The sequence below is a fragment of the Papio anubis genome, chromosome 4, assembly GCF_008728515.1.
Source record: "Papio anubis isolate 15944 chromosome 4, Panubis1.0, whole genome shotgun sequence".
Classification (NCBI taxonomy): Eukaryota; Metazoa; Chordata; class Mammalia; order Primates; family Cercopithecidae; genus Papio; species Papio anubis.
In genome coordinates this window covers 155,705,663-156,859,095 of record NC_044979.1, presented here as the reverse complement: position 1 = coordinate 156,859,095, position 1,153,433 = coordinate 155,705,663, and the positions used below count along the sequence as shown (strand labels likewise).

Here is a 1,153,433-nt window from a genome sequence, read left to right as displayed (position 1 = left end):
GTTCCAAGACATATGGAAATTTTAGACACTATTGGTTACATCTGAATAATTCAGTTTGGCTAATATAAGAGTTATTATTATTAGCCTGCTTGGTTAGCTTCAAGACCCTGACCTTGGCTTACTTCCCAGGACTTTATATTTTAGAAAGAGATTTAATTCATAAACTTACTCTGAACTAGCTTGTGTCCGAAGTAAGCATTAATGTAGTTAAACAACTCTTCCCTTTCTTAAAGCATTAGGTTAATTAATCCATGAAGATTACTAAATGGTTAATATGTTAAAATACATTTTTTATAAAATTTCTAGACAATAATAAATTTTTAAGCATTATACACTAAGAAATTTTTTTTTTCATTTCGATTAATTAAATTCTAAGTAATGTATGTGTCCCTGGTTAAAAAAAAAAAAAAAAAAAAGTCCTGACATTGTTCAACAGTGTCACTAATCACAAGACATTATCAATACAATTATTTTTTAATGTCAATTAGGAATAAATATGTATATTCAAAAACACTCTGAGCACTTTACATTAAACATCGTTTTATTTCTGAAATTGTCTTAAACAGATGTGAAACTCAGATAAAAGACTTTGAGAAAAATAGACATCATACCAATCACGAAAATGCCTATCGAGTTTTGCAATATTAACATCAATAAAGCTTCTAGTCGAAAGGCAAGTAGCAGAAGCAATTAAGAAATAGGTTCTGGATTCAGACTTTCTGGTTACAGACTTTAGCCATGTCATAATATTCTCAAAAAATTAAAGTCTCAATTTCCTAACATCGATAGTTTGATAAGAAAATGAGTTATTAATATAACATGTAGTCAGTGCTCACTAGATATTATCTATTAAAGCACAGAACTTTTTATTATATATTCCAAAGTAGCTATATATTTTTTAAATATTGACTCTCCTAGATCCGACATTGTATGTGTGTCACACATGTATCTGAGCTTAAGTTTCACTGACTGTTCCTTTCTTTGATATAATAAGAAACCAAATTTGATGGAGCTATAAATATTTTTCCAAGGACTGAAGACCATCTCAAATAAACCTGGAACATCCAAGATTTTTAAGGACATGATGTATTTTAATTAACGTTTCAATTAGAATTATTTGTGTATTTTAAAACATGTCAACAAAACGCTGCTTCTGTTTGCTTTGGTTCCCATTTTATAAGTGAATGCCATATGAAATAATCAGCATCTTTTATAAGCAAATTAAGATGAATAATCACAGCTGTGGCCACAGATCCAACAGACACAGTAGGCTGCCCCATTACCATATGATGTACATTCTGAAAAAAATAGATAAAAGGTTAAGTTCATTTAGCTTCCAATCTCAAGTGATGGGGTATTACAATAAAGAAGAGCATAGGAAGGAACTAGGGAATCTCGACCTTCTTTTTTCTTAAATTTTATTATTTTACTTTAAGTTCTAGGGTACATGTGCACAATGTGCAGGTTTGCTACATATGTATACTTATGCAATGTTGGTGTGCTGCAACCATTAACTCATCACTTACATTAAATATATCTGCTAATGCTATCCCTCCTGCCTCCTCCCACCCCACTGCAGGCCCCGGTGTGTGATGTTCCCCACCCTGTGTCCATGTGTTCTTACTGCCTGATTCCCACCTATGAGTGAGAACATGCAGTGTTTGGTTTTCTGTCCTTGTGATAGTTTGCTCAGAATGATGGTTTCCAGCTTCATCCATGTCCCTATAAAGGACATGAACTCATCCTTTTTTATGACTGCATAGTATTCCATGGTGCATACGTGCCACATTTGCTTAATCCAGTCTATCATTGATGGACATTTGGGTTAGTTCTAAGTCTTTGCTATTGTGAACAGTGCCACAATAAACATACGTGTGCATGTGTCTTTATAGTAGCATGATTTATACTCCTTTGGATATATGCCCAGTAATGAGACAGCTGGTTCAAATTGTATTTCTAGTTCTAGATCCTTGAGGAATTGCCACACTGTCTTCCACAATAGTTGAACTAGTTTACAGTCCCACCAACAGTGTAAAAGCATTCCTGATTCTCCACAGCCTCTCCAGCACCTGTTGTTTCCTGACTTTTTAATGATTGCTATTCTAAATGGTGTGAGATGGTATCTTGTTGCGGTTTTGATTTGCATTTCTCTGATGGCCAGTGATGATGAGCATTTTTTCATGTGTCTGTTGGCTGCATAAATGTCTTCTTTTGAGAAGTGTCTGTTCATATCCTTCACCCACTTTTTGATGGGGTTGTTTGATTTTTTTCTTGAAAATTTGTTTAAATTCTTTGTAGATTCTGGATATTAGCCCTTTGTCAGATGGGTAGATTGTACAAATTTTCTCCCATTCTGTAGGTTGCCTGTTCACTCTGATGGTATTTTCTTTTGCTGTACAGAAGCTTTTTAGTTTTATTAGATCCCATTTGTCAATTCTGGATTTTGTTGCCATTGCTGTTGGTGTTTAAATCACGAAGTCCTTGCCCATGCCTATGGCCTGAATGGTATTCCCTAGGTTTTCTTCTGGATTTTTATGGTTTTAGGTATAACATTTAAAAGTCTTTAATCCATCTTGAATTGATTTTTGTATAAGGTGTAAGGAAGGGATCCAGTTTCAGCTTTCTACATATGGATAGCCAGTTTTCCCAGCACCATTTATTAAATAGGGAATCCTTTCCTCATTTCTTGTTCTTGTCAGGTTTGTCAAAGATCAGATGGTTGTAGATGTGTGGTATCATTTCTGAGGGCTCTATTCTGTTCCATTAGTCTATATCTCTGTTTTGGTACCAGTACCATGCTGTTTTGGTTATTGTAGCCTTGTAGTATTGTTTGAAGTCAGGTAGTGTGATACCTCCAGCTTTGTTCTTTTTGCTTAGGATTGCCATGGCAATGCAGGCTCTTTTTTTGGTTCCATATGAACTTTAGAGTAGTTTTTTCCAATTCTGTGAAGGAAGTCATTGGTAACTTGATGGTGATGGCATTGAATCTATAAATTACCTTGAGCAGTATGGCCATTTTCACAATATTGATTCTTCCTATCCATGAACATGGAATGTTCTTCCATTTGTTTGTGTCCTCTTTTATTTCACTGAGCAGTGGTTTGTAGTTCTCCTTGAAGAGGTCCTTCACATCCCTTGTAAGTTGGATTCCTAGGTATTTTACTGTTTTTGAAGCAATTGTGAATGGGAGTTCACTCATGATTTGGCTCTCTGTTTGTATGTTATTGGTGTATAGGAATGCTTGTGATTTTTGCGCATTGATTTTGTATCCTGAGACTGTGCTGAAGTTGCTTATCAGCTTAAGGAAATTTGGGGCTGAGACAATGGGGTTTTCTAAATATACAATCATGTCATCTGCAAACAGGGACAATTTGACTTCTTTTCCTAATACCCTTTATTTCTTTCTCTTGCCTGATTTCCCTGGCCAGAACTTCCAACACTGTGTTGAATAGGAGTGGTGAGAGAGGGCATCCCTGTCTTGTGCCAGTTTTCAAAGGGAATGCTTCCAGTTTTTGCCCATTCAGTATGATATTGGCTGTGGGTTTGTCATAAATAGCTCTTATTATTTTGAGATACATTCCATCAATACCAAATTTATTGAGAGTTTTTAGCATGAAGGGCTATTGAATTTTGTCAAAGGCCTTTTCTGCATCTATTGAGATAATCATGTGGTTTTTGTCTTTGGTTCTGTTTATATGCTGGATTATATTTATTGATTTGCATATGTTGAACCAGCCTTGCATCCCAGGGATGAAGCCAACTTGATCATGGTGGATAAGCTTTTTGATATGCTGCTGGATTCAGTTTGCCAGTATTTTATTGAGGATTTTTGCATCAGTATTCATCAGGGATATTGGTCTAAAATTCTCTTTTTTTGTTGTATCTCTGCCAGGCTTTGGTATCAGGATGATGTTTGCCTCATAAAATGATTTAGGGAGGATTCCCTCTTCTTCTATTGATTGGAATAGCTTCAGAAGAAATGGAACCAGATTCTCTTTGTACCTCTGGTAGAATTCAGCTGTGAATCTGTCTAGTCCTGGACTTTTTTTTGGTTGTTAGGCTATTACTTATTGCCTCAATTTCAGAACCTGTTATTGGTCTATTCAGGGATTCAACTTCTTCCTGGTTTAGTCCTGGGAGGGTGTATGTGTCCAGGAATTCTTCCATTTCCTCTAGATTTTCTAGTTTATTTGTGTAGAGGTGTTTATACTATTCTCTGATGGTAGTTTGTATTTCTGTGGGGTCGGTGGTGATATCCCCTTTATCATTTTTTTATTGCATCTATTTGATTCTTCTCTCTTTTCTTCTTTATTAGTCTTGCTAGGGGTCTATCGATTTTGTTGATGTTTTCAAAAAACCAGCTTCTGGATTCATTGATTTTTTGAAGGGTTTTTTGTATCTCTATCTCCTTTTGTTCTGCTCTGATCTTAGTTAGTTCTGCTCTGATCTGAGCTAGCCTTCTGCTAGCTTTTGAATGTGTTTGCTCTTGCTTCTCTAGTTCTTTTAATTGTGATGTTAGGGACTCAATTTTAGATTTCTCCTGCTTTCTCTTGTGGGCATTTCGTGCTACAAATTTCCCTCTACACACTGCTTTAAGTGTGTCCCAGAGATTCTGGTATGTTGTTTCTTTGCTCTCATTGGTTTCAAAGAACATCTTTATTTCTGCCTTCATTTCATTACGTACCCAGTAGTCATTCAGCAGCAGGTTTTTCAGTTTCCATGTAGTTGAGCGGTTTTGAGTGAGTTTCTTATTCCTGAGTTCTAGTTTGATTGCCATGTGGTCTGAGATACAGTTTGTTATAATTTCTGTTCTTTTACATTTGCTGAGGAGTGCTTTACTTCCATCTATGTGGTCAGTTTTGGAATAAGTGTGATGTGGTGCTCATAAGAATGTACATTCTGTGGTTTTGGGGTGGAGAGTTCTGTAGAGGTCTATTAGATCCATTTGGTGCAGAGCTGAGTTCAATTCCTGGATATCCTTGTTAACTTTCTGTCTCATTGATCTGTCTAATGTTGACAGTGGGGTGTTAAAGTCTCCCATTATTTTTGTGTGGGAGTCTAAGTTTCTTTTTAGATTTCTCAGGACTTGCTTTATGAATCTGGGTCCACCTGTATTGGAGGATAGTTAGCTGTATTTAGGATAGTTAGTTCTTCTTGTTGAATTGATCCCTTTACCATTAAGTAATGGCCTTCTTTGTCTCTTTTGATCTTTGTTGGTTTAAAGTCTGTTTTATGAAAGACTAAGATTGCAACCCCTGCTTTTTTTTGTTTTCCATTTGCTTGGTAGATCTTCCTCCATCCGTTTATTTTGAGCCTATGCGTGTCTCTGCATGTAAGATGGGTCTCCTGAAAACAGCACACTGATGGGTCTTGACTCTATCCAATTTGCCAGTCTGTGTCTTTTAATTGGAGCGTTAGCCCATTCACATTTCAGGTTAATATTGTTATGTGTGAATTTGATCCTGTCATTATGATGTTAGCTGGTTATTTTGCTCATCAGTTGATGCAGTTTCTTCCTAGTATTGATGGCCTTATTTGGCATGTTTTTGTAGTGGCTGGTACTGGTTGTTCCTTTCCATGTTTAGTGCTTCCTTCAGGAGCTGTTGTAAGGCAGGCCTGGTGGTGATGAAATCTCTCAGCATTTGTTTGTCTATAAAGGATTTTATTTTTCCATCACTTATGTTTGGTTGGATATGAAATTCTGGGTTGAAAATTCTTTTTTTTAAGAATGTTGAATATTGGCCTGCACTGTCTCATGGCTTGTAGAGTTTCTGCCGAGAGATCTGCTGTTAGTCTGATGGGCTTCCCTTTGTAGTTAACCCGACCTTTCTCTCTGGCTGCCCTTAACATTTTTTCTTTGTTTCAACTTCGCTGAATCTGACAATTATGTGTCTTGGAGTTGCTCTTCTTGAGGAGTATCTTTGTGGCATTCTCTGTATTTCCTGAATTGGAACACCAACGCCTGCCTCACTAGGTTGGAGAAGTTCTCCTGGATGATATCTTAAAGAGTGCTTTCCAACTTGGTTCCATTCTCCCCATCACTTTCAGGTACACCAATTAGATTTGGTTTTTTCACATAGTCACCTATTTCTTGGAGGCTTTGTTCATTTGTTTTTACTCTTTTTTCTCTAAACTTCTCTTCTCACTTCGTTTCATTCATTTGATCTTCAATCACTGATGCCCTTTCTTACATTTGATCAAATCTGCTCCTGAAGCTTGTACATGTGTCACATAGTTCTCGTGCCATGGTTTTCAACTGCATCACGTCATTTGAGGACTTCTCTACACTGTTTATTCTAGTTAACCATTCATCTACTCTTTTTTCAAGGTTTTTAGCTTCTTTGTGATGGGTTCGAACATCCTCCTTTAGCTCAGAGAAGTTTGTTATTACCGATAGTCTGAAACTTTCTTCTTTTGACTCATCAAAGTCATTCTCCATCCAGCTTTATTCCATTGCTGGTGAGGAGCTGTGCTCCTTTGGAGGAGAAGAGGCACTCTGATTTTTAGAATTTTCAGCTTTTCTGCTCTGGTTTCTCCCCTCTTTGTGGTTTTATCTGCCTTTGGCCTTTGATGATGATGATGTACAGATGGGGTTTTTGTGTGGATGTCCTTTCTGTTAGTTTTCCTTCTAACAGTCAGGACTCTCAGCTGCAGGTCTGTTGGAGTTTGCTGGAGATCCACTCCAGACCCCATTTGCCTGGGTATCACTAGTGGAGGCTGCAGAACAGCAAATGTTGCTGCCTAATCCTTCCTCTGCAAGCTTCATCTCAGAGGGGCGCCCAGCCTTATTAGGTTTCAGTCACCACCCTACTGGGAGGTGCCTCCCACTTAGGCTACTCAGGAGTCAGGGACCCACTTGAGGAGGCAGTCTGTATGTTCTCAGATCTCACACTCCACGCTGGGAGAACCAATACTCTCTTCAAAGCTGTCAGACGGGGACGTTTAAGTCTGCAGAAGACTCTGCTGCCTTTTGTTCAGCTATGCCTTGCGCCTAGAGATGGAGTCTACAGAGGCAGGCAGATCTCCTTGAGTAGCGATGGGCTCCACCCAGTTCGAGCTTCCTGGCAACTTTGTTTACCTACTCAAGCCTCAGCAGTGGCGTACACCCCTCCCCCAGTGTCGCTGCCACCTTGCAGTTGGATCTCAAACTGCTGTGCTAGCAGTGAGTGAGGCTCAGTGGACGTGGGACCCTCTGAGCCAGGCGTGGAATATAATCTCCTATTGTGCCATTTGCTAAGGCCATTGGAAAAGCGCAGTATTAGGCTGGGAGTGTCAGGATTTTCCAGGTGCTTCCTTTTGCTAGGAAAGGGAGTTCCCTAACCCTTTGCACTTCCCTGGTGAGGGGATGCCCTGCCCTGCTCCGTGGACTGCACCCACTTGTCTGGCAAGCCCCAATGAGATGAACCCGGTACCTCAGTTGGAAATGCAGAAATCACCCCTCTTCTGCGTCGTTCATGCTGGGAGCTGCAGATTGGAGCTGTTCCTATTAGGTCATCTTGGCGCCTCGACCTTTTTATTAACTACATTAAAGGAGGAGAATTACTGTATCAGGTAACAAGGAAGAAAACTATGGCACGCTATAGGGTGTAAAATGTAGTAGTGTGTATTATAATCTGAATAAAATAATTTATTTAAAGAAAACCTTAACAATGTAGACATAATTTTGTAATCTGTGACTTAACATAAAAGAAATCCTATTTTTCATTTCTTCAGGCTATTTCAACTAACTTCGTCTAATTAACCAGCCTGATTGGTTTCCCAAATTCAAATGTCTGCTTCTTCTAATAGAATCTATAGAGTAATGTAATTACATAATCCATCCATTATACACGATAAAGATAGTACAGTTAAAATGTCGAATAGAATCAAGGCTATCTTAATGAGAAATATTTTCTATTGTAACTTTTTTCTTTCCTAAAGGAGACATGATGGTATAATTTCCTGCATGTGTGAAATGTTTATATTAAGCTTCTAAAAAGAAAAGTCTCAAGAACCATTTCAAAGTAAAAAGTTCTTTATATTTGTGACCTTCTACAAATTTCCTAATTTTTCACAGCCTCAGTTTCCTTATCCTTAAAGTAAGAAATAGAAGCTAAATTGTTCCCTCACTATGTGAATAACCGAGGATTTTATGTGTCCCCCAAATCAATTTTTTAAAGTAAGAAAATGATATAGTGGCATTTAGCTGTGTGCGGTTGCTCATGCCTCTAATCCCAGCACTTTGGGAGGCTGACTTGGGCAGATCACTTGAGGCCAGAATTCGAGACCATGCTGACCAACATAGTGAAACTCAGTCTCTACTAAAAATACAAAAAACTAGTTTGGCAAGGTGGTGCATGCCTATTGTCCCAGCTACTGAGGAGACTGAGGTGGGAGAATCACTTGTACCCAGGAGGTGGAGGTTGCAGTGAGCCAAGACAGCGCCACTGCACTCCAGCCTGGGCGACAGAGTGAGACTCTGTCTCAAAAGAACAGAAAAGATGAAAAGAAAAGAAAGAAAAGAAAAGAAAAGAAAAAAATATGATATAGTGGCACGTAGAAATGTATTAGGATTGTAGCAATTATAGTATCAGACTTATTGACACTGAAAGCTAAGCATTTAATTGAGAAGTGTTTTATAGGGAAAAAAGGTAGAAACTGCAATTCAGTAAACTGACATTTCATCTTGACATACCTTGAACAACTCTTCTTTTGTCTACCTCAGAAAGCCTGCATTCCTGGAAAGGGATGTGTTTCAGAAGCAGGGAGAAAGCCAAAAGGAGAGAACCTGTATGAAGCACATTATAATTACTTTGTTAGAGTTTTCACTAGCATTATAGATACTCACCTAGAGTAGAGAATGGGAATGAAGAAGAAAAATGAGTCAACATTTTACCTGTAGCACATACATATATAACCCTTTGCACAGAAAAATAAATGTGGTCTTTCCATTGTCAGTGGATGCAAAGTTAAACAGTTTTCTGGAAACTCTAAATCACATAGACAATCTGAAGATAAGGACATAAATATTAAACAACATATATCCAACAAATATATTTGAGTGTTTAATATATCAGGCACTTGAGATGTATCAGAAAAAACATCAAAGATCCTAGCCTTGTAAGGACATGCATCCTAGTAAAGTAGAGGCAGTAGGTAAATGATGTAATACGTTGAAAGCAATAGGTGTTTTGGGAATATTTAAAAAGTGAATAAAAGAAGATTAGAAAAGGGGTATTAGAATTACCTGCTGTCACACTGCTATTCAGTCTCATTCAGCTACATGCAATACAGGCAGGGAATAGTCAGGGGGTGAAATTAATCAAGTGTTTCAAAATAAATATTTGAAACAAAGAGAGAGAGGAGATCTGAGAACGTAAGCAAGAGAATGACTGTCGTGACTAACTATACCATTAAATCCAGTAAGCAAGAGAGAAAAACCATCGAAGATGAGTTGAAAAAGAAAGTAGTATGGAGAATCAATAAAATGTATGTTTGGTGGGTCATGGAATGGCATAAACGAGGGAATAAGAGGAGATACATTCATTCTAAACCTGGGTCCTTACATTGATCTGGTGGCAGAGTGGGTTGGATGAAATGAAAATTATGGAGAGGTTTTAGATATTGATAATATATAAAGTAATAAAAATGTTTGTCATGAAAGAGTAAAATTGTTGTCATTTCAAAGATGTAAAACACAAATTAAAGAATATATTATAATAAATCATTATGTATATCATTATGAAAAATAAAGACTATTTCAACGATACCAAATTAAATGGAGGAAATGCTGTAAATATTTTGTATTTCATTTGAAAGTTAATACTCAGCACTGAGATGGCATTGGAGATTTGCATTTGTTTCCCTTACTCACATTGACTCAGCTCACTTGCTTGTCATGGAAAAACTGTCAAGTAGGTAGCCCAGTTCATATTTTGCTGATAAGGAAACAATGGCACAGATAAATGAAATGACTTCCTGGTAGAGAGAAGTTCCAGGACTCAAACTAAGCTACTCACATATGCTTGCCAGTATTTTCCAGTAAAAACCACACCTCCTCCCTGGTAGGTAGACATGTTACGTCACGTCTTTGTATCACTCTGTGAGTAGAACAATAAACACAGGAAAAAATTAATTTTAATGATAAAAAGAATTTTGCATTCAAATTGTCTAAATTATTTACAATATTATTTTATATAACAATAATATGCAACATGTAGCAATATAAAAAAATAGTTAAAAAGTTGACAATTTGAGGGAGTAAAGTTATGAAAATCCCTTTGTTTGTTATGTTGGAGAAAGGAGGGGAAACTTTCAAATGCCTTGAAATTTAATTTGATTAATTACATTTTTATCCATCTCCAAAAAAAAAGTGCATTATTTCTTACAGTAAGGATGTCAATGACTGTTTTCCTAAAAGATGCAAGGGTGTCCAACTTTGCACAATCCTGATGCTTTCCCTGAATATAATGCAATATATCATTTTGTGATTTTACTATATGAATATCCTTCAATATCACTTTTACTGTTTGTAATATAGTAAATAGAGGTGAAACCACTCTATTTTCCAAGTTACTGTGAGTTTTCATTTAAAATAATAAAAATTAATATGAGACCTTTGGAACAAAATGCAATTTAACCTTAGTGTCATATTTTGAAACATACCAAATTCTTCAACTAGAATTGATATAACTAAATATGTTTATTCAGCCCAATAATTTTAAAAGGAAAAAAAAAAAAGTCTTTTTTAGTGCATCTCAAGAAAATGCTAAAATCATCAGTGACAAGGTTAACATTCCAGGGCATTCAATCTATCTTTTGAATATGCATTGTCAGACAAGCCCTAGATACCACCAAAATATGTTTCCCTAACAGTAAATCATCATCATGATTGCCATTATTGATCTGTAGAGTCAGTAACCGAATCTATCCATGAGATTCAACATCATCTATCTTGATATTATATAGCCCCATCCTCCTGCCTAAACTCATTAAGCTGTCATTTGTGGGTTTACATCATTTTTATTTGAGGGCCCTAGCGAAACTTTGCACTTTACTTGGTTTCTAAAACAGTTCTAAGACCAAATTGTCTCGTCAGGAAAATTCCATTGTTTCCTGTTAACATCTGCTGATTCCTGTTACATCTGTTTCCAAAAATGAAGACCATAATAATTTTAAATGGGAGGCTAGGTTGAGAAAGAAGCAAGATGGCAGAATAGAAGGCTCCACCTAGCATCCCCCGCAAGGACACTAATTTAACAATTATCTACACACAAAAAAGCACCTTCGTAAGAACCAAAACTCAACTGACCATTCACAATCCCTGGCTTTTACTTTGTATCACTGAAAGAGACACTGAAGAGGTAGAAAAAACAGTCTTGAATCACTGACACCACCCTTTCCCCACCCACCAGCAGCAGCAGCTTTCTTTAGAGAGTGTTTCTGTGCCCTGGGGAGAAGGAGACACAGCAATTTTGAGGCATTGAACTCCATGCTGCCCTTGTTTATAGAAGAAAGTAAAACTAGATTAAACTCAGTTGGTGTCTGTCCACAGAGGGTGCATTTAAACCAGCCCTAGTCAGAGGAGAATGACTAATCCCAGAGATCAGAATTTGAGTTGTCATAAGCCTCTCCACCACAGGCTAAAGTGGTCTGTGGCTCCAAATAAACTTGTAAACGAGTCTAGGCCATAAGAATTGCAACACCCAGGCAAGTCATGTCCTAGGGCTGAGCTGGACCTAGAGATAGTGGACTGGGGTGGCATGTAACCTACTGAGACACCAGCCAGGGTGGTTAAGGCAGTGCTGACATCATCCTTCCTCTAACCCAGGCTGCACAGCTCGTGGCTCCAAGAAAGAGCCCATCATTTTGCTTGAGAAGAGAAGACAAAATAGTGGGGAGAACTTTGTGTTGCCTCTTGAATTCCAGTTCAGTCACAGCAGGATACGGCACCAATTAAAGTTATGAGGCCTCCTTCCCAGGCATTAGCTCTCAGACATTTCTAGAAACACACTGGGTCAGAAGGGAACTCCCTACACTAAAGGGAATGACTCCGTTTTGACAAGATTCATCACTTGCTAACTGAAGAGCTCTTGGCCCCTGAATAACCAACAGCAATACCCAGGTACTACATTGTGGGCCATTGATGAGATGCTGAGACTTGCTGGCCTCAGGTGAAACTCAGCACATTCCCAGCTGTGGTAGCTACAGGGTGAGACTCCTTCTGCTGGAAAAAAGCAGAAGAAAAAGTACAGGAGACTTAGTATTGCATGTTAGGCACCAGCTTAGCCAAAGAAGGGTAGAGCACCAAAGAGGCTCTTGGGGTCCCCGATTCCAGTAGGTTGCTCTTGGATGGCATTTCTAGACCTTCATTGGGTCAGAGAAGAGCCCACTCCCCTGAAGGGTGGGTCCCAGACCAGGTAACATTCCCCACAAACTGACTGAAGAGCCCTAGGACCCTAAGGATACATTGAAGGTAGTATGGCAGTACGTCCTATGAATGTGATGTGGCAGTGGCCATAGGGTGCAATTCCTCTGCCGTTGGAAAGGGGAGGGAAGAGGGGGAAGGACTTTGTCTTGTGGTTTGAGTGCCAACTCAACCACAGCACAATAGAACCCAAGGACGACTTCTAAGGTTTTTGACTCTAGTCTCTGGCTCCCTAACTGAACTTCTGGACCTTCCCAGGGCCTGGGAGAAATCACTGCCCTGAAGGAAAGAACATAGGTCTGGATGACTACAAGGCTGATTTTAGAGACCCAGCACTTTGAGGGAACATAGGTGGTACCAGGGAGTGGTTACAGCAGACCTTGCGTAAGATCCAGTGCTGTACGGACTTCAGGTGTGAAGCAGTACACACCTAGGGGTGGTGGCCACAGGGGTTCTTGTGTCACTCCACCCCCAGCTCCAGGTGGCTCAGAGCAGAGAAAGAGGGAGACTCTGTTTGGGAGAATGTAAGGGAAGAGAACAAGAGTCTCTCTGTCTGGTAATCCAGATAATTCTTCAGGATCTTGTCCAAGATCATCAAGATGCTACTCTTAGGAGTCTACAATAATGACAGAGCTACTGGGCTTGGGGTCCCCATTAAATCAGATACACCTTGGATAACAACACCCAAATCCTTTCAAATATCTGAAAATCCTTCCCAAAAGGATGGGTTCAAATGAGCCTAGACTGCAAAGACTACAATAAACACCTAACTCTTCAAGGCCCATAAACAGATGAACATCTACAAGTTACAGGATGATCTAGGAAAACATGATCCTATCAAATGAACTTAATAAGGCACCAGGGACCAGTCATGGGGAAGCAGATATATGATTATTTAGATAAACAATTTAAAATAGCTGTTTTCTGGAAACTCAAAGACATTCAAGATAACATAGAGAAGGAATTCCAAATTAGATAAATTTAACAAAGAAATTGAAATAATTAAAAAAATAAAATTCCCAAGTTGAAAAATACCATTGATATAATGAAGAATGCATCAGTTTTTAAATCTCAGAATAGTTTAAGAAAAAGAAAGAATTAGTGAGCTTGAATACAGGCTATTTAAAAATACACAGTCAAAGGAGACAAAAGAAAAAAATGAAAAAGAATAAAGCATGTCTACAGGATCTATAAAATTCCCTCATAAAAAGCAGATCTAAGAGTTACTGATCTTAAAGGAAGTAGAAAAAGAGATAAGGGTAGAAAGTTGACTCAAAGAGATAATAACAAAGAACTTTCTAAACCTAGAGAAAGATATCACTATCTAAATGCCAGAAGGCTATAGAACACCAAGCAGAGTTAACCCAACGAAGTCTACCCCAAGGCATTTCATAATCAAACTCCCAAAGGTCAAGAATAAAAGATTCTAAAAGCAGCAAGAGGCCAGGTGCTATGGCTCATTCCTCTAATCCCAGCACTTTGGGAAGCCAAAGCGAGTGAATCATCTGAGGTTAGGAGTTCAAGACCAGCCTCACCAACATGGTGAAACCCTGTCTCTACTAAAAGTACAAAAAATTAGCCAGATGTGGTGGTATGCACCTGTAATCCCAACTACCTGTGAGGCTGAGGCAAGAGAATTACTTGAAATCGGGAGGTGAAGTTTGCAGTGAACTGAGCCGAGACCATGCCCCTGCCCTCCAGCCTGGGTGACACAGTCAGACTCCGTCTCAAAACAACAAAACAAAACAAAAAAAACAACAAGAGGAAGGAAACAAATAACACACAATAGAGCTCCAATATCTGCCAGCAGACTTTTCAGTGGAAATCTTACAGGCCAAGAAAGAATGGCATGACACATCTAAAATGCTGAAGGAAGGAAACTTTTATCCTAGAATAGTATATTTAGCAAGATTAGCCTTCGAACATGAAGGAGAAGTAAACACTTTTCCAGAAAAAAGTGGAAGGACTTCATCAATGCCCACCTGTCTTAAGATAAATGCTAACGGTTGTACTTCAATCAGAAAGAAAAGGATGTTAATCATAATAAGAAATCATGTGAAGGCACAAAATTCACTGGTAAAAATAGGTACACAGAAAAACACAGAGCATTGTAACACTCTAATTATGGTGTGTAAACTACTCTTAAGTAGACGTACTAAACAATGAACAAATTAAAAATAATAACTACAAGTTTTCAAGACACGGGTAGTACAACAAGATATAAATAGAAACCACAAAATGTTAAAAAATGGGGAGATAAAGTTAAGGAGTACAATCTTTATTAGTTATCTTTTGGTTTGTTTGTTTATGCAGACAGTGTTTTCATCAGCTTAAAATAATGGATTATAAGATAGTATGGGCAAGCCTCATTTTAACCTCAAATCACATACATACAATGGATACTCAAAAAATAAAAAGTAAGAAAGTAAATCATATCACCAGAGAAAATCACCTTCATGAAAGGAAGACATGAAGGAAAGAAAGAAGAAAGAGAAGACCACAAAACAACCAGAAAACAAATAACAAAATCACAGGAGTAAGTCCTTATTTATCAATAATAACATTGGATGTGAATGGGCTAAACTCTCCAATCAGAAGACATAGAGTGGCTGAATAAACGAAAAAATAACACCCACTGATCTGTTTCCCACAAGGAACACATTTCATTAATAAAGACACACATATACTGAAAATAAAGGGATGGAGAAAGATATTCTATGTCAATGGAAACCAAAAAAGAGCAAGAGTAGCTACTCTTATCCAAAAAAAGAATAGATTTCAAGACAAAAACTCTAAGAAGGAGCAAAGGAGGACATTATGTAATAATAAAGGGCTCAATTCATCAAGAGGATATAACAATTTTAACTATATATGCACCAAACACTGGGGCACCCAGCTGTATAAAGGAAATATATTATTAGAGTTAAAGAGAGAGATAAGCCCCAATACAATAATAGCTAGATGCTTCAACACCCTACTTTCAGCAACGGACAGATCTTCCAGGCAAAAACCAACAAAGAAACATTGGACTTAATCTACATTATAGACCAAATGAATCTAATAAATATTTACATGGATCATTCTCAAGGATACACCATATGTTAGGTCAAAAAAAAAAAAAGCCTTAAAACATTCAAAAAGATTGAAAAAATATCAAGCATCTTCTATGACTACTATGGAATAAAAGCAGAAATCAATAACAAGAAGAATTTTGGAAACTATACAAATACATGGAAATTAAACAGTATGCTGCTGAATGATCAGTGAGTCAATAAATAAATTAAGAAGGAAATTGAAAAATTTATTGAAATAAATGGTAATGGAAACACAACCTACCAAATCCTATGGGATACAGCAAATGAAGTACTAAGAAAGAAGTTTATAGCTATAAGTACCTACATCAAAAAAAGAAGAAAAACTTCAAATTAACAATCTAATGATGCATGTAAAGAACTAGATAAGCAAGAGCAAACCAAACCCAACATTAGTAGAAGGAAAGAAATGATAAAGTTCAAAGCAGAAATAAATGAATTTGAAATGAAGAAAGCAATACAAAAGATCAATGAAACAAAAAGTTGGTTTTTGAAAAGTTAAACGAAATAGACAAATTTTTAGCCAGGCTAACAAGAAGAGATTATCTAAATAAAAAAATCAAAGATAATAAAGGGGACATTATGTCTGATACCACAGAGGTTGAAAGTATCATTAATAGAGACTATGAGCAACTATATACCCATAAATTGAAAAATCTAGAAGAAATGGACAAATTATTAGACACGTACAACCTATCAAGATTGAACCAGAAGGAAATTCAAAACCTGAAAGGCTTGGTAGATATTCCTCCATCCCTTTATTTTGAGCCTATGTGTGTCTCTGCATGTGAGATGGGTCTCCTGAATACAGCAAACTGATGGGTCTTGATTCTTTATCCAGTTTGCCAGTCTGTCTTTTAATTGGACCATTTAGTCCATTTACATTTAAGGTTAATATTGTTATGTGTGAACTTGATCCTGTCATTATGATATTAACTGGTTATTTTGCTCGTTAGTTGATGCAGTTTCTTCCTAGCATTGATGGTCTTTACATTTTGGCATGTTTTTGCAATGGCTGGTACCGGTTGTTCCTTTCCATGTTTAGTGCTTCCTTCAGGGTCTCTTGTAAGGCAGGCCTGGCGGTGACAAAATCTCTAAGCATTTGCTTATCTGTAAAGGATTTTATTTCTCCTTCACTTATGAAACTTAGTTTGACTGGATATGAAATTCTGGGTTGAAAATTCTTTCCTTTAAGAATGTTGAATATTGGCCCCCACTCTCTTCTGGCTTGTAGAGTTTCTGCTGAGAGATCTGCTGTTAGTCTGAAGGGCTTCCCTTTGTGGGTAACCCGCCCTTTCTCTCTGGTTGCCCTTAACAGTTTTTCCTTCATTTCAACTTTGGGGAATCTGACAATTATGTGTCTTGCAGTTGCTCTTCTCAAGGAGTATCTTTGTGGCATTCTCTGTATTTCCTGAATTTGAATGTTGGCCTGCCTTACTAGGTTGGGGAAGTTCTCCTGGATGATATCCTGAAGAGTGTTTTCCAACTTGGTTCCATTTTTCCCCTCACTTTCAGGCACCCCAATCAGACGTAGATTTGGTCTTTTCACATAATCCCATACTTCTTGAAGGCTTTGTTCATTTCTTTTTCTTCTTTTTTCTTTAGATTTCTCTTCTCGCTTCATTTCATTCATTTGATCCTCAATCGCTGATACTCTTTCTTCCAGTTGATCGAGTCGGTTACTGAAGCTTGTGCATTTGTCACGTATTTCTCATGTCATGGTTTTTATCTGTCAGTTTCTTTATGGCCTTCTCTGCATTGATTATTCTAGTTATCCATTCTTCCATTCTTTTTTCAGAATTTTTAGTGTCTTTGCGCTGGGTACGTAATTCCTCCTTTAACTCTGAGAAGTTTGATGGACTGAAGTCTTCTTTTCTCAACTCGTCAAAGTCATTCTCCATCCAGCTTTGATCCGTTGCTGGCAATGAGCTGCATTCCTTTGGAGGGGGAGACACACTTTTATTTTTTGAATTTCCAGCTTTTCTGCCCTGCTTTTTCCCCATCTTTGTGGTTTTATCTGCCTCTGGTCTTTGATGATGGTGACGTACTGATGGGGTTTTGGTGTGGGTGTCCTTCCTGTTTGTTAGTTTTCCTTCTAACAGTCAGGACCCTCAGCTGTAGGTCTGTTGGAGATTGCTTGAGGTCCACTCCAGACCCTGTTTGCCTGGGTATCAGCAGCAGAGGCTGCAGAAGATAGAATATTGCTGAACAGCGAGTGTACCTGTCTGATTCTTGCTTTGGAAGCTTCGTCTCAGGGGTGTACCCTGCCGTGTGAGGTGTGAGGTGTCGGTCTGCCCCTAGTGGGGGATGTCTCCCAGTTAGGCTACTCAGGGGTCAGGGACCCACTTGAGCAGGCAGTCTGTCCTTTCTCAGATTTCAATCTCCATGTTGGGAGATCCACTGCTCTCTTCAAAGCTGTCAGACAGGGTCATTTGCATCTGCAGAGGTTTCTCCTGCTTTTTTTTTTGTTTAGTTGTGTCCTGTCCCCAGAGGTGGAGTCTACAGAGACATGCAGGCCTCCTTGAGCTGCCGTGGGCTCCACCCAGTTCAAGCTTCCCAGTGGCTTTGTTTACCTACTTAAGCCTCAGCAATGGTGGGTGCCCCTCCCCCAGCCTCGCTGCTGCCTTGCCGCAAGATCTCAGACTGCTGTGCTAGCAGTGAGGGAGGCTCCGCGGGCATGGGACCCTCCCGGCCAGCTGTGGGATATAATCTCCTGATGTGCCGTTTGCTAAGACCTTTGGTAAAGCACAGTATTGGGATGGGAGTTACCCGATTTTCCAGGTGTTGTGTGTCTCAGTTCCCCTGGCTAGGAAAAAGGATTCCCTTCCCCCTTGTGCTTCCCAGGTGAGGCGATGCCTCACCCTGCTTCAGCTCTGGCTGATCAGGCTGCAGCAGCTGACCAGCAACAATTGTCCAGCACTCCCCAGTGAGATGAACCTGGTACCTCAGTTGAAAATGCAGAAATCATCCGTCTTCTGTGTCACTGGTGCTGGGAGCTGGAGACTGGCACTGTTCCTGTTTGGTCATCTTGCTCCGCCCCCCCTCAAGTTTCTAAGAAGAAGACCAAGAGAAGTGAAAAAGGTGTTCATCTTATATCACCAAAGATTTTCAAAACTGGGATGGTTTATTGCATAGATTGTTCTCTTTAATAAATGGATACTCATTCTAAATTGATGAATTAATAACACCAATATTTGCTATTATTCAGCTGTTTCTACAATTTTCATAAAAGACAAAAAGTAATAATATTTTAATAAATATCATTAAAATTCACGGTATATTTTCTGTTGAAGATATTTTATGGGAAAGTTTGTAAGAGCAAGAAATTAAACAACATTATAAAATGTTTTCAAGTGGGATATTTATAAACTTCTGCAAAACTCATCTTTATATTGAAGACTTTTCTTAATAATTTGTGTTTCTTGTTTCTTCGTGTAGTAGAACATTTTCAAAACTGAAATTAATAATAAGTGTTCTCTGACCAACAAGGAGAGAAAGAAGAAGGACAAATCTGGTTATAATAGCTATAGGACAAGAAGATCAACTTTGATTAAGTCATTGATAAATCTGTATAAGTTAAGACTCAAAAGAAAAATGGTAATATTTATAAATATAACAAATCTGTATGTCATGTATTTTTCCTTTTTAAAAAAAAATATTGCAATTAAAACTATCCATTATTTTCCTTTTGGATTTTTTTAAATTTTTCTGTCATGATTCCACATATATGAAATTCAGTAACACAAAATTCTTACCCTACAATTTTTTGCCATAATTCACAGTTACTTCATCTTATTAATATTGTAGAAAATAATTTTGTGCTATAGACAAGGAGGTTTTTAAAAAATGATTCACCCTGGCTGTCAAACAAATCAGACATTGCTCTCATTAGAACTCTAAACATCTCAATTTAAATCACCTTGCACCAACTTCTGAAAAAACTTAAATTCTATCAAAATTTACCATATCGATTGGATATTAAGGAATTATTATACATTTTTTGCTATGCATGAAGATGGCATATGAAAATGTGGAAGACCATAAAGTCTGAGAAATTTTGGAATATTTTATTACCAAAAGAAAAAAATATGTGAGGAAACAAAGAAGATATTAAAAAGATATCAAACAAGTTTAGAATAATGTTTATCATTTGAATGATATATATTTGGAAGATTGTTTTAATATCTCTCTCTAGGCAGAATAATTCAATTTTTTCATAACAAAAAATAATCATGAATAGTTCACCTTGATCAATGGATCTGGATTGATACATTACATCATTATGTTTTCTGAGAAAAGCTGGCCATCAGCAGGACTGAATAAAAAAAAAAAACAAAAAAAACCACGTAAATTTTAGTACGTGTCTTAAAGACCCAAAGTCTACCTTAGAACTGTGTACTTATTCTTCCACAACAGAGATACTTATTTTGTATAGAGGATATAATACTCTGTGTAGTCCATCTTGATATCTCTCTCCCTCTTTTTTTCCCCTCATAAACACATCTTATTCTGCCTGCATTCAGAAATTGCAACTTGAGAAGTAAGCACGTCTGGAGATGGAAAACCTGTAGTAAATACGGTAACACAAAAAGTTAAAAGAAGAAGGGAGTTCTTCTTGTTGCAATGTATCATAGGAATTATGAATTAATTTATTAGGTTATGAATTATGAATGAGTTTATTTATTAGTTCATATGAATTATGAATTAGTTTATTCTTCAGTTCAGAAATTCACTGAAATACTCAGTGGGAATAAGAGAAGAATCCAACTCGGTGAAGTAATAGCTCACAAATAGCTTCACTTCATTACTTTTTATGTTCCAGCATCTCTGATAGTTGATATGCACCTTTCCATTTCTAGTTCAGGAAAATATTAAGTAAAGTCTCAGGAATCTAAAGAAAATAGGAAAAAACCAGTAAGAAAAATGTGCTAAGTAGAAGAATATTTGCAACAAGTGTGTCTACAAATGTGGGAAAGGAAAGTAAGGATCTTACGATAAGGAAGATGAACCCACGCACCTAATCTATCACCCGTGGAAGCAGCAGGCCAGGAAGGACCCCTAGTCCAAAATAGAAAATATATGAAGTTAAAGTTAATGAAGCCACTGGTCAGAGTCTTACAATGGCAAGGGCCACGGGAGAGGAGAAAAACAAGGTGGGAGAACTTAAGTTCATATCATTACTCAAGAACAAATCTGTTTCTGGAAAGGTAAAAAGAATAAGAAAAGACCACTTTTGCAGAGGCAGGAGCAGAATATATAACCAGGGAGTCTGAAGGGCAAAGAATTAAGAAAGTCCCCGGGTAGTGTCAAGGGAAATTAAAATGGACATAGTTAGAAAGATAAGATTTAATTCAAGACTATTGAAATAGGAAAGAAAATAAAAGGCAGTCTGAACTGAACTGAGGAAGTCTGAAGGATCAAGAATTAAGACAGTCCCCAGGTAGTCTCAAGGAAAAATTAAACCTGACAAAGTAAAAACGCTAAGGAAGAGTTTATTCAAGACTATTGCAACAGGGAAGATAAAACAAAAGGCGGTATGGACTGAACTCTGTTGCAGCAAAAGGCTGGAGAGTTTTGAAGAGCTAGGGTGCTGGATTATAAGCCGTGTGTTTTTTCAAATGAGCCTCATTCAAAGGAAATGTAATTTCAACTATTATTTTAGATTCAGCAGGTACATATGCAGGTTTGCTAGGTGGATATATTGTGTGATGCTGGGTTTTTGTATTGATGATCCCATCACCCAGCAGGTGAGCATAGTACCCCACAGGTAATTTTTCAGCCCATACCTCTCTTCCTCCTTCCTCCCTCTAGTTGTCTGCAAGGTTCCACCTTTATGTCCACATGTTTTTGGTGTTTAGCTCCCAATAATATGTAAGAATATGATGTATTTGGCTTTCTGTTCCTGCGTTGATTCACTTAGAATAATGGTTTGTTATTTGAAAAATGTAAACTCTCTTTTTATGACTGAAGGAAAGTTTACAACTTATATTTAGGCTTCTGTGCTCAGATAGAGACTGGGAGATGGGGGCTCTATCTTCCTTAATGATTACATTTCAAAGGGATGGCTCCCAGGTCCTTGAAAAAGACAGTCCTAGGGTGTAAAAACACCACGATACTTTTGAAACAGCTTGACATCTTAAAGAAGCGGAGAAAGAATTTGCAATTATGTGTTGTCAAAACTACATGCTTAAGAAGTGAGAGTTCAGGGGCCTAGAATCAGAAAGAAGTCTGTCCAAGGTTTAGTCAAGCTGAAGAGAACATTAAACCATCTTGTTCAGAATGGTTGCTGCTAAAATGCAGAACTGAAGAACAGAGTTATCTCTATTTATTAGTTACCTTTGAATATCTTGTAAGAAGGTACTTCTGTACATTAAAGGATCCAGTGATTACGATTAGCCCTAATTACCATGATACAATGTTCTTCTTCATTTTGATACTTCTTTTTATCAAGGCACATTTCCCTTCTAATATTTAGGCAAAGGTATCAAATGGTCCTTCACCAAGGTCTAGAAGGCTGATTGAAACTGAAGAAGATGAAAGTGCAATGGAAGAGCATATACATGTGCTCAGTATTACAGAGGACTTCAGCCATTGAGGTACAGGTCTTTCAGTCAACGACCTGCTCTATATTTCCAGTTTGAAATTATCCAGGGAGACTAGTGTGTATGAAACAAACAGAGAGAAGCCAAAGGAAGTGTTTGGCCATAATGCAGAATGGATGGAGAAGGCCAGTTGCTGAGAAGATATTAAAATAATAAGAGAGGTGCACTAATTCAGAGTCAACCAATATGGGAAGAAAATGGTTTAATTAAATGATGATGAAGCAGTGCAATGCAGAGTCTCCAAAGTGCTCACCAAGTCATTTTTTCAATCCTAAACACAAAGCCAAACTATTCTTTTCTTGCCTACAACCACCATCTTTTAGAAAGGTGAGACCATGGGATCAAGTTTTGGCTGATAAAATGTGGGCAGAGATGAGGCACCACTCTTCCTGATCTATTGCCTGATTTTTCTTTTTCTCTCTTTCCTGTTGAGGGCTGGGAAGATAGAAATGAGTCTGGAGAACTCCATATTTTTGGAGGATGTTGGAATCACTTGATGGAATACCTATATCCTGTATCTCAGTTCTTTAAAAAGTACCGTCCAAGGGAATTGCATGTTTAGGAAATCTACATTGGATTTAGGAAGAACAAAACATATACATTTGTTGTGTTTAAGACACAGAGATATTTGATTATTTATTTTGGCAGTTTACTGAGTTCTTAGTTCTAGAACTAAAGTGCAAAAACAAGGCTGACAAAATAAATGTAGAATGTTGGAACAAAAACGAGAATGAATAAAGTCACTAAAGGAAAGAAAAAGGACAAAAGAAACAATACTCAAAAACAGAGCCCTGGGAATGTCTCAGATTAGGAAACAAAAGGAGGATGAGTGGCTCTAAAGGAATAAAATAAACTGATTATGTAATAAGTATGTAATAACATGTCATTGAAAATAGGAGAGTGAACTTTTTTTAAATGAGGGGTTAAACTGAATAAATAAGATCCAGAACTACATTGATTAAATGTGTACATGACAGGGATTTTGAAATTTTAAGTTCAATTTATCATAAAACTTACAGTTGATAGGAGACATTTTATTCAGTGCTCTCATTTTAAAACGGATATGGAAAAATTAATAGAGAAAGATGCAGATTAAAATCACATGTAATTCTTAAAAATACAGTGAGTCTTTTAATCAAGATAAACTATCATGAATGTTTCAGCAACAGATTTTTTCAAATATATTACTGTTTGTTGTTTTATGTTAAAGTCTGTGCCAGACACTTAAGAAGTCAATGTAAAAGTAGACTGAGTTTCTTCACTCTTATTCCAGTGAAATTATTAGAAAATTGATTAATGCTTAATTATTTAAGAGGGAAGTTTTGCTTGTATTATTACTAGGAAAAAGGGATACTAGCAAAAATATATCTAAACATCCAAATAGTGATACTACAGCACACTAGGAAATTTTAGAATTGTATGCAATTGTAGACTCTGAATCTAAAATTATTTAGCTAGCAGGAACCTCTAGGAAATACTCATGAATGAGCTACAGGATGTTATTGTATTCCTGAAATTAAAAGTAAAATGCAAAGTGAAAGTCATTTTTATAGAGAGAAGAGATATAACTTTAATCAAATTTTCAAAATGTCCATGACTCAAAAAGATCAAAAGAAATTGTTACAGTCCAGCTTTATCCCTTTTCAAATGAGGCATGTAAAATTCAGACCAATAAAATGTCTTATACAAAGTCACACAGGTAGTTACAAAATTATGACCATAATATATGTGTTCTTATCTATAGTACTATTCTTTTCCATGTATCCTTTCCAATATTGTTACTGTTCTATGAAGAATGCTAGAAACAATAAAAAAATTCAAATCTAATGATACAGTTACAGGGTAGAGGCAGGGGATGTTTTTTCTCATTCTTTAAGACCATACAACTGTTTTATTCTGTTGCTTCCCCTGTAAAATGCCTGGAACCATTCTAATAAGCATAACCTTTTACATGTTTTGGGATAGTTATTAAATCTGTCTAGGCCTTTCAGGCAAGATATTATCAATTCTACTCTTTCTTTACATATTATATTTTCCATTACTTTTATATTTGCTCTCTTATGAAAGGTCTCAAGGTCTTTCCCATGTATTTTCATATTCAATAATCACAAATTAAAGACATGGTAAATACTCTAGTAAAATATCCCTTTCCTGAAGCATTTTCTATTATTTATTATTTACTCTTGTAGACATTTCACTTATGTAATTACTTTGGTCTCTCTAAAGTTAAGGGAACTTTGGAAAAAATAAAAGTATCCAAATAAACTGAACTAAATACTTTAACACAAGTTTTTGAGATTTTTTCATGAAATTTGATAGCAGTGTAATGTAGTTAAAGAGAATGGACTATGAGGTATTTATGAGCTGCTTTCAAATATTTCCAACGATTAATTAACGGTGTAACATTGGGTATATTATTTTACTTCTGTGAGTGTCCATCTTCTTCTTAAAATGGAAGTATTAGTAGAGAGAGTAAAAGTTTTTAAATTAAACATATCAGTGAATTAGAAATAATAGATTTAAATTTCCTATAACCCTTCCTAAAAATTTTAATTATTTGTTAAATCTTAATGTGTCATTTGAAATATATATTAGCAACCTTACTCAAGATTATTAATTTATGCTAAAAGATGATACAATATTGATTATTAGATTTTATCATTTTATCTTTCAGATATATCCTACATTGTCTTTTTTCAGTTTCTATGTTAATGTTGAATTCCACAAATAATTTGGATTTTCTCCATTTTATTTAGCTCCACAACCCCTAGTTCAAAGGAAATTATGGATGAACAAAGTGTGAAACAAATAAAAATCAAACTGGTTTTATTTAGTAATGAGTTGAAAGTTCAACAGCTCACTCCCTGATTTGACATTTTTTCCCCAACACTATAATCCTCCTGAGAGTTCATATTTAAAATAGTAATGGGGATGTATTTATGGGAGAATTCTGTTTGAACTCTGTATCTTTTCCTAGGCACCAATTTTATTTTGTATAGTATTTTAAGGCACAAATTGTATGTGTGTGTGAGAGTGAGCGAGTGTGTGTGTGAATGCTGATGATAATGTGTATACATCTTCAATCCTAGCACAGAGAAATGATAATTTTGACTCCCAAAATATCACTTTTACTTCCCACAGCTTCTTATTGTTCCCTTTTTGGCCCCAAAATTTGTCTATAAGAAGTATTTTCTAAAGTTTGACAAAAATTTAATCCAATTATTTTAAAGCTTAAAAAAATCAAGTCTGAGGAACATAAATAGAAAGGAACTGCATAGGTCGTGCTTTACTGAGATAACATATTCATATGTTCCAGAATCTCAGTAACTTGCAGCTCTTTATTTATTTTATTTATTTACTCATTATTTTCACAATTTAATTTAAAATATATTTACTAGTATATTATGAAGGAGCTCAATGAATAATTGATACTACCGTGAAAATAGATATATTTTGTAGTTTGAAATATGTATATGACAATTTTTGGAACAAATGAGAACACTATATTTTCTACATAAAGAGTAGTAGTCACACACGTTAATGTCTGAACTACAATATGATACAGCACAAGGCAACACAATATATCACAATCACATTACTGGGTACAAGGTACCTCTGTGCTATAAACCTGGAATTGTTTTACTGATGGCCTGGCAATGCAAACGTGAGTATCTGGTTATAATTTAATGTGAAAAGTGTTTCTGCAGGCATTTTAACAGTAGACATTTTTATTGTTAGTCAAATCTAGCTTTTTGCAAGACAGGTAAACATAAAACAACCATGACATGTTACTTCATTGTTTAGTGACCAATAGATCCAAGAAATATTTTTCCAAATGCAAATAATGTTCCTATTTTCAATGCTAAAAAAAGATAAATATTTGTCAAAATTGAGTACACCAAATGCTGTGTGTTTCACATGTGATTTTTTCATTGTTCTGTAAGTACATGAATTTTAACAAATATAACTCTTCATGCTTAAAACATAAATATTTTATTAAATAACTGAATTTTTTTTAAAGTCATGGCTCTTGGAGCCTGGCATGAGTTTAAATATATTAAGTACATAACGGGGTGCCTAATACTCAATGGAGACATGTTTTCTTCAATTTCCCTTCTTTATTAAAGATTATGATTTACTTTCTGCTATGTTTTAAAAGATAATTTAATTTACTTTCAATCCATAAATTGATGATGGATGTCAAAAATTTCCCCCTCATCAAGTCTAAAGCAATATCTTCATTTTAGAAAATCTCCTTCAATTTTTTCCTCCAAGCACATAGCTTCCAAATTTTAAATTATATCTTATTTTATTTTCGTTTGCTAATCTACAAACATGTGTTGAATACAAATTTCACTCTAAGTACTATGCTGAACATTAGGAATATGATGTCAATAAGAAAAATATATTTTCTATCCTCAGATGCCTTACATCCTGATGGAAAATACGGAATAGAAACAATTAAGTAAATAATTTAACTCCTTAGAGTGCTCTGTGCTTTGAAAATTCAAAGGAAAAATATCAGTCAATGTATGACAAGAGGAAAAACTACTTTTGGAAGATATGCTGAAAGAACTCTTTGATCTTGATATGTCCTACATCTTACTGACAAGACATGAAACTCTGAGGAAAAGACCGTCTAGGTAAATACATAAACAAAGATAGTGCCTTGATTGGAATAAGTTTGATTTGGCAAAGGAAAAAGAATTACCAGTCTCATGATTACATTACAGAAAGAGTTTCCTAGCTATTTTAATCCTTGCCATCCTATATTCAGTTCTCCAGACAGCAGTGTTTGTTGAAAAACATCATCAGATGCTTTGCTTGGCTAGTGGAAGGACTTCAATAACTTCTTTTGAAATACAAAATAAATTCCAAATGATTTACTAGAGCCTGCAAAGCCAACTCATGCTCAATCTTGTCTTTCTGACATCATCTTCCATTAGTACTCTTCTCATTCAACAAGCTCCAACAATATTGATTTCATGGTAAAGGGTAGAACATTAACACACACATGCTTTATCAGTTTGCAATTGATGACAGTTTGAAGACTAAGATGCATTGGTGAAGGCGACAAGATGTATCCTTGACTTGGAATATAATCATGCTTGATATTCTTCAGAGTGTTGTAACTGAGAAAGAAAAAGCAACGATGTGCTCAAGGTTTTGGTCTGAGAAATTAAGTAAGAAGAAGAATGTGACTGAGTGTAACGTGGGCAAAGCTGAATTTATTATTGCTCATGCAACCCCTCCCAATCTGGCCCTTTGCTCCATTACCTGGCAAGTCATTCATTTGAATGACTCTATTACCTTCACTCTTCACATCTAATTAATAGTCAGATTCAGTTGACTATAAGTTCTTAATATATTTGTGTCAGATCTCTACCAGGCATCTATTAACTGGGTTAGGGATAGGGCTAGGGTTCAGGTTCGGTTAGAGTATATATGACATATATACCTGGTGATGAGATTTCAACATTCTCTCTCCAAATATTCCTAAAAGGCAAATCCAACTATCTATGCTCTGCAGAAAGTCCTTTATGACTTTGCATTACCTTCAAAATCAAATCTAAACTTAGTAGAAAGGGAGATAGATAGATGATAGATAGGTAGATAGATAGATAGATAGGTAGATAGATAGATAGATAGATAGATAGATAGATAGATACATAGATACATAGATAGATAGATGATAGATAACAGATAGATACCTCCATCATAAGGTTTCTGCTTCTACCGCCAATGTAATCTTTTACTGTGTCCTATTTAGGACTTCCAGCTTTAGCTATTCTTAAATAATTATGACCTCCAAAAATAAATGTTTCATAGTCTTTTCCTTTTTTCCCCTTTGAATGTCTTCTTCCACCATTGGACAACTGGTCACATATAAAGACTAATTTCAAGGGTATTATTCTAGTAAATCCCATTTATAAAAAAAAATTTTTTACAGATCACGGACAGCACAATATATTAGTTGCTGATTGTATGATTCTTTGCTATGTGGTAAAAAAATCAGAAAACTTACTGACCTGAAAGAACAACAATTATTTTGTTTCTGTATCTACTCCTTGGGTAAGGCTCATGAAGCATTTAGTAGGGAGTTTGCCTTTGATTCAGGAGGTCTGTTTAAAGCAATTGATCTCAGAACTGGAGAACATACTATCAAAATGGTTAACTCACATAGGTGGTGATTTGGTACTAGCTATCAGTTGGGATCTCAGCTATACTGTCAGTCAAAATTCATGCATACATCCTTTCCATGGAGTCTCTGTGTTTTGCCTGTTTGAACATTCTCACAGCATGCTGGCTCTTTTTCTACAGCAAGCATCTCAAAAGATCACACTGGATGATGATGGCATTTTTATGTAATATGTTGAAGCAGTCACAAAAAGCCATTGAGTTTTAAAGGGAGAGGGCAAAGAACCTATCATAGGTTGCATTGTAGAAAGAACTTATGGAATGGAGATACTGTTGTGATCATCATTGAAAAATGCAATACACCACAAAAATCTTGATTGCATACCCCACACTCCAAAGTATATCACCCCACCCTTATAAATTCTGGCTCCCATTTTAAAGAAATCAATTGCTTGTTAGAGAGAATGGATTTGACGGACTACTTAATCACATGGCAAATAATAACTTTCTCATTTGTTTTCTCGTTTATGGTTGATATGAAATGACATGGTGGGAAGAGGCTCAGCTTATTCCTGGTATAAATCACACACAGTGTAATGATCATCGGGAATGAAATATTTCAGCATTTTACCCTTATGCAAAGGAAACCCATATTCTACGTTATTACAAATTATTCCCATCCCTGTTTACTCAAATAACTATACCTGCTAAGATTTTCTTGCTTAGCAGAATTCCAAGTCAACTAACTCCAACTTACTTATAACAGTCCTCAACTTATGTAATATAACTCAGACACTAAAAGGGAGTCATGTGCTCTTCCAGCTTCAGGGAAACATGATTGATAGTAGCTTCTCTATTCTAATACAACTGATGACCTTCCAGAAATGTCTGTACTACTAAAAGCAAAGTCGTTACATAGCCTGAGTTCAAATTCTTATGAAACAAGAGGTGCTCAGGTATTATCACCTTTCTAGGCCCATTCTGTAGACTGTAAGTACCTGTGAATTGAATGTTTTGGTGTGATCATGGAGGGGAAGTCTGGTTCATGTTGTATAAAGTTTAATCACTAAGGCAGATGGAACAATAACTAAGGAGTGGTGGGAGGAAGCAAAAATAGGCAGATTTTGCTACAGATGCATATAGAGGGCGGGAACAAAGGTTAACATACCCAGAATGACATAACAAAACTTGCATTTTCAATATCTGGTTTCTTATTACATTGCACCTCCTTTCAAGGTGCATGTGTGATTCATACTCTAAGCACTATGAATAATAAAGGTAATCCTCCACTAATGCTATATGCACTAATAATGACAGCATAAAGAAACCAATTGCTAATATTATTTATTATGGTCTTTATGGCACTGGGAGATTATTGTAAACAGAGTTCTTGTCAGGTCTTATATACAATAACATGAAACCACACTATATATGATGAAAAGTCAGACAATTTCCAAACACTGAGCCAGGCACTTTCTACACATTGGATAATAAATTATATGTGCAGTAATTTGCTTTAGTATTTAGTTAATCGATTATTTAAATACATCATATTCAATATATTATCAGGAGGTATATGTGCTCTAACCTATTGCAGGATAATATTTCAAGACTAGTCCCTAATCAGGAAACACACATGATACCTCTTAGTTACTGCACATTTGTGAATGGAGGACATAAATTCTCCCATGTCAAGAAAGCACTAAGACACTAAAGTAGAAACTCAAAATATGAGTGGCAAGTTTTGCAAATATTCTGTTTGATTCAGGTACATACTCCACTTTAAAGACATTAAGCATATTAGATGATTTTTTTTAGTTCATATATGAAATTGGGCACAGAAGAGTAAGAAAAACAGTGTGGGAGAAGCTTACCAACACACAGTGATCTGGGTAAGTTAGGAGCATTAATTTTGTGTAGCCAGGTACTGAGAGAGTACATGCATAACAGCAAAAATACAAAGCCATAACAACAAATAACTTCCTGACAAAATCATGCAAAAATCAGCACATACTTTTTTGTTTTGTTTTGTTTTGTTTTTTTAATTAAATGGGCTGGCCGGGCTCGGTGGCTCACGCCTGTAATCCCAGCACTTTGGGAGACCGAGGTGGGTGGATCACGAGGTCAGGAGATCAAGACCATCCTGGCTAACACGGTGAAACCCTGTCTCTACTAAAATTACAAAAACTTAGCCGGGCGTGGTGGCGGCGCCTGTAGTTCCAGCTACTCGGGAGGCTGAGGCAGGAGAATGGCGGGAACCCGGGAGGCGGAGCTTGCAGTGAGCCGAGATCGCGCCACTGTACTCCAGCCTGGGTGACAGAGCAAGACTCCGTCTCAAAAAAAAAAAAATTAAATGGGCTTCTCTAAGTGGAACAAAACAGAGCCATTTGATAAATATCATAACAGAAAAATGATCCTCATTTTCATGTTTCATATAAATATTGTAATTTTGTCCCAAATCAGGAGTTACACAATTGGGTGATGGATGTGAGATGGAAATCCTGACTCACAGCATAATAATTGTAAATATAGCATAAAAGATGCATTTCTGCAGGAGAACATGAACAGCTTTTGCTTGTTGGTTACAGTTTTGCAGATCTAATAGTTAACTTTAACAAGACAGCATTTCTACTGATGCATAAGTTCCACTGATAAGCTTCAGGATCATCTCATTCTAGTCATAACTATTGTCTGTCTTGAAGCCTGATAGGACGTTGGTCTTCTTCTTCTGTGGACATTTTCTCACTGTGAAGTGGCACATTATATTATGGGGAATATAGCACATGTACCCTTTGCTGCCAGGTATGCATATGAGTGTGGTCATTCTACCAAAATTTTATTTTCTGCAAAGCCTTACAGAGGTGAAAATACTTGCCCTCCTACAGAGAGCTTGAGACTGAGCCGTTAAACTTAATGTAGCAAAAAAGCAATGTTTGGGATCATTATATAGCTTGTTTCGGATTTGCATATGCTTAATGCAAATTTGTGATAGTCAAAATTTCAACATGGAGATATCTATTTACCATAACGATAAAGTTCCCATTTCAGTGCTTTCAGGTATTGGAAAATATGTATGTAAAAATATGCATACATGCACATATACATGAATACATATATATGTAAAATTAAGTCAAGCAACCAAGCTGTACATATATTAAGGAAAATATCGAGCTCGAAATAAAATAACTTAAATAGGACTGTGAAAGGAAAAGAGTTATCTGTGTTGATTGGCGTTATCTGTGTTGATCGGCCCTGATTACTAATCCTTGTTAAGTTTTAAGTTTCTTTTTAATAAAATGTTGTATAATCATCTTTTTTTCCTAGCAGTTTGATGAATGTATTGTTTGGGACATTTTTAAAAATATTTCTCCATTAATGCATTCTAGAAAAAATTGTTAGATATTGATCCAGAATACTTCAAGAATGGAGATTCCAAAATATTTCAACATAACCAACGTGACCTGTTTTTATGTTTCACTGTGGCAGACTTCCCCAGGATCCCGAGTAATTCCCACCTCATGGTATATCACACCTCTGTGTGCTCTCCCCACAACCCTTGCCCCTTGGCTGGAGGTGGCAACTGTGACTTGTTTCTAACCATTAGTGTACAGTAAACAAGGCAACAGTAATGGCATGTCATGCCTGTGGTTAGGTTACATAATATGGCAAAGTTAATGGAACGCCTATGCCATGGTTCCCGTGGTTACATGATGTAAGACTTCATTCTAGCAGACTGAACGGGAAAATTCACCTTTGCTGGATTTGAAAGTGAGCTTCTATTTGTGAGAAGACCTATAAAGTGGCTCATGTGGCAAATAAAAAAAAATTTAAAACTTCAGGCACTTATAGGAGCCAAGAGAGGCCTGAAGGCTGTGGCCATCAAGGAAACGGGAATCCCAGTCCTACAGATCCGGGAAAATTGATCCTGACAACAACCAGAGAGAGCCTGAAGGTGACTCTGATCCCAGCAGAGCCTCTGATGAGACTGAAGCCATGACCAATGCCTGGATTGCAGCCTGGTGAGGTCCAATTAAGCTATAGTTGGGTTTCCGACATACAGAAACTGAAATACCAAATGTGTGTTGTTTTAAGGCACTAAGTGTATGATAATTTGTTATGAAGCACAGAAATTAATATACTCATACATTAATGTGCCTGCAGCCAAAGTAGAGCATTTCAGTAAAGCTGAACCTTATGAAACCAGCCACGATTAAAAGAAGAAAACTTTCATATGCATTTAACATTTTATGGAGACATATTTAATAAGGAAATTATGTCATTTCTATATTTTGTGCCCTGGATCCATTAGAATTAGCATGAGACTAGACAAAGAAAAAGAGTTATTCTTCTCTCGTGATTTACAGTCCTAAATGTTGTTGTTCTTAGCAGTACTATAAATCAGAAGTGTCTTTATAAGTTATTAAAAACTTACGGTAGTAATTTAAAATTAGACTCAACCCTTAATATTTGGAATTGCTGAATGCAAATGTTCATGTTCTCTTTTTCACACACCGTGTGTGGGGAGTGCTATGGTCTGAATGTGTTCTCCAATATTTAAGTGTTGAAACTTAATTCCCACTGCGATGGTATTAAGAGATGGGGCTTTTGGGACGTTTTTAAGTCAATGAGGGTGAAACTCTCATGAATGGGATTAAGGCCTGTATAAAAGAGGCTTCAAACAGCATTTGGCTTTTTTTTGGGGGGGAGCTGTTCTAGGGTTTTGGTTTTTATTTTTTTGCCCTTCTGCCTTTGCCTCGTGAGGACACTGTGTTTGTCCTTTTCAGAGGACACGACAGCAAGGTACTATCCTGGAAAGCTGAGAGCAGCCCTTACCAGACACCAGACCAGCTAGGGACTGGTTCTTAGACTTTCCAGCATTCAGAACTGCAAGAAAGAAGTTTAAAACATTTCTGTATCTACTTATTTACATATTTACATTATCTGTTGCCCAGTCTCAGATATTTTGTTATAGCAGCACAAAGACAGAGAAAGAGCAAGAATTGAGTCTCTTTCTGCAAAGGAAATGGCCTTTTCAAGAACTGCAAAGGCAAATCTGGGTCTTTCACTGGTTAACAGCTACTACCTTAATGTCCTCTCATTCCTGTAAGACAAAAATGTGGTCCGACATCCAAAGCTCTTCACAATACGACTCCACTTATGTTCCTAACATCCGTCCTGCTTTCATGATATACCAAAATACTCAGTTATATAAACTGGCAATAGAATGTGATGCTTTTTGATCTATGAGCTGCCTATGTCTCCGCTTCCTATTTTGTTCATTCACAGTGTCTTCAGTTCCTTCAAATATGACTCCCCAGGGATGTGTCAGTTGCACTCCATTCATGCTGAAGCCCTGCCACCGCATTCCCAGTCCTCTTAACACCAAGAATGTTGCACTGTGATTTTTTTATATGCATTTACCTTTATAATTAACAACAATTGTCTTCAAGTCAGGGACAGTGTGTCATTCATATTTATATAACCAAATGCACCAACTAGCAAGCAGTAAAAACTTAAGTGCATATACACACACGGTACAGTAAGCCCTCAATAGAAAATTATTGAATCAGTAGCTTGTAAGATAGTATTTGATTTTAAAAGGCTTTCACAAAAATAATGAGTTCTTCAGAGGAAACTTTAATTCCATAATGCTTTCTAAAAATGTGACGGTTACTTTTATCTGTCAACTTCACTAGGCTTTGATGCCGAGTGGTTTGGTCTTACATCCGTCTAGATATTGTTGTGAAGATACTTGTGTGTGTTTTTAAAATTTCCAACCAGAGGAATTAAGGGAAAACCAGATTACCCTCCAAAAGGAGAGTGGGCCTCATTCAATTTATTGAATGCATGAAAAGACAAGATGGAAGAATCTCAAAGAAGTAACTTCTTCTCCAGACCGCAACATGGAAACCTTGCCTGAGTTTCCAGCCTCTTGACTCATTTCCAGACTATTTCAGATTTAAGATGGCAACATCAACCTTTACTTGAATTTCCAGGTTCCTGGCTACACATTTCAAATTTACTAGCCCCCACATTGCTAGAGTCAATTCTTAAAATACATTTCTAGATAGATGATAAATTGATAGAGCTATTGGTTCTCTGGATTGTCCTAACTCATACAGTGAATAAGTTTTAACTGATAATGGCTTAATATTTACTCTGCCCTAAAAATGGCCACTCGGATAGGAGACGTAAAGACTGTCCTAATCCCATTATTTTGAATCTTCAATAAGATTAATCTTCTGGAATTTTAGAAAATTGCTTTTAACAATTAAATATCATATGTATAAAATGTGTGTTAAAGCTGTGTGTGGTGGCTCACGCCTGTAATGCCAGCACTTTGGGAGGCCGAGGCAGGAGAATAACGAGGTCAGGAGATGGAGACCATCCTGGGTAACACGATGAAATCCCATCTCTAATAAAAACAAAAAAAATTAGCCAGGCATGGTGGCACGTGCTTGTCGTCCCAGCTAGTCAGGAGGCTGAGGCAGAATTGCTTGAACGTAGGAGGTGGAGGTTGCAGTGAACCAAAATTGCACCACTGCACTCCAGCCTGGGCAACAGAGAAGACTCCATCTCAAAAACAAACAAAAAACAAAACAAAACAAACAAAAAACCCCACACAATTTTACTTTTAACCAACTTTCCTTATATATCTATGTTAATTATATCAAACTCAATCTTGGTTTCAATGGCTATTTAGATGATTTAAGGGTGTCATTATGAGACAAATGGCTTTTTAACAGGTATTTTATTGTCCTATGGGCTGGGACATTTTTTGACAGTATATCTATATAAAATGAAAGGAAAAAGGATCACTGTTAGTGAGAGATATACTCAGAGCAGTAGAGGAGGCTGTAGGCAGAGTAGTGCAATCCCCTTTAAATAGATGTCCCCATTCTAATCACCAGATCTTGTTGATATTAATATATTATCCAATACAGAAAAAGAAAGATTTTGTAAAAATAAGCAAAAGTCCTTGAGATGTGGAAATTATCTCGAGTCTGATCTAATCTCTCTCTCTCTGTCTCTCTCTCTCTCTCTCACACACACACACACACACACACACACAAACACCCCTTGAAAGTAGGAATCCTTTCCCATTTGTAATCAGAGGAAGAGTCGACAAATGCAAAGGCACTGGTTTTGATGATGATGGAAGGTGGCCATAAGCTAAGGAATGCAAATGGTTTCTAGAAACCAGAAAAAGCAAGAAAATAGATTGTCCCTCAGAGTTTCCAGAACACAATGCAGTAGGTCTGACACTTTGATTTTAGCCCAATGAGGCCCATGTCAGACTTCTAACTCACAGAAATTCAAGAGAATACATTTGTATTGTTTTCTCCCAATGAGTCGGTGGTAATTTATAACAGCAGCATTAGAAAACTGATACATAGGTTTTCAAAGTAATTATGCTATGGAGACACATCTAGGAAGTTAAAAATGCACTATTCAAATAAGGTCATCTAGCACAGGAAAGTATTTGTTCACACCACTGATAGCTTCCACCAGCAGGCAATTACGAGCACAGCTCAGTTGGTTCAGTGGTGACCTTAGTACACAGCTAGAACTTCTAGATTGTTTCATTGAAGAAGACCTCAATTCAGAGCTGTAGCCAAGCCTTTTGAAGATGTGGGGCATTATTTAAGAAAGTTAGAAATTTTGGACTTCATAATACCATCTTTTTCCCCAGTGTACCTTGGGGTGCATTCTTGTCTTCAGTGTTTCTAAGGAGGAGCTTTTCAATGGCATTATCTCTAATAGGCACAGATGTACTATCCAAAGTTCAATGATTGCATTGCCTGGCACAGTGAATTCCTGTGGATGAATAAGTAGTATGTTGGGCTCTAAAAGAACAATATTGAGGACAGTCAATCTTTCAAAATTATATCAATTATGCAAAAATAAGACAGCGATCTCTTGACTGATCATTGAATGAATGTCTAAATTATAAGCTATTCAATGAAGAAATGTTGCTGTAAGATGCTCTGCTCCCTGCATGTAGACAGATTAGTAAAAGAAAGAGGTAAAGATAAAGTGAAGATAATTTATTTCCTATCACACAGAGTTATTCTGAGGATAAAATGGGATAAAGAAAAAGATGTTCGAAATTATATACATATGGAGAAGCAAGACTTTATTAAAAATCAGAAAAGCTACTGAAGAGAAATAGAGATGAAAGAAAAATATAATGTACCTTTTGTATTGGTAATTTATAATTTTTTAAGGATTCTATAGCAGCAATAACTTTAAAGCATTTCCTTCTCTAAATAAACTTTTGATTCAATCCTAAAAATACATATATTAAGAGTCTGAAAACAGCTAATTGTGACCATCCTCCATAAGCTAAATTAAGTTCCAACTTAATATTCATTGATGTTCCCTAGTGCCCAAATGCTTGGAGATTAGCGCTGTCTAATAAAGACAAAATGTGAGATGCATATTTAATTTTAAATTTCTGACAGCTGCATTTAAAGGGTAGAAAAGACAGAGATAAACTTAGTTTTAACAATATATTACATTTAATCTAATATATTCAAAATAGTATTATTTCAATATGTAATCAATATTGTAAATATTATTAATGTATTTTATCTTTCTGTTTTACTATTTTATAAAATCAAATGTGCAGACTATCTTTTTAACTATCAATATTGCAAAGGCCTGATAACCACATGTAGTTAGTAGTTCCCATATTAAAAAGAATAGCTGTAAAACATTATGCATGTCCCGCATTTTGTTAAAAAAGAGAGGTTTCATTCAATCCCAAGTTTTATTCAATTGATTTCTCAGAAAGCAACTTGATATATTCTCAATCACTGACCATCAATCTCTAGTGGAGATACGGGCAGGTAGGAGCAATGACTTCCTTTCAAATCTAGTTGATTTTTATTTGTCATTTTATATTTCTATGTAATTCTTTTTGGACAAACTTTTCTTGAAAAAAAATGGCTTGAAAACAATGCTTTTGGGTAGTGATTACAAAATACAACCCACAAGCTGAAAGAAACCCATGGATATAATATACTTTGGGCTTGTATATTTTATTGGAATTTTATTTTTTATATAAACTGCAATGCTGGTAGCTTCTTTCAAAAAATGAAATATTTGTTTATACATTCCTTGCATGCCCATTCTTCAGTAATTGACATATGTCACCGAGTATCTTAGACTGATATCTAATACATATTTGTATCACCTATTAAGTTTATAAGGGAAAATACAAAATTTGGGTTGTGCTCTAGCATCGGAGGTGGCTAGACCCCAAAGATATGAACATAAAGTTTCCTATTAGTTTTTTTCTGGGAGCTTGAGCATTATCTACTTTCCTTCAATCTCAGAAACTGAAGCATCCTTACTCAAATTTGAAGTTTAATACTTCGACCTCTGTTTTTCATTCTCTATTCTTCTATTGTCTCCAGGCCATTTGTTTTTCAGTTATCTGATTTCTTCTCCTGCATCTTCCAACTCTTCCTCTCTTGCATTCTTTTTGACAAGTCCTCTCCATGTTACAGATCTGTTCTCTATTATTAAATGGCACCATTATTTAGTATACTAGCGATTATCCAACTGGGCTGCCAAATTGAATCACTTGGGAATTACTAATTATCCCAAAGATTCTGAATAGATTGAAAGTGGTGTGGCCTGTCTATTAGTACGCTTATAAGTTCCCATATAATTCCAGTATGCTGAAGTTTGAGAACCACTGGATTATATAATTTTAAGCTAGAACCTGATTCATTTTTTATTTGGTACCTATCAACACCGGCGAGAGACACTTTTAAGAATCCTGTCAATCTCACTTCTTCTTTTTTTTTTTTTTTTATACTTTAAGTTCTAGGGTACATGTGCACAGCGTGCAGGTTTGTTACATATGTATACATGTGCCATGTTGGTGTGCTGCACCCATTAACTCGTCATTTACATTAGGTATATCTCCTAATGCTATCCCTACCCCCTCTCCCTCCCCACAATAGGACCTGGTGTGTGATGCTCCCCTTCTGGTGTCCAAGTGATCTCATTGTTCAATTCCCACCTATGAGTGAGAATATGCAGTGTTTGGTTTTCTGAGAATGATGGTTTGCTGAGAATGATGGTTTCCAGCTGCATCCATGTGCCTACAAAGGACAGGAACTCATCCTTTTTTATGGCTGCATAGTATTCCATGGTGTATATGTGCCACATTTTCTTAATCCAGTCTGTCACTGATGGACATTTGGGTTGATTCCAAGTCTTTGTCAATCTCATTTCTTAATCAGCTGTCAAATTCAATCCTTGTTATATATACATTACCACTTCCTTGTGTGGGAACTCATCTTTCCTTAGGACTAATTCATTAGTAAAAATTAATCAAACTTATCTTGATCTGCCTCTTGGACAGTAAACTCTTCAAACTTGTCAGACCATGCTGTATAAGTTACAAAGTGGATAATAACTTACTCTCATCAAAAAACATTTGAAGGTTCGCTATTGTGTGCAGCATGAAGTTCAAATGCTTTAGTTAAATACATGATTATGCTAATAGGGTACCTTCACATTCTTCACTATCTATTACATCATTCTCTCTCCATCCCACACTTTACTATCCTAAGCCCTTGCTCTGTGTGGTTAGTGATTAGTGCAAATCTTCTTGGTTTTCAGCATTTAGCTAAGACATTAAATTCTCTATCTAACTTTTCTTCTATCTTACTCTCCACTGCATACTCCAATTCAAGTAGAATATTTTTACTTTGTTTATATGCCAGAAATATATTTTTGCCTGTTTGCAAAACATGTATAAGCTTTGGTGCCTTATTTGCTTATAGATTTGCCTTCATTCTCTGTATTTTAAGGTTCCTAAAAACAAGCACCATATATTTCATATTTACATTAATGTCTACTGAAGTCATATCTGTATGAATAGATACAATCCTTTTCATAATATTAATTCCATTTTAACAAGGGGAAAATATAGTAGTAGAAAGAAATAATTTTCTAATGTTTACATTTCCGACATGAGGAAATATCTTTTGAACATGACCCTAAAATTAGATGATCGGATGCCCTTATCCAAGCATAAATAGTGCCTACACTTCCTTCAGTAAGACCACTTTTTTACCTTCATGGGTTTCACTCCCATATCTAAACCTAGAACAGTGGCTCTCAAAGTGTGAGCCTTGGACCAGATGCAGCAGTGTCACCTGGGAACTTGCTAGAAATGTACACTTTTGGGGTCTTGTTCCACTCTTAATTAATCAGAAACCTGGGGGAAAGGCCCAGTAATCCACATTTCAAGAAGTTCTTCAGATACTGGTGACCTGCCAAAGTTTGAAAGCCACTGTAACAGTCAGGGAAAGAGCTAACATTTGCTGCTTGCCTAATTTTTCTCCTTTGTATCATGCTGTCTACTAGGGGGACTGGGAGAGCAAGCTCTCAATGGGAATTATAGCTCACACTCATCATCTGAATAACGTGAGGAAGTGGCTTAATTTTTTTGAACCTAAGTGTTCTCATTTATATAATAGGGTAAAATCTCACCTACCTCAAGAGTTGCTGAGAATATTAAATAAGTTACTCTATAGAAAATGCTTAGCACAATTGATAGAGAAAGTGCTTCACCCAATGCCTGTTCAAAATTTTTAGGTGTTTTTCTGCCACCTTTGGCACTATTGCTGCTATTTCTATAATTGCTATTACCACCATTATCTACTATTATTACTATTACCATTACCAGACAATACAATTTTTATAGTAAGTATTATGACTAACATAATCTATACTGCAAAAGAAGGGAAAATAAGAAATGCTTAGTAAATGAATGAAAAGGAAATTAGGTCATTTGATTAAAAACTATAGACACTGTAAAGTTATGCCAGGTCTTTTTAAAAAGTGGTAACTCAATATTTCACTGTCAAAGTTCAGTTAAAATATGGCAATAAGGTATACAACCCTTGTAAGCCTATTGTTTTCTTTTGAAATTTGATATGCATTTCAACCCGAACTCACTCAAACTGGGGTGCTTACTCAGTACAGAGATGTTGTTGGAACCACCTAGCCCTGATGTAATGTGTCCATATGAGCATCTTCAGAGATTTTATTGATCCCATTTGGTCTTCAGTCACTGATTCTTTCAGGTTGTCATTAAAGCATCCTCCTTTCCTGTCTACTGACTTCATTCAGATTCTACTGCCCTGGCTGCTACTTTTATGCCAATTGAAAGGCCAAGGGCATTGTCCCTGGCTTCTTTCTTGCCCTGGGACTTGGAAATCACTGCAAGCTTATCTGTGACTCTTTTCTGCTTAATGCTAAAAATATCCATTCCCACATATGGGGAACACAAAATAGCCTAAATGTGTTGGCAAGGCAGGAAGTGAACTACAGAGAACATAAAAATGATATTAGTATTTATAATAAAAATCATTCAGTCTTATTTCTAAACATGGCATACTTTCTGTAATATTTCAAGGCTGAAATCATGTGTCCTTAAATTCACCTTTGGTTGGAAGTCATCTAACTCACTTAGCTCTCCTTCACAAAACAAATTAAGTAACCATTCATCTGATAAGCTAATTCAATTCACCTGATCATGAAATATGAACAGTTCTAATATCTATCATGTGCTTGGCAACAACATAAAAAATTTGTATGAACTGACAAAGATGTTCAAATTTTTACGCTGGAGAAAGATGAGGAGAAATATACAGTATTCACAATGCTAGTGATTAAATCTTAAGAAGCATGAAAGGAAAAACTTTAAGATCCTGCAAAGTGGAGAGAAGGAGCATCAGCAATAGTCCATGCATTAGTGGAGAAACAGGAATACAAATTTAGCTTTATTAAGAAGATGTGAGTTGAAATTGATAAATTTATTCCAAATGGCTGAAATAGGTTCAAAATGTCATCAAGCTTAAATCTCAACTGTCAGGGAGAATTGATTCAAAAGACAATAATTGGTTTTGTGTCCACACACACTCATAAGATAAACCACGCACACATGCATCCATGCACACATGCTTTATTTTTGATATATGATTGTGATAAATTTTGGTCCACAGATTTCTTTAATATGCAGATTTATTTATTGCACCCAATAATTCATACATTCATTTCTAATTTATCTTAATAATGGAGCTGATATTTTCATTATCTATGTAAATGAAGTGGTAGTTTATCAGACTGAACTGGCTGACTTCATGATCCAAAGCTCAAATACCTAATCCCAGTGTTGAAGCAATTTACAAGGCTTGTTACTGACCCAAAGAGAAAACAGAAATAAAACAGTCCCAGAATAAGCACTTAATAAATATTTATTTTCAAAAACACAAATTAAAAATAGTAAGGAAGGCAGAAAGGAAGAGAAGAAGGAAAAGTGGAAATTAAAGAAAGGAGGGAAGGGAGGCAAAGTAGAAGAAAGAGATGAAAGGAGAAAGAGAAAAAAGAAATGAAAAATAAAAATAATTTTCAGAAGCTCTGGTGATAAAAGTCCAAAGCCACTGGCTGCTGTTCTTACTATGAGCATTAGCTATTTCTTTCTTCAACTGATGCATAATTTCTACTATAGTTATCAGCCAAATTTTAAAAATATATAGAGAGAATCCCACATCTTTCAGTAGGACTCATATTCCTCCATTCATTTAGGTTAATTCCAGAAGCTATTTTTAAAACCTCACTTTACCTTGACACAAATTTCAGTAGCTTCTCATGAACTAGGAATACTCTCTTCCAAAGCATCTATATTGCTTGTAAATGTCTGCTTCCAACACCACATTTAGATTGTTGTAATGACTACTTTAATGATTCCCAAGCATTAGACTCTCCTTGTAGACCTACCCCAAAAGCATAAATAAAACCCATCTTATTAATTTTTCTAAATTACTCCCTTCAACTATTCTCAGTTTTCTACAATCTCATATCTGACTGTGTACTCTTGCCCTTTTCCAACTCTACACCCCAACTACATTTCCAAACTTATTTTCCACTATGCCTAGGCATAAAAATCATTATCTCCTCCAAGGCTGACTTCTAAATATTCCTTTTATATTCCTATCTTGTCATCTCTTTTCTGAAGTTCTCAAATGGAATGTCCCCCACGTATCCTTTCCCTCACCCTTACTTTATGACTCTTACTCCTAATCCGAAGCATATCAGTTCCCACTCTTTGCAAGCTTTCTCTAGACAGCCCAGTCCGCAGTGTCCCATAGCTCTCCTTTATGTGAATTGCACCTACGATCAGCCCATATATTCAGCACATGTCATGCGGAATTCAGTACTTTTAGTTAACATTTTCTAGAGGACAGTAGTCCCCGTGTTATTATAAGCGAGACAGGCCAACACAGGACTTGGCCAACAGGAAACACCAATCATGATTAAGAGCTTGGTTTGGCCGGGCGCGGTGGCTCACGCCTGTAATCCCAGCTCTTTGGGAGGCCAAGGAGGGCGGATCATGAGGTCAGGAGATGGAGACCATCTTGGCTAACACAACGAAACCCCGTCTCTACTAAAAATACAAAAAATTAGCCAGTGGCGCCTGTAGTCCCAGCTACTCGGGAGGCTGAGGCAGGAGAATGGCGGGAACCCGGGAGGCAGAGCTTGCAGTGAGCCGAGATCGCGCCACCGCACTCCAGCCTGGGTGACAGAGCAAGACTCCGTTTCAAAAAAAATTAAAAAGCATGGGTACTGAAACCAACAGGGCAAAGTGTACATTATTCTGCCTTTTCTACTCTCTTGGCCAATATACGTAGCTACTCTGGACCTCAATTTCTTTTTTTAACTATCAAATGAAGATACAGTATTGACTTGGTAGTTACATTATGAAGAGTAAATGAGTTAATATATTTAAAGATATTTTAACAGTGCTAGGACATAATAAATATTTAAAGGTTGACTATAATAGTAATAACTATTCCCATAATTATTACTTCAAATAACTAACATTTTCTTTGAAATTAAGCATGATGTTAACCACTTTGCATATATTATGGCATTTAATACCCATACCCTATTTTACTGACAAGGCAAAGGGAGCTCAGGGAAGCAAATAACATTTTCTAGTATACACATCTGTTAGGGGTGAAATTAAAATTCAAACTCACCTCTGTCTCACTTCTAACTCTTCTTAATATGCCCTACACTATATAGATTGAAAGTCAGTTCCTAATAAGTGTTTTTGGCTTTTGATTAACTTAATCATCTTTTGAAAAATAATGCTTAATGTAGTAGAAGACACGTTTTTAAGGTTTTTAGTGTTTTGATTTCCCGTGGCCAACTATTAGTTTACCCTTTGGCTTCTCATTTGCCAGACTGTTTCTGTGGTTTTCCCCAATACCATTTCCACTTTTTCAGGTCTTTAAGGATTTGTAATACTTCCACCTATGTATTAATCTCTGAATTAATTTTTTCAAAGTAAGTGTATGGAATACCAGAGTATTAAAATAGCTGGATGGTAAAGCAACTTAAACTGAAGTTACTTTAAAACTAGGTAATATTATTAAACCAACTAATATCATTAGTTAAAACTAGCCAATATTATTTTATAATAATATATTTACATCAACTCTCTTTTGATGTAAAATTTGTGTTAGTTTAAATTTTGCCTTTGTATGCATGTTGATTTTATGGGTTAAGTAATAATTTTACATTTTGAGCAATAGCTAGAATATTAATTTCCTTTTTTATGGGTAGAGTGTAGCAGAGTGCAGATCACATAGTACTCTATGTATACATTGCTTTATAATTTACAAATTATTAAATTTGTAATGCACAAACTGTAAATTATTACTACATTACATTAAAAGAAATTTAAAAAGCATTTTCTTGGGCACCTTAACCATTCCCTGAGATATTATAAATAAACAAGGAGTCCCCCCATTACTAAATATACAAATGTAGGTTCACGTTTTTAGTTTTAATAACTTGTAGTCATCCTTGCTTATTAAAAGTGTTTGTCCTTAAGTAAATAAACATACATTTCAAAATGTTTATGATATTGGTCACTTGACCTAGAAATATATAGATTGTTTACTGTGTATACATAATGACAATTTACATTAACATCTAATGGCCTGACTTTAGCTCGTGCATAGGATCACACCTCAGTTAAAATCAAAACATGACCTGAATAAATAAGAGTACTATAACTTTGTCCATGAACATAAATTCTAGTTTTCTTTGGTATCTTAGTAAAAAGCAGTTAGCTTTAGGATTATATTATAGATGTATCTGTGATTTATCATCTCTTCACAGTATTATATTTTTCTTCCCTCTTTGTCTTTATTTATAAAAATCAAAAATCTGTAAGAAAGATAAAAGAATATGTAATGAATATGTGTATATCCTTCAACTACCTAATTTCAATAATCACATTGTTTCCTTTTTACCACATTTGGTTAATCTCCTTCCACCTAATCACAGACACAATACGACACATACACTCATACATAAGTTGAAATATTTGAAAGTAATTTGCACACTTTGCTCCAAGAATACTTATTTTTATCTAGTATACGGTAAGCCTCATGATTTATTTTTTTTTAAATATGGATATTTTTTGAAAAGTCTAGGTAGGCCGGATGTATTATGTGCAGAAGTAAATGAAAACCACCAAATGGAGAACAAGTGAGGTCTATTCATTCAGAGCCTGATACACAAGGGAGCCAACCCCCATGACTTACATTTTGTCATAGAGTCAAAGAGAGATAGGAAAGTGGTAAACTGTTACATTGGGAAAGCTGTAGATGGGATAAGTAGAAGCAAGACATTCTATGTGATTTGTTACAGGTGTATGTTTAGCTTTCTCTAGTTGGTCTTTTTAATTTTAATTTTAATCTTTTAATTTTTTTATTACACTTTAAGTTCTAGGCTACATGTGCACAACGTGCAGGTTTGTTACATATGTATACATGTGCCATGTGGTTGTGCTGCACCCACTAACTCTTCATTTACATTAGGTATATCTCCTAATGCTATTCTTCCCCCTCATCCCACCTCACAACAGGCCCCAGTGTGTGATGTTCCCCTTCCTGTGTCCAAGTGTTCTCATTGTTCAATTCCCACCTGTGAGTGTGAACATGCGGTGTTTGGTTTTCTGTCCTCCATCCAACTTAAGACCAACTAGAAAGCTGGAAACCATCATTCTAGTTGGTCTTAAGTTGGATGTGGGGGTAGAAATTAGAGAAACTCTCAGTTTTTAATCACCTCCTGGCCACTTGGAGCTAATTGTTTTTTAGCTTCCTAGACTGGTTGCTAGAGATAACAGTGTGGCATATGACACATCTGACCTGGAGATGAGTAGTAGGCTGGTTTTGTTGGCTGGTTGTTGCAGACTGTGGGCCAACATTTTATTTTTATGTGTGGTCCGGCCATTGTCTATTTGCATAATCAGTCCTCATACGGAATGACATTCAATCTGGATATATGTGATATTTCCTCATAATCATGACTAGGTTAAATTTTGTTGCGTAAAATATTTCCCTAGTGGTGGCATATTTTCATTGCATCACAATGTAGGCACATAGAGTTAGCGTGTATCATTATTTGTGTGCTAAGTTTAGCCACTTGGTTAAGGTAGTGTTCACCAGAATTCTCCATTACAAAGACATCTTATTTCTTTTTGTGATCAATAAGTAGTTAGCAAGGTGATACTTTGAGATTCTGTAAAATATGCTATAAATATCCTGTTTTCCAATAGCATTTTATTCAGTCATTTAGATCCATTGATAATTATAGCATCGATAGTGACAAAAAGATGATCTTTTCAATCACTGTATATTAGGTTTTATTGTTCAGTAAAGAACTTTCTCCTTACACTCCACCTTCTTTTGTTAAAACATCATCACGTCACATGAAAATTTTTGCATTCAAATTTTTATAATCTGTTACTATCAATTTTTTAAATTTCTTTATTTCTTTTTCTAAAATTCATGATTTGTCCTAAATTTGACACATGGGAGAACCTTTCAATCAGGTTCTGGACCTTTGAATATATTCCAATTATACTTTGAAAAGTTCCTTGCTTTCTGGGAGAAAGTGTGACATACTCATCTTCTACTTTGCCTGCCTCAAATTTGGAATCAAGGATTTCTCCAAGGGATGCTGGTGGCTTTGGTTGGAAACACATTATTACTTTCTTTTCAATGCTGAGAAAACTGAAATAATATTTTTTCCTTGCAGGGATATTGTTAAGGAAAAACTGTATTACAAATATTTAAAATATTAAAACTTTAAAAATCAGTTTGTAATGACCAAATAATTATTTTCAGTACCACACATATCTCCAAATTATTACTTAATAATTTACTAAGCAGTCAATGGTTTATTGAACAACAGTGACCTTTGTGTTTCTTTTTACATATGAAAATACACTTTTTTATTCATGGAATAAATGATAAATGAAATAGTTCAGATATGCAAGGAGAAAGACTTTGTTATGTGTCCATGAAGCCAGATGTTTTCTTAACAGGGATTTTCCTTTTTCAATGTAGTAGTAAATAAATAATATCATATTTTCTTTCAGTTATTTGTGTTTGGGAGAAAACAAATGTAGGGGAAGAAGCAAAAAGTAAAGATAAAGTATTTTATGTAACATTTTGCACTACTCCAGAGAGGGAAAGCATTGGCTAGTAGTCATAATGGAAAATCATTGGATTTAACAAGTAAAAAAAAGTCTGAAATTGTTCATGCCAAAGAAAAGATGAGAAAAGAATTAGATTGTCTCATTACCCTATATGAGAATGATGTATGCTGACATAAATAATAAATTATATTCTAATATATAATAAATGAGTTATAATTTAAATATTAAACAACACAACAGACTTGTAAAAGAAAGCAGCTTAAGAATCAAGTTTAGAAATCAATTAAACTTTAACAATTCATTAAAATAATTCTTCAATTAAACATGACCTTTGTATTTTTTGTGTCATGCAGATCAGATTTCTAGGATATTAAGCTGTCAATCACATAATGTCTCTCCTAAACAGAGAAAATAATTATTGCTAAAGCAATGCATTGCTGGACTGCTGTAAAAGAAATTTATAATAATTTCAGTTGGATTGAAGCAAGTGTCTTTTCACTTATGCATAAGAATAATTATTATGAGAGTTTTCTACATTATTTCCAAATTTTATGTTTCCTTTCAAATAGGGACTCTCTCAAACATTGAAAAATAAAATAAGGTAAAAATTAAACATTGGATTTCCTTTTTTTTTCTTTTTATTCAACCCGTATCTCATTGGAGAAGTTACTGAAAATGTTGTTTATATTAAAATATAAAATCAAGTCACATACTCCGTTAAAGAAGAAAAAAGAAAATATTGAAAAAGTTGAAATTCCATCCACACATGTTTTCATTTTTGTCTGGCACATGTTTATTGATTTAACAAACCTCTATTTGGCATTTATTGAAAATGGATTAGAGGCAGGAACATGGAAGTATGTTTAAAATCAAAACCAAAAGAAGAATCCCATTGCCTGTTCGCTATGTGCCTGACACCATTCTCAGTACTTGATTTATCAGTCTTCCTAACAATCCTTCAAGAGAGATACCATTATAATGATACTTTATAGATGAGGAAACTGCAGCTCAGATAAATTAGATAATTCACTTGTACTAGCTTAACCTTGAGTGAAGGAACTGAGGCCTTAAACTAGGCAGTCTTATTCCATCATCTCTTGTTCTAAATCGTGTGGTAACATGCTTCAAAGTAGCTGCAGATCAATATTAATAAAAAGGAAGAAGAAACCTGTAAGAGATAATATTAAAATGCCTTCACATTTTATCATAAAGTATTTTTTTGAAACTTAAAAAGGATAATATATGGGTTTATTCTTTCACAATATTATACAGTAACTCTAACATTCCCTATATATATATATGTTGGTTTTTTTTTAGATGGGGTCTCGCTCTGTTATCCAGGCTGGAGTGCAGTGGCGCAATCTCGGCTCACTGCAACTTCTGCCTCCTGGGTTCAAGCAATTCTCCTGCCTCAGCCTCCCAACTAGTTGGAATTACAGGTGCCCACCACCATGCCCGGCAATTTTGTGTATTTTTAGTGCAGACAGGGTTTCACTATGTTGGCCAGGCTGGTCTCGAAGTCCTGACGTCGTGATTCACCCACCTCAGCCTCCCAAAGTGCTGGGATTACAGGCGTGAGCCACCATGCCCAGCCTAACTTTCCCTACATTTAAGTGATTTGCCAAAATATCTTGGAAGTGTTGAAAATAAGATCAGATACAGATTTTCTGAAATTATGTCGAGTTTTATTTTTGTAAGAGCAGAAAGCCTACTAATAAAAATTAACAGAATAGCAGTAGGAGAAAGGAGGTGCAATAATAATAAACTCAAATATAATGCTTATTTTATGCTAGTCACCTTTCTAAGTATTGCAGATGTCAACTCATTTAATCCACATGAAAACCATGTGAGATAAGTTTTTATCAATGTATTATACGTTCTCACACTGCTATGAGAAAAAAAATCAAAGACTGGGTATTTTATAAGGGAGAGAGGTTTAATTGACTCACAGTTTCCACATTGCTGAGGAGTCCTCAGGAAACTTACAATCACGGCAGAAGGCAAAGAAGAAGCAGACACCTTCTTCATAGGGCAGCAGGACAGAGTGAGTCCAAGCACAGGAAATGCTGGACTCTTCGAAAACCATCGGATCACATGAGACTCCCTCACTATCATGAGAACAGCATGGGGGACCTTGCCCCCATGCTCTAATTACCTCCACCTGGTCCCACCCTTGACACGTCTGGATTATGGGGATTATAATTTAGGATGAGATTTTGGGTGCAGACACAGCTAAACTATATCAACCATTATCCCCACTTTTGAGATGTGGAAACTAAAGCACAAATAACTTTATAAATATCTCAAGGTCACGACATTAATAATAAGAAAGTCAAGATTCAAGTTAATGCAGTTTGACACCAGAGTTCTTGCTTTTTAAGTCTAATCCAATTCCAACATTTCAGTTCTGTGTGACCATGAGGATTTCTGCTCTAAAGTGGGGAAGGCTTGGAAAGCAGACACTCTTCCAAAATTATTTCCCCAAGAAATAGAGAAGGTGAGTAAAAAGTTTGACATACGCTATGTTTGAGATGTTAAATGCAGTGACATCCTAATGGAAATGCATTTGAAAATAAAAACAAGTGGGGCTAAATGCCAGTACTGAAGTTGGAATACAAATTTGTAATTCATCTACTAGAGGGAATAGTTAAGCTAAGAGAGGGAAAATAATAATAATGATAATCAAACAATTATTACAAACATACTCCATAATAATTCATTATATTTTCATTTATGTTATAGTTTATAGCTAGAGTGCTTTTCACACATATTCTCTCACTCACCCACAGATCTTCTTTAATTTAATGTCAGAGATCAAGTTCACTATAGAACAGAAGAATTCCAATACAACTCAGGAAAAAGAGTAATCAATTGAAGAATCAGAAGCAGCAGTAGAGATAAGAAATGATACAGAGCTACAAAGAAAGAGGAAAGAATTTCAGAAGGAAAAAAAAATTACTTCCTAGGAGTTGCCAAAAGCACAAAGATATTAACATATTGAAGAAAGCCATTGAGAATAATTAATTAACATAAACCAGATTTCAGGAGTTTGAGAAGTGAGTAGATAATGAACCAGTGAGAGCAGCAAGATATGTCTACATTTCAAAATGTTTTCAGAGAAAGAAAAGAAACAGATAAAGGAAATTTAAGGATCTAAAGAAGAAAACTTTCAGGATAAGACAAACTAGAACATATCTAGATGCAGGAATGCAGGAAGTAATAGAGAAATTTAAATTAATGAATTTCCATTAATTTAATAGAAATGTAAGCGCAGAAATAGAGGAGAATATGCTGAATGGATTGTCTTCCTTGAGACATGTATGATGAGAACAGCGATCTCCATCTTTATGTGAGAGGTCAGGGGTGAACTAGCATAAGGAAAGGTTTATTAGGAAATACAGGGTAGGGATCTAAAACATTTTAAGCTCGAGGGCTTCAGAGAGGTAGCAGATAAGTTTATCTCTTTAAAATAAGGAATGGAGGTATATTAGTCCATTTCACACTGCTGATAAAGACATACCCGAGACTGGGAAGTAAAAGGGGTTTTGTTTTTTGTTCTTTGTTTTTTTTGAGACCAGAGTCTCACTCTGTCTCCCAGACTGGAGTGCAGTGGCACGATCTCGGCTCATTGCAACCTCCACCTCCAGCAATTCTCCTGCCTTAGGCTCCCAAGTAACTGGAATTACAGATGCGCACCAACACACCCAGCTAATATTTGTATTTTGTTTTTTTATTTTATTTTTATTTATTTATTTTCGAGATGGAGTCTTATTTTTGTCACCCAGGCTGAAGTGCAATGGCACGATCTTGGCTCACTGCAACCTCTGCCTCCTGGGTTCAAGCATTTGTCCTCCCTCAGCCTCCCGAGTAGCCAGGATTACAGGCATACGCTACCACTCCCAGTTAATTTTTGTATTTTTAGTAGAGACAGGTTTCACCATGTTGGCCAGGCTAGTCTCGAACTCCTTACCTCGTGATCCACCCACCTCAGCCTCCCAAAGTGCTGGGAATACAGGTGTGAGCCACCGTGCCCAGCCTATATTTGTATCGTAAGTAGAGATGGGTTTTCGCCATGTTGGCCAGGCTGGTCTTGAACTACTGACCTCAAGTGATCCACCCACCTCAGCTTCCCAAAGTGCTGGGATTACAGACATGAGCCACTGCGCCCAGCCAGAAAAAGAGTTTTAATTGGACTTACAGTTCCACATGTCTGGGGAGGCCTCAGAATCATGGCAGCAGATGAAAGGCACTTCTTACATGGTGGTGACAAGCGAAAATGAGGAAGAAGCAAAAGCGGAAACCACTGATAAACCCATTAGATCTCGTGAGACTTTTTCACTATCATGAGAAACAGCACAGGAAAAACCAGTCCCCATGATTCAATTACTTACCCTGGGTCCCTCCCACAACACATGAGAATTCTGGGAGATACAATTCAATTTGAGATTTCAGTGGGGACACAGCCAAACCATATCATTCCACCTAGGCCCCTCCAAATCTCATGTTCTCACATTTTAAAACCAATCATGCCATCCCAACAGTCCCGCAAAGTCTTAATTCATTTTAGCATTAACCCAAAAGTCCACAGTCCAGAGTTTCACCTGAGACAAGGCAAGTCCCTTCTGCCTATGAGCCTGTAAAATCAAAAGCAAGCTAGTTACCTCCTAGATACAATGGGGTAACAGGTATTGGGTAAATACAGTCATTCCAAATGGGAGAAATTGGTTAAAACAAAGTGTTTACGGGCCCATGGAAGTCCAAAATCCAGCAGGGCAGTCAAATTTTAAAGTTCCAAAATGATCTCCTTTGACTGCATGTCTCACATCCACATCATGCTGATGCAAGAGGTGGGTTTCCATGGTCTTGGGCAGCTCTGCCTCTGTGGCTTTGAAGGGTACAGCCTCCCTCCCTGCTGCTTTCATGTGCTGATATTGAGTGTCTGTGGCTTTCCCAGGCTCCCAAAGCAAGCTATCAGTTCTGGAGGATGGGTTCTGGAGGATGGTGGCCCTCTTCTCATAGCTCCACTAGGCAGTGCCCCAGTAGGGACTCTGTGTGGGGACTCCAACCCCACATTTCCCTTCTGCACTGCCCTAGCAGAGGTTCTCCATGACAACCCTGTCCCTGAAGCAAAATTTGCCTGGACATTCAGGTGTTTCCATACATCTTCTGAAATCTAGGGGAAGGTTCCCAAACCTCAATTCTTGACTTCTGTGCACCCACAGGCTCAACACCACGTGGAAGCTGCCAAGGCTTGGCAGCTTCCACTGTCTGAAGCCACAACCTGAGCTGTAGGCACCTTATAGCTATGACTGGAGCAACTGGGACACAGGACACCGAGTTCCTAGGCTGCATACAGCACGAGGACCTGGGCCCGGCCCACAAAACTACTTTTTTCTCCTGGGCCTCAGGGCTAGTGATGGGAGGGGCTGCCGTGAAGGTCTCTGACGTGGAGAACATTTTCCCTGTGGTCTTGGGGACATTTTCCCCAAGGTCTTGGGGATTAACATTAGGCTTCTTGCTACTTTTGAAAATTTCTGCAGTCAGCTTGAATTTCTCCCCCAAAAATGAGTTTCTTCTTTTCTATCACATAGGCTGCAAATTTTCCAAACTTTCATGCTCGGCTTTCCTTTTAAAACTGAATGCCTTTAACAGCACCCAAGTCACCTCTCAAATGCTTTGCTACTTGGAAATTTTTTCCACTACATACCCTAAATCATCTCTCTCAAGTTCAAAATTCCACAAATCTCTAGGGAAGGGGCAAAATGCTGTCAGTCTCTTTGCTCCAGTTCCCAAGTTCCTCATCTTCATCTGAAGACCACCTCAGCCTGGATTTTATTGTCCATATCACTTTCAGCATTTTGGATAAAGTCATTCAACAAGTCTCTAGGAAATTCCAAACTTTCCCACATTTTCCTGTCTTCTTCTGAACTCTTCAAGCTGTTCCAATTCCTGCCTGTTACCCAGTTCCAAAATCCCTTCCACATTTTTGGGTATCTTTTCAGCAATGCCCCACTCTACTGGTTCCAGTTTACTGCATTAGTCCATCTTCACACTGCTGATAAACACATATCCAAGAATAGGAAGAAAAAGAGTTTTAAATGGACTTACAGTTCCACATGGCTGAGGAGGCCTCAGAATCATGGCAGGAGGTGAAAGGCACTTCTTACATGGTGACAGCAAGAGAGAATGAAGAAACAGCAAAAATAGAAACCCCTGATAAACTGAGCAGATCTCATGAGACTTATTCACTATCACGAGAATAGCATGGGAAAGACCAGCCCCCCATAATTCAATTACTTCCCTCTGGGTCCCTCCCATAACAAATTGCAATTCTGGGAGTTACATTTCAAGTTGAGATTTAGGTGAGGACACAGTCAAACCATATCAGGAGGAAAGTGATGAAAAATGCAAGGAAGTGTATCAGAGGATCATCAAGAGAAGCATTTTCAATAAAGACTGTGGTATCTATTGGTCAGCTTACTATCTAAAGTAAGATTATGGTTTTTAATTAGTTTCATAATTAAAAATTTTAAAAATAAGGTTAATGTTTCACTGTCATAATTATTAGATGCTCCATTACTTGTTGTGCTAAGTAGGCAGTCAATGGCATAATTTAAGAAAGAGCTCTCTAATGAACCAATAAAAGATTTGTGTCAGCATAAAATGTTAAATAGGAAATAATTTTTAATATCAATTACCATTATCTACATTGGAGCTGCAAGAAGGCAATAAAGTCAATCACTGAATCATTTGTCATCAATTAATGTTTCAATGGCTGTAGGGAATCTCACTGTTACTGTATCACACATTAGCAATTATAGGTGTTACAAATTAACTTTCAAAAATTTTATTTAATTTTTCTAATTACACAGTTTTAATTATTTTAATTTTTATCTTATGAAGCTGTTTTCCACATGCTGGAGTGTCCGAAATATGCTACACAACTTTTGTCAGAAAACAAAATAAGAAAATCATTTAAAACTGAGAAAAAGCAACTAAAATTTGCTTCTAGCAGCATCCAATTTATTTAGGCATTGCGAAGTACATAAAAAGTACTAGGAAAATGTAAGTCTATAATTTTTAACATTTCTTTACAAACTAAACTTAATGTAGAACTTTAACAAAACATATGTTTATGGAATCTTCTAAGGAGTTCTAAGAACATTCAGACGCAAATCATGTACAACAATCAGAAGGATGATGTGAGGGAAAATTGTACCTAAATTGTTTGTGTCGGAATCACAGATGCATTGTCCTTCTGCAATAATGATTATTTTAGTTAGTGCTTCGATGTAGAATTATTCCATGTACTATAGAGATGTCTGGAGTATATACTAGAATTTTTTATCAGAGTTTAACTATGTACTCTCTTAAAAGCTAAGGTAACGACAAGAACTTCTTAAAACCAAAATTATAAAAATTCATTCTCTGAATATTCTATGATCTGTAAGGATTAAATTTACAATGTTCATTTATTATACAGCAAGTGTATTAGTTTCGTATAGCTGTTATAACAAATTACCACAGATTCTTTGGCTTCAAACAAGACAAACTTATTCTCTTACACTTCTGGAAGAGCTAGAAGTGAAAAATCAGTTTCCTTGGGATGAAACCAAGGGCTATGCTACCTCTGGAGGCACTAAGGGAGAATTGTTTCAGCTTGTAGGGTTGCATTCAGTGACCCATGATCCCTTCCTGCATCTTCCAAGTCAGTAGCATAGCTTCTCTCTCTGATTGTTTCCCTCTGATTCCTTCATGTGGTTTTCTTCTTCTGTAGCCTGTATTAAATCTCTTTCTTATATGGATACATGTGATTGCATTTAAGGGCCTGCCCATTTGGATAATTCAGAATAATCACCTTAACTAAGGATTGTTAATTTAATCAGATCTCCAAACCCTTTTTAGGCCTTGTAAGATAATACTCACAGGTTCCACGGATTAGGATGTGGTTATATTTAGAGGGTTCATTATTCAACGTACCACATTATGTAATACACACAATAATCTAAAACTTTTTTTCTATGCATTTTTTCCTTTATCTTGTGTATAAAAAGGAAATTGCAAGAAAAAATTTTAATAGTCGAGAACTTTCAAACTGAAAGGAGCACACTGAAACTTGCAGACTGAAAGGAGCACGTTTAGAAAAACATGTTTTTATAAATACATAAAAAACAGAGACTGGGTTTCCACCCTGAGGGACTGTCACTTCCTTTACTTACAAATCTCTCATAACTGATAACTATGTGAGCATCTCCAGGTTACAGCATTATTGTGTCAAGGACACCACCTAGCAAATGTGTGCCCATGGACAAAAGAGTAGAAATATAAAGATGAAAGCAGATTATCGGGAGGTTAAGTCAACATCAAGAAACATGTGCGTCAAAAATGCAAAGACAGTAACGTTTGGAAAAAGTAATAGAGGATCCTGGGATATTGATAAACAAATACCTCTTTCCGGCCGGGTGCGGTGGCTCACGCCTGAAATCCCAGCACTTTGAGAGGCCGAGGCAGGCAGATCACGAGGTCAGGAGATCGAGACCATCCTGGCTAACACGGTGAAACCCCATCTCTACTAAAAATATGAAAAATCAGCTGGGCGTGGTGGCACCGCCTGTAGTCCCAGCTACTCGGGAGGCTGAGGCAGGAGAATGAAGGGAACCCGGGAGGCGGAGCTTGCAGTGAGTCGAGATTGCGCCACTGCACTCCAGCCTGGGCCACAGAGTGAGACTGTCTCAAAAAAAAAAAAAAGAAAGAAGGAAATATATTTTCCCAGGATATGCTATTACTTTTAGATTATTAGATTATCATGTGCCTTACATAATGTGGTAGGCTGAATAATGAACCCTCCAAATATAACCACATCTATCTATCTATCCACACACATAGGTATAATTGGTGATTGATCTCATTGCGAGTATATCTGGCATATCAGTCTGGATTAATAAGCTGTTCTGCTGTTATCTGTTAGATAGCAGTAGAGGAAAATGAAAAGTTTTTTTGTGTGTGTGTCTGTTTATACGTGGGTGTGTATATATATATATAAATATATATATGTATATATAATTGGTGATTGATCTCTTTGTGAGTATATGTAACCCAACAGTTTGGATTGATAAGCTGGTCTCCTGGTATCTGTTAGATAGCAGTAGAGGAAAATGAAAAGTGTGTGTGTGTGTGTGTGTGTGTCTATATGTGTGTGTGTATGTGTATATATGTATGTATATGCAAAATTGGTGATTGATCTCATTGCGAGTATATATAGCATAACAGTTTGGATTCATAAGCTGGTCTCCTCGTATCTCTTAGATAGCAGTAGAGGAAAATTAAGTGTTTTGTTAAAAGCACAAATCAGTCTCAGTAGGTGGAATATGTTCAAATGAGTTCAAATGAAAAATACATCCTTTGGCATCAGAGACCTGGGCATATTTTGATATGGGCTTATTTTTGTATGAAAAGTATGCAAATTTAGACATTCATAAGTTCCTGATAAAGACACAAACCTCAGTGTAAATGTGTCGCAAATTGGGCTATTACGTGATGACATCTGTTAGTTAACTACTCATATATTTATATGTTATCTCTTCCACTGGCTTTTTTGTCCCTCATGGGATAGAGCATGGCTGAGGCATAAAACATAATCATGCACAGCAGTAAATGTTCTGAGAGAAATATCATTTCCCTTTCAACAATGGCAAACCTGAGTTCAAAGTGAATCTATGTGTTCTAAAATCACTCAGGCAAAGCTTTTGAACCTATTGTAATGCATAGGATCGCAACTGGTACATAGATGCTAAAGAATGAGTAAAATTATATTAATGTAAGTCATTAATGCAATTTGTAAAACCTAATCTGTACACAGCTAAATACCTTATTTTTAAAATAAACCAAAGATTGGACTCAATATCAGAAATTCTTAGCTGAATAAGAAACTGTCATATTTTTCTTTGGAAAAATAACAGTATTTAGCCACTGATACAAGGTAGACAGACTCTCCTCATTTTTTTTCCCACCCTTTCGATTCACAGCTTGACTTTACAAACATCACTCAGATGACTGACAAGGGCTTAAGACATTTTTTGATAATGAAGAAAGGGAAAGAGATATCACAGAGATAATTCTATCTGGGTACATGGTCAATCAAAATTAAAATTACTTTTTTCAGTCTAGTTTTCAGCTAGCTGCAGTCTCGAAACTAAGTTCTGGACACTAGGCTATATGTTTATATAATCTTTGGAATTGTTCAAATGTAGAAGGAAAGAGTTCAGCTATTATCCCTTTTTTATTCCTTCTCACTGATTAGAATTTGGACCTACTTTTAGTAGCTGGAGGAGCCATCTTGGACTTCAGAAATCACAGGTTGAGTTTTCCCGGAGCAGACACTGAAATGGAGTTTGGCATGCAGGATATTTATTAATAGGGCTTATTATATCACTCAGTAGAACGTGGGGAAAGAAACAGGACTGGACAGAGGAAGAAGTCGAACAGATATGGAGGCCCATGATAATCCCTCGCAGGCTCTGGAGATATGTGGATTTGAAGTTGCCCTTCAGAACAGTTTCATGGTGGTTTGAAGTGGTCACGGCTTTATACTCTTATATTGTTTATTCACTGGCTGTGGGTTGCCCTGGGAAGACATGCGACCTGGGAAGAGGAAGCTCTTTGCAGCTGAAACAACCCCTTACGGGGCTGATAGCTCAACAACCAGGAAAAAAAAAAAAGTCGTTCAATAATGGAGATCTCAACGGTGCATCACAATGTCCAATGCAATGGCCACGTTCAATGGGCAATAAAATACAGAAGTATCGTGAGGCCTGGACCCCTGACAGAACTTTCCAGTCTTGTTCTGCTGACCTCTAGACTTTGATATGACATGAGAAATTCAAGGACATTGACTGTGGCATCTCCTCCACTAGCATGGCTTTTATTAGCAGCTTGATGGTAAGTCCCAAATCTTTATCTCTAATCTAGATCAAATACCAGACCCATGTAGTTAATAAGCTAGTTGACATCTCCAGTTGAAATAATGACTTCATCTTCATTTTACGTTGTCCAAACTAAAGTAAACATCATCCCCATCCGAAGAAGATTTTCTTTTTGTGCTATTAATCTCAGTATATGGCACAACCATTTACATAGATGCTCTTGTTCCACATTCTGAATTCTTAACTGAGTTCATGAAGCTGACCTTTCCTATTCCATCTCATGGCACTCTTCACTAGATACTAAAATTTTCTTTCAGTTTTAAAGATGGGGCATTTTCTCTTTTTCCTCCAATCTGTTGTTCATGTTATTCCTTTTTTCCACTCACTCTTATACTCTATCCCCTTCCAACTAACTTCCATTCATGTGTAATTCCCTAGGTTAGATATTTCTGGTCACTCTCTCTACAGTGTAAACCAAACTGCATTTCCAATTATTTACATCCAAAACATAACTTAATCATGTCATTACATTCTTTTGTCTCTAAGGCCTGCAAAATGTCTAGCATATAGCAGATGATTAATAAATATTGAGTGAATGTGTGAATGCATGCATTAATGAAAGAAATTCTTGGTTTTATGTATTCCACTTTAATTTCTTTTCTCCATCAACTTGTCGCCATCCAGTCTTCATAGACTAGAAAAGTGGTGAGAGGTAAACTTGAAAAACACATTGGGTTCAAATAATAGACAATGGCAAATATCAGAACAAAAGTAAACTGGACTTACTTCATCAGTGTGGAGTCATTGAAAAAAATTTAGAACTCTTTAGACAAAAACATGAGTTTAAGTTCTATGCTGTAGTCAATTAAACTGAATCAGAATGATTACTGCATCAATTACATTTTTTTTTTTTGTTTTTTAGAAATGTGTGGTCAGTGTTAAGCTGTGAATCATTTAACTGAAAAAACTCTGAAATCAAGGTAATAGAATATCAACTGTGCTCCTTAACTTCAGATAACATTAAAGAGCAAGAGATAAAAAGGATGTGGCTTAAAACTAAGAGGGTATGGTAACAATTTAAAATGACCTCTAAGAATAGAAAGACACACAGAACAAGATGCATTAAAGATAAGATGAAGGAAATATAACTAGAGAGGAAAATAATTTTAAAATGCAAAAATACAATATGCGCAAGTGTGACAGAAACACAGCTATGTGTCATAGTAAATAACAAGCTAGCCATGATCAGTGATGCAGCTCTGGAGAAAGCAAATACAGTGCTGAATTCTAAGTAGGAACCGTATACCCAGAGACAATATGATTCTCAAATTATATTCTCAGTACTTCAACTATTTTTTAAAAGGTTTTGTTTTTCAGAGCAGTTTTAGGTTCACGTCAAAATTGAGAGGAAAGTACAGAGTTCCTATATTTCCCCTGTCTCAGCACATGCATAACCTCCATCATGACCAATATCCCCCACTACAGTGGTATGCTTGTTGCAGCTGATGAACCTACATTGACACACCATTGTCACCTAGAGTTTACATTGTGTTCATTCTTGGTGTTAGACATTTTACAGGGTTGGAGAAAGATATAATGACATGAACCCATTATTATGTATCATACAGAGGATTTTTAATGCCCTAAAAATCTTCTGTGCTCTGCATGGCCATCTCTCTTTCCTCTCTCCCAATCCAAACCCTAGTGACTACTGATCTTTTTAGTGTCTTTATGTTTTTGACTTTTCCAGGATGTCACATGGTTGGAATCATATAGTGCGGAGCCTTTCAGGTTATCTTCTTTAACTTTGTCATATGCACTTAAGATTACTCCATGTCTTTTCATGGCTTTATAGCTCATGTCCTTTTAGTGCTGAAGAATGTTCCATTGTTAGGATGCACCACAGTTTGTTCATTCATTTGCTTACTGAAGGACATCTTGGTTGCTTCAACCAAGTAATGGCGATTATATACAAAGCTATAATTATCAGCATGTAGGCTTTTGTGGAGTGTTTTTAAGCTATCCCATCCATGGTATTTTGTTGTGGCAGCCCTATCAGACTAACACAGATGATTAGATTACTGCTCTTTACACATATATTTTATCAATCAGATCATTAGGTTTTGAGTTCTCTTTGGCTGTGTTTTAATAATGTCTGCTATAAATAGATTATAACATTATTAATATATAAGTATATTAAAAATGGGCAAAAGATTAGTGAAATCAGTGCCCTTAGTAGAGTTATATTAAAATTTCATCACAACAATGAGAGTGTAGAAATTAGACACAAACTTGAAGTTGGGAAATGTAATATAAGGGTAATCTATGTTCCAATTTTCTAAGTGATGGCAATATAAACAATAGAGAAAATTAATGGAAACCTAAGTAATAAAAAATGCTATTGTGGAAATATATTTTTTAAATTACTGTATTGTTTTTCGAATTGATAATATTTAGGCACTCTTTGTATGTGTACCTCCTCCATCCCCAAAGTTCATGTGTGAAAGTCCTAAAATGCAGTGTGGCTGCATTTTGAGTAAGAAAGTAATTGATGTTAAATACGGTCAAATAAGATGTTAAATATGGCTTGGCTCTGTGTCTCCACCCAAATCTCACCTGAATTGTAATAATTCCCACATGTCTAAGGAGGGACCTGGTGGGAGGTGACTGAATCATGAGTGTGGGTTTTTGCCATGCTGTTCTCGTGATAATGAATAAGTCTTAATGAGATCTGATGGTTTACAAAGTGGAGTTCCGCTGCATACGCCCTCTTGCCTGCCGCCATGTAAGATGTCCCTTGATCTTCCTTCCTCTTCTGCCATGATTGTGAGGCCTCCCTAGCCATGTGGAACTGTAAGTCCATGTAACCACTTTACTGTATAAATTACTCAGTGTCGGGTATGTCTTTATTAGCAGCATGAGAATGGACTAATACAGATGGGCTTTTGAGACAATGGAATTAGTGTCCTTGTAAGATGAAACAGCACAGAGATTGGTGTTTCTTACTTTATAAAAAGAACAAATTTTAATTCAAATTTTTAATTCAAATTTAAAACAAATTTTAATTTTCCCCAGCAGTAATAAAACACATATATATTTACATGTATTCAGGACATGAGAAGTAGATATGCAAATATTAAAACACAATTAAAAATAATTTTCTTAAAAATAAAATACATAATATGTACTTACTGTCTTAAGATTTTTTTGCCATATTGAAGCAAATTTTCTTTTTAATATGCATATTCTTTTTAATATGCATATTCTTTTTAATATGCATATAAAAAGAAAATTTGCTTCAATATGGCAAAAAAAACTTACACAATGAGTTAGTTTTCTGTTCCAAATACATAAAAGTACTTTATAAAAAGAACAAATTTTAATTCAGTACAAGATTTTTAATACATAACAATAAAGTATAATTTTCCCCAGCAATAATAAAACACATATATATTTACATGTATTCAGGACATGAGAAGTAGATGTGCAAATATTAAAACACAATTAAAAATAATTTTCTTAAAAATAAAATGCATAATATATACTTTAAAAGATATTTCAAATTTTGAAAATAGCATTTTGGCGGGAAGAATTATATGGAGACTTCACAGTTTATCACAAATTTATTCGAGTTATATAAAGTGTGCAATATTATTTTTACGGCCCAAATAAAATATCTTAGTGAAAAATAATTTTAAATAACATGCTAGGTTACACTTATGAACTAAGTAAGACCATCTCAATTTCACATTAGCTTTACAACCTATGCAAATTAAGGACCATTTTGCAAATGTCAATTTTAACGTGAAAACCTTTTATATTTAAAACCACGATAAACAAATTGTTACTCAGAAATGAATCATATTTGTAACAAATTCCATTTTGAAATGTGCAGCTGATAGAACCTCTGCAGTTGAATTTTACTAAAGATTTTGAATTCTTACATTATTTGAGCCTCTGAATTTTAATAAGCTTTTACAGACACATTTTTGCTGTTTGAGTAGTACTCTCCATCAATGTTAATGAATATTTTTACAACATAACTTGTAAAGAACTGTTCCAACCATTAAATTAGATGGGACTTTTAGCATCATCTTGAAAAAAAGGATGCATCAGCCATTTTCAAGCACTTTTAAATACGTGATACATAACTTCTAGACTACAAAATGAAGTTGGCAGAACTCATATAAAAATGCTGTTGGTATTCTTATACAAACTTTTCAAAGACCAGTGTCAATAGAGAGGGCAAAAGGTTAGATGAAAAAGGAAGAAACTTGAAAAATCTGAGAATAAATAAGAAGTCATAGTTGGTAAACATGTTTAAAGCCAAGATGTGTTTAAAGATATTAGACATAACCCTCACATCTGCTTGAGAACCAAAAAAATGTATTTTTAATTTTTTAAAGTGTCAATGTTTTTAACTGATGAATAATCATACATACTTATGATACATTGTGATATTTTACATATATGTATACGTTGTATAATGATCAAATCAGGGTAATTAAGATAGCTATCACCTTAAACACTTGTTTGTGGTGAGAACATGCAGAATCCTCTCTTTTAGCTCTTTTGAAATATACAATATATGATTAACTATAGTCACCCTATTGTGCAATAGAACACTAGAACTTATTCCTCCTATCCAACAGTACCTTTGTACTAAGGGACCGATTTCTTCCCTCTCTCCAGACTCTCATAACCACTATTCTACTCCTTACTTCTACAAGATCAATTTTTAAAAAATTCTCCATACGAGTGAGATCATTCAGCATTTGTCCTTTTGCTCCTGGCCTTATCCCACTTAATGTTCTCTAAGCTCATTCATGTTTTGCCATTGTGTATATACATCACATTTTAAAATCTAATCATTCATTGATGGATGCTTGGGTTGATTTCACATTTTGGCTATTGTGAGTAGTGTTGCAATAAATATGAGAGTGTCTTAAAAAATGTTAAAACAATACAATAACCTTGAGACAAATGCAGGCAAAGATAGATTTTAAATATATGCTAATATTTATCTTTCATAATGTTTTTAATTGTCTTTTCTTCCCAAGGACTTAAGGAATATTAGGAAGATTTTAAACATTACTAAATTTGAGACTGTTTTCTTGCTGAAAAGGATGGGCTTTGAAAAATACCTTAAATTTATGTAGCAGAAGAAAAAAATTCATAATTGTTCCAGTTGTATAAGAAAAAGTCATCTTTTTTCTGTATTTCATATAAGAATAGGTAAAGAAAAAGAAATTCCAGTTGAATGTTTTGCTGCTTACAATATTAATAAAAGTGTTCTATTTGAAAAGTAAAAATAATTGGAGTAACTCATCATTTACCAAAATAAACTGGTAGAAAGTGTTCATAGAATAAATATTTCATCACACCCATATTTTATGAATCTACCTTCCAAATATTTAGATTTAATAGCAATGTAGCCCAGAACATAAAATATTAAACATGTATAATAGCTTCTTTTCCTCAATAAATCTAATTATCAAGTGAGTTATACTTTTGTGGAAGCGACTGAAGTTTCTCTGTTTCAGAGGCTTTAGTATAATGTATTTTAAAAATGATAGAAATCAAGTGTCTCCAGTATTATAAAATTATGGCAACACAAAATACATTGTGAATCATTTTTAGGACATCATTAAAAAAATATCCTAACATGTCTGTATGTGTTTTATGTTTCTCATTCTTCCAGAAACATATTCTTTTACAAACTACCACGTTTTGAGTAAGTTTCAATTGAGCATATCCTGTGTATTTTATGTACATTTCATTATTCAACTGTTGATCAGATGCAAATTAAGGATAGTCAATATCTTTTTTCCAACTCAGCCAATATTCAAACACAGGTCAGATAAAAATCAAAGAGCTGAAGCTTTTCTATACAGTTAGTCTCATTGTAGGCTTGACAAACTAAATCTTAGTCTTCTCAAAGTATTTCTATTCAAAGAAGTTTTAAACTGCTTTCTAATTCTTTAGGCAGCCTGCATTCACCAGATGTCAAGACCATGCATAACACTGAGCATGAACTTAAGGCTTAACCCTACAATGTACATTTGTATTCTTTAATTAAGCTAGTGCTAGGTTAAAGTGACTATACATTTGCAGCAACTGAGATAAAATATCTGATAAAATACAAGCGCTTAATCACTTATCTGTGATTACAAAATCCAAAACCCTCTAAAAAATTGAATGTTTTTATTCCTCGATGGGCAGTAAAATTTGATCTGCTCTGCATTCATTTAGTGAATACATAGATTTGAGATTATTTATAGTTTTTCTTACCCACTTAGTGTGAATATTCATAGGATTTGCTGTGAACATAAAGCTGTGCTTGATTGCAGACTTCCCTAGAATTGTTATATAATACACAGTAGATATGCATATTGCTACCGAAAGTATTTCCAAATTTCTAAATTCTAAAATGCATCTGGGTTCATGGGTTTCATATATATATATACACACATATATATAGAGTCCCTAAAGTTGATATATATATATAATATTGTCCCTAAAGTTGAGAGAGATATATACATATATCTGAAATCCATGAACCCAGATGCATTTAGAACCCAGATGCAATTTAGAATATATATATTTTTTATTTACTTACTTTAGAATATTGTCCCTAAAGTTGATATATATATAGAATATATATAGATTCTATATAATATATGATATATATTATACATTCTATATATATTCTATATATATATCAACTCTAGGGACAATATTCTTAAGTAAATAAAAGGAGTCTGAAGTTCTTCATACAACTCCCCTTTCTGAGCAATTTGTTGCAAGACCAGAGCTGTGAAGAACCATTCTGACCTTAGACCTACATCTAGTACTGTCCCCCATGAAAGTCACATCTATCTGGATGTCATTTTACTCACTACTTCGCTTTTTGGAAAGTCTCATTTTTCATATTTGAAACCTGGGATGCTGCTAGGGTCTTTGCCTTTGTAGTGACAGAAATGAGTTCTTATACCATAATTTTTCTGAAAGAAACTGTTTTCTTGCCTCCGTACTCCCCATAAGATGTAGTAACTAATCTGACTTCCCTGACTTGAGCTTGGGTTACTGGATGAGCCACCAGATGGGCTGACCTTCTTTCAATGTCGTGCCTTTACAAGGTGTTTTCAATAAATAAGGTGATGTAAGTCATGTGAGTCCTTGGCTTTAAACCTTGCGGTAGTTCTCAATTCTATCCAGGTAAAAACACAGATCTTTCCGATGACCCATAGGCTTCCGGGTTACCCACTCCTTCTTCAACTTTGTCTTCCATGACTCACTGTCTCAGCTCCAGCTACATTGGCTTCCGTGTGTCTGTTCCTCTGGCACAGTTTGAAGACTTTGCACTGCCTTTTTCCTGTACTGAGGTGTTGTTCCCCAAAATGTCCACTTACTCAACTTTTTATCTCCTTCAATTCTTCACTGAAATGATACTGCTTAGATGAAGTTCATAGACTACCTTTTTCAAATTTCAGTAGTCCCCAAACTCATTCCTTGCAGGCCAATCCCCCTTAATCTGTTCCCTTTCGTTTTCCATGGTACATAAAACCATTTGACACACAGTATAATTCATGTATTTAATAGTTGCAGTGATAATGTTATTTTGTTTGTATGCCATGTTAATAAATCAGTTGTTGTCACACCGTAGGCATTCACTAAATATTTGTTGTATGAATGAATTAATTTTTAAAATAATGGTATTGATATTGACTTAATCCAACTATGAGTTTAGAAAGTGTTGGATTATTGGAAAATACACTGAATGAAGAATTAGGAGATGTGGCGTCCCCTTTGCTATTTTTCTGGTAAATCCCTATACTGACTTTGAACAAGTTACTTAACATGGGCTTTATTAATACAATGTTACAACAACAACAACAAATATAGAAAGGATTGGACTAATTCATTTCTAATTTTTCTTCCTTCTTATTTTCCATCTTCTTACTCAATTGCTATTCTATAGTTTCCCATAAAAAGATAAAAAAGTGCCTAACAACCAATTTACAGATATTTGCAATGCATGGCAAATGGTAGGAGTTGAATAAATATTTGTGGAATAAACAAATGTATAGATGAAAGAAAAATTTAAGTGTATAATTTTAAATATTCAGATGATAAACTTATTACGGTACTTTGGAAAATAATTCTGGAATGAAAACAAAAAGTAGAGGTACTGCCAACTCTTGCATAGTATGCACACAGAAAGGACAACAACATTATAAAAGTCATCGATGGGTCACATTCTACTAAGTGGAATGAGAAATAATTTTTGTGGGAGTGTAGAAAGAACACTCTGGAAGTGTGCCATGCCTGTGAAGTTCTTTCTTAGTCTTGTTAGTCTCAGAAATGCATCTGCAGTTGGAAATACTGACCTTTGGGAAATAAAGGATGACCTAAGCTTTCTCAATCTTGCTCTGATGAGAATAAGATATTAGTCCAAGAAGAAATGTTGCCAACAATTAGTCCATGTGCTGTATTTCTAAAAACGCTGCCGTCCTTATCTCCAAAAAAGACGATGACATTGTAGTATATAAATTTGTACTTTCAGTATAAAGCTAAAAAATAAATTCTACCCTTGAAAAGTTAGATGAAGGTTATTTCAATGATATTGATAAGTATTTTTCAAAACTAATTGAATGTTTTAAAGTATTATTATCAGTAATAACTTGACTCAGAATCAGTGGCTTATTGGTAAAATTAGTGTTTATGTTATAGGTAAAAATAATCACTAGAGATAAATACATTTAAATGTATTAAATCCATACATATAAGAGCAATACGTTGCACTGAGAACAATCAGAAACAGCATTTAAAGCTTTTTATTTCTCAAATGTGTAAAATATTACATCTGAGTTTTCTCCAAAAGATCAGGGTAAACGAGGAAGGGGGATAATCTATAGTACACAAGAAAGAAAAAACCAGATAAGGGAGTCCTGTGGGTTTTTCAAATCAGGAAGAAAGAGGAAAAAATCTAAAGTAGACTGAGGCTATGAAAACCCAATGGAAATTTGAAGTGAAATTTAAGAAAAGGAAAGTTTGAAACATGATTCGAAGTGCTTACAATATCAAAGGGATGGAGTGTAGTAGAAGACAGAACAAGTTGGGGCAAAGTGTCTGTGTTTTAGAGATTCGGAAAGGGCAGTAAGGCAAGCTATTCAAAAATAGGCATGAACATCCTAAGGATATAATAAAAGTGAAACCGGTGTCCCGTAAGTGTGTCTGTCACATACTCTCGTATGTGGTCATCTAAGGGATCTATGGAGAGCTGTCAACCACATGTGATAGAAACCAGCCTTAGCAAGATATCTTCCTTAAGATAATAATTACACTTGAGAGAAAATGTATTTGAAGTGAGAAAACCTGGATCTAGACTGAAGCATGTCTCTGGATCTAGACTGAAGTATGTCTCAAATAAAAATACATCATTAAACAAATAATCTAAGAATTCAATCCCTTTTTCTAATTAAAAAATTAGCATCATAAAAATCCACACTATTGAGGGCTACAATAACATTTAATTAAAAATTAAAATTTACATTATAATTGACATTTACTTAAAATTACATTAAATTAATTAAATGTTATTGTAGCCCTCAATAGTGTGAAGCAGTATTTACAACTATGAGCGTATCATTCCCCTGAACCTCAGCGTCATTGTGTTCTGAAACGTATGAGCTATAAGTAGAAATGTTTTATTTGAATTCTCTCCACCTATGTTAATAATCAGTTAAATAATAATTTACAACACGATTTTCTCACATCGCCATGATTTCCAGCATTTCTGCTAAAAAATAGTCCATCCTGGCTGGGTGCAGTGCCTCAGGCCTGTAATCTCAGCACTTTGGGCGGCCAAGGTGGGCAGATCATGAGGTCAGGAGATGGAGACCATCCTGGCTAAAACGGTGAAACCCCGTCTCTACTAAAAATACAAAAAGTTAGCAGGGCGTGGTGGCGGGTGCCTGTAGTCCCAGCTACTCGGGAGACTGAGGCAGGAGAATGGTGAACCCGGGAGGCGGAGCTTGCAGTGAGCTGAGATTACTGCACTCCAGCCTGGGCAACAGAGGGAGACTCCATCTCAAAAAAAAAAAAAAAAAAAAAAAGTCCATCCTCTTTTCCTTCTTAGACTTTTGAAAAGCAGATTATCTTTTACTTATGTTCCTTCTACACTTTGAACAGTGCCAGACACCTGATTAAAAACTCAGTTAAGTAAGTGTTAAACCAAACTAAATTTTGACTACCCTTCAGATGTCCCATAATATCAAAATCAAAATAGCTGCTGCTGCAAAATATCCAGACACTACCTTCATATTTTGAAAGTAGCAAAACTTTAATCAGTCTGCATGAATATTTTTATGCTATTTCTTAGTTTGTGTTCCTAGGAGCAATGCTTGGAATAATGACTTCAGTGCAAGTATGTGTTGGGAATGATACTAACACATCACTGGAGGGCAGGAAGACAGAGAGGAAAGGAGGACAATTTATAATAAAGAGGAAAGGAAGAAAAAATACAATGAAGGAGAGATGATTGATACTGTTATTGGTGTGATTATCTGGGATTAAATTCCTCTGGGGACAAGAACTGTGTAGAATAGACCTGAGAATTGTCCTGAGAAGGACTAAAAGGTTGAAGCATTTATCCATTGACTTCCATTCCTACTGGATAAGGTTATCACCTGTGTTTTTAACATCTTTGAACTCCTACCTGGCATCCTCAGGCAGTATGAATGGTCTTGTTCAGCTTTAGAAAAATACGTCAGGCAAAAAAAAAAAACCCAAGAAACCTCACACAGCACTTTTCAGTTGGGAAAAGAGTTGGCCTACAAGGGAGTTCCACCATAGCTGTGTTGAAATCAGACGTGTGCTGAGGTTCTGTGACATGAGTCAGAAAAGCATATGCTAAACAGGAAACGCTCAAAATGTTCTATTTTGTAAATATTACAGACCATATTAATGAAAATATGACAGCAAATTGCAAATCAAAATATTGCAAACAATATTTTATATATAAAATGCAAATGCACCATTTCTATAAACAAGAAAACACCACCTATGCTTATGGTCTTTTACACATAGCATGTGTCATATGATATGAAATATATATTCATTAATTTATTTGTTCATCTATGTATTTGTATATATTTACTCATACATTTATGGATCGAGGTACAACTATAGTCAAGTAGTGTTCCAGACAAAGAGGAAACATTTATGGACAAGATAGAAAAGAAACTACTTTTTTGGAGCTTTTATTTTATGGTGTTGTTAAAGTAAACTAAATGTGGCATGAGAAAGCCTCTGTATTTCTATATTTGAGTCCTTGCGGACAAACTGCAACCTAGCTTAATAGGCAGATGAAAGTGAAAACCTAACTTAGTAGTGTGCGTCTGCAATAAAAGCTAAGTGTTGACCAATCCCAGTAGCCATATTTCAACCACGCCTAGACTGCTGAGTGTTAAAACTGCCTTCAAATAAGGCAAACGCCAAGCTGTAACCAAGCTCAGTGTTTCTGCACCTCACTTCTGATTCCTGCACGTCACTTGACTACTTTCGTCTAAAAATTTGTTCTAACCATGAGGCATCCCTGGAGTCCCTCTAAATCGGCTGTGATTTTGAAGGTTACCCAATTGGCGAATAATTTGTCTTTGATCAATTAAAATCCATCAAACTTAACTTGTTTGGAGTTTTAACAATGCCAAGAAAGAACCCAGATCTTATTTGATGCAAAATCTAGAAAACTTTGGGTTCTGTCATAAACTTAGTGAATATTCACAAACTTGCAAAGCCATAGGAAATTGTTTTCCTAAATAAAACAATATATCTCATATATTTTATGTATTAATTCATAAAGCACATTGAGTATCCATGTCATAAAATACGTATTTGACAGGTTGTGACTTCAATTTTTAGCAATAGCATACAGTAAATCAAATTAAATGTTTAACTACAATACATCTTATACCTGTAGTATGAGCCCAGTTAAACGATGACTGCTTAAGTTTAAATATTCCTTGGATTGGGAACAGCAATAGTGGCTTCACCACAATATTGCGTCCAGAATTGGTGGGCTGTCGCTCTCACTGACTTCAAGAACTAAGCTGCGGACCCTCGTGGTGAGTGTTACAGTTCTTAAAGATGGTGTGTCTGGAGTTTCTTTCCTCATTTGTTCAGACGTGTCTAGAGTTTTTTCCTTCTGGTGGGTTCATGGTCTCACTGACTTCAGGAGTGAAGCCACAGACCTTCGCAGTGAGTGTTATAACTCTTAAAAGCGGTGCGCCCAGAGTTGTTCATTCCTCTCTGTGGGTTTGTGGTCTACCTAGCTTCAGGAGTGAAACTGCAGACTGTCGCAGTGAGTGTTACAGTTCTTAAAGGTGGCGCAGACCCAAAAAGCGAATAGCAGCAAGATTGAGAAGAACAAAAGAACAAAGACTCCACATTGTGAACGGGGACCAGAGCAGGTTGCCTCTGCTGGCTGGGGGGTGGCCTGCTTTTATTCCCTTATCTGGCCCCACCCACATCCTGCTGATTGGTCAGTTTTACAGAGAGCTGATTGGTACGTTTTACAGAGAGCTGACTGGTCCATTTTGACAGAGTGCTGATTGGTGCGTTTACAATCCTTTAGCTAGCCACAGAGTGCTGATTGGTGCATTTACAAACCTTTAGCTAGACACAGAGTGCTGATTGGTGCGTTTACAATCCTTTAGCTAGACCAGAAAGATCTCTAAATCCCCACCCATCCCAGAAGCCCAGCCGGCTTCACCTCTCACTGGCACTGGAGGCTGGACATTGCAGCACCTAGGCTGGGCACTCTGGCAGCCCAGAGGGAGCTTATCCCAGACAACCAAGAGGAAAAGAGGGGAAGCGAGAAAGAAATGGAGACCTGCCATCGTGGCCAACGACCCCGCAAAGAGGGAACAGCTGTCCAGGCACAGGGACCTAGCCTCTGATCAAGCCCAGCCGGTGCTGGCCAGCGGCACCCAGTGCAGGGCCGCTGAGCCCGTACCCACCCGGTACCGCCTGCAGCCCAGCAAGCGCCTGTGCCTCTCCCTCCACACCTCCCTGTGAGCAAAGGGAGCCGGCTCTGGCCTCTGCCAGCCCAAGAGAGGGGCCCCCACAGCGCAGCAGAGAGCTGAAGAGCCAGAGCGGACACGGAGGCCGAGGAGGCGCCGAGAGCAAGGGAGGGCTGCTAGCGCATTGTCACCTCTCATTATAACTGAAACTTGTTCAACAGACACATAAGATAATGAAATTTATATAATGAGAACTTTGGAAGAGGTTAGATGAAGTGAGAGAAAAAAAAATTGTTAATATCATCAATAGTGAGGTTAAAAAAAAAAAAAGCTGTAAAGTGTAACTCCCTAGGCTGGCATGTGTTATGCTGGACTCCCGACATGGAGTCTGAATATGTTGTTTCCCAGAAAGAGTGTCGTTTCCAAGGAGTTTATTATGATAATTATACATCATGAAATCTAGGGCCCAGGGATGATCCACTCCGAGTGTGGTACCCATGGGTGAGTCATTTCACTCTGCTATGCCTCAGTTGTTTTACCAATTAAATACAATTTTTAAACTCAATAGTTTCTTGAAAATTTTACGCAAAATGTTCTTCAAAAATTCCCTGATTCCCTAAATCATTGTTGTTGAAGCCAAAAAAACTAAACTGATCAAACCATGGTCTTATATGATTGGAAATGTTGCTTGAACATTGACAAAATAAAGGTTACCTAAGAGATTATATACTTTTAAAATTAAAAGTGTCACTTTAACCTTATTATTTATTGACACAATGTTGTAAATCAAGATTCAGAGAATTAGTATTAGAAATTCATCCTCAGGACGTACACACCAGAACTGGTAAATCTGGGCTCTATTAAAACATATTATATGGCCGGGAGCAGCAGCTCACGTTTATAATCCCAGCACTTTGGGAGGCCGAGGTAGGCGGGTCATGAGGTCAGGAGATCGAGACCATCCTGGCTAACACAGTGAAATCCTGTCTCTGCTAAAAAATACAAAGAAAAAAAAAATTAGCCAGGCGTGGTGGCAGGCGCCTGTAGTCCCAGCTACTAGGGAGGCTGAGGCAGGAAAATGGTGTGAACCCGGGAGGCGGAGCTTGCAGTGAGCCAAGATTGGGCCACTGCACTCCAGCTTGGGCGACAGAGCGAGACTCAGTCTAAAAAAAAAAAAAAAAAAAAGTTACATTATTCAAGATGAGCAGTCATGAATCACATGAATCACAAACTTATTCTTTTTTAATTGGAAAAGACAAAAATAATAAAGTACACATTTTACCTTTTTTTTTTTTTTGAGACAGAGTCTCACCCAGTCATTTTACCTATTTTTAATCTCTTTCCTTTGTAGTTGTAAAGGGATATAAACTGTATGTTAGTTCATACACAGCCTATATGGACAAATAAAACACTTCAAAAAATACATTGCACAACTTAGTGTCTCCTGTGGCTATAACAATTCTTTATTTTGGAAAAAAAAAAAAAAAAAAAAACCAAAAACTTTTAACTTCAATAATGGAGTTTAACGGTTCAATGATTGAACCGCTGAAAGAGGCTGCTGAACTGGAAGCTATTACACTTGGTGTTTCTGTGCTTTGTTTAGTGATGTTGGGACTGCATCTCGGCAAGACGCATCTCTTTTTGTTTTTCTCACCTTCCAGTAGATTCTGTTAAGAAGACGACCCAGGAGAAGAAGACCTGGAAGGCAGGAAGGTAGAGAAAGGACTGAATCTGTTTCATTTGTAAGCTGTTCCTAACAGCTTCTCCCCAGAAATTAACGTAAAAACTGGCAGTAGCTTCTTTCAGCTCACCCAACACTAGTCTCCTACATTCTTCCCCGAGAGGGTCCCGCAAGAGCCTGGCAACATCCTGTCCTGGAGGTCTTAGCCACATTTCGTGGCATCCCTTCTCCAATTTTATAGGTTTCCAGAACCCCAACTTCCTCCTGTTGCTCCTCTAGCCTGACATCTTTCTTTGTTACCTGAATGATTCTCTTTTGCTTTGTTAGTTTTCCGGCACCCATATAACAAATTACACTAACTTACTTCTGTGAAAATACCTCATCTGGTTTCTGTTTTCTTGACTACATCTTTACCGAACAAACTATCCTCGAAAATGCATTCTCCTAGAATATTTTTCCTACATCAATGATTTGCAAACCTAAAGAATTTTCAGAAATTATAACTTAAGGATGAGGGGTGGGAGGAGGCTGAGGACCAAAAACTACCAATCAGGTACCGAGGTTATTACATGTACACCAAAACCCTTGCCACAGGTAATTTACCCATAAAGCAAACCTGCACATGTAACCCTGAAACAAAACATACATTTTTTAAAAAAAGTTTCCATGTAAAAGACATGCTGACTTTTGTGTTGATACACAATATTTCTTCAGTTTTATATTTTTTACTGTTGAAAAATAACAGACTAAAATATTATAAGAACAGATAATAAAACTATTTCCAATATTTGGGCAAGAATTATATCACTGAACCACCAATGGCTTTGGAAGTATCCAATATTTCGGTTATTTTGGTGAATGACATTTCTGTGATTACTGATGGACAGGTTGCTTATGAAACAATTTATATTTTTATATATATACTGTATTAAGGTAATTTTTCTGTTGATTTGAAAGTTGATTCAGTTTTAACTATCACTAACATCTTAACAATAGTTTGTAAGGCTTTTAATAAAAAAATTCACCCAGCTGCAAGCATTTTATCAGTTGCTTTTTAGCAATTTAATAGAAGAAAATTATTAAGTTATTCAATTTTCAGAAAGGTGTATTTCCCAAGCTTCAAAAATAACACAGAAAGTATTATTATAACACGGCAGTAAATTTTTCTTTAATGCGTACTTAAATATCTTTTAAGTAAGGCCAAATAATTTTGAATCCTTAGGTGAAATGTAGAGTACATGGTGTTTTTTCAACAAGTATGAAATGTTCTATGGAGAAAATGAGGAATGCATGAAATTAGGTTGTGCTTTTCCTTTCTAAAATAAAAGAAGCTGTGAGTAATTATGCCAGATTGGGTGGGAGTGTGTGAGAACTAAAAACAGGGATCATCTTATGTATTAACGTTCTAATATGACAGAAATATGAGTTACTCAAAATCTGACTGAAAAACATCTGTGAAATTCAAACAGATTAGATAAAATACATTTTAATGCCATTGAAAAAAAATTTCAACCTTTGTAAGCAGAGACTTGTAAAAAAGATAATACAGATATTACAATAGTCCCCCATTATCCTTGGTGGATACATTCCAAGACCCCCAGAAGATGCCTGATAACTCAGATAGTCCTGGACCCTATATATACTGTATTATATTTTTTCTATACAAACATACTTATGATAAAATTTAATTCATAAGTTAGGCACAAGAAGAAATTAACCACAAGAACTAATAACAAAATAGAACAATTATAACAACATTCTGTAACATAACTTCTGTAATAAAAGTTATGTGAATATGATCTCTCTCTCTCTCTCAACATATCTTATTGTACTGCACTCCCTCTTCTTCTCTTCTTGTGATAGAGGAGGACCAAATAGATGGTGTGAGATTTCATCCCACTACTCAGAACCGCATGAAATTTAAAACTCTGAATTGCTTATTTCCAGAATTTTCCATTTAATACTTTTGGCCCTGATTGCAGGTAACTAAATCTGCAGAAAATGAAACTGCAGTAAGGAGGGACTACTGTATATAAGAAATCCCTGCAGAAACTTCCTTTGTGGGATATTGAAAGCATGTTAGTGCAATACTAATTTGCAACAAAACAGCTAGAAATAAATGTGATGGGAATGGATACCAATGATTGAACCATCTTAAAATGCTGTTTTAAAAAAGTAATGATGTAATAAAAGGTACACACTTCAGGGAAGAATCCTCTCTGACATTTCTTAATGCTGTAGATAAGTCGAATGTTAATGCAAAAGTGTATTCCTGGGCACGGTGGCTCACGCCTGTAATCCCAGCACTTGGGGAGCCTGAGGCGGACAGATCACGAAGTCAAGAGATCGGGACCATCCTGGCCAACATGGTGAAAACCCGCCTCTACTAAAAATACAAAAATTAGCTGGGCACAGTGACAGGCACCTGTAATCCCAGCTACTCGGGAGGCTGAGGCAAGAGAATCGCTTGAACCTGAGAGGCAGAGGTTGCAGTGAGACGAGATTGCACCACTGCACTCCAGCTTGGGTGACAGACGGAGACTCTCTCTCTCTCAAAAAAAGTATGTGTATGTCCTGTAGGGTGTGAAGTAGACAGAGGACACTGCAGTCTATGAATAGAGAATGGTATTAATGGAATCAAATTGAAAATATAAAAGCATACTATGAGAGAATAATATATTCTATCTAATTCACTCTTAAATTTTCTACCCTCTGGTTTCAAAATACAGTTTCCTCCATAATATTTCCCAATAGACATGCAAATCGTTTACTATTTTGGAGAATTACCTGTATACATTAATGAAATAATTCCAGGAATGACAAATATGTTTTACAAGCAATAAATTCCTAACCACATTAAATCCAGCTCAAAAAAAACCCAAAATAGTTCTAGGTAGAATGATATACTCATTGAAAACTTTACTTACATTTCAATGAGATGTAGGGTACAGGAAGTATATTTCATGAAATAGTGTCATTAAAAACTCCTCACTATATCTTGTTGATAACATTTTGGTTCACTTAATTAGGTACATTCATTGTGTGCCATATTATAGATGATCAAAAATAAGATATCTAAATAAAAATCTGCCAGCCAATTTTCTTACAGTGAAAAAAAGACATAAATTAGAGATGTTACTATTATTTATTCATCAAATTTGATAGGATATTTTTCTCACAACAATAGATAATCAAGAATGCTGGAGGATAGAGGAGCAACAGCATAATAAGCAGGAGAGAAATAAGAGAAAGAGAAGGAGGAGGAGGAGGAGGAGGAGGAAGAAAGAGACAAACTCCCATACTGTTGCACCTGTTTTTCTTGCAAACTTTGAAAATTATTTTTCCTTCCTAAACTGTAAGCTTAAGAGTTAAACTTTAGAGGAACATTGCTTTACTAAACTTTATTAAACTTTATATTTGCCTGATTTCCTCTTATTTTATCTGATCGTATAAAAAGTATTTCAATTTTCTCATAACACCCTTAACCAAAAATATCACCTTTAGATTTTTACTGTTTGAGAAAAATCAGTTGAGAGTAGTGAATATTCACAATGTGAGTCAAAGATGAGATTTGCATGTGCATTAGGAGAAGTAGAAGAATAAAAAAGCTCATGATTTCAATATTCATAGCACATTTCCCCAGCAATTTATGAAATGGGGATTGATATTTTGTGTTATCTTTCAGCCCTCCATTAATGTTCATGGGTAAATAAAAACCACATAATATTTTTGTGAAATGTTTTCTACTCAGTCTAACCTAGTTCGGCAAAGTTTTTCCAACAGAATTATTTACATGGGGTATACGGCCAACATTTAATTTTGAAATAATGTTATATTATTATATATGACATACAGTTTTTGATTGTTTCATGTATTATTTTAACAGTAGATATAAGCACTCTTTCCATACATACACACTGAGTACCCATAATATGCAAGGCTCTGTAACAAGTGTAATGGGTGACACATTTAAAAATGCATATATAGTTCATTATATAAATATTTTACACAAATGAAGCCTTATCCTATAACTTGTCTTTCTTTTTCATAAAGCTTTATTATTTATTTACTTATTTATTTTGCTTGCCCCTCCTTCAGCTACCTATGGGATCATTCATATCAGCACTTGGAAAATAAATGTTGAAAGCAGCAGCTCTGCCACCTGTCCTCAATGATGGGAGGGCATTCACTTCTGCAGGAAAGAAGACAGACAGGCGACCTGATCCATGCTGCTTGTAAGCATGATAATGACACACTTCCTGTCAAACAAGTTGGTGACATTGTCTAGGCATGGCTTCTGGAAAATGTCATGGAAGCTGTGTTACCATCTCAGAAAAATGGAGATGTTACTTGACTGAAATACGTTGTGTGTGTGTGTGTGTGTGTGTGTGTTTAATTTATGTGGCCACAGTTATTACATGGGGCACACATTTTAATTTTGGCAATAAAATGTACTCAACGTCATAAGGAAGCACCTGGAGAGCTGTGTTCCTTTTCCTGAGGCTTCCCTGTTCCTTGTGGTAACTTACTTACTTGGAATTATAGAAAATTAATTTTGGTTAAAATCTCTAATTTGTGTGAATTCGATGCCTTGGGTGATTAAATCAACTTTATATTGGTCAGGGTTCTCCAAAGAAACAGAACCAATAAGATGTACATATACAAAGACAGACAAGTCCACAAAGAGAAGTTGGCAAACTGGAGACCCAGAAGAGCCCGTGGCGTAGTTAATGTCCCAATGCTGGCAGCCTCAAGACCCAGAAAAAGCCAGAATTTCAGTTCAAGTCTAAAGGCAGGAAAGAACCAAGGTCCCAGCTCAAGGCAGTCTGCAGAGTTCCTTTCTGTTCATGGGATGGTCAGCATTTTTGTTCCACTGAGGCCATCAACAGACTAGATGAGGTCCAACCACATTAGGGAGGGCAAGCTGTTTTTCTCAGCCTATCAATTCAAATGTTATTTTTATCCAGAAATGCCCTCACAGATATACAATAAATTTTGGCCAAATGTCTGGGAACCCTGTGACGCAGTCAAGCTGACATGCAAAATTGACCATCACACATAGTAAGCATCCTTCCTTTTAAAAAAACTATTAAAATGATACACAACTTTTGATATACGTTACTTTTTTAACTTAAAAATGACTTTTCAACTTAAAAATGAGGGGCCAGGCGTGGTGGCTCACGCCTGTAATCCCTGCACTTTGGGAGGCTGAGGCAGGCCGATCACGAGGTCAGGACATCCAGACCATCCTGGCTAACATGGTGAAACCCCGTCTCTACTAAAAATACAAAAATTAACTGGGCGTGTTGGCGGGGCCTGTAGTCCCAGCAACTAGGGAGGCTGAGGCAGGAGAATGACGTGAACCCGGGAGGCGGAGCTTGCAGTGAACTGAGATCACGCCACCGCACTCCAGCCTGGGCAACAGAGACTCCGTCTCAAAAAAAAAAGACTCCGTCTCAAAAAAAAAAAAAAAAAAAGAAAAGAAAAGAAAAAAATAATGACTTAGAGAACTCTTCTAGTTAAACAGGAATAATAGAAATTTATATTTTTAATGGCTGTGTAATTTTGATGGCATGTACTTTCCCGGTGTATACACTATGCTTTGTCTATTTTTTTTAAATTAATGACCAGTTCCCCGTTTCTAATTTTTACTACTTAAAAATAATGCTGAGGCCTGGCGCGGTGGCTCACGCCTGTAATCCCAGCACTTTGGGAGGCCAAGGCTGGAGGATCACGAGGTCAGGAGACCGAGACCACGGTGAAACCCCGTCTCTACTAAAAAGACAAAAAAAAAAATTAACCGGGCGCGGTGGCGGCGCCTGTAGTCCCAGCTACTCGAGAGGCTGAGGCAGGAGAATGGCGGGAACCCGGGAGGCGGAGCTTGCAGTGAGCTGAGATCGCGCCACTGCACTCCAGCCTGAGCCACAGAGCCAGACGCCATCTCAAAAAAAAAAAAAAATGCTGAAATTAACATCCCTGTACATATACCTTTACATAATTTCACTTTTATTTCTTTTGTGTAGATTCTTAGGTGTCAATACTGCATCTAAAGATGAAAGCATTTTTTATTAACTGTCCCCAGAAAAAAATCTAAAAATGTGTGTAGACTCTCTCATACTTTACATTACTGAAAAATGGACTCTCATCAATTAATTATATTATAAGTTCTATGAAGAATGAACACGTTCTAATAGTTTTTGAAACAGGAAGATTGTCAGTCACTCTTTGTTCCTTTGCTATTGCAGAACCAATGTATTCTGATTTGTGCTTCAGTGTTTTATAGAGTTATCAGTTAAGCAGCTTTCTTTTTTTGTTGTTGTTCTTGTATTCTTAAGCCCTAGCTGTCTTTTAATGATTTCTATGAAATCATCACTAGCACCAAATGATTCATATGGGACACACACTCTCTTATAATCAGCATCATTTTGAACTCTGAATCTTCATCCTTTCTTAAAGTCTGTGGGTTTCAATTCTCTTTCCTTAGCTTACTTATTTCCCAGAAAGCAGTTTTTAGAACGTGACTCCCATTAGCATTCTGCAATTTTTTCAATCCTATATAAGAGACTATAGACCTAGAAAAGTGGAACCTTTTATAAAATGGTACTGGGTAATTGAGAAGGAAGAGGTTTCTGGAAATGCTATGAAAGTTGCCACTGTGAAGTCATTGTTGTAATGTTAAAAGAGTAATGAGATGAAAGAGTAGCAGAGTTAAAGGATAGGCAGAGGAATTTGATGTCAATTGTAATGAAAGAGAGAAGATATTATATTAGACTGGTAGCAACAGAAAATGAGTTTGAAGGCTAGAAAATCATAAGAATTTTTGTAGTTAAAGGGTTCCATGGAGAAAGTTTTGATGGCATGGTAGAATAAGAAAATAATGGAACAAAATCCCCAGAGATAGAATAGATTGAACAGAGGATACAAATGGAGGAATTGGCTCTGGTGAAATGAGAGTCAACTTTTCACTCAAAGATAGAACAGAATAAAGAGAAGGTGGATGAACGTAAACGAAAGTTTCACGCATGAAGAAAGTTCTGAAAGTACATACTAAAAATAAGTTTTATATTTTTTCAATTAATTAGTAACCCAGGTCAGCTTTTGAAAGTAACAGGATGAAATAAGGAAGTCCGTCTCTACTAAAAAATACAAAAACCTAGCCGGGCGAGGTGGCAGGCGCCTGTAGTCCCAGCTACTCGGGAGGCTGAGGCAGGTGAATGGCATAAACCCGGGAGGCGGAGCTTGCAGTGACCTGAGATCCGGCCACTGCACTCCAGCCTGGGCAATAGAGCGAGACTCCGTCTCAAAAAAAAAAAAAAAAAAAGAAGAGAAGAAAGAAAGAAGTCAAGTAACTGATCTCTCCAGTGAAGAGAAGACTTAGCCTCTTCCACCAGGCCCAGAGAACCAGATTGTGTTGCTTCATGTATCTGGCCTGGATACACAAGTGGAGAAGGACATGTTCTTGGTTATTGTATGTGGTGTCAAAAGAACAATAAGATAAATGATTTCATAGAAAAGTTAACATTTAAACCCAGGGATACGTTCCAATAGAGCAATCGCTCTATAAAGGTGACACAAAGAGAAATTGGGAAGGGTGGAAGGTAATAAAATACAATCTTGAGAAACCAAAATAAATGTGATGGGTAGAACGTAAAGTTTATAGAAATTCTGTGAGCTCTGTGACAAAATTCACAACTGTTGTATGTATGTGTGCATGTGTGTACTTATGTAAGTTTAAATAGACAAGCTGTTGTCTTATGCAGTGTGTTGAGGAAGCTATTCAGAAGACAAACTTAGCCAGGTGCTGTAGCTCACACTTGTAATCCCAGTAGTTGGGAAGCTGAGGCAGGCACATCACCTGAGCTCAGGATTCTGAGCCCAGCCTGGGCAACATGGCAAAACCCCATCTCTACAAAAATACAAAAATCAGCTGGGTGTGGTGGTGCCTGTGTTCGCAGCTACTCTGGAGGCTAAGGTGGGAGGACCTTTTGAGCCCAGCAGGTCGAGGCTACAGTGAGCTACGATCATGCCACTGCACTCTGGCCCCACTTCCCAAGCAAAACACTGTCAAAAAAAAAGAGAAAGAAAAAAAGAGAGGAAGGGAGGGAGGGAGGAAGGGAGAGAGGGAGGGAGGGAAGGAGGGAGGGAGGAAGGAAGGAAGGAAGGAAGGAAGGAAGGAAGGAAGGAAGGAAGGAAGGAGAAAAAAGACAAACTCAACTCTTATTTGGGAGCTTAAGAAAAGTGGAAAAGGACACATTAGATTATGTATTAAGTAAAATAATTTTAATGAGTAAAAATTAACAATGAGAAATCACCTAATTCTGAGTGACAGGAATTTTAAGTAGACAATCATCTATATTTACAACTTTCCTTTGCAACCGTTAGCAGTGATGCAGTGGTATCTGAAAAAAGGCTCATCCAACATAGCAAGTTTTATGTTTGATCTCGTTAAAGGTCAGAGGAAAATCAAGGGTGTCTGGACAGGACAGCTGACATGGTTCAATGTAGACAGGATTAGAAAAAAAAATTAAGACTAAGAGTAGAATGGAAAACTAATACATGGAAAATTTTTGATGAACACATGGTCAGATGAAGGAAAATATCAGATGCACTAAACATGATCAGATGATAAAGGGGAAGGATGAGATATAATAAATGGACACAAAAATGTTAAAGTTTTAGGTTTGGAAGTGATGCAGTTCTGTGTGATTTAAGAGTGGAAGTCCAAGATCAAGGTGTCATCAGGGTTATTTTTTCCTGAAGCCTCTCTCCTTGCCCTGCAGATGGTTGCCTTCTCCCTATGTTCTCACATGACCTCTCTGTGAGTGAGCATCTGTAGTGATTCTGCCTCTTCTTAAAATATCACAGGTCATATTGGATTACGGCTCACTCAGATTACCTCTTCTAACATTACACACCTCATTAAGGTCCTGTCCCCAATTACAATCACCTTCTGGGGTGGGCTGGGGGTTAGAACTTCAACATCTGAATTTGGGCAAGGGCATAATTTAGTCAATAGTAATCTTGTCGGAGCCTTGCCTGTGGGTGTAAGAAGGGCACTAGAGAGAAAAAGGAGCAAGAAAATGGAAGAAATAAACATAAAGATAGTAATTAACCAAAGGTGAAGAGAGGCAAGCAATGTAATTACTCTATGAAAGTAAATTTGAATCATATGATTTTGGAATACATCAGGTAGCTAATTGGTTAAAGCTATGTTAACAACGTACTTGGGCTCTTTCCTCTGTCAAACATTAGAATAGCTGCTTTATTTCCATTTACCATGTAATATTGCTAACAATTTTGTGAAGCTGGTGCTATTGCTAAGCCTCTTGTATAGATAAAAAAAAATCTAAGACTCAGAAAAAAAGGCTTGGCAAATTGTCCACCATCACAAAATAATACTTGACAAACTGAGATTCAGACCCAGAATGTTTTAATTGTAGAGTTTTTACTATTAGACTGAACTATCAGACACAAAAACTACATTAACTTATCAAATTTGTCTTTCTTCACTTAAAGACTTAATATTATGGGTTTTACAAGCTATTTGAGTTTGAATAATATGTCTAACTAATACTCTTTAAAAAATCATTTGTAACAAACACCTTAGAGCCTATGCTTTTCTACCTGCTGCATAACTAGCTGAAAAAAAAAAACACTTAAATATGGATTAGGTTGGTTATGTTTTATGTTTCAAATCAGTTCTTTCCCAGCTGATTGTTATGATCTCTATGATATTTTGTTCTCTATTATTAGAAAAGTTAATAGAGAGTTCAAACAGTTCACCATAGAACTGATTCTTAAAACCTTTTCTCACAAAAATGTTACATGAAGGCTAGCCACAGTGCAAATTTAGATATAAATAAAAACTAAATAACATTATATATGTACCTATATATATAAATGTGTGTGTGTATATATATGTGTGTGTGTACATATATGTGTATATTAAAAATTTTTTCTAACATTTTAACTATGTGTTATACATACTATAGTGTACTATACTACACTATACACTATAACTATTTGGGTATATACAATACTGTACTATATATTATAGCACACTATACTATATACTATAACTATGTGTGTATCAACAGTGTGGTATAGTATATGACACTATATAGTATATAGTATAATTTGTATACTATGTGTGTATATGTGTTATAGTGTAGTGTATATATAGTATAGTGTACTATAATATATACTATAGTATATAGTATATAACCCCATTAATGATGGGAATAAATAGTATATAGTATACTGTACACTATAGTATACCATAGTAGTGTACACTTCATCACTTCATGTTACTGAAAAGTTGGTGGAAATTAATTACTGATGAAAAATGATAATTTTTTTTTAACTTGATAATAACTCCTTATATGCATTTGGTGAATACTAGGCAACCAATGCCTCTGCAAACTGAGAAAGAAAGGGAAGGACTCTAGCATTCATCATAACATTTTTATACAACTGCAACTAAATAATTGATAACATATGCGCTACTATGATGGATAGTATATATATAGAGTATACTATATATTATATACAAAATAGTATGTACTATGAGTATAGAGCATAGCATATAGTATATAGTATGAGTATAGAGTATAGTATATAGTATATAATATAATGAATAGTATATACTTTAGAGTACATAGAGTATATACCATATATAGAGAGTATATACTATACAGAGTATGATAAAGGGGAAGGATGAGATAGAATAAATAGACCCAAAAATGTTAAAGTTTTCTGTTTGGAAATGGTGAAGTTCTGTGTGATTAAAAGTGGAAGTTCAAGATCAAAGTGTCATCAGGGTATAGTATATACTGTATAGTATATAATATCTATACATATTATATACTGTATAGAGTAATATACACTATGTAGAGTATATACTATATACTATGAGTGTATAGTATATACTCTCATATATATGAGTATAGAGTACAGTATAAATACTATATATATGGTATATAGAATATAGTATATATACTATGTAAATACATTATATAGACTATATTATATACCATGCATAGCATAGAGAATATAGTATATACAATATGTATATAGAGTATATAGAATATTGTATATACTGTATACTATGCATAGCATAGAGTACAGTATATACACTATGTTTACAGAGTATATAGAACATAGTATATACTATGAGTATATAGTATATACACTATATAGTACTATATAGTATATACAGTATGTATAGTATATACTATACATAATATCTATAGTATAATATACTATACTCTATATCCTATGTGTGTATAAAGTATAGCATAATATACTATATAAGTATACTATACTATATATACACACATAGCTAAAATAATATTAGTAAAAAGTCTTTAGTATCTTTACACTGTCTGGAAACTTTTAGGATTTTCAAAACCATATAGATACTCATAGTACTAGCAGTATAATCTGATATATGCCTTAAATTTTATAGATATTTATTATGATTATATTCCCAAAGAAAGTAGCCATAAGTTATGTAAAACACAAAAACAGGTACATAAAGTAATATTTTGCATTATTGTCTGCTTCATTTTCTAAATTTCCATTTCATAAAACTTCTCAATTTTCTCAGTTTCTCAAAATTCTCAATATTCTAGTTGTTAATGTGATTTTTATCCTAGTTATTGATTTGCTCCAGGTCTTGTGTCTGCAGTCACAATAACTACATGAATATCCCATAATAGAGAATAGAAAATGTATGGTTCACACAATATTGATCTAAATTTACTAATTAATCATAATGCAAATATAGAATTAAATGTTATCAATCTTTTTATTCTTTATGTGTTAATGATTTATATGTGCAGTACCTGAGAGATACAGCGTTACAAAAGAAAACAAATATTTTAGAATGTTTATTTATATACCACCACTGCTTCTTGAATACAAGTAATAATGAGCCAAATGTTAGCATCTTCTGCCAATTGGGGTCCCATAAACCTTCTTACACTTCTACCATTATTGAACAAAGAGCTTAATTTATTCAGAATTCTGAATCCTAATCAGGATTTTAGATCTTTGCTTTTTCTGATATTTTTGAATAACCGGCCAATGGAGCTTCTGTTTTTTCCCTCTTATTTACTAAATTTTATAAAATAACATATAATCACAGTTTATTTCACAGCACAAAATGTACCAAATTTTATTTTTGATTTCTAACTTCCACCTGCTAGAATTGCAGTGAAGCATTAAATCAAAGAGTTGATTGAGGGCTGAGCAATTCAGCATGCCACAGTTGTTTAATTATACAAGAAAAAGATAATTTAATACATTTTTGAGGTTTTTACCCATTATAAACATAATTATAGAATTTTTTAAAGACTCATGCATTTGCTTCCCTGGCTAAATTTTAAACAATTAATGAAAAAGTGATCAGGTTATTGATGCATTTTTAATTTTTATTTCCATTTAAAGCCTTAATACACTTAATTTCATCTTTTATCATCCTTTACTTGGCCAAATACTTTTGTTACAATGTGACCATTTTACATTTTAAGGAAATTAAATTTTATTAGTAGTTATTAACTTGACTATGTTGATTCCACTGTCCAATATGTTTTCATGAATGAAATATATATTTTTAATTCACCCGGTACATTGCTGGTGCAAGCTTAGCCTAAACTGTGATGCAGAGCTCTCCAATGCGCTAGGTGGGATGAACCACAAGAATTCTAAGAGACTGAGGAAATTCCTGGGAGAGAAATCATCTTAAAGGATAAGGAAGCCAGACACAATGAACCTGACCTAACTGAGCCCTTTGCATTGGACAAAAAGGTCATCAATTCTGCCTGCTGATTCTTCTCCAGGCCTTCGGGCAAATTTAACTAAATTCAGAAAGAGCTATCTTTCTAAAAATGATTGTAAGATATTGAGTCAGAAACAGCAATACTTCAATGTATTTTAAGCCACAATAAATGGTCTATTCTGTCAAAGGCAGCTTGAGATTTCTAATACGATAAAGACTAAAGAGTAGCCTTTATATTTAGAAAACAGATACTTTATTTTTGACCCTGACACAAGTTCCTTTAGAATATATGGAGAAAGTGAATGGAGACAACTCTTTCAAAAATTTCTGTGGTAAAACACAGGAAACAAGTAAGATTATGTCCTCATGGATATTGAATGGGTACATTGAAGACCAAGAAGCTTCCACTGTATTTTGGTGAATGTCTGCCTGTTTGTTTTAATGATGGGAGAATATTGAGTCATGTTTTGTGAACACATAATTAAATAGTAGAAAATTGGCAGTCAAGGATCTTGGAGAAAAGCAGTTAAGCAACATGAGAAGGTGCAGAAAGGAATATAGGGATGACCTTTATAGAAGATATGGAGACGTGAGTCTTTGCTAGAAGCAGATCTTCCTCCATTAATGATGGGAGAGAAAAAGAAAGAGGTGAGTACAGATGCCGAAAGCCTTACAGAATTGGCAGTGTAAACTTGAGTTGGCATCTGCCTGATGACTTCAATGTTCACCGTAAAGTAAGAAGTGACAGCATTTATAAGGGCAATGTTGTATAGATGGGGAAGAAAGTAGGGATGACACTGAGAAATTTGAAATAATAGTGAATGGATAGCAGGTGAATTTTTCAAAGACAGCCTAAACAGTATTTCCCATCTCACATGCTCTTCGGCACTGTGGCTTTACCACTTTCCAATCAAGAATTGAAGTCTATTTTTCAGCCTTCCCAAATCTCACTAGTTACAGTGACTGTTTTCGCCGATAAAATACAGCCAAACTGACGCTGCCAATCCCACATATAGCCTGTAATGGGAAATTCAGCTTTGATTCTCCTTCTTGGAAGACAGGACCGTATTAGAAGTGTGGTTGTCCTAAGTCCATCATATTATTAGAAGCCAAAGCCATGACGAGTGATCCCAGAGATCAGATGCCATACATAGAGAGCTAAAGAAAGGAGCCAAGAAATACCGAACATGTGAGTAAGAAAGCCACATTGGAGCCAACTCATGAGGCTGCAATTAAGCATTCAATTAAGAATTCAGACGACTCCATCCCCAGATACTATCTGTATGCAAGGAAAAGACATAACTATTCAACTGAACACAAGCAATCCATAGAACTATTAGACATATATGAGATAAATTACTGATTTAAACCATTAAGTTTTGTGAGTGGTTTGCTATGCAACTATAAATAATTAGAATAACATTGAGTATGTTATTTCCCAGGGTGCTAGAGTAGGTTAACAAGAGGAATACAGCAAGATAAATAAAACACTGTTGAATGTCTACAAAAGTGTTTATTTTGGTAAACTCTCCATATATAAAGCCATCCAGCTATATTCATTAGCTAAGTATGGGCCCTGAGTATGAAGTTGGGTTTAATCTAACGTTAAATTTTAGCTAAGGCAAGTACAATAAAATGAAAATCAGTTGAGAGAGCAGAAGATTATAACAAATAATTATTTCAGTTATTATTTCAACCTAAAGTGAGCATCTCATTGGCTTTTATTATTTTTATCATCTTTACTCAAACTGTGTTCCGGAGTGCTCTGAGTCACCATCCTCATCATCCTCATTACCCCCAAAGTTGCTCTTGCATTGAATGTAATCACAGTTTCTCTCCATCAAAATAGTGGGTGGAAATCACTACACTCTTCCTTTGGGTTGCTGTATGTCATTTTTAATCTTTCTCAAATGATTGGCATTAATTATAGATCATCATTCTTGAGAGGATATGTGTTTTTCAACAAACTGATTTGGCTTTGAAGTTTCTCTTTGTTCCTGTTGAGTTGAGTTGAAGCTTATAATATAAAACCTAGGAAATTCTATTGGATCTTGAAATAGCAGGCAGACTGTACTTTATAACAGTTTCCCTCTAAATAAAGTTATTTTTGTAATGTTGTTTCTTTTCTGTCTTCTTTTTTTAAATAAAAAACGAGACCTTTTTTTTGTTTTTTAGGATTACACTTGAAGGTTTTTATAAGAGATTAGAAAAATTATTTAGAACAGGAAATGAACTTCTTCTAGATTTATTTTTTTAAAGCCATCCTGAGTTTGTGAAATTGTTGGTCTTAAGCAAGAAACTTTACGATGTTAAATCACACTTACATTTTCACCACTCTCCTGAACTGTGAGTCACAGTTACAATTGCCAAGAAGAGAAAAGAGTGCTTTAAATTTTAATGACTGATTTGCTGTGTTTTCTGTTTTGCTGGCTGCCAGAAAAGAACTGCTAGTCCTTTTCCATGCCAATGAAAACTGAAATAGAATGAGATACGTTTACACTGATGGTGCCAAAGGGGAAGGATGTGAGAAGCTGATATAAATGAACTTCAAATGTTCTTTCTAGTTTTATTTCTTCTTAAAAAAGAGATTTTCCTAAGAAAACGCAAGAATCCCGGAACAGTAATTTATTTTGAATCCTTTGTAAATGAATTAAAAATTGAATTGGCTTCAAATACATTCCCTGTATTCTTCAGTAATGGGTAGAAATAATTACTTGGTGGAAAATTTTTAACATAGCCATGCAAAGAAGTATGCAGAACAATAGGCTACTCCTGGGACAATGAAAATGCAACCCCACTTTCTCTGTTTGGTCATGCAGCCTACACACAATTATCTAGTTCAATCATTCTATGTAGTAGGGCAGTCATGTCCAAGAAAGAATGAAATAGAAGGAAGGCAATTTGTTTTCTGAGGTAGCTTAGCCAGTAGAATTTATCCCCCTCTGTTTTATAACACAGTCCCTATAGATATTCAAATTTACTATTATTTCATGAGAATTAGATAAGTTCAAATTTATATTCTTTTTTCTTTTACAAAGCTCTAGCCAGTTGTCTGGAACTGTGTGATTTTTTTTTTTTTTTTAATAAGGCAGGACCCCTATCCATCATCACTGTGTGATTTTACTACTCCTCTTGATCCTGTAACCTGTGAAGACTTATATCCACAAGAGGTCTGTACCGTGTTGTGGTAAACCCAGAGACGCCTGACATTCTATTCCTTTCTGTGTTAATAAATCAGCTTTGTAAATTTTTAGACAAGTAGATGGGCATACTTTTTGATATTGATGATTTTCATTTTCAAAGTGAACACCACACTGGACAGTGTTTATCCGTTAAGACTTTGGATCGTTGCCTGTTGTGTATACCTGAACTTTGACACGAATAGTACACTCTATTTCTATAGGTTTGGGAAGTCGCTCAAGTAGAAAATTTCAGCCCCTGGCAGGTGAATACCAATCTCGACTGACATTTGCAATTATCCCCCATCCCATAATCCAGACACAGAGCAGGGCTGACGGAGGCTGTCACTGTGAATCCCCAAAGAACTTTCCTCTTGCTGCTTAAAATAACTTCACCATCACCCGCGTCAAAACATCTGCTTGAAGATTCTGCTTGCTCCCTTCCATTCTTCACACAACATTATCTCCACATTGTTCTGTGGGCACAGTTCATATACTGGCAGAATTGCTACAAGCCAGGACTTTTTATCAGTGACCTTTGCCTCCTGATGAAGTGTCAGACTCAGAAGTAAAGCTTCTGACAGTTTGGAAAAAGTCAAGGTCTTAAAGTCTAAACGTTCGTTACACAGTAGCATTGTCTTAAAGACCTCTGTATGGATTTGGATATCACATTTGACAAAACATTCTGTGTCTCATAGTCACATATTTCTCAAAAATCACAGTAGATAATATTATCCCAATGCTTTGCAGCTAGTCAGATCTTGGGCCCACAGGGTCAGGGAACTTACGTAGAGCAGATAAATAGAGTTCAGATTCAGATTCAGCGAAGAGCACATCCACTGTGACTTTTGTGCACACATAAGTAGAGAGGAAGAAAGAGTAACAGAAAGTAGAATGAACTGTATCCTTTTTGAGAGAAAGGAGTCAGAATTATTTTTTTAAATATTGCTACCTATATGCAGTGATACATGATTAAATATAAGGAGTAAGTTTTGGTCAATTCTGGAAAGTTATTTTAGTAAATTAATTATCTGTAAAGATGGCTTCTAAATATTCCTTTCTTTGAATAGTAAAATAAATTAATATGCGTAAGGCATTGTTTCCATCTGAACCTGTAAGTGTTGTTTTATTTCTTTTCCAAATTAGCATTTAAACTTTTATGAGTATAAAATTTACTGATAAACAAAACCCCCAAACTCCCTCTTAAATGATGCAGTTCTCCAGTCAGATGATGTTTATAAAAAATAATAAGCATAAAGTGGATTATTTTTTGAATTATTCAATATTGACTAGACATCTGAAGCGTTTGGATATTATAATTATCATAGTGATTTGCTAAAACATAAAACTTTATTAAAATTGTGAATATGCCCTAACAATCATTCCATAAATAATGTATAACAAAATTTTTTTATCCTTCTATACTTAATTGACAATATTTAAGAAATGAGCTCTTATGATAATTATTCTAGTTTAGATTTTTGAATTGTCCTGCTATCTGAGTGAGTAATGTTACTCAGTCTTGTTGTTCTTGATGGCTTAAATGTCCTGAGCCTATATAATCATCTGTATATTTAAAGTCAACTATATTTCTACCTTAGAGGCAAACTTCAAAAGGTCCTTAATATTATAGTATCTTTTAACCTGCTTTCTTATATTACCTAGAACAGCACTGACCACTAGAAATATCATGCAAATTAATTAAAAATTAATTTTTAATTTTCTAGTAGTCATATTAAGAAAGTAAAATGAGTGGGAAATTTGCATAGTAAGCCAAGTTACATAAACTGATATATTCAAAATGTTAGGTCAAATATAATTAATAGAAAATTATAAATGAAGTATTTTACATTTTTGTATTGTATATGAAATTCATTGTGTATATTTTAAAGTAAGAGAGCAAATTTCAAATTTCTTATCATAAAAATTGATGGGTGAGATGAAATATATTAATTAACCTTATTTAATCATTCCACATTATATTCATTTATCAAAATAATAACATTGTATTCCATAAATGATTACAATTATAATTTATCAATTAAAAATAATATTTACAAAAGAAATTCATTGCGTGTTTATATCACATTACTTTCAATTTGAATTACACACTTTTCACTTGAAGTGAAATGTGGGTAGTGGATACCATTTTAGACGATGTAGTTCTTAGCTGACTTTGTGGCTTTAAATCGCTCTTTCCAAACTAGTGAATTAAATATTGCTTAAAAATAAAATAAGCACACAATGCTATCACTTCCTCTAAATGTTAATACTGTTTTTAACTTTTATAATGGAAAATTTCTAAAAAATTCAAAAATAAATTCAATGATGTAATGGATTCCTTGTGTTCATTACTCAAATTTCACAGTTATCAGCTTATGATGGTACCTGTATTTTATGTCAATTCATGTTTAATCTACATTTCCACCCACTTCTACCCTCTATTTTTCTTAGAAAATAGATTCCAGACATCACAACATTTCATTCACAAATAGTTAAGTATGAATCTCTAAAAGTTAAGCCTTTTTGAAAGCGTACCCACGGTCATTACTATACCTACAATATCTGCAAATAATTTAATATTCAATGTCAATGTTCACATTTCCAATCGTTTCAAAATTGTCACACATTTTTAACCATTCTTTGGAAGATATTTAAATTGATGCTTTTTAAAGATCTTTTTACTCCAAAGATTATTTCTTTTTGTTTCTTTTTCTCTCTCTCCCTCCTCTGTCTTCCTTCCTGCCTTCTGTCGCTTTCTCTTCTTTCCACTTATTTGTTGAATAAACTGTTTTTGTTTTCTCATTTTAGAAATTTACATTCTGGATTTCGTTGATTGTATTGATGTAGAATAATGAAACTGTATTCTCTGTTCGTTGTATTCCTTATGCATTGAAAGATGAATCTAAATGCAGGTTTTATATATTTTGACATAATTATTTTTATAGTACATATATGCACTGTTGTGATTTTTTTAATTGAAAATACATATTTTGTATTAGGAGAAACATATTAGCTGGTCATCATCTTTTTATGGTGCTAGCAGCTACTGGTGGTTATTGCATAGATTTTTTATTGCAAATTGCAAAAAGTCAATATATATTATCTGCAAAATCTTTTAGCCTGGGCAACAGAGTGAGATTCCGTCTCAAAAAATAAATAAAAATTAAAAAATAGAAATTATCATCAATTTCTGCTTGATTACCAAGTGGTACAATTCCTAAGGAAAAATACAGAATAAATACTTCTTTCTTTGAATTTACCAGGTTTCAAAATGGTTTTTTTCTCAAGCTTCAAAAAATAAATTATTTTTAAGAAATATAATCAAATTATGGATATAATTATATTTGATTGATTTTTTTTTGTGAAACTAAGCATGTTTTGTCATCTTTTGTCAATGGAAACGTCTATTAAATTTCTGTGTCTTTGAAAGTATCCTTGTTATATAATATATCAGATGCTGCAAACTCATCTTGTATATTATCTTGTCCATAGCTAAGTAAGTAATTTATGCTCTGTACATTGGCACTCGGTAAAAGTATTATTAATAGGGGATAGCCCATATTTCCTAGGTGTTTATAGTAAAAAATTAGGATATTTTTGTTGTTATTTTTTCTTTGCTGATTTCCAAATAAAGTGCAAAATGAGTTTATGATAATACTTCCCATTTAAAATGCAGATTATAGGGTTTACACTCAGTCCATTTTACCTTATATATTTGTATCTCCTTTACCTATGCTGAGAAGCTCATTTCTCTAGGACACTGGGAGCAAAAGATTTCAAAGATTACACAGTTACTTAATTTTTATACCTTAGAAAACTACAGGCCGGGAGCGGTGGCTCACACCTGTAATCTCAGCACTTTGGAGGCCAAGGCGGGAGGATCATGAGGTCAAGAGATCAAGACCATCCTGGCCAATATGGTGAAACCCCATCTCTACTAAAAATACAAAAAATTAGCTGGGCATGGTGGCAGGCGCCTGTAGTCCCAGTTACTCAGGAGGCTGACGCAGGAGAACCTGGGAGGCGGAGGCTGCAGTGAGCCGAGGTTGTGCCACTGGACTCCAGCCTGGTGACAGAGCGAGACTTCATCTCAAAAAACAGAAAACTACAACCATCTCAAAATAAAAATACCAATATTACCACAAGTAATATGACTATTTAAAAATTTTTATACCTATTTTTGCTCCATTATAAATTTATAGTTAAATTACTGTGTTTTAAATCCATTTGGCGTAATTTTCACACGTATGGATATGACCAACTGGGTGCACACTCATGTTTGTTACATTTTATTTTGATTGTGTTATTTGAGATTTTTAATTTAATTTTGTGTAATAATTTTATGCAATATTAGCATGAATTCAAATAAAACAAAATTTACAAAACAAATAATATTTTTAAAAGCATAGTTTTATTTTTTTAATCAAAGTCTGCTCTATCTTATTTCTACCATTATAGATAGGCTTCTCTTTCAATTGTGTATTCCTTCATGTTTTGTTTATTTTAAGCCAATATTTTTATGTTCTATATCCTTCTTAGATTAACTGCAGCACACTACAGATGGCATTATAATACTATATAGACATAAAACCTCAACATTTTTAAAAACAAATAATTTTAATAAAAATATTTAACTTTTTTAATGGAAGGAGTGAAAACTTATATTTTGCTTTGCTATTATAGACTTTCTGGGATAAGAACTTCACAGTTACTCAAAAAGATAAAAAGAATTTATGGTCTCCATGTGAAAGGAAGTCCTTATAGTCTTTTGTAAAATTTACACATTTTATTAGGATATACATTTGAACCCAGAGTATTCTTTCAGTTTGCTCCTACAACGGAAGAGGGCATATATCTGTTTGACTCTTTGTCAAATTCTGTTTGACAGAATTGGTTGTCACTTAGAGTTGGAAAACAAAGTAGCCATTGGACCTGCTTCATCTTGGAAATTGGTGTATGCTTCTAGAAATATCTCCTAGAAATATTTCCTCTGGATTTGATAATATATTCTGCCAAGTAGGCAGTAAAAATTACCCTCAGTTAGAGGTCCTTATCTTCTATAACTCTAATTTTCAATTAAGCTTTGTATTTTAAATAGTGTTTATTAATATCTCTGATTTATTAGATGATAGATTCATATGAGAAGATTTTGCTTTAAGTAATGTAAACCAATTCAGAATTATGATAAAGTGGTGATTTTGAATTGCTCCGGTCATAGCTAATTACCAAAGACCTAGTTTTAAATCCTTTCCATTTGTCTTCTCTCCTAAATTTAGCAAAGAGAAAAGATGTTGATGGCTGAGGTACACTGTGATTTTCTCCAATCAGAGAATTTTTGTCAGGTGTTTATAGTTGCCCTCTCCAGTGAAGGTTTACATGCCTAAAACATCTAGAAACAAACTTAGTAGGAATCATAATTGTCGTATTGCCTGGAATACACATCTAGGGATTTTCAATGTGTTTGCTTTAATCAAAAAAGATATTTAAAAAAATGTTTAGAGACAATTTTTTTAACAACTTGTTATGAGAAGGTCAGAAGTAGATTGATCTATGCGCAACATAAAGAGCTAACAGAAATCAAATACCCTGTCAACTAGACTACATTTCTTTTTTTAATGTAGACACTTAGGAAATCAATTCTCTCTCAAATTTATATTCCTTTATTTCATATTTTGATACTCACAGATATGAAAAAGAACTTAGTTAAAAAATGAAAGGAAGCTTTCACCAACTACCTGGTGTGGTGCATGCATGTATTATAACAAAGAGCACACATGAGCAAGACACTAAAATACGGGTAACTAAAATGTTCTGAAAGAAAGATAGAAATTGTAAGAAAATGCGACTTTCCTTTGTATAGATAATATCAATTTCAAGAGAGTAATAAACCATTCAATTGCAGAGATACATATTTCATTTAATAAGCCATTTTAACATAGCCTTGGCCTGTTTAGACAGGGGCCAAAGGATAGCACTGATAATGATAATGATGATAAATTATGCTTTGGAAAATGGTCCATCAGCTTCCGTTGCTTTTGAGGTGTGCCCCTCTGTGGTCAATATAAATTATAAACTGATTTCAGTACTTGATTTTTGGGAATTCAACCAAAAGGATGAGGCTTAAGGCAGTTGGATGCAAGTACAAAAGAACAGCAATGTAGATGAATATGTGTGCAAAGGGTAAGCAACTGAGTGTTGGATAGAATCTCTGTAACCAGTCTTATAGTAAAAAGTATTTACCGATTCTGCCATATTATGATATTCAATTATATATATATAGTTTATATATCAATTTGATTGATATAAATTTGCTATTTATATATTTTATATATTTATATATAAAATTTATATCAAATTATATATAATTTGATTTAATTTCTATATGTCAATTTGGTATAAAATGGTATTTATACATCAAGTTTTTAATATCAAACTAAATATATCAAACTGTTTATGTATAATTATATACAATTTTATTATATATAATATAATTATATACAATTGTGTATATACCATATATACTATATACACAATTGTATATAATTATATATAAAAATATATATAGTATACATATACAATATTTGATATATATAATACAATTGTATATAATTATATTATATACATAATATATATAATTATGTACAACTGTGTTATATATAATATATAATATATATAACTATTATATATAATAGTTCAAAATTGAATCTAATTCATTTCATTTTTGTAGGCCCCAGGAAATGATTAAAGATTTTATAATTGAGAAGAAAAAAACTAACATGCCCATGCCTAAAGATAATCATTATAAAAGAAAGGCATTGAAAGTGGGGAAAAATAAATGAGCCAAGTATCTTATTCCTTTCCATTGCCATCTTTACATCACCCTTCTGGCAATTAAGCTCCTTTTAATTTGGCTTTTGCAGATATTGAATTCTAAATATTGAAGAAACCTTACATTTCATTGAAAAATGCCACACTTTCATTTTGGAATAAAAGATTTAGTTCATAAGAGATGAGATTCTAATCCAAATTTTCCTTTTAGTAGTGTTACAATCCATTATGTAGCAGCCCTACATATAAACGAGAATGATAGATTATTTTTTTCTACACTCAGGATATTTGGAAATCCCTTCAAAAAGGTTTGTGTACTTTTTAAATATGGAGATTTAGGGTCTGAACCAATGGACTGCTATTTTAAGACTGAAAATAGTGTGTTATTCTATCTGAAGTTCCACTCTACATCTTCAAATGGGTCATCCACTACTTTCATAGCCACGGTTTCCAGATGTGAGGTAGGTGGCCTAATTCCTAATCATAAAATCTTTACTAGGCCTCATTCAAGGGAAGAAATGACAATTGTCTTTACTACTTCAGCACCTCGAAATTTTCTACAAAAATAACTTAGAAACACATGGGGGTCATGAGGATCCAACCCACATCATCTATTCTGTCTTTAAAAGTTGTAAGATCAGAGGAAAAGTGGTTTCAAGGCATTTCATAAAACCTATGTTTGTGAGTTCCTAATTAAGTGCTTGCACAAAATAAAACCCTAACATTTAAATTACTATTTGTTTAGAAAGGGAAGATACTATTTCCACTTTACATAAGGAAACTCCAGTCTGAGAAGGGGCTCTAAATCCTACTCAAGAAGCAGTAGCTGGTAAGATAAAAAACATGATTTTAACCTGTAACTATTTGGCTTCAAATACAGTTTCTCACCACAGGCTCTTTGTATAATATTTGAGGGCTAGGCTTAATAATTAAAAAAAAAAAAAAAAAAAACTGAATGTCTTGTAAGATATATGGACATAATTACACATTCTCTCTTTACCTCCTAGTGTTGCACATCTTGGTATTAATTTTAGGTCATTTTTGTCATGCTTATTTATATTAATTCCCTCAGGCAATTTTCCAGTGATATTGTTAAAGACTTGTTACAGATGGTAATGAAAACTTTATACAAGGGACTACTCCAATAGGGTTTTGCAGTAGAAGAGAAAAATTGAGCTCAACTTCTAATACAGCATGAACAGGTAGGATTTATATCCAAGGAACAGAGACAGGATCAGTGGATGAAAAATTACTAAAAGGAAACATCAGGGATAAGGGTACATTCTGGTTAAATAAACAAGATTCTTGCTGAGGACAGGACAGGGTGATCAGATACCCGTGGGGGATGGTGGAGGATGAGGAATTTGATGAGATGTTGAGAGTGAGCAGATATCGAGGGTGAGGCTTCTTGCTAAACTGACTTGAGAAGGTTCATGCTACAACTAGGCTCTTGACATCAAGGCCCAAGAATGAGAACTAGTGGAACAAAAAGCTCAGAGGAACCTGTCTAGAATTTGGTCAAAGAGAGAGTCTTTGTCAATATTAACACTGACCCTTAAGCTAATAATAACAAAATCTGCACCTCAGTCCTATTTTGCATCGGTATTTTTTAATCTCATGTCCAACTCTATTAATCTCATTGTAGATGATCTACGAATGTCTTTAAAATAAATCTAATGTTTGCTATTCTTCCCAACGATCCTATAATACCCAGTAGTTCCACCATTGCAGTTAAACCTCGGTAACTGATTGCTTTTTTTCCTGAACACCCCAAGTTTACTAGATTTTGGGTTATAGGTGTGGTTGGTCTCTTTCCACTAGTCCCTCCTTACCAATCCCATCACAATCCCAATGCTAGCACGTGGGAAACATGTTAAATATGGAGTAGGGCCATCTACAACAGGGTGATACAAATACACATATTTCAAGTAACTTTACAAATTAATTTGAATATTTCTGTAATACATGTATGCTAAAAAATGCAATTAAAAATTGTCTTGTGTGGGTTGATAGATGCAGTAAGCCACCATGGCACATCTATTGCTATGTAACAAGCCTGCACATTCTGTACAGAATTTAAAGTAATAGTTTTTAAAAAGTCTTGTAATACAATATTATTTTAAAACTCTGTGCATCTAATATGTTGCTGAATTAATTGCACTTCATAAAAGATCTTGATCTTGGAAGTATCATCTCTAGATCTTCCAAATTCCTCAGACGGCTCTATCATAAGTGACTCCTTTTCAAATAATATTTGAACCCCTAAGAACTTTTGCCAAACAGCTACTCTCTTCTAACAAAGACCAATGAGGAAAAGAGTTTTCATTGCTATATAACAACATTGCATTTCTGATAATTTCACCCTTTCACATCTCATTCTAGTATTCTACTATTTCAATTAGAATCCTTTTACTTTGCCACCATAATCATCTTCCTGATTTTTTAATCAATCTTTCAATACCTATATTTGTCATCAGCCACTGATCTTGCTACCCTGCTCTTCGTTGCATTTGTATGTTATATACAATTTACTGAGTCTTCTTATCTCGGATAGAGAAATAAAATTTTCTTAGGTCGTGTTACACATGTTCTTCTATTTGACTGTTAATATTATTTTCTCAATTTGTTTTCAAGTTTTCTTTTCTTCTACACCAATATTTACGTTCTTAACTGTTTCTTTTGGCTTCACAATTAATAAATGAATGGCAACTCTAGATATTGCTTAGTCCTTTCAGTAGAGGCTAAAAAGATTGTTGCCATGTCTTATAAATCACTCTATTTCTCTCTAGGTACTATTAAAATGTAAGGTTATTTCCCTCTAGGTGTTACAACCAATAGCCCATTTTGATAAGACACTGATGTTGAACACATTTTCCCTCTTTTTTTGTTATCTTCCTTTTCCTATAGCAAAATATTAGTCAGTAAACCAAGAACTAGACCTGGAGTCATAAAAGCTGAGTTTAAATCTCTTGTTCTTCCACTGAAAAGATCTGTGTCTTCCTCTAGGGAAGTCATTTAAAATGTCTGGGCTTTAGTTACCTCAATCACAAAATGATAAGGTAGAGTTTGTAATATTTAATTTTTCTTCTAGATCTATAAAATATTGAAATATCCATTAACCATATATCTTATCTCTAGCCTATATCAAATCAGACAAACAGCAGAAGTAAATCTTTTTTTCTCTTTGTGCATGTGTAGTACATCGGATATGATAAAACCTTCCATGTTCATTAAATATTTAAATGATTGAAAAATTAAGGAAACTCTTCTTATTTGTTGAACAAAGTTCATTTAGGTAGCTAATGGCTTCAAAAACTAAAAAATGCTAAGAAATATATCAATAGATTTAACCTGACCTAAATAGACAAGCAGTTTGACTAGTAAAACCACTAGCAAAACTTATCAAAGCAATATCAATTTTTACAAATTATATAAATGTTTTTGATGATATACTTATTCAGTACCTTTATTACCTAGCACATAGTCTGTGCTCATTATATAACTGAGTGGCTGAATCTCATAGTAAAAAACATTCAGTGAGTCAACAGAAGCCAATGTTTAACGGTTGCACATTGGATAATGCAGCCCCATGAGTAATGGTGTAATGAGTAACTGGCAATGGTGTTGAGGAAATGTACATGGCAAGATCTGCAATGTTTTAATATGGATTCTGAAATGCCATGACCTTGTGCTGCCCTTTTTCAATATGAATAATATGAAATTAGCCAGTAACTGCACATATGACAAATAATTTTAAAATAGACAATTAATTTTAAAACAGACGCGTTGGCTCATGCCTGTAATTCCAGCACTTTAGGAGGCAGAGGCGGGTGGATCTCCTGAGGTCTGGAGTTCGAGACCAGCCTCACCAACATGGAGAAACTCCGTCTCTACTAAAAATACAAAATTAGCTGGGTGTGGTGGCGCATGCCTGTAATCCCAGCTACTCGGGAGGCTGAGGCAGGAGAATCACTTGAACCCAGGAGGCAGAGGTTGCGGTGAGCTGAGATGGCACCACTGCACACCAGCCTGGACAACAAGAGTGAAACTCTGTCTTGAAAAAAAGAAAAGAAAAGAGAGAGGTGGTTCCTTAACCAAAACAGGAAAATATGGACACTGGAAAAATCTTTACAGGAGCTTACTGAATAATAAACAAATATGCCAGTGTTTCTCCTGTAATTATTTTGATAAATCTTTATTGATAAATCACTATGACTCACATCATTAATAAATATTGTAATAGATTTATAATTAAATTGTACACACAGGTAGAACCCAGCAAGAAATATTTGTCTGTTCCTCTACATTCTATATATGACCTTGAGTTTGTCAAATATCCAATCTTCTCCTCCTATAGACAGTTAGTTCCATAAAGTTACATATTACAATAGCATGTGCAAACTAAAACCATCTACAGCTACAAGGGTTACAGTAACTTTAAATTTCTAATTAAAAATCTACATTGGTGGAATTCTATTATTCCAAGAAATTTCTAATCCAGACAGATAAATTGCAAAAAACATTTGTGAGATGAAACTGCAAATAACATTGTTTAAGAACTGTCTGAATCTCCTTTTATCCAAACACACCACCCCTTGCATGGTCAGGGTAATCATTCTTTTCTCAGAGAAATAGATGGTTTTATTCTTCAATCTCACAACAAAATATTTAGCTCAACTCACTTTGAGGACTATTTGTAAATCATTCTTTTACAAATGCTGATTAGGATACCAATTTTAAAAATCTACCTTATACCAGTCCCAAGCTCTTATAAGTATCCTAACTATAACCTCTCTTCCCCATATGCTACCAAGACCCTACAGAGGTAATAATGGTTTTTGCTTTAGTAACCAATAAACTCAGGGTGATTTTGAGGGAATCTTTGGGACTTGACCTAGACTCACATTTAACGTTCTTGAGTAAACATATGAGGGAATAAATGAGGAAATATTTGTTTTCTTTGACAATAAGACAATTTTAAAACATAATGGCTCACACCTGTAATTCCAGCACTTTGGGAGGCCGACGTGGGCGGATCACGAGGTCAGGAGATCGAGACCATCCTGGCTAACACGGTGAAACCCCGTCTCTACTAAAAATACAAAAAATTAGCCAGGCGCGGTGGCGGCGTCTGCAGTCCCAGCTACTCGGGAGGCTGAGGCAGGAGAATGGCGGGAACCCGGGAGGCGGAGCTTGCAGTGAGCCAAGATCGCGCCACTGCACTCCAGTCTGGGCGGCAGAGCGAGACTCGGTCTCAAAAAAAAAAAAAAAAAAGTAATGAGATATGCTAAGCAGTATTTTACAACATTTATTACAGACTGACTACCATAAATGAGCTAAAGAAGCGCCTGCATTTTTTTTTTTTTTTTTTTTTTTTGTTTTTGAGACGGAGTCTCGCTCTGCCGCCCAGGCTGGAGTGCTGTGGCCAGATCTCGGCTCACTGCAAGCTCCGCCTCCCGGGTTCCCGCCATTCTCCTGCCTCAGCCTCCCGAGTAGCTGGGACTACAGGCACCGCCACCACGCCCGGCTAAGTTTTTGTATTTTTAGTAGAGACGGGGTTTCACCGTGTTAGCCAGGATGGTCTCAATCTCCTGACCTCGTGATTCGCCCGCCTCGGCATCCCAAAATGCTGAGATTACAGGCGTGAGCCACCACCCCCGGCGGAGCCTCTGCATTTTAAGAAGACATTTATAAGGTAAGGTAGCCTTATGTGCGTTCTAAATCCATATTTCTATTCCTCCCAACTATCCTATAATACAAATACCCAGTAGTTCCACCATTGCAGTTAAACCTCGGTGATTGTTTTTTTTTCTCCCTGAACACCCCAAGTTTACTAGATTTTTAGTTATAGGCATGATTGGCCTCTTACCACTAGTCCCCCTTTACCACTCCCGTTGCAATTCCAATGCTAGCATATAACCTCTATGTAAAAACAATATTGCAGGCCCGGCGCAGTGGCTCACGCCTGTAATTAGTAGAGGCCCTTTTAGAGTTTGGAGGCCCTTTTAGAGAATTATTGGAGGCCCTTTTAGAGTTTGTCTAACTCAATTAGACATGAATTACTCTACATATAATCTTTCTTATGCTTAACATTAAAAAAGGCTTAAAAATAAGCCCTTATGTTGAAAGCTGTGGAAGGTGTTCACGAATAGCTAAAGTAATTGCACTTGTTATTAACTTTAACATAGAATTAATTAGTAGGAGATGTGAACTTCGATTATTTGTGTGCATTTGCAATTGAGAAATTAACAACCTAAGAGTTACAGCATAAAAGAAAAAATTAAATATCTGGTGTAGAGGAAAAAAGATAGTTTATGAAGTAAGATTTGGAAACTTTAGAAGACATCTACAGACAACTTCTTTGTAATAACTGTTTCAATTTACTAATTAATTGCGGACTATTGTGAATAACAATTGGTTACAAAATAATTTACATTGCAGAAATGAGACCAAATGAAGAAATCTTAGACAATAAAGGAAAACGTTACAGCCTAATGAAATATTTGATCACAATCAGGAACATTTTAATTTTACTAATTATTTGGCTTATAAAGGATTATTTTGTAATATTATAGTAATAATATGACATAAAAATATATAAAATATATAATATGGCTCCCCAAAGACCATCAGAATAGCCTGTTCATCACCAAAAGTTGAGTTTATTACCTACTGCAGTATGGAAGAGCATCGATTTGACAAAGTTATGACACTGCCCAGGAAAAGGGAAGGTAAGCACAAAAAGTAATGTAATTAGCAATAACACATGTTTCTACTAAAAATAAAAATAAGCAAACCTTATGAAATGATTTTGAAATTGCTCACAGAAAGACAAATATCACATGATTGCACTGATATGTGGAAGCTAAAAAAATATATTGAACTCAAGAAAAGAGGAAAATAATGGTTACCCGCAACTAGAAAAAGTAGTAGGGAGGGAGGATAAAGAGGGGATGTTTAATAGATACAAAATAGAAACAAAAATACAGTTAGGTAGAAAGAATAAGATCTAGTGTTTGGTAGCACAATAGGGCCACTGTAGTTCACAATGATTTATTATATATTTCAAAACAACTAAAAGAGTGGTATTGGCAATGCATAATTGCAAAGATACGGAACCAACTTAAGGACCCATTGACCAACAAGTGGATAAAGAAAATGTGGTATATATACAGCGTGGAATACTACTCAGCCATAAAAAGGAATGAAATAATATATTTTGCAGCAACTTGGCTGGAGTTGGAGGCCATTACTCTAAGTGAAGTAACTCAGGAATGGAAAACCAAGTATCGTATGTTCCCACATAAAAGTGGGAGCTAAACTGTGAAAACGCAAAGGCTTAATTAAGAGTGATGTAATGGACTTTGGGGACTTAGGGCAAAGGCTGGTGGGGGCTAAAGAATAAAAGATTACACACTGCTTCGGTGATGGGTGCACTAAAATCTCAGAAATCATAATTAAAGAACTTATCGTGTAAACAAAAACCATCTGTATCCCAAAAACTATTGAAATCAAAGTAAGAGGAAAAAAAAGAGTGATGGTGGAATGTTCCTAATACAAAGAAATGATAAATGTTTCAGGTGATAGATATAATGATTATCCTGATTTGATCATCACACATTGTATGCTTGTATCAAAATATCATGATTCCCATAGATGTGTACAACTAGTATGCATTTACGATAATTATTTTTTGAAATTTTCTATAAAGCGTATTTTATTTCTAGGAGAAAAAGTAACTCAAGTTGGTTGTTCATGAGAAAAGGGACATAAAAACAGGAATTTGAGGTGAGGAAGAGATTAATTAATAATTCTCATCTTCTTAGGACATAGCATATGTCCTGCGGGTAAACAAGTCAGGAATAAATACATTTTGGGGATTGGATTTATCAATAAAATGTGTGATTAAGTCCAGTGCTTGCAACTTTATAACATGGGCTTTGCAGAAACACTTCAATTGCTTGTATCACTTAAAGTTACACAACTAGAAATTGAAAGGATCTGTATTAGAATTCAGTATTATCTTCTTTTAACAATATATGTTTTTCAATATTCTGAAATCAGGGATCATGTTGTATGACACGTTGTTCAATCAAACACTTAACAGTTCTTTATATCTAATAGGTTTTTGCTGTATATATACATAAACACAGATACGTAACCTTGTTTCCATTAAGAAGTGTGGAAAATAAGCCAGACACAGTCTCACGCCTGTAATCCCAACACTTTGGAAGACTGAGGTGGGCAGATCACTTGAGGTCGAGTTGGAGACCAGCCTGGCCAACATAGTGAAACCCCATCTCTACTAAAAATACAAATATTAGACGGGCGTGGTGGTGCAGGCCTGTAATCCCAGGTACTTGGGAGGCTGAGGGACGAGAGGGTCACTTGAACCCTGGAGGCTGAGTTTGCAGTGAGCTGAGATCATGCCACTGCACTCCAGCCTGGGCCACAGAGCAAGACTCTGACTCAAAAAAAAAAAAAAAAAAGTATGGAAAATATACTTTATCTCTGAACACTAACATTGGAAAACTAGGAAACATTACTTAATTTTTTTGTTCTTTATTGTGGAATATTTGAAATATTTGTGCCTTTACAATAAGCATATATTGCTTCATAATTAAAAGTAAAATTAAATTTTATCACTGAGCAAAGTTCTAATAGCAAGATCCTAAAATTATCTGGTAAAAATGGCACTAAAATGAGTGCCAGTAAATCTAGCTTTACTAATAGAACTAGTATTATTATATATACCTTTTAGGTAAATGACCTTATAGAAGTCATTACTTTTTAAGTAAAAGTCGTATCTTTTCTAGGCTCAGGTTTCTCATATGTAATTGAGGCATTATTACATCATTATATATGTCTCTTCCAGTTGTACTATCCTCTGATTTTAAATAATAATAAACCTGAATATCCATGAGAAAAAATAGAAGTAGGGAGGATGGTGACATAAACAGCATAAAAGTTTACATACAAAAATAAGAATCCTCATTTCTAAAAGTATGCCTTAAATTTTCTCCATGATCGTACAAGATTTACTGGATAGATCTGCTGACTGCAATTTACGAAGGTTAGGGAAAAGAGACAGTCTCTTAGGTGAGAGACCCATTCTCAAATGGTTTTTTCCAACCAGGATCTTCAGAAAACCAGAGGCAGACTCATTAGGGGAAGCGCATAAAATACGCATATCCCTGGGCATCCAAGATCTATTGGATTGGAAAGTGACAGTGGATTTCAATAATCATCATTTATGGTAAATTGGTCAAGCATTGCTGATAAAATCTGAGAACAACCTGTAATTAGAATTAGTAAAAACAAACAAACAAACAAAAAAAACCGGCAACCAGTAATAACTACAAAAACAGAAATTACAGTTTAATTGCAGGTATCATGATACCTGCTTTAAAATGGCAGGTATCATTATACCTGCTTTAACTTTAAAAAAAACAAATCTGCCATGAGTCATCTATTGTGTATCTGGATGTCCACTGGTTCCAAGTTATAGGAGCCTGAATTGATAAACTTAGAAAGAATGTTGTGGTTCTATAGCTTAAGCAAGATTTTTCAGGTTAGTATAGAGCTAGGCTTTAAGATACAGTAACAGAGAGATGGCAAGTAAGTTGGGAGGGAGTCTGTTCAAATAGTTCAGTGAAACCATAGGAAGCTTTACTCCTTATAATCACTCCCATAGCAACCTGACTGAAAGTTCTCAAAAACAGTGCAATTCCATCGACTTTCGGAGTGTTAGTTCTGGGGGAAAATGTGGCTGCACTACCACAATTCCAGATAATGTGTTCAAGAACAAAGTTGGTATTCCAAAATTCAGGATAGTGAACCAATAGATGACTGATTTGTCATCTGCTCTATCAGAAATGACAAAAACACAAATGTAAAACTAAAACATGATTTTTTTTTAGCAGTCCCCTTAAAGCAAACCATTTCAGATGATTTTATTCAATAAATACATGCATTTTATATCAATAAATATGTCCATGTATTATAACCAATGCAAGTGAGTTAGAGAAAAATATTTGGTAGGAAAAATTAAGAAGAATATTTCTATTTGATTCTTTCAGTGGAGCAATACATTTGTAATATGTTTTTGGTAAGGTCACTTGTTATTTGATTCACAAAAGTTTAAAATGTCATTAAAGCAGTGATTGGAATTTCACCAGGGTCACACACACACACACACAAAACTTGAAAAATGATGAAAAGTTTAGAATGCTCACAAGCAAAGTGTATATATACAAGAAATTTTCATGTTTTCACAAATCTCTTGAATCTCATTCATGGATCATTAATTTTTATTTTGGAGAATGTTTCTGTAAAAATAGTGAAAAAAGTAATAAATGTAAATCGATCTCATTAAAGATTTAGCTTTTCAAATCTGGCAGAGGAAAAGGTGCTTTATGATTTTTTTTAACTGTCAATCACACCAAACCATTAGGTAGGCTGTTCTACATATTAGTCATTCAATTTTATCTGTCAAAATGGAAAATATGTGGGTAGTCACTTGAAAGTTCAAGCAAATTTACATGAATTAAAGGTTCAAATAAGTAATTACTGTCATTGAATAAAAGGTTACTTAGGACTAAATTTGACCACTCCATCTATTTTATAGTCTCCAGTCAAAGTTTAGGTGGCTGTATATCATTGCCACTCTTTTTAAAAAGCTGACATAGGCATTAGTATGCTGACATTGAAACTAATTTTACAAGATATTTTGAATGTAACTAGGCATGCGACCTGTGGTCTAAAGATATCCTACTGCTCTTTAATTCTAAGGACAAATCTCTGACAGATTAAGTGCTGTAAATCTTTTACAGACACTGTCATGACTGCCTTCAAAGGCCACTCAATTTCCCCACAATTCTGCCAGGAAAGAAAGATCAACTATGGGTACATATACAAGGAAGGAAGCAAGATAATGTTTTTTATTTTATTTTATTTTTTTTCAAGGAATTGTAATGCTGATTGGAATTCCATGAAATGTTAGTAAAATGCTCAAAAATGTAATTAATGCCAGTTGAGAATCTCAGTACTAAGCTCTAAAACTTTGACAGCAAAATATTAAAAATAATCATAATATAAATAGAAAAAACAGAATAAGTAAATTACATGATGTCTAAATAATGACATGTAATTAATAAAAACAATAACAGTTTGTTGAGCATGTAGTATATGCTGAGTCTATTTTATTTATAGAGTTTATTTCATGTACAAAAAGTATACAAGGTTGTGTCCCCAATTTTTTCTTAGAACCCAACTGAAACGCGGCAAAATTAAAAGATGAGAGTCATGCAACCGCAAAGTATCAAGGTCCAGATTCAAAGTCAGGTCTTACTGGTCTCAAAAGTTTCGTCTTTTTTCAATGAATTGGAGATTTTGTAATCATCTAGATTATAATATCAATGAAATTAACTAAATAACTAACCTTGTTGGTATTTATATCAGTTAACCTTTGCTACATCACAATGTGTCCCCCAGCTTCCCTCAAAAAATTAGTAGCACGAAACAAAACAACAAGATTTTCTTTGACTGTTACTTGGCTAGGTGGTTTGTTTGATCTGGGTTGGGTATCTTGTATGGTTTCCCTCCAGGGTCCAGCTGGAACTAAGACACTCTGGCACTTTCTCTGAGTGGTCTCTCATCTTTTAAAATATTATCCCCGACCTGTTCATACAATGACAAAAAACATCACAGAGAGAAGAGTGGGCAAGTCTCATTGGGTGACCACTTTTCAAGCCGTGGGTTACTTCACCTCTGCTTCCATTAACCAAAACATGTCATATGGCAAATTCTTTTCACAATACAACACTCTGGTAGAAATTGACTCAATTCTACGACTATTAAACTAAGTTCTTTTAAAAAATAATCAGTGTTAGCCTTACCAAAACAAACAAAACATTTTTTTGAATGAACAGAAACTTCCACACATGTGGTGAGTCTTCACACTTAATTAAAACAGAAGCGTTGCTCTTCCCCACCACTCCCTGCCACATCTGCTGCGCTGCAGTCTTCTATGCATCCAGCTGATGGCGACGCGGCCCTTCCAATTAGTTTGGCCCAAACAAGCCTCTTTTTGACTATTCTTTTTCCTTTTTCACATATCTCTTTTCTTTTCCAATCCATCCGGCAATTCTGTGGCATTTACCTTGCAAATATGCAGAAAATGGCCACTGCTCACCACCTCCATTACTAACATGCCGGTCCTCGACTCTGTCATCTCTTGTTTGTATTTCTGCAATGGCCTTTGAATTAATTTCCCTAACTCCACTCTTACAAACCTACACTTAACCCAGTGGTTAGAGTGACTCTGTCAGATCATGTCAAAATCTAATACTGGCTCCATATTTCAGTCAGAGTATAAGCAAATTCCTCACAGTAGCCCACAGGTTCCCACATACATTTGCAGACTGCACCATCCTCTCTTTCCCTCAGTACCTTTTCCTTGAATATCTCATTTCAGGTTTACCAACATCTCAGAGGTTTCACAAACAGGGAAGACACACTTCTGCTTTATGAACTTGCAAATATCCTGACAAATTAATGGTTTTCCTCCTTTTAGTTGTTGCTCAAATGACATCTTCCCAGTGAGGCTTATATTGATTCTGATCAGTATCTTCATAATTATAAACCATGATACACATCCTTGACTCCCCAAACCTCTATTTCTTCTAATATTTCTATTTTTCATAGTATTTATCACATAAAAACATATCATATAATTTACTTATTTTGTGTTTGTTGTTCTACAAGATAAGGAAAGAAACTTTTGTTGTGGTTAGTGGTTTATTTCAAGTACCTAAAAGGTGCTCGAGAAATTCTGAATGAATGAATGATCATAATAATACAGAGGATTAAGACATTTTGATATTTTAGCAGAAAATTCTCAAGTAAAGGTTCAGTATAGTAAACCAAGATCTCTCATTTATGCTCATAAACTTTAATCCTGCTTTTATAGCAAATAATTGAGCATAACCAACATCTCTGACGAGCAATCCATGAGGAATATCATACTTACGTTTCTTCTGAAATCTCTGACATCAGTGATATGGAGTCAGATGAAGTGAAGTTACAACTAAGTGTAATGATAAAGCATTTAATACTCCTAGATAAAAAATGAACTTGAATTAATTTTTATTGTTCATAACTTTCATTTCCTAACCATTTGTTAGTGACACTTACCAGCACATTACTTGGTAATAACCTTTTACAATTAAAAACAAACTCTTTAATTAGTGTATTTAAGCTTTTTTCCAAAATATTAATTCCCTAATAATTTTGTGGTAGATTTTGACTCTTTCCAAGGTACAGAAGGGATTGCTACATTTATATTAATTCTATGATTAGTGGTTTGTTGAATATTTTTAGAGTAATGATCTTGAATTATTTTAAGGGAAATAAGGAATTAAAAATTATCCCTGAACTATTTATAATAAAAATGTTTTATTGAAAACATTAAATCATTTATGTTTTTAAAACTCTATCTTTACCCATTCATTCATTTATTTTTTATATTAAGTGTGTAGATAATATATATTCATTTTATGTTCACTTAGCATTTGCCTCGGAAGCTTCAGAATAAAAAAGAGTTATTAAGCAAACTGGTACAATAATGTATGCATTTGGGTTAAAAAATATGTTACAATGATGCTGTCATAAATAGAAAAATAAATAGTTGTAGTCTTTTACCAATATACTATGTAGAACCAAATAACACTGAAAATGGAGAATTTATCTGCATCTTCATTATCTTTCTCTTACACATCCCATTTCTTGTATCTCAACCTAGAATATGACTATTTTCTAGTTATACTCTATGTAGATTAAACATGCTAGCTAAGTTGCTACTTCAGACTCTTTTCTCTGGTCTGTTTTAGGAGCCATCTCTAGCAGCATTCTTCTATTCTCTCCTACCCCTCACCAATTACAGACGGTGATCTTAAAACATGGCTCCAAATTCATGTGTATATCAAAACATCATTGTGTACACCTTAAATACATGGAATAAAAATAAATTTAAAGATATAACTTTTAAAAAGAAATCTTTATATTTTCAAGTTATTCCCAGACATTGGAGTCTCTCCGTAAACAAACCATTCCCTCTTTGCCAAATCCTAATTATTGATGCAGAGAATGGACAATCATAATGAAATGGTGACTATTTCAAGCCATTAAGTTCCAGGTAGTTTGTTATAGCACACCGAATAACTGGAACACCAGGTATGCACTTTAATGACTGATGAGGGTGATTGTGTGACTGAATACTTGATTGTAACCTCTGTTCTACAATCATGATGCATTTAAAGAGAAATTCAAAATTTTGGACAGAGCTTTGTTAGTTACTTCATCATGAAAAGAGAAATAGATGCTGGCCGTCTGTCAACGCACAAACCTACGAAATCTGTAGATTTCCTTAACCATTTCACTGATCATCATCACCAAAGCTGATCACAAGCAGCACTTTCTAGATCAGTTTATCAGAGAAAACAAGAATGCTTTGATCGATGATATAGTTCGGTTGTGTCTCCACCCACATTTCATCTTGAATTGCAGCTCCCATAATCCCCTTGTGTGGTGGGAGGGACCCAGTAGGAGATAACTGGATCACGGGAGTTTCTCCCATACTGTACTTGTGGTAGCCAGTAAGTCTCATGGCGTCTGATGGTTTTATCATGGGTTTCTCCTTTCACTCAATTCTCATTCTCTCTTGCCTGTTGCCATGGAAGACGTGCCTTTTGCCTTCCACCATAATTGTGAGGGCTTCCCCAGCCGCGTGGAACTGTGAGTCTGTTAAACTTCTTTTTCTTTTTAAATTACCCAGTCTTATATACGTCTTCATCAGCAGCATGAAAATGGGCTAATACAACAAACTGTACACCATTGCAATCAAGGGTGTCAGGCAAGACCTGAATTGATTTTATGGCTATGATCAAATACTCTCTTGTTAATTAAAGAGGAAAAAGGAGGAAGATAAGAACTGCTGCTCTTCTCAATAGAGACAGTGAAAGCTAACAAGATTTAGTTGGTAAACTCCAAATCATAATTTTTACTTTAAAAACTATTTTCTGATAGTTGTTAAATGTAACTTAAATTCAGTATCACTAACAGTGCTTACAGGAGGCACTGTAAGGTGTCAAGAGTAATTAAGTAACATTAATACTTTTTCAAATTACTCAAATTAATCTGCAAATAAAATAAATGTGATTAAAATTTATGCTGTGTCAGATCTTCTATGAAATAAAAATCTTTGATCGAAATTTTTATAGCTGGGTTTTAGCCAGCAATGCAAATTATAGGAGTAAGTTGATTCAGTAAATATTTTGATTTTAATTAGCTTTACTACTGCATCTGTTTTATTAATAATGTATTTCAATAATGTTCATTTGCTTATAATTTTATTTTTGTTTATAGTTTATTAAATTTCCATTATATATAATACCTCTACATGTGTGTAATTATTAATACATGTGTATAATTATGTCTTATCAACACTAAAGCTGTGTTCTGAAATCAAAATGTTAAAAAATGGGGTTACATTAAAATGCATTACCTTCTGAAATTACATGAGAAAGGTTTTTCATTTACCTATGTGATGGCTAGTGTAAAAGAGCAACCAGAATTATGGCAATATTTCTGTAAAAAAGAATAAGCTATGAGAATAAGAGCTATTTGACAAATAAGTTGTTTTTTTGCATTACAAAGAAATATTGAAATTATTTTACTTCATTCACACATTCATTTTGTTATATATTTTCTGTCCTGAGGAAGTTATACAAGTTATTTTGTCAGAATGATTTTTGAGAAGTTTAATAAGAATGAGAAAGTGTGAAATGACCTAAGAGAGTAGAAAGAGGAATGGAATAAAAATATATAGAATTTCCACATAGCACCGGGGCTTCTAACTACAAATAAATGCATCTTCTTGAGGGAATAGGTTATGTATTAACTCCCTTTGTGTATACACAATGTTGGTAGAATATCTACTACATGACTTTTACAAAGTATTTGGTGAATTAAATTGAATGAAAATGAATGCTGCATCATTTTTACTTATTCCTGACCTAATAATATATGACTTCTCATGTTTGCCTACAATTATATTATAGGAAGAAAAAAATACACTTGTTGTCTTGATTCCTTTTTACTGCTACTTCTGGGGCATAGATCAGAAGTTCTGGCGTTTAACAATATTGCTGTCTTTCTATTATAGCTCTCTTTTTGCGGGTGGAATTTGATCATGCCTATTCTTATGAAGGCATTTGCAAGCTTAGAGGAAGAGAGGACTGTCTTTGCTTGTATCATCTCTATGGTGACCAACTTAGGTGATTCTATAAAAGAAAACCAAACAGTTTACAGGGATTTCCTTTCAGAACTTATTCTTAAGGTTGCACTGCTGGAGTTGACTTATTTAACCCTTCTATCACTCTACTTCCTCTTCCATATTTAAAATGGGCTTCCTGTCTCAAATATCCTTGAAAATTTAATTGCCTCTTGTCAGTAGACTACTCCAGTGAGAGAAAGCAAAAAGATTAAAGAGAAACCCTTACCTTTCTGTCTTCATTTTTTCTCTTTTCCCTAATAACACCTCCAGGGTTCATTTCATGTTACCCAAAACCTAAGAACATCCTGCCTAGGGTTCAAGGTATAATAATTATTCATTATAAATACCCCTGGGGTTTTCTGAGCAGCCCTGATGACACTAGCTCATGACCATTGAATCAAATTAAATTGTAATTTTAAATGTCATGCTGAACCTAATTTTATGTAGTAATTAAAATGACTTACAGCTCTCTCAGTTTTCACTTTTTCTCTCTTTACTGAGCACCTCATGCACTGCATTGTGCTTAGCAGAAGAGAAGGACAATATTGAGAAGTATCTTATGAGATCCCTTTCCTCAGGACATTTACAATGTTAATAGGGTGACAAGAAATGTATGCATAACATTTTTAAAACGCCTGTCAAATTTTGGTATAATAATGAAGTCCAGAGAATTACATTTTTGGCATAGATGAGTTTAGTTTAAATAGTGTCAGTTGAATGGTGTCATGATGGAAATGCAGTCAAGTGGAAAAGTCCTGCAGGCAGTCGAAAATGCAGGATTGGAGTTCAAAGAATGGCAAAAACTAGAAATTAAGATGAATTATTCTGTTGCATAGAAGTGGGTGAGTTTTTTAAGGAAGCTCATTTCCATAAAGAAAAATATACAGTGGAGATGTATTTTAATAAGATGCATTCAATAAGATGACTGAAGACTGTTGAGACCTTTGAGTCAAAGCATGGATTAGAACTTATTTCTACATCTGCTATAAAATAAGTTTTGACTGCTGGTACCATCAAAAGATCAAAAATAACAAAGAAAACTGTTCACCAAAGAAAGATAAGTAAATTGTTCTTACCAAAAAGAAGAGTCTTGAGTCTGCAGCATTTCAGAATGGAATGGACAGAGGATGGTATTTACAGGATGCCTAGATCTGTGATAGAGCTGATTATTTTGGCTCTTTCAAAGAAAGAAGCTAATTAGGTTTGTGCAAAGATGGAGACATAATTAAGATTAGTGGACACAGTTAGATGACAACCTCAATAAGTAAACTGTTGTAAAATAAGCAAGCTGTTTGGACAGGTTAGCAATCTGTTGTCTGAGGGGAGACTTGCTTGCCTAAATGATTTAACTCTTTACTTGAGGAAAAATAAAATGTCTTTGAAAAAATTTCTTAGTAAAAATGTAAAATTATTTACTGATTTACAGGCCTGTTTTCCTAGGTAAACATTTCTGCACCAAATACATTAGTCATGCCAACACCAGCACCACTGATTGGAGTGTTGGGGCCATGGACTGGGAACACCTTGGCCCCCATAGCGTAGCAGATTTCTAACGTTGGGGGTCCAGAAAACAAAGCCAGAACCCAGTACCAGCTCCCCATAATTGGAAGACACAACCCAGGAGTGCTGAGCTGAGCCTTGACCCACTAAAATATTCCAGAAATGAAGACTGGAACCCACTTTATACCACAATAAAACCCCCAACAGCATCAAATAAAATAAAATAGCAAAAAAATCTTATCCAAAATATAGCATCTGCAAAGACTGAAGAAACTTCAGTACACAGAGATGAGAAAGAACCAGCACAAGAACTATGGCAGCTCAAATAGCCAGAGTGTCTTTCTACCTCCAAATGTCCACATTGTTTCCCCAGCAATGATACTTAACCAGGCTAAAATGGCTGAAATGACAGAAAGAGAATTCAGAATCTGGATAGGAATGATGATCATCAAGATTCAATAAATAGTAAAAATCCAATCCAAGGAATATAAGAATATTACAGAATAATACAGAAGCTTAAAGAAGAAATGGGCATTTGAGAAGGAACTAAACTGATCTGATGGAGCTGAAAAACTCACTTCAAATTTTATAATACAATTGCAAGTATTAACAGCAGAATCAACCAAGTTGATGAAAGAATCTGAGATTAAAGACTGTTACCCAAAATAACTCAGTCAGAAAAAAAATAGAAAAAACAGAAAAAGAAAGAAAACCTCTGAAAAATATGACACTATATAAAGAGATTAAAATCTATGACTCATTAGCATTCCTGAAGCAGAGGGAGAGAATGCAAGCACCTTGGAAAACCTATTTGAGGATAAAGTTTGTAAACATGTCCCCAACCAGACTAGAAGGCCAACACTCAAATACAGGATATGCAGAGGAACCTTGTGAGATACTACACAAAGTGACCATTCCCAAGATACCTAGTCATCAAGTTTTCCAAGGTTGAAATGTAAGGAAAAATAATGTTAAATGCAGCTAGAGAAATGGGCAGGTCACCTACAAAAGGAACTCCATCAGGCTAACAGCAGAGTTTTTAGCAGAAATCCTACAAGCTGGAAGAGTTTGGGGGGTCTACTTTTAACATTCTTAAGGAAAAGAAATTCCAACAAACAATTTCATTTCCAGCCAAACTAAGTTTCATAATTGAAGGAGAAATTAGGTCCTTTTCGACAAGCAACTGTTAAGGGAATTTGTTACTACCAGACCTGTCTTACAGGAGGTCCTTAAGAGTGTGCTAATTATAAAAAGGAAAGACCATTCCTGGATAATGCAAAACAAAGTTTAAGTACATAGACCATTGGCACTATAAAACAACTACATGATCAAGTCTGCATAATATATGAAGACATGATCAAATCCACAGATATCAATATTAACCTTGAATGTAAATGGGTTAGATGCCTCAATTAAAAGGCACAGAGTGGGAAGTTGGATAAAGAAGCAAGAACCAACTGTATGCTGTCCTCAAGAGACTGATCTCACATGCAATGATACCCATAGGCTCAGTAAATGATACCCACAGATCTCATGAGCAAATGAAAAATCATCAAGAGCAAAAGTTGCTATTTTTATTTCAGATAAAACAGGCTTTAAACCATCAATTATCAGAAAAAAATAACAAGGGAGAGCATTTCATAATGGTAAAGGGTTCAATTCAACAAGGAGACCTAGCTATCCTAAATGTATACGCATCCAACACTGTAGCACCTAGATCCATAAAACAAGTTCTTAGAGACCTACAAAGAGACTTAGATGACCACATAATAATTGGAGACTTCAATAACATACAAAGAGTAATAGACAGACTAGAGAGGCAGAAAGCTAAAGCAAATATTCAGGACCTGAATTTGACAACTGACCAAATGAAGCTAACTGACATCTACAGAACTTTCCATCCAAAACCAAGAGAATATAGATTCTTCTCATCTTCACATGGCACATCCTATAAAATTATCCACACAATGGGCCATAAAACAATTATCAGTAAACTTTTAAAAATCAAAAACATACCAACCACACTCTCAGACCACAGTGCAATAATAATGGAAATCAATACTGAAAACATCTCCCAGAATAATGCAATTATATGGAAATTAAACAGCCTTTCCTTAATGACTTCTAGGTCAACAACAAAATTAAGGCAACAGTCAAGAAATTATTTGAAACTAATGAGAAAAAAGATACAACATATCACAATCTCTGGACACAGCTAACGTAGTATGAAGACAGAAGTTTATAGCACAAAACAGCCACATTGAAAAGTTAGAAAGACAAACTAGTAAACTAATATGACACCAGTTTCTAGAGAAACAAGAGCAAACCAACCTCAAAGCTATCAGAAGGAGAGAAAAAAAAATAGAGCTGAGCAAAAATGAGAAACTATACAAAAGATCAATGAATCTGTGAATTTATTTTTCAAAAGAATAAATAAGATTGATAGGCTGCTACCTAGACTAATGAAAAATAGAAAGACTCAAATAAACACAATCAGGTATGAAAAGGGGGACATTACCACCAACCGCACAGAAATACAAAAAACAAAAACAAAACAAAACTGAGGGACTACTGACTACTATGAATACAATTTGCACACAATCTAGAAAACCTGGAAGAAATAGATAACTAACTGGAAACACACAGCCTCCCAACATTGAAACAGGAAGAAATTGAATTCCTGAAAAAATCAACAATGAGTTTCCAAATGGAATAAGTTTTAATAAAAAAGCTACCAACCAGAATGAGTCTAGGACCAGATGAATTCACAGCTAAATTCCACCACAAGTATAAGGAAGAATTGATACCATTCATACTAAAAGTATTCCAAAGACCTGAGTAGGAGAGAGTCCTCCCAAAGTCATTTGGTGAGGTCAGCATCATTCTTATACCAAAACCTAGCAGACACACACACACACACACACAAAGAAAATTTCAGACCAGTATCCTTGAAGAACATAGATACAAACATACTCAACAAAATACTAGAACACTGAATCTAGCAGCAAATCAAAACATTAATCCATGACAATCAAGTGGACTTTATTGATAAGATGCAAGGTTGGTTGAACATACAGAAATCAACAAATATTATTCATCACATAAAAAGAAGTAAAAACAAAAACCACATGATCATCTCAATAGACTAAGAAAAGGTTTTCAGTAAAATTTATCCTTTAAGTTAAAAACCCTCAACAGACCAATTATTGAAAGAACACACCTCAAAATAATAACAGCCATCTATGACAAACTTACATCCAACATCATACTATATAGGCAAAAGCTGGAGTAATTCTCCTTAACAACTGGAACAAGAAAAGATAGTGACTCTCACTACTCCTATTCATCATAGTACTAGAAGTACTAGCCAGAGAAATCAGGCAAGGGAAAGAAATAAAAGGCATGCAAATAGGAAGAAAGAAAGTCAAATTATCTCCTTTGACTGATGATTTGTTTCTATACTGAGAAAAAACCCATAATCTCTGCCCTAAAGATCCTTGATCTTATAAACAACTTCAATGAAGTTTCAGGATACAAAACTAAGGCACAAATATGAGTAGCATTTCTATACATCAACAATGTACAAGCTGAAAGCCAAATCAAGAGCACAGTTTTATTCACAATAGCCACAAAAGAAGTAAATAGGAATCAGCTAACAAAGGAGATGAAAGATCTCTACAATAAGAATTACAAAACACTGCTCAAAGAAACCAGAGATGACTGAAACAAAGGGAAAAACAATTCATGTATGTGAATAGCAAGATTCAATGTTGTTAAAATGGCCATACCGCCAAAAGCAATTTACAATTCAATGCGATTCATATCAACCTACCATTCACATTCTTCACGTAATTCAAAAAAACTATTCTAAATTTCATATGGGTCCAAAAAATAGCCCAAATAGCCAAAGCAATCCTAAGCCAAACACAAAAACAAAGAACAAAACGAAGCTGGAGGCATCACAACACCCAACTTCAAAGTATACAACAAGGTTATAATAACCAAAACAGCATGGTACTGGTACAAAAACAGACAGATAGGCTGATAGAACACAATAGAGAGCTTAGAAATAAGGCCACACACTTACAACCATCTGATCTTCCACAAAGTCAACAAAAGTAAGTGATGAGGAAAGGACTTCCTATTCAATAAATGCTACTAGGATAACTGGCTAGCCATATGCAAAAGATGGAAACTGGACCCCTTCCTTCCTTCCCTACACAATATACAAACATCAACTTAAGAAGAATTAAAGACTTAACTGTAAAGCCTAAAGCTATAAAAGCCCTAGAAGATAAACCAGATAAAACCATTCTGGACATAGGCATTGGCAAAAATTTCATAACGAAAACACCAAAAGCACTTGCAACAAAAAGAAAAATTGACAAATGAGACCTAATTAATCTAAAGAACTGCAAAGCAGAAAAAATTCAATAGAATCAATAGATAACCTACAAAATGGGAGAAAATATTTGCAAAGTATACATGTGACAAAGGTTTAATATCCAGAATCTATAAGGAACTGGAACAAATATACAAGCAAGAAACAAACCGCCCCAGCAAAAAGTGGGCAGAGAACATGAACACTTCTCAAAAGAAAACCTATGTGGCCCCAAAGCATATACAGAAATTTTCAACATCACTAATCATTGGAGAGAAATACAAATCAAAACCATAATGTGATACCATTCACACCAGTAAGAATGGCTATTATTGAATAAAGTTTAAAAAAGAACAGATGCTGGATAGGTTGCAGAGAAAAGGGAATGCTTATACACGGCTGGTTGGAATGGAAATTAGGTCAGCCATTGTGGAAAGCAGTTTGGCAATTTATCAGAGAACTTAAAACAGAGTTACAATTTGACTCAGCCATCCCACTATTGGGTATATACCCAAAGGAATATAAATTGTTCTGCCAACAAGATGGCATTCATCTTGATGAATACCAAAAGATAGTTTCATATGAATAGCATTGAATTGATGTCTACAATCAACACATATGTTCATTGCAGCACTGTTTACAATAGTAAAGACATGAAATCAATGTAAATGCCCATCAACAATAGAGTGGATTTTAAAAATTTGGTACATGTATACCATGGAATACTGCACAGCTATAAAAAAAGAACAAGATAATGTCCTTTACAGCAATATGGATATAGCTGGAGGTCATTATCCTAAGTGAACTGACATAGAAACAGAAAACCAAACACTGCGTGCTCTCTCTGGTTAAGTGAGAGCTAAACATTGAGTACATATGGACCCAAAGAAGCAAACAACAAACACTGGGATCTACCTGAGGGTGAAGGTTGGGAGGAGGGTGAGCATCAGAAAACTACCTATCAGGTGCTATGCTTATTACCTGGGTGACAAAATAATCCATACACCAAGTTCGGGCAACACGCAGTTTACCAATATAACAAACCTGCACATGTACCCCCAAATACAAAACAAAAATTAAAAACAATAGTACTTAGAGCAACACTTGTCCTTTGAAAAGCAGTATGATAAATTGTGTCTGTAGTAATATTATTGTCATAAATCAAAAATTTGGTGTTCATATTGCTTGTTATTCTTTCAACTTCCTGGATTTGTGGTAGGATTTTATCTGTAAATAATTTTGGAAAGCTCTCACACATTACCACTTGGAATATGTCTTCCTGTCTCTTTCTACTAGTTCTGATATTCCAATTCTGTTTACAAAACACCTTTTGAAATCATCCCATGCTCATGGATGTTGAGTTCTCTCTTACATTATTATTCTTTTTATCTTTAAATTTTAGTTTACAGAATTGTAATTTCAAGGTCACTGAATCATTCCTCAATTTTGTCAAATCTATTGTTGAGCAATAGAAGAGATTCTTCATTTTTGTCAGGATGTTTTTGATTTCTGGCGTTTTCTTTTTACTCTTTCTACAGTTTGTTTCCATCTCTCTGTTTTCATTACCCATGTGTTCTTCAACTTGTTTCTTTTACTTTTCACTAAAGCCTTCAGCACATTGATTATTGTTATTTTAAATCCCTCATCTGATAATTATATCTGTATCATATCATAGTCTTGTTCTGTTAATTGTATTGTTTCCTCCAAGGATATTTTTTCTTGCCTCTGGCATTCCTGGTAATTTGTGTTGAACACTTGACATTTTTTACCTGTAATATTAACTGAGGTAAATAGGTTTTTTGTATTAGTATTGATGTAAATCTTGCTAGAGATGGACTAGTTTAAGTTTTGTTGTAGCTATAGGTGCCAGTGGTTTATAGTTTTCTTTTTTTTATTATTATTATACTTTAAGTTCTAGGGTACATTTGCACAATGTGCAGGTTTGTTACATATGTATACATGGGCCATGTTGGTGGGCTGCACCCATTAACTCATCATTTACATTAGGTATATCTCCTAATGCTATCCCTCCCCCATCCCCTGACCCCACGACAGGCCCCGGTGTGTGATGTTGCCCTTTCTGTGTCCAAGTGTTCTTATTGTTCAATTCCCACCTAGAGTGAGAGTATGTGGTGTTTGGTTTTTTGTCCTTGCAATAGTTTGCTGAGAATGATGGTTTCCAGCTGCATCCATGTCCCTACAAAGGACATGAACTCATTCTTTTAATGGCTGCATAGTATTCCATGGTGTATATGTGCCACATTTTCTTAATCCAATCTGTGATTGATGGACATTGGGATTGATTCCAAGTCTTTGCTATTGTGAATAGTGCCACAATAAACATACGTGTGCATGTGTCTTTATAGCAGCATGATTTATCATCCTTTGGGTATATACCCAGTAATGGGATGGCTGGGTCAAATGGTATTTCTAGTTCTAGATGCCTGAGGAATCGCCACACTGTCTTCTACAATGGTTGAACTAGTTTACAGTCCCACCAACAGTGTAAAGGTGTTCCTATTTCTCCACATCCTCTCCAGCACCTGTTGTTTCCATCTCACACAAGTTAGAATGGCGATCATCAAAACGTCAGGAAACAACAGATTTATAGTTTTCTAATGCTTTTGTTTTAGTCTCTTATTGATTTTTGGCTTCCCTAAGTACTCCTCAGTGACAATACATATCTTGCAGCTCTTTAAGTTTCAATCCTTAGTTATTATACTGCATTGCTTTGGTGACAAATTGTCAGGGAGGAATGAAGCCATCTTAATTCTAAATCCTCAGTCATTGAATGGGCATATGTCTTGAGAATTTTTTTTAATCTCCCTTTTCCCTAGTCCCCTCACTTGTTCATTGTTCCTGATCTATTTCCTTGAGGCTCTGACTCCTATTGACTTTTTTTTTTTTTTTTGACAGTGGCCCAATATTCCTACAAGCCTGACACCCATAAAACTGAAGCTTGAGAAACTTGCATATGTACAATGAGATGCATCTGGGCCAGGGGTGGTGGTTCACGGCTGTAATCCAAGCACTTTGGTAGGCCAAGGTGAGCGGATCACTTGAGGTCAAGAGCTTGAGATCAGCCTAGCCAACATGGTGAAAACTTGTCTCTACCAAAAATACAAAAATGATCCGGGCATGGTGGCAGGGACCTGTAATCCCAGATACTCTGGAGGCTGAGGCAGGACAGTTGCTTGAACTCAGGAAGCGGAGATCGCAGTAAGCTGGGATCATGCCACTGCCCTCCAGCCTGGGTGAGAGAGCAAGACTCTGTCTCAAAAAAAAAAAAAAAAAAAAAAAAAAGGGGGATTTATCTGCTGCCTGCTGACCTCTTCCTTACCCCTCGTTAATTCCTGTTTTTCCATATGTGGCTACAATAAGATGCTAGAACCCTCATTTGACCACCTGCTGTTGTTGACCAACTCCTCTTCCTTGCCCCTCTAGTTTTCCTTCCCCACTCTATAAACCCATAACTTTAGTAGGTAAAGAAAGGATAATTTAGGTCTTGTCTCCCATATCTCCGGCTGATGTTACCCATAATAAAACCATCTTTCCTGGCAATACTCATCATCTCAGTGGTTGGCTTTCTGTGCAGTCAGCCCTAGCGTTTGGTTACATTTTCACCCACAGGTGATGTAGGAAGCCTAGAGGGGACTAGATTGGGAAGAATCCCTTTCCCTCAGCTTGAAAAAGACACTGGAGAAATCTTTTTCCGTAGATAATAGACCTTTGTTAGAGAGAAGGCTCTCGGCATGTTTCATAATTAATTTCCCTCACCTACTGGAGTCACAATGGCATCTTTCTTAGACCTTCTCAGTGAGAATTTGTTGATGTTACTAGAGACAATGCCCACAAAGGGTTGAAACTGTGGCCTCCCAGAATTTCTCATAGTGGACCACACTCAGTTTCCAGCTATTGATAAAAATTAGCATTGAAGTACTTACATTAGTTTATGACTCCGTGCCTTTGCTTCAATAAGCTGATCTTGACTGTGAGTCCTTCCAGATTTTGGCACAGCATTCTGCTCTACAACCTCATTTATCTGAGGAACCTAAAATCTTTGTGTCTTAAAATTCATCTACTTGCTCTTTTTGTAAAGATGAGTATGATTATTTCCATCGTAGGCTTAAAAACTATCCCTCAAACATGTCCACGTTCTAATTCCTGGAAACTCTGAATGTTATCTTATATGTCAGAGTCTCTTCTAATATCTGATTAAGTTAAGAACCTTGAGAAACAGAGATTATATTGAGTTACTAATGTGGGTATGATATAATCACAAAGGACCTTGGAAGAGGGAGACAGGAGTTCAGTTTGTAGTAGGTGTGATGATGGAAGTGATAGATTAAAGTGATGTGAGGAAGTGTCCACAAGCCAAATAATATAGGCAGCCACTAGAAGGTAAAAGGGCAAGAAAACTGATTCTTCCCTTCAAAACCTGAAGAAGGAATTTACCCTGTTGACACTTGTTTTTAGCTTCGTGAGACTGATTTTGAATCTCTGACTCCAGAGATGTAAGACAAATTTGCACTGTTTTAAGGCAATGTGTTTGTTGCAATTTCTTATACCAGCAATAGGAAAGTAATTTAACTTCTAAGTTCTTTTTATGTCATAGTGAAATTGAAAGTTCTAGAGAGAGTGTTTATTTCTTCCCATATTGAGAATATCTGATGCTTGTAGAAATATGGAAGTAGGTGTGATCAGGTAGCACAATAGCAAGGATGCATGCCTAAAAAATGCTTTTCAAACCTGGCTGCCAAGTTAGAATTACTCAGAGAACCCCCATGCCTATGTCCTGAATGGTATTGCCTAGGTTTTCTTCTAGGGTTTTTATGGTTTTAGGTCTAACATTTAAGTCTCTAATCCATCTGGAATTAATTTTCGTATAAGGTGTAAGGAAGGGATCCAGTTTCAGCTTTCTACATATGGCTAGCCAGTATTCCCAGCACCATTTATTAAATAGGGGATCCTTTCCCCATTTCTTGCTTTTGTCAGGTTTGTCAAAGATCAGATGGTTTTAGATGTGTGGTATTATTTCTGAGGGCTCTGTTCTGTTCCATTGGTCTATATCTCTGTTTTGGTACCATTACCATGCTTTTTTGGTTCCTGTAGCCTTGTAGTGTAGTTTGAAGTCAGGTAGCATGATGCCTCCAGCTTTGTTCTTTTGGCTTAGGATTGTCTTGGCAATGTGGGCTGTTTTTTGGTTCCATATGAACTGTAAAGTAGTTTTTTCCAATTCTGTGAAGAAAGTAATTGGTAGCTTAATGGGGATGGCACTGAATCTATACTCCCATTACCGGTTATATACCCAAAGGATTATAAATCATGCTGCTATAAAGACACATGCACACGTATGTTTATTGTGGCACTATTCACAATAGCAAAGACTTGGAACCAACCCCAATGTCCATCAATCACAGACTGGATTAAGAAAATGTGGCACATATATACCATGGAATACTATGCAGCCATAAAAAGGATGAATTCATGTCCTTTGTAGGGACCTGGATGCAGCTGGAAACCATCATTCTCACCAAACTATCACAAGAACAGAAAACCAAACCTGGCATATTCTCACTCATAGGTGGAAATTGAACAATGAGAACACTTGGACACAGAAAGGGGAACATCACACACCGGGGCCTGTTGTCGGGAGTGGGTAATGGGGAGGGATAGCATTAGGAGATATACCTAATGTAAATGACGAGTTAATGGGTGCAGCACACCAACATGGCCCATGTATACATATGTAACAAACATGCACGTTGTGCACATGTATCCTAGAACTTAAAGTATAATAAAAAAATTTAAAAAATAAAAAGAATTACTCAGAGAACCCATAGTAGAACAAACTGGATTAGGCAGAATTCCAAGGACATTTTCCAAAATTCCCATCTTTTGGTTATTCAAGCAAACATTCGTCTAGGTACTGCTATAAAAAAGACTTTAGGTGAAAATAAGTTGCCAGTCAGCTCACCTTAAAATAAGGTGATGGCCTTAGGTTATCCAGGTGAGCACAAGGTAATTATATGGGCCTTAAACAAGCAGGAGAGGATGGAAAAGAATCAGAGCGATGTGGAAGAAAGAGCAGGAGAGATGAAGCAGTGGGGTCGGGGGGAGGACAGATCATGGAGATTGGATGCATGAACAGGGTTCAACCTGGCATCGTGAGCTTTGAAGAGGGAGTAAGCAGTCACCACCTAAGGAATATGGGTGGACTCTAGGATTTGGGAACAGTCTGTAGCTTGCAGCTAGTCAAGGACACAAGGATCTCACTCCTGTTACTCACTTCAAGCAATTGAATTCCACCAGCAACCTGAATGAGTAAGGAAACAGATTCATCCCCAAAGCCTCTAGGATCCTACTTGCTGACCTGGCTTTCAGTCCTGTGAGACTAACCAGAGAAACTAGCCAAGCCACATTGCACCTAGATGTCTGAACTACAGAACAATGAGATAATACATTTGTGTTTAAACCACTACATTTGTGGAAATCTGTTATGGCAGCAATATAAAACTAATATACAAACAATACGATACCAGACTTGATCTCAGACAGGTTCAAATATAATCTATTTGTAGAAGCTTGGGTGTGTTTTAAATGTATTTTTTTCTTGTAAAAAAAATTCCCCAGATAATTTAGGAAATGATAAGAACCACTGCTAGGTTGACCAGCTTGTCGTGTTTTGGCCATGGATTTTCTTACTTTTACCATTCTTGAGAAAGCCCTTAGTCCTGTGTTAATGGAGACATTTGGTCACCTTATATTTGCTGCCCTAAGCGAAACAGAAGCTGTATTGAATGTATAAGAGGCTTTTGACATTTTACCTTGGAAATAACTTTTAAAATCCTTCTAATTCCTATGCAAATCATTTCTTACATAACTAATCATGCAATTCTTGCCCTCCCTTCACAATGAATATTTGTCTATTGAACTTCTGCTTCTTCTAGCATTTTTGTGTAATTATGTAGATGCCTAGAACTTAACTAAAATGTTTACTGAATACCTTTGTTTCCTTGTAGAAATTCCAGCCTTGTCATTTCACTTGCATACTTTTCTTTTTCTTTTTTGGAGATGGAGTTTCCCTCTTGTCACCCAAGCTAGAGTACAATGGTGACAGCTCAGCTCATTGCAACCTCTGCCTCCCGGGTTCAAGTGATTCTGTGGCCTCAGCCTCCCAAGTAGCTGAGACTACAGGCGTGTGCCACAACACCTGGCTCATTTTTATATTATTACTAGAGATGGGGTTTCACCATGTTGACCAGGCTAGTCTCGAACTCCTGACCTCAGATGATCCACTCACCTCAGTCTCCCAGACTGTTGGGATTACAGGCGTGAGCCACCATACCCAGCCTCATTTGCACACTTTTTAATCAGCTATTGTGGGTTGGGACTTTATTGAAACTTACTATTTATAAGTATACCAAACTTAATATTTCCACATATAACAGCATTTCAATTAAGCAAAGATGCAATACCTCTTCAATTTACACTGAATACCCATTCAGACATTTATGAATTGGTTTTGCTTTCTCTAAAAGAAAATCAGCATTCAATCTTATGAAATATGAAATATTTAAACAGTGTAATGTAAACATATTTGTCTTTTTCATTTGTTGGTGACTAAACACTTGTGATTTATCTTAAACATGAATTTTTATTCGTATGTATTTGACTAGTCTTCAAAGAGTCATCTTTTGTAATGAAAAAAATCATAAAAGCAACTACTTCTATTAATAGCTATCTGTACTATAAGTGCTCCCTTCAATGATCACGTCACTCTTTACATTTTCTATTAAAACCTTTGTGCTAACCTGTATTCAAAGGAGCATATATCAATTACTTGATATCTCTAAATGCATCTTTAGCACAAAAATGACAAGGACATTCATTTGAGACAGCTTACATGTTTACATGCTAGAATAAAATTTAGGAAAAAATTACAAATCAGGACAACTCATATGTCCGATCGATGAATTTGAGCTCTATAATCTAAACAAATTAAAACATAAAAGTAAATTCTGTAAGCAAATACCATTAAGATTTTTCCATTCAAAAGTGACAATAACAAAGTAAAGATGAGAAGAAAATCAAGTTGTTTTGTTTTTACTAAAGCCATCAAATACAACTTTGATTAGAGGAATTATAGGCACTAAAATTAATACAAGAAACCCTCATTTTTATTTGAGGATACTGTAACCTATCCTCTGTCATATTCTTCAGATGGATCTCAACAGTCATTAGGTTTTATTTTATACAAAAAGTCCTTGAGGCAGAATACCTACTTCAAAAATTGTTATACTTCATATTAAATATTAACTTTTTCAAATGTATGTTCTATTTGTGTATTTTATGCTTACTCTTTGAAAAAGTGAAATGAGGTTAGAAATTATATTTGCCTTTATGTCATATCCTTCTTTCTATATAAATAAACATGATGATTTTGGCTCAATTGATTTTTAGCTCAAGGAAATATAAATATAGAATGGATATGAATATCCTGTATTATTTTAACCAAAATCTCCCTCTAGTCTCAATTTAGATTGATTGAATCTTATCTTTTTTAAAACTACTTCCAAAAATAGCTTAAAATTTCTTTTTTTGAAGGACATTTATTTATGACACGCTCAGATGAAGTATTTCCTGAACAATTTAATAATTTTTTCACCTTAGGGAGGATTATGTCAATATTATTATATTTGATTGAGATAGTTCATAAGTTTGACCACTCTCTAAACATAAGACTTTGTATCAAATTGGATTTCCCATGCCTGTCTCCACAATGACATGTTCAAATGTCCTGAACATATTTAATTTGCTCATTGCGGTAGGCTTGGCCAAATCACAAGAGTGAATCTTATATGAATAAATTAGTCTCTGTTAGTCCCACTCCAATTTGGTTATCTTAAAAGCAAGGCTAATAAGATGTTGAAACAGAGACTTACAAGGTAACCTGTTGTGCTGGGCATATACAAGGTGACCCCTACGTGTCTTGACCCTTGAAAAGGTGTTTTCCCCATGAGTTTGAGTGAAATCTCTGACTTGCTTTTACCAAAAGAATATGGCAAAGGTGATGGGATAGCCATTCCTGTGATTCTTATGTTATGTAAGACCCCATATTAACAGAGTACTGCCAGAAAGACTCTTGCTAGTCTTGAAGAAATAATCTCTCATGTTCTCTGAGGTCTGTAAGAGAACCTGAGAAAGGGCCGCATGGCAAAAATTCTGAGTGGCTTCTGGAAAATAAAAGCATCTCCCAGCTGACAGCCAGCAGAAAAGTGAGACTATACTCCTACAGTAGCAAGAAGAGAATTCTACCAATAATCATATGAGCTTGGAAGGGGACCTCAAGCTTCAGACAGAAATGCAGCCTTGCTAGTACATTAAATGCTGCCTTGTGAGACCCTGAGCAGAAGACCAAGCCATATTATTTCTGGAATTCTGACACAAACTCTGAGATAATTAAGATATTTTGTTCTAAACCTCTGAGTGTGTGGTAATGTGTTTCACAGTCGTAGATATTTATTATATCCATTGCATGCTTTGGTTTATTAAAGCACTTATACATTTTCTAGTAATATCTTAGAACATCACAATAATTTGTTTGATGCAGTACACAGTTTGTTTCAAATGGATTTTTAAAATGTTTCCTCAGTTTTGCCATATTATGCTCTTTAATCTTTTAATCTCAAGATTAACAATATAGTTATTCTTACTATACAAATAAATATAGTTCCAATTTATAAGGAAAATAATTCATTGATAATAAACAAAAATTATGGTAATCACAACTTCATATAATATATCTACATTTTATTTGAAAATGATTTGATATGCAATATTTCAGTTGCTATGCATGCAGCTCATAATCGAGCTTTAGCTATATCTAGATCCTCAACAGAAAAATTAAAGAAGAGTGTTAGCTTTTGTTAAATCCACACAACTCCTGTTTATACCTAGAGAATGGCACAGAATGAAATAGAGATAGAAGAGATTCAGCAGTGTCAAATGGGGAAATAGTAACAGCTGGGGTTAGTAGTAAAGACAGCACCCCTGGCAGGGACTGTGGAGCCAACCATAACCTGAGGCCATTTTGGTTGCTCTTGAACATATCTGAGTGAGCCATTTTCTTCAGCTATTATGAAAGGGGGGACACTGGTAATGGGGTACCCTTCCTTTACACAGAGAAGGAAACTTATTTCCATTGAAGAAGCAGAGAGCCTTGCTATCTAGATGTTTGGATGGGCCAAATTAAAATGCCAATTAAAAAAAAAGTATGAAAATACATACCTATTACCTAAGTTTCAGGTTGGTTTCTATTGAAAAAACTTCTTTTCATACAGCCCTCATACCTTCCTACATCTTCTCAAATTATTTGCTTTTTACTATAAAATTACATACCTTTTGAAAAACAAAAAAAAATACATTTCATAAAAACTTATAATGTCAAAATAACTTTTATTTAAGCCAGGTAAAAATAGCCATGTTAACAGTCTTTGTAAATCTGCTTCCTATTTTTCTATTTATAAATGTGTTTTACAAGAATGGGATTTGCAATACCTATTTTATAATCTCAATTTTTGTTTTTGAAATAACATCAGCTCATGGAACAAATATGTATAGTATTAAAAGTGAGTTACCTTTCCCTCAATCTCAATCCTCGAGGTAAGTATACTCAATAGTTATTTGTTTATCCTTGCAGAAATTTTTTTATGTATGTAAAGCATATATACTTATAAAGATAAACACATCATATTGATTCAACAACTTATCAACCTACCAATATATTATTTAACAAAATAATTGCATACCCAAGTTATTATGAATCTAACAATAATAATACATATTCAATATAGCACCTCATCCTAGTCAACAATGCCTAATATTCCATTGAAGGAAAGTGTAATTTTATTTTATTTTATAAGTTTATATAAATGAACATGTAGTTGTATTCATCTTTTTAAATTATAAACAATTTGTCTTCAGACATCCTTGTGCATAAATTTATATGTATACATGTGAATATAAATGAAGATGACAACTTGTTGGATCCCCAGTTATTTCCATTTGAAAAATTTCAGTAGCTCCTATGAAATTATCATGTTATGAGTTTTCCCTAACTTGCAAGACCAGCACTACTATTACCCTGGATTTTATTACACCTTCACCAACTTCAGGTTTCAAACTTTATTATTTTCTCAATCTATTTTGTGGAATATGGTGTCTTACTACTTTAATTTGCATTTCTCCATAAATGAAAATAGTCATTTTTCATATAAGGCATTTTAATTGAAATTTACAGAGACAATTGTGTATTCAAGTGCAGTCAGTGAACACTCAAGATTTTTCCAAGCTAAACATGACAAACACATATTGCTATTATTTGTATTTTTTATAAATGTTAATAAAAGTTATACTTGTTCATGTTGGAAAGCAAGCCAACACAGTGAAAAGAAAACGAAGTTATAATCACGTATTGCCAAATATATCCTTTGCAGCTTTCATTTTATGATCACTGATACAGTTTGGCTGTGTCCCCACCCAAATCTCACCTTGAATTGTAGCTCCATAATTCCCATGTGTCATGGGAGGGACCCAGTGGGAGGTAATTGAATCATGGGGGTGAGTCTTTCTCCTGCTGTTCTCATGTAGTGAATAAGTCTCATGAGATCTGATGGTTTTATAAATGGGAGTTCTCTGCACAAGCTCACTTACCTGCTGCTGTGTAAGACGTGACTTTGCTCCTCATTCACCTTTTGCCATGATTGTGAGTCCTCCCCTGCCATGTGAAACTGTGAGTCAGTTAAACCTCTGTCTTTTATACATTACCCAGTGTTAGGCATGCCTTTATTAGCAGCATGAGAACAGATTAATACAGTAAATTGCTACCAGTAGAGTTGGATGATGCTATAAAAATGCCAAAAAATGTGGAAGCAACTTTGGAACTGGGTAACATGCAGAGGTTGGAACAGTTTGGAAGACTCAGAAAAAGATAGGAAAATGTGGGAAAGTTTGGAACTTCCTAGAGACTTGGAGTCCTCAGAAGCCAGGAAGATGTAGGAAAGTTTGGAACAAGAGACATGCTGAGTGGCTTTGACCAAGTGCTCATCTCAGATGGAGATAAGGAACTTGTTGGGAACTGGAATAAAGGTGACTCCTATTACGTTTCAGCAAAGAGACTGGTGGAATATTGCCCCTGTGCTAGAGCTCTGTGGAAGTTTAAATTTAAGAGACACGATATAGGGTATCTAGCAGAAGAAATTTCTAAGCAGCAACGTGTTCAAGATATGACTGGGGTGCTGTTAAAAGCATTCAGTTTTATGTATCCACAAAGCTTTAGTGTGGAATCGGAACTTATGTTTAAAAGGGAAGCAGAGCATAAAAGTCCAGAAAGTTTGCAGCCCTGAAGATGCGATACAAAAGAAAAACCCTTTTTCTGAGGAGAAATTCAAGGTGGCTGCAGAAATTTGCATAAGTAATGAGGAGTCAAATGTTAATCACCAAGGCAATGGGAAAACTGTTTCCAGGGCAGGTCAGAGACCTTCGTGGAAGACTTTCCCATCACAGGCTCAAAGGCCTAGGAAGAAAAAATAATTTCCTGGGCCTGGCCCAGGGCCCCAATGCTCCGTGCAGCCTAAGTACTTGGTGCCCTGTGTCCCAGCTGCTCCAGCCATGGCTAAAAGGGGCCAAGGTAGAGCTTGGGCCATGGCTTAAGAGGGCACAAGCCCCAAGCCTTGGCAGTTTCCACATGGTGTTGAGTCTGTGGGTGCACAGAAGTCAAGAATTGATGTTTGGGAACCTCCACCTAGATTTCAGAGGATGTATGGAAATGTCCAAATGTCCAGGCAGAAGTCTGCTGCAGGGGCAGGGCCTTCATGGAGAACCTCTGCTAAGGCAGTGCAAAAGGAAACTGTGGGGTTGGAGCCCTCACACAGAGTCCCTACTGGGCACTACCTAATGGAGCTGTGAGAAGAGGGCCACCGTGCTCCAGACCCCAGAATGACAGATCCACCGACAGCTTGCACTATGCACCTAGAAAAGGTGCAGACACTGAATGCCAGCTTGTGAAAGTATCCAGGAGGAGGGGTGTACCCTGAAAAGCCACATGGGTAGAGCTGCCCAAGACCATGGGAACCCACGTCTTGCATCCGTATGACCTGTATGTGAGACATGGAGTGAAAGGAGATGATTTCATAGCTTTAATATTTGACAGGCCTGTTGGATTTTGGACTTGCATGGAGCCTGAATCCCCTTCATTTTGGACAATTTCTCCCATTTGGAACAGGTGTATTTACCCAGTACTTGTACCCACATTATATCTAGGAAGTAATTAACTTGCTTTTGATATTACAGGCTCACAGGGAGAAGAACTTGCCTTTTCTCAGATGACACTTTGGACTATGGACTTTTAAGTTAATGCTGAAATGAGTTAAGACTTTTGGGTACTGTTGGGAAGGCATGAGTAATTTTGAAATTCGAGGACATGAGATTTGGGAGGGGAAGGGTTAGAATGATATGGTTTGGCTGTGTCCCCACCCAAATCTCACCTTGAATTGTAGCTCCCATAATTCCCACATGTTGTGGGAGGGACTCAGTGGAAGTTAATTGTATCATGGGAGTGGGTCTTTCTCCTGCTGTTCACATGGTAGTGAATAAGTCTCATGAGATCTGATGGTTTTGTAAATGGGAGTCCCCCTGCACAAGCTCTCTTGCCTGCCACCATTTAAAATATGACTTTGCTACTCATTCACCTTCTGTCATGATTGTGAGGCCTCCCCAGCCATGTGGAAGTATGAGTCAATTAAACCTCCGTCCCTTATAGATTACCCAGTCTCAGGTATGTCTTAATTGCAGCATGAGAACAGACTAACACAGTCACCAAAATCTGGTGACCATCTTTTCTCAGTAAATACATCTAAAATTTTTTTTAGCTCTCTGGTTGCAAGCAATAGAAACAAAAGTAGGGTACTTTAAACAAGTATACAATCTCATGTAGATAGATGGGCTGATAGAACTTACAAAGAAGCTAAAAATACTATTTTCATTTTCATATTTAAAATAGAAACTGGGTTAGTTCCAAGAATATAACTAACAGAAACCAAGAAACAGTTGATTCCAGGTTTCTCTGTTGGGATTCATCAGCTCTCACTGTTAAAGGTGATTATGCTGCTCCATTCAAGATCCAAGAGAAGGGTAGGCACCTTGAGACTTCCTATGAGGACTCAGGATTCTTCAGGATTCTGTCTAATATGTGTGTTATATCAGGGGCAGTGATGGTAGATCACAAAGGCTAATTGGTATGAGTAGAAAAATAGTAGAATAGATGGGGTTCCAGCAGCCACAACAGATGCTCACTATATCTGTAATGTAATTTCAATGACTTAGAATATTTCACTTAATAGATTACTTAATCAATCACTTTCTACTAAGTGTTAACTGCTTTGTAATTTTTTTCATTTCATATAGCACTGTAACTATCATTCTAGTAGCCAAGGCTTTCTAAGATCGCTCCAACTGGCTGATTCAGTGCAATGTAAGCATTTTTCAGCTAATTTCTCATCATAAAGTTTGTACAAATTTAAACTTTAACCATAAGTTTAAGGGACATTCTATTTTCAAAACAAACAGGAGGAATCTGTTTTGTTGTTTTATTTCATCACTATTTTATTTGCCTTCCTTGGATCTCTGATTAGATCAAACATTTGAACATACTATTCCTAATGAGTATTTCTTTTGTGTACTCAGGCATAACAATGCTGTGATTTTTTTTTTTAATTTCAGCCTTTATTTTAGATACTTGGGGTGCATGTGCAAGTTTGTTACATAGGTGCGTTGCATGATGCTGAGGTTTGGGTACAGATCCCATCACTTAAGTCGTAAGCTGTAAAACCCAATAGATGGTTTTTCAACCACTACCCCCTTTCTCCCTTACCATTCCCACCGCAGTAGTCCACAGTGTCTATTGTTCTCATGTCCATATACGCTCAGTGTTCAGCTCCCACTTATATTTGAAGAAATGCAATATTTGATTTTCCCTTCCTGCATTAATATGCTTAGAATAATGGCTTCCAACTGCATTCATGTTGCTGCACATGACATAATTTTGGTCTATTTTATGGCTGTGTAGAATTCCATGGCTTATATGCACTACATTGCCTTTCTGCAGTCCACCATTGATGGGCACATAGGTAGATTCCGTGTCTTTGCTAGTGTGAATAGTGTGGTAATAAATAGACCAGAAAGTCTGTCTTTTATCATAAGAGATCTTTACATGTTTTCTTTTAAAATCTTTATATCTGCCTTTTTCTTGTTCTTGTTGCTTTCTAAGTTTTCTGGTGTGAAAGAAACCATAGAGTTCGTATTTGTTTTGTTTTTAATGATTAAATCAGTTCTTTCTGCATGATGATATAGCAATTAATTCATCCTTACATTACATAATTGAAATGTTATCTTCATCGTTTTTAAAAATGTATATTCTTAGTGTTGGTAATGAAAATTAAAAGCTAGGTGAGCACATGTAGAATCCAAAATTTCATCTTGGCATTTCCTCTTCTGCCCAAGTTGTTTGAAAAAAGAGTTTCTCCCTGTAAATTAATTCTGTCTTGTAGTCCACCAGATTAAAATACCTTCCTATCACCACCTTCCAATGTAGGGAAAAATTTTTAGAATTTTTTTTTTTTTGTAGAATCCCTGACTGGGTGCCTGAAAAACACAGACATTGTGATGTGGCTATCCAATAGGAAATTCAAATTTAAATGCCCCAAACAAAATTATTAATTCACCAACAACCCTTTCTCAAGTTTTCTCCATTCCAAAAATTTTGATTAAGAAATTATTTCCATAATTCTCTTACCAGTTCTCTGATCAATAAACTAAATCTGAAATGCTATTTCGAATCTCTCGAGTTGATTTATTTTCATACTCTAATATTCTTTCAGGCCTTCCTATTCAAATAAGTTTCAAGATTAGATAACATGCAACAATAATAATAGTATCTACTTCAAATTCAGTCTTACTTATGTAACATTATAAATTTTCATGTAACTTTGTGTTAGTAAAAAATCTACTTCTCTTATTTAGAAATATACATAAAATATTATAGACTAAATGTTAGGTGATCACAATTTTTACTTTCTTTCTCCTGCTTTTTGTTACTAGACATGCAAAAGGAAAGTAGAGCACAAATTTTAAATGACCATTTTAGATAGCGTGTTGCAATGTTTTAGTGTAATAAAAATGCCCATATCTTGGTTCTTTATCCCCATAAACCCTTATGTGAATATAGATATGCTACAAATAAGTTATGAAAAATTATATATCTGCAGGGAAAATTCTGTCAATGTATTATCAGCAAGGCCAATGGTATTCAGGAACTGATTGATAAAGATTTAAAAGTACTTGAAGAAAAACAGCTACACATATGAACATAGGAACTCTTTTCGCTACTACTTCCTTTAAAAATGTCAATGTAATACGTTTTGTTAATGAAATAAAATAAAATTTTGACATTTAATTGTTAATCAGTTCTCATATAGAGTTTAGGCACAACTTATAGAGTATGAAGTATCACAACATGAACAATCTTATTTTTCATTTTGTTATAATGTGAAAATAATAGACAATGTTTTAAAAGATATGTCTTTAAAAGATAATTTAAAAGTAGTGAAGCAGAATTATTTATGAAATGTTTTGTAATAAGTTTCCACAAATATATGAGGTTAACTACAGAAGGTAATACAAAATATATATTTATTTACACAAGACTTTATATGAATACAAAGGTATAATGTTTATTTCACAAATCCACATTAATGCCATATATACTTTTTAAAAAATGTTGTCTAACTTATTTCCTCTGGATCAATCTAATATAATATCTATATTGTCCTAAAGCTTGGAAATTTCAGTATGTGAGTCAAATTTTTACTGTAGTTAATAATGGTCAGCTTTGACTTTTGTGATTTCGTATAGTTGTAACAACAGTGATATCTTTTTTGTCTTGCTATACTCCAGAGTCTTGATACCACGAATAGAATCTTTAAAAAAAAAATAAACCTGACTGTTCTTTTGTGCTTTTACTGTCACCAACACAACAACACTTGATTCAGAATGTGAACTGTAAAGCAGCAAGTGAATCAGTTTTGGAACCAGAAGTTCTTGATTTATGTCCCAGCACTTTCTGCTGAAGATGTGACCCATGGTGAAAGGAGTACAGCACAGTGGATTAAGTGTGGGCAGCTTTGTAGGCAGTGGAAATACATTCAAATGTAAGTCATATCTCTTTTTAGCTGTATCAACTTGGCAGGTTACTTAATCTTCTTGAAACTTGTTATTTTACAAACAGAGTGACTGTACAAGAGTGATTGATGTTTTATGCCCAACATTGTTTAATATCTTAACCAGGAAAACATTATAAATAATTTGACCAAAAAAATCCTCAAAATATGTTAGATGTTTCTCACCTTCCTGTCTCTGCTTCAGTTGCTCTTCTATACATAATCCTTCCCTATGTTTATATCCACGTACCAAATTGCCCCACTGATTTTCTCCTGCTTAAAACCCAATATTGTCCACTCTACTGAAAGTAGTACCTCTTGAATTCTCTTTTTCTAAAAAGGAGACATTCATGTTTCTATCCTTATCCTTTACAATCTTCCCCTAATTATAACTCTCATACACAGATGGTTGTGCTCTCATTTTTCCCCATCAAGTTTGGGAAGATTTGTGTTCTGTATTAAAACCACAGTTATGTTTGCTAGAATGCGTCAATGAAATCAGTCTAAAAACATTCATACCAACGAGAATACTCACATTCTTATGGCTATGGTATTTCTTTGTTGAGCAGAGGATGAGCAAGGATTTTACCTGTTACACTTTAAATTCAATGTTATGTCTCTTCCACTCATGGGGAATGTTGCTGTCAACAAGTTTAAGTTGCATTTCTGCTTTTTATACCTCACACATACTTTCAATCTGTCCTCAAGATTTTCAGGGTGCTTAGCTTTATGCCATTTCCATCCATGCCTTACTTTTACTGAGACACTTTTACCTTCAGCACTGAGTTCAAATTGACTCTCCAAGAGACTTCCCTCTTCTACTTTCCTGTTTTATTTTTTCTGTATTAGTTGTTTCCATTCTCTTCATAAAATGCTTAATTTTCACCTATGTATTTTTTTTTCTCTTATCACACTGGACTGATTCCTTGGAGGAATATGGAAATTTAGATATATTGTTATTTTTCCAGGAATCTTTAGACAATTTACCCTTTTTTAGCCTCTGGTGTTACCGATGGTATATATGATACCAATTTGATTGTTGCCACTATTTATAGGTCTTTGGTTTACTTTCTGAATACCATCACTGTCAGGGGAAATTCACCCCATATTTCACGTGCGTTCTTTTCTATTTCCCTAACCATCAGCTAGTCTGAGAAATAAAGGGAAAGAGTACAAAAGAGAGATTTTAAAGCTGGGTGTCCAGAGGAGACCTCACATGTTGGCAGGTTCCGTGATGCTCCCTGAGCTGTAAAACCACCAAGTTTTTATTAGCGATTTTCAAAAAGGGAGGGAGTGTACAAATAGGGTGTGCATCACAGAGATCACATTCTTCACAAGGTAATAAAATATCACAAAGCAAATGGAGGCAGGGTGAGATCACAGGACCACAGGACAGGGCAAAATTAAAATTGCTAATGAAGTTTTGGGCACCTATTGTCATTGATAACATCTTATCAGAAGACAGAGTTTGAGAGCAGACAACCTGTCTGACCAAAATTTATTAGGTGGGAATTTCCTCATCCTAATAAGCCTGGGAGCGCTATGGGAGACTGGGGCTTATTTCATCCCTGCGTGTTCAACCGTAAAAGACGACTGCCCCCCAAGTGGCCATTTTAGAGGCCTACCCTCAGGGGTGCATTCTCTTTCTCAGGGGTGTTCCTTGCTGAGAAAAAGAATTCAGCAATATTTCTCCTATTTGCTTTTGAAAGAAGAGAAATATGGCTCTGTTCCATCCGGCTCACCAGCAGTCAGAGTTTAAGGTTATCTCCCTTGTTCCCTGAACATTGCTGCCATCCTGTTCTTTTTTCAAGGTGCCCAGATTTCGTATTGTTCAAACACACATGCTCTACAAACAATTTGTGCAGTTAACGCAATCATCACAGGGTCCTGAGGCAACATACATCCTCCTCAGCTTACAAAGATGATGGGATTAAGAGACTAAAGTAAAGACAGGCATAGGAAATCACAAGGGTATTGATTGGGGAAGTGGTAAGTGTCCATGAAATCTTCACAATTTATGTTCAGAGATTTCAGTAAAGACAGGCATAAGAAATTATAAAAGTATTAATTTGGGGAACTGATAAATGTCCATGAAATCTTCACAATTTATGTTCTTCTGCCATGGTTTCAGCCAGTCCCTCCATTCGGGGTCCCTGACTTCCTGCAACAATCACCTCTTTTTTTCAGTCTTAAGTAGTTGAAAATTTCACAATATTATAATGACTAGGTCTTTTTGTTGTTGTTCCAGTAATTGTTTTAAATAATGAATAGGCTATTTCAATTCAAGGCATAAGTTCTTATTAAGCAATGGAAAAAAATCTCTGTTAATTCTTCCCTCCTCTATTTTTCCCTCCTCTATTTTCTAATTATCTGTTTTAGGAACTCCTTTATGTCTGGCATGGAGTCTCCTTATTTTATCCTTATGTTTCTTTCTCTTTTATTGCCTATTTTCCATCTCTTTTTTGTTCTGTTTTGTTTTTGTTTCTGAAAGTAGATTTTCTTGGCTCTTTCTCCCAACTTTCTATCACTGTTGATTTTAGTGAAGTCAAAGTAGCCTTTATTGCTGTGGTTCATTGTTTCATGTTAAACAGTTCATATTTTGGTTCATGGATTATCTTCCATCTTTCTCAGGATGTAATTAAGCTTTTTTTTTGTTTCTTAATTTTTTCTAATAACACTAAGATAAATTATCTCCTCTTTATTCTTTCTAGTTTTTAAAAAATCATCTCTTAAAATATGCATACATTTTGTTGCCAAGTTATTTTTTAAAATCAAATTAGAGATGTGTTTGTCAGTGCTGTTTTGGTGGCAAGTTCGATGAATGGGTAGTCAACTAGCTATTTTACTGATGGAGCTTCTTATCTTCTGGAAGGTTGAGGTGAGAAATAAAGGAGATCAATTCCCCATTTATAATTTTTCCATTGATTCCTATAGTTTGGGAATCACTTCTCACTATTGCCATACCTGGTACCTGCTTTCACTTCAACAATAATTTCCCTGGGATTTTACCAGTAGAATTATTACCCTGTCCCAAAGAGAATTTCCCATTCCCCAATATGTTCAAACTATGGCTTCCTTTTTTCTAGGCAGTCAGTTGACATTCTTCTGCCTTCTCTTAGTTCCATTGATTTGTTTAAAAATATCCCATGTGTTTACAATCTGTATTCCATATGGTGATTTTATAGCTATATTTTACTTATTCTTTTGCTATAATATCATTCTCAACTTCAGAAGAAGCTGTAAATCTATGTTTTCTTTTTTTTTTTTTTTTTTTGAGACGGAGTCTCGCTCTGTCGCCCAGGCTGGACTGCAGTGGCCGGATCTCAGCTCACTGCAAGCTCCGCCTCCCGGGTTCACGCCATTCTCCGGCCTCAGCCTCCCGAGTAGCTGGGACTACAGGCGCCCGCCACCTCGCCCGGCTAGTTTTTTGTATCTCTTAATAGAGACGGGGTTTCACCGTGTTAGCCAGGATGGTCTCGATCTCCTGACCTCGTGATCCGCCCGTCTCGGCCTCCCAAAGTGCTGGGATTACAGGCTTGAGCCACCGCGCCCGGCCAAATCTATGTTTTCAGTGCAATACCCTGACTTAACGCTTTTAAGGTTTAGAAGTAAGTGAAACACTGGACAGTGATTTTATTTGGACCCAAGAATTCCATAATTTGATACTCTGACATGATTCTCACTGAAAACTGGGAGCTGATCCCAAACACCTGGAAGGTTCCACAACATGTACAGCTTCTCCCGTCCTCCCATGCCACTTGAGAGAAAGCACACCACAGTCTCCAGAGAGAAGACCCTGAGCAAGTATTAAGTTAAAATAAAATAAGACAGGACTTGCCCAGAGCCTCAATATGACTTCTCAAACTTGGAAATCACTGAGTACAAACACTTCTTTCATCTTGTCTGCACAGACAAATCGTATCTAAGTACATTTTGTCATAGCCTTTTCTGCAATCTCCATTATTTAGCTTGTTGACCTTTTTAAAGAGTTGTAATGTTCAAGCTAAATGAAAGGAGCTATGCTGAAAGTTGGAGTGGTCAATAGTTCTGCTGCCTCTTTTACAATATGCCCTCATCAGAGTCCTATTGAAGAGTAAGCCTACTTGCTCCTTTTAGTTAACAGCCTTCATGATTAATCTGTCTTACATCATGCTTCTCTTGATTACATTTTAAAATCGATATAATTTATTACTTGGGATCATCTTACTATGCGAGGATACTTACCATTTTCAGGATAAGCTTTAATTATTGATATAAGAGAATCATTTAAACATGATTTTCATCTTCTATTTCTAGCTAGTTTTACTACTAAGAAAGTGATATTTGCAAACCACTTTTTACAAATTCACAAATGATCCATAAATCCCCTGATTTAAGTATCCAATATCAAAATGGCTAGGAAAGAGCCTCTCTTTGCACACCTGTGGAAATTCACAAACGGCAGAGCCAACAATAAGCTGGCTTCATAACATTCTTGAAATCCTAAAAAGGCCTTGTTGACAAGTTTGGGAATGGCAAAGCAGTGATTTGGATAATCGGGTCCCATGCTATCCTGAAATGCTAAAATTTGAATGAGAAGCAAAATGAAAGGCCAAAAGCAGGGAAGAGGTCACATATATAGGAAGTGATGGAAAAAGTGTGAATGTAGAATTTGGGTTACAGATGCCAAGCTTTTTCCCTCTCTCAGTATTTTAGTAGGTATTTGACAGTTTGATCAAATCACAAGCATATCATAAACTCGAAAACTTTGATTTTTATATTTTATTTGCTCAACTTGCTCATAATTTTTAAATAAACTATATTCTTTAAGGCCCATTTAGTTATCTTTTTTTCATAGAATCTCTCATAATATACTATTCTATACTACTCAGAGTAGTATAAAATGTAAAATAAAATTTACCACCTCCACACATTAGTATTTTTGTTTTATCTTTTTCCTTGCTTATTTGGAACTGAGCCATATTATTACAATAAAAAATACATGAAAAAATTTTTTAGTCTTTATTTGTTCTACAAAAAACAATCTTCACATAATCTTTTATAAGTTAGCCTATATTCTGGCAATGTTGAAACATACACAAAAATGAGAAGATTAACATAATTCATGGCAGATAAAATTCCATGTGCTCATGACCCCACTTCAGCAATGAGTTACATTTTGTCAATATTTTTAAAAATTTTCTCTCCTTTCTCAGTTGATTGACTATATGAATACAGTTGACTCTAGAACAACATGGAGATTAGGAGTGCTGATAGCCCCATAGTCAAATATTTATGTATAACTTTGAATCCCCCAAAACTAAACTACTAATAGCTTGCTATTGTCAAGAAGCTGTACTAATAACATGCACAGTTGATTAACCCGTGTTTTGTATATTAAATGTATTATACACCATATTCTTATAATAAAGGAAGCTAGAGGAAAGAACATGTTGTTATGAAAATAATAAGAAAGGAAAACATACTTCATTAAGTGGAAGTACATCTTCGTAAAGGTCTTCATCCTTATTATCTTCACATTCAGTAGGCTGAAGAGAAGAAAGAGTACAGGTTGATCTCGCTGTATTGGGTTGGCAGACGTGAAATAAAATTGCATAAAAGTGGATCTGTGAAGTTCAAACTTGTGTTGTTTAAGGGTTGAGTGTATATAGTTTATAACTCTTAAATTCCAGTTCTGGTTATCATTAATCCCAGGGTGGACACTACATCTATCAACATCCATAAATTGTGCTTCTGTAAATTTCCTGTCAGTAAAAACCTATATAGGTTATTGGAATAGTACGTACAAGATGCCCATGTATTATATCCAATACTTACATAGTGTGATTATGTACAAGTTACTTAACCCAACCAAACAAGGATGTAGACTGACATACCCCCAAATTAATCAATAAGTTAACTGAGCTTGGCAGTAGGACATTAATTATTTGCCTTTCCTAGTCTTCTAATGACACTAATATTCCTGTCACACTGCTTTCCATTATTGATTCTTGTCTACTCTACACATTCACTGTCAAAATACTCGAACCTTGGAGTCAATGGCTATGACTCCAATATCCACTTTATTAGGCTAATACTTTTTTTGGCTGTCATCCAGTAAGCTATAGTCAGACTAGTACACCCCCCTAGAAATACATACACAGGAATGTGACAACAAATTTATCCTAGCATGTGATGGTTAATATTGAGTGTCAACTTGATTGGATTGAAGGGTGCAAAGTATTGTTTCTGGGTGTGTCTATGAGGGTGTTGCCAAAAGAGATTAACATTTGAGTCAGTGGACTGGGAAAGGCAGCCCCAGTCTCAACCTGGGTGGTCACCATCTAATCAGTTGCCAGCATGGCCAGAATAAAAGCAAGCAGAAGAATGTGGCAAGACTAGACTGGCTTAGTCTTCTGGCCTACACCTTTCTTCCATGCTGGATGCTTCCTGCCCTCAAACATCGGACTCTAAGTTCTTCAGCTTTGGGACTCAGACTGGCTTCTTTGCTCGGCAGATTGCAGACAGTCTATTGTGGGACCTCACCTTGTGATTGTGTGGGTAAATACTCCTTAATAAACTCCACTTTATATATACATCTAACCTATTAGTTCTGTCTCTCTAGACAACCCTAATACATAAATTTCTTAGAAAATTATTTAAGAATTTATTAAGATTCTTTGTAGAAAACATTTTATTATTGTAAAAATTGGTAAGAAAAAGTATTAGTGAAGTTTAAATTTCAGCATCATTGGAAACTGAAAGCACGTATGCAGTGTGGAGGGCAGAAATTTTGTGCCTACTTTTTAACTGTCTAAAAAAGATTATAATTTCACAAATCCTATATAATCTAATTTTATTTTTATTATCATCTTGAACAAAAAAAAAAAAAAAAGGATCTGGGTGTTCCAGCATCTTTGCTCAATCCCATTTCTTTTTTCAATCCAACTGTGCTTACATCAACTACTTCATCAAGTAGACAAAAATAGTAATTGTATAAATACGTAAAAACCAAAGAAAACCCCATACTTAAATGTTATCACTAAAAAGACTCCTAACTTTCTCAGACAATTAATAAATGCTTAATAATTCATTTATATTTATATATTTTCAATGAAATAATCTCATTATTGTTAATGTAATTTATGTAAAGATTTAAGTACGTCAAATTTTAAAATTCTGGAAAAATAAAATTAAATTGGTTTATGCAAGTATAAACTCACAGAATTTCTTTCTGGCTTGTATGATCTGTAATTTTGTAGCAAGTATGTTCTTCTCTATAACTTTCCTTAATTTTGAAAGACCCATAGAAAAATTGCTGCAACAGAAAGGACAGTTTATCTTTATACCATTGTTTTCTCCTGTTTCAGGTTATGTTTAATTTCTTAATACCACTGAAAACTCAGCTTCTGACTTCAAGAGTTCAAGAACAGCCCTGAAGGATTCTGTTTTACAGCTATGTAAAATATGTTTAATCTTCAGATTCCTACAAGTTCCAGATGACGATGGAGTACAAAACACAGTTTCTAGTTCTTAATGGGGTTGATATCACAAAAACTTTGTTTTTCTTAATAACACCAAATATTTGTTACAGTGATATTGTATATTTTGAAATGGGCAGTATGGTTCTACAGCAGAGAGTTTCAAAAAAAACTTATCTTTTGCTTTATTCTATTCTCAGAGGCAGCTTCTGAAAAGCCACTCTGCCCTAAGAAGGCAGCGTACATAATTGAAGACAAGTGATATAAATAATTTGCCCTGTATAAGTAAAATGAAAACACAGCATGTTAACTATTTTTAGTTCCAATTACTAGGTAACACTGCCATTAAATTATTGAGTTCAAGGCTGCTGGAATAAGCTTAGAATTATACTTCGTATGCCATACCAATTTAAAAATGTGGAATATAAATTATTATTCTGTCAAGATTTAAGTTTAGTGATTGAACATGTACATGATCAATTTCTTGCTCTGATTGAACTTCCACTTTATGAGAACTATGTTATTGCTTCAGATTTCTCTTAGAAATATCATGTGAGAATTTGAGACAAAATTAATAATCATTCCAATTTTTAACTTTTTCACAGAGCCATCCATCTCATCTATCCATGAAATACCTTTTAACTTCAAAGGATGTTCAAAGTTCAGAAAAGATATATGGATGTACAAAAAAGACTGATAGGGGACACAATGGCATGCTGCATTACTGTAGCATTCTGAATTAAAATAACTTCCTTTTCAATAATATCTTGACATATTCATGGTTCTTTAACAAAAACTTGGAAGGTGAGATGGATGAATTTAGATTTTGTATGATGCCTGCATAGTAAAACCATTGAGCACAGGATTCATTTAGAAGCAAGCTTCAGTGGTTGTGTATTTTTCAAATCAGTATTTGGAGAGAATATTTGTATAATAATATTACTAATCTCATATATTTCTCTATCAGAGATGCATTAATGAGACATTAGATTATAGTACCATGGAGGAGAATAAGTTCTGAAGTTAAACATGAATGTGACTACTGGATGCATTAATACTAGCTTTTTATAAAACTTCTTAAGCATCTTTGAACCCACCTGTTAAAGGTGGAGTTAAAATATAGCTTAACTATGTCTTGGACAATGGGGTAACTCTTCAGTATAATTTATGTTTCTTTTCTACTAAATCTTCATTTGATAAATGACAAGTTTCAGTTACCAATAAAACTAATGGGGTAATGATTTATTCAAAAGTCAATTACAGAGTCCTACTGTGTATGTGGTCTTGAATTACATGTAAATGCAATGTTATCCTAGACATTGGCAGTCTCTACTGTGGTTGTGTCCCTGAAATAAATTTGCATATAACCTGATCTTTGACATAAGAAACTCACAGTGAAGCAGCTGTTAACATTTTATTATCAGATAATCTCTGGAAAGAGCTGGCAAACAGAGCAAGGTGGTTTGGGAAGGAAATACTAGGTATCTTTTACTAGAAACTCTTATCTCATTATTTATATACAATATTATTACACAGAGATTTTCATTTTAATGATTTTGAAGAACAAAATAATAGCTGTGTGTAAAAAGATGGTTTTCATAAAATTATCTTTTAATTTACACGTTTAAGAGGCGAGAGGCTTTGCCTGTATTTTGCCATGCATGATACTCATCAAATACTGATTGGCTGACTGACTGGCCTAATTGAAGAACTAAATGAGGATAGATGCTTGTGACAAGGAATGGCTTCTGTCATATGCTTTACTGATTATATATTCAGTTAATGAATTTCTGCAGTGTCTGTATCTGTTAGTCTTTTCATGATAAACACAGAAACTATATGCTATGATTTGTGTCTGTCCCCCAGAATTTTTGTGTTGGAAATTTGGTTCCTAGTGTGGTGATATTGGGAGGCAGGATCTTTAAGAGATGATTAGGTCATTAAGAGGGATTAATGCTGCTGTCACAGTACAGGATTAGTTACTGTGGGAGTAGGTTGTTATAAAGCAAGGACAGTCTTTATATTTTGCCGTTTTCAGACTCATGCCTTTGCCCTCTTTTCATGTGATAACTTGCACCTTTCCCTCACCAGATGCTGGTCCCATGTTCTTGGACTTCTCTGTCTCCAGAACTGTAAAAAATAAATTTCTTTTCTTTATAAATTATCCTGTCTGTGGTATTCTGTCATAGTAAAGGAAAACAAACCAAGGCATTATGTTAAATCTTGTAAAAAGAACCTCTTTCCTATGATTAGAGCTCCTCTCATGTGAATATAGAAATCCAATTTGAAGCTATCATAATTCTACTGAACTGTCAACTTCACCCCACCCAGATAAGATTATGGCTTCTTGAATATAAGAGAAACTTCGCCAATTCCTTACCCAACCAAAAGGATGAACCTTCAAGAACAATATCAAAAAGGCCTGCTTCAAATCAATAAATCTTTGGTGGTGGTGGGTGAGTGGTGTTTTCAAATAATAAATACAATCATTCACACTCTGTTATTACTTTTTGAAGATAATTCATTTTTGTTTTTCTTCTCATAAGGGTTGATTTAAACTTTCACAAATGTAACATATTGAATCACAACACACTGAATTTGTCATAAAAAAAATGTGTTCCCCAGACCTCTTATGACCTCTCAAACTTGGAAACCAAGTTAGCAACTGAGGAAAAAAACTATTATTTCCATCAAAAATACAGCAACAAAAATATGACCATGTCCATTTTAATTACTTCTGACATTTTTCTCACTCCTCTTTCTAGTTATCTTTCTTTATAATATTAATCAGTCTAAAGAGAATAAACAATTTATTATTTTCAGAGAGGTAGGTATTTTGAACAGAGATCTTAAAGTCATGTGGGTTAGTGTTGTCAATCCCAGATTGTCTGTTTATGCTTCTGTCAAATGCCAATTAAAATGCATGCCTCATGGACTTACGCTTATTAATGTTATAACGCAGGTAAGAATCTTACCCAGTGCTCAGTACATACTAAATGGTGGGCAAATCCTACTTATTACTAATTATTCAACAATTCACAGAAAAATGGAAAATTCAGTGTTCAAATTATCACTGATATGGGTGTTTTCTATATAATATGATAAGATTACTTGAATTTTATGATATATATACCATGAATTCAAGGTAAGTATAGTATGATTGTTTTAAGTTTTTCCTTTTCAATTACAATGATAAAACTCCCAACCTCCTTAGATCTATATACTTGAGATATTTAAAACATAATATATATATGCAAAGCATCATAATCTGTTTCCTCAAATCAACAAGGGTCTATGAGTTTTATTTTCATGAGAGGTCTTGGACCTGTGGTATTTTATTTACTACTTGTCAGTTTTGTTGAACAGAGATCTAATCTGCCTCTGGGGGCAGGGAAGGTCATGGGACATGAAAACAACCCCTTTCTTTAGGAGATGGCCCATGGATCTTTGCTTTTATCAGCTCCTGCAACTATCACTTGATGGTAAAGATCAAGTTATTTACAAATTGCTTTTGATTGAAAGGCATTAGACTGGGCGAGGGGAAAATTAAGAGCTTGTGAATACATTGTAGGTAGAAAGAATTTTTGGAAACTATTTCCCAGTATATATAATACACAATTTCTAAAATGAACAAAAGTTTGAAATAAGTTTTAAATAAGACGTTGAAAAGATGTAAGTGTAGCTGCTTTAATCTTAATGAATGCAACTTGTGATGAGGTAATGAAGAGCAGGCAATCAGTCAGAACCCAATCTACCCAAATGAAAGCTCAAACAACAACAGAGGATATTTTTTTACTTTAGTTTGCGTTAAGAGAGATGGGCAATGTAAGTGCTATGCAGATTTAATGTGCTAATGAAATTAATTCATCAAGATTTAAATTATGTAGGAAATTAAAATAAGAAACTGTTCTGTACACAAAAGAGACTATACCCCAAGAGAATATCCAGCCTTGGTAAAGAACAATCCTAATGAATTTTAGATTAGATTTACAAAATATTATATATCACCTGTTTTTAAAGACTTTTTTTTTCTTTAGTTTCCTTAGTCAATCCCTAGAATTTTTATTTAGGAAAGAGTCTAGAAATAGATATCTAGAATGCTCAGCCAACAGATGCTTTGTGAAGTTGTTTTCCCAGCCAATGTATTGTTGGTGCTTAGATCAGTAGTCTACCACTTTGATTTTTGGTGCTCAGTGAAGTATCTGCAGGCATTCAAGGGTGTGAGCACACATAATTTAAGGGAATTCATTTCTAATTTAAATAATTTCATCTTTTATGTTAAATATTTCCTAAGGGCCTCTGATGGAGCTTTAAGTCCTAATTTTCTGCCATGTTATAATAAACCTTTCCCAGTTTTTCAAAGTAAAATATCTGTTGCCCAGCACTAAATTCGCAGGGTGATTGCCCCAGAAAATTACAAAGATCCTAGGCATCACTAGTGAGACCAATCAAAATATTTTTAATGATTTTGAAAAAGTAAAGAATTTTAATGACAGAACAAAAAATAAATACATTTGAAAATCAAGTGATTCCAACTATCAGTTTTCAACAAAACTAAAGACGTTCCCTACTTGGATTGTTTGTTGATAGGCCACTTAAAAATAATATTTGCTGAAGAAATAGAATGAGATATTTACAAACACCTGAAAAGAGTTGAAAGAATTCAATGACATTGCTAGAATAGCATACTTATCCTCATCTATTTGTTTATGTGAACAAATTATTTCAATACCTACATCTATAAAAATGAGTGTATTCGTCCATTTTCATACTGCTGTTAGAGACATGCCCGAGACTGGATAATTTACAAAAGAAAAGTTTATCGGACATAGAGGTCTATGTGGCTGAGGAAACCTCACAATCATGGCAGAAGGTGAAAGGCACATCTCACATGGTGGTAGACAAGAGAAGAGAGTTTGTGCAGGGAAACTCCAATTTTTAAAACCATGAAATCTGGTAAGACTCACTATCAAGAGAACAGTGCAGGAAAGACCTGCCCCATAATTCAATCACCTCTCACCAGATTCCTCCCATGACATGTGGGAATTACAATTTATGATGTGATTTGCTTGGGGGCACAGCCAAGCTATATCATTCTGCCAGTGGCCTCTTCTAAATCTTATATCCTCTTATTTCAAAAACCAATCATGCCTTCCCAACAGTCCCCCATAGTCTTAACTCATTTCAGCATTAACTCGAAAGTCTACAGTCCAAGGTCTCTTCTGAGACAAGTCAAGTCCCTTCTGCCTATAAGCATATAAAATCAAAAGCAAGTTAGTTACTTCCTAGATATAATGGGAGTACAGGCATTGGGTAAATACAGCCATTCCAAATAGGAGAAAGTGGCCAAAATAAAGGGGCTACAATCCCATGTAAGTCTGAAATCCAGCAGGGCAGTCAAATCTTAAAGCTCCAAAATGATATTTTGACTCAATGTCTCACATCCAGGTCATGCTGATGCAAGAGGTTGCTTCCCATGGTCTTAGGCAGCTCCACCTCTGTGACTTTGCAGGGTACAGCCTCCCTCCTGGCTGTTTTCATGGGCTTGTGTTGAGTGTCTGTGGCTTTTCCAGGCTCACAGTGCAAGCTGCCAGTGGATCTACCATTCTGGGGTCTGTAGAATGGTGATCTTCTCACAGCTCCACTAGGCGGTGCCCCTGTAGTCTGTGTGGGGGACTCTGACCCCACATTTCCCTTCCATGCTGCCCTAGCAGAGGTTCTACATGAAAGCCCTGCCCCTGCAGCAAACTTCAGCCTGGGCATCCAGGCATTTCCATATATCCTCTGAAATTTAGGAGGAGGTTCCGAAACACCAGTTCTTCACTTCTGTGTACTAGCAGAGTCAACACCATATGGAAGCCACCAAGGCTTGGGGCTTGAATCCTCTGAAACCATAGCCCAAGCTCTATGTGTGTCCCTTTCAGCCATGGCTGGAGTAGCTGGGTTGTAGGGCACGAAGTCCTTAGGCCGCACACAGCACTGGGACCCTGGGCCTGACCCACACAACCATTTTGTCCTCCTAGGCCTCCAGTCCTGTGATGGGAGGGGCTCCTGTGAAGAGCTATGAAATGCTTTGGAGACATTTTCCTGTTGTCTTTGGGATTAACATTTGGCTCCTAGTTACTTATGAAAATTTCTGCAGCTAGCTTGAATTTCTCCTTAGTAAATGGGATTTTCTTTTCTAAAGCATTGTCTGGCTGCATATTTTCTGAACTTTTATGCTCTGCTTCCCTTTTAAAACTGAATAGCTTCAACAGCACCCAAGTCACCTCTTGAATGCTTTACTGCTTAGAAATTTCTTCCACCAGATACCCTAAATCATCTCTCTCAAGTTCAAAGTTCCACAAATCTCTTGGGTAGAGGCATTTTGCTGCCAGTCTCTTTGCTACAACATAACAAGAGTCACCTTTGCTCCATTTTCCAAAAAGTTCCTCATTTTCATCTGAGACCACCTCAGCCTGGACTTTATTGCCCATATCTCTATCAGCATATTGGTCGAAGCCATTCAACCAATCTCTAGGAGGTTCCAAACTTTCCCACATTTTCCTGTCTTCTTCTGAGCCCTCCAAACTGTTCCAACCTCTGCTTGTTACCCAGTTCCAAAGTGGCTTCCACAATTTCAGGTATCTTTTCAGCAGTGCCCCACCCTACTGGTACCAATTTACTGTATTTGTCCATTTTCATGCCACTGATAAAGACATACTTGAGACTGTGCAATTTAAAAATAAAGAGGTTTATTGAACTTACAGTTCCACATGGCTCAGGAGACCTCACAATTATGGCAGAAGGTGAAAGGCCCATCTCCCATCTGACATGGTGGCAGACAAGAAAAGAGAGCTTGTGCTGGGAAACTCCCACTTTTAAAACCATCAGATCTTGTGAGACTCATTCATTGTCATGAGAACAGTGCAGGAAAGACCTGTCCCATAATTCAGCCACCTCCTACTGGGCTCCTCCCAAGACACATGGGAATTGTAGGAGTTACAATTCAAGATTAGATTTGGGTGAGCACACAGCCAAACCATATCAATGACCTAAAAAATAATAAGAAGGGAATGTATGGTAAACTCTGTCCCATTCTAACAATAAATCAATCATTAATAGAAATTACATTCTCGTAATGAGCTATGTTTTCAAAAATCACTTTAATGTGTTAAGTTGTTTATGAAAATATATGATAAATTTACATCATTTATAACCGGGACTAATAATTACTAGAGGAATAACTTATTCCTGATTTTTTTTATTTACAGATGCTTATGGTCACTAATAAATTATATCAATAAAATATTTATTTTTAAATGTATATTACATTATAATGATAATTAAATTGTGATAGTTGAGTGAAATTGGTTTGAGGAGAAAAAGATAAAATTTCTGACTGTTAAACCAAACATTGTTCATGTATTTTTAAAAGCAAGTAATTGTAGATACTACACAATTATTGTGTTTTGATCCTATTGGAAATATTTACAGATATGATGTAAGAGCTTCATCTTAAAATGTCAATATCCATGTTATGCTAAGTATTAAACTCCATGAAACTATCAAAACTTACAATGAAAATGGTAGATGTCTGCTTAAAAGTGTATCTGCTGTCCATAATTCATGCACAGTTATATAAATTAAACAGTCAGATGAAAAGTTGATTTTGGTGGCTTGGATTTGCCTAGGTCAATTTGATGACTAGTAAACTTCCATACCCTACTGTAAATCAAAATTGTAAAACTGAAAGTTTCCACTTCCCTATTGTAAAGTAGAATTCCATTGGCTCAATATACTTATTTCCATTATATCATTCAGCAAAATGACCCTTTAAGGGTTAAAATTTTTATTCACACTTATAATGGGCTACCTATTTTTTTAAAAAAATCCATGGATTATGTCACTGAAACTCCCTATAGCTCTGAGACAGAGTTATAATAATCTCTTAGAGATAAAGATGTTAACATTTTGAATGGATAATGGAATTTTCTGTGATCATCGATCTATTACACAAGTGGAGGAGTTGAGATTCAAATGCAAGGAGTCTGTCACCATGGGGTGTGCTCTTAACCATAATTATTTCATGCTTTGATCTTTGTCAATTTCTGAGACAAGGGCAGTTTTTAAAAAGTGTGCTCATCAGTTGCTGGTTACTGTTACGTGTCAGTTTAACTCTGTCACAGGATGAGTGTATAACTTATTAACCATTATTTCTAAGTGTTTCTGTGAGGATATTTCCAAGTGTTTCTGTGAGGATATTTCCAGCAAAGATGAGCATGTTCATGTGTGGACTGATTAAAACAGATGGACCTCCCCGATACAGTTGAATATTATCCAATCTTCTGAAGGCGTAAATAGAATAAAAAGGTAAAATAAGATCATTCTCTCTCTCTGCCTGTCTTTGAGCTTAAACATCAGTCTTTTCCTGCCTTTGGATTCAGACTTAGACTGGAAGTTACACCATTAGCTCTCCTGATTCTTAGACGTTTGGATTTGGACTAGAATGGTGTCACTGGCTCTCCTAGGCCTCCAGCTCTACAACTGCAGATCTTGAGAATTCTCAGCCTCCATCATCATGTGAACCAATTTCTTATAATAACGTTCTCTTTCTTTCTCTCTCTCTCTCTCTCCACACACATATATAAACACACAAATATATATATATTCCTATTGGTTCTTTCTCTTAGAGAATCCAGACTCAATCCATTTTAATTGAACAAATGTCATTCTACTTAACAGTGATATAAAATTGGTTATACTGAAAGCCAAATTTGGTCACCCTTCCGTTTTGCTACAATAATTTTTCTATATGTTTAAGAAAAACTTAAACTACATAAATATTATGCTCAATACATTTGTACCTTGGTACACTAGAAAATATTCTATTTTCTAAACAATTTTATACTAAATATATACATCCACATAAATATGAGTATTTTCCCATATGATTACTGTAGATTACATACATCTCTATTGAATAGAAAAATGTTTTGGAGTAAATAGAAAACACATAGAAAAATGTTTTGGAGTAAAAAATCTAGTGAAACTACACAAGTTAAGTAAGAAGAAAAATGTATTTATTCTTTTTCTTAAATTTCTCTCAAGGATATTCAAAATAATTATTAAAATAAAGAAATTGCATTAAATACCTACGAAATACTTGTTACATTTCAAAGGAATTTTTTATACAAAATTGTTTTCCAAAGACCAATGCCAGTAAATTCGATATGTAAATTAAATATCTTACATTTATTACTCACCTTGTTGATGAATAGTACATATTTAGAAAGTATTCATACAGAATTTAGTGAGTTTTAAATATTACAAATGGTAACCATATAAAAAGAAAAATAACAGATGATCAAAATGTATGTGATTTTCAGTCTTCTGCTTAGCTAAGTTACTAAGTCACAGAACTCTTCTCTTTTCTTTCATTATTGTTAGATATTTGAACACTTTTTTTTAACAGATGGGGATATTCAGAGTGCTAATTTAGGCCATATAACTCATGAAAAATGACTTACTTGGCAATTTTTAAGCCCAGAAAATATTAAACTCACAAATTCTGACATATAGTCTATAACTTCAGCTATCATCATAAAGAAATTAATAAACTTTTGTTAGGTATAAAAGTTAATAGTCAAAGAAAATGATTTCTAGATAATGATATTTGATGTGATTAGAAATTATTGGCTGACTCGTCTCTGAAATATGTTTCCCAGATGTAATATATTCCTAGAAAACAGTAGATCACTGAGGAAGACCAATAGAAAGAAGTTACACTGCTATACTGTCATAACCTGATGTATAAGTTTATGTACATACATACCCTCATGTGTGCATGCATGTACACCCATGTGCCCACATAAATAAATAATGGCTAATAGGTGACAAAGAGAGTGTTATAATTTTCTTAGGGAGCTGTAAAGAACAATGCATCAACTCTAATCAGGAATATCATTAATAATTTTTATCAAAGGACGGCTACTGCTTTTTGTATTGGCCCACATGGCCTGCCATCTCACTCTTCACCATATCCTATTAACTACCAAGCACAATGCAGAAGATTAACCACTTAGATAACTCTCCTTTTCATTCCTGTTGCCATTTACTAAACTCAGCCTCTTAAGATCAGCTCAACTCCCCTAAAGTGAGAATCTTCCTTTCACTCAAATGCTTCACTGCTACCAAATATCTTTCTAGCATAGATCTGATAACAACATTAAACTTTACATACTTAATTGACTTTTCAATATCATCAGCCTCACATTTTATAATATTAACTACATATGTAGGTGTGGAAAATTCATTTGAAGGAAGGAAGCAAAAGTGGGTTTAGAGAAACCAGTTAATAAACCACTGCAGTAGTCTAGGCAGGAAGTGATACTAACATGAACTAGGAGAGACTGAAACATACAGAAAATCTTAACATATTCTAATGATATTTAATGAGTAAAATAAATAGGGCTTGGTAATGAATTAAATAGAGCAAGGAAGAGGACACGGGGAGAACTGTAGCTTTTCTGAACTTTATCGTTGTGAAGTCATTGCTAACACTGGCTGTGAAAGACTGCTGATAAAGTTTCATGGATTCACTTTTGGATAGGTTTAATTCAAGGTGCCTCTGGAAAAAATATGGAGATGTGAAATGAACATTGGAGCAAATGAGTGTGGATATCCAAAAATAAGTCAGTGCTGGGAGTCAAAAGAGTAGAGGAAGAAAGGAAGCAGTTAATATGAAAAATCACTTTGAAAATATTATAAATTTAGCCAGACTAACGTTCCAAGCTTCAGGCAATATGAATATTTGATGTTTAGGTAGAGACGGATAAGACAGGATGAGAGAAGTTTGAGAAACAGGAGGAAAACCAAGAGAATGTGCTATCAGAAAAGTGAAGTGAAAATATTGTTTCAAGAAGGACTTTAATAAGAATCAAATCTGGGACCTGATCTCCAATGTTAACTAACAATTGTGACAGTACATTCTGCAGAGAGATGAGAATGTAATCCAGACTGAAACAGATTGTTAAAAAAAAAAAAAAATCGTAAGTATATACACCTTCTCAGGTGGTTGACTCTGAAAAATGAACACGGTGAAACCCCGTCTCTACTAAAAATACAAAAAATTAGCCGGGCGTGGTAGCGGGCGCCTGTAGTCCCAGCTACTTGGGAGGCTGAGGCGGGAGAATGGCGTGAACCCAGGGGGCGGAGCTTGCAGTGAGCCGAGATCGCGCCACTGCACTCCAGCCTGGGAGACACAGCGAGACTCCGTCTCAAAAAAAAAAAAAAAAAAAAAAAAAAAAAAAAAAGAAATTGAGAAAGAACAAGGTATATATAAGTTCCAATTATATAGAGTTGGTGTATTAGTTTTCATGCTGCTGATAAAGACATACCTGAAACTGGGAACAAAAGGGGTTTTAATTGGACTTACAGTTCCACATGGCTGGGGAGGCCTCAGAATCATGGTGGGAGACAAAAGGCACTTCTTACATGATGGCAGCAAGAGAAAAACAAGGTAGAAGTGAAAGCAGAAATCCTTGATAAACCCATTAGGTCTCATGAGACTTATTCGCTATCATGAGAATGACACGGGAAAGACCAGCCCCCATGATTCAATTACCTCCCCCTGGGTCTCTCCCACAGCATGTGGGAAATCTGCGAGATACAATTCAAGTTAAGATTTCAGTGAGGACACAGACAAACCATATCATTCCACCCCTGGCTGCTCCACATCTCATGTCCTCACATTTCAAAACCAATCATGACTTCCCGACAGTCCCCCAAAGTCTTAACTCATTTCAGCATTAACACAAAAGTTCAGAGTCCAAAATCTCTTCTGAGACAAAGCAAGTCTCTCCTGCCTATGAGCCTGTAAAATAAAAAACAAGCTAGTTACTTCCTAGATACAATGGGGATACAGGTATTGGGTAAATACAGCCATTCCAAATGGGAAAAATTGGCCAAAACGAAGGAGTTACAGGGCCCATGCAAGTCTGAAACGTAGTGGCGCAGTCAAATTTTAAAGTTCCAAATGATCTCCTTTGACTCCAAATCTCACATCCAGGTCACGCTGATGGAAGAGGTGGATTTCCATGGTCTTAGGCAGCTCCACCGCTGTGGCTTTGCAGGGTACATCCCTCCTCCCGGCTGCTTTCACGGCATTGAGTGTCTGCAGCTTTTCCAGGTGCACAGCGCAAGCTGTTGGTGGATCTACCATTCTGGGCACTGGAGGACAGTGGCCCTCTTCTCACAGATCCACTAGGCAGTGCCTCAGTAGGGTCTCTGTGTTGACTCCAATCCCACATTTTCCTTCTGCACTGCCCTAGCAGAGGTTCTCCATGAGCACCCTGCCCTGCAGCAAACTTTTAGCTGGACATCCAGGTGTTTCCATACAACTTCTGAAATCTAGGTGGATGTTCCCAAACTTCAATTCTTGATTTCTGTGCACCCACAGGCTCAACACCATGTGGAAGCTGCCAAGGTTTGGAGCTTCCACCCTCTGAAACCACACCATGAGCTCTACTTTGGCCCCTTTCATCCATGGCTGGAGCAACTGGTACACAGGCCACCAAGTCCCTAGGCTGTACACAGTATAAGGACTGTGGGCAAGGCCCACAAAACCACTTTTTCCTCCAGGGACTCCAGGTCTGTGATGGGAGAGGCTGCCGTGAATATGTCTGACATGGGCTGGAGACATTTTTCTCATTGTCTTGAGGATTAACATTTGGATCCTAGTTACTTATGCAAATTTCTGTAGCCAGCTTGAATTACCACTCAAAAACTGAGGTTTTACTTTCTACTGCGATGTTAGGCTGCAAATTTTCTGACCTTTTATGCTCTTTTTCCCTTTCAAAACTGAATGCCTTCAACAGCACCCAAGTCACCTCTTGAATGCTTTGCTGCTTAGAAATTTCTTCCACCACATACCCTAAATCATCTCTCTCAAGTTTAAAGTTCCACAAATATGTGGGACAGGAGCAAAATGCTGCCAGTCTCTTTGCTAAAACATAACAAGAGTCATCTTTGCTCCAGTTCCCAATAAGTTCCTCATCTCCATATAAGACCACTTTAGCCTGGACCTTATTGTTCATATCACCATCAGTATATTGGTCAAAGGCATTCAACCAGTCTCTAGGAGGTTCCAAACTTTCCCACATTTTCCTGTCTTCTTCTGAAGACAGGAAACTGTTAGAACCTGTGCCTGTTACCCAGTTCCAAAGTCGCTTGCACATTTTCAAGTGTCTTTTCAGTATCACACCACTCCTGGTACCAATTAACTGTATTAGTTCATGTTCATGCTGCTGATAAAGACATCCCTGAAACTGGAACCGAAAAGAGTTTTAATTGTCCTTACAGTTTCACATGCCTGGGGAGGCCTCATAATCATGGTGGGAGGTGAAAGGTACTTCTTACATGGTGGTGGCAAGAGAAAAATAAGAAAGAAGCAAAAGCAGAAACCTCTGTTAAACCCATCAGATCTCATGAGACTTATTTACTATCATGATAATAGCACAGGAAAGACCGCGCCCCCACCGCCCCCCCGCCCCGATTCAATTACCTCCCCTGGGTCCCTCCCACAACACGTGGGAATTCTGGCAGATACATTTCAATTTGAGATTTTGGTGAGAGCACAGCGAAACCATATTAGCTGATTAGGATGGATAATTTGCTCAGGACCTGAAAATTAAAACTGAAATATAATAAGCAATTAACAAGCTTTGGGCAGTAGGTCAAATTTCAATTTCTCTACTTTTTCCTTTCTAGTCCCAACTGTTTATTAACTGAAGTTCATGGAATACATCTGCATGCCCCTACAATAAGTAAGTAAATTTGTAGGCATTGATGAGTAAATGCAAATATTCCAAGGCAAATAGAATGTAGCAAAAAGTCATGTATTGGAAACATGTTGCCATCACTTAGGTAGAACTGTGGCCAGGTGATGTTAACACAGGTAAGTAATTGATCTTATTTATTTGTTAATTACCAATTATTATACTTGTCTATTAGTTACACACATCCATACACACAATACACACACACACACATATATATATACATATATACGTAAACACACACACTCATATACCTGCCTGCTTCTATAGCAATAAAATAGTAAAACAATGAAATTGATGCATAAGCACATTATGAAACAGGTTTCAGTAATGTCTGACATTTATATTCAAACTTTCATTCTAAATGACTGGTATGTTCTTTACATAATGTATGCATAGCAGGTGCTTCAACCTCCAAAAAAGAAATTTCTCTGAAGTGGAAATAAAGTAATTGTTCTGCTTCAGCAACCACAAAGATTTTTTTTTTTTTAATTGGAGAAGAGTCATTTTTGCACCAAAATAGAAATATGAAAGGCAAGAAAAGGTCAATCTTATCTTAATTATTGATAATGGACCTACAAGATTAGTTCTCAAAGGCCTATATTTGGCAAAAGTCATTTCCATTAACATTAAACAACAACGAAAAAGACTCTGGTTTGAATGTATACAATACAGAGTTAAATATTTTAAAAATCCCAGTAACTAAACCACTAACTTACTATCCATGTATTAGTCCATAGTATATTTTGCTGAAGCTCTAATTCTTAGTTAGAAAATAAAATAAAATAAAATAAAATCAGAGCTTGGGATAATAATTTGAAATATTCAGTTATAGCTTGTTTAATTTTAACTTAAATTATCACTTCATTATTGTGTATGACTTACGACAGTGAAATGCACTTAGTTTTGTAAAGACTTATAGTTGGTTGATAATCTTGTATTTTAAAAGCAAAGGTCAATATTTCTTTCTATATCACTTAAAAGAAAGATGATGAATTTTTCAAGAAAAAGAAATGTTTCAGTTGATTTTACCAGCCAAGTAACTCAGAAATCCTCACTGAAGCAGGTAAACAACATATTATTTTAGGATTTAGGGGTTCAGATATTGCTATAATTACAATTATCAAAAACAAGGAGAAACAGTTTTAAAGTAATTTAATGGGATGATTTTAAGATTATGTACACAATTCTGTAAATAAGAACAAAACACAGACTTATTTTAACATAAAACTTGGATCTTTTTCTTTTTCATGGTTTATAAAAGTGAGCAAATATAAATACAAATAAGACAATCAACTTAGTTATTATTTATCTTAGAATGACCATACAAATGAGATGAGGGCAACCCATTAATCTAACTTTGATTTAAAATGACAAAAAAACAAAAAACAAAAAACACCAGGTGCAGTGGCTCATTCTTGTAATCTAGCACTTTGGGAGTCTGAGGAGGGCAGATGGCTTGAGCTCAGGAATTCAAGAACAGCCTGGGCAACATGGTGAGACCCATTCTCTACAAAAACTACAAAAATTACCCAGGCATGGTGGCGCACACCTGTGGTCCCAGCTACCTGAGGGACTGGGAAGGCAGGAGAAACACTTGAGCCTAGGAGGTGGAGGATACAGTGAGCCGAGATTGTACCATTGCACTCCAAACTGGGTGACAAAGTAAGACCCTGTCTCAAAACAAAACAAAAACACAATAGCTTCTACCACAAGATTTGCAAATTATAATAGGATAGGCATCAATAGAGAGAACATGTAAATAAAATCTATTCTTATTATTCACAGTGGTTATGTTTTATACTGTCAGCACTGGTATAGCAAATACAGAACCATTGCTCCTAAGGAAAATACAGAGTTAGGTTGCTGCAAGACTCTGCTCACAATATTTTCCTCGAACTTTTACATCACCTTGTGTTATGTGTGTTTATATTTAAAGGGATCTTATGTAATATATCTTGCTAATTCATTAACACTGACTGCAAGACCAACAGCACTACAACACACGCCTGAAGGAAACTTGTATTACACACTATTTTCTCCAGCACATTGTAGCCTTCTTGCACCTATGTACCCTAGACAGCACTTCAGCATTATACTTGGGGAACATTTTAAACCGCAAAATCAAAAACAAAAAGCCACAAAAATGAAGAAAATATGTACAAAAAACATGCACAAAATTCAATACAAAAATGTTTTCAGTGAGAGAGTGGTATGTTTGACCTTAGCTGAAAATGTGTACTTTGGACAGCTCAAGTATTTTGCTGTTCTGAGCATTTCTGTGAATGATCATCAAAGCTCTGGAAGTATCAATTTAGGGGCTGCAAATAATTTTAGCAAATTGACAAATTTGCAAATACTGAATCCGCATATAATGAGGATCTACTGCTTCTCGTTTTACGCTTCCAGTCCATGATAGCAGAGCTCCAATGTACATGGGCAGATAGAATTTATGTTATTGTCAAAAGCACTTGAAAGACCTCAAAACAGGAAAAAAAAAACACATAAGATCCATATTTGTTAAGAGTAAATTAATCAGAGCTCTATCATTAAACACAGACACGAAAGACCATAGCTAACAACTAAAAATAAACAACGTATGTGTAACCACTTTTTCATAAGTTGGTGATGAGGTTTTTTTTTTTGTTTTGATTTTGTTTTCTTATTGTGAGGGACAAACACCATTTAAAAGGGAATTTAGAGAAAAAGTATGGAAGGATTAATCTGAAACATGCATTCCCTGACCAGGGTAAGTCTATGGGTAAAATCAGTATGTATTTTATGGAATCTGGGCTGCCATCTCTAACTGATTGACAATGGATCTGTTCAGTGAAGTTGGAGCACCAGAGTGAATACAAAATTATTTTAAACCTATTATTCCTAAAGTTTTCCTGTTCTAAATATCCAGCCACCAAAGTTACAATATCCCACAGCCTTCTGGGTGACTGTTTCTCAAGAACAAATGCTGATTAACTTAACAAGACACCTGTGTTTATTTGTAGACCACTGATTTTAAGAAGCTTCTTAAAGCATAGGCAATATTTTAAAATCAGTTTTAAAGTGATTTATATATTCTTATATGTGACTATAAAGCAAGTCAGGGATATTACTAAAATCTGTGAGCAGAAACTTAGGGACCTAAAAAATCATTTCTGAGTTCTTTGTACGCTTTAATAAAACATTTACAAAATGCAAAGACTCTTGGGAATGCAAAGGAAGATTTTAAGGGCTAAAAGTGAGTCCATTTGGAAACAACACTCAGCATCACTCAACACCAAAAAGTGACTTAAAAAATATTTAAAATAAGTTCAAAGATTATCACTAATAAAAATTCTCCAAACAAAGAAAAGATCAAAACCAAATGGCTTCACTGCTGAATTCCACAAAATCTCTAGTAGTGAATTACTACAAATTCTTCTCAAACTCTTTCAAAAAATTGAAGAGGAAGGAATTCTTCCTAACTCTTTCTATAATGTCAGCATAACCCCGATACCAAAACCAGATAAAGACACAAAGAACAAAACTGCAGGCCAATATCCCTAAAAAACATAGACCCGAAAATCCTTAACAAAATACTAGCAAACTGAATCCAATGTACACTTAAAAAATGGTCAAGTGGCATTGATTTCAGGAAGAAAATGATGGTTCATCATACACAAATCAATAAATGTGATACATCACATCAACAGAATGAAGGAAAAAACATGATCATATCAATAAATGGAGAAAATATTTGATAAAATTCAACATCTCTTCATTTTCTTTTTTCCTTTTTTTTTTTCTTTTGAGACAGTGTCTCACTCTGTTGCCCAGGCTAGAGTGCGGTGGCACGATCTTGGTTCACTGAAGCCTCCGTCTCCCAGGTTCCAGTGATTCTCCTGCCTCAGCCTCCCGGGTAGCTGAGATTATGGGCACATGCCGAACGCCTGGATAATTTTTTTTTTTTTTTTTTTTTTTTGTATTTTTAGTAGAGACAAGGTTTCACCAGGTTAGCCAGGCTAGTCTCGAATTCCTGACCTCAGGTGATCCACCCTCCTGGGCCTCCTAAAGTTCTAGAATTACAGACGTGAGCCACTGCGCCTGGCCTCTTCATTTTAAAATTCTCAGTAATTATATGTAAAAGAAAAGCATCTCAACATAATAAAGGCCATATGAGACAAACCCTCAGATAACATCTAACTGAGTGAGAAAAATCCGAAAGCGTTTTTTCTAAGAACCAGAATAAAACAAGGATATCACTCTTATTCAGCATGGTACTAGAAGACCTAGAAAGAGCAATTAGGCAGGAAAAAGAAAGAAAGGGCATCCAAATTAAAGAGAAAGAATTCAAGTTGTCCATCTTGCAGACAACATAATCTTATATGTAGAAAAATCTAAAGATGCTACCAAAAACTCTTCAGTTAAATAAAATTAGTAAAGTTGTAGTATACAAAATCAATATACAAATATTGTATATTGATAAAATGTTATATATCATTAAATTCTAGTATTTCTAAACATGAACAGCAAAGTGAATAGAAAAGAAATAAGAAGGCAATGTCATTTATAAGACCTACAAAGAAGTTAAAATACCTATGATTAAATTTAACTAAGGAGGTAAAAGACCTCTATAATGAAAGCAAGAAAACACTGATGAAAGAAATTGAAGAGGATGCAAACAAATGGAAAGATATCTCAGGCTCATGTTTTGGAAGAATTAATATTGCTAAAATAATAATAATAATACATAAAGCAACCTACTTATTCAGTGCAAGCACTAACAATATACTGCATAGAAATAGAAAAACAATCTTAACTTTTGTAAAATTAAATTTTTAAAATTGTGTGAAATGATCAAATACACTATATACCCATAAGCAATCCTGAGTAAAAAGAACAAAGCCATATGCATCACAATACCAGACTTAGAATATACTACAAAGCTGTAGTAACCAAACCAGCATGATACTGGCATGAAAGCAAACATATAGACCAATTAAGCAGAGTAGAGAAACTGGAAATTAATCTATGTATCAAATTCCAGTTGATTGTTGACAAAGGTGCCAAGAACAGTCATTGGAGAAAGGACAATCTCTTTAATAAATGGTACTGGGAAAACTGGATATTCAAATGCAAAAAAATAATAATAATAACTGTAACTAGACCTTCCACCTCTCCCACTATAAAGAAGTCAACCCCAAATAGATCAAAGATCTCAATATAAGACCCAGAACTGTAAACTTACTAGAAGAAAACATAAATGAAACACGTCAGAATACTACTCTTGGAAAATATTTTATGAATCAGGCCTCAAAAGCACAGGCAACAAAAACATATATATATATATATATATATATATAAACAAAATTATACAAATGTGATTATATTAAACTAAAAAGCTTCTGTACATCAAAGGAAACAATCAACAGAATGAAAAGAAAAGCTACAGAATGAAACAAAATATTAGCAAACTATTCATCCAACAGAAGATTAATATCCAGAATATATATGGAACTCAAACATCTCAATAGCAAAAAAAAGCATTCCAAATAAAAATTGACAAGTGATTTGAACAGACGTTTTTCAAAAGAAGACACACTAATAATGTCCATCAAATATATTTTAAAATACTCAATCTCACTAATCATCTGGGAAATGCAAATGAAACCCACAATGAGGTATCATCTTACTCCAGTTAGGATGTCTATTATCAGAAAGACAAAAAATAAAAAATTCTGGTGAACATGTAGAGAAAAAGCAACTTTTCTACATGATTGGTGGGAATGTACAGTAGTACAGTCACTACGGAGAACAATATAGCGATTCTCCACAAAACTACAAATAGGACTACCATATGATCCAGCAATCCCACTACTATGGATTTTTCCAAATTAAAATAAAAAACAACTCAGTACATCAAAGAGATATCTGCACCCATATGTTTATTACAGCGCTATTCACATAGCTAAGATATGAAATCAGCCAAGGTGTCCAATAACAGATAAATGGATAAAGAATATGTGTTAACTATACACAATGGAATACTACTGGGCAGTAATAAGAAAGAATGAAATATTGTAAGTTGTGGCAACATGAATCAAACTGGAGGACAGTGTTAAGTTAAATAAATCAAGAATAGAAAGTTAAATACTGCAATGTTCCCACTCATTTGTGGAAGCTAAAAAAAGGTGATCTCACGAAGTAAAAAGTAGAACAGAGAATACTAGACTGGGGAGGGTAGGAGGAAGGGGGATAGGAAGAGATTTATTAAGGGATACAAATTACAGCTAGATAGGAGAAATAAATTCTAGTGTTCTATAGTGCTGTAGGATGACAACAGCTAACAATAATATTTAGTTTCAAAGAGCTACGAGGAAGATACTGAATGTTCCCAACACAAATAAATGATAAAAGTTTGAGATTATGAATGTGCTAATTACACTGATCAGATCACTAAAAGGATGAAACATTACCATGTACTCTATAAATACGTACAATATTATGTCAATTAAAAATAAAATTAAAAGCTAGGCACAGTGGCTCATGCCTGTAATCCCAGTACTTTGGGTGGCTGAGGTGGGCGGATCAGCTGAGGCCATGATTCAAGACCAGCCTGACCAACATGGAGAAACCCCCTCTCTACTAAAAATACAAAATTAGCCATGCATGGTGGCGCATGCCTGTAATCCCAGCTACTTGGGAGGCTGAGGCAGGAGAATCCCTTGAACCCAGGAGACAGAAGTTGCAGTGAGCCTAGATGGTGACATTGCACTCCAGCCTGGGCAACAAGAGTGAAACTCCATCTCAATGAATGAATGAATGAATAAATGAATAAATAAATACATAAATACATAAATAAAATTAAAAAAAATATTTTAACCAAAAATCCAAAGGGAATATGAAATATGAAATTCAAGTATACTGTGACAGGAACCACAGAAATTAAAATGAATAGCAAAAATTTCCAGAAAATCTAGGTAGGTGGATCACATGCAATTATCTTGTCTCCTGTTCAAAATTAGCATAAAGAAAAGAAGTTAAACAAAAGTGTTAATAGGTGCAGCTGACCCTTTAACAAGGTGAAAGGTAGGGGTGCAGATACCTTGTGTAGTCAAAATTCCCTATAAAACATTTGACTCCCAACAAACTTGACTACTAATAGCCTATGATTCACTGGAAGATTTATCTGTAAAGTAAATAGTAATTAACATATTTTGCATGTTAAATTTATAATATACTGTATTCTTACAATAAAGTAAGCCAGAGAACACAAAATGTTATGACAAAAATCATAAGAAACAGAAAATACATTGACTATTCATGATGTGAAAGTGATTGTTTTAAAAGTCTTCATCCTTTTCATTGTCTTCACATTGAGTAAGTAGACTGAGGAATAGGAGAAAGAACAGACTGGGTTTGCCCTCTCAAGGAGGGCAGAGTTGGAAGAGGTGGAGGAGATGGAAGTAGAAGTAGGACAGGAAGGCACACGTGGTGAAACTTATTTTGTAAAAAATCATTATCTCAGTGAAGCTGTGCAATTCAAGCTATGTTGCTCTGGGATCAACTTTACAAACCTCAATGAGATTTCAACATTTTTTTTAACCCAATAGAGATCCAGTAGCTGATATAGCAGAGTAAAAGAAGAAATCACCTATGAGCAAACCAGCCCCATCAAACACCAGGAAGGTTCAGTACATATGGTGATAGGTAACTTGAAAATAAGAATGAAGACTGGCAGCTTGAAGTTGAGAATGGAAACAGAATCGGGGGAGGTGGCTGCAGAAGAGTCAAGAAGAAAAATTGAAATTGAAGACTATCAGACACATTTGAGCATTTGGGAAATAATATTTCCAAAAACAATTTGACAGTTTTGATGCAGAAGATGGGCAAAACCTATTTAACTAAAAAATGAATCATAATTATAGCCTCCCCTCTTTTTAGCTCTATGTGACTCATTGGTGAAAGTATTAACGTAGTCTCAATATTTACATAGCTCAAGCAAATACTAATTCATAATTTAACCAAAAATCAAGATTCTATTTGAGGCAAAATGGAAGTAGGTGATTAATATTGTCAACTAATTTAACAAGAAGACTATATATATATTTGAAATTGAAAAGTTAAAAAGGAACAGTATAAACATGTTATTTGAAAACATAGAGCTAATATATGAAAGAAGAGCTGAAAGACTTGAAAATATTTTTCTCTAGTACTGAAAGTGTTAGTGGAGAGAAACAAAAATAGAACAGGCAGAAGAAAGCTAGTTTCACGTAAGCTTTTAGTAACATATTTTTATGTGCTTAAATGTGTTACTTTCACTAAGATAATATATTTTAAAACACTAGAAATGTTGAAAGGGAAATTTGAGCAATTGCTTTTAAGGGTATATGGTTTGGCTGTGTCCCCCAACTAAATTTCATCTTGAATTTTAATCCCCATAACTCCCATGTGTCAAGGGAGATACCAGAGATAATTAAATCATGGAGGCAGTTACCCCCATGCTGTTCTTGTGACAGTGAGTGAGTTCTCACAACATCTGATGGTTTTATAATGTTTTGTAGTTCCTCTTGCATTCATTGTCCTTTCTGCCACCTTGTGAAGAAGATGCCTTGCTTCCCTTTCCCCTTCTGCCACAATTGTAAGTTTCCTGAGCCTTCCCCAGCCATGCTGAACTGTGAGTCAATTAAAGCTCTTTCCTTTACCACTTAGCCAGTCTTGGGTATTTTCTCAAAGCAATATGAGAATGGACTAACACAGTAAATTGGTACCACAGTACTGGAGCATTGCTTTAAGATACCTGAAAATGTGGAAGCAACCTTGGAACTGGATAACAGGCAGAGTTTACAACCGTTTGGAGGGCTCAAAGAAGACAGGAATATCTGGGAAATTCTGGAACTTTCTAGAGACTTGTTCGATGCCTTTGACTAAAATGCTGATAGTGATATGGACAATGAAATCCAGGCTGAAGTGATCTCAGATGGACATGGACAGCTTGTTGGGAACTGAATTAGATTGACTCTTGTTATGCTTCAGCAAAGAGACTGGCAGCATTTTGACCTTGCCCTAGAGATCTGTGGAACTTTGAACTTCAGAGAGATGATGTAGAGTATTGGGCAGAAGAAATCTCTAAGCAGCAAAGCATTCAGGAGATGACCTCAGTGCTCTTAAAAGCATCCGGTTTTATGCATCCAAAAAGAGATAGTTTGGAATTGGAACTTATGCTTAACAGGGAAGCAAAGCATTAAAGTTTGGAGTTTGCAGCTTGTTGATGTGGTAGAAAAGAAAAACTCATTTTCTGAGGAAAAATTAAAGCCTGCTCCAGAAATATGCATAAGTAATGAGGAGCCAAATGTTAATCACCAAGACAATGGGGAAAATGTTTCCAGGAGATGTCAGAGGTCTTCACAGCAGCTTCTCCCATCACAGGCCCAGAGACCTGGAGGAAAAGTTGGTTTTGTGGGGTGGGCCTAGGGCCTTGCCCTTTATGCAGTCTCAGAACTTTGTGCCCTGCATTCCAGCCATGGCTAAAAGGAGCCAACGTACAGCTCAGGCATTGCTTCAGAGGGTGCAAGCCCCAAGACTTTGGCAGCTTACACATAGTGTTGGGCTGCAGGTGCACAGAAGTCAAGAATTGAGTTTTGGGAACCTCCTAGATTTCAGAGGATGTATGGAAACGCCTGGATATCCAGGCAGGAGTTTCCTGCGGGGGTGGAGTCTTCATGGAGAACCTCTGCTAGGGCAATGCAGAAGGGAAGTGTGGGGTCAGTTCTCCCACACAGAGTCCTCACTGGGGCACTGTCTAGTGAAACTGTGAGAAGAGAGACACCATCCTTCAGAATCTAGAATGGTAGATCCACCAACAGCTTACACTGTGTACCTGGAAAAGCCACAGATACTCAATACCAGCCCATGAACTCTGCCAGTGGAAATTTTTATTTAAACAGTTTTAAACAGCACTCAGGGCTCTGCTCAAAACATTCTTAGAAGAAGTTTTTGAGAATGGCAGTCCTTAAGTTATCATTGCCCCTGTGTGAATTAGGACCCTTATAGTTACTGATGCTATAAACCCAATTAAAACAGCTTACAAATAAAAGGGCTTTATCAGCTCACATCCTTGGAAAAGACCAGGAGTGGAAGAGATTCCAAGTATTGCTGTATCCAGGAATCCTTCCTTCTACACCTCTTAATCCTGCTTTTTTCAGTCTTGACTTTGTTTTCAGAAGGCTCTTCTAACTGAGAGACAAATATGACCAGGAGAACTTTCATAATTTCCTCCTACCAGCCTATAACCCACATAGAAATAATTCCTTCCACATTTTTCTGGTAAATCAAAAAGCAGATTTTTCACTGGTCCAACTTGAGGCAGAGTGGCTAGGGGAAGAATATGCTAATTAACCAGACAGGAGTCATGTAAACACCCTACTGGATTTTGAGGTTCATTTTACTCTTATTTTATCACAATGATATGAAGAATGATGAAGTATATTACTAAAGGAAAACTGAGCTGACAAAAGACAAACTCCCATCATTAGATCCCTCCTCTACCCTTCTATATATCCTGTTTATATTACCTGACATTTTACATTTAGCTTATATTACTGTGGAGGCATTATGTTTGCTAATGTATGTTTATGAATGCATATGTGTTTTCTCATCTAGACCCTAAGACTTTATGAGAGGCTATGTTTTATAGTTACTTTTTATATGCAGCTACCACTTCAGTTATCTGTGGCAATGAAGGGTTTAATAAACATTTGTGGATAATGCAGAATTATAGAGAAGAATGTTTAGTAATCAATCAGCATATCTTATGCCATCTTGTGCATGAAAGCCTATGATGAGATGTTTTAATAAACATCACATAACTCAGTGTAAGGATCTGTTACAAAGAAATGTTATGTACAACAAAGTCTAACCTATTAACTGTGGTTCCATTCTCCTAAAAACCAAAAATTGATTTAGTTGGTAAAGCTGCACATAAACAGGCAGAAAATAATTCTGACCTTATGCAACAATAGAGCATGGTATTTGTAAAACCAAATGTTCTAAAGAAACACATCATCTAATAAACTGGAAATAGTAGTGACATTTTAGAGCTTAAATGTGAAATGAAAGGGCATTTCATCGACATTCATGATGCTCTAAAAACAAAGGAAATTACATTCTATAAACTGCATTAAGTAGCCAACCACTTCTCCTCCACATTGTTGATTATTCATGAGTCATCTGGATCAATCTCATCTGGCTCAGACCCTGCCCTGCCTGGCACAGTGGCCTTCATTCACTTGGTCACATCCAAAGCAGCCACACCTCATTCTCCAGCTTTTCCAGGGTCACGGCTGTGGCTTCTGAAAACACCTCACAGCTCAAGGTTCTCTGGCTCTGCCTCCAGCTGAGAACTGAGCTGCTGCTTCTCACCCCAGGCTCGGCTCTGCATGAACTGAGCTGAGAGTTTGGTATAGGCAGGAAGCTCTGACATTCTATGGCCTGTTTTCATCCCATTTAATTCTGAAGGAGAATATGCCCGCAGGAAAAGTCTCCATGGACCTGAAGAGGACAGGGACTCAGAATCTGTCTAGTGTGAAATTAATGATCAAGCTAAAAAATGACCGGGAGAATGTGGAAAAGCTACTGCAAAAGAACAGGGAGACTGTTAGGCAGCAGATTAGAAAGATGGGGTGGAGGGCAACCTGTATAAAGGTGGTCTCATGGCATATAATATGTTGCAGTCATTCTCAAAGTGTTGTCTGGGGATCCCTGGGTATTCCAAGTACCTTCTATATCATCCAAGAGGTCAAACATACCATCCTTAGTTTGTCTTTTCTGGGGCATAAATTTACAATAATATCAAGATGTTCTTTGTCTTTTAAAACTCATTCTCTCAGAGGAATACAGTGGGTTTTTTCTAGAGATTCACAGCATGAAGATGTCATCAGTTTGAGGACTGATGGACTGTGTGCTTATCTGTTTGAGTTTTACATATATTAATATAAATGTGTAATACAGTGAACATCCAGAGATATAAACCAGGTACACAGAAGTTCTTTGGGTTCTTCAATATACTTATTCCTTGCCTTGCATGGCTCTAATATTAATGGGTTTCTTCTAACAAGTATTGTGTAAGATGAGGGTTGCCTACAATTTTAAGTGTATAAGAGTATCTTTAGACAAATGTGCGTAATGGAGAAATGATTGCACTAGGAATCGCAAGACCTATCTCCAATTCTGACTTGTGATTCTACATAATTCATTTGAATGCTGACCCTTTGTTTCCCAATATAAAGAGTGCCTAAGGATTTCCATTTGGTCTGTCTCACAGATTAATTATAGGTGTTTGGTGTCAATCAAGATCATAGAAATGAAAAAGGCTTTAATAACTGTAAATCTCAATTATAACCTCTTTCTAATAACTGCTAATATGTGAGTAAAGTGATAAGCACTGCTGTATACAAATGATGTCTTCAAACTGATTTGGCCTTAAAACTATTTTATGAAATAGATACTATTATTACCTACAATTTAAATTTGATGAAACTGAAGTCTGCAGAGGTTAAGTCACTCTGTTTTGAAATTTGTAAACTTTATTTTTAAAGAAGTTTCAGTTTCACAGCAAAATTGAGCAGAAAGTACAGAAAGTTCCCCTATATCCCCTGTCTCGACACAGCCACATCTTCCCCCACTATCAACATTTCCCAACACAGGGGTATATTTGTTGCAATTGATGAACTTAAATTGGCATGTTATTATCACCCATTATCCATCATTTACATGAAGGTTCACTCTTGCTTGGTGTTGCACGTTGTATGGGTTTGGACAAATGTGTAATGGCATGTGTCCACCATTGCAGTATCTATCATGCAGAATATAGTTTCACTGCCCTAAACATCCTCTGTGTTCTGCATTTTCAATCCTTCCCTCCCCCATAACCCCTGGTAACCATTAATCTTTTTATTGTCTCCACAGTTTGGTCTTTTCCAGAGTGTCATATAGTTGGAATCATATGGTATAGAGCTTTTTCAGATTGGCTTTTTTTCACTCAGTAATATGCATTTAAGATTCCTCTGTGTCTTTTCATGGCTTAATAGCTCATTTCCTTTCAGCATTGAATCATATCCCAATTTCCGAATGTAACACAGTGAATTTATCCATTCACTTACTGAAGGACATCTTGGTTGATTCAAATAGTTGGCAATTATGAATGAAACTGCTATGAACATCTCTGTGCAGATTTTTTCTGTGGCTGTAAGTCATTAATCGATTTAGGTAAATATTAAGGAGTGTGATTACTGAATTGTGTGGTAAGAATGAGTTTAGTTTTATAAGGAACTGTTAAAATGTCTTCCAAAGTGGCTATACTACTTTGCATTATTGCTTGCAATAAATGAGAGTTCTTACTGTTAAGTCACTTTTTAATTTGTCTAAAGTCATGAAGCTGCATCAAATTCTGATGCAGAATTTGAACCCAGTTGTAGACTGGCAGGCTTCAGAGAGTTCAAGATTCCTTAAAGTGTATGTATATGTCAAGGCTTCTCTCCTTCCTCCATACATACATAGGCATATAAAACTGACTCCTGCTCAGAGCTTTCTGGCAACATTGGAAACTACTGTCTTGCCTAATAGGAATAGCTCAGCACACCTTATAGTTGCATTCCAGGAACAGGATAAAATTGCCTATAAAATGCCACTAAACAAATTCCTGGAGTTTTATATGTAATATATTTGCAAATACTTAGGAAATAAGACTGCAACTCCCAACTGTTCACTGATTATATGAAACAGATTTTTAAAATGTTAATAATCAAGCAGATATTTGATATAAAGTAACTTGAAGAAGGAAGAGCTTCACATACCTAATAATGATGCAGGACATCCATGCAACAACAGATTGAAAGTCATGGGAGAGAGTGGAAACATTCCATTGCCTTTCTTTGATCCATGAAGTAAGAACTATGCATTTTATAAAGATGTCTTAAATTATTTTTAAACAGATAGATCATATGTATTTATTCTCTAATACATGTTTTACTCACTGTTATTTTTTCATTTCATATTTTTATGCTCTTGACAGTAAGCTTTCCAATGAAAGCTGAGAAAGAACTATAAAATGTGGCAGCTGTCTTCTCTCCTTTTTCTCCTCTATTCTCTTTTCCAACATGGACACAGAGATAGAAACCGCCAAAGAGAAATGAAAAGGTGTTTCTGTTATGATGTTCTAGGAAAAAACTAATACATATCAATGGTAGCCCCTTTGATCTTTATGCCTTGTCATCAATCACCGTCCACTCCAATACAAAAAATACACTAAATCTGTAGAACTAATTGGTACCTGATTTAGGATCATATGGTTGTTGATTTCTAGTGATCTTTTCTATCATACTTTTATGATAATTGAGTTTCATGCCAGTGGACCACACTACAAGATTTGGGAGGAAAGGGACAGTTACTCATCCCCAAGATTTCTTTTCTACTCTAGGTCGTTTTCCTGGAGCACTTCTGATTTATACTTTTCTCCAGCATTTAACCTGGATTTTATACTTTCTAATAAAGGAATGTTGTTAGTAGTTGCATGAAAATTAACGAGAGAGGTTTTGGTAGAAATCCACTTGTATTCTTGTTCCTGCCCAGGATCACCATTACTTATACGTGCGGTGCATGCACAGTGAACAAAGCTAACAAGTGGTTAAATCTCACCACCAGCAACATTAACCTATCACCCTTTTCCCAGCACCTACCTACAGCAGCATACTTAAGGTCTCCTCTTTAACATGGTAAGCAACACTTAGTTATCAATAGTCTAAGAAAAATTGTACTGGACAGATTTAAACAGACAAGGAAGACTCTATTTAAAACTATTGCAATATGAAAGAGAGATTGAATTCTATTTCACCTACACAATCCTCTCTGATACCAAACGCTGCCTCTGGGTGACCTTCACTCTGGCTTTGAATTTGACTTTGAATATGTCTACAGATAGCCTTTTTTGCTGTTTAATTTTCTGGTATTCAAGCCTCTGCTACTGGATTATTTTATCCTTCAGTTGGACACTTATCTTTTTCATTCCAAATATTTATTTATTTAAAATAAGAAAAAATAGGCTGAGGGCGGTGGCTCAATCCTAGCACTTTGGGAGGCCGAGGCGGGGGATCACTTGAGGTCAGGAGTTCAAGACTAGCATGGTCAACATGGGGAAACCCTGTCTTTACTAAAAATACAAAACTTAGCTAGGCATCCTGGTGCACTCATGTAATTGTAGCTACTCAGGAGTCTGAGGCAGGAGAATCACTTCAACTCGGGAGGCACAGGTTGTAGTAAGCTGAGACTGCGCCACTGCACTTCAGCCTGGACGACAGAGTGAAACTCCGTCTTAAAAAAATAATAATAATGATGATGAGTAAAATTTAAAAATAAAATAAGGAAAAATAAATATTGAACAGTAGACTATAATGCGGGACTAACCCTGGGATGAATAGATAGCTTACTGTCAAAGGATAAAATAAGGTCTAATATTTCTTAGAGCAAGATGAGAACCTTAACTGTCACGTTGGTTCAAATAGTATTTTTCTAAGTACTTCTATAGGACACAATTTACAATTTTTTATGGATGACAGCATTTAGCTGGTCCCACAGACAAAAATTGTTCCCACAGACAAAAATATCAGGGCCATTGAAGTTACTGAAGTTGGCTTTTAGGGAAACTGGTGTAATTGTTGTCATTTCTATCACTCAAGAAACCCAGCCAGTCGTCTCAGGTGTGACTGAGGCATTAAGACACATCGTCATTTCAAAAGGGCAGTGGGTCTCCTGAGAAAAAGATTTGAGGGATCATCAAAATGTCATATCTTTAGTTGGTAAATTATCAACTGCAAAATGTGTCCTTGAATCCACTTTAGATTCATTTCAAGATTTTTTTCCACATAAAAATGCATATTCAAACATTTATATTCAATACAAATTTAATGAGCACAGGCAATGTTGAAATATGACTTTGATAACCAAGCTGATGAGCATATTAAAAAGAATCACTGTTTTGTGTTTTCCTAAAAAACATATACATTTAGAATATTGATTGCTGAACAGCATTCAAGAATTCCTCCATCTCTCTCTGTTGAAACTACACACCTCTAATCTCCTGACAATAATGAGAGTTTCCAAGAGGTCTGTATTGTTTCTTCTTTATACCTTGTCAGTTTAATAGTGCTTGACATGGCTTCAGCACATAAAATTCATGCCTTGCACTTACATAATAAGATACTGAGTCTACAGCTCAATTTGGATTCTGAGCAATGTTTACCAAGTCCGTTCTTGATGGAATAGCCTGTTGATCTCCTGTTAATGGCATGGTGTCCAAGTTATTTCTAATTCCAATAAAGGGAAACAGACCTGTATTATACACGCAGTTCTAATGAGAAAATTTTAAACAACCATGCAAAAGGTCAGAGCAACAGTCTGAAAGTTGATAGTCAGGTATATGTCATATTTCCTCAAGAAATTCAAAACTATCATAACAATGTTTTAGATTCTGTATATCATATAATTGTGCACTTTTCAATCTGTTCTACTGTATATTCAGATGGAAAGACAAAAGTTACCTGAGATTTACAGTTCTAACAGTCACTAGATTGTAAGCCTCTCAAAAGCCTTTTCTGTATCTTTTTATACCAAGCACCCAAGAATAGTATCGTTTTAAAGCCCTGTTCAATTCAGGCATTTCTTTAGTCCTTTAGATAAAGTGCTTTGATTCTGAATATTAATAAGCCTATACTTCCTTACAATTATTCCAATACCCTTTACTGATAATTATTGCTATTTCACACAGTGTTTGCCTCGCATTAAGGTTCTAATTTAATGTTACCTCACTGTCCCCAACCACTCTCCTCAACTCTATGCCCAGAGAACCTTAGATCTTTCTCTCCTCCCAACTGCACTTGAACCACATCAGCTTCACCTTTAATGGCTTCAAAGGTTGGGTTTCTTCATAACATTTCACTAGAAGAAAATAAAAAGGTGGTGGAGTTCTGCCAAAACAAAAGTTTGCAATACAATTTTCTGGGACATAGTCTATAAACTGCTAATTCAGCAAACTGGAGATTTATTCACTTTACCTAAGTGGTTTGTACTTGCCACTTTTAGCAGCCAAAACCTCTTGATTAATTCTAAACCAGTAGGCAAAGGCAGCACCAAAAGAAAATCTAGGAACCTCTTGTCCAAAAGTTAGCAAGTTTTTCAAGACAGTGATAGCATAACATGAGACCATTCACAGGGTTCTTCTAAGCATGAGGCCATTGCGATTGCACAGGTGGCACGCTCTTGAAACCCACCCACCCTGACCACAGGGAGAAAGTCTGTGTTTTGATGTTTTCACTTGTAATTATCTGATTATTTAAAACTATTTTTCTACTTGTTAAATTATAAAGGAGATAGTTTTCAGTAAGTAAATAAAATCAGCTATTCAAGCGCAATTCCTTGTTGAGAGATATCCCTGAAACCTGTGCTGAAAGACTTGAACCACGTTATCCATCTCTGAATGTCAACACAGCACTGTGTTTACAATAAACTTGAAGGAGAATGAGGTGATTTTTCAGCCAGCTTTGGCAAATTACCTCTTCAAAATTCTTAGTTCCTTAACTGCAATAAATATCCACATTTCCAATCTCCAGATGTACAAAAGAGAGTTGTAGCCCAATGGAGGTGATTTCTTGTTAAAAGTAGGGTGAACAGTAGATAACCCTACCAGGATTAAATCCCCAGCCATTGAAAATGAGTGGGATGGCCACTGCTTTTTTCACAAGGATCACCCTGTACTTTGAAGGCAATTGCACCAACAGGGACTTTAATTAAGCTAAAGTCATTTCTGTTTCAGTAGATGTCCAGATGGAGAAATGATCACAAGAATACTCTGAATGTGGTTAATATCCACAAAAGGTGTAAGGAGTGTAAGAAAGGTTTCCTTTGTTTCTTTATAAATAGTATTAAATTTATTTTATATGTTTTTATAATTTCTGCAGTGATCATGAGATATTCTATATGAATATTTAGTTTCATGAAATAAATAGAAACATAATATGTTTAAGTTTAATAAACTTAACCTTTTTTAAATTACATAAAATAATACTTGCTTGTGCTAATATCAAAATATAGTTATAATTAAGCTGAGTTGCAATCATGAAGATTTTGGATTCCTAGGCCAGTTGCTCTGAGCAGTAAATTAATTTTCTGGAACATGAGATTCAATTAAGCCAACATCTTAATGCAATTGTTATGTTCAAGTCATTTTTCTATTTCCAAGGAGACATAGACCTGCTGATATTAAGTTCATATAAAGGTATGTAACCAGTTGTAATGCACATTAATATTATACATGTCATAGTATTCTAGTCAAGGTTTATGGAAGAGCATTTATTGAAGTATTAAATTATTAGTTATAAAAAGGAGAATCCGGTCAGCTTTCACAATGTTAGTGACTGATGAGCAAAGTGTTGACAGATAAGTGGAATTTAGACATGAAAAAGGAAAGTATCATCTAAACACAGAGAATAACAGAACAAAGGCACAACCACAAAGAAGTTTTGACATTTAGGAATCATACACACAGCTTAGAAGACCCAGTTGCTTTTACCCCAGGCATGTGTGGGTTATTAAAGAATCCTTCTCTATTTCTCCTTTATTAGCTGCCCATCATCATCATATGATTCATTCTGCATGAAAAGGCATGAAGAAATCTAAGGAGAGAAAAATAAAGGTAATCAACTGGGTCATAAAATGGATGGCTTTAGGATAAGCAAGTAAATTTCTAATTCAACTAAGGTTGTTTAAAGCTGAACCTTTCTCTTTATCAGATGCCCAAGGGGTAAAGGTCGTATAACATGGAGTAGTTAGCTACAATGACTTTTTAAATTATTCATTAATCAGACTCTTTAGGATGCTTTAACATCCATTCTTTGGCAGTTATATGGTTTCATAAATGCTTTCACTCTTGTAAAATCTTATTGTTCCCTTTATTCACTCTCCAATGCCATTTGAAAACAATATAATGGGATCTTAGGAAGAACCACTTAAGGATTGGTTCCAGAAGTTCAAACACATTGCCTTTGGATAGCTTTTTTTGGGTATTGGTTTGTATTTAGTTATCCTAACATGTTCTAAATGAGCTTCCACATAAAGGCTCTAAGATCTGAGATATTTGAAATGCCTAATGAAACTTTTGGACAATTTCTAATTATTCAAGTGTAAATTTTGAACTCAAATTTTCCATATTCTTGGTAACACCTCATGATTCAGCTTGTTTGTGGCTTAGTGATTTAAATAATTTATGGTAAGTAAATCATTTATATAGAGTAAATACATTCTTTTTTTTTTCCTTTTCACTAGTGAGGACAATGATGAATGAAATTCCCTGAAATGTAGACTGAATCTATCAACATCGATTCAATTTACACTGAGAAGAAAAGAAAAAAACATACAATTTTAGATTACATAACTCATGAGGATGTCAGTAACAGAGATAGGGAAAACTGAAAGGGGAGTGGACCGGAAGTATAGAGAATGAGAATTCGGGCTTCTTGTGGAAATCAAATTAGAAACAGTATAGAGATGCTGTTAAAGAGGATGCTTTGTGAATAATTTTTAAATGAGTATATAGTGTGAATGAGTGAATGAGCAACTACAGTTGTAAATCTCAGGAAAGACTTTGTACATTTCAGAATGAAGATCATGTTTGAAATTATGAGGTTAGATAGATCATCAGGCAGATCATGAAAACAGAGTTGAGAAGACTGATGAAGATAACTGGAAGAAGATCAACAAATTCTAGTTTGTGAGAAGAAGAAGAGTCAGCAATAGATCATGACAAGGTGTAGGAAGAAAGAAGGCAAATCAAAGTAAAGAGTGCTTCATATGCCAAAGGACATCAATTAAATGAGAATATAACAAAATCAAAGGGTTTAACCATTGTGAGATAGATGATTTATTTAGGTCTTTAGATACTAAAAATAAAAATATATTATTGTATGTTAAGGTACATTTATTCATATTTATATTGAGAAGTGAAAAATAAATATGATAAGCCAATGTTGTTTAATTGAAGTTTTTATTTATTAGGTTTGGTCTAATCATGTCTTGCCTCATCCTGATCTACCTTTTATCCCAAGACCAAAGCTAACCATTATTTCAGTTTCCTGTGAACCAGATCCTGATCTAAACCTGAAAGCTGACTTTTAGCTAAAATTGAACAGAGATTTTGGGAATTTACAGTGTTTAAATTTGAGTAGATGAAAGCAACCAAAATTTATTTTAAACTACCTACAACCAATATTTCTGCTTCAATAACTTATTATGGGCCTACGAAGACCAAGAAGATTATATCATAAATGATTACTGTCCTTGACCATATCCTTTGCGTGCTTTAATGAGAATTGCCAGAAATGTTTTCTCTAAACTTTTGAGTGTGTAAATGAAAACACACACAGGTGATTAGAGAAGGCTGCTATAAAATGTGCTGATAAAGAAAAATCACACAATAAGTCTTCCTAACTCCATCATTTTAGAATTATGCAGATAACATTTTGTCTCCAAGCCTAAATTATTATTTATTTCATACAGTGATAATAGTACCTACCCCACCTGTCATTACACAGTTGCTGTGTAACAAAATGTATGGCATTATTTGAAAATACTGAAAATTTCTCTGGTATATAAACAGTCTGTTAAATTATATATATGTAATGTGAATATCATTAAACATTTAACTTATTCATAAAATACAAGGTACAGTATTTTCCATATCACAATACCACAACTTTCCCTTTTCAGGTCAAAAATTGTTTAGATGACGCTGCATAAAAGTTCCTCTTGCAAAGCAAAAAGGCTGACTAAGCAGCTTCAAGCCTTCATTTCTTTGCAGAAACATTTAAGAAAAAGAAACAAGGAACTGAACTAGCTGGACTAACCTTTGAAGAGTTTCAGAAAACAATTACAGCTCTATAGCTACCAAACACATGCTTAATCAATAAAAAGCAACCTTTAAAATGGTAAGAAACATCCTGACATATTTACTCACCTATGCTTCCCCGATGTTTGTAGACCAATATTCATGGCAGCGTTTTTCACAATAGGCATAAAGTGGGGAAAAAATGTCAATCAGTGGATGAATGGAAACAAAATGTGGCATATCCTTGCAGCAGGATTATTATTTAGCCTTAAAAAGGAATGAAATTCAGGTACATGAAACAACATGGATCAAACTTGAAAACATTATGCTAAGTGAAATAAGCTAGATATAAAATGACAAATATTGCATGAGTCCGTTTTTGTGACGTACTAAGAATAGTCAATTTCAAAGAGACAGAAAGTAACAGAGTGGTTACCAGAGGTTATGGATAGGAGGCAATGAGGATTTTTCCTTAATGGCTACAGGGCTTAGTTTGGGATAGTAGAAAAGTTTTGAAAATGTCTGGTGGTGATAGTTGCACAATGATGTATATGTACTTAATGCAGCTAAATTGTCCACTTCATGGTTAACATAGTAAGTTTTATGTTACATCTATTTCATCACAATAAAAAGTATTCCCAGCACAAATTTTCTTCTGAAGTATCAGTGTTCCCTCACAGAATAGCAGGAGTCATTCTTGCAGCTTGACTAATAACCAGAAAAAAATCCATTAATAATTCTGAATTCAGAGTATATATATCAATTATATTTACTGAAAGGAAATTCAACATTTCCTACTATATGCTTTTAGGGAAAAACAGGTGTGGGACAGTGTCAATGTGAGTTTTATTTTGTTTTTAATGCTCCCGAGTGTAGTTTTCAATGTAGAAAATAGTATTCACACATTACCCTTTAGCCCTATAAATTCATATTCATTAAATTTTCAAACACCAAAATTTAACTTACTACAAGACTTCTTTTAAGTTCAAGGTAGAAATGTTATTCCATTTATAAACCTGGAATCTTTTAATCTTTTGCTTATTTCCAAAATTTGAACACATTTTCTTAAAAATAGAAATTACATTATTAATCTAATTGCAAGTATTAATTGTATCAGATAGAAGCAAAGTATGCTAATTGAAGAAATGGGAAAAACTTTTCATGTAAGAGAACAAGCATGGCCAAATGCAAATTATTGGTCTTATATAATTACATGAAATTAAAAAGATAATAATAATTAAGAATGTATTAATATTTTAAAATCTTGTGTTACTCTAGGTTTCTCAAATTTTATTTAAACAAGTCTTAATGGTTAGAGCATTTATTTTAATAAACTTGTTTTGGAAAAGCCACTGAAATGAAAGTAGAATTTATAATGTCATTAAAATATTGTCATATTTGACTAAAATACATTTAAAAATTTTAAATGCTACATTTGAATATATTAAAAATGTTTTAAAAGTTTGACTCATTAAAATAAATATTCTCTGTTGATTAAAAGGTACTATTACATGAAAGCCCACATATTGTAAGTACTCTGTTATGATCAACTTGCTGTTTTTATCAATTTGCTTTCAACTAAATTGCTTTCTAGAAATTAAGTTTCTGCCTTTTCTCCTGGAAGTTGTTAAGTGCAGAAGAGTTTGGACATTTTAGCAGCTAGTTATGGCAGGGTGGTTGAATTTGAGCTATTTCATAGCTCAGAGTTTTTATTTCCTATTGAATTAGTCCCCAAGTTTATCTGCTGTGGGTGAGCAAGAGTGAAGGAAGTTTGTAGGTACTTTTAAGTGATTTGAAATCACCTCACAGAAGTTAGGACACAACAGAAGAAAAAGATTCAAAAAATAAGATTTAGGCCAGGCGCGGTGGCTCACGCCTGTAATCCCAGCACTTTGGAAGGCTGAGGCGGGCGAATCAAGGTCAGGAGATCGAGACCATCCTGGCTAACATGGTGAAACCCCGTCTCTACTAAAAATACAAAAAATCAGCCGGGCGAGGTGGCGGCGCCTGTAGTCCCAGGTACTCGGGAGGCTGAGGCAGGAGAATGGTGGGAACCCGGGAGGCGGAGCTTGCAGTGAGCCGGGATTGCGCCACTGCACTCCAGCCTGGGCAACAGAGCAAGACTCCGTCTCTAAAAAACAAAACAAACAAACAAACAAACTGTTTGTATATATATGTGTGTATATATATACACACACATACACACACACACACACACACACAGAGATTTATTCAACTGGGCCTTGAAAACCATAAACTTGTCAGTAGCACAATTTTGTAATATTGTGAACATTTTTACGATTCTTATAACTTAAACCTATGACCCAAAGGGCTCTAGTTTAGACACTCTTACTCATTTCCCTCATCAGACTTGCCTGAGGTTAGAAGCTTAGGTATAATGTGTATAACTTATCTATGCCACATAGAACTGCTGTGTATTTCTGTTCTTAAATTCCAGCTTTTGTTTCAACCGCAGGTTATCGACTCTCTTTCCTCTCCTCCTCCTGTGTGGAACTCTCAATATTCTTCTGCCCGATGCCCCACTATGTTTCTTATTCAACTAAAAGACCACTGAAAACAGAGATCAAACCTATTCATGTCTACTTTGCTCTAGAAGCAAAGAATTTTATTGTGCATCACTACAACTAAACAAACAGACTGTGCATACACATGGACTTGGGAATTTAATAAAACACAGAATTCTCAGACATTATAGAGGCTACGAAATGTCTCAGATATAGACTGATGTAAACTGGACTTCATTTTGAGATGGTAACTATTCCATTTGTTCTACTGATCCTTTGTCTTTTCTTTGAAAGTGATATTCATTGTTTTTTTTTTTTTTTTTTTTTTTGCCTTCGCCTCCACTTTCTGTTTATACAGCTGAACCATTTGGTGCTCCTTACACCATTCTGTTACCTTCATTTTGCCACTCTTGATGTAATATGCCTATTTTTAACGGTACATACGTACTTTGTATCTCTAAGAATCTTTATGTTTCCAATTCAGGAGACACAAGGCTGAAAATAACTTTCTATCATTTCCATAAAAAAAACTGTTATTTGTGAATGCCGTAGGAGTGAAAGATATTCACTTCTACAACTTTGTACCCTCTCAGAGTCCTCATGTCTTTATTTTGCCAAATATTTATCAAAGTGCCACTTGTGCCAAGCAAGGTATGCAGTCAAAAATGCTGAGTTAAGCTGGGTGCGGTGTGTCACACCTGTTATGTCAGCACTTCGGGAGGCTGAGATGGGCAGATGGCTTGAGCACAGGAATTCAAGATCAGAGTGGGCAACATAAGGATATCTCATCTCCACAAAAAATTTAAAAAAAAATAGCCAGGTGTGGTAGTGGGCACTTGTAGTCCAGCTACTTGGGAAGCTGAGGTGGGAGGATGGCTTAAACCCAGGAAGTGAAGGCTGCATTGAGTTGTGATAGCGCCTGTGCATTCCAACCTGGGCAACAGAATGAGACCTTGTCTTAACAACAAGTGTTTGAAGTGTATGGTTTTACCTTTATTAATTCTAGCTACTGTTTTGTGTGTATTATGATAGGCTTCCTGTGTCCTTTTGACTTATTCAAGCAATTCTGATTCCACTGAAGTGTTGAGAGTGGAGGCTGATAAAATTTGCACTTTTCAAATTCCAGTTCTATATCTGAGAATGTGTAGTATCATGGAAGATTATTACTAAAACTTTTATAATTTTTTGGAAGTTTATCTTTCTTGAAATTAAAATTGTCATTTAAGCCAAAGGATAGGTTTATGTTTTTAGTTATTTTGTAACCATTTGAGATAAAAGTAAACTTCTAAACCTATTTTTTGGACAACTGATTTCCTGCTTTTGTGCACTGAAATATACTTGGAGGAAAACTCTAGAATAATGTCACAATTTGTTAACAGATGGGTTTGAGGAATTAAAAAAAAAAAAAAAAACCATGAATTAGCCCAAATGGAATTTTCAGATCAAGAAAACTTCAGCTTTAGACACAACCAAAGGCTCTTGGGATAAATTTTCCAAGACATGTAAATGGGCAAAAAAGCTTACTGGATTTTCTTTCACTGAGGTTCAAGACATTTTCTAGTGGACCTTGAACAGTTACCAGATTTTATGTGTTTTTCACTTTTGATTTTTTTTAATATTCACTAGGATGTTTAAAAACCCTGTAGCAGTGGAGGTTGAATTGTAAAAATTGATGAAAATTGAAATTATTCTTATTCATAGCAACAGAATTTTTTTCTGGGGAAGATAAAATGGATTTCTGCTCTGTAGAAAATATGACCCCAACTATTGCATTTCATTTCCCTATAAACTATGAAATATTTTTTATCTATTAGCAAATTCATTTTAGATTTCTTGATTTTGTGTGTGTATACTCATACAAACTATACAATGTTTTTCAGCTTCCTCTTTGAACTTGTTTTAACATCTTACTAGTTCCTACATTAATTAATGAGTTAAAACGCTTAACATATGTTAATTCTGTATTCATAGAATCATACTTTTATCTTTTTAATAATTACAGTTTAGCAGCACAAGTAAGTCACGGTCAGAGCTTTCTTGACCTTTCCTTCACAGGCCCTGATCCACATAAAAGTGATTCTGAAGGTAAGCATTCTTCAAAGGAAAAAATTTTCAACCACTTCAAATGAACTGTGGAGGCTCTCCATGGAGTTATTAAAATGGGAACAGCATTAGAGCTACTTTTGCCTCAGAAGCAGGAGTTGGAATGAAGATAAGCTCTCTGCTGTTCTCTTTACTCATTGATCAGGAAGACGCCTCTGTTTCTGTCCACTAAAAGGCTGGCATGCTGGGTCACTTATTAAAATTGAGTACTTTATGAGTTTCAGTTGATTGGTTATAATCAGATACAATATAATAAAATACAAAATCTAGATTTTCTATCTCTTAGATAAGTTCTGCTCTCAAGCAAAGGTTCATTTTACATCTTTAAAGAAAGTATCCATCTGAAAACAAAACTCATATTAAAAATCAAAAGTTTTTTCTTTTTAAGATAAACTTTTCAATTTCTTCTAAAAAGATTATGTTATCCGTAGACATCAACAACTAATTTATTTTTTTCCCTAATTCCTGTTTTGTACTTTTGGCAAGCTCCAGAGTTAGATAAGGCTTACAGAGTTTATATTTCTTTTGTTTATAATTGCTACATTTTGTTGTATTCTCTCTATTGTGAAGTCTATCTTTGAATTTCAAAAATTAGCATTTTTATTCTGTTCTTTATATCTTGAATGATTAATTTTTCATATAACTGATTTCCTACAAACATCAAATCTGTTCTTTACAACATGGTGAAAAGTATCTTTTATTATGTTTCATGTTCTTCTAAACTAGATTCATTTTCAACAGACTCCTAGAATATATCCACCTCTCTGAAATAATGACATTCATAATGCAAGATAGCTAAATGATTAAAGTCCTTTATATTTTAAAGAAATCTCAATGATATTCTCAAGCTTTTAGAAAAAAAAGACACACTAGAGAGTCTTTTCATGTATTAATATCATTGGGGAAAATGATAATATGGAAGACTAACCTTATAAGAGATAATATACAATATTAACATTGTAATATAAAATGTATTTTTGAATGCCTTAATATGAGCATTATACCTTATATCACAATTATTTTGGATTCTAATATAGTCAAACCTTTGAAGAGACAATTATTTGTAAAACACTATATGTAGAAATGAATTTTTGTAAAACATTGTATTTAAGCCAAGCAAGCATCGAAATATAATAGAGTTTTAAGGCTCCATACAACCTTGATAAAAAAAAAACTTAACAAATACAAAATACAGACTAAGATTTTTCTATTGGCTTCTATGAAAAATTTCTTAATCCATGAAAATGTGATGATATGACCGTTCAGTTCAATTTATATTAACAAGAATATTGAAGAACAATACTGCAAATTAAGAACAGAAATACATTAGCATTCAAATAGATGTGGCTTGCTTAAATAACAGAGGAAACACTCTTATTTGAGAGATACACAATATGAGTACGTGGTTAAAAACATACTGTTCATTCATTCATCTAGTCAACAAATATATAATTATTAAACAAATAAATGAATAACATCAAATGGGACATAATTTTCCACATGCATTTATTTACTTGAAAAATACTACTTATTACAGTTTAACATTTCTAAGATAATATGCTATCCAATTTAATACCATTCCAAAGTAATTTTATAGAATTTTAATGTTAAGATCCTAATATTAGTAATAATAATACTAGTAATGATAATGTATTTTACAATATGATTAGAATTAAATGTGTAGAATTTTAAAAATATGACTATAGAGACCATGCAATATGAGCCTAGTAACTCGTTCTGAACCATTCTTGTCATTGGCATACAAATAACTAGAGAAGATGTGAGTTAAGCCTGTAGCATACTATTCAGTTATCAGACATATTTGAATTGGGCTGGAACAAGAGTCTTCATTTTGAGCTTGTGGTTTCCACAAAATTTTATATTTTCTGCCGGTTTTAATTACCTTTATGGAAATAATGACATTTTTGTGTCTTTCATGAACTAGAGTCTACTTTAAAACACACAGTGAAAAGCCACTCGCTATTGAGATGGGAGTGGGATTACTCAAATTAGCCCTTCACGTCCCCCTGCTACTCTACGTTACACTCGGCTCAGGCTCAAGAGACCTCTCTTATTATGTGCAGAGGTAAATTAGTAAATTATTTTTTTCCATCTAACTTTTAAAAATAATGATGATATCAACAATAGGAACTGAAGGCAAGGGGTAATTCCTTTGGATAACTGCCTATCGGAGGAGGGTGCTTGTATAATCCTCCTTAACTGTTTATTTAAGAGCTTGAAGTATTCACTGAACATATCTACTTCATAGATTTGTGAATTTTTCTTTTACCTTAACTAATCCAACAAGGTATTTCCTTTAACATCTAAGACAATGATTCTCCTATTTTTTTATACTCCTATTTTTATGCTTATAATTTTCTGCATTGTTGACATTACAGGTTCTTCACCTGTAGTTCTGAAATTCAGAAAGCACTAAAATCTAAAATAGTTTTCATAACTCATTTAGAAGCCAAACCTAACTTGAGATGACATGAATTTTATAGCCTCTGTTTATTTTGCTTTATGTGACTATTCATTTATTTTCTTCCAGAATGATGTATTGAGGCATTGTCCCAGAACCTGTTGATGACTGTTAAACCATATAGTGTGTTTCCTTTCTAATAACTTTATAAAGTCTGAAAAGTTCTATAGTTCAAACACATATAGTCCTAAGACTTTTGGATACATGTTTGGAAACTGGTATTGTTTATTTTCTAACTTTTTATTTCCATGATTGCTTAAGCTAACAGTTACCCTGTATCTCTTTCTGCTTTTCTGATTACCGTAGTCCTCCCTTATCCACAGGGGATAAATTCTGAGACCCCCCCACTGGCTGAAATCACATCCCGAGAAGGACAAAGTAAAATAGCATGAGATTTAGTTATGATACTCAGAATGGCATGCATTCTAAAACTTATGAACTGTTTACTTCGGGAATTTTTAATGTAATATTATCAGGCAACCTCTGTTAAATGCAGGTAACTGAAATCCCAGAATGTGAAACCGTAGATATTGGGAGACAACCACACTCTTTCTCTGTTTCTCCCAGTGACATCCTGTGTATCAGCTCTGTGTCCGGGGTCTGTGCCACTTACTTGTATTAGCTATTCCCGTGTAACTACCACAAAGCTGAGGGGTTTAAAGCAGCAATTCTGTATTACCATTCACGCATCTGTGAGTTGACTAGGTGCTCAGAGGCCCTTGGCTGATCTCTGCTTCTCACTAAAGCTCTGCAGGAGGTTAAGGTGGCAGATTTCAGCTGCAGTGGATGGACCAATTCAGTTTCCAAGTCTGTCGTCTTTCTCCTGGAACCAGAGGTTTGTTCATCCTCTTTTCACGGTGATGCTGAGGTGCAAAAGAGCAAATATTTACTATTAAAGTAGGGAGATGGAGGAAGTGGGAGTAGGGAGGAGAAGATGATAGATATTAGGGGAGCAAATGACTGTATCTGATAGATTTTTAAAATATGACACTTCTGCTATTTTGTTTCCTCCATTCTATCATTATATTTCTTTGAGCACAGAGGAAGGAGATCATACTGGCTTATGTGGCCACTTGCAATGGTAGTATGAGCACTGAAAATTAGAACATAAATAAAAACTGAAGAATAACTTGTCCTATTTCATCATAACCAACCCCTACATTTGGAAATAAAGAAATAATGAGATTTTACTATCTAAATAAATACTTCGCAATATGATTTACTCCCACATTTACACATTGGAAATGTATTTTTTTTATTAAAATACTTCCAAGCGGAAAACAAGTATTGATCCTGTTCTGAAAGTCCAGTTGTATATTGTACAAAAATTTGTAGTAAGAACACAGTCATTGAACATATGAAAAAGACTCTTCTGTTTTGAACGTCTCATTTTTAAAATGCCTATTTCCAATGTGTTTCAATATTGTATTTACATACATAATACTTAACAATTAGTTTTCGACAAATCGATGATATTCAATCTTTGCATTTGCAAGTACCAAGTAATATTAAATTTCAACTAAAATTATCCAGAAACTTCCGGTAACAAATTTGTTAGGCATGGAAAATGTTGACGTAGCTTTCAAGTGCTGAAACAGTTGCTCCTTCAGGTTTTGAAAAACAGATTTCATTTCAGATTTCCGGGTTTCAAAATCTTTTTCTCTAGATGCAATTCCCAAAATGCTTGGGGCATTTGTTCAAAGTGCAGATGCCCAGTCTCTTCTCCAGCCTACTGTCCATGGAATTCTAATGGTGGGAGCTAGGATTTTGCATTTACATGAGCCCTCTTGGCAACTTTTAATCATATTAATGATGGAGGGCTGTGCAAGCTTTATAAGGTGAAGTGGTTTTATTTAGGTAATGCTACATATTTGCTGGTTCTAGTAAATGCAGCATTCGTGCTCCAAATAAAGCAAATTCAGATTAAATCAAGGACAAAATGCCTAATTATAATTATGAAAATTATCTTTCTCCAATTATATTTATAATTATAATGGGAACAAAAACTGGGAATTAAGTAATCAATTCTACTATCCTAATACACTACAGTTCTGTCTACAAAACTTGCCAGTCATTCAAAAATAATTTTGCTCTAGTTGACACCATCTAGTCCAGTTTTGGCCAAAATACGAAAACACTAAGATCTCTGTAAGGACAAAAAAAATACTCTTTTTATCTGGGTAGTTTTATATTTTATAGATAAACCATTCCTATTAAAAAAATGAAAACTCATTGATTTTCAGTAATGAAGCTGGCAACTGTGAGAGGGATTTTTAAATGTAAAACTATAATATTAATTCAGGGAAGTAGCAGTTGTTCACTTCTCTGATTCATAAAAGCTGTTAAGTTTTAAAATGCAGTCAGGTAATATTGCTGATAGTTTTTCCACTTAAGACAGAAAAATTAGTCATTTCCACAATTGTGGCAAAATGATTAAGAACAATTTGTTAAAGAAAATCTTTTAAAAATGGGTTTAACCTACAGAACAGCCTTGGGGGCAAGTATAAATGATGGTTTCTGCTGTAAAGTTAATTACCGTGAGCCATGACCATTCATTCTTTGTTTTCATGATCTCTTTGGAGGAAAATCAAGAAGAATCCTTTTCCTCATAATCTCCCTTCTCATTTTCTTTTCCATTTCAAACCATGTCATTTCTCTCAGAAACATTTTAATAAATTTCAGATGTGATATTAAAACGTTATTATTAATACTCTTTTTAGGTTTCCTAACGTTGTTGCACAAATATACACTATATGCATGTTTGAATCATTTTTCTGTTAGAAATACCAACTAAATATAAATTTTTTAAAACCAGAATATCTATCTTAATCACAGTCCAACACTGTATGTAAAATTAAGGAGTCTACTCTCTCATACAAACTGTAATTGACTGATGGATCTATGAATCGGCTCTGACGCATCTCTCCTCAGTAGCTTCCCTTTCCTTTGCTCGAGTTCCTCTCCCAGGCCTGAATCTACTGAGCTTCTGGAACAGAATGTGATTGCTGGTGAAATGTGGAAACAAAGGCCATGGAACTCACGGAATGTGTTTATTTTAAGCTTACAGCCCACATCCCGTGCTTCAGAAAGAACTCCAGGATCTGGAAATTTGGTTTTACTTATGTTTTGCTTATTCTACAGAAGCTAAAAGTGAGAAATAGTGAGGAAATAGCATTTAAAAATAACTACAGAAATGTATTACTTTTTCAAATATCTTCTTCCTTTTTCTGTGTTTTAGTTTTCAAAAAGACTCATTCATATTCACTGTAGTACTTTCATTGTTTCTAAAATGTGAAACACTAAATATTGCACTGGAATTTAGAATTCTAGAAATTTCACTACTGTCTCGTATAACAATGGGTTAGGATGTGACACAGGTAACTAATGGGAAATAGATGCAAACTAAAATGTATCTTCATAAAGGGACAGTGATCAAGGAAGAGATTCCTATTGTCAAGCATGTGTGATTCTTTGCAGTTTTGCTGCAAAAAGCGGGATGTGGTAGTAGAAGTTTGTGAATCTCTTCACTGTTAATAAAAACTTGGAGGTGGGTGAAATTTTGAAGAGATTCCACGTTATTTCTCTAGGATATAGATCAGCAATCAAAGATCAGAAAAAAATGACTTCAACTTTTTTAAACAACTTTGTAAAATGTCTTATGTTTTAACTTTTATTATGTCAATTTTTTTTTTTTTAATTTTCCACCTATCCATAATGTTGAGCAGAAATACTGTAAGTCAGTATGGAAACTTGCTTCCTTTAACAGCAGTAAGCAGCAGCTGGAAGTCAGGAGCCTAAAAGAATACTGAGAATTGGGCAATAGAAGCTATCAAAGGTAGATAGTAAGCAACTGAGATTTAGAGGCCTACTGCAGAAACAAAGCGAATGTGTTAGTCCATTCTTGTGTTGTTATAAGTAAACACCTGAAGCTGGGTAATCTATTTAAAAACTAGGTTTAATTGGCTTATGGTTCTGCTGGCTTTACAGGAAGCATGGTGTGGGCATATGCTTCTGGTGAGGGCTCAGGAAGCTTAGGATCATGGCAGGAGGCGACAGGGAGCCAGCACATGACACGGTGAGAGCAAGGGCAAGGGGGTGGGAGGTGGGGAGGCCCCAGACTCTTTTAAACAACCAGATCTTGCAGGTACTAGCTGAGCAAAGACGCACTCATCACCGAGAGGACAGCGCTAAACCATTCATTAAGGATCCTCCACCATAGTCCAATACCTCCCAATAAGCTCCACCTCCAACATTGCTGATTACATTTCAAGGTGAGATTTGGAAGGAACAAATATCCAAAATGCATCAAGTGAATTCAGAGGCAGCAGGTTGAACCCAAGACAGGCTGTGGTCCCCAAGAGCAGAAAGTGTCCTGTGAACAGTCACTGTCATTCACCACAGAAGCATTTTGCAAATGCTTTTTTTTTTTTTTTTCATTCAAGCCATAGTCCCCACATAGCTATATCAGAACCCTGTTGGATGGGTTCAACCCTGTTGAATATTTATGATATTCACCTCAAATCTACTCAGTCTTAATCTTCTAAAGTGATACCAAAGGTCTATGTTTAATAAGTGATCCAAGTAATCCCAAAAGGATGTCAGGAATGGAAACCACCAGGATAGATATTCTCCTAGTTATAATCATGTCAAAAGGTAATTTCCAGAGTACTCAATGCTTTGATGTTTTTGAGGGGCATCGTTGTTTAGAAATAAGGGTGAAGTTCTCAATGGTGAACAAGTATATTCAATGTTCAAACTGAGATAACACAAGGCACTCATAACTTGACCTTTTTCCTTTCTATGCTATTTATTGAAGAAATTTTCAAGGAGGCTATGGAGAAGAAAAAAATGCCTGAAATTATATATGACCAATTAGGTCATCATGTTACAGATATTTCTGGTTCTCCTTCTGCAACGTGGTGGCATTGCACTTTTGTATCTTGAAAGTAGGCAGGATCACATGGCTTACTTTAGACAAAGACGTGTAAATAGGAATTAAGAATAAAATAACTGTGTGCTACCCTAGAGCAGGGAGCTATTTTATGCAATTTCAGAATCCTTATACTTTAGATCTTTAGTACAGTGCCTACAAAATTCTCCGTGGATTTGCACCATTATGCACATATGACTTTGGGAAAATTTAGCTATATGAAGTCATAAATGTACACATATTCACAGAGAGAGAGAAAGTACAGTCATGGGCCATATAATGACTTTACCCTCTACCCCAGACCGTATATACTATGGTGGCCCCATGAGATTTTAAGGACACTGAAAAATTTCTGTCACACAGTGACATTGTAGTTACCATAACATCATAGTGCAATTACTTTATTATTTTGAAATTTAGTGTAACCTACGTGTACATTGTTTACAAGGTCTATAGTAGTGTACAGTAATGTCCTAGACCTTCACAGTCACTCATCCCTCACTCCATGACTTACCAGAGCAATGTCCAGTTCTGAAAGCTCCATTGATGGTAAATGCCCCATGCAGGTATACCACTGTTTAAAAAAATTTTACACTATCTTTGTTGCTGTATTTTTGCTAGGTTTAGCTGTTTTTCAATTCACAAACCCTTATCACTATGTTACAATTGTCTCCAATATTCAGTATAATAACATGGTGTAATGTAAAGGTTTGTCAACTCAGAGCAATGGGATAAGCCATATAGCTTTGGTACGTAGTAGACTATACCTGCTACGCTTGTGTAAGGACACTCTATGATCTTTACGCAATGTTGAAATCATCTAACAATGTACTTATCAAAGTGTACTCTGTCATTAATTAGTGCATGACTGTACTTAATGCCACTTGCTCTGCCGACTTAGTGCTGCATGAGAAATTTCCCAGAATAAGTATGAGGTAAAATATGAAAACTTTCTCTTTTCTCAGTTATGTATTTATGTATTAATTTCACAAATATTTATTGAGTACCACATAGTCTAGCTACTTGAGATCATTGCTGAACCAAATAAGGATTTCTTGCCTTAAGAAGCATATGTTCTAGTGGAGGAGATGCACAATAACCCGTACACCTAACAAATAATTGCATTATGTTGCACGTTTAAATGGACAAGCTATTGAAAATGGAAAAAATAGAGTGTAATAAGGGAAGATCGGCAGCAAGATGGTGTCATTGGAGTACCCGCTATAGCACTAAATTTGGTGGTTTAGGTAGATCCCTGTGAGAAAGTCAGATATGAGAAAAAATCCGAAGGAGATAAGGAGATGCATGATTAGCTAAGCACATATCTTTGGAAAAAGTATTCCAAGCAAAATGGCTATCTAGAACAAGAGTTCTAAGATATTCTCCTGCATTTGTGATCAGTAGATTAGCAGAAGATAAAGACAGATAATTGACAGGAGGTCTTATGGCCATTATATGGAGTTTATTTGCTGCTCTAATGAGATGGAAATTGATTATAAGTTTTAGAGCAGAAAAGGGATATGGTATGACTTAAATATTTGAAGAATGGATTGTAATTTTCAAAATAAAATAGACCATTTAAGGGGAAGATAGAAAGAGGGAGATCATTCAGCATCCAACTGCAGTAATAGTGACAAATGACTGTGGTGGCTTAGACTAGGAATGTAACAGTGAAATGGAGTTAGGCACCGTTCTCACTTCTTTTTTTAAAAAAAAGTTCTTGTAAGAAAACAAATAAAGAGAATAAAATAGAATCATCTATATGCAATCCCTTTTTTGTTTTTAATCATTAAAGTATTTCTGAGCTAGAAAACTGTTGAGAAAATAAAACACTGTGGACCCATCTGTAATATAAACTATTCCAGAATCAAATAAAGTCTTGTGTATCCCTACACAGTGTCAGTCTCTATCCACTGTTCCCAGAAGTAATCATCTTTGCAATTGTAAAGGTGAAGAGAAACCTTTAAAAGTTCATTGAAAATTGATTGACAAAAGGCGGATTAACAGGCGAAATGGCATGAAAATTTTTATTAATGTGCATGGAGGAAAATCACAGAGTGACTAACCCCAAACCAACAGGGGACTGGTGCTTATGTATGCTTCTTAGGGGAAAGAGATTTAGGAAAGTGAATAATTTTAGGGGGAGTAGTAAATGATTTTTAGGGGAATTCTGTGGGCTTAGAGAGTATACAATGACAAAAGTCTGTCCAGGTGTGTTGACAGACTTTACTCTTTCTTCCTGTGAATGAAGATTCAGGGAAGGGAGCAAAGGTAATTGTTTTCTTCTTTGGTGGGTACAGATTTTAGGCCGATAAAGAGATGTCCGAGAATAACTTCATTCTGTGGTTTGGGAGAGACAGAAGATTGAGAGACAAGATGAGGGAAAGTTCAGAGAGACTATGCGGCTTCTTCTTGAGTTCATCATTCAAAATTTCATATTTTGGGATATCAGTTTCTGAGCCCCAGCACTGTTTATAAATGCATCAATAAGCCAACATAAGCTTGATTAGTCTATCTTTAGATTTTATATAAATGGTATCTTACTATATATGTAGTAGATGATAGATAAATATTCCACATGTTTTTTAATAAAAATTTTATTATTTAAGACTCACTTATGTTGATAACATAGATGCAGTTTCTTTGTATTAATTACACTATTTTTATTCTATTGTATGAATACACTTTATCCATTCTTCTGATATTTAGAAAATGTCACAGGTGTTCAGGGAAATGCAATTAAACCAAAATGAGGTTATGAATGTGTTAGACAGGTTAACCAGAGAAAAACAGAACAATGTAGAATATATATGAAGATACTTATTGTAAGGTATTGCCCCAAGTGACTAGGAAGGCTGGGAAGTCCCTATCTGGAGGCTTGGCAGCTGGAGTGTTCATAGTGCAGATTCTAGTCCAAGTTGGAAGGACTGAGAACCAGCAGCACCAAGAACAGGAGAAGATTCTTGCAGCTCAAGGAGTCAAGAAAAGAGCAAATTCAACCTCCCTTCACTATTTTGTTCCATCCAGGCTTTCAAGGATTGGATGACGCTCACTGGCATTGTAGAGAAGGCCATTTGTTTTACTCAACTCAAATACTAATCTCTCCTGAAAACAAACTCACAGACACACCCAGAAATGTTTAATCAGTTATTTGGGCATCCCTTGTGGCAAGCAAATTGTCACATAAAATAAGCTCTCATACAGGGTAACACATTGGGTGAAATGTTTTAGAAATTTAGATGTATAAAAATTCAGCAATTTTTAATTATAAAAATAATGATTATATTTTTATAATCTAGCATTACCAAACGTTGAATATTGAGCCATGAGAACTATCATGACTGTCGGGTAGAAATACAAATTTGTTCAACTACACAAGACCAAATTCCAGATAATTTGTAAACATGAGCATTTACATGGTTTAATTCCATATAATATATGTGTGAGTGTATTCCCAATGAAACTGTTCCACATACACACATGAAGACATAGGCAACATTGTCCACTGCAGCTTCTTTGTTATAGCAAGATAGAACTCTTCTAAATATCCATGGACAGAAGATAGCATTTATAATTGTTTGAAAGTTGAAACTTGTAGAACTATGAGAAAAATGTGCATAGGGGAAAAACAGAGTAAGCAAAGGCATAAAGATGGAAAAATTACGGGCATCCCAAAGAACCTACTTCAGATAGAATGAGAGATTTGTAAGGGATGTAACATGTGGTGCGAGTTGAGCATTCTTAATTCAAAAATTTGAAATCTGAAATACTGCAAAATCTGAAACTTTCTGAGCATCAGCATGAAGCCACAAGTGGAAAATTCCATACCTGGCTTCATGTGATGGGCACAGACAAAATGCAGTCAAAACTTTGTTTCATGCCAAAAAAGTATTGAAAATATTGTATGAGGCCAGGCACAGTGGCTCACACCTGTTATTCCAGCACTTTGGGAGGCCAGGAGTTTGAGACCAGCCCAACCAACATGGTGAAACCCCATCTCTACTAAAAATACCAAAAATTATCCAGGTGTGGTGGTGCATGGTGGCACGTGCCTCTATTCCCAGCTACTCTGGAGGCGGAGGCAGGAGAATCACTTGAACCTGGGAGTAGAGGTTGCAGTGAGCTGAGATTGCACCACTGCGTTCCAGTCTCGGGGAAATATATTTAAAATATATTTTGTATATATAGTGAAATTACCCTTAGGCTATGTTATATAGGGTATATGAAATAAAAATGAATTTCCTGTTTAGACTTGGGTCCCATCCCCCAAATATCTCATTATATATGTGAAAATATTATGAAATTTAAAAACATCTGAAATCTGAAACATTTCTGGACCCCCCAACATTTCTACAGAAGGGATACTCAACCTGTAAAAAGGCCAGTTAACATCAAATTGTAGAAGGCTTTGCACGACATGGTGAGGAATAGATAGTCAGCGGACCGTGGATAATAAAAACAGCAATTCCACCCCCCACTAAAAAAAAAAACCCAAAAAGACAATAAGAAGACATATATGTTCATGTTCATGACATAAAACAGAGAACAAATGTTGGTGAACAAGTACAGTTGTTATGCAGAGCAGTAAATACCATAAAATATTAAAATACATTAGTATTAAGTAACAAGTAAATGTTAGAAGAAATGAAAACCATTTTAGGGGAACAGACAGCTAGTGTAGTTCCTGTGCAGACAAGGTTTTCGGGAGTAATAGCTAAAAATCTTAGGGTTACTGACCATGTGATTAGCACATTATTCCTGGTATAGCAGATTTGTGTCTATGGTTTGAGCATCCCCTGCCTAGAAAGAAGTAAAAGATCTCAAATCCGGGACATCTGCTGAAATCATCAGTACCTTGTTTACAAAACCCAGTAACAAGAAGAGCTTGCTGTAGCTCAGCTGTTATTGTGCTGCCATAATTAGAAAATAATATCTGATTTCATGGGAAATCAAGAAAACAAGCGCAGCATGAAACACCAAAAATGGAACGCCTCAATGAAGAGTGATTTCAAGCATAATTGTTCTAGTCCTCTCGCTTTTACTCAAATCAATAACAAAAGGGTCATAATCAGATGGGGGGGATACCGTTTTTACATTCTTTAAAAAAAGTAGTTTAGCTCTGAATGAAAATATTATGCCAATATGATTTTCACCAAATACAATATTAAACTAAACTTCACCAAAACAATATTAAACATTGGGAAACATCTGTTAAGATATTCCCAATACATTTAAAAATGTTTTGTTTGACATTTGGCCAAATATATCTATCTTTCATTTGCTATTTTTTTGCAAGCAGAATCAGAGCCAATTTTCATATAATCAACAAATACATTCCCGTGTGCTTTTCAAAGGCCCATGTTTCTTTAGCAGAATGTAATACAAACTCAATAACATTAAACAGAATTTAAGAAGGTACAAACCACTATCATGACTGTTGTTAAAAAGCCATTTATTAAGTTTCCCTCTGCACAGCTGCTCTCTGTACACTGCATAAAGTGAATTACCATAAACACTTCTTTGGCAAGATACTTAACCAAGCAAACAAACAACTCTTTTTGGCAAAAATACATATGAATATGATGAAACTACCCTTTATTGAGAGGGAGTGTCTTTATACAATTAAGTAAATGTAATTCTCACCATCTCCCTATGAGTTGCTCTCACTCTTCTTTCTGTCAAGATGGAAAAACTATAGCAAGCAAAACTGAAGCACCATGGTCAGTGTCCTTAGTGGAAGATAAAAATCCACATCTCTTTGACCCCAAACTTTGATAGTTCACATAAATGTCAAAATATACTAAGCCAGACATACTTGAAGTTACTGTATCTGTCCCTCTGGCTCCTTTGTTCTTGGGATACTAAACATTCAACTGTTCTCTCTTACTTCCAGGACTTTGCAAAAGCATCTTCCAGATCGTTTCCCTTCACTTTCCCGACTTACTTATATTTCTAGAATGTTTGTTCCACATATGGATTCCTGGGTAAAAAGTCAAATATTTTGATTCAGTACATAACAGAAAAAGGCAATCAACTTGCGATGTTTAAACCCCAGCAGGTGACTCTAATGCAAATGATCTATAAATCACACTGAGAAACACTGTTGTTTCTGAGAAGTCTTCCTTGATCACTCAAGCCTGTCAAGGTTGTCCCTCTTTGTTTTCATATATTGCTTTCTGAGTATTTATTTGTAATGCTCACCGCACTGTTGCTGTGATTGTCCACTTACATAGCAGGCCCCTTGAGTACATTTAAATACTTTTGAAGCAGATATATATATTTTAGATCTTTTCTTACTCTTTACCCAAGTCAGACCTTGGGAAAAAGTAGATGCTAAATAAATGTTTGTATAAGTGACTGAATGAAAGATAGACTGATAAATGCCATTTACAATTGATAAACAACTGGATGAATGAATGAAGGCTTCTATCAATTTTATCAGTCAGGTTATTTGTTCTAAAGAATGGAATCAATTTTTACTTGTTGAAACCGAGACATACTTAATTAAAAGTGTATTAGATTCATTACAAAACCTGGAAACACAGAATTGAGGCTCTGCTTCCAGGAAAAAAAAAATCTGAAGGAATGCGAAAAAGAAAAAAATGTGTTCTAAAAAAAACACCGTTGAAATCGTCATTGCTACCACCTAGCACAAAATACAATGACCTTTACTGTTCTGCAACCACCACTACCCCACAGAGATGCTACTTCTGAGTTGGGAACTTGAACTTTACTGCTGTTCCTAACACCAGACACCTGTACTACCCCTTGATGGGCAGATGGCACATATCTACCATATCAGTAAATTATTTTCCTGCACCTATTATGTGCAAGATATTGAGCCAGGGTAGGGGGTAGAGAAGGTGGAATCCTCTTTTCATTTAAAAAGACTAAAATCCACTCAGTCCAATGATTAAAATATTACGATGGCATTAATGTGGTCTTCTGTGGTGCTGAATTTTTAGAATACCTATATGATATGGGAATTGACACATTTAGATAATCATAAGGGAAAATAAATTCTCCAAAACTTTTTGATTAACTTCAGAAAATAAATTTGAGTGGCACATTGGTATATAAGGGTAAAGCTCTTTCTTGTCTCCTGATAATATTCATAAAAAGGTGAAAATAAAAACTTGGAAAGAGTGACAATAAAATTTTATTGCTAGAATGAACTTATTGGTATGGAAATGAAAGTCAAGTGAAAGTTACTTAAAATGAGGGAAAGTGGAGTACCACATCTTAACAAGGACAAAAAAATGCCTAAAACCTGACACACAGAGCATGCAAAACACTCTCAAAGCATTTCCAGATAATGCAGCCACAGGAAGAGGGCAAAATTTCCCACATTGTATTTTAGTTCACACACATTAAAGTTATACATTAAATTGATATAGAATATATTCTTAAATATGCATGGTAGTTTTTATAAATTCATCCAGGTAAATTTCATAGTCTGTGGCTGAGTTCAACACTTTTTTCTGTTTTTGTTTAATTGTGGTAAAATGTCTATAACTCAAAATTTACCATTGAAATGATTTTTAAATGTAAAGTTCAGTGGTATAGGTACATTCACATTTTTGTGCAGTTATCACAACTATCCATCTCCAGAACTTTTTTCGTGTTCTCCAACTGAAACGCTGTACCCGTTAAACACTAACTACTAATTCCTTGCTGGCACAGCCCCTGACTGCCACCAAACTACTTTCTGACTCTAGATACCTTGTATAAGCGGAATTATCCAACTGTTCTTTTGGGACTGACTTATTCCACTAGCATGCTGTCTTTAAATGTTCATCCATATCGTATCATCCATGTAGTATCATCCATGTTGTAGTGTGTGTCCTGACTGAATTATTGCGACATCCATCCATAACAATTTTCCTAGGAATTCAGAAAGTGTTCAAAGTAAATGATACCCTTTCTTTCTTTCTCTCTTTCTTTTCTTTTTTGTTTTTTGAGACGGAGTCTCACTCTGTCACCTAGGCTGGAGTCTCAGATCACTGAAACCTCCAACTCCTGGGTTCAAGTGATTCTCCTGCCTCAACCTCCCAAGAATATGAGATTACAGGAATGTGCCACCATGCCCAGCTAACCTTTTTTTTTTTTTTTTTTTTTTTTTTTTTTTGTATTTTTAGTAGAAACAGGGCTTCACCATGTTGGCCAGGCTGGTCTCAAACCCCTGACCTCAGGTGATCCACCCACCTCAGCCTCCCAAAGTGCTAGGATTACAGGCACGACCTACCACACCCTGCCAAGATATCCTTTATATACAAGGTAGAAACTTGTAAGTCGTGTTTGATATAAATATATTTTCTCAACTTCCATATGCAACCACTCACCTTGTGTCATTCTACCCCAAAATAATTTAAAACTGTGTAGAGTTCATCTCACCTTCATGGTTCGACAATAACTTGAGTCAAAAAAATATTTTGCCTGTAGTATTACAATAGCTTTGCATCCTTGCTTCCTCATGTCCATTCTTCCATTGTCCCCGCATAGCATCCATGATGTTCTTAAAACATGTCATTCCTCAGTTTAAAATCTGTCTACATGATTTTCAAAGCTCTTAGAATAAAATCAATCTTCTGACATGATCTTCAGGGTTCTCTGTGACCTGGCTTCTCCCACTACTCCCAAATTTACCTCTTGGCAGTCTTGGATACACTAACTACCATCCAGCAGCTCCTCAGGGCTTCCCACTTTCACCCTTCTCACACTTTTTTCTTTAATTATCTTAGTGTGCTTGCCATTCAGTTCTGTTTAAATATCTTTCCCTTCCCTCTTTTTTCTGTTTGTTTCCTTGCAGGGAATCTAAGTTGTTTTTTTTTTTTTTTTTTCTGCCTTCTCAGTAACTTTTATTATAATTTCAAAATTTATAATTGTGTGTATATTTGCTGAAAATCTGTATCTCCCACAAAAGTGAGCCAGGCACAACGGTTTTGTTTACTGTCATATAGCCAGAACTTAGCATGACACCTGGAAGATAGCAGACACTTCATCAATGAAAGTATTAATGCGTGAATAAATTGATTAATTTAATTGATGAATGGGTGATGTTGTGCTATGAAGTTGAAGAATGATTCTTCTCTAAAACATATATCTAACAATTAACTCCAGATTCATCTCAGGCTGCAAACCCCTTTAGACTTTAATCACTTGAGAAACCATGAGATGTGTACTCTTTATGACCCTCACCTTAGAGCTTTTTTTTTTTTTTTTAAAGTCATGGGTAATGTCTTCCTTACTTCACACATGTTTATTACCATTAGATATTAGGGTTTGAAGTTTCTATGGTACTCCTTGATACTCTGAACTAAAACTCTGAGTTAAATAAGTAACCAGATGTTTAATAATAGAAGAAAAAAGAAAGGAGGAGGTAACATAACGATTTGTTTCTTTAATTAAGTAAAATCAAATTTATTTTGCTCAGAAAAGGACAATTTTGAAGTAAAGGTTTTTTCCAATTTTGATTCTTTACTACTTTGTAAAATTCAAAACACTAATTATTTGTGATTCTGCTGACTCTAATATTAAATACAATTAACAATACTTCCTCAAACTGCCTTCCTAGGTGGTTGGTATCATTAAAACAAAAGTGACATTTATACTTTCAAAATGCCTCACAAATATGTTCTGATAATATGTCTGTGTGAATGAGCTAAATTTCTATAGGGTGGTAGTGAGTTTAATGTATTATGTTGGTGCAAAAGTAACTGCAGTTTTTGCCATTAAAAGTAATGACAAAACCGCAATTACTTTTGCATCAACCTACTTAAATTATTTTTGCTTTATTGTTAACAGGTAGGAAATTTAAAGGAAGAATACATACATTTTGATTTTTAAAAGAATAACACTGTAAAATAATGGAATCCTTACAGGTTTGCCAAAAAGATAACTAGGTCAATTCATTGATTGTGCTGTTGATTTATTCCAGTGATAGTAGCTGAGAGCAATGGTCACATTCTGTCTGACACGCTCTATTTCACAATACAATTCCCGGTTTCGCACTTCTACTGAGAGTTATGCAGACTGTTTTCATTAAAACTATGGCATATTTTGATTTTCTTCCTCAGTTATCCCAAAAAGAGAATGTCTCTGAGACCAGTCATTTGTGCTGCATTTCCCCTTGAGAAGCACCACTATTAATTGGAACAAAAATGTTTGAATAGCAAATGTCATTGAATCTCTCAGGATGTTTCAAGCCTCTGCGGCGATGAGAAAACATAAAGCAAGTCATCACTGCATTATCTAGATGAGCTAAGGAAACAAGAGGATCCTTAAATTGTGCCAACATGTTACAAACAGCCTGAGAACTTTGACTGAACTCACCAGTGAATAGCATTTACTACGTATCTATTATGTCTCGGGCATTTAACCTAATTGTAAGGTTATAAAGAAGAGCAAGAAAGGGCCACTATCCTTGTTGGATATATGATCCACTGAGAAAGACAGACAATATCAAGTCAAAATAATGTGGACAATGGCAAATGAAGGAGTGCAATGTGCTGTTAACAGAGCAGGGTCGATTAAATCTGCCTTAGGATTTAGTACTTGTGTACTAGTTAGTTATTGCTGGGAAACTTATCACCAGAATTTAGTGGTTTAAAATAACAAGTACTTAGTTAGCACTCACAATTGCAGAACAGCTAGCAACTGCCCTAGCTCATGTGTCTGTGATTAGATATGGTGATTCTGATTGGCTTATCTCATATCTGGGACTACAGCTGAAAAACTAGGTTAATTCAATTCTGGTCCATGCAATCAACATCCTTCTGCATGTTGGCCTAAACTTGTTCACATGTAGGCACAGGGAATTAAGAGAACTGTGAAAGGACTCGAAATCCAGACATAGGCTGGCATGATGTCATGCTCGCAGCATTCTATTAGTCAAAGCAAGTTACAGGCCCTGCTCAGAGTCAACGGTTGGGAAAATGGACTCCGTCTTTTGTTTGGAAGAGCTGCAAGGATATGTCGCAAAGGGCCATGGATCCAGAAAAAGGTAAAAGGGTGTCTATTTTTTTTTCAAACTCTTTACTGGAAATAATAAACAAATAGTGATTTTTACCTGTGTCTTGAAGTTTGCCAATAAATCAGAGAAAAGAATAGCATTCTCTTACAACACTCACTAAGGACAAGGATGATTTCTGAGTTTAACGTATTTTATAAATCATTTTATTTCATCTTCATACCTACACTATTTAGAGAAAATTAAGATTTTTATAGTGAAGGAAACTGAAATTCAAAAAAGAATAACTCACTCAATAGAAGCTGTATAGAAAGTAAATGGCAAGTAGTAAACTGGCCCAAGTTGATTTTACTCCAAGGGTGATACCATTTCAGTTTTATTGCACCATCTGTTTACAAACAATACAGGAAATCTCCCAAAATACAATGTGATCCATATAGTTTGCTCTGAACCTTCTGAGCTTTTTTTTTTTTAAATGATTTTCTTCTTATACATTTTTAAAAATTATTTATTTGTTAGCCATGTATTACTTGTTCATTTCATGTATTTATTATTTATATTGGGCATATATTTGCTTTATTGGAATCATTTTGTTTCCTTGGTAAAGGAAACTGTAATTTTTCTATTTACTGATCCCATATCCTATATGACTCAGGGTCTCTATTTTTATCTGCGGAATTGTATTCTGTTTGTTCTAAGCCAATTAATGCATGATATTTCAATGGTGACTCTTATTAATCTAAGACCAGGCACATGACTTAAATTGAACACATCTAGCTGAAGGCAATAGCATTGGGAACTTGCCTGTTAAGTAGGAACAATAAAACACACAATTGTAGTTGCAATGATCACTTATTTTGTGAACAGAAAGGAAATCACACATAGATAATTGCTCCCTTATAGGATGGGTAGATGGATGAAAATGATTTTTTATGACATTAATGAACAATTGATCTTACTTTCGTTTTACCTCTGGACTTCAAATTATAAAACACAATCCAGCTACAAACTGTTTAGGCCAGTTTTTCTTGTCACTGTTGTAATTGATGGTGCTGCTGCTGCTGTTTATTTGTAATTACTTACAGCCAAAGTCAAGATCTGCTGACCTATATCTTGTAACGTTCCTTGTACCACCCCCAAATTCCCACCCTCACCATCACTGTCCTTTTCTGCTTTGGTTCTTAACTTATTCCTTTGCAAAACATTGACTCTCCTTGCATATCCCTTTACTGACCCAAATTCATCTAGAGTGGGTTTTTTTAATTTATCCTCTTTAAGGCCTTGATAGCCTACCCAAGTTCTTCCTAGAAACTGAACTTCTTACATAGCCTAGAATTCATGATTTTGCAAGACACAATGCAGAGATTAACATTAGCAATAAAGAAGTGATGAGAAAATTAGGATGGGCATTGAAGTAGTTTATGTTAGTAAAAAGTTTAAGCTCATTGTGAAAGGTCTTATTTAACATTCTAAGACATTTTGATTTCTTTCTGAAAGAGAGCTTAACTTATCACCATTAATACGAATACAATGGGGAATATAATCTGACATCTAAAATTTATGAACGTTGGAAAACCAGGGGGGAAACAGGAGATATTGTAGCATTTGAGAGCTGTTCATTTGTTCAAAAAATATAACAGTAGATGCTGATAGATACCATCTAGAACATAAATGATATACAAGTGTGAGATAAGATGATTAAGGAGTAATATATCAGTGAGGACGGAAATTAGGCGAGAGATTGGAGAAGTGTTTGTTATTAATTTCCTATCAAATGAAAGAGCTAGATGAAAATGGAACAATGCATATGTAGGTCTTACATTATTTACATAATGTAATTTGTCAAATCAAAACTTTCCAAATGATATTTCATTGAAAATTCAGATGAAAACAAAACTTAGATTTATGGCTCACATCTCTTAAAAATGATCATTATACAAATTGCTATTAAAATCAAAGTTTTACCTGCTAGTTCATTATGACCTTAATTACTGCCTATAATTTTTTTTGTTTTGTATAGTTGTTTTCTACAATTCAGGATAAAACTTGTGTCTAATCATATAATCTTAACAAAGATAAAATTTGATATTGTAATTTCTAACAAAACTTAATTAGAATGCTTACCATAATGTTGGCATGATGTAATTTAGGAATTTGAGTGTGATGAATGAGTAAAACTGATTCTTACACTGATCTACAGCAGTCAATGTTCTTGTATACAAAACATCAGAGACTGTATTGTATAATTTCTAAAACAGGAAAATAACTTTTAACTAAAGCAAATATGCATAAAATTTATTTTAGTGTCACAAAAAATGTAAAGTCATAGTTTTAGGATTATTTATTCCAAATTATCCTAGTAATAATTTTTATTCATCAACTAGATAAGATATTGTTAGAATTAAAATGGAAAATATGATGATTATGGATTAAAAATTATAGAGTTAATGTGTCCTAGAAATTTATGAATGTTTTAATATAATATTACACCCATGTATTACAACAAACTCGGTTTTAAAAATAAGTAGCTAATTTTAAAACAAAACAAAATAAAGAACAATAGAATCCAGGAATCTAGGATTCCAGTGAATAATTCATTTTTCAGTGGATCCAAAAGTCAATGTATTAATAAATTTGTTTTGACAAAAACTTATCTGGAATTCTCTAATTAAAGTTGTGTAAAGTGATAGAGCATATTTTAGTCTAACACATCATTTTCACAAGTAAAACTTTTACTTTGGGGCTAAGAAAGTAATTAAATGCTGATCACAACTTAAGAAAGTGGAGTATATTTCGGTGAAAAGAAAAAGCTTAAACAAGAAGCATGATTAGCATAAATCACCTGAATGTATGAATATCTGGAAAAAAAGTTTAGTTAGGATCAGAAACTAGAAAATAGAATGTGATGTGTGAAATCATTAAAAAGTATTTAAATGTTTAAATGTAAATTGAGGCTAACACAACTGGGGAAACAAATGAAAATAATTTTTTCAAAATAATTAAATAATAGAATCAACTAACTAATTAAGAAAACTAAAAAATAATCTTCCATGCTCAATTAATAAATAAACCGAGAACTTGGTTTTGTATATAAATTAAACATAAACTATAGAGATTTTTATCTGATAAAAACATGGCATTTATAGAAAGGCAAAGCCAAATTTTGGATTATATTGAAAAGGAAATTTTCATAGCTTGGTTAGATCCTGTTTAAGGCTAAGCTATCTACTCGTTAGAAACGGCTTTATTCTCAATCTTCATTGCTGCTTAGCAAAAACAAGCTTAAATGTTGCCCCGTCCATCTCCTGTACTGGACATTCACTTCAAAAAGATGACTCCTTGGCTTTAAGTTGACAGAGTGTTTATTATCCACTAAAAGTCAATGAATGCCTTTGGATATATGAACTATGAAATAAAGGAATTAATAAATACAGGGACGATGAGCATTCTGTCCTATATTATGAAGAAGAGGAAGGCAGCCAACTTCTTGAAACAGTGCAGCATAAATGCAACTGATAGCTCCACTGCAATACCACTTCCCTAACTGAAAAAAAAATACTGTCAAATTCTCCCAAAAAGGCAAATGTTCAGAGAGTATACATATATACATATACATACACATTTATATATATAACATATATACACATTATTATATATATATAACATATATATACTTATATATACACTTGACCCTTGAACAATGTGGGGATTAGGGGTGTTAACCCTCATGCAGTTGAAAATTTATTTATAACTTTTACTCCTTCCAAATTTAAATACTGTTGACCAGAAACAGCACTGGTAACACCTGTAGTCAATTAATGCATATTTTGTTCATTGGATGTATTATATACTGTATTCTTATAATAAAGAAAGCTAGGAGAAAATAGAATGCTATTAAGGAAATGATAAGGAAGTGAAAATATATTTACAATTCATTAAATGGAAGTGGATAAACCTAAAGCTCTTCATCCTCGTTGTCTTCATGTTCAGTAGGCTGAGGAGGAGCAAGAAGAGGAGGGGTTAGTTTTGCTGTTTCAAGGGTGGCAGAGGCCGAAGAAACTCCTATTGAAAGTGAATTAGAACAGTTTGAACCCATGTTGCTCAAAGATTAACTGTGTATGATTTTGCCAATAACTAAAAAACAAACAAGCCAAAAAGAACAACCTGTAGATTGGAAGAAACAACACAAGCATTAAATAGCCAAAGGAAATAGACTATGTCACACAATTTCTTTCATTTTTCTTCTCTTTTTTATTTTAGGTTCACAGACACATGTGCAGGTTTGCCACATGGGTAAATTGCATATCACTGAGGTTTGGTGTATGAGTGATCCCATCACCCAGGTGGTGAGTATAGTTCCTGACAGATAGCATTTCAACCCACACTCTTATTCCACCTCTCTCAGCAAATAGTCTCCACTGTGTATTGCTCCTGTCTTGGTGACTATGTGTACCCAATGTTTGGCTCCTGCTTGTAAATGAGAACATGTGGTATTTGGTCTGCTGTTCTTGTGCTTGTTTTCTTAGGATAATGGTCTCTAGCTGATTCCATGTTCCTGCAAAGAACATGATTTCTTTCTTGTTTATGGTTGTGTAGTGTTCCTTGGTGTATAGTTACCACATTTTCTTTATTCATTCAACTATTGATGGATGTCTAGGTTGATTCCATGGCTTTGCTATTGTGAATAGTACTGCAATGAACATATGAGTGCATGTGTCTTTATGGTAGAATAATTAATTTTCCTTTGGGTAATAAACTTAGGAATGGGATTGCTGGGTCAAATGGTAGTTCTGTTTTAAATTCTTTGAGATAAGCTCATACCACTTTCCACAGTGCCTGAACTAATTTGCATTTTCACCAACAATGTATAAATGTTCTTTTTGATACTCAACCTCAGCAACATCTGCTATTTTTGACTTTTTAAAAATGGCTATTCAGACTGGTGTGAGACAGTATCAAATTGTGATTTAGATTTGCATTTCTCTACTGATTAGTAATGTTGAAGAATTTTTCATGTATTTGTTGGCCACTTGTATATCTTCTTTTGAGACGTGTCTGTTCATGTCCTCTGCCCACTTTTGAATGTGGTTATTTGTATTTTGCTTGTTGAATTTAGTTTCTTATAGATTCTGGATATTAAACATCTGTTGGATGCATAGTTTGTGAACATCTTTAATTCTGTGAGTTGTCCATTTCTTCTATTTATAGTTTCTTACGTAGTTCAGAAGCTCTTTAGTTTAATTAGGTCCCAGTTGTCAATCTTTGTTTTTGTTCAATTGCTTTTGGGGACTTAGTCATAAATCCTTTGCAAAGGCCAATGTTCATAATGGTATTTCCTAGGATTTATTCTAGGATTTTTATAGTTTCAGATCTTACACTTAAGTATTTACTACATCTTCAGTTATTTTTGTACATTTTGAAAGGAAGGCATCCAGTTTCAACTTTCTACATATGGCTAGTCAGTTATCCCAGAACCATTTATTGAATGGGGAATCCTTTTCCCATTGCTTGTTACTGTCAACTTTTTCAAAGATCGAGTGGTTGTAGGTGTGTGGGTTGATTTCTGGGTCTTCTATCCAGTTTTATTGATCTATGTGTCTGTTTTTGTATTTATATCATGCTGTTTTGGTTACTGTCACCTTTAGTTTGAAGTCAGGTAGTGTGATGCCTTGGGCTTTGTTCTTTTTCCTCAGGATTGTTTTGGTTATTCAAGCACGTTTTTGGTTCCATATGAATTTTAGAATAGATTTTTTCTAGTTTTAATATATTTTTTCAGTTGAAAATTATGTTGATAGTTTGATAGAAGTGACGATCAATACTTGCTTTGGGCAATCTGGCCATTTTAATAATATTGATTTTTCTTGTTCAAGAGCATAGAATGGTTTTCCATTTGTTTGTATCATCTCTCATTTATTGCCCCAGTGCACTGTAATTCTCATTTTAACGATCTTTCACTTCTGTGGTTAGATGCATTCCTAGGTATTGTATTGTTTTGTGGTTATTGTAAATGGGGTTGCATTCTTGACTTAGCTGTCTACCAAGACATTATTAGTTATGGAAATTGAACTAGTTTGTGTGCATTGATCTTGTATCCCAAGCCTTTAATGAAGTCATTTATCACTTCTAGGAGGCTTTTGGTAGAGTGAGATTTCTAGGTGTAGAATCATATCATCAGCAAACTTCCTTTTGTTTATTTGGATGGCATTTGTGTCTTTCTTTTGCCTGATTACTCTGGCTAAGACTGCCAGCACTATGTTGAATAGTAGTGGTGAGAATGGGCATCTTTGTCTTCTTCCAGTTGTTAAAGGGAATGTTTCCAGCTTTTGTTCATTCAGTATGATATTAGTGTGTGTTTGTCATAGATGACTCTTATTATTTTGAGGTATGTTCCTTTGATGCCTAATTTGTCAAAGGTTTTAAACATAAATATATGTTAAATTTTATCAAAAGTCTTTTCTGCATCTATTAAGATGACCATGTGGTTTTTGTTTTTAATTTGGTTTATGTGATAAATCACATTTATGTGTGTTGAACATGCCTTGCATTCCAGGAATAAAGCCTATTGGATTGTAGTTAATTAATTTTTTGATGTGCTGCTGGATTGGTTTGCCAGTATTTTATTATTTTGTAGCTATGTAAATCAGGGATATTGACCTGCCTAAAGTTTTCTTTTTCATGACGTTTCTGGCAGGCTTTAGTATCAGAATGATGTTCCCTTTGTAGACTGAATCTAGGAGGAGTCTCTTCTACTTGATTTTTTAAAAATAATTTCAGTAGGATGGGTACTAATCTTTCTTTGTACACCTGGTAGAATTCAGCAGTGAATCCATCTGATTCAGGCTTTTTTGGTTTGTAAGAATTTTTATTACTATTTCAATTTTTGAACTAATTACTGGCTAATGAGATAGACATAGAATCAGAATTTGGATGGCAAAGAGGCTCATGAGATAAAATAATTCAAAATCTGAAATACGACATAGTCCTTTCAAGAAAGAAACAAATGAACTTCTGGAATCGAAAAACTTACTATAAGAATTTTAAAATCCAATTATAAGCATTAAAAATAGAATAGACTAACCTGACAAAAGAATCTCAGAGCTTGAAGACCAAGCCTTTGAATAAATATAGGCAAACAAAAATAAAGAAAAAAAAGAATTTAAAAAGATTAACACAACCTCTGAAAAATATGGAATTATTCAAACAGACTAAACCTAAAATTCATTGATATTCCTGGAAGAGAAGCAGAGGGAGTAACCAGCTTAGAAAACATATTTGAGGATTTTGTCCATGAAAATTTTCCCAATGTCTCTAGAATGGTCAAAATGCAAATTAAAGAAATTCAGAGCACACTCGCATGATGTTATGCAAGATTACTATTCCCAAGATACATAGTCATCAGATTTTTCAAGGACAACCTGAAAAAAAAATTGTTAAAGGCAGTTAGAGAGAGGGGGCAGGTTACCTACTAAGGGAAATTTATCAGGCTAACAGTAGACATTTTAGGAGAAACCCTACAGGACAGGAAAGTTTGGGGACATATATTCAGCATCTTTAAAGAAAAGAAATCCTGGCCAGGGGCAGTAGCTTACACCTATAATCCCAGTTTTTGGGAAGCCAAGGTGGCCAGATCACTTGAGGCCAGGAGTTGGAGACTTGCTTGGCCAACATAGTGAAACCCCATCTCTACTAAAAATACAAAAATTATCCAGGCATGGTGGCACATACCTGTAATCCCAGGTACTTGGGAGGGTGAAGTATGAGAATCACTTAAACCTGGGAGGTGAAGGTTGCAATGAGCCAAGATCACACTGCTGCACTCCAGCCTGGGTGACAGAGTGAAATTCTGTCTCAAAATTAACAAAAAAGAAAAGAAAGGCCAACCAAGAATTTCATATCTAGCAAAATGAAGCTTCAAAGATTAGGAGAAATAAAATATTTTCAGACAAACAAATGCTACAGGAATTCATTACCACTAGACCTGTCTTACAAGAGGTCCTTGAGGGAATGCTAAACATGGAAATGAAAAGTTATTACCTGCCACAGCATAAACACAGTTAAGGACATAGCCCACTGACACTATAAACAAACTAAAAAATCAAGCACACATAACAGCCAGATAACAACATGATATGATCAAATTCTCACATTTCAATATTAACCTTGAATGTGAATGGGTTAAACCCTCTACCTAAAAGACACAGAGTGACAAGTTGAATAAAAAAGCAATACTCAACTGTATGCTGTCTTCAAGAGATCTATCTCACATGCAGTGACACTCACAGGCTCAAAGTAAAAGGATGAAAGGAAATGAGAAGCAAATGGAAAACCAAAAAGAGCAGTGGTTGATATTCTAGTATCAGATAAACAGACTTTAAACCAACAACAATCAAAAATGAAAAAGAAAGGTATTACATAATGATAAAGGTTTCAACTCAACAAGAAGTCGCAACTATCCTAAATATATACACACTCAATATCGGAGCACTCACATTTATAAAACAAGTTCTTAGAGACCTACAAACAGATTTAGACAAGCACATGATAATAGTGGAAGTTTTCAACACCTCACAGACAATGTTAGACAGATTATCAAGGCACATCTCAAAAATTCCAAAAAATCAAAATTATACCAACCATATTCTTCAACCACATTAAAAATAGCAGTCAATACCAAGAAGATCTCTCAAAACCATATAGTTACAGGTCTCAAATTAAAAACCTAACATCATACTAAAGGGAACAAAAAATACAAGAGCAAACCAACCCCAAAGCTAGCAAAAGATAAGGAAAAACCAAAATCAGAGCTGACCTGAACAAAATTAAGATGCGAAAATCCATGCAAACATTCAGTGAAAACAAAAATTTTTTTGAAAGAATAAACAAAATTGATACACCATTTTCTAGGTTAAAAAACGAAAGAGAGAAGATTAATGTAAGCACAATCAGAAATGATGAAGTATCACTACAACAGGCCTCACAGAAATACAAAAACACCATCAGAGACTATTGTGAGCAACTCTTTGCACACAGACTAGAAAACCTACAAGTAATTAATAAATTCCTGGAAACACACAATCTCCCAAGATTGAAAGTGGAAGAAATTGAAATACTGAACACACAATATCTTAACACATAGCTGTCTTTATTTTATATATAAATAAAATCCAAGATGCTAGCAATCACCTCCTGCCTTTTATCCATAGAATAAGAAGGCTCTTTTACTCACAAATACACAAACATAAAAGCATTGGCTAATATCTATATCTATGTATATACATATTTAAAATGATTGAAGTGTACAGTTTGAAAATATGAGGAATATAAAGATACAAAGTCAAGTACATATGAATTTTTAAAGATATTTTAAATGTATATTTGAAGAAAGGAGATGAGTAAGCAAGATTAAGTATGTATTTCAAAAACAAGTCTGATAAATTAAATATCATAAAGCTTGTATTTGTTAAAAAATATTCAAATATGTGTGAAAATAAAGAGACTCACAATATTTGTTCAGAAGAATAAACAAAAGAATTTTACAGTGAGGGAGAAAATCATCAGAATATTTGTAAGTAAAGATTTAAATGATTTAAAATGTCAGAATCTGTGACATAATCTCCTATTGATTTGGGGGAGTAAAAAATAACTCATCATTCTTCCCTCTGTGAATATATAAATGTACACATTTATAGCTCATTATTCTTAGTCTATTATAATTTCTTTATTAGGGGAATTAATCATCTATTACCACATAAGGAATTACCACAAAATTTAGTGACTTAAAGAAAAAAATACTTATACTCACACAGTTCCTGATTATCAGGAATCTGAAAGTGGCTTAGCTGGGTGTCTCCTGTTCAAGGTCTTTCCAAGGCTATAAAGAAGGTATCAACCAAGGCTGCGTTTATCTCTAGGGTTGACTGGGCAAGAATCCTCTTCTAAGTTCACTCACAAAGCTGTTGCCTGAAATTATTAGTTGCTTGCCTTGTGCACCCCTCCATAGAACTTCTCACTGTGTGAGATATTGCTTTCCCCACAATAAGAAATTTGAGAGACAGAAAGCATAAATCAAGGGAAGACAGAGAGAGGGAACAAAAGGAGTGAGATAGTCTCTCATGGTCTTTTATGGCTGATGTGGTTTGGCTATGTCACCATCCAAATCTCATCTTGAATTGTAACTTCCACAATTCCCACACGTTATGGGAGGAACCCAGTGGAACGGAATTAAATTATGGGGGCGTGTCTTTCCGGCATTGTTCTCATTATAGTAAATGAGTCATTTGAGATCTGATGGTTTCCCTGCACAGTTTTGTGATAGTGAATGAGTCTGACAAGATCTGATCATTTTAAAAATGGTAGTTGCCCCGCAGAAACTCTTTTCTGTGCCTGCTGCCATCCATGTAAGATATGACTTGCTCCTCTTTGCCGTCTGCCATGATTGTGAGGCCTCCCCAGACATGTGGAACTCTATTACACCTCTTGGTTTTGTAAGTTTCCCAGTCTCAGGTATGTCTTTCTCAGCAGCATGAAAATGGCCTAATAGTGGGCTGACAACCACTAACTTCTGATTTTCTGTATTTGTTACAGGGGAGTCTCTAAATCCAATTCACACTCTAGGAGAGGGAATTCCATGAAGGCAGTGACACTGTTGCATATTACATGAGAACGGTAATTGTTCAGCATAGTTATTTGAAGAAAATAAATATTGTCAAAAGAAGATCTGTTAGAATCACTCAACTGAAAACAAGATTGTAAATGCCATATTGGATTTACTGTCCAGTAATTTTTCCACTACACCATTTTTGAGTCTTTATTGTGGTCTTCACTCAGTTAACTCTGGACACCACAGTTATTCTCTCTTTCAGCTGTAATCCTAAAGCTTCCATTTGTATACTGGAAACATAACACTGTCCTTCTGGGCTTTCCAAATTTTTGTGGTATTACTAATGTACAGAAGATTCAGTTGGTATGACTATGATTGTGTGAAGTCGAGCCTTCATCTAGAAGTCCTCACTTCTGTTGAAAAGGACGTCAAAAGAGAAGGCAGTTTTGAGCAATGACTCTAAGCACTGGAAGAATCAATGTATATGGTGTAAGCCCCACTGTCAATTAAATTGAGCTCACATAAGTATCATTATCATTAGAGACTACTCACCACATTTTCTTTTGTTTTTTTCTATTTGTTTTTTACCAGCTACCAAGATTTAAATCTGAAGTTTCCCAACTCCTTGCTTGAGACCCTTCTGGAATGTGCTAAGCTCTGTTTATAGTCATTCTATAAATGATTCCAGAACTCCAAGAGGGAACTGATTATTATGCCACTTCTGGTTATTCAGGTTATTTAGTTCTTCTAATAGAAGACTGTGGCTTCTAACCCTATTAATAATTTAAAGTTTTTTCCTGTTAGCCCTAAAAATTTTAACTTAAAGGGATCCTAGAAGTATAATTTTTACACAATTTTAGTGAGATATTTTACTTAACATACAATTTATTCCCTTACAGGGTACTACTTAGTGTATTTTTAAAATACATATTCACTGAGTTGTACAACCATCATGGCAAAAAAAGTTTTACAATGTACTTGACACCCCAACAAGAAACTCCATATTCATTAGCAGTTGTTTCCTCTTGCACCTGAAATCCCCAGCCCTAGGTAACCACCAATCTAATTTCTGTCTGTATGTATTTGGCTTTAATGGGCATTTCAGATAAATGGAATCATACAATATGTAGTCCTTTGTGACTGACTTTTTTCACTCAGCATAATGTTTTCAAAATTAATCCATGTTGGAGCATACTTTAGTACTTTATTTCTTGTATTAATAAATGTTACCCTATTGTATGAATATACTACATTTTATTTATCCATTGTTAATGAAAACTGAGGTGGTCTCAACTTTTTGGCTATTAAGAATAGTGTTACTATGCAGATTAATGTACAAATGTTTTTATATCTCTTAGATTTACCTAGAAGTGGAATTACTAGGTCATATGGTAAGTTTATGTTTAACCCTTTGAGGACCTGCGAGAATGTTTTCTAAAACAGCTGCATTCTTTACATTACCACCAGGAATTTATGAGAATAATATTTTTTCACATCCTTGCCAACATTTGTAAGATGTCTTTCATCATAGCCATCTTAGGAAGCATGAAGCATCATCTCACTGTGGTTTTGTGTTGCATTTTCCCATTTAACTAATTATGTTGAGCAGTTTTAATGTGCTTATTAGCTATTTATAAATATTTTTTGAAGAAATTTCTATTCTGACCTTTTGTACATTTTTAATTAGATTATTTATATTTTTATTAATGATCTGTAAGTGTCCTTTACATATTCTGGAAGCATATGGCTTATCAGATACATACTTTTAAAATATTTATTTCCATTCTCTTTGTTTTCTTTTCAATTCCTGGATACTATCATTTACAGCACAAAAATTTACAATTATGAGTATGTATAATTTATGGTTTTCTTCTTTTGTCATTTGCTATTGGTGTCAGATCTAAGAAAACATTGCCTAACTTAAAATCATATATTCCTAAGTTTTCTTCTAAGATTTACTCCTGTTTTTTCTAAAAATTTTTTAAATTTAATCTCTTACATTTAATTCCTCAGTATATGATTGGCAAATTTCAGTGTATGGTGTGAAGAAGGACTCCTACATATTCTTTTCAATGTATAAATCCAGTCATCAGAGCATCATTGTTTGAAAAGGATATTTTATATATTGAACTGGTTTGGCACCCTTGTAAGAAAATTGATTTACTGTAAATATGACAATTTATTTCTGGACTTTCAGTTCTATTTCATTGATTTATATGTCTGTTCTATTGCAGTATCACACTGTTTTGATTACTTTAGCTTCACAGTCAGTTATGAAATCTGGAAGTATGAGACTTCCAACTTTTTTCCTTTTTCAAGATTGTTTTGACTATTCTGTGTTCTTTTTGTGTTAATTTGCTAGGGTTACTGAAGCAAAGTACTATGAACTAGGTGGCTTAAAAAACAGAAACTTATTTCCTCACAATTCTGAAGGCTTCAATCTGAGATCAAGGTTTTGGTAGAGTTAATTTCTCCTGAAGCTTCTTTTCTTGAGTTATAGATGGCCATCTTCTCCCATGTCCTCACATGGTCTTCCCTCTGTGTCTACCTGTGTTTGAATTTTCTTTTCTTACAAGGACATTATTTATATTAGATTAGGACCCATCTCGATGACCTCATTTTAACTTCATTACTTCTTTAAAGACTCTAATCCTAAATACTGTCAAATTCTGAGATACTAGTGGTTTGGACTTTAAAATAAAAATTTTGAGGAACAAAATTTATTCCATAACACTTACATATCCACATGATTTTTAGGGTCAGTTTGTCATATAACATATCCAGGGTTTTCACATGGATTGTTAGATTTTGGTAATACTGCCACCTTAAAAATACTGTTTTCTGATTCAAAACTTGGGTTGTGTTTCCATTTATTTAGATCTTCTTTAATTTCTTTCAATATTTATTTTTACTTTTCAATGTAAAAGTCTCGAGCTTGTTTTGTTAAATTTATTTCTAAGTATTTTATTCTTCATACTATTATAAGTGGCATTGTTGTCTTAATTTCATTTTTGGATTTTTATGGTTAGTCTACAGCAATAAAATTGATTTTTATATATTTATCTCATTTCCTATAATTTTATTGAGATCATTTATTCTAATATGTGTGCATGTGTGTGTACTGACAAATGTACCTTCTTTAGAATTTTTAATATATAACTCCGTATACAAATAGAAATAGTTTTAATGCTTCTTTTCCAATTTAAATGGCTTTTCATTTCATGGTTTTGCCTAATTTCCATGTTTTGGACTTCTAATAAAATGTTGAACGTAGGTGGTGAGTGATGACATCCTTGCCTTATTCCTTATTTTAGGGGAACATCAGTCAGTCTTGGAAATTTCACCAAAAATGTGAACTATGTCAGAGTGACTAGAGTCCAGTATTTCTGTATTATGTTACTCTTGAGGGCTTTGTCGGGGAGATGAGCCCCAGTGCTCTACTCTTTAATGGATTTGCTGAAATACAGCTTCTACAATACGGGGTTAGGTGGTATAAGAGTTTCTAGTCTCCTGTCCCTCCCTAGATAAAACTGTAGTCCTAAATTGTGATGAGACCTATAGGGAGAAGGAGACCATCTTCTTGATTACACCAAGCTGAAGCAGAGTTTCCATCATACTGCTTTTCAGTTGAAGGGAACAAGTTGTGGCCATATGTCACTGGCACTGTTTCTACTCAGAGCAGATTTTCCAAATAAATGTTTCTCCGTTTGATGTATGCCCTTAGCACCATTTACAGAGACTTCAAATGGTTGTTTATGATTTCCACATCCTTAATGGTTATTTAGTAGGGAGAGTGTCTTCCAACCTCCCCTCATCATCACTCTGCCATTCTGAACGTCCTAGCCTTAAAAAATGAAAATGTAATTATAAATTCATTTGAACCTCATAAATGTTCACCATTCTATTATCTTAGGGGAATAAAACTCTTAAAGGTACTTAAAATTGTATCCGTTTGAATTTGGGATACTTGCATGACCAGCCATGACAAACAGAAGGTCATTCCAAGTCAGTCAAGTTAGACTATGCTTTCTAACTATTTTATTTACATTTACTAATTTTCACCTTTTTCTTGGTAAAAGAAATTAGTCAGTGATAACAAAATGATTAATGAGCAAGACTCAATGGAAATGCATTTTTGTTTTCTTCATCTTCATTAATACACTTGGTTAACATAGTATTTTTTGTTTCGTTATATATTTATAATTTTTCATATTCACTGTAAATTAGACAAACTCAATATTCTTTTAATCTAAAATTGTCTCTACTTGGCCAATGTTTCTGTAAGTTTAGCTTGGCTCTTCAATACAAACCTTTTATACTTAAAAGAAGTCTTGCTTTCTGACATAGCAATGTATTAAAGGCTAACCTTTTACCTTTTCACTCCAAACAGCAAATCAGCCATTTCTCTAAGGAGTCGTGATTCTGTTTAGTGGGAAGCAGTATTAGAAACAAGAATTCAGATGGTTGTATGAATAATGGAGTAAAATTTATCCCGGGAAATTTCAATTGATATAGCTGGAAAAATACTATTTTGAATTTAATTTAATTTTGCAATATATTGACATTTACAATGCCTGCAACAGGATACTGTTCTGCTTAAATTCTTGATTCTTTCATTGTACTTCTCGAAGTCAATTTTAAAATAGATGTGAGAAAACAAGAGGCAGTTTTGCTACAGATCTGGTTATTAAACGAAATTATTTCTTTATGATGTAGAGGTTCACTAGGCAATCTTACTGCAGTGAAGGTCACAGAAATAAAGGGCTGAAAGAGAAGCCTGAGAAGTTCCAGATTCCAGATAAGATCAAGAAAAAACACAAGAGGAAGAATCTGTGATAAGAATTCCAATCATGTCCTTTCCATTCTTTCAAAATCTCAAATCTCTGCATGATATGAGATCCATACAGCCCTCCTTAATCCTTTGCTTCTTGGAACATTCATTTCCTGTCTTTGACAAAAACAAGAGGGAAGTAACATGATGTAGTTGTAGGTGGCTTGAACTCTGGTTCCAGACTGACCAGTAAAATTCTGACTTTGCCACCATTTAACTGTTTGACATAGCAACATGTCATAAACAGTCTCAGCCTGAGCTTCCTTATTTGTGAAAGGGAGCAGATGATAATATTTCCCTTTAGTGGGTTGTTACAAGAATAAGCTACATAGTGTTTACAAATATGTAGTATTAAATGAGATAGTATTACAAAACACTTCAACAATGCCTGGCACAGATTGTTAAATAAATTCAATATAATCCTTGAAGAATTTTTTTCTCAACAACTGTATAATCTTTGTCCAATCTTTTTCTGAGTTCTTGAAACATTTCTTGAAAAATATGGCCAAGGCATATATAAATGCTTTAAAAAAATTTAAAATTTATCCATGCAAAGAGTAAAAGCAAGTATTTGCCAAAAAGTTTATCCATCTTAAATATTTATGACTAGTCTATAATAATTTACATTGAGATAATTTATGATTTTGGAAAAGAATACTTCAAAAATTAAATTATAGCAATTTACTCTGAATATTCTGATAAAACATACATCATTTCAAAGGAAGATTTATAGTAGTGTAAGAAATGATTTTGAAGGTGACTGTTCTTTCTTCTACTTGTATTTTATAGTGGGAATTTGCCTCAGTTGTTGTTTCTGATGGGCACTATCCCAGATGTGCTCCTGATGGTCTTAAAAACATATGAGATTCCTGGGGGTTAATTTCTGCTTCCATGGAAACTATCCCAGGGTGCCCGAGTTTTGAATAACCTCCTGCAGACTAACAACTGGAGGCACCTGCTCAAAAAAAACAAAAAAACAGTTTTCTTAGGACTGGAGCAACCCACAAAATAAGAAAGAAAGTTTCTTATTTACCCTCCTCTGCATTAAATATTCCAGTTAACATTTTCAATCTCTTAAAAATAATTTCCATGGAATACACTTAGCTATAATTATTTTTAAAGGTGTTCATTTAAGTGCTTAGAAGTACTGACAGTTTAAGAATATCTCTTCTGACATGTAGGAGTTATTTTGTGCCATTAATAACAGAACCACCAATGGGCCATTTGTTCATTAAATAATTATTTAATAATTGATGTTGATTTGATGTTGTTAATAAGATGAGAGTAATCAAGACATATATGTGGACACCAAGAATTCGGCAATCTGGTTGAAAAACAGATCCACAGAAAAGATTATTCTAAGACAAACTGGAAAGTAAAATGTGTACTAAGTATACATGGTCATATGTGGATGTGAGTATTTAGAAAGCGTACATCACCAACCTTGGAGAACAAGTCATAGAGACAACTTTAGAGGAGGTTAAGAGTCTAAGGAACAGGACAGTGAGAAGGTAACATAGGTGTGGAAAAAAGAAACAATGTAGTATTCGCGTGTATGTAGGATAGTAGGATAGGGTATGTTATTCGAAATTGTCCAAACAGAAAATGTAACAGAGGAAGTTTAAAAAGTTTGAAGATACAGATAACATGGAGGGTCACATAATCATTGCAGTATGGTTTTAGCCTATAAACTCTAGGTTAAGGGGAGCCATTGAATGATTTCCAGCAAAGAAGAAACATATTTGGATTTTATTTTTAGGTAGGTCTCTCTGGTGGCCATGTTGTAAATGCGTCTCAGAGCAGAGGATATGGGAGGAGATGATAAGTAGGGGTCTAGATCAGAAAAGATGAAACGCTGAAATAAAACAATGAATAAAATACATAAAAGACAATGTTAAATATTTGCACGGAAAAATTAAATAAAAAGAACTTGAAGATTTATTTGTATGGGAGAACTACCAACTAAGACTAATTATTCTTTTAGTTCCCTGATGATTCCAACAACTTAAATAGTCAGTATTGGATATGAGTTTAAGATGACTGTGAGTTCCTCAAGTAAAGATGAGATGAGCTCTGGAATGAGTCTGAAGTTTAGGAGAAGACACTGAACTGCACTAGAGACTTGGGGACTCATCCACAGAGAAGTACTTACCAAATTCAAGTAATGGATATACTCACTTCCTGTAAATGAGTAAACCAAAACTGAGTATAGGATCTAAGTACAGGATCAAGGAATTGCTGAGATATTTGTGCTTCTCCTCCTTATGGATGGAGTCAGTTGAACGAAAAAATCCAGTTCTCATATGTTTGCCAAAAAAAAGTGAATACCTGGGAGGACAGTGGAAACAGTTTCAGGTTATTCTAATTTATATATAATACATAATATACACATGAAAACTAAGTCGTTTCCTTTCTTCACTATACCTTTAATCTCAATTCACGGAAATGACCTATGTTAATGGTATTAGTTTTTGTTACTTCTTTAACAACTATTCTTCTATTTCTTAATATATAAAGTTTTGTCAATATGTACTAAACCCTGTCTCATAAAGGATGATTAAGTTAGCATCTGGGTCTTGCCTTTGAATCTTTTATTAATTTTTTTATACAGACATACTGTGTTAGTCCGTTCTCATGCTGCTATGAAGAAATACTTGAGAACAGGTCATTTGAAAAGGAAAAAGGTTTAACTGACTCATAGTTCCGCATTACTTGGAAAGCCTCAAGAAACTTACAATCATGACAGAAGGGACCTATTCACAGGGTAGCAAGAGAGAGAATAAATGCCAGCAGGGGAAATGCCAGACACTTAAAAAAAATCAGATCTCATGAAAGCTCACTCACTATCATGAGAACAGCATGAGGGAAACCATCCCCGTGATTCAATTATCTTTATCTAAACGTGCTCTTGGCATGTGAGAATTATGGGAACTAATCCCACTAATTCTATATGAGATTTGGGTGGGGACACAGCCAAACTATATCTTTCTTCCCCTGTCCCCCCACAAATTTCATCTCCATTTCACATTTCAAATAAAATCATGCCTTCCCAATAGTCTCCCAAACTCTTAGCTCATTCCAGCATTAACCCAAATTTCCAAGTCCAAAGTCTCATCTGAAACAAAGCAAGGCCCTTCGACCTATGAGGCTGTAAAATCAAAAGCAAAGTTAGTTATTTCTTAGATACAATGGAGGTACAGGCATGGGATAAATACACCCATTCCATATGGGAGAATTTGGCCAAAATGAAGATGCTATAGGTCCCATGCAAGTCCAAAATCCAGTAGGGCAGTCACTAAATATTAAAGTTCCAAAATAGTCTCCTTTGACTCCATGATTCCAGCATTACACATGCACTTAACACTGATTCAAGAGGTGGGCTCCCATGGCCTTGGGCTGCTCTGCCCCTGTGGCTTTGCAGGTTATAACTCCCCTCCAGGCTGCTTTCCCAGGCTGGCATTGAGTTCTTGTGGCTTTTCCAGGTGCATGGTACAAGCTGTCAGTGGATCTACCATTCTGGGGTCTGGAGGACAATGGCCCTCTTCTCACAGTTCCTCTAGGCAGTGCCCCAGTGGGGACACTATGTGGGGGTTTCTACCCCACATTTCCCTTCTGCACTGCCCTAGCAGAGATTCTCCATGAGGGCTCTGCCCCTGCAGGAACTTTCTGCCTGGACATCCAGGCATTTCCATACACCCTCCAAAATATAGGTGGGGTTTTCAAACCTCAATTCTTGACCTCTATGCATCCACCGGCTCAACATCACATGGAAGCTGCCAAGACTTGGGGCTTGTGTCCTCTGAAGTAATGCCCTGAGCTGTACTTTTGCCTCTTTTAGCCACGGCTGGAGCTGAAGCAGCTGGGATACAAGGCACCAAGTCTTGAGACTGCACAGAGCTGGGAGAACTTGGCCTGGCCCAGGAAGGAAACTATTTTTCCCTCTTAGACCTTTGGGCTTGTGATGGAAAGAGCTGCCTGGAAGGTTTCTGACATGCCCTAGAGACATTTTCCCTATTGTCTTGGTGACTAGCATTTGGGTCCTCACTAATTATGTGAATTTCTGCAGCAGATTTTAGTTTCTCCCCAGAAAATGAGTTTTCTTTTCTACTGCATAGTCTGGCTGCAAATTTTCTAAACTTTTATACTCTGTCACCTCTTGAATGCTTTGCTGCTTAGAAGTTTCTTCTGCCAGATTCCCTAAAGCATCTCTCTCAAGTTCAAAGTTCCACAGATCTCTAGGGCAGGAGCAGAAAGCTGCCAGTCTTTTTGCTAAAGAATTACAAGAGTGACCTTCACAGTTCCCAGTAAGTTTCTCATTTTTATCTGGACCACCTCAGCCTGGACTTCACTGTCCCTATCACTATCAGCATTGTGTTCAAAGTCATTTAAAAAGTCTCTAGGAGGTTCCAAACTTTCCCACATCTTCCTCATTGCTTTCTCAGCCCTCCACGTATCTAGAAAGTTTCAAACTTTCCCACATTTTCCTGTCTTCTTCTGAGCTCTCCAAACTGTTCCAACATCTGCTTGTTACCCAGTTCCAAAGTTGCTTCCACGTTTTTGAGTAGCCTTAGAGCAGCACCCCACTCTTTCCTGTACCAATTTAGTGTATTAGTTCGCTCTCATACTGCTATGGAGGGTAATTTGCAAAGGAAAGAGGCTTAATTTACTCATAGTTCTGAATTGCTGGGGAGTCCTCAGGAAACTTGCAATCATGAAGAAGACACCTCTTCACAGGGCAGAGGAGAGATAATGAGTGCCAGCAGGGGAAATGCCAGATGCTTATAAAACCATAAGATCTTGTGATAAGTCATTAGCATGAGAACAGCACGGGGTAAACCACCCCCATGATTCAGTTACTTCCACCTGATCCTGCCTTTGACACATGGGGATTATGGGAAGTACAACTCATGATGAAATTTTGTTGGGGACACAGCCAAACCATATCACATACATGGGGATATTGTGGGTTTGGTTCCAGATCACTGCAATAGAGTAAATATCATAATAAAATGAAACATATAAATATTTTGTTTTCTGAGAGGATATAAAAGTTATTTTACACTATACTGTAGTCTACTAAGTGTGCAAGAGCATTATATCTAAAAACAATATACAGATCTTAACAGAAAAAGTACTTTATTGCTGAAAATGCTAGCAATCACCTGAGCCTTCAGCAAGTCATATTCTTCTGTCTGTTGGAGGGTTGTGCCTCTGTGGTGATGGATTTTTACTGATCAGGGTATGGTTGCTGAAGATTGGAGTCACTGTGGCAATTTCTTAAATAAGACAATGAAATCAGCCTCATTGGTTTACTCTTTTTTTTAACAAAAGATTTATCCATAGTGGGCAATACTGTATGATAACATTTTACTCACAGGAGAACTTTTTTCAACATTGGAGTCAATTTAAAACCCTGCTACTGCTTTATCAAGTAAGCTTATGTAATACTCTAAATCATTTATTGTCATTTTGAAAAGGTTCACAACATCTGTGCCAGGAGTAGTTTCCATCTGAAGAAACCACTTTGCTTGCTCATTCATAACAAAAAAAAAACTCACACATTTACATTTGGTCATGAAGTTATAGCAACTCAGTTACACCTTAAGGTTTCTCTTTTAATTTGAGTGCTTTATTATTTCCACAATATCTGCAGTTACTTTTTTCACTGAAGTCTTGAATTCCTCAAAGTTGTCCACGAGATTTGGAATCAACTTCCTCCAAAACACTGTTAATGTTTATATCTTCACTTCCTTTCATGAATCATGGGTATTCTGAATGGCATCTAGAATGGCCATTCTTTTTCAGAGGGTTTTCAGTTTGCTCTGCCTAGATCTCCTGAAGAAATAACTATTGAATGCAGGTATAGCCTTATGAAATGTATTTCGTAAAACTGAGACTTGAAAGTTGAAATTACCCCTTGATCCATGGGCTGCAAAATGGATGTTGTATTTGCGGGTATGGAAGCATTAATCTTCTTGTATTTCTTGATCAGATCTCATAGGTGACAAACTGCATTGTCAATGAGCAGTAATATTTTGAAGGAAATCTTTTTGAATGAGTAGGAGTTCTCAATTGTAGGCTTACAATACTTAGCAAAACATGCTCTAAACAGATGTGCTGCCATCCAGGCTTTTTTATTCCATTTCTAGAGCACAGACAGAAGCAATTTGGTATAATTCTTAAGGGTTCTAGGATATCCAGAATGGTAAATGAGCATTGGATTCCATTTAAAGTCAGCAGGTGCAGTAGCCCTTAACAAGAGAGTCATCCAGTCCTTTGAAGCTTTAAAGCCAGGCACTGACTTCTCTCTTCTAGCTATGGAAGTCCTAGATGGCATCTTCTTCCAACAGAAAGCTGTTTTATCTACTTTGAAAATCTGATGATTAGTGTAGCCACCTTTATCAATTATCTTAGCTAGATCTTCTGCATGACTTTGCTGCAACTTCTACTTTAGCATTGCTGTCTCACCTTGAACTTTTAGGTTATAGAGAGCTTCCTTGATGAAACCTCCTGAACTAATCTTAACAAGCTTCAGATTTTTCTTTTACAGCTTCATCACCTTTTTGGCTAAGGGGATGTTGAGCCTAGTTTAATCTTTTCTCTAGACCACCAAACTTTCTCTCTACCAGCTTTTGATTTAAAATGAGAGGCATGACCTTGAAAAGGAGGGTAAGCAGATAACTGTACTCAGACTGATATACAATATATAAATCTTGGTCTGGCATGGTGGCTCACACCTGCAATCCCGGCAGTTTCGGAGGCCGATGTGGGTGGATCACCTGAGGTCAGAAGTTCGAGACCAACCTGGCCAACATGCTGAAACCTCGTCTCTACCAAAAATACAAAAATTAGCTGAGCATGGTGGCAAGCACCTGTAATCCCAGTTACTTGGGAGGCTGAGGGAGGAGAATCACTAGAACCTGGGAGGCAGAGTTTGAAGTGAGCCGAGATGGTGCCATTATACTCCAGCCTGGGAGACAGGAGCAAGACTCTGTTTCAAAAAAAAAAAAAAAAATTATATATATATATCTCTTCATGTTTTATAAAAAATTATAAAACATGTAGAGCTCAAATATACATATTGTTATGAAAATTATACTTAGATGCATCCTTTGTTTTTTGTTTTTTTTTGAGACGGAGTCTCGCTCTGTCGCCCAGGCTGGAGTGCAGTGGCCGGATCTCAGCTCACTGCAAGCTCCGCCTCCCGGGTTTATGCCATTCTCCTGCCTCAGCCTCCCGAGTAGCTGGGACTACAGGCGCCCGCCACCTCGCCCGGCTAGTTTTTTGTATTTTTTAGGAGAGACGGGGTTTCACCGTGTTCACCAGGATGGTCTCGATCTCCTGACCTCGTGATCCGCCCGTCTCGGCCTCCCAAAGTGCTGGGATTACAGGCTTGAGCCACCGCGCCCGGCCGCATCCTTTGTATTATATGGATTTAAATATTTCATATTTTAATTTATGCTTCATATATTTATCACTATGAGATGGTGTTAAAATTGTGCTAAAATTGGACAGGAACATGTTACGTTAATGTTCACACACTCTAGGAATAATGGTTTATACTCCGTTCTAAAATGGACACTTTTGACTTTGAAGAATCCAGGTGTCCATTGTCACTTTATTCAAGTACAGTACCTTGACAGTTGCTGAAGGAAAATGCACTGCCCAAAACCATCTTGATTAAATGCTAATGAGTAATTTTGCCTAAAAACTTATGGCAGAACAGACTGATTTGAAAAACGCAGTTTGCTGAAGTGTCTCCTTGGATAATATCAACACCATGCTTACAAAAGCCTTGTCCATCTGTTGTATATTTGCTTATTTTTTTCTGATTTTGTCAACATGAAATTAAGGTATAGAGAACATAATTTAATTTGAAAATCCTCCCACCTAGAAAAGAAAAAAATTAGAGACTCCTTGGGTTGCATATAACTTTACGTTTAATTGTAATTTTGAGGTAAACAAACAGACATATCTTAATAAGTTTTAGAAGTAGTAACAAGAAAATTATGGAGATAATTTTACAAGAACTTGGGAAACAAGCTAATTCTGGTTAGTGACTGTCTCTTATGCTCAGTGCTTCAGATGTGAAGTTTAGAGTAACAAGGCGATTACATCGGGCTAAAAAGTAAATGAAACCCGTGTACACACACCCATATGCATTGTGTGGCAACTGGGAGGCTTAATTTTCTAACTAACCGAAATTAAGTTCTTGATGTTAAATCTGCATTTATGAAGTTGCATGAAATTCTACTCTCCAATTATATGTTGAAAAAATATTGCTTCAAAAAGAATACTTATATTCAAAATGATATAAAAGTTAATAAATGAAGACATTGTGAAACCCACATTAGATAACTAGAGCCATATATAAAATTACTCAAGTTAATTTTTTTCTTATATTTGCACATGGTAAAAACTATTACATTTAAGGTAGGACAGCAATACATAAATAGCAGCTTATTGGAAAGGAGATTGCTAAAGATGGAATATGGCAATTGACAGGTGATATTTCTGGATTAGGCTTTGCTTATTCTTTATACTTTCTAGTCTCAAACTATTTATGGATGAAAGAACGGTGGCCAAAATCTTGTAAAAATAGCAGGCACGTTTGGAACATATTCATGCCCACGCCAGGATGGAAACTGGCTCCATGCTAATAACTGCATCAGAGAAATGTAAAAAGAAAAAAAAAATACAGAGAGGAGTATGTACTGGTGTGTGTGTGTGTGTGTGTGTGTGTGTAAAATGGGACTGTGGGCATGAGAATAATTGTGCAGGAAGAAAAAGAAAGAATGTCAGGGGAACTCCACAATCTGCTTCTGCACTCAAATACTGGATTAAAACTCTTCTCAGCTTACACTGTACCTTAATGAGACATAACATTGGTCAATCAGTCTTAGTCATAACCTTAGATGACTGTCTCTGCTTTTGTCTTTCTAGCATATTCACATAAAGAAATGTAACCAGTTTGGGTTGAACTCTGATTAAAATGAAAGACATTAATCAAGCAGGATACGAATACTGGTTTGAAACTGATTACACACAATTAAATTTTAAAAACACACGGTATTTTACAATCATGAAAAGACAGTTCTTAAAAATTGCAAATATGAAGGTCACATATCCCCTAAAGTAAGAATGCATGATTTAGACATGCCTGGGAGCAGCTGGAACTTGCCCTCCAGTTACAGAAACATCTTTTGACTCAAATATTTTCTCAGGTATTCGTTTTACATGGTGAATTCTCATTTAATTCCACGCCACTCATGCAAAATTGCCCACACCATGCCTGAAAACACTCTAAGGTTTGTTTTTTTAAGGCCTTTTAGATTTACAGAATTTTTATTACTGAAATAAAGTAAGGAGAAAAAATTATTTTACTCCTAGATTGAACTTTTTATTTTATTTTATTTTGGCTTTTTTGTAACAGTGTCTTGCTCTGTGGCCCATGCTGGAGCGCAGGGGTGTGATCATGGCTCACTGCAACTTCAATCTTCTGGGCTCAGGAATCTTCCCACCTCACCCTCCCAAGTAGCTAGGACTATGGGTGTGCACCACCACACCTGGCTATTTTTTTATTATTATTATTTTAAGCAGAGACAAGGTCTCACTGTGTTGCCTAGGCTGGTCTTGAACTCCTGAACTCAAGCAATCCCATCACCTCAGCCTCCCAAAGTGCTGGGATTACAGGTGGGAGCCATTACACCCTGCATATATGTATGTGTGTGTGTGTGTGTGCGTGTGTGTGTGTGTGTGTAGAGAGAGAGAGCGCGACAGAGTTTCTCTCTTGTTGCCCAGGCTGGAGTGCAATGATGTGATCTCGGCTCATCGCAACCTCCACCTCCCCGGTTCAAGTAATTTTTCTGCCTCACCCTCCTGAGTAGTTAGGACTACAGGCATGTGCCACCATATCTCACTAATTTTTTTTGGTATTTTTAGTAGAGACAGGGTTTCACTGTGTTAGCCAAGATGGTCTCGATCTCCTGACCTCGTGGTCTGACTGCCTCGGCCTCCCAAAGTGCTGGGATTACATGCATGAGCCACCATGCCTGGCCTCTGCAAATATATTCTTAAATTTTAATACGCATTTCTCCCTTAATTCAGTTACCAAATATGCATACCAAGACTAGGTAATAAGTGCTTTGTATCTACAGGTATTCTAAGAGTTTTATCCTATTTCGTATTTTCTTTAATTTTCCCCTAAATAATCTTCTTTAAGAAAAACATGCAAACATAGCACTGAATGAAATTAAAAGTGAATAATATTAGGGTGTATGCATTTAAACTTATGCCAAAGGAGAAAATGGCCTTGGAAATAAATGATGATCTAAAAATAATAGAAGTAACATGTATTGAATATTTACTATGAGGAGGATCCTGTGCTATGAAACTTCTGTGAGATTATCCTATGTAATTCTTGAGTATTTTATATAATCAGTTGTAATATCCCTGTTTCAAGGGGATAAAGCAACTGAAACTTGGAAAGTCTCACTGATGTGTCCATGATCTCAAAGCTAACATATGGGGTAATAATGATGACTTATGCTCACTGCAAAGCTGTCCTTATGCTTCTCGGGCTCTAGGAAGACTGTCCAGCCTTCTTGGAGGTTTCTGGAAGCCTTGTGACTGTCCTGACTAGTGGACAGTGAAGGGAAGTCACGTGTGTCACTTCTGGTGGGAGTCTTATGAGCCGTGATAGTTCCCACAACTTCTCCTTCACTGATGCTGCAGCTGCTGTGGCCATGAGATGACTTAGCAGAGCTGCAAGGTAGAAGCGGCCTCTGCCTTGTGCTATCAGGTGAATGTTTGTGCTACATGTTGAAATCCTAACCCCCAAGGGGATGGTATTAGGTGGTGGAAATTTTGGAAGTGATTAGCTCATGAGAGTGGAGTCCTCATGAATGGGATTAGTGTTCTTATAAAAGAGGCCCCAGAGAGATTCCTCACCCCTTCCACCATGAGGACACAGTGAGACGGTGCCATCCAAAACTGAACCTAAAAATGGATCCTTGCCAGACACCGAATGTGCTGGCACCTAATCTTGGCTATAGCCTCCAGAGCTGTGAGAAACGAATCTCTATTGTTTATATTCTATCAAGTTTTTTGTTATTTCTTATAGTAACCCAAATGGAGTAAAACACTGAATCATAAATGCCTATTGAGCACATCCACCAAATGACACTCGACTTAGAAGGAGAAAAATCAAAATTTGCTTTGTTAAGCCACTGTAATTTCAATATATACAGGAGTTTCCTGGTGTTATTAAAAGCAAGGAGAATAAACATCATACAGAGTCCATTTAAATGGAGCATCACACACTGCATTGGCCAATATGGTAACAACTGGTTTCCTGTGACAATTTAAATTTAAGGTAATTAAAATTAAAATATTACAAGTAGAGTTGCTAGTTACATAGCCACATTGTAAGTGCTTCATAGTCACATGTGGCTAGTAGCTACTTTATTAGATAACACATGTCACATTATTAACATCATAGACTTCTATTGGACAGAGATGATTTCATCTTTACTCTGTGTATTCTTGGTGTTGAAAGTGACTCCAGTATTAAGTGGATTTTGAAGCAGGTACTTCTGAAATCCTTTTGAGTCATGGAATTTTTTAAGAAAAGACTACAATTGCTTATGGAAATAATAAGAAAGAAAAGTCATGGGTTATCTTTTAAAAATGTATTTGCCTTTTTGAAAACAAGATATACACAATGATGATCATTTATAGATGGATGTATGTATGTATACATTTGACCATCCCTGTATTATATGTAATTGTACTGGGAAATGTCAGAATTTATACAGCCTGTCAAATAATAAAAAACTACTAAATGAATAATAATATTTATCAATACATGCTCAAAAGTGCACATACCCCACTTCTTCACCTTTCACAATCACCATGTATTTCACTGCATGTAGAAAGGAAAGGTGTCAAGCAAAAATAGCTCTCTTTTATTGTAAACTAACATCTCAAAAAATATTTTCTATTCTTGTTCCTAAATTAATGTTTGTGACTTTGTGTCTGTGTGTAAACAAAAAGGGGAAAATAAACTGAACACCTGGAAGAAGTTAAAATAAACTGAGAATATGAAACTTTCTGAGCCAAAATCAAAGCCAACTGAGGCATGAATACATTTGTTACACTGCAACACCGTGAGAAGTTACCCCAGCAAAGATTCAAGCTTTTTTTCTCTTTCACCCAATTCTCCATGTCTCTTAGTAACAAATTAAATACTCTTTAAGAAATTAATATCTTAAATGCTCTGAAACAAATTTTTCAATGTTCCAGTTTTGCTTCAGGCTCTATGCTTACCCATTCTCATCAAGAAAAACTATGTTATTATGAAATTCATTTCATTTCCAGTACAATGACATATAATACAGGGAAAGTCAAATTTATACATATATACATACATCTATGAATGATCATCATTATGTATATCTTTTTTTCAAAAAGGCAAATACAATTTAAGAGATAACCCATGACTTAGGGAAGCAGCAGCAGCTCCTTCCACCTCAGCTCATAACCATGAGAGTGGAAAGCAGAATCACAGTGGCCACTAGAGTCCACGTTGTCCTATGGTCAAATGCACCACTGGTATCACCCAAGACAGGCTTCGTTCTTGACACTTGATTAGTCACAAACCAAGGGAGAGAGGACATGGGAGCAGTCAGCCTTGTCCTAGAGGAACATTTTATCACTGACACCAATAGATGACAATAAAAATGCAAAACAAATTTGAGCTGGCTTTTTAAAAGTACTTTTTAAATTCTCTACAGAACACGTATACCCTAATTTGTGACTCCACAGGCAGATCCATCTCACTGACCCACCCACATCTTGGTCACCTCTCTTACTGGTCATATAAACCTGTAGTGACATGTATCCTGGGACCATGTCTGGTCTACAGTGTAGAAGACGTCAGATAGGGCTGTGCGCGGTGGCTCACGCCTATAATTCTAGCACTTTGGGAGGCCAAGGTGGGCGGATTGCCTGAGCAACCTGGGTAACACGGTGAAACCATATCTCTACTAAAATACAAAAAAAATAATTTTGGGGGGGGGTGGTTTGCACCTGTAATCCCAGTTACTTGTGAGGCGGAGGCAGGAGAATTGCCTGAACCCAGGAGGTGGAGGTTGCAGTAAACCGAGATTACGCCATTGCATCCCAGCCCGGGAAACAGAGTGAGACTCCGTCTCAAAAAAAAAAAAAAAGGAAAAAAAGAAAGAAAGAAAGAAAGAAAGAAAGAAAGAAAGAAGAGGTCAAATAGTTACTTTTTCTCTAGCAAATCTATAATTCTACAAAAATTTAGCAGCTTTCTTCTATTGTAAAAGGACTCTTCTTATCTCAATTTACACATGTTGGAATAGCCTCTTTTCATTTTTTAACTGACTCTTCATTTAGTCTCAAATACCCTATAAAATATTTTCATTTATTCTGTCTATTCAATACTTCTTCAGATGTTTGTTTCGTAGCTTTGAATTATCCTAATATTCTTTAGGGCATAGTTGGTATAAACCATAACAACAAAAGTAACTATAAATTATATTATGAGTCTGTGCCAATTAGTTTTAAAGGAATGGATTTTTTAACTCTAAGAAAAATGGCTTACAGCAGGCTGACGGTGAAATAAAAACTAAACTAAACTGAAGCCTTTACCCTAAGGCTATTAAAAACACTATGTTACATGGGCTTAGGGAAAAAATAGTTAATAAAATCCACATTCTAATAGAATAAATGTTGGAATTCAAAAAAGATGGGATTTTACTGAAGTCTAATTTTTCCTCTGTTAGGAAAAAGTATATTAGAGGAAAAACTAAATGATGGAAATATATAATAGTAATTCACTTTAAAATGAAAAAGTTAGATGCAAGAATATTCAATTCTTTGCCATTAAATTACCAGGTATCTAATGAATTGCCATTGAGGGTAAGTAATGTCTCATAATGCTCTTCTGCTTTCACTATGGTCTTCCCATTACACTCACACCTTTTCAGATTCACAATAGTAGCTCCCAATCTGATGGAGCTAAACACAGAGAAAACTACAGTCAAAATATGGAAACAGGTAGAAGTATGTACTGACTGATTGATAAACTTACTGAATAAAAGGGAATAACTCAAAGAATCTCATGTTGCATTCTCTGAAAATGGAAGACAGGTGCAATGAGTAGCTACAGGAAAATCAACATGGTATGGTGATTAATCAAAACTTTGTAACATGCAGCTGGGTGTAACGTCTCACATCTGTAATCCCGGCACTTTGGGAGGATGAGGTGGGTGGATCACCTGCGGTCAGGAATTTGAGACTAACCTGGCCAACATGGTGAAAGTAAAATAAAAATTAGCTGGGCATGGTGGCAGGCACCTGTAGTCCCAAGTACTCACGAGGCTGAGGCCAGAGAACTGCTTGAACCCGGGAGGCAGAGGTTGCAGTGAGCCAAGATCGCGCACCACTGCAATTCAGCCTAGGTGGCAGAGTGAGACCCTGTCTCAAGAGAAAAAAAAAATAGCTTGCAATATGCAGTCATTTGCACTGGAGACATTTCCCCCATTGTCTTGGGGATTAACATTTGGCTCCTGGTTACTTATGCAAATTTCTGCAGCCAGCTTGAATTTCTCCTCAGAAAAGGGAATTTTCTTTTCCATTGCACTGTCCTGCTGCAAATTTTCTGAACTTTTATGTTGTTTCCCTTTTAAAAGTGAATGCCTTTACCAGTACCCAAGTCACCTCTTGAATGTGCTGCTTAGAAATTTCTTCTACCTAAATCATTTCTCTCAAGTTCAAAGTTCCACAAATCTCTAGGGCAGGAGCAAAATATCTCTAGTCCCTTTGCTACAACAAAATAAGCATCATGTTTTCTCCAGTTCCCAACAAGTTCCTCATCTCCATCTGAGACCACCTCAGCCTGGATTTCATTGTCGATATTATTATCAGCATTTTGGTCAAAGCCTTTCAACAAGTCTCTAGGAAGTTCCAACCTTTCCAATATTTTTCTGCCTTCTTCTGAGCCCTCCAAACTGTTCCAACCTTTTCCTGTTCCCGAGTTCCAAAGTCGCTTCCAGATTTTGGGTATCTTTTCAGCTGCACCCCACTCTACTGGTGCCAATTTATTGATTCTGATGATAAAGACAAAGACATACCCAAGACTGGGCAATTTACGAAAGAAAGAGGTTTAACGGTCTTACACTTCCACATGGCTGGGGAGGCCTCACAATCATGGCAAAAGGCAAGGAGGAGCAAGTCATGTCTTACATGGATGGCAGCAGGCAAAGAGAGAGCTTGTGCAGGGTATCTCCTCTTTATTAAACCACCAGATCTCATGAGACTTCTTCACTATCACGAGAACAGCAAGGGAAAGACCCGCCCTCATGATTCAATTGCCTCCCACCAGGCTTCTCCCTCAACACATGAGAATTCAAGATGAGATTTGGGTGGGGACACAGCCGAACCATATCAGGTGTTAAATTTCCAATTAGAATCTCACACTAAATGATAAGCAGTAGGCTCTTCTAAGAGACTTTGTCTTACCCCTAGGGAGACAAGGTGAAAGCTAATGGGAGTTTTTCCTACATGACTGGGCACACCTGTCATAGATTAAAGAGAAGAAAAAATGTATCTGCTTATAAAGGGGAAAAATTGATGTCCCTACTCCACTGAAAGCATCTCCTTATTTCAGAAATTTGACATATACAAAATTTTGGTATATAAAAATTTTGATGAGCACCACGTAGCTTTCATGTTGCAGATATTATAACCTGAGCTCTCTCCAAGGTCCAAGGGCCTCATTATTCCTTGGAATGTAAGTATTGAAGAAGATAACCCCAATCTTCCTAGCTCCTTGGATATTTAATCTAGGAGTGTATTGGTGCTAGAATCATTTGAACCCTTCAGGCAGATAGAAGAAATTGCACTATCTTTTGGATCAAAACAATTAATTAAACAAATGTCTGCAGATCTAACTTTCATGGTGTGTAAAGAGTCTCAGGAAACTATGACTTATGGACATTCTGAGAAATCCAGGGCAGTTTTATTTCTTCCCACTTAGGAAACTCTAGGTCTATTTAACTACTTTTATTTTTATTTACTATTTCAGCAGGCAGTCACCTTATTTAGGTTTAGCCCATAGGTCTTGGCCTACTTTTACAAGCTATCAGTGGAATTTTCAGAACCTTTGCAGTTTTGTTTTGGTCTGTGTGTTAATCTGTTAGGGCTGCTCTAAGAAAAAATACCATAGACTTAATGGCTTATTAAAAAATATATCTCTCACAATTCTGAAGGCCCCAAAGTTCAAGATCAAAGAGATGACAAGTTCCTTGTCTGGTAAGGGTCCTCTTTCTGGCTCATAGAAAGTCATAGTTTCTGTGTCCTGACATGGTGAAAGGGGCACGGGAGCTCTCTGGTACCTATTTCAAAAGGGCACTAATCTCTAACGGGAAGTAATAGGTATTTAGACCCTACTTCCTAACACCATCACATTGTGGATTAGGTTTCAACATATACGCTATGTGGAGATACAGCATTCATATCATAGCAGTCTACCTGGCTTATTGGTTGCAACTGGCATGCTACTTTCTCCTGCTCATGTTGAGGAGGTCAAAGGGGCTTCCCCAGATTTGGATGCTATAGATAGAGGGGAAGGGGTAACCCTCCTTCCTTCCTACCCCAATCGGGCAAGCTTTCTCTCGGAAGCGAAGGGTAGTATTAGTCCTATATAGACGAAGAGGTTTACTGGAAAGTAGTCTTACATTTGAAGGGAAAGGACAATGCTTCCCTTACAGCCTCCTTTTTATTTTGGGGAGGGAGGCTCCTAATTGATTCTTTATGTCTGATGTTGTCTGAAGGACCTTTTGATTTATTCAGGGAAGAAATGAACTTATGTGGGCTGCCCTCTCTTGCTAGGCTTAGGTTGGGAAATGATGTATCTGTGTGGCCTTGTGTGTGTGCGTGTATGTGTGTGTTCCTTGTGTGTGTGCGTGTATGTGTGTGTTCCTTGTGTGTGTGTGTGTGTTCCTTGTGTGTGTGCGCTTATGCACACGCGTGTGCATACACATGTCACTGTGTTGTTTCTCCAATTTTGTCTCTTTAACCCAGTCGCCTTTTTATCACATGTTGGTGTACATTTTGGGTTGTCTGCTGGACTATTTCCAGGGTTCATAGTATAGTGCTTAGTGGGGAAGAGGGAAGAACAGAGAGGAACAGTTCTAGGTCCATTTCTCTGGACTGGAAGTTTCTCACTGTACTTCAAAGGCAACAAAATTAGAAACCCATGAGTTCAAGAGTTTTGATTTTTGTGTTCCACAAGTAAGTGAAAACATGTGATATTTGTCTTCCTGTGCCTGGTTTATTTAGTGACTATAATGAATAATAACCTAATTGTACATTTTAAAATAACTAAGGTAGTATAATTGGGTTGTTTGTAACACAAAGGATAAATGCTTAAAGGCATGGAGACCCCCTTCTCCATGATGTGGTTAGCATGCATTGCAGGCCTGTGTCCAAACCTCTCATGTACCCAGAAATATATGCACCCATTATGCACCCACAACATTTAAAAATAAAAATTAAAAAAAGAAATCCAATAATACATACTTCATGTGTATTTTAGGATAAAAGGACAACTGTGGCACCATGCTCTATGAGTATCTGAAAAATCACTGTTAACACTGGGGAAGACACAACTACAACATTAGAGGGAAAATTGTCAAAAACAATTGTGGAGTCAGATTATTTTGCAATTATCTCTAAATATTTACTTTAAAGAATGGAAATTGAAACTACAGAATATAAACCATGAGTGTGTTTCAGGAAAGAAAGACAATCTTGTACACCATTCTCTAAGAATCGCTTTGCACACCATTCCCTAATAGTTCTATATCAACAGATTTGTTTAAAATGCACACTTTTATAAGATTTAAATTTAAATATATATGATTTTATTATTTTTAAAGACATTAGCTTTGACTGATGACCAAACTATCCACTAATGATCACAGTCACATCAGGCTTTTTATTTCACTGTATTTATTATTGCGGTGATTTGTTGCTTTAGCTACCTAGCATAAGTACGGGTCTCTTCCCCATTTTCTCATCTTTCAGCATATATGTACTGCATTAGCCAGTGATGAAACGATCAGTTTTCACAACACCTAGAGCACTGCTCTATGTTCAGGGATGGGCATAATATACAATCTGACTCAAAGAAATCAACTGGCATTTCAACAGAAATTGTCGGGGTAAAACCACTTTCCTACTAAATGTAGATGTAATCTCAGAAATGGGATATATTGCAACCACATGGAATTTCATGTGTAAAAATGAAATGATCTAGAAACACAGAGCCAAGTGACAGAGAAACCAAATTTAATGACATGATTCAAGTCTTTGTTTTTTATTTTTTATTTTTTTGAGACAGGTCCTTGCTGCTTTGCTCACGCTGTTATCAAACTCCTTTCCTCAAGCAATCCTCCTGCCTCAGCCTCCCAAAGCTCTGGGATTACAGGCGTGAGCCAACACATCCAGCTTGAACTCTTTTTTATTTATTTATTTATTTATTTATTTATTTATTTATTTATTTATTTTATTATTATTGTACTTTAAGTTCTAGGGTACATGTGCATAACGTGCAGGTTTGTTACATATGTATACTTGTGCCATGTTGCTGTGCTGCACCCATCAACTCATCAGCACCCATCAACTCGTCATTTACATCAGGTATAACTCCCAATGCAATCCCTCCCCCCTCCCTGTGATAGGCCCCGGTGTGTGATGTTCCCCTTCCCGAGTCCAAGTGATCTCATTGTTCAGTTCCCACCTATGAGTGAGAACATGCGGTTTTTGGTTTTCTGTTCTTGTGATAGTTTGCTAAGAATGATGGTTTGCAGCTGCATCCATGTCCCTACAAAGGACACAAACTCATCCTTTTTTTATGGCTGCATAGTATTCCATGGTATATATGTGCCACATTTTCTTAATCCAGTCTGTCACTGATGGACATTTGGGTTGATTCCAAGTCTTTAGGAACACTTTTACACTGTTGGTGGGATTGTAAACTAGTTCAACCATTATGGAAAACAGTATGGCGATTCCTCAAGGATCTAGAACTAGATGTACCATATGACCCAGCCATCCCATTACTGGGTATATACCCAAAGGATTATAAATCATGCTGCTATAAAGACACATGCACACGTATGTTTATTGCGGCACTATTCACAATAGCAGCTTGAACTCTTAAAACAAGTTGTACCTGAAGAAATCCCTAGCAATCCCTTCCTTTAAATATAAGGAATCTTCAGTTATAGAGGATAGTAAATTCTCTATCTTAAACCAGTTTGAGTGAGGTGTTTTTGTTTTGTTATTAGTTGCATTACTTAGAAATATTTAGGGTACAAATATACCCAAGTGATGCAACTATTACAAAGTGAATTCATATTTATTTATCTCATTATCTTTATTCACACCTTCCCTGGTGGATTAAACTGTAAAGAATCTGGATCCAATTTAACTGCAGGCTTTTTTTTGTGGAGGTAGTCAATTGGTAATGTCTCTTCAAATATAATTTCTCTCTTTCCATAAGCTATTGGCTTACAGATACAGTACCCCAGAAGGACCCATGAGAATAATGATTATTCTTCATTACTAGAATCAGAAGAAAAGTGGGCCATCTGTGATGTTCCCAATGGTAAATATTAAGTGGATGTCAAGCAAATAACAATGAGAGGCCCCGGCAGGGTCTTTAATGTTCTGATAATAGCAGAAGCTGTGAGTGACCTATATTATAATGGCCATAAATGATTATGGAAATGAATGAGTCATTAAGTTTTCCCTATTTAAAATTTTACACTAAATAAAGGACATCCTAAGATGGGAATGGGGTTAAGGGAGAATATACTCATATTATAAACCATAAAAAGTTTTGCCTCAGTGACATAAATTATATCAAAATTGAAACATTTAAAAGATAATTATGCTGCTTAGGCTTTCCAGATTTGCAATTCTAAAACAACTAAATGACATTTTATTCTTTAGCTGTATTCTGGCTTCAGTTACATATATTCAAACGGATATTGCTTGTAGATGATTAGACAGTTCACCAATAAAATCAAATACCTGATCTATTCTCACACTTTATGTGTCACCTTGCTGTCACACAGCCATAGTGGTATCAAACCCAGTGACAGGCTTTTATTCCATTGAGGAACTAAATGACCATACTAATAGTCTCCATAATAATTATTCTGCAGGGGTTCTCAATGGCAAACCAAGTATATTATCTCTGTTGCCAGCAGAGAGCTCATTTGGAAATGTTTCAGCTCCATGCCAAGGACAGCCTTCTTTGTTCAGCCTGTCCATTTCGGTTCTGTTTCGAAGAGGTCTACAGGACTGGTTGCACACACCACATCCTGATACACATAAAGCTGTTAAAACTGTCCTAGCCTCTTCTCTACCCACTGTCCCAGTCTCTGTATGTTCAGTTCACGAGGGAATTCCTATTCTTGTTTTCAATACCTCAAACCCTCTGTGGCCCTTACCTGTGATGATTCTTTTGGCCTAAATGTACTTTCTCTCTCCTCTGCCTCAAACACTTCCTTCAGTTCTTTATGTTGTGGCTCATAATTTAATTTCTGTGCAGCTTCTTTTTGTTTCAGTGCCCCAGTCACTCCTTTCTGCTCTCACAGTAGCCTTTTCATGCCTTTATTTTATTGATTTGTTTCTGGTTCCCTAATACACTGAGCTGGGCAAGAAGAAGCATTGTTCATTTGGCATAGCATAGTTTTTATTTAGTTTTGTGTTTTACTTAGAACTCTTCAATGATTAAATTAATTTAAAATGGTTTCGAGATTATTCTAGGGGCTGGATCCTTTGTATAGTTTTTCAATGGTGAAAAATCAATGATGATGATTAGTTGGTTTAACTATCGATTGCATGAAAGTGAATTTTCTGCATACCACAATATTGAAAATTACCAAGGTAATATTTTTATACAATGTTATTTTCAGTCACTGTCTTAATCCATTTTGTGCTGGTGTAACAGAATACCTGAAACTAGGTAATTTATAAAGGACAGAAATGTATTTTCTCACATTTCTGGCACTGGGAAGTCCTAGATCTAGGAGCTGGCACCTGGCAAGCACCTTCTGGCAGCATCGCTTCATGGCAGAAGAGAGAAGGGCAAAGACAGAGTGAGGGTGGCAAGAACTTGTCCTTTAATGAGGAATGTACCCCCACAATGACAAAGCCACTTCCTGGATGATGGCGTTAATCTATCCATTGGGCAGTCCTCCCACCACTCGAGCAACTCCTATTATATCCCATCTCCCAACACCACCACTGGGGATCATGTTTTCAACATTATGAATTTTGGGGGACACATTCACACCATAGTCACAAAAATAACTTTTATGCTTAAGGCTCCTTTCCGCATGTAAAACAAACAAACAAAAAGACTAATTAACTACAAACAAAATCACCATGCCAAGAAACTTGAACTAGCAGAATTAATTCAATGGATATTGTTGTTTTATTGAAACTGTTATGTCCACGTGTTGGGTTTGAAAGTAAAGTGCAGGTTTTACATTTCACTTTTTTCTTGGTCCTGTCTATTCAGAAAATCATATAACCTCATCTGAGATGTCTTCATTATTGCCATGATTACATATCCTATAAAACAATTTTTATCCATTTCCATTATTTTAAGGAGCTAATCAATGTAATAATGTACCCATCAAATATAATAATTGTATAGTATTTACTGCTCCTTCAAAAAAGTTACACTAGTGAGGCAGAGGACCACAGGCAGTTAATATTCTACTTGAAATATTAATGCTTTGCTGAGTTTGTTTTTATTTTGTGTTGTCCTGTATTTCTACACTACATTTTAGGATACAGTCTTCTATGTTTTCCACTCTTATCTAAATTTAAATCACAATGAAACTTTTATTTACACTCTTTTATTTTATTTTAATACTTGAGACACAGTCTTGCTCTGTCACTCAGGCTGGAGTGCAGTAGTGCTATCACGGCTCACTGCAGACTTGACCTCTTATCTTCAAGCAATCCTTCCACCTCAGCTATCCCAGTAGCTGGGACTACAGGCATGCACCACCATATCCAGTTAATTTTTGTATTGTTTTGTAGACACAAGGCTCCTCCATGTTGCCCAAGTTGGCTTCAAACTCCTCTGCTCAAACAATCCACCCACCTCTGCCTCCCAAAGTGGTAGGATTACAGGTGTGAGCTACAGTGCCCAGCCTACTTACACTCTTAACAAGAATATGATTTTACTTTGCTTTTCCACAGAAAGTCTCCAACATACAATAGCAAATAAATACAAAAATAACATGGTCATGTTAGTTTATGAAGATTACACCTAGTTGATGCAGAATATGTTGACCTTGGTTCTTCTCAAGATTACTACATTATAAGGTTTGACTCTGTGTCCCCACCCAAATCTCACTTCAAATTGTAATCCCCATAATCCCCACGTGTCAAGGGTGGGACCGGGTGGAGGTAATTGATTCGTGGGGGCGATTTCCCACATGCTATTCTCCTGATAGTGAGGGAGTGTCACAAGATCTGATGGTTTTATAAGCATCTGACATTTCCCTTGCTGGCACTCACTCTGTCCTGCTGTGCTATGAAGAAGGTATGTGCTTCTCCTTTGCCTTCTGCCATGATTGTAAGGTTTCTGAGGTCTTCTCAGCCATACAGAACTGTGAGTCAATTAAACTGCTTTCCTTTATAAATTACCCACTCTCAGGCATGGCTTTATAGAAGCACGAGAACAGAATAATACAGTAAATTCATACCACAGAGAGTGGGGTGCTGCTGTAAAGATATCTGAAAATGTGAAAGTCACTTTGGACCTGGGTAACAGGCAGAGATGGGAACAGGTTAGAGGGCTCAGAAGAAGACAGGAAAATGTGGGAAAGTTTGGAACTTCCTAGAGACTTGGAGGACTCAGAAGACAGGAAGATATAGGAAAGTTTGGAACTTCCTAGAGACTTGTTGAACGGCTTTAACCAAGATGCTGATAGTGATATGGGCAATGAAGTCCAGACTGAGGTGGTCACAGATGGAGATGAGGAACTTTTTGGGAACTAGAGTAAAGGTCATTCTTCTTATGCTTTAGCAAAGAGACTAGTGACATTTTGTCCCTGCTCTAAAGATCTGTGGAACTTCGAATTTGAGATAGATGATTTAGTGTATCTGGCAGAAGAAATTTCTAAACGGCAAAGCATTCAAGAGGAAACAGAGCATAAAAGTTCAGAACATTTGCAACCTGATGGTAAGATAGAAAGAAAGACCCATTTTTTTGAATAGAAATAAGACAGCTGCATAAATTTGCATAATGAACTGTTGAATGTTAATCACCAAAGCAATGGAGAAAATGTCTCCAGGGCTTATCAGAGACCTTCACAGGAGCCCTTCCCATCACCGGCCCAGGGGCCTAGTAGTCAAAAATGGTTTTATGGGCCTGGACCCAGGGCACCAAGTCCCTAGGGTGCACACAGCAGGGGACCCCTGAGTCCGGCCCACAAAACCATTTTTTGTTCCTAGGCCCCCACGCTAAATGGAGCCTCAAGACACGGTGTCCTGTTTCCCAGCTACTTTAGCACCATTCATGGCTAAAAGGGGCCAATGTATAGTTTGGGCCATTGCTTCAGAGGGTGCAAGCCCCAAGCCTTGGTGGCTTACACACGGTGTTGTGCATGTGGGTACATAGAAATTGAGAATTGAGGTTGGGGAACCTCTGCTTAGATTTCAGAGAATGTAAGGAAACACCTGCATGTCCAGGCAGCAGTTTGCTGCAGAGGCAGAGCCCTCATGGAGAACCACTTACAGGGCAGTGCAGAAGAAAAATATGCAGTCAGAGCCCCCACACAGAGTCCCCACTGGGGCACTGCCTAGTGGAACTGAGTAGAGGGCTACCATCTTCGAGACTTCAAAATGGCAGATCCACTGACAGCTTGCACTGTGCTCCTGAAAAAGCCACAGACACTCAATGCCAACCTCTGAAAGCAGCCAGGAGGGAGGCTGTACCCTGCAAAGTCACGGGGCAGAGCTGCCAAAGACTGTAGAAACCCACCTCTTGCATCGGCATGACCTAGATGTGAGACATAGAGTCAAAAGAGATCATTTTGGAGCTTTAAGATTTGACTGCCCTGCTAGATTTTGGACTTGCATGGGGACTGCAGCCCCTTTGTTTTGGCCAATTTTTCCCATTTGGAATGGGTGTACTTACCCACAGCCTGTGCCCCCACTGTATGTAGGAAGTAATTAATTTGCTTTTGATCTTACAGGCTCATAGGTGGAAGGGACTTGCCTTTTCTCAGATGAGGGGTTGGACTGTTGTCTTTTGAGTTAATGCTGAAATGAATTAAGACTTTGGGAGACTGTTGGGAAGGCATGATTGGTTTTAAAATGTGAGGACATGAGATTTGGGAGGGGCCAGGGGTGCAATAATATGGTTTGGCTGTGTCCCCACCCAAGTGTCATCTAGAATTCCCAGATATTATAGGAGGGATCAGGTGGGAGGTAATTTAACCATGGGAACAGGTCTTTCTCGTGCTGTTTTGGTGATAGTGAATAAGTCTCATGAGATCTGAAGGTTTTATAAAGAGGAGTTCCCCTGAACAAGTTCTGTTTTGGCATGCTGCCATCCATGTAAGACCTGACTTGCTGCTTCTTGCCTTCCTCCATGATTGTGAGGCCTCCATAGCCATGTGGAACTATAAGCCATTAAACCTCTCTCTTTTGTAAATTACCCAGTCTTGGGTATGTCTTTATCAGCAGCATGAAAATGGGCTAATACAACACCTCATATATGTATTCAAGACAAAATTATAAAGATAGATATTAAAGACCCAGTGCTAACAAAATAATGCAAACTGACTAGAATTCAATTGAAAGTAACCCATCATACCAATATCTCAGAATTCATAAGTTTATTGAAAAAAATATGATCAATTAAGCCTATCACTGAAGTGAATCAGATATCAGAATTATCTTAAATGATGTTAATGCAGCTATCTAAAATCATTTCAATGATCAATTACAGATTATCTTGAAAGAAATTTTAAAATAGGAAATCCCAACAAAAATAAACATTATAAAAATACACAAATGAATGTTTTAAAATTAAAACATAAAATAGAATAAAAATGCACCAGATGGGAGCAGTAGTTCAATGGATATGATAGCAAATAGAATCCATAGTTGCAAAGACAGAACAATAGAATTCACCTAGTACAAACAGAAAAAAAAATAGGATCTCAAAAAAAATTGAAGAGATCCATAGAGACCTGTGGAAAAATAATAAAATATCTCACTTGTGTATCTTCAGAGTATCAAAAGAAGAGGAGAAAAAGAATGCAGCTATAAAAGTATTTGAAGAGAAAAAGTCTCAAAACATTCCAAAATTGATAAAATATAAAAATCTACAGATCTGAAAGGCTGACCAGGTCCTAACAAAATTTACACAAAGAAATTCAGAGCAGACATATAACTAAATTTTGCAAGACAGAAGTAAATGGCCCTGAGTGGAATTGAGGTTTCTATGCTTCACATCAAGTGGAAAAATATTGATACCAGTAGATTATTATATACCACATATATATATATATAAAATACCCAGAAAAATTACTATAAAACTATATAAAAAAATAACATTCAAAAAACATGGTAAATAAAGTAAGTTGACAATTTAAAGGTTGAACCTTAGAAAAGTACTTTCTTTTTATTTATTTATTTATTTATTTATTTATTTATTATTATTATACTTTAAGTTGTAGGGTACATGTGCATAACATGCAGGTTTGTTACATATGTATACTTGTGCCATGTTAGTCTGCTGCACCCATCAATTCGTCATTTACATCAGGTATAACTCCCAATGCAATCCCTCCCCCCTCCCCCCTCCCCATGATAGGCCCCGGTGTGTGATGTTCCCCTTCCTGAGTCCAAGTGATCTCGTTGTTCAGTTCCCACCTATGAGTGAGAACATGCGGTGTTTGGTTTTCTGTTCTTGTGATAGTTTGCTAAGAATGATGGTTTCCAGCTGCATCCATGTCCCTACAAAGGACGCAAACAAATGAAATTGATAAAAATGTTTTTATTGATTTTGAAACTCTCTTTCCCACTTTTACAGTTACTTGTCTCACACTTATTTTGATATGATATTTTTAAACCCCACGGTCCAAAGAGGAAGCTTACAGAATTCATTGCATATTTTTTTTCATGCAAACATACATTTTCAAAGAGTAATGCTAAAAAAGCCAGGCTCAATTAATGTGTTTGGTGCTCTTACAGTTTGTTTTCTTGTTATACACTAAAACTCTTAGTCAATGCTTTCCAAAACTGCTGTAGACTAGCATGGCTTCAAGAGCTTTCAGTTGAATAAAGTTGCATCTCATACAAATTAAATCAGAATTTCTGGGGAAGGGAGACAGGAGAGACTCAGATATTACTATTTTTAAACTTTAGGAATATATAGTCAAGTGGGAGAAGAAATGATCCAAGTGCTTACTTAAAACCTTCAGTAACCACGGTTTGAAGAAATGGTATGTATTGATTTGTCTTATGGGCATTTGGAACTGGAGGAGAATATGTACATAAACATATAAGAAAACATAAGTGAAATGATCATTAAGACAAGTTATCCATATTTTAAGAATGAGCATTCCTAAATTTTGGAGATTTAACTTTTGTTGTCATTATTTTCCCAAATGACTGTTAAATGTCATTCATCAGAACTTTAATCATGAATATCAAGTCATATTAGTAAGTAGCATTAAAATAAACCTTAAAAATTACTAAAAATATCCTAGTGAATCAGATGTAATAGTTTTAGATAGTGACTGTCTGAATTTCTTTGGGTTTTGCTTTGTGCTGCCATTTCTAATTATATTCAACAATAACTGAACATAAATAATTGAACATGTGAGAAGAATATCTTAACTGCTGCTTTAGATAACATTTTCTTTGGTTGAATCCTTTCATTATATTCTCTTTCTTTATCCTTTTTCCTTCCTTCTTTCCTTCCTTCTTTCCTTGTTCCCCTCCTTCCCTCCCTCCTCCCTTCCTTCCTTCCTTCCTTCCTTCCTTCCTTCCTTCCTTCCTTCCTTCCTTCCCTCCTTCTTGTTTTAAAATTTTTTATTTCCATAGGTTTTTGGGGAACAGGTGGTATTTAATTACCAGAATAAGTTATTTAGTGGTGATTCTGAGATTTTGATGCACCCATAACCTGAGCAGTATACACTGAACGCAATTTGTAGCCTTTTATCCCTCACCCTCCTCCCACCCTTTCCCTGAGCCACCAAAGTCAATTGTATCATTCTTATGCCTTTGCATCCTCATAGTTTAGTTTCCACTTGTGACTGGTGTTTGGTTTTCCATTCCTGAGTTACTTCACTTAGAATAATAGTCCCCAGTTCCATCCAGGTTGCTGCAAATGTCATTAATTTGCTCCTTTTTATGGCTGAGTACTATTCCATTGTATATATATACCACAATATCTTTATCCACTTATTGATTGATGGGCATTTGGGCTGATTCTATATTTTTGCAATTGTGAATTGTGATGCTATAAACATGCATGTGCAAGTATCTTTTTCTTATAATGACTTCCTTTCCACTTGGTAGATACCCAGTAGTGGGATTGCTGGATCAAATGGTGGTTTTACTTTTAGATCTTTAAGTCATTTCCACACTGTTTTCCATAATGGTTGCAGTAGTTTATATTCCTACCAGCAGTGTAGAAGTGTTCCCTTTTGACACATCCATGCCAACATCTATTATTTTTAGATTTTTTTATTATGACCATTCTTGCAGGAGTAAGTTGATATCATATTGTAGTTTCGGTTTGCATTTCCTTGATTATTAGTGATGTTGAGCATTTTTTTCATGTTTGTTGGCCATTTGCATATCTTCTTTTCAGAATTGTCTATTCATGTCCTTAGTCCACTTTTTAACGAGATTGTTTGTGTTTTTTCTTGCTAATTTGTTTGAGTTATTTGTAGATTCTGGGTATTAGTCCTTTTTCAGATATATAGATTGTGAAGATTTTCTCCCACTCTGTGGGTTGTCTGTTTACTCTGCTGATTGTTCCTTTGCTATGCAGAAGCTCTTTAGTTTAATTAAGTCCCACATATTTATCTTTGTCTTTGTTGCATTTGCTTTTGGGTTTTTGGTCATGAAGTCTTTGTCTAAGCCAATGCATAGAGGAATTTTTCAAATGTTATCTTTTAGAATTTTTATAGTTTCAGGTCTTAGATGTAAGTCCTCAATCCATCTTAAGTTAATTTTTGTATAAGGTGAGAGATGAGGATCCAGTTCCATTCTCTTATATGTAGATTGCCAGTTACCCCAGCACCATTTTTGAACAGTGTATCTTTCTCCCACTTTATGTTTTTATTTGCTTTGTTGAAGATCAGGTGCCTGTAAGTATTTGGCTTTATTTCTGGTTTCTCTATTCTGTTCCATTGGTCTGTGTGCCTATTTTTATACCAGTAACATGCTGTTTTGGTGACTATGGTCTGATAGTATAGTTTGAAGTCAGGTGATGTTATCCCTCCAGATTTGGATTTGATATTTTTGCTTAGTCTTCCTTTGGCTATGTAGGCGCTTTTTTGATTCCATATGAGTTTTATAATTTTTTTTCTCGCTCTGTAAAGAATGATGGTGGTATTTTGATGGGAATTGCATTGAATTTGTATATTGTTTTTGGCAGTATGGTCATTTTCGCAATATTGATTCTACTTATGCATGAGCATGAGTTGTGTTTCCATTTGTTTGTTTTGTCTATGATTTTTTCCGGCAGTGTTTTGTAGTTTCCCTTGTAGAGGTCTTTAACCTCCTTGTTTAGGTATATTCCTCACTATTCAACCATAGTACTAAAAGTCCTAGCCACAGCAATAACACAATAGAGAGAAATAAAGGGCATCCAAATTGGTAAAGAGGAAGTTAAACTGTTACTGTCTGCTGATGATATGATCAAATGCCTAGAAAGCCCTGAAGACTCCTCCAAAAAGCTCCTAGAACTGATAAATGAATTTAGCAAAATTTCAGCATACAAACCAGTAGCTCTGCTATACACCAACGGTGACCAAGCTGAGAATCAACTCAATAACTCAACCCCTTTTACAATAGCAGCAAAAAAAAAAAAAAAAAAAATCTATTTATTTTTCTTTCGTCTTTCATTTTCTTCATTTATTCTTAATAAAGTGACAAACATTATTTATTTCACTTTTATATCCATATTGAGTTTTAACCTATGATTCAAACTTCTCACAACCATTACTTTTACATATAATTTTAAGGTACTACTCATTTATTTCTTTTGGTTTTTTTTTTTTTTTTTTTTTTTTTTGAGGTGGAGTCTCAATCTGTCACCCAGGCTGTAGTGCAGTGGTGCGATCTCGGCTCACTGCAACCTCTGCCTCTGTGTTCAAGTAATTCTCCTGCCTCAGCCTCCTGAGTAGCTGGGATTACAGACATGTGCCACCACGCCTGGATACTATTTGTATTTTTAGTACAGATGAGTTTTCACCATGGCCAGGCTGGTTTCAAACTCCTGACCTCAGGTGATCCACCCTCCTGGGCCTCCCAAAGTGCTGGGATTTCAGGCATGAGCCACTGTGCCCAGCACATTTATTTTAATTAAAATTTATTTTTCTAGCAAAGCTACATTAAAATTTCTCCAAAATGCAAAATAAATATTCCACTTCATTTTGAAAAACTTCAAGTTTTTCCACTTTAATTATCTCAGTTTATGACAAGGTAGCTGTAATAATGATGCTTTGAATTCTCTGTAACTTTTTTCTGGCCTATGTTAAGATAAACTGTTCCTTTGGCTGTGTTGAAGCTCATGATTTATTTTATATTTTAAAAAATTAACCCAGTTTTGCTTGGATGCCCTCATTATTTTTGTGTCTTCTGAATTTCTACTTGTCCTTTCCACTGTATTTTATTAATACTTTTGAAAAGTCAAGTTTGTACAATCAATTTTGAATAGTGTTCCATGAAAGGCTGTCTATAAAAAGTGACCCCAAATGCCAAAGTAGTCTAGAAACAAAAAAACAAGACAGACATATTTAGTTTGTCTCCAAAGGATAGTTCATTTGGGAACTTATAGACAGCAAAACATGGTCTTGGGTGGTAGCAAGACAGGTAGATCTCCACATTGATACCCCCCACTACCAAGGGCTATATACATAGAGTAAAGGTATATGTGGTCTGAGCAACACAATTAAAGGCGACCCTCCAGAATAGGTAACTATGTTACATGCCTCTACCCTATATTTATGTGATAACATCAATTTGCCTTATTCTTACACTAAGGACAGTGAAAAAATAAAGTAGAAATCAAGAAGTATTCCCAAGAGTAGAGCTAATCAGAAGTCAACATGGCGGATTAGCATCCAAGTTGGAGTCACTTTTATTTCTACAACTAGTTTCAAAATTTGTATTTTCACTGCTTGTAGGTCACCAAATTTATCTGAATAATATAAATGAAATATTTTAACTGATCATCTAGAAGAGTATTTTCATTAAAATACTCTTTAGTAGATAAGATGTCAAAGTGATTTAACAGTTAATGGCCTAGCTGGGTGTGGTGGCTCATGCTTGTAATCCCAGCACTTTTGGAAGCCAAAGCAGGTAGATCACTTGAGGTCAGGAGTTCGAGACCAGCATGTCCAACATGGTGAAACCTCATCTCTACTAAAAATTAAAAAATTAGTTGGTGCTGTGGCATGCACCTGTAATCACTACTTGGGAGGCTGAGTCAGGAGAATCACTTGAACTCAGGAGGCAGAGGTTGAAGTGAACCAAGATCGCACCACTAAACTCCAGACTGGGTGACAGAGTGAGACTCCATTCAAAAAAACAAAACAAAACATCAACAAAAAAAACTCTAATAGATTCAACCAGAAAGAGCTTCTCCCACTGAGACAGAGGATACCATCATGCAGAGCAGCACACTGTAATCCGTTCTTTGGAAAGAAGGCATTGAAAGTGGAGAGAGGGAGGATGAAGACCCCTGGCTGGGGAAGAAGCTGGGGACCCTGCATGGGCTTGCTAAGCACTATGACCCATTCCTGACCCCAAGCAGCTCATAGGTATCGGGTGAGTAACACAGGCATGGAGGGGCCAAGAAATCTAAACTTCTTAGATCCTAGATGTGGGAGACCCCACAACCCCCATGAGCTTACAGAAGGAAGTTCCCAGAGAGTTGGAAGAGACTGAATTTCAGCCTATGTGGAGCCCAGGTTTGGCATGGGAACAGCTATAGTGGAGAATATCCATGAGTGTACATCTCTGAATGCTTGCTATGTAGCTCTAGGTGCCTTTAGCTTTTGTTAGTTGCTAGACCTGGACAAAGCAGGGGTGTTGTGCTGGTAGGATGGGGTAGTCTAATCTCAGTGTCCCCCCTCCCTGCTGACCTCTCTAAGGGTTCCTGCCTGGCTGCACGTGCTTGCAACACAGTCACAGTTTGCCAGTGGCCACTACCTTAGCTCTTTTACTAGCATACTCCTCTTGCTCATCAAAATGCTTTTCCAGATGGCATGCACTGGCTGCAGCCTTCTGGAGCCTGTGCACTCACCTTTAGCCTCCCCCAGGTGCCTTGCTGGTGTTCGCATGCATGTGAACCCACCACTGACCCACTGAAGTGCTTTAGTCAGCAGCCCCCATTGGAGTGTTGATGCCATTACAATGAAAAAACCTCAGCCTTTTCAGTGGAGTAGGTGTTTAATGTCAAAGGGCCAACAACAAAGCTGTGGGCATGGTCCACGCACTGCAAGGTTAGAGCATGCAGCCCAGGAGTGCTGAGCATCCAGAAATGTAGCTGTATTAGTCTGTCTCATGCTGCTACTAAAGACATACCCAAGATTGGGTAATTTGTAAAGGAAAGGAGGTTTAGTGGACTCACAGTTCCACATGGTTGGGGAGGCCTCACAATCATGGAAGAACATGAGGGAGGAAGAACGGCATGTCTTCCATGGTGGCAGGCAAGAGAGTGTGTGCAGGGAAATCACCCTTCATATAACCATCAGATCTCGTGAGACTCACTCACTATCATAAGAACAGCATTGTGGCAGTAACCACTCCATGATTCAATTACTTCCCACCGAGTCCCTCCCACAACATGTGGGAATTATGAGTACTACAAATCAAGATGAGATTTGGGTGGGGACCCAGCCAAACTACATCAGAAGCCAATCAATTAAACCCAACTTATACTACAGTCAAACCTTCAAGGGCATCAAAGAGTATAAAAGCAAAAGCCCCACCCCAATGAAAGCAATTTCAAAGATCAAAGGAACATCCAGCCACATAGTCAAGAAAGAATCAGCACAAGAACTCTGGCAATTATAAATGTTAATGTCTTTTTGCCTCCAAATGGCTGCAATAATTCCCCAGCAATGATTCTCAGCCAGTATGAAATGGTTGAAATGGCAGAGATAGAATTCAGAATGTGGATAGCAAGAAAGCACATGGAGATATGTGAGAAGCTTCAAGTCCAATCCGAGGAACACTGCAAAAGGATTCAATAATTGAAAGACAACATGACCATTTTAAGATAAAAACCAAATTGAACTTCTGGAAATGAAAAACTCACTACAGAAATTTCAGAATGCTACTGGAAGCATTCATAACAGAACAGACCAAGCTGAAGAAAGAATATCAGAGCACAAAGACTGCTCCTTCAGTTCAATTAAAGTAGAAAACATAAAAAAGAAAGAATTTGAAAACTGAACAAATTTCTAAGACATACGAGACTGTATAAAGAGGCCAAACCTATGACTCATTGGCATTCCTGAAATAGACAGAGAAAGGAAACAACTTTAAAAAAGTATGTAAGGATATTGTACATGAAAATTTCCACAATACTGCTATAGAAGTTGACACATAAATTCAGGAATTTCAGAGAAACCCTACAAGATACTATACAAGACAACAATCCACAAGATACATAATTATTAAATTTTCTAAAATCAACATGAAAGAAAAAGTCTTAAAGGCAGCTAAAGAGGAGGGCAAGTCGTGTATAAAGGGAATCCCATCAGGCTAACAGTACACCTTTTGGAAGAAGCCTTACAAGCCAGAAGAGATTATGGGCTTGTTTTCAGCATCCTAAAAGAAAATAAATTCCTGCCAAACACATTGAAATACACAGCCTACTGACACTATAAAGCTACTATACCACTTAATGTACATAATAACAAGCTAAGAACACAATGGCAAAGTCATATCCTCACACATCAGTATTAACCTTGAATATAAATAGGAAAAATGCCCCACCTAAAAGGCACACAGTGGCAAGTTCAATAAAGAAGCAAGACCCAACTTTCTGCTGTCTTCAAGAGATCCATCTCCCATGAAATGACACGCATAGGCTCAAAGTAAAGGGACAAAGAAAGATCTAACAAGCAAATGGAACACGAAAAAGAGAAAGCACTGCTATTCTATTTAAGACAAGATAGACTTTAAACCAACAATTATCAAATCGGACAAAGAAGGGCATTACATAATGATAAAAGGTTCAACATAAGACCCAACTATCCTAAATATATATGCACCCACCACTGGGGCACCCAGATTCATAAAGCAAGTTCTTTGAAACCTATGAAGAGACTTAGATAACTACGCAATAATAGTGGGAGACTTCAACACACCATTAACAGTGTTAGACAGATCATCAAGACGGAAAACTAACAAAGATATTTGGGATCTAAAATTAACACTTGACCAAACTGACCTGATAGGCTTTGACAAAATACTCCATGCACCCTCAACAAAATATACATTCTTCCTATCTGCACACAGCAAACACTCTAAGATCTACCATACACTGGTGATAAAACAATTCTCAACAATTCCAAACAAAACTGAAATCATATCAACCACACTCTCAGACCACAGCAATAAAAATAGACACCAAGGCTGAGTGTGGTGGCTCACATCTGTAATCACAGCACTTTGGGAGGCCGAGGCAGATGGATCACGAGGTCAGGAGTTCAAGACCAGCCTAGCCAAGATGGTGAAATCCCATCTCTATTAAAATACAAAAAAATTAGCTGGGTGTGGTAGCAGGTGCCTGTAATCCCAGCTACTTGGGAGTCTGAGGCAGAGAATTGCTTGAACCTGGGAGGCAGAGGTTGCAGTGAGCTGAGATTGTGCCACTGCACTCCAGCCTCAGCAACAGAGATTCTGTCAAAAAAAAAAAAAAAAGAAAGAAAAAGAAAAGAAAAGAAAAGAAACCAATACCAAGATCTCTCAAAATCATACAATGACATGGAAATTTAATAACTGGATCCTGAATGATTTTTGGATAAAGAATGACATTAAGGCACAAATAAAAAAAATTGTAACTAATAAAAATACACAATGTAAGTAAATCTCTGGGACACAGCTAAAGTACTGTTAAGAGGAAAGTTTATAGTACTAAATGCCTACATCAAGAAATTAGTAAGACTGCAAATTAACAACCTAACATCATACTTAGAGGTGCTAGAAAAACAAGACCAAACCAATCCCAAAGCGAGAAGGAGAAGATAACCAAAATTTGAGCTAAATTAAAACTGAAAAGCAAAAATCCATTCGAAAGATTCATAAAACCAAAAGTTTGGTTTTTTGCAAGAATGAACAAGATCGACAAACCACCAGCTAGACAAATAAAACAGAAAAGGGGGAAGATTCAAATAAACACAATTAGCAATGACAAAGGGGATATTACTACTGACCATGCAGAAATACAAAAAAAAAAAAAAAAAACACCTCAGAGACTCTTATAAACAGACACAAGAAAACCTAGAAAAAAATGGATAAATTCCTGGAAACGTACAACCTCCCATGATTAAGGCCAGTAAGAAGTTAAAGTCCTAAACACACCAATAACAAATTCCAAAATTGAATCAGTTATAAAAAAAACCCTATCAACTGGAATAAGCCACGGACTAGAGAGATTCACAGCCAAATTCCACCACATGCGTTCAGAAAAGCTGGTTCCAATCCTACTGAAATTATTCCAAGAAATCAAGGAGGAGAGACTCCTTCCTAGCTTATTCTATGTGACCAGCATTATTCTGATACCAACATCTGGCAGAGACCTAACAAAAACAGAAAACTGCAGGCCAATATTCATGATGAACAAAGACACAATAATTCTGAACAAAATACCAGAAAATCAAATCCAGCAGCACATCAAAATGCTAATCCACTACTATCAAGTAGGCTTTGTTCCTGGAATGCAAGGTTGGTTCAATATATGCAAATCAATAAATGTGATTCATCACATAAACAGAACTAAAAGCAAAAACCACATAATCATCTCAATAGATGCAGAATACCCTTTCAATAAAATTCAACATCACTTTATGTTGAAAGTCTTCAATAAATTAGGCTCTGAAAGAATAGACATCAAAACAATGAGATATCTATGACAAACCCATAACCAACATCTTATTGAATGGGCAAAAACAAAGGATTCTCCTTAACAACTGGGAAAAAAGATGAATCCTCACTGTCAGCACTTCTAATCAACAAGTATTAAAGTCCTAGCCAGAGTAATTAGCCAAGGTAAAGAAATAAAAGGCATCCAAATAGGAAAAGAGAAAGTTGAACTTTCTGCTTACTGACAGTAAGTTTATACCTAGAAAACCCCATAGTCTGCCCAAAGAATCCTAGAACTAATAAACTGCTTCAGTAAATTTCCAGGATATAAAATCAATGTGGAAAAATTATTACCATTTCTATACACCAATAATACCCAAGCTGAGAGTGAAATCAAGAATGCAAACCCATTCACTATAGCAACAAAAATAATAAAATACCAAGGAATACATCTAACCAAGCAGGTGAAAGATCTCTACAATGAAAATTATGATGCACTGCTGCAAGAAATTAGATATAACATAAACAAATGGAAAAACATTTCATGCTCATGAATACGAAGAAATAATATTGTTAAAATGACCATTGAGCCCAAAGCAATTTACACATTCAAAGTTATTCCTATCAAACTCCCAATTATATTATTTACAGTACTGGGAAAAAAAAACTATTTTCAAATTCATATGAAACCGAAAAAGAGCCCAAATAGCTAAAGGAATCCTAAGCAAAAAGAACAAAGCCAAAGACATGACACTACCTTACCTCAAACTATATCACAAGGCTATAGAAACCAAAACAGCATGGTACTAGTACAAAACAGAGACACAGACCAATGGAACAAGTTAGAGGACCCAGAAATAAAGCCCCACGTCCACAACCATCTGACTTTTGACAAAATCAACAAGTATTGAGAAAAGGACCTCTTAATAAATGGTGCTGGGATGACTGGCTAGCCATATGCAGAAGATTGAAACTGAACCATACACAAAATATGTACCATACACAAAGCATAAACCATACAAAAAATCAACTCTACTCACTGGCTTGAGGTGTCCTAAAAACAGGAAGAGAAAAAAAATCAATTTGTGATGGAATAAAGCTTGTATGTAAGACTCAAAACTACAAAAACCCTAAAAGAAAACCTGAGAAATATAACTCTGGATATTGGCCTTGGGAAAGATTAGTGATGAAGTCCCCAAAAGCAATTGCAACAAAAGCAAAAATAGAAAAGTGGGACCTAATTAAACTAAAGAGCTTCTGCATAGCAAAAGAAACTATCTATCGCAGAGTTAATCAACAACCTACAGGACAGGAGAAAATATTTGCAAAGTATGCATTTGATAAAGGTCTAATACTGAGACTCAATTAGGAACTGAAACAAATCAATAAGCAAAAAACAAAAAACCATATTTATGAATGGGCAAAGGACTTGAACAGAGACTTCTCAAAAGAAGACATTCCTGCATCCAACAGGCATGTGAAAAGATTCTCAACATCACTAATCATTAGACGTTTGCAAATCAAAACCGCAATGAGGTATCATCTCACACCAGTCAGAATGGCTATTATTAAAATGTCAGAAAATAACAGATAAGATATTGTTGTGGAGAAGAGGAATGCTTATACACTGCCAGGGTGATGTAAATTAGTTCAACCACTGTGGAAAGCAATTTGGAGATTTCTCAAATAAGTTGGAACAGAACTACAATTTGATCCAGCAATCCTATTACAAGTATGTACTCAAACAAACATATATTATTGTTTTAGGCCATTCTTGTGTTGCTATAAATACCCGAGACTGAGTAATTTATATAGAAAATAGGTTTAATTTTATAAAGAATTTAGGAAAAAACTCAGTCTCATTGCAGCTCTATTCACAATACTGAAGATATGAATTTGACCTAGAGGCCAACTGACAGTGGACTGTGTAAATAAAATGTGGTACATATACATCATAAACTACTACAGAGCCATAATAAGAATGAAATCATGCCCTTTGCAGAAACATGGATGTAGCTGGAAGCCTTTTGCTAAGTGAATTAATGCAGGAACAGAATACCAAATACTGTATTTTTTCACTTATAGGTGGGAGGTAAAGGTGGAGTACTCATAGACACCAAAAGAGGAATAGTTGACGCCAAGGAGAGTAGAAAAACGATCTATCCGGTACTGTGTTACTAACTCCGTGATGAAATCACTTATACACCAAACCCCAGCAACATGCACTTTACCCATGTAACAAGTCTGCACATATACCCCCAAATCTAAAATACAAGTTGAAAAAGAAATACAAAATAAAAGAAATGATACCTTATCTCCCATACTAATGAAGACAATATGAATGAATGAGGCAGATGCAGATTCTGCAAAACTGAGTTCTGGTCTTGAGTCTTTCACTAGGTGAGTGTATTAGCTTGTTTTCATATTGCTATAAAAAGTTACCCAAGAGTGGGTAATTTATAAATAAAAGAGGTTTAATTGACTCGCGGTTCTGCAGGCTATACAGAAAGCACGACTCAGGAGACCTCAGGAAACTTATAACAATGGTAGTAGGTGAAGGGGAAGCAGTCATGTCTTGCATGGCTGGAGAAGGAGGAAGAGAGTGGAGGGGGAGATGCTACATACTTTGTAACAATTAGATATCAAAAGACCTCACTATCACAATAACAGCAAGGGGGAAATCTACCACCATGACCCAATCACTTCCTACCTGGCCCTTCCTCCAATATTGGGTATGAAAATTCCACATGAGATTTGGATGGGGACACAAACCCAACCTTATCAGTGAGAAAACCTGAAAAAGCAATGCTAGTAATCTTTCAAAGTAGGCCTTTTACAGAATGCCTCTTAAGAAAATATACATAGTGCCCACAAGGTCTAGGCTCAGTATCAATTAGTACAGAATTATTAACAAGATTCAATGAACCTTATCTTCATTTGTAAAACCAAAGCCCTTTTGAGCTCTAACCTTTCACAACTCTGTGAAATAAAACAGCATCTACATACAGACATCTACATTTCCCCATGGAGAAATAGAAATATATATTTATTTTAGTGTGCCTTTGGGAAAATAAAGATGTCAAAGTGGGATAACTTAAACAACAGATTATGTAAATATTTTGAAGTGTATTTCATCTGTTGCTCTTAGTTGTTTTGGTTTTTATATAAAAACTAAAATGTACTACATGAATAATTTTGTGTCCTCAGAGTAAAATGCATGTTTTTTCCAGAGAAATTACTATTTGACCTTATCAATTGTTCACAGAACAAATGTTGTTATACTTTACTAATGCAATAAGACTGTGTGTTGCATTTAAACTGGTTTATTGAGGCATATTTGATAAACAATAAACTGCACAAGTTTATGTACACAATATGATCAGTTTCACCAGATGTACACACCTGTGAAAGTAACAAAACGATCAAGATAAGGAGTATATCTATTATCCCCAAGTTGTTTTGTAGCACTTTCAAATCTCTCTCTCCTACCACATCCCATTTTCCTCATGCGCAGAAAATTACTGAGAGTCTTTATTTTATTTTGTGTTAGTTTGACTTTTCTAGAAATGTTTTTTTTGTGTGTGTGTGTGTGTGTGTGTGGTGTGGGTGTGTATGTCTAATAAATGGAATCACAAAACATATCGTCTTTTGTCTCTGGCTTTCTTCACATGGAAAAATAATTTTGAGAATCAGTTGTATTGTTCATAGCAATAGTTCATTTCTATTGTTGGTAACTGTTATACTGGCTATTGTAATATTACACATAAAGTAAATTTTAAAGCACAGCATTGTATCTAAAATAAATAGAATCTTTTCATTGTAATAAAGGAGCTGATTCATCAAGAGGCCATAACAATCTGAAACATTTCTGTATCTGATAATGAACTTCAAGTAAAATAAGGAAAAAGTGATATAACCGCAAGGAGAACTAGAAAAGTTCTTTATTATAGTTGCTGATATTAACACTACTCTGAATAGTAGATAGAACTATGAGACAGGAAATTAGTAAGGATATTGAACACATAAAGAGCATTATTATCCACAGTGACATAATTAACATTCATAGAACACTCAATCTAACAGCAGCAAAAAACACATTCTGTGCTAGTTTCTACGGAACATTTGCCAAGATAGACTGTATTCTGATTATTGAAATGTATTCAAGTCCTACAAAGTATACTCTTTGAACATAATTTGTTTATTCACTGACCTATTAATGTGCAATTAAAAATAATAAATGTTTCTCAATTTATAAGATATAGAATATTTTAGGATCTGAATATTGTTAAATAATTTGAAATCCTCAAGAAACATTGATTATTATAAATGTATATATTTCAGTGAAGTATGTATATTTTGAACACATTATAAATGCATATATTTCAATCAGTATGGATGTTTCAAACGCACATTCAATATGTGTATTCCAACACACGTATTATAAATACATGTATTTCAAATACACATTGAAATATGTGTGTTTCAGTCAGAAATATATATATGCTTATACATATTTCAGTTAACAAAAAATGGCTTTTTGTCAATTGTAGGAGACATAACAGAAACTAAACAAGGTAGCCATTTCTCTTAAACATGGTTGTCTTTTATTTAAAATTAACTTATTTTCTATCTTTTTGGCTGAAGAATTAAGTTTTGAAAGTTTCTGATCATTGTGATTTGAAAACAAGGTAGATGATTATCTAAATCAATTTTATTTGAGGTTAAGGAATTCTCTCTAAATTGCAATGCCCAAAGATGTATTCTATAAAATTTTTTCTTACATTTTTAGATTATATGTATTTTATTTTTTACACTTAAATATACAGTAATTAAGCATACTCTTACAATGGTATAGCTGATTCTTGTAATGTTTCTCTATTGCAAAGTCTGAAGAGTGTAACTCAAGGATTAGTTTATCTGGGAACCCAGACTAACACAAATTTGGTACCAAGGAAAGTTCTAAAGGAAAATAATTTTGAGAATGAATTTTAAAATTTATACTGGGGTTTCCAGAATAAGCTTTCTAATCTAATTAAATTTAAAGATACGAATGTCTCTATTTCCAGTAGTGTAAAGAGCACTGACAATCCATGTCATTAACTCTTTATAGAGATATGAAAACTGAAGTCTTTGCCCATGCCAAGACAAAATTGACAAATGGGATCTAATTAAACTAAAAAGCTTCTGCACAGCAAAAGAAACTACCATCAGAGTGAACAGGCAACCTACAGAATGGGAGAAAAGTTTTGCAATCTACTCATCTGACAAAGGGCTAATATCCAGAACCTACAAAGAACTCAAACAAATTTACAAGAAAAAAAACAAACAACCCCATCCAAAAGTGGGGAAAGGATATGAACAGACATTTCTCAAAAGAAGACATTCATACAGCCAACAGACACATGAAAAAATGCTCATCATCACTGGCCATCAGAGAAATGCAAATCAAAACCACAATGAGATACCATCTCACACCAGTTAGAATGGTGATCATTAAAAAGTCAGGAAACAACAGGTGCTGGAGAGGATGTGGAGAAATAGGAACACTTTTACACTGTTGGTGGGACTGTAAACTAGTTCAACCATTATGGAAAACAGTATGGCGATTCCTCAAAGATCTAAAACTAGATGTACCATATGACCCAGCCATCCCATTACTGGGTATATACCCAAAGGATTATGAATCATGCTGCTATAAAGACACATGCACATGTATGTTTATTGCGGCACTATTCACAATAGCAAAGACTTGGAATCAACCCAAATGTCCATCAGTGACAGACTGGATTAAGAAAATGTGGCACATATACACCATGGAATACTATGCAGCCATAAAAAAGGATGAGTTTGTGTCCTTTGTAGGGACATGGATGCAGCTGGAAACCATCATTCTTAGCAAACTATCACAAGAACACAAAACCAAACACCGCACATTCTCACTCATAGGTGGAAACTGAACAATGAGATTACTTGGACTCGGGAAGGGGAACATCACACACCGGGGCCTATCATGGGGAGGGGGGAGGGGGGAGGGATTGCACTGGGAGTTATACCTGATGTAAATGACAAGTTGATGGGTGCTGATGAGTTGATGGGTGCAGCACACCAACATGGCACAAGTATACATATGTAACAAACCTGCACGTTATGCACATGTACCCTAGAACTTAAAGTATAATAATAATAAAAAATTAAAAAAATTTAAAAAAAGAGATATGAAAACTTTCTGTAATATATACTACTAATCAACCAAAACAAAAAGTAAGGAGATGGATGACTGTATATGACAACTTCAAACATTTTTGGAAAACTAACAAATATAATAACATGGGTCAGTTCTTTCTAATTTCACTGGGCAAAGTAGGGGAATAAAAGATGAGCTGAGACATTTGCGTCCTCAGCTCAAGCATCATGTAAACAACTTAAGAGATTCAATGTATACTGAGAAGGAGAATGTTATTTCCTGTAGTCACAGGGCTGAAATTGCTGAATATCAAACTCAAAACCTTATCCAGTGACTGGCTGAAGTACAATGCAAATCAAACTCCCAGTCGTGCATTTTGTCTATTCTGAAAGTTAGGGCTATTATGGTGGGAAAGACCAAGTGAAAGCCATTATCACTGCCTTTGCCTAGGAAAATAGTAAGTCACAAGCAATATATTCTTGGACGAATTGCAGAGTTTTGTGCCACCATCAAGGATTTAAAGATTGTAGGGGTGGTAATTCCCACATTATCTTTCAACTCACCTGTTTGGCTTTTGCGGAAGACCCCTGAATCTTGAGTAATGACAGTGGATTATCATAAGCTTAAACAGGTGGTCACTCAAATTGTAGATGCCATTGGAGTTTTTATTTCATTGCTTGGGCAAATGAATACATCCCTTGATATCTCATGTACAGTTATTGATATAGCCAATGCCCTTTTCTCCAATACTGTCTATCCACCAGAAGCATTTCATTTTCAGCTAGCAAAGCCAGAACTTTACCTTCACTCTCTTACCTCAGGGTATATAAACTCTCCAGCTCTATGTTAGAATTTGGCTTGCAGGGATCTTCATCCTCTTTTCCTTCTGCAAGATATCACACAGACCCATTACATTGATGACATTTTACTAATTGGATCTAGAGAGAAAGAAGTAGCCACTATTCCAGACTTATTTCTATGAATTTTACATGTTAAAAGATGAGAAATAAATGTTAGTAAAATCCAGAATCCTTTATCTAACAAATTTGTGGAGGTCCAGTGGGAGGAGTGATGTTAAGGTCTATCTTTTAAAGTGATGAATGAGTTGTCGCATCCGGTCTCTCCCACAACAAGTAAAGAGGCACAATGCCTAGTGGGCTTCCCTAGATTGTTAATGCAACACATTCCACATTTTAGTATGTTACTTCAGTCCATTTACATAGTGTCCCCAAAAGCTGCTAGTTTTGTGTAGGGCTTAGAACAAAAGAAAGACAGGTCCAGGCTCTGGACAAGCTGTTCGGCCACATGGACCATATGATCCAGCAGATTCAACCATATTTGAAATGTCAGTGGCAGATAGGGATATTTTTTGGACACTTTGGCAGGACTCTGTAAGAGAATCACAGCATGAGCTTTTAGGACTTTAGAGCAAGATCCTGGCATTATATGAAGATAACTATTCTTCTATCGAGAAACAGTTTTTGGCCCAAAACTGGATCTTAGTAGAGGCTTCATTCTCACCCATGGGCAGCCAATATGTGAGTACCAGTAGGGGTTTCCTCTAAAGAACCCCAGCTAATGCAGTGACTGACTTCAACGTTCCAGGAAGGTAGGGGAAAAAAAATAAAATCAACCCAAGTCAATTCAAAAAATTATCAGATAAAATAAAATGTGGTTGTTTTAGTCATTATATTTTGCAGTGGTTTGTTACATAGACTGTGGAGGGCAAAATCAGGGTCCCCCAAAGGATGTCCTATTTCCTGAAAGCTGCAAATATATCATCTTACATGGAAAGAAATGACTTTTTAGGCCAGGTATGGTGGCTCATGCGTGTGGTCCCAGCACTTTGGGAGGCCGAGGCGGGCGGGTTACCTGAAGTCAGGAGTTCAAGATCAGCCTGGCCAACATGGTGAAACCCCATCTCTAGTAGAGATACAAAAATTAGCCGGGCATGATGGTGCACACCTGTAGTACCACCTACTTGGGAGCCTGAGGCAGGAGAATCATTTGAGCCTGGGAGGCAGAGATTGCAGTGGGCAGAGATTGTGTCACTGCACTCCAGCCTGGCTATGAAGCAAGACTCCATGTTAAAAAAAATAAAAATAAAAATAAAACAAACAAACAAACAGACAACCCCCCCCCCCCACCACCACCACCAACAACAAAATTACTTTGTAGGTGTGACTAAGGACAAGAGAGGGGGAGATTATGAAATTATGCTGGACTATCAAGGTACACCCAATGTGATCACAAAGCTCCTTAAAAGAAAATAAGGAATCAGGGCGTCTGAGTCAGGGAAGGAGGTGTGTTGATGAAAGCAGAGCTCAGAGTAATGGAATTGCTGGCCTGGAAGACGGAAGAGGATCATAAGTCAAAGAATGTAGGCAGACTCTAGAAGCCTTTAAAGTAATATAATACTGCTGACATTTTCATTTTAGCCCAGTGAAGTCCGTATCAGAGGGTGACCTCTAGAACTGTAAAATAATACATTTGTGGTCTTTTTAAAGCCACTAACTTCATTGTAATTTCTTACAGTAGCAAGAGGAAGCTAACACACAGACATAGATAAGTGGAACCGAAACTGGTAACTGCAAGTGGGCTCTTATTATAACAAAACGATATAACTTCTGTCATCGGCTTTGTGATTGTGTGGGAGATAAAGGCCTAAATGTAGGAAAGGAGACTGTTAGTGAAGTCTCTTCGAGAAGTGAGAAAATTGCTATTAGGGACTGGAGACAAAGGAAACCATGTCTGCAGAATATTTAGGAAAATTGTTGCCTGTGATTAATTGGAAAACTGAAAATGTACCTAATGAGTTTGTGAATGTGACTAAGGAGATTTCAAGGCAGCATATTCAAAGTGCTAATTGTCTTATTTTCTTCTCAAGTATGATAGGGTGTTGCAGGAGACATATGTGCTAAAGAGATGTATGCTCAATTTTCAAGCGGCATTCGGAGGATTATTTCTTACAAAAGACTTGTTCTCTCTTTCCCATACTTTCTAGCTGTCAAAACTTTCTCAAAAGTAATAAATGTCATAGAGGCAAAGATCAAAGTCTGGGTATTGTCCGTAAAACATAGTTTGGGGATAAAAGTAAATAAATCAAGGATGTCCTTTGTTAGATCACATGGGAATGTAAGTGCCTTATAGGCTTTAGAACTGGATAAATGGGATTTAAAAAATTTTAAGGGAATCATATAATAAGATCTCCCTTCGCAGCCCCACATAGAGAGGGAACTATCTTGAAAACACTCCTAAGAGTAGTTCTTGTCTAATGTAGTAGACTATAATTTGATACATTTACATATATGTATATATACATGTTTATATATGTGTTTCTATCTATCTATCTATCTAGAACTCACACTGTTTCTAAAAGTTGTATCAGCTTGAACTTAATGGGACTTAAGAAGTTTAAATGTAAATAGATTTCTAGGCAGTAAATACATCTGGCCAAGAAACAAGCCAAGAAATTTACCCAGCTATAATCATGTACCCTTTCCTATAGAAAAGTAGGAATATCTCAAAGTAACCCTAACAATATGAAGAACAATAGATACAGTTATCTTACCCTCGGAATAGAATCATATCCTAATTAAGGAAAATACCCTATGCTGATAATGGAGGGCAGTGGGCGATGGAATTAGTAATTTTTTTTTTTTCTGGCTGGATCTCAAAATTTCTATAGACACTTAACTATCAAATGTCCCCAATTCCTTCTCTATTATTTGAATGGTAGTGTCTATTGTCATATCCTGCTCCTGCCTTATAGTCATCTGTAGAGTTTTCTGGAAGGAGCTACATTATCTTTTTAGTGGACAGAACTCTTCACTGAAGAATTCAACCCAGCTGTAATCCCTGAGATGATATGATTACCTGGGATTAATTTAGTTGAATAAATTCTGAAATTCAAATCTTATCCTGATAACACAATGATATACATTGGAAGTTTCAGGAAGGGTTTGAGTGAGTTTAGCATGTGGAAAAATGTGAAACATTAGGAGACACAAGGAATATTGAGCTACACTGTAACATGAATTGTGTTAAGTGCATTATGCCCTTGTTTACAGCCTCTACGCAAACACATCCACTATGTGCTTACCCATATGATTTAATGTGACTGACTGAACATCACACGCCTGATGCAAATAGAGACTCGGGAGCATTTGCATATTGGGACTTCCATTTGGAAGGTTTCCTTTTAGAAGCTGGTAGCCACATAAGCGAGCTCAGCTACATCATATGTTGCAAAATAACTGCCAAATGTATTTGAATCAGTATGTGAAATCATAGAAAACAATATATTGTTAATGTTTTAAGTCACTACTACATTTCAATTTATTATTCAGTAATAGGTAACTAATATAACTTACACTGAGAATCAATGTTGAAATATCGCAGATATAAAGATACTCATGGCTACTATTTATTGGTATTTTCTGTGTGGTAGACATTGTATGAAGAACTTCATAAATACAATCTCAGTAAATCCTTAAATCATCTTGTGAAGATTAATATTAATCACTTTAGGATAACAATTTTATACGTGAGGAAATAAAGGTGCAAATTTGTATCTAAATGTATTACATTCAGAGCTAGTAATAGGTGATACAATTGGGATGTGAACCTAGGTTTATTTTAATTCCAATATCTGGGTTCTCATCTGTTTTTCCATATTACTCCAAGGATCCCAGTTTTGCATCCTGGTTGCAAAGACATAGGAAATTATTTTCCCATCTTTTTTTCTGGTGAGTAAATGTGTGGATCTCTTAGTTTCCGAATTGGTGAAAATTTTATTTATGCTTTTCAGAGAGTGCTTCCCTTATAATTAGTAGGGGGCCTTCACATAGTCAAACCTAGTGCTAAAGCTCCTCAAACAGCATGGAATAACCCTGGGTGTGTGCTGCGTCCTCTCTGTGGGTCCAGTCTGTGTCCGTGCTTACAAATGAGATGCCCATTTCCTTCTCTTCAGCCAATGCTTCCAAATACAAAGAAAATCACAACTTCCTTCAAAAACTCTATTTTCAAAAATGACTCTTCTAAGATAATTGATAATTGCTTCATCTCCAGATGTGATAGTATACAAGTGTTTTGGACTGATTTGGGTAAGTATCCTTTTCTTTATACATCTCAAACTTCTCAGGTCAGTTTCTGACATTGGTCATGATTGACATAGATGAAAGAAAGATGAGAGAATTAGGAAGTGTGGAAATTGGAGGTGGAATTGGAAAGGTTGATGTGAACTAAAATAATCAAGTTAATCTTGTTTTCCAAATATGAAGACATTTAAATGCTAGAAATACCTGACTTTACAGACCATATATTAATAAAAACCTAAATTAAAATGAAATTAAAATGTAATAAATTTTATATTATTATAGTGGCCACTCTACCAAAAAATAAAATGCAAAAGCCTATCTATGGAAGATATTAAGTTGTCCAGAAAAGTTAAAATACACAAATGTATGCATTCTATTAAAGAACAAGTTTATGCCAAAGATAAGTACATATATGACACCTCATATAAAATATAAAGTAATATTTATATTTTGAGAATATTTTCATTTATGTATTAAAAACTCATGTTAGAAAATAAATTTCAAATGCTGAGGCCATATGTTCATTATTTCTTGTATAAGTATTTAGGATAAATATGTTCATTATTTATTGTATAATAAAGAGAATTTGTACTTAGGTAATGCTTTGGGTTAGAAAAAAACTAGAAGAAATTATCTAAAATACTACCAGGGTCACCTGCCCAATTTCCAAAATACATCAGAGAGTTAATTTTGGCCTCTTTCATGTGACATAGTTTGTATTTTATTTTAATTGTCTTTATAATAAACATAGAATACTGAAATATGAAACACAATATATATATTTTTCTTCACTTCTCAACGTGTTTGATGTTATTTTTATTCTATATGTGTATGTATTTTTGAGGTATTAAGCTTATATTGAAAATTGCCCCATTGTGAAAAGTTGCCACTCAGAATCTTATTTTTTAAGAATGAGTCACATTTGTACTAGTTTAAAACAATGAAAACAACTTGTAAAATCATGTGTGAAATGATTAGCTTTGAAACAGAAGTTAATACTGGACTATCACTCAATATGTTTCAGTAACGTTTATACTTTCTTTTACAGAATGGTTGTTTGCTGTTACTTGTGTCGATGCTATGGTTTCACAATTGCTTACATTTTTACTGGTTTGTTCCAAACTTACTTTTCCTTCAAGTGTTTTGATTATTAAGTGCATTATTTTGCAGAATATGATGCTGTTGGGGAATGCACACATTGTGTTAAAGCCTAACTGGCTATATTTAGTTGGTTGCCTAGCATTTTTAAATTGATCAACACAATTTGGTAAATGAAAAAATAAAAGTGTCTCCAATCCATTGGATCTCAAATTTTGCAATGCATCAGAATCATCAGAAATTCTTACTGAAACACAAATTACCATGGCCCTCTCCTAGAACTTTCTGATTTATTGAGTCTCTGGTGAGGTCTAGAAATTTACATTTTAAACAAGTTCCCAGGTAATGCTGCTCTAGGGGGTCACATTTTGAGAACCACTGCTCTAAACCAACTGTTTATTCATTTAATTCTCTGAGCTCTGCTCAGTGTAGAAGCCAAAAGATTGTAACCCATTGAGAGATAAGATAGCAGAAAGCATTCTCTTCTTTAGAATATCTAGATATATGTTTGGAAGTTTCTTAACACAGAAGTCTCTGAAAAACCATAAGCTTGCTCACTGCAGAAATGTTATTCAAAATAAACATAAAATGCAACACTTTATTAAAGTAAAAGTATCTTTACTATTAATATACAAATGGTGAAGTGTGACAAGTTTGATATACTGTAAGCCATACTTTCAATGTCTTTCATAAATACAAAACTTCAACATTTGCAGTATAATTTTTACAGTTTAGACATATATATACAGCATTTCATTGGGACATACCATATTGAAACAATAAGAAAACGTTGTGATAGCTAACTTAAGCATATAGAATTTGAATGGAATATATAAATTAAAGAAAATAAAAGATAGTATGTTTCAGTACATACTGAGCACAGCATACAGTTCACATACCAAAAATGTTTGTTTTTTTTTTTTAAAAAAAAAAAAAACCTTTATTTCTAACTTCACATATTTCTAACAGGGTTTAGAGGCAAATGCTAAACCATGAATATTTCTTTAAGAGTTGGAACAAATAGGTTTGTTCTTAATAGTATTGTTTATTTTATAGTATGCATGTTGTTCTCTAAAAAAACTATTTGCAAAATCAAATCATAGATTCTATCTCTGTTAACTTTGTCCTCTGTGTTACACTGTTTTCTCCTTTGCATCAGTTTAATGGGCCATAATTTTTATCTAAGCAATGGTCCTAGTCCCTGGTCTAGCACTTCTCAAAGTCAGGTCCTTTCTAGCTATTCCAAATATAGCAACTCAGTTTGCCTTTCTAGATCCACTCATTTCTTTGTTTCTCTGATCTCCTATGTCGGGTTGTGATCTGAAATTCTCCAACAGTAATGGTTTTGCTTACTGTCTTCCATGGGAGGCTGAAAACAGATGCCAAAAGATACATGTTTTCATTTCAGAAAAGAAAAAACTAAGTAGCAATATTTAAATTTACATGAGCAATAATTCTGAATGTTGTGTGTAGTCAGAATCTCAAAAATTGTGTAAAATGAAAATTTAAAGAGGTAATATCAGATAATATATTTATGTTATAGGTAAAATCTTAAAGTGAGTAATAAACTATTTTTCTAAGAATATTATGTGTGTTATCAAATAAATATTTAGCATTATATATAATATAAAATTCTTTGCCTTTATATGAGAGGAAATAATTCATCTATTAACATTCTTGTATAATTTTAAATAGCTGCATCTACATGGGTAAATTCAATTTTTCAAAAAGGAAGGATGGGAGCTGGAAGAAAATTATGTTTGTTCAGCGATTACTATATGTGGGTCTTTTTATAAATTTCTCATTTGAACTTATAATTGTTTCATCTTAAGACATTATTAAGTCCATGAATAAAATACTTTCTTGAAAATTTTACCTTTTAAGATGAAGTTTTTCATTTCTGCGACATCCATAATTTAATTTTAGCTTATGTTGATACATCCATATACAATTTCAGTGTGAGTGACTAAGTATTAATGCTTCAAAGGGTTAATAAACAGATGCAAATATTTTCTCTCTAAAGATAAATCAATAATGCTAGCAAACTTATTGTTAAAAATATTTCCAGATACAAAGCTTGTTGAATAAGAACATTATATGATTATGATTATGAATATGAGTGTAAAAAAAACTTCATGGGGGATTTAAGTCAAATGTTTACCTTATTTTCTCTGAAAAAGAACACTGTGAACCTCATAAATAATTCTAATATGCTATTCCAATATTTCCTAAATTAACTAATGGAAAATATTATTTCTACCACTTGAGCTGTACATATTTTCATCTGTGATAATCTTATTGCCAAAAAATAAAGGTTGATTTATTATTCTAAATAAAATATATATAAATGGAAATAATGAAGACCCAAGAAACACCATAGTAATTTGCTTGATTTTCAAAAGTTATCTGTTGTCTTTGTCTTACAACTGGCAAAATTTAATTTCAATAATATCTAGAATGTATTTATTGTTTAGAAAAACAATACAGAACAAATTAAGAATATTTCATGTGTGTGTATAAAAAGAACTATTTTGACATGAATTAAAGTAACTTATACAGTATAGTTTATTATATCTAGATTTTATATTCAAGGTAAATAGTTTGAATTGAACTTATTTACTGACTGTAAATAAGACAGCATCATTCGAGTATCTCAAATCTAAGCAAAATATACTAGTAATGACATTAATTGTAGTTTTTTCTTTTAATAAAGCAGAATGTCATGCTAATTAAAAGGCACAGATACATCTTAATTATTTAAAATAAGAAGCATAAACATAGGTATGATCATAAAGTTACAATTAATTGTTGGCACACGAATAAATAATTTGATTAATAAAATCTATTTATATAAATATTTAATTCAAAGACTAAGATCCACATGAAGTGTGCTGGATCTAATAGCCTTTGAAAAATGCTTTTATAGTTATTAATATTAAAAATAAAAGAAAACAAGAAACAATACATTAATGTTAGATGTTAGTATCAATAGAATGGCAATGTCTTACCCCACAAAAAATAATAAATAAATCTTTAAAAATACAATTCTTAATTAAATTCCTTTGACAATTATTGTAAAATACGTTGACACATGAATTTGTGCCAGTGTTGAAAACAAAATATGTGTTAAAATTCTGATATTACTCTTTCCTCTTATATGTTGTTGAATATAGATTGTCACTGCCTAATTGCACCTAACCTATCAAGAAATACCAAGTTTTCGGTGATATCTTTGCCTCTTGGTTTAAAATATCACAGGGTTCAAATTATTTTAACAGTACTTATATTCAGTCAATTCTTTTGACACTTTATACTAATATTTAAGAGTACTCTCAGACAATAAAAATAACATTTATACGGTTATATGTATATGTTTAATCTAGAATAAGAATGAAACAGGTTATTTCAGTTCTACTCATATTTTACAATTTACTACAAGCCATCTTTTATTTTGAAATTCTTATAAATCATTTGGAGCATTCCATTGAAATATTAAAAAAAATACTTTATCACAGTATTGCCGTGCTTCAGCATGGCATGGATTTCAAGGACAAGAGGTAAGGACCACTCGGGCAACTGAAACAGTGCACTTGAAATAGTCTGACTATAATTAGCTTCAGATTATCTATTAATTTCAGATCATTACTCCACATGAGTGGCAGGAAATTTAACATCATATATATATATAGACTATATATATATATATGTATATGAAATATATGTCAATTTCTTTACAAGGAAAATCCAAATAAATGAGAGAAACAGAAATGTCAAATTGAGAAAACACAAAAATAGTTTGTTATTTATTATGATTTCTGCACTCTTGAAGTAAAGCACAAATATAACAATAGTAAACATGCGAAATGACTTTCTCAGTCATCCTAATTCTTTCACCATCATTAGTTTAAAACCATGTGGCCCTATTTAGAAATAATTATCATTCATGGCTATTGCTTCATGGACACTTTACTAAGCTTGTACACTTTGCACAAACAAACTAATTCAAGTATTTTGACTAGTTTTAGTACGTTGGTACAAAACAAAACAAACGACAAAATAAAACACAGCAAAATAAAGCAAACTGGATGATCAGACAAACATAAACTAAATAACAACAGTCACATCTGTCAAAGACCAGTTGGATAATCAAGTCAGTTAAAATGACCTAACTGGTTTGTTTTAGACGCTTCTCAAATTCTTAGGTAGGCACAAGAATTCTGTTCTTTTCTTCAGAATATGCCAGACAGGAATGCAAGGAGAGATTCCTGCATTTAACCCTGCAATTTATGGCAAAGACACTGCGACGATTTGGTGCCTTCAAATGAAGATGGTCATATTCTGTCCTGCTGTAGCCAGAAAAGTGAGGAATTATATAAAATTACTTAGTCGTCTCTCCTTGGCTGACAGTTTCAAGCACTTTGTAAATAAAAATATTCATGAGTTGCCTTAATTTTACATTTAATAATCATCAGGTTATCTCTACAGAGACACATGCCCAAAGCAGGTTTCTGCAATGCTAAAAATTGCTCCGATATTCTTTTGGAACACATTCCCTATCCCGTCACTATATGAGCTGAAACACCAAAGGTTCTGAATGTTACAGGGCCTAAGGAAACCTTTGGCTCTCAAGGTTAGTAAACCTGCTCCCAAATGGTATGTATGTTTATAATCATAAATACTTTTTTAAACCTTACATATAAGTTAAATCATGTGTCACTCTCTTACCTCTGGGAGCTTGCATAGCTTGGAAGTAAAGAAGCATTTTATTCTGGTATAACCCTAACAAAAGATATCAGAAGGTTTGTGTTGAATATTTAAGGAATTTCTTCAACCAAAATTGTTTATCAAAATCTTAAAATGACTTCTAGCTAGAACATCCAGAATAGAACACATAGTGGAAGTGTAATTGTTTATCATTTACACTTTTATGGCACATTAAAATGTTAAATAATTTCTTCTTAATTTAGTCAACCTTAAAATTTTAATTTCCAGTAGCCAATTACATTTAATGGTGAACCTGTAACAGTGGTAAAATTAGTTCTCAAAGATTATATAAAACCATGGGCTAAAAATATATCTGAGGATATGATTTGAAGTATTTGAACACTAAAGACTTTTTTTGATAAGTTGTTTAAAAATAAATGATAATCACATATTTATAAATATATCAAGACACCATATTGATATTGTTCCCATTTCAATTTACTTTATTTGAAGCTGAGGGCAGAAATCAATATTATTTCACTTGCAATACATTTTTTGTGTATAATCCATTGTGAATGAATAGGACATATATAAAGAGATAGAGATTTAGAAAGTCTTTCTAATCTAATTTTATATACAACTAATATTCTTTCAAATGGGTAACAATTTTGATCTGGCACTTCAGTCTATCAAAAATCAATGTTGAAAATGCACCGAATCATAGCTTGAAATGAATTCTTCAAAGTTTTCAATTTTTAATATCTGCTAAAGATAAACTGGCTCTTTGAAGCCTATGTTCCCTGAAATTCCCCTGATAAAATGAGTAACCGTTATTAAGTGCCTTCATCTTGAAGTTGAAAGCCACCTTAAGAATCTATTTGCCCAGAATAGGACTCATACACATGCAGAGCCTTCTTACACATATAGCTCATGTCTTTTTCCTTAACCCCTATATTTGTTGGTGGTATTAAATATAGTTCTTAATAAATAGAGTACTTGAGCCATATAATGAATTCCAGTACTTCAGTCATATAATCAAATTGAATACCCAAAGTGTTGGTGCCAGTCAGGTCTTGATATTGAAATTCTTAAAATTAACAACAACAGCAACAGCAACAACAATAACAAAAGGAAATGGGCCATGGGCAGGAGTATTTGATCATATGTATATGTGTACAAGCTATTCCAAGCTAGAAGTTTCCCAAGAAATTAAGGTCAATGGAATAGTTTTGGTCATAGGGTCACTGCAATCCAAATACTCTTCGTAGTGTTGTTCAAGCCCCTGTAATAGTGTTGTTATGCTTTGCTGTCGTCTTCTTTTGATTGAATGATGTCATTAGAAACTTTAATTTCTATAGTTTCTGGATTTAGAGCTTCTTTCCCATTTTCTTCCTTTAAAGGCAATTTTCTGGAAGATAAAAAATAATAAGCTTCATTTTCTGAGGTATTTAAAGAGATATACCTTAACATTTAAGTTACTGTTTTGTAAATAAAATATGCTCCAATAATATGCTAATATTTTATACGTGCTAAATAAGTTACTATTTTGTAGAGAAAACATGCTACAATAATTAGAAAGGACAAATTAAATTTATTAAAATTATTTAAAATAGATTTTTAAATGTTCTAAAAGAGAGTAAAAACAATTACGTTGGCCTTTTAAAAATGTAATGCAGAATGATGAATGAAACAATATATTTGTAGATTCAGATGCAGCAAATTGTCCACTATAGGGTGGTTTAGATTTGGTAACTAGTTGTTGATATCAAAAATATAATTACATGTTATGGAAGGTAAAATGTCAAAACATTTTTAAATGTCAATGATATGATTTATTAGTACTACATTTTCTCCAGTGAAAACAATTAATAATTGTTGCCATATTCTGTTACATAAAATTCAGAAACCAGGCTGGGCGTGGTGGCTCATGCTTGTAATTCTAGCAGTTTGGGAGGCTGAGGCGGGTGGATCACTTGAGGTCAGGAGTTCAAGACCAGCCTGGCCAACACAGTGAAACCAGGTATCTACTAAAATTACGAAAATTAGCCGGAACTCGCTTGAACTGGGAGATGGAGATGGCAGTGAGCTGAGATCATGCCGCTGAGATCATTCAGCATGGGCAACAGAGCAAGACTCCATCTCAAATAATAATGATAATAATAAGTAAAATAAAATAAAATTCAGAAACTGAGTGAATTAACTATATTCCTTGGAACTTAATGCAAATGAACATATTTTAGGACTTGCTCACGTTTTAATATTTACTGTATATGTTTTCTTTTGCCTCTTTTCACTATTGTTTTTCTTGTCACTTTTATATCACTTTGCAACACAGATTTTGAGTTGTTTGCAATTGTAACTTGTGAAGCAATAACAACTTTATTTCTTCATATCAAGACAGTTTCACAAACCTTACTTCGATGCCAATGAATTGTGCTTTCTAGATTTTCCTAAAACTTGCAAATTCAATTGTTTACCATTGTGTACATGACATTTGGAGATGAGTTTTTCTCCCTTAACAACATACTTTTTCCACATCAAGAAAATTAAGTTAGAAATAGTATTCCAGGCCGGGCGCTGTGGCTCATGCCTGTAATTCCAGCACTTTGGGAGGCCAAGGTGGGCAGATCACATGACGTCAGGAGTTCGAGACCAGCCTGACCAACATGCAGAAATCCCGTCTTTACTAAAAATACAAAATTAGCTTGGTGTGGCAGTGTGTGCCTGTAATCCCAGCTACTCGGGAGGCTGAGGCAGGAGAATAGCTTAAATCCAGGAGGCGGAGGTTAAGTGAGCCGAGATAGCGCCATTGCATTCCAGCCTGGGCAACAAGAGTGAAAGTCGTCTCAAAAAGAAAAAAAGAAAGAAAGAAAGAAAGAAGGAAAGAAATAGTATTCCAAGTATTCCAATCCATCTCTGTGACTTTAGCCTTACCATTTTATAATGGAGTGAAAGTTACAATGCTAGTTCCTCTGGGATTTATTTGTAATTTATTTTATATTTTTGAATGAGAAGGGTTAAAACAGATTCTGCAGATCAAAGCTATCAGAACTAATCAAAGTAAGAAATAGGCAAAAACTAGTAATATCCATTGCTGGTAATGAAAAAAAACATTGTACCAATGAGAGCAGGCGGCTATTTTATATGTTATAAATAGTGCAGTCTCAGTTATTCCTTTTTAGCATTCGCAAGTACTGAAAATATTGACAATACAAAGTCACAAAAGCAATATGTCACCTCAAGCATCAAAATGTAGAGAAAACAGTTCTGATTAGAGTTCTGATATTAAGTTAGCATACTACTTAATACAGTTCTTACTCATGAAATATATATTGTTTTTTTATTTTTATTTTTATTTATTTTATTATTATTATTATTATACTTTAAGTTCTAGGGTACATGTGCATAACGTGCAGGTTTGTTACATATGTATACTTGTGCCATGTTGCTGTGCTGCACCCATCAACTCGTCAGCACCCATCAACTCGTCATTTACATCAGGTATAACTCCCAATGCAATCCCTCCCCCCTCTCCCCTCCCCCCTCCCCATGATAGGCCCCAGTGTGTGATGTTCCCCTTTGATGACTTAAGTGCTTTCACCAAACTGATAACTTATTTCTGTGTATAGAGTTTCTCACCACTTATGTTTAGGTAAAATATTTTTAAGATTACTGTTAATCATATTATTTTATATTGGTGATTTATTTTCTATAATGGAGACACAGAGTAGTTATTAAATTACCCTTTTTTCCCAAAATATACCCCAGTCCAAGAGCATATTCTTACCTAGTTTTCATGTACACCTCTTATTTCTAAAGTAGAGAATACAGAACCTACATCTAATACAGTTAATTTGAATTTAGATTGTAATAATCTCTAAACGCAATCACTAAAATTGGCCCGAGGATTTATATTAAATTTTTTTTCTGTAGAGTAGTACTTTGTGTTTGTGTAAATATTAATTATTGCAGCCCCTTGTGGGCAGATAGAGGGAATTTATGAAAATAAAATCATTTTCTTCATCTGTGAAAACCTTTTATCTGTGATTTAGGATGAGAAACCTAAATCAATTTACTCTGCAAGGAAATATTAGGTGTTATAAAAATAAATATTTATTCTGAAAAATAATAAAATTATAAAGTTATTTTGGTGCCCAGTAAAGAAGTGTTTGATCACTATGGCTTCGTTAGTATCGCATACCTCCAATATAATAGTACTATTAACACTTTGTAATAATGTATTTGCTTTGAATTATTCTAATTGACCTATGCATGAATCTAGGCATATATTCATCTTTTCAGGTTTTGTTATCTACTATAGTTTTAATAGCGCTATTAGAGATGCAAAATAAGTAATGTCAAGAATGGAAACCAAGCATCATTTACTGCATAGACATTACACTGATAAACGCTTTAATATTATTTTCTCCTCTGCACAAACATTATTTATTTTTAAAATAGCCTTGCGTATATTTCACTGACATTTATATTCAAAGCGAAGACAAATTTCCTGACATGTCTTTATTTCAGTAAATATAATTATTTTATTTTGAAAGGGAAAACAACACTATCTTAAAAAGACAGACTATTGTTGAAAATCTAAACTCTGTAAGATACTTATCTTTATATACTTTTGCATTAAATTATAGATATATGGGTTATCAGACTTTCTCTGACATTCATACAAAGTCTTCATGAAAAAAGTCTCAATAGAAAATTGATTTTAGATATTCATATGTACTTTCATCGAAAAAGTAAAAGCACTATTCTTTTACAAATAGTTAATATTTAAATATGTAATACAACAATAATAATGTGTTATCATTTTGCCAATACCCATGTGAATAGAAGTAAGCACTCCCAGCTACATACTCAGGTTCTGTTAGTGGTGTGGTTTCATTTGGCTCATTTACTGGGCTCCCATCTTCATGATTAGTAATTCTTTCATCCTCTGTTCTCATCTCCACTATTGGTTCTTTTGATCCATCTTTCCTAGAAACATAAACAAAAACATCTCACCTGTTAAATGTAAAAAGGGATGCATTATGGAACAAACACAGTTGAAAATCACCAAATTCTACCTTCCTCCAAATAAATCCAACTTGGTTAATTTATGAAAACCACTGAAAAATGCTTTTCTGTTTAAATTTATCTCACCATATATTATTACTTAGAAAAAAAGGAAGAAATTCCATTCTTTCTGGATATCTTTTTCTCATCAAAATTGTATCAACTATTTTGCAAAATTGATACACATTTTAAATCCTATTGTACACTTTCTATTTGGAAAAAAATGAAAATATTTTGTTAATAAAATGTATAGCATCAAGTAACTTTCTTTCCCCTCACTAGCCAAATGTTAAAATTTCAAACTATTTTGAAACATTTTTAAAATAATAAAAAAGAAACATTTTAAAATTTTAAAACATTTGAAATACTTTGGAAATGTTGCTTTTATTTCAAAATTTAGAAGATGAAATTTGTGTGTGTTGTTTTCTTTTAAATATGTCTATCAATTTGTATGAAAGATCTTAACTGTAAAATGATTATGGACTTCTAACATATTCAAGTTTTTCAAGAAAATAGCTTAAATAAAGTAATCTTTGTAACATACATGCATACTTCTTCATTTATAACTTCATACTCCAATGTCATCTTTATCAAATTTCAAACATATATGACAGTGAATGTAATTTTTCATAATTGATGAAAAATAGAAAACAATACAAAGTTTCATGTCTCATAACTGAAAAACAACGAAAAAAAGGATAACAAGGAAGTTATTTGGCGATGACAAGGAGTAAAGTGAGATAGAAGACTTGGGAATGAAGTACTCCTAATAAAGATTTAAATAGATACAGAAAAAAAAAAAAACAACTAAGGAAGGGTTGGGGACTTTAATATGTATTCATTCAACAGTCTTCCTGTAAATCTGTACAGTAACACTATTTATAAACTGCCAAAAATTGTAACCAACTTGTCTTCCAATAAATGAATGGATAGTAGGCAATGGATAAATAAGCTGTGGACCATCAGCAAAATTGAAAATTACTCATAATAAAAAATAAATGAGCTACCTACCATGAAAATACATAGCAGAACTTTAAATATAGTTACTAAGGCAATTAAGGCAGTCTGAAATGACTAAATACTTTATAATTCCAACTATATGACATTCTGGAAATGACAAATCCATAATGACAATAATAAAGTCAGTAGTTGCCAGGGACTAGAGGAAGGGTGGCACATTCAGAACATTCAGGGCAGGGAAACTGTTATATTTCTTATCATAATGGTGGATATAGGACATTAAAAGTTGCTCTTAAGAAGCATGTAAACTAGGATTACACGCACACAAAAGCAAGCAAACAACAAATCTACAATGATAAAAAGATTGAACAGACTCTACAAATGCTAAGACTTATATAGAAAAAAATACTAAGGATATAAAACACTTTTGATCAGATCACAGTTACATATTGTTGCTCTTATCTGAGTAGGTAGGTACCTCACATACACATGCATCATAATTTGAAGAATGGGTGTTGATAAGAATAGAAGAAAATCTAGAAGTGAACACACTTTTTAGCCCTGAAAATCAGATGTCTGTAAGAGACAGTGATTAAGACACATTTAGCAACATTCTCTGATAACAGTCCCAAGTAAGTAAGATCTATAGAGTTAGTAAAGATGGATGAAGAGCCCACCACCATTGGATCTTAAGGTTGTTTTGTTTGCTTGTCTCTGTGTTAGTTTTTGTTATTCTTCAATTGATTCCTTTAAAAAATTCTGCATGATAGCAGTGTTTGTGATGACATACAGGATTATACTATTTGTGGAAAAGTGGCTATTGATGATTCTTAGCAAGAAAATGATTCATTTTCTTATATTAACAATTGGTACAAATATGTGATGAAATAAAGCATAATGCAGAAAGAAGAGAGAACTAGTGAGTTCTGATTTTAATTGTTTTCCTTACTAAAAATTAATATGCAAAAAAATATCTTTAAATTAAAAAGAATGAAATAAATATTACTGAAAGGAAATTAAATATTAACAAGAGAAAACAGTAGCCTTTACAATTCTTATTTTTTTCAGTGATCTTTTTAATTTTAATTTTTCTTACATTAATTTTTTTCCAGAGACATTCTACCCAGATATCACATATGAATGAAAATGCATATAGTTATTTTTACACAAATGGTAATATACTAACTGTATGCAATTGAGGCTTTTGAATTAACACTGAGTATTAGCTATAATCTACAAAAGAACATTTAGAGTTGTCTCTTATTTTTTCATGCTGCATACTATGCGGCTGTATGTATGTACCACCATATCTAACACTATGAAATACTACTCATTTATAAAAAGAATGAGGAAGAGATTTATGTGCTGAAATGGAACATTGCAGCTGCTTTTCTATGTGATATAAATTTGCTAAAATTTATATACATATATATGTATGTACATAGAAATATCTGTGTGTGTGTGTGTATCTAGGATATTATTTCTTTACAAACTATAGACCACATGGAAAATTATTGGGAAGGAAAGAAAAAAAGTATTAATGCTTATGTATGAGGTGGCAAATAGGATCAGTATTGATTAAGGTCTTTGATTTCTATTTTTTACATTTGTTTGATTTTTGAGTGTTTAAATAAAATTATATATAATTTTATTAAATTAAATATAAAATTACATATAGATACCGCTTTTGAAACTAAAATATTTGGTTACTTACAGAAATGCTAATATATGTTATGTTGTATTAACATATTTCACATTAAAACTGTAAATGTCTAAATGCACTCTGTCCCTGTCAAATGGTATCCAGTCTGTCATAAAAGGTGATATTATTAAATTAAATATAAATTATATATGTTGGTACTGCTTTTGTAACTAAAATATTTAGCTACTTAAAAAACACTAATACTATGTTATGTTTTATTAATATTAACACAGAGAGAGAGACACGGTTTCCACACATTAAAGACAGTAAATGTCCATGCACTCTGCCCCTGTCAGATGTCATCTGGTATATCATGAGAGGTGATATTATTGATTAATTAATAAGCACACCCTGCCAGAATGTAGGGATTTCATGCAATTAATTAATCATGAAAACAGCTTTGAGAATGATTACTTTAGAAAAGGGAAGAAGAGTAAAAGGGTATACTGTGGTTACCTTAAAATACAAATATGGCTGTAAGGTTTTTAAAACATTGATGTGTTCTACGTTTTATTTCAAAATGCATAATTTATAAAAAGTTTAACTCTACTATGTAGAATAACTTACTTGCAAAGAATTTTAACTTGAATGGAAGGATATGCAAAAATAATCCAAATAAAACACATCCCAAAACAAATTTAATACGGAAAATTTCATGTTCTTTATACCCGCATTGGACAGGAGGTATCATCATGTGAGTTAATATTCTCTTTACTTTCTCAGATTTTCTGATTAATTGCTTGTGATTCAAGTTTGGGCCCATGTATACAGCTAAAATTGAGGAGCAGGTATTTGTGTAATATTTCACTCACAATAACCATTGGATACTACTGTCATGATACCTTTGTAAGGGGGAATGAATGAAAAGGAGATTAGGACTGAACATCCAATAAGATCTCATTCATCTATGTTTTTTTGAATCAACCATGATATTTTCATTTTACATATTATGGAAGGCATGAAAAGGATTCAAATATGCCAATTAGACAACAGCAAAATTTCACTCATTTTTTATAATCTGTGTGCCATTTGTTTCCCAGGGATTATAATAACTTGCTGAAGTTATTTAACTTCTTTTCTGAAATATTTGAAATTATATAATTAGATTTTTTATAGATTTTATTCTGTATATTCACTTTTCCCCAACATCCTTGATTCTTCTTGTTTCTTCCTTATTATTTAGATTAGTGTAATTCAGTATAATAGCCAGTCTTTTGAGGTGATAAATGTGTGGCTGTGATGGAGTAATGATAAATATTTCTAGACACACACGTGTATATGTCTACTAGAAGGTAAATCTTGTTTATTAATGTTTTTCTTTTTCTTCTTGTCTTTCCACTTTCCCATGTACATGTACTCATTATTACAAACTATTAATCATATACATTGTAATTTTCTTTTTTTTTTTTTTTTGAGAGGGAGTCTGGCTCTGTCGCCCGGGCTGGAGTGCAGTGGCCGGATCTCAGCTCACTGCAAGCTCCGCCTCCCGGGTTTACGCCATTCTCCTGCCTCAGCCTCCCGAGTAGCTGGGACCACAGGCGCCCGCCACTTCGCCCGGCTAGTTTTTTGTATTTTTTAGTAGAGACGGGGTTTCACCGTGTTAGCCAGGATGGTCTCGATCTCCTGACCTCGTGATCCGCCCGTCTCGGCCTCCCAAAGTGCTGGGATTACAGGCTTGAGCCACCGCGCCCGGCCTACATTGTAATTTTTAACATCAGGAAAAGAATCTGCTATGATGCCCAGCAATTATAAACTTCAAAGAATAATTTTTGAATTCCATTTGTGTAGACTTTATTTAGACCACTTTTAATTTCATAGCAAAATTGAGAGGGAGATACAGAGATTTCCCATGTATCCCCTGCTCTCACACATGCATAACCTCCCCGATTAGCAACATCTCCCACCAGAGTGGTGCACTTGTTACCCCGATTAGCAACATCTCCCACCAGAGTGGTGCACTTGTTACAATCAACGGACCTACATTGACACATCATTACCCCATATTTATACTTCATATTAAGGTTCACTCTTGGGGTTGTATATTCTGTGTGTTTGAAAATGTTTATAATGACATTTTCCCACAATTATTTTATCAACCACTGATCTTTTCAGTGTCTTTTGTTTTTCTCAAAGCAAAACTATACTTGTCATGTAGTTGGAATTATAAAGTAGGTAGTCTTTTAAAATTGGCTTATTTCACTTAGTAATAATCATCTAAGTTTCCTCCATGTTTCTTCATGGCTTGCTATCTTTTTCCTTTTTAGTGCTGAATAATGTCACATCGTTGGGATCTACCACAGTTTATTCATTCATCTACTGAAGGATGTCTTAATTGCTTCCAAGTTTTGACAGTTACAAAACAAGCTTCTGAAAACATCAGTGTTCAGGTTTTGGTGTAGACAGACACTTTCAACTTCTTTGAGTAAATATTAAGGAGCTCAAATAACAAATTTTAAGGTAAAAGTATATTTATTTTCTTGAGAAGCTGCTAAATTGTCTTCCAAAGTGATTGTATCACTGCATTTCCATCAGCAATGAATGAGATGTCCTGTTGCTTCACATCTAGCATTTGGTGTTGTCAGTGTTCTAGATGCTGACCATTTCAATAGGCTTGCAGTGGTACAGTAGCTCATTTTAATTTTCATTTCCCTGGTTCATAGGATTTGAAATATCTTTTCATAGGCTTATTTACTATTTGTATATCTTCTTTAATTAGGTGTGTATTAAATATTTTGGCCCACTTTCTAATTGGGCTCTTCTTTTTATTACATAGAGTTTAAGAATTATTTGTATATTTCATATAATAGTCTTTTGTCAGTTATGTTTTTTGCAAATATTTCCCCCATTCTGTGATTTGTCTTTTCATTCACTTAACAGTGTATTTTGCAGAGCATAAATTTTTAATTTGATAGAAGTCCAGCTTATCATGAGGTCAGGAGTTTGAGACTATCCTGGCTAACATGGTGAAACCCCATCTCCATTAAAAATACAAAAAATGAGCAAGGCATGATGACACACACCTGTAATTCCAGCTACTCAGGAGGCTGAGGCAGGAGAATCACTTGAACCCAGGAGGTGGAGGTTGCAGTGAGCCGAGATCAGGCCACTGCACTCCAGCCTGGACAACAGAGCAAGACTCCGTCTCAAAAAACAAACAAACAAACAAACAAACAAACAAAACAAACAAAAACACCTTTCTTTCATGGATTGCACTTTTGGTGTTGAATCCAAAAATTCACTACCAAAACCAAGGTCATCTAGATTATCTGCCATGTTTTCTTCTAGTAGTTTTACAATTTTTTGATTTACATATAGGTCGATATTACATTTTGAGTTAATTTTTATGAAGTGCATAATGTCTGTGACTAGATATATATTTTTTCTTATGGATTACAGTTGTTCCAGTACCATTTGTTGAAAATATCATCTTTTCACCATAGTACTGCCTTAACTATGTATGACATGTCAGTTCACTTGAGTATATTTATGTGAGTCTATTTCTGGGGTTTTTATTTGGTTCCATTAATTTATTTGTTTATTCTTTGGCCAACATCACATTGTCTTGTTTACTGTAGCTTATAGTAAGTGTTGAAGTTAGATAGTGTCAGTCCTACAAATTTATACTTTCAATATTACTTTGGTTATTGTGGGTCTTTTGCCTCTCTATGTAATAAACTTTAGAATCAATTTGTCAATATTCACATAGTAACTTGTGATTTTTTGGGGATTACATTTACTCTACAGATCAAGTTGGGAAGAGCTGACATCTTGTCCACATTGAGTCTTTCTATCCATGAACGTGAAATAACTCTCCATTTATTTTATTCTTTTATTTTCTATCATCAGTTACATAGTTTTCTTTATATAGATCTTGTCCATATTTTATTAGATATATGCCTGAGTATTTAATTTTGTGGGGTGCTGATGAAAAGAATAATTTTGTTTTTAACTTCAAATTTCACTTGTTTATTGCTGTTATATTTTTTATTTTTGCATATTAATTGATTTTTGCATATTAATCTTTTAGCCTGCAACCTTGCTATAATCATTGATTATACCCAGGTGTTTTTTCAGACTTTTTTCGTAGACTATCATGTCATCAGCAAACACAGAGAGTTTTATTTCTTCCTTCCCAATGAATATGCCTTTTATTTCCTTTCCTTGTCTTATTGCTTTAGCTAGTTCTTCCAGTACAATGTTGAAAAGAATTAGGGAGAGAGGATATTCTTGAGTTTTTCCTAATCTTAGTGGGGACAGCTTCTAGTTACTCACTAAGATGTAAAGAAGGATGTAAGTTGTAGCTTTTTAGATATCCTTTATTAAGTTAAGGAAGGTCCACCCCTTGTTCTTATTGAAAACCTTTATTATGAATGGGTATCAAATTTTGTGAAATAATTTTATGCATATATTAATATGATTTTATGATTATTTTTCTTTATTATCTTGATGTGTTGGATTTACATTGATTTTTTAATGTTGAATCAGACTTGCATACCTGGGATAAATCCCACATGGGTGTAATATACAGTTTATTTATAAATTGTTGGATTTGACTTGCTAATGTTTTATAAATGGTGATTTTTCATTTATGTTTAGAAATATATTGGCCTGTAGTTTTCTTGTCATCTCTCTGTCTGTTTTTAGCATTTCAATAATTCTGGCTTCATAGAATGAGAAAGTAATCTCTCTATTTCTATCTTTTGAAATAGAATGTAGATAATTGATATAAGTTAATGTCTAAACGTTTGGTAGAATTCACCACTGAACCTGTCTGGACTTGGTGCTTTCTGTCTGGGGAGACTACTAATTATTAATTCAATTTGTTTGATGGATATAAAGGTCTGTTCAGATTGTTTCTGTCTTTGTGACATTTAGCTGATTGCGTCTTTCAATGAATTTCTCTATTTCACTTTGGTTATCAAATTATTGGCATAAAGTTGCTCATGGCATTACTTTATTATCCTTTGAATGACAATGCTGTCTATCGTAATTATTCCTTCTTTATTTCTGATATTATTGTGTTTTTCTCTCTCTATCTCTGTCTTCTTTTATTTTTCCAAGTTAGCTTAGGTATAGACTTAGCAATTTTGTTAATCTTTTAAAAGAACCAGCTTTCGGTTTTAATTTTCTCTATTGATTTTGCTTTGAAATTTATTAACTTCTTCTGCAATATTTATTATTTGTTTTCTTCTGCTTACTTTGAACTTAATCTGCTCTTCTTTTCCCAGTGTCCTGAGGTAGAAATCTAGATAATTCACTTTAAGTCTTTCTTATATTCTAATATATGTATGCAAGGAAATTGCCCTCTAAACATTGCTTTCACTTCATCCCCAAAATTTTGATTTGCTGTGTTTTCATTTTCATTTAGTTTAGAATATTTAAAAATTTCTTTTGAGATAGTTTTCTTGGACCTGTGTGTTACTTAAATGTACATGGTTTAATCTTCAAGCATTTGGAGTATTTTCTGGCCTTCTTTTATTGATTTGTAGTATAATTCCATTGTGGTATGAGAGCAGACATTGTACAATTTCTATTTATAAAATGCTTTAAAGTGTGTCATGTGACCTAGGGTGTGATCTATCTTGGTGCATATCCTAGGCAAGCTTGAGAATTGTATGTATTCTGCTGTTATTAGATGTAGTCCACTGATGACATATATAGTTGATAGATGTTGTTTGATTAAGCAATGTCCTTACTGATTTTACTTTTTTCTCCTTTTTCTCTTAAAATTTTCCCATTTTTTCGTACTTTTTTCCTCTTTGTATTCCACCCCCGCCAACCTTTTTTCCTTTGAGATGGAGTTTCGCTCTTATTGCCCAGGCTGGAGTGCGATCTCAGTTCACAGCAACCTCTGCCTCCTGGATTCATGTATTCAATGTTAAAGTCTCCAGCTATAAAAGTGGATACCTGTGTTTCTCATTAAGTTGTATTAATTTTTGCCTCTCATATTTTTATGCTTTGTTGTTAAACATATACATGTTAAAGATCGCTATATTTTCCTTAAGAAATGACCCCCTTATGATTAGGTAATACCCGTTTAGAAACCTGATAACTTTCCTTGTTGTGAAGTCGACTGTATCTGGAATCAATATTTCCACTCCTGCTTTCATTTGATTTGTGTTAGCATAGTATGTCTTTTTCTATCTATTTATCTTTGATTTACTTGTGTCATTATACTTATTGTGTGTTTTTTTTGTGCGTGTGAACAATATCTGGTTTGGTCTTGTTTATTTTGTTTTATTTTTTTTAATCTACTCTGACAGTCTCTGCCTTGCAATTGATCTATTTAGATAATTATAATTTTAAGGTAATTGTTTATACAATGGATTCATATCTAGTATATTTGTAACTATTTTATTTGTTGCCCTTATTCTTTATTTCAGTTTTTGTCTTTCACTTTTTTTCTGTCTTTGGCGATTTCAATTGAGCATTTTATGTGATTTAATTGTCTTTCCTTAGCATATCAATTATACTTTTTAAAATTTGTTTATTTGTTGTTCAAGAATTTTCAAAATACATTTCCAATGAACTGAATGAAGTCAATTTTCAAATAACACTGTACTGCTTCATGGGTAGCAGGAGTTCCTCATGATAAGTTATTTCTAAGTCTTTCCTCTCATCCCTTATATCATTGTTATCATTCATTTAGCCTATATACAGTATATATACATAATATAATAAAATATATTGTTTTCATTATTTTCAATAATCTTATGAATAAGAATAAGAAAAGTAAACGTTTTTAATTTATCTTCACTTAGTCTTTCTCTGATGCACTTCCTTTCTTTAAACATATATTAGGGAAAGGACAGCCTCTTCAATAAACTGTGCTGGGCAAACTTGATAGATATCCATATGCAAAAGCATAAAACCAGACCCCTATCTCTCACCATATACAAAGATCAAATCAAAATTGATTAAAGACTCAAGCCTAAGATCTGAACCCGTGAAACTACTAGCGGAAAAAGTTGGGGAAATTTTTCAGGACATTGGTCTGGGCAAATATTTATTGAGTAAGACCTAAAGAGCACCAGCAACCAAAACAAAAAATGGACAGATGGAATCACATCAAGCTTAAAAGGTTTTGAACAGCAATGGAAACAATCAGTAAAGTGAAGAGACAACTTACAGAATAGAAGAAAATATTTGCAAACTATTCAATTAACAAGGAATTAATAACCAGGATATATTCAGGAAGTCAATTCAATAGCAAAACAACAACAAGAAATAACAACAACAGCAAAACATAAAACAAACAAGTCCAATTGAAAAATGATCAAATGATTCGGAGATCTGAGTTTCTAGTTTAAAGTATTTTTCTACTCTGAAGAACTTGTTCAGGGCCAGGCACAGTGGCTCACACCTGAAATCCCAGCACTTTGGGAGACCGAGGTGGGTGGAGGTCAGGAGTTTGAGATCAGTCTGGCCAACGTGGCGAAACCCAGCCTCTACTAAAAATACAAAAATTAGCCGGGCATGGTATCACATGCCTGCAATCCCAGCTCCTCAGGAGTCTGAGGCGGGAGAATTGCTTGAATCTCGGAAGGGAAAGGTGGCAGTGAGCCGAGATCACACCACTGCATTCCAGACCAGGCAACAGAGTAAAATTCTGTCTCAAAAAAAAAGAACTTGTTCAAACATTTCTTGCAAGTCATATCCATTGGCAAAAAATGCCCTCTACTTTTGTTTGTCTGAGAAAGGATATTCTTTCTGCTGCACATGTGAAGGATAATTTCGCATTTCACAGAATCAGAATTCTAAACTACTGGGGTTTTCTCTCTCAACACTAAAAATACTTCACTGTCTTCTTGTTTGTATGACTTCTGCAGAAAAATCAGATGTAAAACTTATTTTTCCTCCATCAGTAAGGGTGTTTTTACCTCTGGCTCTGTTGCTCCTTTCAGTATTATATATAGATAAGGAATATATATAAATATATTATTCATTCATATATAGTCACATTATATATAGTATTCATTTATATATTCATATTCATACAGTATTCATTCATATATTCATATTCATATATAAATGTAGTATTCATTCATATATATTCATATTCATATATAAATATAGTATTCATTTATATTCATATATAAATATTCATATATATTCATATATAAAATATATAAATACACTTTTCATTTGTATAGGTGAATATGAATAATATAGTTATATCTATACTTATATATGGATATATATATGTTAATTTTCTGCAGTTTGAATATGATGTATATATGTGGGCTTTTTTTTTTACATGTTTAAATTTACACATTTGAATTTCCTGGATCTATGATATGGTGCCTGACATTAATTTAGTGAAATTCTGTCATTATTGCTTCAAATATTTCTTCTGTTTATTTCTCCCTGTCTTCGTTTTTTAATATTACCAATATGCATATATTATGGCTTCTGTATTTTCTCCATGGTTCTTGGATATTATGTTCTGGTTCTTTTGTTTGTTTGTTTGTTTGTTTGTTTGAGTCTTTTTTTTTTCTTATTTCCTTTTTGCCTTTCCATTTTGGCACTTTCTGCTGAGATATCTTCAAGCTCAGAGATTCTTTCTTCAGCTCTTTCTATTCTAATAAGCCTATCAAAGACATTCCTCTTTTCTAGAATCTTCATCTCTGTGCTTGCATACATTGCACATCTGTTATTGCTTATTGTCTACCTTGTCTGTTAGAGTTCCTAGCATGTTAATCATCGATATTTTAAATTCCTGGTCTGATAATTCCAACATCGCCATCATATCTAAATCTGGTCTAATGCTGCCTCTCTCTTCAAATTGTGTTTTTTGCTGTTTAGTACTGCTTGTAATTTTTTTCCTGACAGCTAGACATAACTGAGTAGGGGTAAATGTTATCAATAATCCCTTAGTATTAAGGAGGTAATGTGTGGGGCAGAAGAAGAGTCTATCATCCCATGATTAGGTCTCAGTCCTTTAGTGAGTCCGTGACTCTGGCTGTAAACTTCACAAGCATTTCTCAGATCCTCCCACAACCTTGGTGGGACAGAATGACCAGAGTGGGCTGGAGCTGGGGATTTCCAGGGGGAAACCTAGAGCTGGGTGCTGTTGGTTATTTCCATTCTCCAGGTCAGTTAGGCTCTGTTAAAAACTCCACGTTAGGCTCTGGTTAAACAGTTTCTCCTGAGAGTAGACTTTGTTAAGAACAGAACGCTCTGGTATATTTTAATTCGTTACTTCCCCCTTCCTTTTCCAGAAACACAAGGAGCTATTTCTCCAATATTCATTGTAGGAACTTGGTTAAGCTCATGAAGGTAAAATCCTCAGAAGCACAGGACCTCCTATGACTAAGTTGTCCTGGAGTTTTCAACTCACAGACTTGTCCACATCGAGCCTCAACCAATTCATCAATAACATTTTACATTTTTTTCCTATTCCAGAACTGGTTCTCATAGACGTTTCTGCTGACAGGTTTCTGCTCTGATAAGTCGTGATCTTCTGTATCTGCCTCTCTGTCTGTTAAATTTTCAGGACGGCAGTTTGCAGTAACACCACATTTTTCTTATGAATCTAAGAAGAATTGTTGATTTCAGTTTGTTTAGCTTTCAGTTTGTTAGGAGAGAGTGGCAACTTTTAATCTCCTTGCATGCTGGGCTGAAAACCGGGGGTATTGTTTTGTTTTGTTTTTCAGTGTTATTCAGAAAATACAATTGATATTTCATATCTATTTCTTCAGTTTTTGTATCAAATCCTACTTTTTCTTATAACAAAGCCTTTTATGCAATCCATTCCCTCTGCCTGAAGAACCATTTTCCACACACCCCACCACATACACACTTCAGCTAGTTAATTCCTACTCTTCCTTATGCTTTAGTTCTTTCACAAGTTGCTTAGATAAATATGAGTAGGTAAATTATTTATTTTTACATAACATTTATAAAAAATTATTTATTTATCATTTGATTTTTTTAAAATTAAAATGTGTTTCCTGCCAGAATGAAAGTTTCCTGACAGAAAGGAATGAGTCTCCTTTTTCACAAGTTGTAGTCACAGAAGTTAGAATTGTCTCTTGTTATATAGATGTCCAATAAATATTTTTAATATTAATGCTTAGTAAATTATGCTTGAGTAAATAACAGTAAAAATATAATTTGTTAAAAATGTATTGTTAGTCATTCTGATAAGAAAACTTTCAGAATGCAAGATATGTAGTAATTTAAATTAATAAGAACCAAATTAAAATTAAAATAGAACTTTACATGAATACTATCCTCTAGGACATTGATCTTAATTTATTTTTTCTCTGCTGTGAGATGCTCTTAAAACAAAAATGCTCTAGGTGTAATTAATGTGGTTTTAGTAAATTGTCATAGTCATAAGTTTTGAAAATATGAAAGAGCTAGTCTCAGAATGCTTGGGATCATGTTTAGAAGCTAGTATAAATCCGAACAGTCAAATCAATTATATCCTACTTCTCATTAAGATTTTATATCTTTTTCCAACTTGAACACTACATTTTTTAAGAGTTGAAAGCTGTTTTCCCAAGGCAGAAGAAATTTATATAAAAATTGTGTGATCAATAATATATGTGGAATTAACCACATCTTTTCATTTACCCAATTCCTTAAGGTTAATTAAACTCAGCAGGACTGAAAAACAGAGGTGTTGGTGGACAAATTAACAAATAGTAGGGTTATATAAAAATAAACAGCACAACTGCATACATCTGGCTGTTTGCACAGTCAAACAAAGGCATGAAGGTACATTTTGATTTCTCTCTTTCCCTAACCCAAATATGACATCAATCAGGTAGTTGACACTACCTCAACTATGTCTGTAATATACCCACTCTTATGTAAGTGTAATACCACCGCCTTGGGCCAAAAACAAAACAAAACAAAACAAACAAACAAAAACAACATTTTTCATCTGGATTACTTCAAGCTCCTCTTACCTGGTCTCCCTGATTTTAAATCATTCCCCTAAATCTACCAGGCCCAATAACACATTCCTCATACAATAGCAAAAGTCATATTCTTAAAACTCTTCTAGTAGTTTTCTATTTCAAATAAAATTCAGACCCTTTTCTTTGACGCAAGAAGATGGAATAATAATTTGGCCCCTAGATAATTTCCCAATCTGATATTTATACCAGTTTCTCTTTCTTTGACTCTCACCAATAAGCTTCATTTGTCCTTGAACATAGCAAGCTTATTCCCATGTTAGAATCTTTACATTAATTGTTTTACATCTGCCTAGCATGTTCTGTCCCTTGATTGTTATATTACTGACTCCTTATTACCCAACCTTAGGCTTTATGTCACCTCCCTGAGAGGTGTTTATGACACAGTATCAAATAACAACTTAACATCCTGCCTTTCATTTGTTTACTGCTTATCACTACTGGACATTTCATTTTTAGTTAACATTTATGAACTTCCATCTTCCACAACAACTTGAAATCCATGTGAACAAAATTATTGTTTGCTTTGCTTACTAATTTGTTCTCAAGTTCTATAAAAGTGCTTATAACCTGGCATTTATTCCATAAATATTTGCTCAGTGGATGAGCAAAAGAGAAGACTTGCAAAATTTAATTTATATCTCTATCTCTACCTTTATATATAATAACATATATATAGTATATGTAATGATGTTACTATATGTAATATTTATTCAATGTGTTTTATCATGTGCCTCTATTTAAATAAAACTAAAACTAACTTTTGTGATCTGTTCATTTAGGAAGATAATGTAAAAATACAGACAATTATTGGTAAGCATAAAAGGTACTGATGAAGAAAGCAAAAGATATTGGAAATGAATTGATTCCACTGTATTTACCATGTCTCTTATTTGTATCTTGTTTAGTGTGCAGTAGAGGCTAATTTATGTTAGTTCTTTAGTTTATTCCATCTCTAATAAATATGCAGTTTGCATTTTGTTTGAGAACAATTGAATCTAATTTTTGAACTGAAATATACTAATTACCATCTCATGAAGTAAAAATATCCCTTACAGAATATATATAACAAATGGTCACAAACAATTTAGTAAAATTGAAATAGGCTTGGTGATGTAAAAAAAAAAAAAATGTAGCTATGAAGAATTGATTCTCCTGTATTTCTAACCCTGATGCATAATTATTATTAAATGTCAGGTATTATAAGGGTAATTTTACATATATTGCATGTATTTTACATATATTGAATATATATACAGAATATATATAACAGAATATATATAACAAACATATATGTAACAATACAGAATGTATATAACAAATGGTCATAGACAAACAATTTAGTAAAATTGAAACAGGCTTGGTGATGTAAAAAAAAAAATGTAGCTATGAAGAATTGATTCTCCTGTATTTCTAACCCTGATGCATAATTATTATTAAATGCCAGGCATTGTAAGGGTAATTTTACATATATTGCATTTGCTTATGTCACACAACATGTGGAGCAGAAATGCAAATGAGAATTTATGGGTAAAGAAACTAACGTTCACAGAAGTCAGAATGACTTGTCTAAGGGTACTGGGATTCAAGCTCGTCTATTTTTCCACCGGTTCTTGGAGTCTTTTCACAGCTACTTAAAAATAGGCTGAAAATGGTACTCCCTTACAATGTGATAGTTTTATTTTATTTTATTTTTATTTTTTCTTGAGATGAAGTCTCACTGTATAGCCCAGGCTGGAGTGCAGTGGCGCCATCTTGTTTCACTGCAGTGCTGACTGGCAGGTTCAAGCGATTCTCCCATCTCAGACTCTAGCAGCTGGAATTACAGGCATGCGCCATCACATCATGCTAATTTTTGTAGTTTTAGTAAAGACAGGGTTTAGCTACGTAAGCCAGGCTGGTCTTGAACTCCTGACCTCAGGTGATCCACCCACCTCGGCCTCCCAAAGTGCTGGGATTACAAGCGTGAGCCACCGCGCCTGGCCGTGTTAAAGTTTTAAGTCAGTACTTAGTGAGGGAAAACTGATCAGACTCGAGTTAGGTTTTAAAAACAATATGTCACAGGAACACAGAGCTTTCTAACCCTCTAGTTCCTTGCAGACTATCTACAGAATAGAAGGAAGAAACTAGTGTCTTCTTATATGTGACAGAAAAAGACCATTTTGTGCAATGTTAATGTTAATATGAATAAATGCCAGTGACCAAGGAGCTTATACTTTGTTCAGAATGGCTTATTTAAAACAACGCTAAGAAATTAATCCAAAAATATGTAATAAAGGATATAAGAATATGACAAATGGAATGAAACAGGAGTACACAGATGAAACAGGGTTTTAGCCAAGTTAATGAAATAGAAAATCTTTATTGAGCTAGAAGCATTTGAAATGGAATTGAAGTGGAACTGGAAATATACTTATTCCATTGACAGACATGGGGACCACAGAAACAGAAAATAATTTGGGAGTCATCATTCTAAGTTAGATTTCAGTCATTTTGAATTACTACCATTTTGTTTAGAAATAGACACACACAGGCATCCTGATGCCCAGGAGAATGATAAGGACCAGACATAGATATTTATTTGGTATTCATACATGTAGAGGTGATATTTGGAGTTATGGGATAAATTATACATAAAGAAAGAGAGCTGAGGAGGAAACACAGAGAATTAAGATGATACAGAGTCTTGGAAGGGCATGGTAGAATGTCATTAAGGGAACATGTAAACAATATCACATTATCCAAGATGGTTTGAGAATTTGAAAACTAAAGTAAGACATAAGAGATTTGATCAACATAAAATCTCTCAACTGAAAAGAGCAGCTTTAGTGAAGCATAAGCCAAAAATAGAAGAGATTGAGCAATGAGGGAGGAAGTTGAAAGTGGAAAAAAAAAATACAGATGGTTGACTGTTCTAGATTTTCTCAATAGAAAGAGCCAGATTTGAAAAAAGAGAAAAAACACCAGTATACAAAATAAAATATGACATTACAGGAACATTTAAAAGTGAAGTTTCTTGAATTTTAGGTACATAGAAGTTCAGGAGAATTTTAGTATTTAAAAAATAGATTAAAAGCCTTTGTTTTTTAATTTTGAAAAATAAATCTCAGTTGGCATATGGGATTTCATTATAAGAAAAATAATGATTACGTCTGCCTTAGAATTGAAAAAAAAACTTTTATAATTAGATTATTAAAATATTTGCCAAACTAATAATTATTCGCCAAACTAATTTTTAGTTTATATTTTAAATAAAATATATTACTTGCCAAACTAATTTTTATCTCATTGGTCTCCCCATTTGTTAGCACTGATGTTATGAAATGCTTGTGCAAGGTTTTGTTCTTATTTCTCAGAGATTGTAAACCTTACTCTCCTTTTCTGAGTAATCCAAACTTTTCTGTAAGAAGTCAGACACTAAAGAGTACAAACTGTAGATGTGGTTCTTTGGGGAGTAATTGCAAGGGTAGGATGCCTTTTATTCCTTTTGTTTTCTAAAATTGTGTTTTGGTCATTTCTACATCCATTCTATACGTGGACACACAGTATGCTTCTGGCTCCCGCAAACTCCTGAGATCTTATCAACTGTAGAGTTATTTACTGAACAGTTCATAATTGGAGTGAAATAATTGTAGATTTGTAAAGAAAGTTTAAAATCGCATGGCCCATGGTTTCATTTTTATAGGCAAGGAAAAAGAAACTCTAAAATTGATGTCTTCTTCAGTTATAAATGATAAAATGTAATAAGAGGATTTCAAACACCTAAACCTATCAGTTAATTCTAGCTAAGTCTGGTCATTGTGTAGTACTTTACATGAGTTTAAGTTGCCATTGTTTATAGTGTCTTATCAGTATTCTTTACTGTTCATGGTCATACCCAGGGTGAGTGTCCATAATACCTTGCATTTGAATTATAGTATTACAGGTAGTAAATTAAATTTTCCACTGAATTAATTCTATCAAAATTACTTTATTCAATGAAATGAGAATTGGGAAAAGTCAGCAATTTTTGAAACTTAAAAAGTAAATTAGAGAAAATATCTTAAGTTACGAAAGCAATTTGCTTTGTTTCTAGCAAAAATAAAAATAATTCTGTTTAAAATTTAGAGAATATCTTGATGATTTCACTATGTTTCATGGGTATACGTATCTTAAGACGAGTGGTCATAGATAGAAATATTTTTTAAAATTTTATTGTTTAGTTATAATGCATTCTAATGAATAACTCTTTACTGAAGTAAGGGAATTGGTCCTAAGGTTACTGCACTCATTTTCTGCATAAGTCAAGTGGTGTCATGACCCTGATAAATAGCCCTCTTTGGATTTGTGCAGAACACCATCTGCTTAAACATATGCAGCAACCTAAAAGGACTGCATGTGAAAGAATGAGGTACTTTTAAAATTTCACTTCATAAGTAAATCTAGATTCTTTAAAAAGCTCACACAAGTTATTACTGATTTGTTGCTTAAAATAGTTTATCTTGCAAAGATATTAATTCTCTTTCAATGATCTACAAAATTAATGCAGTCCCAGTAAAAATTGTAGCATTTTTAACATTTGGAATTGCAAGTCGGTTTAAATGGATACGTGAATCAAGACTAGCAAAACAATCTTGAAGAACAACAAACTTGGAGAACTTATTCTATCAGTTAGAAAACAACTATGGCAAAGATTTAGAGATTAATAAAGCCTGGTGTTGGTGAAAGGATAGAGAAGGTGAAAAATGGAATAGAATAAGAAGAACAGAAACAGGCCTATTTGAATTCTGCCATTTGAGATGTCACAACCATGGCACTGCTATTAGTGAGAAAAGAATGACATTTTCAATTACTGGTGCTATTTTCTAAACATAGTGTAAAAAATACTAACTGAAAAGTGTGTGGAGTCCTAACTCAGGTATATTGTATGTCTAAAGGTAAAATGTGAAATGATAAAGATTTCCTGGAAAATATAGAGGGCCTTAGTGACCTCAGGATAGGCAAATATTTTTAAAAATAAGATAAAAAAGAGACAAAATACTAAACTACATTAGGATCAGGCACTTCTGTTCACCAGGGAAAACATTTTTTTTGTTTTTGTTTTTGTTTCTTGAGACAAAGTTTTGCTCTTGTTGCCCATCCAGGAATGCAGTGGCTCACTGCAATCTCCCCTTCCCGGGTTCAAGTGATTCTCCTGCCTCAGCCTCCTGAGTAGCTGGGATTATAGGCACCCACCACCATGCCTAGCTAATTTTTGTATTTTTAGTAGAGACGGAGTTTCACCCTGTTGTCCAGGCTGGTCTCGAATTCCTGACCTCAGGTCATCCATCCGCCTCGGCCTCCCCAGAGACAACATTTTGCCAGTTAAAAGAATCCACAAAATAAGAAAAGAAGTTATATGTAAAATTATATTTCATATGTAAATATTTTATTATATATATAATTTTCATTATACCATAAAGGTTTATCTATACTCTTAATAAATTGTATATACATGATTTATATGTATAGCCCAGGTTATGTACGTAGAGCATGTTGGATAAAAGAACACACCTACATATCAGTAAAAGAGAGACAACCTAATAGAAAATGACTAAAATGCTTGAATAAGGACTGTAAAAATAGACGAATAAAGTCATTATAAAATGATAGAGGGGTTAGTGTAAAAATAGACAAATAAGGTCATTATAAAATGATAAAGGGGTTAATTAAGCAAAGGAATATAGCAATTATAAACATGTATGCGCCCAACGTTGGAAAACCCTGATATATAGAGCGAATAGTATTTGACCTAGAGAGAAAGATCCTAACAAAATCGTAGCTGGGAACCTCAAAACCCATCTTTCAGCATTGGACAAGACATCCAGGCAGAAAATCAACAGAGAAACATAACTCATAAAATATACTGTAGACCAAATGGACCTAATAAACATTTAAAGAACATTTTATCCATGTTTTTAAGAATACACTTTCTTCTCCTCAGCACATGAAACATTCTCAAGGATAGATCATATGTTAGGCCACAAAATAATTCTTGAAAAATTCCAAAAAATTGTAATCATATCAAGCATATTTTCTGATAACAGAAAACAATAAACTAAAAGTCAATAACAAGAGGAACTTTGGAAACTATAGAAACTCATGGAAATTAAAAAATATATATGCTCCTGAATGACCATTAAGTCAATGAAATTAAGAAGGAAAATTAAAAATTTCTTGAAACAAATGATAATGGAAACACAACATACCAAAACCTATGGGATTCTGCAAAAGTAGTACTAAGTGGGACATTACAGCAATAAACATCTACACCAAAATAGCAGAAAAACTTTAATTAAACAACCTTACAACGCATCTTAAAGAACTGGAAGAGCCAAAGCAAGCCCAACCCAAAATTTTCTTCTTAGTAGAAGAAAATAAATAACAAAGATTGAGCGGAAATAAATAAAATTTAGACTTAGAAAACCTAAAGATAAAAAAGTGATTTTTTTCACAAGATAAAAAAATGATAAATCTTTAGCCAGACTAAAAGACACATGATTGAAATAAGTAAAATTACAGGTGAGAAAGGAGACATAAGAACTGATATCACAAAAATTCAAAAAATCATGGCTGGTCACAGTGGCTCATGCCTGGGAGGCCCTGGGAGGTCACTTTGGGAGACCAAGGTGGGCAGATCAGTTAAGGTCAGGAATTCGAGACCAACTTGGCCAGTATGGTGAAATCCCCTCTCTACAAAAATACAAAAATTAGCTGGGGATGGTGGTGCGTGCTCTTAGTCCCAGCTACTCAAGAGGCTGAGAGGCAGGAGGATCACCCGAACCCAGGAGGTGAAGGTTGCAGTAAGCCGAGATCACACCACTGCACTCCAGCCAGCCAACAGAGCAAGACTTAATCTCAAAAAAGAAAAGTCATTAGGGAATATTAAGAGAAACTATATGCAAAGTGGGAAACTAGATAAATTCCTAGACACGTACAACCTACCAAGGCTGAACTATAAAGAAATCCAAAACCAAAATAAATAATGGGATAGAAGCAGTAATACAAAATCTCCCATTAAAGAAAACTCCAGGACCTGATGGGTTGACTTACAAATTCTACCAAACATCAAAGAGGAACTAATACCAATTCTACTCAAACTCTTCAAAAATATTGAGGAAGTGGGAAAACTCACAAACTCATTCTATAAAGTCAACGTTACCTTAACATCAAAACTAGACAAAGACACAACTCAAAAGGAATGCTACAGGACTACAGGCCAATATCTCTGATGAACGTAGAATGCAAAAATCTTCAACAAAGTATGAGCAAACTGAGCGCAACAACACATTGAAAATATCATTCACCTTGATCAAGTAAAATTCATCCCAGGGATTCAAGAATGGTTTAACACATGCAAATAAATAAATGTGATACATCATATCAACAGAATGTAAGCAAAATAAAATGTATAATCCTTTCAATTTATGCTGAAACTGCTTTCGATAAAATGCATCAATTCATGCTAACAACTGTCAAAAAACTGGGTACACAAGTAACATAGACACTTCAAGACAATTAGAGCCATACATGACACATTTACAACTAGTATCATACTGAACCAGGAAAAATGGAAAGTCTTTCCTCTAAGATCTGGAACAAGACAAGGATGTCTACTTTCACCACTGGTATTAACATAGTACTGCACGTCCTAGCCAGGGTAATTAAGAAAGATGAAGAAATAAAACACATCCAAAGTGGAAAGGAAGGAGTCAAATAATCCTTCTTATGATGATAGATCTTATATTTAGAAAATGCTAAAGACTCCACCAAAAAACTATTAGAACAAAGAAATATATTCAGTAATGTTTCAGGATACAAAATCAGCATACAATAATCAGTAACATTTCTACATGTCAACAGGAAACAATTTGAAAAATAGACCAATAAAGTAATCCCATTTATAAAAGCTCAAATAAGTTGAAATACCTAGGAATGAACTTAAGCAAAGAAGTAAAAGATCTCTACAATGAAAATGATAAAACATTGATGAAAACTTGAAGATGACACAAAAATTAAAAGGTATTTTATGTTTGTGGATTAAAAGAATAAATATTGTTAAAATGTCCATACTACTCAAAGAAATCTACAGATTCAATGCAATTCTTATCGAAATACCAACGACATTCTTCACAGAAATAGAAAAAAAAGTCATAAAATGTATATGGAAACACAGAGGACCCAGAAGAGCCACATTACCTAACTTCAAATTATACTACAGAGGTATAATAAACAAAAAAGCATGTTACTGGCATAAAAACAGACACCAAGTGAAACAGAGTAGAGAACCCAGACACAAACCCAGGCATTTACAGTAGAGTTATTTTTAACACAGCTGCCAAGAATATACATTGGAGATAGGGAAGTCTCATCAATAAATGGTACTGGGAAATCTGGACATCCATATGTAGAAGAATGATCGTAGACCCCTATCTCTTGCCATATACAAAGAACAAATAAAAACAGAATAATGACTTAAATCGAAGACCAAATCTATGAAAGTACTAGAAGAAAACATGGGGGAAACACCTCAAATCATTGATCTGGGCACACATTTCTTGAGTAATACCCCTCAAGCACAAACAAAGCAAACACGGACAAATGGGGTCACACCAAGCTGAAAAACTTCTGACACTGAAGGAAACAATTAACAAAGTGAAGAGACAACCCACAGAATAGGAGGATATGTTTATAAAGTACCCATCTGACAAGGAACTAATAACCAGTACATGCGAGCAACTCAAACAACTCAACAGAAAACAAAACAAAACAAATAATCCAATAAAAAATGAGCAAATGATTTGAATAGACATTTCTCTCAAAAGACAACATACAAATAGCCACAAGTATACAAAAAATGCTCAGTATCATCAGAGAAATGCAGATCAAAACTATAATAAGATATCATCTCATCCCAGTTAAAATGGATTTTATCCAAAAGACAGGCAATAATGAATCCAGATGAAGATGTGAAGAAATGAAAACCATTATACACTTGTGGATTAGTGGGAATGTAAATTAATATAGTCACTATGGAGGACAGCATGAAAGTTCCTCAAAAAACTAAAAATAGAAACTACCATATGATCCAGTGATTCCTCTGCTTGGTATATGTACAAAAGGGATTGAAGAGACATTTGCATTCCCATGTTTATTGCAGCAATATTCAGAATAGCTAAGATATGAAATTGACCTAAGTGTCCATGAGTGGATGATGAATGGATGAAAATTGGGTACAAGCACAGTGGAAAATCATTGGTGGAAACATTGATGGAACTGGAGAAAATTGTTAAGAGAAATAAGTCAGTTGCGGAAAGAAAAATATTGTGTGTTTTCATTCATATGTGGGAGCTACAACAACAACAACTTAAACTCACGGAGAAAACAATACTTGTTACCAGAGGCTAGCAAATGTAACAAGGAAGGGGGAATGGGGGATTAAGTAGGAACACTTAATGGGTATAAAAATACAGTTCAATAGAATGAATAGGATTCAGTGTCATATTCAGTGTCACATATTCAGTGTCACAATAGATTGACAATAGCCAAAAATAATTTATCACATATTTAAAAATAACTAAAAGAGTAGAATTGGAATGTGTTGCTAGCACAAAGAATTGATAAAGTTTGAAGTGATAGATACCACAATTACTCTGATTTGATCACTACATATTGTATGCCCGTATCAAAATATCCCATAGCCAACAAGTATAAACTCATTTATGTAAAGTATAAAAACAGGAAAATCTAATCTATGGTGCTATGAAGTCAGGATAATGCTTAGCATGAGATTGAATAGGGACAGGAAAGGAGATGTAAATAATAAAGTTCTTTTTCTTGATTTGAGCATTAAAAATGGGCTTGCTTAGCTTGTCAATATTTATTAAACTGTACACTGATAATAGCTAAGCCTTTTTTAATATTATACTTCCATGAGAGTAAAAATGTTAAAACGATTAGCAAAAATAGAAAAATATGTTAAAAAAACATATCTATTTTGGCATATATTTTAAAAGCAAAAACTTTCAAGTAAAAACTTTTCAAATAAAAGTAGTATCTTTAAAATTTAAGGTGTAAATGACACCATGGAACAAAATTATATGATAAAGCAAAGACAAGTGAGTCTATAAAACAGTATGAGACCTTCCATGCTTCCATATATGCATAGAAAAAGAATAGAAATTATTCAACACTAAAAAAGAATCAGTCCTTGAAATAAAAAAACATGAATGGTCTTAATACAACATTTTTGAAGATGTCAGATACAGAAGGGTAGATATCGTACGAATCCACTTATATGAAGTTCCAAAATAAGCAAAAACGATCTATGGTGAAAAATCAGTAATAGTAGTTGCCTGGGTGGGGGAGGTTAATGTGGGTTGACTGGATAAGGAAATGAGAGAACTTCCAGAGAGTGGTGGTAAGGTTCTGAATTGTGATACGGTTTTGCGTTACACATATAAAAACATTTGTCAAAACTCTTCAACTGAAACATTTGGTGCATTTCATTCTGTGGCTTTACTTAAATAAATGAAAACACATTTTAGACTCTATGTAATGATATGCAGGCTGAATTAGGTGGGGGTTATGTGTTGATTTTTTGAAATTCAAGAAAATATAATGGATTCAAGTATGAATAAACATATGACAAAATATCCCAAAATGTTAATTATGGAACCCACCTGGTTGGTATATGGTTGTTTGTTGTAAAGTCTTTCAGCACTTTTGTATGTGTTAGAAAAAGTATGCAGTAGACAGGACTTAAGGTTGAAAATAATAATAAAGGGAATGTCTTGAACTCTTAAGACTGTTTATTTTTTGATTGCTGTGTTTAACACACACATGTACATGTATACAAACCTACACATAACACACAAATGTGTGTGCATATGCTTGGGTATGATTTCCTGTGCTTGCTGAATTTTTTGCATTGATCATATTCTACTTTCAAAGTTAGATCCATATCTATGTAAAGACAAACAAAATAAAACAAAATGGAAATACTAAAACATCGTAATTTCCCTTTTACAGGACAAAATATTTTCTAAAAAATCGATCTACATATTTTCTTGAAAATTATGTTCTGCTTAAGTAAATAGAACTACACAGAGACCTCCAAATTCTAAAATGTAATTAACTTTTGATCAAATTTTAGAATAGTATATTCAGAATCTGTAATATTGTATTTTATAGCACATATAATATTTTCTATACAAAAAATCATGAAGCATATTGTAGTCACACCTTACATTTGTAGAAGTTGCCATAATTTTGTTGTTTTTAACTCAGTTCAATTGAGTTTTTAGCTCAGATTATTGTTGAAGCCTTTCTTTTATTTAATATAAACAAAACCAGTGGGGTAAATCAAAATGGAATACATTTGCACAACTGTCCATTCATCTATATGTTTATCATCTATAAATCATGGCAGTGATTCTTTTTAGTGAAGCTCCCATTTTGAATAAACTGTTGTCCAAGTCACTTTGCTCTATGCTATATAGTTTTAAGGTCAGAGAGCAGGCACTGCAGTGTGCAATGTTGCATAATCAAACACTACCCTATTTCAAAAAAAGCCCTCAGGTAAAGCCCTCAAGCTTGACTGTGGCACTTGTTGAATATGACATGATGTAGATGCTTGATACTCACAGGTATGCAGCTTTTCCTTCTTCGAGTTCTTTACTTTTGCCACTGGAGCCACTTTTCTTTCCACACATCCTCCTAGTGATGCACATCAGCAACCCACATTGCCGAATAAAGAAGCAGCTGACGTCTGTTACCACAAGAATTAGAAGAAGTGCAGCAACTCCCAGGCCAATGACTGCTCCAAGCCCAAGACCATTAAAAAGCGTGTCTTAAAAAGCAAAATAAAAATAAAAATAAAAATAAAGTATTAAACCCCTAAATTAGAAAATATTAGATGATTATTTTTAAAATAAATCTTATCCAGTAATTCAAGAGACAGAATAAAGTCACAGTAACTGGCAGAATTCAATTTCATGATTGTTGACACCTATTCCCTTGTTTCAAATAATATTTTAAGCAATTGATGTGTTAATTATGTGACTATCTTTTTCAAACTTTTTTTTTTTTATTAACAAAGAAAAAGCGTCTAAGTGCCTCTTTTTTTAAATATAGTTCTTGAATCCCTGTGGGAAAGATAATAAATATTATCATATCCCTAAATGTACTTTATCAGAAAATGACACCCATTAATAGATCATCACAATGTTAAAAGAAAATTATAGTCAAAACTTCTGCGAAAAGTGTTAAATAGATCTTCTGTATGAGATTATGTCAGTTTTAAAAGTTAAACTTGTAAATGGATGGTTCTGAGCGCTTTGCTTTATCAGAGAATGTATTTAAATATACCTTTCTATGAATATTGTAGGAATCATCATTTTGCAAGAAATGGCTTACCTGTATTTCTCCAGTTAATATTTTAACAAATATGTTAGATTAGAGGCAACTTTTCATAGCTATGGTATTTATGACCCCTTGTTAGTTCCTATCATGAGAAGGTAGGAGAAGATAGAAACCACTTTTCTTTGGTATATTGGTTGCAGGAAATCCCAAAACACATAAAGAAAGTAACCGGGAAAGAGGCGAATGGAAGGAAGGTGAAGTATTCTGACTGATAAAATTGAAATGTCAAGTGCAGCAAGTAGTAATGAAGATGAATCAAGTGTTACGTGTTTGTAGTAGAATCTGTGGGTAGACTCCACAGCTATAACAATATGGATCAGAAAATAAGGACAATATAAAGAAATAAATTAAACTGATGATAATGTATTATCTAGAAGAAAAAGAAACATAATTTATAGGCATTCAAAATGATTCTTAACACATATGTTAAGAATTAGCTTGCATAACGGTTTAGTCCTTTTTGTGTGTGTGTGTGTGTGTGTGAAGTCTCGCTCTGTCTCCCAGGCTGGAGTGCGGTGGCGCGATTTCAGCTCACTGCAAGCTCCGCGTCCCAGGTTCACGCCATTCTCCTGTCTCAGTCTTCCTACTAGCTGGGACTACGGGTGCCGCCGCCACGCCCGGCTAATTTTTTGTTTTTTTTTAGTAGAGACGGGGTTTCACCGTGTTAGCCAGGATGGTCTCGATCTCCTGATCTCGTGATCCGCCCACCTCGGTCTCCCAAAGTGCTGGGATTACAGGCGTGAGCCACCGTGCCCGGCCCAGTTTAGTCTTTTTAATGACAAAATACATTTATTACTCAGCATAGTAACTGCATGTTCAAATATGTAACTGATGTGAAACACAGGCGACAGATACAGGTATAGATGTAAATCTGAATTGTGAGAAAACCACTCCTGAAAAAATATGTATATAAAACAAAGTTTTCCTATGTGATATTTTTAAACTTAGGTTTAATATTTTAATAATGACTTGAAGAAATAGTGATCCAAAGGAATCAGAACAACTGCTAACATACAAAAGCAACCACTAGCAGGTTGACTTTGAGTATGTCAGACTTGTCTGAATACTAGTTCTGTAGGATGACTGAGTGTCATGTCTACATTATTTTATTTATTTTTCCAAAAATAGGTTTAAGTTTTTTTTTCTTATCATTCTAAAAGCAAGCAGCACAGTTTTGAAAAAAAAAAAAAAATCATTCAATTTGTGACATAGTGGCCTGGCACTTCACCCGGGCAACTTTGTGGTTCACATTTGCAAATATACTTCTACAATGTCATCATGATATGGCAAATGAGAATTACTTAGGGACCGAATTAACAAATTTAGAATGTTCATGTCCGAGAAAGTATAATTTTTATTGAAATTATTTTGCTTCTCATGAAGAAAAACTAGTAATAAACACAAGGTAGTGTGAAAAAAATAATGTATTTATGTCAATTTCAGTATCTCTTTTCTATACCAAATTTTAACATGCTACTTAGATGGTGACAGTTTAGTAAAATTGCTTAGCTAGTATCCGGGAATATTTCTGGTTTCGACAGAACTATTATCTTTGCACATGAAACCGCTTGAGGAATGACTAGAGAAAGAATCGTATTTTTTCAGCCATGGGGATTTAATTTTTTTTTTTTATTTTGAAAAATCTCAATAAACAAGTGTAGAATGAGATTCCAAAGATTAGATATCATTTTTTCAAAGGTATATCTCTATGCAAGATTTAAAAAAGAACTATTTCCTCACACTACAAAAATAACATATCAAGCAAACTAGGATTTCCATTTGCAGTTAAAAAAATCATGGTATGTATTTTCTTCCATTATCCATTTCCAAATATAAATGATTCACTTCTGAATCTATCATTACAATACAGTGAAGTCAACTTACCTATGAAAAATATTTGATTGTATGAAAATACAATATTTTCTTCAATATTCAAATGTATTCATTTTAGATATGTTGCACATTACTCAACAACTAAAGCTCAGGAAAAAAAATTGGAAAAAAATGTATAATTCTGGTTTAGCCCTGGTGTATACATTTACTTGATGATCCTATTGGTTTGAACTGATCACTCTTCTGCTACTTCATTTAGGTTCTTCACACATGCAGACATAGTTCTAGGCAATAAATCCTATAGATCAATGACAATATATATTATTTATTAAACAAATTCCCATTTACCTTTCCTAAGTATGAAGAGTCGTGCTTTGTTCTTAAAAACACTGCATCAGGAGTAAGAAATGACTGGTTTCATCACTTACCATCATTAACTTTTGGGGTAAGCCATTTAATATCTCTAAGACTGAAATGCCTCTTTATTAAAATGGAAACAGTTATAATAAAAATAACAACCAAAAATAGGTCACAGGTTTGTTGAGAAGATTGCTGTGAATGTGGTAATGTACTTAACCTCCAGCACTTACTGCCCAAAGTTAAAATTTAACAAGTATTGCTTATAATTATTGTTTTAATATTATAAAATTCTAGAGAAATGATATTTAAATTAAAAATTTTCTAATGTTAAACATTAAACTATTCTGTAAACATATCTTTTCAGCAGTAATCTAAAGTAGAAAAGTATTTCGTATTAAGTAATGATTATTCTCTTGAGGCTACAGTGACTGTTTTTTAAAAAATAATTCAGATTTGGCTAGTTAGCTTTTAAATGACAAATACTTCATTCTGTGACCTTTTTAGCATTAAACTAGTATAATGATGTGCTACACTTTTAACTTTAGAAAAGCTTTCAGAGAAATCATATATGTAAAACATCTTCATTTTTTTGGCTTAAACAAAAGAGATTTATTTCCTAACAGTTATGGCGGTTTAGAGTATGAGGTCAAGGTACCAGCATGATTGGATTCTGGTGAGGGCTCCTTTCCTGGCTTTGCAGACGGCTTCCTTCTCACTGTGTGATGACTTGTGGGACAGACTCAGAGAGAGCTCTCTCTTTTCCTTTTCTAATCAAGTCATTGATCCCATCAGATTAAGATCCTACTCTTTTTTAACTATAACTGCCTCCTAGGAGCCCTATCTTCTTATGGTGAAGAATTGCTAAAATATTAATAGCTAGTACTTTTTTCTATATACAGAAAATTAAACTTTATAAGCTTATTACAATTTTTGTAGGTTACTCGAAGTTATTTTTATGAAAAAATAAGTATCTTTTTGTCATTGCAGTGGATAGAAGTGAACTTCAAATAGGTTTATGTTGAAAATAGAGTAAGATCTAGTATTTAACAACACAACAGGGTGACTATAGTCAATAATAATTACACATTTAAAAATAACTACAAGAGTTCAATTGGATTATTTGTAACAGAAAAGATAAATGCTTGAGGTGATGGATGCACCATTTACCCTAATGTGATTATTACACACTGTACGCCTGTATCAAAAGTTCTCACACACCCCAGTAATATACAAATGTACTATTCTCTGAAAAAAAAATTTAAAAATAGGTTTATAAGTTTTGTCTTTTGAAAGTTATGTATATGTATATACATACTATATATATTAAATTTCACCTTGAGGATGTATTTAAATGCTTATACTTTCTTATATCTCATGAGGTTAGGCTGTTATAACTCTAAAAGTTAAATATTCTAATTATTTTCTGTCACCAATTTACTCTGGCATAAAAAGTCCACTGTTTGTACTCTGGATGTTTCACAGATAAAACCATAAGCACATATGAAATGACATCATTAAGATTTGGGAACTACTAATGATGTATTTTCACAATAACATCCAGAAAGTTCATTTTTATTAGTTAATTGTGGTTTTTTAATTTAGCAAATCAAACCTGAGCATAAGTAATAATTTAAATAATTTTAAATCCATTTTTTATTTTTAAGATCATCAGGATACTTCCACTTATGACTTATGGTGTAATTTTTATGGTAACTTTATAAGGTAGGAAAACAATATTATCAGTTGTAATTTAGATACAAGAAAACTGAGATCCAGAGAGGTCATTGGCCTAAGTCACATACTAACCCCTAAAATTAGAACTGTACAAGCGAATCACTAATTGACTCCAAGTTGTATTTTCTTTTTGCTTTTTTTCTTTTTTTGAGACGGAGTCTTGCTCTGTCCCCCAGTCTGGAGTGCAGTGGCCCAATCTCAGCTCACTGCAAGCTCCGCCTCCCGGGTTCACGCCATTCTCCTGCCTCAGCCTCCTGAGTAACTGGGACTACAAGCGCCGCCACCACGCCCAGCTAATTTTTTGTATTTTTAGTGGAGACGGGATTTCACCGTGTTAGCCAGGATGGTCTCGATCTGCTGACCTCGTGATCCACCCGCCTCAGCCCCCCAAAGTGCTGGGATGACAGGCGTGAGCCATTGCGCCCGGCCTCCAGGTTGTATATTTTTTGTACTTGTGTTAGAGTCAACATTTTTCCTTGGATATTCACCTTCGAATAATGAAAAGATATGGATAAAATACAGAACAGCAAATATATTAAAATATGTATTATTCTTATAGAAAAATGTCAATATCCATATATCTTTACTATTAGCAGAGGTACAACTATTTAACAACTATTTAAATGAAATACGTCAATGGAAATTATTTATCTAACTTATATTCCTGCTTTAAGCTTCGTCTTTAGTGATCATTTTATATTGCTGTTATGAAAAATGAGCTTCATATCATAATTGCATAAGAATGAATAATTTAGAAAACAAAAAGTTAAAAGTATATTTGGTTTATATTTTACTATTAAAAGCAACTGTGAGAATCAGTTTCCCTCTGAGCTGCATTTTCTCTAACCCTATGACATTTGGAAATTGACTTACTAAATCTGTTTCCCCATATCTTCGTGTAATTGCATTCAAATTTTCAGCCAAACATAAAATCAAAGTATTAAAATACGAGAAACCAAGCTTCATTCAAATGTCTTATATACAGCAGTCCCTCCTTAATCAGTTTTGCATTCTGTAGTTTCGGTTATCTATGGTCAACTGTGGTCCAAAAATATCAAATGGAAAATTCCAGAAGTAAACAATTTATAAAGTTTGAATTCCAGGCCATTCTGAGTAGTGCAATGAAATATCTTGCTATTCCTCTCTGTCATGACAGGGACACAAATCATCCCTTTATCGTCTGTGTTATCTACACCACCCACCTCTTGGTTACTTATGAGCTGTTTCAGCCCTTATATTGTCACAATCTCAAAGCGTTCATGTTCAATAACCCTTATTTTACTTAATAATGGCCCCTTAGCCAGATTAGCAATGCTGGCAAATTGTTGTAATTGTTCTATTTTAATAACAGATATTATTGTTAACTTACTGAGCCTAACTTATAAGGTTTATCATAGGTATGTATGCAGAGGAAAATCTGTGTATGTAGGGTTAAGTACTATCAGAGGTTTCAGGCATCCACTGAGAGTTTTGGAATGTATCTCTGGCTAAAGCAGGGATTATTGTATGTGTCTTTTCATGTTTTTGTTGTATAAATTAAATCCCAACTGGAATATTAAATTATTTGTCCATTAAGTGTATTATATTTGATAATACTAGCTTTTCAAACACCACTATTAGATTCGTAAAACTAGCCATGCTTTTTGACGCCTTATGTAGTTCAATGTTTTATTTAACCTTTTTCTATGTGCATGTATAATCTTCTCCAGGTAGATTGAAAATTAATTTCAGGACATGGAAAGCTGCAATAAAGACATGGAGAAAAAATTCAAAGAGTCCTAAGATGGTGATTGGTTGCTGTTTCCAGAATACTGGTAGCTATTTTTGTAAGAGATATTGTTGGATGCAGAAGGCAAGTAGGTTAAGCATATGAAAAGAAAGAAAAGAGAAGACATTAAATAACTCTGATTGGTGTTGATGATATTACTACGTATCTTTCCACATTAGAGATAAGTCTACATGACTCTTAATTATATCTGCTTACTTCGCCTTTTCTAGTATAATATACTCCCTAACATCAAATGATATATGGAAAATTTTGGCATAAATCTATAGCAAATACATACATATGTAATGAGGAAAAACTAAAGAAGATTTAAAAAATCCCCTGCAACTTGAAATTCTATCTGGTCATATATAATCATGGGGGAAGTTTCAGTTTGCTTTGTAGATTAAGATCAATAGAAATGAATTCAACAATAGTTTTGTGGAATCTTATGAAATGAAATTAAGTTCAGGTTATTCTAAAAAATACTCTTCAAAATTACCTCAAATTTGAATCATTTAAATAGTGGAGCATTAATCCTACAATTAAATAAATTTGATATATTGATAGAACATTGAGAGAATTAATAACCGTTCTTTAGAGTTTCAAAAAAATATTTTTAGAAATTATCCATTATAAAACATACCCAAAAAGTATCTTCTTTGAGAGGCATGTGTACAGTTCAAAGTTTCACTAACTTCTATCCAAATGGCTTGAGAAATACTTAATACAAAGTGTCAAAATGTTGAAAACATTAAATTTACTTAACAGAGTCAAGCAAAATAACTAGGCAAAATTTCTCTCATAAAATACTTCAGGCAGTAGAAATGTTCCCTCCAGGGGATATAGTCTTTGTAAATATTTGGAGGGTATCTAATTACTCTCATTTACCAATTTCTAGGAAATTTATTATCAGTGTTGGACTTCATAGGCATACTTCTCAAAATATTGCTGATTTGGATTTGAATAGCTTTCTAAATTACTGAAGTAAAACTACCATGATTATAATTTTTAATATTTGAATTTGGTATACTGAAACTTAAAAGGCAATTTCTCAAAAATTACAAGAACACAGTCAATTAGTCTTGTTTTGATTGCATTTCTGGTGTGGAGAAAGGGGGAGCAAGCATCTTTCTGCAGCAGGGCTCCATCTAGGTCAGAATTGTCAGCTACTTAAGAAGTCAAACATCTGGATAATCTAAAGACTTCTGCAGCTACATAGCAAAAAAAAAGAAGGAACATTAATCCATGTGTGCTTCACAAATATTGACTGACTGCCTAATAAAATAGTGCAGAATCAGAAGGGTTGCCTAAAATTTACTAAAATAGAATTAATAAAATTAACGTAACTCTTTAGAATTATTATACTTCAATTTAAGTCCACATTTACTTAGGAAGCATTATAAATTCCCTTATATAATTTCATCCATTGGATAACAAAAGACATGACAAAGGAGCTAAGGGATATGATATTTGTATTAACAAGGGCATACCAGTAATAGTAAGAAATGTTAACATTATGGCAAAAATTTTGCATTATGGAAGATACATTCTGAGATAATACATAGCTTTAAAGAAAAATGCACTGCACTAATTTAAAAGCCAATGAACATTTCTGAGGTTTACACAATGCTTCTTGTTGTGTTATGTTAGGCAAGCAGTCTACCAAGATTACCTATTCCTTATAGACCTGAATATGATATTAAATTGATAAATTAAATGTTTGTTTTGTGGCATTTTCCCTAGAATTCCCTTGAATATACAAAGAGTAAAATGTAGTTCAAAGAGTCAATGTGTAGTAGAATGTAGAAAGAGCCAATCAAAGCAGACTAGACTGGGTGAGCAAAATACTGTTTAAAAATAATTTTTTTAAATTAAATGCTCACAGCTTTAAAAATGGTGGGGATATTGAGAAAAAACTGTATTCATAATATTCCTCCAGTATAAAATCAAACAGCATCCTTTACATTTCTTAACAGAAGCCACTTGTCAAGAAATAAAATAGTACTCTTCAACATTATGGAGTTGTGTAGAGAGATGTCTTATATTAACGAAACTTCCTATTTTCTACAGGGAAGACCACACTTGTTAGTCACAAACTTACTTACAAAATAGTTTAAATGAGTTAAGATTCATTCATATTTGGACTTTGATAGACTTCTCTCAGTTAAACTACATAGATAATTAGAAATATATGTATATATGTTATCTTTATATATTTGTGGGTGTTAAGAAAAAAATTATTCCAAAATATTTATCTTTATATATTTGAAAGAACATGACTTTCAGTTCATATTTGCATGTGTTGTAATTACAGGTATAAAAAAAGGAAAATGAAAATTTTGATTCATGCAACTTATAAAATTCACTGAATTTTATATGGAACCACTGATATTAGCAATCTGAGCACAATGCAACACTATTTCCATTTCTCTGAACTGGTTTCCCTTCTGCATCACGCCTGGGGCAGAGGAGGGTGGGGCTCTTGCATTTTTGCTACCTAGAGTGCAACCCTAAATGGATAGATTTATTCAATTTTAATTCACATTAAAACTCCCCATTTGAAAGAAGTGTTTGAACTTTTGAGGTCTCCAATTTCTAGTCAATACTCTTTTAACTGTATCAATTAGAGAAAAAAGAGAAAAATCATTGCAAATTTCAGTAGCAAGGATATTAAAAATAACATTTGACATTCATTCAAAATTAAAAAAAAATAAACAGCACACTCAACAGCAACCGTGATTGAATTTTATATTCTTCCTTCCTTCTAGAAAACTTTTAAAATTGTTTCCGGTATATGCCTAGAGAAGAGTATATGCTTCCAAGATGAGTGTTTTTATTTTAAATTATAAACTGGTAGTATTTTATAATATACATTGAAATATGTAATGCACATTATAAAACAGATAAATAAAAAGATGAGTTAATATAAATGCACTTGGAAATTCTAACATTTTAAATCTTCAGGGTGAATTACATTTTTCACCCATTTTGTGGCCCATGTAATACAATTGGAAATATCTAAATAATGTTGTTGTTTCATTCTCAGTTTCTTTATTGGTAAAATGGTGATGTACATATCCAGTTATCTTAATGAAAATGGTCTTTTAGGCTCAAGCAGGAAAGTCCTTTGGGAATTCCAAATCATTATACATATATGTTATTATTTCATTTGTTAAACCTATTATTCTAAAAACATTCAATTTAGAGTAGCTTCTTGTTATTTGCTTATAGTATTTTTTTTTTTAAAAAAAACTAGACCTTCTCCACTTTTATCCAAAACCTTCCTAGATTTTAGTAAGTACAAACATTTTGTTTTAAAAGTTATTGTTATTGGCCAGGCACAGTAGCTCACACCTGTAATCCCAGCATTTTGGGAGGCTGAGGAGGGCAGATTATGAGGTCAGGATGTCGAGACCATCCTGGCTAACACGGTGAAACCCTGTTTCTACTAAAAGTACAAAAAATTAACTGGGCGTAGTGGCACGTGTCTGTAGTCCCAGCTACTTGGGAGGCTGAGGCAGGAGAATCACTTGAACACGGGAGGTGGAGGTTGCAGTGAGCCAAGATCGCGCCACTGTACTCCGGCCTGGAGCGAGACTCTGTCTCAAACAAACAAACAAACAAAACATTATTGTTTTCGTGTTTAATATGTTATCTTCATTAAGGCCTAAGGCTTCAGATCATTTCCATCCTTCTACTTTTAGCTATGCATTTTACTGTGACCAGAATAAACAAGTTTTTAAAATTTTTAATATTATTCCTTTTTTTATTTGTTCACTTCTTATACAGCAAATTTTGTTTTTGGTCATTGCTGTATTCCTAACTGCCACTTTAAAATATTTCTTCATCTTTTTAAAACTGATGTGAAGATGGAGGAAGTCCATATCATTTACAAATGCTCTTATTGTCACTCATATATGACTTTGGCTTTTGCTCAGTTTTGAGATAAGGAGATATTGAGTTTTGGGAGGCATTCTCTTCTTCTATTATTCATTTTGCCCTCTAGTACCTTATTATGTCTTTGTGATCATTAACATATTTATTGTATTATTATTTTGTCCAATATTTTAGATCAATTCATCTTCATTGTAATAAAACATAAAGATTATAACTTTTAAAAGATTGTTACAAAGTGAATCAAAATCACCTCCCCAAAATAAAGACTGTACTTCTTTTGTGTTCCAATCTTTTACTCTGGTATGTCTCGGTTCCCTCTGGGCAGCTCAGAGTATTCATGAGATTATAAAAAGGCATTACATTTTTCAGCTCCTTGACAAAATGCACTTATTAGCAACTTTTTAAAGTTCACTCAAGTTCACAGTCATCAGATATGAAACTGCTTACAGAAATAATTGAATGAGAGCTGTATGGGTACAACATGTAATCTCCTGTATTTTTCAATGAATAATTTGAAAAGAAAAAGTATGTAATGCTAGTAATGGCTGTGATGGCTGTGAAAAGAGCATTGTTATCCATGAAGGGAAAACTGCAAAGAGTATCTTTTTGAGAGACTAAATTCTATAAAAGGAGTCTTGGAATATTAAAAATAATAATACTTAAAAACATTTAAAATCAAAATTGAATTATAGTCAGGAATACAGCACTTAATTTTATGAAATTACACCAGCTTATGGATATTGTGTAGCCAGTTGGAGGGATTTTTAGTTTTTAGAACCATGCAAACGTTATTTACTCTATTTTCACATAGGTATATAATGAGTTCATTGGAACCCTTTATATATCTAGAAATAAATTATAAAAGTTTATGTTGGAGATTAATACGCTGATGTAGATTGTGTAAAACAATTTTACATAATTTTCCAGCTTTTTTGGTCCCTTACAATACTATTTAAAGCATCCACATATTATTTGGGGAATTTGAAAACTTTAGATTTTAAAAATCCTGAGTAAAATTCATCAACAATTTTCAACATTACTTAAATATATAAGAAAAGGCTAATGTTTATTTATATATGTTTTACATCCTCAGGCTATTTTTGGTACCTTTCGATAAGGTCTTTTTAATGTACCATTTTATGTGTACTTTGCTGAACAGTTTTGATATAGACATCTTATTACTTACTACCACATTTCTTTTCACAGAGTGCTCATTCTTTAGGGGGTAGATGTATGTATTTTCCAACACTTATTCTTCAATACTGAGTCTCCATTTTCCAATCATTTTGAATGTTTTGTCAAAATGTTCTGTTACACATATAAATAATTGTTTTGTAAATAAACTCAATGGCAATCTGAAATTTTCCTTCAAATCACTTCAAAATCCTAGGAAGTTTATCAGGGATTCGGAACAGTGAAAAGGTAGCACTGATAAACCATATCGTTTTCTTTGATTTTTTCTTAATATATGATTCAGGGCAAGAAAAAGTTGCTGATTGAGAATATTTGGTTAAAAACGGGGGAACTGTGAACAAGTAGATTATATGAATGGCATTTATAATTTTAAAACTGTATACCTTTTAGAATTTCAACTTTTATTTTTGATGCAGGGGGTATATATGTGCAGATTTCTTACATGTGAATATGCATGATGCTGAGGTTTGGAAGTCATATCACCCTGATAGTGAGCATACAGCCTGATTGATGGGTAGTTTTTTAACCCACACCCCATCCTCTAGTAGTCCACAATGTCTGTTGTCCCATATTTATGTCCATGTGTGCTCAATGCTTAGCTCCCAGTTATAAGTGAGAACCTGTGATATTTTGTTTTCTGTTGCTGAGTTAATTTGCTTAGGATTATGGCCTCCAGCTCTATCTATGTTGCTGCAAAGGACATGGTTTCATTATTTTTATGGCTGTGTAGTATTAGATGGTGCAGATGTGCCATATTTTCTTTATACAATCTACCACTGATAGGCACCTGGCTTGATTCCATGCTTTTGCTCTTGGACAGAATAGAAAACTCAAAATAAAGCCACACACCTACAACCATCTCACCTACAACAAGGTCAACAAAAGCAAACGATGGGGAAATAACTCTCTATTCAATATATGATGCTGGGATAACTGGCCAGCCCAACGCAGAACATTTTATCTGGATCCCTACCTTTCACCATATACAAAACTTAACTCAGAATGGATTAAAAACTTATATATAAGGCCTCGGAATGTAAAAATTCTGGAGGAAAACCTAAGAAATATTCTTCTTAACATTGGCCTCGGCAAGGAATTTTTGGCTAAATCTCCAAACGGAATCGCAACAAAAACAAAAATAGACAAGTGGGACCTAATTAAACTAAAGAGCTTCTGTATAGCAAAATAAATGGTCAACAGGGCAAAGAGAAAATCTACAGAATGGGAGAAGATATTCACAAACAATGCATCCTACAAAGGTCCAATATCCAGAATCTATGGGGAACTTAAATCATTTAGCAATAAACGAATAATCCCATTAAAGAATACACAAAGGACATGGACAGACACTTCTCAAAAAGAAGATATACAAGTGGCTATTAAACATATGAAAAAATGCTCAACATCATTAATCATCAGAAAAATGCAAATCAAAACCACACTGAGATAATATCTCACACCAATGAGAATAATCATTTTTAAAAGTCAAAAAACAACAGATGCTGGTGAGGCTGTAGAGAAAAGAAAATGCTTTTACACTGTTGATGGGAATGCAACTTAGTCCAGCCACTGTGGAAAGCAGTCTGGAGATTTCTCAAATAACTTAAAACAGAACTACCATTTGACCCAGTAATCCAATTACCAGGTATCTACCTGAAAGATACAAATCATTCCACCAAAAAGACACGTGCACTCATATGTTCATCGTTGTGCTGTACTTTGTTGAAGAGCATGTTTTCATATATATATTTTATATATATATATATATTTCACATATATATACACACATGTACACTCGATAATGTATTGGGAAGAGTAAGATATATCATTTAGAAATTAATATGCAGTGTAATTTATTGTTTACCTCTTGGCAAAAAAAAAATAATGTGAGGTTAGCAGATAGGAGGGAGAAGCATACAAATTAGTAGTCAATGGTCAAGGGAACATAATAAAGAAAATAATGTTTGAGATGGTTTTCAAAAATAAGAATCAGCTTCCCATTTGATGTAAGAAGTCCATTTTAATCTGAACATGGCTTGAATAAAAAAAGATGTATGAAACGGTGTGTGATTCTGAGATTAGAAAACATATATGGATATTAGAGGTGATTGGTGGGCGTTGGGATTTTAGTGGTGAAGGATGCTGTTAAAGAGAATGGAGCTTGCAAGTGAATTCAGTAACAAATAAATAGATCAGTCAAATCAAAATTGACAAACAGCACCAAAAACAAACTAGAAATTGTGATCATTTTCCAACAGATGGTAGGGAGTTATTGGAGGGAAGCAGAATCTGCCGCAATCGTTTGGAAAGAGCCAGAGGAGGCCTGGGCTATGGTAATGACTATTAAATGTCTGTCCAGTCTTCCTTCTCTCCTATTCCACGCCCATTTCCACACACCATATAAGAATAAGAACTCCTTGGATAATGTTTGGATTGAAGAGGTGAGGAATTAAATAGACTCAGTCTCTTATATGTGATTAGTTATTGAACTAACATTACATAATTAAGGTCTATCGGTATAATTTAAAAATAAAAACTAAAAGGCCGGGCGCGGTGGCTCACGCCTGTAATCCCTGCACTTTAGGAGGCCTAGGCGGGCGGATCACGAGGTCCGGAGATCGAGACCATCCTGGCTAACACGGTGAAACCCCGTCTCTACTAAAAAATACAAAAAACTAGCCGGGCGAGGTGGCGGCGCCTGTAGTCCCAGCTACTCGGGAGGCTGAGGCAGGAGAATGGCGGGAACCCAGGAGGCAGAGCTTGCAGTGAGCCAAGATCGCACCACTGCACTGCAGCCTGGGCGACAGAGCGAGACTCTGTCTCAAAAAAAAAAAAAAAAAAAAAAAAAAAAAAGAAACTAAATAACATAAAAATACTATTAAATTATATAATATATATGTTTATATTTATGTATAACTATTCTATATATATTTATTTGGAATGGTGTTTTAAGTAGTCCACCATGGTCACCCTGCTTTTTAAAATATCTACACAATCCCTCTTACAGTTTTAGCTATCTTTTTAGAACAATCTTATGTAATAAGTGAGCCACTAAAATATAAAGTTATTATGCTTGTATAGAAATGTTGATGAGAACTTGTCAAATTCTTGTTATCCTTTAACAGATTTTAGCAGAAGAAAAAGAATGAAAATGAGCTGTGCTTATTTTGAAAAAAATATTGGCTAAAAACAAATTCGTACATAACAGCTCTTTTGTGTAGATATTACAAAGTGCTAAAAATTTTAGAAATATTTTAAAATATCCTTTTAATAAATCTGGTACAACTGTAAACCATGACGAATTATAAAATATCTAAAGTCCTTGCACAACAAAATATCTATTATCTTAACTACACTGACATTTCAAATTATTATGTATGTTGGAACTGAGATCATTTTGGCACAAAGCTCACCAAACATGGCATAAAAGAGCATATAAAATATCTTTTGTGTTCTTTAGCTATCCATTTGAATTGCTCCCTTTGATGTTTACTATATCTCACTAACTCTAAACTTTTCCATATACTGTTTAAATTTGGTTATATGTCTGGTTGACGTTGATGGATGCAGTTTCTTTGCTATAAAACAACGAGTGTTTTTATTGATTAGTAGAAAAGGCAGCTTCAAAGATTTGCATGAATATGACCCAAACATGTATTAGCTAGTATAAAAGAACTGAATAATTTTATATTTAGTTCTTTGTTTAATCCCCTACCTGACCAATTTTATTTTTCTGTCAACATTGAAAGGCTGCTACATATATAGAAAATGAAAAATATATTTTCATTGTACAAACCGAAAATTATTTTCTTAGACTATACTACAAAATTGAAACATATCTCTATATGATTATACTCCAGTTCATATTTTATAATTTGTTTTTGAAAGTCCAAATTGTTTAATTTTCTCCAATATAAAATTCCTATTTATAGAACTTCTAAGTTTTCTAAACATGAAACAGAATAAATGAATAATGTGAGCAAATACATAGAAGATATGTATTATTTTTTTCTTGGAATCTATGGTAATATATTAAGATGTTTACAGTTTTCAGTTTGAGATACTCACTGTATGCTATCTGAGATATTTCAATTTCTGCTTAGAGCTATACAAAAAACATCAATTCTACATTATTAAAACCACATATTTTAAACATGTAGGGTTCCCTATAAATGTCTACTATTATATAATACATCTAAATTAAGACATTTTATGCTATCAGCTATCAAACTATGAAAAGACATGTAGAAACCTTAAATGCACATTACTAATTGAAAGAAGTCAATTTGCAAAGATTACATAATAGAAAATTGCGACCAAGTGACATTCTGGAAAAGGCAAACCTAAGAAATAGTAAAAAGATCAGTGATTGCCAGGAACTAGTGGAGAAAGGAGGAAGGACTAGCTGGAACACAGAGTATTTTTAGGACAGTGAATTTATTCTGTATGGTACCAAAATGGTGATACAGGTCATTATTAATTTATCCAAATCCACAAAATGTACAACACCAAGTATGCACCCTAATGTGAACTGTAAACTTTGGGTGATTACAGTGTGCCACTGTGGGTTCATCAACTGTAACAAAGGTACCACTTGGGTGTGAGATATTGATAATCAGGAAGGTTGTGCCTGACTAGGGTAGATGGTATATGGGAGCCCTCCCTAGTTTCCATTCAATCTTGGTGTAAATCTAAAAGTGTTTGAAAAACTAAAGTGTATTGAAAAGGGAAAACATGCAATGGTGATATCCCTATTACCTGCATGGAAATGGCTACTATGCCTAGATTGATTGAGGATCTCCTATAGAAACAACTTTTACTTTTCTGTCCTTTAACAACTAAAAAAACTCCACATATTAAGTGAGAAGTAACTCATATAGGTGCTTTAAATGTTTTTAGCTTCCTGTTTTTATGTAATAGAACTCAGCAGTGAACTATACCACGTCCTATTTTAGATAAATATTTTTCCCTGTTCACTTAAAACTTTCTTTCACGACTGAGTCATTTGACAGAACCATGAGTCACAGGCTACTATATAAAAATTCCATACAAATTTAATGTTTTCTACCAACACGCACTAAGAAATAGGATGTTTTTCAAGAGCCATGGGTAGTTTGCATTTCACATTACGTGTGACAGGTATATCCCATTCAGCTATTGTGAAATTATATTCTAGAAACAATAGCAAAATTTAGGTGTGTTGTTCATGGATTATTTAAAACAGAAATGCCAATTTGAAGATAATTTACTTTTTATTGAACCACATTTAAACAGAAAAAATGAAGTCCTCTATCTTGAATACTTGTTTTTAACATTTTGTTTCTCTTTGTAATATTAAATAAGAAATCAGTAGAGAAACAAACACATAGCTGCTACACAAATTATGTGTTGAAACTATTTATTTTGAATTCTTAAAATAAAAAGGATGCATATTGAGATGAAAATATCTTACTTTTAGTGGACAGTAAATAAAAATATTATCTTATACTAATTAAAAATTACCTATCTCTACCAACAATGTAAATAAATAATTTAGTAAGGTGTTATCAAAATATGTGTAAAAAACAAGAAAGTGATTAAAATTTAATTTGATATTCACTGAAAACCATAAACTTAATGTGTGCTTTTTACCTTGGTCATGGGGAAGCAGCTATACATAAAAGTTTGAGTGAGAAAGATAAAAACTGACTAATAGAAATACTGTGATTAATGGAAGAAACTGTGGTTGCTGTACACATAGCCTTTCCTCTAACACACAGGGATTTTTTGTTGTTGTTGCTCTCCACAGGCCAATCAAGAAAATAGGAAAGGAACTAGGTCTAAGACATAGGACCGTATAACTTATAGGCTGGAAATTTACTGGTACCAACTTTGATTTACTGTAATACAACAAAGATAGGAGGAAAACTGAGAATCGAAGTTGCTTGACTATATCGATGACTATTTGCTTTTTCTGATCCTCAGTTTGTTGATATAATAAAATAATAGAGTTTGGTTACAATAGCTTCAGATTTTCTCAAATCTCTTTAGTTTCTTCACAATGGCCCAGAATAGTAGGACAATAAAAAATTAATAGAGTAATATATATTTACTTTAACAGTAACCATAAAAATTCCTAAGAATTCCCAGATACCCTCCATTTGATATCATCCTATTGTCAAGGGGCTTCAGGAAAAATAAAAATGAAAATAATAAAAATAAACAACTGTTCTGGTGTATGTTTCAAACTACTATAACTATTATATCATTTAAAAGAAGTATAAATATTACAATATACAAAATTATAAATGTTGTATTAAAATTTCCATTTTGAAATATACACAAGCATGTCTCAAAAGGTGTATAATAATGTTTATATTAAAATATACATTTTGGACTGGACTGTCATGGAATAAGAGAAATTAAATATCCTCCAAAATAATCCAAATCCTGAAATGATAATTTTCTCTTTTGAATTTTGACATTATTTCATATTTATCAGGCAATGAAACATTTTGCTCTAAGAGAAAAATATGACTTTTCTGTTTATATCTATGCCAAAAGTTATTTTTACACTATAAAAGCTAATTAAATAATTTTATATTACTTATAGTATTATTCCAAAATGTCAACTCTTACTATTTTTGTTTCATACCTTTGCAGTGGATAAGCACAGAATGTTAATCATTTTCTGCAACTTTATTCATTTGGTGTCCAAAACAAAAGGACGGACTGTAGTGGATGAACCAAAGGAATCGGAGAAAAATCACTTTACGTGTTTATATTTCCTTTATGGACTTTTGCTAGCAGTGGAGACTAGTTAATAATCTTTACATTACTAAAATTATTAATTATGTTCATGTGCTTTATTGAACTATATGATTATTTTGGCCTCCCACCAGAGATCAATGTTTTTATGAAGACACTAGAACAAGTTTACAATGGAAGTAACAATGTTTGATATTGTCACCAAATTATTTTTATAATATACAATTGTGATGAATCTGCTGATGATGTATGGGTTATCCAAAAATTGAATAACTTAATGAGTATGTTTATTACCTGTTCCTAAGTAAATAAATGTTTATGTTAAGTTTGATCAAGTTAGATATGACAACACTCCACAAGGACAAAAAAGGTTATACCAGTAATAAAGAAAACACGTATAACAAAGCTTTTCCTCAGTTTTCTTTATTACAACAATGGAGACACAGAGGTACAGAAAATAAAATGACATTTAATATACTATGAAACACATGCATAGGATTACACAAAGTGCTGGATATTATGTTGAGGGTTTTAAATAAGATGATACTGAGGACAATACACTTATAACATACTTTTTTTCAAGAAAATAAGCTACGATAGTTATGATGAAAACGAATGCAATTAAAATGATCAGAAATACTTTAAAACAGAAGCGTTACACATAACATCAATGAAAATGTGAGAGAAAAATATTCTTGAAGGAGGTACATGAATTGTGTACACTATTTAAAAAGGTAGTTTTAATTGCTTACTTTTTAGGAAAAAATAAGACTAGCTAGATTTATGTCATGGCCCCTATTCAGTACATATACAGAATAAAAATAAAAATATATTTTCTAAAAAGGAAGTTTTATGTCTCATTATTATGCATTGTTTTTAGTGTGTCACATATTTTTACTAACTAAAATGAAATGAAAAAGAATAACTGAATTTAACTTTAGCATACATAGTTTCAGAACTTTTAATACATCTAAATTTAATACAACCAATATTAGATTAGTTCACACTTAAAATGAAGTTTTATTCTACTTGGATGAAAGTATCCTTTAAAAGTAGATAAAATAATAGTCTACCAACAAAGGAGATGAAATGCAGTTAAGACCATCTCAGATACACTAATAGAATTCTTAAACATATTTATTTTTTATATTTCTTGGATTTTTTTGGGGGGGGGTTTTACAGCATATTAGCTAATACAGATGTTATAGACTATTCCAGGCTATGTGCAACATTTATTGACAGTTTAGCCTTGGAAATTAGTTAATAACCAGGGAATATGTTGAATTATTACAGGAGATCTTTGTTGAGTCCTTAATTTTAGACAACAAAACTAAAGGCTTTTGGAAAACAAAGCATGGATATTAAACTCTCATCTTTGTCTAATTTTGAAAAATAATAAAACTAGATTTAAACTTAGGGAATGTTTTCCTTAGATAAAAATTGGGATTATGTAAATATAACACATAGAAGGAATACTACAACTTTATATTTAAAAGACAAAGCATATTAACTTTAGAATAATACTCCGATTTATATGGTAATTGGTCAGAGAATGAGCTAATAAGCGTTAATTTTTTTCTTTAGTTAAGTACCAAAATTTAATGTGGAAATATATTCTGAATATTATGTTTAACTATCAAATATTAATGATTAAACAATACTATTTATGAGATTAATTTGGAAATGCCTTGTCACCAATTTCAACTTAAATTACAATAATTTTAAAGACAATTTGTAGAATATTTGTATATTCAGTCATTTGAAATACGCAGATTTCAGCTATCTCTTCAATATATTAGATTTGCTGAAGCTTTTATGACATATTTCTATACCACAACATTAGGATTTTAAAATTTACAAACATTGAACAGAAACATAATAGAAGAAATATATTCCATTTATTCATGGCCAAAAATTTAGAAAGGAAGCATAAAAGAGACAGAGAGAGAGAGGGAGAGAGAGAGAACAAAAGAGAGAAATGGAAAGAAAGAGAAAGGAGGAAGAGACAAATAGAGAAAGAGGGAGAAAAGTAAAAAGAAAGAATTATAAGAAAGGAAGAAAGGATAAAAGAAAATAAATTTTAAAAAGGTGAAAACTTGAGGCTGGCCACAGTGGCTCAGGCCTGTAATCCCAGCACGTTGGGACATTGAAGCAGGAGGATCAATTGAGTTCAGGAGATCGAGACCAGCCTGGGCAACATGGTGAAACCCGGTCTCTACTAAAAATACAAAAATTAGCCAGGCGTGGTAGCTGCGTGCCTGTAAAGCCTGTAATCCCAGCTACTAGGCAGGCCGAGGCATGAGTATTGCTTGTACACAGGAGGCGGAGGTGCCAGTGAGCTGAGAATAGGCCACTGCACTCCAGTTTGGGAGACAGAGCAAGAATCTTGTCTCAATAAAATAAATAAATAAATAAATAAAAATTAAAATAAAAAAAGAAAACGTAATTAAATTGGACTTATTAAAAGATCATTTAAAGGATGTTACATTATCTCTTACATAGATTAATCATGATAAACACATAAAGTTTACACATTTAGGTGTGATCAATATTATACTTTATCTTTATTCAGTGAGTGAAATCATAATACAAAAGGGCTAAACAAAAATATACGTGATAATATTTAGTGTAAATAATACCAGAATTGATCATTTCAAGCTCTTAATGTTGCTTATATTATACTAATATCAAATTTAAACCTTTAAAGAAAATTTCACATGACTAGGGATATTTCTTAATTGCTACAAACTTAAAGGTTATCATGCATAATACTGGCTATTATTCTTGAAAGTTACATCCAAATATATCATATTATTGTATTGATATCCGTATCCATCTTGGATTATTAAAATAATTTGTAATTTTAAGGTTTTATTTATCCATTATCGGTGTAAATATACCATATTAATATTTAAAATTATTTTTATGCATCTAAGAATACCTCCAGATTCAGAAGTTCATGGTTTAATTCTTTCTTGTATATTTCATTTAATATAAATGACTAATCATAAATTTAATTGTACATGGTTGAAACTACTTTGGAATTTTTTGTGTTTTAGCCTAATTTAAATCAAACATATTGAATGAGTATTCCTATACAGAAAATGTTACAATTAAATTATAATTGTTTCTCAATTGACCCAAATTGCATATTATTGTGTGTAACGTGCACTATGATGCATACTTGTAACTTTATTAATTTAAAAAGAACTTGAATATTTAAAAAGTCAAATTTACTTGCAATAAAATTATTTGTCTTTATATGTACTTGCTATATATTAGTGAAAATTGCATATATATTAAACATCTAATCCCTTCTATATATATGCATATTTAAAATGTTTACATATTTTAATTTCAATCTTGTTCATGTATACCAGTAATGAAGACACATATGTGCATTTGCAAAATGCTTCTGGAAATAATATGAGTATAGAGTTTATAAAATTAAACTTCGTCTGTCCTAATGACCTATAGTATTAAGAAGGAAATGAACAAAAATGGCAACTTATCTAAGGTTTTTCCATGTAATGATACATTTTATAGGAAAAAATTTACTGCTACCTCCTAGGCATACTGTTAGCATATCTGAAACATGGTACTTGTGGGTCTTAGTGTGAACTGATGAGTAATTATAGTTTTGATTGGGGTAGGGAGGCCAGTAACATTGATTGTAAAATGGAGGAAAGAAGATAGACTAGAAGAGATTGGAAGGAGAAAGAAGGAGATATCCAGATCTATATTTTAAAAATCCTGATATTCTACATGCAGATAATGGCAATCATGCATAGGTAAATCAATCTAGCTTCAATAACTGGTACAATATGGTCAAAACAATCTCTTGAAATATTTTTACAGTGAACAATACAATACACACACCACTGGACATAGACATATATTTCTGATTATATATAATGACTAATCTTACACTCACCTTAACACAGAAGTTCAAATGTATACATCTTCAGAGACAGAATTTTATGTAAAACTCCATTGTATGAAAAAAAGCATTGGATGATGCTAGAAGATACTTAAAACAAGTTTAAATTTTTATGTCTTGCTTACCAGTAATCACATTTACTTAGATGTGTAGACAGATGCAATACTAGTAAGGCTAAATAAGTAACAAACTCATTTTTAAAATAAAAAAGTAAACTGTCTGATTTTTATGGTTGCCTATAGCAACAGTAATGTTCAGATAATAAAAAAGATAACTCAGCAACACATGTTATTAAGACTTTTAAAAAATGCTAGGATGTAAAATGTCTAAGGTTTTATTGATTGGAATGCAATAGCTTTATTGTTTAGTTTTGTACTTTTTAATTTCTTACAGAAATAAGGCAAAGTAGAAAGCCTATTATTTTAGCATCTCTGAGAATATTTTTAAAATAATTTATGCATATCTCAGAGTAGTGAAAGAGGTTTTCATCTAAGAATAAACATTTGGCCAAATGACAGACTGCTTAAAAAGTTAAGGACTAAAAACTGGATCCACACTTAGATGTTTAAAATCTAATGAACAACTCTTTAAATGTACATAACTCTGCTAACATAATATAATTTTAATATTAGGGTCTTTTCAAAATGCCAAATTGATATATCTTATTTCTGTGTATACCTCACTTTTTTTTTTTTTTTTTTTTTTGAGACAGAGTCTCGCTCTGCCGCCCAGGCTGGAGTGCAGTGGCCAGATCTCAGCTCACTCTGCAAGCTCCGCCTCCCGGGTTTACGCCATTCTCCTGCCTCAGCCTCCCGAGTAGCTGGGACTACAGGCGCCCGCCACCTCGCCCGACCAGTTTTTTGTATTTTTTAGTAGAGACGGGGTTTCATCGTGTTAGCCAGGATGGTCTCGATCTCCTGACCTTGTGATCCGGCGTCTCGGCCTCCCAAAGTGCTGGGATTACAGGCTTCAGCCACCGCGCCCGGCCATATACCTCACTTTGAATGTTCTTTATATCACTTAGTGACCTTGAGTTATGATATGTAAAACTTCAAGATAAATAAACTTCGCACTAACTTACTAAATAAGTATTCCATGGTCTCCAAAAAAAATTTTGTCATTCCTAAGTCAAGATAATTTCTACATGAATTCTCACAGAAATGTCTCTAATTTATTTGAAAGATCAAGTAAGGTTATAATGAATGGGAAAAACAATTTCTGGAGGTGTTACTAGAAATCTTTTTCTCAATGCTTTCTACAAATTAGTAATCAACATAAATTCTTCAGTCTCAAATATCATGAAATTTAATATGCGATGATAATTAGTTATTTAATAAATGGAATATTGGCTATGGTGATTTAAAAACAAAACTTTCCCTAAAATGGATTATATTTCCATAATGTGTGAATTGAGATATTGTTTTATCTTAGCGAGAAAGGAGGGAAGCAGAAGTATTTTATTTGTTTTTTTTGAGACAGACTCTCGCTCTGTTGCCCAGGCTGGAGTGCAGTGGCGCGATCTAGGCTCACTGCAGGCTCCGCCTCCCGGGTTCACGCCATTCTCCTGCCTCAGCCTCCCGTGTAGCTGGGACTACAGGCGCCGCCACCACGCCCGGCTAATTTTTTGTATTTTTAGTAGAGACGGGGTTTCACCGTGTTAGCCAGGATGGTCTCGATCTCCTGACCTCGTGATCTGCCCGCCTGAGCCTCCCAAAGTGCTGGGATTACAGGCATGAGCCACCGCGCCCGGCTGGTCAGAAGTGTGTTTTATCGGTTGATGCGTTGCTTCTGCAGTCTACAGGCCTATCACTAGATTACAAGAAAGGATAGCAGTTGACAGCTAAGAGTTTGGAAAAGATAAGTTAAAAGACAATCTACTATGAAAGGGAGGCCTAGCCCTCATATGAAAAGATTCTGTAGCTATCTCTTTAAAAAGAGACAGGAAAATTATTTCTGTTCAACAAAATAATTGCTCTTGATGAATGAATTACAAAGTCCAGAATCCAATCATTTGATTTACTGAGTATGTTATAGTCACTTTTATGCATATATGTAAATCTGGTTGTTTCCTATTGTCCACAATAAGTAGTAAAAGTCACTTGTTGAGATGTGGTTGCAAGTGAAAAACACAAACACTCTTCACTTGTTTTGAAATTACTTCAGTAAAGATTACTTAAGTGAAAATTGCATATTCACATAATGAAAATTTGCAAAAACCAAAAATCATTCCTCATGCTACTCCCTCAAATCGAAATTCCTTTGAAATCTGGAATCTAGTTCCAATCTCAATTTCTTCCCATCTTGATTTCAACTTCTTGAAAGGAGTGTCTACAATATTTTCTTCTCTCTCTTTAATGCTTGCAAAAATTCTGACTCTCTGATGTCCAGAAAAATGTAATAAATAACTACTTATGTTAGAACAATAGGACTTGAGGTCAGCTCAAAACATAATCTAAATCCAGTGAATTGGGTGTAACTTTTTAGACATATTCAAATTTAATTTAATCTTCATTCTGGGAAAATTGCAGAGATATTTTCACTTAATGTAAAAATATTAATTGGTATTCAAATTTAAAATAGGAAACTTTCACATTTATTCCTTAAGACATTTTAGTTCAACAAAGGGAAAATAAACAATACAATTGGGATACACATCTAATAAAATATAATGCCTATGTTTTATATAAATGGTAAACACATTAAAATATTAGAAATGTTCATAAAGTTGGAAACTTACACTTAAAAGTAACAGTAAAAAAGCAATAGAAGTGATCCACAATTCTACATAATAAAATTATGATTTTCACAAAGTATGGCCATGGATATTTAATTATTTGCAAAATAATAATGAAAGATTAGACGTAGCAAAGGTTTAAGTTTCAAGTACAAGTGACATGATACTTAACAAGGTCAACTTTAGGAATTAATGGAAACTTTAGAATAAAGTATGTTATGCAGTGAACTGGTAGCTGAAAGTAACAATCCCGATTGAATCTCCTTCATTGATTTTCTGACAAATTATCCACTTAAAAGGTTGACAATAGGGGGAAGGGGAAAAAGCTTAATCGTTCATGGGTGAAGATACATGCATAATTAATTGGACCTTAGAAAATATTTTATTATAATTTTAGATTAGCCTTGTTATTACTTTTTAAAAAAATTTTCAGGGCATAAGAGGATATATCATATGATATAACAATGACATTAAAACACACAAGACAAACTTATGGCTATAATGAAAGAAAACCCAGCAGCATTCAGCTGCCATGACTGGCTTCCATTTTCGCCTTTATTCGCTTCACAGCATTTATCTGCATGATGAAAATTGTTTTTGAAAATAGAATAAGAATGAAATAATTAAGAAAATAAAGAGTAGAGTTGGACGAGAAAATAAAAAGAGAAAAAACGTGACAGCAGGAAAGAAAAAAAGAGAAAATAATTAATGCAAGATTTACACAAAGTCATTAACAATTAATGCAAACCTACAAAAAATACTTTGATACAAGCCAAGAATGGCTAAAATCGTGTATAAAACATTTCTATATATTGTCACATACTAAAAACAGACAAAGGCCAATATTGACGTTTATTCTGATTACTCAGACATTAATTCTGTCATTGATCCTTTCCATGTAAATATCTTTCATGTATAAGTTGAAAATATAAACAACAAGGGAAAAGTCACCAGTCATTTTTCTGTGCTACTGGTGAATTCACAGAGCTACTTTTAATATGAGCTCAATATATCCTACAATGGTTGATGGTAATTTTTTCTACCATGATTTCTTAGAATATATTTAATAAAAGCAGTTAATTTTAATAATAAACAAACTACTAACAAATATAAATGAAAATTGCATATTCACATAATGAAAATTTGCAATAAGCCTAGAAGCTAGAAGCATTAACCTATTGGCCATAGGCAAACTCCAGACAAATGTCACTGCACCTGTTTTAAAACAATTTTAGGAACCGAAGATTATAAAAATAATTTTTAGACCTACTTTTTCATTACATGCTAAACTACAGAAATACTGTTGCAGGTGTAGTATGAATATTTAGGTTAGACTGAAAATTCCAGATTCCAGAGAGTTAAGATGAAGTTTCCCCAAGTAATTGAACTTCTATTTCACCATTGTTTTAGAATTTTGAAACTTACGTTCTAAAACAACCATAAATGTAACCCTAATATAATATTTTCATATTCACCATGTGCTTGAATGTTGTTTTCTGCTCATGTTGAATTATCTAGTGATGAAAGATTTATTGTTTGAAACTAGAGTGGAGGTCATCAAAATAATTTTACTGTATGGTTCATTGGAAGTACAAATTAAAAGCCCATGAAAGTACAAAGTAACTGAAATATTTTAGCAATATTTTTTGTGGTGATTTATATATATTTTTTAGCTTGTTAAATCTAAACAACTATTTTGTATGTATAATGTATGCATTACATGTTCCCAGACAGTAGAATTATTTTATCATTGGATATAAAAAATATTGAATAGAATTATTGTCATCAAATTATATTGATAGTCAATATTAAAATTAGACATGTCTTCAGGAAAAAGAGGAAGTAATTGCTGAAAGATACTAAGGTCTTTTTTGGTTAAATAAAAATGTTATTAAACATGCGGCAGGCCAAAAAAAATGGTGAAAATGTTTTTCAAAGTAAGTTTATTTATATCCAAGGATTTTTTTTAAACATTAGATTATATCCAGTTCCGCAGTTTAGTAGTATTTTTAGTCATTAAAATTATACAACAAATCAATAAATGCCATGCTAGCAGCCTTGAAATCCATATGGTAGTCATTTTATAACAATTAATCTGCTATAGTTTCCCAATATTCTTGTTTCTTGTAAAATAAAATAAGATGGAGTTACGCTGCATGAATATTCCAAAAAGGAACATGATTGATTATGGAAACTCTGTTTTCATATAAATCAAAATACATTTTCAAAATAAGCACATCTTTAATAAGAACTAAAAAATGAAAAATATTAATAATTACAAAATTTTAAAAAAACAATTATAAACTAATAAGAAATGTAGTCTCCAGTAGCATACTTACAAGAAAAATTATTATCAATGTAATATTTTATATGAATGTAAAGGGAGTAGGTGGGAAAAAAAAGAAAAAATAGTGCTTTAGTCCAACAAGTAAATGTTCTCTAGACTTAGCCTATTGTTTACAAAAAGTTAAATATACCTAATGCACATAAGTAATGGGTTTTTAAATCGAAATTCCAGAAAACTTATTTTGACAGTCTACAATGCATGAAATACAAAAATAAATTAAAACCACACTAACCTTTGAACTCTATATCTTCTCTAACTTAAATGAAAAGACTTAAGATGTGCTAGTTTATTACAGGTAACTTATTTCTAATATGTTTGAATTTATATTTTATTTTAAAATGAAAAATAAAATCATATAAAATTATATGATCTTTTTTTCATCTTTTGCAAATATATAATGTTAACGCCATAAGATTTGAAAGGTTCCCAAATTCCCCATCATTACGGCCTTTAAAGTTGCCTCACAAAACCTAGATCTAAATCAAACAATTCTTAATTTATGGTTTGTTTTTGATATGACTTTCCAAGAGGCCTTAGCAAGCTGGTGTCAGTAACAGTAAATTAGACATGATTTTATAACTTTTTTTTTTTTTTTCAAGATGGAGTCTTGCTCTGTCACCCAGGCTGGAGTGCAATGGCGTGATCTTGGCTCATTGCAACCTCCACCTCCTGGGTGCAAGCAATTCTCCTGTCGCAGCCTCCTGAGTAGCTGGGATTACAGGCGTGTGTCACCATGCCCAGTTAATTTTTGTATTTTTACTAGAGACAGGGTTTCACTATGTTATCCAGGCTGGTCTCAAACTCCTGACCTTGTGATCCACCTGCCTGGGCTTCCCAAAGTGCTGGGATTATAGGTGTGAGCCATCGCGCCCTGCCGAATCTGTGACATTTTTACAAATAAAATAAATACTTCATTTTCCCCGTTTTGATAAGTTGTGTTGGCTTTGTATCAGCTGCATAGTTTCGAGGGGTGAATACCATCTCCTACCTTCTCAGATGACTTTGTCTGTGTGTCTGTAGGTGTGATTTCTCCATGACTACTTGATTTGTTTCATCTAGCATTTTTCATCATAAAAGACCTTCTAACACTGGCCTTTCCCCACCTCCCACCTCTGCTCACCTTAGAAAAACTTCCTGAAAGCATTAAATAAATATGGAGTCTAAACTCCCTAACCTCACATACAGTCCTCTGCCCACTTGTACCTAATTTCTCTCCCAATGACGTCAGCAAAGCAGCATGTGATAGGGATACTTCACATCTGTTCTGGTTCAGTGCATTCACCTTTTGGCAGCATTGGACACTTTACATGTATTCTTTTTGAAATATGACCCTTTTTTAACTTCCAAGATACTACCCTCGTTTTTTGCCAGTAAGTCTGTAAAGTGTTAGTCTCATGATGCGGGGTGGAGTGGTCTGGTTTCTTCTTCCAGTATAATATTATAGTTCCTTGGGACTCAGTTCTTAACTTCTTTCTACTCTTCAGTAATTCAAGAAATATTCTTTGGAAATCAATGCTGTGCCAGTCACCCTTCTAGTTACTAGCAAACATAAATGAGTACTACAGACATCAACCCCTCTTCAGAGATTTTAGGCACTGCTTAGATGGGTTTATCCTCACTCAAATACCATTCACCTGTTAACACTGACAGCATCATGGGGTATGTTTCCAAGCCATGGTTATCTTCTCATTTCCATACCCACATATCTAACCAACAATCTGATATTTCAAATTTAACAAATACCAAATGGATCTGATGTTTGACCCTCATTCTTCAAATCTTGCTTCTCCTACAAAATTCTTCACCTTGAGAAATGACATCAGCAATGCTCTAGGTGCCCAAGCAAGGAACCTAAAAGTCATTACTGACTGAATCCAATCTATTGCAATGGGAGGATTAGTCTACACTTAAAATGTGTCGGGAATTTTTTCGTTCTCTCTTTTTTTTCTACCGCTGTTCATCCATCAGTTGCTCTTACCCATATGAGAAATAATAATCTATTTATAATACCTATCTTTTCATACAACTTTTCTGCTTACAATTATTTACTCCTTTTGGAAGATGTTTTACAATTATGTTTTTAGAAGCCCTTGAATTATCTGGTTTGCATTCCCTCTCTGACCTTATCTTCAGTCACACACTTCCAGGTTCTCTTCCAGACGTGCCTTTCCCAGCTCCTAGATCAGATCATGCTCTTTCTTGTCTCAGAGATACCTTCCATGTAACACATTTTCCCTGGAAAGTTCATTCCTGCACGTTTCCTTTGGAAACTCACTTTCTAAGAAAAATCTCTCTTAGTTGCAGTTATTTGTTATTCTAACTCATGTTGAATATCTGTCTTTCCCTAATAGATTGTGGAGATTTTGGGGGACAGGGGTCAGTTCTGTATGTTTCACAGGTAAATCCTTAAATCCTTTGTACTCATTCAAGCGTTTGTCACAAAGAAGTACTCCAATAAACAATTCTTAAATTAACAAACACATCTTAACATTGCAGAACCAGAAGAAACTCATTTTAGAGATGAGGAAACAGTTATTTTGACAAGTTATGTGACAGAAACAAATCTGGGAATATAAACCAGAATTCTGTCCACTTTCTTTCCAGGTCTTGCCTACAAGCTCTCAAGACACGAGTTTCTCAAATTGAAAAAAATATATATATAGAGAGAGAGAGGAAATGAATCACAGCATGTCTTGGTTACTTTGGTGCCTTCATATCTGTTTTTATTACCTTTTAACTTTTTCCACCTTTTGTTTATATGTATTGTTGGTTTTTATCATCAACAATTATTATTATTATTATTTTTTTTTTGAGACGGAGTCTGGCTCTGTCCCCCAGGCTGGAGCGCAGTGGCGCCATCTCGGCTCACTGCAAGCTCCGCCTCCCGGGTTCCCGCCATTCTCCTACCTCAGCCTCCCGAGTAGCTGGGACTACAGGCGCCGCCACCACGCCCGGCTAGTTTTTTGTATTTTCAGTAGATACGGGGTTTCACCTGTGTTAGCCAGGATGGTCTCCATCTTCTGACCTCATGATACACCTGCCTCGGCCTCCCAAAGTGCTGGGATTACAGGCGTGAGCCACCGCGCCCTGGGCCAACATTTTCTCATAAAGGTAGCAGAGTCACTGGGGGTGTAACATTTAGTAATCTGTGTAAAATCTATCTTTTGATTTCATGTTTTATCTATGTTATCTACTTCATATAATATTAAATTTAATGCATTATTAAATTAAATGAATTAAGTTAATTCATTATGTTTCCAAATATATACACTAAATTAAAAATGTGGGAGATTGTAGTATACTGTTGCAATTTTCCTTTGGAGGAGGCTCTGGCTCAGTATGGGAACATGTATAGCATGTTCCTGATATTTGCATGAAATATAATTACTACTTACATACTCATTACAATTGTAGAAGTAGTTTCTGATGTTTCAAATATAGGGATGTAATGAACTCGATTGTACATTCAGTCATTCTTATTTAGATGTGTTATCTTGTAAGGGCATCAGATTTGTCATATAACTAGAAGTATTTCTGGCCTTAAACATGTCATTCAACCTCTTAAAATCATATTTGTAAAATGAGAATAATGCTTCCTTATCCAGCTCAGATTTAAGAATAAAATGAGATAATGCGGAAGTGCTTTGAAAATAATAAAAAAGTCATTAAAATATAAGATACCCATGTTATTTCCAGAGACTTTTTACTTCCTAATTTTAAATTATAATTTGGTGGAATTTATGAATTAATATTAGCAATACAAAGCTCTAATATCAATTACTTTTAAACCTTATAACCAATGGTAATTACTTTTTAATTGAAAGATTAGTCATATAAAACTGCTTTCAATTACTAAACAACTGATGTATGATATAACAAAATCATAATATATAAAATTAACATCAAGTTGAAATTACAAGAGGGTTTAATAACATGATTGAACTAGCTAGTTTTATTTCTTTTCCCGTTTCAAAAATATTATATATCTATACTTATACTCTAATATAATAAGACAAATAAATCTTGGTTTCATGGATTAATATGCTGCTCTTTTCTGCATATATGTACAAATAAAGAATATACTGTAGATACATAAATATCTGTACATGTCTGCATAAAATTAAAATATTAAAAGTAATAACAGGGAAAATAAACGTAGAAATATGAACAATTTGGCAACTCATGAACAGAGTTAAGTGTTATTTTGAGTCAGAATAAATTTTTTATCTTTACTTCAAGAGCATTTATCTGAATAAAAGTTTAATATCCCTGTTGTGAACTTTCATAATGTTACTAACATACTAAGATGTAACAATATAAGCGTTGTTACCTATCAATGGTAGACTCTAACCAGTGTGTTGCAAAAGCTGATTTACAGTGTTCTTCCATTTTATGAGCCTTCTTAAAACTCTAGGTATAGGTCTTTATGGAATTATATTTGTGGCTGTTCCTGCCTTTCTTTGTGACTAATTTTACGTTTCCAAAATCAACCTGCTTGGTCAGGCACAGGTTGGCTCAAATCTAACAAGAACTGGAGCACCAGTCTCCACATGATTGGCAGAGAAATCGTCTTCTTAGTAAAGCTTTCATATGGTCTCAATAGACACTTTTCACATTGACTATCATCAGTCACTCTTACTCTCTATGTTCTCCTATTCATTCGTTCCCCACCACTCCAGCTATGAATGGGGTCAAAATATATTTGCAAATTAAGCACTACCCCATGGCAAGAGCGATGAGAAACTTTGTGTATGATACGTCACACTAATAATTAGAACCTGGAATTTACATTTCAGTTGGTTTTAATTATTAATAAGAAAAGTCAATAAGGGTTATAAAAAGGTGGTATCATGTTTATTGCTCAGTCTAAAAAGAATATAGTTTTGCTTACCTTTAATAATGTTGGGCTTCGGTGGCATGCTGAATTCATAAACTGTTGGTTCGGAATATCCCAACCTATTGGCAGCTGTAATCTGAACTTCATACCCCATGGTCCACTGGAGATGCTCCAAAATGATGTGGTCTTTATTTCCCTGTACTTTTTTCTCTAGCCATTGGTCTTCCTTATCTTTCTGTGAAAGCAATAAAAATGCATTTTGTAAATATCCATACACTCAAGTTGCACCTTTTTAGAAAAATAATTTATATTGGAATTGGAACAATATACTTATTTTGGATACTGGAACAAGTTTGATAGGCACAGAAATACATGAAGTTGCTGTGTCAATGAAGTCAGTATTATTTCTAACATTTTTCTATATAAAATACGATGTTGTTTATATTAGCCAAAAAGTGGTTTTGTAATTCATCCTTTGTTCAGTGGTTGACAATTGACCTCCATTAAGATTTTTTTATTTCACATATAGCAGTTTGCTTTTTGGCCATTTTGTTGATTATTAATCTTTATGTGAATGGGAAAATGAAACATGATATACAGAAAAAACTTAATATGTCCTTTAAAAAAATTGCCAGGGACTATTGTTAAAGTTTTTTGGGGGGAAGAAAGATAAAGTGTCTTGAAATAAAGTCTGGATATCATTGATAGATTTAAATTACCACTGGTATTTTTTACTACTATCATGTTTTATGACATAAGAAAATAATATACAAAGAAAATTACTAAGTTTTAAATATATCATTAGCAAAAGAAAATAAAACAATGCCATCCTATTCTCAAACATTCTACACTTAAATACTATCTGGCTGCTTTTCTAAAATATAAATTTGACCATATGACATTTGAATTTCCCTTTGCTTGATAAAATTACCATTAGAACTACAATTACTAATGAAATATAAATGGATATAATTTTATAAATGAAATTTTCTAAAACAGAGCGATTACTGGGTTGGGCCATACATTAACAATTTCAACACAGAAGGCTTCCTTAACCTTTCTGGCTTATCTTCCTCCTCTTTATAACAAAAGGGATAGTAGCAGCTGCTTCTGTCAGCTTTTTGGGAGAGCAATGAGGAAAATTGAGTAGGTTGTGTATTTCAGGGCCTTAGAGATCATAACCACTTAAACAAATAACAGCTATTTTAGGATATAACTGTTTCCATTAAAACTGTATGGAAATGAAACATTTTCTCTGGAATCATGTATCCAATAATCTATCGTTGCAACTGCAAATCGTACTTTCCCAGGGTATAAGTATAGATAAATTACAGCCTGTCTAGAACAACAGATGCAGACATGTCTTTTAACCTCATAGCTCAGTCCTATATTATTCTATGTTGAGCCAAAACTTCACACTGCTTTTTTGACTACAAAAAAAAAACAATGTTTTCTCCATTTTTGATGGCAACTATTTGTTCTCTAAAATAAAATTGTGAAAGTTAAATTCATGATTGCATTCAATGGACAGTACTCAAACATGGAGTGTCCTTCAAAAGAAGGCAAGAAGATATTATAATTTTGATACCACACTATTATTCTCCTTTTCTAGTTAATTATTTTTTTGGTGACATAGAACTTTCATTACAAAGGAAATAAACTTGTTGGTGATGTAGAACTTCCATTACAAAGGAACAGAAAAGTTTGGCCTATTTTGCTATTTCATGTAAAACTGAAGCTATTAGAACCCCTAACGAAGCCCTGGTTTTAAATGAACAAGCAGTACAGGTTATCAATATACACAAGAGGCACTTGCCTTGATTTTTGAAGCTTTTTAATATCTGTTTTTATAAAAATGGCCTGTAGCCAGTACTACTTAAGATATTATGAGGTGTATGAATGATGGAATAACTGAGAAGAGAGGTTGTAACTTTTCTAAGTTTATCAATGAACAGTAAGGTTGAGAAACAAACCTAGTTGCAATTTTGAAATGCTTAGGGCAGCTATGCTAAAAAGCCACAGCTATCACAACACCCTCTGTCTTCGCCCACTCATTCATCAATCATTTACTCAGTTAATTGATTAGTGAGCACTTTCTAGAAGGCGTGAACACAAGTGACCAAGACATGTGCAGTACCCTCATGTTGGAGTTTACAAACCAGCCCAGAAGAAAGACATGAGGCCTTTGAAAAATGAGAAGGTGCAATGGAGGCACGTAATACCTAATAAAGTCAAGGGCTAGGCAGGTCACCGGTGGGGAGGTGATATCACCCTTACTGGAAATAATACACGCTAGCACCATTTTTCTTTTCATTTATCCTGAGTTAATGACAAGAAGGTGTCAGTTTTTTACACAGCTTTAAATCCAAAAAGAAACACAATGATTTTAAGCCTTAGATGCATAATCACTGAGAGATGTATAAGCAAACACTGTAGTTGTTTCAAATAAATTTTTTAAAATTGTGTATCTATATGTGCATTATATATGCATTATAATGTATTATATATGTGTTATATATACTTATATATAACAAAAAAGCCTAAAAAGTTAACCCAAAAGTAATTTGAGATGATACATTAGATGTATGTGTATATGTATATACACACACACAAACATAACATATAATTGTATATGCTACCTATAGCATATTCAGTATGAATATGCACATATATACCTATAGCATGTATTTTTATAAGTTATAAATTGTGTATATACACACACATATATGGCAAGGAAGGGGTGTATGGCAAGGACACGGAAGGGTGGTATGAAGACAAGGGATCCATGAGGCAGCAGACAGCTGCATGTCCCTGTGGCCCTGGCATTACCTCAGTTATTCAGTACTTTCTATGTAACGATGAAGTGGTTGATGTGAGTAAGTATTTTCGTGGAAATACTTGGAATTCAGTTTTGCTTTGTATCTGAGTGAAGATGTGGGTGAAAGAGCCAGAAAATAAGCCAAAAACTGAGATATGAATTACTCCAGGCCAAAAAAAAAAAAAAAAAAATGTATTCTTTAGAGGAATAGATAGATGTCATGTCCTTCAGGTAATACTTCAAAAATATCATTTTTGGAAATTAGGCATTTAAGGTGAAACTTCTGTACAAACACAAGACAGTCTCTTGTAAATTAACAATCATTTAGCTCTTAATTGTTGAAGCCCGTAAGATGATAAATTAAAGGGCCCTCCATCATTCTAAGTATTTGGGCTGATAGTATAAGAAACCAAAGGGAGCTCTAACATGTTCCCAATATAAATCAGTTTCATTTTCCTTTCAACATTAGGCAAGAAGGCATTTTAATCCCCTAATTGCTATTCCTAGGGAATAGGAAAAAAATTAAAGTGGGTGTTACCAAATACTCCCCTGGCATCAAAATCTCAAGTATGCATATCTGTAGACTGTCTAATTTACAAAGTTTAAATGCCTAGGGAACAATTTAAGATAATCTAGTTGCAAAACGTTCCCCTAGGTAACTTAATGAGATGATTTGCTGAATACGGCCATTATTAATAAGCCAATTAAATGTTGAAGGGCAGCTACTGAAAAAAAATGGTCATTTGGCTTTGGTATAGCTTCTCTTAAGCAATTCTTTTTTTTTTTTTTTTTTTTTTGTCAGAACATAGCGGGCCACATGGCAATTCAGGGCACTTCTTAATAGTGATTCTGGCCGGGCGCAGTGGCTCAAGCCTGTAATCCCAGCACTTTGGGAGGCCGAGACGGGCGGATCACGAGGTCAGGAGATCGAGACCATCCTGGTTAATATGGTGAGACCCCGTCTCTAATAAAAAGTACAGAAAAAAAAAACTAGCTGGGCAAGGTGGCGGGCGCCTGTAGTCCCAGCTACTTGGGAGGCTGAGGCAGGAGAATGGCGTGAACCCGGGAGGCAGAGCTTGTAGTGAGCTGAGATCTGGCCACTGCACTCCAGCCTGGGCGATAGAGCGAAACTCCGTCTCAAAAAAAAAAAAAAAAAAAAAAAAAATAGTGATTCTGAAGTCATACTATCAGCATCTAGGAAAATATTGGCTATCATCTGTACAGGGAGGAGATTAGAGGCAAGGTGAAAGGGTCTCTATTTTCTTATTTTCAGGGGCTCCTTGATGCTTTTATTCATAACAAGAAACAGTTTACTGACTCCTTTTAAAGTCTCATGAAGTGTATCACCAACATCATTTTAAATATAAACTGAATAATTTTAAAATGAGAGGACAATAGAGAAGGTGAGCTCATATAAGCGAGATGAAGCATAGATTCCTCTGACTCCCATGTCGTATGATTTAAGATTTTGTATGTATATAAAGCAGGTCCCGGTTCCTGGATTCCCTGGTAGCATGGTTCAGGTATTCATACTTACATGCCCTCACAGAAGGCCCAGATAGCATTTAAAACTCCATTTGCTACTCTGAATGTCAGAGAGGTGATTGATCAATCTGGATTTTATATATATAAAAAATATATATCTACACATATACCTTATATATATAATTGCATATATAGACAAACAAGCATATATTAATATATATATACACATATACACATATGTGTATATGTGTACCTATACATATATACACACATACACACAGAGAGAGAGACCGTTTACAGAATTCAAGAAGAGTACAAATGGGCAAACGAGAAGGGCCAAGGGACCTGGCTTGAATAGCGTGGCACTGTCAGATTCATCGCGAGACCAGTGAGTCCTTCAGAGCTGTCCTGGGTAGAGGCACAAAAATCTCCACATCAGAATATCCAAAAGAAACAAACAGGTACTCATCATTGTTAGCATGGAACCTGGGACAAAAAGTTGTCCTTTGATAAGGATATTAATCTTCAGTTTAAAACATCAAATTGTATACAAAATTATATATATATGCATGTGTGTGTGTACGGTGTATATATATGTGGTGTATATATATATGTGTGTGTGTATATATATATATATATATACACACACACACCACACACACACTTTTGGAAGATTTAAAGGTTTGAAGATTTTAGCAGAGTTCTAAATTTAAATCTCTTTTTTCCATGATCATAACAAATTCTACTTGCCTTTGTTCCATGTGCTGATGCTTGGTAAATTTTTTTTAAATTAGGCCCCACATAATCTGTTCCTAGTCTCCACCACCCACATAGTACTTAAGGCAAAATAAATCTAATTTTTCCTATTCATTACTTTCTGTGTTCTCATATCTATAAACATTGGCAATGCATTTTTTCTTGTGTTTCTTATTTCCCATACTATTTGATTTATAATACTATTTATAATATAGTTATAATTGCATAATGAGCTAATTTATTGATTGATTTATTGCTGTATTTGTTCATTCAGGTAACATATACATACAAAGAAAAATAAAACTCATTCTCTTAACTCACAGCAAAGGAAAACTACTAAAAAGCTTGATACTCTTTAATGTCCATAAGTATTTATTGTTTAAAGATACTTCAAAACTTAAACTATAATGGCTTTAAATACATTTCCATGTACATACATAAACATTATTAACTGGAAAATATGTTTTCTTAAGAACCAAAGCTTCATTTTACTTATTTATTATTTTAATGACCTTTTCAAAATGGCCTTTCTTATCCTATGGCCATTGAGATAGTGTACAACCTCCTGGACTCCAAATTACTTAAGAAGTTCAGTTAGGACTTACAAATGCTAGTCCCTATAGGACTTCCTCACAACTGATTTTAAGTTACCAGTTATTTTAGCTAAGGAAACGTATTTAATATGCCAACATTAAGTGATAGTTATGATCCTATAGCTATCATCAAATTAGAAATAAAATGGCGAAAAACTCATGGAAGCATGTAAAAATCTACTTACTAAATTACATGAAGTTAGATTGACACTATAAGTACAAAGTAGACTTAAAAATAACTTCATGATTTTTTTCCAAACATTTCATGAGATTAATATGTTTGTCTTTATTTTCCAAACACATGGTTTAAACTTACTGATGTATTGTTAGAGACATTAATTTTCATGAAGAGTCCACAGAGATATCTAATTCTGCTTTTATTACTCTAGTTCTGTTCTAATAAATTCTGTCTTCGTAATGGGTGAGTGAACAAAGCCATGTGCTGTATTACAGGTTGACAGAATAATGGTGCTTCCTGGTTCATAATCTACGGGAAGTTTTACACTTTCTGTAGTAGGATATAGCTATTCTTGTCCTTTCCCAGTGAAACCCAAATTAAAGGCTTAGATTCAGTGTTTGCTAGAAATCAAGTCATATAAGGAATATATTGTCAGAAGTACATTGTTCTCAGAATATAGCCCTGTGCACAGTGGAGTTGAAAGAGATGGCCAAAGAAGAAATCAAGAAGTGAAAATCTTAGAGATGTTCCTTATTTTCCAGATTCCTCTATGTACTTTTTTCTTCATTTTTTATTAAAAATATATTGAATATGTCTAAACCATTTTTCAAGTTATTCAGTTGCACTTTACTACACTGTAGAGTTCATGTAGTTTGAGAACCTAATAGACATCATATGAAAAGAACAGATGATCAAGAACTTTTTTGAAGTAGTTATTTCACTTTTTATTCAATCATGGTATCTGCAATTGGATCCTCAGAGCATGATGTTGACAGGATGGAGGAGGTGGAGAAGAGAAGAGACGATGACAAAATAGGGATATATAGAGTATTTTAATGGATGAAACTAGAAAGCATACTATCAAGTGATATGGTCAAGAGAAACTGTGCCAGGATGGCTCTATCTGAAGCCTTAGGAGCTGGGCAGTTGATCTGAGATGAGACAGTGGTAGAGGGGTTGCCTCTTGTCCAGTACTGCTGCCATCCATGTTTAGACCGTTATGAATTACATTCTGTCTGTTCCCTCTCCCCACCAAGTCACTCAAATTCTCTAGTTTTCCTGTTTTGCTGACAAGCTTCTCATTTTATTTGAATACAAGCCACTCAAATTCTTCAATGTTGTCCTTGAAAAAATGTGAAAAAGTATCACTTTATATTTGATTAATTACAAAATACAAAATATCCAAGAGTGAGCAATGCCTATCTCGTAATACAAAGGATACGGAACCACTCCTTTTATAAAATTTGCCATAGGTGCCTGAATTTCTACTATTAAAACAATGTCCCCTGTTAAAATGAAAGTAGCTCTAAGGTGGATAACTTAGTAATTGATCAGACAATTATAGTTATGTATGAACTAATACAATCAATCATTTCCAATGTGTTATGAAAAACAGATCCTCTAGTACTTCTGGAGTTAGAAAGGGTTGGAAATTAGAAACGAGAGGAGGGAAAAGGACATACTTTTATCAGAGTGGTAAGCGCAGACATTGGGGAAATGGGAACCAACCAGGCACATTTACCATTAGGTTGGGAGGAGAAAGAGAAAGGACAGAAAACGGAAGGCGTAAGTTTACTGGATACAAAATTTGTTCTTGTTTAAACTTTATGACTAAGCCATATCAACTATAACTTACCAACTATATGCAAAGGTAAAATTTATTGAGTACCATTATATGAACTTGAGTCCCTTCAATCTTACTAATCTTATTGTGCTTAAAATCTTACTTATTTCTATCCATCTGTGTTTCACACATAACTTCTCAAAAATATTAATTCTAGTCCACATTTAAAGAAATCAATATGAATTTGAAGTCAGATTTTTAAAATAGTAATTTACGTTTTAAACTATGTATATGTATACATAAATATATGGCTGTCTAAAATGTCATTATTTCCATTTTGTGAATCTACTTTGCTCTAAATAGATGTAGTGCTACTCAAGAAATATTTTTGTTTACATCAATGACTGGGGCCACTACTAACAATACGGTACAATTAAAAATATACAACACGTTGTTTCACAACTAGTCATTGCATTTCAGAGTCCACTGTGGGATTTATTAGAATTCCTTACAAACTGTTACTATCCCCAGTATTTTGTACAATAAATTTTTTCATCCTAGAATTGTGAGCAACAATCTGCACGGAAAGCCTGTTCTACCAGTCCAATTCATGAATTCTGGCCAAGCCTATGTCCCTAGAAAAAAATGAGCTTCCTTCTACCGAGTTTACAAATGTGCAAATGAGAATGGCCAAGAGAACTCACTTGAGTATGAAAGCTGGGACAAACATTTGTCCTCTGAAAGGAGTATTAATTTTTAAAATTTTAAAAAATGATTTGATATCTAAAATTAATTATTAAAATATGCCATTCAAAATCCAATTTTATTTTTTATTACCCCTCAGAATGTAGATGTTTGAATTTAGAAGCAGCAATATTATAATTTAGAAAATTGGGGATTTGCGAGAAAATATTGAAAATTAACCCACACACTACGATGGAGCAATTATTTTAAACACAATCTGGTAAAGTATAATTAATTTGGAAAGCACTAATATGGATTCAGTCAACATAAGCATAAAATGCATGTTGTATGAATCTTAGAAAATTTAACTTAAAATCATGTTTCATTTTTAACATATTTTACAGTAGACGCCAATACTCCAAGGTACGTATGGAAAAAAATTTTGAAGAAATTATTTTCAGTGGCCTTTGAAATCATCTTTACTGAAGGCAAAAAGGCAGCGCCCATAGTGCCACTCTATGACTCTGCAACTAGTGAATATTGTTGCCCTCCAACCGCTATCAAAAATCTGTGTGCAGTTTTTAGCTCTCCAAACTTCCTTACTAGATAGCGCTAATTAAACTTGAAGAAAACGATTCCCTCTTCCTCAAGTTCACCGTGGCCATTCTTTGTTAAACGTTATGGCTAAATAAGTCAAATTATTTGATTAATTTATTTTGAGGTGTGATTTTTCTAATAATACTACCTAACATATGACTGACGGGCTTAGCCTGAAGTTACTAATATCAGATAAAATGAGAAGCTTCTCAGCAAAACAGGGGAAATAATATCTCATTTCTGAAAAGTTTACTAGTCCCATTTCACACCTAAAAATCACAAGATGAAAACCATGAGAATATTTTGACGATCCATGCTTAGATTTTACAATACAATTTTAAAAAATCACAATGATGACTATCAGGAATGGAAGGAAGATTAGCTCTTATTATCACAATTACTAAATACACATTCTCTCCTGATATGTTTATAAATTCAGTGCAACTCAATTTAATTTGAAAAATACCTAGTATGATATGATAATAAACAAGGTACTTACACTTCTATATTTCACAATGTATTCCAAAATAGGGGCCCCTCCATCGTCCTGTTTGGTGATGCTGAGTTTAAAGCTCTTTCCACTGCTTGGCTGTCCATGTATGGATGGAGGACTTGGTTCACCTAGATATGCAATACAACATTTCTTCATTTGCACACATTTCAGATACCTAGAGAAACTATATTTTAATAAAAAGAACAGTAATGTAATCAAAATATATGGTGTTATCCTGGATTTATCATTTGATATTGCCCTTTTGTGTTATAATTTCTGATCCTCATTTTCCCCATCCAAGAAGGAGCAACATTATAAATCTAGAAGTGTCATGCCAAAACTGTGGCCTCAGGACCAAATATATTATTTTCACTGATAGGCAAATACTCTGAGAAAAGTACAGCATTGCACAAATGTAAAACTTTATTTCTCTTATTATTAATAGTATTAAATCACGTTTATTTTCTTAATGTAAATTTAGCTTATAAGTGTTTTGTAAGCATTTATTAATAAGAATACATTAACACATCAATCTGTATGGAATATATACCTACCAGGAAAGATACTGACTTGCAATTAGTTAATCTGCTTTTTAATAAGCATTTTCCTTCCTGGGTGCAAATTTGAATAAAATTTGCAGTATCCAATTTTACAGACCTGTGTTTCAATATTTCATTTTCTTCTAGTTTCATTTGATATTATTCTTCAACATAGAGATAGCCGTATAACAATGATGCTTATATTGTTTTGAATAGAACAGGGATCTACCAAAGTGCAATAATTTTCTATGTGAAGGGCCAAGAAAAACAAAGACCATGGACCGAAAAGGATTTCATATCTCTAAACCAGAATGACCTGTTATTTCTTCTCAGCAGGATATTGTCATTTCTTTTTTCTTTTCTTATTTTCTTTATTCTTTTTCTGAGGCAGGGTCTCACTCTGTCACCCAGGCTGGAGTTCCATAGTGTGATCACGGCTCATTTGAGCCTTGACCTCCCCAGACTCGGGTGATCTTCTCACCTCTCACCTCAGCCTCCCAAGTAGCTGGGACTACAAGTGTATACCACCACACCCAGCTGATTTTTTTTTTTTTTAATTATTTTTTGTAGAGACAGGGTTTTACTGTGTTGCCCAGGCTGGTCTTGAGCTTCTTGGTTCAAGTGATCTGCCTGCCTCAGCCTTCCAAAATGCTGGGATTACAGGTGTAAGCCACCCTATCGGGCAGGTTATCTTAACCACTAGCATTGGGCATGGAGAAAAGAAACTTACCAGACAGATTTTATGATTACCAACAGAGAGACACTCTGTAAGATAATATATTGCGGCCATTTTGACTGTCTTTATATGTGTGTGTGTATATACATGTATATATACACATACACACACACACACACACATATATATATATGTCAGGCAGTGTTATGCATAGATTTTTATAACAGTGGTTCGGTCATATTTATTATGTTTTCTAACATTTAAAGTAATTTATTTAACATAAAGGAAATGTTAAGTCTTTTAAAATTTAATCTTCACTTTATGTAAACTCAATTAACTTACAATTCCTCAAAACATGATAGTTACCAGAACAAGTCTTCTCCTGCAGTCACTGTTGTAATGAATTAACATAATGATTCCTTTTTTGACACTTAAAGCCCATATAATTTGTGGAACAAGGTCAATAGTCAGGCCTCCACAAAAGAACAAAATATTGAACATGTTACGTAGACGTTTTTTTTTCTCTCTCCCAGAATATAGTCAAAGACTACAATCCAATTAATCACTTTTGCAATGAGGACAATTTCCCGGGAACAATTTTTACTGGGTGTATTCTAGTGCACTCTTTTTTTTGCCTCGCTCTAAAGCAAAGTTATTTTTATATTAATAAATCTGAGATGTCACTGTCTTCAAAAACCACTTCACCAAAGACACAATTCATGTCCCAAAAGTGTTGAAACATCTCCCCACATTTTAAAATCTATTACATTTGCAAGTAGAGAAAATGACAAAAGAGAATAAAAGATAGAGATGATTACTTACGGACTGGTAACGTTTGGAAGATTTCTATTTTACTGTAGTCTCCTTGTCCCTTTCCATTTACAGCTGCAACCCTGATTTCATAAGTTGTATTTGGTTCCAGGTTGCTCAAAACAACCATTGCTAGAAGAAGAAGAAGAAGAAGAAGAAAAAAAAAATATATATATATATATATATATATATAATTTGACAAATTTTAATAAGAAAAATGAATCAAACTATTACAATTCTGAGTGAATAATTTCACTGAAATCTTTCCATGAAATACCTAAAAAATAGATAAGTCATATAAGAGGAAAATGATTTGTGAATAGTTCTCTTTTTCACCTCTATTTTAGCTTTCCAACTCATGCACTTTCAAAGAAAATTACCCATTTCATTTGTGATACATTCACAAAGTAGAAAGTTAAATCTTTTTAATATTCAAAAATCAAGAATGATGTTAATGATGTTAAAATACGTACATTCTGTATGTGTCTCAGGTAGAAGTACTCTGCAGATTATTTCTATAGTATTTAATAGAATCATGGCATTTAATGTGTAGATTGGCTTCCAATGTGAGGTGATTTAGTCATGTCAAACAAGTGTGACAAAGTTGAAACTACAGCAAAAATAGTTTATTCTACAATTTCAAATTAAATCAAATTGTTTTAATTCTAGCTTGAAGCATACTCATAACTTGTATTTTCACTCTGAGTTTCTTCTCATTTACAACTCTACCAGACCTGGATTCAATAAGACACTAACGAAGAAGAATATGAAAAGGCATAGGGAAATAAAGGTTACTGGAAATATCTGGGTCATGTCAACCCTTGTTATTTGACCCTTGATAATTTTGGATGCAATTACCGATTTCAAAATATTACATCTTCATAAATTCACCTGATGGAGCTACCAGAATTTTATTGTTGCCACTTTCTTTAACTGCTTTTGCTAAAGAAAGCGGAAACTTAGCGAGGGGATATAGCAATGTCTCAATGAAAATCAAAAGGAAGGTATGTTTGGTTTCCACAGTAACTCCAAGCCACATAATCAATTAATATTAGGAGATATAAAAGATTACATCATAGGTAATTAGGATCATCTTTGCAGAACTATAGTTTTACATAAACCATGACCAGAAACGATATACATGCAATGATATTGTAATATAATTGATTAATATGTTATTTCCAATAATTATATTATAATTTACTAGATAACATATTCTTTGTATTATATGAGGATACTTAATGAATTTGTTGTGATACTTCCTTTTGTTCTATTGCTTTCCTCAATATTTCTAATCACGGTATTTATTTAGCATTTTGTTTGTTTTCTATAGAGATGAGGTCTCACTGTGTTACTCAGGCTGGTGTTGAACTCCTAGGCTCAAGCAAACTGCCCACCTCAGCCTCCCAAAGTCTGGGATTTCAGGAGTGGGCCACTATGTCTGGCCTAGCATTTTGTATTGCAATCATTTAATCTATATTGAATTACTTATAACATTCTAGAAAAGAAAATAATGCCTTGTTGAATGCACTGTGTCCAAAATTAAAAGTAAAAAAATATATAAAAATTACTTAATACCAGATAAATATTAATGGCTACAACACACATATCAATCAGACATTACTTAATCCTGTACAGATGTTCCAAAATCAACAAAAAAATAAATTTCCAATTGGCAAAATTTAGTTTTGTATTTCTCAATTTCTTAACCTTATAAGAAACCGAACTTGCTTTTTGGAGTGTACCACCTTGTTGAAGCCTCAGATTATAATACATTATTTCAGATTTAAGGGAGGCCAATTGGGAATAGATCGATCGGCATAGATATCCAACCGATTAGAAGCTGCAAGGATAAGTGGGGAAGCTGAGGCTTGAATGCAATGATTTCTCACAGGGTAATGACCTGCAAGCTTTTCAGGAAACCCAAACCCACTTGATAGTTGGTAGTTAATGAGTATATAATTTAAGCCCCAGAAAAGTGTATAGTTACACTGAAGAGAAGCTGAGTGCATAGATAGAGCTGTTTATATAGATTATGGAATGAGAAGAGGAAATTTAACAAAGGTTGCTAAAATGCTAATAAACTGGAATTTTACTATCTTTAAGATGAAAAGCCTCTGCTGAAAGTCAGCATAACATGAATTTGTTTTGATACTTCCTTTTGTTCCATTCTTTTCCTCAATATTTACAATCAAGGCATTTATTTAGCATTTTACTTGTTTTTAATAGAGATGGGGTCTCACTATGTTGCTCAGGCTGGTGTTGAACTCCTTTAACAAGAGTTTAAAAATCACAATATTTTATTAATTTAATCAGATAATACATGTTTTTAAAAACAAAAGCAAAGGTGAACTAGGCTCGTATGTCCCCGTGCTATCCAGTCATGCTTCATTAGGGTAAAGAGCGCAAGAGAACACAGACTGTGCCATAACATCACATTGACTGTCCAAAGGCCTAACACGTTTTGGAATAAGTCTTGAAGAATAAATGCCCTTTTATAAAACAGCCAACTTTGATATATGATATGCCTTTCCATATTTCTGTGATATCCTAGTGCTGCTGCAACACTGTTTTAAGAGCATTCGGTAGTTTGTGACTTGGCTGCGTCGGTGTTGGCATCTGGTAATGCTTATATTCAATCATATTTCTTAACAGAAGGCAAAAGGAGAAGCAAAAGAATGTCAAACATACACTCTCAATTGCAAATAAAATACTACATAAATCATAAGCATAGAGATCATTATTCTAGATATGATTTCTTCATCTTTGTGGGTTAAAAATTGGTAACAACAGAGCTACCAAAGTACCAGGGCAAATCTAATGTGAGAAAAGTTGAGGTTATTACTTAGGTTAAACAATAAAGACCATTCTCACCCCACATACCCCAGCAACAAAAAATCAAGTGCAGATTACACTTGAATTATCTGAGTATTTCGGGCAAAAGCTCTTTCTGGCTTGCATTGTCAGCAATCCCCTTCCTTTAACATTTCACAGGTGCTATGAGGAGCTCTGTGTGCCCCGCTACCTCTGCCAAGGTAAGTATTCCCTTAGTTACATTGTATCAACTCAGAATGGAATTTCCCCGTTTCCTCACATGTTTCTGTTCTCAGAGTCAAGGCTTACCCATGTACTGACTGAGTTTCACATCACTTGGCAGAGGAAAGGAGCAAAGAGGTCACACTGATGGCTAAACTGTTATTACAGTCCTGGGCTAAAACATGCAAACCGAAACTGGCCAAAGAGAGGTTTTATAGATAACCTTTAAAAGTATAGGGGAGAGGCATAAAATAAACCTATTGATGCAAGTTTTACAAAGTTTATATACATGAAGTCAGTTTGTTTTTGAATTCTGAATGCAGATTTTGATATAATAACCCTTATTATGAGGCTTATTAACACTGTGTGAACATGAAGATTATTGTGTGAAATAGAAAAACTCCACACATTGAGACTACATTAAAGTGAGAGGGAAAAGATTTGGAGGAGGCAAAGCCTGGATCTGTAATTTGACTTGCCTTTCTTAAATGAGAGGATATATACATCAAATCATCTGTAATTTACCAGCATTTTACCAAACATAGGGTTTCTGAACACCAAGGTAGGGACTGAAAGCAAACTACCACTTGGAAAATGAAAGGCTGTGTACTCAATAATAGAGTTGTACCTCAAATTATGAAGTTAATGTAAGACTTTCTTTGCCTAAATCTGCATACACAAATAGAACAACAGAACCTTAAACTGTAGTGTGGGATGGGCTCTTGCCTTATAATTTATTGGAAATTCAAACTCCAGAATTAGGAGAAAGCAGATCTAGATTACAAATGAGTAAAAGCTTTTAAGGACAAATGTATAAATTAAGGTACTTTAAAGCTATATTTACAGCATGATTTACAAATCTTAACACAGTTCTTCTGAAAATTATAAACAATCACAAATTTTTCTTTGGCATGGCAACAGAAATGAGTTCTCTATAGAATCTGGTTTCCTGCACTAATTTAATATTTCTACATCATTTATATACAATTGAATTTGAAAAATAACATGTTATCACCTGTCTATAAAGGCCAAAAAGATAAAAAAGTCAAGATACATTTTAAAAAAGTTTAACTAAAAAAATGGCAGAAAAAATATAAATCCTTTTACATTTTTTATCAGTTTTGAAATGATCACAGTACAGAGAAAAATTTGAATTTGAAAGTTCATTCTCTTTTTATTAGAGAACCAGGCTTTATTAAAGGGAATTTAAAATAATTTTTAGTTCCTATCCTGTATTATCAATTCCTTCCCATTGGCTGTCAAGAGAAGCAGAGGCTATAGAATATTTACAACCCTTGCATCAAATGACATCAACTAAATACATATTCGGTAACTAATTAAACTCAGGAAAATTCTAATACTAAATTTATTCATGTTCTCTTTCCTTTCTCAAACCCTGGCTCTCTCCACGGGGTTTTTGTCCTATTTAGTGTAAGCAAATACAGTCTCCCCAGATGTAGAAGTGCTTTGTCACCTAACCCCAATGGAACTGTTCATATTGTCAAGTACTGTGCAACAATTCAGAGAGCTATGAGAAATTACAAAGCTTAGCAAGGGTAGAACTGATCATTCAAAATAACAGTTGATGTTAATCTCCTCAGATAGGTCTGAAAACACAGGGAAGTCCCTCAAGTTTCTCAATTAAGACAGCTTTTACTCCGTAAACAATTAAAAGAAGCCAAAGCAGGTCTATTTTTGAGAGAATTATCTGACTTACTTCTGCAGGAGTTAGCAACTGGCAAAATAAAAGTAAATTTTTACTGTTTCTATACACATGCAGAACATTTTAATACTTTGATGCCAGCTGCACATATAAAAATGACTTCAGAGATAATTCCATTATTAATGAAATTGTCTTTAAGTTTCCTAAAGAAGCTTAGGTATGTAATCATCTCAGTTCAATTATATTTTCATTTACTTCTGAAATTTACATTTGCATTTTTGCACAAATTATGTTGTGTTTGAAGTTATCATTACTTGCATAATAATAATATAATCTTAGTTTTTTTAACAGTAATTTAAATATTTTATGAATCATACTATAACATGTATGCATATATATTTTGGTATAAATAACTTTTATGGATAGATTATTGGTAAAAAAATTTATATGGATATATATTTTGATGAACAGTGGAAAGAAAAATTAATCTAATAATGATGCATCATTTGTCTAGGACGTTTATCAAAACAATATGTTGATGGCATTATTTTAAGATCACAGTTCAGCACATCCACATTTTTATTATATATTTATTGTACTGCCTGTGTTATTTTCCACCATGAGTATAAGTTATACATAAAAATAAACAATTTAACAATTGGAGTTTAACTGCTGTGAGATTTTATACAGAAAGTACATATTACCCTTAAAATCAGATGGCTTCCTATTTAAATTGAAAAACTTTCCCTTATATAAAAACATTAATTTAAAAACATAACAGTTTCATTGAACAAAATATACGTTTCATAAACAATTTATACTATCTTCATTTCAAATATAATACTTCTTAGTATATGTACAATTATTTATTCAAGAAAAATTCAATTGATGTTTTTTCAAGGTCCATTGAGTATGTAAAATATCATAAATGTCTAATAACTAAACATTTCTTTCTATAGTCTAAATGCATAGGTTTTTATAAAATATTCATAAAATATCTTGATGATGGCAGATAACCAGAAAATTGTTTTTCACTCACAAAATTGCTAACTTCCCAAAATGTTCACATTGCCGAATTCTTTTTCTGCCACAAACTTTTTAATTTTTTTTTTTTTAGCAGGTGAACTGGGATGAGTTAAGGTTTTGTAATTAAATGCCCCTCTCTCTTTGGTGCTGACAGAAACTCTAACCTCCATTTTAGCTATTTAACCTCCTAATAACATCTCTATATAATTTTTCTCAGTTATTGATCATGCCCTCATTGTTGTATTTGGCTATTATACTACGAGAATCTTTTTCTTATAAGGATCTTGTGAGGACACATATCACATACCATAAATAATGTCCTCGGCCCTCATCTAACCTACACGTTTTAAATGTAAAATAATAATTCAGTAGTTAGTCCTTGAATTTACATTTTAAAAAATTATACAAAACGAAACACCACTTTTAAAGAAATTGACCCAAAGAGGGCACTTGTTAAATCTATAGTAGTTACCCTTTATTACAAATGCACTCTACTCCTGTTGCTGAATATGGAAAACAAATTTTACTTGTCCAAGTTAAAATTTGTTTTAGGGAAAAATGTATTATTCAAGTCCTATCTTGTCCTGTGTCATTTAATACCGGAACTAACAGAGTTTGGTTACATTCTCCATTTCCTAGACCAGCAAAGGGAGACTCAGAAAGATAAACTAGCCACTAAGCATCAGAGTTTGGATTTGAACATGACTCTATTTCAAGCTAAAGCTTTGCATAACCCATAGCTTTATATTGACCTATTAATATAAAACTAGAGTACAGAGAGCACTTTGTAGTAAATTAAAATCCTCATAAACATGAATTATAAGGAAAATATATTATCTCCCAATAAAACATTAAATACAAAGAAAAATAAAAATGATAAATAAGAAAAATGATAATACTGTATATGCTTTTCTCCCAGCTTTATTGGGAGATAATTTATTGATAAAAATTATATATATTTAAGGGGTTTAACTTGATATTCTGATATATGCATACATTCTGAAATAATCACCACAAATTCAAGCTAATTAAACATATCTATCAATTCTCATATTTACCAGTTTATTAATATGTTTGTATGTGTACACTTAATATGTAGCCTCTTAGTACATTTCAATGTGTATTGTTAACTATAGTTACATTTCTTGTTAACTTAGCACATACCCATATGTATCATTAATATGGCATTGTTAATTATAGTCACAATGTGGTACATTATATCTTTAGAATGCATTCATCTTGAAAAACTGAAATTTTGTATCCCTTGACCAACTTTTCTTCATTTCCCTTATCTCTCACTTCTGGCAAACACTATTTTACTCACTGCTTCTATGAGTATAATTCTTTTAAATTCCACATGAGTGAGATCATGTAGTAATTCTTATTTAAAAACTGAATAATATGTCTATATACATATGTGTATATATAAATAATGTATATAAATGTATACACATGTATAAATAATATATAACAATGTTGTATATTCTAACATATGAACAATATTATATATATTCTATATATAAACAATATTCTATATACATATGTACACACATCGGAATATGTGTGTGTATATATAATATATATTATAAATATGGTGTGTGTGTATATATACATACACATATACATATACACACACACACACACACACCATATTTTCTTTAACCATTCATTCACAGATAGACATTAAGGTTGTTTCCATATCTTGGCTCTTGTGATTAATGCTACAAAGAACATAGACGTACACATTTCACTTGAGAATATATACTCAGAAATGGGATTGCTGAATTAATCCATTTATTTCATATATTCCATTCAACATTTCCAGTCAAATTTGCTGATACTGAAGAATGAACTGTTCTTGCTGTATCATTTATATTCTCTACTATGGAAATACATACCAAATCACACAGAAAGCCCAGAGGCCGTGTTAGAATGTGAACAAGATTTGAGATCGATGCACGATTGCAACATTAGCGAGGTTTTTTTTTTTTTTTTTTTTTTTTTTTAACATTTTTTCTCTTATTTTCAAAGAAGTTTTAATGTAATATTTAATATAATATTAATATAATATTTGGAAGAAACTCATAATAATATTTAAAATTTGTCTTTGCTAAGTCATTCTTCTCTATAGTTAACCCAGATATCTCCATTGACTCTCATAAATCGCTTGTTAGTTTTCAATGAAATTCCAGCCATAAAAACCTACTAATCTTTGAAGATATTTGGAAATATTTATGTTTCTTTTTGTCCTTCGTTGTTGTTTAATGAAAATTTTTCATTTCCAAATTATTTATTCAAATGTCTTAAATGAATTAATATGAGTGGTTTGCCAAGATTTTCACATCACTAAATATTTGTGACAAGAATTGTATTCCTAAATAATAATTCAAATATTTTAGGAAAATATTGCATTAGATTTTTCTAATGCTATTTTGAAAGATTACATGTTATTTTGATATATAGCACTTTAAAACATGTTTTCTGGAGAAGTTAAATTATGAGGACAGTAATTCTATGAATAAACATTTCTATGAATAATTAATTTTCTTATGAGCATGTCATAGACCCTAAAGATGCTTATTTGAATGATTCTATTGGATCTCCTCCTAAATTAAAAAGAAAAAGAAATCACTTGAACCTTGAATTTTAGAGCTCAAAAAATGAATATTTCTAAATTAAAGTTTCAGTGAATGCAAATAATTGTAGGTATAAATGTAAAAATAATAAAATCATATTATTCCAATAACTTTTGATTTGAGATATCCTTGCTGTATTGAGTCATCAAACAGGACAAATGAAACAATTTCTTTTTTTTCCAATAGGTTCCCTTTTAAAAGGACTCTGAATGGAATAATATGTTAGAATTTGGGGAAGAAACCATGTGATCTTATTTGGCATACAAATTTATAATGGTAGATGTAAAAACACGTATAATCTTCCCTTGTGAAATTCATTTGTATTTGGTAAAGCTTAATAAAATGCAAAGAAGAATAAATTAGTAGTCCTAATTGCTATCCTTAGGCAAATTTGTGATAATTTCCCTTTGTATCTAGAGAAGGAAAACGTATATTAAGGCTATGAAAATGCAAATAGTGGTACTAACCACCTGCTTAATGAGAAAGACAAGTGCAACCTGTTTCTGTTATATATTTCTTTTTCTATTTATTAAAAAATTTGAATACTTCATATCTGCTACAAAACCACAGAGCAGGTGTTTTCTCCTTAAAGCCCTGGTTTTTTAAAAGCCTGCCAGCATTTAGATGCTTGAGAAAGCTAACACTTATATTTAGCCAGACCTATTTGTATACCAAACATTCTGAAGCTATCTTGAATATGTTTTTTAACCTAGGATCACAAAGTTTAGTATTAATGAGATTAATGCTGAAACCGACAAATGTAGGAAAGTTATTTAAAATAGTTTTAAAGTCTAATACACATTATTTTGAACACAGTCATATATGAGTTGCATGACATGGGTTCATATTTATGAGCTGTACCCATACATAAGTTAGGGATGTTAACACCTTAAAATTATATGTCAAGCTCACCACAAACAGTAATAAAAGCAAATGGAGAAAATAGCTGCTGGAATGTGGGATTCAAATATATTGACTGAGTTTTTCTAATTAGATCAGTTGGCAGGATAAAACAAAATTCCAGTGGGTATACACAAACATACACATTCCATGCATACAATTTAATATGAACTAAAGAAGAATTTTTTTGTTATATTCTCACTTCCTTGAACAGTGCCTTGGCATACCGTAGGCTTTAGTTGTTTAACGCATGAAAAAATTAACATCGCTCTATAGTTCTGTAATTAGTATAGGAAAAGTATGATTTCTCTGTGTGTATCTATATATATTTAGAAAAGGGTAGGTGGTCAAATTTCTACAAAGTTAGATCAATTAATTTCCACAATATGTAACTAGAAATCCTAGGCATGGTAAATCATAACTTACCTTCATCATACTATTTAAAAAGTCAAAAAGAACATTCATAGGATGCCGAATTATTGTCATTGTAGACCTCTGTGTTTTAAGAATAAAAACACCATAACAAGAGAAAGAAACAAACAAAAACAAACAGACCCTAACTATAAACATCACCTTATATTCTAAGGACTAATTCAAGAATAATACAGGGGAAAACTAAATTTTAATATTTTGAGATCTAGTAAAGATAAGAATTTCAAAAATAGCACAAAATCATTTGTTTAATCCAGAAAAAGAAGGAAAATGTATATAGAGTGATACAATGCACTAAGGATTCTTCATCTTTACTAAACATATGGCAGAAGGTAACTTACTTTTATAATCCCAGAATTTTGCTTCATGTGGTAAAGGAGAATTTGAGAAAGGTTCTTCCCTACTCAAAATGACCTCTTTTAATAATGTCAGTACTTGAAAATGACCTCTCCTATATTCCTTTCTAGAATTACTTATGAGACTTTCAATAACGTTCCATAACATTAAGAATAAAATGCAAAGTCTTCTCCATAGTCTGTAAGACCCCATGGGACATTGGCTTGGCTATTTGTCTATTCTTACTTCATTTAATTCCTCTCTCTGACCATGTCATTCCAGGCAGGACATCCTTCATACTGACCTCTGCCAAGGCTAGGTTTCCCTAGATATTTATGTGATCACGCCCTCACTTCATTCGGGGCTCTGCTTACACATCACCTCCTCACAGACTCCTGCTGATTCCTCTTTACAAAATTAGTCCCCACTCCCACCACCATTTACACAGCAACTTGCTCTGCTTCATTTTTCTTCATACTTTATATCATTAACTGTTTCAAAATTAGAAATTTGGATATATTAAACATTATATATTAATGTATATAAATTGATATTTTTATCTATCGATGCATCTATAAATATATCTACCCCCCGAATATAAATTCCATGAAGACAAACAATGTATTACTTTCTTCAGTATGGAATCTCTAGCAATTCAAAATTCTAAAATCTCCCTAAGCATAGTAGGTGCTTTTCAATTTTTATTAAATTAAATGAATGGGCATATATCATTTCAATTAAGATGACCAAGTAGGAAGTCATTTGTGTTAGACTATGCATGTATATGTGTATATATATTATATATGTGTACGTACATACATATATATGTGTGTGTGTGTGCTCAGTTCACATCTATAAATCAGAGGAGATAAGTAACTTCCTGAAAATGACATAATGTAAGAGACAAAGTCACTAATAAACTACATCCTAAAATGAAAGAAAAGGAGCATTCTTTAAAGCTATTCAGAATCTGAGCATCATGAAATAGAGTAGGCAGGACAAATATTTGCAGAATTAAGTGAGAATCATTTGTCAAGAAAGAGAGTTGAAGATAAAGAATGTAGTATGAGTGGCCCAACCAATAGATGGGGAGAAAAGACAACGCTATCATGGGCCTTGAAACTTAAACCTACATTTTCTGCTTTGTGTTTCTGTGTCACAATAAACTGTGGAGATGAAGACATCTGGTGAGGTTTCCAAGTTGAAACAGCTTCATGAAGCACATTATTTTCTCTGTGATGTGAAATCTATCTTATTTTCCATTGACATGCCCAGGTTACCAGAATGGCACAGGCTTGTCCTGTCACCAAGGGTGACTCCCTTTTGTCTTTAATGGTAGATAACCCAGTAGAAGTAGCACATGTTACACAGTGGTTAAATGCTGCTTTTAATTTAAAGGGTGGGAGAAAGAAGTAGTAACAATTAAGATTGTGCTTTGGAGGAAGAGAAACTACTATTTCAGTTTTACTAAAATGTCTACTTATGTCTGCACTTAGAATAAAAGAAAATGTTGCAATATAATTTTTTTAAAATCTTGGTAAGTGGAATGAAGGTTTACTCGTGTTCATTAAGAATTAGTATTGAAGAACAGCTAACTACATAACATTACTTCCCAGAAAAGCTTGTGGATTCTCTTTCTGCAAATTCCAAAGAAAGAATAAAACAATCAGTGTACTTAGATGGTTTAATTTGATTTGACCTGGACACGGTGATCATTTATAGATGTTTGAAAATAGTAACTATTTAATTTTATTTGAGTGTAAGCCAACTTAGTAATTATATAATCCATTCATTCATCTCAAATGATATGGAAGACTCAAAGAGCCACATGAACCGTAAACAGACCCTCCAATGTGCAGTCAAGACAGAGAGGCGTGACTGATGTCATCTGCCTAACAAGTGAGCAGCTGGCAAAATCCCTATATGAGCAATAGTAACTACAGGGTACCAAAGGAAGAGAAAACTATTTCCACTAAAAATGCATCTCATGAATTCTCATATAGATGCTTGGAATATATTGGACCTTGCAGGACACACACACACACACACACACACACACACACCCCTACTTCTTTCTCCCACCCTTTAAATTAAAAGCAGCATTTAACCACCATGTAACATGTGCAACTTCTACTGGGTTATCTAACATTAAAGACCAAAGGGAATCCCCTTTGGTGACAGGATATATATATATATATATCTCCTGTGTGTGTGTGTGTGTGTGTGTATATATATATATATGATGGGGAGGAAGAATAACACAAATTCAGGCATGATTGTAAGAAAGTAAAATGCATGTCGGACATAATAACTGGACAGGCATGAAAGTGCCAAGTATTTATGTAGAGAAAAGATATGAGATAAGGCAGAAAAGAAAGGCTAAGGCAGGGCACAGTGGCTTATGCCTATAATCCTGGTGATTTGGGAGGCTGAGGCAAGAGGACCACTTGAGGCCAGGAATCTGAGACCAGCCCAAGCAACACAGCAAGACCTCTTCTCTAAGAAAAAAATTTTAAATTAGCCAGGTGTAGTCCCAGCTACTCAGGAGGCAGACGTGGGAGGATCGCTTGAGCCCAGGTTTTGGAGGCTTCAGTGAGCTATGATTGTGCCACTGTACCCCAGCCTAGATGACAGAGTGAGACCCTGTCTCCTAATTTATAAAAAAAGGCTAAGATATTAAGACACATGAGGCAAACACACACACACACACGCATGCATATATTAAAATAGTGTATATATATATATATACACGCACGCATATAAACATATACATATATAATAGTATATATACAAAGTACTGTCAATCATTTATTCAGATTATTTGAATTTTAATTTATATTATTTGATTAGATACATTGAAAAGATTTTTCTGGTGTATCTTTGTGTACCCAAATGATTGATCTTTTAAATGCTCTGGAATGTGTGCATCCTTAAATAACACTGTTACATGCAATGGAGGTTTTGCAAAAAGGCAAATCAGGCAGTGTATTAGTTTAAAAAATCAAAACAGTACATTAGTTTAAAAGATTAAAAGAAAGATGAACAGCTGCCGATACACAGAAAAAGAAAGAATACAAGATGGTAACAATAAGAAAAAGTAATATTATCTCCATAATTTATACATAAAGTAAAAGCAGTGAGAATCAGGATAGATAGTACCAGCCTCTGAAATCATATCTGATCATGCCAGTCTGCAGCGTGCATCATTCCCTATAGGATGTACTATTGAAAGAGAAGATTCGAATCTTCCTGATATAAGCATCTTAAGTCATTGAGTGGATAATGGAATGGCTCTACAGTCCTCCTTAACCTTTGAGGACATTTATATACTATAATAAAGAAAGTATTTAATGTTTGTAGTAAGTAATTTTAATAATCAAAAAGTCAAATAATGTTTAATACAATAGTATATGCTGGCATAATTTCAAAAATTTTATAGTTATTATATTTAAATATCTTCTAAAATGTGCTACCAATAAAATTCACTATCAAAATATGCATGATAGCCCACAAGAATTCTTCACTGGGATTAGGGACTTAAAAGCTACATTCTAGCAAAGATCATATTTATACTGAATTTTAAATTTGCCAGAAGAGTGTATGTTTGAGCAGTCAGATGAGCGCTAATATTTTTTTTTAAGTTTCTGGGAACTATGAATAGTTTCATTCTCCTCCTGTGGATTAAACTCCTATAAAACACTCATGAAATATTCATATTTGTTTTCTCACTACTCACAAACATTTTTCTTACATAAATTAATATCATTTATTTGTACTATTTGTTTGATTCATAAAATTATGCATGCACAGAAAAGCTCATTTATTTTATTGAAAAATTTAAAAAGTATTTGCATAGAAGTTCTTCTTAACATATAGCAGAGACCAGGCTGAGTACAGAATTATGTATGAATTTGTGTCTTCATCTTAAGATATGTGAGGAGGTTTCCAGCAGACAAGTAATTTTACCTAAAATTGTTATTTTGCTTAATGTTTTTCTTAGTTTAGTGCCTGTATACTTTGATCTACATGGTTTAAATTCATTAAGAATGTAATTACATACAACATCCTAATTTAGCTATGGTTCTCTTTATGGGTGCAATGAACACAGTCCAAGATATTCTTGTTTGAATTTTAACATACAGAAACCTTTCCACAACATGCAAATCAGAACAAATTTTCTTTCACTGAAAATATGGAATTAGTGTGGATTACTTTTCTTCTTTTTTGCAATTCATAAGTTTATTGCAATTTAATTTAACATAGTCAGATGAATTTTATAGTCAATTTCTCCTTTACCATATGAAATACAGTAATTTAGAAATGATAGTCATTTTTTCTTTGGGCATTTATGTTGGAAATAGTGTAATCATAGAAAATACTCTAGTAGAAAAATTTTTAAAAGCACTGTAACTCATAAAGATTCTAAAATCTGTAGTAGTTTAAAGCTAAGACCAAATACTTATTTCTTTATTTATTTAACTTCAATTTCCAGGGTACATGTGCAGGTTTATTACATAGGTATATATGTGCCATGACGGTTTGCTGCACCTACAGACCTGTCCTCTAAGTTCCCTCCTTTTGTCCCCCCACCCTCAACAGGTCCTGGTGTGTGTCCCCTCCCTGTGTCCACATGTTCTCATTGTTCAATTCCCACTTATGAGTAAGAAATGTGGTGTTTGGTTTTCTGTTCCTGTGTTAGTTTGCTGAGAATGATGGCTTCCAGCTTCAACCATGTCCCTGCAAAGGACATGATCTCATTCATTTTTATGGCTGCATAGTCTTCCATGGTGTTTATATACCACGTTTTCTTTATCCAGTCTATCACTGATGGGCACTTGGGTTTGTTCCATGACTTTGCTATAAATAAACATATGCAATAAACTTTGCTGCAATAAACATATGTGTGCATGTGTCTTTATAGCACAATAGTTTATATTCCTTTGGGTATATGTGCAGTAATGGGATTGCTGGGTAGAATTATATTTCTGGTTCTAGATCTTTCAGGAATCTCCATACTGTCTTCCACGATGGTTGAACTAATTTACATTCCCATCAACAGTGTACAAGCTTTCCTATTTCTCCACAGCCTTGCTAGCATCTATTGTTTCTTGACTTTTTAATAATCAACATTCTGACAGGTGTGAGATGGTATCCCATTATGGTTTTGATTTGCATATCTCTAATGATCAGTGATGTTAAGCTTTTTTTCATATGTTTGTTGTCCATGTAAATGTCTTCCTTTGGGAAGTGTCTGTTCATATTCTTTGCCCACTTTTTGATGGGGTCGTTTATTTTCTTGTAAAGTTGTTTAAGTTCTTTGTAAATTATGGATATTAGACTTTTGTCAGATGGGTAAATTGCAAATGTTTTCTCCCACTCTGTAGGTTGCCTGTTCACTCTGATGATAGTTTCTTTTGCTGTGCAGAAACTCTTTAATTTAGTTAGATCCCATTTGTCAAATTTGGCTTTTGTTGCAATTGCTTTTGGCTTTTCATCATTAAGTTTTTGCCCATGCCTATGTCTTGAATTGCATTGCCTTGGTTTTCTCCTAGAGTTTTCATGGTTTTGGGTTTTAAATTTAAGTCTTTAATCCATCTTGAGGTAATGTTTGTATAAGGTATAAGGAAGGGGTCCAGTTTCAGTTTTCTGCATATTGCTAGCCAGTTTTCCCAGTACCATTGATTGAAAAGAATATCCTTTCCCCATTGCTTGTTTTTGTCAGGTTTGTAGAAGAGCAAATGGTTGTAGACATGTGGTGTTATTTCTGAGGTCTCCGTTCTGTTCATTGGTCCATATGTCTGTATTTGTACCAATTAACATGCTCTTTTTGTTACTGTAGCCTTGTATTATATTTTGAAGTCAGGTAGTTTTATGCCTCCAGCTTTGTTCTTTTTGCTTAGGATTGTCTTGGCTATACAGGGTCTTCTTTGATTCCCTATGAAATTTAAAGTAGATTTTTCTAATCTGTAAAGAATGTCAATGGTAGTCAATAGCATTGAAACTATAAATTACTTTGGGCAATATGGCCATTTTCATAATGTTGATTCTTCCTATCCATGAGAATGGAAGGTTTTTCCATTTGCTTGTTTCCTCTCTTATTTCCTTGAGCAGTGGTTTGTAGTTCTCCTTGAAGAGGTCCTTCACATTCCCTTGTTAGCTATATTCCTAGGCGTTTTATTCTTTTTGTAACAATTGTGAATGGGAATTCATTCGTGATTTGGCTCTCTGCCTGTCTATTGTTGGTGTAAAGGAATATTTGTGATTTTTCCACATTAATTTTTTATCCTCAGAGTTTGCTGAAGTTTCTTATCAGATTAAGAGCTTTTGGGGCTAAGTGATAGGGTTTTCCAAATATAGAATCACGTCATCTACAAACAGAGACAATTTGACTTCCTCTCTTCCTATTTGAATACTCTTTATTTCTTTCTCTTGCCTGATAGCCCAGGCCAGAACTTCCAATACTATGTGGAACAGGAGTAATGAGAGAAGAAATATGGGAGTATGTAAAAAGACTGGGCTTATGACTGATTGGAGTACCTGAAGGAAATGGGGATAATGGAAACAAGCTGGAAAACATACTTCAGGATGTTATCCAGGAGAACTTTCCAACCCAGCAAAATAGGCCAACATGCAAATTTAGGAAAATACAGAGAATACCACTGAGATACTCCACTAGAAGATCACCCCAAGACACATAATCATCAGATGCTCCAAGATTGAAATAAAATTTAAAAAATGTTAAGGACAGACAGACAGAAAGGTCAGGTCACCTACAAAAGGAAGCCCGTCAGACTAACAGCAGACCTCTCAGCAGAAACCCTGCAAGCCAGAAGAGATTGGGGGCCAATATTCAACATTCTTAAAGAAAAGAATTTTCAATGCAGAATTTCATACCCAGCCAAACTAAGCATCATAAGTGAAGGAGAAATAAAATCATTTTCAGATAAGCAAATGTTGAGGGATTTTGTCACCACCAGGCCTGTCCTGCAATAACTCCTGAAGGAAGCACTAAATATGGAAAGGAAAAACTGGTACCAGCCACTGCAAAAAACACCAAAATATAAAGACCAATGACACTATGAAGAAACTGCATCAACTCGTTTGCAAAATTAACAAGATGGCATCACGATAACAGGATTAAATTCACACATAACAATACTAACCTTAAATGTAAATTGGCTAAATGCCCCAATTAAAAGACACAGACTGGAAAAGTAGATAAAGAGTCAAGACCCATCAGTGTGCTGTATTCTGGAGACCCATCTCATGTGCAAAGACACACATAGGCTCAAAATAAAGGGATGGAGGAAAATTTACCAAGCAAAGGGAAAGCAAAAAAAAAAAAAAAAAGCAGAGGTTGCAATCCTCGTCTTTGACGAAACACACTTTAAACCAACAAAGATCAAAAAAGTCAAAGAAGGGCATTACATAATGGTAAAGGGATCAATTCAAGAAGAAGAGCTAACTATGCTAAATATATATGCACCTAATACAGGAGCACCCACGTTGATAAAGCAAGTTCTTAGAGACCTACAAAGAGAGTTAGACTCCCATACAGTAATAGTGGGATACTTTAACACCCCACTGACAATATTAGACACATCAATGAGACAGAAAATCAACAAGGATATTCAGGACTTGAACTCGGCTCTGGGTGAAGTGAAACTAATAGACATCTACAGAACTCTTCACCCCAAATCATCATAATATACATTCTTCTAAGTGCCAAATGGCATTTATTCTAAAATCAACCATGTAATTGGAAGTAAAACAATCTAGCAAATGCAAAAGAACTGAAATCATAACAGTCTCTCAGACCACAGTGCAACCAAATTAGAAATCAGGATTAAGAAATTCACTCAAAACCACGCAATTACATGGACATTGAATAATCTGCTCCTGAACAACTCCTGGGTAAATAATGAAATTAAGGCAGAAATTAAAAACTTATTTGAAACCAATGAGAATAAAGAGATGAAGTACCAGAATCTCTTGGACACAGTTAAAGCAGTGTTAAGAGGGAAATTTACATCACTCAATGTCCACATCAGAAAGCTAGAAAGACCTCAAATCGACACCCTAACATCACACTTAGAAGAGCTAGAGAAGCAAGAGCAAACTAACCCAAAAGCTAGCAGAAGACAAGAAATAACCAAGATCAGAGAAGAACTGAAGGAGATAGAGACACCAAAAACACTTCGAAAAATCAATGAATCTAGGAGCTGGTTTTTTGAAAACTTAACAAAGTAGATAGACCACTAGCTAGTCTAATAAAAAAGAAAAAGGAGAAGAATCAAGTAGACACAATAAAAAATAAAGGGAATATCACCACGGATCCCACAGAAATTCAAATTACCATCAGACAATACTATAAACACCTCTACGCAAAGAAACTAGAAAATCTATTAGAAATGGATCAATTCACCCTCCCATGACTAAACCAGGAAGATGTCAAATCCCTGAATAGAGCAATAACAAGTTCTGAAATTGAGGCAATAATTAATAGCCTATCAACCAAAAAAAAAAAAAAAAAAAAAGCCCAGGACCTGACGGATTCACAGCAAAATTCTACCAGAGTTACAAAGAGGAGCTGGTACCATTTTTTCTGAAACTGTTCCAAAAAATTGAAATGGAAGGACTCCACACAAACTCATTTTATGAAGCCAGCATCATCCTGATACCAAAACCTGGCAGAGATACAACAGAAAAAGAAAGCTTTAGGCCAATATCCCTGATGAACATAGACGCGAAAATAATCCTCAATAAAATACTGGCAAACCGAACCCAGCAACACATTAAGACACTTACCCGCCATGATCGAGTTGGCTCCATCTCTGGGATGCAAGCCTGGTTCAACATATACAAATTAATAAATGTAATCTGTCACATAAGCAGAACTATTGACAAAAACTACAATAATCTCAACAGATGCAGAAAAGGCCTTTAAAAAAATTCAACATCCCTTCACGTTAAAAACTCTAAATATACTAGGTAGTGATGGAACACGTCTCAAAAAAATAAGAGCGATTTATGACAAACCCACAGCCAATATCACATTGAGTGGGCAAAAACTGGAAGCATTCCCTTTGATAATCGGTACAAAGACTGATTATCTTAAAGTTTTTCTGTAGCAGTGAAATTGAGTAGCATGATAGAGGAAAATCCAGTTACACCCAGGTAATTGTATATGACCTAGTTTCAAAGAAACGCTGCAGGATGAACACCTTGAAGCATAACTGGAAATTATTTTACAACGACCTTGAGCCTCTGAGAAATCTATAGGTCCTTCTAGAGAACAACTGCCTGTAATATAATGGAAAGGGGCTATCTCTTATTGAGTACTTAAAAAGATAAATTTAGACCCATCCCATCAGAACCGTTCTCCAAAGAAGCTTCAGATATGGTATGCTACAACATTTGAAACATGCAATAACTGTCTTTGATTCATGTCATTGGACCAAATGAATCCTTCACTCATTGCTTATAAAAGAAGTCTGCTAATATGCATAAAAATACACAGTAATATATTTTTCCGCAACACAGAAAGCAAGCACAATAGGGAAGAGAAGAAGAAGAAAGAAAAAAAATTATTATACTTTAAATTTCTGGGGTACATATGCACAATGTGCAGGTTTGTTGCATAGGTATATATGTACCATGTTAGTTTGCTGCACCCATCAACTCATCATTTACATTAGGTATTTCTTCTAATGTTATCCCTCCCCCAGGCTCCCACCCACGACAGGCCCCAGTGTGTGATGTTCCCCGCCGTGTCCATGTGTTCTCATTGTTCAACTCCCATTTATGAGTGAGAACTTGCAGTGTTTGGTTTTCTGTCCTTGTGATAGTTTGCTGAGAATGATGGTTTCCAGCTTCATCCATATCCCTGCAAAGGACATGAACTCATCCTTTTTTATGGCTGCATATTGAGAACAAAGACACAACATACCAAAATCTCTGGGACACATTTAAAGCAGCATGTAGAGAAAAATGTATATCACTAAATGCCCACAAGAGAAATCAGGAAAACTTTTGTATAGTTAAAGTAATCCAGTGTTTGTGGGAGGGGCGAGGGAGGGAGAAAGACAAAGGATCATGTTATGTGGGATATCTTTTGAGGTACATCTTCCCCTAAAAATTATTTCAAGTAACATAGACTCTTATCAATAATTTCTTTTATTATTTTGAGTAGCACCATAACACAATGTAGAAAATTCCCCATAAATTTAGGAAAGTCACACTTTAGATGACTCATTATTATACAGCAAACACCTTTAAGAAAATATATACTAATATGTAAGTAAACCAGACGATGACTCAGTCTATGGGCCTTTTCTATTCCCTCTCTGCATTTATTCCTGTTGATTTCACAATATCCTGACTTGAAACATTCAAATGCAAGTGACTTTTAAATTTGTACCTACAGGCTAGACCTCTCTTTAGCCATCTTCTACCGCCTTCATGGTATTGCTATTGGATTAAAAACATCACTTTAAGTCTTAATTTACAAGGCTGATTTCCACTCACCAAAAAGATGCACCTAGTTTTTCCCATCTTGGCAACTTTTAGTTGAGATTTGAGGTCTAAAATGTCAGAATCAGCTTCAACTTCTTTATTTCTTTCTTTTTCTTTTTTTTTTTTTTTTGAGACGGAGTCTTGCTCTGTCACCCAGGCTGGAGTGCAGTGGCGCGATCTCGGCTCACTGCAAGCTCCGCCTCCCGGGTTCACACCATTCTCCTGCCTCAGCTTCCCAAATAGCTGGGACTACAGGTGCTCACCACCACGCCTGGCTAATTTTTTTTTTTTTTGTATTTTTAGTAGGGACAGGGTTTCACCGTGTTAGTCTGGATGGTCTCAATCTCCTGACCTTGTGATCCACCCGCCTCGGCCTCCCAAAGTGTGGGGATTACAGGCCTGAGCCACCACGCCCAGCCTAACTTCTTTATTTCATTTATTTCCACCCTATGTCCTATCCTTTATGCTCCTACCCATCTAAGGAAATTCTCTGGACACTACCTTTAAAATACATCTAGAATTTGACCATTTCTTCCCATCCCTCCTCAACTGCCTGGTTTGAGTGCTGTGCATCTTTCATTCAGAAGACCACCATTGCCTCTGAACTCTTCTGCCTTATTGCACTCTTCTCTCAGGACAGTAGCTAGAGTGATCCCAGAATATTTCAGATCATTATACTCTGCACAAAACTCCCCAATGGATCCCCTCTAAAAACCAGAAAAAGACCTGAAGTCCTGTGCGATCTTACAATGTGTTATATCAGTGCTTCTAGAACTTTAACGTGTATGTAAATATCTGGTTATCTTGTTAAAATGAAGTCTGGATTTCACAGATTTGAGAAAGGATACAAGAGTCTGCCCTTCTAACAATCCCTCAGGTGATGTCAGTACTGCCGGGTCATATTCATTACATAAAGCACCGTTTTGCCTAACCTCGTACCTTTCTGATTGCATCTCTTTCGCCATCTGGTTTTTTCTCTTTAATGTAACCATGCTGACCTCTTTGTTCCTTATCAAACAAGCCCACTCCAGCCTAAGGGCACTTTTGTTAGCAGCTTACTCTGCCTGGGAGGCTTTCCTCCAGGATACCATGTTCATCTGTCCCAGTCTCTGCTGACAAATCACTTTGCCAATAAACCTACCCTCACTACCTTACTTAAAATTGCTCAAGTCTCCCAGCCTTCTCAATATTTTCAATCCCTCTCTTCTTCCCTTTTCCCCATTTCTCTTTTAAACCTATGAAATAGGGCATAAAAATTATCTGAATCCATCCGATAGAATGTAAGCTCCTTAAGGGCAAATGATTTTTTGTTTCATTCACTGATATAGTCCAAATATTTGAAAGCGTGCATCACTAATAGTATACACTAAGTATATATTTGTTGGAGAATATTTAGTAATTAGATTTTTTTAAATGTATATTTTGTTCAATACCACTAAAATAAATGAAGATAATCATCATTTTGAAGTGATGGTATGAGTCATCACTTTGTGCCAGAAATGGAATGCTTGAGATCTCATGACAAATGGAGATCCACTAGGATGTCACTTAAAAGGTATTGTTTTTGTTTTTGGTATTCCATGCTTCATAAAATAATAACTGCCTTTTAGTTATGTAGACATGAAACATGTGTGGGTTTCTCATGAAAACTACATTAAAGTTTACCTGCAGGCGATGCAAATATTAACTATTGTTGAAGCAGAAACACTTTCAGAATTTAAAAATCTACAAATTGAGAGTGAAGTATGATGAGCGAGAGAGAAAAGCATGTGTTTGAAAATTTTGATTTGGAGGACTAGAGAGTTATGAAGATTTTCATTAATTTTTATTTGAAATCCTGCTAATTTGAGTCATTTAAATGAGTCAATCAAATGAGTTTGTTAACTTGACTTATATTTCTACCTAAAAATTGTCTTACACAAACAGAAAAGTAAAATTCATCTAAAATGTTTACTAAGCTTGGTAAGTACATGTAGGTTTTACTTGTTGAATAGAATTTCTGAAATCTTTAATGGGTAAAATTATATGATTATTTTTATGTTTGCATTCTTTTAATCTATTTTTTTTCTCTCCTTCTCCTTTTTTTTTTTTTTTTGATGTAGGGTCTCCTTCTGTTTCCCAGGCTCAAGTGTAGTGCTGCAATCTCAGCTCACTGCAACCCCTGCCTCCTGGGTTCAAGTGACCCTCTCATCTCAGCCTCCAGAGTAGCTGGAACCGCAGGTGCATGCCACCACACCCAGCTGATTTTTGTACTTTTTGTCAATATGAGGTTTCGCCATGTTGCCGAGGTTGGTCCGGGAACTCCTGAACTCAAGCAGTCTGCCCACTTTTGCCTCCCTAAGTGCTGGGTTTACAGGCATGAGCCGCTGTGCCCAGTCTATTTATTTTCAATAGAAGATAACTGCTATAGAGGAAGACTGTTAAAAATGACATTTCATAATAAACTGTAGTTTATTTACTACTAATGTACCCATTATAATTCATTAATTTTGATAAACGTACCATGGTATGTTATCATTAGGGGAGGCTGGGTGAAGGGTGTCTGAGTACTTTTGGTACTATCTTTGAACTCATCTATAAAAATCAAATTATTTTTAGGTAAAAATTTATTTTAATGATACTTTTTTTAAATGTCAAGCTGTTAGAAATACGTAAGCATGAATCTCTACATCAGCAGTGAACTAAATTATGTTGAGTCAAATATACTAAGATAAATTCTACCATAACTTTACCCCTAACACAGAACTTTATGACTGCACAACTAGGCTAGTAGGAGTTACACATATTCCATGAGTCAGTTCCTCTGTTTTAAGAGATTTGGGAAGTTTCATTAGCCTCCTCTTATTTCTCACTAATGAAACCAATGACTCAGTATATGAATGAACATACACGTGTTCTATACTTGAATAAATGAATACATTTTATACATTCCCAGCTGTTTATTAGGATGCAAGAGTAGTTTTCTTTGACAATGTCTACCATAGGTATTTTAAAAACATTTCAACATATGTCATTTAAAGAAATAGGAATAATTTGCTTTTTGAATGCTGGCTATATTTATTGCTGGTACTTTGCATATTTGCACCTAAGATTTCCGTATTTGCTCTACTAAACTTTACTATATTTTAATTCAGGTCTTTATTCAAGATCAGTTTTCTGCCCTATCAAGAACAGGCATATCGTTTATAAATCAAAATCTGTATTTCAAAACCCCATCAGAAAAAAAACATATAGAAAACAGGCTGGGCGCGGTGGCTCAAGCCTGTAATCCCAGCACTTTGGCAGGCCAAGGCTGGTGGATCACGGGGTCAGCAGATCGAGACCATCCTGGCTAACACGGTGAAACCCCGTCTCTACTGAAAAATACAAAAAATTAGCCAGGCAGGGCGGTGGGCGCCTGTAGTCCCAGCTACTCAGGAGGCTGAGGCAGGAGAATGGCGGGAACCCGGGAGGCGGAGCTTGCAGTGAGCTGAGATGGCGCCACCACACTCCAGCCTGGGCGACAGAGCCAGACTCCGTCTCAAAAAAAAAAAAAAGAAAACAATAAAGCCCTACTTTTCTACCAAACTGAAAATACCTTTCTCTATAATAAATATTTTTTCCTCCAGATTTTTATTAAAATAAAAGCTTTTGCTAAAATTAAAACCTGAAGGCCAGGGGCAGTGGCTCACCCCTGTAATCCCAACATTTTGGGAGGCTGAGGGAGGCTGAGGCGATTGGATCACCTGAGGTCGGGAGATCGAGACCAGCCTGGTCAACATGGTGAAACCCCATCTCTACTAAAAATACAACAATTAGCTGGGTGTGATGGCGCACACCTGTAATCCTAGCTACTCGGGAGGCTGAGGCAGGAGAATTGCTTGAACCCGGGAGGCGGGGGTTGCAGTGAGCCGAGATCACACCACTGCACTCCAGCCTGGGGAGACAGAGCAAGACTCCGTATCAAAAAAAGAAAAAAAAGTACTTATTTTTATATTTTTTTAGAGACAGTATGTTCTTGTGTTGCCCAGGTTGGAGTTCAGTGGCACAGTCCTAGTTCTCTGCAGCCTTAAAGTCTTGGGCTCAAGTGATTCTTCTGCCCCAGCCTCCTGAGTAGCTGAGATGACTGGTCCATTCCTTCACACACAAGTAACAGAAAAACCATTTTTTTAGGGAGACAGGGTGTTGCTTTGTTGCCCAGATTGACCCTGAACTCTCAGCTTTAAACAATCCTTCCTCTGCAGCCTCCCAAAATGCTGGTATCCCAAGCGTGAGCCACCATGCCCGGTCTAACATTTTAAAATATTGATATTGTCATTTTTATTAAGAAAACTGAAAAAAAAAAAGAGTAGCTGTTTGTAAGATTACTATCTTCTCTTCATAAGTGGCCAGTGAGGTGTATGAAACCCATAAAATATTATATGATTTGGCAATGAATACATCCTGTAGCTTCCCCAATCAAAAAGTCTTGCTACAGTTGTGATACATGTTTCTCACTCAAAATGAAGAGTCACACTGACTCACAATCTATATCTCTATAGTTCGAGTTGTTGATATTTGATTGGTTCACAATTCCTTACAGTTTAAAAATTAGTTTCATGTCACATAATTGGTTGGGATAATTAGTACGTCTTCAGCTAAACTTTGAAAAATAATATAATAATAGGCCTGGCTTCCATTGTACCTTAAACCCAGGACCAGGTACACAGTGAGAAAGTGAAATTAATAAGAATTTGTTAATGATTTATTTAAGATTGCAATCTACTAACAGGACTGTATTTATGCTACAATTTTCATCTTCAATAGCATTGCAGTCCACCAAGAGCTGACAATTATTTCTGGGTGATGACATCAGCAATTAGAAGTGGACACATCAATAAGTATATTAAAAATTGTATATATTTACTACCAAGGAAAAGTAACTAAACATTAAACTCACGTAAATTGGAATAAATAAAGCTGCTCAGAGGGAAAATATAGCTGAAATGTTGAGACCATATGTACCTGCATTTTCAGAGATAAACCTAAATCTATCATCTAACAAATGCTTCAAAGAGAATGAGTATAATTGTGCTTACATAGATCTCTTAAACTTTAAGATATATGATTAACACAACCTATACTTTATGAAACAAAGGCATGAACAAACTTTTCCTTAGTATTCAAATATATATATGTGCTTTAAATATGTATTCTGATTTTCAACAATATGTTCTCCTAGATAGCCAGAAAAACAAGCCTTCTAAGTACACCTAGAAATTACGCATATCATTTTCAAAAGTCTTTTCAAATCCACTGATTATCTCACAGAAAAGGAAAGCAAACTCTGAAACATCAAAAATGAAGTGTGTGGAAAGACCAGGAGCTAGAGGAGCAACCATATAATTGTTTTTTCTATAAACTGTGGCAGTTTTCTGGTACTCAGATTCTCAGAGCTTTTGTGTGGGTCTCTGATGTAGAAGATTGGTTTTGAATGGCCTCAGTGGTTTAAAAAAACATTCAAAATGGGGAGATGAAGTGGGGATCCATGCATAAACCAGGACTCTTAATATCCTTGGAATGAAATAAAAGGGTGTGCTAGAAACACACACACACACGCGCGCACACACACAGAGTTTTGGTGGGGGATTGGATAAATACTTCTTTGAAAATTCATAACCACTGAATTGCACACATAGTATAAATTGCTCACATGATCGATCTGGTGAGTCTGATATTGGTCAACACAATAGAGGTTGGAAGAAAGGTATGGAATTTCTGCTATGCCCCAGTGGAAGAATTACAGTAAAGTCTTCTGGTTTCTTGATCAAGGTAATGTTATACGCAGTGTAGAGAGTTGTGTAACTTAAAAACAACAACAACAACAACAACAACAACAACAACGGAAGAATTACAGTAAAGTCTTCTGGTTTCTTAATCAAGGTAATGTTAAATGCAGTGTAGAGAGTTGTGTAACTTAAAAACAACAACAACAATAACAACAATAACAACTCCCGGCATGCCACTGGAGCCTGAGCTCACTCCATTTGCTGAATTCTCCTTCATCTTCACTCTTTTCAAAAGTGTGTTAATCTCTCATAAACATTTTGAACCTTCGTTTCCACTTAAAAGTTGCTTCTGGTCAGGCATGGTGGCTCACGCCTGTAATCCCAGCACTTTGGGAGGAGGAGGCAGGTAGATTGTGTGAGCTCAGGAGATTGAAACCAGCCTGAGCAACATGGCAAAACCACGTTTCTACTAAAAATAATAATAATTAAAAAACAGCCAGGTGTGGTGGTGCATGCCTGTAATCTCAGCTACTAGGGATGCTGAGGCACGAGAATTGTTTGAACCCAGAAGGTGGAGGTTGCAGTGAGCTGAGATCACGCCACTGTCCTCTAGCCTGGGCAAGAGCAAGATTCTGTCTCAAAAAAAAATAAATAAATAAAAGAAAGAAAGAAAGAAAAAAAAGAAAAAAAGAAAAGAGTTGCTTCTATAGACACATATTTATTGGAAGGGGATGTATAATGGATTCACTTAAGACCCAGTCAGAGGTGCTATAAAATAATCCTTTCCATTCTCCCACCTCCACCAAATTTCAATATTCCTTCTACCCTAATATGCTTTTGGTACTTGAAATAATGACATAAACAAGGCATACGAGGTCCACTCATGGAGCTTATAAACTAGGAGAAAAAATACTTCAGAGTTATGATGTAAGAGGAGTACTATAAAATATAATAAGTTATATATTAAAATATGTACTATATACAATATAATATCTGAAATTCAGTGTCACTTGGCAGTCAGTCATTCTGAAGGAAGAGGGAATTTTACTGTGAGGGCACTTTCAAGGACTGATTATGAAAGCATGTTGTAGGTGGTTCAGGGTAAAACAATACTTCTGAGAAATGTTAAAAGGACCTAAGTCAGTCAGACGGGAAAATGTGAGTAAGGTTGAAATGTTACTTTAAAGGACATAGTGACTCACTGAAATCACAGAAACACAACAAAAATATGTTTGATTAAAGTAGAACGTTTAAGTCAAAACTATGTTACACGTTTCGATAATCAAACCATTGCTGTCAATTTACAGTAAATATAATCATGCTTATTAACATCACATTTCATATTTCTATCAGCAAAATTCATGTTATTCTGGTGACTATCTTTACTATATCATTACAAAATAACACACCTCTTTGCTAAAGAAAGAATAAGTGCCAGACACACATATCATACAATGTTTGGAGTGGTCCCAATGGAATTTCTCAGTTTCTTTCCCTGGGTACTCATTGCATTTATGGTGTTCTTATAATTACATATTTACATTCATGCCTGCTATACAAATATGGAGTCTACACTAAGAAATCCTTAAAAACTTGGTTTTCCCCAAAACATGATTTTATATATAAAATGAGATCACATCATCATTTGAGATATAAAGTGTAAATGCAGCAATAAATAAATCCCATTACATAGGTACTCTTAATCTCAAGTAGAAAGAATAGCACCAGCACAGCCATAAGAAAGTGTATGGAAATTGAGCAGGCATGTTTCTGTAGTGCTGGCATTTTCAACTGAGACAATTCATAGAGAGAAGAAAAAATACATCAGATAGTAAACATTTGAGAAGAGGTCAGGCACCTCCTGCAGAGTTAAAGAAGAAGATGCTAAACTGGGTTTGCAACCCCAGCCTTGAGAGTCAACTCCCATGCCCCCTGTCCTTCCCACTCCCCGCAATGTAAGAAGAAAACTAGGGGGAGAAAAAAAATCCACTGAAGAAACTAGTAAGTCTTCCTTCCAGAAGAAAGTGCAGTGATGCTTCCCTCCCAGTAAGTGAAGGTAAGTCCAAGAGGTGAACAGAACCCATGCATTTTTTGGCACAAGAGATGAGAGACTTGATATTTGCATCTCAATGTGGACTTCTGTTTATCCACAGGAATTCATCTACTATGTCTCTTTAAAATGAGGAAAAAGAAAACTGGAGAAAGAGATCAGCTGCAAAGTAATGCAGTTTCCTACATGTTAGCTAAGTGAGAAATGTAGAACATTTCTCTTGGTCAAGTGGGTATTGCATAACGTTAGTGGGTGACATTCACACTTACAAGAAATCCTGCTGAAGTAAAGGGTGAGGAAGTGTCTAAAGAGCTCAAGCTAAGCAGCACCCCATGAAGAATATTCTATGCCCAAAAAGCCTTCTAGTGTGCTTTCAGTCCAGTCACACATGCCCAAGGGGCAGGTACTTAGATGCCTGTCCCACAGAAGGCAGGTGACAGCAACAGCCCAATGAGTTCCACAGCACCAGAAACATAAGAGCTATTTGATCTCTTTCACCTTCCCAAGACATGATGTAATTCTTGTCACCATTAAGCTCCCCAGGTTGAGGTCTGTCTTTCATGGAGATTAGAGACAATGTGAAGGCAAAATTAAACATTATTATAAGTTTTAAACTGCATGGCTGAACTGTTTATTCTGGAAGGCAGCTAGGCTCACCACTATACCACCAATAATGAACTGTTTTTTTCCTAATACTTGAAGATGATAATATATCTACAGTGTCAGCCAAATATATTATTTAATAACTGAAAGGAGGAATCAAAAAGAAGGCTTAAATTAGTAGTCAAACTTAAAATTCATGTTTATACTACACTGAGTTGAAATCATACAATGGTTTGATTACATAGTATAACCTGATTTTTTTTTTTTTTGAGACAGAGTCTTGCTCTGTTGCCCAGGCTAGGTCGCGGTGCGGCCTTGATCTGGCTCCTGCTGGCTCCGCCTCCCGGGTTCGCCATTCTCCTGCCTCAGCCTCCCGAGTAGCTGGGACTACAGGCTCCCGCCACCCGCGCCCGGCTAATTTTTCTATTTTCAGTAGAGACGGGTTTCACTGTGTTAGCCAGGATGGTCTCAATCTCCTGACCTTGTGATCCGCCCGCCTCGGCCTCCCAAAAGTGCTGGGATTACAGGCGTGACCCACCGCACACCGGGTCAACTGTAACTTGATTTTAAGGTACTCATTCACATACCTATGCAAGATGAATCAACAACGGAAACAGTAAAAAATATTAAGGCAGTCATTTCCCTCAAATCAAAGTGAGAAATCCCTAGCCACAAGACTTTTGAGTATTTTATTCTCATTGGCAAGCTTTAAACTGTCCCAGTCTGAAGCCATTAAACATTCTATTCACACAACTTCCCTAGTTCAGATTCTAGACTCACCAAACAAGTTTCTGACTCTCATTTCATATCTTCATCATGTACCAACAGATAAAGTATGTACTTACATAGACTCTGAATGTTCTAATTTCTGTGATAGTTATTTCTCATTGTAAAGTAACCAATGTGCTTTGTTATTATATTTCAGTTTTATAAACATAGTGATCTGCATGTGACAGATAGATACATGAGATACAATGTCAGGATTTTTACCTTGATCAACTTGGCCATACCAAGGGCACTATAAATTCTCCATAGTGCTGCACCTTTGCAAGAAGTCTGGAGGGAGCCTATTAACCTTTTCCTGGGTTTGGCAGGGAGGTGGGGCAGCACTTTTGTGCTGTGTTCAATTTCTATAATATTCAGACTTAATATTAATTTTCTGCACACTTGTGCTTGAGCACAAACACTGAGTTTTATGCAGTTTAAGAAATAATGTATTTTTTCTTTCTATTTTTCACCTACCACCCTCCTTTTTATCTCTTTAATAAAATAAAACAAAACAAAATTTAAAGTAGCACAATATTCCTGCATCCAGGTTAATATATTTTTTTAAAAAACTATAGTCCTTCGTCTCACTCATTGTTTTGGGGCACTGTCTTTATAAATCTCTCCTAAACCACACAACGCACACAGATAATATAATCCAAGTATTTCATAATTAAAAGAAATAATATGAGTTCATCAGCTTGAGGACATTATTTGAAGTGTATGGTACATGACAGATGACTGATTAATGTTTCTGATACTTCTATCAAAAACCCTTAGTTACTCTCAGTGAAAACTGATAAAGCAGGGTCAACACAGAGGATATCAGGATGATTTCATTTGCTTTCTCTCTATGTTCACTAGAACTGGTTCCCTCTTTCCTTCTCAGGAAGGCTCTTGCTTTTTACTGAACCCTCACACCATATGTGTTAGGGTCAAGGTAGGATCCTCATAGAACAGACCTATGGAGCATTATCTCATGATAATGAATGAGATAATGAATTTTCTCACTATTTTATGCTACTCTTTCGGAACACTCAATATGGTTCTGTGTCTTAAAAAACAGAGGCAAAAACTGGTAATTTCTTATTATTTCCTGCTTTCGTTTTGTCTCCTCCGAATGAGAAAACAAACTACATTTTCATACGATGATAACATTTTATGTAAGTGAAAAGAAGCTCTGTGAATTAATTTTTAATAGAAATATAAAAGTGAAAAATATAAAAATACAAAAAGTAAACAATATATGAAATTCCACAGATTTTTATAGATGGCTTCATAAGTATAGAAAGCACCTACATTTTGCAGTATCATTTTCACACCTATTTTTGAGAGCAATATTAATAAATGAAACATGAGCATACATTTCATAAAAATCCAGCCATCATATCTAGTATGTGAGCAATTGCCTTTCCACCAACGAGCTTTTTTAAAATGACTTTTTCCTCCAGAATTGAACTCCGCTGATTCTACTAAGCTCTTTCATTTTTACTGAACATGGAAACTATTCACTCTGTATTAGAGTTATTATCAAGAAGAATGGGGCACAGGAAATATCTTCCCAACACCACTTTATTAAAAGAAAAGAAAATGTTGGAGGAAATCGAAAAAGCTAATCATACAGGTATACTGAAGATCAGCTTGAAGTAATCAACACATTTTGAAATTGCTGACTCACTTTGAACTCCATGGGAGCGTACAATTTTCCAGATTTCTGATGCTACTTCTTTGACATCCACTTGATAGTGATGAATAGGCACACCTCCATGGGAGTCCGGTTTGTTGAAAGAAACCTTGGCTGTGGTCTGTGACAGCTCTATGATCTTCACTCCATAGGGACTGGATGGCACATCTATGGACAAACAAATAGAAAGAAAACATAACCAAGGGAATGGGAATGGCCGTTATTAAGGCTTATGGTGTTACGAGAACTAGGAGTGAAGGAAAATTGCTACCTGCATCACTTAATATGTTTGAGTTACAGAACTTCCATAAACACCTGAATGTTCTTTTGAAATTACAAGAAAGTATGCCCGAGTCAATTTTTATTACCACAGAAAATACACAGTAAAATGAAAATCACACTTCAATTATTGAGGGAATATGTTACTTCTGCATTTTCTATACAATATAAACATTTTATTGAGGTCCAGGAAAATGATCTTGTGTGTGTTTAAAAGAAAAAAATAAGAGAGATAAAGAGGGTAGTTAAAATGTTAGAATACATAAATCAGTTATTCAACCATCACCATAAATAATGAATGGTACCTTGTGAAAATACAAAATGTATTTTCTTTGCATTCACCACAATTATATTATTAAATTATAGGTAAGTGCTAAGTTTCGAGAAAAATGTCAGTATTATGAACTAAATAAGACTATAAACTATTAGGTCTAATTTCATTTATATATTATCCAATTAAATTAAACCTTTGGTTGAGATATTAAAATCTTATTCCCATATTTTCAAAATAGCTATAAAATCCTTCTTGTTTTATTTTAATCTATCCACTACTTACATTATTTCAAGTTCCATAAGGTATCTTAGGTGGACATTTAATTTAGTGTGTAATATAAAAAATTATTTCAGAAGAATTATCTCAAAGGCAGAGCAGGCAGAATTAGAAGAAAAAAATTCCAATGAGGATACAGTTGAAAACTCTACTCCAGAAACATCAAGATTTAGAGACACATTAACGTTAATTTCTCTATGAACCTCTTCCTCTTTTATTCCTATCACATCTGAAATAATCTTAAACTTAGGAAAAAAAACAAATATAAGTTTTTTCAGACAGGGAATATATATATATAAAATATATATGTAAAACATACAAATATATGTATATCATATGATTTGGCTCTGTGTCCCGACACAAATCTCACCTTGAATTTTTTTTAATTTATTTTATTTTTATTTTGAGACAGAGTCTTGCTCCGTGGTCAGGTTGGAGTGCAGTGGCGCAATCTTGACTCACTGCAACCTCAGCCTCCCCAGGTTCACACCATTCTCCTGCCTCAGCCTCCCGAGTAGTTGGGACTACAGGTGCGCACCACCACGCCGGGCTAATTTTTCTATTTTTAGTAGGGACGGGGTTTCACCATGTTGGCCAGGATGGTCTCGATCTTTTAACGTCGTGATCCATCCGCCTCGGCCTCCCAAAGTGCTGGGATTGCAGGTGTGAGCCACCGCGCCCGGCCTCATCTTGAATTTTAATTCCCATAATCCCCATGTGTTAAGGGTGGAACCAGGTGGAGGTAACTGAATCATGGGGGCGGTTTCTCCATGCTGCTCTCATGATAATGAATGAGTCTCACGAGATCTGATGGTTTTATAAAGGTCTGGCATTTCCCCTGCTGGCACTCACTCTGTCCTGCTGCCCCGTGAAGAAGGTGCCTGCTTCTCCTTTGCCTTTCACCATAATTGTAAGTTTCCTGAGGCCTCCCCAGGAACACAGAACTGTGAGTCAATTAAATTCCTGTCCTTTATAAACTATACATATATATATACACACACACACACATATATACACACACACATATATATATAAAACTTGACTGATAAATATGCAGTACCTGTGAGTTTCAATTCTTATATCAGTCAAACATTTACATAAAAATCTGCAGTTGGGGCCAGGCATGATGGCTTACACCTGTAATCTCAGCACTTTGGAAGCCGAGGTGGGCAGATTACTTGAGGTCAGGAGTTTGAGACCAGCCTGTTCAACATAGTGAAACCCTCTTTTCACAAAAATACAAAAATTAGCTGGGCGTGGTGGAGTGTGCCTGTGATCCCAGCTGTTTGGGAGGCTGAGGCAGAAGAATCACTTGAACCCAGGAGGCAGAAGTTGCAGTGAGCTGAGATCACGCCACTGCAAATCCAGCCTGGGCAACAGAGAGAGACTCTATCTCAAAAATAAATAAATACAAATAAAAATAAAAACAAAAATGTCATATGGCATTCAAAAGTCAAATGTACTTTATTTGCTAGAGTTAAAAAAGGTCACTGTAGGTCACATAAAAATATGCCTTATAAATAATACTGGGCAAAAGCCAGGAGAACAGCTTTAAGGCCTTTTATATGTGAATACTGTAAAGAAATGCCACAGTGTATATTTCAATTCTAATGCGTAACTGTAAATTATTTAGAGAGCCTATGAAGTACATTATGTTACAACTCTAAGGTTCAAAAACACATGTGTAGAATTCTGATGCATCCAAAAGTCTTAGAACTATTAAAATCACATCTGGAAATACAAATTTTAAGATATCTAAATAATGTTTTTAGTCCTTCAAATATTCTAATAATTTTCATGTTTCCTTAATCTCCAGGTTAATCTGCATGTCTTTTCAGCTGTAGGTTTGATCCAAAATTTACTTGTAAGTTTGATCCAAAGTACAGGAGAAAGGCAAACAAATGTACACGGATCCCCTTAAAAAATGCCAATTCTTCAATCTGTGCTGAGAGGCTGACTCCCTAATGTACATGAGGTCTAAGTTGGATGTCATAGGCATTACACTCCAGTTTGGGGATATGTGTCAAAAGTGAAGGCAGTATATTCTGGGGAATGAGAGGGAGATATTATCCTCTTGGGCTTCCATCTTTGAATATATAGTATAAACATGATTGTTTTTACTCTGACTGCAGAAGTTGCACCGTTCACCAACTGTGCACCCTGACATGGTGCACCTGCAGAGAAAGAAGAGACTTTTTTTTCTTTCAGCGCAAAGCCACTATCATCAAAACATGGGCCAGTGGCTTGTCTCTTCTAACTATACAGTCCATTTTCAGATCTGCTGACACTTACTGTAGCCTTTCATTCATATGATTTTCCACTGACCTCTTATTTCTATTATTTCTTCTAAAGCAAAAGCATGCTTATGACTTTCATTGTCTTTCTAAACATTTTTTACATTTTGGTTTTGTAAGTCCAACTGTCAACTGACTACTAAATTTTAAGTTTCTTGAGGAAAGAGAAAACATTTTAAAAACACACATTCACACACATCCATTTATACATATAGATACATGTAACATAGAACAAAGTGACTGGAATATACTAAGTTCTCAGGAAATACTTGATGAATTAAATATTTCAGTAATGAAAAATAATATACAAAGATACAGAACATGTCTAAGTGAATAGTGTCAGATGTGCCTAGAATCAACATCTCTAATTCTTCTCTTCACTTTCTGGATTGTTCTGTAAGTGCCTTCACCCTTGATTCCTATCTATCATATACATCACAATCAGTCAAACACTATTTTAATAATTCCTGCATTATAATTCTTGTATCTATTTCTTCCTTCCCATTTCCTCTGTTACCTCCCAAGCCCTGGCCCTATCTGACTTTTGCTGTAATGCCATTAGTGGCTCTTGGCTTCCTTTTCTACTGGATGTCCAATAAAAACATCAATGCATGAGGCATGCAAATGCAAAATCAATCTTTGTAAAGAACCACTCTGATCATATCACTTTCCTGGGAATGGTATTCAGGAGCTTCATTTTCATTACAACATTAGTCTTGGTCTTTTCAGTCTCATGCTCAGGATCCTGGCTTATCTAATGCACTGGGTGTATGCAAAGATACGGATCTATTCTAAAAGACTTTCAGACACAGCTCAATATTTCAACTGAGGCTCATCGGATGCTCAGTTTCACACACTGTTATCCCTTCATTGTTACCATATTTTTCTAAACTATTTCCTAGCATCTTATATCCCAAAAATTGATGAATACCATTCACCACTCAATGAATGAATAAATGAATAGAAAACCAATTGTGCAAATACTTATTTGTTTAGTTACCCTTTCTCTTCATCTCTAATGGTGCTGGTAAACTGTTGGATTAAAAGACTGGATATGTATGTCCTGGGAGTCTATGGATTCAAGGCCCGGCCTTGCCACTTTCGTCAACTATAGCCTTGGACAAGTCACTTAATCTTTTCACATTGCAGTAGTTTTCCCTCTCGAATGGAGATAAGAATAGTACTGCTGCTAGTGTTGTTGGAAATATCAAGTAATGTTGAGCACTTAGACCCTAGAATACATTAAAATTCTTAGCAAATGTCAGTCATTGTACGTTTTCTATCCCTCCCTGATCATCAGCCTCCTTCTATTACATACTTTTGTATCCATTGACATGTATCAATGTTTTAGTCAAATGGTAGGTAATGGGTACAACACCGATGTTCAGCTCAGAAGTTTTTCAGCTGTGTAATGGCAAGGAGTTGCTGTCATGAGCGAGGAGTCAGATGGATACAATCTCTGGTGTCACTGAATGAAACTTGTATATATTAAACTCCCAGAAGTTCTTCATCTTGCATAACTGAAACTTTTTAATCTTTGTCCAACACCTTCCCATTTCTCCCACTCAGCAGCCCCTGGCAACTACCATTTTTCTCTCTGTTTCTATTAGTTCCACTGTTTTAGAATTCCACATATAAGTGAGATCATGCTGTACATCTTTACATCTTGGCTATCTTGGCTACTGTGAGTAGTGCTTCAATGTAACCAATGTCTTGGAGAGCTATCACCTCTTGATTAACTGATAATGGAAGTCTATCTTCTCATTTTCCAAGACTAAACCCTCCATCTGTGAATGACATGTCTTTTCCTTTATTCTTCTCCATTTTTTTTTTTTTAATCAGTTAGCTCTTTTCTTCCTTTTTCTTCTTCTTTGGAATTTTATTCTTTCTTCTCAGTCTTATTACTGTGAATTATAAAGATCTCTCTTTTTTTTTTTTTAAATCCCACCCTCTTCTCAGGAAACGTACTCTTCCTTTGTTCCTCGTTGCTGTATTTCAATAGATTATTTCTAATTTCTGCCCCAACATCTTTATTTCTGAGAATTTGGTCTCCTAGCATGCATGGTTCATAGACACTAACTGTGCTCTTTTTCCACATATGAGGCTGTGGTGTTGCTGAACTTAGATCCAGGAATCTGAAGAGTCTGATTTTTGTAAACCCTCTTTCAAAAGGAAGCGCTATCATGAATATTATCTCAGAATGGTGTTTTAAACTGTATCCTAGATATTTTTCTATTAACACACAGATTCAAATTCTATGATTTCAGATACTCCTGTTCATCATAAGAAATTACAGGCTAAAATCTTCATTTCCTAGACTTACTTGCTGCTATGGTTCTAAGTTTCCTGTAGTGAACCTAGAATGAAAAGCACATGTATATAGTTTGGAATTGCCGGAGGGGTATGAATGTCAGTCCCACTTTTCTCAGGAGGTGCACATGGACAAGAAGTTCTGCAGATATGAATGAGGGAAGCATCCGAACTCCCACTCAGCAGCCTATTCATCCAGTTTCTGGAGTGCTGTGGCTGTGATTATCAGCTGAGGGGTAACCTGGCAGCAGGGCTCCCTGACCTCTAGTTAGTCATTGCAGACCTCACATGTGGACCACGCTTATGCTATTTTGTGACCTTGAAGGTAGACTATTGGTGGCTATCTTTGGTCTTTTCTCGCCTTTCCAGTGATTTTATAACCAGTTTGTTCTTTATAATAAATCAGTTTCTGCTTGATTTCCTCATCAATTTCTATCTGGTAAAAGTCTCAAATACTAAAAGAATTGGAACATAAGTAACTGAATTTACTAGATCCAGTCAACACTGTTACATGCAATGTCACCATAATTGTTTGCAACTCAGGGACTTCTATGCTGAGATACTTTCTATCTACTTCTGTTTTGAGTGGCTACCTTACTTCCATAAGGTTTTATATACATTTTTCTTGTTTCAATTATGCTGTGGTTTGAATGCTGGCTTCCCTCCAAATTTTATATGTTGAATATATTATTAAGAGTTGGGGTCTTTTGGGATGTAATAAAGTCATAAGACATCCACCCTCATGAATAAAATTAGTGCCCCCATAAAAGAGGCTGAATGAAGTATGTTTGCCCCTTTCACTATGTAAGGACACATAGAAGGCACCATCTGTAAAAAACAATTCGGTTATTCAACGTGCACCAAAACCCAAATCTGATGGTGCCTTGATCTTGAATTTCCCAGCCTCTAGAACTGTGAGCAATATATTTATGTTGCTAATACATTACAGAGTCTAATATATTTTGCTATAGCATCCAGAACAGAGCAAGAAAAATTGTGAGCTTAATATAATATTATAGCCCACCTGCAATACATCTGAATGCTGTAAATTCCTTCTCATTTCACTACTCACCTAGTTTTTACCAACTGCCAAATCCAAATTATTATTTAGATTTTTTTCACAGTAATTCACCAATTATATTTACATTTATCCTTCAAAGTAGATACACTATCTCCCTGAATAATTTCTTTTATTTTTTTGTCCTTACAAGTCCATGGATTAAACTGAAGTAGTCCAGAGATCTGATCTTGATTTTCCCATTTTTACCTCTAATATTCTCCATAGAATCCCTCATTGTATACCAGACAGAATGTAAATATGATGAATTATTATTATTATTATTTGAGGAGGAGGAGGACGAGTCTCGCTTTTGTCGCCCAGGCTGGAGTGCAATGGCATGATTTTGGCTCACACTGCCACCTCCGCCTCCTGGGTTCAAGCAATTATCCTGCTTCAGCCTCCTGAGTCGCTGGAATTACAGGCACTCACCACCACACCTGGCTAATTTTTTTGATGTTGTTGTTTTTGTATTTTATTAGAGATGGGGCTTCAACATGTTGACCAGGCTGGTCTCAAACTCCTGACCTTAGATGATTCGCCCGCTTTGGCTTCCCAAAGTGCTTGTATTACAGGCATAAGCCACCTTGCCCTGCCAACATGATGAATGCTTTTAAGATCTATAACTTAATTTCTCTCTACCTCTCTATTCACATTACCAACATGGGTCTTCTCACACAATATACCCTTCCAGTCTTTCATTAAATGCCTTACTCATTAACAGTACCTATCCTTTCAGAGCATAGTGCCTATGTACAAGTGTAACCTTGATGTTTCTTTCAGTCTTTCCCTTTCTTCTTCTCTGGACCTGTTTCTACTCCCTCTTTCAGACTCAATTCAAAAGCTGACACCTTTTGAGAGCCTTTTCCAAGAACTCCAGTCAGAATTCATTTTTATTCTCCCAAACCTTTGATTCGCATTTCTACAGCAACCTTATATCTTTTGAACTCTAACTTATGGGTAAAGACCAGATTCCATACATTATTTATCTTCAGATTCCTAAGATCTAGAACAATGTCTGGCACCTACTAGAAATTCACTATTTTTTGAGTGAATGAATTAAAAAGTGATTAGGCATTGATGCAAACATGGATTCTCTGAAAATAATGTCAACTTATCCTGATTTCCTTTTCTTCATAACAATATGAGAATGAGAAAATCAAGAATATGTTATGAATAGTTTCTGAATATCACTGTTTGCTTAATGAGTTTTTAAAAAAAATCCAGATGTAGACTTTTCCAGGCTAGATAATAAAACTGATTATGTTAAAGAAACCTGGCATTATATTTAGGTGAAGAAAGGGTGATACCAAATGAACTAATTTTAACATGCTTTCAAGTGTTATGGAGCATGGGTCTGGCTAAGATAAAATCTAGGTACATGGACCAGTAGATCGGCCATAATTCCATATCTTTAGAAATCTATTCAATTGATCCAGTTTAACCTGTAAGCAGATCTCTGTTCTCAAGGATGACTTACACAGGCTTATCCTGACTTTGGTGAAAATACAGATGAGTGCTTCACGGTACTGTACTTGTGACTTAAATCAATCCTGAAAAAAAGAGCTAGAATATTGAATTTGACAGGGTTTCAGTAGGTTAAAAAGTGAGTCAAAACTGACAAGATGAGATTTAATAGGGGTAAGTATAGAGTCCTGAACTGAGGTTAAAAAAATGAATTGTGAAGCACAGTATCAGAAACCTCTCTTAATAGCAGTTTGTGTAAAAAATCGGTAGGACGAACTCCTAAATGGAAAAAAAATGACAAAAGTCAAATGAATTTTATATTATTTAATAGAAGTATAATGTTCAGAATAAGTAAGGTCATTATCTCATTTTACTATGCCTTGGTCCTTGATGTCTAGATTTATGTATAACAACTAAAGAGGCATCAAGGTACTGACTTCTATCTAAAAGAAAAGTGACCAATAAGAACTATAATTATGCCATAATAATACCTACCTAATATTTGTTGAATACTTGCCATGTGCTGGTTATTTGAATGCATTAACTCACTTAGTTGTCACAATACTGTTATTAGGTAAATCTTGGAATGACTGCACAGAAACTCCTAGTGAGCTGAGGTTCTCATTCCCCAGGGGCTGGACATACTACCTGATGACAGCTTACAGCCAAGTCCCTCCCATCACATTGCCCAGGAGAAGGTGACTTTATCAAAAAGGTGCATCAATTAATGAAACAAAGTTGGGATTATTATATTTAGGATTAAGGTGTAATATAAAAAAGTTCATCAGTTAAAAAATATAACAATGATGAAATGAATTAAGAAATTTAAAAATATATAAATGAAATATATTGATAATATTATATTATCAATTACTCGATAATAAATTATTGAGTACTTGATAATAATATATTGTCAATTACTTGATAATAATATTTAAAATGTAGGGTAACGATTTTTCAAAAAAAGAAATAATACACATGCATATAAATATACAGAATGCCTTTTCAGATAATCATCTTTTGGAAGTAGAAAACTGTAAGGAACAAATAACACTATATAGTCAAACTTTTATTTAGCCTTACGTGCTGTACAACTTTAATTTGATTCAAGATATATACTTCAATCCAAACAGAGAATGTTTCCCACTAGAAAGCAGGATCAACACCTAGGAGGTACATTTTAAAAACCAATTTTATGGTGAAGTCTTAAAACATATACATATTTGTCTCTCCTATATTTCTAGTTAATATTTTGATTAAAAGTTAAGAAAACAAAATTATCAAGCATGTACGTGGAATATTTCATATTTCTATAACAACATAGAAAGATTACATTTTTTTCCCCAATTTTCTAAAGACAGAGGAGATAGGTAAAAGAAGACTACACCAACTCTGGCTCATTAATAGGAAGTCAGAGTTTAATGGAAAGTCCTTGCTTAGGGTTATCTGACTTAAACCAAACATATATACTTATTTTATTTTCATTTCAAAAATACTTCATTTTTATATTATTTTTATAGGTTTAGGGGGTTTTGTTACAATCACATATTATGTACTAGTAAAGTTTGGGCTTTTAGTGTGTCCATCACCTGAATATTGAACATTGCACCCAACAAGTAATGTTTCAGTCTTCATCTCTCTCTCAGCATCCCACCTTTGGAAGTCTCCAGTGTCTATTTTTCCATGTGTGTACACACTGTTTTGCTCCCACTTACAAGTGAGAACATGCGGTATTTGAATTTCTGTTTTTGAATTATTTCACTTAGGTGAATGGCCTCCAACAAGCCTCTTTGGGTTGCTGTTTCTGTCTTGGCACGTGGGCACTCTTTTTACCCTGCCTGGATCGCAACACTGGACCCCTGCAACACGCCTTCCACTCCATTCACTCTGCTCAGGCTTTGACACCCCATGCCAGGCTTCTGTGCTTCACCCTACTCCCACACAGATGCCTACCTCGTTCCGATGTAGGGCTGAATTATTAAAAAGGGAAAACGTAAGGAAGTAAGAAGGAAGGGAGGACAAATGGGAGGAAAAAGTAAAAAGATTTTTGAACGCTGAAAAAGTAAATTTTTCCTATATTACCGCTGAATGTGTACAAAAATTTCACACTAAATTTTGGCTCTTAATTTATTCCCTTTGGAAGTAAGGTATTCTGTTACACTATAAAATACCATATGCCAAATAATCTTGACCTTTTACAAGGCAAATAAGCCAATGAAATCTTGAACTGTGGTAGCTTCATATATTTGGAAATATTTATATTTTTTATGTATATATATCTTACATCTTATTTAAAATCACAGTACAGTTTCAGTGTTTGGATGCTGCAGGACAGATTAAGTTTTCTACCAAATATTAATATTAAAGAACAGTCCCATAACATAAATCGTATTTATAAATGTTGATGTTTAAATGTATGTTTCCTATCTAAGGCTGAGTGTCTGAATCATTTTTAGATCTTCATTACAATTTCAATTGAATCCACCTTCTTCTAAAACAAATTCTTAGCCTGGAATTGTATAAAGTTTGGAATATTAGCAGAATTGCAGAATAATATTCAAAAAAGTTTTCCAATATTTTCTAACTCAGCTTTAATGCAAAACTTTAATTTTTATTATGGTTGGACAGAAGAAAACTCTCTAATTTAATATATTCACTAGAAGGATAGGAGTAAAATATATTTTTCAATGAACAATATTGCAGTAAGTATCATGAGATATGAAGGTGCGTGCACATTAAACATTACCTGTGAATTTCATGGAATTATTTAAACCTAATCAACATAATGTTTTAAATACCAAGTATTAATACACCCTCCCAAAAATTCTGGTCATTTATTAAGTTGTACCTAATGGAAAAACACATCATTTATAAAATGGCAATATACAATACTGGATCAATATTAATAAAATTATATATACATATATATACACATATATTGATCCTATATCTAATTATTTATAAAATTATATACTAATTTAAATAAAAGTTGCATAATTTCCAAAGGCTTGGAATTAATTTGAGTAGTGAATGCTTCTTATTAGTATAGTTGATTCTTCAATTTATTATCAATGCATTTTGGTGAGACTTAGCACACTTCATTTTCTTATAATTTAATTTGCTTGTATAACAGTTTCTTCACATCTCTAAACTCTCATCTTGATTTTTTTTCTCCCTGCCTTCTTCCGTCAATTCTTTCCATGTAATCTCTTTTCTCCCTTCTCTATCAATGTGGTAAAATTTGAATTGGAGAATAGCAGCTTATCTAAGTTAAATAATAATTTGACATTATTAGCTTAAAAATTTCCCTTCGTGGCCTTTATGATTAATGCCATTAATATTTACAATATATCTATATAGCAGTAAAAATGAACATCTTTCTGAATTTAATATAAAATTAAAGTTATAGATAAAATCTCTACCTGAAAAGGTTTTAAAATTTCTTTACAGAAGCTTTTAAGTCTGCTAAAATATAATATTACAATAATTTTCTGATATTACTTTACTGACTCTTAGAAGACTGTAAATCACATTTTTTCCATTTGAGCTATATAAACTTTTTTTTTTTTTTTTGAGATGGAGTCTTGCACTATCACCCAGACTGGAGTGCAGTGGTGCGATCTCGGCTCACTGCAACCTCCGCCTCCCAGTTTCAAGCAATTCTCCTCCCTTAGCCTCCCGAGTAGCTGGGACTTACAGGCACCCGCCACCACGCCAGGCTAATTTTTTTTTTGTATTTTTAGTAGAGACAGGGGTTCACCATATCAGCCAGGATGGTCTAGATCTCCTGACCTCGTGATCCGCCCACCTCGGCCTCCCAAAGTGCTGGGATTATAGGTGTGAGCTACCGCGCCCGGCCTATAAACTATTTTTTAAAATGTATTTTAGGATTCCTCACCAGTCTTGTAAAACATAGTGGCAAATTTTATAAATAAGTAAACAATATCTGGCTTTCTGGTTTTCATGAATTTTTTATTCTATCTGTTAGTATTTCTATATCTTTAAGCTTTAGAGGTAAAAGTAGAATATTAACATATATATATATACACACAAAATAAAACATTTTCACCACATTTATGTAACTTTCAATTTTCTATTTTCCTTCAGAAGTAAGATAGCTATTTGTACTTTCAAGACTAAAAGTTTAATATATATCAATTACAGTTCATTTTTTCTCAGAGTGTTTTGATTTTTAATTTTTTTGTCAGGATTCTGTCTTTACTTGAAATATAATTTAATTTCTTAAAACATATGTTCTCTATTTCTTTCACAGATATCTCAATTTTAAAGTTGGAGGGATTCAAATCAGGGTTTAAAGTCAGTCTTGATGAGTAAATACATTCTGTGTGCTCACTGTATAGCAGACACAATGAAGCAATCTCTATTGTTACTTATAAAAATGTAAAAGATATTTTTGCTAACATTTAAAATTACACGACACCCACTTTTTGGAAGTTCATATTTTTCTTATAGACACGCTGAAGTCTAAGGTTTTGGGAAATTTTTATGGGTGCAAAATTGTTGAACATATTTACAGGGAACATGTGACAATTTGATATAAGCAGACAACATATAATGATCAAATCTGAGTAACTGGCATGTCTGTTCTTTCACACATTTGTCATTTCTTTGTGTTTGGAACATTCCAAATCTATCCTCCTATTCTGAAATATACAATAACTCATTGCTAACTATTATAGCCCTATTGTACTACTGAACAGTATATCTTATTCTTTGTAATCAACTGTAGTTTTGTGCTCCTTGAGTAACCCCTCTGTATACCCTCCTTCCCAATACACTACCAAGCCTCTGGTAACCAGTCTACCAGATACCTCCAAGAGAGCCATTGTTTTATCTCCCACATATAAATGAGACTACTTTATCAACTGAAATTTTCATTTGCTTTCAGAAATATTGTGTGAGATCTCACAAAGTATTGTGCTACACTTACCAGCCAAAGCAAGAATGTATTCTTGAAATCTTGTTCCTATGCGATTAGTGGCTGTGCAATTATAGCGTCCAAAGTCATTGTCAGATGTAGGTGCAATCTGAAATAATTATAATAACAAAAGTTACAATTCTAAAACATCACAGAAGTTTTAAAATAAACCCCAGTATGACTACCACTTTCACATGTTTCATTTTTTTACCCAACAACTCCTACCATATATTTTTAATTTTCTTTGTCAAGTAAGCATTACTAAATAATATAAATCCTTTTATGATGTATCCATGGGCCTATAATATCCATAGGACTAGGCAAATCAGAATTTATCTATTAATTCATTAAGTAAACAAATGGCACCACTTTGATGTATCTATTAAATAGCAAAACCAATAGATCTACATATATGTAAAGCTCAGAAAGTAGTACACACACAGTTTCAAATGTGTGTGTGTGTGTGTGTGTATATATATATATATAGTTTGCAGTCAATGTAGGTGTAAACTTGAAAACAGGAAGCTTGTAATAAAAGCATTGTTAACTGTTTTCTACGTTTTGGCCTCAGACCAGTTTGCTTTAAAGTTCAAGAAAGGCTCCAAATATGTGATATTTCTCTCCCTGTTTTGAGTTATTGAACATATAATAGTAATGAAGGAGGAAGGATCATTCTTAAAGAAATCTTTCCAGGAACATATTGTGCAAGAAAATGTTGCTCTTTGCAACAATACTTATAGACAGGTACTTTTTCTCGCTATCTAATAACAGTATCTTGCCTGCATTTCTGTTCAATTCCTATCATTCTTTTTTCAGTCTAGGTAGAAAATAGCTGACCTCTATCCTTACACATTTGAAATCCATAATTAAGTTAACCTTTAGGGATTCTATTGGTGAACACTGAGACAAACCCTGTAATTCTAATGTACAGAAATTCTGAAGTATCAATTGAGATAAGAGATTTGATGATAGCAATAGATATAATTTTCAATCTCTGTAACTATTATTAAGAGAGAATATGCTTACAAGAGTTGCTGTTAATTTCAACTCTATCCCAAAAGAGGGAAAAATGATTTTGTGGTAATGGGAGGCTATTAACTAAGAGTGCAATTTTGAGGTCCATTGAAGATGATAATTCTGAAAGAGTACAGAAAAGCTGTGTCATTCATTTTCTAGTCAGCTGTCCATCTAGAAACAATCATAGGAATGAGCTTAGCATTTGTAACAGCTCTTACATAATTACTGCTAAGTGATTAAAATATTCCTTTTTCTTATGTGTAGCTTTTAATAAGCAAGGCTAATTTAACTCTAAACTAATTGTTCCAATGAGAAATGGATTTAACCAAAAATTCTTATTCTACATGCATATGAGAAAGTTATTTGCAAATTCAACAGAGAAGAATGTGTTCACTGAATCAATACAATGCCAAGACAGGATAGCCACAACAAAGAAACGTGACTATTACACAGCTCCTTAAGATTAATAATTTAAGTAGAGCCATTTTCATTGGAACAATTTCTTAAAAGCTCAATTCTTTTTTTTTTTTTTGGTGGTGTTCTTGGGAATTCAGCTATCAACAGATAAAAGTTTATCTTAAATAAGGAATCTTTTATCATGTTGTATGCTTAATAAATAAAGAAAACACCCATCATGGCATAGATTCACACACACATACACATACACACACACATACACACACACACACATCCGCACACATGCTCTAGATATAATCTGGCCAAATCATGTACCCTGAAGCTTATTTGATGTATTCTAGGAAAGCAACATAAAACCAAAGTCCAATAGTGGTTTTACACTTAAACCCAGCACAATGAAATGTTATATAATTGTATGAAAATATAAGATGACAAGGGTATATTATAAAACATCAAGTAAAAATATTTAAATGTTTAAAAAGTGCAAAGCATTGAAAATATTAATCAAGAAACATCTACTGGTAAACATTTACTGATAAACATCTACTAGAAACATCTACTGATAAAACTATTTCTTCATATTTAAATACAGGCATACCTGTTTTATGGTGTCTGTTTTTATCGTGCTTGAAAGATAGTGTTTGTTTTTTTTCTTTTTAGAAATTGAAGGTTTGTGGCGATCCTGCATTCAAGCAATCTATCAGCACCATTTGCTTTTTTACACTTGATGTTCTAGGGTACATGTGCACAACGTGCAGGTTTGTTACATATGTATACATGTGCCATGTTGGTGTGCTGCACCCATTAACTCGTCATTTACATTAGGTATATCTCCTAATGCTATCCCTCCCCCCTCCCCCCACCCCACAACAGGCCCCAGTGTGTGATGTTCCCCTTCCTGTGTCCAAGTGTTCTCATTGTTCAATTCCCACCTATGAGTGAGAACATGCGGTATTTGGTTTTCTGTATATTCTGTATATTTCTGTATATAAAAACATGCGGTATTTGTTTTGGTATATGATCGTTTCCAGCTGCATCCATGTCCCTACAAAGGACATGAGCTCATCCTTTTTATGGCTGCATAGTATTCCATGGTGTATATGTGTCACATTTTCTTAATCCAGTCTGTCATTGATGGACATTGGGGTTGGTTCCAAGTCTTTACCATTGTGAATAGTGCCGCAATAAAAATACGTGTGCATGTGACTTTATAGCAGCATGATTTATAATCCTTTGAGTATATACCCAGTAATGGGAAGGCTGGGTCAAATGGTATTTCTAGTACTAGGTCCTTGAGGAATTGCTACACTGTCTTCCACAATGGTTGAACTAGTTTACAGTCCCACCAACAGCGTAAAAGTGTTCCTATTTCTCCACATCCTCTCCAGCACCTGCTGTTTCTGACTTTTTAATGATCGCCATTCTAGCTGGCAGCACCATTTTTTCAGCAACAGTTACCCATGTCCTGTCTCTCTGACTTTTTGGTAATTCTCTCAATATTTTAAACTTTGCATTATTATTAAATTTGCTATGGTGATCTGTGATCAGTAATCTTCGATGGTGCTAGTGTAACTATTTTGGGGAACCACAACCTATGCCCCTAAGACAGTGAACTTAATTGATAAATGTGTATTCTGACTGTTCCACTGACTGGCCATACTTCCATCTCTCTCTCCCTCCTCTTTAGCTTCCTTATTCTGTGAGACACAATAATATTAAAATTAGGCCAAATCATAATCCTACAATGGCCTCTAAGTGTTCAGGTTAAAGGAAGAGTCACAATCTCCCACATTAAATCAAAAGCTTAAGTGAGGAAGCTTAGTGATTAAGCTTAGTGAGGAAGGCATGGCAAAACCAAGATAGGCTAAAACAGAAGCCTATTGCAACAAACAGCCAAGTGGTAAATGTGAAGAGATAGTTCCTGAAAAAAGTCAAAAGTACTACACTAGTGGACACACAAATGATAAGAAAGCTAAACAGCTTTACTCATGTTATGGAGAAATATTTTATTGGTCTGGGTAGAAGACAAAGCCAACCACAATACTTCCTTAAGCCAAAGCCTAAGCCAGAGCAAAGACCTAACACACCTCAATTCAACGAAGGCTGACAGAGGTGAGGAAGCTGCAGAAGAAGAGTTTAAAGCTGGCAGGGGTTAGTTCATGAGGCTTAAGGGAAGAAGCCATCTTTATAACATTAAAAATACAAGGTGGAGCAGTAAATGCTGATGTAGAAGCTGTAGCACGTTATCCAGAAGATCGAGCTAAGATCATTGACGGAAGTGACTATACTAAAAAATAGAATTTAATATAGATGAAACAGTTTTCCATTGCAAGAAGATGCCATCTGGACTTTTATAGCTAGAGATGAGATGTAAAGGGCAGGCTTCAAACTTCAAAGGACCTGTTGAATCTCTTGTTAGGGGCTAACACAGCTAGTGACTTCAGTTCAAGCGATTGTTCATTTATCATTATAACAATCCTAGGGTCTTTAAGAATTACGCTAAATCGACGCTGCCTGTGTTCTACCCATGGGAAAACTAAGCCTGGTTGACAGGACATCTGTTTACAGCATGGTTTATTGACTATTTTAAGCCCACTGTTGAGATATAGTGCTGAGGAAAAAAAAAAAAAAAAAGATTCCCTTCAAACTAGTGGTGCGCATTGAAAATGGACCTAGTCACTCAAGAGCTCTGATGAACATATACAAAGATATTAATGTTGTTTTCCTGCTGGCTAACCCAACATCCATTCTGAAGCCTGTGGACCAAGGAGTAAGTTCAACTTTCAAGTCCTAATACTTAAGAAATACAATGTGTGGCCAGTGCGGTGGCTCACGCCTGTAATTCCAGCACTTTGGGAGGCTGAGGTGGGTGGATTATGGGGTCAGGAGATTGAAACCATCCTGGTTAACACGGTGAAACCCCATCTCTACTAAAAATACATAAAATTAGCCGGGCGTGGTGGCGGCGCCTGTAGTCCCAGCTACTCGGGAGGCTGAGGCAGGAGAATGGCGGGAACCCGGGAGGGGGAGCTTGCAGTGAGCCGAGATCGTGCTACTGCACTCCAGCCTGGGCGACAGAGCGAGACTCTGTCTCACAAAAAAGAAAAAAAAGATAATAATAATAAAATACAGAAATACAAGATTTAAGGCTACAGCTGCCATAAAACAGTGATTCCTCTCAGGAATCTGGGAAAAGTAAAAGTCAATTGAAAATCTTCTGAAAAGGACTCACCATGCTGACGCCATTAAGAATTACTTGTGACTCATGGGAGAAAGTGAAAATGTCAACATTAATAAGAGTCTGGAAGAAGTTGATTCCAGCCCTCATGGATGACTTTGAGGGGTTCAAGACTTCAGCGAAGGAAGTAACTGCAGATGTGGTGGAAATAGAGAGCTAGGATTAGAAATGGAGCCTGAAGAAGTGAATGAATTGCTGCAATCTGATGATAAAACTCTAACAGATGGGAAATTGCTCTTTATGGAAGAGCAAATAAAGTGGTTTCTGGTGGTAGAATTTACGCCTTCTGAAGATGCTTAAAAAATGTTGAAATGATCACCCAAGACTTAGAATATTACATAAGCTTAGTTGATAAAGCAGTGGCGGGGTTTGAGAGGACTGACTTCATTTTCGAAAGATGTCCTGCTCTAGGTAAATGCTAACAAACAGTATTATATGTTATTAGCCTTATAGCATCACCTGCTACACAGAGATCTTTCATGAAAGGAAGTGTTAATTAACAAAGTGCTTCACTGTTGCCTTATTTTAGTAAATTGCCACAGCAAATTCCACCTTCAGCAATCAACATTCTGACCAGTAAGCAGTCATCAACCTCGCAACAAGACTCTTCACCAATGAAGAAAATTACAGCTTGCTTAAAGCTCAAATTATTCCCAGCAATTTTTAGTAACTAAGTATTTTTCAGTTATGTTACATAGACCTTTTTATACATCATGCTTTTGCACACTTAATAGACTATAGTGCCAACATAACTTTTATATGCATTGAAAAACCAAAAACCTGTGTGACTGGCTTTATAGTGATATTTACTTTATTGAGGTGCTCTTGGAACTAAACCTGCAATATCTCCAAGGTATATCTGTATCCAGCTAAAAATACTGATATTAATTCATGATATTAGGTTTGGACAGAGTATAGTGAAGTCACAAATATAGTTTTGAATATCTAAATATAAGCTAAGTGTATAATATTAATAAAGAAGCTTGCTAGACTTTTTCTTAAACCTAAAAATATTTATTTCTTCTACGTATTCCATGATAAGAAAGTCATGGACACAACAGTCAGCATCCCTATTTAGGATATGAAAGAAAGATACAGACAATGCAAAGTACAATATTATTCCGACGAGCCTATTAGAAACCCATTCCTTCTTTCAATGCTTGCCCATATATTGAAAAGAAGTTGTGTAATTTCCTCAGGATGTGGTCAGTTAAAAAATAAAGTTTTGATGATCTTGACCTTTACAGATGCATTTATTGGCAGTAACTTAAATAATGTATTGAATATTTGGTTAATTTTAAAATGCATAATTTTAAGTTTGAATATATATACTTAAAGAAAAAAACTTAAACTCAATTCCATAAATTTATTACTGACAATTTGTTAACTGTAAACTTTTTTCTATATTTCATTTTATATTCTTAAGAATTAGCACATATATGACTTTTACAATCATTATTAAACAAAAGTAACTGTCTCAAGCAACTGTATATACTAATAATTAAATATTAGTAATGCTCATTGTTGCTTTCTCTTTTATGTTATTTTTTGTTATGCTATGTTTTCAAGTTGTGTTAGTCACACATGTATATTTTTCATTCAGAATTTAAATTTAATTTGTGAGAGTATACACATAAACATGTCTGTTTAAAGTCAGTGGTTTAGCCAACAGATCACCTGGCTGTGTGTCAAGTAAACAAAAATTGTGTTTTTGTTTTTAAATTTTATTTTGGAGTGCGGAGGGATGTCTTCAGGCAGAAGCTTAAATAGCATAAGCTATATACTATGTTGTATGTATAAAATGTTCCTTCACATTAAATATAGAGAATTATGAGTTGGCTGAGGAACTAAAAAATGTCAAGATGAAGCAAAGCAGAAATTACACATTAGTCTGTCATTTACTCATGAACTTCAATCCACTTGTTATGGACTGAACTGCCCGCCTCCTCACTCTGCCCATTCATATACTGAAACCCTAAGTTCCAGTGTGAATGAATTTGGAGATAGGATCTTTAAGAAGGTAATTAAGGTTAAATGAGATAATAAGAGTGGAACCTACTCCAACAGGACTGGTATCCTGTGTGCGCACAGAGGAAAGGGCATGTGAGGACACAGCCAGAAGGTGGCCAAGTACAAGTTCAGGGAAGGGTCCTCTACAGAAAGCAACCCTGCAGGCACCATGATATTGAACCTCCACCCTCCAGAACTGTAAATTTCTGTGATTTTAACCATCCTGTCCATGGTAATTTATTAAGGTATTCAAGGAGACTACACCCTACACAAAACAAGTTAAATCTAACCTGAGCTTTTCACTAAGGTAAAACACATAACATTTAGTTTAAAACTGCCCAGATGTTTTTATGAAATTGACATCCCTGTCAAGTCACAAATAGCTAGTTCTTCTAAAACAATTTCAAAGAAACTTCTTTACATTGAAATTGATTTAGACAAAGTGATTTAATTACTAACCACTCAGCCATGCAAATATTTGCAGATGTGATGTCTAAATCCTCCTATCAAACAATTCGTTTTAAGTCTAAACAGCCTCAATGAGGATACTTTAAGTTAATGCAGTACGGATGCGGATATTAGATGGTATTCTAAAACGTGCATTTCACTTAGTTTATGTAAACTGAATTAGTGAATAAAATGTAGCAACCTTTCAGCAAATAAGACTGTGTGGAAAAGATTCCCAATTTTCCTAACCACATCATAATTTGGAAAGGGTGATGATCATTTTCATAGATTTTTAATATGTTTTGGAAGTTGATACACACATACACGCACTCCAATTAATAAATAAGAAGCATTTTATTCAAACAGTATTTAAAGGCCAATTACTTTGCAATATAAAAATAATTATACAAAATCTTATTTTTAGTAATAAAACAAAAGATAATGAACAAGTAAATTTCATTTATTTTGGAATTTACACTAGAATTGTAAAAATCTATCCAAAGGATAGCATTTACACCTGCCAGACTGAAAAGAAAAAAAGCTATAACACATAATAGAATCAATGAAAGTATCAACATTGAAGACAAATTTGTAGCACTCAATAACTATTAAATTACCAATTTTTTCTTCCTAGATTTTCCATATATATACACATATATATTTTTTTTCTTTCTTCTTTTTTTTTTTTTTTTCGAGACAGAGTCTTGCTCAGTTACCAGGCTGGAGTGGCCAGGCTGGAGTGCAGAGGCACAATCTCGGCTCACTGCAACCTCCACCTCCCAGATTCAAGCGATTCTCCTGCCTCAGCCTCCCGAGAAGCTGGGACTACAGGCGCACACCACCACACCCAGCTAATTTTTGTATTTTTAGTAGAGATGGGGTTTCACCATGTTGGCCAGGATCACCTGACCTTGTGATCCACCTGCCTCGGGCCTCCCAAAGTGCTGGGATTACAGGTGTGAGCTATGGCGCCCTGCCATGTAATTGTTTTCATTCCTAAAAGTGCATTCATAAAAATAGTGGTCTTTGCTATATAGCCACACTTCTATATAAGTGAACAGACTTTCATACACTCATCATTAATGAGCCATGATCCAATGGACCTTTAAGTAAATAACTGTAAAATATATACACTATGATTTCTCTCTCTCTCATTGTATACAGGTATATGAAGATATTTAAATATATTCTGAAATAACAGATAGTTGCTAAAATAATACAATTTTTTGAGTATACACGTCGACTTACCTCTAATATCATCTTCCTTCCTGTACTATATGTCTTTAAATTGGTCGTGTTTTTAGCAGGTAAGACTAATTTCTCTCTTCTCCAGTGAATTGATGCTGGTGGATTTGATTTCACATCACAACTTATATTGATAGGATTTCCTTCCCAAGAGTAATAAATTGTTTGGTTTGATATGAACTTGGGGGCATCTGTAATACAATATAATAAAATAATTATAGGCATTTTCTTTAAGTTAAATAATCATTTAAGTAGTATAAGCATTAGTAATCTTTGCTTGACTATAAAAAGAAGCCACATAATTCTAATTTCATGTTTGTTTGTTTTGTTTTGTTTTGTTTGTTTGTTTGTTTTTTGAGACGGAGTCTCCCTCTGTCACCCAGGCTGGAGTGCAGTGGTGCAATCTCAGCTCACTGCAAGCTCTGCCTCCCGGGTTCCCGCCATTCTCCTGCCTCAGCCTCCTGAGTAGCTGGGACTACAGGCCTCCGCCACCACGCCTGGTTAATTTTTTGTATTTTTAGTAGAGATGGGGTTTCATTCTGTTAGCCAGGATGGTCTCGATCTCCTGAACTTGTGATCTGCCCACCTCAGCCTCCCAAAGTGCTGGGATTACAGGCGTAAGCCACTGTGCCTGGCCTAATTTCATGTATTTAACATAGGGCATCAGAACTCACAAAAATATATGTCATTTGAATACTTTTATCACATAAGTTTAACAAGATTAACATACAAACACTCATAAATTACCAATTATTAAAATGTAAGACAACCAGAGTTAAATCTGCTCTTACTAATCTGACAAAAAATATCTATTGATTATGTTAATGACTACTTGTGTAGAAACTATTTCTAGAACAAACTACCTTATAAAGTGAGAGTTTAGGATAAAATCTAACAAAATAAATGGTTCTTTCCTCACTTTTCATTTTGTTTAAGTCATAGTCACTTTTTTGTATAAATTATTTTGAAGACTCGGGTATGAAATCTAAGTTGGAATGGCCACAATACAACTGAACAACATTTTTTCCCTAAAGTATCCATATTTCCCATTTTTACTAAACCACAGATGTCATAAATTAAGCAACAACTAAACCAGGCACAGAAACACAAATACTGCATAATCTAATTTATACATATGGAATCGAAAACAGTCAAATTCATAGAAAAAGGCAGTAGATTGGTGGTTACCAGAGGCTGTGGTGGTTAAGAGGGATAGAAAGATGTTGGCCAAGGAGTTCAAAGATTCAGTTAGACAACAGAAGTAAGTTTTTGAGATGTATTATACAATAAGATGACAACAGTTAGTGTATCACATGTTTCAAAATTGCTAACACAGTACATTTTTCTCATCACAAAAAGTCCTGAGTATGTGAGGTGAAGAATTTAATCATTCCACACTGTTGGACATATATGAAAACATCACATTGTACACACTGTTGAACATATATGAAAACATCACATTGTACCCCATAAATATGTACAACTAAATTAAAAAGGTCTGGAGATGGCACACACATAATAGTGGATAAAAACAAAATAAAATTTGTGGCTGGTGCTTATAAGCAAAATTTTGTATTGGAAATAGCATTAAACTTGCCATCAAAATTGAGGGCCAACTCTGCCAAGTAGCAAAGATGTGACCTTGAGTTTCTGCTTATCAGTTTGGCCTTTTTTTCTCTTCTTTAAAGAATTTGGGAGTTGAACTAGATAAATTCTTCCCAAATTCCTTAACCTCTAAGAGTTCTTTAAAATGACTCTGGGACAAATTTTAAAAATAAACATGCATATCACTTTTATGATACATAAGGTAGCACTAGACCATATAAAAAGTGGCATTTGCTTTTCTGAAGAATTATGTAAGCTACCTGGGATAATAATTATTTCATGTTTACAGAAGCCTCTGGTGTAGTTTACTACATACACATGCAGGCATTGACATGCATATGTTTGTACAATAAGGTGCCTGTAATCCCTGGTACTTGGGAGGCTGAGGCACGAGAATCACTTGAACCCAGGAGACGGAGGCTGCAATGAGCCAAGATTGCATCACTGCACTCCAGCCTGGGTGACAAAGTTAGACTCTGTCTCAGAAAAACAAAAAAGGTTACTTGGTAAATATTTTAATAACTGAGTATCTTTCAAACAGAGACTACATGAGGGTAAATAATGCAGTGGTCCTTGGTGGTAAATGTATTATCTTAAGACTCCAAAATCTTCTTAATAAGTATATAATTAATAAAAATTGTGCATTACTATATAGACTGTAAGAAAAGGAATACTGCAAACATTCAAAATATACAAACATACAAAATTTGTAATGTGTCTATAGACATTAAAAACAAGCAACTATGCTCTTTTAGCTGTTATCACAATGAAACAATCCCTAATGATAAATTATTTAGATTTAATTAAATGGCAGCTGTACAGACAGAAGTCTGACCTAGAACATTTATTCTTAAATCCCTGCCCTTGAATGAATTTCTGACATTACATTGCCAGCATCACATGAAACAGTGACATATGCCAGGATCTGAATCTGTCACCTTCCTCAATGCTTCATTCAGAATAAGCTTATTTTCAGCCCAATCTTTTCCATACTAGGAGATACCAAAGAAACTTTTAAGCATGTCTTTAGACTTGGTACCAAGTTATACTTGTTTTGATAAATGCCCCCTCCCTGCCTCTTTTTTTTTTTTCCTTATTGCTGAGACTTGGAGGTGAACTTGGAGTCAGTACTGATCACTGCATTCCCCTGCAGTATGGGATTTCTTGACTTGATTACTTGCTTAATGCAAGCCTTCTACTTTCTTTTGTAATTCCTCCTCTGGCTGTGAAATCTTTTTTCTGAGCCTAGTTCATTTGTGGTTGGTACCTGTGACCTAAGAAAAGTCTTAGTTCTTGATGAGTGCTGGCCTGCATTACTGAATTCTGCCTGTGTCTGAGCAGGGTGAAGCTGATAACAAAGCATAACACAGGCTCTGGGAACTGAAATACACAAGTCTTTGAACTGAATTTCCACTAGGTGATGAATATTAGAACAAGGCAACTCACCATAAAACTCACGATATACAATCCACTTTCTAAATCAAATTGAAAAGGCATTACTAGGGAAATAATTTATAATAAAAAATAAGTTTTTAAAAATCATATTGATAATATGAATAGACATTGTCCATGTAAAACTGTATTATGATTGTGTTGTAGATTATGTCTTACATACTCTTCAAAGCATTCACATATTAGAGTGAAATATCTTCCTCTTTTCCAGTCATAATACTCTGTGGCAAACAATTTTCAAATGCCCTTTTTAATATTATATTTTAAGAACTACAAATAATAGAAATAGTTATTTTCAGAAGTAATAGTGTTACAGTGAAACAGCAAAAGAACTGTCATAACTAACTCCATTTTTGTTTAAGGAGCCTTTATCCATTCTTACATGTAGGTTAGAATAATTTTATAACACTCATAATATGCAAATACAGCAATCATATAATTTTCAAAACTAATTCTGGGGTTAAAGGAAAAGTATGTAAAAATTAACCATATTTCTCATTAAATATTTATAGGAGCATCATGACTTGACCAAAGACAAAAAAGTTTCCAACCCCATTGGATCCTCACTGACACTCAGATGTCTGCAACCCTTGGCCACCTTTTTTTTTTTTTATTATTATTATACTTTAAATTCTAGGGTACATGTGCATAACGTGCAGGTTTATTACATATGTATACTTGTGCCATGTTGGCGTGCTGCACCCATCAACTCATCAGCACCCACCCATCAACTCGTCATTTACATCAGGTATAACTCCCAATGCAATCCCCCCCACCATGATAGGACCTGGTGTATAATGTTCCCCTTCCCAAGTCCAAGTGTTCTCATTGTTCAGTTCCCACCTATGAGTGAGAACAAGCGGTGTTTGGTTTTCTATTCTTGCAATAGTTTGCTGAGAATGATGGTTTCCAGCTGCATCCATGTCCCTACAAAGGGCACAAACTCATCCTTTTTTATGGCTGCATAGTATTCCATGGTGTATATGTGCCACATTTTCTTAATCCAGTCTGTCACTGATGGACATTTGGGTTGATTCCAAGTCTTTGCTATTGTGAATAGTGCCGCAAAAAACATATGTGTGCATGTGTCTTTATAGCAGCATGATTTATAATCCTTTGGGTATATACCCAGTAATGGGATGGCTGGGTCATATGGTACATCTAGTTCTAGATCCTTGAGGAATCGCCATACTGTTTTCCATAATGGTTGAACCCTTGGCCACCTCTTGATCCTAATCCCGTCCTCTTCCCCCTCCCTGCCCTTAACAAAAAAGAGGCTGAAATTTGTACTGACTTAATATGGTAGTTTAGGATGCTAGTCCACCATTTTCTTGGTTTGCTGGCTCTCAGAATAAATCTGCTTTTCCTCCCGCCAACGCTCGTCTCTTGTGTTTGGCTTTCAAGTGGTGAGCAGCTGAACTTAGATTTGGTTATAATATAGTGTCAATTTTAAAAGCATTGTCATTGATTTCTCACCACTAAAGCAGAATATATAGAAATACCATTCATGTCTCTCAATATTTGGTATGAGCTCTCTTGTCCAGTTCATAGTCACCACCTGGTCAGTTTTAGAAGCCCCTTGCTGGCTTACTCACCTACCAGTTTCTACTTTAAGCAAAGGTAACTATCCTGCCTAAAATCTTTTAAAGATCCTATTCACACTCCTTAAATCCAAACTTTTATGACTCTTTACAAAGCTTCATATAAACTAGTCTATGCCTATATGTGACCTTGCACACATTTAGATTAACTCTTTTTCTTAAACCCTAATCACCCTGAACTCTTGTGCTTTCAGCCCTTTGTTCTAGCTGTCTCAATCTGCCTAATCACATTTTTTCTTCTTTTTAAATTTTTTATTTCAGTAAGTTTTGGGGGAATAGATGGTGTTTGGTTCTAAGGATAAGTTATTTAGTGCTGATTTGTGGGATTTTGGTGTACGCATCACCTGAGCAGTATCTACTGTATCCAATGTCTAGTATTTTATTCCTGATCCTACTCTCACCCTTTTCCCTCAGTCCCCAAAGTCCATTGTATCATTCTTATGCCTTTGCATCCTCATAGTGTAGTTCCCACTTATGAGTACGAACATTCAATATTTGGTGTTCCATTCCTGAGTTACATCACTTAGAATAAGGGTCTCCAAATCCAACCAGGTTATTACAAATGCCATTATTTTGTTCCTTCATATGGCTGAATAGTATTCACACACACTACATTTTCTTTATCCACTTATTGATTAATGGACATTTGGGCTGGTTCTATACTTTCGCAGTTGCTAATTGTGCTGCTATAAACATGTATGTGCAAGTGTTTATTTCATATAACGACTTCTTTTCTCTGGGTAGATACCCAGTAGTGGGATTGTTGGATAAAATGGCAGATCTACTTTTAGTTCTTTATGGAATCTCCACACAGTTTTCCATAGTGGTTGTGATGGCAGCGACAGTCCATCTGGAGCAGCCACTGTGAAGATGCCAGCTGCAGTTGGGGAGGTCTGGCCGGGGCTGTGCACTCCACAGAGCTGGCAGGGGCCAGGAACAGAAAGAAGCCCTGCCTCCTACTGAGTAGGTGGGGTGGGAGCCCTGTACTCCCTTGTGCAGGTGCAGCCACACAGTCATGCTCTGTTCTCAGGAGGTGAGGAAGCTTCCCTTCCCCCACAGGCTGGGAAGTGCATGCTCCCATCCCTGGCCTCTCCTCACTCCTGGTGCCTGCTCTGATTTTGGAGCAAAGTTGTGGCCCAGCCCAGGTGCTGTCCCATCCCACCTAGGTGTGTGCACACTCATGGAGGTGCTGACACACCAGCCCCCTGCTACCTCGACCCCCTCTAGACATTGGGCACCCAGGAGAACAGGACGGAGACTGATGGAGGACTGAGGGTGGCTCAGCAGGGGCCTACAGGCACCCCTTGACATGAAAAGCCTGGGGCCATGGACAGCATGTTGATGGCAGCAGGAGGCAGACAGGCTCCTGGGCAGAAAGCTGAGGGTCTCCTGTGAAACACCACCTTCAATCCAGGGACAGCCTGAAGCCTGGGGGTAGGACTGCAAGTTCCACGTGGAATCATGGCCCCGAGTGATAACTCATGGTGCTTTTTCCAGGCCTACCCATGGCCAACCATGGATCAATCAGCACACACTTCCTCCCTCTGAACCCATAAAAACCTGACTCAGCCAGAGTTGGACAGATGTCAGGATGACCTGCGGGTGGATAAAGCTACCCACTTAGGGTCTCCTGAGAGCCTTTCTGTAGCTCAGTGAAGGTCCTTTCCTCCTTGCTCACCCACCACTTGTCTGTATACCTCATTCTTCCTGGACATGAGACAAGAACTCAGGACCTGCGGAATGGCAGGACTGAAAGAGCTATAAGACAAACAGGGCTGAAACATGCCCCCCACTTGCCACATTGCAGGCAATGAGAAAGACAGAAGAGCTGTGGTTCTTCTGGGAGCCCAGACCTTGGGGATCCCCATGCCAAGGCTGTGGCATGATGTAACACCATCTTTGGGGCTCTACACTCTCTGGAGTCTCTGAGCTTTCAGGTACCATTGCATTCCCCTGGTCCAGATGATGGTGCCTGCAGTGGAAGCCCCTTGAGATACACCTGGTTCAGCCTTGCATGGAGTGGCGCCTGGAGCTGCCTGCCCCACCACAGCAGCTGGAGTGCCTGGATGGACCCAGTGGCTGGACCCTGCACCTGCCCACCCACACACCTGTTACCACTCCTGACCTGGTTTGCCCTTGGCAGGTAGGGGATCTAGGCCAGTAGCATGAGCTGAGCGCAGCCTGCTTTGCTGAGTGGGCAGAATGAGCCCAGTGTAAGCAAGCAAAACCCAAGCAGAGGTACCACCAGCCACAGAAGTTTCCAGCTGGCAAAGTGACACCCTAAAGATCCCATGACAGTTGTACCAGTTTACATCCCCACCAGCAATCTAAAAGTGTTCCGTTTTCGCCATATATGTGCCAACACTATTGCTTTTTTATTTCTTTGATTATGGCTATTCTTTCAAGAGGGAGGTTATATCACATTGTGGTTTTGATTTGCATTTCCCTGATTGTTAGTAATGCTGAGAATTTTACATATATTTGTTGCCCATTTGTATATCTTCTTTGAGAATTGCCTATTCATGTCCTTAGCCCACATATTGACGGGATTATTTATTTTTCTTGCTGATTTGAGTTCCTTGTAGATTCTTGATATTAGTCCTTTGTCGGACACACAGTTTGTGAAGATTTTCTTCCACTCGGTGGGTTGACTGTTTACTACCTGATTTTTTTTTTTCTGTGCAGAAGCTTTTTAACTTAATTAAGTCGCATCTATTTATCTTTGTTTTTATTGCATTTGCTTTTAGGTTCTTGGTCATGAAGTCTTTGCCTAAGCCAATGTCTAGAGGAATTTTCCCATATTATCTTCTAGGATTTTTATGATTTCAGGTCTTAGATTTAAGTCTTTGATCTATCTTGAGTTGATTTTTGCTTAAAGTGGGAGATGAGGATGCAGTTTCATTTTTCTACATGTGACTTGCCAATTATTCCAGTACCGTTTGTTGAATAGGGTGTCCTTTCCCCACTTTATGTTTTTGTTTGCTTTGTCAAAGATCAGTTGGCTATAAGTATTTGGTTTTATTTCTGAGTTCTCTATTTTGTTCCATTGGACTGTGCGCCTATTTAATCCATGCTGTTTTGTTGGCTATAGCCGCATAGTAGAGTTGGGTAATGTGTTGCCTCCAGATTTGTTCTTTCTGCTTAGTATTGCTTTGGCTATGAGGGCTCTTTTATGGTTCCATATGAATTTTAGAATTATTTTTTCTAATTCTGTGAAGAATTATGGTGTTATTTTTATTAGAATTGAGTTGAATTTGTAGACTGCTTTTGGCAGTATGGTCAAAACCTAACCACTTTTGATATATTTCATTTTAATATACCCATGTATGTTCTATCTCCCTTATTTATAAATTCTTTTTCTTTTTTTTTTCTTTAAGACAAAGTCTCGCTCTGTGGCCCCACTTATGGACCAGGAGTGCAGTGGCATGATCTCGTCTAACTGCCACCTCTTCTTCCCGGGTTCAAGTGACGCTCCTACATCAGCCTCTCAAGAGCTGGGATTATAGGCATGCACCACCAGGCTTAGCTAATTTTTTGGTATTCTTAATAGAGATGGGGTTTCACCATGTTGCCCAGGCTGGTCTCGAACTCCTGACTTCAGGTGATCCATCTGCCTCGGCCTCCCAAAGTGTCGGGATTACAGGCATGAACCACCACACCCGGTCAGCCTAATTTACAAATTCAATGAGGGAAAGAACAATGTTACTTGCCTCTCAGTTCTTCTACAGCACCTAAATATAAGTACCTATTCAGTCAATAACAGTAAAATCGATGAATGAAAACCAGGATAAGTATGTATTCTAGATGTCATCACTCCATTTAAAAGAGGATGAGAAATACACCTACATTTGTTTGATATTTCTAAAGACACAGAAACCTGGACTTCAATCCAGTGTTATATCTATTGTTACACATTGTCTTGCTTAGACCTTTATTATTATTTTGTAGAGAAGCTGGCCCTATACATTAACTAAGGTTTAACTCTACATTTAAAACAACCTGTAACACTCTGACTTTTTTTTTTTTTCAGTCATTTACATTTTCTCATTGGATTTATGCTGAGGGAAGCTACCAAGGGAGTAAAAACTAATATATCCTTTGGCAGATTTAAAGGATAATTCAATTAATGATTTCATAGATTCAGTTCTCTGTGTTCTGTCATATGTAGAAAAAGCTATGGCAATTAACTGGATTCAGTCCATGTACCATGGGAATTCTAATGGCTATGTGGAATACTAAATTACATGTGTGCTTCCTGCCAGTTAACCGTAACACTGGATATGCAGTGTTTGTTCTAATTTTGAACAGCCAAGTTATGCATAAATCTCAGCATATTTTATGATCCTTGAATCGTAAGAGTAATTTTTATTAAGGAATACCTATATGTGACTTCTTAGCACACACTGGCTTTCTCTCTAATTTGAGTTTCATTCATGATAAAATCTTTATTGGCCATAAGAAAAATTTGATAAGTAAGGTGAATTATTCATATTTCTAATATTATTCCCCCTTTTCTCATCAGAATATCTTTCCTCCCTCAAATCATACATAAAATACTAATAAAAATATTGTAGCTGTACTTCTAATGGCTAATTTGTCTTCTATTTTTTACGTTATGTAATTGAATTTTTCGTGAATAGGTGTATCATCTTTAAGTATAATTTCACCTATGTATTTAGAAAACAAAGCTTAAATGAACCTCTTTCATAAAAACTTCTGAGTTATCAAAGGAAGAATTATTGGTGATATAGATACATCAGTATTCAAGTTGTTTTATAAATACTAATAATGCCGGTTTATTTCAGAATTTGCATTTCAAAGCAAACCTGCATATACCTAAATAAAATTAAAATCTTGGTTTATTAAGATATGATCTTTAATTTTATATATCCAATACTTATTAGGTTAATAAAGATCTCTTAGAATAATTAAAATAAGGTGCCAAAACAAAAAATTTTGGTCCGGTAAGAAAAAATTATACAGGACAACTGTTTTAGCATTGATGATACCCTAGTATTTGTATCATAGAAATTAATCATTTTATGCTATCTGAAAAAAATCACAGAAAAACTACAGGGCTACAGTAACCAAAACAGCATGGTACTGATACAAGAGCAGACATACAAACCAATGGAGCAGAATAGAGAACCCAGAAATAAGAACGCACATCTGTAACTATCGATCTTCAACAAACTTCACAAAAACAAGCAATGGGAAAAGGATTCCCTATTCAACAAATGGTGCTGGGATAGCTGGCTAGCCATATGCAGAAGACTGAAAGTGGACCCCTTCCTTATACTGTATACAAAAATTAACCCAAGATGGATGAAAGACTTATATGTAAATCTCAAAATATAAAAACCCTGGAAGGCAACCTAGATAATACCATTCAGGACATAAACACGGCAAAGATTTCATGATGAAGATGCCAAAATCAGTCGCAACAATAGCAAAAGTTGACAAATGGGATATAATGAAACTAAAGAGCTTCTGCACAGCAAAATAGAGTATCAACAGAATAAACAGACAACCTACAGAATGGAAGAAAAGTTTTTCAAACTATGCATCTGACAAAGGTCTAATATCTAGCATCTATAAGAAACTTAAACAAATTTACAAGAAAAAAAAACCATTAAAAAGTGGGCAAAGAACATGAACAGACACTTCTCAAAAGAGGACATACATGTGGCCAACAATCATTTGATAAAAAGCTCAACATCACTGATCACTAGGGAAATGCAAATCGAAACCACAATGAGATACCCATCTCACATCAGTGAGAATCACTATTATTAAAAAGTCAACAACAATAGACCCTGGCTAGGTTGTGGAGGAAAAGGAACACTGTTACACTGTTGATGGTAGTGTATATTAGTTCAGCCATTGTGGAAGACTGTGTGGGGATTCTTCAAAACCTAAAGACAGAAACAGCATTTGACCCAGCAATCCCATTACTGGGTATATACCCAAAGGAATGTAAATCATTCTAGTATAAAGACACATGCATTTGTATGTTCACTGCAGCACTATCACAATAGTAAAGACATGGACTCAACCTAAATGTCCATCAATGATAGACTGGATAAAGAAAATGTGGTACAAGTTCACCCCGGAATACTATGTGGCCATAAAAAAGAATGATATCGTGTCCTCTGCAGGGACCTAGATGGAGCTGGAGGACATTATCCTTAGCAAACTAACTTAGGAACAGACAACCAATGCATGTTCTCACTTAGAAGTTGGAGTTAAATGATGAGAATACATGGACACATACAGGGGAACAACACACTGAGAACTATCAAAGGGTGGAGGGTGTGGGGGGAGAGGATCAGGACAAATAACTAATAGGTACTAGGCTTAATACCTGGATGATGAAATAATCTGTATACACACAAAAAAACCCCCTCTGACTCAGGTTTACCTATGTAACAAACCTGTACTTGTACCCCTGAATTTAAACGTTTTTAAAAAATTAGAATTCTTTTTTTTTTTTTTTTTGGCATTAGACTGAACTCATTGATAATTGCTCTTACAATCTCAGCAAAATTATTAGCGGCCCAAGAAACATCAAAGATCATTTAAACAAAGAAGATGATAATAAAATAACTTCTACGTAACCAGAAATGTTTCAAATTCGGATGCATGTGACGAATTTTGAGATACCAAGAGTACTAACAATAATTATTTAAAGAGGAGATTTGCTCTGATCAAGACTTCATCCTCATTCCAAGGGCAGGAAATTTTTCATGTCCACAATACTAAAGCAGAGAAAAGACATTTTAGTGCTGGTGAGCTTGAAATGAAGGGATCTATGTGAATAAATACACTAATTTGAATTAGTCATATATGTTTTAATATCACATTTGATTCAGATTAATTATCTGATCATTATTGTTTTAATGTTGTATTAGATTCAGATTCAATATTATCTCCTCCTTAGGTTCTACTTCAAAATACTGTGATGATGTTACCTTTCAAAGGGTTTTTTCTCTTATTGCTCATTTGTATACTATCTATGACACATACTTTCTTCTAAGCACATTAAGTTATATGTTATTTTATGATGCTTTCTAAGCTATTCTACGTAAGTAGATTCTGGTCCCCTAGGCTTACTGAAATATTTGTAAGTATGTTCAATTATTTGCATGTTTGAAAAATACTAACAGTCTATTTCTAATGTTGTACAAGAAATGTTATTTATTATTATTTCTATTATTACTATTATTACTTGAGATGGGGTCTCGCTGTATTGCTCAGGCTGGTCTTGAACTTCTGTGTTCAAATGATCCTCCTGCCTAAGCCTCCTGAGGAGGTGTGATTACAGGCATGCACTACCACACTTGACTATTATTAAATTGAATAACTAAAATCAAAGGTTTTTAATCGAAGATACAGAAATACCATTTTCTTCTTGAATAATTATAAAACAACTTACAGAAATATTTTGTTTTTCTTATTAATACATGATGATTATCCAAGCAAGTTGGAAACCACTTAGAGAAAAATATAAATGTGCATATTTTCACAAAGGTGAACACTATTTTAAAACTAAGCACATTACTCTTTTGACCATGCATTTAGCGTAAAAAACACACAATTTTACATTATACCTAGAATGTAATATTTCCCTGTGATTGTTTTTCTCTTGCTTTCTAGAATTGCATGCATTTCTTAAAAATACAGTCAATGAGTTGTTTTTATAAATTCTTGAAATAATTTGAATAAAGAAAAATATATAATAAACTCAATTCTTGTCTTTAGTGTAATCCATTCTAATTAATATATGCTGAATATGTTATTTGTTCTTTTTAAAAGGATGTTCACCAATAGTTACATAAATTTATATTAAAGTGACGTCAAATTAGAATAATACTATGAAATTCACTGGATGTATTGCAATGGTCTCCCTACTGGTGTTTCTCCCTTGCTTCTGCCTTCGTACCCCTTTCAGTCTATTCTCAGCTCTGTAGCAAACGTCATTCTCTTAAAATATGATCTGAGAAGATTGCTTGCACCTCTGATCAAAACTCTCCAGGGGCCTCTCATCCTTTTTAAAGTCCTCCTTAATATTATAAAGCTCTATATTAGTGCTGCTAATATAGACAATGGCAATGGGAGCCACCTATGCAATGTTAAATTTTCTCAGAGCCATGCTGAAAAAGAAACAGAATAAAGGTCAAATTAATTGTAATAATATAATGAATATATTTAGAGTGGTATAATTTCAACATGTAGTCAATATAAAAAAATAGAAGCCAGGTGGTGCGGTGGCTCACGCCTGTAATCCCAGCACTTTGGGAGGCCAAGGCGGGCAGATCACGAGGTCAAGAGATTGAGACCATACTGGCCAATATGGTGAAATCCTGTCTCTGATAAAAATACAAAAATTAGCTGGGTGTGGTGGCACGTGACTGTAGTCCCAGCTACTCGGGAGGCTGAGGCAAGAGAATTGCCTGACCCAGGGAGGCGGAGGTTGCAGTGAGCCGAGATCGTGCCACTGCACTATAGCCTGGCGACAGAGTGAGACTCCGCCTCATAATAATAACAATAGCCATGATACAGAATCAACCTAAGTGTTCACCAATGCATGAATGGATAAAGAAAATGTGAGATATGTACACTATGGAATGCTATTCAGTCATAAAAGAGAATGAAATCTTATCATTTGCAGCAATATAGATGAAACCGGAGGACACTGAGTGAAGTAAGTCAGGCTTAGCTAAAAGGCAATATTCTCACTTATATGTGGGAGCTGAAAAAAATTGATCTCATGGATGAAGAATAGAATGGTGGTTCCCAGAGGCTGGAAAGGATACTGGGCAGGGAAAAATAAAGAGAGATTTGTTAATTGGTACAAAATTATAGTTAGATAGGAGGAATAACATGTAGGGTTCAGTAGCACAAGAGGGCAACTATAGTTAACGATAACTTATTGTATATGTCAAAATAGCTATAAGACTTAGAATGTTCCCGATATGGTTTGGCTGTGTCCCTACCCAAATCTCATCTTGAATTGTAGCTCCCATAATTCCCGCGTGTCATGGAAGGGGACTGGTGGGAGGGGACTGAATCATGAGAGTGGGTCTTTCCAGGGCTGTTCTTGTGGATAGTGACTAAGTCTCATAAGATCTGATGCTTTTTTAAAGGGAAGTTCCCGTGCACACACTCTCTTGCCTGCTACCATGTAAGATGACTTCGCGCCTCATTTGCCTTCAGCCATGATTGTGAGGCCTCCCTGCAGTCATGTGGAACTGTGAGTCGATTACATCTTTTTCCTTTATAAGTTACCCAGTCTCGGGTATGTCTTTACTAGCAGCGTGAGAACAGACTCATAGAGTTCTCAACACAAAGAAATGATAGATGTTTGAAATGATGGATATCCCAGTTACCCAGATTTGATGATTACACATTTTTTGCTTGCACTGGAATGTAACATGGACCCCTTAAATACATACAACTAATACATATCCATATAAATTAAAAATAAGTAACAACATTAGTGAGATATAGTGAGATATTTTATACCTTTATTTTTTGTTCTAAGATTTCAAAACCTATTGTGTATTTTACACTTACAGCATATCTCAAATAAGCCACTAGATTTGTACTGGGAAAGCCTCTTCTGCCTTTGGATTTTATATAATGTACAACTGAATACGCAGATTCACATACCCAATTTGTTTCAAAATTACTAAAAAGTTTTCCAATAACTAAATCGAGCATCATATTTTAAATTTGAGTTAATTAAAGTAAAACAAAACCAAAATTTCAGTTGCTCAGTTGTACTGGCAGCACATTTAGTGCTCCAAAGCCACATGTAACAAGTGGCTGCCGGACTGGACGGCATGTCTCTATAACATCTGGCATCTCGTTAACTTCACGGCCTCATCTTCCCCTCCTCTGTGACCCTTGCTCATTCAGCTTCAGCAACATTAGCCTCTGCGCTGCCTCTTGAATTTCCTAGAATTGCTCTTGCTTGAATAATCTGCCCTTGTTCCCTCTGCCTGGTATGTTCTTTTCCTACATTTGCAGCTGGTCCCTCTCTTACCGTATTTTCTTCATCTATCCAAAATTTCACCCACAGGCATATACGTCTGATATGGATTAAATTGTTCAGCAAAATTCCACTCCAAAAGACCTCCGAATAGAAGGCTAGTGTATTACCCTGATGAACTGATGTTTGGCTTAGCCACATGACATTTTTGGATGTGATGTGAACAAACACTCTAAATATGTCTTTGTTGTTGGGCTTATTTTCTTGTGCTTCTGCCATCACCATAAGATGATAATATCCTCTCTGTACTCACTGCTTCCTCAGCTTGGTTATATGTGTTACTGGATCCATACCAATGAGTCAGGCATTGCTGTTTGAAGCCGAGCTCCTTATTCAAACCTGGCTTTGATCAGCAGTTTCCAACGTGATAATTATCGTATGACACTGTGTTTTGGGGTGTTTATTATGCATAATTATTATGGCAAGCTGACTGATGTGTCTCATTGCACTGTTTTACTTTTTTCTTCCTTAGACTTTCTCATTGTTTCCCACATTATGCATTTTTCTACTTTATTTTTTAAAATCATTGGTTTCTCTTGCCAATGTCCATGAAAGCAGGGATGTTTGTTTGCTTTATTCAATTCTATATACTAAAATCCTAGAAAAGGGCTTGGTGTGTACTATATGGCTGATTCATATTGTTGAAAATATTTAATTACAACCCTAACCACAGTATGCCTTAATTCATAGATAAGTCTCTTTCACTTTACAAAATAGGAAATTGAAACTTGGTAATTTAAATGAATTAACCAATGTTTTAGGATTAGATCCACATGAACAGTGTGAGGCTGAGATCACATCATGCTGAGCCTTTACCGACTTCACTGATTTTTTTTGTCTTGAATATCCTGAAAGATACACTAAGACCTTGTGGCAGATGACTTACTGTCCCCTCACGTTGTGGAAATTCTGTACTTCTCCTATGTGTGAGGCGCCTTCTCTGGTAAACCCAGAAAGCTCACTGCTATGGACTGAATGCTTGTGTCCTCCCTAAATTCCTATGTTAAATTCCTAACCCTCAAAGTAATGAATGGTCTTTGGAGTTAGGGCCTTTGGGAAGCAGTTAGGTTTAAGTGAGGTTATGAGGATGAAACACCTGTGATGGGAGTGCCCTTATAAAAAGAGAAAGGGACACCAGATTTGTGTGTGTGTGTGTGTGTGTGTGTCTGTGTGTGTGTATGTGCACCAAGTAAAGGCCATGCCATGTACATGCCAGTACATAACCAAAAAGAGGGCCCTTACCAATCACCCAACCCTGCTAGCATCCTAATCTCCAACTTCCAGCCCCTAGATTTGCAGAAATAAGTGTTTGTTGTTCAACCCACCCTATCTACGCTATTTTATTATAGCAGCTTGAACTAAGATATTCATTGTCCCGCCAAGAACTGGGATTCCTAGGGCAAGTCTTCATTCCAGAGAAAGGATAGAAAGCAAGGGCAAGGTTCAAGCAGACATCAGTATTCCTGGCTGTTAGAGTTAAACAGATGCCAGGAGGCAGTGATAAATCCAGTTACAAAATATCTATTTTTATTGATTTGTTTGCTGTTTGTTCACTTCTAAGGCTTATCATCTCAAGGATTGAGTATTTCCTAAAGTTCCTTAAAAATTTTCATTACCATTATCTCTGAAATACATTTTAACAAGATCTGATCTGAATCAAATAAAACCTGTCAGAGAGACAAAAATGTTATAAAACGAGGATAAACGATAGTATCGATGCGCATGAAGAATGTGGTATTTCACATTTTCCCAGGGGGTTCACATAAAGTTTGGGTTAAAAATGTACAGCTTAACAATAAAAGACTTTTCACCTTTCTTTTTTTAATGTTCTGTTCTTTTTATCTTCTGGATGAAGAGATATGCTTTACATTTTTCTCAGTTGCTGTCCTTGAAATTACCATACTGGACATAAAACCTAAATAGTTGCAGGCAGTAGAACCAATTTATGTCTGCAAATGAGCCATCTTCTTTAAAGTTTCATTGGCTTAAATGTGCTATGGCGAGTGTAAAAGTCAGGGTCATAAGACAAGATTTTAATCGCAGATATAAAATATATGTCTGCTACGACCAAGGAATTTTTCTAATGTCTAAGTGTTTACTGAAATAAGTTTCATTAAATGTTTAAATCATGTTCGCATCTTATTTACCTCATCCTATACATCTAACCAATCATGCTAGTAAAATCACTGTTATATTGAGAGAATGTATATTTACTGTTATATTGAGAGAATTTGAGTTAAGTATTACTTAATAAAGCACACATCTATTATTTATATGGACGGCATGTAAATAAGTAACATGATTCTGTGCTATGGGATTACTTAATGTAACCATAACCTAGAATGTATCGGATACTGCTAAATCCCTCTTTTAGGCCACAGGAGAAAAGGCATTTACAAATCACCATTATGTCTAAGGAGAATTAAAGGCAGGTGCAGCAAGCTCAAATAGAAAAAAAAATGTAAATGAAATTTTCTAATATTTCTTAGCATGCATTGTTAGCATGTAACTGTTAAATTAAATGTATACATAAAATAATTGAGTCTAATTAATAGTTACTATGTAAGGATTACCTAGTCACAACACTTAATGATATTCTACTTGTAATCAAATGTACTATGTAACTGGTGCTTACTGCATTAAACTGTATATCACATGCCTGTTATCTCCTTTGTTTTAGAAACTGGAACTTTAGTTCAACTCCCGCTTCTTAGTAAAGTAATGCCTCTGAAATGTTGAAAATGAACTGGCAGAATGCCAAGAAATCTGCTTAAGCTGAAACACAAAAGAGGTTTTGAGCAAAAAGAGGCTTAATCTTCTAACACCTTAAGTTTAGTGCTATTACAGTAAATGCTGCTTCTATCAAATTATAAACGGTTTGACTCTTTTCTACTCACTCTTAGCAATATTAACTTGTAGTTGCTTGGTACAGGTAGTATAAGATTGTTCTGGGGTGTGTGTCTGTGTGTGTGTGTGTGTGTGTGTTTAACATTGTGTAATATCTTTGTAATTTTTTGTCTCCATACAACTTTGATGGCAATGATGCATAACAAAACTATTCTGAACTTTACTAATAGGAAAATATTTATTTACAACAATGGCTTTCTGCGGCCTTTTATATAAGGTACTAAGAGGTTTATTACTATTATGAATTTGTTGCTAAATAAAATATTTAATGACAAATCAGGTTTCAACTGCCAAAAAATATACTTATTAGACAACTTCTGCATATATCATGGGCAATTGATTGCAATATACAACTAAAAATGTGTCATAATCTTCACATAAGGAGAATTAAGATTTAATAAATAGTGGTGGCATAACTGTAAAACAAAAAACAAGTTTCAACTTTCATAATACAATCATACAGGTTTACTAGAAGTGTAACTAAAAGAGAGGATAGGCTAAATTTTAAATTACAATCATGGTAACATATTTCAAATGGTTATTTAACCCAATATCCCACTAAATGTAGACATATATCTTGTGATATTTTCTCTATTTCTATTACAAAAAATGAAACCTCAACTGTAGCAACTAATGAAATTAATATTAAGAATTATATTACGGCCGGGCGCGGTGGCTCACGCCTGTAATCCCAGCACTTTGGGAGGCCAAGGCGGGCGGATCACAAGGTCAGGAGATTGAGACCACGGTGAAACCCCATCTCTACTAAAAATACAAAAAATTAGCCCAGCGCAGTGGCGGGTGACTGTAGTCGCAGCTACTTGGGAGGCTGAGGCAGGAGAATGGCGGGAAGCCGGGAGGCGGAGCTTGCAGTGAGCTGAGATCCGGCCACTGCACTCCAGCCTGGGGGACAGAGCGAGACTCTGCCTCAAAAAAAAAAAAAAAAAAAAAAAAGAATTATATTACTTTCTACTTAAGTATTCATCAATCTTTCACTAGCATATTTATATAATTTACCATAAGTGAATTTTCTATCATCATATTCATCTACTTTAAACATTATTTACTACGTGATTTGGTCTTTTAATTAATTATAAGTCACTTAGAAGGTAATAATCTTGTATCTGTACAATAGTGAAGAGGCTAGGCAAATATACAAGCAAATCAGTATCATGCTAAAGTTAAAAATGTATTCTTAAATGTAGCAAAAGTTTGGAAAAGTGAGGTAGATTTCCAATATATTTGGTATTTTCCTGGAATTCATTAGTAACTTTGTGAAAAATAATAAATTTTCATGAATGTATGTAAAGAAATACTATAAGAATTCAGATTAATCAAAAAGGAAACTAGGCTGCTAGAGACTCACAAGTAATTTATAACAAACATGGAAGACGTTAATAACCAGACACTCTAAATATGGCATTCATCAAGCATAGGTTAGATCCATAAGAAAAAAAAACTTTCAATAGAAATAAAAAATAAAATATGTAAATAGAATCTATGATAAAATTTGAGAATTTGTTTAGTGATCTTAAAGATTTTCTTTTGCTTTATGTGAAATTCATTCTGTATGAGTAGAAATAACGTTTTAGAGTTAAAGGATACTATTTAAGACTTTAAACATATAACTCTAAATTCAGCTAAAGTTAGAATATCTTTCAAATTAAAATTTAAAATACTTATATATCTACCAGTAAACTTATTACAGTTTTCATGAAGTTTTTGTCTATATGTAAACATGTCAACAAACACCAGGCTAATGAAGAAAATATTAAACAAAACTGACTGTCCAAAGGACTGATACACTGACAGAAAGAAAAGATACTTAAACATTTTTTAAAATTTTGTAGTTTAAACATCTTACATTACAAACATAATGTTTCTGAGAATATATGATGTAAAACACTCTAACCAATTTGAATAATAAATTTTATAAAAGAAAAATAATAAAAATACTGCTGAAAACTGAAACTAAAACATGTAGGTTATTGGTTACACATACCAAATATATTTACGCTTTAAAGTTGTATTAGAAGTAGAATATATAAAGATTTCTCATTATATAATGGCAGCTGAAACCCAAGATAGTATATCTTCACTACTAATAAGAATTTAGAACTCTGAAAATAATATGAAATAAATTTAAAAAACAACTATCCAAGGGTTCTTAAGAGGAAAAAAAAATCAGGAAGATTGTGATGGGAAATGAAAACTAGTTTCCATTTTTTTTTCTTTATTTTTCTCTCAAGACTTTTCCCAGAGGACAAGCCCTAGTTGAGGAGGTTCAAAGTGATCATGGTAACTAAAACTTGTCCAGAAGGACAGAGGTATCTTGGAAAGAAGCATACATCATGTTGGAGAGTGTGAGGGTAATCTCAGATAGGAGACAGAGAAGGGTATGTCAAAATTCTGAGTATAAACCCACAGAAATTTCAGTCTATGCCCTAGCTCTGCATGCACAAGCCAGCATAGCAAAAGCTTCGAGAAATCACTAGAGGTTTTGAGTCACTGCTGATAGGATGGAACACAGAACTTAGAGGTGATTAACTGCTTGAAAAATAAAATCCCCAGATGTTTATCTAAAGATGCAGAGAACGCACAACATAATATTTACAATATCCAGGACACAATTCAATATTTTTTGACAATCAGAACAATGAGGTGAATTGTAAAGGAAAAATACCACGAACATATGCAAATGCTAAAATGACCTAGATGTTGAATTTATCAGATAGTAGATTTTAGAGCAACTATTTTAGAGCAGCTCTGCTTATCATTTATGAGGTGAAGAAAATGTATATATTCTAAAATAGATAAAATGAAATGGATCAAACTATAGGACTTCTCAGTAAAAAGACAGAAAGAATAAAATAGAGCAAATTGAAATACTGGAACTAAAAAAAAAAAAAGTATCTGGGGCAGTCACAGTGGCTCCCGCCTGAATCCCAGCTCTTTGGGAGGCTGAGGCAGGTGAATCACGAGGCCAGGAGTTTGAGACCAGCCTGGCCAAGATAGTGAAACCCCGTCTCTACTAAAACTACAAAAAAAAAAAAAAAATTAGCTGGGCATGGTGGCACGCACCTGTAATCCCAGTTACTCGGAAGGTTGGGGGAGGAGAATCGCTTGAACCCAGGAGGCGAAGGTTGCAGTGAGCGGAGATCACGCCATTGCATTCCAGCCTGGGCGACAGAGCAAGACTCCATCTTAAAAATAAATAAATAAATAAATAAATAATAATAATATCTGAGATAAAACCAAAAATTCACTATTGACTCAACAGCAGAAATGAGATGGTGGAGTAAAGAGTCAGTTAATTTGAAGAGGAAATAAGAGAACATTACCTAATTGGAAGGGCAGTGAAAAATGAGATAGATAAAACTGAGAGGTATCTCATGAGCCTGTGAAACAATTTCAAAGGGTATAACGTATGTGTACGTAAAGTCCCAGAGATGAGTAAGAGATTACACACACACACACAAATTGAAGAAATAGTGGCCAGAAAGAAACCGTGGCTCAAGCATGTTGACAAATAGAAATTCCCACATTCCAGAAGCTCAGTACACTCCAAATAAAAAAATTCAAACAAGCAACACTTAGACTCATCCTAATCAAACTGATAAATAACAAAGGTAAAGAAAATAGCTTTAAAGCAGTTAGATAAAATAATACATGGCACATGAAGGAACAATGAGTCAATTTATGTGGTTTTCTCTTTGAAAACATAGGAGACTACTTCCTGTGTCCAAGTGCTCTCATTGTTCAATTCCCAGCTATGAGTGAAAACATCAACATGGCACATGTATACCTATGTAACAAACCTGCAGGGGTGCACATGTACCCTAGAACTTAAAGTATTATATATACATAAAACAGAAAACATAGGAGACTAGAAGATAGTGAAACCCCAAGCTTAAAGAAATGTCAACATAGAATTCTCAAGAGCAAAGAAAAACAACCCTTCAGAAACAGGAAGGAAGAGGTGTAGTGGACATTTGAGGAAAGATAAATAAATGGAATTTATCTCCAGAAAATCTGCTCTCAAAGAAATGGAGAAGAAACTTTTTCAGATGAAACACATAAATTGGGATCTTTAAAAATGAAGGGAGAACAAAAAAACCACATATAGATGAATACGTATAAATTTTTTTTTCCTCTTTAGTTCTTTAAAATATTTGTAACTACTTAAAAGAAAAATTATCATAATTCCTGATGGGATTTTCAATGATTTTAGATGTAATGCATGACGTCAAAAAGAAAGCTAGATAAGGTGTGCGTAAGGAATCCATATGGTTGCAATGTTTCACATTTTATGTAAAGTGTCAAAATATGAACTCAAGTCTATTTCAAGGAGACTCTCAAAATGTAGATTTGTATCTTATAATTCCTATAGAATCATCTAAAACAAAACAAAATGAAACAAAACAAAACCCACAAATATTGCCAATATATAAATTAAAATAAAATACTAAAACTTTGAATAATTCAATAGAAGGCAGAAAAATGGGCACAGAATGTGAAAAAACATAGGAATAAAAGAGAAGATAAATAAAAATTGTAGGCCTAAATGAAAGAGTATCAACAATGGGATTAAATTTAATAGACCAGTGGATGGCAAACCAGTGGATGGCAAATTACAGCCCATGGGCAAAGTCTTGCCTAAGGGCTTCTTTTATATGTGGCTTAGAGATGAGGATGGTCTTTACTTTTTTCATGGTTTACAAGAGAAAAAAAAATATGGCAGAGACTGTATGTAGCCCAGAAAAAGTAAAATATTTATTCCCTGATCCTGTTAATTACTGACTGCTTGTTTAAACACTCCAATTATAAGGTAGATTTACAGTCAATGAGAAAGCAATATTCTATCATATGCTGCCTAAAATGACACATTTTAACTTCACATAAAAATGCAGATAGGTTAAAAGTAAATGAATGGAAAATGTTATACAAACAAAAAGCATAAGAGGGCTAGCGTAGATATTTGATTATTAGCTAAGATATGTCAAGTGAGAGATCAGCAGAGAAAAAGAGATATTTTATCCCAATAAAAGGGGAAATTCATAATGACACAAACAGGAGGGAGAATAATGACCTCCCAAAGATACTAACATCTTTACCTTCAGAAACTGCAAACATATTACCAGCTATGACTAAAGTAAAGATGTTGACATGAGAAGGTTATCTTGAATTATCCAAGTGGATGCAATTAATTGCAAGAAAGTCTGAGGCAGAGATGGACTTGTGAAGGAGAAAACGGAGTCAGAGTGATACGATGTGAGAAAGATGAGATCTGCCGTTGTAGGCTCTGAGGATGGAAGGAATCCATGAGTCAAGGAATGTGGGCAGCCTCTGAGAAGCTGAAATAAACCAAGATAACAGAATCCTGGAGCTTCCACAAGGGAACACAGCCCAACCCACACTCGATTTTAACCCACTGAATCATTTCAGACCTCTGACTTCCAAAATGGTTAAGACAGTAAGTTTGTTTTATTATACAACTAAGTCTTTTGTAATTGATTACAGCAGCAACAGGAAAGTAACACAACACACAAAGTATAAATGTGTATGTGCCTCATTGTAAGCCTCCAAATACATAATGCAAAGAGCAACAAAAGAGAGAAAAAATAGTTCGCAGTCGTGGTAGAAGATTTTAATACCTCTTAATGTGATAAAAGAGCTATATTCAAAATTTAGTAAGGATAGAAGTTTAAAACAATGCTGTGATGGTTAATACTGAGGGTCACCTTGATTGGATTGAAGGATGCAAAGTATTGATCTTGGGTGTGTCTGTGAGGGTGTTGCCAAAGGAGATTAACATTTGAGTCAGTGGACTGGGAGAGGCAGACCCACCCTTAATCTGGGTGGGCACCATCTAATCAGCTGCCAGTATGGCCAGAATATAAAGCAGGCAGAAAAACGTGAAAAGACTAGACTGGCCTAGCCCTCAGCCTACATCTTTCTTCCATGCTGGATGCCTCCTGTCCTCGAACATCGGACTCCAAGTTCTTCAGCTATGGAATTCGGACTGGCTTTCTTGGTCCTCAGCCTGCAGATGGCTTATTGTGGCACCCTGTGATGGTATGAGTTAATATTCCTTAATAAACTCATATATATATGAGTTTATTATATATATATAAAATTCTGTAATATATTGTGTATATATAATTTATATAATATATATAATTATATATATATATAAAATTCTGTCCCTCTGAGGAACCCTGACTAGTACAAATACCATAATTTACCTTGATCTAACTGACATTAAAACACAACTACAGAATATATGTACTTTTCAAGTATAATCGTCTATTCACGAAATAGTATGGTTGAATATAAATCAGATCTTAATACATATAAAAATAAAAAATAAAGTGCTTTCTGAGCACAACTGAACTAAATTAGAGCTCAATAACAGCAAAATATCAAGGAAAAATCCAAATATCGGAAAGTTAAACAGATTCTTATACATAGATGAGCCAAAGATGAAATTAAAAGGAAAATTATATTTTTAATTGAATCACAACAAAAATGGAACATATTACAATACTGGGGGATTCAGTTAAAGCACTGCTTAGTGAAAATTTGGAGTTATGTGATTCTATTAGAAAATAAGAATTATCTAAAATACTATACTAAGATTCCACCTAAAAATCTACAACAAGTGAAAGGTGAATTCAAAATACATAGAAGAAAGGAAATAATGAAGATAAAGCCGGAATCATCAAACTGGAAAACAGACAGATTACAGAAAATATGAATTAACAAAATGGAAAACTAATACTCTGAAATGATCAACAATTTTGTCAAACTCTTAGCTAGAAAAAGAAAAGTCCTTTCTATTAACTAGTGCTTGATCAACTAGACATAAACATGGAAAAACAATGAATACCTACTCCACAAAAATGAAATCAAAATGAATCACAGCCCTAAGGTAAAACCAAAATCTACAAAACTTTTAAAAAGAAAGCATAGACATAAATTGTCATGGCCTTAAATTAAACAATAATTTTTTCAGAAAAAAACACTAGTAGTATAACATGTAAAAGTCCAGTTCGATAAATTTAATAAACTAGACTACAGCAAAATTATAATTCTTTGCTTTTGAAAATTTGAACTTAAGAAATCAAAGAAAAATATTTATTCCACAGAATAGTACTTATATATCCACACAATCTTCAAAAAAAAAAAAAAAAAAAGAATGGAGGAAGAAATTACAGTTTATAGAATAAATAGATTCTCTAGCTGTCTGTCTGATTAGAGAACTCCAAGACCTCTGAAAGTTCTAATTCTTTGTAGGTATTTTTGCAATCAATAATTTGAATAAAAATTTATGCTCAACTTAAAAAAAAAAAAAAATCTTCGCAGAGGTTTTTTGTCATAGTAGTCAATAACTAAAAACACATAAAATGTCCATCAATAGGTACTAGATAAACAAACTCTGTTATATCTGTATGATGTAATAACAGGAACAAGTAGTATAAATTATTGATGAACACATCCACATGCCAATGTCTGCCAGCTGTGAAAGCTCAGCAGAGACAATTCAAATAATGTGAGAAAATATTTGCAAACCACACATCTGATAAAGGGTTAATATCTGAAATATACAAAGAACTCAAACAAATCAATATCAAGAAAACAACCTGATTTTAAAATGGGCAAATTATCTTTAACTCATATTTCTCAAAAGAAGACATACAAATGGCCGGCAAGTACATAAAAAAGTGCCCAGCATCACTACTCATTAGGGGAATGCAAATTAAAACCACAGTGAGAAATCACTTCACGAGAATGGCTTTATTGAAAGAGATGAACAATAACAAGTATTGAAGAGGAAGTAGATAAAAAGGAACACTGTTGTTGGGAATGCAAATTAACACGGCCATCATAGAAAATGGTATAAAAGTTCCTCCCAAAAAGAAAATGAGAACCACCGTATAATTCAGGAATCCTTTGTCTGGGTTTATACCCAAAGGAAAAGAAATCTGTACCTGGTAGAGGTGTCTGCAGTCCCATGTTCATGACAGTATTATTCACAACAGCCTAGATACGGAATCAACCTAAACGTCCATCAGTGAATGAAAGGATAAAGGAAATGTGGTATAGATACAGAGTGGAATACTATTGAGCATATAAAAAATGATAAATCTTGTCATTTGCGCAACATGGATGAATCCAGAGGACATCGTGTTTACTGAAATAAGCCAGACACAGAAAGACAACTACCTCATAATCTTCCTTAACTGTAGAAGCTTATAAAGTTTAACTCACAGAAACAGAGAGTAAAATTATGTCAGCAGAGGCTGGGGTGGGTGCACAGGGAGGAAGGAAATGGGGTGTTATTGATCAAAGGGTAGACAGGCAGAGAGACAGGAGAAATAGGTTTTGAGGGTTATTGCATAGCTGGATCACTACAGTCAACAATAATGTGTTTTTCAAAGTAACTAAGAGTAAATTTTAAATGTCTCACCATAAAAATAATAGGTAGGTGAGGTAATGGATATGTTAATGAGCTTAACTGAATCATTTAACACTACATACATATAACAAAAATCACATTGTACCCCATAAATGTATGCAATTATTGTTTGTCAATCAAAAATAGTGTTAATGATATATTTTTAAAAGCATCACTTTTGTACACCTTAAATATATACAATTCTTATTTGTCAACTATACCTAAATAAAAGTAAATAAGTATATTTCAAAGACAATAAAATAAATTAAAAATAATACTGCATAATTCCATGTATATACATTCTTACATGTAAATGTAAACTAAATTATAGTGATCAAAAGTAGGTAAATAGATGTCTAGGGATAATTGTAAAAAGTAGGGACAGATTTTAAAGTGACTTGAGAAAATTCTTGAGGGTGGTGTAAATGTTTATCTTGAAGATTATGATAGATTTGGTGGTGTATACACAGGTCAAAACTCATCATATTTTACATGATATATGGGCTTTTATTGTACTTAAATATGTTTGAATAATGCCTTAAAACAGATGATATTTATTTTCCTAATTATCCCCACTCAAGTAGAATAAATTTAAATGTTTCATTTTGGAAAAAAAGGAAAAATAGTGAAGTGTTATCAGAGCCATTCAACTCATTTTCAACAATATTTGCAGAAAAATAATGTTTAGGGAAAACAAAAAGTAGTTACATTTAAACGATAGTTTAATAGTAGGAAAAATATTTTTTTTCAAAGTATATTAACCTAGTTACCCTCTAATTAACATGGTGGCAATAATAATCTCAGGGGATATTCAAAGAATTCTCAAAACATCCTTTTACAAATCAAGACCTTTCATCCCTGTTTAAAAAAGATAAACTAAACTACATAATTTTCTGGTGAGCTGAAGTCTACACATTTACCTCAGAATAATTAAGCAGAAACATAAACCAATATTTAAACCTATAAAGAAGGAATGCAATGTGATCCAAAGCAACTTGTACTTTGTTAGAAATCAGTCCTTGAAAAATAAAGTATCCAATGTACATTTTTGTGTTATTAATTCATGGTATGAATAGATTACAACAGCAGATAATTCAAATTGTAATATACAGCTGTTTGCTTATACCATTATTTTCTACCTAGCTAAAACCAATGACGAAAAATCTCATGTAATTATATATCAGCATTTTACATTATCTTGATATTTTCTTCATTCTCACTTTGAAATCTAAATACATGCTGCGGTTTAATTTAAACTCCAGTTGATGGTAGACTTCTAATAAAGGCGGAGCTATGTTTTATTCATTTTGGTGTCCATTATCACTGAGCACAAAACCTGAAGCTTAACGTGGACCTAGTATGGTTTTTAGAACTGTTTTCAATCAAGTTTTACAACATAAACATATATAAATTATAATCTTAGTTTAGGTTTTCATTTGTTTTATACAAATACCTATGCTGTCATGCATGGACAATCATTCAGAAATCCCAGGGCATCTTTGGAGAATGTGGATACGCTTGAATAAAAGTATCTTTAAATGCTTGAGTATAAATAGCTCCCAAGAGTCTCTTCTTTAAACCCTTTTATTTTATAACTAAGGAAATTGAGGACCCAGGGACACATAACACACTATTAATTAGCATATTAGCTAGTCCTATTATTCTGATACTAGCATATCTTATATGAGCCACTCTGCCTTATTGTGCTTTGGAAATATCAACAGTGCTCATTTCTTATAAACTCCACTTTTCTGTGTACCTGCAACAGAGATTTAGTACTAATCCTATGATATATCAAATGTTTTAAAATATAAATGAAATGCAAAGAAGAAAAGCCCTAAATACAGTTTCATTAAGATAATGTGTTGCCTAGGACTTTTGTAGGACAGTGGAAGAGACCAGGAGGTCTCATATAAATCATATCTTGGCATTCTTAAGGTTTTCTTTTATTCATTTAGATTCACATTTTAAAAAATCATAAAGTAAATTTTGGGTTAAAAATACAAATTTTAATTAAAAATATAACAAATGTACTGTAAATGTGTAAAGCATTTATAATTTGCTAATGATATATTGTTGATCTGAAAAAGAAATATACTGTAATAATGGGAAAAAAGCAGAAAAAACTATTAGGGGAAAAAGCTAAATAAGTTATTGGCATCACTTCCTCCTTTGTGTATTCTCAATATTATCAATGCTTTTCGTTTTTCTGTTTTTTAGAAAGTGTGAGGGAGATAAAGTGCCTTTTTTAGAAGCTGCCTAATATCAGCAAATGAAGTCAGTAATTTGTGTCAGAATGAAGTTGCCTTCTATTGTTGACTACCTTTCATAATCCTTTTTTCCTTTAGAAGTTTCTGATTGGTTTTTCTATGAATTTGTTGACAAGCACAGTCTATAAAAATGTAAAATAATATAGATAACTTATGTGTATTCTTGAGAAAATATTTTCTTTCTGAAGGCATTCTTGATAAGAGAATGCATCTTGTTTCACAGTTACCATTGCATTCTATCAATATTAATGTACTAGACATGCTCCAATAGAAATACTTTGTCAATAAGAATATCTCATACATTCCACTAAGAACAGCTATGTCCTTTCAAGCATCAGAGACTTTCCAATATTGATGCTTCATAAATATTTATTGAGAACGATGTTAAGTTTCTTCCTTTTTAAATAGCATGTATACCAAATTATTTTTAAATTCCATGAACATCAGGGTTTTGTGAGCTGACCCCACATTAGCCTCCACTGCAAATCTGCCAAGGAAGGCATGTAGGTACAAGGCTACATAGTTATGTACATTTTTAAATTTATTTTAAAAACTATCCTCTTCATGGTCCTTTCTTCCAGACAGAAAATAAACACTATTTTGATAAGATATCATATGATATACATTTCACTACTTGAAATATTTGAGAAGTTTCGAAAATGTAAAAGGATGAATATTCTGAATAAGAGGCAAAACATCTTTATTCTATAAATCATAAATATTATAAAGAAATAAAAAAAATTTAAAGTGATATTGACCAATTACTGATAATTAATATTTTTCAGTTTATATTGTGTTTTGAGTTCAATGTTGCAAAAAAAGAAAGTCACCATTTTCAGAAAGGCAATGAAAAGGAAATATAAAAATGGAATGTCTTTAATATCTAATTACGTTCTAATAACTAATTAATGATTTTACTTATTTTCTGAAGTTGCATGGAATAATAAACATGAACTATGATTTATTTTCTCTCAAAATCAATATTTTAGATATGCATTGGAAGCATTAAATACTGTTAAGAAACCATAGGTATTTTGTTTTCCTCAAAAATTGGCATTTTAGATATGCATTAAAGCTATGCATTAAATACTGAAACATGAACTACATATATATTTTGGTTTTCCTCTAAAAATCATATTTTTTCAAAGCACACAAAGTTCTTTTAATGAAAATACAAAAGGAAAGCAACTTACATTCAATATCAAGGTACATGCTCTTTTGGTGCCCTCCAATTCTACTTGCAGCTTCACAGTCATATCTCCCTGAATCTGACAACTTCACATCTTTAATATGTAGTGACGAGCTTCCATGCTGCCCTTTGACTTCGATACGGCCGTCTGGGCTCTGTTTACATCGATTCAGGAAAAAGAAAGATTTTATGCTTGTGTGTGCAAAATGGTGACCAAACACATAACATTATGTTACTTCCTATGTTTCTCTGGCAAAAAGAAAAAAGAAACCATTCCTGATGTAGAAAGTATTTCTTGTATAGCTAAGAATAAGTTTTTTTAAAAAAAGCACACTTTTTACATTCTCATAGCTTCATGAAGGTTTCATGTACCCTGGCTGTATAATGATAAAAAGCATTTCAGTGACTCCAAATAAAACCCAATCACTCAGCCTGATGTTTAAAGACCTCTCATGTGGTATCACCTTTCTGTCCAAGTGCACTTTACAATTTAGATGTCATCAATTCCAATTATTTTGAATTACTTGTACTCTCCACAATATCCTGTGCTTTGAATAAATACTCTTCACAGATCTGTTTTACACTTTTTCCCTTTTCTTCTCTCTGTATTTACATGGCAACATCCTACTTGCCTTTGAGTTACTGGCAAATTTTCATATTATATTAAAAATAGTTCCTGATTGCCTAAATAAATAATTATGACTTATTTGAACTACATACTTTTCTTGGAATAAATTGCTTTTACTGAAGTCTTGTTGGAACTTCAGATTTCATCCCATAGTGTGATAGTATAGTTGAACAAATGTGAGAAAATATTTATGGTACTTCATGTAAAAGTCATTTAAACTTCTAGGACAGAAACATTATATTCCAATACTTTTAGAAAGCAAATTATGTTATAGTAAAATTTACATGCAGTTGCATAAAGAAAATGTACTCCTGCAGCTATTATTTACTATGGGTTAAACATTTGTACTTAATTAACTTTATTGGAATATAACAACGAAATACATTATTAACAATGCAAAGCAAATTATTCATTTTTATAAAGAAAACGTAATTATTTCACAGTATTGAAAAGTAAATTTTAAAGTTACATGATCTTTGCTTGAAAATAAACATGTTCTCTTGTAATTACCTGTTATACATGATAAGGTTTTGACTTGTGAAAAACTACTAGTGTATATAGATGTTATCAGTACAAATGTTGGCATTTAAAAGTTATTATCAATATACCTGAAATTATTAACTTAAATTCTGGAAAAACAGGCACTTTGCCCAAGTGTGTGAGTCCTAGGAAAATTAGAAGCCATTCTCAGAATCACCATTGGCTCTGTAATGATGCGCAATATGCATTTGAATCAAATACTTGCACTAAAAGTCCAGGGTCATTTTTTTTTTTTTTTCCGTTTCTGACATTCTAAAGGACATGTCTCTCTTTGTGCTACAGAAACACATTACAAATATCAGAAAGAAAATTCATTTATATCTTGGCTCTGATTCAACACCTACTGAAGATTCATTTAATGCATCTGATCCTTGATTGAGACAGGTTAATGGGCATTTTAGCTGTCTGTCTAGTATTTCCAGGTTCTATCACAGAATTAAGTAAGATGATTAGAAAGCAAAGTGTCTGACTGTACATTATTATTCCATCCTTTACAAAAACGCACTCTCTGAAATTTGATTTGATGTTATGTTCTTTGCCTTTCTAGAAGGTCAATTTAAGAACCGCTTACTTAAACGGTTTTTCAATATTTTAAAAATATGATTATTTTTAGAGTTTATTGTCCTTTCAAAAATCCCTTAATCAAATATCTATGTGATAACCACTTCCTGAGCTTATTTCCAACATAAAGTGTTTTTTTGACTATTTTAATTGTCAAACAATTGAAATTATATAGTGTGTCATGTTTATAGGTTATTTTTTGTGACCTCACCTGACTAGACATTTATTGCCAAATTTAGAATCTGATTATAGCTCACAGCATATTTGAGGTGGCCAGTATTACAGAACTTTCTTTTCTTTCCACTGTGTCATGGGACATTTTTAGAACCATTAACTCCTTTGGCCTTTTGAGAGATTGATGGATCATGTCACTTAACCATTCAACAATTATTTTGTGTCAGTGTGTGTGTGTGTGTTTGTGTGCGTGCGCACATGCATTTTACAATAAGCAGCCAGGCACTGGAATGCAGTGCTGAGTGAACTGTAATAGTTTATATCCTTGGTGGCATTAACGTTAAACAAATAAGATAGATACTAATTTTACAGTACAATACAAATAAATGTGAAAAGTACCATGTAGGCAAACTGTATCTTTCTAGGAGTAAGTGGAGGAATGGGGTAGGTATGTTTCCTGATAAACCAAAGTGTGGATTGTGATCTGTAAATAGTGAAAGAAGGGTGGTGTTGAGGAAAGGAATTCCAGGCAGATGCCCTAAGAGGACTTAAGAAAGAAGTGAGAGAAGCAAGAATATGATCAGAAGAGAGTGGGGTCATGAGGTTCTCCTGATGATGGACAGACAAATAGGGACCACAGGCAGAACCCAAGATCAATGCAGATCCACAAAAGAATATGCACCCCAGGTGGACCCCTGCTTTAGATATTCTGTTTGCCTCATTTCTAATGACATTATTTCTCTGATGAGTAAGTAAACTGAACTTCGAATACTTTGAGGTAAAGACAATGCATAACTGCTAAATATGTAGACAGAAAAACCAACACTCTCCAAAAGTTATTAGAATTAATTCATCCAAATTACCTTCTCAAAATTGTTTTAATATTGTATCACATCCACCAGTTTCTACAGTCTTACTAAGAATTTTAAACAGAAATACTGTTTTCCCTCCCTGTAAGATTCTTCTATCTACTACTAGCAATAATGATATTTCCTCTGGGTTTGCTCCTAGCTTTCTAATCTTCTTCTTCTTTCAGTTTCATGAGCTGACCTCTTGTATAATTACCCTTTCTCCTGGCAGTGTAAATGATGTCAGAAAGATAAATATATGCAATCATAGTTCTTCACTTTGGTAGTTTCCTCATTAGGTCCTGGTGTCTTCCTCTTTTCTTTGATAATAAAATCAAAAATTTATTCAACAAATAGGAATTGAATGTAATAATGATAAAAGGCAATACATACCTATGACAAATTATACTTGTCAGACAACATCCAAAAAGCTTTACATGTCCTAGTCTATTTAATCTCCATGATATCACGATGAGGTTGAGGCTAGTATCTCCATTTTAAGATTAGGAAATTGAGACACAGAAATATTCAGTAACTAGCCCACGTCCCACAGCGTATAAGCTTTAGCAGCTGAATGCCCAGGTTGTCTGGCCCTGGAGTTCATGTTTAATTATTTCTGATATATGATTTACCACCTGAGTAACAACTGTGAGGTTGAACTATGTATGTACCGCAGCTATGTAACAGACATTTAGCTGGGTTCTGGGGCTAGAAATATGCTTGCATTCAAATTGAAAAGTGGACATTTTTTGCCTACTAAATGTGTTTATTTCATTAGTGGTTTTTGTAATTTTTATTTTTAAAATATGTGATTCAATTTAAAATGAGGATTTCAAACACCAAAACATGCCAATAAGATATTTTCAACATGTGATGGCATGTACAATATTTGGTTTAAAAAATTAGACACAAAACATTTATTTTCGATGCTTTAATGGGAATCAATAAAGTAGCATGTTTACTTGTACATATCTAAAAAAGAAAAATGGATAAGAAAAGCAAAGCCCTTGGTCTCTCAGCTCATAAGGATCAGAGGAAAAAATTACAAATTATAATGCACGCTGATATAGATGACATTCAGAAAGGAAACCTAATTTGGTAGACAAACGTGAGGAAGAGTTTCTTGTAGGTATTTATGTCAAATGGAAGGACAAGTCATAATGATAAGTCAGGAACTGTACTGGCTATGGAATTTTAAAGGTCAACTGCAAAATTAAACATGGGGGTTTCTATTCAAAATCTATTAAAATGTCAAGATGATGACCGCAGCATATTAGCCTAAACTTGGGGTCCTTCAGAGTGTGAAACCTGTGCAGTTGCACAGGTTGTACCCCTCCAAAGTCAGTCCTCACCAAGAAAAAAGTAAGAAAAGTAGGATTAAAATGGGAACTACGTGGGCTTGAACTTGAAGGGAAAAAATGCTGTATTGAAAGAGTTTAAAGGAGCTCACTGGAGCTATCAAATTAAATAAGAAGTGGAAGGGGTAAGATATGAAAGAGTTAGAGAAACAAACAAGACTACAATAAGAAGTACCAAAGCCAAAGAAAGACCAATAAGATCAAGAGAAGATGCTGAAAATCATTAGCCATCAAGGACATTTAAATCAAAACCGTGATACTACTTTGCATTCACTGGAGTGGCTATGATGAAAAAGGCAGATGTTAACACGTGTTGGCCAGGATGTGAAGAAACTGGCACTCTCATGCGCTGTGAGTGGGAATGTAAAACGGTGCAGATGTTTTGGATAAAATATTTGACGGTTCCTCCAAATGTTAAACACAGAGTTGCAGTTACATTCCACAGAGAAATGACGATGTATGTCCACACAACAACTTGTACATAAATGCTAATAACAGCATTATTAATAATGCCAAAAAGCATAAACAACTGAAATGCCTATTCACTGGTTCATGGATTCAAACAAACGAGTGGTATATATATACAAAGGAATATTATTTGGCAAAAACAAAAAACAAAACAAAAAAAAAACAAAAACGAAATGAAGTACTCACACATGCTTCAACATGGATGAACCATGAAAATGTTACAGTAAGAGGAAAAAGCTGATAACAAAGGACAAATATTGAATAATCCAATTTCTTTGAAATTTCCAGAATAGGCTGCTTAGGGCAGGCAAGGGAATAGGAGGTGGTGGTGAGGAGATTGGGGGGTGATGACCAAAAGAAGTGATTAGATGATCCAAAATTGATTGTGTTTATGGTTGTACAATTCTAGGAATAAAGGCTTCTAATTGTACAGTTTAATGGGTGAATTGTGTGCTATGTGACTTATATGTAAATAACACTGTGAAAAGGTAAATACCTATTGAAGGTTATTGGGTGTTTTATGAACAATTGGAAAAGGACAGGATAGGTTTTAGGCAGAGGAGTAAGGTAGATGCACTTGTGATTTAAACAGATCACACACAGCGGGAAAAATTAAGTAAATTAGAGAGGGTGCTATGGTCTCAATGTTTGTGTCCCCTCAAAGTTCATATGTTGAAATCCTAAGCCCCACTATGATGGTATTTTTGGAGGTTGGGCCTTTGGGAGTTGATTAGATCATGAGGGTAAAGCCCTTGTTATTAGAATTAGTGACCTATAAAACAGCCCACAGAAAGCAAGCTAGCCCCTTCCACCATATAAGAACACAAGAACAAAACAGCATCTATAACAAAGTGAGCCCTCGGCACACACCAAATCCATCCTGCTAGCACCTTGATTTTGGACTTCCTAGTTTCTAGAACTGTGGGAAATAAATTTCTGTTGTGTGTAAGCCACTTTATGGTATTTTGTTACAGCAGCCCAAAAGACTAAGATGGTGACGAGGGAGAACACCTGGGAATACATTACACTGATGACACGCTGGGAAAGGCAATGGTAGTGAAAATGGAAAGCAGTGAGTGGATTCCAGAAATATGTTAAGGTGGAATTGATAGTGTTTTTAGTAAATGACCAAATGGGGAAGTGTTGATGAAAGAAAGGAGAAGAGAAACATTTCTAGCATTCTGTCACAGACCCCTTAAGTATAAAATGTTATCTACATTAGATTATTATAGTTATATAAAATTATACTATGGCTGAATGCATTTATGTTTTAATATAAGTACCCATATTTTAATACATGTACACAGTCTATTCCATATTCCATGCTCAATACTTTAAAATGAATATTTAAAATTAAAATATTATGGTAATAAAGCTTTAGTAAAATAAACCTTTTAGATATTTTTATTTTTAAACTTAAAACATGAGACTAGGTGGTTCGAACTGACAGTTGTCAAAATGCTGGTTTTCAAAATGTGACCTGAGTAATTATTTTATTGCACAGGCATCCTACCTACTTTAATGTAATACAATAGTTAGGACCATAAACTGCAGAACCAGAATGGATAGGCTTATATCCTGGCTGTGGCACCTATAATCTCTAAAACCTGAGGTTAACTACTTTACTTAGCGGTATCTCAGTTTGCTTTTCTGTATAATGGGTATGATAAAAATATAGATTTCAAAGGATACCTATGCAGATTAAATGAATGAATATTTGTAAAGATTTTAGCATCTGTAAAGCACATAATAAATTGGCTAAATCTACCGATATGCAGATCTAAGCAACAAATAGGAGTTTCATACACCCATCTATTTCATTGTGATTTCCAAAAGCATTCTACATATATTCCATCTCAAAGTAAAGTAATAACTTTCCCATACTCTATTTAATTGACAATGTATTTTGCTGCTAGAGTTTTCTCTTGATCCTGTGAACCACATGCAAATAGTTTATAATATTTGTCCATGGCCAATACATAATATATTTAGTAAAAGACAAAATACAATTAGGACAAAAAACGACTACAGGAAGAGACAATTCCTATAATAAATAATAAAACACTTCACATGACTCCATGTCAAGGTACATTATCAGGATGATGGTTAATATAAAAGCTCAGATTTCACTACCATATAAAAAATTGATAAAACAAAATTTAAGTTGTACCCCCTAAATCTATAAAAAGAAAAATCACCAAGAGATAAAGAAGCCAAGAAGATAGTCAGATCTAAAATGTACATCTTGAGGTAAAATCTACTTTCTTGTCATAAAACTATGAAAAGTGCAAACAGAGATCTGAAAGAATCGGCCAAATTACATTATGAAGCTCTTCCTTTTAAAACTGTATTATAACATGGTCAGAGATGTGGTGATAATTTATGCCACACAATTGAATTCACCCTGTGAACACTGATACCATGTTATTAAACCATACTGCTCTCAAGTCACGCAACTAGTCACCAGTAAGTATTGACTGCATTGTTTCAAGGTTTTGAGGGAGTCATACATCATATGGATCAACTATTTTTAAAATCTAAAATTTAAAATGTTTTGGTATCTAATACAAAGTCAAAATTCCCTACTAGAAAACAGATAAAGTGTGATGTTAAAATGTGTGAATTGGAAGGGCAACGTATTGATAACTATTGAAGCTGGGTGACATATACATAGGATTTTATCACACTATTCTCTAGTATTTGTCTTCTTTTAAAACTACATTTGGTATTTTATCATGGAAATTTTCAAACATCACACCCCAGATGGGATCTTTTCCTGCAGCCTGTTTCCTGAATTAAGAGAATATGTGGAGCAGAGCAGAACCCAGACTCAAGTCTACAGCATGCTGCTACAGCATACTTAAAAGACACCTACAGATTTTTGTATTGAAAGCTACTGAGATTTTGATGACATTTAATTTGAAGAATTATGACAGCACAAGTGGACTAATACACATATTTAGTGTTGGTTGCTTTAATCCAAGTCTGGTGAGAATTTAATAAGATTAGGCAGGCTCAGTGCTAGGTACTGAGCCGAGCACTGATAAATATTAACAACATGATAAATATTGTTATAATCAGTGATATAATTAATGCCCAGTGCCCAAGCAGTATAGTAATCTAGTTGAAATTACAGACAAATGAGAGATTTTTTTTGAGCAAGAAGCACAATACCCTACAGGAGATGCTACAATATCAGATGATATGCTTGTAACAACGTGTGACGTATAGCACCTATTAAACAAATGTTAACTCTAGTCATTGTGCTTGTCCTTCAGTATGTTTTCACATACATCACCATAAAACAGTCTATTGTCAAAAAAGACACTATGAAGAAATTCAGAATATTTTGGGAACATTACTTCTCTATGCTTCTTGCTTTAGCTACCAGGACAAATAAAATTCCATTCTGAGCCTTTGTCCACTCCATACTCACAGCATGGAAAAGACACAGATCAGGTCAAACGATACATTCATCTTTTTCCTGCCTAAAACAGGAAACAGTACAAAGCTTTTTCAAAGAACTAAACCTACCAAGCGACGCAGCAGTCCCATTACTGGGTATCTACTCCCCCAAGAGGAAATCATAGCACCTGACCTTTGGAAAGATTATGACGCTATGTCTTGATTTTGCTAGTCTTTTTCTGCAGTATCCACTATGCTACTAATCCTATTCAAGGTCTTTTTCAATATTGAAAATGTTGTTCTTTTAATATATAAAAATTGTATTTGAACTGTTTTATATCATCGGCATCTCTCCTTGTTTTGCTTGTCTTTTCTGTATCTTCTAAATACATATGCAGGGCACATAAAAAAATGGATCGGGTAGTGTTCCTGTCTACTGCCATCATCTATGTCATCAGTGGTATGTTTCTATTGATACTCTTTCTGTTTTTCCTTATTATGGGTTTTTTCACCTTCCATATGCCATGATTTTTTATTTTATGCCAGACATTGTAATTGATATATTTTGAGTGCTGTACGTTTTGGTACTCCTTAAGTATGTCCAGTCTCTTCTGAGACACTAAGTTACTTGAAAACAATTTTATTCCTTTGAGGTTTGCTTTGAAGCTGTTAGGTGAGTTGGGAACAGCCTTTAGTTTAGGCCTATTATGGCCGCACAACCAAAGCGACACTTCTAGCATTTCAGTGGTTCTTTCTATGGCCTTGCATTGTTTCCACACACACGGGCACTAAGCAATAATTAACTGAAATCTCCAACAGAAAGCACTGAAGATCTCCAGAGCCATTTCTCTCTCTTTCTGAAATTCTGTCTTCTTCACAGGACTCTGTCCTTTCTGCTACCCCGCTGTGTGAATTCCTGCACACGTTGTCACCCAAACTCAGAACACTGTCTCGTAACAGGGAAAAGAATTGAATGATTCGTCCCTGTGCTCCAGCCTGAAACCTCTCTCTAGACAGTAGGCTTCAGCAATAATGCAGCTTACATCACATGCTTCTCTTCTCTTGGGGATCGATGTGCTGCCCAACAGATTGTACATTTTGTTTTGTTGTTGCTGAGGATTTTTAAGTTCATCGTGCAAATCAGACTCTACTTCGTCCATTATGGAAGTTCTAAAAAGTATTTTAAATTGGCACTAGTTCCATAATATCAGTGCCATCTAGTGACCACATTTTGTCACCAGTATGAGATTTGTTATGTTATAGAACACATCATGCCGGGCGCGGTGGCTCAAGCCTGTAATCCCAGCACTTTGGGAGGCCGAGACGGGCGGATCACAAGGTCAGGAGATCGAGACCATCCTGGCTAACACAGTGAAACCCCGTCTCTACTAAAAAATACAAAAAACTAGCTGGGCGAGGTGGCGGGCGCCTGTAGTCCCAGGTACTCGGGAAGCTGAGGCAGGAGAATGGCGTGAACCCAGGAGGCGGAGCTTGCAGTGAGCTGAGATCGCGCCACTGCACTCCAGCCTAGGCAAGAGAGCCAGACTCCGCCTCAAAAAAAAAAAAAAAAAAAAAAAAAGAACACATCATTATTAATAGCATTGGTTTAATTGCACTGATACCAGAAAATTAAAAGTATCTGGCAATATATACATACATATATGTATATTTATATGCAGGTTACACACACACATATTTTCTTTTTAAACAATCACATTATACTAAATACATGTTATCATGTCTATGTCATTAGATGTATAAGAAATCTTATATAACCTATGTGTATAATTATTGTTGTATGTGCTGATATTATTATAGCAAATAAGTGTTTTATTTTGAATATGGAGATATGCTGAATGGTTCATACACTTGATTTGCCATGATGCCTTATAACTACACATTGGGTGAGAAGTTCAAGAAGGGTAAAATATATCCATATTGTGAGCTTTGAATGATCCTCAGGCTGTCTTTCTGCCTAACTCATACATAATTTATAACATTTATCTTTAAATAAATATGCCTATATTTATTGGAAACATTTTATATAGAACACGAAAGAAACATCAAAACTACTAAAACAATCAAAATCTGAAAATTGCAATTTCATCAAATTATTTTTGTTATAGAGATATAGAAACAACCAATAACTGAATAACTGGATAACACATAGATGAACTCCATTGAGCTGCTTTTGTTTGGTTTTGTTTTTGCTTTTTGTTTGTCTTAGCGTAAAGTAACCCTCCATGAAGAATAGGTAATTTATATAAACACTGTATATACAGATCAAGCTTCTTGTAATTGTTAGAAGTCTTCAATTAAAAGATAAGAAACTCTTCAGAGAGGATCTAACAGAAAGTTATTAAGATAAAATAGTGTATTGGAGAAACAGGATTGGAAATGCTGATAAAATGTATCCTTTTCAAGCAAAGCCAGAAGTCTTATTAAAACACCTTCCCAGTGTTGGATAAAATATACAATGCTGCAACAACCATAAACCATTGATACAGTATGGATTTTGTAAAAAAAAAAAAAAAAAAAAAAAATTAAAAGAATACAAGGCATAGTATATATTCCATATGATACCTTTTCTATAAAAATCAAGGAAAATTGTGTGTCAGGTTGTGATGAATCTTTACACTAATATATATCAATCACCAGATGATTAATAAAACACTATGAATATTTTCATTAAAGGTAAATCTGGTGACGGGGTGCTAAAGACCCACGAAGCAGAAATGGTCTAGGAAATTATATGTATCTTTGCTAACATATAAAAGTGATGAGAAACAGCCTTTATCCAGCTTCTAATACTGTGTTGGGATATGCAGGTATGAAAAGTGTTTGAGTATTTATAGTACAGGGAAAATTGTGGCAAATTGTATGAGTGGGTATTTAAAAAGTATTCTACCTAGTGGTAACATCTGCAGTGTGCCAACTCATGATGCTGATTTAAACAAAGCTAGCCATGTTTCCAGTAACGTAGAAAGAGGTAGTTATGTCACAATAAATCTCCAACATGTTCTCTATAATACACACAACGAAAGCATGCAGTTTCATTGCTCTTTAGTCTCTTGCTTCTACAAACTTGTGTATGATATGTTAATTATCACTTTCTCTATCATTTGGCCCCAAAAGAGATTCTAGCTTATAAACAAATTATTCACCAATCAATCAAAAATTTACATCTATTTATTCAAATGTTTATCAATGAATATGCTACTAGAAAATTAATATAAATTTGTGTTTGGTTTTAAATTTTGATTCCAGTATTATCAAAACTCTTGTCACTCTACTGGGTATAGTGAACTTTGGAATTAAATGCAAATAGCCATACAGAAAATTAACTATAGTGTTTCATATACTTAAGCTCTGAATTGACTTTTCATTTTGTAAGTTGAATGACAGTGGACTGAACTTTATCCTTAGTTTTTGTCTAAAGAATCCAACAATTAACCTAAATATATTCACAGTTATTACCTGTTAAAAATCAATAGTCTATCATATAGATTTCAGTTTGACAGTTCAAGCACTCTCTCGGAAAATACAAAAAAATCATTCAAAACTGCAGTAAGCATATTAAAGTTTTGAAATAGCTTTCACTGAATTTAAGACTTGCAATTTTCAGTCTTCTAAATGGATAAATTACCACTGAAGAGTTTGCAATGCCCTAGGATTAATGGAGGAAACATGAAATTTCATTTAGCTAAAATTAATTGATCTTAAGAGTAGGATAAGCCGGGCATGGTGGCATGTGCCTGTAGTCACAGCTACCCAGAAGGCTGAGGTGGGAGGATTGGTTGACCTAGGAGTTCGAGGTTTCAGTGAGCCTTGATTGCAGCACTGCACTCAGTCTGAGTGAAAGAGCAAGACCCTGTCTCAGGTGTTTTTTTTTTGTTTGTTTGTTTGTTTTTTTAAGTAGAATATGAGGCAAAGCAGATGGTAACAGCAATTGGAAAAGTGGTCTATCATGTAAAACCATTAAGTAAGAGCAGAGAATTCCACATAATATGAGAATATTAAACACTTTTGAACAGAACAATATATTATATAGCTTGTTTCTGGTGAATCAATCTAACCATATTAATGAGAATAACAGGCACAAGTGTGGATGTATTAAGACCTCTTAAGAAGTTATTGAAATAACGCAGGCAAGTACTGATGGATGACTTGGGCCAAGGCAGTAACAGCTGGTTGTTGAAAAGTAATTGAATTATGGATATATTTAAAGTAGGGCTAACAAAATTTGCTAAAAATACGGATTTCTATAATCTGTACTTCAATCCCCCACAATATATAATTTACCTATATAACAGACCTGTACATGTACCTCTGAACTAAAAGTAACAGTTAAAAATTGCATTTCTAGCCAAAATAAAAATAAATAAAAGCCAAAGATGATTTCAAGCATTTTCCTAAATGGAAAAACACACCACTTAATGAGAATGGGATGACTGGGGGAAAAGCGAATCTAGGGGAAAAAGAAGTACAGTATTGAACTGAATATTTTAACTTTGAAAGATTTATTTAATATCCAAGTGGAGCTGTCTGGTAAGTCTTTGGACATAGAAGATGAGTTCAGTAGAGAGGTCCACAGTTGAAATTTGGAGATTACAGCATCCAGTTGATCATTAAAGCCGTAAGACTAGATGAAATCACCAAGGACTCAGCATCATTAGAGAAATCCAAGAACAAATGCCAGACTAGGGTGCCCAATTATTTAGGTGTCAACTAGAAGACAAAGAATGATCAAAAGAGATTGAGGAAGTGAACAGAGTAGTAAGAGAAAAACCAAGAGAGTTCACTAGAAGCCAAAAAACATGGTACAAACAGAAGAGATTGTTTAACTAGGTCAACCATTAGGTTTCATAAAGTGAAGGTTACTGGTAAGCTTGCCAGAGAGTTTCAGTGGAGTGGTAAAATCTAACTGGAGTATGTTCAAGAGATCATTGGAGGAATAGGCACACACGTAAATATACACATACGTATGAAGGATGTGTGTGCATTTGTGTGTGTTTGTGTGTATCAAGATAAATAAGAATAACTTCAAACGTTACGGTAATGATCAATGAGGTATGATTATAAAACATGCTGGGTATAGAGAGATGAATTACTGGACTGATGTCCACAATATGTTAGAGAGGATGAAATCTAGACTCCACGTGAAAACTCAGATATTTCATTCATGTTAACATACAGGTTCCACTGGGTATGCGTGCAGGTGTAGTAGTCAGGATTTATTAAGATTTTCTTCTGTTTCCAACTAATTAGTAAAAGAGGAAGTGAATCATCAGCTGAGCTTTTTGATAATACAGTTTTATAAATTTGAGAATACATATATACATATATATATATATATTTTTTGAGACGGAGTCTTGCTCAGTCGCCAAGGCTGGAGTGCAGTGGCGCGATCTCTGCTCACTGCAAGCTCTGCCTCCCAGGTTCACGCGGTAACAATTTTTGAAGTAGTTATCTAAAACAGTGATCAAGAAAATTAACCAAGAAAAGGTAGGATGAGTTCTAGGCAGCAGAAAGAATTCACGTTATGTTCTGGATCATAATTTTAAATAGAGACTATTTAAAATGACTGTGGGATTTTCTTCAGCTACGTTCAGCTGTGCTACTGCATGTGGAGAAAGGGGATAAAAGTAAATTAAACCATGACTTGTGTTTTGCCAGAAATGTTTCTTTAAGCGAAAAAAAAAAAAGTCTGGCATATACACAATGCACTGATTATCATAATAGTAAAATATAAGTTGGTGATTAAAAGGAGTGAGCAAGGTAAGTGCTCACTTACCTTGGGGGAAATGGTAGGATTTATGCATACTAGAATTTTACTATTCCTACTTATTTGATAGAGTATGAAATACATTATCTTATAAGTAGATATATTATTGTCAATCTAAAAATCATCTAACTTCCGAGAATGAAAGACTTAGACAAAAACTTTGTAGATCACCAAACAGAAGCAATGACGCTATCATAAGAGATAGAACATGAGGATATAATATCATAGTGAAGAAAGATTCTTATCTAAGAGGTTTTCACCCTCAATAAACACAGCTACTAAACACATGGTATAACTGAATATGTTCACTGAATATATCTTTTTAAAATTTATTATGTTAATCCCTGAGTCAAGAGCAATGAATCCACTGCAACTTCTGTGTTAAGGCAATTTTTGTTGTAAGGGATTCAAAGTTATTCATTAATTATTGTGAAAGCAATATTATCTTACACACTGGTTTTTGTTGCATGCTTAACCTTGACAATGAAATTCATCAAATGTATGCTTTTATGCAATTTTTATTAGAATGTGTGCTCAAATATTTTCATATTGTACTTACTTGTATACAATTTATTCAAATTGTTTTTCTATATATTTTTTAAAAATTGAACCAAAACACATTGCTGTACATACATTCAATCAAATTTATTTCATCTTGTTGTTTAAACATATCTAACATTATTCACTAGAATACCACATACCTAATTCAAATTACATTACCAGAAATTTGTTCTTTTTGTTAAGTCTATTAATATTCACTGATGTATTTGAATTTCTTTATAGTGATACGATTATATATTTTCTTCAAGTGTAGTAGTAGACTATTTCATAAGCAGATGTAAATGCTAACTGAAATCTGCATGTAGAATATGGTATTTATAAGAAGAAAATAATACATGTTTTGCTGCAAAGCCTTATTAAAATCACTTTTAGTATATAAACAACATCTTCCCCCAAATAAGTATTATAAAATTGTAAACTACTATCACATCATCTTATAAAACTGATGACAGTTTTTTAAGTGAAAGGACTTATTATAGACTTCAAAATAATCGTTTATTAGTAAATGATGTTTTAAAAAGACATATTCAATTTAAAAATATTATCTAGAATTATTTCAAAGATAATTTTTTAAAATGACTTTTGCAACATACGACTAGACTTTTCTGAAAATCTTTATTCAAGCTGTGTGCAGAAAAAGATTTCAGAAAGTTGTAAATGATTGAAAACCCACCTCTCAGCAAGCTCAGAAGCATCAAGGAAGATTTCTAACAGGCCTGATTATATTCTACCACCTACATCAGATGGGGAATAGAAGTATCCATTTTGCCTACTGCCCAGCAGGGACCTATATTATTGCTCTCCGAGCACTAGTATGAAAAAATGCATTAGGTAGATCTTTAAAATGTCATTCAAATAAAAAATCCTTCAGAAAAGTCCATTATCTCTGTTGAAAAAAAAAAAAAAAAAAAAAAAAACCACCAAGAAAAAAGAAAAGCACACACACAGCGTTGAAATCTACAGGTGCCAGGAACTGGTGGTATGCTGGTTAGCATTCTTCTCTACAATCAGAAATTGACTTTTGTTTCCAATTCAAAGACATCATCCAAGTAACCTTGGCTTTCCTTACTAATTGATTTATATGAAAAGCTAAACAGAAGAAAATTGAAGAAACACTCCCTCACTATACAATGTTATTAGAAAATCATCAACTAAAAAGTTAGTAAATATCTAATTTATATGAATAAAAACTATCTAAAATTTTTTAATATTTACTGAGCCAACTGGAAGACCTACAGAACAAGGAAATGTTGCAGATTGAAGGAAACTTATTTATAAATGGTGGACTTGTACCAGAAAAAGGTATAACAATTTACCTGCCATCACAGAGCAGACAAATCAGTGTTACAACTATCACATAATACTAGTTCATTAAGCTCTATTTTATGTAAACTTGGAATGCCAAAACTATTATGATTAGGAAGACAGGAGTCATATTAACTAATTTGTTTTATGTAACTTATTCTATATGCAGTTGTATTTAATATCAAAATCATAATAATTTTTCTAAGTAACAAATATTTCATGAATGTGGATGTGTGTGTATTTTTGTATTTTGCGTGCGTGTGTGTGTCTGTGATGGAATAAGTACAGTAATTTCAAAGAGAGAGGATCTCTACAGGACATATAAACAAGAACCATTTCTGGACATTTGCAAAATAAAGCTCTTTGATCCCAACCGAAAGTTTAGTGTATCAAAAGATCTGAAAGGTAGGTGCAGTTATATCCTAGGGAGTGAGGCTCAATCAGGTTTACTTGTATACAGCTCCTTATGTGATTCTAATGTACAAAAGTGAGTTAGTCCCACTACGCCGAATATTAACTCACAGATCTAAATCCTAAACAAGACAGAATATCAGGGAAATCTAGATTATTTGAGACCCTCTAATGCAACATCACATCAAACGAAAATATTTTGTTTTAGACATTGATGATCTTGCAGATTATGCTAGAGAAATTCAAAGGAATAGACATTCTCTTGTTTGGAAAGTAATGCATTCCATTATCCATAATCTCTGATTGTTGGAAATTCTACGCGTTTTTGTGATTACAACCCTGTTGATGTACTACCATGCATGGTAAGTAAGCAATGTGTCTAGTTCGACTGTATGTATGACTAAAATATCTGAACATATTATTGTGACAGTTATTTGCTAAAGTATTTTATTAAGTTTATTTATTTATTTGATTTTTATATTAGGCTTCTCTCCTTGACATTTGTTCTTGGCTTTTGTTCTGTATTATTTGGTTTTTTATTTGTCTTAGAATCAAACACTAAGAATTGTCTATAACTGCATCCCAGAATGCACCTTCAGGGTTTGGTAAAAAGGTAGAAATAAAATTCCTCATAAAAGTAATAAAAATAAAGTTATAAAAAATTTGCCCAGAAGTATAACTACTCACAAGGATGTATAAAAAAAGACTTATATACTGTCCTTCAATCTTAAAGACAGTGCTATAAATATACCATTTTTTTATATTTTAGTTTTTCATTTCACCAGAGCTTTTTTTAAAAGTGCAGATATTTGAAATGCTACAGACTCCATATTTTAAATCAATAATTATGGATTTGTTGGTCTCCTTTTGGTGATTTCTATTTGAGGCAGAAAAAAGGAAGTTCAAAATCTGAAAATGCTCCCTAGAATATTAAGTTGCTTCCAATTAAGTATACCATTACACATTTTTTAAGTTTTGTATTTTTTATAATCAAAGTCTAAGTAATTTTTGTCAGCCTGAAACAAATTACGAGGAGATATTTTCATGATATAGCTTGCAAAATACACTGAAAAGGAGGGCTGTGAGGCAAACTCATTGAATGGGGTCTGTGTAAGTGTAAAGAAATATGCCAAAGCTATATTTGTGACCTTGTGAAAGTCCATACTCAACACTGGTATTTTCTTTATGAAAATTGCATATTTCAAAAGTGTATATTCATAAAAAATGACTATTAATTTTAAATATAGTTTAATTTCATCTCCCCTCCTAAATTGTATGCACGACGAAGCAAGAAATATTTACTTATTTATTTAGAGACGGAGTTTCGCTCTTGTTTCCCAGGCTGGAGTGCAATGGCATGATCTTGGCTCACCTCAACCTCTGCCTCCGGGGTTCAAGCGATTCTCCTGCCTCAGCCTTCCAAGTAGCTGGGATTACAGGCATGTGGCACCACACCCTGCTAATTTTGTATTTGTAGTAGAGATGGGGTTTCTCCATGTTGGCCACATTTGTCTCAAACTCCCGACCTCAGATGATCTACCCTTCTGGGCCTCCCAAAGTGCTGGGATTACAGGCGTGAGCCACTGAGCCTGGCGAAACTTATATTTTTTAGTGCTACATTCCTTGTGTCTATATTAGCACATGCCAATACAAAAGTCTTCAATATTTGTTGATAGTTGTTAAGTGAATTAGGGTTAGTAATAAAGGAAATGTTAATTACATAAATTCCTATGACTGATTAATTCACTGCTTATATTTTATAAAATTTATTTTCAAGAAGTTACATTTTCCTAAGAATAAAAAAAGAAAAACAATTTAATGTAATCTTCACATTTTATAAATAAAAATAATCTAAGAATTTTCAGGGGATAGTTAAATGTGATGTGAAAAGTTCACTCCATTGTTTTTTGCCTTCCAATGAAACTGGCTTAAGTAAATAATTTTTAAAATATAGTTTGCATCGCACTTATTCCAAAATTGACCACATAATTGGAAATAAAGCACTCCTCAGCAAATGTACAAGAACAGAAATTATAACAAACTGTCTCTCAGACCACAGTGCAATCAAACTAGAACTCAGGACTAAGAAACTCAATCAAAACCGCTCAACTATATGGAAACTGAACAACCTGCTCCTGAATGACTACTGGGTACATAAGGAAATGAAGGCAGAAATAAAGATGTTTTTTGAAACCAATGAGAACAAAGATACAAAATATCAGAATCTCTGGGACACATTTAAAGCAGTGTCTACAGGGAAATTTATAGCACTAAATGCCCACAAGAGAAAGCAGGAAAGATCTAAAACTGATACTCTAACATCACAATTAAAAGAACTAGAGAAGCAAGAGCAAACACATTCAAAAGCTAGCAGAAGGCAAGAAATAACTAAGATCAGAGCAGAACTGAAGGAGATAGAGACACAAAAAACCCTCCAAAAAAATCAATGAATCCAGGAGTTGGTGTTTTGAAAAGATCAACAAAATTGATAGACCGCTAGCAAGACTAATAAAGAAGAAAAGAGAGAAGAATCAAATAGATGCAATAAAAAATGATAAAGGGGATATCACCACCGACCCCACAGAAATACAAACTACCATCAGAGAATACTATAAACACCTCTATGCAAATAAACTAGAAAATCTAGAAGAAATGGATAATTTCCTGGACACTTACACTCTCCCAAGACCAAACTAGGAAGAAGTTGAATCCCTGGAATAGACCAATAGCAGGCTCTGAAATTGAGGCAATAATTAATAGCCTACCAACCAAAAACAGTCCAGGACCAGATGGATTCACAGCTGAATTCTACCAGAGGTACAAGGAGGAGCTGGTACCATTCCTTCTGAAACTATTCCAATCAATAAGAAAATGAGGGAATCTTCCCTAACTCATTTTATGAGGCCAACATCATCCTGATACCAAAGCCTGGCAGAGATACAACAAAAAAAGAGAATTTTAGACCAATATCCCTGACGAACATCGATGCAAAAATCCTCAATAAAATATTGGCAAACCGAAACCAGCAGCATATCAAAAAGCTTATCCACCATGATCAAGTGGGCATTATCCCTGGGATGCAAGGCTGGTTCAACATACGTAAATCAATAAGCATAATCCAGCATATAAACAGAACCAAAGACAAGAACCACATGATTATCTCAATCAATGAAGAAAAGGCCTTTGACAAAATTCAACAGCCCTTCATGCTAAAAACGCTCAATAAATTCGGGATTGATGGAACATATCTCAAAATAATAAGAGCTATTTATGACAAACCCACAGCCAATATCTTACTGAATGGGCAAAAACTGGAAAAATTCCCTTTGAAAACTGGCACAAGACAGGGATGCCCTCTCTCACCACTCCTATTCAACATAGTGTTAGAAGTTCTGGCTAGGAAATCAGGCAAGAGAAAGAAATCAAGGGTATTCAGTTAGGAAAAGAAGAAGTCAAATTGTCCCTGTTTGCAGATGACATGATTGTATGTTTAGAAAAGCCCATCATCTCAGCCCCAAATCTCCTTAAGCTGATAAGCAACTTCAGCAAAGTCTCAGTATACAAAATCAATGTGCAAAAATCACAAGCATTCTTATACACCAGTAACAGACAGAGAGCCAAATCATGAGTGAACTTCCATTCACAATTGCTTCAAAAAGAATAAAATACCTAGGAATCCAACTTACAAGGGATGTAAAGGACCTCTTCAAGGAGAACTACAAACCACTGCTCAGTGAAATAAAAGAGGACACAAACAAATGGAAGAACATACCATGCTCACGGATAGGAGGAATCAATATCATGAAAATGGCCACACTGCCCAAAGTAATTTATAGATTCAATGCCATCCCCATCAAGCTACCTATGAGTTTCTTCACAGAATTGGAAAAAACTGCTTTAAAGTTCATATGGAACCAAAAAAGAGCCCGCATTGCCAAGACAATCCTAAGTCAAAAGAACAAAGCTGGAGGCATCATGCTACCTGACTTCAAACTATACTACAAGGCTACAGTAACCAAAACAGCATGGTACTGGTACCAAAACAGAGATATATACCAATGGATCAGAACAGAGTCCTCAGAAATAATACCACACATCTACAGCCATCTGATCTTTGACAAACCTGAGAAAAACAAGAAATGGGGAAAGGAGTCCCTATTTAATAAATGGTGCTGGGATAATTGGCTAGCCATAAGTAGAAAGCTGAAACTGGATCCTTTCCTTACTCCTTATACGAAAATTAATTCAAGATGGATTAGAGACTTAAATGTTAGACCTACTACCATAAAAACCCTAGAAGAAAACCTAGGTAATACCATTCAGGACATAGGCATGGGCAAGGACTTCATGTCTAAAACACCGAAAGCAAGAGCAACAAAAGCCAAAATTGACAAACGGGATCTAATTCAACTGAAGAGCTTCTGCACAGCAAAAGAAACTACTATCAGAGTGCATAGGCCACTTACAGAATGGGAGAAAATTTTTGCAATCTATTCATCTGACAAAGGGCTAATATCCAGAACCTACAAAGAACTCAAACAAATTTACAAGAAAAAAACAAACAACCCCATCAAAAAGTGGGCAAAGGATATGAACAGACATTTCTCAAAAGAAGACATTCATACTGCCAACAGACACATGAAAAAATGCTCATCACTGGCCATCAGAGAAATTCAAATCAAAACCACAATGAGATACCATCTCACACCAGTTAGAATGGCAATCATTAAAAAGTCAGGAAACAACAGGTGCTGGAGAGGATGTGGAGAAACAGGAACACTTTTACACTGTTGGTGGGATTGTAAACTAGTTCAACCATTATGGAAAACAGTATGGCGATTCCTCAAGGATCTAGAACTAGAAGTACCATATGACCCAGCCATCCCATTACTGGGTATATACCCAAAGGATTATAAATCATGCTGCTATAAAGACACATGCACGTGTATGTTCATTGCGGCACTATTCACTATAGCAAAGACTTGGAATCAACCCAAATGTCCATCAGTGACAGACTGGATTAAGAAAATGTGGCACATATACACCATGGAATACTATGCAGCCATAAAAAAGGATGAGTTTGTGTCCTTTGTGGGGACATGGATGCAGCTGGAAACCATCATTCTCAGCAAACTATTTCAAGAACAGAAAACCAAACACCGTATGTTCTCATTCATAGGTGGGAACTGAACAATGAGATCACTTGGACTCGGGAAGGGGAACATCACACACCGGGGCCTATCATGGGGAGGGGGGAGGGGGGAGGGATTGCATTGGGAGTTATACCTGATGTAAATGACGAGTTGATGGGTGCTGACGAGTTGATGGGTGCAGCACACCAACATGGCACAAGTATACATATGTAACAAACCTGCACGTTATGCACATGTACCCTAGAACTTAAAGTATAATAATAATAAATATATATATATATAGTGTTTGCTTAAATCCACAGCAGGAACCCTGAACCATAAATGACAATATTAAATTGCAATAAAATATTTGTACGTATATAACAAAGAATAATATAATTGAGAATAAAATAATAATATAATAATGACTGCAGTCATGTTATAAGAAATGTTTACATGGTGAGATATTTAAATTGTTAGAAATTTTAAAGCATCATATTTTATTCACGTGCTTGTATTTAAGGAACTGTCTAACTTTATTACTGAGAGAAATTCCTTTTTAACTGGTATTTTAATCTGCAAAAATATTTTAACTATGTATTCTTCAGATCATTGTGTCTAAATTAATGGAGGAAAATACTATTTCTACACTATGGAAACAGCAAGGACCACTTTTTGGTAAAACCAAAATTTATGTGTATCTGTGTGTGTTGATGTAAAGCTAATTGTTAAAGGTGACTATCCCTACTTTGATTTAAAATTAAGGCCAGGAACAGTGGCTCACGCCTGTAATCCCAGCACTTTGGGAGGCTCCGGTGGGTGGATCACCTGAGGTCAGGATTTCAAGACCAGCCTGGCCAACATGGCAAAACCCATCTCTACTAAAAATACAAAAATTAACCAGGCATGGTGGCACGCGCCTGGAGTCTGAGCTACTTTGGAGGCTGTGTCAGGAGAATCATTCGAACTCAGGAGGCAGAGGTTGCAGTGAACCGAGATTGTGCCACTGCACTCCAGCCTGGGTGACAGAGTGAGACTCCGTCTCCATCTCTAATAATAATAATAATAATAATAATAATAATAATAATAGTAATACAATGCAAAGAAATATTTTCTCCTTCCTTCCTTCCTTCTCTCCTTCCCTCCCTGCCTTTTTTCTTTTTCTTTCCTTTCTTCTTTCTCTTTATTTTCTTTCTTTTTCTTTCTTTCTTTCTTTTTCTTTCTTTTTCTTTTTCTTTCTCTCTCTTTCTTTCTTTTTCTTTCTCTCTCTCTCTGTCTCCCCTTCCTTCCTTCCTTCCCTCCCTCCCTCCCTCCTTTCTTCCTTCCTTTCTTTTCTTTCTTTCTTTCTTTCTTTCTTTCTTTCTTTCTTTCTTTCTTTCTTTCTTCCTTTCTTCCTTCCTTCCTTCCTTCCTTCCTTCCTTCCTTCCTTCCTTCCTTCCTTCCTTCCTTTCTTCCTTTCTTCCTTTCCTTTCTTCCTTTCTTCCCTTTCTTTCCTTTCTTTCTTTTTTCTGTTTCTCTTTTTTTTTTTTTTTCCACAGTCTGAGTCTGTCACTCAGGCTGGAGTGCAGTGGCAGGATCTTGGCTCCCTGCAACCTCTGCTTCCTGGGTTCAAGTGATTCTCCTGTCTCAGCCCCCTGCAACCCCCTTTTCCCCGCCCCATCCCGAGTGGCTGGAACTACAGGTACACACCACCAGCCTCGGTTAATTTTTTGTATTTTTGGTTGTGATGGGTTCTTGCCATGTTGGCCAGGCTGGACTCGAACTCCTGGCCTCAAGTGATCCACCTACCTAAGCCTCCCAAAATGCTGGAATGACAGGCTTGAGCCACCATGCCCGGTCATGAAATAATCTTAAATTTCAATTTTAATATTTCTACTTATTGGAAGGAACAGAAGGTAAATCTGCACTCACAGTACAAAAATTAATGTTGAATCAGTTTATTTTATTTAATACAGAAAGATACATTTTCTCAATAAATGCAAAATAACAGAAAATACTACTATTGTGATTACAAGTTATGTAGGTGATCTAGCCTAAGACCAAGGCCAGCATTTTATTATTTCACTTTAGCAGAAAAAGGAAAGAAATTTATTTTAAAGCTAATCCCACTGCCTTATTTTTTCAATTTATTGGCATCATCCTAAAAGAATCATTGAGCTCTAAGGATTGGAATTAAATGAGTTTCTGTTCCAATGATTTGTGAATAAACTCAGTACCCATTAGTGAAGTGAAGCATATTTTTTATTAGAGAAAAATGCATGGACCCACAAATAGGAGGATGGAAAATGGGTTCTATCCTCATCATACACCGGGGCCTATCATGGGGACGGGGGAGGGGGGAGGGATGGCATTGGGAGTTATACCTGATGTAAATGACGAGTTGATGGGTGCTGACGAGTTGATGGGTGCAGCACACCAACATGGCACAAGCATACATATGTAACAAATTTGCACGTTATGCACATGTACCCTAGAACTTAAAGTATAATAATAATAAAAAAAAATTAAAAAAATAAAATAAATAAAATAAATAAATAAAACATCTTCAAACATGTCCCACTCAATATTTCATAGCTAAATTTTGTATCGCATTAATTTGAAATATGTTTGGACACAAAAGCAGAATTTCTAAAAATGTGATCTGTGAACCACTGGGAGAGGTTAGGTAATATTTTGAAAAAAAATTTTATTGTATATTTTGTATTAATTTTAATGTGCATTTAAAAATATAACTGGCATATGTACCATACTTTTAATTTCATTGACCATTTGGGTAAAGATAAGAATAAATAAAAACAATTCAATTTAAAGAAGAAAGGGGACATGTAACAGTTCAGGCAGCACATGAATACAGAAAAGAGATGAAACTGATTATCAAATGACTGAAGTTGAGAAATGCTGCCTTAAGATAGTTATAATTTATTGCTGTACATTTCAGATACGTATTCAATGCAGAGTGGGATTAATTTCTAATGGATGTAGGTCTATAATTTACTAGGTAGGACACGTACAACAGGAATAAAATAATTATAGATTCTGTATCTTAAGAGATGATAAATGATACAAGGGAGATGTCATCTGCTAGATGATATAATAAGCACTTCATATTTATGATATAAAACATTCTATTCATATACATAAAATTACTTACTGTTATGTTTGTCATTTTGTAAGAATTCTAGAGGCAAAATCACTCCCTCGGTAGAACTTTTTACTTCAATGTAATACTAAAATTGACAAGTAACATAATATTTTTAGACAAATCTAAAAAACCCAGTTTTATCACAAGATATAAAAACATATTTTGAAAAACAGATGAAGAACAAAGCATTCTTCAATAACTTGTTTTGTGGAGCAAAACGTGTTCTTTTTTTCCTACCTTAATGCCCTATTTAGGTACTTCTTAGAATGTTGAAGAATCTATTCCAAATCAGTATATACTGCTATAAAATGTGAAAGGTGTACAATGGCCCAAAGAAGGAAAAAACTGACTCACTTCCTACATAGGAAAAATTTGGAGGCGTTAGGCCGGACAGATGTGCGAGAAAGGGAAGAAAAAGATGATGATATAAGAAATCTATATTTCTAATCTGATTTTGTGTCTCATAGGTAGAGACCATCCTTCATCACTTAACAGAAGCCTGAGAATCTATTCTCATTTAGCACAGGACCCTAAAGACTTCATCTGCACTCCCCTCTATGGATGGAGATTGAAGGCAAACACAAAACGGTGATGACAAGAGCCAAATGCAGACTTCTGACATTGTCAACTTCCAAGAGAAATGTGATATACAGTCACAAGGTCTGGAATTTAGTGTGGCAAAACCTGATACAGGATCCTTGAATTAATATTGCTAGAGATTATTTTAGAGCAAACTTTGTAGCTATGATAAGAAAGCACAATCTCTGACAACTAGGGGTAGAAGACTCAGTCGTTTTTTAGATGGTATTCCATCATAAAGTACATATGACTATGCTTAAAAAAGTTTTATCTAGTCTCTTGTGTGACAGCAATCATTGAAACGGAGTTAACATATTAATTTTTCTTTAAGAAAAATTTAATTGCAACATAACAGTATGTATAATATGGAATGAAGATATGATAACTCCAAGAATAATGGAAAATAACACTTTCCAGCCTGGCCAACATGGTAACATGGTGAAACCCCATCTCTACTAAAAATACAAAAATTAGCTGGACGTGGTGGCAGGCACCTGTAATCCCAGCTACTCGGGAGGCTGAGGCAGGAAAATTGCTTGAACCCGGGAGGCGGAGGTTGTGGTGAGCCGGGATTGTGCCACTGCACTCCAGCCGGTCAACAGAGTGAGACTGCATCTCAAGACAAAAACAAAAACAAAAACAAATACAAACAAAAAAGCACTTTCAAGTTGTTTGGCTTGTATCTGAGATATTGTTACATGTAATCTCATTTCATCTTCAGAACCCTTTTTCAGGTAGGTCTTCTATCCTGATTTGTACATGCCGAAACTGAAATCAGAGATGAGAACTAACATGGTCAACGACACACCAAAAGCAAGAAAGTTAGAATTAAACTTTGATTTTGTAACACTTTCCATGACTTCCCATTATAATTCATCAATATCTGTGATTTCTATGTATACTAACATTTATTGATCATGAAGAATGATAATAAGAGATGATCTAAATAAATTTTGGGGCCAGGCAAGGTGGCTCATGTCTGTAATCCCAGCCCTCTGGGAGGCTCAGGCAGGTGGATTGCTTGAGTCCAGGAGTTCATGACCAGCCTGGGAAACATGACAAAACCCCGTCTCTACAAAAGAACAACAACAATAACAGCCAAATAAAAAATAAAATAAAATAAAATAAAAGCCTACAAAATTTAGCTGGTTATGGTGGCATGTGCCTGTGGTCCCCCTACTCAGGAGGCTGAGATGGGAGGATGCTTGAGGCTGGGAGGTTGAAGCTTCAGTGAGCTGTGATTGCATCTCTGCACTCCAGCCTGTGTGACAGAGCAAGACCCTGTCTCAAAAAAACAAGCAAACAACAACAACAACAAGCCAGCTTTGGTTCAAAAACAGATGAGAGCCTGTAATCCCAGCATTTGGGGAGACTGAGGTGGGAGGATCACCTGAAGTCAGGTATTCAAGACCAGCCTGGCCTATATGGTGAAACCCTGTCTCTAGTAATAATAATAAAAAATTAGCTGGGCGTGATGGCGTGTGCCCGTAATCCCAGCGACTCGAGAGGCTGAGGTAGGAGAATCACTGGAACCTGGTAGGCAGAGGTTCCAGTGAGCCAAGATCGTGCCACTTCACTCCAGCCTGGGCAACAGAGCTAGACTCTGTCTCAAAAAACAAAACAAAACAGAAATAAACAAACGAACAAATAGATGAGAGATGTTCATATAAAGTGGCAACATTTAGTGGGTGTTCATTATGTGACAAAATTATGTTAAAACACTTTGAACATACAATCTCACATATATCTCAGATCAAGGCTTTGAAAAAAGCATGGTTTAATTTAATAAAGAAAGGTTTTTAATAAAAACAACAGATTGCTTAGTATGTACAAGACAATTCAAAATTTTGATTTATGGCTATTTCATATTCTGGGGAAAGAGCTTTGGTTTGTCTTAAGCTTTATTATATACATTTAAATATTACAATTAAGTACACAACATTAATTAAAGAGGTCACGGTTTCTAATTTGTATACACAAGCGCATCTTAAGAAAATGCCAAATTACGACAAAAAGATTAAGCTGTTGATTTAATATATTTTTGGATCACCCTACTACTGTACATCAGTTATATTTTAATGGAAATATCGCCAATAATATTTGAGTTATCACTAAAATAAACTGCCTAGAAATTTAAAGTAAACTAATAATTAAAAGTTAGTGACAACTAACTCAATAAAATACAGAAAAAATTATCTTGAAATAATATTGGATATTAGAAATTTTCTTTTTTTTTTTTTTTTTGAGACAGAATCTCGCTCTGTTACCCAGGCTGGAGTGCAGTGGCATGATCTCCACTCACTGCAAGCTCCGCCTCCCAGGTTCAAGCCATTCTCCTGCCTCAGTCTCCTGAGTAGCTGGGACTACAGGCACCCGCCACTACGCCTGGCAATTTTTTTTTTTTTTTGTATTTTTAGTAGGGATGGAATTTCACCTTGTTAGCCAGGATGGTCTCAATCTCCTGACCTCGTAATCCACCCACCTCGGCCTCCCAAAGTGCTGAGATTACAGGCGTGAGCCACTGCACCTGGCCTGGATATTAGAAAATATTTTTAAGGAAAACAGATATGCTTATATGCATATCTGAAATTGATCTGAACAGGTTTAAAAATTACATATATTATTTTACACATACATAAAATGCTTTGGATTACAGATAACAATAGTCATTACTTTAAAATAGATCTGTTTTTAACCACTGTGAATTCTGTTGTTGTTTCTGAAGGATAACACATCATACAAGGCTAGTTTATGCCGTATTCATATGCAGAGTTCAACAGTTCAGTATCTTCCTCAAAGTAATGAAGGGTTATTAGCATCAGAAACCAGTAGAATATTAGAAAATTCATATAAAAGGCATAATTTTTTCCCAGTAGCATTTATGTGAAATAATATAATTCTATCACTATTTGAAGCTGTCCTGGATTGTAGTATAAAATTGTGCCCAATAATAAAATAAAAACAATTAGGAACACATAGTAGTTAGTGAGTTACAGTTATTAAAACTTTAACCCATGATCGTTGAAGATGAACTCTGAAAATATTTATTTACTATCTTAATCATTTATTTTACAGTGAGAATAGTGTTAAGATTCTAGATTTTTTTAATTTTTAAGTTTTGGGGTACGTAGTAGGTGTATGTTTTTGTGGGGTACATGAGATGTTTTGATACAGGCATGCAATGTGAAAAAAGCACTTCAAGAAAATGGGGTATTCACCCCTTCAAGCATTTATCCTTTGAGTCACAATCCAATTACACTTTTTAAGTTATTTAAGAGGTACAATTAAGTTAGTATTAACTATACTCACCCTGTTGGACTATCAAATAGTAGGTCTTATTCATTCTTTCTATTTCTTTTGCCAATTAACCATCCTTACCACCCCCTACCTCACTACACTTCCCATTATCTGGTTACCATCCTTCTATGAGCTATGTCCTTGAGTTCAATTGTTTTGATTTTTAGATCCCCAAAATAAGTGAGAACATGTGATATTTGTCTTTCTATCCCTGGCTTATTTCACTTAACACAATGATCTCCAGTTCCATCCATGCTGTTGCAAATGAAGGGATCTCATCTGTTTAGGGCTGAATAGTACCCAACTGTGTATATTTTCTTTATCCATTTCATCTCTTGATGGACACTTACGTTGCTTCCAAATCTTAGCTATTGTAATAGTGCTGCAACAAACATAGGAGCGCAGATATCTCTTTGTTGTACTGATTTCCTTTCTTTTAGGCGTATGGCCAGCAGTGGGATTGTTGGATCATATAGTAGCTCAATTTTTAGTTTTTTAGATGAACCTCCAAACTGTTCTTCATTGTTATTTTACTATTTTACCTCCCCACTCAGAGTGTACAAAAGATTCCCTTTTCTATACGTCCTTGTCAGCATTCTTATTGCATAGTTTTTGGATATAAGTCATTTTAATTGGGGTGAGAAGATATCTCATTGTAGTTTTCATTTGCATTTGTCTGATGATCCACAACATTGAGCACCTTTTCACCTATCTGTTTGCCATTTGTATGTCTTTTTTGAGAAATGTGTATTCAAATATTTTGCCCAGTTTTTGATTAGATAATTGTATTTTTCTATAGAATTATTTGAGCTTTATATATATTCTGGTTAATCCCTTATCAGATGGGTAGTTTACAAATATCTTCTCCCATTCTGTTCATTGTCTCATCACTTTGTTGATTATAACCTTTGACGTGTAGAAGGTTTTTAATTTGATGTGATCCCACTTGTCTATGTTTGCTTTGGTTGCCTGTGCTTGTGGGGTATTGCTCAAAAAATTATGCTCAGGCCAATATCCTGGAGATTTTCCCCAATGATTTCTTGTAGTAGATTCATAGTTTGAAGTCTTAGATTTAAGTCTTTAATCCATTTTGATTGGATTTTTGTATTTGGTGAGAGACAGGGGTCAAGTTTTGTTCTTCTGCATATGGATATCCAGTTTCCCCAGCACCTTTTATTGAACAGACTGTCTTTTCCCCAGTGTATATTCTTGGCACTTTTGCTGAAAATGACTTGACTGTAGTTGTGTGGATATGTTTCTAGGTTCTCTATTCTGTTCCATGGGTCTATGTATCTGTGTACACCAGTGCCATGATGTTTTGGTTACTATAGCTCTGTTGTGTCATTTGAAGTCAGATAATGTGATTTGTCCAGTAGTTTTCTTTTTGCTTATGGAAGCTTTGGCTATTCTAAGTCTTTTGTGGTTCCATATAAATTTTAGAAAGGTTTTTCTATTTCTGTGAAAAATGTCATTAAATTTTGAAGGGGATTGCATTGAATCTGTAGATTGCTTTGGGTAATATGGACATTTTAAAAATATTGATTCTTCCAATCCATGAACATGCAATATTTTTCCATTTTTTTGGTGTCCTCTTCAATTTCTTTCATCAGTGTTTATAAAGTTTTCATTACAGATACATTTCATTTCTTTGGTTAATTCCTAGGTATTTAATTTTATGTGCAGCTATTGTAAATGGGATAGCTTTTATTTTTCACATTGTTCACTGTTGACATATAAAAATGCTACTGATTTTTGTATGCTGATTTTGTGTCTTGCAACTTTACTGAATGTATCAGTTCTAACAGTTTTCTTGTGAAGTCTCTAGAGTTTTCCAAATATATGACCATATCATCTAAAACCAAGGGTAATTTGACTTCTTTCTTTCCAATTTGGGTATCATTTATATCTTTCTGTTGTCTGATTGTTCTAGTTGGTACTTCGATTATTAAGTTGAATAACAGTGGTGACAGTGGGTGTCCTTGTAATGTTCCAGATCTTAGAGGAAACACTTTCAGTTTTTCTACATTCAGTATGACACTAGCTGTAGGTCTGTCATATATGGCCCCTATTATTTTGACATATATTCCTTTTATCCCCAGTTTTCTTGAGGGTTTTTTATCATGATTGGATGTTAAATTGTATTAAATACTCTTTCAGCATCAACTGAAATGATCATACGGTTTTTATGCTTCATTCTGTTGATATGATGTATCACATTGATTGATTTATGTATGTTGACCCAGGGAAAAATCCCACTTTGTCATGATGAATGATTTGTATAATGTATTGTTGAATTTGGTTGCTAGTATTTTGTTGAGGATTTTTGCATCAATATTCATCAGACACTTTTTTTGATGTGTCTTCGTTTTAAGTATGAAAGTAACACTGGCCACGTAGAATGAGCTTGGAAGTATTCTTTCCTTCTTTATTTTTTGAAATAGTTTGAGTAGGACTGGGATTAGCTCTTCTTTAAATGTTTGGTAGAATACAGCAGTGAAGCCATCAGGTTCCAAGCTTTTCTTTATGCAGGCTTTTTATTATGGCTTTAATCTCATTACTTGTTATTGGTCTGTTCGGGTTTTGGCTTTCTTCCTGTACCACACTGTTTTGGTTACTATAGCTCTGCAGAATAATTTGAAGTCAGGTAATGTGAATTGTCCGGTTTTGTTCTTTTTGCTTAGGATAGCTTTGGCTATTCTGAGTCTTTTGTGTTTCCATATAAATTTTAGAAATTTTTTTCTATTTCTATAGTGAAAAATGTCACTAAATTTTGTTTATGTGTAGGTCGCATGTGTATAGGAATTTGTCCATTTCTTCTAGATTTTCCAATTTATTGGCATATAGTTGCTCATAAGTATCAGTTGAAATGTCTCCTTTTTCATTTATAACTGTATTTACTTGTATCTTCTTTGTTTCTTAGTCTGTCTAAAGCTTTGCACATTTTGTTTAACTTTTTAAAAAATGCAACTTGTTGTTTCATTGACCTTTTGTATTTTTTTCATTGAATTTCATTTATTTCTGCTCTATTCTCCATTATTTTCTTCCACTAACTTTGGGTTTGGTTTGCTCTTGCTTTTCCATTCTTTATGATTTATCATTAGATTGCATATTTGAAGTTTTTCCTCTTTTTTTGATGTAGGCTTCTATAGCTATAAACTTCCCTCTTAGTACTGCTTTTGCTATATCCCATAGATTTTTGTATTTTGTGCTTCCATTATCATTTCTTTCAAGAAGTTTTTAAATTTCCTTCTGAATTTCTTCATTGACACACTGGTCATTCAGGAGCATACTGTTTAATTTCCATGTATTTATATACTTTCCAAAATTCCTCATTATTAATTTCTAGTTTTGTTGCATTGTGGTCAGAAAGGATGCTTGATATTAATTTTTAAAATATATTAAGACTTGCTTTGTAATATAGTATATATCCTTGAGAATGATCCATGTGATAAGGAAAAGAATGTGTATTCTGCAGCCATTGGATGAAATGTTCTATAAATATTTACCAGATCCATTAGATCTATGGTGCAGATTACATCTGAAGTTTCTTTGTTGATTTTCTGTCTGAAACATTTGTCCAATGCTGAAAGTTGGGTGTTGAAGTCTCCAGTTATTATTGTAATGGGACCTCTCTCTTCAGCTCTAATAATATTCCCATTATGTATCTGAGTGCTCCCATGTTGGGTGTGTAGATATTTATTTATTATATCCTCCTGCTGAATTTACACATTTGTCATTATATATTAACCTTCTTTGTCTTTTCTTATAGTTTTTATTTTGAAATCTATTTTGTTTGACATAAGTATAGTTACTCCTGTTGTTTTTTTTTTGGTTTCAGTTGGCATGGAATATCTTTTTCTACACCTTCATTTTCAGTCTATGTGAGTCTTTATAGATGAAGCATGTTTCTTGTAGGCAACAGATCAATGGGTCTTGTTTTTTCATCCATTCAGCCAGTCTATGTCTTTTGATTGGAGAGTTTAGTCCATTTATATTCAGTGTTATTATTCATAAGTTAGGACTTACTATTACCATTTTGTCATTTTCTGGTTGTGTTATGGTCTTCTCTTCCTTCTTTCTATCCTTCCTGTCTTCCTTTAGTGAAGGTGGTTTTCTCTGGTGATACGATTTAGTTTCTTGCTTTGTATTTTTTGTGTCTCCACTGTATGTTGTTTTGGTTTTAGTCTTGCAGATAACATCTCATAACCCATTATTTTAAACTGATAATAATTTAACACTATTTGCATAGACAAACTAACAAACAAGCAAAAAGAAAACTAATAACTCTATGCCTTAACTTTGTCCTCCCCCACTTTGTAACCTTTTGTTGTTTCAAATTATATCTTCTTGTACTGATTCTCTTAAAAAAATGTTGTAGTTATAATTTTTGATTACTTCATTGTTTAATCTTTCTACTTAGGATAAGAGTAAGTGGTACACACCACCATTACAGTGTTATAATATTCTGTGTTTTCTTGTGTACTTCCTATTACCAGTGAGTTTTCTACCATCAGATAATTACTAATTGCTCATCAATGTCATTTTCTTTCTGATTTAAGTACTTCCTTTAGCATTCTTTATAGGACAGATCTGGTGTTGATGAAATCCCTCAGCTTTTGTTTATATGGGAAAGTTTTTATTTCTCCTTCATGCTTGAAGGATATTTTCTCCAAATATACAATTCTAGGGTAAATTTTTTTTTTAATATCAGCACTTTAAATATGTCATGCCACTCTCTCCTGGCCTGTAATGCTTCCACTTAAATGTCTTCTGCCAGATGTATTGGAGTCCCATTGTATGTTACTTGTTTATTTTCTCTTGTTGATTTTTAGGATCCTTTCTTTCATCCATGGCCCTCTCTCCTGACCTATAAGGTTTCCACTTAAAAGTTTTCTGCCAGACATATTGGAGCTCCATTGTATGTTATTTGTTTATTTTCTTGTATTACATTTTAGGATGCTTTCCTTTATCCTTGACCTTTGGGAGTTTCAGTATTAAATGCCTTGAGGTAGTCTTCTTTGGGGAAATCTTTTGGTGTTCTATAACCTTCCTGTGGTTAGATATTGACATTTTTCTTTAGGTTTAGGAAGTTCCTTATTATTATCCCTTTGCATAAACTTTCTATACCTATTTCTTTCTCTAACTCCTTTTTAAGGACAATACTCTTGATTTTCATTTTGAGGTTATTTTCTAGATCCTATAGGCATGCTTTGTTGTTGTTTATTCTTTTTTTTTCTTCTCTGTGTATTTTCAAGTAGCTTGTCTTCAAGCTGACTATTTCTTCTGCTTGATCAATTCGGCTATTAAAGGACTCTAATGCATTCTTCAATATGATTGCTGCATTTTTCAGCTCCAAAATTTCTGCTTGATTCTTTGTAATTATTTCAATCTCTGTTAGATTTATCTGATAGAATTATGAATTCCAACCATGGAATGAATTCCATATGAATTCCAATTATGAATTCCATTTATATGTTATCTTGAATTTTTTGAGTTTCATCAACACAACTATTTTGAATTCTCTGAGAATTCACATATTTCTATTTCTCCAGGATTGGTTTCTGGTGTCTTATTTAGTTCATTTGGTGAGGTCATGTTTTCCTGGATGGTGTTAATGCTAGTAGTTGTTCTTCAGTGTCTGGTTATTAAAGAGTTAGGTATTTATTGTAGTCTTCACTGTTTGGGCTTATTTGTATCCATCCTACTTAGGAAGGCTTTCCAGATATTTGAAAAGCCTCGGGTGTTGTGATCTAAGTTGTATTTGCTTTAGAGGGACCCAAAGCCCGGTAATGTTGAGGTTCTTGCAGACTCATAGAGGTACTGCCTTGATCGTCTTGGACAAGATCTGGGAAAATTATCTGTATTACCAGGCAGAGACTCTTGTTCTCTTCCCTTACTTTCTCCCAAACACAGTCTCACTCTATTTTCTGACTCACATAAAGCTGGAAGAAGAATGACACAAGCCCTCCTGTGGCCACCAGCAGTAAGGCTGTGCTGTATTAGACCTCAATCCACTAGAGCACAGACTCACCTAAAGCCTGTTGTAACCTCTCCCTGGCTACTGCCTATGTTCGCTCAAGGTTCTGGGGCTCTACAATCAGCAGGAGGCAAAGCCAGTTAGGCCTGCATGCTTCTCTTCAGGGAAGTGAGGTCCCCCTTGCCCCAGGTGGGTCCAGAGGTGCTATCCAGGAGTCAGAGACTAGAGGTCGAAAACCTTAGAAGTCTACCTGGTGTTCCATGGTACTGTGGCTGATCTGACACTCAAACCACAAGATGCAGTTCTTCCCACTCTTCCCTTGCATTTCCAAAGGCAGAGGAGCCTTACCCTGTAGCCACCACCACCCCAGACCACAAGGAGTACTGCTAGACTACAAAGTTCCCTGAGGCTGAGGTGCTCTTAAGTCAGCTTGTAGTGAATGCTGCCTGGCCTGCACTCACATTTCAGGACAGTGACCCACAGCAGGTCCAGAAATGGCATCCAAGAGTCAGGTTCTGGATTGGGAGACCCTAAGAGCCCACTTCATGCTCTACCCCCTGTGGCTGTGCTATTATTTGGATCCAGCAAGTCTCAGAGGCTTACCAAAGCCCTTGATGTAGTACCTGGGTATCACTGTGGATTATTCAGGACCCAAGGGCTCTTTAGTTAGCCGGTGATAAATGCTGCCAGGACTGGGTCCTTTCGTGAAAACCAGTGTGTTCTCATCTGGCCCAGAGTTTGTCTATTATAGAAACACCATTTGGGAGATAGGACATGGAACAGGGTCTTCCTAACTCTGACAGATGCCCTATCTTGCTGTGGCAGAGCTACTATCCGAGTCCTCCCTACTCTTTCCTTTCCTCTCATCAATCAGAAGAAAGAGGTCTCTTTTGGAGCCACAAGCTGTGCAGGCTGGGGTTAGGGGAGGGGTGATGACAGCACTCCTTTGGCCACCCCAGCTGGAGTATCAGTATGTCACATTCCTCCCCACCCCACACCAGTCCACTGTCTCTTGGCCCAGTTCAGCACTAGGACTCTCCTAAGAGTTGCAGTCCTTATGGTCTAGACTTCCTTTAAAGTTTACTGGAAGACACAGAGCACTTTGGTCCTCACTGGTGAGGTTTGCAGGCACTCAAGTTTGCACTGCTGGGATAGGTGATTCCTTTCTGGCTAGGGCTGGTTTAAATGGTCCCTCTGTGGGTAAGTGTCAGCTGAATTAGGTCTTGTTTTCCTTTCTGCTCTAACAGGTCAGGACTGAGTTCACTGCCTCAAAATTGCTATGTTCTCTCTCCTCCAGCTCCCAGAGAAGCTCTCTACACCATGTCAAAGTTGCTGAGGGTGGCGGAGGTATGGTGCTGTTGATTCAGGACTGTTTTTTTCTATCTCTTCAGTGACTCTTTCAGCAATATGAAGTTAAAACCAAGTACTATGAGTGTTCACCTGATTTTTGGTTCTCATGAAGGTGTGGTGTGTGTGTGTGTGCGTGCGTGCGTGTGTGTATGTGTTTGTGTGTGTGTATAGATGGTTGTTAACTTGGTGTCCTTTGAGGGTTGGGGAGAAGATCGGTGGAGCCTTCTATTCTGCCATTTTGCTCCCCCTCCCACACCTCTAGATTGTTTATACGGCATGGGCTTTCAAAGATTTTGGTAGCACCCATTATATGAAGTAATTTTTTACATATACCTATTTTAACAAAAACCAGTAAGTAGTTTTGGTGTTTACTGAACATTATAAGTAGTTTAAAATAGGTAATATCAGATTATAAATAAGTTTAAAAACAAAGTTTCTTCTGACTTTTCAATTATATTTGATTAAACAGAAATATCATTTAAATTCATATGAGAGTGCCAGCCATACACTTTAGTAGAATTCTGAAGCCCTTGCATGGGCATGCACTATGCAGAGTGAGAGACCACTGTTCAAATCCTGGCACTGCCACTTACTCCCTGTGTGACCTTGTGAAAATCTCTGAATTTTCCTGAGCCTCAGTTTCCTCATCTACAAGCCTGGGAAAATGCTTGGACTTAAGTCATGGGAATATTTTGAGATAAATTGTAGATGCATTTTCAAAGATGACCTTAACAATATCTCCTACTCCACATACTCATCTATAATATGACTGTGAATCCTTCCCCATCAAGAGGAGTGCCTAATTCCTCTCATGCTGGATTTGGGGACCTTATAATTTGTTTGTAACCAATATACTGTGGCAGAAGTGACAATGTGTGACTTCCAAGACTACGTTAGAGTAGACCAGGTAGTGTCTGTCTGGCCTGATTCTTCTGAAATGTTCTCTGGGGAGAAAGCCTGCTGCCACAAGAGAGAGCAGACTGCTCTGAGCCACACCGGAGAGGCTTCATATAGGTGTTCCAAAAACAGCTCCACCTGAGCTTGCAGCCCACAGTCAAGACTGAATGCTAGCCACTTAAGTGAGCCATGTTGGCTTCTCAGCAAAGTTGAACCTTCTCATAACTACAACTACAAGCAACACTAGTAGCAACATCTGATACAAGCACATTAGAGATTCCAAGTGATAACCATTTGGTTCAGCCTTACTCAAACTTCTGATGCACAAAATCAGAAGTGAGAGAAAATTACTGGTTTCTGCCATTATATTATCAGGTCATTTACTATGCAATACTAATACTAGAAGATAAATCGATATAGTTATGTATATGGTGATTTAAAGGTTATTAGCATATTGTTAGTTGGGCAGTGAATGCTATTCATGAACTCTTAATCATTTATTCCATGGGAAGGAAGGTCTTCTAACATACCACAGTTGGACTTTTCAAGTCCCTTCCTTATTTCTCCCATGGGAAGTTAAGAGATATCTGATTGGTAACTATGGAGACACAAAAAATTAAATACACTTCCTAACCACTCCTTTTTTTCTTTTCAGAAACGACCGTCCCAAAGAGACCATGAGTTCACCATTGTCCCCCTTGGTCAAGGTTATCTTAGCATGTCTTCTCACACAGGGGAGGGCTGTAAGTCTCATGCTACTTGGGACTGTGTTGAGTATGTTTATCTAATTCTTGAGCTCAGTATAAGAGGATTCACTTATCTATACATTTAAGTCACATGGTATTTTATCCCCATTTTTTTTTTTGTCTTAACTGGTGATTTAGAAGTTAGACAAAAAAAAAAAAAAAAAAAAAAAAGAATATTGTTATTTGAGACTCTCCCTCTTTGAAAAATCTAAAAGAATGAACATATTTGCTAAATACAATGCCATGTTGTTGGATGAAATTATTAGTTTTTACTACATGACATCGATGATATTTCACTATTTTTGACCTATATATTTCAGTTTCATCAAAACTTGACTGATACACGCATCATGGAAATTCAGTTTAGTTTAGTTTAGTTTTATACTTCCCAAGTCCCTATCAGGTGTCAACTAATTGGTTAAGATCATTTTTCTGTTGGAAATATTAGCTGTTAAATTTCATCCTTACTTGAAGTTGTTTGCCAAAATATGGCCTGAAGACTAACAGTATGACACCAACTAATGAGTTGATTTAATATGCATTCCTATACCCTGGGCTACACATACCAAATCAACTTTAAGAAGTGGGAATCTAGAATCTGCACTTTGATAGTCTTCCCAAGTGATTCTTATGGAAAGTACAATCCCATGCTACTTTCCATGATAGGAATAATACGATCTCATTAAATTTAATCAAACCTGAGGTGTTATACTTTATGGAGGCAACAAGATATACCATGCTTCAGGTGTGACTTGACCATTGTCATATGTAGTTTCACTTTTAATCTGTATTATATGAGGCCGTACTGTAAATTTGTAATATGACAAAGTAAAATTTGTAAATTTGTACTGTAAATTTGTAATATGACAAAGCAAAAACTAAAGTTTATTGGATATTTATAATATGGTAAATACTGATATGCATTTGTAATGTACTCATCTTCCTTATAACAAGAGGGTAAATATTATCAACATTTTAAAGATGAAAAAAATCATATTAAAAATTCATATTAAAAAGAGTTCAAACAACACTGACAATGTTATTTGGACGCTTTGAACTCAATTTTATCATGCTAAGGCATCATAAATGACAGAGTTGAGATTCAAAACTAAATTTAGTTTACTTCAAAGTTTAGCTCAACCACTGATTTGTGAATTATGCTATTCAAGAAACAGGAAATATTAGGGGAAAAGAAGCTTACTGGAAGATAGAAATAAGTAGAAGATCTTAAAATATATTTGGAGAAATATAATAGAAATACAATAGACTTAATTTCTTTATTGACTGGATTAAACTTGTGCAGAAAAGCATATTTGAGATTCTATAATTTTTTTTGCAAAGAAACCAAGTCAGATTTTCTTAAAACAAGAGGTGTTTTTTAATATACTCCTTAGGAAACAAAAGCTTTAAGATTATTTTTCACAGTTACTACAGAATAAATATGTATGTGTAGTTTGGGGTGGCCTGGGGCATAGATCCAAGAATAAAATATAACAGCTTTCTTGTTACTTGTTGACATTTTATTAATAAAATAACTGAGTATAATTTATCTTTCATTCTCTGCATAATATGTAAGGTAGCATTCATTAAATGAAGAGTAAAAACTATCTTTGAGAAGATAACTTTTAAGAATTTTAAAGTAAGCTGAAAAAAAAATTAGAAAACAGCATTAGAAATATGGAGGTATGATAAATACAGTCTAAGGGCATGAAAGTAAATACTTTTGAGTGATCTAATCTAAATAAATGTGCAAAACTGAAACATAAAAACAGTCCTCTATGGTTTCAGATATCTGATTGTATTTTTTTAATTTCACAGAAATTTAATTCTTTTCAGATGTGGCAACTGTGTCATAGTAACATACATGATTTTCTCTTAAGAATATATTAAAACAAACTATAACTTATCTGGGTTGCAGAAGATTATGACTGTCATTCACATTTTATAAATTTGATTTTCAACTTGAATATATAAAATAAGTATGTCAAAACAGTATAATTATCAAATAGACATAATCTCTTAAAATGCCATTACGAGGAGAAAATGAGACAAAAAGGGTAATATATATGATAACACAGCCTTTCAAAAGGAACGTAATAAATTGACCAGAGAGATTACCTTTTTGGTGAATGTATGGGTTTAGCCAGTTGTTAAGTATAACATGATGGGACGGACTGATGTAAAGTGTACTATGGACAAACATTTCTATTTCTTTTTTTTTTTTTTTACTATTAATGTTAATAAATCAAAGTCATATTGAGGTGTATGAATACTTTAGAAATCGGACTCTTTATCTAAATAAAGTTAATAATGAAAAAAGTTTAAAGGAAGTTTCTCTTTAACATTGAGTAGAGAAAAGCAATGTAATACCCTAATTTTATAATCTTCACTTATGTGAAATTGCGAGTTCTATCATTTCAATATTTCACCATCTTTTTCTTTCTCTTTTGTTTGTATTTGAAGTTCGTATGAATAGTTGTGAAAGAGAATAGTAATTAAAATCCATGAAGTATAGTGAAACATATAGTAATGTTTCATTAATTTCTAAGCAAGTTGAATGCATTCTGGTTAAAGGTCATGACAATCATGTAATTTGTTTGTACTTGTTTCTCTACATTAGATTCTAAATTATACGAAAGCAGAACCTACACTTCTACTGCAGAAAGACAATTCTAAAGGGTAAAGTATTGAATGACAGCCAGACTTCTTTGAATTTAAATTACTTTTTGCTTTAGTTTCAACAAAACTTTATTTACCAAAACAGGCCAGAGGCCAAATTTGCCCTATGGACTGTAGTTTGTTGACACCTGTCTAAGCAAAAAACACATTAAATTAATTTGAAGTAAATCTTCTTCGCAAATCTCTTCCAATGCTCATCACTCACCACAGTATTTTCTAAATATACAATCATTTCTTTAATAAACTGAAACTGCTGAGGTTTAAAGTCGAATGTACTGGTTTGTAAATCTTTATTCCTGTTATTAAAATGGCAATATTACTTGTCCTAGCACTTTTCTCATGGTCAGTGAATTTGCAAAGGCCAGATATTTATACAGCAGGGGTTAAAATTGCAATAACATATATTATAGATTCAATGTATAACAAAAGTCTAGTTAAGCAACGTTAATAATACCAATAGCCTAAATGTTTGTGACTTAATAAAGAACGTCTTTAAACATTTCACATTGACATTCCTCCCCCCACCAAAGTTGTAAGGCCGACACTGTGTTACTTACCTTTTTAAAAATTAAACCATTTATTTGATCCTACAAGTTACTAGGTACATTGAAGACTGATTTGAGATTTAATGATATTGAAAATACTGAAATTCTATGGTAATGGAAACATTACATATTGAGATGTGGTTACCTTGTCGCCTTCAGTGAACGTGAAGCCATCCACAGCTCTCTTCCAAGTGATTTCTGGAATAGGCTCCCCTTCTGCATCACATATGAGTGTGACTTGACCATTCTCAAATGTAGTTTCATTTTTAAGCTGTATTATGTGAGGCTGTACTGTAAAGAATATATATATTACTCAATCGGTATTGGAGGAAAATATTACTTCTCAGACAAAAGTCATGACGGGTATTTAAGTCTACTTTAGTATAGTATGATATTATTAGCTCTGCAGAATTACAGTGACCTGCGTTGCTTTACAGATGTGCCAGGACAGTTGAATAGTATAGGAAAAAACATTTAGGAAATAATATTCATTTGTTATCGTTATGAAAAATAGCTTGAGGTGGCTTAGAAACCAACATCCAAATTATTATTTGTTTCAAAATTTTGCCAATTTAAAAGCCATTTCTATATTTATTTTCCTATCTTAAAGCCACAAAATCAAAATTTCTTCTTTTAAACACACATGTATATGGGTGCATATGTGTGCACATATATGTATATACACACACATACATACACATGAATATATTTATACAGACACATGCACACACAATTGTTTTAATTCTCTCTTAACCTTTAACAATTTCACCAAAGAAGTAAATGATGATATATCCTGAAAATGTAGCAAGTAGAATCATATAAAATTTTGAAACATTTACTAAGTAAATATATTTACATGTTACTTATATATATTATTCCACTTGATTTATTTGGACTTCAGTTTACTTAATAATATATTAGATAACGGAACTAAATTTTAATCATAAATTGTATAAAAAGAAAAGCATTATGTCTACTAATTTTAATTATCTCAATATTGAAATATGTCCCTCCATAAACTTAAATAGTTCCAGAGAGCTTCATTTTTTGAAATTTGTGTTATCTGCATTTCCTAAATTTTTGCTTGTTTAGATATAAAATGGATACAATCGAGTACTCATTATTTCAGTGTGAGTTACTTTTAACATCTTTTAACACGTTTAACCAAGAAACACAAATAAGTTGTTCTTAAGCTCAGAAAATAACATTCTTGGTATCAGAAAAACAGCATACAGAATTTTTAACAATTCACTATTTCATTCACTTTAATAGATTTAGTTATATTCCCACAATACGCATACAATTTTGTGTCAAGAGCAACAAAAGTTTGTTGAATGTTACTACACAAAAGTGACTACAACAATAACATAACATGTAAAATTTTCATGTATTATTTTCTACTGGAAAGGATGAAAATATCAGAAATGTAAAAAAATCTCTTTTTTCTTTTCCATTCCAATCCTGATAAAAAGGATGTAACTACTATTTCAGATGAGTACATTGAGGCAGATTAAGACCGTCTACTCTTGGGAATAATCTCACACAATACAATTTCTAATACGATTATTTTTATATTGAGTCATACTTATTCAATTTTGTAGGTTTTATAGAAAAAAAAATATTTTCAAGTGAGGAACACTGCTAGAACAAGGTAGGGACTTTCAACAATTTCTAAAAATGTTAAGTATATTTACTCTTCCCTCTAAGTGAACAATCTTCTTTAGACTTAGCTTGGCCTACTTCTGATCATTAGACTTTTGTGTAAACATCACCTAAACATTATCCTTCAGAATAACTTTCCAACACCATGCTATCCAAAACAATACTTCTCTTTATCCAATGTTACCTGATTTATCCAGTTTCACTCTCAAAACATCTCTACTTTTAAAATTGTATTTTTTATTTTAACACATTTTGGTATAGCTGTTTATTCTCCGTGCCACTCCACTCGAATATAAGCTTTATAAATATCTCTCTAGTTCAGAAAATGCTTCCAGCAGTGACTACAGGCCAGTCTGCAGAGCGCACGCCCATGCAGGGGTTACCATTCATCTCATGGTCAGTGCAAGGGGCACCTCTGCACCTGTCAACTGCAAATACTGGTTCTTCTTACTCTCAGATTTCTCCTTCCTTCCTTTTCCTTATTTTTGTTGTGAAAGCACTTCAATAACAATGTTTTTAAAGTTGGAGAAAACATATTAAATGTTAAGAGGGCATATAGTTTTTAGTGTTACACTATTGAAAGGGAAAAATTCTATTAGAAACACCCACTGCCAACATTGTCTTTCTTCTTGTCAACATAATTGAAGCTACATCAATATATGTTTGTAAAGTACTAGTTTTCTATGCTGTATAAGTTACCCAAAGAAGATAATATGGCTCTTGGTAAATACGGAAGATATTTATCTTATATTTTCATTTAGTTAAATGAAAGAGAATATTTAAGTACAGTTACAAGTCAATGTTTTTAAACTGTAGCCTTATAAATGTGCCCTTTTGAAATATATTGTAAGTAAAACTGATCCTAACATGTGTCATTTAGAGACTTACAAAGATCCAGGCTTACAGATATGGATGACAAACCTCACTAGGTGTAATTTAAATGAATTTTTTCCAGCTTCCGTTTATCAAAAATTTGCATGTGTAATTTTATGTTATTCTTCAGATAATTCTATCTGGTAGCTAAAATGTAAAACGTATTACAGAGAAGATGAAATGGGTTTAATACAGAAAGTTTAAATAGTTCAAATGATGAGAGTAGAATTTGACTCTGATCTTCCACTAGACACAACAGGTTTAACCGCTATGCTATAATACTTACCAAAGACCTGGAGGAAAGCTTGCTTTTCATCTTCTCCTGCCTTATTTGTGGCTCTGCAGACATAAGGACCACCATCACTATTGACTATGTTCCTGACAGTCAGTTCTGTATTGCTCCCTTTCAATATGTACTTTTCATTTTCTTCAATGAGCTTGCCATTCCTAAAGAAGAAAAAAGAGGTTCATCCTCACAAATCTGACTTTATAATATAGGAGATTATAATCAACTTTTTTATCTATAGGCATTGATGACTACATGGTTATCATCATTGAAAGATAGGGCTATATTCCAATCAAAATTATATTTTTAGTATCCTCAGAACCTAATGAATACACAATAAAATTATACTTGAAATTGTTTTTGAATATAGACACAAGAATAACATTTGAGCTATGTCAAAATCTCTACAGTTACCAGGCAAAAAGTCTATCAGTTCAATTTGTACTTAATTAGCCAAAAAAAAAATTTGTTTGCTGTCTTTAACACCATACACAATTAAATGTTGGTGAGACAATATATACTTATTATATATATTTATTTACTCCCTTCCTGGGACACATTTAAAATAATTTACATAGAAAATTTCTTCAAAGAAGCTTCAAAGTAAATACAATGTAAACACATCATAAATGTACATTGCATGTAAGTACTGACAATAAAATAGTAAGATTGGAGAATTATATGAAAACACAATTAATTTAGAAACTATTTTGAATATGATAATTTTATTCTTCAATGAGGAAAATAGTTTTTCTGTTTCCTCTTAGTCACCAATAATTATCAATACTTTAAGATTTTTTTCTCTACTGAAATACATCTCATTCTGTTCAATTCTTGTCTATGTTGTCCTTTAAAACCATGGCTTTCAAACATTTTTACTATAATCTACAGTAAGAAATATTTTCAATATATTAAAATCTGAAATATTTCTATGATTTCCCTCAGTATTTCTGAAATCGTTTTATATTGTGCATTCTCCTCACTTTCATTTTATACATCTTTTTTCCTCTTTTCTCTTCTTTGCATCCCCTCCTGTATTTTTCTTATAATAGTATTTTGGATGACTGAATTGATTTTAAAACCACTAATGAAAAGTTTTGGAATTTGTCCATTGGGGTGGAGAGATTTGCTTGTCCATACAAGTTTAAATTAAAAAACAAATCTCTATAAATATTATTAAAGCTATTTCCTAAAATAAAATCAAACATTTCTCTGATACACTACACAGTTCCTTCCAGTGAATTCTGGTTCTACTTTCCAGAAATCACTAATACATATATGAACATAATCTTCATATGTCTATGCTCAATAGAATTTGTTTTCCAGTTTCTCACAACATCTCTAAATGTACCATGAAGTACATAACATTTCTTAAGAGGAGTAGAAGACTGCAAAGTTAGGATTCATAAAATAATAACAAATAGGTCGGGGTGCGGTGGCCCACGCCTGTAATCCCAGCACCTTGGGAGGCAGAGGCGGGTGGATCACTTGAGGTCAGGAGTTCGAGACCAGCCTGACCAACATGGTGAAACTCTGTCTCTACTATAAATACAAAGATTAGTCAGGCGTGGTAGCAGGCGCCTGTAATCCCAGCTACTTGGCAGGGATGCTGAGGCAGGCTGTAGTGAGCTGAGATCACACCACTGCACTCCAGCCTGGGCTATAGAGTGAGACTGTCCGAAAAAAGAAATAATAATAATAATAAATGCATATATAGTATCTTTTATATATATATTTGATATTATTACTAACGCAATCTTTACAACAGGTATAAAAATGACATTTCAGAGTTTTCGTCTAGAATTTAATATGTAGATAGGGTTTTTATCATAATTAGTGATATATTTCTCAATATCTTCAATGAAAATTATTCATTTGTTTCCTAATAATAATAATAATAATCATAGCACGGTAGAGGTTTCAGCACTCACAATTATAAATAATGTGCATTTTCCCTCTGCTTACTCATTCAAAATCAGAGAACTACAGTATATGTATATCTCCGCTCCTCAACTCACAAATAAAAAGACAGGCTCACTCATTAATAAAAGCGGCAGGTTAATTAAGTTCCAGTGTTCTTTCTAATAAAGAGGGTTATCTCCTTACTTCATATAAAATATTGTGCTAAATGTTTGATGTATAGCAAATTAGTTGCCACCCATCATGAGGAATCCATAATCTGGCTGGCATTAATAGAGGCTAATGCAGATTCCATTAGTGGACTTACAACTTTTTTGAGAGGGAGGTGATCTGTTATAACCGGAGATATGACAAGAAAGATGGTTGTACTATTCTGGGAATTTTCATGGGAAAATAAAAATCCTTGATTTGGGCTTTGAAATAGAGGGGGAAAACTTAACATATTTAGAGAACATAAGTGTGTACAAATTACATTCACTTTAAATGCTCAATAGGAAATATGATTAAGCCACCATAAATAAGGGAATATTACTAATACCTTATTACTCCCTCCCAATAAATACCTTATTACTCCCTCCCAGTAAAGTCGGACAGAATATGCTCCTATTGCTATTCACAGTCCCTGTCTGTGAAATGTTAATGTCTAAAAATCACTCCAAGGGATTCTGATACATGCATGGAGCCCATTCTTTCAAACTCAAACCACTTCTCTAAGTGCCCCATTTTTCAGGTACAAGAATATAGGGGTCAGGAACACAGAATTAATGTAAACAGTAAAGAATTGAATGACAATTTCATTTTGAACAATATTATAGTAACAGGAACTATCCGCCCGCAATTTAAACAACAAAAACACTGGCTACACATATAAAACAATAGTTTTCAAACATTAGCCAACTGATTGCATATGACAGTGGCCTGTGAGTACCTCCATCGCTGACTGCCTACAGAGAGTTTTCAGGCTACAGCTGGGGGAGGGAGAGAACACGAACAGAGTCAGGCAGTGTATCTGGGTTGGAAGACAGAGTGTGCAGTTGGGGAAGGTCAAAGCCACTAGAAGGTGCGGGTCAGCTAATGTGAGAGAAGAGAGTTGCACAGGCAACAGAGCTATAGATATCTGCAGAGGGTTCCCAACAAATCTTTAACTGAGTATTGATCAATGAGTGTATACTAGTAAGGCTTTCTCAGATGAGGAAAAGAACCATTAGAAAATATAAAGTACGATAATCCCAGAAACTCACAAAGCACCGGGAATAATCTGCAACTCAACCACCCAGAGTAAAAAGATATCCTAAAACACAGGACTTGAATCATGTCCTTAGAATAATATTGCATCAGTAATGGAACCAGATTAACCCTAGACTGAAGGTGGTTTGGATCCACCTAAAAGAGTCTAAATGGAAGTTCTCCCTCAAATAAAACTTTTTCCAAGTCACTTAACTACATCTATAAAACAAAGTAAAATAATACAAAAACATTCAGCACCCCAAAACACAAAATTCTGAATGTCTGGAACCCAATTAAAAATTCCTGGCTGGGCATGGTGGCTCATGCCTGTAATCCTATCACTTTGGGAGGCCAAGATGGGCAGATCATAAGGTCAGGAGTTACAGACCAGCTTGGCCAATATGGTGAAACCCCGTTTCTACAAAAAGTACAAAATAATTAGCTGGGCATGGTGGCGGGTGCCTGTAGTACCAGCTACTTGGGAGGCTGAGGCAGGAGAATCACTTGAATCCGGGAGGTGGAGGTTGCAGTGAGCCAAGATCACACCACTGCACTCCAGCCTGGACAACAAGAAACAGCCAGACGTGGTGGCTAACACCTGCAATCCCAGCACTTTGGGATGCCAAGGCGGGCAGATCACCTGAGGTCAGGAGTTCAAGACTAGCCTGGCCAACATAGCAAAACTCCATCTTTAAGAAAAATACAAAAATTAGCCATGTGGTGGCACGTGCCTGTATTCCCAGCTACTTGAAGGCTGAGGCAGGAGAATCGCATGAACCAGGGAGGTGAAGGTTGCAGTGGGCCAAGATCACACCACTGCACTTCAGCCTGGGCGACGGACCGAGATTCTGTCTCAAAAAAAAAAAAAAAATTACCAGGATAGTAAACAAACATGAAAATATGACCTATGACCCAGAGGAAAGAGAAAAATCACCAGGCACAGTGACTCACGCCTGCATGCCCAGCACTTTGGGAGGCCGAGGCAGGAGGATTTCTTGAAGCCAGGATTTGAAGATCAACCCTGGCAACATACTGAAACCACGTCTCTAAATAGTAATAAAAAATTAACTGGGCATTGTGGCACATGTCTATAGTCCCAGCTACTGGGGATGCTGAATCAGGAAGATCACTTGAGCCCGAGAGTTGGAGGTTGCAGTGAGTGCCACTGCACTCCTGCCTGGGTGGCAGAGTGAGAACCTGTCTCCAAAAAATAAAGAAAAAAAGGAGGAGAAAAATCAATCAATTATGAAATGTAGATATGATACAGAGGGTAAGTGAGTAGATGCCTATTAAAACAACTATTAGAAATATATTCCAATATTTTCAAGGAAGTAAAACATGAGAATGGTAAGAGAGGCATGGAGGACATACAAAACATCTCTTTGAAATTCTCAGAGAAGAAAAATAAAATGATGAGAAATACTCTGATGGGATTAAAAACATTAGACATTACAGTAGAAAAGATTGGTAAACTTGAAGATACAGTGACGTAACTTAGTTAACTTGAAGACACAGCAAAATGAAAAACAGAAGACTGAAACAAAGTTCTATATGGTATCATTTTTTCCATCCTTAAAGCCCTTAAATAATCATTTTCACAGTACTGATCTACATGAATAAATATTTAAACACATAATACTAGAGCTTCAAAAAATATGAAGCAAAACAGAGAGAACTTAATATAAAAATAGACACATTTAAAAATAAAGTTGGAGAAGAATCATTACAAAAAAATATAGAAGACTTTAACAATACTATCAAGGGAGTTGAGCTATTTAATATTAGGGATTTCTCCATACAATAATAGTGAAATACACATACTATAATTTAAGACTCAATAAAGTTAAATACATTGAAACCATTAAAAAGTCTATTTCCTGATAAATACAGAATTTAGTTAAAAATCAACAGCAGTAATATTTATGAAATATACCCAAATACCTAGAAACAAATCAGCATATACTTTTAAATGAAGAGTACTAAAAATAACATGAGAATTTTAAAAAATATTTAAACCCCGCTAAAATGGAAATATGACATATCAAAATTAGCAGGGTACAATTATAGCCATATTTAGCGAGGAAAAACAGATGCTTATATTAGAAAGAATAAGTGATTAGAATCAATGGCATAAGTCCACCTTAAGCAACCAAAAATGGAAGAGAAAATTAAAGACAAAGTAAACAGTAGTAAACAGTAGGAAAATAATAATAAAAATAAAACCAGAAATTAATGAAATACAGAATAGGAAACAAAAAATAATTGAAGCCAAAAGCAGATTCACTGAAATTAGTATGTGTGTAAACCTACATCTAGAAAGGATAAAAAAGAGAGTAGAACAAATAACCAATTATGAGGTTATCAAGATGAGAGAGGTGAGAATACTACAGAAAACATGCAAATTGAAGCATAACAAAGGGATACTATGAATGACTTAATGCTAGTAAATATTATTTAAAAGAAATGGACAAATGCCTGGAATTGCATAAATCATCTAAGCTCACTAAAGAAAACTACCTGAATAGCCCTATTTCTATGAAAAATATTATTGAATTTGTACTTAAATGTGAACTGAAGAAAAATCATGACACAGATGGTTTCATGGGAATTTTTCCAGACATTTAAGTAAGAAATAATAAACATTATATAAAAGTTATATTAGAAAACAGAAGAGGAAGAAATACTTCACTACTCATTCTATGAGACTAGTAATGCCCTGACCCCTAAAAAATCAAGAACAAGAAATTGATAGAACAATATTTCTCATAATCATGAATATAAAAAATTCTTAACAAATTATTGACACATTGATTTCAGCAATGCATAAAAAGGATAATGCAGTCATGCTTTGCCTAACCACAGGGGTATGTTCTAAGAAATATGTCCCTAGTCAATTTTGTAGCACTGTTTACATCATAGAGTGTACTTACACAAACCAAGATAGCATAGCTTATTACACACCTAAACTATATGGTATGGCCTATTTCTCCTAGGCTGCAAACTTGTACAGCATGTTACTATACTGAATATTGGAAGCAACTGTAACATAATAGTAAATATCTGTGTATCTAAATATATCAAAACATAGAAAAGGTACAGTAAAAAATATGGTATAAAAGTTTTTCTTGCTAGGTGCGATGGCTCACACCCATAATCTCAGCACTTTGGGAGGCCGAGGCGGGCTAATCACAAGGAATTCAAGACCAGCCTCACCAACATGGTGAAACGCCGTCTCTACTAAAAATACAAAAATTAGCCGAGCATGGTGGCGCGCGCCTGTAGTCCCAGCTACTCAGGAGGCTGATGCAGGAGAATCACTTGAACCCGGGAGGCAGAAGTTACAGTGAGCTGAGATTGCACCACTGCACTCCAACCTAGGTGACAAAGCGAGACTGCCTCAATAAATAAATAAATAAATAAATAAATAAATAAATAAATAAAGCTAATGCTATATATATATACACACGACATTTACTGTTGTAAATGGAGCTTCCAGGACTAGAAGTTCTTCTGGGTGACTCAGTGAGTAAGTGGTGAGTGACTGTGAAGGCCTGGGACATTACTGTATAGTACTCTAGACTTTATAAACACCGTATACTTCGGCTACACTAAACATTTTCTTTCTTCAATAATAAAATTCACCTTAGCCTTTTTTTACTTTATATACTCTTAAAATGTTTAAACTCTTGACTCTTTTTTAATAACAGCTTAAAGTACAAACACATTGTATAGCTATACAAAATATTTTCTTTATTGTTTATTTCATAAGGATATATATTTTTTCTTGTTTAAGTTTTTAATCACTAATTTTTTTTCAATAAAGGAAGATACCCACATTAGCCTCAGCCGATTCAGGGTCAGGATTATCAACATCAATGTCTTCCACCTCCACATCTCATCCCACTACAAGGTCTTTTGGGGCAGTAACAGGCACGGAGTTGTCATCTCCTGGGATAGCAATGCTTTCTTATGGAGTATTACCTAAAGAAACTGCCTGAGGCTGTTTTACAGTTAACTTTTCTCTTTTATAAGTAGAAGGAGTACACTCTAAAAGAATGATTAAAAGTACACTATAGTAATATATAAACCAGTAACATAAGATAAAAGTTGAGATTATTAAAAAACAAACAAGCAAAAAAGAACTGGTGTTTCTGAAAGAGGAGGAAGATAATCAGAACTCTCTCTATGAGTTTGTACAAAGAGGGAAGGCCACCCTGCAGGTACCTTGATCTTAAACACCTAGCCTCCACAATTGTGGGAAAAGAAATTCTTTTTTTTTTTTTTTTTTTTTTTTTTTTTGATGGAGTCTCGCTCTGTTGCCAGGTTGGATTGCAGTGGCATAAATTCGGCTCACTGCAACCTCTGCCTCCCTGGTTCAAGCGATTCTCCTGCTTCAGCCTCCAGAGTAGCTGGGACTACAGGCACGCACCACCACGCCCGGCTAATTTTTGTATTTTTAGTGCAGACGGGGTTTCACCATGTTGGCAGTGGCTCAAGCCTGTAATCCCAGCACTTTGGGAGGCAAAGGCGGGCGGATCACGAGGTCAAGAGATCAAGGAATTCCTGTTGTGTGAACTATCCAGTGGGTGGCGTTTTGTTTTGGCAGCTCAAGCTGACTAGTACAACTGACTTCACTTATCTTGCTTGGAAATATTATCTCTATGAAACGATCTGGACATTTCTCTCAGGGCTACTACCCTACATTTCCTGATACTTGTGGGAATTTTTTCTTTTCCACAAACATGACATGTCTACATGTACAGATGAAAGGTCAGAATTTCCCTCTAACACAAATTTTACCTTTGTTAATGTTACAACCACACATTCTCATCCTCCCAGTATATATTTTATATCCAGAGACTAGAACAATTATTTAGGTTTTCAATAAATTATTATTTCATTCTATCGGAAGGATGAAATAATACCATATGAAGATATGGAGAAGAAAAAATATAGATTTAAATTACTCATTATATTATTCTCTGAATCTGATTTATACTCGTCTATATAATAATATTTCCAATTAAATAGGAGAAAACAATTTTGAAGAAATGCAAAACTTTAAGAAAAAAATCTCAGCAGAAAAGAAGTCTCGCTGAAAAACCAAGCCAGCTAAAACTTCCCATCTGCTGGAGAATCTTGGTATTCTGGTGAGAAGTAATTGGTAAGCTGTTATTTGAAACGGCTGTGGTGTAGACAACTAAATATGACCAAACTAAAAGCATCCAGTCTCACAATTACTATTCTGACTTGATGGTAAGTGTTCTAATATTGTCCTAAAGATGGAACTAATGAGGAATCTGCATAACTTAACATCAACATCAATAGGTGGGGAATCTGAAATTACTATCAAACTTGGAATCTCTGTGATCATGTTATCTCAGAAGTAAAGGAGATTTTCTTCTTAAACCTGGAGTCATATTTTTCAAGGGCATATGTTCTAACACTGTAACAATCACACACCCAGTTTCCATGTATTTCTCCCTCAGAAATGACGAAGTGCCCTTAAGTATGAATTCACAGGATAAAGATACATGCTCCCTTCTTGCTCTTGAATGCAGGAAGACTTCTAGCCCCTTTACACAGAACAGTTTACATTTTATAGCATTCCTTAATAAATGACTGAAAAATTATTTCAAAACAAGGCTTATTCACCTGTACTTTCCAACCAGCTACTATTCCTACTATTGGTTTGTGGAATCGTCAATTACATTAGCTAAGATCGGCATAGGCTTGAAGTTTAGGATGTTTTTCCCACTACATACCAAAGTGGAACTAGAGTAACGCAAGCTCATTTTTGTTGTTCAATTTCCTACTCATAGTATTTTTGTGCTTTACTTTCTTTAATCTGTTACATCAATGTTGTTCAAATAAGAAAAAATAAATCTGTTTGGAAATACAAAACCATAGGAAAAAAGATTGTAGAACAATATTTGTTCATTGGAATGAATGATTCAGTGGCTTTTCTGTGATACAATTAGGTCTGATATAGACTTTTAAGGATCCACACGAGTAAACCAGCAGTCACTGGGACAGATGATGATTATCTGGGGTGAATATGTTAATATTCAAGGTGTAATCCTACTAAAAAATACCAACAGATTGTCACAAGAAAATTATTGTCTGAAAAGAACATCTAAACGCATAGTATTTGAAGAAACATCTCATGTATTGTTACATCCTCTACTAAAATGATAAGCAGTATAAACAAAGGGTTGAAAGTTGAAGGTAATGTCAGTACATGCTCAAGCACAAAAGAATAAAAGTTAGTTTGGGATTTCAATTATTGCCCTTCAAAGAACTTTTAAAACAATAACCTCATCCTTAGTAAGGACACTTTTGTACATTTGATGTATATTTTACTAATCTTTTAAAATTATTTTTCACTATATGGTTTATGAAGTGATTCTGTAAATACTTGTACCTATTGCTTCTGTAGTAACCTGCATTACTAATGTATGTTTACAAGATGGTCCAGTTTTAAAGTTTATTGTCTCCAAGTTAGTAGTTTGAGACACAATCTAAAAGAATGGAATATTTAAAAATATTTTTGATCTTAATAAAAATCAAATAGTATTTTAAAATTCTAAAAAAAGTAAGTAAACTATCAAATTATAGATGTAGAATACAGAAGTTACTCGTTTGATGAGCTGATTTTTAAAAATTACATATCAAATTCACGGAATTTTAACTCTATAAAATCAGCTTTTTTCTATAATACAATATTTTGTGTATAATACAAATATACACAATTATAATAAAATATGATATTGTATACATATGACAGTGGTGTCAATAACACTAGAATATCTATTTCAAGATACATTGTAGGGATAATAAGATGTTTGACTAAGTCACAGGTGCTCCTGGTCCCATTTTTCCAAAAGTCTGCTTTTACAGACAGAATAAGTATAATGGGTACAGCCTTTGACTCAGAATATTAGTGAGGGGTCACACTGTTGATCTCTTTAGCAGTTTAATCTAACCACTTTAAGCCCCAAAAATAGCACCAGGATTTTTTTTTTTTAATGAAACTAAAATGCAATGGTTTGCTTTCTACCAAAATTACTAAGATCCCAATACTGTTCCATAAGCCTGATAATGGACACAAGCCAGAGGGAAGGGGGTGCATAACCTACCTGAACCAGGAGATGGCCGGTTCTGGAGAGCCTGAGGCCCTGCAGGAAAATGTCATCTCTTCTCCTCTCTCTGCCGTGGCATTGAAAGATTTCTGAGGCATTGAGATTGCTGGCGGCACTGAAGGAGAGATGAATATAGAATCAATAGAGATGAAAACACCTTCACTAACATCATTTAGATAATTTTTGCCACATTTTAAGCTTTCAAACATCATCCTTCACATCTCCATTTATATTAATGAAACTGATTTGGTTTCATAGTAAAATAACTTTATCACTGATCTTCATTCTAATGTGCAATAATTATATCAATTCATTGTAAAGCTTCTTCACTATTAAATCTATTAAATTAAACAATAAAGTATACATTCTAGCAAACATATAAACTTTTAGGAACTATGTCTCAGAAAAAGACACCACCACCCTAACTTACACCAATTTGGGGATCTACTTTGAGCATAAGTGGATTTCCTATTTGGGTTCTCATTGGTCTGTGTAATGCCATAAGCAATCAATCACTGCTTCAAAACAGGGCTTTCAAATTAGGTGTCAAACCATAATGTTCTTTCTGATTAACTACACTTAATTTCTTCAAGCAACTATAGAACATTTTATGAAGAGAAACTGCATAAGTCATACAAAAAATGGAAATAGATTTTCATGAACTATTCAATTTTAAAATTAAGCATCTCTAATTTCTAACTAATTACATTGGAAAAACTGTATATGCCGCACATTTGGAACATGTTGAAACTGTTACTGAAATGCACTGTTTGCAATAAACAAATCACTGGCATCCACAATAGAAGCTAAATTTCAAAGTAGAGCATAAATTGTGACTCAATGCACACTTTCATAATTTTAAGCTGAATATCATAAAGCAATATTCCTAAAATTAAGTATATTAATAATTTTTACATACACTAAACAATATCAGACAGGCATTTAGAAGTGTGATTATACTCAAATATCTCTACAATTCAGGTCAGCGTTTATGCCGCATTACCTCCATTGATGGTAGAGACAAGAACTGGTATGTAACTTAGTAATTAAACACAATAGATCAAGCTTCTGCCTGTATGAATTTAGATACAAGAAACATAATCTGACATGTTGACTCTAAAGTAACATAATAATTACTAGTATTACAAAAGATAGAACTTTCTCAGATATTAACTCTGAATTTTAAGTACATTGTCATTTGACTATCTGTACCCTGTTTTTCTTCCTTTGTAATTATGGAAAATAACAGTTTAAACAAAATGCATATTTTGCATATCATTATTTATACATTTAGTTGCAAAAGCAGTATTACTCTCTTTAGTACAGTAAAGTCTTTTCATCCCTTAGAGAATTATAATGAAATGAATTCTTTCAAGGATTTGTATTCTGTATGTGTTGAGTAGTCAACACGTCCTGGAAAGTTTCTATTTTATTCTTTAGCTGGAAGGAACACGGGGATGTATAGTGAAGTAGTTCTATTAACTCCCACTAACATGGACATATTAGTCTACCTTCAAGTTATAATTCCCCTGACTGGCTGCTTCGGCAACAGAGATACCACTAATTTGACAGACGGATTTACCTTTTATCAATAATGGCATTCAGCAACTTCCTATGTTTTCTGAGCCTTCCAAGTCTTCCCCCCAATCCTCAAATATTTCTCAGAAGATAAAGATGATATTAACCATGAAATGCCTATTCATGTCCCAGCTTGTTTGGTTCAGATTAATCAGCACCCACTAATTCCTTCAAATGTATTTGAGCCAAGGAAAGCTAACTCCACTCAAGCCCAGTCAGGAAGTATATTCATTTGTAATTCCAATTGTTTTCAATATAAAGCAACAAATAAATGCACACATAGATTTTTCATCTAGCAGAGGACTGCTCATCTTAAGACTCACAACCCTTTTTCTCTCTTTACTTGTTTTTACGTTTTCTTTTTTTGGATTCAGGGGGCACACGGGCAGGTTTGTTAACTGGGTATCTTGCATGATTCTGAGGTTTGGGGTAAAGGTGATTCTGTCATCCAGGTAATGAGCATGGTACCCAATAGGTAGTTTTTCAGACCATCCCACCTCCCTCTTTCCCCTCTCTAGTAGTCCTCAGTGTCTATTGCTCCCATCTTTATGTCCATGAGTATTCAATGTGACAATATGAAGTATTTGATTTTCTCTTCCTGTGTTAATTTGCTTAGGATTATGGCCTACAGTTGCATTCATGTTGCAGCAAAGGACATGACTTCATGTTTTGTTTTTTTTTTTTTTTCAGTGTAGTATTCCATGGTGTATATGTACTGCATTTTATTTATCCAGTCCACTGCTGATGGGTACCTAGGTTGACTCCATGTCCTTGCTATTGTGGATAGCACTGTGATAATCATACAAGTGCATGTGTCTCTTACAATTTATTTTCCTTTTGGTATTTACCCAATAATGGATTGCTGGCTCAAACAGCAGTTCTGCTTAAGTTCTCTGCAAAATCTCAAAATTACTTTCCACAATGGTTGAGCTATTTGCATTCCCATTAACAGTGTATAAGCATTCCCTTTTCTCTGAAGTCTTGACAGCATCTGTTATTTTTTGACTTTTTAAATAATAGTCATTCTGACTGGTGTGAGATGGTATCTCATTGTGGTTTTGATTTACATTTTGCTGAGGATGAAAGTTGCACACCTATATCCATCGGAACTTTGACAAAGTTAACAAAATGTTGACTCCTTATTCAGTAAGTGGTGCTGGGATAACTGGCAAACCATATGCAAAAGAACCAACTGGACCACTACATTTCATCATATACAAAAATTAACTCAAGGTGGATTAAAGGGTTAAATGTAAGGCCTCAAACTATAAAAATAAGTACATAAAAACACATAGAACATACACTTCTTGACACTGGCTTTGGCAAAGAATTTATGGCTAAGTCCCCAAAAGCAATTGCAACAAATCCAAAAATTGACAAGTGAGACCTAATTAAACTAAACAGCTTCTGCACAGCAAAACAAATTATCAACAGAATGAACAGACAGCCTACAGAATGGGAGAAAATGTTTGCAATCTATACCTCTGATAAAGGTCGAATATCCAGAATCTATAAGGAACTTAAGTCAACCAGAAAAAAAAAATCCAATTAAAAATGGGAAAATGACATGAACAGACATTTCTCAAAAGAAAACATAAAAGCGACCAAGAAACATATGAAAAAATGCTCGTTATCACTAGTCATCAGAAAAATGATTTTACATGTAGGGCTGTGTGTCCATTAGAAAGTCACAGAAGTGATCTTGATTCCTGGCCAAGAGAATAGACACAGCAGATTAACACCAAAGTATTTGATAGTTCTAACATTCGCTGTTTATATTCTCAGTCTGTATGAAAAGCTAATTAGGTTATTTCTTTGGGTCTTCCCATAATTTCATTAACACACTTCTTTCCACTGCACTTTATTATATGAAGTTAGAAAAGTGAAACACCTGGGAAACCACATTTGCAAAGCTGATTTTTATTACTCATGGATAGTAAGAAATTACATGTTTTCAGTTAATTTTAAGAACCTTCCTTTGATAACAAATCAAGCACCCTCATTTCACAATTTACATCTTTGACAATTTTTCAGATACTTAACTGCTTATAATATGAGGTAAAGAATGACTAGTATTTTAATATTATATAGCCTCTCAATATACAATAAGACATCTCAATTATGGAGAATGCATTCATCATGATTTTGATCATGAAATTTTTACTTTCATATAGTCATATCAGGCATCAATGAAATCCATCTGTTTTCTTTTTAAAAAATTTGTATGTTTTGCTCTTCCCTACTGCTGCAAATGCTGTAGTATGATCTAACAGCTCTCAATTTTCATTAATATTGCTTCTGGTTAATTGTCATAATCCTCCATTCTGAATTTATGAGGGTGATCAATTTAAAGTGCTATTTAATGAGAATACTATTCTGGAACTTAAAATGCATACAAAATTTAAAAAATGCAAAGTATAAAATGATAGGCATAAAGAACAATAATTAATTTTATAATTTCATTTGGAAAAAAAAAGTCTATCTTCCTGATTACTATAAACTAAATACGTACATACAATTCTTTTTAAATAAATGTATCTGCGTGGTCTTCAATCTTGAGTGTCAACTGATTTGGTCTATCTGTCCTGTTACAAAATCTAGTCAATAGAGCATTTCTACGCATATTTGACTAATAGCAAATTTTGGGCATTTTCTACATGGTTGTTCCTAATTTGTGAATAGAGTAAAGCAGTGACATAACTGCCATAATGTATTGAGTACTGACTTCTAAAATCAAACCTATCTGAACAACACAGTAAGGGCTTTATACAATACCATCATACTGTAGAAGAGTGAGGATCAAATTGCCTCATTAAGTTGGTTCAAGAAAAATCAAAAAAAGGTTCCATTGACATTTAAAATTACATTCTTAGTGAAAGTTAATATAAGAGGAATCAGCAGTTTAATCAAATAAGTATTTCCTTCCTTAGACAGCAAGTATAAAAACAATGAAAAATTGTTAACTGAAGCTTTGTTGCATTTTCATAATTATGCTTTTCTGCATTTTCTAAGTATTTGCCAAAGGAACCTGATTATTATGTTCTTTTACATTGACTTTTTACATAGATCATATGTACAAGATCAAAAATAAAATAAAATAAGAGGCAATTAAAATTATTGACTTTATCATTTTCCTGGTTAGTTATTATTGTTTCTTTTCTTTTTCTTTTCTTTTTTTTTTTTGAGATGGAGTCTCACTCTGTCAGATAGGCTGGAGTGCAGTGGTGTGATCTCAGCTCACTGCAACCTCTGCCTCCTGGGTTCAAGTGATTCTCCTGCCTCAGCCTCCTAAGCAGCTGGGACTACAGGCCTGTGCCATCATGACTAATTTTTGTATTTTTAATAGAGATGGGGTTTCACCATATTGGCCAGGCTGGTCTCAAACTCTTGACCTTGTGATCCACCTGCTTCAGCCTCCCAAAGTGCTGGGATTACAGGCGTGAGCCACTGCGCCCGGCCTTGGTTAGTTATTTTTATTAATTACAGTTGTTAACTGATATTCACAGAGGATTGATTCTAGGAAATTCATCAGATAGTTGTTATACTGTATTGTTCTTTATTGTATGTTTTCATTGTCGTATTGTTAATTTTATTGCTATTTAAAAAAAAATTTTTTTTTCCATCCAAATTGGTTGAAAACACAAGTGTAAGACCATGGATATGAAGAGCTGACTGTGCTTGCATTTTTTTTTTCTTTTTTTTTTTTTTTCGTTTTGATACGGGGTCTCCTTCTGTCACCCAAGCTGACATGCAGTGGTGTGATCACAGCCTCTCACTGCAGTTCCCAACTCATGGGCTCAAGCAGTACTCCTGCCTCACGAGTGTCCCACAGAGCCTGGCCAGCACTTGCATTTATGTACGTAAACACTGATTAATATTTCAATATTTTCTTCTTTCTTTTAAAAACACACCTGTTTCTGTATTCTGCTTCTTTTATCAAGTTGACATTACATGTAAGAGACATATTTATGTCAGTATATAAATCAGTCCTCACTCTCACTCAAACTGATCAGTATTTCAAACCCTGTGGTTACACTGTTGGGTAAGTATAAGACACCTGGCCAAATATGACCAGATATATATCTATTATGGCATTTGTTTACACAATCAATTCTACATTTAATTAACCATAATTGAAATTCATAGGTAAAATGGTAAATGAATGTTTAATATGCTGATTTAAGAATATTAATCAGCTCTTTTGAATTGTCCTTAATAAACATTATGCAATTTTCTATACTAACATTGGATTATTTTTATAATCAGAGAAGTATAAATGAATAAATTAAAAAACATAAAAATAAAAATTTTAATAAATATTTAATACAATTTACTAAAGCTAATCCATCACTAGATGTCTACAACATTTTACCAACAAGCTAAAGGGCTTATTAAATAAAATCTAAGTGAAAAGATACAGTTGAAAGTAGGGAAAACATTACCGTGACTTTATTTTTGTCAAAAGAAGTCTTTCCACAGTATGAGATAATAATTAAATAAAAGGCCATAGTTAATATAGAAGATCTCTCAAGTCAATAAATACGTAAATAAGTAAATGCAAGCTTGAATGTTCCTTTAATTCTTGAAAGCTAATTTCACCATTAAATACAGCAATTTTTATACTCTTTCAGCGTACATTCTACAGTTAATAATATTCTACATCAAAGGCCCCCAGAATGTTTCAAGAAACCTTGAGGTCCCAAACACCTTTCAGAAGTTCTCTTGGGTCACCCCTTTTCCAACCAAGTATCTGTGTGCAGACGGATTTTCTTCTGAGAAAGTCAGCTATTGGATTGTGCTAATGGAGAAAAAGTTCAATTATCTCCTTATCCGAAAGTCTTTCTCAGGTTCTGAAATATATGAGGAAAGACTGAATGCAGAAACAGATCTGAGAATTTACCTGTTTTATGTCAACGTATACATTAAAGAAAAGTTTTGAGACCGCCTGGAATACAAAATGGATTAGAATACAAGTTGGTAATTCAAATTTAAAAAGAAGTTAAGGCCTAGCATGGTGGCTCGCACTTGTAATCCCAGCAATCTGGGAGGCTGAGGTAGGAGAATCACCTGAGCCCAGGAGATTGAGATGAGTCTGAGTAACATAATAAGACCCTGTCGCTACAAAAAAAAAAACAGAAAAAAATAGCCGGATAGGATGGTGTGTACCTGTAGTCCCAGCTATTTAAGAGGCTGAGATGGGAAGATAGCTTGAACCTGGGAAGTCAAGGCCATAGGGACCTGTGATTGTGCCACTGCACTCCAGCCTGGGCAATAGAGTAAGACTCTGTCTCAAAAAAATAATTAATTAATTTTAAAAATCATATAAAACTTATAAGAAAAATAATGTATAATAAAAGTCATAGTGTGTATTGAAAAGTGATCTAAAGGTGTAAGATTTCAGAACATATTTTTAGAGTTGGTAATGGTAATACTTTCGCAAAATTCTGCAGAAAATATTCTGTTGGAAAGTACAAGTAAGTGTGAAGATTTCAGGACTGATCAAGGAAAAAGGTATGATGATAGGAGGAATTAAGGCACAATGAATTTGACTTGGGTGGTACTCATACAGGTTGCTTGACATGGGAAATTCCTGATAGCAGGCGGCTGTTTAAAGACACCATGTCCAGTCACCACTCAGAGAGTAGGAAAAGGGGAAGGGAACTCCTAGAAGAGTGAATTATCTGAGAGGGAGCTCATGTGTCCAGGTGATGTCACTCAGCAGTACATAAGAGTCTCTCAGACTCTCTCAGAAGGTAGAAGGGCAGCTGTAGGCTTGGTGTCTTGTATTGCCCTTGGAGTTTGCATATGGCTAGCAGAAGTTGGGTGCAGTTTTGCAGTTTCCAAAGCAGGCTGATTGTAAATGTTTAAAATAGGCTTATGCAGGGTAATTTTAAACAGCCAGATGTGTAAATTTTTGAATTTGGCATTGGCAGGTTTATGTGCTAATGGTCCAAGGACCAATATACAGGGGCTATATTTGTTTTATTTATATACCAAGAATAAAAATGGCCGGGCACGGTGGCTAATGCCTGTAATCCCAGCACTTTGGGAGGCTGACGCGGGCAGATCGCCTGACGTCAGGAGTTCGAGACCAGCCTGGCCCACACGGTGAAATCCCATCTCTACTAAAAATACAAAAATTAGCCAAACGTGGTGGTGGGCGTCTGTAATTTCAGCAACTCGGGAGGCTGAGGCAGGAGAATCACTTGAACCTGGGAGGCAGAGGTTGCAGTGAGCCGAGATTGAGCCATTGCACTCCAACCTGGGCAACAGAGCAAGACTCTGTCACAAAAAAAAAATAAAATAAAATAAAGATAAAATTGGAAGATGATAGAGATGTCAGGGAGAAAGAGTTATCTTGGTTTTAAAAACTGGTCATTTTACTGTAATATCTTAATAATACAAAAAATAAATATATGAACTGGTGTTTCAATTTTGGCAAGTTATTATTGCATGTTTTTAAAATAAGTTAATGGATGCAGCACACCAACATAGCACATGTATACATATGTAGCAAACCTACACGTTGTGCACGTGTACCCTAGAAGTTAAAGTATAATGATAACAAAATAAATACAATAACAAATTTTGTAAGACTAGCGTTATTTCTACCTTTGATAAACTGCCAGAAAGAGAGAAGAATTGGAAACACTTTCATTTTCTCCCCTATAAATCTTTTAATTTTTATCCCATTAACTAAGAAAAGTATGGCTTTAAATACAAAGCTTTCAAAAGGCAGTAAGAATCCTAAATGGTAGGCTAAATGTTCAAAGTCACACTGAAGTTAATTCGAGAAATCTTGCAGTGTCCTATCTCCCCACTTAATATGACCATTATATTTGGAGAGAATGTGTATGAATTCTGTTTGAAGACTCTTAAAAGTAAATCGCAGTAGAAATATTCCTACTAAGACTATAACAGAATTTAAAATATCACCAGACAAACTGTGAGGTAACAATTTTTTTTTTTTCAGAATTCCATAGCCTGAATTGACAGCATCACAAAACCCAGAAGTTGTCATCAACACTGCTCAAGAAAGGTCCAAGAAAGAGAAGCCTTCCAGTTCAGACTCAGGAAGCAGGAAGTAAATCTGGCAGTGACAATATCAACAGAGGAAAGGTGCAAACACCCAATTCTCTGAGAGATGACATGCTTCTTGAATCAGATAAACTGTAGTCCTAAGAGCAAAATCTCCCATTGCTTTTATCCTCCTCATTTATCGGAACAGTTGAACCAGAATAAGGGCATATTTGGTGCAGAGAGTGATAAATAAGATCCCAGCTTTCTAGTCAGAGGACTAAAAAGTGGTGACTTAAGGAACAGGAAAGTACATCAGAGATCATAGAGTAGGAAGGTCTTAGAAAAGCATCCACAGCAAGTTCTTTATGAAATCTTGAGCTCTGTCCTGAGCTGTGCTTATTGAATCTGATTCTAAACAGTGCCAAGATTTTGTGAATTTAACTAAAAGGTAAACCTCCACAAAGGTCGTGGAATGGTCATTGGTACACACTGACAAATACTGAAAGGTAATGAAAATGCAGTCTGTCTATAAAACCAAGAAGGATGGTCAGAATTTGTTGTCTGATCTAAACAAACTGATTGCCTACAAAAATAACAAAAAAAAAGTGAACATTTTCCATAATGCTGAAATAAGGTCCAGAGTCTGATTATGTAATATTGAAAGTCCTAAATATAATCTATTGTTTCACCTGTTAAGAACTAGGAAAATCATGTCATTGGAAATGCCAATGGCATGCTGACACATGTTGGATTATCTAAAAGCTATTTTAAAGCAACTGTTTAAAACATGTTCTAAATAATTAGGTGAAATAAATGGAAATATGGAACATCTCTCCAAAGGCATACAATATATTTTTAAAACCCCAAATAAATATTAGCATTCTACTTATGTTAACAACAACAACAAAATTCATGGATGTGATGAATGGACTGACAGAGAGTTATCAAACATAAAGAATTAGAAATGGAAGTTATCCAATTTTGAAAACAAAAGGAAAAATATTAAAGAAAAAATGAATAGCCTTCAGGAACTTCTTAGACAATACCAAAATGTCATGAAATCTAAGAAGGAAAAGAGAAAGAGAATCACTACAAAATAATGTAGGTATACACACACACACACACACACACACACACGTATATGTATCAGTGCATCTGACATCTGAAAACTTCTCAAATAGGCCAACAGCATCAAACCCAAGACAAACCCAGCACAGTTCATGTAGAGACACATCATAATCAAACCTTTACAAACCAAAAATATACAAACACCAAAATATGCAATAGCTATAGGAGAACAATGATTCACATGACTGTGAATTTCTTACCAGAAATCATGAAGGCCAAAAGGAAATGAAACAAAATTTGTAAAGTTCTGAAAGAACAGAACTGTCAAAGCAAGGTCTATGTTCAGCAAAAAATCCTTCAGACATGAAGGTAAAGGAGAACTATTACAATTTCTCCCAGCAGACCTGATATAAAAGAATTGCTCAAGGCACTTTTTCAAAGAGAAAGTAAATTAAATCAAAGGAAACATCAAACTCTAGAAATAAAGAATGAGTTGCAAATAGTAAATATCTGAGAAATATGTCACACTATTCACTTTTTAAGTTATTTAAAGTAATTTAATGGTTGAAAGAAAAAATAAATTCTCTGATGGAATTTTCAATGATGGAGGTATAATACATAGGAAAAGTATGATATAAAGAGGAGAAGATGTAGGGACCTATATGATGCTATACTTTCTACATTCAAATTGAAATGGTAAACATTGATTCTAAGTTAAATAGGGACATTGAATTACAAGGGCAACACCCCCTCCCCACAAATTGTGAAAACAGATATAGCCAGAAGCATCATAGATACAATAAAATCAAATTCTAAATAATGTTCAATAATCGAGAATTTAGAGCAGGGAAAATAGAAGAATGAAAGACAAAAAGAACAAACTAAAATAACATTTTAAAAATGGCACATCTGAATGAAGTGTAAATGGCTTAATTTCGTGAATTAAAACACAGAAACTGGCATAATGAATAAAATATAACCTAACTATATGCTGTCTATAAAAAATTGCTTGAAATGTAATGATAAAGCCAGGATAAAATAAAAACAATAGAAAAATATGCCATTCAAATTCTAATCAAAAGAAAGCTGCAGTGGCTATGTTAATATCAGAAAACGTAGGTTTCAGAACAAATAAAATTAAAAGATGTAAAAGAGAATATTACATAATGATAAAAGGGCCAATTCAGCAGAAAAACATGACAATCAGGGCATGACAAGCAGGAAAACATGTGCATCAACCTGAAAAAGTGCTTCAAAATATATGAAGCAAAATCTGACAGACAAAAACAAGTGGAACAAATTCACAATTACTGTTTGGGAAAGCCTAATAAACTAGATAAACATGAGCAAAATAAGCAAAAATTAAGCAGAAGGAAGAAAACAATGTAAAAGAAAAGGACAATAATGAAACTGAAAACAAAACGAGAAAAATTTTTTAAATGAAGTTTATTTGGAATAACTGATTACAATTAATCATAATACAATAATTAAACCTCCAGCAAGACTCAGGATGAACAAAGGAGAGATGACACGTATTGCCAATATCAGGATTGAAAGAAGAAATATCAGCGCAGATTCGACAGATAATAAAAATATTTTTAAAAATCCAGAGAATGGGCCGGGCATGGTGGCTCACGCCTGTAATCCCAGCACTTTGGGAGGCCGAGACGGGCGGATCACGAGGTCAGGAGATCGAGACCATCCTGGCTAACACGGTGAAATCCCGTCTCTACTAAAAAATACAAAAAAACTAGCCGGGCGAGGTGGCGGCGCCTGTAGTCCCAGCTACTCGGGAGGCTGAGGCAGGAGAATGGCGGGAACCCGGGAGGCGGAGCTTGCAGTGAGCTGAGATCCGGCCACTGCACTCCAGCCTGGGTGACAGAGTGAGACTCTGTCTCAAAAAAAAAAAAAAAAATTCCAGAGAATGTTATGCATACAAACTTATCAATATTGAAAATACGAACCACTTCCTTGAAAACCAGAAACCACAAAGTTACTCAAAATAAAATACATAACAAAAACAACCCTATAATTATTAAAAATATAAAAAATACATTTATTTAAAGATAAATCAAAAGTCTCCTGAAAGGAGATATTTAGACCCAGATAGTTCATCTGTTGAATTTTAAAAAAGACTTAAAGAAGAAATAATAGCATTTCTATACAATCTCTTTCAGAAAATATAAGAGAAGAGAATGTTTTTCAACTCATTTCATGAACACAGCATTATGCTGATAATTTAACAAGTCATATATGGTACCAGAAAATAAACCTACATATCAATATCTCATGAAAATAGGCATTTTATAAAAAAAAAAATTAGAAAAAAAATCTAGCTGTAAATAGAATCTAGCTGTAAATAGAAATATATCAACACTAAGTTTTTGTGAATGTAAGGCTGACACAATACTGTTATCAGTAAACAGTTTCTTTAAACTGTTAGGTTGGATAGATTGCGTATTAATATAATTTAGTTATACGACATTAATGAATAGAACTTCAGAAACCTCTGAACCTTTTAGCATCAACTCATATTATTAAACAATTGTTCTTTAAACTGTTAGGTGGATAAATTAATTGAATATATTTAAATCATATTAATTACAATAAGTATAATTAAATTATATTAAGTATATTAAGCATATTAATCAATACCCAATTAATTTACCTAACTTAACGGTTTAAAGAAAAAATCATTTAATAATATGAGTTGATGCTAAAACATAGAAACAACAAAATTTCACATCCATTCATGATAAAAACTCTGAGCAAACTATGAACAAAGAAGACTTCCTTATCATGATGAAAAACATCTGCCAAAAAATTTAGACCTAACATTGATATATAGGTAAAGAAGTGAATACTTTATCTGTAAGACCAGGAGCAAGTAAGGAAATTCACTGTCAGCACTCCTATTAAACCTCATACTGATAGAACAACTCTGTACTAGGCAAGTAAAAATAGATTTAAGACACACAGGCAGAAAAAAAAATAAATGTTTTCTAATTTGCTGAAATTAGAAATAGATTGTTATATACAATATAAGCTCAAGAAATTTTTTAAGAAATTGCTAGAACTAATTATTGAGTGTACACAGTCAAAGGATTAAAGAAAAACACCCCATATCAAATCTTATATGCATATTAGCAATAAACATTTGGAAATCAAAATTTAAAAAAAAAATGTACAACAGCTCCAAAACTATCATACTTAGGTGCCAGTCAAGCAAAATTTATGTATGATATCTGAATGTTGAAAACTACAATGGATCTGATAATGGAAACAAAAAAAAAGACTTTAATAAATAAGAAGTCATACCATATTTAATATATTTGTAGATTCAAGATAGAAGAAAAGTCAAATTCTTTCAAAACTAATACAAAGCTTTTTCACAATTCTGATTAAAATCCCAGCCTGATATGTTTGTGCAGACAAATTGTTGTGAAACTTTAAATGGAAGGCAAATAAATTATAATTTCTAGAACCCTTTTGTAGAAGAACAGTTGGATAAATGATACTACCTGATTTTAAGTGCATTGTCAATGCACTGTAATATTTTGAAAGAAATATTTCCTGAGCAGTAGGTTTCAACTGTGGGACTTACTATAAAGCTGTTTTAAAGCTGTGCTAATATGGCACCCTGGAAAAGATAAAATTATAATGACAGGGAAAGAAGTGGTGGTTGTCAGTGTTTAGCGATTGAAAGAAGAAGTGATTACAAAGGGATTAGAGGTGATTTGGGGTGAAAGAACAATTCTGTACCGACTGTAGTAGTGCCAAGATGAATCTATGTATACATTAAAATTCATAGAACTCGACAATTAAAAAAGTGAATTTTACTGTATGTTAACTTGAAAACCAACATTAAAAATCATATTGATAGTTTAAAAAATTGCCATTGTGTTTTGTAACAATTACAATCAGATTCAATAAGCTGATGCTCTGAAACAGCCCATCCTCCTGGAGAAGTCAGTTCCTGATTGTTCCAAAGCAGGAAAACATTTTTAATTCTGCCTATGAGAGGGAATCATGACTCTTGTTCAAGGACTGCCTGTTTCTACTTCAGTTCATCAGACTCTTCCTCTTTCTTTAAATTACTGCTCTGATCTAACCAAAGTAGATCAGAGCAATGATTTGTAAGATTCCTTCACTTCCTACTGTTTGTCTTTGTTATGAACTTTAGATTGCACTGGTTATATATTCTTCATGTTCCTGAGACACCTAAAATGTGGGCCATGTTTCAATTCATAGCACAACATATTTTGAAAAAACATTGTGATATCCTGCTGTTAAAAATTCACTGGCAAACCTCAGGTAGAATTAAAGTAATTAACTAATAAAAATAATTTAATTATAGAACAAAATGTATGGATAAAGTAGGCAGAGAGTGAAATTCAGACATAGCAATAGCTATCTGAAATTGCTTTGAGTTTAGTACAGTATAAGAGACAAAAATATTTAGAAGTCAGGTCTTTCTATTACTAGGATACATTTTTCAAAACCTTAAAACACTGAAATTTTGTTTGCTGTAATGAAACATATATCTAAAAATATCAGTTTCCAACCAAGATGCAGAAACATGTATCCAATTTATCTTAGCAACTGAAACAGCTAAAAATATCAGAAACATTGTATAAAACAACTGTTTTTTAAGACTTTGTGAATCAGTCAATGAAATCATTCAATAGAAATTCCTAAAATATGGGGGGAAATGAGGTGAGTCCTGCTGTGCCTCACCTTATTGTCTAGGGAGTTTCTACATTGCAGCATAGGAATAAGGATCCCAGTTGGAGTTTAGAGGTCTCCCTGAGTGAAGAGGTAGTGCTAGTAGTACAGGGAAGTGGATATTGGCTATAGTTCACAGGGCACAGTGCCAGACGGGACTGAATGGCAAGGTGAGGATTCCCTGAGATTTGCAGAGATTAACCCGGGAGTCTCCAGATGAGTACTGATGAGTGCACCCATGAGAGGAAACTAACTGAGGCCAGGGAAAGAACTATGCAAAAGAATTGGAAGGGACAATTTCCAAGCTCAAACAGAGCAAACAAAAGTTCATATTCTCATGAGCCAGAATAAAACCAACTCCTAATGCATGGCAGATAAGGAATTCAGAAACATTCTTATCTCACGGGTGAGGCAAAGAAAGTCCAGAACTATTCTGATCAAACTTAACAAAGCTTGAAGGCATAGACTGAAGGATTAAATTGTTTCCAGGTAGTTCATCTATATTTCCAGAAATAAAAGGTCTAAAATATTGAAAAGAACAGCAACAACAACAACAACAACAACAACAAAAACCCAGCAGATAAAGAGGTAACATTTATAATGTCTAGCATCCAAGCTAAAATTATTATGAAAAGAAGCAGGAAATATAAGATATAATAAGGATAAAATATAATCGGCCGAAAATTAACCCAGGAATAACACAGACGATAGTACACAATAACATTAGATCAGTTATTATGATGGCATTCCATGCAACCAAAAATCTAGATGAAAGACTGATCACGTTGAAGACTTCATAGAAATTTAACTTGCTTTTATTTTTATTTTCAGTTCTGGGGTAGGTATTTTAAAAATCATGTGTCTACATATTAAAAGCTAAAGTGCCTGAGATGAAGACTTCAGCAGAATGAACAGTGGATTAAACACTGCCAAAGAAAAGATTAGTAAACTAGAACATGAAATATGAGAGAATATCCAAAAATTAATACACAAAGAAAAAAAAAGAAAGAAAATGATCAAAAATGAAACATAAGATTTTTTTCTGAAAATTACTCAGAAAATGAAAGATAAGATCAAGATCAGTTGGGTACCTTCAAGTGGCCTATATATGTGAAATTGGAGTCCCAAAGGAATGTGGGACAGAGAACAATATGTGAACATCTAATGACTAAAACTTTTCTAAATTTGTTAAAAATGATCAACCAAGGTCATCAGCAAAACCTGGGTACAGATATGATGAAGAAAGCTTCACCAAGGTATAATGTACCCATACTGCTTAAGAAAAGCGATACAGCAAACATCTCTAAGAATCTGGGGGTGACTGGTTGGATGGGGTACTTTATGTACAGAGGGACAAAATGTCAGAGGAATTTCTAACTAAAAAAACTCAGGCAAACATAATGATTCATAATTTGTATAGTACTGAAAGGATACAATCTGTTAATTTAGAATTCTATTTAAAGCAAAAATGTATTTTATATATAAAAGTAAAATAAAGGTTTTCTCAGACATACAGTAGGTGAACCGAATTGTCAGCAACAGAAGTGCACTACAAGAAATGCTAAAGGAAGTCATTCAAGCATCTGGGGACTTATACCAGATAGAAATCTGGATTTACACAAAGTATTGAAAAACCTTGCAAATACTAACTATGCAGATAAATGTAAAATACTTTTTTCTAATAACTTAATTAATTTTAATGTAATCATTTATTAATATGAGCTAATTGCAAGTTTGAAGCTATACATTGTGTGTGTGTGTGTGTGTGTGTGTATGCATAGCACAGTTGTTGGGGGAAGAATAATGCCTCTTCCCAAAGATGTCAATGCCCTAACACCTGGCCACCTATGAACACATTAAGTATCTTGATTAAAAAAGACTTTGCAGGTGTTTTTTAAGGTTACAGACATTAACTGAGGAAATTATCATGAACTATCTAGGCGAGGCCAGTCACACGATCCTCTTTTCATCTGATATTAAAAGCAGAGATTTCTCTTCCGCTGTAAGAAGAGGAAGACAGAAGAGATGCGGCAGAAGAGAGATGCGTTGGAAACATTCCAAGTATAGGCTGGCTTGAATATACTGCTGCTGGCACAGAGCTTTAGAGACTCCCATTCAAGGATCAGAAAGGAGTTGCTCAAAGGTAAAGGCAGCCTCCTCCAGGTGACTTCTAGCAAGCAAACAGGACCTCCGTCCAACAGAAGAAAGAGGCTGAATTCTGCCAACAACCTGAATCACATTAGGAAGGATTCTGCCCGAGAGCCTCCAGGAAAGATCACAGTCCTCCTGACCCCTGCATTGTGATCGTGTAATATGCTGAGCAGATCCCAGCAGAGCCTATGTGGACTTCTGACCTACTAACTAATTTATGCTGTTTTGAGCCACAAAATTTGTTGTAATTTGTTGGAGCAGAAACAGAAAACTATTATGAGTTTTATGATTAATGTAACACTATCTGATAAACTTAGCAAAAAGGCTGGAGGGGGTACATTTTACATTATACGTGAAGTAGTGCAACATCATTTGAAAAAAGACTGAAAACCATGTACGAAAGAATGAGTTATAGTTAATAAAACAAAATAGGAAATTAATTGATTCTTTAAAAATATTCAAAAATGAGCCGGGAGCGGTGACTCATGCCTCTAATCCCAGCACTTTGGGAGGCCGAGGCAGGCAGATCACAAGGTCAGGAGATCGAGACCATCTTGGCTAACACGGTGAAACCCCGTCTCTACTAAAAGTACAAAAAATAAGCCGGGCGTGGTGGCGGCACCTGTAGTCCCAGCTACTCGGGAGGCTGAGGCAGGAGAATGGCGGCAACCTGGGAGGCGGAGCTTGCAGTGAGCGGAGACTGCGCCACTGCACTCCAGCCTGGGGGACAGAGCAAGACTCCATCTCAAAAAAAAAAAAAAAAATTCAAAAATGAAAAAAAGAAACAGAAGAAAAAGAAAACTATGAACCGATAAGATATCAGACAATACATAACAACATGGTAGGCTTAAACCCAATTACATCAATAATATATTCAATGTGTAGCACTCTAATTCAAATGCAGACATTGTCAGAATGGATGAAAAAAACACAACTGTATACATCCTACAAAAACCCACTTTAAATATAGATAAATGCTTATTTGCAACAACATGGATAGTACTGGAGATCATTATGTTAAGTGAAATAAGCCAGGCACAGAAAAGCAAACCTTGCATGTTCTCACTTATTTTTAGGATCTAAACATCAAAGCAATTGAATTCACGGAACAGAGAGTACAAGGATGATTAACAGGGTCTGGGAATTGTAGTGGGGGTTGGAGGGGGAGGTGGGGATGGTAAATGGGTATAAAAATAGAAAGAATCAAAAAGTCTTACTATTTGATACCATAACAGGGTGACTATAGTCAATAACAATGCAATTGTACATTTTTAAATCTCTTAGAGTGTAACTGAATTGTTGTAACTCAAAGGAAAAATGCTTGAGGGGATGCATATCCCATTCTCATGTAAATATGCTTCTTTCACATGCATCCTTGTATCAGAAAATCTCAAGTACCCTATAAATATATATGCCTACTATGTACCTTCAAAATTAAAATACGTTTAAATTAAAAGAAAGGAAAAAAGATCCACAATGTAAACCTTAATGGAAAAAATGCTGGGGTAGCTAGATTGCTAACACTCAGGTATTGGAACAAATATTATCTGGGAGAAACAGAATCAATTCCTAATGAGAAAGAAGTCAATTCATCAGGAGGACATCATGATTCTAAACTTTTATCTATATAATAAGAGAGCATAAAAATTCATGAAGAATAGTCCAGGTGTGGTGGCTCATGCCTGAAATCCCAGCACTTTGGGAGGCCAAGGCGGGCGGATCACGAGGTCAGGAGATTGAGACCATCCTGGCTAACAAGGTAAAACCCTGTTTCTACTAAAAATACAAAAATTAGCCGGGCGTGGTGGCGGACGCCTATAGTCCCAGCAACTAGGGAGGCTGAGGCAGGAGTATGGTGTGAACCCGCGAGGCAGAGCTTGCAGTGAGCCGAGACTGTGCCACTGAACTCCAGCCTGGGTGTCAGAGCAAGACTCCATCTCAAAAAAAAAAAAAAAAAAAAAAAAAAATGAAGAACAAACTGATAGAATTGTGAAGAGAAATAGACAAATTCTTAATTTTGTTACAGTTTAAACAGCTATTTCTCAATAATAGAGCAAGTAGATAAAATAGATACAGAAGACTTGATTAACATTACCAATTGACCGCACCCTAACTGATAATTACCAAAACATTAACCTACATCAACAAAGTACACATTCTTTTAAAGTGCATAGGAATATTCTTGAAATGACCTAAATCGTAGTATGTTATCTGACTTCACTAAAATCAAATTAGAAATTCATGACAGAACTATATCTGGAAAATTCACGTACAATTGGAAGCTAAGTGACATACTTCTAAATGTTTCATGGGATAAATAATAAATCAAAAGGGAAATTACAAAACATTTTAAAATGAATGGCAATGCATATGCAATATATCAAAACTTGTGAAATAAAGTTGAGGTAGACATATAGGGAATTGTTCAGCACTAAATGCATGCATTAGAAGAGAAGAAAGATTTCAAATCAGTGTTCTCAAGTTGAACCTTAAGAAAACAGAAAAAACGATCAGTATACCCCCAATAAGCCAGAAAAGATAAAATAATAAAGAGCAGATGGCAAGCTGATAAAACAGGAAAAGGAAAAACAAATATAAAAATCAAGAAAAACCAAAAGCTGTTTCTTTGAGAGATCAATATAACTAATAAAACTCTATCCAGTCTGATCAGAAAGGAGGCAGAAAGACAAAAATTCATTATTGATAAAAAATCTCTTAGTAATCTAGGAAAAAGTCACTTTCTCAGCTTGATTAAAAAATCCCTGAAAAGACTATGTCTAAAAACATATTTGATATTAAAATAATGAATGCCCTGGCCCCCAAAGTGTATGGATGAGGCCAAGTGTTTTCAATTGTATCACTTCCATTCACCAGTAGAGTCTGTCTACCCAGCACAATAAGGCAAAGTTGAAAAACATACAGACGGGAAAGGAATAAGTAAAAATGTCTTTATTCATGGTGATATTATTATTATTGTTGTTGTTACTATTATTATTATTATTATTATTATTATTTGAGACAAAGTCCTGCTCTATCGCCCTGGCTGGAGTACATTGGCATAATCTTGGCTCACTGCAACCTCCGCCTCCTGTGTTCAAGCGATTCTCATGCCTCAGCCTCCCAAGTATCTGGGATTACAGGTGCCTGCCACCACGCTCAGCTAACTTTTGTATTTTTAATAGAGATGGGATTTCACCATGTTGGCCAGGCTGGTCTTGAACTCCATACCTCAGGTGATCCACCGGCCTTGGCCTCCCAAAGTGCTGGGATTACAGGCGTGAGCCACTGCGCCTGGCCCACAGTGATATTATTATTTATGTAGAGAATACTGTGGAACTATAAACTAATTATGAGCTACTAAAATAAATGCATTTAGTAACATTTCAGAATACATTATCTTTACATATGATGTTACAATTAACAATTAAAAGAAAATGTGGTTTACAATAGCATCAAAATATATAGAATAATTAGAGATACATCTGACAAAAGATGAGTTAGGACTGTATAAAAAACACTTAAGAACACTGCTGAGAGAAATTAAAGAAAACCTGAATATACAGAGATTTTCTGTGTTTCTGGAACAGAAGGATCAATAATGTCAAGAAGACAATTCTCCTCAAAGTGATCTATAGCTTCAACACAATTCTAATCAAAGTTATGGTAATGGGTGTGTATGTGTGTGTTAGTGCATTTGTATGTGTAAAAATTGAAAGCTTGATTCTAAAATTAACATGGAAGAGAACAGAACCTAGAGTATTTTATTCTATATTGAAACTACTGTGAAAAGAACAAAGTTGGAGGACTTATAATACATTATCCCAACTTATCATAACAGCTTTTGTTGGTGCAAAGGGACAAATAAATAGATCAATGGAGGAGAATAGATTCCCTAAAACACATATATTATATTTTAAATAATGAAAAGGCAATTACGTTGGTAAAGTATGGTCTTTTTAGCCCATGATGAAAAATTGGACATTCGCATGCCAAAAAAATACAACAAACCAAACAAAACCTTTCGCCAATTTGTCACAATAGCATAAGAAATTTAAAAACAAATCTCGTAAACCTAAACTTACCAAAAACTACAAAAATTCCAGAAAGAGGAATTGGAGAAATCTTAGTATTAATGTATTTGTTTTACACAATACATTCGTAGATTTGAAACAATAAGCACGATTCATATAAAAAATAAAAATTCAACCTCATCAACATCTTTCACCCAATGAAAGGTAGTGGTTGAATAAACAGAAAGACAAGCCACAGATTGGATAAAAATATTTCTAAATCACATATTTGATAAGTGAATTACATTCAAAATACATAAAGAATTCGGTAAACTAAATGATTAGAAAACAGCCCAGTTAAAACTAGGCTAAATATTTGAAAAGACATTTTACCAAAAATGATCAATGCTGAGTTGTATATGAGAAGACATTCAACGTCCTGAGGCATTAGGGAAATGCAAATTAAATCCACAACGTGAAACCACTAAACACGTATTAGGATGTCTAAACATAAAGTCCTGAGCACGTGAAATTTTGGTGAGGATGTGGAGCAAGTGAAATACCCGTATACTGCTTTGGGGAAGGTAAAATAGTACAATCACTGTGGAAAACTTTCAGGAAGTGTTTTTTAAAGGTGACAAACATACACTTAGCCTGTGATCCAGCCATTACCTCTCACAGGTATTTAAACAAGAGAAATGAAAACATATGCCCATACCGAGACTAATATATAAATGTGTATATATTTATAAGCCAAAAACCTGAAACTTCCCAAAAGCCATTTTGGTGAATGGGTAAGAAAACTGTGAAATATTCTTAAAATTGAATATTAATAGCAATGAAATGGGATGACATAGTATGGCAAGGGATAACAAAAATGAATCTCAAAATAATTTTTGAATGAAAAAAGGGTAAGAATCCACTTAAAAGATAATACATATTGCATGGTTATATAACATTTTTAGAAATTACTATGGATAACGGATATATTCATAATACTCACTATCTTTTTCAGCATTTCATAAAGTTTATTATGTTTTCATTTCCATTTCTTACTCCTTTTTAAAGCTTTATATTCTTTTTTCGTTTTCAACTTTAGATACAAGGGTACATGTGCAGGTTTGTCACATGGGCGTATTACAACCAAGCAGTGAGCGTAGTACCCAAAAGGTTGTTTTTCAGGCCACACCTCCCTTTCTGCCTCCCTGCTCTAGTATTCTGCAGTGTCTGTGGTTACCGTGTGGAGGTTCATGTGCGTTCAAGGATTAGCTCTGACTTGTAAGTGAAAATATGTGGTATTTGGTTTTCTGTTCGTGCACTAGATCACTGACGATTATGGTCTCCAGCTTCATCCATGTTGCTGCAAAGAACATGATCTCATTCTTTTTATAGCTTCACAGTATTCCATGGTGCATATGTAACACATTTTATTTATCCAATCCAATCTTGATGGGAATCTAGGTTGATTCCATGTGTGTACTATTGTGAATACTGCAGTGATGAACATACAAGTCTGTATGTCTTTTTGGTAAAATGATGTATATTCCTTTGGGTATATACCCAGTAAAGAGATTGCTGGGTTGAATAATATATCTGTTTTAAGTTTCTTAAGAAGTCTCCAAATTGCTTTCCACAGTGGCTGAACTGACTTACTTTTCCAACAACAGTTACTTTTCCAACAACAGTTCTCTGCAGCCTTCAACATCTGTAGTTTTTTGACTTTTTAACAACAGCCTTCTGAGTGGTGTGAGATGGTATCTCATTGTGGTTTTGATTTGCATTTACCTAATGATTAGTGATATAAGCATCACCAAAACAACGTGGTACTGGTACAAAAAAATCAGACACATACTTCAATGGAACACAATAGAAAAATCATACACTTAGAATCATTTCAGCTTCAACAAGGCCAACAAAAACAAGCAATGGGGAAAGAACTCCCTATTCAATAAATAGTGCTAGGATAACTGGCTGGTCATATGCAGAAGATTGAAACTGGACCCTTACCCTTCATCAGATATAAAAATTAACTCAAGATGGATTAAAGACTTAAATAAAAGACCCCAAAATATACAAATCCTAAAAGAAAACCTAAGAAATACCCTTCTAGACATCCAATTTCGCAAATAATTTTTGGCTGAGTCCCCAGAAACAACTGCAACAAAATAAAAATTGACTAAGTCGGACCCAAATAAACTAAAGAGCTCTTACACAGCAAAAGAAGTGATCAATAGAATAAACAGACAATTTAAAGAATGGGAGGAAATATTCACAAAGTATGCCTCCAACAAAGATCTAATATCTAGAGTCTCTAAAGAACTTAAAGAGATCATCAAGCAAAAAACAAATAATCCCATTTAAAAAAATGGGCAAAGGACATGAACAAATACTTCTCGAAAGAAGATATATTCACTATCTGTGGTGATTATTTTTCAGACACACAAACACACATATCTATATATACATACATTAATAAATATATGCTGACATTTTAAATCTATGCAGCTTATTGTACACGACAAACTGTTAAAATACATGCAAGATATCTGGAAGTGCATTACTAGATTGGTAGTTTAAGGAGGAAATGTCCTCAAGATAATACTAAATAACTTGGATTATTTAATCTAAAGGGTTAGAGAAAAAAACTAAGTAGTAATAGTTGTGAAATAAAATATCTTTGTGATTGAGATAATCACATATTTGTGCAAAATAATTAAAAATTAAAGAAATCTTTCCAGAAGTTATGGACCACCTCTTATATGGAAATCTCTAAAGTATACCTTAAGGTTATAAAATATCACCTTTTTCCTTGAAGGATTAATGGTGTTGTCTGTGAGATAATGAGAGGAGCCGGGCACATTCCTCAGCCCCGGGCTCAAAACAAACAAGCCCAGTACAAACACATCCCATCCTCCCATCCCACCACATATCGCTCAAACTTCCTGAGCCCAGTACAAACACCACCTGGAAGGTCTCCGATAAGGAGACAGCCGTTCAAGGTTTTACTGAAAGCGCGGGAACCGAAAGAATTCCTTTGTTCCCCTGTAACTTTCGGGCTATAAAAAAGCAAGCACTCGCATTGTTCGGGGCCCTCTTGTATGCTGTGTAATGGAGGGACCAGGTTCGAACTTGTCATAAAGATCCTTGCCGCTTGGCTATGACTCTGGACTCTGGTGGTCTTCTTTGGGGAACAGAGGGTCTGGGCATAACAATAATGTCACACATAAATGGATAATTTCAAGTCAGTGTGATAGGTACACTGTTAAAGAGGCTGTTGGAATAGAGTTGGTTTCTGGCTCAGCTGGGAAAGTTCTATCAATATCTCCAAAGACATGTGGATGACTTTTGGCTAAGGTAAGGACACTGGAATTTATGATGGACCAGAAAGTTTCCCGGCAACCTCCAAAGTCATTTTCTGCACTGATAGTTTGTGCTTGACCTAAACAATTTGTGAAGCTTGGCTAAATTACTTAAAGGCCTCTACCTGGGAGTCTCTTTGAGGTGCCTCATTCAGATTTTTGTGGTTCAAGGTGAACATACACATCATCTTGTTTGCAAACAGGGCCCTTGGAAATCTTGTGCCGCAGGGGATTGTCTCTCAAAGGCCTGACACTTTTCATTCTTTCTCTCCGGCTGCACCATATCCTTTTTTAAAGAATAGGACATTTACATGACTATACCGTCAGCCCTCTGTTTCCCCAGTCTGCATCTGAGGATTCAATGAAGCAGGGATCAAAAATATTTTAAAAAGTCATTTAAAATACCAATACAGCAATAAAAATAATACATTTAAAAAAAATACAGTGTAACACTATTTGCACAGCATTTACATTGTATTAAGTATTATAACTAACCTAGAGTTGATTGAAAGTACATGGGAAGAATGTGTGTAGGCTATATGCAAATACTATGCCTTTTTACATAAAGGGATTTGAGCATTCGTGGATTTGGTATCCCATGGATGTTGGTCCTAGAACCAACTTCCCATAGATACCGAGGAACAACTGTACTTTGTGAAGTCTGCTGAGTCCTCTCAAATACTTTAGCTTTGAAAAAGTTTACAGAGTGGACCTAGTACTATGAGATCTCATGGGGAGAAATCTTGCAATAAGGCAGATCATATTTAGAATTGCTTTCTAGTTCTAGAAATGGTGCTTGGACTAAGTTTTATAAGACAAATAGCAAAAAGAGAGGCTGGCTAAAAAGAGAGGAAGGGAAGGAGGGAGGAAGAGAGAGAGAAAGAGAGAGAGAATCATATTTTAGACAGAGATTGTGCAATTTCATCCTAGAGAAATTAAGCATATCTGCATAAAAACAAAAACAAACTATGCTTAAGAAGATGATGTAGCACATGGAACTAGTTTTACTTATAACTGAGTGGTTATTTCATTTTTATGTAATGTGAGTTGAATTCTCTCTGCTTAATTACTTTCACCATTAGAAACAGACATTCTCTGAATACCTATGCTTTTATTAAAAGCCATAGGATATGACACAAGCAAAAAAAAAAAAAAGGGGGGGCAAGAGATAGTAGTGATACTGATCATATGTGAACTTCAGTGTGAATAAAATACTGATGTGGTTTCGTAGGTTATCCTTTAGTGCAGCACATTTTCAGGAACAGGACCCATGAATGTCTCTCCAAAGTTATTTAGACATTAATTTTCCTGAATGCCATTCATCTCCACAATGGCAGATTGTCCCTTGATGGTGACTTTTATTTTACTTATTGATTCTATGAAATAATAAAAATTCTGAACAATTTATTTGATGAGTACAGAAGTGAATCCTATCGTTTGTGAAACCACAACTTACATGTAAGTTTTAGAGAACAAAATACAAAGATCAATCCCTAATCAACAAGCAGAAGACTGTTACACTTGAAACAGATAAATTCAGAATGGGAATCCAATTCAAACAATGAGAAAATTCTGTCATATCTTTAATCAGGGATTAAAAGTACAATGTTGAAAAATGAATACATGCTTTTCTACAGCCTTTCAAATGTGATGTTATGCCACTAAGTGTACTTAGAAAATCTGGGTAGAAGAGAAATAGAGACTTAAGTAAAAGTAATGAACTATATTAAATACTTACATAAATTACTTATGTGGAAGAGAAAAGCAAAGAAAAATGTGCCCAGAGCAGTGCAGGTATCTATCTATCTATCTATCTATCTATCTATCTATCTATCTATCTATCTATCTATCTTATATCTATCTTCTATTTATCATTTCTCTGGTTTCTATAAACTAAAAATTTCTGAAATAATAGTTATATAAGAGATAAGGAGAAAAAGACATACCTTTCTTTTCTTGTATTCCAAGATTGCCTATTCTTGAAATTTAATGAAATCATTAGGGATACAAAATTAATAAAATTAGAAAATACTCTGGTTTCGGTAAATATTTATTGATTTGGGTAAATTATATATTGTATATTATATAACATTGTTACAAATTACAAATTCCCTCATAATTTGCACTCATTAAACTGACTTAAAATAGCTGTCTGCCTGGTTGATTCAATTACATGATTCATCTACAAGAGACAAATTCACTCTTTCATACTTGCATGTGCTTTACATTATAAAACACTGCATACTACTTAAAGAGAAAATTTTGACTTAACTTTTCATGTATTATAAAGAGAAAAGTATTTTTCCTCATTTTCGTGACTTTAAGAAATTGCAAGAAATAGGTAGGAATACAAAAATCACTGCCTGGGGGTTACTGACATAACAAAGTACACTATACATTCAGACACTCATTTGTACAGACATCTCTGGCCATTATCACCCACTGTTGATTTTACTGTTCAAAGACTGACTAAAGAAACAATTGCTTTACAATTGCATTACTAGGTGTTTTTTATGCAATCTCAATTGTTCCTGCCTCCATTATCCCAAATTTGAACCTGTAGTTAGTGAATCACTCTTCACAAATTTACAAAATATTCAGGAAATAATAAATCACCATACATTAGAAGAGCATTTTACATATGGACACTCTACTGACTATATTTTAAATTTAAAAGTTATTTCCAGGTCTTTCATCTATATGAGCATTTGTTTTTGAGTAGTACAGTGTGTATTATTTAACTAAGGCCTAGGAATCAGATGGTGGGAGAATATACATGGGTTAAAGTAAGAGACAATACTGATTCTCTTTCAGAAGAGTATATCCGTGATGTGTAAGTGGGCATGTTTGTTTACATGCACAGCACAATTATCTAGTTAAAAGAGTGTATGAATTTATGGAAAAGGCAGCCAGCCAATTCAGTCAATGTCTCTGTTCATCTGTTTTTGAAAGATTTCACATAGTATGTCAGAGTGAAAGAAGGTATGATGACACGAGGAAAGCATTTACTGGGAGGTTCACAAACAGAAAGGTTTTAGGCAGGTTGGAGAGCTTACCTGAAGATCCAATAAAAAGTTTAATATAAGCACGTATACATTTTTTATGACTATCAAGAATATATCAATGTTTGTTTGGTGAGGGAAACCAGCTAATTGAAAATAGAATATTGAAGTCATGTAGCAGGATTTCTCTCAAATTACTGACCAAATCTACCTATGAATTTACATACATCCTCACTCATTTTTTAACTCATTTCCTCCAGGCCCAATATAAAACATATTCTCCTTATGTTTAAGGCAATATTCCTTAATATTGTCCTAAAACCCCAACAACATCCTATAGTCATTAACTCAGCTTTGGGATGTTCCCCATTTAATAGCTAAGTCCAAAAACCTGAGGTTTTTTTTTTTTTTTTTTTAGCTTTCATCCTTTAAAAAATGTATGTGTACCTTTATGCTTCAAGTCCTTGTAATCTGAATTTGACCCAAGCTACTTAAGAAATATCATTTACCATAATGTCTCTTGCAACCTCATAATCTCTAAATTCAGCACACTTATTTTTGTGCACACTCTATTGGTCATTTCTGCTTGCATATGACAACTGGAAGCCCTAAAACCCACACTAGAAGTCTTAAAAATACCCTTGTTTCCTCTTATCTCTGTGACACAGGTATAACATGATGATTTTGCTATAAATCTAGTGTTATTGTAGGCCTTCCTCTTCATTTCCTGTCCTTTAGTAAAGGCCCCAATTATCTCTCACATGAACTCACTTCTTCTCCCTGCCAATATCCTCGTGTCAATCTCCTTGCTCTCTGGATTACTTGCTTCTCAATGGCAGCTCTTCTTTGTCCCACAAATCAGGTTTTTAAGAAAGCATTGATGGTCCTCCATGACTGACTGCTACCTGCTTTTCAGCTGCACCTCCACCTAATGTCCAAACCACTCAACACACCATTACTCTTATTCCTGTTAAAAACAGCATATTTCAATCACAGTTAGGTGCTTGGATTTTTTCACACCTTATGCTCTTGTTTGTTTTACAAGTGTTGGTCTTTCTGTCTGCAACATATTCTTGCTCTATTCTCCGAAATAACAGTTTTCCTTAATTATATTTATCTTTAATACCAGGGAACTCTCCTGTCTTCAGCTGCATTGGGTGTCCATTCTCATTGGATGTCCATAGTCTGTGACTATCTAGTAAAACTGCATTTGTTAAATGCTTTTGAATCCAGCTACCCCAAAAACAATAAAGGACTTTAGTAAAGTTGATTCTTTTAAGTTGTTGAGATAAAACTCTAAGTGTCTTAAGGGAAATGATGGTGTGTTAGGAATATTAGTAGTCCAAGCACAATATCGTGTAAAACATATAGCCAGCACTTTGTATATACCTGTTGAATAAATATATGAAATAAATATAAAATAATTTTGAAATGACAGTAAAAACTCAATAAGGTAATAAAAATTGTCATAAATGATCACTATCAGGGAAGGTGAAAAGGGACACCCAGGTAATTTCAAAGGTACACCTAGGTCAGATGGTGCTTAAATTGAATGTTTAAAGACAGAGAGAGAAACAAAACAGACAAAAGCACTGGTTTTGCATTTGTGTGTGTGTGTGTGTGTGTGTGTGTATGATAATAACTTTAAACATCTCAGTGCTTAAAAACATGTTTTATTCTGTACTCATGTTATGTTGCCTGCACTGGCAGATCATCTGTGACTCTGCTCCTCCCGTCTCCATCAAGGTGCCCAGAATGAAGGGAAGTCCCTATTTGGGTCATGCTATTTTCATGGCAGAAGGAAAAAACAAGAGAATTAAGAGAAAATATGTGATGTTTTCTTGTAGTTTGATTTCAGTCATGGTGTGTATTTTGCTTGCTTCTATGCCATTGGCTAGAGCAAGTCACATGATCAACTGGGTGACAAGGCATAATCCTTCCATTGGAGGCGCCATACTCCCCACATCAAAGGCACTGATGTATAACCTTCTTCAACGAAGGGGAAGAATATTTGTGAAAAACAATACCCAGGCATTCAAAAATACATTAAGAAAGTCATAGAGGGAGGTAAGAAAAAAATAAAATAAGTAATAAGATCCTAAACATTTATTATTGTTGGTACTACAAAGGAAGCCAGCAAGGATATCTTTCAACTAATTATTGAAGCAAAAGAGTATGAATTGGTGTGATAGAAATGTGATGGAAAAGTTTGCAAAGAACAAAACATAGAATGAAGGGCAGGTCCTCCTACAAAGGCCAAGATTTGACAAGGAAACGTTGCATATGGAAAAACGATTGACTGGGGCATTTGGGTGGGACTTTGGTATACTTGAGGTGGAAGAAGATGAATGAAAGAGGACCAGAATAAATGTCAAATTGGTAAAGATAAAAATTAGTAGCAATTAAGTGAGAGGACTGGGAATGTAAATTGAGAGGAAGAGAATACAGCAGTAGTCAGAGTCTGTAATTAAAGATCAAATAATATGAATAAAAGTAGTGCTTTTATTTTATTGGTATTATTTTTTGCAGCCTCAAAATTTTCACTGAAACATCGTTAAGGAGTTTTATAAAGAGGCATAATAAGGGAAAACTTTAAAAAAAAACTCAAGATTTAAAAGGAGCCAGTAAGCAGGGTGAAAGTCAATAAGACTGAAGTAAAATGATTTTTCTGGCTTAAGTTAAGGCAAAATGTGAGAGAAAAGCACAGTTGTCTGATAGCATTAGTCAATGCATTCTCTCGGCAGTGTCCAACTGCATCCTCCAGAACAAAAATCAATTGATACCTGATTTTATGAACACTTATTTAAAATAAAAGAGATACCAGGACTTTTAAGCTATTAGAGTTTGTGATCCTAAAGGGAAAAAATGAGACTCATCATCAATGTCCAAGCAAAGAAAGTCACATTAGAATCTATGGTTGATTCTGTTAGAGGAAAGTGGGAGACAGAGAAGAAGAATTTGCTTTTGGGAGGGTCAAACTACACAGACAAAACAGGAATTATTTGCATGATTGATCAGAATGGCACATAAAAACATATTCCTATATTTGTCTCCTTATAAATCCTGAAATAAATAAGTATAGAAATATAAAAACAAATATTCCAGTTTAAATGCAGACCATGATGGACATGAAGATTGACACTTTATTAAAAGAATATTCATACCTGAATAATGATTCCTTTAAAATGAATGTAATCATAAGTACACAAACACAGATATTCTAGTAGGAAAATAGATTACAACATGCTATAAATATATTAAAGAAAATATTAGGTTGGTGCAAAAATAAGTACGGTTTCTGCCATTAAAAGTAATGATAAACACCGCAAGTACTTTTGCACCAACCACATATTAAAGTAGAAACTACAATAGCAGAATGAATAACAAAGGGTTACTATGCCTACTGTATAAATTTCATTTTAATATCAAACTTGAATTAATTTTAGTGTAATTGTATGTATATATAATAACTATAATAGGAAATACTTATATACTGCTTCCTATACACTTACCAATTTTAAAGAATTTTACATATATTAATTTTTATTATAATTCCCTTTTTCATAAGTACACACTTAACACAAAGACTGCTCATGATAAAATACACTTATATATTTCACCATAAATCTTTTTGGATACAAAGTATGGTAGACAATTTGATAATTAACAAACGAAATAGCCACTATATACCACCCTTGTTTATTGTATATAATAAAGAGAAAAAAAGAGTTACATATAGATCTAGATGAAGGTATAGATACAGACACCTCCCTATTTAAACCTATCCTTTATGCACTGAAATCTTCCTCTTGCACTGAAGGTTAACTACTCCTCTCATTATGGCACCCTTAATAAACAATATCAGACTCTGTACTTCTAAAAAGGCCATTCAAAAATGCTAGATCTCCTCTAAAGACCCAGTTTCCCTGTGACTGACATCTAATAGCAGAATTCTTAGGGAAGGGGTGGATCATAATGGGTTTTTTATGCCATGAAAAGTCATTTTGATTTTGTCTTGACAGTAGTGAGAAGCAATGAAGAATTATGACAGTTGAAAGTCTTGGTGGAGAGAAAGGTGGAATTGTGAGATTAAGTGCAGAGAAAACAAGTTGTATGAATTCAAGAAAAAAAAAATTAGATCAGCACTCTCATGGAAAACAAGATGATAGAGAAAATAGAGTATGTTTAAGAGATGTTAAAATATACAATGGATATGTCTTGATAACAGATTAGATTGACAAAATGGAGATGACATGGTTCAACAAAATCTCTGTGTCTTCAACAAAATCTCATCCCATGTTGTATTAATAATTCCCAGGTATCCAAGGGAGGGAACTGGTGGGAGGTGACTGGATCGTGGAGGCAGTTTTCCCCAAGCTGTTCTTGTGACAGTGAGGGAGTTCTCATGGGAGCTGCTGGCTTTAAGTGTGGCATTTCCTTACTCTTTCTCACACACTCTTGCCTGCTGTCATGTAAGAGGTGCCTTTGCTTCTCCTCTGCCTTCCGCCATGATTGTAAGTGTCTTGAGGCCTCCCCAGTCATTTGGAACAGTGAGTCAATTAAATCTCCTTTCTTTATAAATTACTCAGTCTCGAGTATTCTTTATAGCAGTGTGAAAATGGGCTAGTACAGGAGACATCCAAGATAACTGTCTAACATATTTTCCAGCTGCATAGAATGTCATGTTAACACAGGCAAGAACTATATAGGAGAAGCAACTTTCGAGCAAGAGATTTCATAAAACCAGTCAATAATATCCATTAATACTTGTAAATAAAACCTTAAAAATTTAATTTTTAAATTTGAGAAAAATGTAAATAGTGTAAAACACGTAAATTTAAGCAACAAAAAATTCATGTAATTTAAAAGTGACATTTAGTATGATACTGTACTATGTTTATTTGATATTCTTTCAACAACTACAATTCCAGCAAAAGGCAATTACTCACATATGGCCTATTTGAAAAGGGTTATGAGAATGACAATGTAAAATAAGTCATGGATCCTGCCTTGAGGCTGTAATACAATGTTACAGATGCCATAATAAAGATGGAAAGATTGCTTCCTGGTATAGGAGAGGTTTATTAGATAAAACTTGTATTTTGAGTTCACATGGTTGCCATTTAGTAAAAAGCATTGCTAAAATGAAACCATAAAACATGTACAAATTATTTACTGCTTACCATTAACAATAACAATGATATCACGGAAGTCAATTTCTCCCCTGGCCTCCACTCTTCCTTCACATCTGTATATACCTTCATCGCTTTTATTGATGTTGAGAATCTGCAGGTTATTGTTTGCTAACATAGCGAACCGATCTGGAAAGAAAGCAAAGGGGAGAAAATGATATCGGTAATTGAAGGCTAAGTTCAGAGTGCTCTAAATTGTTAATAGTTAAAATATGGCACTGTCTGACACTATCAAGCTTTTCATCAGCAAATTCAAATTTGAAAGTAAAATGTAATTTCATGACTTCAATGTTTCTACTCTACACTGCTTTGTTACACCTTTTTTTTTTTTTCCTAAAAAAAAAAATAAAATACATTCGAGACTTTATATCCACATAAAATGGTCAGGCTATTATTTCCCGTTGGTACCTTGGATGCAGAAATGATACACAAAAGAACAATGCAGAGAGATTAGGTATCACAGATATGCAAACTTCTGACTGCAAATATGTGGCAACATGGGTTGAAAAGGGCTAGAAAATTTATTCAACATCCTTCTTTATACAATAATTAAAAATTTTGCGTCTCTGTTGAGGCAACTAAATGATATAATAATATTCGAGTCATATAAAGGACACAAAATGATTATATCTCAAATTTATTTAAGGGTTATTTTGGCTAACAAGATAATCTGTAAAGGAGCAAATCGATTATATTTTGTTATTTTATTTCAAGATTCCATTTGTGTGTGTGTGTATGCGCACATGCATATATATATAAATAAGCTGGTATACAGCCTGCATTCACGGATCGTGTAAAGTAATCCGCTACAGTAATCTGTGACGCCTAAGCAGCATCTCAGCCTGGCATTATTTTTTGTGTCTGCCCTGATTTTATAAGCATCACAATCTTGCTGCCATGCTAAAACCTTCTCTCACCTTATCATTCAAAGAATGCTTTTACATATAGTCCAATTTTGAAACTCTTTGTATGGGCAATATCTTAAATTTCCTTAATTAACACATCCATAGATCTCATTGACTATTATCTGTTTGCTGGATACTGTATATAAGACACTTTGATGAATAAGAAACACACCGCTTCTATCCCTTTGGCTTTTTGATCAGGTGGAAAGCTGATATTTTAAGGTACCCAGCCTTTAACATATCTACAGTCGATTGTTTACTCTTTGGGCCAGTTCCAATGTTTACTGCTTTTATCCCTCTCTATTGGCTTGATAATGAGGTTGGGAAAACCACTGAAGCCACGTGTGAAAAAGGCAGAGTCTCCATCAGCCTGATCAAGGAAGGGATATGGTAGGATCCTTCCTCTACCTCTGCCACCAATTGGACTTTGCATGAGCCATAAACTGCTAGGGGAGTCAGCCATAAACTGCTAGGGTAGTAGGCCACTCTGATTTGGGGCTGAATTTGTCATAGTAGTTCCTTACTGAGAGGGGAGAAGTTTGGCCTAGAAATAACAAATAGAAGAGCCATCAGGACATAGATACTCATTAAACTGACAAGCATATGGTTGCTTTTTGTTTAAGAGATAACTAATCAGGGGTGGAAATGCACAGATTCAGAGGCTCCCCCAAAGTGAAAATAGTGATTCTAATGCGATGGCCACACGACTTGCAGCCCATGAGGTGTAAACTTTTCCATAATGTTCACTTTTTCCTTAGGTTGAACCTAAGAAGAGAGACAAAAAATGTTTGTTCAGATTCTTTCCCCTGGTAAATTAAAGCATAAACATGAAATGCCCTCATCGAAAGAAAGACCGGGGAGAAAGAAAACCAATCCACCAATCCACAAGAAATGTTAGAAGATAACTCATAAGTGGTCCTGAAATAACTCAAAACTCCTGAAATGTCATAAAGTTTCAAAGTCAATTAAAAATCCTCTCTTCAAGTGTGTGGCCAGAAATTTAGAAGAGAGGAAATTATAAATAAATAAAATGTAAAATGAAGAGGAACATTATCATACTTAGATCATTGTATTACTGCATTTTCTAACTTGCTAAAATACCTATCATCCTTCACCTATAATGATTTTTACTGATATTTAATGTGAATTAGGAAAAATATGAATAATGAGAAATATTGTTTTAATCAGAAAGGTAGTGCTTTACATTTAGGAGCAATAATTAGAATCACATAATACATATTTTATGGGAATATACCAGTATTTTTTTCATTGAAAAATTTGAATTCGCAATGGCCATTTTAATGCATTATTTCTACTGAATGAAAACTTAAAACTTTAGGAAAACATTAATTACCTGCTAAATCGAAATACATACTATATATATGTTTATATATGTAAAATATTTTCCACACAGAAAACTATGTGAAAATTGCATGTCAGATTCCAAATGTGTTTGTGAGGCCCATGAATTCGATATTGTTAGTAAACTATCATCAAAACAAAGCCCATAATAGGTGTTTCCAGAAAACATTTGAAGAAAGCATAGCTTTAGTCAGTCACAAATAACTATTTTATTTGAAATTTTATTTTAGATTGTTTTTCTCAGTTATACAGAAACCCAATTTTCATTATCAAAGTAAGAAAATAAGTGTAATCAGATAATAACCAATAAAGTGTCTGCTTTGTTTCCTTAACTTAGTTATTTCTCTCTCTTTTTTTTTTTTTTTGAGACAGAGTCTTGCTTTGTTGCCCAGGCTGGAGTGCAGTGGCATGATCTCGGCTCACTGCAAGCTCCACGTCCCGGGTTCACGCCATTCTCCTGCCTCAGCCTCCCAAGTAGCTGGGACTACAGGCGCCGGCCACCACACCCAGCTAATTTTTTTTTTTTTTTGTATTTTTGGTAGAGATGGGGTTTCACCATGTTAGCCAGGATGGTCTCGATCTCCTGACCTCATGATCCACCCTCGGCCTCCCAGAGTGCTGGGATTACAGGTGTGAGCCACCACACCTGTAATAACTTAGTTATTTCTAAGTCCTGTTTTTTCCTCATTAGCTGCCCACTCAATGATTTGTCTCATCTATCCACATGGTTTCAATCACCATCTGTATCTTAAGGACTCACCATTTTTCTTCAGATCAGATCATTCCTGTGAGTTCTGTAGCATTTTTAACAGTCTACTAGATATACATACTTAGGAGGAATTTAAGTACCTCGATATCAGTATATCTAAAATTTAGCTCAGTATCTCCACCTGAAATTTATCATCTGGCATTTGACAGTTCTGTCTTCACATGCCTTTACATGGAACTAGTTGCCAAAGGAATATTCCGTAAGTGATGGAACTCCGGGGAAGGCAAATGCCACGAGTCATTCTTGATATCTTCATCTCTCTGAGTCTGAACACCCAATCAGACTCCATGTCTCATCACTTCTCTGTTCATCCTTATTTAAGTCTTCTTCTCCCTCAGCAATATTTCATTATGACCTGAACTATTCTCAGTCTCAGGAGTTTTGCCTTGTCTCCCATCTAATTTGTTCTCTTCACTGACATACAAATATTCTTCTCAACTGCATATTAGGTTATGTCACTGCATTGATTAAATCCCTTTAATGATGCCCCCTTTGAATAAATTACAAACTCTGTAGCAGATATCAAGGCTGTGTTGACTTGGTTTGACCTCCTTCTTCAGCTTCCTTTCTTATTAGTCCTTTATTGAAAAATCTTAGCTAGATTTACTCATTTGTATAAGTATTTAAGTTGCACTTATTAATAAGTTCTAGTAATAATAAACTTATTCCAGTTTCAGAAATATGCTTTTATACTGCCTTTCACCTCTGCGCCATTGCACATGGTCTTCTCTCTTCCCGAAAATTCCGCACTGATGTTTGCCTGGCTAATATGTGTCTCTATATATAAAGGTAACTTTTTCCTCCTGACAGGCATCTTTGATACTCTCTCTTATCCCAAGTAGTTTACATTTATTTTATCATCCTTTATTACCACAATTTCGTTATCATAGACTTAATGTATCTTGTTCTCACACTGATTTACCTATTTATTTTTCCCTCTAGATGGTTAGTATTTTGAAGGCAGTGAACTTATCTTGCTTACCATGAATCATAAACATCTGGTGCACTACAGAATAGATCCTATGTATTCAATAATTGTTGAATTAATATTTTATACTAGAAGTAGGTTATATAAAAATTGTATTGAACAAGGTAATTTTAATGTTTTTTAATGCAGAAGGAGTATATCAATTAGGTGTTGACCAAAGCATTTACAAAATTTAAGAGAGAATTTCCAAACAGGCCAAGGTTGAACTGTTATCAGCAAATAGCATATCCTTCCATCAGGATGACACTAAAAGTCAGGATATTCAACTTGTGTAATAAAATGTCATCTTTACTCCCACAATGCTTGGCTCCTTTAGAATATGAATCTCCTTTCTATGAGCAACATGGAAAATCTCCACTGCTTTTCGGCAGGAAATTTAATTCTGAATATCTGCCACACAGCTACAATCAAAAGCATAGCTAATAAGATGAGCATTTCCAAGCTTTCATTGTTTCCTCTGGAATATCTATATTTTACTTTTGAATCAGATTACAGCAAAAAAAAAGATATCTGGGTCCGTGGCATTATTCTAAATCCTCATACATAATTGTAATCTTGATCTTATTTCATTAGCTTTAATAAAGCGACTATATGAGGTATAAGCAGTGAATAATACTATTTCATATGAATCCATTATAAATGTACAAATTGTTCAATAATGAGTTATGTGATAAGTTTCTACACTATTACAAGGTTAGAGAAGTATGTTGTTCCTGATAATTTACTTGAATACTTTAAATTCTATAGTTAAAAATACTATTTTATTTATTTTATTATTATTTTTCACCTGCCACACAACTTAGTGTTATGTTTCATGTTAAACTATACCCATTTCTTCTACATTGGATTTTCTGGTTCTAGATATAACCTAAATGCATGTAATTTTAGCAAAACCGATTCTAAGATTTAAAAACTCATAGAGAAGGAATGAGAGTGATGTATGTCATTTATTAAGAATCTAACATATAGCCAAATTATTTTATTCATTCACTTAACAAATGAAGTATAGCTGGCTCCCCTATCTATGGATTCCACATATGTGGATTCAAACAACTGCTGATAAAAAATATATTTTTTTAAACTGCATCTTTATCGAACATGTACAGGCTATTCCTTGTCATTATTTCCCAAATAATACTGTATAGCAACCATGGACATAGTCTTTATGTTTTATCTGATATTACGAATAATCCAGATATAATTTTGAATATATGGTAGGATATACACAGGTTATATCAAATACTATCCTTTTTTATATAAGAGACTTTGGCATCGGCTTATTTTGGTATCTGTGGGAGGTCCTGGAACAAATCACCCATAGATGTCAAGAAACAACTTTATGTCGAATGTCTCATTTATGACACAAAGCCATTATTTTAAATGAAGGCAATCATCTATGTTTAACAGATAATGAGTCTGATTTAGGCACAGAACATTTAGAAAAGATGTTCAAAGCTTCAGGGTCAAGGAAAGGAGGAAAGCCGAAATGGAAATTTGGCTGTACGTCATTTAGTCCTGGGATGCTGGAGAAATATGTATGAGTTGCAGCATGGAAATATCACTTCTCCATCACCACTTCCTGTTGTCATCAGTCTTTGCTTTGAGGCTTTGCTCTACATGCCTTTTAAAAATAAAATTTACTTCAAAATATTCTATTAATAAAGGTTTACAATAAACCTACAGATTGTAAGATTAGACAATCTGAAAATATTTAGACATTGTCATTCCACCATTACAAAATCACTGCTTTTTCTTTATTATTGAGGGGAAAAGAGCTAAAAATACATCAAAACCATTTACTCATATGACTTGTTAATACACTCTACAGAGCTATGCTGAAACAAGAGGAAATAAAGTGTTATTTCTCATTAATGTATTATAATGGAAACTGACAAGCATTGAATATGCTAAGCTCAGAAATATTCTTTCAAAATTAAAAAAATGACTATTGAACATGATTATCATACATTCTCCCCACATATTCAAAAATAGATATTATTTTCTATCTCTCCTTTATGCTGTAGAACCTTCATACCTTGGACACAAATCAGAATCATCGAAGATGGAAAATACTTTAAAAGATTCAATTATTTTGTACCTCTCTGCAATGCAGGTGCATTGAAAAATATTCTAAATTGAAAATGCTCCCTATGCACATGGTAAAGGAACATAATGTAAGCAAATTATACATTTGATTTCAGATGTCATATTATTCTGAAATTTTAGCTCAGTCTAAATCGAAATCATGAGGACAATCTGAATGAATGTACATTTCTATTATCTATATGGATCTTCCCATAATATTTAGAACAGGTAAGTATCCTTGAAAGTACAGCCCCAGAATAATAAACATGATTCACATCGATATTAAGTTTACATATAGTGATCCCATAGAATCATGTATAAATTATATGGAATTTGAATACAGCAGGATGTACTCCTTCATGTACTTAGTACTGCTTATAATATATAAATCTTTCCCTGACACTAGAGCAAAGATCAGAAAACCTTTTCTGTAAACCTCCAGATACTAATGATTGTATATTTGTTTAGGCTGAATCAACCGTGCCACAGCTTCTCAACTCTGCCTCCAAAGCTGCCACAGACAGTATGTGGTGAATGGGCATAACTGTGTTCTGATTACAACGGAGGGGTAAAGGGCAGTGAATTTGCCCTGAGACCCCTAGATTGCAAAATCCTAATGTAGAGCTTACAGGTTCTCAAAATAGTTGTTGAATATTTGGGGTCAAAAATTCCACTTTCTACAATTAGACACACAGATTCAGATTTTTAAAAACTGCAATAGTATTAGAACATATAACTTAGGGAGTTACCAAAATACTAACTGTCGGAAATAGCGGTGACTTCCTCATTATGATACAACCAGCTGACAGCAGGCGCAGGTGAACTGCTAACTCGGCAAACCACTTCTGCATCTTCTCCTTGTTTGAATTCTTGTGGAGATACCACTTCTCTGAAAGTGAGTTTTTCTGTATCAACAAAGTAAAACAAATCACAAATCACAAAAGTATCATTGCTTCTTTCTCCCAATAACATAATCCAGACTCCATTGATACTATAATAAAATAATTAGGAAAACCTAGATACTTTAAAATCTTAAACTAGATAGTCTACTTCTTCTCCCTAATACCTTCCTATCTCACTGAGAATAAAATCCAAAGATCTTTCAGTGCGATATGAGGTTCTATATAAACTGGAGTCTATCTCCTCAACTCCAATCCCAATTTCTCCTCTCTCTTCCATGTCACTCTGCTCCAGGAAAACTGTCTTCTTGGAGGTTCCTTGAACATTCCAGGTTTGTTCTCACCACAGGGCATTTGCACCCCCTTCAATTCATTCCGATTCTTATCCAACCTGCCTATATAAAATAGCAATATTCCTTTCCATTTCAAGGTTCCTTACCTTTCCACTCCACGTAATTCATTTTCCATAGAATTCCACAGCATGTTTAGCTAGCATCTGTGTATTTGTTTCAGCTTATTTATTGTCTGTCTCTGGCTGGGACTCAGAATTATAGTGTATACACACCCAGTAAGTGTCTTGAATGAATGAATGAATGAATGAATGAATGAATGAATGAGTGAACATGGATATTTATGCTTGATGAGAAATTCTCATAGAAGTAATGAATTGTTCTTGCAAAAATTTGTTGTTTACCTTCACAAATGAAATGTCAGGATTCTTCTTTTGCATCATTTAAAATAATAAAAGTATTTCCAAACACTATATCTATAAAATGGCCATTTCAATTTAATTATTTGCTATTGCGAAATAGATACTCCGGGGGATTACATAAATTAGGACAATATCATTTCTTCAGAAGCTTAGAATCAAATGGGAGGGAAAAATTCCAAACCAGGAAACACAAGAGCAACAATGTGCCCACAAATTGCCCTGGTCATCAAACAGGAAGTCCTACTGTAGGAATGTTCTGACTTTGTTTTTCATATCCTATTTCTAGAATAATAAACAAAACACAAAGCTACAGATATGAGACGATTTAAGGGCTTGCATTCCAAATATATATATATATATAATTTATCATTGGTAGAAATGCTAACTACCTATTAATTGTTAGACATTGTTGTAAGTACTTTATGCAATATAATTTAAGGTAGTACTCAAACTCCACATATCACACAGGTACCATTATTATCCTCATTTTATATATGAGGAAACTAAAGACAGAGAGGTTACATGATTTGCTCAAGGTCACAAAAGTAATTGGAATATCTTGCTTTAAAATACAGGAGTCAACAGATTTCAATGTTGCTAAACAGGTTAATGATTCCTAAATATGAGAAAGAGAAAGGAACATAGGAAGAAATCTATCCCAGTACCTACAAAGAAGTGCAAATGTGGAAAACTTTGCTCATAAAAACACTTAGTGGTAAAGAATCCTGGCTTAATATTATTGGCTACTAGATTAGTTTCAACTTTCTGACTACTCCTGTTCACTCACCCTTCCCCAGATTCTCATTCTACAATGGTCAGGGCTGTCACACATTTTCATTTATTCTAATCATGACCTTCTATTTTACAGTGAAAAAAAAACACTGAATAAATATCATACCACTAAATAAACCACTAGTATCTATATACCCAGTAAATTCTTAATGGCTTGAGAAAATGAAAAGATTTTTATTAATATTATTAATATAATTGATGCCATATATATGTTTATAACCACTTATTATCTGTTATCGATTGTATTCTAAGATACAGTCTGGTAAAGCATAAATAAATGATATTTATTTTTAAAGCATGTAGTTCTTAATAAGTGTTAAGTTTTATTATCAAACATTTTATTTTGTTTCAATTATTTATAAGCAACTGAAATTTAATAAACTAAAACATAAAAACACATGACTTACGGTAAATTTCCAAAACTACTGTAGCTTCTTGTGTCTGTCCTTTGGCATCTGTTGCTTGACAACGATATATCCCTGCATCTTCTATATTTGCATTGTAGATGGTTAACCGTGACCTAACACCTTCCTTTTGCACTACTATCCTTTGTGTTGAAATTATCTTCTCTCCTTGAGGATTATACCAATCTATACTTTCAGGTTCACCAATCGCTGCAAAGAGCCATGGAAAACAAAGGTTTGAAAATACGTTGCAAATGTTTGTTTGAGCATTGGCATTTACTATTATGTAATAATATTAACAATTTAGAAAAAATTTATGTAAGAGACTGGAAATCTGAGAAGCTTACGAAACTGAAAGTAAATGCAAACGTTAGTGCAAATGTTCATCTTTGTTTAACCAACATGGAGGATTCACGCTTGAGTAAGCAATACCTAAAACTTTCACAGCAAACTTCTCGTGTAGTATTTAAGCTATGATTGTTGAAATTTTCCCTTAGTAATCAATGGATTATTACATTTAAGTTCTGAAACTTCCTTGACCACCAAGCCAGGCATAAAACCCACTTAAAGATAGTATCTGAACAGAACCACAATTATTAATACGATTTCATTTGCTCAATTGTCTTTGCTAGGGTCAGGAGATAGCACTTAAAACTCTGATAATGTCGAGCTTAAAAAAATGTAAATCTTTCACAAAACAAACTTTGGCCTTTGATAATACTAAATTTGAAATTAATTTCCCTAGTTGCTAAACTTGAATAGATAAAGCCAATGACCATTTTTATAATGATGTCCTAATCTCTTTTCCCAAGAGAAATAAGTAGTTTCATTATTTTACTCTAAAACTGTTAACTACTTTATCGTATGATAATTACAATGCATCAAAATGATACTTACACTTCTAGGTAATTATAACCAAATCATTACAGGGTAAACATTTATTTAAGTTTTCCAATTCAGAATCTAGGTTACTATCCTTTCGTAAAAGCTGAAGATTTCTGTGTCTGCTTTTAGTCACCAAAAGGATGTAGTTTACCTAATTACTTCAGATAGCATTTATGGAAGCAGCATACACTATTAACTCAAAAGTATCGGTGGGGAAATGTATAAAGTCAACTAACATCTGCAGGACCTCTTTGAAGAAAATTATCCCTTCTCATTTTTCCTAAGAAATAGTTTTAGAAACAAATTATCCTCCTTTCTATAAGAAATTAGACATGCTTGAGTAAAAGTATGAAAGTTTAGTGAATCTTAAATAGATCTTAGTTATGTTATCTTCAGTTTTTTCTAAACAAATCATAAAACCATAGTTGTTACACAGTAATGCATTTGAAGGGGAGGGATGTGTTTTATTTAATTCCTCCATCTATGGAGAAGTTACAAAAAATAATTTAAATATGTACTTCTTTACATTTGAATAATACAAAATAATACTTTATATAGCAAGTTAAACAGGATATTCTGATATTTTGGACCTTCTCATTCTTAATATAAATTTCATTTTCATTGACAGTTTATTGTGGATTTTCATAAAGCTGTTAAAATTGTTTTCTTTCAAGTATCTCTAACAAATAATAATTTCTATCAAAATTTTCCATTTTGATAAGGCTGGATTATTGTACAGATTATTTATAAATAGCATTAAACTTTTTATTTTCTTAAAATGTAGTTACAATAATTTTCTGTATGACACTTCTTTGGCTCTTTGAGGGTATAACATCCTTCTAGTTTAAATTTAAGATGTTTACTTTATTGAGTTTTAGATTCTGTATTTTTAAGGCGTCTGGAAATTTTGGAGGCATATCTAGGTTATCAGCATTGTAGCAGAAAAATACATACAAGCATAGTGGCTTGCATGGTTTTCCAATATTTTTATTTTTAGAGTCTTGTTTTACTACTATATTTAATATAAACAAGACTATTTCCTAGATACAAAAATGTATCTAGGTGATACATTTTTATCTAAAAGAAAATAAATGCTTACTCAGTTTACATTCTTATTAAGAGCAAAACTCATCACCAACGAATGGCCTTAATTCACTTTTAAAGCATGTCTTAATTTGAGCTATGCAATACATACAGGCAATTAGTCTACGCAACGTATTTCAGAGAAATATACAAATACATAAAAGTACAATTTCATTGTATTTTCAAAATTGATTTTTAAACTATTTTATTTTATTTTATTTTTTTTAAATTAATTTATTATTATTATACTTTAAGTTGTAGGGTACATGTGCATAACGTGCAGGTTTGTTACATATGTATACTTGTGCCATGTTGGTGTGCTGCACCCATCAACTCGTCATTTACATCAGGTATATCTCCCAATGCAATCCCTCCCCCCTCCCCATGATAGGCCCCGGTGTGTGATGTTCCCCTTCCTGAGTCCAAGTGATCTCATTGTTCAGTTCCCACCTATGAGTGAGAACATGCGGTGTTTGGTTTTCAGTTCTTGTGATAGTTTGCTAAGAATGATGGTTTCCAGCTGCATCCATGTCCCTACAAAGGACACAAACTCATCCTTTTCTATGGCTGCATAGTATTCCATGGTGTATATGTGCCACATTTTCTTAATCCAATCTGTCACTGATGGACATTTGGGTTGATTCCAAGTCTTTGCTATTGTGAATAGTGCTGCAATAAACATACGTGTGCATGTGTCTTTATAGCAGCATAATTTATAATCCTTTGGGTATATACCCAGTAATGGGATGGCTGGGTCATATGGTACATCTAGTTCTAGATCCTTGAGGAATCGCCATACTGTTTTCCATAATGGTTGAACTAGTTTACAATCCCACCAACAGTGTAAAAGCGTTCCTATTTCTATCTTTATGTGATGGAATTCAGCGTGTCATAATTTATGAAGACATTAATACAATATGGATGGGATTTAGAAACAGTGACCTATATGCTTGTGTCAAATTTCTGCGGACATCGTATGAGATGCTGAATCAGTCTCCTCCATACTCTCTGATTTTTTCATTTGTCAATATACAAATACTTGTATTAACATAACTATCAATTCACACCTTTAAGAAGGAAAATGGATAAAGAATCATGGGCTCTATTAATGTTTCTATAAAATGTGATATTTTATACATATATACTCTGAATATGATTTATAAAATGTTGTAACTATCTCTCTATATTTATAAATTTGAATCTTGGCTTAAATAAATCACGTCATCCTCAAGACAATATTTATAATGCATTTTATGTTTCTAGTGTCTATTTTAATCCAGTTTTAAGTAGTTGTAGTGTAATCAAGATTAGAAACAATTCTAAAGTAGTCTCATAACTAATTTTAGCACTAAGGTTTAAAAAATTCTTTAGGCATATCATGGTTTGGATATGAAGACTTGTATTTGTAAAAATGAATACATTGAATCTAAATAAATAATGTATTCATTTGTCAGTTCTATGTTTAATTAAACTTTGATGCTGAAATATTTAAATGTCTTTTGAAAGGACACCGTATGTATATTATTATACTGAATGAGGCCCATAAAATATGCTATAGGCATGATGACATATGATTTTTTCCATTGTCATAAAAATCTGGCCAAAGCTTTCCTGACTAAATAACTATCTGTCTTGTCAATGAATATTAGAATAAATTTTGGCCTAATATTTTCATTCAAGTATAACTACAGTGCAGTGTGCCATACCAAATTTATTCATTGCATATTTACAAAAATAGTTCAGTTATAATCTCTATTCATCCTAATATTAGTGTTTAGACAGAAATAATATTTAAATTGATTTAAGTTATTATCAGATATAATGCATGCATAAGTTATTTTCAAAATAAATGATCAAGATTAGCAGTCTAAATTAACAAATTAAATTAACAAAAATAAAATTCGTATCATTTAATATGCAATTTATGGTTATTAACACTTTTCCAATCATTATAAACCCAATGATGGCCAGGTACGCTGGCTCACACCTGTAATCCCAGCACTTAGGGAGGCCAAGGTGGGCAGATCACTTGAGGTCAGGAGTTTGAGACCAGCCTGGCCAACATGGTGAAACCCTGTCTCTACTAAAAAAATACAATAATACAAAAATTAGCCAGGCGTGGTGGTGCGCACCTGTAGTCCCAGCTACTCAGGAGGCTGAGGCAGGAGAATGTAATCCCAGCACTTAGGGAGGCCAAATTGGGCAGATCACTTGAGGTCAGGAGTTTGAGACCAGCCTGGCTAACATGGTGAAACCCCGTTTCTACTAAAAAAAATACAAAAATACAAAAATTAGCCAGGCGTGGTGGTGTGCCCCTGTAGTCCCAGCTACTCAGGAGGCTGAGGCAGGAGAATGGCTTGAACCCAGGAGAGGGAGGTTGCAGTGAGATGAGATGACGCCACTGCCCTCCAGTCTGGGAGACAGAGCGAGACTCCGTCTCAAAAACAACAACAACAAAAAAACATAAGCTGTTACTGTTAGAGAATTGAGTTTTTAAATAGTTGAATTTAGCCAATGTATTTTATTAATATTTTAACAGAAACCAAGTTATCCGAAGATATTTATAGAAATACATACCTGTACATGTGAAGAATTTAGATTCTCCCACACTAAGCTCTACTTTGCTAAGTGAAATTGTCACTTGAAGAAGAGCTGAAAAAAAATTGAGAAACAATTAATGATGATTTTTAAACAAGATTTGTAGTAAGATTTTAATGAATGATGTGTAAACCACGTGGTCCAAATACTGATTATTTCCCCCAAATTTTTTATAACCTATAAAGAAAAATGCAAGTTTTGTAAAACATGATCTATCATTATACATGTTACTTTATTATGCATTTAACAATCAGACTAAATACAGCACTTAGTCAAGATGATAGTTTGATATTTGGTTAGTCAGGGTAAATGAACAAATTCACACTCAGACAATCTATTCCTTATTCAGAGATTAGGTCTTATATGTGAAAGCACATTTGGCAATAGCTAAAAATAAATGTTTGCCCAACGGTTGCATAAATCCTATACTATCATTACAACAACTACACACACACACACAAACACACACACATATGTAAATTAACTACATGTAGACACCTACTAAAAAAATGTCTGTGAACGCAGGCATACAAAGGAAAGAAAGCACTGCACAGAGTAAGATGAAGAAGTATTGATTTTCGCAAGATCAATAAGTTAAGTGAAGGATCCAGGACAATAAAAGAGAGGAGATGCCTGATATTTTAAATAATCTTTTTTGTGAAATTTGAAATAAAATACTTGAATATCTAGAATTTTAGAAGATAAAGTGTTATTTTAATATGAATTGACATATTTCTAACAATATGGTAGAAAAGAGAGCATGACTACTTTCTAAACTCCGTCTCACCTTCCATGCGCTCAAATGCATGTAGCTGAGCTTTTGGCAAAGTGACAAAGCTGCAAGAGGTAAATAAAGGAAGACCTGAAACTAGAGTACACACCTGCACTGGGAATTTATTGATCATAGTAACCAAAACGCCTATTTCAGTGAACACAGACTACACACAGATAAGATCCAAGTGTTCCCAGAACAAGAAGCTGTGATAGCACGCCAGATAATGACCACGCCTGTAATCCCAGCACTTTGGGAGGCCGAGGAGGGCAGATCACAAGGTCAGGAGTTCGAGACCAGCCTGGCAAACATGGTGAAACCCCGTCTCTACTAAAAATACAAAAATTAGCTGGGTGTGGTGGCAGGAGCCTGTAATCCCAGCTACTGCAGAGCCTGAGGCAGGAGCTTGAAGCCAGAAGGCGGAGGTTGCGGTGAGCCGAGATAGCACCACTGCAATCCAGCCTGGGCAACAAGAGTGAAATTCCGTCTCACAAAACAAAAACAAAAAAAGAACACCAGGCAACACTGGACTGGAATAAGATTTACAATCAAGGGAGGGTATAAAATCAATCAACCCAATGGTGAAGGGAAATTACAAGGAAACCTGCCTCCCCCAAGCTGGGAAGGGGGAAAATGTTTCTCATTACATAAACCAGAAGTTCTGCCATATCCCATGTTTGGGATTTTAATTATAGACATGCGTGCTTTGGAAAACCTCAACTTGAGAAAAACTAAAAAGCAGTCTCACATGTAGGACTCACAGCTAAGTGACAAAAACAATCACAAAAACCATTCAGAAGAACCATACCATAGGCCCATATTGGCCAATAATGTTATAAATGAGGCTGTCTTCAATCTAGGGGTATATTCTGACATTATAAAACACATGGTGAAATAAGGCCCGTAAGCAGGGGTCAATTGAAACAGCATATAGGAGAAATAAACCCATGAGATTTCAACTAACATAATTTTTATGCTAAAGATATAACACAACTACGATGAAAGTATTTAAAGAAATAAAATGTGTAATCAAGAACAGGAGGAAGGAACAACATATTTATTGAGGAAAAAAAAATAAACTGGTAATTATGCTGTTTAAGCTCTTTAAAACATGTTTCCTCATACTCTCCATCTTAAGTTGTTAAATTCCCTCCTCCTTTCCAGAAACTTCTCTGGGAAACTTGGGCAGGGTCTACGTGACTTTCCTGGGTCCTATTTTTATTCATAATTCACCAATACTCAGAGAATGGTTGTGATATTATAGAGGCTCAATAAATGTTCAAATATATCTAACGTTTCAGAAAGAAAAAGAAAAGTGCAAATCAGAAAGAATAAGAAAAGCAGGCAAGGGAAAAAGAGAGTAAGAGTACCTAAACTCTCTTTTTCCCTTGCCTGCTTTTCTTATTGATAAACCATTAATGCCAATTCCAATGAAAATTCAGATTTCTTTTTCCTTTAAATAAGTAACTAATTTTCTTTTTGAAGTCAGCTTAAGTGGAATGAGGTCAACAGAGGCAAAATGCAGAACTCAAGAAACTTGAGATTGCCCTTATAAGAAGCTTGAATCTGAAAAGATGTATAGGGTTACTGGAATCCAGAATTCTGGGCAGTAGGGCATAGCTTTTATAAATTGAGAAGACTTGAGAATGTTTATGGATAGAAGGGAAGGAAGCAGAAAATATATTACAAGTTTGAAAAAAAGGGGGGAAATTATAATTACGTGTTTTCTCTCTTCTTTCTTCCCTTTACTTTCTTCTTTAAGATATAATCCCCTAAAACTGTACTTTCTCAAAATCTAATCTTGCAATCTGCAATCTGCAGTTAACATTAGCATACTTTAATTTTGAATTTTCTATATGCAAACCAAACACATTCCTCTAAAATCAAAATTTGCTCACTGTTCACTATCCCATTTTTAGTCACCATCAATCAGTTTTCAAGCATTGCCAATATAAACTACTTGTATGCATTTTTTTAATTTTTAAATACATGCACTCATTAATTTTAATTCAATATATTTCATCTACCAGTGCATATCTTTTTCTCACTTTTGCCTTTTTAATCTCTTTTCCCTCTAATGTATTTCTCAGGCTACTGCATGCATATATTTCTAAAACTATGTTTAATTTCACTCTAAAAAATCTTCAGAATGGATTTAATTTGTCCCTTACCATATGAATTATAGTTGGAAGGACAATTGCTTTTCCAAGTTTATTTGCTATTACTCATTTCCAATGCTATGATCACCTAGGATTCATTCTCTCTCCTCTCCTCTCCAACTGACTCACACTTGCCCACCACTGTCCATTTGCCCAAACTGTTTTGTCTGTTCTAACCTCCTTTTTTTAAACAACCCCTCATGGCTTCCTACTTTCTATCTTCAAAGAAAACATAAAATATCATGAACTTTACAAAACAGTGTGTGATAGACCCATCTATGGTATCAATAAATAAATATCTTGGATCAGTAGGAATTTCCATTACACAAATAAAACATATTTTGTTGATCATTCTATTTGGTTTTCTACCTTATTTAAATATAAATTTCTGGAACTGAGGGCTCATTCATCAAACTTTATTTCTCCCAAACTAATAATAATACATGAATGAACGGCAGAATAATTGACACTTACCAAGAGCTTATCGTGTGCTGGGTACAGAACACTGACTGCATTAACAACATATGATTTTGGAATGACTTCATGTAAGGATTTCAGAGCATCTAAGAAATGTGTGCGAATTATTACTTAATGCCGACCACTGACCTTAGGAGTAAATTTGCTTTTCTAAGGAAGGGTTTGTAAAAAAGACAGAACTTGAAAGATATAGCAACTTTGAAAGTCAAATACAGTTCTGAAAACTGTTTATACTGATTTGTCGATGCACGTGAAAAATAACATTAATTCATTTTAATAAAATAAAATTGAGCATGGAATTAATTTATATTAAATATCTGGTTAATTTTTCATTTAGTACAAATCACCAATGCACATATTAAGACATATTATTCATGGACATTTTGGTGACTGGGCACAATGATATATTTCGTTGCTATATATGTTTAAAATATATAAAGAAAATATAATTCTCCACTATATTTCCCAAAGACCAAATTTGCTCTAATTGAACTACATATATATATATATATATATATAAAAACATTGACATATTAGTAAAAACCTACAGAACTAAAATTTGAGGTCATGCCTTAATCACTGCCCTAGTGGCTGATTTTTGACCCACATCAATATAATGTAGGTGATGAGTTTATCACCTATAGCAGTCAGAAGAAAACTAAATGGTTTCCTAATGTCAAAAAGTTATGTTTGGAGAAAACTGTTCAAGAATAAAACATCTGATAGCTATCTATAAATACCATCACAAATTTCTTACTTAAGGTAAAGTTTTAAACCAAAGGACTCAAAAGTAAATGCATGATAAATATATATTCTCTGTGAATAAATCCCAAAGAATTGCATGCATAACAATCTTAAAAGTAGAGTTAGGTAAATTAAAAATTATGTACTATGCTCAAAAGTATTTATTAACTATATGTATTTTGCAAATCCCTCTTCTAAATATGATCATACACAAAAATAGCAAGAAATACTTTCTAATATCAAGGAGTTTAAGATGCATTTGTGAGGACTATGGGGTACATAAAATTATGAAAAATAAAATAAGATGGGTTGTATCAATTTCGGCCATTATAAAATTTATGATCAAGAAGACTTTATAGAGGAAAATAAAACGTAAAAAATATAAAAAATGCCATAGATATTGTTATAAAAGGATAGAAAAGAATAAGGGCATTCCACAGTGGGTAAGGCAGACGTGTTCAAGAAATATTTAGGAAATTAGAAGATCAGTATAGACAAGGTTCATTTCATCTAGAATATTGTTGAAATATTGGAAAAATAGTTTGGAAAATACTCAGGAGAATATCAGAAACAACTGACTTGAATTTTTGTCCATTAATTACTTATAAATAAAAACTTACATGATAAAACTGGCATTTAGTAAAGATTGGTTGTGAGGTAAAATTACTGACAAATTGAATGAAGGGAGATAAGAACACGAGGGTATGTTGTGATAAATATATGAGTTGACTTGTGGGAAATAATATGAAAAGATAGAGAACAAATGTAACAAAAGATTCAAGGTAAGTTACATCTGTGATCAGTTAAAACATTAGTGATAAAGGAGAAAAGTCAAAGAGGTTACGATTTTCTACCTCTGTTAACAAAACGGTTATTGATACAACAAAGAATTTCACTATGGAGTGTTTACCTCTGAGAAAGGTAGGGAGACAGAATTTTGAGTATTTCTCATAATCGGCTAATGGAGGGAAAAATATAAGGACACAAATTTATTTCTTTTTTCTTTTCTTTTCTTTTTTTTTTTTGAGGCGGAATCTTGCTCTGTCACTCAGGCTGGAGTGCAGTGGCGCGATCTCGGCTCACTGCAAGTTCCGCCTCCCGGGTTCCCGCCATTCTCCTGCCTCAGCCTCCTCCGAGTAGCTGGGACTGCAGGCGCCGCCACTGCGCCCGGCTCATTTTTTTGTACTTTTAGTAGAGATGGGGATTCACCGTGTTAACCAGGATGGTGTCGATCTCCGGACCTCGTGATCTGCCCCCCTCGGCCTCCCAAAGTGCTGGGATTACAGGCGTGAGCCACCGTGCCTGGCCCAAATTTATTTTTTAAATAAAGATTATTTCTCAAAATAAAACAGGTAACATTATATCAAAGAAAATCAATATAACAAAAATTAAATATTTATAATATAAGCATCCAGAGCAAACAGTCAAAAGAGATTTTTAAAATTTATAGTAATATAAATATAATGAATGTATTAGCATTTCTAAGTTCCATCAGGGTACCAAGAGCCCTTTGCTATTTGATACAACATTTAGCAATGGCATTTAAAATGAGTTTATCACCTACAGAGATTTAAAAGCTGACAACTGAAACAGTCTTCTAACCATCTGACACAACGCCTACTTTGGTTCACTTAGAATTTCATGAGACATGGGGCGATAACTTAAGACACTGATTGATCTTGGGACAATGAGCTGAAACATTTTTCAACAAGCACTTTTTTATTTTTCTAGGCTTCCACATTAACAGAGTTAAAAGACTAAGATATTTATTTAGTAATTATAGAAACTCTCAGAGTATTACTCCTTAAAACGTTCTTATACATTATTGATTATAGCAAATGAATAAAATTTTCTCATTGAAACATATTTTAAAATGTTATCTACTGTAAGATTATTTACATTATTTAATTATTCTCTCCTTGTTATTGGATTTTTATAACAGTGTATTACAACGGCCTAGGTGGGTCATTTGATTCTGAAAATTGCTACAGTATTCAAACAATTTCAGAAATCTTGGATCACTTAGGAGAGAAATTCTTTAACGTCAAATGTTTTAGGAACTCATGAATATTTTTTAAAAATTTTTATTGTTTCTTTAATTGTAACAAGAAAATAAAGATTTTACTGTAATTCCTCTTTACCTGCATACCTCTTTACATCTGTACTCAAACCTCTTTGATCTTCTCATCTTCAATTAGGAAAGTAAATATCCCTGCTACTAGGTCATGTGAATCCCTCCAGGGCTAACTGATTAAACCTTTTTTTTTTTTTTGGAGACAGAGTTTTGCTCTTGTTGCCCAGGCTGGAGTGCAATGATGCGATCTCAGCTCACCACAACCTCGGTTTCCCGGGTTCAAGCAATTCTCCTGCCTCAGCCTCTGGAGCAGCTGGGATTACAGCCATGTGCCACAAAGCCAGGCTGATTTTGTATTTTTAGTAGAGACGGCGGTTTCTCCATGTTGGTCATGTTGGTCTCGAACTCCCAACCTCAGGTGATCTGCCTGCCTTGGCCTCCCGAAGTGCTAGGATTACAGGAATGAGTCAACGTACCCAGCCTAAACTTCTTAGTGATTCTTTTTCTATAGCACTTTTCCTGTCAAGCTATGCACACTGTTTAATAATTTTCATCCTAAACAAGAAATAATAATTTAAAACCAAAAGAGAAAATAAAAATAACCAAATAATATAAAAAACTTCTCTCCCTAACCCTCTCTCAGATTAATACAGTATATCCTACTTGTCATTACATTGTTTTAAAAAATGAACTTTCTAGTACCCATTCTTCTTTATTTTTTATTCTGTCCTCTCCATTCTACTAATAAGTTTAGTGCTCTTAAGATAAACCAAAATTTTCAAACTCAATAACAGTTTTCAGTTTTCATTTTTATTTGACATAAGAATGAGATCCTGCCAACTACTTTTTTCTTTAACCCTCCTGTTTCCTGACACCTACATAATTATAGTTTGCTCACTTTCCTATTCTTATATTAGTAAGGATCGTATATAGTATAGTATATAGTAGTATATAGTATCTCTTCTAGCATGTATCCCTTAAATATTTGTTTCTTAGCAATATCTTCTTTGTTTTCTTCTCTTAGTGTTCTATCTTCCTGTACTACAAACACATATATTTACTATGCATACCCACAGTACCTCAAACATTTCTACCAAGTAGATACTATTTCACTCCTATTTTAGAGATGAGAAGGCTGAGGCAAAGGATTGTGTCATTGCGACTAGCCACTCAGCCAATACATGATGAAACCAGATTTGAATCCAGCCATTTGTTTGGTCCTTCTCAAGCACTTGAGACTCAGCTTCTATATGGCCACCATCTCCTTATCCCTTAATCACCTTTTCTATATTTTAATTACAGATTGTGTGTGTGTGTGTGTGTGTGTGTGTGTGTGTGTGAATGCATGTCCCTAGTCTGTGTGTGTGTGGGTGTGTGTGTGTGAATGCATGTCCCTCTTATCATTTTGGAGTCTGGAAACATATTTGCTAATACATTAAATACCATATTACTTTGAAAAATTTACATTTCTCAGATTTGGCATATCAAAACTCAAGAGCAGTCTCTTTCTGTCTTACCTTATTCCTTATTACTCATCTTCAGCGATGTAATGGTTATCCACTGAGCCTATTTGCCAGATAATTAAGAAATGTATAAGATTATATCTCCTTGTCCCAAATATAAATACTCAAAAAATCTAACTCATTCTTTTTTTAATGTCCCTTAAATATGCCTCTCTTTTGCATTCTTGCTTAGTTTTAGTCTCCCCATTGCTAGGCTGGTCCAGTGAATATTCTGCAAAATTGAGTAAGGTCAGGTATTGAATTTATCAGAAACATCTGAGGAAGTTTGTGTGTGTGTGTGTTTCTGGTATATGTGTGTAGTTTTTAAATTTAGTTTTGGTCTCATCCCTGGAAATTCTGATTCAATATATCTGGTGTAAGGCCAAGGAGTCTCATGTTTAAGTAATTAACTTACAGATGCTAACCATTACTACTCAGAAAGGGGTTACAAGTCCAATACTAGTGACTTCAATTAGAAGCTTCTTGATAGTGCAGAATCTCAAGTGCCATTTCAGAGTAATCACAATGTATAATTTAAGTTGATTTCAGCACACATTAAAATATGATCAGCACTGGGTTGGACTATGGCAGTCTAATATGTCTACAATCTCTAGGACAAATATACTTCCCATTGTACATAAATAAAACCCAAACTCCTTCACACTTTACCATTTAAGCTTTTTAACAATCTGGACATCACCTGACCTTGCTAGAACTTAATTCTAACAAAATCAAAATAAAACCAACAAAAAATATAAACTATCAGGACATTTTGCTAAAGGCCCCACTCTATTTCCTTTTACATTTTGTTCCTTATTTATTAGAACTCTTTCCTTTTCCTCAACTATGAATATTCCTATCAGTTATACATGAGTACTCCAAATAGCCACATTGCCCTCTGAATAGTACTCCAAATAGCCTTTCATTGTCTTCTAAAATCCTGTAATACTTTTTCTTACAGCATATAACACATTGCACAGAAACAGCTTGATAAGTGTTACATAATTTTTAATATTCAGAAAACATAAAGAAAACTTAAAGGCATGATATTACCCTATACAAAATAATTTAGTGCTATTTAAGTTAAAATTAATCTAAAACTGAAGAAGGCTGTTTGTTTTTAGTTTCTGTACTATTGTCTAGGAGCACATAATACATATGCAATTTTATTCATACATTTGTCTCTCCACTGGATGATACGTTCTCGGAAAATGGTGACAATGTCTGCCTCATTAATCTTAGTCTATAAACCCAGCACAGGTCTGGAAGAAAATACAAGCGAAAATATTTGTGCATAAATGAATATGTACTTTAGCAAAAATAAAACAAAAATTAAATACATTCTTTTTAGACTTTTGTTGGGTTTAAAAGTTGAATCTAATAAAAAGCAATTTTAAATCTATATCATTCTCAGTAGACTTGCTTTATTCAGTAGTATGTGTGTGTTTTTCATTTCAAATATACACGTCACATGTGAACATAAAATGTACAAAAACGTCATCTAAATAATCAGTACTGAAAAATTAATTGATGTCCAAAAGAGGCCATGTGAATAAAAAGGGAAAATAAGGTTCAAATAAAAGAAAGAACTAAAAGAGAAGATTAGAATATCTGTTTTAAAAAGTGCAGAGATGATGAACTAGGGAAGGCCATGATGGTCAGGCAATGTATTACATAATTGTTACAAGCCCATCAGACATCAAGCCACAAAACTGAAAAAAAAAAAAAAAAAAAAAAAAAAAAAAAAAAAATCAAATATATTTTGAAAATCTCCCAAATGTCAAGCATGTAGAAACCTGGGCTCACCAAAAAATTAAAGTGAAATATGTCATACTATAAAGGAAATGTTTATGAAATGAGGCTTATGCTGCTTTAATATGCTTTTGTTTTGAAAATAGAGAGAAATGATTATTTTCCTAAAATGCACTGTATGAATTAAATAGCATGCAATACATTTAAGAAGTAAATATAGAAGTCACAACTCCAAACATAATTAAATACACATTATTGCATAGAAATACCTAGCAATTAGTTTATCAGTAAAAGTAAAATCATTACTTTAATATTTAAAAACCAGTAAGCAATATGACCACCTGTCTCATATTTTTGTTTTAAAGTAAATCCTTTTTGTCTTGTATCATTTAAAGTAAATAAAAGTAGGAAATATATCTTAATGCCAGTTAGGCTGGGGAATGTTGTCCGAGAGATTAGTCAACCAATCTGTGCTTATGTGGTAGTTAGGCCCTGAGTACATTATGAGACCAGGAACAGGTCACTCATCACTTACTTTGAGAGTGATAGTTAATTAAAACTAAAATATCTTGAAGAGGCAGCTAATCCCAAATTCTACATCCAATCTAAGTTTATTTCAATAGGCAACACTTAGACATGTAAGTTATTTAGCTGCCCTGATGAAGCCAACATAGGACATAGTGTAAGTTTTTTTTTTTATCACCACTAATATTATGCAGTACTAAATTAAATTATAGGAGTGTTTGCACTGTGCCTAATACCTAAGTCTCCAGACGCTGATATAAGTGCTTTGTCTTCCCCAATGTAGGTAGTCTCTCTTCAGATTAAGGTTAGCATAAACCTTGTTTATAAACCTGACAAATCAGAAATCAAATATATCTGCTACATAAAGGTTCAGTCAGAAGGTTTTGCCTTCCTTTCTTTCGTGAATTATATGATACTACTAGATATTCAACACTTACATTCCTTAATAGTAAACTTTGATGTACATTGTCAGAAAATGTGAAACCTTGATCAGAGTACTGCAAATGCTACTACGAAATAATGTAGGAAAAAGAAGGAAAACACCCTCTTCCACATTAGAAAAATAATGGTTTTAATTAGAAGAACCAAAATGAGAGACCTATGAAAGATGTTACCATTAATGTGAGAATATACTCATTTCTTCTGCTTAGCGCCAATCATAAAATTACTGTAACATGAACTTTACATTACAGATTCCAAAATATTTCTAAAGGCATATCCTTCTTTAAAATAAACAATTTAGAAAGAATATTACAAGGCATGTGTAGGTTTTCCGTAGCACATGGTAACGGTGATTACTCAAATAAAATCGACATCTGTAATCAAAGAAATATCCAACAATATACTCATTAATTAATTGGTTCATTCAAAAGCCATGCACAGACTCACTGAGGAGATGTGTTTCAACTGCTGATGAAGTTTGCTGTGATGTAGCCATAGGAAAAATATTTCACCAGGCTGAAAAACTCCCACTTTCCATAAAATTAACCATTTAAATGTTTTAAGTAGTAAACAGCAATTCTGTTTCTCAGGCCTCCAATCAGTTGTAGGTGCTCTTTATATTATAGCCAGGGACATTTATGTTTAGTTTCAAGATTAAGTACTATACAAAGAAAACATAGTTTACAAAGAATGTACTCCAAAGTATTCATAAACATAGGGAAAGAATGACAGATAAGTTTTAAAACGGCAAATGAATTGGAGTGGCTAAATACAGAAACAACCTTTTGTTTATATTTTTTCAGTGAAAGTATTTCAGGCATCTCAGAATCTTGGATGATTCTAGCCTGAAGGTGTCTCCAGGATCTCTGGTCTAACAATCTCAGGTTACATGTGGGGACAGGGCTCAGGTTTATCTGTTTCTGAAAGATCCATAGTTAGATTTAAGTGCACCTGTGCTTAGACTATAATTCCTAGCCTGAATCAACTTTCAATCTCCAAAATACTTGGTGTTATTCTGTTGATGTTGCTAAAGAATTTAAGTGAAGGGGCAAACTTGGTACCTTCTCAGAATGAAGAAAAAAATTAACCTTGGGGGATTCCTTCCAGATTGGAAGAGGCAACAAACAGTCCATCCCTTCTCCTACGAAGCAGAGTGAATCGGAAGAGAGGATTATGGGGATATCAGAGATATTCCTGTGTACAATGGCTTCCCAGCTTGAGCTACAATAACAGTGAGAGGTTTTCCACATATTGAGAGAAAGGCTGATATAAAGAAATTGGAGCTCACAATTTTGTTTGGCTGTGTGTGTGTGAATGTGAATGCATGTGTTTGAGAGAGAGAAAACAGCACGAGGCGACTCCCAAGACGGTGATCCTGCATCAGTGTTAAACACTGCGAGGAGGCAAAGAAAATATTTCACTGTGGCACAGTAAGACCAAAAGAGAAATAGTGTCATGCTGTTGAGTAATTCTTGGCTCCTGTGTGGGGTGGGAAGGTGCAATGTCCCCAAACCCAAACAAACTCCATGCAGCACAATGTAGCTTCCGTCACTAGACTTGCTGTGAGAAAGTCCTTGGTGAGAGATAAGTGACTGACCTTGAGGTGCACAGCAGCCACGAGTGGGATGGAACATGGAGCTGAACTCCGAAAAATCCTCAGCACCAACAAAAACTGAGATGGTGTCTACAGAGAGGCAGGCAGACCTCCTTGAGCTGCGGTGGGGGTGGGCTCCACCCAATTCGAGCTTCCCAGAGGCTTTGTTTCCCTACTTAAGCCCAGCAATGGCAGGCGCCCCTCCCCCAGCCTCCCTGCCCCCTTGCAGTTAGATCTCAGACTGCTGTGCTAGCAATGAGGGAGGCTCCGTGGGCGTGGGACCCTCCGGACCAGGTGTGGCATATAGTCTCCAGGTGTGCTGATTGCTAAGACCCTTGGTAAAGCGCAGTATTAGGGTGGGAGTTACCGGATTTTCCAGGTGTTGTGTGTTTCAGTTTCCCTTGGATAGGAAAAGGAATTCCCTTCCCCCTTGTGCTTCCCAGGTGAGGCGATGCCTTGCCCTGCTTCAGCTCTCGCTGGTCGGGCTGCACCTGCTGACCAGCACCAACTGTCCAGCACGCCCCGGTGAGATGAACTCGGTACCTCAGTTGAAAATGCAGAAATCACCCCTCTTCTGTGTTGCTCATGCTGGGAGCTGAAGGCTGGAGCTGTTCCCATTTGACCCAGCCGTCCCACTACTGGGTATATACCCAAAGGGTTATAAATCATGTTGCTATAAAGACACATGCACACGTATGTTTATTGCAGCACTATTCACAATAGTAAAGACTTGGAATCAACCCAAATGTCCATCAGTGACAGACAGGATTAAGAAAATGTGGCACATATACACCATGGAATACTATGCAGCCATAAAAAAAGGATGAGTTCATGTCCTTTGTAGGGACATGGATGCAGCTGGAAACCATCATTCTCAGTAAACTATTGCAAGAACAGAAAACCAAACATCACATGTTCTCACTCATAGGTGGGAAATGAACAATGAGATCACTTGGACAGAGGAAGGGGAACATCACACACCGGGGCCTATTGTGGGGAGTGGGTAGAGGGGAGGGATAGCATTAGGAGATATACCTAATGTAAGTTACACGTTAATGGGTGCAGCACACCAACATGGCACATGTATACATATGTAACAAACCTGCAGGTTGTGCACATGTACCCTAGAACTTAAAGTATAATAACAATTAAAAAAAAAAAACAAAAAAAACCCTGAGATGGTGCTGTGGCAGCATGAGGGAGCCCCTTGACTCAAACCGAGTCATGCGAGCAAACCACATATTCACCAGAAATTTCTCTAAATAAGGAGTTCAAAGAGTCAGAAATTCACAAGAGCCAAAAATACTGCAGCTGAACCCATGAGCAGAATATGAGCATGAATCTAAGGGTCCCACCGGTAGCCACAGCTGTCTATGAGCTCATTTTCTCTCCTCACCAGATACACAGATGATATCTCAGGAGGGGATATTAAACCAAGAGTCTATCTGTGAGGTATCCAATTAACTGTATAAACTGCAAGAAACAAACCTTCTGTCTTTAGTACTTTCTTACATAAAACTCTGCATATAATACTAGCTTCATTATATTTCTAAGAATTAGTATAAAGAATTTAAATCAGTGTTTGACACATAGTAAATAATCAATAAATGTTAAATGCTGTAATAGTAACTCCTCCTCTTAAATCTAGAGGAGCTCACAAAGACAAATGTATATAATTTTTTTTTTGTTTCACGTAAGAAAATTGCTCCGTATTTGTATACCACTGAGTGGAGACTGCCAATCAAAATTGTGTCTGCAATCTTTTCCCTCCAAATGAACTGAGAAAATCTTTACACAATCCAAACTGAAGTGGAATTTATTTAAGCAAAATTAGTTTTCCTGCATTTGATGATGTTGATTGACATGCTTAAGATTACCAGCCTTGGAAAGGTTGTACAACAAGCTGTAGACATTATATACTCAAATGTTCAAATACTCTATTACCCTGGTGAGGAATAGGAAATGCAGGGCAAAATTTAAAGTTTTATTCTTATAAAGCAAAATGAAAACAGTCTATTGCCTTAGTAAATATTTGAAGAACATTGTGTACTAAACAAAGCTTATTATAACGTAATAAGTATGCTTGGAGTCACCAAGTTTCTTGATCAATTGTAAGAAAAATTGAAATAGTATCAAAAGCGCTTTATTTATGTCTAACTAGTATGATAAGAAACATAATTAAATATTCAAGTATGCTGTATGCTTCAAATTTGGTCACATGGAAGTATGACTCCTTTCCCAACTGCTTCCCCTGGTGATTTGCTGTTTACACATCGGATACCTCCTTGGTGGGAGAAGGGAGAGGATTAGGAAAAATAACTAATGGGTACCTAGGCTTAATACCTGGGTGATGAAATGATCTGTACAACAAACTCCTCTGACATAAGTTTACCTATGCAACAAACCTGCATATGTCTGTCTCTCAAATGAGCTTCCACAGCTCATTTGGGGCATAATTATTTGTTTATATGGACATATCTCTAATTAGAATGCAATTTGTGCTGAGAAAAGACAACGTCTTACTGAATTTATTAAACCTCTGGGTCATTCTCAGAGGCTGGAACAATGCAGACATCTATAATGTTTCTTAAATAATGTAGGAATACAGTAGCTGAATTAGTTGAAAGAGTAAAAAAACAGTATGTTTAAGTCTAAATTTCCCAAATAAAAAGATGCAACTCTACTCCCCACTCTCATCCTCAGAAAAGGAAAGCTAATTATTTTATTCATATTTTTGAAAGGGTTTTTAAAATCAAATCGTTTTCTTTAAATATGTGGTAAAAGGAAGCAAAAACATTTGAATTTATTCTAATTGATTCTAAAGAAAGGTGACTATTACCGTATCAGTGAGTTCTATGATAGGCTACAAAACCAAAATAACACCCTCATTTATTCATTAATATTTTTCATTCAATCATTACATCTGATACAACAGAGCTGCTTGTGTTAACAGTAAAACAATCTTTTGTACTTTAATTTTTTATTATAGATTCAGGTGTACATGTACAGGGTTTGTTACATGAGTAATTGAGTAATGCTGAGGTTTGGGCCTCTACTGAGCCCATCACCCAAATGGTGAACATAGTGAGTAGTACTCAATAGGTCATTATTCAACACATTCCCCCTCTCCTTTTTCTGCATTTGGAAGTCCCCAGTGTCCACCTATATATCCATGTGTATCCATTGCTTAGCTCCCACTTACAAGTGAGAATATGTGGCATTTGATTTTCTGTTTCTGAGTTATTTCATATAGGATAATGGCCTCTAGCTCCATGTTACTGTGAAGGACATGATTGCATTATTTTTAATGTCTGTTTAGTATTCCACTATATACACACACACACACACACACACACATATTCCACTATATATATACACACACACATGTGTATATGTATATATAGTGAAATATATATGTGTATATATATGTACACACACTTATGCCAAAGATCATAATAAAATAATATATACGTGTGTGTATGTGTGTGTATATATATACACACACACACACATTTCATTTATATAATCCACTACTGATTGACACTTAGGTTGATTCTATAACTTTTCTATTGTGAATAGTGCTATTATAAACATACAAGTGCAGGTGTCATTTTGAAAAAGTGATTTATTTTCCTTTGCGTAGGTACTGAGTAATGGAATTGCCAGGTCAAATAGTAGTTCTATTTTTAGCTCTTTGAGAAATCTCCAGACTGTTTTCCACTGGGGTTGAACTAATTTACATTCCTATTGACGATATATAAGCGTTTCCTTTTCATCTCAGCCTCACCAACATCTGCTACTTTTTGACTTTTTAATAATAGCCATTCTGGCTTGTGTCAAATGTTATTGCATCGTGGTTTTAATTTGCATTTATCTGATGATTACTGATGTTTAGCATTTATTCACATCTTTGTTGGCCACTTGTATGTCTTCTTTCAAGAGGTACCTGTTCATTTCCTTTGCCCAGTTTTTAACAGGGTTATTTGTTTATTTCTTGTTGATTTGTTTAAAAGTTCCCTATAGATTCTGGATATCAATCCTTTGTCAGAGGCATAGCTTGCAAATATTTTCTCCCAATTTTGTAAGTTGTCTGTGGGTTTTGTTGATAGTTTCTTCTGCTGTGCAGATCTTTAGCTTACTTAAATCCCATTTGTCTACTTTTGGTTTTGTTGCATTTGCTTTAAGATCTTCATTGTAAATTCTTTGACTAGGCTAATGCCCCAAAGAGTTTTTCCCAGGTTTTCTTATAGGATTTTTATATTTTTGGATTTTATATTTAATTCCTTAATCCATCTTGAGCTCCTTTTTATACATGGTTGGGTCCAGTTTAATTCTTCTGCATACGTTTAGCCTGTTTACTCAGCGTCATTTATTGAATAGGCATCCTTTCCCCATTGTTTATTTTTGTCAATTTTGTCAAAGATCTGTTGGTTGTAGGTGTGTGGCTATATTTCTGCACTGTCTATTCTGTTCCATTGATCTACATATCTATTTTTGAACCAGTACTATGCTGTTTTGGTTATATATTCTTGTGGTATATTTTGAAGTCAGGTAATGTGATGCCTTTGGCTTTGTTGTTTTTGCTTCGGATATTTTTGGGTAGTTGGCTTTTTTGTGGTCCATTACGAAGTTTAGAATTTTAAAAATTTTTTTGAACAATGTGGGTCATAATTTTATAGGAATTTCATTGAATTTGTAGATCACTTTGGAAAGTATAGTTATTTTAACAATATTGATTTTTCCTATCCATGAGCATGGGATGTTTTTCTATTTCTTTGTATTATGTACAATTCCTTTCATCAGCGTTTTCTAGTTCACCTTTTAGAGATCTTTCATCTCCTTGGTTAAATGTATTCTTTTTTTTTTTATTGTGGCAGTTGTAAATAAAATTGAGCTCTTGATTTGATTCTCTGCTTGAGCACTGTTGGCATATAGAAACGCAACTGATTTTTGCACATTAATTTTGCACCCTGAAACTTTACTGAAATCATTGATCAGGTCTGGAAGTCCACTAGAGGAATCATTAGTGTTTTCTAGGTATAGGATCATGTTGTCAGAGAACAGGGATAATTTGACAATATGGTTTGGCTGTGTCTCCACCCAGATCTCATCTTGAATTCCCACTGTTGTTGTGGAAGGGACCTGGTGGGAGGTAACTGAATCATGGGGGCAGGACTTTCCTATGCTGTTCTCATGACCGTGAATAAGTTTCATGAGAGCTGCTGATTTTAAAAAGGGGAGTTTCTCTGCACAAGCTCTCTTCTCTCTCTGCTGCCATGTGAGACTTGCCTTTCACCCTCCACCATGATTGTGAGGCCTCCCCAGCCACATGGAACTGTGAGTCCATTAAACCTCTTTATTTTGTTGATTGTCCAGTTTCAGGTATGTCTTTATCAGGAGTGTGAAAATGGACTAATACATTTGACTTCCTCTTTTCCTATTTGCAAGACTTCTATTTTTTTTTTTTCCTTGACTGATTGTTCTGGCTAGGTCTTCCACTACTTTACTGAATAGGAGTGGTGAGAGAGGATATTCTGTTCCTGAACCAGTTCTTAACAGAAATTCTTTCAACTTTTGCTCATTCAGTATGATGTTGGCCATTAGTTAGTCACATATAGCTCTTATTATTTTGAGATGTATTCTTTTGATTTTTTTTGCAAGTATTTTGTTGAATATTTTTGCATCTATGTTCATCAGGGATATTAGCCTGTAGTTTTCTCTTTGGTATGTGTGTGTATTCTTGTCAGATTTCGGTATCAGGGTAATACTGGTTTAATAGAATGAGTTAGGAAGAAACCCCTTCTCCTTGATTTTTAGAAGCATATTCAGTAAGATTAGTACTAGCTCTGCTTTGTACATCTGGTAGAATGTGGCTGTGACTCTGTCTGGTTCTGGGCTTCTTGTGGTTGGTGGATTATTTATTACTGATTCAAGTTTGTAACTTGTTACTGTTCTGTTCAGACTTTCTATTTCTTCCTGGTTCATTCTTGGAAGGTTGTGTGTTTCCAGGAATTTACACATTTCCTCTAAGGTTCCTAGTTTGTATGCATAGAGATGTTCACAGTGGTCTTTGAGTATTTCTTTTTTGTGTGTGGTATCAGTTGTAATGTCACCTTTTTCATTTCTGACTGTTCTTATTTGAATCTTCTCTTTTTTCTTAATCTAGCTAGCCATCTATCACCTTTGTTTATCCTTTCAAAGAATTAACTTTTTCTTTCATTAATCCTTTGTATGATTTTTTGATCTCAGTTTCATGCACTTCTTCTGTGACCTTTGCTGTTTCATTTTTCTGCTAGCTTTGGGTTTGATGTTTTCTTGCTTTTCTAGTTCCATAAGGTGCAATGTTAGGTTGTAAATTTGAGATCTTTCTATCATTTTGATGTAGGCATTTAGCACTACTGCTTTCATCTTAACACAGCTTTTGCTGTATCCCAACGATTTTGGTATGTTGTGTCTCTATTTTCATTTGTTTCAAAATTGTTTTCATTATTTTCTTAACTTTCTTAATTACCTAAAAGTCATTCAGAAATAGGTCAATCAGGAACAGGTTGTTTAATTTCCATTGTACTTGTGTGGTTTTGAGAGTTCCACTTGGTATTACATTCAAATTTTATTCCACTGTTGTCTGACAAAATACTTGATATCATTTTGATCTTTTTGAATTTACTGAGACTGGCTTGATTACCAAGCATGTGGTCAATTTTAGAGAGTGCCCCATGCACAGATGAGGGAAAAAAAAGTATTTTCCAGTTGTTGGGTGGATGTTTTGTAGGTATCTATTAGGTACATTTTGTCAACAGCCCAATTTGCATCCAGATTTTCTTGTTAGTTTTCTGCCTTGATGATCTAGAGATGTAAGTGGGGTGGTGATGTCCTCCACTATTTTCGTATTGCTATCTACCTCTTAGGTGTAGTAGTATTTGTTATCTTTTTTAATCTGGCTACACTGATATTGTGTGTACATATATCCAGGACACTTAAATCTTCTTGTTGAATTGAAACTTTTATCACCATATAATTCCCTTCTTCTTCTTTTTATTTTTTTTTCTACTGTTCTTGAAGTCTGTTACATATGATACAAAAATAGTATCCCTTGCCCTTTTTTTGTTTTCCATTTGTGTGACATAACTTCAATCTTTTGAGACTATGGGTATCAATACACATGAGATGGGTCTCTTGAGGGCAACAGATGGTGGCTGAGTATTTTTTTTTTTTTTGAATCCAATTTGCGAATCTATGTCTTTTAAGTATAAAAATCAGACTATTTCAGTTCAAAGTTAATATTGGTATGTGAGGTTTTGTTCTTGTGATAGTGCTGTTAGCTACTTACTTTGTAGTCTCAGTCATGTAATGGATTTACAGGATCTGTGAACTCTGTACTTACATATGCTTTTATTATAGGAAGTACTGTCCTTTCAGTTCAATGTTTAGGACTCCTTTGAGCATTTCTTGTAGTGGTGGTCTGATGGTGACAAATTTCCTTACTCTTTGCTTGTCTGGGAAAGACTTTATTTCTCTTTTATTTATAAACCTTAGTTTGGCAGGAAATAAAATTCTTGGCTGCCTTTTATTTTATTTTATTTTTTCAAGAAGGCTAAAAATAACCCCCTAGTCTCTTCCAGCTTTTGAAATTTCTGCTGAAAAGTCTGCTCTTATTCTGGTGAGATTTCCTTCAGAGGTAATTTGTACCTTTTTTTTTTTTAGTTGACTTAAGATTTGTAAATTTTGTGTTGACTTTGGATAGTCTGATGGCTATTTACCTTGGTTATGATTGCCTTGTACTATATCTTGCAGGTGGTTGTCTGAATTTCTTGTATCTGGATATCTATCTCTCTAGGAAGATTAGGAAGTTTTTTCGGAGTTATTATTCCCTCAATTATGTTTTCCAAGTGGCTCACTTTTTCTTCTATCTCAGGAATGCCAATAAGTCATGGGTCTGGTTGTTTTACATAATCCTACATCTCTTGAAGGATTTGTTCTTTTTAATTCTATTTTTCTTTATTTTTGTCTGACTGGGTTCATTTGAAAAATTTGCCTTCTATCTCTAAAATTGTTTCTTCTGCTTGGTCTATTCTATTGCTCATAATTCCACTTTTATTTTGAAATTTCTTTCGTGAAATTTAAATTTCAGATGTTACATTTTTTAAATACAGCTATCTTGTCTTTTACATCCTGAATTATTTGCGTGTGTGTGTGTGTGTGTGTGTTGCTTATAATTTTTATTTGGATGTAACTTTTAAACAATTATTTTTTCCTTGAGGGTGTGACTGTGATTTATGTTGTGTATGGTTGTTTGGATTCATTTCTGGGTGTTTTCAGGGGCCCAAGGCTCTGTAATGAGTGTTTTGGTTGTGGATGGCTTCTGTGCAGTGGCTTTCTCAGATGGCTGTTGTTGTAGCAATCCATCGAACATTTGACCCAACAAATTATGTCCTGCTGGGCTGAGGGTGCAGAGATCTCAGTAATCCTATCACATAAACTAGCACTAAGCCATTCTGGCAGCAGGTTTTTTATTTGGTGGTGAATTCTGGGCTCCAGTTCAGTAGGCGGCATTTAAGAGTAAGAACCAGCTCGTCATCTGGTAAGCTGATTAAGTTTGGAGGCATCCACCCTGATTAGGGGTGGAGTTTAGAGGGAGATTGCATTGGAGTGTACTGAGGTCTCAGAGAAGGGGTAGCGGGGGTGCACCAGCTCCTCATCCTGAGTAGGCAAGATTGCAATCCTCTTCCCTAACACACTGCTACTGCAGGACTTACGACCTTCAGTTCATATGGTTTTTGTGCTTTGGTTCCTGGCCACAGTGGGGCTGTGGACCATGAATATGCCCCTCTGATGGCTACCACCAAAATGCGCTCAGCATAGAGACTCTTCTTCTCAGTCCACAGCAGACAACCCTATGGCTTGTCTGTCCTCTGTTGCTGGGATGCTGCCACACTGTTGGGAGGGGAAGTTGGGCCCCACTTGTTTTGTAAGTCCAAGCTGCATATCCTCATTTTCAGGGGCAGTGGAGCCACCACAAAAAGTGTGACGAGCACTTTCTCCAGGTGCAAATATGATGACCTTTGCAGGGAGAACCACTGCTTCATCTTCAGCAATGAATAGGGGAGGGACAGTGATGACCCTCCCTCCATATCTGTTCGTGGCCATCAGTACTTCCCCATTCGGTAATTGGTGCCCCGTCTGTGTTACCTTTGTTCCAAGAGGAGCTTTATGGAGCTGTACTTTTCTCTCCTTTAGGGGCAGCCCAAACCTAGGTGTAGATGTCCAGGGGTCCTACAGCTCCCCAGGCACCTACCAGTCCACTGTGCTTGCCAAAGTCAGAGAGTCATGTGGGTATGTTTGTGGGAAAATTGAGGGTGCAGTGACTCATGGGTGGAGGTTCCCTGGGGAGGGCAGTGGTCCACCATACAAGCACAACCAGTATGGCGCCTGCCATCTCAGTTCATGTTTGAGGAGAGAGCAGGCTCAGCTGCAAGCCAGCCACCTGGTTCTCTAACCCTAACAAGTTCCTATATTGCCACTGACTGTTTCCTTAGGTCCTGAGGATGGAGGGTCTCCCCAGAAGATTGGCAGTCAGCAGGTTGTTGCAGGGGTAGGTGAAGCTGAGAAGCTCTCCCACTTGCCCTTTCTGTGGGGCTGTGATTACCTCAAGAGTCAGTCTCTACCAGGCTCTCTCTGCTTTTGTTTTTTTCCCCCAGCTAGTTCCCATGGGCACTCTGACAATTCCTGGCTCTCTCCCTTAGTTTTCCATTAGGAAAATGTCCATTCATCAGTAACTTTGATCTTTGCTCTGAGCAGAGCTGGCATCTGATGTTCCTAGTCAGTCATCTTGAAAATCCCCTCAATATTTTATTACTTACCTTAGAACTTTAGCAGATGTGAAGAAAGTATTACTAGTGCATATTAAATACCTATACTTTAAAGTAGAAAATCCACAGCAAAAAAACACACATTCTGTGACTCACAGGTAAGTTACACTTTTTCTACCCGAGTTTTTTTTCAAGATAATTAAATGTGTGTGAATCTGTCCTGAACTTGTGCTTTTAAACTTCATCAATCAGTCCCCTTACTCACAAGTTCAAGGCATTAGGAAACTAAATAGAAATAACAACCAAGAACAAAGATACAATGCTTTTATCTAAGATTCCCCCAATAACTGCAAGCCTGCATATGTGGATCTCAGCTCTTCACCATATGTGTGTGAGTGGACCAATCGCATAACAATCAACACGTGGGCCGGGTGCGGTGGCTCATGCCTGTAATCCCAGCACTTTGAGAGCCTGAGGAGGGCAGATCACGAGGTCAGGAGTTTCAGACCAGCCTGGCCAACGTGGTGAAACCCTGTCTCTACTAAAAATACAAAAAGTAGCCGGGCATAGTGGCGAGTGCCTGGAACCCCAACTACTCAGGAGGTTTAGGCAGGAGAATTGCTTGAACCTGGGAGGTGGAGGTTGCAGTGAGCTGAGACCGCACCATTGCAGTTAGAGCGAGACTCTGTCGAGAGAGAGAGAGAGAGAGAGAGAGAGAGAGAAAGAATCAACATTGAATGGTCTTTCTTGTACATCATAGTTTCCATATTCTTGATTTTTATTTTTTGTATTGTCTAATCTAGCAAAATATTTGAAGACATTGTTAAATTGTTTGGGTTCTTACTGTCTCAGATTATAAAGTCACGTGCTCTAATTATTACCAAGGAGACTCTACAGGACATTTTTTCTGCCATCAAGGGTTCCTGAAGCTTTTCTCTTCCATTCAGAATGGGGGATAAAATCATGTAAACAGTATACTTCATTCTTTACTTAACTGATGGAAAGGAGTGCCTGGCTGTCAATTCTATGATTACTTCAGTGACAAGCCTTTGTTCAGAACCTCCAGGTACATTTGGTTGTATTCCAATTCAATCCATCTCTTTATTTTGCTGTCAAAGAGTTTACAGTTTATGGCAATCTCAGACAACTGGTTTCTTCTTTATGACTTGTTTATCAAAAAGACTGAAATATTACAAAGATCTCCTCCTACATTTTGAAAGCCCAGAACAATGCTTCCTAGAACTGGACATCTTGAATCACTGCAGAGATCCGTTGTACTTTAGCAGCTTGATTAAAAAGATGAATTGCTGCAGGTTCAATTCAGAAAATCAAGAGAGGAACTTAATTATCTCATCAGAGATGCCTCTGCAATCTTTGCAAAGATCAGAAGACCCTTCCTATTCTAGAGTTACTGAGTACACTTCACTTGAGGTCATTACTTTTTAGGTAGTGTTTTATGAAACTGGACTTCCAGCGTATATGAAACTTCCTCTGGATGATGATCACAGGAGGTTCCAACACACAGAAATGACTCATCTTCTCTTACAAGTCCATTAACAGAACGGTAGTTGAATGTTTATAGTTACAAACTATAATATATGTAAAATACATTGTAAAGGGTTCTTTTAATTGGACTGATGTGAGTCTCTGATCTCAGTATTTGGATCCACGACACTCCTTAAAAAAAAGGCATACAATTGTAGAGGTGGAGCTTTATGTCATCAACAAATAAGGGGGACTTTCATAGAATCCGAGTGTGGAAGACTTCAATAATTAATGGTGTGTAATATAGTTCACTGCATTTGCAAGAAGATATGAATAGTCCATCATCAAACCTTATACCACCCAGCTAAAATAATAAATGTCTACAGGCAATGAACAGGAGTAGTCTGGTCCCTAGTAGTGTCTATAGTAGGCTAGTAATTAGAAATATTACTATTATCATTATTATTATTATTTGAGACAGAGTTTTTTGCTCTTGTTGCCCAGGCTGGAGTGCAATGGCGTGATCTCGGCTCACTGCAACCTCTGCCTCCCAGATTCAAGTGATTCTCCTGCCTTAGCCTCCCTAGTCGCTGGGCTTACAGGCACCCACCACCACGCCCAGCTAATTTTTGTTATTTTTAATAGAGATGAGGTTTTGCCATGTTGGCCAAGCTGTTCTCGAACTCCTGACCTCAGGTGATCCACCCACCTCGGCCTCCCAAAGGGCTGGGATTACAGGTGTGAGCCACCCCGCACCGCCAGAAATATTATTTTTTATGTCTCCATTCTAATCTACCTAACCCAGTATACACTACATTATTGAAATTTGGCTTTAAACATGGGCCTAGGCAGGGCCATGGACTTATACTAAGGAGGCAGTTACCACCATAATTCTCCATGTTGTTGGTCATAATTGGAGATTATGTTGAGGTCACAGTCAAGCTTCACCAAGGACAGAATGAATCTGTATTCTGAGGAAAGAGCCAATTTCCAAGGGACTCCGGCGCCCTGAGACTCTTAAACCTAATCATCACAGCCTAGAGTTGATAAGGCACATCTCAGTCTATGCCAACTAAGTGGGACTGTGTTTACTTAACAAACATTTAGAGAAACCTACTCATGCCAGTTAACCATTCTAGGCAGTTAGGTCACCTTTGTCAAGACAAAAGATGGAAAACCGTGCCACTGTGAAATTTACGTTCTAGTAGCTGGGACACAAAGAAAGATGAGAAGTAGATTATATATTAGGAAGTGGTTAGTGCTATGAAGTTAAGAAAACACACAGCATTCTTCAGAACAGTTTGAAAGATTTTTGCAATCAAACACTTCCAAAAGGCTCCCATCACAGAAGCAGGAACACCATCAGCTGAAGGACACAGTATAATGACAGCAGTGGATTACTCCCTCCTGGCCCTGGTGCCAGAGAGGCGGAAGTGAGAAGAGACAGCTTTGAGATTTCACAGAAGGCGAAGCCCTGCTTTACTGAACGGCTAGCCTTAGATCCTGGGAGGCAGTCTTTAACAAAGTGCAACATGAGAAGCACATTCACATTTCAGTCTCTTCAATAAATAGAACACACCTCACAGGGATGTCTGTAAGCTACTCATGAGCTAAGGCCTGTCCCAGTGTACTCCAGTGTACTCAGGGGTAACTCTGATCCAGTGCTAAGACCACAGATAATCCTAGAAGACAAAGGGCTACTGCGATCCCAGCTTTCAAAAAACGATGAGATCCTGACATTTAACCTGTGCCCTTCCCAAACTGTTCATATTATTCTGATAGCTTGGTATGTACTCTATCCAAGATACCAGTTGGCACCCAAACATGTTTTGATGCAAAACATTATTGATAACTTTCAGTATTTTATATAAACACTATATATATACACACACACATATACATATATACAAACACACACACACATATATGCTGTATGGGTACACATACACACACACACACACACACACACACATGCACAAACACCCAGTGGGTACATATTGTTAGAAATAACACATATAACATCTGCTTATCTTCACAACTGTTGTGCGAAAAACAACCTTGCCAAAAATGGAGGGCCTATAGCCCTATCACTGAGGTGATCGTCTTATTCTAACACCCCTACACACACTTCATGCATACTTTTTCCTGCTTTAGAAGTATCCTGTTCCATTACAGCTCTTTACAACTAGAATGGGCAAAGGAAAAGGTGAAATGAGCTGCATAATATCATACGATAAACTTCAGCCATTAGCATGGAAAGAAGATTATGGTCCAGAATGACTTGCTATGGTCTAGACATTAAAGTTCACCTTTTTTCTAAATAATGCTCCAGAAGAAGGAAGAAGAGGAAACTTGAGGAGAAAAGTGTATCAAGTTATCAATATGCCATTTGCTGATCAACCACAAACACGACTTAACTAGCAGATTAAAATTCAAACTATAAAGAACATCTTCTATTACAGGCAATTGATCTGGATTTCTGAGTCAGGGTTATGAGTGATTAAAAGCTCAAGTTTCAACATCAAACCTGAGTAGATAGGCTGACATTTCGACTTAATAGCTGTGTAACTGCAGTCAAATTTCATGATTTTTCACAGTTTCAGATTCTTCACTTGCCAAGTGGCAGAGGAGTAGCATTTATGTTATATATGCTGTCTAAGAAATCAAAGGAATAATACTCTAAATGTGCTAAGTGCGGCATTTGATACTAAGCTGAGACAAAATATAAATAAGACAAATTAAACGAAATAAAACGAATATTTACTGACTTGATTTTCAGACTCGTGAGAGTGAACCCTTGTTTTGGTACTACTTTATTTTCTGGTGTAAGCTTTTGGTTTGACACATTTTTATGTTCTTCTTTCTGATTCTTAAAATCGGGTATCCTCCACAGATCTTACATTTTATAATCCCTCTGCATTTTGAAATCTCCTGTATACTTGGATAAATTGAAGTATACTTGGTTCATTTCACTGAGGTCCGATGACAAAAGCCTGAGCATATAAATCACTGTAATTCTGTGTATGAAATCTAGGCTAGTTACCTACTGGGCCTTAGAACTCAAGCGTTTAAGCGATTTCCCTGATATCTACAAGCTCATAGTGTAAGCATTTTAAGTCTGAATAATTTTCTAGTATAGAAACAAACAAAACCATTTCTAAATTTTGGTTGAATCTAAGCTAGTTCATCCAAATAGTGTCTTAGTATGTTTGGGCTGCTATAACCAATTACCAAAAATTGTATTGCTTATAAACAACAAATGTTTATTTCTTACTGTTTTGAAGGCTGGCAAATCAAAGATTCAGGTGAGGTTTGTTTTCTGGTTCATTGATGGAGCCTTCTAGCTATGTCCTCCATTGTGGAAAGGGTAGGGCAGTTCTCTGAGGTCTCTTTAAAAGGACACCAATCCCATTTATGAGGGCTCCAATGATCTAATCACCTCCCAAAGGCTCCATCACCTAATATTATACTACTGGTAATAAAGTTGCAGCACATAAATTTGGAAAAGACAAACATTCAGACCATAATAAGTAGTGCTTACTGAGGAACCACCACGTAAAGGAAAAACCACCATGTACTGTTAAAAATCACCAAAATGAACCCACTTCCATTCAAATTGCTAAATGAATTTCATGGGAAACCTGAGACATAACCATCCATTTTGATATTCAAGAAAGAACATGAGAAGAGTCCATAAGTAAAGTGTGATAGTAGTAAAAAGAAGGGTAACAGTAATACTGGCAGAGAATTGTAAAAGGACTTTAGAAGAAGCAGTCCAATGACGTAGGCTTCTAATTATTGAGAAATTAAGATCAGAGACAAGGGAAAACGGAAAGAGCAAAATAAAAAAACACATAGAATGAGAAAAATGGCCAATTTTCTAGGAGCTTTTAGTGCTAGGAGATTTGACAATCTGGAGTAAGATTATGAAAATGCTTCGGATGTCATTAAAAGAGAGGATCATCTATCTATCTATCTATCTATCTATCTATCTATCTATCTATCTATCTATATGAGACATAAAATGTAAGGCTTGACTTGTCTGAGTGGTAAGATAGCAATGTCCCTGCAACAGCAGGAAGGAAGGAAATGAGGGGAGGGAGAGTAGACAGGAGAAAATAAAGAAAAATAACAGTTTTGGAGGTTTGACACGAGATGAATTCATTTTCACTTTACTTTGGCTACTGGTTTATCCAGCATAATTTTTCAAGTGTTTAAAAATGTAGTAAGAGTGTATGGGTGTGGAAATAGCTTCATTTGTTTAGCTGCTTGATATAAAACTGCATTACTGCTTATAGCATCAAGTAACTCTACATATGTCACTCTTCTTTTGTTTTATTTTGATTTCAGTTTTGAAAAATTTTCTTGCATCACTCTCAGGTGCTTTGGCATATTCTATAATCGATTGACTAGATTATGTCTTATACAATGAAGGTGATTAGATTATATTGTATATATTATATGGGATATAATAATTGATTATATTTTATATAATAAAGGAGCGTATATATCTTATATATTGTATTACATAATTTTATATAATAAAGATTATATTTTAGGGGCAAATTTGGATAGCTTATAAAGCAAAGAAAGTCTGATTCAGGGATACACAAAGTTATCTTGTTTTTTTTTTTTTGTTTTTTTTTTTTTTTTTTTTTTTGAGATGGAGTCTGCTCTGTCACCCAGGCTGGAGTGCAGTGGCCGGATCTCAGCTCACTGCAAGCTCCACCTCCCGGGTTTACGCCATTCTCCTGCCTCAGCCTCCCGAGTAGCTGGGACTACAGGCGCCTGCCACCTCGCCCGGCTAGTTTTTTGTATTTTTTTTTAGTAGAGACGGGGTTTCACCGTGTTAGCCAGGATGGTCTCGATCTCCTGACCTCGTGATCCGCCCGTCTCGGCCTCCCAAAGTGCTGGGATTACAGGCTTGAGCCACCGCGCCCGGCCAAGTTATCTTGTTAAGAATAATTCTAATTTGCATCCCCACCAAGAGTGTAAAAGTGTTACTATTTCTCCACAGCCTTGCCAGCATCTATCATTTCTTCACATTTTAATAATCACCATTCTGACTGGCATGCGATGTTATCTCATTGTGGTTTTGATTTGCATTTCTCTAATAAACAGTGATGTTGAACTTTTTTTCATGTTTCTTGGCCACATAAATGCCTTCTTTTGAGAAGTGTCTGTTCATATCCTTTGAACCCCAAACTGTAAAAACCCTAGAAGAAAACATAGGCGATATCATTCAGGACATAGGCATAGGCAATGACTTCATGATTAAAATACCAAGAGCAATTGCAGCAAAAGCCATAATTGACAAATAGGATCTAATTTAACTAAAGAGCTTCTGCACAGCATAAGAAAGTAGCATCAGAGTGAACAGGCAACCTACAGAATGGGAGAAAATTTTTGCAATCTACCCATCTGACAAAGGTCTAAAATCAAGAATCTAAAAGAAACTTAAACAAATTTACAAGAAAAAAAAAAAAAAAAAAAAAAAAACATCAAAAAGTGGGCAAAGGATATTCAACCACTGTGGAAGACAGCATGGTGATTCCCCAAGGATCTAGAACCAGAAATACCACTTGACCCTGTGATCCCATTACTGGGTATACACCCAAAGGCACACGTATGTTTACTGCAGCACTATTCACAATAACAAAATCTTGGAACCAACTCAAATGCCCATCAATGATAGACTGGATACACAAAATGTGGCACATATACACCATGGAATACTATGCAGCCACAAAAAACAAAATCATGTCCTTTGCAGGGACGTGGATGAAGCTGGAAGCCATTATTCTCAGTAAGCTAACACAGGAACAGAAAACCAGCAAAAACACAAGTTCTCAATCATAAGTGGGAGCTGAACGATGAGAACATATGGACGCAGGGAGAGGAACAACACAGGGGTTGGGGGGCAAGGAGAAGGAGAGCATTAAGACAAAAATCTAATGCATGTGGGGCTTAAAACCTAGATGATGAGTTGATAGGTGCAGCAAACCACCATGGCACATGTGTACCTATGTAACAAACCTGCACATTCTGCACATGTATCCTGGAACTTAAAGTAAAATAAAATGAAACAAAATAGTAACTCTAGCTTATATTAGATAAAGAGCACTTAGCTTTCTCTAATGACATACAATCAATAAGAAAAAACAAACAAACAAACAAACAAACAAACAAAAAACCACATTTAATCCTTTCCCCAGGAAAGAGAATAGATAAGCCAGGTGTTAAAAAGAATCATGCCAGATTAAACTTAAGTTTCATCTGGTTCTGCACTAGTGGAGGACATATAATCTCGTAAACAAAAAGCTATTACGAACATGTAACATTAGGATAGCTACAGAGGAAAATCTCTGATCAAAACTGTTTTCCATGAATAAAATACAAGTGGACCAGAAAGAAATTCGTTAAACAGTTATTCTACATATTCTAGGATCATCCTTTACCATTGGATGAAATTTAACATACTTTATAATATACTCATAATTAAGTGAAAGTTTGCAGTTGAAATTTTCTGTCACAGGTTACAAAATGGAAATCTGTGGATATAGTGTGGCCAGTAGAAATGTTTTGTTTGTCCCACAACATTGTTTTTCAAAAACATGAATTTTAATTTGAAAAAAACTTATGACTTTTGATAAATCATTCACACTTAGGTTTGCAGGGGTCTCCACCTGGTCTCTTCACTAATAATTGTTACCTTCCACAGTCTGTGTAAGACCTAGACTGACTTACCCAGGTGTTGCATATACTCATAATTTCTTTGCTTACTGTTAGAAAAAAAAAAGTCTAATCATATTTTTATGCATTCTTCAAAAAGCTCTGTCCATCAAATGCAAACTTTGTAAATACATGGCACATATGGTTGCATTATGTGGCATGTCAACAGCAACTTTTCTCCAATTTGCTAATGAGTAATGAGATTAAACTCACAAGTACGCACCTCCCTAGAGAGCATGAGTTGAGAAGGACCACAGTGCTTGTAACAAATTTAATGCAGATACAATTTTTTTCGAGCATCCAGTTAGAATTTTGGTAACTCCAAGTGTACTTTCTTCTTGATAAGCTTTGTCTTGCTCAATTAGCTTTCAGTGGTGCTTGAAATTCCCACTAGAAATGCCTTATGTTGACCTGTCCATTTTAATCAAGCTAAATACTACCTGGGAGGAAGATATATTAGCTATCACTTAGGCACAAATTAGTCTATCTGAACCTATTACTGCACATTTTCAACCAGCACAAAAGAGGACCTCAGGGCAGTGGTTCTTGAAATCATTCAAATGCCAGACCATAGAGAGGCAGGTTACACTTGGTGGTATGCTTTATTTGTTACTCTTAAAATAATTAAATACATGTGGATGTGCTAAATCAGATGTCATTTTTTTACTGCAGTCTAATGTCGTAGAAAAATTCATAGATTTAAATAACTTAATAGAAGAAGACTATGAACAGTTGATTCATATCAAATTTTAACAACTGTCATTTCATCTGTGGAAAATCTCTTGTTTCTTGCAGGGACACTCTGCTATTGACCTAAAGCACAGGCAAAAATAAACACATAAATAAATAATTGTGGAGGTACTGATTGTCTGCTAAAGAAAGTACTAGATTCTAAGAAGCCATTTATTGTAAGGCAGGTCTAAAACGTGACAATTTTTTCCTGTGATTCAAGGAAAAATTTTAAAAAAGAACATTGGAAGATTATAAAGAGGAAGAAAAGTAAGGTTACTCAATTACTTAATGATAATCAGAATGAAATTATTTAAGTGGTGACAGAATATTAACATCTAATTCATCAAATAAATAGAAAGAAACGTAGCTTGGAAATCATAATTCAGGTTAGTTTTATATCACTGCATGGTCTAACAAAAAAAAAAAAAAAAAAAAAAAAAAGAAGCCCTGAGAAGAACTAAGCATACAAACAAACAAGTCAATTAGACTTTTGGTTCCTGAAGATTTATATCTATAAAATGGAAATAATACTTTTTTGTCAATTCAGGGAAGAATTCCATATACATGTAGAGTTTACTTATTTATACATATACTTATATAATATTATTGTCTATTTACTTGAATTGAAAAACTCAAAAGATACCACACACAAATGCGCAAGTGCCTCTTCCCTCACATTTTGTCCTCTCTATATGCCCTATCCCCAACTACAGAAATTTAAAGTCAGTTTAAACTCATAAATTAAAAGAATTGAAGAGAAAGAAGGAAGAAGGGAAAGGAGAAAAGGACGAGGAATGGAAGGAGGAAGGAAGGCAGGAAAACAAATCCTATTGGCAGTGATGAGCATTAGAAGAAAAATATTTTCATTCAGACAAATTGATTCCTACCATGATAATTGATTCCGTTATGAAAAAATCATAAAAAGTTTGTACTGGACAATCAAAATAAAGCAGATGTGAGTAGAAATAAATGTGCATTATTCATACCTTTAAACATGTAATACTGTAATTATGTAGAAATATGAATCTACCTAAAGCAAACACTGGTTAAGATAAACAATGTGATTACATGGTGACTCATTTCATTCAACACAAAATTCCTGATGAGATAAAAATAATTCACAATAAATTATAGGGTAGCTATATTTCACATTCACAGTAATAATTTTAGGAATACCGAGACAGATCATTCACCCAAAGCATAGTTAGTGAAACGCAGATATTCTAAGATAAAATAGATCTTAAACTTTTAATTTCAGAAATTGATTTTGTATTTCGTTTCTCTTCAATAGACTTCCTTGAAACAGCCCTAAAAGCAAGCAAAATCCCTCTGCTTAAAGTTTTTTATTTTTTAAAATTTTTAAAAAATATTTATTTATTTATTTATTTTTTTGTTGTTGTTGTTCAAGACGGAGTCTCGCTCTATCTCCCAGGCTGGAGTGCAGTGGCCGGATCTCAGCTCACTGCAAGCTCCGCCTCCCGGGTTCCCGCCATTCTCCTGCCTCAGCCTCCCGAGTAACTGGGACTACAGGCACCGGTCACCACGCCCAGCTAATTTTTGTATTTTTAGTAGAGACGGGGTTTCACCGTGTTAGCCAGGATGGTCTCAGTCTCCTGACCTCGTGATCCGCCCGCCTCAGCCTCCCAAGGTGCTGGGATTACAGGCGTGAGCCACCGCGCCCAGCCAAAAGTTTTTTAAAAACATATTAAACTCTATGAGACGGACTACAGAGACAGTGCAATGGAAAGCTGTTTACCCCGTAAGTTAAATGCTATTATTCAAGATAAAGTGCAAGTTCAGTAATTCACATGCTAGCCCATAATTTACATACTAGTCACTCACTAGCTATGTTGCCTTAGTCTTCCCCACCCCCACAAAATTGCCGTAATTTTGTGGCAAAATTACATTTATAGCCACTGCACTTCAGAAGATAGAAAAAGATAATTGACAGCTTTCTCAAAAGTTTCAAAAATGCATGTTTAAATTTAAAATTTAAACCAAATATTGAGAGTGAGAAGATTACATCAAACAGACAACTTTTCATTGATTTATTTTGCTTATTTTCATTCAATGTGACTATTAAGACTATCTAGAAAGTACACTAAAGATGAAATAGAGAATAAAAGCTCACAGATTTATATCAAATTGGTTATTACCAAAACCTCAAATTTGTGGCAAAATTAATTTACATAAAATGGTAACTATCACTCTATTATTACATACGTTTTTGAATTTTCAAACATATTTCTGTAATAACATATCTTTTGTATGCAAATCTATTGGTATATGTTAATTTTTCTACTTATCTCTGATTTATCATCTATCAATTTGTCTCTCATCCACTATATTATCTATTGCTGCATATCAAATTACCCCAAAAATAATCACCTAAAACAACAAATATTTACCTCATAGTTTATCGAGATTGAGAACTCAAGAGTGGCTTAGCTGAGTGGTTTTGGCTAGGGTCTTGTATGAGCTTGCAGTCAGGATATCGTTTAGACAGTTCACTTCCAAGATCACTCACTTACATGACTGGTGGTAAGAAACCTCAGTTCCCATGAGACTCTTCATGGGCTGGTTGAGCAGCATGGCAGATAACTTCCCCAAAATTGAGGGATCCAAGAGAGAGCAAGGGAGGAGAAAGGCTCAGTATCTTTTATCACTAGTCTTCAAGGTAGTACACTGTCATTTTAGCTATAATTTATTTGTCAGAAGTAAGTCATTAAGTACAATCCACACCAAAGTGGAGGAAATTCGACTTCATAACTTGAAAAGACAGGTATCCAAAATTTATGGACGTATTTTAAAACCACATCTACCATCTATCAACACATATCTAACCTGTCTACCTACTTATCTTCCTTCCTTCTCTTCCATATCCTCCTTATCTTATCTTCCTTATCTCTCTCACTAACCATCTGCCATTTACCTCTCTACCATCTCCCTATCTCTCATCTACCATCCACCTAACTTCCTCTCCCTCAAGGAAGGAAGAAAGAAATAATGTAACTGAGGGTTTTATGAAAAAGCACCTGAGAAATAAAGTTATGAAACAAACAGCTTATGAACTTTGGTGTTTACAACATGATTTTGGGGAATCAGTGCCGTGAAACATTTAGGCACATGTTTAGAGAGGCAATGTCGGGCAATTTTGGTCCAAAGAAGAAGCTACCCTGACCCACATTATCGTCATGGCTTTACCTGACAATCTGCCTGAGTCTGGCCCATGTCTGGCCACTGCAGCTGGATGCCATTACTTTTCTGTCTGTGAGAAAACAACTTCCCACGTACATCCAACAACAGCGAAAACTTATGCTTACGTCAAAAGGAAAAGTGATGCCCATGTTATTAAATAACTTACAAACAAAACACAAGAAGGGTTCAACATATATGCAATCACTCATATATGAACACAGAATGTGGTAAGACAGCAAAAATTTGTGGAATTGCAAGGGAGTTAGCCATTAATTATCTGACGCATGGAAATGGTGAGTGTAGCATACCGAGAAGTTGGTAATAGTTGACCTCTGAATGAAGAATGAATGATACAGAGATAAAAAGGTACCTGTGCAAACAGAATAGCAAAAGCTCAGAGGAATATATGTGCATAAAATGTAGTGGCAATGAGTGGTACGGCCAGCACATAGAAAAATAAAGAAACATGTAAGGTATGATCCCAGATGTCTCTGGACACTCTCAGTCCTCACATCAGTCCTTGGAGGGTGTATACCCCCTTGAATACTGGTTATTTTGTGTCTATTTTATATGGTGATTTGAATAATTTGGACTTCTGGTTCTGTGTGTTACAGTTTCAATTCAAGGAAGCAGTTGGGAAAACAGATATTCAATGACGTTAACGGATATCACATTGAAGTGCTGTAATACAGCATGTCCTTGTTTTTTCTGTTGTTGTTTGTTTTTTATTTTGTTTTTTGAGACGGAGTCTCGCTCTGTCGTCTAGGTTGGAGTGCAGTGGCATGATCTTGGCTCACTGCAACCTCTGCCTCCCAGATTCAAGTGATTCTCCTGCCTCAGACTCCTGAGTAGCTGGAATTACAGGCGCCCACCATCACACCCGGCTAATTTCTGTATTTTTAGTAGAAATGGGGTTTCACCATGTTAGCCAGGATGGTCTTGATCTCTTGACCTCGTAATCCACCTGCCTCGGCCTCCCAAAGTGCTGGGATTACAGGCATGAGACACCACGCCCAGCCTGTTTTCTAAATTGTGGTTTATATATAATTTTGGCATTTAATATGGAGAGCACATGATAAATTCAACTAAAAACAAAATTATTAAAGCTAATTTTTGTGTGAAAACTTCATATTATCTATAACAAAATTTCATCTTCTTCTAAGAAGGAAAAGCACCAAGGTATCTGAGAGTTTACGATGGGTTTATTCCAATATGCATAAATTGTGTACAGTATTTGACTACAGTTCATCAAATTTATACTAAATAAACATTTCCAGTCACTATGGGCTTTGACATTTTTGTGACTTCTATTTTTTTTTTCTTCTTGGGAGCAATAAAAGGTTTCCTTTTATAGTAAAGGGATTTTATTCTTTTGACTAGCTAGTCGAAACTTTCAGGAGATGGATAAAAGAGGATAGCCTGTGTTCCTTGTTCAAGAACTCACCACCAATCTAAATCACCCTCACATTGTTACAGTTACTTAAACAAACAAACATACTTCCTAATCTAGACCAATGAATATCACCTCTGATTATACATTAGATTACACTGGAAGCTCTTAAAATTTACCAGTGCTTGGGTCCTATTCCCTGATCTATTTACTCATAATTTAAGGGAACAAATGTAATCATTAAAAAACATTCTCCAGGTGATCCTTATGTGCATACAGTAATTGGAATCGTTGCTCTTTATCTTCCTCATATTTTATTATGTTAAAGATCAATTCTATCTTACTTTCCTTGAATAGAACCTTCCTTGAATAGGACCCATACCATCCTCTATCTATTCTTTCCATCATAAGGCTCCCATATGTGTGTGAGCTTTAGGACCTGTTCTAGTGGATGCAATATGGATTTGTAAGCCATGGAACATGTCCATCTTCTAAGCAGCATTTGAGTGGCCTAGAATTCTTTTTAGAGGAATGGTCTCAGGTTTCTTAAGCTAGATAGTCATGTGATGGTGGGCATGCCACCATGGGCACAAATACCAGAACCAGGTGTCATAACCAAAGCCAAAGTCAGCCAACTGTAATATGGGAAACAGTTTTGAAGACTTCCTTCTTGACATATCTTAACTGTAAAATAAATTTTCATCAACTGGTTAGCCCAAGCATGTCTGTACTTCTTAAAACCCAAAACCCGAAAAAGGGTAATACAGCACCAAACACATTTCAATCAGTAATAATTCAACCTGTGCTAAACTTTATGAGCTATAATATTTCCCCTACAAAAAAATCTAGTAGTATTTTATGACTTTTTTCAAGGTGTAACTCTCATTCTCAGATGGCCTGGAACATATCTATGCATTCTAAATTATTTCTTCCCGTAGTTCTAAGACTTTTGCTCTTTATTAATAGAAATATTGAACCTCTGGGACACTGAGTTTCATGCAACTGCCGCCTGCACTGACATTATATTATTTCTTTGGTTCTTAAAACGTAGGAAGTATTTTGCCCTGTGGGTTTTCTGTGTCTCTTTTAAGATTCCCTGCTTCATCTTTACATTCTATGTATGAAGTATTAATTTAATTATTTATGAAACCTTAGCTGAAAGTTCATCTGCTTTTATTTTTTGAAATAAGAGAGTCTGAAATACACAGAGAATAATTATCTTTCCCTATATGTTTTCTTCTATAATTTCTCCTGCTTTTGTCATTTCTACTTTGATATATTTCCCATATACCTATTTCCCTTCATAGCAATTCCAAAAGCCTTTCCTCCTACTCAAATATTAAAACAAATAACAAAGAAACAAATATTATTATGCCAAAAAGATATTAAAACATTGCAGTATGATTCACAATAGTTAAGATATGGAAACAAACTAAGTATCCGTCATCAGATAGACGGATAAATACAATGTGGTATATATACACAATGGAATACTATTCGGCTGAAAAGGAAGGAAATTCTGTCATTTCCAACAACAGGGATAAAGCTAGAAGCCATTATGCTAATAAGCCAGGCACAGAAAGACTACTGAGGCAGGATCTCACTGACACCTAGAATCTTAGAAAGTTGAACCCATAGAAGTAGACAACAGAATGGAGATTATCAGAGTTATAGAAACACAGGTGGTTGAGAAAAGAGGAGATGTTGCTAAAAGGATAAAAAGGTTTCAGTTAGATATGAGGAATAAGATTTATTGATCTATTGTACAGAATGACTACGATAAATAATAATGCATTGCATATTTCAAAATTGTTTTAAAAAGTAGATTTAAAATGTTTTCACTACAAAAAATGATAAGTATGTTAAGTGATGGACTTGCCAGTTAGCTTCATTTAATAATTTCACTATGCACACATATATCAGTGCATCATGTTGTATCATATAAATATATACAATTATTTGTCAAATATTTTTTTTTTTTTTTTTTTTTTTTTGAGATGGAGTCTCGCTCTGTTCCCCTGGCTGGAGTGCAGTGGCGCGATCTCGGCTCACTGCAAGCTCCGCCTCCCGGGTTCCTGCCATTCTCCTGCCTCAGCCTCCCAAGTAGCTGGGACTACAGGCGCCCGCCACTGCGCCCGGCTAATTTTTTTGTATTTTTAGTAGAGACGGGGTTTCACCGTGGTCTCGAACTCCTGACCTTGTGATCCGCCCGCCTCGGCCTCCCAAAGTGCTGGGATTACAGGCGTGAGCCACCGCGCCCGGCCTGTCAAATATTTTTGAAAGATAAAAAGTTAAATTAAAAATAAGGACAATAGGGAGGTTTTCTTTTTTTAATAACAAACATCTGTTAAACATTTGTCTATGTACTTTGCATATATCAAATGTGTATTTCACCATTTAACATAATTCCAGAAATTTAATAGGTATTTGACAACTTTAGTATAATGGCAGGCTGAATGATTTACTTTCCACATTCTTATTCTGAGGTTCATTATTTTAATATTTTCTGAATTTTTACTTGACTATTAGTCTTCAAGCTTTCAAAATAGATTTCTAGCTAGAGACAATTTTTACAATGAGCAATATTTTTTCTTCCTACTTGTACTATCCATTAGTGTAGAAGCTAACCAAATAATGACAGTTTTTGAACATTCAGCATCAAATTTTATCAATCAAAAACAAAACGTTCTCTAAGCAGATGCTGGTCAACATGGAGATCAGAAGTATGCAGCCTTTTGTACCAAACTACAGATTATGTTATTAATAAAAAAAAAAAATCAGAGCCTTGGTTTCTGTTATTTAAATTACCTGGAATAAGCCCTTTACAACCTGGCAGTTCCTTCACATGAATGGAGTTGGCAAGGTTTCCTAGACTGCCTGCCATTAGACCCCTCTTCACCATCTGCCCTACTGCAGTGGGTAAAGCACATGTGATTTGCACTGAATAACTCTGGGCTACAGCCTGAACTCCGTCACATATTTTCAATGAGCTTGTCCAAGTTAATTAGCTTATATGCATTTAATTCCATAATTTATAAAATATAGAAGGTAACAACTTATATGCTATATAATTCAAAGGAGAACTTAGAATTTAATATAAAAAGACCCAACCTATATAAAGTGTGAAAGTACTATATGTTTTTATCATTTAGAATAATTTAGAAAAGGATTTTTCCATTGATAAATCATCAGAAATTTATTTTTTAAGGTCAATGAGTAGAAATCATTTCCAAAAGCACAATATATGTTTTAAAAGCCATTTTTTTGTTGTCATTGTTCTTTTCTTGACATTCTAAATGTCCAATGACTTTGTGTTTTTAATTGAAAGTGTTTGCATCATATACCCTTGTATTCTGAATTTATAAATCACACTTTACAAATGGAAAATATTATAGTCTTCAAGATACATTCAGATGCCATATATAGTTTGCTTTCATCAAATCACTATAATATTGTCATATAAGGCCCAAGCAATTGTAACTGTAACATGATAATGCTAACAGTAATGATGCTGTTAAAACACCATCAACAATAATATTAATTGAAATATTTATTTGTCCCAAAGACCGTTCTAAACATTTTATAAATATTAACTAATCCTCAAAATCCTGTGATATATATATATATATATATATATATATATATAATTATCCCCATTATTTTCAGATAAGAATTGAAACACAGAAGGTGAGTAGCTTGCCTAAATTCACTATAAAACCCAAAGAAATTATTTTTACTTAACCAGGTCACAGTGTCATTTTAAGTGACAAGGATATTCACCTCACTGGGGTTGATGTGGGAAAAATATGACATGGTAGGTACAAATATAAGAATAATAAACTATTATAGAATTCAAAATTTCACAGAAGAGTAAGTTGTTATTCAAAGAAGTTAGGGGATTTCTCCAGAGACAATGTAGGTAATTAATGACGGAGCCAGAACCAGAGTCTGGGTTATATGTATTTTCCCCCACACCATAAGGCTCTCTGGTAAAGAGAGAGAAAACTGAAGTAGCCTTCCCTTTGGCTGGATATCCAATAATCTTATGTAAGAATCCATTTTTTTTTTCTCAGAAAGAATTTGCGCAAAATTGTAGCTTTTTTTTGCTTTTTTTTTTTTAGCATTTTAGCAAAATTATGTAATATATTTTTGCATGCAAATGTTTCAGTAGTTAAAACTCTATACAATTTTGAGAAAATATGGTATGCTTTGGCACATTACGTTTCAAAAATGTATGCCAACACCAATGGGAATACAGGACAATCCATAAACGTCTGAAAGAAATCTGTTGGGCATTTGACATAGTCCCTTTTAAAACCGTTTTAGCTTAAATCTTGCTTTTAACATTTCTTCACTAGAGACACTTTGCAACACTAAAAATACATGTTTAGCTCAAACACATCTTCTTCTAGAAGAAACAGAAGACAGGTGATAATACCATTTTGTAGATGATGGTGTCATATTGTGTATGTGTGTATAAGCTTAAAAGAAACAGAAATGTAAAGGGAGACAAAAAGAGGGGAAGAGAGACAGAGAGAGAAAGAGATTGATTTTCCTGAGTCAAGTATCCTTTGGAAGGAGAAAAAAAAAAACACTTGAGGTTACCTAACATAATTAGCATTTACATAAATACAGACACAAGATTTAAAAGAATCCCAACCTTAATTTTAAAAATGCTAGTCCACCTCTATTTAAGGTGTATATATTTTATATATTAGGGAATTTTCCTTTTAAGTCTACCTGTCCTCCAGGTATAGTCTTCAAAAATAGTTTTTGAAAAGACTGACTAATAACAAAATGTGCTTTTAACAGCAGAGAAAAAAAATTCCACCATTTAGGAATCAGTGTCTAAATTTATTCCTGAATGGCCACTAATTTCATGTACAGGAACACATCACCTGAAAGTTTTAAAGGAGGGTTTAATAATTAGGTGATCTATATAATACCTTCGAATTCAATGGTTAACAATAGAAAGCCTACTTTTACTAATATCACCCTAATATTGAACCATTATCCATAATATCTAGTAATATCTTTAAAGGGAGATAATTTTTTGTAACATTGCTGGTTACAAAGAGCCATATCCCACATATAGATGATGGGCATCAGACTGCTTGCATCCTGTCTCTTGCATCTACCACATATTTTCCCTTTTAAAATGTTCTGCTCTAGATGTCTACTTGGATGAGCATTGCCTGAAGATGGCTGTGGTGGGAGGCACTCTCTCCCTTTCCACATTGAAACATTTTATATATATTTTTAATATGGGTTGCTCAGGGAAAAATTTCTGGCCAACCCTTTTAGCATCGAGCTCACCCAACATCTGAACTTGCTGTTTGCATAAACGTTTAATTTAAAGAATAAACATTCTAGAGGCAAAGATAAAGAAGATGAGGGAGCTCTGTGTATCTCTGCACAATGTCAACCCCACCCCCTGTTTATTGCTCAATAAATGCTGACAACATTTTGAAATATTCTTATATGAAGGAAATTGGGAATCTAATTTCATTTAGTCAAATTGTAACTAGAGATTACAAATGCTTCCATTATCTGCTATAATGACCCACTGAGGAGAATTGCTCTGAGAAGATTATGCCATGTGATTGAAGCCTTTATCAGTATTTTAATACATATTTGAGGAGCTGCCATTTTGCAACCCCAGGAAATTGACGTAAACAACTCTTTGAACTTCTAGTTGATTACGTCTGTAGAAAATGGCCAACTTATTACTTACAAGAAAGAAAATCACTCTACTGTTTGTTACCGAAATGACCAATGATTCTATTTTTACATGCTTTAACTCTTTTGAAAAGTGCTCTGATGTAGGCCTGAGTTAATAAATACTGATATTAAGAAGAAAAAAGAGTATTGACACACCACATTCTATTTAATTAAAAATAAAAATCTATTTTTAAATTTAATTTCCCTTCAAAACTAAAATGTTCACTGTTATGAACATGTTCATGATTTCACATTATCTGTTTTCTGAGTTTTATGTGTAATAATATATTTGGACTTCTGTAATTTCCATGTTCAGATTATACAGAATATATATTTTCATTCACCAGATCAAGTAAAACAATCTGTCAAACTTCCAATGAATAATGTTAGATAAATATTGTTTGACTAAGCAAATAAATTTATGTATTATTTTAAATGAAAACAATGAAGTAAATCAAACTAGCTTTTTAATTTTTGTTCTAATAATAAGTTCTTATGGCAAATTAAAATAAATAATATTGTTTTGAGTGGGCACAGTGGCTCATCCCTGTAATCCCAGCACTTTGGGAGGCTGAGACAGGTGGATCACCTGAGGTCAAGCGTTTGAAACCAGCCCGGCCAAGATGACAAAACCTCATTTCTACTAAAAATAAAAAAAAAAAAAATTACTGGGTGTGGTGGCAGGCGCCTGTGGTCCCAGCTACTTGGGAGGCCGAGGCAAAAGAATTGCTTGAACCCGGGAGACAGAGGTGGCAGTGAGCTGAGATGGCACCACTGTACCCCAGCTGGGGCAATAGAGTGAGACTCTTTCTCAAAAAACATATATATTATTATTATTTTGTAAATTTACCTTGATGATGGGAGATTTGGTTTTAAGGATTAAGGGCCAGGCACGGTGGCTCCCTCCTGTAATCCCAGCACTCTGGGAGGCCGAGGCAGGCAGATCACGAGGTCAGGAGATCGAGACCATCCTGGTCAACATGGTGAAACCCTGTCTCTACTAAAAATACAAAAAATTAGCCAGGTGTGGTGGTGGGGCCTGTAGTCCCAGCTACTTGGGAGGCTGAGGCAGGAGAATGGCGGGAACCCGGGAGGCGGAGCTTGCAGTGAGCCGAGATCGCGCCACTGCACTCCAGCCTGTGCAACAGAGCAAGACTCTCTCAAAAAAAAAAAAGAAAGAAAAAAAGAATTACAATTCCCTGGATAAAATTTAACAAAGAAATGAAAGATTCTTCATAGGAAGTATCATTCCTTTTAGTATATGTGATTCAGCATTTTACAAGTATAAAACTACCAAGTAATGCTAAATATGAATATTGGTTAAGAAATTCCCTTGAAACCATAACTATACTGTATAATTTGTGAAATTTGCTTTCTTTGTTTTTGCATTAATGCCCTTTATTAGGAAATATAGCTGTATGGGAAAATGAATTTATCTTTACTTAAAATTTCTGAAAAGACAAGTCTCAAATTAATTTGAAAAACAGTAAACCTTTAGCGGTCCAATAAAATATGTGCTTTCATAAGAGGGAAAAACAAAACGAAATAGAAATCCTTAATCTAGGATATAAATCCTTTATTTAAACACAATCTTGAGGCTGAAATGGTAAGCTAAAAGATCATTTAAAGAAACACTTTTTCCTCCTAATTCATAGAAAAATAAAAATGTTATCTCTGAGTTCAAATGCCAGAAAGAGAAAATAGTACTCACAATGTTCATAATTATACTATCGTTTGCTATAAAATATTTAAATATGCCCAGAGTTTTACGTTCCATCTTACCTACTGACATAGCTAATTACAGAAAGTAGCTAGGTAGAATTTTCCGTAGAAGATGCAATGATATGGAACCTTAAAAAATTTGAAAATACAGTGACAATATGAGCTGATTTCTCAGGGCTCTCTGCAGGATTAAATACTCTACTAAATGGGATGCCTGACTAATGAAAGGATTATAGAATTAGGTAGTCATGCCCATTATAGTTGTATTCTTTCTGTTCATTCTTGTGAAAATACCAACCACGTGCCTCCAGAAATAGGATTAAATATCAATCAGTAATTAATGATCTGAAAAGCAGAGAAAGCAGGGCTAAAAACATAAATAATGAGCAGAAGTCTAAGGTTAGCAGGTTTGGCCTTAAGGAAAATAAAAAGACAGAAAAATGTTGAAAATAGACAAATGTGACAAGGAATTGTAATGAAACACTATTGTCTACATAACTCTAGTTTTCTATCCTAAACGTCCAACTCTGCCAAAGTACTTAAAGATTACTTTGTTCCTAGTGATACTGTGGACATTAGGGAAAGCATGAAGGCTCCAAATTTTATTTGTAAAATGCACACGTGTGCATGCACCCCCCATGCCACACACACACACACACGTACAGAGTGACCTCTGTGACTACTGCCTATTGCCTGAACCTGTAAGGACCTTATAAGTTTATTGATATGTCCTTTGAGATGTTGTGGAAAACAATCCCGAATAAAGGGTTTTATAATTACTGCAGTATCATAAACTTAAATCCAAAGCCCACTAGATTAATAGATTTGATTTTGAAAATGCCTACAAAAGTAGGAACCAATGGCCTTTCACTAGTTTATAAAAATACTTATTTTATCAGAACTCTGTGTTCATGCTTTAATTGTTATAAAGAAATTACCAATGTTCCCAAAGGAAGGTAAAATAAATAAATTACCAATGTTCCTAAAGGAAGGTAAAATTATTAAGAATAAATATAAATATACACCATAGATTATCTTGGAAATAGTTTTCTCTCATTTATCAAAATACACATCTTCACTGTTACGGCTATACATACTCTTTTGATATGAAAACCTGAAAAATATTTTTACAGGGACCAGTGTGGAAAACATGGAGCGTCATTTTCATTTTACATCTCACTGGGTTTAGTAACTACCTATATTGTGTAGCTAAATCTTCATTATTTAGATCTTACATATCTACTGATTTCTCTGAGAATCTATCTCATGGGAAAGAGGATCTATAAAGTTACCTAATGAGTATCTAAAAGTTTATTAAATACTAGGCATCATAAAAAGACCCGAGTTTATCTCACTTGATTTACAAATGGATATTTGGAGACTATTAAGTAATGAAAATGTATTTATTTATTAGGGGATAATTATTTTAAAAGAAGCTAGTCTTCTATGTTTTAATTTGCACAAATTTGATTTAAATACAATTTTGCAGACCACTAACTGCACAAATCACAATAAAATTACTTTCACATTTGAAAAAAAAAGCTGCTAGTTTAAAACAGTTAAAACAACCAAATCACCCAATAAAAGGTATAATGTAACTTTCATTTCATTTATTTATTGACAAAAAATATTTATTGATGATTGTGATATCAACGAATTCTCCACCATGGAGAATAGAAGGAAAAATGACACAATTTTTGTTCTCCAAACTGTAATTTAGCAGAAATTGCTGTATTACATTTATGATTGTGATCAATATCAAAAGAGAGAGATAACATCTTCTTGGGGTTTCCTAGATAGGAAGTGCTTTATTTATTTATTTATTTATTTATTTATTTATTTATTTATTGCTTGGATAATCAAGGAAGTTTCATAGAGGGTAAAATTTCATCAGAGATGCAATGACAAGCACTAAACAAGGCCAAGAGAGAGGAACACTATTCAGGATATTTATGTCCCTGGTCATTCTATGGGTTAAGAATGGTAATGGATGCTTGACTTCATTCAAGCATTCATTAACTCAATAAGTACACATTACATGCCTATGATATGCCAACCAAGGAAATAATCAGTTATGAAATGTAATGACTATATTACCACTAATAATAAGTAAGAGTGACAATCGATGGTTCTATGAGGACATATAACAAGGGGCCTTGATCTATTTCAGTAAAGACAGGGGTTGAGGATGAGTCTTTAGTGGCATTGACCCATAAGCTGAGATCTGAATTCAGGGTATTAGTCAACAATAGTGCACAGATGGAGGAGCAAATTTTCTGCTGAGTTTGAGGTGTTAGATAAAGTTTCATCTACAACCTGTATGCATTTCAGTTAGATGAGTCAAGTAATTCTGTTCACTATATAAATCAAATTGAAATTTTTATTTCAATTTTCTGTTATATTCAATACAAAGGGTCCTAACTGATTTGAGGATAGATTGACTACTTGAACTATAGCATTTTCAGTTTATAATTTTAGGTATTTCTGGAGAATTTTATGATTAATCAATTTAATACAATGAATTGAGAAAATGAAGTGGATTAGGTTTACCTACTTACATATTTTTTCAAGTGCTAGTCACATTAATTTACATATATTATATAACAAATAAATTTGATATTATTTAATCAGAGAAGAAATGAATAAAACTATTTCTTAAATTTCAGTTCCTGTAACATTTCAATCCCAAGTACTTCTTCCTTGCCAAAAGCTTCAATATAAAATGTAACACATTTCATTAAGTTCTTATAAAAAATTGAATTGATTTAAAAAAGCAAAGATATGAAGCTTTTAAAAAAAATCTTTCTTACTAAAGCATGCTAAAATTCATGTTAAATCTCTCCCCGCTCTTTAAAAATGTTTTAACTGTGTACCTGCCATAAGATTACCTAAGACAAAACATGCTTAAATAATTGAATTCCATGCCCTATTCTGTCTTGCCTGATGGATATGTGGAAATAACTTCAAAACTATTTTGCTGCAGTGTTTCACTTTTAAAACTGGAAAATATTATAGCAGACATTATGCCATTATAAAAGGACGCACTATAAAAGTAAAGATGGAATTAAAATACCCTTAGCTGCAATTTGCTTATTACTAAATATCTACTTGAATTGAAAAAGAATCTACTGAACAATTTATTCATCATTCATTTAAATTCTCAGCACAGTAACAGCAATAATGACCTGTTGGTCAGGCATTTCTCGTAAGGTAATGATCTTATGGATCAAGGGTCCTCTACTCTGCTTAAAAGCTCCCTCTACTCCAGACACTCATTAACTCATAGGAAAAGCTTGGGTTAGGAGGTCATTAATGCCAGGAAAACAATTGCATGTATGATTCACACCACGGATAATGTGCAAATGAGAAATGTCTTCACTAAAAAAAGTTATTATAAAATTGAAAATCAGCACATTTTTTTTCTCTAAGCACTTGAACACAGAAAATGTTTCTTTGGAAATAAATCAATACTTCAACACTCTCTTAAGAAAAGAGTTCATACACATTCTAAGTTAATTTAAATTCTTTCTTACGCATATTCCCATGTAAATAAAATGTAAGTGTATATTTAATATATATTCTTACAAGGAGTCTTACTGATCCTGTCTTTAAGCAAGATGCATCTATTATGTGCTCACATAGTGTCTTGTATTTTTTCTAGCATTGCACATATTTATCCATTTATTTATTACGTTTTTCTTTTTTTGATAGACTTTAAGTTCATGAGTCCTATTTTACTCCTGCATTAACTAGAATACTTCCAGGGCAAGGTGCTTCTCTAGTGCGTTGTAGATTGTTAATGAATGGACTTACAAAATAGTGCAGAAATATCCCCCACACATTTCACTTGAGTGGCAATCCAATATTAATAAATTTTCCTGAAACTAATATTAGTAAAATGTCTATGAGTATTTTAAATACACTCTTTGTCACTGGAGTATATGACAATTGACAACATGTAAAAATTATGAACTTTTATATGCTCTTTAAATAGAGTACTGTATATACCTACTGATAAATGGACTCTCCATCACACACTACATAAAAAGTATAACTTCTTTCAAAAATTAGGTATTTCTATTGATAATGGTATACGGCAATATCACCAGATTTCACTCTATTACTTCTATTCTAATACCAAAGAAAAAAATGGTAATTTTTATTGATACTCTTAGATAGCAAAGAGAAACTGTATTATGGCCCAAATTACTACTTCCGTGGGGAAACATGTTATTGAATTTCAGCATTTTTAGAGGTTGCTGACATACGACTTATTGTGTTTTACATGTTATTTGTATCCATAGTGGGCAATGCCAAAACATCATTTGCACTCACAATCAACCTTAAAACAAGTTTTGAAATTTAAGTGCATTCAATACCATTGTCCAGACAGCAATCAATATTTAATATGATTATTTTTATCTAAACAATATAAATTTTGTAGTATCTTATGAGCTGATCATTTCAATAATTAATTTGATTAAAATTTCTATATGAAGAGAAAATGGCATGTCAAATTAAAAATACTCTATTGCTTCTAAAGAGTTAAGAAATATGTATTTTTGACTATTAAAATAAAGAAAAGAAATCATATACTATGAAAGGTCATCAGTAAGGGAAGTCTAGTTTAAATGACATAAACTGAGAAAAATGTGAAAGTTGGAGCTTTATGGGAAACAGAAGAATGGTTGAACATCTTTTTAATGCAGCTAGCCGTAGGACATTTCCAAGGTAAAAAAGTCAACTTTCATCCTGATTGTGAAGAATATGTCTTGGAGAGGGAGACGGAACTAAAAGCAAAACAAAACAAAGAAGAACTTGCCAATTTTTTATCAATCTTCTTTCTTCTGTCAAGTGGAAAACAAAAACTTAATATAGAAAGAAGTCACAGAAAAAAACCAACAACTACCTCTCAAACTTAACTGATAATTTAAAAAAATAAATAAAAGTGCAAAATAAGAATATTAGTTAACATTTCAGGAAAAGCATTAAGTCCTTCTATCTTAAAGGAAAAGTAGAAATACAGAAATTTTCGGCCGGGTGCGGTGGCTCAAGCCTGTAATCCCAGCACTTTGGGAGGCCGAGACGGGCGGATCACGAGGTCAGGAGATCGAGACCATCCTGGCTAACGCGGTGAAATCCCGTCTCTACTAAAAAAATACAAAAAACTAGCCGGGCGCGGTGGCCGGCGCCTGTAGTCCCAGCTACTCGGGAGGCTGAGGCAGGAGAATGGCGTAAACCCGGGAGGCGGAGCTTGCAGTGAGCTGAGATCCGGCCACTGCACTCCAGCCTGGGCGACAGAGCGAGACTCCGTCTCAAAAAAAAAAAAAAAGAAATACAGAAATTTTCTGCAAAATTAGAAATTTTCAGGTCTTCAAGAAACAACATTTGGAAACCATTTTGTAATTAAATATGTCAAAAGACTTTGGAATTTTTAAAATTCTGGGTCAAATACAGCACATGGGTGAGTTGCTCCTACAGTTTATGACACTGATAGAAAAGATGGCATATAAAACTAAAGCAATGTTGGGATTCCACCAGAAAATAATTTTAAAAGGTAAAATACTTTGAGAGCTTTTTCTAATAATGTCTACACATAATTAAAAATCATGCATGAAATATATGTTTACATATATAGCAAAAATTAGTCCTATTAATGGATGTTATTTTTCCCATAACAAGTTAAATTTTCCAAAGATCATTGACTATATTTTTAAATACTCTAAATCCTATTTACCAGAAGAGAAGCAAACTGCCCTTTTGATGCCAAAGACATGACTGCCATCAAGTGGCAACTCAAGCAATATTCAGATACAGCTGTACAATTGAAACCCAACAGTGATTATTAACTGATTCCTCTAAAACCTAAAACAAAATTTAATTCAGTGCATTTATAAATAGAATTGTTAATATTAACATAACAAGTTTTCACAAGTCAGTAATCTATTTTTTATTGGTAATTTATATATGAATGTGTATCTATCTATGTATTCTTCAAAAATTATTTGTTTACATTTTCTTCATATAATTTGAGTATAACAAAAATGCAAACATGCATAACTGGTAAAAATGTAAGTTTCCAGCATTATTTGGGTGACAGGTGTCTACAGCCCTCAACCATCAGAAAGCTCCTTACGATCCTCTCTATCAATCAAGTATCATCAGAGCTCACCCTTCCTGCAAGATAACTGGGGAGAAAGGATTTAAAATTATCTTTAAGAATGATGTGAATATGTGAAGGGGTGCTTCTGAGTTAGGAGCTAAACAACTGACACGACTGAGGAAAATAGATTACAATTAAGAAAGCTGGTTTTCATAATGGTAAAATTTCATCAAGAAAAGCCATTGTGTTGAGCATATGCTGTGTACGTAGGCAGAAAACATACAAAATGAATGTAAAATAATTATGTAAAGTGGTAATTATATACACAAATAAGCCATTACATTTAAAGAGATATTCATCAGTTGTTTGGAAATCTCAGACCTCAATAGATGAGAAAATGACACATTAACGTAAGATGTGTGGGGTTGGAAACAGTATGACCTACATAATATCCATAAATAATATCTCATTATGAGTTCCCTCAAATCGAACAAAATTATTCTGTATAATATTTACTCCAGTGGAAATTTTTTCAAGATTTTAGAACCAAGATATATTAAATAAACTCTCCTATATTTTGCCCCTTAAAAATTTCTAACAATTATTAAACTATTAAAACTGTCCTTGAAACATAGTTTAATACATAGAGTCATTAGCAGTTGCCCATAATGATATGCATTAATTATATAGTAAAAAATTATACTTATAATAAGCCAAGTCTTTTGGCAGTTATATTTAATTTTATATTCTGTTTCTTTTTCCAAAAGTGAAAATCTTATATTGTTTTCCCAGGAAGTACATGATAATGATACATATATTCCTGTAAGTTTTTTGTCAGAACTTTGTCCATTAAATTATAAAAGGGATAACTGCCATATAAATCCCAGAGAAGTTCAATTTATTAGGTAATATTTTGGATGTTCCATGCACATCTCTATTTTATGAAAAGTTCTGCTAAATTTACTGCTCCCTCATCTACTAAATCAGCTCTATAGCTTCAAGAGTTAGGCAACTAGGTACTTTTGGCATTGTACTTTCAAATTTTCTTAGTGAACATCAATATATCACTTCTAGGGTTTTAGCAATAATAATTAATTCTCAATCACTCATCTTGCCAGAAATTGCCTGTTAATTTTGCAAATTTTTAAATTTTCAAAATCTGACATCCAGCACGCACTGCAGTAATGTCCTCGGAAATATGTTGTAATTTCCCAAATTGTGTCTGCATCTCTCTCATATCTCTTTCTATAATGAAATATTCCAGTCACCTACAACTATGGGCATAAGGTAGGAAAGCATACTCTGTCCGTGGTTCGGAACTTCATAGGTATTATCAGAAGTGTTGTTAATGAACCAAGACCGATGTATATTTTATGCAATATTTTTGTGCTTAAATTATAAGCCCTTAAACAGAACACTCATGAAAGTGTGATTTTCCTATTTTCTGGTTCTAACATCACCTGAGAACATTTTGGAGAGCAACATGATTAAATTTTGACACAATTCTTAAAAATAGATTATGGCTAAGCACCCTACTGATAGCAAAACAATTTACAAAGATGAATAGGATAGATTTGATATTTTTCATCGTGGTGAGATGAGAGTGGGAAAGAGAGGGGAGAGAGAGGAAAGAAGAAACATCACAGAATAATATTTGTAGTTATAGGATGAAAGCACATTGTGATTGAAAAGGAGTGCTTTAGTATCTTTGGGCCTCAGGCTTGGAATACATGGTCCAGTAAAATCACATAACGGAAACAAAATAAATATTTTGGGAATAGACAGCATGGCCAATTTTTATGTTTTTATACAAGACATTAAAATCAAACAAATCTGAAACTACCTTTTATCATCACGATCTCAAAAAAAAGTGAGACAATGATTTTTTAAAAAACTTAGAAGAATATGGATGAGATAAATATACAATAAATATGCAAGAGATAAATACAGAATAATGGTTGCTTCTTTCAATTTTTTAATACATTATATAGTAATTAAAATAACTAAAAATAATATATTTTCTAATTTTTTTCTTTTTGCAACAAATAGCATTTCATGACTACTGACAGAGACTAATCACCCAGCTCAGGCACCTCATGACTATGAGAATTTAGACAAAGTCCATACAATTTATGTGCCTAAGATTACTCATTGCTAAAATGATAATAATAATAATTACCTCTTACTTGTGTGTGTTTCTCTCAAACAAATATAAATCTGTTAGAACAGTTCTTGTGCATATATTTTAATAATTTTATATGATATTTTTATTGATTTTATACAAGGCTTAATGTAATCTCCAAAACAGTGACCAATTTATAGTTCAGAGAAGCTTAAAATACGTCTGAGATGGCTAATATATTTTTGGTTCATGAAAAATCCTTATCGCTTCCATACTACCAGCCCAAGAACAATAACTGATACAAGAATGGATTCACTAAGTACTTATTGAACTAGTTAGGGACTAGATTCGCATACAATATGGTATGAACAAAAGAGACTCATAGGCAGAATGAGATAATGAGATAATGAAATAAGCACTTAATCCGGAAGATAACTATTAGAACGCAATTGCCAGATGTACCACTTCCCGACTATGCAAACTTGGGCAACTTACTTGACATTCTTGACTCTATGTGTCTCATCTATAAGAGCTGAGCCATCGGGTGCATGAATATTAATTAAATATATGTATGCAAAGTATTTGCAAATGTCCACAACACAAAAAAACCAATAGAAAGTATTAATACTATAATGCCTAAGATATAAATTTTTAGTAAAAATGTTCTTATTAAAGACATTATCATATTTCGTTGTTTTCCATATATTTCGAATATAATTTTGACATGAACAAAGTCAACAGCATGTAAATGAGAAATGTGTCTATAACTTTATATTTACTATGCTCTATTGCAAGCAATGCAGCAAATCAAATATAGGTTATTAAGATATTAAAGTGACAGGCATTTGATAATGCATTTAGGTATATTTTATTACTTTTAAATTATTTTTATAAACTAAAATCCCCTCAAATACCACATTAACATCTCCAAGCAAGCTCAATGTGTTTTGTGGGCAACAAAGGGTAGAGAAAATAATTGAAGAAGAAAATGTCCACCATTATTATTAATCTAAAGCCATTTCACAAGAACACACACACATACATTTTGAAATACACAAAAGAGTAACTTAAATCATATGTTTACACAAAATAACTTTAAATATAATTTAGAAATTACTTAATGTTTAAAAACAATTAATGTTTAAACAATTAAATGCAAACATAAAGGAAAACACAAAATAAAAATGTAACAAAAATTATGACCCAGTGTTAAGATATAATGTTTTGCCATAGTTTGTCTGGATTTTTATTTACTAAACAAAGTGTTAAAAGTTGCAGCAGATATGGCTAATATCCAACTGCCATCCCTTCACCTTTCTTCCCTCCCAGGTGTAAATACTATCTCCAAAGTAATACTGATGGTTCCTATGAAGAGTTTTATCTTTAGGCTACATATATGCAATCTAAACACACAAAACATATCATTTCTGTGTTTTAAAGTTTTACATGAACTGTATCCTTTTTAACGTACAATTTTGAAATATTTTATATTTGAGTACTTCTCTCAATGTTTTCAATTTTTTTTTCATCATGACTCATGAAGAGGTACTTCATTCCTCTTCATCAGTATATACTATTTCATTGTGGGAATAAACTGTAGTTTATTTGTCTATTCTCTAACAGAAACATATTTATGTTGGTTTTACTTTTCTGTTATTAAGATCATTGCAATGACAAACAATACAAATTATATATTCAAGAGTTTCTGCAGACTAGGTATCAGCCAGAAAATTGCTGATGTATCATGATTGTAAACTTTAATTTCCTGAACTTAATAAATTGTATGACTTTCTATTTCCATTAATCATGTATTAATCTGACAGCCCCTGATGCTATTAGACTTATCTTTTTACCAACGTCTTTGTTAAAATAAGCATTTGTCTGATTACTAGTGAGACCATAATTGGCCATTCAGTTTTCCTTTTCTATGAATTCTCTGTTGACTTTCTTTAGCAATTTTCCATTAGATTACTGTTCTTTTGTCATTGATGCAAATCTTTCTAACCCTTTATCATTGGCATGGGTTGGATTGTCCGCTCCCTATCTGTGATTCACCTTCACTCTGAGCTTTTATGATTTTTCTCATCTCACAGGAATTTTTAAATTTTACGAAATCGAATTCATTAAAAGTCATTAGTTGTATTATTTATCTTGTTTCCCTTACCTAAAAATCATAAAAAATCACTTACATATCTCTAAGTTTTAAAATTGTGCTACTCACAAAAGCTCTTTAATTTGGAAAGACTTCTTTTCTAACTTGTAGGAGGAGATGGGGATATAACTGAATTTTTTCCATTCAGATAGCCAATTTTCTACAAATTATTAATTGAATGATTTCTCCACAATTTAAAATGCCAACAAGTTAATACATCTTTTATTTAGACATATCTGCTAGAGAAATAAACCTTGTTTTATTCTTCAAAATAATCTTTGCTATTCATCAACATTTACATTTCCAAATTCATTTTCGATTCAGAAGCTCATGCTCTATGAAAAACTACGAAATGCTCTTCGGAACTGCATTGGATTTGCATATTATTTTATTAAATTATTCAACATTATGTTTCATCTTTCTAACAATAAACATATCTTGTTATTATTTAGATCCTTGGGGTTTTGACTATGTTTTCTATATCTCTACAAAGCACTTGTACATTATTTTTAACTTTACTTCTACATGACTTATATTTACAACTCTAAAAAGTATCTTTTTGTTTGAACTTAAATATCTTCTTTTATGTTTTTATAGTAACTACCTTTTCTTTATATGAGATGTAGATTCAGTGATCTAGGTGAACATTTTTTTTAATTTTATTATTATTATACTTTAAGTTCTAGGGTACATGTGCATAACGTGCAGGTTTGTTACATATGTATACTTGTGCCATGTTGGCGTGCTGCACCCATCAACTCGTCATTTACATCAGGTATAACTCCCAATGCAATCCCTCCCCCCTCCCCCCTCCCCATGATAGGCCCCGGTGTGTGATGTTCCCCTTCCGGAGTCCAAGTGATCTAGGTGAACATTTTAATGGACCTTAATAGTTTGCCTGTAGATTCTCTTGATTTACTGTCATCAGTTATATAATCTGCAATAATAGCATTATTTTTCTTTTCCAGTCCTTTTAAACTATTTACTTATTATTATTTCACTATGGCACTTATTAATATCTTTACGTCTATGTTCAACAGAGTACTTGTTTGCAGTAACATTGTCTTATGCCTTACTTCAAAGATGATGTGAACTAAATTTCTCCATTAATTATATGTGCCATAGGCTCTTCATAGAATTTATCAGAGTAAGATTATTTATTATTCCCAACTTGCTAATAGTTCTTATTATACATGAGTTTTAAATTCTTTTCTTCCATCAACTTCAATAATCATATGCATATTTTTCCTCCTTTGATCTATTAAGGTGATCAAGTGTATTAATACGCATTCTAATGTTAAAGTACCCTTGTGTTGTTCCTAGGTGAAGATGGACAGTGTGTGAATTGTAAGAGCTCTGTTTCTAAACTGATTGAACTATATTGCACAGAATTTCAAAAGCTCTACTGTTTGTTACTCTTCACTACTAATATAGCCTTTGACTCTAAGCAGGCTGTCCTTTGTGAGTAACAATCACAGATACAGACATCTTCAGATGGTTCAAGGCAAATCGACTATGACCTTATCAGGGCATTTGGCTTTCTTGCTACTTTTAAGGTTTGGTAGTATTTTATATATTTTTAGTTTTGAAATAAACAGAATAGGCATTGTGGCATTTAGTCCAACAAAACTGCCTTGCTAAAATTCAAATACTATCTTCTCCTTTAGTCTTTGCAGTGAAAACTCTATCAGGGATTTCGAAGTGTTATTCCAAGTTGTGTTTACTCAAAATGAAATCTGAGGTAATCAATATTAACGTAGCTCACATACATTTGTTTCTGTTTCCCTTTATGTTGCCTATTCTGAAATCCAAAACTAAAGTATTTTATTTTTTTATTTTAATTTTGAATTTGGGGCAGGTTTGTTATACGGGCATTTTGTAGGATGCTGAGGTTTGTGCTTCTAATAATCCTGTCGTCCCAGTACTGCACATAGCACCCGATGGGTAGTTTTTCATCCTTTGCCTCCTTTCTTCCCTCCCTGCTTTTGAAATCCCCTGTGTCTACTGTTCCCGTCTTTGTGTCTGTGTGTGCTAACTGTTTATATCTTACTTATGAGTGAGAACATGCAGCATTTGGTTTTCTGTTTCTGCGTTAATTTGCTTACGAAAATGGCCTCCAGCTGCATCCACGTTGCCACAAAGGACATGATTTCATTCTTTTTATGGCGGCCTACTATTCCATGGTGTTTGTACCACCGCTATCGATAGCCACCTAGGCTGATCCCATGTCTTTGCTATTGTGAGTAGTGCTGTGATAAACATACAAACGCAGGTTTCTTTTTGGTAGAACAATTTAGATATTACTATGTATGATAATAGATAAGTATGTTCATTAATTCTTTGGTGTGTTGGCCTCATTCCAAATCAATTTTGGAATATTACTACATGCTGTGATTTCTGGAAATTCAATTTAATTTTAATTTGCTGCATATTTTACAACTTTAATTTTAGGTGAAATTTATGAGTAAAGACTAAGATATTAAATAGAATAAAAACCTGAAATTTAAATAAAATAAACAGGTTCATATCTAGTACTAGTGATAAAATATGCTTACATGTTCTGACCCCTGTAAAAAGTTATTTAGCACCATTTAATTAACACACTGAGATATAAGTATGACATTAATTCATGATGTGAGCTTGGAGAAATTCTACAAACTGCCTGATATGTAAATTTCATCACCTTCAAAATAAACAATATATGTTGGGTACCTGATTTTTTTTTTTTTTTTGTATTTTTTTTGATCTGGGGTACATACGCAGGACGTGCAGGTTTGTTACATGGATAAACATGTGCCATGGTGGTTTACTGCACCTATCAACCCATTACCTGGGTATTAAGCCCAGCATGTATTTGTTTTTGCTATCTTTCCTAATACTCTCTCTCCCTGACCCCCTGACAAGCCCCAGAGTGTGTTGTTCCCTGTCCTGTGTCAATGTGTTCTCATTGTTCAGCTCCCACTTTTAAGTGAGAATATGTGTAGTTTGGCTTTCGGTTCCTGTGTTAGTTTGCTGAGGATAATGGTTTCCAGCTTCATCCATGTCCCTGCAAAAGACATGAACGCATTCCTTTTCATGGCTGCATAGTATTCTACGGTTTATATGTACCACGTTTTCTTCAGTCTATTGTTGATGGGCATTTGGGTTGATTCCACATCTTTTATGGGGGTAATTCTAAGTCCTCTCCAGAAACTGTAAATTATTTTGTATGATTTAGAAAGGAGCCAACATTTCATACATGCCATTCTAACATATAATGAAGCAGAGTTCTTATTTTTCTGTTATAGTTGAGAATTTTTAAGGTAATATGCAACGATCTTTTCTATTTCATCACTGGTTTTAATGGTTTTGCAATTGTTAAGAGGAATGCTATGGACAATGGTTCTACATATAACATTAAAATCTATTAATTTTACAATAGGCTTCCCAAGATAAGGGCATCTGTTCAGGTTCAGTCTTTGCTAATTATATATTACAAACAAAACTTTAGTAAATATTGCCACTGTATAGATAATATTCTCTTTATATTAATTTTATTTAGGATTCAATGAATGTACATAATATAAAATGAGAACTTTTGTGTGAAATTTAGAGGTAAAGTTTTATATTACCTCTAAAAGCATATTTAATATATATTTATATGTGCTTCTGCAATGATTACAAGTATTTCGTACAAAAAAATATTTAAAACAATTCATTGGTGAAGTACAGCTATTTGAAAGTACAAGCTATAGATAAAAGAATAGCACCTACATAGTTGCTTATATTCTACCTGGATTATCTTTAAATATTCTGTGTATTTAGGATAAAACAAAGACATCTTAAGCACAGTGGAAATATAGTAACATCTGAAGCACAATGGAGGGCCATTCGCTAACTCTCACAGCAAACAAAATTGCTTTTCTTTCTTGGAGAAATTTCTTTCTTATTCACAGAAGTGTGGAAAAGTGAAAAACTTTCAAGTCTTAAAGACTTTGTAGTATTTGATAACACCCATGAGGGAAAATTTTGTCTTTAACATTCTGTACTGACTCTCAAATTGCTGCACATTTCTATGGCTGGATTGAAAACCGAGTGTCAGTGGCTTCCTAAGAAAAATACTTTCTGAGCTCTACAATGATAATAAATGTTCCAGAGAGCCCTGGGCCTCCCACTCCCCACCTTGTCCTGCACTGTGTTCCGTGACTGCTTTCTCTTTCATATGGACTATCTTTCAGGACTCTCCAATTGTGTTTGAAATGTGATGATTGCAAATGCATTTTCTGCTTTATTTTCTGTTTTTAGATGATGTTTTATTCGTCTTAGGCATGTCACTTTATCTCTGTTTATATTGTATGCAGTTCGGCAATGTTTTGAGATAAAGCATTGACTTCTGAATTTTATTAATATAACTGTTTTCTCTTTCAGTCGTGTGCTTCAATCAAACCCTAGTTGGAAAAGAACTTTCAGAGCAAGGCTGCTTCCACAGTACTGACAAAATCTGCTATATATCACATAACATAGCATGGTGCACTCACTCAAACTTTATGTTTCCCTGTTTTATAAATTCTTCAGGGCACTGCATGGCTCACAAAAATCTAATACTGGCATTCTCTATGTTGGCGATTACTGAATGGAAATACGCATATTTAGCTTGAAAGAAAGAAGGGTACTATTTTCCTTGCAATTTATTCACCATTTCCTTTATATAACCTGAAATCTTGAGCTTTGTGACACACCGGAAAAGAAATACTTTATTATAGAGAATATAACTAGATAGTAACGAGTTTTAAAGCATAGTATTGATTATGTATAATGGTTCTCACAGACACAAAATGAAAACATCTGAAAAATAAGAGTAAATTTCTTAAAAATACTAAATGCTATTGAATCTGTTGTTATTGCATGGATATTTTTGTGATTCTAGAAATTTCCTAATTAAATTTTATATTTATAGAATGAAAATCATGTAAGAAATTATGTAAAGGTGATTCAACACAATCTGACATTTAATAAGGCAGTTTAGTAAATAGTATGAGGACTAAGAGTGCTAAATGATTATGCATATATGTGTGTTGCATAAAAACAAAAGGAAAATGATAATAATAATCCACACAAGTAATCAACAGAGTATTTAAGAAGCAAACATGTATAAGGGAAGACACCATTCTCTTTAGAAGGAGCTTTAATAACTTTAGTTATAGGGTAAAATCAGAATTCGTCTTTGAATAATGGGTTTAATTTCAGAAACAGTAGACTGTTTTTTTAAAGTCTGCTATTTAAAATAAGCAAATCAGGTTATGGGCAAAATATTTTGGATAAACAACAAACAGTTCTGCTCCTCTACAGGTTAGGTACATGTTATGATAAATTAGGAATATAGGTTGCAGAGGTATTCTCAAATAAATTGAAAAAATATATATATTCATATATAAAGGTCATACATATCATATATTCATATATAAAAGTCATTTATCTGACTTTTAGTCTTTTGTGTAGCAAGAATATTCATTGATAATTTTAGACTCTGTTAAGGTAAAATATATACATTAAGAGGATATTTTGAGAAAAGGGTAGAGAATAGACATAAAATAGAGGAAACAGAACAGAGACTAAGCAGGCAGTGAGGAAGAGAAAGATGTATCTGGATCAAAAAAGCAGAATGATTATGGGTAGCCTAATAATAAAATAATATTTATAAACATGAGTGTGGATGAAATTTTCCACAGAAATAAAATACATAGGATGAAAAAGGTTCCATGGCAGAACTTTAGAAAACCCATATACCTTGTGGCCACAATCTCAAAAATAAGTATGTAATGTGGTGTAACCAAATTTTGAAGTGATATGGTATGTCGTGATGTGAATTATGTTAGATGCTTGACAAATGTTTTCCATTTAAGCTTTATACTATCCCTGCAAGATAAGCGTCATTGTTATCTACTGATGAGAAAACAAGTTTCAGAAGTATGTGTCTTGCTCAAGATCATAGATTCTAATACCGATCTGTTTCCATAATTCGTTCTTTTTACCACAGTATGCATTATCACAACAAACTGATCTGACTTCAGGGAAAGAGGAGGAAGTCCAAGGGCATGTCAAATACCATAATGTTAAAAAAAAAAAAAAAAAAAAAGAGACAGAGAAAGGGAGAGAGAGAAAGGGAGAGAGAGAAAAGTGCTTACAGAGCACTTGTAATTTCAGAAACAGACTTTTTTTTTTAAAGTCTACTATTCAAAATAAGCAAATCAGGTTTTGGGCAAAATATTTTGGATAAACAACAAACAGTTCTGCTCCTCTACAGGAGAGGTACATGTTATGATAAATTAGGAATATAGGTTGCAGAGGTATTCTCAAATAAATTGAATACATATATATATTTTCACATATAAAGGTCATACATATATATCATATATATTCATATATAAAAGTCATATATAATGCCTCCTGAGATAAAATACAATTTCTTATTTAGTTTACTTTTTAATTTTTAATTTATTTTTTTGAGGCAGGGTCTCTATCACTGAAGCTGGAGTGCAGTGGCACCATCATAGCTCACTGTAGCATCCAACTCCTAGGCTCAAGGGATCCTCCCACCTCAGCCTCCCAACTACTAGCACGCACCACAATGCTTATGTACACATATATATATATTTTGTTTGTTTGTTTTGTTTTGTTTTTGTTTTTGTTTTTTAAGAGATGGGATGTCACTATGTTTCCCAGGCTGGTCTTAAACTCCTGGCTTCGAGTGATCCTCTCGCCTCAGCATCCCAAATATCTGGGATTACAGGTGTGGGCCACCCCACCCAGACAATTTAAAACAAAACAGAACAAAACCAAAACCAGAAACAAAAGCATTAGATTTGGCGATCTTTCAGACACTGATAAAATTTAAATGAATAATTTCAGTAGTTTGGAAGAAGCAGATGTCACACTGCAGAGGAACAACATAGACAGTCTCACATGTGAATCCTGACTTCCGTTTGAAGGGATTAGAGTTTCTTGGCATTTGTGAACACCAGTTACTTTATCAATATTGAGGGTAATCATCCTTCCTCATCAAAGTTTTTATGGGCATTAATATAACATGTAAAGCACTAAGCAGAAGGGATAATACGATATATAATTTTGTATGCCGGGGCATAAACTATATTCTATGCATTTATGTATTCAGGCAACATCAACAATATAAGTGTGTCATTTATATATCTGTTAGTATAGCTTCCATTTATTGAATATTTATTGTATGCAAAGAATTATACATTGTTTTACAGCTAGACGGAAAATGTTATTTTCCTCATTTTTATAAGATTATCTTTCTTAGAATCTGACAAAGAGTTAAGTGAGCTGCCCGTGACCTCACAGTTAGTCACTACCAGAAGAGGGATTCAAATCCACATTTATCAGGGGATTTTGTTTTTTCCCTGCTTCATGGCATCACACCTCCTTAATTAATGGAAAAAAAAAAAAAACTGATTGCTAAATGTCAATAAATTTCAGTAAAAAGGGACAGGGAAGGGATATTTAGAGTGTTCATAATTTTTTAAATTGTTACTTTTTATTATGCTTTAAGTTCTAGGGTACAAGTACAGAATGTGCAGTTTTGTTACATAGATATACACGTGCCATGGTGTTAACCCGTCACCTACATTAGGTATTTCTCCTAATGTTATCCCTCCCCTAGACCCCCCACCCCCCAACAGGCCCCGGTGTGTGATGTTCTCCTCCCTACAGTTTTCCCATTTTTTTCATGAGGATATAGAAAATACATGGGATTCTGCCTAAATGTGTATAATATACAGTTTTCCTTTAATAGAAATTGTGAAGCGATTCCATTTTTAAATCTTTCAGGTTCATCTTACTAATGATTTGCATACCAATTAGTACATTATATTTTCATTCCACTGTATTCACTCAATTAGTTTTTGTGCAATTGAAATTAATGAAAAAGATTTTATGATGTGTTTTAACAGGCATTACCAAGATATAAGGAAATTTAATGTTTTAGTGAATACAATTACATGTGTTCAGATCTATTTATTAACTTGCTCGTAGCTACAAAATCTAACTTCAGTAAAGGCAAAGGATTAAAACGTGAGTGACACTGAAGAAACATGTCAAAATGAATAGAAATAGCCAAGTATAGAGGGGATCAATACAAAGCTGGAAACCAAAGATAGTAAATATATTGATAGGAGATCAAATACATAAAAATTAATTGACATTTCATTATAGTAAGACTGTATCAAAAATACATAACTATTCTATAGTCCAATGTATACTACATAATGTAATCCTGATGTTTCTATGAAGAGATAAGTCATGAAAATTTAGAACCTTTAAACTAAACGAACTTAATTCATACTAGGTACTTTCTCCCAAGGTGGTAGGGTAGATCCATCTGGATTATATTTACTTTCTGTAACTACAGACTATTTCAAAATAACATCTCCTTTAGCACTTGTCTGTATTCTATGCATCTTAACTGATACATTCCAAAAACATGTGCTTTTACCAACAATTATACAGGTATATTAAATTTGCACTTCCAAATTGGACATATTTTTTAAAAAATTGTAAATGGCACAAATTTTTGCATTCTAGTTAATGAGCCTACTTCCAACAGTATTATACTATTAAAAAGCTTACTAAAATACATTAAAAAATAGAACTGATTTTAATTGTATTACCATAGAAGTTCCATAACTTAAGAGAATGGGAGCGTTGAATTATGTATGCATCCCTTGGAGGGATGGATTTAGTACTCCATTGGCTTCTTAAAGACTTCATCCGTCTCTCTCCAAACATATATGTGTGTGTGTGTGTGTGTGTGTGTGTGTATACACACATATATATGAGATTTTCATGAAAAATTAAGATAACTACTCACTTCATCTTGTGAGGCTCTTAATCACTTCAGAATATAGTAACTGTATTATAAATTGTTCACACTGAATAAAGTCATTCATATAAATATATATGAATACAATCGTATGCTTAATTTTATGTATCCATTCGGCTAGGCTATGGTATCAATTGTTTAATCAAAAGCAAGTCTAAATATTGCTGTGAAGATATGCCATTTGCATATGTTATTAACATTTACATTCAACTTTAAGTAAAAGAAATTACTCTTGATAATGTGAGTGGGAGCTATCTAATCAATTGCAGGTCTTAAGAGCAAAACAGGTTTTTTGTCTCAAGACTGTAACATGAAAACCTTGTCTGAGTTTCCAACTGACAGACAACCGTACAGATTTCACAACTGCCAGCTCTCACAGCCACATGAGTTAATTCCTTTATATATTTTAATATGTAGAAGTATATATAATTTATATATTATATAAATAAATATATAATTTTTATTTTATATTTATATATTTTCTTTATACATTTATTTTACATATTATATATTATATATAAAAAGGAATTAACTCATGTGGCTGTGAGACCTGGTACATAAATTCATATATATATATATATATGCATATTTATATATGTGTATCTATCTATCTATATATACACACACACACATAGATATATATCCTTAATATAAATTCCTTAACATCTCTCTATGTGTGTGTGTGTGGGGTGTGTGTGTGTATGTATGGGTGTATACATGTATATATAAGTGTCTATATATGTAAGTGTGTGTACACACACACTTGCTATTGGTTCTGTTTCTCTGGAGAACCATGATATATGTGTGTGTGTGTGCGTGCGCATATATATACACACACACACAAACACTCCCAGAATGTACATAATTTTGGTTTTTCATAAAAATATGAAAATTAAACCTTCAAGATTTTATGGATTCATTATAAAATTATTGTTTTTTTAAAAGGAATATTAAAAGTAATGACACATATAGATACTACTAATAAAAGCCAGAGTTCATGTGGATCAGTAAAACAGTATGTTCCAAAGAAAGAGTCCAGAAAATGAATGAAAAACAGAATTCAAGAGTTTATAATGTTTTCCTTTAGATTTTCTCGTACAATGAAAGTGAACTGGCTCAGGGGGAAATCCCTTCCTATGTACCCTAAAAAGGGTAAAATAATTTGCCCAGCTCACTAGATAAAATACAGTTTTGAAAGCTTTATATTCCCCCATTCTCTATAATATGAATAAAGTTAAAGATGTAGAAGAAATCAAAAGGCAGATGAAGAAGAGAATGGAAAAACAAATAGTTACTATGTAAAAAATCACAGATTGCCATATTCCTCTCACGCACATGAAGTTACGAACAATTTCCAAAATAAAGGAGGTTACACGTTTCTACTTTTCCTTCACCAGTACTTACAAATCTATTTCTTCTATTATTATTTTTGGAAGGAGGATTTCTCCTGCAAGAATTTCTTTTAGAGTATTGATGTGTATCATGCTTCCTTATGTAGTGAAACTCTAATGACCATGAACAATGAAATAAATAATGACATTATCATTTTCAGAGCTCACCTATTACTTCAGAAATAAGAAGAAGATAATTTCTATAAAGAATGCTCTGGAGATGTCTTTGTTAGCTGATTTGGTTCGCCCAATGTAAAACTATTCACTAAAGTAGCAGGAGGATGACTTGAGCATCCAGCACATTGAAGTGTGTTAAAAGGAGAAGTAAAATAACAGCAGAAGAAAGAGGTGCTCTGTGAGTTAACGAAATAGACGAGTATACGCCTTTCCAGACCAGTCCTGGATAGAAATCTCAGACAAGCCGTAAGTGTGAGCCACATATATAATTTTAAAATGTCTAGTAGCTACATGAATAAAATAAAAATAAATAAGAGAAATTAAACAAAGTATTTTATTTAATCAAGTATATACAACTTATTAGTATGTCAACAGATGATCAAAATTAAAATGAGATATTTCACATTCATTTTTCACATTAATCTTCAAAATTTGGTGCACTTTTGCATTTATAGAACATCTCAGTTCAAACTCTGAAAACATCCAGTGTTCCATGTTAACATTTGGCTACTGGTTACTGTATTAGGCAGTGACGTTACAGACCAACGAACCTCAACCCTGAGTTGACCGACTAACAGAATCATCTGGAGAGCTTTTAAAAACAAACAAACAAATATAATGCTTTAGGTCAACCACGAGGGATTCTGCGTTAGGGTCTGGAATGAGACTTGAATCCCGCTTTTGATGTAGTTATTTTCTTCCAACTTTTATTTTAGGTTCGGGGGGTGCATGTGCATGTTTGTTACATGATTAAATTGCGTGTCACCAGGATTTGGTGTACAGATTCTGGCAAGGTTTCAGACAAAAGGGAACACTTACATACTGCTGGTGGGAATGTAAATGAGTTCAACCAACTGGAGAACAGTTTGGAGAATTCTCAAAGAACTTAAAACAGAACTACCACTCGACTCAGCAATCCCATTAATGGGTACAGAACCAAAGGAATATAAATCGTTCTATCATAAATACTGCTTTTTAAAAGCCCCTTTATGATTGAAAATAGTGAAAATCTTGGGTTGAGACTCAAGCAAAATCATGTGAGTTACCTGGAAGAAGGATGAGTGACGGAGAGCATAAACTGAGTGGTGTGCACTGCTTTATTTAAATCATCTCTTGAAATTACCAGAAAGTTATTTCTTAAACCACCATCTAACTGTACCTCTCCTTGGGGACAATGACTATGTGTAAAGACTGAATTTTGAATTTCAAAAGGAAGTGATGATCTTTGCACTAAGTCAGACTATCAGACAGATTCATTTGGTTTTGTAATTGGTACTGAATACTGGAGAATTCATAAAATTAAAAAGGTACAACACAGAAGAAATTTTCATGTCTCAGTACATTTTCCTAGAGACTAACCACTAATTATCAAGAGGTTTGCTTTGTAAACAAGACAGGAAAGCACCCAAGCATTTTTTCATAGTACTGTGGGTACTTTGAGAAACAATGTTTTGGAGATTATCACAAGCAAATCTAATTCTGATAATGTTACTTAAGTTCTCAATTATTATTTCCTCAATATGGAAGTTAGAAATTTAGAGTGTCTAGTTTACATAATAATTTTCCAAGAATGAGTCTTTGTTAATATATATAACATATATATTTGATATATATAATATAAAAATATATATACATATATTATTAACCACTTCTTAACATATATAGAGATACTTCTGTAACAATTGGTTGGCACATTAAAGGCACAGGCATATGTCAAAGACATTGCAGGTTAGGTTTTAGACCTCAGCAATAAAGTATGTATCACAAAACTGTGAGTCACACAAATTTTTGGTTTCCCCATTCAAATAAAAGTTATGCTGATACTATACATTAATCTATTAAGTAGACAATAGCATTTTGTCTAAAGTAAAAAGGTACGTACTTTAATTAAAACATATTTTGTTGTTATAAAATGCTAACAATCATTAAACCTCAATAAGTCATATTCTTTTTACTGGTGGAGGGTTTTGCTTCAACGTTCATGGCTGCTGACTGATCAGGTAATGGTTACTGAAGATTGAGGTGGCTGTGCCAATTTCTTAAAATAAGACAACAGTAAAGATTGGTGCATCCATTGACTCTGTTTCACAAAAAAATTCTCTGTAGGATTCAATGTTTTTTATAGCATTTTATCCACAGTAGGACTTCTTTGAAAATGAGAGTCAGTCCACTCAAAACTTGCTGCTGCTTTATCAACTGTAAGCAATATTCTAAATTCCTTGCTACATTTCAACAATGTTCATAGCGTCTTGACCAGGTGTAGATTCCATCTGAAGAAACAACTTTCTTTGCTCATCCATAGGGGGAAATTCCTTGTTTGTTAAAGTTTTGTCATAAGATTGTAGCAATTTAGTTAAATATTCATGCTCCAATTTTACTCTAGTTCTCTTTTTATTTCCACCACATCTGAAGTTACATTCTGACTGACATTTGGAACCCCTCAAGTCATCCATGAAGGGTGGAACCAACTTATTCCAAACTCCTGTTACTGTTGACATTTTGGCTTCTTCCCATTAATTACAAATATTCTTAATGGCATGCAGAGTGGTGAATCCTTTCCAGAAAGTTTTTAATTTACTTTGCCCAGATCCATCAGAGGAATCATTAGCTATAGCCTTATAAAATGTATTGCTTTAAAAATACTTGAAAGTTGAGATTACTGCTTGATCCATGAACTGTAGAATGCATATTGTGTTAGCAGGCATGAAAACATTTATCTCCTTGTACATCTACGTCGGAACTCTTGGGTGACAAGATTCATTGTGAATTAATGATCAGTAATATTTGAAAGGAATCTTTTTTCTTGTGTAGTAGGTCTCAACTGTAGGCTTAAAATATTCAGTACATCATGCTCTAAAGCTATGTGCTGTCATCCAGGTTTTGTTGGTCCATTTATATGCATAGGCAGAGGAGATTTAGCATAATTCTTAAGGGCATTAGACTTTCAAAATGGTAAATAAGCACTGGTTTCAAATTAGTCACCAGCTGCATTAGCCACCTCCTGCCCCACACCAAGAGAGACATCTGTACTTTGAAGCTTTGAAGCCAGGCATTGACTTCTCTGTAGCTCTGAAAGTCACATAGATGGTATCTCCTTCCAATAGAATGTTATTTCACCTACATTGAGAATGTGTTGTTTACTGTAGCCATCTTCATCAATGATCTTATCTGGATCTACTGGATAACTTGCTGCAGCTGCTCCATCACCACTTCCAATTTCATCTAACACTTTTATGAAGATGGCTTCTTTTTTTAAATTTCATGTGCCAACCACCGCTAGTATCAAACTTTTTCTTCTCTAGCTCCCACAGCCTTTGCAGAATTGAATAATATTAGGGTATTGCTCTGGATTAGGCAATGGTTTAAAGGAATATTACCACTGGTTTGATCTTCTAGCTAGACTAATAAAACTTTCTCTGTGTTAGCAATAAAGCTGTCTTTCCTTCTTTTCACCTAAGTGTTTAATGGAGGAACACTTTTAATTTCCTCCAATAACGTGGCTTTTTCAAATGAGAGGATAGCTTTCAGCCTATCTTTTCACATGACTTCCTGGAAAATTTGGTGAATCACTTCTATGTTTTGTTTTAAATTGAGAGACCTGTTTAACTCTTTCCTTCACTTGAACACTTAGAGGCCATTGTAGGCGTGGTAATTGACCAAATTTCAATATTATTATGTGTTGGAGAATAGGGAGACCAGAGGAGAGGGAGAAAAACGAGGGAATGGCCAATGAATGAAGCAGTAGGAATGCACAACAGTTACTGAAGAATTCATCATCTCATGAGTGCAGTTCGTGGTACCCCAAAACAATTACAATTTTATCTTCAAAGATCACTGATCACAGACCATCATAACAGATATATGAGTGAGAAAGTTTGCAATATTGTAATAACTACTGAAACATGACACAGAGACATGAGGTGAGTACATGCTCCTGGAAAAATAACACTGACAGACTTACTCTAGGCAGGGTTGCCACAAAAGTTCAATTTGTAAAATATGAAATCTCTGTCAAGAGCAATATTAGCAAGGTGTAATAAAACAAGTTACACCTTTAGTGCCACCTGTGGCAATCGTATCAGCTCAGTATAGCAAAGTATGCTTTGTGCCCTAGTAGTTTATAAAACATGCAGAATCTAAGGCCCCACCCCAGTTTGAATCAGAATTTACATTCTAACATAATAAGAAGGTGATTCATGGGCACATTAAATTATGAAATACATAATAGGATCATTTTGAAGAATTATTGGAATGGAAATAGATTTAGGAGGTAGAGTAGAATACATGAAAGTGATGAAATAAGATGAATAGTTCATTGAAGGGACTGAACTAAATACACTCACGAATTGCTTAATGATGGAGATAACTTCTGGAAAATGTGTCCTTAGGTAATTTTATCATTGTGTGACATCATAGAATTTGCTTACACAGACCTAGATGCTATAGCATACTACAAACCTAGGCTATATAGTATAGCCTATTTCCCCTAGACTAAACACTTTTATAGCATATTACTGTACTGAATACTATAGGCAATCATAACACAATTATAAGTATTTGTATCTTTAACATGGAACAGTACAGTAGAACACACTACAAAAACTAAGAAAAAAATGATACACCTCTATATGACATTTACCATGAATAGAACTTGCAGGACTAGAAGTTGCTGAGAGTGAATGAATGAGTGGTGAGTGCACGTAAAGGCCTAGAACATTACTATACACTACTGTAGACTTTATATACACTGTATACTTAGGCTACACCAATTTATAAAAAATATTTTAATTTTTAATTATAAATTACCTTACTGTAGCTTTTTTACTTTATAAAGATTTTTTTTTAACTTTTTGACTTGTAATAGCTTGAAACCGAAACACATTGTACAGTTGTACATAAATATTTTCTTTCTTCACAACCTTATTCTATAAGCTTTTTTCCTACTTTTAAAGTTCTTTAGGTTTAACTGTTTAATCCTTTTTGTTAAAAACTGTGATGCAAACACACACATTAGCCTAGGATCAGAATTATCAATATCACTGTCTTTTACCTCCACACCGTGTCTCACAGGAAGGTCTTCGACGGCAATAACAAGCATAGAGCTTTCATCTCCTATGGTAACGGCCATCTGAAATACTTCCTGAAAGACCAGCATGAGGTTGTTTTACAGTTAACTTTTTTTAACAAGAAGAAAAGGTACCCTCCAAAATAACGACAAAATTATAGTGTAGTAAATATCAAAACCTATAACAAAGACACTAATCATCATTATCAAGTACTATGCAGTATACATAAAGGTATGTGCTATGCTTTTATTGACTGGCAACACAGTAGCTTTGTTTACATCATCATCATCACAAACACATGAATAATGTGCTTTCACTATGATGTAATAAAGTCTACAATGTCACTAGGTGATAGGAAAATTTCATTCCATTCTAGTTTTATGAGATTACCATCATATACGCAGCCCATGGTTGACCAAAACATTCTCATGTGACTGTAAATGTTTTAAATTGAGTAGAAACAATGTAAGGTCTACTTTAGCCAATTGGCTTTTGTATTAGTTTTCTATTTGCTGCTGAAGCAAATTATCACAACCTTGGTGGCTTTCAAGTCCAGGGGTGTCTAAGCTTTTGGCTTCCCTGAGCCACATCAGAAGAATTGTCTTGGGCCACACATAAAATACACTAACACTAATAATAGCTGATGACTTAAAAAAAAATTGCAAAGAAAAAAAATCTCATAACGTTTTAAGAAAGTGTATGAATTTGTGTTGGGCTGCATTCAAAGCCATCCTGGGCCGCATGTGGACCGTGGGCCACGGGTTGGGCAAGCTTGGTAAACAACACAAATCTGTAATTTGTATTTGACATATGCCAGAAGTCTGACACAAGTCTTACCGGGGTAAAATGTTTATTTATTTATTTATTTATTTATTTACTTATTTTATTTTTTATTTTATTTATTTATTTTTTTGAGACAGAGTTTCACCCTCATCGCCCAGGCTGGAGTGTAATGGTGCAATCTCAGCTCACTGCAACCTCTGCCTCCCGAGTTGAAGTCACTCTCCTGCCTCGGCCTTCCAAGTAGCTGGGGTTACAGGCATGTGCCACCATGCCCAGCTAATTTTGTATTTTTAGTAGAAACAGGGTTTCACCATGTTGGCCAGGCTGGACTTGAACACCTGACCTCAGGTGATCTGCCCGCCTCGGTCTCCCAAAGTGCTGGGATTACAGGCATGAGCCACTGTGCCCAGCTTATTGGGTTAAAATTAAAGTGCCAGCAGGGTTGTGTTCCTTTCTGAAGGTTCTAGGGGAGATTTCACTTCCTTGCCTTTTCCAGGTTATAGAGGCCTCTTTCCAGTCTTCAAAGCCAGTAAAGTTGCACATCTCTGCTTTTCTTCCATAGTTATATCTCACTCAAACTATCTTAAGGACTCCTGGGATTACATTGGACCCCCCTACTTTTTATTATATAATAATCTTTCTATTTTAAGACCAACCGATTAACAATTCTAATTCCACTGGCAACCTTAACTATTTTTTGACATATAATCACCAGTTCCAGACACATGGACATCTTTGGGGCCATTATTCTGCCTACCACAACTTTAACTATCCAGTTTGTGGCCCTCCGTATTGAACACCAAGAGAGCTTTCTGAGAGTAACTTGGTCACAAATCTCTAAAGTGAGAACTAATTCTCTTATCATTTCTATTTCGATATATGCTAGATGGAATCTGGTAACTTAACTTTACTATGAACTGGACTCTTTGAACAGCTCTTGGTTCAGCTTATAGGCCATGCTCACAAGTCCTAAGACCTACCTAACAGAATATCCTAAACGCATTTGTGCAAAGTGTTCTCTATTTTTGCCGTAATAAATGACCACACACTTAATGGCTTAAGCAACACCCATTAACTACTTCACAGTTTCTGTGAGTCAGAAGTATGGGCACAATATGGAACAGCTAGATCTGCACAGGGCCAAAATCAAGGTGCTGGCAGGAATGCATTCCATTCTGGAGGTTCTATGGCTGTTTACAGAATTTGGTTCTATGTGGTTGTGGGGCTGAGGTTTCCATTTTCTTCCCAGCATTCAGCCTGTGGTTTCTGTCATCTTCCTAAAGTCACCTCCATCCCCTGTTTTTGGTCCCATTTTCAATGCCAGCAGATGTGGTGGCGCCTTTCTCTTACTTTGACTCCCTCCATCCTCCCCTTCTGCATCAACTCACCTCTACCATTATTTTTTGAGGCATTTATCCAACTGATCCATTAGCTCCCTCTGCTGCTTGTAAACACTGATGTGACAACACTGGACCTACCTGGATAATCCAGGATAATCTCCCTAGTTTAAAATCAATTATGAGTTAATTAATTCTACCTTCAAAGTCCCTTCCTAGCAGTACCTAGATGCGTGTTTGATTGAATAACCGAAGTATGGGAATCTTGAGAAACCACTTTCAGAATTCACCCGACTACATGTAGAAACCATTTTTTAAGATTTTTTTTCATTTCTATAGCACCTTTCAAACTTTCACTTATGCAAGAGCCATAATTAAGTAAATCTGAGAAATAAAAACGTATACCCAAATATTAGTTAGGTACCAGTAACATATACCCAGCTAGGAATCTTTATTCTATGTTTCTAGGTCAGATGGGCTGTCTTGTACACTCTTGTTTTTGGACTTTGTGCTCTAGGGTTTGTGCACAGGCTTAGACCACTATATGTAATTTACCTACGTATTGATTTTCCATAAGTGTTGCTTATACTGAGCAATCGCAAAGACCTGGTGGTATGGTGTGTTATGATTGTGGTCAAATATCAGATATAGACTTTACTTCTTTCCTTCTTGTCTGACTGTCTCACATACCATGACAGCAGAAACTGGAATTTCTACCCAGATAAAAACTCCCTGGCACCCGCAGCATTTCTCCTGTGCTACGTACACCCCTTACACCTTCAGTCATTACATTGCTAGTCCTTCTAAGTTTAAAAAACAGCTTTGTTTCTTTGGGGAGTTTATGATTCTCAAAGATAATCACTTGCCCTGAGTTAACAGACAAAACTTCAACCAAGGTTCCCAAGTTACCTGCTCCAACCAGGAGACACTTGCTAAAGACTTTAGGATTATTTTTTTCTTTTAATTTGTGTCATGTAACTCTGGCCTATTATCCAGGGTTTTCCTACCTGGACCTAAAGGAACCTGAAGCAAACTCTCTTCATATTTCCAGAGGAAAGAAATCCTCATTCAAATCCTCACCAAGGTCATGTATTGAAAGAACACGTCTACCTATCCTTGAAGCCCCCTTATTCACCATAACCAAGACTGATGAGATATAATTAATAAGCTAGAGAGAAGGACCTGGGCGTGTGTGGTTCAGCCCCTGGCTAAGGACAGGACAATGCATTTGGCTATGTTCCCTAATCTTACAGTAATGCTACTGGGGCAAGCTGTAGTTTTGTATGGAGAAGTGCAACTCAGAGAGCAAGTATTAGAACACCAGATTGTGGCCACGTATCTAGGTCACGTCCTTCCAACCAGTTTTAGCAGTAATAAAGCTAAAGTTTTGTTCTCCATCTGTCCAACTCCATGTCTATTTCTCAGTTGGTTTGTAATTCACAGGGGAAGAAAAAAATGTGATTAATTATGATCCCTCAAAACACAGCAGTACCCTACATCTGCTCTAGTTTTTAATCGACCCTTCCCCCACATACTCCATTTATTCACTGTGATTTTTCTACTTCTTCTGTTTTTTGTTGTATTTTCTTTCCCAGATGTTAGAGATTCCTCATGCCAGATAATTAAGGGTCTGGGATTTTGACTATCTGATTTTCCTGTTGCCCAGAATAGTGCCTGGAACATAGTCCAAAGCCACTAGTTATTTATTGACTATCTCTGCCCAAATTACATGTCAAAAATTGCCTTGGGCACAGTAAAACTGAGACCCAAAGTCCTGATACATAGTCTCAGGGTTTTGAAAGAACAGGTCTAGCTTTCCTTGAAGCTCCTTAAACAGTGCCTATTTTGGTTATAAAAGAATATTTTATCAGCATTCAAATTCAGCTCATATTAATATTAAATTTTAGCTTTCTTCTTACCGTACTATTTATATATTTTCCCATCCAAGTGGAAAGAGGCAGGAAAAGGAGTTAAACAATATTGTTTCTTTTCTGTTCATGAAAAGAATCTTCATCAAACATCTTACAACATATACACATAAACACAGGCATGCATGCATGTACACGCACACACACACACACACACACACGCTACTCTGTTTATTTTATTTTTATTTTTTTGAAACGGAATCTTTGCTCTGTTTCCTAGGCTGTAGTGCAGTGGCATGATCTCGGCTCACTGAAATCTTTGCCTCTCGGGATCAAGCGATTCTCCTACCTCAACCTACTGAGTAGCTGGGATTACAGGCCTGCACCACCACCCCTTGCTAATTTTGCTTTTGTTTTTGTTTTTGTAAGTAGAGGTGAGGTTTCACCATGTTGTCCAGGCTGGTCTTGAACACCTGACCTCAAGAGATTTGCCCACCTTGGCCTCCAAAGTGCTGGGATTACAGGCACACATATACTCTTGAAGAGACTGAAAACATGTATGAACTCTATTTATTAGAGCAACGTTTAAGAATTATTAGTTTAGTAGAGTTTCTGTGTTAAAAATGATCTTTATATGTATTCTTTGAATACCTCAACAATGCTGCTCTCACATGAGTACATCTCTATGACTGTGTTCCATGCAGCATTGCCAAAATCATGGTATTCTGAAAGGTTCTGATGCAGTATGCTTTCCTCTTTGCATAATGATGAGCACATGCATACACCGATAATTTTATGCACATAACTTCGCTAGTCATGCAGCATCTGGGTCAGCTCCCAATACTGCACCATATTTCCATTATCACGATTGTTTAAGGCTTTGATCATCACAAATAAAATGATCAGTAAAACTTCAGTACCAGCCTCTGACCTTCAATATTTCACGTCCCTCAATGTATTCAAAAGACTTCTAAAATCAGCGTATTTCCAGGATTATATCACTCCACTTGCCAAGAGTTTCTTTTAGTACTACTTTAAGCTGAAATTAATTATATCAGAGTTTAAGTCCTTCTAATAAGACAATGCTAATTTCCTTTTCATTTTTGTTACGTATTTGAGGCAGTAATAATTCTGTTCAACCATATATACACGTATATATACACATATTAGATACACATATATACATATATGTATTACATATATGTGTATATATATAGTGTATATATACACATACATATAGAATATATATACATATACACACACACACACCATATATATATTCCCTCTGGTACCCAGAGCAGTGTCTAGCACATAGTCAAAACACACTAGTTATTTATTGACTATCTCTGCCCAAATTACATGTCAAATATATTTGAGGGTCTAAAACTTGATTGTAAGTAGTTCTTCCTTATAATGCCTTGTCCTGATAGCACATTCTGTATTTTCTCAAGAAACACCACTTAGGAGTTCCTAAAGACAATTACTGGGATTGGTAAGAAGAAATCAAGTTTCAAGGCATTGCAGCTAATTGGCCAATTATCCTGGCACCCATATTACATATGTGACCCTACTCAAATTAAGTTTTCACTAAGCTTTGCAAAATATAGTAAGTGCGTCTCCGAAATGATATATCATGGAAAGAATAATGGAGCTAGCTATTTAGAAATACTGACATTACTAAAGAATGCAGAAAATGGGTAATTACCATGCTTATTTCAACAATCTCAATCTATAAACATTTTTCATAAAATTCTTTACTTGGAAAGACTGTAATTCTCAAAAATTGGAAAGCTACACAAAAATAAGTGGAAAGCACAAAATACACCCACACAACACCATGAGCTCCACTTCCTACACATCTTTAGTAGGAGCGAAATTCATTCAGAGAAGCAAGGAAAATAAACATTTAGAATGTAGTTTTGTTATGTCTTACCAGGTTGAGCTTAAAGTAGAAGTTGGTGTTCAGGTACTGTCCTCCAAAATGAATCACAAAGGTTTCAAGGAAAAAATGTGTACTTTGTGTCAACCGTCAAAATGTGGTTGTCAAATATTCAGTTCAGTTGATCTGAGCTGATCAAAAGGTCTATGATCGGAAGGCCTGGAACGTCCTCCGATCACCCCTAAATACTCTGTGTATGTTTACATTAGGCAGGTTTTATTTTATAAGAGATATCAAAGAGCAGATTATGTACTTCTTCATAACTACTTGGAGTATAACTTGTTATTTTATGTTTTCAGTTGATGCTATATCCATATGTTAATATAACATTATAACACAATGGACAGCCATTTTCGTATAAAACCTGAATACTAACAGAATGTTTTTCAAAGGGGCCTGAGTCTTTGGAGAACTGTAGACAGAAGAACAGGATTCCTTTTAGGTGTAAAAGGCATACGGATGCTGTAATGTGACACATCTCTAAAGCATTATTCCTAATAGCATCTACTCAGCACTTTTATCTTGAAAATTCTTGATAAAGTACGCATTACTCAGAATCTGGGCAATGTAGTTTCCCAGTATATTGGTAAGAGATCACGAACTATATATCATACGTTAAATAACTTAACAGTATTATAATGCTATTCATAAATCTGTTTAATATTGGGAATCATCTATCAAGAACTGTGTCTTTAGCTCTAAAATAATTTAAACTCTAGTTTAACCTTTAGTCAACGGTTGCCCCCTTAGAACTTAGTATGAACGTTAGAAGTTAAATATACCACCCATTTCATTCCCATTAGAAAAATGCTCACCTTTCTATTTGCTACAGCTGGTATGAATGAATCTAGCAAATCTAAATGTCATTTTAGGTCATCAATTAAAAAGTAAAAAAGAAGATGAGTCATCATTCCTTATAGATTAACAGGCAACTAAATATCATTAATTCATTCATACATTCACTCATTTGAGGGACAACTAGTTAGTGATCTATGTTTTAAAAGCACAGATAGGCTGGGCACAGTGGCTCATGCCTGTAATCCCAGTGCACAGGTAGGCTGGTGAAGTATCCACGAGTCAGTCGAAGCCTCCTGGCTAGCCATCCCATAAGCTGTAGTGAAACCCCGTCTCTACTAAAATACAAAAATTGCTTGGGGCGTGGTGGCGCCTGTAGTCCCAAGGAGGCTGAGGCAGGAGGATACCGTGAACCCGGGAGGCCCGAGGTGCAGGGGCAGGGGTCAGCCACTTTCTGCCTCCAGCTGCAGAAGGACTCTGTCTCAAAAAAAAACACAGATAATTGCAGATTCACATACAAATGTAAGTAATGTAGAGATACCTCATGTACATTTTGTCCAATTCCTCCAGTGGTAATATTTTGCAAAACTATAGTATCGCAACCATGATATCTTCACTGATATGCCCACCTCTCTTAGCTTTCCCCAGGTTTACCTGTATTCATTTGTATGTGTGTATAGGTGTGGGTATTAATCTCTCTACAGTTTTATCATCTGTACATCTTTGCATGTCTACCACAACAGTCACAGGCATGACACCAAACACTGCCAATATCACAAGGCTCTCTCTCATCTTGCCATTTTGTCCTCACACTCATTTCCTTCTCACTTGCCCCTCGGATGTCGCTAACCATTGACAACCAATAATCTCTTCTTCATCCCATAAATTTTACCATCTCATACATTTTAGATAAGTAGAATTATATAATATACAACTTTTTTGAATTGGCTTTTTTCATTCCGCATAATTCCTTGAAAATTCATCCGAATTGTTGCAAGTTTAGTTTATTACTTTTTATTACTAATATTCGGTGATACGTATTTTCTACAATTTATTTAACCATTCACCTCTTGAAGGACATATGGGTTGATTCCAGTTTTTGGCTATTACAAATAAAGCTGCTATGGACATTTACGTAGAGTTTTTGTGTGAGTGTATGCTATCATTTCTCTAGGATACACACCCAAGCATGAAATCGTTGAGATATATGGGTATTTGTACATTTAGTTTTATAAGAAACTTCCAAACAGATTTCACAAGTGGCTGTACTATTTTACATTCCCATCACCAATGTACAATAGATCCAGATTTTCCAAATCTTTGCCAGTAGTTGAGGTAAAGAATTGGGAATCAGGGTTAATAGGACTTAACAAGTTCCTATCCTCAGGAGCGTATCGTCAAGCCAGGCCAGTGGACAGTATATTTCTACTATAGGAGATAAGGAACAAGGGAAGTCAATATTCCGTGAGAGAAAAAAAGGACAGGGACATGTAGAAAGAAGCAATGACCACAGCATAGAGCAAACTAACAGCACTTCAATGTTGGACCAAGCTGTTCTTCTGGAAAATGTGTGCCCTGTTTTTTTTGTTGTTGTTGTTTTTGTTGTTGTTGTTGCTGTTGTTTGCTTTGTTTTTCCTGCAGCATGTATTCCATATTTCAGTATACTTAGCCTAGTTATTTTCTGTAACTAAATGTAATAATAAAATAATCCCCACTAACACATTAGGTGGTTAAAAAGTGCAACTGCGGTTTATGGTACTGAAACTAAGGCTATTTCCAGAAACACATCGAACATGCTAAGGATTCTGGGGTCAGATTTGAATTGGACTAGAGTCCTGGCTCTTAGCATATGTAAGTCATCTACGGTCATGGTAAGGATTAAATAAAGTGTGTGTATAAATGACTTACCACAATTCCTGGTAAATACCACAGTATTTTGTTTCTCCTCATAAAAATAATTTGCCGGAAGTCAGACATGCTTTTGTTAAGCAAGAAGTTTCTGTGCTTTTTAGAGGAAAGGGCTCAAGAACTGTTAAGTTCGTATTCGGGGAGGAGATGGTGTTGACCTTGGAACTGAATCCTAATAAAGGTATAATTTTTAAAATAGTATTAATGTGTAGGTTTATTTAGTACTGAGTTTAAGATTGTTAAAATGTATTTAGCAATCTATGAAATAAACAGCTGGTGGAAACACTTGATAATACTAATCCGTTCGTGTGTGTGTGTGTGTGTGTGTGTGTGGTTGGGGAGAGTATTAGTAAACTCCTGTACTTCTCCTATATGGAAGCTACCTTGGCATCCAGCCTAGTAGTTTCTCCCATTTCCCACCCTCCCAACTCTCTCCCTCCTCTGCCTTACCCCACACCACTGGTAATTTATCAAAGTATCCCTTTGAACTACAACACATTCTCCCTCTAGGGGAGTTCTAGTAAATAAGATGTTCTCCACCTCATTGCCTTTTAATGACATTTTGACATTCCTTATAGATTACAGGCCTGGGCAACGGTCCAGCTGACCTGTCCTATAATAAGTCTCTGGTTGCCCTTCTTCAAGATAAAGTGCTTCATTGTATTTCCAGTCAACAAAGAGGTCCTGCCTGTTGTGATAATCAAGGTAAACTTGTCCTCCTGAATCAGATCTCACCATCGTGGTACTCTTAAATTACCTCTGAAAGAAGAAATTGTTCTTGAAGTCTCTTATACTCCTTAAGTTTTTAATTACTTGTACTTTATGAAGAATTCTTACAGTAAATATGTCATGGAGTGTGCTGGTGCTCTTAAATATCTCAGTATTTTGAAAATCATTAAATAAATTAATTCATCAACTTATAGAATCTAGGTGATTCAAGTGTTTTCCGGTTATGAACCTCAAATGATCAGGTAGTTTAGAATTATTTCCATTTGTAAATAAACACTGCATTTTAACCTTTTACGTTTTCAATCTATTGCCTAAGTTCAGTAAGTACAAAAGAGTCAATATTTAGCAATGGATACGGTCTTGCCAAATTAACCCATTTTTCTAATAAAATGTCTTAATGTAACTTGTATTTGGTTAGAGATAAGAGAAAACAATATATTGCACATTCAAGTTTGATCTCTCAATGCACTTCCATTATTTCATGGCATGAGAAGCAATTGTTTATTTTCTGTGTCCTCCTCTAAGACACATTATGGAGTATGAGCTCTTGACTTCCACAATGGAAGGTTGGCCACTCCTTCCAATCCCATACTAATCCTCAGATATGGCTAAGAAATTCTACGTAGGTGCTTTGGACAGGTTTTCCAGGATATTTTAGTCCCAATGTCTTGACATAATGCTATGTTGCTGTCTTTGGGGGTTGAGGGGAAAGCAATAATATGGCAAGTATCATTTTTGGGGAACATCGCAAGACTCGGCTAGTGTCTGCCACTGTTTCTTCTCCTCAGTTTTCTGAGGGACACTACTCAGCCCTTGTATATTTTATCTTATGTGTAGAACACACATATTATTTCAATTTTTTAACACAGAGCAGAATCAGAGTTTTTATAATAGCAGACTCTAAAAGAGTAGAATTTTATAACAGACAACCTCTGCAATAACCTAGACCTTTGTTGATGGATCCATTTCCATGACTAGCTGCAAGCTCCCTGTCCTTTTCCCATCCTGCCTCATGTGACCAGGACAAGCTCCCACCCATACCAGATGTCTCCCTATACTTTAAAACCCAAGCTAGGCTGGGCATTGTGGCTCACACCTGTAATCCCATTACTTTGGGAGGCCAAGGAATTTGAGACTGGAAAACATAGCAAGACCCAGTCTTCATGAAAAATAAATAAATAAAAATAAATTAACTGGGCATTTTGTGGTACATCTACATTCCCAGCTATCTGGGAAGCTGAGACAGGAGGATTACTTGAGTCTAGAAGTTCGGGGCTGCGGTGAGCTGTGATCGTGCCACTGCACTCCAGCCTGGGTGACAGAGCAAGACTCATGTCAGAAGTAAATAAATAAAACCCAAGCCAAATCCATTATCAACCCTACAAATGGCAATAAATTCCTGACCCTAGCCTAGCGACCATTAGCATTTCATGTTCTCAAAGTTATCTCTTAATAGGATGCTGAGAGTGGGGAATGTCAAGGTGTCGATAAAGCAATCACATTAAAGTACAAAATCAATATATTTCACAGATTCAGAATTATTTTTACATGAAATCACAGCATACATGAGGCATCAATGTGCCAGTCTAGGTTAAAAAAATGATCCTGTTCAACCCCTGCCTATTAAGGATACAAATCTTATAGCCCAATGTCAACTAGGTTTACATTATTGAACATAGAACAAAGAAAAAGAAAAAATATTTATAACAGTAAGCAGATCATTTTAGGTTGAATCTAAAAACTTACTGAATATTATATAAAATGATGCAATGAGAAAAATTATATTGAGAGTTTTCATAATTAAATTGTAACTTATTTTTATATGGTTATTTTAGCCTATAAGCTAAGCAGATACAGGGAGAAAATGTCAAAGGTTTTTTTTTTTTTTTTTTTTCTTAAGGTCTCCTCTACAATAATCTCCACAAAAGTAGTTCCACCTTTCAAGTTTTCACAGTTTTAGAATCAGAATCTGATATCATCAAATAAACCAAATGAATAAAAGCTAAAACTTACAACCATGTATATTTTACCATAAAGAAGCTAAAATAAAAAGATGCTGTCTTTTACCCAAGGTCATCCTAACAGTGAAAACAAGAAATAAAATTATGACATTTAGTAGATGGCAGCCCACTTGGGCTCTAAATATTACAAAGTCTTCTAACTGGTATTAATATTACAACAGAGACATCAATTCCTCCCTCCCCTGCTGCCTAGTACAGATTGGATTTTATTAGTCTAAAGACATTTAAATGGTTTGAAGTGATAATTAAAACATACTTTTAATATGTTCTATTTTATTCATTGTCAGTTGACTCAAGGTCATACATCATTGTCCATTGTTACATTCCACAATTTAAACATTTTTATTGTAATTTGTACCTTGGAAATATTTATAGCTTAGTATATTTTCAATATATCTTGGAAAATTCTTTCTAGCAACTGATTATAAATAACTTCAAAGGGGCTTACGATCTAACACAACATTTCAATTAAGTTGGTTACTCAAGTTCACAGACACAAAAATTTAATAATGTATTAAACAGTTATTTAATAATTCATAGGCATAGTTTTGCTTATTTAAGTTGGAAGAATGACAATCATACCTGTTTTACAGAACCCATTAAAAAGCACAATTAGGTCAATGTTTCAGAGCTTCTGTTTAATTCTTCTTGACAAGGCATATGAAAAGGAAGAGACTAAAGCATCTGTATTGCCCTGATAATATGCAGTTTACATTCAACTATAATATTTAGTGTTCAGCCAATTTTTATGCATATGAGTTATTTTACTATTTGGGGAGGGGAGTGTCTTCCTGTATTTAAAGTTTTAGTTTTCTTTCCTCACATACTCTCAGTCTCCTATTGATTGGCCGGTCCTCATGCCATCCTGGAACAGGTATTTGGAATGGGTACCTGAATCAGTCTACATAACCCATAGCTCAAGTTTGCGCTTGCAGGTCAGAGATTTTTATAAGCTGTCAATAATTTTGTGTCCTGTTCCCAACAGTCAGGATCTTATTAAATTATCTGTGGGAAAGCACACCTTACACCTTCGTTCAAGTAGTTTACACTCTTGTTTTGTTCTCTTGTGTTACAGGCACAGTCTTGATTCCTTGCTTGGCATGACAGATTCAAGCACAGTGTCTTTAATTCCCATTGACTATTCAAGTTCCATCTCTCAACACCCGCCCTAGTGGTAGATCACAGGATAATTGTGCAGATATACAGACCAATAAAAACATCCAAGATAGATAACATTCTGCTTCTTCCTAAGTGCCAAAAATTACCAATGTACACATTCTTTCCCACTCTTTAAATTAAACCTCTAGTACGCTAAACCTTTTCCCAATTAATAAGACAAATTTTATTTCAACATAACAATATTCTGATTAATCTGTGTTAAATGCTGTATGCGTGCAAACAATTATGACTACATAATTGATAAGGTGTCTTGTACTGCACCTCCATTTTATTTTAACACTCAATAATAATCACAATGTCTATGGTTTAATTTTTTATTTTCTAAAATAAATGTGAAAATTCTTAAAGATGTGAATGGATGTGGTTTTGGCTTGTTGAGATACTGATAAATACCTTGTATAGTCTACAGAAAAGGATATTGGCAATCTCTTCATCCATGTGCAAATTATTTGCTTATAATTTTAATAAAACATAATTTAATATCTGTAATAATCTGATTTCACTGTAAATGTTATAGATACCAGACCAAGAAGCACTTTATATTATTCCATTGGGTTCCTGTTGAATACATGTGTCATGTGTGCATTCATCCTTTAATTAATAAGGCTTACAAAAATAGTTACATTTTCTCCAATTTCTATACCAAAGAACTAAGGTACAAATTTAAGATACCCTACATTCCTAATTGTGATAAATTTGAAAAAGTTATAAAACATGTAATTTTATGTCGCAAAAGCATATAACAACACTTATAACTTAAAGCCATTAAAAAAAACTCAGTTCCCTAGGCCTAGTTCTTAAAGCTTGTTTGGCCCCATGAATTTAATGTGGGTGGTGTTTCTGATGCCATTAAATGTTCAAATCCAGTAAGACTATGTGATATTTCAACATGCCAACGAGTCTTTCTTCAAGGTCACAGCAGCATCATGGATTATAATTAGTTTAGAATAATTAGGTGAATCCACTTTTATATCCTTCCATATACAACTAATTTAAATAAGTTTTTGAATGCTGTTCGATTAGTTAAATGATAACAGAAGTTTTCAAGAGCTTTCACAACTTTATGTTGTAAAAAATCTGTCCTACACAAGGTGTAATAGTGAATTTATTATTATAAAGTAAGAATTTATAACTTTGATATGAAATTTAATGTATTACAAATGAAAACAACAAAATGCAAGTTAACCATCATTCTATCACCCACACCCTACTCTGAATACTCTTCATTCATTTAACTAACATTTGCTAATCACCTTTGATGTCCTAAAAAGCATAGTATGTATTTTAGAAGACATGAAATTGAATAAGTTGCTGAGAGTACTGCTATAAGCTGAATGTCTGGGTCCCCTTAAATGCCATATATTGACACCTAATCACCAATGTAATAGTTTCAGGAGTTGGACTTTTGGGAACTAATTAAGTTACGAGGGCAAAGCTTTCATGAATGGGATTAGAACTCTTATATGATAAGCCACAGAGAGCTACCTTGCCCATTCTACCATGTGAGTACACCGCTAAAAGCTGCCATTTGTGAAACAGGAGGCTGATCCTCACCAGAAACCAAATCTGCTGACACCTTAATCTTGGACTTTTCAGCTTCCACAACTGTGTGAAATACATCTCTGCTATTTATAGGCTACCTCAGTCTATGGTATTTTGTTATAGCTGCTGAATAGGGTAAGAAAATCACTCTTAACATTTCTTAAAAGTTTAAAGTTTTTCTTAAAAAAATTAAAGATCCTGGATATTTCTTCTAAGTAGTCAAATATACAAATGCAAGTAATGTATAGTGTTAATTGCATTTCCTTGTTTTCCATTTCAAATGAAAACAAGTGTAGGCTTTATAATGCATCACCAGTTATTAAAAATCATCTAAACTTAAGATAGAAGCCACATAATGTACACAACAAAACAGGTCTTAAACAAAGATGAAGTACATCAGAATGCCCAAAAAAACTTAAAGGCTATATTCCATCAGATTCTGATTCAACTCGTATGCAGTAGTGTTCACAGACTAATATAAATTAAAATATAATTCTAAAGTATCACAGTTAATTCTGACATGTTGATAAACAATGTAAAAACTAAATACAGTTTTATGAGAAAACTGTGATGAAGAGTCTGCAGGTGTATGTAGAAAATCAACAAATGTTCAGTTTGGGTATTAAAGTATATTTAATCTTTGTTGACAGGTGAAATATAATATCCACACCATAAATGGTAGATTAGGAGAACAAGAAATGAAAAAGGTTTACCATTAGACTCTTTCTTGTGTGTACATGTCACACATACATATACACGGGAATGTTCACCTGCATATATATATATATGTGTCATTTTGGAGAAACTTCCATCAAATATCTCAGAAGTCCATCATTAAAGTGAATGATATGTGTGCTTAGAAAAAGAGAGTTCGAACTTACACAAAGGAGGCAAAGAGTGAACGGAAAGTGGAAATATCTACTTAAAAAGGATAAGTTCTATATTTACGTAAAAATTGTAGTCAGGAGAGTTACAGCAGCTCCTTGCTGTGCAAAACACACCAAAAAGCAATTAAGGAAAATATTTGCCAGATGGCTGTATGCAATGATATGAATAAATTGGCAATAGCCCAATTTTTCTAAAAATTTTTTCTATATAATAGAGAGTAGATGTATCACCAGTCTGATAAAGGTTCTTTCAAATAAAGTGGACAGTTGAACTTTGGTATATGTAAATATTCATGGCAGAAACTAAGGGATCTGTGTTAATCTGAATGTCAAGGTTAGATGACACATTGTCAGAATATTGGCTAGAATCCAACTCTAATTTCCAATATGGCTTTCTTTTCAGCCTTAAAAAGCATCATGAGTTTGAAAATGTTATTTACAAAACAGTGAACAAAACAAATACCTTTCTTCCAAAGAAATCCCTTTGTCAAATTGATTTTAAAAGATTATGCAACACAAGGTTAAATAATATGTGTTTTCTATCAAGTACCCTGTATAAGAAAGCTACTGAAAATCTCAAAAATAAAATATGACCATATAAATAAATTCAGCAATAACTAGAGCATCATAAATAATAATATTTATATTTTCATTACACAGCATGGCTCTCTATAAATTATTGCTATGCCAAGATGGCAGCAGCGGTAGATGTCAAAGAACGAGATGCTAAAATTGTAAGAACCAAAGGAGATAAAGGTAGAATAACTTATACGCGAGCTCTGACTCAGCAAATATACCTATGGCAAAATTGAAGATGGGCATATGCAGTAACTGGAGGTAAAAGTAAACCGGTATGTTATAAGATACTTGTTGATACTCAATAGACATTTGTTGAATGAATGAGTAACTTTCAGTGTTAACTATGGTAAGTATTCTGCCACAATATCAAAATGATTTGTTCATTAATAAGAGGAAACAAACAGACTTACATGGTTGTAAGTAAACTGATTACATATTGGCATAGCTCAAAGGAAGAACTCATATAAAATGAATAATATTAAGTATTTGTAAATTAAGTTACAAATAAGCCTCTACAGTCATAAACCAACCAATCTGAACCACAATGATAAAACGTAAAAAGATCTCAATACCTACACATTTTAAAAAGTCATCAGGAAAAAATCTTAAGTCTTACGTGTCTCCAATACTGATATTTTAATTCTTTACACTGTTGCCTATTATAGAACTTCTACAGAAAAGCAGCATCTCCTAGAGTTTTTGTAGTTTCTTCACTCATAAACTATTGATTGAGCAATAGCATGTATTAGGAAATGCAATAGACTCTGTGATCCAGGAATGAACGATACAAAACTTGTAACCCATAGAAAGTGAGACTACTGGGCAATTGTATAAGCAGTTCTAAATTCACTTACCCTGACATCATTACTGTATATATGAAATGATACTCCAAAAGAACTTTGTATAGGCAAAAACAAATGCCATTAAATCCATGTGTGGAAAGTCTGTGTAGTTTAGGCTTACAGGCTTTCAAAAACTGTATATTCTTATCTTAGAGTATAGAGACTTGTTTTTCAGATTTTCTAGGTGAAATATGTGAGCATAAATAAATAATAATCAGATCTAGAGCTAGTAATTAACAACAGAGGGAAGAAAACAAGACAAAGCAAAGGCCATAGATAGGTAAAAGGAGTCAATTAATTTAAAAGTCAGATTCCTCTTAGACGGGAGTCCTTCATATTTTAATTTTTAAAATATTTGTGCCAAGAGTTCATTTGAGAGTCTAGTGACTCTCAGAATTATAATTTAAATCTATAAAATCAGAGAGAGTTCCAAAAATACCAACTATATTCATATAGAGTTCAATCCATTAAATTGTTGGTGCTCTTGGACTCCAGGTTAAAAATTGAAGATTGGAGTAGCCTGTGAAATTGGAGACAAACAACTGTTATTGATAGTGATGGTCACAGTGGCAAATAACCATATCTGATATACCCTGATAAAAATATGTGAAATATATATCCTAGAAATTCATCCATCCTAAATTAAGATAATATTTTTAATAGATATTGGTGAAACAGAAAATATCCACTTATTAATATTTAGGAGTTTTCATTAGTGCAAGTTAACAGTTTGAGAATTTAACCTAATTTTTTTAAGTTCAACCTATTCAAAATTAATTACTTTTTAAAGCATAAAAACAAAGCATGGGCCAGGATCTGTGGCTCACGCCTGTAATCCCAGCGCTTTGGGAGGCTGAGGTGGGCAGATGACCTGAGGTTGGGAGATCGAGACCAGCCTGACCAACATGGAGAAACCCTGTCTCTACTAAAAATACAAAATTAGCCAGGCGTGGTGGTGCATGCCTGTAATTCCAGCTACTCGGGAGGCTGAGGCAGGAGAACTGCTTGAACCTGGGAGACGGAGGTTGCAGTGAGCCGAGATCATACCATTGTACTCCAGTCTGGGTAAAAAGAGCAAAACCCTGCTACAAAACAACAACAACAACAACAACAACAACAAAAACATGGAAATTCACTTTATATTCAAGGCATGTAGTTATAATACTGTAATGATAAGTATTGTAGCTCACATTTATTGAGAATTTATTTGGTGCCATGCACTATTTTAGGTGTTTTACATTTCTTGGCCTATTTAATCATCAGAACTTCACTAAGAAGTATGTACAATTATCATCACCAGATTTGTATGGTGGTAAACTGAGGCACAGATTAATTTATACAAAGTCACAAAATTGGTAAGTGGAGGTGCATCAATTTTAACCCTGATATTCCAGCTCCAAAGCCAGCACTGGCTCGTCACGACTCTCTAAAACCACTATGTTATGCTCCTTCCCCTTTTAAAGAAGGTCCTGTAAGGCTTGTGCTTCTCAACTCCAGATTCTATGAGATTTGCAAGAAACATTTAGGCGATACTGATGCAGAGACCTCATCCTAGATACTGATTCTCAAGTTTGGGATGCAGTAAGACCACCTGGAAGTCTTTTTTAACATGATTTTGAGACCATCCATATTTTCTGATTTAGAAGGTCTAGAGAAATAGCAGGGTTTAGATTTCTAAAAAGTCCCCAGATGATGCTGAAGCTGTAAGTCCAGAGACCATTATTTGAGACCTGCTGCCCTAGAATACTGGAAACAGAAAATCTGGAGTGAGTGCATCTCCTTAAAGGATTCAAACGTGCAGATAGGAATGAACCACTGCTTTACATTATCTACTTCGTTAAACATGCTGTGGAAGATTACAACAATATATACTAACAATAACTGGGGTTGAACTACATTGTGTACCCAAGTTTAAGGATCACAGATATCCATCTAGTGAATATTTAATCAGCCTGAGTCTTCCAACTTCTCTCCTTCTGGATAATAATTTTATTTCCATTAAGTCACTACACAAACATATCACTATTGTCCTTTAATTTGCCAGAATTTCATAGTCACTTGTTATTATGGAGTCCTATTCAGATTGCCTAAGCTGGGATTCCTAGGAGGGAAACTCGCCGTTTTGTGATTCTGGCATTCACCTACTGGTCACAGGGCACGGCATCTATGTCATTAGGAGTATTCCTTACAAAAAGGCAGTGGCAGGAGCATAATTGAAAATCATGATCTTGGGGAATTGTGTTGCTTTAGGTATAAACTATTTCATATCAGTTCAAAGATAAACTTCTCTGAATTGGATAATAAACTCATATTCGTAGTCTTGCTTCTCGTATTTCCTAATAACTAATAAAATAAATCGTACACATGCATGGCAAAGAAATGGGATGAAAACGGGAAAGTTGTTTCACTTTGGAGATGTGCTTAGTTATCCACACACACGGTATTAGGAAATAGCTGTAGTCTCTCATTAAGTTTCACTTTCATTAGGGTATTCTGTTATCAAACTGCTTTGAAAGTGAAAATATATATTAAAATCATAAAAAGTATTCTCCAATTATGCACTCATTAGTATGTACTCTGATAGATAATATTGGAGAAGAAAGATCTATACACACATTATCACTACAGCCAAGAATCTGTGGACTAGGGTTAGAAAAGCATCAGATAAGAAAACTCTCTCTCTCACACACACACACACAAACACACACACAATTTATAAGACTAATTTTATTTCTCAAAGATGGAACCACAATGCTGTTGGGAGGGTTGACACTTCAACAAAACAAAAAAATGAAAGACCACATTAATTGGAACTATTTTTTAAGACAATCATTTTTTTATTTTTGTCACTAATTGAGTCAAATGATTTTCTGTAAAATACAAGATAGCACTGTGGTAAGTTACACGGCAAAAAAAAAAAAAAAAAAAAGTTTATAAATATAATCTGCATCTTCTGTGTCTGATTTTATGTTTCACAGTGACCAGAAAGTTCTAAGGCTCTACAAATTGCATTTGACAGTTTTATCTGTCCACCTATTGGTTTCTATCTTCTTTCTTTCTTAAACCTTGTAAAGTAACATCTAGAAAAACTGCTAATGAAATACAATAAAGATTTCTGGGTTTTTTTCTTTTTGGCATGGGGTTGTCTTATTTGGAATTCTCAGAACCCACTCCTGAGAGCTGATGGACTACATGAGTCATGCGACTTCTGAGAACCCTCACGCAGCGTTTCCTGGTATGAAGTAAGTGTTGTGACCCATGGAAGTCCATTTGATTGTTTTCCAAAGTAAGTGTCATTTTTTTCAAAGTGCAATTCTATTTATTCTTTCATGGCATTGTTACTAGGGGTCAAGCCTGGGTTTCATGGGGATAGTTATCTGTCAGCTGAATTAGTCCAATTTTAACTTTACTTTGGTTATTACTCTCTTCCCTTTCTCTTTTGGGCTGCCTCCTTGTGAATTAAAAAAAAAAAAAAAAAAAAAGAGAGAGAGAGAGACATTTTCTTTCTTGGAATACCTGACAATTTGGGGGTGGTCTTCATGGAGTGGCAAAAATTATCTTGCGTTACCGCAGCAATATAATTAAGAGCATGTGAATTATCTCTTTAGTGGCCACTTATGAGAGTGTGTAAGCCATTGTATAAATACTTAGGAGTATTTAAAGGGCCAGGCTCTAATGGTGAACCATTTTGTCAAACAGAAGACACGAGATGTGACATAAATAGCTCACATTCATAAGTATAAGAATATCAGACAATGATAGAACAGGACAACAAAACTTGTACTAACAAAGTTTTTCCAAACTGACATACGCCTATCCTATTATACTGGAAATAATCTATGCAGTGGTAATGTGTATTTCTTATGTAGATATTAATCTTACTTTACTATTTTTGTGTTCTTTACTGAGGTCATGAAGTAAAATCATTCAAAGTTGATTGGGTCTATAGTCTGAATGAGATCACTACTCTCAAGGTTAGTCATTTTCACAGGAAGATGCTCTTCAAACAGGTCATCAGAATTGGAGGAAGACCCAAGACAGGAAGGGGTAAGAATCCTGTTTGCCTCCATGTCTTGCCCCCTTGGGCCTGGATGCTAAGCTTCAGCTGCTTTTTCTCCAAGCTCAGTCGTGAGGTTTTTCATCCCTACCCAGGTCTGAGCCATACAAGTCCGCATTTGGGATACTTTAGATACGGTTGTAACAACCTGCTAGTAGCACTGTGTATGTGTGTTTGCATATGTCTGTTTGTCCACCAGGCATTTCAAAATCTCTGGCCCTTATGAAAAACAGGCAAGTTTATTAATGCACAGCTCTCTGATTGTTTTATAATTGGAAACATTTTGCAATGAAAGACATTAATAAAACCTGAATCAAAAAAATATTCTGGACATATCAGATGTTCCTTAGAAGTGGAGGAGGACTGACTCTTTCCATAAACTATAAATGAAGATGGGGATATCGAAATGTAGAGTGATCATATAATGCATACAAACTGGGTTACATTTAAGACTTTACAGAGAAATGATTTTTTTTTATCCTAGGACAAAAATCGTAAATGGGACGGTTCCAGCAAACCAGAAGAGAAGGCAACCCTACATACAGGAGCTCTTAACTGAGCCTGAATTTGCCACCCAGATACATAATGGAAAGTTAATTTTCCATGTTTGTGTCCTTTTACTTGATCTCTGAGACAGTGGTAAAAACTCTCTTGAATGCTCCGTTCTGTTCTCTGACATTTATATTCATTCAGAAATCTCATAGCAAGTACTTTTTTTATGTGCTGAGTTCCGTGCCGTTGATTTGAAGGGTGTACTGTAGACAGTATATAGAGAAACAGGGAAGTTTATAGCCACATTAGGCAGGGGTCTTAAAGAACACATGAGGTCTGTTTTTTTCTGTTCCCACAGCCTTACTCCAGTGGTTATTATCAACAGACCTTGAGAAGAAAGTGAATCTTGAGGACAAGAGTCAGAATGATAAGAATTATTTTTTCTCGATTGCTAGCCTTGGAGAGTCAACGCTTCATTTTATTAAGTGAACTAGTAGGTTTCCATTCAACTTCTAAAGCAATTTAATTCACCTTTCTATAAGGTTATTCTCTATTCAAGGTGAAAAAGCGATAATTCAGTGCACTTTTATATCATTTTCTTTCCAGTAAAATACATTCCGGCCAACTTGACAGAACATTTTCATCCACTGTATTCTACATGATTATTACTTAAAGTAAATGGAAAAAAGAAACTTATACTTACTTTAATTGCATTAAAATGCAAATTGATAGAATCCAGTTAACTATATTAAAAATGTAGAAAGGACAGACCACCAAATAAATCACACACACACACACACACACACACACATACTTTACATATTTAAAAAATAACTACATTCTGTTTAGGTAGATGAGTATCAGCTGAAAAAATTCTGAAGAATAAATACATACAAAAAAGACATAAAAATACTTGTCATATATGTTAACTCACATGATTACCCATAAGAGTGATATGAACCAGGTAAAGTAGGAAGTTTTAATATTAACATAATTCAGCAGAGGAGGAGACAGGCATGGAGACCACTGGTTGTATCTCCAGTCATAGTAACGGTAAAGGCAATCTTCAAACTCAGTATTTTGTCACGAAAGGTGCAATGCTGTCCATTTCACAATGGTTAAATGATATTTGGCTCCACGTTAGCCATGCTCAAGAGCTTCCCTCCCAACCCCCTCAGTGGCTGCCTAGAAAATCCCTCAGCTAGTGTTTAGTGTTTCTTATGATCCCAAACATCTCTAGATTCTCAACTCATTAGCCACAGAGTTGGAAGGGAATTGGCAAGGCTTATCCCTCATATGAGAAAACACAGAAATAATATGTGTTAGACCTTGCACAGTCCTATTTTAGATAGAAAATGCAACGTGTTCATCAGGATTTTAGGTTTGAAATCCCTGAGTATTGCTTTATTTCTATGCCTCTTCACCTATGGCTTTATGCTTGGAAGATTTAACAGAGAGTCTTCTCTTTGGTTATAAAACATATTTTGTTTGCCTCATGTATTTGTCTGCTTCTGCACCTCTATAAAGAAACATCTGAGATTGGCTACTTTATAAAGAAAAGAGGGGCCGGGCATGGTGGCTCATGCCTGTAATCCCAACACTTTTAGAGGACAAGGTGGGCAGATTAATTGAGGTCAGGAGTTCAAGACCAGCCTGGTCAACACGGTGAAACGTCATCTCTACTAAAAATACCAAAGTTAGCCGGGCATGGTGGTGGGCACATGCAATCCTAGCTACTCAGGAGGCTGAAGCAGGAAAATCGCTTGAACCCGAGAGGCGGAAGTTGCAGTGAGCTGAGATCGTGCCGCTGCACTCCAGCCTGGGTGACAGAGTGAGACTCTGTCTCAAAAACAAAACAAACAAAAAAACGAGGTTTAGCTGGCTCACAGTTCCACTGGTTCTATGGGAAGCATAATGACTTCTGCTTCTGGGGAGGTCCCAGCAAACTTTTCTCATAGAAGACGGCAACACAGGAGCAAGTGTATGTCATATGGTTGGAGCAGGAGGAGTGAGGGGAAGGTGCTACGTGCTACACACTTTTAAACAACCAGATCGCACGAGAACTCACTCACTACCACAAGAACAGCACCGAAGGGGATGATGTTAAACCATTCATGAGAAACTACCCCCATGATCCAATCACCTGCCACCAGGCCCCACCTCCAACAGTGGGGATAACAAGTGGGCATCAGATTTGAGTGGAGACACAGATCCAAACCAATTCACCTCAAAATACAATCACAACATTTTATTCTGATAAAATGTGACTTTTCAGAGGTCTGTGCTCTCCAGTTTCCGGCCCCTGTCATATCACCGCCACACTCACCACTTGATACTTGAAACCCACTTACTCCACAGGCTATTCACTTGGCTCCTCTGGAATTTGATCTTGTGACTCTAGGGCCTAGACTATACATTTGTTGATGAGATCCATACATCTGATGTCACAAGTTGGAATCTTGGTGAAGCAGACTCCAAGAAACACCTAGTGCTCAAGAACGAACCCCTGTGGAAAGGAGGTCAGGAAGCAAGAATTGAGAAGAAAGGAAAATTCAACTGTGATGTAAAATGAAGGCCCAACAGGTTCAGCAATCCTCATAGGAAGCTGTGGAGCTGAAATGGCTCAAAAGAGTTATCCTGTGTTGGGAAGAAATGGTCAGTCCTTTTTGCCCAGCCTCAATCAGTTATTGGATGTGGGTTACCCCAGGAAGGACATGACTCCTGGTGAGGTAGCTCTCTGCGGTTGAGGCAGTCCTTAGAGGTGCTGACAGCTAAGTCTGACAAAATTCACAGAAGGAGGAGCAGCAAATTCTTTCTTAAAGCGGGAACTGAGTGGGGTTTCTCAGTGTCTATCATGCCACAGGACGTTAATCACACCAAAGGGTTTTTGGTTAGAATTTAAATCATGTAGGATTACAAAAACTCCATACACTGATCCAGCTAAAGTTGACTGAGAATGTAAAATATATTTTAAGAAGTCAGATTATTTTAATTATTTAAACTCAGATATTAATCACCTGTGTCACAATTTTAAACTACCTCTCCGTCCTCATTATAAGTACATATGATCAATGAGATCACAGTTTTATTTCATCATTCAGTGACTTAATTCCTAGGTTTGGCACTTTTGAATGTATAAAACTGAGAGACTATTACCTGAGTCTAACATTTCATTTTACACTTTGGAGAATGCATTACAGCTACAGCAATCATGTCTGGAGTACTGCACATGCTGTCAAAATACATGTTCAAGAGTCAGTTGATCAAACACACATCAGAATAATTTTTAGTCATATCATTTTCTTATCATTTTCTACAAAATAGAAAATGTCTTTCAGATTCTAGATTTTGCTTTTTATTTATCATATAAAAACCTAGTTCTTGCTAATGGTGTTATATTAATGTCAATTTTTAGAGTTTTATGCCCTTGGGATGATTTGCTACAGACAGAATCTCATGTCATAATAGAAGCAAAAATATAGTGATATTGAAAAGAAAAATGTACATTCATTAATTATTCTGCTTTTCCTTTGAACTCTGTTTTTAACTGAATATTTCATTTTCTATGCATGCACTTCTGTATAGGTCTTTAAGGATGAGATACATACCCAAAGCTTTATCTGTAGAACAATTTTACTGAAAGTTGTAAACATGGCATACTTTTAAAATTCAGATTTTTCCCCTTAATTCTATAGTTTAGGACACTAAGTTGGGGGTTATGTTTCCTGCATCTTAGCAATTTTACATACTTATGCATGTTTATTTCTTTGAGGTTCTGTTTGTTTCCTACCAAAATATAGCAATACGAACAAATGAATGATGTTTGTTTCTGTTCTCCATTTCTATACTTCCTCAGTGGTTGCTGTAACACTCATTCCCTAATCTTAAACTCATAACATCCTCTCTACTCCTTTCACTATCATTCATTTCACAGATAAAACTGGACACACAGAAATATAAACATTGCATAATCTAATTTATATACAGATCTAAAAAATTTGAATTCATAGAAGCAGAGACTGAAATGATGGTTGCCAGAAGCTCAGGGTGATGGAAATGGGGAAATATTGGTCAAAGGGTACTAACTTTTAGGCAAAAGATGAAGAAGTTCAGAAAATCTTATGTACAACATGAGTGGTGATGGATGTTAGGTAATTTGATTGCAGTAATTATTAGACAATGTGTGTGTGTGTGTGTGTGTGTGTATATATATATATAAAATCACCCTCATTGTATACCTTGAAAAAATAGATATTTTTTTCAGCCCATATTTGTCAATTAAATATTTAAAATTTAAAAATATAAAATAAAATATTTAAATCTGTCAAGTTTGTGTTTCTCAATTTAATTTTGTACATATTTAATATCATAGCTACCAATTTTGTACAAATTTAATACCAGTTAAAGCTACCAGTAGATTTATTAGTGCTATTGCACTCTGTGGAAACACTGAGTGTACAACAGAGTAATAAGGATAAGGATGGGTTTGCCCCTTACTAGTTAAACTAACTTGAACTAGTTAAATTGTGTGTCCATTTATTCTAGTTTTCACATCTTTATAAAATAAAAGTATATGAGTTTATAGATTTAAAAAGTTTAGGTCAAGTCCTGAGATATAATCAGAACTCAGCAACTCTCTTTATAAATGTGGTTTCATTCATATCCTTATGTTTCCAAGTTCCTCTAGCCTGAAATGATTTTCTGATAAAGAATCAGAGAAATGAATAACCACATGGCAAATTAAAATATACTTAAATGAAAACAAAACATATGCTAATTGCAATTACAGTTTTAATAATAGAGAAATTAGAGCTATTGCTGAAGCTTAGAATTTGTCCTACTATGAAATTATACATTGTATTCCATGTATATGGAACTAGACATTAGGAAAGTATATCTAATGATAAGATTAAATGTAGATTGTATGTATCATCATATTTTCATTCTTTCTCATTGCTTTCTTTGTTTTTGAAAAATTATGTAATTTTTTGGTATTTTCATATGAAATTAAAACAATTTAATACAAGGCACATAAAAATCAGCAAGATTAATAAAAACATTTTAAATTCAATACCCATATTTAATTGTAACAGTTATATTCTCCTCAAAATTTGATATAATAATGCAAGAATAACAATATGTTGGGAATTTCTCAATAGAACTGTAACTGTCATAAAAATGAAAAGAACTGAGGCAGGGTGCAGTGGCTGACGCCTGTAATCCCAGCACTTTGGCAAGGAGGCCAAGGTGGATCGATCACAAAGTCAACAGATTGAGACCCTCCTGGCCAACATGGTGAAACCCCGTCTTTACTAAAAATATAAAAATTTGCTGGGCATGGTGACACGCACGTGTAGTCCCAGCTACTCGGGAGGCTGAGGCAGGAGAATTGCTTGAACCCGGGAGGGAGAGGCTGCAGTGAGCCGAGATCATGCCACTGCACTCCACTCTGGTGACACAGCGAGACTCCATCTCAAAAAAAAAAAAAAAAAAAGAAAGAAAAGAAAGAAAAAAAAAGAAAGAGAAAAAGAAAAGAACTACCCTTATATTCTCACATTATTTTCAACTGTTTTATGAGGTTTTTCACTTATGTTTTCCTTGTTATGACCACAATTATTCCCAGGACAGGCTGTACTTAACTTCCCATTTCTGCAATCATGACTAAGTAGCTTTGTCTTTTCTTCCCCTTAGTATGGCTATAACAGGACAGAATTTACAGGAAATTTTATTATTTCTTTTGTTATATATTAAGACAGATAATAATCTAATAAAATACCAATATTGCATACCTATAATCCTTTCATTCATTCAACTGTAATCTGAGTGCTTATTATGGATGTAGACTGGCTAGACAAGATAGACACAGAGAATTTTTCTGTTACAATGGACTGGGATAAACAGAGAGATGGGGATAGTTAACTTGAATAATCCATAAAAGGAGCTTTATTTAGAGCCAATATCTATTGAATTCAAAACTACGTATTTTGAATAGAAAAGTTAATCTGAAGAAGGATATAGTCCACGATTGGTAAGTGTGAGTACAGTATTTTTGCATCTTTCTTAAAGTTGTGTGCCTGTGTCTAGTCTATCACTCTATTCCTCTTGCCTCACAACGCCAGGATCTACAGATACTATCTGAAACCTGGTGTTCTGGTCCAGGAAACCTCTTTCTCTCAGACTCTTCTTATGTGTAATTATTAGGTCTGTATGCCTGACCTCAACTTGCAGGTTCATTGTGACCTCTTCCCATGCTAGAACCATGTCTTATTCACTCTATTCACTCAGGGTTGTTTTTTGTTGTTGTTGTTGTTGTTCTTGTTGTTGTTTTCCTTCATCATCAATCTCAGACCTTTGTGGATTTTTGTTTGTTTGTTATGCTGTCCTGTCCAAAACTCTCCCCCCCCCCTTTTTTTTTTTTTGAGACAGAGTCTTGCTCAGTTGCCCAGGCTGGAGTGCAGTGGCGTAATCTCGGCTCACTGCAACCTCTGCCTCCCGGGTTCAAGCAATTCTCCTGCCTCAGCCTCCCGAGTAGCTGGGACTACAGACGCTCGCCGCCACGCCCAGCTAATTTTTTGCATTTTTAGTAGAGACGGGGTTTCACCATGTTAGCTAGGATGGTCTCGATCTCCTGACCTCGTGATCCGCCCGCCTCGGCCTCCCAAAGTGCTGGGATTACAGGCGTGAGCCACCGCGCCCGGCCCCAAAACTCTCCCTTTATTCCTCATTTCTCTACAACAAACATCCCAATTCTCCGCATCCTGTTCAGCTAAACTTTTTGTAAGTAATGCTTATTTGTGTTGCCTCTAATTCTCTGATTCACTTCTAAATCCTCTTCAGTTTAGTTTCAGCACCCACCACTGCAACCAACAGGCTTGCTCAATATTTCAATTACTTCCATATATTAATGTCATATGTGGACTTTATTTATTTACTCTATTTACTCTAAATGCTCTATTTACCACCTTCTTTGGAAACAGTCTCCTCTACACTTTGCTTTAGAGCACGGTCATGATTTTTATCCCATCTAAATTGCTTTTCTTTCTCACTCATTTGCTGCTTCTCCTCTCATCAGGTTTTTCATTTTTGTTTTTGTTTTTGCTTTGTTTTGTTTTTGACGGAGTTTCCCTCTTGCTGCCCAAGCTGGAGTGCAATGGTGCAATCTCGGCTCACCGCAACCTCCACCTCCGGGGTTCAAATGATTCTTCTGCTTCAGCCTACAAGGTAGGTGAGATTACAGGGGCGCGCCACCATGCCAGGCTAGTTTTTTTGTATTTTTAGTAGAAACGGGGTTTCTCCATGTTAGCCAGGCTGGTCTCGAACTACTGACCTCAGGTGATCCGCCCACCTCGTCCTCCCAAAGTGCTGGGATTACAGGCATGAATCACCGCACCTGGCCTCTCTTCAGGTTTTAAATATCAGTCCTCTTCTCTATTTGGCTTAGGTGATCTAACCCATTTCTTTATGTCAACAAGTCAAAATGTAACATTGTTCATCCCCCCACTGGGTTGCAATCATCATAAGGACAGTGACCTCATCTCTCTTGTTCTCATTTGTATTTTCAGTGCCTGGCTTTATTTCCTGCTGCACAGAAGAAACTCAATAAATACTGAGGATGTAGAATAAAATAATGATGATAACTAAAATTAACGAAAACAAGCCAAAACAAATAGTGCCAATATCTTTCACAGAACTGTACCTAAAATATCTCTGATTTGCAGAGCTTCACAAATCCTACCAAAGACAACAGAAATCAGATTAACTCTTACAACTGCTTTCAATATAACACAGTTTTGTATGTATGTAAATTAAAGGCATAACATTAAAATTAAGTTGCATATAGAATAATTGATTTAAAGTAAAGCATATCAGTTTGTCCTAAGGAAATAAATACATATTTAACTATATAATTATGAAAATTTTAATTGTTTCTGAAAACATTGTTACATGCTTGAATATGGAAAGGTCACAACAGGATTTGAGAACATTAAGAAAAGAAGTCAAGGAAATCCATCATTGGTCTTATAGCCTATAATCAGAACATCATTACAAGCCAAATGAGTGTAATTTGTCACTTTGAAAATTCTCAGGTTGAGAATCAGGTCATTTCAAATACCAATTTTCACAGGGCAAACAGGTCAGGCAGTCCACCTGTTCTGTATATTTCTCCCAAATAACTTTCAAAGTGGTTGACTTTCTAGAAACTATCATTCATTGCTAAAGGGACCTCCTGACGGTTTCCTTCACACAGCCTCCATTTATAATTAGCTTTTTATATTATCTCTACAGAGAGAATTATTTGTAAAAAGCTTTTAGATGGTAGTTTGACAGTATCTAATAAATACTGTACGTAAATATACACGGCCTTTGATCTAACATTGTCAGTAACAAGATATCCAAGTAACTGTAATTTATAACAACATTAGCAACAATAATTTTGTGGAACTTTACATGTACTTTACATATGCCACTTTACATATGCTAGGAATTCTGCAACCCATTTATTCCTCAAAAGAGCATATAAGGTACATGCTATTCTTAGACTCATTTTACAGACAAGAAAATTAAGGCACCAAGAAGATAAATAAGTTGTCCAAAGTCATCCTGTTAGTAAACAGTAGAGCTAAAACTTGATCCCAGGCAGGCTTGTTCTACAGCTTCTTCTCACTTCCTGCAATAGACTGTCTCAAATATACACATGAACTTAATTATGCCAGTGGAAGAGAACTGGGAAGATTCCTAATCCGAACCAATAGTGCATACTTAGTCTCCTTCCAAGTGTATTGTTAGCACCAGTGGTAATAAATAACCAGAACACTGAAGAAGAGGACTCAGAGTCGAACCAGAAGAGCAAATTTATTTTTATCCTATTGCTTCATTCAACTTACTTAGTGATGACATTTCTTCTCTTGTCCCTGGATAAAAAGTTGGGCATTGAAGATGGGTGGATAGATAAGAGAGGTAAAGCAACTAAGATCTTATTTGATTGGTAATGCCCAAAGATAGCTCTTGATTCTTGGAACTGGGGGATGATTAAAACTAACTCATTTGTTCAGAGCACACATTCTGTAGGTTTTTGGAAACGTTTCCTCACTTGCACTAACACTTACAGATATTGCTTATTCACTTTTTAACAGTCAGGGGTCCAGTGGTTTCTCCCCCATTTCTGCCTGGTGAGTTTTCATCGCCCAATTGCGTAGAGCCTAAATCAAGTCCCTTCTTCCCCAGTGAATGCACCTCTTCTGCATAGTCCAAATTTGGTCAGTGTAAACACATATGCATTCTTCTCTTGGATATGATGCAGGAATTAAGAATGATCGCAACCCAGCAGAATGCTCTCCTTTGTTCCATTACAAATACAAATACAACCACCTTGCCCATCTATCATCCTACAGACCACTCAGAAACTAGGCAGACACCACCTTACGGCATTGCTCTGACATTAAGAGACACATACTGAGATTTCTATGTAGACTAGTTAAAGGCTGACCAGAAAAGACAAGAGCATGAACTCACATCCTTGCCTTTGCGTCAGAATGGAGTAAATTACCGGCAATTTTCTCCAAAGAAATTCATTTCAAAAATACCCTTCTATAAACATATCCAACAAATTCATCATTTTATGATTTCTAGTGGGTGAGGATTTAAGAGCAATGCAAAAATAATCAGGTGTAGGATCACTTTTGAAAATGTGAATCTTGCTTAACTTTGAATTATGATACTTTCCAAAACTTGTTAAAATTAAGTCTGGAATTTATGTATTTTTTTTAATAGAGACAAGGTCTTGCTATGTTGCCCTGGCTGGTCTCAAACTCCGGAGTTCAAGGGATCCTCCTGTCTTGGCCTCCCAAAGTGCCAAGATTACAGGCAGGAGCCAGCACGTCTGGCCAAGTTTGGAAATTCTAACATCCACTTATTAATCCTTGACATCCTCATTTACACAACTTTTAAATCTTATCTAGAAGCAAAAGAGTGTTATATTTTCAGCCATTATTAACTTCAAAGGCACCCTTTAAGAAATGACCCAGTTTTATTTTTATTTTATTATATATTAAAAATTTCACTTTCAACATATTTGCTATTAAAATAGAGACCAACTGAACAAAACATTAAAAATAGAATGGTTTAATACCATTGATTTGACTTCAAAAGACACAGTGTCTTATCATTTTCTATGGGATTAAAGGCAAACCCCCAACCTGATGAACTTTAATATCTCATTTGTACAATAAAGAAGTGAGATGAGATAAATGCTAAAGTTTTATTGGTTCTAACACTATATAATTTAAAATGCACATGGGTTCTGTTGAATGCTTGGACTCCCTGGAGGGTTCCCATAAGTTTCTGGGCTAGTTTCCAAGACACCTGCCCCTTTTATTCTGCCTTACTTTTATACTTTGTATATAATGGGGCCTTACATCAAATTGAACTTGAAGAAAAGGTTCTGTGCTCTGAAGGTTTTTAAAATTTATTTTTTAATTACCACTCAAGGCACATTATATCTAGCTCTTTATATGCCTTTGTTTCTTAAATGGACAGAACCAGTCACATATCTTGCCTTGTGTATCTTGTGATCCACAAGATGCATATGATGTAATTAGCTCTGTCCTTCCTTGCAATTCACTGGCATTATGTAATTTTGTCATCTACAATGCACATAAATTTGAGTATCTGCTTCATGATTTAAAAGTCCAAGAGCCCCTATGAAATTATTTATCAAGCACTTCTTTTAGTCCAGAGTCTTGCTTACTATTAAGGGGACATCAGTAGAATTATATTCTGCATTATTTTTAATAAGCTTCCTTTAGAGAATAACACAATGAAAAGAGAATATTGGTGCTATTTTAACCCATAGCTAGTTATAAAAAAAATTTTGTCTTCTAAAATAAATATTCCTTTTTGTTTCAAAGTATATTTATTAAATATTTTTATGGATATGTAATTATACCATAACACCATCATCAAACATGAAAAACAATTACCTCCAAATTTGTTCTCACTTCCATACACTACTGAAAATTGGCTAAAATTCGTAAGTAGTTATCTATTGTAGCTGTTAGTGGATCTTAACGTATATCCAAATAGTTATTTGCTTTAAGTATTGCTATTGTTTGCATCATCTGTTCCGTGTTCACTTTCCCAGCCCCTCACTTGTACTTCCTTATGGGAAATCGGCTTGTCCTACTTAAAATATATAATATTAACATTCTAGAACAATAAAAGGGGAAGGCTACTTAAATCACATGTAACCAGGCTGGGTAAAGTTATAAACACTTCATTTTGAGCCTGTAAAACACTCAGACAGAGTCAAATAATTAAATATCCCCCATTTATGCAGAAGTATTTATTTGTATCAACACAGTGAGAATCACACGTATCATACTCATTTAGCTTATGATAAAATTGTCTAGAAGTACAATTTTATAATAAAGTTTGCAGTCTAGAAGTTCAGACACACTATCTAACTGACCCTGCCAACATAATTTCCCCTATAGATTTCTAATCTCAAGACAATTCCATGTGTTATCTCAATAATGTGCTCATTCAGTAGTGAGTCAGGTTTAATGAATACCCAAGGCATAACAATTATACAAACTGGGATGGTGTAATCCCCAGGAAGAAATAAAGTTTTAATAACTAGCACCATTTCTGTCATAATCTTCTATTTGCATGGTTTATGTCATATCATAGTTCTATTATTTCCAAATCATTTGTTTAACTCTTTGTTTAAAATGACATCATTGAACAACAGAAAGTAAAAGATGCTTTCAAAGCCCTCCATGATCCAGAGCCTACATAGTATCGGGAATAGGATGAAGTTTGATAAATGTAACTGATTGACATAGAATTTCCTTTTTTGTGTGTGTGTGGTTGTTGCTATTGGAGAAGCACAATATGGAATTTGGAGGCTAAAACTCACCAGGGAAATAAATGTTAAAAAGTATGTGCTGCAGCATGACTATATGAACTAATAAGTATAATTTTAAAATGATGTTGTCCGGTAAAATTAAACAGTGCTCTCTTTAGTTGTGGCTACTCTTTTAGATGGAGTTTCGTTCTGTCACCCAGTCTGGAGTGCAGTGGCGCTATCTCGGCTCACTGCAACCTCCGCCTCCCAGGTCCCAAGGATTCGCCTGCCTCCCGAGTAGCTGGCATAAACAACCACGCCTAGCTCATTTTTGTATTTTTAATAGAGACGGGGTTTCACCACGTTGGCCAGGCTAGTCTCGAATTGCTAACCTTAGGTGACCCATCCGCCTTGGCTGCCCAAAGTGCTGGGATTACAGGCGTGAGAGACTGCGCCCAGCTTCAGATTTTTTTAAAAAAAGGATAACTACCCACCTTGTTTCCCTTCCCAAATTTTATTATCTTTTTTTAAAATCAAAAAGAAACTAATTTGTATATTTAGATTTGTATTGTTGTTTTTAGGCAGAAATTTCACAGAAAATTATTTTTCTGTTCTTTTTTCAATGTATTTTCAAAGATACATTAAATAAAGCTATTCTTAATCATCATGTAGATAATCTTTTATATATGAAGGAATAAAAATTGTAGAAAATTACAAGTATAGGCTATACTCAGATAAATCATGTTTTTGTCAAAATAATTCTTTTCATATCGTAAACTTTTACTAAATATAAATTATTTTAAACACTTACATAATATAATTTCTTGAGATTCACATGTATTACTGTTTTGTATAGATAGAAAACAGGATTAAATTAATTACTGCCAATAATTAAATTGTTTCTTATCCATTAGCGTATTAGTTAGCATGGTCTTATCCATTTTTCAAAATTTTATGAAAATAAAATTATTCCCAAAATTATGAATTTAATTAGATGCCAAAGAATCCATAAAATCTTAGGTTTTCTTTTATTTCATTGACTTGAATTAATTTCAAATGTAAACTTGAAACATTTATTTAATAGCCATCACATTTTATAATTTTCTGGCCAAATCAGAGCACAAATTTTAAGTTTCTTAGAAAAGAGACAAAAAAATAGAAGACACAAATTTGAGTTATTACACAAACGACTTTTGAAAGCTAATTTTTCATAGCTTTAACATAATTCACTTCTCTTTATAATGGGACTAGCGATAATTTGCTTTGTCTATGCCATAATGCTCCTCTAAAAACAATACATTTGGGGGAAAAAAGAGAAAGAAAAAAATGGTGAAATCATGACAAACTGAAAATTATTAAACTCATATCATAAATTACTTTTTGCATAACTATCTTTAAATGGTATATCATTTTCAGACTTATATAAATATTTAATAAACGTCAACATATCCCTACAAACATATACTGTATGTTACAAAAATTTAACCACGTCTGATTATAATGTTTCCTCATTTTCAGGGCAATTAATAATAAACTATTTCCCTCCTGCCCCAATCACATCTAGTTATTCAACCTGATCTGTTTCAGAATAATGGGGCTAATATTGAAGTAATCTTTTATCAAATATTATTCACATACTTTTGCAAACTAGGGAAAAAAACTACTAGTATGTTTGAAACAGTGAATGTCTGCAAACTTTTCTTAAAGTTGTGGATTTTTTATAATTTTTGGAGACAATTTTTAATATTAAGAGCTAGAGCAAATTTCATTATTATACAGTAGATAATACAAAATGCAAGGTCTTGCAAACTACATAAGCAGAAAAGGTGTGAATGAAAAATAAGATGAATTAAAGGCAATATGAGAAGAACTGATTGTGCTCAATTGTCTTTCATCATAATGACTTGAAACATAATCATCAAAACACTCATAAAGATTTCAAGTAAATAGGTGCATCTTAAATGTACATGTTTTACAGTATTTAAAATTCATGTTTAAAATGTCATTTAAATTACTAATTTTCTCTCTCTCTCTCACACACACACACACACAGACACTCACTTTCCTAAGAACATTATATTCTAAAGGCTGAAAACTGATTGTGTTAAATTATAGTACAGGAACTACTGTATATTTGAGGCAATAGAATCAGTTGAATATCTAGCAACAAGGTTGAAATTCCAAGTTTTCAATCATAATATTGGTTACATACTTAATTGTCATATTTAAGAATCTCACTGTCATTTGATCTGAAATATTACTCTTTTTTTTTTTTGAGACGGGAGTTTCACTTGGTCGCCAAGGCTGGAATGCAGTGGCGCGATCCCGCGATCTCAGCTCACTGCAAACTCCGCCTCCCAGGTTCAAGCGATTCTACTGCCTCAGCCTCCCGAGTAGCTGGGACTATAGGCGCACGCCGCCACGCCTGGCTAATTGCTTGTATTGTAGTAAAGACGGGGTTTCACCATGTTGCCCTGACTAGTCTTGAACTCCTGAACCCAGGCAGTCCACCCGCCTTGGCCTCCCAAAGTGCTGGGATTACAGGCGTGAGCCACTGGCCAACAACTACATTTAAATGTTACTATGTATTTATGATACTGTCATATGTCTCTTCAGTATGTTTACCCCAGGATTGGCTTACCTGGGGCAATTCGGAAGAACAGATACACAAATAAAAAATAGGCAATGTTGTAATGCATGTAAAACAAGTAAAAACTCTACTACTTGTCCTCATTAGCATGATTTACCCTTTTAAAGGGCAGTGATCCAACTACCTTCAAAAAATCAGGAAGCAATTTATTTTCCCATACTAATGATTTGTAAATTGTGATCATCTTAATTTCCATTTACTAAATTTTGTAATCTGCTGATCGTGTAACATAAAACCTATCTAAATTAGTTACTAGACGATAAATTGGAAATAAAGGACTAGTATTTCCCTTCCCCAAAAAAATCTTGCTTTCCATAATTCACAATAAATTCTAAAAAGAGTCAGTTTTCTTATCTATCAATCACCTTATTTCATACATTTGAACCTTTTAAAAACTATTTTCCCCCTAGAAATTAGCCTAAATCTCATTTAGTATGTTCATAAAATTTATTTGAAAGTTTAAGAAGATTATTAGATGGAAAAAGTAGGATAGTGGCAGTTTTAGAAGAAATCCTAGGCCTTCTACTGGAACATATAAGTGACAAAACCCAGACTGACCAACCATTAGTTCAACTAGTAGAAATATAAAAGAGAGGTGTGGATTTTTGACTTGGGAAAATATTGATGTTTTAACAATCCCTTTGCAGTAATTACAAATTCCCTTTTAACAAGTCCTTTGAAGTAATCACAAATTCTACTTTTTATGTATACTGTAAGTTATTTTTAGAAAAATGACAAATATAAGAGATATCCTTATATTTAGTATGATTAGAGTTGCAGTTTGGGCTCTGAAAAATTTTAGATTTTTCTTATAATGTTTTTAAAATATAATAGGTATGGAGAAAAATGCATGCATTATAAAGTTATCTCTCTATGAACTGTCACAAACTGAAAATAACTAGAATCTACGTCAAGAAAGAGAACCATATCAGTGCTCCAGAAGCATCTCTTATGTTATTACCACTGCAACCTGCTTCCTCACTTTGACCTGGCTGACTATCACTATCCTGTCTTCTAAAATGTTAGTTTGGGCTGTATTTTTATTGTATATTAATGGAGCTGTATATTACACATTCTTCTTATTCCTTTTCTTCAATATATATTGAAAATTACCCAGTTTTATGCATATTCCTTTAGACGTTAATTCTCATTACTGTACAGTATATTTATGTGTGAACATAATACAACACACTTAAAACTTTAATACTGATTGGCAGTCACATAGTTTCCAATTTGGGGCTATTTTTAATAGTGTTGCTATGAATATACTTTTGTTGCAAGTATATGGAAGAGTAGAACAGTTGGGTCATATTACAACACAAGCTTTGGGAGATGTGACTAAACCATTTCCCAAAGTGATCATCTGGCTGACTTTGAAAGTGAAAAGCAAATAATAAATGTTGATAATTATTTTTCCATAAAAACTAGAAAATATAAGGGAAAAGGTAATCTTTTACAAGTAAAGTAGAAATAATTCTAGAAGGAAGACTGCAATTTCAAAAGTCATACTAGACATGAGTCATTACAAGACAGTTAGCTAAACATGAAATTGAGTACCTGAAGAAAATGGCTCATAACCACATGCCTTAAGTTTGAAGACCCTTCAACATGAGTCTTTGCTAATCTCCAACTACTCTCAAAAGTAACAAAGTATAGAACAAAAATGACATCTACAACATATGGATGAACATGATTTTTAGACAGGCACTCTTATTAATTTCAGCCATAAATCTAAAAAAAACAAAACCCACCAACAGTGAATATCAGTTTTTCTAAGAGTGTGTTAAATGTTAGATTTTATTTCATAACTGCAGAAGATTAAATTGTCATTTTAACTTGCTTTGAGGTACTATCAAATGTCTGGGAAATGTATCATTATTTTGCATATGCACATTACTCTCATCCTACTGAAAATATGGTGTCATTTGTCCACACTGACTAAATTAGTGCTGACTCCTCTATCACCTCAGACAAATGCATCTGTAAGTGTGGTGTATTTACAGCCATCCCTCCCACTCCAAGTCAGAAACTTATTTTTAAAAATAGGCTGTAGAAGTGCTAAAATGACAGTATTTGGTGAACAATTTTCAAAATAATACAATTCATTTTCTCTTCCTAGAAATAGCCTAGGGTTTTCAATGTTGATTCATTTCATTAGAACAAGAGAACAAGGAACAATTTCTTTCAATATTAATACTCTAGGTATTTACTAGAATGGAAAATTGGCAAGAAACTGGGATGTGACATAGAGACACTGTTATTTGAATATTAACTCTTTCCAATCAATAACCATCCTGATTTTAATGTGCTATAGAGGTCTGGATTAGTTATTATTAACAATGGTTGTGCATTGGAATCACCTGGAGAGCTTAACCATATGTATTCATGCCCAGGTCTGCATCCTGTGCCAATTAAATCCGAATCTATAGGGGGAGCCCAGGCATCAGATTTTAAAGGATCTCCAAGGTGATTCTAAGCAGCAGCCCATTTTGAGAACCACTGTATGACGCTATCAGTCTTTAAAGTGCCAAAATGTACTCCACAGTGAAAACAAAGAATGTTCGACACTCTTTGAAGGTATCATAAAAGATTACTTTTTCCTTTGCTTTTTTTTTTTTTCTTTTATAAATCCCAACTTTAAAGCACTCCATTGGCAAGTGAAGTCATTAGCATTTCCCATGTCGTTATAGAAACGAATTCCCTGGTTGTATCCCTTCCTTCACAAATTCCCTAACCTTAATTTTATCAGAAGTATGACCTCAATAAGCTAAATTACCTCTTTTCAAAGCATTGTATATAATTCAAACAAAAATTGTACAATAATAATAAAATCCCTTCAAAGTCGAAACACATTTCCCAAGTAATATTTTTATTACTATATAAGTATTAGAAAACAAATGTTTTTCTCCTTTATCATTTTAATGCCTAAGATAATAAACATTCTGGTAAATTCTTATTAGGATCATAAACTGATTAAAATGTAGTGGTCAGCATTCAATCCCATCTCTTTACATGTATCAACTGCTAGATCTTTAAAATGAAAATGTGGGATCATAAAATGGGTCGGTTTTTCTTTTAATTTTACTTTTTTGTTATTTTTCCAATGTAGCCTTACTATAGCAAATTGCAGTGACACTTAGTCTTCTTGGTCAGTAATATTGAGGTGTTGTTTTAGATACAATACAGTAAGAATATAACAAGGTGTAGAACAAGTAGTCTCAGATTCATCTATATTATAATCATGAATTTCTCAGACACCTCTTGGGATTTCATACATTGAAATTTTAAGATTTTGCTTAGATGTCACACTTGATTAATTTACCAGTTCAGCAGTACCTGTTCAGCACATTCTCTTGCCAAGTACTGCCACGGCCAGGTTGGGGAATATGACAGTGAAAAGATACACAAGGCCTCTCCCCTTACCATTTCCTCATGTCTTTACCTCCCAAAGCTGATTTAGCTGCCCCCACTAATACGTCCTCATGGCATCTCTTACTTACCATTGCCATAAAATTCACTTCACAGTAAAGATAGATCTGTTTGTTTCTCTCTCTCATACACACTATCCGCAGTGGCTCTGTTATTCACAGCTATGTGGGGGCCATCACAGCACTGAGATTAAGAGAGTCGCTTCTGAAGTCAAACCACAAGCATTTTAATTCTGGCTTCATAATGTATCAGTTATGCGACCCAGGCAAACTTTTTAACCTTGCTGTCCCTGAATTTCCTCTTCCGTAAAATGGAAATAATAAATAAATGCCTGTCTCATATGGTTGTAGTACAGACTGCATAAAGTAATTTATATAACATCCTTAGCACCGTGCCTAAGATTTAGTAGCTTCTCAAAAACTGCTACTTATTCCCAGACCATATTTTTAGCACCAAGTATATCACAGAATGTATGCATAGTTACTGCTGGTTGAATGATTTACCATCTGGATTGCATTACTTAATACAAACATTATAAAAGTACACGTTCAAAATTTGGTTTTAAAAATTATTAAATTATCTTACTTTTCCTGGACTATTTATTTTATCTCACAGAAGAGCAAATGTTCCATAGAACACTTTGAGTAAGTGACTAAAATGATTTGGATGAGGCCTACATATATCTTAGTAGGAACAACGTTGCCAGACATGTCAAGTTGCCAAGTGCTAATCTCTGTTAAAATCATAACCAAAGTATATTTTACAAAGATATTGCCTTTCCAGTGCACTGGGGTATGATAGCAATTGCATGTGAAGTAACATTCTAAATTGAACAGCTAAAATAAAATTGGGTTGGTGAAGATAGCTAATATAAATTTTATCAAAGCCAATTCAACTAGAGCAAAACACTAATGAAAATGATAAAACAGACACATGACAAAATTTATAGATGTTATTCAGTACCATGAATCACATTAATAGCTGGGATAATAGAGATGAATATCAAAGTTGAAGCTACTGTCTCTGCAACTTAGGGCCAGAGTAAAACTGGAGGAATTCATTTCATCAGAAAATACATATTCTGGATTTAATCTGAAAATAGTAACCACACTCAACCTTAACCATTTATTAAAACATTTTTCTACTGTTCGGAGAATTCATGGTAGAGATGTTTGCCTCTTACACTGTGTGAGGTGTGTCAATGTGGAAACTAATATGTATTCCCAACTGCTCTTAGGCAATTTAACATTATTATAAAGTTACTAAATAATACTCTACATGAATCAACATGGGAAGGTTTATATCAATACCAGTTAAAATATATTTGTCAAATATTTTGTTAGTTTTAATGTTGAATTATCATTTCCTAAATAATGATCAATTTATTGGTTCAAAAATATTACTAAGTGACTACTACGTGTTGGTAGCTATTCCAGATGCTGGGGATGCAGTAATGAACAATATTTTTATTTGTATTCTTTTAGAGATTTTATTTGTATTTTTTTAGGGGTCTCACCATGTTGCCCAGGCTGGTCTCAAACTCCTGGGCTCAAGCAATCCTCCCACCTCAGCTTCCCAAAGTGCTGGGATTATAGGCATAAGCCACCAAGGCTGGCTGTGAACAATATTAAACAAAAAACTATTTCCTGTGGTAACACAGATTATATCCAATGGAACAGGGAGACAGGCCGCAGACTGATAAATGAATACAAGATCTGTCTGATGGTGATAAATACTGTGCAGGAAAAAAACGTAGGAAGAGGATAAGAAACACTGAAGGACTAAAGGAACGGTCACAAAGAAGAAAACATTACAGAAAAGAACTGAGTAAGGAATGAAGAAGCCAAGTTCTGAAAGTGTCTGCAGAAAGGCTTTTCAGTAGAAGCATCAGAAAGTGTAAAAACCCTAAGATAGGAAAGGGCCTAATTGATGAGCAGCTGTCCTACAAAGGATGTGTGGCCATCAGCCATTCGCACATTCACAAAATTCATATTTTAAGAGAAATAAGACTTTATTTTAATTTTTGACAATGCACACAACAAGCATGCAAGAAGTTTTTGGTAACTGGGTAAACATGAGAACAAATTAGTTATTGTAAACTGTATAATTCTGCCTTAACACTATTTATTCCATTCTCATACTAAATAGGTTTTCAGTTGTATAAAATGCTGAGATTATTTATGGACTACGAAATGGTAAGTCTGTAAAGAGACACATTTAACTACTACCTATTTACAGAGGAAACTATTAAATATACACAGTAGCTGTGTTCCATTAAATATGATAAAAAATTAGAACTCAAATCAAAAGTCCTTTCCTTCCTACTGGCATATTCCCTTATTTCAGTGAAACTCAAGACAATGGAAAGATACCTAGGCAAAGGCATACAAAACTGTGCTTACATTTTTTAAAAAATGTAATCAAAGCGAGCCCTTTTCTAATGTACAAATGTATAGTTTGATCAGTAGGTTAGGTTTCAGAATATAGCTTGTTTTCAACAACACTGAAGGTGAAGTACTCATGAGAAAAGAAAATGACCCACTCATATACTTACAATGATCACAGAATATCATAACATTCTTTAAAACACATATGCATACATACCACACATTTCTGAGAAATATCATGTTGATAACTTCATACTAAATTACTTTTTGTTCCTGAATTTCGCACAGCATTGGTACAGGTTTGAGGCTTGAGACATTAATACAGTGTATTCATTTCTCTATATAACTCTTCCTTCTTTCTAGGATGATGGCTTGCTTCATTTTATGGTATTGTCTTAGAGTGCTTTACCAAAAACCACAATAAATATGTTAACCTCTTGTGAAACAAGGCAAAAACTAATTAGTGAATGAATGTTTGAATAGATAAAAAGCTAATCTTTGATGTGTAGTATTTTCTTGTATTAAATTCCTTTCATAGAAAATGTCTGCTTCTCTGGAGACATCTGTATCTTCAACATAGCAATTAATATTTGTTGAATAAAGAAATTATAGTATTTAGTAGTTAAAAGAAGGTAAAGTAGATTTACGACTGTAATCTCATCTCACAAACTCTTTCAACAAATTGAATGTTGTAAGAGTGACAGTTAACAAAGTGAGGAAACAATCTATAAAATGGGAGAAAATATTTGCGAACTCTTCACCTGACAAAGGCTTCATAACCAAAATATATAAGGAACTCAAACAACGCAATAGCAAACAGATCTGATTAAAAATGGGTAGAATATCTAAATAGAATTTATCACATGTATCTCATAAAATGTACAACTATTATGTATCCACAAAATTATAATTTTTTATTTAATTGTTTTATTGGGAAAATGTAACACTGTATAACTTTGAGGTCTGGGTGTTAAGAGTTAGGCAGCTTTTCATCACCCATTGGAACTATCCTTTGTTGGATGGTAGCCATTAGTCTGTGAGGAAGGCCAAGTAGTGATGAGGAGAAGCCAATATGAAGGACAAATGAAGTCCTGCTCAAAAGCTCCAGCTGATCTCCCAGATGGCAGTGGCACCAACAGTCAGGCATTTCAGGGAGGCCATTTGGGACTGTCTGGCAGTCCAGTGTTCAGTTGACAATGAAAGGGAATTTTCAATCAATCAACAGAATTATGAGAAATAATGAATTGTTTTTCTGTTAAGCTATGAAGTTTAGTTCTGTTTTGTTATACATCAACAGAAAACTGCAACAACAGATGAGTCCTCCCTCTGTGGATCCACTGTGCTACATCCTGGGGATATGTCTGACACTGCAGTTTACACTGGAGTCAATCCATGATGTCCTACATCTGCACTTGAAAAAAACTGACCTGAAAACAACTGTCTATTACCCATGAAACTGACACATATATTAACCAGAGATGTTTACTTCTATAAGGAAGTAAATATATTTTCTAGTTTGAATAAAACAGTCCAGATACAAAATAATTAGCTGAAACCACGAGGATGGCTTCTTGACAAATGTCACACATAAAAGAAGACAACAGCTGTTGGGATTAATTATAGTTAACACCAATAGCATGTGGGGAGAATGTCACTTTAGAATGGACTGGAATTTCTGATTAGTGATTTCATGCCAAGAGAACAATTTCTTAAGGCAAAGTTTTATATGAGGGGAGGAAAAAAAGAAATCTAAGGAAAAAAAGAAATCTAAGCAAAAAATTCAATTTGTTTCAGTTATACTCGATTTTGTACTGCTTTCAAATATACAGTATAAGAAATATACCAAGTAGACTATCAGAAAATATTAATTAATAATACAATCAGCAAATATAGTCAGTGGACATTTCCAAGTAGCTGTTGAAAAAGAAATCAAGATAAAGCTGGTAATTATTACTTTGTTTAAGATATAAAGGTTCATAATCTTATTCATTCATTCATTAGAATGAATCTTAAATCTTAAATTCATTAAGATATAAAGTCTCCTAATCTTAAATTCATTAGAATTCATGTCAAACCTTAATTTCATGAAACTCTTGCATAAAAGTTCACAGGCAGCTCTGAAAGCTCTGATAATTATTAGAATTTATGTGTTAGCCCCTCTGGCCTGAACAACATTTGAATATTATCAGCTTTCATCTCTGAATCTACCCTCAGTAATTCAAGGAATTGTAAGGTAGACACCACCTTTGTGAGAAAATTTCACCCTGTACTATGCAAATATCTGATACTGATGAACTGCCAAAATGTATAGTCTCTTCAAGCCTGGAGTCCAAGCATAATAGAACCATTTCATAGGTAGTGACAGTAGTTAATCATTTTTTAGAAAATATATACATATTAAAAATATATTATTTAAAAAATGTAATTATGATACTTTTAAGTGATTTCTACTTCTGCAAAATAATATAGACTAGAATAAAAGCTTATAAAATTTAATATAGGTAAAGGTAGATTATTAGTTCTAACATACATTAAAAATACAGATATGGAGATCTTGGACTATGAGGTTAGTAAATGTGTCTAATTCATCTCTTTCCACCTCAGTGTCTGGCTCATAGCATAAACATAATGTATAGTATTTTCTTGTATGAAATTCCTTTCATAGAAAATGTTTGCTTCTTTGGAAAAAATCAGAAAAGTAAGGTTTTGCTTTGTTGAATGAACCATTTATCTAAAAATTAACAATTGTGGAGGAAAATATGAAGCAATCAGAAATTAACTTAAAAATCTGAATGTTTGGATTGAAATTAAAAGAAGGCAGTAGTGACTGTATTTACCACTAGCTGAACTAGCCATTGCTCTCTCTGTCTCAAATTCTCTCTCTCTCTCTCTTACTTTAGCAAAAGAAAAATCAAGAATATCAACGAAATTCAGCCTTATCATTGTTCTATTAGAAATAAAAATATAGATAAATTAATTCATCCAGATTAGTTGCTTTCATTTTAAAAAATGTGAAATGCTTTTCGTTGTAAGAAGAAAACAGTAATAAATTGTTTTTATTATGTAACTAAATTGTTAATACCCTTGTGTTTAAGTTAATCAGATAAAATGATTTTCAACTTAAATTATTAATTTCAACGCAATGGCATTAAAACACACCTTAATTCCTATTCAATCTAAAATCAAATAATATATAAACTGTTTTTATAAAATATGTGACAGACATTATCAAGCAACATATTCTATTTTTATTTTATAAACTTACCTATCATTATATTGTCCCATGGCAAAAGCAGTTATGGTCAATATGACAAGGAAGATGAAGTCAATTCATTTCATTGAGAGGAAAGTGTCCAGTTCATTGTTGGAAGGAAGAAAGGAAGGAAGAAAGAGAGGAAAGTGGGGAGGGCAGGGGATGAGAAGAGAGGGGAAGGGAAAGGAGGGAGAGAGGGAGGGAAAAAGAGAGGGAGAGAGAGGAGAGAGAGAAAGAGAGTAGGTGAGAAAATGAAAGGGAAAGGAATACATGTTAACATTCCATTACTTTTTACAAAATAAGGATTTCATTAAAAATTAATGTCATACATGACTTCCTTTCACTTTACTGACTTTAAATGTATATGTAAAATGTGCTATTTTTGGTAGATGACTATGAAATAAAACCAGCACTATAATTTACTTATAATTGGTTGTTGTTCATGTGAAATGGTGAGCATTTCAGGTGCATTTTGTAATGCTAATTAATAAATATTTCTAAAACTGTTCATAAAAACCCAGTGAAGCATGTAATAGTACATTTCTAGACAGTCTGCAAATGCACTTTTAAAGATAATGAATAAATACGGATTTTGAGTCAGAGATATATGATGGGTGAAATCTTTAAGCAAATACATAACATATTTAGAAAGTAGTTATAGTAATTACAAAGGAAAATAACAAACAGGGTGTAACACTGATTTATTTGTAGGATATAATTTGCTAGCACTGAATTAGTAAACATAAGATCTACACGATTTTCATTTAAGTTTCTGCTGTATCTCTTGAATAAAAAAAGTTCACTGGGAGATAATTTTCACAATTGCTCCTACAATATATTCTATCTCTTTCTTTCTTTTTAAAATGGGGCTGAAATTGCCTTTACAGAATAAATCAAGTATGATTGATCCAATAAAGTAACTATAAATGTTCTAAGTAAACAGGCACTGATGTTGAATACAGGCTAGACATTCATATTTAGGTGTAATTTTTGGTTATAATCTGTTAGGAGATTTCAACTTCCAGCCTCTGTTGTTTCCTTTTTGCTTTTTGTTTCTTAACTATCCCATCAACAAACAGTTCTATAATCCTGAGCCGTAAGTAACTAGTACAGCAATTCTGCAGTACAGAAAAATGCCGATTTAAACCAAACTTTGGTTTAGTTTAATTTCCTGATTGTATTCAACATGGAAAATTAAATATATAATATTTGTATTTAGGAAATAACTTCAAACATTCCTAATGGAAAGCAAAATTTAGAAAAAAACATTTAAAACATTCTGACTTTCAAATTGTCTTAAAATGTTATCAATTTCCCCCTCAAAATATTTTGACTCTTATTTTGTTCATGTTTCAATATTCTTTGTTACATTGTATAAATGTGTCAAGAATCCATTCACATTTTCAGGCAAACTCTAGAGTTAATATTTTGCTAAAACTAGATTGATATTAGGTAAGAATTTGTTAGAACACCAAATTAAGAATATATATGAAAGATAGATGTTTAATAATGAAATTCAGTTATGATTATCCATCACCATTAGGAGGATATTTCAACTATATATAGATGGTTGGAATGACACTCTATTTCTCAGTATTTATGTTTTTTTCTGAATTATTCTGGTGATACTTTTGGTCCAATACATTGGAAATGGCATTGTGTTATCAATGCAGGCTGATAATGTATGATTGATTTGATCTAAGAGTTCCAGTCAAGTGATTCAGAGATGGTAACACAGTCATACAAATAGCCTAGGGCTGCCAGTAATTCACAGGTGTTATTTCTTAACTGAAAGAGTCCAGTTTGTCACAGTTTCCTTCTTTCTTTCTCTTTCTTTCTTTCTTTCTTTCTTTCTTTCTTTCTTTCTTTCTTTCTTTCTTTCTTTCTTTCTTTCTTTCTTTCTTTCTCTTTCTTTCTTTTTCTTTCTTTTCTTTCTTTCTCTCCCTCTCTCTCTCTCTCTCTCTCTCTATTTCTTTTAGTTTTCTGCACTCCTGGTAACTCACAGAACGTCTAATGCACATTTTTAGAATGAGTACTGGACATTTCTTAAATAGAAAGTTAATGCAGGCATTTCTGTTTTAAACCTAATTTTCTGCAGAGAATTAGTCTTCTGGGGACAAGGAAAGAAACAAAAGGTTAAAGACATAAAATTGGTTGTTTTGGGTATCAGATGGAAATGTTGGGCTACTCATTTTAGGAATCAATCCAGAAGTAATGTGGATACCCTACCACAGTACAAACCAGTTTGTCACTACCGATCACTAACACTGAATTCTACTTCACAAATCTCTTCTCTCCATGGCTTCCCTCTCTGAATAAATACACTAGCTACTCTCAGCTAAAACACAGAATCAGCCTGATTCATTCTCATTTTCTATCAGACCTAACAACTAAATCTTTAACAGTTTCTACATGCCCTGCTCACTAATTCCAAAGCAAACCTTAAATTAATCCACGTCTTGCTATCTTTAATGTTACCACCCTGTTTTTGTTTGTTTGTTTTTTGAGATGGAGTCTTGCTCTGTCGCCCAGGCTAGAGTGCAGTGGTGCGATCCTGGCTTGCTGCAACCCTCCACCTCCCGGGTTCACGTCATTCTCCTGCCTCAGCCTCCCGAGTAGCTGGGACTACAGGCGCCCACCACCACGCCTGGCTAATTTCTGTATTTTAGTAGAAACGGGGCTTCACCATGTTGGCCAGTATGGTCTTGATCTTTTGTCCATGTGATCTGCCTGCCTCAGCTTCCCAAAGTGCTGGGATTACAGACCTGAGCCACCGCACCCAGCCACCACCCTGGTTTTTCAAGTCTACCATCACCAGCCTTCCCCACCCCTTGATCCCGGATTACTGCATTTACATCTTGACTTGTTTCCCAGTTTGTGTTCTTGCTCTTCTACCATCTATTCTGTTAACCAGGCTCATCTAAAAAGACATAGCAAATTATGTTATTTTTCTGTTTTAAGCCATCCTATTTCTCTTTAATTTAAATTTTAAAAAAACTTTATTACTGTAACTTGCAAGGATCTATATAATTTGACTTTTCACTAAAGGAATGGATGGCTGATTCTTTAAAGAAAGGTTTTATGGGCCAGGCGCGGCGACTTACGCCTGTGACCCCAGCACTTTGGGAGGCCGAGGTAGGCTGATGACGATCTGAGGTCAGTAGTTCGAGACCAGCTTGGCCAACATGGCGAAACCTCGTCTCTACTAAAATACAAAAATTAGCTGGGCGTGGTGGCACACGCTCGTAATCCCAGCTACTCGGGAGGCTGAGGCAGGAGAATCGCTTAAACCTGGGAGGCGGAGGTTGCAGTGAGCTGAGATTGCACTACTGCACTCCAGCCTGGGTGACAAGAGTGAAACCTCTCAAAAAAAAAAAAAAAAAAAAAAAAAAAAAAAAAGTCTCGTTTAAGCCTCTAATTTTCACACCTGTATGCCAATCCTAGGTCTTGTAACCCTTCAAATCTGGGGGTATGCTAATCATGCCACACAGAATCTTTATGCTGCAACCTCAAGTTTCATCAGAAGTCTCATTTATAAAAAATGACACATATGGCAGATAGTTTGAAGCGTATGTGGGGTGTTTATTTATCTAAGCATGCTAATCATTATTCCAAAGATGTAGGGTGATTCAGTATTTAATATACCAGGATATGAGTCTATTTACATCCAACTGTCTATGCCTCTCTCAAAAGAGGTTTTATGGCATTTCTTTTAGGGATATGTTCTTGCCTTGCCCTAAGGAAATCTACAGAAACGACTAAATAAACCCAATTTAGCACGTTTCAAAAGAATACTCTCATGCTCATTCACTACTCTGTCTTTCAATGTTCACTAAATTAAGATGCAGAAAATACATTATTTCAGACTTCACTGCCATGGTACACTTCTAACTAAATACAAGGTTTATTGCTATTGACAACCTTATAAAGGAAATGGGATAAAAGTCTACTAATATGTCTCTAAGCAAGTCTGTATTACTCCGAAATGCAACTACTCTGAAGTATAATACCATATATATATAACTCTTCATAACATTATCTGCCACATTTAATTCCATTGAACATTGTCTACTTTCTTTCCAATGAATACCAAGGAATTAGCAACCAACTACAAATAGTTCCCTGGGATATCTTTCTACCATCAGTAGATAAATTTTCTTGTATGTTACTAAATATACAAAAAAAGGAATAATTTTTCTAATTCATTTCCACAACATTTGAATACCCTCTATGCTTCAGGCATAATGTTACATTAATTATTTATAGTACTCTGCCCTCTCAAATTGCCTTGCAAGAAGTGAAGACACATTTCACACTATAACCATTAGTCAAGTCCACCCTTATTGAGTCTCATAAATAATATACAGGGTAAATTTTTAAAGGATCAAACAGGAAAAGCGAAATAAACAAAAATGTTTTATTTTTTAATTTATTTCTTTAGTAGTTCTTCTTTATAAAATATGCATTTGAAAAATATCTTAAGTTGAGAAGTATCTGTGAAGAGACTTCAAATGTTCGTAAATTTTAAGAAAAATCTCAGCCAACAGCATGTTTGATGCAGTTTATAAGTGTCCAATTTTCAGTTAGATAAATATTTTAAATGTCATATATTCAACTACTAAAGTATTAATGAATCACCTGCAGCTCTAGATAAAATTGATAGTGTCATTTAGTGAAAGAAAACACTTTATCCAGTTAAATGCTGAAATACTTTTAAACCAATGCACTTGCTTCTCACATATAATTATGCCAAACTTTATAAATGGCAATCAAGTGATTATATAGTTATATGTGACTAAAACTGTACAATATGCAATGCACATGTAAAGTATATGCTAAGAAAGAGTTATTTTAAAGTGTCATTTCACAGAAGAACTTTTCAGACTTACAGATGGCACATGACTAGAATAAAAAGTTTAGAAAAAAAGACATTTAAAAAAATCTCCTCATGATTCAAACATGTTAGGTCAAAAAGAAACACATGTCTAAGGAAGTTCATTTTATGGTTTAAAGGTTTGTAAAATGTTACAAATATTATAATATTTTTAAATAAAGGTGGTGTTAGTGCATCTAAAAACTTTTAAAAAATTTTTGGCCTGAGATTCCAGTATGTGAAAATCTGTTACTTTTTCCTCTTAATTTACCAAACTGATGATTTTGTCACTGTTCTGTCAGAAAACAATTAGAAACAAATGCCCATTAAATAGGGCACTACACAGAAAAAAAAAGGAAAAAATATGATCTATATTTGGTGAGGAAAAAAAATCAAAATGTGGAAAAGCCACAGCCCATGTGTATTATGCTGATTTATTAAGGTTATTTGAGAATAAAAGACATAAAATTTATTTATTTTGCTTACAGTGATTAGGCTTTTTAAAACATAAGGGACTGAAGTCTTGCAATTTGGAAATATAAATAATGTACAAGCTACAGCACTATACTAATTAGAATAATTCCTTCCATTTAACCTACCAAGGGAAAAAAAAAATGATTCTGCTGATTGAATACTGACCTTTGATTCTACCCCCATTAGTATTCTCGAGTACAATAATTTATCCTGTGTTTTAATTCAATCAACTGTACTCTACTACCTTTTAGCTATATAAAAAATTTTCAAAATATTCCTTATTGTTCTGTTTCTCTTTGCCCATCAATCTTGTCAGATGCCTACTGACCTCGAAAAATGGTTGCATCAAATACTTTCTTCAAACCTCAGTGCCCTCGCTATTCCAGTCTGTGGCAGTCAAGGGTGGGTAAGAAAAACAACACAGGAAAGTGGGAACCAGTATGAGAAAATTGCTACAAGGTACACTTCAGAGGTGAGTGCCCATATGACACCTGACTTCAACATTTTCTGTGTGACTTAGCGCAATTTATTTACCTCTGAGTACCTCACAGTTTTCTCAATATCAGAATAAGATAAAATATACCCTACTAACTAGGGATAAAGGAAGGATTAAATAAAATTATTCATGCAAATTCTCTTACTACCAGTGTCTAGCAACCATGAGTGTTCATTACAGTTTAGTTCTAACTACTTTTTTTTCCCTAAATTTTATATGCTTCATCTTTTACTGAACATTGCCATACAGGCATTTGTAATCTGGAATATTTCCTTAAGAAAACATGCTACAAGTCCTTGTCATCCCCTAGTTTAGAACCTGTTTAAATAGTAATAATCCCATCATCATTTTCAAGTGTCATTTCTCAGCCAATGTTTAATGCATGGCAATTAATCACAACAGTGGCTGAAAGTATCACATTATAAATGTATTACCACACCCCTGTCTAATTGACTGTGTAATCTATTACAATATCAAAATTTAAAGCTGAAAAGTGTTTCCAAAACCCTTCAAATGAAAGGCAGAAGTTCACAACTCATAAGATTTCTTTTTAGCAATCAATAAATGTTATTTTTCAGAGCTGTTTTAAGTTCACAGCAAACTTGACAAGAAAGTACAGAGAGTTCCCACATAGCCCTGTCCCTACACAAGCACAGCCTTCCTCCTCTAGGAACACTATGCCACAGTGCTGCATTTGTTACAACTGATGAACCTACATTGATACATCAACATCATGCCTATTCTATGGATTACATTAAGGTTCACTCATAATATATATTCCATGCATTTTGGTAAACATGTAGTGACATGTGTATTCATCACTTAAGTTATCAAACAGAGTAATTCCACTGCCCTAAATAGCCTCTGTGTTCCCCTTATTCATCCTTTCCCTTGCAAACCCCGGAAACCACCGACCACTTTGCTGTTTCCAGGGTTTCGTCGTTTCCAGAGTCTCATATACTTGGAATCGTACGGTAGGTAGTGTTTTCACATTGGCTTTTCTACTTGGTAATATGCACTTAAGCTTCCTCCATGACTTTTCATTATTTGACAGCTCATTTCTTTTTGGTGCTGAATAATATTCCATTATCTGGATGTATTACAATTTCCTCATTCATCTACAGGACATCCTAAAAAAAGTCACTATAAATGTTCGTATGTAGGTTTTTGTGCAGTCATAAGTTTTTAATTCATATGGATAATACCAAGGAGTAAAACTGCTGGATCATATATTAAGAATATGTTTAGTTTTGTAAGACAGTGCCAAGCAGTTTTCCGAAGTGGCTGTACTATTTTCCATTCACCCTACCAATGAATGAATGTTCGTCTTGTTTCACATCCTCCCTAGCATTTTTTGTTGTCAAGTGTTTTGGATTTTGGCCATTATAATAAGGGTGCTGTGGTATCTCATTGTTTTAATTTATAATTCTCTAATGACATACAGCGTTCAACATCTTTTCATATGCTTATTTGCTGTCTGTATATTTTATTTTATTTTTTTGAGACAGAGTCTCACTCTCACCCAGGCTTCAGTGCAGAGGCACGATCTTGGCTCACTGAAGCCTCAACTTCCCCGGGGTCAAGCGATCCTCCCACCTCAGACTCCTGAGTAGCTGGGACTAAAGGTGTGTGCCACCACATCTGGCTACTTTTTATATTTTGTTTTTTATTTGCAGAGAGTGAGTTTCACCATGTTGCCCAGGCTAGTTTCAAACTTCTGGGCTCAAGTCATCCTCCAGTCTCAGCCTCCCAAAGTGCTGGGATTACCGGCATGAGCCACCATGCCTGGTTGTCTGTATATTTTCTTTGGTGAGGTGTCTGCTCAGGGTTTTGACCATTTTTAATCAAGTTGTTCATCTTCTTGTTGTTGAATTTTAAGAGTTACTTGTATATTTTGGATAACAATTCTCTATCAGATGTATCTTGTGCAAATATTTTTCTCAGTCCGTGGCTTCACTTCTCATTCTCCTGACAGGGTCTATCAAGAGCAATAGTTTTCAATTGTGATGAAGTCCAGATTATCAAATATTTCTTTCACAGAGTGTGCCTTTGGTGTACCTAAAATACCATTATGATGCACAAGGTCATGTAGATCTTTTTTTGTTATCTTCTATGAGTTTTATAGATTTACATTTTACATGTAGGGTTATGATCGATCATTTTGAATTAATTTTTGTGAAGGATTTAAGGTCATTGTCTAGATTCAATTTTTGCAAATGGACTTCCAGTTGTTCCAATATCATTTGTTGTAAAAACTATATTTGTTCCAGTATATTACCTTTGCTCCTTTATCAAAGATCAGCTGACTATAATGATGTGGGTCTATTTCTGATACCTCTACTCAGTTTCATCGATCTATTTTTGTATCCTTTCCTCAAAACAACACTGTCTGTACTGTAGACATAAAGTAAATCTTGAAGTCTAATAATGGAGTCTTCCAACTTTGTTCTTCTGCTTCAATATTGAGTTGGTCATTCTGGGTCTTTTACCTCTCCACATGAACTTCAGATATCCATTTCTTAGTATCTACAGAATAAGATTTTATTGAGATTATGTTGAATCTATAGATCGAGTTGGAAAAAAACTGGCATCCTGACAATATTCAGATTTCCTATGCATAAGTTAATAATGTATCTGAATTTATTTAGTTCTCCTTTGATATCGTTCATCATATTTTTGTAATTGTCTTCATATAGCTCTTAGCCTTTTTTAGATTTATACTCTAGTATTTCATTTTAGAAGGTATTAACATAGTAATGTGTTTTAGTTTCAAATTTTATTTGGTTATCGCTAATATACAAGAAAGTAATTGATACACATTAACCTTATACTCTTCAACGTTGCTACTTTTATGTGATTAACCTTTATATAAATGGCTTTCTAGATTTTTTTATTGTATTTTGGGGGTAAGCTGGGAATTACTACTGGATGAGTGGGTGGGAATTAAAGTGAACGTTCTTGTATAGTTTGCAGAGAGGACTGCCAATTTTCTCTCTCTCTCACCCTCCCCTTGAAATCTATTGTGCTTTATAATCAGATCGTTAAAAATTTTATTTGGATTTTTTACATAAACACCCCTGTCATCTGTGAAGAAAGACAGCTTTATTTATTCCTTCCCAGTCTGTATGTCTTTTCCTTTCTTCTATTTTTTGTATTGCATAGCAAGAACTTCCAGTACAATGATGAAAAGCACTAATGAGAAGGGGTATCCTTAGCGTATTCCCGAATCTTAATGGGGAAGCCTCTAATTTAACACCAAGTATGGTGTTAGCTGTAGGTTTTGGTACAGCTTCAGTTGATGAAGTTACCCTCTAGTGTTTGTTTGCTGAGAATTATTATCATGAATGGGAGTTGGATTTTATTAGATTTTTTTTTCTGTATCTGGGATCCTGTGTTTTTCCTTCTTTAACCTGCTGATAGGAGGAAATGTATTCATTGATTTTCAAATGTTGAACCAGTCTTACACTTCCAGAATAAGTCCCACTTGGTTGTGAGGTAAAATTATTTTTTATATATTGTTGGATTCTATTTGCTAATATTTTCTTGAGGATTTTTGCATCTATGTTTATGAGCTATATTGGACTGTAGTTTTTTTTCTTATAATATCTTTATGTAGTTTAGTATTAGCGTAATGCTGACCATATATAATTAGGATGTATTCCCTCTGCTTCTATCCTTTGAAAGAGATTATACAGAATTAGTGTAACTGCTTCCTTAAATGTTTGGTATAATTCACCCATGAATTTATATGGGATTGGCACTCTCTATTTTGTATTAATTATGGATCCAATTTATTTAATAAGGGCCTATTCAGATAATCTATTTCTTCCTTTGTGAGTTCTGGAAGATTGTGTCATTCAAGGAATTGCTATATTTTGTGTAGGTTATAAAATTTGTAAGCAGATTATTTTTATAATATTCATTTATTATTTTAATGTCCATAAGATCTGTAGTGATGCCCCCACTTTCTTTCCTGGTATCAATCATCTGTTTCTTTTTTCTATTTTTCTGAGGAACTCTGAATGGAACAAAGTTTGTCAATCTTATTAATCTTATCTAATCTTATTAAACATTGATTTTCCTCTTTTGATTTCCTGTTTTCAATTTCAATGATGTATTTGTTTTATTATGCTTACTTTAGGTTAATGTGCTCTTCTTTTTCTGTTTCCTAAAGTCCAAGCTTATACAATTTTAAGAAAAATACATTATAAATATATCTTTTATGCTATTCAAACTAAAACCAAAGATTAAATCATTATATAGAAGTAATCATACATATTGGATTATCCTTTTTTTCCTTCAAAATCTACATCTAATCGTGGCTAAAATTTTTAACGATCTGGTTATAAAGCACAATAGATTTCAAGGGGAGGGTGAGAGAGAGAGAAAATTGGCAGTCCTCTCTGCAAATTATACAAGAACGTTCACTTTAATTCCTACCCACTCATCCAGTAGTAATTCCCAGCTTACCCCCAAACACAATAAAAAAAATCTAGAAAGCCATTAATATAAAGCTTAATCACATAAAAGAAAGACAAAGGACATGAAACAACAAAATAGCATCATTTGGAGATAAAGCAATACTTAGAGAAGGGTAGTTAGCAGGTTATGGTAAAAGATTTAAATATTGGTATACAGGTTATCAATACAAGTTGATGAAATGGCGTTTAAGTCTGAATTTTGTGACTGACCAGAAAGATTCTATTCCACCAAACAAACTTTTTGAGAGAGATGCAATATGTTGAAGGATAAATTATTGCTTGGGAATCCATGCAGCAGGAAGACAGTAGTTTTATTTGAACCAAGCAACTTCAAATAAAAATCTGGCATACTTAAGAGGCATCATTCTGGGAAACAATATGGTCATACAATGTGATGATGATCTGCAATAATTTTTAATGACTGGGTGGAATTCTAGCAATGTGTAATATTAAAGTAAGTAATTTTTAATGACTGAGTGGAATTGCAGCAATGCTAGCAAGAGTCTCCTGACTCTTATTCTTCTGGTTACATCTATTGCAAATGCTATCATTTGAAAAGATATTTCAAGAAACTACTCCCCACTGGCCCATCAGAGAATATGATGGTATACAACTTCTGGGAAACTTACCACTATATAAGTCTTGATGACCAAATGCTTAAAGGAGCTCCAGGTTACAACGTACTAAACAGGAAGCTGTATGCCCTAAATGTCAAAGTGTTCTTTGTATCAATATATCTTGCCTTATTTTGGTACCTGGAAAGCTATTAAGCAGACCTGAAAAATACAATGGGTTTCTCAGGGAAAAAGCAATAGGCATCACAGGGTGGGTCCAAATTCCCTTAGAGAATGGCCCCAACATTAGACAGGAAAGGTTATGGGGAGGTCTCATAGCATAGTCAAACTTAATTATATCAATCTTAGCACAAGCCTGTGACCAAGGCAGAAAGATTGCTTTGACCCCAACTGACTTATAACCCAGAAATAATGAATTGTAATGACTTATGTCTATAATAATATCCTGTATATGTACAAGGGTCAATTCATTAGGGAAGGCGTGACAAATACATTTGTAATTTTTACTGATTTGTTCTGTGATGAAATATAAATGTTATAATAAATATAAATGCTCAGGAAAATACGATAGTTTTACTGTAAGAGAGTGTATGCCAAGTGCCAGATGGGTGGAATAAGTAAAAAGTCAGCAGGTCTCAGTTACCCCAACTCTCCAAATTCCAAAGAAAGAATTGGCTGGCTTTTTGGGGACAATATATTCCTTAGAATATTCTCCCTGGTAAGAGTGGTTATGTATGCTTGAGGCCTTGGGCCACCCTGTATTTCTGTTGACCACCAGTACTTGTATGCCTGAGGCCTTTGGTCAGAGTACCAGTTGGATAAACTATGTGATTTAATGTGAGCATCTGTTTTTGCTGTGGAAGGAGGCTGGAGTGAGTAGCTGAATCAGTCTAGAGGTGCTGAATGCTTATGTAAGAGACTCCAATAAAACTTCTGGACACCAAAGCTGAAATGAACTACTCTAGTGGACAGCACTTTGCATGTGCTGTCACTCATCATTTAGGGGAAAATTAAGTGTGTCCGGTGTCATTACACTGGTAGGGGACACCGAGAAATGTATGCCTGGCTTCTATTTGCCCCGTCTGCCATTTCCCTTTGCCCTTTTGATCTGTATCTTTTCCCTGAATGAACAGTATTCATAAACACCACAGACTTTCTGAGTCCTCTGAGATTTTCTAGTGAATTACCAAAACCAAGGATTGCTTTGGAGTAAAACAAAACTCTAACAAGGCTGTTATAAGAATTAAATACAACAGTGCATTTAAGATAGTGCCTGGTATATGATACAAATTCAGTCATTTTTTGTAGTTATAGTTATCTTAAGTCTTTACATGCTGCATGTATAAAACTAACACAATTGATAGTCACTGTATTTATTTATCTGTGAACTGTCTTTTCTTCACATGGCAGTAAACTCTACATTGGTAAAGTTTTTATCTGTTTGATTCACTAGTTGACCCTTAACACCAGGCATAGAATAATCACTCAATTAACATTTCCTCAATAAGTAAATCAATTAAAAAATAAATAAGAAGCACGGAAGTTGCAATAAATTAACTTAAACATAACTAAAAATCATAATGGTTTTAAAAAAATATCTGAAGAAAAGTTGATTTGTAATTGCCTCATTTGGTCTTATGATGTTTCTAAAATCAGAACTTTGTAGAGAAACAAAATAGTTGAAAACACAGATTTTGACTCAATTTGATAACTGCTAACTTCTGTCATCTGACCAAAGGTAGCCCAGTTAGTCTCTAAGGGTTATATTACTCACCAGAAAGGTCAGGAAATATCAATTCTTCTTTGCAAATATCTTGCAAATGTAATTCAGTCATTCCTTATGTTTAAAATTAATGACTTTCCAACTTCTTTGCAAATCTAACATTCTGTTTCAAAAGGTCAAACTTCTATAGTTTTTCCAAAAAAGTATTTGTAATCATCCATGAAATTGTAATAATCTATTTTCAATATTTTTTTAATAATACATTTTTCAATATGTCTTCAAATAAAAATACAGAAAATTCCATCAAAGCAAGACTACTGGAGTGCAAATATTTCAATTCTGTAAGTTACAGTACTACAAAAATAAGGCTGAATTTGCCCAGCCAAGGATGATCAGGGATGCTACTGCAGCCATGTAGTTTTAATTGAATTTAGTGCCACCTGGTGGCGGCTGTCCAGTCTTGCTAAATATAAATAGATTTTTCTCTGGGTCCTGGGGTGTTGGTTGAGACTTCCAAGTACACTAGCAGCGATTCCAGGAATCATTGTTAGTTTTCACCCATTGCGTTGGTCTAATCCAGACAGACTGGGCCAGGAGAAAACTGGGGCCATCAGAACCCACACTGGTCCCACTGTACTAATTATTAGCTAGAACACAAGACTCTGGGAGCAGAAAAATAGGATTGTATTTCAGTCCCACCTTACTAAATACGAAACTTTTGTTTTTACTTAAATTTTTCTCACTTCAATTTGTTTATCTGAAAAATAGCAGTGATGATAGTGATTTCTCTTTAAAGTTTTCGTAATGATTACACAGATAACACATGTAAATTCTGAGAACAGCTCCTGACACTCAGCAAACAAACAGAAACAAAAGTACAAACAAACAAGAAACTATTATTATCGTGTCATGTTGGTAACTGTACAGAAAACGACTCTTAAAAGACCTAAATTCATTAATGCTTAATTCATGTATGTTATATCAAGCAACGCAGGCATAGCAAAGAAAAACACTGTGGCAATTCAATGTTTTGAATCTAACAATAATAACCTCAGCAAAAAATAAATAAATAAATAAAGCAAACAAAAATGTTTTCAAGAGGGAAGAGTGCTGATTAATTAAAACATATTTAGCATAGCAGAGAAGAAGACCAAACAGACTAGCTGTACTCTGGATAATACCGGAGCTTTTCATCTCTCTTCTACCTTCCTACATCCCTCTAGAGCCTCCCTTCTTTCAGTAAACTGCCTTTGAAGTACTTCAACCTCTTCTTTCCTACAGGTACTCACTGACCTCTATTTTGGCTGTCAACACTGAATGCAATGCATTCACCTTTATTTTTAGTGAACTGTAAGCTTCTTCAGTGGAATTGCTGACTGTATTTCCTTAGTCTATATTCCTGACATCATTAATTCAATGCCGTACACCAAGGACAGAAATACATGATTATATGAACATCTCTTTTTGCTTCAACATTAGTATTTAGAAAAGGGGATGAAAGAATATGCTAATTGGACTCTTCATTATTTTAAGCACAAGCACTGAGTAAGCAATTGGGACTTCCCTTTTTTTTTTTTTTTAATCTATTCATAAAGGCAGTTTAATCTCCTCACAGGAACTGCCAAATTTCTTCTAAGTGGCAAACTTAAACTACTGTTCATGATATTTTTTGACAGATAAAACATCAATCCGGTTTCTTCACCAATAACGGATACATTTCGGATCAGTGCTGACGTTGGCAACTTTGAGAAATAAAGATTACTTGCTTCCTAAGGTTTTGGGTAATCTGACAGGTTTTTTTCCAGGTCTTTGTCTGAACCATGATACATGCCAATCACTACTAAGAACTTTCTTTTTCTTTTCCATGGCTGCAATCATTTAAGAACATATGTCAAACATAAGACTGGAATATAGTAATGCACACTTTGGACTTTCACACTAAATGTGTGGAGACAAATTGTATGAACTTGAGAGGACCTTTCTTTTTCATACAGAATTTCTGCTGATTCAAATATATTCCATTCTCTTAACAGCCCACAGTCATATGTAAATTGTGATATTTTATGCTAGTAATTTGCTAAACTGGTATTTAAACAAAGTTTTAAGCACAACTGCTCATGAAAATTTACAACCTGGTGAATCAGCAAACATTCATCTTTATGTTTTATGTATATTTTTCAAACTCATGACCCATTTTATTCTTGTATTTAATAGGAAAAATATTTTTCTTAACTTGCCGGTAGAGTTGTCATTCATTCTATAAAGTGGTTTTGAAATCATATCTTAGAATTTATTTTGTGAAAATATAATTACACTTCAAGTGTGTTACAGATAAATATCTGTGTGAAGTAAATCCTTCCCTGAATTTGTTTCTGTAACTGGATGTGGCAAAATAAAGTTTTCTTTAAGTACTATGAGGTGAATTAAATATGGGAATATCAACAAAGTAATAAGTATCTCTAAATATATTATCAAATGGTTCAGTGACACACACAGTAAGATCCTGGTATAGAATCCCTTCTGTCAAAAATTCTCATCATTTCTGAAAGCTACAATGCAGAGAGTGAGTAAGAAACAAATATGAAATGAAATATTTTTAACTATTTTACATTCTATTACATCTGGTGAAATAAATTATTCCAAAACTATCTAAACTGTACCCATCAACCTACTTCTTATCCTCATAGACATGACCTTGAATTCCAACATGACACAAATGGTGGCTTTTGTGTAATAAATAATTTGGCCATTGTCCCTGGTTCCTGGGAGGAAGACTCCAAATCCTTGAATTTCCCAAATAACAGGAGTGCCTGTGTTATTCGTGAGCTTCTTGGATCACATCTGATATTTTGTTCAAATGAACTGACCCATGGTGGGCCCCTAGATTCAGGATAGGGGCTGGTCATGCAAGAAAGACCAACCATATGATTAGAAAACTGGAACTTTGAACCAGCCCAACCTCCAGAGAAGAAAGCAAGCTGAAGACTGAGTTCAGTCTTGCGGCCAACAGTTGAATCAACCATGCCCGTGCAATAAAACCCTAGTAAAGATTGTGGACTTCTAGCTTAGAGGAGCTTCTGGGCTGTTTAACACATCGATATGCCAGGAAACTAGAGTATATTGATTCCACTAGGAGAGGGCACCAAAGCTCTGTATTTGGACCCTCAGAGACTTTACCCTATGTGTCTCTTCATTAAGGTCTTCCTAAATCGTATCTTACATTATACATGAGTAATAACTTTCTTGAATTACATGAGTCATTCTAGCAAATTATTGAATCTGAGAGGCTCATGGGGACCCCTGAATTTGTATCATTCAGAAGTTTGCGTGGCCTTGGTCCTTTATTTGCAGCTGCTGTCTGCACTGAAACAGTCTTATGGAGCACTGAGCCCTTAACCTGTGGAGTCTGCACTAATTTCAGGTAGTTAGTTTCAGAATTAAATTGCAGCTCACTAATTGTGGCTGAAACAGAAGAGTGGGCAATAATTTCATATTATATACCCTAAATATTTATTTCAAAAAGTAAGTTTGTAGGTTTTTTAAAAACATAAAATTACATGTTAATCTTAAAGAAAAACAATTCTCATGTGCACCCAAAGTTGAAGAACTTGGTAGAAACTCTTCAGTTATTAACAGACTGACTGTAAAACCCAACTTTATTGAAAGTTTGTTATAAACACAAAACTAATATGATTAAACACTACTGGGGCAACTAATTTTGTATCTGTCATACAGACCTAAGATATTGCTCACTTGGCACTACTGCAACATCTCTACTCATTTAGTCTTCCCCTGGCCTGACTGCATTAATTATCAATTATGTACTAAGTGCACCGTCAGCTCCCTAGCTCTTCTAATTACTCTATGGACTTTGCATATATATTGGTCCTTCCAGTAACACTAATAGATATAGATACATATACGGATATATCACATGTATATGACACTAACAGTACAGATACAGAATATTGCATATATATTTTTAAACACACACATATATAACCTATACAGGTTATCTCTCTCTCTCACACACACACACACACACACACACACACACACACACGAGAGCACTGCACTCCCTCGTATTTCTCAACCATTCTCAATTATGAGATTGTTGTTAAGTCCAGCTTCAGTGGGCTATCATCTGAAATAATCGTTTTGGCAATCTAGGTGTGAATATATTAAAAACAACCCTACCACACAATTGTTTAATCTGAAATCTGACAAATAGTAAACAGTTCATATTTATTGAATAAGTGAAAAATAAACAAATAAATAAAATGCACCAAATGCCTTACTGACATTGTATTTCTAACTTAGTCCTTTTTACGTCTTAAAATTTTTGATCTGTTTTTCTCTATAATCATTGTTTTCCCAAATCTTCATTCTGTCTTAAGATTATTGATATTTTTCCTATCTATTGTCAAATAATATTCATGTTTTATAAATTTTTTCAAGGATCTAACTTTTCTTGTTTACATTAATTCACAGGACAATTTCTTCCATCATTTTGTAGCAGAGGTGTGCTAGATAGTAACACAAAACCTAAATATACATTAATAGTCCAAAGTTCTCAATAAGTATTTCAGGGACTTCTTTGTTACAGTATGGAGTGATCTTATGTATACTGAAATATTTGAACTCAATAATTTAGATTGGATCAAAAATCCTTCCAACATTAGTCAGTGCTGTAGGGCTCACTCAAATATAATATAGTCAAGAACAAACAATTAAACAGAATAATTGAAGCAAAATGTCACTGTGTATCAAAATTATGATATTGGGTCCTTGTTTTCACATTTCATGGTGTATATGAAATGCAGATACTCCATTTAATAAAGTCATATTGTTACTGTATCTTCACATTTTATACAATGTTCTAGAAATTTTCCCATAGTCAGTATTGTCTTGCATACACAACACTATAGCATAGAACTTAAGTTTCCAAATGTAAACAGTAAGAAATAGAGAAATGATTTCACAGATGAGATTCATCCAATTTGACTGATATAAGGTTGCAGTATAGTCCCTAAGTTGTTTCACTTTTAAATTTTGTTAAATTAATTTTAACCTTTTTCAAATTAAATATAAAGATTTTAGAAAATGTTGTAAGACTTCAGGATATTTTGTAAGAAATAAATATTACTCTTTAATAAAATAGCCATTCTCATATTTTGCTGTAATACAACACAAATACTCACTAGAAATCCAATTGGTAAAATTCTTGCCTGCAATGGCAATGTATTGAAAACAAATATTTTATGCTATAATAATATATTTATGTTAAAGAAGTATATAGATCATTATATATTATAGAAGTATACCGATCAGTGACATTACTAAGTAAGCTACTGTTTATGCTTATTTCAAACATTCATTCATTATCTTTTTGTCTTTTTGTCCATATGATGTCCACATGATGAAAATATTTATATTGCAAAAATTAAATAAAATATAAAACAATTGAGTCTGCCAGAAAATTTACACGGTACATATATTTAAAAGACTTGTTAATGAGAAATGCTAAATCAAAACTTCAGGAGTCTAACTGAGATCTACCAAGGCACAAAATATTTGAATTCATGATAAGCACAAACCGACTTTTCTCAGGGCTTCCATATCTCAGGCAATAACAAATTTCTATACTTCAGGGGCTCTTTCTTCCCCAGTATGTATCTCTCACCCAGACTAATGTTGGAGTTCAACATAATTCACATATACATGTCTATGTATACTCATTTTTTTTACATTATAAATGTTTAAACCACAAAAATCAAACAGAATACCATACACATACACAATATATGCACACAGTATACATACGTACATGCATCATACATATACAGAGAGAGAGAGGGAGAGAGAGAGTATCATGTGTTGCTTAATGACAGAGAAACTTACTGAGAAGCACATAGGCAATTTCGCCATTGTGTGAATGTCACAGAGGGGACATACACAAACCTAGATGGCATAGCCTACTACACGCCTAGCCTATATGGTATAACTTATTGCTCCCAGACTACAAACACCTACAGCATGTTAGTATACTAAATACTGGAGGCAGTTGTAATACAATGGTTAATTATTTTTGTATCTAAACATAGAAAAGGTCTAACAAAAATAGAATATAAAAGATAAACAATTGAACCCCTGAAGAGACCAATTACCATAAACAGAGCTTGCAGGACATGACCTCATTCAGAGTGAGTCAGTGAGTGAGTTTTGAGTGAATGAGATTGTCTAGGACATGACTGTATATTACTGCAGACTTTATAAACATGGTTAACTTAGACTACACTAAATTTATTAAAATATTTTTTTCTTAAATAATAATACTGTAATTTATTACTCTATAACGTTTTTATTGTTTAAATTTGACTCTTTTTGTAATCATAGCTTAAAACACACATTGTACAGTTATGCGAAGATATTTTTTCTTTACATCCTTATAAATTTTTTTTACTTTCAATTTTTTTATTTTATCTTTTATACTTTTTAAGATGTTTTCTTAAAAACTAAGACACAAACACACATTAGCCATTAGCATAGGCCTACTGAGAGTCAGGATCATCAATATCACTGTCTTCCGCCTCCACATCTTATCCCACTGAAGGGTCGTCAGGGGCAACCACATCATGGATCTCTCCTCTCCTATGATAACAAGCTCTGCTTTTGGAATACCTCCTGATGAACTTGTCTGAGGCTCTTTAATACTTAAGTTTTCTCTTTTATAAATAGAATACACTCGAAAATAACTGTAAAAAGTACAGAGTAATAACTAGATAAGCCAGAAATAGTCATTTATTATCATCATCAAAGACTATGTACTATATATAGACATATGTGCTATATTTTTATATGACTGGCAGCCCAGTAGGTTTGTTTACATCAGTATCATCACAAATGGGTGAGTAATGCGATGTACTGAGGTGTTACAACAGCTACTTTGTCACTAAGTGATACGAATATTTCAGAATCATTATAATCTTTTTTGTTTTTTGGGGGCGGGGGGAATGGGGATGGTGTCTTGCTCTGTCGCCAAGCTGAAATGAAGTGGCGTGATCTCGGCCTACTGCAACCTCCACCTCTTGGGTTCAAGCGATTCTCCTGCCTCCCAAGTTGCTGGGACTAAAGGCGCGCGCCACAACACCCAGCTAATTTCTGTATTTTTAGTAGAGACTGGATTTCACCATGCTGGCCAGGATGGTCTCGATTACTTGACCTCATGATCTGCCCACCTTGGTCTCCCAAAGTGCTGGGATTACAGGCGTGAGCCACCATGCCCAGCCCCATTATCATCTTACGGGACCATATTTGTATATGTGGTCCATGTATACACACATATAGCTGTATTCAAGTAAAACAGTGTGAATGTGCTATTTTAAAATATAATTAATCAGATTAACATAGAAGAGAGGAAAATCTTGATTACATTCAGTACACACTATATTCCATAGTCTGTCTTTTAAAAATTATTTTATTTAATTCTTAAAAGGGTAGTTTTGCCAGTATTCTATACATACGCCTTCTACAGTTCAGTAACTATCTCAGAATAAGCAAACATAGGGAGAAACATTTAAATTTCCGAAGATTACATGGCTAATAAGTTTCAGAAGTGAGATTCAGGCCCAGGCTGACTTGAGAGTCCAGAACCTTTCACCTAAATGGTTCCCTGATATTAAATACAAGCATCTTTTATATTAGGAGGAATGAGAAGCATATCTAGATTCTACATTTCTGAAACTGGAGAAAGAACTTTCCAAAAAGGATGCTTGACTGGGCTAGAAATAAAACAAGAACAATAACAACAAAGCTTTTCAAAGACTTAACCATTTTGCCTAGAATGAGTCCTTTTAAACTTCACCTGTCCTGCTACAAGTAGAAACTGTGTAGTAAAAATTTCTGTCTTGCAGCTGCAAATATAGGCAGCTGCTCTTTGCATGTTTTATAAAGTTTTTTTTTTTAAATGCAGATGATTCCATATAAAGGAAAATCTCACTTTGGAGATTTTATAAGAGGGAACACATTATAAAATGTAATTAAATTAATTCCTCTCCTTCATTTATTCAGCAATGTACAAAGATGACGATATAGGATTACTTTCTAAAATTTTATATATGTAATTGCTTTTTGATCATAACCCTACATAGTATCTTCAAAACTACCAACTAATCTGCTTCCAAAATAATCTGTAAAAATACAAAAGCCGAATTTTCATTAATGCATAGAGCTACTGTAATCTATAATATTGTGTGCCAAAAAGAGTTAAGACTATAACCTCACGCACAGCAGCCAAGGAAAAATGTTCAAAGGTATTGCCTAGAACACAGCAAAGTATTCATTTTTATATCAAATGTGGAAGTTTATTTTAGCTCAGGTTCAAGTAGTGAATTGCACTTCCTGCCAAAATTTAGGGAAATATATAATTCCTTTCTATTAATCCAACAATGAGTAACACATCAGTTGAGTGAAAGATACAGCCATGAGTCCACAGACAAATAGTGAAGTCACCCTTGGGGATAAGGAACACGTGGCAGGCATCTTACAGAGTCTATCAGAAAAAAGTGAAAAAAGAAAAATCTGTAGGAATACAGCTGCTGCTCTGCAATGAATTGAAAACCTGTGGGTGCAGAAACTGGAAATTTTTACCAATAATAATTTGGATTTTGTACAAAGAAGAGCTATTAGCTCAGTGTGGGAGAAAAGAGAGGTGAAAGTTAATAAATAAGAAGATATTAAGCCTTTACTAAAACACATGCCATCTTTTTAGTCAAGCCTGGATCATATTTTCTACATTGTCTTTGTTGTGAGACACATTACACGTGCAATTGTAACTTTACGTTTAGGTTTATATTCATAGCTCTGTATATAATTATGATTCTGTTTCCTGGAATAAATTACCTTATGAAGTTAAGTTACTCTCAACTCATTTTCTCTATGGTTTCTAGAAAATATTATCAAAGAATACCACACTGGGAATATGATATATATAATTAAAGCTATATATACATCTATCTATCTATCTATCTATAACCTATCTATTTACACTTGACTTCCATAGTAAAATTTTTGGTGTTTACTATATGCATGCAAACAAAAGACTAACATAACTTTCATAGGATTATCAAGCAATTATTTTTTTCTGACTAGGTATACTATATTTGTATTGTCCTATATACTCTGCATATCCAGACTAAATATGTAGGGCAAACATTTATTATGAATGATTTGATGGCAAAATATTGTTGTTTTCTTGAATGTATTACTGTCTAATCAACAGTGGTTGAATGTGTCCAAAATAAATTTACTCCTTTGGAATTCAAAGATGAATAATGCAGAATTTACCTTATTTTTGTTTGTTTCTGTTGCTAAACAGAAAAAAAAAATGCGTCATTCTTTATAATGAGACAGAAATACTACAGAACAAGCATGCTACAGTAGCAAGTCTTCTTTTTTTTTTTTTTTGACATTTTTGTATATGAGTGCCTTAGAGAACTGGTGGAGATTGGATATGAATTGGGATTATCTCTGAATCTTTTCCAGATACTGAGTCATGGGCAGGAAGCAGAGAGTATGACTATTAAAAACTCACCAGTGAAGACTTAACTAAATTAAGAACTTTCCATATAGATGAAAATGAAGGGGTCTGATAGTGGTTCCACAGGACAAATTAAATTAATTACAGATTAACTGGTTTTAGACTACTCTAAGGATTTTTTCCCGAAGTATTCGCTAGTATTTTATGCATCTTCACAGGCAATGAAAATATTTTTTTAAAAAACTTATTTTGACAAACATGTTCCCGTGGCTGTATAAGAATAGAGTCAGTATCTCATTTAATTTGTAAAAATATAATCAAACTAAATTGTGCTGCAATTACACAAATTATGTTTAAATGATCTGAAACTGTTGTGTATATGCTGTATATTACTATAGCTTCTATTAAATTATCAATTTAAAGATATTATTTTGAAAAAGGAGCTCATATCATATATTAAAGCCAATGCTAACTCCGCAATTACATTATAACATTAATACACCATTTATTTAACCAAGAGTTGAATATTTTATATAAAAAGAGTAACACACACTATGCCAGTCATAGTGATGTGATGAATAACCATGAGTAACTAACACAAAACCAGACTGGCATGTATTAAGTTTAAATAAAAGGAAAAAGAAAGAATGGAATACCCACAAGACCTTGACACATAGATAAATAATTTTAACACTGTAATGAGCTGCTATTAAAATGAGAAATTTTACATGAATAGAATTCTTAAACATATTTAAACCAAAATATTTCAATAGTGGAATTAAACAGACTCAAAATTTAAGAGTGCACAGAAAGATAATGGGGTGCCACTCGCCTTTGTGAGGACTCACATGGTAAACATCTTCTGAAGTGCCTTTTCTTTAGTGTAGTATTTTACAATAAGACCAATATTCATCATAGTTCCTCCCAAGGCTACACTTCTTTCTCTGTCTGTTATTTTGGTTGATGCCATTACCATTTATCCTTCCTGTTCAGCCAAGTACAAAATCTTGGTTGCAATATTGCATTTATCCCTGTGTTTTGCTCTCAATATGAAACAGTTGCCACTTTTTGGATTTCACCAAGACAATGCTGCATCTTGCATCATGCCTTTCTTCATAATTTAAATTTTCATTGCCATAGTAAAAGCCCATTCCCTGCCACTACTACTTTTCCAGATGTTGGTATGGCTTCTTCTATGTCTAATATTTTTCCAACAACCTCAATTATTGCTGGCTCCAAGATGTCTGGTTTTGACCTTCTAATTCTATACTCTATTCTAATGGTATTTAACACAATTTGTAACTCAAAGTATCCTACACATGCACATAAACATACACACAAATATTTAGCTATATATATTTAGCTATATATATATATATGAGTTTTCTGGGCAGACTCTATTTTTAATGTCACAGAAATGTCAAACATACACAGATGAAGAAAAGTGTAGCACAAAGCATTTCCATGTACCTATCACACTCATGTTTCAAGAATAATCAAAACATTGTCATTTTTGTTTTGTGTCTTTCCTTTATTGTTCTTTGCTACAGTATTTTAAAGAAAATATGAGATACCATACCTTTTTATCTATAAGTTCATTATGCATCTTTAACTAATATAAAACTCTTTTCTAATGGAACCACTATAAAATCATCACAACTAATTAAGTTAAAATCCTTCTTTAATAGCATATACTATGCCATCCATATTCTTTTTCCCTAAATGCCTACAAAATATATTTATAGTTGGTTTGTGCATATCATGATTAAAGAAATTTCACATACTGCATTCTTCACCAAAGTTCATAAAACTTTTTATTCAATAATAATGTTTCTTTCCTCACATAATTGATATGCTAGACAAAATAAGCCATTTTATTTATGTAATCCCCCATATGGATTTGGCTGATTATTTCTTTATAATGTTATCTAACTTGTTATTCTAGCCCCTATACATCATGGAAACCCATAATTTAAGTGCCAAACAGACAATACACATGAACAAGCAGCAGGCATCTCCACATTTACATGCTAAAAATAATATGACCTCTTCCCTAAAACATTTTTTCACTTATCACATATGCTCTATCTCATTTATAAACTTACCATATATTTAACTAAGAAAAACAAAAATTAAGAATACACTTTGAACATGCCCTTTCTCTCCCTCCCACACTCTATTCGGTTATCATACTTTGACCTAGCTACTTTAAAAGCTGCCCAATTAAGTCTGCCTCCTCTGCCGTTAAAATGCTTTCAGAATGATCTAAACTCATCAGTCTCTTACTGCAAAACCCCTTAACAGACTGAATGTAATTTTCCATCATCGCGCCATCATTCAATATTCTTCACATTTTGACCCAAGTTATATTCAAACATTCACTTGTATGTTTTCAAAATTGCAAATTTTGGTTCCATTTTTCACATTGTCCCCCCGACCATGACTATCATGTGGCTCCCTCCCATTCCAAAATTCTCCCATTCACCATGTCTTATAAAAGTCATGATATTTTCTTTCCCACTACTTAAAATGGATTTCTTTCTCCTCCAAACTTTAATTTAAATATGCATATTTATGGCACTCAATATTTCATACTTTTCTATTATATTATACTTTTCTATATATTTATATTGTGTGTAATTCAGTTATGCATATATATAAGGCAAGGGGCAAATAAACACAGCATAGTACTGTAAGTTCAGTCATGGAGAAAGCACAGAGTACTGACAGCATATAAAGAAGACATCTGGACATGCAGATTCCAGTGAGCTTCATGGAAAAAAAAAACGACATTTAAACTAAGATCTGAAAGAGTCAAACAAAATGATAATGGAATTGTCTTCCAGATGTAAAAGAAAGGGCTTTGTAAACGTGCCCAATTACTAATATGTTATTACAAAAAAAAAAAAAGTGAACTTTCCATTGCTGGCCATGATGGTATAGTTGACTCCAGACAATCCCTCTCATCTAAACAACTAAAAAACAGAATTAAAAAATAAATACTGTCATATCTGGTAAACAGGCAGTAGAGAATATTAATCCCTGAGAGAAGGGGGAAAAACTAGATCACCCCGACTTTCTTCCTGGAGACATTTACTAGACACAATACTGAGAGGGAGCAGGGCACAGTGGTTTCTACGTGCTGTGAAGATACATAGGCAACTTTACAGGAGTTAAGATGGCTAAAGTTTAGGTCAGATTATTATAGAACAGGAGGCTGCATAGAAGGAGCTGCAGAAATCAGCATAAGCATCCCACTGAGTCTGTAGTTGAATACTAAGCTAATCTTACAGAGGCAAAGAACAACTACTGGAGACTGGTAAACTCGAACGCTACCAGAACTCAGGTTGCTGAGAGATGTCCAAGTTCCATTAAGGCAGAGTAGAGTGATTTGTTGGGTAACTGGAATATTCAGTATAGATCCCAATAAGGCCAAAACATTGAAGCAGAACTAAGCTACTTCTAGAGTACTGGCTCCACAAAGTCTAGCCTAAAATACTTTAAAACAGGGCTTAAGCAGATCACCTTAACCCTGAAATGTTTCAATTGTTGCCACAAAGAAATACAACCTGCTTTAAAGGAAAATACCAACATCTAGGAACTCAACAATATGATAATCACGATGACCAACATATAACAAAAAAACAATAGACTACTGAAAATTCATGGAAATGTGACCCACAGGCAGGAGAAAATATATCCACAGAAATATATATCAATGAAAAATAAAATGAAATTAGCATACATACTCAAGGATTTGAAGGAAAACATAAATCAGGATAAAGGGAAACGGAAACCACTGAAAAAATAAAATAAAATGGAACTTTAAAGCTGTAAGTACAAAATCTAAATTAAATGCTCACTGACTGTGCTTAACAGAAGAAAAATAGTAAACTTTAGGACATTACAATTAAAATTATCCAAACTGAAACATGGAGAGAAAAAAAATAAATGAGCAAAGCATCAGTCATTGACTGTGATAAAACATCAGCCAGTCCAATATACACGGAGTTAGAGTTCCAAAAGAGAGGGCACAAAATGACTGAAGAAATAGACAGTGGAAAATTTCCACATTTTATGAAGCAATACAAACCCACAAATTCAAAAAACTTAATAATCTCTAATTAGGATAAACATAAAGAAATTATAATGAGGTGTATCATAACAATATTTCTAAAAATCAATAATAAAAATATTGAGAGCAGCTAGAGAAAAAAAGTCACTTAATGCACAAAAGAACAAACAAGAACAATGGTGACAGTGCATCAGAAATAATGCAAACTGGAAAAGATTGGAAACAGATTTAAAAACATAAGCATGGAAAAACACATCATGCAAACACTAATCATATGATGGTTGGGAAGTCTCTATTAGTATCAGGACCCAAGTTCATTACAACATGATTAGATATAATGGGGATCATTTCAAAATAATAAGAATCATTTCACAAGAAAGACATAAAAATCCTGTATGTGTATGCCACTACCAGCGCTTCCAAATACCTGAAGAACTGAAAGGAAATCCTGACAGAAGTAAAAGGAATCAATCAACAATTGTAGGTAGAGGCTATACCATTCCACTCTGAGAAAGTAAAACAGGTAGACTAAACTAGGTCAGAATTTAGAAGATGTGAATGAGCCTATTAGCAAACTTTACCTAATAAACATTAATAATACACGACAACCAACAACTCCTGAATAGTCTTTTTAAATACACATTAAATATTATCTAAGATACTTAATATTCTGGAACATAAATAGTCTAAATAAGTGTAATACGACTAAATCCTCCAGATTATATTATCTAAACATAAGGAATCACAGATAAAAATATATCTAAATTGCCAGATACAGAAGTGTTCTTTTAATTGATTTAAATTACACTGGAAAATAAAACTATAAATTTAATCATCCTAACTTCCTTGAAAGACAAAACCCACTAAAACTGACACAAGAATAATATCAATCAAATATACCACTATTAAAAATATATCTATATTAAAAATCTTCCCACAAAAAAAGTTGACCAAGATGACATAGCCCATAAATTTTGTCAACCATTTAAGAAAAAATAACATCCAGCTTCTATAAACTTTTTCATAAAATCAAAAGTGAGCACTTCCCAATTAATTTTATAAAAATACTATTATCTTTATGCCAAATGCAGAAAAATATAATACCAGAAAACAATACCATCACTAACATAGATACAGAAATCCAAAAGAAAATATAAGAAAAATGAATCTAACAGTATATAACATAGACAATACCATGATGAAGCTGGATTTATCCCAAGAATGGAAATAAAACAATGGAAGTCATCACATATATAAAACAAAAGATAAAATCATATAATCATAAAGATAGATGCCTCCAAAATCTGACAAAATTCAGTATCAATTAATAATAAAATATCTCATCAAACTAGGAATATAAGAACATTTCCTCAATCTGATCAAGAATCTCTTTTAAAAATCTACATTTAACCTTATATTTGACAGTGAAAATTTCCATATTTTCTCCCTGAAATCAGGAACAAGACAAGGATATCTGCTCTCACCACCTCTATTCATAATTTTTCTGGAATCCCTAGGCAGTAGAGTAGGCAAGAAAACAAAGAAAAAAGTATAAATCTTGTCAGGAAGTAAAACTAATTCACAGATAATCTGTAAGCAACTCACAGAAATTACATTTTAAAAATTTGTAAGAATAAGTAAATATATTTTTGAGCAAGGTACTGATCAATATGCAATAATTAATTGTATTTCTATATCCACAAAGAAAAATACCTTTGCCATAAAAATAATACCATTTACAGTAATAAAAACACAAAATACTTAGAAATTTCACATAACTTATAAGGAACCTGAACATTTAAAAGTAGAAGGCTGTGATGAAATAGGAGCGCTTTTACCCTGTTGGTGGGAAGTATAAATTAGTTCAACCATTGTGGAAGATAGTGTGGCAATTCCTAAAGGATCTATAACCAGAAACACGATTTGATCCAGCAATCCCATTACTGAGTATATACCCAAAGGATTATAAATCATTCTAATATAAAGAAACATGCACATGTATGTTTATTGCAGCATTATTTACAATAGTGAAGACTTGGAATCAACCCAACTGCCCATCAATGATAGACTGGATTAAGAAAATGTGGCACATATACATCATGTAATACTATGGAGCCACAAAAAATAATGAGATCATGTCCTTTGTAGAGACATGGATGAAGCTGGAAGCCATCATTCTCAGCAAACTAACACAGAAACAAAATCAAACACCACATGTGCTCACTCAAAAGTGGGAGCTGAACAATGAGAACACACGGACACAGAGAGGGAAACAACACACAACAGGGCTTGTCGGGCGGTGTGGGGCAAGGGGAGGGACAGCATTAGGACAAATACCTAATGCCTGCAGGGCTTAAAACCTAGATGACGGGTTGATATGTGCAGCACATCACCATGAAACATGTATACCTATGTAACAAACCTGTACATTCTGCACACGTATCCCGGAACTTGAAGTAAAATAAAAAATCAAAAAGTAGAAAAAGTTCCTGAAGTCAAAAGAGAGCTAAATAAATTGAGAAATACTCCATGACCTTGGATTGGAAAAATCTATATTACTAATATATGAATTATCTCCACATTGACCTATAGATTCAATATAATTCCCCAAAAATGAACTGCAGACATCCCCTTTTTGAGAAATTGCCAAGAAGGTTTTAAATTTCTATGGAAAAGGAAGACCTCAAATAGCCAAAATAGTTTTTAAATAAAGAACAAAGGCAGTGTGCATCACCTTATTTCAAGATTTTATAAAACTTACAGAGATCAAGATAATTTAGTGCTGGAATAATGATAGAAATATAGATTCATGGAACATATTAGAGTCCAGAAATAGAACCACATATATACGCTAGTTTTATTTGAACTAAGGTCCTATAATCATTATATTTGAAAAGAGATATTAGTAGTTGTCACTGAAAGAGCTGGATATCCTTTTGGAAATACAAACGTGGCTTATGCATGCCTTACCAGCAAAATAAATAATTTTAGTAAATATGGTATGAGATACACAGCTTTAGACTGACACTTCATTTCTACTGTAAGAATAATTTCCAGATTATAATTATTTTCTAATTCTGTTAATTTCCTAATTATCTTTCCGGTCAACTTTTCTGCAAAGATTTGAACATCAACCGAATATACTGAGAAATCAAAGGGAAATTCTCAGAACTATTAATAACTATGACAACTTAAGTACTAATGAATACTTCTTCCTGCAATTCCTAAAAACGCTTCTCTCAGAAACAGCTTCAGGCCCAGGATTCTTCTCTACTTTTAATGATTCTAAAGGAAAATTAAAAATGAAGATGTCTACTCTTCAGGTTTTTGGTGTTAAATATTGTATATTTGCACATTTTAGGTTTATTTTTAAATCTCCACTTTAACACTATCTTCTTCTCCCTACAAGGAGAAATAAATTTTTCCAGAGAGGCTGTCTGATGACAAAGCGGTCAAAGAGAGGTGCCCCTACCCATGAAGTATCTTCCAGTAGAAATGATCTGTTATCTGCATTTTTGCTTAGGCATGATGTACATCCCTGCTTGCTCCACAATACTAAAGTTAGAGAAAGCCTTCACTTATGAGGTTATAATAATTAAGCACAGACCCTCTGTGGTGATTAATTTTATGTGTTAACTTGACTGGACACAGGCTGCCCAGATATCTGATCAAACATAATTTCTGAGTATGTTTATACAGTTGTTTCTTTAAAAAGATTAGCATTTCAATTGATGTACTGAGTAAATAAAGCACATGGCCCTTCCCAACGTGGCTGAGCAGCATAGGATACATTGAGAGCCTGAATACGAGAAAACGGGAGGAAGGCAGGATTGGCACTCTCTCTGCCTGAATGCTTGAGCTAGAACATCCATCTTATCCTGCCCTCAGTGCTCCTGGTTCTCAGGTCTTCAGATTCAGACTGGAATCACAGCACTGACTTTTCATCTTATATATATCCTATATGTTGTTCATCCTATTATCCTATATATTATATAGAGAATGAAAAATCATCCTAATTTAAATATCTATATAAATAGGGCATTTTATGAACATATCAACAGATACATATATTTAATAAATTTATATATATATACACTAGCACATATGCGCACACATATCAAAAACATATTTTATATATAGTATTGATAGATTCTGATGATTATATATTGATTCTATTTCTTGGGATGTAATACATATTACATATAAATATATATCAATAGGATATATATGTGATTATATAAAATACGTGTGTGTGCACACGTGTATGTGTGTATACAAATATATATTATCTATAAATGTATATATATTAGAGTTCAGGAATTTGAGGCTGCAGTGAGTCATGAGCATACCACTGCACTCCAGCCTGGGGGACAGAGCTAGACCCTGTCTCAAACAGTAAAAAAAATAGCCAGGCGCGGTGGCTCACGCCTGTAATTCCAGCACTTTGGGAGGCTGAGGCGGGCAGATCACGAGGTCAGGAGATTGAGATCATCCTGGCTAACACGGTGAAACCCGGTCTCCATTAAAAATACAAAAAATTAGCCCGGTGTGGTGGCGGCGCCTGTAGTCCCAGCTACTCGGGAGACTGAGGCAGGAGAATGGCGGGAACCCGGGAGGCGGAGCTTGCAGTGAGCCGAGATCGCGCCACCGCACTCCAGCCTGGGGGACAGGGAGAGACTCCGTCTCAAAAAATAAAAAAATAAATAAATAATAAAATGAAACCAAAGTGAAGTGACTGAGTCACTCCACAATTTTCCTTCTACTCAAAATTTCAACTGATTCTAGCCCCTTCTTGCAACATTCAACAAATACTTTTTTTTTTTTAGCATGTTGTAATAATTTTCATTCAGTGACACATCTCTACATATTTACATTTTTGTTGAAATGACGTGTATGAACTAAGAACTGCGGAGGCAGAGAGTTCCATGTGCTGGAGTAGAAGGCAGCGGTATGAGCTCCCAAGTGGGACAGAGCGAGATTTCAGGAAGTCCACTGGTGCTGAAGTAGTTCCACATTGCCTTTATTTTTTTTCACCTGTCTTTGTGTCAAAATGATAGTTCGTGTTCCTCATGTTTTATGCAGTTTGAGTACCATGTCTTTGGTGTTATCCAAGGAAAATTTAAAACCCGTAGCATGAATGTGTGTTTTTCATTTGAAATCTTGAGAAGGTATTAAATGTACTGCTCTTAAGAAACTGTGAATTTAAGTGTTTTTTAAAGCTCTTCTTTAATACATTAAATGGTGCTGAGTAAAGGAAATACACACACACACACAAGTATTTTATATAATCACATACATATCCTATAAGTATTTTACATAATCATGTATATATACACACACATACACATATATATTCTATTGAGTATATATTGGTTCTGTTTCTCTGGAAAATGCTGCCTAATACATCCAATTAATTTCAGTTCCTATAGATTATTTAAGTATCACTGCAGAAGACCTGAATATATGATCAGAAGAATCAGATCAAAATTCATGTCAGAAAGACAATTTTCCCTTTATAACATTTTATAATCCATGAAAAAACAAAACAAAACAAAACAAAAATCCCTGGATATAAACTAAAGACAAAGTAAGGCTGTCATAAAACCAATAGAAATAGTGTATTTTCTTAAAGTATATTTGTATGAACTATAATATTTTAAAATATTTTACTCAGTAACCAATAAGTTTATATTATATATAACCAATATATAATCACATATTCTAAAATCTTATCTTTTAAAATTTTTACAACAGCATATTGTGATAGAAATTATCACTCTAGCCACTGTCACTTGTAAAAACTGTCAGAAAACGTGCTTCTTTATTGCAAAAGTTTCCAGGCAGAACTGCTATTTAAAGACATTGCCATTTTTGCTGTTCATGTGCCAGCCTCTCTTCGAAGGCTTACTGGCCTTTCTTCTTCCCTCAGGCAAATTTAATCACACTCGCCAATATTTTACCAAGCTCCTTAAGTACAATGGTATTGTTAAATCTATCACACTCTACCTGAGTTACTGTCTATCTTCCCTACAATATTATTAAATCCATGGATTATAAATAACCAGCTTATTTATTTATATTTTTGTACTGAGTGTCCTGAATTGTGCCAAGCATACTGGGTATTCTAAATCTCTTCTGAATACATCTTTAATGTATACATTCTCTTGTGTTGGCTATACTTTACTATCCATATCTTCCTTTTGCAATAATCCTCTTACCCACTTCTTTCTGGCTTCATTTTATTGTTTGTAGCGTACAGATTTATAGACTACTTTAAAATTTTGCAGAATAACAAAGTACTAACGGTTTTCTTATATAAAAAGTATACATATTTATCTAATGTTTTGATCAACATTTAATTTGTTATAAGACATATTGCATACGTTGATGGACAAAAGAATTGTTATGAAGATTGTTATTACCATTGTGGTTACACATGAATTTCAGTAAGTTGTTCTTGCTTTATACTCAATTTCAAATTAACTATTCAATTTTAAAACATCTAAGTGATGTTCAAGATGGTGAAAGACATTACACATAATCAAAAGCAAGTAAGCACAATTTAAAATATTTTTGTTTTTGTTGTTTTTCTTGTTATAGTGAATGAATCCATTATAAAAATCATTTGTAATTCATATTAGCATGGGCTTCAAAGCCCGTCGTTCTAATGCTGTTTCATTATTGTCACAGGTTTTCTTGGTTTTAAATGGTAAGAAACCATGAAAAATTTGGTGGAGTAATAAAAAAAAATAAAATGGCTTTGATGTACCAACCTGCAGTGGATAGCAACTTGACTCTCTATTAGGGATTCATTTTAGTATAAAGTAATATTGCTTGAAGAATATTCATATCAGTGCCAGTAATATTTTTAAATTCTTCATGATCATTATTTCTTTCAGCGTCATATACTAATTTGCTTTTCACTACATGGCGACTCCTGACATTTCAAAGATCATTTGTACTAATGTTGACATGCTTTTATGCCTATGTTCCTCTACATTTTCCTATGTTCCATTTATGCATTTCATTAAACAAGATGCATCTAGCAAGACTAGATTTCTTAGTCTTGCTGTCTTTGTCTGTAGTTAAATCCAGGAATGCAAGTAGAAGAAAGAAGAAATAAATGAAGGAAGATGTGTAGGACATTTGGGAACAGAGGTGTTTGACTTAAAGTGGTGAGGATTTCTCTTGTATTGTATGACAAGAGGAATTCAAAGATGTCAAAAGTATGGAAATATTAACTTTAAGAAAAAAAGAGACATTTTGATTGAATGAAATGTGTAAATCAATTTTGGGAAATTGAGACCTTGACATTGTTGATTCTTCTGATCTGTGATCACCTTGTGTCTCTGCATGTGTTTAAATTTCATTGGCTTTCTCTCAGCAATGATTTTGGTTTGGAATGTATAGTCTTGAACTAATTTGGTAAGGCTATTATCTTTTAAGTTATTTTGAATGCCTTTTCATCATTTTGATTTCTTTGTAATTTAAAATGTTGATTTTTTTGTTCTTTTTTGAGATGGAGTCTCACTTTGTCACCCTGGAGTGCAGTGGCACGATCTTGGCTCACTGCAAACTCCACCTCCTGGGTTCAAGCAATTCTGTGGTCTCAGCCTCCCGAGTAGCAGGGACAACAGGTGCATGCCACCACAACCAGCTAATTTTTTTATGTTTTTAGTAGACACGGGGTTTCACCATGTTAGCCAGGATAGTCTCGATTTTCCTGACCTTGTGATCCACCTGCCTCGGCCTCCCAAAGTGCTAGGATTACAGGTGTGAGCCACCGCGCCCAGCCAAAATGTTGATTTTTAATTGTATGATGTTGGTACATAATATACAATTTGACTTGGGATTTTTTCAAACGATAAAAGAAAGGTATGAAAATAGACAAAAAAATTTGAGAAATAACATATCGAGTTTTCTACTAACTAATTTAAGCATTGACAGCAATGCCAATACGATCACAATTCTTATTTCCCCTGAATTGCTAGAATATGAGTAGAAAGTTATCGTAAAGAACAAATAAATACAAATAATTGCTAGGAAAAAAAAAAAAAACTTCCTGAAAAAAAAATGAGCAAAAAGAAGAAAAGGCCTACAAGACATCAAACATACTTTAAATAATGCATTTTTGGTGCATGAATAGATGGAAAAACCAAGGCGCCAAAATAGAAAAACAGCATAGTAGAACAGTAAGGGAAAAAAATACTTAAACAAAAAGAGACAATATTAAAAAGATAAAATTTGGTGACTTCATCATATTGTGCATCAGGGTAAATTCCAAAAGGACCAGATTGAAATGTGAAAGTATAAAACTATACACAGAGGAAAATTTGGTTAACTTTTCTCCAAGTAGGAGAGGGAAAACCTTTTAAAACTATAACTCAAGGCCGGGCGCGGTGGCTCATGCCTGTAATCCCAGCACTGTGGGAGGCTGAGATGGGTGGATCACGAAGTCAGGAGATCGAGACCATCCTGGCTAACACGGTGAAACCCCATCTCTACTAAAAATGCAAAAAATTAGCCGGGCATGGTGGCGGCGCCTATAGTCCCAGCTACTTGGGAGGCTGAGACAGGAGAATGGCGTGAACCCAGGAGGCGGAGCTTGCAGTGAGCCTAGATTGTGCCACCGCACTCCAGCCTGGGCAACAGAGTGAGACTCCATCTCAAAAATAAATAAATAAATAAAATAATGGTCAAATAATTTAAAAAGTGAAGTTAAACATATATTTATAGTTATTAAATATGCACATGTGCACAAACATAAAATATCCAAGCGACTTTCAGTCACAGTAATTTGACTATATTTTTACAGCAAGATATACTCTATGGACAGGAAAGACTACCAAAAAAAAAGTCACAAATGTTTATAGTATTCATATCAGTTGTTTTTACTATTGCTAACTGAGAATGTTTTACGTGCATCATGGAATAAAGCAAATGTTACTTTAAATTATTCCCAGTGTTATAAACCAGAAGAAAGGAGATCAAAATATAATATGATAAATTATGCAAAATCTCTTAAAGGCTGAATTTGAATTAAAACACGCAGATGAACTTTTGATTTATTTCATCTATTTATTATCCCTATCTATCATCTATCTATCATCTTTCATGTATCTATTATTTTTCTGGCTCTGCTTTCTAAAATGTCTGGAAACAAAGATCAATACAGTACTAATGAGCATACCTTGAATCCAATTTATGGTGTTCAGATATAATTTCCCACTAAAAGTAATCAGTTAATCAGTTCACTTTGGAGAAGTGCCTGATTCCTGGTCTAGGGCAGAAGACATACAACCTAGGTCTGGGACACCTTGTCATGCCAGATAGTGTGGAGGCCCTCCACAAGACTATCAGAGCAGTGTCAAAATAACTTTGCCAAATTTAAGAGCCTTCCAGGAGTAAAGGAGGAGAAAATCTGAGCATGAAGAGACTGTCTTGAGTGGACTGAAATCCATCAAATATGCTCATATCTAACTGTTAACAATTATGTTTATAAAAACTACTAATTACTAATGAAGGTGTGAGGAATGCAAAACTTTATTTTAGAATATAGTAACTGATAGGAAAAATCCAACATTTATCCTGCCTTTCTGATATCATTGGCAACCATATCATTGATAAAAGGATTTTTTTAATAAAAGTATCTGCTAATAAATGAGAAAAGAATTGTGGCATTAAAACAGAACCATTTCCAACTGCCGGTGAATTAATGGATCTAGCAAAGATCATCAATAGCTGCTAACATCATTAAAGGAGACACCAACAACAAATATGTGCCTGTTGATAGAACAACAATCTACAGGAAATAAAGAGAAGTGTGTTGTTACATCATGTCAAGTTTGTTTATATGTACCTGTAGCAACTTTACAAAATTTCTAGCAAAAAAAAAAACTTGAAAACCATTCTTACAAAACTGTTATAAGTTTTGAAATTATGAAAGGTTATGTCTTCTAATTTTATCATAATAAAAAAATCAAAGTTACAAAAATGTACAATGCTGGGAAGGTATGGATTGTTGAGGGTACCACTGCTTCCTGAATGGAGAGTCTTTGCCTCCTGGACTATAGATAAATAGCCCATTTTTCAAATATAGAGTCCTTCACAGCAGGGTACATGTTAAATCAGGGTTAATTTAAGAAATTACATTTTCTCTGTTCTTTACGCACACTGTAAGCCTTCTCAGAGTAACCCCTACACTCTGGCCTCATAGCAATGTTCACAGATTTTTATCAATGAATTAATTTGATTCTTCAAATTTCATTAGTGTTCATTTTTGAAAACTAGCCTGTGGATTCAGGAATTGTAACACATTAAAATTGTTGGAAAATAAAGTGATTTTCCAGGACTTTCTTCATGATGGTCTGAATAAAAATGACAGAAGAGAAAACCAAAGAATATGCCGCTCTTCATGAGCACTTCTGGATAAAATAATAGCTGTAAATCAGGGTATGAGATTCTGGACCCTGGTGATCCTCCTAAGAGAAAGAGCTGATGAGGCTTGGACTGAAGAAATGGCAGTCTCAGATTATTTTGAAGACTTATATTTATTTCATATATTATAATATACTTCATTTGTTAGCATCAGTAGGATGATTTATTAAAGCCCCAAAGGAAAAGATTATCGTATTTCTGTTAATGGTTTTATTTTCACCAAGAATCATTTATTGAAGGTATGGCTTACAGGAAGTGTTTGTTCTGCCCAGAGGCCCTGGTGTGCATTTTCAGATGCTCCAGCTAACATTACCAAAATAGAAATATTTAGTTCAACGCCTAGGAGGATGCAATTATTTGTCTTTATATCCACAAAACTGTGTTTAAATTTCCAGTGTCATTTGTTTTTCAAGCTGTCTTGTTCCTTATCCTTATTACTCTATGGCATATATAATTAATACAAAGCAATAACATTATACCAATTATAATGATTTAAAAAATGGATCTTAACATTATTTTAATCACTTTCTAAAGAATAATCTGAAAACTTATTCTAGCTATAAAAAATATTCTTGAAACAGAAACTATGGATTTAATCTTAGAAACACCATGACAATTTTATGTCCTAAATTCTTGGAGACGCTATCATCTTTAGTGAGCACATTATACAATTGTTCATGATGAATGTTTTCTTATCATAGAAATTACCAGAATATTTCCAACCAGGTAAATCTTTGTAAGACACAAACTTGTGAATATTTTAGATTTATTTTTATTAAAGGAGTAAATTTTAATAATTAAGGAATTGAGTTTAATAAAGAATGGTATTAAGTATTTTTCACACATAGAACTAAATATTCATGTACTGATGGTTAAAATATTTTCACATAAGTATGTATATGTACATATACATAGTTGTTTTTATATATTTATTTTATATACTTCTGCACACATATTTTCGAATAATTTAATCTTTCCCTTAGAATGTCAAAATTCCAAAAATGTGAATTTAAAAACTACCTGAATATTTATCCTACATCACATGTGAACAGACAGAAAGTGAGATAAAATATCTACACACTGTTACAATTAGATGTTTTTCCTGGGTAGTTTGTATATTAATTTCCTTCTTGTATTCTACAAAGAAAACAAAATGCATCAAGGTTGTTTATGAAAAGTCATGCTTAATCTTCAGAAACAGATGCCAAGAACTAGAGACATTAACACATCTGTATTCATTTTCTGAAGATTTCAAACTAAATGACTATAAACCTGGTGGCTTAAAACAACAAAAATGTATTTTCTCACAGCTCTTCAGGCTGGAAGTCCAAATTTTAGCAGGGCCACATTCCCTCTGAAGCTTTAGGGGTGAATCTGTTCTTTGCCTCTTACAGCTTCTGGTGGCCTTCGGCAACTCTTGATTTGTGGCTGCCTCACTCCTGCTCTGTCTCTCTAGTTCCACTGCCTCCTTCACTTCTGTCTGTCTCAAATCCCCCTCTGCCTTGTTCTGATAAAGACACTTGTCTGAATTTAGAACCCACCCAGAGAATCTGGGATTCTCTCTACGTATCAAGATCTTAAATTACATAAGCAAAGATCCTTCTTCAAAATAAGAAAACTTTCACTCACAGATTCAGGGAATCCAGATGTGGCCACATCTGCTGGGGTGACCACCATTCATCTGACCTCATTATATAACTATTATTTATCATTAAAATACCGTAACCTGAACAAAATGATGAACATGTATGACAAAAAATTACTTCAATGACTATATTAAAGGGTTATTTTACCTTACCTAAGTTGGCCTCCACAGTGTCAAAGAAAGTGTCAGTCGTATATTGAAGCAAAAAATACCTATTTTGGTATCAGAATGTTTAGTTATAAAATTCAGTTTTGATTATTTTTCAAATCAGCATACACTAATTATTTATTACAAATATGTCACTGCTAAAATCGGTTACTTGTTAGAGCATAATGGAGGTAGATGTGGGTCACTCGCTGTTTACAATATTGCTGGAGACTTGAGAGGGTGGCAATAATGTTAAAAAAGATGCAACACGGGAGGGGGGAGGGATTGCATTGGGAGTTATACCTGATGTAAATGACGAGTTGATGGGTGCAGCAGACCAACATGGCACAAGTATACATATGTAACAAACCTGCACGTTATGCACATGTACCCTACAACTTAAAGTATAATAATAATAAATAAATTAAAAAAAAAAAAAAGATGCAACACAACCTTTATATTCATATAGTTCACAATATGGAGAGGGAAACACCAGTCAACTCTTCCAGTTTTCATAGATTCCCACTATGTAGTAGGCAAATAAATACACTAAGTAGAGACGTAGCTTAAGATTGGGGAACTATGACTATTGTAATCATCTTCAATTTACAGATAATGAAAATGAGGTGGAGAAAAGACAGGTCAAACACATCTATCTGACTCTGAAACCCCTGACTTTGTCTTGTTTTTACTATCACCCCAAGGTTTAAAAAGTACTGCAATGCTGGTTTGCAGAAAGAACTGGGGAGATTTGAACGTCTGGGCCAACTCAAGACATACTAGTAAGGGACATTTTTCTTCTAGTAAGGGACATTTTCTTTCACCGTGTGCCTTACAATCAATGAAGACATCTGTGCTTGCTCACACTTAGGGAATGTGAACTGCAGCTGTTCCCAAGATAAGGAACTAGCATGAGCCAGAACCTGCTTTTTGATATGCCCTGATCAGAGCTTGGAAGTAGGACAAAAGGTAGGGCAAAAGACATGAGTTTCTGTTTTGCAGATATAGATGCTAGAGGAGACGATAATAAGCTGGTATCTGGAGTGAGCTGAGTCTAATGAAACACTGTTACAAAGGTTCTCCCCAAGTCCACCAACACAAATCCGCAATGTCATTTTCCTGCTGATATCCTACACTCATTACGGGAAAGGACAGAAGTCATACAAGGAACACAAAGAATCACAACACAGACAAAAAATGAAGTGACAACTGCTTTCAAAGGATATCCTCTGGATTTGGAAGCAACTGAAAAAACTCACTCTTACACTTTCAACAGTTTTGTTACTTTTATTTTTATTTTTTTAGATGGAGTTTCGCTCTTGTTGCCCAGGCTAGAGTGCAATGGTGCAATCTCACCTCACCGCAACCTCTGCCTCCTGGATTCAAGCGATTCTCTTGCCTTAGCCTCCCAAGTAACCGAGATTACAGGCATGCACCACCATGCCCAGCTAATTATGTATTTTTAGTAGAGACAGGGTTTCCCCATGTTGGTCAGGCTGGTCTCGAACTCCTTACCTCAGGTGATCTGCCTGCCTCAGTCTCCCAAAGTGCTGGGATTAAAGGGGTGAGCCACCGCATCTGGACAACATTTTTTATAAATCATATTGAATGCTATAGAAGCCTCTTACCTGATTTAGAATACTTCATAGGCACATGTTTAAGTACCAACATTTTTTTTAGTTGTGCTATATTGTGAAATGCCACAATATGTAAATACAAACTTCTTAGAAAAGTTCTAATTTGTAAATAATTTCTTTTAAGTAATATAATTTTGTATGGTATTCTGACATAAGCAGTCACATTTTAGTATAATAATGGTAGTGTATTTTTCTAATTTTTAAGTTTGACAGTATAGGCAACATGTGTTAAACACATTTTATAATATGTTCAAACAAACTTTATTAATTGTGGCTGGGCGCAGTGGCTCACACCTGGAATCCCAGCACTTTGGGAGTCTGAGGTGGGTGGATCACTTGAGGCCAGGAGTTCCTGATCAGCCTGGCCAACGTGGTGACGCCCGCCTCTACTAAAAATACAAAAACTAGCTGGGTGTGGTGGCACATGTCTTTAATTCCAGCTACTTAGGTGCGAGAATCGCTTGAACCCAGGAGGAGGAGGTTGCAGTGTGCCCAGATCTTACCACTGCACTCCAGCCTAGGCAGCAGAGTGAGGCTCTGTCTCAAAAGAAAAAAAGAAAATTTATTAATTTTATTTTTTCAGTACTGTTGTTATCTATGTAATAATGTAGTTTTTTTAGACTATGACGATGAACATGAGATATTGGCAATAATTATAGCTATATTTTAAGTCAAAAAGTAATACAGAGGGAAAAAGAAGATAAAGAACTAAAACGGCATTGCACATGTCACTGGCACCTTTTGAAGAGGCTCTAGTAATATTGTAAACTAAGTTCTCAGAAGACAAGAGATACACAGAAGAGCCTAGCCTCAAGATTTTCTATCAATAAAATGGTACTAAAAATATGTTTATATGTGAGTAAAAGTATATATTTTCTTACCTATTGCCAGAATATTTTAGAAATGGTAACAGAGTACAAAATATATTGTGTCTTCAGCTACTCCTTTTTTTTTTTTTTTTTTTTTTTTGAGACAGAGTCTCACTCTCTAGCCCAGGCTGGAGTGCAGTGGCACGATCTTGGCTGACTGCAAGCTCCGCCTCCTGGGTTCATGCCATTCTCCTGCCTCAGCCTCCCGAGTAGCTGGGACTACAGGCCCTGCCACCATGCCTGGCTAATTTTTTGTATTTTCAGTAGAGAGGGGGTTTCACCATGTTAGTCAGGATGGTCTCGATCTCCTGACCACATGATCCACCCGCCTCGGCCTCCCAAAGTACTGGGATTACAGGCGTGAGCCACCGCGCCCGGCCCAGGTACTACTTTAAAAAGTAATGTTAAACAAAGAGTAAGCCATTTAAGGTTGGGAAGAAAATAATATCTGATGAGGGTTATCATTTGCCATATCCTTCTAGGTGTTCAGGGCTCAGAAGTATGGAAATACCCTGTCATGATGTAGACACTTTCGACCTCCTTCCAAATCTAAATGTTTCAATATATTTGAGCTCTGAAAATTCTATACTCAAAAAATGTAGATGAGCATCATTATAGTAAACTACAGTATTTCTATAAATATGAGTTTGGGGGATCTTCACAACAAGTAAAAATTAGCAGGAGATACTGACACAATAAATGCAGACACAAATACCTTCACATCAATATAATAGAAAATCAACAGAACTCCAAGTAAAATCACTAACCAAAGGTTGAGCCAAAAAGTTGACAACTGAATCTCAAATTGTAACCAGAGACCAAGCAACTCAGTGTCATAAAATGGCACTTGCCACTATTAACTGTTGGTCCACTATTAACTGTTGGTGGTAATAACAATTCTTAAAAATTACAGCTTTTTTGTCCTTAAACAACAACAACAAAAATACAACAATTATTTTCTATTAACATTCAAAATTTCTTTTGAGGAACAGTTGCTTAACTTTTCCTTTGCTTTGCCTGGTGTCTGCAACAGGAAGGATTTCATTGCATGTCGCCTTTTTAAGAAAGAGAATTAGAAAGAAAGAAAACGGGCTGGGTGCGGTGGCTCACACTTGTAATCCTAGCACTTTGGGAGGATGAGGTGGGCAGATTGCCTGAGCTCCAGAGTTCGAGACCAGCCTGGGCCAAATGGTGAAACCCCGTCTCTACTAAAAATACAAAAAAAAAAAAAAGCCGAGCATGGTGGCATGCGCCTGTAATCCCAGCTACTCCGGAGGTTAAGGCAGGAGAATTGCTTGAATCTAGGAGTCAGAGGTTGCAGTGGGTGGAGATCACACCACTGCACTCCAGCCTGAGTGACACAGCAAGACTCCATCTCCAAAAAAAAAAAAAAAAAAAAAAAAAGAGAGAGAGATAAAATGAGTAGAGTACAATTTAGCATGTGGGTATCCCATATTTAGATAAATCCATCTGAAAGATTGTTCAATGCTGTTATCATTTGTGGTGTTCTATAGTGTTGCTCACCAGTGTTACTGGCTGTTTTCCCTTCTGGATACTTGGCTGAACTGTATTCCCCTTCACCCTTAAAGTTAGTTATGGCTATATAACTTCCTCTAGCTATTATATGCAAATGGTAGCAAACACTATCAGAAGAAAATGTTAAACAACAGTGAGGAGTCTTCATTTCCTTTATTTTCCTTTTCCAGAGTGACCCCTAATGTTGCAGATAGTGTCTGTTCAAATAGTGTGGGTCCAGATTTAAAGAAAGAGAAAGGCCTCAGATAAGCCATGATGGACATATAAACAGAGCAATAAATAAACATTTCTTGGTAAGTCACTAAGACTTCAAAATTGTTTGTAATTGCAGGATAACATGGTCCATCACACCAGAAATTGGTAACTAGAAGTCAAATGCTGTCATAACATTTTTTTTAAATGCATGGGACACTGACTTAGGATTTGTGGATTGTACAGCAAGGAAACTCCTAGGAAGGGCTGGGAACATGGAATCTCTGACACATGTTCTGAACTATCAGGCAAAATGGCCACCTGTAATAACTTGGAAGAAAAATGTATGCACTTAATGAACTTGGAGTCCCACTGCAAAAGGCTGAAAAAAGCACAGATTGGTTCCTATGAGCTGAATTTGGCAAACTGTCACAAGAAACAGATCAGATCAGAAAACAGTGAGTTAGGACATGGAAATAGTAGAGAGAGTGAGAGTACAAGCATTGCAAGGTCTGTCATGGTTAGAAGATGCAACCGCTAATCAAGGTCAACTGGCATATAAAACTGAGAAGAGCTTTGAGTGACAAGGACAATTGAACTCAGACTTGCAGCAGGGATAAAATAAATGGTAGGACTGTCACATTCAGTGTTAAGTAACTGCAACTGTATCGAGGTGTTTCAGAGCAAAACACGAATAATATATTTGGCACCTACCAAATCCTTTCTACTGAGCAATATACCACAAGATAAAATGGACTTAACTTGTGGCTCTCTCACTAAAGGGGAAAAAAAAAATGAAATACAACTGGCAAGGTATGGTGGCTCATGCTTGTAGTCTCTGCACTTTGGGAGGCCAAAGTGGGAGGATTGTTTGAGTTCAGAAGTGTTTTTTTGTTTGTTTGTTTGTTTTTGAGATGGAGTCTTGCTCTGTTGCCCAGGTTGGAGTGCAGGGGCGTGATCTTGGCTCACTGCAAGCTCCGTCTCCCGGATTCCCGCCATTTCTCCTGCCTCAGCCTCCCGAGTAGCTGGGACTACAGGCGCCGCCACCACGCCCGGCTAATATTTTAGTATTTTTAGTAGAGACAGGGTTTCACCGTGTTCACCAGGATGGTCTCGATCTCCTGACCTTATGATCCGCCCACCTTGGCCTCCCAAAGTGCTGCTGTGAGCTGTGATCACTGCACCACTGCATTCCAGTCTGGGAAACAGAGTGAGACCACAACTCAGGGTAAAAAAAAAAAAAAAAAAAAAAAAAGTTGCAATACAACCATAATTGAACTGGAAGTGAAATGAAAAATTAACAAAAAACTACGGTAAATCTAAAGAATATATCTCATTTTCTATTAGCACATTAAAAAGTTGTAATGAAAATGATAGACAGTTTTAGGACACTTTATTTTATAAAAGAAAGCATTATCGGCTGGGCGCGGTGGCTCAAGCCTGTAATCCCAGCACTTTGGGAGGCCGAGACGGGCGGATCACGAGGTCAGGAGATCGAGACCATCCTGGCTAACCCGGTGAAACCCCGTCTCTACTAAAAAATACAAAAAACTAGCCGAGCGAGGTGGCGGCGCCTGTGGTCCCAGCTACTCCGGAGGCTGAGGCTGGAGAATGGCGTAAACCCGGGAGGCGGAGCTTGCAGTGAGCTGAGATCCTGCCACTGCACTCCAGCCTGGGCGACAGAGCCAGACTCCGTCTCAAAAAAAAAAAAAAAAAAAGAAAGCATTATCCAGGACTAAAGAGTCTGTAGATATTCAGAGTTTAATGGACCATTAGGCTCTCTAACTCCTATAGACAAAAACCAATCCTACAAAGCCACCCAGAACCCATGAAGGCCTACACTCCTGGTCTCCACTGTCTTCTTCAGAGGTAGTTAAGAAGCAAAGAGAAGAACAGTGCTGGGCGGGCACGGTGGCTCATGCCTGTAAACCCAGCACTTTGGGAGCCCGAGGTATGCAGATCACGAGGTCAGGAGTTCAAGACCAGCCTAACCAACATGGTGAAACCCTGTCTTTACTAAAAATACAAAAAAATTAGCCAGGCATGGTGGCATGCACTTGTAATCCCAGCTACTCAGGAGGCTGACGCAAGAAGATCTCTTGAACCCAGGAGGTGGAGGTTGCAGTGAGCCGAGATTGGACCATTGCACTCCAGCCTGGGCGACAGAGCAAGACATCATCTCAGGGGGAAAAAAAGAGAGAGACAGAGAGGAAGTGCCACACAAAGTGTGAAGATAAGGGCTATGGAGACCAGGGCCAGGGAGAAATTCAACCAGAAATGAGGTCTAATCAAGGAATACACTGCACCACTAAGATTTGGAATATCCACAACATCTACCCAGTGTTACTTCAGCATCAATATGTACCAGTGAGATCTCAACTTTCTCCCTTTTCTGATGGAGTGTTTTCTCTATGGGTACCCTGTTCCTATTCCATCAATGAAAGCTGGTTGAGTAAGGGATGTGGATGTGAGTAAGTTAATATGTTTTTAATTTCATGTTTCCAGATCAGGGTCAAAGTACCAACAACTGTGCATTATGCACTGATGATGAAAATACTGCACATCATTCTGGCATCTTGCACTTTGAGTATGATTCTATGAGATCGTTTTGGATTCACTCCATCATGGACGGTGAGTGCCTTTTGTGGGCCAAAAGGACAGTGGATTGAATATGTGATGACTAATTAACATCACAGTTGTTTAACTGGTCAGTGTGATTCGTCATATATTTACAGGTCTTTTCCCATTTGGTACAAAGGTGATTATACTCCTCTGCCTCCTTGAGATCAGATATGGGCATGTGACTTACAGTGGCTAATGAATTAGGAGTGGACGTGAACTGTGTCAGTTCGTGGCAGAAGCTTTAAAAGACAGAGCACGATCAGCCCATCTGTTCATTCCCTTTGCCACAGAACATCTCAATATCCCAGATATGGCTGCTACTTCCTAGTATTAGTGTAAACTCCATGTTGAGGAGACTAGTGAGGTATGTGTAGAGACAAGTCAAGGAGTTTGGAGATTGTTGCCACAGTATATTCTAATCAATTCTGAATGTTTTCTTCATCATTAGTATTATCATTTTATCTTATTATTTGTACTGTAGCTTAGTGTTACTAAAATGATTGCATCATAAATTAAAGCAATGGAATGTCATACAAAAATTAAAATAATCCAAAGTTACATACAAAAAGATAGATGGATCTTAAAATATAATTTGAGCAAAGGAAATAACTGTCATAATATAGGTAAAATGAACTGATTTATATTATAAAAACAGATATGATTATATTGTTTAAGGATCTATGTATAAGTGATAAACGTCATCAAGAAAATGATTCTCAGAAGATGGAAAAGTGGTTACTTCTAATTGTTTTACACTAGAAGGGGCACGCAAAGGATTCTAGAGTGCTGGGTTCTATTCTTGTCTTGTGCAGTGGCTATGTGGTTATTCATTTTAAAAATATTTATTACACTGCAAGTTTAAGCTTATGTTCTTGTCTCTCTTCCTTTTACATTCCCTAATAAAAATGTGTTCACAAAAATAAAGAGAGATTTATTTATGCTGATAACACAAAACCAGGATCTACGTTTATTTTGGAGTATGAGGAATGTTAAAGTCTTCAGTAAGGCTCATAGAATTTAGTAGTACTTACTAATGTGTGTAGGGACTGTGCTACAATCTGAAATTAGAATACTGAGGTGCGTTTTCTCCCATTCAGTATGTACACATACATAAATACAAGCCGTAATAAAAATGCAGATATACTGACGATGGTAAACCGAGTAATCTCTCTTCCCTCAAAGTATTCCCTTTATAATCCCTGGAACCTGTGAATATGTTGAATTATATGAAAAAATATGATTTTACAGATGTGATTAAGTAAAGGATCTTGAGATGAAATGAGAAGATTATCCTGAATTATCCAAGTGGCACTGATGTAACCACAAGGGTTCTTATAAGGAAAAGAGGGTGGGAGTCAGAGAAGGCTATGTAACCACAGAAGCAGAAGTCAGAGAGAAAGGGAAAGCAAACGCGAGAGTGAGAGTAAAAGAGAGTGAGAGCAAGAAAGAGGGAGAGATAGGGAGATGAATTTGAAGATGCCAAGCAGGTGCCTTTGAAGATGGAAGAAGGGGCCATGAGCAAATGCATGTGGGAAATGAGCAAATGCATGTGGGAAACTTCTAGAATCCGGAAAAGATTAGGAAAAGGATTTTTCACCTCAGCTTTGAGAAGTAACAGATGCCAACAACTAGATTTTAGCCCTGTATGATTCATTTCGAATTTCTGATCCACAGAACTGTAAAATAACAGATTTGCGTGGTTTTAAGCTAACTTTGTGGTAATTTGTTACTATATCAATAGGAAATTAAGCCACTTAGCTATTTATATAAATACAAACTTTCTATTATTCACTTTTCTGTATACAGAATCTTGCCCAGTATCTTGGTCATAATAGAAGTTCCATACATATTGAGAAACAATTTAAGTTAAAACCTTTTGAATAAAATATACACATAAAATTGAGAAGCGTACAATTTCCATACAGCACTATTGTATAGACAGTGTCAAATATATAGCTATATATAGAATTGTAGTAATTGATGTATATTAAAAAAACAGTATTCTTTACTATACACATATAAGTCAACACATAATTTTTAAGAGTAAAGTATGAAGGCTAATTTGTATATATAAATTATACCCCAGCTGGGAGTGGTGGCTCATGTCTGTAATCCCAACACTTTGGGAGGCTGAGGTGGGCAGATCACCTGAGGTTGGGAGTTTGAGACCAGTCTGACCAACATGGAGAAACCCCATCTCTACTAAAAATACAAAATTAGCCGGATGTGGTGGCGCGTGCCTGTAATCCCAGCTACTCGGAGGCTGAGACAGGAGAATCCCTTGAACCCAGGAGATGGAGGCTGCAGTGAGCCGAGATCATGCCATTGGACTTCAGGCTGGGCAACAAGAGCTGAAAAAAATTAAAGCCCCACCCCCCCCAAAAAATTAAACCCTAGAAATAAAGTTACTTATCTGATATTGGTTGTAGATATGCTTATTGAATGGCGATAACTCTGCCTCTATCACAAACCCCACCATTTATCCAAAGATCAATTAGAAATATCTATATTAGCTATGACTTTCATAGGTATTAACACAACTTGACATATTTAGATGAGGATTTCAAACTTATTTAAATCAATTGTCTATTCCTTTTCATTCTCATATAATTGTTTTTGCACATATGGATCACAGAGGGAACTAAAAAAAAAATCTAATGAATTTCACAAAAGAATTTTAAACATATCACTCTGTGTTTTAGTTTAATATTAATAGCATTGATCACACTGTGCCTGAAACATTCAGTTAAACTAAATATCATTGTTTTTGCTTGGCCCATTTAAATAAATATGAACTAAAATGGTAAAAAATTACCAGCTTATATTTTTGGACATATGTTTTACCATTTTAAATATTCACCCAGAAACATATTTTCAACTGTTTTTTATTTAATAAGCTAATATCTCTATTAAAAATACCAAGAAAAATGGTAATTTATATAAAGGCAAAAGTTATGACACAAAGTAAGCAAATAAAATTAAAGCATTTCCTCAGATATGAACGGTGACATTTGGCAATGATGTTTTAAAATGTCAAATTAAGTTAATACATAGTAATTCAAGCCTACTAACTATCCCCAACAGATTATCAATAATCTATTGGAATTAGTTGTCATCATACATACTTCTTTGTCATACAATATATTTAGGCTTTTACATTCGTGAAAATGTTATTGGAAGCACAGTTACACAGTCAAATAAAAGTTTGGGAGATTGATGCATGTACTGTTATATATTATTCAACATCTTTGAGGACTGCCAGTATTGACTAAAAATCCCTTAAAAAAGAAATGTTCCACTAAATATTTTATTAAGTACATTTAATAAAATCCTATTGACAATATTTATTTCCCCAGATGAACAAGATAACCTTTGCATGATTTCCATTTGTACAAAGCCTTGTATTACCAACTGCTAGATGATGGCAAATTATAATGTTAACACTCTTCCACGGTGCACCAAATTGTAACAAACTATTCAAAGGACATTTCACACAAAATTCTGTTACTTAAAATATATTTGGACCATATTCCTAGTTAGCCTTTATTTTATGTATTTCTTTTTTCTCATTCTTCCTTATTTAAAATTTAACTGACAACATGATCTAGAGTAAGAAGAGAGGTCCACATCTAGCACAATATATTAGTTTTTCCCAGAACATGGGTTCTGTATTCTTATTTAAATAAAATGATGTTCCTTTAAGTAATATCCCAGGCAAAAAATAATGCATTCTTATTCAATAGGTGCATTTTCTAAGTCCAAAATTCACCTTGCATTTTCTAACGTTACATATCACCAGAAGCTGAATAAGCAGATCCTCATGAAAATACACATAATCATCACAAAATGAATTTACCATACTTAAGATCATTTCTTACGCTGAACTATTGCTAAGGACTGAATGCTTATGCTCCTCTAAAATTCATATATTGAAACCTAATCCCCCACAGGATAGTATTAAAAGGTGGGACTGTGGGCTATGATAGTATTAAAAGGTGGGACTGTGGGCAGAGCCTTCATGGATGGCATAGTGCCTTTACAAAAGAGGTGACAGCAAGCTAGCAAGTGCCAACTACATGAAGAAAAAGCAAGAACGTGCCGGGCGCGGTGGCTCAAGCCTGTAATCCCAGCACTTTGGGAGGCCGAGGCGGGTGGATCACGAGGTCAGGAGATCGAGACCATCCTGGCTAACATGGTGAAACCCCGTCTCTACTAAAAATACAAAAAACTAGCCGGGCGTGGTGGCGGGCGCCTGTAGTCCCAGCTACTCGGAGGCTGAGGCAGGAGAATGGCGTGAACCTGGGAGGCGGAGCTTGCAGTGAGCCGAGATCGCGCCACTGCACTCCAGCCTGGGTGACACAGCGCGAGACTCCGTCTCAAAAAAAAAAAAAGCAAGAACGCCATCTAAAAACCAAATTGCTAACCCTCACCAGACGCTGAATCTACTGGTGCCTTGATCATGAATTTTTCAGTCTCCAGGAGAGTGGAGATAAATTTATGTTGTATGTAACCCATCCAGTTTGCAGCATTTTTGATATAGCAGGCCACGTGATATAGCAGCTGGCAGTAGAAAATAGACAATATTCTACTGCAAGCAGAATTTACAAGCAACTTAAAAATCTAGTAAGACTAGTTGAATCATTACTTTAACCTTTTTTATTTGCTATAATTAAATTAATAAGATGTTTGGATGTGTTGGCTGTGGTAATCATTACACAATGATTAAAGCATTAAGTTATAACACTTCAAATATATGCAATTTTTATTTGTGAATTAAATACATTTTTAAAAGTAAAAGAAAGTGTTTTATAAAGGTAAGTCTGTACAATATTTCATATAAATTGTTTTCAGTCTATTTTTAAAGACTTAAAATTTTTCACACTATAAAGATTAATATGATCAATAAACTTGCCACAGTACTACATGTAAATTTATAAGTTTTAAAATTTGTTTACCTGAAAAATTAATGATAGTTATTAATAAGCAGTTCATAAAACAATTTAAAATTTGATAATATTTGTTGTACTTGGCTGTCAAATTTGTTTACCATTGTTTTAACTCATTTCTCCTCATTACTCTTTCTTTGGATATTTTTACATTGGTCTCCCACCATATCTTCTAATAAATTGGCTTTAATCCCTCTAAGATTTTCTTCTGATGTCCTCTAATGTTTCTGCTACAATTCTGATTTGATTTTGTATAGTAATAATTATATTTTTGTCATTTCCAAGGTACATTTAATTTAGGCATTGATCCTTTGTTTTATTATCTTACGTCAAATCATTTCTTATCTCTTCACATATGCTTTTCAACTCATTTTTCTTTTCTTGCCTTACAAAGCCCAATTATTTTATATTTTATTTGTAGATTTTACTTTATATTTCACTCAGAATCAAATTAAATTACTTACACAGAAGATCAACAAATCATTATTCGACACTACTTTTACTCTGTTTCTACAGGATCTATAAATTCCAACTTTTGGGTATAGTAGTATAAAATGCTCAATTACGATTTTTTCTCTTCTTCGTTATTTGTCTTAATTCTCAGTTAAGGAAAGATCTTAATCTTTTCAGTACAAGCAAAATTCAGAGCTCATTACATCAGTCACCCTGTCTGCTCATTTGTATGCCGATAAAGTTATCCTATCAGATGCTAAGTTGGAAGTCAAGGTGACATGTACAACCCTTAGATAAATTTCTTGTGAATACCAGGCATGCAGCTATTTTAATACCAAAGTGAAGAGACACTTTATCTTATTCCGGTGGTGCTGTGCTTAAAAGAAAAAAAAAAATCCCTCACAAATCTCATTCACTCTATATTTGTTCTTTGACCAACAACCACCCACCACAAATAAGCTAACACAATATGAACTACAGTACCCTACTTAGAGTATATTTTCTGTCAGACTGCACCTTCTTTGAAATTCACACCCCAGATGTAACATGTAATATTTCCGTTCCTGCATACAGTTCTTGCTTTTTATTCATTTATTCTTTTTTTTTTTTTTAATCCAAAGGGAAACTGGTAGGTAGTAACAACGGGTGGCAAATGTGACATGCTGGCCATCACAAACTGTAGGTCTCATCAATGAGCTGAGTGTCAGCCAGGTTTCCAGTTAATATCATTGTGTGTTCTTTAAAGAAACTACACATATATTTAAATTTAAATGTATACATTTAGAGAGATAAATATACAAAATACAGTGTGTGTATATATACATATATACACTGAATATACATATATACATGTATATATATATACATATATATACACACAAAATATAGTTTGTGTGTGTATATATACACACACACAAAATAAAATATTAGTCATAAAAATAAAACTTCTCATTTGCAGCAACATAGATGGAACTAGAAGGCATTATGTTTAATGAAATATGCCAAGCACAGAAACACAAATATCACATCATCTTACTCACATGTAGAATCTAAAAAATGTAGATTTCATAAAGGTAGAGAGTATAATAGTAATTACCAGAGGCTGAGAAGGTGAGGCAGGCAGAATGAAGAGAGGTTGGTTAATGAGTATAAAAATATTAATACATTTAGATAAAATAAGTTCTAGTGTTTGATAGCACAATAAGGCTACTATAGTTACAGATAAATTATAGTAGATTTCAAAATAGCTAGAAGAGAAGATATGGAATGTTAACAAAACCAAGACATAAATAATGTCTGAGATCATAGATATCCTAATTACTCTAATTTAATCATTACATCAAAGTTAGAAAATATTTTAACTAACTCTGTCTAAACCGAATGTATATATCTGTGCATATGTATGGATGTGTATGTTTAGCTTTACCAAATAAACAAATTTATTTGAATGTATTTCACCATGTTATAAAATCTGAGAAGTGGACCATACTAATGTCAAAAATGTTTTCACTAGGTTACGCCAATTCAAATACACTTTTTCTCTGATTTTTTTTTTTAATGTTCCATGATAGTATCAGAAATAGAAGTCAGATCTGGTCTCATCTTCTCATAACTCCTACCCTGTAAATGATTCTTCACTAAACTCTGTCAAAAGCAAATATTTCGTTATGTTTCTAACAAGAACAACTCGAGAAATAAGACTAATAGAGCATCTTCACTAGGAAACACTGGATGTAGCCAGTTTTCATGCGCATGTTAGACAAACATTACAAAATTTGAACAGGCTTAATAATTCTCTGGCTTAAATGGAATAAACACTAAAACAAAAGTTTTGCAGATAATTTTTATTGGTTAAATTGCATACACTAGTGAAGAAAGGAATGAGTTATTTGCGTAACTTTCCACCATTTCTTCCTATCGAATCTGAAAATGAACGGAAAATGAAGTTCAGTTTCAATTTAGAGACCATTGTGCTGTGTTAAATTCATTTAATTTTAACAATTTTTGAAAAATAGGTTTGTTTGAAAAAAAAGAGTATGTGGTTTCTACTTTTCCTGGAAAACCTCAATCATATATATATGTATATATACGTGTATATACGTATTATATATGTATATATGTATTATATTTATTTTATATATATATAAAACATTATCTCCCCACCCTTTCCAAGAAGCAGTTAGATGAACTAGATCTCACATCAAGGGTATGATACAGTTGAAGAAATATTCTTTATGGAGAAATTATGAGGATTCATTTGGAAAAAATTTCATGATATTTCTCACACAAAAATGGCACACCAGCCACCAATGTGACATTACTGAATGTGGTATTCAAAAGATGCGGAGTAATACGGAGTTATACATTATTTCTACCATACGCAGACATGTACAATAGATATGTCAACTATAGAATATAGATAATAGTGTATGTAATAAAATACTCAGAAACTGATGAGTTTTGAGCATTTATTACTTTTGCTTTTAATTTAGCTTATATTTGTGGCTTACATAATATAATCTTTAGTAATGGCTGTGTTTAATAATCAGCTTACAAAATCCTGGAAAATGTAACAGTGAGTTTTTATAAAGTGATACAATCAGGCTCCAGCATAGCCCTGCTTTCTAGTTTTACGTATTCTGCCATTTGTAAAAATGGTAACATACATGTCTCATTGAGACTATTCATAACAGAAGCAGAAGCAAGTTTTATTCTTGTTTTCGGATGGTGATAGCACTAGGGTGCGAATTTGAGGTGCGCTATCACAGACTAAAGAAAAGGAGCCTAGGAGAAGAAAAAAAGGTACTTAAAGTTTCTACAGCATGACTCAATTTTAAACGACTTCTTAGGTTTGGTTCATGATTCAGAAATTGAACACAATGAGTTTTGATCAAGTTTCAAACTTTTCCTGAGCATATGTTTTTACCCCGATTCCATGTCTCCAAAATAGTTCCTGCTTTCCAATTGTTACTATTTCAATTAGCAAATGTAGCCCTCAAAACCTGACATCAGTTTACTATTTTAGAAGCCAACTCTAGCTTCTGAAAATCCTAAACGGTTTCAGGTGATGAAAAAATGCTCTTGCTGTTACTTTGTTATGTAAAACAGGTAAAATTCAAGTTGTGTGATCACTGCAACACACACAGGCACTTGCACATAATGTTACATTCTAAATATAAGAATGAATTATAATTTTATTGTAAATAATTTTAAAATATTGTGGAAAACAGCAAGAGTTTGGTCAGCATTACCTGGTCCGCCCCCATGTTGATTAATTTTTGAAATGGCCCTTATATTTGTCAAAGATAATCTACTTGAATGTTATTAGAAAGCAATCAGGCTGAGCGCGGTGGCTCACGCCTGTAATCTCAGCACTTTGGGAGGCTGAGGTGGGCGGATCACGAGGTCAGGAGATCGAGACCATCCTGGCTAACACGGTGAAACCCCGTCTCTACTAAACATACAAAAAATTAGCCAGGCGTGGTGGCGGCGCCTGTAGTCCCAGCTACTCGGGAGGCTGAGGCAGGAGAATGGCGGGAACCCGGGAGGCGGAGCTTGCAGTGAGCCGAGATAGCACCACTGCACTCCAGCCTGGCGGACGGAGCGAGACTCCGTCTCAAAAAAAAAAAAAAGGAAATCATTTAAAGAATGAATTCAAATGTGCACTATTTTTCCGTACCTCCACTTCATCATCTGTAAAATGAGGATAACAGTAACACCTAAATTATAAGGTTGTTGTAAAGAAAAATTTAGGTTATTAATATAAATATCTAATTTATATTACCTCTTCTAATTTACTTAGCTCATCAAATTCTCATTGCAAAATATATTAATTGAAATGTGCATCATAGATATCTGTTAAAGAAATAACGCAAAAGAGGAATGCATTTCAAGACATTTGTAGCATCTCACAACATTGCAGGTTGTTCTCGGGAACCAGTGTGTTACAATTCCTCACCAGGGGGGTGGATTTAGACTGAGGAAAGGTAGATAATATCAAATGGGTATTAAGAGACCACAACTGTAGACATAATTTACTGTGTTTTTTAAAATGTGCATTTTACATAGCAAAACTTTCTTTTTTTCTTTTTCCTTTTTCTTTTTCTTTTCTTTTTTAAATGGAGTCTCTCCCTCTGTCTCCCAGGCTGGAGTACAGTGGCACGATCTTGGCTCACTGCAACCTCCGCCTCCTGGGTTCAAGCAATTCTCCTGCCTCAGCCTCCAGAGTAGCTGGGACTCAGTTGTGTGCCACCACGCTTGGCTAATTTTTTGTATTTTTAGTAGACAGGGTTTCACCGTGTCAGCCAGGATGGTCTCGAGCTTCTGACCTCGTGATCCACCCACCTCAGCCTTCCAAAGTGCTGGGATTACCGGTGTGAGCCACCCTGCCCAGCCACAAAATTTTCAAATCACATGTTCTCACTAAATTTAAATTTAGTTATATTTGTTTAATTATATTAGCAAGGAAATACACAGACTGCAATGAGATGTGTTTACTTGAAATTGAGTTGCTGTTTCAATAAGGAAGAAGTCAGCTGAGGAACGTTCATTCAGGACAATCACCTTGTTGGATTTGTTCCTCACAAGTGTACAAGAGGCTGCAGTAGATAGTTTGCAGCTCTGCCAGCCTCCTGTCAAGAGCTTATTTATCCCTTAACTCTGGATGGCTGTTAATTTGCCTAGGCTAGTAGAATGCAGCCAAAGTCACAATGTCTCAGTTCTGATCTTAGGACATAACAGGTTTTGCATGCTTCCAAAAACTCTTTGGCCCCTGCCTTGGATATAAGAATACAGGGCTACCTTGGGGAAAGATGTAAGCCATAGGAAACAGAGCTGAATAGGTCCATCCATGGTCCAGCCAACTTCCAGTCAACCCACCAACTAACTGGAGATGCCTGAGCAAACCCAGCCGATGTTAGACAATATGGCTCAGATGAAAAGAAATCACCCTGCCAATTCAAAGAATTGTGAGAAATAATAAACAGTTGTTGTTTTATGTCAGTAATTATTGGGATAGCTTTTGTACAGCATTATTGTGGAAATTCACAATGAATATAAGGAGACAATGCCTCATGGGAAAAAGTATTCAAAACTATCTTCTCCCTGTTACTAAATCAGGGCTCCAGATTGAGTGTTTCATAAAACTCAGGCTTTATACAGTATATGGAGTGCCCGGAATGTTTTCTCCATATTTAACCATGTGCCATTCTAAGTAATCACCTTGCCAGATTATATTAAGAGGTTAAATTAATAAATAATGAGATATAGCATCATATATTAAAATATTAAGTTATCAAATTATGCATGGACAATCAAGAACAAAATTCCTCTTGGTTAAAAAGTTGACTTTAGTTTCTTTTCCTAATCTAATAGTATTTGCTGCCTTTGATATCTAACTTCATAGTTTTTAGACATTACCAGACCTCCAGTAATAACACTGATTTTTGTTCTCTCTAAAACCAGCAGTCCAAATCCTCATCAGAATGCACTGCTCATTCGAAAGCTCATACTGTCGTATTTCACAGTTGTTCTTGGAAACAGGTAGGATAACTCTTTTGGATTCAGCTCCATGAATTGTCCTTTCCACTTTACCCTGTCTCATCACTTCAGAAGAAATGTAGACCTAGAGCCTTCGGCTGTGGTATTAGCTTCCTAAGTTATCATATACCCAATCGTAACGCAGGCAGCAGATCCATCCATGGGCCACTTGAATGGCATGATTCTGGCAGGGATTCTTGAAGGCTCAGCCTATATATAGCCTTTTCCATCAGACTTCCAAAAGTTTCAGTGAGCAAGCTATAATTCATGATATATCCTTTTTTGTTTCAACTGGCTAGAGTGAATCCTTCTATCTTTAAATAAGGATTCTGAACCTCAAAGAAGGATCATGAATACTTTGTATCCTTAGTCATATCTAGCCACATATTAGTTGTATCCTTGACCATGTCTAGCCACATATTAGTTGATTAATAGACATAGCAGGAAGAATAAACCCTTATAGCTTTACCTTCATAATTAGAGCCCAGTTGAAAGTCATTCATATATTCAGCTATGATAGGCATCTGAATCTAAAATTATGGTGCAAAATTTCTTCAATTATTTGGAGTTTATGTCAAATAGTAAATATTAAGTAAGACTACTGATTTCATCCTGTCCCTCCTTGACATCAGTTAATGTACTCAGAGATTATGGTATTGTCTTAAATACATTTTAAAGAACAATTCTTAATGAAGAATTTAAAGACAAAAAGAAGTGAAGGACAAAGAAAAGAAGGAATGATCTGTGTTATTCACTGTACTAATAGGAAGCTATTGAAATTAACATGTCAGAATACAAACATTCATCCTTTCATAAAGATAATCTTCTAAGATATTTGATAGGAAAATCTGCAACATTAAAAATATACTATAAATAATGGTCACGTGAAGTAGTACATAACTGAGAAATCCAACAGGGATATAAAGAGCAAATATAAACTCAGTAAAGACACGTGCAGTATACAAATAAATATCCATGGCTGGGCGCGGTGGCTCACGCCTGTAATCCCAGCACTTTGGGAGGCCCAGGTGGGTGGATCACGAGGTCAGGAGTTCAAGACTAGCCTGGCCAAGATGCTGAAACCCCATCTCTACTAAAAATACAAAAATTAGCCAGGCATGGTGGCAAATGCCTGTAATCCCAGCTACTCAGGAGGCTGAGGCAGGAGAATCGCTTGAATCCAGGAGGTGGAGCTTGCAGTGAGCCAAGATTGCGCCACTGCACTCCAGCCTGGTGACAGAGCGAGACTCCATCTAAAAATAAAATAAAATAAAATAAATAAAATAAAATAAACATCCATTTAAAAAAAAATTAATTGCCTTTAAAAATACCACAGTAATTTTCCTCTCTGTGTTGAACCAAGCTGGACTTATCCCCATTCTTCAAAACAAACAGGCTCTTTTTTTATTGCAGGGCCTCTGCCTAAGCAGTGTCCACCACCTGTAAACTCTCAGGCTTTATCAGCCACCTATTCGAATCTACCTCATGCTTCCAATACAGTTTAAAATAATGTTCTCAGGAAGAAACACACATAAAGATAGACACATACATACACTAACTCACATACAACGCCACTAATGAATCTGTTTTCTATCCCAAAATTAATGTTATTTCCTTCTTCATTGAAAATCACTTGACTTTTTAAAGTCATGATGTAATAACTGCCAACAGTTAAGTGGAATCATCCTGTTTTTCAACTTCTTATTTTAAATAAAGTGTTGGGACTCTGAATTTATCTGTGTTATTATCCTTGCAAATCATTAATAAAGCTGTTAATTCCAACAAATACCCATACGCTTAGAAAATGCATTATCCTTCCACCTAACAAACTAATAAAACTTGCAAAGTCTTTCATTCTCTACAGCATACAAGGAACAAACATAACGGGGAAATCTTTCCAACAAAATAAGCAGCAGATTAAAGCAATTATCAAACAATGGTGGAACTTTACTATAAACATCACTAACTGCACAAGAAGTCAAGCACTGAGGTAATGGAGAAGTATCAGTGCTTAGGGACCAATGCAGGTTAAGGTCACAATGGGATTTTACAAAAATTGAAAACAAAGTACAAAGGTTATGCTTGAATACAAACAACAGAGTTTATTTAAACATTCACACTTATCTATTAATGTTTTAAGATTCAAATTTTTCAGTGTAATAAACATAAAAATACTAATTTCTTTTTTTATAAGCTTCATTTAGAATTACTTATTTTTCCTAAAAGTTAGAAGTACTATTAACATCTCCAGATAATTTGTTTTTCTTTTGTTCCTAGATAATATTAAAAGAGAAAAAAAGGACTTCATAAACAAATCTTCTTAAAGCTCCTTAAGAAATCTGCATTATTTCCTAAATTGGTTTATTAAACAGGATAATAATCAAATAAAAGTTATTTTAAGACACATATAATTAGTTTGTATACATTTTCTGCCATTTTATAAACTATGAATGATTCTAGCAATAACAAAAATATATTAGCTGCAGAGCAATTATTGCTTCACATAAACTTAAAGCCAAGAAACAATACTACAATTCTTTTAAAATCAAATACCTTAGAGAATAGCAAAAAATCCTTCATTAAAACACTAATTTATTCTTATTGATGGGGAAATGGAATAGCTGTATGACTACCATAACCACCAGAAGTCTGAGTCCATAGTCGGCTAATTTAAGAAACAAGATATGAAATTAGTACCCTTGGGCTGAAAACAAGCACTTAGAATTGAGATGTGACATTAATTAAAGTAAGGAAAGGACTATAATATTACTGTGAAGTAATCATTATGCTAAGGAGAACATATAAAAGAGAATTAGAACTAAAAGAAAATGCCCAATTATCTAGACTCTGAATGAATTTCAAATGCATTATCATGATCTCCCAAATGAAAAATTACAGTTGAACTTCTGAAAAATAATGCACAGTATGATCAAAACAAAATAAAATGTAAAACAGACAAATAACAAAAGAAACCATAAAACAAAAGGAGGAAGTGACGAGTATAACTATAGATACATTTACATTTGTGCTCACTAGTCCAAAAAGCTAGAAATGGACATAAAATTCAGAACCTTAACATTAAACATAATTTTGTACTTTTGTTCTTGCCAACACAGTCACCTGAAAACACTGGGGAGAGGAAGGCTTTATCTTCTTATATTAGAAACTAGGAAGTGTGTGTTGGGGCCAAGTAAGGGAGCTATCAAACATCCTAAGTCCGACAATGTAAAATAATATGTGTGTTGAGGATGGATGTGGGTGAGAAATATTGGGAAGCAAAGGATAGGAACAGGAAAGAAACAGAAAGAGTAGAAGAAAAGTGAAATTATAAGGAAGCAAAGGGAAGTAGAAGGAAAAAAAAGGGAAAGAGAAAGAAAAACAAAGCAATACCCTTTGTTTAAGAGTTATGGTAATTAACATGGCTGCTGGTCAGTTCCAACACCATGAAGTAAATGAATTCAGAGCATTCTTCCTCCTGCTTTCTCTTCATATACAATGTCCCTCACCCCTTTCTTTAGCTTGTCTGAACTGGCTAAGCCTTCAGAGTGCAGTTCAGATCATCTTGCAGAAAGACAGAATGATTCCCTCTCTCCTTCTTGAGCTACTAAGGCACTTGTTCTTAAGCTTATTTTGAGATTTAATCATAGTCTGCCCTGCTGCATCTTCGGGTTGTTTGTAATAAATAATTTGTTAGAACAGATAGTTAGGCATGTACTATAGTGACTTGTACGCCTATCCCTAGTTTCTTGCTGATTAAGTGATCTATATAATTAACCATGGCTATTGAACAAGAAAAAGGTGACGTATTCTCATACTGAAGAGCATCAAGGTTACCAAATAACTTCATTAGAAGAACACATTCTGCATTTGTTGTTGAAAGTCTACGTAGGTACTTGAGCAGGTGAACATTTAACAGGAAAATATCGGAAAATTTTAGCATTCACCAAGAGATTTTCCATTAGGATTTGAAAAGTTATTCCTAACTAAATGGAAAGTCATTTCTAGCACTATTAACATATTTAAAAGTCATAAATATCAGGCAACTTAGTTTAATCCATTTATTAGTTCAATTATTATATAGAATTAGATAAACTTTTCAGTATAGACTAACACTAAGCCATATCCTTGTTTAAACTGGTGATCAAATGAGAGAAGGCTCTGGGTTCACAGAACTTGAAACCAAGTTAGGGAGACCACCAGTAATCAAGGAAACATACATGTAAGTGCCGAATCACAAAGAAAGATACATGCTTTGAAGAAAAAAGACTAGGTCCAATAATCCTCAATAAGACTTCACAGGCTGAGTGAAATAATTGAAGAGTAGAACCTGTCATGTCAAAGAGCAATATAGGCTTATTTTACTTAGCATGATGTTCTCCAGGTTCATTCATGTTGTTGCATATTACAGGATTTCCTACCTTTTTATTGCTGTTACATTTCATTGCATTACATATATATGATACATATATATCACAATTTCTTTATTCATCTGTTGATCGATATAAGTTGTTTTTACATTTTAGCTGTTGTGTATAATGCTGCAAATAAACAAGGAGGTGCAGAAATCTCTACAAGATATTTATTTCAGTTTATTTGGATATATACCAGGAGATGGAAATGCTGGATTGTATGATAGTTTTATTTCCATTTCTTTAGGAAACTGTAAAGTTTTCCAAAATGAATATACCAGATAATGTACGATCTGACATATATAGAATCTTACAAAGTCAAACTCATAGAAACATAGAGTAGAACTGTGTGATTGCCAAGATGTGAGCATGAGGGAGGTAGGGAAATATTGATCAAAGGGTATAAACTTTGGTATATAAGATTAATAAGTTCTGGGGATCCAATGTACAGCATGGGTGGTGCTGGATATGTTAATTTGTGATGCTCCTCATATGTAGATGTAGATATATATCAAATCATCACATTGTACACTTTGAATATACATAACCTTTTTTCATCAAATAAGTATTTTAAAATTTAAAAAGACAAGAATTTTAGTGACTTTCTGGTTTTTATTCCAAAAAAACTTCTGCCTTAAAATTTTATTTCTTTTTGAGTTTTCTTCATTTATTCAAGTATTTGTTAAGTCCATTGGTGAGTATTTCTTGAGTACCTACTATGCTAACTGGACCAAGCAGGTGCTAAGATAGTGTGCCTAACTGGTAAGGCCTTAAACTAAACAGGCCGTCCTATCAAGGTGAAAGACACCTCATCAGCCTCATCTAGTTGTGGTATATCAGAGTTATTCATATGCTACATATACATTTAACTCTCTATAAACTACAAAGCACTTAAGAGCAGGTTTTCTACATTACATTTAATTTATATCATCTCTCATGGGATCTAGTAATGTGTAGTAGTCAAGTATTTTTCCCTTCAACACTCCACTGGTCAGAGTGGTGTTTTCATTGAAATGATTATGCTAATCCCTTCACACATGGCATGTGATTCACTTCTCACCAAGTACATGTCTGCTGGGAGCATCTGAAAAATAATAAATTGATCCTAAACTAATAAATGCAAGAAAATACATTTTCTTTCCCTGAATATGATGTCTGGAACTGCATATCTATGTGCAAACAAGCTTACTCAGAAAAAACCCTACCCACACACACACACACACACACACACACACAATCTCAGAGAAGTGGACCAGAAGCCCTGAACTCTAGCCCTACCCATGAACTTCTTGTTATTTCCAAAAATACATTTCAGTGTTTGGGATCCAATTTGAATTGATTTCATTTCTTTAAATATGAGACACTACAAATTCTCGTACACACACACACACACACACACACACACATCCCCACTGTTTTGAACTTATAATTAACCTTTCCCAGGAAAATAATGTAGAATTGTTCTGAAGGAGGTCTGCGTAATTATGATTACTTGAAGGAAGAAGACAATTAAGTCAGAGTAGAGAAGTATATAAAATAGCTATCAGGAAGTTATTTTAGAGAAATTTTTCTTAAAAGACTGTAATCAGAAACAAAGACAATTAATGCAGGGACAGTCCATGAACTTATTCACAGGAGCTGGTAATAGGACTTAACAATCTTTGAAAGCTGCATTTCCAAACATTGACCTAGCCATTCAGACCAAGATGGACTAATATTCTAACTACCAAGAAGAGAGTGATAAAGAATTAAGTAGGGAGAGAAACTCAGTGTAAATTTGAAGATTTTAATCTTTTTATTTAACTTAATTCTGGCAGAATTTTTTTTACCTTGAATCTCTATTTTATGGTAATTAAACAATAAGGATTCTAAATGGTGACCGAGAGTTCAGGGCCGAGACAGACACTGAAAGGTAATGCCACAAGGAGGGGCTGGATAAAGCTCTAATAGAATTCTTTCTCTCATGCTACTTACTAGCAGTAAACATATCCCCAAGCAAATAGAACACTGACCCGAAGGACTCATTAGCCAGGATTTCATTTTTTTCACTCAGGAAAACTGCATCTTCGAATGAAAGTTGAAGTACTGAAATCAAATGAAATATGGTCGGGTGTGGTGGCTCATGCCTGTAATTCCAGCACTTTGGGAGGTTGAGGCAGGTGGATCACCTAAGGTCAGGAGTTCAAGACCAGCCTGGTCAACATGGTGAAACCCCATCTCTACTAAAAATACAAAACTCAGCTGGGCATGGTGGTGGGCGCCTGTAATCCCAGCTACTAGGGGGGCTGAGGCAGGAGAATCACTTGAGGCAGAGTTTGCAGTGAGCCCAGATCACACCACTGAACTCCAGCCTAGGCGACAAGAGTGAAACTTTGTCTAAAAAAAGAAAGAGAGAGAGAGAGAGAGAAGAAAGAAAGAGAAAGAAAGAAAGAAAGAAAGAAAGAAAGAAAGAAAGAAAGAAAGAAAGAAAGAAAGAGAGAGAGAGAGAGAGAGAGAGAGAAAGAAAGAAAGAGAGAGAGAGAGAGAGAGAGAAAGAAAGAAAGAAAGAAAGAAAGAAAGAAAGAAAGAAAGAAAGAAAGAAAGAAAGAAAAGAAAGAAAGAAAGAAAGAAAGAGAGAGAGAGAAAGAAAGAGAGAAAAGGAAGGAAGGAAGGAAGGAAGGAGAAAGAGAAAGAGAGAAAGAGAGAAAGAGAAAGAGAGAAAGAGAAAGAAAGAAACAGAAAGAAAGAGAAAGAAAGAAAAGAAAGAATTTAATAGACAAAATGAGAGATTCAGGTTTGCGTTGTTTTGTTTTGTTTTTTAAAAAAAGCAGAATTACTCATGTTAAAGGGGAAGAAGCTCTGGGAAGCCCTGAGCTGTGTTTGGTCTGTTATTCTGTTCCCCACCAGGCCCCAAAAAGATACCGATCAGTGGTTCATTGCAACAGCTGTTGGGAAACCACTTTTGTAGCACTATTGGCATCATTAAAACAGCTCAAGCTCTTTGTTCTGCCATGCTGTTTAGACTTAAGAAAGAGCTTTTGGCAAAGAGGACACCTCCACTCCTGTCACTAAGCTTTTCCTATGGCAGAAACATTAACACCGACCCTTGTAAACTAAGGAGTACATCCCAGGAGGTCTATTAGTACATAATTACATTTGTATTCCCAAACAATTTTAGAAACACATTCATGCAAGACCAATTGCAATTTACAAATGATATTTTTAAACAGACAATAGCAAAATGAAACATTGCTTATAATAGCCCACAGTTCTGTTTAAATAATACAATTTTGGTAGAGAGCAAAGGACTTTAAAAAATAAAATACTAGGCCGGGCGCGGTGGCTCAAGCCTGTAATCCCAGCACTTTGGGAGGCCGAGACGGGCGGATCATGAGGTCAGGAGATGGAGACCATCCTGGCTAACACGGTGAAACCTCGTCTCTACTAAAAAATACAAAAAATTAGCCAGGCGCGGTGGCGGCACCTGTAGTCCCAGCTACTCAGGAGGCTGAGGCAGGAGAATGGCGGGAACCCGCGAGGCGGAGCTTGCAGTGAGCCGAGATCGCACCACTGCACTCCAGCCTGGGCGACAGATGGGAGACTCCATCTCAAAAAATAAAATAAAATAAAATAAAATAAAATAAAATAAAATACCAGACAGTTTATCTTTCTTTTAGATTTGCATATGCCTGAAGATTCTCATGAGAAGCTTGCCACACCTTTCTGCTACAACTTGTGTGATATATCAGGATATTTGAGAGTTAGGTTAAAAAGCATACTCAAAATGTTTATGATTTTTCTAATAAATACTATAGAAAGTGAATTGTTTTTTTTTCTTCGTTCACAAGTATTCACAGACTATTGAGAACGTACTATACATTCACACACTAAAAGGGAGAGAGAAATGTTGGTTAAACAAGCTACAGCAAAATTGACTATAACTCAATGGTAGAGAATTATATGGAACTTTTGGACCTTCCTAACTCCCGAATTAAAGCAATCAGTATAAAGTTGAGGTCATACAAATAGAAATAAAGTCTATCTAACAATATAAATATCCATAGTAAAAACCAGAATTGGTATTAAATTATCAGGAGGCCAATAAAAAAAAAAGGCATTGATTTAAGCCTTATAATCTTAAATAACTTGAGAAAAATACACATTAAACATTTATAATACAAAATAGTTCTATTTAGGATAAACTGTTTAAAATACATATTTTGTCAATGTTAACAATTGACAAAAATTCCAAGTATTTCCTTGAACTGACATACACACTTTGTGTATTTTTGAAAAAAAGGCTGCTATAATACCTCAACCTTAATAATCAAGAGTTTCCCAGTCATCTTTTTTTTTCCAATAATAATAGGCCATGTGTGTAAAACAAACAAAAAACAACTAGTTTATCTCACAACTCAAATCATCCACACTTGCTGCTTCTTCAAGATAATTATTGTATCTTTGTTTGCCACAGAAAATGTATACTATGTAGTTACAATTTTGACGAATAGTGTACTGTTAAGTGTTTAGGGAAAAAACATTAGTATATTTTGCTGCCTCTTGATGGACATTCTTTTTTTTTTTTTTTTTGAGATGGAGTCTCACTCTGTTGCCCAGGCTGGGGTGCAGTGGCCTGATCTCAGCTCACTGCAAGCTCCGCCTCCCGGGTTCCCGCCATTCTCCTGCCTCAGCCTCCCGAGTAGCTGGGACTACAGGCGCCGCCACCACGCCCGGCTAATTTTTTGTATTGTTTTTCAGTAGAGACGGGGTTTCCCCGTGTTAGCCAGGATGGTCTCGATCTCTTGAACTCGTGATCTGCCCATCTCGGCCTCCCAAAGTGCTGGGATTACAGGCTTGAGCCACCGCGCCCGGCCTTGATGGACATTCTTAAATGAAATTGGCTTTTCCCCTCCTGTGACTATGTATAGTGAAGAATAAAATGATGACTGAAACAATTCTGTGCCACTGCGATTCTTGCTAAGGAGCAGCAGTCTTGTCCACCATTGCTTGTGCACTACTAGTGCAAAGGTCAACAGACTGAAAAATCCCACCTACTGGGTGAGCATTATGATGAAAACAGTTTTGTTTGGTTTGGTTTTTAACTTCACAGAACCCCTGAAAGCTATATTCCATGAATCTGGTGGATATTGTCACTTTGAGAACCACTGGTATAATGTCTTTAAATTCTAAAAACCACAATACCAGTAACATAAAGAGAACTTATGTTAACACCTGGAAAAGACGAAGTTTTGTGAGCAAAGAATGCTGTGCAGAAAAGTAACACATGCACCCCACGTTCAGCATCACGTGCAGGAGAGCAAAAGAACACACATCCCATTCCTACCAATCCTACGAAGTCAATGCTGTGTGGAAGTAGTCTGAGGAAGCCTCAAAGATGTGCTTTTACTATAATACTTGTTATTGATTTCAGAGTGCAAAGACGAATCCTGTGCAACTTGTTTCATCTTGCTGGCCAATCTCCTATAATAATCTACTATGGGGCATTCTTTATGACCTGCCCTGTTCTTTTAGCTTGACCACTTGCTTATGGGTGATAAGGCCTGATGATGACAGACTGATAAAAGTTTTCTCTTCAGAGGTTTCTTAAATGGAGTTATCAGGACTGATACCATCCAGCAATCAGCACATCAAAAAATAACTTCCAGAGTAGTGGCTGCAGCCTTTTGAAGTATGAGAAGGACCTGAAACATTTCAGTTCATTTTGAGGTATATTTAAAGTATGTCCAGGCCACCACATATGGTTCAACTTTATTTCAAATAGAAAACCAACACTGTTGATAGAAGTTGTAATAGAAACAGGTAAGTAAGGGGAAAACATGAGAAGGACAGGCCAGGTTTTTAGAAAAATAGCTACTTTTTTCACACTGCTTCTCTGTTGTCCAGAGATGAAAAATATTTCTCTATGCAAAAGTCAGAATTCAGAGCAGAATGCAAACTAAAAAAGAAGCAATATATGTTCCAGAGAAAAGGAAAAATAGGAGAGAAAGTATGAGGGAGGATAGGGGCTGGGTAAAAACAAAACACAGTGAATCACTACAGAATATTATGCCTTTTTAGAAAGGAAAAGAAAGCAAAAGCTATTTTAAATGTTAAATATATAGTATTTTTAACAGAGAAGAGGAAAATTAAAATGTTGTATGAAAGAATTATCATGATTAAAATAAGAGAATGTCTACAGTCATTTAAAGTTGGGCAATGTTCAACAAGTTAACAACACAGACTTTAATGCAATTATTATGTGATTCTTTAAGTGAATGTCTCCGTAATTTACACAATAAACTAATCTACTATGCCAGAAACCATCTATGGCACTTTATATCTAATGAACATAATACCGAAAAATTCACAGACCAATGGGAGGACAGAAATTCTCCCTCGTCCTTTTGAGCTCCTACTCTTTTAGTGGAGTGGAATGTTCCATGTCTTCTCCTGCTTTCCTCAAACCTGAAACAACCCCTGCTACCTCCTCCCATGCAAAAAGTAAATGTGCCTCTAATTTTGTTGGGAAGACAAAAGAAATAAAAGAGAACTTTAACCTTTTCCCTTCCACCAAATCTACCAAGCATCTTGCTTCTGTAACCATCCACTGTGCTGTCTTCTTCTTCCTGTGAATGGATTACTCCTGCTCTGTGTCAGATCTTCCTTAATCTGTAGCATGTGTCACAGTGGCTCTTCTCTCTCCCTGCACTGCCTGCACTGGGGTTCTGGAGCCCTTCCCTCCTGGTTCTCCTCCATCTCAGTCTTCAATCTTCTTGTGGGATTAACCTCATCTTCCAGACCTCCGCATTGTGGGTGTCCCAGAGCTTAGCCTAGTATCACTTCTGCCAACCCACTTCCATGCCTACGGGTCCATAACCCATCCCACAGCATTAAATAACATCTCTGTGCTCTCATTCCTCAATGCACAACTCTAGCACTGATCCCTTTACTGAATACAGACTTACATTTCCAAAGAGAAGTAATATATGAATAGCAAAATAAAATAGAATAATCAAAACTTGTTACAATATGGCTACTGCGATTTATTATTGAATCTGGGTTTCTTAGAAATATAGATTATGAAATAAAATACAATAGATTTTTTATTTCCTTTTTATAAGTAAAAGTAAACATATTGTTTTGTTTGGAGAATAATCTTTTGTCTGAAACAGTACAGTGCTCTACGAAGAATTAATTTTATTGCCTTTTAACAAAAATAGTCCACAACAAATACACTTTTCCTGAAATACATGCATGATGATTTCTTTTTGCATAAGTAGAACTTTAATGTATCCCTTTATTCAATTATTGTTATTAAAAAACACACCATGTCCAGGAGCCTTTTTTCCTCTTACATTACCATTTTGATATTCTCACTGACTCTGTATTATAATCGGTATTTAACTGAATTAAAAGCCAAAGTTACTAGTTTAAGGAACTAAGTTCAGGTCATTGATAAGTGGTAGAACCATTATTCAGTCACATATCCCTTGCCTTCTCATAAAGGACAATGTCTACTGGTAGTTTTGTGGTAGAGAAAGATGCAATTTCCAAATAAATGTTTTAATAAAATCAAAATATACAGTTTTTTCCAAAAAAAAAAAAACCCAAAAAACTCACACAAGGCATTCCCTGGTAGTCTCATGAAAAGATCCATGAAACTACCAGGGAATGCCTTATATGAGTTATTTTTTGTTCATAATATTTTGTTGCGTTAATCTGGTATACCCCAGAGTTTATTAAACACAGAGGAAATTATATCTTTATTATGTAGAGTCCCCAGTGTCCCCTATTGTCTTTCTTTGTCCTTACCTAGAAAGTCAGAGTGCCTTTAGTGCTCAGTGACCCAGCCAGCTTCATGTTTTCCCCTGCAGGCTTAAAACCAAACTGGGGCCTGGAAGGTATCAAGGAGTACTCCAAGGCCCCTATGAAGTTGTTTAGGTTGTTTACCCAAGCCCTGAAATATCAAGCATGCTGCTAAACACATAGAATCTGGCAATGGCCTGGGCCAAATTCCTGATACTCTTATATAAACTACATGGGGTGACACTCTGGTTAAGGACATACTTGGGTAGAACGTATTTTTTTCTGTCATGAGGATGCTGAAACCCTCTGTATGTAAGTTCCCCTAATGCTGCAAATGCTTTGGATTCATCACCCTGACTTACAGTGTTTCCTTCTTTGTAATCCCAACTGACCCCTTCATGGAACGGTTTGAATCAGTCCCTTGAAGGAACTCCCCCAAACACGGTTTTTGAGGCAACTCCAGCCACTGGTTTTCAGGCAACTCTAGCAAGACAAAACACATTATATAGTTGAATTTAGAGAATAATTATGAGCCTGTGATATTTAACACTTAGCTTGAATTATAGTCAGAAAATACGTACCCTGTGTCTCCTTTACATTATATGACTGGCATTTTCTGTTCTAGGTTCTTATATTTAAATATTAAATGAGTTGTTACCCTGTGTCAAATATTGTGTTAACAGCTAGAGGAAAGAGGGATGCACTTGACACTGTTACTATCCTCAAACATGATATAGAAACAGAAACTCATATTCTAACTGAATCCAAGTTTGACTATACATTTACAAGACAGCATGATTAAATATTTTAGAAGTTCAACACATTGTCAAAGTCTTACAGCAATGTAAAAAGTGAAAGAAAAAATTAGTGGAAATGGCATTTCCACTGAACTTTAATGAACATTTAAAATATTTAATTAATAATTGAATGAAACGAAGAAAAACACAAGAAATAAAATATTAGAAATACTTCTAGAAAAAAAAGCTATTGTAATTTGCCACAGGAAGCAAAGAAGTTTACTTGCTAATTTTTAATTTTGGTGAGTACATGGTATGTGTATATATTTATGGGGTACATGAGATGTTGATAATCATATCCTGTGAAAGCTGATTCATGCATTTAGCTAACTTTTAAATGTAAAATATATAAGATGTGCATATAAAACAACGCAATTCAAAGATTTGAACTTCATTTTTCAAGAGTTTCCAGTCAGTGCGGACCCATATTTAACGGGTCATTCATATTATTAATCTTAACAATGGAATCACTCCTTACAACTGGCTTATCCTTAGGAAGGCATTTTAAAACCAAGATTTTTTCCCCAAGTGACATCTAAAAGTATATTTCAACCACTGCACAAATTATGACTGATCTTTTCATAGTAGCAGTGACCCTAGCAACTAAATAACTTTCACATATGTGATATGTTATGCTATTTTCACAGTTATTTAGACATCAGAAGAAAAAAATTTGAGTAAAACTAAAAACCATTATCATAACTGTAATCAATGAAAATATGGACTCTTGCCCACAAAACAGTCTTTGGTGATACCGGAGAGTTAGCAAATAGTGGGGTTGATTTATCCTATAAGTTTTGAGATGTATGATCTGACTTATAAACAAATACTTAAGATTTACAAGTTTGATTACAAATTCCTGAAATGCTAACATTTTGTGTGCTGGATAGTTTTTCCAATACAATAAGTAGAGAGGAGATTCATGAGCTATGCCAATAAGGAATTTTGAATCTTGGTAGAAATGCCCTTATTCTAAAAATCCTATCCCAAGGAATGCAAGAAAATACAGCTCTTCTCTTCTGCTGAACATTATTATTCACAACAAATTAGAAATTGAAAAATCCAGCTAATGTAGGATTTTCAAATTATAGCCTGCCCTTACAATTTGATAAATTCAATTCACCTTAAAATCCATGTTTTATATAGTGTTCTTATCTATGCTTGATAAAACTGCAACACTTAATTCCATAGCCAGAGCTTTTCAATTAGCATACTCATTTCTGACAGCAATTTGGATGGTAGTGTGACAGCTTCAGTATAGCTTCAAAATTGAAAGTGCCGTCAATGTCCAAATGTATTCTAGATTGCTATTTTTCAACTTTTACAAGAGAAATTAAACCGTGAATGAAATCCAGTTGTATGAAAATCTGGCCTCACTCTGCAGAATTCTTGGGTGAGACTTAAAGCCTGGCACACAGTACATTTTAATAAGTGTTTATTAAAAAAAAAAAAGTCTTTATGAGTCAAATTACATTTTTCAAATATTTGGTTATGGTTGGGTTGAACAATTTGGTTTTTCAGATATAAAGACTTTTGTGACATAATACACACAAAAACTATAAACAAAATTAAAGTACAGGATTTAAAGAATTAAACTACATGTTTAGTGATATATTGCAGCTGCTTTTACTTTAGAGGAAATATGTATCTGCTTATCGTGTGAAATTTTGGTGCTCTAATCCCTACAATGTACACCAAGAACATTCAAATACATATTAATAAATTATAGAACAACACTAGATAATATCCAACTGGTATTTTATAAATAAGTTTCTGAAGGTTCCAGGATTAGACAAGAAAAATATATAATTCTTCTTCCACTAGATATATATTAAATATTGGCAATGACACCGTGGTTGAAACAAAGTCATCTCATATCCACTAGGTAGTGTCAAACAGATAAGAATCAAGTCAATAACAAATGCATTCGATTACCAGTTGCTCTTTCTTACTGTTCAACATTTTCTATAAAATACTTTGTGTCCTGAGTTACCATAGAAAGCCCCTTTAGGATTAGAGTCTTGCCTTAAAGCTAACATGCAGTAAATAAATGTTAAAAGTTTTTAGAAGTTATTTTTTAATATAATTAAGACCACAATTATATTTAAATCAAAAATTAAATAGGAAATTTGGGAACTAAGATAGTTAATATGCAGAGGGAAATATGTAGGCTGGGAAACGGGAGTGGAATGACACTTTTCTGAAAAAAATTGACCTGTCCCTATTCAACAGTGAAACCAAATGAAACATTTTGGAAGCTGTGTGAATAAGTCTATTAACCTTCCATGAAAGAAATCAGATACAGTTTTTGAAGACATGATTTCATTGTGGGCTCTGATATTATTTTTTTGCACTACCATTTACTAGATTTATAGTGCTGGACAGGTCACGTAATCTTTCTGAGCTTCCGTTGACTTATCTTGCCAGTGAAAGCCATTAATCAAAGCTACTCCATATTGTGATAATGATAAAATAAAATAATACATGTGAAATGTAAACAGGATTAATAAATACATAAGTAACACACTATTATTATGGCTGTTATTACCAGATGTTTTAAGACCTCCAACACACCCTAAATAAGATGGATTGGTATCAAATAAATATGTAAAGCACAAATTTCTTACTGATTTTAGATGTGATCTTTGGTCTCTCTCTAAAAAGGCAAGTACAAAGCAGTATTTTAGTGGATAAGATTTTTCTTATCACAACTACCTGATACTTTGAATAAACTAAAATTCAATGGGAGAATAATTTTTGAGAAATAGTTTTTATACAAGTAAATTGATTTTCAAAGATTGACTCAGAACAGAAGTATCATGTCAACAATTTTAAAAAATTCTGTGACTAGCCTGTGGTTTATTTGAAAACCAGAGAAACTGGTAACTCCACTAAATCCGTAGTGGTTAACTGTATTCTTTTTTTCTCCTACACATCCTGATGTTTATTCTTATTAATGATCAGTCTAGTTTTATTTTTTCTCATCACTCTAATGATTTTTTCTTCTGTTCTAATTAAAACCAATAGATAAAAATAATGTTTTCTACAGACCTAAAGATGTAAGCATAAAGACTACAAAGCATCTAAAATTATTACCATAAAGAAAATATTTGGAGAAAATGACAAATGTAATGAAATTAACTTTGTAATATTTCTTATAATAGAAAGTCATAATATAGGCAATGTTTTAGCTTTTTTATGTTTTACATTTTTGTCAACAGTTTTCGATTATTTTTATATTTAAAAATAATGTTGGCAAAAAGAATCTCTAAATAAAGAAAAGTGTAAACAAGAAAGAAACGAAAGAAACATCATATTTAAATATATTGCCCAGAAATAATCATATTTGGCTGTTCTTTTTTTTTTTTTTTTTTTTTTTTTTTTTTTTGAGACATGTCTCTCATTCTGTTGCACAGGCTGGAGTGCAGAGGAGCAAACACAGCTCACTGCAGCCTGAACACCTGGGCTCAGGTGATCTTCCCAGTTCAGCCTCCTGAGTAGCTGAGACTACAGAAGCATGCCACCACACCCAACTAAGTTTTTAAATTTTTTGTAGAGACTGCGTCTTGCTTTGTTGCTCAGGCTGGTCTCAAATTCCCCACTTCCAGCTACTGTCCTTTTTTTGGTAAATACTGCCATTCTACATACACACATACACATACACACCATGAAATATAACGTGGACATATACAGTTTTACACTTACATACATAGATTAATGGTAAACATACCATCTTGGAACTTGTATTTTATATATTATGCCATAAGCAAGATTAATTATATATAACACTATGAGTCTATGAGGTGCTTCCAAGTATCCGCTATTATAAATGATCTTACAATGAACAATGAGTGTTCATTAATATTGCAAATATTTCCTTGGGAAAAATTCCTCGAAATGGACTCCCTAGAAGAAAGTGTATGGACTTTGCATCCTGGCTTTAGAGACTCTATATCAATTTAGTGTCTTATCTACAATAAAAGAAAGTGAATAATTTTCCAGTCTTGCCAGTGAAGAGTTCTATTAGTCTTTTTAATTTCTCAGGATGAAAAATATGCCATTATTATTAATGTTTTTGCCAATACTAATGAGATTGAGCATCTTTAAAACATTTTTTTTTTTTTGCCATTAGTAAATTCATTATTTACTTGCCTTGTATTTTTCTCATTGATTGTAAGCAATCATGTATATGAAGGATACCTGTATTTATGGCCAGTTCTGTCTCCTATTGCATGGCAGAACTCTCGACTTGCTTACGTTTTGGCTGTTCTACTCTAATCAATGTCTCATATATACCTTGACAACTCCTTTTAGCTTGACATCCTGATTCATTCTATGCCTCTTCAAACACTGTGTACTCCATAATCGATTCATTTTTATTTAAAACAAAGTCAAATAATGTTACACAGACACTTCACAATTTCACGTTACTACCCATTCATTTAAATAGCATTCAAATCTTACTATCATCTACGAAGTCTTACATCATGTCATTTCATTTCTAATCTCTCTGTTTTGTGTTCATTATCTATTTCTGTATGCATGCTACCTCAGAAATGAGTGTTTACAACAATAAACATTTATTGCTCCATTTTCTTCTGAGGGTCAGAAATCGGAAAGAAATTTAGCGAAGCATTTCTGTCTCGGGATGGTTAATGAACTTGCAGTTGGCTAGGGTAGCAATCTCTGAAGACTTGTTTTGGGCTGGGGGATTTGTTCTAAGCTCACACACAGGGTTGTTGGCAGAGACTTCAGTTTTTCTCCTTGTGAACCTCCCCACTGGGCTGCTCCCAACACGATTTCCCCCAGAGGAAGTGATCAAAGAGAAAGAAAAAACAGCAACAATAAGAGAAGCTACCATTTCTTTTATAACCTCCATCTCAGAAGTAACATACCATCAATGTTGCCATATTGTATTGATTATGCAAACCAATCCTGGTACAATGAAAGAATAGACTATCCAAGGCAGAGATCACTAGACTCTCTTAGTAGCTTGTTACCACACCTTGCTAACTGCACCCCACCCACAGGCCCTTCTTTCTACTTCTTGCATATTCCAAGTTCATTCTTGCGTTAGGAACTTTGCATTGGCTTAAATGTACCCCCTTTGAAAAAAAATTAACCCCTCTAATTCTGTTTACTGACTAACTGTCTCGTTCTCTCTTCTTTACTAAAATAGATGCTTCACAAGAGCAAAGAATATCTACATTGTTCACTGATGAATGAAACAAATGCTTGGCAGATAACAAGTATGAACTAGAAGTTACTGATATGTTAGCATCTCTGTGAGAAAAAAATAGGTACTAGAAAACCTTTTTCTTAACATGTATGGCAAATATTTCTTTGTTCTTATTTTTCCATCCTATGTATTTTGCATTTGACATGCAGATCTATATACAATACACTAATGTACTAATATATACATGCAAATCTCCAATTATAACTTGAAAACAACTTACATCTCTACAGTGAGGCGGAGGAGAAGGGAGGACAACATTTACTGAAAAGATAACACATCATAAATTTGGAAACTTTTTAAAACTATTTTGAGATCACTATAACATACGTATTTTTCCCTTGTGGAAACTGAGTTTCAAAAAAGTTAATTAACTTCTCCAAAGGCAAAGAAATAATACTGAAAAAGAATCAACTTTTGACCTACAGCCCCTGGATATCAAAGACACTCTTCTTTGTTCTTCTACTCTGGCGTGGCAAGCCTGAGTCAATACAGTGAAAATTCCACAACCGTGATTATTTTCTCATTTGGCATTTTTGTGGTCAGATAAATGGTACTAACATGTTGCATTTTCCATTTTTTGACTCTGCATGTTTCTCATCAAGATGTATTGACAATAAATAAGTCATTAACACACAAAAATAAAATGACTCACTTCAGGCAAGGTTCACCTAATTACAAAAACTCTATTTTCCTCACGAAAGCAAGTGCATGCCTGCCTTTCATAGTAGCATGATAGTGTAAAACACACAGACATATGTCTAAAAGCAACATTCCATTGTACTGCTCTTAGCATCCAAAAGACAACATAACCAACACACTCAGCATGCAACACACATATAAAAGTACAGAAGCATTATGGAATTTTTTCCCCTGATAGCAACGTTGAAGCTCATTTAATGCAAACTCTTAATTTCATGGAGATAATGTGGCTATTTCATGTATTGTTCATTTTTACATTTTATATTTTAGAATACATATTTCTCCAGTACATATATACATTCCTCTTAATTAATTGCTATTATACTGCCTAATAAATTATTCTGTGTATGCTTTCTGGATTTGTATTTTTTCAGTGTTTGTTTGATGACCATTCCCTTCAAATAATCAGCCTTTTGTTAAGTTTCCTGAGTTTAATTGCAGTTTCACACAGATCAAGAAACGAAAAGTGTCCAGATCTGGGTTTTGTTATTTTTTTTCTGCTCACTAACAAATGACTAACCATAAATACTATTAAAGTATTTCTTATTCCATGTTTAAAAATAAGGTGAGATTGCGGGGAATCCATCCTTGGGAGATTTCACCCCCAATAATAGCTGTTTTGTAAAACTTGGACTTTCTACAGCTGCTGAATTTTTGAGTTTCCTAGGAGACTGTAAGCTAGCGTCACTTTCTTAAAAACGATGAAAGCTCTCTTAGTCTGGGTCTATGCCTTGTTGATTCACAAGAATGAATCCTTTCATAAAAAGACTAGACAAGAATGCATGCATTAGGTGATGGGACTTAAAACTATGACAAATTTTATACAGAATTATAAAATCATAAAGCATAATAAGAGATTAGGATATATTACATAATTAGAGAAGAGGGTATTTCTTTTTCATTTTGCCTTAATCAACACCTTTCAGGAAAATAACATACAGAGAATGGTGCCCGTCTTTCTGTTTTCTTTCTTTCGAAATAAGTAAATAAATTCTAAAACCAAAAGTAGGCTGATTCACAGAGAGGCTTTTTCAAACTGTTTAAGAATACATTAATACTATTTTCCACTGGATATTTTATAACTGAGCATCATTAATTTTTTAAAAAATCATACATTAACAACTCATTTTGAGTATTTTCCTTTCTTTCCCCCCCCCCTCAAATCTTATCACAGAGCTTTACACATAGTTAACTACTGAAAAGTGTTTCTGAACTTCATTGATTTTGACTGCAATTGTTTTGGTTTATATCCATGAGTTATTAGTTAGTTAAATGCCAAAAAATTATATGAATGATCAATTCACCTTCCCCAAATATACTTGTATGCTTAAAGGATTCTGTATGTGCCCAAAACCTGCATAAAATCTATACCATATATTAAATATAACCTGAAAAATCCTGTATTGTGAGGAGTTAAAAGATTAAACTACATTAAACTGTCAAGTTGTCAGAACCTTTTAAATTAAAAAATATAGGTAAAAATAGTGTTTCTAGTAAATTTTTTTTTACAATTTTCAAAGTAAACTATAATACAAATATATGCAATTATTCACAATCGAAATAAGAATGGCCACAGTCAGGTTTGCTGAGGCTATGATGCAGTAACCTACAATCCTGAAGTGTGTTTTAACACAAGTGTGTGTTTCATTCTTGCTTCATCTCTGGTTAAGGTCAGCAGGGGGCTCTCTCATCATGGTACTCAGACACTAAGGAAGCTAGACCTTCGCCTTAACTAGTGCTTCCACAACATCAGTGTTGCACAAAGGGCTTCAGACAAGAGGTGGCACAAGCTACTCCTACATTTCATTGGCCATAGCTTGTCACATGCCAGGCCCAACAGAAACAGGTTAGCATATATCCAAAAACAGTGAGAGCTGGAAATGCTTGTTAAACACTATTTGTAATTGTCAAAGCTATGATTTCAAGTAGTAGTCTTTTATAAAATTAAGAGATGAAAGCATGATTGAGAGACAAAATGACTTATGTTAACTTTACTTGTTTTGTTCATTTATTCTTGTGTGTATAGGTCTAAAGGCATTATTCCCCTCCACTTGTATTCTTCTGGTTACCTCAAATATCAGCAAAGAACACACGATGGCGATCTTTTTGAAAAAATGATTACATTTAAATCCATTGTATATCAATGTTGGCTAGTGAATCACAGAAAACTTGCTGTTTTTATCTGTACGACCACTGTGCCATGTTTACTAAATCAGAATGACAGATTCGAAAGAAAAGAAAGCTTTAAAGTTATAGCTAGTATATAGTGAAGATGGAATTTATACATGGGTCAAAAATCAGTTACTTATGTTGACTCTACCTTGACTCTTACGGGAGTATGCATGAGTCCATGTCAATGAGGTAGTGTGCACTGTTATGCTTCCAAAAGTAAAAAGTAGTATCTTAAGTTACCGAAATTACAGAATAGAAAACATAAAGGAAATGTAATATAGTTTCTATCTTACATTTAGCTATGATTATGTGTTTGCTATATTTTTACATATTTTCCATGTTCTATCAACATATCTTTGTTTTCTATTATGTTTACACTTATGGGTATGCTACTTCTGCATATTAATATCTTAAGGAAAACTGAAGATATCATTTACTATTTATTTGCATAAATCCAAGGTGAAAATTAGGTAATGCATGTGAAAACACTGCATAAGGAGTAAATATAATAGCCTCCCACACATTAAATATTATTCTTTTCTTTGTAATATCTCACAAAATAGACAATATGATACATTACATACAGTGTGTCCTCAAATACCACATTATTTAGATTTCATTTGGGAATACGATTGGGAACATTTAGGCAGAGTCAGTAAGTCAATGTAACAGATCAAATTCATTAGAATCTAAGCCACTAGAAACTGGATCCTAGCAAAGTGCATCTATTTGTAACATTAAGACAGAAGAAATGGCACAGAGCTTCCCGAATGAAGTGTGCTCCCAAGAGAACAGCTATGTGTCTATGTGTACAGGTCTTGCATGGGCAAGGAAGAGGACAAGAGCAAAATTACTGGGAGAAGTCATAAGCCAGACACCTAAACAGAAAGGGGCGGGGGGAAAGGGCAGTCTAATCACAATAAAAGGCCAAGTACACCCAAAAGCCATATTCAGTGGAACTGAATTCAGTGGAACTAGACTCAAGTGTTAGAAATTTACTTTCTACTACTGAAGTAATTGTCTTTTATAAGATTTCATTCCGCATCATAATAGGAAATGTAACATAGGGAAACATAGGTAAACTCAGTCACTTTCAGCTATTCTCTTCTATTTACAATGTTATGCTCGTTTCTCCCTGTTTCCACATGGCATCATGTTTCTTGGGGCAACCACCTTGTACTACTGGCTTTGTCTTTCAATACCAGCATCCACAATGATATGCCTTATCTTGGCCTTGGCTTTGGGAGGTCACTGATATCTACTCTTGTTGACCTCCACTGACATGCCTATAGCTCCTTAAACAGGCTCTTGTCTTCAGTAAATGCAATTTGTAAATCACTGGTCCCTCTTGATATCATCTCTTTAACCTCATGCATAGATTTCTTTGGGGCTTCTCTTTTCTTTGGTCAAATAACGAATGCGTGAATTTATAACTCAAATATTTTTTGAACTGTGGTTTCTGACATGAATTTTGAAAAATAAATTTTAGACTTGAAAACTAACAATTTGACATTTTCTTTGCTGTATTTGGCTACGTAGGCCTTTTCCCAAAACAAAGCCATGGTCAGTTGGAAAGGCAGGAAGGTTAGAAAGGAAGGAAAAAGACAAGCTAGAAATAAACACCACAATAATAAACAAACACACGATTTAATTCCTTAATCTGTGCTGATCAGGAGAAAGCAAAAGTTAAAAAAGTAAAAAATAGCAATAAACCGAAGTGTCATGAGTAAGGTACAGTCCGTAGTGTAGAAGTAAAGATGACATAACAGGCAGGGTGGGTTAGGTGAATTGGGATAGCTGATATAAATTTTGGGTTCATGAGAAAAAGGGAAAAGCAGGAATACTGACAATACTGCTGCTGACACTTGAAAACCAGCTAAAGCCAACAACCTTCACCATTTTCTTAAAGCCTGATAAAAGGTTTGGCTGCATCCCCACCCAAATCTCATCTTGAAATGTAGGTCCCACAATCCCCACACGTCATGGGAGGGAGCCAGGGAGAGGTAATTGAATTATGGGGGCTGTTACCCTCATGCGGTTCTCATGAGAGTGAGTTTTTGCCAGATCTGACGGTTTTCTAAGGAGCTTCCCTCCACCCTTTGCTCAGCACTACTCTCTCTTGCCGCCCTGTGAAGAGGGGCCTTCCGTCATTATTGTAATTTTCCTGAGGTCTCTCCAGCCATGCAGAACTGTGAGCCAATTAAACCTCTCTTCCTTATAAATTACCTAGTCTCAGGTAGTTCTTTATAGCGACGTGAGAGTGAACTAATACAAAGCCCATCTCATGTCTTTGTATCTTTAACGTAGCTGGCCTGAGCCAGGCGATCCCGACACCGATGATCAATAAAGGCAAAAGGTATAAACTTAAGTACCATTTAAGGCACGATCCAGCATCTACTTTGCTATGCTCTAAAACTGATTATTGATCCTTTGTTTTGCCTTTCTTTTTCACTTACTGACTCATTCGTTTTATTTCATTTTATTTTTTCACCCATTTTGGACCTGTGGATAATGTCTAACACTTTGAAAGACAATAGCTCATTAATGGAGGTCCATTGACACACAAGTAAATAAATGAATCCATTGACGGTCATATCACCTGGACTTGGTTTCCTCATTTGATTCTTAGCTTTTTATTATTGCTTTCACCAAAACTCATCCCAGTCTCATCGTGTGTCTGGCCATTTCAGGCAGGAAATTTTCCCTTTATCAGGCTTTGGCAATTGCTTGCTGAAAATTGTGGCCTGCGTGACACCTTGACTCTGAACAAAACTAATTAAAGAAAAAAAAAAATCGCTTCCATAACGATGTGTACTTAAAAATGCATCCTTTTTTGTCCATCTTCACATCTCATACTAGTACAGTTAATAAACATTCAGAGAATGTTATGAAGAACAGGCCCTCACCTTTCCATGCACATATTAGAAAATACTTCAGTTTTAGAATTAAGTCAAACTAATTTCACTGCTTAATATATTAAGCCTCAGTTTACTTGTCTGTAAAATGGGGATAATACCTCCCTAATAGAGAGGATATGAACACTAAATATGATACACATGAAGTGTTTAGTCCAATACCTGACATACCATAAAAAATTCAAGAATTAATTGTGCTCCTTCTGGAATGTATTTGAATATGTTTAATATCATATCAAGTTTCAGTAACAATAATAAAACTGATTCTCTAAAGATTCACACAAAAAATGCATCACATAACAAAACTATTCTATTATGAAGATAGACACAGAAAAAAGATCTAATAGGCTTTTATAGTTGAGATACAATGATATTAAAATTTTGACATTACATATCTTTAAATTTGTATTTATATAGTAATAACAATGCACATCTTTATAAATATTAGGTTTCCAAAGATTAACTTCTGAAACATCGAAGCACCAAAATATCAAAATGAAATAAGTGTACTCATCCAATAATAATTAACTAACAATAGCTTAAAACTATATAATATGTGTACCTTCAATTTTATAAAATTAAATTATATATATGTGTGTACCCTCAATTTTGTAAAATTAAATTCTAAGATGTGCCTATCTGAAACAGATATTCAACTAGCTAAATACTTTTTATTGTATTTTGCCATAAGAATAAGAAAAACCTACAGTGATTTAACATTGCCTTGTCATTTTAACAAATTTAAATTTAAAAGTGTCACAATTCTGATAAATGTAAAAGCATGAGTACATATTAGTATAAATTACAACATAACTATTACTATCTGAATGTCTGTGTAATGCATGTTTGTGTGAGGCAAATAGACAAAATATTTTATCTATTAAAATATCTATTGAGTAATGCCTAATATTGTGCATTTGATTAATAAAATACTCATTCCCTCCTGAAAACAGCTAGGAAATCAAAGAACACTGAAGATTTCAGTATTGTCATGGGGAAAAAATTTCATGTTGTAAATATCATTATTCATTAATTATACAAAATCAAATTAATTAAATCTTTATGAAAATGAAATAAATTACTAGTAAGAATTCCAATTTGAATAAAGTTGGCCTCAGAAATATATTTTCACTTTTTTTATTTGTAAGGTTACACATTTTTTATTCCATCATTTGCACCTGGAAAATAATACAGTTTTCAACAGGAAAAAATACTGTTAATTTGATTTAAATTTCACAAGAAAATGGAATATTATTTTCTGTGCTCTTAGTAGTTTCTGTTGCAAAGTTAAATCATAATCATATATAACAACACAAAATCTTAATTTCATATGGCACAGTGCCTTTTTCTAGCAGATTATAAATAACTTAAATGTATTTTCTTAACTTGTAAAATTAAGTACATCTTAAGATTTGCTACAATAGTAATAATTCTCCATTATCTGTAGACTCCAGTGTAAAATCTAAGGACAAAGTATGATCTTTCTGTGATTGATTATGATACCTCATTATTTAGATAAATGTTACTTCAGAAACTGCCATTTCCTTTGTCTTTTAATGTCCTTTAAATGTCCTTCATTTCCACTAAGTGATGAAAAATGAAAAGAATTTTGAAAAAAACAAAATGGGCTTTTAAATGCTTGAAAAACACTATATTTTGCAATAATTATTTGCCTCCTATTTTTTCATCATAATAATTTAGAGTTTAAGGATATAGTTCAGATCAAATCTTTTGGGGAATTTCAGTTATAATAAGTGGTAACTTCAACTGGAATAAATAATATATTCTCCTATTACTAAATAAAATATTGTTCGTTCATTAAATGAATACTTAAACCACAGAATGTGTTATAAAATGAACAATAGAAAATGAATCAGGAGTGACAAAGGTTAACATCCACTGTAGAATTTCACTCATGGAAACATATTTAGGAGCATGGCAAACGCGCACCTGGTAAAGTGTAACTTGATTAATTATAGCCAGCATGAATTCAGGCAGGGGAGGTCATGCTTAACAAACCTATTACAATGCTTTGAAGTTATTACTGCCAAAATAATTCAAATTCAATTCATAAAGTCTAGTTAGACTTTAGAAAAGCTTTGGATGAGGATCCATCACACAGTATTAATAGGTAAATTAAATACCATGTAATGGGAACTAAAATGAATTAGGGTAGCAGAGTGTTTTTAGAAGAGACAGCAATAACATCAGGATGAAAATATTTTAAACAGAAAAAAATATATAATGAGATAAAAGCTGTGAAAATCTATGTTCTCAATGACAACAGAGAAAAATTAGTATGGCTACATATGAAACGATATATTGTTCTGACTATATTATAAGCCCTGACTTGCAGAATAATAACTACATAGAAACATTATAGTCTACAGAGAAACTGGTATTTTGAATGATAATTATTTTCTAGTTGTAGGATGATGAATGTATATTAAATAAAGCCCCAAAAAGAAATACACAGCTCATCACTTACACCAAAGAAATGCAAAATAGTATTACAAATGTCTAAAAGAATTGATTTATCAAGATATTTAACAGAGAGGTACTAACACAAAACATAAATGAATGTAATCTACTAACAGAAGTCTAGTTAATACAACCGTATTTAGAAACTGTTTCCTATACTAAAATTTATTTTTAAAATATATCTAAAATTTAGAACTTTCAGTTGATAAACCTGTAATGATTTATAGAACACCTGTGATTGGCAATGCAATAGAAAGCTTAGAATCACATACTTGTATTAAACCTGAATTATTATATATAAAATTATATTTAATATTTACATATTATAATTTAATATTATATGTAATGTAAATTCTACATTATTTTTGATACTAGATAACAAAATAGTCTAATCATTTCTTAGTTGACTAAGAAAAAGCTTCCTTTCTTTAGTCACAAAAAAGCCACCCTCTAATAATGAAAGAAACAATTAAAACATATGCTTGTATGCACTTACACACATATACACATACACAATGGATAAGATTAGTCATGTATAGAAGTAAACAAAAAATATTGCGCATAAACTTGTTCATGTTGAAGTCTAGGCATGCTGGTGATGGAAGTGGGCTGTGTTTCAACACTGCCAACAAAGAGTCCTGTGTGTATTCTTACGAAAACAAGCCTTGATTTGGCTGATGTAAAGAAGGCGTAATCTGAGCCAATTATATAGCAATATGTCTAGAAAGCAAATGAAGCTAGTTATTAGAAAACAAAATATGCAAAAAAAAGTTAAATAGAAAGACTACGTTTAGCGCATTCCCTGTACAAATCAATACTCAATAATAACTGACAGTACTCAACTAAACGTCAATGTATGTAAGTGCTTAATAGTTAATATTAATTGATTTAAATTAATTTCTATATTATTGATAATACATTATTACTACTATAAATTATTGCTTTATAGAAACAGAGAGGTTAAGTATCAGGTCCATTGTACAGCAAATAAATTGTGAAGTTAGGATTTGAACACAGACATTATGGCTGTAAAGCAATGCTGCCTGAGAATACAATGTGAGCCATATATGCAATTTTAAGTTTTCTGTAGCAATATTTTTAAAAGTAAAAATATATATATGAAATTAATTTCAATAATATATGTATTTAGACCAATATATCTGAGTAATATAATTCCAGCATGTGCTCAAGAAAAAAATTATTGAAGTTTTTACATTAGTTTTTTTTTTTCACAGTAGTCTTCGAAATCCAGCAGTTACATCTCAATTGCAACTAGTCAAATTTCAAGTGCTTGATAGTTCATATATGCCTAATGGTTATCACTGGGATGTATTACCTTAGAATATGGGCTTTAAGGTATTCAGCACAGTTCCTCTCAAGAAGGCTATTAAATAGGAACATTTACTTACATTTTTACTCTTGGTTCAAGCCCTTCAAATGATCAACTGAAGACAGAACTGGGGTTCCTATCTGGGAAAGCATGTCCTACAAACCAACCACAGAACTTTTGTTCAATTCTTGGTTATATCTGTGATTGTCAATTCAAAATTTTTATTTGGCTTATCAATTGCTTTCTGGCTCTTTTGATTAGAATAAAGCAATCTCAGAAGGTCTGTAAACAATGAGTGTCCTGATGTAACAGTGTTTCTGGACCTCCAAAGCTGCAGACACTCTCTTGCACAATACAGCCTTGGTGGATCTGCAACACCCAGCTTGTTTTTTCTGCTCACTCAGCAGATGTATACTATGTATCCAAGTTTGTGCAGGGTAAATAGGACCACTTACTGAAATTTGTATGCAGTTATAAAATATAGAAAGTCTGTATTTAAAATAGCATATAAAAATGTATCTCTGTTAAAAAATAAGTAGTTTTACATTTGTCCACGTATAATAAAATGACCAATATTAATAACCAATAATTTTAAAAGTCCTCAATTTTGTAGTTCTAAAATACATGAAACTCATTTCCACTGTTTAGTGAAATAATACCTGCTTTCCATAACACATTTCAAATTTCAGTTACTATAGTACATTGACTACAATGGCATAAAGTACAAATTTCACTGCTAACTCTTCAGCACGTGGATTATTATATAAATAACAGATGCTTATCATGACCAATGACCAATCACCTCACTTCTTCATAGTCTGTTATTGATTGGCTGCTGAGCATGTATTCAATTCACGTGCAGAAGGGAAAGCCTGTGGTTCCCTTAGCTCTTTGTTTCGCAGAGAAAAACCCACGTGATGTTTATCAAAAATGCATAATGAAAGAAGGAATTGGCCAAGGAAAATAAAAATTCCAGGGAGAAACTAAAAGTGATAATGCTGTAAGTGAAATTGAAATCAACGGTAAATGGAGTTATGGAAGAAATAATGGGCTTAGGGATGTTGACGCTGTCTCCATTACAAAGGCTTTAAGATAGAAAGCCAGAGAAAATTGGTTAAGGCTGACATTGGCATAAATGAGAAATTTGGTTGTAACAAATAAAGATATAGAAAATCCGGATGAAGTAACTCCAAGAAAAAAAACTGAACATTAAATAAACACTTGCAAATGAAGACATAGACATTCCAGATGAAGTAACACCAACACACACACACACACACACACAAACACATTAAATAAACACTTGCAGATATTTCATGACATTCAAAGGGTAAAGAATAAAATGTTGGAAGCTGATCCAAACTTAGAAAGATATGTAACAATCGAACAAGGCATAGAAAAGACTCGTTTGTGGTACTGATAATAAATGATACTAGGAGAAGCGAAACACTACTTCAACTATTATTGATAATAACTTTACGAAGAAAAAAACATTTTAATTCTCAATATTTCTAATGTTTTAGAGTATTAAACACATATTAGTGTTTTATCTTTCTACACATTTGTAAGAGCAAGAAATGTTTTAATGCTTTGATGCAAATTTTAAATGTCATAGAACAATCCTAAGTTTTCAACTGATTTGTTTACACGGTTTTAATTTGCACTGCCACTTTAACAATCCACTACTGTGCAAAGTGAGGGCTGTCTGTATGCACTTTCAGAGATCCTTAATATCTAGTGAAAATGTAATAAATTCACATATGCAAATAAAGCACTTTGGAAATTAAGAAAATATATATAACATTTAAAGTCAACAACTTATCTTTTCCAAAATAAACTGGAACCACCTAGCAAGGTTACCCTTGCTGACAAGAATGTGTGGCATTATCCAAGGTATTAACTGAAATTAACAATAATAGCCAAGAGGTTTTCTGAAAGACAAAGACAAAATAAATGAAGGCTCTCCATGGATAGTCTCACTGGGTAATTGAGGACTTTCCTGTTTCTCATAAACAGATGTTCTGTTCTTATTACTTTGAAGGCATATTTGGCTCGATAGTTTCTTCTCTCATATCTCTCATTCTCGATTCACTTAAAATGATACATATAGTAATATTTAATAGCCAACCCTTAATGGTTCCTCTGCATCAGGTACTGGGCTACACTCGTAATATACAGGGAGATACATAAAACACAGCTCACTGAAAGATACTTCAGGAAAGCTAATAGTTGTGAGAAATATGAAAGTAAAAGTTAATATGCAATTTTTCTAAAATAGGTGATAATCAAATACTTAGTATTTTCTGATTTACTGTTTTTATTACACTCACATGCCCTTGCTTCTAGTGATTTTTTTCTGAGGTATTCAATATCTTCATTCCTTATAGAAATAAGCATATATTTAAAGTATCTTATCATCTTTTCTTCCTAAAAGAACTTATTTAGCCTCACTTACTTATTTTTCCTCCATACTTACTGTTTGGACATACACTTTGTGTATATCCTTCAAGATATTTTCCCTGCTTTTATTTTTTTTTTTAAGGTAAAATTATCTGTGTCTTTAGATAGACAGATAGGTAGCTAGCTAGATAAAAAGATGACAGATCAAGATGTAACTTTAAATCACTTTTACAATATTACATACATTTACCATAATCAATAATCAATTACACTAGCACTTCGGTTTTACTATCAACAGTCTCTGGTATTTTTGTGTATAAATTTTTTCCTTGGATTTTTTGTTTGGATTAAGGTCACCCGTGATTTGCACTGAAAATGTGTCCTCAAATGAAGATTAAACTGGAGTACATATGCATTGGAGGCATCAATTTGCTGATTTATATTATTTAACAATTAAGCTGAACTCTATTTTAGAAATACATAATTTTTCTAATTGAAGATTAGTATTCTAAATAGAAATACATAATTTTCTATTTAAAAACATAAGCCATAACCTGACTTGACTTTACATTTCTTGAAGACACTGTAAGACAGCAGCACTACTTCTGGGAATATTTATAATATTTGACTAATCAACTATTAACTAATCTATATAGAGAAAGCTAATTAATTAACTCCAGTTTAGTGGATATCAATGTTCAGAGGAACTTAAAACTCTTTTAAAAGTCAACAGTTACGCTTTTAATATGTACCAATATTCTTCATTATGCACTGATTGTGATTAATGTCCCTATGGAATTTTTTCAATTAGAAATGTTTAATTCAAATTTTCTGAAATCTTCATAGGTAATCTACCTTTTGAGAATTAAGTCTTTAAACATGACCCACTTACATCATTATGTAAGCCTTCCTATAATGTCATATCTAAGATCCTCGTGGAAAGTTTTCCCTGTAAATATACATGATTTTTACAGTTCAAAACAAAACACCACATACATTTATTCTGAGAACACATTTAGAAATGCTGACATAACTGAAATTCATAAAATCACATCAAATGCTTTACTACAGCAAAATTTCAATTTATTGAATTACACATGCAATTCTAAATAATAGTTTATCTAGTAGATCAATCATAGTTTAAACTAGATAAACAGTTTATCTTCTAGATAAACCATTATTATACTCAATGTCTGAGTATATTGTTTAGCTTTTAGGTAACAGAAAATGCTCAAAAATTAACTGTCCATATATCACCTTTTCTGAAGGATGTTTTAGGGCAAACTATTTCCTTCTTTTTCCTGGTACATTTTCTTCTTGAATTATCCAGTTGATGATGTATTTTCTATGTTGTTTGCATGTCTTTCAAACAATTTGATTTCTCTTTCATTTCAAATGGATATTTGTGTATATAAGACTGACAATAAACATTTGAATTTTGTCTTCATTCATCAACAAATTTTAATTTTCAAGTTCTAATTTTTTCAATATTCAGCATGTATAGCCTGGTTTTCAACTTCAATTCCCTAGCATCAAGTGTATCAAATATATAATCAAGATTTAGTATATAATTTGTGACAAAATGAGACACCGGATCTCCTCTCATGGACATGGAAACAAAATAAATATAAGTGTGCAATTATCAATTTGATGAGAGATATAAAGAATTCTTAGAAAAGAGGCATTTGACCCACTCAGAGAAATTTACTTGAGGAAAATGTTTCCTTGAGAAAATTACACTTTAGATAAAATGTAAACAAAAGAAGGAGACTGTGAGCATTCTAGGCAAAGAAGCACAGATGAAAAAAGTAAAGGACTGGAAAAGAGGGCAGTAATTTGGAGTCTAGACTCCAATGTCAGTAACAAAGAGAAAGATGCTGCTGGGTTTCGAGGCAGAAATGAGGCATTGCAGACAAAGAACATTAAAGGAAGTATTGTTACATTAAGATGCTTATAACTTCACCCCAAGACTAATGAGAAGTCACTATTTTTTTAAGCAGAAAAAAATCTGGTATAATCACACCTACAATGCTAGAATGGATGTAGACAGTTACAAGGTTACTACAGCATGGTGGCTTACACTGTGATTCAAGTTTTAAAGGTGGAAAAAACGTGAATGGTAATCAAAGACAATTTTCCTTAACAGGTCAAATCTGCCTGATGTGTTAATAAACTTTTTGAGTAGGAGATGTCAAGGATAATGCCAAGATGTCAATTTGGACAATGGATGAATGGACTCGCTGTTCACAGACATAAATGTTAGAAGACAAGAGGTTTGAGGATGGCAGTGATCTGCACATGTCCACGTTTGGATTAATGACAATGTCCAATAGCATCTGTAACCGTGATCCCTAATGACACAAGATAAAGGGACAGTTCCCTAAAGAAGAGGTATTCTATTTCCAGGAGGCAGCAAAGGGTGAAGAGACAAAAGAAGTCTCCACACAGGAGACAGCTGGCAGACTCTCTGTCTGCCTTCCTGTCATTCACGTCCTTTGCCCGTCTTAAGCATCACCTTACTCAAACCTTGACCCAATTTATTATTCTTATTAAATAATTTTCCGGGACATAACAAATTGTCTTCCTGATCTTCCTCTGCTCCCTATATTTACCGATCTCTTTGGGTTTGACAAAGTTATGAAGGTCATGAAAAAATTTAGAAAGACTCAGGCAATGTCAGGTTACTGGTATTCTATTCATTGTTGCAAAAATTCTGTAGAACATTTGAAAACTTACATTGTTAGCTTTGTTCTAATATTTTCTATAATTATTAATAAAATTTTGCTTAACAAATGACATTCACAAATATCTATAAAAGAGATATAAATACATTATTACTTTATCTTACATACTAATTGAGTTATGGATCAGTTCTACCTCTTTGAAACACATCTACAGTATGTAATTATGTATCACATTTATATATGTGTCTGAGCTAGGAATCAAGACACTCAAGTTCTTGTCCTAGATTTTCCAGTATATTTCACTCCTTTGTCCTCAAATTTTGTTTTCCACTTAGAAACAATTTGTCAACAATCTGATATTCAGTTGACATAATATTAGTATTCAGAAAAATGTTACTCACTTGTGTGGCTTCTACTAATATGAAAGCAAGTAGTTTCTATGAGTCACCATTGTTTAAAATAAAAACAATTATTCATGCTAATAAATATTCATATTTATAACTGACAGATAAAATTAATAATGTTATTCATTCAGTAAATTCGTCTAAACTAGCCATAGAATTTGTATTATATAAAGATAAAATAAATATGTATATTTTTAATATTTAAATTTATATTCCACCCAAATGAAATTATTATAAGAAATCTACTTAAACTCATAAATCATTAGAGTAGATTAATGATATTTCAGAGCTTTCCTCCCTTTAAAGTCTTGCGTCTACCACATAAAACTGTTTAACAATGCTGTGGAGAGTATATTTTAAGTAACTCTTTAGTCAAGAGTTCTAACTATTCACCTATTTCATTTCAATAAAGAGACTCTTGTGATCACAGGCAATTTCTTCACGTATCACGGCGAACTCAGTACAAGGTCTACCCATTCCATACACAAATAAATATTTCTAACAGAAATGCACTCATTGATTCATTCATTTGTTTATTTTCAAATATTTATTAAGCACCAACTTTGTCAGGTCCTGTTTTAAGTACTAAAAACAGAGGTATCTGAAACCGAGCCTCTAGTTAACATAGAGTACAAAGATGAATATAAGCCTTTAAGATGTCATTGTGAACATTTTCATAGCAGTTTATTTAAAAAAGTAAGAGTATTTTTATAAAAAAAGTATTTTCTAATATTGAAACTTAATTACAGGAATAAATTACATTCTATATTTTAAGATATATGAGTGTTCTATTTTAGTTTCAGGTAATTATGAGGCTAACTAGTACACTTGAAAGTAATGTACAGTGTCAAATCTCTTTCTTAGATTGAGAACTGAGTAGAACCTGGAATCATATATGTTATCCTCAGTAAAGGATCCATGTAATCCTTATCCATGTAAGACAGGCCTTGCTCCACCTTGCCTTCTGCCATGATTCTGAGGCCTCCCCAGCCACGTGGAACTGTATGTCCAATTAAACCTTTTTTGTGAATTGCCCAGTCTTGGGTTTGTCTTATCAGCATTGTGAAAACAGACTAATATGTATGTATTAAAAAATCACTATGTACTTTACGAACATTGACGATTACTGTGTGTCAATTAAAAAATAAATTTAAAAAAAGATTTGTTACAGGCACGTTTGGAAGTGAGTAATAGGGATGACAAATTTCCAAGATGGAAGAAAAATAAATAACCCGGAAGTAGATTGTATATCTCATGTATAGAATAAAAAAAGACTGTAATAATAAGTTACACCAGAACTACATAGTTACATAATAAAATCACCTTCAACCATGTACCACTAACAAAAACAAATTAAAAACCTCAGTGAGCAGTGTCATGTAATGTTTAAGCTTGGATATCATTCATTCATGCAGCACACAGTATTGAGAACCAATTATGTATGTGCCAGGCATCAAACTCAGATTGGGGAAACAACATGAACAAGGGACCAAAGGTCTCTTCTTTCCAATAACTAACATTCTTGTGGCAAAAGGCATCGAGTAAACAAATAAATCAGTGAAATAACTTACAGACATCCAATGGTAGTGAATGCTCTGGGGAACAGCATTAATGAGGAGAATTTGGGGGTGGGGTTGTGGTCTATTGATTTATGGTTTCTATCAGGGAAGTCCAGATTCTTAAAATGACATTTGAGAAACCGACTGGGATAGGTTAAGAGAGTAAGCCTTGCACATATCTGAGGAGAGAATATTGAGGCAGAGTTTGTCTAAAGGGTGGAAGAAATTGCAAGCTTGCAGGGGTGGCTGGACATAAATTTCCAAAAGAAAAACTAACTGAGGTGCTCTCAAAAACCCTGTAAAGTACTGGTTTTTATTCCTGAGCGGAAAGAGAGAAGCCACTGGAAAAACGAATAGTTTCAACTTAAGTTTTAAATGAGTCACTCTAGCTGCTATATAGATACACACACTGGGGGCAGAGTGGTGAAGGCAGGCAGCATTACAGCTAAAACAGGCATGGGATATTTCTTGAAAAGGAAGTAAGATACATCTTATGGCAATGCTTGGTTTTTTTACCATCAAGAGTTTTGTTTAGATGTCACTATTCCTAGAAAATAACAAGAATAAAACTGTCCATATTCATATTCACTCTTGACACTGCAGATTTTTAAAACCAATGGGCCCCTAGGCCTGTTGACATTTTCAACATGTTTTAGTGTTCCCAGAAAATGTAATAAATAAATAAATAATAATAAAGAAGGCTGAATTAGACAATAAGTTTTTAAAATTAAGAACTTCCCCATTTAAAATCTGCATATCTTTAATATTTTAAAAAGTCAGCATATCTGACAAGAATAGATAAAAGCAGTGCTTCTTAACCTTGAATGTGCACACACATCACTGGGAAGATTGTGAAAGGCAGATTCTGATTCTGTGATTCTGGGGCGGGGCCTGAGACTCTGCATTTCCATCAAGCCTCCAGTTGCTGCCGATGCCGCAGGTCCTAGGTCCATGCTTTGAGTAGAAAGTCATTGCAGGGTAGTTGTGGTTTCCATCCCCCACCCCCAGTCCTTGCATCCCTACCTATTTGTTGTTGATGTGGCTGGCTGACTGTGTTGCTGTTCGTTGGCTTTCGAGTTTGTATTCCCTGCTTTTATGACATGGCCTCTCGGATAAAATAAGTAAATAGAGTGGCCATTTTTAAACCAAGAATTACTGTTCCATGCACACAAGCCATGTATGTCTAAACTCAGAAGAAATAATATTATCATGTTTTTTTACCATTCAAACATCGGCAGCTGACTTTCAGAAACCCATGGCCAGACAGCTTAAATGCACTTTGTAAGGAGTCGTGGTAGATCTCAGTGCAGGATGCAATGGGAAGGAGGGGCAGGTGGCACAATCACTGAACCATAAAAACATAGAGAAAACAGAAGAGAAAGCAGAGAGCCGTTGCTTTAGATGTCAGGCACACACAGGCCCAAATCCCAGATAAAGTCATTCTGGCATAGGCATTTAGTTTCAATCTGAAACAGATGTTCAGAGAAATATTCAGCCTTGCCACATCAATATTTGTAGTGAGGCCCGGCGTGGTGGCTCACACCTGTAATCCCAGCACTTTGGGAGGCGGAGGCGGGCAGATCACGAGGTCAGGAGATTGAGACCATCCTGGCTAACACAGTGAAACCCTGTCTCTACTAAAAATACAAAAAATTAGCCGGGTGTGGTGGCGGGCACCTGTGGTCCCAGCTACTCGGGAGGCTGAGGCAGGAGAATGGTGTGAACCCAGGAGGCGGAGCTTGCAGTGAGCCGAGATCGCACCACTGCACTCCAGCCTGGGCGACAGAGCGAGACTCCGTCTCAAAAAAAAAAAAAAAAAAGAAGAAGAATATTTGTAGTGAGAGAGCTCAGGGAACTAACAGGAAAAAAGTGTGTTTTTTTCATTTGTTTTTGTTTTTTTTATTGTGGGTTTGATTGCCACTAATAGCCAGCAGATGGTATAGACACATTAGGGAGAGAAAATTCTCATAGGTTTTGGGTCAAAATAATCACTTATACTTTCAATTGCATCATAACTTTGAGAACAGCAAAATTCTTTTGGATGAAATTCTTCAATAACCAAAAAAATTTTAAAGGCAATTTCATTTACTAACAATAATTGTTCCCAAATATTTATATTGGGGTAACTTTTTAATCATATTTTCAAATAAAGAATCTATTTTCTAACAAAGTATAAGTTCTCCAAATTAATCCTTGTATTCAGTGGAAGGTTTAACACAGCCAGTTTTTGCTAAAAAGGAAAACAGAACAAACAAAAAAAACTAATAAAAATGACTGACATAATGTAGCTAAATACCAAAATTGTAAACCTATGATCCCTGAAGCCTGAAAAACAGTACCTAAGAATGTCTCTTCTTAAGACTGGAAAGGCTCAATTAAGTTTGCCAAACCCTGAGTGTCAAAGTCAACAACCCCCCCATATTTCATCCTGAAGAAAGAAAGAAATAAGCACAAAATCTGGAATGCACGTCTATGTGAAATTTGTCTGCATGCAACATTATAGATCCTGGAGGTTGTTATATGTAGTTTGAACTTTCCCTTTTGTGAAAGTTTGAGGAAACAAAATTGGCATCATGTTTTTAATTCATTCTCACAAGACGTAATGAATTCCAACCCAGCACATTTTCTTAAAAACCTACAGCCATATATGCAATTATATATAATTTAAATACAGTTATTGAAGATGTTTAATTTGATGTTAAGAATAGTAGTATATTAAACAATTCTATTCATATATGATTACAATTATGGCATAACCTAATATCTGGCTTTGTATTATTTAAATTTTTATTAACAAATGCTTGGTTTAAAAAAGATATAATGCTCACCCTAAAGTGATCTAGATTTAGCATATTTTCTTTACCTTTGGATTGATGGTTAATGCAGTTTATATTTAACTGTTTGAAAGCTACTAATACACAAATTTAAAGCATTTTATCATTATTTAATACAGCATCATATACTAACCATATGCAATTACAGTTCCACATCATTCTATAGAATTCCAATACATACAACACATGAGAAAATATTTATTTCAAGGTGAATTTACAGAGCTTACGTGTACTTGAATGGTGATATTCAGATAGTATGGATAAAGTCAATGACATGACTTACTCCTGACATATGACTCTTATTTCGATTCCCTATGTGATCACCCAACAATTGATCATACACAGTCCCAGATCTGCCAGAGATTACGTTAAGCAGACCTTCATTATTTCAGCCTTCCAAGGGCCAAAACCAGAGCCAAAGAGAAGACTGGTCTAAATTGCAAGGCCAGGATCTAAATGAGATGCAACCTTAGTACCTTATGCAATAAACTCACCATTTCCTCTCTCCTTGCATGCCCATTCCTGTCTGTGACCCAGAGTGCTGTATCTCCCAGTGGTCCCAACACGAAACAGACGGCACACCAAAATTAAGATAACACCTTATTTACAAAAGGACTAATTACAAAGTTTTGGGCAAGCTACAGAAGAACCATAAGGGAGAGGTCCAGGACCAGAGATAACACTAGAAAAGCTGTTGCAACTCCTTAGTCCAAAAGACTAATAGGAGAACAGGTTATCAGAACCCAGGAGGAGAAAGAGTTGTGTGGACTGTGCTCTGATGAGAGGAGCAGTGACAGTAGATGAGGACACAACTTCAAAGAGGGAGCCAGGAGAAAAATACTCAGAGCTTGTTCTTCTCCTCGGTCTCGCGACTTGGCTCACCACTGGCCAATCTCAATTGGCAAAAATACAAGTCAGTTTCGTGAAGCCAGTGCACAGTACAGAAGACAGTAGATGAAATCCAAAGGGGCAAATGGAAAATAGAAAACATAAATTCTAGGCAGAATGTGGAGATTATCTTTGATTGTTTTTACAAACTGACATTTCCTTTCTAACGCTAGTGATTACCATGACAGGACTTAGGGGAAAATACACAACACACACACACACACACACAAACACATAATCTTAAAGATAATATAAATGTTCATGTCATTCTTGTCACCTTTCCGGGAAGACAGGTTACAATGTTAGATATGTCTACAAAATGATGAATATCATTATCAAAAGGATAGAGTTATTTCTGCATTTGTAAAAAAAAAAAAAAAGATAAAATTCAATTTGAAAAAATCCTAGCAAGACATAATAAGTACACTGAATAAAACTGTAAAGATTAAGAATAGGAAGAAAATCACACACACACACATCCCTGCATTTAAACTGAAACCTCTTAAACCATAATCTTTGCAGTTTTAACACAAATACAACAGTATGGCCCGCCACACACGTTCTGGTTCAATTAACTGTTCATTTCATTCAGGACTCACATTTCAGTAACCCAAAACCATTTTTTTTTAATACTTCAAAAAGTCTAATTATCGTTTGTGATGTTACATTTTGCTACACTGAAAAATATTTCATTTCTCTTGATGGTTCTAATCTCTGAAGTACCCTAAAGTCAACTCTCTCTGTTTTACACAAATGAAACGGTGTCAGAGATAAACTTTCTCTGACCATGTATGCTACAGCATATATTTTGAACAGATGTCTTCTGTATGCGTGTGATTCTGCCAATTATACAGTCCCTTTCATGTAAATAGAAATGTAAATGTAAAATGTGTAAATGGTTATGAATAGACTCTCATGTCTGCAAAACGAGCTGTTGAATCAAAGGATAAAATGCCCTTCAGTGAAACTGTCCTTGTTTTGTTTTTCTTCTGTGTCACCAAAGTCATCTTCTGTTTCAAGATGGTCTTTTATATTTCATGGTCATGCAAAGCATCCTGCTATCTCAGCATCAGTGATATTAGGTGACACATCAGCTTCCTGATTTCCCTCACTTTTTATCGGTGTTACAGGAGAGATAACAGGAGAGTGTTGACTGATTACAAAAAACATTCTATCTCATGTAAAGAATGTGTCCCATGTTACACTTGAGTCACATGAGAAAGCCTTCAATGTATTCCTATAACAAGGTTATACTGCAAATGAAACATTAAAATCCCTTAATATTTTCCTTTAAATAAATCTAAGCACATTAAGTTAAATCTGAAAGTCTTACATAGTTTCCGCAAAGTGCTTAATAAATTAATTTCCTCCCATGATTTTCTCTAATATACAATATATGCTGAATAATATTTGCTCACAGATTGAAAGCAGTGAGGTGATATTAACTTTCAAGAAAATAGCAATAAACAACTGGAAACTAATCTTTATTCACTGTTGGAAGAGTCTGTAAAGATATCTTCACATGCCTTTAGAAAGCTGTAATCACTCACACCCCAGCAGAAAGGGCACACTAGTGTTCTGCATCATAGAGCCCCATGTCTCCAACCATGACAGCTAGAAGGGTCGTGAAAATTTGATGAGAAAGAAGCCCATCCAGAGACCGAACAGCAGCCTTTGGCTCATGAGCCCAGCTGGACAAGGGAGAAATCAAGCAAAATGAGCATGAGATAGCGACATGGCTGGAACTGAAACATAAGAGGCCAGTGTAAGCTGAGGAACCCAGTCAGTGGAGATAACCAGAGCAGATGCGCAGAGGGCAAAGTCCCATGACAGAAAGGGCAAGGAGGGTAGATGGAAGAGAGTGCCCAATCTGGCAAGCTGCCCTGCACTAAGTTCTTTACTGCTACCAGGTTCCTGAGCGCATGCATCTTTTCAAGAAACTCCCCTTTTGAAGGAAGTTAAATTGAGAAACTCTCCATTCTTTATAATTAAAAAAAAAAAAAAAACCATAACTAGACACATACAATGGTTAATTACAATAACAACATTAACAACAATAACTTTGCAAGATTTTTGTACAGGCTTTAACTTAATCAAGTATATTTTGAATAAAGAGATTCGATTTCAGGTTTTCGTAATCCTGTGTTAATGGAGGAATTTGTCCCATCCACTGAAGATGGTACCTGTGGAGCTGAAGGGGTGACAGGAGGAAATGTGTATAGATTTCTCTAGTTCCTGTAAAATCACACCAGCACAGTGACTATTGAAACCCAATATTCAAGCATTGTATTTATATTTTATTTAACATGAGCAAGACTTTCAAATATGAAAAGGTACTATTTTTACTATAAGCCCTAAGTATAAAGCTCTAGGATTTTAACTAAATTTTATGGATGAAATTTTAATAAATTATTCATCCATATAAAAACATATTTACTGAATGTTAATTACATTATGAGTGCCTTACAAGACAATCGGGAAACAAAAGATTTGAGGGGAAAAAAATAACATTCCCTACCTCCATGGCATCAAGAGGAAGTGTCCAAATATGACACTTTCTTAATCCATATGTATGACATGCAAAAATGAAAGTAATTTTCTAATGTTTTATTACATTATTGATTACAATAATTTCAAATTGGAAGAAACTTAAAAATCATACATGCTTAAAAATCATACTTGCTGTTTGACTCCACTTATAAAACATTTATGAAATGACAAAAATTTTTTACATAATAGGCAGATAAGTAATTACCAGGAGTTAGAAACTGAAGCAAGAGTTAGGAAGGAGAGAAATGAGTGTGGTTATAAGAGAACAATATGAAAAATACTTGGGATGTTGTAACTATTCAGTACCTTGACAATGATGGTTAACAGGAATCTAAATAGATGAAAAAACTGTTTGGGACTTATCACCAGTTATAGCATGAATGTTTGTGTCCCCTCAAAATCCACATGTTGAAATCCTAAACCCCAAAGTAAGAGTGTTAGGAGGAGGGGCCTTTGGAGGTTACTAAGTAAGGAAAACAGAACCCTCATTAATGAGAGTAGCACTCTTTTTTGAAAAGAGAGCCCAGAGAACCTCCTGGCTCCTTCTGCCACATAAGGACACAGCGAAACAATGGCCTTCTACAAACCAGGAAGTGAGCCCTCAACAGACATCAAATTGGCTGGCTTTTTGATCTAGGTCTTCTCAGCCTCCAGAACTGTAAGAAATAAATTTCTGTTGTTTAAGACACCCAATTTATGGTGTTTTTGTTATAGCAGGCCTAATGGACTAAGATACCATCCACCCTCCCCAACATATACACAAATGAATACAAGTAAAGTTGGGGTAAATTTAAATAAGATAGGTATAATTTATCAATGTCAATATCCTAGTTATGATATTACATTACAGTTTTCCAAAATGCTGTCATTGGGAGAAACTGGGCAAAGTACATTAAAAAATCTTGGCATAATTTCTCACAGTTATCTGTGAATCCATAATTATCTCAAAAAATAGAATTTTAAAACAAGATGAGGCTGGGGGTGGTGGCTTGCACCCGTAATCCCAGCAATTTGGGATGACGGGGTGGGCAAATTGCTTGAGGCCAGGAGTTCAAGACCAGCCTGGGCAGCACAGTGAAACCTCATCTCAACTAAAAACATGAAAGATTAGCTGGGTGTGGTGGTGTGCACCTGCAGTCCCAGCTACTCAGGAGGCTGAGATGGGAGGATCACAGGGAGGCAGAGATTGAAGTGAGCTGAGATCACACCATTGCACTCCAGCCTGGGCAACCAGAGTGAGACCCTGTCTCAAAAAGAAAAAAAAAAAGATGACTTACAGTGTTCAGTTGGGGTCTAGATTCCAAGTTCAGCTTGGATATCTATAAAAAACTAGTTTCAACAAATTGAACTTCAGTTTTCTCCCCTGTTAAATGGAAATAATAATTACCAGCAAAGTAATAATAAAATGGAGTAATAAATACCACCAAATATCAAAGATACAACTTCATTCATTCATTCACTCATCTATCCAAATATCAGGCACAGACCAGGTTCCATGTACAACGTTAAGAAGCTGGGAATATAAATGTTACCACTACTGTACTGCCATTATTATTACTCTTGCTGTTGTTACTACTACTATTACTAATTATAATAGAGTTTCCTGACCTCAAAAATGCATAAGCCAGCGAGACAGACAAATTTACAGAGATACTCTGTTCTGACAAATGCTTTGATAGAAGTAAAGGCTGCTCAAGGAGCAAACAGTAGACCTCTAATTCAGATTTCTAAAAAGAGAAACTAGGAAGCTTTCCAGAGTACAGGATGTTTGGATATTTGACCTCAATTCTGAAAGTTACACAGGAGTCCAGCAGAGTGGAAGGGCTTCTCAGGGAGAGGAAACAGAAGTACAAAGGTTCAAATACCTTAGAGAGATGATGAATTTGTGAAAATCTAAGGCAGGCACTACAGCTAGAACAAAAAGATGAAGAGGAGAAAACTGCAGTTCTAATACATAAAAACACATGATATAAAGATGAACATAATAAATCAGCCCAGTAAAACCTTCAGTTGGTATAAAACATTCAGGTTATCTCCAAAGTACCCTCTACATTCATGGCAAATATAAAACATTTTAGGTATTAGAAGCAATGATATAATGATGTAATAGTAGTGGTAAAAATAGCATAGGTAGTAGTAATAATCAGTGTAACTTTTACAGAAAACTTTATTTAAATGAAACCTAATTTTTATTGAACTAGCTACTTTTAAAACGAAATTTAATTATCATGGTAGAGAATTTAGTCTGTGAAATAGGACACTTAAGGCAAATGCCACCTATGGCAATGGTCATAAGATGACCAAAACTTTTTTTTTTTAATTTAGAAATTACTAAGCAACTATTCAGTGCATACAGCACTTCTATATTTATTGCAATCAAGAAGGTGTAATTTTTTTTAAAGCTCTGATAGGTATAAAGCATTAGAGTTTTGTTTTTTTTTCAGACAGAGTTTCACTCTGTCACCCAGGCTGGAGTGCAGTGGCACAATCTCGGCTCACTGCAACCTCCACCTCCCGGGTTCAAGGAATTCTCCTGTCTCAGCCTCCCAAGTAGCTGGGACTACATGCGCCTACCAGCACGCCCAGCTAATTTTTGTATTTTTAGTAGAGACGGGGCTTCACCTTGTTGGTCAGACTGGTCTCGAACTGCTGATCCACCCGCCTCTGCCTCCCGAAGTGCTGGGATTACAGCCATGAGCCACTGCGCCCGGCCCAATTTTTTTTTTTTTTAATTAGAAATTACTGAGCAATTATTGAATGCATACAGCACCTCTATACTTATTGCAATCAATAAAGTGTTTTGTTTGTTTTTTAGCTCTGATAGGTATAAAGCATGAGATAACTTTTTTTTTTCTCTTTTCTTGGAGAAGGAGTCTCATTCTGTCGCCCAGGCTGCAGTGACACGATCTCGGCTCACTGTAACCTCCGCCTCCCGAGTTCAAGCAATTCTCCTGCCTCGGCCTCCCTAGCAACTGAGATTACAGGCGCCTGCCACCACGGCCGGCTAAGTTTTGTATGTTTAGTAGAGACGGGGTTTCACCATGTTGGCCAGGCTGGTCTTGAATTGCTGACCTAATGTGATCCGCCTGCCTCACCCTCTCAAAGTGCTGGGATTACAGGCGTGAGCCACCATGCCCAGTTGAGAATTCTTAATAAGTAATACATTGTCCTTTTGTTACAATAGGTAGCCAGTCAGAAATAGGTAGGGCAGGAGATGGTTCCACCGCAACACACAACAGGAATGTCAGGCAACCATCAGGTGATGGTCGGGTGGTTGTTAACTGTCTCTCTATAACTGGTGACAGCCGGCGTCAGGGAAAAGAACTCTCCCAACAGATGGAAAACGCCTGAAACTCAGCTTCCTGACAAGATCTCAGGAGTCGGGTGAGTGAACTCAAGCATGTGCATTAAGAAGCAAAATGCAGAATTGAACTGGTAAATGACCTCCTAGGAGCATTCAGCCATAGAGAAGAACGCCTAAGTGAGCATGCGTACAACTCTAGTAAACACACTGCGCATGCTCCCCTCCCAAGCAAAAGCAGGCCACTGTGCACGTGGACAGCTCACCGCAAGGGAAGAAGGAGGGGAGAGGCAATGCAACATCCTGGAAGTATGCCATCTTATAACACTCCAAGTCAAAAGGTCAAATCGTGCACTGGATCTCTCAAGTCGCCTGGATGGCCCTCTTCTAGGTGTAATTTACTTCATTTAATTCCTGTTCTAAAGCGTTTAAATAAACTTCCATTCCTGCTCTAAAACTTGCCTCAATCTCCCCTTCTGCCTTATACCCATTGGTTGAACATCTTCTTCTGAGGAGGCAAGAACTGAGGTTTGCTGCAGACGGTATGAATCTGCCTCCAGTAACACTTTGAGCTCCAGGAGCTGACAGATAGTCACAACAGAAATTTACCTGAATAATTCTATAATAATTTAGAGAGTAATAAATGTTAGGGGTATGAATCAATGTTTTTTTAAAATGATCTTATCAATTCCAACCTAGGAAGTCTTTTTTTATTATTATTATTATTTTGACAGAGTTTTGCTCTTGTTGCCCAGGCTGGAGTGCAATGGCATGATCTCAGCTCACTACAACCTCCACCTCCCGGGTTCAAGTGATTCTCTTGCCTCAGCCTCCTGAGTAGCTGGGATTACAGGCATGCGCCACCACACCTGGCTAATTTTGTATTTTTAGTGGAGACGGGGTTTCTCCATGTTGGTCAGGCTGGTCTTGAACTCCCAACCTCAGGTGATATGCCCACCTCGGCCTCCCAAAAAGCTGGGATTACAGGTGTGAGACACCACGCTCCACCAGGAAGTATTTAATTTGGGTAAAGGTGAAATGTTAATGTCGTTAGGGGGTTTTTTGGACATTTTATTTGTTTATAATAGCTTTATGGTGATGTAATCATTACACAAAAACACTGCACATGTTTAATGTATACAATTTGATGGGACTGAGCAAATACATACACCCATGAAACCATCATTACCATTAAGGCAATAAACATGTCCATCAACCTCCAAAAGATTCCTTTGCCCTTTTGTTTTTGTTTTGTTTGGGAAGCTCATTTGCATGTATAAGAATGCTTGAGATTTACCGTCTTAACAAAATTTTAAGTTCGTAATACACTATTGTTAACTATAGACATTATTTTGTTCAATAGTAGCATCTTTAAATAAAAGCATGATTGTTACAGGCAGGAGCAGCAAGCGAAGGATGTTTTAAGCACAAGGAACAGAAAACGGATAAAGTTAGAAAATAGATGTTTCATGTAGGTAACAGTTATAGCACTGAATATGTGAAAAATGTGACAGGCACAGTGTTACCCAGATGGTGAGCAGACTCTTAGGGTAAGCTGGCAAGATAGTCTTACTGTCATAGGGATGGGGAGTTATCAATATTTTTAAGGAGATGAGTCTTTTAGAAGACAATCCAGTGATAATGTGAAGGAGAGAGTAGCTGTGTAGGGGTCAAAAACAAAGGGGAGGTGGAAGAAGTTATAACAATGACACAAGAGTGTCATGGTGATGGCCTGAATAAGAAAACGCAGTGACTAAAAAAAAAAAAAGGGCAAAAGAATTTTCACTAAAGCAGAATTTAGAAAACATGATATTCATTTCCTTACCAAGTACTGTAATACATTGTTTACCCCTTTAAAATATTTTATTATAAGAAATCCTTTTAGCACAATTTTAATGCAGTCTTATTTTCCCTCTAAATATAAATTCTTGAGGTCAGAAAAGTGTTTTCATCTTTGACATTTCTACAAATTCTGTCATAGTTTCTCACTCATAGAGGTGTCTTACTAAAAGTTTAGTGAATGAATGTAATTATCTCTTAAGAAAGATAAAAGCAAAAATCATCTCTAAGATGCAATAGGAATTCAGGGTAAGACGTTCATATGCAACTGAATTCAAAAGAATTTTTTTTTTAAACGTTACTTTAAGTTCCGGGATACATGTCCAGAACATGCAGGTTTGTTACATAGATATACATGTGCCACGGTATTTTGCTGCACCTATCAACCCGTCAGCTAGGTTTTAAGCCCTGCATGTGTTAGCTATTTGTCCTGATGCTCTCCTGTCCCCTCCCCCATCACCAACAGGCCCCGGTGTGTTTCTTCCCCTCCCTGTGTCCATGTGTTCTCATTGTTCAACTCCCACTTATGAGTGAGAACATGCAGTGTTTGGTTTTCTGTTCCTGTGTTAGTTTGCTAAGGATGATAGCTTCCAGCTTCCTCCATGTCCCTGCAAAAGACATGATTTCAGTCGGTTTTATGGCTGCATAGTATTCCATGGTGTATATGTATCATATTTTCTTTATCCAATCTACCATTGATGGGTATTTGGGTTGGTTACATGTATTTGTTATTGTAAACAGTGCTGCAATAAACATGTATCTCTATAATATAATGATTTATATTCCTTTGGGTATATACCCGGTAATGGGATTGCCGGGTCAAATGGTATTTCTGTTTCTAGGTGCCTAAGGAATCACCACACTGTCTTCCACAATGGTGGAACTAATTTATATTCCCACCAACAGTGTCAAAGCGTTCCCATTTCTCCACAGTCTCGCCAGCATCTGTTGTTTCTTGACTTTTTAACAATTGCCATTTTGACCGGCGTGCAATGGTATTGCATTGTGGTTTTGATTTGCAAAAAACTGACATTTTTTACACATCTGAATTAATATAAAGCTTTGTTTCATTCTACAGCCAAAGGAACATCACCAGTAAATAAAGAGTTGTTTGTGAATATTATAATCTTCTTCACCTTTGGCTACATCCACACAAAGCAGGATGGCAAGATAATAAAATGAACTAATTTATCTATTTAACAATTATAATTTTTACATGATTAAAGCACATATATACCTGAGCACTCCAATACATGAATGCACTATATTTTTCCCTAATAGAAATGGCTGAGAATAAACTAGAGGTAATAATACTAAATGCTTCTATTTTGTTACACGTTAGCATAAAACAAAATCAAATAAACTCCCCTTATAAGTGAGACAGTCTCTTTTACTTACAAGTAAGCTATATTCACAGTATAATATACATCAGAATTTTACTGATTTTAATTTTACTATCACTAAGATTATTTTGGTACTATTTCTATTACCTAAAAAACAAAATTTGCTTGTAAGATTCTATAAATAAAGTAACCTTCAAAATTTACTGGTGCACCTCACCAATACTTTATTTTAAAAAGGTTAGATGAGACTTGGCCAGTAAAAGTTACATATCAATTTTTTCCCTAAGAGAGAGTTTTGAGTAAATGTGTAAAATAATGTGCCAATAGATTAATATACTTATGTGATATAAAATGTTTACCTATAAATAATCTATTTTTAAAAATAGTTAAAATACATCTGAAACTGTTTCTAATGGAGTCAGGGAAAGTTCATTTCAAATTCATCTTAAAATTTTGAGTTACTGCCTCTATTTGTTTAGACTATTTTATTTACTCTTCCAGGAGAAACATAATATTTATTTTGTACTTCTCTTTAGTTTTTACTTATAAAATTTGCATTGCTAACATGAAAGCAAAGGTCCTGGTTTTTTAGAGCATATAAAATTTGTTACATATGCACATTCTCATCTACAAAATGTTACACCATGGGCCTCATTAATCTGAAATCAAGAAACAGATGGAGTAACAGAGGTCTATTGTTTTAATTTCTGTACAATGACCAGTAGATGCTTCTTTCTCAATAATCCTTCAATTATCCTTCAAAGTTTATCAAGGATCTATCCTACCAATAAACATTAAAATGAAGTTATAACAGAAGGCAAAATGTTTTCTCTTTTAGGCTAAAATCATTTAATGTGAAGATACTGGGTTGAAGTAAAATGTGAATTCCAAAGCCACACGTAATTTACATCAAATAATCACCATATCAGTTGCATATTACAGAATAAATAATCTATGACAGGCACTTCATCTAAAATATGTTGCCATAAAGTTTTCTTGAAAAATAGGAAAAGTTTCCTTAATAAAAATCTAAGAACAAGAGAAGTTGAGTAACTTGCTCAAGATCACACATGATGTATGTGGTAGAAAATGATTCAAAACCTCACTTTTCTGACCTCTCCACTCCTCACACTGCCTCTTTTTCTCTTATGACCAAACTCTGATCATGGAAAGAAATCAGCCTCAACAATTGGGCCAAGGTTGCAGTCACCTCAGAATCTATGTCAATGTGCTCATTATGCAAAGGACAGCCCTCCAATTCTACTACCCTTCCTGGCTCAATGAAAGAAGAAAACTGAGAAAGAAGCTATGTACATAAACAGCTTATTGGATTCTTCCCATTTTGCTCCAAGATAAAAGACCAGCTAGAGCCAAAAAGTTTATTTTCACTGAGCACTAAAAAACAAAGCCAATTACAAAACTATACAGTTTTATATCTTCATACACTTAGTTGTGAGTATGCTAAAAACTAAACTTCGTGAATTATATGTACTACTGATATCAGGAGGATTCTTTATTTTGGAATCTACAACTGTTAGAAAATAAGAAAAATGAGATCAAAGTAGACTGACCCAGTTTTAAAACAAATGATGATGAGAGAAAAAACAAAGGATGTAAGAGGGAATGGCATGTTTCAAACTTAACTGACAGAACTATAAAGATCTTTAAAAGGGAAAACCAGACAAAGCGAAATGTGCACAAAAGAACATAGTAAAAAAAAATTAAATGGCTCTAATTTTCTAACAAATTTTTGCAAGTATAAGCCCAAAATAATTACTTAGCAAAGCATTCAAAGAGATCACAACAGAAACTGAAGAATATGCTTTTTGTTTAAGTTTATTTTTTGGTAAATTATAAGGGATGGAGTTTCATTATGTGCTGCATTAAATGCACAGTCAGCTTAAACAAATCCCATAAAAGTACTAGAGAAGAAAGTTTTCAGCTCATTTCCCTTGTAATATAAATTATACTTTTATTGAACTTACTTTGAAAATGTTGATTTTTACGATCATATTCTATTTTTTTTTTTTTTTTTTTGAGATGGAGTACTCTGTCGCCCAGGCTGGATGCAGTGGCGTGATCTCGCCTCACGGCAACCTCCGCCTCTTGGGTGCAAAGGATTCTCCAACCTCAGCCTCCTGAGTAGCTGGGATTACAGGCGGGTGCCACCATGCCTGGCTAATTTTTCTATTTTTAGTCGAGACGGGGTTTCACTATGTTGGCCAAACTGGTCTTCAACTCCTGACCTCAGGTGATCCACCCGCCTCAGCTTCCCAAAGTGCTGGGATTACAGGCGTGTGCCACCGCACCTGGCCAATCATATTCTTAAGCTACATCATTTTAAACATGAAGATTTCTATTTATTTATTTTTCTTAAAGGAGAAAAACTATATGTTTATTTCAACATACCCAGGAAATAAATGTACTTGATAAAATTCAATACCCGTTTATGATAAAATAAAACAAAACATGATAAAACAATAAAACCCGCAGAGTTTTTTGCAAACCGGGAATAAAAGGAAATTTCCTCAATTTAATAAAAGGTATTTGCGAAAACTCTACAGCTCACAACCTAATGAATGGTGAAATACTGAACACTTTCCTCTGGGATGAAGAATAAGTCAAATACATCTGCCCTCACCATTTCTACTCAATGTTGCACTGAAGCCAAGAAAAATTTAAAAACATACATACTTAAAAAAAGATGAGTATCTTCATCACAGACAGCATTCATACATCAAATCAGCATCGTTGCAGGACAGTATCAATATAAGAAAATTAACTGGTTTTTTTTCCTTTTTTTAAAATTATACTTTAAATTCTGGATGACATGTACAGAACATGCAGGTTTCTTACAGAGGTATACACGTGCCATGGTGGTTTGCTGTGTCTGTCAACCCATCATCTACATTAGGTATTTCTCCTAATGTTATCCCTTCCATAGCCCCACACCCACCAACAGGCCCCAGTGTGTGACGTTCCCCTCCCTGTGTCCATGTGTTCTCATTGTTCGACTCCCACTTACGAATGAGAACATGCGGTGTTTGGTTTTCTGTCCGTGTGTTAGTTTGCTGAGAATGATGGTTTCCAGCTTCATCCATGTTCCTACAAAGAACAGGAACTCACCTTTTTTCCATAATATTCCATGGTGTGAATGTACCACACTGTCTTTATCTAGTGTATCATTGATGGGCATTTGGGTTGGTTCGAAGTCTTTGCTATTGTGAACAGTGCTGCAATAAACATACATGTGCATGTGTCTTTGCAGAATGATGAAGAGTGTCACACACATAAAACCATCACCACCATCATCAACAGCGACATGACCTTCATAGTTTCCCTGTATTGATTCTGTCACCAAAATCTCTCCAATTTGATTTAATTAAAATCAGAATGGACAAGAAGAAAAGACAGAGGAAGCAAGAAAGAATGAGTGTTAGCTTGACCCATCTAATCGTAGGGATGGCTCTAGATTCTGTAGAAGCGAAACAGTGCTTCTTACCTTCTCCACCTGCCAAACCCGACTCCCATAATGAAATTAAGTTCCTGGTCCATCTAGACGAGTCCAGCACATTGACCTGGGGTCTAAGATTAGGTTAGAGGAGATCCCTTACCACCTGATCCTGAATAGGAAAGTAAATCTTCATGGTGTCTTTACACTTAAAATGTATCACACAAATTTATTTTATCAAATTTATGTAAAATAAATGTAATTAATGTAAAATAAATGTAAATTAATAAACAAATGTAAAATAAATTAAATGTTAATAAATGTAATAAGAAATGTAACAAATAAATGTAATAAATGTAATAAATAAATGCTAATAAATAAATGTAAATTAATGTAAAATAAATGTAATTCATGTAAAATAAATGTAAAATTTATTTTACATTCATCAAAGTAGTTTAAATTATAATATACATCATAATTTTCTAATATTAAGTTGATATTCAATTACATTTCTTTCTGCTATATGATGGACAGAAATATAGCATACTTGGAAATTTTTCTAAAGAGATAAGATATTAAATGTGATTTTCATAGTGACAATTTTATGACACAATTATGGATATGTAATTATATCAAATGAATGTTAAGCAAACAAACTTGTAATAAAAACAATATAACAGTAGAAACTAGTAAGAGCACGGTATTGTAGAAAGAGCTAAGGGAGGGAATCAGAAGGTATTCATTGTTTTCCTGGCTCTGAAAAAAAGTTTTTGACCCTCTACTAGTCACTTCAAATCCTCAATCAGAGTCTCAGGTTCATCTTCTGTAAAATATGGATGATAAACCTGCCTAACATATATTGTGGTTATAAGGACTGGAAACGAGCATATATTAGAATTTCTGCTCATGTTATGTGACCTGTAAATGCCTGCACTTGACAAGCTAGGGGAAAGTCACCCGGTTGGTGACCACTCTATTATGCCAGAGTTGTAAGCGAATTGCTGAATGACTGTTTCTAAAACTGGGTTGGACAATGTGGTTGTATGGAGTGGGCTTCATCCTCCAGATACTAATTACTTCATTACTCTGAGGCATATTAAAGGTACAGTGAAAATCAGAGACACAGCTCCTCTGTTGTACATGTCACAGCATGTGCAAGGTCTTAGAGAAATGCTAGGTTAACTGTTCACTGAAATTTTGCAGGAGCGCTGAATGTGTTCTGAGTGAGGCATAATACATTAGATATAACACATGACGCAATGTATTGTCAGTGAGGTTTAAGCTTTAGAGTCATACTATGACTTTCTAAATGGCTATCTCCAAGTAATATGCTAAAAAAAAACCACTTGATTAAATATTGTGATCTGTATCTTCTATTTGCAACTCTTTTTCAGACATAGATTAATAATAGTATACTATCAACTATAAAACTTAATTTCCAGAAAATCTTAACAATTACAGTGTTTCACTAGTAGAACTAAAAATTTTATGGAATTTTAAAAGGAAGTCTTGGTGAACAGCATTTATAAATGCGTCCATCAAGAGATGAATGGACAAACCAAATGTGACATATGCATACAATGGAATATAATTCAGCCTTAAAAACTAAATAAAATTTGACACGTGCTGCAATATGAACAAACCTTCAAGTAATTAGGCTAAGTGAAATAATCCAATCACAAAAAACAAATACTGCATATTCCATTTACATGAAGTACACGGAGTAGTGAAATTCAGAGAGACAAAAAGTACACTGGAGATAGTCAGGGACTGCAGGGAGGAGAGAACTGAAAGTTATTGTTAATGGGCATGAAGTTTCAGTTTGAGAAGTTGAAAAAGCTCTGGAGATGGATGGTGGGATGGTCACACAACACTGTGAATACACTCACTGCCACTGAACTACACACTTAAAAATGCCTAAATGATAATTGTATATTATGTATAATTTGCCACAGGAAAAAGTTATAAATCTTTAAAAAATTATAAATATATATTTATTAAAATTAAATAGAAGTCAGAATACTAAAATAAATAGGGCAGCAGTAAATTTTAGGCAACTTACACTAATCAAGGGCACTCAACAAGTTTATATTCTTTTAGTACTACAAACAGAATTACCATGTTTGAAAGTTTCAACGAAACATTTTCAGATCCATTTCCCTTTGTAGATGGTAATAGTCCTATCAGCAAAAAGTCTAATTTATTTATCTGGTCCTCCATAAAACTTTTTAATGATATTTTACGTTATCATACAATGCCACTGAACACTTTTCCTGCCATTCCTCTATGTTATAATAGTTTGATTTTAACTTTTGAAATTTTGTACGTTTTCTATAAGTATTTCTTAAATGAAGATCTTAGATTTGTCCATGAGATCTTAGCTAATTTTTGATGTAAGAGAGACATTTTAGAGCAGCCAGTGTGTACATGGCCACTGTTTCCTTACAATATATTACTGAGAAAGAAGCCGACATGGGTTATGTGGTTTCTGATAATTCCATTTCCATTTAAACATGTTATATTCGCTACCCTCAGAAATATGACAAATAGGCCAGGCACTGTGGCTCATGCCTGTAATCCCAGCACTTTGGGAGGCCAAGGTGGGAGAACCACAAGGTCAGGAGATCGAGACCATTCTGGCTAACATGGTGAAAACCCATCTCTACTAAAAATACAAAAAATTAGCCGGGCATGGTGGTGGGCGCCTGTAGTCCCAGCTACTCGGGAGGCTGAGGCAAGAGAATGGTGTGAATCCGGGAGGCGGAGCTTGCAGTGAGCAGAGATCGCACCACTGCACTCCAGCCTGGGTGACAGAGCGAGACTCCACCTCAAAAAAAAAAAAAAAAAAAAAAACAGACAAATAATTGGGCAGTATACACTTTATTATGTAGCTAACATTTACTGAATCTTTTTTCCATTTCCCGTTTTTCCACAGGTATTGAAACATTTTCCACAGCTTATTAAAATGCCATTTTAATTATTCCACCTTAGAATAATTATACTGTCAATTTCCACAACTTTTTGAAAAACCAGAGGAAAAAAATACTAAAACAAGTTAATATTATGACGGATGGTGATAAATTATTTTCACTTCTAACTCTATTTTTCAATTTCTATTTTTCAATAACTTCTAATTCTATATTTCAATCCTATAGCTGCATAAACCCTTTTCAATTCAATGCCCACAACTTCACTTCAAAGGCAAGAAAATCTTAAATATCAAGTGCTATCTTCTCAAACACAAAATCAAATGCTTTTTTTTTAGCCTGGGCTCGGCACTCTGGACTTGCTTTCTCCACATCTGTTTTACCATCTCCCAGAACATTTTATTTAGAAAAATTCCCAATTTCCAAAGAAGTTGAGAGTTTGGGTCATCAATAACCCCATACAATTCACCAATTTTTACCAATTTGCTTCATTGACTCTAAATTGATAGCAGGCACATCCTTCTCATTTGTTCCTTTCATTCCTCATGTTCTTTCCTTTCCTCTCAAATGTCTGTTCCCGAAGGTTGAACAACATGCCTTAAGTTCTTTAATCTTTACATTCTGTTTCTTGAAGATCTCATTTACTCACATGAATTTGCGTATCAGTTTTTCGTGAAAACGCTGAAACCTTTATCTCATTTTGTGACTGCTCAGAAGCTCTGATTATGTGTTTGAAATCAGCTGGCTCAAATTTCCTCTTTAATAACCCTCAATTTATTTCACTAAGTTTAGAAATGTACTCAAAACTTTATTTCCCATTTGCCTTCTTTTCCTACTGTTTAATGAGACTGTCATCCTACCAATTTTCCAAACTCATTGGAGACATTTCAAATTACTAAGTGTTCTTCAAATTTAATATCTAACTACTTTTCATTATCCCCTCACAATATTTATTGGATAGCCCGTTCCTAGCTAGACTCATTACTTACCAACAGGATGTAGGTTACTACCAATTCATCAACAGAGGTGGGAAAGGCTATTGGAATATGCATAATTCTTGCCATCTTTAGTTACTCAGGCACATTTATGCATTCCACTCACCCAGCAACTCTACACTGACCACCCAATCTCCCTATTTAAAAATAGTCAATGGTTTCTTCACCTATAACATGAAGACCACAGTTATTACCACAACATGTTAGACCCAAACTTGGTGCAACTTCTCTTTTCAGCCTCCAACTACTCACTGTAAATAAATAATCATGTTTTCCTCACTTTCTTGCCCTCGTTTCACCCTCCTCTTCCTCTCAATTCCACTGCCCTCTGTCTACCCTTTTATCACTGCTGACTACTCCCCATTCATTAGTTTTTGTTTGTTATATTAATGCATCCATCTAATTATACGGCATTTTGACAGTTAGAGAAAGACTTTTTGTATTGTCATTGAATGATTTATTTTTTCTATCTTCTATTTGTGCCATGATTTTCCATAAATTGATAACATATTTACATATTAGATGAGATATATATATACACACACATACACACTATGTACATACATCAGATTACATAGGTGTGTGTACTTTTATAAATGGGTTGTTCATTTTTTGTTTTATTGTTTGATATTTTGGCCTCCATAGTCATATGTCTGGAGCTTGATCTTTATAAGTTTCTCCAGGTTCTGTGAAATCTATTATCACCAAATTTTCATGAACCAGGCAATGACATAACTATTTATTTTGTAGGTTGAAATATTTTTTAGCATGCAAGGAACTTATTTAGCATGCATGCATACACATGCACACACACACATTAAATTGCCGGTGTTCGCTGTGTATGTGAAGGTCATTGCAAGAAAATATGTTTTAAAAGCAACAATAGAAAGATAAGAAAAGTACAGGACACTATTAAAAAAGGGTGATGAACTCTGTCTTGGGATGTCACAGAAGGTCCCCAGAGGATATTTCACTGCAGTTGAATGCTTAAAGATTGGAAAATATTCCAGGTAGACTTCAAGAGGGGCTGGAAATAAGAAATCTAAAATTCAATCTGTATTTCCTTCTTTTTTAGCTTTATACCCCTACCCCTAGGAAATGTCTCATTTTATCACTTATCACTTCCCTGCCTTCAAAAGTACAGGCATCATGGTATTAACCTAGCCCCATAATTTGGGTCATACATTTTATTTCTGGAATTCCTCAAAACATCTTTTAAAGGAAGGGTAGGTCGAAAAGTGTTAGAGTGGGTACACAGTACAGGAATCATCACCAGGTATTAGAACTTACCTGTGGCAAAGACGTATTACTATACTATGGCTAGGCTATGAAAGAAAACATTTTCTGTACTATCGGAAAGAGAATTAAACCTCTTTTTGGTTTGCAATTACTACTCTCGGAAAACAGTCAAGTTAAGGAAGGAGATTATGTTGATAGCTAATGCATTTTTAACCTAAAGGGTCTTTTCTGTAATTTTAAAGGTTAAATAAAAATACTGTTCCTATATAATTTACATTCTCTCTGCTCCTAGAAAACGAACTGACATACACAATGAAAAACACATCAGTATTAAGTACATACTAATAAATCACCCATATTTCTTCTTAGATTTAAGAATTAGTGAATTCAACTAGCTTCAATCAAATTTTTACACGGGGACATAACACACAATGTATGAAAAACTCTCCAGAGTTTCCATGAGTTTCTGAATATTCTCCATGGTGAATATAATTACAATTGAATTTTAATCATATGCAATTTATCTAGAGTACATTATCAGATAAAATCAGTTTTGAAAGTCACATGAAATTGCATCTCTTTGGAAATTACAAAGTACTTAGCAGAGTGATTCCAGGAAAGCATCTGGCCACGGAAATATGACAGTACTTTTACATTTTATCATGAACTACAAGGTTGAACTAGTAGTGAAAAAAAGCAAAGATGGGTGGTATGAAAATTTCAGATATATATGAAATGACTTCACAAACTGGAATATTAACAACTTGGAAAAACTGTGAAGCACCCATTACCCAGATAACACAAAAAAGGAGGGTAATAATAGTAAGTCATTGGTCATTGCATAAAAATGCAATACCTTGGGAGGCCGAGGCGGGTGGATCACGAGGTCAGAAATTTGAGACCAGCCTGACCAACATGGTGAAACCCCGTCTCTCCAAAAATACAAAAATTAGCCAGGTGTGGTGGCACACACCTGTAATCCCAGTTACTCACGCGGCTAAGGCAGGAGAATCACGTGAACCTGGGAGGTGGAGAATGCAGTGAGCTGAGACTGCGCCACTGCACTGCAGTCTGGGTGACAGAACTAGACTCCGTCTCAAGAAAAAGAAAAAAAAAAAAAGCAATACCATGACTACCACAGGACACTGTTGCGTGGTGGCTCAGACATGTAATCCCAGCACTTAGGGAGGCCAAGGCGGGTGGATCACCTGAGGTCAGGGGTTCGAGACCAGCCTGGCCAACATGGTGAAGCCCATCCGTACTAAAACTAGAAAAAATTAGCGGGGCGTGGTGGTGGGTGCCTATAATCCCAGCAACTCTGGAGGCTGAGGCAGGAGAATCACTTGAGTCTGGGAGGTGGAGCTTGCAGTGAGCCGAGATCGTGCCACTGCACTCCATCCCGGGAGACAGAGTGAGACTCCATCTCAAAAAAAAAAAAAAAACAAAAAAGTTTTTATTTTGGCAGTACATAAATAATTTGTCTTTATTTGGTTATGTATGTCTTTCACAAAAAGTTAAATGAACACCTTACGTACATGAAAACCAAGTTACTCAATCAGAAAGTTATTTCTTTCATCAAGAAACTGAGCTTTACAAATGTAACACTTCTTTGAAGACAAGAAGACAAGAAATTCATTTTTGTTTTATGTATCCTGACCCAATTCCTCTGCCCCAATATACACCATTCATCTCTATTATAACCCACATAAAAGGGTCAAGGGGCTATATTCCATAATTCCCTTGATTATACAACTATAAGCAAACAAAATATATACTGATTCTATTTTTATCAACAGAGAAATAGATCTGGCCCTGACAGTTTATTTTTTCTCTCATGTTCTTAGAATAATTTATGCAAGTCTACTTTTGTCTTTCTTCATAGGAATTTAAAATAATTGTATGTAATTAATATAAGTAGAATAATTATGTTAGATTTATACAAAGGTCTTACCAGTGTTTAAAGAGGGGTCTGTGAAAAATAGGATGATGCAAGAAAGAATATAGAATGTATTGCATAATATCAGAGTGTGAATTATCCCAAAGTTTTCAATACATATTGAGAAGAACTGAGTGAAATGTCGGAAAATGCTCATTCATATGGAAATTCATGATTCCTATATAAAAGAGATAGCCCATATTTTAAGATCAATACTCCATTATTTGTCTATATATGCCAGTAGCATATTGTAAAATTTATACTTGTAATATTCATTAACATAGTTCTCATGTTTTATTACAAACATGGTACACAATTCCGAAGTTTATTTTTTCTAGAAAAGAGCACTTTTTAGTAACACATTTTTAATTGAAGTAATATTCTTCCTCTCAGGCCAGCTTTAAAGACAGATCGTTACATCAAACAATTAAGTTTTGCCTTTAAATTTACTGTGTAATAAATTTTGTCATATTTAAATATAATTTTATAATAATATATGTATTTTTCAAATAAATTTAAGTATATTAGCAATAATTTTTAAAAGTCGTTTATGCATACAGCTACTTTCTTAATATTTATACTCTGTATCTGCATAAACCTACTTAAATAGATGCACATATTTTTAATGATTTCCAGTAGCAATATAACATTTAGCTAACATTAAGGTAACATCCCCAATGGAATGAGCATCTCTAACACATGCTACAGTTACGCTGTAGCTCCCTCCATTGCTAAGATCAAATGATCACTTCCTATCAATAACACAGTAATTCAATATTTCCATAGAAACATTAAGAAAACTGACTTCAAACCATCTAATAATGCTTTGGGTACATTAAACACTTTAAAACTAATTTTCGCTTGCTATAGGCTTAAATGTGAATCTATTTATATTATTTTTCAAATGTAAATCTGGTTCCAAAATCATTCTAAACTTCCTTTGGATTTTAAAGTAAAAGACGGAACAACAAAAAAAGCCAATGACCTAAAATACAGCATTAGAAAATGAATTTTACAATTTTACTTTATACTTATATTGAACTTTCTTGTGAATGAGGCATCAACGGTAGCACGTCAGAAGATCAAGCAGTGTTTTCACAGCTACATCGTTTTTTAGCTGTGTCCTATAATGCTAATAAGAATAGCAGAAGCAACAGGAAAACAATTATGGTTTGAATTAAGTATCTTAAAGGTGTATATATCTGGTGTGTGTGTGTTATAAAAAACTGCACTTAGAGCCATACATTCTATACATGGAATAATTCAAATCAAATCAGGTGTCATTTTTAAATATGCTAATATACAAAAATTAACTTAAAACACCCATCTCCATTGTCTGGCAAAGCAGGGGTTTGCTAATGAAAAACTGTATCTGAAGACTAAACTCTGACCATAAAATCAGGCATCTATTGATTTGTAAGAAAATGATAAATTCATCAGCAAAAGATGAATCTCTTTTACATTTCAAATTCTACCAAACTGCAGAGAGAACTGAACAGAGAAATATCCAAATGACATAGAATATCCCATGAGGAAGTATCGTCCTTGTGTCTCTAATTTGAAATTCATTCACTGATCATAGGGGTACTTAACAAGGACACTCCCTGCTCAGTAAATCTGGAGACAGGTCATAGAGGCATCTGTTCTCCATATACCTAGTTAATGAGGTCATCTGGTACACATACCATGCATTGGGGAGTGCTTAGTTTTTACTAGGATCATTAATCTAGCTAAGAGTTAGTGAATTAAAATTATCTTTGAACTGAAATAGAACACTCCTTTGTCTAATTTGCTGAAATTTATTGACATAAAATTCTTACATATAAACCATTTTGTAAATGGCTAAGAATAAATATATTAATCACAGTACACACTCCCATCAAAATAATGAAGCACCTTCCATGACCTTGAAAATAATTAGAACACAACCAATTTTAAACAGTGAATTGAATTTATCTTGTAATAGCCATCCTCAATGAATTGGGACTCCAGAAACTCTGCAGTATATTGATTATAGAATAATTTTTCAAGCCATCATTTTTTTTTTTTTTTTTTTTTTTTTTTTTGAGACGGAGTCTCGCTGTGTCTCCCAGGCTGGAGTGCAGTGGCGTGATCTGGGCTCACTGCAAGCTCCGCCTCCCAGGTTCACGCCATTCTCCCGCCTCAGCCTCCCAAGTAGCTGGGACTACAGGCGCCCGCCACCACGCCCAGCTAGTTTTTTGTATTTTTAGTAGAGACGGGGTTTCACCATGTTAGCCAGGATAGTCTCGTTCTCCCGACCTCGTGATCCACCCGCCTCGGCCTCCCAAAGTGCTGGGATGACAGGCTTGAGCCACCGCGCCCGGCCCAAGCCATCATTTTTAATAATGAGATACTTACATGATTAGAAACACAATGTAAAGAAGACTCACCTATTCAAAAATGAGGAGAATAAAAAGTATTCACGCAGTGCCACATCACTTACAGTTTATGATGCTTAGACTGACTGTGGGCTGTGTAAAGTGTCTGCTATTTTTATTTTTGTCGTTGTAATAGGTAGTTTTTGTTATCCACAGATCAGATACAAGTAAAAGCAATGAAGTTTAAGACTCATGTAATCAAGTGGGAAAAAAAAAAGACCCATATGACTTGGGGTTTTAATATAATTTTTTGTTAAATGGAATCAAAGGAAGGGAATAGTATTGGTTTAAGACTTCTATAATTTTCTCTTATTTGGAAGTAAGATTTTCTTTTTTCTTTTTTTTTTTGAGACAGAGTCTCACTCTGTCACACAGGATGGAGTGCAGTGGTGTGATCTCGGCTCACTGCAACCTTCGCCTCCCCGGTTCAAGCTATTCTCCTGCCTCAGCCTCCTGAATCGCTGGGATTATAGGCGTGCACCACCATGACTGGCTAATTTTTGTATTTTTAGTACAGACGGGGTTTCACCATGTTGGTCAGACTGCTCTCAAACTCCTGACCTTAGGTGATCCACCTGCCTCAGGCTTCCACAGTGCTGGGATTACAGGTGTGAGCCACTGCTCCCACACTTGGAAGTGAGACTCTTAACCTTAGAAAAGAAGTGAGCACAGAGTAATCAGGTCACCCTTGATCAAGGTGCTATCTCATTTGACATCTAGGTTTACATACTGAAAAATATAGTAGCAGTCCCACAAGTAAACAGTCATAATAAGCTAAAACTCATTTCCTGAGGCCTTGAGATTAATGTTTACCAGTTTTCTGTAGCTTGATTCAGGATTTTATTACGAGAAACTGTCCGTATGAATTTCTACTGAAAAAGTCAAAGTGATTTTAAAAAATGACACATCTCAGAGTGATGATCACTGGGGGGCAAGAGAACACTTGTTCCCACAGCAATTCCTAGAATGACTAACCTAGCTGGTCACCATTACAAGTGGAAGACAATGCTTTCAGTGGAGAAAAGACAATAAATGACAGAAACCATAATAGGGGGACCTCAGCAAGACATCAATAATACAATATAGTACAATTTTTAATCAGTTATGTGACTGAGAAACTTTGGAGCCAAGATATTTAAAGAAGCTTTCTGCCCAGCACATTCCATAGAAGTTCTAGGCCAGTCCTTCTTATCAATACCAGAATAAACATTAACGTTGTTCTTTAAGATAGCTAGACTGAGTCTCCTTTTATTATACTCTAAATTAGTTATAGGGTTGAGGGTTTTGTACTTGGACTGAAGTCACAATTCTTAGCACCCCTTCAGTGGCTTGTGGAACTTTGTCCCCACCGATATCTCCAGCCTCATAGCCTCCACATTCAATGCTGTAGCCACATTGACCTAATTTTGTTTCCAACATGCACTAAAATCTCACAGCTCAGGGCCTTCACACACCCTGCTCCTTCTATCAGGATCTGTATCCCCCTAATTCTTTGGCAAGAATCTCCTAGTATCCCTCAGGTCTGAGACAACAAATCACTTCCTGGATGTCCAAATTCAAACAATTTAACTTTGCTTTCTCATTGGCTGTTATCAAGAAATCAGTATGTGTGCAAATATCACATGCCCATGGCCAGAACAGAAACACTATCGACGTAAGAAACTTTACAAAGTTTGTTAACATTTTACCCCAGAGCTTAGTAATATGCCTAATACGGGAGAATCACGAGGTCAAGAGATTGAGACCATCTTGGCCAACATGGTGAAACCCCGTTTCTACTAAAAAACAAATACAAAACTTAGCTGGGGGTGGTGGTGTGGGCCTGTAGTCCCAGCTACTCGGGAGGCTGAGGCAGAATCGTTTGAACCCGGAAGGCGGAGCTTGCAGTGAGCCGAGATCACCCCACTGCACTCCAGCCTGGGCGACAGAGTGAGACTCCATCTCAAAAAAAAAAAAAAAAAAAGAAAGAAAAAAAGGAATATGCCTCATAAATAAGCTCTTAATACACACACAGAAAAAAATCAAGTATATAACAATTGTAATGTATACCAGTAATAAATACCAAAGAAAGTACTGATATTAGGGTATTAAAATATTCAATTTATTCATTTTGATTTTTGTTTTATGTTTCTTTATTTTTGCTCATTTCCTTTTCTTTCAAAAGTACCACACACATACTCAGATAAGGATTTTAATGACTAGAAATTTTATTTTTTTCTTTTGACACTTTCGATATTCATTTTTAATCTTCCCAATTACACATTTCATTTGGCATTAAGAATATAATGTGTCCAGGCACGGTGACTGACGTCTGTAATCCCAGCACTTTGGGAGGCTGAGGCGGGTGGATCACTTGAGGCCAGGAGTTTGAGACCAGCCTGGCCAACATGGTGAAACCCCATCTCTACTAAAAATAAAAAAATCAGCCAGGCTTGGTGGTGCACTCCTGTAGTCTCAACTACTCTGGAGGCTAAGAGGTAGGAGAATCACTTGAATCCAGGAGACAGAGGTTGCAGTGAGCCGTGGTCGCCACTCCAGCCTGGGTGACAGAGTGAAACTCCGGCTCAAAAAAAAAAAAAAAGAATGTAAAGATACATAGTGCTATAACTTGAGGGGCCAGTGTAAGATTCAGGACGGATTCAAAGAGATTTCAGGGCTATTTACCTATGCTGCAGAACTGGTTTTGCCAGCAGTAGGTGGAAAAAAAAAAGGTAAGGCAAGATGGACTTTGTACTAGCAGAAAACCAGAAAACTACTCAGATCTTTTGTTTTGTGTTAATGTTCATTTTCTCTTTTAGAAGAATTTTTATCCAGCATGAATTGCATTATGATACAACATAACACTAACACTGCAAAGATACATAGAATGTAAATGTTTTATATTTGAGAACCAAAATCAAGTATTTCAATTACTTCATCTGTGTATGAGTTATGATCACCTTTCTCTGTATATGATGCAATGTTTTTAAATGCGATCAACTTATTAATTTTTTTTCTGAAAATGATTACATTGTATGATTATTTTCAATCACAGATATGAGGTGTAACTGACCTCTTTATCAGTATAAAATTAAAAACCAGCAACACATGTTTGTCTTTCAAAAACACTCACTTAGTAGTTGGTGCATTCGTTTGCTAGGGCTAACATTACAAAGTACCACAAACTAGGTGGCTTAAGCAACAGAAATTTATCTCAAAGTTCTTGAGACTACAAGTCTGAGATCAAGATATCGGTAGGGTTAGCTCCTTATGAGGTCAAGTCCTAAAGGACAAGCTTGCTGTTCCCAGAGTGCCTAACACGTGGCTCTGAATAGACGCCTAATATATGCTGAATGCATAACTCGCTGGGATTTGTGAAAGTATGCATAAGTTATGATTTACCAGTCAAATATCATTTTCATGATTGTATTACTGTGATTAAAATTTAAATACTATGCTTCTAACTTTAGGATGGGGATGATGATTTCTGTATACTTAGGCGGAAAAAAAGCAAAATAAAAACTACTACAAAATACTTTGAGATATTTCTGTAAATCAGCATTTTGCAGATGGAAGTAATTTTAAACATATTCCACTATCCTTCAACTTTGTTTATACTTATGTATATGCCAATATTTAAAAACAAAAACAAACCCTCTCTTTTTCAAGATATTTTCCTCACTTAAAGCAAAGCCCCCTCCTTCCAAATTAATATGAAAACTTTACATTATACCAAATCTAAATATTAAGGAAATACATGAGTGATATTTCCCTTTATCATTTAAGTGAGGAGAGATGGTGTATCTTGGTTAAAGGTGTCTAGACAATCCATATGTTTTAAAGTCAGTTCTATGCTACCCTCTCCATTATGCCTGCTTTCCAACATAGAAAACACAAAGTTTTGACAACCATTATTACAATGAAATACTAGTAATATTCCTGTGATGTTATGTGATTGAAAATCACAACACTGAAAGTAAATACATAATTTTTTAAAACCTATGATGAATATTTAATAGATTAACATAACTAAGTAAAATAACAGTACAAGCCCATATAAAGGATGGCAAGCAGGCATACTGTTAAGACATATCTATGTGTTAAAAGAAGTTTATGTTTTAAAACATTCAATCCATTTTAAAACATTCAAATGACTTGATTTCTATTATTTTGTCATAGTACATATTTCATAAGAAAACCTCCAAAAAGAATAGACTGTATGATTCAAACATAAGTAGTATCTTCTGTTTAACTCATCTCTGAACAGATTGATTAAATATTTCCAATCAGGTTATCAATCGAAGGGGCTTCATACTTTTTATGTGGTAAGTTCTATCATCTTAAACTTAGAAAAGGAAGGTATCATGAATGTTTATCAAGACTGATAGTATAAAATGCATCTAAATCTAAATTATCTGATTATCATTAAAACAGGAACAAACTAAAGCATACCACCTGACGACAGAAAATATATGTTCAGCATCTATAACTGGGATTTTTTATAGCAGTCACCTTGTAATTAAGCCAAGACCCAGCAATAACTTTAAATGACACTTAGACTATGTTCAAGAACACTTCGAAAGGAAATATTTAATAAAGGTCTTTAACTCTTTTAGAAGAGAAATATCAAAGTATCTGCAGACATGTAGATTGGTACTATTTAGCTGAACTCTTTAGACTATCACTTAATGCCTACAGCTGTTTTCACTGCTGTAAATTGCTACTCTGAAACGTCACATGTCTTCACACCTTATACAATCCTTACTCCTTTTCCTCTCAGCAAACTTATACCTTAAAGAGGGAGGAAAAAAATATGGCATCTGAAAAGCTTCCTTATATACAACATTCATTTTAGGCCCATCTTTCCTCGACTTCTTCCTTTCTTCTTAGCATTTTTAGTTGCATGTCTGTTGTCCAAGAATAATCTCTTTACCTGGGCCCTGGATGACTTGTCCTGCATTCAAGGGCATTCCCCATCAACCAAGGCTTTTCCATTTTAAATCTTCCAATTCTTCCACTCTACCTGCTCTAAGCTCACATTAAAGTAAGTCAACAAATAGGTTAAAAATGTGCTCTTCAAATAAAACTGCATGTGTGGGTAAAATGTCTGTGTGTCTATGCTACTCATATACCCACCACGCCATATTAAAACAAAACATTGCAGTATTCCAATTTTGTCATTTTCTACTCCTGCTTAATAGGGCATGATAAATTTATATGCCATCATAATGGACAATTTTAATTAGCATTAAGTATTATTAATGTTCCCATATGTCTTGAAAACTTGTTTCTGATAATGTTTTGATTTCTAAAATTGTCTGCTTAAGACAACATTTTAAGTATCTAGAAAGAAAATTAAACATAAATCCACAGACTTTTTTTCCTTCAGATAAAATCGTTTTTCTAAAAAAAAAAAAAAAAAACTACCAGAATCTAGAAGATTTAGACTAAAAAAGTACACAGATACGGATATGCTGGTGCATTTAAAACATAATATGATTGTTTACATATTATTGAATGCCAAAATTAAAATATAATTTGATTACTGTGACTATTTTCACATATAGTATAATCATTTTACTGTTTATCAGTGATGTGGTAAGTTGAAATACATCAAAATACGACTTACTTCAAGTGGGCATTATGCGTAAGAAATCCAATTCAATGTAGCCTCAGTGGAGTAAATACACAGTGATAAGTACAGTGATAATGGCCACTCGCAAACACGTCAAGCATGTACAAACGCAATCCTCACCTTATTATCAGATTAGTTCAGATATGTGAATGGCATATTTCACATAATTAATTATAATGATACTAAATCCACAGGGTTAGACATTTCCATATCTGAGCTAACATATTATCAAAATAATTGCACCATTACAGTCCTTTAACTCCTAGACCAGAATTTCTCTGTCTGGACACTATTAACATTTTGCACTTCGTGGAGGGTGGGGGTGCTTTGCATGTAGGATATTTAGCAGCTTCCGTGGTCTCTATCTGCTACATACTATTAGCAGCCCCACACCCATGTGCAGTGTGGCGACCAAAAATGTCTCTAGACATTGTCTAATGTGTACTGCGGGACAAAACACCCTCATTCAGAACCACTATTTTAGAAAATGAGAATGTCTGTTCATCTAAAATCAAAGAGGATTATGTGCAAAACCATTTTTAACTCGTCAATAAAATGTAGCTTGTATGAGAAATGCTGTGTAAAAGATGAAGTCTAGATTAATATGTCCAAGAAGCTATTATATTCCAAATATAAAAAGGTTCTTATGTTAGGTTCCCCAAATAGTATGGCCATTTAGTCCATTGTTCCTATTTATAAAACAGTCTTGGCATATACAACTCAGCAGCCACAAAGTCTAGAGTTAAATATTAATTTTATTTAAATTAAGCTAACCAAAGTTGCATTATCTGAAGTTCTGAAATGCTCTATCTCCGCTGCACTCTTTTCTTCCAATATCCTCTCTCCATGTCCCCAAGTCTCTGACTTATTTAGCTTAAAAATGTGGTTTTAAAATCCTCTTCTGGATCAAATGACATTGTAGAAAGTTATTTTCCTGGCTCGGATCTGGTCCTCTCCCTGCCTTTATACACACTTCTCTTATATCTCAAATACTGTATACTGAATCAAAAAATAACGAAATGCAAAGAAGTTGGCATATATAAAGTATATAAGACGCAGAGATTCATAAAATGAGTCACACATGTGACATGACAGAATAAAGAGTTAATATAAACTTAAATTGCTTTAAAAGAAAAATGTCCATTTCATATTAAACAAGACAGAGATAGGCACTGTCAAGGAAATATCTGAGATATTAAATTCAGCTATAAATGCCATATTTTAAGGAAACTGATGACCATGGATAGTCCTTCAAAGAAAGCACTAGAAAGTCTAAAAACAGTCTAATAGAAATTCACATGGAGGTATTTGTATTAGTAAGCAACAGTAAGAAATACAATGAAGAATGGAAAAGCAAAAAATGCAGTGAATAATAAAATGTTCTGAAAGAGAAAACTCTTCTTTTTCTTTGTTTTTCCATATGGAAATGTATGTAAAACAACATGTATTTCTACATGACTCAGTGGGTCGATATAAAAGTACAATGAACAAAAGAAAAAAACTCCTGTGTGAATTTAAATGCAAGTCAGCTTCCACAAATACCTGAATCCATGGCTGACAAAACAAAAGTATTCAAAACACTTTACATAAGTTTACACAGGTAAATAAAATACTTGAGGCAACATACGTCTGCCTCTGTAGCCAATAGCTACATGTTTCTTTTTATTTTTCCTTGAGAATATAGACATATTTGGTAATAATCTTTAACACATTATTAATACATATTTAATGCATATTCCCAAAATAAAATATCATTTGCTTTATTACAAAGTAGATAAGTATTCAAAGTGACCCCAACTTATAAATGTGAAACTAGGTTTAGGAATTCATGTGTGCAATGAAATGTCATACAACAAGCACACATACATATGCACACACACACACAGCAAGTGGGTTCCAGTATTTCGAACTTTAATCAACTGAAAGTGGCAGCAAACTGCTGTTTTATATCTTGTTTTTTTCTTTGCCCTTTGGTTTTAAGTGTGGAAGCTAGTTTGTTTTTGTTGTTGTTGTTTGTTTTTGTTTGTTTGTTTTTTGAAGAGACTTAGGGAACACTTTGGCACATTATTTTTGTTCAGTATATATAATCAATTCACCCAGAGTTTCTGGGCATTAGTGATCACTGGAGCAGATGGCTCTTGATTAAGTACAAGGCATTATGTTCAATCATGTAGAAGTCATTTTGATTGGGAGCAGGAAATTCTTCGGAGACATCATCATATCATGCTCCTCTCTTGCCAGTGGCTAGGCCTAAAGGAGACACGTATTGGAATCTCTATATGGAGTAGGGAAAGTTAACATGAGGGATATCCCATAGAGAAGGTCAGAATTTGAAGAAATAGCTGTTAAAGGACTCACAGGGAAAGAGAGAGGCCTGAAGCTTTTAGGAGCACAGGTAGATGATATCCAGTTTTAGCTAGTCAATGTCGTAATTGCATTATATTATCCTCAGCCCTTAGGAAAGTCTTTCTTAAATGACAACTTTAAAAATGCTTTTGTTAAATATGTAAGAATGGCAATTGCATGGAGAAGGGCCCAAAACCAGTCGTGATGGGGAAAAGTTAGGAGCACAGATTAGATGAAGGATGACAAGTAACGATTAGGAAGGATTTGTCGGGTGCATAAGGACTTTGTCCCAGCAGGGATCACTTACCCTTGTGGAATATAAGTGCTCCAACATTGTATAATAAAAGTATCACTTACCTCTCTGAAGTCTGGAAACCTTGAGAATATTAAGGTTACATGCATAAAATCTTTAAAATGGAAGTGTCATTACATGGTAAACCAATTCAAATTAAAAATGATCTCATGCTGTGAAAGCAAAATATGTAACTGGTTTACCCATTCATAGATAATTGCATTTCTTTGGTACATCTCAGTGGTTTCTTTGTGTTTGTTGCAGTCACCCTCCTTCTTCTCAATACTTTTTTCTACCTCCATGAAACTGCTGTGGTGAATTCTTTCTAATATTCTCATCAATGTTTAAAGGTGAAGTTTAAAGTGTTTACAAAGGAAGCATTTTAACTCCTCTTAGAACTGAGCCTTTAAATTTGGTTTCAGACACCCTGGGTCTTTCTTTCAATCTTTCAATACTACAGTGGTTTAGCCTCTTTATATTTTGGAGGGAAAATACATATATGAAACACTCTTTAAGGGAATATTTTAAAGACAAGTATGAGTTTTTATAATAAAACAAAAATAAAACATTTCAGTCCAGTCTATAATTGAAGAGGCTATATAATGTCAGATAAATCAATGGGGAGAAAGCAAAGACTATGAAGATTCAAGAGTTTAGTTTCTTAACTGTTACATGATTCTCAAATTATGAAAGAGTACCCCGAAATCTCCAGGCTTCCCCTGACCTTCTCATCATAGTATTTATCTGTCTCCATTTATTTGCAATTTTAAAATGTTTAAACCAAACTATACTAAGACTTTCTATGAGTAGCAACAATTTCATGGTTGCATTCCATGGTGGAAGAATTTTGACTCTTCCTGCCTTTCAGATCAGTTTGACCTCTAGAGAGCCATGCCAAACCTCTGTTTTTTCTTTAGGAGAAGTAATCATTTTTGTGATTAAAAAGACTCTCTCTCTCCCCCCAGCCATGCACACGTGCACACGTGCACACACACACACACACACACACACAGACATATCTCTGTCACTTGCTCGAAACTGTCAGTTACCCATTTATTTTAGTGTTATCTGGAAGAATTTTTGCAACTTGATAACTGAGTCAGATGAACGGGCAACATTACCAATGTAAATTAAAATTACATTATTGGTGGAAAAAAAGGAAGTCAAATATAATCTATTTGCTCATTTATTCCAATAGGAATTCCACAGTGTTTCTGTAATTTTTCCCCAAGTTTATATTCAATACACACTGTCAATCAAGGGGAAAGCTACTGGAAAGTTTAGTGAATAAATATGACTCCCTGACTCCATGTTTAGATCTTACAATGCATCATTTCAGTACTAGGTAGCATTTCTAATATATAAAGACACAGGCTTTTTTTAATCCAATTATGTTGTTACTGTGTGTAAAGAGAGTAGTTAATACAGTGCAAATAAAAAATACTTAAGCCAGAATTTCTTTACCTAGAGAGAAAATGGTTTACTGACCATAAAAATATTGCTAGCAAAATGAGGTACCTTAAGAAGAGGTGTCCTGTTTTTATCTTTTATTCATCTTGATGTAGGGATGTGTAAGTGTCATAATAATGGTGACAAGAGCTACTAATTACTGAGCATGGATTGTGCCAGCATTGTATTTACGTGTTTCCTCTTTCACTTCACACATCAAGTCTGCGAGTTAGGCTTGATTAGTACTATTACTTTACAAGTGGGGAAAGTAAGGTTTAGGAAGTGTAAATAACAGCTACTAAGTGATGAGATACTTAGTCTAATCTCAAATATCAAGTAGGGTGTCCCTGAGCCTTCTCCTAACTGCTAACCTCCAACACCAGTTCCCCAGTGATCTCCACTGTGTTGAGATGAGCTTTAGTTTTTAACGTATTACTAAGGAGCTGTGTTTCCTCCTTAGAGTTCATTATAATTCAAACAAATTAAGAAGTTAGACTGAGAAGAAAATAGGTAAGCAGGTCTGCTCTCAAAGCTGTTCAGGTTCCCTATCATTACCCTATACCTAAAAAAGTCTCCTATTAATAAATTAAAACTGCCATTATTTTAGTAAAGGAATGGTCAATGAAATTTTCTGCTTGTTATTTACCGGATACTTTGTTGGACAAGAGAGATAATAAGGTTATTTTTAAAGCATCTTTAAAGGTGCCCAGTGGGCATAATCACACAGACACATACAAATTATCTGAATGATTTCAGAGGAGAATCACTTAGTCATTCTTTAAGTGTTTTGGAGATAATTTAGATGACTTTATGTCGCTTCTTGATTTTAATCACCTTTCTCGATTTACACAGTACTATCAAAAATATACCAATACTTAATAGATAAGAAAGTTTGTCTGAAAATTAAGAGATGTTACAAAAAGAAATACCATGTTTATATTTCTCTCTTGTAGCTAATATTTTTAAGTTTCATTTTCCTTAAGGGTGTTCGTGAGATACATTTTTTCCAATGGATCTCAAAGCTAAAGAAAATATTCCCAACTTAGGGTCTTAAGCCAACTTCATTTCTACACATAAGAAAACTTCATTCTAAGAAAGTATTTAAAAATTTAGGAGGCAGAAACAGTAACCTGGACTACTTCTGCAGGACTGAGAGAAAAGAATCTAAAAAACTTAAGGGCTAGTTTTAAGTAGTACACTGTTCAGATTTTGTCAGTTTTCCTATACTCATAGTTCTCTTTGAGACAAATATTCAAAATCTAAATTTAACAGAGAGACTTGAATTAATTTTGGCAAAAAGTATGTTATGTCAAACTTTTAATTTATTTCTCTCCTAACAATTTAAAATAGACATTGGTATCACATCTTTTGGAATCAATTTACGTGTGTTTTAAATCACTATGTATATTGATTTCATATGCCTGTTTGTTTATACTTAGGTAATTACTCTGGCAATACATCTTGATAGATATTATCTCGTCTATGATTATAAACCATGCCTTTAAATTTTGTTCTAATCATCATGAACTAGTATTTGAGTATGTAAGGAGTATATCTTCATGTACTAAATCATAGTTACAACCTTAACATTTTACGTTAATCTGTTAGACTACAGGAGTACATTAGCAGTAAGATTTACAAACTGAAGTAAAGAAGTTCAAACACATTTTTTAAAATAACCCATCTGTTTGAATCTCTGAAATACTGTCCTGTATGGTGACAATCAATATTCACCAATAAATTTGTACTTATGTCTAGGCTCCTAAAATGTAACATTATTGAAAAAAATTCTAATTCAGATTATTCAATCACAAAGTCATGAAAAGCTTTGGTTGACTGGATGGGCATGACTTATAGTTTATGATGTTTATTTTATGAAAATTAGAGTTTCTAATTCTGAAGTCAAACCAATGAAAATGTCAAATGATCTTTTGGATGTTGGTATGGAGTAAATAACTGGTGTTTCTAAGGATCATCTTCCAAACCTACATGGAAATCATAACAGATACCAAATTATATAAAAGTGCAGAGTTTAAAACAAAAGAATGGTTTAAACCTAAACCTATAGGAACAGATATGTACTCAATGTTTACAATAGTAAAAGTTTTATTATTAAAAATACCATATATGAATGTATATATGTACATATATACATATAAAGTAAGTAGAAAAAGAACAACAAAATAAACCAAGAAAAATTTAGGAGGGGAATTAAGATGGATAAAAGATGAATTTAGAATAACAAAACACAAAATGACAGAAAAGGAGTAAATAATAACAAAACTGGTTTCTTAAATATGCTCATGACAAAAAAATGAGAAAATGAGAGGGAAAAAACTATAATGCATTGGAAATGATATAAAGGGGCATACACATATATGTAGAAAATAGTATTATAAGATATATGTAAATAAATGGCAAAAATTAAAACAATTAATTTTTTAAAATAACACATAGTCTACAAAGTTGACCTTGAGAGTTCCGAAAAATAAAAACAAAGAAAACACACAAAAAAGATTTGAAAATTAATTAAACAATTTAAAATGGTAACCGGTCCACATGCTTCACAGGTCAGTTTCATCAGCATTGGTAATAAAAAATTTTGTAATGTACACAAGTAAGGAATAATATGCCATATTCACTTAAGAAGATGGAAGCAATGAAAATAATACTGGAAATGGAGAAAACCTAAGAATGAGAAAAAGCTATTAACCATATTCTGATGTCCCCACAAATTTTTATAATGCAAACCATTTGTCCTTTTGACATTTAAGTGCACAATCATTATATAAATATTTACTCAGAAGCAAATTTTAAATGCTACTTTGAGTCTGTTATAAATAATAATTTCATAGAATTACAATAACTATTATCTTCACAATGAAATATCAGTAATTAATTTTTTTTTACTTTTTTTTTCAACTATTCAATAACAAGTTTGTCTGTTCTAAGTAAAATAAATTTATGCATGCTCTTAAAGCATAAGCAGGTGGTAAGAAATGGTAAGGAGAATAAGCAAGCAAAACAAAATACAAAAACACACAAAATAAATCCTTAGAAATGAGTATATGAGGCTTATGAATACTTTATTTCATCTAAATTTTTTAAGAGGACACAAATTTTGTGCTGACTGGTCTAACATTACCTACTTCCATTTTCACTTTCAAAAAAAAGAGAGTGCATAGGGTATTACGCAATAATTGATTTTCTAACTATAGTAGAAACCCCAGATGGAGTCCAAATTTAGTCCGTTACAGTGTTTCTAATCTGTCCAAACTTTGTTTGCTGGTAGGATTACAGGCCACCAGGGGTCTATTTGCCCAAGGGATGAGATGCTTCTGGAGAAAGAATTCATTCCAAGAAATCAAGTGTTTGGGTCTAAAGAAAGGGATGATTTTGAATGCTCAGTATTGTGGAAAATTCCTCAGATTTTTTATTTTCTTTTTTGTCCAGCCTAGGCTTTGTGGAATCTTTACTACCTGCTAGAGAGACATATACAAGTCATACCTGAAATAGAATATGGATTAAAATACCTGGAAAACATTTAAGAAATAAACATCTACTTTGGGAGGCTGAGGTGGTTGGATCACCTGAGGTCAGGAGTTCGAGACCAGCCTGTTCAATATGGTGAAACCCCATCTCTATTAAAAATACAAAAAATTAGCCAGGCATGGTGGCAGGCACCTGTAGTCCCAGCTACACAGGAGGCTGAGGTGGGAGAATTGCTTGAACCCAGGAGGTGGAGGCTGCAATGAGCCGAGAATGCACCACCACACTCCAGCCTGGGCAACAGAGTGAAATTTCGTCTCCAAAAAAAAAAAAAAAAAAAAAATGGCCATCAAGAGTTTGAGTTCCCATGATACAGCTTACTAAATCATGGTTAAAAAATTATGTACTATGAGCACTGTCTGGGTGACGAATTCATTCACACTCCAAAACTCAGCATCATACAATATAACTTTGTTTAAAAAATACAAATAAATAAAAATAAATAAATAAATAAATAAACCTGCATATATACTCTCTGATTCTAAAATAAAAGTTGAATAAAACAAGGAATTCTGTTCTTCTCTGGAAAACTTAGCATGATAGCAACAGTAATAACTATGGGAGAAAGGTTTTTGGCGCTTATCTGCGACACTGTTATTACCACATCAGAAATATCAGTTACAGAGAGCCACAAAAAGGGAAGTTATTAATTGTCTTGAAGTAATAGAGGTGAGGAAGTTCTTACAATTGTATGAGAGTCCAGAAAGTAAACTTGCAAAAGAAATAGGCAACAGAAGTGGTAAACTATCAAATGTGGCCAAATTTACAGAAATGTCTGCTTGTTCTTCCACGCAACACTATTTGCCATGAGCCTATTATGGCACAAGACACTGTCCTGGGTTCAGAAGCTACAATGCTAAGTCAAAACACTTCTTATTACTAATTTTATACCCAGCTTAACATAGCCTGAGAAACCTGAGTTGCAAACAATTTGCCTTCTGAAAATGAAGTCTGTTTTATATTTTGTTCTTCAGCTCAGTTTGGTATCCATGTAATTAAGCATCCACTATATGAAAAGTTATAGCTCTGTGTGAGTATCCCAGACTGGGTTTCCTGGATACAAATTCTGAGCTGGTTTAGCTTGAAGGATGTTTATAAGAAGTGTCCTTGGGATCAACATATGTGAAAGGCGAAGCAAAGATGCAGAATTGGGAAGGAGAAGTCAAGTTGCAACAGCAGCCCAATGACAGCCTTGGCTAACTTCACGGGGAGTTCCGGAGCTTGAAGGGTGCTTTAGAATTTTTCTGAGATGGTCAGGTTTTTATATTCTGCCTTGCTGGCTATGAAAAACCATAACAAGGGTATTACCTTGGACACGGGACCATCTAGAGGTGCAGCAATTCTTGAAGAAACTGAAATCTACTGTTGACATCCCTCCCTTCAACTGGGACAAACACTTCTTTTATTGAAGAGGCATTTGCACCACATATCACAGTGAACACCAAGTGGCATTGGGTCCAGATATTTTGGTCTGAAGAATAACAACTTTAAAGTATCTTGATAAGAGGAAATCAAACGTATCATGCTGTTCCCAAAGAAACAGGTAACTATTTCCATAGCCAAATTCATATTTTGATATTGTGATCATGTTTCCTACAACCTCAAGAAAGAATACTAATGATAACTGAAACAGCTAACATTTTTAGTGCCTACGTATGGCAAGTACTGACTCATTTAACTTTTACAATCACACAGGCGTATGGGCAAGGTGCTCACTGTCATTTCCCAGATCAGGAGATGAAGGCACTGAGAAGGCAACACTTCTAATACTAAAACATCTTTCAGGTTCCTTGTTAAATCGCCAACATTAGACCTCCAGTGACAGGGGCTGTGGGGAATCCAGAGATGAATGAAGAACAGTGGTTGATGCTAACATCTTCCATCCTGGCAGGACAAACAAAAATGCTACACATCTAAAACTGAATTGCCAGGCTAAGGGGGGTTGGCATCACTGAGTTGGAATATGAAAGAAGGAACCAAAATGGGTCAACAAGGAACACAGAAAGCAATAACAATCAACGTGCCTTCTTTACTTTGACCAAAATGGTGGCACCGGACTTACTGGAGTTCTGTTAACACTCATAAACCATCCCCCAAAACAATCCTATGAATGGTACATAATCCCTGACTTAACTACTACTAAAATCAGGTTTTGGCATACTTGAACTATATGAGTTCTAAAATGATAGTTTCTCCAGTGCATCCTTAAGGAAGTTAATCCTTTCACTTTTTTAGGTCTGGTACAAATTAGGAGAGTGTGTGAAATGCAAATCAAGGAGTACATCAGATTAAAACAGATTCTAAAGAGAAAAACCATTTTTTTGCACTTTACAGTGCTTCATGTGAAATGAAAAAAAAAAAAAAAATTCAAATTTTGCGAAGTCCAGTTAGTCAACCTGAGAAATCCTTTGATCAGTCACTTGATCTGATGCATACTGTAGAATAATAACTGTGTCTATTAACCTAAGGAAATGAATCAAGCTAGCTTCAAACGCTCCTAGCCTAATAATAACATTTCCACTTGCACACTATTTACATCTTCAAAAACCCATTTATATGCATAATTATGTAATATTAACAACAATTTTTTTTTTTTTTTTTGAGACGTAGTTTCACTCGTTTTTCCCAGGCTGAAGTGCAATGGCGCAATCTCGGCTCACTGCAACCTCCGCCTCCCTGGTTCAAGCAATTCTCCTGCCTCAGCCTCCCGAGTAGCTGGGATTACAGGCGTGCACCACTATGCCCGGCTAATTTTGTACTTTTAGTAGAGACAGGGTTTCTCTATGTTGGTCAGGCTGGTCTTGAACTCCCAACCTCAGGTGATCCTCCCGGTGATCTGCCTACCTCGGTCTCCCAAAGTGCTGGGATTACAGGTGTGAGCCCCTGTGCCCGACTAACAACAATATTACAAGGAAATGGAAGACTTCTAAATTCCTTAGAGTAACATTAAAAAAAAAAAAAAAGTAGTCAGTGTGATAGTCAGTGGCTGGCTCTAATTTTCATGCTCTTTTTATTAGGCAATGCAGAAGGGTCTATGCCATCAATTATGAATCCATTAAAAAGAATCAAACATGTAATTAGAAGCCTAATGTAGTGGTGTTTTATGGGCATGAAAAATTATGTTAGAATTTGATCATTATACAGTATTTAATCAGTATAGTTTAATTGTAACAGCATATAAATTATATACAAAAATAAAGGAAATAAAATATCAAAATACTATACTTTTCCTTCACAACTACAGGTATAAATTATTGACTAAATGATGATTGATTCAACTCCAGTAATCCCAAAATGTGTTCCATATTTGAATGAGGGAGTGTGGTTAAGACTTAAGCAATCTGATTTCATCAGCAAGCATGAGGTAAAATTTGGAGAAAAGTTATGATTTTTGCTTTGGTGAAAACTGTAGCAAGTCAGAGTAAAATAAAACTGATTGTTTAAATGATGTAGTGCTTAAGAGCCCATAAAAGGAAGACATTTGCACAGATGGACCAGTAAAGATTTTATTAAGGCAAACGTGTAATGACTTGCTTCTTTGAAAATTATCATATAGGAGACCAAAATTTAGAGTTCTGTACCTGACAGTTTTAAATGATGAATCAGGGAAAAAAAAAAGTGAAGAAACAGTAGTTTTCAAACGGAAAAGACATCTGAATACTGAGATTTTTCTCTCTTCCTATAATGTAAACTCAATTCATATATTTTTCCAAATGTTTTACAACTAAAACATTTAATAGGGCCAGGCCAGGTGTGGCGGCTCATGCCTATAATCCCAGCACTTTGGGAGGCTGAGGCAGGTGGATTACCTAAGGTCAAGAGTTTGACAGCAGTCTGGCCAACATGGTGAAACCCCCTCTCTACTAAAAGTGCAAAAATTAGCTGGGCATGGTGGTGCACGCCTGTAATCCCGGTTACTTGGGAGGTTGAGGTGGGAGAATCCCTTGAACCCTGGTAGGCGGAGGTTTCAGTGAGCCAAGATCATGCCACAGCACTCCAGCCTGGCAAAAAGAGCGAAACTCCATCTAAAAAAACTAGTAATAATAATAATAGTAAATAGAAAGTATACAAAATTTCCTAATACTTTCTGTTTTTCTGTTCTTTGTGATAATCTTATGAGAGCTACAAAGTGTATGAGAAATCTAAGGTCAGGAGAATTAAACCCAACAAAGAATAATGCATGATACACAGATCTAAAACATGTTGACAAAAAGAGTCAAACTCTGTAAAATATTTTTAGAGATTTATTCTAAGCCAAATATAAGAGACCATGGCCTGTGACGCAGCCCTCAAGAGGTCCTGAGAACATGTGCCCCATGTGGTTGGAGTACAGCTTGGTTTTATATATTTTAGGAAGGCATGAGACATTAATCAAATACATTTAAGAAATATATCAGGCCGGGCGGGGTGGCTCATGCCTGTAACCCCAGCACTTTGGGAGGCCGAAGCGGGCAGATCACGAGGTCAGGAGATCAAGACCATCTCGGCTAACGCAGTGAAACCCAGTCTGTACTAAAAATACAAAAAAATAGCCGGGTGTGGTGGCGGGTGCCTGTAGTCCCAGCTACTCGGGAGGCTGAGGCAGGAGAATGACGTGAACCCGGGAGGCGGAGCTTGCAGTGAGCTGAGATCGCGCCACTGCACTCCAGCCTGGGCGGCAGAGCGAGACTCCGTCTCAAAAAAAAAAAAAAAAAAAAAAAAAAAAATACATTGGTTTGGTTCAGAAAGGTGGGACAACTTAAAGGGGGGCTTCCAGGCTATGGGTAAATTTTAACATTTTCTAGTTGACAATTGGTTGAGTTTACCTGAAGACCTGGGATTAATAGAAATTAAATGTTTAGGTTAAGATAAAAGATTGTGGAGACCAAGTTTTTTGTACAGAGGAAGCTCTCAGATAGCACACTTCAAAGAGAGTAAGTTGTAAAATGTTTCTTATTGGACTTAACAGGGTGCCTGGCTCTTAGTTGATTATCTCCTGGATTTGGAAAGGAGGAAAGGAAAACACAGGGGAAAGGAGATTCTTTATAGAATGTGGATTTTTCCCACAAGAGACATTGCAGGGCAATTTCAACGTATGGCAAGGAAATATATTTTGGGGTAAACCATTTTGATTTTCTTCCTTGTTATACCAGAGTCAGACTGGAAAGTAAGTTATGAAATATAGTGTTAAATAAAATCCATGTGATGAGAATTTATGATTTGTAGGGCATGACTCCCCAGGCCCCTTAAGTAGGAATCTGGGCAAAATAAAAAAAATCAGAGCTTAATTCTCAAAAACAAACAAAACAAAAATCCACACAGCTTCTTACCGCTGAAAATAAGAAGTAAAATGGCTATTAGCAAGTTAATGAGTTATAAAAGAAAAAAATGCATAATGTATTGAATATGAGTTGATTACATTTCTTTCAATAAGTTTAACTATTAGTGCTCTTTGTGTATTAGTTTTATTTATCCCTACAGTTGTAGAAATATTTTTCTGAAATTTTAATGCAAGCTTCTATACCATATTCAATTCTATTACTAGAACATCTTTCCTTAAGTCCCATCAAGTTGAATACTTTCTTTTTTTGTTTGTTTCATCAACATATCTGTACCTTTAGTCTGTCTGAAATCAACAAGCAAAAAAACCTGTCTATTCATTTCTGTTGCTCATTAAACATCTGCTCATTAGCCACCTCCTGGTTAATGAATACTTAGAATCTAAATAGCAACCCATTAGAAAACCAGTTTTGTTTTCTGGCATATTTTTCTATTTTCAAATAATTGTTGTTTTTAAAAATATGTGTTTAGCCAAATTTCACTAAATTATATCAAAGAAATCACTGAACACTTACAAGCATTGTCTTAAATACCCCAGTGAAAACGGAAACTTTCTGAGAGTGTTCTCAAGTAAAATCTTTATCATTGACAGCAAACTTAATAAAACTATTTCACTATGAATTGCATAGCTTCTCTAACTTGTATAAACCAAGTGACGTCACAAATCCCTTTCAAAAAAAGGATATAGGCTGTTGCATAAAGCAGCTATAAACATTTAGGCAGATTCTCTTATTTAATACGATAAAGGAGATGTACAAATTAGGGAGAATAAAATCACTGAAAAATACCACTTAGAGAAGAAGTTTTCATTCTGACAAAACAATTATCAAATTTTCTTAGGTATTTGGCTATTATTTTTGGGTTGGTGCTTGTCCGCTTTTTTCTCATACTATTTTGTCAAGCAGCAAGACTAGATTTTTGTTTCTTTACTTTTGCTCATGTCCTTTCAGACATTATCTCTTATTAAACTAACAAAATAAAACAAAACAGTAAGAATAAAGTTTCCCTGAACTGCAGTACCAATGCAGTCACATAACTGAGAAATAAGCTACAGGAGTTTTGGTGCTGGCAAGAAAATCTGAACCAAGAGGTGATGCCAAAGTGGTGAAGCAAAAATAGAAAGAAAAAACTGTAAAATAACAGTTTGGAGTATGACAGTAAGTGTTGGTTGGAAGTGTTGGTTGAAAAGGACACACTGAAAAGCTGTTTTAAAAGACAAACAAATGTTATATGGGGGAAACTTGAGAGGTAAATGTTTAAACGCTTGTATTTGTGAACAGATAATCCAATAGAATCTTCAACAAAATTTAGTACTGGTCATTGAGGTCACATATTTGACATAATGAATACCTATGAAATTGCAGGAACCTCTTTTAAAATTAAGTCTAACAACAACCCAAATGCTAGTCCCTTTCCATTTGCATGACACTGAGAGAAACTTTAAATACAAAAAGATAAGTAACAGTTTCCTTGATGCCACAAGTTCACAATGTCCTGCTGAATACAGACGAATGAACTTGTGTCATGAGACACTGCTATATAAAAAACATGGGTAACATCTATAGAGATCAGAGTTTTTCGGAGTGCTTTACATATATCATTTCACCTAGCCTGCACACCCATCCTTGGATTTAAGTATCATTATGATCATAAGCCTTTATGAGGCAAGAAAACTGAACCACAGAGGAGGTAAGTAACTCGCTCAAAGTCAGAAACTTGGCAAGTGGCGCTACCAAAATTTGAATCCAGGCAGTGTGGCTCCAGCAGTTGTAAAAATACATATATCTGATATGAATCCACTATACAGCTGGTTTATCAGATATGTCAGACAGAATAGTCCTGAAAGACAACAACACTTTCCAAGATATCTAAGAAAGAAGGGAATGTGGCTGACATCATGTGACATATTTTATGATATTACATTTAAGGAAGCTAAAGGTTCAGATAATTATTTCCCATTTAAATAGGCCTACTTTAATATTCAGTGCCAGTGTATCAGATGACAGAACATTGACTTATGCACTCCACAAACATCTGGTTTCTTTTTTGTCTTTTCTGAGACAGGGTCTTGCTTTGTCACCCAGACTGGAGTGCAGTTTGTGTGATCACAGCTCACTGTATTCTTGGGCTCCTGGGCTCAAGTGACCCTCCTGTGTCAGCTTTCCGAGTAGGTGAAACCACAGGTGTGGACCATCATCCCCATATACTGTTTTTTAAATTTTGTTATAGAGATGGGGGTCTCACTATGTTCCCCAGGTTGGTCTGGAACTCCTGGGCTCAAGCAATCCTCTCACTTTGGCCTCCCAAAGTGCTGGAATTACAGGCATGAGTTTCCATAACCCCAGCCTAGTTTCTATCTATTCTGAGGCAGGAATTGCATGTGAACTTTCTTGGGGGAAAAAATCCTATGATATTTGTATCTTACTTATTTATTTATTTATTTGCCTTGTCTGTATTTCACTTTTAACAGCAGACTGAAGTGACATCAGGAGTGGACTGGAGTGGGCTTGAATTTCTCCACCGTGACCATCTTTTAAAGTTTCTGTATGTTTTTTGTTAATGTCTGTTGACATTTTTAAGTATCAAAATATGTACATTCTAGAAATGTACTATAAAATACATCAAACTGGATGATTTTTATTCTTGACATTTACAACACCCTTTCAGGACACACACACATACGTACACACACATATTTTTCTATATCTGTGTTTTTATATATAGATATATATGTATTTTCATTCACACAAATATATCTTTGTGTGTGTGTATATATATACACACACACACATACATACAAACATGCATATTTTAAGACAGGGTCTCTCTCTGGGCTCAAGGGATCCTCCTACCTCAGCCTCCTGAGTAACCAGAACCATAGGTTCACGCCACCATGCCCAACCAATTTTTTTTTATTTTTTTGTAGAGACAGCATCTCCCTGTATTGCCCAAGCTGGTCGGTTTCAAGCTTCTGGGCTCAAACAATCTTTTTTTTTGGAAGGCCACCTAGGCCTCCCAAAATGTTAGGATTACAGGCATGAGCTGCCGTATCTGGCCATATCCTTTCAGGGTTTTTAAAAAACAACAGTATGGTCCCAAATTTACAGAACATAATTCTTTTATTTTTATTCTTTAAAAATGATTAATTTTTATTTGGTTTTAATATACCTAAAAATCTTAATTGTTTGGGCAGAAGGACTTTAAATATGAAGCAGACTGGTTATCTATACAATATAAAGATTTAATTAGCATTCTGAATTATAATATTGAGCAACAGTTACCATTCTTAAATACAATAATGACATATTAAATATTGCAGCAAAGAAGAACCGTTTATTAAAAACCCTGCTCTTCTGTTGCTCTTCAAGATCTTCCACAGCCTTGAAAAGGAAGATCAACTCCTTGAGTACAAATCTGCTATAAGATGATACTGTTAAAGATCACCGAAGCTACGAAATATACCCTTACAAACCCTGCTCTTCTGTTGCTCAAGATCTTCCACAGACTTGAAAAGATCAACTACTCTGAACACAAACCTGCAATAAGATGATACTTTTAAAGATCATCAAAGCTATGAAATATATATCCTTAAGCTATATTGACTGAAATTCATATTTTGGTGGGTAAAATGTATTAGTATGTTTTGCAGTAACTGCTCTCATTAATAATCTCTTTCTCTCTCTGCCACACACACACACAAAGTCTTCAAATAAAATATGATTTCTACAGCTAAAATGATTAAAAAACCAATTCTCAAATATCCTTGATTTGGAGTATTCCAGTAAAGTCTGTTGAAAATTCCATAATCTACATTTTTAAATTATTTTAATATTTGCAAAGACTCACATATTTACTTTTTTTTTTTTTTTTTTTTTTTGAGACAGTCTTGCTCTGTCTCCCAGGCTGGAGTGCAGTGGCACGATCTTGGCTCACTGCAAGCCTCCCGGGTTCACGCCATTCTCCTGTTGCAGACTCCTGAGTAGCTGGGACTACAGGCGCCGCCATCACTCCCAGCTCATTTTTTTTTGTATTTTTAGTAGATTCGGGGCTTCACTGTGTTAGCCATGATGGTCTTGATCTCCTGACATTGAGACCCACCAACTATACTTTCCTTTTTAAATGAAAACATAATTTGATAACATCATCTAACAAAAATAAAAATTACTAACATTGTATATAATATTTTTTCTTCAAAAATAATTTTTGTCTTTAAAACAAAAGTTACCTTCTGAATTCCATGCCAGTTGAAAAAAGAATAAAAGGGTAATATAAAAGCAACAGCTACTTATAAGGTGCCATATATGCTGCTATCCAATTTATATATATTATCTCATTTAATTCTCAAAATAACCCCATGAGATATTATAATAATGATTGTTTTACATATGATTAAATTACTCATCCTAAATTCTAACCTGCGTTACTATAATTCCATATTATACTGAGTCCAGAGTCCTGGTTCTTAGCCACTGAGCTAAATTTCCTATATTAACTCAATTACTATGTTTTTGATAATGGCATGAACTTTAACAGAAAGATCTTAATAGAGGGCATGGGGCAGGACTAAAGGAATAAGCAGTTCCCCTAAATCTTACAGTGGTTTGATATGTAAATGTTTAACCAGATAAAATTTGCACTTGTAAATTAGCTGAAATTTGACATTTTGAAAAGAATGCCTTCCATTTCATTAGTCTAATAATTTAGGAAACATAAATGCTTGAGTAAGTTATATTGACAGTACATGTAACAATAAAATTGAATGATGATATTGGTATTTGGATTTCACACATTTTCTTTTCCTTGCCTTTTATAAAGCTTTCAAACAGATAAAGTACAGTAACATGTTCTCTGAGATAAATAATGTTGTTATTTAAGCCTATTAATCAAGGACAGTTCTTGCAGAAAAGAAGATTTACACAACACTTGCATTCTGTTTACTTAGCCACACCAATTCTTCCTTATTTTAGAACCTCTAGCCCATTTCAGGTGCTTAACATCAACACTGTATAACAGATGCTCTGGGAAATGAAGGGCCTGAAGGGAGCAGTTCACACCTCATTTTTTAGTTGGCAACATTCCTCATTTAGAGACGGCAAGACTAAAGCTGAAAGAGTTTAAGATATCTGAAAAGAAAAATCCCTGAGATTTTTGTATATTAGTATTTACCTCTAAATTCAGAAAAATGAGCCTTATGTCTGTTAAATTAATTTCTCAAAATATGAAGGCCAGGCCCGATGGCTCACGCTTAAAATCCCAGCACTTTGGGAGGCCGCCGAGGTGGGCGGATCACCTGAGATCAGGAGTTCAAGACCAGCCTGACCAACATGGAAAAAACCCCATCTCTACTAAAAATACAAAATTAGCTGGGCGTGGTGGTGTATGCCTGTAATCCCAGCTACTTGGGAGGCTGACACAGGAGAATCGCGTTAACCTGGAAGGCAAAGGTTGCGGAGAGCCAAGATCACGCCACTGCACTCCAGCTTGTGCAACAAGAGTGAAACTCTGTCTCAAAAAAAAAAAAAGAAAGAAGGAAAGAAAGAAATGCTCACCCAAGAAAGCAAGTAGAGATATTTCTATTTATTCCACAGAGCAGTCTATTGATGGTAGAGTCAAAATGACCCATTTTCCAAACTTTATATTCTTTTTAGAGAGTATAATCCCTGCCTTTGTATATGTGTTATAGTTTGAGAAGAAACATAAAAATATGTTAGGAAGGGTTCTACTGCACTTAAAATTAATGAAAGTTGGCATCGTCATTCAACCTGTTACAAATTGATTATTCTGTCCATATTTCTCCATCTTAATCACAAGGTAAGCTGATTCAATGCTGGTCTCAAATTCTTGATATACCAGGTATACAGAATTTCCCTAATTATTTGTCTGATGACTAACAATGAAGTCAACCAAGATCGGAATAATCATCTCTCACATGTCTTCCAGGACAAGTGTTTGTGAACAGACACACACATATACTTTTCTCTTCCTTTCTCTCTCTCTTACTATATAATATATTCTGAAATATTTCCCTGAAGCAAAGTCAAATTCACAAATCTACAATTTGCTGCATCTACTTTGTGAAAAACTCAAAATATTCATATCCTTACACCACCACCACTATGTTTTAGCTACTTCAAAGACTGCATAATGAAATGTTCCCACCAGGTTCAGGAACTACTCTTTAACATAACCTGTTGAGATAAGGAAGCTGAGAAGCACTTATATGAGGTAATTGTTTAAAGACTCCTCACCTAATTCCACTTTTAATGTTCTTGTACCATCTCTTCTTAAAATCCCTCTCAAAGAAGTTAAACAGAATTGTCTGCCCACCTTCTGTCACCAGCACCCTATATAGCTGTTTTATTTAAAATCAGCTACTTATAAAATTAATGAGTGAAAAAAATCGGTTGAGATCATAACACAGCTTCCCCAAGTGGCTTTTTATTGTTGTCAACACCGTCCAAAAGACTTATCTTATGCTAGACTGTACTAACTCTGTAATATTCTTATAGAGAAAAGATCTTATTTTGTATTCGTCATAGGTTCTGTTTCTTATATGACCCTTTGAAAATGTGAATATACCAGAAAAACCCTTTTCAGTTAATAGCTCTTTCTTTTCTTTGTGTTTGTTTTGTTGTTGTTGTTTTTCATAGTCTTTCTTATAATTATTTTTAAATGACACATAATAATTGTCCATATTTATGAGCAGTGGAGTGATATTTTGATACATGTATACAACATGTAATGATCAAATAAGGTTTTTTGCATATCCATCACCTCAAACATTTAGCATTGATTTTTATTTGGAATATTCAAAATCCTCTCTTCTTGCTATTTGAAGATACACAATAAATTCTTATTAACTAGAGTCACCAACAGTGCCATAGAACACTAGAACTTGTTCTTCCTAACTAGCTGTAATTCTGTAGCCATTAACCAACCTTTCCCTATCCCCTCTCCCACCTACATTTCCCAGCCTCTAGGAACCACAGTTCTACTCTCTACTTCCAAGATAAACGTTTTAGCTTCCACATATTAATGAGAACATGCAATATTCGTCTTTCTGGGTCTGGCTTATTTTACTTAACATAATATCCTCCAGGCTCATTCATGTTGCTGTGAATGACAAGATTTCCTTTTTTTTTAAGACTCAATAGTATTCCATTGTGTATCTATACCATATTTTCTGTTCATCTACTGATGGACATGCAGGTTTGTCGTATATGTTTGTGAGCACTTACTATAGAATACTGCACCATTTCTATAGTGAACGGTTCCATTGGTTTCATACTGTAATGCAAAACAGTACAGTAAGACTGGAAAAGATATATATATTCATATATCTAAATAATGATACATACACATGAACACACATAAAGTCATGGTACATTCAGTCAGAAAGAATGAGTAGGACACTAGAACTCAAACTGGCAGTGAGAAGTCAGTTGTGTAATGGTAAGAAAGTGAGTTAAACATCTTCTCTCGGCCAAAGCTTCATGAGTCTTTAATAATAAAAAGGCATCAGTATCTTCAAAAGGAAAATAAAGATTCAGTAAGATATCCTCTATAGTTTTTTCCCTCTTTCTAAAATTCTATACCTCTATAAAAATCTTCATGGCTGGCAACTGTTAGCCTAGAAGAGGAGTAAATAACACTGTGGTATCACAGAAATTAAAATAGAGGACTGTAGAGAGAATTACGATGTGCTAGCAAAGGTTGCCCTTAACAGTAATAACTGGCAATGTGTATCCTCCTCACTGGTATGAAATATCTGCAGCTACTCATCACAGAGTCCCCTCTCTGGGAAGCTGTCAGAATAAAAAACACTCCTAACTGTTCTGAAATATAATAACTCTAGTTAATATGCTTCCCTGATCTGACAAGTGCTGATTTATGATGTTGACTGAGGATTAGGTATCAACAAGCAATCCTCACATTTAGTGCTGTACTTGAGAGAATCACATAAGTGACCCTCCGGCAACTTCAGGGATTTGCATATGTCTACGGCAAAAAAGTTATGAGTTCTGTGGAAAAATGTTCTCATTTCCATTTGTAATGTTTTCACACATGAAAAATCCAAATGATTATTTAAATATTAATTCAAAATATGCACACATTTGAATGTAGTCCTTTTTCCCTGAAGTTATGCTTTTTATTGATACAAATATTTATTTGCATATATTTATGGGGTACATGTGATATTGTATTACATGTATAGACTGTATAATAATCAATTCAGGACATTTGCAGTGTTCATCACCTCGAGCTTTATCATTTGTATATGTTGGGAACATTTCATGTTCTTTCTTCTAGCTATTGTGAAATATACAATGAGTTGATGTTAATATTAGGCATCCAACTCTGTTATTGAACATTAGAACTTATTATTTCACAATAGTGGATTAATAGGGGATATCTTTTTCAAGGGAACCACAAATCTTGTAAAAATAATAACAATAACACATGCTTTCACTCATATGTGAAAGATTAAAAACTTGATCTCATGAAGGTAGACCATAGAATGATAGGTACTAGAGGCTGGGAGGGTGTATGGGTAGTGGAAGGATAAAGAGAGGTTGGTTAATGGGTGCAAACATATAGCTAGAAGAAATAAGTTTATAAAAATGGGAATTAACTACTTGTCATATAGTCTACATATAGTCTACATAACAAGTGAGAGAAATATATTTCTTTATGGAGATTATTAACAGAATAAACAAATCTTATAGTTTTAAGTCTTAGTGTCTCTGATCAAGAAATATATCCTTCAGTGATATTGTTGGAAAGGTGATTCAAAAATCTGCCGAAGTCACAGAAAGAATATAACATTTAACTTTTACTTTTACAAATAAAGTCACTGCACATGCACACGTGTGTGTGAATGTGTGTGTGTATAAGAGAGTGTGTGAGATTGAGAGTGAGATATGGAGAGAGATAAAATTTATTTAGTAAATGTTAAGGTAAAAAAATGTTCAGTTCATTAGAAAAGGCTTATAGCAGAATATTAAATATGGCTTTAATTTGCTTGTCAAATCAATGCCCATCACTGCCTACTTGCATATTGGAGACATACTTTACAGCTTTATAAGATATAAATTTCCTCTTCCAAAGCCAAACGAAGATGGTGTAGATCACACCAATAGACAACTATTTATTGCCAATTAGTATATGATACACGTGAACCTGCATAGGCAATAAAATCAGAAGGCCAATAGCTCACTAATCTCTGTCTTAGATTTGGGAGGTGGTTGGGCCAAACAGCAACCACTTTAGACTGATGTCCAGTGAACCAAGTAGCAGGCGAAGTTCTATTACTAATTAGTTGTGTGACTCGGAGGAATTTACTAAGGCTCTTCATGTATCGATTTATGGTATTTTATTTATTGGGATTAATACCTCATCTAGTCTCTACAAATATTAGAGCAGGTTATAAAACAACTCAATATAAAATGGCAAACTTGAAATTTAAAATGGCCAAAAAATAAATAGTAAAACAATACATGTTAGCTTCCAGACCACAACAGAGATAATTATTTATAAAGTGGTTTTAAGAGCCTCAGTTCTATTAACTCCAAGATTATCTAAAAATCAAAAGGAATCATAGATTAGAAAGTTTTTCAAAAAGAATAAAGTACTATGCAGTTAAAGTATTTCTTAATGTGAGGGCTTTCTCATTCTGCAGAAAATGAAACATTTAAAATGAAAAATTTTCTCTATTCACCTTAGTCCTTGTCATTATCTTTTTTTTATTTTAAATTCATAACTACATTAATATTTATCAGTTAAAATTATGAGGATGAATTCCTTGCCATACAATGTATGCAGCTTTTTAAAGTCCATTATATTTTTTATTTCTGTATTATCTAACTTTTAAACAAAGTCAGTTGCTGTGTTTAAATGGTATTACTATTTATCTGACTCATCAATTAATACTGAATCATCGCTGTGGAGCTCTTCACAGATAAGAGTAGTAACACATTCTCCAACTTACCTCCCTTAGTACCAATCATTTTAAAAGGAAAGACACTGTCAAAAGTCAGTATAATAATCGTGATAGGCAGAATGACTCCACTGAAGATGTCCACTTCCAAATCCCTCCAGCATGTGAACGTTGCCTAACTCAACGTGGCAAAAAGACTTTGCAGGAGTGATTAAGATATGAATCTTGAGATGGGGAGATTATCTTGAATAATCAGGGTGAGTTTAAAACAATCCCAAGAGCCCTTATTAAAAAAAAAAAAAAAAAAAAAAGAGGGCAGGTCATTCAGATGAAGATGTGATGACAGAAGAGGAGGGAAACTTCTGACCTACAGAACAGTAAGATAAAGTTTGTATCATTTATGCCTCCAAGTTCATGGTCATTTGTGACAATAGCAATAGAAAATTAATATCGTGGTAGTCAAGGACGTGCCCTTTGAAATCAGGCTACCTTGTCTTCAAACTAAGTCACAAAATTTCTGAGAATTGCTTTCATCATCTGTAAAATGTGTTAGTAACAGTATTCACCTTAAAAGATTATGTTTAGGCTCAAGTGACATAATACATGGCTAATGCTTAGGACAGTATTCTGGCATAGTAAATGTTCAAGAAATAGGAAAGAAAACCAGATAACCAGTGCTTTTCAATGTTGCTGTCTTTTGCCCCCAGCTACAGAGCAGGATTTTTAGACACTCGAATACCATGAATAATTATGAATAAGTATGTAATATGATTTCAACATATTTCATTAAATCAAGTTTACATGAAATTTACTGCAGATTTACATGAACAGCATAGGGCAGTTTAAAACAATAAATGTGGCTGGACGGTGATGGCTCACGCCATAATCCCAGCACTGTGGGAGGCAGAGGTTGGTGAATTACGAGGTCAGGAGATCGAGACCATCCTGGCCAACATGGTGAAATCCTGTCTCTACTAAAAATACAAAAAATTAGCTGGGCATGGTGATGCGCACTTGTAGTCACAGATACTGGGGAGACTGCGGCAGGAGAATCACTTGAACCCGGGAGGAAGAGGCTGCAGTGAGCCAATATCGCGCCACTGCACTCCAGCCTGGCAACAGAGCAAGACTCCATCTCAAAAAAATAAATAATAATAATAATAAAACAATAAATGTAATGCTCAGCAAAGGTTAAGTTTCTGAAGATAACTATTTGTTTTCTAATTCTGAAAGGTAATGCTATTGTGAAATATGCATTAACTACAAATGCACTGTCCTAAGTTCTCCTGCTCCTAAATTTGTCTCCAACTGACAACCTCAAAAGTTAATCGCAGACATAGGTTTGGCAGGCATCCCAGCACAGAAAAAAGGACGTATGGATTAAAACTACTTGCCATTCTGGTCACAAATAGCACACTAGCAACATGACAACCAAGAATTTTACATCAGAAAGAATCTATTGTTCTCTGAATTGCATTAAATTCTTGTGATTAAGTCAGAGTACACCTTGACCACAGATTTCATCTGAAAAATAAGACAATTAAAATTTGGGACAATGTAGGAAGTCAAATAGAAGAAGAAAAAAGATCATTGTAAATATTTGTGTAAAAGCACATCTTTCTTAATGAACACTTTATATATTTTTTTAAAACAAAGATTGTGGGTTTCTGTTTATGAATTACCACATAACCTTGTTACATACACTAAAACATTTTCATTTCATTGTAGTTCTAAGTTCACATTTCAAGATAGTTTAGAAACAGCTCTGTTTGTATTCAAATAAATACTATCAAAAATTATAATAGTTTCTCCATGCTGAATTTAAATACTAAATGTAAATTTATATACTCAGACTTATGAATAAAGGATTACATACCTATGATGGTAGCTTACGTAATTTTTAAATTTTATTATAATATTAAACACACACTCCAAATACACTTGTTTCGCTTCCCTCTACCCCAACAGACTGTTAAATATAACCAGGTGTCTTTGCTTCTTCATATGAAAACACCGATTTTTACATAGGAGTATTAGACTATACAGACAAATCATATCTACGTTACTTATTGCACAAATAAAAGACTATTGGGGCATTTTGTGTGCCAGTTTAATATTTTTGTCTTGCACAGTTCTGCATATTGTATTGCACTGTCTCATTTTAAATTCAGTTAAGGTGGCTTATGCTGCAGTTTTCTGTCCCTGATTATATGCAGGCTGCACACCAAAGTTTTCTGGTAATAACGAAGAGATGCTAAGAAGATGAAGTACAACGACAACAACCAAGTGACCTCAAATACGACCCAAATTCATTTAGACTGAAGATCTGTTTATGAAGAGTGAATCACTGTGTTTGGTTTTCTCTCGAAAGAGCTGGTCAGGCCTCATTGAAGAATCTTAGAAGTAAATATGCTTCACACCACCTAAATTTTTGGATCGGATTATGAGTTTTAAAAAAATTATTTGTTCACCCCGTCTCCACTAAAAAATACAAAAAAAAACTAGCCGGGCGAAGTGGCGGGCGCCTGTAGTCCCAGCTACTCGGGAGGCTGAGGCAGGAGAATGGCGTGAACCTGGGAGGCGGAGCTTGCAGTGAGCTGAGATCCGGCCACTGCACTCCAGCCTGGGCGACAGAGCAAGACTCCGTCTCAAAAAAAAAAAAAAAAAAAAAAAAAAAATTATTTGTTCAATAACAAGATGATTGGAATTGGGAGTCTTGCATCATTGCTAATGAGAACCAAAACAACAAATTTGGTACATGTGAAAATGCCAAAATTGTAAAAACAACAACCCAGTGAGCATAAGAGATCTTTTAGCAAAAACTCTGTTCGCTCTTAAAACTTAAGAAACAAGGCTGGGCGTGGTGGCTCATGCATGTAATCCCAGCAGTTTGGGAGGCCGAGGCAGGCAGATCACCTGAGGTTGGGAGTTCGAGACCAGCCTGACCAACATGGAGAAACCCCATCTCTACTAAAAACACAAAATTAGCTGGGTGTGGTGGTGCATGCCTGTAATCTCAGCTGCTCGGGACTTGGGAGGCTAAGGCAGGAGAATTAATTGAACCCGGGAGGTAGAGGTTGTGGTGAACTGAGATCGTGCCACTGCACTCCAGCCTGGGCAATGAGAGAAACTCCATCTCAAAAAAAAAAAAACAAAACAAAACAAAAAAAAACCTTAAGAAACAATTCAGAGGAAAGGGCAATTACATATTCAGAACTCAATTTTGACATATTATAAATTACTGAAGTAACTACAAAATAATGTATATTAACACATAACGGGCTCTGTAATTAAATGTATAGAAGGCTCAAATGATATATCCAGGCTAAACACCTGTAACGTGAATTCCCTGTAGGTGTTAAGCCCATAGAAGTATTTTTATTCATAGTTCTTCCTTTGACACAAAACATGCTTGAAATTAAGCTATAGTCTAATATTTTACAATTGAAGAAATCATTATAAATTGAAAGCAGACTAGTCAAATAATTTAATGAAGTGATGCATTAGTATTACTTCATGTTTACAAATTATTTCCAAATATGAGAGTACGGTCATAATCAGAAATTGTATTGGAACAATCTGCATAAGTAAATTCTCTAAATGAAACTTATAGTTCCTGGTGGGAAAAGACAGTGTTTTATTCATTTCTACGAATCAAATTTCTATTATAATGCTACCATAATGACTGGTAAACAGCTGATTCTCCAAAGATATTTTAAAATAAATAAATACATGAATGAGCTCACCTTATCTAGCAATGGAAAATATAAATAAATTAATACCCCAGATAGCCTGGGTCAAATAAATAAATTAATACTGCATGTAGTCAATTAAAAAATTATAACTCAGAAAATAAAAAAATTGGGCCAGGCGCAGTGGCTCATGCCTGTAATCCCAGCACTTTGGGAGGCCGAGGCAGGTGAATCATTTGAGGTCAGGAGTTCAAGAGCAGCCTGGCCAACATGGTGAAACCACATCTCTACTAAAAATACAAAAATTAGCCGGGTGGCAGTGGAGCACTGCGATCCCAGCTACTCAGCAGGCTGAGGCAGAAGAATCACTTGAGTCTGGGAGGTGGAGATTGTGGTGAGCCAAGACTGTACCACTGTACTCCAGCCTGGGCGACAGAGCGAGACTACGTCTCAAAAAAAAAAAAAACAAAAATAGTTATAGTCCTTAATTTTTATATCATTTTCCTTTGTAATAAAAGACTATAGTGTGTATTTAGATGAAAGAATGCAAACAATAATCTACCATATTTAAAACAACTTTTAAAGCACATAAAATTCTGACCTAAAGGTAGTTTTTAATAAAAAAAAAAAAAAAAAAGGCTTTTTGTTTCCTAATGTACACTTTTCTTTGTATGTTTGCTTGTTTTTTGAGACGGAGTCACCCTCTCTGGCCCAGGCTGGAGTGAAGTGGCGTGATCTCAGCTCACTGCAGCCTCCGCCTCCCAGGTTCCAGCAACTCTCCTGCCACAGCTTCCCAGGTAGATGGGATTACAGGCATGCGCCACTACGCCTGGCTAATTTTTTTTTTCTTTTTTTTTGTATTTTTAGTAGAGACGAGGTTTCACCATGTTGGCCAGGCTGCTCTTGAAATCCTAACCTGAGGTTATCGTCCGCCTCGGCCTCCCAAAGTGCTAGGATTACAGGCATGAGCCACCATGCCTGGCCCCTAATGTACACTTTTTAAAGTTTTTTTCTACTTAAGTTGGAAAGTTTATTGAGGACCAAGTCATTCTCTGTGAGGGCTGTGGATAACTGAAGTCACTTATGCCTTTAAAGGGATTTCTTTTGTCTTTATTTGTAAAATCAGGATGCTGTATTAAAATAGTTTGCATGTTTTATAAATAAATACTTCAGTTTTCTCCATTTTTTTTTCCCAGGATTTCTTGGAGAACACAAAACCTAACCATCTCCTTTGTTCCAGGGGAAAACTGCATGTGCAAAGGCAAGGTGTATGTCTGTTCCCACAAATAGTGGTATCACAAAGGAACTGATATCCTGTAGGTGGTAGAACAAAACTGGTTATTTTATAGTTCTTCCTGAGTGACAGACTCATTTTCACTATGTTGTTTCAATCAGATTGTCAGCATTTCATGCACATAACATATAATCAAATAGCATTCGCAGGCTGATATCACATTTCGTCACTTATATGGAAATATCACCTATTCTTTGTATTATTGCTTTGGGAACAAGTGTATTATTACTGATGCTTGGATGGTAAATCCCTTGAGAAAATGATCCAGGGTTTATACATCTTTTTATTACCCACTGGGCTCAGTGGTTGCACAAAGCTAGGATTTGACAAATAGAAATGAGTATATGACATTAAAGTCAAAATCCTCAGAAACACATTTGTGAAAATTGTTTTATTATTCATCACTTTAAATTACATTTTAACTCTTTGCTTTAATGTAAAAAATTAGATATAAATGACATATCTAAAATATATAAACAATAAATGCTAAACAATAATGCTCATTTCTTTGTGACAAATATCTCCATATTTATAATATGCATGCATGTATGCATATATGAGTAAATTAGATTACAGGCAAATACAATCCACTAAGCTCCAGGCTGTTTCCAAGGTTAATTTAAAATAACACTATTAAAAAGGTTTTGGATCGTTTCTAAAACCAGTTTTGGAGACGTCATATATTAAGCTGTTTAAAGTTATCTAACTCGAAGAACCACACAATAAATTAATTTTAATATTCCTTTTTTTTTTTTTTTTTAATGGAGTCTCGCTCTGTCGCCCAGGCTGGAGTGTAGTGGCACAACATCGGCTCACTGCAACCTCCGCCTCCGAGATTCAAGCAATTCTCCTGCCTCAGCCTACAGAGTAGCTGGGATTACAGGCGCCCACCACCACGCCTGGCTACTTTTTGTACTTTTAGTAGAGACGGAGTTTCACCATGTTGGTCAGGCTGGTCTCAAACTCCTGACCTCAAGTGATCTGCCCACCTCGGCCTCCCAAAGTGCTGAGATTACAGGTGTGAGCCACCGCACCCAGTCTTAATATTCCTTCTTAATAATTAGTACAGCTACCTCATTTCCTAATAAGAATTATAGTGTATCCCATCTTACTCCTTTCTCAGTCAACTCAAAATTAAATGCAACTTTCAATGGAGTAAAACAGCCAATCTGGATTTTTGTGCCAGTCATCTTTCTTACTTCCCATGTTCCTATTTAGGTATAAAGCATACTGTGGTATATATGTTGTTCAAACTATGACCATATATATATTTTCACATTTTTAGACTATAAGTATTAACTCATTTTAAAGTAAACATTTTATGTAAAATCAAATACATATTTACAATGGGTGACTTCCTACTCTAGCTTTTATTATGCTATGCCCCTGTTACTGCTGCTTTTGTTATTTAATTATTGTAAGATCTACATGCCTATGACAATCACTTCTTGACATCCTCACCTTTTCCTGGTTAAAACTAAATTTCCTCCAACTGAAAAGAGATTATAAAGTTTTAACATTCATTTCATCAAACTGAAACATTAAAAAATACTCATTATTATTACTGTATATTGCATGAACACAAATGGACTATTTAAATGAACTTATGGTAAAATAATTTGCAACTGTATTAATAAATTGTTACATGTGTTTTAATCTATTCTTTAGATACAGAGGGTGGTCACAAAGAATTCACCTGTGTGTAAGTATAACTAGTATAACAGTTTAAGCAGTAAAATAATTCAAATATTATTTATCTGAATAGTCACATTTGAAAATCAATTTCCTATTTTTATAACTGAAATCAATTCTACTATAGAGCATTTAAAGCCATGCAAAAATTAAAATAATTTAGTTAGGCAGGACATGAACATAACTAAATTATATACACAATGTCTTCTAGGATTTTGACTATTACATTTACTTGCTGTCTAACAATCTGGAAGTAAAGTATTGAGAAGGAGAGTGTTGTATATATTCTTCATTAAGTTTCTAATAAACTACTAAGCTAATCTAAATAAAGAAGGGAAAGCACATGAGTTTAATTTTTTAAGTATGTATTTTTTAAAAGACTTGGATACAACTTATTTTACTTTCATTTTCAACTAAACTACTCTAATAAGATAAAAGGGCATGTTTATCTTTAAAGTCTTTACAAGACTACATTCTATGACATTTATCAGTATATGTTCATTTATAAAAGCCATCACAGCCAGATATTTATTTAACTTTATATAAACCAAATTGTTTGTGTTACAGTTTTCAATCTCTCCTTTTATTCTAAGTATAAATAACAATATCAGAGCATCATCCGTTTATTTTTTCAACAACTATTTACTGAGAATCTACTATGTGCATGACATAAAACTTCTGTGTATAAAAAGCTTAGAATGTAAGACGCTTAGAATCAAATTTAGAGGACAAGATTAATACAATTAAAAAACCCTAACACTCAATTGTATGAGATTACATGTTCAAATGGGCAGTACTAATCTTTGTACTAGTAGTTCATAAGAGATGGAGAAATATGTTTTAAAATGACTAAGAAGGGTTTTAAAAAATTAAGTATGGCTTGAGCTTGGTTTTATAAGATAAACCGGGGTAAATGAATAGATTTAAAAATACCAGCTTGTGAAAGATTAAAAAAGCTACGCCTAGAAAAGTATTCTAGAATTGCAAGCTGGGAATCAAATCAATCCTTCTAGATTTTACAAACATAACAATCACCGCTGACTCAATTTTCTCTCCTATTGTTTGTTTCTATTTCGTTCTTACATGTCTGTGTGTTGAGTCCGTCTCACTCTCTAAACAAGCTCTCTAAAGCTTTCCAAGGAAGTAAATTAAGCCATCCATTGCTTGATGGGGTCTGCAAAAGCTGGGAACCAAAAAAGTCATCATCAGCTTTGCTTTTCACAGCAAACTTTAAAATAGAGCATGGCAGAATGGATGGCCTTGAATGTTGGGGTTTTAAAGTCTAAATCCATGTGCTTGAAAGAGATGAATGTTTTCTTAATAAGGACCCCTTTAAATATCAATAACTAAATATTAACTTTTTTAAATAACAAAGAGTTTAAAAAAAAAAAAGATCCATAGAAAAAGAAGGCATCTGCTTAATAGTTTCCCATTTCCGGACTGGGCACGGTGGCTCACTAAGCCTGTAATCCCAGCACTTTGGAAGGCGAAGGCGAGTGGATCATGAGGTCAGGAGATCAAGACCATTCTGGCTAACACAGTGAAACCCGTCTCTACTGAAAATACAAAAAAAAAAAAAAACAATTAGCCAGGCGTGGTGGCGGCGCCTGTAGCCCCAGCTACTTGGGAGGCTGAGGCAGGAGAATGGCATGAACCCAGGAGGCGGAGCTTGCAGTGAGCCGAGATCGCGCCACTGCACTCCAGCCTGGGGGACAGAGCAAGACTCCGTCTCAAAAAAATAAATAAATAAAATAAAAAAGAATAGTTTCCCATTTCCTTAAAGAGATAAATGCAATAAATTGCTGGGAAGGATGAAAGCAGAAGATCATTAAATGTCTCCTGGCATATTATCTCTTCCTTTCCTGTGTTGTAATTCTCTGTGGGACCCAGGACACAACCGGTCAACCTACCTTACCAACCCTACTGCCACAAACTTTATATCACCACCACAGAAAGATTTGAGAGATAAATGGACTTTGTCTTTGCAAGCATGGATGGTACTCTAGAATGACTGGCTACCAGAGGGTACAAAGATAGGGAAGTCTACTTGGCCACAGAGAGCCCAAGTTTTCTCTCTCCTCTATGTCTTCACTGCTCTACTATAATGCGGAAGATATTTAAAAGTGTTCCTGTAATACCTTTAATAGGATGAATATATTAGAAGAGAATATATTGTTAGCGAACTAGCTGGGGGCACCACTAGAACTCGAATCGGGAAACCTGGTAACACAGGTTATGGGAGAAATTCCACCAGCCAAGTCCTGAGGGAGAGCGTGCTGAGCCTCTGAGCATGATCAGATCAGTGGGAGCTGAGGTGGAGCCTTACTTAGAATTGTGGAAACATCTGTGCTTGTGCTTGTGCTGTGGTCATGCTGTGAAATCTCACTAGTACAGACACTGCCCAAAGTGGAGGCACAACCAACATCTATAGGTGAGTTACAGATGAAGAGAAGTGGAGAAAAATAACAACAACAAGCTTCCACCAGAGTCCCGACAACAGTTTGAGTAACGTGAGGGAAGAAAGGGGAAGTCTTTGAGAGTGGAGGACAGCCCTGAGAGGGAAATTGAACGTTGGTCGGCCACGTGCAGTGGCTCATGCCTGTAATCCCAGCACTTTGGGAGGCCAAGGCAGGCAGATACCTGAGGTCAGGAGTTGGAGACCAGCCTGGCCAACATGGTAAAACCCAATCTCTTCTAAAAATACAAAAATCAGTCAGGCGTGCTGGCGCCTGTAATCCAGGCTACCTCGGGAGGCTGAGGCAGGAGAATTACTTGAACCTGGAGGCAGAGGTTGCAGTGAACTTAGATCATGCCACTGCACTCCAGCCCAGGCAACAGTGCGAGACTGTATCTCAAAAAAAAAAAAAAAAAAAAAAAGAAAAAGAAAAAAGAAAAGAAACTGAACTTTGTACTGGATTCAGGATTTAAGCAGTTGGTCAGTTACCAAACTGAGTAATTACCCTCAATTCCACATTCTGACTCAGCTATGAAGCCCTGCACCATGATGGCACCCAGCTAACACAGAAAAGCAGAGAGGATCTAGACACCATAAAGCCCAGAAAGGCCAAATTTACCAGCTGCCCTAGGCACTTAGCATAGTATGGGAAAACTGAATAGAATGTATTCAGTGGCAGAGTGGTAATGTAACTTTCCAAAGCTAATAACTACCTCAAGATAAACATTCTGACATTTTATCAGAACATCATTTTTCATATATCCAAATTTTCTTTGAATATTTTAAATGGAGGCTTGGAAAATAAATAACAAAAAATTAATTGGCTCTATTGTAATATTAAGGAAAAGAGCTAATATTAATTGGATACTCTGTGAATAGTCCTAATATTATCCTCATTCTATGGATGAAAATATTAAGGAACACTCTTAACATTCTTTTCTTAAGGAAAACATTGAATCACTTGCAGAAGACCTCACATCCAGCAAGTGGATGAGCAAGATTTATATGCAAATCTGCCAGATCTCAAACTCCGTGCTGTTTAATCATTGTAAAACCTACGGCATGGAAGAATGTTTTGAAGTTTGCATATCTACAGATAAAAATAAATTTTGAAGTTTGCATGTCTACAAATAAAAATAAATTTTCTGCGGGTATAATTATCAAAAAGTTTGCTTTGAAGCCAAAGGAAAAAAATATTTAGATATTTAAATATACAGAACGAGGGTTCAGTGAGCATGGAACAGAAATGGGAACAAAACACAGACACTGAATTATTTGCTGAAGAAATTATTTAGGTCACAGGGTCCAAATTTATTCACAGGAAACCACCAGCAACTTGTGCATGGGAAAGTGTTTTACCCCAGCACTAAGCAGCCATTGGCCTCAATGCCTGGAACTGCCATGTGCTGGCACAAATCCATTTAGCATCCACCATTCAGCCAGAATGCTTCAATGACCAGCCACGTGAAGTGAATTCTGAAAACCTCAGAAACAATTTTGACTGGTGTCACCAATCTATAAGAAGCAAAAGTAAATCAAAGAACTGTTTCAAAATAGAACCATTCAATGCTAGTTATAGAAAAAGGAAAGCTCCTCTCTGAATATTTGTATTTCCATAAACCCATAAACCTGTCAGCAATAAAGTGACTAGAAACTCTCTAATTTGAACATTCTTATTATGCTGCAAATAAGTGTACTTAGTTGACCTGAGTACCTGAAAATATGGAAATGCTTTATATGAAAAACAGAACCAACGTACCTCACAAAAGTTCTTTACACAAATGAAATCTGTTCTCTGGCAGCAGAAACAGAAGCAGATTATCTATTTAGTAATTCTCAAAAGGGACACGACAACAGACCCCTGAAATACAAGAGAATATGCATCTACAATTTTATGATGCAATACTTATTGTGATATTACAAATATGCTAAATTTGTTCAGCAGCACTGTAACGAGAAGTGTTATAATTCAGTGGTGCAGTCCAATGAAAAAGAGAGTATAACACCATCAGAAACTTAGCAGCCTTCATCTTTTTAATTACGAACTGGAGAAACTGCAATGAAGAATTCAAGTCTGCGCATGCAGTTCAATCACAGTCCCTGAGCTGGAACCAAAACATTCATACTCCAAAAGCCGATTTTATCTATATTCACTGACTATGTTTTGATGGAAAACATCATCAATTATGGATACTTGCGTGTTGGGAGTTTCTTTGAAAACACAGTGGGGAGAGGTGTTTAGCTCTTCGTTTTGTGTAACAAGGAGACAGCAGATATTGTTTTGTAGTCTTGAGAAATTAAACACTGGCTAATTAGTCTTCAGTTATATGAAGTGTGAATAATGAGTCCAATATTTTAGAATGGAGTACATTTTCTTCTTAGAAGCAAAAATCAGCAAAGAACTAATAACATAAAATATTCATGAATTTCAGTACTAATGAAACTAATGAAACAAATATAGCAAACATTTTGATACAGCACTAAAAGATTTTGGTACAGCATAGAATGGTTTCCCCAAGTTCCTGTATGCATATATATTTAATATAAGTATATACACACACACAAATATACACATATATACATCAACCTCTACAAATATATTTTTTACATAAATTTTAAAAATGTATTTTACGTAACATTTTATAGATTTGGCTATTTCAAGAAAACAGTGTTAGTGCAAATGCCTGGCAAAGAAAAAGTATAGCTATTTTAAAAAGGAGAAATTACAGAGCCTGTGCATAGTTTCATACACCAAGTGCTTCAAACCATGATTTTGTATTACCCTAACTTTTAATTCACTGTGCAGCCTTCAGAAGAAATCCAAAGTGAGGAATAGTATAGATCACCGCTTGGTTGAGTCATGCACCCGGACTAGTGAGTCTGCACAATCGCCCATGCTTCAATATTTAACTTGCCTCATCAGTCCATTTCAAATCAACACTCTTAGTTACAACTTCTCCCTCTACAGAGGACACTGGTTCCCATTTCTATTTCTATTTGTTTGTTTGTTTGTTTGTTTGTTTTGAGATGGAGTCTCACTCTGTTGCCAGGCTGGAGTACAGTGGCATGATACCTGCTCACTGAAACCTCCACCTCCCGGGTTCAACCAATTCTCCTGCTTCAGCCTCCCAAGTAGCTAGGACAACAGGCACGTGCCACCACGCCCAGCTAATTTTTTGTATTTTTGGTAGAGATGGGTTTTCACCATGTTGGCCAGGATGGTCTCGATCTCCTAACCTCGTGATATGCCCGCCTTGGCTGCCCAAAGGGTTGGGATTATAGGCGTAAGCCACTGCACCCGGCCCCATTTCTATTTTTTAACCAACTCTTCCTCTTCTAGAAACAAAATGGATATTTTCCTAAGCCTCCTTACACTTGAAAATGTTATTCTCCTACCTACTCTTGAAAAGAAAATAAAAACAATAAAAATATTTGCCTTGAAAAGTGTTAGCTTCTTTGATATCATAAGCTTTTGGAGGACTAGTCAAGGGTATGCAATTTGCTTTATTCCAAATCTATTACCCTTCTCCTGCCATACATTGGACTATACTCCCCAAGCACTGTGTAGTGGGAGGTACCCAGGTCTTCAAAGCCAAGAAAGCCTGAATTCAAACCCCACCTTGGCCACTTCTTAGCTATGTGACCTGCAGCAAATTACTTATTGTTCTGCCCCATAATTTCCTTATTTGTAAAAATTTTTTAAATAATAATAATCTGTATGCAGATATCAGCATTAAATAAGATCAAGCATAACAGCTTTTTTTTTTTTTTTTGGAAAGTGCCCAGAACATAGCCTGTTCACAAAGCAAGTTAATACCCTTACCGTATCATTCTTAAACTTAACAAGAGTAAAACTATGCACAATGGTAATGGTTTTCTTTTACGGCAACTTGACTGGTAGAAGACAACTCTTCTTGCCAATCAGACTGAGTTCAAATCCCAACTTTGCTATTGAACAGTTTTGTCAGTTAGGCAAGTCATCTAAACTCTTTAAAATGTCTTCATTACCTCATCTATAAAAGAGAATTAATCTCAAAAGTTTGGAGAATCATATGAGATCACACATACAAAGAACATAAATATGGTACACTGTAAGGGCTTTATAAATGTTGGCTTTGATATTGTTTGCATTCTTTGTCAAAAACAGTCTTTTCAACATTCCTGCGGCAGACACATTTGACTATAATATTCTTGCTTATTCATTCTTCCTTGAAAGATGGGACACCTAATTTGATTGGCCAGTCATGTACTTCAAGGGAGGCAGATCTCTCCATCATCAAAAGGGAGTCAATTCAGGAAGGGAAATCATGTTAATGTCATTTTCCTCACCAGCAATTAATTTAGGAGTGATCATATGAAACGATTATAGCCAATGAGGACTGACGGAAGTTGGCTAGACAACACAGGGTAAGGGGATTTTTCCTCCAAAGAAAATCAATTAAAGAAATACAGGCGGCCGGGCGCGGTGGCTCATGCCTGTAATGCCAGCAGTTTAGGAGGCCGAGGCAGGCAGATCACCTGAGGTCAGGAGTTTGAGACCAGCCTGGCCAACATGGTGAAACCCTATCTCTACTAAAAATACAAAAAAAAGAAAAATTAGCCAGATGTGGTGGCAGGTGCTTGTAATCCCAGCTACTGGGAGGCTAAGGCAGGAGAATCGCTTGAAACCAAGAGGTAGAGGTTGTAGTGAGCCGAGATCACGCCACTGCACTCAGCCTGGGGGACAAGAGCGAGACTTTGTCTCAAAACAAACAAACAAACAAAAAGACAAAAAAAAAAAAACAAAACCCATAAATACAGGCATACCTTGGAGGTATTGCAGTTTGGTTCTAGAACACCATAATAAAGCAAATATCACAATAAATTAAAGAACACAAATTTTTTTGGTTTTCCAGGGCATGTAAAAGTTATGTTTATGCTATACTTATAGTCTATTAAGTGTGCAACAGAATGATGTCGAAAAATGTGCATACATTAATTTAAAATTGTTTTATTGCTAAAAAAGAGTTAAGGATCATCTAAGTCTTCAGTGAGTCCTAATCCTTTAGCTGGTAGAGGGTCTTGCCTCCATGTAAATGGCTGCTTCCTGATCAAGGTAGAGGTTTGCTCAAGGTTGAAGTGGCTGTGGCAGTTTCTCAATATAACACAACAATGATGTGATGCTTTCAATTGGCTCTTCCTTTCCGAACATGTTTCTCTGTAGCATGCAATATTGTTTGATCATATTTGACCTACAGTAGAATGCTTTTCAAAATTGAAGTCAATCTTCTCAAACTCTCCAACTGTTTTATTAACTAAGTGCATGTAATATTCTAAATAATTTGTTTACATTTCAATAAGGGTCACAACATCTTCATCAGAATTAGATTCCATCTCAAGAAATCACTTTCCTTGCTTACCCATTAGAAGCTAGTAACTTCTCATCCATTCAAGTTTTGTCATGAGATGGCAGAATTTCAGTTCCATCTTCAAGCTCCACTTCTAACTAGTTCTCTTCCTCTTTCCATCAGATCTGCAGTTACTACTTCCGCTGAAGTTTTGAAGCCCTCAGCCATCCATGAGGATGGAGAAATACAAGGAATAAACTTCTTCCAAATTCTTATTGTTGACATATGACCTCTTCCCATGAATCACAGATGTTCGTAATGGCATCTAGAATGGTGAATCCTTCCCAGAAGGTTTTCAATTGACTTTGCCCAGATCCATTAGAGGAATCATTTCCGATGGCAGCTATAGCATTATGAAATGTACTTCTTAAAGAATAAGAGCGAGAGTCAAAATGACTCCTTGATCCCTGAGTTACAGAATGAATGTTGTGTTAGCAGGCATAAAAACAATGTTAATCTTTTTCTACATCTCCATGAGAGCTCTTGGTTGAGCAGAGGCATTGTCAATGAGCAGTAATATTTTGAAGGGAACTTTTTTCTTTTCTAAGAAGTAGGTCTCTACAGTGAGCTTACAATATTCAGTAAATCATGTTGTAAACAGATGTGCTGTCATCCAGGCTTTTTGTTTCATTTGTAGAGTACAGAGTAGATTGAGCATAACTCTTTTTTTTTTTTTTTTCTTTTTTTTGGAGACACAGTCTCACTCCATTGCCAGGCTGGAATGCAGTGGCGGGATCTCAGCCTACTGCAACCTCTACCTCCGTGGGTTCAAGCTATTCTCCTGTCTCAGCCTCCCGAGTAGCTGGAATTACAGGTGTGTGCCACCACGCCCGGCTAATTTTTGTATTTTTAGTAGAGACGGAGTTTCACCATGTTGGCCAGGATGGTCTCAATCTCTTGAACTCATTATTTGCCTGCCTCAGCCTCCCAAAGTGCTGGGATTATGATGTAACATAATTCTTAGGGACCCTGGGACTATAAGAACAGCAAATAGGCATTGGCTTCAGCTTAGTCACCAGCTGCATTATTCCCGAAGAAGAAAGTCAGCTTGTCCTCTGAAACTCTGAAGCCAGGCACTGACTTCTCTTCTCTAGTTATGAAACTTCTAGATGGTATCATCTGACAACAGAAGGCCATTTCTTCTATATTAAAATTCTATTGTTAAGTGTGGTCCTGCCTTCATCAACTATTTTAGCTAAAATTTCTGAATAACTTGCTGTAGCTTCTCCATCAGCATCTACTGCTTCACCTTGCACTTTTATGTTATGGAGATGGCTTCTTCCCTTAAACCCCATGAACTTTTTAAATTTTTTTTGAGACACAGTTTCACTCTTGTTGCCCAGGCTGGAGTGCAATGGTGTGATCTCAGCTCACTGCAACCTCCGCCTCTGGGTTTCAAGCAGTTCTTCTGCCTCAGCTTCCCAAGTAGCTGGGATTAGAGGCATGCGCCACCATGCCCCGCTAATTTTGCATTTTTAGTAGAGATGGGGTTTCACCTTGTTGGTCAGGCTGGTCTCGAACTCCTGACCCCAAATGATCCGCCCACCTCAGCCTCCAAAAGTGTTGAGATTACAGGTGTGAGCCACCATGCCCGGCCCTCATGAACCAATTTATGTTCACTTCCAACTTTTCTTCTGTGGATTCCTCATATCTCTCACCACTCCAATTCAGCCTCCACAGAACTGGAGTATTAGGACCTTTCTCTGGATTAGGCTTTGCTTTAAGAGGATATTGTGGCTGGTTTGCTCTTCTATCCAAACCATGTAAAACTTTCTCCACATCAGCAATAAGGCTGCTTTGCTTCCTTACTCATGTATTCACTGGAGTAGCATTTTTAATTTCCTTCAATAATTTTTTTTTGCATTCACAATTTGGTGAACTGGCGCAGGAGGTCCAGCTTTTGGCCTATTTTGGCTTTCAACATGCCTTCCTTACTAAACTTACTTGTTTCCAACTTTTGATTTTAAGGGAGAGACCTGTGACCCATCTTTTGACTTGAACATTTAGGGGCCATTGTAGGGTTAATTAATTGGCCTAATTTCAATACTGTTGTGTCTGAGGGAAGGGAAGGTCTGAAGAGAGGGAGAAATACCAAGAAACAGCCAGTCAGTGGAGCAGTCAGAGTATACACAACACTTATAAATTAAGTTGATTAAGTTTGTCATTATGTGGGTATGCTTTGTGGTACCCTAAAATAATTACAATTGTAACATCAAAGATCAATGATAACAGATCAACATAAAGACATAATAATAATAAAACGTTTGAAGTATTGCCAGTTACCTAAATGTGACACAGAGACGCAAGGACAGCACATGCTATTAGAAAAATGAGTCCGACAGATTTGTGTGACACACGGTGGCCACAGACATTCAATTTGTAAAAAAAATGCAGTATCTGTGAAATGCAATAAAGGGAAACACAACAAAATAAACCACGCCTATATTTCTTTCCCAACTTCAGGTAAGCAGGTAAGTATGTGACGCTTTGAGTTGCTGAAGACAAGTTTCTTCCACAAAGCCAAGTAAAAACAGCCAAAATCATGAGTAGAAACATGAAATTAAAATCTATCTCTATATGGCCTCTCCTGCGCTATAACAGATTTTTATTTTTAAGCCATTTTGAATTTGTCCTTCTCTTCTTTGCCCCTAAAAGCATCCTACACTGATGTAATTTCACTATGATAATATTCAGTAAGTCATCCACAAACTGATGGCTTACTAAATTATTAATCATTATAGTGATTCACAATAAGGAAAGCCATTGAAAGATACAGCTCATATTTAAATATTAATGTTATATAGTTCTTAATGAATTACACTAATCTAAACAATCAAGTTTCCCCACCTTACAACCACTCTAAACCCCACCCTATTATCTCTAAATCCTGCGAGTTCTCCATGCTTATTAACCTTTTAAGTCTCTAAAAGAGTTACTCATTTACCAATTGGCAGTCACTAACCTGGATTTGGCCATTCAAAAGTAATGACTCGATGATATGGCAACTCCATTTTTTCATTTTTGAGGAACCTCCACACTATTTGCCATAATGTCTGTACTAATCTCTATTCCCAAAACAATGCATCAGGCTTCTCTGTTCTCCTCACCAACATTAGATTTTGTCTTTTTTATGACAGACAATCTATCAGGTGTGAGGTGCTATCTCACTATGGTTTTTAATTTGCATTTCCTTGAAGACTAACGTTGAGCATTTTTTCATACATCTGTTGACCAGACATATGTCAGCTTTTAGAAGATACCTACTCAGGTGTTTGGCCCACTTTGTTTAAATTGGGTTTTTTTTTTTTCTTGATATTGAGTTATTTGAACTACTTATATATTTTGGATATTAACCCCTTATCAGAGATATAGTTTACAAATGTGTTCTCCCATTCCATAGTTAGTCTTTTCATTCTGTTGAATAAGTTCTGAAGATGTATTGCAGGGCATGGCAACTATAGTTAAAAATGTACTGTATACCTGAAAATTGCTAAGAGATTAGATCTTAGGTGTTCTAACAACAACAAAAAATGATAACTATGTAAGGTGATAGATACTTAGCCTGATATAATAACTTCACAATACATACATGTGTCAAAAATCATGCCATATACTGTAAATATATGTATTGTAGAGCTGGGTGGGAGGTGGGGGGAGAATTGGCCAGAAAAAAATGGTAAAAACCTGAAGCTAGAGCTAGCCCTAGTGCTTGTCTTTTTCCTTCTGCAATTCCTCATTTCTTCAAGGGACTACGTTTCAGTCAGTGTAATGAGCATCATTTTAGAATCAGATATTCCTGAATTTGAATTTCAGATCCTTCCCTTATTAGATGCTACATATCTTTTATGAAAATCAGTTCCTTCATCTCTAAAATAATAGTTCAGATTTCCTATATGTTTTGAATTTTAAACTGATGTAATCCCTCTGAAAAACAAAACAAAACAAAACCCTGCAGAGTAAATGGCAGGTTTCCTTCTTTCATTCAATTAATTCACCAAATACTTAAAACTACACACTGATCATTAAGGAAATAAGGTTGCCTATAATCATTCTATACATTCTGGGAATCATTTTCCCCCTGTATGCATGAAACTATATGAGATTTTATCCAAGCTCTTCACCCTTCTAACACAACCACCCACATTCCCATTCTCCTTTAGCTGATGAATTATCCTCCTGGAAACAAAACAGTGATTAGTCTTTGAGTATTCACTTCCCTTTATCATTCAACCTCAGCTCTCTGCTTGCGTTTCTACTGGGAGGTTAGAATGTGTTTCAGAGTTCTAATTAGTAATGACACTTTACACTTACAAAGATTTATCTTCTCCCATCACACATCCACATCCATGTCCATCACCTGAGACTCAGAGACTTTAAAATGAGGTAAAAGGCATGGCAGTGAGAGACAGCTGAGCAGGAAAGGTCAAGCGAAACTTGACTAATAACAAAGTCCTCTTTCCTCCCATAGTCAATAGTTTAATCCTTCAATTTTCCTAGTAAGAAAGAGGTATTTCCTGATTAAAGAAGTCACTGTTCATCAAACTATTGCTGTATTAATGCACAGTGTAGGAAGAAGGCTGTTTTTCATAAAATGTTTCATTAAAATAAAAATGATACAGGGATTGAAAGCAAAAATACATTAACAACTTAGGGTATTGCATAATAGCTCAGAATTGTGTACCAAGAAGTGTTATTTTAATAACACGAGCACAGTAAGTTGAACATTTCATATCCACTTTGGATGTGACGGTGAAGTTTTTTTGTTTTTTTAAGCACAGAGGACCTCATAATGCCACTGAACAACCTAGGTTAAGTTTTGTTCTTAAATTGCAGACCACCTGCAACCCACACAGAGGTAAAATGCATTAGCATAGCGCTTATGAGGGGGCTTTGAAATAAAATAACTAGATTATCAATTAAAGTGATTGTATGTAAAATCTGAGGAGGGAGATGAAAGTAAAAATAGATAAATCAGAAGCACTAGTAAATTCTTTAATTGCAAACTGTGTTTCAAGTGAAAAACAGCATATATAATAATGGTAACATTAATAGATAAATGGTAGGCTCATAGACAAATGGGTGATAAAGATTTTCTGGGGTATCCGAAAACGTATTCTGCCCAATAAACTTAAATGCTTTTATCACTGAAGTTGGACCTAGAGAACACCATAAAAATCATTAAAACACGCGCACGCACACACACACACACACGCACACGCACATACACACACACGAACACACACACAGCTATCAGAGGGCAAAGGATTTTTGAGGTTAAATGAAATTTCATTTTTTTAAAAAAGAGAAAACATGCAAGTATCTCTTAAAAATTAAGATAAAACAAGTATTTTCTGACTTCTCTTACTACACATACAGTTCAGAATTGGTTTCCAATAAGAATAGAATGAATAATCAACTTTTAATTAACCATGGGGGATTATCTTGATTTTGAGGACTTTAAATACTTGCTCTATCGACACAGCAGACACTTACTATTGACCATATCTAATCTAGTTAATTATACCTTTATCAACATGTTATATCCCCCTCATTTATTTATATATTTCAATACATACAGTGAAAAATTCTGAGACCCCAACTATATAACCATCTCCTATGCCTCAGATAAGACTTCAAAAGAACAAATCTTACAGAAAGATTTCAGTTTTCTCTATTCCAAGCCTAATTAATTTTCAATGAGGACATAAGAGCAGGGATAAGGTGATTCATCCTTGTCATTCCTCCTGAATTAGATAATAACTGTGACTTTATTATTTTATAGATGTTGATATATTTATGGAAGATCTGCTATATGCATGGTAGTGACATAAACAAAATGTGTGAAATAAACACAGAGGCCAACACATCATATATTTTCAACAAAACAAATCATTATACAAAGGCAAAAGTAAATATGCTTTTTAAAATCAGTCAGTTTGGCTCCTGCCTGGTAATATTTAAATATGAATTCAGCATATATTTGCTGGGCTTCTACCATGTTCTAGGAATACACATGGGAATTTACAGCAAACTCTCTATTCTCTCTATTCAAGTACATTGCATTTAATGGGAAGCTAGCAGGGAAAGGCATTCTTGCTCCCATGGAGTTCACATGGAAGGTCACAGTAAAGTACCTTAAGTTTGAAGTGCAGAATTCAGGTATATTACCTCATCTTTGATTGGCTCGTCAAAGCCTTTAACAATGACTGGTACAAGCAATTAATGAATATTTGTTGAAAGAACTACTGTGCGCAGTAACGAGCAATGAGGCTGAGAGAATAGGATTGTGCCAATGAATACAAGGCAAAAGTCTTAACAGTTCTAAGTCACACACCCAAATATTTCAAATGAAAGGTAGATCTCCAATTAAAATTAATGGCATCTTAGAAACACAGTCCAAAAGTAAACTATGAAGAATATAATGATATTAAATATGTTTCATACCAAGAAGGAATTTTTGGTAACTGCTTCATGGATACGAGTAAAACAAACCTTTAAGTAAAACCAGAAACATTATAACAGGAAAATATGATGTATCTAGAGTAAAATGTTTATATCAGGTCTGGCCCTACCATTTTTTAAAGCATTTCTTTGGGCAAGTAATTTCGCCTTTTTGAAGTTTATTATCCTATTCTAAATCAGAAATACTATCTACTTTTCAGGATAACTGTGGGGCTTCATTAGGTAAATTAAAATTGACTGTAAGTATTTTGTCAATTAACATGTCCCACAATGTGGGGTTAAAATTTTTAAATTTTAACATTTAAAAATATTACCATAGTATAATTCTTACCCTTTGATGATTCAAAAGTTTTACCTGGTGTAAAGATTAGTATATAATCTATGGAATAAGTAGCATGAAGCCAGTTTTTCTATCCTACATAGTATGATAAAGAGTGAACAAGATTAAAAATGTGCTTAATTTCAGCTGGTATCAGAATGCTGTAAGTGATTTATCTAAGTAAATAATTTTTTTAATCAAAAGCCTGTAAATGTCACTGTTCAAAGCATCTGGGACATACCTCACTACATATATTAATCTTCACATAATCTCTTCTTAGCATTTCTCTCATGCATGATAGCTAGAACATAGAAACTCAACTGCTCTCTTCAGGCAGTGATTAGTAGAGAATAATAATCAGAGAAAAATTAAGTGAGACAATGGATATAAAAATAATCAGAAAGCCTAGTATTAGAAGTGTCAGAGGCATGTGAATCACAGCAACTCCATCTTGGATAGCGGCTGGGTAAAATAAGGCCGAGAACTACCAGACTGAATTCCCAGATGGTTAAGCATTCTAAATCACAGGATGCGATAGGAGGTTGGCACAACATACAGGTCATAAAGACCTTGCTGAGAAAACAGGCTGCAGTAGAGAACCCGGCCAAAGCCTGCCAAAACCAAGATGGCCACAAGAGTGACCTCTGGTCATTCTCACAGCTCATAGTATGCCAGTTATAAAGCATTAGCATGCTAAAAGACGCTCCCACCAGCACCATAATGGTTTACAGACGTCATGGCAATATGGGGAAGTTACCTTATATCATCTAAAAGGGAGAGGAACCTTCAGTTTCAGGAATTGCCCACCACTTTCCCAGAAAATTCATGAATAATCCACCATTCGTTCAGCATATAATGAAGAAGTAACAATAAATGGGCAAGCAGCAGATCTCAGGGTTCTCTGCCTATGAAGTAGCCATTCTTTTATTCCTTTACTTTCCTAATAAACTTGCTTTCACCTTACTCTATGGACTTGCCCTGAATTCTTTCTTGCACAAGATCCAAGAATCCTCTCTTGGGTTCTGGATTCGGACCCCTTTCTGGTAACAGAGGTACCAAAAAAAATTCGTTGGGAATGAACAAGTTATAATAATAGAAAAAAGGTCCCCAAGTCCTCTCATTAATACTGAGACCAAACTACAAGTGTGCTTATTTTCTTACACTGGGATCTATTCTTATTATAATATAGGTTTTAGTCATAATACATTGACTGATTTTGCAAGTAGAGACATGTATTTCTGATATAGCACCATATTTGCATCCCTGAAAATCTCTGGGGTCTGAAAACTTGTGCAGTAAAAAATATCATACTTCATGGGAAAAGGCAGGATTAGGAGGCAAAACATTCAAAACCAGCAGAAAGCTGTAACCAAGCACCAACAAAAACCATAAAAGTCTTAATTATAATATTAGCATAGTTAAATCTCTGCTGGTATTTGCACCTAGCTTTTGCACCCTCTATCAGGATGCAAGACCTGAAGGGCATTCACTTTAAAATGCAAACTGTGATTCACAGTGTAGCCTTTAAAAAATAAAAACAACGAAAAGCAAACATCATTTTTTCACCAGGCAAAATGACTTCCCAGCTTCTTCAGCCGCACTTTCACTTCACCAGATGCCTATTACAGCGGAAATCAAGATGTTCTTAAAGCTACTAAGTAAATGAATACTTGTACTAAAGGAAGGGCCTTGAGTTAATTTTTTTCATATTTTCTTAATGTCTTCACAGCTTGCTAAGGCTTTCTCCTTAGTTGTAAGAAAGGCTGGCTCTTACTTAAAAAATTAATGAGCGGAGAAAATCATGTATGGATCAACACAATGTTTTGTTTTTTGTTTTGTTTTGTTTTGTTTTGTTTGAGATGGGGTCTCACTCCGTCACCCAGGCTGGAGTGCAGTGGTGCAATCTCTGCTTGCTGCAATCTCTGCCTCCCAGACTCAAGTGATTCTCCAGCCTTGGCCGTCCAAGTAGCTGGGACTACTGAGGCATGCACCACCACGCCTAGCTAATTTTTGTATTTTGGGTAAAGACGGGGATTTGCCATGTTGCCCAGGCTGGTTTCAAACTTCTGATCTCAAGCGACCTGCTGGCCTTGGCCTCCCAAAGTGCTGGGATTACAGATGTGAGCCACCACTCCCAGCCCATGGATCAACACAATTTCTGCATTATAACATCGCGTCCCCCTGTTTATCAATGGTGTAACAAGGTGAGATGCATCAAAGAAACAAACACTGTAGCAAAAAAGACCGAATCCTATCTGAAATGTATTTAATGTTCCTTGTTATAAATGTGGGTGCCAGCCTAAAGCAGGAACTTAAAATCTCTGGGCAAATCAGTCATTCTTAATCTCAGGAATGTCATCTATAAAATATGATCTAATCAGGATTCAATGAGATAATGAGTACAAATGCTCAACACAGCTCTCTGGCATAGAGGAGGTGCTCAAAAATATTACTTCCTTTTTCCTTCCTTGGGCACGGATAGAAAAATGTTAAATTTTTATATATTCAATACCAAAAATATTTTTTCATGTAAGTGTTCAGGGTTTTTTTGGTGGGGGGGGGGTTCTCCTGGTTTTTATTTTGTTTTGGTCTGCCAGTGCTAAAAAGAAAAAGAAATTATAAATAAAGCAGAGAAAATGATTTAAATGAAGAATATATAATGAAAACAAATTTTACCTACATACATCTGAGATTTTACCAAAATTCCAGAAGTATACTACACAACATTTGAAGCATAAATGGGGATGGAAGAACAAGATAAAGACAGATGACGAATAAAAGTGAAGAAATTATTCTGAAGAATTGGCCAATAAGAAGATCAACAGTTTCCATTTTCAAGTTTATTGACACTTTTATCTAGATGTGCCATGAATACAGCAACTTGACATATAATTTTAAAAACAACAAGTTAAAAATTACTTAAAATGGGTGTACTTTTTCATTGATTTTTCCTATTTGTATTAAGATATAACCTTTTTTTCTGCTAAATAGACTTAAAACTTCATGTGGCACCTTCCTAACAGCTACTCAATTTGTATTTGTTACTAAGATCCTATTAAGTCTTCCATAGACACATGTACCATGTCCACTTACTCCTTTTTCTTTTCTTCATCCTACGCATGGCCAGTAGGTATAAAAACAAACCAAAATTTAATCATGTTACTCTCCTGCCCAAACAATGGCTCCCAAAGATCTACACTAGAGTCCAACACAGCTTGGTCTCCAGGTCACTCTATCTTCTATTTCCACCACTGTCTCCATAATTGAGTGCAGAGGCTCACCTTTCCAAACTGCTTCATGAATCCTTGGATTCATTAAACTGGATTATTTCTATTCTCCCAACACGCACCTCCCTTCTTACAATTTGTTCACTCATTATTTTTCTCCTTCTATTAATACTTTTTTCCATTTACTCTCACTATATTGAAGCCCTTTCTGTTTCACTGAGTGGCAAGGTAATGTCCTGGTAAGAGGCTAGGTTTTGAACTGTCCCAAATACAAACCCTCATTTCCAAGCAGTACAACCTCAGTTATTTAAACTCCCTATGTCTCATGGCCCTCATATATAAAAAAACAATAATCATAATAATAACAAGATAATAGAGGATTATGACAAGAGAGTCTGTCAGTAAACACAATCAATTTTAGCTCATTCTAGGCACTAAACTGCTAAGGACTCCGACTACTTAGTGTTTAATTATATGATATATTTTGTCATTTTATAATATTTTGTTGAACAAGTTATGTATTTCTCTCATGCTTATTTGGGTTTTTACATTTGTATTATTTGTTTCTGCAATTATCAACATTGAATTTTCCACAAACATGCGAATTTTTAAACAAATGAATCAACAATACATCAAAAATAGGTATGCAACCAGAAGCTGGAAAATCTACTCCTAGTTCCAGACAACTACAAAAATAAGTGATATAGGCAAATCGGATAATTCTTCTGTACCTCAATTTCTTCATCCATAAAACCAAGCTAATAGTCCCTTGACTCATTGATAATCGTGAGTTACAAGATGACAGCACTTTGCACAAGTGGTCTGTACTGTTATAAGGTGCTGATAATGTACTCATTTTAAGGCCTCAAAAAGTGCTTGTTATTTGATTCACTGACAACATGGCACAGAATTTAAATATATTTTACTTTGAGCTGAAGATATATTAGATTCATTTAAATAAAATCTATGAACAAGTTTGGTGTTAGGAGAACTGAAGAGTTTGGAGACTGGAGCTCTAGTAACTATCCCTTTTATTTTTCCGTTTGATCTTTAGTAAGTCATTTATCTTAATTATATGCCCCATCCTAAGCCTCTGGGTGTTTAACACCAGCCTGATGTTGGTCCATAGAGAGGATTCGTGATACAAAAAAAAAAGCGCATCATTCCTCAAAACCTTTTACTGCCATCTGCTGGCAAATTGTAAAAATAATATGTGTTCCATCACTAGGACAATGAGTGACGCCCCCTGGAGTTGTTCTTCACACAACCCATGCAATCATTCCTAGTAATGCTGTCTAATGAGGTGTCTGGGACACAGCAGGTATTCTGTAAATGTTAGATAAATGAATAAATGATGAATGAGTCACCCTTATCAATAAGTAATCTCTGTCCCTTTGATATTGTTTTCTAATCACAGAGCAGCTTATGATGATTTTTTTAAAACTAAATAAATGTTTATAAACCACAGACAAATTTATCTGTACACACATTATTTAAAAACATAAACAAAGCCTAGCATAGTAGGGTTGACCTTTGGCAAGGTGCCTGCCTATACATATTCATTGTCACAATTGCTCCCCATGGCCGAGCACCAAAGTCAACTGGCCAGATTTTATGATATCAAATTTTCAAATAAGCAAATAGTGGTTCTAAGAGTGTAAGTTGCTTCTTCAAGGTTAAGAAACTCTTAGTAGCCTAGGTCTTCTGATTCCAAATCCAATGAATTTTCTTCATCCCTGTGAGTTTTCATAAATCAAATGGTGCCAAGAAAGATTTGATCAGTGGACCTGAAATTCTTCAAACTATAATGCTTTGATTGCCATGCTTATAAATATTCTCAAAATTCCCCATTATCTTTCTTAATGATTTAAATTCAAACATCTTGATTTAAAATCAAGATGTTTCATTACATCATAGCTTTGTAAAATGTCTTATAATGTTTGATGAATTGTAAGTGCCACAAGTGAACATAGAAAACTAGGAAATACGTTGATATCTATTTGAGATTAGTACTCTTATCATAACTGTAAATTGTTAAAAGTTATTAAAATATTTAAAAGAGCACCAGAGAGAAGCACTTTTATTTGTTGAACAATTAGAGATAGCTTGGCTCTATAAAGTGCAGGAATATTACATTTAATAAAAGCATATAAGCACTGGTTGCATCTTAAAGTACTCTCATATCATGTAATTTGGAAAATTAAAACAAATTTATAATCTTTGAAATAGGCCTATCCTCAGTTTAATTGGCATTGTATAAAGGGAACAATAAATTTAAAATTTAGGACAATAAAATTTGAAAAACAATGATAGTCCCTTGAGAAGTAGATTCAAATTATTAAATTAATTTTGCACACATCAACACTCGGGATTAATTTCATTTTGGGGGGAAATAATGCAATTTAGAATCACTCTATCAGTTATTGAGCACTTTTCTTCATTCTCTCAAAAATTCTTTGCAGTGAGAGATGGCCCTGAAAAGAGATAAGTTACAATGATTCCCCAAATGTTAAAAGGCAGAGAATGCAGGAGGACCAGTTCCAGAGCCTTCAGATTGTCGATCCTGTTACTGTTTGCGCTGCTTCCACACAAGGACAGGCAAAAACAAATCACACTGTTCAGCTTGGTTACTAGCCTCAATCTCTGTAGCTCATTTCGCAGTTTCCTTACAAACTAGCCCTATTTTTGAAAGAAGGCCATTTTATTTACAAAATCCTATGAAGTCTAACTTTTGGTACTGAATGAGGTTCTTTTGTTTCATTAATTGCTTCTCTAGTAGGACAGTACCTCGGGGAGAAAATTAGCTCCCTGTGTCATTGAAAAGACTCATCTGACACTCTCGGGATCCGCCAACTTCCCTTCTTGCTCTACGGGCTCCGATTTTGCATTAAAAGTGAGAAAATGCTCTGCTTCACTCTTTTGATATGAAGTAGGGAGGGAAATCCTCTGGGTTACTCTTTGACAATAAAGATATTAATTTACATTAGCCTATCTTCCCCAAGTGCAAAAGAAGACCCAGTTGATTTAATAGAAACTTTGCACAAAGAGGCTGATAGCAAAGAATTAGAGCAGAGCAGATAGAAAAAGCATACAAGAGAGGCTGGAGCCATGCAACAGCCTAGACAGAAGATGAGTTTGTGGAGACCTCTCCTGTAATCTTCAAACTAGTAGACACTCACACACCTGTGCTCTATTTTTAGAAGGTACATTGCTTTAATGTACAATGACTTACTAGCACTTCACCAAAGAGAATAACTGTAAGCAGATGTCTGCTTTAACTAATCAACTGGGCAATTCACCCCTCCTTTCCTCACAATTTTGGCTTAGGGAAGTGTTCTCAGTAGGTATATTTGAACTGGATTGCAAGAGAGATGAATAGCATTATTCTTACCTTTGGTTTTAGTATAACAGGGCTTCTATTTTATACATGTGAACATCCAGAAAAAATGTTTATTAATCATACCTGTTTAATTTTTAAAGAAAGAAGGAAGTGGTTTTAAAAATGTAAAAACTCTCATGAAAGCAATCCATGCATACTACAGTTTAGGAATTTGAATATACAAAGATCCAAAGAGCAAATGCAGTTAATCAGAAACTGAAGTTATCACTTGAGATTTATGATTACAAGGGTTTTGACCAAGTTTTGAACACAAAGGAAAAATAATTGCAAAAGTGACAGAATTACAGAATTTTCTTTCCATTGACAATTAAATTCAGACTTCACAATAACATTCTAAACTCACTTCATTAGACATTAATCTTGCAGTGGAAATTAGAGGCTTTTAAAGGAGTATTTCTGCTACATTAAAAAAAAAAGCGTCTTACTACTGTACAACAATAAGGTTGTGTTGAGAGTTACAAGTAAACTATTAGGCCTCGTTAGCTAATTATAGTATTGGCATTCACTTAAGTTAGTCAGTTTCTCACTTAATGTCATTTTCTCCTATTCAACTGCTTCAGTTCAAAACATTTTGACTCCTAAAAAGGGAATACATCATTGTTGCCTTTCCTCAGTCTCACTGCACACCACTTTCCAAAGCAATAGTTCCAATCATGCTTCATAAAATCCCCTGCAAGTATATTGTTGGACACATAAATCAGCAAGCTGGGATTTGAGTATTTCTAAGGCAAGACCAGGGATCACTGACTGGTGGCTTTTCCATGGCCCTCTCTACAAGAGAATAAACAAAATTATGAGTTACACTAGGTCTATTTTTTTTAAACAGCTCCCAGTGGTGTGTCTGATACTTGCTGCTGCATCCTTAATTAGAGAACAAAACACTAGCATAGAGGAACTGGACTCCAGGATGAGGATCTCTACATCCAAGCATCTCTGACTTCATCAGAACACATGGCATAGAGGTACTATATATTCCTTTCCACAAAAGCTAGGTCTCTCTGAAATGTATCTGTGCCGCTATGAGTGCCACGCATTGTGAAATTGTACTAGATAGAGAGATCTTTACAATGATGGTCTCCTTCTGCCCTGTTTCATTACAGTGAATATGGGCTCCCCTTCAGAGACGCTTGTCTCAGAGTGCCTCTTCACAACCACCTTGTATCCTGACTTATAAATTAGCTGAATCACAATTTCACATCTATGTTACACGTACACATTCAAATTGTATGTCTCTGTGTACTATTTAAACCTATATATCTAACATTTCTAGATTTCCTATGTCTCCAAATTCCAACACACTTAGCCTCTGCAATGATAAACTCAGACTCAACTGAGAGATTTTTCTTCTCCAAACCACTCACAAGGTAATCATAAGTCTGCATAAACTTGCTTCCTATTATTCTCCCATGCTGCCCCACACTATCTACACTTATTTAATTGCAGTTGCATTTAACTGCAATTTTCAGGGATTGTTTCCTAGTGCTCAGAAATACCTGTCTATGCTATAAATGAACAGTTAAACACAACCAGCAGCTATCTGAAAATCAAAGCAGCGTATCTGTAGGACATATGTGTATGTTGATCTTTGCTTAAGAACCACTGAATTAAAGAATTTGACTAGCATTTGCTTCAGATGGACATATCTGCAATTTTGCTAAGACTGAAATATTTCATACTCTATGTTAGGAAAGGAAAATGAGCAGAATCTTATCAAGACACTTTACAAACTATAGGAATCTCCAACATTTGCATACTAATTTCTGAACATTAAATCTGCATCCAATCGTGTCTCATCAGCCACTAACACTATAGCTGTGGGGAGGAGAAGGGCAGAGAAAGGAAGCCTTCACATCCAAAATGTCAAGCCCTGCTGAAGAATGATAGGAGGACTCCGTGGAAGAGCAGAAACAACCATCTTCTGGGCTTAAAATGGAGTTCTACCACCCCCTGCTGGACCAAACGAGCAATACAGAAGAGGCTAAAAATGCTTAGAACTGAATATCGTGGGGATATTTTAACTTGTCTTGTAATTTATTATATTCTTTTAAAAAGCCAATTTCATGCTACACTAACAACATAACATTCTTTGCAATCATTACATATCTCAAAATTAGCGCTATTTTATTTTTCCTTTAAAGACTTTCACCAATGCATGTTTTAGCATTTCGTGTCCCTAATTAAACGTCCAAACTTGTCTGGACAGTTGAAAATGCTTCCATTTATTGTAAATATATTTCATGTGAATATTTACTCTCTAAACAGCCGGATAAATTCATATCTATCTCTCTAGAGACAGTGATAGCTTCCACAAATTCCCTCTCAGGTTATTCTACCAGGCTATTCATTTTTTTTTTTTTTTTTTTTTTTAAGAGATAAAAGCTCCCACCAGTTCTCCCACAACCCCAGAAATCCCTTACAGGTGTAATTACAATGTAATGTTATAAAATTATTCCACCTTTCTGTATTAATAAGGGGTTGGGGGTCAAAATGAATGACTGCAACACATCCCTAGTTTTATCCATTTGCTTTCTTACACACAATATCCATGGCCACTCTCTTAGTTTCCAACAGAAATAAGCCATCATCATTCACTTCATGGTCAGGAATTAGGGTTTGGGGAAAGGGGTGGAAAAAAAAAAAAAAAAGAGTCTCCAAGAATCGAATGTCTTGCACACAACAGATAATCTGCAAATGAGTTTAACGCTGATAGTTTTTGCTGCTTCTGTAAAACACCGTCGTGCCCTTTCTTTCCGCAACCTCAGATATTTCACTGTTAACACACACCAACACACTCATCCAATTTTTGATAATGAAAATAAGAGAAAGCCAAAATCCCAGAGGAAAAAAAAAGAGAAGAAGAAGTGGTTTCCCTGGATATCCTGCTCACTGATTGCCCTCTCCAATTCCGTATTTTCCCTTCTCTTAAGGGTCTCCACACAACAGATACAATTTTAGAGTCAGCTAGGAGAAAGAACCAAAATAATAACAACAACAATAACTGTAACTTTAGTTCTTTCATTTAATTCTTCCTGCGCCTCCCTCTTTGCCTCTCTTGGCCGGGTGGAAGGGGGAGGGAAAGTAAATGCAATAAAGCACCACTCCTACCTTGCCCGCTACTGACAAGCAACCCGAGCAGGTAGAAGGAGAGGAGGAGGCTCATGTTCAGGACGTGACACCGGTGGACAGTTTCAAAGTTATTAAGTCCAGCCCTGGAGAGAGAACCTTTCGCTGCCCCGGCCGCCTCTGCGAGAGCCGCCGCCGCCGCTCCCGCGGTGCCCCAGCCGCCCGCAGCCCGCGCGCTCCTCCTCGCAAAGTGACTGCAAGCTCCGCTCTTGCCGCACTATATCCAGGCAGCAGCGGCGGCAGCGGCGGCAGAAGCACAGCAGCAGCGGCCGCCGCGGCGGCAGCAGCACAGCCGGGCGGGGAGGGCGGCGGGAGCGGGGGCGCGGCGAGGGGAGGTGCGGCCGAGGCGTATCCCTCCGCGCCGCACGGCGGCCGCTCTCCCGCGAGGCTGGCGGTCCCTGGATTCGTCCGCAGTCGAGCTGGAAGCCACAGGTTCGGTCCCCAGTGCCTCCAACTAGAGGGGCAGCTGCGATCGCGAAGGCGCCACTCGCCCGCCGGCCATTCGCACGTTCATGGACTCCCTGAGCCGAGAAGGGCGTGAGGATGGGGTCCGCCTGGAGCTCCTTCACAGCTGCCAGCCGCCTCGGGGCAACTGAGCTGATGCTGAACTGAAGTGAGCTGAGCTGATGCTGATGCAGATGCTGATGCTGATGCTGATGCTGATACTGATACTGCAGGCGGACGCCCAGAGCGCGCGCCGGCTCAACGCGAATGGGGGATCAGGAGGCGGGCGGTGTGCCCCGCGACTCTTACTCCTTTTGGGCGTGGGAGGAGGGAGATTCTTGTCACTCCGTGGACCTCCCTCTCCCTCTCTCGCTCAAACCTGGAGCAGGCTGGCACCTTGCGCGGCTGTCCCCCTTCCCACGCTCTCCACCCCGCCGCGACAGAGGGGAAGCAATTGTACCCTAAAGTCTACACTGTCTATCTCCTCAGGCGCTAAAGCGGGGGGCGGAAAAATAATGTACAGTGTTTCCTCTACATCTCGACCCATTACTGTTGGGAACGGTAGGGAGAGACACTGGGGAGGAGGCGAGCCGCGGGAGGAGCTGCGTTCAACTCAGCCTCCGCCTCAACTGTGTCCTTAGAGGCCTGAAGTCTCTCCTGGCCTCACTCCGCGGGCTCTGCCCTCGGTTCCAGGGAGCTGCACTGGCCAGATCCCCGCCAGGGGTGCACCGAGGGAGGACTGCAAATGTGCAAAGATGAGTTGGGGCGGGGGCCGGGGGTGGGTGGAACCTTCCCCAGATCAGTGCCCTACCCCCAACACCCACGTACCCGCGCGTGTGTGAAAGTGTAAATTGAAGTGAGGGAGCCGTGGCAAGCGCCCAGAACTAACTCTCTGCTCCTTAAGATTGGGGCTTATCGTTATTTCTCCTAGAAGGGTAGGAAAAAGGTTGTGAGATTAACGTCAGTCACCTCTCCTGCAAGAGCGGTAAGAGGCAGAATCCCCGGCCCCGGGGAGCCCATGTCAATCTGGCCCGGGGTTACCGCGACCTGCAAAAGCTGACAATGGGTTCTTTCATCTGCTCTTTCCCTCTGGCTCCTTAGAGAACTCAACTGCCCCGCCCCAGACTCCACAAGGACCCTAGCTCCTTCCTTATCAGTGAGGACGTAGAAATAGCGGGGGTGGGGAGGATATAGAAATGTTGTAGAGCTCAGAATCCAGTCCCAGCCTGAGGATTTCATGCTGAAATGGACGTTGCATTGCCTTCAGGGAGGGCAGGGGGCAAGAGTAGACACAGGCTAACATGCATAGGGGAGATACTGTCTGCGATTTGTCCTCCCCAGGCAGAGCGCTTTATACAGATGATTCACTCACTTGGCATCCTGGGATGGGGTTATCAGGAAGAGAGGAGGGGAAAGGCGCCCTCAACTCCCACCACGGTTGAACTCCCTTAAGCAATGGCCCTCTCAGCACCTCACAGCTGGAGAACCTCTTCTTTCCTCTGATCTCATAGCAGACAATATATTTAGAAAGTTACTTTGCCAAGGTACCCTTCTCACACCCTTTACTGGTTCTGGAATGTGCTAACTACACTGAAGTAAGCTCATGGTCAGCTAGCTCTTTGCAGGAAAAGGTGGAAGTAACCCATTTATAGATGTGAAAGACCAGTGACTCATTTATTTATTCCAATTCTTTATTTCTCTTGGGCACTGATAAATGCTACTCAGTAGGCCTTCTGCGTCCATAGTTCTGCATCCTCAGATTCTGCCAACCATGGATGAAAAATAACTTTAAAAAATGAAACAATGATACAATCAAAATAACATAACTAAAAAAATACAGCAACGTGACTATTTACAAAACATTTGCATTATATAATGTATTACGCCTAATCCAGAGATGATGTAATATGCAGGAGAAGGTTATATGCAAATATTATGCTGTTTTATATAAGGGACTTGAGCACCTAAGGATCTGTGAGAGTACTGGAACCAGTCCCCCTGTGAATACCAAAGAATGACTGCAACACACACGCACACACACACACAATCACAGAAGAGAGTTAAAAGGATACTCCCTGTGTCAGATAGCATCTTCACACAACCTGCATTTTTCAACCTGACACTGGGAGTGGCCAATTGCCTATCATACACACACATACACACACACCGGTTAATCAGGTGGAAATACTGACAACTGAATTCACCTCTGTGTTATTAGAAGTCAAATTACTTTCAGGCTGGGCGTGGCTCATGCCTGTAATCCCAGCACTTTGGGAGGCTGAGGCGGGTGGATCACGAGGTCAGGAGTTCAAGACCAGCCTGGCCAATATGGTGAAACCCCATCTCTGCTAATAATACAAAAATTAGCCGAGGGAGGGTGGTGGCACACACCTGTAGTCCCAGCTAGGCAGGAGACTGAGGCAGAAGAATCGCTTGAACCCAGGAGGCGGAGGTTGCAGTGAGCCGAAATTGTGCCACGTCACTCCAGCCTGAGTGACAGAGTGAGTCTTTGTCTAAACAAACAAACAAACAAAAAAGTGAAATTGCTTTTGTCTCGGGCAATGGGTTAAACCATGGCAGAGGAAATTTTGACTGGAATCCTGTAAGGTAATTTAGATATTAAATCTTCTTAGAGTGAGGTTAGGGAGATGATAGCAATAATCTATCAGACACAAATGAAATTTCTGATTAGAAGTTTGTATCGTAAGACTGTGCTGTGTCCAAACTTCTGTGTGTGTTTGTGTGTGTGTGTGTGTGTGTGTGTGTGAGAGAGAGAGAGAGAGAGATAGTAAGAGAGACAGGGAGAGGAAGAGAGAGAGAAAGAGAGAGCATCTGTGTGTATGAAAAAGATAAACAGACAAACCCTTGGTACTCAGGAATATATAAAGAAAGGTGATACAGCTATTGATCCTGCCCCTCAATTCGCTAATAGTCACTTGTTGAAGATATCAGGCATAAGTACACAATTCAATCATATAAATCAGGTTTTTAAAAAATGCCATAAGAAATGTGAAAATGCCCTGCTATTGTGACATAAGAGGAGGGGATCATTTCTGAATAGAAGATTAAGAAAGGATTCATGAAGCTTTGAAGAAAGCGGAGAAATTAGATAGGTAGGGACGTGGGCAGGGCAGAGAAAAACTTCAGCAAAGCCTGGGGGCGTGAAACCACACAGCATGTGTGGAGAGCAGAGAGAAGTCTAATTTGAAAAAAGTACAGAGTGTAAAATACAAGGTGGGAGAGAGTTATGCTAACAAACCTGATATTCACAGCCTCTCACAATATAAGTCCTGGCATGCATAGTCAGAAAAAGTTAGGATGGCTCTGTCCATCCTGGGGGCTATAGGCCTGATGGTGAACCGGAGGCCCACATGAGGATTACAGTTTGAATGCGTCTATCAAAAAGCATGTGTTGGAAACGGAAATCCCAGTTCAACAATGTTGGGAGTGTGGCCTAATAGGAGGTATTTAGGTCTAGAGGGCTACACTGTCATGAATGGATTCATGCTGACTATGAAAGGGTCTATGGTTGTGGGTTCCATCTCTCACTCTCTTGAACATACTCTGTCGTTTATGTGATTCCTTCCACTATGTAATGATGCAGCTAAGAAGGCCTTCACCAGGTGTAATCCCTCGACCTGGGCTTCCCAGGCTCCAGAACTGTGAGCCGAATACACTTCTATTGTTTATAAATTACCCAGTCCGTAGTGTTCTGTTACAGCAGCACAAAATGAACTAAGACAATTCTAAGGCTTTCAAGGGTTTTCTCCATTTTTAGCCTAAATTTATGTTGCCATAAGGACTCAATAGCAGAGTGTCATATACTCAAAAAAAAAACTTGCCTCAACTGCTTTTTAGCCAAAAGTAGAAGTGCCTCTCCAGGGCTCCATCAGATGCACATTTATTTCGCATTGCAGTGACAAAGTAATGTGCAGCCTGACATTTGCCTTAGTCAGTTCTTCTTCTTAATAGATTGACCATGTGAGGACACCATGTAGAAAAATTGCCTCTTCTCACTATTCCCCTCCATCGTTTGAAAGGAGTGCTTTCTATTATGTAGACATTGAATACCTTTACTGAATGTACCAAATCTATGAACATGAGTAAGCCATGTGCAGTGTAGGATATAAAAGGTATAGAAACGCATCCTCTCTCCTCTAGGTAGCTCATCATTTACATGTAAGACAATTTATCCACTTCTTCATCTATCCGAGGAAATGTATCAGAGGCATAGTTGGGGCGATAGTTATTTCATTTATAAAAATAAGAGCCGGTTGAACAAAACTCAGGAATCTATGAAAAGCTGAGTAGTAAGAAATACCAACAGGACTGGATGCATGGTTAACCCAAAGCAGATAAATTTGATTTAAAAGAATCAATAAAATGAACATAAAGGAGTAGCAGAGAGACAGAAAATGATAAGGCGCATTGTATGTGGAAATGATCTTCTCAGAGAGATTCTGTTTCTTACTTTTGCAATCCACTCTTGCAAAAAGCATGCAGATATATAACGTACACATAGAGCCTAGGCATGAATGATGTGCTGTGGATAGTATTTAAATATTATATTTGTGTATTTCTGACATTATGTTTGTTTAATCTCTCCGTTGACAGAATTCATGTGTGTTAAGATCATACTATTAAGAAATAGGACATTCCGTGTGATCATTTATATTTTTAAGATGTCACAAGCCATTATAACTATTCATTTACTTGTCTAGAAAATTGCCTGTTTTGACTTTTCTTATTGCCACAAAGGAAGAAAAATATCCAGTGTATATATAGACAGATAGCCTAAAACCTCTATAAATAGATGGTCCTGCTACTGCCTTCCCCTCTCCATTAATGCCACTTTTTTCTAATAAGCGTGTCTTTGAAAATAATTTTCAACTTCTTGACACAACATTTTAGACCCTTTACCAGGCTATTTGTGAGCATATAACAGCAGCTACTTTAACAATAGATTTTAGATTTTAACACCTTTCTTTTAAAATGTTTTACTTTCTTAGCTGTTCTACTTGAAATTAAGAAAGGGAAGAGACAGATTTATGGTACTGAGGCACCCTCATTGTCACAGATTCTTACTTTTTAATTTCTTCCAAGATACATGGGGTCATTTTCTTTCATGGCTACTTCATGCTCCCTCTGGGCAAATAACTGCTCACTTCGCTCAGAAATTATGCAATAACTGCCTATAATTTGCCACTTCCCAGAATAATATTTTCTTAACTCTAAGGGGATATTGTATTTTTCGTCACCAAGACATCCCTGGGAAATACAATGATGGACAGAGCGGAAAACTTAACAAACCTAGAACATGTTGACAAAACAGTCATTGATACAATTTCAAGAATATATTCAGGACAAAGTAAGAGAGGAAAAAGGAATCAAGCAATGGATAGCAATGAACCTATTTGATATGACAAGGATCATGATGTGATATTTAGGTTGCCCAATTATTGATCACAGCACTCAGGAACCATATTTTTGTCCGTAGGTAATACCGACCAAGGTGATGTCTGCACAGATACTTCCATGTGGAGGGGAATTATCACATACTGGGTAACAATCCTTCACCACTGGCAACAGATCCAATACACGTATAAATTCGATAGGACAGAATAGTAATCAATTGCATTTTGGCAGGGCAATAAAATTAGGCATTTCATTCAAAAATCTCTTAGTGGGTAGGATCAGTTGGTTCTTTCCTTAATGGAGATGTGCTTCCATTAATTTTCAACTTAGATAAGCAGTTCTATTAGTAAAAGGTAAGCTAGTGGTAGAAATAGGATTCTTTCCTATATAACCACAAACCATTAATATTCTACTTAATAATCCACCAAGGCACATTATTTAGATACTTTTTTTTAAAAATTTTAATGCTTGGGGAAAATTCTTATACTTTATATCTACATGAAATAATCTTAACTCATTTTTAAGAAAATAATATATTCCCCCTACCAACATTCTTTGATTGGTCCTCATATTTAAATAATTATGTACCTAACACCTGCTACTGGATTTCACAGCCTTTCTAAAATTAAGAAACTCAACACCTATGAAAGAAATTGACTTCAAAAGAAATAGTTGAGCTATGTAAAATAATATAATAAAAAATAAAATTAAATAGCTGTGCCTGTTTATTTATAAATTAATGTTTACTCTTCTCAAATTCTGGCATGCTAGTTATAAAAAAAATTAGGAATGTCCATGCCCTATCAACCAGACAGTGGCTATCTCTTGAACACTTTGGCATATTTTCTTCTAGTCTTTCATATAAACATGTATTTTCTTTACATAATAAGGAAATACTATTTGGCATCTTTATATTTTGTTTGGTAAAGGGAATAAATTTTACATATTTATTTATTTATTTATTTATTTATTTTTTGAGGCAGAGTTTTACTCTTGTTGCCCAGGTTGGAGTGCAATGGCTCGTGATCTCAGCTCATTGCAACTTCTGCCTCCCGAGTTCAAGTGATTCTCCTGCCTTAGCTTCCTGAGTAACTAGGATTACAGGCATGAGCCACCACGCCCAACTAACTTTGTATTTTTTAGTAGAGACGGGGTTTTTCCATATTGGTCAGGCTGGTCTTGAACTCCTGACCTCAGGTGATCTGCCCACCTCCCAAAATGCTGGGATTACAGGCATGAGCCACCATGCCTTGCCTAGTAATTTTTACAAACATAAATTTAATGAATTAATTTGCTGACATGGACTGAATCTAATATTCTTAACAATTTTCCTAGACTAAGACATTAAGCGTTTATCTGTAATTTTAATTATGATGATGAATAAAACCACAGTGTGAATATCTCTATCCACAGAGCTTTGAGGATATTATAGATTACATTCTTAGACTACTAGAAAATAAATAGTTTTGCAAAAACGTATGACCATATGTAGGTAATGAATTCACATTGCCTAAATTGATTTCCAAACTATATAATTTACCCTGTCATCTGGAAGATGTGAAAACACTTCATTTCTATCAACATTGACTGTTTACTATATTTTATTTTATATTTTGTTAGTTAATCCAGAGAGTTTCCATTCTGTAATATCTACCTTTAATCATCTTCAATCGTGAGGCTGTAGATAAATTTTCATATTCATATTTGTCAAATTTAAGGTGCACTGAAGGACATCTCCACCTTAATATGTTGTATTTGAAAACCTTCTTCTTCTTCTCTAGAATCCAGGAATTCCCACTGTACTTTTTAGAAGAAGATGTTGCAAAACTCTATAATTTAGGGTAACCAAAAGTTCTCAATTCTTCTAGTTCACCAGCGTCAACTTTCCGTACTACATCCACACAGATAAAGTCTAAGTATCCCCATCCATTTGCTACTAGGGATCTCTGAGGATGCCTGAGGAATGTTGGCACGTTTCACACACAAGATCAGGAAGGTGTTTCTCATTCCGGCCCCATCTTTGCTCTACTCTCTGGCCATATTATAATAGGCTTCCCCAGGCTGTACCTTCCTTCTGTATCACTTCACTTGAAGCCCGTACACATCTGCCTGCCTTCCTGTCCTGAGGACAGGGCTCAAGCAAAGACGCTTTTATTTATTTATTTATTTACATTATTTTTATTTTATTTATTTTATTTTATTTTATTTTTTTGAGACGGAGTCTCGCTCTGTCACCCAGGCTGGAGCACAGTGGCGCGATCTCGGCTCACTGCAAGCTCCGCCTCCCGGGTTCCCGCCATTCTCCTGCCTCAGCCTCCCGAGTAGATGGGACTACAGGCGCCGCCACCACGCCCGGCTAATTTTTTGTATTTTTAGTAGAGACGGGATTCCGTGTTAGCCAGGATGGTCTCGATCTCCTGACCTCGTATTACGCCCACCTCCGCCTCCCAAAGTGCTGGGATTAGAGGCGGGAGCCACCACACCAGGTGGCAAAGATGTTTATTACAACTTACGGAAAGATTGAGAATAACAGAGACACAATAACTTATTAGAGGGAAACCCAGTATTGAGTAATGAATACCTACCAGTTGTCTTGGAGACTAATGGCTACTTTGATTCCCTATACAGAGTCCCTTCATGGATTCCTTTCTTGGTCCCATGAAATTTTTAGCCACCAATTACATCCCAAAGAAGAGTTTCTCTAACCCAGAGCTTCAAGATTGGGTTTCGTGCCTCTTGAAACGTGACAATATTTAAAGACTTTTTGTATTGCCATGACTGGGAGGAAGATGCTCCTCGCATCCAGTGGGAAGAGGCCGGAGATGTTGCTAAACATCTCATGCACACAGGAGCCCTCCACAACAGTTAATTATCCAGTCCAAAATGTCAGACTCAAGAACTCTACTCTAAACTCTCTAAACTGTCCTTTCTGAGGCTGAGTATAAGAACAGCTCCCTGAATCTCTAGAAAATGAACAATTTGCTTGCTTCTCCAAAACCAAAGCCTGTCTCACCCCATATTCTTCTCAGAAATATATATATATTTCTTTTTTTTTTTTTTTTTTTGAGACGGAGTCTCGCTCTGTCGCCCAGGCTGGAGTGCAGTGGCCAGATCTCAGCTCACTGCAAGCTCCGCCTCCCGGGTTCACACCATTCTCCGGCCTCAGCCTCCCGAGTAGCTGGGACTACAGGCGCCCGCCACCTCGCCCGGCTAGTTTTTTTTTTGTTTTTTTTTTTGTATTTCTTAAAAGAGACGGGGTTTCACCGTGTTAGCCAGGATGGTCTCGATCTCCTGACCTCGTGATCCGCCCGTCTCGGCCTCCCAAAGTGCTGGGATTACAGGCTTGAGCCACCGCGCCCGGCCTATATATTTCTTTAATAAAAGAATCTATTCCCAATTCTTATATATAAGAAATATATATATTCAAAATATACGTACATATAGTTTTTATATATATTCTTATACATACTAAGACATTAAGCATTTATCTGTAATTTTAATTATGATGAATAAACCACAGTGTGAATATCTCTATCCAAAGAGCTTTGAAGATATTATAGATTACATTCTTAGACTACTAGAAAAGAGTTTTGCAAAAAAGTATGACCATGTATATACACATATATATGTGTGTGTGTGTGTGTGTGTGTGTGTGTGTGTGTATGTATACATATTTCTGACGGAGTCTTGCTCTGTCATCCAGTCTGGAGTGCAGTGGCACTATCTTGGCTCATTGCAGCCTCCACCTCCCGGGTTCAAGCAATTTTCCTCTTCAGCCTTCCAAGTATTTGGGACTACAGGTGCGTGCCACCACACCCAGCTAATTTTTGAATTTTTAGTAGAGACAGGTTTTACCATATTGGCCAGGCTGGGGTCTTGAACTCTGGACCTCAAGTGATCCACCTCCCTCGTCCTCCCAAAGTGCTAGGATTACAGGCATAAGCCACTGTGCCCAGCCTTCTCAGAAACATTTTGAATAGTATAATCTCTTTTAAGAGCAAAAGTTGATCCCATACAGGTTATGATATGACCTCTTATGACCTAAATAAAGACAATAATAATGTGGAAATTTAATTTTGGATAGTTTGTTTTCTCAAATTATATCATCTGGGGGCACCCAAAGGGAAAAATGCCTGGGTTAGAGTACCTCTATTTGTGGGCCTTTACCTATATTATTTATATGAAATGTCTTAGTTAGGTATAAACCTAAACAAGTTATGAGAAGACTAGTCTGCTCAGTTCTACTTACTGGATAGTGCCTCTCAATCTTATAAACAAATATTTGTCAATAGCATGGTTTTGAAACAGTGATAGGAAAAGAAAGTCCTGAGAATGAACCGTAGTTTTAAAACTACTAACGTCTTACCTGATTTCTAAAAATAAAGACAAACGTAACTTCCAGAAAGGCTTATCTTTCTAATTATACTTACTTGGTGTGTCCTCACTCGGTGGAAGGGACAGGACTACTGGCTGGGGCCTCTTTATAAGAGCAATGATCCCATTCATTAGGGATCTGCCCTCATGACATCATCATCTCCTAAAGGCCCCACCTCCGAATATTATCACTTTGGTCATAGAGTTTTAATATAAAACTTTTGGTGGGACACAAATATTCCAACCATAGCACTGGGTAAACTAGAAAGAAGGCATCTATGGGAACCTGCAATCTCTCGATGGAATTTCTCCAGACTCACTTAAAACCTCATTTCTCTCCTTCCTTCCTTCCCTCCCTCCCTCCCTCCCTCCCTCCTTCCTTCCTTCCTCCCTCCTTCCTTCCCTCCCTCCCTCCCTCCCTCCTTCCCCCTTTTTTCCTTCCTTCCTTTCAGATGGAATTTCACTCTTGTTGCCCAGACTGGAGTGCAGTGGCATGATCTCGGCTCACTGCAACCTCTGCCTCCCAGGTTCAAGCAATTCTTCTGTCTCAGCCTCCTGAGTAGCTGGGGATTACAGGCGCCTGCCACCACACCTGGCTAATTTTTGTATTTTTTAGCAGAAAGGGGGTTTCACCATGTTGACCAGGTTGGTCCTGAACTCCTGACCTCAGGTGACCTGCCCGCCTCGGCCTCCCAAAGTGCTGGGATTACAGGCGTGAGCCAAACTTCATTGTCTTTCTTGGTTTCTCTACTCCATTAATGGCTTTGTATCTTGGTTACTCATCTCCTTTCAGGATGTCATATTTACAGGTCAGTTTTATACTCTCTTTCCCATCTTTGATTTTGACCTTATCCCTTTCTTGCCACTTCAAGTCATGTATTCTGATATTTGACAAGGACTCATACCTACCACCATGCCTCTCTGGATTTCATGCTAGTTTAGGGCTGATTCCCTTCATTGTTCTCATAGCTATTTCTATTGTACCACTAATGAATTGCCTTCAACAAGCATCCCAGGAGTGTGAAGACAGCAGTGCTCCTAACTTATGTTACAGAACTTGTAATGAAGGGTTATGGTCATTCTGAAATTAATCAAAGAGTTATGTGATTTATCACAGAGTTCTTTGTGTTATTTGATTTATCATATAGTTATTTGATTTATCAGAGCTAAAGCAACATTGTTTTAAAACACTTGAGGGTCTGTTTTTTAACTTATCTTGAAATAGAGCAGTTGTATTTGAAAATCTTATGGTACTGAGAAAATGGTGTTAATACTGGTTGCAGAGCAGAGATGGAAAATATTGTAGGGAGAAACTAGGAATATGGCAACTTCAGTGAAGCCTGCTACTCAAATATACTTTTTACTGCTGCCTTTATTAAAAGAATAATTATACCTAATGCACCTTGAAATTAGCAAATGGCAATATTAAAGAGTGGTCATAAAATGTAACTTCAAAATTCATTGTTCATACAAGAAAGAAAAATCAATGCTCAGAAAATTTGACCTTTAAGTACGTCTTCTTCAAATTATAGGTGATGTCTTTAACAAAAAGTATCACAGTAACTCCTAAGTATGGTAAAATTAGACTTATTCAATATTACACAGGCCAAAATATTGTCCAATCCAATGTTTCCATCTTTACTCCATTTACCTGAATACATTATGTAGATTTGTAAGACTTTTTTTTTACTTTAAAATGAAAAGTCATAATATTTTTATAATTACCTTATACACAAGTTTTCTTTCACTAAGAATCAAATAAAAGTAGGAAACTTAAAATTTTGTTCTCTGTACCATCATCATTGGTACTCTATTGCCACTTAGTCATACGTACAGTATGAGAGATTTTAAATATAACATTTAAGTTTGGCTCTAAAGCTACAGAGGAAAAAAATTAACCCAGAGAAAGATTAAATGACCTGCTCAATTTCATAGAGCTTCAGTAGGAAAACTGTAACTTGTATTCAGGGTAATGATTTTTCTGCTACAGAATGCTTAAAAAAGAAAAAATGTTAGATTAATTTCCCAATCACTGCAAAACACAATTCTATAATTTATGTCCTAAATGAAGTGTGAGAATATTGCCTGTTAAGACATTTTTTTAAGTTAAATTCTATGCTAATAATTTAGAAGAACAGTTTTATTTATTGGTAACCCTGATGCCATTATTATATATTAATAGATTCTTATCTTCTTAATTCAGCTTTCATCTCTAATTACTAGAGTGACTATAGCTACAAATGCCAAAATCTTATTTAAAAGTGTAAAACTGAGCCAAGTCATCACAGGCTTTGACAATTTATTGGCTAAAAATCCCAAAGAACTAGTTGAATTTTTTCTAAAGGTGCCTAGTCAACAAATAGATGCTCAATAAATAATAGGTAATTGGCTGTAACCAACTCTTTAAGCATAATGCAAAAAGAGAAAAGAGATATGTTTTCTGCCATTAGGTAGTTCAGAAAGCAAGGTACTATCACTTCTATTAAATAGACCCTGTTTTGGTTTTGTTTGTAACATGTAAAATCACTTTATTGATTGTGGGTGCTTAATAGATACCAACTGAAAGTAAAATTTAAATTTGAATTGCCTGTAATTAAAGTGACTAAACTCTTATTATGATGGCTCTAATACAAATGAGAAAAAAGGACATAGGTAAAAGATAATCACAGAAAGAATACCTCTATTAAATATATTAATGTTTTATAGTATAATATAATCTATGTGCCATATCTAAATCTAAATAACTTACTGACATCCACATTCAGTAACAATTTTGTAAATTTGAATAGGTGACATGGGTTGGGTACTAATTTAAGCCTTTTAAACACATCATCCAAGTTATTTTTCCCAACATTAGGAGTAGCATTGTTACTCTCATGAAGTGGAGGAGATTTGATAAGATCACAGAGCCACTGTGTGTCAGAGATGTAATTTGGACCCAGGCATCCCTGAGGGCAAGGGCCTTTATTTCAATCAGTTTAAAACATCTCTTTTAACTATAATGCAATCATAAGCTACTTCCTGAATGTTCTTAGGAAAACAAAGATGTTTTTAAAAAGGAAAATGTAGAAAAAAATTAAAAATTTTCCCACAGATTACAATTTTGATGTATATTATGGTTTGGCTGTGCCCCTACCAAAAATCTCATCTTGAATTGTAATAATCCATATATGTCAAGGGTGGGACCAGGTGTAGATAATTAAATCACAGGGGCAGTTTCCATATACTGTTCTGGAGACAGTGAGTGAGTTCTCACGAGATCTAATGGTTTTCTAAGGGGCGTCCTCCTTCGCACTGCTCTCATTCTCTCTCCTGTCACCACATGAGGAAAGACATGTTTGCTTCCCCTTCCACCATAATTGTAATTTTCCTGAGACCTCCCCAGCCATGCAAAACTGTGAGTCAATTAAACCTCTTTTCTTTACACATTTCCCAGTCTCAGGTATGTCTTTGTTAGCAGCGTGAGACCAGACTAATACAGTGTACTTAGAGGCCAAAATGAGAAAAACCATCAACAAAAATTCTAGGTTGATAGCTTAAAATTTTAAAAGTTCACAATATTAGTTTGCTTATCTCTGACAGTCATAACGTTTAGAGACATTAATTATGACTTACATACACACATACACACACATACACACACACACATGCACATACACAAAGGGAGACAGTATGCTTATAAGTTCCCTGATAAAGGTAAATACCCCCCTTACATATTTTGTTATATTCTCATTGCAACATTTATAGCTTTGCGCACAAAATGGAATATGTGTACATATTGTGTTAAGTGACATAAGTAATCATTTTAGAAAAAATTATTTTTGGATGTAAACAATTAAGAAGAATGTCAACAACTTACAAATAAATAATAATAACCAGTATACTGTTAAATAAGTATTAATGATAGTGTATCTTTATTATGCATTTATTCAGCATATATTTAATTTCTCCTAAGTCATAGCATTTATAATTTCTAAAAGTGTATGACATAATACATTGAACACATTAAAAAAATAATTGGCTCTCTCTTTACTAACAGTGATGCTCTTATGAACTACCTAAAGGAGAATAAATAGTTGGAGGAAATCTTTAACATATTCTGGTGGAAACAGTATAAAAGAAGCACTTAACTGAATTGTTTTTTTTGTTTTTTTTTTTTTTTGATCTGGGTATTTGTAGGAAATTCTCTTCCTACAACATTTTGAGTCATTTTCTGAAGTGCTCATGAGCCAAATTGCTGACCTTCACCCAGTGAAGTAATTATCCAAACAGAATACTTCCCTGTGATTATTGCAAACACGATTAAAGAGACACTAGCATAAATTACATTACAGTGTCCAACTATATTATTTATTGTATGCAAATTCTAAAAACAGTTTGAAAATGTCCCCCAAATATATTATTGGTACTTTGTTCGAATATTCTTTAAAAGCAATTATAGATAAATTTTGTGTGATAATAAACTGAGAGAATAAACTGATAATAAGCTATGTTGCTACATACCATTATCTTACAAACGTCATTCATGATGAGAAATGATCACTGTGTTTGTGAAGGCTGTCAGTGTTTGTGCTGATTGAAAGTACTTGTGTAATTAAGATGGATATTTTGCCCACTGTGTAGGATATGTGACTAACTTTGTGTTCTGACAGCACCTGGTACACAGTTGGAATTTCAGTAAGCGTTGAATAATAATCCACATAAATCAGTTTAGTAATAGTAAAATATGCAGTTCTGCAGTGAAACTATTTATTATTTCTAGGAATTATTGAAAATATACTAGCTTAACAAAAATCGTGCTGTACTTGAGTCATTCTGTCCTACAGGAAAATTCTATGTATCTCCTGAGTGCATTTTCTGTTTCTAAAAGATAAGAATAAAGTGGTGAATTCTGAAACAAATGAAGTGCAGATCAAAGAGCAAAGAACATGGACCACATGCCATACCGTTTCGGAATGCTTTCTGAGAAAGTTGGCATGGATGTTCACAAAGCAGATGCAGCCCTCTAGCAATCCATGTGTTATATACTGGCCTTTTAAACTAGGGAGGAAGTACCTAAAGAGCGTGCCCTAGGATCACAGAATTCCACAGATGCAAGAATTTTCAGAATGCGTCCAAGAACAGAGGCTTCAAACTGAAGTGCAGAGATACTAAGTGACATGCCTAAAGTCATGCGTAGATTGACAGGCGACTTTTTCACTATGCTACCTTGTCCCAAATCAAAAGTAATAAAACATTTTTCTGCCACAGGTAAAATCAGAAAGCTCTGTGCCATCAAGATGGCTGACTAGAGGCACCCAACACTTTCCTCCTTCACAAAGAAGGACCCAAATAACCACAAGTAAAATAGAGAATAAAGGAGAACAATAAAACTCAGCAAAAAGTGGCACAGACCCTGTGAAGGACAGAAGCTCACAATGGCAGCAGAAAGAAGAAGGTGAAGCAGACAGCTAAGATAGGCTCAGAGCCAAGAGCAACACCTCACTGAGAAGAAAAGTTGAGTTGGAGATCCCTAGCATCTACATTTCTACCACAAATGCCGGCAATCCTGGCTACAGATAATCCTCTCAGCCCTCACAGACCCTCAGTCTAGTATACAGAGCTGACTGGAGTGCACATGACCATACTGTCTTATAAAGGAAAGTCTTCCCCACCCCCAAGACCCAGGCTGCTGCAGCATAGCACCATTTTGAGAGTAGAGCCACCAGACATTACACTCTGCCTTGGCTCAATAGCCCCTCATCTCCATATTGAGCCCTTTGGTTCAATAGCCCCTGCATCTCCACATTCCTGAGGCCCTCTACTGCACTGCTATACCAGCTAGACCGGTTGATGCAGCTGAGTCCCTGGCATTCCAGTTGATGCATGGCCCTACACACCAGGCAACAGGTGGTCTAGTGCATTAAGGAGGCTACCCCCAGGACATAGGGAGCCAAAGCACATGTTCCCAAGAATCAGAGCCACCTGATTGAAGCCGTTGCCACTGACATTGGCCCCACCCTCTCAAGCAACAGAAATGTCAAATGCCTCCCAGGGGCTCAAGGATCCACCCACCCAGCATCTCTATCACCAACAAAACTGCCCCACCATTCCACAAACAACTACAACCTAAGCCACTAAAAAACTTAAAGACACTGCTGACATTGATTACAATTGAAGAAATAATATAAATACTACAGTACCGTGCCCACCCAAAACAAAGTTAGGCACCTTACCAAACTAATGTTATAGATATATCTACAGAAAAGGTCTTCTATGAAGGTGACTCCGTAACATTAAAGTAAGCAGTGATTACACCAGATGCACATATATCAGCAAAGAGACACAATGTGCATGAAAAATCAAAGAAACATGACTTCTCCAATGGAACACAATAACTCTCCTAAAGAGACCCCAAAGAGAGGAACAGATATAAAATGCGTGAAAAGAAATTCAAAATGATGATCTTAAGGATATGCAATACAATAAAGAAAACACACACAGACAATACAAAGAAGTTAGGAAAATGATCATGACATGAGTTAGAACTTTGATAAAGATATATATATATAAAATATATATCATATAAAGGGACCAACAGAAATATTGGAACTAAAGAATTTAATGAATAAAATAAAAAAAAATACAAGTGTAGTTTCAACAACAGAGTAGAACAAGCAGAAAAGATTTTGGGAACTTGAAGACAGGTGTTTTGAAATAATCTAGTCACGCAAGAAAGAAAGAAAGAGAGAGAGAAAGAGAGGGAGGGAGGGGAGAGAGAGAAAGAGAGAAAAGGAGAAAAAGAATGCAGAAACTGTATATGACATGTGAGACACCATTAAGTGGGCATTTTGGGAATCTCAGAAAGTGAAGAGACTGGATTGAAAAAGTCATAGTCAACTTATTTAATGAAATAATAGCTAAAAATCTTCCCAAGTCTTGGGGGAAAAAAAGCAGATGTTCAGGTAAAGAAACCTTAAAAATTCATCAAATATTTTCCACCTAAAAAGATCTTTTAAAGGCACTTCAGGCTAGGTGCAGTGACTTACGCCTGTAATATGAGCATTTTGGAAGGCCAAGGCAGGTGGATCACCTGAACTCAGGGGTTCGAGACCAACCTGGGCAACATGGTGAAACCCTGTCTCCCATCTCTACTAAACACACACACACACACACTCACACACACACACACACACACATTAGCCAGGCATGGTGGCACATGCCTGTAATCCCAGCTACTTGGGAGGCTGAGGCATGAGAATAGCGTGAACCCGGAAGGCAGAGGATGCAGTAAGCTGAGAGTGTGCCAGAGCACTCCAGCCTAGATGACAGAGTGAGGCTCTGTCTCAGTAAAAACAAACAAATGAACAAAAAACAAATAAACAAACAAAAAAGGCCCATCATACTTAAGCTTTGAAAAGTAAAAGTGGAAAGAGAATTATAAAAACAGCAAGAGAATAACATCAAATCAAACGTTAAAGGAATCACTATGAGACTAATAGCATACTTCTCAGCAGAAACCTCATCATCCAGGAGAAAATAGGATGATATATTCAAAGTTCAAAAAAATTGCCAGTCAAGAATTCTATATCTCACAAAACTATCCTTCAGAAATGAAAGAGGAAAAATTCTTTCCCAGATAAGCAAAAACTAGGAAAATTTATCACCACTAGAACAGCCCTATAAGAAATTCTTAAGGGTTGCTCATCATCACCAGCCATCAGAGAAATGCAAATCAAAACCACAATGAGATACCATCTCACACCAGTTAGAATGGCAATCATTAAAAAGTCAGGAAACAACAGGTGCTGGAGAGGATGTGGAGAAATAGGAACACTTTTACACTGTTGGTGGGACTGTAAACTAGTTCAACCACTGTGGAAAACAGTATGGTGATTCCTCAAGGATCTAGAACTAGAAATACCATATGACCCAGCCATCCTATGACTGAGTGTATACCCAAAGGATTATAAATCATGCTGCTATAAAGACACATGCACGCGTATGTTTATTGCTGCACTATTCACAATGGCAAAGACTTGGAATCAACCCAAATGTCCATCAGTGACAGACTGGATTAAGAAAATGTGGCACATATACACCATGGAATACTATGCAGCCATAAAAAAGGATGAGTTCGTGTCCTTTGTAGGGACATGGATGCGGCTGGAAACCATCATTCTCAGCAAACTATCGCAAGAACAGAAAACCAAACACCGCATGTTCTCACTCATAGGTGGGAATTGAACAATGAGATCACTTGGACTCGGGAAGGGGAACATCACACACCGGGGCCTATTATGGGGGGATGGCCTTGGGAGTTATACCTGATGTAAATGACGAGTTGATGGGTTTTTGATGAGTTGATGGGTGCAGCACACCAACATGGCACATGTGTACATATGTAACAAACCTGCACATTGTGCACATGTACCCTAGAACTTAAAGTATAATAAATAAATTAAAAAAAAAAAAAAGAAAGAAATTTTTAAGGGAATCTTACATCTGGAAGTGAAAGAACGATGTCTACCATGTTGAAAACACACAAATTATAAAATACATTTGCAGAGCAGATGCACAAATGAGAGAGGAAGGAATCAAATGTTATCACTAAAGAAAGCCACCAGACCATAAAGGTAAACAATAAGAGAAGAGAAGAAGAAAAGAACAAAAGATATATAAAACGATTAACAAAATGACAGGAGTGAGCTCTTGTCTATCAATAACAATCTTGAATATAATCAGTATCAGTTCTTCAATTAAAATACATGGATTTGCTGAATAAATTTTAAAAAGACCCAACTGTATGCTGCCTACAAGAAACATCTGTAAAGACACACATAGACTAAAAGTAAAGGGATACAGAAAGATAATCCATGCAAACAAAAACCAAAAATGTGTAGAAGTCAAAAAACATAAATGGACACAATAAAGTTTATTATATAATAATATGGAAATCCATCCAGCTGGAGGATATAACAATGGTAATATACAAGCATCCAATACTGGAGCACCCAGATTATATAAAGCAAATATTATTAGAGCTAAAGATAGAAAACCACATAATAACAGTTGGGAACTTCAATACTCCACTTTCAGCATTGGACAGATCATTTAGATAGAAAATCCACAAAGAAACATCAGTTAAACCACACTGTGGACCACATGGACCTAACAGACATTCACAGAACACTTCATCCAACAGCTACACAATATATTTATTTCTCATCACATGAAATATTCTCTAGATAGACCAGATGTTAGGCTACAAAACAAGCCTCAAAAAAAATTTTTAATGATTGAAATCATATCAAGTATATTATCTGACCACAGTGAAATAAAACTAGAAATCAATAAACAGAGGAACTTTGTGAACTGTACAAATACATGGATATTAAACAACATGCTCTGAACAACCAATGGGGTCTATACAGAATTTAGGAATAAAATTTTAAAATCTCTTAAAAACAAATGCAAACAGCAAGATGACATACAAAACCCTATAGGATTCAGCAGAAGCAATTCATAATAATAAATACATCAAAAAAGTAGAAAGATTTCAAATAAACAACCTAATGATGCACAACAATGAACTAGAAAAGCAAAAAAAAACATCAAACCCAAAGTTAGTAGAAGGAAAGAGAGAATAAAGCTAAGAGCTGAATTAAAGGAAAGAGATATAAAAATCATATAAAAGATTAATAACATAGTAAGTTTTTGGAAAGATAAACAAAATTGGCAAACAATTATATACACTAAGGAAAAAAAGAGAGAAGACCCAAATAAAATCAGAAATGGAGAAGAAGACATTACAACTGATACTACAGGAATAAAAATAATTATTAAAGATTATTATGAACAACTATACGCTAACAATTGGAAAACCTAGAGGAAATGGAAAAATTCCTGGACACATATAACCTATAAGAACTGAGCCAAAAAGGAATAGAAAACTTGACCAGATTATTATGTGAGTGATGAGATTGAATCAGTGATAATAATTCTTTCAACAAAGAAAACCCTGGACAAGATGGCATGGCTTTCCTGCTGAATTCTATCAACATTTAAAAAACTAACTTGATTTCTTCTAAAACTACCCCAAAAAATTAAAGAAGAGAGAATTTGTATTTCTAATTTATTCTGCAAATCCAGCATTATCTCGATACCAAAACCAGATAAGGAAACACATAGAAAAGAAAATTGTAGGCCAACATGCCTGATAAGCACAGATGCACAAATCTTAAAAAAAAAAAAATTACTGGCAAATTACTGGCCTTTGGGAGGCCGAGGCGGGCGGATCACGAGGTCAGGAGATCCAGACCATCCTGGCTAACATGGTGAAACCCCGTCTCTACTAAAAATACAAAAACAAAATTAGCCAGGCGTGGTGGCGGCGCCTGTAGTCCCAGCTACTTGGGAGGCTGAGGCAGGAGAATGGCGGGAACCCGGGAGGCGGAGCTTGCTGTGAGCCGAGATCGCGCCACTGCACTCCAGCCTGGGCGACAGAGCGAGACTCCGCCTCAAAAAAAAAAAAAAAAGAAGTTGAGCTTATAGAAGGAGAGAATAAAATTATGGTTATTAGAGGTTGGGAATGGTGGATGAGAGATTCAATAGGGAGAATACAAAATTATAGCTAGATAAAAGAAATAAGTTCCAGTGTCCATACCACTGTAGGGTAAATATAGTTAAAAATAATCTGTTGTGTATTGTAGGTTCTTCTTAAACCTAGAGGAAAATTTTTGATTATTCCCAACACAAAGAAATGATAAATGTTTGAGGTGATGTATATGCTAATTACCCTTATTTGATCATTACACATTGTATACATGTATTGAAATATCACTCTGTATCCCATAAATAATTAAAATTATTATGTGTCGACTAAAAATAAAAGGAAAAAATTGAACTTATCTCTGTCCATAGTTATTCAAACTGGGCAACAGAGCGAGACTCCATCTCGAAAAAAAAAAAGTTCCTCTTTGCAAATATGTGCTGCTATCCCTGTAGAAACATGGTGGCTGGAGTCATTGGAAGAGGGAATAAACTCTAGTTTATTCTTCTCAAAGACAAATCTGGAGATGAATTTCTCAATAGTTAACCTAAGAAGCAAACACTGGCTGGGCGCGGTGGCTCAAGCCTGTAATCCCAGCACTTTGGGAGGCCGAGACGGGCGGATCACGAGGTCAGGAGATCGAGACCATCCTGGCTAACACGGTGAAACCCCGTCTCTACTAAAAAAAAAATACAGAAAAACTAGCCGGGCGAGGTGGCGGGCGCCTGTAGTCCCAGCTACTTGGGAGGCTGAGGCAGGAGAACGGCGGGAACCCGGGAGGCGGAGCTTGCAGTGAGCTGAGATCGCACCACTGCACTCCAGTCTGGGTGACAGAGCGAGACTCCGTCTCAAAAAAAAAAAAAAAAAAAAAAGAAAAGAGAAAAAAAAGAGAAGCAAACACTTCTTACTGAGAAAAACTTGTGTTTTTTCCAGAGATAATACACCGTATTTTCAAAGGAAACAAAGACATCCCTTTTGTTTTTTGTCAACCGAGTTTCTTAAAACAACAATAAACTATAATAACATTAACTATAACTCTTTAGATTCCTGTCTTGGCCAGGTATACTTAGTAAGAATTAGCACAAGTTCAGATTTTGTTTTTTTCCTGTGTTGTTATTGTTTTTTTTTTTTTTAATTTTAAATTTTTCCAAACCTTGGTTAGAGGATGCTGGGTTATTCCTATATGATCAAACTTTTGGGTATGCTTGACCCTTTTTTCAGAAAAGTTTTCTATATTTTTAATATGATAATGAAGTAAATTTTCCATTATTATATAATTATGAAATATTAATAGAATGTATTCACTTATAAGTATACCTGTACATACACATATGAATACGTTGCATGTCCCTGATTAATCAATTTATATCTATTTATCAATCTAGTTAGGTAGTTTGCTATAGTTTTGTAGAAAGACATTCAGATTACATCTACCACCACGACAAAATGGGAAAGTCACAAATGAAAAGTTCACTGGGAACAAAATATCTGAATACTTGCAAAGTGCAAGTCAGATAGCAATAGGTGAGAATAATTTGTGAACTACTAATATACTGAGATATTCTCCCCATTGTATCTTAATAAAAACCTCAAATTTGCAATGTATGTCTAATACCCCACATCTGTCAACACCCTCCCCACTTCCCTTCCCTTCTGCCTTTGGATCTATACCTTTCTGATCAGTCTCCATTCCTAAATACAGAGGAAGATAATGAGCTGCTGTAGCTAATAGTAAGACAGGGGGCATTGTCAAGTTCCAAGTTAACTTGCTACTTTCTCTGCAGTAATCTGTGCTCCAATCTCAGTAACTGAATACCTTTTTTTTTTTTTTTTTTTTCACTCAAAAGGCTATGTACTACTCCACTCTGTCCTTTAGGCTGATTTCTTGCCTCTAAACTCTATCTCCATGTCTAGGAAATTAATATCTGTGAAACAAAGAAAGAAAATAATTCTTCTTTATTACTAAAATCTACACAAGTAGCCTGCAGCTGTGTTTTAGCTCAAGGCTATTAGGAAGCCTGCAGTTCTTAATGATCTAACATCACCCTTTCTTACCTTTCAGTAGAATGCACACTTGGTACCCAGCTCCCCGATGCTGGTTGTGTGTCACAGTTGCCAACTGTGACCTTCTCATTCTTGCCAAATCCTAAACTTGTTCCCATGTCTGTACTGATCCTGAATTTGTTTTCATATCTGTTTTAACCCAGTAACAGTTCCTGCCTGATTAAGCTTTCTAGATTTAACTGCACCAGGCAGAACTAAAGCACTGCTTACATACCTATACTAACAGATACATTTTACTTTTTAAAATATATTTCCGCTTTTTGTTTGTTTTCTTTCTTGAGAAATAAAATGAATGTTTCATTCCTCCTTTCCATCAGCATGCAATGAATTAGATAACATTATAAAATCTTGTAGTAACAGAAAATATGTGTATTGCATAATAGGTGCTCAATACATATTTTAAAACTGATGAATGAATGAATGAACAAATAAATAAATAAATGAACCATTATGAAACTACCCCTATGCTAGCATGTCTTGTCTCTGGGTAAAATATTCCAAAATTATTTACTTATTTCTTCATCATGCACTTGGTCATGTTCTAATCATTATCTTTTCTGTGTTTTCTTTTTTGTATTCTATAAATTTATTTTCTACTTTCAAGTTGGAGTATATGTGTGCTAATGATGGCCTGATTCTCAAAAGATAATTATATTCGTTCTAGACAATTATACTTTGTACTTAAATAATTAAATTCTGTTCTGTAAAATATTTTATTTAATTTTATTTACTTTAAAAATAACACCACCTGGATGATAAACACATATAAGTAAATTTCAGTGGCTAGTATTATTTTATTTATCTCATATATAATTTATACAAATATTTATAATGTATATAGCTATATAATTATAATTTGTATAAATGTAACTAATTTATATAAACATGTCATTTAAATAAGCATATAGCTATATGTAATTTATATTTATGTGTGTGTATATTTATATATAAGTAATTATATAAGTATACACAAAGCAGAGACTCCTAATAATATATACCGTTTAAATATAAATAATAAACCTTTATTGAATATTAAATGCATAGTAATATGGTTTATGGAAACAATGAAAGTAATGAAACTTTATATTCTACAACTTGGCAGTATGAAAAATAATAAAAATAAATATTGAGTAAAAGGATTTCCATGCCTAAGTCTTTGAATAGAAATTGCTGTTGAAATGTTCAGAACTAATTCCATAGCATGAATATAACAAAGGCATGTAAATTTAAATTTAAACAGATTTCCGTGTTTGTAAATTCTCTCTTTTTTTTTTTTTTTGAGACGAAGTCTCACTCTGGCGCCCAGGCTGGAGTGCAATGGTGCCATCTCAGCTCACTGCAACCTCCGCCTCCCAGTAGCTAGGACTACAGGCGTGCCACGCCCAGCTAATTTTTGTATTTTTAGTAGAGACGGGGTTTCACCATATTAGTCAGGCTGATCTTGAACTCCTGACCTCATGATCCGCCCACCTCAGCCTGCCAAAGTGCTGGGATTATAGGCGTGAGCCACCATGCCCGGCCTCCTGGATTGTAAATTCTAAGACACATTCAGATCATAGAGTTTAATGAAATAAACAAGGTAAAGTATCCAAAAATAGAGTGTTTTCCTTATAGTTTTAAACTGTTACCTCTCTCTTTTTTTTTTTTAACTTTTCTAAATCGCATAACAGCCTTTAATAAGGTTTATAAACCTTGTAAAACTAGTGATTTTATCTCACATTTATTAAAATTATCTCTATACTTAAATGAAAGTTTTGTTTATTTGTAAGGTGCAAGTATTCATGGTTAAACATGGTGTGGTTTTTGTACTAATATTTTGATTAAATATAGTTAATAGTGATGCCAATTAGCTCACCTTAATATTAAATATCAATATAAACAGTTAAGTTTTTGTTTTGTATTTTAATTTTTTTAGCAGTAAACAACATGTTTCTTTGGAGTTTACATACTTTTATGGCAAAATTACTAAAGGATATTTCTAAATAACTTTTATCTTATGTTCTTATTTCCAAGAAACACAGTCTCTGAATATTAAACATCCATCATAAGAATACATATTTCCTTGTTTCAAATTAACGTAAAGTCATGCTCACTCATTATGAGAGATAGTATAAAAATATGTTATTCTTACTATTTTATGATAGTTTTTATTACAGAAGTTGATTTTTTAAAATGATGATCATTTTTTTCTATTTCTTTTAGCTACTGAAAAAGGGACAAGGCTGACACCAGAGGGAGCCCAAGTTACCTAGCCCTGTTCTCAGGAGCTAAAGTGACATCAGTCATCCTCTTCATAAGTGGATTTAATATTCAGAGTCAGCTCAGCACAGCTAAGAATGGAAGAAAGAAATGATTTATTGAAGTTTATAAAAAATATGCTGCAACATATATTTTTCACTAATACTGCAGTTACTTAAATTACTTTGAGTGTTTTTATGCAAAGGCATGAACAATTTCTAAAATAACTTGGAATCTTGAGTGAGAAAATGAATACGCGGTATAATGTGAATCCTTGAAGATCTGAACCTCAGTGTACTTGGAGCACATGGTCTATTTCCCTCCCCCATTTCAAAACACATATTAGTTTACAGTATTCTCAGTTTATCATTTTACTTTGTTATTTTACAAATGATAAAGCCCTTCCGTAAGCCCCTTTTCCATTTCTTCCTCTTTACCAGCCAGACTTTATTTTTTCCCTAAAATTAATGCATGTAAAAAATATCTACAGCTAAGACAATTCACTTTTTCACTTGACTTCAGCAATAACAAAATAGAGATTCCAACATTTCACCATACTCATGATTTAGTGATACAAGTTCTCTCTTTGAAACCAGCACATCAGGCAAAAGAAAGGGAGAGCTTGTGTTTGGTGGGGCTTACTGGCTACAGTTCAAACATCTGGAGCTTCAGCCTTTGAACAACAAAAGGAATTTCTAAATTCCCTTTTTCAGCTTCTTAAAAGTGCTATTGATTGCATGTTTTTCAAATAATTCTAAAGCAAATTCATATAATCATGTGAAAATGATGTTCTATTTGCCATAGATATTTAATGCCCTCCCTTTTTCCATGTTTTGTCTTTGAATTTTTTTTTTAAGTATATTCTGTCAAGACAAATGGATAATGTGTTTCATAGTGGTGGAAGAAAAATAACTGTGGTTTATTTACAACCAGTCCAGATATGAGACTCTCACAATTCCTTTTGAAAATCATTCAAATTCCTGAATACGTTTTCATTACTGTTGTTAAATCCTAATTTAAAAAATTTTGCATGTGATTTTTAAACTTAATATTATTGGAATACACCTTTCAAGAATGAAATTTATCCTTTTTTCTCCTAATTATAATGCATATCTCTGACCCTTTTCATTAATTTATTTTTCCATCTATGCATTCTGTCCATTGATAAAGTTCATCTTAATTACCTAGAGCCTCCTTTTACCGACACCACTTTTCCTGCATAATGTGGTGAGGTTCCACTAACACCTTCCTCCCAGTCACTAGTTCTTTCCTCTGTCTCCTAAAACAAACTTCTGTAAGAAAAGAAACAGATATTAGCAATTGTGTTAAGTAGCAAATTAAATCTGAATGTTCACAATCCAAAGAATCTTTAATTTCTCTAATGGCTACATTTTAAAACTGGATAGGGCATTATCAAGTAGAAAAAGGATGGGTGAAGGGCCAGGCACGGTAGCTCACGTCTGTAATCCCAGCACTTTGGGAGGCCGAGGCGGGCGTATCACCTGAGGTTGAGAGTTCGAGACCAGTCTGACAAACAGGGTGAAGCCCAGTCTCTACTAAAAATACAAAATTAGCTGGCGTGGTGGCACACGCCTGTAATCCCAGCTACTCGAGAGGCTGAGGCAGGAGAATCACTTGAACCCCGGAGGCAAGGTTGCAGTGAGCCGAGATCACGCCATTGCACTCCAGCCTGGGAAACAAGAGTGAAACTCCATCTCAAAAAAACAACAAACAACAACAACAACAAAAGAGTAAGAAATCATCATATATACTGGTAATACCTATTAATCATGTAGTTTTGACGACATTTCCTAGACCCTTTTTATTCTCAATTTCCTTGCTTGTAAATTCTAAAACTGTTATGTATTTCACGACACTGTTGTCTCAATGTAATGGGTGGTTTATATGAAACATTTGGCATACTATATTTTATAATAGCCACTGGATAAATATAAGATATATTTAAAAATTTTTTACACATGAATACTCTAGTTGTACTGGAAATAACCTTCATCTTTACAAGTTTTTCCTCCAACATATTGTGTCGAACTTTTATCAGAAGTTAGATAGATAGATGACAGATTAGGTGATTGATAGATGGATAGATAAACAGATGGGGCTATTTTACTGAGCTCATTGATATACTAAAGAAGATGTTACAGATCAGTAAGAAATGTGTTTTACATGACCATTTCCTAAAAACACTCTTACATATGTACATTTTGCCTTGGTAGTAAGTGAATAAGAAGTATGTTTTTGTCAATTGTTGAGATATTAAATCCATTTATACTCTGCTGCACATATCTGTGTTACCTTAAACCCTAACGAGTTGCTATTTAGATGTGTAGCTACAGTCCACTTGCCATGTTCTACCCTCACCTCGGTCCCCCACTGCCCTTCCCATGAAACAGTGCTGTCTGGATTCTGGGCCTTCTCTTTTCATTATACTGAATTTTTCGTTGTAAAAAACAAAGACCAAAACCAAAACTAAAAGTGCATCAGTGATGTTTCCCTTTCTATTCTACTGACTTGGAGAAGGATAGAAAAGTCCAAACCTGGGATTTGAGATTTAACAAACCACAGTGACAGATATGGTCCTAGCACTGCTTTCCACTTTTAGCTCAGCAGCCAGTTTGGCATCTGAGCATCCCTTTCTCAGCTCAAGGCACATTTCCCAGTATATCCAGTCTAAATTCACAAGCATTTTATGATGACTTGTTTAGGGTTTAACACTGTATCCATAAAAATATTAAGTGAATGCTCAAAAACATGTCACAGATTTGTTTCTGTTGGCCGCATATGTCTTAGTTTAACTTAAATACTTGATGAATAAATATGTATCATGAGTGTTGGAAATATAGTCAAAATGAAATACTGTCATCCTCTTAAATATTAGCTGGAAAAAGTCTGAAGCACAGAATGACTATGCAATACATACAGAAAATTATTGATAATAGTTACAGTGTACTGAAGAATATCATGTTTATTTACCATAATTTGGATGCAAGAAAGCAGCAATAAAAAGTATGTCTTTTATTTTTAAAATGAATTATCATTTTCTTATATTAACCAGAGTGCATAGTTAAATAAACAGAAAAAAGTTCCAAAAGCCTGTGACCTGCCTGTATCACCCAGTCAGCGTCACCATAATATGAACATTACTTTGATAATAACCTATTTTTAAAATCTTGTTGCAAATGGTATCTGTACATTGTAACCACTTTTCAAAATGTGTGACAAACTCCTAGTGAAGAGATGTTTCTGTGTCTTCACGGTATTCAAATGGTGCATTTGTTACATACTGATTTAGATATGTGGCATTCGATTACAGCAAAAGGAAGGTGCTATCCAATTCCCCAACGCCCAGACTATGCTAGGACATATCTCCTTCATGCTTCTATACTCTCGATCATCCACACAGAACAGGTGGTTGCCATGGGCAGCAAAATAATAGGGGAAGCGTGCTCGGCTAGCGACTGCTGATTGCATAAGCCACTGCAGTCCATAAAAACTTGAGTTTCTGTGTTTTTTTTCATAATGAAGATCCTAGAACTATTTATGCCTGGATAACTGGGAAAGGCCTGATTTTGAAATAGATTCCCTTCACTCCCAATCTTGCAAGAGTTTAGCCAGCTTCTCACATGTAGGGGGGAGGAACACACCAAAAAAACTCTCATTGTCATTAACACTGAATTAATTGCAGCATTAACACTGTGAAGTCATGATATAGAAACTAAATGTAGTTTTTTGTTCTCTCTTCTATTTTTCTTGGCATTTATTATGCATTCCAAAATGCCTACACAAAATGGTGTGTCAGGAAATAGCTAATTCATCTCTCCATGTAATAGATTATATTCCTTTTCAATTGTTTTGATTGGTAAGCAATTAATCCAAAATTCAGTATTCAGTAAAAGTTTGTTTAGCAAAAGGGATAGAATATAGCCACAACATAGATAATACAAAGTGATTAATAATATAAAAATCTTTATTGCTAAAATAAATTTAGCTTCACATTTGCAATTTGAAGAAATTAATCTAGCATAGTTTCTTTATTTGTACTTTTCAAGTGGAGCTATTTTCAATAACTATTGTACCTTTCCTACATATTATGAAATTTTATACCACATTTTATGTTTTAGACACATAAATACATGTTTAATTTATCTTTCTGAAATAGTTTCCAATATCAGAACCTTCTTCAATCATTTTCTGTCCCTCCTATCCCAAAAGAAAGCCACAGCTAATATTTCTTAAGTATTTTCTATATCTCAGTATGTAACAATTCAAATTTAGAAGAAAAGATACATATACATATGAAACTAAACTTAAAAAAGGATAATGAAGGTATACCAAATACAACCTAGACCAATTGTTAGAAAATGTCAGTATTTTGGTTAGTTTAGTTAGGTCAGTCGTTTAGTGGCCTTGATGGGAATTTGAAACCATATTAAATATTCATTTCCAGGTGCTTTATGTCATAGACATATTTGGAATTGGTAGATAATAGTAAAGATAAGTCCAAAATCTTACAATATTAGTTACTGAATATTACCTCTTTCTATTGAAGTATTTTTCTACCCTAAAATAATAGGCACAGATGTAGACATTTAACGGAACATCTAATATAACGTGTTTTCTTGAGATGTTTTATCCTACAACCTAGTGATTGAAGCTGGTTATGAATGGGCATTTTACATGTCTGAAAAATACACAGTTATGGAAACAAGATCCACATTTATATGAGAATGTAATGGAAGCAGAATAACTGACGAGTTAACTTAAGGGTAAATATTTATAGTTAAATATATGTGTTTGTGTGTGTGTGTCAGTAGTTTAGAAAACATCAAAGAGTGACATAAACATAAAAAACTAAAGAGTTTAAACAATAAAATTGAGTTTGATAGGGCAATCTTTATATACAAAACTCTATACAAACGAAGCATTCTAATCTCAAAGTCTGAAAAATGGAATTCATATGTTTTAAATATTATTTCTGTATCTTTATGATTATAGTTTTCATACTCAAAGCTCTCACTTCTTTGGCATGCAAACTAATATGGTGATAATTATACACATTTCCTAAATGTTTCTTTCTCATGGAATTAAGAAAATCTTAGTTGTTTTTAACTTGCTCAGATACGAGAAGAAAAAATATAAAGCTAAGTTAGGTATATGTGACCATAACTGCTCAAGATATGTTTGAATTAAGTGGTAAATTACTAGCAAAATTAAGAAAGTAAAGAAATTGAACTTTATGACAACCACATGGCAAATCATGAAAACATAATAAGGTGAATAAGCTAAAAGGAGAAAAGAGCATGTGGGTTGCAAGAAATAAAGTAAACATGAAAACATTTAATTTTGGAAGTAAAGTAAAAATGAAAATATTTCATTAAGAAGCAAGTACGTGGCCATGAGTTATGAATGCCACCTAGGAAATAGACCAAATTCAAAAGAGCAGCAGCATGTAAGTCATTTATATTGATGCAAAAAAGTTAAGTAATGAGACTGTCTTAAGAACAGTTGCGATTCATTAAAATATCAAATTTGAAAGCTCAAAAAAAGTGCATAGAATAATGAAAATTGTTAAGGGCAGACATGAAGACATTTTAAATAAAAATCAACAAAGATTAAAGGAAATACAAAAGTATATTTCGCCCCTGTGTGAGAAGCTTTCCGTGTGAGTTTCAAATGGATAACAGGATTGCAAATAAAGACTGTTGGTTCAATTCATGGTATTAAAGTCTACTTGCTAAAAGTGTGGACACAGATCTCATGGGAAACACAAATACACTGGACATTGTTTGTTAAAAATGCAGTATTACATTGGGTATCAAATAATTGCTGTAATGGATATTTTGATAGACCCCTTGGGACCATCCTCTGGTTGTGAATCTTGCGTAGATATCAAAGGTCCCATGCCTATGGGATCCCCAGGCCATGTTATTACAGATTCATTCCAGGTCATCACAGTGCTCAGAAAAATGTCATTAAAGATTAATCCATAATGACACTCAAGTGCTTAATATTTTATTTGGGAAATGTTTTAACAGTGGGAAACACAGTATAACCTCCCTTTCTGTTTTTTTTTCCTTTGACAATGAGTTTGGGGATCCTTCAGTGTTTCAAAGGCATAAGGCTAAAGCAAATGTCTTTCTGAACAATGTTCCACGTCTGACAGTTAAGCAGGTCCCTTTTCACCACCTTGTAAAATGAATGGAGGATGAAGGTGGACTGAACTCCCTTAGATGATTTAGAGGTTTCACGGTTCCATTGTTATTTAGGCAGAAGAAACGTATCTTTTCCAAGCTCAGTTTATTTAGCAAATGTCCTTCAGGTTCATCCATGTTGTGGTAAATGGCTGGGTTTCCTTCTTTTTAAAAACTGAATAAAATTCATTGTATGTATATACCACATTTTCTTTTATCCATTGATCAGCCGATGGACAGTTGGTTTGTTTCTAAATCTTGGCTATTGTGAATAGTTCTGGAATGAATACGGAAGTGCAGATTATCTCTTTCAGTCCAAATCTTATTTCAGATAGATACCTAGAAGTGGGATTGCTGGAATATAGAGTCATTTTATTTTAAATGTTTTGAGAAACTGTCACCATTTTACATTCCCATTACCAACATTCTACAAGAGTTCCAATTTCTCTGCTACCTCACCTTGCCCACACTTAATATTGCTTGATTCTACTTATATGTGGTATTTAAAATAGTCAAACTCATTGAAGCAAAGAATACAATAGTAGTTGCAGGGTCTGGCAAGTGGGAAAAATGAGGGGTTGTTATTCAAAGGGTATAAAGTCTCAGTTATGCTGGATAAACGAGTTTTAGAGATCTGCTGTATAAACAGCCCTTACAGTTAACTCCAAGCTGGAGTATGGTAGCATGATCACAGCTCACTGTAAACTTGTACTCCTGAGGTCAAGAGATTCTCCTGCCTCATCTTCCCAAAGTGCTGGGATTATGGGTGTGAGCCACATCACACAGTCAAAACTTTTTTTTTTAAAGCTCAATTTTGAAACATTAGAAGTGAAGGAATTTCAGAAATTTGTCATTTCCCTCTTCATAAAGACTTGGTAGTGATAAGAATTGATCAGTGCCTCTGCTACTTTTTATTATTCATAATAAACATTTTGGCAATTTATTACAGAGTGTGTTTTTTAAATATAGTGAGTGTATTACATATCATTATTGTCAAATAGCTGTTCAAACATTTTTTAATCTTAATTTTTCTGTCTTCATATCAACTACTCACCTAAGTGTAATGGGGTACCCATTAGGAGAGAGATTAAAAGGTGTCCTTTCAAATGAGTCCTTAAAATGCTATCTTCTCCTTCATGTCCCTGAAGCAGATGAGATTTACAAAATAGGTAAGTAAATGAAATACCTAATTCATAGAGCAAAGAGTTTTTCAAGCTTTACTTTGTGCTTTACATGGATTACTTATTCAATTGTCATAACAAATTTATAAAGCAGGTATTATTTTAATTCTCATTTTACATATGAGAAATCTGTCTTATAAATATTAAATGCATCGCCCAGGGTCACACAGAGATAAATTATAGAAGAAAGATTCTGTCTATACTCTTCACTATAATTCCATGGTATATACTAGTAAAAGTAATAGGTTTTCAGGATAGATGATTATATGTATTAGACCCTCATTGATCCAAGAATCAGATCTAATAATGTCACATGAAGTGGACATATATCAGTGAAGTGACTTAGCAATTCCTATTAACAAGAAATATTTTTGAACCATGTAAAGTATTTGTAATTATATTCACACAACTCACAGCTTTTACCTTTTTCTTCTATACCTAGGGCATATTTGAATGTTTTATGTGACTTGAAGTATTTTCCAATCAAATCAAACTTTTACAAATCCAAACTTTATGATTAACAAGGGACAACGAGTATGTTGTAATAAGGAAATCATCATGATGCTAAACTGTATATCACTTAAAAATATAATAGCTGCAAATGAAGAGAAATCTTACATATATGAAGGTACAGACCTTAGGTCACCATTTGTTTTAACCCTTCTATCTTCCCACCTCTATCCTCAACTCCTACCCTCTGTACCTTTAGATCCATACTGTACTGCCTAGGCACCTGGGCCCCAGCACCTCCTCCACAGCTCTATAGGCCTCTTACTCATAAAGGGTAAAGTCAAGTGTCGCAACTAGCTGCTGAAAAGGATGCAGGGATTGTGCAAGTTCTTAGCCACAGGCACACAACATCAAGTTTTGGGTCTTTCTATTGTATGCATCACCTGCAAGGTCTGCGGGATGCAACCTCAGATTGTGCTTCTTTTGAGTCACTCTGATTCCCAAAGTAGATTGCTTGTTATTAGTGGTGACAAGCCTACTATCTTTGCCTGCATCCAGGCTCTACCAGGGTGTCCTGTAGATTCTGGGGACCAATTTCTCATGGCCCTCCTGTTTGCCCATTTGGAACACATTAGGATGCCAGAGTATATGATTTATAAAGCTCTTAACTTGAGCATTTTCTAGACTCACACTGTTGACATGAATTCTGTTAATGAAAAAAATATAGTAAAACTTACAGGCTGCTTTATACCTTATTTGGACGTAAAAACTTACAATAAATTTAGTTCACTCTATATTAGTAGTTGTTTTGATTAATATCTATATGCCTGTAATTGAAAGTTACTATTATTATCAAGCATTGCTATTTAATTTCTAAAAACTGTAGAACAACTTTTTAATTCATAAAAACTGTAGGAAAAACATTTTTTTGAATAACCTACAGCTCACGCTTCTGAGTTATCTGATTCTAGTCTTTTGTTGTCTTTGAACTCTTTTATAACTAATTTGTACATAGCCGGTTAACATGCAAATTCTGCTGATTCTAGTTGAGGTTCAAATTTTCTCTTCCACTTTGTGGAAAACTCAGCTTTGCCCTTATGTACATATTCATTTCAATATTCCTAATCTATAAGTGTTTCTACCTTTTGGTTACTCTTTTGAATCAAATATAATATAAGTGTTTAAGTTAACCAAAATGGAAGAGTGATCTCTTCATTAAATTAAATAAAATTTTAATGTGGGTTCATTTTACATATGTTTTCCTGAAAATTATTTTGACTTTTTTTGAAAATCATCTTTTAACAAAACCGAAGGCCTCTTTTACTACTGTCTTGTAACCCATGTAAAAAGTGTAAATCTCAATGAGATAATGCATGTAAAACTGTGTTATCCACTCTGAAGCCCTTTGCCAACAAAACATAGAGTTTTTCCAATAACAAATTCAAAAGATATGAGAAATACATTATTTGAGAAAAATCTAGTATTCTCTTTAAAAAAGAAATTGAAAGCTTTATTTTCTGTCAGAATTTAGGTACACTGAAAATAACAGGAAATGCTGATCAGAATTGAGAAAACAGATCAGTCAGAGAGTGATAAATTGTTTAAAGAAAATCAGCCTGCATCACAGGAAGACAGGCACATCTGACAAACCTGATAGTGCTTTGCTTGATAAAATAATACAGTTGTCAGAGAAAATTGGGGACATAATTTTCCTACAGTACAAATCGTTTCCTAAATGACCAGATAGAAAACTAAATCTACAAGGTCAGTCGTTATGGAGAGAAGTGAAAGACAGCTACTTGGATAAAGAACTGTCTTGAAGAATGAAGACAAATGATAACAAGAGAAGAAAAACCTCAATGTGGATAGAGGTGACAAGGGCAATGCATCAACTACCCACATTATTTCCAATTGTAGAAAGTTAAGATGCCAGTGATGTGAAAGGCAGAACACTGAACAAACCCAACAAGTGTTCTTATGAAAACACTTTGAGTTTAAAGTTAGCAATTCATCCAATGATTAAGGTCACTATTTTTCAAGGATTTGTTAAGACTATGTTGAACAATGATTTCAATAGACTAGTGACTTAAGTGTTATTCATTGTAATAACACTAGGATAACTAGACACTGACAAGACAGGAAAAGAATACGTTCAATTCTCCAAGGTTGTAACATATTAAACACAAAAAAGAGAAAAATATTTTACATATGTAATGTGTGTGCGTGTGTGCATACAGGCAACAGGATAATAGCTATGCTTTTTCTATTGTCCTTTACTTTTTCACCTAAACCAGAAGAGCTGAAAGCATGTCATCATCTCAAATATCAAGAAAAATTTGCCTAGCTATTTTAGCAGGCCAGGACATACGCATAAAAAGTAGTGCTGAAATCTTCATAAATGTGACATTGAGCAGCCAGACTGAAATAACTGTACAATCTCAGTGTCTTCCATTTTGAAAAGAGAATTTCTAAGTATGAAAGTGTCTTTAGGTAGTTAAGTACAATGTTACATCAAGCAGCTTAATAATGGAGCAGATACTAGGTTTAGATAAAATGCTAAAACTAACAAAGAAAAATCTCTACTAAGTAAAGAAGGATGTGGTAGGTCAGGAAATCAATTTTAGTAAGAATAATACATAATCCTTTTAAATTGGCTTAAATTATTTTGTTTTTCTAACTATAAGCTTAATGCACAAACAGTATGAAAGTGTAGCAAATCACATAGAAGAAAAAAACTTTTATAGAATGAATATTTGATCCTTGTCCTGTCATGCAATGTAATATTAGTTTCATTGTTTATTTTTTTTTCATGCCATCTTAAGGGTATTTCATTTTCATTTCTTTTTTCCCTTTAAGTTCTGGGATATATGTGCAGAACGTGCAGGATTGTTGCATGGGTACACATGTGCCATAGTGGTTTGCTGCAACTATCAACTGTCATCTAGGTTTTAAACCACACATGCATTAGGTATTTGTCCTAATGCTCTCCCTTCCCTTACCTCACCCTCTGACAGGCCCCGGTATGTGATGTTCCCCTCCCTGTGTCCATGTGTTCTCATTGTTCAACTCTAACTTATGAGTGAGAACATGAGATGTTTGGTTTTCTGTTCCTGTGTTAGTTGGCTGAGAATGATGGCTTTCAGCTTCATCCATGTCACTGCAAAGGACATGAACTCATTCTATTTTATGGCTGCATAGCATTCCATGGTATATATGTGCCACATTTTCTTTAACCAGGCTATCATTGATGGGCATTTGGGTTGGTTCCAAGTCTTTGGTATTGTAAATAGTGCTGCAATAAACATACGTATGCATGCGTCTTTATAGTAGAATGATTTATAATCCTTTGGGTATATACCCAGTAATGGGATTGCTGGGTGAAATGGTATTTCTGGTTCTAGATCCTTGAGGAATTGCCATACTGTTTTCAAAAATGGTTGAACTAATTACACTCCCACCAACAGTGTGAAAGCATTTCTATTTTTCCCCAGCCTCACCAGCATGTGTTGTTTCCTGACTTTTTAATAAGTGCCATTTTAAATGGTGTGAGATGGTATGTCATTGTAGTTTCGATTTGCATTTCTCTAATGACCAATGATGATGAGCTTTTTTTCACATGTTTCTTGGCCTCATAAATGCCTCCTTTTGAGAGGTGTCTGTTCATATCCTTTACCCACTTTTGAATGTGGCTATTTTTTCTTGTAAATTTGTTGAAGTTCCTTGTAGATTCTGGATATTAGATCTTTGTCAAATGGGTAGCTTTCAAAAATTTTCTTCCATTCTATAGATTGCCTGTTCATTCTGATGACAGTCTCTTTTGTTGTGCAGAAGCTCTTTAGTTTGATTAGATCCCATTGGTCAATTTTGGCTTTTGTTGCCTTTGCTTTTGGTGTTTTAGTTATGAAATTTTTGCCCATGCCTATGTCCTGAAAGATACTGCCTAGGTTTTCTTCTAGGGTTTTTATGGTTTTTGGTCTTATGTTTAAATCTTTAATCCATCTTGAATTAATTTTTGTATAATGTGTAAGGAAGGGATCCAGTTTCTGTTTTCTGCATTCGGCTAGCCAGTTTTTCCAACCCCATTTATTAAATAGGGACTCCTTTCCCCATTGCTTACTTTTGTCAGGTTTGTTGAAGATCAGATGGTTGAAGACATAAATGTTATTTCTGAGGTCTCTGTTTTGTTCCATTGGTCTATATATCTGTTTTGGTAACAGTATCATGCTGTTTTGGTTACTGTAGCTTTGTAGTATAGTTTGAAGTCAGGTAGCGTGATGCCTCCAGCTTTGTTCTTTTTGCTTAGGATTGTCTTGGCTATATAGGCTCTTTTTTGGTTTCATATGAAATTTAAAGTAGTTTTTTACAATTCTGCAAAGAAAGTCAATGGCAGCTTGATGGGAATAGCATTGAATCTATAGATTATTTTGGGGAGTATGGCCATTATTACAGTATTGATTCTTCCTATCCATGAGCATGGAATGTTTTTCCTTTGTGTCTGCTCTTATTTCCTTCAGCAGTGGTTTACACTTCTCCTTGAAAGGATCCTTCACATCTCTTGTAAGTTGGATTTCTAGGTATTTTATTTTCTTTGTAGCTATTGTGAATGAGAGTTCACTCATGATATGGCTCTCTGCTTTTCTATTATTAGTGTATAGGAATGCCTGTGATTTTTGCACATTGATTTTGTATCCTGAGACTTTGCCGAAGTTGTTTATCAGCTTAAGGAGTTTTGGGGATGAGACAATTGGGTTTTCTAAATATACAATCATGTCTTCTGCAAACAGAGACAATTTGACTTCCTCTCCTCCTATCTGAATACTCTTTATTTCTTTCTCTTGCCTGATTGCCCTAGCCAGAAATTCCAACACTATGTTGAATAGGAGTTGTGAGAGAGGGCGTCATACTTTATTTCATGCACATAAAGATGAATGGAGGTTATTGGATATCATAATATCATATCATAATATCACTATATCCCACTTTTCTCTTCTTCTCCATCACAATGCAAAATCTATACTATTAATAAATGAGTAGAAATTTAAATGATAAAGATTTTTAAAATGTTTCTATACTAGAATTAGAATCTACCACCCGATTACTGAATGAGAGTGATGTATGTTTTTTTCTAACAACACCAGCACTATCTAATAGAGCTTTCTGCTGTGACAGAACTGTTCTATAATTGATGCTCTCCAATACAGTAGCCACTAGCCATATATAGCTATTGAGTGTTTGAGATGTCATTTGTGCAACTAATAAATTGATTTTTACATTTTATTTAATTTTTAATAATGTAATTTAAATAATCACACATAACTACTGATTAACGCATTGGACAACATATATATACACAGACCATTTTTTCCACTAGGTAAAATATATATTATATGCATTTGAATAAATCTATCTGCATGGAGATAACACTTTATGACTCCTCATAAGTGATCAGATCCTTAATATCTATGATCTCGACTGGGCACTGTGGCTCATGCCTGTAATCCCAGTAGTTTCGGAGACCCAGGTGAGTAGATCACTTGAGGTCAGGAGTTTGAGACCATCCTGGCCAACTTGGTGAAACCCCGTCTTTACTAAAGATACAAAAATTAGCCAGGTGCAATTCCAGGTACACAGGAGGCTGAGGCAAGAGAATCACATACAAATGACCAAACTTGTATATATGTAATACCTTTAAAAGGACAAAGACTCTATACATGCTTTTACAATGTTTTATACTCCTTTGATGAAATCCATGTAAGTGAAAAAAGAACAGGTAACCTAAACTTAAAAAAATGTAGTAAATAACAGAAAGAAAAGGCTGTCACTGAAGTTGTTAATTTTACAGTATTTTGAAAACTTGTTATAAATAATCCTTCGACAGTCCAGTTCAACAGAAATTCACTGAGCACTTATGGATGCATTTACATTTGGTTTCAGATGGACATACAAATGTTAATGGGAAATCGTTCTTTTCAAGCACGTGTCCTGGGAAATGTGCCTTAATCACTCTTCTTGTTTCATTTCTAACTCATTTTTGTTGGTATTTTTAGCATGCCTTCATATTCTGGCAATAAATATGGGATTAGATTGCTCAAAAAAGTTAGAGTTTCTCTCAGGGTATTCACAGAACATGGAAGGGTCATGTCTACATAAAATTATAATGAAAATGCCAATTTATGTTTGTTGGAGAATTAGAACTTTTACATATCAAATCTGTTTGATACTCATTACTTAGTGAGTTTGTAAAGCGTTAATCAATGATAAACTGAGACACTAAGTCATTAATTAATGCTTGACTTAGCAAGGACTTGAACCACAGAGTCCTGATTTTAAATTTAAGATTTATTCAGGTGCACCAAAAATCCCCTTAAGCCAAAAGGAACATCACCTTCAGTACACTAGAGGGGCTGTATTTAAGTGATGTTAAATTATTACACTGTGATTTGAGAGACACCCGAAAATACTCAGATAAACTGTACCATGTGAAGATAAACTCTATATACTAATGGTTCAAATAGAAAATACATTTTAAAAATCAGTGAGGATTAGTTTTATGGCTCGGCCAGGAGGTTCTCACATTTATAAGTCCCCACAGACTTGCTTTAAAATGTTGCTTCTAAATATAATACACAAATCATGACACATGTGCTTTAAGCCTGACTTGTTAAATGATTTCAAGATGGTGCATCTTATTCATAATAAATCACGTGAATATTTGCAGTAAAATTATTTCAGTAAATTAAATTAAAGTCTAGGGCCCTAATATTCTAGTTTATGGGTTCAAGGAAAACTCCAAATGTGAAAGAAAATCATTATTAGGACTGGAAGTCAGAGAAATGATAATTGTGTCTGAATCTGAGCTCCTGTTTGGTTCTCACAAATCATGGGGAATTGACAAAGAGCTCCATTACTCAAGGCATATTCTTTAATAGAATAGTGTCTAGGTTGTTCATTCAATATTTGCATGAACATAAACAAAAGTGTGTTAATTGTAATAACAAGGAGTTATAACAATTTGAATGGTTTTATTTGCTTCGGGATGTCTCTTCTCCCTTAACACACTAAATGCACACAGTGGAGAAGAATAATTGTGTTTTCTAAATATTTTAGAATTCAAAGCCACTGTCATTGCTTTCCATTAAGCCTCTCATAGGACGTGCTGTTATTTGGAACATAGGTTGAGAAATGACTGATATTGTATTATTTCAACCTATGTTTCTTGAACTTGGATTGCTGTTTTAGCTCCGAGGGCAGTGAGAGGCTGCTTTAGCGACTTTTGCTATTAGTGTCATGATGGAGCAGGAAAAAAAAAGACAACATATTAAGAGATCTGAGTTATAGATCTAGCTCTGCTGTTACCTACTATTATTACTTTGTGCAAACAACTTAAACTCTAAACATAAGTTTGATCATCCATAAAATAGAGGTAGAATTTGCTGATAGTAAATGTATTTTCTCCAGGGGTTAGTATCAGACACTTGTATACTCATTTTTAAAATTTTTCTTTGACTGAGAGTAACCCCTAATATGACTTTGAAAACTATTTTTATTAACTCCTCTTTGTTCTTCCTTATGATTTTAGTTCCTTGCTCACCTTCTTCAGTATAGAATAAAGGTAACTAAATCCTTTTCATTCTTCTTTTTATCACTATTCTAATCTTTTTAAAAACTGGCAAAACATATTCTAGCAACAAACTGATCTTTAGTTTCAAAATGCTGTTGTAAAGAGTTAAAGGATGTCTTACTACTTAGAGGCTTAAATTGATATCTTCTCAAATTAATTGGAAAATTTGTCATTCATTACAGAACAAATATATATTCTATGTCTTTGAATATGAAAACTTTACTGCAAAACATTCATCTAAAAATTTAGATATCCTCTCTTACCATATTTTATACCACTTCATTACAATTTTGGCACCATATAACATAGGTATAACAAATTTTCTGTGATTAAAATATAAGACAAGGAGGTTAAGGATGAATCTATTATTCATTAACCAGTTCTTGTTTTTGGGTATCATGCTAGGGACAATGCATTGAACGTCTCCTCCCTCACAACAAACTCGTATGTCATGGTTTGTATTTTGGTTTCATGGATAAGAAAACAAAAGTCAGATCTTTCTCTAGAACACTTATCTGATAATTTGTAGAATGAGGATTCAAAGAAGGTCTTCCTAGAGCCTATAAACTTTAAATGGATAATTTTATATTATACTTCACTGGAAAATAAGAACAAGAAGAGATAAACTAGAGGGAGAGAGGCACACACACACACATACACACACACACACACACACACACACAGAAAGACAGAGAGAGAGAGAGAGAGAGATTGGAATTGTAATGAACTTTAATACTCAGGAAAATAAAGTCAGGGTTAATGACTGAAGAAGGAACCCCACATATGTGGGTGAGTCTCTCCAGGAGTGACATCAGAAAGATACTTCTGTTAAAGTGATTTCTATATGAAATAGCTTATCTAACAAGAGACATAGGTGATAACTCTAGATTGGAGAAATGAAGCCCCAGTCCCCATATTATACTCTGAATTTCTATGTCACATCACAATAAAAGCAGCAGCTTAATTTGTGGTTTTCAGTTCATGCATACACAAATTCTAGTTCTCAGTAAATATTTTTAAAAGTCCTGAATTACAAAATATATTACACAATGAGCAGACCAATAACCATCTTTACTTGATTATTCACTTGCAAAACAAACAAGCCAACAAAACAAGGCCATGGTGATTAGGCAAATGCTACAATCATGAACTCTTAAAAGTCTTTTAAAATAGTAAATTCAATATCCTTATACTATATTTTTATTCTTGTTCCTGTTTTATAAGAATAAAGGAAGACAGAAAACTCATATGTTTCCTTGGACAACTTTGAATTTTCAAACATAAAGGAAACTTTACATATCTATAAACATTTGTAAACTTACAGGATAACAAACTACCTCTTCATTTATAATAAAGCACAGGTTCCTTGTAATACATTCAGATGTCTCTAAAGGCTTAAGTACAGCACGACCTCTTGTGCCAAAGATGCAAACTTACACTTTTTATTGTTTGTAAAAGTAAGGTAATCATATGTATATATTTGATACTGAGTTTTGCTCTTGTCACCCGGGCTGGAGTGGAATGGCATGATCTTGGCTCACTGCAACCTCTGCCTCCCAAGTTCTAGCGATTCTCCTGCCTCAGCCTCCCCAGTAGCTGGGATTACAGGCACCCACCACCATGCCCGGCTAAGTTTTGTATTTTTACTAGAGACGTGATTTCACCATGTTGGCGAGGCAGGTCTCAAACTCCTGACCTCGGTGATCCACCCACCTTGGCCTCCCAAAGTGCTGAGATTACAGGTGTGAGCCACCACACCCGACCCAGATTATTTTTTTTTGTTTTTCCAAAACGATAAAAAAAAATCCCGTATTATGAGAAAAACATCCAGAATTGGAGGCAAATTCCACCCTGAGGCTCCAATGCGAGATTCATTGAAATGGAAGGAATTGAAATTGTACTGTTAAAGAAAGACAAGTGTTATTTTTCAAATTTTAATTTTTCTGGAGAGGATCAAAACATCCTGCCCAAAATTGAATGAAATTGAGAACAAACAAGCATAATTTGTCTAGGCTGAAAATTAAGACAATTGGTGAATCGAGGCCTCAGGATAAAAGTAATTAAACATATGCAGAATTTCCTACACCCTATAAATAGTGTTTATGTCACAGATTTATGTGATGGAAATAATTTCTCTTGCTAATACATAGCCTGTCCTAATGTCTTTATCATGAGAATAACAATCAAATGCTATCTTTATAGTTTTCCCTAAAGCATTAAGGCAGAAATTTTTCTTTTTCTTGTTTTTTGATGACATCTGTTAGCATGAACCTGCTATTCTTTATATTACGCACATGGGGAAGAATGTTGTAGCAGGAAATAATGAAAAAAGTTGGGGAGATCTTCACCAGGATATGTAATAATATTCTAGTAAAAATACTCCCTTTAAAATAATAGTTATTTTTACAGTTGTTTTAAAAAAAATGTAAGTTATCAGTCTCATAAAATGTAATATTGGCCATTTGGGTGGTATACTATGGATTCAAATATAGTATTTGGTTGTGTCAGTGGAGTGCTATGAATTTTAATTCCCATTTTGACAAATAATTCATACTTATAGCTTAGATAAGTTATGAAAAACTTGGGCCAATACTTGCAGAGCAAAACTAAATACATTTTTTGAAACATGATAAATTATTAATGTTGAAAGAAACAGGCTTTACACTCAAATATTTTGCTAAAGTTTGCATCCTCTTTAAAGTCCTTGTGTTCTTTTCTAATTTAATGTGTTTGGTTTAATATCTTCAGTGAAATGTACAATAAATGTCCTGTAAAAGCAAATTTAATTCTTTCACTATCAGTACAACTTTCAATTTTTTTGCTGTATCATATTGTTTATTACTTTTCCATGGGAAGCCATTTTACATCTGTAATTGGAAAGAAATAAATGCTTTAATTCACTTGCTTTCATATGCCTATTACAGATATTATCATACTTTAACCTCAACTTACAAAAGATGCAAAGTGCACACAATTTTATTTTTAAAAATTACAGGAATTTTGTGTTATCTGAATGTATTAGGCAATTTTTCTATAGATCTATAAGAAGTACCAAAGAGACAATTGGCACAGTCAGGGACAGGAATTCAGAGATGAAATTAGTACCTGACACAGAAATTCAGTTGTATTCAAGTTTTAATCTAAGATAGCATTTAGAATTTTGAATCATTTTTACCCTAATTTGCTGAAAACTCAGCTTGAAATCTTAGTATGGTGGATATTGTGAGATCCTAAAATTATTGGTAAGTAGTTCTTGGTTTACAACCACATTTTTATTTTAAAGGAAACCTTTTAAAGTTTATGAAATGCAAAAATGTAAAACTAAAACTATAAGGGGCCGGTTATTCAATATTAAATTTTAGAAAACAAGCGTCTACCACCACGACCACCACCACAACTATTAGGGAGAATGTCCCCTTTGCCACTATTCTGGGTTGGAAAATTTTGGAATTTCCATTCTAGATAAATTCAGGATGATTAGTAATTTTGACACAGTACATTATATTGTTGATTGATAAGATGTGTACAATTAGAAATTTACAAAATTCAATTAAAGTAGATACTGCATGTACATGAATTATTTTTAGGAAATAGAAAAATGATTATTTTGAAAATATCACTGGTGTAGTAAGTAGAAATGGCAAAGACATTATTGAAGAAGCAGTATTTAGTGCATGCAGGGTGTTGAAAAGGATAACTTAATAAGGAAAAGTAAGAAACTGTTGTGGGAAGCTCAGAATGTATCAAGAATAGGAGCAATTAAGTTAAAAATTTAAAAATATTTCTGATTCCTTTCTCTGGGTTTTCTTTGCTTAGATGACTTTTTTTAAACTTCTAGAAGCTAGTTGGAACTAGCTATGTCTGAATTTCACAACAAATACCTTTTTATGGCATTGGTCTTTGTCACTCCTAGCCCTTCTTTCGCTGCTTTTAGTCTGAAGATCATTTTCTAGTAAAACAATTATTTTTATTCCAAATATCTGAAGGAAGTCTCAGAAGGAAGTTTGATTTCTGGTCTCTGGTGATTACTAATTTTGAATCTTGATAATTAAATCTTAAAGCAATTGTGAAGTGGAAAATATTCTGGAAATAAAATTGTATTAAAAGCAAACAACTGAGAATCAACAAATGATTGGTTAAATTTCAGAATAATATTATTTTGAAAAAGTAATAATAAAGCAAAGATGCAGGATATAACCTCTAGTTTAACTCTTAAAATTTTAAATACTTCTATAACTAGTTTGTAAAGATAAAAAAATAGAATTTTTTATTAGTGCAAAATAATAAAAGGTGAGAGAAATAAAAAGGGATAAGTAAAATAAAAAAATTAGAAAGGAAGTCATGAATGCAAAATATATCATTAATTAATCATCTAAATATGAACTAAATACCAAGAATAAAGATCAAAGATGGTCAGCCTTGATTAAAAATAAACACAACCATAGACTGTTTACAAGAGCTGCACATCAAAGTGAAGGACACAGAGAGATTTAAGTTACAAAGCAGAAAAAGATATGTCATTGTTAAGGTTTATCAGAGGCCATCGTTTGGACTCGCCTCCTGCACTATGCCCAGCTGACCACACCAAACCAGAATGGAGTCAGTTGTGCTAAATGCTATGTAATTAAATGGAACTTTAGAAATCGCAAAAAAAAAAAAAAAAAAAACATAGGAGATTCTAGTCAGTCGGAGTCACCATAATAAGGAATTCTCCTCTGTTTTAACCCTAGAAGGAAAATAACTTTGAAAGGACCAATCTAATTAATTGCTTCCTGTTTCTGCTTTCTGTAGTGCTCTTCTATCTATAAATCCAGTCTCCTCTGCCCAGCCCACTGGAATATTTTTTCTATTTTATAGATTGAGGTATTACTCCATTCCAGAATCAGAAATAAAAGCCAATCACAGCTGAAAATTAAATTTGTTGTAATTTTGTGGTTTGATACTATTAAACTGTAATAAAAAATTCCCTGCATCTATACTCAAACAGGATAATATGAAGATCAACTGGGGCTTATTTCAGTTATAAAAATGTCTTAATATTTGAAAATCAACCCCCCTTTATTAACAAAATAGCGAAAAAAGATATAATTTTATATAAATAGATACAGAAATATTAAGATGAAATCCAACATGTATTTATGATATAAACTCTTAGCAAACTGGGATAGAAGGAAACTCTCTTAAGTTGTTAAAAAACACACATGCACGTATGCACACACATATAATCAAAGAAAAACAATACATAATTTTTAAAAATTGCATGTATTCTTTGGAAATTAGAAATGAGGAAAAAAAATACCTGCCATGACATTCCTCGAGCTGTATGTTTATGACTTACGCACATTTCTGTCTATAAGATTCGCCTATCAAATAATCCCAAAAAAGTGGAAAATAAACTAATCAGGAAAGACAAAGAAGATAAAGAAAAAAGAAAGTGTGTCAGGATAATCATGAATGTATTCATAAGACTAAACAAAATATAGTAGATGCTAGTATTTAGAGACCAGGAGGTGAATTATTAGGAAAGATGAAGCTCCACAATGACAAAAATTTGAGGCAATATTTTATTATACTAAGAATCATAGTGTTTGTTTTCATTTAACATAGAGAGTAACCCTAGAGTTTGAGATGAAAGGAAGTTGTTACCTGTGCATCTGCTTAAATGAAGTACGCATGCCTAGATCAAATATTAACCACCGAAAGTGAAAGAGTTGAGAGACTCAAGAAGGCCAATTCACTGAGTGGAATCAGTTCTTCAGAGAGGTCAGTGAAGATGGGATTTCAAAAATGACATTGAATTAGTCTAAATTAAATTGATAAGCCTTGAAATGACAGATTCAATGAAGTGGGAAAATGATACACTAATTTAAAAGAAACCCTAAATAATGTTTGCAAAGGCAGATGAAGATTTAGTCTCTTAGATGTTCATTCATAATTCTACTATTATAAAAATGCAAAACTAGAAAAGTAAAAAAAAACCCTCTAACAACGGAGAAGTGATACGTGAACTTACCGTGTATCTGTAAAACAGAATATTATATAATAAATTTTAGAAAGGTTATTTTTGCAATCATATAATAATTGTCATGAAAACATAGTGTATCTAGTTCATAAATTTAATATTTTTAATTATAAAAAATGATGTATTGTGGAGAATATGAGAAAACATAATTTTGTATTCGCATTCTTTCAAAAATATTGTAAAATAATAGGTAAGTGTAATATAAGGGAAAATAAATAACTGTATAAAACATAAAATTTCAGTCATCAGAAGACAGATTGTAGACAGCCTTCAGGAATTAAGAGAAGAGTTAGAACAAAAGTGATTCACAGAGCAGGCTAAATGAACATTACCAATAGCCAATATAGCCAATGAGGGTACTTTTCTAGTCTAGAAAAGAATAGTAGAAGCAATGAGTAGCCAACTCCATCATGTAATCATTGAGAATATGTCTATATAACACTTAGAATGAAGGTAGGTATAGAATAGGTAAAATTCTTCCCATTTGTACATATTTTTTAAATCAAAAGTGCTTTCTTTGCAAATATCTGGAATTCTTTCAACAGGCCTAAAAAATAAGAAAAGTAAAAGAATCTTTTCTGCGCCTCATGTTTTTAAGTGACATTTTCCAAATTACACAGATTATTATTTTTTTAAAATTCTATAAAACTTTATGCCTCTTCACATCTTATGCCTACTTTGGCACAATTTGTTTCATATTGCAATTTCTTGAAAGTGATCCAGTTTTCAATATTTTAACAGAAGAATGGACCCTTGTCACTCTAATTTTCTACGTTGATCTTTCTTGCTAGTATTAGGTCACATTCCCACATATTCTGTAATATCAGTAACTTGCACATATGATAAATTCAGTCTTCACAAAAGAATTTCTCACAATATTTGAAAGAATGGCTTAAGAATTCCTTTGAAGAATAATGCAGTCTTTGATTATTTTTAACTTTCCCTGAGCTTTACTTTATTCCCCTTTTTCTTAATACTAAGAATTGAGAATGAACTGAATCTGACTGTGTAAAAGAAATCAGACGCAGAATTTTGTTTAAATTAGCAGTGATATTGTGGATTGAGCAGTAAATATAGATAAGAATGATTAAATATCTGGCTAATCAAAGAATATATTAAATACTGCATGGGTTTATATATGCCCTAGTGAATTGCTATAGATTTGAATACTTATGCAACCATAAGTATTAAAAATAAAGACCTTCCATCGAATGCATTTAATAAAGACTTATCAGGAGAAAGAATTTTAACTCAGCCTATACCAGCATAATTTTCAATGTTTTCTTAATTTGCTAAGAATAATGATAATTTTTAACTGAGCCAATTCTTCACGTAGGAAAAAAAAAAACAGTTCAAAGTGAAAACTAGATTTTCTTTATCCTTCATTTTGCAGCTAAAATCAACTCAGGAATTAACTTAGGAATTGACTGAAAATAAAAAAAGAAAATGAAGCTTCTTTCCTCAAATCAGAATCACTTGATTGATTGGGGATTTGTAATGAGTTATAAAACCTTTCATCTCTAGGTCACCGATACAAACACTATCAAGATAAAGCATGACTAAAAGTTGCTGTAATTTGATGGATATTCGGTGACCCATGAGAATTTGCTAGTGGTCTGATTTCAAGTTCTAGAAGGCAAATTGCCATATCTCGTGACAGTTATATAATTTAATGCATTAGCCTTTAATAAGTAGTCCTTTGTACTGAACTGTCTGCCTCCAATATGGCAAGCCTCACAAGAAATTATATTAGGGATTTATGTACTTGCACATCTTATTGCATGAATAAATATATCACTCTATGATTTGTCCTGATTTGAATAGTATTTTAAGGGGGTTTTGTCATTTAAAAAACTAATACAATAAAATGGGGCCAATACATTATTAAAAGCAATAGATGAATACTTTCGCTATGTTTTTCACATGCTAGGGTTGGATGGTAGCCTAGCCGTAAGTTAGCCACCATTTATTCTTCAGCTGAAAGTAGATCAGGGCAAGCTAAGCATCTTGACATATCCGTTTAACCTCTGCTTCGTATCTAAAAGCTGAACATTTATCAACCTCCACGGCCTCAGCTCTTTGAATTGCTAAGAGTGAGCATCTGTATTCAAACATATGCTGTAGATAACGAAGATATTTTAGCCAGTTTGGTTTAGCAGCTGTTCTGTAAAAGCGAGATGAGTAATTTAATAAGCAACTCTCCTTGACTCTGATACTCTTCCCCCAGTGTATGCCAACCTCAGCCAGAAATGCAGCCTAAAAAGGGTTCACTGCTTGTGAGACATAAAGACAGGATAATGATTTATGCAGAGGACCGTCTTCCAGGCGCTGACAAGTGCTTACTGTCCTACACAAGTCATCGCTGCTGCTCTAAAGAGAACAGATGGCTTTGCACACACCACTAACAAAGAAGGAATTCTGCACAAATAGCATGAAACTTCACCACTTTTCTGAACACATCTTGTCAGAACCAAGCAATAAAATGAACTTGCCAAATGCACATTGCCAAAATGCAACAAATGAGAACTTTGGCCTTGCTCCTAGGAAAACATAATATGGAGTAAAAAATATTTTAAGAAATGGATGAGAGCAAACTACCACATTTGTTATTTCCTGTATTGCACCAAATAGATGTTCCCACAATATGAAATCAAAGCAAACCCTTGGTGGATTTGGAAGATTGTGACTGTAAAGCTATCAATGAGAGGAAAAATTCTAGATTTGATGTGATGCCTAATGGTTTCTTCATTCATAAAATGATTAAGATGCTTCAGAATTCTCTTAGAAATATATAGCAGTTGTATATATCGGAAAATACAAAGAGAAGTAATATACAACATCTTGATTAGCAATAATTTTTTAAATGTTTTATGTAATAATTTTATGTAATAATTGTTCAGGGAGTATACTCCTGAACAAGTACCCAAAAGTCTGCTCTTATTATAATACACCAATTAATTTTTGTTATATTTTTACCTTACAGCATATTTAGTGTAATGGGCTTTATAATATATGTAAACACTTATAGGTTTTCATGTAACTGTTACTCATAATGCATATTTATTAACAATTAGATCTTGGGAAAATGAGTATAGGTAGCATAACCAGTTAAAGGCCAATTTGGCAATGCATCATAAATCTCCATTGGAAAATGCAAACAACTATAATATACATCTATTTGCAATTGGAAATATTGAGATTTCTGTATTGCATTGTTCAAAAGAATATTGGACAATATAGCTGTGGTTTAAAGTGTGGCATTTTGCTGAGCTTTCAATTATTGCTGCCATATTTGTTGATCCCCACTATACAACATGCAGTGTATGGAACAGTGATTTTGGCATCACCAACGAACTTTGTAGAAATTCCTACTCTCATGAACCAACCAATACTACTAAATCAGAATCTGCATTTTACCAAGATACTCAGCTGGTTTGCATGAATATTAAAAATTTGGAAGCATTACTGTAGTCCATTGGTTTCAACCTTGACTCTAAGAAGCATCTGAGAAGCACTGAGAAAGTAACTGTGCCTGAGAGTCATTCCCTGGTTGATACACCAGTCCGTAAAATAAGTGTGAACAATACAGTTGAGGCCTCTGCTCCTTTCAAAAATACAGTCTCGTATTTTGACCCTCAGCTATATGTGAGTTCATATGTATGTCATAACCAAACAATGATCACCAATAGACATTACAAATAAATGAGACTTAATGCTTCCATGGTAAAAGTCAAGTAGCTTTGTTGAAAATATGAGACAGTGTTTGATTTGGATCACGATCCCTTTTATTGAACAAAGATGCTGAAACAGCTCTCCTATTCTTGGGCTGCTTAACAGTAAAAATAAACATTTCAGATATCTAAGCCACAAATTGATCTGCATGCCGTTATTTCTCCAGTCCCTATTTTTGTCAATATGTAAAAACACGCTTTGGTGGATATTTAAAATATTTTTACCTCTTTTTGTCATTGCTCAGCTGTATGTCAATACAACGTAAATATACAGAAGTCTTCGTGAAATTAGATAAGTAAGCTGGCCAGAAAAACAATAGGGAACAGAACAAAACAAAACAAAACCCCATAAACATCAAGAAACCAGAGAGGAGTCCTGAAATACATTTGAAAATAATCTGAAATAACTGTTGATTTGTAACTGCAGACACATTGTTCCGACTCACAGCAGTCTGAACTGTGGCGCTTAATAAAACAAAAATGTCATCTGCTATGAAAACAATGCCATCATCTCTGAAATTCAACTATTATTGTTCATGTAGAATTAACTAGATTATAAATCAATCAAGTGGTTGACATTCTGGGATACTGGTGCAAGTCACATTATATTTTAAATATTTGAATTGACACATATGAATGTAAGTGTATATATGTACCTGTATGTGTATGTGTGAACCATAAAACGAAAACCAGAAGCAACATTTTATCTGTAACTGGGAATATAAATTACATAAGCTAAGCAATTGTCCATGCATTACCCCTTAATGTTTGTAGACAGAGTTACAGTCAATTCTTTTTTCATTTCAATCACTGGCATAAATAACCTAAAAATCACTTTCGGCAGATGTTTATGCTAGTTGGAACTCTTCCTATGAAATGAAGGAGCTGGTTTTGAAGCTTCTCTGTGCTGCTTAAATATTCTGGAGTGGGGGTTATTTTTAGTCCCGACAACTGCAAGAGTCCTGCTGTCACTTCTTCAATGTAACTAGAGTACCTCATCACCTGCAGCCTTCACTGTCCCATCTGCATTTCATACTAACACCACTATTCCACAGATGCTATTTCTCCATTTCCAGATTCTATGCAATAGTTGGTGATTTAATTTTTGGTTGTAAATATAACCTTACCTGGTAGGATTTTTCCCATCTCACAGATAAGCTGAGGAAGTATAGTCATATCTGAATAGATCAGGTCAGACAAATTGCTGACAAGGCTCTCCTAGTCCCCACTGCAACACAAGTTGTGTGTGTAGAAGCTGACAAAGCTTCCCAACCCCAGAATTTATTTATACCCCTGTCAGGAAGTGTTGATTTAGCACAGGGCCAAACTTTCTCATGTATTGTTAAATAGGTTTGAGTCACAAGATGGAGAGATGATGGATACTGAACTCCCAACACCAGGTTTGTGTGATGTATTGGTGACAGAAAAGGCCCTTGGTCTTTAGAATTAAGTAACCTGTAAGTGGTGGACAAAAGTATAGTGATCTAGTTCAAAGAACTTAAGAGGACATGTGATTTACTGCCTTTCCCCTGATATAGAAGTCAAGACTGTTTGAATTAGGATTATTTTAAAATCTGACATTGTAAAAAATAGTGCTGGTCAAATATTATTTGACCTTGGTGCCTTATGTACAGCTGTCAACTCATCAGAATATGATGATGGTTGTGGTATTTTTCACTTCAATTAAACTTATTTCATTACAGAAAATGTGTGGCAAGACTCCAGTCTCCTCAAAGCCATTTTCTACTCTGGGCTACCCTATGTCTAGATCCGAGAATTGTGGTTGGAACATAATAGGCACTCACTAAATATTTACTGAACAATGTGTCTGTAAGTACTAATAATTATTATGGATTCTATGTATGCTTCAGACAGTTCCTTCAAATAAAAGTCTTATACTTAAGGCTTTTATTGTACTTAAAGTATAAGTAGAAGCCTTATACTTACGTTTAATGCTTTTATTCCTTCATCTCCCAGATGTGAGGAGAACACAGGGAATGTAACTTTGGGAATTATATTACAACTGCAGAGTTAAATTGTACAAAAGGTGGCAACATCATACTTCATCTCATGATAAATGATGCTGGTTCTCAATTTATCCACTACAGGGACAACAAGGTGCTTGACTTCACAAACACCACTTAGTCAACTGTCAGGCTAACAGGCTCCCCCAACAACTTTAATTTTAATATTCAATGTTCTTTCAGACAAATGCAAGTATTTTTATATGGGTAACTGTGATACTTAGTTTTGTGTGTCAACTTAATTGGGTTGTAGGCTGCTGAGATATTTGGTTAAACATCTGGATGTTTCTGTGAGGCTGTTTCCGGATGAGATTAACATTTGAATCAGCAGATAGTTAGGCACATTCCCTTCCCCAATGCAGGTGGGCCTCTTACAATCCATTGAAGGCTTGAGTACAACAAAGACTAAATAATAAAAAATTATTTCTGTCCATCTGGCTGTCTTTGATCTGGGATATTAGTCTTCTCCTGCTTTCACACTCAGACTCAGATTGGAACTACATCATTGGCTCTACTGGTTCTCAGACCTTCAGACCAAGGACAGCTATATCCTCAGCTCTTCTGAGTTTGAACTTCTCAGCCTCCATAATCAGGTGAGCTAATTCCTTATAATAAACAAATATGTACATACATACATACAAAAAACATGGACTTATGGACACTTTGATTTAATGATTTTTCAACTCTCTAATGATGCAAAAGCAATATACTTTCAGTAGAAATCATGCTGGGAGTACCCATATGATACAGTTTGGCTCTATGTCCCCACCCAAATCTCATGTTGAATTATGGTCTTCAGTGTTGGAGGAGGGGCCTGGTGGGAGGGGACTGGATCATGGGGGCGGATTTCTCCCTTGCTGTTTTTAGGATAATGAGTGAGTTCCCATGAGATCTATTTTTTCAAAGTGTGTGTAGCACCTCCCTCTTCGCTCTCTTTCTCTCCTGCTCTGCCATGGTAAGACCTGCTTTCTTCTCCTCCACCTTCCGCCATGATTGTAAGTTTCCTGAAGCCTCTTAACCATGCCTCCTGTACAGCCTGAGAACTGTGAATCAATTAAACCTCTTTTCTTCATAAATTACCCAGTCTCAGGTAGCTCTTTATAGCAGTGTGAGAATGGACTAAAATACCATACAATCATCTTGTTTTCCACTTTTAGTACAGTTTTCAATAAATTACATGAGATATTCAGCACTGTTTTATAAAATATGCTTTGTGTTACATGATATTGCCTAACTGTTGGCTAAGTGTTCTGAACATGTTTAGATAGGCTAGGCTAAGCTATGATGTCCCATAAGTTAGGTGTTTTAAATGTATTTTTGACATGATATTATCAATTCATGATGAATTTGTCAGGACATGACTTCATAGTAAGTGGAGTAGTATATACATACAACCAAATGTTTCTGTTCCTCTGGAGAAACCTGCCTAATACGATAACCAGAGATAAATCCCACCACTTTTGCAAAGAATGGGAGGAACGAAAGGACCTGCTAGAAGTGAATTATGGAAACTAATAACAAACAGAAGAAACTAGCAAAATGAGAGAATAAAACAAAAGGACATACAGTGCTTAGAAAGTTTTTTTTTTTGTTATTTACTATACTTTGAAATTGCCATCAGTTAAAAAGCATAACTTGAAATAATAGGTTTTTTTTTTTAACTCTTATAATGTTATTCTACATACACATTGATACAAAATATGGCTCTTGGCAAAAAATGCTTAAAATCTGTCAGAATCAATTTTTTTTTTCAATTGCAGATATATTCCCTGTTTATTTTTTTAAAAAGGATAGCAGTCACCCAAGAGAAACACATTTTTTTACTTGGAAGCCCATTTTACATTGTTTGAAGAAACAGCACTATTAGCATTTTAGGTGAAATCTAAGTCCCTACATCAGTCTGAAGAGAGCAATAAATAATACGTTACACTTGGCTTTACACTTGCCAAATTCAAGTTTCTGGGTTTAATATTGTGAACAATACAATAGAATACAAAATATTTTGCTTTCAGGGCAATTGCTTTTATTTATTATTGTTGTTATTAGTGATACGGAGTTTCACTGTTGTCACCCGGGCCGGAGTGCAATGGCGTGATCTCAGTTCACTGTAACCTTCACCTCCTGGGTTCAAGCGATTCTCCTGCAGGGCAATAGCTTTTAAAAATCAGAATATCTCATTTCTTAAATGCCATTTGTCATTTTTTTTCTTTTATGTGTGTTTGTGTGTAAAGTAAACACTCCGAAATGTACTGTGATGTATGTCAGTGGCTCCTTGATAAAGTTAATGAAGTATGCACTATGTTAAATTGTTAGATGTCTCTGCCATTGTATTACTTTGGTATGCTTTAAAGAATATCTGCTATAGGTTGCCAGTTAGTAGACAGGCAACTAACATACAAGCACTGCTATCGGGAGCAAGTTTTTATGCCATGTTTTGTTAAAATATTTTTTTACTTGCTTGAGATCTTTGCTGAAGTGTTTGGTGAGTATAAAAAAAATTAAATGAATGATTTATAATCCTTTGGGTATATACCCAGTAATGGGATTGCTGGGTCGGTAATTCTAGTTCTAGATCTTTGAGGAATTGCCACACTATCCTCCACAATGGTTAAACTAATTTACACTCCCACCAACAATATAAAAGCATTCCTATTTCTCCACATCCTCTCCAGCATCTTTTGTTTCCTGACTTTGTTTTATTTTTTAATTTTTTATCATACTTTAAGTTCTAGGGTACATGTGGACAACGTGGACAACATATGTATACATGTGCCATGTTGGTATGCTGCACCCATTAACTCGTCATTTACATTAGGTATATCTCTTAATGCTATCCTTCCCCCCCGCATCCCACCCCACGACAGGCCCCAGTGTGTGATGTTCCCCTTCCTGTGTCCAAGTGATCTCATTGTTCAATTCCCACCTATGAGTGAGAACATGTGGTGTTTGGTTTTCTGTTCTTGTGATAGTTTGCTGAGAATGATGGTTTCCAGCTGCATCCATGTCCCTACAAAAGACACAAACTCATCCTTTTTTATGGCTGCGTAGTATTCCATGGTGTATATGTGCCACATTTTCTTAATCCAGTCTGTCATTCATGGACATTTGGGTTGGTTCCAAGTCTTTGCTATTGTGAATAGTGCCACAATAAATATACATGTGCATGTGTCTTTATAGCAGCATGATTTATAATCCTTTGGGTATATACCCAGTAATGGGATGGTTGGGTCAAATGGCATTTCTAGTTCTAGGTCCTTGAGGAATCGCCACACTGTCTTCCACAATGGTTGAACTAGTTTATGTTCCCACCAACAGTCTAAAACTGTTTCTATTTCTCCACATCCTCTCCAGCACCTATTGTTTCCTGACTTTTTAATGATTGCCATTCTAACTAGTGTGAGATAGTATCTCATTGTGGTTTTGATTTGCATTTCTCTGATGGCAAGTGATGATGAGCATTTTTCCACGTGTCTGTTGGCTGCAAAAATGTCTTCTTTTGAGAAATGTCTCTTCATATCCTTTGCCCACTTTTTGATGGGGTTGTTTTTTTCTGGTAAATTTGTTTGAGTTCTTTTAAGGTTCTGGATATTAGCCCTTTGTCAGATGAGTAGATTGCAAAAATTTTCTCCCATTCTGTAGGTTGCCTGTTCACTCTGATGGTAGTTTCTTTTGCTGTGCAGAAGCTCTTTAGTTTAATTAGATCCCATTTGTCAATGTTGGCTTTTGTTGCCATTGCTTTTTGTGTTTTAGACCTTACATCCTTGCCCATGCCTATGTCCTGAATGGCATTGCCTAGGTTTTCTTCTAGGGTTTTAATGGTTTTAGGTCTAACATTTAAGTCTCTAATCCATCTTGAATTAATTTTTGTATAAGGTGTAAGGAAGGGATCCAGTTTCAGCTTTCTACTTATGGCTAGCCAGTTTTCCCAGCACCATTTATTAAATGGGGAATCCTTTCCCCATTTCTTGTTGTCAGGTTTGTCAAAGATCAGATGGCTATAGATGTGTGGTATTATTTCTGAGGGCTCTGTTCTGTTCCATTGGTCTGTATCTCTGTTTTGGTACCAGTACCATGCTGTTTTGGTTACTGTAGCCTTGTAGTATAGTTTGAAGTCAGGTAGTGTGATGCCTCCTGTTTTGTTCTTTTGGCTTAGGACTGTCTTGGCAATGTGGGCTCTTTTTTGGTTCCATATGAATTTTAAAGTAGTTTTTTCCAATTCTGTGAAGAAAGTCATTGGTACCTTAATGGGGATGGCATTGAATCTATAAATTACATTGGGCAGTATGGCCATTTTCGTGATATTGATTCTTCCTATCCATGAGCATGGAATGTTCTTCCATTTGTTTGTGTCCTCTTATATTTCATTGGGCAGTGGTTTGTAGTTCTCCTTGAAGAGGTACTTCACGTCCCTTGAAAGTTGGATTCCTAGATATTTTATTCTCTTTGAAGAAATTGTGAATGGGAGTTCACTCATGATTTGGCTCTCTGTTTGTCTGTTATTGGTGTATAAGAATGCTAGTGAATTTTGCACATTGATTTTGTGTCCTGAGACTTTACTGAAGTTGCTTATCAGCTTAAGGAGATTTTGGGCTGAGATGATGGGGTTTTCTAAATATACAATCATGTCATCTGCAAACAGGGGCAATTTGACTTCCTCTTTTCCTAATTGAATACCCTTTATTTCTTTATCTCACCTGATTGCCCTGGCCAGAACTTCCAACACTATGTTGAATAGGAGTGGTGAGAGAGGGCATCTGTCTTGTGTCAGTTTTCAAGGGGAATGCTTCCAGTTTTTGTCCATTCAGTATGATATTGTCTGTGGGTTTGTCATAATTAGCTCTTATTATTTTGAGATATGTTCCATCAATACCAAATTTATTGAGAGTTTTTAGCAAGAAGGACTGTTGAATTTTGTCAAAGGCCTTTTCTGCATCTATTGAGATAATCATATGGTTTTTGTCTTTGGTTCTGTTTATATGCTGGATTACGTTTATTGATTTTGCGTATATTGAACCAGCCTTGCCTCCCAGGGATGAAGCCCACTTGATCATGATGGATAAGCTTTTTGATGTGCTGCTGGATTTGGTTTGCCAGTATTTTATAGAATACTATAAACACCTCTATGCAAATAAACTAGAAAACCTAGAAAAAATGGAGAAATTCCTGGACACATACACTCTCCCAAGACTAAACCAGGAAGAAGTTGAATCCCTGAATAGACCAATAACAGGCTCTGAAATTGAGGCAATAATTAACAGCCTACCAACCAAAAAAGTACAGTACCAGAGGGATTCACTGCCAAATTCTACCAGAGGTATAAGGAGGAGCTGGTACCGTTCCTTCTGAAGTTATTCCAATCAATAGAAAAAGAGGGAATCCTCCTTAACTCATTTTATGAGGTCAACATCATCCTGATACCAAAGCCTTGCAGAGACACAACAAACAAAGAGAATTTTAGACCAATATCCCTGATGAACATCGACACAAAAATCATCAGTAAAATACTGTTTCCTGACTTTTTAGTGATCACCATTCTAATGGACGTGAGATGATATCTCATTTTGGTTTTGATTTGCATTTCTCTAATGACCAGTGATGATGAACTTTTTCCATTTGTTTGTTGGCTCCATAAATTTCTTCTTTTGAAAAGTGTCTGTTCATATCCTTCACCCACTTTTTGATGGGGTTGTTTGCTTTTTTCCATGTAAATTTAAGTTCCTTGTAGATTCTGCATATTAGCCCTTTGTCAGATGGGTGGATTGCATACATTTTCTCCCATTCTGTAGGTTGCCTGTTCACTCTGATGATAGTTTATTTTGCCGTGCAGAAGCTCTTTAGTTTAATTAGGTCCCATTTGTCAATTTTGGTTTCTGTTGCAGTTGCTTTTGGTGTTTTAGTCATGAAGTCTTTGCTCATACCTACATCCTGAATGGTATTGCCTAGGTTTTCTTCTAGGGTTGTTACTGTTTTAGGTCTTACGTTTAAATCTTTAATCTATCTTGAGTTAATTTTTGTATAAGGTGTAAGAAAGGGGTCCAGTTTCAGTTTTCAGCATATGGCTAGCCAGTTTTCCCAACACCACTTATTAAATAGGGAATCCTTTCCCCATTGCTTGTTTTCATCAGGTTTGCCAAAGATCAGATGGTTGTAGATGTGTGGTGTTATTTCTAAGGTCTCTGTTCTGTTCCATTGGTCTATATCTCTGTTTTGGCACCAGTACCATGCTGTTTTGCTTACTGTAGCCTTGTCATATAGTTTGAAGTTAGGTAGTGTGATGCCTCTAGCTTTGTTCTTTTTGCTTAGGATTGTCTTGGCTATATGAACTCTTTTTTGCTTCCATATGAAAGTTAAAGTAGTTTTTTCTAATTCTGTGAAGAAAGTCAATAGTAGCTTGATGGGAATCGCATTGAATCTGTAAATTACTTTGGGGAGTATGGCCATTTTCACGATATTGACTCTTCCTATCCATGAGCATGGAATGTTTTTCATTTTGTTTGTGTACTCTCTTATTTCTTTGAGCTGTGGTTTATAGATCTCCTTGAAGAGGTCCTTCACATCCCTTGTAAGTTGTATTCCTAGGTATTTTATTCTCTTTGTAGCAATCATGAATGGGAGTTTGCTCATGATTTTGCTATCTGTTTGTCTATTATTGGTGCACCTGAATACTTGTGATTTTTGCACATAGATTTTGTATCCTGAGACTTTGCCGAGATTTTGGGCTGAGACAATGTATCCCAGAACTTAAAGTATAAAAACAAAACCAAACACCGCATGTTCTCACTCATAGGTGAGAACTGAACAATGAGATCACTTGGACTCGGGAAGGGGAACATCACACACCGGGGCCTATTATGGGGAGGGGGGAGGGGGGAGGGATTGCACTGGGAGTTATACCTGATGTAAATGACGAGTTGATGGGTGCTGATGAGTTGATGGGTGCAGCACACCAACATGGCACAAGTATACATATGTAACTAACCTGCACGTTATGCACATGTACCCTAGAACTTAAAATATAATAATAATAAAATAAATAAATAAAAACAAAGAAAAAGATTTAAGTCAACATATTGAGCAGAATAAGTAACAACAAATTAAATATTTTCAACAAAAAAGATTAAAAGAAGAAGAGTTTAAGCCTGTTACAATGCACTGCTCTTCATCATATCTCAGATTCATAAAACATAAATCTGATTATGTGCTTTCTCTAAAGGAAGGTCACTTTTACTGGAAAATTGAAAAGTACTAGGATAATTGGTTAGTTCAATTCATATGTTTTTGAAGACGATAGATTGACATCCACTACAATTATCTAGAGTGACATCCACAGCAATTATCCTTTAGATAATTGTATCTATGTATCCACACGTACATGGACTTTCTTAGAACTAACTCAATTCTATGTTCTTTCTTTTTTTGATGCCAATTTTAAATAGTTTTATTTAATTCCACTTACAATACAGTGTTTATAAAGTGCAATGTTATTTCCTTCCCCTGTGCATGTTCCATATTCAAGTATTGAGAATGTCCAGTGACTTACTATAGCAGCTTAACTTTTTAAAACTGCCACAGAATTTGCTGCAAATTTAGCTCTTTCAAATGTTTTACATTTGTGGAACAATGCTACATCTATACTTGGGTTGGCTTAATCAACCTCTTCAATGGTGGGCCCTGAGGAAGCACCAAGAGAGGGAGGAGCTCCACTACCAGGGAATCCCCCAGGCATTCCTCCTGGCGTGCCTCCTGCACTCTGGTACAGCTTGGTGATGATGGGGTTGCAAACTTTCTCCAGCTCTTTCTGCTGATGTTCAGATGCTTCCTTCTCAGCAGTCTGATTCTTATCTACTGAGTTGATAATTTCGTTACACTTGTCCAGAATCTTCTGTTTGTCCTCATCGTTAATCTTACCTTGAAGTTTCTCATCTTCGACAGTTGCTTTCATGTTGAATGCATAGGACTCAAGTGAATTCTCGGATGACACCTTGTCCCTCTGCTTCTCATCTTCAGCTTTGTACTTCTCAGCTTCCTGGAACATACGTTCAATGTCTTCCTTGCTCAAACAACCCTTGTCATTAGTAACAGTAATCTTATTCTCTTTTTCTGTATTCTTGTCCACAGCAGAGACATTGAGGATACCATTGGCATCAATGTCAAAAATGACTTCAATCTGAGGAACACCTCGGGGTGCAGGAGGTATGCCTGTGAGTTCAAACTTGCCAAGCAAGTTGTTATCCTTGGTCATGGCACACTCACCTTCATAAACCTGAATAAGTACACCAGGCTGAATAGGTAATGAAGGTCTGTGTCTGCTTGGAAGGAATGGTGGTATTACGCTTGATGAGGATGGTCATGATACCACCAGTAGTTTCAATACCAAGGGAAAGAGGAGTGACATCAAAGAGCAGCAAATCTTGAACATTTTCAGACTTGTCTCCAGACACAATGGCTGCCTGGACAGCTATACCAGATGCAACAGCTTCATCAGGGTTGATGCTCTTATTCAGTTCTTTTCCACTGAAGAAGTCTTGGAGAAGCTTCTGAATCTTGGGGATAAGAGTAGAACCACCAACCAGGACAATACCATGAATCTGTGACTTGTCTAGTTTGGCATCTCGAAGGCCTTTCTCTACTGGGTCCAGGGTGCCGTGGAACAGGTCAGCATTCAATTCTTCAAATTGGGCATGGGTAATGGAGGTATAGAAGTTGATTCCTTCATAGAGAGAATCGATCTCAATACTGGCCTGGGTGCTGGAAGAGAGTATGCTTAGCACGTTCAAAAGCAGTACGGAAGCGTCTTACAGCTCTCTTGCTCTCACTAGTGTCCTTCTTATGCTTGCGCTTGAACTCAGCAATAAAATGGTTGACCATTCGGTTGTTAAAATCTTCTCCACCCAAGTGGATGTCTCTGGCTGTAGACTTGATCTCAAAGATTCCATCCTCAATAGTGAGGACTGACACTTCGAAAGTGCCACCTACCAGGTCAAAGATCAGCACGTTTCTTTCTGCTCCAACCTTTTTGTTTAACCCGTAAACAATAGCAGCAGCAGTTGGCTCATTAATAATTCTAAGTATATTGAGACCAGCAATAGTTACAGCATGTTTGGTAGTCTGACGCTGAGACTCATTAAAGTAAGCTCGCACTGTGACCACAGCATTGGTAACAGTCTTCCCAAGGTAGGCTTCTGCAATTTCCTTCATTTTTGCCAGAACCACAGAGGATACCTCCTCTGGATAGAAGCTTTGGTCTCTCCCTTGTATTCTACTTGGACCTTGGGTCTGCCAGCATCATTCCCCACCATGAAGGGCCAATGCTTCATATCAGACTGGACAACAGCATCATCAAATCTGCATCCAATCAGACGTTTGGCATCAAAAGCTGTGTTGGTGGGGTTCACTGCAACTTGATTCTTGCAGCATCACTGATCAACCGTTCAGTGTCCGAAAAGGCAACATAGCTTGGAGTGGTTCAGTTTCCCTGATCATTGGCAATTATCTCTACTTTTCTGTGCTGGAAAACACCCATACAAAAGTAGGTGGTGCCAAGATCAATACCAACTGCAGGTCCCTTGGACATGGTTGCTGGTGTGTAGGCCTGGCTCCGATAAAGAAGAAAGCCACAGAAGCCCCCAGAGCTGCAGGCGAATTCAATCAGTGTTTAGTGTCCTTTCATATCAAAGTATGGCAGTATTTTTACAGAGTATTTGTTAATTCATGTGTTTATTTGAGGTCACATGTTGCTGAGATGATTTATAATTTTTCACTCCTGCTGCCAAACTTAAGAATTTTTTCCACTTTATCTTTGCTAGGTTTTAGCAACTTAAGTTATGTTCATCTCTGTGTGGGAATGTCTGTTGTTCACTCAGCACTATTTTCACCCCCTCCTACGCTCTTCCCTGGGGAACACAGGGTAATCCCTTTTAGTTGTGCTGTAAGTTAGGCTTTGCTGATGAGAGGCGTTGAGAGCCATCATTCCTGCTGGTACAATGACTCACCTGTTAGAATTACACCTGTAATCCTAACACTTTGGGAGGCCGAGGAGGGTTGATCAGGGGACACTGGGAGTTGGAGACCAGCCTGGTCAACATGGTGAAACCTCGTCTCTACTGAAAATACAAAAATTAGCTGGGCATGATGGTGGGTGCCTGTAATCCCACCTACTTGGGAGGTTGAGGCAGGAAAATCTCTTGAACCCAGGAGGCAGAGGTTGCAGTGAGCCAAGATCATGTCTTTGCACTCCAGCCTGGGAGACAGAGCAAGACTCCATCTCAAAAATTAAAAAATAAAATAAAATAAAATAAGAAAGCCATTATTCTATAGTGCATTCTCCAGGTAGGCAAGTACTAGGAGATCTATAGACATTAGATGTGAGATTTTGCTCTATGCTTCCAGATGAGCAAATTGTTCATTTTGGCTCTACCAGCAGCTGAGACAATATGCCAGGTGTTTCTTGGGACTTGGATCCCCCCGCTCTTCCAAACTACCATGCAAGCTTCTAATTGTCTGTATTATATTTCTTCCTATTAAATACACCCAGAGTGTTATTTGTTTGCCTGGCCTATATAGTGCCTGTTTTAATATTTACATGTAGGTTTGAGATCTAATATTATCCTTCACATTAGCATGAAACAGGCTTCAGATACGTTTACTCCCTGCTTTTTCCACGTTTTCTATGGCTAGCTATGATATCTTGACAAACGGTAAAATTATCAAATACCTGTAATAGAATGCTTAAATTTAACTCTCGTGGTCTGAGTTTCAATTGAGGTGCCAATATCATTTATGAGAGTCCAAAATAGACAAATCAACATGCATAGTTAACAACAACAGCAAAAACACATCCAAACTTATCTCATGACTCTTAAGCATTGCTTTCTTTTTCAACTAACATTTAAAAAAATCAGAAAAGCTGAATGATTGTGGGAGGCTATTTTGCAGAAAGGAACACTGTTATTTACATCCTATCTCCCAGGAAGGAGAAGGGAGTGATACTCCTCCCTTCAGTTAAAGGGCAGCGGGATTCTCTAGAGCTTCAGCAGCTCCATCTGCATTTGGGATCATTCTTGTCTGTGGACTTCTAGTAGGGCAGGGCCAAGAGAGTCTTAACACCCTGGACTGCCCTGATACTCCAGAGTGGTGAAACAAAAGATATGTTTTCTTCATGACTCAGATACATGCCATGTAGGAGGGAGTAATCTGGGGAGCAGTTATGTCCTGTCCTGTCCAATAAGGCTACCTAGATAGGTGGGAAATCTCAACAAAAAGGAGCTGCAGGGGGCTACCAGGTGCCTAGGGCTAAGGAGTGTTGTACGTAACCACTTTTATTAAAGATGCAGAGATGTTTCCATTCAAAATGAGATAACTGCAGGAGAGAGGAGACTAAGAATGAGATTTCAAAAGAAACGTTTGCCAGATTCTGTGAGTGTATCCAAGTCATCATGGGACCCAATCAAATAAAAGGTTCCCTGTTCCCTTTCCTGTGGCTGGTACCACTTCCCACTTAATCGACACTGGTGCACAGATATACTAGCTAGCTAATCTGGGGGAGGGAGTGAGCAAAAAGGAAAATAAATGCAAGTCACTGAACCCAACAGTCTGACCCTTAAATCTTCTTGTCTTATGGAGTAGACTTTCAAAGTCAATCAAGTTCTTATCTTAAAAGGGAGGAAGATTTTACATTAAATAAGATTCACACTATTGATTCACATCTTGGACTGAACATTTAATGTCCTGAAGTCAGACTTCTTGAGACAATGAGAATCAAACATTTGTTTATTTCCTATAAGAGAGCAGAAAATTCAACCCATCTATAGGAGCTTCCATGAAGGAGCAAGTCAGATTATATTCACCAAATACTGTTTAAAGAGATGATGGGAGACAAAGTTTAGTTGAAGTTTAGGTCACAATTCATGTTTTATATAAGTACAATTTAATGATATATTTTACATCCATAATGACAGATAAAAGCATACTACCAATGATTGGACAGGTAAAAGATGCAAATTGTTATCAGAATTCTCTGTTGAATCTTGATTTAATCCCTTTTTTTGGTCTTCAAAAGAGAAGAATTGATCAGTTATATTAAAGAGGAGTTATTCTCTCAAAGCAGGTTGTGCTATTTTCCTCAATTCGGTCTATAAGAAGGAGCTCCCAGTGCAGGGATCTGATTTATGAAACTCCTTATTTTCTTAAATAAAGAAAAATAAACTAGTGACTTTGGAATCAGGCAGACAAAGCTCTGAGTAATTATTGACATAATTAAAGTTTTAAAGTTTCACTTTCCTAAACTTAAACTAAAATGGGGCAAGGGAGATGGCAAGAGAGAGAGAGAGAGAACCAGTATGTATTTCATATGACGTTATCTTGGGAGTTAAATTAGCAACTCTTGTAAAATTCTCAAAATACAAATGAATTTTAAGTTATTTCTACTTTATCTTCCAGTCACATAGAAACAAACTGACAATGGAGTCTCTTTTAATTTGAATTGTACACATCACCTTCTGGTGCAGTTTAACATTTAGATAGGGAGTAGATCTCCATCCATCTTTAATGCACGGAAAATAAGACACCGTAAGTAGCTCCTGTTGAATTAACTGGATGAGAATAGGGCTACAGACCTTTCATAAATTGTAAATTTTAAAAAGACCCCAATACAAAACTAAAGCTAGACTTAAAACTAAATTGAACATAAATTAATAACTTTGATGTGTCAAAAGAAATTGAAGTTTTGATCTGAAAGAAACAATTCCCTATATGTCAGTCTACCAATATATGGCTACTAGATTTACTATCAATGCCAATTATTTTCAGACCCCCAATTCCTGAAGATGCGTCACTTCTCTTCTTTTCCCCTAAATAAGTAAAGCTGGAAAAGTAATGCATTTTACTGTTGTTTCCCTATATCTTATCATAGGAAGCCACTAAATGTTAAATGTATTAAAAAGCTGCATTTAAATTATGACCTTTACTTATAAGCCTCAAATCCCATTCTTAAAACATTAATGGAATGAGAAATTCTGCTTAGATAACAGTTGAATAACTGAGAAAGTTTCTCCTTAGAACATTATTGATTAACTCAGACAATACAATGTTCTTTTAATATTGAAGTTTCTACTGAGATCACCATTTTTCCTGGCCAGGGTGAGGCATCATTTTGAGATTGGATAGGAGTGAGCATTAATTTTTGGAGTTGGAAATTGAGATATGTTTTTAATTCTTCTTACTTTCATTTCTTACTATTAGAAAATATTCATAAGGTTGAAATTGAGTAGTGGGGTTTGCTAAGCACGGGGATACTTTATCAGTCAGTTTGTGGTTGCTCCAGTACAAAATTAAAACAAGTTCCAAGAGTGCATTTGAGTTCCAGTTTCCTCAATTTAGGAGGAGAACTAAGTTATTCATTGAGTCATTATAGAGCATATAGTCTACATTTATTGGAGATGCAAGAAAAAAGTACAGTAAGAGCCCCAGGAAAGATATACAACTGAAATACCAGGGGAGTTATGGGCACATAGAATGGGTGTAGGATCAGAGAACATGAAAGATATCCTTGTTTATTTAGTTCTTTGCTTATTTAGCTCTTTGGAGAATTCCTTTCTGATGTCTACCATTTAACAGACACTGGAATGTAAATTCAATACTTATTGAAGCTACATTGATGAATAAAATAAAGTTGTTCCTTACAGGACTGTCTCAGAATAACTACCACTTGGCTGTGTTTCTTAACCTGTAAAATAGAACTGATCGGAATTCTCAGTTTCTAGGTTGGCTGTGAGGAGTAAACTGGATAATCTATGGAAAAGGTTCTCTGTAGTGCCCAGCACTGTGTAAATATTAGTTGTGCATTCTGTTAGTGTGGTAAGAGAGCTTAAATTGCTCTCTGAAGGGCAGTGTGTGAGGAACTTGCCAACCGTCAACCTCTACAGATTAAACTTTATATAATTTATGTGGGTATTAATATCTAAAGATAATATTGGCACATTAGACCTAATATTTTCATAATTTGGATCTCAGATAATGTCTTGTCCCTAGGGTTAAACATCTGATATGGTTTTAGAGCCATCTTTATGAGTATCAGTCAGCATTGGTGGCATGCTACTATAGATATAGATGGTTAGAAACCTTGGCCACATCTATGTTGATTCAAGTTCCTTTTAGAAATAAATCAACATCAGAATCTTTTGTTTTTAATGCATATCATCCTTACAAAATAACCTGGAAATTGGGAGGGAAAATGTAGTTACTCTATGCTTAACAATTAATGAGAAATTTATACACTATGACGTACTTTTGAACAAACATATCCCATTTGTTTCCAGGTAACCTCATGATTAAAGTAGAAAGCTGCCTTGGCCAGACCAGAGTTGCTATAACAATCCCAAATCACAATGGATTAATATCATCAAAGTTTATTTCTTACTCATGCAAAGTCCAATGTGGATGTTCTTGGTCAGACGTTCTACAGGACATCTCCATCCATCCAGGACATTCAGGACATTCTCATTTATCCTTCAAGGAGTGAACTAGGGAAGGAGATAATTTCATGTATTGGTTCTGGGACCCCTTTGACTCTTGCCATCTTCCACTGAGTCGTTTGCCTCCTGCTACTAAAAAATAAGTATAAGAAGAATGTGTATTAGTATATCCTCCATAGTGCCAGAACTGGAAATGCATTATATAACTTCTGCCCGTATTCTACTTGCCACCTGGCCCCAGCCAGCTGATAAGGAACTAAGGAAATGGAGTCTTTTATGTGCCAGGGGAAAAATGAAACAGTCCAATCAAATTATAGCATTGCATCTATCATAAAAGTCCATTATTACAACTATATTTGAATTTTTAGAAAAGTACACCAAATTTGTCATTATCAATACCTGAAACATTCTTTAAATAAACACCTCACATCTGTTTACTATAATTTATAAAAACTAATACAAGGGATGGCTAGAATTTGTGATTATGAGATTTCTTTCTCCAAATGTAAATCTTAGGCTTTAACAAGAATTGGGCAGCACAGATTCTAAAAATACGTTTCTACATATCCCTTTCTTCATCATTCCTGGTAGAGTGCACAAGATAATAATATTCTTTAAATAACTTTTCACTTACACTTAATCTTGAAAAGAAGATTTGTATACCTGAACTCAGGTGTTTTCATAAAACTAATATAATCTCATTTTGTTGTACTGAAATTGAAAAAATACAACTATAAAGGAAACCTCTTTTCTTTTCAGCCATAATGAACTTGAATAAACATAACATTCAGAAGGTTTACTGGTGATTTCTTTTCCTGAAATGGTGAATAAAATACATTTCATTGTGATCTGAGTAAAATTTCATGGGATGAAGATTATTGTACAATAAACACACTTAAATTTCATTGGGTCTTTTCAAATTGTTATATATCTCTCTATACCTGAGACAGTCTATAAAAAAAAGCAATATTGCAATCATTTATAATTTCACAATTATTTTAAAGTTGATAAGTAATAAACTGCCGGACATGTGATGTAAGGTCATTTATATTAGGTTAGTGCAAAAGTAATTACATTTTTCCCATTTAAAGTAATATTTGTGACAAGAGGTGATTTTAAGTTTGTGTTAGAAAACCTCTCGCCTCAACATCATAATCAGAGCAATGATACTATGAATCATATTATCTTACTCAGACTGCTTCAAATGTGAAACAGTAAAATGCTAGAAAATGTCATGATAGTTATATGGCTAAATATGGTGGAATCTAATAATTTTAAATAAAAGATAATCAAATATATTTCATGTGCAATAGACATACATTTGGATAGCATTATGAGGCAGATGAGTAATTCATTAAAAAGTCTGGTAGAAATGAATTTAATATATTTTCCTTTGGATTGTCAGCATTGTGGTTAATCACAGAATGCTTCTAATTCTCCCCAATTAGTATATCTGTGTTTCAGTCAAGAAATTGGAGCACTTTCTTTATGTAAGCAAAGAAATATGCTTAACAAAGGATTGAACAATAAATAACCCTCAGTCCCGAATTTTTATGACAATTTTATTTTATTAGTATATCCTCCAATAGGCTAGGAGTCCCTTGACATATTAGTAGCAGTATCAGTTCATTTTTGTGTGTGTGTTGATGTAATTTCAAACTTTATGAGAAATGACAAGTACAGTACAAAGTAGTCCCACAAAACTCCTTGCCAAGACATCCCATTCAAATTTGGCAAATGTCCCAATAATATCCTAAAATAAATCTAATCCTGGATCATTCCTTGCATTGATCATTGTATCTCTTTAGCTTTCCTTATTCTGAAATAATTCCTCAATGTTTCTTTGATTCTTATGACCTTATATTTTTGAAGACTAATAGGCCAGTTATTTTGTAAAATATTCCTCAGTTTGGGTTTATCTGATGTTTTTTCGCGATGAAATTCATGTTATGCATTTTTGGCAGGAATATCACAGAAGTAATTCTGTGTTTTTATCATTGCCTGTCAATCTATCACATTCCTGGGAATATTGACTTTAATCACTCAGTTATGCTAGTGTGCTAGCTATCTCTGCTGTGATGTTACTCTTTCCCTCTTTATAATTGACGAGAATTCTGGAGGGAAGTATTTTAAAACTATGCAAATATTTCAATGTTCATCCAATTTTTGTATACTAGTGATAACAACCATAGATGTTTGAGTAAATTATTACTAACATGATTGCCAAATGGAGATTTCCTATTTCAATGATTCCTTCTACATCTACTTTTCATTCTATTTTGAATATATTCCCTCTCTCTCTCCATTTATAATTAATTTGTTTTATTCAGTTATATGTATATCACATTGTATATATCTATATATTGCGTATAATATTATATGTAATAATAATACAAGTACGACTGGTTAACATACACCTGTTAAATCTGTGGAGGCTCATTAAAATAGCTAATATTCATATGTTGGTCCCCATGATCCAGATAAGTCTCCCTGTATTCCACACACACACCACTGTATATTTCATATAACTTCACATGGACATAATCATTGGCAAAAATTTTAGCCATGAAACAGACAATTTCCCTAAACATATGAGGCTAATAAGGTTGATGGTAACCATGCTGCAAGAATGGTCCTTTTTGGCTTAACCAAATTTTGCATAAATGAAGCACTCCAGAACCAACCAGGATTTCTACTTTGATGAATCAAGAGGTAATCACCAATAAATGACTAAATCAAAATGAATTGCTGAGTATCCACAAAATGATGTTTAAAACATAGCCCTTGAAGACAAAGCTAAAATTATTCATAGAATAAGCATGTAAGCTGTTAATTTTGCAACCTTTTTCATTTTGGCAATTGAACTTACTAAATTTATTTAAAGAGATTTTCATAAATAGTTTTAAATTCTTTCCAGCTGAAATATAATACTCAGCATCTCTGAATCATAGAGATTTTAGAGGATATTTTAAGTAAAAAAAAAAGTGAACTGTTAAGTAAACTGAGAAACTAAAGTTTATTTCCAAATTGCATAGCACTGCACTTTTTAAGACAACACAAAGTTATTATGTTATTAAGTATTTTATAATAAAAGTTATGGGTGAATTAGAAGTGCTTATGTTACTGGACGGTCTTTGTTCTTAGAGCTCCCAAGATGGGGTGGGACCTTTGGAAAATGGGGCAGGCTGCTCCCAAGATGGTGGCAAGTCTTTTGTTCTCTGACCTGGGGTTCTTGGCCTCACAGATTCCAAGGAATGGAACCTTGGGCCATGCGGTGAGTGTTACAGCTCTATTAGAAGCCATGGGTCATGGAAGAGAACCTTGGAACCCAGCAACCAGTGTTCAGCTTGATTAAGACCAACCTGGGCACTCAGCTGTGCAGGAACAATGGTGAGCCTTTAGCCCGGTTGGGAGTGGCAGTGGGCGCCTGGCTGCATCAGGAGCGCATCAGACACCCTGTTGGATCTGGAGGGATGGACATCAGCGGCGGGTCTACGATGACAGTCATCAGCAGTGGCGGATGGTGAGTGAAAGCTCAGCTCGAGTTGGAACAAACATGGACCAGAAGAGAGTGCAGTTGCATGATTTAACAGAGTGAAAACAGAGCACCCATACAATGGGAAGGGAGCCAAAGGGGGTTGCCACTTCCTGCTCGAATGCCTGGGTTTATATCCCGATCATTGTCGCTCCCCCTGTGCTCTCAGATGATAGATGATTTGGCTATTTCTTTACCTCCCGCTTTTAGCCTAATTTGTATTTTAGTGAGCCCTCTTTACTACCTGATTGCTCAGGTGTGAGCTGAGTTACAAGCCTCATGTTTAAAGGTAGGTGCGGTCACCTTCCCCAGCTAGGCTTAGGAATTCTTAGTCAGCCTAGGAAATCCAGCTAGTCCTGTCTCTCACTTATTCCAGTACGATTCACTTTATTGTTATAATTAAATAGATTAGAAATGTTTGCACTAAAGAATGCCTTTCCCTTTCATTAGATTCTTCAGAGGTGAAAGGAAACCTTTAACATTGCAAATGCCACGCTAGACATTTGACTAGCCTTCTATGGCTAGACTACTTGCCATAAAGAAGACCTCACAGAAAAACAAGAGGCTTGGGAAAAGTAGAGGTGACTTGGTAAAGAATATGAATATGAATGAATAGTCATGAATGAAAAAGAGTTAATATGAATGAAAAAGAAGCAAAAAACCAATAACCCTTACCTTGTTCCAGAATAAATGTTCTATTAGAGCAATTTCTTTTTTTATCTTCTTCTCAGAAGTCAGTCTTGAAAATCACAGAATGAGTATTAAAGTGTAAAACTTATGGTGATGAATATACACTTGTGTAGAGAATCACAAATGTGCATTTGGTTGTTATTTCATTACATATGTAGAGATCTCAGTTATGTGCACTCCAACTGGAGAATGTTCTTCATTGATTGATTGTAACCACAGAAGGAGGCTTTCCAAGAGCTCAATCTGAAGGAATTTCTACTCAAATTTACATCAAGATAGTAGTTTTTATCTGTATTTCAGAAACTTTATATAGATAAAATATCGTATTATTGTGTTATGCTATCTTGTCAAAATACGTGGATTAGAAAAATATTTGTTAACATATGATGGATATACAAGAAGGCTTACACACACACACAAACATGCACACATCACAGTATACCAGTAATTTGTTTATATATTTTCACTAGATAAACTAGTTCAAAATATATAACATGTAAATTTTAATGTATTTTATGTATTATTTATTGTTTTATTAAAGTTCTTAAAGATAGTGACTATTTAAAATTTGTTCCACCATTAAGCTTAACTTATACTACAAGAAAGTTGTTTGTAATTTACATTATACTCTAAGCTATACTTTATGTTAGCAATGGTAATTCCCAACCTTGTATGCCAAAATTCTGTGCATGTGGTTAGTAGCTTAGCCTCTTATTACTTACTCAGTTATGGTTAGCCTCTTATTACTTACTCAGCAAATATCTAGTGAAGGTCTATTATATTTGAGGTATTGGAGAAGAGACAACTAACCTATTATTGTTAAATTTACACATATATTAACACTGCTATTGTGTGAAACGCCTTCAAAATACTGAAATTGAATAGGAGTGGTGAGGGAGGGCATCCTTGTCTTGTGCCGGTTTTCAAAGGGAATACTTCCAACTTTTGCCCATTCTGTATGATATTGGCTGTGAGTTTGTCATAAATAGCTCTTATTATTTTGAGATAGGTTCTATCAATACCTAGTTTATTGAGTTTTTAGCATGAAGAGGTGTTAAATTTTATCAAGGGCCTTTTCTGCCTCTATTGAGATAATCATGTGATTTTTTTGTCATTGGTTCTGTTTATGTGATGAATTACATTTATTGATTTACATATGTTGAACTAGCCTTGCATCTCAGTGATTAAGCCAACTTGAATGTGGTGGATTAGCTTTTTGATGCACTGCTGGATTTGGTTTACCAGTATTTTATTGAGGATTTTCGTATCGATATTCATCACGGATATTGGCCTGAAATTTTCTATTTTTCTTGTGTCTCTGCCAGATTTTGGTATCCGGATGATCCTGGCTTTGTGAAATGATTAGGGAGGAGTCTCTCTTTTTCTATTGTCTGGAATAGTTTCAGAAAGAATGGTACCAGCACTTCTTTGTACTTCTGGTAGAATTTGGCTCTGAATCCGTCTGGTCCTGGGATTTTTTTGGTTGGTAGGCTATTAATTGCTGCCTTGATTTCAGAACTTGTTATTGGTATATTCAGGGATTTGACTTCTTCATGGTTTAGTTTTAGGAGGGCATATATGTCCAGGAATTTATCCATTTCTTCTAGATGTTCTAGTTTGTTTATTTGCGTTGAGGTGTTTATAGTATACTCTGATGGCAGTTTGTATTTCTGTGGGATCAGTGGTGATATCCCCTTTATCATTTTTTAATTGTATCTATTTGATTGTTCTCTCTTTTCTTCTTTATTATCTGGCTAGTGTCCTATCTATTTTGTTAATCTTTTCAAAAAACCAGCTCCTGGATTCGTTGATTTTTTGAAGTGTTTTTCGTGTCTCTATCTTCTTGAGTTCTGCTCTGATCTTAGTTATTTCTTGTCTTCTGCTACATTTTGAATTTGTTTGCTCTTGCTTCTCTAGTTATTTTGATTGTGGTGCTAAGGTGTCAATTTTAGATATTTTCTGCTTTCTCCTGTGGGCATTTAGTGCTATAAATTTCCCTCTAAACACTGCTTTAGTTGTGTCCCAGAGATTTTAGTACATTGTGTCTTTGTTTTCATTGGTTTCAAAGACCTTCTTTATTTCTGCCTTAATTTTGTTATTTATCTCATAGTCATTGAGGAGCAGGTTGTTCAGTTTCCATGTAGAACTCAGTTTCTTTATCCAGTTCTAATTTGATTGCACTGTGGTCTGAGAGACTGTTTGTTATGATTTCCACTGTTTTGCATTTGCTGAGGCATGTTTCACTTTTAATTATGCGGTCAATTTCAGAATAAGTGTGATGTAGTGCTGAGAAGAATGTATATTCCGTTGTTTTGGGGTGGAGAGTTCTGCAGATGTCTATTGGGTCCACTTGGTCCAAAGCTGAGTTTAACTCCTGAATATCCTTGTTAATTTTATGTTTTGTTGATCTGTCTAATATTGACAGTGGGGTGTTAAAATCTCCCACTATTATTGTGTGGGAGTCTAAATCTCTTTGTGGGTCTCTAAGAACTTGTTTTATGAGCCTTGGTGCTCCTATATTGGGTGCCTACATATTTAGGATAGTTAGTTCTTCTTGTTGCATTGATCACTTTACCATTATGTAATGCCCTTCTTTGTTTCTTTTGATCTTTGTTGGTTTAAAGTCTGTTTTATCAGAGACTAAGATTGCAGCCCTTACTTTTTTTTTCTTTTCATTTGCTAGGTAAATATTCCTCCATCCCTTTATTTTGAGCCTATGTTTGTCTTTGCATGTGAGATGGGTCTCCTGAATACAGCACACCAATGGGTCTTGACTCTTTGTCCAATTTGCCAGTCTTCGTCTTTTAATTGGGGCATATAGCCCGTTTACATTTAAGGTTAATATTGTTATGTGTGAATTTGATCCTGTCATTATGATGCTAGCTGGTTATTCTAGCCATTAGTTGATGCAGTTTCTTCATAGTGTCGATGGTCTTTACAATTTGGTATGGTTTTTCAGTGGCTGGTATGAGGTTTTCCTTTCCATATTTAGTGCTTCCTTCAGGAGCTCTTATAAGGCAGGCCTGGTGGAAACAAAATCGCTCAGCATTTGCTTGTCCCTAAAGGATTTTATTTCTCTTTCACTTATGAAGCTTAGTTTGACTGAATATGAAATTCTGGGTTGAAAATTATGTTCTTTAAAAATGTTGAATATTGACCCCCAGTCTCTTCTGGCTGTAGGGTTTCTGCAGAGAGATCCGGTGTTATTCTGATGGACTTCCATTTGCGGATAACCTGAACTTTCTGGCTGCCCTTAACATTTTTTCCTTCATTTCAACCTTGGTGAATCTGACGATTATGTGTCTTGGGGTTGCTCTTCTCAAGGAGTATCTTTGTGGTGTTCTCCGTACTTCCTGAATTTGAATGTTGGCCTGTCTTGCTAGGTTGGGGAAGTTCTCCTAGGTAATATCCTAAGAGAGTTTTCCTACTTGGTTCCATTCTCCCCATCACTCTCAGGTACACCAATCAAACTTAGGGTTGGTCTTTTCATGTAGGTCCATATTTCTTGGAGGCTTTGTTCGTTCCTTTTCATTCTTTTTTCTCTATCATTGTCTTCAAGCTTTATTTCATTAAGTTGATCTTCACTCTGTGATTTCCTTTCTTTGGCTTGATTGATTTGGCTATTGATATTTGTGTATGCTTCACAAAGTTCTCATGTGGTGTTTTTCAGCTCCATCATGTCATTTATGTTCTTCTCTAAATGGGTTTTTCTAGTTAGCAATTACTCTAACCTTTTTTCAAGGTTCCTAGCTTCCTTGCATTGAGTTAGAACATGCTCCTTTAGCTCAGAGGAGTTTATTATTACCCACCTTCTGAAGCCTACTTATGTTAATTCATCAAATTCATTCTCTATCCAGTTTTGTTCCCTTGCTGGTGAGGAGTTGTGATCCTTTGGAGGAGATGAGGTATTCTGGTTTTTTGAATTTTTGGCCTTTTTGTGCTGGTTTTTCCTCATCATTGTGGATTTATCTACCTTCGGTCTTTGATGTTGGTCACCTTCAAATGAGATTTCTGTGTGGACATCCTTTTTGTTGACATCAATGCTATTCCTTTCTGTTTGTTAGTTATCCTTCTAACAGTCATGACCCTCTGCTGCAAGTCTGCTGGAGTTTGCTGGAGGTCCACTCTAGACACTGTTTGCATGGATATCACCAGCAGAGGTTGCAGAACAGCAAAGATTGCTGCCTGTTCCTTCCTCTGGAAACTTCATCCCAGAGGGGCACCTACCAGATGCCAGCTGGAGCTCTCCTGTATGAGGTGTCTGTCAACCACTTCTGGGAGGTGTCTCCCAGTCAGGAGACAGGGCACTACTTGAGGAGGCAGTCTGTCCCTTAGCAGAGCTTGAGTACTATGCTGAGAGATCCGCTGCTCCTCAGAACTGGCAGGCAGAAATGTTTAAGTCTGCTGAAGCTGCTCCCACAGTTGTCCCTTCCCCCAGGTGCTCTGTCCCATTGAGATGGGAGTTTTATCTATAAGCCCCTGACTGGGGCTGCTGCCTTTCTTTCAGAGATGCCCTGCTCAGAGAGGAGAAATCTAGAGAGGCAGGCTGGCTACAGTGGTTTTGCCGAGCTGTGGTGAGCTCTGCCCAGTTTGAACTTTCTGTTGGTTTTGCTTACACTGTGAGAGAAAAACTGCCTATTCAAGCCTCAGTAATGGTGGACACCCCTCTTCCCACCAAACTCGAGTATTCCAGGTCAACTTCTGGCTGCTGTGCTGGCAGTGAGAATTTCATGCCAGTGGCTCTTAGCTTGCTGGGCTGTGTGGAAGTGGGATCTGCTGAGCTAGACCAGTTGGCTCCCTGGTGAAGCTTCAGCCCCAGGGAAGTGAATGGTTCTATCTTGTTATCATTCCAGGTGCCACTTGGCAAAAAAAAAAAAACAAAACAAAACTGAAAACAACAACAACAACAACAACAACTCCTGCACCTAGCTCGGTGTCTGTCCAAATGACCACCCAGTTTGTGCTTGAAACCCATGGCTCTGGTGATGTAGGCACCCAAGGGAATCTCCTGGTCTGTGGGTTGTGAAGACTGTGGGAAGAACGTAGTATCTGGGCTGGAGTGCACCGCTCCTCATGGCACAGTCCCTCATGGCTTTCTTTGGCTAAGGGAGGGAGTTCCCCAAACCCTTGTGCTTCCCAGAGGGTGGGGTGATGCCCCACCCTGCTTTGGCTTGCCCTCTGTGGGCTGCACCCACTGTCTAACCATTCCCAAAGAGATGAGCCGGGTACCACAGTTGGAAATAGATAAATCACCCATCTTCTGCATTGATCTCACTGGGAGCTGCAGACCAGAGCTATTCATGTTTGGCCATCTTGCCAGCAACTCTAAACTAAAGAGCTTCTGCACAGCAAAAGAAACTATCATCAGAGTGAATAGGCAACCTACAGAATGGAGAAAGATTTTGCTATCTATCCATCTGACAAAGGACTAATATCCAGAATCTACAAGGAACTTAAACAAATTTACAAGAAAAAAATAAACAACCCCATCAAAAAGTGGGAGAAGGACGTGAACATACACTTCTCAAAAGAAGACATTTATGAGGCCAACAAGCATACGAAAAGAAGCTCATAGTCACTGGTCATTAGAGAAATGCAAATCAAAACCACAATGAGATACCATCTCACACCAGTTAGAATGGCGATTATTTAAAATGTCAGGAAACAACAGATGCTAGAGAGGATGTGGAGAAATAGCAACACTTAATGGTTGAAATTAGTTCAACCATTGTGGAAGACAGTGTGGTGATTCCTCAAGGATCTACAACAAGAAATACCATTTGACCCAGCAATCCCATTACTGGGTATATACACAAAGGATTATAAATCATTCTACTATAAAGACACATGCACACATATGTTTACTGCAGCACTATTCACAATAGCAAAGACTTGGAACCAACCCAAATGCCCATTAATGATATGGGAACATATACGCCATGGAATACTATGGAGCCACAGAAAAGGATGAGTTCATGTCCTTTGTAGGGACATGGATGAAGCTGGAAACCATCATTCTCAGCAAAGTAACACAGAAACAGAAAATCAAACACCGCATGTTCTCACTCATAAGTGGGAGTTGAACAATGAGAACACATGGACACAGAGAGGGGGACATCACACACTGGGGCCTGTTGGGTGTGGGGAGCTAGGGGAAGGATAGCATTAGGAGAACACCTAAAGTAGATGACAGGTTGCTGGGTGCAGCAAACCAGCATGGCACGTGCATACCTATGTAACAAACATGCACGTTCTGTACATGTTTCCTGGAACTTAAAATATAATAAAAAAATACTAAAAATTACCCACTGTTCCTGTAATCAGAATTATTTTAACAACATTATAAATGAATTAATTAATTTCCATGTTGTTTCCAGTAATCAATGCTTAACATTTCAGTCCAACATGCATTTACTTATTTCTTCAACAACTACCATACTTACTGCTTCCAATTTGCTCTTCCCTTCCCTTATGTCTTCTGGACATAATTTGTTGATTATAATTCAATGAATTATCAAAACTTTCACATTTTACTTTGAATTTGGATGCCTAAGAACAATTTATTTGCTAAAACACAATTGATATTCTTAAGAGTTCTCATAAAAATAAATTCCTTAACTTTCCAAAAGGAAATTCTCACTGACAATACCTTTAAAAAGTGACATATATTTTGTGTAAAATGTTAATTTATGCCAAAATAATAGTGACTATTATAATAATATGCCCGACACATAACTGGTATTTAATAAATATTTGTCAAGTTTTTGATTGTTATTGATACAGCCTCTCTTTATAGTTGCTTATGTACTTGACATTGATTTTAATGTATGTGTATATCTTATCTATCTATCTATCAATCATCTATCTACCTATGATATTGTCATCTCCACTCTTAGAGAAATTGAAGCTGTTGGGGAGTTTGACTCAAAATTGTGGATCTCCAATCATGTCAGAATATTGACATATTGGCCTCATGTAGAAGCTACACATTTAAAAATATCTGAGTAAAATAGGAATTCGTTGGATATTTATCATATATTTAACTCTGCTGAAGTATCTTTGTGAAAATAAGGCCCTAAAAAGTTTTCCACATTCAAGTTTAAATGAAAAAAAGCCCACACTTTGAAATGAAACCATTGTTTTCTAAGAACGTGGTACATATACAAAGAAGGTTAGTACTCAATTTATCAAATGAATAAAAGAAGTAAACCTCATGAAAATTTTATCCTGTTTTTTTTGTGTGCCCTTGAAACAATTTATTTATTAAATACTTTTTGTTTTTCAACTTAACTAGATCCAGTTGATTCTCATTTGATATAGATTTTAAATTATTCTTTATCTTTATGCTACGATTAATCAGTGATGTGAAGAGAACTCAATCATAAGAGAAAAATATTTTCACAGTTGTCTGCCTTTTAGTAATTAGTATTTGCTTCTTAGTACACAAAATACTGGGCTCCTGCATGCACATGTTTATAAAATATTTCTCAGGTGACTAATAAATATAACTTTCATAACATGTTACATTTTAGATTGCTATATTTTACATTTATTCATGTAGTATAGAAAGCAGAAAACACAGCTTTCAAACACATTCCCCATGACTAATTTGCTTAATGTAGAAGAATATATTATATCAAAAATAAAAATAAAAGGTGATAAAAAATACATACATTGAAGGAAAAGTCATGTGATGTAAGAAATACGTAGTGATTTTCTTTTTTGTGTGTGTGTGAGATGGAGTCTCGCTCTGTCGCCCAGGCTGGAGTGCAGTGGCTGGATCTCAGTTCACTGAAAGCTCCACCTCCCGGGTTCACGCCATTCTCCTGCCTCAGCCTCCCGAGTAGCTGGGACTACAGGCACCGCCACCACGCCCGGCTAGTTTTTTGTATCTTTTAGTAGAGACGGGGTTTCACCGTGTTGGTCAAGATGGTCTCGATCTGCTGACCTCGTGATCCACCCGTCTCGGCCTCCCAAAGTGCTGTGATTACAGGCTTGAGCCACCGTGCCCGGCGATTTTCTTTAAAGTACTAAAGAATGCTATCAGTTTAGAGAACCTGTAGTTAAAATGGGGACTCTCTTTTGAGGGTCAACTGTGAAAAGCTATGGAATGCTGTGCTATTAAAGAGGCTTTAAAAACATAATACATGAATATATATATAAGTATACACATAATTATATGTTAATTATAATATACATATAATTATATGTTAATTAAAATTATATATAATTGTATGTTAATTATAATTGTATATAATTGTATGTTAATTATAATTATAGTTATATTTTATCAGCTACTTGATAGAAAAATTATGTGTATATATAATGTTTTAACTTTGAAATAGCCAAGACAAAGATTCTTTGGCACCCAACTCTTTGCTCATAAGATGGGTAAATGAATTTACCTTCATAAGATGGGTAAATTAAAAAACCATTCCTTAGGAATCTGACTTTTATACCTAATTATTCTCTGCCAGTTAATCAAGAATTTCAGATTGTTTCTCTAATGCTCTAATTTCTTTTCTTTTCTTTTCTTTTCTTTTTCTCAGATCTGAGTCTCTCTCTGTCGCCCAGCCTGAGTGCAGGCTGCACTGCTCTCACAGCAAGCTTCTCGCCTCCCCAGGTTTGTGCCATTCTCCTGCTTCAGCCCTGAGTAGTTGACTATAGGTCTCGGCTCTGGGAGTGCATGATCTGGCTCACTGTACTCCGGCCCCAGGTTTAGCCACCTCCTGCTTCAGCCTCCCAGGCGCCAGCCCACCACCTGCCACTTTGGTATTTCAGTAGAGACGGGTTTTCACCATGTTGGCCAGGATGGTCTGAATCTCCTGACCTCGTGATCCGCCTGCCTCGGCCTCCCAAAGTGCTGGGATTACAGGCGTGAGCCACCACAACCGGCCCAACTCTCCGATTTATTTTGCTTAAATTTGCCCTGCCTAATGGATTCCTGAGCTTTCACGTTCAGCTCTTTCCTGCACTTCTCTCCTCAGGGCCTCTGACTGCTATAACTCACTGTGATACTGCTCAGATTCCATACAAGCTCGACACTGATTTGACTATGTGTGTGGGTGGAGGGCGGGGTATAATCTTCATTATCGGATGGAGAAACTGAAGTTGTTGGAGAGGACATGTGACTAGGACTAAATCACACAATCACACTTCCTCTGCTTGATAAGTCAACCTTAAGATCTAGAGGCCTGCAGGCTCACCCATGGCTTCACGTCTCAAAGTGACTCTGGGTCTCCCTATCTCTGATTCAACATCTGCACTTGCTGTTTTCCTATTCCCACACGAAATTCTAGGAATAAAGCATGTGAAATATGAGGAACATATTCTTGGCAGAATTGGATGCATAGCTATCATAAAGCAATAATCTTTAATGTCATTGAAAGAGAAATCATTTGTATTGCATTTCATTTGCTCAATCTAGAAAAAAATTATAGAAAAAGTTTTGACTGAATTTTATTGACCTTCTTCCTAATTTTAATGAGGTGACACATTAAAATTCAAAAGGTAAATAAAATTCTATTATTTTATATTTTTTCAGAGATATTTTATTGGCATTCATGGATAGATAGATAATAGATGGACAGATGATAGGTACCTAGATACATATATTTGTACATAAACAGAAACATACTATATACAATAGTTATTATCCTTCCATTTTCCTTTGGCAACGTTTTGGAGCTTATTTTTTCTGATTTCCTCATTATTTCCCTGTCTTTTCTGTAGTTATATGCAGCTTATCCCTAAATCCCTTCTACTCTGTCTTTACTTCTCTTGATATGCTCACATATCATTTCAAAACTGTAAATATAATTTAACTATACACTCCCCAATGGGTTTTGCCTGAGTTAAAGGGTGTATTTGTTGTTTTGAAAGATTTTGTTTTTGAAAACCAAGTAATTGTAGGTGTGTGACTTTTTTCTGGGTTCTCTACCTTGTTCCATTGGCCTATGTGTCTTTTCCATTGCTTTGGTGATGTGGGCTCCTTTTTGGTTTCAAATGAATTTTAGAATAGTTTTTTCTAGTTCTCTCAAAAATGACAATGATAATTTGGTAGGAATAACATTGAGTCTATAAATGGCTTTGGACAGTATGGCCATTTTAATAATATTAATTCTTCCTATTCATGAGCATGAAATGTTTCTCCATTTGTCTGTGTTCTCTCTAATTTCTTTCAGCAGTGTTTTGCAGCTCCCCTTGTAGAGAACTTTCATCTCTTTGGGAAGCTGTATTCCTAGGTATTTCATTTTCTTTGTGTCTATTATAAATGATATTGCATTCTTGATTTGGCTCTAACTTTGGATGTTATTGGTGTATATACATGCTGCTAATTTGTGTACATTGATTTTGTATCTTAAAACTTTACTGAAGTTGTTTATACATTCTAAAAGCCTTGTGGTGGGGTCTATGATGTTTTCTGGGTATAGAAGTATATTATCTGCAAAGAGAGATAATTCAACTTCCTCTCTTCCTATTTGAATTTATTTTATTTTTTTCTCTTGCCTGATTGCTCTGGCAAGGACTTCCAATAATACGTTGAGTAGGAGTGATGAAACTGGGCATGTTTGTTCTGTTCCATATCTCAAAGGGAATGTTTCCAGCTTTTCTCCATTTAGTATGGTGTTGAATGTGGGTTTGTTATAGATGGCTGTTATTATTTTGACATTCCCTTAATGTCTGATTTGTTAAGGGTTATTAACATGACGGGATATTAAATTTTACTGAAGGCCTTTTATGTGTTTATTAAGATGATCATGAGATTTTTGTTGCTAATCCAATTTATGTGGTGAATAACATTTATTGATTTTCATATATTGAACCAGCCTTGCATCTCAGGAATTAAGCCTATTGATTCATGGTGAATTAAATCTTAATGTGCTTCTGGATGCTCAATTTTATTGAGAATTTTTGGGTTTATCTCTGGCAGGGATATTGGCCTGAAATTTTCTTTTTTCCATTGTGTCTTTGTCAGGCTTTGGTATTAGAATAATGCTGGCTTCATAGAATGATTTATGGAGGAGCCCCTACTCCTTGGTGTTTTGGAATAATTTCAGTAGGATTTGTACTAGGTTTTCTTTATACATTTGGTAGAATTTGGCTGTGAATCTTTCTGGTCCATGGATGTTCTTGTTTTTGTTTTTTGGCATGGCTGGCTTTTCATTATTGATTCCATTTTGGAGCATGTTATTGGTCTGTAATTTCTTTCTGGTTCAATCTTAGGAGGCTGTTTATTTCCAGGAATTTATTCATTACTTCTAGGTTGAAAATAACAATGGGGAAAGGACTACCTATTCAATAAATGGGGCTAGAGTAACTGGTTAGTCATATGCAGAAGATTGAAACTGTACTCCTACCTTTCATCATATACAAAAAATAAGTCAAAATGTATTAAAGACTTAAATGAAGATTGAAAGCAATAAAAACTGTAGAAGAAAACCCAGGAAACACTATTCCAAAAATTGGTCTTGGCAAAGAATTTATGACTAAGTTCCCATAAACAATTGCAACAAAAACAGAAATTGAAAGTGGACCTAATTAAACAAAAGAGTTTCTACACAAGAAAATAAACTATTAACCAAACAGGCAGACAACCTTCAAAATGGGAAAACGTATTCACAAAGTATGCATTCAACAAAGGCCTAATATCAAGAATCTATAAAGAATTTAAACCAGCAAGCAAAATAACACAAATAACCCCATTGAAAAATGAGTAAAGGACATGAACAGAAACTTCTGAAAAGAATGTACATGTGGCCAACAAATATATGAAAAAATGTTCATCCTCACTAATCATTAGAGAAATGCAAATCGAAATCACAATGGGAAACCATCCCACACCAATCACAGTAGCAATTATCAAGAAGTCAAAAACAACAGATGCTGGCAACGCTGCAAAGAAAAGGAAATAATGCTGGTGGGAATGTATATTAGTCTAGCTACTGTGGAAAGCAGTGTGAAGATTTCTTGAAGAACTTAAAACAGCTACCACTTGACCTGCAATCTCACTACTGGGTATATACCAAAGGAAAATACATTGTTCCATCAAAAAGCCACATGCATGTGTATGTTCATCACAATGCTATTCAAAGTAGCAAAGACATGCATTCAACCAAGATGCTCATCAATGGTGGGCTGGATAAAGAAAATGTGGTACGTATACACCATGGGCTACTATGCAGCCATAAAATATAATAAAATCATGTTCTTTGCAGCAACATGGATACAGTTGGAGGCCATTATCCTAAGTAAATTAATGCAGGAACCGAAACCAAATACCATACCACATGTTCTCACCTATAATTGGGAGCTAAACATTGAATATACATGTGCACAAAGATGGGAACAATTGGCACTGCAGACTGTTTAAGGGGAGAGGGTGGGTGAGGGGCATAAGTTGGGATATTACTTATGGGCTCTTATGCTCACTAACTTGGTGACAGGATCATTCATATACTAAGCCTCAGCAACATGCAATTTACTCATGTAACAAAAGTGCACATATACCCCCTGGACCTAAAATAAAGGTGGAAACAAAAGGAATAAAGACATTTTGCCTTTGATGTGTTTGCAGCATTTTGCAATTCCATCATCAGTATATGAGAGTGCATCTTCTACTACATACTGTCAATGTAGCAATACCCAGCACTGGTGTTTCTGCCTATCTGATAGGTGGAGCATCAGACCAGATTTTTTCCATTTATTTATTTGTTATTAGGAGGTTGAACACGTTTTCTTTGTTTAAAAGCCAACTGTGTTTGCACTTCTGTAAACTATTTATTTACCCTTTTGCCTATTTTTTACGGTTGGGTTGCTGTTTCTATTTCTTAATAATTTGAAGGAGGTTTTTATAATTATATAATTGTCTCAGTTACGTGTTACAAATAATTTTACCATTTTACAAATTGTCCTTGCTTTTGATGACTTGCGTTCTTATGTAGAATATTTTGATTTTTGTAAGGTCAGAAACAGTTCGATTTGCATGTAGGCAAACGTGTCATTTTTAGCTTTGCACTATTTGGTTATAGTTCAGAAGGTCTCATCCACTGTGTGATTACGAAGCAATCCTCATGATTTCTTCTGTCACTTTTATGACTCTATTTTCTACCTTTCAAGTTTTTCTCCATTGGGAATGGATAGGGAATTCGAGTTTGCATGTTTTATCAGAAAACTATTCTCGATTTATAACAATCTACCTCCTGACCTTTACCATATACTAAATTCCTACAGCTATTTAGGTGCATTTCTGGATGTACCATTTTTCCCCATTTACCTGTCTGTTCATACACTTTATCATATTTTCTAATAATTTAATTTCATTACAGAACTATTTATTCATATTTGATTAATTTTATTTTGTTATGAATGGCTGTTAAATTTTTATTAAAATTAGATAGACAGATATGTAAATTTTGTATATTTTCTTAGCCAAATATTAATCTATTTTGCATTGGTGAGGAGAAAAAATTGCTCCTTGTCATTATTGTTTTAATGTGTTTCTGGTTTACGTTTGTTAATGCTTGGCATTTTTCTGACATATTAATTAATTGGTTTATTGTTTTCCAATTTTTTACAACTTGAAGACTTTGGGCATCTATGCTATGCAAGCTTCAGAAAAAAAAATTATTTCTTTTTCTTTTCTGAAATAGTTTGAATAGCTGTAGAAACTTACGTTGCTTAAAGTGTCAATACTATCTTAAAATGTGAGTACTATCGGCACCTTGAGGGTTTTGTGGAATTAAAAAAATTCTCTTTTTTTAATGAATGGCTTAACTAGTTATTATTTTTATTTTACTAGAAGTTCTTAGAGGAATATATGTTCATACAAAATTGTCTGTTTCATTCAGGATATCAATTTATTTTTATAGTTTTCAGCAAAGTTGTTGCTCAGCTTCTTTAAATGTCTAAAATATAGGTGGTTATTTTCTCATTATAATTGTGTATTTGTGTTATATGTTTTCTTATTTCTGATTATCATGGCTGTTTAATTATTCTAGTGTTTTACTTAAATAACTGGCTTTAACATTAAGGTACTAAATGTAACACTATTTTGATGCTGATCTATTAATTTCTATTTTTTCTTCCACCTTCATTTTGTACTTTTTCCTAAGCTTTTGAGTTATATGTTAATTTTTATTTTTAATTTAATATAACCTTTTGTAAATATCAGTTGTCCTTGTGATAATTACTTTAATTGTATCCCAGATTAAATTTCATTTTTTATTTGCTTTTGACCTAAGATATTTGAAAAAGAATTTTCAAACAATTTTCATATGTGGTGGGCTTTTTTATTTCTGATTTGTTATCTATGTCTGATATGGTTTGTATCTGTGTCGTCACCAAAATCTCATGTCAAATCATAAATCCCCAGTATTGGAGGTGGAGCCTGATGGAAGGTGATTGAATCATGGGGTTGGATTTCCCCTTTAGTGCTGTTCTGGTGATAGTGAGTGAGTTCTTGTGAGAGCTGGTCCTTTAGAAGTACGTGGGCACCAAGCTCCCTCTCGCTCTTGCTCCTGCTTCAGCCATGTAAGACAAGCCCGTTTCCCCTGTGCCTTCTGCCATGACTGTAAGTTTCCTGAAGCCTCCTCAGAATCTGAGCAGATGCCAGCATCATGCTTCCTGTACAACTTGTAGAGCTGGGAACCAATTAAACCTCTTTTCTTAATAAATTACCCAATCTCAGGGAGGTCTTTATAGCAGCACAAGAATGGACTAATACAATGTCCAGTTTTATTCCAGTAAGATTAGAGAATGCTTTATGTACTATTTTTTCTTTTCAAAATACATTGATTTTTAAAGGAAAATATATAATCACTGTTTAAATGTTTCATGTACATTTGAAAAGAATGCCTAATCTCTATTTTCGATAAGTATAATACAATATATTATAATTAGATCTGATTCGCTGTTAAGTCTTTATATCTAGTTTTATCTCATTGGTTTTGTCATAGAATGGTGAAGGTTAAAGTTTTTTGTTTTTTCCATTCCCTCTGATTTTATTTTTCCTTGTCACATGGAGTTGTTATGGATGCAAATGCTGTTATTTGATGCAAAATCATTTGTGTGACACACTTACGATGTAGTTTTTAAAATCCTTGTGTAAAAATTTAATTTTTTAAAACTCTCTTTTTTTAGCTATTTCAAATACTCCTCAGCCCCTCACTATCTCTGTCAAATGTAAATGTTATTGAACTATTTCTTTTTTGGTAGTAGGCTGGAAGCATACCGATATTTTATTGTCAATTTGATTTTTATTTCCTTAACCATCAAGAAGACTGACCCACCACTTGACATCATGTATTAACTGGTCATTTGGTTTTGCTTTCTGTGATTTCTTCATATAATTTACCCATTTATCTTCTGGGTTGGATTTAATTGCACACACTTTTTATACAATAACCATATTAACCTTTTATTTGATCCCTAAGTTTCAAATATTGTTTTTGTTATGTGTATATCCTGGCTTTCATTGTCATATCTTTTGTCTTATAAAAGTTTTGAATTTTATATACCTAAATATGCATTTTTTCTTTTATAGCTTCTATGTTTCCTGTGTTGATAAGAAGGTTAAACCCTAGGCCTGGCACAGTGGCTTATGCCTATAATCCTAGCAATTTGGGAGGCCGACGTGGGAGGATCACTTGAGTCCAGGAGTTCAAGACCAGCCAGGGCAACATGGTGAGATCTCATCTCTACAAAAAATACAAAAATTAGTCAGGTGTCTGTAGTCTCAGCTACACAGGAGGCTGAGGTGAGAGGATCTCTTGGGCTTGGCTGGTGGAGATTGTTGTGGTGAACTGAAATTGGACCACCACATTCCAGCCTGGGTGAAAGAGTGAGACCTTGTCTCAAAGAAAAAAAAAAAGAAAGAAAGAAAAAGGAAAAGAAAAAAGAAAAAAAAGTTAAACCCTAGATTATATATATGAGTTTTCAATAGTTGTCTAAGAAATCCGACCTCTATTTCCATAATAAACCAAAATATTTTAAAGCAAGCCAACCATTTTATTTCTACTCCCTCAAAAGTACTTAGTGTATTTATGGTCTTTTGTTGTAGTTGTTTCATAAACATTTTAGAATTAACTTAACATATACTATGAGGAACCAAGTAAAATTTCTAACAAATTTAAATTGAGTTTATATTTCTTAGTTGAGAATTTGGTACATCTAACCATTGACTTAAATCTTCTTTTAATGTGTGTGTACTTTTTATATTTTTGTTTCTATTTTAAAGTCTCCTTTTAAAACTATTAACACACAGCCTTTAAAAATAAATATTGTAATTGTGCTGGAGAAAAATATATACTATCAAATTGTTTGATGTCGCATTCTACATTTATTCACCAGATAATTTCTAATTTTTATTGTGTTGGTTTTATGATATGTGTCTTTTTTTTTTTTTTTTTTTTTTTTTTTTGACAGAATCTAGCTCTGTCGCCCAGGCTGGAGTGCAGAGGCGTGATCTCGGCTCACTGCAAGCTCCGCTTACCGGGTTCATGCCATTCTCCTGCCTCAGCCTCCCGAGTAGCTGGTACTACAGGCGCCCGCCACCAGGCCTGGCTAATTGTCTTTTTTTTTTTTTTTTTCTTCCTGTATTTTTAGTAGATACAGGGTTTCACCATATTAGCCAGGATGGTCTCAATCTCCTGACCTCGAGACCTGCCCGCCTCAGCCTCCCAAAGTTCTGGGATTACAGGCGTGAGCCACCTTGCTAGGCCCGCCTTTTTTTTTAAATCTGCTTAATAAGAGAGAAATATGTTTAAAAAAATAAAGTTAGGGCCGGGCACAGTGGCTCATGTCTGTAATCCCAGCACTTTGGGAGGGCATATCACTTGAGGCCAGAAGTTCATGACCAGCCTGGCCAACATGGCAAAACCCCCTCTCTACTAAAAATACAAAAATTAGCTGGGCATGGTGGTACATGTCTGTAATGCCAGCTACTTGGAAGGTGGAGGCACGAGAATTACTTGAGCCTGGGAGGCAGAGGTTGCAGCGGGCCGAGATCATGCCACTGCACTCCAGCCTGGGCGACAGGGTGAGACTTGCTCTCAAAAAAAAAAAAAAGAAAAAGAAAAAAAGAAAAAAATTAGATTATCTATTTTTTTCTTCCATTTTCTATCAAATTTTTATCCATGTATTTTGGAGTTATGTGATCCTTTGCAGATAATTTTTGAATCTTTATCTCATTGCTGTGAATTTAATATGACAGTATTATTTTTAATAATAATTTCCACTTATGAAAGTCACTTATTTTTATGTTACTGAAGCTGAACCAGCTTTCCTTTGTTATCATTTCTCTAGCATGCATTTTTTATCCTTTACCTTTCAGTGTTTATCTTTCCTTATATTGTCAATATATCTTTATACACAGCACGCAGCTGGATTTTCTTTCTCTATTCAACCTCACCGTATTAGTCTGTTAGTAAGAAATGTTATTTCATGTAATATATTGTAAATTCTTATCTGTATGGATAATTTTAAACACCTCATTTTATGTTCTTCTTTGTACCACTTTTTCAGTCTCATTTTTGCTCACTGCTTTTCTTATGTGTATTTAATTGACTGAGTTTTTTCATCCTAATTGTTTTATACACTCTTCCTCTTTCTACCAGTTTGCTGGTTCCTTGCTTATTGTAAAATATATAATTAACAGCTATAAAATTTCTTTATATAATTATGTACATCTCAAAGAACACAGAACCACTCCCTTCCAACTTAGATACTAAATTTTTTACCAGTAATATTTTTATTGTTTTTTATTGGTTACGTTATTCTTTTTGCCTTCTCAGTAAGGCTCAGAATTAGCTGGTGGGAATAACAGAGGTACCATGTTCAGAAGTACCACAGTCTCTTGCAATTGGTTTAGTTAGGCAGTGGCATTTTTGGAATCTCTCCTCCAACCTATCTGCTCAATTGCCAAGGTAGGCAAAAGCTCCAGTTCCCCAGCTGCACCTAGCACAGAGGAATCAACTACTTCTAATGTTCTCATTCTCTAAAATACACTCACCTATGCTAAGTCTACAGATCTTTGCAACCAAGACCTCTCGACAATCTACTGCTGACTATTAAACCCTCTCTCACATTTTTGTCCCGTAATTTTCTCCTTTCGATTCTTCAGGAGTGCCTAAATATTTCTTTAATTCTAAAGGAGCAGAAGATATAAAGTATATATAAGGTGGTTGGGAGCAGCAGGAACACTTTTTGTTTAAAACCTGTCCAGAAACAATTTTATTTCATTGACCTCCTGAAAGAATCATTATATTTGTATATTATAAACATTATAATTTATTTATAAAGAGTAGGTACTCCGGTAGGACTTATTTCAACTCCACATCTAGTATTTACTGTATCTTTAACCTTGGGTATTTCCTTTATATCTTTATGTCTTCGTTCCTTAGTGAAATGGAGGTGTCAGCTTGACAGAACGCTTAAAAAGATTCAAACAATGAGGTTTTCAGAATACCGAACACAAAATCAGACACCAGATGAGTTCAATAACTTACAGATAACTCATTCTTCAATTTTTCTGTTTGCAACTTTATACAATTTAAAAAGTGCATTCTAACAAGTACATCTCTACTATGGACTTTAATATTATTTTACCTTCGTGAAATGAATGCTTTCCTTATTCTCCTTTTTTTTCTGAGGCGGAGTCTCGCTCCATCTCCCAGGCTGGAGTGAGTGGCGCGATCTCCGCTCACTGCAAGCTCCGCCTCCCGGGTTCCCGCCTTTCTCCTGCCTCAGCCTCCCGAGTAGCCGGAACTACAGGCGCCGCCGCCGCCGCTACAGGCGCCGCCACCGCGACCGGCTAAATTTAATTTAACTTAATTTAATTTAATTTTATTTTATTTTATTTTATTTTCAGTAGAGACGGGGTTTCATTTAGCCAGGATAGTCTCGATCATCTGACCTCGTGATCCGCCCACCTCAGCCTCCCAAAGTGCTGGGATTACAGCCGTGAGCCACCGCGCCCGGCCCCTTATTTTCCTTTTGTAAACTTTTGAAATAGAAGACGTCAAGGTAAGGCTTTTCTTTCTGACACGGTTTTGATTGCAACACTAATTTTTGATTGGTAATTTTTTCACTTTTGCTATTTAAAAAGTTACTCATGATTGATATTTTTGCACTCGTGGATGCACTTGCACACACACATAATTGCCTAGTGTTTACCAAATCCACTCAAAGTTATAATCCTAAATGTAGTGAAGAACTCAGCTTTCAGATTCCCAGCAGCTGTATTACAACATAAGGTAGAACGTCAACTACATCACCAATGATTCTGATTATGTTTAAGTCATTTAAAATATTCCTTATATGTCATATTTCCAAATTAATTTGAAATTATATTGTAATATTTATTCAAACCTTTATGATAATTTCATATTGATTTTTACTTAAAACACTAGACATTTGTGTATGCATGTATGTGTATGTGTGTGCTTGTAATATTCAGATTAAATCAATTAAAAGCTGGAGATGTAGCACGCAGAACTCGCCATTGTATTTTCCACAGGAATTCTAGCGTTGTCCCTCTGGCACCTCTAAAGTATGATTGGACTATGTGGAATCACTGTTGTACCAACTATTTGAGGAAATATAATAAATATTCTTGGTGCATTGTCGAGATTAAAAACAGTAAGCGGAAATATTTTTAAACTCTATTTAGAAGATACAGATGTATTTGTTTATAGATGATTTTACATTGTTATTTCAACAGTGTTTAGAAACTTTTGTAAGTAAGCTAATAGTACTGTCTCTTCAACCCAGGCCCAGGATAAACTGAGATGTGATTTCTGGGTTCCGGATACCATTAGTTGAAAACCAGTTCTGTGTGTAAAACAGCCCCAACATTGCCCCTCCATATAGATTCTTCCATATGTTGTTAATTTATGGTTCAAGGGGTGAGAAATCCTTGGACTGGGCGTGGTGCCTCAGGCCTGTAATCCCAGCACTTTTCGAGGCCGAGGTGGGCAGATCACGAGGTCACGAGATCGAGACCATCCTGGCTAACATAGTGAAACCGCATCTCTAATGAAAATACAAAAAAATCAGCCGGGCGTGGTGGCAGAGCCTGTAGTCCCAGCTACTCGGGAGGCTGAGGCGGGAGAATGGCGGGAACCCGGGAGGCAGAGCTTGCAGTGAGCCGAGATCGCGCCACTGCACTCCAGTCTGGGCGACAGAGCAAGACTCCGTCTCAAAAAAAAAAAAAAAAAAAAGAAAAAGAAATCCTAGAATGTGATATATAGACCTGTTTCAAACAAAAAAATTGAGTGGACAGTATTTTTATTTTCAGAAGATCCTATTCAGCTAACTTTATTTACTGAATCATAATGTATATAATAAACAGGAATACAATGTAAGCACAATGTATACAATGTAACAATCAAAATATTGCTCAAGAGAAATTTACACGAGTGTCTGAAACTAGGGTACATTTATCTGTAACTTTCTTTCAGAAAAATCAACAGATGCTGCATTTTAAAGTAAACACCTAACTTGCTGCGAAGTAGATTCCATTAGAAAAAAGTTTTTTTTTTCTTTTTCTGGGAATAAGAGTGAATAATTAGGAATTGCAATATTAATGAATATAGAATGCATTAAGTTATGTCTTATGTGACAATTAGAAAGCATAAAAATGACAAAATAAATGCCATGTATTTGAATATTTCTTCTGCCATAAATTGAACTGAATTTGACTCTTTCTGGGTATGCTAATCAAATGCTACTTCTGCTACACACCAGTTTAATCTAAAAGGCATATGGAACATTCCAACAGTGTCAGTACATATTTTGCCATTATTATTGTAAGCCTAGAACCATATCTGACACACAATAGACAATTAAATTATAAAGGAATAAATTCACTAGTGAATAAATGAATGAGCAAAAGAAAAATATTCAGTATGTCCACAATGTATATCAAAATCATGAGACATAGCATTGTTGCTTAGATTCTGTTGGACATGTGTGAAAGACATTAATCTACTTCATCCCTCTCTTTCTTTCACATACAAATATATGCAAACTCACATACAACCCTCTGCCTGACACATACAACCCTCAATAAAAACAAATATTGCTTTGACAGCAGAAATTTAAGAACTATTACCACCATACTCAAATGCTTTTTTGCTTTTTCATTTTTCTTTTTTCTGGCTTTTTTTTTTTTTTTTTTTTTTTTAGACAGAGTCTTACTCTGTCACCAGGCTGGACTGCAGTGGTGCGACCTCAACTCACTGCAACCTCTGCCTCCTGGGTTTAAGCGATTCTCCTGCCTCAGCCTCCAAGTAACTGGGATTACAAGCACTCGCCACCATGCCTGGCTGATTTTTGCATTTTTAGTAAAGACGGGGTTGCACTACCTTGGCCAGGTTGGTCTCGAACTCCTAACCTCAGGTGATCCGCCCGCTTCGGCCTCCTTAAGTGATAGGATTACAGGCATGAGCCACCGTGCTCGGCCTTAAATGCCTTTTTCCCCCCTCATAAGACTCAAACATTTCTTGGAAGTTTGGGGGCAGGAATGCAGGTAGACTGGAAGAACTGATGACACTCTAGTTTCTAAATCTCTAAACTTTTCTAGAATTCATCACTCTTAGCACTCATTTGATACCTCAAATATATACCTCTTTATGCTGATATACATTGTTTTATTTCTATAGCCATATTTACCCTTCTAGCAAAACTCAGTTGCAAGGGTTGAAATATCATCTTTTACTTAGTAGATGCACATTTTGATTCCTTAGAAGACGAGGATGCAACAAAAGAAAATTTCCATTAAATTAAAAGCAGTAAATAGCTAGCTCAAATCTGATTTCTAGAATTATAACATTCTCATCACATCTCCTACAGCTACGTATGGATCTTCTGGTGACAGATAGGTGCTACTTAAAATACAACTACTCTCCAGTCTTGTGTTGAAAAGGTGTTTGGAACTATTTAGTACACTGCAACTATATTTCCCACTTCAGGTCCATCCAGTATGTATGCCCATACATCCAGTAGGTGGGTCTGGTTCCAAACCTGAGCCACAAATTCATGGGCGATAGAGGAGGAGAGGAGGCTGTTATTACTTGCGTGAGGTGGAAGGAGGTCAAGCATGTGTCTGGACGTTCTACAATGTTCAGGAAAGCCCCTGCAACAAGGCAACTAAATTATCAATAGTGCCCAGATTAAGCACCCTGTGTTTGTTACTGTTATTGTTGTTTGTAGATTCAGGGGATCTATAGGCATGTTTGTTACATGGGTATTGTATTAGGGTTCTCTAGAGGGACAGAAATAATTACATATATAATTATATATAAGTAATAATTATATATAATAATTATGTAAAAATATATAATTATATATAATAAATATAATTATATAGATATATATAAGTAGGTACTATGTATATATACACACACACACAGAGTAGGTAATGTGTGTATATATATTATATAAAGGGGAGTTTATTAAGTATTAACTCACATGATCACAAGGTCCCAGTAGGCTGTCTGCAAGCTGAGGAGCAAGGAGAACCAGTCCCAGGCCCAAAACTGAAGAACTTGGAGTCTGATGTTCGAGGGCAGGAAGCATCCAGCAAGGGAGAAAGATGTAGGCTGGGCCGCTAGGCCAGTCTTGTCTTTTCACATTTTTCTTCCTGCTTTATATTCTAGCCTCACTGGCAGCTGGTTAGATGGTGCCCACCCAGTTTGAGGGTGGGGCTGTTTCTTCCAGTCCACTGACTTAGATGTTAATCTCTTTTGGTAACACCCTCACAGACACACCCAGGATCAATACTTTTCATCCTTCCATCCAATCAAGTTGACACTCAGTATTAACCATCACACGTATGTAGTGTAATGGTGGGGATTGAGCATTTAGTGTATTCATCACCCCAATATTGAGTACAGTATCCAATGGGTAATTTTTCAACTCTCACCTCCCTCCCACTCTCCTGCCTTGTGGAGCCCCGAGTATTTATTATTTCCATCTTTACATTCATGTGTGCCATTGTTTAGCTCCCACTTCTAAGTGAGAATATATGATATTTGGTTTTCTGTTTCTGAGTTATTTCACTTAGAGTAACAGTCTCCAGCTCCAACCATGTTGCTGCAAAGGACATGGTTTCATTTTTTTAGTGACTTCATATAAAGAATCTTGTTTTACAGCCAACAGACACATGAAAAAATGCTCATCATCACTGGCCATCAGAGAAATGCAAATCAAAACCACAATGAGATACCATCTCACACCAGTTAGAATGGCGATCATTAAAAAGTCAGGAAACAACAGGTGCTGGAGAGGATGTGGAGAAATAGGAACACTTTTACACTGTTGGTGGGATTGTAAACTAGTTCAACCGTTATGGAAAACAGTATGGCGATTCCTCAAGGATCTAGAACTAGATATACCATATGACCCAGCCATCCCATTACTGGGTATATACCCAAAGGATTATAAATTATGCTGCTATAAAGACACATGCACACGTATGTTTATTGCAGCACTATTCACAATAGCAAAGACTTGGAATCAACCCAAATGTCCATCAGTGACAGATTGGATTAAGAAAATGTGGCACATATACACCATGGAATACTATACAGCCATAAAAAAGGATGAGTTTGTGTCCTTTGTAGGGACATGGATGCAGATGGAAACCATCATTCTTAGCAAACTATCACAAGAACAGAAAACCAAACACCACATGTTCTCACTCATAGGTGGGAACTGAACAATGAGATCACTTGGACTCAGGAAGGGGAACATCACACACCGGGGCCTATCATGGGGAGGGGGGAGGGATTGCATTGGGAGTTATACCTGATGTAAATGACGAGTTGATGGGTATAGCACACCAACATGGCACAAGTATACATATGTAACAAACCTGCACGTTATGCACATGTACCCTACAACTTAAAGTATAATAATAATAAATTAATTAAAAAAAAAAAAAAAAGAATCTTGTTTTAATGGGATGAATGTAATGCCAACTACAGTGGCCCCCATCTGCTAGGACCAGGACTGAGACCCTTCCTTATGGTTACTTCTCTACCAGTGTCTGTCCATGAGAGCAAAGACAGTTCTTCACTGTCCTTTCTCCCAAGTATTTCCCGCAGGACTGGCTATATAAATGTATAGGGCCTAGTGGAAAATAAAAATGCAGGGCTCTTTCTTCAAATATCATTAATAATTTCAAGACAATGTCAGCATAATATTAAAGTGAGCGCAGAGTCCCATGGGACTGCACAGGTCCTACACGAGTTGGATATGAATTGCTCCTTGATGCCCTATCAGTAGTAGGAGGCTAACTTACAAGGAGTTCATTTTATAAAGACCCACTCAGAAGATTGAATGATGGATTATTTTTGATTCCACAATAAGGAGTATTATTTAGAAAGACAACTTTAATTTAAAACATTCTGCTAATTGGGTCAACATTACTATTTGTATTATTTTTTGATTGTTTAAAAAAAGTTCTAAAGCATATTGAAAACTAAAATCACTAATGTGAGCTTTCTCTTTATTTTAAAAAGAAGAAAACCCAGAAGAATAATGTAAAACATACCTAACATACACATGGACACTTGCTTCATTATCTCCTCTTATCCATCAAGGTGAAAACACCTCATACAGGCCTTTAAGCATGTCCTTTGGCATCATTTGCACGAGTGCTCCATTGACAGTGGGTAGAATACTGATAGTGAGAAATCATGATCTATTTCTTCCCTCCGCGTCCCCCAGCCTATCAATATTAGCCAGTGGATTTTAATCTTTTTATTTCTTAGAACATCAAAGCTTATGGTGTTAGATTCTGGGTCTATCGACTTATTTTAGCTTCACTGTGTTTCCAAACAGGGCACTGTTCCTGGGCATGCTTGCTATCACTTCAAAATTCATAACTAAGCAAGTTAGTTAGTCATTCATTTCAAAATGTTAAGATGTACTTCTCAAATTTACTGTTTTTGTTACTTTTTTTCTTCTCCCTCTTATATTATATCCATCCTACCCATGTAATCATAAACAGTGGACTCTTTACAAATAAACTTTTTTTTTTTTTTTTTTTAAACATTTGGCTGGCAGCAGTAGTTAAATCGTACCAATAAATCGTAATTTGGTCACAGAGCAAAGAGACATATAATCGTTTTCTCAACATAGATCCATAGAGATTTGATAGAGGTACAACTCTGACTTAGAGATTATAGAGACATCTAGCACAATGACAACAGAGTTTTCAAGGAGAGACACATCTTCACATTCCACAAAACAACATTTATTTCGGAAAGGGCTTCTCAGTCACAGCATGATTGACATCTTGGGCTGAATAATTATGAGAGGGCTTTGAATATTTTAGGATGTTGACCAGCATCCTAGGTTGCTACCCCCTAGATGACAGTCACACCTTCCCCGTTGTGAAAAACAAAAATATTTGCAGGCATTGCAAAATGTCCCCTGGAGGGAAAAAAATAATCATCTTTAGTTGAAAACCACTGCTTTGCAACAACTCGAAAACAAATATATCAGATTTTCAGGTTGAATTTTCATTTGTGTTTCCCAAAGGAGCTTGGTGAATTGTTATGCAATGATCTAGAAATCTATCCGGACAAAGCAAATTAGACAAATAAAGTAGATATTTTATTTTTTGATATAATAACAAGTTTTCCCAGTACTATGGATGTGCTTATTCTTTATATTAAATTTAACAAGAGTTACTTTGAAAACGATGTGGCCTGGAGTTGTGCCTTAGCATGTTAACTCAAATATTACTTTCATTGTCATTGTCATATCACAGACTGTACTAGGTCAAAATGTTCTCTTTTACATGCCAAAATGGGGTAAGAAAGGCAGCGTTGTCTTCAGAGCTGAATATCTGTTTACTTCTCACACATCTTCGTACAATCATGTCATCTCAGGCTGTATCTACTTAACAATACCATCATTTGAACAAAAGAAAAAAATCAAACAGCTGCATAAAAATGAAGAATAACCATATTTACTGACTTTTTTTTAACGCCTACTTGCTCAGATTCCTGAATATTTTATGTTTATCATCGACTTTACCTTCAAAGGGTGAAGCAATCACAGTATTATTCTTGAAGAGTAAGGGATAAATTAAGTGGTCATTTGGAAGGATTCGATTCTATTGCATGACCTAGAAATGTACTTAGATATATTTTCAGTAAAGGTTGAATTACATATATCTTTTATAAATACATTTTCTATTTTTGAGTCTCCTTATGATTAGCGTTTATTTAGCATATCCCTGTTTTCTGTCATTCAAGATAAATTCATTCTGAATCAAATTTCAGAAAACTCAAAAGCAAACATATTTGCACTGGGAAATGCAGGTTGGAGTAGGAAAGACGTCTATGAATTTCATGCTATTTTCTATACATTGTTTATTAGTGGAAATAGAGCAAATGAGTAATAAGAAATAGTTGTTTCAGCCACACACAAGTAGGCTTAGATTATTCAACTAGTCAAAGTAGATTGTAAAAAAATTAAAGTTCATTTCTTTTTTTTTTTTTTAATTTGAGACAGAGTCTGCTCTGTCACCCAGGCTGGAGTACAGTGGCGCGGTCTCGACTCACTGCATGCTCCACCTCCCGGGTTCATGCCATTCTCCTGTCTCAGCCTCCCGAGTAGCGGGGACCACAGGCGCCCGCCACCACGCCCGGCTAATTTTTTGTATTTTTAGTAGAGACGGGGTTTCACCGTGTTAGCCAGGATGGTCTCGATCTCCTGACCTCGTGATCCACTTGCCTCGCCCTCCCAAAGTGCTGGGATTAAAAGTGTGAGCCACAGCACCTGATCTAAAGTCCATTTTTAAAGAATCAAGTATTTTGAACATGATTCTACTTATGTTTATAGGTTGATTGCTTTGTTTTGTTTTTCCCCCTCTAAAGTGAAAGTGAAGAGTGAGGTATGCTTAAAATATCAATGAAAATATTATTTCTTTATCTTGACACTTATTGCATAAATATTTATTTGCATAGTACCATAACTGCAATTTTTGGGGAAATAACAATGGTTTATAATAAACAGTATTGGCCGGGCGCGGTGGCTCAAGCCTGTAATCCCAGCACTTTGGGAGGCCGAGACGGGCGGATCACGAGGTCAGGAGATCGAGACCATCCTGGCTAACACGGTGAAACCCCGTCTCTACTAAAAAAATACAAAAAAATAGCCGGGCGCGGTGGCGGGCGCCTGTAGTCCCAACTACTCGGGAGGCTGAGGCAGGAGAATGGCGTGAACCCGGGAGGCAGAGCTTGCAGTGAGCTGAGATCCGGCCACTGCACTCCAGCCTGGGCGGCAGAGCGAGACTCCGTCTCAAAAAATAATAATAATAATAAAAAATAAAAATAAAAAATAAACAGTATTAAGGCTTTGTTCTTAAATGATTTTTTTCCTTCAACATTTAAGTTCCAGGAACGTGTGCCAGACGAACGTGTACCATGGGGGTTTGCTGCACAGATCAACCCATCACCTAGGTATTAAGCCCAGCATCCATTAGCTATTCTTCCTGATCCTCTCCCTCCCACTAACATCCCCAAGACCCCCTGACAGGCCCCATTGCTTTTCTGGGGAGGGTCTGATGTAAGATTTGGTTAAAGCATTGGTGTTCTAGTATCACTGACAGATGATCATGAGGCTCTCTATCCAAAAGGGGTCTTTCTTAACGTCTTATAAATCATACAGCATCTAGAATTGCCTCAGCTTTGAAATATGAAATGAAAAAGGATTAAAGTGTACAAATATCAAAAACCACTAGTATATATATTTCTGAGTCACTCTTAGTATTATAGTCTTACCACTTAAAAGTGAATTATTTCAGAAAAATATTGCAATCAAGACACAAAATATAATAGACAATCAATATGCAGAACGCCAGCAAAACATCATATAAACTATGCATTTCTCCTTGTTAAAGTCTTATGTGAGCCATGAATTATGCAAAACAACCAAGAGATTCTATTAAAAAGGTGATACATCTTCAGGATCCTGAGACATGAAAGACCATCTGAGCTTTCCTCTCAAGGTTATTACGGAGTTATCAGAATTCCTCAGAGTCTGAAAGTTTTAAACAGAAGTAGGATAGTGAGGATATATTGCAAATTTTATGCTGGTAGAAGAGAAATGCTCCAGAAAAAAACATTTTTGATGAAGTAATCAAAATTATTTATTCAGTAGGCCACTCATTTGTTCAAAAACACTATTTATAAAGTACTTTTGAACAATTTATGAAGTGCCTGACTGCACCAATGATATCATTGGATAGAGCATGTACTTTGAAACCATTTTCATTAATATGCACAACGTATTACCCAATAACAATTTGTATTTACTTGTCTGGCAGAAATCAGTGCATTTATTAGATGTCTCATTAATGCTTTTAAAGTATGAATTCCAAATTATTGGAATTAATAGCAATACAACTGCCACTCAAGCATGAGTTAGGAGACCCTGATGAATTATGATAAATCATGGAAGAGTAGGTTCAGATGATCTGTTATGGATAAAACACTTAACACTTAAGCCGGATCCCCTATCTATAAGCCACTCATAATCTTGGATCAGATAAAAGAGTTAGATAATCATCTAGTTGCTATCTTTTTATAACCCTCAGCAGTTTATGAGTTTCCTCCCTAATTAACCAATTATTTTGGCAAAACTAAGACTGATGTGTGTACAGAAGTGAAAGCCTCAATAATCTGATAATCTGGTTAGCCAATGAAAGGAATAATAAAATGCCCTTGGGCACAATTTAAACAATATAATTTTTATCCCGCAGAACATCTAATTTAAATAGTCTTATTTCAAGCTGCTGTTAAATTCTCCCAAACGCACACACACACACACACACACAGACACACACACACACTCCCAATTTAAATAAATGCATATCACATAGCACTTAACAAAGAAAAAGATTAGAAACAAGGACTTTGGGAGGTCAAGGTGAATGCATCACTTGAGCCCAGGAGTTACAGACCAGCCTGGGCAACAAAGCCAGACCCCATCTCTACAAAACAATTAGGTGGGTGTGGTTGTGTGCATCTGTAGTCCCAGCTACTTGAGAGGCTGGGGTGGGAGGATCACTTGACTCCATTAGGTCAAGGGTGCAGTGAGCCATGATGGAACCTTTGCACTCCAGCCTGGGCAACAGAATGAGACCCTGTCTTAGAAAAAGAAAATAAAAAAAATCAACTCATGATAATCAACTTATTGATTTAAAAAAAGAAAAAGAAAGAAACAAGACATAACGTTTAAAATGTTAAGCATTTTAAACATTCGGTGATATTCGATTTAGTGGAATCAGTGTGGCAAAACATTCTAGAGAGTTTATATATTATATGCCACACACACACACACACACACACACACACACATTTTGATGCTGTACATTACCTTAGTATTCTGAGATTACCGAAATTTAATATTTTTACTGAAAATGTTAAAAGGGGTAGCAAAGGAAAGGTGTAACCCCATCAACTTGTAACAATTTTGGAGCTTATTAACTCTGAGAGTCAGCACAGATATTGGTTAAGGGGTGGACTTGGAGCCATAACTAGATGTGATTTCAGGTGTGTAGCTTGACCTTTCTGAGCCTCACAGTTTCTTCTCTTTAATATAGGCATAATACGGTAGCATAGTATGCAACATTGTTATGATGTCTGCTTTCCCTGTGCTTTTAGCTGTTCTGCTTCATCTCACACAGGGGATCTACTCCTGTAGGCTCACTTTCCAGGATCCAGGTCAACTGTTGTGTTTGCCAATGGCAGGCAAAGATTGGGGGCTGTCAGGCTAGAGGAAAGTAGCAGCCAGGGTATAGCTCTAGCTTCTCTCTGTTAAATTGCTAGGGCTGCCATAACAAAATACTTATTAATAACAGATTTATTTTCTCACAAATCTGGAAGCTGAAGGTCTAAGATCAAAGTGTCAGCAAGGTGGTTTTTATTTTTATTTTTATTATTTTTTTCCTCCAAGGCCTCTGTTACTGTCTTGCAGATGGTAGCCTCTCAGCCTGTGTGTTGTCTGTGTGTTAATATCTCCTTCTTATAAAGACACCAATCCTACTGGATTAGAGCCTGTCCATATAACTTCATTTTATCATATTTACCTCCTTAAAGACCCTATCTCCAAATACAGTTACATTCAGAAGTACTGGGTGTTAGGACTTCAATGTATGAATTTTGAGGGACCACGATTCAGCCCTTAACACTCTCTGTTCCTTTGGTGGCTTCTCTAACAACAACTGTGCATCATTCATCGCTGTGTCTCCGCCTAGACAATGGCTGCAGCTCCCAGGGCCGCGACTCCAGCTACTTCTGGATAGTACCTCTGTTGTTCCAGCTTCTGTTGGATGACTTGGGCCCTAGGCTCTCGCAATCTCTGCTCCTCTTGTTTTTGACTCTACTCAAAAACTAGTACAGATTTCTGCTGTTGCTTACTGGGACACCTCATCTTCCCTCGTTGAGGTTCTTAGCTCTTCCACTTGTAATCAATTCCTTGGATTAAATTAGCTTCATTTGCAATACTGAGTTGGGTCTGTTTTCCCAAAAGAGAGGTAATAGACACAGATACTTGAAAGAATAAATGAATTAATGCTTGCACTTTCAGAAGAACATAGTGTAGTAAGCATCATGCGTGAGTTTAAATAAGCAAACATTTCTTTATTCTGTGAATGTTTTCTGAACAACAACTTTGCCTCAGAGGAAATTACAAACAGCTTCAAAGTTGTTCTATTCAATCCATTATTACTCCCCTCTTTCAATAAATCATTGTTCCTGAAAAGTAACACTTTGGAGTAAAACTTAAGGATTTTGATAGATATGTAAATATTCATTTTACCTTTTTTAAGAACATAAAAAAGAATAAGAAGTTTTCTGTACCAGTTACGGCCTCCATTATGCCATTTCTAAAGGTATTTTTTTCTCTGCCTTACATTGATGAATGGGTTAACAAGAGAAAGTTTTAATTTTATTTTTTAAATTGTTTCCTAATCCTGGCTATACCCTTTAGTAACTATGCTAGTCACCATTTTCTCATTTATAGTTTACAGAGGTCCATATCTGCCTGCGATTTGGTGCAAGGATTCAATGAGAGAGTGGCTTCTTCAATTTCACCATTTTCTTGTCTCTTTACCATTATCATGTTGCTCTAACTTGAAAAAGCTTGCCTATCCCTTGAACAATGAGTAATGTCATTATGATGTGCCTCTGAAATATGAATAAAATCTTACCCCAAAATACTTAAAAATTTGGCAAAAAGGGGTTTATACTGAAATTTTATTACTTTCTGATGTGTTAACACTCCCTTTCAGTACTTCACAATTTCTACTGTATTAACTGGGTGCTGCCCCCTGGCCCCTAAAATGCTAAAAACAGAGGGACCTTCTCATTCTCTCTTACTTATTCCTTAATCCAGCTAATGGTTTGTCTTTCTCAATCTATTCCCTAATAAAAATCAACTGTTCTGGCCTGGCACAGTGGCTCACGCCTGTAATCTCAGCAGTTCGGGAGGCCGAGGTGGGCAGATCACCTGAGGTTGGGAGTTCAAGACTGGCTTGACGAACATGGAGAAACCCTATCTCTACTACCTGTCTCTACTAAAAATACAAAATTATCTTTAATTTTGTATTAAAATTACATTAAAATTAATTAAAATTAAAATTGGTGGTGCATGCCTGTAATCCTAGCTATTCAGGATGCTGAGGCAGAAGAATTGCTTGAATCTGGGAGGTGGAGGTTGCGGTGAGCCGAGATTGCGCTATTGCACTCCAGCCTGGGCAACAACAGTGAAACTCTGTCTCAAAAAAATAAAAAGAAAATCAACTGTTCCGATTTTCCTCCTCCTGATTATTTGTCTCTCAACCTATGATTATCCCAAACACAAACCCAGAAAAAGCAACACCAACCCAAAAGAAAAACCATGGATCTATAGACTTTAATACTTATGCTTCTATTGTGTAAATATATGAATTCTCTCCAATCATAACAAACAAATCAACAAAGCAGATAAAACACATACACACAAGCACACACACAGGCATATACATGCATACACACACACATACACACGGATATACATGCATACACATACACACTCATACACATACACATACACACACACACACACATACACACACACATACAGCCCTTGTACTTTCGCTTCTATAATCCTGGACCTTCAACTTGCCATTACCAAATATTTCTTTTGCTTTAGAGCAAAACATTTTGGGAAAATCATTTATTTTTAGTGTTTGGTTTCCCTTATTAACCATCCCATCCTCAATTCCAACCATGAATTCAGGTTTCTTCCTTTGTCATTTTATACTAACTACTCTTGCCAATGTTTGCAACAGCATAGTGTTTACCTCTGTAAATATTTTCCAATATTATCTTCCTTGACTTCTCTGTAACCTTTAGTGTTCTCTGTTCCTGCAGTGGTGTTTTCCTTTTATTCCCCCCACATCTTTTCAGTCTCTTTGGAGGCTCCTTTTTTTCTGTACTGAAAAGCTGATTTTCTGAAGGGTTTCTTCCCCTGATTTGCTCCTTCTAGATAGCTTCATATGCAAAACCTTACATACGCTCATGGCATTATTTTCTGCTTATGTTTAAGATTCACAAATACTTACGTCACATCAGTTATTCCCCTTGTCCACTAGTTGTTGCCCATATAATTAACTCTGTGTAAAGTATCTTCTTATGAAAGACCTTCGGACAGGTAAATATATTAAGTACAGGGAGATCAAATCATCTTGTTCTCCCTAAACCCATCCCACTAGGTATGAATGTTTCCAATGTTGAAAAATTATTTTAATCTTGAAATTATCAACCTACAATACCCTATCCATCCAAATATTTACTGTTACAAAATTATAGCTCCCTAAATGTACAAAATCTCCTATCCCGGTTACCACTTGTATACCCTTCACTGATATTCTCATCATTCTTTTTCTTTTTCTTTTCTTTTTTTTTTTTTTGATTCAGTGATTTGTAAATACTTACTTAATCTTCTTGGCCCTTGTCTTGCCTACCTTCTGCATGAAAAACTCTCCTCTCACCCCAAATGATGCTTCCTACTGCTGTGGAGTGTTATTTCACGAATGCAAATATAATTAGTTATTCTCTACTTAAAATAATTCTAGTAGCTCCCTACTGACTACAGGATGAAATGTATATTCTTACTCTGACTACAAGGTTTGCTTCGCCTTGGCTTATTTGCACAGTTCCAACTTTAATTCACCACTTTATTTTCAAATTCTGCTCTCTAGCCATACAAATACAACTAGCTTGGAAATAAACAAATATACCACAAGATGTTGGTTCGGCAATTTTATTCCTGCTTCTCTTTGTCTGGGGGTCCCTAACAGTTTTTTGCTACCCTAGTAACTCAAGATGGAGTTTTTGGTTATTTGTGTGTTTTTAAAAAATCATTTTATAAGTATCCAGTGATAGCAGACCTCTTTGATTACCCAATCTATATACATTTTAAAGACTAAAAGAAGATAGAAGGGTACCATCTACTATAGTAGACTGGGCTACCAAACCCCTGTAGCAAACTTTTCTCTCTTCCTCTGTTACAAAGTCTGGGAAGCTAAATTTAATTCCGTAGGTGCCCCTGTGACTGGGGTTATGGGTGTTATTGAGGATCTGATAATCAGATGCAATTTCACTTGGAGTCTATTTAAGAAAACAGAGAATGCCAATACTTTGTACTATATGACCCATTCATTTATGTATTAGTCTGTTCTCGCATTGCTATAAAGTAATACCTAAAACTGGGTAATTCATAAAGGAAAGACGTTTAATCGACTCATGGTTATGCAGACTCTACTGGAAGCATGCCAACATCTCTTTTGAGGAGGCCTCAGGGAGCTTCCACTCGTTGCAGATGGCCACATGGTAGCAGGTGTCTTACACGGTAGGAGCAGGACAAAGAGACAGAGAAAGGAGGTGCCACACATTTTTAAACAACCAGATCTTACGAGAACTCACTATCGCCACAACACCACCGAGGGGGGTGGTGTTAAAACATGAGAAACCATCCCCATGATCTGATCACCTCCCACCATGCCCCACCTCCAACACTGGAGATTACAACTGGATATGAGATTTGAGCAGGGACACAGATCCAAACTATACCAATTTGTTATTAATGATCTAACAGAGAGGGTGGGCTCTAGAACCAAATACTAAAGCAGTTGCTCTCTGATCCATAGGCAGAAGTGACAATGGCGTATTTCTGAAGACAACAGCTGCATCAATGGCTTATTGATTCCCTAGCTTTCTGATTGAAGCACAAGGAGGCTCAGTCTTCCAAGTTTTGAAAAGTTCTAAGTAGGCTTTAGAAAATATTACTCTGTTTATAATTCTGTAAATACAGTATTCTGTTTTAAAGTAGATTAATAACTTGACAAGAATGATAGAAGGTAAACAATATACTCCTCCCTTTACATGGATGAAGAAACAGAGGAACAGAAAGCAAATCTTTCAAGGTGACCAGTAGTTAACCCAGGAAATGAACTTAAGAAGCATTCTCTCTCAAATTCTACCTGATCCCTCTCTAATTCTACCTAAATCTCTGCCATTTAGAATCTCTTCTATGTTATCCAATTTGCCATAGTCTTCACTTCTGCAGGTACTGCAACTTGATTCCTTTAGAACATTTTGGACCTATCTATTTCTAATGGTAGCTTTATATTAAACTAGCTCACATCAGCTCACATCAGAACATCATCTGTCAACATAAAGAGATGTCTGATTTTCATTGGGATAAGAATATTTATCTTGGCCTAACTGGCACTACCTTTTGTCCTGTAGGAGACCTAGAAGCCACATAATAATAAAGTTTGCTTGGTTAGGTCAGGCACAGTGGCTCATTTCTATAATCCCATTGCTTTGAGAGGCTGAGGAGGTGGGAGGATCACTTATGCCTAGTCTGGGCAACATAGTGAGATCCTGTCTCTATAAAATAAAAAATACAAATATCAGCTGATCCTGGTGGCACATGGATGTAGACTTAGCTACTTGGGAGGCTGAGGTGGGAGGATTGCTGGAGCCCAGGAATTAAAGTTTACAGTGAACTATGATTGCCTCATTGCACTCTAGTATGGGCAACAGAGAGAGATCCCGTCTCCAATGTCTCCAAAAAAAAAAAAAAAAAAAAAAAAAAGTTTGCTTGGTTAGCATGAAACAATAATGGAAAAAATTGAAAAAATAATGTATTTTATGGTTTCCATCTTTACAAAGTGTGTGGTCTTCTTAAAATTTTTTTTGTGTTAACTTCTTGCATAACTTTTAGTGATATAATTAAATAGTCGTGAGCTAAAATATTTAAAACAATTTGGCTAAAATCCTTATTCCTCTAAATAGCCCTTTGATTAAAACTATGCATGCTTCTATGATCCTCCTTTTCCACTGTCCAACCTCTGTTCTGAGTAGCCACTTCTTTAAATATGATCTCTACATTCAGTAACTTGTTCCTTATATCTTCAGGTTTTGGATCATTATTTCTTTGTAAATTCATTTGTTAACCAAAAGAAAATGTTGTCTTACCTCAAAAATTTTAGGAAAACCCTCAGTGTCACTGCCTTTAACACTAACAAACACTTTGTGCCCTTAATTCTCATCATCCTAATTATTATATCTCTCCCTAATTAGAATGAAACATCCAGGAGAATAGAAACTACATCACATTTTTATTTGTAGCCTCAGTGCTTAGCACAGCACAAAGATCCACAAATACTAAAAATATTATTCTGAATGAAATAATATTATATTTGAAGAGATTATCAGTTGCAAATGCATACTGACATAAAATATTAATAGTATAAAGCTTGTTGTTACAAATATACTTTTAGGATTTAAAGAAAATGTAAACTTTGTTTGCCAGAGAGCAAATTATTACAAAAAGTTTTACATTCTTTATTTTTATGCATTTCCATAGTGCTAGCTCCTACAAACTCAATATAATAAGTTATCATTTTGAGTCCTGAGATAAGAGGAAAAAGATAAATGCATATTATTTCAACACTTCACACTTCAAAATTGCTCCTAAAATGCATTCTGAAAAAAAGTGAATGCTCAGTTGCCTTATTTGGCATATCTAAAGATGAAGAAACTAGAGAAAATATAAAATTAATTTGAAATATCTCTACAGGGGTAATAACTTATTTCCACAATTGTTGTCATAAATATGCCATGGCAATCTTATTAACTGATTCAATCTAATTAGTGTCAAAGTCAAGGTGCATGTCCTGAATGAATGATTGCACTCAATAATAACCATTAGAGCCGATATACATCGAACGAGACACATTTTTCAAAGAAGTGTTTTCATAGTGAACACTGTAAAGATTTTATGGGACACCAACTTAGTTTACTCCAACAAATATTTTCCAAGTATCTATCATTTACACAGTGTACTAAGTTCTAAGTAGGCACAAGAGAATTAAAAGCAAACCCATCAAAGAGTTTGCAGTAGGAAAATTAGATATTCAAAGAGAAAATTCTAATTACACATGACAACTGAAACGAATAAAACTTTAATGGGCTTTAGAGAAGACAAGAGGAGGATATTTAAACCTGCTTTGAGGTTGGAACTGGAGTAGCGACAAGAGATATTGGGGCTTCCTGAGTGTGACAACATCTGAGCTAAATGCTAAATAACAAGAAATCTAAATCCAAGAGAATGGGAGGGACACAACCTTTTTTTAGGCCAAGAGATTTGGAAAACTCTACCAACGTGAAGCGACTTGATGGGTCATGGGAACAAAAATAGCTTACCAAAGTTGGAGTATAAACTGTGAGGTGGGGACTAGTGGAAGATTACAGAATTTTTTAGTAATAGAAAGCATCCATGTCATGAAAGCCCTTTTCTGCAAGGATTAAGAGTGGGTGGTGGAAACTGCCCAAAATATCACTGCAGATACACTATTTTGCACTAAGGAGTTATTCTATGCATGCTACTGCCTTATAAGTCGTGCAAGCATTTTGTAAGAAAGACATGAAGATAAAGGTAGCACCCATTTAGTTTGTTTTTCAGTAGTTATCTAATGTAAATCTCCTTGATTATTTGAACAATATCAAATTTAGTAAAGTACCATAGATGATACTTGAGCCTGAAGTGTATAGAGTCAGTGGAACTTTGTGCATCAGCCATCAGGCAGACTTTCACCGGGGGGCTACATTTGCTTCCTATCATTTTATAAAATGTGCCCCTCTAAACCTTGTCAAAAATGTGTCTGTTCTAGCAACCAGGCAACCAGTCTAAAAAGTAAAGCTGGGAAAGTGAGGTTATAAGCTGTGTGGTAAAGTTGCAAGATCTTGCTACCTCACTCTTGTTGAAACAAAACTCACACAGAATGTTGCAGTTGCCTCTTTGTCTTCCTCATCCGCTTTTGCATGCTTCTTTCCAAAAAATCTATTTTTTTCCAATTACAACCAATGCCTCTTTTCAAAATATTAATTTCACCCTCAACTTCTACCCTCAGTTCAGAACCCTTTGCTGGATTTGCACTGCATTTAAGATCTAAAAATAAACCCTTAACATGGCCCATTGTGCCCTGCATAATTTTCTGCTCTCTGTGAAAATCTCAGTCCTCACATCATTCCTGCAAGAACCCCTTGGTCTCTCAAACAAGCCCCATAGACCTTTTTTGTTCTGTCTGTCACAACTTAAAACATTACAGAGAAGTTTCCTCTGCCTAAGATATTATTCATAACTCTCCCTAAACCCTACTTTTCCTTTTATGGAATTTTTACTCAACATTCAAATCTCAAAGAAATGTTTCCTTACCTAGAGAAGGCTCCACTTATCCTCCTACTCATCCAACCATCTTTAGAATATGTCTCACAACAACATTTACTTCCCTTTCCAAGCATCTCCCATATGTAGACACTTTATTATTATTTAAATAATGTCTAATTTCCCTTCAATTAATAGATACTAAGCTCCATGAGCACAGATACCGTAATTATTTGTGTTCAGAATTGCATCTCCATGATAACGTCTAATATGTAGCACTTATAACAAAAAGCTTAACTCAAAACTCTTAGCTAAACTATCAAAGTACAAAATTTGTTTTATCTCAAAAGATTTGCTGGTCCATATAGAGATTTAAAGTTATTGACTGATAAATGGTTCCCTTGTTCATATCTATGAATGTAAAGGGTTTGAGAGTATGGATAGAAAATGATGAGTTTTGAGCCACATTTTCAGGAAGTGCTGTGAACCTTAACCTATTCCCCACTGAAAAAAAAGTAGACAGGAGGTGATAGGGTTCTTTTTCTAACCTTAAGCCTAGTCAGAGAGCTGTTACCTTGGCAGGTTCGCTCTGCTATAACAAAATGTTGTAAACTTGGTAGCTTATAAACAACAAAAAATTATTTTTCATAGTTCTAAAAGCTAGGAAACTGAAGAACAAAATGCCAATAAATTTGGTGTCTGGTAAGGGCCTGCTTTCTGATTTATAGATTGTGCCTTCCAGCTGTGTCCTCACATAGCTAAAAAGACTAATGAGCTCCATTGGCCTCATTTTATAAGGATACTAATCCCATTAATGAGGGCTCTACTGCTATCACCCAATCACCTCTTAATATCATCACACTGGTGATTAGGTTTCAACATACAACTTTTGCAGGACACAAATATTCAGACCATATAAGATTTTAACTAGATCATTCCTAGAACTTATATTATACTTTATGTAGTTAGAAGGGCACAGACAATGAAATTCTAATTCACACTTGTGGAAAGTAGTGACCAATGTCATCAGAAAGGTGGCCTAAAAACTTGAAAGCAGCTACACTACTCTCAAACAGTGGACCAAAGATGTGTGGTTCCCGAAATCAATAGCAACCACCATAGGAAAGTCAGCCCAAGAGATTGTCTGCTATGGTTGTAGGACCCCAGCAATAGTAGGAACCCTGTGGAGCAGACATTGAAGAATAAAAATCTGAAGTGGTTGCTGCCTTTTCCCAATTTTTGTTGTTGTAGCAATATACCTGCAATCAGTTATTTATGAAAAAGAGGTTTGTTTTCATTCATGATTCTGGAGGCTGGAAAGTCCAAAAGCGTGGCAGCAGCTTCTGGCCAGGGCTTTCATAATTCATTGTAACATGGCAGAGAAGAGAAAGAAGGAAGTGGGGTATGTTTGAAAGGGACAAAACACAAAGGATGGCCTTACTTTATAACAACCTTCTCTCAAGGTAACTAATTGAGTCTCTAGAGAAGGTAACTAATCTGTTCTCATTCCCTCCTGTGAGAAATTACTCAGTCTTAAGCGAGTGGCATTAATTCTTCCTAATGACCTAATCACTTCTTAAAGACCTAACCTCCCAAAATGACCACATCAGGGACCAACTTTTCAACATATGAAACCTGGAGGACACATCAAACCATAGCAACGGGCTAAAGGAAAAGTGGAGGCCATGTCTTAACAATCGAACAATCAGCAAAGGACGCATGAAAGTACCTGTGAAAGAATAAGCTTTAAATATTTAATAATGAGAAGAATGCAAAGCCATCTTACAAAGCACCAGTGAATTAAACTCTGTGATTTCCTCATCTCTCTTCTCTCCAATCCCTTTGTCCCCTTGGGGTTAACACAGTAGAAAAAAAAAATTAACGAGTAATGAGTGAGAGCCAAAACATGATTCCTCCTCTACCTTAAGGCAGCTGAAAACTCATTACAGCTGGATTTAGATGACAAAAAAGAAGTCTTACTGTTGAATGATCATTGCAGTGCCGATTAATATACTAGATGTTTGTAATTACTGAGTTGAAACTGTGTTTCTATTATTAAATGGCTGTTGGAATTTTTGTTATTTAATTGTGATCCGATATGCCATGGAGTCATTCTCCCTTTTCAAGTTTGTTTAAAAGGAAGAAAATCCAGACTGAGAGATTTAAGATGGAAGACAGAAATAAAGTTAATTTTATTATTACACCCCATGAGTACCACCAATTAAATATGGCATGGTACTTAATTTGTTGTGTGATTGAGATATATTTTAGCTTGCCTTCTATTAATCAGCCATACGACCATGAAAAATGCCTGATAAAATTAGCCTCATATATAAGAAATTCACTTAAATTTCATAATCCGTTTCTAACCCTGAATGACTACTATTCTTTAATTATCTTATTTGCTTAGAAGTCAGCCTCTAGAAAGTGTAGAACAGTTTAACTGAATGATAATAGTTGTTTTGCATTTTTAACATGGAAGATGCTAAATGAACAGACATTGAGAGCTTAACCTTTAGCTGAGTAGATAGAAATATGTAATTGCAATGTATTTCGTAAATGTAATAACAGAGCCTAAAATCTAAGGATATCATATGAGACACATTTAACCCTTTAAAAAAATAGGTCTTGGCTCTTTCTATGAATATCAACATTAAAATTAGGATAATGCCAGTATATCTAAAACTTTGAAGTCAACCTAATTTTGAAAGCAAATCTATTATTTAAAACTGAGAAGGTCATTTTAAACCTGAAATTTCTAGATAATCGATGTCTTTGCTTGTTTGGTTTCATGAATTTCTTTGTGTGGGCAGTAGTAGCTTAATAACATGTTTTTCTACACATCATCCAATGCTTGACCCAGTATCCAATTAAATCTCTTAGTACATAGATTAATCCCACAAATAAAGGTCATGGTGTGAAATGTTTAATTAATTGTGTAGAGCAGTGTTTTATTGAATACATAGAGAATCATATAAAGTTCATACCTTGAATTTGCTTTGAAGAAAATGGAAACGTTTGTCCTCTTTCTTGTTACTTCAAGTCACGTATTTTAACAGTTTTATTTTGGGGGCATTTTTATCACATTTTAATTAATTAGTTATAAGACAGACACCATAAAATGTTGATTATGAAGATAGAGGTAAACTGTTAAGTAGTTTTATAAGATGAATAACTTTTATTTTAAAAAACTGTGAGAAAAAAACAAGATTGAACTTTGAAAAATGAAATATCATTGCTATCTGGGAAAAATAATATGAGAACAGATTTTCAGTGGGAGGGAACAACCTGGAATATTATAGTGCCAGAAGATACCTAATAGTCACAGACAGTGAGTTAGACATTAGACATAATGTGATTTTTTTAAAAAAGGATTAAACACTTCAGTTTTGAATTTTCCTTTCAAATGTATTTAGAATCATGTAAAAATTTTAAATTCAGCTATATGAACTTGTAAAAGGATAAAAGGTTTAAGTCCCAAATACCTTCTATATAAAATCAGAAATTTACATAGGCCATTGGTCTATATGAGGGTATCCATTCAAATTGAGAAAAAAAAAATCTGATAATCTGTTATATTTTAACACAGTGAATGTTTTAAATATTAGAAACACAATCACTGTACTTTTAACAGTAGCAATTAAAGACCTTCAAATATCTTTAAAATACATGTCACATTTTAGAACATTTACTCTTAATTACCTTAAGACATGAGTGAGAATACCTTTGTAAACAAAGCTGGAAGCATCACATTACCCAACTTCCAACTATACTATAAAGCCACAGTAGCCAAAACAACTTGGAACCGGTACAAAAACAGACACATAGACAAATGGAACAGAGGAGAAGACTCAGAAATAAAGCCACACACTTACAGCTATCTGATCTTTGACAAGGCTGACAAAAACAGGAAATAGGAAAAGGACTCTCTATTGAATAAATGATGCTGGGATAACTGGCTGGCCATATTAAGAAGATTGAAGATGGATCCCTGCTTTTTACTATATACCACAGTTAACTCAAAATAGATGAAAGATTTTTGTATGAAAACCTCAAACTATAAAAATCCCGGATGACAACCTAGGAAATATTCTTTTTGACATCAGCCTTGGCAAAGAATTTTTGGCTAAGTCACCAAAAGCATTTGCAACAAAAGCAAAAATACACAAGTGGGACCTAATTAAATAAAGAGCTTCTGCACAGCACAAGAGACTATCAACAGAACAAGCAGGCAACCTACAGAGTAGGAGAAGATATTTGCAAATTATGCATTCAAAAAAGGCTAATATCCAAAATCTACAGGGAACTCAAACCAACAAACAAAAGACAAACAGCCCCATTAAAAAATAGGCAAAGGACATGAACAGATACTTCTGAAAGGAAGACATACTAGTGACCATCAAGCGTGAAAAAATACTCAGCATCACTAATCGTTAGAGAAATGCAAATCAAAACCACAATGGCATGTCATCTCACATCAGTCAGAATAGTTATTATTAAAAAGTCAAAAAACAACAGATGCTGGTGAGGCTGCAGAGAAAAGGGAACACTTACACACTGTCTGTGTGAATGTAAGTTAGTCCAGCCACTGTGAATACCAGTTTGGAGGTTTCTCAAAGAACTTAAAACAGGGATACCATTTGACCCAGCAATCCCGTTACTTGGATTTTAGTATCTATGTATATCCATATCTGTATCTACATCTACCTATCTAATATAAAATATTTTTTAAAATCATTCTATCAAAAAGACACATGCACTCATGTGTTCATTGCTGCATTATTCACAATAGCAAAGACATGGAGTAAACCCAGGTGCCCGTCAATGGTAAACTGGATAAAGAAAATGCAGTACATATACACCATGAAATGCTGTGCAATGATAAAAAAGAATGAAATCATGTCCTTTGAAGCAACAATGGGTTGAACTGGAGGCCGTAATTGTAAGCAAATTAAGGCAGAAACAGAAAATAAAATGCCACATTTTTTCACTTATAAATGGGAGCTAAACTTTCAGCACACATACACATAAACATGGGACCAACAGATGCTATGGACTACTGGAGGTGGGGTGGGTTAGAAACAAAATATCAGACACTATGCTTGCTATCTAGGTGATGGGATCCATACTCCAAACCTCAGCATCATGCAATATTCCCACATGACAAATCTGCACATGTACCCACTGTACCTAAAGTAAAATTAGAAATTTAATATATATATCATATTAGGCATAAGTTTAGGTGTAACTTTAAATTTTAATTAACTATATAGAGCAATATTCTCACTAAAAATTCATAAACGTATTAATGATTGGAGATTACAAGAAGTTTCACAACAGAATCAGAAGAAAATGCTAAGGGGCTTTTGTGATAGATTCAGTTGGCCCTGGGTACAGCAGGGAAAATAGAGCCTAACTAACCAAGTAGGAAAAATGGAACTCAAGTAACAGTTTATAAAAGAGATCAAATGGAAAGATAAATATTGTAAGACAGAAGGTTATCCAAAACAAATGATTTTCTACCCAGATACTCTTTCTTCAGACTTTCTAGAAACTGAGAAAAAAACATTCTTTGTACATACCATAAATTATATAATGCACTTTAAGGTCTCTTTTCAACATGCTTTATGAGAGTCTATGCAATTCTTCTGAAATTGATCAAAATGTAAATACAAGATGGCTGCTCCCAATCAGTGGTCATATGTTAGTTTTCACTATGATTATTTTAATGAAAACGTCTGCCAGGGATTAGAATTAGTAAATAAGTATCGTGAGCACTTATTGTATGTGAGGAAGTCTTGAGTTTTCAGTCAGTTTATCATACATCTATTCTGCCAACATCCAAAAGAATGTGGCAAGAATATATGAATAGTACTAATTCAATCTCCATGTCAGTTAAATTATCTCTCCTGGCAATTGTGTGGATAAGAGGTGTTTTGATGACGTAAATAATTAATACTACATACATACTACTACTGTGTTCGAGTTGTCAAGTCTTTCAACACATGTTCAATTTGATTATCGTAACAGTTCTTTTAAGTAGGAATGAAAGAAAAATAATGCCTAGAGAAATTAAAAGTCTCACAAAACTAAACCCACTAGTCTCGTTATTTGGCCTATCCTTGTCATTCCCTTTGTCAATTAATATAAACATGCCTAAGGGAGCCTGTAAGATCTATGCTTCCCTCGGTAGGAGGTGGGACTTCCAAGACTGGCATTGTTGCAGTGAGAAGCAGCCTCCACTATTGCCCTCCTCCATTCTTACCTTGTGGCGGTCAGGCCTTTGTTAGGTATCTTCCGTTGTGGAATCAGGCTAAATGGTGTAACCAATAGGATACCAGGGAAATTGCAGAATGTGACTCCAAGGCTAGGTCGTAGAAGACATTTTGGTATTGCGTTGTTCTATCAGATCAGCCTTTGGGGGAACACGGCTACTATGATTAAGTCCACTCCAATACTGCAATGGATAGGTCCATGTGATGAGAAACTGAGTACTCCTGCCAACAGGCAGATTAATTTGTTAGTTCTGGGAGTGAGCCCATCATGAAAATGAATCCTTCAGCCACAGCCAAGCCTTCAAATGATAGCAGCCACAATCAAATCATGACAACAACCACATGAGAGATTTGGAGCCACTTCAGGATTCCTCAACCACAAAATCTGTGTGAGATAATGAAATGTTTACTGTTTTAAGATGCCAAGTTTTTGAATAATCTACGTGCAGCTAGGTAATTAATAAAACTGCTAATCATACTGGCAAGTTAGTACTAAAATTTTTATACATTTCTACTTATTCTTCAGGTGTCTGAGGGAAAATTTTAATTTATAGATGCTAAAATATCTATACACTCTTCACAATAGATAATTTCCTCAAAAAATGTTAAAGGTCAATAATGGTTTTCTCCAAATTCCTGATGTGTATTTCCTCAGAAATAGTTGTGAGAGCCTATCACGTGTTGACAGAGGGCTATGCAATCCCTTCCTTTATGCATTCCAGTGTGGAATATAGAGACTATACAATGAAGTAAACAAAACTGCGGTAGGTGTTATTGAGAATAATGAATTCTTTGCATGGTAGGGAAGAGCTTAGGAGTGACATCAGCTGACTTATGTTTAGTAGAATCACCAGGGCTGACAAAGCCCATAGGCACAGTGTGGTCAGACTGCACTGCAGACATAACTACCAATGGATGCTGGGGAAGTCAACCAATGTGTTTATAATTTCAGCATGGTACCTGATTTTTCCTATCAATATTTCCAGTTGAAAATATAGGGCAAGCGCTGCCAACTGTTGAATTCGAAGTCATGTGACAATACACTGGCTGTAAGTATGAAGTCTAAGTCTGTGAAAGATCTGTGATTTGACTCTGTTGTAAACTACCAAGTCAGTCTGCCACAGAAAACACAGACCATGCTGCCATGCTGAATCTGTTCTGTTAAGTGTTAAGACAGCAGCTGCTGTGTTGAATATATAACCTTAGCAGGCTAATACAATACATATGATTCCTTAGTCAGAGACAAAGAGCATTTATCTCTCTTACGTTGGCTCTCTGAACATCAATTCACACAGGACGATACAAGGAGAGCCAGATGTTATGTGTAGCTTCCGTGGAATTCATCACAGAAAAAAAGTCCTCAAAATTAGGAAACCGATTTTAGGTAGGGTTGCTGATATCTTGCTGATCCTCCCCTCCAGAGAGAAAAAGAGAGACAGGAATATTCAGTTTAATCTGGAATATAAGCAAATATCTTTGGGGGAGAAGGGAAAGGGGTTTCTATGTTTGTTACCCTTAGATGAAAAAAAAAAATCGTCCAAAAAAATATACTTTACTGTCTTGGAATGTTTCCATACACAAAAATTGGCTGTCAATGCTTTTACTCAGAGTACTCAGACTATGCAGGAATGCAAGAAATCCATGGAGAAATGTCTTCCAACACAAGAAGGGGTAGGAAAGTGAATATAAGGCATTTCAGATTTTGTAACGAGTTTCAGGCTGTTTTTCAAGAAGCAGAAGATTCTGCAAACATAGAAGGCAATTCACATTCTGAATGGACAAAATAAATGTAAGATGACTGCTGAAGTTGACCTCTAACACCAGCTGATTCATTGATATCACAAAGTGAACAGAAACAGACTTTCTTCTCATGTCTCTGTTTTCCATTTAAAAAATTTTAACCTGAAGCTGTTATAACTATAGTAATAGCAGATGCAGAACTATGTCAAACAAAACAATAAAACAACATCAACCGCCGCAGCAGCAGTGACAATAATGCATTCTGGAAAATAGGAGAGATACTATAGTTTCCGTTGACTCTAGTTTGTGAATAAGAAAATTTCCTTAGGCGGATTCCTGTAGAATTCACTTCTGGTTCTATTGGTTAGTATCGCATCAGTTGCCTTTTTCTGAACCAACCTGCCTCCAGTGTAAGAGTATGGAATTAATCAAAATTGGCTTAATTAACTGAGATGGATATGGAGATGGCCACCAGAGGGTGCAATGGGAATGGGAACCGACCCAGATTTGAAGGCTCAAGAAACTGATCCTGAAATACCAAACTAATAGGTTAAGTAAGAACTAAATAATTGAAGGGAAACAAAAAAATGTGCTAGGTAGAACACAGTGTAGGTGGGCAGGTGTAGGGTTTTTCAGAAACAGGAAAGAGTTAAAATTAAATGGACCATTGATTTCAAGAGTTTAGTTACCAGAAATAAGTCCAAAATGGCAAAGTGTTTAGTCAGCAGGAGCCAAGAGCAAGAATATTTTATTTTTTTCCTAAGGGCTATATATTTGTATATTACTCTATATAACAATTCCAGTGTTGTTTATTCTATAACTTCATACACAGATCCTACACGAATATTACTTTCCAAAATTAGAACTTTTTTCTTAAAATTTATTCATATTTATTTCTTGGAACGTTAGTCTTCTGTTTCCTTAATAAGAATTATTTTACTCTTGCATACTATCTTATAAAAAAGTAAAATTCAACATGGGATCAATGGTTATAGGTAATGATGAAACTGCATACGTTAGTCATCACAAAAGAGAAATGCCAAAATGAATAATAACTTGGATCTTCAGTGAATTTGCAACCTCATAGTTACAAAAGTTTTTTTACTTTTTCATTGTGTGTTTGGGGAAGAGGAGAAAAAACTGTAGACCTTGAACTTTGAGAAAGAAGAAAGGATATAAATATAAAAAAATAGTTGTATGGGTTCTGGATAAATTTTTATCTGGAAAGTTCTGCTTTGCAAGTACCTTAGTATGGAGTAAATAGATTAACTCCCAAGGAAGGGAAACATGATTTGAATTTCTTTGGTTTAAGGAAGGAACATGAATGCACTTGAGGGTTTTCCCTGGAGTGGCCTGTCTTGCTCACCAGAGTAATATGGAAGTTAAGTATTCAAGAGAGATGCTTCAAGGAGTGAAAATTACGCTTTAGAACTGGATCATTCAAAATTCAACTCTAGGAAAATTAGAAGGTAAAATACACAGCAGACATACGAACTAAAAGGAAAACCACGGTTATAATGTCATCACTTCTTCCTCTTTTAATTTTACATCAGTGATGAGTGTTGAGGACAACTGGAGAGATAGAGAGAAAGACAGAGAGAGAGAGAGAGAGAGAGCACAGAAACAGCTCTCAGGAAGTCATTTTAAGGCATTAGAACAAAACCAAGTTTTAACTACAAAGTATTGAGAACATTTCACTAACATATTTCTCCAAAACTGAGGTTGTTTTATTCCTACTCAAAATGAACATCAAACTTGCAATAATAACTAGATTATGATGTATATATTTGAAAGTGAAAATAAGCAATTCTGTTTCCTTATTTTGTGGTTGTTATTCCTTTGATAACTTCACAATACTATCACCACTTCCATAATTTCCTCTCTTATTATACCTTTACTTCTGAAATGAAATGTCAAAAGTACTAGGTGGCAACAGGGTGGGAAGGTATATCTGGATTTGAAGGTATAGAGTGCATTCATGGCTAGTAAAGAAAATAATTAATTTTTATTTCCTAACCATTCCTGTCTCACTTTCAATTTCCCAGAAAAATAATGCTGAAAATTGCATTTATACTTAAGCATTTATAACATATCAACTTCAACTCCTCTTGTTCTAGAAGAAATATATAAAATGTATATAGCAAGATCCAGCTTCTTCCAATATATGCAAAGTAGAATAATTCATAGACACATAGAAGAATCACTGAAAAAGATGCCATGAAAATTTTGAAAGCCTTGGATTTTTATTATCTCTAATTTCTCTCCCTTTAGAAGCTCCATTCAATGACATATTCCTTTATTCTCAGCACATATGTTCTCAATTTGCACCATATCGCTTTGCATTTATTGGTAGATTGCTGCTGCTAAAATATTTCTTAATGTTGTGTGAATATACACTTACATTTCTATCTCCACAACTGGGTTGAAATTGCAGGCTGGACAAGCACTTAATTGACTCTCTGTGTTCTTAAACTACAGTAGTGCTCAATAAAAGTTTATTGAAAAGAAAAACTCTTGCTTTAAAATTCGTCTTTACCACCACACACAAAAACTATAAAGGAAAAGGTTGACTGATTTAACCAAACAAATATTTTGAGCATTAAATAATAATAAATAAGCAAAATTAAGAGGTAAATAAAAATTGAGAAAAAAGAGACACATTTATGACATACAAAGCTTTAATCACTAATGCAGGAGTTAATTTAAATCTATAGTAACAAAAAGCACTGGAAGATACAAGTGGGTGGGAAATATTATCACGCACTTTGCAATGAAGACTAGAGAGATGATAGATGATAGATTGATAGACGCATAAATACATAGATAGATAGACAAGTATAATCATATACAGAATATATGGATGCAAATTCTAATCAAAGAAAATATTATTTAACTAAATGTAAAATATGTGTTTCTTTCTTAAGTTGGAATCTAATTGAAGAATAATAATGCTAAATATCAATATATTTGTGGAGGAATTGGGCTTCTTTAGATCTCTGGAAAGCATCTCAATTGCTAAAGATTTTATAGAAAGATTCTTTGCCATGTGAACTAAATATATTTTTTTTTGTGTGTGAACCAAATATTTAAATATAAAATCAAATTTTGGATGATAGTTGTATTTCTAAGAATTTTCCTAAGAAAATATTCAGTGTATTTAACAATATAAACTTGTAGACTATTAAATTTATAATATGAAAGGGGTTTAGTTTTCAGGAAAATTAGTAATAAATACAAAGGGATGGCGTATTTCTCCACTGATTGCTGGTTGGTACGCTGTGTGTAAAAGTGTTACATATGATGGATGTGGATTTTATTCACAAAGCAAAGTATAGATTGTATCAAAAATGGCTAATTTTCATACTTTAAATTTTTATTCAAATTCTTACATCACAACTTTTTATTAGTAACTTACCTTGCTAACCTTAGTCCTTGCCTTCTAACATATAATTGTTACCCAAAGGCAATCCAAATGATATAGACAAAAGTTTTTCCCCTAATAAGATTACAGTGTATAAAATTGTTCATATAACTTGTGGCTAATTTTACATGTTTATTAGAAAATCATATTTGAGATTATTATTTTAAACTCACCCAATTTCAGAAATTAGGCAATACCAAATGCAATATATGTATTTTTCTTGGAAAATAACTAATAATGATATTTGGAGTAACTGAATTCAAATTACGTATTACATATTATTCCAAATATATGACTTCAGAAAGTCAGGCATTGATACAAAACTCATGCTTTTGGGGATTTCAATATTACAAGGGAAAATTAATTTTTCTTGATCATAAGTCATCAGTCAGCAACTTCCCTAGCAATATAGGAATAGCATAAACAGGTCCCTTCTTGGATAACTGCCTTTAGTGGATTAGAGAAAATGGTGCTAACCGCACAGTGTGTTAATTGTTGCTTTCTTGGCCTTGCATATTTACAGAATGTTTTTGTGATAAAAACATCTGTTTTCTTTGCTTGTGGTTATAATACTAACGAAAAGAAACTAGACTGAGGTACAGGATTTGTCGGTTATATTTTTCTAAATATGAAGATAAAGTAACAATAAAAATAATAATTATATTTTAAAGTAGCATAACACAAAACCCCTTTAAAAAAGTACTTTACATGTAGTGGGATGTCCATGGCCATTTCAGCTGGGTAACTACAGGGTATATTGGAGAACACCCTCAGGAAATATTGATGAAGCATATATTTTAGGAAAAATATTATAATCATAATATTTAACTTACATATTTATGAAAAGAGTAAATTTAACTTACATATTTATGAAAAGAATAAATTTCAAAGCACCATTTGCAGCAAAACGAAAGGCCTGATTTGTTTATGTGCAGTGGATCCTATTCCTATTCCCTATGACTCATAATTATAATTTTTTCTACTTACAATTTTGAGTAGATTTGTAGACACATACACACATATATTTTATATATATTCAATATTTGTTTTCATGGAGGTAAGCTGCTCAGGTTGTCAACTGCTGTTGAAATATTAAAGACTTATAAAACCAGTTAATAAGTTATGAGTAACTTGCTTGCTAGAGATAAAAGAAAGATTCTCCCAGTTTTCTACAACTGCTCATACCAAGCCTTCAAAGACGTGCCATGAGGAGCCAGCTCTATAACCCAAGATGAATGGTGGCATCACTCGAGTCCCTGAACTCATTGTGACACCAACCTCAACAGCTGAAAATAAGGAAATGGTGGGCCCAACAAAATGGCATCCTGGAAAAAGCACAAGTAAAGAGATAGTAAGATCAGTGGTTGCCAAGGGTTCAGTGGACAGAACTGAACAATCAGAGCAAGGGAGATTTTTAGGACAGTGAAACCATTCTATATATTACTCTTCTATATAATACTGTAATGGTGGATATATGTCAGGATACATTTGTCAAGATCCATAGACTATACAACACAAAGATTTGGACCCTAATGTAAACTATAAACTTTATTTATTATAATTGATAAACCAATGTTGATACATTATTGTTAACTAATCATTAATAACTAATAATTATAACTAATAATAATTCTTTATTATTAACTAATAATATATCAATATTGGTTCATCAATTTTAATGAATATCCCACAGTAATGCTAGGGCACTGACAAGTTAATTCCTTATACCCCCCCTTATATCCACTTGTGTCTCACAATATATTCTCTCTGCTGACAATGCTTCTTCGTGAGAGTGGTAAGGCATAATTTCTAAGGGAGAAAAAAGAGAAAGGAGAAGTAGCAGGCCAATCTATAGTAATCACTGCTGAAATTGGTACTAAGGCTATCAATAATACTCAATGTATTCTTCCTCTATCTTTGATCAGATCTGGGTTGCTCATTTCATAAGACCACCCAGACTTTCATTCTCAAGGAATTGAGAACTTGGTTACCATGCCCTTGTCAGACTGATTATTTGTGATTTCTACCAAAGACATGTCAAGGTTACCAAAGTATCACCTCAGGTCCAACAATACTGTCTCCTGCCCGTATCGTGTCGCAATGATTCACTGTTCTCTTGATAACCAGAGTCAATTACACCTATAAGAATGATAACTTTTTTTGGTGCTTGCTGTTTCACTATAGGACTGAGGCCAAATGACCAGGCAGCACCATTAAAGTTATATTTAGTGAAATTCTACACAAGGTTTAGTTGACCTAGGATGGGATTGGTTGGAAGGCTCTGCGTGGCTAGACTCTGAACTTAGAGGTTGGGACCAGGTCTTTATTTGTTTATTCTGGAGCCCAAACAGGGACAGTGACTGACATATCATAAAAACCTAAGAAGTACACCAAAACATGCAAGCACATTGAAGACCTCTTCTCTGGTCAATGTGTTGTACTTGCCAAAGCAAGTCTTAAATCCAAGCCCAGTGTCAGTTGGGTGGGATCATACACTTATTCACAACAGGTGGAGGAGGGAGGGAATATTTGCTGAGCAAAATAAATCTGAATTATTCCAGAGACTTCTAGAGTTTTTAGATAATTAAATGAATTAATATTTTGGTCTAGTAGGGCAGCACCTGACCCAAAACATAGTATATAAGAATTGTCTTGGCCAGGCTCAGTGGCTCATGCCTGTAACCCCAGGACTTTGGGAGGCCAAGAGAGGAGGATTGCTGGAGCCCAGGAGTTTGAGACCAGCCTGGGCAACAAAGTGAGACCCATGTCTCTATTTTTGAAAAAAGAATTTGTACATTAAAATGCATAAATGAGTAAACCAGTGATCACTTCTGAATTAAATAATTTTTCCAGTAATCTACATTCATAGTATTAAAACAAATAATGAATCTATTGCTATAACTTTTTCTTAAAACCATCAGAAGTAACTAACTATATGATAACTTGGTAGAAGTAGAAAAGGAAACCCTTACATATGTGTGGTATGTAAATTACACTGCGGTAGTAAGAAATTCCAGAATACTAAATGCTTATGTTTATTTTCCTTAAACACAATTTTTTAAAGCTAAAGGCATACGCCAAGTTCATTTCATCCCGCCTAAAAGAAATAAAAGTTCATTATCGAAGAATATCAATGAAGCAAACTGTTGGAATCTAACAAGCTGAATATTGAAATTAAAAATTTTTAAAGCTATTGATCATGTAAGAGTGTTGGCAGGGAATACAAATCAGAGGGCAGTGCAGTCATTCTGTGCATTGAGAGGTACCATATCAAAAGGTACCAATCATGTGTTTGGATAATTTGTATAGCTTATGTTTGGAACTCAAAGTTAATATGCCGAAAATAATGAAAAAGAGAATAAAGTTATGAGCAATTCTCCCAAATCTTGTGTTCATTGTGATAACCACCTTTAAATGGTAAAGTATAGCCTTTAAATACAAATATATATGATAGAGTGTATTTTGATTTTAATCATTTCTATAAAGTCTGTTGTTCCTTCCATGTATAGCTATGTTTCATATCTCTCAATAAGGTAGCTACTCGGAGACAGTAATCATAAATGGGTTTCTGATGTATAACTATCCACAAGCTGGTTTCCATGTTTGGCACAAGCAATGAGACTCTGGAAGCCCTGAATGGATAGATTTTGTTTTCTCTAAGTACCTAATAAAAATCAAATTATTAAAGAAATCTGCTTTCAAGACCTTTTGATGGTCTCTTCTTTCTCCCAATGTAATCCAACCTTCCTATTCAAAACCACTCCCTGGAATGACTTTTTTTTTTTCTTTCTTTCTTTTTTTTTTTATTATACTTTAAGTTCTAGGGTACAGGTGCACAACATGCAGGTTTGTTACATATGTATACTTGTGCCATGTTGGTGTGCTGCACCCATCAACTCGTCATTTACATCAGGTATAACTCCATCCCTCCCCGCTCCCCACTCCCCATAATAGGCCCCAGTGTGTGATGTTCCCCTTCCCGTGTCCAAGTGATCTCACTGTTCAATTCCCACCTATGAGTGAGAACATGTGGTGTTTGGTTTTCTGTTCTTTGGAAAATAGTTTGGTTGAGAATGATGGTTTCCAGTTGCATCCATGTCCCTACAAAGGACAATTTAACTCATCCTTTTTTATGGCTGCATAGTATCTATGTGTATATAAAGCCACATTTTCTTAATCCAGTCTGTCACTGATGGACATTTGGGTTGATTCCAAGTCTTTGCTATTAGAATAGTGCTGCAATAAACATAATGCGGTGCATGTGTCTTTATAGCATGATTTATAATCCTTTGGGTATATACCCAGTAATGGTATGGCTGAGTCATATGGTATTTCTAGTTCTAGATCCTTGAGGAATCGCCAAACTGTTTTCCACAATGGTTGAACCAGTTTACAATCCCACCAACAGTGTAAAAGTGTTCCCATTTCTCCACATCCTCCAGCACTACTTTGTTTCCTGACTTTTGAAATGGGATGGTCATTCTAACTGGTGTGAGATGGTATCTCATTGTGGTTTTGATTTGCATTTCTCCAATGGCCAGTGATGACGAAAGCATTTTTTCTCATGTGTCTGTTGGCTGTATGCATGTCTTCTTTGAGAAATGTCTGTTCATCCTGCCCACTTTTTGATGGGGTTGTTTGTCTTTTCTCAAATTTGTTTGAGTTCTTTGTAGGTTCTGGATATTAGCCCCTTTGTCAGATGAGTAGATTGCAAAATTTTCTCCCATTCTGTAGGTTGCCTGTTCACCTTGATGGTAGCGTTTCTTTTGCTGTGCAGAAGCTCTTTAGTTTAATTAGATCCCATTTGTCAATTGGCTTTTGTTGCTGTTGCTTTTGGTGTTTTAGACATGAAGTCCCTTCCCATGCCTATGTCCTGAATGGTATTGCCTAGGCTTTCTGGTTTTTATGGTTTTAGGTCTAATATTTAAGTCTCTAATCCATCTTGAATTAATTTTCATATATGAGTAAGGAAAGGATCCAGTTTCAGCTTTCTTACTTATGGCTAGCCAATTCTTTTCCAGCACCATTTATTAAATAGGGAATCCTGTCCCCATTTCTTTTGTTTTTCTAGGTTTGTCAATGATCAGATGGCTTTACGTGGTATTATTTCTGAGGGCTCCCACTTGTTCCATTGTCTATATCTCTGTTTTGGTACCAGTACCTGCCGCTTGGTTACTGTAGCCTTGTAGTATAGTTTTCTGAAGTCAGGTACATGACGCCTGCTTGTTCTCCTTTTTGACTTAGGATTGTCTTGGCAATGCGGGCTCTTTTGGTTCCATATGAACTTTAAAGCAGTTTTTTTCCAATTCTGTGAAGAAAGTCACTGTTTGATGGAAATGACATTGAATCTATAAATTACCTGAAAATGCGCCTTTCACATATTGATTCTTCCTATCCATGAGCATGGTATGTTCTTCCATTTGTTTGTGTCCTCTTTTATTTCACTGAGCAGTGGTTTGTAGTTCTCCTTGAAGTCCTTTACAGAAATACAAACTACTATCAGAGAATACTATAAACATCTCTGTGCAAATAAACTAGAAATCCTAGAAGAAATGGATAATTTCCTGGACACTTACACTCTCCCAAGACTAAACCAGGAAGAAGTTGAATCCCTGAATAGGCCAATAACAGGCTCTGAAATTGAGGCAATAATTAATAGTCTATCAACCAAAAAAAGTCCAGGACCAGACGGATTCATAGCCGAATTCTACCAGCGGTACAAGGAGGAGCTGGTACCATTTCTTCTGTAACTATTCCAATCGATAGAAAAAGAGGGAATCCTCCCTAACTCATATTGAGGCCAACATCATCCTGATACCAAAGCCTGGCAGAGACACACAAAAAAAGAGAATTTTAGACCAATATCCCTGATGAACATTGATGCAAAAATCCTCAATAAAATACTGGCAAACTGAATCCAGCAGCACATCAAAAAGCTTATCCACCATGATCAAGTGGGCTTCATCCCTGGGATGCAAGGCTGGGTCAACATACGCAAATCAATAAACGTAATCCAGCATATATAAACAGAACTAAAGACAAAAACCATATGATTATCTCAATAGATGCAGAAAAGGCCTTTCACACAATTCAACAGCCCTTCATGCTAAAAACGCTCAATAAATTCGATATTGATGGAACATATCTCAAAATAATAAGAGCTATTTATGACAAACCCACAGTCAATATCATACTGAATGGGCAAAAACTGGAAGCATTCCCTTTGAAAACTGGCACAAGACAGGGATGCCCTCTCTCACCACTCCTATTCAACATAGTGTTGGAAGTTCTGGCTAGGGCAATCAGGCAAGAGAAAGAAATCAAGGGTATTCAGTTAGGAAAAGAAGAAGTCAAATTGTCCCTGTTTGCAGATGACATGATTGTATATTTAGAAAACCCCATCATCTCAGCCCAAAATCTCCTTAAGCTGATAAGCAACTTCAGCAAAGTCTCAGGACACAAAATTAATGTGCAAAAATCACAAACATTCTTATACACCAGTAACAGACAAACAGAGAGCCAAATCATGAATGAACTTCCATTCACAATCACTTCAAAGAGAATAAAATACCTAGGAATCCAACTTACAAGGGATGTAAAGGAATGACGTTTAAAGCATACCAAACAGTAGAAATCTAAGCAACAGAAGAAGTTAGATGTGGATGTTGCAGCCAGTAGATGCTGCTGTTGAACAATGTGACAGAGAACCACCTGCCAGGAGTGGGAATCACAGATTGGCACTTTAATTTAATAGATATGAGGTAAGTAAATATGTTTGGAATTTAAACTAAGTTTCTAGCAAGTAGGACTTCCACTATATATTATTATATTCTATCCTATCACAGTAAATCCCATGGTAACCCATATGTTATTCAAAATACTTTGCACAGATTTATTAGAGAAATATATTATTCTGCTTAAAAGATTTAGGACTTGATGCTCCATTTTCCAGTGTTTTCCCATGTGTACCATTGGTAAGAGGAATAGAAAGGTCTTAATCGAATATGCTATTTTCTACTATATTTTTAACTGAGACATATATGCAAGTTGATGCTCTCTGCTTTTTCCAATATTAAGCTATAAATAAGTAAAATAAGAAATGACTTATTTTAACTGGAAAATATCTGGATTCAGTCACATTAATGTATGAATTATTTTCTCTCAAGTTGAGTCATGCAAACAAAATTGTGTTTTCTGTTGGATGTTATTGGATCTATAAAATCATTACTAGACATTATGTCACATCAGTGCTCTAGCATTGTGATGATAATGGATTCCTCTTTTTGCCCCACTTTAAAATCTGCTACAAGACTGAAAAGAAGCCTTAAGATTTGTGATAGTATTATGTATAAAACGAAGTCATATAGACTGAGTTCAAAAATAAGTTGATCAAGGTCAGGCATGGTGGCTCACGCCTGTAATCCCAGTACTTTGGGAGGCTGAGGTGGGCGGATCACAAAGTCGAGAGATTGAGAGCATCCTGGCCAACATGGTGAAACCTTGTCTCTACTAAAAATACAAAGATTAGCTTGACATGGTGGCACACACCTGTAGTCCCAGCTACTCGGGAGGCTGAGGCAGGAGAATCGCTTGAACCTGGGACGTGGAGGTTGCAGTGAGCCAAGATCACACCACTGCACTCCAGCCTGAGAAACAGAGCGAGACTCTGTCTCAAAAATTAAAAAAAAAAAAAAAAAAATTTGATCAGATAAGATACTATGTCCTGAGTAACTACCTCAAATTACCAATCAATGGCTTTTGCCAAAGCAAGAAGAATTTTATGGAGACTAGAAAGTTTAAAACTTTGCACTAATACACACACACACACACGCACACAAAACACTTGTCATATATGTGTGCATATATATATGGACATCATGCATTTAGAACAGGTATGTATGTATGACACATATGATATATATGGCACATTACATATAATATTATGAGTATTATAATATATCTACCACTTTGAGTAGAGATCACTAATCCAAATGCTTTTGGTTTGGGGTTGAATAGTGTCTTTGCTACCTACAATATCCTAATGCTGAGTATCTCAGAATGTGATCTTATTTGGAAATAAGGTCTTTACAGAGATAATCATGTTAAGATGAGATCATTAAAGTGAGCCCCAATCTATTCTGACTAGTATCCTTATAAAAAGGGAAAACTGGGACACAAGATGACACACACAGAGGGAAAATGACTTGTAGCCACACAGGGAGAAGATGATGGCCATGTACATGGACTAATGTATCTACGAGCTAAGAGAAGGCAAGGATTGCAGATAAACAGCAGAAGCTAGGAGTGACAAGGAAGAATTTCCCCCAAGAGCAGTCAGATTGATCATGGCCCTGCTGGGACCTTGATTTCAGACTTCTAGCCTGCACACTGTGAGCAAATAAATTTCTGTTATTTTAAGCCACCTGGGTTTTGGTATTTTGTTATGACAACCCCAGGAAATTAATACACCTTCATAGATATTTTTAAAGAAGCCTATCCTGGCTAATGAAAATGCTTATGTGGATCTAATTTAGCCCTTGAGACTCTGTTTTGCATCCTTAAGCAAAGATGTATTTTAGTCAAGTTTGTCATTATCACAAACCCGAAATTGCTGCTTAATATCATAGATGTCGGAATCAAGATTTAGAATTATCTCAAGAACCTGGAAACAACTAACAACTATCATCTTAATGGGGATAAATGAAGTGTGAAAATGCACAAACTCCAAATGATGTTAAAAATCGTGGAATGTTTGCTACTCACAAGTTTGTGGCAACAAGAACATAAATTGCTAAAAGAAAATTGACGAAATTTTAGAAGACTATATCAAAACTATTGCAATCATAGCAGTGATTATTATTTCAGGCTGCTTGAAATGATATATGGAATCATATCTAACTATACATGTCATATTTGAACTGAGATTATGCAGGTTCCAGTTACCAGGGGAGAGGTTATGTAGGAGAAAGGCAAGAATCACTGGAATGAGTTAACTGACTTGCATTTTAGTACAAACCTGGCTGCAAACTATCTAAGTGGTTTAAAATAATTCATATCCTCTTGTGGCTCAATATCACACGTCAAATAAGAGTTTCATTATAAGTGCACAGTGATCTGAGATCATTTGGAGCTACATGATACATCTGTTTATTCACTAATTTCACAGCTATTTCTTGAATATCTACTATGTGCCAAGAACTGTTGTGTGTACTAGGGAGTCAATCATGAAGAGAGTAGATTATTTTCATTTTGCAGGGAACTTACTTCAGTGTATGAAATGAGACAATAAATAAGTAATAAAATAATTCACACAGTTCTAGATAGAGAGGAAAAACTGTTTGACAATAAAGATTAAACATGGCATAAGGGTTCACTAATTTGCTGAACTCGGAGGGAAGCATTTCATGAAAATAGTTCACTGTATTGTGAATATCAGCTTAAAAGAAAATGTTAATATAAGAAACAATAGTACATTTCAAATATTTGAACGGATATTTTTCAGACAAAATCTTGTTTTGTATGTTTCATTAGGGCACAAATATTACTGTATGAGTAGGTGGAAGATAATAGTAATCATTTTTGATTTGGAAGAAAAATGTTCTGCAAATGAAAAATTAACATGGACTGAGTGCAGTGGCTCTTGTCTGTAAACCCAGCACTTTGGGAGACTGAGATGGGAGGATTGCTTGAGCTCAGGAGTTCCAGACCAGCCTGGGCAACAATAGTGAGACCTCATCTCTACTAAAAATTACAAATTAGCTGGGCGTGGATTTGTGCCTGTAGTCCCAGCTACTCAGGAGGCTGAGGAGGGAGGATTGCTTGAGCCAAGGAGGTCAAGGCTGCAGTGAGCCGTAATTGCACCTCTGCACTCCAGCCTGGACAACTGAGCGAGACCTGGTCTCTTAAAAATAATAATAAAGCAATAAAAATTGAATAGACTATCTTGCGACCATCAGTTCCCTGAGGACCATTTGACAGGATATTATATTTGGTATTCCATTTGTTTTTATTTTTTATTTTTTGGAGACGGAGTCTCACTCTGTCACCCAGGCTGGAGTGCAGTTGCGCGATCTGGGCTCACTGCAAGCTCCGCCTCCCGGGTTCCCGCCATTCTCCTGCCTCAGCCTCCCGAGTAGCTGGGACTACAGGTGCCGCCACCACGCCAGGCTAATTTTTCATATTTTTAGTAGAGACGGGGTTTCACCATATTAGCCAGGATGGTCTCAATCTCCTGATCTGGTGATCGCCCACCTCGGCCTCCCAAAGTGCTGGGATTACAGGTGTGAGCCACTGTGCCCGGCCTGGTATTCCATTATTGACTAAGGCATCTTCAATGTTTCACATTTAGTATGATTCCAATACCAATAATACTGATTCCTAAATGTGAACCATGTGCTCACTCTGGAAAACTCTCAGGAAAACAAAATCAAACCAACAGATATTTTCATTTTACTTTTAAAACTTAAGAGAATAACATCGTTTCTCTAAATGTTGTTTTACCTAAGGGTGTTGGAGTGTATGTGTGTGTCTTTATATGTGCATGTGCTTCCCTTGGAGTTATATTTAGTTGTTGCAACATATTTTTGTAGGTAGATAATTAAGTAAAAAGTGGGAAGTGAATTGGGGAAGTATCAACTTCATTTTAGAATGAAGACATTATGAGCGGAGAAATTGGGAGTGGAGGGTGCCTGGAGGACTGGAAACAGAATGTCAAGAGTCTATTAGTGTTGTGTTGAAAGTAGGCAATCTGTCTTCTGTATTCTTGCTTCTGCAGGATATTCCTGAATCCTCCCTCCAGAAATGTCAGACTCAGAGATTTAAGGGTATGATAGTAAGATTATGAAGAAAAAGTCCAGGTAATAGTGCATCTGTTATATCCTTATTTTAAGTTTACTCAAAATATGGGTTCATAACAACTCCAAAGACCAATTTTGCATGTTTCATTCAAAATCTTCTAAACAATTTTTTTCTTATACTAAATTTTGAAATTATTTTGAGGTACTACATCTTATTTTTCAAGCAAAGCTGCTGAGTTTTATTCTTGGTTTTATTTCTGAATGCTTGGGAGGTCATTTCTTATTTTCCCATCAGCTCAGCAGCCCATTTATAAATGGATATAATATTTAAAATAGACTCAAAGGGCCATGCTAAAATTAATTCATTTTACATGGTACACTGAGATTTTTGCTTACTGCTTCATTTAAGAAAAAGAAAATCTCAGCTTAAGAATATCTTTATGGTATCATGGTATTGTTCAAAAACATTTAAGTGCCAGCTCTGTCCTAGTAATTTTTCAAAACTAAGTCGATATCTGAATTTGGGCCAGACATTTAAAACCCAGTGCATCCAACATTGTTTTATAGTTATAATTAGGAGACAAGCAATTGCTTGCAGTGTGGTTTAGCTGCTATGAGCAGTGGGATGTTCTTTCTTGGTTTCTAGAGAAAACCCAAGTTCATGCACATCTTTACACTGGCAGAGTGTGCAATACATTAACAAAAAGGAGAGAGGCAAGAGATTACTGAGTTACTGTACTTTACAGTCTGATGGGAACTCAATGAGGTGTGAAAGATGGTATAAATTGACATGAGCCTATCTCAGTGATGCAGGGGAGAGCTATGAATAATTATTTTGCAAGACTGTGATGACAGAGATTGATAATAGCATTGGGCATCCATGTAGGGTTAGGATATTTTCCTACTTTCTTGTATATTGCCCTCGAAGATATGCTTACATAAAAGAGTTGTATTCCACATTTCTCTAATTTCATTCAAAGAAAGGGAAAAGAATGTACAGAAATTACCAGTTACTACATTGAAAAAATATATGAATTTATAAAGGTAATATGCCTGTATATTGCCATTGGTCCACATTAGTGAGAGGACACTGAGTTAACAAAGTAAAAAATGGTTATAAATGAAGTCACACAGGACAAGTTTATGGTTATTGAAATTGAGTTAATTCAAGTGCAGTGTTAGGTTATATCAATTTAATCTATTAATAAATGAAATTCAAGTCTTGATATATGTTAAGTGTTTTATGACTTAATCATAAATAAAATGATAAAAAACTATGACTAGTTGGACAGTGAGTTTTTAGTTTGTTCGTTAAATTAAAAATAAATGATGAGTAGTGTTTAAAGTTGGTCTTACATGGCTGTAAGACATATATCTTGTTAAGCCCCCAAATTCTAAGGGGCTTCCTCCACAAAAAAACCTCTAAGAGGTTCCTCCATAAAAAAGTATTAAAATACATGTATTTTTAATCCAAAATATCAGGTGATTTTTAAAGGAAAAAGATATGCTGATATGTTTAAAATTAGGAGTCAGTGTTCTTTTAATCCTTCGCTAGTCATTTTATATCCCAGATCTATACTTATTTCCAATAATGTAATGATTAGTTAAAAATCTATCAAAGATTGACTGAAAAATATGGCAGGCTTATGAAGGAAAGGATAAAGTTCTCCATAGGTATCTTTAATAAAAGAGCATGAAAGCATAATTACAACAAAATGATCCCCCAAGGAGAATAATATTGAGTGTTATTTTAAAAAAATAATGTGTTGATTTTCTGTCATTTAATTCTTACTCAAAAATACTTACATAAAAAACGATATTTAAACATAAACGTGAAGAACAGTCGGGGCTTAGTCAAGAGAACATCATGGGGAAAAAAATTAGCCAAGAGAACATCATCAGCACTTAGCCAAGAAAACATCATGAACCGCATCATAGGGGTCATCTTGGAAGACCTTAACATTCGGAGATGTCTGTTCAAACAGAAGCAAGGAGGCCCATGTGGCTGGGGTGGAGTGAGGATAGCAGGAACGAAGATAAAAAGAAACAGAGGGCCTTGTAGGTAATTGTAATGATTTTGACTTTTACTGAGTAAAGTGGGGAATGACTCATGGGTTTTGAGAAGAGGAGCATATAACATTAACTTTTAAGCAACATCTAATATGCTAGGTGTTTAAAAGAAATTGAACAGCTTAAGAAAACTTAAGTTGGGTGTGGTGTAAATAAAAGTAAAATTGGAGAAAGTGCTCTGCTCCAATAAAAACAAATTAAGTCTACTATGATGTTATTGTGACTTCAGGTTTCATTTCAGTGTGTTGACAAGTGACTGAAAGGTATGGGTAGCAGCTTGGGAACTTGTTAAAAAGAATTTATTTTTAATTTTAATTTTTTAGAGATGAAGTCTGGATCTTGCTATGTTACTCAGGCTGATCTTGAACTCCTGGCCTCAAGCGATTGTCCTCGGCCTCCAAAGTTACTGATCCAAGCCACCATTCCCTTATACACAGACAGAGCAATATTGGAGATTGAAACAGGCTGAGTCAGTGCAAGTGGCAAGAAACGATTAAATTCTGCTACATTTTGAAGGTAGAAAGAATATAATTTTCTGGGAGATTATAAGTGGAGTGTAAAAGACAGACATAAATGATGAATTCAGTTTTCTTATCCCCAGCAGCTGGATGCATGGAGCTGCTATTGACTTAGATGGGGATTCCATGGCAGTGGTGTAGCAGGATTGAAAGAAGAGAAGAAAGCAAAAGTTTAGATTTTTTCCCCCACGGGTTATGAATACGTGTTGATAAACCTAAAATAAAGAATATTAAACAACTATAATAACTGTGGTATCCATACATTGCTCATCTAACATCTTCCCATTAGCCTATTTAGATCTCCCTGTTGTTTTTAAATAATATAGAAAACTTCTTTAAGCAATAGGATTTGTACCTAAGCCAGTCCCTTTGATTGGAAAACCCTTTCTCAATGTGTTTCCAATGCCCTTCATGAGAAATTATAAAATACTTCTAATGAGCTTACAAGTCGATTTAAGTTCTTGCTCATATCATCCAAGACAGCATGTTCTCTTAGCATTCCCTGTATATGTTGTATTCTCTTGTTTTTCTGTGAAACACTACATCTTCCAGTAACTCATCTCTCTATTTGTCACTTAATATGCTTTTGTACATGGTGTTCCAGCTGCCCGTAATGTCATACTGTCGTACGCTGTCCCTCAATGTATTAGCATGTACGTGTGCGTGCATGTGTGTGTGTGCATGTGCATGGATGCACACATACTGATTTATGTTGGGATTTCCCAGAAGCAGATACTGAGAAAAAGATATGAGTGAAAGTAGTTTATTTGTGTCCCAAAGAGGTAACTCAGTGCCTGTAATATAACAGATGTGGTACACCATATATTTATGAACCAAGAATGATAGCATACGACGGCAACTAATAATACCTTACTAATGTTTGCTTAGCGTACTTATATCATTATTAAAGTGTTTTTACATGTACCGTATCAATTAAGCCAGTTGAAGTCAATTTCCACCCTTTTATTTAAGGAAAACTAATAAATTTAAAATGAAAATGTAGACATTATTTTGGAAATTTCCAGCCCTGCAGTTCTGTTTCAAGAAGACAGAATTTGCTTGGCAAACTTGTAGAATAATAGCATATTTAGCATCAGTTTTCATATTTTTTAGGCTTGGTTTTACAAAGCCAGGGAAATCCCAGTTCCAAGTAGGCCCAAGTCAACTAATTGCGAAGATAATCTCCAGAAGACCCTGCAATGTCTCCTCTCAATTGCTAGTTTAAGTGTTGATGTTGTATGAGAAACAATAGCCAATGGATGCTGGACTTAATACCTAGGTGATGGGAGAATATGTGGAACTAATCACCATGGCACACGTTTATATAACAAACCCGCACATCCTGCACATGTACCCCTGAACTTGAAATAAAAGTTGTAAATAAAAAAATACAATAGAAAACACTCCCATAAAAATGGAGTTGATATTGTACCTTCCTAAAGCACTAGTTTTGTTAGAATATTCTGAAAACTTTACTCTTTGACACCCTGATTCTGAGTCATTACTTCTTTTTGCTGTGTGAACTTAAGCCCTAAATGATAGGTTGTAATGACCGGAAGAGACTTTGGAGACTCTACAGTTCAAACGTCATTTCACAGTTGAAAAACTGAGGTTGAGAGATAATTGGTTTGCCCAATATTACCTAGCAGAGGAAGGGGTGATATTTCAAAATATTTAACAACTTGTAAAGCAAGGCATCAGCCAATCAAAATGAACATTACTCATTTAGAATGGGCATGGGTTATTCAGAACACAGTCACGCCAGTGCGTGGAGCCTAAATACGGGCCCTTGAATAGAGGTGGAACCATAACTATGCAGCTCATGATGCTGCTGATTATTAAGCTCCACCTCAACATGTTCTCTGCCTACGCTACTTGTACATACTTGTATAATAAACACAACCGATATATTTAACACAAGTTGTTCACTAATTTATATTCATTTTCTTTTAATTCAAACATGATGCTAAAGCAGGATCAACCCATACAGAAGTATGTGCATACATGTTGGGAGTGGTATAGTAAGGGTAGTGGCAAGATATGTGCTTTTCACAGTTGGCTCATTTCCAAACTGCACAGAATATTCTTTACAACACCCAATAGGGCCTTAAAGTCTAAATAAAAGCCGAAAGAATGAAAGAAAGAAAGGGGGACAGGGAGAGGGTAAGGAAGGAAGGAAAGAAGGAAGCAAGGAAGGAGGGAGGGAGGTAGCTTGGTTTCTGAGACACAAAAGTAATTGGACACATGATGGCTCAGGCATAATCAAACTGAGTACCATAATGGCATGAAACTTGCATCAAGGAACTTTTATAGAATGAATGACAGTGAAAAGGGTTGTCTTGGATCAATAGTGGTAATTTAATACTACTTCTGAAATTCTTGATTGTATTTGCGTGAAATACCTCTGAAAGTTTCTAATAAATGAGCCTCACTACATTCTTAATCTTTGTATAGATTAATTTCTATAAACACCTCTAACACTTTAGAAAGTGTTTAAAGGGAAAAAATTAAGTAAATACATCATAGTCTATTTTTGCAGTAATGCTATGAGAGTTTTAACTTTGAACTTAATGTGTAATTCTTTATTTTAATGCACCAATATTATTTTTTGAGGACATCATTTTAGGAGCTCTCATTGGAACATTAATTTTCATAGAGTTCTATATTATCACATTTGTTAGCAGGAAATTCAGCCCAATGTAGCTTGGAAATAGTCATTGCTTTCTGACTGGAAATAAAGATGGTTGTATTTAGAAATTATTCCTTCTCTATAGTGATTTTTTAGCCTAGCAACTCCAGTTATAAACTCTGAATGCTTGTGCCTTGTTTTACCTTAGAAAGATTAACTTAACTTTGATACTGAATCTGATGAAATTCTCATTTTTCTTTTAGATTAATATAGTTCTATCTATTGATTCTAATAAGAGTAATAAATATAATTAATTTTTAAGTTTGTGTATGAATCAATACACACCCATACAGATCATGTAACTGTTTTGTTTTGGGTTTTTTTTTTTTTTTTTGGCAATTAACAGTGAAACTATTAGGTAGCTGACTATGAAAATATTTCACTCGTGCTAGAGAAGACTTGAATTAGTCAACATCTTATTTGTTTGTAATCTATCTCCTTAGTTGGACGATAGTCTTTTTGAGGTCAGAAGGCTCTGAAATTACTTTGTTACTCTTTGGTTTCTCTTGTATGTGGCAGAATGGATTGCATATTAATGAGTTTAAAACAATAGTATCATGATTGAAATTACTGAGTCTGTGTAGCCAACAGTACTTCTCTATGAGAATTTGAGATTACATGTGCAAAATGCTCACACAGTGATTGATGTGATTTATAGTAGAGACTATTATGAATAATAATGGTATGCATTCTGTATTACAGAAATCTCATAATTATTCCAACATCTGTAAAATATCGAAAATACTCCACAGAGAAAACACCTAATAATTTGAAATATGTTGTGATAGAGAACTATATTTGAAAGAGTAGATCATTTTACAAGCTCTTTCATTTAAGAGTTTACATAGTGTATGAATTTTCTACTGCATATATCCTAGCATTTTCAGAGGAATGGCGTGTTTATTATTGAAGAATTCTTAGCATGTTTATTTTGCATTACTATGCATATTAAAGTGTAACCATGTAGAACAATAATCAATAGTATGGTGGCATTCATATTTTTAATTCATGCCAGGCTGACTGGAAGTAGTTTATATTTAACATTGTACAGAAGTTAATAATGGGTGATATGCATAAATATGCTCATCTGGGAATTATATTTAGCTAGTACTTGAATTTCAACATAATCAAGTAGCTTAACTTTGCAAAACATGATTTCTGTAAGAATGTTGCATAGAAAAGTCTCTTGCTCCTTCCAACATCCCTGTTGTAGAGACTGGGACATACAATGAACGTAACAGTGTCCAGGAAAACCTGCTCAGCATGTTCTTTCTTTTTCTTGTTTTACCCACATCAATTTTACCACTAAAGTTTATATTTTTAATTTTCTATGCATTTCTTGTTTTACTTTTTTAAAACAATCAGTAAAATAAAGGACGATAATGAAAAGTACACACATGAAGATAAAGTTGGGACTAGGTTTTTTTTTAATGAATTACACATAAGCAAAACTGGTGGTGGATTAGTCCAAGGTCTGTTATAGTCAGCCTTTGTGGATGATCTTCACTTTAAGATATTAAAAAATACTCACTATTGAATATTTAAACTCAAAAATGCCCTTTAGAGTTGATGGGAAAAGTGCAACAAGTAATAAGTAAATAGAAAACTTGGCAAAAGCATGACTATAAACCAAGTATGATAAGTTTCTGTAAATGTAATGTTTAAGGAAAGTGATACCACAGAAAAGAAAGTGTTCTGGTGAAAAACAAAAAAAAAAGAACAAAAGCAAAAATTGACAAATGGGATCTAATTAAACTCAAGAGCTTCTGCACAGCAAAAGAAACTATCAACAGAGTAAATAGACAACCTACAGAATGGGAGAAAATATATTGGCAAACTATGCATCTGACAAAGGTCTAATGTTCAGCATCTATAAGAAATTTAAACAAATTTACAAGAAAAAAACAACCCCATTAAAAAGTGCACAAAGAAAATGAGCAGACACTTTTCTAAAGAAGACATGCATGCAGCCAACAAGAATATGAAAAAAAAAGCTCGACATCACTTATTATTAGAGAAATGCAAATCGAAGCCACATAAAGATACCATCTTGCACCAGTTAGAACAGCTATTATTAAAAAGTCAAAAATAACAGATGCTGACAAGGTTGCAGAGAAAAGGGAAGACTTAAACATTGTTGGTGAGAGGATAAATTAGTCCAACCATTGTGGAAAACAGTATGGTGATTCCTCAAATCGCTAGAAACAAAATTACCATTCAATCTAGCAATCCATTACTGAGTATATGCCCAGAGGATTATAAATTATTCTACCATAAAGACACTTGCACATGAATGTTCACTGCAACACTATTCACAATAGCAAAGACATGGAATCAACCTAGAGGTCAATCAATGACAGATTGGATAAAGAAAACATGTTATATATACACCGCGGAATACTATGCAGCCATAAAAAAGAATGAAGGAATATGGATGGAGCTGGAGGCTATTATTCTTAGTGAACTAATGCAGGAATGGAAAACCAAACACCACATATTTTCACATATAAGTGGGAGCTAAATGATGAGAACTCATGAACACAATAGACAATAGGGACTACTTGAGGGTGCAGGATGGGAGGAGGGCAAGGAGCAGAAAAAATAAATATTGGGTACTAGGCTTAGTACTTGGGTGATGAAATAATCTCTGCAACTAACCTCTGTGATACGAGTTTACCTAAATAACAAACCTGCATTTGTATCCCCAAACTCAAATTGAAAGTTAAAAAAAACACACAAAATATGAGAATCAGTAGCTCATAAACAAAGTGTTGACTACTAAGTAACAGACTAAACCTTCTAAAGTGTTCACATCAACTTAACTTTTGAAAATTTTATATTAAAATAATTATTTTTATTTCAAATTTATATGTATATGTGTATATAGAAATACACATACATATACATAGATAGCCAACACCTACATACATAGAAAGTGTACATTTTTATCCAAGGTATCCATTTAGAAAGTAAAATTTATTATTCTTCGGCTGTGCCCTAAATTTCAGCTGTGAGGCAAGTTATTTGGCTGAGTATGAAAGTATGAGCTTCCTAATAAAAAATCTGACAGAACTTTAATTATCCTGGTGTCATTTGAGTGCTACTGTAGTTAATTCTCTTATATACTGATAACAAAAGCAACAGTAACTTGTAACCTGCAGCTAACATGTTTTTATTTACTTCTATATTTTTGATATTTTATTATAGATTTTGACATCTTATTTTGTTGATTCCCTTTCTGTAGTCAATGTTGATTTATTTCAACACATTGAGAAAGGATATTTTGTATTTAATTATATTACTTACTTTCTCTTCCCTTGCTCTCTTACAGGAACATTCCATTTTCAGTTACCTCAATGCATCATACTCACTCGATAAATGATATCTTTAGATAGGACCCTTGGCTCAATGCAGTAGGTTGTGTCTGTATTGTAGAATTACAACTTGGAATAGTGTGAGATAACCATGTATCTCAAAACATTTCTTCTTAATATTGCCATTTCCAAAGTCTTTTATAGTGAATCTTTAAACTCATCAAAGTATTAAGTACCAAATGTTGACTGGTAGTCGATTAAAAATATCTCTTGAATTAGTTTTGAACTTACAAATTTCCAGAAGTACATGTTGTATATCTAACATAATCTGAACCACAGGTTGGACTCAGCTGTGGTGAGCACAGGACCATGTCCTATTTTAACACTCATGGACCTAGTTCAAATTTGTTTTGTTAAAAGAAATGTAGGAACAAAAGTTTATGTGAATTTTGCAATGACTTACAGAGCAGGGTGAAGGGCAGTAATTATTTTTCTTTAGTTATGGAAGTTACATATCATGAGGGCATTTCAATTAATCACTATCATTCTCTCTCCCCATGTATTATTTCGTTAACTTCCTGCAACTCTGACCATACCATTTCATCATTCAATTATTTTCCTGTTACTTGAAAATAGTGTTTGAATTTCCAAGCACTATTCCAAGATTTGGCTCCTTTTTCTTTTTAGGTCCTATTTCCAACTACCCCAGTTAAACTCATTCATAGGTCACCTTTGAATTACTTTCCTTTGTGCCTTTACTACACCTGTTAAGTTTACTTGGTGAGAAAAAGCATAGAGTAATGAAACACTGTAAATATTAAACAGAGTAAAGCTCAAATACCACCTCCTCCAAGACATATTCCTTATCCCATCAAAGAGAGACTTTCTCTTGCTTCATTATTCATTTCACCGAGATGGCATAATGAATCTGCACTGCAGGGATTTGAATCATGCCTTCCTCAGGTACCAGCTGTAAGCATGTTACTTTACTCTCTGTCTCAGTTTCTTCCTCACGAATCTGGGTTGTGAAGATATTGCAGATCTATAACCCCTTATCCAATTCTGAACCCAAAACTCTCAGAGACACGAAAGCTTCTTTTGCAACTCAAACAGCTGCAAATTCTGCCCAACCTTAGCTCTTTCAGAAGAAAAAGCTGACTTGAACTGTGCGCACTTAGTGTCAATATTCACGTTTTAATGCAGAAATACTCGTTTACTTACATGTTGCTCTCCCAGATTCTCCTGAACATGTTTAAAAAATGCTATTTTGCATTCTCAACAGTGATACGTAAACAAATGTTTAGAAATGAATGAACTGCAGCCCGAACAATTCAGTGGTGACACTATCAGCCCAGCCGAAATACGTACATCCAGGATGTCTTCCACCCACTCCAGCCCTGCATTTTCCAGAACTTGTACATTAAATTTAAAATGAGTGTCTAGATTAGATTCTCACTATCTTGGTAAATATGGCTTAATAACAAACTTGATGGAAAGCAAATCTAACATAGCTCTAAGGGAATTTAACCTGAGGTTCTCTGTTTATTTAAGGACAAAGACAGCATATGAAAAATGATGTTTTCCATCAAAAAGCCTCTTCAAGTAGGAGAGAAAAAAGTGAGTAAAAGTAGGTACATTAGAACCAACATGAGGAAGATCCAAGCTGGGGTTAGTTTTAAAAATCATCTCTCTCTGAAATTTGGACCATGAAGTTTACTATAATTCTGATTGAATCTTTCCCTTTTAAACCCTCTTCAATATTCTTTCATCTTTTATTAAAAGCTTCTCTGTTTTCTCTGTTTTTTCCTTGTACAAGCCAGAGAGATTTTATATTGAGCCCATCCAAGTTACCACACATCAGTCAACCCATAAGTGGGGCATAGGGGAAGTCTAAAGTGGTTCACAGTTATCCAAGAATATTCACATAGCATATGGCATTTTAAAAGCCTGGGGACTGTGTGGCATTCAGCCTCTTCATTCAAGGAGTTGAGAGGTTAGCTCCATAATTAGAAAAACAGAGAATTCGAAACACAGAGGCAGATGGACTAGGAAAAAAAAAAAAAAGTAAAGCTCATGTTTCTCCCAAGCACTCACAATTGAAACTAGCTGGCATGGCAGGTAAGTGCCTATAAATGCCTGTATACTATATGTAGTAGTCTGAAAAGGGCTGTCATAATAAAGTACTACAGACTGAATGGCTTACCCAACAGAAATGTATTTTCTCACAGTCTGCAGGCTGGAAGTCCAAGATCAAGGTGCTTGCAGGGTTGGTTTCTGGTGAGGCCTCTCTTTGTGGCTTGCAGAGGGCTGCCCTCTCACTACGTCCTTATATGATCTCTTCTCTGTAAACACGGAGAGAGAAAAAAACTTAGACTCTCTTTGCTTATAAAGACACCAATCCTATGGGATTAAGATCTTACCTTCATGACCTCACTTAACCCTTATTACATCCTTATAGGTCCTATTTCAAAATACAGTTACATTGGAGGTCAGGCTTCAATATGTGAATTTGGGAGGAAATTCAGGAAAAGATTCCATGTATGACATTTCTGATTTGTTAGAGACATCATTTTCTTTTTCCTTCATAAAGAACCTTGATTTCATTCAGCTCTATCCCTCCTTCAACTTGCACGCATGCCTCCCAAACAGTTGATCACATCTCATATTTCAGAGTTTGACCAGATTGACGTTAGGTGGAATAGTAATATAATTTATTATTTAAACTGGGTCAATTTTGAAAGTGAGACAAGGTACTATTTAATTACAACAGAATAACAGATAACAACATTTTTGGGCAAACTGGGATGTAAGGTCACTATTTCTCATGTTTGGTTAAAAAATGAGCCTGTGGTTCAATTCGTGACAGTGGATTGTAAAGGTATTTGCTGGAGACTTTAGGACAGTTTTTTCCTTCTTATTCTCCTCTGGACATTTTCTCCCTCAAGCCCTATGTGAAAATGTTAACAGGTGTTATCATTTTGTTACCACCTGAAGATGAAGTGGGCACTTGGGGTGAATCAGGGAAATAGAGCTAGAAGCATGAAAATAAATCAGTTCTCAATCTCAAAAATATTCCAGCACACACATCAGCATTAAAAAGTTCCTTATGATAAAAGTTAGTTTGAAAAGGGTTTTCTGTCATAGCAAAAAGGATCATAAATAGTTTGGATCTGCCTTGGATGATTGTGAAAAAAATTCTGTTACTTTTCATTGTCAACTGCAGACTCCTACTTATTCTGAAACCCACTGTCTATATATTTCATCTTTCTTCTTTCTTTCTTTTTCTTTCTTACCACTTTCATCATTTCTCATGGGTTTGGCTCAGGTGGTTTCATTATGGTCCTGAGTCTCTTCCACCTGTCTTAGGTCTTAGAGCTTGTTCTGCAGATCACAATCATAAGCCCTTCTTCAAGCTCCAGCATCTTCACACTCACTCTCTCTCCTCCCTCCCCAACATTCCGATAGTGTTTATTCTTATGGTGACAGGGGCTGCTTTTAGTTAAGAATACTCAAAATTGTCTCTTACAGAGAAAAAATATATAGACACACAAATATCTTGAGGTGTTTGGAACTTAGAAGAATGAATCACTGTAAGAATAACACAGACTAACCCTAATTAGTGATTGCGTTTCATTAAACTAGTGGTTTAAATCAGAATACTTACAAAGAAATATTTTCGAGGAATTTAGGGTCAGTTGAAATATTTTTAACCTGATTCCAATTTCATAGATATCTCTATTACTGTCTCTCTCTGTCTCTTCTTCCTTTTCATATATATGTGTGTATGTATGTATGATACAAGATAATACACACTGTATCTTACATCAGTTTGTTTTTGCAAAACCTCAATATACTATAAACTATCCAAGCCTAATAAGAAGACAAGAAATCATTTTGAAAAATATGCCTAATATTGTAATTTGGTAACTTTTACAAAAAATAACTAAATACGGCTGGCCTCCAAGATTTAAGTCACAAAAGAAATAGGCATAGGTATAAACATAGTTTTTTAGACAACTGATTGTGGCACAAACTATAACATTCTGAATTCAACTCATTATGTTATTCTTTAGCCTCTTCCAAGAGATTAAAACAACAAAACCTTTGCCAGACATCTGGGTGACAGATACATCTTCCTGTCTCCCACCATGTATTCTCCATTTCTTCCTTTTAATCAATGAATCTCCCACCCAGAGTTTAAACTGACATCGCCGGAGACTGTACTTAACAACTTTCCTTGCAGTCATGAACAGTCACGTAAATGAGTTCAGGCCAGTGGGGGGTGGGCAGGAATAATGAGTAACACTTTCAGGCTATGACTTTAAAGCATTACGTGTGAGGTCTCCCATTCTCTCTTTGTCTTGCTGTGGCCTGGAATTAAAATACGGCTATACTCATGCTCAAAGATGAAGAACAGGACCATGCCCTATATGATGGTGAAGCAACAAGTTGAACCCTTGATTAACTTTTTGGAATAGCGCTGAAATACCAAACATTTTTTACAAGCCACGAGAACCTGTTATTTTTCTTTTGCGTAAACTTAGCTTTCACTCTACCTTAAGAATTATGTTAAATTTATTTCCATTTTAGAACAAATATCCAAATGCTTGCATATGGTAAACATATCATGCCTCTATTCTTCAGCATTAATACTGTGAAAAAATGTAATCACATTTTTCACATAAGAAAAAATGTAATCTTTTGTAAAAATATTAATCTTAAAAATTAAGCCCATGGGAACACATACATACATACTAAAAACATAAAAAACCTTAATTATTTTTATTCATGTAAAAAATTCTACTTTTTTGACTACATCTAATAAAAATTTTCTCTTCAGAGCCCACCTGTATGATGATTTTAATTTCTACAATCATAAGGTAGCGGACCTTAAACTCTTTTACCATAGGGTTTAAGAAGATTTAATTTAAACGTTTATTTCTAGGACAGGCTTTCTGAAATCCAAATTACAATGAAGTTTTGAAAATCCTTTAACATTCTCAAAGCATCTGAAAATAAGTGCCTATGAGAACGAAAACGTTGGCACCCTCCAGAGGCATTATATGAACCCACACTCGTTTTCTCTGTTTTCATGTTCCCATGAAATCCCTGATAATAATGTAGTCAACAAAATCCTCTTCAATTATTGATGAACAACAGTGATGTATGCATGCTGAAACTTGATCAAGCTGCACTTAATAAAAACTTGAATCTCAATGTCCGTGTTAAGTTAAAAAAGCATTAGATTGTAAAAGGAAATTTTTTCTGTTTCATTAATTTTATAGTGAAAGGCAATTTCCCACACATCTCATCCTACTGAATAAATTTGTTCACCAGCAGAAAAATAATAATTCATATGCTCATCTAGGTGAATACTCAATTTTTATGTTCAGTATGGTACATTTCTAAAATTTATTTAATATTTAAAAAATAAGTTCCAACCATACTTTTGATTTCTTTTGTGAAGTCCATTTAAAGATCAAGCATAAGCTAGATATTCTGAATTTCTTCAAGATCTTCCATTGCTATGTCATAGTTGTACAGATTTTGAGAGGACATGTGATATTTTGATACATGTATATAATGTATAATGATCAAATCAGGGTAATTGGAGTCTCTATCACCTCAAACATTTGTTTGTTCTTTGTGTTGGCAACATTAGAATTCTTCTCTTCTAGCTATAGGTGTGCTGATTTAACAAGAACAAAAAAGAAATATTGAGCATGGAAGAAAGCCTACTTAATACATAATTTTATGTAAACACAAATAGACATATATTTGCATTTACTCATTATGTGTGTAGCTATACATGTATATGCATATACATGTGTACATGCAAATAGGTGTCTATGTAGACCGATATACATGTGTGCATCTATCTACACAGAAACCTATTTGGATATTTATTAAATGCCTGGGCAATGCAACAATATTGAAGGCAAAAAATAAAAATGTCATTATTAATCCTAAATTTCCAAGCATCAACTCTTGTGATAGGCTGCTAAAGATTCTAATAAACATAAACAATCTTCATCTTCAAGATTTTTTCAATTTTAGAAAGTTTTTTATTTTAATTCATATATCTTTAATAATTATTTATAATAATTTATAAATAAATATTTATTATAACACAGTGTAATTACCATTATCATACAGGTAAAAACTGAGTGTTTTAAAATGTCCTGTAACAGTTGCTTAACAGGTCTAATGTGGGAGAAAGTGGAAGAGGTAATATTTCTAAAGTGGACACTGTTGAGATTGCCTTAATTGCAAACAGGAGATAGAGAAACACACACAACAGATATTTCAACCAACATGTAAAACAAACATCTCCGCAAAGACAGAGCAATCAGGGCCTGCATGGGGACTGTGATGTTTGGAGAGTACTGTGCAAATACGATAAGGGTCATTCTTGGAAGCAGATGCTTTACTCCAGCCCCGGCATCTCTCAGTTTTCATCTTACCAACAATAGTTTTGGTAATACATGCAACCATCTTAACGAAGAGGATAATTTTGTATTAAAGGAAAAGCATGAACAAAAAAACTTGGAACTAACAACCAATATGTTTGGGGATGAGGTGTGAAGAATGGGATAAAGTTTTTCAGTAAGAATTATTTTTCCTTATCAGTTATCACGATACTCATTGAATTTATCAAAATTATTAAATAACAGTAACCAGTATACAGACAGAAATATGCCTTTTACCTTGAAGGGATTATCCCATACCAAGAAAGTTGCATGGAAGAATTTCCTGTGAGTTTTTAAATTGAAGTTGCTTATCCACACTCTGATGATTAAAACATAAGGATATGACTTCTGTTTATGCTTATACTGAGAGCATTTGAAACCCACTGAGGTCCACACTGCAAACTATAAATACATTTTCTACTTTAAATTGCAGAGTATTGTGCTTAATAAATAGTTTTTTCTCAAGTCTGTTTTCTTACTTTTCTAAATTTTGCTTTCAAATTGCATTCTGGGGAATTGCCCCTTCACCCTAAAATTTGGTTGGACCTTAAATACAATTTAAGTTTAGTATTTATAGATTGAATGTCATATGGTTGAGTATTATAACAGAAATGAGTGGTTTTAAATTTAATCGCTCATATTTGTAAATATTATGTGCCTTGCAATTCACCCTTCATGTAGCAAATTGCCTTTTAATGGCCTACCTTTACAAACAAGAGTAGGGTGTGCAGAGTCACAGAGATTTTTAATAGCTTTTGCCTGTGGCATATTTTTGCAAGTGATGAATTGCAGCTTCTGCCTAATTAAAATAAATAAAACGTTAGGTATTTCAGGTACCCAGGTTTTCTGTGAGCCTAAAAGAATTAAAAATGAGAATCACTTATTATTGCTTCTATTAAAGACACAACAGGGGATGCTATGACTTAAAAAATGATTTAGAGTCAAGTGTCAAAATAAAGTCACAGGTAGGAAGAAATCCTTAGGGAGGTTAAGTGACCAGGTTGTGTGGATACACTTCAGTATGTTCTACTACTTTTCTTTTTCTCTACTTCTGTCAAGAGCAATATTTGATTATGAGTTGATTACTCTGGCCAGTAGGGTGAAACAGTAATATCCATGTTTGAAAAGTCTTAGTGCAGATTTAAGTTTGAATAACTTCAGAAGTATAAATACTATAACCTTAAAAATTTGAAAGTTGTGATTTAATTTGCTTTCATTTTAGTGTTATACATTTTGAATAACAAACGTTTATTATTATTTTTGTTTCCTAAGATTGAAAATGGCAACATTGACTAAAATACACAGATTTTAAACGTATATATTTCAAAATCCAAAACTATCTCTTCTTATCTTTCACAAACTCTACAGCTGGGCTACTATCTTACTTCTGGTACTTTTGTGGGTCTTCAGAGCAAAGGTTAGTTACCTTAGATGAGAAACTGAACCAATCATGGGCTTTTTCTTCTCTGTGTTTATATTTCCAATGGTCTAAAATAACGTAAATCAATAACAGAAATTCTGTTGGATAGAGCGAGACTCCGTCTCAAAAAAAAAAAAAAAAAGAAATTCTGTTGGATAATTTAATTAATGAACTTCATATGTCTAGATTATTTAGTCTCTTGTTCAAAATATAAATATTCATTACTGAAGATCTCACTTTTTAACAGGGTAAGATAACAGCAACTGATATAGAATCCTAATGTCTTCTCTTGTCCTGCCACCAGAAAGTCAGCAGCTCAGAGATTCATTTTTCTCACTGTTTTGGTTTATATCTCCTTACCTCTTGGAAGCAAGCCCATGTGTAGAGCTTCTCAGAATTTAAAAAAAAAAAAAAAATACTGTCTTTCTCTTAGGTTTGTTATTTTAAAAAATGAGGCTGGGGAAAAATGGAAGAGGAATGTTTATACATTCTTAAACACAGTGCTAGGTGCATGATAAGTTCTCAATAAAGAGACTTTCCCATAAAACAGATAGGGTTCCGTGTATATATTAGTCTCCTTTTTCATTTACAGATGCAGGAATCTGTGTGATATTTGAGTTCCTGAATTGGCATTCATTTTATAGATAAGGCAACTGAGATTGGAGAGGTTAATTAACACGCCCATGGACCTACAGCTTGTAGGGATCAAGCTGAGGTATTCTGGCAATGACTAATGGTACAAGTTTATAAATGCCCACTCTCAATATGTTGCTTTTTTTTTTTTTTTGAGACAGAGTCTCGCTCTCACCAGGCTGGAGTGCAATGGCATGATCTTGGCTCGCTGCAATCTCTGCCTCCTAGGTTCAAGTGATTCTCCTGCCTCAGCCTCTCGAGTAGCTGGGACTACAGGCGCACAGCAGCATGCCCAGCTAATTTTTGTATTTTTAGTAGAGATGGGGTTTCATCACGTTAGGCAAGATAGTCTCGATCTCTTGACCTCATGATCCACCTGCCTTGGCCTCCCAAAGTGCTACAATTATAGGCGAGAGCCACCGTGCCCAGCCTCAATCTGTTGCTTATTATATCAGAGACCTGAAGCCATTCCTACAATGACAGTGAGCCACAATTAGAGGAGTAAAGATTGCTCAGCTATTTCCTAGAGTCCATTCTGGGGGACAGTAGACTACACGGTTCCTTTTAATAAAACATTTTTTTTTTAATATTAGCATGGAAAGCTTAATATATTCTAGCCCTATACACGTACAAAGTTTCTCAACTTTTTTATGTTTTTTGTTTCCTTTTTTTCACTTCAGACTCCAAACTAAATGGTTATTGATGTGAAGAAACACATTTACACAGAGAATACTGGATTTAGTTTAAAGAATAAGCTATCTCCTCCTCTCTTCACATGCTTTAACAAAGTTCCCCTTGGCCTGGACAACTGTTGGTTATCAGGGGCTGTTCAGTGGATTGCAGGATGTTTGGAGAGACTCTTGGTCCCTACTCACTAGGTGCCAAAAGCATGTTCCCATCTGAGAGAGCAAAAATTATCTCCAAAAATCGTTGGCAAAGGTTCCCTGGGGAAAATATTGTGAACAACTCGTATTAGAATTGTAAACTCATTCGTATTAGATTACGAATCAACACATAATCCTCGAGTGACAATCAAAATTTGGCATGCATCAGAATAAACATGAAAACCTTGCTATAACACCCCTATATGGGCCCCATATTGGGAGATTCTGAATGTCCTGAATGAGTAGCTCTGCTATGGGTCCAGACAGTCACTTTCATACTAAGGTCCCCAGGTGATTTGGGCACACACAGGAGGCTGAAAGGGCCGCCGCAGAGAAGAAGGAACACGCAGCTCTGCTGTTAGAGGAACACAAGGTAGACTCTTGGCAATAAAGAAATCATAGGAAGTCTGCTGCGTAGGAAGGTTGCTGCACGTTATCGAGGACACCTGAGTCAGAAAAGTATTTCTGTCACCAAAGGAGCCTGGGGACAACTGACAGAGACATTAGTAACATTACTATTGATGTATACATTAATGAGGGCCACAGGTCATCCATACCTACGGAGCCCATTTCAGGCTGGACTCAGTATTAGGATATAGATCCTTTTTTTCTGGAAATAAGAGCTATGCTGTATAATCCAAGATTTTACATTTGGTGCTTTTATTCCCCTCCAACTAACATAAAGGCAGAATGATACAGTGGCCAGGAGTGGGAGACTCACTGTATTTGATTTCAGGCTCCACTGTTCATTAGTTGTAGAATCTTCAACAAGTTATTTGATCTCTTTCCAAATCTCAATTTTCTCATGTATAAATTGAGAATCATAATTGTCTGTGATAGACAGAATAATAGTGCCCCAAAGATGTCCACACCAGAATCCCCATAATCTGGAAATATGTTACCTTACATGGTAAAAGGAACTTTGTAGGTGTGATGAAGTTAAGGTTCTTGAGATAGGGAAGTTATACTGGATTATTTGGGTGGGCCTACTGATCAACAGTGTCCTCAGGGAGACAGAGGGAGATGTACTACAAAAAAAGGAGAAGGTGATGTGACAGTAGAAGGGGAGATTGGAGTATGTGGCCAGAAGCCAAGGAATGTTGGCAGCGTCTGGAAACTGAAAGAGGCCTGAGACAGATTCTCTCGGGAAGCCACCAGAAAGAAACCATCCTTATCAACACCCTGACTTTAGCTCCATAAGAATCATTTTAGACTTCTGACCTCCCAAACTGTAAGAAAATCAGTTTGTGTTATTTTAGGCCATTAAGATTATAGTAATCTGTTATAGCAGCAACCAGAACTAACACTTTATCTCACAGGGTTGCTGTGGGCATTACATGAGTTATACATGTAAAGCATTTAGAAGAATGACTGTCACACAAGAATAATCAATATATGTTAGCTTATTATCCATTAATATGTTGTATGTGTTAGATCACAATTTTAAGTAATTTATCATTATTAACACATTCCATAATGGTTTCTCAAAAGAATATCAATAATTTGCTTGGAGGAACAGATAAAGGGTACATGATTCTATCCTGCATGATACAATAGCCTCAGAGCTTCCAAGACTGGGGAAAAAACTTGATCCAAACTGTATTAAGCCCGCTTTTCATTTGAATGAAAATAAAGTTTTCATGTGAAGAACTGGAAAGTTATTGTAGAAGTTAGAGTTCTGGGGCCTAACCTTATCAAGAGCTTACATTTATTAATAAAACATACTATTTATAATATTGGGTTCCTAATTTCAAACACGATTGAGCTCTATATGTAGATTCTTATCTTTGCTTTAAAAAATCCTGACTAGAAGTTATTTTTGGAAATGTTCCCTTTTTAAAAATGTATGTTTTGTCTTTCAAAAATAGAGATGGTCATGAAACCGCCTTTGCAAAAATTATAACAGTGAGAAAATTATGACAGTGAAAAAGATCTGACCTAACCAACTCCATCTCGCTTGTAACCTCCAAGCTGTCCTTGTTCATTCCTGGGCGTACGCCAAACTAACTTTGGGAGGAACTTAGTTTATAGTTTAACTTTGAAGCAAGATGGTTACAGCCCTTTCCTGAAACAACCCCGATTCTAGCCTGGGGACCAGACTGCCTTTGTAGGACTAACAAATTAGCTACAAGAGTAGAAATTATGGTTTACGAGTCATGCAGCGAGAGGCCACAAGATTCAAAACCTCCCCAATTGCTCCTAGGGAAAACATCACTATGGCAAAACCTAGGATTGTGGCTGCAGATATTTTTCAGATCGTACACTCCACAGATGAGCTGGCACCACCCAGATCAATGAACTGGCTCATGTGGTCTTGGGGCCCTACCCAGGAACTGCTTCAGTGCAAGAGGACAACTTTGACTTCCTATGATTTCATTTCCAACCCGATCAATGAGCACTCCCCATTCCCTGGCCCCATACCCACCAAATTATCCCTAAAAAACCCCACTCTCTAAATTTTGAGGGAGACTTATTTGAGTAATAGTAAAATTCTGGTCTTCTGTTCAGCGGGCTCTAAGTGAATTACACTCTTTCTCTATTGCAATTCCTATGTCTTGATAAATCAGCTCTATTTGGGCAGTGGCAGATGAACCTACTGGGAGAGTCCAGTCATATAAAAAAATCACACATATTATAAATATTATAATTGCACATATTATAAATTATGGTGGCCACTAATGAGGGCCACCACACAGGAGTGAAAACCATGTAAGTTCATTTTGTCTGACAGATCAAGCTCTAAGGATGAAAACATAGGTACTTCACTCTGATCAGATCGTTACTACATTACAGCATGCTGCTGACTCATGCTGCATAAATATGTTTATTCTTAAATCAAGGAGAAATGAGAAATATATATAACGTATTATTTGTCATTTTAAAAATGGATTAAGCAGTGTTTTTTTTTTTAAGTTTTTATAAAATAGAAGCTAAACAAATTTTAAAAATGGGGTGGGAATACTCTTGGGATTCCACAAAGATGTCAGATCTTATACATAACTTTGCTCACTTTTTAATAATTATGTCATGTCTACTGCTGGTAATTGTCAAGTAAAGAGAAGACCTTATTTAACCTGCTTAAAATAATCATAGAAACAAAGTGATGCCTATGCCAGTAGATCTATTATATGATAGTTCACACACATTTTTAAAAGCAATCATCAAATGCAAATTTGATGTTCCTTTCTCTGTTGTTGTTGTTCTTACTTATTGGTTTAACCACAACAATTGTACATCAGAAGGATTTTGCATTTTTCAAGAGGAAAATTGGATATTCATTGAGAGGCTTTTCTTCCTTTGTGAAAGATTACTCAATTCACCGTCATGACAATTTCACAGGATGAAAGACATCGCTTTAACTAATTGAACATACCCACATCAAGCATGAGCAATTCACAATTTGCTCCCCTTTATATACTCAATTCTTAGTCATTCTTCTTTTCTTCCATATTACTCTTTGAAAATATAATCCAGAATCCTAGTTTATTGATGGTAATGCCTGCTGTGGGAAATTCTGCCATCAATTACTCTTTTTTTTATATATTTTTAATTCCTTATCCATTGCCTTCTTATTCTAAATTAAAGAAAAGAAAATCACCATTTGGCTTTACCTCTTTCTCAAGAGACACACTTCCAACACTATTTGTAGAATTATGAATAAAGTCTTCAGCTATGGTGACAAACCACTGACTAAACCTTATGAATATCACTAATCATTACTTCAGCCTTACATTTTATTTGACAGCTGGTTCATGTTTAGTTTTACTTTAAAGATAAAATTTGCTTGATCTGTATTTAATTTTGTTTTAGATTGTCCTTGGAATGCCTCTCATATTCTCTGAGCATTTGAGTTTCTACTCTACAGTGAGGTATCTTTCACCCGATGTATAGTTAAATTTATAAAATCATGCATTGTCAAACTATACTTTGATACTGAGTTATGCTTATATAGGCTGAAAACTCTGAACTTCCTTTTCTTAAATCCATGGATTAGAGACAATACAGCCAAGTGATTAAGAGCATTAGGTAGATGCCTGGACTTACATCCTTATTTTGATGATGTGCTAGTTGCGTGATCTTGAACAAGTTACTTAAGACCTCAGAGGTAACAATTGCATCTCAGGGGTAAGGTCTGCAGTTTAACTGACCAACTATTACATTTTAAAACAGAATCACAAATATAACTGTAATTAAACAAATATCTGTATAAGTAAGGTTGGTGATATAGTTTGAATACTTGTCACCTCCAATCTCATGTTGAAATCCGATTTCCAATATTAAAAGTGGGGCCTGAGGGGAGATATTTAGGTCATGGGGGTGAATCTCTAATGAATGACTTGGTGCCCTACTTGAGGTAATAAGTGAGTTATTGCTCTATTAGTTCCCACAAGAACCGATTGTTAAAAAGATCCTGATCCCTCCCTCCCCTCTCTTGTGTTTGCTCTTGCCAAATAATCTCAGCATACTAGCTCTCCTTTCCCTTCACCATGAGCGGAAGAAGTCTGAGGCTCTCACCAGATGCAGATGCCACTGCAATGCTTCTTGTACAGCCTGCAGAACCATGAGTCAAATAAACGTTTCTTCCTTAGAAATTACCCAGTCTCGGGTATTCCTTTATGGCAACACAAATGAACTCAGTGGCTTTTGTGGAAACTGTAGAGTTATGGAGTTTGGGTGCAAATTATCAAGTGTGAATTTCCAGTGAGACTCCTCAATGTTTTAAAGTTCAAATTCACAGAAAATATTTTGGACTATAAATGTCATAAATAATGTAATAACATTAGCAGTTATTCTCCATTTCAAGAAAGTTAACATTTTGCACCCCTTTTATTTGAGATATATGTTTGCCATCAGGTATTTTTAAGAACTATTTATATGAATAGTTACCTGTTTAATATTAAACTATCATTTTGTTTTCAACTAAAAGAAGTTTCAAAAATATTTAATACTTTTTTTTTTGTCAATAAGGACCTAATACATAAATCTAGCAAACATTCTTTGAACTCTATAGTATTCAAAATTGTCACAAAAAAGTACCCTGAAATATCTTTCGTATCTCTTGGAGGGCTACTTTCCCATGGATGCTTGAAGGTACACATAAGTTTCTCAGAATCTGTTGAATTGCAGATAAATTTGTGTCTTTCTGTCTTCTTTTTATTTCTAACACAACATAATACATATCTGTAAGAAAGAAGAGTTAATTTTCAGCACTTCCAATAATGATTCAATATCATAATGAGATTTATTAGATGAGAGCATTTCTTAGAATTTTAGACTTTTTGAATTGGAAGAAACTTTGCTTATTATCATATCTAATTCTTGGTTCTTTGGGTCAAAATGCTAAAAGAAAATTCGATAGAATTTCCCATATTCAAACTTCATTCTAGACCCATTGTAAAATATGAATGCTTCATCATTGTCTATTTTTAAACCGGTTTTGCTCCAATATTTTTACATGTTCTTCCTACCTAATTAGTTCATTTTCTCTGTAGAATAATACTTAGTTTCTGTTGTGGATGTTGCAATTATCCATTTTGAAAATGCATTAAGAGAACTCTGTTTTCATCAGAACTACTCAATGAATGCAGTCTTCCAAGTGACTTCAACACTAGCAGTCCAAGATTGACATCAACCAGATTTACTGTTACTCAGAAAGAAGAGAAAAATCCTTTAAAATTTAAAGTGCTGTTCTTATAGATTTTAGAAATGCCGTCGATGCTGCCAAGCAGTTTTAAATGTCAGGTGATTTACCTTTGAGAATGGTCAGCATCAGTACGAGGGTCGAAGGAGTAAGAAATGAACGAAATGGGGAAAAGAAATCCCTGAAGGAAACATTACAAAAAAACAAAAACATCTGTACTATTAAAAAAGAAATTGTGGACTAATAAAAGAGAGAGGGTTTAAATACCAAATGATAGACCTATTGTTTAGATTTTTTTTAAAAGAAAGGCAAAGACAAAGGGAACAACTCACATATTTTCTTCACAACAAACAAACAAACAAACAACAAGCCATGGCATATTCAGGCAGATTAACAGGTGAACACAGGTTTTGGATAATATCAGAATATTACTAGTCCTGCTGAAACCTTTCCAGGCCCATGATGCTCATGTCTCAATACAAACATGAGATTTCATCTCACCTGTTATGTGTATTTATTTTGCCCAGTCTCTAGTTAGTGGCAGGACCTTGTTATATTTAGATGTACACAACTTGGATCAAGATCATTTTTGATTCTCTATTCAGATGAACCTCTAAGATATTGCTGCTCTTTCAATGGACTTCTCTACTTTCAACTTTTGCTCGTAGTGACATTAAATATTGGATTTTCCACAGAGATCTTTGTCCAACAGCTCCCAAGACCTTAGGTTCCATTATTTCTTTATAAAATGCTTTACATGGACAATGATGTCCAAAATTCAATTACTGCAGTTTTAATTAGCTAAAAAGCATAATTATCTAACATTTATGTAGAATGAACCTTAAGTATAATGGCTGAGAATTTCGAATTATTCTATATCCTGCACAGTACTAATTGGACAAAATTAAAAGTTCATTATTATTGAAATTATGTAGCATGAACTTAAAGTCTGAAAACATAAAGCATATAATATTACCTCATATTGTAGCTATGTTGTAGTGTAAATCTTGTAATATAACCATTTGTGTATATTCATCTATTCTCGACTTTATTGCCACTCTGAACTCATCATGTTAGGTTCATCTGATATATGGAAATATTTGTAAGAATGTTGGTGACTTCAAAACCATAATAATGTGGAATTAGAAGGAATTTTGGAGTTACTGTGATTTGGTTTCCTTTCAAATATGGGAACTCTTCCTTAAAGATTCCTGACAAAAAAAAATTTATCCAATCTTTACTTGAATAAGTCCAACGAAAAGGAGGTAAAGAATATTTAAGGCAGCTTATTAAATTGCTTGAAAACCCAAGTTGCTAGAATCATTTTTTTGTTTTACTAATTTAAAATCTGGAAGCCAGAAATGGGACAGAATAGAAATAGCTGTGGAGAAGACAAAAAAACTTGGGATTCAGGAGGAGCTATAAGGGGGACAACTGGCAACAAGCCCCCTCTTATTTTCCTAGAAGTATTTTTAATGAAATCCATTTTCTAGATAAAGTGTGACCAGATAAAGCGAAAGCAGTAAAACTGTCCTTTCTTTCCTTGTAAACAGGAAAAAAACCTGTTTACATTACCTAACTGGCAAACTTTTTTTAGTCTGCAACCAAATTTAATTTGAAGCAACACGTTGATAGAGGTTTTGTTGTTTTTAAAAGAAACGTGAAATAGAATAAATACAATAAGAAATAGTATCCTAGCAAATTTAGCATTTACCTCTGTAATCTTAAGGGTAACTTATTACCTGCAGTCTTTGTCTCCACATATGCACAAATTAAAAGTGTGTATTTTTAACTGGAGACTACTAATTCATAGGCCAGAAAAATAAAAGTGTAAAACATAAACAGCCGTAGATAAAGAGGCAATTTATAAGTGAATTCAAGATCAGTAGTTTGAGGAGATTCACAAATTGTGTGCTGATATAGCTACTATGCTTACTATGCTGGTATACCCCCTATACCCACTAATCTGTCACAGAATTATTATTAATTGACCTATGTAATGGGCATGAAAACACACTAAGTTCAGCTCTTAAAAAAAAATTGTGTATCCAATTTATGTAATACCATCAACATTTGACTGAAACAAAGGCATTCAAAAGTATACCTCAGCCACGCACGGTGGCTCACGCCTGTAGTCCCATCACTTTGGGAGGCTGAGGTGGGCAGATCACCTGATGTTCAAGACCAGGCTGGTTAACACGGCGAAACGTGTTTCTCTTAAAAATAGAGAAATCAGTCCGGCATGGTGGCGGGCATCTGTAATCCCAGCTACTCAGGAGGCTGAGGTGGGAGAATCGCTTGAACCTGGGAGGTTGAGGTTGCAGTGAGCTGAGATCATGCCACTGCACTCCAGCCTGGGTGACAGAGACAGACTCCGTCTCCGGAAAAAAATAAAAAATAAAAACAGAAAGTATACCCCTTGAAGACATCACCTCTGTTATCATGATTATGCTAACAATAAAATGAAGCTATTTGTTACAAAAAGTGAAACTCTAGTAAAGATGAACATATTTTATGAAGAATAGCTAAATATATTTTTCTGTCATTACAGGTAACATTTTAAGGAACCTAACGCTCTGGCTAAATCATGGCCAGACTATCTTTGAATTATAGAGAAAAAGGTGTTTACAGTAAATAGCAAAAATATTTCTATACCATACGAATATTTGTTCTTTCATTATCTTATATAATTTTAAGTTAGTTAACATAATCAACGTTTCATTTCTTCAAACTGCCGCTACAAAATATATGAGAAATGTGAAACAATCTAAGAGGTGGTTAGAACAACATTTTTCAAATTTAACCCACAAATACAGCAACATTAGTATTTTAAAAGTGTTTTTATGACATTAATGCATGCATATAATTCAAAGAGTAAAATAACTCCCCAAGGCTTCTCATGAAAACCAGTGGAGGCCGGTTGCGGTGGCTCATGCCGGTAATCCCAGCACTTTGGGAGGACAAGTTGTGCAGATCACCAGGTCAGGAGATCAAGACCATCCTGGCTACCACAGTGAAATCCTGTCTCTACTAAAAAAGAAAAAATTAGCCGGATGTGGTGGCGGGCGCCTGTAATCCCAGCTACTCGAGAGGCTGAGGCCAGAGAATCGCTGGAACCCAGGAGGCGGAGGTTGCAGTGAGCAAAGAATGCTCCCCTGCAATCCAGCCTGGGCAACAAGAGTGAAACTCCGGAAAAAAAAAAAAAAAAAAAAAGAAAAGAAAAAAAAAGAAAGAAGGAAGGAAAGAAAGGGTGGTTTCTGTTTCTCCACTTCTTTTTCCTTTCTCTTCTATGGTTCCTTCTCCATCAGTTCAGTCTTTCAATTTACCTCTTCATTGCTAAATTTTGTGATTAGGTTGGTAAATTTTGATTTTGTAGGTTTAAACATTGATTTTTGACATAGAAGAATAATTAAGTTTTAGTTTTCCTCACCCATTGTTTACTTACATGCTCTCGCCTTCTCAATTCTGTTACATGGTAATTTTGGTTAGATTTGTCTATTTAATTTATTAATTATTTTACCCTTGCTTTATGTTTTTATGCTTCAATTACCAAAATATTCTTTGATCTTTTATATAGTATCATTTTTTTCATGGTTGCCATGTATTATGTTTTCTTAACTCTCACAGTATTAATGCTAGTTTATTTTTAACTTTTCTCCTTTTTTACATAATTTTCACTTCTCAAATTGTTTTCTCTTTGTTTTGTTCACCTTTTTTTTTTTTTTAAGAAGTTTTCCTTGGATGTTTGGTAATCCTTTGTTGTCTGCTTATATTTAAAGTGAAGAATGAAAACCTGAGTTTAAATCCTGGGCTTGTGGATGTCACTTGCCTCCTGTGTGCCTCACTGTAGGGTAATGTGGTTCAACTATTTAGTTGGAGAAACTTAGTTGTCAGTGTCATTGGGGCTGATTAGGTATCCAGCAGAGCATTCAGGTATTTCCTATCTGTAGAGAATAGTTACGGCTGCTGACAATTAGGGAATCCTGTAGTATTATGTCTGGGTATCTCAAAGATACATACATTTTGGTCAAAACCATTCAACAAGTCTTTAGGAAGTTCCAAACTTTCTCACATTTTCCTGTCGTCTTCTGAGCCCTCCAAACTGTTCCAACCTCTGCCTGCTATGCATTTCCAAAGTCGTTTCCACATTTTTGGGTATCTTTACAGCAGTGCCCCACTCCTGGTCCAATTTACTATATTAGTTTGTTTTTATGTTGCTGATAAAGACATACCCAAGACTGGGTAATTTGTAAAGAAAAAGAGGTTTAATGGACTCACAGTTCTGTGTGGCTGAGGAAGCCTCATAGTCACAGGAGAAGGTGAAAGGCATGTCTTACATGGTGGTGGACAAGGACAAAATGAAAGGGGTTTTCCCTCATAAAACCATCAGATCTCATGAGATATATTCACTACCATGAGAACATTATGGGGGAACCACCTCCATGATTCAGTTATTTCCCACCTAGTCCCTCCCACAGCACATGGGAATTATGGGAACTACAATTCAAGATAAGATTTGGGTGGGGACAGCTGAACCATATCAAAAATAAAAACTGTAATTAATGCCTTTTAGTTAATGTGACTTTGAGAAATGAAGAGTTTTAAATATTATTGGTAAAATAAAACTATTTGGTCTAAATTGATCTTATTGTTTCAATAAGGGTCTAATTAGGAGACAGAAACCATATGGTAATTTGAACAGGGAATATGTATATAAAAAATATTGACTATAACATATTGTTAAGCATAAAGAGGCAAAGCAGATTCTAAAGAATATATCTTGCTGGAAAATTCCAAAGAATATACCTTGGTGGAAACTTCTAAATAGTATATCTTGTCCCCAAGAAACGAACAAACTTGGAAGACAGGCCCTCTCATCAAGGCTGGAGTTCCGGTATCGCTGGAGAAGCTGGGTTCCCCTGGGCCAGGGCTAGTTCACAGTTGCTGGGTGAACAGAAAACACACCTGTGAGGTATAGGTGGTTGAGGCTGGCGGTCAGGGAACCACAGGCCAAACTAGCAAGAATACCCATTTGGGCTAGAGATGGGAGGATACTAAGTCTTGGACAAGCTAGAAAGAAGTACTTCTCTAAGGTGCAGGAGAGTGAAGCAGCAAAAATGATTTCTGGGGACCACTGTGGTAGATTTACTAGAAATCCAGATAAGAAGGTGATACTGAAATGTCCTAAGAAGCCATCCACCATGATGCTGCTAAAATTTGATCGAGGGTGAGTATCACCAGATGTCTCCCTTGTGAGCTGCTTATAGCTATGAGAAAAAAATCAAATTGAAGTTCATCAAAACCAGGAAAGAAAGCTCTTTTTAGCTCCAGTGTAATCTCTAGCAGCCTCTATTGCTAAAGTCTAACATTGTGCCTACTACAAAGGACAAATGTTTACAGGATTCAGCTCCACTATCACAGAATAGGCCATGAAGTATAAATTTAGAGCTGAAGGCAATAAATGGATAACTGACATATCCACCCTTGGAGTATGATACTTCTACCTTCTATCCACTAACTTGCTAGTTTTCTCAGTCATCAAACCTTGTTATTTTTTACTCTCCAGAAAATAACACCACAATCATTTCCTATGTTAGAAAGAGGAGTCTACAGAAGCAGCTCTCTTCATTGGGTGGAAGAGGGAAATCCGAGTTCAGATGGTTTCTTTAACACACTTTCTACACATTTTCATCACTTTATACCAACCACCCACTAACCTGGGATCTCTGTGAACCCTAATGCCTCAACCCTTGGGGTTATGCAAAATTCTTCTATGTGTTTCACACAGTCTGCAATTTTGGTATATAATTCAATTTTCCTAGATTTGCCAGATTATATAAGTTACAATTTCATAATTTTCAGGACACAATGCAAAATGAAAATGTGACACTCTTATTCAAAAATCATTAATAATTTTAAGACAACAACAACAAACCAGTAAACCAACTGCTGGGCACCTTTATGTGTGGGATCTCTGTGACTGCACTGGTTACACACTCGTGAATCTTGCATGCTCTGTCTTTACTAACCCTCCATCTGTTCTCAAAGTTCAAGGTTGTACTTTTTTCTTTTTAATGTTGCCTGTCTTTATGATATTATGTTTTTAAAAGAACTGTATCCCTAGACTGTCTTTTCTTTTGGGATCCAAAAGGATATGAGAATAAATAGATTTGTTTACTATGCCATATTTACCTGAAATTTTGGCATTTATCTACCTAATGTAGTGAAGAGAATTTGCTATTTCTCACTTCAACTGAAACTCTCAAGTTCTGATTTCACATATAGAGGTATGAAGACTATAAACTGTAAAATTTATATTTAAACAGTAAGAAAAATATCAAACATTCAGTATAAGCAACTTGAGAATGGAGACTTGTCTTAACTAATTTACTTTCCCATATAAAAGCCTTCTAAATCATGATCAAAAGGATGAAAGGAAAAATAAAGTTGTAGTTTTTCTTAATTTCACAATCTTCCTTCTTTTTTCATTCTTTTTTGTTCTTCTTTTTTTTACTGTCTCCATATTTCCCTTCTTTTCTCCTTCCTTTTCTTCCTCTCTTCCTTTCTTCCTTTTTTTTCTTCTTAAGTATTGACCCAGAATGGAACACAGTCAAAAGTAAGGAAGGACATTGCTCTAGAAAGTGAATTCAATAAATCTGTTTCCTTAAACTCATATGTTTAGTAACACTTCAGTTCTAAAATTTAACTAAATTTTCATTTTTGAAAGTTACCTCTTGCATTATTTCATTCTTGCTTTGCTATAAAGAAATCCTCGAGTCTAGATAATTCATAAGAAAAAGGATTTAATTGGCTCATGGCTATGCAGGCTGTGCAGGAACCACAGCTCAGGAAGCTTCAGGGAAATTTCACTCATGGCAGAAGGCAAAGTGAGAGCAGGTGTCTTCACATGGCCAGGGCAAGAGGAAGAGAGGGAAGTGGGGAGGTGCCACACATTTTAAACCAGATCTCATGAGAACTCTGCCTCTAGAAAAGCACCAAAGGGAGAAATCCAACCCCATGATCCCATCATCTCTCACTAGGCTCCTCCTCCAACATTGGAGATTACAATTCAACATGAGATTTGAGCAGGGTCAAAAATGCAAACCATATCATTCTGCCCCTGGCCCCTCCAAATCTCATGACATTTTCACAGTGCAAAATACAATCATGCCTTCCCAATAGTTTCCCAAAGTGTTAACTCATTCCAACATTAACTCCAAGACCCAAAATCTAAAGTCTCATCTGAGACAAGGCAAGTCCCTTCTGAATATGGCCTGTGGGATAAAAAGCAATTTAGTGGCTTGGAAGATAAAATGGGAGTTCAGGCATTGGGTAAATACTCCTGTTCCAAAACGGAGAACTCAGTCAAAAAAATAAAAGGGCAACAGACTCCATGCAAGTCCAAAACCCAGCAGGGCAGTCATTAAAGTTTAAAGCTCTAACGTAATCTTCTTTGAGCCCATGTCTCACATCCAGGGCATACTGATGCAAGGAGTGGGCTTCCAAGGCCTTGGACAGATCTGCCCCTGTGGCTCTAAAGGGCTCAGCCCCCTTGGCTACTCTCAAGGACTGGCATTGAGTGCTTGCAGCCTTTCCAGGTTCAGGATGTGAGCTGCCAGAGGATTTACCATTTGGGATCCTGAAAGATGGTGGCTGTATTAGTTCATTCTCACACTGCTATCAAGAACTCTCCAAGACTGGGTAATTTATAAAGGAAAGAGTTTTAATTAGTTCACAGTTCCACATGGCTAGGGAGGCCTCAGGAAACTTACAATCAGGGCAGAAGGGGAAACAAACACATCCTTCTTCACGTGACAGCAGGGGAGAGAGAAATACAGAGCAAAGTTGGGAAAAGCCCCTTAAAAAACCATCAGATCTCATGAGAACTCTCAAACTATCAGGAGAACAGCATGGGGGAGCTACCCCATAATCGAATCACCTTCCACTAGGTCCCTCCCCCAAAACATGGGGATTATATTTTGGATGACAATCAAAATGAAATTTGGGTAGGGACACAGAACCAGACCATATCAGTGGCCCTCCTCTCATAGCTCCACTAGCGTAGTGCCTCAGAGGAGACTCTGTGTTGGGGCTCCAGTCCCACACTTCCCCTCTGTACTGTCATAGTAGATGTTCTCCGTGATTCCACCAGGACATCCAGGTTTTCTCATACATCCTCTGAAATCTAGGCAGAGGCTCTCAAATCTCAATTCTTGCACTCTGTGCATTGACAGGCTTAATACCACATGGAAGCCACCAATGCTTATGGCTTGCACACTCTGAAGCAGTGGCCTGAGCTGTATCTAGGGCCCTTTCATCCATAGCTGGAGCTGTAGCAGCTGGGATGCAAGCAACGGTAAGCCAGGGATGTGCAGGGCAGTAGGGCTCTGGGCCTGCCCCATGAAACCTTCTTCCCTCTTAGGTATCTGGGCCTGTGATGGGAGGGACTGCAACTAAGGTCTCTGAAATGCCTTGGATGCTATTTTCCCATTTTCTTGGTTATGAGCATTTGTCTCCTCTTATGCAAATTTCTGCAGCCAGTTTGAATTCCACCCATGAAAGCGGGCTTTTCAAGATGGCACATCTTAAACACTTTGCGGCTTAGAAATTTCTTTCACCAGATACCCTAAATCTTCACTCTCACATTCAAAGTTTCACAGATCCCCAGAGTAGAGGCACAATGCTGCCAGGATCTTTGCTAATGCATAACAAAAATGACCTTTCTCTAGTTCCCAATAAGTATCTCATTTCCACCTGAGACCTCCTCCTCAGCCTGGCCTTCGCTGTCCATATCACTGTCAATATTTTGGTCACAACAATTTAACAATTCTCTAGGAACTTCCAAATGTTTTGTCATCTTCCTGTCTTCTTCTGAGCCATCCACATTCTTCCCACCTTTGCCAGCTACCAAATTCCAAAGCTGCTTCCACATTTTCAAGTATCTTTATAGCAATACCTCACTCTTGATACCAATTTTCTGTATTAGTCTGTTTTTCTGTTGCTATGAAGAAACTCTTTAGACCGGGTACATGATTAAAAAAAAAAAAAAAAAAAAAGAGATTTAATTGGCTCACAGCTCCACAGCCTATACAGGAAGCATGACTCGGGGTGTCTCAGAGAGATTTTACTCATGGTGGAAGGCAAAGCAGGAGCAGACGTCTTCACATGGCCAGAGCAGGAGGAAGGGAGGGTGAGGTGGAAGGTGCTACACACTTTTAAACATCCAGATCTCATGAGAACTCTATTACGAGAACAGCACCAAAGGGAGAAACCCATCTCCATGATCCAGTCACTTCCCACCAGGCCTCACTTCCAACATTGGAGATTACAATTCAACATGAAATTTGAATAGGGACACAAATTCAAACCATACCAGCTATTTTCCACGTGGATGGAAAATGCAACTTTAGTCACTTTTGAAGTCTGTCTCCATTTTTCTGCTTTACTATGGTCTGAATGTACCTTCTCAAATTTCATGTAAAATTTAATCACCAATATGATAGTATTAAGAGGTGTGGCTTTGAGGAAGTGATTAAGTCACAAGAGTGAAGCTCTCATGAATGGGATTAACAGCTTTATAAAAGAGGAACTGAGAAGCTGTTCATCCTTCCGTCATGTGAGGATGCAGCAAGAGGCGTCATCTATGAAGCAGGGATCAAGCCCTCACCAGACACCAAATCTACTAGCGCCTTGTTCTTGGACGTCCCAACCTCCAGAAATGAAGAAATACATTTCTATTACGGAAAAATTACCCCATCTAAAGTATTTTGTTAAAGCAGCCTAACTATATAAAGATAGCTTTTCTAAGAACTCTTTCTAAGTATTTTAATTAAGATTAAACTAGTTGTTCTAACACATAAATTGCAAAATCCCAATGGTTTAAAACAGTGTAAACTCTCACTCATGGAAAGCTCAGAGTTAATATGCATAATTGACAGGCAGATTGACTTCAAGTGGCAAGTTAAGGCTTGTGTTCACCCTCTGTAGTTTCGGTCCCCTCATCTTTAAAACCTGGCTTCCAAGGTCACAAAGTGGGGGTGGAGGTGAATTATAGTCTGTGGGAAGTTTTTTGGTGTCAGGTGCAGGGTGAAAGCTGCTGGTGGATCTATCATTCTGGAGTCTGGAGGACAGTGGCCTTCTTCTCATAGCTCCACTGGGCAGTGCCTCAGTGGGGACTTTGTGTGGGGGCTCCAAGCACACATTTCCCCTCTGCGCTGCCCTGATAGATGTTCTCCAGGATTCCGCTGGGGCATTCAGGCTTTTCCATACATCTTCGGACATCTAGGCAGAGGCTCGCAAGCCTCAATTCTTGCCGTCTGCATTGAAAGGCTTAACGCCACATGGAAGCGACCAGTGCTAGAAGTAATTGGCTAGAACTTAACCATATTGCTCCTCTTAACTGTAAGAGAGGATGTAAAATATAGTCTGTGTGCCCAAAATGAAGAAAAATGGTATTGATGGTTAGCTAGCAATCTTTGCCACACTGAAAGTAATTGTGTCAAAGTTCTTGGTTCTTATTTGATATTAAACTAATCCCCTACAACTGTTCAATTTTCTGTGACTTCTGGTGGTTTTATAATATTTATTTATTCCAGTTGATTATGTGTTATTACCTTAAAATAAATCAATATTCTTGCTATTTTTCTCAAATATAAAGTTAACTTTAAAACAAATTACTACATCATCAATAGAACTTTCAGTATACATATTCAATGTTATGATAAACATAATTTTATATTGAACACTGTCTTTTAATAATGACACATACTTTAAAGAAAAGCATTGGGCTAAATGAGAAATATAAACTGCAAATCTCATTCCATCGCGTTTCATAACCACTTTGTTACCAAACCCATTAGTTTTTCACAAAGAGAAAACTGATGCTGAAAATCTGATTACAACAGTTCTGATGAAATGATTTATGTCCATGAGCTTTCATCAACACTTATGTGCTACGAAATTTCAAGTGGCCAACACCAAGACCAAGTCAAAGAGACAGTGGTATTGATGAAAGAAGCAGAGGCACCAGTGCCTAGGAAGCCATCAAATAAACATGAGAATTAATGAGACAGCAAATTGGGATGCCCCGAAGATCACATCTCCATGATTTTGTATTAGGGCAAGAAAAGTTAGGGTCAATCACAGATACTCCAGTAAGGAAAAGGGGATCTGTTCATTAATCGAGCTCAAACCAGAGTGGTCGAAGTTCTTCCTCTCATTAGAGGGAGAGCACAGTAGTTTCTTTTAATGTTCTAGTTGACTGAATATTTCATTCTCTAATGAGAAAGAGGTTACTGAAATCATCCCAAAATTCTACTGCAGATTGAATGTTGTAGAGGCAAAATTAGGTTAGAAAACCAAACTTCTCGGAACAGGGCGGAGCAAGATGGCCGAATAGGAACAGCTCCAGTCTCCAACTCCCAGCGCCAGTGACACAGAAGACTGGTGATTTCTGCATTTTCAACTGAGACTCCACCTCTGGGGACAGGGCACAGCTACACAACAACAACAACAACAACAACAAAGCAGCAGAAAACTCTGCAGACGCAAACGACTCTGTCTGACAGCTTTGAAGAGAGCAGTGGATCTCCCAACACGGAGGCTGAGATCTGAGAACGGACAGACTGCCTGCTCAAGTGGGTCCCTGACCCCTGAGTAGCCTAACTGGGAGACATCCCCCACTAGGGGCAGTCTGACACCCCACACCTCACAGGGTGGAGTACACCCCTGAGAGGAAGCTTCCAAAGCAAGAATCAGACAGGTACACTCGCTGTTCAGAAATATTCTATCTTCTGCAGCCTCTGCTGCTGATACCCAGGCAAACAGGGTCTGGAGTGGACCTCAAGCAATCTCCAACAGACCTACAGCTGAGGGTCCTGACTGTTAGAAGGAAAACTATCAAACAGGAAGGACACCTACACCAAAACCCCATCAGTACATCACCATCATCAAAGACCAGAGGCAGATAAAACCACAAAGATGGGGAAAAAGCAGGGCAGAAAAGCTGGAAATTCAAAAAATAAGAGCGCATCTCCCCCGGCAAAGGAGCGCAGCTCATCGCCAGCAACGGATCAAAGCTGGACGGAGAATGACTTTGACGAGATGAGAGAAGAAGGCTTCAGTCCATCAAATTTCTCAGAGCTAAAGGAGGAATTACGTACCCAGCGCAAAGAAACTAAAAATCTTGAAAAAAAAGTGGAAGAATTGACGGCTAGAGTAATTAATGCAGAGAAGGTCATAAACGAAATGAAAGAGATGAAAACCATGACACGAGAAATACGTGACAAATGCACAAGCTTCAGTAACCGACTCGATCAACTGGAAGAAAGAGTATCAGCGATTGAGGATCAAATGAATGAAATGAAGCGAGAAGAGAAACCAAAAGAAAAAAGAAGAAAAAGAAATGAACAAAGCCTGCAAGAAGTATGGGATTATGTAAAAAGACCAAATCTACGTCTGATTGGGGTGCCTGAAAGTGAGGGGGAAAATGGAACCAAGTTGGAAAACACTCTTCAGGATATCATCCAGGAGAACTTCCCCAACCTAGTAGGGCAGGCCAACATTCAAATCCAGGAAATACAGAGAACACCACAAAGATACTCCTCGAGAAGAGCAACTCCAAGACACATAATTGCCAGATTCACCAAAGTTGAAATGAAGGAAAAAATCTTAAGGGCAGCCAGAGAGAAAGGTCGGGTTACCCACAAAGGGAAGCCCATCAGACTCACAGCAGATCTCTCGGCAGAAACTCTCCAAGCCAGAAGAGAGTGGGGGCCAATATTCAACATTCTTAAAGAAAAGAATTTTAAACCCAGAATTTCATATCCAGCCAAACTAAGTTTCATAAGTGAAGGAGAAATAAAATCCTTTACAGATAAGCAAATGCTTAGAGATTTTGTCACCACTAGGCCTGCCTTACAAGAGACCCTGAAGGAAGCACTCAACATGGAAAGGAACAACCGGTACCAGCCATTGCAAAAACATGCCAAAATGTAAAGACCATCGAGGCTAGGAAGAAACTGCATCAACTAACGAGCAAAATAACCAGTTAATATCATAATGGCAGGATCAAGTTCACACATAACAATCTTAACCTTAAATGTAAATGGACTAAATGCTCCAATGAAAAGACACAGACTGGCAAACTGGATAAAGAGTCAAGACCCATCAGTCTGCTGTATTCAGGAGACCCATCTCACACGCAGAGACATACATAGGCTCAAAATAAAGGGATGGAGGAAGATTTACCAAGCAAATGGAGAACAAAAAAAAGCAGGGGTTGCAATCCTAGTCTCTGATAAAACAGACTTTAAACCATCAAAGATCAAAAGAGACAAAGAAGGCCATTACATAATGGTAAAGGGATCAATTCAACAGGAAGAGCTAACTATCCTAAATATATATGCACCCAATACAGGAGCACCCAGATTCATAAAGCAAGTCCTTAGAGACTTACAAAGAGACTTAGACTCCCATACAATAATAATGGGAGACTTCAACACTCCACTGTCAACATTAGACAGATCAACGAGACAGAAAGTTAACAAGGATGTCCAGGAATTGAACTCATCTCTGCAGCAAGCAGACCTAATAGACATCTATAGAACTCTCCACCCCAAATCAACAGAATATACATTCTTCTCAGCACCACATCGTACTTACTCCAAAATTGACCATATAATTGGAAGTAAAGCACTCCTCAGCAAATGTACAAGAACAGAAATTATAACAAACTGTCTCTCAGACCACAGTGCAATCAAACTAGAACTCAGGACTAAGAAACTCAATCAAAACCGCTCAACTACATGGAAACTGAACAACCTGCTCCTGAATGACTACTGGGTACATAACGAAATGAAGGCAGAAATAAAGATGTTCTTTGAAACCAATGAGAACAAAGATACAACATACCAGAATCTCTGGGACACATTTAAAGCAGTGTGCAGAGGGAAATTTATAGCACTAAATGCCCACAAGAGAAAGCAGGAAAGATCAAAAATTGACACTCTAACATCGCAATTAAAAGAACTAGTGAAGCAAGAGCAAACACATTCCAAAGCTAGCAGAAGGCAAGAAATAACTAAGATCAGAGCAGAACTGAAGGAGATAGAGACACAAAAAACCCTCCAAAAAATCAATGAATCCAGGAGTTGGTTTTTTGAAAAGATCAACAAAATTGACAGACCACTAGCAAGACTAATAAAGAAGAAAAGAGAGAAGAATCAAATCGACGCAATTAAAAATGATAAAGGGGATATCACCACCGACCCCACAGAAATACAAACTACCATCAGAGAATACTATAAACACCTCTACGCAAATAAACTGGAAAACCTAGAAGAAATGGATAATTTCCTGGACACTTACACTCTTCCAAGACTAAACCAGGAAGAAGTTGAATCCCTGAATAGACCAATAGTAGGCTCTGAAATTGAGGCAATAATTAATAGCCTACCAACCAAAAAAAGTCCAGGACCAGATGGATTCACAGCTGAATTCTACCAGAGGTATAAGGAGGAGTTGGTACCATTCCTTCTGAAACTATTCCAATCGATAGAAAAAGAGGGAATCCTCCCTAACTCATTTTATGAGGCCAACATCATCCTGATACCAAAGCCTGGCAGAGACACAACAAAAAAAAGAGAATTTTAGACCAATATCCCTGATGAACATCGATGCAAAAATCCTCAATAAAATACTGGCAAACCGGATTCAACAACACATCAAAAAGCTTATCCACCATGATCAAGTGGGCTTCATCCCTGGGATGCAAGGCTGGTTCAACATTCGCAAATCAATAAACATAATCCAGCATATAAACAGAACCAAAGACAAGAACCACATGATTATCTCAATAGATGCAGAAAAGGCTTTTGACAAAATTCAACAGTCCTTCATGCTAAAAACACTCAATAAATTCGGTATTGATGGAACGTACCTCAAAATAATAAGAGCTATTTATGACAAACCCACAGCCAATATCATACTGAATGGGCAAAAACTGGAAAAATTCCCTTTGAAAACTGGCACAAGACAGGGATGCCCTCTCTCACCACTCCTATTCAACATAGTGTTGGAAGTTCTGGCTAGGGCAATTAGGCAAGAGAAAGAAATCAGGGGTATTCAGTTAGGAAAAGAAGAAGTCAAATTGTCCCTGTTTGCAGATGACATGATTGTATATTTAGAAAACCCCATTGTCTCAGCCCAAAATCTCCTTAAGCTGATAAGCAACTTCAGCAAAGTCTCAGGATACAAAATTAATGTGCAAAAATCACAAGCATTCTTATACACCAATAACAGACAAACACAGAGCCAAATCATGAATGAACTTCCATTCACAATTGCTTCAAAGAGAATAAAATACCTAGGAATCCAACTTACAAGGGATGTAAAGGACCTCTTCAAGGAGAACTACAAACCACTGCTCAGTGAAATAAAAGAGGACACAAACAAATGGAAGAACATACCATGCTCATGGATAGGAAGAATCAATATCGTGAAAATGGCCATACTGCCCAAGGTAATTTATAGATTCAATGCCATCCCCATCAAGCTACCAATGAGTTTCTTCACAGAATTGGAAAAAACTGCTTTAAAGTTCATATGGAACCAAAAAAGAGCCCGCATCTCCAAGACAATCCTAAGTCAAAAGAACAAAGCTGGAGGCATCACGCTACCTGACTTCAAACTATACTACAAGGCTACAGTAACCAAAACAGCATGGTACTGGTACCAAAACAGAGATATAGACCAATGGAACAGAACAGAGTCCTCAGAAATAATACCACACATCTACAGCCATCTGATCTTTGACAAACCTGAGAAAAACAAGAAATGGGGAAAGGATTCCCTATTTAATAAATGGTGCTGGGAAAATTGGCTAGCCATAAGTAGAAAGCTGAAACTGGATCCTTTCCTTACTCCTTATACGAAAATTAATTCAAGATGGATTAGAGACTTAAATGTTAGACCTAATACCATAAAAATCCTAGAGGAAAACCTAGGTAGTACCATTCAGGACATAGGCATGGGCAAAGACTTCATGTCTAAAACACCAAAAGCAACGGCAGCAAAAGCTATAATTGACAAATGGGATCTCATTAAACTAAAGAGCTTCTGCACAGCAAAAGAAACTACCATCAGAGTGAACAGGCAACCTACAGAATGGGAGAAAATTTTTGCAATCTACTCATCTGACAAAGGGCTAATATCCAGAACCTACAAAGAACTCAAACAAATTTACAAGAAAAAAACAAACAACCCCATCAAAAAGTGGGCAAAGGATATGAACAGACATTTCTCAAAAGAAGACATTCATACAGCCAACAGACATATGAAGAAATGCTCATCATCACTGGCCATCAGAGAAATGCAAATCAAAACCACAATGAGATACCATCTCACACCAGTTAGAATGGCGATCATTAAAAAGTCAGGAAACAACAGGTGCTGGAGAGGATGTGGAGAAATAGGAACACTTTTACACTGTTGGTGGGATTGTAAACTAGTTCAACCATTATGGAAAACAGTATGGCGATTCCTCAAGGATCTAGAACTAGATGTACCATATGACCCAGCCATCCCATTACTGGGGATATACCCAAAGGATTATAAATTATGCTGCTATAAAGACACATGCACACGTATGTTTATTGCAGCACTATTCACAATAGCAAAGACTTGGAATCAACCCAAATGTCCATCAGTGACAGATTGGATTAAGAAAATGTGGCACATATACACCATGGAATACTATGCAGCCATAAAAAAGGATGAGTTTGCGTCCTTTGTAGGGACATGGATGCAGCTGGAAACCATCATTCTTAGCAAACTATCACAAGAACAGAAAACCAAACACCGCATGTTCTCACTCATAGGTGGGAACTGAACAACGAGATCACTTGGACTCAGGAAGGGGAACATCACACACCGGGGCCTATCATGGGGAGGGGGTAGGGGGGAGGGATTGCATTGGGAGTTATACCTGATGTAAATGACGAGTTGATGGGTGCAGCAGACCAACATGGCACAAGTATACATATGTAACAAACCTGCATGTTATGCACATGTACCCTACAACTTAAAGTATAATAATAATAAATAAATTTAAAAAAAAAAAAAAAAAAAGAAAACCAAACTTCTCAAAATCCATATTATAAAGTTTTATAGAATACATTTTTTATCTGCATAAACAAACCAGCATACAGGTACTAAATCTCAGTTTGAGTATCAAATTTTGACAGTGTTTTACACTTACAATGAGATATCGAAATATTAAGGGGCTAACAAATACATACTTAATGCTTTTCTATAATTATACTCTTAGAATAATCGTTGAGTTTTTGACTGAAAGTTTAAATATAATAATTATACAATGATAATCTCAAGATGTGACCTTTTCTGATCATTCTGAAATGTGTATTTTAAAGACATTCAGTTTATTGTTTTATACGCATATCATGGAGCCACTCGAATTTTACCAAGTCTTTTTTCTTTTCACTATCTTGAGGTATTTTTATTTATTCACTTATTTTTAATTTTTTTTTTTTTTTTTTTTTTTTTTGAGACAGAGTCTCATTTTGTCACCCAGGCTGGGGTACAGTGGTGCAATCTCAGCTCACTGCAACCTCCGCCTCCGGGATTCAAGTGATTCTCCTGACTCAGCCTCCCGAGTAGCTGTGATTACAGGTGTGTGCCACCACACCAGCAATTTTTTGTATTTTTAGTAGAGACGGGGTTTTGCCATATTGGCCAGGCTCCTGACCTCAGGTGATCCGCCCACCTCAGCCTCCCAAAGTGCTGGTGTTACAGGCGTGAGTCACCATGCCCAGCCAATTTTTTAATTAAGGTAAAATACATATAATGTTTACCATCTTTACAATTTTTAAGTGTACAATTAAGTGATATAGGACTTTATTTACTTAAAAAAGCGTTTTTAAGAGATAAAATCTCACTATGTTGCCCAGGCTGGACTTGAACTTCTGAGTTAAAACAGTTCTCCTGCCTCAACCTCCCAAGTAGCTGGTACTACAGGCATGTACCACCACACCTGGTTCTTTAGTAATTCTTTTAAGTAGATATTTTATGATACATTATTTTATCTGGTGTCTCCGTTTACTATTTCACCTGCTTTCAATACAAATCATATTGATATCCCAGGTTAGCATTGGAGAATATCCTTTAAAACACCTTTCTCCTGCATAATTCAAGAATCTCCAATGACCTTCTACTGCCCAAAGCATTAATATATTCAAAGTCTTCAGAATTCATTATCATTCATCAATATTTTTAATAGATGCCTGACTGGTCTTCTCGCTAGTATAACATACTTATCCCTAAAGTCATGATTTCTTTTATGCCATTCTTAGAACAGACAAACTCTAAATACTTTTTTTTCCCCCATTTAAATTTTATTCCTTTCAAGTTTTGGTTGAATTCTTACTGTTTCCACAGAGTCTTCTAAGGTTTTTGCAGGCCACAAACCTCTATTTATTCTCTCTGCTTCTTTTGTATTGCATTGTTCTGCAATGATATTTATTCTTTAGTACCACTTTATTGTAATAGTAAGCACTCTATTAAATTGTCAGATATTTCTAATATTAAAAATTAGGGCTTCAAGACATCAGTCTGGGGAAATATTTTATGAATAAGACTTCAAAAGCACAGGCAACAAAAGCAAAATTAAACAAATGGGATTTTATCAAACTCACAAACTTCTGTAAAGCACAGAAAACAATCAACTGAGTAAAATGACAATTTATAGAGTGGGATAAAATATTTGCAGACTATTTATCTGATAGAATTTAATATCCTGAACATACAAGGAACTCAATCTTCTCAAAAAAAGAAAATACAAACAAACCAGACATCCAATTAAAACAAAGGCAAATGATCTGAACAGACATTTCTCAAAAGAAGACATACTAATGACCAACAAATATATTTAAAAAATACTCAACTTCACCAATCTTCAGAGACACAGAAATCAAAACTGCAGTGAGCTATCATCCCACCCCAATTAAGATTGATATCATCAAAAAGACAAAAAATTTCAAATGCTAGTGAGGATGTGGAGAATAGGGAACTCTTACACACTATGGGTGGAAATGTAAACTGATACAGACACTATGGTGAAAAGTATGGAGGTTCCTCTGCCAGCTACCAATAGAACTACCATATCATCCATTACCAAAGTACTGAACATTTGTTCAAAGAAAAGGAAATCAGTACATCAAAGAGACTCCTGCACCTCAGGGTTTACTGCAGCACTATTCACAATATCTGAGATATGGAATCAGCATAGGGATCCAACAACGAATGAAATATATGTGGCATATACACCACATTGGAATATTATGTAGCCACAAAAACAAAATTTGATCATTTGAGATAACAGAAATGGAGCTGGAGGCCATTGCGTTAAATACAAAAGCCAGGAACACAATGAACACTGCATGTTCTCACTCATGTGGAAGCTAAACAAAGTTGATTGTGTAGAAGTAAAAGTAAAACACAATATGCTAGAGTCCGGAAAGATTGGGGAAAAGGGAATAGGGAAAGATCTGTTATAGCTAGATAGGAGAAATAAGTTCTAATTTTCATAGCACTGTTATATGACTACAGTTACCAATGATATATAGTTTCAAATAGCTAGCAGGAGGATATTAAATGTTCCCAACACAAATAAATGAAAAATGTTTGAGATGATTAAGTGTACAATTGGATGATGGATATGGTAATTACTCTGATCTAATCACTATGCATATATACATGGAATGAAGATATCACTATGTATCCCATAAATATGGACATATTATTATGTGTCAATTAAAAATAAGATTTAAAAAATTAGGGCATGGAAAATAGTATGAGATAAGTTTTTAAATCATGCAAGTTGCTGGAGATAATGCAAACTGATAGGACTTTCTATATTACAAATTTGAAAATTTCTCCTCCAAGCTGAATAATATCCATGTACCCATCAGTTTGTGAAAATCCATGCTCTTTTTCTACAGTCTTAAACACCTGAAACACTTGAATGATGCTAGTTAACTATAATTCTTATATTGTAAGTATTTTATTTATTCAATATGTGAGAAGCTTATAAAAATTGTAAGGAACAGACCAACAATCTGATTTTTTACATTGTCACATGTGAACAGACAGTTCATGAAAAAAAAAAAGTGACTCAGACTTCCAGCTGAGCGCAGTGGCTCATACCTGTAATCCCAGCACTTTGGGAGGCCGAGGCAGGTGGATCACCTGAGGTCAGGAGTTCGAGACTAGCCTGACCAACATGGAGAAACACCGTCTCTACTAAAAATACAAAAATTAGCTGGATGTGGTGGCACATGCCTGTAATCTCAGCTACTTGGGAGGCTGAGGCAGGGGAATCTCTTGAACCCGGGAGGCAGAGGTTGCGGTGAGCAGAGATCACGCCATTGCACTCCAGCCTGGGCAGCAAGAGTAAAACTCCATCTCAAAAAAAATAAATAAATAAAAATAAAAATAAAAGCAAAGAAAACAAAGTGATTCAGATGATTAAAAAAGAAATAGCTTGATGTCAGCCTTAATGAAATTAGTGAAAATTGAAACTAAAGTAAAAGAACATTTGTTTCAGTTATTAGATTAACAAATATCAAGAAATTGATTAAATTTCTGTGATTGGAAAAATGAATGGAAAGAATCACACATTGCTGGTGGGAGTACATAGGGTCATTTGCAAAACCAAAAATGGACACGCCCTACCCCTGTACAATAAGACATATCAATAAGGATAATGTAAATGATAGCTTCAATTTCTCTATTTATATTCTCTCTACATCTTTACAAGAAGAAGGCTACTTCATGTGAAAGTCTGCATTTTATGTTTGAGGATTTTTTTTCTGGCTATGAGAGCATGGTCAGACCATACACAAAGAAATCCGAAACTGCTAGAGAGAGAACCCCCTGTAGGCCGCCTTTAATTAATGATGGACTGGATGGGGAATTATGGGAGAAATGCTTAGCTTCCTGGCCATTGAGTTGGAATAACTCCAAGGCGTGTTCTACCCTGTCTGCCAGAGTCCCCCAGCAACACTGCGCTTCAGTTTCCCACAGTGGTAAGTGTCTTGAAGCTGCACTCCTTATTAGATTTTCTCTTTTCCCTGTGTGCCTTCCTCAATCCCTTTCATGTGATTCTGAGATGACTACCAAATAAATTATTTGTACCCTAGTCCTTTTATCAGGTTCTGGTAGAACCCAAACTGATGTAGATATCCACTGCGATTTCGTCTGTAAAAGGAAAACTTGGGGGAAAATATTTCATATTATTTTATTTTATTTATAGAGAGTCTTTCTATGTTGCCCAGGCTACTCTTAAACTCCTGAGTTCAAGTAATTCTCCTGCCTCAGCCTCCTGAGGCAAATATATTTAAATGCTTATCTATAAAGATTGATAGAACACATTAAAGTTCATTCTTTCAATGAAATACTAAGCTTCCTTTAAAATAAATGACAGAGCTGTCTACATACTGATAATATATTATATCTAAGCTATGATACTTAAAAAGCATTAAATATTATAGTGCTTAGGCATATGTTTATAAAAGCATATTATATCTCAGGAAAACTAGAGAGGAATTGATAATATAATTTATCTATGATATTAGAATCTAGCAGCTGTGGGATACTGACGAAGAGAGTCCAGCATGTTGATATAGCCCTGTTGGTGCCTTTTGATATTTATTCCACGTGCATATCTATCTGTTCAAATACTGAATAATGAAATTTCACAAAAAAGGACAGATCACTTTCTGTCTATGCAATAGTACGTTGAATCTCACTTGTTAGTAAGGCCTTGAGAAAACTGACCTTGAAGGAAAGGTAAATATGTATTCCAAGCCTATTGTGCTAAGATTCTATTATTTCTTAGTAAGCCTCAGTTTGTAAAAGGTATTTCATACACAGAATACTCTGCATGACTGGCAATCAAACCAAAACAAAACAAATAAACAAAATAATCACTTTCTAACACGTGTAAGCTCATATTATAAATCTACATGGCAACCTCGAAGGATTTTAAGACATTTTTTTAATGGGACATAAATTGGGCAAGAATATGAATAATATTCAATGAGAAGCTATAAAGGGATTAGCTTGTATGCAATACAGTCTCAGCTCACTGCAATCTCCACCCCTGGGTTCAAACAGTTCTCCTGCCTCAGCCTCCTGAGTAGTTGGGAGTACAGGTGCCCATCACCACACCCAGTTAACCTTTGTATTTTTAATAGAGACGAGGTTTCACCATGTTGGTCAGGCTGGTCTCGAACTCCTGACCTCAGGTGGTCCACCCACCTCGGCCACCCAAAGTGCTGGGATTACAGGAGTGAGCCACCGTACCCATCTATGCAATATATTTTTAAAACCCTGTATGTACAGCAATTCTACAATCTGCCTGTGAAATAGAAGTGTATATTTTCAGGTGTTCTTAATTTTTATATAATTATTAGGTTCATGTTTCCAATCAAGTAAGAACAACCAAAACAAACACTGTAAGAAAAGAATTATTGTAACAAATTGTTAATTGAAAACGTTGGCCTGTCATTTGTTGCTGTCAAATTAAAACCCCACATTAGATTCTTCTGTTTAGAGTTCTTAATTGTTCGTTTCCTCTCCCTTCTTGCCATAAATTTCTAGGTATTGTTCACTTTGTTTAATAATTAAGGAAGTTTTATCCAAATGATAATGAACTTTTACCATTTTGGCCTGTCTGGCAGTCTCCAAGCACATCAAATAAGAAAGGACTTGTCACCACAAAGTGCTGTGAAATGTACTTGAAAATGAAGTTTAATTTCAGTCAGCATTTCTTAGACCACTGCTGTTAACAGCTCTCTCACTTTACAAGGGTGACAAGATTGTACGGAGTTGAGAACCTAAGATGAAGTAACACATTTTGTATTGCAGGATATTCTCTATTTGCTAATCTTGAGTATAGAAGAAAGAGCTTTGCTATCAGACCAGACGATATGGAGAACAACCATTATTTTGAAAGTGGCAATGCAAATTAAAACAAGACCACAAAATTATAAAAAGATTCCACTTAGGTCTAATCGTAATTAATGCCAGTAACTATTTGCATATCCTTTAAAACAAGTTGTTTTGGTCTTAATTTTGATAAAATGCACTTGTTCTTATTGTTCTCACTTAAAAGTGGGAGATAAATTGTGAGAACATATGAACATAAGTCACAGACACCGGGGTCTCCTTGAGTACTTGAGGGTGGAGGATGGGAGGAGGGAGAGGAGCAGAAAATATAACTACTGGGTACTGGGCTTAATTCCTGAGTGATGAAATAACCAGTATAACAAACCCCTATGACATGAGTTTTCCTATGTAACAAACTTTCACATGTATGCCTGAACCTAAAATAAAAGTTAAATATATGTGTGTGTGCATGTGTGTGCGTGTGTGTGTGTGTACACATATACTTGCTTGATATTTCTCTAGATATATGGAACTAATGAGGTCTGGTTGATTTAGTCTGGTAGAGCGAGTAGTAGATATTCTTATAGGTCTGTTTCATTAGAGTGACATAAATAGTAACATAACCAGTCAGACATTCAGAATGTGATTTTCTAAGATTTTCAGACTGTTTCACTAAAAGGAAAATCATTGGCTCTTTATCAAACCATTTTGACTGAAGCTATATTTCTTTGCCTTTTCAAACAGTGTTTTCTTGAAAAAAAAAAACAACAACAAACCTCCACTTCTGAGAGGTTAGCCCTAATATGGTGCATCAAAGTCTGTGCCTTTAGAATACCCGTTAACAGCCACAAAAGAGACTTAATAGATAATGTGAAAGGGGGAGCTATTACTCCCCTTTAAGCTACAAAAGCATTTCTAGATAGCAGGGAAGATACAATTCAAAATACATCTGTTATGCATCTCTTCTAATACGAGAAAACTAACATAAATCAGCATCAGAGAACCTAGCCTGCAACAATTTTGAAAAGAAAAAAACAATCTCTAATGAATTCTCATGGTAACTCCTTTACCAAAATTATACAAGACAGCAAAAACTAAAACTAAAAGAAAACCCAAAATGTGTTGGATCAAGATAAAAACTTATCTGTTGAAGAAATTACTGTAGCATACAACACCTGTGTATTTTCAGAGTGAATTCCAAAACACTTAAAGGAAAATGGTAAGTGATGAGTGGCATAAACACACAATTCATTGGGTCATTGATGATATTCTAGTCTGAGTGAAATACGCCTAGGCTTTAGTTCAATTTTCCAATCCAGAAAATGTGTTTAGTGACACTGTGTGTGGGTGCTACATATTAAAAATGCTTTTAAAAGTAAAAATAATAACTTAATCTGTAAGTGTGGAGATGTAACAGTCCCAAACGTCTGTGTGTTTGTGTTGTTGTGGTGTGTGTTTGTGTGTGTGTGTTTGTGTGAGAAGATTGTTAGGAAGAATCTCCTTAAACTTTTGACAATAGCGTATTTTGTTAGAATTCAGTAAGTTAATTCTTGTTTTACCTTAGTAGAGATGATTCTTAAAGACACACACATAAGGGTGGTTGTACACCAAATTAGGAACTCTTGGAAAAGAAATAAAAGTGCGGTATAAATTTTCCCCAAGCTAAGATCAGTATTCTGTAAAAAAGTAATAATGATGAATGGAAAATATAGGAGGTGTCTTCTCACTTACTACAAATGTGACCTTGGACAAACGATGTATCTTTTTTTTTCCATTTTTTTCATCTGTAAATCTCACGTAGCCTTTAAAAAGGATTAAATAAAATTACATAAAAATACTTCAGGGAAGGTGTTTAGAAAAAGGCCCAGCACATGATTAGTGCTAATCACATGTTAGCTTTTACTATTTCCAGAACTATTGTTAGTTTTGATACTATTATTGTTGTTAGTTAACCCATATTAGGCTTACCAAATGTAAATGTCCCATAATCATGTACCACCATTCATCCTTACCAAGCATTATCTTTATTATCTACCTATCTGTGAGTTTTGTTGTTGTTGTTGTTGTTTGAGACGGAGTCTCGCTCTGTCGCCCAGGCTGGAGTGCAGTGGCGCGATCTCGGCTCACTGCAAGCTCCGCCTCCCGGGTTCCCGCCATTCTCCTGCCTCAGCCTCCTGAGTAGCTGGGACCACAGGCGCCGCCACCACGCCCAGCTAAGTTTTTGTATTTTTAGTAGAGACGGGGTTTCACCGTGTTAGACAGGATGGTCTCCATCTCCCGACCTTGTGATCCGCCCGTCTCGGCCTCCCAAAGTGCTGAGATTACAGGCCTAAGAAAGCCCGTTTTCTTAATGTATGTTCTGAACAAAATAATTAAGAGCAAGGACTCTGGAGTCAAGACTGTCCAGTTTGATAATTTGATTATATTTTATTTATTAGAATATTTTAGTGTGTACTTTTGTTGAGATTTTCTCATTAATATTTTATTCCAGTTATTTCCTGGGTTTCTGTGGAAGATATTATACTCACATTTGAAATAATAATTACATTAAGATTTCTTTAGAAAATATGCATTGACTTGCCAAAGACTCAAAAAGTCATATTGTTGTTCAGAATAACCATAAGAGGAATACATTGAGTTATTTTTTAAAAGTAATGTGCAGATAAAAGGACATAGTGTAATTAAGAGAAAGTTATTTTTATAGCACTTTGGACTAAATTATAATTGAATATTCTAATAGTGCCAGGAGTTATGGACACCAGTGAAAGTAAAATAAATAAGCAAATACAAAACTGCATACGCTGATTGAAGATTCTTCCTCATCTACCCTGGGGGCATCATTTACAGAGTGAATAGAGCCAAAGTCTTCATTAGTATTAATATCAGAATACAACATGTCCTTCATTTGAACAGAGAAAAATAAATCTCAGTTGTAAGCCTGTTTTATAAATACTGTAGAGAGTAGGCCAGGGGGAGCATGTCCACACAGAATATACTGGTTTGTTGAAAGGAAACATTGGACATATCTCTTAACTTCAAAAATAACTAGAATACAGGTGTCCTATTGTCAACAACATAGTACAGAACTGGGTTGATGCCATGTAGTAGTTGATATTAACTGCAGAGGTTAGTAAATAAGAATTACAGCAGGACATTCTATTTGATGGGCATGTCCATTGTTGCAGCTCCCATTTCAACACTTTTAAAGGGTCCTGTAAGAGCTTAATAAAGATAATTTCTACTAATTGGCAAATCTATTGCTTTCTGGCTCTTTTCCATTATCCTTTAATATATTTCTCAGGCTCTGTCTTTTAATACCAACAATCAATACAACTTCCAATTATTTGTTAAAGTGAATTAAAATTATTCCAAAGAAGCCACCACTGTTCATATTTATTGGAGTGATCACAGACAAGGTGTCACTCAAATTCTCATACTGAACATCATTGTTCAAGCATTGCATGCAACAGGTATGGTAACATCACTGCCTTTATTCATGGTTGTCAAGAAAAATTTCATCAGACAATGTTAAACAGGCAATTATTATTTTATTCAAGACTACTGCAATGGGGAGAGAGGCAATAATTAAGTCTGAATTTACCTCTGCTATAACAAAGAATGGTAGGGTTTTTAAGGGCTGTGGTGAGTTAGTGGAAAAGTAACAAAGGATGTTGCAGGGAGGTTGATTAATGGGGTGTGTCAAGTACCTTAAATTATACATTAAGTTTGTGATTAGGGCCTATTTCTTGGAATGTTTTGCTCTGTGATTGGGTAACCTGGGTTCTGTAAGGGATAGGGGGAAGGAAGGACAGGATTCTCTGTGGTTAGCCCACGTGGTCCAGAGTGAGAGGGAGGTCAGTTACCTAGAGACAAAAAGAAGCCTGCATAAAGTTCAGTCAAGCTAAGGGGAATTTTAAGGCCATCTTACCCTAAGCCACCCTTAGAGAGAGCACTACTCACCCTAAGTCACCCTCAGAGAGAGCACCAAAGGTATCCTAAAATAAAATAAAGAAATATCATGGACTCCTTGGAAAGTACTATTCCAAAAGCTCTCCAGGTTCAAGAAAGCTTCAAGAAAACCCTATCTTTCCAAATGGGCTAAGATATTCTGAAAACTCATAGCAATTTCAGCTCTTGGAAATAAGTGTGAATTTCATGTTTCCATGTCTTTCTTGGATTAGTATTAGGTTTTCTAAGGCAGAATGGAATATCTGGTCAAAAGATGGGTTTAATAGCTCTTATCACTTGCACCAAGGTAAACTTTCATGCAATAGTCTTCACATAAAAGCCACTATATCCTATTTTGTAAGGAAAAAATCAGAAGAAATAATAGCTAGAAGCTTAGCAATACAAGGACTGGTAAGAAATGATACTTGCTGAGAGAACCACGAGATTCAATGATTGGTTGGCTACTTTGGAATTGTGATATAGGCATGGGTTTATCCATTGCCTTCTGTGAACAAAGGAGAAAAGAAAAAGCAGGGTCAGAGGATGATGATATCAATTGTGTTTGGGATATTTGAGCTCCCTTCCTCTCTCAAGATGATGCAACAAAAGAGAGAAGTAACAAATTAGCAAATAGGGTAATGTAGATTTTAAAAGACATATGCTATTTGAGAAGTTGAAGTATTTTATGCTTTTAAAGACGATAGCAGCTGGCATTTATTATAGTCAAAATTGCTGCCTTGGAAAATTTGCAATGAAGCTTTAAGAAATCACCAAGATTATGATCCAGAATTCTAATGGGTTCAGCTTTAGGAGTAGATTACTTCAATCTGAAAGATAAAACATTGTTATTCTTAGACTGATTTTACCACTAAGAACATATACAGGCGGTAAATACGGTAGCTTTGTTGCAAAGTGAAAACTGTTTAGATGAGGAAGGAGGGCATTAGCATCTTTCATATAAACTAGGAGGCCTTTATTAACTTTACAAGGTCTAGAAAATATTTACTTAAATTTCATAGTGGTAAAACTGCCAAGAATAAAACCATGAAGGCTGATCAGTACTGAAGTTATTTCTTGTTTGTTTGTTTTGTTCTTATTTTTACCCAAAGCTTCATAGCCGGAGAGCACATGAATAAATCACCTGTGAAGAGAGCTGAGTATGTGAATATCAGACAGAAGGTATTTTTAATACAGGCAATATCTTCTATGGCAAATGTACTCACTTGTCAGAAAGAATGTGAAAAATATAATTAAGACGTTAATTTTGATATACCTAAACAACATGTGTTTCCAACTAATAGTTTGAAGTTGGAAACAATTTGGGTTTGCCTGTGTTTCTGAGGCAAGTTTCAATGTGATGAGGTCTGGAATTAATTAATTTTGAGTTGTTCCTTAAATTCATAATGTAGTTGATTAAAAGATTACTCTTCTAGAGTTTATGATATGAAAAGGCTTGCTAGAGAATGATCACCTCACTGATGGAAAGCAGAGGAATTCAAACTTGGAGAGACGCAGATTCAGCATAACAGTGCTGTACATGAAAACAATAGAGAATGGGTGGTGGTCTTTGTTGTTGTTTTAATAAATTTTATGTGTATTTACATTCATGGAATGTAAAAAAGGTTTGTCTAGAAATCCATGATGGGTCATTGTTTCTATAATTTTATGTTTCTTATTTTTAAAATGAACAGCTAAAATAAAAATGGATGAATATATTTTAACACTCCTTTCTCCTCACGGCATCTGATAAGCAAGCATGTGTTAATTCATGTGACTTATTATCCTCAGCATCTTTCTGTTTGTTGTACCCTCTTTCAGAAGAACTGACATTCATTATAACAGTAGAAATCATTTAAAATGTCAGTTCAAAATTTTACTGCTTGAAACAGCTCATCCTTCAATAATTAAGTCAATAAAATGAACTTAATTTAATTTAAACAGTGATGCTGTTTTTTAGGCCTGGTGGAGTCATTACAATTAGTAATTCATAATTAGAATTTTATTGATGTCCATGCACCGTGTTGCCGAGCATCATCAAGAAACTGTGATGATTGGTGGTAATTTGATAAACATTCAGAACCATTGCATTAATTATGTGCCTTCCAATTACATCTGAAGTTAATGAATGTATGGAGATATTGTGGAGATGAATTCAAAGGACAGCTCAACCTGAATTTTAAGACCATATTTTGTAATATTCTAATTATAACTTTCCTGCTTATCAGCTGTTAGACAAAATCAGGCTTATCTAAAATATTAAATGTGAATATTGTTCATACAACAATCTGTTTTCTAAAATCTTAGTGATTAATTTGAAACAGCAGTCAATGTAATTTCTGTGTAATATGGTGAATAAAAAAGCTACAAAGCATATTTTAGACTGAATTAACAGCAAACAATCCATGAATATGGTGGCTAGAAAATCTTTAAAAAATAAAGTAAATGACCTTCCTAACTTTGCTTCTGTTTTCTCATATAAAACATAAGTGATGCCCAATTTAACTTTACTTAATTATTGCCAACAAATTAAAAGAATTACTACGGCTTTGCAGAAGCCACCACTGCCAGGAGCCCAGTATTTTCAGCCATGGACAATCCCACCATCTTCTTAGACATCACCATGGATGGCAAGCCCTTGGGACGTGTCTCCTTTGAGCTGTTTACAGATAAGATTCCAAAGACAGCAGAAAATTTTTGTGCTCTGAGCATTGGAGAGAAAGGATTTGGTTATAAGGGTTCCTGCTTTCACAGAATTATTCCTGGGTTTATGTGTCGGGGTGGTGACTTCACACAGCACAATGGCACTGGTGGCAAGTCCATCTATGGGGAGAAATGTGATGATGAGAACTTCATACTAAAGTACACAGGTCCTGGCATCTTGTCCATGGAAAATGTGCTGGATCCAACACAAATGGTTCCCAGTTTTTCATCTGCACTGCCATGACTGAATGGCTGGATGGCATGCATATGGTCTTTGGCAAGGTGAAAGAAGGCATGAGTATTGTGGAAGCCATGGAGTGCTTTGGGTCCGGGAATGGCAAGACATGCAAGAAGATCACCATTTCTGACTGTGAACAACTCTAATAAGTTTGACTTGTGTTTTATCTTCATCACTAGACCATTCCTTCTGTTGCTCAGGAGAGCACCCCTCCACCTCACTTGCTCGCAATATCCCATCATATTTGTGCTCTTGCTGCAGTTCCCTTGTGTTCCATGTTTTTCTTGTTCCCTTCCATGCTTAGCTGGATTATAGAGTTAATTTTATGATTATGAAATAAAAACTAACAACAAAAAAGAATTACTACAAAAAGAATGCATATTCTCGTAGATAAAAATACATAAAAATTACATACCAGTGAAGACCGTCAATATCTTTCCTTTTCTTTACTGATGGGGTTGAGGGAGGAGGGCAGAATCACATTTGGTTGGGCCTATTTAAACTTAATTAGCAGAGCATATTTTGCATAGCCATTACAAAAAACAATTCTCTAGAAAATTGATATATACATGTTTTCAATTTGAGTGAGATATGGTTTGGCTGTGTCCCCACCCAAATCTCATCTTGAATTGTAGCTCCCATAATTCCCATGTGTTGTTGGAGGGACCCAGTGAGAGACAACTGAATCATGGGGGAGGTTTCCTCCATACTGTTCTCATGGTAGTAAATAAGTCTCATGAGATCGAATGGTTTTATAAGGGGAAACTGTTTCTCTTTGTTCTCATTATCTCTTGCCATGTAAGACATGCCTTTCTCCTTCCACCATGATTGTGAGGCCTCCCCAGCCACATGGAACTGTGAGTGCATTAAACCTTTTTTTCTTTATAAATCACCCAGTCTCGGGTATATCTTTATCAGCAGCCTGAGAATGGACTTATATAGAGTGATAATGGAAACCTGTCGTAATGTCCATAGTGTTTTGTCTGTAGAACTGAGATGTTGTGCCTCTTCAGACTACTGTCTATTAGGTTGCAAAAACGTCTAGTGTAGTTGAGACTCCATGCTCATTGGTAGCCATCTAATCTGTTGTTGTGCCTGTAATTTTACTACTCCTGATGTTTCTTTATTCTGTCTAAATCTCTTTGATTAAGGGGCCACTGAGCAGGCAAACTAACATAATAGTCTCGACAGTCCTAAAAAAAAATATGGAAAATGCTGTTCCTGTGAAGTAGAAAGAAAAATTTTTTAAATGGAAGACAGAAAGAAGGCAAGAGAGAGAGAAAAAAAAAAAAAGAGAGAGAGAGAAAAAGCAACAAAACACTGTGATATTATTGAGCTGTGTCCCCACCCAAATCTTATCTTTGAATTTTAGTTCCCATAATCCCCATTGTTGTGGGAGGGATCCAGTGGGAGGTAATTGAATCATGGGGATGGTTACCTCTATCATTTTCTTGTGATAGTGAGTAAGTTCTCACAAGGTCTGATGGTTTTATAAGGCGCTTCCCCCAACCCCGCTTCACCCTGCACTTTTCCTTGCTGCTGCCTTGTGAAGAAGGATGTGTTTGCTTCCCCTTCCACCATGATTATAAATTTCCCAAGGCTTCCCCAGTGATGCTGAACTGTGAGTCAATTAAACCTCTTTCCTCTATAAATTACCCAGTATCAGTTATGTCTTTATTAGTAGCATGAGACTAGACAAATACACACTGAAATTTAAAAATATCCAATGAACTTATTTTTCCCAAAGTAAAAAAAAAAAAAATGCTATTTCCTAGTATATAAATAGAAACAGAACCAGAGTTATTACTTACTAACTAGACTTTAATAATTTTTCAGGCTTATTTTAATTGATAATGTGGTTATGGGACTGGAAACTGAGGGTAAGTGTTCATAACCAAGTGTAAATAAGTCACAGAACTTTCTCCAAAATTAAGAATTCAGAATAGATAACTACAAAGTGCCTTATTGCTCAAAAATTCTACAGACCTATGATAATATATCAACAAACATCATAGATTATGCTTGGAATAACATACAGTTCTTGCACATAAAAACCTTAATTAAAAAATATAATCCTAGTGTTGAATACTTAAAAATATAAAATAAACACAAATAAAACATTACTGCCTTATTAAATCACGGATTTTGATGTTCATTATAGACAGCTCTATTTTTGTAATATTTAAATTTATTTCTTTATAATGACCTATGTTCTTTAATTTGTTCTTGATATTGTTTGGCCGTGTCCCCACCCAAATCTCATCTTGAATTGTAGTTCCAATAATCCCTGTGTGTCAAGGGCAGGACCAGGTGGAGATAATTGTATCAGAATTGTCAGAATCATCCATGCTGTTCTTGCGACAGTGAGTGAGTTGTCAAGACATCTGATGGTTTTATAAGGGTCTTTCCACTTCCCTTGACAACCATTCCATTCTGCTACCCTGTGAAGAAGGTGCCTGCTTCTCCTATGCCATCGACCATGATTGTAAGTTTCCTGAGGCCTCCCTAGCAATGTGGAACTGTGAACCAATTAAACATCTTTTCTTTATAAATTACCCAGCCTTGGGCAGTTCTTTATAGCAGCATGAGAACAGACTAATATAGTTCTTATTAGCTTTCATCTTACTTACATGCTGTATCAGTTTCCTAGGGCTTCCATCAAAACATTACCACAAACTAGATGGCTTAAGAAAAAGGAAGTGTATTTTCTCACAGTTCAGAAGGCTGGAAGTCTGAAAGTAAATTGTTGGCAAGGTTGGTTCCTTTTGGATGCTCTGAGGGAGAAACATTCCAAGCCTCTCTCTCTCCTGGCATCTGGTGGTTAACAGCAACCTTTGACTTCAGGGATAACCCTAAATCCAGTATGATATTATCTTGAGATCCTTAACTAATTATAACTGAAGAGGAAAGCAAAGACCCTGTTTTCAAATAAGTTTCCATTTTTAGTGTTGGGGCTCAAAAACCAATACCCCAAATTAGGGTTATTTGACATGCTAAACTAAAAAAGATTCAAGATCTCTCTGACCACACCACAATTCCTGGCTCTCAATCTTCTGCGTCTCCCAAGTCACAGGATCAAATTGTTCTCTGAAATTCTCTTATCTGTCTAAAGTTTGGACTTACAAAATAAGAAAACAATTACCTCTGGTGTCTTCCCTGAATTTTCATTAACTGAAATCATATGGTGGGAAGAAAGACTGAAGTCTGTCAACACACCTGGACAGATTTTTGTTACAAACCGTTGTCTGCTCAGGGGCTCAACAGACTTTATCCCACAGCACTCTATGTTGTTTAAGCCCATGGAATTCCCCCAAAAATTATTTACTACCCCCTAAAATCATCCACACTTCCCCATCTCTTATTCTCTAAGAAGGAGGCTATATAACAATATATAACAATTTGTTCCCTATTGCATGGTGGGGAAATCACTCTCTAATTTCCAGGCACACCAATACATTTGAATGCCTTTTCTTCTATTAATCTGCCTTTGTGAATTGATTTTTTGCAACAATTCAGAAGGTGAAAGGGAAGTTTACCCTTGGCAGCTACTAGGGAGGGTTGAGGCTTCAGTGAGCTGTGATTGTGCCACTGTTCTCCAGCCTGGGAGACAGAGAAAGACCTTTCTCAAAAAAAAACCAAAAAAACAAAAAAACAAAAAATTAATGTTACTACTGCTTATGGCAACCACAAACTCATTCTCTGCATCAATTCAATCCCAATTATGTCACATTTAAGTTAGATCCAACAGCCAAAATACGTGATTATTATTTTTTAACTTTGCATCATATCTTTACATAAATACTAATTTATTCATTCTAGGTGGTGAGTGGAACTTCTTCACTTCCGTACATTATTTTTATGTAGTAATTGTTTTCATAAGGTTTTCCAATTTGATAGGGTGTTGAAATGGTTCTGTGTTTTTTTAAGTGGAAATTCCTTAGTATATCAAATGTTTATATAATACTAGAATTATAGGCACTCTTCTCATCTCTTGGTAGTCTTAGAAAAGCATTGTATTTGCTGCAAAAGACAAGTCCCAGAATTTCCGGAACCATTTGTGATTTTCTTTCACATTAAAAAAAAATATATATATATACATATATATGTAAATGAATCTGTAAGGGAACCTTTTAGGTAGATTCATTAGTAAATGAATCTGTAAGGGAACCTTTTAGGTAGAACCTTTTAGGTAGACTTGTGTAAAAGGGCTAAGCTTCTACCTGCCACAGAGAGATTGACTATGTCTTGTAGTTCAAGGTTATATTTTCAATCCTGAATCAAAGATATGATGAGTTTGCAGACAGTTGGCTTATGTGGCAAGAAGGTAGCAGAAACCATTGCCTTGGAGACTTAGGTTTACGTAAAAGATTGTAATGTTAAGATAGACTGCAAGATGTTTAAATGAAGGCATTTACCATGTCCATAAAAAGCTACATATTCAGAAATTTTGTGAATAATATATTTGAATGTAGTTCTTTAAAAGCAGTACCTATATTTGTATAATCCAAAAATGTGAACACAATATAACCACTCGGAAATTCTTATTACCCTAATTGCCATTGTGATATAAACATAAATGTTTACAAGCAGTAATGCATGCTTTTTGTTGTTGTATTTGGATTTAAAAAATCAGTTTTTCACCAAACTGATGCTTTTGAAAAGAAAAAAAAAAAACTAAATATTTCGGCTTCAAAGGCTTGGGAAATAGTTTTGATGTCTTTATGGTTGTAATAGTCTCTGCAAGAAAATCTAAATTAAGAGTCGTATTTTAGCACAAAACAACAATTTCATTTTGTAGCACTCAGAGTATTTTTTAAATGCCCAGAACAGAAATTTCAATGACTATTTTTTTAACCTCAAAATATAGCCCTACGATAATCACTGGGACAAAAGCCTGCAAAATATACAAATATCGTATGTGCAAGTGGGCCAGAATTCCTCAAGTTGCTCAATTGTAGTCTGACATAATGGGTGCAGGGCGCCTTCTCCATAGAGTTACCCCCTGGAGGAAGGCTTATTATTCAGCCCAATGATGAAAGTGTTTGTGTCATCCCCGCCGCCAGTGAGAGATGTTGCCCACACAGAGTGGGAGCTTTGAAGTCTTAGTATTTCAGTCCTCAAGTTTCCATGTGTCAGTTCCGAAAACAACATGTAGAAAAAAGACAGCTGCACAAGAATCTCCAGGAATAGCCTGAGTCAGTGGCAAATGAGCAGGCATTCTGTTGGACATATTGATTTAGTTTGTAATTTTCCCACTGCTTGTTAAAAACCAGAATGTGCTTAGATACTTCTTCTCTGTACGGCATAATAGGACATTGATCTTTTCATAAAAAGTATTTGTTGGGGAATGTCTGTCCACTTGAGCTTTTACCGGGGACAATTGGTTTCAAATGCAAAGCTTAATAGAGACACATATATAACTGTATGGAGTGAACATACGAATGAAGGGAAAGAAACGAATAGTAACTTATTCTTACCAAATTTCCAGAGTCATGAAATGAAAATGTAGATCTGAACAAGATGAGCTAGAAACTGCCTGTTGTAATCCTAGCCCTGTTTGATAAGGGGAATGTACTCCTGTCACTTCACTGCTTCTGAAACTTTCACATTAATAATTAGGACTCTTGCTTCTTGGAGCCCCAGGTTATTTGCATTGCTTCAATATGGAATTTATATTAAAAAATATTAATGACTGTGATGGAACAAGAGAAAGGAAAGGAAAACAGCACAGGAAAAAAGAGAGTAAAAAGGAACTGTCATTTAGTCTATAAATGGAAACAAATGTTTATTAAATGTTGAATGTGTGCACTGTATGTTTGGGGTTATCGTGGGAATGGAGATTGGGTAGGAGTATAAAGATAAGTAAAATATTCCCGGGCCTAGAATAACATAAAAATGTGTTTAAATAAATACTAAAAACTTAAATTGGAAATTTAGATTGTAAAAGAGTATAGAAAATACAACATGGACAGTTACCGTTTACAAGTGTAATCATAATTAAGGAAGTCATTAAGACATGTAAGCATAAGCTTTCCAAGAGGCCAGGTATGTGCAAAAATGCTCAATATCACTAACAATCTCAGAAATGCAAATAAAAACTGCAATAAGGTATCAGCTTATTCCTTTTAAAATGGCATTGATCCAAAAGATATGCAATAATGGATGCTGGTGAGGATGTGGGAAAGGCAAGCCCTCAGAGACTGTTGGTGGGAATGTAAATTGTTATGGCCACTATGGTGAACAGTATGGAAGTTCCTCAAAATCTAAAAGCAGAACCACCCTATGATCCAGCAATTTCACCACTGGGCATATATCAAGAAAAAAGGAAACTGGTGTATCAAAGAGATGCCTGCACTTCCATGTTTACTGCAGCACTATTCAAATAACCAAGATATGGAATCAACCGAAGTGTCCATCAACAGACAAAAGGATGAAGAAAATGTAGTACACATCCAGAATGGAATATATTTTTAGCCGTACAAAAGAAAATCCTGCCATCTGCAGCAACATTAAAAGAACTGGAAAACATGTTAAGTGAAATACTCCAGGCACAGGAAGACAAATATTGCATGTTCTCACTCATCTGTGGCAGCTAAAAAATAAATCAAACTCAGGGAGACAGAGAATAAAATGATGGCTACCAGAGGCCAGGAAAGGTACTGGGAAAGGGAGGATAAAGAGTGGTTGGTCAATGGGTACAAAAACAGAGTTAGAAGAGATAAAATACAGTGTTCAGTAGCACAAGAGAATGCCTATAGCTAACAATAATTTATTGTCTATTTCAAAATGGTAAAAATAATAGAATTGCAATATTCCAAACACAAAGAAATGATAAGTTCTGGAGATTATGGACATCCCAATTACCCCGATTTTATCATTACACATTGTGTGCTTGTATCAATGTATCACATGTACTCCCTAAATATGTACAATTACTTTGTATTTATGAGAATTAAAAAATTTCTAAAAAGGCTAGGGAAGGAGGACAAGACACTGAATAAAAAATGACAGAGATAAAAGGAAGGAGAGGTTTTTAGGAGATGTAGTATTTCAGGCAGAAGGAACATTGTGAACAAGAACATAGAGGAATAAAATAAGTAGAAATATTTAAGAAATATTTGGCTGGAAAGAAAAATTGGGGAAAGTCAGAGGTTGGGTAGTAATATCACTGTACTATATAAACTCTCTTTGTAATCAAGAGAAAACAGAGTTTCCAAGGAATACTTTTTCACAGATTTGTTGGTCCTTTGCACACCAACCTAAAATAATGTCTTATGATTACTTGGACTATCTTTTTTTTTTTCTAAATTTTTAAAATAAAAGTTTCCTTGACTCACTATTGTTTGGCAAAAAACCTATTGCAAAGTTCAGAGAAAATCATTACTTCTGATGAACTGAAAACTATACCTGTATTTGTGCAGCTTTGGTTCTTGATTTTGAATACCAGGAAAAAAAAAAAAGTAGAATTTCTTCAAGGTCAATGACACTCCCTATTTCTCCATTTTTCACACACACTGAACATCATCCAGTCAAAGCCTCTGGAATTTCTTTCACCTTCTGAGAGACATTACAAGAGCGAGGACATGGTTTTGAACTTTTACTGTAAACTTTTTCAAATTTGTTCTCAAATGAGCCTTAATTTTTGCACAATTAATATTTTTAACCTTAAAGAACTACTGTCTTATTTTGGATAAATATATTCTCAATAAATTTGTATATTTAAGAAGGTAGGTTTAAGAATCCTATTAAAGATTTAGCACTTGTAAAAGTTTGAGCTGAGATATTATACATATCTCAAAGTTACCCAGTGAGTATTTTTAAGATTAGGCAAATCCACACAATTTCAGTTCGTTCTAAGATCCATGTGAGAGAGCTATATTAACTGTACATCCGATGACTAAGTGTTCTAGATATATATTTAGAAATGACATTATTGTAAAATTATATGTGTTTTAAAAACTCTATATGAAGAAAATCTTTTTTTTAGGTCAAATGTGTCATTTAAAAATCTAAAAAAAGAAAAAAAGGGACCCTGTGAGTTTTCACTGAACTAATATCCTTGAAGAATTATGTTAAAATATCTCTTCTGATGGGATACGTTGACTATATATGTCTGTCAGTAGCCAAAATTTGTATCTGTATTAAAAAGAAAAAAGACAAAAAAATTAATATCCATATAAAAGGATGATCTAAATACTGAGTTATTGTACAAAAAAAAAAAAAAAACAAGTAAAAAATCTACAGTAGAGATCTTCATTTTTTTATTTTTAGGGTGTAAACTGAATCCACATAAAATGTGGAAATATGTGCAAGAGATTCAATGTACACATATCTGTATGATTTGGTCTGTCTAGTTTATCATAGCCAGTTTGTATGCTTTTTTGGACAGCAAAACATGTAAATAGCCCAAAACTGCAGCTGATGAAGTAGTACAAGACTGTAAATGGACCAAACTTTGGAATCCTATGCTATTCTTCTCCTAGGTAGGGGTGCTAACTTTTTCAACGTTCATAAGTTACCCATGAGGATTAGGTAAGAGTCTCCTCCATTCACGTCATCATGGAGATGGCTGGGAGTGAGGAAGAAGTCAATGTACCAGAGATGTTCATGAATCTGAGATGGCTATACTGGGGTGTATGAAGTTTTTAATGTGTACGTATTAGAATCAGGACATTCAGAATATCTGGAGAGAACCATCCTTCAGGAAAGGTTAGTCTTCCTGAGACAAGTCTGACTCTCAGTTTATGTTCTGAGCATATCTGTGTGGCCAGTACACTCAGGGTGGACAGTCTCTGAGCTGTTAGTCTTTCCAGAGCGGGCTCTCTATTCAGATGGTAGTGAAACAGAGTATTCAAAACATACATGCTATTCAGAGGATGAGAAATATCTTTATGCTTTTCCTATGCTTTCTTCTTGGCCTGGAAACAAATCTCCCGTCTAGGCTTTGATTTGATCAGACTTTGAACGTGTATGAACATAATTAATGAAAGGTTAAAAAAGCCTCCCAGAACCCAGGAGAGGGGGAATCTGTTCTTAGCCCACTTCTGACAAATATCAGTATCTGCTTCCTCCAGAACCCAGGAGAGGGGGAATCTGTTCTTAGCCCACTTCTGACAAATATCAGTATCTGCTTCCTCCCCAGTTGGGATGCTCCTCAGAAAGGGGTTACGCGTGGTGGTAAGAAACAGGGTGTGATTGGGTGAGGGGGAATTTGTGCTTAGGTTCTACATTATGTGGATTCTATCTCTCTCAAGTGCTTCACTCACAAATCTTTGAAGGTCCCCAGAGTTCCAGTCTTCTCTCCCAGATCTTTGCAAGTAAAGGCTGATAGGTGGCAAAAAGCCCATTGATTTTGGCTATACTCGTTGTGTTCCCTGTCTTCCCTTAGTGTCTATGTGAACTTAAACAATTCAATTACCCAAACTAACCGTATTTCCTAATCAGGAAAAAGGGGTTAATACGATAATGTATCTATATCATAATTTCCCATGGAAATTAAATAAGAAAAATCCATTTAACTAAAGTGTCTGTCACACAAATCTTTGCAAGCTATGCATCCAACAAAATAATAATATCAAGAATCCACAAGGAACTGAAACAACTCTCCAAATAAAAAACAAATAACCCCCATTAGAAAGAGGGTAAAGGACATGAATAGACATTTGTCAAAGAAAGAAACAAAAACCATACAAGTGTTTAACAAACATATGAAAAAAATGATCAACATCACCAATCATCACAAAATGCAAATAAAACCACAGTGAGATGCTATTTCACACCAGTCAGAATGGCTATCATTAAAAATTCAAAAAACAACAGGTGTTGGAGAAGATGTAGAGAAAAGAGAAAACATACACACCCTTGGTGGGAATGTTAATTAGTATAAATTCTATGAAAAACAATACCGAAATTTCCCCAAGAACTAAAAATAGAATTACTATTCAATCCAGTAATTCTATTACTAGGCATCTAACCCCATGCCCCATCAAAAAGGAAACCATTATACCAAAAAGACACCTGCACTCATATGTTTATTGCACCACAATTCATGATAGCAAAGTCATGGAATCAACCTAAGTGTCTATCAACAGACACTTAGACTGGATAAAGAAAATGTGGGCCGGGCGCAGTGGCTTAAGCCTGTAATCCCAGCACTTTGGGAGGCCGAGACGGGCGGATCACAAGGTCAGGAGATCGAGACCATCCTGGCTAACACGGTGAAACCCTGTCTCTACTAAAAAACACAAAAAAATAGCCGGGCGAGGTGGCGGGCACCTGTAGTCCCAGCTACTCGGGAGGCTGAGGCAGGAGAATGGCGGGAACCCGGGAGGCGGAGCTTGCAGTGAGCTGAGATCCGGCCACTGCACTCCAGCCTGGGCGACAGAGAGAGACTCCTCTCAAAAAAAAAAAAAAAGAAAAGAAAAAGAAAATGTGATATATGCACATCATGGGATATTATACAGTCAAAAAAAAGACTGAAATTATGTCTTGTGCAGCCACACAGTTGGAATGGGAAGTCGTTATTCTAAGTGAAATGACTCAGAACAGAAAATCAAATCGTGCATGTTCTCACTTGTAAGTGGGTGCTAAATAATGGGTACACATGGGCATACAGAGGGGAATAATAGACACTGGGGACTCTTAAAAAGGGAGAATGAAAGGGAGATGAGGTTTGAAAAACTACCTATCGGGTATAATGTTCTTTATTAGGATCAGAGGTACACTAGAAGTGCAAACCTCACCGTTATACAATACGTCCATGTAACAAACCTGCACAGGCACCCCCTAAATCAAGAAAATTTTAAAAAACATAAATTATGGCAATCCGTACTATAAAAAATAAATAAAATAATAAAATATTAGTTATGTTCTTAACAATAACAAATTCATATACATATTTTTAAAAAGTTAACCGGGTATGACTTCCAAGTGATTCTTAGATGTTTATCTATTTATTGACAGACGTGTTATTTTAATTTTAAAAATTCTAAAATTTAAGAATCAGTGAAATGATATCCACCTAGAACTTAGGAAAATAGAGCTACTGTTTGCTATAGATAAATTTATTGTGCATATACTATGTGTCAGCCACTGAGGTAACGTGTCAGGAACATACAAGTTAGCCGAAGTGTTTAATAGTTTTAGACGCCATAAGAATACTGCTCAAAAGGTCAGATTGACAATAATCAAATAATCAATTAAATAAATTTTTTTAAATAAAAATTTTATTTGCTTTAGTGCTATGAAGCAACAGTATATAGCATTATGAGGATGTATACCTTGGAAACCTGTCCTGAACTAGAGTATTAAGAAGACTTCCCCAAGAAAGCATCCTTTGGGCAAAGACCAGAATGCCTGTGTTCAAGAATCATGGATCTGCCACATATGAGCCTAGTGACCTTGCTAGTTTTTCCATTTTAGTAATACTCAAGTATGTCATTCATCAAATGGGGAGAATAACAGTACCTGCCCACAGAGTTATTGGGAAGATCGAATTAGTTAATATTCATAAAGTATTCAGCATTGGCATGTATTATAATAGTATATACTCTGTAAATATATTATTAGTATTAATAATCTCATTTTGCTAATTATTACTTTATGTGATTTGAATGTTAGTCGAAGTTAACCAACGAAATGGAGGACTTATGGTGGGAGAAGAGCATGTGCAGGAAGGGCACAGAGTCCTAAGTTCTGGAAGGCAAGGGCAATGTAGTAAGAAATTAGATTAAAAGAGAGAGAACATAGAGGGAATCACAGGCCAATATTAAGGATTCCAAAGCTAAGTACTCTTTGGAGAAGATATTGGAGAGGGGAAAGATTTGAGGAGAAGAGTATGGTGAGAAAGCTTTTGAAGTGGCCTAGATGAGAAATGATATTTTACACTATAAATATAGCGGTAGAAATAGACACACAGCTTACCTACTTGCCTTAGCCTCACCCAAAATTAGGTGTGGGGAATGGACTATGCATTAAAGTGTGACATTTGCAGGCCTAGATCACAAAATCTTCTCTCACCCAATCCTATTTTCATGTCTAATTAACTGATTAGCTGAAAAGTAATTAAAGGAGCCCACGGAGAAAAAACAAAACAAAACAAAAACAAAACAACAACAACAACAAAAACCACCAGATGTAAGAATCCTGGATTCCTGAATGACCATATGGAACAAACTCTCATTACATTTCCCTTTTGATGCTTAGGAGTACATGAGGAAGAAAAAAAAAAAAAAAAGAAGTAAGAAAGCATGAAATCCTCATACACTCTGAGTCTCACAGTAGTGAGATCCCATTCTGAGACTGTCCCATTCCCATAGCACCTGTCAACCTCTTATGGTGTTTTAACCTTTGAAACAATTAGCGTACTTGTTCCTTTACATTTGTCTGTTGTATTTTCAAAGTTTCCTCTTCTTCAAAGCAGTTTTCCCACTATTTTCTACTCCATGTAACATGTTATTTGTAAATAAATCTTAATAACTCTTAACTGCCTCCCTTACTAGAGCAGGATTATAAGACATGTTAACCAAAGCTTTGAAGTAATAGAGACATGGGCTCCATACTAAACCAGTTCTTAGCTGTGTAAAAATTGGCAAATTGCTTATCTCCTTAAAGCCATTACTTTATTCCCTGTAAAATGACTCCTTCCATCATGTGAGGACACAGAGAGAGGGTGTCATCTATGACCAGAAACAGTATCTCATCAGACACTGAATCTTCTGGACCCCTGATTGTGGACTTCTCAGCCTTACGAACCATGAGAAGTAAATTTTTGTTGTTTATAAGCCACTGAGTTTTTGACATTTTGTTATAGCAGCCCAGATGGACTAAGACACAGTTTTCATCATACCCTCTGCTTCTGTTTATGTTCTTTCTACCTTCTTTTAACTTTCATAGGAAAGTGAGAAGAAAAGAAAATTGTATAGAGCAAAAAACCACAAGAGCTGTAACAATAAAATGCAGGCTTCTGCAATACTATAATGACAGGGGAAGCACACTGAGTCTGGTTCAACATAGACTTAACAAAGTATGCACTACATGTGACCAGGAATATGCAGCTCCTGGAAACTCGACTCACAGCTCTCCAGTTAAGTATTATTTTAGGCTACTTATTGTTCGTTTCTCATAGCTGACTGTAAAATTCTTTGTATGGCAAAAATAGCAAATCCTGTTTGTGTAGTTATCTTGTTCCAAGAAATTGAGAGTATCTTTATGATATTCTAGCCTCTCAAAAGCTTAAAATTTCCGTTGTTTGAATTTTTATTTATTTTCCATATGTGCACATGTGGTGATGGCAGAGTGTGGAGTAGGGACCCAGTAGAGTGAAAAGTTGGAACAGTAACAAAATGTTTACTCTTAGCACTTAGTTATTATGACAAAAACACTCTTTTTTCATATCATGAAAAATTATAATCAGTATGTCACATTCCTGATCAATATTCTTAATGATTTGGCAACTGACAAGTCCAAGTTTGTGGAAGCTGTGTTTATTTCCCATCTTCCTCAGGGTATACATGACACTAGCAGCTGGGCAACATTGTGAGAAGTAGACCAGGTCAACCCTAGCCATATCTACCATTTTCCAGATCACTGTCCCTCTCTGGTTGTCCTTCTCACACAGCCCATTGCTGTTTTCTAGCTCTGCCTTTTCACCGTAGAGACTTTAAATTTCCTACCACTTACCCAAATACTCCAATATAGTACTGGCTCCTCTAAGAATGAAACAAGAATTACATGGTCATAAAATACTTACACAAGCAAACGATGTTGTGAAACAAAAGGATGGAGAATTTCATGCTCTTTCCATGAAGTCCAGGGATTTTCTTTTGACAACATATCAGAAAATGACAAATGTATATTTACGTCAATATATTTACAAATAATTGGATTTGCTGTGTCAGCACAGAAGTATGAGACATGTTTTTGCCTGATTTAAATTGCACGTACATTTCAGTATACAAATCACATAACACCTCAAGTTATTAATTTTTTTCATAAAATGAGACCATTGGACCTGAAAACTTCTTATTCATTTACCTTTAGTATGAGGTAAACCTAAACAGCTAACACATATTTACTTAATCATATTTATTTGCAATAGATTGTGTCCATTTTAATCAACAGATAATTGGAAAATATTATTTTAGAACTCAGACATGTAAGTTGAAGATAGCACATTTTTGCCTGCATACGTAAAATAATTATATATTTTAGCTTACCTTAAATATATGTCTTACAATTTTTCATAGTTTAATAATTATATGGTCTGAAATTGCAATTCAACCTCAATGTTACATTATTGCAGCAATTTAATATGACTTTTGTATTCAAAAAGAAGGAGAATTAAAGGAGAGAAGAAACTTTCTAAATATTTTATCCCATATGCCAGCTTTATCTTTTCATTTTTATTCAGGTTAGTATTATCAAATCAAATCTTGAGGAATTTAAAATTGATACTGTAGTTTCCTCCTCCATTTAACTATGTTCTATATATGTGTAGTTAAACTAAAAGGGTAAAAAAAACGGCTAAGCTCAAGTTTTATAGAGATTTTCAAAGGGCAAATAACCAAGGTTAAAAGAGGGAGAGATAGGAAAATAATTTCTTGACTGGAGAGCTTGTTAAATATGTGAGTTCCTAAAGGAGTTTGTAGAACTGGAGGACTTTAGAAAAATAAAATATTCTCCTAGCTACACTAGAGGTGATGGTTTGGGTGAGATTATGACTACAGGCAAAATAATAGATCTGATGAATACAAATGACATTTTCTAACTCTGTGGGTTTAAGATTTATTTTGTAGGCTATGATAAAATCAGATTTAAAAGTCATGCCTCATTATAAAATCCAACTAGAGGAGGAATTTGATTTTGAGATATTTCTGAGCAAGAAAAACGAGAGGAAATTATTGTCTACCTCACGTTAACGCAGTCCGTCTCTATCATATACAGAGCAAGACTTTTAAATTCTAATAACGCTTGTGAAATATTGTGGGGAAAAAATATCGTGGCTACATATAAGTGTATGCAGCCGAGAGCAGGGGAAAAAAAGAAAGTGGTAACAGAATTTCTCTTATGCAGAAAGACTCCCTGGGTTTAGCAAAATATTTTCGTGGTCCACTTTGGTTGTAGAAAGTTAACAGAATAATCCCTGAGGGCCAGGAATGAGGCAAGTACACAGATCATCAGGAAGAAATTTGGATGAACTGCAAATCAGTCAGGGAAGGGGTGGGAGAGTCTAAGTGGAAGAAAGGGGACCCAGAACCTACATAGATCCAGCATCAGGGCATGTATCCTGCTCTAGCCTTGTCCGCAGCATTCCCCTGCCCTTCCTTGAAATGTTCCAAGGCCTCCTCCAATGTCTGGGTCCTGCCATTACCTGTAGTTGCTTCACGCAGCCCTGTGATGACTGAGAAGGATCTGCATGGGTTCAAGGTCCTTTTCTCCCCTTTAGAGCCTCTCTGGCATGCTCATAACCCCTTCAGTGGAGCCAACTAGATGCCCAGAAGAGCTCCAGGCTCATCCCTGTGGAGTGACATGAAGTCCTTTGGACAGCTGGGTTCCAGGGGGTGGCACAGGGAGCCAATCAGTTCACTAGTCAAGACTATATTATTCCACAGGATCACAAATGATGAGGATAATCCAAAATGGTGCTGACTCCTCATTTAGGTGACTCTTACAGTGCAGGGCTCTGGATTATTGACGTTTCATCTCTTGATCTTTGGATTGAGTGATGAGTTAGGGAGCGAAGATGTGTGTTCACCATGATTGTATCTCTGGTCTCTGACATTGGAGGGCATAGGAATAGCAGTAGGCATCCCTTACCCTGTGGGCCACCACAGCTGGCACCTGGGCAGTGACCTCACTACTGCTTCAGGCTCCTGACGACATATCTACCAGTTCTCCAAGGGTGGCTGCACCTATGCCCTCTGAGTTTTTGAGATTATTGCTGTAACACAAAAAATGCCCCAACATGTGACCGATATAGATACACGTCATGCATTCCTTCTTTAGCCTCTCCACTGGTAGTGGTATGTGGATGACAGATATGTGGCCAACAATGAGAAAGATCAAATTCTAGAAATAGGACGTTTATGACCTATGGAGTTCAACAGAAAATACTGATGACAAATGTGCCATTGAGATTTACTGCTATAAAATACAGAACATTATATTTAACATGATCTAAAACTGAGCTATCATTCACATTTTTCTGCATAATCTTGGTGAGACTTTTATTTGTGGCCATGATACACAAAGCACAATAGCAACCTCTGAAGGAGTCACTAGAGGCCAGCGTTCGTGGGTGGCACAATGCTTGATGCAGCATCATGCAAAATGATGAAGCCAAACATTTAAAAATATGCTTTTAGGGAACTGTAGAGGCAGTAAGATTGCTACTGTTTTAGTACAAATCACTTCTACAGAGTGGTCACATAATATCACTACCTTCTTCTCATTGTGGTGGATATAAAGTCAGGCAGTGTGGTGGGCAGAATTCTAAAATGAACCCTAATGACTCTTGCCCTTAAAATATCTCCTCCTCTTTGAGTGTGAGTGGAGCCTGTGAACACAAGGAGATACTGTTCTTGTAATTATGTTACATTACATAGCAAAAGGGAGATTGCTATTGGTGTGCCTGACATAAATAGGTGAGCCCTTTATGTTGAATGTTTTCTCTGGCTGGGTGCAGAAGAGGAAGTCAGAGAGACGTGCCTGGTTGCCTTGGAAAAAAGCAGACATCCGTGCTGTGACCTGTCTATGGAAGTCACGTGGTACCGAACTCCAAGTGGCTTCTAGTGGTGTAGGGCCATCTATACCTAACATTTGTCAGTAAAACAGGGAGCTCAGTCCTATAACTGTAAGAACATAAATTCTGCCGTTATCCTGAGAGCTGGAAGAGGATCCCTAGCCCCAGATGAGAGCCATAGTCCCAGCCAACACCTTACTTTCAGCCCAGCCACAGCTTCAGCAGAGAACGTAGTCATAATGTGTCTGGAATTCTGACCTTTGGAAACAGTTACAAACTGACGTTGTTTTAAGCTGATAAGTTTGCAACAGTTTGTTATGCAGCAATAGAAAATAATATAGCCAGGAACAGCTTAATTGATGAACTATGTGATGAAATGATTTCTGGACCTGCATAACAAGAGATAGTGCCTGGACATTATGACAAATCTTCAAGTGCATTTTTGGTACAATAAACAAATACCTATGGACCTCTTCTCTATCAGGATACACAGTCATTCATAAATCACCACACCTCATATGGACCATGATATTTTAAGACTTATTTTTTTGATCAGATTGTTCATATGGACAAGGTCTCTGCCAAAAATATTTGCTCAGAACTATGTACACCACAGAGGCAAACTATAACCTGTCCTTGTATTAATATTTCTTGTTCTGAGAATAAACTTTATCATTAAGGCATGATTTGAGTTTTCTGTTATTTGTAGCCCAAAGCATACTAAATAAGATACTTTTTATTGAAATATATTTAAAAGTTTTAATTTACTAATTAAATAACAAATTGATATTATTTAAGTTAGAGCATCCTATATTGTTCAACTCTCAATTTTGCCAATGTGAATATTCAATCAGTGATCAGCTGTACTTTTTCTGATTTTTCTTTTAATCAATATTTTATGATTTTACTATTTATGGTTTTATGGTATTAACATGGCCTCAAACATATAGAATCATGAACAAATGTAATGACTGAATTGTTTGTGATGTCAAGTAGGCATTTGCAGCGGTTGATAATATACTTATGTATCATTTGAGATACTTTTAAAGAATTCCTCTTATATGGCCAAGACTTTTCATTTTTATTTCTTAAATTCACCAAATAGTATCTTTGAATCAGGACCACGTAATTCAGACAATCTATTTCTGTCATTTTCTAAGGACAGTGGGGCCTGATTAAGTTAGGCCATCATTATCAAAGATGGATATGTGAAAGAAAATGTCAAATTCACGGTGGCTCAAGCCTGTAATCCCAGCACTTTGGGAGGCCGAGACGGGTGGATCACGAGGTCAGGAGATCGAGACCATCCTGGCTAACACGGTGAAACCCCGTCTCTACTAAAAAATACAAAAAACTAGCCGGGCGAGTTGGCGGGCGCCTGTAGTCCCAGCTACTCGGGAGGCTGAGCCAGGAGAATGGCGTAAACCCGGGAGGCAGTGAGCTGAGATCCGGCCACTGCACTCCAGCCTGGGTGACAGAAAGAGACTCCATCTCAAAAAAAAAAAAAAAAAAGAAAATGTCAAATTCTTGAAAACCAATTTTGATTCAGTTAGATCTCTAAAATACTAAAAATTTAACAAAGGCTTTAGTTGTAATTTAACTAAGAAATTTCTATCTTTTTAACTATTACCAAGTTATTCTTAATAGCTTATTGTATCGGCTATTTTAATATTTCATATCTATCATTCTTTGTTTCATAAATAAATGAAAAACACACTGAAACCCTTCAAATGTTAAAATTTTCAACAGCCTGTAAAATATGATTTTTAAGTACTTACTCTTCACAGATAAGAATTTTAATGTGATACCCTTATACACATAACACTTTAAACAATAAAATGCATATAGTAAAGAAATTCCAAATTCTGGTTTCAAAATGCTCTCACCATAGCACGTCTCTTTCAGAGATATTTCTTGTTCACATATTGTTACAGTATTACTTGTATATTGAATAAGACATGTTTAAATAAATTTGCTACTTGCTGTACTTCTGACAGCCTTTTGCCATCATAGAAAAAGTCTGCAAGTATAGAAAATATTTTTTTTCCAAAACAAAAAATTTTACTTATATTCACATTTGACACATCTTGTAGATGCTCCATTGCAAACAGTCTCAGATTCCAAACTCAAAACTATGCATTTTTTCCCAGTTAAGTGACCATTGATATTTTTACCAATCTCTATTCCAATTCATGAATATTTGTTCATCAGCATCTTATTAGCTTATTTGTTAATTAACATGACAAGACATTTATCATCTCATCTATGAAAAGCCTAGAGAATGTTCATGCATTTTTTGTTACTAAAGAACTTATAGTTATTTCTAAAATATAACTGTGCTGTATCATAAATTCCAATCTATATTTTACTTTTTTAATTTCTAAAAATTTGATTTAAATTTCGTATTATTGAACTGTCACCAGTGACCCTGCTAGAGCTTTTCCCCATCCTTGTTATATACAATATAATTTACTGGAAAATATGAAATCAGACTTCCATCATTACTATTATATGTTGAATACTGTGCTAAGCAAAGGAATCTAATACAAGGACCTTAACCCTCCTGAAGTCATAATCTGCTAAGGAACACAATACTTTTAGGTACAAGGAAAAATAACAATGACACAAGTCAGTACTATTAAAATATTAGAAAATATTCGTTTAATGAGCGCTATTAGTGAAGTGGTTCCCAACCTTTTTGGCACCATTGGCTGGTTTCGTGGAAGACAATTTTTCCATGGATGGTGTGTGTGGCAGGAGGAATGGGTGAGGATGGTTTCAGGTTGACACTGTTCCACCTCAGATCATCAATCATTAGATTCTCATAAGGAGTGTGCAACCTAGGTGTGCAATTCACAATAGGGTTCACGTTCCCATGAGAATCTAATGTCACTGCTGATCTGACAGGAGGCAGAGGTCAGGTGGTTATGCTCACTTGTCAACGCAGTTCCTAACAGGCCACAGACTGGTACCAGCTGGCAGCCCAGGGGTTGACCACCCCTGCATTAGCATATTAGAAAATAAGTGATATGTGTTGATAAATGAATGAGTGCACAGATATAATCAGAAATAACTATCTGACAAAGAGGGTTTGGAAGTAGCTTTTAAATATGAAGGATGGAGAAATGCAGAGGAATAGAAGGGCCATTTCATGAGGTCAGGGTGGCATACTGAGGAACTAGACCTGTAAATGCCGATAGTAGAGTGTGAACACTGAGTGGGCCACTGAAAAGTGTATATCTGTTACTAGTAATAAGACAAATTCAAGCTGGGTCAAAAGTTGTAACTTGTAGGTTCTCTAATGATATTCTGGTTTAGAGATTAGCTGTTCCAAAACCTTGAAATGCTCACACTTTCCTGCCACAGAGGTGCCTCCTGATATATAGTAGCAACAAAATAATGTTCAGGGAGGTTTTATTGCAGAAGCAAATTAATGCTAATGAAACAAATCTGTCATAAGTAGCAGACTGAACTATTTAAAAAGCGTAACTGAGCTCATGACTCAACCTTCAACATTATCAAGATGTTTTATCACAGAGTAGCAAATATGTGTTTCAATTTGTAATACTAGTGGAGAGTTGCTTTAAGGGAGCTTGTTCACTCTGACAATACAGAAGACAACTCAATATGTAACCAATACGCCAGCTTGCTGTATGTTCCCAAGTTCTCCAGGTTGCTTGCTTGTGTCACCTTTTCCTTTACTGTGTAGGTAAAATTTGCTTAAATCAACTCTCCATAAATGGTGGGGGTGGAGGGAATACTTTGTTTGCCATTTCCCTAGTGGTCCCTGGTTATATGGATGAAGGATGATCTACATATATTTCTCCTGACCTCAACCTCTAAATTCATACTTGTGCTTCTTTATCTGTCTTCTGGATCTTTTTTTTCTTCTGCACCTACAGTCCATTTTCTAAATGATATCATTCCCCAGAAGTCAGTTTCTCCACAGTGCTACTTCCCACCAGCCATCTCCTCTCAGGGACCTGGACCCAAGGCAGTGTGTATACCGACTTTACTCAACTTACAGGCAACAGAGGAATTTTACAAAAGAGTTTGGCAAAGTGGCAGTCTCATATTAAACTGTAAAGAATGTGTTCTTAAAATTTCCTCAAACTTTTCTGCCTCTAGGAAATTTTCCCTGATCAACTCTTCAAGTTCCAACCTCCCATCCACATCACTACTGCTATTAATCATACTAATCAGTGCACTAGGCTAGCAGTAATAACAGCCAACAGTTACTAACCATTCTATGTGAATAGTTAGTTTTCGCACTATTCCAATGATGTAAGTACTATTATATCTCCATTTTGAAGACGGGAAAAATGAAATACAAAGTCATTAATTTGTCTAGAATCTCACAGCAGTGGAGTATGAAGTGGAAATTAGAAAGCAGATTCCAGATCATATGATTTTATTGATCACACGTACCATTATCATATTTCTGGGCAGGACTGACCCAAATGTTTGTGGTCTATAAGCAAATTTTATACATATACATAATTTGATTTTTAAAAGATGTATTAAAATTTGCATGAACTCATGTGAAATAAAGTGATTTAAATTACATTAAACATTTTTATTTATCTATTTATTCATTTATTTATTTTCAGATAGGGTCTCACTCTGTCACTCAGACTAGAGTGCAGTGGCATGATCGCGACTCAATCTCTGCCTCCCAGGTTCAAGTGATTCTCCCACCTCAGCATCCTAAGTAGCTGGGGACTATAGGCATGTGCCACCACGTCCAGGTAAGTTTTTGTATTTTTTGGTAGAGATGGGGTTTCACAACTTTGGCCAGGCTGGTCTCGAACTCCTGACCTCAAATGATCTGCCGGCCTCAGCCTCCTAAAGTGCTGAGATTAGATTATAGTCGTGAGCCACCGCACAGGGCCTTAAAGAGGATTTAAATTAATGGGTAGGAAAGGGGTATTTATGCATTTGATAATTGTCCCATCAATGAACAGAAAGATTCTTCATAGCATTCTAACTCATCTTTTCTTATTCAGGCCTACGGATCATCATTTCATATTATATATTGTCAAATGTTCCATTTCTTGTTAATTTCATAAGTCTCATCTTGAAAAATTAGTATTAATACTGTGACTGCACATAATAACATGGCTTTTCTCAGCCTGTTTGAATGGAAACAATGCAGACCTTTTAGTCTCTGCAGCTTCCTCAAATCATTTATTGAATGACGCCTACATCATTCCTCATCAAGCAGTGATCATTCATTGTGCCACAGTCTATGAAAATTAAAATAACTTTCTAACTCAGTACAATGCAGATATGCAGCAGACTCTTAGTTATGCTCCCAGCTAACAGTATTTAACCCTAGAATTATTCACTACAGCCAATAACTAGCCCCAGGTCCAGAGGAGAATTATGATTGGTGGTTCCATTGCAGTCATTAGGGATTAGACATTTCATGCCATTCTACATATTAGAATGTGAGTATGTGTTGTGTGGAGCCACTGCAGCCCTCTTGCATCCATGAGGCACACTGGAAAAACACTAGGAATGACAGAGCAGACAGGTGAAATGGATTCAGGTAATTAACGATATCACTGGGCCCATGAATTAACCAATAGAAAAGTCATCCTTCCCTGGATCATTCGTGTTACTTTTTTTTTTTTTTTTTTTTTTTTTTTGTAGAGGTGGGGATCTCATTTTCTTGCCTGGGCTGGTATCCAGTTCCTGGCTTAAAGCCATCCTCCCACCTCAGCCTCCAAAAATATATTCTTGTTACTTGAATAAAAATCTCCTTACTGTTTTATACAGCTGTTGTTTCCCCCATAACTTCATACCCCAAATCATCTTCATTGTTAAAAGACACCAATAAGAAGACTTACTCCCATTACTGAAATATTATATGAATGGCATATTAATAATTAATTAATGGATGGACCAAATTATAGACAGAGTAAAACAGGGTGATTGATTTAAGACTTTTATAATTTATGTAATCCTATAAACTTAATATTTATGAAATTATATGTATCATTTATTCATGCAAAATCCAGTAAACATAGCACATGTACTATGTTACACATTATTTGAAGTACCATAAATAATAAAGGGTTAAAAAACAAATTGTCTGTACCCAAATCCATGATAAAATGAAGCTGTAAAATTATAGCAAAGTACCTGAGCTGTGGGTAACCTTGGTCTCAAGACTGGTAATGCAAGAAACTTGTACCTTTATTCTTAGCAAATGTATTCCTTTCAAACTGTCTACATGCAGTTGTTTGAATTGAATATTCAGTCAATTTATTTTTTAGATAGCATATATTTACTCAGCTATAACATGGGAAATCTATAAGGAGCTTCTGAAGAATAACAAAGAATAAACCTTCTAAAGTAAAAAAATTAAACTACCAGAGACTATCCTGATAAATACAGCAATAAAGGAAAACGAAAGCAAAATGAGATTGAACCTACACAGTTGTTCAGCAAATTCTCAATTACACCTAAAATTCAGTACTGGTGATATTATTACGTATGATTCTAGAGATCTGGGTTAAAGTCTTGTAAAGACTGTGTGACTGGCCTTGATCAAATAATCACTTCTGAAGCTAGTCTCAATTTTACTCTTCCATCAGATTAAACAATTAGAATGCTGAGAAATGATTTGGCCATTTGGAAAATTGTCTTTCACTGAGGAAGGTTATATACAATAGTAATGAGCACTCACTTGAGGGTTTTGAAGGAACACCCTTGGGGACAAATGTCTCTACATCATTAGGTGCTCCCTGGAGACATGTCTCCCGGCTCTTAGTCTTAGGAAAACAAACAAGCAAGCAAGCACACATGGAATCAAATAACAACCCTGGTTTCCCCTGAGCCAGTGGTTTCTCTTCCGTTTAAATAAATGAAAATCTCAAAATCAAGCATGCCAAGAAAATAAAGGGCTAAATTGCAGCCCCCACCTCTTTATCTTTGAACAATGACAATAAAATGCTACTGGTTATAATTTTAATTTTACCTCTTCTTTCCTATGCCTTTTTTGTCTGTACCCCAATACCCTCATGTAAACAATCTAAACTCATGTGCTGTATCTATTTTTGCTAGTATTTGTGAGTTCAGGAAACATAGGTGCCTAAGTTTCCTCAATTGTAAATTGAGAAAAAGTGCATAGATGAGCTGGGTGACATCTTTGAATTTTTAAATTTCTATTTATCTATGTTTTTTCTTTCAATTAATTTGATGCTAGTGAGTTGTGACATACACTCATTGACACTGATATTTCAAAAAAATGCCACTGTACCTCTAGACTTAAAAATATCATCAATTGAAGAATACTCTTTGAAATACAAATGTTAGTAGTACTTATCCAAACTTGCCTTTAATAAATGTGATTAAAAAATACTTAGAAATATCATCTGTATGCATATATTTTATTAGTGTAGGGTTTTCCTTGTCTCTAAAGCTAATGGCTATTTCACCATAATGTACTTATTTTTCTAAATATAGTGATGTTTTATAAAAGGTAATAATTACAATGTGACATGTTCTGATTTTTCTAATGGGACACTTTTAAGGAATTATTTAAGTCTGGGCAATTTAATTTTCTTAATCTTGTTCAGATATCAATGATGCATAGAATACTTATCTGTCTCCTATAAAGTTAAAGGAAAATGTGTTCTAGAATATGTTCCATGTGGATGAAATATAATGACCTTTAAGTAAAACACAGACAAAGCCAGATGCAAGGTATTTTTCATAAAAAATATACTTCAGAAGTGTATTTGATGGATTATCTTCTACATCTTTATTCTTCAATATCTCATGAAACTCAATTCACATGTAAATATCAAGCTTCATACAACAGTGAGATATATTTGACTACTGTTTAAATGTAAAAATTCAAATAGAGTATTTCTAATCTCTTCAGGCTTTAAATGATAGGACTAAGCAAAAGAATTATAAAGAACTAGTGGTTTACATAACACACATGCTAATGCTTTTGAAGGGATGCTCTTTTTCTCTTAGACCAAAGCAGGAGCAGTGATCAGTTTAGGTTCAGGGAAATCAGACCATCTTCAACATCCCTATTATACAACTATTCCCCCTTGTCTGCAGCTAAAACTCTCAGGCAAGCTTTGGCATGAGAGTCTATTTCATTTTGCTATAACCATATTTTCTTTTTGAAATTTGCTAATTAGTCTACCACCTAAATTTCCACTTAATTATAATGAAAATAATGTGGAATTACTTGTAGAATATTTTGTACAGGCTCTTCATAGTCTTCTCAATTTTAACTATTTTAAGGTTTTAATTATTCTGATTTAAAATAATTTGCAGTTATTTGTGTGATAACTTGTGTAATTTTTAAAAGTTACTTACCAGAAACATGTAAGTACTGTTGTTATTTTGATGTTTTTCTAATATTAATGTGCATATATCATAGAAATTATTAAAATGAATTTTCATTTCCCTTTTCAATCATCTCCCATTGAAAGCTGAATCTTGAGGCTACCATCTCCAAGCAGGTGGAGTATTTGATCCCTTTAGCAAGGCAGTGATTTTGAAATTCGGGTTTAGACAGAAAGATATTTCAAGCTCCTGAAGAACAAGTTTGAAGGATTCAGAGCGGAGAACTGCACCCTGGAATGATGCCTATGCCAGCTGGACCGTGTGATTTTTGTTCTTTAGTAGAAGGATAACATGACATAGCAGGAATAATATTGCCTTTTCTTTCTGGCATGGATCAAGAGAAAAGAAAACACAAGAAAACAGACAGAAGGTAAGTGGCCAAAATTTTCAGCTCTGCTCTCCCATCTCTTGGTGTAGCGTTTGATAATTCGAGCTGAGGAAGAATGCAGAATGGTTTTGACTACACAGTGCAGTCGAATACAGGGATGGGATAACTTTTCATGGCAGTCCTGATGGGGTCATAGCTTGCAGGACAGAGCTGGTCGAAGGCTGTAGCAGAAACTCAGGAGTTTGTGAACAAGGGACAGTTAACACCTGCAGGGCCTGTTTTTATAAATAAAAATTTACCGGAACGCAGCCACATCCATCATTTTATGTAACTGCCTTTGAGCTTCAAGGGCAGAGTTAATTTTTTTTGCAACTGAAGCCATTTGCCTGCAAGTCTAAAATTAATTACTCTCTAGACCTTTAAGAAAAAGTTTCTAACCCCTATTCTAGAGCTTTGACAGGGCACAAGGTAAGGTCTAGTATAGCAGTCCTGAGTAAGCCTAGAAGGAACAGGTCACACATTAAACCACCTCCAAAAATTGCCAGATATGGGAGAGGTATTCTTGGAGCAGACTGTGCCTCAGAAGCAGTGAAGTATGACAGAGGTTCCTGCTGGCTTCCTGGGGCCAGTTGTGCACATCTCTTCTCAACAATTGCATACTGGAAGTTTTAGAAATGATCATAAGAGTATTTACACCATGGAAACTGGCAAATGCGACAAGTCAGATTTTTATTTGTTTGCAGATTTTTCAGAGAGACGATTTTCAATCATTTAGTCGTACACCACTGCTCAGAAAATCAAAGAGGAGGTAGAGCTCACAGTGTTTATGGTTGTATAAGGCTCTCAATGATATCCCAAAACTCATCTTAGAGAAGTGCTAGAGGAAGGGCAGAAATTCAAGTGAGTATGCATTTTTATTTAAAAATAATAAGAATTACTTACGGTTTTATTACCCAAGCCTAGTTTTTAAAACAGATGTTTAAAAGTCATTGATTTAGCTAATTGTTCCTTTTTGTGCTTCTGTTACCCTGCAACTGGGTTCCTGAGCCAAACCAAATCAGTTAATGGACTTGTTTCTACACATAGGATTTTAGTAATAAAACATTATCAAATTCATAATGTTTATGTGTAGAATATACATTAAATTTTATTAAATGGGAAGTAAACACAGATTTTATGCTCTTTTTAAAGCTTAAATACAGCTGTCTTCTATAATATTAAATACTCTTAAAAGACCATTAATTTAAGAATAAATCCATAAATTTTCTTTTTTTTTTTTTTTTTTTTGTAGTTTTAGCAAGACTCTCCCTCCTACCTCCCTGTTCCCAACATTTAAGATATGTATACAAGTAGAAATTAGGGGAATTTATTACCATCCATAACTGGGGGGCTTCCAACTTTAATTCTTAACGTATCAATTTTATAGTTTCTCTTTAATTTGCCTTTGCAGCATACAATACGCACATTTCCAGGACTTTAAGGATCCCTTTGGGGAAAAAGTTCTGTATTCACAAGTTGACAAACTTTAAAAAGCTAATAATACAGATTTGAAAAGCAAAAATGTAGATTTTGAAAATATGGAGATTGAGTTCATAATGTAAAACACATATTCATAAAGTGTTTAACTATAAGGGAAATCACAGACAACACGGCAATCATCTGAAAGGTAATTCAGATACACAGTTGCAAAAAAAAAGAAAAAAGAAGTTCTTCAGAAGAACAAAGGGTAATATCGCAATCAAACAGTAACGCATGGAGGAATTTTTCTGCTAGCTGAATGTTATATTTTTAAACCTGTAGCTAAAGTTCTGTTGATGAAGTGGCATATGAATTTCTCATCATATTTTCACACTGGGGATGGATAGCATTAATTCAATTATTTTTAATGGAAGGACATTGGAATTCATTAAAATATTAAAAAATGAAGGTTTCCAAAGTATTACAAAAAGTGAATATTCTATTACTAGGCATGTCTTGGTGGAGATTATCAGCCACCTGGAGATAAAGCTCTTTTCCACCTAGGAATGATGAGAAAAGCTCTAATAACGCCTTCTCCAAAATGCTGCACACTTATTAGTCAAGAATTCCGTAATTCATTTTTTTCAGATACAAGTTGTGTATACATGATATCTGGCTCCGTAAACGAATTTACCTCCCAATCATTAAATTTTAAACCCACAATTTTTGCATGTTTTAAAAAACGTTTAAATCCCCTCTGTACAATTTTGACTTAAATTTCCATAGTTCCACAGTTCCACATGGCTGGGGAGACCTCACAATCATGACGGAAGATGAAAGGCATGTCTCACATGGCAGCAGACAAGACGAGAGAGCTTGTGAGGGAAACTTCCCTTTTTAAAACCATCAAATCTTACGAGACATATTCTCTATCATAAGAATAGCATGGGAAAGACCCGCCCGCGTGATTCAATGACTTCCCACCAGGTTCTTCCCACAACACGTGGGAATTGTGGGAGTTACAATTTAAGATGAGATTTGGGTGGGGGTACAGCCAAACCATATCAGATAGATTTTATATGGCTTATATATTTTATACTGCTTTCCCCTACAAACCTAATACATCATGCTACGTATTTTTAAAATAAGACATGCAATATAAACATTAAGTATCCTCTTGACAAATACCAATCAAAATCTTGCATTTTCCTACTGGGATCAAGGAGATAATTTTAATGTAATTTAGAACCCCACATAGTTAACAAAAACAAATGCATGCAAAGTTAGGCTTTGAGGTTTTGCTTAAAATCTTCTTACTCATGTTTCAAAAACTTAGAATTTTCTTCGTATGGTTCTGTAATTTAAACCTCTATATAGTAAACGTTTGCTTGGAAGTCCCCCAAACAGAAGTCTCTTAGACCTTGATATCAATGATCATAATTCTAATCTAACAAGCTTACAACTTTAAATTCTGTGCCATTCTAAATTCTTCAAAAATAACTCAAATCCTCTCTTTGTAAATGAGATCACCCACCAACTTAATAGGGAATCAAACATTTTAAAATTCTCTGCATCCATTAAATGGCCCTTTGTTAAACTTCACCTGCCTTTCAAACATAATATTTATTTTACTCCTTTGGAACTGTTATGCTCGGGGCATAACACGGAGAGTGGTCCGGGAAAGGGGCAATGTCTATATTTTTGCCAAGAGATTTTATTCATTACAGAGGAGTTTTTGTTTTTGTTTGGGATCTATGGTTACTTCTTTGAGTTTTTTTCTCTCTCTCTCTTTCATGTTTTCTGCTACAGTTTCTTATTAATATTTTCAGACTCTCCACATGTGAGGAGATCAATTCATGATGACATGTCTTTTATAATCCCCATCTTCTGCAAAATAGTGTTCCCATCTCTTCATAACATTTGTTCAGGTTTTCGCTTAGATTGGGAGGGTGGGGATGGTTTCAGGATGAAACTCTTCCATCTCAGATCATCAGACATTATAATAGATTAGTATAAGGAGCACACAATCCAGATGCCGCACATGCACAGTTCACAATAGGGTTTGCACTCCTGTGAGAATCTAATGCTGCCGCGGATCTGACAGGAGGCAGAGCTCAGGCAGTAATACTCGCAGCTCACCTCCTGCTGCGTGGTCCATGGACTGGGGGTTGGGGACCCCTGTCTTAGATGATTCAGGATATATAGTATTCCAGGAGCCATCAAGGGGAAGTGGAGATGACTCTCTTAGGGTTACCAGTTCTACCACTTAACATAGATTAAGAGATTAAACATGCTTAACTTAAGCTGAGCATGGTAAAGTTTTTCCCTAAACTTTAGACAGCAGAGCATACACAGAAAGTCCATAAAACAGAGGGATCAAGTTAGAGCACATAGGAAAAAACTGCCTTGCTCTCTCTCCCATGTTCTCCTGCTCTCTTTCTCTATCCTGGTCTATAACATCGTTCTCTCTCATCTATCTGTCTTTTGGTCTATCTCCTGAAGACAGGTTAGGGTAAAAGAGAGAGTAGGCAGAGAAACACACTGAATCTATGATCCCTACTTGAAAATGACAAAATATTTTCTGAATAGAAAACAATGCAGAAATAAAACTTTGTGGCAAGGTGCGGTGCCTCACAGCTGTAATCTCAGCACTTTGGGAGGCTGAGGTCAGGAGATCAAGACCATCCTGGCCAACATGGTGAAACCCCGTCTCTACTAAAAATACAAAAATTAGCCGAGCATGATGGTGGCGCCTGTAGTCCCAGCTACTTACGAAGCTGAGGCAGGAGAATCACTTGAACCCGGAAGGTGGGGTTGCAGTGAACACAGGTCACACCACCGCACTCCAGCCTAGGTGACGGAGTGAGACTCCATCTGAAAACCAAAAACAAAAAGAAAGAAAGAGAAAGAAAGAAAGGAAGAAGGAAAGGAGGAAGGAAGGAAGGAAGGAAGGAAGGAAGGAAAGAAAGAAAGAAAGAAAGAAAGAAAGAAAGGAAGGGAAATAAAGAAGGAAGGAAGGAAGGAAGAAGGAAAGAAAGAAAGGGAGAGAGAGGGAGGGAGGGAAGGAGAAAGAGAAAGAGAGAGAGAGGGGGAGGGAGGGAGAAGGAAGGAAGGGAGGAAAAAGAAAGAAAAGAGGAAAAGAAGGAGGAAAAAGAAAGAAAAGAGAAGGGAAGGAAGGAAGGAAGGAAGGAAAGAAAGAAAGAAAGAAAGAAAGAAAGAAAGAAAAGAAAGAAAGAAAGAAAGAAAAGAAAGAAAGAAAGAAAGAAAGAGAAAGAAAGAAAGAAAGAAAGAAAGAAAAGAAAGGAAGGAAGGAAGGAAGGAAGGAAGGAAGGAAGGAAGGAAGGAAGGAAGGAAGGAAGGAAGGAAGGAAGGAAGGAGAAAAGAAAAGAAGAGAAAAGAAAGAAAGGGAGAAAGAAAAAGAATTTTGAAATGAAATCTTTTGGCTGGTAAGAAGAGACAAGGATGAAAATTGAAAGGAAGATGTCTACCAAGCAATCATACAATTTGAACACTTCCTTCTCCCTATAGCCTACCTCCTCTGTCCAAAGATTCATGCTTTTGCTGATACTGCCAAGAATTTGCCAAACTCTTGCTAAAAAAGACTACAGATCAGATGTTTTTGGAACATGGATTTCGTCATTTACTTAAGATACAGAAAGTGCTGATGGGATTAATCACCAGCCTGAAGCATAAGATTACCACTGACAATTGTCATGAGTGTAAACATTTTAAACAAAATTCTCCTGTGTTTGGAACTTACTTCATATCAAAGTTTTAGTTACATTAAAAATCTTTATGCGAATACCTTCTATGTACATCTCCATAATGCCTCTGATTATTTCTATAAGTGAGATTACTAAGAGTAGAGAGGCAAGCTGCATGTGAACTCTTGAGACAGACACCATGGTGTTGAAATCTCGCTCTAATACATATCAACTGTGAGCCCAGAGTTCATTTACTTAACCCCTTGGTACCCCAGTTTTCTCATCTTCAGAAGAGAAATAAAAATAACTATTTAATAGACTTGAAAGATTATACAGGTTAATATTTTCAAAGCATGTAGAGCAGTATTTTGACCACAGAATTAATAAGTCAAAAGCATTTTTTAATATTTTAATATGTGTTACTGAAACATGTTCCAGAAATTAGTTGCAGTAGTGTTACCTTTTTAACAAATTAAAAAAAAAAATTTAGATTTTTGAGATAGCCTCTCTGTTACTCAGGGTGGGGTGCAGTGGTGTGACCATGGCACACTACAGCTTCAGACTTCTGGGATCAAGTGAGCCTCCTACCTCAGCCTCCTGAATAGCTGGGACTACAGGTGTGGTCCACCACACTAGGGTAATTTTTAAATTTTTTGTAGAGACAGAGTCTCACTGTGTTGCCCAGGCTGGTGTCAAACTCCTGGCCTCAACCTACCCTCCTCCTGCCTTGGCCTCCCAAGTGCTGAGATTACAGTTGTAGTTGTAATTGGTTTCAACATGCTAAATATGAAAGACCAATTTTCAACATTCTTAACACCTCTTATATATTCATTTTTATTCTCCTTTTACAATATGATAGAAAACATAATCATGTTCAAATTTGCAATTTTGGTTTTTAATAGTTTTTCTTTCATAATTTATTCTTTACACTTTTTCATTTGCAGCACTATTTATTGTAAAAGTTGTCAAAATAAAAATAGGGGTACAAATTTTTTTACTGTTTTAATTTACTTTCTTTTTAAATTTCCAACTTTTAAGTTCAAGGGTACATGTGCAGGGTGTGCAGGTTTGTTAGATGGGTAAACATGTGTCATGGGGTTTGCTGCACAATTCATCCCATCACGTAGGTATTAAGCCCAGCATCCATTAGCTATTCTTCCTGATCCTTTCCCTCCTCCCACTCACCCCCCGCCCCCCCCCCAACAAGCCCTGGAGTGTGTTGTTCTCCCCATCTGTCCATGTGTTCTCGTCATTTAGCCCCCACTTATAAGTGAGAACACGTGGTACTTGGTTTTCTCTTCCTGCATTGGTGTGCTAAGGATAATTGCCCCCAACTCCATCTGTGTCCCTGCAAAGGACATGATCTCATCCCCTTTTATGGCTACATAGTATTCCATGGTGTATATGTACCACATTTTCTTTATCCAGTCTATCATTGATAGGCTTTTAGGTTGATTCCATGCCTTTGCTATTGTGAATAGTGCTGTAATGAACATATGTGTGCATGTGTCTTTATAACAGAATAATTTATATTCCTCTGGGTATATACCCAGCAATGGGATTGCTGGATTGAACGCCATTTCTGCCTCTAGGTATTTGCGGAATCGTCACACTGTCTTCCACAATGGTTGAGCTAATTTACACTCCTACCAACAGTGTAAAATCATTCCTTTTTCTCCACAACCTCACCAGCATGTTATTTTTTGACTTTCTAATAATGGCCATTCTGACTGGTGTGAGGTGGTGTCTTATTGTGGTTGTGATTTGTATTTCTCTGCTCTTTGCCCCTTTATGGGAAAATTATGTGGGTTTTTTTTTTTTTTTTAATTCTATAAAACTCTTTGACTTTAGCAATAATATATAATTACTCATCAAATAAATGGCAAATATTTTCGGAGCATTTTTCTTTTAAATCTTTTTATCTTGTCATTAAACCAAATATATATATATATGTGTACACACACACACACACACATATATGTTTTTCATTTGTGATCTCTCTTTTCCTTTGTGATTTCACTTTTATCGTTAGACATATTCTGATGTCAATATCAAAAATATATTCATTTAAATCTAATTTATGGCTTCAAGTTATTCAATTAATTATGTTAATCTCTCTGGAATTTGTGCAATAATAAAACATGAGATTAGAGCATACCTTAATTGTTTCCTAATTAAACTATTATCACAACCTCTCTGATATTTCATTTAATCATTATCATTTGTTTCTATCTTATCATGACTGTATCATTAAGTTGTCTATCAATTCAATAACATTTCTGAAGGTAAAATAAAACTTTTGAACATTATTCTTTGTAGAATATAATTTGATTTCTGAAAAAGATAATAGTTTTTTTCTCATTCCTTTTTCTTTCCTGTTACTTTCATACTCCTTTCCTTACAACAAGGACATAGGCATGTGTCCTAATGCTATCCATCTTATGACCTAAAGTTCAGTTTTCTGGAAGATTTCTGAAAAGATTTGCCTTTCTGATTAACAACAACAACAAAGGCAGAGAGAGAGAAGCAGATAGAGATCCACATTTTTAAATCTTGGATTTGACTTAATTTTATGAGTATAGTATGCCAGGTCTACAGGATAGCTGTCCTGTGAACAAGATAATAATATGAAGCTGCCCCAGAATCCTGGAATTGTTGAGAAGCTGAATTATCTAACCCTTGAACCACCTACTATAGGTATCTTTTAATATTGAATAATTAAAACCAACAATAATACATCCAGCTTTTAAGAACATCCTAGCTGGTTTTTTACTGATTTTATTAAACTGACATGTCTTTATTGAGCCAACATTTGATTTAAATTTTCCCCTGATTTCTACCAAGTAAAGACCAAAGTTCTTAGGTCAATGTCAGGTTCTCTCCCTTATCTTATTTCCAGCCTAATTTCTGGCTGGTTTGTTTTTTTTTTTTTTTTTTTTTTATGGAATTGCATATTCAGATTTACCTCCTTTTCATTCCATATAGTTTTATTTGTCATCCAAATAGCCATTTCTAGCTAGGACATCCTTCCTACTCATTCCTTCCTATTGAAATTCTCTCTGGTCTTCAAGAACAGTCATGCATTCCAATAATTTATGAACATACTTATCACAGCATAACTTAAATACAATTGTTATATTATAGAAAATAACTGGGGTCCACTTGCAAAGCACAGTAAAACCAGGTATCTACATGGAGGTTTGCAGCAATAGAAGGAAAGGCGTTTATTGCAAGGAACCCAGCAAGGAGGACCAGGCAGCTAAGTGCTCAAATCCTAACCTTCCCAATGGCTTGCAGGCAAGTGTTTTTAAAGGCAGGTATAAATTTTAGGACAGCAGAAGCTACAGGCAAAATCGTAAATCAATACATGGAGATTACACATTGGTTTAGGCCTAAAAGGGTGGGATATCTTGAAGGAAGGATGGCGGCTCTTACAGGTGGTAGATAGCTTCTAAGATTTTCTGATTTGCAATTAGTTAAGGAAGAGAAGTTTGGTTTAAAAATGTGGGGTCAGTAGAAAAACATTAACTGCCTGGGGGTGGGGAGTGATTTCTTCAATTCCCTCAGGAAGAAATTTAGAGAAAAAGACGATGGTTAAAGTTCATCTTCACTTCACCCTTTTCTGTTCCCACAAATCCCTTTGGTGAAGGTCCTCAGTGGGGGTCCAAGTTTCTGAAAGACAAGTCAGGGACGCATGTTATGATGTTATCCTTCGTTTCTATGAGGAAAGCAAGTATCTCCAGAACTCTAACTTCCTTGGCTATTGTTTTAAGCTACTATTACCTTCTTGTTTAACAAGTTACTTATTTGGTTCTGGGGTTAGCTTGGTATCTGAAGTTATCCTTAAAGAACTCAGGATTTTCTTTTATTTCCATGCTTGGGGGACTTCAGGTTCCTAAAAAGGGGGTCCTTGCTCTATCTCACAATGTCTCTTCACCCTGAACACCAACAACATCTGGCTTCCATCATTCAAATGACAATTTCACACAAGAGGACTAAAACCATTACACACAGACACTGTTGGCTGTCTAAACTAACATGAATTTACTACTCCACTGCCTGCAATTGACAAGAATTTAATTGTCCAAAAGTTTTTAACCCAGGAAGATGAAGATGTTGCAGGGGCCAAGGGAAAGCTTCCCCTTTGCCCTCTGAAGGTTCACTGAAGATGAACTGACAAAAGACAGAGATTTATAAGAGAAACGGGATACAGATGTATTTAACATGCAGAGCATGAGAAAATCACAGGAGAATGGTTATTCAATAACCCAATGAGTTCCAGATGCTTATATATCCTCCTTTATAGGGCAAGAGGAGATAGGTGAGGCAGGTAGGCATAAATGATTTTCACGGGAAACGAATGAGCCCAAAGAACAATGACTTGAGACAAAATCTTTCTGAGCACTGAAGAAGGTGGCAGGTAGGTGAGGGGCTAAACTTCACTGGGAACAAAGGTTTTCTTATTATGCAGATACAGCCTCCCAGATAATCTCTCAGTGAGATGCTCCAAGAAGAATAGATACAAATATGTCTGGATATGGTGAAAACTCCCAGTCTTCTCTTCTCCTGTGGATAATCTTTCCCAGTTATTTAATGGATCTGTAGGGAGGTGATGTTAAGGCAGTAGCTTTTCTTTTGGAAATAAGTTTTCTTAAAGAAATTCCAAGAAAGGTTTATCTTGCTGCTTCCATAAAGATCAGAGACACAGGGAGGTGGGGGAAGGACAGAGAGAGCCCTTGAAACTGCTTGTGTAGCTCAGCATGTCAAAGTGTCACACTTGCGCGTATTGTTTTCTGAGCCAGCACTGTAATAACTTTCCGCTTTGCTTAAAAACCTCCTGACTGTCCATTTATCTGAACAATAGACAAGTCTACTTTACCTCCTCTCTCAGAACAATATATGCTCAAATCAGCTGAATAAACAAATCTTTACAGTTCAAAATTTACTTAAAGCTGTTCTTTCGTTGTGCCCATGAATTCTAAACTATCACATAACAACCTTTGCCCAGTTCCAAACACGCTCTGTGCATTGGAAGCACTGGGGAAATATAATTAAAAACAAAATCATCTCTCAACTTAGAATTCCTTTCTTTAAAGGTAGTAGGGAAAGACACAACTTTTATTATTGAATAAGCATTAAACCAGAATGTGATGTGCATTACAGACAATCCGTTAAAAGATTTCAAAGACAAAAAGAAATCTCACCCTTTTATATAGTCAAGAACACATATATCATTATAGACACATACTCCTTGACTTCTAACGAATGACGCGTTACATTCCAATAAATTCATCATACGTTGGAAACATGATAAGTCAAAAATGCACTTAATACAGCTAACCTGTTAGCAGTGGTGAATCTGTATGCAACGACCTCAATTCTTGTATCCTCAGAAGAAAGAATTCCGCTGAGGGGCACGGGGCAGAGTGAAAGATGGAGGCAAGTTTTAATGCAGGAGTAAAAGTTTATTAAAAAGTTTTAGGGTAGGAATGAAAGGAAATAAAGTACACTTGGAAGACGGCCAAGTGGACAACCTCAGAGATCAAGCGCAGTTTGACCTTTGACTTGGGGTCTTATACACTGGCAGTCTGTATATACAGCGGCCTGCCAGCGCGTGGGAGGAGCCGCATGGGCAGTGTGTTCACTGGAGTTGGACGCTGTCATGTGCGTCTGTATGAAGAGACCACCAAACAGGCTTTGTGTGAGCAATAAAGCTTTTTAATCACCTGGGTGCAGGCGGGCTGAGTCCGAAAAGAGAGTCAGCGAAGGGAGACAAGAGTAGGGCCGTTTTAGAGGATTTAGGTAGGTAAAGGAAAATTACAGTCACAGGGGGGTTGTTCTCTGGCGGGCAGGAGTGAGGGTCACGAGGTGCTCAGTGGGGAAGCTTTTTGAGCCAGGATGAGTCAGGAAAAGGAATTTCACAAGGTAACGTCATTGCTTAAGGCAAGGACCGGCCATTTTCACTTCTTTTGTGATTCTTCAGTTACTTCAGGCCATCTGGACATATACCTGCAAGTCACAGGGGATGCGATGGCTTGGCTTGGGCTCAGAGGCCTGACAGATGCATGCTCACTTGAGGCCTTCTTCCCTTACTAGTCAAGTAGAAGAAGGCCAAATACCAGTTAAATGCCACCATTTTGCCTCTTAGTGCACATGTTTGAGCCCACTCACCGAACTCCTGAGATCGCATCAGGAAGCTGCTAATTACTAGTTTTAGGTGTTTCTATCTTTTGGGAGACTGCCTTTGCCTGGTGCCAGCTATGACCAATTATTATGTGAGCTAGATCGTGTAACAACCACCTGACATCACCTGATGGTCATTTGACATTCCTGTTTGGGGTTTGGGGGCCCTCTCCTGCCACGCTCATGTCTGACTAGCTACCTACTGAATCACAGCCTAGCCTAACTGACCTTAAACATGCTCATAAAACTTACATTAGGCTACATTTAGACAAAACATTTTAAAACAAAGCAAACTTTATAATAAAGTGATGCATATCTCATGCAATTTATTAAATACTGCAGTGAAAGTGAAAACCAGAATGTTTGTATGAGTATTCACCATTAATATACATAGTAAAGTCAAAAAATCGTCAACTGAACTGTTGTAAGTCAAAGAACGTTTCTACATGTTTCAAGATAAACAATAACTAGTTCTGAAATCAGAGAACTTGACAGCATCATTTGTCACCCATAGTTCTTGACTTTACTTGATAATTGGGGTGACCTTTAGATAAAGAAGAAACAAACTTTTCCTATCTTTATGCAAGAGGCAGTTTTGCAACTTGGAGCCAGGTGCCCACTAAAGATATTCTCCTAACTTTCCACAGAACCTGGGAGAGGATGGTGCTACATTTCTTGATGTTTACCTTTCAAAGACACGGTTCTCGGTCCTTTAGAAATACATACCTAGATCACAAAGCTGACAAAATGCCAATCTGGTCTTCAAAATGATATATATACATTTCAAAGTGAGAAGGAGTTACTTAAAATTACATGTTTTATAAACAAAATGCTCAAAGTAAAAAGAGGGGAGGGAAATCTCTTTCCTTATTTTCAACATGGAAGACTATGCCTCTTACTTTTAAATTGTGTTTGTCCTTAGAAAAGACCCATCTTAAATGAGATCTTCCATACCTTTTGAATATACTGCCACTGATGTGTCCCATCTGTGACTGACTAAGATGGTCAAGGTAGTGGTTGCCCCTATTGCAGAAGGAGTAAATCTGAATTTGATTTATACACTGGTTATTTTGATAGTATTTTTAGCATTAACTGCTGGAAATAAACAACTACTATCTTATGTTAATTTTTGAAACTATCATATACCCTTTAGCAGATTGTAAGATCCTATAAGGTAGAAAGTATTTTTTGTAAATTTACATTTTATTTTTATTTTCTCTTGTGGTTAATGCACCCTATACTCACTTGACAGTCAGTGAATAAACAAACTTTCTTTAGCAGTCACAACAATGCCTTGTCTATATTTTGTGATGTGAATAGGATAAAATTAACTGACTCTCTGTGGCAGACAATTTATAATTATCTTTCATTAATCTGAACACAATTTAATCATAAATACAAACAAAATAGTATCTCTCATGTAGTGCAAACTGAGAAAAATGACTGAAACAATCCATTACAACATATCTTCCATAAATTAGGATTATTTTTTCATAGCTGCAGTAAAATACATGCAAACTGCATGATTTAACAGACAGGAATTACTAGATTTCTTAATGTACTTTTGAAATTACTTTTCACTCATTATGAATCCTTTCTAGTTCTGAGCCTCATGATTATTGACTGGTTCTTCATTTTCTAAAAGAGTATGCTTTTTACAGAGCACTTCAGAGATGCATAAGTCTGCATTCCTCTGAAAATGACCTCCCAGAAGAGATGTTTTGGAGAGATGTTAAGCCATTTTCATTCCTAATTAACCCCCTACCCAGGCATTGTTACAGTTTCTCAATCATCATAAATACCACAGATCTCTTCTTTTCTTTAAACATGCCAGGGAGCAAGGGGTCCTGCTGTTACCAGACAAAAGCAAGATGCTAATACAAACTTAGCCATGACCTTTATCCTTTATCAGAGTCATCAAGCAGTAGTTACTTCAAGATCACCGATGAAATAGCAATGCTCAGAGTGGTAATAGAAACTATGTTCCAATTAGAAAAAAAAAAGGATATTACAATTTTTTATTTGATACTTTCATTAAACTTGCAGGAAGCCTACTGAAATTGCTCAAGAACAGGGTAGGAAGTTTATTTGACCTATGCATTGCAATGATCAAATATATCCCAAGATAGGCAATTAAAGTGGGCTAGTAAAGAGTTCGCATTCAATGAAAATATCACTCTTAAATGAAATAAGGCATTTACTTAATTCCAAAAATACTTGGCAGAGTAAGTCACATGTTTTTTGCCTATGTGCTAGACATTCTCCTGAGTCATGTTTGATTTTGTAATTCTAAAATTTAGCAACCTTTCCATTTCAGCCAGAAACCTTTTCTTCAACTTAGGTAAGTACTTCCAGACAAATTAATGATGCCTGCTATTCTTCCCGGATATAAAGAAATAGGAAGAATTTGACAAGTATACTATGCTTTATTATATTGTTAAACATAAACTAATCAATTAAGATTAAAATATAAACATTAGGAAGATGTACTGTCTATGCTCAGAAAGAAAATGATCCCTTTTCTCTTCATCATAAGGGTCACAGCCAACACTTCTCTAACAAAAGTCAGGTTAACAACAGAAAAGCATAACAAATTTAACATGTATAAGCATGATGGCTACATAAAAAAGTTGCAAACTCAGAGAAGGACCAGATAATTGACACTTAAATACCCTTTTCATTGGGGTGAGGAAAGTGGGGAGATTGTAAATGAATGAGCCAAAAGACCAGACAATGGACTGTAAATGATTTCTATTTGGATGCTAAATGGGGCCAAAGGACAAATAGCAGCTATAGACAAGTTACAGGAATGTGAGGGGAAGAACTGCGTTGTGAACCAAGGTTATCTTATTATGCAGATACATTCTTCCAGGTAATCTCTAGGAATTACCCTCAGAAAAATAGAGGAAAAGCCTATCTGGTCATGGTGATAATTTCCAGTTTCTTCTCTTCACCACTGGTTCACCTTTTCTGGTTATTTGATGAGATACATAGGAAGAGGGCTTAAGAAAATTGCATTTCTTTTGGAAAGAAGTTTCCTCAGTCAGATAAGGTAGTGTTCAGAGAGAACCCCTCCCACTTCTTTGGGGGAAAAAAAAAAATCAGAGGGATGGGGAGATAGGAGAAGCTTAGAGACAGCTGTTGATTCTGAGGCTTATTTCTGAGGACTTTCAATTTTCTTTATTCCAAAGCGCTTACATGTCAAAGCACCATATTTTGGGTTATTTTCTGAGTCAACAATTCTTTTTTCTGAGAGTGTATGTAATGAGATTACTTAAATTAGTCTAAAACCTGAGCAAAAGTTTCATAGAAAAAGTGACATGGGTTTTGAGAAATAAAGATTGAGGCAATATTAGTGAGGCATAGTGTGGTGGACCTGTAGTGTTCCAGCAGTTGGAGGCTCTGTGATGTGTGAAAATTTCCAGGAACAAAAAGAAGACCCAACGGACCAGCCGATATGTGGCATGGAATACACCTAGAGAAAGATACTAGAGAAAGGCCACATAGACAAGGCTGTACAGGACATTTGAGGTTGATAAAAATTATTTGCTTGGCCAAACTTCAGCCAGGCTTCTCATTCTTGTGTTAGGCCCATCTGTAAAATCCAGTTTTAGCAAAGAACCCTGCTAAGCCAGTTTAGCAAGAACACTAATCCTTGATATCTGATCAAGTTTCACATCTTCTGCTCTTCCCGAAGTAATGTCTAATCACCCTGGCCTGTCTTCAGCAAAAATTCTGTTAAGTTTCTCAGTAATTTTTGATCCACTGACCCCCACCCTGCTGCTTGCCATAAATTCCCACTTGCCCATGCTATATTCTAAGTTGAACCCAATCTTTTTCCTCCACTGCAAGATTCCATTGCAGTGGTCCCTATACTTGTCATGATGGTCCTGAATAAAGTAATCCTTACTTTGCTTTAAAAAAAATCATTAAATAATTTATTTTAGCAAGATTATATGGAGGATAGCATATATCTTATAAGCAAGAAAAATGAAAGTTCTAAATAGCACTTGATAAGTAATGTTAAAGAAAATCAGAGCTAGACAGTAGTCAAAGTGGTGAAGTCAGATTTATTCAGAGCTATTGCAATAGGGAAAAGAGACCTCAGTTTAGAACTGGGCCCAAATCTGAATATAACAGGAAGAGTGGGGATTCGTAGCCAAGTGGGTCAGGGTTGATGGATCAAATATTTATAAGCAGAAACATTATGCCTAAGGGAAGACTCTGACTCTAACAATTAGGTTGGATTCTTTGCTGAAGGCAGGGCAGGATGATTAGATACCACTCAGGGGGTAGTGGGGGATGAGAACTTTGATCATATATTGAAAGTGATCAGGTATCAAGGATGGTGAAATTTCCCAAGCTGACCTAGTAAGATTTTTTTTTTTTCTTTTTTGATACAGGGTCTTGCTCTGTCACCCACACTGGAACGCAGTGGCACAATGATAGTTCACTGCAGCCTTGAACTTTTGGGCTCAAGGGATTCTCCCACCTCAACCTCGCAAGTAGCTGAGACTATACGTTGTGTGTCGCCACGCCCAGATAATTTTTTATATTGTTTTAGAGACAAGGTCTCTTTTTGTGGCCTAGGCTCTTAATTAACTCCCGGGCTTAAGCAATCTTCCTGCCTTGGCCTGCTAAAGTGCTGGGATTACAGGAGTGAGCCACCACACCCAGACAAGATTCTCACTACAGTTGAGCAATGCAGGCTCAATAATCACTGATCCTCAGGTGAAAGCCTAGAGAGCTTATAGGAGCTTGGCAGAGTTTGGTCAAGGGTAGTCTTTGTTGGTACTAAAATACCTGATACATGTTTTAATAAGGTTTTAATTTAAAGATATATAAGCATCCAAACACTAAATAGAAATCATAATACTGGAATTTCACATACTCCCTCCAGGGAACAGGACCAGGATAAATGGTAAGAGGAGTAGGCAGGTATCAGGGAGATGAAGGAAGGAATTTTCTGAGTTGCATGGCTAGCTCTCTGGAAATATCTCTTTTTGAGTCAGGAACAAGCATTTGGAGGGGGCTACTGAAAACCTAAATGCATTTTGTCTATTGTAGTATTACACAATGAAAATCCTAAATTATATTACTAAGTCAATTAAACCAATGTAGTATATTTTTAACACTCACCGCCTAGATAAATGTTCTAAAAATTGCTTTTTAGTTCATATATATGTAAATATCTACATGAGGCTTAAAGTAGCATTATTAGTTTTCAAATGTAGTTTGCTAAGCCAATCTCAGATTTACAGTTGGACAGAAAAGGAAAACATAAACAGCTCATTTTTTCTGTAAAGTAACATCTTAATCTAGAGAACTGATGCCAGTTGGGGATAAAAAATGAAATAAGTAAATTGAATCAAGGAATCACTGAATTATTGAAATGAGCCACATTGTAAATACTTTAATGTCTGTCCATATTAAAACTCCTCTTTGTAGCAATAGATAAATTTGCATGTTTTAGAAGATGAGTTCAGTGGTCAAAGGCATAGAGAATTTACAGGTTAAATAAAAACAAACATACAATTCTCTGTTGTAGGCTACTTACTATCTATAAGTTATTAAATAATGTACCTGTACTGAAAGTTATTTCTCAGAAAAGGAGAAGGAAAAATTGCTACAATGTTCACCTGTCATTTTGAAATAAACTCTTGTTCCCCAAACTTTGGCTCTGGTGACATTAAGATTGAAAGAAATGTCGCTGATGTCTCTCCCCTCTGGACCACAGGACTTAGGTCACATAGTTCAAATATAGCCTTTCTCAGTAGCTGACAGTGCTATTCTCTCACTGAATAAGATACTACTACTACTGTTACAGAAACTAATATATACTTAAATTGAGGTGTAAAAATCTAGCTAAATGCTGGAGATAACTGTAATATTGCTTTCTGCCACTTCATTACTGTTTTTCTTTTATGTTCAGATCAATATTGACACCAATTTCTAAGCATGTGAACTCAGAGTCAATGAAAGTTTAAAAGATTTCACATTAACAAATTCAGATTTAAATAGGTACTAACAAATTGCAATATGAACGTGAAAACAGTGGAAATATGCTTCCTTTTCTAGATCCTATCTGTGATAATTAAGAGCACTCTAAGAGGAAAATACATCTCACCATGTACGCAAGAAGTCATAAGACTACAGAAGCTAGAAACACATGAATACAATACAGGCTGGCTATGCTATATTATTCATAAAGCCCCAAGATGGTGAATCTTACCAACTTGCTTAGAGTTTTAAGCTATTTCTTTTTGTTCTCCATCATGTGGTTGGCTCTCTAATCAGAATTATTTCTGTATTTTGTCTCTAGCAAGCCAACTTTATACTGAGTCCCTTGCCTTTGCAATTGGTCTTATTTTTGCTTCAAATATATTTTGCTTCATTTCCTTACTATTTGGATGCTGATTCTTCACAATATGGCTTAGGTTTCACCTGTTCTACCAAATTTTTTTCTGATTATTTCTTTCTTTACTGTAAAAGGAAGCAATCATTTTTGTTCTGGTAAAATAAACCTCTATGTGTTTATATATGTATTGACTGAAGGTAAGTTAGAGGTTAGCTCTGGGTTAACTGAAGTCTACTGGATTAGGCTCAATTTGACTGGACTGATTGTCTCCACGTATCTTCTAGTTCCAGAACACAATCTAGGACTGACTACTATCTGGGACCTATTGCTCTTAAGGCAAATGCCTGAAATATATTACATAGTTGTACCCAAGGATCCTGCTGAACTGTCCTGTTAAATGTCAGGTCTACTCTTATTTCATTCCCAAACAAGTAATTTAACCAAACTGCAGTAGTAAAGTATACTTCACTTTCTGGGAGATACTATTACATAATACTCTTAAAGAAGAGAGAATCAATATTCAAATAGTAATGGCAATTACCCCAGTCTGTGCTCTTGACGGCACATAATTGATCTCTCCCTGCATGAAAAATACACTCAATACTTCCCTAGGAATAAAGCAAATGACTCTTTCAATCAAGACATAGTATGTGAAGTCCTGTAGCTCATTATCTCAATCGGGTGCAGATGCAGCTCTTTTTGATCTGGAAACATGAAATGTAAGTATATTCTCTATCTACTCCCAATATTTGATTGTGAAACAGGGATACTAAAATAAACACTCCCAGTCAAATAGAGGAAGAAGAGATGATACCCAAAGTCACTGCTCTGTTGCAATTAATTTCTCTGTGACACTTAAAAGTCTGCCATCTCTGAATGTAGGAAATGTTTCCTGATTAGACTCCAGTTCCAATCCCTGCCTGTTGATTACCCATCTCTGCTTCTCAAAACTTTGTTTCTTCTCTCTGGGAGGTTCTTCTTTTTTCCTCACTTTCCTTGGCCATATCAGAAAGGCATATGGAGCATATGTCAATCATGGCACGTGAGCAACTTTGCCTGTTTTCTACCATTAGGAAATTGAGGGCCTAAGGATTGTTTTGCCTTCTAATTATAGTCCCGTTTAGGCTTATAGCATTTTTGAAAATATATACCTTGCAAAACCATTTTGGCTTTTAGCTATTTGATTTTAGTCAGCTCCTTATGCCAATAGTCATACCCACAGTTCTTTTTGAGACATATGATATCTCTTGTCTAAATTTTGTGATAGGAATGGTGATCTTAACAGGCTTCTTTGGGACCACCTATTTGGTCTCTTTCCCTTGATCATAAGTAAATGGGAAATCTTAGCAAGGAGCTTGATGACCTGTCATCACTGCTGCCTTGATTTGATGTTTGTCCCAGAGTTTGTCTTCACTGGCTTTTGTGGCTCATGTCTTTTCTCAGGTTTACTTCTTACTGATTGGAGTTGAGTACATCTTTCAAATGCACAAGTCCTGAATCGCGTGGATTGTCTTCTTGTCTCTTTCATCTCTGACTGCCCACAGTTTAAGTTTTTTAAAAACTTGTTTCTTTCCTGCGGTATCATAGCAAACACAGCTAGTAACAAAGCTAGGGACACAAATTTATGACATCCATTACCTATTTTTATAACAGACAACAGTCTTATCAAATATTTTGGCTTGAATACATGGATTGTCATTTGTGTAAACTTCGTTCAGGGTTTTCACACCACCTGTCAGTCAGCCCAAAGGCAGTCACTCCTATTGATTTTATATTGCTATGGTAGCACTCTTACTGTTGTATTAACTTCTGTATGAGTCCTGCAATTACAACAGTCTGAATATATCAGCATTTTACAACAACACTTATGTCTCACTCATGGTACAATAAGGATGACAAGTTGGCAGCTGTGCCGCTTAGCTCTGTTCCCCCGTCTCTTCTCATTCTTGGACTGAATGAAGCAGCCCCTATCTGGAACATGGTATTCTGTCCTGGAAAAATACAGAACTAAGAGAAGGGCTGAGTCAGACCATGCAGTAATCTTTAAAAGTCTGTTCTGACATAAATATCACATTCACTCACATTCCATTGATCAAAGCACACTGCATGATAAAAAGCTAAAAACCACGGAGATAAGTGCATAATTTCTTCCCACAGAATGTCTGAAAAAGTTGTATGATAGTGGGTGGGAATGTATAAGTCTACTATGAGAGACTACTATGGTGCAATAATCTATTCAATCACTATTTCCTTCAATGTTATATCTCCTTTTGTTTTAAATTTTGCATTCTTTTTTACTTCAAACTTTGTTCCAGGTTGGTAAATATTGGCTTCCCAAATAGATTGTGACTGCTTTGATGCTAACTCAGTATCTTCTACAACTTTTAGTATATTTCAGAGACTACAACACATCTATTTTCCATGAGGATTTATCAGTTGTATTCCAATCATGTTGGTGGATGAACTCAATATCCCTGAAGGATTTCGGCTTACACATGGAGGACCAGTTGTTTCTCAAATATTCTGATTCATAAAACATTAGAATTACTATGTTCTTATCAGTTCCACAAGGATAGAGGTGAAATAAAAGTTAACTGATTTTTTTAGAAGCCTATATATATTTTTGTTAAAAAAATTCCAACTGAAAATAGACTGTTTTTGTTTAATAACGTAGAAACTATGTTTAGTAAAGTCTTGGAAAATATAAATAGTGAGAAAAATACATTAAGAAAATTCATGGAAAGATAATGTAAAATATTTTATACCAAAACGTTTTTGCCCACAATGTCAACTATTTGCATTTAGTAATACAAGGGAATATTTGTTTAGAACTACAGAAAAGCTTTTTTTCAATGATATAACCATATGGATTTGTCGTACCTGACTTTTTATTGGTATACTTTAGCTTATGCATTCAAGTGATAAATTGTTATTATGCATATAGCTTTGTACAGGAAATATTTTGGTCATATATGGATAAAAATGGAGTCCTTAGTTTAATAATTTAATTACCTAAAAATGAGCTACGTAGCAAAAAATGTAAATAATAAAAGAGTTTGTTAAACATAAAATTAGAAGTATAACAAAATAATATGTACCACTTAGGAGATTTAGGCTAAAGTGACCTACCTGAGGATACAAGAGAAAGTATTACACGAAGAAATCGGCGTTGGAGCAATAGTGATGTACACCTGAACAAGGGAGGGGAAGCAGTTCTCATCCCTGATGCACGTGGCCCCTGGCTGCTAAGCCATTGTCCTGTCCTCATCCTCCATATTGGCTAGGGACTATAGGCACCGCACCACAAGGCTGAGACTAATTCTGATTGTGCTAATTTAAAGTAGAGTGACGGGGTTTCACCATGTCAGCCAGGATGGTCTCAATCTCCGACCTCACGATCTGCCCGCTTAGGCCTCCTTAAGTGCTGGGATTACAGGCGTCAGCCACCAGGCCTCGGCCCCAACCCTGTCTTTTCTGTGGCATTTTTCTTCTTTTTTCGGGACAGACAGGCGAACAGTGGCTCCTCGCCCCCCGCTGCCCTTCCAAGGGCCCCAGGCAGCAAGCTGGCCAGCTTTCCCCACCACTTACCCATGGCGTCTTTCCCTCTCCTGGCGCAGGGCTCCAGCTCAGTCCGAGCCCCAGAAAAGAAACAGCATTGAAAGGTTTCTCACCCTGGTGGAGAAACTCATTTGCATAAGAATAGAGGTTCTTCCCCCAGGCATCCTTCCAGCACTGCATTTAAGCTGTCTTGTTTTTGTTGTTTTCTTTTCTCCACCAGGTCAGGAGTTAACTTTTATGTGAGAGGCTTCCCCCTCCTTTTAGAAGTTGTTTTACTAGGTCAGGAGACCATCACTGTTTATATTCTCTGTAAAGTTTTAATTATGAAAAAGGATTTGAGGTTGGTCTCAAGCTGTAGTCAGTTTTTGTGCTTTGCATGTCCTTCTGTATGGTTCTGTCAGAACCAGGGCTACCTTTGGATAGAATGCCGGCACAGGACTCCATAGGCCCATTGTTCAAGCCAGTCCCGCAAACTGCTCAACGCGCTGTTTGCTTAAGGGCAAACTTTGCTGTAGGTCTCCATCTTGTTTTGTGTCCTCGGAAGCATGACCTGTAAGGACACCGCAGTGCTTTCTTTTCGCCTCCGCCATTTTACAATGGCAGCCCAGGTTCAATCCTGGCTTAGAGAATGAGTCTTTTCTGGTTTGATATCTGTGTGAACTTTACCATGTGTTAATTCTCTTCCCCTCCACGAGCCACCTTGAATTTTCCATTATATGAGCAGTTGGGAGGTTACTTTTGGGAAAGTTTAAAAGCCAGAAGTATTGGCGGCTTGGCATGGCTGAAGTCAGGTAATCAGGGATTTAAAAGGATTTTCTTAAAGAGTGCTCAGCTTAATTAAAAGTGGATATCCAAATATTAGGTATACTTAAAAGGTCTTTATGTTTTTCTCTTCTTAGATCTTGCTTTGCTGGAAAAAGGTTTTTTCTCAGGCACTGGAAAATTCCATCCCTTAACACATGCACAGTAAGGGAACCAAATCAATGTGAATGCCTCAGAATAACGGCCCACCTGCACACTGGGAGAATGGGTTGGAGCCACCAGGAGTTTGCGCCTTATACAGAGGGGAGGAGCCTGGCCTCTCCTGCTCCTGTGTGGTGGTGGCCTGTTATCCATTTTGCCTGGCCACTGTTAATGCACACATGAGAGGCCCTAAGGTAATTTCTGATGGACTCTTTGGGAAAAGCAGAAAAGATGCCACAGATTCCATTTTTGGAGAGACCTCTGTTTTCCTCATGGAGACCCCAGAAATTAGAGGCAGATGGATCCCTCTCAAAATCTGTTTTTGTCTTCCAGCTATACCTGTTTCTTAGGCAATAGAAACCACATGCTTCCTTAGCCTTGGTCTTAAAGGGCTCAACCCAGAGGCCAATAGTCCAATTAGCAGATTGGCAAATAAAAAATCTTATAGCTACTGGATCTTCTTCTGCCTGTCTCTGTAATTATGTAAGTGTTGTGTGCATGGTGTGTATTTTAAAAAGCTCTAATTAATTGACTTGAAGGATAAGTGCTTGGATCTAATATTATTTAAAGAAAGATAAAAGCTATGGTACATTTTAGTTCATGTGACTTTAGTCTTTGAGAACTATAAACAGCCTTAAAGATTATTGATAAAATGCACATGTCATCAAAATATGAATTTTTGCCTAGGGTTAAGGTTTGTTTTGAATTAGATAAGATAAAGCTAAAAGTTCAAACAAGTTTTAGAAGGTTTGTAAAAGTTAATATTGAAAAAGAAATTCTGTGTGCAAAATATTGACTGAATTCAAAAGGGTATTATATGGCATTTCCGTAAATTGAGAATTGAAATGAAAGCCCAAAACAGTTCTCTTAAGGCACTAATCTGCTCTTTAGCAAAATTTGTAATGGGTTATAAAAGGTTTCTGCTTTTTAAAAATTTCCCAGTCAACATTTTGGCAAAAAAAATAACTTATGATACTCTGGAATTCTATCTCATAACCTCAAGTGTTTTAAGCCTCTGATATTTAAGGATCTTCCTAAAATCAAACTTCAGTTTCAAAAATTGTCTTTCCTGACCCCTAGCTTTTGGTTGCTACAGAGGGCCCATGGAGCATCTAGAAGATAGGTAAACAGGATTATTTGACACGTTTAGGTACATGGGATTGCCAAAATGATGTTTAATCTTCAGGTTATATTTTAGGGAATAATATTAATATGTGTTCAAAATCGTACGGGATGTCTAAAATTCTAAGGTCTGAATATATGCTATCAATCACAATTAAGGTTGTGAGGTTAAGTTATTATAAACCACAGAGATAATCAAATTTCTTTGTCAATCATGTTTCTGACTCTAACTATTGTAGACATTTTGTTATTCACAGAAAATTGTTTTATTTTTATTCTCTTTAAAAGATGGTTTATAATCAGCTATAGAAGTTTGACATGTGCTCTCAAAGGCAGGTTTCTGATAACTTTGGAGATTGTGACATTGGAATAAAGGAAAAACGTACAGGACTCATGAAGAGTTGAAATGTTCACGAATATCAAGCAAAGCAAGAGTTAACTGAACAGACTAATATAAAACGGAAGTAATCTTTTTGACACTTGCTTGGAACATTGCTGATCCTTGTTTTCCTTTTCAGAGTCAAGGAAATTTATTTTGAGCTATGTACAGCATTTAATGATTGAGCAATGTATACTCCTGTGAATAAAATTTGGAGCATGTTTGTCTCTCTCTCTGCCTGGCTTCTTCAGAATTTGGAAACTAGTTGTAAGTATTCCTAACTTATGGCAATATAGTTGTTTACATCAGTACAATAAGAATCCATTTGCTTTTGCAACAGGATGCAATTGGAGAAACTGGTTGTTTTACCAAGGCTTTGGCTGGAAGGATATGCTTCCCTTTGAGGAACCAAGCTCAACTTGCAGAGCTGATAAAACCCACTTGGGAAAACTGGCCTCATACCTTGTCTACACAGTCTCCATACAGGGTTCCTAACCTGTGGTGAGTAAAGCACATCACTTTCTAACAGGTCCAGGAACTCCATGTTCTTGGGACCTCAAGAAGAGTGGAGTTTACCCAATTTACAGGTATTTGAGAGTAAAATCCCAGGGGTGGGTTCAGCTTCAGGAAGTCCTATCTGAGATTCCGTGTGGAACAGTGTTTCATCAAAGCCAATTTAAAAAGCCTATGTAGAAATAATTATTCTTGCTGCACTGTATGCAAATAATCAGGCCAAGTATAAGACTATAGTTTATTTTACAAACAGCTCAGTTCTATCGTGATTTGTTTTTAACAAAGATGAGGACTGGAGAAAGAAATTATGTTTCAAAGCTTATCATACATTTGTCATGAAATTCTAGACTCATTAGCTGTTTTTAAGTTTTTGCCTACATTTTAGACTAACCCGGCTAATTCCTGTGAGCCAACCAGTGATCTCTGGCTGCAGTTCACAGGAACAAAAGGGATAGGTATTGTAAAAATTTGGATTAATATTTTAATTCTAATCAATTATTCTGCAAATCCAATCAGGTAATGGGAATAAATAAGGTGCCTATCACCCAAAGGTTTCCTTTGTAGGAAAGTAAGACCAAGGGAACTAACCGAAGCCAAGCCCCATGCACCCACATCTTAGCAAGCATAACTATAGCCACCAGTTACCTGGGCATGTCACAAGACATCCTTTTCTCTCCCTTGTTGGAGGATGACTCAATTCCACAGCCTCACCTCAGCATTTGGCTTATGTTAAGGAGTCCGTGCAACACCCTGAGACACATTTTTGTCTCAAACTCAATTCCTAGCTTCAGATCAAAGCTCTAGGAAAACCTGGATCTGAGGGATCCAGAGGCAGATGATAACAGAAGTTAAAAGTTATAGCATAGGTGAGTATGACTAATTCCTGCCAATTGAGCCAAGCTTCCTGTTTTAAGGATGAAGTTCATGCTAGTATCTGTGGCATAAATAAGGTCTAGGGAACTCGAAGGCTACTGACAGCAGAGGAGATAGGTGTACATGGGTAAGAGCAGATATTCCTATCTCCTAAGCTCCTCTGTTAACATAGATGAAAGCTGATTTGGCACCCATGGGTGAAACCGTTGTCACAGTTGCTGGGATTCAGAGATATAAGGACAGAAGAAAGAAAAAAGGGTGCCTCACTTTCTCTCTCTCACCTACCTCAGGTATTCACTAGGAACATAAGGCAACCTGAGATGCCTCATTCCCCTCTTTCTACATGAGTAGCCATCCATCTTCAGTCTGTACCACTTTCAAATGCATCCTGAACCCCTGGGACTCCTTTGGAAAAAAAAAAAATCTTTTTTACTTTCTGCTCCTCAGTTCTCTCTTCACAGATAGGTAATTGTGTCTCTGTACCATGGGACACTAGCCTCAGATACATCTTCCAAACTGGGAAAAGTTAATTTCCCAAACATTAAACTCGTTGACTTAGGACTGGGCTCAGGGAAAGGGGATCCAGAGCCTGACCTGCTGGCAAAAGGGGTAAAAGTGTTTTCTAATCAGTTGGGCTCTTGGTCTCCCTCTCTCTGTGCAAACTGGTAAAAGTCCTCAAGATTTTCAAGCAGTCTTTACCCTAATCTTGTTTAATTTTATTTATTTATTTATTTATTTATTTATTTATTTATTTGAGATGGAGTCTCACTCTGTCACCCAGGCTGGAGTGCAGTGGTGCGAACTCAGCTCACTGCAACCTCCTCCTTCCAGGTTTCAGCAATTCTCCTGCCTCAGCCTCCCGAGTAGCTGGGATTACAGGTGCATGCCACCCATGACTGGCTAATTTTTGTATTTTTTCTAGTAGAGACAGGGTTTCCCCATGTTGGCCAGGGTGTTCTTGAGCTCCTGATCTCAAGTGATCTGCCTGCCTTGGACTCCTAAAGTGTCAGGATTACAGGTATGAGCCACCGCACCCCCTTGTTTTATTTTGATACATGTTTTTTAATAACCCGGTTTGTCTCTTCTTGCCCTCAGGCCATAAAACTCCAAAAAGTCATGCAACCAGAGCCTCGGCCAATGGCCTCTTTTGCTAGGGACCCTAGCATAGGCCTCTGAGGCAGCTCTGACTGCTGTTTTCCCAAAACAGTGTTCCTTTTCAGGAGGAAGCAGTTAGGATCAGTCTTCATCCTTATTCTTATTCTAACAGAAGTTAGATGTACTTCTTTAGATGGGGGAATGATAGAGGTAGGAGGCACATAAGATAACTTACATAGGGTCTTGCCTAAACATGCCCATGGTGAAAAAATCTGTCCCTTAACATATGCACAGTAAGTGAGATAAATCAATATGGAATGGCTCAGACTAAGGACCCACTATGCACTGGGAGAATGGGGTGGAGCCACAGGAATTTGTGCCTTATGCAGTGGGGAGGAGCCTGGCATCTTCTGCTCATGTGTGGTGGCGTGGTATTCACTCTGTGAGGTGGGAGTCTGTTGGCAGGACCCCCTCTTTTTTCCTGAGAGCTTTCTTTTAATAAATTATGTTCTCCTCACCTTTTGATTGTCTGTGGGCCTAATTTTTCCTGGTCATGAGACAAGAACCCAGATATTAGCTGAACAAAGGAGCAAATATTCCTGCATCAGATTGATTCTGTACATTATAATAAATTTGAATTGATAGTATATAAAGAATAAGGTGGGATATTGAAGAGATAAGTTTAGAACGCACGGGTAGGTACAACTCATGATTGGTTTGCAGTATCATGTTGTAGAACTCAAAATCAGCTATGTAAGATGCAGGGATAAATATAGCTTTTACTGTTCAAAGTGACATTACTCTTAGCAATGACATGGTTTTAGGGTTTATATTAATCATTGATAGGTTTTTATTAATTCAGTTAGAGTAAAGGTACTTCCTAGTAATTTCATTGAAAAATGACAGTATTTAAGAATCTAAGAAACTTTAAGGTATTTAATAATCTGGTATGTGAGAATTGGAGGTTTTTTTTAAAATAAGAAATATACATTAGCGACCTGTATATGATCAAAGGTTAAACAGGTTCCAGAAGCTCCAAACTGAAGCAGAGTTGTTTAAAAATTTCCAAATAGCTCTTCAGTTCATGAACTTGTCCCCCAAACCTTACAGATATGCCATCAGTTTTGCGGCAAGTTTTCTCTTATTTCAAACAGTTACACTTGAATCTAAAATGCATATACAGGAGAGAAGCTTTATAATTCATTCACACATATTGTAAACAATTTTCCCCATCTAAATCAGGGAATCACGTTTGCAATTGTGATTGAATTACCAACAAATGACTCAGCAGTTCTTGTAAGTGTGATTTTATTGAGTTGATGGCATTTCAGCCATGGAAAATTAGTACAATATCAACCTACCAGCATGTTAATGAAGTCTAATGCTGAAGACATCCAATCTCTTAAAAAATCAACAATGGAATTTTTTCTCAGCAGTTTTAAGTTTAATGGATTTATATGTCTTGTTTAAGAAGAAATAAATTGTATTTCTGTTAACCACAAGTCAGCATATTTAGTTAATTAAGTAAATAAAATCTTCATGATCATCTTCAAATTCTCCCCAAAATCTGTTTTAAAGAGTATAAATATCAAAATGTTTATTTCTTTTTAATTTTTTTCACAGCTAGCAGTGAATCTGATTTACAAACATAGAGCACAAACTTCTATAATAAAGCACACAGAAGGTGCCTAGTACACTTACTTTTTTGATATGAACTTTATTTTCTTGTACATTTCAGATGTCCCACCTGAGCTATTTATAAATGCTTTTTACTTTAAGGTGGTTAAGACCTTCTCTTATTAAACAAGCTAATCAGGCAAACACACACTTATTAAAAATAGAAATCAGGTGAAATATACTGGTCATGCAGATTAAATTTGCCCACCTGGTAAATAACATCATTTTTTGTCTTGTAAGTATAAGAGAGGCTGCCTGGTGATTCCACATTGCCAACCAAAATCTCACTGTGGGTTGATTTTTAGAGGCAAATAGAAAGTGACTTGAAAATGTCTGTTATTTATAAAGCCAGAATAATTGTTATTTAGTTTTTTGTTCTTTTACCATTAAGTTTTAGAAATGATTTATTGAGATTCATTTCTGGATATTAATAAAACATACCCATTTTTGTATTATTTGTAGGGACTGTGTCAAACTATTAATTTTAAGATACTACAACACTTTTATTCCAAGGCCACCATACAATGTTCATCTTTTAAAAGTTCCTTAATTCAAAACCTTTTATTTTATAGTAGACTTTTTAATTGATCATGTGAAATATACAATAGATATGCTTACTGTATAAGCATCTAATAATTGAAATTTAGAGGAAGAGTCAGATTGATTTAATCAGTAGAGAGTTTTTAAAATATAAATATAGGGAAAATGAGGCTTTTAAATTATAGGAAAATAAAGAAAGTTATGTGATAAATTAAATGATTAAAAATTTTTATTTCCTCAAGTTTCCATTTACTGGTTCAGAAACCAATTGCATCACTATCTTCTTTAATAGCTTTTAATTCTAATCCTTTAGTTGAATAGATCTATTTTTTAAGATAATTACCTACTCAACCTTTCTACTAGATAAAATATAAAGGCAAAAACCTCATCTCTGTAACAAATCTTTAGCAATGAAATCATATACATGATTCCAGTAATTTCTCTAGTCTAACATCTAATTATGTACATACCCATTACTTATTTCACAGAAGTGAATGTCAAGCTAATTGGGACTTTTATTAGACTCTTCATCCACATAGAAAATAAACTCCGGTAAGATTTGCTAGTAAACTGGAATGCTATCTTACATGGAAGGTTGAATGCATCCCAAGATTTTATTGTTTGAATTTGTTGGTACCATAGTGCAATCCTATAACTCTGTACACCCTTTTGACTTCTTCAACACTTGTGATGGTGAAGGCGATGAAGATTAGATGGAACCAATACATTCTCCGTGTTTCCGGCAAAAGCCTCCTTCTTCTTCCTACAATGTCGCCATGACAATCAGCCTTAGAAAGCATGGAAAAAAATCTTATTATGTCCTTTGTTTTTGCCTATCGGGTATCATAAAACTCCATGAAATTCTGTTAAGCTTCATTTCCTTGAAACACATATCTATATGTATCTTTGAATTGCTTAACCTGACCCCATTGACGTTTACCCCACATTCTGAAATTCTTCCATTGTATTTTTAAATCGTATGATTTGCTATTAAATAGTGAAATGTTTTTAGCCAAAAAATCTCCCCTCATCTTTCCCTCACCTTTTTGTTCCGGTGATACTTGGCTTTCACATGAGATCATGGTTTTCTCCTGAAGTTTTTGAAAAACTAAACCTGAAAGTGAACAATTACTTTTTTTGCTCCTCATTTCTTCAAATTTATTATTCCACCTGTCTGACCCCTCAACTTCCCCACTCTCCTCCCCATCACTGCTTTCAAACATTTCTCGTCAGATTTTACTACCCATCTCTCTCTTTCTTTTTTGCTCTTATTTATAGATTTCTGGTCATCTGTCCTTTCTTTCTTTCTTTCCTTTTTTTTTTTTTTTTTTTCAGACAGAGTCTCACTCTGCCACCCAGGCTGGAGTGCAGTGGCGTGATCTGGGCTCACTGCAAGCTCCGCCTCCCGGGTTCCCGCCATTCTCCTGCCTCAGCCTCCCGAGTAGCTGGGACTACAGGCGCCGCCACCACGCCTGGCTAATTTTTTGTATGTTTAGTAGAGACGGGGTTTCACCGTGTTAGCCAGGATGGTCTCGATCTCCTGACCTCGTGATCCGCCCACCTCAGCCTCCCAAAGTGCTGAGATTACAGGCGTGAGCCACCAAGCAGTCCCCAAAATTTATTTTAAGTTACAGGAGACACATGCAGAATGTGCAGGTGTATACACCTGTTATGTTGTTACATGGGTTATATGTGTGCCATGGTGGTTTACTGCACCTGTTGACCCATCCTCTAAGTTCCCTCACCTCAATCCCCACTCCCCAACAGGCCCTGGTGTGTGATGTTCCCCTCCTCATGTCCATACATTCTCATTGTTCAACTCCCACTTATAAGTGAGAACATGTGGTGCTTGGTTCCTGTGTTAGTGTCCTGAGGATGACGATTTCCAGCTTCAACTGTGTCCATGCAAAAGACATGATATCATTCCTTTTTTATGGCTACATAGTATCCCATGGTGTATATGTACCACATTTTCTTTATCCAGTCTATCATTGATGGGCATTTGGGTTGGTTCCAGGTCTTTGATATTGTAAATAGTGCTTCAATAAACATATGTGTGCACGTGTCTTTATAGTAGAATGATTTATACTCCTCTAGGTATTACCCAGTAATGGGATGATAAATATCATCATCTTTCTTCAAAAACAAGACTTGGCTGGGCACAGTGACTCATGCCTGTAAACCCAACTCTTTGGGAGGCCAAGATGGGCAGATCACTTGAGGTCAGGAGTTCAAGACCAGCCTGGCCAACTTGATGAAACCCTATCTCTACTAGAAATAGAAAAATTAGCTGAGTGTGGTGGTACATGACTGTAATCCCAGCTACTCAGGAGCCTGAGGCAGGAGAATCACTTAAACCGAGGAGACAGAGGTTGCAGAAAGCCAAGATGGCGCCCCTGTACTCTAGCCTAGGTGACAGAGTGAGACTGTCTCAAAAAAAAAAAAAAAAATAGTGAAGGCAAAGATGTTAAATACTTCATCTGAAATCTCAAATCATGCAGTCAGTAGCTGACATGGAATTTGGATGTTTGTGGTTTCCAGAGACCATGAATGTAACCACTTGCCTTCCACAAAATATTGAAAAGAGATTGAACAGTTTGATAAAGAGTCAGGATGAATAAGGAAGATCATATTTTCTCCTGAGTTTCCAAAATTGAAAGCAAAATTATGTTGATTTTGACGCAGGAAAAAAGATTCTCAGTCTGAGTTCATTTGATAATGTTAGTCCATGTGCTGAGGTTACAAAGAAAAACATTACACTGTATTATTCTTTTTAGTCAATTAATTGTTACGAAGATGCCGATGACATTTTTAATGATGGTATCTGTATTTGGGGATTTACATCCAACTTATTTGCTCAAATTTTGCCATTTCTTATTTGACTTCAATCTTTTAAATTATTAAACATAAGATGACAATTCTAAAGAACAACACTGAGTTATAGCAAGAACTTTGGTGAAATGATGTGTGTGTCAGGGACTGTGGAACAGGTTGCCCTGAGTTTGAGATAAATTGATTAAGCTGGCCACTGTCATTAGTCTGCCTCCTAAGAATTACCAAATGTATTTCTGGGCAAGCACAAACTCCTTATTATAAAATGTGTGAGAATTTTTAGGCTTGTATCTAACCCCAACACTCCCAGATTTACAGTCACAAGTCCTCATGAAATATGGAAAAGAGAGACTCAGAACCCATCTGATGGCCAAGTGTGGTGGCTCATGCCTGTAATCCCAGCACTTTGGGAGGCCGTGGGAGGTGGATCACTTGAAGTCAGGAGTTCGAGACCAGCTTGGCCAACATCGTGAAACCCTATCTCTACTAAAACTACAAAACAATTAACCAAGCATAGTGAGGCACGCCTGTTATCTCAGCTACTTGGGAGGCTGAGGCAAAGGAATTGCTTGAATACAGGAGGCAGAAGTTGCAGTGAGCCAAGATCTTGCCACTGCATTCCAGCCTGGGCGACGGAGTAAGACTCCATCTCAAAACAAACAAACAAACAACAACCCATCTGACAGAATGATGGTGGGAATAGAATGCCATAAAATATGGATCACAGGAAAACACAATGAGCTGCCTTAGAGAAAATTTGTCTATTAATGAGAAAGAATGCTGGGGTAGGGAGCTAGACTCAGCAGAGGGCCTGCATGCTAGAATGGAGCAGCCATTCTGGATAGAGTATACGGTGGTTCCTGAACCTGTCGACATTCTCATCTCGGGAATCCTGGAAAGAATACTTCATAGTAAGATCTGTTAAAACCTGTGTAACTGCGTGGTAAGATCTTCTGCTTTCTAGTGTTTTCCTACACTAGTCAAACATGGTAAAGGGAATCTATTTTCCTATGTTCTGAAGAGAGAAGTAAACCCAGGGGATACAGAAGTGGGCAAAGATGGTGGTGAGCTCAAAGCTGTGACTGCAGAGTGACTAATTTCTCTAAGGTTGTCAGAGATCAAGTACAGTTCAGTGATGCTAAAACAACAACAGAAATACTCTTCACATAGCAGATTGCTGCAGATGAATTAATACAGAATAGAAGAAACCAGAGTCAATAGCATGGTAAAAGAACAATTAGGTCAGAGATCTATAGGCCATCAAGCAGCAGGACTTTTATGAGAAATTTCTAACTTTGGGGTTTCCTGGAGTCCTAAGCAGAGTAATGGTGTGAGGTTTTTATTTTTGGAAGGTGGTATACAGTGATCCAAAAATATTAGTGGCAAACATCTAAAGTGCCTTTTCTATGATTCTTAAGCATCTAAAGTGCCTTTTCTATGATTCTTAAGCAATCAGTTTTTATGGTACATTTGTTTACACCAAGTAAAATATCTGGTAAACATTAACGATACAGAAATATTTATTCTTTCCCTCACAATTGTATAATCTATCCTATCTAAGTAGAAAGTAGTTTTAATGTACAAACTTTCACTAAATATGAGTTATATTATATGAAGCCAGCCATTTTTTTTGGGTGAGACAAATACATTTTGTGTTTTACTTTTATTTGTTTTTGAGACGAGGTCACAGTCTGTCACTTAGGCTGGAGTGCAGTGAGCGATGATCATGCCACTGCAGCCTCAAACTCTTAGGCTCAGGTGAGTCTCCCACCTCAGCCTCCCAAGTAGATGGGACTATAGGCATATACCGCTATGCCTGGCTAATTTTTTATATTTTTTTGTAGAGACAGGGATTTGCTATGTTGCACGTAATAGTCTCAAACCCCTGGACTCAAGCCATCTGCCCCCATCGGCCTTTCGAAGTGTTGGGATTATTGGCATGAACCACCATACTTAGCCTAGAAATAAATTCTGGTTGTCTAATGCATCCTCTACTTTTTTCTCCACTAAAAGCCATAATTCCATTTAGCTAAAGCAACTACGTAAATCCCCACCATGGTTTTGTAAACTCTACTTACTTATAGTTAGCTCAAATATAATAAAAAATTGTCAACTTTCTACTATCTCTTGTAGCACGTAAACTTGTCTTAGAAAGTAAATTTAAGGATTGTTTTATTTTTCCATTACTAACTGTTTGTGAAAACCCTTCTACAATGTCAAAATAAAGACTTTATTGAAGAAAAGTGAAATAGAAAGGTACTAAAAAAAAAATAAAGTTGATGGATTAGCTCAGTATTTCCCCGCAGAAATTTTTTATTCTCTTATGCTTGGTAGTTTCTTATCTCAGTGGACTATACCTCTAGTTTTTATCAATTACCTTAGGGGCACTTCTCTATAAATACATTCTATTCTATAGACTCTTTTGGCAGACCTCTCTGTTACCTTTGGCTCTTTATCTCTGGATTCTATCAGAAGCTTTCAAGACAGCTGTTTTGCAGCCAACTCTGGAAACCTAAGCACTAGACTGTTTCAGATCTTTCTTCTGTGAAATAGCTACGGTTCCCAAGACACCTATTTTAAAAGCAAACACCATTTTGTAAGGAAAGGGAAGTCTCCCTGATTCGCTCACAGTAAGAAAATTTGTACGAATTTTATTTCTACTATCTTGTATTCTTTCATAAAATTCCTGTGGAGATATATATATATATATATATAGTTAGATATTCTATGATATTGATCATTGTTGCTAAGTTTTTAAAGACAGTATCTTCTACTCTTGCAAATGAGCAGCATTGTAAGAAATATATATTTTCATCAGACAGGGATTCTTAATCTGGTGTCTCAAGTCATTCAAGAGTTTTATGAAACATAGAATTCTATTAGGCATTAAAAATAAAGAGTTTTATGAATAGAATGTAGGTATATCTTGTTTTAATGAACTTAGGCTTATTACCCTTTGAAGTTATTGTGGGATTTTCTCTTTCCTTTTTCTTTTCTTTTCTTTATTTTTGGTTTGCTTGAAAATCGAAGCGTTGTGGGAACTCTGTATCGAACTAGTCTATTGGTGCCATTTTTCCTACAGCGTATGCTCACTTCATGTCTCTGTGCCACATTTTGATAATTCCTGTAATAGTTCAAACATTTTCATCATGAAAATCACCTGTTATGACGAACTATGATCAGAGAACTTTGATGCTTTATTATAATTTGCGGGGGTAGGGGGAGTCTCCACAAACTGTGCCTCTATAATGTGGCACATTTCATCGATAAAGGTTGTGTGACTTCTGACTGCTCTACTGACTGTCATATCCCCCATCACTCTCCTTCTCTTCAAACTACTCTATTCCCTGAGACACACAACAATATTAAAATTGGGTCAATTGATAACCATACAATGGCCTCAAAATGTTCAAGTGAAAGGAAGGACACATTTCTCACTTTAAATAAAAAACTAGAAATGATGATAAAGCTTAGCGAGGAAGGCATGTCTAAAGCCAAGATAGGCTGAAAGCTAAGGCTCTTGTGTGAAACAGCCAATTTGTAAATGCAAAGGAAAAGTACTTGAAGAAAATTAAAAGTGCTATTTCAGTAACACGCAAATGATCAAAAAGCAAAATAGCCTTATTGCTGATATTGAGAAAGTTTTAGTGGTCTGGATAAAAGATCAGACAAATCACAACATTCCTTAAAGCCAAAGCCTAACCCAGAGCAAGGCCCTAACTCTTTCCAATTTTATGAAGGCTGAGAGAGGTGAGAAAGCTTCAGAAAAAAAAAAACAAAACTGGAAGCTAGCAAAGATCAGTTAATGAGGTTTAAGAAAATAAGTTGTCTACATAACATAAAAGATCAAGGTGAAACAGCAAGTACTGATGTGGAAATTGTAGAAAGTTATTAAAAATATTTAGTAAGATAATTGATAAAAAGTGACTATTCTAAACAATATATTTTCAATGTAGATGAAAATAATCTTCTATTAGAAGAGGATGTTATCTAGGACTTTCAAAGCTACAGAAGTGAACTCAATGCCTGGCTTCGAAGAATAGGCTGATTCTCTTGGTGGGGTAATTAATGCAACTGCTGACTTTAAGTTGAAGCTAATGCTCACTGACCATTCCGATAATCCTAGGGACCTTCAGAATTATGTTAAATTTACATATCCTGTGTTCTAGAAATGAAACAAAGTCTGAATGACAGCACATCTGTTTACAACATGCTTTACTGAATGTTTTAAGTCCACAGTTGAAACCTCATGTTCAGAAAAAAGATTCCTTTCAAAATTATACAGCTCATTGACAATGTGCCTGGTTACCCAAGAGTTCTAACAGAAATGTATGACGAGATTGTTGTTTTTATGCCTGCTAACACAACATCCATTCCGCAGTCCATCACCAAGGAGAAATCTCTCTGTTCAAGTCTTATTTTGTGAGATTATAGCTGTCATAGATCATGATTCCTCGGATGGATTATAGAAAAGTAAACTGAAAACCCCCCAGAAAATATTCACCATTCTAGACACCATTAAGAACATTGGTGATTCATGGGAGATAGATTCATATTGATATTTACAAGAGTTCGGATGATGTTGATCACAACCCTCTTGGATAACTTTGAGGGCTTCAAAACTTCAGTAGAGGAATTAACAGCAGATGTGGTAGAAATAGCAAGAGAACTAGAATTGACAGTGTAGCCTGAAGATGTGAAGGAATTGCTGCAATCTCATTCTAAAATTTGAACACATGAGGAATTGCTTTTTATGAGCAAAGAAGGTGGTTTCTTGAGACAGAATCTATTCCTGGCGAAGATGCTGTGAACATTGTTGAGATGACAACAAGGGATTAAGCATATTCCATCACGTAGTTGATAAAGCAGAGGCAAGATTTGCAAAGATTGATTCCAATTTTGAAAGAAGTTCTTCCATGGGTAAAATGCTATCAAACAGCATTGTGTGTCAAAGACAAATCTTTCCTAAAAGGAAGAGTCAATTGATCTGATAAACATCATTTTTGTGTTACTTTAAGAATTGCCACAGCCACCCCTACCTTCAGCACACCACCCTGATCAGTCAGCAACCATCTGTGTTGAGACACTCCATCAACAACAACAACAACAACAAAAAAGACTCAATGAAGGTTCACATGATTATTAAATAATTTTTATGAATAAAATATTTTAAATTAAGGTATATACATTTTTAGACATATGCCATTGTACACTTATTAAACGACTGTATATTGTATACATGAGTTCTATTTGCACCAGGAACCAAAAGATTTGTGTGACTTGCTTTAGTGAGATATTTGCTTTACTGAGATAGTCTGGCACTGAATCTGCAATATCTTCCAGGTATGCCTGCATGAGTTCATAAACTCAGATGGGAAAATAATAAAAACATTATACATTTGCTTTCTCTAGTCTTCAACTGAAATTTAACATCTTTTTAATTTCAATTATAATTGAGGATAACAGATCACAGCAGTATTTGGAGTACTTTGTTACGAATGAAAATCATACATATTTTCCTTGTACTATCCCATTAGAGATACTGTATATACATGTAATTTTGCATTCATCGCTACTTTGCAATCATGATTACCAGACTGCATCTTGCTAAAACATATTAATGGGCTTAACAGTGAGACACTCATATTAGTATAACATAAAAATTTATAAATTATTTTATATATTTATTTCAACATATTTGTAGGTTTTTTTCTTAAGAGTTTATTATAAGGATTTAAAAATATTCTGAGAAGGGCATGAAAGGTGTCATACAACTGCCAAAAGAGTCCATACAAACAAACTCAAAGAACATGCAGCATAAAACTTTAGAAGTCTAAGCAGTCTTAGATTCTTGATATTCTTAAAAAATTTTGATGATAACAAATATCTTCATTCATATGGTGCTTCTAATTAAGAAAGGCTTTTCATATGCTGTTGTTCATTCAACAAATATTCATTGAGCATCTGTCATATGCCCAGCATTATTCTAGTGACTAGAAAAAAATGGAGTGAACAAAATCGAAATAAATAGACAATATTTGCCTTTGCCATTATGGATTATAAGTAAAATGTAAAAGCAAATAGTATAATAAAGTTAAAGGAGTCATGACAATTGATTCTAACACATTATAAAGCTGCAATATTTAAGATAGTGTGGCATTGACACAAGGATTGAAGCTTAAAACAATGGAACAAATAGAAATTCCAGAAAGAGACCAGGTATATTTAGTCAAATAATTTTTAATAAAGATACAAAGGAAATTTTAATGAAAATTCAAATGGAAATATGATAGTCTTTTCAACAGATGGTGCTGAGAAAATTTGATCTCAGTATGGAAAACTAAAAAGCATTGACTTGACCCATGTCTTTTATCAATTTACTCAAAATGCATCACAAAATTCAGTGGGAAAGTTAAGACTAACATTTCTAGAAGAAACCATAAGGCAAAACTTTGTGTAAACTTGCAAGCATATTGATATTTCATTGTAATTCCATATAGGTTAATGATATTGAACCTCTTTTTAAAAAACTTATTTGCAATTCATATATCTTTTTGTAAAATCAACTCTCTGTTTAAATATTTTGCCCATTATAAATTGAACTACTTTTTGTCTTATTATTGACTTTTGAGAATATCTCACATATTTTGGTTAGAGGTTCATGTTGAAATTTGTTTTGTAAATAATTTACTCCAATCAATGGCTTGTCACTTTATTTTTTTAAGGGAGTCTTTGAAGAGATTACCTATTTTTTTTTTTTTTTTGAGACAGAGTCTCGCTCTGTTGCCCAGAGTGGAGTGCAGCGGCGTGATGTCGGCTCACTGCAAGCTCCGCCTCCCGGGTTCCCGCCATTCTCCTGCCTCAGCCTCCCAAGTAGCTGGGCCCACAGGCGCCGCCACCTCGACTGGCTAATTTTTTGTATTTTTAGTAGAGACGGGGTTTCACCGTGTTAGCCAGGATGGTGTCGATCTCCTGACCTCGTGATCTGCCCACCTCCACCTCCCAAAGTGCTGGGATTACAGGCGTGAGCCACCATGCCCGGCCGAGATTACTCTTATTTATTATTTTTCAAAATTGTTTTGCCTATTATAATTCCTTTCTTTTTCTGGATAAAATTTAGAATCCATTTATTGTTTTCTAAAAACAAAAGCCAAACAATTTTTTGTAATTTTATTGTCTTTGAATTGAATGGATGGACAAGTTACAGAAGAACTGCCGTCTTAAAAATATTGAATTTTCAAATCCACAAATACGTTCTATTTAATTCTCTCATCGATGTTTCACACTGTACAGTTTTGAATAGAAGTGGTAAGAATATATAGAATGATCATCTTTGTATTGTTTCTGATCTTTGTATATAAGAATTCAGTCTTTCATCATTACATATAATATTTGTATAATATAGTGTTTGTATGTTTTTGGTAGATGGCCTTAGTTTTTTTTTTTATTAGGATAATTATGACCTCATTAAATGAGGTGAATGTTATTTCCCTTGCTTGTATTTTCTAGAAGAGTTTTTGGGAAATTTGTATTATTTTTTCTTTAAAATTTGGTGGAAAGTGCTTTGACAGCATCTGAGCCTAGAGTTTTCTTTACAGAAAATATTTTAATAATTAATTCAGTTTCTGTAATAGGCTTATGACTGCTTACTATACCTATTTCCTCTTGAGTGAGCATTGGTAATTTTTGTCATTCAACAAATTTGCTCTTCCACCTCAGTTGTCAAGTTTAGGGTCATTAATTTTTTCTCATAGTGTATTATTATACTTCTAATGTGTCTTTATGACCTGTAACAATGGCCACTATTTCATTCCTGGTATTGGTGATTTATGTATTCTTTCTTTATTGTTTTCTGTTTAGGCTAGGGGATTATAAATTTTGTTGATCTTTTCAAATAACCACATTTAAAAAAAAAAAATTTTCTCTATCATTTTTCTTTTACAAAATTAATTTAGTTTATCTCTTTTCTTTATTATTTGAATCTTTTCACTTTATTCTAGTGTAATTTTCTCTGCTTTTTAATGTTTTTTAAGGTGAACATTTAAACCTCTATTTGAGAAGTTACCTTTCCTCTTTTCTATTGTAAACTTTTAAGGCTGTAACATTTTCCCTAAACACTAAACTAGTATTGTTTGATATGTTGTTTTTATTCTCATTCAAATATAGTATTTATCAATTCCCTTAGTGTCTTTCTTTTTGATAAATCTGCCATTTAAAAATAAATTGCTCAGCTTCTAAATTTGAGGGGATTTTTTTCAGATTTCTGGTACTGAATTCCAGTTTAATTCTTTTAAAGTTAGAACATCAATTGCTCTAATTTTAATTATTTTGACATTTTTGAGGTTTTGTCTGGCTGACAAAACCATCTATCTTTTAAATATGATCTGTGCGGATAAAAATAATATATACTCTGATATTTTAGAATGAGTATGGTATAAATATTAGGTCAATTGATTGAGAGCATTGTTCAGGTCTTCTATATTCTTTATTTGGTATACCAATTACTAAGAGTGGAGTGTTCACGTTTTCAGCGATAATTGTACATTTTTGTATTTCTAATTTCAGTTTTACCCATTTATAAAGTTTAAAGTTTTTATTTGTGAATTAATCTTTTTTGTTATGTAATGTCGCTATTCATTCCTAATAACATTCCTTGTTCTAATGTCAAGCTTGTCAGTTAAAAATTTGCCTCTATGGCATTCTTTTGTTATTGTTTGCATGGTATTTGTTTTTTTTTCCTTGTACTTTAATCTTGAATATGTCTTTGTATTGAATGTGGCTTTATTTATCTGATTTGACCATCTATATTTTTAAATAGTTGTATTTAGACCATTTATATTTAATACAATTTTTGACATGGTTGGATTTAAATCCACCATCTTGGTAACTTCTTTCTATTTGATTGTTTTTTTTCCATCCCCTGACCTCCATTAAAATATTTTTTCTCACTTGTGGATTAGTCATGTGTGTTTGGTTATTTTTTATTAAATATTATTTCCAATATTTCCTTGTTATTTGGACCCACATATTTTCTTTGTGAAAACAATATTAATAGTTTCCTTTGAATTTACAATATCATCTTTAATATTATAGCCTTTTTCAAATAATATTATGTCAATGTGCTTTTATTGTAAAACTTCATAGATTTCTATTTCCAATCCATTTATTCCAATTTTGTGCTATTATATTCACATATTTTAATTTTAACTATGTTATAAAGCCACATAATACACAACCATTTTCCTTTAGAACATCAACTATATTTAACAGTGTTTCTCAGTATCGGCATTACTTACATTTTGGATCATGTAAGTCTTTATTGTTGGGAGCTGTCCTGTGTTATAATACTACATATAGTTTAGTGACACCATCTCTTGTCTCTACCCACTAGATTCTAGCAGCACCCCCTACTCTCCAACGTAAAAATAAAAAGTGTTTACAAAGATTTCCAAATGTGCCCTGAGGGGCAAAATTTTTCCTGCTTGAGAATCTCTGTTTTAGAGTCATTGAACATAAGTAAAACAAATATTTTTATATTTACTTTTACATTAACAGTTTCCGAAGTGTTTCATTTTGTGTGTGTGTGAATGTGCTTTTTAGTGGGGGGGTCTGGTGTCCTGTTTTTCTCTTCCATCCTTTCTCTTCTCTGTCCAGTTACATGCAGATTATACTGTGTGTTTTTTGTCCCACAATTCTTTTATTTTAGATACTATATTTCTCATGTTTTTGTTTGTGTATGTATATTGCTTTGGCTTCCAGTTAAGTAATTCTATTCCCAGCAATGCTGATGTGTGTGTGTGTTTGTCTGTGCCTGTGTCTGTGTTTTGGCTAGCATCCCCATTTCACCATTTTAAATATCTTTTCTGTATCTTTTGAAATTCCCCATGTATTTTTCCATGCTGCACTTGGTACTTTACCATATTAATAATGGTTATTGTAAATGGTCTCTCTGTGAATTCCAACATGGAGTTCATGTTGAGTCTGGGTCTAGTGATTGCTTTGTCCGTTAGTAATCCTTTTTTCTTCCTTTTTGTGGTTTAATTATTGCTTATTTTGTTATGGAATGTCAAATATTATATGTGGAATAGTAGAAATTGACTTATGGGTTCAAAGGAAGCTTTAATTTTGTAGTGTAAATGGCCTTTAATTGTTTAAGTGGGAATGATGCTCTTTTCAGTTTTCTATATCATAGACAAATGTGGAACCAAAAAAAAACCATGTTGAAGATCATAGCAATATGATCAGATTTACATTTATGTTAAAAGATGACACTGCTGTATGGGAACTGTCAAGTGTAACCTGAGAACATCAGTCAGTAAGGAATTGTAATAGTTCAGGCAATAGTTGAGCATGTGAAGAGTTGTTAAATTCATGACATAATATGAAGAAAAAATCTAATATGATTTTCTCATGGATTAATGTGTGTTGTGAAGGAAAGGAGTCAAAAACAAAAATCCAGGTAAATGTCCCAAGCAATTGATTAAATTGTGGTGACATTTACTGAGATATAAGGTACTGAGTAAAGAGCAAGTATCTCCCAGGAGCAAAGAAAGAGGAAGAGTGGTTCATTCATTCATTTATACACTAAATAATTGTTACAATTTTATTGTATTTGAAATCCTAGGGGCCTTCTAAGTGTATAAGAAATATCGTTCTTATCCTTAAATCATGAGGGATATAAAGCTATAAGCAAGAAATAACAATTTAGTCTGACAAATTAAAGGACAAATGAGATTCAGCATATTATGAAAACACTCCAGAGGAATGCCAATCTTACATGACTCAAAATATTTTCCCTATAAAGTGTGAGGATTATAACTAAAAGCACAAAATTAAAATGCTCACTCAAGCACTTAAAAGTGAAAACATAAAACAAAAATTAAGGATGACATTTCCCTACTTTATGTTTTAAATACCTCCTATTGTCTAGGATTTATGTATCTTAGTGTTAACACACAAGCCTCTTATATACTTCAAGTCTCTAAAATTATTATCCTTTCTCTCTTCTACACTTTTTCATGTGATTTCTCCTCTGGCAGAAGTGACTTCCCCTCCCACATCCCCAATGTGAGGTACCATCTGGTAAAATCCTACTCAACCTTAAATAATCAACTCAATTATGACCTCCTCACAGAAGCTTTCTTGCAACACTGCAGAAAGAGTTGGCATACTCTCCCTGTCTGAAATTATTTTCTGTAGCCATTTTTTTCTTTATATTTTACTTGTTCACTTAATTGTTTCTACTTTAGACTCGTAAATCCTCTGATTTTTAAATTCATAGCAGCGTTCAGCACAGATAGATCAGATTATAAATATTTCTAAAGTGAATAAAGGCATAAATGAACCCATCTATTTGTAAAACAAATGAATTTTTGAACTATTCATTAGAGAAAACACAGGGGCTCTTAAGCATTTTCTTATTCTTATAAATGAATTATCTTTGACTACAGCTAGTCCAAGATTACTTAGGGTGTAAAGAGACTACCACAGAAGTATTGACATTGACATGCTTGACACAATCAAGATTGTTTTAAGGAAATTCTACAATGTTGTTGTATGAATGTGCTTGTGTCTGTTGCCAGAAAAGAAGGTGAAATGTTGGTAAGCAGGGAAAATATGTTTGGGAGGGAAGGACAGAAAATAGGGAACATGAAAATAAGACTCTAGATTTTCTGAGGGAAGAAATATATCTTGATCATTTTTTTCTATCACCAGTGTCTGACAGAAGAAAGAGTTAAAGATAAATGGTACAAAGACGATACTAATGACTTTCACATCTCTTAGTACTTCCAAAGCAAACTACTGTCTTTCCACTATCTATCAAACTATAATACTGTTTTTATTTTTGTATTTATTATATGTCATCAGGATAATAAGCTATATCCTTCTTATATAAGCAGGATAATAAGCTATACATGTAATAAGAGTTCAGGTCACTTTTATATTAATAGCAATAATACATTTACCTATTAGCACGTCATAGACATTCAGTGATGCACTTCTAATAAGGTTAGACATGCCTGTATTAGTTGAATGTGAGAAATGTATCATATTCTCGTACTACCTAGTTCACAGTGTCCAAATAAAATGTTATTAAAGAAAATCTTATGCCATTTTAATATGCAAAAATTATGCCATAAAGTCCTTTAAATAAGATTCCACAGGAAATTTAAACCATTGAATGAAGGCTAACGTGCCTGTTTGTGTGTGTGAGATAGTGAGAGACAGAGAGAGAGGGTGTGTGTGTATGTGTGCCCTTGAGGCAGTTTCAATATCCCCCACAAATGTATCTGTATACGTTTGTGTATTCATATATATACACATAAGATACATATGTATATACAATTATATATACTATCACAGATTCATTCTTGCACAATAAGAAGATTCAAAGTTCAAATATAATTTCCTAAAATAGTTCCAGAGATACTTATCAACGTTTAAATAATCGTTAAATCAAATCAAGCATAAGCATCCCAGAAAAGCTGCCAGACTTTCTTTTGTCATCTCCCTGGTAGTTTCCGAACTGAAGAGGAAGGTGTTCCCATCAACTACTGGGACAACTATGGTCGCTATATCCCCCTAAAGAATTTTGACTTTTCCTTTGAAAATGGCTGCTTTAAGCTCATGTTTTAACCCACATCTTAAAAATGAATTCTTAAGGCAAGGCGCGGTGGCTCACGCCTGTAATCCTAGCACTTTGGGAGGCTGAAGCAGGCAGATCACGAGGTCAGGAGTTCGAGACCAGCCTGCCCAACATGGTGAAACCCTGTCTCTACTAAAAAATACAAAAAATTAGCTGGGCGTCATGGCAGGCACCTGTAGTCTCACCTACTCAGGAGGATGAGGCACAAGAATAACTTGAACCTGAGAGGCGGAGGTTGCAATGAGCCGAGATCGCGCCACTGCACTCCAGCCTGGGCGACAGAGCTAGACTTCATCTCATAATAATAATAATAATAATAATAATAATTGTAAAAATAGGAATTACAAAGTACTACATTAATTACCTTGCAGACTATAATTTTATATAGGTGCAATTTTAAACATAGGGGCCAGTTATACCATATGAACCCTTCCATCTCAAACAAAATAGAAACTTTACAATTTTTTACAGGGCAAGTAAAAATTATTGCTATGTTCAAAAATACATTTATTTTATTTCCAGAGTTCCCTATCAAGTTTTCTGCCCATATCTGTTATTTTAAGTGCTAAGAAAGTCTGAGCTCTTCCAGAAATTTCAGTAATTTGCTTTGATTCCTTATGGAAAAAAATTCTATGGTTTGTGTTCAAGAGAGAGAGAGGGAAAGAGAGGATGAGTATGGGATGGGAGCACAGATCAAGAAACCATTTATAACAGACAAACTTTTAAAGTTTATTACATGTTTTCAAGTTCTACAAAGTATTCGCACTTGCCAAATTCCTCATAATTTCTAACTTGACAGTAGGGGCAGACTAACTCCGTGTGTGTGTGTGTGTGTGTGTGTGTGTGTGTGTACCTCTGTCTCTCACTCTTTCTGTGTGTCTCTTTCTTTGTGTGTATACTAAAATGGGACAGTTTTCCCTAGTTAAAAAGAAAGAGCACAAAATGACTATTAGCTGTATAATTCATGTAACTATATTATAATTTTTTGTCAGAATTGCCATGACCTTTAGATTTGGGAATGGTTAAAAAAATTAAAAACATTAGCAAGCATTAATACCTTTTGTAAAATAAAATTCCTCAGATACTCACTATTTAAAAAGAGTTGTTAGCTCTCTCCCATTTAGCTGTGTATGTATGTTATTTGTTTACATGCATCTTATACATTAATTTTACTGCAGCTATAGTTTTTTCTTCCTTTTATGATATTGACCTATAATTTAGCACTATCTAGATATGAGAGAAAAAATGTGTAATTGAAGGATTATGTATGTATTTATTCAAAATCATCATCATCAACAACAAAATCTTTTTCAGGGAAATGTGGTTTCCACAGGGCATTAACCTTGTTCAAGGTGTGATGTTGCATGATAAATTTTGTCCCTTTGCTGAACTGAACTGCTATTGAAATACCATTTTCATGATTCTCAATTTTTCAAATTTATGCAGGTGCTGTACTGCATGACAATACCTGCGTTTAGTATGCGAGCTGGAATTGGCAAAAGGACAATGGCTGCTCTCCTGCTAACTTTAAATAAGTCATGTCACAAATTGCATGTAAGACTTATAAAATATTAACATTGGGAGACACTGAAACAAATCAGTATTTCTATTAACCTGGGAAAAGAGCTTCCAAATATATAACCAAAGTAACTAAAACAAACACTAAAAACGAGTTACTTTTAAAACTAGGTTTATGAAATATTTTCCCCAAGTTTGCATGATTAATAGAAAAGTGACTTAAAGAGTAAACAAAAGCTGGAATCTTGTTGACCCTGAGTACTCTTCTAACCCTTCGCTCTGCTGTTACAATGCACCAGCAAATCTTCCAACATAACACCTCCTAAATTAAAAACAGAAATAGTGTAGATTGCACACATTACAACATTTTTAAGGCTTACTTCTTTTTTTTGATATTAAAGCTTATTTTTCATATATTACTTAATGTTTCTTGTTTAAAAATTGTGTTCATATTAGTGTAGCTATCTGTTTGATGGTGGTTTAGTTTAGGAAATAAATCACACAGTGACAATTGGTTGTTTTTATTTTTGTTTGTTGATTGGTTTTCTGTAATAAAATGGATACACAGTCAAGCAAAGGTGGATAATTATAAACAGCCTAACGGTATCTGGACTCAGCCTGCTTTCTTTGCAATTAGTAGACAAGAGGGAAAAGATTAAAGATATGGTGAACTCTACAACTCTGTTTTATTGACTCCATGGAAATTCAGACACACATGCTTGAGAGAGAGCAAGCAAACTAGAAAGACAGACTTTGTTTAGTGTCAGCTTGTAATTTAAACTGTATTCAAGTTGGCTTATTAACAGTCTAGGTTTTGTAAAAATACAGAGGAAGATAAATGATATATAATAGAGAGTGAACAATGTAAACATCTTTTATCAAAAATTGATTTATTGATAACTTCCTACATTCTTCATATTAAGGTAGATATTATAGTAGATAGAAAAGCAAGATACAGTCTCCATCTTTGAAGTGAAATATAATCTTGCCAGGGAGATAAGCAATCTTTACAGGTGCTAAATTGAGCAGATATATTATGTGAGAATTTTGAAAGTAAGCCTAGAACTTGAAACTTGATTCTGAGTGCAAAGAATAGCCATCAACTTTTATGAACACAATTTTGATATTGATATTGATATGACTGACATGTTTTCAGGAAAGGTATGCATCAACATTGATTTCCAAAAGTAAAGGCCATTTTATAGTTGATATTTTCCGGAAATATTCTAGTACAACTGATACTGCCAGTCACTTCTTTGAAATTCTCTTCTCTCTTGACTTTGGTGCCCAAGATTCTGCTGATTCTTCTCAAATTACTGTTATGTCTTATTCATCTCTACGTGCTTCTCTTTTTCTTTAAAATGTTGATATTTCTTTGAAATATTTCTTTGCATCGTTGGTATTTCATAGCATCCATTCATCAGTTAAAGTCTCTTCTCATTTGACCTGCTTTCCACAAATGAAAAAATAATTTTATCTTTACTCCAATGCCAGCTAAGTGCTGATGACTCTCAACTATGTCCCGGCTTCTCTCATGTAAACTTAGACCCATATATTAAACTGTTCATGCACATCTTCACCTAGATCTCATAAAAATGTTGCTATGCCCAATACTAGATTCCTTCCTCCTCAGACAGTGGGCATTTCCTGTGTATTGTCTACCCAACACCAGGTTGTCTTTCTTTTGCTTGGTTTTATTTTGGAAAAATCTCTCTCTCTCATTTGAATACAATTTTATCAGTCCAGGAGCTCTGCCCTCTCACTGCAGATGCCAAAGGAGTGTTTAGAGAAGGTAAAAGGCCATTTTTGCAGGATTTTCATTTACCCTATTGTGGCCTAAGGGTGAGCATGTTTCTGAAACAGACAATTGGATTCTCTCTCCATCATTCTGGATATTGTAATACAAGGACCAAAAACTTGAAGTCCATTTATTTCAATGATGTCATCCCATTTGCATGGTTGAGCAGTTCTTGCTGCTTCAGTTTCTTTTCTGGATGCTGTCCTATTTTCATGGCTACTATTCTAACTATGCCCCATCTGATATCTTCTTGTGTTAGTTATTTGGTGATGTAAAGCGAATTACCTCAAAATGAAACAGCTCAAAATGACCACGTTGATTGTTTCTTACAGTGCCCGTAGCTCAGGGATTTGGGAGTGGTTTAGCTGGGTGCCTCTGGCTCAAGTTTTCTAATGAGATTGCAGTCATGCTGTTGACGGGGCCGCAGCCATTGCCAACCTCGGCTGGGGCAGGTGAGCTCACTCATGTGGCTGTTGGCAGACCTCAGAAAGTTTGTTTCCAAATTTGCTAGGTGGGCCTCTCTACGAGGTTTTCTTATAGCATGGCAGCTAGTTTTTACAAGGGTTGGTGGTCCAAGAGGGAAAGAGAGAACATCCATGATTAAAACCACAGCATTCTTGTTAACCTAATCCCTGAGGTAATATCCTGTCACTTCAGCTTATTCTATTCATTAGAAGTAAGTCAATGAATTTAGCCCACAGTCAGTGGAAGGGGATTATACAAGACTGAATCCTCGGGGAGAGACATGATTGGGAAACATCTTACAGGCTGCCTACTATCCCCAACACGTTTCCTTTCTACCTAAGATAGCCAACACTGTCTTCTACTGATTGCAGCCTTACAACTCTAATGGATAAACTATATAAGCAGTACCCTTTTTTTTAAATTTCTGTATTCCTATGTGGGTTTTTTGCCATTATGATCTTCCACTCAATGTCCAAATCTTGGAGTAAGGTTTACAACCTCGCTCTCCCTAATTCCCTACATCAAATATATTTCTATATTCCAATCTTTCAGTTTCTAAAACCACTTGAGAGGAATCGTCATGACTGCACTCTTCTACCTTATTATCTGAATCTTTTTCCTCTAGAATTTATGCTTCTGTTTCTGCTTTTAATTTCCTGAACATTTTCCACAGTATATAATTATTTCTTGTTGTTCCTATGGCTTTTTCAACCTGAAACACCTTTTCCCTCATCTCTCCAGTCCCACACTACACTTCTCCTAGTGTGTTCTTTTAGGGCCAGCTTAGTCATCACCTTACCTAGAAAACTGCCTCTTATTTCCCAAGTCTGAGAAGTGTATTTTCATTGTGGACTCACGGTGTTATCTGAATCTTTGTTATGGCACTTGTCACATGTTATTATACTACCTGATGTGTGTCTGCCTTCCCTGAAAGACTGTGAAACTGTGGGTTAAAACTCCGTGATCTTCATGTCTCGCACATATCTCTTGTATTATGATTTGTATTATAATTCTCAAAATATAATAGATAAGCTGAAAACAAATTTTATATCAACATCCTACATGATTCAATAAAGATAGTTATATTTGCTCATAACTACAATGAAATAGCATGAGAATCTATGTGGAGAGTAAGTTGTTGACAGTAACACTGTGTTAAATTTAGGGCACACATTGATTTGGAAATTCAGGAATTCAGCAGTCTACTAGGAAAATAATGGAGAATTAAAGCAATTAGAGAACGATTTTATCATAATTGCAAATCCTTTTCAGTTATATATGCAGTTATTATATAAAATGGTTTTATATAAATTACTGTAAGAGTAAATTTAGAGCTAGTGAAAACCTGAAGATTAGCAGACACTTGCAGGGCACAATGAAGACTTTGCAATTTTTGATGATTAGAGATTACATAAACTTAATGTGTGAGGTTGTTTCCAAAACTCAAATATTAGAAATGATTGATATCCACACACCATAAATACAAAGTAGAGCCAGAGGACTTAGTGACATTAAGAGATGTGTGTCGTCACTAGTGACGATGACATAAAGTATGACTTCTAAGTGATACAATGGCCATGAGGCTTGACTTTTCCTTTCTGCTTTCACTTGAAACACCTTACCTTGACTGTCTACATTCGCTTTTTTCCACTAAGAAATTAGGTTCTTACTCTCAGCTAAAATATAACACACTAGAAAAGCATTAGGAGATATACCTAATATAAATGATGAGTTAACGGGTGCAGCACACCAACATGGTACATGTATACATATATAACAAACCTGCACGTTGTGCACATGTACCCTAGAACTTAAAGTATAATTTAAAAGAAGAAAAATCATACAATTAAAGTATAATTCTCTAAAGGCTAGCTTTCCATCTAGAGTTTTTGAGCATCAAATTTTATGCTTTGTAGTGTTTGCCTAAATATGTTTTTCTCCTGAGTTAAATAAAGTTTATATTAACATCTCAAAATAAAATTTATCCAATTACAATAGATAATTTCATTGGCATACATATTTAGACTTATTCATCTCTTTTCAAAAACCTTATCTACACATTAAAATTACCTTTTACCTGGTCTTTTTTTAAATTTGTAAAATATAAATGTAACTCTACTGATTATCTTGTCAATAGATTCTTTAAACATCTTTTATGGATGTAATATTGAAGCATATAAAAATTTTTAATTTAATATGTAAAATATTTATGCTTATTTAATATTCATTTTATTACAAATAAAAACAACTTTTTAGACAATAAATGATTTCAATATATATTTCCCATCAGAGAATATGTATCAATAAAAAAGAAAAAATCATGTTCATGCTTCATTTATTTTTAATCAAATTTCAATATTTGAGTCTTATTATAAAGATTCTACTTTGTGATTCTTCATAGTTTTACATTCTAATCAAATATACGTTGTTCACTTTGACAATGTAATATCATTTACTTATAGAATAAATTTGTACGTCTCAGTCCCTACTTATTGTCAGCACTTGAAACATGGGCTATTTTTACTGGAGAATGTAGCATAAAAATGGACAAGACTTTTATTCTTAGAATTTCTTATTTTATCTTTGGAAACTGATAATGTTATTCAACCATGCTTCCAGATTTTTATACTATTTGGCATATTCTTTCCAGAGTTATAAAAATCTGCTCTTTGCATAATGAGACTTCCTTTAATATCCACTTAAAAACCCACAGAGATCATATTCTTCAGATAGGTGAGTAATTCAGGGTAATTTATAGCTTCAGAACATGCAGCACACTTACTTTTTTTGGAGTTAACTGATTTCTAGATATTCCACCTAATAGTCTGCTCTTGTTCAGTCATCTTTAATATCTTTCTGATTTGATATTTGTTCCAACCATCTAGTTCTCGGGAGTTTCCCCACAGAGCTGTAAACTGAACTATTTTCAACATCTTTATTCAAATTTCGATGCTAAAATTTAAAGTGTACAAAAATCATGTTGAGAATCTTTCCTTTTTAAAGACATTGTGAAAATAATAAAAATACGTTTTACATAAATTTTACCCTTTATACTTGTGAAGCTCTCTATTATTTAGTTATTTATGCATTTATTTATATCTTTTGAGATAATCTGCTTTATTGCCCAGGCTGGAGTGCAGTGGCACGGCCACAGTTCATTGCAGCCTCAGCCTCCTGGGAATCCTCTTCCACTGAATTTCTGGGTAGCTGGGACCACAGACATGAGCCACTATGCTTGGTTATTTTTATTATTATTATTTTTTTTTTTTGGTAGAGATGGGGTATCCCTATATTGCCCAGACTGGCCTCAAACTACTGGGCTCAAGGGCTTCCCTCTTGGGCTTCCCAAAGTGTTTGGATTGTAAGTAGTGATCCACTTTGCCCAGCCATGAGGCTCTTTAGATCCAATGGATAAAGATATTCAATTTTGGTAGAATTGCTTACAGAAAATAATGTGAGACACATTTCTGAAAAATTCTGTTATATCTAGATGAGAATATGCTTTAATATAAAAAGCACATTTCTTGACTATGTTTGAAACTTTAAATAGAGCATGTAAGACACTTGTTCATCTGTTTCCTGAAAACCTTTCCCTCTTCACCTTCTCCTCTTTACTTTTCGATTTTTACATTCCAAAATTCTAAGCATTCAGCGTTGTTCAACATACCATGTCCTTTTGTGTCTCCGTATATTTTACTGTTCAGATCCATGTGACTTTCTCAACCAATGTTCCCTCTCTGACAATTCAATTGTTAATACTTATGAGATGTAATTTTGAATGGATCTTTCCAATTGCTTTGGCTTTTTCAACTAGAATTCAAGAATGAAGAGAAAGAGACACTAAATACTTTATAGTCCAAAGACATGACCAAGAAACTGTAAAAATTATAGGCAAAAATGTTTCTGAGAATTTATTAATAGATGGCCACGCTGGTACTGGTATTCCACAACCATCACCCAGTTCCCCACCTATCTATCTCCATCTATATAGCCTTTAGAGAAAAACAAATGAATAATTATGTTGCTTCGGGATTTCTGAAATGTTTTTTTTTCCATTTCTCAAACCAAGGAAGGGGGCAATCTCTTGATTTTGAAGTGTGTGTGTGTGTGTGTGTGTATGTGTGTTTAGAGTAGAACAGAATAGATGATCACTCCAGAAACTCTTAAGACTTGAAAATGAGCCACTAAAATGTATTCCGCTGAGACTAGAGTATCATTTGAGCTCTGAGCAACATAGCAAGACTTTATCTCTTAAAACAAAAAAATATCCTGAACCTCTAAGATGGAGGAAAATATGATCATGTTGAATTAGAGTTTGATAACTGGTGTGATCTGAGCATCCCCAAGCTCTGTGCCTTCTGGGTCGCCTTTAACATGGAAATAACATAATTTCCATAATTTCTTTAATTTCATCCCGTCTCACCTCACTGCAGAAAGCCCTGCTCTGTCCCGAGTTTCCCTGAGCATTCTTATAGCCTTGATTGCCACACTTTGTGTATATATAATATATTATATTAATATATAAATATTTTGTATATTATATATGTTAATATAATATATGATATATTGATATAATATAATATAATATATTATATTTATATTAAATATATTATAAATATATTATATATTATATATTTATATATAAATATATTATAAATATAATATATTATATATTGATATAATATATCATGTTATATTTATATAATATATTATATATTGATATAATATATCATGTTATATTTATATAATATATTATAAATATAATATATATTATATAATATATATATTATATTTATATAATATAATATATATTATATAATATATATTATATTTATATAATATAATATATATTGATATATGTCATATATTATATTTGTATATATAATATATAAATATATTATTTATTTATAAATAAATAAATATTTATAATATATATAAAATTATATAAAATATAATACATAAGTGTATGTTATATATTTTATTTATTTATTTATCATATATTATATATAATAAAATATAATATATATTATATATACATGAAGTGTAGCAATCAGGGCTGCAAGAATGCTCAGGGAAACTCGGGACAGAGCAGGGCTTTCTGCAGTGAGGTGAGATGGGATGAAATTAAGGAAATATATATATTATATTAAGGAAATATATATAATATATACACACATGTCAATATCAAGAGATTAGATACATATGTATATTTATATATGTTTACCTTTTATTAAAAGTTCAGGGGTATTTGTGCAGGTTTGTTACATAGGTAAATTTCTGTACTGGGGGTGGTTGTACAGACTGTTTCATCACCCAGGTTTTAGGCCTCATACCCATTAGTCGTTTATCCTGACCCTCTTCCTCCTCTCACCCTCCACCCTCCAAAAACCCCCAGTGTGTGTTGTTGTTCTCTTCTATGTGTCCATGTGTTCTCATCATTTAGCTCCCACTTACACATGAGAACATACAGTATTTGGTTTTCTGTTCCTGTGTGTGTTTGCTCAGGATAATGGCCTCCAGCTCCATCCATGTCCCTGCAAAGGACACAATCTCCTTCTTTGTAATGGCTGCATTGTGTACAGATAGAGGACACTGAGATTTTGATCCCTGGGAAGGAGTTTGCTATGTTGTGGAATTAGCAGTATAACCAGGCTGGGGACATTATGGGCAGAATATTCATAGGAACACTTCACATGTGTCACTTGTTTGTTGGGGGCAACTATGAGCACAGAGCCTGGTTCTTTCTTTGCTGGAAATATTGGAGGGTGAAATGTGGGTTTAAGCAGCCCGTGTCTCCAGAATGAGAAGGGATAGTCATATGCTTGCAAAGGAGAAGAGAATACCTTCAAACCCAGAGTTATTAACAGCCTTCAAAAACCAATAGAGGATGTTAAAAGTCCTTATCAATTCCTTACTCAAAAACAAAAAAAACCTTAAGACTATTTTCCCTGCAGATGTATTATTGCTCATATGTCTTTTATTGAAAATATGGCAGAACATTTCAAAATGTATTTCTGTGAATGTATTCTTCACATTCCTGAATACACTAAAAATGTATTCAGTTAATCTATTCAAATGACATAGTTAACAGATATACTGAAAATCTATTCTTATATTCTAATACTGTATTTATTGGGTACAATTATTTATTGAGTTTGATACTTATGAGGGATATATTATTTGTATCTAGTCTTTTTCTCTTGATGCAGGAACCGAGAGATAGGATAGAGATAGATCAACAATACTTAAAATGCTGTTATATTAAAGAGAGAGAACTGGATACTGGAAGTTAACAGAGAAAAGTTTGTCCTAGAACCAAATCATACCCTCCCCACCCCTCATCCACCACTCTAACAATCTATAGTTCAAAACCTAGTGAAAACCCAGTTACTTTTCCTCACCCACTTCACAATCCCAAGTACAAGCCTACTGAGGGAAGTGTAGGAGATAGGATTGTGGAGGGTTGAGGTCAGTATTTTCATTCAGGCTGGGCAGAATCCTTAGAATATCAAAGTGAATGAAAAGTCATGGTATCACACTAAAATATCATTAAGGAATCTGCCTCCCATTAGGAAAGGAAAATTTTAAACTGTACATTCTAGGGCAGTAAAAAGAGATAAATCAAGCGATTTTGTATGTGTATATTCCATACTTGAGCTTGTTTAATAACCATTCAGATCCCACATCACTGCTTTGGGAAAAGAGATTTTCAAGTAACTTGGTCTCATCTAGTCTAAAGAGCCATGAACTTCAGAAAGTGACAGAACATAACATTCATCTATTTCCTAGTTTGGGGACATAGATATATTATTCCTTTTCTTAGGGTTTTAGCTAAATAAGAAAATTGGAACATTAATATCATCCTAGCAAGAAGCATTTGGCACATGGTTGGGATCTCAAATCTATTTTTTCCTCTTAGTACAGAATTTTCCTGACAGACTTACTTTCTGGCAATCAAGTCTTTTCTCTTTATTAACTTCCATTGTTTTTTGCTTGTTATCTCTACTAGTGCCATTATAATGCTGTATTGTAAGAATTAGTAATCACAACATTTTTCCTAGTACTTTGCCATCCATTGACTTTACGCAGATAATAATGGTGGGATCTTCACTTGCCAGCAGTATTCCTGGCATTTCAAGTCTGCAAACAATATTATCTGCTTGCTATGCTCTAGGTATTTGTCATGCAGATCAAAAAAGGAAAAGTGTCTCTTACAAAGGGGACTATAGCAAAGACAGAAAAATATACAGGAAATTTCTATAGAATAAATGTGTGCGTAAAGAATATGGCTGTTCAGGGAAAAAAGGCTTGCTTAGTGAAGTAGTGGTAACCCAATTTCAATGGGCAGTATGCATAATCTTTTGTTTTCGTGTAGAACGAATGCGTCTCAATCTTGAATGTAAGTAGAGATTAGATAGTTAAAGGAACAAAAGTACATTGTAGGTCGGGAGTTGGCACTTTTTCTATAATAGACCTAATTGCAAATATTTTAGGCATTGAAAGCCATGTGGTGGGCTTTACATTTTTCACCTTTACTATTTTAGTGCAAAAACAGACATTAACAACATATGCAGTAATGAGGGTAACTGTGTTCTAACAAAATCACACAGGGAAAGGACTGACTCTTGTTGTAGGCAAGTATATTAGCATGAAAGGGTAGATAAATATGGTTTGCAGAAGGATCTCTTTGTATCACCTAGTTTAACTCTCATCACTCTCAAACTTCCACTTTACACATTATTAATAACTAATTATTTGATTATCAATGTGCCAACATTGATAACCATATTAATAACCAATTCTAAGAAAATTAACCCTAACCCTATTAATAACCACTTCTTTGGTTATTAATAATGTGTAGAGTGGAAGTTTGAGAGTCATGAGAGTTCTACTAGGTGATACAAAGAGATAGAAGAATGAAAAACTTTGTCACTATTAGCAGATTGACTATTGTCAGTAAGTCAGAGTGAGGAAGAATGGCTAAAGGGTTATAGTGATGATATTAGAAGAAGAATTGCCTAGGAGAATATTGAAAGGAATAGCTTCTAAGCTCATCCTGTATAGTAGTGGGGAAGGGAGCAGGGTAGGCTGAAAATTCAAGTGGAAAAAAGTTTCCTCAGCTGGCCAGGCGCAGTAGCTCATGTCTGTAATCCCAGCACTTTGGGAGACTGAGGTGGGCAGATCACAAGGTCAGAGTCCAAGACCAGCCTGGCCAACATATGGAAACCCTTGCCCCTACTAAAAAAATACAAAAAAAAAAAAAAAAAAAAAAAAAAAAAAAACACCACAAAAAATTAGCCAGGCATGGCAGCGGGTGCCTGTAATCCCAGCTGCTCAGGAGGCTGAGGTAGCAGAATCACTTGAATCCAAGAGGCGGAGGTTGCAGTGAGTGGAGATCGCACCACTGCACCCCAGTCTGGGCAACAGTGTGAGATTCTGTCTCAAAAAAAAAAAAAAAAAAGTTTCTTTGGCTAAGCCTTGCTGTTGATGAACAATAATATGTGCCAGCATTTAAATCAGGGTTATGGCATGGCCATATATCCTTTTAGGTGTATCATCCTTGAGGCTTCATGGAAATTTATTTAAGGGGGCCAAATAGAGAAAGAACCATTATGAGATTGTCCAAGTGAAAGGTGATGAGAGATTGTTATGGGACACCGTTGATGATGATCGTGAAGGTACGCAAATATTTTAGAGATAAATTTTGCTGAATTGGTTATGGATAATTATCAAGAGAAATAGAAACAATGTTGCATAATCTTAGTATGCTAACTTAAGCTCATTTTTGGATATTCAAGAGGTAAAAAATATCAAAAATAGAGAAAATTGGGTATATGTGTTGTACAGGAAATTTAATTCATCATTGAAAATAGTAATTTTTTAATATTAATTAGATAAATAGAACACAGATGAATGATAATAAAGTTAATGCTTCTCAATAGGAAAAGTGTAATTGATCATTTTTTGGTGGAATTTAATGCCTTGTTTTCTAAAGATTAAGATTGGTGACAGGCTGTGTTTACATAGCATTGTCTTTTTTTCTGAACAAATTATAGACTTTACTTGAAATGTCAGTATTGTCGGTCTCTCTCCTTACAAAGATAAATGTTGCATCACATCTAAATTATGATATTTTTATCCTTCTTATTGAGGGAGAAAGAGGGAAAGAGAAAACAATAGAAGAATGAGTCAAAAGAGTTTGATGAATGACTTTATACTCCCATGTAGCTAATTGTAAATTTTCAAGGGCAAAATATTGACAATGACAATGGCTTTGTACATATATATTTTGACAGATGCCTCTAGGTCGGTGCCACAAACACATTTGGTTTCTTCCTTTCTGGGCAGCACAGTGCTATTCAGCATGAAGTATGACAAGAGTGATTGGTAGAGCGTCTTTCAAAGGATTTAGAGCCATCACTGAGGGAAGAATAAGAAAGAAATGCCATTTATAAGACCCAAAGAAGAACAGAGTCCCCATTAAGAACTGAGATGTAAACATCACTTAACGGTGTCTCCTAGCTAGTCTCATGTGTCACTTGAAACTTACTGAAACTTCAAGCACAGAGTGCAATAGGGTGAGATTAAAGGTCGAAAACTTTACATTTGCTATCTGGAATGAGTTTCCAGAAAGAATAGCTAAAGTTATGATTCATCTTGGTATTTTATTTGTAGTTGTTATTTTGAGGGAATGCATATCATGTAAGTCTCTACATTTTACTTACTGTCTGGGGGCATTTTGTCTCTGTTTATAATTTACAAAGCGTTTTGAAAGCAAGCTCTAGATGAGGAATAGTTCTAAAGTCATAGGATAGTGTCAAGAACCAGTTTGCATAATCTTCATCTTCCGCAACATATCACCAATCACTGAAAGCAGAAAGAAAAGTCAGAAAATTTCCTCATATCATGTTAAGGAAATTATTTGCTTCGAATTTTTGCTTTTGAATCACTGCTTTTGAATTTTTCAGAATCTAAATAGTAGGGCATTTGCCACTTCCTCTAATATATTTGTCTCAAAGATGAAAACAATTCTGATTCATAGTAGTGAAGTCATTTAAATAACAAGGTTGCTTCTAATTGTATTATATACTTCTTTACATTCCAAGTTTATTTCCCCAAATTTGAAAGTGACATAAAATTACACATAATTTTAAAACTTTTGAAAAATTTAATAACATGTTAACTGAAAGACGTAGAAAGTAAATCTAACATAGATTTAAAAATACAAATCTAGAGAGACATAATCAGTTACAAGAGAAGTAAAGAAAGTACATGACACAGAATTAAGCCTATGATTTAAACTAGCTGCAATGTCAGGATTCAAATTCCTGTTATGCAACAAAGCAGCGGTAAACTTGAGAAAAATATTTTTTCTCTCTCTGCCCTATGTCATTCATTTGTAAGATCATCTACCTGCCAGGAGCGTAGTAAAGATTAAATTAATTATGAGATATAAATTACTTAGAAAAACACATAGCACATATTAAATAATGATTAAAGGTTATCTGTTTTCAATTATGAGTTACTAATATTCCATTCTTATAAAACAAAATTTGATAATAATTTATTTTCTGTATTTTATTCATGGTTTTTCCTATCTATTTCCATGACATACGAGTTGAATATAGCTTATAAAAGTGGCTAAGTTATACACAGTTATTAAATTTCAAATGTAATGCTCTAATACCAAAAACATTCTGTTTCAGAAAGAAATTAAGTTACACTGTTTTCATGTAAATGTTCATGTAGTGATTGATACTTCCATTCAAAACAAAATGAAGAGTTGACATAATTCCTCAGCTAATGTAGTCTCAAATCTTTACACTGAATGTGAAATCTTTATACTGCATGTAACATTTGTTCTTGCTGGAAGTTGTCTAGGGTTATAATAATCACAATGCCAAGAAAAAAGGAAATATATATTTAAGTATCTAGAGAAGTATTTAGGCATATAGATATCTTTAGTTACATACATGCTTAGAAGATCATGTTCCCAATTCAAGTTTAGTATATATACATATTATAGATACATATTTTTTTTTACAGGTGAATATATGTATATACATAAAGCTAAGTGTATATGCATATCTATTATATATAAAATAGATAAATACTCCAATTATGCTTCAATAGTTAGACATAATGCAACGGAAAATTACTGAAAACAACCTTTATTTTTAAGGACAGGAGAATATAAAGTTGCCCAAATTAAGATGGGAGTATTTGTTTGTTTTAACACTGAGGTGCCTATGGCAGCTATGTTACTCTTGCTACATTTCAAATTCCTTGGGTAGGGTGACATCACTGTAATTTACTGGATTCTTTCCTCTCTGTTTTGGTTTGTGTCCTTGGTTTTTTTTGGAGAGCGACTGGATGTGTCTCCCGGTATATAAGCCAATGTAAACAGAATTTTCAATAGGTCATGCTTAATAAAGACAGAATGGATGTGATCATTCTGTTCAAATTAAGGTATCCTATATGCCTGTGGGTTAGATAGAAGGACATTACTCTGATATTAACCTTGTTTTTCAGACTTACCCAGATTTCCTAAACTTTCCAGAGAAAATGGTCTTCTCCCTGGCTCATCCAGAAGATGAACTTTAAACACTACTCTCAATGACCTGATTCCCCTCACTACTACTATCATAAAGGGCGGGGACCCAGATATTGAGAATCTTATGATAGTGTGAACTGGTATATCATTTAAGTAAGCCCGTTGCTGAAATATTTTCCATGTTTTTAGAAAGAGCTGAAGAGAAGGGGTGAGATGGCTTCTTAATTTTTTTGTCATTTGGGGATTAAAGGAACTTGGTTCAACAAGAGCCTACACCTAAGTCTCTTGTTGTACCAGAGTACAATTTAGGACTGCTCCTGAGGAAGGAATTAGCTAGAAATCTAGAGAGTAAGGGTAACAGATTTACAATAGAATAACAGCCTCAGTATTTTTGGTTCCTCTCCAGTAAAGATCACAAAGAATATTGCTAAATCGCTAAAACACCTTTGCAATAACGTAAGTGCTTACAGCTACATACCAGTGTAGCTCAGTTACTAAACTGGAGTAAAATCATTTCTCTTGTGTAGGAAAATTGGTTGACTGTGGTTTTAGAGCAGATTTGCAACTATTAATAGTTACGCCAATAATCGTTTAACAGTGCATCTGTTAATATATATGGAAAGACAATGTGTATAGACAGATGTGTAAAATTGAAAAATAAACATATAACAAGAGAGAAACATCTATCGAACAGACAATATACATACACATCAAACACAACAGCAGTTTTAGTGACCATAATATTTATTTTTCATTTTTACATTGGTTACATTAGTGACAACTGAAAATGACAGTTGGCAATGTAGCTAACAGTTTCAATAAAAGTATAAAACAAAAGACTGTGTACAAAGCACGTTTCTTTCTGCTTTTGTAATCTTCAGTTGCAAAAATTTACACACCTGAGTAACCATCTGTTTTCTTCAAGAAAAAATCATTCTTATTTCTCTCTCTCATCTTGAAAACAGCTGTCAGCCAGGAGGGCAGAGCTGAAATTTATTGCTCGTATTACATGAAGCATAGAACAGACTCTGCTACTCCTTAAGATTCAAAACTTTGCCTCTCACAAGGTTACCTTTTATTTTCCTCTTGTTTGTCACTCATCTCCTCTACTGTGCTGTTTTTATTTCTTTTACTATTAATAATAAAATTCATGGATGACTGTATTATTCAATGCCTACCTTAGTACAATAATTCAAGAAGTATTTGAATATTGCATCATTGGCTTTAGAAAACAAATATTTATAGGCCATTTCAACTTTTTATATATATATATATATATTTAATTTTCACAAATTGAACATACCCACAAAACTAGCCTCCAAATCAAGAATGCAAATATTACCAACATTCCAGAAGTTTCTATAATACTTCATTCAGATCACTACCTGCCTGCTCAAAAGATAACCATTACGGCCAGGCGCAGTGGCTCACACTTGTAACCCTAGAACTTTGGGAGGCTGAGGCAGGCGGATCACCTGAAATCAGGAGTTTGAGATCAGCCTGGCCAACATGGTGAAACTCTGTCTCTACTAAAAATGCAAAAAAAAAAAAAAATTAGCTGGGCATGGTGGCGCACACCTGTAACACCAGCTACTCGGGAGGCTGGGGTGGTAGAATTGCTTGAACCTGGGAGGCAGAGGCTGTAATGAGTCGAGATTGTGCCATTGCACTCCAGCCTAGGCAACACAACAAGACCCGGACTCAAACAAACAAACAAACAAAACTATTACTCTGAATTTTCCCCTTTTTTACTTTCTGTAACTGTAATTTATTTTTTTTTCCTCAGCCATGATTCAATTCTATCAGACATTGTTAAAATTGAATTAAAATCTGAACACAGTAAAATTTGCAAATATTAAGTATACAATTTGATGAGCTTTACAAGTAAGTGTACCTACCTCCGTACATACTTCAATTATGAGAGTCATCTAATAAAATTTCCTTGTGCTTTCTTATTATAGCCAGTCCCCACACACCACAGACAAAAACATTTTCTGATTTCCATTACCTTAAATTTATTTTGCCCAATTTTAATCTGTCACATAAATGAAATCATGTAGCTTGCATATTATGGGGGAGTCTGACTTCTTTCACAATCAAGATGTCATTTCAAAATTTCATCCATGTTTCCTCATAACTCAGAGGCACCAGCTAGCTAACTGGGAACGATCATTTGTAGAGTTCCTAGAATAACAAAGCTGAACAGAAAGCTGAGTTTGAAGCAGAGACACAATAGCTTAAGAATTGGCACAAGCCAAGAGGTAAATATAAAGGTTATTATAATAATTGTTGACTTCAAAATAGCTGTGGTAGCCTCAGACCAGAAGCTAGCTCAAACAAACAAACTGAACATCAGCGTAGAAACACTGAGATAACTGACATCAGACTTTGGAAGTTGGAAGATATTTCCACTAACTATAAGGTTAATGGAACTAGGTTGGGAAAAGTAATTATGCACTTGCAGATAGTTTACTTATGTAATGGAGCAGAGTCAGCAACAAAAGATAGAAATAAATTTCATTTAAAGTCTTACCCAGAGACCCAGGTTGCTACTAACTGGAAAACCAGATAGTTACCATTATGATGTACAGTTGATACATTCTAAGGAGGTTTTTGTACTCTTGCCCACAGTTTTATAGCCATTTGGGGATTTCGATTCTAAGAAATCAATGCAGCAGGGAGTCAGAAAGACTGAAAATGGTGTAGAAGTATACAGTATTACAACCTGTAAGCGATTTTATAAAAAAAAAATCACATTCAGCAAGGTGGTTATGAGAATATTCTTGGAAATAGTGAATTCTCAACATCATGTTGTTCTTTATTTTAAATTATCACAAAACTAAGCAATAATCTTATTTAGGGCTGCATACAGGAAACCTGTGTTCTGTGAAAGCAATTGTCTTATGAGAATAGAACAGAATACCGTACTCTAAAGATAAACTTGTCAAGTGTAGATATGGGCAAGTCTAGATTTAACTAGCACTTATGTGAAAAGTATGCCCAGGTGGGGATACTCTTATATATTCTTGGTTGGTGAAAATAATGGATCTGAATAAAATATTTTTCTTGCTATAGCTATAATAAATAATTTAATATAATAAAACAAAGGCAGCACAGTTTCTATACAATTTTCTATAAAGTGAAGAAAGTGATACCATAAAAATGAATGAAAAAAGCAAATACCTGAAAGTTACCTAATGAAGAAACCCAAAAGAATGGGTGTATTTTTTCATATGAAAAGTGGACTTTATGAAAGAAAAACATAAATGAGTAAGCAAAAAATAGGTTGTTTGCCCAAATTTAAGAATTTTTGGTTGAAATTACTAGAAATCCCCTTCTACCAAGACTGGGAAGGGAGGGAGTAGCGGAATAGGGAACTTTTATGAAAGTATCCAGGGCGGTGCCACAGAATTCAAGGGTAACCAGTCTTCTGAAGGGACTCTGCAGACAAATGGGAAAAATCTCTGGGAATCTAGCCTGAAGTCACAACACCGCTCCTTTCGGTGTATGTCTTTGCATTTGCTTCAGTTTTCTGTCCACTTGGCAGTTGCACGAGCAATGCAAGCCTGACAGTGTTCTGGGCAATGTTAGCTGGAACTCCAGAGCAAACATCGTTGGCCAGTGTTGTTCCCTATCAAGATGAAATGTTCAGGCTTTTACATCCTCACCTCCACTGGTAACTGGATACGGACATGTGACCTTCAGGGAGGCAGCCGTCTGCCGCTGAGACAAACCACAAGAAAGGTAACAGTTGGAGATGTCTACTGACTGCGTTCCCTGAAGCCTGGCAGTGAGCACTTTCTCGAAGGGGCATCTAGATGGAACATCCTCCTGATGTTCTACCACAATGCACCCTCTGTGCCTCTTGGGTCCACCTTTTCATATACTTTCAGCAATTAGCTTCTCCATGAATTCACCACACTCTTTTTTTGAAGGGTAAAAGTAACAGATTAGTTAAGTGAGTGAACTATAGCCCCAGTACTGTACTTAATTCTCAGGGACCAAGTGATACTTACAGACTCTTTCTTCCACTTTTCATTTTCTTTCACCTTTATCCTCAGCTACTCCCTCTGATGGCCTCATGGATGACTTACCTAATGATTAGACCCAGACCATCATCCCTGAGGGTGTGACTTCCTGTTCATCACAGCTTCTCAGGCCAGATTGCTGTATCTGTCTTTTTGCAATTGTCACAATTGGGTGAAGAATTACCAAGACGTACTTAACTAGATTATCTTGGTGCCACGAATATTCACTGCTCCATCATGTAACAGCAGTTTTGCCTTTTCCTCAACATGAAGGTCAATTACCGTTGCCAAGATTGTGACTCCACTTCTTGTCTGCTTGTCCTTGGAACAAAAACCTCAAAGTGCCCAGGGGACAGCTACAGTTTCTAGCTCATTTGGAAACTTGCTCTTTCTAATCCCTTTGGGAACCTGGATGTCTGCTCTAAGGCGTCCAGAGTTGCAGGCATGGGAAGTACAAAGTCCCATGGTGGGTCATTAGAATAATAACCTCCGCTTCTCTTCCTTGTATCACAAAACCATGTATTCTTTCTTTAGGCCACAGAATCACATAATGGTCTTTGATGCAATGTATATACTACCTCCTAGAGGATGGCATCTGTATTAGTCTGTTCTCACACTGCTAATAAAGACATACCTGAGACTGGGTAATTTACAAAGAAAAAGAAGTTTCATGGACTCACAGTTCCATATGGCTGGAGAGGCCTCACAATCAGGGTAGAAGGTGAAAGGCACATCTTACATGGCAGCAGGCAAGAGAGAACATGTGCAGGAGAACTCCTGTTTATAAAATCATCAGATCTCGTGAGACTTATTCACTATCATGAAAACAGCGTGGGAAAAACTTGCTCCCATAATTCAATTACCTCCCACCAGGTGCCTCCCACCAGGTAGGTGCCTCCCATGATATATGGGGACTACCACAATTCAAGGTGAGATTTGGGTAGGGACATAGACCCAAACTATATAAAGATCTCATCTCCACAGAACATGGCCTCTAGACTGGTGACTCAGAAATGTATCCGCCATGGCTTCAGTTCTATATCAGGCCAGCAGGTCCTGGGTGGTGATATTATGAGATCTGAGCAGTGGATCTCACGGTCAGGGCCTACTTATATCCTGAAAAGTGGATCCACTGATCTCAGGTGATATTAGACAGGATCCTGGCTAGTAAACTAAACAATGTAAATGCTAAACTAGTGGTGCTTGTTGGGGCTCTTAGGGCAAGAGAAATCGATATCCATAATTTTTTTTTTTTTTCTATTTCTGTGAGAACAGACTGCTGGCTATCCTATATGAAAGAGCCTAAGGTGGTTACTTTCCCAGAAAGTGGCTGGATGGTGGCCTAGAAGAATAGTGCCGTGGTGAGGGGTCAGCCTTAGTGCTTACTGCTATCGGGTTGGCTGTTTGGCAATGGAAATGGCTAGATTATCCCCGAAAAGTGAGAATCCACTCTGTTGGACCCGTGCATATTCTCCATGTCTACTACGATGACCACTTCTTTTGTGTGCCTATTGTGTTAATTCTGAAGTAGTCAACAGTGGAGGCTGATGGATGTCAACCTACCAGTCATTTTGTCTAGCTGGTTGTTTAATTCAACATCTGAGACAAAAATGTTCTTTGGTATCTGTTAATATGTTATAAAAAGATCATCATACTTTGTGCCCACTCCCATGTGTCTATCTTCATGCCTCTAACCTTGAATTCCTGGCCTCGTATCTTCCAATTGTTTTCTTTCTAAGCCTCTGAACAACTCAGGCCATTACCCTCTGGCCATAAGGCCATAGACTTGCTAATACCATGGTCCTTTTTTGTGTATATAAAGTACATGATAAGATGCTGCTCCTGAAACTCTGCCCATTGGGAGCATTTTCCCCAGCTCTGTCTTTCATGATCACCCCAGGAAGAAGCATACAGAAGCTGCTATCTATTTTTGATTTGTAATCACATACTGAGCCAACTCATCTGTAATTTAAATGGGCATTTTGCTCCTTTCTTAAAGTGCCCCTACGTCCAGGCAGAGTTGAAAGAAGAGCAACAGTGTTGAAAGCCATAGATTTCTGGTGCGCTTCCCTTTTAGAAGACATGTTTAAGGTTTTTTGCTGCATAATGGGCAGGTATAATGTAAACCTTTTCTTTCTTTGCTACAAAAGCTTCAGTAAATTTTCCATCACTTAAAAATGCTTTGTTCAAACACAGTCTTCTTGGGATTTTCAAAGAAATGAAGATGTTGAAGCTGACACTTTGATTACTGACACTTTGATTACACTTTCAGCGTAGAAAAGTAACTTGATTTTTAAATGACTGTTGAAGAGATTAATGGAAGGAAGAGAGTAAAGACAAGTTTTTGAGTGGATATTAGAACAAAACGAAAATATTTTTGATCAGGATGATTTTAGAAAGCTAAAAATGACTTATGAGGCTGAATAATGGTCTCCAGAGATGTTCATGGCTTAATCCCCAGAATCTATGACTGTTAGTTGATACCACAAGAGGAAATTTGCAGTTGTGATAAAGTTAAAGTATATGAAATGAGGAGATTAACCAAGATTACCCAGGTGGGCCCCTCTGAAGTCAGAAGATAATGTAATTACAGAAGCAAAGGGGCAGAGAATTAGACTTGAAGATGTTGCGCTTCTAGCTTTGAAGACATCTAGAAAGGCAGTCTCTGGAAATGGGGAAGTGCAGGGCAGCAAAGTCTCCCTGGATCCTTCAGAGGACACAGCCCAGGTGATGCACTTCAAATTTCTACCCTCCAGAAGGATCAAATTCTACAAATATGTACAAATATGTGTCCTTTCAAGCCCCTAAACTAGTAGGCATTTGTTACAGCAGCAATAAAAAATGAATACCGTGTGCTATTTTGAAATCTGACTTTTCTGAGAAGCCAATTAAGTATTTATTTTGTTAACAACTGACTTTTGAGCTCACTGGATGTTAAAAATATTTTTGTCATTAATACACTGCGAATACTCAGTACTAAGTAATATAAGTAGTGTGACATTTTTTGCCTTCTCCTTCTCTAGGCACAACATGAAGAATAACTCAATGATTTTCCCAAAAGAAGGCAAATATGTTATCCCTTCACTTCCTAAACTTATTTGTTTTCTCATCTTCAAGAACGAAAGTAATTCAGCATACATATATAACATATTTATATTTCTTTATAAATTATATTCATGTGCAACAGTATAATGTATAATCATATTCATGCAATACCTGTACAAACAAATGTACACATTTAAAATATAAAAAATAAGATGAAAATGGAATCAATGTAACACAAGTGATTTAAATATCTAATACTTTCTTTCAGCAAATCACTGGATCATATTGCAGATCCCTTGAATTTCTGCTCCTCTCATTACAAACTGTTGTATTAAATGACCAATATATATCTTTTCCTACTATTTAATGATTTTCTCCTTTTTCTACTGTGAGCTTGTTTTGCTATTAATGACAAATATAGTACAGATTTAGTTAGATGCTATGGAGTATAAGGCAGAATAAGCAATGTGACTAATCCTCATTGTGCATTCTCAGGCTGACTCCCAGTACTCTATTTTCATGTCTCCTGAGCACTATAGCTTATTAAAATTGTCTACTTCTGCAGTATTTTAGTGAGAGGTATTAGGATGCAATATATCTTCTTCTTAACTTGCAAAGGTGATGAACGAATATTATATGATCATTTGGTTAATGATATTAATTTATCAGTGTGAATATGTATTTTTAAAAATCACATACTGTTATGGCAGGAAATAAATTGAAGTTTCTTATATTTTGAAAAAAATCACATCATACACATGCCATAACTAAAATGATACTTTGTTGAATGAATCTATTTTAATCACAGCATGAGGATGCCAATCTCATTTTTTTAATATATTTCAGAGTGAAATGTAAAATGACACTGTCCAGTTCTAAAAATTCCTGTGTTTCTTTCAAAGCTTTTGGCCTCCAGAAGCCCTACATGACCTGATCCATCATTACAATGTGTTATAATTTACATGAAAGGGGAAAAAAACAACCCACAGATACAGCCATTAATGAGATGACTTCAACTATCTGCCAACATTGAATAATTTAAGTGCAAAATGACTTTAAAAGGACTGTGGTGTTTTAAAATTTAAAACATCTACAAAAACTTGTTTTTTTACAAAAGACCCTGTAACCTCCCACAGCATGACCGGATTCCTGTCAGTAATATTACGGTCAGGGAGATCAAAGAGGAAAATAATAGGCAACCCCCATTAATGCATCCTTGCTTCCAGCCTTAAACTTGATTTCTTTTTTTCCTAAAATGAATTATGTTGTGACCTGGGGATCAAATTAGGACAACAGACTATTTAAATTGTATTTTGCAATTCACACCAATATCCAGAAATCATTTATTTTGCATATGATTCAGGTGGATGTTGATTTGGTATTTATTATTGATTTACTATATCCATCTGTAATAAAAGGGTACGATTGTCTAAAAAGGACCCTAAATCTTCACTCTGTGCTGATGGACAGTGAGCCAGGGAGATCTGCTGGGGAACAACACCAGCATGGTGGCCTGGAGACCTTACACTTATCCATATATTCATACAGGCAAAGGCTTAAAACCCTGTTCCTCGAGTCTTGGAGGAATAGCTTGTGATTTTCCCTCAACAGGCAAAGACCGCAGGCTTGTGAGGCTCTATCTCAGAGTCATTTCCAAATCATCCTCTTTTTCCCCTGGGAGGCTATTTTGAAACAGTTTCTCATTGTTTCTGGGGTCCTGAGGGTGTATGTCCCCACCCCATCTCAGGGTACAGTTGCAGATCATAAAAGGAATTATTTGCATTCAAGAACTGAATCTCAGCAGAGTTTTCCACAACTGGTACTGTGATGATTCTGTGACTTTTATGTCAGTGTCATCCTGTTTGGTGTGTGGGATAAGGAGGTAGGGGGCTGGCATCCTTGGCTATACTTACTGGCACGGTCTATGTAACTGATAAAACTGTCTGAACCTAAAAAGGCCATTGTGTTTTTACTGGCTGAATCAGTCGGGCCTTGACCTTGGCCTTGTCTGAAGTGTGCTTCCCAGGACCTCGGCCATCACTCCTCTTCTCATGGAAGGAACTACACTGACATTGATTTTCCTGAATGCTGACAGGGATTAAATTTCCCAGACACCCCTGTTTTCAGATAACTCTAAAGAAAAGCTATCAACCAAAGCAGACAGCCTGGCTCTCAAATCTGAAACTCGTGCATATCCCTCTATGAATCAGTTTGTTCTCATGCTTGCCTTATTGAAGTTTCCTTCACTTGACTGTAAAGCCATGTGTGTCATCAGGAGCTCACCCAGCCCCCACCCCCATGTCTTTTTGAGGGATGATGGGAAGATGGGCAAAACACACCTTTTCTTTCTTTGCTGAATCTTGGCTTCTAATTGTCCTTTCTCTGAGACCGTGCATGGCAATTATGGAAATTGCCCTGATACCTAGTGTGTGAGAGGTGGTAGCACTGGTGAAATGAACACCTCAAACACTAATATTTAAAGAAACATGCTTTATGGACTGAATTGTGTCCCTTTAAAAGCCAGATGTTGAAGTCCTAACTCTCTAGTACCTCAGTCTGTCACTATCTTTGGAGTCAGGGTCTTTATAAAGGTAATTAAGGTTGACTTAGGCTGTTAGTGTGAGCCCTACTCCAATTTGACTGGTGTCCACATAACAAGAGTTTGGACACACAAGGAAGCATCAAAGGTACACATGTTCAGAGAGACGACCACGTAAAGACATAGCAACAGGGCAGCCATCTGCAAATCCAAGACAGAGGCCTCAGAAGGAACTAAATCTGATGACAGCTTGGTCTCAACTTCAAGCCCCCAGAACTGTGAGAAAATAAATTTCTGTAGTATTTTGTTATGACAGCCCTAGCAAACTAATGTAGATGCTAAATAGGGAAGTTCATGGTGAAAACTGAAATTATGACTGCATTGGAAAGAGAGAATTTATTCATCCTTTCTGTAATAACTATTAGCATTCAATTACCTTTGAAATTAGAAGACCCATGCTTACATAGTATAGGAGACCTCAGGAGCTAGGAATGGCCGCACAGTAACCATTTTAGCGTCAATTATGTAAAATACTTATTACTTTGAAATATAGAACACCTACTATTAGCGTGTGTGAATGTCCTAGAATATCCATGGAAAATCCTTTACTTTCACTCTAAAAAGTCTTTTGGTCATCCTCATGCGGCAATTCTTTCTTCCTCTGGATAAGTTGTGCTTGCTCAAGTATAACCTTGAACAAATATTACTATAAGAACTCAAACATTATGTTTGCAAAAGATAACTTCTACAACTAATAACAAGCAGAGAGGATGAACAGATGGTAAGCTCTGAAAAAATTGTTTCTTTTAGTTTTATATATTTAAAAGTATATGCTCAGTTCTTGTAATAAATTCTACTAGAGAATAGAGGAAGCCCACTTGTCATTGGTCTAATTAGAGAATAAAAGGTTGTAATTGGTGGTTGTCATTGTCAGTTATCTTGGTTAAAAAAGGAATTAAGGTACTTCAACCATATGAAGCAGTTAACAGATGATGTCTTCAGAGTAGTTAAACCTCTGTCCACTAGTTCTCATTGGGAAATCTCTTTACATCTGGCTGCCTTTCTTCTGGACTATTGTTTCATGAAGTTTGTAGTGTGAACAGACTTGGAAGACAGACATTGTATGTCCTTCTGCAGGACAGTGCAGGGTTATTTATAGTCCATTATCCTAAACATAATGTCTTTCTCCAGCACTGACTCTTAGGTCCATTCCAATAGCTTAGTGTTGGATCTGCTGTTTGGAAAGCTGCAGACTAGCATTTTAAAATCACCCCTCTTTGAAACCACAAACCGAAAACAAATCATGATGCTGATCTGGGTAAGTCATCTAGATGTCCCCAATAGGAGTCTATTTTTTCATAAGGACAATTGGAATCAATCTGCTCATCAACAACTGCCTAGACCATTACCATTGCTTCCTGTCCCCATGTGCATGACAACACATCCTCCATTGTATACTAGATACAAAATAAAAACTCTGTGTTTCTAGTGCAGAGGCTACCGCTACACGCAACTTATGTGACTCCCCAAAAATGTTGACTTTTTTCTTTTGTGTCAAGGTAAAGAAGCTGCATGGCATGCAGTATTGCACTGGCCCATTCTTGGCGGAATGAATATATCAGGCATTTAACCTCATATGGAACTATCAGTCATGCCTCAGCATCAGTGACACTTTTTTAGGTTAGAGAGTGGCAGCTGTAGTCCAGCTGCTGGCTCAGGCCAAATCGCTGTAGCTCCTGAATCTAATGTGGGTCACATTTTCAATTTTCTGGACCATTTGAAATTTGGCAGTGGTGGGCCTTTAATCACAAAACCTACTAAAAAAATAAGTGATTGTCAAGGTGTTCAATGGGTCATCCACGGTTCTCATCCACAGTCATCTAGTATTTTTTGAGCATTAGAAAGGCCTCATTAAAAATTGACATTAAAAGTTTGCCACCATCCTTACCTCTTTTTGGTTCACATACAAGGCAGTTTTGTGAATGAATGTGGCTATCACCAGAAATAAGTAATCCACTCTCAAATGCTTTCTGGGTAATTACCAGGACAAACAAGTCAGAGGTTATATACAAGCATTTCAGGTTTCTGCCATTACCACTTCTGGATCTGATGCTTCATTTTTTTCCTGTAAAAGCAACATCAATTCAGCCTGATTGGAATACACACTGAGCCTGCCTAGGGAAATTAGGCTTAACTCTGGCTCAGTTGCCTGTATTCTCCTGTAATAGTGGCATAATCGTAGATCACAAAGATAGTGATCATCTGGTTCAATCCACTACTGTTGGCGACATGGGCCAATGTAGAGAACACAACAAATCTCTGTAAATTCTATAAAACTGTCCTTGCTCTTCGTACACCTGACTCTTCCAGACAAAAATTCTGATAAGAAAATAGGTAAAATTATATCCACTGAAATGTGGCACATGGACTTTGTGGTAGTAGAGGGAGAGCAACAACCAGGTACCTAATGTGCCAGGTGACAAGTATATCAGATCCTGCGAGAGGTGTAGGGGAAGGAGGACTATTGGTGACCTTCATCTTTCAGATCTGCCTTTGGAGCCTTCCTCATGAAAGTATCACTGTGCGGCTTCTCTCCAGAACTATTGGAAGAAGTTTCAGTTTAACCACCTGCTGGGTTAGCTATGCCCAGCAGACATCTCTGTCCACAATTTGATCACTATTTGCCTTAATCTTATGGAGAAATCTATAGATACTGTAAAGAATGGCTCCTTCTTCTGAATCTTCTAAGCAACCTGTCAACGCAGGCGTACTGTCTCTGCTTCATGCCTATTTTTACAGCTGCTCCTTAGTTATTCCCTGGGGAGAGGCAGCCCATCCGGCTGATAATATAGACATTATAGCTTGAACTGAGTGCCCCCAGTAGGCTCCCGCAAACAGGGATTAAACCAAGTTATTCAAGCTAAACTGGGAACCCTGAGAACTACAGACTATATTTCTTGAGTAGAAGCCAGTTGTTAACTTTTTTCTTTCTGCAAACAACATGTCTTGCTCATTAGACGTGGTCATAAGAGAACTTCAAGTGTATAAGGAAATAGTACTTGGCCCTAGAAGACTTTCAGGTCAGCCTCAATTCAGTGACCTATTTTAGATTTAAAAATGCCCTAAATTCCTTCTTGCATGCAAAGGTGAAGAGTGTAATTGTTAATATATTCTGTTATTCTGGATTAAAGTCTCCAGCCCTATGGAGCAGTCCATTTGGAAACCTAAGGAGAAAGTTACATGGCTTTCCAAGGTAGACCCTGATGGCTTACGGGATTTGTTCAACTGGTTGAGACCAGGATGCTGGGGCGTGCTTTAAATATGCAGGCAGGCCTCATCCTGCTGCTTGAGGTGATGCTGATAGTGGCCTAAGTTAAATGCTAAATGAGACAAATTGAACAAATTTGGTCGCAGCTCCTAACGGTCAGTTGAACCGAAGTGGTCAATGAAGAGGTGTACTTACAGAGAAATTGTCCAGAAGTCAGGACAGTAAAGGAATGTGCAGATAATATAGGAAGACAATCCCCCTATGATCTCGTTTATTTCTGTACATGTTGGTCTGGACTCCTTCCAATGATGTTTGCACAATGCACAGCCTTGGATGATAGGAATAATGTCTCCCTCAAGCACAAAGGACAGATTTGTTTACTGTCCAGTAAAGTAAAATAATGTCTACCTCTGGAGCAAGGTGAAGGCACGCTTACTGCTTTTATAGAAGAATTAGCTCCCCTAAACTCTGGGCTTTTCTGCTGTTAACACAACTCACTTCGTGTGTGAGCTTCACCTACTGTCTCTGGCTTGCCCTCTGGGAATTGGAGTTTGAGAAACTTGCTCAAGAAAATGCTGATATTCTGGCTACTGGAATTGTTGTGACTCATAAAGGTATCTGTGCCTCACTCAGGAGTGTCGTATCTTCTGTCAGCATTCATGAAACAGTGGCAGGCTAACTCGTTAGCTTGCAAGAAGAATACAATCTAAGAATCTTTACAGTACTTGGTGCTTCTGAAACATACTCTTAGGTTATACCAGTTCTAATTTTCTAAAAAGAAGAGAAAATAAAAAAAAATAAAAGAAATTACCAAGAACGTATTTAGAAACAATGTAGGTAATATTTAGTCATTACTTAATATTATTCTAAATAGAAAATTCAAAGAATGCTCCTTAAAATGCCATGTCATTGTCTGTCTTTGTTTTAGTTTTGAATCTGTGTTTGATACTATGATAAAAAAGAACCACTTAATTTAATATGAGCATGGAGAAAGGGGAGTCTCCTGTTCTTTAGGAATAAACCTGTAAGAAATGGAGTAAAAGCATTCATTATTGAATAATAAAATGGAAATAGTAGGAAGTGTCTTCTTACAAAGAACTCTGGGAACTGGCACAAAGGGAAAGGCTCCCGAAACACAATGTCTAATACAGGTTGCTCTCCTGATACGCAGATGCACATGTACAAGGCTGATATTCATCCCAGTGTACTGGTATGGCTGTGAAGGTGTCAATGGCACTAACAAGCCAATTAAAGCTGTTGTCACATCCTTTAAGTACCTTCTGTCTGGACTGGCAATTCTCCAACTCTGGTGTGATGGTCCTTCCAACCTTATAGCAGTTAAGTTTCTTTCTCCCTTCCTGCTGCCTGACAAGTCAGGAAGCCTCCAGCATTTTACTGTAGGAAATTTGCCAACATCCACGGTATTAAGCATTGCCTTTGTTGCGTTAGTTATTAAATATTTTGAATATCACAACTGATTAATTATCCACTTACGGGTCATACTGAAACATCCATTAGTATCCCCCAAATCCATCTCTGTCTTCCCTCCAGAACCTATTCTTCCTCTTTTATATTCTGCCTCAGAGGAAGTCACCACTAAGCCCAGTCTGTTGCCCAATAAATATTTTACATAGTTTTATCTCTTCTCCATACCCAAATCCTTTCCATTGTGCTTGTTATCCCTGTAATAAACCTCACTCCCTCTTTCTCTCCTTTTCACTGCCTTATTTTTCTCTGTCTACTGTCTCAAACCCCTCCAATCTATTAATTCTCATGGCAGCTGTTGGATTAGTTTTTAAATACAGTCTTATGTGGTTACTCTCAGTTTAAAATTCTTCAACAGCTTCCATGTAAACTTTTCACCTGGCCTATGGAGAGCTGGTCTCGGATGACCTAGTTAACTCAGATCTTACTAATCCACCACTCAGACCGTTGTGCCAGCCATACACAGCAAACTACTTGTTATTCATACAGCTATTCCATCCTCCTGCACCTCTGTGTCTTCATCACCACAAACAGCCTCTCCAAATCTTTCCTGTGTTAATTTCCACTCAACTCTAAAATTTCAGCATAGACATCCCCTTTGGGAGGCATGCCTAGGTGAACAAATAATATCTCTTCTGTACTATAACATGTGTATATTTCATTTTATATTTCTTGTCTGGTTACTTTTCTAGATCATGCAGTTCTTTAGAGTTGTTTATAATACATTAAAATATCTCAATAAATATTGGCTTAATGAACAAATTTATTCCTAATAAAATGACTTACATGTTGACTGTGGGCATGTATCCATTTTTTAAAGTATGTATGATAAAGTGTTATATACCAAAAAATCTTGATATCTTGATAAAGAGAACAGCCATCAAATTTTCATCATATCAAAGAGTAATTATGTCGGCATAATGTAAATAGAGCGTCAATTAAAAACAAAAAAGAGGTCTAAGCTATGAGAAAATCCAGGACGATATTATAATAAAGACTGTTTGCATTATTGGAGACACGCTTCCCCAGACTACACATTTTCTTTCTGAAATGTTCATTTATAAAAGGCTTATAAAAATCAGTAAAATTTTTTCATATGAAAATGAGGCTGTATCACAAGAAATGATTTTTCTTAGGAATAAGTTAAGGGATGCTCACTCATTTTGTAATTGCTTTTATTATTCATTCAACGCTAAAAATTTTTACAACAAGACAACCCAAAAAATAATAATCCTACGATGAGAAAGTAGACAAGTTGGTAATTTCTCTTAAATGCTTAAAAGTGTGTCATTTGCCTTTTTGGACTAGTTTTAAACTTTTGCCTATATAGAATCTAATGGGCTAGAAATAGAGCTATAAATTGGGTCATGGATAACTAGCTCTCCCCACCTCCAACCAGAACTGTTTCTTTTTCTTGGTGAGGAAAAGAGAAATTCCAAATTTAAGTTTCAAGGCCATCTGTGTAACTTTTCATAATATTTCTTCACAGGGAATGGTTTCTAATTTCATGGAAGGTGAAGAGTAAGATATAGACATCTGTGGAGGCTTTCAATAGTTAATCCTGGAAATATCTGGGTGAGTAAACACAGTGCTGGAGGATTATAAAGACTTTTCCAATCTATATATGTTAGTAAATTATATAAAATTAAGGTGGAAGAAAGTCTGTATTATCACAAATTTTAAAGCTACATTGGTGCTGTTATCCAAAGATTAACTGTAGTATTTTTTTCAAATGTTTTTATACTACAATTTTTTTTTTAATTTTTTCCCTTCCTGTCAGCTAAAGATAATTGCATTGAGTTAGGAAAGAAATTATTCTTTATCTGTAAGGTTCATAAAGAGAAACACTCTCCATGTGTTTCAACATTTTTGTCTAGTTATCTAGAATGTTTTCCACTCCTTTCAATTAGGTTTCTTTCTCTGTCTCACATTTAAACCATGACTTGATCTCATCCATTTTTCTTAATGAAAGAGAGAGTTGTTGGTATTCACAATATTGCTTTCTGGTTTTGTTGTTGTTGTTGTTGTTGTTGTTGTTGTTTTTCCAGTTAATACACATTCTAGAATCTACACAGACTCGGAGGAATCTGGTTATGGATTTTCTTTTAGTTCTAAAATATATCCAAATTCTGTTGTCCTCTGTGTTTCTCTGGATCTAAAGAAGCAATAGAATCCAAAACAAATTCTTTCTTTCATCTTGGAAAATAATGTGAATATTTATTTTGCCACAGCTGCTGGGCAGTTTAACTCCTTCCTCCCTGAAGATGTATTTCTATCTTAGATAATGGGACTAAAAATATTTTTAGGCAGAATGATGCCATAAACTGATTCTACATAACTCAGAGGCTTGTAATCAAGTCAGCTTCCCTATAGGTTCTCTCTAAACTAATTTTCTGATTCCATCAAATGGCACACTTTTATGATAGTCATCATTCCAAACACATTCATTAAATTCTATTAACAGCAAGTGCTACATGACATTGACCCTGGATTTTAAATACTGAACTTTCTGGCTACTTCAAGAAACCCATACAACATGTACATATGTTGCTTATGGTGGGAAAGTCTTTATTTCTGCTCTGCTTCAATGGCGTGGAGCTTGGGGAAGGGAGGGAGATTTCTTAGAAGGCAATAACTAGGTCCCAGTTTTTTCTTCTAGGTCTATTTTGCATTGTTACTCCTATTTCTAACACCATGTCTCCACCTACTAGGATTGTGTTAATATCTGTATTTTTTTAAAATTAAAAACCCTCAGATTTAACATCTATCTAATTAAAATTCCACTAACAACTGTGTTAGAAATATCCCCAATCATATAATTTTACAAGTTTGATGCATATTTCTCCATATATTATTTGCAGTTGCCTCTGACAATCTCTACTATAGATTGATCTATAATATCTTCCACCCAATCAGCACCCTAAACACACTCCACTTGACAAAGTGTGGAATGAATGGTGATAATTAGGATGCTTAAAATTATAGAACTTATTTATGGCTGGGCTTGCAAATAATCTACCCACACTGCCAACCAATATCCTTATGTGGATAAAACTACTAGGATGCAGATGCTTGCTCCAACATGGGAGGCAGTGGGGTGCTGATAAAATTATGGTAGTGGTCCCATCAAGTTTCTAATAGCTCAACAAATTGGAATCTTCATTTTTATATAACAACTAAAAATATTGGCAAAGTTTTAAAAAATTCTACAGGCCAAACAAAATACGTCTGAGGGCCGAATTTTGCTGTTAGGCTACCACTCACACCTGCCTGATTTGGGGATTTCATTTTGCCTCTTTTATTCCCTCTTTATAAAAATTTTTTTGATGAGTTGCTATTACCAAACATAAGCTGAGAATATTTAGTGAGAAAAATAAATCTCAATAAAGAATTCCTTTTGTGATTTATTGAATAATTGGCAACAGAAGAATACTGTATTTGAATTTTCTTTTCAACAGTTGAAATTTTCAAGATAGATTTTATGGAATTAGGCTCCCTTACTATTTTAACCATTTAGAAAACGTTGTAATGTTAGAGAGAAAATAATGTTTTTCTATGAAAGAAGTATGCCTTTGCATTATTAAATTTACTGGAAAAACTGTCTTACTGAAAAAATAGATGCCAATGGATTATTCTGCAGAACATCCTGAGATGTGTGTTTAGTACAAACTTATGCATTAAATGGATTACTGTCATCTGTTTAAAGATTACATCAATGACCAAGACATTAATCTCTCAACTGAAGCTTCCCAAAGCTGGCTGAAAATTAGAATCACCTGAGGCAATATTAAAACAGTCACTTGCCTGAAGCCCACCTAGAAGGATATTTGACTTTAATTATCTGGAGTATTTACATAGTTGATAGAAAGTCACAAAAAAAAAAAAAGACAAAATAAAAAAGGATCTGAACATCACAATGAATACACTTGAACTAATTGATATATTTAGAACATAGAACACTGCACCTAAGAAAAACAGAATTTATCTTTTTTTTCAGGTGTACATCTGAGCATAAGTAAAATCAACCATGCAATTAGCTATAAAATAGTCTCAAAAAAATTTAAAATACCTAAATGATTTAAAATATGTTCTTTAATTATGAGATTAATAAGAATCAACCATATAATAAGCTATAACAAAACCTCACCAAAATTTAAGTTACCACAATAATTTAAAATATGTCCCCTAATTATGGGATTAATTATAATCACAACAAAATTATAATAAAAAAAGTTCTACTTCCTGGAAATTAAAGAATATACTTGTAAACAATTCATGGATCAAAGAATAAATCAGCACAAAATTATACAATTATTTAACTAAATTTTAAAATAAAAAATTTTGCGATGCAGCTAGAGCATTGTTTAAAGAAAAAAACGATAGCCCAGTTTGCATATATGAGAAAGAACAAAGGGTAAAAATCAACAATTTAATTTTTCTTCTAAAGAATCAAAACTATGTAAAGGAGAAAGAAATAATAAAGAATAGCAATGGATGAAATAAATAGGCCAGGCGCAGTGACTTATGCCTGTAATCCCAGCACTTTGGGAAGACGAGGTGGGTGGATTGTCTGAGGTTAAGAGTTCGAGACCAGCCTGGACAACATGGTGAAGCCCCGCTTCGACTAAAAATACAAAAGTTAGCAGGGCATGGTGTCAGGCGCCTGTAATCCCAGCTACTCAGGAGGCTGAGGCAGGAGAATCACTTGAACCTGGGAGGCAGAGGTTGCAGTGAGCTGAGATTGCACCATTGCACTCCAGCCTGGGGGACAAGAGCGAGACTTCGTCTCAAAAAAAAAAAAAGAAAAAAGAAAGAAAGAATGCAGAATAGAGAATGTAACCAAAGCAATGGTTGAAACGTGAAAGATTAATCAATTTTATAAATAATATTGATGAGGACAAAAAAGAAGAAAACAGAATTACAAAAATCAAAATGGGCACATAAACACAAGCTCTACACATATAAATAAAAAAGAACACTACAAACAACTGTAAGCAAAGAAATTTGATAATATGGTTAAAACGAGCACATTACTATACAAGTACAACTTACCAAAGTTAAGAGATGACATATACAATCTCAGTAGTGAGGCATCTGTCAAAGAAATTAAATTTGTTATTTCAGAAAAGTTTCCACAAGAAAACTCCAGAAGCAGATGGTAAAGACTAGTGAATTCTTCCAAACATTTAAGAAAGATACAACCCCAATCTTGTACAAAACACAGAATAATGAAGACAACCTTTCCTAACTACTTTCTGGTAACTAACAAAACCATAATTCTAAATCCTGTCAAGAACATTGGAGAAAAAATAATATATCATAGAAGCCAAAATGAAGCATTAGACTAAAATTTAACACCCCTTCAAGAAAAATCTTTTAGTAAATTAGGAGAAAAAGTAAACTTTTTAAAATGGCAAGAGATAGCTACAGAAAACCAGAGTGAGTATACATTCTGGGATTTAAAAGAAAAAAATAGAAAACTTTTTTCCTGTAGAGGAGGAAGAAAATAAGCATATTCACTGTTCCTATTTTAATATTGTGGTGGAGAAACTAACCATTGCAATAAGGCAAAAATAAATAAGTAAAAAAAGGAGGGGGATATATAAGGACATAAGGATTGGAAAGAAATAAATAAAACTGTCAATTTCTTGACTATAACATGGCAACAAAAAACACTAAAATTATTTTAGAAATGATTTCAATAAATTAGCAAATTTACAATCATCACAGGGTCCAAGGTTAATATAGAAAAAAGAACAATTGTATTTCTACCACAAATAAAACAACACAGTTGGAAATTTAAGATAAGAATAAAGGGTAAAAAAGTTATGTAATACTATTTACAAAGCAGTAATATAATTAAATATCTAAAAATAAAACAAAGGTTTGTAAAATCACATTAAAATCTATAAAATATAATTTAATAATAAGAAATAAGTTAATGATGACCAAAGCACATACCATGTACATGTTCTGGAGACTGAACGTTGCAAAGATGTCAGTTCTGCTCAAATTTATCTATATATTTGCAAAACCATCAAGATACCTATAGGCTTTTTTTTCCTCAGACATTGACAGATTATGAATCCATATATTTATACAACGTGCCATGAAAAGACAAAGTTATCTCCCATAGAAGGACAAACTCAGGGAAACTGTAGTAGCAGCTGTGATTTTACTATAAAATTATAAAGCTGTACTAAAACGTTATGATTCTGACAAAAGGATAGAAAAAAATAGAACAGAATACAGATTCTACGGGTACCTCAAAAACATGTAATGTCATCTAATTTGTGATAATGGTGGCACTCCAATGAAGTCAGAAAATAATTGTGTTGTCAATATATGTAAATTAGACATCGATATATGAAAAGGTAGTATCTTCACCCCTATTTCACACTGTACACAAAAACAAAATGTAGATGGATTGCAGATCTAAATGTAATAATAATAATAAAGGTTCAAGAAGAAAAATTTGTTTTAATCTTGGAGCAGGCAATAGTATCTTTACACCAACCTCATACCATAGACAAAAATAAAATCTAGATGGAGTGCAGATCTTAATATTAAAAAAAAATAGCATGTGTGCTTTTAATAATAAAATTACCATGGCTTGAGGGGTGATGGTTTCAGAGGGAAATATAGGATAACCTTGACCTCTGAATAGGCAATAATTTCTGAAGCAGGGTCCAAAACTTGTAAAAGTGTCAAATTAAACTATATTAAAATTAAAAACATTGATTCGTCAAAAACATGATGAAGAGAGTGAAAATTTAAACTACAAAGTGCAAAATGATTTTCACATTTCATATATCCAATAGAAATCTCATAGCCAGAACCAATAAAGAAAGCTTACAAATCAAGGAAAAGCTGTTTACTAGATTGTATGAGTTAGCTTGTGAAAATTGATCAAGTTGTACACTATAAAATATGAACTTTCTATATACTATGGGAGAATCACATTTAGAATTAAAAGTAACATTTTCTGAAATGGGGCCTGGGGAAATGGTGCTTCCGTGCTGCCAGGGTTAAGACTCACCATCCCCAGTTCTTAAGGCAGTGAGGCCTGGCTGAGGACTGGTGGCTGGGACTGATCACCTTGGGCAGCATCGGCTTCTTTATTTTGCTTCCCTCAGCCTGTGTGGTACTTTTTTTCTGTGACAAAAAATATATGGAAATTTCCCACACCAACAACCCATGCTCTAATTATTCAACATCAACTGAGTGTCTAACAACTCGAGTTTAACGCTAAGTCCTGGACCTAGCGCAGACTCACAGGTCAAGGGCTCAGTCTCATGAAGCTGCCCCCACTTCAGCTGGCAGCTGCAAATGGACTTTAGGGACCTCCCCATGGTTTCATCCATCCCAGTCAATCACAAGTTCAGGGCTTCCTACGTGCTCAGAGAAAAATTGAGAAGTAGGTAGTAGGACCTACTCCACAGGTTCAACAATTTACTGGAATGATTCACAGAACTCAGGGAAGTGCCCTACTTAAAATTATCAGTTTTTTATAAAGGATTAACTCAGAAACAGACAAATGGAAGACGTAAAACAATGTATAGGAGGCAGACGGTGGCACAGTTGACATACCCTTTCTGTGCTTTCTACCTTCCTAGCACATCCATGTGTTCACCAACCTAGAGGCTCTCCAAATCTTGCTATTGAGGAGTTTTTATAACCCAGTCTCCAGCCCCCTCTTCTATTCAGAAGTCACGGGGTGGGGCTGAAATTTCCAATTCTCTAATCATGTGCTTGGTCTTTCTGGTGACCAGTCCTCATCCTGAAGCTATCTAGGGACCTCACCAAGGTATAAACTCAAGTATAAACTCAGGTGTGGTCTAAAAGGGTTCTTTATGAATAACAAAAGACCTTCCTATCACTCACAGAATTCCAAGGGCTTTTGGAACTCTATGTCAGAAGCTGACCACAATGACTAAACACACATTTTTATACCACATGCCCTAAAAATAACATTCTATGTATGAAAAAGCCTGAGAAAACCTTCTGAGATTAACATTTTTCCAAATGTCTTTTGTAGCTTATTAGTGTTCCCTACCTCAGATTTCATTTTAGAAAATAAGACTTCATATATTCTTTGCTGATTGTATATACAATATCATATTATAGCTCTTTCCATATCTGTACCAAGAAAATCTGTGTAATTGTTTGATCTAATGTTTTTCACATATTTAAACACAACAATTTTTGTGTGCTTTCGTAATGCCTATTAACTAGCCCAAGGACATTATGGTTCTAAAGAATGTATTTTTAGAAAACTATCATTTTCATTTTTGTCTCTCTTCTACATTATGTTAGGAAAGCACTTTTCCAGGGAGAAAAAGAAAGAAGAGTTTTAATTCAAGCATTATATGTAAAATCCACAAGGAACCACAGGTAAATCCCAGGTACTTCTCAATTTTTCTCTGAGCATGTAATATATTTTTCTACTTGAACTTAGCTTTTGTAAACCAGTTCCAATGCAAATTTAACTAATGATATAAATACTTGTATATTTTTATTTGTTGATGTTTTGGGCTGTGTGTGTGTGTGTGTGTGTGTGTGTGTATTTGTGTCTGTATTTATGAGAAGATGTTCCTGTGTTTCTCTGAAATTTTACCTTCTCCCTTCACACAATTCAATTGCCTTTTCTTTTGTTTGACTTAGACACACTGACTGTGCCTCATACTCCTGATCATTGTACCTTCAATAGCAGGTTATAGAAGGGATTCACCGTTCCTGAAGCAGTGGTTGTAGTGGTTGTATGAAATACACATTTACACTGAGTAGTGGCAGTTGCTTCCACCTGCATTATCTCAAAGTTTGGCTTTCAAGTGCAATCTTTGTAGGGTAGGACAAGTGGTAATCTGACCATAGTTGTTATCATAAGTGTCCTAAAGCCTAGGAGATTCCCTACAAGCCAGCTCTCTAGTTGATTGATTATATGCAGTTGAATAAGTAGTTGAAAACTCCAACTGTGACTCTGGTTCTAGTTGTTTTTTGGCTTCATTTTTTAAATATATAAACGAATGAGTTTGAATGAGTCCATAATGACATAAAAATTGAACTTGCAGCGCAGTAGCAGCCTGGTAGTTTATATCTACTTATTACTCTAAGTTTCCATATCTGAACTTTCATTCTCTGACCCAACATATTAATAAATTTTAAAATATATGTGTGTGTGTATGTGTGTACACAAATATGTATATGTGATTTATCTATTCATATGAGTTTGCACATAGATATAAGTCATTGGTATGCTGCCAAAGCTGATACTTAACATGCCAGTTGGAAAATAGTTCCTAAATTTATCATATACTTTTGCATGGGTCTTAGGGTACTCTCTCTCCTGAATTGGAAGAGATGAAGTATGAAACTGATGCTTCCGATGGTTATGGTTACGGTTTTAAATGATGACAGAAGAAAATACACATGAAAGCTTCACTGCTCTGTTCTGTATTGAAAATTCTCTCTTTTTCCATTTCTGTTAAATAATTTGTTTAGGAATATCCTTGAACATTACCGGGGATAGTCGTTGAATTTTTGATTTCCATCAATTTGAATAATTCTAAATATAACAAATTCAGCATCATTTCCCTTGTTTGGAATGTGCCTGAATAGGGAATCCCATGCTAGACAATTTCTCCAATGTCCTCAGTCCTCATTCACAGATTCTCGCTCTTCATTTTACAGATTCTCGCTCTGTCGCTCAGGCTGGAGTGCAATGGCGCGATCTTGGCTCACTGCAAGCTTCGCCTCCCGGGTTCATGCCATTCTCCTGCCTCAGCCTCTCGAGTAGCTGGAACTACAGGCGTCCGCCACCACACCTGGCTAATTTTTTTGTATTTTTTTAGTGAAGACTGGGTTTCACTGTGTTAGCCGGGATGGTCTTGATCTCCTGACCTCGTGATCCAGCTATTGTTTGTACAAACAGATTAGGCATAGTAAGCCATTCTTATTAGTTCTGCGAATGGTAGAAAGCCTCCCTAAGTCCCGTATGCCAGCTAAGGGCCAGTCCTTCGGTCTCTCAAAGTGCTGGGATTGCAGGCATGAGCCACTGTGCCCGGCCTGCACTTTCTTAAAGTATCTATTAGTTAATGAAAATACTGTCATCCCAAGACTGCGATGTGTTTGTGTCACAGTTATGACTTTCTCCTGCAATATCTCACCCGAATTAATTGTAACAATAAAAGAGATCTTAGAGAGAAGCTCTCAGGTTCCTTGAAAGCCTGGGGATGAGGCAAAAACGACCAAGTTTTAAATGAAGTAAGCTCCACCTACATGTTCTTGATCATTGCTTGGCTTTCTGAGCCATATTTCCCAGTCTTCCTTTTCACTGCCTTTTGCAAACAATATTTTCATATTATTACAAAGCTGAAATTCTTTTCAACTTCTTATACCAGATGGCCTCACAATATGCATATGTTTCCTTGGCAATTTCTATGCTGTCAAACTCTTCATCTAATGCCAGTAACCAGTCAAGTCCAGGTAACATTGCAGTCTTGTCTTTCACCCCAGCTACCACCTCAAAGCAAGGCCACTGCAGTTTACAAAAAACTGTCTGTGTTTCTCAAGCTCTTATAGATTTTATGCTGTCATTTGTTTTCTTCTTTATCTTCAATACACCATCCAAATGCTACATCTTTCAACCCTCACTTTGCTTCCCTTAAAAATTCCTTGGATTTCTGTACCTGACAGGGTCTAGATTGGGCTATATGGAGAAAAGAGTTAACATAGCAGGCTTGAAACTGCTATCTTTGGAAATGCCTACTAGCAAGACTGGCCCTTAGCTGGCATATGGGATTTAGGGAGGCTTTCTACCATTCACAGAACTAATAAGAATGGCTTACTATGCCTAATCTGTTTGTACAAACAATAGCTGAACACCTGCTTTCCTACTAGGAGTCTGAAATTTTGGAACATACTGGGCAGAGGGTGCTTCCATGAGCAGCCCTCAATTAAAGCCCTGGGCACTGAGTCTCTAATGAGTTTTTCTGGTAGACAATGTTTTACATGTGTTGTCATAACTTATTGCTGGAGGAATTAAGCACATACTGTGTGACTCAATTAAGGGAGCACTCTTGGAAGCTTGTACCTGGTTCACTCTGGAAAAGCCTTATATTACTCAGCTTGGCCTGCCATAAGAGAATATCATAAACTGGGTGACTTAAACAACAGAAATTTATTTTCTCACAGTATTGGAGATTGAAAGTCTGAGATCAGGGTGCTAGCAAAGTCAGGTTCTAGTGAGGGCCCTCTTCCTGGCTTGAAGATGGCCACCTTATCAATACATCCTTATGTGGCAGAGATAGAAGGAGAGAGAGTGAGAGCGAGAGAGAGAGAGAGAGCAAGAAAACACCCTTTGGCATTTCTTATTTTAAGGGCACTAATCCCACCAGACCAGGGCCCCATCCTCACAACCTCATCAAATCCTGATTTCCTCTCAGAAGACCCGTTTCCAAATACCATCCCATTGAGGGTTACAACTTTAAAATACAAATTTTGGGGAAGTACAAATATTTGGTCAATAATAGGCTCTATGTACGTCTTCCCTTGGCTAATTTTGCTTCATCCTTTTGCTGTAATAAATTATTGCCATGAGTGTGACTACATGCTGAGCCCTGTGGTTTCCCCTAGTAAATCACGACTAAACCGGGGGTCAATACTGGAGACCCATGTGAAGCTGTTTCACTTGATGAATCTTTTATTCCAGGGTATCAGTCCAGAAACCTGGCACTTCCTGTACCATATCTGTTGCTCTCAGTCCTTCCCACAACTTCACAGTATTGCTCAGGAATCTTCCTTCCTTCTGCAAAGGCAACTCTATTCTTTTTAATAGTTATGTTCTGGACACTACATGTATGTGAACCATTGTCTGTTAGCTTGTTAGCTGCCTTGCCCTGGGTGTCTCCTCCGGGGCTTTATTTGATAAAATCACCTGACAAAGCAAAAGATTCACTATTGTTCAATGATAGCTTCAGAACATGGCCCACCAATCAACAAAGCTCTATAGTTGCAATCACTGTCCTCCATTGATATCCATCTCCAAAGACAGTTACTCCAGGGACCAGTATTACTTTGGCCTTTTCTGCTTTGACATTATATAAGTAACGGTTTTGTTGATGTCTTGGCGTGCTAACTGACTTAATTCTATAATAAGCTTTGAATCAAACTCAGATCTAAGGTATGCTTGAGTTCAAGTTTAAATTTACCTACCACATTTCAGATCAATTTTCCTATAGATTCTTGCCCTAAAGATTGATCCTTAAAGTTTAGAAGAAAGCATAGTCTATAGATCTCATTGGATGATCAAACTGTCCTCCCTTCTTGCTCTGACTTAAAGTACAGAAAGCATTCTATTTTTTAAATGCTATCCATCCATATCTACATGCAACCCAATATAGATACAAAGAAGTCCCTTATCTATGATCTCTTTCTCTTTTTCTTCATTGTCTCAAACCTTTCTACCCAGTTTTTGCAATAGGAAATGCTTCTTCTTTCTTTATTTCTCTCAGTCCATTCCATTTCATTCGGCTCTGTCACATTTTCTCTCCATTGAACTGGGAGGCTTGTGGTAGAATGTAGATTCTGTTTCTGTTTAGGGAAATAGAGCATAAACAAAAAATGTTTTCTCTAGTCCTCCTCAAAAATCTAAAATTTCCATAGTTTTTATTAAGTTATAGCATTACTACTCAGAAATTAAACTGTTAGCTATATCCATGAGATCCTTTTTTAAAAAAAAAAATCACTGCACCTGATCTCTACTCTTATTTCGTAATCTGCATGTGACTTATGTATGAAATCCTCACTTGGTTTGAGCAAAAGTAGCTCAAATTCAACATGTTTCCAATTGAAATTATGATTGTCTCTTTTATTCACAGTATGAACTTACTGTAGTGTAACATCGTCAATTAAAAAAAAAAAAGCTGGAATACTACACAATTTCTTTGACATTTTCCTTTCTCAGATTCCTCAGTAGTAAACTCTTTATTAAGTCCTGTCAATTTTACACCAGAATTATATCTCAAGTTATCTTTCTTTCTCTTTCTGTCTCTACTATTAACATCTTCTTCATCTGGTATGTTGCAATACCTTCCTAAACAATAACTTTCCATCTAATATTATCCCAATAAAATCAATTGTCCACCCATCATAAAATAGATTGTTTATTTTGAAACAAGCATCTAATGATGTCATCAACCTCAGTCAAATATTTCCCACCTTCCTATCGGCGTTCAGTTTCTCAAACACTCCATGTGACTTCTGAGACAGGACCTTTACCCAAGCAGATCTTGCACTAGAACAACTTCCCGTATAGTTCACATTTGTTCTTTCTTTATTTCTTAGCTCAGTTGTTGCTTCTTTGGTGATGTCTTCCATGATGGCTGTGACCAAGTCAAATCCTACTATTAAGACTCTACTGGCATAATTCATCTCTCTTTTCTAGTGATACTGTAGTTTGTAATTTTGTATTTTATTTGTGTGTGATTATCTGAATATTGTTTTATTTACTAAATCCTGGGCTCTGTGGAGATTGAAAAAAGTCTGGTTTTATTTACCACTGAATTCTCAGTACCTTGTATATATCCAGATTACAATCCATTCTCAATACATGAATTCATGAATGAATGGACTATCCTTTCATGTTATTATTTAAAATGTGTTAATTTTTATGTTTTCAGCTGTTCTAAATACCTCATTCTGGTAACATAGAGTCCAGAATTTCCAGGGACCCAGATGTAGAGATAAATATGGATAACATTTTGGAATAAATGTGGATGGAGAGAGAGAGGGAAAGATTTTTGAAAATTTCTAACCTATATCACATTTTTTTTAAAAATCTGAATTTTAGGAAAAGCAGTTTATTGAAAGGCTTGGATTTTTAAAATAAATCCCAGGACCCAAAATAACTTTCTTCAAAATACTCCTTTGATAAGTCTTAATTATCTGGGCACAGTATGCATTTGAGTACTATTTTCATTCTTTTTAGTACACACTATTTTTCTGAAGGAATAGTCAACTTGCTTTTCTTTCTTTGGCAGGCAGTGAGTAGTGCTTAATGTTATCAAAGTAAATATCCAAATCTAAAGAACTGTTGTGTTAAATTATCTTTGAGATGTGGTAACTGTCTCATCAGTTAAGAAAATTGTAACTTTTGTGTTTTTCTCCCTGCATTCTTAGTTCTGACTTTATACAAATGTTCTTATATCTCAGTTTCAACTGACTTATCTTTCTTCCCTACCCCCAACCGCACTTCCCCATTAAGCAGGTTTTATTTTTTCAATTTGCCTTATGACTGAATTTGCAACTTTTTTACAGATGTGAACAATTGTAGACTCTTGTCTCTGAGGTGGAATCTAATGCAAAAATCTTGTATGTGTGTACGCACACACATACACATATATATATGAAGGGTATGAGTTGCATTTTACCAGTAAGCTTTATGCCCATGTCAATCATGTTTCTTACTTTAGGGATTCAATCACAATTTTATGCATACATCAATGAAAAGCTTGCTTTGCTTCCTTTGACTTTCTGTGTCTCCTTCATTCCTGCTATTAGCACTGCTGTTAGTTTTAAACTGTGGTGTCTTTGAGGGAAGAGATTGTGCCTAAACACTCTGATTTTTCTCCCTCTGAAATGTGGGGCATAAAGCCTTCTACATAAGTCCATTTTCAAACTTCCTAATATATTTTTAAGAACCAGTTCATTTTTGAATAGCTTCAGCCTTTCTCTCAAGTAAAACAGAATGATAAATTTTTCATAATAACTCAGAAATTTCCAAAGCTAGGGACAATCGATGACATTCTCAAGAGAGCTTCTTTAAGCGTCATTAGCAGGACTTGCTGAGCAGTGGCTAAAAACAGGTTCTCTGACTCTCATCCACCAACCACTTTTAGCCAGTATATACAACCAAAGAAGAGGTTTGGGACAGAGGGTACTATTTCTTTGAAGACAGTGGTAGCTATTGCTGTGCCTCTCTCCTTTCCGTAACTTCAAGTCACACATGTTTACAGTAAAATTTGGAAGTGCCTACCAGGTAGGAAGAAGCTGGATACTCACTGACTTGTGCGGTGACATAGATTCTTCCTTTACCAAACTTTAGTCATGCTCTGAGTATTCACCTAGGTTTGCTTTCTTGTAAAATTCACTTTTAGCAAGAATCCTGCTAAGTCAGTTTAGCAAGATCCCACCACCCTTATTATCAAATCGTGCTCGATATCTAGTTGGGTTCCTCATCTTCCACCTTCCCCGAGGTGATGTCTAATCATGTTGGGCCTGTCTTCAGCAAGAATCCTGTTACATCAGCTGAATCGGAATCCCCTTAACCCTGACCTTTCTTAGTAATTTTCCATCCATTGACCCCCACCCTTCTTTTTCTCCATAAATTTTTATTTTCCCTTGCTATATTTGGAGCGAAGCCTAATCTCGCTTCCCACTGCAAGACCCCATTGCCATAGTCCCTGTATCTATTGTGATAGTCTTGAAAAATGATAGTCTAACCATGCTTTAGATGTCATTGATTTTTTTTTTTTTTTCTTTAGTAATAGTCTAATATGGCTATGGGACCAGAGTAGAGCAGTGTAAGAGGTTTTAGAAGTCAACTTAAATTATTGGGATTGTGGGAGCATAAAAACTGCCTGAATTTTTCCTGCATACATCTATTTCATTATTATTATTATTTTTTTTTTATTGAGACAGAGTCTTGTTCTTGTCTCCCAGGCAGGGTGCATTGGCGTGATCTTGACTCACTGCAACCTCCGTTTCTGGAGTTGAAGCAATTCTCCTGCCTCAGTCTTCTGAGTAGCTGGGATTACATACCCCTCCACCACCAAGCCTGGCTCATTTTTGTATTTTTAGTAGAGACGGAGTTTCACCAGGTTGACCAGGTTGGTCTTGAACCCCTGACCTCAGATGATTCGCCTGCCTTGGCTTCCCAAAGTGCTGGGATTGCTGAGATTACAGGCGTAAGCCACCATACCCGGTCTCCTGGATACATCTAAATATGAGAGTCTGCATGGAGCTACCCATGATGTTAGTTAAAATTTCCATTTTAGACTTTGATAAGAGCCACTTTTGTTCCCAAAGTTGGATCTGGCAAAAATGCAGAGCAATTTACTGAGCTAAGTGGATATATTAGAAGGAAACTGATCCAGATATGTTTTGACTCTTTCCTAGGAGACTACTTGTGAAATTGAGAACAACAGGAAAAATCGTGGTCTTACATTGTTAACTTTTGTTGTTGGAAATATTTAGGTGAGCTGGTCAGTGCATTGTACTGAAGTTTAGGATAACCCATTGGGTAAGGAAAGTCACGCAACAAACAAACATTAGAGAAAGAGTCATTTGAGTCAGGAAGACGCCAATGTCGGTTAATAATGGTTTCTGTAAAGTGAGATATTTTGCTCACTTGTCTTTGCCAATACCAGACAGCCCCATCCCCCACCTAAATTTGTTTAGCATGGTTGAAGTTGCTTGATATCAGGTGCATTAAAATTTAGTGTAATCCCTTTTGTTTTTTCCCATGCACTCTAACATTGTGATGAATGCTCAAAGTGGGTATATCTTTCTGCCACTTTAAAAAATATTTTTGTTCTAGATTATCTATCCTGTTGGGAGCCTGGAGAACGCACTGCCACAGAAAGTATGAATAAATTCTCTTCAGTGAAGGTAACTAGTTGTGAGGAAAGTTGTAGTTTTTACAAACAGTATTTTAAACTCATTTTACTGATATTACTGTTTATATAATTTCTACAATCCCCTGTAATGAAAAAAATTACTTTTAATATAAAAAAGGATCAATAAGAGGTAATGAAACACCTTAGAATTTGTTAATGTTACTAATTCTTAGTCCAATGTGATTTCATTATGTACAATGCAGCACATCAGTCAGAATAGAAAAGATAGCAATATTTAGAGTATATTTTTTAGAAGTAAAAATCTTGGACAAAAATATATTAGTTCAGTAAACAGTTAGTGCAGTATTAAGTTTCTACATACAGATTTTTGTTTCATTTTTCAAAACATGTAATTTCCTGAAACAATGGTTTTTTTCTGTAAGTACCTAAGCACAAAGTGGTTAATGTTTTTACTTGAGGCTTTATTTGATGCCAAAAATGCCATTGACTTTTATTCTCTGGCCTCACTTTCCCTGCTGCCAGTTACTTGGTGTTATCTGAAGGAGGTAGTAGGCTCTGATTTAACCCAGTGGGAGAATCCCCTGAAGAATTAAAGAAGGATACTTTCTCTCCAGAACAAGGGAAGCCACTCAGCTGTTACAGGAGTATTGAGAAATCTCAGTTTATCAAAGTAAAAGCAAATTTCCCTGGGGTCTAGACCTGTAGCCTCAGCATTATGCTAAATTGCCAGGATAATTTGAATTCAGGGAATTTAGTCTCTCACACAGCACAGTCAGCAGAGGTTAAGCAACCTTACTACCTGCTAGTGGCTGGAAATATGAATGTTAGAACTTTTATTGATTGTGGCTTTCATAAAAGAAAATTGTACAAAAATGAATTCATAAACAAAACAGCTTTCTTATTTTTATGTTATTTTTCTGAGTCAATCAGAAAGAGAGTAATGGCAAATTCAGCCTTACATCAGTAGCTTCCCCTCTCATAGCAACAATGATGCAACTGTCTGTTCATTGATGAATTCACAGGAGGAGTAGATAAGTCTGTGCTCACTTGGGCACTTAGCAGTATGCTTGAAGGCAAGACCATTGGCCACATTTGGCAGTCAGTAATTAAGAGGCAACCTGGCATGTTGAGAGGGCATATTGTCAGAGCAGAGGGGAGTCGTGTTTGATGGAATGGAGGTGCCCTGTCCTTTAGGCTACCGGGTGAAGGATACTCCTTGGAGCTGGCAGGTGGTGACCCTGGAGAAAGAATGAGATCTGAATATTAATTCTTTTGCTTACTTGTAGGTGACCTTGGGCAAATTATTGTAATGATACCTATCTTAATTAGCCTTAAAATTAGGCTAATTAAAGCAAAACTTCTTGGTACTTTTGACAAGTAGAAATACGATTTCCCGGTACATAGAAAACAATGAGTTATAGTTATATACGTGCCATTTTACAAAGACCTAGATGCAATCATGGGTATTAAAAGAGTAGTTCTTTCAAGTAAAAAGAACATTGCAATTTTATTCTTTTATTTATTATTTTAATAATTTTATTATTCAGATATTAAAAAGTGATAAAGTAGTGAATGTACTTGGTGAGTACCTAAATGAGAAAATTAAAACCCTGGGTCTTAAAGTGATTGACTCATCTCGGTTGAGATCTAAGGAAAAAAAGAGAAAAAAGTTATCTGGTGTGTCCTGCTTTTTAAATATTCTGTATTACTTTCCTCCCAGAGCGCCTGAGTCAAGACATTATTTTCCCTATAAATTGTTTGATAATGACTGGTGAAAAAGTCTTTATCTTTTTCAAAACTGTCCAGATGCCAGCTTGGGATTTTTAAATCATTTTTTATGTTCTTAAATGATAAATAGTTACTTAAAATAATTTGAAACTACAGGCTATCAATAAAACAGTCACCTATAATTCCACTACTGAGAGATAATCACTGCTATATTTTCCTGTTTTTGTAGTTAGGTAACTTCAAAATGCATATAAAAATCAATTACATATTAAAAATGAAGTAGTAATAAAAATTTATTGTGAATTTAGTAGTACAAAAATACAGTATGATTAATATATTATAAAAGTGTAAATTCAGTTCTAGCTCTCTGTTTTTACTATTTTGGGTAATATTCTTTTTCAGAAATCAGGATATAACATAGAAAATATAACAAAAAACACCTAAGCACTAACATGTATAAATTTACACAATTAAATTATTATTATAGTAATAGTAATAATTATAACAAGTTGAAATATGTATTCTCTAGTAATAGGAAGCATCTACTTTGGAAAGAAATGATGGCATAATTTTTTATAAATAGCTTTTATATGAAATGTTTCCCAATGCGTGCTTAAATGTCCCGATAAAAAGCAACAGAGTGCTATAGGATTTGAAGAAGGTAGTATTCAAAAACATCGGTGTGGTATGCTTAAGTAAAGGTAATTATTTCTAATTAATTAAGCCACTATTCTAGAGAAGCTAGGCAAATAAAAGGAATTGGTAACTTAGGGAGAAATGGTGAGATTTGCTAGTTTTATTTTTATTTTGGTGACAATATACCTGTTAGAAGGCGAAAGTCATAACATTTAGTACAAACTGCTTCTGCATCGCTCACTCTGTGCCTGGCTATGCTACATGATCATTTCGCTGTCAGAAATAAGAGCTTGCGAACCATTGTGTTGTGCAAGATAGATTTCTTCTGGCTCTCTAAACTTTCTCATGTGGGTAGGACTCTGGATGAATTCCGTGAAGTCCTATTTGCAAGGCCAGGTCAGCAAAGAAAGAGAAACCCCACATTTTCCTGGTCCCTCGACACAGAGGCTTGTCAGGGCCTGGGATGTTCATGGGCCCACAGGGTACTTTATGTTCTAGTGGAGGGGACATCAGCTTCCCTTTAATTTTCATTTTATGGAGCAAATGTGAGAAAGTTATCTTGTATATGGGCAAATGTGAGAAAGTTATCTTGTATATGGGCAAATGTGAGAAAGTTATCTTGTACATGGGGAGAACAAAGGGAACTTGGTCTCAGGCAGTCTGGAATTTTGAAGCCAGCCATTGCTAGGAGTTGTTTGGGAAGACCAGCCACACACTCCTCGAGGGCTTGGGGCCCATGAGATGTTATAATTTCTCTTGTTAAGGAAAGGCAGCAACTTGTTCCGTGGGAAGCTGAGATTTGGGTGTAGTTCCTTCTGATGAGAGACTAGGGTGGGACTGAAGTGTTATTCCCGAATATCTTAATTGGCTCTTTGTCCAAGAAATCTAGAGTGAGCTCCTGTGGTCATTTTTGGACAATTCAATTCATTTTACCACAAAATTACTGAAATGGGGCATTTAAACCAAGCCAAGTTTTTCAATGAAAAAGTTCATGATATGGCAGCCTCTTTCCTTTGAAGAATAGTCAGAAGGCTCAGAATAGGTCAATTTTATACAGGCGTGATACTTTCCTAAAGAGGTATGGACCGACATGAGGTTTTAAGCTTTTATGCTACCTCTGTGTCTTGAAAACATAGAAACATTAAATTTCCGACAAAGAAACACAGGGACTGGGAGAACTTTTTTTTGTTCTGAGTACAGAGTAGAACTGAAGTAAATGTGAAACAATGCCAGAGAAAAATAGTCAAAAGGCCACTAAAGCAAGGAAAAGAAGCAAGGCATAATTCCAAGTTTTGGGGGACCACGGCTGCATACTGAAGATTACCAGGGGCCACCGTGAAACAAGGTGCATATGCTGCAGTTTACATCTGGGTGAGTAAATTATATAAAATGACTTCAGTTATTATTGGCTTGAGGAATTAGACTATTCGTGACGTGTGCAGTTTTTTTCACAGCTGACTCCCAGAAGCAAATGAATGGCTTCACCCATGACTTACTCCTCTAAAAAGTAATGACAGAAATGATATCGGGGAAAACCCTGGAGTTGAATTCTCAACCAGTCATGGTTTGACTTGAGCCACAGCTGCCTTATTTGTAAAATCATAAAAACAACACTTGTCCCAACATAAACAAAATTGTGGTGTGAACCCAGGGTGAGAAGTTATATGTGAATGTACTCTAAAATGTATAGATTTCTGTTGTTTTATTATTATTAAATAGCGTTTTTATCTTTTGTCAGACCCTGAAGAACATATTTGTATACAATCCTGAGTATCCCCGAAAACCTGTTTTTATGGAGAAACTTTAGAAGTGTTCATTGATTTGGGTAAGATCACCACATTAGGAATTTCCATCTTTCCATCTGTCATCTACATGATCTTGTATGATATATGATATCTTTTATATAATTCATGATATCCTTGAATGGCATACTCTTTGATGTCATTTTTTTCCTACTACACTCTTTATTATTTGTGTATGTGTGATAGGAACACTTTTAAAAAGCCTATCACCTTAGCAAATTTTTAGTTATGCAATATAGTACTATTAGCTATGGGCAGTATATTGTACAGTAGATTTAGGACTTATTCATCTTGTATGACTGAAACCGTGTGCTGCTTAATTAATACTTTCCCATTTCCCCCTTCCCCTATCCCTGGAAACCACCACTCTACTATTTTACATTCCTCATATAATTGGTATCATATAGTATTTGTTCTTCCATGTAAGGCTTATTTAATTTAGCACCCTGTCCTCTAGGTTCATCCATGTTGTCGCAACTGGCAGAATTTCCTTCTTTTTCTTTTTTTTTTTTTTTTTTGAGACGGAGTCTGGCTTTGTCACCCAGGCCGGAGTGCAGTGGCGGGATCTTGGCTCAATGCAACCTCTGCTTCCTGGGTTCCCGCCATTCTCCTGCCTCAGCTTCCCATGTAGCTGGGACTACAGGCACACACCACCAGGCCCAGCTAATTATTTGTATTTTTAGTACAGATGAGGTTTCGCCACGTTGGCCAGGCTGGTCTCTAACTCCTGACCTCAGGCAATTCGCCCGCCTCGGCCTTCCAAACTTCCCTTCTTTTTAAAGACCAAATAATATTCCCTTACATATATATACCACATGTCTTTATTTATTTATTTGTCAATGGACATTGAGGTTGCTCCCATGTCTTTGCTATTGTGAATAATGTTGCAATAAACATGAGAATGAAGATGTCTTTCATATCGTTAGAAATCTTTCTTTTTTCTATTAAATCATTTCAACCAGGTACACATTCATATATTGTCATCATTTGCATCTTCATCAATCTACTGAAAATGAAATAACCCTTTCTGTCTCCTAAGAGGACATGTTCTTGAATAAAAAATGAAAGTAGCAATTGATTCCTAATTTTACTTTGGTTTAACTGGATCAGCAGGAATTATTCATTGAAAGGCAAATATGCTTTCAACATGCTAATTACGGTGGAGATGAGGGACTATTTTTTACTTCTATAGAGAGTTGATTCATCAAAAATAACATTTTTATATTTTATTCAGAATAAGTGAACAAAGTTTTTTGCCATTACTTTTAGTGACAACAAGCGCAATTACTTTTGCAACAATCTAATAATTAATTCTGTAAGTGTTGTGACTAGGAATCACCCTTTGTTCTGATTAATAAGATAAAAACAGCCTTGGAAACAGGCGGTTGCAGATTTGTTTCATCATCTGTGACTCCTGAAGACTTGTAGAATTCCAACCAAGATCATTCTATGAAACTATTTTGGAATGTATTTTATTTTGAAGATCTATTTGTTATTATAGCAAGAAGTACCCTGTCTAATGCAATTGTACCTGAAGCAAGAAAGAACTTGCGAGTTGAAAACAGGTAATCTCACATGGCTGGAATACTCTGGTGCTCTGTACCTGATGGTAGTAGGATAGCATTTAAGAAGTGTAGAAGAAATTAGTTTGGGAAAGGAGATGGAGGCCAATTCTATTTAACATTCCCATTCCCTTTCCCTTCCCCGAATACTGAATATGCCAGTGTAAAGATAGCTCTAATCTTGGGCTTGGGCTTGATGGCCTCTTTTTGAACTCTGGCTTGACCATTTCACTAACTATGTATCTCTAGGCATTAACATATGTGTACACTACACATAGCATCTGATATATGGATACAACTTTTTTTTTTTTTTTTGAGATGGAGTTTTGCTCTTGTTGCCCAGGCTGGACTGTAATGGTGCAATCTCGGCTCACTGCAACCTCCTCCTGGGTTCAAGCGATTCTCCCGCCTCAGCCTCCAAGTAGCAGGGATTACAGGCACACACCACCACGCCCAGCTAACTTTGTATTTTTAGTAGAGATGTGGTTTCTCAATGTTGGTTAGGCTGGTCTCAAACTCCCGACCTCAGGTGATCCACCCGCCTCAGCCTCCCAAAGTGCTGGGATTATAGGCCTGAGCCACCGCACCCAGCTTCAATGCATCTTATAATTGATACTGTCTTCAAATTGATGTCAGCTGGAGAGTAATAATGGCATACTTGTCACTGCCTATAAATTTTTTTTAAATTATAAATATCCAGTTTCAAAGTTTGTGATGTGGATGGCAGAGGTATTAAAGAAAATCTAAATGACAACATTGGAATTCTCTTTTTATTTTTGGAATTTACAGTGGCGGGCTTTGGGGAGTTTATGAATCAAACAGCTGAGCAATTATACTAAAGTGGGATTTTTATGAAGTTATCTTATAAGTACACCACTACTGGCTTTTGGTTAAAACATAATGCATTTTCATAAATGTTACATCTAAAACTCTTAATGACAGAGAAGATGATAATGTCAACTCACATGACAGACCTGGACAGAAAAGTAATTAACAGAAAAGTAATTAACAATTAGATTTTGAATAGTAATGCATTTTAGTAATACTTTAATTAATTTTAATTATATTTCTATTTTACATATGTACAATGATGATGACTGATTAATAAAATCAGTGTATTTTTTAGAAAAAGCTTTAAGTAATAAGAAATTATATCACTTTAATTGGAAGATTTTATTCTTTCTCTCTTAGAAAACTTTCTTAGTATCTTATTTATTTATGTTTTCTGTAGAGACAGGTTTCTTACTATATTGCCTAGGCTGGTCTTGAACTCCTGGCCTCAGGTGATACTCCCATCTTGGCCTCCTCAAGTGCTGGACTACAGGTGTGAGACACAGTACCTAGTAGTATCTTATTTTTTTAAAAAATAAGAAACAGTAATAATACATAGCCAAAGGAAAAGATTAATTAATCCATGCAAAATCTAACCTATAGAAAGAGGTTCCTAAAATATATTATTATTAAGTGTCCATGGAAATCAATGAACATAGACCATAGCCTGTAAAAAAATAATAATCTGATAATTTAAATTAGTTTAAATTGTCCCCTGCATTATCTAATGTTTTTTAATTTATGATTTTTTTTAACATTAATGACCCAAATTACAGATGCCCTCCCCTGAGGGAACATTTAGAAAAGTTTGAAAGGATGGTTATTTTAATTCAATCTAAAGGAAGAAAATGATGCAGTCTTGATGAGTACAAATATACACTTGAAAGAAATAAGACCTGGTATCCCATAGATCAGTAGAGTGACTATAGTGAACATTAATTGATTGTGCATTTCAAAATAGCTAGAAGAAAATAATTTGAATGTTGTTAGTGGAAAAGAAAGATAAATATTTAAGGTGATGGACATCCCAACTACTCCAATTTGGTTATATGAATTATAAAATTATGACATACACTCTATATACATCTAATACGTATCAATAAAAATACATTAATTTAAAAAATGAAAATGCCATCTTGATCATCTGAAATAAGCATCAGCATGGAGAAGGGTAAGTTTATTTATTCTACCTGCTGCAAGGAGTTCTAAGATTTTTTTTTTAACAGACCTCCTGGTCTAGGCATGAGTGGTAATAACCAGCAGCTGCACCATTCTTCCCTTGAGATCCTATTAGTTCTTTTGTGCTTTGACCTTCCCTCTTCCGGCAGTTTTATTGGCCAGTTCTTCTGGGAAACCTGGTGCATACGTGAAGCAAAAGAAGCACTAAAATACCCCCAAGTCCCACAACTATTTTGTTCAAAACATAGTGGTTTGTTACCACAGTACTACCCATTAGCCATTATCCATCATGGGTTTGTGAAAACAACTCACATGCCATTTGCAGCTTCAAAGTGCAGACTGATCTCCACAGAAACAGGGATAGGGGAGGGAAGGCAGGGAAGACTTGTCACACCCTGCTTGGACACCTATTGAAATTTTATTTTCAAGTGACTGGGACAGACTCATGAATACCACTCTTCAGTTTACTACATTTTTCTTTCCTTCCTTTAGATAATAGTGGCTATTATTTTAAGACTAATCAATTTTATTCTATTTACAGACTTAAATAATAAATCAGGTCAGCTTTCAGATTGAGGAAATATGGATACTACTAAATATTCATTGAGAGTGAATGCGGCAGTATGTCTTTGCTAATGTGGTCTTGTGGGTTTAGTTTTGTGACTTATTTAGCTAAATTCAATTGAACTTAATTGATTTAGCAAAGCCAGGCATAAAATATAGAGAAATGGAGTGCCTTTGAGAGAACAAAGCAGTTATGAATTCATAAGTAGAGACAGATATAAGAATTATAAATGAGACCTAGGATGCACAGCATAAAACCTAAGGAGATAAACACGGAAGAGTTTATGACACTCTTGCCTCAATCAATTTATTCTTATTTCTCTAATAGTATTTAACTTGCGCATCTCAGCAGCAGAGTAACTTTCAACCCCTTCCCCCACACTCTGATCTTAATTGCACGGTTTTGCTCCTAAAAGCAGAGCTAATGTTTCATGATGCTTTTCTGAAGGCACAGGCTGTCTTTAGTACCATTCAAACATTTGTTCGATTCCCAGGAGCAGAATTCTTTATTTATTCATTCAGAAACGTATTTTGAATGTCTAATATGTATTAGGTACCGATTGGATCTGATTAAATACAGAGAAAGAGAGAAAAAGGAAACAATCCTAGTATCCATAATCCCAGTTTGAATAACGGATTCTGTGATATGAGATGAGAAAGAAAGGATGGGAAACATTTCAGGAAGGGGTGGCAGGGAGAATGATTTCTGTTTTGAATATCATAAATTTGAATTACTTATAGGACACATAAAGTAAAATAACACGTAGGCAGTTGGATATGTGGGTGAGAAGCTCGAAAAAATTATTTGACCTGAACAGAAACCTTGAAAACGTGTAGATTTGAATAAACACATCTTACTTTGTCAACAGGTGAAAATAAAAGAAGTCTTACTGTTGGCAGGAATCTGAGTTACCCCAAGTGACCTGCGGTGTATCCGTGAGGGTCTGCAGCAACTTTAGCCCTTGCTTCCTTGGAAGAAAGAATTCCCCTGAGGGATATAAAGCAGAAAAAGAGACTGAGGCAAGTTCCAGAGCAAGAACGGAAGTTTATTAAAAAGACTTTAGAAAAGGAAAGAAGGGAAAGTTTGCTTGGAAGAGATTCAAGTGGGCACCAAGGTCCAAGAGATAAAAAAGGGTGCCGGGCGTGATGGCTCACGCCTGTAATCCCAGCACTTTGGGAGGCTGAGGCGGGCTAATACGGTGAAACCCCATTTATACTTTAAAAAAGAAAAAAAATTGCCGGGCGTGGTGGCGGCGCCTGTTGTCCCATCTACTTGGGAGGCTGAGGCAGGAGAATGGCGGGAACCCGGGAGGCGGAGCTTGCAGTGAGCCGAGATCGCGCCACTGCACTCCAGCCTGGGCGACAGAGCAAGACTCCGTCTCAAATTAAAAAAAAAAAAAAAAAGAGAGATAAAAAAGAAGAGAGAGAAGGTCAAGTGCCCTGTTTAACCATGATCTTAGGAGAGGTTTTCCTCTTTTCCATGATTCTTCCCTTAGGGTGGGCTGCCCGCGTGCACAGAGCCCTCCTTACCCTTGGGAAGTAAGCCCCGCAGTGTGTTTACGGAATTACAGGCTTGCCATTCTAAGGCTGTCTTCCTTTTTCGGGTAGCGTGTACTCGGAAGATCATACGTCACCATTTTTTTCTCTTAATGAGCATGCCCGGAAGTTGGTACTCTGGAGAGGTGTGTGTTTTTTGGGGGGTGGGGGCGAGGGTTCTACCTTTAATTAGCACTTTAATGTTAACAAGTGTGGGCCATCAGGAAATGGTCTCTTCCTGTGCTGGCTGCCAATGTATTACTTTTAGGGAGGCAATGCGATAATTGTTGAACCATCACCTGACGTTTCCAGTGGGTGGGGGAGAGCCCTCCCCTGCCGTGCTCACGTCTGTCTACCTGTAACACAGGACCTACTGTGGTTTTGGTGGTGATGATGAAAATAATTATTTAGTGGTACTTATTTTTAGTCAGGTTTGCTGATGCATAATTTACATACAATATGAGTCACCCACTATAGGCATACTATTCTATTAAATTTGAAAACAAATGCATATAGTTGTGTCATCACCACTGCAGTCAATATATAGGGGATTTCCATCACTTCCAAAAGTTTATATGTGTCTCTGTGTAATGAATCATTTTCCCCAACCCTAGCCCCTGGGTCACATCTAAACTTTCACCTTTTCCTAGAATTTTATATTTTACACAATGTTTCATACGTTAATGCAATCATGTATCAGGTAACATTTTGAGAGATTTTTATTCACACAGTATAATATCACAGATTCATTCATCTTGTGTTTATCAATGATTTGTTCCTTTTTATTGGTGAGTAGGATTCCATTGTACATTCCTGTATAATATTTGGCTTACTCATTACAAATTTGATGAACCTAGGAAGCTGTTTCCAGTGTTGGGTGATCATAAATATTACTGCTATGAATATTCAGATACAGATTATTGTGTGGATATATGTTTTTGGTTCTTTCTTTTGGGTAAGTGCTTAGGAATGTGATTATTGGGTTTTATAATATATATATATAATATATATGTGTGTGTATATATGTTTTTACCTTATAAGAAACTGCCAAACGGTTTTTTCAACCTAGTTGTGCCATTTTGCATTCCTACCAGTAATGTATGAGCATTCCAGTTACCCTCAACATCCTTACCATCGCGTGTTATTGCCAGGAATTTTCCCCGATTAATTTTAAGAGTTGTGAAGTGATTTCCTATAGTAGTTTTAATTTACATATCGCTCACTGCATTGTGCATTTTATTGTGTACTTATTGCCATTAGAATATTTTCTTTATTGGAATATCTGCTGAAAATGTTTCTCCATTTTTAAATATTGGATTGTTTTCTTATTGTTGAATTTTAAAATGCGTTACATATTCTGTAGACAAAGTGTGTAGCTTGTATTTTTTTTCTGACTGTATTTTTCGAAGAGCAGAAAATTTTAATTTTGATGAAGTCAAATTAATCAATCTTTTTCTGATTCATGAATTTGTATGAATTCTAAGAAATCATGGCTTAAACAAAGTCACAAAGGTTTCATTACTGTTATTTTGTATTTTGATTATTTCCTATGTTTTATTCTAAAAGTTTATAGTTTTAGCTTTTATATTTAGGTCACTCATTTTGAGTTAAGTTTTTATATGGTGTAAGATATGGGCTGAGATGTTGTTGGTTTTTGGTTTTGGGTATTGCATTAGTCCATTTCACTCTGCTAATAAAAACATACTCAAAACTAGAATTTATAGAGGAAAAAAAAGGTTTAATGGACTCATAGTTCCACTTGGCTGGGGAGGTCTCACAATTATGGCAGAAGGTAAAAGGCACATCTTATATGGTGGCAGGAAGAATGAGAGCCAAGCAAAAGGTGAAATCCCTTCTAAAACCATCAGATCTCATGAGACTTATTCACTACCATAAGGACAGTATGGAGGAAGCTGCCACCATGATTCAATCATCTCTCACGGGGTCCCTCCCAAAACACGTGGAGATTATGAAAACTACAATTCAAGATGAGATTTGGGTAGGGACACATCCAAACCATATCATTCCTTTGCTGGTCCCTCTCTCCCAAATCTCATATCCTCACTTTTCAAAACGAATCGTGCCTTCCCAACAATCCCCCAAAGTCTTAACTAATTTCAGCACTGACTCAAAAGTCCACAGTCCAAAGTCTCATCTGAGACCAGGCAAGTCCCTTCTGCCTATGAGCCTGTAAAATCAAAAGCAAGTTAGTTACTTCCTAGATACAATGAAGGTACTGTTATGCCCAGACCGTTTATTCCCCGAAGAAGACCACCAGAGTCCAGAGTCAAAGCTAAGCAGCAAGGATCTTTATTACAGGTTCGAACCTGGAACTCTCCCTCGCTCGCAAAACGAGACCGGCAGGAGAGCTCCCCCACTGAGCTCCGAGCAGTGTTATATAGTCTAAGAAAAGTGGGCATAGAGTTATTATACAAATCAGATATATGATTGGCTAGTGTTTGAACAAGGCGATTTGGCTAACTATGATTGGTTCCCGCCATTTCTGATATTTTGGTTCAAACTTTGAGGCGGGAGAGCAGGTTTATGGCAGCAAGAGTTTATCTTACTTAAACACGTCTTGTGACCTTGCCTCAGAACTTACAAAATCTCTGGTATGTGCAAAACAAAATCTCTGGTACGTGCAGAAAACCAGGTACTCACAGAACTTACGAAATCTCTGGTATGTGCAAAGATTAGAGAGCAGAACAAGGGTGTAGTGGGTGGGGGGCGGGTACACATCTATCTTTGTGTCCTTTCAGTACCGGCATTGGGTAAATTCAGCTGTTTGAAATGTGAGAAATTGGCCAAAATGAAGGGGTTGCAGGCCCCATGCAAGTCTGATATCCAGCACAGAAATCAAATCTTAAAGCCCCAAAATGATCACCTTTGACTCCATGTCTCACATCCAGGTCACACTGATGCGAGAGGTGGGGTCCCGTGGCCTTAGATAGCTCCGCCCCTGTGGCTATGCAGGATACGGCCCCCCTCCTGGATGCTTTCATGAGCTTGCACTGGTTGTCTGTGGCTTTTCCAGGTACATGGTGCAAGCTGTCAGTGGATCTACCTATCTGGCGTCTGGAGAAAAGTGGCCCTCCTCTTAGGTGGTGCCCCAATAGGGACTCTGTGTGGCGGCTCCAATCCCACATTTCCCTTCTGCACTACCCTAGCAGAGGTTCACCATGAGGACCCCAACCCTGCAGCAAACTTCAGCCTGGATACCCAGGCATTTCCATACATCCTCTGAAATCTAGGCAGAGGTTCCCAAACCTCAATTCTTGATTTCTGTGCACTCAGAGGCTGAACACCACATGGAATTGTCAAGGCTTAAGGCTTGCACCCTCTGAAGTCACGGCCTGAGGTGTACCTTGACCCCTGTTAGCCAAGGCTGGGTGCCAAGTGGGATGCAGGACACAAGTGCCTAGGCTGCATACAGCAGGAGGGCCCTGGGCCTAGCCCACAAAACCATTTTTTCTACTAGGCTTTCTGGCCTGTGATGGGAGGGGCTGCAGCAAAAGTCTCTGACATGCCCTGGAGACATTTTCCCCATTGTCTTGGTGATTAACATTTGGCTCTTTGTTGCTCATGCAAATTTCTGTAGCTGGCTTGAATTTACCCCCAGAAAATGGGGTTTTCTTTTTTTAATCGCATTTTTAGGCTGCAAATTTTCCAAACTTTTATGCTCTGCTTCCTCTCAAAAGCTTTGACGCTTAGAAATTTCTTCTGCCAGATACACTAAATCATCACTCTCAGTTTCAAAGTTCCACAGATCTCTAGGGCAGGGGCAAAATGCTGCCAGTCTCTTTCATAGCAAGAGTGACCATTACTCCAGTTCCCAACAAGTTTCTCATTTCCATCTGAGACCACCTCAGCCTGGACCTTACTGTCCATATCACAATCAGCATTTTGGTCAAAGCCATTCAACAAGTCTCTGGGAAGTTCCTAACTTTCCCAGATCTTTCTGTCTTCTGAGCCCTCCAAGTCTCTAGGAAGTTCCAGTTTCCCACATTTTCCAGTCTTCTTCTGAGCCCGCAAAACTGTTCCAACCTCTGCCTGTTACCCAGTTCCAAAGTCACTTCCACATTTTCAGGTGTCTTTACAGCAGCACCCCATTATCTGGTACCAATTTATTGTATGAGTTTGTTTTCATGCTGCTGATAAAGACATATCTGAGACCAGAATCTTCATAAAGAAAAAGAGGTTTAATGAACTCACAGTTCCACGTGGGTGGGGAGGTCTCATGATCATGGTGGAAGGCAAGAGACACATCTTACTTGGTGGCAGTAAGAATGAGAGCCAAGCAAAGGGGGAAACGTCTTATAAAACCATCAGATCTCATGAGACTTAGTCGCCACCGTGAGAGCAGTATGAGGAAAACCAGCTCCATGATTCAATTATTTCTCACAGGGTTTCTCCCATAACATGTGGGAATTGTGGGAGCTACAATTTAAGATGAGATTTGGGTGGGGAAATAGCCAAAGCATATCAGGTATCTTTTAAAAAATGTGTTTAATTTGCATCTATATATGTGTAATTCATCCAGTCATAAGACTATGCCTTCCACATTGAATGGTCTTGGAAACTCTATTGAAAATCAATTGACCACATATGTGATCATTTATTTCTAGATTCTCTATTCTATTCCTTATGTCAGTATTATACTGCCTTAACTGCTGTAGCTTTATAGTAAGTTTTAAAATTGAAATGTAGGACTCTTCCAAATTTGCTCTGTTTTCTCAATATTATTTTGGCTATTCAGGGTTTGCTGGATTTTCAAATTAATTTTAGAATTAGCTCATCCATAGATGCAAAAGAAAAAGAAGTTAGAATTTTGGTAGCGATTGTATTAAATCTCTAGATCAACTTGGGAAATATAATGCCTTTAACAATATCATTTTCCAAACCATAAATCTGGAACTTCTTTTCATTTATTTAGATCTTTAATTTATTTAAATAATGTTTCAAAGCTCTCAGTGTGTAAGTCTTGTTTTTTTGGTTAAATTTATTCTTAAGTATTTTATTCCCTTTGATGCTATTATAAATGGACTTGTTTTCTTAATTTTCTTTTCACGTTGTTCAGTGCTTGTATATGGTAATGCAACTAATTTTGGATGTTGATCTTGAATCTTGCAACTTTGCTGAAATCATTTATTAGCTTTAATATTAATAGTTTTATATGGGGCGTGTGTATGTGTGTGTGTGTGTGTGTGTGTGTGTATTCCTTATGGTCATGTCATCTACAAATACTTTCGCTTCTTCCTTTCTAATCTGGACTTGGCTAGAACACGTAGTACAGTATTGAATAGAAGGGGCAACAGCGGACACCTGTCTTGTTCTTGATCTTAAATGAAAAGCTTTCCATATTTCACCACTACCTATAATGTTATCTGTGAGATGCCCTTTATCAGATTGAGGAAGTTTCCTTCTAATCTTAGTTTGTTGTGTGTATTTGATATGAATACATATTGAATCTTGTCCAATTATTTTTTACATCTATTGAAATATTTTTTCCTTTATTCTATTAACATGTATTTAAAATTGATGAATTTTATATGTTGAAACAAGTACGCATTTCTGTGATAAGTATCATTTGGTAGTAGTGTAAAATTCTTTCTGTGTGCTGCTGGTTTCGGTTTGCTAGGTGTGCAGGCAATGTTAATATTATCCATCAAATTTGGAAAGTGTGGGTAATTTCTGTAAATATTTTTTTCTTCTTTCCCTCTACTTTCCTTCTGGGATTCCCTTTATGTGCATGTTGATATGCTTAATGGTATCCCGTCAAACTCTCTGAGGCTCTGTTCATATTTTTCATTACATTTTCACTCTCAGACTGAATAATCTTGTTTGTCCTATCTTCAGTTTGCTGATTCTTTCTTCTGCCTGCTCAAATCTGCTATTGAACCCCTTATGGAATTTTTAATTTCAGTTATCACACTTTAAAGGTTTAACCTTTATATTTAGTTCACTTAAACTATTTCTATATCTTTACTGTTATTCTCTATTTGGTGAGATATGATTCAGATACTTACTTTTAGTCCTTTAGAGATGACTTTCTTTAGGTTTTTGGACATATTTAAAATAGCTGTTTTAAGGTATTTTTCTGGAAATTCTTATATCTGGGCTTCCTCAAGTATAGTTTTTATTGATGGATTTTACTCATCTATACATGGGACATGTTTTCTTGTTACTTTGCACACTTCTTCATTTTTCTCTTGAAAACTGGAAATTTAAAATATTATATTGTAGTCACTCTGGAAATGAGACACATGCTTGTTGCTTTACTATTGTTGCTGGTCCATGTAGCTGCTTTTGCTTATTTGTTTATTAACTCTTCTGAACTAATTCTGTAAAGTCTGTGTTCTTTGTTCTGCTGGTCACTGAAGTCTCTGTTCCATTAGCTTGGTGATCAGCTAATGTTTGGACAGGATTTCCTTAAACACTTGGAATAAAAAGCTCTTCTAGTCTTTGCTGGGGAGTTCTCTCTGTGTGTTGGGGTGTATCTTGTTAGTCCTTTAGTTGTCTCGGTTGTTATCCATTATTTCTGGAAGCAGAGACTAAAACATTACTCTGTAAATGTGTTTGACAAATACCCTTGGAAGCAGCTTTAGCACTGACCTGGCTCTAAGCAAGGCGAAATATTGTTAAGAATTTGAGTTGGCCTTCCAAGGAGTGACTAAACTGGTCAAAAAAAAGTTTACAAACATTTGCAAATGAGCTCTGTCTGCTCCCTCTAGTACTGGAAATGTGAGTTCTTATTTTCACAGCTACTGCTGAACTAGGGAATAGAGGACGAAAGCAAGTTAAGTTAAGATACTGCACAGCTCACTGTGTTTACTGATATTCAGCTGTTTTCCTTGAATAAGCACTCCCTAGCTTATGGCAAGCCTTTGGTTAATATCCAGATTTCAAAAAAGGAAAGAAAGATGATTCCAACCATTTGACCAGTGTTTCCGTTACTTACATAAAGGAGCAAAGTTATAAATTTCTTATTCCTCCGTTTTATCTGATGTCAACCATTCTACTCTAAAGTGAATTCTTTTATATGCAGCAAACTCTGATTTTAGTTGGGATGGTAAACCACTTTTATTTATTTATTTATTTTTATTTATTTGGAGTATACTGTTTTATTCAATCTGCCAAACTCTGATTTTAATTGAGATGGTAAACCATATTTATATATTTATTTATTTATTTATTTATTTATTTGTTGAGACAGGGTCTCACTCAGTTGCCCAGGCCAGAGTACAGCGGCACAATTGTAACTCAACACAGCCTCAAACTTCTCAAACAATCCTCTCACCTTAGCTTCCTAAGTAGCTAAGACAACAGGTGCATGTTACCATGCCCTGCTACTGTTTAATTTTTCTTTTAGGGTCAGGGACTTACTATGTTGCCCAAGCTGGTCTCAAATTTCTGGTCACGAGTGATCTACCTGCCTCTGCTTCCCAAATTTCTGGGTTTACAGGCATGAGCCACTGCACCTGCCATATATTTAATGTTATTATTGATATTACAATATTTAAGTCTCTTTGTTGTAGTTTGTTTGTATGAGTTCCATCTGTTCTTAATTCTATTTTCTTCTGTTTTCTACTGTTGTCAGAACTTTGTATCCTTACTGAGTTTCTGTCCAAGTGTCTTATTAATTATTCTTTTATGTTTTTTTACTCCAAATTACATGAAGTTAGACTGTTTGCGATTGTCCCACAGTTTAAAAATTTTTTCCCCAATATTTTTCTCGTGTGTTTTAGTTTGTATAATTTTAGCATATATATATATATATATATATAGTCTACTGTTTTTTCTTTCTTTTTATTTTATTCTATTTTATTTATTTATTTTTTTTTTGAGACAGAGTCTTACTCTGTCACTGAGGCTGGAGTGTAGTGGCATGATCTTGACTCACTGCAGGCTCTACCTCCCAGGTTCACACCATTCTCCTGCCTCAGCCTCCTGAGTAGCTGGGACTACTGGCACCTGCCACCACGCCCAGCTAATTTTTTGTATTTTTAGTAGAGAAGGGGTTTCACTGTGTTAGCCAGGATGGTCTCCATCTCCTGACCTCGTGATCCACCCGCCTCAGCCTCCCAAAGGGCTGGGATTACAAGTGTAAGCCACCGCGCCCAGCCTATCAAGTCTACTTTTGAGATAGTCAAGGAAATTATTTACTGTTATGAATGTTAATTATACTATTTCCATTCAACTCTTTCTTATAGCTTCCCTCTCTGCCAAAATAGCCTTGCCTTCCTGCATGTTGTCAACCTTTTGACACTAAGTCTTTTATATATTAATCATAATTATTTTAAATACCTCTCTAAAGGTTCCAACATCTTGGTACCTTCAGAATCCATTCTGTTGATTGCTCTGATTTTTCCAAATGTGTAGCATTTTTTATTTTTTTTCTGCATCTTAAAATTTTTAATGAAATATTGGACATTTTGGATATATGAGTAGAGACTGAAGAAAACAGTATTTATTTGAATGAATATGGAAATAACTCTTCTGTCAGGTCATTTGTGTGTGTGTATATGCATGTGTGGGGGGGAAGGGTATGTGTGCATATGCACACATATGTGCTTGCACACATGGTAGAAGAAATTGGAAACAATTTTATCTCAAGTTGAGGTTTTAAAATTATTGGTTTTTTTCCCTTTGATTTTAACATGGTTATCTTTAACATTCTACTGACTTCAAAGTTCTCCAGTGATGCTCTGTGATTAAGATGATGTCTTCAGAGCATATAATTTTAAATTATTCATACTTACCCCCTCCCATCCCTCTGGTTTAAGGTGTCCTTGTAAGTTTTCTACTCAGAGGAAGTTTATATCCATGGTCTTGCCCTGCCACATAGTAATACTGTATTTTTGCTTATTATTACTCAGTGCTTGCCAGGCTTAGTGGGGAATATAGATGTATCTCAATTGTCTTTGGCCACAGTCTTAGACAAGTCTGTGCACCAGGGGTCAAATGTTCTCAGCATTCGTCTCTTTTCTACCTAGGTCATCCAGATGTTGCCTTGTGTCTATGTGAGAGTTACATGACACAGAATTCTCTTTCCTTCCTCCAGTGGTTAGTCATTTCTATTAGTAACAGTCTAGAATCTTGACTTCAACAGTTTTTCTTTTCTCTCTCCTAGTGATAGGCAGTTTTTTCTCTACCTTTTTACTCTTTAACTATGCCTGGAGGACAAGGGGATTTGGTGCACCTCTTCTAGTGGATTAAGTCTCTTGCTCTGCATAAAAATATGTCTGAACAGCAGGTGGAGATTTGTGCCATTCTCACAGCTGGGGGATTATTTTCTAGTCTCACATTGCCCCCAAGCTTGCTTATAATCATTGCTGGAAGTTCATGTAGATGAGTCTGATAGTAACAGTGTGTTTCTCTTGTGTCAAAGGTCCTCCACAGGCTCTGGTAAAACAGTTTCTCTCGAGGGCAGGATTTGGTAAGAAGAATAGAATGCTCTAGTGTATTTCAAAAGGGTTAATTTTCTCCCCTCCTTCCTGGAAGCACAAGGAAATTTTTCTCCAGCACTGTCTCTGAGACCCTGGTGGAGCTCCTAGAGGTAAACTCACAGAAGTGTGGGGTCCTTCTACAACTGCAGCCCCATGGCGTTTTTATTTGTCCAAATGGAGCCTCCAGCAATTCCTCAATTACAGTTCTGGTTTCAGCACTGCTTCTCATGGAAGTTTCTGATTTTGGATTTCTGTTCAGGAAAATTGTCATTTCCTGCGACCTCACTTCTGTGATGTATTTAAAAATTGTGATTGTGGTCTCGTTTGTACAGCTTTTCCCTCATTGTTAGGACTAAATGAAAGCTTCTAATCTCCTTTGCTAGATCAGATACCAGAACTCTTATTTCTTTCTAATGACAAAGTACAATCACTTGAGAGACCATTCAGGTTTTCTACTGGAAGCTTAGTATTTGTGAAATTTCCTCATCTCTAGGTACTTCTGGAATCCTCAGGTAATGTTCACATATATAAAAAATCTGCTATCTTAGTCCTACTTTTTATTCTCTCGCTTTATGATCCAGACAGCTGTTTTCATCCCTATCTATTGGATAGTGCTCTAATATATTTCTTGATATTTCACAATCAACATTCTTTGGGCTGACCTTCGCCTTCCAAGTACTATCTCCATAAACATAGCACATAAATTTTTCTTAATATCTTAAGTGATAAAAGAAATTAGACTTTTTTTTTCTGTTTTATGTGGATGTATGTGTCAAAATTAAACTTTAAATAATAATGTATTAAAAGTTACTGTATTAGTCAGTTCTCACACTACTATGAAGTACTGTCCAAGACTGGGTAATTTATTTAAAAAAGAGATTTAATAAAATTGACTCACAATTCCACATGGCTGGGGAGACCTCAGGAAACTTCCAATCATGGCAGAAGGTGAAGGGGAAGCAAGACACGTCTTACATGGCAGCAACAGGGGCGTGGTCAGAAGTGCCACACTTTTAAACCATCAAATCTTGTGAGAATTTCCTCACCGCTGACATGAGAACAGCAAGGGGGAAGCCTGCTCCTATGATCCAATCCCGTCCCACCAGGTCTCTCCCTCGACAGGTGGGGATTGAAATTGGAGATGAGATTTGGATGCAGACACAAAGCTAAACCATATCATTGAGGCATAAGAGAAATGAATCATAGAATTGTAAATACATAAAAAGTGTCAGAAAATGTAGCCATTTTCATAACTCATAGACCAAAAAAATCAGTCCCATCTTCTGTGAGTCTTGGTCAACATGCCTTCCAGATCCTGTACTGGGTCCCAGAGTCATCTCACCTCTTTCCAATGGAAGGATCTACATGCCCTTTGCTATTATTCAAATTTCAGCTTATGTTTAGAGATTTTGTATTTCTCAGGGTTCTTCAGAGACACAAAACTGTCAGGATGTAGATAGATAAATAGAGAAATTTATTTTAATAAATTAGCTCACATGATTGTGGAGGCTAGGAAGTTCAGAATTTGCAAATTAGGACTGCAGGCTAGAGACCCAAGAAAGAGTTGCAGTTTGAGTTTGAAGGCAATTTGTTGGCAGAATTCCCTGTTACTCTACAGAGTTCAGTCTTTTTCTATTAAGGCTTTCAACTAATTGAATATGGCCCACCCATGTTATGAAGGAGAATGTACTTTACTTAAAAAGTCTACTTCTTTAAATGTTAATTTTATTTCAAAAATACCTTCATGGAAATATGGAGAATAATGCTTTACCAAATATCTGAGTACTATGTACTTGTCAAGTCAACACATGAAATTAACCATCATAGGTTCCAATGAAGAATGTTTTCCTTTCATTCATGTCAACCACATTCTACATCATTATTCCCTGATCATGCTGCAAGACAGCAAATCTGCCACCTACCTGTTGTTAGAAAGCCCAAGATCTTCCCAGCCCTCATCAACTTTGTTTAGTTTGTTCTCTTCCTGACATGGTCTGGTACTTGTATTCCTTCCTGCCTGTGTGGTTTCTTCCTATCTTCAGGCCTCAGCTTAGATCTATCTGCCAGGCTTGTTTGTCCTGACCATGTTCCTCTAATTGGATCATCTGGTTTGTTATTTCAGCTTTTATTTGTATTATTGATATGTTTTGGCTCTGTGTTCCCAACCAAATCTTTCCTTGAATTGTAGTTCCCATAATTCCCACGTGTGATGGGAGGGACCAAGTAGAGATAATTGAATCATGGAGGCGGTTTCTCTCATCTTGTTCTTGTGATAGTGAGTGAGTTCTCACGAGATCTGATGGTTTTATAAAGGGCTTCCCCCTTCACTGGGCCCTCATTCTTCTCCCTTCTCCCACAGTGTAAGATGTCCCTTGTTCTTCTGCCATGATTGTGAGACCTCCCCAGCCATGTGGAACTGTGAGTCAAACTTCTTTCCTTTATAAATTACCTTGTCTGGGGCATGCCTTTATTTGCAGTGCAAGAACAGACTAAATACAATTATTTTTCTCTATTTTATTTATTATCTTACTCCTTTAACTACATTTAAGCTCCTTCAGGGTAGGTGCCCTGTTTGCTTTGCTCAAAATGCTGTTTAGCTATGCTTCTTACCATGCCTGGCCAAAATAATTGATTAAGAAAAAAACATATATTTTAAAACAATGACTGAATTCATTAACATCAAACATTCTGTACTCGCTCAATATATGTTTGCTTGCTTTCAAAAGCATAACAACCTTTCCTGAATAGACCTTTGGGAGACTCCACAGCATAGGGAAGTTTCATATTATGACTCCACAAGAGACAGTCCATTGTCTTGGTAATGGTGTGGTGGATTGCAGGGGATGATACGAAGACTGTAAGGTGTGTGTGTGTCAAAATTAGGCTTTAAATAAGAATGTATCACTTATCTCAAGATCTGTCCCTAAGCTCAGCATGGTTTATTTACAATTTCCAACTTTTCTTTGGCATTTTGTTTTAATTCCCAGAAGATCCTAAAGATTCTTGCCACTGCATAGTTAAATGCAGTTTAGAAATTTTAGAACAGTCTTCCCTTTTTTTACAGGAGGTTTTTTGCTTTCTAGTGGGGAGAGAGACTAGCTCAAAGACAGCAGCATCTGGTCTTGGTTCAAATTATGGCAGTAAACTTACAAATTGTGCAACATTTAATCTCTCCACACTCTCACCTATAAAATGAAAGCAAAACTAATGTTATTTACTTCATTTTGATATCTTATGGATTGAATGACAGATAACTTATGTTATACATAGTACCTGAAACATTCTAAAATAATTTCTGATGTTGTAATCCTTGGAGAGGATTTTGATTCAAATATGACAAAATTCTAAGAAGGGTAATATTTGAATCAAAATCCTTTCCAAGGATTACATTCTGATCTTCTTGGATTAGAAAAATGTCTTTTCGTTGTTTGCTGAAGAAATTTAGCCATTCTGTTGGTGTTTACTTATAGAACGTATTGGTCTGTGAATTTTCCATAGGTAGTGTTCTGATTCAATTGTTCATTTCATTTACTTATTTATTTATTAGGTTATAGATTCTTATCTGTCGCCCGGTTTGGAGTACAGTGGCACAACTGTAGCTCACCACAGCCTCAACCTTCGGGACTCTAGCAATCCTTCTGCCTCAGCCTCCCGAGTAGCTGGGACGACAGGTTGGTGCCACCATGCCCAGCTAATTTTAAGTTGTTTTTGTGAAGATAGGATCTTACCGTGTTGCCCAGGCTTGTCTCCAACACCTGGACTCAAGTTATCCTCCCTGCTCAGCCTCTCAAAGTGCTGGGATTACAGGCATGAGCCACTGTGCCTAGCAATTTTTCTTTATGCTTATGCAGTAATTTCTGAAATATGGAAAACACTCATTAAATATGTCTTGAATAAGCAGACGTTAGATTATTGAATATGCTACTTTTTTCAAAGGGTAATCTGGAAAGAGAAAAATAGACATAAGTTTTTTCTTTCTATATATTAGAGTTTCCAAATTTTACTATGCATAACAAACACTGAGGGGTTTTTGAAAAGAAGACTCCCGGCTCCTCCATCTGAAACCGGCTGAACCTGAAGCATTTTAATAAATCTAGAGCAAGCAGTCCCCAAATCTACTGTTTTACAAACACTGCATTAGACTGTTTCTTGCTAATTTTCAATCAAACAGAAGGAAGAGAATGAGGCACATTCTAAATTAATTAAGAGAAAGCACAGACAAGTTATTACATTAATCTCTTCATAAGCTCAACAACAGCATGAGTAGCAAGTCGTGTAATGATTGAATCTGGAATAGTACCACATGCACCTAATGACACAATGGTAATTAAAATACGTGCTTAAAATTTTTCAGTTACAGAGATAGTAGCCTCAAATTTACTCCAGAGGAAGTCTGAACACAATGAACTATAGTGATTCTCGAAGGCCAGAACAGGTTATTCCTAGTGGAAATCACATATAATTTGAGTCTGAAAATATTTTTACAACTACTTTGTGTCTTTTCAGATTATTTTAGGTTAACCAAGTTGGAAGTTAATACATGCAATGCTAAACAACCACTAAAATGGATGAAAAGAGGAGAAATACTTCGCTTGTAATATGCATAATATCTGTCGATGTTGATGCAAACTACAAATGTTTAAGTCTCTCCCATAATTATTATATCTTTTCACCTTAAATCTCAACTATTATTTTTATAAAAAATGATTTTAAAAACAAATAATTTCATTGAATTCATAGTAAAAAGTGAGAAGAAGCATAACTGTTCATACCACCAAATAGTTTTCTAATAACAGATAATATGCCTTTATTTCATTTCAGTAACAACAGTTTTGATAACTCACATTTCATTGCATTTTAAAATTTGTCAAAACCCCATATTATCAAAACTATGAACTTTTTATTCACAACTTGAATTTGAAAATTCTCCATCTCTCTCTCCCCTCTCTCTCTCTCTCTCTATCTCACACACACACACAAATTCCAAAACAATTAGCCCTAATAACAAGGGCACTGATTTTGCATTACTTGGAAAAGATGAATTTGCTATTCATGTTTTGATAAACTAACCTTGTAGCTCGCAAGCTAAAAGTATTCCCTTAAACATATAAAAACACAAAATGTAAAAATGCAGTTAGATAAAAAAACAGGATAAGGAATTTTTAAAATAAATTCATTATATCTTATAGTTTAAGAAATTGAAAGCTGAAGAGCTTTTGATGAATATCCCAAAGTCATACTAATCTAATTGGTGGAAAAAAGGCTTAAATGTACGGCTTCTTACTAGTTCAGTATTTGCTTTGAAAGAATTTTCTGCCTCTGTCAAGTAACTTGGCAGCTAAAGGAATGATTGATGGGGGCACGGACACATATTTGTGTTTCTGGGGTGTTTCTTTTGTTTATTTTATTTTATTAGTTAACGGATTGCATTTATTAGGTGTTTTAGGTTTCCAGAAAAATTGAAGAGAGGACAGAAGACTCCCATATACTCTCTCTCCCCAGGTCTATAGTTTCATCTATGATTAATAGCTGTCATTGATCTACACTTCTTACAATTGATGAACCAATATGGAAGCCTGTCTTAGCTCAGGCTGCCATAAACTGGGTGGCTTACACAGAAATTTATCTTCTCATAGTTTTGAAGGGTGGAAGTTTCAAAGATCAGGGTGCCAGTATGACTTGATTTTGGTAGGGAGTGTCTTCCTGGCTTGAAGATAGTGGTCTTTTCACTGTGTGCTCACATGTCTTAAGGTATGCTCATGGAAAGAAAGAGAGAGAGAGAGACAGACAGACAGACAGAGACAGAGAGAGAAGTTTATTCTAAGACATATGCCTCTGTGTGTGTGTGTGTGTGTGTGTGTGCATGTGTGTAGAGAGAGAGAGAGGGAGAGAGAGAACTTCTTCTTATAAGGTCACCAATCGAACAGGCTTAGGACCCTACCCTTCTGGCCTCATTTAACCTTAATAATCTCCTAAAAGCCTTCCTAAAATCCCTGTCTTCAAATAACGTCACATTTGGTGTTAGGGCCTTAACATACGAATGACAGAAGATACAATTTAATACATAGCATTACATTAATGTTAACTAACATCCATAGTTTACATTAGGGTTTACTCTTTGTGCTATAAAGTTCTATGAGTTTTGCCAAGTGCATAATGTCATATATATATTTCATATAGAAAAGTGTCACTGTGCAAAAAATCTACTGATTTCTTTACTGTCTATATGGTTTTGCCTTTTTCAGAGTGTCATATACTTGGAATCATACGTTATGTAGACTTTTCAAACTGGCTTCTTTCACTTAACAATATTCATTTAAGTTTTTTTCCAGCTCTTTTTCTGGCTTAACAGCTCACTTTTTTTTTTTTTTTAATAGAGTCTCACTCTGTCTCTGTTACCCACGCTAGAGTGCAGTAGCGCAATCTTGGCTCACTTCAACCACCACCTCCTGGGTTCAAGCAATTTTCCGGCCTCAGTCACCCAAGTAGTTGGGATTACACGTGCCCGCTACCATACCTGCTAATTTTTTGTATGTTTAGTAGAGACAGGGTTTCACCACACTGGCCAGGCTGGTCTTGAACTCCTGACCTCTGATGATCCATCTGCCTTGGCCTCCCAAACTGCTGGGATTACGGACATAAACCACTGCACCCAGCCAGCTCACTTCACTTCTTTTTAATCACTGAATAATATTCTATTGTATGGATGTACCACAGTTTGTTTATCCATTCAGCTATTTAAGAACATCTTTGTTGCTTTCACTTTTTTGCAATTAAGAATAAATCTGCTATGATCATCCATGTGTAGACTTTTGGGTGGACATAAGTGTTTAGCACATTTGGATAAATTCCTAGGAGTTAGATTGCTGGATATTTACCAAGAAGATGGTGCTTAGCTTTCTAAGAAACTGCCCAACTGTCTTTCAATGTGGTTGTACATTTTATCATTCTGACCAAAAATTAATGGGAGTTCAGTTACATCCTATCCTTGGCAATATTTTGTGTTGTCAGTGTTTTGAATTTCAACCATTCTAATGGATGTGTCATTTTATCTCCTTGTTGTTTTACTTTGCAAATTCCAATGACATATGATGTTCATCATGTTTTCATATGCTTATTTGCCATCTGGATTTCTTATTTGGTGAGATATCTGTTCAGATCTTTTTTCCACTGTTCTTCAGTTTTGTAAAATTAAATTTCAGAAAACTAGACATGCGAGCAGATGAACTAAAGAAAGATTATTCCTGTTACAAGAGATTTTACTTTACAAAAAATATTCACCGTAGTGATGCCTTAGTAAAAAGTTTTAGAATGTTCTTAATATTGTCTGATTTATATGTTTAAAACATATATCAGTTGCACAAAAAACATAACTGTATTATAAATTTAGATAGAATAATCAGAAAATGCATTATTTCCTTCTACAGTCTCCAAGGAAAACATGGTCAGTAATTTTATTTTTGTTATTTTATACTCTGATATAATCTTACATTTTGTATTTACACAGAAAATCACTTTTACTGACTATTCTCCTCTGGATTGGGTATATCCTTGTTGGAAAATATGGAGAAAAGATTCAAGTCTTACATTCAAGCTTACCCTCAGTGACAAAGAGCTTTTCTTTCTAAAATTTTATGACCAGTGAATATCACATCTTAAGGCACAACAAGCAGCAAGTTTAGAAATGGGAGATCAAAGAAATACCTTTATCTCAAGAGCGTTTCTAGGAAACATTCAACAATACCAAAGAACAGAATATGAACTTATAGTCAGAAAAGCAATTTTGAGTCTTGCCATGTATTAATTATATAACTATGGTTGACTCACTTTGATATTTTGCCTACCTTTCCCTTATCAGTTACATTAGCAGATTATGTTCAAAACTTTCTAACATTTTACTACCTGATACTCTGAAATTCTAAGTTCTTGGAGAGATGCCCCCATATATAAGCTGAATGTTTTACTCATGCATTGGAGAAAAAAAAATTTGAAAAATGTGTCTTTCTTAACATATAAGTTTTTAATATTATAATTTTAAATTGCTTTTAAATTTAATGAAAATTTAATATCACTTTTTGTGAGAGAAGAAAGTATAAAGATCAAGGAAAATGAAATTATAAAATACATAATTATGATGGAATTATAAGCAAGGTAATGAGTGAATGTTTTGAATACTGATGTGTTTGTCTGTTTTGCATTGCTATAAAAAAATATCTGGGACTGGGTAATCTGTAAAGCAAAGAGGTTTATCTGGCTCTCAGTTCTGCAGGCTATACAGGAAGTATGCTGCTGGCATCTACTTGGCTTCTGGTGGAGCACTCAAGAAGATTTTACTCATGGCAGAAGGCAAGGGGAACTGGTAATTCACATGGCAAGAGAGGGAGCAAGAGTGTGGAGAGGTGCCACACTCGTAAACAACTGACTGTTCAGGGAACTAATAATAATGTGAGAAGTCACTCATAACTACAGGGAGGATCCAGCCATTCACGAAGGATCTGCGCCTCTGACGCAAACACCTCCCACTAGGACCCACTCCAACACTGGGGGCTCACATTTCAACAAGAGATTTGCAGGGGACAGATATCCAAACCATACCGACTGATAAAATGACTTGTCAAACACACATGCATACATACAAAAATAAATGCATACATCAAAATTGGCCAGTTTAATAAATTGTATCAAAAATGAACATGTCCGTTAAACTACCATCCAGACTGGAAACACCAGAACCCAATTAGTTGAGTTTATGATCATAGATTAGTTTGGAAGCTTTTGAATTATATATAAATGGGATTATATATTAAGTTCCTTTATTTATTTATTTTGGCCTTTTTACCCATTGTATTCGTTTTGGTTTGTTCATGCTGCTTTAACAAAGTGCCTAAGACTGGGTAATTTATAAAGAACAGAAATTTGTTTTCTCAGAGGTCTGGAGACTGGGAAGTCCAAGATCTGGTCACCAATTGATGAGGGCCCAGTCTGTCTGCACTCAAGATGACACTTTGTTGCTATCCTGGATGGGAGGAATCCTGTGCCTTATACAGTGAAAGGGACAACAGGAACGAAAAGGTGCGAACTCCTTCCTTCAAGCCCTTTTATAATGCACCTCATGTCATTCATGAGCACAGATCTCTTATGACTCAATTACCTCCTGAAGACCACCTCTCTTAATACCACTGCACTGGGGATTAAGTTTCAACATAAATTTTAGTGGGGAAAAAAAAATTCAAACCATAGCAATGTTTATGAGATTCAAGCAAAACATTGTGTACCTATAGTTTCTTTATTTTATTGCAGTAAGGTAATCCACTGTATGATACTATATATAATATCATTGCTTATCTGTTTTACTATTGAAGAAAATTAATTATATAGTAATCCATTGTATGACATTATATATAATACCATTGCTTATCCGTTTTACTGTTAAGGAAATTCATATGACTATCATGATCGCTGTTGCTAGTGTTTAAGTTCCTGATTTTGTGCACATTTCTGCTGGGCAGGAATGAAATTACTGGATCATATGATGTTCAGGTTTGTAACTAATGCCAGTGAGGTTACTCAAGTTGTTGTACCCAGCGGCAGGTGTCAATTTCAGTTGCTGCGCTACCTCAAACATTCAATATTATGGGGTTTTTCACATTTTCAGTTATTCTAGTAGATGCATAGTGCTATCTCATTGAGTTTTGAATTTGATTTCTTCTGGATACTAATTAGATTTTGAACTTGTTTGTATATTTATGGCATATGTAGATACCCTCCTTGGTAAAATATCTGTTTAAGGCTTTTTATCCCTTTTAAGATTGATTTATCCTTTTTTTTCCTTATTACTTAGAGAATAGCTCTATAAAAACTGGAACTAGATGTTGGAGAATTAAATAGATGAGAATGTATCCTATCTTTCTATATCCTGCATTTCACCTGCTAATAATAACTATTAATGAATACAATTTTCTAACTTAAACATTGTATAATTTCTTCAATTTGGAACTTACTGTCCTATTAAAGAAATGTCACCTTATTCCAAATTCATGACATTTTCTCCTGAGTTACCCGCTGGAAGCTTTATGATTTTATCTTGTGTGAGACTTTCTACCTCCACCCTCCACCTGGAATGAGGTTTAACGTCTGATGTGAGACAGGGCTAAGATTCATAATTATCTACTAGTCTGTAGTGCCTTTTTTGTCGTCATTAAAAGGTCTATTTGAGTGTAGATCTGCTTTTGGACAATTGTGTCTCATTCAATTATTTTTAATCTTTATTCAGAAATGACATTGTCTTACTTAACCATATTATTTTAGTTAGTATAAATTTCTATTAAGTTATGTCATCTTACACTGCAAGTCATTCAACTTTGGTTGCTCTTTGTGTTTAAAAATCAGTGTTAGAATTGACTGGGCACAGTGGCTCATACCTATAATCCCAGCACTTTGGAAGACCGAGGTGGACGGATCACCTGAAGTCAGGAGTTAGAGACCAGCCTGGCCAACATGGTGAAACCCCGTCTCTACTAAAAATACAAAAATTAGCCTGCTGCGGTGGCAAGCACCTGTAATCCCAGCGACTCTGGAGGAGAATCACTTGAACCCAGGAAGCACAGGTTGCAGTGAGCCGATATCGCACCACTGCACTCCAGCCTGGGCAACAAAGAGGGAAACTCGGTCTCAAAAAAAAAAAAACCAAAAATCAATATTAGAATCAATTTTACACACACACATACACACACACACACACTCAGACACTCCTGGGATTTTATCTATTATGATACTGAATTCATGTACAGATTTTGGTAGAAACAATAACTTAAAATGCTAAGTATATCAATCCATTAAAATAGATACAATTATTTGAGATTTTTATTACTCTCAATTTTTAAATATTTTCTGTAGCAAGTTTTTGCCTACCATTTAGAATTATTTCTGTCTTTTACAAGTTGTTGATGTTATTGCAAATAGTAATTTTATTTTATTTTCTGATTTTTTTGTTGGTAATATCGAAACAAAATTAATACTTACAAACTGACCATGAAGCCAAAGATTTTGCTAAATTATTTTATCAATTTCAATTGCTTATCTATTGATTATTTAGGAATTTCTATGCAATTTTGCAATCCGGCAAAGCAGTAAGTTTTATTTCTTGCCATTCAATCCTTGTATGTTTATTTCTTTGTTTGTTCTTATTCCATGGCAAGGACATCTAGTACAATGTTGAATTGAAGTAACGGCAACAAGTGAACTTTTCTTTTTATCAATCTCAAGAGGCATGCCTCTAATATTTCACCATAATATAATATTTGCTGTATGATTTTTGTTGGTATCTTTTATCATACACACACAAATACTGTTTCTAATCCTATTTTTCTAAGATTTTTTTCACTCGGATGACAGTTGAATTTTATCAAAGGCCTTTTTTGCATCTTTTAAAAATGTCAGTAATAAAACAAAGCTACTGATACACAAAACAAATCTAGAATAAGTGTACAAAATATTATGAGAAATTCAGTAGAGGTACCTAAAGTTTTTAGAGAAAAGGAGTATGTTGCCTGAAATATCCTTTGAGATTCCTGAAACACTGAGACAAATTAGTAAATGAATAGCAAGATGGATAAAGACATATGTGATAAACAGTATAATAAAATGTAACTGAAAATTCCTATATGGATGGTATAGATATTCATGGTAAGATTATTTCAACTTTGCTGTATGTTTGGAATTTTTCATAGCAATGTGCTGAACAAAATACCATTAATAGTTTCAAATTCATATCATTCATATCTTTAGGTAATTTTCTGCATATACTTTACCAGAACTTTAACTGTTCCAAATATTCCATCTTTTCCTCTAATTTAATCATTTTTTGTTTCTGCCTTTCTCTTTCTTTTATTTTTTGTTTCCAGCATTATTGAGGTATAATTGACAAATGAAAATTATATATATTCATGATTCATACGTGATGATTTGATATACGTATACATTGTTTAATATTACCACAATTAAATTCATAAACACATCCATCACCACACATAGTTATCCTCTTTTATGTATGTCTACGTGTGGTGAGGACCCTTAAGATTTACTATTGTAGCAGATTTCAAGTAAACAGTATTATTTTTAACTATAGTCACTATGCTATATATTATATCCACAGATTTTATTAATATTATAGCGGAAAATTTGTGCCCTTTGACCAACACTTCTTCATTACTACCTCACTCCAGTCCCTGGCAACCACCAGACCCAGAAAGATAAATACACGCTGTGTGGCCTCCTTTATGTGTGGAATACACTTTGTTTATTCCTAAGAGGAACCCTCCTCAAACTCATTGTAATTTCCTATACTTTGACATCCTCCCTGTTCTTTAAGAATCTGTTACCTAGAGTTTTCATGACAGTCATTCTCTTGACATTGAGCTTAATTGTCATGCCTATTCAAGTTTCCCTGGTTTGCTTTTGTTGACTTTGGATCAATATAATGACTTTGGATCAATAAAACAGCTCTTCTTAGTTGGAAATGTACTGGATAAAGCTACAGGACAGCATTGAATCTATTGGAAATTTATGATTGCTTATTCGGATGAGCTGTGAATACCATTCATTTCTAATATCCTTTCTTTTCTTTTCCAATGCAAATTTTAAAACTATTACCACCTTCCTAATGTATACTACTAACTTGCCTCTCATTGTTCGTAAACAATTACTACTAGGCTAAAAATTGGAAATTAACAGCGCCTTCCCATTTTAAATCAAAGTTCACCACTAAGACTTCCTTTTTCTCATTTATCTGGTTTTTGCTTTGTTTGTTTGTTTGCCGTAACTTCTTAGTTTTTCTGATGAAATCTTAAACCATGTTTCTTTTCTCCCCATCTAGGAGATATTATTTCATTTTTACCGTCTTTATTTCTTGTACCTTTAAAATTAGGTTTTGCTTTTTTCTTTCCTTCGCTACCGAACTTCAGCTAAGAACATTCTAAACTCCTCTTCTCTCACACTCCACATGTGACTCATTGAAACCAGCTACTCTAGTTTTTATCTTATCTGAATTCTGGAAATTGATCATAGTCTCTTTGAAAAAAATGTAATTCTTCCTGAGTTCCACATTCCTTTTGAAGTTTTTACCTGATATTCCTGTATGAACACCCAAAAGTCACACTCACTGATAAAATCCACAACTGAGCCAATTTTCTCTCATCTAGAATCTATTTATCATTGGACTCTCCCTATCTTTCTAAGGGGAGGTAGTAGGGACTCAGATATCTAAACCAAAAAGCTTAAAGTTGACACTGCTGCTCTCTCATCTGTCATTCTAATTAACAAGTTCTGTAATTCTGCACCTAAACTACGTCTGAAAACAAGTGTCTTTTATATATTCACAAACTAATTCAAATTATCCCTGTCCTTCAGATGTTGGAGTGACTATTGATATTTAACCTCACATTTTTATTTTCATGTGCTTCAAAGTATAAATCTGTAGTATACTTGATTTCAACTGAATGACCATAAAACAACTAATGACTACTGTATCATTTTATTAGCAGGAACCCCACACAATCTTCTTCACTACTTCCTTCCGTCTAAGAAAACCAATAAAAAAGGCTCAAAAATATCTCTGTGAACTCACCTTAAAGAAACAATTCTCTTTCAATCATATTCCTTTTTGTGGTTGCATTATCTGTTTTAATGACAGAAATGAGCCACAAAAATAAAATATTCTTATAAACATAGCCTCTAACCATAAGAAAGATAATAAATAAAATGTAAGTTAAGAACTACTTAGCATTATAGGTGTGGAGTATTTACTCTTCTCCAAAAGAAATAGATAAAATGGAGAGCTCACAGGAATATAAAAATCACCTCCCATTTGGAGATATTATTAGAACACATTAGAATACCTCAAAATAAGTGGCATATTTAGCTTCATATTTCTTCTAGAAAAACAGAACCTTCTAAGAAGTTTTTCTTTGTTGCTTCTAAGTGCACCATTAAGTTTAAATACCATAGTTTCTATCATATAGCCACAATTTCTATCTCCCAGGTGTCTTCTATACATGGACTAGATCAAATAAGTGAAAGTCTTCCTATAAAATACAAACGATGTCCAATCAAAGAACATAAGAGGAGAAAAACTCTTGTTTAATTATTTGGTAAAATACTATAACATTGTACCTGCTTTAAGTGTCATAGAATTATTACATCACCTCTTATTATTAAGGACTAAAAAATGTTGTTCAAAAACTAAGCCACGTTATATCCACTGCAATTGTAAGCAAATAGAATTTTTGAAGACATGAAAGATAGATGAGCCTTTTGGAATTAAAGTTTCCTTTATGCAATCTGTCATAACTAGTAATATATGTTAATAAAGTCTAAGGAGCTTTGTTAATTAAAGAATAATATTGCTTTTGATATGTAGTTCATCATTAATTTGCTCAAATGTTTTTGAGGAAATTTCAAAGTAAGGAAAAAACAAGGTAGAAATAATAAGTATAAAAGCTGAAATATTTTGGGAAAGAGGCTTTCTTGCTCATTCTCTTTGAATTATGTTACTTCGATTATATTAATTAGTTTGGGTCGTGCTGTGCTGGGGGACCACCGAGCAGAAAATCTTCAGGCATTAGTTGAAGTTTCTACTAATCTACTAATCCACTTACTCATTGTGTAACTTGCTTAGTTCTCTACCAGTTATGTTTCTCTTTTTTTATCAGTAAAATGAAGAAAGTAGTAGAAACAACCTTATGGGGGTTTTGTGACTATTAATACAAATTATAAATGTAAATTAATTATCATTATATAAGTGCTCAATAATGTTAGCCATCATATCATATTAGATATTCATCATTATATCTACTATTATTTCTGCATCTCAGACTTTGTTGGAATTGAATATCTTAAGAACTAGGGGCACACTTAAATCGCAATATTATCAACATTTAAATTACTGTAATTGTATTTTAGACGTTCACATCAGTCTTTCTAAGAAAGAGAGATCTGAACATAGAAACACCCAAATTCAAATCTATTGCTCTTCTTTCCTATCTCCAAGTTATCTTTTTCTTCTAAATATAGATGCTGGGACGTGTAGTCATCTAAGTACAGTGGAATCTTTGGACTCTACTAAGAACCCTTTGAAGGAAAAATATGTGAGACTTTAGTATCTAAGGGCCAGATGAAGACCTAGATAGTGGCATTGAGGACCCCAGGGCAAAACCTAGAGATGCGTAGGTCTAGCAGAGTTTCATTATAACAGATGTGTTGACTTCAGATTTGGAGGTAAGGAAGTCTACAATGATGTCACCGAATTGCATCATTTCTATTATATAACAGTCGAAGAGGTTGCTTAGGAGTAGGCCAAGTTCTACCTACAGAAGAAGAACTTGAACTAGGAATATGGGGTGCCAGGGCCTTCTTATGCATTCCTCTTCAAGGAGCTAAATTCCTTGGTTTCCTGTCCACCACAGCCCATGTAGAAGAAACCATAATCACCACCTAACTACGCTTCCTTTGAAGGCAATCCAGCAATTAGGCATGAAATATAACATAAGGGCTTGAAAAACATAAAGTACTATAAAACAAAATAAGTTAACTATCTCAGAGGACCTCGTATCAGAGAGAAAGATCAATCTGTATAAACAAATAATGTACACAGAAAAGTGAAGTTGTTAGAGAAGATGGGCACTAACGTGAATAAAAAGGTGATAGCTACTCAATTGCAACATCTAATGACTCTGAAATTAAATAGTAACTTGCATAAAAAGAAAAAAGCATCAAAAAAGGAAGAAAAGTCTCAGTGAACAGAATTGATATTTACTTCATTAAGTGTCAATGAAACCAATAGAAATTACTTCTAAAGAGTACTGAGAAAAAAGATACAATCAAGAGGTGAATGGCCATCAAAACAGCAGTTACCTATCAGAGCTAACTCATGAATTACGGTATGGTATTTGAGGATAAGCCGAGATTGAGGAAGCATAACATCAATAGCGCATGTAAGTAAAACACACGAGAAATGATTATACTATGCCCAAAATGTGCAAGAACACAAACTCAAAATAAGAAAAGAGGAAGAGGAAATAGTGAGAACGTGAGAAGTATAATAAAAGAATATAAATATAAGGGTTAAATATACAGAGCCTTGAAACTAAAAGGATATACTTAGAGGTCATTGTAATAACAGTAAAAGTATTTAATGATTTCAACCAAACCTAGAAAACAGGCTTGGGTTGGAGATGAAGAGTTAGCAAAGCTTTTACCAAATTTTCATGTTCTCATGAGAGAATTAGAATAGGATGGAAAGCAGAAGCAGGAGTAAGGCAAAATGCGTGCTTTAATTCTAGAGCAGGAGGTCTTATTGTAAAGAGGAAATAGGAGAGTTAGGTTGGGAAAATTATTTTTCAGGTTATCTGGTTCTTTCATTTCTTTTAACTTTTTCTCATATAAAAGAGTCTGAATTGGATGAAGGGAGCAAAGTAAGGAAAAATAGGAACCTTTAATAAAATTTTTTAAAATAATTTTTCTTAATGATCAAAGAAAAATAACAAAGTATGTATTTTGAAACGAGGATAAATATAAGCTAGAGAAAAGACAAAGAGAAGAAGCAATGTGAAATAGTTTTAATGTAGAGAAAGTGACAAGAATCTGATGTACCAGTTAATTATACTAATTGAAAATGAAATGAATCATCCCCATAAAAGACAGATATAGAAAAAGCACGTTAAAAATAAATAAAAATGCTACATTTTAAAATAAATATACTTAAAAAGATAATGAAATAATAAAAATAAAGATGTGAAAACAGATATTAGATAAATGCAAATAAAAATAAAGAACCATGACTATTAGTATAATTTAAAGTGAAATTTAAATAGAAATATGCTAATCAAAATAAAATAAGGCATTATATATGATAAAAGATACAATTAGTAGAAAATATATAATAGTCACAAATGCATAAAAATAAGGAATCAGTTAAAGTTAGGGAATTATTAATAAACACAAGAACTTGACTTAAATTTAGTTTGATTGTGAGATTTTAATAAACCACTCCAAGAATTGGCCAAAGCTAGTATAGAAAAGAAGCTATTAATTAATAATAATCTTGATATAATGAATATCATTAAACAGTATATCCCTCAAAAATCTTTCATATGTCCATGAAACTTTTGTAGCAATTACCACAAAGAAATACTTTATAAATTCAAAATGGTAAAAGTTTTATAAGTAGTATTCTTCGACTACAATCCAATAAAGTTAGAAATAAATTTTAAAAGGTCACAATGTGATCATAACTACTTAGAAATTAAGATTCATATTCTAGTTTAGGTCAGAAAGGGATATAACATTATCTAGCAAGCAATAAAAATTAAACCTTTTCACAATAAAACCCTATGAGAAATAGTTAAAGCTGTACTTAGAAGAAATATATTACCTTAAATGCCATTATTACTAAAGAAGAAAAATTGAAAGAACATTTCTTTCTACAGTATTTTAAAATGTAAATTTTAAAAACGAATTAAGCATAAAATATAAAATTAATAAAATAAATTATTGAAGGATAATAAACAACAGCTAATTGTGTGGAAAGAAATAAATTCAAAAACTTCTATCATAAGCTTAAAGAAATATATGACTGTGTGTTTCTGTGATGGGGTAGCAAAATATACACGATTATAAAATAGAAAAAAACATGCAACCATAAAAAGAGGACAATTTGATAGACAATATAATCAAATAACACCTAAAATTCTATTACAATAAATTTAAAAAACAATAGGAAATTGAATGTTCCCTGACAAAATAGAAAATTTTCATCTTGACTTAGGAGGAACAATTAAAAATGGAAGATATTGAAGAGGTAATTATAATTCTCCTTGGGAAAAAAATAAAACAAGATATGAGAACAAGATGGAAAAACAGACTTTTTCTACTTTTAAAATAACATATTATTTTAAGTTCATTTACAGTATTTTTGCCTTTAAAATAGCAGTTATTTCTACTTAATTTGCAAAACCCACAAGCCTACAAGACCAGAGTCTGAAATAATTTAGATGAAACTAATTTTAAGCCAATATGATATGTGAGTATAATTTCAAATATCTCAAATACAATCATGTTTATAACAACAATGATGTATCAAAATAATGGTGCACTATAATGAAGATTTATTATAGAAAGGCAATGACATTTTATCATTAGCAAATCAACATTATTTATTTAGTCTAAGTTTTAAAGGAGTTAAGAAGGTATGCTTCTAGTAATAATTGCTACAAAAATGATAAACTACAACACACAGTCTTAAACACTAAGCAAAATAAAAGTTTTAAAAGAAAGCTAAAGTGACAAAATAGAACAGCAAATAATATCCTAAATAGTGGAAAAATATAAACATTTTATTGAATTCAACAATTAAACTTACTTTAGCAATAAACATTTAAATTGAATGTGCAAATAAATGGCTGCTTTATATTCATGATAAAAATCGTAACAGAATTTTAAAATACTAAAATAAAAAATAAAAATTTTAAGTCTCATATGAAGAAATCTATAAAGTAATATGCAAACATATAAAATAAGACACAAAAAACTGCAAGAAAATGTCTTTCTGGGTGGAAAGAAGTAGTGTAACAATATCAATTATTCAGAATTAACAGAGACTTTAGTATTTCAATTAGAATTATTACAGCTGTATTTTCTTTGGAACATCTCTTACAAATGTGGTCTCTGGAGTCAAACTGCCTGAGTCCCATCACTGTCATCTACAATTATGTAACTTGTGGCAATTTTCTTAACGTTTCTGTGGCTCTATTTTCTTATATGTAAAATGGAAATAATAATGTTACCTACTCAATCAAATCATTGAAAGGATTGAATGAGAGAATAAATTTAAATATATTTTCAGTTTCAGACGCGGTGCTAAATGAACGTGGTATGTTTTCATAAACAACACATGTGTATTTTGTTCATCCAAGTTTTCACATATACCTAAATTGCTCTTTGCCTAGCTTGGGGGCAGCTAACCACTGCCCATGGGTCAAATCTGGTCTGCTGTCTGTTTTCTCTGTGGCTGCATTTCTCCAGCAACAGTAAACTAGGGTAGTTGCAACAAAGAACATATGCCTTGCAGGGTTGAAAATATTTACAATGTGGCCCTTTACAGACAGTGTGTCTTCCTGACCTAGACTGGTCTACCTCTAATTTTCTTAGCTAACTCTTGTGTTTTAGACTGTTCTTGCTTCGATATAAAGAAATATACTGGATAATTTATAAATAAAAGATTAATTGGCTCATGGTTCTGCAGGCTTTACAAAAAGCATGGTGCTAGCGTTTGCTCAACTTCTGATGAAGCCTTAGGGAGCTTTCAATCATGGTGGAAGATGAGTGGGGATCAGACATGTAGCATGGCAAAAGCTGGAATGAGGGTAAGTGGGGGTGGGGGCTGCCTCACATTTTAAATGATGAGATCTCTCAAGAACTCATTATCACAAAGACAGCACCAAGCCATGAACAATCCACCTCAATGATCCAAACGCCTCCCACCAGGTTCTACCTCCAGTATTGGAGATTACAATTCAACATGAGACTTGGACATGGACAAATGTCCAAACTATATCATTCTGCCCCTGGCCCATCCCAAATCTCGTGTCCTTCTTACATTGCAAAACATAATAATGCCTTCCCATCAGTCCCCCAAGGTTTTAACTCATTCTGGCATCAACTTGGCAGTCCTAATACCCAAGTCCAAGTCCAAGGTCTCTCTTCTGGAGATGAGTTCCTTCCACCTATGAGTCTGTAGAATCAAAACAAATTATTTACTTCCAAGATACAAAAAAACTATAGGCATTAGGTAAACATTCACATTCCAAAAGGCAGAAATCGGCCAAAAGAAAGGGGCTACAGACCCCATTCAAATTCAAAACCCAGCAGGGCTGTCATTAAATCTCAAAGCTCCAGAATAATTTCTTTTGACTCTATGTCCTATATCAAGGGCACATGGTGCAAGGGGTGAGCCCCCAAGGCCTTGGGCAGCTCTGCTGTGTGGCTTGCAAGGTGCTTTACTCCTGTGGCTTTAAAGGGTTCAGCCACTGTGGCTACTCTCCACAGGCTGTTGAGTGCCTGTGACTTTTCCAGGCATAGGTGGTCCTCTTCTCACAGCTCCATTAAGCAGTTCTCCATTGAGGACTACTTAAGTGCTCCAAAAACACATTTCCCCTTGGCACTGCCCTGGTAGAGGTCCTTTGTAAGAGCTTGTTCTGATCCTGCAGCAGGCTTCTTCCTTGGCACCCAGACTTTCTCATAAATCCTCTGAAATCTAGATGGAGGTTGCCAAGTATTCTTCACTCTTGCATTCTGCACACTTACAGGCTTAACACGATATGGAAGCCACCTGGCTTACAGCTTGCTCCCTCTAGAGCTGCAGCCAGAGCTGTACCTGGGCCCCTTTGAACCATGGCTAGAGCTGGAGCAACCAGGGTGTGGGGAGAAGTGTACCAAGTCTATGCAGGATAGTGGAGCCCTGGCCCTGGCCCACAAAAGCATTCTGTACTCTGGGCCTGTGATAAGGAGGTATTCCTGTGACGGTATCTGAAATGTCTTCAAGTTTTTTTTTCCCATTGTCTTGGATATTAGCACTTGACTCCCTTTCAATTATGCAAATAGCTCTAGCAAGTTGTTGTTCCATAGTCTGCTTGAATTCCTCTCCCCTACCTCACCCGCTCACAAAACCTTTTTCTTTCTTTGCCATAAGGTCAGGCTACAAATTTTTCAAACTTTAAGTCATTTCTTTGCTCCTGTTTCTGAATTAGGCTCTTAGAAGCAGCCAGGTATCTTCTTGAACGCTTTGCTGCTTAAGATACCCTAAGTGATCACTCTGAAGTTCTAACTTCACAGATCCCTAGTGTGTTAACACAACTCAGCTAGTCACTTTGCTAAGGCTTAACACATGTGACTTGTGCTCCAGTTCCCAATAATTTTTTCATTTCCATCTGAGACCTTGGCAGCCTGGACATCACTGCCTATCAGTATTAGAATTTTGGTCACAACAATTTAACCAGTTCCTAGGAAGTTCCAAACTTTCCCAACTTTCCCTCATTTTTTTTTCTGTCTTCTTCTGAGCCCTCCAAACCCTTCCAACCTCTGTCCATTACCCAGCTGCAAAGCTGCTTCCACATTTTCAGGTATTTTTATAGCAATGTTCCCCTGCTTGGTACCAATTCTCTGTATTAAGCTGTTCTTGCATTGCTTTAAATAAGTATCAGAGACTGGGTAATTCATTTTTAAAAAAAGAGATTTAAGTGGCTTTTGACTCTGCAGGCTTTATAGGAAGCATAATGCTAGAATCTGCTCAGCCCCTGGTGAAGCCTCAGGGAGTTTTCAATCACAGCAGAAGGCAAAGCAGGAGCAGACACATCACATAGTGAAAGCAGGAATAAGAGAGAGACATAGTAGAAGTAGAGAGGTACCACATGGTTTACAGTTACCAGATCTCATGAGAAGACACTATTATGAAGACACCACCAAGCCATGAGGGATCTGCCTTCATGATCCAAACACCCCTGCAACCAGGCTCCACCTCTAGCACCAGGGATTA

The 1,153,433-nt window shown here is 35.2% G+C and overlaps 1 protein-coding gene, 1 long non-coding RNA gene and 1 pseudogene across 7 annotated transcripts; all 3 read right to left on the bottom strand.

Moving 5' to 3' along the window:
* Positions 1-174,082: 174,082 nt before the first annotated feature.
* LOC116274572 lies at positions 174,083-192,868 on the bottom strand. The gene is made up of 4 exons (XR_004183342.1): positions 186,867-192,868; positions 184,669-184,852; positions 177,009-177,146; positions 174,083-174,672 (listed from the first exon to the last, which is right to left on the bottom strand). It is a non-coding gene; the product is annotated as an uncharacterized LOC116274572 (long non-coding RNA).
* Positions 192,869-263,696: 70,828 nt separating this feature from the next.
* Positions 263,697-812,703, bottom strand: NCAM2 (neural cell adhesion molecule 2). Of its 5 annotated transcripts, none has more exons than XM_017956502.3 (18): positions 812,401-812,703; positions 522,765-522,839; positions 518,223-518,429; positions 516,174-516,317; positions 509,295-509,432; positions 477,196-477,313; positions 466,910-467,070; positions 464,234-464,379; positions 423,705-423,855; positions 394,168-394,355; positions 385,803-385,899; positions 372,889-373,062; positions 341,514-341,633; positions 339,483-339,604; positions 330,363-330,543; positions 298,141-298,345; positions 272,689-272,808; positions 263,697-269,224 (listed from the first exon to the last, which is right to left on the bottom strand). In XM_017956502.3, exons 1-18 carry the CDS (start codon positions 812,453-812,455, stop codon positions 269,113-269,115), a joined length of 2,514 nt encoding a protein of 837 aa, XP_017811991.1. In that variant the 5' UTR covers positions 812,456-812,703; the 3' UTR covers positions 263,697-269,112. The 5 variants fall into 5 exon arrangements, with proteins under 5 accessions (XP_017811991.1, XP_017811993.2, XP_009200685.2 ...); XM_017956504.3 differs by lacking the exon at positions 812,401-812,703 and adding an exon at positions 600,745-601,987; XM_009202421.4 differs by lacking the exon at positions 812,401-812,703 and adding an exon at positions 636,041-636,183 and having other exon boundaries at positions 264,024-269,224.
* A 59,074-nt stretch (positions 812,704-871,777) lies between these two features.
* On the bottom strand, positions 871,778-874,778 carry LOC101012676 (annotated as a pseudogene). The gene has a single exon (XR_160244.5). The product of XR_160244.5 is annotated as a heat shock cognate 71 kDa protein pseudogene (transcript).
* Between the last annotated feature and the right edge of the window lie 278,655 nt (positions 874,779-1,153,433).

Coding starts and splice junctions, on each gene's coding strand:
- NCAM2 (XM_017956504.3), bottom strand. CDS start 600,874: ATGGTGAGATCTGATTCAGGAGGACAAGTTTACCTTGATTATCACAAC. Junction 522,840..600,744: donor AGAGACTTATTATAGGACAG/GTCAGCTGGACC, acceptor ATTTTTTTTCAG/CTCTTCTTCAAGTGACAATT. Junction 269,225..272,688: donor ACACCACTAACAGAACCTGA/GTATGTAGCTGG, acceptor TTTATCTTCCAG/AAAATTGCCTTTAAAGGAAG.